Below are 1,153,433 nucleotides of genomic sequence, written 5' to 3' on the forward strand. Positions count from 1 at the left end.
CTACCCTTATTTTTGGAGAGCTCCCCAGGAGATAATAATGTGCAGTAGGAACTACTATTGAACAAGAAATGAAAGTTAACAAAAGAATAAATAAAAAGTCTCCAGTGGTTTTTACCCCTTGTAAATGTTCTCACACAAGTTCTCAGCTCCCCCAAGGGAGAATGTGATCACTTGAGCACGGGCGATGAGTGCACGCCTAGCAGGCGATGTGCGCACCCCTAGCAGGCGATGTGTGCACCCCTAGCAGGCGATGTGTGCCCCCCTAGCAGGCAATGTGTGCACCCCTAGCAGGCGATGTGTGCCCCCCTAGCAGGTTCCTGGACTTCTCCTACCTTCATATAGAGCAAAAGGAGCTGTTTCCCAAGAAACAAATACTGGACGGCCCCAAGCCCCACATGGGCTCTGCTGCCCCCAGTACTAAGTAGAGCAGATGTTTGGATGTTTTGATTCTCAAAATATATTTAAGACAAGATTTTTGCTTCCAAGATGATAAAGATTTATTAATGTATTGACAATGACTCTCCATACATTCAGGATTCAATTTATTTCACTTAAAGAAATGGTGGAGGAATCTTATGTGCTTTCTTACTATGTAAATGCAGGGGGCAGAGCACAAATACATTTGGATCTTGCCAAAGGGAAGTCCAGGCTAGATGGATTTCCACCTCCCATTAGTGCTACATCATGTCTTAGAATGAGATATTTACCAGAGGTTTATGAGCGATTAGGAAAAACTATCTAAAGCGATGAGTTGTATCATGTGTTTGGGTAAAATTCCCAGTATTTGTCCTGAAAGTGCTTGACAATGATCTTGAATTTCCAGCACTGGGTGGGACTCCGTTCCCTGTGCTCTTCTCTGGCACCTACACAGGCAAAATTTAGATCATGACTTCGTGCAGAACTCCATTGTAATTACCATGCATGTGTTCTAGCCACAGAAACAAATTTAGATCCAGAAGTGATCTCTGGGGTTCTTCTCATCCTTGTTTTCACTTTGATGAAAGAAAGAAGGAAAGAAACTCAAGTCCAGAGAAATAAAGTCACTATAGCTAGAATGCGGGAAACCTAGGGTCTCGTTCCAAGCTTTCTCTTGGATATCAGGACAATTTCATGGTTCTTCCCACATTTGTTTTCCCAAAGGGGATGATGTGTTCCTGGTGCATTCATGATAGATGATACACAGTGGTGTAGAACCTTCACGTCTGCATAAATTATATGGAAATGCTCTGTCACTTTATTTTGACAGCTTAGTTGTTTAAAATTTGATGTACTCTTTATTGGAGAAGTGTCTGTCCATATCTTCTGCCCATTTTTTGATATGATTGTCTGTTTTGTGTGTGTTGAGTTTGAGGAGTTCATTATAGATCCTGGATATCAACCTTTTGTCTGTACTGTCATTTGCAAATATCTTCTCCCATTCCATGGTTTGCCACTTTGTTTTCTTGACTGTTTCCTTGGCTGTGCAGAAGCTTTTGATTTTGATGAAGTCCCAAAAGTTCATCTTCGTTTTTGTTTCCTTTGCCTTTGGAGACATATCTTGAAAGAAGTTGCTATGGCTGATATCGAAGAGATTACTGCCTATGTTCTCCTCTAGGATTCTGATGGATTCCTGTCTCACATTGAGGTCTTTTATCCATTTCGAGTTTTTGTGTATGGTGTAAGAGAATGGTCAAGTTTCATTCTTCTACATATGGCTGCCCAGTTTTCCCAGCACCATTTATTGAAGAGACTGCCTTTTTTCCACTGTATATTTTTTCCTGTTTTGTCGAAGATTATTTGACCATAGAGTTGAGGGTCCATATCTGGGCTCTCTACTCGGTTCCACTGGTCTGTGTGTCTGTTTTTATGCCAGTACCATGCTATCTTGGTGATCACAGCTTTGTAATAAAGCTTGAAATCAGGTAACATGATGCCCCCAGTTTTATTTTTGTTTTTCAACATTTCCTTAGCGATTCGGGGTCTCTTCTGATTCCATACAAATTTTAGGATTATTTGCTCCAGCTCTTTGAAGAATACCAGTGGAATTTTGATTGGAATGGCATTAAAAGTGTAGATTGCTTTAGGTAGTATAGACATTTTAACATGTTCATCATCACTAGCCATCAGGGAGATTAAAATTAAAACTACATTGAGATATCACTTTACACCAGTTAGAATGGCCAAAATTAGCAAAACAGGAAACAACATGTGTTGGAGGGGATGTGGAGAAAGGGGAACCCTCTTACACTGTTGGTGGGAATACAAGTTGGTGCAGCCTCTTTGGAGAATAGTGTGGAGATTCCTCAAGAAATTAAAAACAGAATTGCCCTATAACCCTGCTATTGCACTACTGGGTATTTACCTCAAAGATACAGATGTAGTGAAAAGAAGGGCCATCTGTACCCCAATGATTATAGCAGCAATGGCCACGGTCACCAAACTGTGAAAAGAACCAAGATGCCCTTCAACGGACAAATGGATAAGGAAGATGTGGTCCATATAACTATGGAGTATGATGCCTCCATCAGAAAGGATGAATATCCAACTTTTGTAGCAACATGGATGGTACTGGAAGAGATTATGCTGAGAGAAATAAGTCAAGCAGAGAGAGTCAATTATCATATGGTTTCACTTATTTGTGGAGCATAACAAATAGCATGGAGGACATGGGGAGATGGAGAGGAGAAGGGAGTTGAGGGAAATTGGAAGGGGAGGTGAACCATGAGAGACTATGGACTCTGAAAAACAATCTGAGGGTTTTGAAGGGGTGGGGGTTGGGAGGTTGGGGTACCAGGTGGTGGGTATTATAGAGGGCATGGATTGCATGAGCACTGGGTGTGGTGCAAAAATAATGAATACTGTTATGCTGAAAATAAAAAATAAATTAAAAAAAATTTGATGTACTCATGCTCCAGTGTTTTCAATCATAAGTAACATAGGACTCCTGAGCTGTTAAATACATTTGTCCAGTGTGTATGTATATGTATGTAAACATGCTATGTGAACACATGCATATGTTTTATATGTACGTGTGTATATAGAACCTTCTATATGTTCTCCAAGACACTAGTCTGGACTCAGGGAATATCATGATGAAGAAAACAGATATAATGCAGGGGAGGTGATTCTATCAAAACAAACAAACAAAGCAGCCCCCAACTCAGAGTGTGATGTGGCTTTGGTGCTAAAGTGTTTGTGCTTATACTTGTGTGTGTGTGTGTGTGTGTGTGTGTGTGTGTGTGTGTGAGAGAGAGAGAGAGAGAGAGACTGAAAGAGGAAATGTGGAATGGGACATGTGATAAAAAGAAGCTTTACATTTCTTTTATATAGGTCTTAGAAACTGAAGAAAATTGTATTTGTTTGGGTAGATTTAGGTGAATGTTTTCACAAGAACACTTTCCAGGTGCCAGAAATCACTGGGCTGGCGGGGCCCAGCACCCATGTGGGGGTTGCCTTCTTTCCTTTCCAATATCTTCCCACCAGCCCAGAGCGTGATTTACCAACTGATTACTCACTTTGCATTTTATGAGCTTTCACCATGGTGGTAGTTCACCTGAAAACATTTCTCTGGTCTTGTCTAAGTGTGTGTGTGCTTTATGTGAAGGCACAGGGACTCCGGGTAGATTATAGCTTCTGATGACCATGTGTTCTTTCGTACACATGGATGTCCGCACGCAGGACCCTGATTGCTGAGTTGACTTCCTCTTGTGGCTTCTCTCCAAGGTGTCCTCAAATCTGTGCCCCTTCTTCATAGAACAGCACATCCCTAGCAGACCTGTATGAATTACTCCCCTCCCAAAGCTGCACCCTTGGACTATGCTCTGAGCATGGGTTTCATTTGTCCAGACGCTGGTGAGCTTTTCCACGAGCAACAGAGGACATGCATACAGGATGTGGTAATTTCCTGAAAGGTGAACTACCCTGACTTCTTCATGTCTATGGAGACCCTGGCCTTCTCTTGGTCATTGTGGCTTAAGAACTTAAAAGCATTTTAACTCATCTTACACTTTTACTTCTTTTATCCATTCAGTCCCAGACATTTCTGATTCTTTTTTTGCAATCCCTGTGCCTGAGATGGAAGTAAACCGATGATGTTTTTTATAGAGACACCGATAGGCAGAGAGCCATATGGGCACTGACCACTGGGAAAGACTTTGGCTGGGTTCCTTGTCCAGGAGAACACTGTGCGTGCTTTGCTTTGGTTCTGATTTCAACACTGTGGCTGGAAACTTGACTAGTTTTCATTTGATCATTGAGAAGATATTTTTGAAATTCCAAGCAGGTGAATGTGTTTGGGGGAATGCATTGCTATGAATGATCTCTTACCTGTAACCAATCTCTAAAAACCACTTGAATTTCCTGGGCAGAGGGCAACTCTAGCTTCTGTTGCTACTGTTCAGCACCCCCAACGCCAGCAAGCATGCAAGCCCAGCAGACCTGCTCCCAGACATGAGTGCCGTGCTGCTGAGACCCACCAGGCAGCTGCTCTGGAGCCTTGTGAGGTTGGTGCAAATTCGAGGTCCACCTACTAAGTGTGCAGAGACGAGAGATGCAGAAGAACCTGCTCATTATTCTCATCTCTCAGTCGGAAAGCGTCGACTTTATCTGTTCAGTTGCCCCTGGCTCCTTGAGTCTGACCACGTCCTCTTGTCCCCCCACATCAGCAGCTTTGGCAAAGTGAGGATTGCCATAAAAATATTATAAAAATCTCTGCTTTGCAGGCCTCTCTTTGTGTGCATAAAGGTTTATTCTTCAAAGGCTAAAATTTTAAAATCACATATGCTACCTCTCTGTGCCCTCTGTGCTCTCAGCCTTGAGTTCCACATTATTTGATGTGACCGTAACACCTGGGGCTTTCTTCGTGTTTTCCTTTGCTTGGTATGCCCTTGCTGTCCACTTTTCTTTTCTTTCTCTATCACCTCATTTTGTGTGCTTTTGTGAAGAATAATAAATAACAAAGAGCTTTTCTTGTGTCTAATAGAGTCTGACACTGTACGTGACCCATTGACATTTTGAGAAACTCTAAATCTTTAAGTTGTACTTACACATAATGATTAGTTGATGCTGTGTTCTCTTCTGCCCTTTATCTTCATGGCTTGAATTCTTGTCTTTTCTTCTTCTTCTTCTTCCTTTTTTTAAAAATTTTTCCCATTGAATTTGGAGGTTCTGCTTCCCAAGGCTTCTTCCTATTTTATAAGAACATATCAACGCTCACTAATTCTTGTACACCCTCCCTCACACATTGACTTGCCCTGTCCCTGTGCTCCAAGATGAAATCTTGAGAATACTTGGGATTTCCCCGTCTCTTTTCTCTGAGAGAGTCTAAAATCATTTATTTCCAGAACACTAAACACCCCCGTGACACATCTCTTTTACTTTAGGAAGCTTCCTAGAACAATGATTTTTCAGATCCCCATGTTCATATCACCAACCACGGATGTTTAGCGATGGCTTGTGAGACCCATTGTTCCCGTGTTTTCTTCCCTGTAATGTGGCTGCAGATACCTGCTCCGATCTGATGGTTGTTTTCTTAGAGCCTCCAGGGGTTTGAGTGGTGGCAGATGGCAGACAATGAATCAGGGTTTCATCAGAGAGAGACGGTCCATGGGAGCTAGTTCAGGGGCTGAGAGACCTTCACAGGCCATGGGTGTCAGAGGCGTGTGGAGCAGGGGGGCAGCCGCTGGTGAGCAGGGATGTGAAGCCAGTCATGTTTCAGGGCTGGTGGGACCAGGGGATGGGTGGTGTTGCCAGCACAGCAGTGGGAGCTGGGACCGTGGGAGAGCCAGTGCCAGCCAAAGGACGCAACAGAAAGCCAAGAGGAGGAGGAAGAAAGATCCCAGTGTCTCCTTTTCTTCCCCTCCTGGTGGGTCCTGAAGAGCCATCTGGCGAGGGGGCCTGGGACACAGCCCCTGGGGAAGGGCAGGGCGTGGGGTGGGCTGACAGCCAGCAAGCCCACACCAGCACAGGCAGACACTTCCTGAACTTTGCAATCCCAGACTATCTTTATTTTGCACGAGCAGATGGATGCTGTCTTGGCTTGCCACCGTGTTCTTGGTTCCGGTCCTGGTCTTCTCCATAATTTATAATATTGCTCCACTGCCATCCAGCTCCCAGGCTTTCCCATAAAGAATCTGATTTCATTTTTATCCTCGCATTTGATGTTTCCCATCACACAATGCACATTGTATTTCCTTTTCTCTTGGAATTCAGGAATTACACTAGACAGGTCACCAACTAATCCTGGAATCTGGGGAAGACATTTAACCTACAGATTTGACTGTGTTTTCATTTTCACCTGCAGCTAATTCTTTGTATCATTTTGTCTGCTGGTCCTCCTTTCAGGCTTCTCATTACCTGTGGGTTACGTCTCCAGCATCTTCCTTCCAGATCGCTTTCATCATTTTTCCCCAATAATTTTCATTACTATGTTCTTACCTTAGACACTTTCTCCACCTGCTTCTCAAAGCAAGGGGTAAGGTTTCTAAACTAGACTTTCTGGGAGGCTATCATTTCTTCACATATGCAAACGTGGTGCAGTCCATAGCAGGAGCTTGGTAAGCACGTGTGGATGAAAGAATGTGTCGGTTAGTCAGCAACACACTTGCTTTCAGGTTGCAGATTACAGAATATGTGGACGCAGGTATAGAGGTAGAGGGATGTGGGTGTACATGTAGATGACTGTTCAAATATAAAAATAGTGCTGAATTTGGAAACATTTAGATTTCTAAGAGCTCCATGGAACACACAGATAGGACTCCTACATAAAGGCAATCACAGAATGATATACAAGAAAATGCAGACTTTTCAGTGCACTCTGCTATTCATTTTTTTCTTTTCTAGTTCAAAACAGGAGGCAAGGGTTTGCATAAATTTATTGAACATTGTACTTATAGAAATCTATGGGTTTCAGGCCTCAAGTGATAGCAGAATACAATCTTTTGAGTTCTACTTTTTTTCTTAAACCATTTATAATGTTACTTTGTTTTCTCGACTGGGAATGAATATAATAATGCTATTCTAAGGAACAGGGTTTTTTTAATGATATAGAGGAGACTAGAATTTTAAAAGAGAACCTGGGTGATAATTTAACAGTACTAATGTTAAAGCCCCTTTTACAGAGCAGCTCGCAGCAGCTTGCCTACTCATCTATGGATAAGGACAATGGAAGAGCTTACCTAAAGACTGCAGACACATTTGATTCGTAAATGTGGATGTTTGTGGAATCCTCCAGCTTTTGTCCATTAATTCGAACTTAGAAATAAAAAAAAAATCAAAGGAAGCCACCGTATGTGTCTCTTCCTCCTGAATTTCTTCTCTAATTGAATGGTAGATTGTGATACAGAACTGTATTGGAAGCCTGATTATAAATTACATACTATTTTGGCAGACAGTGTAATTGAGTCACTGAGGCATTTCTAGCAAGTGGTTTATTTGTTTATTAGTGCACTTTACTTATTCAGAATTGATATGTAATAAGCTGCACACACCCGGAGCATTCAGACGGGTGGTTTCTGACGTGTGTGTGGCCATCCCCCAAAACAAGATGTAGAACATTTCTATCATCCTATGAAGTGCCTGAGAGGATCCCAAATGCCATGCTCTAATTAGGGCTGGGGACCACAGTGCCCTTGTGGGTTGTGGTGTGTCCAGCATCCTGGGACAACAGTCTCCCCCACCCACGACCCCCCTGCCCCAACACACTCAGTGTGGAGCTATGACCTTAGCATGGAGACATTGCCCAGTGACATGAAAAATTCTCACAGAGGAACTGAACCTCAGTGAAGACCCAGGAGTAGAGGCTGCGGGTGATCTTCACTCTGATGACAATGCCGGAGAGCAGCTCTCATTGGCCCTGGCTTCACAGGAGGATCACCCTGGGGGCTCTCAAAAGGACCCTTCCCCTTCCCCCCAGGCTTCAGACCTTGGGTTCTTTGATCTTTCATTTCATGAGCAAGTCTCCCAAGAGAGAAAATAATGAGACCCTGGCTTACTAGAATGGGAAAGGAAAGAGAAGCAACAATCCCACAATAAAGATCATTTTTCAAAAACTTTACTAATGCTCCTGGCACCATGCCACGCAGGTAAAATGCATTATCCCCTTCACACATACCTCCTGGGGTAGGGGCAATTATTGTCATCAGCTCTGTTTGACATGAAAAAAAATAAATGAGAGTCTGAAGGATGTGGTGTGCTCAGACTCATCACTTACCAACAGGTGAAAACAGATTTGAATTCAGTTCCGTCTGAAACAAAATTTCATGTTCTAAACCGCCCGTATCACCCCTCCGCAGGGTGTAACGGATTTGCATGACAATGCCGTAGTTATTCCAACAATTCTTACTTCGCTTTGATGGGGAGAAAATTCAACCCAAAGTATGTTTTTCTCTGATAGCAATACTAGATTGTACATATAATTCTATACAAAATAAAAATGTAATTAAAAAACACAAGGATTTTGTTGACACCTTTGAGAATTGGGATGCTATACACTCCTCTTTAAATGCATTAGGTTTCTCCAGGTAGCCTCCAGAAAACAGACTGGCCTCTGACTGTGTCGTGGCATAACACACTGTCTACAGTCATTGTGTTTAATTTCCAAGTACGACTTTCTCTCATTTGCCACATGATCCCTAAAGTCAGTAATAACGTTCCCAATAACAACCACCAGGGAAGCACTGTTGTGTTATGGTTCTCGGCAAGTCACACCAAGCCTCAGTCTTCTTTGGGTAACTCACAACCCCCAAAAGAGAGACAGCAGGGAGGCTGTGTTTGTGTAGGTGTGTTGTGTGGTTGTCGCTGCCCCCGTCCTTTGAGTTCACATTTATGAAAATTTGGAGATGAATTTCAGAAGCCGACCTGGGAAGTCACCTTTGGAGAAAAGTAAGTAACATTTCTGGAATGCCTCACCCTGCTGTCTTAGCTTTTCCTCCCCAGCAGGGATGAACTGAAGAACATGAAATCTCCACGGGTTGATGCAGCCTTGATTCCATTCCTTGTGGAAGCGTTCCAGAAGCCTCACCGTAGGCAGGTGCTGTGCCCGAGAGGGACTAGCTCCATGCACACCTCTTACTGTCCTGTAGACCTCGGTGCCCGACCCTAACCCAAAGGACTCCCCATCCTCACCGCCAGCCTTCTGTCTCCCTTGGGGGGTGGTCAGAATTGAACAATCATCCCATCATTATCACTTTTTGTCTTATTTTCACCTGTCCCAAAATTATTTTGACCTGGACATATTTCCTTAAAAGAATCAGTCATTTTGTGTGGTTCTATTGATTTGCATACTTTCTCCTAATAAATCCAAAAACACAAAATATCTTCTGGTAGGCACTAACAAATACAAAAGCTTTTAAATTAAGATTTATAAGATTTCTCACTTGTAGACAGAACCTTATAATGTCTACTTTAAGACAATTGTCCTCTTAATTAGAATTTTCCATCAACATCTCCCCTTTATTCTAGGGAAATTCTATTTCTGTCAAGTCTGACAGGAGATACTTTGCTTTTCCTTAATGATCTGTATGTTAGTATCAAAATGTGGATACAGCTTTTACTTTTTGTACAGCCTGACAATCTCTATGCTCCCTTCTGGAAATTCAGCAAAGAACGCTCAGTGTGTTGCCTTCATTTGAATAGTCCAGTACCCTGGGTGCAATATGATGCCTGCTTAAAGTCCACCTCGCTGATGACCTATGTGTGGCATAAAGAAACCATAAAACCAATCTTTGGGGAAGATTCTAACTCATAATGACTGACTCGTTTCTTCTAACCGGCTCTAGAACTCCTATCTTGCCACAATTCTACGCGCCCAGAGTCAACATCCACTAAACCAACTGATAGGAGCTCTGAGTGGGTGGTCTGTCTGTTCCATCTGTACAAACATAAAAAAGCATCCTTTAGATTTTTTAGGAAACATTTTCCCTGATAGAACAAGTCTAACGTTGGTCACATGAGAATCAGGCAGATATTTGGAAGACGAGATGGTGATAAGATAACAGGACAAAGGATGGCATGAAAGAACCCATTTTCCACTTAACCTTCCTCACTCTTCAAAAAAATTTCTCCATTTTCTTTGGATTCTCTCTTCAGAATGTCACCAAAGGCAACAAAACTCTGAAAAGGAATGTCGCCATGAGAGTTAATGAGGAAATGATGGTAGACGTCACTGTCACCGTGTACTTCTTCCTTGCCAGGCATGAAATCAGAATGAGCCTGTCACTTGCAGTGACCTGTGAGATTAAAATAGACAGTCTGATGTAAGTCAGGAGAAGCAAGGCCTATTCTTGAGGTTTGCCCCAAATTAAAATAAAACAATATATTTGAACTTTGATTATAGAATGAATTCATTTTGTATAATTATAATTTGCTAAAAATAATTGACTCAGGGTCATTTTTCTCTGTGTCATAATGAAATTCTGTGAATTTCAGGGAACAAAGAACAGATTGACTTGTTATCATCGGCGATCCCTGCAGTTTATCTGCAGAAAAATAGTGATCTATTAGATGGGCCAGCTTAGTCAAAGGTCTCTGGCACTTGGAAATTCAATCATGCCATAAATTGGAATATTGTTATTTAAAACTCACAGTTGACCATCATGTTTACTTCTCTCAGTACTCTTTGCTATGTGACTTTGGTATGTGACAGTGATGGGGAGAGAGTGAGACACGGTTGGTCTGTACGGAAACAGTTCAGAAGCCACTTGAGGATCATGGGTATCAAGTAGGAGTTACCTCTATAAAAGGTACAGTGTACTTTTACCTACCAAAAGGTAATGACCTACTGAATTACCTACTGAAGATACAAAATGGACACAGGTTTATGTAAAAAAGCAGAAAATGGAAAATAAGGATACAAAAAAAAATTCAATTTCTCCAATTTAATTTCTACACATCCAAATCCTGTGACCTATGAAAACTCTGGATTAGAGCCTTTCAAATTATTCATGTTTAAAACACTGAAGACTTCTTTGTGCATGGAGCACCCAGCAAGGAAGATCTCCACGTGCTTCTGGGGGTGCCCAGGGCACAGCTGCTAAGTGACCCATCTATGGGTGAGAGGTCAGGCCAGAAGGAGTGAGGCCTGCAGCTGAGAAACAGAGGTGGGGGGCGGGGATCGGAGGGTCGGAAAGTTGTCCGTTGGCAGAGTTGACCAGATGTACAAGTGGGGCCAGAAACGGGATTCTGTAAGACCCACAGCACCGAGCCACAATCGGGGTCAGGCTCGGCTAGGAACAAAGCACTGGAAGAGGAAGGACCTGGGGTTCCAGGGACAGACTGAATAGTGACAAGATCTTGTTTTCTGTGCACCTCCCAACTTCCCTTCCCTTTGGCCCTGCATCTTAATTTGGGCATTTGATTGCCCAATAGACAGCTATCAGAGGCATTTATATCTTAGTCGCCGAAGTAGATATCAGCTGTGAGAAGAAATTGCAGCAAAAATCCATTTATAACCACCCTTTCCCACCCCTTGGAAATACTATCTCCAGTCTTTCCTCAACACATGATCCAAACATTTTGTTAGGCACGCTGATTTTGCTTTTAAATACAAAAGAACTTGGGGGAATATTTACAAACACCTTCCTTGTGAAAATCAACCTCCAACTTTCTTTATATATTCCCAGTGGAAATCTAATAGAGTTGCCCGGAGTAAACATTATTTCTGGGTGCGTCTGTGAGGATGGGTCCAGATGAGACCAGCCTTTGAATTGGCGGACTGGGATACAGAGATTGGGCTCCCCCAGGGCCGTGGGCCTCTTCCGATCCACGGATGGGGGAAGTCACCCTTCTGCTTCCTGCCTGCCTGCTGGGGCTGGGGCGGCTCCTCATCTTCTTGGGCCCTCAGACTGGGATCGGCTTCCTGGTTTCCAAGGCTTCCGACTCAGACTGAATTACACACCAGCTTTCCCGGGTCTTCAGCTTGCAGATGGCAGATCGTGGGACTTCTCAGCCTCCAGAATCGCTGAGCCAATTTCTCATAATAAATCTCCTATATATACCCTCCCTGTTCTGTTTCTTTACGAACCTTCACTAGTAGACACTGAGAGCAGGTTTCTTTCTTTTTCTTCTTTTTTTTTTTTTTTAATAATCAGAACATCTCTCTGAGAATGGCCAGAGATGATCAGAAGTCTCCCTAGGAACATGGACCTTTAAACGGATGCAGGAAAAAAAAGTGACCTATGGATGAAATGTGGCCATATCAGGTCAGATTTTGCCCTTTCTCTCAAAAGCGAGGCAAACACAAACATGAAAATGGAAAAACAAAACAAAACACCAAAGCACACTTCTATTTCTGTCAAGAATCAAACCTGAATGGGAAGGAGTATGAGACAAGTTTCTCCTCAGCTGGGCTGAGTTCAGGGATGCTGAGGAGATGGGCCCCATGAAGACACGCACAGAACAAGCACAGTTGCTAGAAGCAACCGTTTTGGGAGAGCTATTCCAGCACCGTGACTTCTGTTCCCCTGTTGGCATCCATCACCTGCCCCGTGGTTTATAGGAGGACCCACAAGTAAGACGAAGCAACGGTGCTCTGGGAGGGAGTCACCTCCGTTTGAACAAGGAACAGTGGCTGTCTCCCACCATCAGATAACTCTCCCAGCCTGCTTGGAGAAGATAAGGCGCTGGGTCAAGAGGCCTGGACGTCTTGGAGGAAACATTTCCAACTTGGAAACCCAGGCAGAGAGAAATTATCAGCTCCCATCATAGGAGTTATCATTATTCTTAATTGTCTAAGAAGTGGATTGCTACTTAAGCTATGGAAGAAAGGAAACCGCCATGTTCTGAATACCTACTAAAGTCAAAATTCTTTCATTTGCCTCATTTAATTGCCATCCTAATCCATGTGTACTCTGAGGAACGAAGGTTTCAACAGATTTTATCTACAGACATTATAGGACACATTAGGGCAACTGATGGGAATTGAACAAGGATGTCTGTCCTGTGATAGTCTATTCACCAGTTTTCTGTTTCCATCTAAACTGTCTGAATTATTGGAGTCCTTTCCTCATTTCAAGGAAACTGAGAGGCCATCAATTAAACATTACACTGTGATGCCATAGATGTCTAGTAGGAAAGGCAAGGCACCTCCAGCTAAACCAGGATATGTATTGATGATGATAGGATACATCTGACTCCCAGATATTAAAATACGAAAGGAAAATTAGAACTGATGAAAATCTGATCTTCTTAAGCTGATGCGAAAGTCAAACTTGTAAAATAACTCTAACAACTTTATACATGAGAGAATTTACTGGACTTAGGTTAAAAACCCTGAATCAGCCCAGCCTTTTGATAATAATTACCCACAGAATAGTTGGGTGCTGATTGCTGACACACAGTGTGCTTCCATTTCAGGAAACCCTGGAGAATAGTGGAGTCATTTTATTTGTGCATAATAAGAATGAAATAAAAGTTAGACACATCAATAAATGCATCTCCCATCCTGTGCATACTTCCAGATACTAGAATGATCCTTGCTGCTAAACCCTCACTTCTGATCGACATGTTTTGAAAATTTGTGTTGTTGATTCTTGCCTTAGCCAATGCCTTTTAAGTTTTGTTCTGTTGATTACATTATCTCATAGGTCTTTCTTTAAAAGGATTAGAGTGTTGTTGCATTTGCTGGGTCTGTTATGTTAAACACAACTTCAAAGATTCAGGTTCCTGCAGAGAACGTTAGGGGAGAAAATAAGGTGATGCGGGTTTAGAAAGATGCAGGGTTCAAATTCTTTCTAGCTGCTGTGATACAGAGTAGCTTTCCTTCATAAAGCATGTTTCCTAGAGCTGAAACAGTTATGCAGGGGTGTATCAATGCACAAGTATTGTAACCAGTAGGACGTTGTACATATCCAATTAATACCACTTGAGAGAGAATCTAATGCTTGTGAAAGTTACTCGTATAGTAAAGACTGTGTTTGTTTTTATTTGTAGGTCATTATAGACAGCACCCACTTTATCCTTTGGAGACATCCTTTGTCTTTACCCCAATTCCAAAGTCTATAATCAGTTGTTCCTCAGGATCCCAGAGCAGCTCTTTCTGCCTGGGCATCCTGTCCCTGTGCTTTAATGAAAACATCTTTTCTGCACTGAGACGTCTCAAGGATCCTTTCTTCTTCATGGGTTCTGAACCCCAACATTTCTACCTCATGCCTCCGGGCGACATCAGCAATGCTGTGTGATACCATTAGGGGTCAGAAAAGCCATGAAACTTTAAAAAAGCTCAGTTGTAGATGAGCTTCTCTCATCCTTCCAAGAACAGCAGAAATGCCATCGGGAGGATTCTTCCTGTCCTCTGAGCCACCAGATACCCATAGCCAGCTTATGGAAGCCCATTCCTGAAACCAACCTTTCTGCCGGATGCCAGCCAGGGCCCAGAGTCAGCATCAGGAGGATAAAACTCGCAGAATACTATTTTTAAAAGCCAGTGAGGCGGGAGAGCAATGTTCTTTTCTCGTGGAGTCGAAGAGTGAATCCCAAGGACAAAGGAGTGTGAGTAAAGCAATAGAGTTTTATTGGGTGAAGATACAGAAAAAGCTCTCAGGAGTGAGGGCTTCCTGACAGGGTTGCCTCTGAGGGCCTTCCGGGTTGGTCTTTTATAGAAAGCTAACCAGGGCACATAAATCTTTTTGACTTCTCTACTGGCAGCACCACTGAGTAAGAACTAGTGATAATGGCTTACTTCTTTGTAGGGTCTGGTTATTTTCTGTGGACCACAGAAGACTGTCCTAAATAAGACTTACCCCTCAGACACTTAGGGCAGAGTGGTCTGGATGTTCCCTTATCTCTGGTTTCCTTACACCTCTGCATTTTGGGGGATTTCTGTGAGCATGATCACAGAGCCCCCCATCTGTCTCTCCCTACCTAGCCCTGCCTGTCCTTTACTCGTCACCAGGAAGCACCCCACCTGCTTCAGTGAAAAGCTGTCATGTCTGTTTTACAGACAAGAACACTGAACCGTAGAGTGGTACACCGGACTTGAAGGGATGATCCAGGAGACTTGAGCTGATGGAAGATAATACATCTGTCTCCAAGACCCTTCCATGGCAATGCTAATGGATGAGAATGTTAAAAACAATGAGCAATGAAAGAAGTTGTCAAAACTTGTGCGTCGAAGGATCTCTGGCCATTCTTGCTACGACCCTAGGACAGAGAGAATTGTGGTCAGATTGTGAGTCTGGCATCAGAATCACAGAGGCTGGTAGAAAGACACAGAGCTGATATAAATCAAGGGGAGGAACAGAGGAGGTAGATCAAGCAGCTGAAGTAAAGAATCCAAACATTTAACCTATCTGCCCACTCTTGACAACCCCTGTTTTTCCAGGGCCTGTATGGAAGGCTGTGGGCTCCACAGGCTCCTTGGGGCAGGAGCTATAGCGGCCCGTGGTAGCTGCAGATCACGTAGATCGCAGGTTCTATCTTCCACCAACCCCATGTCCCCTTGGGGTAACAAACCCATCTTCTTTGTGTATAACTCGCTTCACGGGGTTTGCGCAGCTCACTCTTCTCCCAGTCCTTGGCTGGAGTCGGGCAGCACTGGGAACTGTTCACAAAAGCCCAGTATCCACTTGGTGTACAGTAATTAGCAAACAGATTAGCATTTGACCCAAGCAGGGCTCATGAGAACCCTCCAAGGTCATCTGCTCGGACAATGATGTGATTTTAATTTCCCTGGGCTTGTTAGCTGGGAGAATGATAGAAGCAGGTGCTTCCTGTCTCTGTCTTCACCACGCCAAGGCAGCCTGCCAGCGAAGGAGATTATTTTAAACTCTGGGTACACAGGAGCTCAGGGACTGACCCACTGCATGCCAATAAATTCCTTTTGCTTCGTGTAAGTTAATGTGTCTTGGGTTTGTGTCATCTGCAACTAAAGTCTGAACACAGAAATAAGAGCAGTTAAACACAGTGGTGCCACAACCTTCATACTCACCTTCACCCTGAAAACGTTGTGCAACTTTCTCTTCTTCAACTAGTTTTTTATGGGTTTTGATGATGTATTCCTGCTTTGGTCCTATTGTCTGGCTGTGATGTGAACATCGAGCCTACCGTATATTTTGTATCTAAATCAGTATACCACGTGTCTTGAGTTTTTGTTTTTAAGTAGACTCCATGCCTACTTACTCCATGTCTCCTTGTGTGGAACCCAATGGGCTTGAATTCACAACCCTGAGATCAAGACCTGAACTGAGATCAAGAGTCAGATGCTTAACTGACAGAGCCACTCAGGCATCCTGTGTCTTGAGTTTTCTTAGTGAAAGGAAGTGGACTAATACTTTATGATGCTGATTAATTAACATACTAAATGTTAACATATTAATTAGCATTCTGAATAGAGAAACACATATGGTCACTCCCACCCTCAGAAGAGGCTATCCATACATTGCATGACTACATAACGCACACATGACCTTCATCCTTGCTGACGTCCTCCATGCAAGAATGAAGATGTGTATCATTAATAACATCACTAAGAAGGAAAATCTAGGGAATTCCCTAATATCATTTTCTAAAAGCACAGTGAATTGCAGAAATGCAGTAAAGAGAAAATATAAACTTCCCTCAGCTTCAAACTAATGGAAACATGTTTCAAAGTAAAGGACACAGTAAGTATAAGGACACAGGAAAAATGGACTTTTGAATTTTCAACACATTTAAAGGTAGTGGAAAAGGCAGGAGTATCTTCAAATACATAATTAAATAATTAAATGTAAGACCTTGAAACAAAACCCCACAAAATGTAAGTCAAAGAGAATATAAACATTTTTCACTTTAGGAATGATTAAGGGATTTCACATTTTAGAAATATTATATAGATAATGACACAAGCTTGTTCGAGATATGATATAGTGTGGAACAAACCCACTCAATGTGAAAAATAACTTCATCAAAGAACTCTATGTCCAGAAGCTGAATTAACCCAAGCCAATTGATGAAGTCTGGCTGATGAGCTACCAGGCAACAATTTCCTCTGGCTTACTCTACCATAGATTTTCAACAAATCATTTGTCAATCATGATACCCTTTGCCATAATTATCCCTTGCCCCTACCCAGGACCATCACTGGGCAGATGTTTGTGCTCATTAATTTGGGGTAATATTTACATTTACGGTGAACCTGTGTGAGACCTTCAGGTCTTCGTGAAGACTGCCATCACTAGAGATTTTAGAGCAAAGGAAAAGTTGCATCATGGTTTTTTTGGGGTTTTTTTGGCTGTCTCTTTTTGTCTTTGGCCAGCACAAGTCTGTGAACATGAATGGCACCTTGCACAAGCCCTGCTTGTTAGCCGCATCATAGGCATGAGAACAGTAGACAGCATGTGTTCCTGAGACCCCTGTGATTTGATGGAGAATGTGGGCACACACTCTAGACTCTAGAGCAGATGGTCTTCATGCACATATACTCTACCCATTATTTATAGAAAACCCAGGACCAACATTTCAATATTGTGAGAGTTTTTCTATAAAATCATAGCTTACAAGTTCTCTTAACTCCTATGGTAAAGGGTGTTCAGTATCAGCTCAGAAATTCTAAGTATTGGGGTTGCAGAGCTCCTCACTCATAGGGCCATAGTCGTCGGGTGAATGCCTCTGCGCTTCATTGAATTTCTAGGACAAGAATGAAAAGCCCATGATATCATTTAAGAGATTTAAATGAGTCTTCCCAGCTAGACACTATGGGACAAAAGCATACTAAACCTGTTCTTGGTGTTTTGATTTGTTCATTTATTTATTTCTTGGTGCTTTGATTTCTTCTAATGTGTTTTCATAGTGTAAGACATACAAAGAATGAATGTAAAAATATAGGAGTTCAAACTATGACCTTGGAATTGTTAAAAGGGTACATTTATGTTATGTGTTTCCCCCCAATTAAATATATATGTGTAATGTATAATATATGACTTAAAATGTTATATTACATATAATTAATGTAATAGAATAGATATGCATAATATTATTGGATTATGGATTGTAATCACATCTTACAACCACACCTCACAAATTATAAAAGTATTGGATTTAAACTAGAGAGGTCCTCACTGGTAACTAACACAGAAAGAAATGGCTAGGACTCCAACATGCTCAAGTTCAGGAGTGGAACATGCATAGTCACAATCTCATTTCTAGTTTCACTGAAATGCCAGCTGGGGTACCAAACAGTCATATCCTCTCCAGCTCCCAAGAATCACCCTTATTATCCCAGATCACACAAGAAATTCCCAGTCACACAATGGGCCGGTCACAATAACCTTTCACTGAATCTTCTCTTAATGTTCCAGAACCAGCATCATGAAAAATGCAATATTTGCAATGTTAGTTTGGCAACTCATTGTCCTGGGGATTTTTAAAATTCATATAGCAATTAATCAAAAATAGTCCTGCCAAATACAAATTGCTATTGTAAATTATGAGTACTTTAATCCACACTCAAACGACTTCTCATTGAAGTTCTTCTGGGGTGTGATTTATGTGCCGAGTCTTACATCCACTCGGTAAAGAACAATTGTGTTCTGTTCTTAAAATAAACACATTTCTCAGAGCTGAGAATATGATCTTCCTCTTTTCTCTTTTCCTCCCAGTATCTGGGTTTTCCTTTAAAATGTTCTAGGCAGCTTAAGAATTCCATCTGAGTGATGAATATAACTGGGGATTCTGTGGAGACTGTAGCCCACAGTTGAGAGCCTTCTGGCAATATTGTTGAGTGATTACTGCACACTGGCGATAAAATTTGTTAAATGTTTTGGTGACAATGTATGGAAAACAGCAAAGAATTGTCTTGGTTTGGGGGTTTATTTTTATTTTTTGTTTTCTTTTGGTAAATAAATCCCCAATGGAAGGGAAATTAAGTTCTACCTCCTGGAATAAAGGGTAAGTACATATGTTATTTGGAATTCTTCTGTAAGAAGAACTTGTCTCGCCTTACCTGTTTACTTATACCAGTGTGAACTCCTGCATGTTTTTCTATACTTCAGGATATAAACAATTTTACATTATGTATTTTGTTGCCAAGTTGTTTTGGATGTATCCACTGGGAGATCTTTTAGATTGGCTTCTGGGTCATTTCATATCTCCATCATTTTGTATGTTTATTTAGTTTAGGGCCCTTTCTTACATGGTGAGACACAAGTCTAGGATCATCTTTTATTTTCCTTGCCACACTCCCAGAATCAGCCATTTCTCTGAGGTGCTTTGGTTTCTTTTAGCAGACAATAGTATCCAGAAATAAGAACTGGGTACTGAGTACACTTGGTCATACTGGGGTGTCACTGCTTCTAGATTCTCTCAGCAGACAGAGCTAGGAAATTGTGCATGCATGATAACCTACACATACACACATATCTGTAATTATTTCTTCATTTTCTATACACACACACACACACACACACACACACACATACGTTCATTCTAATGTCTGATTCTAATCCATTCTAAGTCTTCCATTCCTTAATTAGTTGTAGCTTCTTTCTCTAACAGTAAGAAAGATGGATCTCAAAAAAAAAAAAAAAAAAAAAAAAGAAAGATGGATCTCATTATCCACATCATTTTTTAACTGACAGAAACCTCATTCATCTTTGAACAATAGTTTGCAACAATAAAACCATTTATCCAAACCCTGACAATCTTTCCAGAGACTGGCCTATGACTGAGATCATGGCCATCATAGCTCTTTCTTATTATAGATACTATTATTAATGAGGGCAAAGATGGCAATAACCCCAAATACTTATAATTCATCAATCTTTAATAAAAATACCTCTTCATTCTTGCATATTTCTAGTACTTCTGTAAATGGTGCTCAGTATTCATTTCTCACAGCGGCAAGGCCCTACAGGGTTAGATGTATTTTCTTAATCATCAGGGTAAACTTATCATTGTTGGCCACAAAACTAATAAAAAAGGTCACCTGGTCCTGGTACTTACACAGACTTACAAACTGTCTTTAAAATTTTTTATACATCTAGTTAAAAACTTACAGAAAATTTACAAGAATGATGCAAAGAAGTCCCAGAGACCTTTTATCCCAAACCCCCAAATATTTTTTAAGATTTATTTATTTGACAGAGAGAGACATCACAAGTAGGCAGAGAGGCAAGCAGAGAGGGGGAAGCAGGCTCCCCGCTGAGCAGAGAGCCTGATGCAGGGCTTGATCCCAGGACCCTGAGATCATGACCTGAGCCGAGGGCAGAGGCTTAAAGCAAAGAGCAACCCAGGTGCTCCCCAAACCCCCAATATTAACATTACTTCATTAGTTTTATGTTTTTTCAACCACGTTGGAGTGAGTTGCAAACTGAATGCTCCTTTTACTCCTAAATGCTTCTTCGCATGGTCCTCCAAGTGGATCCCCTCCAATACATTGTCCTGTTTGATTACTTTTAGTAGGAGAAAGAATAAGAATATTGAGTGCAGAGGCAGAAAAACTGCCTTTTTGAACAACTAAGACAAGACAGTCAGGGTAATGAAGATGGCATTGGTGGTAATTATCGTGAAAAAGTGGGGTTGCATGATTTTAACCCTAATGTCTTCATCAGTGGTTTCATGCATACTTGGTCACCAAGACCATGGAGAGATGTATACAAACTATCACTGATTAAACAAGCACTAGTTACTAGTTAACAGAATCCATAAAGTTTTTGAATAGAGCAGTCTTGTAATTTTCAGTTTTATTAAAATAATGACAACGTTTGCTCTAAATGCAAATGAAATGCCAAGTGCCTCTCTGGTTTGAGTCGTCCAACACTTAAATTAGTCTTCTTCCTAAACGATTGTATTTTTAATCCTACATTGATTCCTCTTGCCATTTAAAGTCAGAGTTTTAAAGTTTTTGCTTGACATGACAAAAATCTTATGTAACTATTGCTGACACAGGGGCACACATTTTCTTCTCCTGCATGAGACACTAAAATATGAATTTTTATTATGCTTGTCTTTGGACAGTAGCTCAGGACTCTATTTCTCTAGAAGGTATTAGCATTCTTTAACAAGGTTCCTGTTCATCAGGGATGTAAACTTGTTTTATGACAAATAGAGAGTGGTATCTCATTATAAAAGAACTGGGTAAACATACATTCTTCTCCACCTGCATTTGAGGAGGCTTATTCTGCTAATTCGTTAAGAGTAATTAATGCTGGAGGGTTTGGCTCTTTTCACTGCCACCAACTCACTTGTAATTGGAGGCAAAGGTTCTGCTGTTCATCTTTTAGGAAATTGGCCAGATTTTACAGGATGGAAAAGTTTGTTCTGTTCTTTAACAGTGAATCTAGGTATAAAAAAAGTCACTTCCTAATCATAACTCACATTTATAGAGTTCTTTTACTCCTTAACTCCAAAATAGCATCTTTTTTTGGATCAAAGGCCCTTTTGATTCAAGACTGAATTTCAGGTTTTTAGGTTATTATTGTAAGTTTCTACATTTTGCTTAGGTAGCAAAATGTCTTAATATTTTTTATATGTGGCCTTTTGGGCAAAATTGAAAAATCTCTAAGAAGTAACAGAACAAAGATTTAAGTATGTTTTGTAAGAGTACATAGATAGTATTTGTCCTTAATAGAATTGTGCATATTTCCAAGCTTCTGAAAGTCTTCATCGAAGTGATCATGCAATTAATCAAGCTTGAGACAGATCGTATGTATATAGTTGATCAAATTAGATTTGGTATCTATAGGACTTCACTTGGGGAATATAAAAACCAAATATATATAACATTTATTTGCCTAAAAATAGGATTTAGTCTTCAAGCATCCGTTGACTCATTTGAGAGAGACATACTTGTCAATAGAGTTTGTGTTGTGCCATAGAAAGAGGATGAAATTTGGGACCAAGCAGAAACAACTTCAAATTACCTAGAAGTTAATTTTGTCACTGTGAAATGGTGATCGTGATATTTGCTTGGGAAGATCAGCTTTAATAAGTGCCAAGATGCTGTGTCACTTTCAGGTGTCCAAGGAGCAGATGTCAGGGACCAGGTATGCAAAAAGTTTATTGAGGGAGGTACGTGAGGACCAAAGAAAGAGGGACGAGGAACAGGCAATGATCAGGGAAGTCTCCAGGTCATGATGCATGTCAGACAGCCACGGGAAGAGAGGGAGAATAGGCTGGGTAGGGAGAGGGAGGTCATCCATCCACAGACTGATTATGAGGTCCCAAGCAAGGCTGCCCATCGCAGGGCTCTCTGGTCAGGTAGAAGCAGGCTGGCACTGGTACCTCAGCTGATGGGGGGCAACCCCGAGAGCGCATGGCCTCAGCATAAACCTGGTACAGATGCCAAGGGTCAGCAAGTAGAGGTGACTGTCAGTATGCTCTCCATGGGGAGACTGAGAGCAATATCCCTGACAACCTCTGGTAAGGAGAGTCAATAAGGATCACATATATTGTGAGGCCCTTTGATCCAAAAGAAAATGCTGGATTTTCAGGAAAAAAGAAAAAAAGGTTAATTCAGAATCTGTTAAGTTATTTGAGGAAAGATATACTGTCCAATAAAGCGATGTAGAGAATCAGATTAGGAAGTAGAAACTGTAGACTTTACATTTTACAAAAGAAAATGCTATAGACTGAATGTTTGTGTCCCTCCCTCGGATTCATATGCTGGAACCTAACCACGACTGCGATAGTATTTGGAGGTGGGGCCTTTGGGAGGTGATAAGGTCATAACGGTGAAGCCCTCAGGAATGGGATTCTTGTAAGAGACGCCCCAGAGTCCCTTGTCCCTCCTGCCAGTGGAGGACACACAGGAAAGATGGCGGTCTATGGACCCAAACCAGCCCCCACCAGACACCGATCTGTCAACATCTTCATCTTGGACTTCCCAACTTCCGGAACAGTGAGATGTAAATTTATATTGTTTATAAGCCATCTAGTCTATAGTATTTTTGTCACGGCAGCCAGAACAGACTAAGACAGAGCGAAATGGCTGTGAATATAGGTGTTTGTGACCGGCTCAGTTTCTGAATTCTTGTTTCCAAGAATGCCCTCCTCGTGACAATAATGTTTATTGTGAGAAAAACCATGTGCAAATAAAATACTGCAGCCAAGACAGAGAAAAGCACACGGTCTAGCTCACTCCAACGGAGAAGAAGATTGTGTCCTTGAGTGTACAAAATTCACTGGTAAATCTCTAAAGCCCACCTAAAATATCATACCATATTGGGGGCAGCATAAAGATTTCAAAGCAGTATATTCTGAATTTCTTCCTCGAATCCCTCCTGTCAATTTTTTTTTTAAAGTTTTATTTATTTGAGAGAGAGAGAAGATGAGTGGGAGGAGGGGCAGCGGGAGAGAGAGAGAATCCCAAGCAGACTCTTGGCTGAGCTCGGATGAGCCTGACGTGGGGCTTGAACTCTCCACCCTGAGATCACGACCCGAGCAGAAACCAAGAATCGCAAGTTCAACTGACTGACCCAATGAGGCACCTCTCTCCTGCCAACTTTGTCACATGTTTTACTGTCACAGATTATAATCACACAATCCATCGCTAATATTATTTCTTTAACAGTGATTTATCTTTTAGAGAAATTAAAATAGGATAATGCTTTATTTCCTTTCCAAAACTCTTCCTTTCTTTTAGACCCAGGTTTCCAACCTGCATCTTACTTCTCCTCCATGAATGACTTCCTTTCATGTTGCTTATCCAGTAGATGGGCTGGCCATGAGCTCCATCCGGTTCTGTCTGCCTGGGAAATTTGTTACTTCCTTTCATTTTTGAGAAATGTTTTTCCTGGATATAGATCTCGAGGATGACTGTTCCTTCCTTTCAGTGCTTGGATCTGTCCTTCCTGCTGTCTCCTGGCTGCGTGGTTTCTGAGGAGAAGCACGCGGTTAAGTCTTACTCTTGTTTCTGTGTCGGGGAGAGTCTGCCTATGGTTGCCTCCAGGATGTTCTCTTTGTCTTTTGTTCTAGAGTTCGAGAGTTCTAATGCAACATGCTCGAGTGTGTGTGTGTGCGCGCGTGTGTGTGTGCGCACGCACGTGTGTGTGTGTGTGTGTGTGAGCACGCGTGCAATGTACCATGTCCAGTATTCTCCAGCTTCTCGGGCCGGCTGTTTGGCCTCCGTAAGAATCTTGGAAAGTCCTCGGCCTCCCTTCCTTTGACTAGCTCTTCCCTCACGTTCTCTTCAAGCTGCTTTGGCTTTCCAGCTGTCCACGTGGTCAAGTCTTTGATATCATCCCACAGGGGATGGCCCCTCCGTTCTGGGTTTCTTAGTATCTTTTCTCTTTTACATTTGCATTCCAGTAACTCCTCCCGACCTATTTCAAGGCCAGCATTTATTTCCTCAGCCATGTCAAGTCTACCGATGAATCCATGCAGCTTCAGCCACGGTGCCTTTTTCTCTAACATTTCCATGTGGCTATTCCTCGCAGTGTCCGTCTCGCAGCTGAAATTACCTTCTGATCTTGCACATTATCTGCTTTTTCTGTTTGTAGCCTTTAAAATATTGATCAGAATTACTTTATATTCTGTCTGATGCTCACAACATCTGTTTCCTAATGGATTTGGGTCATGATGATTATTACGTTGACTCTCCAGACTGTGGTGGTACTTTTTGTCTTTACTTTCCGTATGTCTCACGAGTTTGTGGATGATGGCAGATACGGAGGCAGAGCTCATTCTGTTCCTTCTTCCATGCTTTAGTCTAGCATTTGTTTTCTTCTGGGTGGGATTTGGGCTGGATTTGAAGGGTATTTTTCTCTAGTTACTGGAGTTGAAAATTGCTGTGGTGATGGACGCCACAGATGTTCAGCTGCCAGCGATATCTTATTTTGTCTCCCAGGTTGGTGCTAGGTCGTGCCTTTGTGTTTCTCCCTTGAGACTGTTTCCCTTTTGTGGGTGTGTCCCCTTATTTTTTGCTGGAGCCTCGTTAGGGTGACTGTGGAGTGGGGGCAGAGAGGAGGTAGGTTTTCAATTGCATTCTGTTTGATTTCAGACTTAGGGAAGTCCTGGCGACCTGGACCTTGGGTGTGTGGCCTTCACAAGGCCTCCTGCCCTCCTGAGGTTGTCAGTCTTCCCCACCCCTGCCTCCCCCAGCAGCAGAGTCCCCAGGCTACTGTTCTGCAGATTAGCCTTTTCCTACCAAGGAAAGAAGGGAGGACACAGACACTCTGCTGTGTCTCAGTGGGGCCTCTGTCCCTCCTCCAGCAGTGGTGGGACACCTGTCCTACCTTTTCGGCTGACTCAGGTGGCGTTTTCTCTAGTGAGAAAAGACGGGTTAGGTCTGGGTAGATTTTTACAGCGGGGTGTGAAGAGAAGAAGCGGATTATTTCCGATTTCCCTTGAGATGCTGGTGGATGTGCCCTGGGGCAAAGGCCCATAGGGGTGTGACAAGCCCTTTAGGTCAGTGTCCCCCATGACACTCACATGAGAGCCCCCATCCAGCTTTTAGCAGCTTCTTAAATTTTTCCAGTTAAACTTCATAGCAGATCCATATTGCACCCAGACAGGTCTGGCCCCAGGCAAATGCGTGCGGTCTATTTCTCTCTGCAGACTTCTGGGTCTCTCCTGTAGCCTCTGCCCTGTGGCTTCAGGTCTCTGTGGGGTTCAAGAAAAGTCATCAATTTTCAGTTTGTCTTGCTTTTTCTTCCTCTAGAATGCGAATGATACAATTTTCCAGCTCTGATACCGCTGAGGCATCTTTTTGTTGTTGATTAAATGGCAGGATTTGTTTGAAAAGTTTTATTGTCATTTTGATGAGTTAGCCAGGTGTTGCCTCTCCGGGGACCCATATTTCTGTCTTAATCAGAAGTCCAAATTTCCCATGACAACTGTGATTTTTTCATGCTTCCATTGGACCTTAAATATAGAAAAATGATAATTTTCAGGATATCTTTTAAACCCAAAAGTAGCTTGAGGTTTCCCAGAGGGGCCCTGGATAATCACAAAGATTTGTTCTCTCATCTATAAAAAGAGGCGAGCTGGAAATCATTAGGTTTATTTAATATGTTACTATTATGGTTGCATGGGAAGATGCATCGCATTGGAAGGGATGCTGACTGAGCCTTGCTGAGAGGGAAATGCTGGTACTGTGAATATTTCGGAAATGGCATATTTTACAGAAAGTTCCTCGAGTTGTCCGCGCCTGCGCTGTCCGCGACCCGTCCTCCTCATTCTCCGTCCCCCAGACCTCCCGCTCCCCCGTCCCCCAGCCCTCATTCTCCCCATTCTTCAAGCACTTCTGGTTGCCCTAAAACTAAGGAGAAAAACAACAACAAGGCAGATGGTTTGCCAATAGAAGTCACAGTCGAGCAGAGCTGAGCGTCCCTCAGTTTACCAAGGTCTCATTGATTTACAAGAAAAAGCTTTCTTATCAAAAACCGAACTCCCAGAGACCCATAAACTCACTTGCCTAGAGCCTTAATGTCACCCACCTACCCATAGTGATGGGAGAAACGGCGTTAGAAGGGAATTTAAATAAAAATAAAATTCCCTTATGACCTGCAGCCCATTGACAAGGATTTGTGATAGAAACAGACTAACATTCCTCCTGGAGTATCTTACTAAAGAGAAAAACAACCCTCCCTTGACAATGGCAAGGCTTCCAGTATCGTACAGGTCCTCTTTACCATATAAAAATTCCTTCGAGGGGTGCCTGAGTGGCTCAGTTGGTTAAGCATCTGCCTTCGACCCAGATCGTGATCTCAGGGTCCTGGGATTGAGTCCCGTGTTGGGAATGCCTCCTCCGTGGGGAGTCTGCTTCTCCCCTCTTCCCCCTCACCCACTCCCACCCCATGCAGGCTTGCGTGCTCTCTCTTGCTGAAATAAATAAATAAAATCTTTTAAAAAATTCTTTTGAAAACCTCCCTTTTTCCTTACTCTCAACTCCCAAGTACACAATCAGTCACCCTTCACCTTTGTAATGCAGCTCTTTCTGCCCATGGGTCCTGTCCCCATGTTTTAATAAAATCACTTCTTTGCACCAAAGATGTCTCAATAAGTCCTGCTTGACTTTCAGCTCCGGACCTCACCTATATTCAAAATCAACATCAATATGTTTACTTATTATTTAAAACTATTACTTTGCTACAAACTTACTTAATTTGAGTCTGTTACCGGAAACTGGATTTGCCTCTTGGTGGGCATTGAGCTCCCAGAGACAACCAAGCCAAAGAATAGGGCAAAGTAGGGTTTTGTTTGCAACAAGAAGGGAGAACACCAAGATCTTTCCCCAAACAGTGTCCCCTGAACAACAAAACTGGAGAAACATAAGCCCAAGGTGTATGCATGTTCATGAAGGGGTTTGCACAGTGGGAATTCAGCACAGACGGGGCAGAAGCCACCTTCAGGTGCAGAGTTTAGGTGGAAGTCTCATGGGCTGTGAAGGTCAGCACTCTCGATTCTCTGGCTCTGCTGGTTGGAACCTGAGGGCTCAGAGGTTCAAATCCCGCACAAGTAACTAACGCATCGATGTGTGTGTCAGGTCAATCTTCACTCCTGAATCAGCACTGGCTATTTTACCACTGATTTGTCGCCCTGGATGTGACAAGCTCTCTCCTGGCCCCCAATGGGCTCTTTGCTCTTTAAATTCTCTCATAAGATGGCCCGGGGCTTAGAAGGACTTTTCTTGTGTCAGGAAAGCTGTGTCTCATCTTTCATTTTGGGGGGACTCCTAACTCTTTCTGCCCACAAATCTAGCATCTTCTAGGCCAGATAGTCTCAACTGCTGACGCACGGACAGCTGGGATCAAACAGCACCAACATCCTGTTTTGCAGCTTGGCCAGGACCACACGGACATTCTGAACAACTTCTGCAAAACATCCTAAATAAGACAATGAGCCACCAAAGTGTGTGTCAACATCATGGGCAAAGGCCAGTTAAGACCTAAGCCCCCAGATGTCAGCAAAGAGAGACCATCAGCACGTGGATATTAACCTAACAGGCACACAGACACATGACCCAAGACCCGATTGGCATCCCTCAGCACTCCTTGATTGCCTAAGAAAGTTCCACCGAAGAGCTCATAAAACCCCCTAAACTTAGAAACTCTGGGGGCAACCCCCTTGGGTCCCCCTGTCTCTCTGGGGGCTGTGTCGTCCTGCTCAGTCAGCTGTGCTCACCGCACACCACTCTTGCTCTCATCCAGCTCTGCTTTCTTCGAAGCAGCGCGACCCGGAAAGGGGGCACTGCGGGAACACAGAATCCTGCCACCTTACAACAGTAGTGATCAAAACTTACTGAATTTTCTCATTATACGTCTTCTCAACCAAGAAACATCGAAGTACACTTGCATCATTGATGTCCCCAGACGTTTTTGTTAAATTTGGAATGTTTTCATAAAAAAGAGTTTTCATTTGAACCGAAGATTTGGGGAAGAGGAGAATTCACGATCCCCAGACAAAGGAGCCAGACCTCAGTCCTGCAGGAGGCTCCTGCCTAAGTCATGAAAGGGAAGTTTGTGTCCTAGAGCAGGAAGCCTGGTGGCCAGGACCCACTGCCCAGTGGTGAGAGGCTTCGGGCAGCGAGGCTGCTTGTGCTGCCCCAGTCCCTGCCCTCCGCTGGTGGCCGCCTCCCTCTGCGTGCTGCTTTCCCACAGTACCTTGTACTTGTTTTTATTATTTATGGATTGTGAGTTCCCCGGGCTACGGAGCAGTCCGTGTTTGCCTGTGGCCCCTCGGGGTCCAGAACAAAGAACTAACCCTGTGCTTCCCTTTTGAATTAGTTCACAACTTACAGAGAATTGCTGTGAACATACAGAAATGGCCAGAAATTTGACAAGATGCCGGTGGCATAATGGGAGCTGTATTCCTTACACTAGCACACGCATGTACACACACACACACACACACACACACACACACAGACCCATGCGTGTCACACCCACGCACACATGCTGCCCATATACAGACAGACACAGACTCACACACACACAGGTCGTGAAGTCCTGGGGGAAATCCCTCAGGCACCGTCCAGAGCTTTCAGGGGCTGAGAGGAAATGACCTTCCTGCCAAAGGGGCTGTGGCTTTGGCTTATCCTCTCTGGTGCCACAGGGCTTCCAGCGTTTGGAAGACAGGGCTGGCCTCCCTGCCTCCCTAGCCCGAGTGCCCCTCCCCCAATGTCAGTGCTCACGTTGGCCACTCTGCACCCCGTGCCGCTCACCGTGACCTTCTCCGACTCTGCGAACGCCATCTCCTCCGCCCCCTCCCGTCCCCTCCCTGCTGCCTCCGTCCTTCCTTCCCCAGGACGCCTGCCCCCCCAGAGAGACGGCCCTGGCCTCCTGGCCTCTGCCCGGTGGATGCTCCTTCTTTGTCCTGCCATGTGCTGTGCGTGTCGTCCTCTAAATCTTGATTTACTTGTCTTTCTTTCTCACCAGACACAATTATCTTTGAAAGCAGAGGCTGTGTTTTGTTTGACTCTGTGTCACCCGCACTTATTTTAACTCCTAGCAGCAATATTTGTAGAATTAATGAATTATTTATGAGTGAATAAAGGCAAGTAAGAAATAAATTTGACTTCGAAATCTCTTGCTCCTGTGCCTGGGAGGGTAATAAGATTCAGATCAGATAAGTGGGTGTAGAAACAGGCTTTGGGAAGAAAAATTGAATTCAGTTCAGACTGCAGAGCACGAGTAAACTGTGGGACACCTAGGCAGGTAGTTAGTAATATTTAACAAATATTTATTCAGAGCCTCCTGATTACCAGGCCCAACATTACTCATTAAAAGGGGAGTCACCCTGGGATGCCTGGGTGGCTTAGTCAATGAAGGGTCTGCCTTTGGCTCAGGTCATGATCTGAGGGTTGTGGGATTGAGTCCTGCAATGGTCTCCTTGCTCAGCGTCGAGTCTGCTTCTCCCTCTGTCCCCCACACCCCCTGCTTGCGTTCTTTTTCTCTGACAAATAAATAAAGAAAATCTTAAAAAAAAAAAAAAGTGGGGGTAGGGGACGTCATTCTGCCCAGGGCATATGGTCTTTGAGCCCTCTCTCAGGCAACCAGTAGGTCTATAGCTGAAAGACAGACCGAGGGCTCCGAGGGCTATGCCAGCCCGCAGGATGAGCCCAAGGGGCAGAGCCCACGGCAGAGCTGCCCCGGGTTCACACCGGGGCCCGGTGCGCGTAAGGAGGTGTTCTTGCCAGCTCCGTTTAACCGTGGAGGTGAATGTCTCCCGGTTCTCTACAGTCCTGAGCCCGACTGGAACAGCTGTTGGGTTTTGTTGTTGTTGTTGCTGTTTCTGAATCACGGATTCTTCCGCAGACAAATTTTACACACAACTATTTTAAGAAGCCACTGTCACAAGTCTGCAAAAAGAAAGCAAAATGCCTATCCTTTAGGAGCTTGTATTCTAAAGAAACCCACACACACACCATAAAATACATGCACAATAAAATCCCACCAACTTGCTCGTTAGGAATGAACGGAGCACGACGACTGTTTAATGTGGAAAGATGGAGTTTGGAGGTATTTTCGTGTATTTCAGAATTGTTCCTTGGAGAACTACATTAGGGTTAGGAGAGCACTTGCTCCTATGTTCTGTGTTCTTATTTCCACGTTTCTTATTACCTGCCGGTGAGTTGCGATGTGATTATTATGGAACATTGTTACTGGCTCTCTATGACTTCACTTTGTTTACCAGAATACAGACGAATGGTGGATCTCATCACGTTCTCCTCTAATGGCCTTGACCCTCAGGTCACCAGCCTTATTTCGCCTTCACCAGAGCCCCGAGTTTCCTGTTCAGATCTGTGTGTCTGGTTTTTTTTCTTTCTTTTCATAACTCATGTATTACCCTTCTGTCTTGGAAGAGATAATTCTTTAAGAATTATCCCAGGAGAAACTATTTGGGATATTGTCTTAAATACTCAGCCACATGAGAAAGAAGGAATATTTCCATAGATCTCCTTATCACCTACACTTTGATTAGGCTTATGAAACAGATGGAAAGGACATTATTTTAATATTATTTAACATCTAAGATTTTAGTGAAACATTAAAAATATTGTTGCATCTTGAGGTTTCTGTTTTATTTAATAATATTTAAGGAATATTTAAATAATAAAACCTTTAATATAATTAGAAATAGTGAAAAATTGCTAGCTTTGAATGGTATACATACTTTTGAATGAATATAGAATATACCAACAGGTTTGATAGTTATATACAAATATATAAATACACGTATGTATAAATATATGTGTATATATTTATATTTAGAGAACTTAGGAGACACTCCACTGAAGACATTTAACCCTGTAACAAACTGATAAATCAATATTCCTTGTCTCTTCTGCCCCCCTCCCAACCCTCCTAGCTCCCTCTCTCTCTCTGTTGTACTGGGTTCATTGAGTAGACATTAGTCGCATGCGTGCACTACGAGAGAGTTCAGTAATGTGAAATCCTATTTTTTTTAAAGCAAAGACTTCGATGGTTTATTTTAACTCTGCATTTATTTAGCACATTTATAAAAATAAGTTCACATGGAAACATTAGGAACAAAATTCACAAGTTTACAGGAAGAGAAGGAAGATTCTTTTTTTTTTCCTCTAAAGGTTCTGGTAATTAGATTTTTCTCCTTTTATCTGGTTCCATTACTGAATAGTTTTATTCAGAGTAATCTTAAATAGTGAGATTTTTGGCAACAATAAGGCCTCATATATATTACCTCTGTTTCAACTCATACCTGTATTAATAACAGCTAATTCTGTTTTGCTTTTATATATGATTTTATTACAATTTTAACACAATTTTGATATGAGACAAAATGGAAAAAACACTCAAAGTTTGATTACTTTTGCATAAAATTTTTTAATATGTTTTTAATTATAGGACAGGTACGTTCTTTTTTTATTGATTTGGTTTTATGTAAACATTTTGTCTACTGTTATATCATGCGTATTTCTTCTTAACCATCTTAACTTATTTTAAATCATTTTATATAATATCCTACTGAAAAACTTCCTTTACTATTTCATAGTACTGAAAAATCATTTCATTTCAGATTTTTAATAATGTCCAAAATGCCATAAAATCTTTCTGCATTTATGCATCTTTTATATTTAATAATGTTTCTTTGGAATTGATTACAGAAGAGGGGATTACTAAACACTTTGATTACAGAACATGAGATTACTAAACAGCATGAAAATTGAAATGTTTCTCACAATGCACAGTCTTAGCATTTTAAAGTAAAAATATGATTTTATAACATGTTTTGGCAAAGTCTGAGACAAACAGAGTCACTACCATTCTGTAGACATGAGGCATTTAAACTTTCCTAAATGCTTCTTTAATAGGTCAAAAGCTTATATCAATTCAGTTATAATTTACATGAAGTTGCATATTTTTTCATACATAGGTTTACTTATTATTTTTACATTCATGTAAATCATATCTCAAGAATTTTACAAATTAATTTTCTCAAGTTGTATATCTCCTTAGTAAAAAGGAAAACACTGTGAAAAAAACTAGAAGTTTAAATACATATGAAGATTTTCTATTGGTAAGAAATGCTGATATAACTTCTGAAGATTAATGTGTAAAATAAAATAAACTTTTGACAAAAATGAAATGATTTTTCAGTTTTATGAGAAGGATAGATTTAATGTTGAATTTGCAAAATGGAAATACTTTAATTTAAGAATATTTAGTTATTTTGTCTAAGTCATCATTATATTATCTTTACTTAAAGGAATGTCAGTAGTCTTTCATTATAAATCTATGAACATTTCAATGCATGTACATTAATTCTGTTATGAAGTGTTTTCAGTCCATGACATTAGTCAACGAAAATTAAAACAAGGGGTCTCAAGGAAAACAACACGTTCCAAATGTAAGTGGATAATTTAATGAAAAATCATATATTCAATATATCTAAGATTAATATGATTGATTGTGTCCTTGCCATTGTGATATAGGTTTTCTGAGGCACGTGGTTCCCCAGCTAGTTAGTTTACTTGGAGGATTGCGCTTGAAGGATGGAAGAATTCTGTTGTTGATTATGGAAGAGAACAGTGGAAGTAAATAGAGAGAGAAGCTTAGAGAAATTTCCTATGATGAGATCAGCTGACCAAGTGTCTGTGTGCCTGTGAAAGAAGGAGACAATGTCATGATATATCCTACTGATAAGGGATACAGAAGGCTGAACATTATCAAAAATATCTTGACCTGAGAAGATTAAATATGAGAAAATCTTAAAGGAGTAGAATCTCTACTTAAGTGTAGGGGATTTAAAAAAAATTACCAGAAAATTTCTTTAATCTTGTCCAGTATTTCCTCTATATTTTTAGGTGATTATTTCCACTGTTCTCTTAATGTGGTGAATTACATTAATTAATATTTGAATGTCAAGCCTTTTTGCAGGATTTCTTATTTCTGCTCTACATATAAAGTTCTCAGAAGTCCTGTCCTTACAACAAGAGAAAAGTTAAAGAAAAAAACAAAAAGCAATGACTTTCCTTGAGCTCATCAGAGAACCGAGGTCACAATGAGAATGACTTCCTCCAAATCTGGAGAGACAGTAAATGCAGAGAATCAGAGCTGAGATCAGCTTTCCTGGAGCACAGCTGGTTGGAAGCACAAGCTGGTAAGAACCCTAACAGGGTGACTTTGAGGCAATGCTGTGGGTGAGGGTGGGCTAGCAGGAGTGAGAGAGACCTGGTGGGGGGAGCCCCACAATTGCGGAGGTCCTAGGTCTAGCAATTCCACCAGACAGAAGTGGCATGGGATGTTCAGAGTAGGTATCAGTCCAATTACATCAAGTATATCAATATCAATTAAGTGTCAATAGTCCAAAAACACCAATTAAAAGACACTGATTATCAGAGCAAATTAAAACCAAGCAAATGTGACCTCACAATATGTTGTCAACAAGAAACCTATTTAAAATGTAAAGACAAGGGGTGCCTGGGTGGCTCAGTGGGTTAAGCCTTTGCCTTCAGCTCAGGTCATGATTTCAGGGTCTTGGGATCAAGCCCCACGTCGGGCTCTCTGCTCAGCAGGGAGCCTGCGCCCCACCCACCCCGCCACCTGCCTCCCTACCTGCTTGTGATCTCTCTTTCTCTCTGTCAAATAAATAAATAAAATCTTTAAAAAATAAAAATAAAATTTAAAGATAAAAATCAGTTACAAGCAAAGAGTTGGAGAAAGATACCACGCTAATATGAATCAAAAGAAAGCTGGAGTAGCTGTATTAATTTCAGACAAACATACTGTAAACAAAGGAAATTGTCAGAGACCAAGAGACAGACATTACAGATGATAAAGAAGTCTAGTCTCCAAGAAGACGTAACAGGCTTCGTGTGCGTACTTAATTAAAAAAAATCAAAATAGTGAGACTTGCTATCCGAGCAAGTATTTTAAAACCTACAAATAAGACTTATCTATTTTCTTTTTTAAGAAAAGTGATAATATTCTATGATTTTCCTTGGATTCTCTAATTCTGTGTTCTACCAATCAACTCAACCTCACTGCTGAAATATATAGCAACCACAACAAAATCCAACAGCTTTATTTTGGGGACATGAGTGTAATTTTAGAAATATTTGCACTTCAATCTCTGAAATCTTTATTTAAATAATTTAAAATTCTATTTTAATTAAGAACATATACTAGTCATAAAAAACTAAGAAATTTGCAATAATAAGATTAAGATCATTGCACATGTGTAAGACACCAAGGGAAATTTGTTACCTCCTGATGCCATTGAAGCTTTTGTTTCAACTGAGGGACTTCTGAAGAATGACAACAGAGGCCAGAAACCCTTGATTTTGGAATAAATAGTAACAGTCACCATAGCGTGTGTCAATTTTATTTCCATGAGAATGTAAACCCAGGCACAGCTTTGCCTTTGTAAACAATTAAAAAGTATACAGCATTGGAAGGAAAATCAACTAGAACTGGTTTCAAGTAATAAAAAAGAAAATTTTAAATGTGGAGCAAAATTCAAACTAGATGCTTTTGAAGATGTCTTAAAGATAGTTTTCAAAATAACCTTGGAAAGTGGGTGTTAAGTAACAGGGGAGCTTTTGGGAAGAAAGGCTCTTGCTGTTGGTGTACCCCAATCTCTTTGAGGGGGCCCAGAATGAGCCAATCGAGATGGGATCTGCAGGTCAGCTGCATCCAAGGACACATTTTAATTGTTTGAAAGAGAACAAATGATTAACCAACCTGGATTTTTAAATTACAGTTAAATCCAAGTCTTGGGTTCAGTGATTGCACCATTAGATTGGTTTTTGTTACTGTATTTCTACTTATAATTCTGGAGAGGTTAGTTTTACATAATTGGTAATAACACAGTTAAATTTAATGGCCTTTCCTAGTACTCAGTTTTAAACTATTCCAAGAAATGTCCTTTTCTATTGCATTATGATTGAGAGTATATTAAAAACTAGAAAGCATCACAAACATGGGAGACGTGTGATACAATGTTTATTTTCTTCTTTCCATCGCATTTGCATGCACGCGAAAGCTGGCAGATTATCGCTTATTGTATTATCAGAGATTTAAAACAGTTTTAGAGCAGCCTTGAGACTAGCAGTGAATACCTTGCAACTTTGGACCACCTCATTTCCCTTCTTGGTTCTGTGCAACATAAATTCTTTGTATCATTCTGGTCCTTGCGTACAGTGTGAGGGAGCTGTGGGTCATGCCCAGTAGAGTTTTTGGCTATGAGGCCTACCATTCTGGCAGGCATGATAATGGTTAAAAGGTATTGGGGGCTTAAATGTTTCAGCAAAATGTTCCAATGTAACTCTTATTTTGCTACACTGAAGCTAGAATTCATGGCGGTATGTTTCAAAAAAATAAGTACAAAAGATGAAATCAAGCTCTGGAAATGGGCTTCATATTTAAAGGCCTTAATATACTATATAAAATCAATGTGCTTTTCACTTACGAGCTGCTCCAAATCCCCCTCATTCTTTACGAAATGGAAACAGGAAGCACAAAACTTCCACTGTAATTACTTCAGATAATAGAAAAGACTCCTTTGACCTGGTTTTTCTTTCTTTCTTTTCTTTTTTTCCTTTCTTTCTCTCTCGTTCTTTTTTTTCTTTCTTTCTTTCTTTTTTTTTTTTTTTTTGGTGAGTGGTGTGCTAAAAAAAGCTTCTCTCTAAACCCAATGTAGGGAAAGACTTACAAAGAGCTACCCTTTGATCACTGTAGGGACAGCCTCCTTATCCTCCCAATTAGCCTGTGACAGACAAGGCAGTTTCAGTCACGTGGTTGGTAGGATTTAGTTTTTCAGGAGGATTCTCTATTATTTTGATACATGAAAAATAGGGGAAAGTGGCTCATTCCTGTTGATCTTCTTTGTTTTATCAGCTCCTTTTGATACAATGGTCCCTGCACTGTACCTTCTCACACTCAGAAAGCCTGTCACTGATAATACCATGTGAGGATAGGACAAAACAGAACTGCAGGGAAACTTGGCTTTATTCACAATCAGTGAGTTGCTGACCCTATTGTTTTTCTCCCTCCAAGTAATGTTGTCATGCCGTGACAGAAGCTGCACCCGGGCCCCAGGGTGCTAAGTACGTAGGGAGAAATCTTAAGCAGCTCCTTCCTAGTGGCCAAGCTCAACCCATCATCATCCCACTTTTTTGTTGGACACCTTTGTTTTCAGTTAGAGGCAAGACACAGAGTTTCAGTGAAAAACCATTCACGAGAGCGACTCACATAGATGAGGTTCACTCATGTTCTGTGGATTCCAAGGCACATTATTAAAGAGCACTTAACCCTTGGGAAGGGGTGGGGAGGGGTGGCTTTGCTCTGTGTCTATAGGTCCCAACACAGGGATTTAAAAGACATGGGTGCTTCCTGAGTACCAAGCACTCTTTTCCAAATACTGTGCTCTCACGAAAGGTTTCTGAAGTCGATGCTGTCATTATCTCTCATGCTGAACAATAAAAACAACGGAGGCACAGAAGGTTAGCTGTCCTTGGACCCGGGCTCTCTCTGTCTACCTCAATGTGCAAACTCTTTACCACCATGCTCTGGGCCTCCCCATGTCAAAGGTGATTAGAATTTAAGACGTTATGATAGAGCAGAGTAAACATTTTTTTTTTAAAGATTTTATTTATTTGACAGAGAGAGATCACAAGTAGGCAGAGAGGCAGGCAGAGAGAGAGGAGGAAGCAGGCTCCCCGCTAAGCAGAGAGCCCGACGTGGGGCTCAATCCCAGGACCCTGAGATCATGACCTGAGCCGAAGGCAGCGGCCTAACCCACTGAGCCACCCAGGCGCCCCCAGAGTAAACCTTTTTCAAGTCTGGTATCTTAGGACGGAAAGCACCAAATATTCTCACCTGAGGGACGAGGCTGGGAGGGGTAGTGGGGTAAAGGCCAGTTCCTTCTTCTAAAACAGAAAGTGGCTGGACAGTTATTTTTTAGTTAAAAATACTACCAAAATTTTTATTTAATTGAACTTGTCCTGAACATATAAAATTGCCTGCATAAATTCAAGCCAAAGAACCATCTGTTTTCTTCCTTTTTAATGACTTTGCCAGCATGTGTTTTTCCAACATTTGTGCAGAATTCCCGAGAGCCTTGTAGAGACATGCTAAGGAACCCCATGGGCTCCATTTGGAACACCGGGTAATATTTCATGTTCTGATTACTGTGAAGAAAGCAAGAAGATTTTTAATTGTGTTAGAAGAAGGGAGATAAATATTTTTAAAAAACAGCGTAAGCTTTTAGAGTCTCATGTAAAAATCAAATCTACTTGATCCGACATGCTCTAAAATTGGACACAAACGTCAAGTCTTGCAATCTTTGGTTGCGACTGAAAAATATCGTGTAAAAGACTTGGTATTTTTACAAAGTTTTCCTGGGAAAAAAGACATAATACTCGGTTAGGTTAGGTTAGCTTGTTTCTGTGATTTAGTTTACTTTTGACCTATTTCTTGTGGCATTTATCAAACAAATACTTCTTATTTTCAGAAATGTGCATTAGAGATATGACAAGACTGTCAATGTTTATTATAAGAGAAAGTTTATTACAAGGTTCTTGGTTATTTAGATTAACCTCATTATAAATTTTCCTAGAACTTTATATGCAGATACACAAAAATAAATTACATTTGCAATCATGTTTTACTTTATTGCCTTTGTATTTTTTGTGTGTTTGTGTGTCTACACAGTACAATGAAGTAAACAAATGTGAGTCTAGCTTGAGGTAAGAAAATAGAATCACCTAATGAATTGGAAGATGGTCTGAGACTTACGACCTGTGCTGAAGATCATCGGGTGTGTGGTCAGGCTCCCATCGAGGACCACATGCCCTCCTATTGGCTCTGAAGGAAATTACCTAAACAAGCCAGTTTTTTCCACTGTGTTTACCTGGGTGTACATAGCTTGGTGCCTAGGAACATACTTGTAAAAGTAAAACCAGCCATTTAGATACACATGGGTGAGCAATTTCTTAGACTGCACCTCTGTGATACAATCACCCAAAACGGCTGTGAGTAGATGTGTTTTACAACGTAGAGCCGTCTGCTCACTAACACTGTTTGCATGCCATTTAGTATTTTAGAATGAAAGATGATGCCACTTCAACCAAAAAACGGATTGGAAGAAATTCAGTCTGCTGGGAATCAGGTATAAAAACCATACGGTAGGGGCGTCTGGGTGGCTCAGTGGGCTAAGCCTTTGCCTTCAGCTCAGGTCATGATCTCAGGGTTCTGGGATTGAGCCCCGCATCGGGCTCCCAGCTCAGTGGGGAGTTTGCTTCTCCCTCTCCCTCTACCTCCTCACTCTCCCCTGTGCTCTTGTTCTCTCTCAAATAAATAAATAAAATCTTTAAACACACACACACACACACACACACACACACACACACACACACACTGCAGAGCTATCCATCATGATGGTGCATTTCCCAGGGTTGTAGCCGATATTGCCCGTTGCACTTGGAGAGGAAAGGGTTAGGAGCTCAGGCGTTAGATCTAGACAACTGGTTTCCAGTTTAGGCTCTGCTTCTTTCAGGGCAAACTGAGTGTCTCTGTACTTCCTTCTTGTGGAAAATGGGCAAATGATGGTCACCCTGACTGCTGGTTTGCTCCTTCTCACGACGTAAATAAAGGTTTCAGCATACCACTCATCCTCATTACCTCCTGGGTTCATTCTGATGTTTTCAGTTTCCGTGCAAATGACCCCTGCAACACCCCAGGCTGTCATGTTCTTGCCCTCCTCCCTACTGCAACAACATAGTCGCACGTTTGAAATATAGACACATATTATGTTTTGTTTGTAAAAATAGAGCACTCCATGCCATTGGAAGTATACGAAAGACTCATTCAGTAATATGCTTCTAGATACAAGAATTACACCGTAATGATAAAACAGAATGAACTGTATAGTTCTTATGTTTCTACAACCACAACAGGAGGAAATTGAGATGCAGTTTGGGGAAATTCATACAGAGGAGAATCCCTGAAATAATGGGGAAGTGGTTGGTGTGGCAGATAAACAGGACTAGATTGAACTTGAAGATTTCTCAAGATCACGTTAGACACTGTTCCTGCTGCTCGTTCCTCCTGTTACATGGGCTGAGCAGAGAGAAGCATGCGAAAAACTAAATTTCTGTGCATCATGGTGGCTCCGTTTTTCTCTCTGTTGCAAGCTACTGTTGCCTGGAAAGATGCTCTAGGGAGCAGGGTGGGAGAGGCAGCTGTCAAAATAGATTTCTTTTTGTATTGTTAGCAGAGACAAATTCAGTTGGGATGTATAGAAAATTATTGCCACAAAAGGAGATGAGAGCATATGTGAAGAACGCAGGAAAAATACATATTTCTGAAATAGGTTTTTTGCAAAACCAAAGTACACTACGGTTTCTCTATGTTCTCAATAAAGAAAAATTATCTATGATAAAAGTGCGGGTCATTCTAGAGACAATAAAAGCAAAATTAAGAATAGTTGGAATGGAAAGTCTTAGCAAAAATTTTTCAAAGACCAAGAAGATAAACAAGAGATTCTAAATAACAGGTTTATATAACAGAAATTGAATTAGTGACTTAACACATTTGTAAGCCAATCACAGAAAGGACAGAAGGTAAGTGGGGTAGGATAAGGTATAAGGTAATGAAGATATGGCAGAGCCTTTACAATGCATAAGGAAAAATAGAACAACTGTAGGAAAACATGTAATCAAATATATAGAGAAAAAAATGTTCATGGATGAATAAAACATTATATGATTTTGTAGAAGACTTGCCAATAGGAGACAACAGAAGCAAAGATTCGCACCTGGTCATAAACAGGTGACCATGTAACTGGCATTCAGATTTTTTAAATAAAATCAAAGTTATTTACCAAATAATGCAAATAAAGTGACCGCACCCTTCTTCACAGTTACTTAACAAACCAGGAAAATAATGGTGTTGGTATCTACAAATGCTGAGTGGAAAAAATGTTTGAACCACCATACCTCCTTATTCCCCACAGGCAGGTAACTCGTAATACGGAGCTCCTCTGCAGTGCCTGAAAATATCACTTGAAGTCTGAGCCACTGAGAAATAAATCCTTAAGGGTAGGAAATAAAAATATATAGGTATTTATTGATTTAGTAGGTAAATATGACAGTAAGAAACAGACTAGTCATCACCTGTAAATCATATCAAAATCAAAATTGCTATTTCAATGGAGAAATTGAATGCAGAAGATGAATAATCTTTTAAAAATTATTTGTGTTTCTATCAAAGCGACATAGTTTATGTCTTTGATAAAACCAACAAATACCATTTCAGGTGTAGGTTTAGAAAACGAAAGTAGAATAAGATAAGCCATTCCTTTTTTGTGAAGGAGAAAATTCAGTTTGACAGCATATAAAATGTGATTTAAGAATTCACTGGGCCCTGGAAACTTTTTTATTTTTTTTTTCAGAGTTCTGGAAAACTCTTAGTATTTATCTCTTCAAATATTTCCACTGACCCATTTTTTTTAATCTCTTTTTGGAATTCTGGCTTGATATGTTTTTAGTTTTTTCCTTCCTTCCTGTATGTCTCCTTTTTTTTTCTTTTTTCTTTTTTTTTTTTAAGAACACAATATTTACTTAGCCTTCTATTTTAAGAGAGTGTTTTGGCCTAACTTCTCCTTTATATTTTCTATCTCTTTGTCCATCTGTTCTGTTTTCTAGATAATTTATTCAGATCCATTCTCCAGTGCATGAACTTTCTCTTTTTAATCTGTTTTGTTTTAATTCCTGTTTATTGCTGAATGGCATTATTTCATGCATGCAAATAAAACCCAGGGCCTTGTTAAAATAATCTTTTGTTTTTTCGTGGACATAATCATGCTTAAGATGAACTGTGCATTGTGGGGCCAAATTTACGTGGTCACTGCCACGCCCTTGTCTGCTCAAACGCCGGAATCCCTGGACTCGAACTTTGTTGGTTCTGCTTTTGTAACCGTGGGGTTTTGTTGCACGAGGAGGCCTTTCATCCTTGCACGCAGTAAAGTTAGAAAGGGCCAAGGAACATTCCAAAACTTTTGGCGTCTGAGATCTCTTAGAAATGGCTGAGCTTCCAACAGTAGTTGAAATCATTTAAAATATAGTTTTAAAATACACGGGATTTTTAATTTAAATCATTGTTAAGAGGGAAAAAAGGCAGAGATTTGGTGTTAGGGGTTATGTCCCCCCAAAAAGACATGGTGAATTTCCAGTCCCCAGGACGTCAGAATGTGCCCTTCTTTGGAAGTAGGGTCTTCATGTAGATCAGAAAGTGCAAGTGAGCGAAGTAGCTGCAGGGGGCCTTCTGCTCCCTGATAAGCTGTATCTGTTGGACGGGAGTGAGGTATGAATGCTTTCTCTTCTCATCTAGCAAACAGCGGGACCCGGCATGGCCTCAGTCGGTGTCCTCCTGCACCCTAGATCCTCCTCCTGTTCCACATTCGTGGGTTTCTGGAATCCCAATCCTCTCCATGTTTTCTCTTCCGGGCTCCCTGATTTTATAAGATATCTTAATTCCTGTTCAAATGCAAAGCAAACAACCAGCCAAGGGCCCTCTCCAATTCCTTCCAGCCCTCTGGCAGAATGTTCCAAAGAAAGCAATGTTCCTTGTTCTAACTCAGTGTTTCTCAGTGGGCTTGACTGGCGTTGGGGTACCATGATTCTTCGAACCTGTGGAGCCACTCGATGCTAGAGGCACTCCTGGGCCGGTGATACCATTAAGCAGAACAGACATAAAGATTTCCAAATGCCCTTCAGGGTCAATACTATCCCCGCTGAGAATTCCTATGGTTAATGCTATCAAAATCAGTTCAGTTGGGAGTGTTGTTCCCTAGTTATGGGGGAGGGAGTGTGTGCATCTCTGCATCTGAGGAGTGGACGATTTATTGGGGGGAAAGGGAGTACTATGAAGAAGCAGTGTATGCTTGTGTGGCAGGTAGTCAAAATTATCAGTGTATCCACATTATAGGACACATACAAATATGGTGGATTCTCAGATCCCTGCCGCATCTGGCTTTCAAGGGGAAAGAGCTCTGTGTACATGTGGAGGAGTAAGGTGAGAGTCCACAGACAGAATCCGCAAAAGACAGTAGAGGCCACCATGAAGTTTGAGACGCGATTGGCGAAAGTAGAAGGGTTGTGGAGACTTGAGAGCTGGGGGTGAACATGGAGCGTTAGGGGCAGCTGCCATTCTGGGAAGATGGTGGGCTGGGCTCACCAGAATAAGAGAAGGTGTAAACAACTTCTCGGCAGCAAGCATATACTTTTATCTCCCACTGGCCTTTTCTAGAGAAATTTAATAAAGATAGAAATGCTTCTAATTTCCTTTTGCTTGATGTGTGTTTTTTTTGTTTGTTTAATTTCTTTTTTAAAAATTTTTTATTTTTTTTAAATTAACATATAATGTATTATTAGCCCCAGGGGTACAGGTCTGTGAATTGCCAGGTTTACACACTTCGCAGCACTCACCATAGCACACACCCTCCCCAATGTCCATAACCCAGCCACCCTCTCCCGACCCTTCTCCCCCCAGCAACCCTCAGTATGTTTTGTGACATGAAGAGTGCTTTGATGTATGGAGGAGACGGGAGAAAAAGCTGCACCAAGCCTCGACCACGAGGATAGTCATTAACTATGTGATTGTCATTAAGAACACCAGTCCCATTTTCACCAGCATTATTTATGTTTTTAAAGACATGCTTTTGAAATTTAGAAAACCTCATGTTAAGGCCTTGACATTTGCTTTATTGGATGTCCATTCAAATAAAGACATAATGGGAAAAATTTCATTTGAACATTTTCTATACAGACAATATAGGGCATCCATTTGGCAGGATAATTATTATTATTATTATTGAAACCTATAAAAATGACTTTGCAGTTGGCTTGACCATTTCAGAAAAATGATCATTTTAGATTTCCTGAAATGAAAGCCGATGCTAATACTTTCATTGTATACTTTATTTCCGTATAATACGCCGTGAAGAAATATTGCATTAGTCTGACATAAAATTAAATATTTAAAGTTATGAATTGGTATTTGGGAAGATATAAACAGGCACAGTGTTAACAGAAAATATTCAGAAATACTGCTTCGCATGTGTCCTACTATTTTTATGGAAATTAAAATATTCACTGTAGTCTATCGTGCAAATCAATGTTCTGGCTTTTGTCTCTCACTGTGTGTACTGATTTAGCAACATGCAGGTAAAGCTCACAAATAATCACCTTAGATAATACAAAGTTGTTATAGAATTAGGATTGGAGTATGCTGCATGCAGCATTTTGGACGGGAATGTTTCAGCTGGATAATATTGAAAATTTGCCCATGAATTTATGATTGGGTTGGCATTAAAAAGCCCCATCTGTATTTGGGTGCATTACTAAAATTAGTTGAAGTGTTTCCACCCTAAGACTGAGCATCACCCCCTTCCCCACGACCCCGATGGCCACTGTTGGGGACGCAGGCACCGCTTCTTAAATCCTGGGGCTTGGATGTTACAAGCCGAAGTAAAGTGATTTTCATGTTTAATTAGAAATGGCCCATCGAGTCATAAATGTATTAGGTTCTAAGGAAGAAGATGTCTGTCTGTTCACTGTGCAACACGCTGAGCTCAGCCGAGGTGAAAATCAACAGCTTTTCAGAAGGCAGTAGCTGTCCCTGGTCGGTTCACACAGTGTCAGAAGAGGTCTGTTACACTGCTGGCGGGGGTGGGGGGGGGGTACTGGAGGACGACGTGGTCACAGTGCACTGGGGTTTCCTATCATTGAAATGCTACATTTCCCTGAATTTTCATGACAGGTTCTGGCAGGGCTGGTGCAGGATTAAGCGAGACACTTGCCTCCAGCTGGTAAGAAGGACTTAAGAGAAAAAAGAAAACTGTAAATAGTATCAATTTCAGAAAGCAGAGAGAGGACTTGGGGGCCGTCCGTCTGCCCACCATCTGCTCACATGTGGGCAACCTGAGACCCCCTGTGTGCAAAGAGACACGTGTGGCAGGTAGCACGCTGGCTGCCGGGACCTCCTCGGAGGCAAGGAAGATGGGAGAAAACACACTGTCGGCAGCATCATTTTCACTCACTTCACCGTGCAGGAAACCAGCTAAGCCGGCCCTGGGCTTTCCCAGGGAGACACTTTCTTCCACTTACTAGTGGAATGCTGAAAGATCACTTCTGGAAGAGGAAAAAAATAAATTGCATAGTCTGCAAATCGGAGAGCAGCTTCCCAACTGGTAAATATGTTTCCCTTTAGTTTGCTTAGCTATTCTCCTAACCTGAGGAGTGGCTCCTGAATTCCCACCTTGTTGGCCTGACCCATCCTACAAGGTGTGTGTCAGACACCAAGACACAAATGAAAGATGGCACAGTTGTATTTGGAGCAATAAAATCAATGGTCTATTTGGGGGGACCAAAGTTGCACCCTGAATTTAGGCTAGAGGACGTGGTGACAACCACTCAGGCTCTAGGACTTTCTGAGTAGTGAACCATATGAGAACATTTGCCCAGGGTTTATTTTCAAAAACCTGAAATCCGGTATCTTAGAAGTAACTTTAAAAAGTCTTAACGAATGTTTTCTGTAATTGCCCAAGGCATAAAACCTATAGTATTTAATGCAACTCCTTCTATTTGGCAGGTGAGGAAATGGAGATTGGGGCCATAGATGTAAAGTATGCGGAGGAGGTAGCACAGTGTTGGGAGAAAATAATGAAAATGTTAATAGAAGGTAAGAGAGGAAATTGATCAATTGATCGCCTTGGAACAGCTGATCTAAGAAACCCTTTGGCACAAGATTGAGCAGTAAAACATTACAACGCGTCTTCAGAAACTAATCAAAGTTCAGGTCAGCCTCCGTGTACTTCTGCTGAAGAAAATCAGATTTACCCGCCTCTGGACATGGGATTAGAGATGTATTATCAACAGGGAAGACAAAAAACTTAATCCAGTGTGAAAAGGTAGGTCGTCGATTCCTTCCAGTGGAGCAGCATTTTGCCCAAAACAAGGTTTTGATTCTCCCAGGTCCCATGAGCCAGTCTTTGCCACCTTTGGTACCAATTTGCTACTCCTGTGGGGTTTGGAGGCGGTGGTTTGCTGGTGGCCTTCCCAGGTAGGTGCTCCGCACTGGGCTGTTGGCAGGAGTGAATGGTCGGCGTGGGCTTCGCATGGCACTGTCTGTGTACGTCCAGGAGATCCACGGCTGTTTAAGACCACTCCCACAGAATCCGAGGCAGGAGGTGTTCCAAACGTGGAGAATGGCTTTATGGAATTGTAGGGTTGACTTCTGCTCACGCCCAGCCCTGCAGACATGTGTAAGTCCCAGAGAAGTTAGAGGCGGTCTTTCCTTAATGCCATTGGCTATGGGTTATTTAGATTCTTGGGGATCCCTCGTGGGTTTCCCAATCCTTGTTTTTGTAGCTACAACTTGGTACAGGAGTTGGGATCTACAAATCAAATCTCTGGTGGTGCCTGTGAGGGAAATCGCTGGTGGTTTTTCAAGAACACTAATGCCGTATGACCACAGACGCTGTAATGCTAAGTTTCAGTTGACAAAGGACGGGGACTGTGTGGCTGAAAAGACGTGCGCAGCTAAGTGGGCTGTCTGAAATTAACACGTGTCGTGTTCAATTCCGTGTCAGAAGCAACCACCAGATTTTTCTCTCTGCACACACTTCCTTTATAAATTTTCTCTGTTATAACTGCTTCAAAATTAAATAACATTAAATAGCAAACACTTATTAAAATGAAAATGAACCAATGATGACAAGGACTATGATAAAAACAAATGTGAGCTCAGGCCCTGAAATCTCACATGGTTCTCGGAAACACATTAGAAATCCAGATGAACATTTTTAAATGTTTATTCAAGTCATGGTGAAAACATTAAATTTTCATGAACGACTGATGTTGGAATCCAATTGGAGAGACATTCACTAAAAGATGCCCCGAGGTAGTCATAGCAAAGATTTCTTTTGTAATGTCTATGTAAGTGTAGTAGACACGATTGAGGTGCATGGTGGCTAAAGTAGGTAAATGATTTTTATTGGTTCTTATAACTCTGATGATTCAAGACACAGAGAATGGATATAGATTTGAGGCCTTTCATACAAACAACAGCATGACTGGCTGCACCAGGAGATCCCATGGACACCCCTTCACTCATCTGTGACCTGAGGACTGAGGCCATGAGCTCTGACTCATGTTGGTACAACGGAAGACCCTTGGACCCCCAATCCTCTGTGGCAGGGACAGGAGACTATAGAAGCTGGAGTCAGAAACTAGCTGGAACTGTAGAAACTGAAGTTACGTGCGCCGTGGACATGATACCCATCCCGATAAGCCTGTCTAAATACTATCTTTAACAGAAAGGAATGTGGATGGATGGGCTGCCCACAGGGGTCACAGAGACTCATTTCCATGGCTTGCTAACTTAGAATATACCCATTTATTTCTGGGAAAATAAACACACTTCACCTCATGGTGCTGTTCCTTTAGATCTCAGGTTCGGAGACAGGCCTTCACTATTCCCAAGGTAAAGGTATTGCCCTGATGGCATTGGTTTTAAGTAAGAGCTCACCGCTTTTTCCTTTTCTAAAACCTAGTATCAGGATCGTGCTATTGTTATACATTTATTTGGTCTAAGAAAAAAAAGTTAATTATTCATTTGCTGCCCACAATCTAGGAAAAGTCTGCCTGCTGATCCTTATAATTGTTATTAACATAATTGTCCAGTGAATAGGGCATGTCACAGCACCCAGCTTTGTTTCTAAAGAGATGACTGGGAAAAACAACAACAAAGCTTATGATGCCTTTGAGTGAAAATGAGAATTTAGTATAATCCTGATACATTTGTGTTCACGGATCTCTTTTCCTATTATGCTTTCAAATTAGGAGGCTTGATATCTTACCACACAGGATCAAGGTGGGAAGACAGAAAGCTGAACAGTTTGGGTTGTTTTGTTTTGGTTTGGTTTGAAAGTATTTAGTACAGGATACTGGTTGCACAGGTATTGGAAGACTGGAAGACAGAGAGGAAGTGGTTTGGGGCCCAGCGAGAGCCACTGGTGGGAGGAGCAGTGGGGGGCGGTGGTTATCCACACATGGCAGATCGGCTGAGGCCTGTGGTCACAGATCTGGACTAGGAGCAGGGCGGGGGCCCGGCCGGAGCGAGCCATTCATGAGCCGGGAGAAGCCTCTGCTAAGTTGGGACCCAGATCCTAAGGAAAGGGCGCGGGTGGACAGCTGCTGGAACTCCAGATCTCAGACAAGGGCTCGCCAGACCGGGAACCACATCTGAGGAGTGGGAGGTGCCCCCCTCCCGGCTGGTGCTACTATTTCTGAAAGATGTGATGAAGCGGTTCTGGCAGGGAGGAAAGTGTCTGGAAATAGAACCAGCTGCTCCTGGAACCCACAGCTGCTGCTGTGGAGGGACGTTGTCGGTGGAAAACCGGCAGGACAAACAGAACAAGCGAAGCTACCTCCTCCTGCCTTCCCTTCTCCCACGGGCGGCCCTTGCCAGCAGTGTGAGCTAACAGAGAGCCAAAAGGTGTGGTCTGTAAGTACCCCCAGCATGGCTGGGGGGAGGGGTAAGAGCACAGCTGCTAGCACATGCCCATCCCACCCGCTCCCCGCCCTGGATGCTTGGCAGCCAAGCACAGCCCGCCACACGCACAGGTATATCCCCTCATGGTGGAGATAGCGCTTGTGCTCCCTTGGCTGATGGGATGCACGTGTCCTTTATGCAAACGAAGACTTCTTGTCCTCTCTCCAAAACAAGGGGGGATCAAAGAACAAAACAAAATTCTATGAAGTCTGTATCCCTTGAACAGTTATGTTGGAAGGACTCACGAGGCATTGGACTCACAATGTGGGCAAGGGACTCTGACCGGAATCCAGAGATCCTCTGGGACATCGCTCACCTCCTGACAGTGAAGGCAAGACTATGGCAACCAAAGCAAACCAGGGCCCCAAAGGGTTTAGGAACGAATGAAGATCCAGCCGTTCCTGTACTTACAGACACCTGTTAGCTGAGACTCCAGGAGGCGGTGAGGCCAGATGGAATGGCTCATGGAAGAAGGGTGCCGGAGGTACTCAGAGAAAGGAGAGCTTTGGCAGCTAAGGCGGATCATTTCTGTCTCACGTGTTTGGTACATTCATGTTTGTGCACGGACCACATCCTTGCTTGTTATCTTCTCCTGGGTGAGTGGTGGGGGAGGCGCCTCGCATCTCGCTCTCTCTCATCATCATCTACCCACCCATCTGTCATCTATACACCAATGTTTGCCTGTTTTCTTTCTCTTACTAATTTACATAGGAGTTGCACGTGAGAGGTAGTTACAATTTAACCTTTAGGCTATGGAGTATTCAGTTGGGACCATGACTGAATTTGAAGAAAAATTAACATTGCCCCAGTGATACATTCAGTGAATGTTATGGTAATCAACAAAATTGATCCATGTGTTTAGGAGAGATGAAACCCTACGCCCCCATGAACTGGGCTGTCAGGCATAAAACTAATAATACAATGAATATTTATCAGTGTTAGAAGCCATTCGTAATGTACTCTTGAATGATTTTTTTCTCTAAGTACCCAAAGTCACAGGTGAGATTTCCATTTCTGTGATGGTAGCGGATCTGCTCTATCACTGCAAACACCTGCAAATCTAGACAAGAAGTTAAATGAACATTTTTGCAGACCTTAGAAAGGAGGCAGACAGGAGACTGATGCGGGACCCCCACGGCTGCCCCACCTGACGTCCTGGTGGAAGGCACCGTCCCAACCCCAAGCAGGACTTGAAAGCAAGCAGCGCATGGTGGGCTCGCTGGGCTAAGGAGAGGGACAATTTGGGAAGACCAGCAGCTGAGTCAGCGAGAGAGAAGGGTACGGGAGGGCTACACAGAGTGGGCGCCAGAAATTTGCTAGGGTGTCTTTTAGGTCCTTGTCAGAGTACTCAGCTGTGCCTATGATGCTGAAAGCCCATGAGACTGGGGGTTCGTGGGAGCAGTTCCTGTCTTTGGCCATCGCTGGGCAATTCCCAGAGCCCTCGAGAGTTGGAGAGGAGATCACCGGGGTGCTCAGCCTTCCTAAGTCAGGGCTTCTCGACGCAGACTGATAAGCTCAGGAGGAAGGCTCACTGCCTTCTCCTGAAGATGCTGTGATGTTACAGCATTTACCATTGCTCGAGACCCATTCTGGGCCCTGCGGAGTTTTAAGCATGCTGCGTACATTACACACTCTACCCTCAAAGAGCTCCGCGACTTAGACACTGGTATTAACCCCACATCACCAAGAGGAAGGGAAGGCACAAATAAGCAGGTGTCACAGTGGTTCCAGAGAAACTGGGATTTGCACATTCACACGCTGCCTTGCGTTCTCCCTCTCAGCAACTCTCTCCCCTGCCTAGAAGCGGGTAGACCAGGAAATTAACAATGACCATGTCATCGTAACCGGATGGTGGTTACTTTAAACTCTTCCATATTTCACTTATATGCATTTTTATGCATTTTGTAATTTAAAAAACTTTTTAAATTTAATTGGTTTTTGTATACATTTTTAAATGTTTCCAAAATGAATATTCTCAGATTGTAACACAAAGAGATTTTTACCTGAGAAGATAACAATGGTTGTGAAAAATGTACAGAGGTGCAATCTTTCTAAAGAGCGATTTGGCAGTAAGAATCTGGAACAAAAACAAGACAGTTCCTGTTGTAGGTAAAGTTGAATCCTGCCTTTTAAAAAATGCACAGTATATATAAACTTAAAAACTGAGAAAAGCATAGGATTATGAATAATTTTGAGTATTTTAATCTTGCTTTCTGTACATGTAACATATGTTGTGCAAGGAGATATATTAAATATTAATTTTAACTGAAGAAAATGGTGTGTTTTTAAGTTCACATTATTTAGCCAGTAAGCTCATTTGTAGGAACTTTCCATAATAGATATTTAAGATGGTAATGTTTATAATAATAAAACCTCATGAGCAACCTCATGAGCAATAATAAAACCTCATGAGCAATCTGTAAAAAACTAAGATTAATTAATTCAACAACGGCACAGTTATGCAATAGAATATTATGAAGACATTAAATAATCATCTTTTTTGAAGGATATTTAAGGACTTGGAAAATAATTCAGAATATGTTGCTAAAAATTCATATTTTCAGCAATATATAACCTCTATTTCCAGTTTGAAAAAAATAAGTTACAAAGATAAACATATCCCTCCACCCACACCCTAACCCTCGCACATAACCTAGACAGACATCAAAACTATAACAAGTTCTTTCTGGATTGTGAAATCAGAGGGATGTTAATTTCTTCTTTATTCTTTTTGTCACTTTCCCAAGTTTACCAAAAGATTTTGTTTTTCTCTCCAGAGACAATTGCTATGTATTCCTACTGCAGAGGAAAAACATTTAATCCTATTTTTATACAGTTGTCGGGAACTTAGAATAGATACAAAAACATTTTTCTGCTTCTTTGGTGCCTCCAGTGACTTCTGGATGTCAGCCTCCTTATTGACAAAAGTTGCAGCTTTCTTTTTTGCCACCATTTTAAAGTTATGATCTGAATGTGAGTAAACTAACCATATATGAGGAGACTATGTAGATTTCTGGCTCATCATAGAATTAGCTGAAGAGAATAAGATGTGTATATTTTATTTATTTGGTGTAACATTTTAGGTCATTATTTTTAATTCTCCAAGAAAAATAAATCATTTCCGTCACCCAGCATTCAACCAGCATAATGAATGTTCACATTTTGTGTGGCAATCTTTATAAAGTAAAGGACAACTCACATTTTCACCACTATTTGGTTTTCTTCTACATGGTACAGTTGCAAAATTGTTGGTAGTATTAGTCTCCAGAAAGGTCATTATCTGGTTGTTATGTTTTGAACCGTTACTGTTCTACTTTTATTTGTTCTTTTGTCTCTTTTCTCATTTCATTTCAGAGAAAAAATCAGTCACTGGTTAGTTCCTCAAAGGCTAAAACCGTTAATTGGCAGATATGCCTATTGCTTGAGCAGAAGATAAGAGCGAAATTCTTGAGAGGGAGAAGTAAGTTTTCTTTAGAATGGTAGAAACCGAAATCTGGAAAATCTGAAAATGTTTGGTGTTTGCATTACCTGAGAAGTGAAACCATCACGACGTGTGTAAGTTTGATGGACTATCAGACTTTCAAAGATAAACGCAGGGAACATGTTAGGAAGTATTTGTGATTATTTGAACCCTTGTCTGCAATGGAGCCCTGTAACTTTCTCTAGGATGCTCTCACGCCGATGCAAACTGCCTCAGGTTTCATCAGCCACAGTTTGCAAACAGGCTGCATAGGTGGTTTCTAACGTAGCATGATCATTTACCCAACTCAGGATATTTATGTTTTTAAATACCAAAAAAGTGAGTTCTGGGGCTGTGAGAATCAAAACTGTTGTGTCCTTTGCAGTATCCTGAGGGTGTGGGGGTCTCGGAGGCGGGTGGTCTCCACCAGTAGACGGTGCACAAAGAGAAGAACGTGGCACCACGCTAAGGAATCACCGCGTAGGCTGTGTCTGCGTGATGTAACAATTACTCAGCTGGGCAGGAAACGGACTTTTTCTGTTTTTATTAAAGCTCTTAAATTTATAAAAAGACTGCCCGTTTCCCTGGAATTCAAATTTGGCCATTTGAGCTTCCATATTACATTTTTTTAGGTGAGTGACTGGAGTACAGTGAATTTTTAAATCTTGCAACTTACCAATTAATAGGGTAAATCAATACACACACATTTAAGAGCTATCAGTCAGTGGGTTTATATTTTTCCAAGCCAAGAATTCAGATTTAAAATATCTGATCTGGGGCGCTTGGGTGGCTCAGTCTGCTAAGGTCTGACTTCGGCTCAGGTCATGATCTCAATATCCTGGGACCAAGCCCTGAATCAGGCTCCTTGTTTAGTAGGGAGTCTGCTTCTACCACTGATTGTGCTCTCTCTCTCTCTCTCTCTCTTTAAGAACTACATAAAATCTCGTAAAAAAAATAAAATATCTGATCTGACATTCACATGTTCTTTGTGGGAAATCAGAGTATTTGAAATAAAGCCTGCTTCTGAAAACCAGGACTTTTCCTGCTATACTTGTAAGCAGCCTCCCTTTTGCAGACTCCATTTTGCTATCACCATATGTGGCTGTGATGTTTCAGGCACACAGTCAGGGGCGTCCAGCTCAAGAACACTGTGTGTATCGTGCTGTTTACACACGGAGGCAATTCAGCCCGGGGTGCTGCACGGTAGGAATGTCCAGACATAGAACTTCTGAAGAATTTATTTAAGCTGTTTAATTTATTAAGTTTTAAAAAGACAATCAGACAGGAGCATCTGGGTGGCTCAGTGGGTTAAGCCTCTGCCTTCAGCTCAGGTCATGATCTCAGGGTCCTGGGATCATGGACTCTGCTCCTCAGGGAGCCTGCTTCCCCTCCTCTCTGCCTGCCTCTCTGCCTACTTGTGATCTCTCTCTCTCCCTGTCAAATAAATAAATAAAGATCTTAAAAAAAAAAAAAAGAAAAAGACAATCAGACAAAGGAGCTAAACACCCCCCTCAAAAAAAAAATCAACAATATAAAACAAAGAATATCATAAATATGGACATGTTGTTTGACAGATTGGATTCGCTAAATGCCCAGGAACCAGGAGCACCCCTTCTCCAACTTCAGGGCTCAGCCTAAGGATTGTTTTTTAAAAATTTTATTCAGCAAGTGAGAGTGACCTTACTGAGCTTACACTTAAAATATAGCAAAGCAGGAATTTCAGGTACCCGAAGTGCTACGCCAATTCTTCAAATCTGATTGGCAAGAATTAATGCTTCACTGTGTAGCCCTGTGTCCACAACCTCAGGACCTCCTGCTCTGACTGTTGTTGTATCCACACTGTCCTACATGCTAACCTCTAACCACAGGATGCTATTTACAATTAGATCACTTAAAATGAAATCACTTGAGGGGGGCACCTGAGTGGCTCAGTGGGTTAAGCCTCTGCCTTCAGCTCAGGTCATGATCCCAGAGTCCTGGGATTAAGCCCCATATTGGGCTCTCTGCTTGGCCTGTTTCCGCTCTCTGCCTGCCTCTCTGCTTACTTGTGATTTCTGTCTATCAAATAAATAAATAAAATCTTTTTTTTTTTTTTAAAGAAATCACTTGAAAAAAATCAATTTCTCTGTTGGGCTACCCACATTTCATTGCTCAATGGTCACTTGAATGCAAGGCTATTGTACTAGATGACTCAGATATAATGCATTTGCCTCATCTCAAAAAGTCCTATTGCATAACCCACAGCTAATCCCTCCAAAAATGATCTGAGCTGAAGACAGTGAAGGGAAGTGGGTCTTGCATTTTACAGCTTTATTTATCCAATATGTGTGGGGGTTATTGTTTCCATATTGTAAAGAAGGATATTGGAATTCAGAGAGAAAATAATTTGCCAAGGATCAAGAGATTAGTTGGTAGTGAACCTAGGACTTGAGCTTGGGTCTTCTCTTTCCCAATGCAGTGTGTATGTACCACTGTGGTAGGACTTGATGCCCATGAAGAGGAGAAACGGGCGGCTAAAACTGTGGGTGGGTGTGGAATGGGGGAAGGTCTGGGAAGAGCTGGGATAATTCACAGATTTAGGTGCCTGTTGATTGTGCCATTTAAATATTTAGAAATTCTGTTGAGGTTCCAAAGAAAACTGAATTTAGGACAACAAAGTTAAAGAAGTGTGGCAATGAAGCAAAAATGTGTGTGGTACATTCCTTTAATGTCACATGGGGTTGAGGGCCAGGAGAAGACCCAGAGTTCTGTTCACTACTTCCTGTTGATTACAAGTTCTAGACTACATAAAGTTACATTTTAACTTGTAGATTTTTGTCTGGTAGAGATGCAAATGATTTTTCTCCCAAGATAAAACAGAATTGGCTTTGTGTATATGGCTTTTTTTTTTGACATTAATCAGGTTTGTATCTTAACCCAACATTCTTACCCTCTTTTTATACTTGTCTTCTTAAGGGCCTTTTGAACTGGTCATAATATCTTACTAGTTCTTCAACTGATGGACTAAACAAATCTTTGGCCTACATTCATCTCACTTTTATAAACTTCATTTTAAGAGTGTATTTGAGGGGCGCTGGGATGGCTCAGTCAGTTAAGTGTCCCACCTCTTGATTTTGGCTTAGGTCTTGACGGTGGGGTCCTGGCATCGAGCCCCCTGTCAGGCTCTGTGCTTAGTGGGGAGTCTGCCTGGGATTCTCTCCCTTTCCCTCTGCTCCCTACCCCCACAGCTTTCTTTCTTTCTCAAATAAAGAGGTCTTTCATTTGTTTGTTTTTAAAATATATTTGGTAATGAAGCATTGAAAGTTTTGGAAGTTTAACCAAGAAACCCAGTGGGAACAAAGTCAACTATTTTGCTTAGGAAAAACACCTCATGGGACTGTTTAAACTCAAGTGCACATTTTCTCTCCTCCCAGAGTGCGTTGTGATGGGGCACCGGGGTGGCTCAGTGGGTTAAAGCCTCTGCCTTCAGCTCAGGTCATGATCCCAGAGTTGTGGGATCGAGCCCCGCATCAGGCTCTCTGCTCAGCGGGAAGCCTGTTTCCCTTCCTCTCTCTCTGCCTGCCTCTCTGCCTGCTTGTGATCTCTCTCTGTCAAATAAATAAATTTAAAAAAAAATCTTAAAAAAAAAAAGACCTGTCATGCTTTAAAATGTTCTACTCATGCCAGAGTGCGTTGGGAGCGGCAATAAAACTGACCTCCTGCTCTCCTCTTTCTGATGTTTTGTTTCTGCCTCCTGCCTCGACAGGAAGTCGTTCCCTTTCTGTGGTAGCATTGGTAGGAAATTTGATCTAATGGTCTGAGCATTTGGTGATGTCTACTGCATAAACTTGGACAGCTGTCATCTGCCGGGTGAGAGAAGGCGGGGAATGCGGTTTCTCAGTCACTGGAGTTTCGTCTGACTGTGAGCTTGCTGAGGTCCGCTAAGATACTGAGTTCACTGAGAAAGGGAATAGCTCTTTCGATCTGGTAGAATTATCTTTCTGTCTTTCTTTTCACTGCTAACTGAGGTTGGACTGAAGTTTTGCATCTCTATGTGTCTGCATTTCAGAACTAGCTCCCAGAAGAGCATGAACTATTTTCCTAACTGCAGGAGACACCTATAAATATGAGGGAACATCTCTTGAATTAAAGGTGCTCTCTTTGATTGAAGCTTTAAAAAATCGAATAGTTTAAAAATTCATCCCAAATAAGAAACTTCTGATTCTGTACATGTGCTAGACTTTTAAGAAAGAAAACCCCTGCCGATTCAGATACATTTTAAGAATCTAAGGAAAAAACTGAGGCGACTCTTTCAGTAAACAAGACCAGCTTAATAATTTTTGCTTAAAAAGGAAAACCAGCTTTTCTTTGATTTATCCATGTGAAGAATAATGCAACTATACATTTTTTTTTTTTTTGAGGAGACTTCATGCCCCATGTGGAGTCCAGTGTGAAGCTTGAACTCACAACCCCGAGATCAAGACCAGAACTGAGATCAAGAGTCATATACTTGTATGACTCTTAGAACTATCCAAGTGCCCCATATACACTTTATTTTAAAAATAAATTCTGAGTTTCTTTCATCATGAAAAAAAAAAACCTTAGTAATCTGAATTTCCTAAATTTTTCTTATGTGTTTACTAATCAAATAAGTTAACATCATCCCTCTATAATAGATACAATTACAAAAACTTATTTACTTTATTCAATTACATTGAATCATTACTCTGGCAACTTTTTAATATCAACAATAATGTTTTGTAGTCCATCAGCTTAAGCATAATTTTAAAGATCCTTGGATATTTTACTTATGAACTTGGTTTTATAAAACACAGAGTAGATTAATGAATAATCCCTGAATGCCTAAATAATTTCTAAGTATCTGTGAGTACTAAAACTTTGACTACGAAACATTCTTTGGTGTTCACGTACTGCTGCTGTTTAAATCTTGATATGCTATGGAGTGGTGCTACCTTTGGGTCCTGTTGCCAAACATGGTGGAAGCGTAGCATCGGAGGGCGTAGAAGGATGTGTAACAGGTATCAGACATTTTGCTAATCTGTAAATTGATAGTATATGCCACACGTTTTCACATTTCACATCCATGTTCTCACATTTGTGGAATATAAGTTTCTTTGGCTTAAAGTTAGAGTTACTGTGGATCGTTGGGACTACAGCAGGAGTGCAGAGTGACAGACATTCAGCCATGTGTGTGAGCTATTAAGGTGAGCTTTTGTCATTTAAGAGAGAAAACGAGTACTTTGTCACGAAGTGTGGTCTCCCCAGAATAAAAGAGAATGTGACAGACACACGTGTATGGATAGAAAATGTTATAGAAGGTAGGCAGGAAGGAAATTTTAAAAAATTTTCTTGAGTTTATAAGAACTGTAAATAAGAATTCTGAAAAGAAGGAATAAAATGTATTAAACTTTTTTCAAAATTGGCTCTTATCCATAAGGAATAAAATGTTTGTGAAACTTTAAATATTTAGTAATGCAAAACCAGACTTTAGCTTTTTCCCTGTTAAAACTATAAGCTGGCCTTAGAGTTCTTGACAATGGATAATTGAAATTCTTAATTACCTTCTAGGTAATCTCCCCAAGTAGCAGAGACTCTATGTGTCACTAGAATAAGTCATCTGCCAGAGCTAACTTTATTATATCATTGATTTTAAAAATTATTCTATAACTCCTTCACTTTTGAATGTGCTAAGGTATCTTCTGTTTGTTTTAATATATATTATTGATGGGGTGCTCAATTGGTTGGTTAAGCTTCAGACTCAATTTCAGACTCTTGGTTTCAGTTTGGGTGTGGGATAGAGTCTGTGTAGGGCTCCACACTTTGTTGGGAGTCTGCTGGGGATTCTCTCTCTCCCTCTGCCACCACCTGCCTCACTCACTGTCTCTCTAAAAGTAAAAAAAAATAAATCTTACAAAAATATGATATTGTCAGATTGATGAAATGGGTATTCAAGTATTGTTTCTCAGACATGCCTTAACTAGGTGAGCTGTCTTTCCAATATCACATCATATATTTAGGAAAAGGAAAAACAATTCCATCTATCTTCCACATATAAAACTATCTCTGAGATTTTTCCAGAGTCCTGGAAAATTACAAAGATTTAAAAAAAGAATCACCTTAAGGAAAGAGAGATGCTAGATGTAATTAAGTTTATTTGGAGATTAGATATCTCCAGTATCCTTTACTGAAAAGACATCAAATAGATGCATAAGGAGAAGAGTTGGGTATGATGTGGAGAAATTCTAGAACTTGTGCATTGCTAGCGGGAATGTAAAAAGGTGCTCTCCTTGCGGAAAACAATAGGATAGGTCTCAAACAACTAAACACAGAACTACCATATGATCCAGGACTTCCTCTTCGGTATGTGCCTAGAAGAACGGCAAGCTGGGACTAGAACAGATATTCGTACCCCCAGGAAGGTAGAAACCATCCCAGTGCCCACCAACAGATGGCTGGATACACGGAATGTATGTACGCACACTGCAACATTATTCAGCCTTAAAAATGGATGAGATTGTGGTACAGGCTGTAGTGTGGATGAACCTGGAAGACGTTACAGCAAGTGAAGGAAACCAGACACAAATAGGGCAAATGCTGCAGGACGCCACGCACGCAACAGACTTACTTGACAGGCGAATTCATAGAGAGCGAAAGTGGAATGGTGATGGCCAGGGGCTGGGAGGGTGCGCATGCACAGTCATTACTTCGTGGGTCCGGAGTTCAGTGTGGCATGATGAGTGACACTGAGGGGTGGTAGTGATGGCTGGACCACGTGAAAAAGGTGCTCTTAATGCCACTGAACAGTACGCTAAAAATTATGAAAATGGCAGAAAAAAACACCAAAAAAACCCCAAACCCCAAAACTTCTTTTCTCCTTGTATGTCATTTTGGATAGTATTTAGTGTTAGCTATTAAATTCCCTAATCTTTCTGTTTCCGATGTGGAATCCGCCTTTAATATGATGTCTTTTGTATCTCAGACACTGTAGTTTGTGGAAATTTAATTTGTTTCTTTTCATATCTTTTCTGTCTCTCCTTAACTTTTGTAACTAGGAAGTATAGTTATAACTGCTTTAGTGTCTGTAAATTTTCAATCAATTGAATGATTCTCTCCCTATTTGGGGCCCTGTTTTCCTGTTTCTTTGCATCCCTGGTAATTTCTTATGGGATCCCAGCCATTGTGAATCTTACCGTACTCAGGAGTGAATAATATATATCCCTAAGAGTATTACTGCTCTGCGTTCTAGGACGTAGTTGTTATTTGGAAAGAGTTTCATCCTTTCAGATTTGCTTTGAAGACCTCTCAGGCAGGACCAGAGAGGTGACGAGTCTAGGACCCATTGTGACCTGCTCTGGAGGTCAGACCCTCTGTACTCTCTGCCCAAAGTGCCATGAACTGTGAACAGGCGCTGTCTTCTTCCTGCTTTTCTTTCCTTAGTTAATATCAGTCGATGTTGGACATGCCAAATATTCCTAAATAACTAAAGACTCTGCATCCCAACATGCTCCCTGATAATAACCCTCCTGGAAAACACACTTGCTGTGAAGCTGACGATAATAGAAAATGGCAATGTCAAGTTTTCTATTTGTCCTATCAACATACCTTTTTAATTCATAGATTTTTAACATTTCTGGTTCATCTTTGAAAATTCTTTAGGACAACAATAAAGTTGAATTTATTATTTGTTTTATTAATAAGGAAAATTAATGGATAATCACACAACAATTTCCAGAACTGAAAAGGAATCCAGCTACCTGGATTTATTTTTCTTGGTAAAAGCAGAAGTGTGTGCAACTATCATATTTTCAAGTCTCTCTAAAGCCACACAACTCTGAAAATACATTTTAAAATATCTAGTTGTTACTATTATTATTATTATTTTTATTTTCTTAAATTTGGGGCAAAACCCCACCATCAGTGAAGTCACTTAGAGACTCTGAATAAATGGCATTTTACCAAATTCCTAATTCATTTGCTGCCCCAGGATTTGATCCTGTCAAAGTCCAGTGTATAAAACGAGACAGAATACTTTTGCATACTTTTGTGACTTGTGTAAAGAAAGGTCAGTTGTGTGTAATTTACAAGCCTCAAACTGTAGTAGGAAACCAACAAAGTAAAAGCATGTTTTCTGAGAAGATATTGCAATAAAACTAGAAACACTTGAAGGAAAGAACCCATGGGTCCAGAGTTGTAGCAGGAATCGGATGTGAGACATATAATTTGGGAGGCTCAGCTTTTACACAAGGGATATATCTCTCAACTGGTGTTCACACTTCAAAGTCCCTGTATTTTAATGTATGTGAAAAAAGGAAAAATAAGACATGTGTAGGCTAATATAAACAGAATAACCAATGGGATTTTCTTTTTCCCTTTAATATGTGAGAAATAAAACACAGATAACTGTCTACCGAGTTTTAAACCTGAGGGATTTGAAGGGGCGGGGGAGGGTGGGGTTGGGGGAGCCAGGTGGTGGGTATTATGGAGGGCACGCATTGCATGGAGCCCTGGGTGTGGTGCAAAAACAATGAATTCTGTTACGCTGAAAAGAAATAAAAAAAGAAAGAAAGAAAGAAAGGAAGGAAGGAAGGAAGGAATAAATAAAACTATAAACACCTAAAAAAAATAAATAAATAAAAGGGAGCCCCACTGTCCATGTCAGCAATCTATAACTGGGATTTGAAATGGTCACATAATGTGCATGAAAGCATAACTTCTAAAGGCTGGTGGACTTGTTCCCAGTTACTATTCAATCATGGAAGAGTTTTAGCTTGGATACTGTGTAGGACACAATTAATAGGCTCTGAATATGAAATAAATAGTTCTCAGTTAAATGCAATGTCACCTTTCCCTTGTAAATAAAAGTTTAAAATCTATTAAAAAAAATCCTTCCACTTTCAGAATTGTTTTGAATTTAAATAAAGTTTGCAAAGAGAGTTGCAAGGAGTTCCCATGCATTATATATGGTTTCATTCGTTCACATCTTTCCTTAGTATTACATATTTGTCAAAATTAATGAATCGATGTTAATACATTATTATAATTAACAGTTACTAATTATTAATGCTATTAACCAGGAGTTGAGGTAGTTATTTCTAAAACACATTTCACACAACATATTAAACTATTTAACTCTTCTTTAAAATCTGGGGTCATTTTCCTCTGGTTTAGCAAACTGAACCCTGGCAATGTTGGCCATCTTCCGATGTTATGCTCTGAAAGCTGTATTGCATCCGGCAGCATGCTGGGGCTTACTAGATCATGTCAAATTTCTCTGGTGTCATGATTCTCCCTGGAATAGATTTCTAATCCTTGGTCCTTTCAGCGTTCAGTCAAAGAAAATATTATACTCTTTCCCTGGAGGAGAGTTTGAAATAGAAGACAGAAAAGAAAGAAAAAAAAAGTTTATCTGGAGCTTTTAGAGAATATTGCAAATTTTCCTCACCCTCCCTCCCCCAACCCATTCAGTGGTCCTCTGGTCTGATGGAAGAAAAAGAATCAGGGGCCAGCAGGAGACATGCAGACCTGGTGGGGCCAGGAGGAAGCTTTGAGACAGGGACAGAATGAACAGAAAGGTTCGTGGGAGCGGAGAGTGGAGGGTATGTGAACCCAGTGCTTTGGGTGGAACCCTGGGGAGGCAGTAAGTATCCAGAGGAATGGCTGTGGGCGTTGTCTGGAAGGACAGACCTAAAACAGTCCTACAACCTTCCTCCTCATTCCAACAGGGCACAAGAGAAACACAACAATTTCCATGGTTCCAAAGGAGACCCAGTAAGTGAAGGGTGACCAGGGGGCTGATGAGATTCGCTGGCAGGAATTTCAAGTCATTCCCCCTCTCCTTAAAAGTTGAAAGTCACAGATCCTCCAGGGACCCTGCAGACAAATCCTGAATGATAACTGAAAAGACTAGAATAGGTCAACAAAGACCAACTGGGTCACAGTGTCCTGTGAGGGGAAGAAACTCCTCCCACCTCCGCCTTCCTCTGGTCCTCACACTGGGGACCCTCTCACCACCGGTGTGGACTCAGTCCTCTGGGGGAGAAGATGTTAATAGTCATTAGTGGAGCTCTCATTTAGAAGTTTAGTTATAGAACTGCATACTGAGTTTTATTTTACTTTAGAGGCTTAAGTTAAAACTTTGCTGAATATTTTATTTACAAATGAAAGTGGAGGCGTGTGTGTGTGTGTGTGTGTGTGTGTGTGTCCCTGTGATTGTCTATATTTGGACCTCCTGTTCTTTTAATTCTTCTTTTGTTTATCTTTCATCACTTTCCAAGGCTTAGAGTATTTAAGGAAGTGTTTAAATTTATCTTGGAATCATTTTTAGATGTTTAAATGTTCTGATAGCTAATATGATTTCTTGCTTTGTTGAAACAACAGCTGTGCATGAACATGTCGTGTTCTTTGTATTTAAATGGCTTGAGCTCCATCCTAAGAAACAGCAATACTATTATTGTTGTGTTATGATATTGATAGAAACAACTGTAACATGAAAGTTGGAAATTAAGTTAATTTGGTATCAAGTTTCCCGCATATGTAAATACTGAAATCAGCAATGAAATGAGGCATGTGCCAGCTGCCCAGAGAAAGTAGTCAGACTTGTGAAAGCAGGCATAGAGACCAGTGAAATTCAGACTTTCTTCTGAGGGTTCTCATGAATCTTTTGTTCCACAATTATATAAAATGTGCAGACAATTTTGAATAACCCTGTCATTTTCTATATTTCCCTTGGTTATGTCATGATGCAGTGCTTAGAAAATTGCCTTTCAGTCATAGAAGCAGGTTATGGCTGCAGTAAACAATAACTGAGTACTTAGGATAGACCGGATACTACGATGACCATTTTCATGCATCAACATATTTAATCTTCACAATGAACTGTTACATTTTTAACATTCCTCTTAATTAATTTGTCTTAAGTGCATCTGCAGGGGGTCGGGATCAGAGACAGTCCCTTCTCCTAGTCCTTAACCCTGGACCATTATTAGGAAAGCCAGGGCAAATGCCCTACTCTAAAGAATCTGCGTTGTAGGGAGGAACAGAAGAAAATCCATGTTGCTTGCATAGAATGGGAAGGAGACCGTTGCTCTGGCTCCCTTTGTGCAGTCTGCTTTGAGCCATCTTACTCTAACCCTTTGGGATGGAAATAAGTATCTCCAGGAAGTGACACGTCTGGTTTCTCGAGTTTTGAAGGACGCAAGGTTGTCCTCGTGGTCTGGGGACTCTCCAGGGGAATGTTAATGGATCTCTTTAGGGACATCTCTGGAGTTCTCGCAGGGTAGACAGCACCAAATTCACTTCTGGGGCTTGCTTTCAGTTCAGTCCGAGTTCTAGTAAAGTGTGTGCGGAAAGCCCTGACTGTGTGGAAACATCTGCATCTTTTCTCACATGTCACCCCCATCCTGAGTTATTTTACAGATGAGGCAAATTAGACAAGTGATTTTGCCCTGGGCCAAATTTTAAGCTACAGAGAAAGCCAGGATTTTGAGCTCGTCCGAAGTCTACATCACAGTATCTTACTTGTCTATTGGTTGGATAGGTGAATGAACCCATAAAATGGCCATTCCTCATCCCCACAAGGAACTGGGACTTCACATTCTCTTTCTCCCCCACATTCTCAAAATGGCCTCCTTTTTCCAATCTGCCGTGGAGAGCCTGTCCTACCAGTCTCCCGGTCATTTTACGGGTTATGTACAGTGATGTCGTGCTGTCTAGGTGTATCCGGAAGTTGAGGGATTGCTTAGGGTCCTCCTAGTCTGCCATCTTTCCCCAGAAGTCTTCTCACATTCGTTTTCAAACTTGTCTCATAGTAATGTAGAAAAGTGGTTGCAACTTGCATACTACTTTGATATCACTTATTCATTCATGAGAATGAGCTCTGGACTAGGGAGAAAAATGAGTGCATACAGGCGTCATTAAATAAAGATAAGGATTAAGTACAAATTTGGTAAATCTTAACATTCCTCTTAATTAATTTGTCATAAATGCACCTGTAGGGGGTCTGGATCAGAGACAGTCCCTTCTCCTAGTTCTTAACCCTGGACCATCATTAGGAAAGCCAGGGCAAATGCCCTACTCCAAAGAGTATATATTGATCTATAGATGCAGTATAGATTTAAGCTGTATTTTCTGATCCTTCCAATGGGATATATAATGTAATAAATAAACTGACAAGCATTGTGCATCACACAGCATAGATGCCTGTAATTAATAAATGAATGGAAAATGAATAAAAAATAGGACTTGCTTAAAACATCTAGGTATATATGAGCATCACGAATGGTATGGGGAAATAAATTTTTGTAGTAGATACTTTGTTAGGTAAAACCATAAATACAATATTTAAATACAATACAATATTTAAATACAATATTTGGCTTTGCATCTACTTTGCTCATCTTTGCTTGTAATTTTTCTTGAGAAAAAGTATTTAAAATTACATATTTAATATATTTACATTTATTATGCAATTTCTAGACATCAATACTTTCTCTATCTTAGAATAACTGACATGTGGACTGAATAGTTATCTTAACATCTGACCATAAGTGATAGGTTGGAATTGTTTCTTCCCTTTCCCCCCAGGATAGTTGGTTTCCATAATGGCTAAAACATGGTGTGAGAGGAAGGTAGAGTGTGGAGAGACTCACTCTCATGTCTTGCCCCACCTATAATAATTTCTGGAAAAGAAAGAGAATTTGTCGTTTTGATTTCAATACATTCCTAAAACATTTCCTTTTCAAATTTGGACATAATATGTGGGTTTTAACCCAACTACTTTGAGGAAACATCTGCTGACAAACTGGCAAATATTGGTAGCATAACAATATTATTATTGTTACTATTCTCGACAATTTAGTAAGTGCCAGGCACTCAGCAAGGGCACCAAGACTATGTCCTCCTGAATATTCTGGACAAATGGGGACGAGAATCCATGTGAATTAGAGAGGGTAGGAGTTCCATGGGGAAGAAGGAATGTCCGTAGAATGTAGAGATTTGGGGAATGGTCCACTGTAATTCAAAGGCATAAACCATGAAGATAGAGCAACAGATCCAAGGAAACGATACTGAAAACAATCCTGTAACTTCGTACCTGGTTGTCAAGGAGTGGGCAAAGATGAAGTGGCCAAAGGAGGCTGAAATTATTATTTCGGGATTAAGGATTAAGTGCAAATTTTATACATGAGAAACTGAAATCAGGAATCAATAACGTGCTAAGGGTGACGTTAATAGCAGAACAAGGATTTGATCTATTTACAGGGTAGATTTTCCTATCATATCAAACTACCTCCAAGAATTATTTCTATACATATCATTTTGCTAGTAAGTTCCATTTTAAGTCCCCAAAGCTATGGCAACCATAAACTGATGTCACTAATAAACGTCCTATTGCCTTGCTTCCCTGAAAGTAACTGTGCAAGAATATATAACTTATATTACATCTGACAAGATGGAGGTAAATATAAAATTCCAACAAATCAGGATTGCTGAAACCATCAATACTGCACAGGAGAACTAGAGGTGGCCCTAATGATGAAATCAGTGATTAGAGAAATATGGTTAGGAAATCTCAATCTTCCACAAGGAAGCAAATGAAATACCAGTATTCCATCTGGTTTCCAAAAGAATTTGAGATCATATGCATGAATTTACTAAAACCCACTGCAAGATGCTTTAGATTGCATTTAGGGAAAAGCAGAGCTGAATATGGCATTTCAGTCTACTTATTCCTTAGGAAACTTCCCTCCTTTGTGTGGGAGAGCATTTGTTTACATCCGTGGGTGAGGAAACAGGCTCCGCACCCCAAACCCTTATTGCAGGAGGCAATGATTTCATCTCCTTGCCTTGTAGCAAAAAAAGAGTCAGGAAACAATTCTATGGTGTTAGAGAATGATATCAACTTAGAGTTCATTTTAATCAAGGTAGGATTTTCTTTCAATGTGAAGTTCCATTTCCTTTGCAAACATCTTTGCGTGGTACTTGTATCTGTCATGTATAAATCTAAAAACTATGGCTGGATCGCTAAGCCTGTTAATTTCACAAAAATATGCAAAGAGTCCATGGAGTCAGATGCCCGAGACAAATGCTTTGTTATGTATTGAGGGGAAAAAAAGGCAACGATGGTGAGGAGAGAGCTGGAGAGAAGCAAATTAAATATAATAGCATATTGTAAGTTATCAACCTGACGTGCTTTACACAGCTTCTGAGGAGACTGACATCTTCATACTTTGCAATATACTTTCGACTGATAACATTATTCTCTAAGATAAAAAGTTGGATGAAAACATATTTAGTTGATACCAGGCATGCATCCAGGTTTTATGGGGCCTGAAGTTTATATAATTTGGAGAGTCAACTTGAAGGGGGAAAAAAGCATACACAGAGTTAAAAATAAAAACACAGATATAGGGACTTGAAAGGACCATGTATAAATGCAGGACCTTGATGTTTTAAATACATTAACTAGTCTCTGATTTAGATACACAGAAAAGTTTTGGAGATTAACGTTTTATTCTAAAAGAAAACTTTAAAAAAATTAATATGGGGTTTAGTAGTACAAACCCCAGCAGCAACCAGATTCTTTGGGTAAATGGTATTTTACCTTGTTGTTTTACTAAGTCATTTTGCTCTAGGATACCTGACACTCAGGTTTAAGGAACTAGAGTGATCGCTGCCCTATTTTCATGAGTAGAGCCTCTGCGGATGGAAGAGGACATCAAATGACAATTTGAAGTTTTTGGTCTGTCATAGGATGAAATACCATGTAGCAAAACAAAACTGTGTTGCTAAGATATGTTACATAATTATTCATTAATCCTTTTCAAAATAGCTTACATAGTGCCATTTCAATAAATAAAAAAATAGATCTATAATTTGAAATGAGAGTTAAGTTTTATTTCATTCTTCATGATTTTTCTACAATTTTTAGTTTTTAGTGCTTTCTTATTTTTTCAGATTTTCTAAACTTCCTTCAATAAGCAGATATTATTAGTATTATTTTATTATTAATTAATATAATATTATCATTTATTTTATAAATAAAAAATTTTAACATTGAGACAACAGTAAAATGTGAGCTAAATGTCAATTCTTTAACTCAAAATAAATGAGGAATAATTATTCTCATGAAATGGTATAAGTAGAATGTCTGTTGAATCAACAGTGCATTGTGCCCTCAAAGAAAATTTACAATGTTGTCTCTCTGCACAAGTAAAATCTTGGTAACATATGTGCAAGCATTCACAATTTTCCTGGTGTGAAAAAAACTACAACTGTCCTATTTTTATTGCATTGAAGCAATAAAAATATAACTCTTCCTTAACTGACTGACACACATGAATTCACTGTATTTTTAAAAAGAAAGATTAAATCAGAATCCATTGTGCTTTTATCTTACACACTCCCAGGCAGCTGTCATGCTCCCACAGTGAAAGTTTCTGGTCAATGATGTAGATCTTCATTTTTTTATATACCATTTAACTTCAGTTTACCACTTAGCAATCTGGTTCACATGAGTTTCTAGCTTATACAGTGGTTTAATTCATGGAACAACAAAACCACAGGTTGTTTTGACATACAACGTAGTCTAATGAAGGAATATCTAATATCAAGAAGATTTTAGAGGGAGTTAATAATCATTGAATATCCATATCATAGTTACACTGCTTTATCCAACATCTTAGCAGGTTATAAATAGCTTTAGTAAAAGGACACAAGTGCAAATCATTAAGATGACCATATAAGGGTTTTTTAAATAATAAAAAGAGAAAGAGTCTTCTGAAAACGATGGCACTTATTAAACAGTAAATATTAAAATACAAAAGCGCAGCATTTTAGACTATACTTTATATGGATGAGGAGAAACGGTAATGCACTGTCCGAGATATTCTCTCTTCTCTCACCCTATTTGTGAAACTTTTAAGAAAGCATAAATGCCTATCAAAATTTATTGAGAAAATTTTAAAAAGAAGGCATATTTATGCACAAAATTTGGCAATATCCCGCTACCTCCTTTTAAAGCATAAAATATAACAAATAATCCAAAGGTAAATATAAAGAAATGTAATGTAGAAGATAAAGTGTTAATTTCTATACTATGGAAAGTGCTCTTTGGTAATTGAAAATTAAAGAAAGAAATGCATAGGAATTTAGATAAGGATCTAAGTATGCAAGGTCCACTATGATAACCAGTAGATGTATGTAGACATTTAAATTAAAATTAATTAAAATTAGGCAAAATTTAAAAATTCAGTTTCTCAGTCATGTTGTTACATTTCAAAATAATATTTTTAGTATCTGATAATTCTCCTGAAGAGTGCTTTCTTACATGGTAGTTTATAGAAGAGCAAAGACAAATCACCTGCTAGGGAAAAAATGCCCACATTTGCAAGCAGTGGACACAACACTGATGCAAGTGGCTCAGAGTTGTGCTGAACACGCACAAAGCTAGAGAAGAGCAGTAATACTCTCTCTGCCAGGGATTCATTTATTCTCACCATTACCAGAACACCATGGACCGGTGTATCAGTTCCAAAAGCAAAATAACTATTTATTTAATTACATATTTTATAACATATATGTCTATGTATGTGCCATGCATAAATCTCTGGACAGCACTCTCAACCCTGGCAATCTGTCCCAGAAATAAAAGTGCAAGTCCACATGACAGATGGATGTCATAGTTTACGAAGCCCTTGTTTGCCACGCCCCCTCTCCCAAAACAAGAAAGGAAAAGACACAAACAAAAGTAAAAGCTAAAAACAAAGATTTCCCATCAAAAGAGAAGCAGAGGAATATATTACATTGCACTCACATCTTGCAATATTCTACAGCCATTGAAAATAAGTTAAAACATCACAAGTTGGCTTGGAATGGTGCCAACCCAGAGCTGTGAGAGAAAAACGAAAGATTTAGAAAAATGTGCATGAAGTGAACCCATTTTTAGCAAAGCAAAAGTGAGAAGTAATACATTTGTGCCTATACATACATAATATGTGCATATATATATACATCAATACATGAATATCTTGTCTGATATATGTGAGCATGGAAATGTACAAAGACTATGTACTAGGCCGTTCATTTTGCTGACATGTTGTGAAGGTGAGCATGAAAATATGATGTAGGAACATGGCCAGTTAGGCATGAAGGCGCTTAGAAAGATAACGGGTTGATTTTTCATGCAGTCAGGTACAATTATATATGTCTCTATATGTGTAAAGACATTAAAATAATTTTAAAGTAGATTCATGCTTCCTAAAGCCAGGGAACATTTAAATTATCCAGATTGAATTTTAATGCACATTTCTCTTTCAAGCCTCTCATGTAAGATTTTTCTTGCAGCTTATTGGTTAATTGCTTTATTTAGGTGCCATCTAATGCTTTCTCTTGTTTACATAAAGACTTATTTCACACATCCAAGGAAAAGTAGAATTTTATTTAAGTAATCACAATTAGAAGGATTAATGTGCAAGACCAGCATTTCCCAACAGAAGTTAGTACAAGGTTGTAAATGAGAGTCACGTGGTCATTTAAAATTTTCTGATTGTTGGGCTGCCTGGGTGGCTCAGTGGGTTAAGCCTCTGCCTTCGGCTCAGGTCATGATCTCAGGGTCCTGGGATCGAGTCCTGCCTCGGGCTTTCTGCTGGGCAGGGAGCCTGCTCCTTCCTCTCTCTCTCTACTTGTGATCGCTCTCCGTCAAATAAATAAAATCTTAAAAAAAAAAAAAAGAATTTAAGGGGCGCCTGGGTGGCTCAGTGGGTTAAGCCTCTGCCTTCAGCTCAGGTCATGATCTCGGGGTCCTGGGATCGAGTCCCGCATCGGGCTCTCCACTTAGCGGGGAGCCTGCTTCCCTCTCTCTCTCTGCCTACTTGTGATCTTTCTCTGTCAAGTAAATAAAATCTTTAAAAAAAAATTTTTCTGATTGTTATATTTAAGAAGTGAATGGATACAGGAAAATTTGAGTAATTTGAGTAATTAATAATTTTAGTACTACGTTTTATTTAATGCCAAATATTAAAAACATCTTTATGTCAATAAGTACTTAACATACAAATTATTAAAATATTCCACAGTGTTATTTTATACTGAGCTTTTGAAACCCAATACATATTTCTTTGAACATTTGGCAATGTGTCCAGCCTACATTCTCGTTGGTAATCGGGGTATGGGACAGAGTTGGACTCAAGAGCTGGCAGAAAGGAAGACATTGATTGCAAAAAAGTTGCAGTCGTAAATCATTTGCTCACGATATAGAGTAACTGAGAGCTATCAGATTTTTCTTTTCATAGGCATACTCCACACAGGTGAGAAATATCTCCAGATTAAAAATTTTGCCCAGTGCTTAACAAGTCACTTCCTTTTCCCCCAAGTTTTACTGTGATTTAATTGATGAACAACACAGGGTAAGTTTAAAGATAATGATGATGTTTAACACATATTGTGAACTGACCACAATGAGCTTAGTTAACTTCTGTCACCCCATATAGATACAAAGAAAAAAAGAAAAGAAAGAAAGAGAAAAGGGAAAAAAAATGTTATTTTTCCCTTGCGATGAGAACTCGTTCAATGGTCCAACACACCAGAGAGCAGTGGTGACTGTAGTCATCATCTTGTAAAACTCTTCTTTTAGGAGGATCCATGAGGACCTTTTTCCTTAGTGCCTGCAAAGCTACACTTCCCTCACACAAATGGTAATTTTAGAAATAAGGGTACAAGGGAGAAACGTGTGTTCCCGTGTGCGCACGTGTGTGCTTCTGGTAGACTGCGAAATTCCTCCTTTAACGAAGCAACTCATCCCAGTCATCAGGAGAACTGTCGTTTCTTACAATGCAGAATCTTGCGCCAATCCAAACTCATGGATTTAAGATATTCCCAATGGGTAAGTGAATGCCCGTGGTTTGATTTTTAAAAATCAAAAATCATTTGATTTTGTTAACTGTTTCCTTTGCTGTGCAAAAACTTTTGATCTTGATGAAATCCCAATAGTTCATTTTTGCCCTTGCTTCCCTTGCCTTTTGCGTTGTTCCTAGGAAGATGTTGCTGCGGCAGAGGTGAAAGAGGTTGCTGCCTGTGTTCTCCTCAAGGATTTTGATGGATTCCTTTCTCACATTGAGGTCCTTCATCCATTTTGAGTCTATTTTTGTGTGTGGTGTAAGGAAATGGTCCAATTTCATTTTTCTGCATGTGGCTGTCCAATTTTCCCAGCACCATTTATTGAAGAGGCTGTCTTTTTGCCATTGGACATTCTTTCCTGCTTTGTCGAAGATTAGTTGCTGCCCTATGACCCAGCAATTGCACTATTGGGTATTTACCCTAAGGATAAAAACGTAGTGATCCAAAGGGGCACATGCACCCGAATGTTTATAGCAGCAATGTCCACAATAGCCAAACTATGGAAAGAACCTAGATGTCCATCAACAGATGAATGGATCAAGAAGATGTGGTATATATACACAATGGAATACTATTCAGCCATCAAAAGAAGTGAAATCTTGCCATTTGCGACAACATGGATGGAACTAGAGCGTATCATGCTTAGCGAAATAAGTCAAGCAGAGAAAGACAACTATCATATGATCTCCCTGATATGAGGAAGTGGTGATGCAACATGGGGGCTTAAGTGGGTAGGAGAAGAATAAATGAAACAAGATGGGATTGGGAGGGAGACAAACCATAAGTGACTTTTAATCTCACAAAACAAACTGAGGGTTGCTGGGGGGAGGGGGTTTGGGAGAAGGGGGTGGGATTATGGACATTGGGGAGGGTATGTGCTTTGGTGAGTGCTGTGAAGTGTGTAAACCTGGTGATTCACAGACCTGTACCCCTGGGGATAGAGTATTATGCCTCCATCAGAAAGGATGAATACCCAACTTTTGTAGCAACATGGATGGGACTGGAAGAGATTATGCTGAGTGAAATTAGTCAAGCAGAGAGAGTCAATTATCATATGGTTTCACTTATTTGTGGAGCATAACAAATAGCATGGAGGACATGGGGACTTAGAGTGGAGAAGGGAGTTGGGGGAAATTGGAAGGGGAGGTGAACCATGAGAGACTATGGACTCTGAAAAACAATCTGAGGGTTTTGAAGGGACGGGGGGTGGGAGGTTGGGGTACCAGGTGGTGGGTATTATAGAGGGCACGGATTGCATGGAGCACGGGGTGTGGTGCAAAAATAATGAATACTGTTATGCTGGAAATAAAAATAAATAAATAAATAAATAAAAGAAAAAAAAAAGAAAAAAAAATCAAAAATCATTCAAAAAAATGCTCACCTCAGGGCATTCAGTTGGTGAAGCGTCAGCCTGGGTTTCTGCTTAGGTCGTGATCTCAGGGTCCTGAGGTCCAGAGTCTGCTTCTCTTCCTCTGCACCTGCCCACCAACCACCACCCAGCTTTCTCTCTCTTTCTCTCCCTCTCAAATAAATAAATAAATCTCTTAAAAATAAATAAATAAATAAATAAATAATGCTCAACTCATGGTTCTGAGGTGATAATCTCGACCGGTCTTTGATGAGTCCTGTTTTAGGGAGGTCTCCCTTCCAACTTCAGCCTACACGCATCTTGGCATCTAAGTTGCACAGATGCTCCTACTGTGTCTGAATCCCCAGCTTTAAAACCCCACTGCTACTGTCCTTTCAGTTTGAATATGAACTTTCCCAACCTAACGCTGACCCACGGCACATTTTCAGCACAACTTTTCCAATAGAGAAAAAGATGGAGAACTATTAGGGTGTCTCTGTGAAACCCCTTGAACGCAGGACTGAAGGCCTGTTTGCCCCCGGCAGCTCCTTTGCTTGCAGAGATTAGCCATGTTGCAGAAGAAGCACATATACAAAGTTTCTGCTGTGAAAAACAGAATTTTGCAGCAAAACAGTCCATTGTGCAAGCCCTTTTATGGTGTGGCTAAACACTACGGTTTTTCTTCCCCTTTTCCTCTGTGTTACAATCCACAACCATGCCCTGAGTGCCCTTGAAATTCCCCCATGGTGCAGAAAACCTATGTTCTTCTGCTTATGACGGCACACAGGTAGGAGATACAACAAGGAGGGAGTAAAAGAAAGTTGAGGGGCCTTGGAAAGGAACTGGGGTGGGAGGTGGAGGCAGGCCAATATCCTGATGCCAAAAGTTGGGGGGTGCATATCCAACAACCGACTAAGGCAGCACTGAGATCCCCTTTTAGGATTTGGTATAGCCCCTTCCTCTGAGGTCAGCATTTACCCACCCAGGGAGCAGAGTGTGCAAGGAAGCATGCCACATGGGCAAGCAGTCACCTGCTTCTGCTCCCACCACCCCCCCCTTCTCCCTCTGCCCCACGTGCACAAGGCAGTGTGGGCTACAGTGTGCTCAGCAGCATGGTTTATGGTAAAAAAGAAAATGATAACAACTCAAATGGTCACAGATGGAAAATGACAAACTTGATCCCCAGACCACGGAGTATAACAGAGCAATGAAAACAGATACAGCACTTCCATCCCCTGAAAACAGACCAGAGTGAAGGCTCCACACTTTAGGGACTGAACACACAGCAAAATATAAAAGAAAACACAGAAGTGACTAAAATGAAACTGAGATTAAGGGTTACCTGCGGGTGAAGGAAGAGGAAGCAAAAGCAAAGTATTAGGAGGCTATGGAAACCACGGCTCATTTCTGATTTCTTAAACTGTGTGGGAGGCAAAAGTATATTATTTAAACTATTTTTAAAGTTATTTATTTATTTATTTATTTTAGAGAGAGAGAAAGATCAGGGGGAGGGACAGAAGGAGAGGTAGAGAAAGAAACTCAAGCAGACAGTGCAGCGTGTGCAGCCAGAGAGCTCAGTCTCATGACTGAGATCACAACCTGAGCTTAAACCAAGAGCTGGACGCTTAACACACTGTGCCACCCAGCTGCCCCACTACTGTTTTAAATTGTGTGTGTGTGTATATATATGTTACATACACGTCATATATGATGACATATATATGTATGGCATTTTATAAATATTTGCATGAATTTTATATCGATGACATTTTAAAAATTAAAATTACAGACCTGGCATTATTATAAATTTGAGTTTGCATTTCAACTCTCATATTTCAGAAGTGACCTCGATCACTTCTTTCTTTCTTTGTTAAGTGGACTCCATGTGCAGTGTGGAACACAATGTGGGGTTCCAACTCATGACCCTGAGATCCGGACCAGAGTAGAGATGGAGAGTCCTATGCTTAACTGACAGAGCCACCCAAGAACCCCCACCCTGAGCACTTGTTGACCATTGTGAGCCACTTTTTCCCAACTTTCTAAAATGGGAAAGATATTTTATTTAAAGGGAAAGAGTCAACAGAAACATTTTTCATTTCTAAGACTTTCATTTCCTTAAAACATTTTTTTTTTAACATGAAAAACGTCAGGCTTGGCAGTGTATCGATAGAAAGTCATGCATGGGGCCCACCTTCCCCCTGATGGACTCTAGGACCTCCCCCCGGTGGACTCTAGGAGCAGTCCCAGACTCCCTGGATGGTCTCACCTCCTCCCTGCTGGACTCTAGGAGTAGTCCCAGACCCCTGGATCACAGGTGGGCTCTGCACTGCAGACACAGGTTCCCCTTCTAGAATAACTCTTCCAAAGACTTTGCAATCAACTCTTGTCTCCTTGGCGATAATTTAAGTTTTGTTGTGACTATTTTGTGAAAGGGATTTCACTTAGATGGCGATTTAGTCTTCAGAGCAATTAGCCTTAACCTGTCTGGGAACGAAGACCTTTGAAGAAGTCATACTGAGAGTCCACTCTTCAACATCATCAGCATACATCTCCTGCAATCTGTTCTTTAAATTTCCAAAAGAAAATTCAATAGATGAACAGAATTTGCCAGGGTAAAACTTTAAAAACTAGATTTAGTTCATTTACAGAATTAGAGGTAATATTTCTTCACGGATTAGTATGTAAGTGGGACAAACACTTAAGGTTGTATGACTCACTGGATAGTAAACTGTTAATCTTTTATAATAAAACACTTTGTTTTTTAAATGTTTTCCGCTTCCTCTTTTTTTTTTAATGTTTTAATTTTTTTTAATGTTTTCCACTTCCTCTTTTTCTTTTCTTTTTTAAAAGAGCTTATTTATTTACTTCAGAGAAAGAGAGAGTGAGATTGCGTGAGTGGGGAGAGGGGCAAAGGGAGACGGAGAAGCAGACTCCACGCTTAGTATAGACAGACCCTGATGCAGGGCTTGATCTCACAACCCCAAGGGACATGACCTGAGCCAACACCAAGAGTCAAATGCTTCACAGACTGAGCCACCCAGGCTGCCCCCCTTCTCGTTTTAAGGGTAGCTCAGGTCAGATATGTCACGCAGCATCTGCACTCTTAGCTCTCTCGACCCACCCAAAGCAAACAACTGTATGTGCAGCAGACATTCTGTCCCCAGGGAAGGTTTCCTCATTACTACCTTTCAGCCACCTTCCTGAGAAGGCTGTCACTGCACAGCAGTCCGGTTCCCACTGGGCATGGATTCCGCAGAGGCCCGTTTTATTCCTCCGCTGATGGTTCTTGCAGAATTCCTCATGAGGCCCGCAGGCCATCAGTTCATGCCAACTTACCTGGACCTTCCAGACTTGATCAGACCTGATCTCTTAGCTGCCATTTCCACCCGATTATGGGTTGCTGTTGAGCACATCCAGCCTTAGCTGCTGGGGTCAGAAATCCCTAGTTCATGATGGATGATGGTTATATAAAGTCTGAAGAGACATGCATTTGGCTTCTACTTGGTCTCAGGACAAGCCAGAAGCAGTTTCCGTGAAGGAGCGTATGTATGTGTGCAAGGGGAGATGCCTACCTCTAAACGTTTAGAGATCTGTCCTGGTAGGATCCTACTGGAGCCTGCTAGAAACAGGTTCGTCTTCCAGAAACAATCAGCACTGGGTAGCTGGGGTTTTCAGGCCCAAATGTCAGAGAACCTCCACCAGCCTGCATCTGATGCGAAGTCTTTTCTTGCTCATGTCTCTCTCCAACTGGCTGCTCAACGGGGTACACAGCAGAGAGATCAGACCAGCTCCCTCAATATACCCTATGTTGACTACAAAGATAAAAAGACCCACTTAGATAACATGCCCCATTTGAATAATATGAGGTTCAATGGGCACCATTTTATTTCCCACTTTGGAAGGGTAGATACACACTTTAGCTCCCCGGGCATTCAGAGCGGCTGGCTCCTGCATTTTCATGGGGTGTATCCCACATACTCCGGCACGCAGGTCTGCTAGGAAGGGATTTTAGTTTTTGCTACTACCTGCTCATCAGGTTCAATTAGCCTGATATCATCAGTGGAGTAGGGAGATGTTCTGCAATGAAAATATTGACAGATTAAATTACGGCAAGTTCAGTGGGTCCTTGCCAAATAGGAAAAAGAAAAGAGTGTTTTCCACATCAAAGGCAGAGTAATAGGATCTATGCTGATTTGCTATGTTGATTAGAGAATGAGCAGTACAATAAAGCAGAGGGAATCAGAACGCATGAATGCATAAAGACAAATTTTAATGAGTTAGAAGATAGAGATTGTAGAGAAAAGTAAATGAATGCGTAAGTTATTTTAGATGAGGGGAGGAGCAGAGGAAGAGAGAGAATCTTAAGCAGGTTCCACGCTCAGGGTGGAGCCCAGCAATGTGGGGCTTGATCTCACTATCCTGAAATCATGACCAGAGCCAAAGTCAAGAGTGGGACACTTAATTGACTGAGCCACATAGGTGCCTCCAAAAGCTACTTTTTGAAAAACTGATACACAAAACATAGCAATTTCTAATTTAAAAGAAAAAATTTAAAAAGCTCAAATTCTGAAAAAGAATGAAGTTAAAAAAGATAGTAAGAAAAAGAGAATTTAACAGGATGATAATAGTCACAGCTCTGGAAGTTATTTTCCATGATCTCCTTATTGCTACAGATTAGGTTTACTTTGTGTGACCCCCCCAAAAAAATCATAATAATTTTTAAAAAGGTTTTATTCATTCATTTGTGAGCGAGAGAGAGAGAGCACACGAGTGGGGAGGTGGGTAGGAGCGAGAGAGACAAGCAAGCAAACTCCTGGCTGAGCGAGGAACCCTATGCAGGGCTCAATCCCAGGACCCTGGGATCATGACCTGAGCTGAAGGCAGACATTCAACCGACTGAGTTACCCAGGTGCCCCAGAATAATGTTTAAAAAAAAATTTTTTTTTAAGTAATCTCTACAAGCAACATGGTACTCAAACTCCCAATCCCAACAGGGTCTACCTGACTGAACCAGCCAGGGGGCCTTAGAATCACATTTTTAATCTGTTACTAATATATGTTTTAATATGGGTGAAATATTTTATTTGAAAAAATATATTATTTTCAAAAATGATTCCAGGAATGATAAGAAATATACACAGCCCAATTTTTATAAAATAAATAGGAGAAAATATCACTGTTGTACTTCAATGCCAGGCAACGGATCACGTGGGTAGTGCTCTGTGCAATGTTGAATCGTACACGCCGGGCCTTTTCCTGAGGTGTAGGGCGCACCCCACTAAACCTGATACTCTTGCTTCTGTTTACCTTGTATTAAAACCATATCAGTCTACTTTTATTTTATCAATATGCATTTTTACCAAGAACAGATTTTGAATCTTAAAATGCTCTTCCAGTATTAATGGAGATCATTTATTTTTCACCTTCAATCTATGAATAAGATGAATGATACTGATAGATTCCTTAGTTCTAAAAAAACTTGCATATTTGCATTCACCCAAATTTAGTCAAGTTCTAGTATTTCTCTAAAATTTTGCTGGAGTCCATGTGCTAACAGGATTTTCATTTCCCATTTATAAAGAGATTGGTCTGAAAATATCCTTTTGGACTTCTCTTTTCATTTTTATTATTTATTGTTATTTTTCTTCAAAGAAGTTAGCAGCTATTTTTCTCTTATATAATCTGGAATGGTGCTGCCCATGTCTTTTAAGCAATGCTTCAGTGAAAGTCCCTGGTTACATCAGGTTCACACTCATCTGTTTTCTTCATAAGAAAGGTTACTGTTATTTTTCTAGATCATGCAGTCATAGAATTTGATCTAAAACTTTCCATACAAGTAATATGCCAAAATTGGCTACAATATTTGTAAGACATGGTGCAAAGTAAAAATGTGGCCCTCCTTGTTGAAAAACTACTGGAAATGTTTAGATGACCACAAGAATATTACATGAAGCATGGGCTCCTCTGCCTGACTGCCAAGTCACATATCTGTAAGCCATCAATGGTGACCCTACACATCTCTCATAAAACCACAGATATGGAGGCGGAAAGGACTTGGAAATTATACTTTGATTTCATAGAAACTTAAGTCAGTTATCTTATGCCACAATTTCAAAAAGTCTTGCTTTGTTGTGGTAGGCAGAGGTAGAAAGTTGGTGTGGGGGATGGTTGACAGAAGTCCAAAGCTTTCTAGACCCAAATTCTGAGTGTCACCCTGCCATACCTAACTGGTTTTGCCAGTTTCCTCATTTTGCAACAGGTTGTTGATTGAACCACTTGTATGTGGGGACGATTCTACAGATGGTTCTTACTACCGCATTCACTTAGAAGATGTCTTTGTCATCTGCATGCACATTGTTCACATGACTGATCACTAAGTTGTTTCCATAACTCATGGAACTCAGTTTCCGTACAGGTGATCTCTTTAAAAATGACCACAGAGCTGCTCTTAAGGATTCAGTATTGAACCAACACTAATTCTGTCCTCTTTGAATTCTTGGCAGGCACATCAACAGTTAAAAGCCAGTAAATGTAAAAAGGCAGGTGTGAGATTCCTCAAGAAGTTAAAAATAGAGCTACCCTATGACCCAGCAATTGCACTCCTGGGGATATACCTTGTCGTGACACCTGCAGCCCAACATCCATAGCAGCAATGTCCACAATAATCGAACTGGAAAAAGCCAAGACGTCAATTGACAGATGAATCGATCGAGATGTGGGTTATTATTCAGTCATCAGAAAGGATGAATATTTCCCATTTACATTGACGTGGATGGGACTGGAGGGGATTGTGCTGAGCAAAATAAGTCAGTCAGAGAAAGACAATATCATGTGGTTTCACTCGTATGTGGAATATAAGGAACAGGGCAGAGGATCATAGGGGAGGGGAAGGAAAACTGAATAGGAAGTCATCAGAGAGAAAAACCCTGAGAGACTCTTAACTCTAGGAAACAAACTGAGGCTGCTGGAGGGGAGGATGGCGGGGTGAGGTAACTGGGTGATGGGCATTAGGAGGGCGTGCGATGTGATGAGTACTGGCTGTTTTACGCAACTGATAAATTATGAAACAGTACACCAGAAACTAGTGATGTACTTTGTGTTGGCTAATTGAATTTAAATTAAAAAAGAAAAAAAGAAAAGAAAAAAAAGGCATGGTGTGAGGATTTTAAGGGTAAGTTTAATAACAGCTCTTAATTCATGAGCTACAAAATGAAAACCATTCGAAAATGACAAAACTAGGTTCCTTGTTTTATCAAAAATGGCTGACCCCGACAGCCAAAAGGATGTGGAGGTTCAGTCCCAGTGATTAAGGATTTTTTTTTTTAACTAAATTCTGTTTTCTATTTATTATGCAGATCTATGGCATAAATGTCCCCTGTTAGTCTCAAGGGACTGAAAGTCAAGACTTACGTCACTGAAGACCATTTATCCTCAACCTCTTCATTGAACAATTTCTAGCCCTCTGAATGAACTAAGCCCTTTTTTTTACTTTAAGTGGTGTTGGGACATTTTGTCCTTGATAAGTTATTGTCATTTGAGTTCCTAAATCATTTGAATCACTAAATATATGAAGCTGACTATGAGAAACAGCTCTCAATTACTCTTCCTTTGAAAAAGATGGAGAAACTGTGGTGTAAACCCATTAAATCCTCTCTCCAAATGCAAGTCAAAGACCGATGTCCCCCACTGGTCAAGCACCAATGGTACAACAAGTGCCACACAGGTCTTGTATTCTGCAGGAGAAATTATCTATGATATTTTCATTTTCTACAGCAGTTTCGTTTCTAACTTTTAAAATTACATTGTATAAACTCTTTTGAATATAGAACAATCACAAAATACTGTGATAAAATTATCTTTATCCATGGTTACAGAATTCCACTTGGACTAAATAATAGAAATAAATTTTCTTTTTTCAAAACAGAGACATTTTCAGCTTAGGCTCTATGAAACTTGTATAGGCATGCAAGTTAATGAGCTGTAGGTTGCTGAAGTGGTGGAACCACAGAGATTAAGTAAAACCACCTCATCTATTTCCTAGGGCAACTGGAGCCCCCAAAGTAAAGTGCCTTTCTCTAGAACACACCTGGCAAAGATTCGGATTTCTGACTTTAACTTAATGCTGTCACATAGGGCTTCCTTGATAAGAGGTAAAGAAAAACAAGTCAACCTAACTTATATTTGTGTGTGTATGAGGGGTTATATCAATCTGGTTTAATCATCTGATTACCTTAGCCATAATAGGGTCTCAATCATCGTACATTTCTGGTTATATCTGAAAACTCAAAAGCAATATGAACAGGAAAATGTTTACAATGATCCTAATAATGGTACTGAATTCCACATAACACAAATACAGGTGCTTTTCTTCTTGGTTCTTTCCTTTTTGAAGTACCTGTTATCATTTTTCAGAAGTCCACTGGGGCTGAGGAAGTCAAATGTCCTTGGCTACCTTTTCTATTCACAAGAGAGTTTCAGCATGGGGAGGAAGCAAGGGTCCTTTTCTGCACTGGTGACATGTGGGAACAGGGACTTTCCTAGGTGAATGACAGTTAGCGGGGGGCAGCAAAACTTCAGACAACACTTGATCCATGATGCAAGCTTTCCCTGTATGCCTTGGTATCTTCCTAAGAGTTTAATCATGAACACATGAATGTGGCTGGACTTCTAGCTAAAGGTCCCCTACCTGCATATCCATCGGCACGGACCTGCAGTAAAACAATGCACACAGATGGAAAATTGGAGGCCAAGACCCCAGAGGAAATACGGGGAGGTGGGATGCTGGAGTCACCAAGGTGGAGACCTGCGTACTTACTTCACACTCCAAAGACAGGCTGTCCCAAACTGCATCCAGGTCATAACCTGGCCTCAAGAGAGGGAAAACTGGGATGCACCTTGGAGGGTTGGAGCCTGATATGAACATACGAGGGAAGGAGATGAAATCCAGTGGGAAGGAAAGCAGGAAGAAAGATGGGGGAGGTAGAGAACGGAAGGCTTCTGGTGTCTTCATTTATGAGTGAGGAAATGGGGGTCCTTAGAGTATGAACAATTTCCTCAGGGTCATGTCTCACTGCTATGTGTGGTGCTTCCCCACTAAGCTCTTCAGCTTGTTAAGATAATACTTTGTAGAAAGCACAGCGCAAAAGGAATCAGGAAATCGGTGAAAGCCACAGTCCTGGTTGTAAAGGTAGCTGGAGAGATGGGACCAGAGAACTCGGGTGTGGGCAGATGTGACTCAGTTTCCTGTCACTAGAGCTTCCAATGACTCTTGTCTTAGGAGCATATTCTCTACAATGAGTACTTATTGCACAAAAAAGTAAGAATAAAGAAATACAGGGCTTTTGTTTTAAAAACATACATGTATGGCACATGAATTCATTTGAGTATTAGCCTGGGATTTTTTCTGAGTTTTTTGCTCCTTTCCTCCATTAATACAGCCAGAACCTTTTGCTCCCACGTGTCTCAGGTTTATTACAAAAGTAGTATGTGCTTATAAGTAATGACTCATCCAAAAACAAAATTAAGAATAAATTCCCGTTCAAAATAACACTAATAATTATTATGGATACATTCAATAAAAAGAAGTGAAGACTTACAAACTAAAAATTACAAAACTTTGGTAAGAGAAATCTAGGAAAATATAAATAAATGGAGATAGATTGCATGCTCATACACTGAAAGCCTCCATATTGTTAAGAGGGCAATTCTTCCCAAACTGATCTATAGTTCCAATTTACCCACTATAAAAATTGCAGCATCTTTGTGTGTGTGTCTAAATTAACAAACAAATAAAAAAAATCATATGGAGATGCAAAACACATAGACTAGCCAAAACAATTTGGAAAAAGGTAAAGTTGGAGGATTTTTTTCACCTATCAATTTCAAAATGTGGTATAAAACTCCTTTTATCAAGATAGTAAGGATAGACATATAGGCAGATGAAACAGAATTGGGAATGCAGAAAAGAAATAATCGTATTTATAGTCCATTTATTTTTGACAGCAATGACAAGGAGGTTTGGGAAAAGGACAACTTGTTCAGCAAATGCCGCTGGGACGACTGGATACCCCCATGCAGCAAGAGGAACTTAGACCTATACCTCACACCACCCACAGCATTAACTCAAGATGGATCACAGAGATAATGAAGTAGCTAAAACAATGAAACTTGCAGAAGAAAATATAGGAAAAAAATCACTGAGACTTGAGTTAGGCAAATATTTCTCAGATGTGACACTAAAAGCACAGTCTATAAAAGAAAAAAAAAAAAAACAAGATCAACTGTATCTCACCAGAAATCACCATTTATACACATCCATTAGAATGGCCAAGATTCATAACACTGACATCACCAAATCCGGCACAGGACATGGAGCAACAGAAATTCTCATTCACTGATGGTGAGAGTGAAAAAATGGTAGAGCTACTTTGGAAGATGGTTGGTGGTTTCTTATAAAACTAAACACACTCTTACCATATGATCTTGGAATCAAGATTCCTTGGGATTTACCCAAAGGATCTGAAAAGTTATGTGCACACAAAAACTTGCAGGTGAATGTTTATGACAGTTTTATTAAAAATTGTCAAAATTTGGAAGCCACCAAGATGTCCTTTAGTAGGTAAACTATTAAACATAGGGATATCCAGACAAGGGAATATTACTTAGTCCTAAAAACAAATGGGCTATCAAGCCATGAAGAAACATGGAGGAATCTTAAACACAGATTACTACATGAAAGAAACGAGTCTGAAAAGGCCACACACTGTGTCAGGCCAAACACATGCCTTCTGGAAAAGGCAAAACTATGCGGCCAATAAAAAGGTCAGTGGTTCCATCCATGTTGTCGCAAATGGCAAGATTTCATTTCTTTTGATGGCTGCATAGTATTCCATTGTGTGAGGGAGACAATCCATAAGTGACTCTTAATCTCACAAAACAAACTGAGGGTTGCTGGGGGGAGGGGGTTTGGGAGAAGGGGGTGGGATTATGGACATTGGGGAGGGTATGTGCTTTGGTGAGTGCTGTGAAGTGTGTAAACCTGGTGATTCACAGACCTGTACCCCTGGGGATAAAAATATATGTTTATAAAAAATAAAAAATTAATTAAAAAAAAAAAAAGGTCAGTGGTTGCTAGGATGGTTGGGGGAAAGGAGGGATGAACAGGCAGAGCCCCGAAGACTTTTAGGATAGTGAAAGCACTCTGTATGATCCTATAATAGTAGGTGCATGTTGTTATCCATTTGTTCAAAGCCATAGAATGAGTGAACCCTGATGTAAAGTTTGGACTTTGGGTGGTAATGATGCCTCAGTGTAGGTTTGTCCACTGTAACAAATGTACCCCTCTGGTGAGAGATGTTGGTAATGGGCATGTTGTGTGTGTGTGTGTGGGGGGGGGGGTCAGAAGGTGTAAAGGAAATCTTTCTACCTTCCTCTTGAATTTGAACCTGAAACTGTTCTCAAAAGATAAATAAAGTCACGGTGAAGAAAATCACCATTAAGAAAATAAGAAAACAAACAACAGATTGAGAAAGAATATTTATGGAACATTTATCTGATAAGGGACTTATAGCCACAGTTTATAAAGAACACTTATAACTCAACAAGATAAACTGATAAAAGAAATGGATAAGACATATGAACAGACATACAGAATAAGGTATACGAATGTTTAGTGAGCTCATAGAAAGATTTTTAAAGTCATTAATTATTAAGGAAATGCTCATCAAAACCACAATGAGATAATACTATTTCTTCCTAGGGACACAGGCTACCTGAAATAAACGCACAATTCCATAGTAACACTATATCAAATGACAGCCAGAAACAAGTGTTGGCAGGGATATGGAGAAAATGAACACTCTTACGCATTTCCTGTGGGCAGTCACTTTGGAAAATTTCTTCAGCAATTTCTTAAGAAGATAAACATTAAAGTATCGTATGACCCAGTATCTCCACTGCTAGGTATTTACCCAAGAGAAAAAAAATGTATGTCCATGTTAAGATTTCCATGTGAATGTTCATAGCAGCATTACCTTTAATAGCCCACACTGGAAATAACCTAAATGTTCATCAACTGGGAGTGGAAAGGCAAATGTGATCCATTTATATGATGGATTATTATTCAACAGTAAAGAAACTACTGACGTATGCCACATCGTAGATGGACCTTAAAAACATTATGCTGAGAAGCAGCAGCCGTATTCAGGATAATACAGACAGTATGATTCAATTTGCATAAGTTGTGCGGAAAAGATAAATGCATGAAGACAGAAAGTGGATTAGTGGTTGCCTGAGGCTGAGGGTAGGAATGGGGGTTTACTGTAAATGAATATGAGGAATGTTATTAGTGGGATGAAAGCATTCCAAAACTGATTTTTGATGGATTTATTATCAATGAACTTGGTAGAAGTAATATATGCATGCCAGATTAATTAATTTGGATATTAATGGCTCTGTCTTGATGAAGAACTTGGAGTCAATAGGTTCTTCATGCAACAAATTTTAAGTGCGATGGGACTTTTGGCAGCAAATAGTAAAGCAGCCAGTATTTGCACTTCGGCACAGAGGGGACATACGGGGACACTTCAGGTTTATAAAGTTTCACATCCCTTTTTAATATGTCTAATAATTGGGGAGATCATTTCTCTATTCGGCAGTGCTGATATCAGAATGGTGAAAATAGTGCACGATGTGAGGTCATCTCAATTACTGTTTACATATATGTCAAATATGCCTAAAAACAATACTTAATTTTCAAGTAGGTTATGTCCTCTTTTTCTTCTAAGCATGGAATTGTGCATTTATTTCAGGTAGCCTGTGTCCCTAGAAAGAATCTGACCGGTTATCAATAGTGAATACATTAAAAACTGAATTTAACAATTACTTTCTCATTTTCAAGAAAGATGAGGAGTATCGGGGAGAAGAGTTCGCCCATCATAAGGTAAAGAGAAGGGCTCACTGTAAACGGAAATACTAGATCCGACAGTGATTAAATCCACGCAGAATACAGGTAGTAAGGGAAGAGTCCACACTTGGTTTCATGTTCTGCTGTTGTCATCCTGATACTCATAATGATTTTTTAGCAACGGGCCCCACGTTTTTATTTTGCGCTGGGTCCATCAACTTAGGATGCCGGCAGTGCAGGAAGACCACAGTGTAGTATCTGGAGAGCGGCGGCCCTTTCCATAGTAGTCCTGCTTTAATTGCCCTGCTTTGTTGAACCCTTTCCTCTCCACATGCATAGAGAGAAGGCAACGTGTGCCTTATGGTGGGTGGTGGGTGTAGGCAAAGGGCTCAAAGAATTCATGCAAACTTCTGAGAATCATCTTTTCTTTCAATTTACTTAGTTCTTGGAGGATAATACGAGACAGTAACCTGTTCTTTTGAACAACGTGGGAAGGTCATCTGTGGGGCTCACTGGCGGGCTGGCGGGAGCCGTGCACCACCCGTGTGTAAGCTGAGCCGGAGCAGGATCGGGAAGGACAGCTGTCCGGCGGGCTCGCTGCTGGGGGCCACCCGACTCACAGCTGACACTGTGATGGAGAAGACGAAGGAGGAAGAGGTGCCAGACAGGATAAATGGTACTTATTTTGAAACTAAAATCCATAAATTATGCTATATTAAACACACTTGTGAAAGCAAGCTGGCATCATCTGCTAATGATGGTGTAGCTGCTGGAGGCCTCCGTGAAGGCTATCAAAAGCTTTTTATAAATGAATAAAACATGGGCCAGAGAGCATATATTTTCTAGGAAGTAAAAAACGTATTTCTCTCAGCTTCCTAGGATACAACGCTTGCTTGCTTTTTCCCCTGTCTTCATCTCCTTCTCCTTCCCATGTCTTTCACTCCTTCTGCAGGGACCTTTGGTTGCGGGACCTCCACATTCCCTTTTCCATTACACCCACACGTGCACGCAAGTACACACATCCCCCCAGGAAGCGTGGCCACCGCGGTGCTGGGATGAGGAATCTTTGCTGTTCCCTTGACAGCAGGGAAGTGGGTTGACTGATTAACCACATCTCACTAGAGTGGGGGACACGGAGGCTGGAGACACCGGGAAGGCGGATTCAAGGGCATCGTGGTACCCATTTGCTGATCTTACAGAGCCATCTGATCTATGGCTACCACCAGCCAACGGCCCTCACATTTGCAATTTCTGTCTGGTTTTTGCAGAAGCTTGCATTTGAGAAACACCGACTTACCCAACGAGTCGTTATTTGTATTCATTTACAAAGGGAATGTTTGATGCTCTGGAGGGTAAAAGCCTGCAGTCAGCCTGGAACCCGACGGACACCTTGACTGGTGCGGGGGACCAGACTAAAGCACAAAGTCACGGACCGGGTGAGCGTCAAGGCCTCTGGACCTTGCTTCACATTTTCTTCTTCTAGAATGCCTTGTTCAGGGTTAGCTGCATGCCGTCTTAAGTGCAGCCAGAAGTCCTCTTCTGCCTCTTCCTACTCCAGTCGCCACATTCTCACTTTCGCTTTTACTTCTGCTCTTTTCACTGTCATTAATCACGTGCTTCTGTTCTAAATGCAGAGCCTCACCGAGGACCTAAACGAGGTTCAGGAAAACGTCCTTTTCAAAACACGGACTGGAGAAAGGCCTGTAATTTGGCCTCTCAAAAGGCATTTATTTGGATTTACCATGTGACTTTATTTTACATAACAGGACATGAACAAGAAGGTTTTTTGTTGTTGTTTGTTTTTAAGATTTTATTTATTTAGTTGACAGAGAGAGTGAGAGAGCACAATCGGGGGAAAAGCGGAGGCAGAGGGAGAATCAGGCTCCCCACCAAGTAAGGAACCAGATGCAGGACTCCATCCCAGGACCCTGGGTTCATGACCGGAGCTGAAGGCAGACACTTAACTGTTTGAGCCCCACAGGTGCCCAAGAACAAGAAGTGTTATGTCATCAGGGATCTGTTGTTGGGACTGGGAAAATTATTATTTATTTATTTTTTTAAAAAGATTTTATTTATTTATTTGACAGAGGGAGAGACACACACAGCGAAAGAGGAAACACAAGGAGGAGGAGTGGGAGAGGCAGAAGCAGGCTCCCCGCAGAGCAAGGAGCCCGGTGCAGGGCTGGATCCCAGCACCCCAGGATCATGTCCCGAGCCAAAGGCAGACGTTCAGCAACTGAGCCCCCCAGAAGCCTCTGAGCACACTATTTAGATGCATTGATATTTCTCTCCGTTTACCTCCTGCACCATGTCACAGAGGGTCTTCAATTTGGTAAGGTTTACTAATCATTTATGAAAGACTTGTATTCATTTCTTAGGTCGGGTATGACAGAGCACCACAAGCTGAGTGCCTTAGCACAACAGAAATGTATTGTCTAACAATTCCAGCAGCGGGAGGTCTGAAATCAAGGAGTAGGAGGGCCAGGCTCCCTTTGAAACTTGTAGGGGAGACTCTGCTTTCTTGTCTCTTCTGCTGTGAGCTGTGCAGGCCATTTCTGACATTGCTTGACTTATAGATCTCTTACTCCAACTCTCCGTTTCACATGTCTGGCTTCTTATAAGGAAGCAGCCATACTGGATTAGGGACCCACTCTATTCCAGTACACCTCCCTTTAATGTAATTAACTATATTTGTAAGACCCTATTTCTAAACAAGGTCACATTCTGAGGTAGTGGAGTTTAGGACTCCAACAGTTCTTTTTGGGGGGAACATATTTTAACCCATAACTGAATTTATATTAATCTATACATAGTATTTATTTTTTTTAAGATCTTATTTATTTATTTGAGAGGGAGAGTGAGCAAGGGAGAGAGCACAAGCCAGGAGTAAGGGGAGGAAGAGGGAAAAGCAGGCTCCCCGCTGAGCAGGGAACCCAATGCGGGGCTCCATCCCAGGACCCTGGGATCATGACCTGAGATGAAGCAGACGCTTAACCCACTGAGCCACCCAGGCATCTCTGTACATAACATTTCTAAAACGCTTCCTGCTTGCAGCATTGAGAATGTCTTAAATTCCAAAGTGAACATTTAAAATATTAATTAAAACCTCTAACTTGATCATGAGTTAATTATAGAAAACTATCTTTTTCTCTTTTCCTGATTTTAAAACATACCTGGACTTTACTAAGGTTTAATCACTGTAACATGCATGTTTACAAATTAGAATAATTTAGTGTATATTTTCAATGATAACATAATGTTTCTGAGTCCTTCTGAGTAAAGTCCCTTATAAAATAAAGCCAGGGTTGCTGATGTCACTAGCAGATTTAGTTTGGGCAACATTCAAGCAATATGTAACGAGGAAAACTACAGAATATTTCATAGAATGTTAATAAAATAAAAATGAATGTTTTGAGTAGTTTAAAATAGAGCTGTCTGTTGGACAGCATGGATTGGATCTGCACAGGCCCAACTGACACGTGGATTTTTTTCAACACAGTTTAGTACTGTTTCTGTATTTTTTTCTTCCATACGATTTTCTTAATAACATTTTCTTTTCTCCAGCTTACTTTTTTGGTAAAAACACCGTATATAATACCTACAAAATACAAAATGCATGTTAATCGACTTTATGTATGTCATCGGTAAGGCTCCTGGTAGACCACAGGCTGTTGGTAGTTACGTTTTTGGGGAGTGGAAGTTACAGTTACAGTCTGATTTTTGACTCTGCAGGAGGTCAGCACCCCTAACTCCCGAGTTGTTCAAAGGTCAACTGTAGTAGTATTTCAATTATTTGGATATAGCATAGTTTTGTCTTCATTATCTAAATAATTGGTTCAGTTCTCTGCTTTATATTTTGCATATAGTTAGAGTACATTTTTGCCCAATAAAATGATAGTAGAAAATGGTGTCTTAGCATTACTTTCTGCATATTTGCAAGACATTTAAACATAAGAAATGCTGAAATTCAAAGAGCGGTCATCAGCAAAGCAGCAGTGTCATATTAGCTTGAGAGATTCTGTGATTAATAGCCGTGTTGGCTATCATTGAAGCCTGGATATTCAGAGAAGAATCAGCAGAGGGGGCTGATGAAAATGTACCATTCACTCTGTCACCAAGACAAAAATGAAAAATGTGACAACCTGTCCCATACATGATAGCACCCATGAAGTTCTGGTAGCGTCACATGGGAAAAATGTGTGAGTTAAAATTTAAGACAAGAGAACCGACTCTAACGACAGAGGCAGATGTGATGGCTGATAACTTCATTCTGAGACCTGGGTGCGTCCCTTGTGCGTGCACATTCATTAGTAAAGGAACAAAATGCAAAGTGTAAACTGAGCCCCAAATTTATGCACAAATCAAGAATTATTACCATCCATTTCATAAACTTCAATCCAGATCCATTTCAATCCAGTGGATAAAGTTGGCTCAAAACGTACTTTTATTGGGCTTCCTGGGTGGCTGAGTCGTTAAGCATCTACCTTCCACTCAGGTTATGATCCCGGGGTCCTGGGATTGAGACCCACATTGGGCTCCCTGCTCGGCAGGAAGCCTCCTTCTTCTCCCTCTCCCACTCCCCTGCTTGTGTTCCCTCTCTAGCTCTCACTCTCTCTGTCAAATAAATACACAAAAATTTTTTAAAAAAAAATATTTTTGTTAACAGTACATTATTCTGCCTTTGAGTTCGTCGTCATGATTTGAATGGAAAAGGCTTAGCAAGCATCATTGTCACATGTTAACCATGGTGACCGTGATGATGGCTAACACTTGGCGAGTTCCTATGGTAGTAATTTAAAACCATTACCTGAACGTTTTATTTCTTCCTACCCAAATGCTACAGAATATGCAAGCCTTTTTCTTAAATGAATGTTACTATGCCTTGTTTCAGATGAACCTGGCTACAGATGATTGGATGAGAGATAACTGCCCAAACACAGAAGCTACAAGCTCACCCTTGCTCTATAAGCTACGAAGAAAAGGTGTGTCCAGGACCCGCAATACTTGATGGAGACCTGTCGATCCAGTTGGAGGCTCATCCCCAACGGACAGTTCTAGTTTGGAGGGAAGGGAATAATTTGTAGCAGCCAGAAGATGAGGGCTAATAAAAGCAGATACAGAGAGTAATTGGCTCAACAGGATGGCAGGGCACTCCACATGAAGCAGGAGACTGCTGCTGCTGAGGTGAGAGACGTCTGTCCCCATCATGGGCTTGCACACATCACCTCCAGAGTGTGGGATTCAACTGAGGTTTGTCTGTGCCACTATTAAAGTGGTTTCTGACCCTCCACTTAGTCTTTATTGGGCCTAGAAATAGACTCCATCCAGCAAAGTCACTTCAGTGTGTCTCTGATCTTTAAAATTCGTACCTCATAGTACAATGTAAAGAAGTTACATCATCTCACTACCATCACTAACGTTGGTAGGGTAAGTTTCTTTCGAATATGGAGGAAGTGAATTCTGAGTCCAGCTTGAAGATGTTTTCTTAATTTCTGCATTTGCATTTATCTTTGCCAACACACTGGTGAAGGTACATTCTGAAAAGAACATGTCCATTTCTTTCTCTCTTTTTTAGTATAATTATTAAAAAATATTTTATTTATTTATTTGACAGAAATCACAAGTAGGCAGAGAAGCAGGCAGAGAGAGAGGGGGAAGCAGGCTCCCCGCTGAACATAGAGCCCGATGCGGGGTTCAATCTCAGGACCCTGAGATCATGATCTGAGCCAAAGGCAGAGGCTTTAACCCGCTGAGCCACCCAGGCACCCCAACATGTCCATTTCTAAATAAATATAATTACAAATGCAAAAGCAATTTTAAAGGAAATAATCTACTCACAATCTATTTGACCAAGTTTTATTTCCACTTAGAAATGATACCTTATCAAAATATTATTTGCTCTTGAAAAATATACATTGGTTTTACATACTGATAGTCTTTGGCTATATATTTTCTGTGTAAGATTATCTCAAGAATTCTATCACTAACTTACCTAATTACTAGGATCCAAACAATTATGGACCACCCAATATTTAGGGTATACTGTATAGGGGTTGAAATTGTATCAAATAAGTTATAAGATCTAGATTCCAATTTTTGCTCTACCAAAATTAGTTATAGGTTTTTGGTTAAGTTACTAAATTAAAATGAAGAATCTGATGTCCCAGAGATGTTAAACAACTTTGATAAATTGTTGCTAAAATTCCCAACAGTATTTAAAGCCTCTGGTTCTGTGATATAAACTGGTCTACTATAATGTATAAAGTACTATTTTCAGTTTTATTTGTTTATTGTTTGACTAGGATTTACTGCCTCATTATCTAAGAAAAACCTTATTGACCAATAAGTAAAAATGCAAGGCAATGGATTTTAAAATGTAATCACAGATTGTAAGATGAAGTCTCGTCATCATTCTTTGATACAGGATGATTTTAATAAACCTTATAGGATTTGAGAGCAATGTGCTCTGATATGAGGCCTGGGTGCCAACACATGTTATGGTGTCACTTTTCATGTCTATCCCTTTTAAATAAAGTAACGTAATACTATTCAGTGTCTGCAGAATGTAAGGCATCTATAGCAGGTGGTACCTGTTCAGAACATCTTGACATTGTCTTAGCATTCATTCAATTTTAAGTGAAAATTGTGACTTGCTCAAATGCAATTTAAAATTCAGATCTAATCATTTATATTAACACTGCAAGTAACGATGTCTTTTCCTTTATATACCGCAGAGTGGAACTGCTGTCTTCCCATTGCCTAGACTCTTCCTCAACTGAAGCATTTCATAAGTGATTCATATCATTATGGCTTATTTGGTGATTTGGTGAGATCACCAGAATGGAGATGAATTAATACTACTTTATTTTTAAAGAAATTCAGCATGAATTTTTTTCTTTCTTTTTTTTTTTTTCAGCATGAATTTTAAAGGAGCTCACCAAAGCATATATCCATTAACATTCCAATTGATCAAAACTGTTTTGCTTTATATTAATGGTTACTTAAAACTTCATCTTCTGGGCACCTGGGTGGCTCAGTGGGTTAAGCCTCTGCCTTCAGTTCAGGTCATGATCTCAGGGTCCTGGGATCAAGCCCCGCATCAGGTTCTCTGCTCAGCAGGGAGCCTGGCTTTCCCTTCTCTCTCTGCCTGCCTCTCTGCCTACTTGTGATCTCTCTCTGTCAAATAAATAAATAAAATCTAAAAAAGCCAAGCAAACAAAAAGCCTTTGTCTTCCCCCAAATACAATAGCAAGTAAAATTTGCTATTATTGTGGTGAAAATGCTAAGGGTCCTGATGAGGGAACAGAAGCCTGGCTGAGGACAAAGCAAAAGCTGACACCCTGCAAACTTCCCCCACCCCCACTCCTGGGTGGGACATATGTGACATTCTTTAGGTATCTCCCAGCTATCTTAATACCTTGCTAAGAAGGGAAAACCGACCTTGACAATGGCAAGGCCTCTGGTATCCTGTATCTTGTAGGTCCTCTTTAGCATATTAAAGTTCTGTTGAAACCTCCCTTTTTCCTTACCTCCCCCAACCCCATCATACATAACCTGCCACCCAGAACAACCCCAGGGCAGCAGCTCTTTCTGTCCATGGGTCCTGTCCCTGTGCTTTAATAAACCACCATTTTGCAGCAAAGATGTCTCAAGAATTCTTTCTTGGTCGTCGCCTCCAGACTCCAACTCACTGAACCTCACCCATATTCTAGAACTTCATCAGTCCCCTTTATCAAATGTGATATAATCATCTACTGCTCTATTCCCTAAATGCATGAACTGTTATTTGATCTCAAGCAAGGCCAGCACGAGGTTCTCACTCAATTTGACAATGTACATTTGAGTTACCATATGGAGGGAGTGTTATCCATCCAATATCATCTGAGTCAACACTCCTTATCTCACACAATAACAATAAATCAATATACTTGTTGGATGTCTTTTTCATCTTAACAATATTGTGAAAACATTTTAAAAGCAACTAATGTGCATCACCTCTCCATGTTTAAGAATGTGGAAATAATTAGTACTTCAAGAAAAGGGGTACATACCTTAGAAATCAGAGATCCTGCAGTTCCCTAAAGAGGTGAGGGGGCTAGGAATTGGTCAGGAGAAAACATCTCCTTCGGTGGGGAAAACTTCCTCACAGAATCAGGATCCCGGGTTGGATTCCCTTAACCAGCTGAGAGGTTTGTAGGACTTATTCTCACATGTGAGATAAGTAAACCTGCTTTGGACATCACCCACTTCCAGCTAAATTCAAATGGAATATTAGATATCAAACCAATCCGAAAAATGTGAGAATGAAATGCATGTTCGAAGATCAAAGATAGTCATACAGAGACAAGATACCAATATGATTTTTGGAGGTACTTTCAGAACAAAAATTACTTTATTGAGGATGAAATTAAGCAAACATTCCAAAATAAAGTGAATCATCCCAATATTGGCTTATATTAACATTAACATCATTAACATTAATACTAATATTTGTATCATTAATATTATTGGTTACTTTTACTTTTGGAGACCTTGAAATTAAGTCCAAAGCTTCTCAGAAATTCATGTGGTCAAGATTGAGGGAGTTCTTCCCATGGGGACCTATTGTTTATGACATAATCATAATTCAATGACTCACACAGGAGTAGATTTGATGTTGAAGATGCTGTTGCTATTTCTGTATGTATCAGTCTTCAACCATAATAACTCATGTTTCCACGAAAGGAAAAATCTATACTCTCTCATGGAAAAGGCATTAATTACACTGTCTCTCTTTTCGATGAAGTAACTCTGCTGTCAAATCCTCAGTGATCCAGTACATTGTGCATATATCATCAGGACTATCTAATATTTGCGATGTTATCTGCATTAACATTGATAAAAGGTTTACTTCCAAGATTCAGGGAAGAGAATATTTTGGACTTTGTATCTGCAGTAACATTCTGAGTATCAGGACCGTATTATGATCATAGATGATGTAAACTTGTCTAGATGGGGAGAGTGAAAACAGGACCAACCGTTCGCAATCCTTGGAACTGGCTTTTTTGGGGGATCCTATAAATATGTGATCCATCTGGACTGTGACTAGACCTCTTGACATACTGTCATCTTCTGCCTTCAATTTTAATATGAATTATGCTTTATAACTGGGTCTTGTCAGAACTATTTCCTAATATACTGTACTAAATTCCAAAAAGTACACACCTCAGAGCTGTTAATTAAAAGGGCCTGCTGGTATAAATAAACACATATGCTGCTGATTAGCCACCCTTTAGGGGTCAACAGTGGGGAACTCCTGCTGGGCTTCTGTTAATTGTTGTCCAAAATCTTAACAGGAACTGTCTAATGATCTCGTATGGCTTTGGCCATCTGGCCCTCTGAGTTCACTTGCCAGTAAATAGCCAATCTTTAGAGGAGGAGAGAAATATCCCTTACCAGAGGAGTACCTTAAAGATATAACCTAGCCATCCACATGTGTACAAAAGGATTGATTTGCTTTAATTCACTGATCAAACCCAATACACTCATTTAAATTACCCTTTAGATTTATTTTAATGACAACTGCTTTAATATTAGCTACAAAACGAATGTTTTTGCTTTTCTTACAGAAGCAGCATTAGATGTGATTAGGACTTGTTTGTAATGCATATTATATTTATGGTCAGAAACAATGAAGAGTGCTTCTAATAATTGCTATTTCTGCATCATACTTGACAATGTTAAGTGGTGGTGTATCTTTTTCCTCCAGTGCTGTACTGTGGAACTGATGATCAGGTGCAAAGCCTAGTTTCACATATTCTGAAATAGACTTAGGATTTGCGATGGTATTAGTCCTTTAAATGCTACAAGTCTGCACTATTAGCTGGTTTTTCACTACATCATTTCCTTCCATTTTTAGATAAATGTTACAGAGTAGAAATAACAAATTTAAAAGAGCTAAAAATAGAAGTGTTAATTCATAGTAAGACAGTCTTATTTGTCTCATTTTCAAACAGATGAAAGTCTGTATATAGGGGAAGAAATCCTTCATCTAGAGACACATACGCACATATTATTTCATAGATAATTGTGTGTTAAAGAGAAAAATACACCTCACTACATTTGCTCTGATATGTTTACTCTGCTCATATACTATGAAAAGAGATCTAATAGCACTCTAAAGTTTACCTAAACTATGGAAATGGAAATTAATAGGGTACTGTATTTAGTTTGTATTTCATCTTATTGGTATTTTGCCTTATACCAAATAGATCCTTTTCTTTCAGAATTTTCAAACTACTCTCTTTCCCAGATGATATATTTTCACCTAGGGTTTTGTTTAACTAGTGAATATTATTCTGAGGAAACTAAGTACTGGCAGAACAATATTCATGTCAGTGTTCATGTTGGCATATGACTGGTCAGTGAAGCCCCATGGATGGTCAAATTCAGCCAGCCTGTGACTGTCAACTGTAAGACATCAGGACTGTTCTTTAGTGATGTTGCCCTGACCCTGATTATGAAAAAAAAGATAAATAAAAACAATTATTTCTAAGGTTTTACAAACAAGTTTTATATGAGGAACAGAATGTCAAAATTTTTCATGTTGCAGGTTTTATCCTACTTTTCCTTCTTCTATGGTAACTGTTGACCCGATTTGAGGTATGAATGGGAAATGAGGAACCGACTCAACCAGCCACCAAATTTTTCTAGAACTCAGTTCACCAAAGAAATTTCCTTCAGACCACTTTCCCCTCTCAGAATCAAACATTTCTTTCTAGATATAATTAAAAATGAAACAAAGCAACAAAAGAAGTCTTGAATGACTGGTGTCCTCTAACCTCTACATTCTTCCAGAACCCAAACCTACAATAACCTGCTTGCTCTTTTTCGCTCGTCCTGACATATCCTGCTTAGATCAGAGGAAATCTCCTTGGAAAATCTTCTCACATTGTGTTTCTTCCACACATTTCTTCCTTAGTGATTTTCCAGGGTCTCTCTACAATGTCTCCTAAAGAGATAACATCTATCCATTCACTTATGTATTTTGTCCTTGTCAACAGTACAGAAAAAAAAATACAGTTTTCAGGGTGTAGACTTCTTGCCTCATATTTATTCTTTCCAAAAATATGTCTGTTTAAGAGATTTCGGTGAAAAAAACAAAGCTACAAAAAAGTATTTATTATTTGTCAATATTTGTCAATATTTGAGTGATTCTTTACTTCAAGTAGGCAGAAGACAAGGTAATTACACATATTAATACTAATCTATATCACATTTACATTAATGTCCCCAAATTAGTAATTATGCTAAGCAGAAGGAAATAAAGATTTAGATGTTATAGGAAATCACCTCAAATCAGTATCTAATTAATTGAAAAATCATTAACCTGATTTGTCAGGACCTATATTGTTCACTTTTGTTGTACTTTGGATTTTTTTTTTCCAAATTGGAGATAAAAATCACATAACACAAAAATTGCCCCTCAAGCCATTTTGAAGCATACACTTGAATGACCTTCAGTAGATTGAAAGTGTTGTGCAACTATCAACACCACCTAATTTTATAATATTTCCACCAATTTACAAAGAAACGTTTTATTCATTAAGCAGCCACTCCCTAGTTACTGCCTGCCCTCAGCCCCTGGCAACAACAAATCTGTTTGCTGTTTCTATGGATTTCTCTATTCTAGCAATTTCATAATCACGGAGACAGACAACATGTATGTGGCTTCTTCACTGAGCAGTGAAAGAATTGTTTTCAAGATTCATCCATGTTGGAGCATATATCAGTATTTCATTTTTTTAAAAAGTCTTTATTTATTTATTTGAGAGAGCAAGAATGAGCAAACACAAGCATCAGGCAGAGGGAGAAGCAAGTTCCCCGCTGAGCAGGGAGCCCAGTGTGGGACTGGATCCCAGGATCCTGGATCCCAGGATCCTGGGATCATGACCTGAGCAGAAAGCAGACACTTAACCGATTGAGCCACCCAGGGGTCCCTCAATATTTCATTTTTATGTTCAAATATTTTGTTGTATGGCCATGCCACTTTTTGTGTGTCTATTCACCACATTATGAATGTGAGTTATTCTCACTTTTTAGAGATGACAAATAATGTTATGAACATTTATGTACAAGTTTTTACACTTGTTTTCAATTCTATTGTGTATATACAGAGTAATATACCTCAGAGTAAATTTGCTGGGTTGTATGGTTATTCTAATATCCTGAGGAACCATCAAACTCTTTTCCATGGTAGGTTTAACTGTTTAACATTTCTATCATCAGTGTATGGGGTTCCAATTTCTCCACATCTTTGCCAATACTGAATGAAAATTCTTCTGACTATGGATACCCTAGTGAGTATGAAATGGTATTTTATTCTATTTTTTATTTGGTTTTCCATAATGACTAATGATGTCGAGACATTTGTTGGATATATTCTTTGGAAACATATCTATGGAAATTTTTTGCTCATTTTGTAAGGAACTAGCTTGTTTTCTGCTTTTGAGTTGCAAAACTCTTTATATAGTCTGGATACATGACTCTTATCAGATATATGATTTGCATATATTTTCTCCCATACTGTGGCTTGTCTTTTGACTTCTCTAATGATAATCTCTGAAACACAAAATTTTTAAAATTTTGATGATGTCCAATGTATGCATTTTTCTTTTTTGCTTGTGCTTTTGGTGCCATATTTAAAGAAGTGTTACTTACTGAAAGTTCAAAAAGATTTACTGCTGTGTTTTCTTCTAAAGACTTGATAGTTTTAACTCTTTTATGTTTAGGTCTCTAATCCATTTTGAATTTTTAAATATAACGTAAGTAGGGCCAAATTCAACATTTCCTATTCGGCTATGAGTTGTCCTAGCATCATTTGTTGAAAAGACTGTTCATTCCCCTTTGGAGAGTCCTGGCATTTTAACTGTTATTTTAAATTTTTAAATTTCTGTGTTGTCTGTAGTAATGTCTACTTTCAGTCCTGATTTTAGTAATTTGTCTTCTCTATTTTTTTATGGGTCAGTCTACCCAAAGATTTGTCATTTTGTTGGTATTTTGAGAAATGAAAATTTTAACAATTTGATTCTATTGTTTTTCTATTCTTTATTTTGTTTATTTCCACCCTAAACTTTTTTTCCTACTACCTGCTCTGGATTGTTTGCTCTTCCTTTCCTTGTTCCTTAATGTGGGAGGGTAAGTAGTTAATTAATGCTCTTTCTCATTTTTAATGTAGGTATTTACAGTTATAAATTTTTCCTGGGGTTCTGATTTTGCCATTATCTCATAAGTTTTGTTTTGTTATGTTGTGTTTTTATTTTCATTCATTTCACAGTATTTTCTCTTTTCCCTTGTGATTTCTTTTTTGGCTCATTGGTTGCTTGAGACTAAGTTGTTTGATTTCCACATTTTAAAAAATGATTTATTTATTTGAAGGAGAGAGAGAGAACACAGGGGGAGTGAGAGGGAGAAGCAGACTCCCCACTGAGCAGAGAATCTGATGCAGGGCTTAATCACAAGAACCTGAGATCATGACCTGAGCTGAAAGCAGACACTTAACTATTTAACAGATTGAGCCACCCAGGCGCCCCTCCACATATTTGTAAAATTTCCAGATTTCCTTATGTTATTGATTTCTAATATCATTGTGGTTGGAGAAGATACTTTGTGTGACTTCAGTATTTTTACATTTATTGAGACTTGTTTTGTGGCCCCAGATATATGACCAATCCTGGAGAATGTTCTATGTGCACTTGAGGAAAATGTGTACCCTGTTGTTGTCAGGTGTAGTATTCTATATACATTTGTTATGTCTAATTGATTAATTGTGTGGTGAAGTCTTCTAGTTCCCTTTTAATCTTCTAATTGTTCTATCTGCTATTGAAAATGGGGAACTGAAGTATCCACCTATTATTGTTTAACTGTCTATTTGAGCCTTGAACTCTGTCAATGTTTGCTTCACACATTTTGGGTCTCTGTGGTTTGGTGCACATATGTTTACAGTTGTTATATTTTCCTGGTACATTGACACTTTTATCAACACATTATGTCTTTTTTTTTTGACTCTTATAATAATTTTTCACTTGGAGTCTTTTTATATAATTTTAGTGTAGCCACCTCAGTTCTCTTTTGGTTACTATTTGCATGGAACACCTTTTTCTATCCTTTTACATTCAACAGACCATGATATTATAACAAAGAAATTTTGTCTTATCCTGCAGAAAAGAAAGAGACACTGAAAAAAAAAAAATTGAAAAGACAGCGACATAATTACACCTTCATGTTAGAAAAAGAACTCTGAGAACTGTGTGGAAGAGACATTAAAGAGGCTGTGATGGAGGCATTCTGGACCCTGCCAACTAATGTACCTCAAACATAGTTTCTTTCTTCTCTGGTGCATTTTCCTAATATTTTCACATCTTTCAGAGGCAGTAGTACCTGCCACAATACTTGACCCATGTTTGGGTCAGCTATTCCAATATGATTCAATTGTGAAATGATATATAGGATATATATTATATGTTTATAATATTATATAACACTGGTTTTGTTCTTTCGAGATGATGCATTTTAGAAAAATGCTAATGCCTTCCTGCTGAATTGAATACATCTCTAGAATATTTTTATTTCCTGTACACACCCATGTGTTTATGCATATATAATGAAAACTGTACTATTCTGGTATACACACTTTTTATGTAAGCATTATATATTCTAAAGAAGGAATTTTGAACAGTAAAAGCAATAGCCTTCTGAAATAACATGGTTTAGGAAATAGTAAAATCAACCAGAATTGCAGTAAATATTTATTACAACTCAATATATGTTAATATCATACATCACTTATTAAACTTAATTTCTTGATTATTTTTCCTTCCTTTAGCGTGTATTAAACATTAGCTGGCAGTGCTGGCTGCTGCTCTTTACATAATGAAAGATTACCCTTATAATGCATTCTCTCACAAAAATATTTACATTTATTTTAGATCAATAATCTCATGTGAGTTTGGTGTAAAAACACATAAGGAAAAAAAAAAAAGATTCCAACTCAGACATCTTGCAGCAGAGTATAAACACGAAGACTAGCATTTTGAAATTCCTTTGTAAACAGAAAGACTTGTATTATTGAACCACAAAACATGTCAAGAGAGAGTGCTTGCTTACTTTTCTGTTGCATATTATATTGGGCCTTTCCCTGAGTTTGTATTTGCATAGTGTTAAGCATGCAGAGAAAGGAATGTGTCTATTTGCATTTTTAACATTTGGTATCTCTGGCATAAATGAAGGTAGGCCCTCATATTCCCTCAACACATTTCTTGTCATGAAAATATCTCCCCAGTGATTCACTAATATGGTAGAAGAAGAAGAAGCCAGAATACTAGTGAGATGATGTTCAGACATCAGTAAAAAATTTAGGCTCTTGGTTAAATTTACATCTCAAATGTAATTTAAAAATTATTTTGATGAGATTTGGTCCTGCCCTCCTTCCTTAGAACCCACCCATTACCCCCAAACATTTCATGTGTTTGCTGATACAAACTTTTCCCTGACTTGAATATATGTATCTAACCTCAAGAAACAGTACCACTTGGAATTTCACAGTAGCTCAATAATACGCTGATTCATTTAAGCTAATATTCTAAGCCATAGGGCAGTCCAAATGCAAAAAAGAGAAACAATCGGATAGCAATGGTATCTTCTGAAAATGGCAGCCCAAATTGGAGATTAAGGCACAAGTCATGTATGTTTTAAATCAAGACATCCTAGATATAAAGGCTTCAGATACAGAGCAGTGGGCTCAAATCCCAGTTTTGATGCTGACTCACTGGATAAATTTTGGTCAAATTCTAATTTATTCACTCATTTTCAATCACAGATCATTATTCAATAAATACTTAAAATAGTGAATAAGCCAGGAATTTACCCACTGGAATCTTATGTTATCATACCTATCCCGTCCCTTTAATTTTAATATTATATTAAAGGTAACATATTTGAAGTACTTTGCACAACGTATGAGACATTGTGGGGGATCTGACACATAATTGTTGAGTGAATAGATGGATGGAATAGCAATTTGCATTGGAATACAGTATAAATTACTGTAAAGGAAGAAAACAACTTTCTTAGCATACGAAACAATCTTCTTAGGTAAGAACACATTAGATTAGATAGGCCTATTTATAAGTTCAAATAGAAAACAAACACATAATTATAATTTTTCCATCACTCACAATATTTCATTATATATACTTTGGTTTCCAAAATAATTTTGTGCCTCAGTTTATAAGCACTGTCATATTATCCCTGCATGGACAACTTTATACAATTTTTGTTGCGGTGTCTGAAACATTAAAATGCATGGTGCAAACTTGTCAAGGCTCTCACAGATTAAAGAATTGCTTGCTGTCTCAGAATAAAATAAGAACTTGCCTCCACTTGTGTAATTTTTTGGTCATTGGGAATAATGAACATTTTTCTCCACCATGTAGTTTGTTATTTAAGAAAACGTGTATGTTGACACCCTTTAAGCAGAGAAAATTCAGCAACTGTAATAAATATTTGGTTTTAAAAATATGTTGGAAAACATATTGTACATAAAAATGTGTATGACAAGGATGGGAAGTTAGAGAATAATGATAAAATGAATCAATGCTTCACTAAGGTAAATGTATCAGTTCTCTGAGGTATCTGTGGGATACCTTTCTCTCATTTTTCCCTCACACCAGTGTCAGCTCTTCTTAATTTGGTGATATTTATTTCCTCCTTTTCCTTTGCAGATTTACCACTAGAGTGGATATCTCTAAAAACACATCCATGTTTGAATTTTGTTGGCTTTATAAAAAGGGACTGCTACCGCTTTGTTATTCTCTGACCACGCTTTGTATTTCTCAGCATTGTTTTTAGATTCACCCAAGATCATTTATGTACCCTGTTTCAACATTTTCCTTGTTCAAAAATAGTGATTCTTGGAAACTTTGGGTCTCAGGAGTCCTTTTTCTTTTCTCCTCAATAGATGGTGAAATACTTTCCCCGCCAACCGCAGTTTACCATTGTCCATATCAACACCCGAACAAAACGGGCATGCTTGCTGATTCTCATACTCACGGTTTCCTTCTCTGTTTTTGCATGTGCTCCACCCGTCCTCAGCCAATGCATGAAACATCCAGGGCTTTACAACTGAATTGTTAAGGATACACATCTGTTGCTTGCTTTTTTGTTTTATTTTTCTCCTTGTTTTATGTGAAAACATTAAGTTTTACCAAGTTATGTGAAACCATTACTTCCATCTGCTCCTACCATCCCTCCATGATACCGCTTTCTTCTTACTCAAGCCCTTTCCCAAGAGGGATTATAAGTAGATCTTAGTATGGTAAACCACCTGATGCCTTGAAAAGCTGAAAATTTCTTTATTTGAACTCTGTCTCTAATAAATGGCATAAGCTTAGTTTTGATGGGGTCTTTTTGGCGGGGGGTCAGTTTAAATCTTTTTAAAAACTTCTTTTTTAATTTATTTTTTATTTTCAGCATAACAATATTCGTTATTTTTGCACCACACCCAGTGCTCCATGCAATCTGTGCCCTCTATAATACCCACCACCTGGTACCCCAACCTCCCACCCCCACTCCCCCTCCGCCCCTTCAAAACCCTCAGATTGCTTTTCAGAGTCCATAGTCTCTCATGGTTCACCTCCCCTTCCAATTTCCCCCGGCTCCCTTCTCCTTTCTAACTCCCCATGTCCTCCATGCTATTTGTTATGCTCCACAAATAAGTGAAACCATAGGATAATTGACTCTCTCTGCTTGACTTATTTCACTCAGCAGAATCTCCTCCAGCCCCGTCCATGTTGCTACAGATTTGGGTATTCATCCTTTCTGATGGAGGCATAATACTCCATAGTGGAGTATGGACCACATCTTCCTTATCCATTCATCCGTTGAAGGCATCTTTGTTCTTTCCATAGTTTGGCGACCGTGGCCATTGCTGCTATAAACATTGGGGTACAGATGGCCCTTCTTTTCAGGACATCTGTATCTTTGGGGTAAATACCCAGGAGTGCAATGGCAGGGTCATAGGGAAGTTTAAAATCTTTTTAAAAACTTTTTACTTATTTTTTTATTTTGAGAGAGACAGAGCACGAGCGAGAGGGAGGGGCCGATGAACTGGGGAAGAAGACTCCCCACAGAGCAAAGAGCCCAGAAGAGGTGTGTGGGGGGGTGCGGCTCCATTCCAGGACCCGGGATCATGACCCTAACAGAAGGCATACTCTCAACGGACTGAGCCTCTCAGGCTTCCCAGTCTTTTAAGTCTTTTAAGTAATAAAATAATGTAGTGAAAATTGAGTTGAACATAAAACTACACTTTTAAGGTTTTTGAGTTAAACACTTGAAAATACTGCCAATTTTCTCCTTCCATGGGAAACCCCTAGCTACACCTGAAGTCATGTCATTTGCAGACTAGCAAAGGGGGCATGGGTCCTGGAGTCGCCTTTCAATCGGCACAGGTATCTTGGAAAAGCTGTGGTCTGAAACAGAAAGGTGCAGGTGAACGCCGTCGGCCAGGGGATCCCTGGGGCTTACCCTAATACCCGGCACCACCACCGTCCGGTCCTCCCAGAGCAGGTCTGGTTTCCCACCGCAAGCCCGCTCCGCGCCTGCCCGCTGGGAAACAAATGCAACATCTGTGTCGTCGTGGAAACTGCAGGTGACCGAGATGCAGCTGTGCCCGAGCCTAGAATCCCTGTCACGAGGCCCAGGCCCCTGGGACCCAATAATCCCGCGGTCACAGCATCGACATCAGCTCTGCACCAACCGGCACAACTCACTGTCTCAAAACCACAAAACAATGTTAAAAAGAGATGCCCCGCTGGGTCCCAGCTGTAGGCGCCCCTAAGTCACCCTCCCCGAGTCCGGGGCACATCCCACCCTGAGGCTTCACCAGCGCATGCGCCGCCCAGGCCCGCGTCCGTTCCCTCAGGGTTTGGAGCCCTCCCAGGGAAGCCGACGCCTACCCCTTCCCTTGACCGGAACCGGGCTCACCTGCAGAGCTCCAGCCCGTGACGGGTGGGAAACAGATCACTGTCCCCAGCAGCTCCTGGACCCTGGAGTCACGCGACTCCCACAATGCAACGCGGCACCACGCCGAAGGAAGTGGCGGGAAAGGTCTTGAGGCCCTTCTCTGAAGTGCGCAGGCGCAGGAGGTGGCGGCCCACTTTGCCGGAGGCTCCGCCCACTGCTCCTGAAGGGACAAAGCCCCAGTGTGCGCAGGTGCACGCGCCCAGCTGCCGCTTCCGGTGCTTTTCTGGATCCCCCGGGGCGGGGGGGGGGGGTGAACCCTCTGAGGGTTCCAGGTCTCAGAGAGGAGAGGAACTCCCCAGGTCTCCTGGGAGACCAGGTCTGAGGTGATGCACCGTCCCCTCAGGGGTCGTAAGGCGCGCAGGGATGAAGACGCGGGGGAGGAGGAAGACACAGAGCAAGGCGTGCGCCAGGTGAGACCTGGGTGCGGAGGAGGCGTGGGGCCTGCCCGAGGGACCCCGCGGAGCACGTGCTGAGAGGCCCGGGCGCCCCCGTGGCCCTCCCTGGGTCCCGCACCGCTGGGAGGGCCGCGCGGGGCTCGGTGAGCGCTGGGCCTGTCTGAGGCTCCGTGTGATGATGTTAGGGGCCGGGACGGACGTTCTCGGGCGTCCCCTCCCGCGGGTGTCCCCTCCCCCCGGGCGTCGCGGTGCTGTTGGTCGGAGGCGAACTTCCTCCGCGGCCGTCCTCTCGCTCGCGAGGTGCGGACGGGACTGAGGGTTTAGTGGGTGCCACAGTGTCACGGTTCCTGTGGTCCCCTTGTCTGCACGCCGAGTCCCGGACCGGGGTGATCCGCGGGGCCTTCCCGGTGCCCGCTCCGCCTGCGCGGTCGCGCCGCCGCCTCACCCCGACCCGACGCCTCCGGGAGCGCGCGGCCGGCCGCCTGCGGTTAGCTGCGGGTCGCCCGCGTCCCCGGCTCTCGGCGAGAGGCGCGAGCCCTGGGGCCTCGTCGCGCTCGGAAGCGTCACGCCCGCGGCTTGACGAACTCGGGCCGAGCGGCGTCGTGTCGCCGACGGCCCCTTGTCTGCGACCGGGGCGTGAGAGGGCCGGCGGGCTGGTGGCGCAGAAGCTCCCTTCCTCGGGAGCCGTTTCTGCCTTGCGGAGAAGTGCGACGCGCTCCGTGGGTCGCTCGCGCGGCCCGGCGGACCCCGGCAGCCGAGGCGGGCGACCGCGTTCCCAGCCCCGGGGAGGCGCTGGCTGAACCCCCGGACCGCGTCGCCCCGGAGCCCTGCGCAGACTGTGCTGCCCGCGGCAGGCCTGAGAGGATGTGGCCGCACAGCGGAGCGTCGACAGCCGCAGGCTTGCGTTCGGTTAAGAAAAAGATTTATTTCTAGGGATAATCGATCAATAGCTCGGAGAGGAGGTGCGTTTGAGGCACGGAAGGTAGCGCTGTCCCGGGAGCGCAGATAAATGGTTCGGAATTTGCTCTCTCGGTGTCGGGAATTGGCTGGGAAACCGGGCGCTCATGTGGACGGGATTCAGACGAAGAATAGGAAGCAGGCAAGAGCTCCGAGAGCTGAGGTGAAGTCCCGCGGGGGCCCCGCTTGGCTCAGAGGACTCTGCGGCCGTGGAGAAGCCGTCGGCAGCTTTCCCCTGAGGTCGGGCGCCCGGTGAGGAGACCAGCGCAGCGACCCGAGCGGCCTCCCAGGCTGTCGGGACTGAGGGAAACCCCGAGGTCCTCTGATGAAAGCACGTGGTGAGAAATCCGGGACACGACGTCCTCTCCCACGGTGAGGAGAGGCTCTTCGGGCGGAGCTGGCCTGGTTACATCAACAGGGGCCCTTCTTGTTCTGTAAGAGCTGTAGAGAAATCCAGATCTCACACACGTGCACCCTGAACACACGCGCGCACACACACACACGGATCTCACACACGTGCACCCTGAACACACACACACACGCACACACACATACACACACACACACCCTACGCCCATACCCATAAAGACCTTAAGGGAAAAGTACCCCAAATACCAAAATGTTGAAAAAATCCTCTCTCTTACTAGTGGGATAAAGGAAGTAATTATTTTCTTTATACTTTCATGCATTTTTACAATGAGCAATTACTATGTTTGTTATTGGAAAAATATTATTAACAGGAAGAATATATACTAGCCTATAATCATTCTTTCTGCCTTCCTACAAGCATTTGGAAAAAGCCTGTCGTGATTTCCTCTGAATTTAATATTCTTTGTTTTATTAAGGCTAATTTTGGAAATGAGCTACATTGATTATATAGGTGCTAATTTGTAATAAAGGAAAGAAGGACAAAGGGGAAGTATGCCACAGTGGGGGCCGCGTGGTTTGTAGAACATGGCACCAGGCCATTTCTGGTACATGGTCTGTGTCTTTGATCTTTCCTTTTACCAGTGCTCCAATGATAAAAGGCTGGATTTTGACAGTCAGTTTAGTAGCTTTTCCTGTAGACATGACCCTAAATTTTAAGTATTCACCATGTCATTCTGGCAGTAATCATGTAACAAAAATACTTCAGGGCAATGTGCTGCCTAATTTGTTTAAACTGTGAGCAGACAGCCATGAAAAATGAACAACCCACAATAAAGATTGGGTGTATATATAGCTCATATTAAAACAACTTGGTAATTCATTAAACAGTTGTTAACGATTAATTGCTAATAATTTTTTTGTGACATAAACTTTTAGCTTCTGGACCATCAGAAAATGTCCCTGACTTCACAGAGCTCACATCTTGGTGGAAGAGGTACATGGAAAATGAGTGTACAAATAGACATCCTCAAGTATAATTAGCTAAACTACACTCTGTGATGTGACCTCTGTTCCCCAAACACAACATGATTACCCACGAGATAAGCCCAACAGTCAACAACCCTAGAAAGTTATTTAGAAATGAAAATATTATTGCTTTTACATAATCAAGTCTTGTTTTGTTTTTTACTCTTTTTTCCTGTGTTATAACTTTGGGTGGAAACTAATCAGAAGGCACATGTGCGCATATATATATATATATATATATATATATATATATATATATATTCAGGGAAAGACACTCAAAGTACTTAGATCTTTGATTCTGTCCTTTTCCTTCCTTCCACAAGTTTTGGCCCCAAGGACATGTCTTAATAACCATCCTTCATGCTAAACTCTCTCACAGATTGTGCTTCTCAGGAATCCAAACTACAACACATAGGAAATTAGGCTCTGGAAACAGAACGCCCTTTCGTAATAATCTTGAGTAGGATCACGATAGCCAGACCTTTGTACTCTCATCCACCTGTCTTCGGATAAGAGCCTCTGCCGAAGAAGCATGGCCTCAAGCAAAGTGTTTGACAGCTGTAGCCAATGGGCTTTTTTCTCCTGGGTCCTAAATCAGGCATCCTGGATGGGAGGCTGATGTCCCTTTTCTCTTCTTCCTTCCAGGGAGATCAGTGGACATAGCGTTGAAGCTCTAGTCAGTGAGGTTGCTGCAGGAGGGAGAGTTGCATCCACAACAAGATGGGCACCGAGGTGTGGTGTGGTGAGGGAATGCCCCATGGATGTCTCTGGAACCGTGAAAGCCTCTGGGTTATGTACATGGAAGAAAGGAAAGAAGTAATAGAAGAGGGTAGCCAAGCCTCATAATGCTCATCCTGACCCCGTCATAAAATGCTTTACAAACATGCTTACCTTTATGACTTCAGGGATCAAGGAACTTCCTTTCCTCCCCAAATGATCATGTCCATTTCCATGCAGTGAACATTTTCTTCCTTTCATTACACATAAAGTCAAGTCATTAAAGTGGAAATTTCACATACAAGTAAAAAGGAGTTCAAGTAAATAATGCCAATGGAAGTATCAAATTCTTCACTATTTTGAAATAGGACTTCTGAGGATGGCATTATCACTAGAAGAAAAGTGCAGTAAAAGAGAGAAACTTGTATATTAAAAACACAGTTTATTGTGTTCTTGGACTACTTTATTTTTAGGGGAATGCTTATATATGTAAAAAAGCTGAAATGAAGTTAAACAGTCATTTCCTGAATTCATATTTCTAATAAGAAATTGTTTAAGAATATGGGGAGGTGGGATGCCTGGGTGGCTCAGCTGGTGGAGCATCTGAATCTTGGTTTTGGCTCAGGTCATGGTTTCAGGGTGGTGGGATCCTAAGATGGTCTCTGTGCTCAGTGGGGTGTCTGCTGGAGATGCTATCTCCTTCTCCCTCTCTCACTCATACTCTCCCTCTCTCTCAAATAAAGTACATAAGCCTTTGAAAAAAGATTTAAGAATATGAAGAGATGAAGATATGAGGGAGAGAGAATCCCTACCCATGTGGTTCAGACCTGTCTGAATTAAGAGTCCATTTTTGTTTAATTTTGTTACTTATGGGTATCTTTGAGAGAAACTTTGACTTTTTTTTAGTACAAGGTAGGGTATAAATTTGGAAATGCAAAGTATAAAAATATTCTTTATACAATTTGGAATTAAAAGTGCCCTAAGAGTTCATTGCAACATGAGAGATAACCACATCAGCTCCACTGACAGAACATTTGTGATGAAGTTTAGGAGTAAAATTGTTTTGGGAGTTGTGGAGAGTAGGACAGTATTATCTTCTAGAACCAGTGTACTATAAAATATGAAATGGAATATGTCCATGAATAATAGTTTGATTTGATTGGTGGCAGGTAAGTGTACAAGGCTAGTCTGGGGACTGTATTTTAATAAGCTTTTCAGGTAGTATGGAATCCATGATGACTTTGAGGCAGGGTCTAGTGTTCTCAGAACTACACTTCAGAAGCATAACCTAGGATCAAGGTTTGGGGTGAATTTAAGTGGCTGGAGGTAAGAGTTTGAGCTGTGAAACAGAGTAGAATAAGCATGAACATGAAAAAACATAGTAGTTCCCCAACTTGTAAATTATGTGACCCAGTCAAGTTTCTTAGCTAGTCTCAGTCTTAATTTTTTTTAATTTTTTTTAAAAATTTATTTATTTGATGGACAGAGATCACAAGTAGGCAGAGAGGCAGGCAGAGAGAGAGAGAGAGGAGGAAGCAGGCTCCCTGCTGAGCAGAGAGCCCGATGCAGGGCTCGATCCCAAGACCATGGGATCATGACCTGAGCCAAAGGCAGAGGCTTTAACCCACTGAGCCACCCAGGCGCCCCTCAGTCTTAATTTTTGAATAGCTATAAATGGAAGCAGAATAGTTATTTCACAGAGTTCATATAAGCAAAAAGCAACAGGATTTGTAAACTATTTGAGTGTATATTTCCAGTAATTAGTAGTTCTTTCTATCCGTGTCTATCAACCGTCCAGGCTTCTATTACCGTATTCTGGGAGTAAAAGAGATGTGCCATCAAACATTAGTAATGAGGATAAACAGGAGAAAAGAACACCTACATAGCCTACATCCGTGTTTGTACCCCCAACAGAACATGGTTCATTAAAATGAATGGCAATTACGAAATTGTGGCAAATCATCCCGGAACTTCTTTTCCACTGAAAATTGTTAGAATAAAGCACCCTGATTGTTTCATAAATGACCAGCTAAAAACAATACCCCATTCGTGTTACCTAGTCTTTTCTTCATCATGGAAAATTGGTGGCCAAAAAAATTCTGGATATGGGATCTGATGGTCTGAATTGCTGCCAAACTTAGGGCTTAAAGTGAATTTTGAGAATCATGGGGAAATTTGGTGATTCTGACAAGAAGAAACATTGTGAAGACATTTTGGCCATACATCAAATGGATAATCAGATTTGAAGGAGTCATTACCATGTGGATCCTGTCCTTTCTTTGCAAACAAGATTGGTCTTGGTTGTGAAATGTACCAAATTTAAACTATTGGGAGAGAGAAAATTGTTTTTTCTGTCTTGTTTCATTTGTCAGTGTTTTCACACAATAAGAAACCAAATTATCTCTATCACTTCTTTCTTGACATGGTCCCAAGGCTTACAAAAGGAGAGAGAAGAAAGCGGTAGAAAGATCAGGGTAACATAGAAGCAACATGATAGAATTATGTAAAAAGAATGAGAAATAACATAAATGCATATATGCATATTAAAGATACCATATTGTTATTTTAATATTTATCTGTGTGTGTGTATGTACATGGTTGGGTAAAAATTTTGCAAAAATAGTCTTTGAGTCCATATTTAGGACAGAGACTACATCAAGAGGACTAGAGGACTAGAGGACACAGAGGACCAGTAGTGCCAAAGACAGAGGAGGAGAACAAATAACAACTTCCTAGAATTACTGGTCCAAACAATTTTTTTTCCTCTGAATTTAAATGCAATATATGTTTTTTAAAAAATACTTATTTTAGAGAAAGAAAGAGGACACGTGTGCATGTCCAATTTTTAAAAATTAGAAAAAAATGAACCAAGATACACTGAGGTGTAGTCAGTCACTGTGCTGTAACGTGATGTGTGTCGACTTTTTTTGAATACATGTATGGATTCATAAGATAATAGCACATAAGTCATATATATAATCCTACCTTTATGATTAAGAATTATATTACCAGCACAATCATATATTATCTGGTATGCAGAAAATGTTTTATATTGGCTTCAGGCTATTCTGAGAGACCATCTGAACTATTTTACAGTAAGTAGACCATTTTATCTGTTATACACAATACTTTAAAAAAATTTTTTAAAGTATTTTAAAGAGCTTTATTTTTTTAATTTTTAAAATTATTTTTTTAACATTTTAATTTAATTTTATTTTTTTCAGTGTTCTAAGATTCACTGTTTATGTACCACACCCAGTGCTCCATGCAATCTGTGCCATCAGATTAATACCCATCACCAGGCTCACCCATCCCCCTACCCCCTTCCTTCCAAAACCCTCAGTTTGTTTCTCAGTCTTAAAAAAAATTTAAGTGAATATGCTAAGTTACCAAATGTGGCTTTTTTTAGTAATAGAAAACAAGAAAGATCTAGCTCCCTTATGCTGGCTCCAGTTCTCAGAGGGAAGGAGAGTGTGTGGTTGATGCCTATTTGCAGTGTGGTTAGTAGGTAAAGGGAATTATTCATGAATTGGTGAATTGGTCTAGGTTTGTGCAAAGAGACTGTGACATGATGTTTCACGTAATGCTATCATTTAACATTGAGTAGTTACTGTGTGCCAGGCAGTATTCTGAGCCTTTTACACATAAAACCTCTTTTAATCTTCACCATAACCCTCTAGTTGGTACTAGCACACATCTTCCTTTTACAGGTGAGGAAAATAAGGCACAAAAATATTGTGTCATCACTCGGTCTTTTTTTTTTTTTTTAAGGAAATTGACTTTTTTTTAAACATATTTTATTTATTTATTTTTTTAATAAATTAATTAATTTGTTTTCAGAAAAACAGTATTCATTATTTTTTCACCACACCCAGTGCCCCATGCAATCCACGCCCTCTATAATACCAACCACCAGGTACCCCAACCTCCCTCCCACCCCCCCACCCCCCCACCCCCCCCGCCACTTCAAACTCCTCAGATTGTTTTTCAGAGTCCATAGTTATCACTCAGTCTTAAGCAGAAGTCTCCAGAGACTTCTGGACCACTGTGCCCAAGCTCTCATGCTGCATACCTATCTTGCATTTGTGTCAAGATATTTAATACTGACTGTGTTTCGACACATTTGTCATGACCTTCATCATCGGAATTCCTATTTACAATTCTAGAAACTAGAAGGCAGAGGAAAAAATTTATAGATTATTCGGTGACCAAACTGCCATCCGAGATTATTACATACGCAGCAGGATAACAGTCATCTGTGAGAACAGAAGAAGGACATAAGCAGATGTACATGTGCTTAGTAGGTGTACCATCAGATATCATGCTGAAGAAATTGACCAGGTGATTTCTCTAAACAAAAGGAAATGGCATCAAAACAAGACTGAAAGATAAAGACAGAAGAGTTGTGCAGGAAAAAAACCAAACAAATGCATCCACTGAATTTTTGTTCTTAGCTAGATTTAAATGGATAGAAATTTGCCCCTAGCTGTGTTGGATGATAAGGACTGCACTTACCCTACTGTCATAACTAATTAGAAAAGTGGGAAAAATACATGAAGCAACTGTTTTGAGGCACTGGGTAACAAGTAGCCTTTCACTGTGATCTTTGAGAGAATGCAAACAAATGAGGTGAGTCCTGTGATTGTTATCCAACTTTTTGCCTGGAGGCAACTTTTGAACCTGGAGCAAAAGGAAAGAGCTTGCAGGCAGGGCCCAGAATTCCCAGTGGATTGAAGGAAGGAGATGGGATGTTCATGAGGCTGAGCAGTCCAGAAGTTGCGGGACAGAACTACAGAAGGGAGGAAGTCTCAGCGTGAAGGAGCGTTAACAGTCAGTGCAGGAACATTGGGTGAGGCTTTGCTCCCTCAGTACGAGGCCATGCGTGTGAAGGATGGACCTTCAGAATGCTAGGTGAAAAATCACCAAGGGATGGTAAGATGGAAGCATCCCAGAGCTCACACATGATGCAGGATTGTTTGAACTATGTATGACTGGACCAACTGGAGAATTCTCAGTGTTTCAGTGAGACCTTTCACAGGAACCCTTATGATCATGCCTTGTGGAAGAGTAGCACTTTCTATGGAGTAAAGGCTACCTTACACTAGGAGAACATGAAAGTAGACTGAAAAAGGAACATAGGTTTTGTTTTCCCATATGAAGTTCATAGTAAAAAGCTTTTTAAAAATCCATCCTGTTGTTGTTATTATTTTTTTGGCATGGTTTTGGAAAAAATAATTTAAATTTTCTTCATAAATTAAAAACATATATGAAGTGGTACATAATTTATAAATAAATATTTATATTGGGTTCATGCTCAGAATTTCACTGGAAGAATTGCACAGTCTAAAGATTGTAGATCATTTGTTCATAATGGTCCAATGATAGTGGACCATTTAAAGAAATTAGGTGTATCTACTTGAACAGCTTACTAAATATAAAATTCACCATTGAATTATATGGAAAATAAATTTCCTACCACATTAAAAAAAAACTTAAGAACACACTTATAAATATAATACATACGTTTAGTGTATATCTTTATGTGAGTTGAAAACTAGAAGTTTATGTACTGCAATGAACACAGTGTTCATTTTATCTGTCTATATATTTAGCTATCTACTATATATTTTTACTTTATTTTTTGTCTTTTTTTGCATTTTCTGTAAATACATGAATTTTATAGTTAAAATGTATAAATATTGGAAAGGCTATGTCATATTTGCATTTCTTTTTTTAATAGACAATAGTGTAATTAAATATTTTTTAAAAATTTTTTAAAATTAATTTATTTATTTTCAGAAAAACAGTATTCATTATTTTTGCACCACACCCAGTGCTCCATGCAATCCGTTCCCTCTATAATACCCACCACCTGGTACCCCAACCTCCCACCACCCCGCCACTTCAAACCCCTTAGATTGTTTTTTTGCCATATTTGCATTTCTGACTATCATATCCCCTAGGATACTGTTGGAATTCAGTTTATGTTTAATACATCTATGGACGGATACATGACTTAATGAATAAAATTTTATTATTTTGAAAATTTATCCTCAGAGATAAATATTTTGTTTTCTGATTAAGTAGCACTATACTAAGTATTCAAAAGTAATAATTTAAAATTCTGAGTTATCTTTTGTTCTTTGCTTAGATATTTTTAAAAATACTGATTGTGCTTTTGCTCAGCTTTTTCTCCTTGCACTTATATAACAAAATTTTAAAGTAATCTGATGGTCCTCTAGTAGTTTGTTAGAATCAAAAGCCTCTGCCACATTAATTGGTTGTTTGAGAACCACAGTTTGATCTTGATCACAGACTGAGTATTTATGATGCTCTAGTTCCTTTTCAGTGACTACAAGGTTCATTACATTATCTTTATAAGATGGAGTCAGTGAGGGTGATAAACATCATGACCGAACGAATTACCAGAGTGTGAGGGAGGGGAGACAGGAGGAAAGAGAAAACAGGGTACATAGACCCTACATTTATCTCACGTAAGAAATGCGAGGGAGAAGAACGTGAGGAACCAGGAATAGAAGGAAAAATGAGTGTAAGTGGAAGACCATCAGTCAGCAAAACAAGCAAAGCCAAATAAGGCTCATATAAGCTATTTTCATGTGGATTTACCATGTTTCCTGGTATCAGAAGTCAGTGAAGCCTCACTCAGGACTTCCAGTTCTCTCTCTGATTTCACTTATCCAAATTGAGAACTGATTACAGAAACATTCAGAAAAACACACAGTTGTGCGGGGTTACCAGCAAAATTTGTAATATAGAGATGATATTTTGTAGGAAGAAATATTTCTAACTAAAATAATTCAATATTTCTACATTATTACCATTAGTCATCATAATTTATTAAGTCTACATTTATTAAAAAGACATTTCTGATATTTCTTTTGGACTTACGTAATTAATTGATATGAGTCAGAGAAAATCAGAGTATGTACATATGATAATGTTTTAGTTGCAAACTTGACTAATAGAATAAAATTACAAAAATTCCACTCAATCAGAAGAAAAACACACACTAATACACACAACACAGGCAATATGTTAAAAAAAGAAACAATAAAAACAAAGTATTTCATGAGATATTAATGCAAAACCAAGAACAGTCATATTTTTCATATCAAGAAACTTTGATTGTTTCAAGTAATTATTAAAAATATTCCCAAATAGCATTACAGAATAAAATGTGACTGTATTGTATGTAAATCACTAAAACAAAGTGCCTCAAAAACACTGATAATAATCAGATGTTTCAAGCGTGCCGGGCACAAAATGAGAGCAGTAGTCCTGTTATCAGACAGTGTTAAATTTAGAGTTATTAAACACTATAGGACAGAAGGAAGGACAATTAGCATCCCTTAAGTGTGAAATCCACAAGAAAAATCTAATATTTGTTATACATGTAACGAAATATCATAAATGTTCATGAAACAAAATAACAGGTGATTCAAGGAGACATAGAAGCAATGCGGGAGGTGATTTGATGCCTACTTGTCTTGTGACACAGTATGTGTACAAAATAATGATAAAGGTCACCCAGATAATTTGATGAATAAAAAGATGTACTTTATATAATGAATTCTGTACCTTGAAAACAGAGAATAAGGCTTTTTTTTTTTTCCCCCAAGTGACCATATGCTCATCCACAAGCCCAAGGAAACCGTGGGTCAACTAAGGCATTTTAAAATGTGACTTTTGTAGCTGTTTGGAAAATAGTCCCCTGTCCTGTTTCTCAGACACTAAAATTATGAATTGACATGGGCCAGATTGTACAACCTGAGTCCGTGAGTGATGGATGAGGGCTTCTTCAGGTCTGAGGGCACCATTACCCCGCAGTGATGAATTGCACAGGATCTCTCAGAGATTGATGAAGCACACCTGGCCCAGGTGAGATGTTCCCTGGCATGGATTCAGATTTGACTCCAATAGGATTGTAAGCCTCATATACTAAATTGGATCTAGGAGACACTCAAGGTCTGAGGAGTTCTGGAGTGACCTTCATTCACTCCCACATTGTCAGTAGTCTGCAGCCTTGTTTTTTCCAGCAAGAAATTTCGGACCAAATGTTCATCTTGTCTATAAAAATATTGCTGATCTCTTTGATACCTGCCACTAGTTTGCTGATAGATCTGTCTCAAACATTGGTTGATTTACCTGTTTCTTACCTACTATTGACTGTTGTCACCAACGTGGCCATTTATTCTCAATTCTCATGTAGTCATAAAAATTGACAAAGAAAATCTCAGTCCATCCCAAAAAGAAGAAATAAAGATGCAATCAAAATGTAACAACAACACGTGAAGAATAACAAGGAAATAAGCTATATTACCAGCATTTGAACACTTTCTTTAAAGGCTTTTGGCTAAGACTGGAAGCCTAGGGGTGGTGGAGAGAGGAAAAAGTGTTACTGCAGAGTATCTCTAAAACAATTACAATAAAATATTATAGCTTGATCTCTGAAGGAAAGAAAAAGGTACAATAAAGTATGCAAATTGTTAGGTAACTCTTTCCAAGGAAAAAATAAAAGGGAGAAGAAGCAAAGCACAACTATGGAGAGCCAGACATGATAAGGAGGGAGAACCACAGGCAGGATATTCAAGCTCATGAATTTTTTGTTCAATGCTAAGCAAATAATTTTGAAAACATGAGTGAGATACATTACATTACAGAAAACTAGAAATGACCAAAACTAATCATGCAAGATATAGAAATGCCAAACAAACCTGTTATCTTGGAAGAATTAGGAAAAATTGTCAAACAATTTTTGAAGGATGTTTTAATCTGGGTTCTTTCCTCAGTAGAGTGTTGAAGTTTGTGCAGGTAAAATGTTTGGATTATTTATTAACATTTTCTTGTTTGGAAATGAAAGAGACTTTGATGAAAAAGCCTTTTTTTCTTTTTCCTCACATCTGATTCTGTTCCTTCTAAATCTTGCATACAAAGCCTTATAAAAAGTACCAATTAAATAAATGAGTTGCTGGTGAGAGACAGGAAGTCGCCTGTGAATTCTCTGAAAGAACAGGATTCTTGGGCCTGGAACAAGTAAGTAGCAGCCCAGTAAATATTTGCAGTAAACGGAGTGACACATGTAGATGCATGTAGCACCACAGTAGGCATCAGGAGAGTTGGGCTACACACTACTTCATTACCAATAACTGACCTTGAGCAAGTCCTTGAATTGTTTTTGTGAATTTCATTTCTTTGTGCAGATGGAAGATACTTGGCTTTTAAAAATGCTGTATATTAATTGGTTTCTCACCAGTGTTTGAAGGGTGCTTAAATAATAATATATTGATGGACTCCTGTCTCACGTTGAGGTGTTTTATCCATTTTGAGTTTATCTTTGTGTACAGTGTAAGAGAATGGTTGAGTTTCATTCTTCTACATATAGCTGTCCAGTTTTCCCAGCACCATTTATTGAAGAGACTGTCTTTTTTCCACTGTATATTTTTTCCTGTTTTGTCGAAGATTATTTGCCCATAGAGTTGAGGGTCCATATCTGGGCTCTCTACTCTGTTCCACTGGTCTATGTGTCTGTCTTTATGCCAGTACCATGCTGTCTTGGTGATCACAGCTTTGTAGTAAAGCTTGAAATCAGGTAGCATGATGCCCCCAGTTTTATTTTTGTTTTTCAACATTTCCTTAGTGATTCGGGGTCTCTTCTGATTCCATACAAATTTTTGGATTATTTGCTCCAGCTCTTTGAAAAATACCGGTGGAATTTTGATTGGAATGGCATTAAAACTATAGATTGCTCTAGGCACTATAGACATTTTAACAATGTTTATTCTTCCAATCCAAGAGCGTGGAATGGTATTCCATCTTTTTGTGTCTTCTTTAGTTTCTTTCATGAGTGTTCTGTAGTTCCTCGAATACAGATCCTTTACCTCTAGGCAGTAATCTCTTCGATATTAGCCACAGCAACTTCTTTCAAGATATGTCTCCAAAGGCAAAGGAAACAAAAGTGAAAATAAACTTTTGGGACTTCATCAAAATCAAAAGCTTCTGCACAGCAAAGGAATCAGTCAAGAAAACAAAGAGGGCACGGATTGCGTGGAGCACTGGGTGTGGTGAAAAAATAATGAATACTGTTATGCTGAAAATAAATAAATTTAATTAAAAAAAAAAAAAGAGGCAACCCACGGAATGGGAGAAGATATTTACAAATGATAGTACAGACAAAAGGTTGATATCCAGGATCTATAAAGAACTCCTCAAACTCAACACACACAAAACAGACAATCATATCAAAAAATGGGCAGAAGATATGAACAGACACTTCTCCAATGAAGACATACAAATGGCTATCAGACACATGAAAAAATGTTCATCACTAGCCATCATGGAAATTCAAATTAAAACCACATTGAGATATCACCTTACATCAGTTAGAATGGCCAAAATTAGCAAGACAGGAAACAACATGTGTTGGAGGGGATGTGGAGAAAGGGAAACCCTCTTACACTGTTGGTGGGAATGCAAGTTGGTGCAGCCTCTTTGGAGAATAGTGTGGAGATTCCTCAAGAAACTAAAAATAGAACTTCCCTATGACCCTGCCATTGCACTATTGGGTATTTACCCCAAAGATACAGATGTAGTGAAAAGAAGGGCCATCTGTACCCCAATGTTTATAGCAGCAATGACCACAGTCACCAAACTGTGGAAAGAACTAAGATGCCCTTCAACGGAAAAGTGGATAAGGAAGATGTGGTCTATATACATGATGGAGTATTATGCCTCCATCAGAAAGGACGAATACCCAACTTTTGTAGCAACATGGACGGGCCTGGAAGAGATTATGCTGAGTGAAATAAGTCAAGCAGAGAGAGTCAATTATCATATGGTCTCACTTATTTGTGGAGCATAACAAATAACATGGAGGACATGGGGAGATAGAGAGGAGAAAGGAATTGGGGGAAATTGGAAGGGGAGGTGAACCATGAGAGACTATGGACTCTGAAAAACAATCTGAGGGTTTTGAAGGGGCGGGGGGTGAGAGGTTGGGGTACCAGGTGGTGGGTATTATAGAGGGCACAGATTGCATGGAGCAGTGGATGTGGTGCAAAAATAATGAATACTCTTATGCTGAAAATAAATAAAAAATAAATCTAAAAAACAATAATATATTGAAATATTAAAATAAGAGGAACATTTAATGTCTTACTCACCGAAGTGGATACAGTAAGATTGGTACCACTCCCTATGGGAGCCTTGTCTTGGATTGCTAAGAACATTTTATGGAAAAGTCTGGTTTTATCAATATCATATTCAAGTCTGCAAAGTAAACTTAACTTTCTTTCTTTTCTCTCTCTTTTTTTTTTTTTTTGAAGCATTCCTTTCTTTTATAACTCTCTTCCCACTTGTAAGTGGGAAAATAACTCCAATGTATTAAACCTGGTTCCATGGCATCATCCAAATAGTCCTTTGAGGAATCTCTCATTGCTTTTAGAAAAAAATATATTCAGTCTCTAGTATTACCCCATCCTCATTCCTCCACCCAGATGATGCCCATGTATATGAGGAAGCTTGCTGTATCACATGCAGCTGAGTAGGGGTCTTCCATCCTCTAGTTTGTTCTTCACATCCTCTGTGGTTTCTTACTGATCTTCTCTATAGAGTAGTTCATTAAGTTTACTCCCTGGTCATTCTGGCTGGAATTTATGCTAAAAATGGTAGCTGGTAAAGCATGTCGCCGATTTCCTTTTGGCTTGATTAAAGCCCAGACATCTTGCAATGCAGACTTTACACACTTGGGTGCTTACTGCTTTTGCAGACCCTCTCTGTTACTTCCTTTGCTGACAACAGAATTGACTGTGAAGTCACTACTCCCTTCAATAGTTCAGACTCCACCAGTAGATCTGAAGCTGACTGCCTGCCTCATAAAGAGACCCAAGAACTTCTGGGATCAGTCTAAACCATTTAGGAAAAGGGGAAAGCTAATACCTAGCCTGAAAAAAGAAAACAATTACATCATATAGCTAAGGTTACTCTATTTTGGGAATCTTCTAAGTTGGTGTGGGATAAAGCAAAACACATCCAAAGTGCTCTAGAAGCTCATTTCCTTCTCCCTTCCAGGAGTCTGCCAGAATCTGATTCAGCACGTATAAACGGATTCAATGGCAGCTCTAGAAATTCTTACTTTCAAACAAGTTACTTCCTTAGCAGGAAGATCCCACTGTTACATAATAGACTTCATGTTCTCTGCCCTCCTTTCTCTATAATAACACGGGCTGATGTAGAGGATTGGATCCTTTTATTGTAAACTTCCTTGGTGTCAGTCCTGCCCAACATGATAGCAAGCATGGCACGAGAATATGACAACATGGTACTCTACTAGTTCTCTGTCTCTGACTTTCTGAAAATCCCTGGTTTTACAGATAAAGGACACAGTTACGCCTGTTGCTCTGTGTCTGTGCCGTAGTTGGACAATGGGAGGAGCACTGCACACTTCCTTACTCAGGCCAAGAGGAGCCATTTTAGGGAATCAGCCAATATCTAGTAGTATGCTGGAGAGGGCTCCTGCCCACTCATGACAGAAGATAGCTAAAACTTCAACATCGCCTTTATAACAAATGGTATAAAATTAAATGAATTACATCAAAACAGGAATAAAACATACTCAAGACACATCACTGTTTAACTTTTTTTATTACTTGTGCTCTTGAGATTTGTGACCTTTATTTCTATGGTGGAGGTACCACATCACCATGAACTACTGCATAATTCTTCCCATGTCTGTATTCAGTGACATTGTCTTGTCAGCTTGAAATTGGTCATGGTGGCAGTATTTACCCTATAGAAAAAGGCACACACTACAAACACAGGCTCTTCCCCCCAGCGCCTTCTGGAGAGCTTATTGTTAAACATTGGACAGCACACTACAATTTACCTCTCCCAAAATGGAGACCATTGTTTGTTGCTGACTATGAGCCTGAAGAATGATCAACATGCCTGTCAGACACAGCTTGTTTTCAGGAAACTTTCTCCTGCATCGGAAGCCCAGAAAAGTGTTTCAGTACTGAAATGCAACATAGCCATTCTTCAAGATATATAATCAAAGCTCAGTTATATATACCAACAAGAACTATGAAAAGAAAAGTAATCATATCAGCTTAGCTTTGTAATTCATTATCTACCTTATTTGGCAAGGTATTTACCTTTCCAGATGTGTTTAGTTTAGCTCAATCAGATGTTAAGCATCTAAGCAAATACTTTTCACTGAGGGCTCTGCAACCTGTCTGGGGAGAAAGGAAAATAGCCTGATTAGCATGTTTTACCACAAATAATACATTCAAGAAAGGCAATGTTCTTGTGATTCCTTTTATGCGAAGATTCCTAAAGTTGTTTGAAATTAACTATTCTATGGATTCTATGTTTTTTTTTTTCCGTTCTTACATAAAAGTTTTACTTTATTCTTTTATCTAACACACTCCTAAATATAATGATGGAGGTTCGAAGATGAACAACCAATGGTCTCTGCCCTTTACGATATCATAGTCTACTTGGTGGAGACAGCCAAGAAGTACCCAGCAACCAAGTGAATGCAGTGATGTAAATGAAGGAGGGTTTGTGGGAGCACATCTGTAGATAACCGTGTCTTCAAGTATGTAAACATGATATTATCTCCTTCGTCCTTCCCCTGCTTTCCCATCTGCTTCCTCCCCTTCCCTCCCCTTCCCTTCACTCTCTTCTCTCTCCTCTCCTCCCCTCTCCTCCTCTCCTCTCCTCTCCTCTCCTGTATCCCTTCGATGCTCCTGCTGGGTAAATCCATCTGAAATGTATGGTGATATCCCTCATCCTCAGTTGCTTCATGTGGTACTGTGAAAACAAAACCAATTTTAGCATCAAAAGATATTTTCAAGTATTTTTCTTCACTAGGCAAGCTGTAAGAATCTTCAGCTGTTTTGTTGCCATGGTGAGTGGAGTGGAAGCGATATTTCTAGTCAGAAAGGAGAATCTAGAAAATGAATGCTAATATGAAGTAAACTAACAGCCGTCATCCTTTAATGTAGTCAAGTTAACTGCGAGAGTCAGCACCTCCTCTCAGACACTCAAGGAAGCATGTAACGGTGCATGAAGACAGGGGTAGTGGTTGCCCATTTTCTCCTCTTTGCAGATTCAGTTTTGAGTATGTCTTAAGTTACACATTTTACTTTACTTCAAAGAATGGGCTTAAAATTTGGTTGTAGTGAGAAAATAATGTTTATGGGGATAGAGGAACTAGATTTCAGTAAGTGCTACAAAAATGATCACATTCTTTAAAAATTATCATCTTCTATTTGGCCCAGGAAAGTTCATAAATTAGCAGGAGCTCAGTTTGTTTACCTATAAAGAGAAAAAAAAGAACAAATAATAAGACAAAAAATAGGAAAACTTATAATCTTTGTCCTTATAGCAATATTTTGATAGTGAATGATATAATGTATTCTAAAAGACTTATAAAGTCTTAGGAAGCAGATAAACATTCAGTTTTGCTATCACCACATGGAAATACCACACACAAAATGATGTATTATTGATCACAACAGTTGATAAAACAAGTATAGAGTTCTATCTGGTCAGTGAAATTCCCTCACTATTTCAAATAATCTATTCATTGCCTTTCTTTACAGAGATTTTGAGATAGCATGGCTATTTACGGACTTCTATAGCTATGACTATATTCAGGAGGCCAAACAGGTCTGCCTGTTGTTTTTGTGGAGGTTTTTATCTTCTAATTACTTAATTGTAAGGATTAACTATGTATTCCGGATGTAAGTTCTGTCCTGTTTAGAAACTATACAAAAAAAAAAAAAAAAAAAAAAAGACATAGGATTGGCCAATAAATAGAACAGGTGCTCAAATGCATTGGTGATTAGGGGAATGCAAACTAAAACCATAATGACATCCTATTTCACAACCACTAGAGTGAATACAATTAAAATGAGTATTGACCAGATTATAAAACAACTAGAACCCTTACATTTTGTTAAAAGAATAAAATGGTACTTTGGCAAGTTTTGTTTCATTTTCTTTATACTAGGTGTTTTTCCAAAGGAAATAAAATTATGTTCAGGAAGACTATCACACACAACTACCACTTTATTCATAATGCCTTCAAATGGAAATAATCTAAATATTGATCTATAAGTGATGAATGAATACATAACTTATATTTATAAATTGTAATACTACTCATCAATAAAAAGTAATGAAATGCTGATTTACACGTCAGTGAAACTCAAAAACATGCTATGTGATACAAACTAGAAACAAAATAATACATACTTCGTGGTTCTATTTATTTGAAGTTCCAAAACAGAGAATACAATATATGGTGATACAAACCGGATAAATTGTTTGGGTGACAAGTGGATTGGGATTGCATTCAAAGGAGGCAGAACACTTTCTGGAGTGACAGAAATGTTCTATACCTTGAATTACGTGGTAGCCATATAGGTGTATGACTTTGTCAGTATTCATCTAATCGTGTACTTAGAATTTGCCTATTTTATGTAAAGTATAATTTATAAAGTTAATTTGATTTACTTTTTATAAGATTTAATTTATTTGAGAGAGAGTGCAGGAGTGTGAGCAGGGGTGGGGGATCAGAGAGACAGGGAGAAGCAGACTCCCTGTTGAGCAGAGACTTGGGGGGATCCCAGGACCCTTGAGATCATGACATGAACTGAAGGCAGATCCTTAACTGACTGAACTACCCAGGTGTTCCTATAAAGATAGTTTTAAATGGTAAAGGTGAAATAAAAGCTTTCAGAAAATAAATACTGAGAAAATTTGTTGACAGCTGAGCCACCTTAAGAAATGTTAAGCAAGGTTTTTCAGGCTGAAAAGAAAAACTACCAGACCGAAACTCAGATGTCCCTAAAAACTTTTATATTTAGTTTTTGTCTTTTAAAGTTATTTTGCTGAAAATAGGATTTCATATTGCCAATTTATAGTTTCAACACTTTAAAGATATCATTCATTAACTTTGTGTTTCCATTGTTTCTGATGAGATGTCAGCTATCATTCTTAATCACACTTTTCATGAATATGACAAGTCCTTTTTCTCTGATGCTTTTGAGGTTTAGTCTTCATTTTTAATGTTCATTCTTGTACTCTGGTATACATGAATGTGATCTCCAGTGGTTTTTGTTCTTGGGGCTTGCGAAACTTCTTTGATTTATGGGTTGATTGTTTACCAGTTTGGTTAAACTTAGCTCTGTTTCTCTTCTGATCATTTCTTACTTTATCCTCTCTTCTCTCTTTTTAGAAATCCAGTATCAAATATGGTTAAGTTTATTTGATTTCCTAGAGTTCCCTGACATGATGTTTGATTTCTTTTTTTTTATTTTGATGTTTTATGGTTAGAATATTTCTTACTTACCTTTATTCAAGTTCACCCATTATTTCTTCTGCTATGTCAGATGTGTTGTTAAAGTCATTATGTACTTCACTTCATATTTTTAATCTTTTAGTTCTATAACGTCTGCTTAGTATTAGTTTAAAGTCTTTGTTCCTCCGTTAAAATCCTGGTCCACATATTCTAATCATCTTTTCCTACGAATTAATATCCTTGTATCCAGCAGTCTTTTCAGTTAGTTATTTAATTGTTAATAGCTTTATCTTAGCCTTTAATTCTTGCTTCCTAATTCTAACATCTAGGACATCTTTTGTTCTGGCCCTATTGACTGTTGTTATTATTATTTTTGATTGTGAGTACCATTTCCCTGTATATTTGTATGTCTCTAATCATTGTGGTATGCTAGATAGACATTTTGTATAAGGATTCAGCAGACACTAAAATAGGTCGTTTTATTTTGTTTTGTTTTTCTCCTCTGGAAAACATACTTTCCCTTGATAGGAGCCTAACCTTAGTAGCTAACGCCATGAATCAAAAGTAGCTAACACCATGAATCAAGAAGGTTAAGGTCCATATACACTATGGAGTATTATGCCTCCATCAGAAAGGACGAATACCCAACTTTTGTAGCAACATGGACATGGACAGGACTGGAAGAGATTATGCTGAGTGAAATAAGTCAAGCAGAGAGAGTCAATTATCATATGGTTTCACTTATTTGTGGAGCATAACAAATAGCATGGAGGACATGGGAGTTAGAGAGGAGAAGGGAGTTGAGGGAAATTGGAAGGGGAGGTGAACCATGAGAGACTATGGACTCCGAAAAACAATCTGAGGGGTTTGAAGTGGCAGGGGGTTGGGAGGTTGGGGTACCAGGTGGTGGTATTATGGAGGGCACGGATTACATGGAGCACTGCGTGTGGTGAAAAAATAATGAATACTGTTTTTCTGAAAATAAATTAATTAATTTATAAAAAAAAAGAAGGTTAAGCAATTGCAAATTTATAAGTTTTACTTTACTTCTGGTTTCAAATGAGATACAAGGAAGGATCTTTGCTTTTTTTCCCAATCCTAAACTTCTTGAGTCGACAGAGGGAATGTTGTCTTTAATCTTCTATGTTACCTGGACTGAGTCTGTTTGTAGCTTTAGTTATATTCAGCTTAGCTCTGACTTCAGCTCCAGAGCTGCCCTGTTTCTCAGCTCTGCTCCACCTCAGTTAACATAGCACATTCTTGTGGAGGAGAACTGTCAAGGGATGGTAACCTTTTTTCTGTGTTTGACACTCTTCTTGTTACTTCAAGATTTGTTACTAACTTGTTAGTAACTACTTGTTACTAACAAGATTACTAACAAGATTTTCCAAGCAAAGATGTTAATAAAAGCTTGGCCACCTTCTTCTTTTCCTAGAAAGATTTCTTTACTTTCATCAGTCATGTGCTTCTACTTAGTTTAGGCAACTGTCTCTCTTTGCTCCCTAAGAAGGGCTTATCCTCTCAAGAATTTATTTAATTTATATCTGTTCACACACATTGCTCTTGATGGCATTAAAGAGAAGCATGCTTTTGTTTTACTCAGTATTTTCTTGTTTCAATGGGAGCAAGAGGCTTTCACACGAACTCAGTTACTATTTTTATTTTGCACTTTGCTTTTTTATCTTTAACAGTTTCCCCTTATCTTTCTGAAGAGGACAGATCTCTAAAGTAGTTTATTACCTCTGCCTTATTACCTCCAGTGACTGAATGATGTATCATATTATGGCAATATCAAAATGTATCCAAATAATCTCCTGTTGATGGCCATTCTTATTTCAAAAAATCATAGGATGGGGGCACCTGGGTGGCTCAGTGGGTTAAAGCCTCTGCCTTCGGCTCAGGTCATGATCCCAGGGTCCTGGGATCGAGCCCCGCATCGGGCTCTCTGCTTAGCCCCTCGGCCTGCCTCTCTACCTGGTTATGATCTCTGTCAAATAAATAAATAAAATCTTTAAAAAAAATCATAGTATGAAGAACCAAAACATATATGAGAAATATACTTATCTCATATCTTTGTGTAATTATTTCATTTTGGTAAATTTCTAGGATTGGAATTTTTGACTCAAGAACATTAATTCTAACTAGTTATAAATATTTCCAGATTATATTTACAAGTAAGTTTTTTTTTTAATTTTTAAAGATTTTATTTATTTATTTGACAGAGAAAGAGAGATCACAAGTAGGCAGAGAGGCAGGCAGAGTGGGAGGGGAAAGCACGCTCCCCACTGAGCAGAGAGCCCAATGTGGGGCTCAATCCCAAGACCCTGAGATCATGACCTGAGCCAAAGGCAGAGGCTTAACCCACTGAGCCACCCAGGTGCCCCTACAGTAAGTATTATTAATACATGCTTCAAAATTTTATGCTATTTGCTCAAAACTCCTATCCTTGTCACCATTGCTGTGTCTTATTCTTTAAATTTTGCCAAATTGTTGGGGGTTAATTTCTTTCCCCACTCCTTTCTTTTAATATTTCCTTTTTCTTTTTTTCTTAAATTTTTTAAAATTTATTTATTTTCAGCATAACAGTATCATTATTTTTTCACCACAACCAGTGCTCCATGCAATCCTTGCCCTCATAATACCCACCACCTGGTACCCCAACCTCCCACCCACCCGCCACTTCAAACCCCTCAGATTGTTTTTCAGAGTCCATAGTCTCTCATGATTCACCTCCCCTTCCAATTTACCCCAACCCCCTTCTCCCTAACTCCCCATGTCCTCCATGCTATTCCTTATGCTCCACAAATAAGTGAAACCATATGATAATTGACTCTCTCTGCTTGACTTATTTCACTCAGCATAATCTCTTCCAGTCCTGTCCATGTTGCTACAAAAGTTGGGTATTCGTCCTTTCTGATGGAGGCATAATACTCCATAGTGCATATGGACCACATCTTCCTTATCCATTCGTCCGTTGAAGGGCATCTTGGTTCTTTCCACAGTTTGGCGACCGTGACCATTGCTGCTATAAACATTGGGGTACAGATGGCCCTTCTTTTCACGACATCTGTATCTTTGGGGTAAATACCCAGGAGTTGCCATTGCACTCCTTTTTCTTTTTAATAGTGAATTTCATCTTGACTGGTAGCTAGTAGTTGAACTTCATCTGTGAAGGCCATTTATCTTTGCCCATATGCTTTGTCATTTCATCCTTCTTCCATTCCCTGTTGATTTTAAAGAACTCCCTGAATATTAGGAATGTAAAAACATACTTTATTTTTAGTTCTTTCTCTGCCTGTATTCCTTACTAGTTTGGGAGCCTCCCGACACTGTGTAAAAATTTATATTAGCTTTTTTATATCCAAAAAAATTACAGTTGCCTGCCTAAAGTAAACATTCCAATATTGACTGAATGAAATTAACACAGTCATATATTTCATAATTATTCCTTTATTAAATAATGTATATACCACATGTGCTGTTATATAAATAGTCAACTCGTTAAAATAAGTTCCAGGCTATTCTGTTTTCTGTTGTAATACTTGTGGTCATCAGTGTGCTTTTGAATCCACCACACCAGTATTGCTCCATGTTAAGTCCCAGATACCTCATCATGTGGTCTGCCCTCAGTGGCTGTAAAAACATTGCCTAGTGTTTACTCATGATTCATCTTTTCCTTGTGTATCACTTGTTCTTTCTGACTCAATAATTAATTATATTCATAGTACAGACATAAGGACCCTGATCAAAAATGAGTTTGATCAAGGTGCACCTACTTAGAGTCTGATGATAAAATATGTTACAGTCTTATTGAATGTAATTAAAAAAGAAAAACTCTATTAAACCAATATATATATGTAGAGTCATGACCCTGGTTTGTTTATATTTCTGTCACTGAAAGCTAACCATGAGACATGTTGGTGGAAAAACCCCACTAAGAATGGCAGAGCATCGCAACTAAAACAGATGTTTTATGAACAGACCATCAGGTGTTCATGCCCTCCTTCCCTGTGCAAGCAGCTTTTCCTAGCAGAGTCAAGACACACCTGTGTCTTGATCAGTTATAGAATGTGTGGAGAAGATGAAAATCTCAGTGTATATTTTCAGGTGTGCAAAATACATAATTTTTTCCTATTGTTCAACTTAACACTGAGTTCAAAGCTTGTATTCTGTAAAACACAATACCCTTAAAATTTCCACCTCTCACATTGGGACATAACATTTCAGAATTGCCTTTTTTGAATTGGAGAGAAATAAGTGGTTTACACAAGATACAGAAATATGTGCTTACCAAAAATAATTGAAATATGTAGTCAGTTACTTTGGATAAATACTGCTGTTCCTTCACAATTTGTTGCAAAAAAAAAAAGTAGATTGATTTTTTCCAACAAAATTAGCAAGGTTGGATATAGAAAATCTGGATGTATCACAGAAGTGTGTCACGCATGGGAATATCTTCATTTATGCCTGCAGCAGGAAAAAATGTGTGGAAACTACTATTTTATAGAGCAAAATGTAATGGGGCATGACTGATGAGAGATCCCAGGTTGCCATAAACAAATGAGTAAGGAAGTGTACGTTTAACTAGACTCACCCAGGAAACGTTTTCAGGAAATAAATAGAAGTAAAACAGACATATTGTTTCTCTTTCAATTAAGTATACACATTTCATTACCCACTGTGTGCATTTATTAAAAATATGTGTTTAATGGGAACTAGATATCCAGGCACAGGAAGCAAGGATCCTGTTGAACATCAGGGAGCAGTAGCTTTGGGCAAGTGTGGGACAGTGTCATGGTTTGCATTAAGGCATTACAGATGTGCTCACCTACCACCCTTTGCTATTGGCTTAAATTCCAAGATCTGTGAGACTGCACTCAGCTGCTAAGACTGTCTCCTGTGTCTCCTCGTGCTTGTGCCATTGGGAAGATAAGGATCAAGTCTCTGGTTTCTGTAGATGAAGGCAGCCGTTGTTTCTCAGAAATATCCAGGTTGTTAACAGGAAGGAGACCAGTTACTGGTCATCCAAAATATAAGAAATATCTATTACACACAGGATCACAAAAACTGCAAGACTTGAAATCGCATCAGTTAATTCATCAAAATTCTTTTTTAAAAAATGATTGTTCCATGTGTACACATCATAATTTATGAACCAGTCTTTTTTTTTTAAATAGAGGATTAGATTATGCTTTGCCCCCTTTTTTATTTCTTAAAATTATTTTAAGTATTCCAATGAACATCCTTATACGTAGAATTTTGTTTTGTAGGAATTTTTTTCAGACCGTTTCATGGAAAAAAGCATTTTTGAGTCACATGTTGTACTCGTTTTACATTTTGGTGTATTATTGCCAAACGGGTCTCCTGATTGGGGATGAATAAAATGATTAAAAAATGGTAGAAAGGCAAACTTAGATTTGAAAAACATAAATCTGTAATAGACAAGTCAATATGATTCTGTCTCTTCCTTGTGAACAACAAACACCAAAGGAGAAATGAATTGTAGGTGGCAGAATGATGTGAAGTCTTGAATTGGTCATTGTATTCAGAGCTTATGGAGAGGGCTAGTGAGGGGAAGTTTAGGCATCTAAGATCCTGGAGAAGGTTCCTTTAAAATAATTGGTAAGAGTGTCTTAAGATAGCCACCAGGGCAGTCAATGATGTAGCCACTGGACTGGGGACATTGAGGAAAGGTGAAGACTTGAACACCTGTTCCTTATTAGAACTTGTGAACGCTACATAATGCTCCCCAAGACAGCCTTACATATTCAGTGCTCACTATCAGTGAACAGTATTCCCTTCAAAGTTATCTAGAAGGATGACCAACAATGTGGGGCAGGCACCTGACTGAGATCCATTCACTTCTCAGGGTTTTTAAACCCCAAACACTATAGGAGAAAGATTTCAGTATGGAGATGCAGCAGAAGGAAAGAGCCAGGGAGATGGTGGGAAAGCCAGCCACTGCTTTATTGAGCCCATCTCCATAAACTTTTACTTATTCAGAAATGTGTCCAATATCTCCAGTAATGGTTGTGGAAAGGATGCATGGGTTCAGACCTGGGTAAGCTTAGCAGAAATGCAACCATGACACAGACTTGGAAGCAGAGCAGATAAAAAATAAGATTAAAATTTCTTACCATAAAAAAATGAGCAAAATGAAGGTTTTCAGAGAACCTCCAGAGACAGCTTGGATTTTCAAAGCTATGGAGGACATTACTCAGAACTAATTTTTCCATTCCTACAGTACCTAAGGAGGCTTCCGTTGCACGTGCCTTTTCACATAGGGTTTTTGTACTAAAACGAAAGACCAACTATATTTTAGATGAAATCATCTTGTAGGATTAAACTACAAGAATGGATGGGCGCCTGGGTGGCTCATTTGGTTAAACAACTGCCTTTGGCTCAGGTCACAGTCCCGGAGTCCCGGGATCGAGTCTCGCATCAGGCTCCCAGCTCCATGGGGAGTCTGCTTCTCCCTCTGACCTTCTCTCCTTTCATGCTCTCTCTCACTGTCTCTCTCTCTCAAATAAATAAATGAAATCTTTAAAAAACAAAAACAAAAAACTGAGAATGGACTTTGACCATGCCTGCTACATGCTTGTGTCTGGGGTGACCAGACCCTGAGACACTTAGGCCTGACCCGTGAGGATCCCTAATGCCCCACCTCCAAGTGAGGTACTGTGGAAACCCAGCGATCTTCATTGGAACTGTTGTGAGTTGTATGTTTGTGTTTCAAAGTGAAGAGACAGGCCCTGGAGCTCCGTGTGTGAGAGCTCCAGGTGACAGCTTATGAGAGGAAGGCCAAGAAACCACGCGGTGATGGGAAAATGTAGATGCTGACGTGTAAACAGGCTTTGAGAGTGAAGACTTGTATCAGGAGATTGGACTTGTATCTCCATGGGAAAGGATGGACATGGCACATGTATCTTGTGACAAAAACCCTTTTCCCTGACTCAGGAGGCCCTTAAGGCTGGTTAGCTGCTGTGGGATTGACTGTCAAGCACAGTCCTGAACTCCCGGTGTCATCAGAACCTAGAAACATTTGCAGGAAATACAGTTCCAGAAACAGGAGTGGAGAGTTGTGAGTTGGCGTTACAATATGTCACTAACATTTTAGAGAAATGACAGGCCTATACAGGAAGTGACAGATAAAAATGGAAAGTTTGCAGGGCCTGGCATTGAGAATTATATCTGGCCTCATACCCTCAAATTCCTCCATTTTTAAACTGATGCGCAGAGCACATGAACTAGTATGAAGTGATGTGGAGGGTTCCCAGAATTCTGATGTTCATTTTCTCACACAGCAAAAACCACAGCAAATACTTCAGCTGTAATGCAGTTTGGAAAATCAGCCCTATCGAGAAAACTGCTGTGGGAGCAGGCTCTCTCTATATTGAATAAAATGTTTAAAAACAAAAACCGAAGGAGACTTCTGTGAGAGATTGAAGAGTAGTCTGGGTCCTTGCCATTATTGAAGCTAATTCTGGAGAAACAAGAGAAGAAGGTAGCGCTGGCTCGGAAGCTGGGCTCAGTACCGGTGTGACTTAGGCCCCGTGGAAGTCCTTGGGGTGAGGGAAAACTCCCGCTTCTGCTCGCCTGCTCAGGACATATACGGCATTAGGAGTTACAGGGGTAGAATTCAGTGGTTCATCGGTTGCATATAACACCCAGTGCTCATTACTTCAAGTGCCCTCCTCAGTGCGCATCACCCAGTCACCCCATCCCCACACCCAGCAATCCTCAGCATGTTTTCTAGAGTTAAGAGTCTCATGGTTTGCCTCCCTCTCTGTTTTCATCTTATTTTGTTTTTCCTTCCCCTCCCAATGACTTCTTTCTGATGTAGGAGCTGGTTACAAAAGGGCAGTGAATTTATTGCCTCACTCTCCTAAAAGCTTTAGTTGCAGTGGGATACATCCTAGAAATAAAATGAAAGAAAGGACTCTCTAGGGGGTCTTATGATGATCCTTCTATACTGTGTCTAATTTTTATCTCTTCAACCGTGTGCAAAGACCTAAAGCTCTACTCAACTTCTTAGCCTCTCAACTGTCATTAGGACTCTTGGTTTCACAATTTAAATTGGCAGTTTTCTGATGGGAAATTGACACCAAATACCAAACTAATTTTTCTGGATTTTCCTTTATTTAAAAAAGTATTTTAGGATATATCCAACAGTAGGACTTTTCTAAACCAATCTACCCCCCCCCCCGTTTTTAAAAGATTTTATTTACTTGAGATGGAAAAGGGGGAAGAGAGAGAGAGAGAGCACACAAGCAGGGGGAGCAGCAGAGAGAGAGGGAGAAGCAAGCTCCCCACTGAGTTTGATGCAGGGCTCAGTTCGAAGACCCTGGGATCATGACCTGAGCCAAAGGCAGACGCTGAACTGATTGAGGCACCCAGGTGCCCTGAATCTACCACATTATTGTGGAAAGCCCAGCTTCTGGGTCCAGTTATTTTATGGGTTCACTTTCCTTCTGTTCCACCTGAGTATTTAAGTCTTGTTTTATTTTTTCTCATTTCACTGTTTTCATCTGGATTTTTTGGAAAAAATGTAAAATTTGATGAGTTTTGACATCTAATGTACCTTTTATGTCTTCACTCACAGTATGAATCGTTTCTGTGGTGGTAGAAGTTCCTCTAGGAAACCTTCACCCTTCGTACATAAACTCTGTCTTACAGCTTCATTGTTTTGGTCCTTCTTCTTGAGCTTCATGTAAATGGAATCATTTAGTGTGCAATCTTTTGTGTGGGCTTCAGTGTAGGGTTTTCCCGAGATTCATCCAGGTCGATACTCAGGCCAGAGTTTCTTCCTGTTGGCAAGAACCCATTCCTTGTGTGAACATGACACATTTTGTCCATTCATTCTCCCACTAAAGCACTCTGCACTTTGTTGGTTCAGTGCCATTTGTTGAAAAGGGCCTCTTTGGCACTTTGAAATCTCTGTGCAATGCTGTCCAGGTACCACTGTATCTTTTTCCTGATACCACCCTCTCTCTCCTTGATGACTGTAGCATTGCAGCAAGGCACCCAGATCCCTCAAACAGATTTACAGTGTATTTTTGGCTGTACTAGATCCTTTACATTTTCTCTTTTATTTTAGAATTAGATAGCTGATATCTTCTTAAAAGCGTGAATTTTCACTGGAGTTGCATCAAATCTATAGATACATTTGAAGGCCTTTGATATCTTAACAATCTTGAATCTTCTGTAAACATGGTACATGTCTCTGTTTATTTAGATATTCTTTGATCTCTCTCAACAATGTTGGATGTATTTTTTTCGGTGTACAAAGGCCTCATGGTTTTTGTTGAATTTCTTCCTGAATAGTTTATATTTCTGTAAATGTTGGCTTTGAATTTTATTTTCTAAATTTTATATTTTGAATTTTATATCTTTTATTTACTGCATACCCTGAATTAGTCTGAGGAGGTCCCCTTATGTCTTAATTTGCTGAGAATTTTTATCATGAATCAGTGTTGAATTTTGTCAAATGCTTTTTCTGAATTTATTGCAATATTTCTATTCTTTTTATCCTTCATTGTATTAATATGTTGAATTACATTTATTGATTTTCACTTGTTAAATGAACTGTGCAGTTCAAAGTTAAAACTATATAGTCTTTGTGGATTGTACTTTGGATATATTGCTTGATATTTTGTTCAAGTTCTTAAGGGGTCTTGGTCTGCAGTTCTGTTTTGTTTTACTTGTAATATCATTGCTAGGGTTTGGTAACAGTTATGCCAGCCTTACTAAATGAAGGCAGAGTTTTCCTTTTCTATCATCTGAAAAACATTTTGTGTATTAGTACTATTCTTTCCTTGAATGTTTGGTAGAATTCAACAGTGAATCCATTTGGGACCAGAATTTTCTTTTCTTTACTTTTTTTAAAAAATATTTTATTTATTTATTTATTTGACAGACAGAGATCACAAGTAGGCAGAGAAGCAGGCAGAGAGAGAGAAGGAAGCAGGCTCCCCGCTGAGCAGAGAGCCTGATGCGGGGCTTGATCCCAGGAGCCTGGGATCATGACCTGAGCCGAAGGCAGAGGCTTTAACCCACTGAGCCACCCAGGCACCCCTGGGAACAAAATTTTCTTTGTGGAAAATTTTCTGATTGTGAATTAAATGCCTTTAATAGGTACGAGGCTATTCAGATTTTCTATTTCTTACTGTGTTAGTTTGGTAAGTTTTGTGTTCCAAGAAATATGTCAGTTGTTAGGTTTATCGTCACACTGTTGTTCGTAATATGTCTTGCTATTCTTTGGTGATTGTTGTGTTAGTAGTTACATCTAAGCTTTCAATATTGATGTTAGTAATGTTTGCTATTAGTACTTAACATTTATTACCTGCCACATACTTTCTTGTAGCATTATTCTTTAATAATAAAAGTAAATTTATTATTTACTTTTTAAAATAATTATTGGACAGTTACTAACTGTTAAGCACTGTTCTAGGCCCTGTTATTATCTAAATCTTGCAGCAGTGCTGTGACTTTGTTGCTGTTATTTTCCTGACTTTCCAGATGAGAACCCTGAAGCACTAGTCTGTCCGGGGGCTCACGGCTGGCAGAGGCACACCAGGGTCTGAACACAGACTGACCAGCACAGCGGCAGTTGGAAGCCCTTCACTTTGAGAGTCTGCGTGTACCTTATTTAGCCCTCACAATAACTTTGTGGGCAGGTACTATTAGGAGTACCAGTTTTACAGAGGAGGGTGTTGGTTTCAATGAACTTGAATTAATGTGGATTAATTAACTTGCAACAAGTCACAAACATAGTAGTCTGTGAAGATGGATTTAAACTTGAGTGTGACATCACAACCTTTACTAAGCACGCGAGTCTTGTGTGTTCATTTTGCTTCAAGACAATGAAGTGAGGGAGGGAGGGGTAGTGTACACCGGGACTCTCGTGGGTGGTAACTGTCGTGGGAAACCAAAGGCATAGGCAATACTTAAAGAAAGACCCACTTTGCTTCCTGCATTTCAAGTACAAAGTACTTGGATTTTATGTAATTACTTGTGTACCCCATATTAAGGCCAGAGGCAGTCAGATACGAACACTGGAAGGTGAAATTGTGAGCGGTCACATTTTGGTGATGAAGGGAACATCGGATGTCTTAGCTGCAAGGGACAGAAGAATCAAATTGTCCTAAGCAAAGAGTCAGCTTGTTGGCCCAAAGAGCAGTCAGTTCCAGATATAGACTTTGTTTTGTCCAGTTTAGATACAGAAATTGCAAGGATGTTCTGAACACTGTCCTACGTTTTTAATGTTTCGCTCTCTCTCACTGACCTTGGGTCTCTTACTGTACAGTCTTACCTTCTTGCTGTGGCAGTTCAGTCACCAGCAGATCCACACTTGAGTACTGTTCTCTCTTTCCAGAAGTATTAAAGGTTCCAAGACTGAACTCCCACTGGCTCTTTGGAGTTCAGGCCTGTGTTAAACAATCTGTTCCTTTAATCAGATGTGATCTTGATGGAGCAGGTCTGGGGGCGTCCAGGCTCACCTCAGGTGGATGTAAGAGAGTTTATACTGGACTGGAAGAGAAGGGTGGGTGGCCCCCTTCCTCCTTTCCCACTGATAACCTCTATCTAGTTATATTTCTTCATAGTCTTACTGCCTATGTGCATCCCTGAACAACATGCCCCGGTCTTGTGGTTTTGTCTTTGCAAAATATTGATTGAGGTTATGACTCATTCACTGTCATTGAGGTTTTATATTTCAACTTATGAATAGACAACACTTTACTTACTCATACTATAATATGGATGGGGTATTTTCTTGGGGTTGTTTCCAGTCTGAGGAAACTACAAAAATAATGTGACGGTCACATACACATATCCTATATGAAAAGCACATATTTTGTTAGGACATGTATCTAGAAGTGAGCTTCTGGGTCATGGGATATGCATGTCCTTACATTTTAGAAGATAGGGTCAAGCTGTTACCCAAAGTGTTTGCGTCAGGGTACATCTGCTACCAGAAATGTGTGAGAATTCCTGCTGCTTTTCATCTTTGCTACTCCATATTCTTAGATTAAAAAAAAAATTCTTTGTCAATCTGTTGCTATATAATTGTATCAAACTGTGATTGTCCTTGGTAGTTCCCTGATTGGTGACGTTAAGTAACCTCAACATGTGTTTATTAATCATGTGAATGCCCTTTTTTCTGAAGTTCCTCTTTATTCTTTTGCACATTTATGTTGGATTTTATGTCTTTCTTATGTATGTGTTCCCAGTTTCTTTCTACAGATTTCGGTAGCTTTTATGTATTATGATACTAATTCATCGGTGCCTAAATAATATAAATTACGGTGGCATTTCTTGTGTGTTGCTTACACAGTTAATTCGTGTCTTTAAACAAGGAAGTTATTTCCTTGTGTTCTTTGTTTTATCATTTTCCCTTTTACAGTTGATTTTAATCAGCCCGGAGTCGGTATTTTTGTGAGGTTAATGTCAACCTTTGCCTTTAGCATTTGTTAGTACCGTTATCCTGTAACCATGTATTGATATCAGTTATCGAAATGTTCACTGAAAATTTTCCCCTGCCTTATATGGTGTTGTCTTTCACATACCAGGCTTCCATGTAAGCAGGATTTCTGTCTGCTTCTGCACCTTCCATGCTGTCCCTTGGTCTCTGTGAATCTCTGTCATCTAATTCTGATGAAGATGGCCATATAATTTATTTTCCAAACTGGACAGTTATGAGGGTAAAGGAAGGCATGAAAAAATAAAATTATGTGAATTTTAGAAATTTATTTATGTGTAACTCAATTTTATTATATTGGTGAACCTATAGAAAGTTCTATTCAAAATGATTTTTAAAAATAAAAGTATTTCTGTGGGTGGGAGGATGGACCTAATAGGGGATGGGGATTAAAGAGTACACTTACCAGGAAGGAAAAAAAATAAGTTATTGAAAAAAAGAACTTGAAAAAATAGAATTACTTCCGAAAACTAAAATAACATTCATATAATATGTTGGTTTGGTCTGTTCCAGTTGCTATTACAAGATGTCATATCCTGGTTGGCTCATAAACAACAGACATTTATTTCTTACAGTTCTCAAATCTAGGATGACCAAGATCATGGCACCAGCAGATTCAGAGTCTGGTGAGAAAGGGCTTCTTGGCTCAAGGGCCGCTGCTTTCTCACTGTGTCCTCACATACTGGGAGGGGCAAGGGAGCTCCTGTGAGCCTCTCTGTAAGGGCACTCACTGACCCCATCCTGTGGGCTTTGTGCTCCTGATCTAATCACTTTTCAGAGGCCCCACTTCCAAATGCCATCACATTGGGGTTAGGTTTCAACATGAATTTGCGGGGTGGGGGGGACACAGAAACTTTGTCTATGGCGATATTATACATATTAAAACTGATCTTTAAAATCTTATTTGACTGTCAGCATTAAATGATGATAAAGGCAAAATAATCTGTCTTGGTCATAATCACAAAATCATTTCTTACCTGCATCTGCTTGTTATAGCCTGTCACTGGTACTTTTCAGAAATAATTTTTTTTTAATGCGAACTTGTGTATAATTTGTTGGAAAACTTACTGAAATTTTCAAAGACTTTTTTTATGGTTAATTTGTTTTTGAGACCTGTGATTGACTTTTCTCTGTAAACCCAAATATTTTTGAGAAAATGCCCTTTTCAAGTGTTAACTGGTAGAATCACAGCAAATTGTTAACCAGATAATTTTCTTGTCTCTTTAAAAAACATTAAAAATATATCTTACCAAAATGTTCACCAGGTACTGTTTTTTAGTCTTTATACAAAACCTTTCTTAGGAAAAAAATTTTATAAGAAAAAATCACTTTAAATCGGTTGATTCTATTTATGATTCTTCTGAATGTTTTACCAAGTTTCTATGCTCAGAAATCATAGGCCTTCTCTGTTTCCTTCTGCCCCAGTCAGAACATAAATGTACCTAATTAAAATAGAAACTTCACCAAAAATTCTTCTCACTATCCAAGAGATTCCAAATCACACTTAAAGAAGTTCAGAATTAAATTCTGTACACCATCTGAGCTCTCTTTGATATGCTCACTTTCTCCCTTTGCTTTTGTCAGGGTCTTCTTGCTAGCAAGGTGTCCTGTCAACAACCACAGTTGGCCAGTTTCTCAAATGCTGAAGCTTCTTCGCACTCTTATTTACTGAACATTTGGATTCAAGATTTCCAGTCAATTTTGAGCAAAAGGGAACCAATTTTTGAGAACTCGTTTACAAAATAATTCAGTAATATATTATCGTTTTGACTCAACCACACCATTTCTGAACTTTGCCACTTCTGATTGTTGTTTCAAGGCTTTGTTTTCTTAATTCTTCTAGATCACTATGAAATACTTGGCTCCAATTGCATCCACTTTGTGGCTGTGTTTTCACTATCTGTTACAGCGTTAATAGGATTATTTTTACCTTTCTCCTTGTAATTCTCCTTTTAACTTTTACATGGATTAGGATCTATTCCCAGCAAGCCAGGACCGTTCCCAGTTGTGCCAAGTAGAGGTTGATGATACAGTGATTTCTGCAGCATTTTTAGGTTGTGGATTGGCCCTTTCATGTCCTGTAATTCCCATCCCACAGATACTGATTTGGGCTGGTTTGACCTCACCCATACATTTCCTGGGGTCTTTTGAGATTCCTCCTCATCTAGTTTTGTGGAATATGCTATCATCATTTTTCCTTTCACAATCTTACTGGATTTTTTTTTTCAGAAAGTGTGTTTTGGATATTCAGATATTATGCTACCAAAATGATCACATCTCTGGTTAATTACCCATTAATTTTCATTAAGTGATATGAACTGGAGGGTCCTACTCTGCCTTTCAAACCCGCCCCTCAGAAAGAACCACTATGAAGCGCTTTTTTTCTTTTTGGGATTTTTAAAATATTTTATATAAACTTAAAAACACTATATTCTTCTTCCTATGAATTGAAATGTGTCATCTCAAAATTTGTACATTGAAGCCCCAACCACCAAATGTGATAGTATAGGGAGGTGGGACCTTTGGAAAGGAATTAAGATTAAATGAGGTCAGAGAGTGGGGTCCTCATGATGGGATTAGTGCCATTACAACAAGACCCTCATAGGAAGCCTGCTCCCTCTCTGTCTCCACCAGTGAGGTCAGTGAGAAAGCCACTGTGTGCGAACCAGGAAGAGACCCCTCACCTGAAAACCGAATTGACACCTTGATCTTGAACTTTTGGGCCTCCAGAACCAGGAGAAATCAATTTCTGTTGTTCAAGCGCCCAGGCCACAGCATTTTTGTCGTGGAAGCCCAAGTTGACAAATGTACTAGTACATTCATGTTCTTACTTTATTCAATCTCACGCATACATTTTTTTACAAAATAATCTATTTTTAAATATAGATTTTTAGAGGTTACCAAAGAATATGAGGATTTTTACTTTTAATCAGTACTGTTAAATGACTTTGTAAAACAGTCGTATCAATTGACATTCTTGATAACAATGAATTTACTAAGAATGACTTCATCTATTGCCTTTAGTACTGAACTCAATCAGAGATGTACGGTGCTGGTGAATTCGGTAGATGCAGCCTGAAGGTATTATTTGAGCTCAAATAATAATGCTGTGACAAGTTCAGTGCTGTTTGTTTTAAACCTTTCTTCAATTTCTGTCCATTGATCAGCTGTTAAGTTTAGGACCCATAGTAACTAATCCTAGTCCATGGAAAAACGTGCAATGGGGGGAAAACCCTCAGAATTCCAACAGACCAGAAAAAATAGATGAAACAGGTAAAAGAGATAGTTAAGCATACCTTGTAAATATCAAGACTTGGATATATACCTGGGAGGGCAAGTATTGAAAATTTAGTTGGAAAAATTCAGGATGGAAGGAGCGTCAGGAGGCTGGCACTGGCCTGTCTGACAGTAATGACAAGTCTGCTCTCAGCCTGTGATTGAAATGACTTAGACGTCAAATAGTTGGGATCTTGCCTAGCTAGAAAAGGCCAAAGTCCTAAGCTACAATTTAGAGAAAACACAGGCAGAGAGAATAGACATTTAGAAGTATCTTGGAACCTTAGAGAATCCTGATTCCCAAAGCCCAGCCTCAAAACTTCCGGATCTTTTCTGCGGGACAAGGGACCCATTATCCTCCTGGTCAGGGTGGCCCTGGAATACAGCTCAGGGGTCAGAGGAAGATCTGTGCCTTGAAGAAAGGTCTGAGCATGGATGCCTGTAAATAAAGACATGGACATTCACAGGCCAGACTCTAAATTCAGAGATTATAACTGAACAAGGTTTCTGGCTTGGGTCTATAACCCATGGTCAGTATCCCATCATTTTCATGATGCCCAGAAAAATACCAGCTTGTTTTTCATTTACTTTGATTTAGTAGTTATTCCAGATATTACAATGTGCATCTACTACTTCTTTTATAACCATGGTGACCAAATTTCTGTTTGATTCAACTTCATAGCTTTTAGTTCTCTGATAAAAATTTTTGTCATGTTATCTAATCTCTTTAATGAGTCAAACATTATTTTAAATTCTATGTCCAATACTCTAGTTTCTGTATCTCAGATTTGTTTCTAATATTTGATTTTTCTCCTGAAATTCTGCCATGATATTCTTGGTCATTTTTATTACATTTCAAATATTAGTATGAACCATTTTAGACATAAGTTGATACTCTGGTTGAGGTTAGATTCCTCACAGTAGGTTGCTTTTGCACCAGGTAGCTCCTTAAGATAGACCCAGAGCCTCTCAATCTAATCAGGAATCAAGCTCCTTCAGATTTGGGCTTCAGACCCAAAAGGGCTTGTCTTTTCTGGTCTTCTTTCTTACATACAGCATGTAAGTGGTTGAGGCTCCCATTGGTATTGATGTCAAGATGTTTGGAGATAGCTACCAGGATCTCTCCTCTTTCCTGGACATTGTCTTCCCCTCCCTTTCAGCCCCAAAAGAACAGAGAGCTTGTTCAGTACCTCAATTGCTCCTTTCATTTTAGCTTTAAAACCTCCCACTCTTGCTTTGAACCTAACAGATTTCTGAAGAGCAATGCAGACTGTTGGTCTTACTCTCTTTCATCATAGCCTCCACCCAGATATATCTTACCTATTCAGCCTTCCTACCTGTAACCAACTTGTTTTCCAAAAATGGAAGTGGAAATACCTCTTCATTTATTAAAAGATAGCGTAGTTCACTTCCCACGGTATGTCTCGATGTGCTTGGGAGTGGGTAAACATCCTGCCTGTACGTGAGTGGTCAGGCATATTTATTGATACATCCACAGTTGTCAGGCCTTGAGAAACCACATCTGTACCTGAGGTTATGGCCTATCAGTCAGAGATCCAGAGCCTGGAGTCAGATGTTGGAAGTAGATGGAAGAGGAGGATGTATTATTTGAACAATTTTTTTTTCTGCTTAATATCCATTATTTTTTTCTACCAGTGTACCCTGACTTTATTTGGGGGATCTCTCCTTAGCCCACATGATTTCTGAAAATGAACTTTGCTCCTAAATCACTGAATATGACACGTGGCTCAGGTTAATTCCTTCAGTACATTCCATCCTCTCGAGCACAGTGATTTGGTTCAAGGATGAGCCAAGGGCCAAGATACATTGAGCGGGAGCAAGACATCTCAAAGTTGAGATTTAAAGGAACTTTATTTAGCCTTGGAGCTCCCAGAGGTCTCAGTGTGAACCCTAAGGAGGAAGCTGGCATAGCAGAAGGACAGGCCCAGAAAACAGAGTCTGAGTTTCACTGATGTTGGTTGACTGAGTACAGATGCATCTGAAGCCAGCTCTGTCCCTGGACCAATATATTCCTTTTGCATTTCTTAGATGTGTTGTAAGTAGACTCTTTGTGACATGCAAATTAAACAGACCTCCCTGATGGCGGCTGTCTCTTTTCGGGGGAAGGGGAGAGCAGCTTGTTTCGACCTGTGCATTTTGAAGGAATACGGATGGGAAGGAGAGTATGTGGACGTTTTGGAACAACACTCTATAGGCTTTTTGCCTTTGCTGGAGTGTTGTACATCCACTTACCCTAGTCCTGATAACAGCCTTGATGTCCATTTGTAGGACAATCCCTCTTCCCTTCAGTGTATATTGCCAGATTGGGGATCGCACAGGTCTAGATGAGGATCACGTGAGGCCACAGTGATTGGATCAGGAGTGAGTACAGATTTAAGCCTCTGCTGTCACAGGGAGCCTCAGGCCTTCTGTGGGAGCTATAGAAGATCGGTCATTCCTGACGGTCTTGAACTTTGAAGCATAGGAGACGGCGGCAGCAGACAGCCCTTCCCCGTGAGTGGAGCACCGGCATGTGAGAAGAGCCAACAAATTAGAAGTCAGAGCAGAGAGTTAGGCAGTGACATTGGCAGAGAAGTCAGTTTTCACCCCAAGAATACAGCTATGCCTGAAAGAGGGTTTTCCTCTGGACTATTCAGTTACATGAGCTCATAAAGTGATCTCTATTTGGGACTGTTTAGGACTTCTTTTCCCCTTGTGTCTTTCTATAGAAGGAATCTGAACTCATCCTGCAGTGGCTCACGGTGTCTGGTACTGTTGTACCCTATAGGCAGATGCATCTGTCACCGACCATGTATTAGAGGGGAAGATACATAAGATCCTGTTGAATTATTCTTTACAGATATCTACGTTCACTCGATAAATACTGATACATGCCACTCCCTTGTGAGCCGTAATCAATGCAAAGAGACATTCTGCCCATGAGGAGCTTACAACAAAGTGTTGTCGTTGTTGTTGTTATGTTTTGTTTTTAGAAGCAGCAGATGCATGAGCAACACGGGCATCGCTTCCAGGCACGTCTCAGGATGGGAAGGTCTACAATGGATACTGTTCAGCTGATGAATGACTCGGGATGCAGTTTTAGGGATTCCGGGAACCCTGCTCACTTGCAGGCAGAATGTTGAGGGTATGAGTAGACAGTCTGTTCTGGGGAGACTGCAGAGCTCTCGTTAGAGTATCAGGGAGATTGTTCTCTCCCTAAACGCTTCATCAGTTAAACAGTCCCTGCTGCGTAGATTATTGTGGAAACACCGAAAAGGAAAGTAGTCAGTAGTAAAACTGCAGCTATATTTAGGCCATATTCACATTTATAGTCCTAGAAAAAAAAAAAACAGGGTGTAAGTCAATATATACTGGTTAAATGGATTAATGAACAAGGAGCTCTGGTACGGTCAGGCAGCACTTGGATGGTTCAGTGAGAATGTCACTGCGAAATATTGTACCAAACCAGAGAATCCGTTTGTGTGATGGTGAGATTGTTCTTTTTTTTTTTTTTTAAAGAAAAAAAAATCCCTGAAAATTTATTCTTAACTGCTGCCACATGAACATTTATCATAATATTGTTTTCTACTGTGATCTTAAAAATCCTTATTTAGAATGACATCTAATAGTTGTCATTGTGGAATCATTACCCTAGAAATAATCGCTAAATTTACCTTCTTTAAAAAATTTGCCTTTGTTACATTGACAGCATCGTTGAAAAACCTTTATAAGCATCTAAAACCAACATTAGTGGATAATATTTTAGGAGAAAACTGACCTCCATAATATGAGGGATTTTTGTAAGGATTCAAATATAAGACAGCTCCTTCTTTTACTTTTCTGAGGGATAATTTCTTCAGGAGAAATAATCTCACTTTGTTTTCAGGTGGTTGTAAATTAACTTGGAGAGCATTTCCATCTTTATAATGATTATCTTTCTTATTTAGACAGGCTGATTTTTCCTACTGTTCAAATCTCGTATTTCACAGTAACTTCTGTTCATTTCTCCATATGGACCTTGCACTGTGAATCTTGAAAGAAATATTTTATCTTTGTCTCTTTTTTATTTGCAAAACCGTGTGTGTGTTTACACACGTACTCAGCAAGGAATTGGGGGGAAACCCAATTTCTACGATGATGATGATGTTACAGATTTTTAGTGTTATGTGTGATGTGCTGTATTTGCATTCTATGTGCTAATTCTGAATTGCAAATATTACTTAACACGACATGCTTCCACAAATGAATCTTGATATTGGTTTAGAGTATGTATTCTAACTTGACCAACACTGGCCATTCTATCCAGCGGGGTCTTCACCTTGGACGGAAGGGTTCAGTAGTTGTGCCAGTTTACCAAAAGGGACCCTTTTAAAAATGCAGTTTCCCTGGACCTCATCTTAGTCCTACTGAAGCAGGTCTCTGGAGAGGGGCCCAGGTTTACTAAGCCCTCACTTGATGCTGTGCCCACCGGCATTTGGTGGTAACGACACGCTGGAAGTATACAGACAGAGAGCAAGTTCTAGTTTTGTCCAGTCAACCTAATCGAGTCAAAGTTATCTGAGGTTCTCAAGAGACTCTGGCCCGTTTACCATTGTTGGTAATTAACCAAAGTCCTCAGGCACCTGATGGGGCCAGAACCTGCCTTTTTCTTTAAGGAGAGGTTATATTAGTAAACTATAGTAGGCCTAAAAGCTGAAGGTTTAATCTTATTTTCTTTATAAATAAATGGGCTACTCTTTATTAGTTTTTTGAGTTTAATTTGCTTTTAAAAATAGAGATATGCTGGTCAAGAATTTTCCCATTATCTATGAATTTCAAAAGCACAACATTCCTTTCTAGACTAATAGATTCTTAAGGATCTTATTTGCACTGATATATGGCACATAAATAGTGTGTAATAAAATCAGAGGATGTGCCTATTTTTGCACATCTAGAAGACATTTGTAATGAAAGAAAGAAAACATCTCAGGTTGATAATATGTTTGATTTTTGGAGTGGAAATATTCGGTTCTCACTAGAAAAGAAGATGTTAGATTTCACTTTCCATGGTGAAATTATTTGGCAGATGTTAACTCTAAGGAATTGGGACAAATGTTTGAAGGCAACATTAATATATTATTATTTATATATATTATTTTATATATTTTATAATACAGGAACAGAGTTCGAAAACTGTCTCCCTTACAATGTATAAAAACATTAGCCATTTAAATAAGAATAAAAGTATCCATTTGTCCCTTGAAGGGCATCTTGGTTCTACCAAACTTTTGTAGCAACATGGATGGGACTGGAAGAGATTATGCTGAGTGAAATAAGTCAAGCAGAGGGAGTCAATGATCATATGGTTTCACTTATTTGTGGAGCATAACAAATATCATGGAGGACAAGGGGTGTTAGAGAGGAGAAGGGAGTTGGGGTAAATTGGAAGGGGAGGTGAATCATGAGAGACTATGGACTCTGAAAAACAATCTGAGGGGTTTGAAGTGGCGGGGGGGTGGGAGGTTGGGGTACCAGGTGGTGGGTATTATAGAGGGCACGGATTGCATGGAACACTGGGTGTGGTGAAAAAATAATGAATACTGTTATGCTGAAAATAAATTTAATTAAAAAAAAATAAATAAACACACAAAAAAATAAAAAAACAAAAAAACAAAAAAACAAAAAAAAAAGTATAGCTTCCCATGAAAATAAGTCTAATCAAATATTGTAACAACTTTGAGCTCTTTGAAAGACAGAAATGTAGATGATACCATGAGCAGAGCAAAAGTTGCTATGGTATATGTGTAGATCGTTTCTGCAATGTTATCTTGTAAAAAGCACGTCCAGTTGCCAGATCCCTCAATATAATGCATTTGCAACTGTGTGCTGTTCAACAACCTTCTAAAATGTGCCTGTGCTATTAAACTACTCTGTACCATTAGTCACACTCCTAGGTGAAACCCACGTAGGAGTTTCTAGACTCCACAGCCTGCTTTTTCTGATAAATGAAACCTACATTCCAGCCAAGCTATTTGCTCTTCCTTTTTACTATGCTACATTTGAGCTGATAAGCTAACAAGAATCAACATTTACTAATCTGGTTAACACCTTCTCTGAACATATTTCTCATTTTGATTTTAGTGAATAGTGATGTTAATGAAAACGAACTTTCAAACCATTATATACATTTCCTTAATGAATCCCTACCACATTCAGAAAAGCCAGTTTCCTTTGCTTATTATGCATTATCATTTGTGATGGAGCTCCATGCCTTCTCTCTAATCTCTTCCTGCACTTCCCTACATGCTCCCACACTCTAGCACAGCCCACTCACCCATAAATTCTCCCCTCAGGCTCCTTCAAGCACCAGAGTTCTTGAACATTGGAGGTCTTCTTCAAGAATACTTCCTAATGCCATTCAATGCCCAGGATACCTTCCGATCCTGATTCCTCTCAAAATCAGATGCGAGTTCACCCCTCCTCTCCAGTCTCTCAAACTGGTAATCCTTAAGCGTTCCCCATTGTATTGTGGTTGCTGGACTGGTCATTTCCTCTACTCTCTGACTAAGCCTCATGAGGTCAGACACGGTCTTTCATCTCGGTCTCCCTATAGAGAGCCAACGTACAGCAAGCAGAGGTGGGATTGGTTGTGAAGGTTTGACTTTCAGAGGTCATGCACCCTTGAAGCTGTCTTACTTTAAAACATCTTAATTCATGGGAACTATTACAGGAAGGCAAGGTCCAGATTACTTAAAAAAAAGAATTGCCTATAGTCTATTATAGAAAGAATTACTGTCCCAGTTATAAAAGAAAATTAGATAAAAGAGCAGGCTCCATACTCTCTGTTGTTTGAGTGCAGTATATCAGACTTCTACTAAGCATCATTGAAATACTTTGTGAGGCATAATTTGACTAGCTGTGAATAACAACAAGATACAAACAACAGTGCCTGGTTTCTCTGCTTCCCTTTGTTTGGGAGTAATGGACCTTTAATTTTATATATTGCTCATTTTTTTGATTTCCTCATTCCTAGTCCTCTTTCTGATTCAATCACATACTTAGAGAAAAGAGAGAGAGGATAATATTCTGACACCATTAGAATTCATGTGTCTCTGATTAAAATTAACAATGCAATACTGAAAGGAAATTTGCATTATTATCTAATAAATGTGGATATGTATGCTACGGTATTTTTTACTCTGATCCTCAAAAATCTGGTTTAGTAAATATCCTAAAATGGGATTTATGATATAAAATAAATTTCAAATACTACAAAATGGAAATAGTGACTGTATATGGGTGATGAGATTACTTATGATTTCTAAAATTGCTTGTTATAATTGTCTATAATGTGCATATAGTAGCTGCATAACAATATATATGAACACACATATATTAAGTTTAATTTTTTAAATACTGTGGCAGAGAGTCCATATATAAAGAACAGTTGCCTGATTAATAAATAATATGGTTAATAAATAATATTTTTATCTGAATTATGAAAAAAATTCTGACATTAATCAGACTTAACTGATATTTGTCAATTACCTCCTTAACTTTGTATTGGGCAGAGAGGTTGAGAGATTGTCTAGATAGTTGAAAATAATTCTGTAATGAGGTGTATGATGAGGTGATGATTCCAGGTGAGGAATTTTGAGACTGTAAATTCCTTGAATATAAAGAAAACATTATAGCTATATCTCTGACACCAGAGCTTCTCCCATACAGACATGAGTTAAGTGACTATGACTTTGGTACATTCCTAGAGCAGCGATTCTCAGCAGGGGCGATTTTGCTCCCAGGCATTTGGCAATGCTTGCAGACATTTTTAGGTGCCAGAACTGGGGAGAGGTGGGCGTGCTGTGCTGGTGGTGTTTCGTGAGTAGAGGCTATGGAACCTGCTGCACCTTATACAAAATACAGGACAGCCCACCCCTCCCCCAAGAATGGTCTGACCCTGCATATCCGTAGAAGTGATGCTGAGACACACTGTGTGGCGTAATTGTAAATAATTTGATCTCAGTAGCTCTGTTGGTCCTTAGCTTTAAAATACCTCCCTTGGGGTTTTTATGAGTCTGTCTCTTGATAGCAGGAACGCTCACCAGATCCCAGCTCCAAGCTTGTATGTGAAATTTGAAGCTGAAAATAAACAAGGACTGGTTGGGTTGAGGAAGGGAGAGAGTAAAAAAATTATAGTATACTGGATTTGAGAGAAGAAAGACAATATGTATTTTTAAGAACAAATAAGATAGTTCATTTCAGCACAAATTTTGCCCCCCCCCTTTTTTTTTCCTGGAAGAGGAATGTAAGGTCTTTCTTTTCATATTCAACCAAGGTGCTTTGAATTACTGTGGACAAGAGTATGTGTGACCTAAGTTGAAAATGGCAAGATTAGAGGCATTTGGGGTGCATAGGACACTGGGTTGGCTGTGGTGGGGTGCTGCATAGCTGGAGGTCAGGAATTTCAGCTTTGGATCCCTTAAGACAGCTACTTTGCCCACCTTTTTTTCCTTTCCGGGTACCAGAAGGACTGATGGGTTTTCCATTTTCATGTGAAAAAGCCAGTTGCCCTCATAGCATATTTCTGTTTTGAAACTCAGTCTGGTCTGCCTCTGAGCTTTCTTTGTGAGGTTTTTCGCTAAGGGACTCTGTGCGCTTCCCTAGCCAAGCATTTTTTGAGCTTTCTATCTTGCACAGGAGAGATCAAGAGAAATATAAAACTGTCAAATTAGGAAGAAACAAAGTGAAGAAAAATGAAAGGGTAGATATGAGAAAGCAGTGAAATTAAATCCCGTCACCCAGGCTTTAAACTACTAAATGTAGAGATAGAGATAAAGATAGATAGATAACAGAGATAATCAAGAAGAATTCCTTTTAACATTATTCAAAGTTTTCAAAAAATCCTGGCTTTGACTTTATAAAAAGAAAGGCCTTGGATTATTGCATTTCATCTATATTTTGTCACAAAGTCCAACCGGTTCAAAACAAAAAAGAGAGGGGATCATCTCAGGATTTAGAATATGAAATGTTTACTTTCATGTTCTGCAAAATCTTTTATGGAATAACAGAAATGAAGACTTCTGATCTTATCTTCCACATTTATTTATACAATAGATAATGCCAGACCCCAAACTCATGTCCAAAAGCAGACTTTATGTTGTATTTAAATCTGATTTGGTTTAAGAAGGTTGGAATTTTACGTTTAAGAAAAGAGCAATCATGCTAAGAGGGTAGAATAATGCTCTCTAAAATTTTAAGGGATTGTTCCATGGATCTCTTTATCTACATCACTGGTTGAGATAATAGTATCTTATTCAATGCCGAGAAATTTAAGCTATCAAAAGTGAGAAGAATTAAAAGACTATCTCCAAAGCTTAAGCTGGGTTCAGATACAAAGCTCAGAAAAAAAGTTTTATTTCATGCTTAATCTTCAATAAAAACCTCATTTTTTGCTTCTTTAAAGATGCTTTGAGGTAAGGATAAACTTGCCATAAAACATGTATCAATTGGTTTCAGATATCGTATGTAATTAAAAAAGATTAGCATGTGGAAATCCAAGGTGTCAGAATGATACACCCACAGGAATGGTCTTTTAAAAACATTACAGGACACATAAAGATCAGCCAGCTCTCAAACTGCACCAAGCTTTGATGGTCAGTGCATATAGTTTTTAGGAACTTAGGACTTACGTGAGTAAAATCTGGTAAACATGTATTATGCTGCAGAAAGGGCTGACTGATTGAATCCTGCCCATTATGTTTTCCTTCTTGCCATTTTAAAAGATACCCGGTTCTCCCGTGTCCCAGCACTCACAGCGTCTCTGAAAGAAAGGGGATACTGGCTGATGATCCATCCTCTTGGTTCCCCACTGTATTTAATTAGAACGGTGGCACCCTAGTATTGCCCATGTGAATGTGCACCGGACGAGTATTTGGGTCATTAGAAAGCAGAGGTGGGAGGCTGACACAGTGAGTGGCCGGGTGGAGCCAACCGCTACCCTACGAGACAGCTAGAGAGAGCTGGAGACAGGGCTGCGCTCCGGGAGCGCGCACCGGGGAGCTGGCCTCGGCGCAGCCTCCAGCTCCTGCCGCTCGGGTGGAGGGAGCGGCGGACTGGGCAGGGTCCTCAGGGAAAATGGGACCTTTGCTCACAGCGTCGACCGGCACGAGTCCGAATGGAGGGGACCCCATGTTTTCCCGGCGCGTCTGTTGCTTTCCATTCTCGGAACTCCGAGAGCCAACGCTAAGGGGCACCAGAGGCTCGGACTGCAGCGGCTGCCCCCCGGGCAGCGCGGTAGCCCGCTAGCCCGCTGCTGCGGGAAGTCCTAGCGGTAGCAGAGCCCAGCTCAGTGGGGGCTGGGGCGTAGGCCCACGGAGGGGTGGGGGTCATGGGAGTTTGGGATGCTCCAGATGGGAGGAAGAAACGTTCGAGGTCAAGACGTAGAGCCCAGAGCAGAGGGCAAGACGGTGACCCCCCCATAGCCTAGGTCTTCTTAGGTCCCCCCCCCCCCCACTCTGTGAGGTTGCGTCTCATCTTTTACTTTGTAATGTGAAATATGTCGCTGTAACATATACAGGTACAACTATAGATGCGCACAGACACACATGCCATCCTTTCCAAACACTAAAATCACTTGACAATAATTTAACACACGGGTCGCTGGCGATCCCTAGTTGCCTAGGGATCCCTAGGCACATGCTGAGACCAGATGTCACCTCTTCCCTTCTCTGGCCAATTCTCGTTTACTCTCCGTCCCCCATCCTTTCACCTGAAGTCGACCATTCGTAGTTAAGTAGGCAATGCCCAGACCCTCGCCCCAGCAGAAACCTCTAACCGCCCGTCTGCAGCTCGGACTTTTTCCGGAGGCAGAGAGGGAGCCGGAGATGCTGTAGAAATTAGCCAGCATCTTCAGCCCTGGGGTCCGCATTCTGACTTTTATCAGTGGTAACAGGAAAGAAAAACCGAAAGGTGGGGAGGGCGCCCGGAGCCCAGAAGCCCAGGCGGGGCCCGCGGGCACAGCTGGCCCCCACCCCGCCGGCCCCCGTGCGTCCTCGCTCTCCTGCTGCGCCCGGGCCCAGCCCGGTGCCAATGCGCCAGGATGGAGAGATCTCGGCGCGGGAGGAGATGACGCAAAAGCCAGTGCTCCCCCCCAAAAAAGTGTTTCTCCAGGACGAAGATGGCGGCAACTTAGCCGGGGACTGAAGATGACTGTGGCTCTCGGGAGGCCCAGCCCAGGCGATTCGGCCCCGAGGTCCGGGGGAGGCGGCGTCAGCAGTCGGAGCCCGGCGGCGGCGGCGGCGCCCGCGGGCAGACCTGCAGCGGCGGCGGCGGCGGCGGCAGCAGTTAGAGCGCGGGGTGGGGGGTGGGGGGGAGGGAGAGCCCTGCCGGCGGCGGCTGCCCAGGCTCCGGACTCGGGGAGAGCGAGCGAGAAGTAGGAGCAGGCGGAGGAGGAGAGAAAGGAGAAGGAGAGGAAGGAGGAGGAAGAGGAGGAGGAGGAGGAGGAGAGGAGCTGGGGAGGCGCTCTGGTCGCCGTCAGTGGGCAGCGGAGACGCGGCATGCCCCTGGCAGGGGAGAGCGGGCTGTCCGCAGCTGGGCCATGGGGACCCGCGCTGTGACAATGCCTGGGTGAGAGGAGCAGCGCCAGCCACCCCGCCACCTCCACCACCATCACCTCCTGCACTCAGCTCACCACCGGCCACCAGCCCCAGCCTCCTCCGACTGCCTCTCTCTCTCTCTCCCTCTCTCTCTCTCTCCATTATTGTTTTCCACTCTACAGAGGATGGGGTCGGCTTATGATTAGGTCGGGAGCAAGTCAGATCTTCCTCCAAAGCCTGGTAATATTTATGTAGTCAAAAGAGAGAGAACAGAGGGAGAGAGGGAGAGAGGGAGAGAGAGAGAGAGAGAGAGAGAACCGGGAGGAGGGGATAAGGAAATTAAACCCTTTAAGTCAATGCATATTGTGGTGACACCGGCACAGGAGCCCTCACGGTGGAGTCGGCCAGGGCTGTGCGTTCCCAAAATATGACCAGGGGTGCTTGGATGTGTCGGCAGTATGACGACGGCTTAAAAATCTGGTTGGCAGCACCCCGGGAGAACGAGAAACCGTTCATCGATTCAGAGAGGGCTCAGAAATGGCGACTGTCTCTGGCATCTCTCTTGTTTTTCACAGTCCTGCTCTCTGATCACTTGTGGTTCTGCGCCGAGGCCAAGCTGACCCGGACCCGGGACAAGGAGCAGCAGCAGCAGCAGCAGCGGCAGCAGCAGCAGCGGCGGCAGCAGCAGCAGCGGCAGCGGCAGCAGGAGCCCTCCTGGCCCGCGCTCCTGGCGAGCATGGGGGAGCCCTCGCCCGCCGCCCAGGCACACAGACTCCTCTCCGCCTCCTCGTCCCCCACCCTGCCCCCCTCCCCGGGAGACGGCGGCGGCGGCAAGGGCAACCGAGGCAAAAACAACCGGAGCAAGGCTCTTTTTCTAGGAAACTCTGCCAAACCCGTGTGGCGCCTGGAGACGTGTTACCCCCAAGGCGCCTCCTCGGGCCAGTGCTTCACGGTGGAGAGTGCGGACGCCGTGTGCGCCAGGAACTGGAGTCGGGGGGTGGCGGCCTCGGGGGAGGAGCAGCAGGTGAGGGGGACGCATCCAACTCCGCTCTGGAACTTGTCGGATTTTTACCTTTCGTTTTGTAATTCCTACACACTTTGGGAGTTGTTCTCGGGGTTGTCCAGTCCCAACACTTTGAACTGTAGTCTGGATGTGGTGCTCGAGGAGGGCGGCGAGATGACCACTTGCAGGCAGTGCGTCGAGGCTTACCAAGACTACGACCACCACGCTCAGGAGAAATACGAAGAGTTTGAGAGTGTGCTCCATAAATACTTACAGTCGGAGGAGTACTCGGTGAAATCGTGTCCTGAGGACTGTAAGGTAGGAACAGGGGATTCCCACCCTCCCCCACTTCTTGAGCTTTTCTGTCTTGTGTGTGTTTGGCTGAGATGTCTTCTGGAGTTTTAAAATAGTCTTTTTATTTATTTCCTTTTTAAATGCTGGTTTTGTTACTTCAGTTGTTGCTTTTGTGATGAGGGCCTGACTTGCTGCTTGAGTTGGGAACAGTTCCAGGATTGCTTGTGGACTGGTGCCTTCTTCTGGGAATCCCTGGAAGCACAGTGAAGACCCCGGTGCTCTGAGACCACGAAACTGATGCTTTAACTATCTCTTATGGCTATGCAGTTGGTACGAACTCTGACCCTCCCCCTTTTTTAATGGGATTTGACTGCAGCTTGCTAGGAAGACAGACGTGAGACTGCATCCTGATGACCCCAGGTAAAACCAGAGTCAGTGACAGGCATGTACGGTTTGGCTTATGGACCTGCACACATAATCTCTCTCACAGTGACATCTTTAAGTTGGTTGATCAGAGGGACAGTGGACGGTGTTTGTAGTTGTTTATGTAGGAAGAACGAAAAAGCATTTTGCCTGTTTTACAGGGGTACTTCCGGTTGTTTGTGAAGTATGGAGGCCTACCTAAGCATATTTATTCATCAAAAGTTTCCCATTTTCTCTTAGACATTTGTATCATGATTGATTTGAGACTTACTATGAGTAGCAAGTTTTAATTGAGTATCTGATGATCGATGATCAGTGTTAGCTCATATACCAGACACCTTATGTAATTAGCTTTAATTTTCAGGATGCTCTTCAGAATGGCCAAATGGCAAGTACTCAATGCTGTGAATGAAAAATACTTAACTCCTCAATCATATATGTTGTATTCAGCCTCTTCCTGTTGAATATAATAATGTATAGAATCTTTGCTGATTGACAAAGGAGAAGAGAATGCAAGTTTCTCCAAAAATAGTCCATGTAATCATGGGGGTTATGGTAGTAGGCATGTCCCTGTCCGTGGTGCTGAAATGAGATTTGCCTGAGAGCTCTGTTGAATCTACTGCAGTGACCTTTTAGTAGGAAAGATATGATGACAGAATCTCAATAAGCCTTTATGTTTCATTCCAAGGGTAACTCTTAAACAACACAACAAAATAGTATTGCTTTTCAAAATCATATACACCACATTCTCTTCCTTTCTTCTCACTACTCCCCCAGCCCCATGCAGGAACCGAACAACTGTCTTCTGCCTCACTTACTTTGTGCTGGAGAAGTGTAATCAAGGGCAGTATGGATCAAAGGCTTTTGTGATACTTTGACAAGAGAACTGGGCTAAGAGATACCTGTTCAAAATGAGCATGGTTCAAGGGCTGTATTTTACTTTGGGTTGATTGATTGTGCTTTTGACAACTAAGCTAGAGTCAAAGTACACTTGCTTTGTCAACATTCTTTAAAAGAATAGAAACAATCTTCTTTGCTAATAGTAATGTTGAGTTTACAACATTCATTTGAAATGCTACTTCACTAGATAAAGGGATCTTAACTTTCTACCTATTTTTCTTAACCATACCACAATAACTCATGGTGGGAATCAAAGTTATTCTTAATGGCAGAAGTTGGTGAACGACTGGCATATTTATTGCATAGTTGTTTATTTTGACAAGATATGTTGCTTCAGAATTGTAAAGGTAAGAACACTAATTCCACTACTAATAAAAAGGATTCAAGGGCTTTAGCATAGTTAGGTTTAAAAGTGGTACCTTGTAGTAATATCAATTTGCTTGCTTCCTTGAATGCAAAGTTATATAGAAATTTCTAGTAATTCCAACTTGCATAGGTTCAGTATTTAAAAGGTAGTTTACATTGTCAGTAGAATGCAGAATATTTTCAAATAAACATGTCAAAATATCTTTGTTCAAATCCCCAGATTTTAAATATATATGTGTATTTTCTTCTTGCCTGAAATAAATCTCCACTTGATATTTAAATTATTGAAGTATAGCATAGATTAAACTAATTTGTCATGTTGCAAACTACTTCTGAATTGTGTTTCTGTATAAGAGTCATCATTACTGTATACACAAAACATATCATAAAAAATATTAATTCCTTTTTAGAAAGATTTCTTCCTCACATGGAAAAGTAAATTCACATATTTGAGTTTTTCATTGCCACGGCACAGAATTTATTACCCATGATGTCTTGTAGCTATTTCTTGGTTGTGTGATTTCAGTTGATTTGTAAATTTGACGTATTTATTCCACAATAACTGTTTTCAAAAATTACACTTTCAAATTTAAGGTGTCCATGTTTTTGGGCTAGTAATACACAAATTGAGAGCTTTAGTTTCTTAGTTTAACATATAATTTCTTTATGATTATGCAAAAGTCACAAACACATCCACACCAAACTAAGTTACATGGCTTAACATGCTACTTGTACACATTTGAAGGATGTGTCTCAGTTCTTTCTAAACAAACTGATTTCAAACATACTTATAATTATGAAAAGAGGACTATAATCAGGGGTCTTGTTCAAAATATACATTCCATGCAAAATTTTCCAAATTTTAAGGTAGCCACAAAGTCTTAGGCTACATTAAAAGTAAATGCATTATATTTCTGGGATTGGTAATATATGCATGAAAAAGATCCAATTTTGATAGCTTATAAATTTATTTGTAGAATTATAGATAGAATATTTTTAATCATATTAGCTATACAAACTATTAGAATTCATACTTTAGGAGAAATAGATTAACTTTATTATACCCATATATAATCAAAAGATTAATGCTGTAGTTTCTAAGTTTTAAAAGTTAGAGCATGTATTATTAACTTCCAGTTTTATATTCTTCACTCCATTAAGAAAAATGCCACATTGGGTATATGTATAAAATTAAAATAGACCAAATTTAATTTTTATTTAACCTTTTAAAAAGGCTTCTTGGCCTAGTATGCTGAAAAACAAAGCAAAACAAAACCTTAAAATTGAGCGAAAACAGTCATAATGTCTTGAGTCCAAAGCAATTGGAGATCAAATATAGCTTAGATTTACTTTAGCAAACCTTTGTATTGTAACATATAATAGAAGTTATTTGTATCCAAGAATATTTCCTAATATTCTGAGAAATAACTGATTTAGTTTTTTGAAGAAAATATGCATATTTATCTAGGAAGTAATTTATGAAAAAATAAAGAACAAAAACCATTGCATGTATCATTTATATTACAGCATTCAAGCTGCTATAGTACATAAATCAGGTAGCAAAAATTATGACAGTAATTCTCTGTAGTTTGCATTGTTATTCAAAATAGTGTTTTTGATGTAGACTTAATAACAACCTGACAGATCTGTAAAAAACTTCAAGTTGGTTAGTATTATTAAAAATGCACTATTTAAGATACAAAATTATATATGGATATTATTAACATGCTGGATTTTTTACAAAAATATTTTCTGTTAAATATGCCAATCTTTAGCTCCTAAGCATTCTTGAAAATGTACATTATAAAAGATTGTGATACTTAGGAAATATAAATATATGTGTGAACAGGTGAACTTTTGTTACTGCTAACTTTATTTACTTAGTATACCTTAAGACAGATGGTCAGTGAAAGCAGGTTTGAGATTAGATTCTAACAGAAATCATTACATCATCTGTATTTTAGTTCTGTCAGCACAAACTCTAATCTTTACACTCTCACGAACATATGCATTCTTGTTTTTTAATTTTGATAATCTCCTATTAATATAGATTCTCTTGCTTATTTTTATTTAACAATCACTGACCAAGAGCTAACCCTGCCAGTGTTAGGCATATAGGACAGCTGTGACACCTGAAGCTTTCTGCATTGTTTGCAGGAACGACTCACAAACAGTAACCAGTCTGATAACACAGAATTTAGATTACATAATGTGCAGACCAACAAAAAGGCATTTCTTAGGTTCTTATTTATTTTGGTGTCATGCACTATAGACTCTTTCAAAATAGTTTTTTTTTTTAAAGAAAATCAAATATCTAATAATTCTTTCCACTAAAATACCATTTTGCTGTTGATAAAGTGCTACTGTATGTGCATGACACCGTCCAGAACTGTGGAACACATCTGCCAATACCGCTCTTTTATATTTCTCCACTTTGTTACTGCGGAATCAGACAGTCTAACCATGCAGGTGATCACTTTAACCATTAGTAAGGCCATTTGTAAGGTCAAAGCCACTATCATAATTATTTTTATGACCCAGATCTTTTCTTTATTATATTTTTGCTCCATATGTAACTACTAATTTATGATCTATGTTATATTTTATAGGAAACGCCCCAAATCTTAATTTTAGATGTCTGTTGTTTTATAGACTAAATAATGAATATTTTTACTTTGAACTTGTAACTGGGTCAAATTAGTAGCTATATAGGGCATAACCACCCAATTTCAATAATTGCTGTTATACGTTGGTTTAATCACTTTAATTAGATGAAGAGGGTATCTGTGTATGCAAGGTGAATTGAAATATGAAGGAAAGGAGATCAAACAATGCTTTTAGCCTCATGCTCCCCCACATATAAGTCATCAGACGTTAAGATATCTTTTCTTGCTAGATCGAATATGCAAAAACAAATCTACAGATAGCTATTTCAAACGAGAGAATATTTTACTTTGAATTATCTGACCTGTTGCTTTAACTTCAAGTCCTGCTTTCCTGCCTAATCTTCATCTCATATATCAACACCACGTTAACTCAGCACCAAATATTTTTGTCATTTATTTTATATTGACTTATACTGCAAAGACGTTTCTTCAATATCAGTAAATATTTAGTCTAGATCAGTGGTCCTTGGAGTCACACTGGAATATCCTGGGGGATCTTTGAAGAAGCCCCTAGCTCTGAAATAGATTCTGATTTCATTGGTCTGGCTTGTGTTGTGGGCTTGGGATGCCCAGTTTCTCTGGTGACTCCTGTGTGTGGCAAAGGTTGAGAACCTCTGTTTTGGTTGTCAGTGACAGCTCAAGTACAAAGACCTTCCAGTTCTTGTGCCTCTGTAATATATAATAGTCTCATTTACTCAACTGATGAGAATAGAATTCAGATATTTTTGAAAAGTGGTAGAGGAAACAGGACATAGCCAGAGGGCAGGAGAGCAAATACATAGTAACTAGGCTGAGGAAATAGGTGAAAAGCGAACAAACGGGTTGTAAGGGTTAAGGGATATGACCAGAGATAACAGGAACAGGAGGTGGATGCAGGAAAGACCAGAGTTTCGATGACTAAGGATGGGTCCGCTGGCTGTGCGTGTTCTTTCTGCTGGGCAGAACTGAGTCATTATGCCAGTGTTCAGTAATGGGTTGATGACATGAGGGCAGAAACTGAATGATTGTCTCTCTGAGACTGACCAGTTACTTGATTAGAGGAGCTCCAGTCTCATGATTTTTGTCTCTAGTTTTAGCCCATGTAAATGTCCAAAATTTAGACTTTTTTTTAAGAGTATATATTTGGTTTTAAGAGAAGACCTTTTCGCTTTTCATAATATTTTGCACGATTCTGGTCAATTCTTCATCTGTTCACTTTATCGATCCTAGGAAATCACTAATTCTTTTTCATTTTTTTCATTGTAATGATGAGCCATTTAAAAAAACTTATTTCTATATTACTATAATATCTGCTTGACATACCTACAGTTTTTTGAAGGTGCAAATCCTATATAGTCACAAATTATAACAAAGCTTAATTTAGGAATTAGTTTCTAGATCTTATTGTTCTGTTTGGAAGTACTTATAATATGAATGATATTTTATTTTTAACATCTTGGATGATAAGTTGCTATGAAATGTGAAATCTAAGTTTTATTTAAGAAAAAATTAAGTATTATTATAATCCAAATTATGTTTATATATAAATACTTATATTTATATATAACTATATAATAAATATATATAAATATTTTATATAAAGAAATAGAATTTCTTTAATGAATTGTGAATTTACTTGGATTCTTTAAAACTGGAAACATTTGCTTTTTTTGTAACAAATGATTACGGATTTATAGTGTGTATTGTATTGGAATACATGGCAATACTTAATTCTTGGCTGTTTCAAGTGTTAAAAGGTAATAGTTGACCCCCCTCCCCCCACCGCCACCTCTTGGTAGTCCCTTCAACCATTTATAAAGTAAATGTTGTATAAGCTACCACAGATAGTTAAAAAAAAAAAAAAGTCTTGCAAAAATGAAAGTTTGATATCTGTTCAAGAACTGTTACTGATTTAAGCAGTGACAGGAGCGTATCCGCACATAGCATGTGATGGGTGAATGCAGCAAGTAGTTCTGTGGAAATGCATAGGGATTCTGTGGGTCGGCTGCTTCACCCCACACAGGAGGGAGAGTGGGCTCTACTCAAAACTGTGTCTTCCTGCCTGGGCTTTCTTACCTCCCTCTCCGTGTGCCTTCTTATTATCACTTGGCCGAGTCTTTTGGCATCTGAAAGTGGCATTTCCAGGGCCGGTGTCCCACGGGAAACCCAAGGTTCAGGAGTATTTCTTTGCATCTCTACTGCCATCAAAAATGATCAGCCTCTTTCTTACTGAACTAACACTGACTTAGTTTATTTGAAAAGAAAATTGAACTGAGATGTAAATGGGTGATCTGACAACGTATTAGCTCTCACAGAAAAGGATTTGAATCACTCTTGGATTTAAGCGCTAGAACAGGCTTCAGCACGAGCTGTTTGATAAGCTTTGGAGCTTATTAGAAGTCAGAAACTTGTCTAATTCATTTAATCTTTACATCACCTCTTTATGAGGTAATTTTAATGACAGTTTTTATTGAGAAGTAAAGCAAGGACAGAATGTTAACTATTCCAAGGTCAAACAGCTGGGCAGTGGTAAAGATCAAGTTCACTTTGTCACTTTAATGTATTTTCTCTTTTTCTTCTATTATGAGCATTACCAACACACCAAAGAATGAAAAGCTTAGTATGATAAGCCCACACATACTTTCACATATATTTAACAACTGTTAAAAAGTCTTGCTGTAGGAGATACCTCTGGGGAGGTGCTTGTGCACAATCGTGAAGGCCCAATGCTAAGGCTTTTGAATTTTATTTTCTGGATGAAAAAATATCAGAGGAATTTTAATCAAGGGGAAATTCATTTGGACAGAGATTAGATGACTTAACAAGAGCAAATCATATGGAGAGAAGGCCACAGATGAACCCTAAGGAAGAACAACTTCTAAGGGTTTGGACAAATAAAGGACTAAGGAAGGAGAGAGTGAAGAAGCACAAGGAATGAGAGTGAAAATATGAGGGAGAATGAGAATGGGGGCAGGGCATGAACGCACAAGAGAGAGAGGAAGATGGAGAATCAGAGGCGGAGGGAAGGGAAACGAAATCATGAAAATGTCATAACCTGACAGGAAGGATTTTAAGAAAGATGCAGAATTAGTCAGGAGTGTCTTATCTTGCAGAAAGGACATGTGGGGTGAAGCCTAGGAATAGGTCACTGGATTTGGCAATTAGCTTTTGTCAACCTTACAAGAGTAGTTTCAATAGCTTGGTAGGGAGAGATGTCAGACTGTGATGGATTAAGGAATGAGTTGGAGCTGAGATAAAGGCTAGTCTGAATGACTCTTTCTTAGGAGAGAAAATAAAAGGAGACTGGAGTAGGTGGGAAGATAGAAATTTAAAGAAATAAGTGTTTTATGATGAACTAAACTTCGGCATATTTGTAACTTTTGATGTGGGATCTGGATAAGAAAACGAGATAGAAAGTACCATATTCAGAAAAAAATTAGTAAAGGCACCAGATCCCGAAGAAGAGGTGATGGGTTCTCATCTATTCCTACCCTTGAGGAAGAAGAGAGGTTGTATCTGTGCATTTTGCTATACATCTGAGATCCTTTGTTTTGTTTGTTTTAAACTGCATTTGGTAGTTTTATTGTTAATGATAATGGTGTTATTTTTATTTTTATTTATTTTTTTAATTTTTTATTTTTTATAAACATATATTTTTATCCCCAGGGGTACAGGTTTTGTTTGTTTTAAATGGGAACAATGTTTTAATTTCAGGATTTTAGAAAAGAAACACATTTGTCATCTTGAATATGCTTAAGTGAAGTAGAAAATTCATTTTCAACTAATCCCAAATAATTACTGCTTATAAATATCAACAGTTACATAGTACGTGTTATTATAAATACTTTCTTAGGAATGTGTTGCCCTGGGGTTTAATCGTATATTAAGGGAACCCACTGAATTAAATATGGCTATCTCTTTATAGGACTTCTTTAAAAAATATTGAAATAGAAATAGAAATTAATCTAAAACCCAATAGAGAATGTCATAAAATGGTTAAAAGAACAATTGGGGAGAGCCTGGGTTTGGGCCTCAGATTCACCATTTATTAGTTACATTACATCATCCTAGTTACTTAAAATAGGAATTTTAGTATCTCTTTCATAATATGGTAACAAGGAAGAAATCAGAAGGCTCCCATGCATATAAATGTACCCAACCTAGGGCTTAATGATGCTCAATAAATACAGATAAATTCATTAAAAACGGTGGGGAAAAAACCATAAGAAAATCAGTAAAATTAACATGGTCTTTACTTAAGGTCTCATAGAAATTATCTGGTAAACAACACTCATTTACAAGAGTTTTATAAGCAGACTTTGCATCTTGCATGATAAAATTCTCAGTTTATTACATCTACATCATCTCTAGAAAAGGAATAAATTATTGAACAATGCTAAAATAAAGCAGAAAACATGAGTTCAGCTGGAGTGAAAATGTGCCATTCCTAAAGCTTGAAGTTTTTGCCTGTATTAGATTAAAAGGTCAGTGTGCTGAGATCCCCTTAGGTTACCCCAGATGGATTTGAGCCTTTTTGCATACAAACCTGTTTGAGAGGACAAGTGGAGAAACCATTGTAATGATGATCTTCCATCTCCTGGAACTCTCTTGGTTAAAAAATAAATCTTGGGGAAAGTTATTTGTTAAGTGGTTTGTAAGGCATTGCAAAGTCCTGCCTTCAAAGTCCACTTTAAAAGATGAGGCCCTTTGCCCTGCCTTCTAGATACTTGGCTTTATTTTTGTTTTTTCGTGTCCTTGTTATTTTCTGCTCTGACCCACATTTACCCACTGAGCCAAACTTAGTATTTTTATTGATTGGGGAAGGAGAGGAAGTCGGGTAAAAGACTGCCTTGATACTGAACTGGAGCTAGCAGACAAGGCAAACATGGCAAGTGCCAAGACAGAGAGGACTGAATTAAGGAATAAAAGATGAGGCAGTGCTGTGTGTGGTAACACGATTGCCCTGAGAAGACACGAGGACATGCAACAAGATTCTTTAACCAGATAAAAATCAGCCTGTGGAAGGGGAGTCTTATTATCCAATACTTCCAGTAGCTCTCAAGGTGAGAATGAAGCTCTGCACATAGGTGTTTTATGCAAAAATATCTCTAGTCTCTCTAAGGAAGAGTGCTCTATGAAAGAGTACAGTGGGATGTGTTGCCTGAGGAAATCCGAACACGTTGCTGCAGTTGTTCAGATGGGGTGGGAGCTCTCTGCTGTGACCCTACAGGATGTCGTGCCTGAGTGTAGCAGGTTGACCAGGTGATTGTAAATATTCCATTCAACAGCCTTTGGCATGAGATGAGGCGCCCAGAAGTGATACGTTTGCACAGTGAGGTTGTACTTATTGCTAATCCCTGCCAAGGAAAAATTTTCTTACACACAAAATGTAACTAATTTCCTAGTCTAGCACCCCACTCATAGTAATACTTTGCTTCAAAAAATGAAAGTCTTGACAATGTCAAGTTTAAATTATTCTCTGGTTTCTGTTTATATTGTTATCTGTCTGAATAAGTTTTTAAAAGAATGAATCAGTGACATATGCTTATCCTGATGATGTATAGAAACGGATTTAGACTAATCAATAAAGAAAACTTGTTTTCTGTTATTGCTGATTTGCAGAAATACTCTTTATATTCTGATCACAAGCATCAGTCACTGCTCTAGACTCTCACACGGGACTCAGCAACATGGTCAGACTGGGAAGGAGAAAGTAGATAATGACTGTTCCTTGTTGGTTTTGTGGCACTTCTTTCCATGCATTGACTCACCTCATATCCAGTTCTTTGGGGATATTATCACCGGGAACAAAAATCACTCTATTAAATTTCCTGCTCTCATGGACTTGTACTCATTTATTGAGTTTTTACCACAAATAAGCCCTATGCTGATGACTGAGGGTTAGAGAGTTAAGGAAAGGTGCTCAAGTTCTCATAGGTAGCTATGGCGTAGCCAGAATTTAAACCTAGTAGTATCTGGGCTTAATCTCAGAGGCTTAATTTATCTATTAGATTACACTGTCCACTTTGTTATTCATGTCTAGTTGTTTTTGGCTTTGTTTTTGTCTTTGTCTTTTTTTTTTTTTAAAGGGTGGAGAATGTGGGTGCAAAATGGCAGGAGTAGATGAAATATTAAGTTTTTTAGCACATAAAAAGAAACAACACACTTCATCCAGATTTCTTCTTGCTGCGGCAGCTTCTTGTGGGGAATAAAGAGAGCCTAAAAGTCAGAACAGCCGAGATGTAAATTGCCATTCCACCAGGTCCTGTGAGGTAGGGGTGCGTCCTCCAGTCTGAGGTCAGGGAGAGGAGGAACAGACAGACGGGGCAGGCGGATAGGAAAACGATCTGGCAAGCTGTCCTCTCAGCTCAGGCCATTCTGAAAGGAGGTAAGCACCTCCTACCGCACAGCAAAGCCCTTTTGAGACACAGCTGGTAGAAAACATTGACAAATTTGTCCTTCTAACCTAGTAATTAGCTTCTCTCTCTCTCTCTCTTTCTTTCTTTCTTTCTTTTTTTTTTTTTTTTTTTTTTTTTTTTAGTAATTAGCTTCTAATCAAAGCTGTCCTTCTAGTTCAGATCAACTGCCTGACAGAGATCTTGAACTTAGTTTCCATAGGGGCGTGTTTAAAAGCTCTGCGATGTATTTGACCTTGGGAATCACAGAGACCCTACATAGATAAGCTGTGATCCTCTGCTTGAAGAGGAACAAATGTATTTCACAGGGTCAATCTGAATCTTAAACCATTTACAAACAGGATTTCTCCTTCCCGGCAGTGAAAACTGGGCTGACTGCTAGGAGGCATTGGCATGAAGGTGCGGGGCGCCTGTGTTTTCTGACACCGTGGCTTCAGCCCAGGTCGCAGGGAAGTCGTGGCGAAAGAGACCACATGCAAGTGCAGGTGGTCTAGCTGCCCGCGCAGCCGTGAGTCTGTGTCCGATCTGCTCCGTGGACGGCTGGCCCGTTCGGGCGGTTTCCGGATACGTTGTTTGTCCTGTGAAGTGGACATATATACGGAAATTTTGAAAGTCATTCGGGGAAAATGAATCCTTCCATATCACTCAGGTTTAGAATTTTTAAACTTTTCATTTTTATTCAATGTGTCTGAAACACGGCAGCAAAGAAGAGGGGATTCAAGTCTGAGCAAACAAAGTCCTTGCGGGCGCACTTTGATTTCCGTGATGCATGTAGATTATTTGTGTTTTTCACCTGCTCAGCCATGGACTTGATTTCCCCCTTCAGTTCATTGGCCTGTTAAGATTATTAAAATAACTAACCGATCTGCAGATAGCTTGATATTTTTTGTTCTTATGACTTAATGGATGAAACAAACCAATCACGTAGAATGTAGTTTTTACCTCCCAGGAGTCAAAGGAGGCTATTTATCTATATTTGGTGGAGGGCAGGGGGCAAAAACAAGCATCCTGTAAGAGTACCTAAACTTTTGGTTTGTTGATTTAGTCTTTGACAAATAATTTTCTCAAATCCAAATACTTCCAAATCTGAGGAAGTTAACAAAATCTTTTGATATTTATAGTTCCAAATCTTTAATCTGGCATTCGTAGGTGATATTAAAAACTTGAACTTTTTCATAATAAAAGTCTAAAATGCTTCCTTAAAGCTTTGGAGATTAAAATTTTTTGATTTTCCTCAGTTATTTAATAAAGGGTAGAGATTTTTGAAAGATTTTAATTGCCGACCCCTTCCTCACATTGATGTGAGGAAGGGGTCTTTCTTTGTCCCAGTCACCTGGTCCAGACAGGCAGCCCTGCAGATGTGTTGACGGGGAGCTCACTGTCTTCTGGCCCCATTGCATGAACGTTGGTGCTGTCAGCTTTTCCTAGCTTCCTCTTGGCTGTGTCCACACAGGAAAAGAAAAGTAAGACCAATAAATAACTATAGCTAAGACAAATACAGATTCCCAAAGATTTGAAGTGTTGTTTTGTTCCTCACCTTTTTGACACGTGGTCTTTCTCAGAAATACGGTGTGTCCCTGCAGAGGAAATGATGCTCAGTTCTCCCGTATTGCACGTTAATTGGATGGATGTTTCGTTTTCTCATGGTACCCACTTGAAACAGAAAAGTGTAAAAGTTAAGCAGTGCAAATTTGGATTTCTTTAATGACTTGATTATACTAAAACAGTACCGCTAAAGGGACTATACAGCACTCAACAATTTTGTTTTCTCTCTTCCCCCCCCCCCCAAGTCAAGACTAGGATATATGAAGAATTGTAGAAAAGTTAACTTGTGATAGGGTTCAGGGAAAAAAAAAATCTTCTCCTCATCCGGATATATTAATTTATTGTGATAGCCTGCTATTTGAAATACACGGGTCCAGATAAAGTCAACTGAATTCATGGTGCTGGTAGAGCAAGGAAAACAGGCAGTGATAGCGGAGAGTTCCCATTTTCTACCTTTGACCAATGACTGCAACTGACTCTTGCTGCGTTGTGCTATCTCCATTCTGTGCGACTTGATCCTATTCTTATCTACATTAAAAAAAAAAAAAAACCATGATAATATGTGATGCATTTAGTGAGGTAAATTATTAAGGATAGTTTTCTAAGCCGCTGTCTGACCAAATTCCTCTGACTTCTCCAATTAATGGTTAAGGGTTGTTGTCTAGGGTTCCTGTTGCTTGTTGTGGAACGAGCTGGTGGATCAGAGGGGCCAAATACGTGTTGGTGCTGAAGAGAATGCACGCATTTTCTCAGAATGAAAATTATTTGTAGAGGATGTGATACTTGTCGTCCAGATGTGTTACAGGATTGCACATACAAGATATTTTAATAATTTAATTTGTAGTCATAGCCTCTGGGAATGCATTTTGTTATACAATTTTTGTGTACTATATAGGAAAAAATTGTATAGGGACAAGTGAATATTGCTTTCTAAAAATACATCTTTAGTAGAAACTGTTGTTGGATAGTCTGAGCACTGTTATTATATGACAATAGTAACTTAGACACTGAGATAAAAAATATCCCACAGTGCACCTAGTTAAGGAAAGAATAATCAGACATTTCATCAAGTGTGACTCATAAGTAGAAGTGCAAAAAAAGTAAGAAATTTATATATAAACAGGTAGTTGTTAAAGCAAGGGAAGAAGGGAATATGAGAGAAAACCCAGGAGAATGCTTGCTTTTTTTTTTTTCTCCAAGATGCATATAAATGAGAGCAAGATTAAAGGCATGTAAATATCTTAAAACAAAAGCTGTTGTGCTCATAATGTGTTACTGGGGAAAAAAAAAAAAATCCTGGCAACAAATTTACTTTTTCATATGGTCCCACTTTTAACCTGTAAGGGAAAATTAGATTTTACTCAGAGTCTTGAAATTAGGACCATGCTGCAACTTACTTATGAAAACGTCATGGTTTTTCTCTTAAAATACAAGAGGCTGATAATTATAAAATACCACTTTTATAAAATATGGTGTTTGTTATCTTTGTTACCGAACAACAGTGCTTTTTATATGGGGACTATAAACAGAGTATTTTATTTGAATATGCTTCTTTATGGGTAATTATGGGTTTGAAAAGTCATAAACAGCAGTGTAATTACTTCTTAGCTTGCAGTGGGGGATGTGTTTCCTTAATCTGGCCACTTAAAGAAAGAAATAAATATTCATCTCTGAACCTTTCCAGAGAAGCAATTTTTAAAATCTGATGTTGTTTCCCAAATTTAGAAGACTTTAGCAAAATGTGTCTTTGTTTGGTTCTACTGATGAGTTTATGACTTTTAAGAAACTGGAAAGATACTGCGCCTTGATCACTTTGTGCACCAAAGTCAGAAAGACACTGAAAGAGAAAACATTTCATTTAATAGAAAAAAGCAAAAGTGAGACTATTTGACAGCGTAATAGAAACTTTTTCATCACTCCAAGCATAAAATAAAATCTGTAGATTTTTTTTTTAATTACAAGATCCTATTCAGATACTTAACTAGGAAGTTCAGAGCAGCAAAATTATTATATTACCTGAGAAATTACCCGTACAGTTCAAGTAGTTCCCAAAATTTAAATTGCTCAAGGGCAAATATTTTAAAATAATACTTTCTGAACGTTGTTGTTATTCTTTACATTATGAAATGAGCTAGAGTATTAGAAATAAAACAAGGAAGAAGCTCAATCCCGAATGGCTGTTCAAAGACTTTGGTAGAAAGTCTGTTCTGCAGATTCATTGATGGTCCTACAAAGAGGATGCAAGCATGCCTTCCCTTTGGACCTGGGCATGCTTGTGACTGCTTCATAGAAAAGACTGGGGCATAAGTGATGCTCTGGAACTCCATGGGAGCTGATAGATGGCCATGCATTTTTAGCCCAGTTTGCTGGGTCACGTATCCTGGAAGGTTTAAGCTGTCATATAAGATGCTCAAGGAACCCAAGACCACCCTGTTGTAAGGAAGCCCAAGATACAGAGAGAGGCCAGGCTAGGCTTTCTTGTAGAGAGTCTCAGTTGAATCCAGACTTTGAGTTGTCCCAGGCCAGGTTCAGACGTGTGGGTGGAATCTTAAGATGAGTCAGACACCAGCCATTTAGGTCACCTTGAGCCCCTCAGATCTTCTCAAAGCTCCAGACTCTTTAGAAGAGAGAAAAACTACCTCCTTTATGTAATTTAACTTCCTGACCACGACTCTTAGGCTGTACTAAAAGGGTTGTTGTTTTAAACTACATTTTTGGGTGATTTGTTAGGTAGCAATAAACTAAGTGTTGTTCAGTAATTGTTGAATGATTCTCCATTGCACGAGAGGTTCCACTGAATAAAACTAATGAGAACTGAAAACAACAACAACAACAACTAAACAATTGATGTGGCTTCATATATTTTACTGAATTTTTTCCCTCTCCAGTTAGTAAGGCTGGTAAGTAGTTTCTTGAAGCTCTTATTGTGACATTTTCCCCTGCCAGTTCATTTAATTCATTTAGCAGCAAATATGAATGCATTAACTTTTGTGCACAATTCATCATCTGAGGAATTAAGAGATGTAGGAAAAAAAAAAAAACAATGCTGCGAGTGGGTTGTGTACAATGTAACTGAAAAGACAGTTTGACACTTCATGTATGAACTGTGCTAAGGAGGGGTATAGCACACTCCTTTGGGAATTCAGGATAGACCAGCACTGCTTTCACCGGAATTTTTTTACTAATATGTTTCTCCATGTGTCCATATATGGCAAATGAAATAGAAATTAATGTAACTCTTCAATCAAAATATATCTTCTGAAATCTTTGAGAGAAGCAAGTTTGAAGACTGCATTATTCAGGATAGTCTGCTGAGATCTTCGTCCTCATATTTTAATTTTGGAATATTTTAATCTTTTTAAAAGATTTTATTTATTTATTTATTTGTCAGAGAGAGAGAGAGAGAGAGAGAGAGAGAGCAAGCACAACCAGGCAGAGTGGGAGGCAGAGGGGGAGAGAGAAGCAGGCTCCCTGCCGAGCAAGGAGCCCCATACGGGACTTGATCCCAGGACCCTGGGATCATGACCTGAGCCGAAGGCAGTGGCTTAACTCACTGAGCCACCCAGGCATCCCAGAATATTTTAATTTTTTTAAAATAGAGAAACCATAATGAACGCATCCTCTTGAGATTGAATTATTTACTATACATTTATAATAAGCATTTTCAAGTGGGTGACTATTCGGATACTGTCTTAGCCACTGAGTTTTTACTATTCTTTGGGAGAAAGTAGTTTCATGCACATGTTACAATATCATCTCTTTGCTCCTGTACCTTAGCCATAGGTTTGGGATATTGTAAACAATGCTTGCACGAATTTGCACATTCAGTTTATCTGAAATATTTGGGAAGCTTTAAATGCCAGTACTCATAGAAATCACAGGAGAAAACTGGGTATGGTTTAATCAGTAGCAAGTGGCGTCACCTAACCATTAGGTAGATTATAAAGAGGTGAGCAAAAGTCATGAAAACACCAAATAGTTTTCTAGTTAACTTACTAGACTTTTTTTTTTTTTTAAGATTTTATTTGTTTATTTGACAGAGGTCAGAAGTAGGCAGAGAGGCAGGTGGAGAGAGAGGGGGAAGCAGGCTCCCCTCTGAGCAGAGAGCCCCATGCGGGGCTCGATCCCAGGATCCTGGGATCATGACCTGAGCCGAAGGCAGAGGCTTTAACCCACTGAGCCACCCAGGTGCCACCTTACTAGACTTTTTATTCAATGGAGTGGTTGCCATTTTTCATGGGTTATTTCAAAAATGAAATCATGTATTAGATTCCTTTTCAATGTGTAGATTGAAGTGAAGCATCTTGAGTTTATTTTTTTTTCCTTTGCAAAAAGAAAAAAAAAGAGAATTCTGTTGTATTAGTTATCTATTGCAAATTACCACAAACTTAGAGATTTAAAACAATGCATGCTTATTATCTCAAAACATCTGTGGGTCAGAAGTATGGACATGGCTTAAATATGTCCTCAGAAAACACACAGTCAGGTTGTGGTCCAGGCTGGACCCTCATCTGAAACTCGACTCGACTCTTTATCTGAAAAGATCAGATAAAGCCCATGTGGTTATTGGCAGAATATGTACCTTGCAGACTGTGGAACCGAGAACTTCAGATATTTGCTGCCCATTGGTTGGATGACTGCCCTTGGTTCTCTGCCGTGTGACCCTCTGTGGGACAGTTTACTTTTTTAAAGCCACAAGGGAGAAGGATTCTCAGCAAGACAGATTTATAATTGTATGTAATGTAATCATGACATCCTTTCATGTTCTATTCTGTTCATTGGAAGCAAGTCCAGTGATGTCTACACAAAAACATAAAGACCATAAGAGGGGATGATGGGCCACCTTAGAGACTACACTACCATTCCCTTTAAAGGTCCCTCAAATACATTATTCTTTAGATAATCAAAGATAATTTTACATATTATTTAATCATCTCAGACAAGATAAATGTTTTTGTTTTATGTTGCTACTAAAGAAATATTTGATAAATATTTGATGGTAAATGTAGGAAACCATCAGCATTATTAAGTGCAAATAAGTTTTACTGTAGGAACAGAGGTAAGTAAAAATTTATTAGGTGTGATCTATATAGGGAAAATGGAATTTTAACTAAAGAAATTGAAAATAGTCATTTTGAAGCCTTCTTACGTCTTCTAAAATTGTTTCTGTATAAAATTAAATTCTAAATTTGCCTTGAAATAGTTCCTTAACATTTAATAAATCTGCTATGATTATGGAATAATAAATCTCACATAATTGCTTGAGAAGAATACAGTCTGTTCCTAAAATGTATTTTAGGGTCAGTTTATGAATCTTTAGAACCTATAGTTTCTAAGTGGCTACTTATAATTCTCATAAAAAGCTTAACTTATTTAGACCAATACAGCAATCACATATGCCTATTTATTTGTCCATATAAATCTCATTTGTCTGGAATGCTGTCCATAATGCTAAGTTCAGATTAAAGGTTTTAGCATTGGGATTTAAAATAAACCTGAAGGCACATTAGGGCAACTGCCTTTATGAACAGAGGCCTGGAAGCCCTCTCTTTTCAACCTTTCTGACCCTATTAGAAGAATTTTTTTCTTTTTGTGAATTCTAGAATGCCGGATATTCTTCTGGGGGCTGCATTTCTGCCTTTAGACCTTGGTTTTTATCAAAGTAGTTGCTTATTAGTTCATAGAAAATGAAACACACAGTTTGGAGATAAGATTCTAATTTCTGGGTTCATACTCATTGAGGAACTGTCATGTTTCTGTATGGAGGGGGGAGTAAGTTAGATTGGTTTATTGGGCAGACAGGGTAAGAGTCAAATTTACTGCTGCCCTGTGCCCCTCAGCTTCCAACTCTTCCTTGACGTCAGAGAGCTCTGCTCCGCAGCACAGACCGAATCTTTGGGCTGTTTAGGAAGTTAAAGTGGGTGACTACAGTCCCTCATCACTGTCTGAGAAAGGATTCCAAGCCTATGCCACCCAGCAGCGGCATCTTAGTAGTAGGGAGAGGTGGAATGAGCAGCCCTTCATCTGGCCTTGGGCCATGCCACAGTGATGAAAGTATGCGAAGTTGTGGATTCAAAAATACGTATTTCTGTGTTTTCTCTGGCTGTAAAGGGAACTGTCTTTTAGACATTCTGAACTGACAATTAAGCTATATGTATGTTGTTCTTTCTTTCTTACGTATAATTGCTGACTTAGAAATTATGTGCTAGGTTGAGGTGCCTGCATTGCTCAGTCCTTAAGCGTCTGCCTTAGGCTCAGATCATGATCCTGGGGTTCTAGGATTGAGCCCCACATTAGTCTCCCTGCTCAGGGGGAAGCCTGCTTCTCCCTTTCCCACTCCCTCTGCTTGTGTTCCTTCTCTTGTTGTGTCTCTCTCTGTCAAATAAATAAGTAAAATCTTGAAAAAAAACCAAAGGAAATTATTTTCTATGTCAAATTAGGTCCAGAACTCTATTATTTACCCTCGTGCTACACCTGGTACACTTGGTACTGTTCACTAAATATTCATTGATTAGATGTTATTCATTTGGAGAAAATCTAGTTTTAATTCCATAAACATATAAAAAAGTTGGGTAGCCAAATCTGTCGTGATCCCAGAAATCCCTACCCATATGCTACACTTTTTTTTTTTTTTTAAGATTTTATTTATTTGACAGAGAGAGAGATCACAAATAGGCAGAGAGGAAGGAAGAGAGAGGGGGAAGCAGGCTCCCCACTAGCAGAGAGCCCGACACGGGGCTCGATCCCAGGACCCTGAGATCATGACCTGAGCTGAAGGCAGAGGCCTAATTCCCTGAGCCACCCAGGTGCCCCCGTATGTTACACTCTTGAAGAAATTAGGCACAATCCATTTGTGGTCTTTTCCTGTGCAGTTTTTAGATGAAGTCATGCTGGATCACGATGTCAAAATCTTGTTTGAATCAGGGAAAAAGAAGTTAAACAAACCATCTCTTCATTTCAAAGTATATTCATTCCATTGTTAAACTATCAGTCGTTGTTGGATTTCTTCAAATCAAAGCATGATTCATGTAATTACTGTGTTATGATTCGCTTTATTAAAGGGGTAAAGGTATTTTAATGGTTTGTGACGAGTGAAGAAGAGATGCGTTCTGAGGGACTTGTCTGCGTGAGAACTGCTGCGTATTGAGTTTAGTTCGAGTTGTTGTTGAATATTCTCTTAATGTGATTGGATCCAGACACAAGACATTTTGTTCCTTAAAATCCCACTGAAGTATATTTTAAGAATGACCTACATAATAACGAATTTTCAAATTTTTATTAACATTCTGCAAAAAAGAAAAAAAAAAGAACTCTGGCATAATCACCTGGGTTTTCAGTTTAAATTCATGCTTGTTATTATGTTTCTTCCAGTTATTTCATAAGAATTTGTTGAAAAGTTATTGATTTCCTAGATTTAAACAAAAATCTATATTTTATTTATAGCCAATTAGAACTTGCTGCTCAACAGACTGCATTTTGTTCCAGTGATAAATATTAGAGGAGGGAATATTAAGTTACTCTTTTTTTCTTTAATTTCTTTTCTTTTTTTTTTTTAATTTGACACAGAGATAGAGAGCATAAGTAGGCAGAGAGGCAGGCAGAGGGAGAGGGAGAAGCAGGCTCCCTGCTGAGCAGGGACCTCGATGTGGGGAGCTCGATCCCAGGATCTTGGGATCATGACCTAAGCCAAAGGCAGCTGCTTAACCAGCTGAACCATCCAGGCGCCTCAAGGAATGTTAAGTTATTCTAATTGATAATTTTTAGAACCCTACAAGAAGTAAATTCCTTTAGGAATTTGGTAAGAGGAGAGTGAGTATTAATATCCGTTATTTGTGGGGCACCTGGGTGGCTCAGTGGGTTAAAGCCTTTGCCTTCGGCTCAGGTCATGATTTCAGGGTCCTGGGATCGAGCCCCGCATCGGGGGGTCCCTGCTCAGTGGGGAGCCTGCTTCCTTCTCTCTCTGCCTGCCTCTTTGCCTACTTGTGATCTCTGTCAAATAAATAAAAAAAATCTTTAAAAAAAAATCATTATTTGCTAATTCACATCAGGTTTAACTCTGCAGAAAGTAAAGACCAGGCCTCTTTTGGGGCTTCAGTGCTTGAGCCGAAATTGAGGAAATACTTTGGCAGTACTTCATTTGTTTGGAAACAATAGCATTTGATGTTAAGGAACCGTGTCTATTTTATAAAATAAGATTTTGATCATCAGTTAGTATGTAGTTTCTCTCCACACATCTATAAAGTGCTACTCAGTTTTTTCTTTCTTTCTTTTCTTTTCTTTTTTCTTTCTTTCTTTCTTTTTTTTTTTTTTTTGCTTGATTCTGCTCACAGATTACTTCAGTTTCCATTAGCTGTCTTTCATGACTTTGGGGTCAGTCTCGTTTTTTTCCCAAGAGGGCAGCACAGAGGTCTTCCATATGGGCACTGGAAGCTTAAACTGAAACAAGGGTTTGGACTGGTTAGGCTTATTCACTTGTGGACTTCATTTACCTTTACTGGGTGAGCCACCTGGGGGTCTTATTAAAATGTCAAGCTTGATTTGTAGCCTTGGGGTGAGGCCTGAGCTGCATTTCCAAGTTTCTAGGTCATTGCCATGATATGCGTATCTGGAAGGGCCCATCGTTTGTGCTGCGGTTGCGAGGGATGTGAGATGATAATACCAGTGAGAAGGCTTCTGTCCCCCTTCTTCGTTTTGGCAGACCCTTGACAATTCTGACGTGACATCCAGCTCATTACCTGTAGGTTCCATTGATACTACCACTGAGGTTCAATTTTGAATTGTAAACTACACGAGTAAATCATTTGTCGATTAAACACACGTGGACTGATATCCTATTATGTGCTAGACATTCTCTTAGGTGCTGGGTCACAAAGGTGCACAAGCCTCAGACAAGTAGAGATCATTGTAATACAGTGTGATTATTGCTACTTAAGGAAAGTCCAGGTACTATGTGAGGCTTTGGAAAGCCTGCTCAGGGGAACGGATGGGAAGGCTGAAACCTGAAGGCAACCAGGGTGAATGTGGGATGGACAGAGATGCCTCCAGAGGCCCCGCTGCCCACAGTGTGCTCCACAGATCAACAGCGTAGAGCTGACCGCAGAGCTTGGTAGAAACAGTCGTGGGCTCCTCCCCAGACCCCCTGCACCGCAGATCCAAATCTGTATTTTCACAAGATCCTCCAATCATTTAGTCAAGGGAACGGTGGCTGTAGGGGAGAGAGCAGGGACATTCAGCAGAGACTAAGAAATTGACTTCCCTGGAGGAGACGGCCGGCTGTACCTTGAAGCTGATACTTTGAAGGCCAGTTAGTGAAAGAGATTATTCTTGAGTTTCTTTGTTAGTTTATCAGAAAGTGTACATTCTTTGTATTATTTTTAATTAACTGATAAAAACGTCTGGAAAGGCTGGGTACAAAGTCCATTGTTAGCCCAGAGCGTTCCCACCGTCTGAAATGGGGCTCGTTATCAGAGTTGGACTTCTCAGGCTTCAAGTGCTTTACTAAAGTCTCTGTGCTATGTCGTTCGGGGAATAATCTCGGTTTGAAAAACTTCTTCTGCCAACCGTAAGGATGATTGCTTATGCCATTCCAAGAAAGTCCTTTTTCTTTCTCTTTTTTTAAAAAAATTCATTTTAACTTATTTTTTATTTTAAATTTTTATTTAATTTTTACTTTTTTTTTTTATTATGTTATGTTAGTCCCCATACAGTACGTCATTTGTTTTTGATGCAGTGTTCCAAAATTCATTGTTTACGTATAACATCCAGGGCTGCGTGCAATCTGTGCCCCTTTCTCACAGACCCTCCCTCATGGTCTGCGCTGGACTTCATGGGGCGTTCATTTCCAGCTGTGCAGGTGGTGTTTGGTTCTTGCTGACAGATGCACCCTATGTAAGTTCAGCGTTCAAACAAAATAGGCTGGGATCTCAGAAATATGAGAGTCCTCATGTAAAAGTACAAAGCAGACATAGTCTTTCTAAATTCAGCCATATTTACTGGTTGCCTATGGCAAAGATGGTTTTTTGCTTTAAGTTGTATTTGTTGTAACTTTCATAAATCCACCCAGTTTCCTTTTGGTAAAAATTGGCCTCTCACAAATCCACTTTCTGTTCCATGCATCGGTCACTATCCTTGAACCGTAACTGATGCATTCAAGGATGCGTTTTTTCATTAGATTCATTAGACAGTTTGTATTTAATGCATGATCTATAGAAAGTGAGTAAGATGAAGAGGATAGAAACTTACACGTAATAGTGAAGAAAGAAAATTTCGGATGCTGTGAGGTCCATATTTAAGAATTTGTTTTAAAAGTAACTGAGTTTTGGGGCACCTGGGTGGCTCAGTCTGTTAAAGCGTCTGACTCTTGATTTCAGGTCATGATCTCAGGGTGGTGAGACCGAGCCCAGGTGGAGCCGGCCTCGGATTCTCTGTCTCCCTCCGTCCCTCACCCACCCTGCCCACACCCCACTCCAAAAAAAACAAACAAAAAACTAAAACTGAGTTCTTACTTGTCAAGTTTAGCATTCTGGGCATTTTATTTTCAGTTACTTTATTTTAAAAATGTTCTATACCTTTAGCCAGTGTGATGGTAACGTTTCTTAGCTTCCTTCCTCTCTCCATGCCTCCCTCTCTCCTTCTCTCTCTCTCTCTCTCTTTCTTCTTTCTTTTATCTGAAGCTATTTCAGAAGTGTATCTCACTCCACTTAGATGTATGGCTTTTCTTCTCTGTGACTAGAAATGTTAATTATTACCATAACTTTGAAATATCTCAATGTAAGAAGCCCAATTTGTTTAATGAGTCGTCCATAATTTATAAAAGTTGTCAAGCTTTATTGGATCATTTGCATTAAAGTCTATTTTAGATGGGGAATCTCCTAAAAATAGCCGTATTTAAACTGAGAGATTGCTTGTTTGTGATGACAATAATGTGAAGACCATAGCATGCATGATATTTTTCCATTTTAACTTAGGTCTTTCTCTGATGGTTTGGAGCTTTTTAGGCTCATTGAGTGTAATGTGTTTCATTTTCAATGTCAAAATCTGATGAGATGCTGAGTCATGGGTCTGATATGGTACTGGGCCAGACCATGATGTCTCCCGGGAACTTCTGACTCGGGCTTGGATCAAGGTAGCTTTTACTCTTGGTTATTTGGAAAGAAGCATCTTGCAAATATAAATAAATTAGCGACATGGGTGGGATTGTTTCAAGACACCTCCGTGGATACTAGAAAGATGTGTGGAGACACATCTACTCACTGTGGGTTGCTGCCTTTTCCACCTGTAGCTGTATCAGCACAGAAACATTCACACCGTCTGAACTCTCATATCTCCTAGGTGTATCTCATGCAGACACTGGAATCGCCCCCTTTGACTCCTTGGGCTTAGTTCCAGATTTCTTTCTCTGTCCACTTCCCATGCGTGGTCTTGACCATAGCCTACTGCTACTATAGTATTAACTTCCGATATCCAGGAGATTACTTATAGAATTCAGAGCCCTTATGGGAGGCAAGGAGGGTGAGTTCGGTCCAATGAGGTCCAGGAAAACAGTTAGAAAATTAGAAAGTCACACGCATATGGGCAGTTACTCAGGCATCTTCAAAAAAACCAAGTAGAAGCTTTCATGTTTTAGATCGCGTTTCAGAATTTAAATCATTTCACAAACCTACCACTTTTATAATCTCAAAGTGATTTTATATTTCTTTTATCTTATCTTATATCTTATATTATCTTTTATCTTAAATATAAAACAGTCCTTCAAAAGTTGTACAAAAAGGACTAAGATCTCGTTAATTACCATGAGCTTCCATTGCCCTTCATTTTGCAAGGAAGTTGCAGATGCTTGACCGTATTTGAGCTCTGGGTATTCAGGAGCAGTGCTGCTCCACACAACTTTCCCGAGCACAGAAATGTCCTGTATCTTCATTGTCCAGTACCGTAGCCACTAGCCACTTGTGGCGGCTGAGCACTTGAAAGGTGACCAGCAGCACAGAGACTCAGTGAGCTCCTTAGTTTTGCCTAAATGTAATTAGTTTAAAATGTAATTGCAGTATCCACATGTGGCTAGTGGCTCCACAATTCTAGAGAATAGCAGCGATCTCGTGAATGTCTGTTGCAGCTCCGTGACCGTTTTGGGGTAACTTGCATACCTCCTGGGCTCAGTTGATGAATAAGGTGAGCCGTCACTAAAACTCACTGTGCCCCAGTCCTTACTACAAAGTCATTTTTATCCACATGAAAGAATGTAAGACCTTCAGTAAGAAGCTCTCAGCTGATTGTCAGTTCTTTGATAAAGTCAGATGAGTTTGCTCCAGTGGTTGTAAGATCAATATTATAATAGTGTAAAATGCACAATTATGGTGATTATACCACGTGCCACCAATTGGCAGACGTGGCCGGTCAGTAGGTTGAGCTTGGAGGGGCTCCTGTCCTATGACGATCTCTCTTTTGGTGGAGCAACAAGTGGTAGGGATGATTTTCTAAGTGGTGCCTGAGTTCACAGCCAGGACGTCTTCCTGTTTAAAATTGGTGTGATCTCGAGGCATTTACTTAATTTCTCTGACTTCTGTTCTTCTTCTCTAGTAAGGGGAGAAATACAGCACCTAAATCCCAGGGCTGTTATCAAGATGAAGTAAAGCCACATTAGGAAAGCACTTCGAAGAGTAACTGACACATTGTTAGTGCCACAGAATTAGTCATTAAAGAAACACAATATACATGGCATGGAAAGCACAGCCATTGGTCGTCAGTCACTACTGATGGGCTGCTAACCAACATTCTTCAAACGTCACCTGTATTTCTGCTATTTAGGCAAGTGTCAGTGGCCTGGATAACATGTACTTGGCCCTTGAGACTGAGTCCTTCCTTGCCGCATCTAAAAACGTCTGGGTGATGTTCTTATTGAAGAGGACACGTGAAAGCCGATTGGGGTGTGTCCTAGCGATACCTAAATAACAAGCTGGACATAAATATCACACTGGCAGGTGTCCTCCTCCCTGACTCTTGTCAAGGTTGGATTAAATCACTGTCAAGTCTTCCAGAAGAGTGTGCTGGGGAATGACTAATTAAACAGGAGGTTACAAGATGTTGAAAGACAAAAGATGTTGTGCTCAAAAATATCTGAGAATTAGCAGCTTTAAAAGGAAAAATTAATTATATTTCTTTATGGCAGGTCTACTCAGAGTCTTTCATGGACCACTGTGTTTAGTGAATCTCCAAACTTGCTTGAGTATGAAACTCTTTTTTAAAGGCATTGTGAGGGACTTACACCCACTACAACTCAAAATACTGTAAAATAAACCAAACGACAGTAAGGAGAATTTGAACAAATGCTAGTATTTGCTGGCAAATGCACAAATTTCTGCCTTCCATCTTTATATGTAATATACTTTTATAATCTGTGGTTTTTTTTTAAAGATTTATTTGTTTTTATTTGACAGACAGAAATTACAAGGAGGCAGAGAGGCAGGCAGAGAGAGAGGAGGAAGCAGGCTCCCCGCTGAGCAGAGAGCCTGATGTGGGGCGCGACCCATGACCCGAGCCGAAGGCAGAGGCTTTAACCCACTGAGCCACCCAGGCGCCCCTATAATCTATGTTTTTGATTTCGAAAGCAATTCTAAGTTCACATCATGGTGATTACCACCACTTAGTGAACTTTAAAAAGACAATGTACCAAATATCTGTAGCGGACACATTATTTCTTTGTGACCTTGTACAAGTAATTTGATCTCTCTTGGTTTTGATCTTATCTATAAACTAGACTTTGTTTTCATACGAGTAAATGATGAAAGAGATCTTTTTTTATCTTCCAATTCTGATATATTTGAATATATGAATTTTGGATTACATTTACTTTCATGATATATTTGGTATTTTAAAGAAAAATAAGTTGTCTGACCTTACTATATTTAGAAATCAAATTGGCTAAAATATCCCTAAATAATTTTTTAAAAGTAATTGTTTTAAAAAATTATCATGTGTATATGAAAAGAATATGATATTTCACTACATTAAATAAGAAATTTCATAAATATAAGTAGAAGGTGATGTATTTTGATTCTTCATAACTATTCAAATATATGTAATTATTCATATACATGTAACTATATGTGTTCATAAACATGTAACTATTCCACATCAGATATGATGTGGAATAGTTATGTGTTATATATATAGATAGATAGATAAATATGAATGTATATCATAGTTACATATATATGAACATATATATGTAACTATAATAGTAACTATATATGTAACTATAATACTCTGATAGTATATATAATGTATACTATAATGTAACTATAATAGTTACATATATATGCAACATATATATTCATATATATATATATATTTTTTTTTTTTTTTAAGAGAGAGAATGAGAATGTGTGAGCAGGAGGGGCTGGGCAGAGAGAGAGAAAGAGAGAGAATCTTAAGCAGGCTCCATGTCCAGCACAGAGCCCAATGCAGGGCTCCTTCTCACAATCCTGAGATCATTACCTGAGCTGAAATCAGGACTCAAGAGCTCAATTGACTGAGCTACTCAGGCACTTCCTATTCAATAATATGTTCTGTCAAAGGATAGAAATTTTAATATAAATGCACATTTATACATATGGCTTGTGAAAAGCATTCTTTTGCAAGAATATTTGAGATTTCAGTGACACTTCAAGCATTCAGGAACTATTACAAATAGGAAAACAGGCGTACAATCAGCATCTTTCCCAGAACTTACTCAAACAGTATGTTTCCCCCGTGGCAGTGTAAAAGCAGTCTTTGTGAAATGTGGTGTGTAAAAACAAAACAAAACAAAACAAAGTTAAACAAAAAAATTGAGGATATTTTAATTTTTTCTAGTTTGGGCCTTTTTTTTTTTTTCCAGTTTGGGCTTTTTAAAAGATTTATTACTTTAGAGAGAGAGTGCATGTGTGCCCACATAAGTGGGGAACGAGAGAGAGAATCTCAAACAACTCCTCACCCAGCCCAGAGCCAGATGTGGGGCTCAGTCTCAAGACCCCAAGATCATGACCTGAACTGAAATCAAGATCAGATGCTCAACTGACTGAACCACCCAGGTGCCCCTCCAATTTGGGCTTTTAAAATATTTTAATAAAGATTTCAGCTTTTCTTTTGCATTTCTGTCTTGTATGGGCCACAAAAGCCCTGAGTCATTTCCATAAAGAAGAACCAAGATCTAGTAAAAGAACATTTGCAACCAGTAATACTTAACAGTTTCAGCGTCAGTATTTTCCCAGGTCTTACCCGCAAGCATTTCAATATTACTTACTAATATTGTTAATTATCTTGTCACAACTAATATTATTACTATTTACCTGTTAAGTGAAAATTATCCTGAGTGGCCCATCCCAGTGTCATCAGCTTTGCTAAATGGTGATGCTCGTCTTGACCAGCCCTTCTCCTTTGGGATGGCACATGTGAGCACGCACAGCCAGGGCACTCGCTCTGTGGCGAAATCCTTTGGCAGTAGTTTTGGCTGTGGCAGATGGAGGCATTGGCATTCCCAGATTGCCTTGACCGTCGTTGGAGTGGGAGACCTAAAGTGCTGTTGAAAATTTATTATTTGAAATCTGCTCGGTATGATTGCATAAATTAACAAATATGTTTTGAACATGTTCTATACGCGGATCATGGGGGAGGTGCCTATAATAGTCACTCCATTCGTGCTTTTGAATAAGAGTGCTGAGGACCCCTGTCCTTCAATGACCTATAATTCAAGGGGGGATGCGGAGTTGCTGAGAACCATTGGTATTCCAGGCCAGAATGCTGTGAGTCACTACGAGAGGGTCGAGTTCAACGAGGAAGGATTAGGAAGGATTTTATTTAGGAAGTGGTTTTTAAATGGAACCATAAGGATGAGTGGGATCATCCATTACAGAGAAACAGTCATTCTCTCTTTCCTGGTTTCTAACAGAACCCCAATATCCTGATATGAGTTGCAGGTCTATGGGGCCATGTGATCAAGTCAAGTACCAGCCAATAAAATGCACGTAGCATTGAGGGTAGTCCTTCCGTGGGGTCATCTTCAAGGGCAAGGGCATTCTTTTCCCGGTGATGGCTCCACTTGGCTACCTGAAGGCTGGGGTGGTGCTCTCAAGCATACACAGATGTCTCAAACCCCGACTAGGACGGTTGTTTCCCACAGATAGTGCATTTCAACCAGGGACATGATGAGTACCTGGAACCGCTAAACCTAGGGAGATGACTTTGAGCCACCAGGGAAATAAACCACCTGCTTGAAGGCACCATTATTTTGGGATTTGACTCTTACATGTAGCTTGCCTGAATAAGTGACTGAAAATATGCATGTAGCCATGGTGTTGCTGAAGAGGTTTATTGGCTGAGCTCATTCCTTTAGTTTCTTTATACTTAGATCTTGAGATAGACCTAAGACCACTCTGTGATCTCATTTGATCTACACAAGAATATAGGAAGTTCATAGTAGGTATATATCTGTAGGGTATTTGTGTTTGTATATTAAGGGGAGGAGGGTACAAATTTAAATGCAAACTGGATATAATATATGGTACCATTTTATCATTTGAAATTATGCACAGAATAGTCTTAAAGTTATACCTAAGACATTACAAATAATGACCTTTCATCATCTTTATTTAATCTTCTCCATTTATCCCTAGGCTTTCATATGTATTCCTTGGCTTCCAAATATTTTATGGGTCATGAAGATCCCTCATCTAATGTGTAAATAATACTTAGGGGATATTTTTGTCTTAAAGTTGCACACATTTTTTACACTATGGACCCAGAGTTGGGAGTCCAACGCTGCTGCTTTCCAGCTGGGTAACTTTTGGAGAGTTTCTTAAATTTTCTCTTCTTGAATTTCACCACGGGTAAAATGGGGAATAATAGAACTTACCCCAAAGATGGAATTAATATATGGAAGGGCTTCTGTGGTTCTTGGCACCAATAGACACTATCAAATGATGAGAAATTTTTATAGTGGAAATCTATCCTGAGAAGCCGTGGAGTTTAGACTTGATTGATGCACATGTAAAATAGGAAACAATTTAAATTGGGAGCAGAAGCATACTGGATGAGGGAACTGGAATTTTAGGTCGGTTAAAGAGATTGGACTTTGGAAGAGGGCCTGAAACAAGGATCAAGTACCAATGTTAGAACATCATTTAAATAAGAACTAAGGGCTTACCCAGGTGTCCAGAATCAGAGCAGTAAGTCTGCTTTTGTCTGTCCAGCCTAAGGACAGTTTTTAGCCCTAAACTGGTTAGGTCAACTAAGTATCAACCTTCCATGCACAGTCCTTTAACAGACCAGGCATATTTCTCCCACAAGGATGGAAAGATAAGTTTTTAACTTACTTCAGGATGGCAGAGGTCATCAGAAAACCTTGTTCTCTGAGAGGGCAAGACCCAGAATGAGAATCAGAATCTGAATTTTGCAGCCAAAGATAAGGCACCTGAGATTTGTGTGGGAGAAGCATCTGGTATGCGGTGTCTCCGCGAGGCAGAGCTGTTAATTCTTGACTCACTAGAACATAATAATTATTCACCAATGAAATGTGATAGAAGAGGATTTGTTTTCGTATAATGACTTCTGTACTCAGCACATCCCCAGCCTCCTTGCCGATGAATGATCGAGGCGCTCCCGTACCCTCCCACCTGCTCAGGAGCAACTGGAACCTCCAGCAGCAAGTTTTAAAGCCAAGTGAGAGCACAATGGGGGAAGACTGCAGTGGAGGTGGTGTGTTTGGCATTCATTTAAATGATAGCTTGAATAAAATAGATCTATCTCCAAAGCACTTTTTACACTCTTGCTGTCTTCATTGTTTCTGCTGAGACCTCGTTAATCAGTGGGATGGCCGGATGCATATTCATGCAGGCCTGCTCCCCACCAATTAGCTGTCGCATGCTGTGCAGTCGGAAATGCCTTTAAGAACCCTGAGCCTTCTTTGAATAGGAAGAACAAAATAATTTTCAAATTTCCAATTGGGATGCTCTGTACAGTGTAATTCCAGGAAAAAAAAAAAAGATACTGGAGCTGAAGAAACATTCCATGTCATTCCTCTTCTTGCTTAAGGAAAAAGTCATCGATGGTGGTTGTGTATGTGTGTTAAAATGCTGACTCTGATTCCATAAATGGGGCAGGGTCTGAGAGCGTATTTCCAACAGGCTCCCTGGTGATGTTGGTGATGCCGGTGCTTGCCCTGTGTCGGTGGCATGAGGGGATGCTCTTGTTAACGACATGAGCGAGGGGCCCCGCTCTGCTGTGAATGGTTCTGGAGCTGGGCCGACTGGGCTTCCGGCGTCTAGAAACTCAACCCAAAACTGAAGTCTCAGGTGCTGCTCCTCACATCCTGAGCCCAGGGTATAAACACCAAACCAGAGCCCATCCGTGCAGCACGGGGTCCAACATGAGTGTTTGGACCTGCGTTTTTGAAACATCAGGATAATCTCACGATGGGAGGCCCTCTTGTAAGTCACGTATGATCTTTTTCTCACAGAGAATCCTCCTTGAAATGATCTTGGAGGTTTGGAGGTTTTCAGGCTATTTTATTTTTTTTCTTCCCGGAAAGAACTGGCAAAGCATCATTTCCATTCATCATCCTCCAGTGTCTTTTCTGAAACCGGGGTGGGGCTGTGAAGTGCTTTGTCAAGTAAGTGGAGGCAGATGTCACTCGGACTCCTGAGAGAGTCGGTGTAGCGGTCAGGGCATCCGGGGTCCCGAGACCCTCCCCAGACTGTGCCAGGCCTTCGGGTGGCTCAAGCTGTGATGTTTTTCTGTGTTGCCTGCACCCCGTTCCTATTTTCAGGACCCAGTCTATGTAGCATCTTCTGTACTTACAGACTCACCTCAAATCCCTCTAAAACGGGGGTGTCCCAGGAAGCGTGTGGAGGTGCACCGACAGTGGGAGAGAAGGGCCCAGGGCCCTTCATTGCTGGAAAGAGTTCTCACGAGCCCACAGAGTGCTGCATTTAGTAGCTCAGAACTTGAAGCGGGGAGAGTGTCTGCTGCTCTCTGTCCCATCTGCTCTGGGCACCGGCCCACGTGCTGCTTCTGCATAGCGGTGCTCTTCAAGACGGGTAAGCTTGTAAAAAGACTTGTGAATAACATCTCCCGTCAGCAGCATTCATAGAGCGCCTTACCATTTACAAAGCTCTTCACATAAATTGTCTCAATGATGGATGTTGGGCAACTTGCCTGAGGTCACTCGGTTAGTGTGGATCTCAAAGGTGTTCTAAAACCTGGTCTGGATTCACCACTGGTGAGTGCTGTCACATACGTAGTCTTCAGGCATAGACTAGTAATTATTTCCAAGTATTATGCAATCCTGAGTTTGTTCTTTTTTATGTTATGGTACGTTTCAACTGTTTCCCTGATTAAAACCAAAATCTGATAAAAATTTTTAAAAGTTCCATTTCATGAGCAAATGGGGTCCTCCATTTTTCCAACAGTAATTTCTCATTCTTAATGATGTCCTTGTTGGCATAGCTAATAGGAAAAGAACACTATAAAAATGTTACTGTGCCACCAACTACCTTTATTTCAAGGCATATTATATGCTTGCAAGGGCTTCTTGTATCCAATACAGATAATTTAAGACAGTGTTGTAAGCAGACAGGATGGGCCATAGCATCGTTTCTGTGTCGTGCTCAAGGTCCAGCTGGCTCTCTGTGGCTCTGCCTGGGGTCAGATCGTTGTTGTGATGATTGAATAATAACGTGAAGCACATAGCCATAGAGCGTAAGTGTGGCTGACTGCTAGCTCTTTCAGTTAAGGTTGTCGTTTCACATATTTTATGTCATCACTTATATCCTTCAAAAACCGTAGTGACTAGCTCAGTCCCGAGTCACTGGCTTGTCTGTTGGTCCTGGGCCTGCCCTTAAGTTTGCTCGAGTGGATTATGTCACTGGGTTTTGTGTTTTGCCTTTCCTCAAAATCCATGTCACAAAAGATTCAGTGACAAATGTCGCTGGTTTTCTCATTCTTGGGGCACAGTCAGCTGAGGGAAGAGACAGTCCCGGAGTCAGGGTTTATGTCTCCTGTTTTGGGGAGCAGCGAGTGGCTGGATAAAATGGCTCTTTTTCTCATTAAGGTAAATCACTCTCATTTGTCTGAGCTTTCACGGTACACGAAGGAGGAGGGGAAAACTAAGTTTGATCTGTCTTCACCCTTCAAGGGGGCGAAAGACATTGATGACGTGTAAGAAATTTTTAAGAGTTTTATTAATTTTTAAACTAATTAATTAGTTAATTCCTCTATTTATAAGATTTTTTTGAGAAAGAGAGAGAACCCATGTGCACCAGCTGGGGGAGGGGCAAAAAGAGAGACTCCTGAGAAGGCCCTATGCTGAGCTCCAGGGCTGGATCCCAGGACGCGGAGATCACCGTCTGAGCTGAATCAAGAACCAGACGCTTCACTGACTGAGCCACCCAGGTGCTCCAGGGGGTTATTTTTGGGTGTATTTAGAATAGAAACAGCAGCTCTAGGAGCCAGTGTACTTGTGCACCTGTGTTCCTACTGCTCCCTGTCCTGTGGCACTCCGGCTAGCCAGTCATCTTGTAACTAAACACCGTGCTACATCAAAGGGAAAAAACGGTAATTAACCAGTAATTAACCCTATATAAGACACCATGGATGATATACTATCATATATTGCAATGAAAGGAGGAAGCAGAAGAAAAAGGAAGGTGCTAAGTTACCTGTGTCTGCCGTGTTGCTCTAAAGTCAGTCCTTAAAGTCTGTCACTTCAAGCGGTTCTCCTACATGTTATCTTCCCTCACTCTTTGGTGCTCTTTGCTGCCATATTAAGTCTGGAATTAGACTGCTGCTCTCGTCTGGTTTCCCTAGGAACTCTCCCGAGTGATTCGTTATACAGGAAATTATCATCCCACAGTTAGGAAAGTAACGTTACAGGTGAACGGTGTTTTGACAGAATTTTCAAAATTAAGTCGCATACCATACCTTCACAGACTTGAGATATCTTAATGTGTATGCCCTGGGAGACTTCTCTTTCTCATCCAAAGAGGGGAGATGAGAATGAAAAATGATTCAGGGTTTTTCTTGGTTGTTGTTGTTATTGTTGTTGTTTTTATCAAAAATTGGAGAGTAGAGCTTTTCTCCAGGCAAATGATCCAGCTGTCTGGGGTAACATTTAGACATGAAATTCAGAATCTTTTTAATTACACTCATTAATTGTTTACCCAGTTATTACATCATTAATTGCCACTCTTGTTGGGCCAGTACCCAGATGACTACCATCTCACAGCTTGGCTGATAAGTAGGGGATGATTCACTGTGTTTTCCTCACTCTCTTGACATCAATGCTTAGAGATTTATCGTTATTAAAAAAATATATATTTATATTATAAATTTTAAAACTATATATTATTATATGAATTATAAATTTATCTATTATAAATATATAAATTAAGTCTTGTGTTCCCTGACTTGAATATAAGACAGAAATGGTCTTATTTAAGATTAGTTTGAAATTCGTCCCTCACAGTTTCCAGAGTTAATACATATGTTAGTGAAAGACATTATTAAAAGGAAGAAGCACCTTATATTAACTATGCAAAATACTGAAAATTTAAACATTACTATGAGAAGAAATTAAAATGGCATCACGCAACAGTACCTTTTCACAGAAACCATATATGATGGCATTGATGATGAGGTGGTCAGAAACCTTGGTTTTCTTTCTTTTATTTTTTGTACTGTGGTAAGAACAGTTAACTTGAGATCTACCCTCTTAATGAAGTTCCGAGTGCACAGCACGGTATTGTTAATTATAAGTGCTGGATTGTACAGATGGTCTCCCATACTTATTTATCTTGTGCGACTAAAACTTTACACCCCTTAAATAACAACTCCCAGTTTTCTTCTCCACTGTAGCCCTCTCCACTCTTGCCTCTGGTAACCAGCCTTCTACTCTGGGAGTTTGTTGGTTTGTTTGTTTAGACTATTTTAGATGCCTCCTTAAGTGCTATCTTGCAGTATTTGTCCTTTTGTATGGCCAACTACACTTAGCACGGGGTCCTCAGGCTCCTCCGTATTGTCCCATATAGTAGAATTTTATTCTCTTTCAAGACTGGGTATATTGCATTGTGTATGTATCCTGCATTTTCTGTATCCGTTCACCCAGCTGTGGAAACTTAGGTTGCAGAAATCTCGGCCTTTGTTTCGATACTTACAGTAACTGGTGGAGAAGATTTTGACTTATCGTTTGGTCTTATGATCTTCCATTGCTTTGCTATAGGAAGCATCTTGTTTTTAGTGTCTTTCCTTCAGAGACAATTGTCATGGTGAGTGGGGAACCATCGAACATGAGTGAAAAGTAAAGTTCAACATGGCATGCAAGAAAGCTAAATAAATTCGATACAATTCAAATCATGATTGGGAGATTGGGATGTACAGGACGGATTTTAATAGATGGAAGTAACCCGTGTAGTAAGAGGACTAGCAAGCATATTTTTTCCCGAAAAATTCTCTAAGTGGGAAAAAGGAGGTAATTATTAACCCAGCTAGCACACACTGCAGAGTGAGCCTGATCTGAACCCGATATAAAATGATACCGAAACATTCCTACTTGTACTCAAATATCATATCTGTCTTCCTAGGGTTAAAAATTTCAAATTCATAGAGAGAAAGTAGAATGGCCATTGCCGGGGACTGGAGTGACAGAGAAATGGGGACATCTTGTTTACTGGGTATGGAGTTTCAGTTTGGGAAGATAGATATTTTGGTTTGCACAATATAAACTACCCACTTTATGAATCTGCAGAATGTACTCTGAGTAGGACTGCTGGGAATATACCACAGCAGGAGGTAGAAAGGGTAAGGGGCTGTAGGCAGGTGGATCCAGGCAGTATCAAAGTACATTTCTTGCTTATTTGATGAGAGCTCCTGGGGGGTAATGACAGCATTTTTTTTTGGGGGGGGGTCACATAAAAAGGCACTTATGTGGATTAGGGTTGGCACAGTTTGTGAAATTATCATGTTACGCCTCCTTGCTAAGCCTCACTGTGACGTCAGTGTCCTCTACAGTGACACTATGAATAAATTGAAAGCTATACACCTCCTCCGTTATAGATGACAGTTGCATGAAGAGAGATGATTTATGTATTTAATCCAGCATAGCCTCCTGTTACAATGCAAACCTTACAGAATATAGTGAGAAAGTGATTTCAAAAAGTATATACACATAAACTCACTGAAAAGAAACAGGTGAATATAATACTATGTTAGAAAACATTCAGACGTGAGTAAGCTCATGATCTTTTTTTCATAATTTGTTCTGATGCACTGATAATGCTTTGTTTCATAATTAATCCAGTTGTCTTAAGTTTTATTATAATTATTATAATATCAAAATGGAAAAAGGAAGTTCCATTGATAATATGGTCCCTTCCATGTCAGTGCTTTTGTCTGGAACTATTTGAAGACCTGGCCACTGCTAAGAAAACAAATGGCTCAGGTTCTAGACATTTTTTTCCTTTCTATTGTGGACACACACAATGTCAACATCAAAATGTCAAGTTCACCTTTGTGTTTCTGGACTAGTACATTTCTGAAGTGTGCATGGGGTTTTCATGGCACGTGAGTCCCAGCCTTTGACCGTCCGACACTATTAGAAGCACACCCATCCCTGGCTAATGCTGTAGAGCACAGAGCACAGACGGAAGTAGTGGGTAGAGGAAGGCCATTTAGTTTACCTGCATGTCTTTCTGACACCTGCCAAAGACCTTTTTCTCTTTGCTTGGAATAACTAAGAATGGGAAATCTCTGTGGTGTAGATGCCTATGTTCTCAGGTTTCCATCTCCACAGTCTTCCATGCAGAAAAAGGGCGGGGGAGGGGGGCTCTTCTTGTGGCAGCTAGCTTCAAAAGCTCAGTCCTAAGTTGAGACAATGAATGCAAGTTGTATTGAATTCTGGGCCAGGAAAACAAAACAAAACAACAACAAAACAACTGTGCACTTAATCTACTGCTTGGGAAATGTCTTTGTCTTGGTAATGATATACCTATAACCCAAACTGTGGAGTGGGCAGTGTTCCTCCCTGCGGATCTGAAACCACAGCCCTATTCACATAGACCCAGTTGCTAGTTTTCAAGTGCAAATTTGAATTCACATTTGTTTTGTAAGGTTCTCCAATAGGTGAGCAATTGTTAAGCTATTATTCTTTTATCTGCTTCTGTAAGCAGAAATAAATCTTCTCTGAAAAGAGGTATCGAATTGGATGCACTAGAAATGGAAATCATATTTGTTGTTATGAGAGAGAGAGAGAGAGAGAGAGAGTGTGTGTGTGTGTGTGTGTGTGTGTGTGTGCGTGTGTGTTCTGATTGAATTTGCTATGCATTATTACGTACTCTGAATTTTCTCATAGTATTCTCTTTGGGGAAAAAAAAGATCTCTATGGTTCAACTTTCAAAAAACACTATTTTCTGAGTGATTTGCTTTAATCAAATTAAATAAGATGGGTTACAGAAAAATGATGTATGCAGGTGCTTTTCTCCACGGAGCCTGACCTGGGGCCTTTCGCTCCCCGTGCCCACTGCGGCGACTGCAGATTAGAACCACACACAAGGACACTGATGATAACCAAGTTGGGGATACAGGTGCTGCAAAGGGGAATCTTCATGCTAATTACTCACAAAAACCTTTGCAGAAAGAAAGATAAGTTTGTGTAATTTAATAAAAGTGCTACCAGCCTTTTCAGACTAACTGGAAAAGTTGCCCGAATGAGAAACGACGTGAAGTCTAATTCACAGATCCCTTCGGTTTGCTCGGACCCTGTAAGACAGACCTCGGTCAGCTGCCTTGTGCCCATCCAAAAGAACACGCAGCAGCACAGCGAGCTCGGTGGCAGCAGGAGACTGACAGATGGACAAACCCTGCTCGCGTGCTTGTGGCCTTGCTGCAGTTTTGTTCAAAGAAATATGTGAGCATGGGTATTCCCAGGATTGATCTTTTCTGTGCTGACATATTTTTAACTGCCTTTTCCAAAATGTACACAAGTTCAGTTTTCTTAAAACGATAGCCAGTAATTATAAGATTTTTTTTTCTCAATTCCGTACTCTATGGACAAAGATGGGATTTATCGCATTTTTATATGTCTGTGACAAATAGGGGCGAGTGTGTACAAATAGAATGTTGTCTTAAACATGTTTGTTGAATAAAATTAGACTATTTGCAAGTTGCCATGGGCTAAATATGTCTCCCCAAAATTCCTATGTTGAAACCTAACCCCCAAGGGGATGGTATTTGGAGGTGGGCCCCTGGGGATGTGATTAGGTCAGAAGGGTGTAGCCCCCAGGAATGCAATTAGTGCCCTTGTAAAAAAGACCCCAGAGTCCCTCCCTCCTTCTTGAATGAATTGGCCCAGAGGGGACCTAATGCTGCTGACCTGGGAAGGTGGGTCTCGGCCATTGAATTCTAAAGCTTCCTTATGACCATGGGAAGACCCTGGGCTTGTTCCTCGGAATGGATCAGTTCTCAGTGATTCTGTGGCACACTCAGACTCTGACAAACATTATTCTCTGGCACCCAGGTGGAATTGTTCTGAAGGAAACATGTAACTCACTGAGAAGGAGTCACCATATTCCTTCGGCTCAGGCACATGGTCAGCTAGCTGAAAAGTAGCAGAGAACAGAAGGAGGAAATGCAAAGCGAGTCTACAAATGGAGTTAAGACCTCTCAGTGCAGCCTTTTATTTTTTAGGAAAAAACCTTATTTCTTGAATGTGTACTCTACAACTATTTTTTTTATCAGTTATGAAATATAAATAAATTTATAAGATGACTCAAATAATATTAGGTTCTCTTGGTTAAAGCAGCCATCCGGTTGGAGCTGTCTGCTCCCCTGAGTTGACCGTGGTCTGCACTGGTCTGCTGTGTCTTATGCGGGCAGCTGCTTCAGCGTGACCAGTTGTGGTGCCCCCGCAAGCTCATGGGCAGCAGGGAGCCTCAGACAGACAGACAGATGCTACTCTCGCTGGAAAGGTGTTTGTGAGCCGTCTTCTTTTATGAAAGGTTTTTTTTTTTATTTTTTTCCTGCTTCACACATTCATCCTGGAGCCCCCTTGGCATCTTTCTGTTACACTGGACCGTTACAGATGATGCTTCCTTCCTGCTCTTCCTAGGGTGTGCTCTTCTGTTTCAAGAATGCAGATTTGGTTCCTGCTTTGTCTACCGCTGGTGGTCTTCACACTGTGTTTGACAGCTTTTCACTGGCGGGCCTTCCCTGAGGCCTACGCTCTCAGCTTGTGCTGTTGCTTGAGTGACTTTGCACTGTGGCAGGGGTTGTGTGTGCGTGCACGTGCTCTCTCTCTCCTGCAAACGCACACGCACATGCCTGTGCACACACACACACACATCCGTGCACATACAAACGCACACATGCGCGCACCTGCAGGAGGAATCTGGAACCTGCGTGGAGTGGACTAGCGCAGAAGGATCACTTTTCAAGGATCTCCGATGAGTGCACATTCTCTCTCCCTCCCTGCGCATTCTGTCTTTCTGTCTGTCTTCCTCGTTTTCTCACTCTGAAATAGTCTATTGCGGTCTCCAGCTAAATGGCTGCATTTAAGAGTACCAGCGGGGTGCTTTTAGTCTATAATGAGTTACACTGGTTGTAGTCAAAACACAGATACATTATTGAACTTTGTTTGGAATGGTAACTGCTCATTTAAAAGGTTTATGAAGGCTCTCCTTTTTTCCTGTTTTTTTATGGGTGAAGCATGGCATACACGAGTGATACAGGAAGTCAGTTATTTTCTACAAGTATTTGGATTTGTTTACTTTCCATTATCTCCCAGCTTTGATTATTAAATAGTACTTCCAATAGTTACTCAATTAGTGCTCTCTATGAACTGTATTTTTAACAGGGTGCCTTGGACTGTGGCCTAGGTGTGGACTGGGGTTAGAGTTCAGAGGAAAGAAAGGAGGTTGTCATGAAAGATTACAAATACAGTTTTTTAAACATAAGCACCATCATTTTCTTTATAGCATAAGACATTTGATATTGAAAAATGGCATTTCACCAATGAAATAGCATGCTTCTTTTTGGCTTGGTTAGACACAATAAATTATATATAAAGAGAGACAAGAAATTATAGTTATAAAGCCTTCTAATCCTTGGAGATCACCCAGTGTAGACCTGTATCCTCATTTTGCCAACGAGGGGTTGTCTACAATGTAGATTTTAAGTTACTTATCGCAAAACAACAAAAAGCTAGTTAGCAACATAGGCCCAAAGTTCTAACTCTTCCCCAGGCTAGGAATATACCTAGGGACTGACAATTGCATTTTACTTTTGTGAATGAGGAGTTTACTACTCACAGCATTGCTTTTCCTTTCTAAACATGCAAAATACTGTTGGAATCTAAGTGAACAAGAAAATAAATAACAGCAGTGTAACTCCTCGATTCAAGGTTTTGGATTATGTCCTTGAACTCAGGAGAGGTGGAAAGCAATTTCTTCCTTTATCTTCTACTTCCATGTTTCCAGCATTGGCCACTGAAGTGAGAAACCAAAATTCATAAAAGCAGTGATGCAAATCAGGCATGGCCATAACTATGGAACACCCAAGACACACGCTCTGGAAAAAGGGCACACACTCAGGTGGACTGCTACTTCTAGGGTGTGCTTTTCTGTTTTAAGAATGAAGGTTCAATTGCAGGGTCATAGGGAAGCTCTATTTTTAATTTCTTGAGGAATCTCCACACTGTTCTCCAAAGAGGCTGCACCAACTTGCATTCCCACCAACAGTGTAAGAGGGTTCCCCTTTCTCCACATCCTCTCCAACACATGTTGTTTCCTGTTTTGTTAATTTTGGCCGTTCTAACTGGTGTAAGGTGATATCTCAATGTGGTTTTAATTTGAATCTCCCTGAGGGCTAATGATGATGAACATATTTTCATGTGTCTGATAGCCATTTGTATGTCTTGATTGGAGAAGTGTCTGTTCATATCTTCTGCCCATTTTTTGATATGTTTGCCTGTTTCGTGTGTGTTGAGTTTGAGGAGTTCATTATAGAAGTGACGGGGGGGTGGGAGGTTAGGGTACCAGGTGGTGGGTATTATAGAGGGCACGGATTGCATGGAGCACTGGGTGTGGTGCAAAAATAATGAATACTGTTTTTCTGAAAATAAATAAATTGATAGCTTTAATAAAAAAAAAAAAGAATGAAGGTTCAATTCCTGCTTTCTTTACTGGGCATGGTCCTCATTCTTCTTTCCATAGAGCTCTGTGATCACCCGTATTTATTTGTGAAGGGGAGGGACCTGTACATGTGCAGTGGAGTTGGGAGATGAACGATTTTGGTTGGAATCACTTAGTAGAAACCCTTTAAGCTGGATTAGCTGGGGCGAGATTTTCCTGCCTGGAATATCATGTCTGTGGCTTCTGTTCTTCTGTCTTGCTCGTGCTCCTGACGAATGCTTCCCCAGAATCATTAATGGAGAATGAATTCCGTTACAAGCTTTTCATTTCAATGAAGTATCAGCTGAAAGGCAAGTCGTTAAGGAAATTATGGAAGAAAATGGCTTGAAGTCAATCTATTCACCCTTTATTCTCGTTTATTTTCTGAATTGGTTACACATTCAATAAGGACTTACTCTGTGTCTGGCACTGTTCGGTACTGAAGTCAAAGCCGAGGACTTTGATATGGTTCCTGCTGTTAACCATCAGACTGTCTCATGGAAAAACAGAATTATATACCTAGAATAATTATTTTAAAATGTGCTAAAGATGATGGTAGATTTAATCATGTGTTTATTCAACAAATATATATTGAAAACCAGCCATGTACCATTAACGCCTAAAGACTAAAAATTAGAAAACATCCTAGTCTTTGAGGTATGTGGAGTCTGACGGGGATGATAATCAGAGCAGTAAGCACAGTGATAACATCGAGCATTTTCTAGATGCTAGTGGTACAAGAAACACTTGACATGTCCTAATTCACTGACTCCTCACAGCAGCTTTATGAAGGAAGGACTCTTCCATTCCTGTTTTATAGACAAGACAGCTGAGAACAGGTAGGTTAAATATCTTTCCCAGGATCACACAGCTAATAAGTAACATATATTCAAACCCAAGTTCTTTGGCTCCAAAATCTTATGCTTATTTCACAAACTTATGTAAGGTTGCATCAAAGGAAGACCACAGAAGGTCTCTGGAAGGTCACAGGAGGCTTCTCTGAAGACATAACCTTTGAAAGACGGTATAGACCTAAAGCTGGTGGACTCTACTTGGTGTGGAGTAGACCATAAGCTGGTGGAGAAGGGAGAGATGACTGTAGGCAGGGGGACACACTGACGCCCCTGGAGAGGGTGTGTAGACTATAGGAAATGCCAGTGAAAGCCAATGGGACTGGAATGGAGTGGAAGGTGAGGCAGGAGACGTGGGCTTCTTGGCTACAGAGGAAGCTGGTGCGTTGGCGTGACTACATGTGAAGAACATTTGGATGCGGGGCAGAGGGGCTGGTGGAGGGTAGGCAGGGTGACTTTGGATTTCCCTAGTGAGAGATGACGGTGATGTGTTTGTTAACCACCTAAGAAGGAGTCTCAATTGTTAAAGAAAGTGCCAACAGAGAAGTAACAGCCATACTGGACACAAAAGGCATGGGTCGGCCAGATAAACGAGGAGGGTGACTGACTCTTCTCCACAGAGGAAGGAGAGATATATTGACAGAGGAACTTTGGTAATTGGACTGTCACAGTAAAACCAAGCTAATGCTCTTCACAGCATCATTTCCCTTGGTCAGCTGTATCCGGCACATTTACAGGTCCTTGTTCTCATCCTGCCGTGGTGTTCGCTCAGTTGTGATGGCCACTGGCAAACACTCTGTTAAGACCCAAGTGGAAGCGAGAGCAGACTTCCTCAGAAGGGTGAACTAATATTCACACACCATCAATTTCCGGCTTAAGTAGAGCAGTTTAACTGCCCATTTCAATCTTCAGGGTAATGCATTTACACTAGAATTTTTTGTTCTTCCTTCCTTCCTTCCTTCCTTCCTTCCTTTCTTTCCTTCTTTCTTCCTTCCTTTCTTTCTTTTTTTTAAGGTTTAACAATTTCTTTAGGTCTTACTATCTGTCCAGAGGGCTATCTATCTATCTATCTATCCCTTTAACTGCAATGTCAAAATTTGGAATATTTTCAATCACCTTAGTGCTAAAATATAAAGAAAACAGTGAAAAAGGCTGTAAACAGAAGGAGCCCAGGTTTTAACAATACGCATGATTTATCAACCCCAGTAAGACTGTATCGCTGTCCATGTTAATGGTCTCAAAGCGTTTCCACATTGAATTGCGTTATTGGTGAAGCGGTTGTTCTCACAGTTGCATGTGTTGTGGGATCCACACTAGGGCTACAAAGAACATAGACAGCTGGGCCTCTCCCAGAGAGTTTCTGGTTCACTAAGTCTTAAGCTGGAATCTGGAAGGAGTTCTGGTTGATGCTGATGCTGCTAATGGAGAAACCACACGTTCACAATGGCTGGTGGGGAGAGAAGGTGGTTTTAAACCACTTTTCTCTGACACTGGGCCACTGCCAGGGCTGGAGAGAAGGGATGTCACACAGGCTGGGCTTTGTTGTCGCTGCAGAAGATGACGGCCATGGCCGCTGTTCTAGATGTGCTGGCACTCTGACACTAAGGGGCTCTGCTGGTAGAAGAGGTTGTCCTGCGTTCTTGATGAACGCACTCCTCTCAGAATGGCACGTATGCACACTTTCTAAAAGAGCCACATTTGCAATTAATTTTTTACATACACAGCACAGTGTATGTGGTGTAACACAAGAAAAAGTGTTCATGCTGCACCACTGTGCACCTGGATGTCAGAGTTTGAAGGTTTGCCACGGCCAATGATTGATGCAGTGCCTAGAAAACTTGCTGGAGTGCAACGATGAATTATGACATAATTAAGAGAAGTTGTTTAAAGGCTTAAGGAAGGACAAGGAGAATGACACACTATTTTCACAAATGAATCCCCATTTAACGATTGCTTTATACTCTTAGTTCCTTTTTTGTTAACATGGTTCACAAGTAGACTTTATTTGGGTATCACTGGTTACCCCATGAATGTCTTCTTTGTGTTCCAGGATCAAAGCCAGTCCAAGCCACCACAATGCGTTTAGTTGTCATGCCTCTCCAGTCTCCTCTGGTCTGTGACAGTTCGCATTATTTCTTAACTTTTCATGACCATGACAGTGCGAAGAATACTGACCAGGTGTACTGTAGAGTGGGTCTAAGCTAGATTTGTCTAGATTTTTCTCAAGACCTGACTGGGGTTATGTGTTTTTGCAAAGACTACCACAGAGAATTAATGACCTCATCATGTGTAAGAGGAGGCTTGACATCAACAGGGCACCACAGCGTTGTCTACTTTTAGACTGATGCCTCTGTTTTTGTAACTATAGACAGAATGACTGATGTTAAATGGTAATGAACACACAATTGTAAACAGGTGAGCCAAGCCCCATTTCAGTAGTTGAAGGCTATCAGGGTGTAAGCCATCAGGAAATCAGGTAGAAAATTTTCTTCCTTATAAATATTGTTATAATAAACCGGTATTTGATAAACATGTTGATAAGATTACAAATAAATAAAAATCATATTTAAGCACAGAAATATTTTTGTTAAAAAATTCGTTATCAGCTCTAGAGACACATTTTAGAGTAAAGATAGGTGAGATACACAGGTACATGCTTATATTCCCATTTTTTGATAAAAGGTGAAGGGAGGAAGTATGCAAAATAAGGAGATTTGCATTTTATCTACAAACTCGGGTGCAGAGAATACAGTTGTTTTTTGCCAATACCTGGAGTAAATTTGTGGCAGGGGCATTTTGCTGCCGGGTTTCTAACATTGATTATGTGAGCGACATTGTGAAATAGTATCATATTTTGCCAGATCAGTGTCTCCTGTGGTTATTAAGCTACAGAGTAGAATTAGAAAATCTCTGTAAGCAGCAGACACTGTGACAGAAATATCAATGTAGTGAGTACTGGGAAACATGTATTTTCTATTAAAATGTGAAGCCCTTCAGCATGAAGAGAAAGATTTATATAGTAGATAAGGGGAAACAGATGAACTCTTCCAATATTCATTTGGAAATTGTCATTTAGGATTTTGCACTCCCTAAATACCATAAGTTTCTGCCTGGCAGGTTTTGAAAATAAGTTGGCATGTCAGCACCTTTACAAGGTAGACGGGGAGCTGTAGGGAGCAAGGCTGAGGGCAATTTTAGCTGGCTTGTGAGATGCATTATGAAAAGCCTGGAATAACCCATTCAAGTCCATGTCAGATTGTGTGCACATTCAATTTAAGAAAAACATGAAAGTGATTCAGGACATTGGACTCAGTCATACTCATGAAAATACATGGTTATCAACAAGTCTAGTGACTCTAACATTTCTTTGGAAGAATAGGAAAATCTTGCATTCACAAAACAGCACACACATCATCATGAAACACGTATTTCCCGAGACCTTGCCTTGTTCAAAACACCATGTGCGGTAGTGCTGCCGACGGTGCAAACGGCATGAGGGAGAAAGAACCCATGCGGCGGTGTGTGAGTAAGAGCGTCGATGTCTGAATGTCTTTCGGGGACCAAGAAGAGGACACAGTGAGCTGTCAAGCTGGGTTACATGAAGCGAGGCTAGGTAACAGAAGAACAACCTTGACTTTGAGATCTGGGCTGGAAATCCATGTGTGTTTCAAGGATTTAGCTTCTAGATTCCCTGTGAATGGATCTATTGTTGGCAGTAAGACTGAACCAGTTTTGACTGCTGTGTAAGCAAATAAGTACAAATCAGAGGTCTTGCAAAAGAGCAAGTGGCAAGGGCCACAGGAAGGTATAGATAACAAAATCTGTTGGAGAGATGGGAGGGAAGGATGGGAGAAAGGGGGAAAGGAGGTCAAGGGAGAGACGGGGAGAGACGGGCGCGGGGGAGGGAGAGGCAGAGAAATTCCCCATGGAGGATTTGGCTTCATTTCACAGACTGTAGTGTCTGAGAATTAGTAATATACTTCTGAAGGAATTCATGTCTTGATCTCACTAAGTGCCCAGTGGGAATTTATCAGTGTTTGTAAGTAGTAAAGGAAGATGCACAGATGTGTACTTTAGGGGGACGGGTTTGGGTAGAGCACTAGCATGTTTGTATCAGTGCCATATTCATTTTCATTGCCGAATGATAGTCCATGGTGTGGCTCTGCCCCATATTTTTTATCCATTCTCCAGCTGATGGACATATGTGTCATTTACACAACAATGAAATGTATAACATGTATGTAATAATAATATGTAACAAACAGTGCCTGATATAGATAGCCAACCTTAGAGGAAGATGTAAAATCACAGAAAACAGCAAATAGTAAAATGAGTTTGAGTTTTCCAAAATTTATTTATGAGCTTTCCAAAATGGAAATATTATGGGAGGGATTAATACTTTGGTCTTCCCCATGTATGTTTCTATGGTGTGTTCTTTATTTAGGTAGTAATCTGTGTTTCTAAATCAGTCACCTTCAAGACCTGTAATGCTGCTGCAGAATATAATAGTCATTTTTATCAACTTAATTATGGCTTTGGTTTCTTCATTCATTGTGATAATTTGCTGTGGGCAAATAACTCATACAAACGAACATATTTATTCAAAGCTTTGATTCACAATTTATGAAAATTTGGCCAGGCCTGTGCTACAATGATTATACATTAAGAAAGTGGCTCATCTTAGCCTTATGAAGCCAAGGCAGAAGAATCTTTCTAAAATCTTTTTTATTTTAATTTAATTTTATTTTTTCAGTGTTCCAGGATTTATTGTTTATGCACCACATCCAGTGCTCCATGCAATACATGCCCTCCTTAGTACCCACCACCAGCCTCACCCAAAACCCCATGCCCCTCCCCTCCAAAAGCCTCAGTTTGTTTCTCAGAGTCCACAGTCTCTCATGCTTCATCTCCCCCTCTGATTTCTCCCAACTCACTTTTCCTTTCCTTCCTCTAATGACCTCCATGTTATTCCTTATGCTCCACAGTTCAGTGAAACTTGATAATTGACTTTCTCTGCTTGATTTATTTCACTCAGGATAATCTCTTCCAGTCCCGTCCATGTTGATACAAAAGTTGGATATTCATCCTTTCTGATGGAGGCATAATACTCCATTGTATATACAGACCATATCTTCTTTATCCATTAGTCTGTCGAAGGGCATCTGGCTCTTTCCAGTTTGGCGATTGTGGCCATTGCTGCTATGAACATTGGGGTACAGATGGCCCTTCTTTTCACTACAATCAGTATCTTTGGGGTAAATACCCAGTAGTGGTATCACAGAATCATAGGGTAACTCTATTTTTAATTTCTTAAGGAATCTCCACACTGCTTTCCAAAGTGGCTGCACCAACTTTCATTCCCACCAACAGTCTAAGAGCTTTCCCTTTCTCTACATCCTCTCCAACATTTGTTGCTTCCTGTCTTGTTAATCTTTGCCATTCTAACTGGTGTAAGGTGGTAACTCAATGTGTAATGATAATGAACATTTCTTCATGTGTCTGTTGGCCATTTGTATGTCTTCTTTGGAGAAGTGTCTGTTCATGTCTTTTGCTCATTTTTTGACAAGATTATCTGCTTTTTGGATATTAAGTTTGAGGAGTTCTTTATAGATCTTGGATATCAGCTCTTCGTAGTGTCATTTGCGAGTAACTTCTCACATTTCCTGGGTTGCCTCTTTGTTTTATTGACTGTTTCCTTTGCTATGCAGAAGGAAGCAGTCAATAAAACAAAGTTTTCTAAAATCTCGTAATATCGTGGATGGAAATAATATAGCGTTATTCAGAAATTTCGGCAATATTATACTCCTTGAAAACAGGATATGGCTTGAGAAAAAATAAACTATTTAGAGGTGTAAGATGTTTCACATGCCAAATATTAAATAAATTTTAAAGTTCTTGATTGGGTAATATGCATGTATCAATAAGGAGGAGTTTGAGTGTTAGTTAATATTTTAGCACAAACTTTGTCATCATCATCAGAAATATTTTTTCATCAATGTGATGAAAACATTACATTGCTCAGTGGAGCTAGACTGGGATCTCTTAGGGCTGCCTGTTCTCTGCACCTTAATTAAATTAATGAACTCATTTCGAGTGGTCTTTTTCATTAACCTTGGTGAGAAAAACTATCTTCAAGTATCCTAGAGCTGTTCACATTAACAGTCAAGACATACTATTGTGATAGAAACATTTAATTCATTAAAGTAGCTCCACGGTGTTTATGCTGGTAAAATGTGGTTGGTAGTTATGTTTACTTAATGAAAATAAAACGGTGTTTATACTTGGTATGATAGCATTTATGCCAGATCCAGACTTTTCATTAACGTAGCATAAATCTCAGGAAAATAAGTGAAGCTTTATTTTTTCGTGGGACTTAAGACTCCATCCGTTATTAGTAGTCTTGCTTAAGTGTTTGAGTCTATATGGTATCCAACACTGAAATAGTTTTTATTACTTAGAGTTCATTTCTCATGCTTATAAAAAATACTGAGTAGAGAAAATTTTTGACTGCTAGGATTAATTTTTCTAGACGAGGTGGAAAGAACAAAAGGTGTAAATACGCAAAAATGCAAAGAGATTTAAGTTTTGCCTAAGGAAAATTTTAGACCACAGGGGCTTATAAACATTAAGAAGATATATTTTCTGTCTTCTGTGAACTCCTAATTAGAGCGGATGCTTATATCTTATGTAAATGATGTCAATCAACATAAAATATAAAAAATACAACATAGAGACTAAAAGGCATATAATCAGAATGAAAGCAACAATTATTTCTCATTGGGGAATCAGGGACAGGCACAGAACTGTGACATTTAAGTTGGGGTTTGATGGGTTGGTAGAATTTCTTAAGTGGACAAAGGGGGACTAGCATTCCCCCTGAGGAGATAGCATGAGTAAAGCAAGTATGAGACTGTACCCCATGTTTCAGTGGCAATTAATTTTCTGGTGGATCTGATGGCTCTTTTCACCTGTTCTAGGAAGGGGAGCTTGCCTGCAGTTCATATGAGCAGAGGCAGTGGAGAAGGGCCTTCCAGGGTTCGGGGTTTTGATGAAAAACTGTGAGAATGTTGTTGGCAGGTCCACAATGTTGGAGAAAGACTTTGAATGGCATCAGCTGCTTATCTCAGTAACTGCAGGAGGTGGTGGGGCCCTGAGAGGCTTGTCTTTGGAAAGAAAGTGGTGAAGTGGTGATGGTTCAAGAGGGCTCCTGTGGCTTGAGAAGAAAACTTATGTACACGGTCCATGCCTAGTTGACCACATACTTTTAGGTTTTGTTAGGAAATTCATGGTCTGATTCACAGTGGGTTTAGGAAGTGGATTTAGAGAAAGAAAGAAAACGAAACAGAAGGAAAAATAAAATGAGACAAAACCAGAGAGGGAGACAAACCATAAGAGTCTCTTAATCATAGGAAACAAACTGAGGGTTGCTGGAGGAGGGGGGGTGGTTCTGGGAGGATGTGGTAACTGGGGGATGGGCCTTAGGGTGGACACGTAATGGAACGAGCACTGGGTATTGTATAAGACTGATGAATCACTGACCTCTGCCTCTGAAACTGATATATATTACATGTTATTTAATTGCATTTAAATAAAACATAAAAAAAAAAGAAGTGGGCTTAGTGTTTTATTTCTTTGCAAACCACAAGCTTAAAGAGAAGCTTAAGAGAAAAGTGGAATCCAAAAGCTTCCAGTCTGTACCGTATGTTGACATTGAGGCTGCTGGCTGCTCTCTGGGCTCTGATTCCCAGAGTAGATGGTTTCTTTCTCCCTGGTTTGATTTTCACTGCAGAGGTTGCATCGTCTTTGATGTCAGAAAACAAGATTTCTTAGCCCTGGTCTTGATGTTAGTAAATAGAAGCAGACCGATTAGTCACGGGTTACCAACCCTGAGAGTGGGTCCTGAATGAGACTATCTGGTCACAAAGCACTTTGATTTGGACCTGTCTTCTGAGGTGGCTGGACCTTCTTCCCAGCTATGTCTAATGTTGTGAGCAGAAGCAGGGGGATCAATTTTAAGAGATTTTAGGAAATGATCTTCCAAATGCCTTTTCTCTTACTACATTGTTTTCCACATTGTTCTTCGACTCTTTCCAAGGAGTACTTTTTTCTGTATAATGAGGATTCTGTCACAACTAGAAATGAATATGGAAATAGGTGAGACCACTCCCTCTCTCAGCTCAGCTTTCTTTTCTCATGAGTCCTGTGTTCTCTAAAAGCCTCTGTTCGTGGTTGATGTTCATAGCAAGGGGAACTGTTGAAGCTAGAGCAGTGCTGTTGTCATCAAGTCAGGAGAAGGAGAAAGTCGGATTGAAACGAGCCATACGTAGGAACAATCTTGGAAGAAATTCTCAAAAACCTAAGTGAAATTTGCATTTTTGGTGGGGTGGGTGGGAAGAAGGAAGGCTAGGGGGAGATTCCTTCGGTACTGAAAAATCTAAATAAATATAAGCATTTCACTGTAAACATGGTCTGCTCCAGGCATTTACAGGGTAGTCTTATTAAAGTCTTCCCGTGGAATATGTGTCTTGACTGCAAAAGAACTGGAGTGCCACAACACCTTTGCAGATTGGGTTATCATTGTGCTCCCCTTGGATTAATAAACTACATGAGGGCTGAAAAGGGAAAAAAAAAAAAGTAATCTTCCTAAATCAGCCTCAGTGAGGAAAACCTAGAACTCAGTAGGTAACGTTTGCTTCCTGCGTATGTTGCTGTTTGTAGAAGGAGCTGCACTGAAATCCCTAAGTTCGTATATCAAGGATACATTTACTATGTTATCACAGTACGAAGGCAGGTAATGCTGCGTGGGAAGCATAATATCAGATCTACAAGTGCTGCTTTGGTGGCCACAATCTATTGGCTTCGATTTGTCTTTTTGGTGAAAATTAATGCTGATCCATTTTGAAAATGTTCATATCTTCGTTGGCATTTTAAGCTGCTTGTGGATCATTTAGTTGAAGCATTAAACCTTTTGTTTTTACTTATGTGATATTTGATTTTTGCAGAATCCGCCAGGTGCAGAAATATTATTCAATAACTTATCACAATGTGTATTTATGCCTGGTGATAATTTCTATTCTGGATGCACATAGTATATATTAGATTTTGAGAATAACATTACACCATAATACAAAGTGTTCTATGAAGCTGAATAAGCAAATCTTCTCAGATCAATGAAATCATACTTGTATATTGAATATTTTATAACTAAACTTACGAAGAAGTCATGACAAGATTGATACTAGAAGAAACTAAATACATTATTATGTTTTTTTGCAAGTATGTGTCACTATCAGGTATTTTAATAAGTGTCACATTTAAAGTTGTAAATACATATTAGAAATCACCAAAATAAAAATAAGAGGAACCTGCCAAAAATTGTTTCAGCTTTGAAAAAGAATTATAGGGTGTGTACTAGCAAAGTAATATGATTTATAAGGATGCTTTTGAAAGAAAAAGAATAAAGCACAACACAGTACCTATGAGTCAGGAGTTTTTAGGCCTGTGTTACTGATTTCTTACATTTAAATTCTTGGGGTTAAAAATGACCTATTAAAAATAGCCTTTTTTTTCTCTCATGACTTTATTTTTTTAATTTAAGTTCAATTAACTATTTGTTTTTGATATAATGTTCAATGATTTTATTTTCAATTACTTGTAGTTGGTTGGAGATACATACAGAAAATAAAATCCAGACATTTCTGGTTCCTTAGAAATAATCATATTGGCAGGTCAAAGATTAAGCCATGAATTTTTTATTTTATTTTATTTTATTTTATTTATTTTATTCTATTTTATTATTTATTTGACAGACAGAGATCACAAGTAGGCAGAAAGGCAGGCAGAGAGAGAGGAAGGAAAGCAGGTTCCCTGCTGAGCAGAGAGCCGGATGCGGGGCTCGATCCTAGGACTCTGGGATCATGACCTAAGCTGAAGGCAGAGGCTTTAACCTGCTGAGCCACCCAGGCGCCCCTAAGCCATGACTTTTGTAGGAAATATTCTCCCAGTGAATTTCAGATTTTTCTCATCTACTTGGTAAATAAAATCAACCCTATGTAAAAAAGCATTTTGGCTTTTCCTACAAGATGTCACATTTTGACACCATAGTTAGTGATCAATGAACAATCCCCTGCTTTATAAAACTCATGAAATTATATGTTATCATTTAAAGGATTTATAAAGTCATATTGAGAGATGGGTACAATGCATAATTGGCTTTTTTTTTTTTTTTTTACTGGTGTGCCCCAAGAGTCATTACTTTTTGTGGTTCTCTTCTGAGATAATTTATTTTATTTCATCTAGAATGTTTTAGCATTTCAGGGTTTTAATACTTCTACAAGTAGTAAAGCACAGTATATTTTATTTCATCTTCCCCCAAATTAAAAGGTCAGCATGAAGCCGCATCATAAATGCTTGCATTAAGGAAACACCTACAGGCATAGAGGGTTTTAAAGCTGTGAACCTGGAGCACGGCAGAATATTGAGTCTTAGAAACTAGGTCATCCCTGCACAAATGCATGTACCTTCCTTTTCTCTCTAGGTCACTTTTGAGGTTTATAAGCTCAGTTCAAAATACTTGCAATTTGAAACTGTTACAAAAGGGTGAGCTTCCGGAATGTTTCTCTCTTTTCCTTTCTATATAATTCTACAGAATCTATTTAGAGCATTGAATAACAGTGAAAATGTATTTTCAAGCAGTCAGCCTGTTTTCAGTTTAAACCGTACTTCAAACCTACAGGTGCTGGGCCTGGCCCTTTTAATTCAGTGCATGGAACGTCTCCTATGATTTTATGGTCGGCAGCCCTGTCCACATCAGGGATCTGGGCCAGAAGAAGCCACAGGCAGTTAAAGTGAAAATCCAGCACTGACAGGAGTTAGAACTGTTAGCAATTCATTAAGAAGATGCTCGCAAAATATTTATTCAAAACTTCCGAAACTATAAAACATGCTGTATTTGCATATAATTTTCTCCCGTGATACTCATCTTGAGGTTTCATTGCACCTAGGGTTAAATAAAGTGTACCATTGCTCAAGAAATGTGTATTTCCTCATGGAATGTAATTTGGAAATGTTGAAACCATTTGATTTTTTTTTTTTTCATGGAAATAAGGGGTCAGAAGAAGATGGACAGACTCTGCAGCCTATTACAGCTTCTCTCGCGTCCTTTTCCTCCGTAAGAATAAAAGAATCCCTAGGAGGAAGGACAAAGAACGTGTTAATTTTGTAATGATCAAGCAGTAAGAGTATCTTGGGCACCCTGAAATCTTCTCTGTACTTGTGCTAAAGAGCCTGCAAGTCAGACACTGCAGAGAGAAATTTGTTTGGAATTTTCAGCGCTAGTGACCCTGACGGGTTTTGGCAGAAACTGATGGCAACATATGCACATTTCAGAAGACCGCACATAACATAGAAGAGTGATACACGGAACATAGGAGTGCAGAAACATTCTCCCACGGAGAGAAAGGAATCTGCTCAGTTCAGCACGGATGTGTTCGTGTTCATCAGGGTCTGAAGTGCATCGCTCTTTCTTCGGGAAGGGGAAGCTCCGCTGCTGGGGGTGGGGGGTCATTCTACGGTAGATGCCCAAGGCGCTGTGCCTCGGGACGATGTGAGATGAGTTAATTCCGGGGGAAGGTTGCAGAAAGCCTCTCAGGGAAAGAAAACAGCCTGTAAGCTCTGCTGAGGAAGGGGGAAGTGCAGGGAATGTGGAGAGGGCCTGCGGGTCCTTTGGCTCCTGCCTCCGCACATGCACGGGGCAGGGTCTTGGCTGCACTGACGCTGAAGACGTTTTGTCCGTGGAGGACGGAGGAGCCTGCGGGCGGAAGGTGGGAGGTGGGTGCGCGCGAGGTCGTGAAGACACAGAGAAGAGCCACGTGGCGGGGACAGGATGGCAGCGCTGTGCTTTCGCTTGTGCTGTGTTTAGTGTCAGGCTGGGGAATGCAAAGGGGGTCGCGTGACTGCGTCTCTACTCAGGAGAGAACCCTGGGGGGCTGCAGGGGAGACGGGACCGTGACCAGCTGAGTGGGGAACGGACAGGACCTGGCAGTTCATCACGACGAGGGGAAAGTCCGTGGAAACCACCGGTCTTATGACTGAGACAATCCCCTGAGATGGGAGGCAGGGGAGAGGGACCAGCACGTTCTGAACATGATGGCCGAACACCCTATTAGATTCTCCCCGCCCTCTGAATCAGCGACTTCAGGAGGAAGCCGTTCACCGTGCAGGGCATGCCAGGCTTGTTTTGCAGAAAAGCGGGAGTGGAAAACTGAAGCCGATCCCAGGACTCGGATGAGCGTCTGGTCCTTCGGTCGCTCCTCAGGCTGGTGGCTCCCGAAGTCAGGTGGAAGTTTTCCTCGGCCTCTGTAGCCCTAGCCATGCCCTTGGAGGAACTCCTTGATAATGAAGAGTAAAGGAGAGCAAAAGACCAAAGTCTGGGTAACACAGCCCAATTCATTTAGAACGCTTAGCGCCATTATGGGGCTAGAAAGTGTGAACTGCCTCCACGGTGAGCGGAAGGCCAAGGGAGACCACTGCTCCGTCATCGCTGAGCTCTGAGCCAGCGGCGAGACGCCGGGGCAGGTCACCTCCTCCTACAGGCCTGTGGCCCTGGGGGTGCTCGTCCAGCCCGGAAGCAGACCGAGGGAAGCGGTTACTTCCGGCGTACAGGTCTGTAGCCCTGGGGGTGCACGCCCAGCCCGGAAGCCGACCCGAGGGAAGCGGTTACTTCCTGCCTACAGGCCTGTGGCCCTGGGGGTGCTCGTCCAGCCCGGAAGCTGACCGAGGGAAGCGGTTACTTCCGGCGTACAGGTCTGTAGCCCTGGGGGTGCACGCCCAGCCCGGAAGCCGACCCGAGGGAAGCGGTTACTTCCTGCCTACAGGCCTGTGGCCCTGGGGGTGCTCGTCCAGCCCGGAAGCTGACCGAGGGAAGCGGTTACTTCCGGCCTACAGGCCTGTGGCCCTGGGGGTGCACGTCCAGACCGGAAGCAGACCCGAGGGAAGCGGTTACTTCCGGCCTACAGGCCTGTGGCCCTGGGGGTGCTCGTCCAGCCCGGAAGCTGACCGAGGGAAGCGGTTACTTCCGGCCTAAGGGCTGTGGCCCTGGGGGTGCACGTCCAGACCGGAAGCCGACCCGAGGGAAGCGGTTACTTCCTGCCTACAGGCCTGTGGCCCTGGGGGTGCTCGTCCAGCCCGGAAGCAGACCCGAGGGAAGCGGTTACTTCCTGCCTACAGGCCTGTGGCCCTGGGGGTGCACGTCCAGACCGGAAGCAGACCCGAGGGAAGCGGTTACTTCCGGCTGACAGGCCTGTGGCCCTGGGGGTGCACGCCCAGCCCGGGAGCAGACCCGAGGGAAGCGGTTACTTCCGGCCGACAGGCCTGTGGCCCTGGGGGTGCACGTCCAGCCCGGGAGCAGACCCGAGGGAAGCGGTTACTTCCGGCCGACAGGCCTGTGGCCCTGGGGGTGCACGCCCAGCCCGGAAGCAGACTCGGAGCTTCCGGCCGTGTCTCCCCGCAGGAGCGGAGCCGCACAGCGAAGAGCAGGATTCCCAGGACGGATGGCGACGGGGGAAACGTGGGGCCGGTGGGGCGAACTGAGCAAACGCTGGTCTGAATTATTTGCGCAGATCCCCGCATGCCGGGTCCCTGACTACGCCCCGGGCTCGCCCCCGTCTCTGCCAGGGCCAACGGCATAACTTTCTGGGACTGAGCGTGGCCATGGCGCCTTTGAGAGGTTTTCCTCGGGTGCAATTTCACCGTCGGGGGAAGCGGCGCTCATGCCGTCCCTCACCCTTGTTCCCTCGGCAGCGAGGCTGGAAACTGCAGGCTCTCGCTCCTCCGTCGCCGTGTCTGTGAAGTCCTCGTCCTCTGTCCCGCACACCGCCTCAGCCTTGGTTCAGAGCCGTAGGACACGGCCTCCGGCACGAACCGCGAGCGGCCGATCCCATGCCTGCAGTCCTCCGGCACCACTGGCGGCTCGGAGAACGGACAGAAACGACGAGCACAGCCCTCGCTCGGCCATCCGGAGGCCGCGGCTGTCAGGACCAACCCGGACCGTTCTAGAAAGGCCGCTGTGAGGGCAGAGGCGGAGGCGGGATGGTCAGCGTGCGCCGGCTGTGGGGCGAACACCTCACACCCTGTTTGTTATTTTTAAGTTCTTTTTGTTCGTTTTCAGTAACCTCTACACCCAGCACGGGGCTTGAACTCGCAGCCCCGAGATGCCGCATCGCTTACTCTCCTGAGCGGGCCGGCCAGGCGCCCCAGTCTCACAGTAGATTCCGGAAGTTACTCGTCTGTTCCGCAAGCCATTAGCTGAGGTGAATTCCGGAAGTAACTCCACGGTGCGTGGAAGGAGCTGGACGGGCGCCCCAGGCGGGGCCGTGGCGCTCTCTGTCCCCGGGCAGCGTGCTGCCCGCTGGAGTCCGTCCCGCGTTACTGTAACGGTAAATGAGGGCCGGTGAGTCCGAGTATTGAATGGTGCTCCCGGAAGGCTTGCTCAGTGTGTCGTTTTGGGGTCGGTTTGTTTCTGGTTAGTTTAGCAAATCAAAACCATAAACAAAAAAATTCTCCATATTCTGATATACTTTTTCTATGGGGATTTTTGGTTCACTGAGTCTAGTACTTGCCCCCGTAGAAGACCTCATTCCATCCTGGTTATCATTACACCAGTACGTGCAGATAAGGCCCAGTTAAGTGTAAGTGCAGTAGTTGCGAAAATAGTCAGATAATGAGAAGTTTTCATTAGAGCCTTTCTGAATGGTTTTTGTGCTGAATCATAATACAAGCTCATTTTTTAAAGTTCTCATTTAGACTAGGCTGTAAAATAATAATCTGACTTCATAAAGTTCTCTATGTCTGACAAGTTACCTGGGTCCAAGCAGTTTTCATTATTATTAACTGGAAACGAACTAGGATTCTGAGAGAAATACTGACCAAATGATGTTAATTTTAGAAATGTTTAATTTAGAATTTTGATGGCATTAAATTGTTGCCATTTCCCCTTGAATTTATGCCACACAGTCCACACGTCCAGTCTCTGTGGGCTTCTGGGCTGTTCAGTTGCTTATCTCAAATAGTAGGCCCAACTCATGGACATCCTAATCTGAGAGGACGAGGCCCATCTCCTCTGCATCTGGGAGCATTATTCCCTCCTGCAACACGGGCTAGCACGTAGTAAGAAACGGGTTCAGAAATATTTTTGAATAACTGCGTGTATGATTGAATGACACCAAACTGGAGATTTTCTAGGCAGTTTTTCCTTTGACTCCATAGAAGAGATCTTTCTCTTTCTACCTGCAGGGTGCAGAGGGAGGCTTGAATATCTAATGCAATTGAGTTGATTAGTTCATTTGATCCAGACTTTCCACTAAAAGTTTTTTCTTTGTTCTATCAGGGTAATGATCACCTTTAATCTTAGAGCCAAGCATTTGAACTGATAAAATTTCTAGCAATGGGCACAGTATAAAATTGGCTTTTCCCTTTTTATTTGGTCTAGCACATTTCGAAACCTTCCTTTTGTTCATTCAGTGATCCACGTCCTAAAATTTATCAAGTCTTAAGCATTGTGTTAGGTACTACAACTGATGAAACAGAAAACACAGTCTGTTTCCTCAAGGAGCCCATGTTTTGGGCAACTCTTCTCCATTCTGGAAGATGTATGTATAGATTATGTGCTTGTACATTTTAGGTGACTACAGAAAAAAAAGAAGATGAGAAAAGGGTTAGAGGAAAAACAAATATAAAATGTTTTGTATTTTACTTCTTCTAGGATTTACAGAATCATTCATAAGTTATGATTAGAAAATGTATCTGCAAGATGTTTGTAAGGATGTATTTTATAAATAGGATGATTTTGGTATTGTTTATAGAAGTCTTTAAGTTTGTATTATATTCAGATAAAAAAAGATGTAGCTAATAAAATTCAAAATGAAAATATCCCGAAGGCATGTGTTGGGAAGACTAATTTTGTCATTTCTACTTGTAGGTAATAAAATATTTTTCTGAGGCTATCTACACTGCATACTAATTTATAACATGCTAAACGAATAACAAATTTTCTCAAATGGAACACAAAGGGAATGTCTTGTGCATTGAAACAAAACAGTTGTAAAAATACGACAGAAAAGACTGGTAGCCTATATTGGCCTTTGACAAAATATCTTTCACCTGTGAGAGGAGCCGTCTAGCAAATAATTTCTTAATCGCAGAGCTAAAGACATTGAGGAGCTTTTCATATTGAGGCGTTTGCAAAGACATATTTTTTTTTTTTTTAATTTCTAAAACACATTCCCACCTAAACACATAAGCAAACGAGATGGCTCCTCAAATCGCTGATACATGGTTAGTTATAGAATTCAGGCAAGGAAATGTTCAAAAGACAGAGAGTAATTCACAGTGATTTCATTCAACCAGTGCAGGGAAGGGCGCGTGTCAGGAAGGAGGAAGAAGGCAGGCGTCGGGGGAAGCTGAGTGTATGCATATATTCACGGCCAATTTGAGAGAGCTGAGAAGACTTGGTTCATCCTTGTGAAACATTTTTGAAATTGCTCTCTATCAGTGTTAATTAGGATGTGAAATTAAAATCTGTTCACATCCAACCGAATATGATGTTAGCAATATAGGGCACATATTTAGTTGGCCCTGATAGGATTTTAATTTCTGCAGTCAGTTTCTAGAAAAAACTTGTAAGGAAGGGAATGTACTGATCTATAATTTCTATCGACAGCTGCCAAGGTCCTGCCGAAACCATCTGTCTTATTCTTACTACCTGTCATTGGATTTTCTTGGAATTCCTTGTACTTGGGAGAATGGTACCTGAGCGTCGCCTCTGTCCGTGTTACAACGGTACCTCCTTTAGTGATTGCTCATCTCTTCAGAACCATTTTTGCAAATATCTTAAAACAAATTGGCATCATCTTGGTACAGTTCAGCCACTCTTCTGAAATATCTGGGAGATGTCTCACTACGGTGCTTTGCATGCCTGGGTATCTAGGAAAGAAAATTAGCCATGGAGGCAGTGTAGAATATTTCGGTGAAATAATTCTAGCCAGTGATCTGGAATCTCCAGATTTCTATGTCAGCGAATGACATCGTAGTTCTAAATGCTTCTCTAACAAATATCTTAATATTATGCTACGAGTGTACCTTTAATTTTCTTGTTAATGTGTAAATAAGACTAGAGGACAAAGTAAGTGAGGGCCAGTGGTATTTAAGTGCTTTTAAGCAGTTTAACTGACAGATTGTGCAGAACCTGCAGCAAAATAAATTATGCAAGCCGGTTCCCTTGAAATGCAATTGAGGAGCTGGAGGTAGTATAGAGTCCTTTGTTCATTTTACTAATGTTCTTCTGTTGGATGACAGATAATTTTCGAGCACCCAACGAGGTTTTGCCGAAAAGATCTAGCTTATTATTGTAGAGAAGGAGCAAAGTATTCTGACTCAGTCCAAATGAGGCTGAGAGGCAGACTTGGGTGTTATTTCATTTGTAAATTAGAAATTACTTTGGCTTTAAATTCGTCTTATTTAATTGCATGAATGCAAGCCTCACTTCATAGCATCTAGAAAAATAAATAACAATAATAAGGGCACAGTAAGCCAATTGAAGCAGCTTTTGTATAAAATATGAAATCTGAATGTTTAGTGTCTCGAACATCCTTCTACACCTGAGCACTCGCTCTCTTGCCCACAGAAGTTAGGCAGCATCTGACTCCGTACTTGATGAAATGAAGATTAAACTCATCTCAGGCGTTTGTTCATATCAAACAGAAGAAGAAAATGTGGATAACAGCCATGTCAAAGGGAATCCTTTAAGTTAAATACAGGCAAAACACTAAAACAAAGTATTATATTGAGCTAGAAACAAATTCAATTTAAAACCTACAACTGAGCAGTTCCATAAAGGGGAAAGATGAATGTTAGCAAGGCAGATGCTATTTGATGTGACTAAAAGCTGCACTCAATTTATTATAGGACTCAAAAAGTTTAAAGAAGCAAAGTACATAAGATGAATAAAAGGAAATCAATAATCATGACTTTAATCTGAAAAGGGAAATTTATTTAAGGTAGATTATTAGTCTATATAATTACCACACGCAAAGATGACTTCACATTGGCATCAAAACATATTTTGATGAAAAAGTGATTTAACTATCAACATTTTACATTTAAAAATACGTTCGCATAGAAATATAATAAGATACAAATATACTATCGTAATACACTTTGAGGCTGGCAGCCATTGATCTGTTAAGAAACAAGATGGGTTTTAAGGCTCCAGAAGAAGGGGGAGGAGGAGAGAAAGAACAGAGAATGTTCTAGAGTGTAGGAGAATTTTCCTCACTTGTATTGACTCAGCACAGGACTACTGTGAAGAAAATTGAGGAAGAAAATGTTTTTTTTCCAGAATGTTGTGGTCAGTGGAGTTCTGAAAATGTATGTTAAGCCTTCACTCATTATTAGCTGGTAACAGTTTGGGTTTACGAACTGCACAATGTAAAGTGCTCCATGCACTCTGGTGTTATTAGGGATAATGGCGGTGGTAATTACTGTGTGTTCAGCATTATGCTAAGACACAGGGGTAGGTGAAAATCATAAGGGAACAGAGCCTTCTACCTTCTGAATATGGAGTTTCTTTGAGGACAATGACTTTATACAGAAAAACATAAAGTTCCTTTCTTCCATCTTCGTACACCTCAACCTGGTGAAGGGCCAGCCTCACCAAGGCTGAGCTGACCCAGCGGTCCGGACTGGTCATTTCAGTGAGACTTTCCGTCTCTGTGCCGATGTGTGGCTTCTGCAGAAGGAGGCCTAACGGGGCAAACTACATCAGAAGGATGAGCCGTGGTAAACACCTTTTCCCTCCTTCCCTAGGTCCGTGGCTTTTCTCTTGCTTCCACAAGACGTGTACTGATTTCTTATTTACATATTTTTGGCCCGAGAATGAGCAAATTAGATTGACCTAAATATTGCTCGCCCATAGTTTATTTTATCCAGAAACACGGGCACGGTTCCTAATTACCCTTGTGTTCTGAGTAAAAGTTGCAGATGTGTGGTTCTAACATGACCTTGGCTCATTTTTGCCTGTTTTACTTAGCATGTACTCTGTTTTCGCAATTACTCGGCTATGCAGATAAATATCTTGTGAAACGAATGCCTGTATTCACGTTGTCTCTCTGAGTTTGTTTTTTTCTTTTTGCTCTCATTGCTCACGCTTTCTGGAGATCAGGTGACCGGGAGTGGATGAATCCAGAGATATTCTCGTCTCTTCACTGCTAGAAGAACCTGTTTGGAGAGATTTTTTTCCCCTTGCTGTTAAAGAACTTACACCAATTATTTGGTTCAATTGAAACATATCTTGAGGCATGAATATATTGTATAAGCATTCAAAATATAACTCAAGCAGTGTAAGTAGAGTAATGATTCAGTGCTTCCTTTGTGATAGAACTTTGCCTTCCAGGACATGAAATTCCTGCCGCGATCCTCTGATGGAGTTGCCATCATTGCTAATGTCCCATAGGTAGAAAGTAGGGACAGGAGGAGTTTTTAAAATCCAATTATGTAAGTTCCAAGAATACTTGTGGAAACTGGCAACACATGTCAGGTTGTAGTAGGGATTTTTTTTTTTTTTTTTTTTTTTTGGTGATGAGGGGAGTTTTGAAAAAAATGATCTTAAAATATATTGGCATATTTTGTGTTAAGCATTTAATACTGACAGTTAAAAAACCTTCATGGCACTCAGGATAGAGAACAAAAGACTTTCCCTTTTATAATCAGGATGATCAGATCCCTTGTGTCTCTGTCCATTTCGGAGTCTAACACTTAATACAGTTTGGGGTAAAGAAGGACACAGCAGTTATTCAAGAGGAGAGAGGGCAGAAACTCACAGGGAAACAACCACACTTTCGATTGGGTATAAAAAACAAAAACAAGAACAAAAACAAAAACCAAAAACCAAAAACCAAAGGAGTGGCATAACCAAGATCATTCAGACCGAATGAAAGAGTAGCATGTAGCTGATCCTCATTTCTGTGGGCTCCCACCAAGAAATAAGGCGTTTGCTGCTGTGCAATGCCTTTTCCTTCAGACAAATTGGCTGTAAGTTAAATACAAACAGTGGGAATAATTTACTTAAAGAAGATATTTCACTCTTTTTTTCTGGACATATTTGAAAACAGTGAAGATTCTCTTCCCTGCTGGGAACGGTGTAGGTATTAGTTCCCCACACTTGAAAATAAGAGGGACTAGAATGAGTTAATGAAATTCATATTCAGGATCATATATATTTTCTTCAGAAAATTTCAGGCAACTTTTAAAGACTAAAATTAAAAAAAATATGTAATGATTCATTGTCAATTTATAGACTAAAGAAAATAGTTAAGCTGAGGTGGGTTTATTTATGTCTGGATACCAGAATTTATAATAGGCTCTGTAGGTGGGAGAGAATTTATAACCTAAAATTACAGTAGAAATTGATTCAGAATAACTAAGTCTGATTCAAACTTGAGGCTTGCTAATGGGCAGAAACTTTTAAGAAGAGATTTAAGAAGTGCTAATACTAAAATCTTGACATAAATCCAGTTCTTAATAGAAGCAGAATCAGGAATTACTTGCTCTGTGCTTGGTGTTCACTCACGTAGTTTGGGGAAATTATAAAAATAGGTTGAGTAAAACATTCCAGATTCCATCTTGCATGATACTGGGTGACCGTTTCATTTGGTAAAATACACTGACATGACATTGACTCTAAATTCATACCCTAAGTCATACGTTTGAACAGTTTTTACAGCAGAACCAATTCCAGGGTGGACAGTGAAGACATCATTAGTATTGTAGAGAATGGTCATTCTCTCTCTCTCTCTCTCTCACACACACACCCACCCACACACACACATGCACACACAGTTTCTTCCTTTTGTTTCAGAACATTTCCTGACTTCTACCCTTCATCCAGTTCACATGAGGCTGTGATTCTCTCCCCCGGAACCCGAGGGAACAGTGTGGTGGGAACAGAGCCCCCCGTCACCTGTTTCTTCACTCCAGTCCCAACACCTTTTGTGGCTTGGGTGTCTCTTCAATCTAATTAAGGTTCCATGAACTTAACTAGGCTAAACATGCTTGTTTTCTGTTATCATCAACCTCCAGGACAATTTGTAGTCATTGCCATAAATTTCTGAATTTTTCTTCACCAGCACTCCAACTCTCCCTGTCCTTCAACAACTTGACAAAACGTTTCCCGTAAAGGACAAAAACAAACCAGAACAAAACCATGCAGTCACTGGTTGTTGGACATGTCCCAGTCACCCCATTTAATGAAGCTGAGACACCACCCCCCCCGCCCCCGCAAAAAGCTCTTGGTCTCCAGATCTCTCCTTGGGTAATGTTGCAAGCAGGCCAGTGGTGATTAGTGACCGGGGTTCTGTGGAGCTGGGGAATCGCGGGGGAGGAACAAGAGAGAGGATGAGAGTGGGGGTGCAAGTTCAGATCGGGGCGGCCGTAGGAGGAAAGAAGAGGGGCTATTTCAGGCAGGAAGGTAGTGAGTACAAGGCATACAAAAGGAGGGCCTTCTTTCCACAAGACTCCCCTTATGGTCACCAGTGAAGGGAGAAGAGAAATGAGGCCAGGGCATGGAATGGCTCAAATGGAAGGATGGAAAATGGGAGACATCATGATCAGGCCGGCATTTCAGAACTAACATTGGAAATTTTACTAAAAAACAAAACAAAACAAAACTAACATTGGGGTCCCCATTAGGGACAATCGATTGACAGGGACAAATTTAGCAGCTACTGGCTTCAGTTAGTGACCACAGCTGTGGCAGAGGCACCCCTAATCTGGAGACAGGAATATAAATATGAATCCAGGTTTCATGATTCACAGCGATGGATGAAACTACTGGGTCTAAAAGAATGAATGCTATCGCCTAGGAGGATCTCATCAACCGAAGCACTTTCAGTAGAGTATTCTGAGAAGAGTGGTGTTGTTCCTTAGTCTGTGAGCTATGCATGTTAGTTTTCAAGAGGTTTCACCCTGGTAATAATATTTTTCTAAAGAGACAACTTTGGAAATACTTCATTTTACTTACAAACTCACCAGAATAAGTGATACAGTAGTTGTAGGAAGGTAGGCAGAGTTCAGATTCAGAGCTCTGAATCCTGTTTCCAAAAACTCCTAAGACGTACAAACATTGACAATACTTTTAATCCCTTTACCAGGAGCCACTTGACATTAGGTCTAGTGTTTTTTTTTTTTTTTTTTTTTTTTTTTTTTTGTAAAATTAAAGACATATAAACTGTGAATCAGACAGGAAACAAAGAGCATAATCAGGACTCAACTCATGGGAATTTGCAAAGCTTTTGAGCATCTAATGAAGTTTGTGTCTTTGAATAAGCCCACTTACTTAGACATTCTCATTCATATAATTGTGATGATAATATTTTCTGCCATATGTAGCTATTACTGGAAAAATGTAAGGCTTGAGTTTCAGATTGGCCAAAATAATTGGAGTGTATGCATGTGTATGCATTTCTCATCAGCATAAGAATATTTTCTGGTGTGGCTATGTGATAGAACTGCTTTAAAGAAATTTTGCTCTTTAGTAACAAATAGTGATGAGAGCTTAATATAATAATAAATAATAGTAGATATATGTAATAGTTTAAGGCATGGGAGATTTTCCTTGTAGGTCATTTGTAACCATAGGATAGGAGACAGGTTAACTGTGAGACATGATTATATCAATGCTTTAGGGTATCTGTTTATTCAGTAGCTTTGTTAGTCTCCCTGGAGTCCAGTGTTCTTATCCCAAAAAGAAGGTGACAGATACACCAGACCTCTGTTTGTCCTAGCAGACCTACACCCTGCCATTGTCTGCTCTGCCATGGGGGCGGACCCATCACATCTCCTCTAAGCTGTATCTTAGTAGTTCCTTCACCATTTGGGCCAGGAAAGTGGTTGCTTCAGGAGAAGAAGAGAGAGTGGGAGCACGCTGTGTTTAGGGCCGTCCCTTAATTCTCTTCCTGGATGTTGTCTTGCCATGGCTGGGTTCTCAACAGGCCTTTGATCTCCAAAGGAGATCCCTCTGAAACGCTTTCCTTCCCACCCTCCCCTGCCTGCTGTCTCTTTGAGTATCGGTTGTGGGAAAAGCTGGGATCTGCCAGCCCCTGAATTCCATGCTGCCCCTTATGGTGTCCCTACATCCTGCTCACAACTGTCCCTTGGTTCAGGGGCACAGCCTCCCCTCGTTATGCCAACCATCTCTATCCTGTCAGACCCTCACGTCTCTAGAGGTCCATCCAGGAAAATTATTCTTTGCCCCTGTAGGTTTTGAGAGCTGCTATCTTCAGAATAAAACCATTAGGATTTTGTTCAGGAGAACAGCTACTATAGACACTTACTTGCATCTCAGTAGAGCAACACTTCTTAACAATGTCATAGTAATGTCAGAGTTATGCCTTGCCAGTGTCAGAGTAAGCCTTCCACTGGTTCACCTGTGACACTTTTATACAACCCGAGTTTTCTATTCTATATAAGAGAACCAGGAGTGAATGATTTCCGAAGGAAAATCTTCCCAAACCGACTCTAGGAGTGGATCTTCTGGCTTGGTGCTGCTGTTGCGTACAATGTAAGACAGCTCCTGTCTCAGTGGTCACTAGCAACACACAGTTTCCGGAGCTGCTTCTCCTGGTTTGGTTGCTCAAAATCACAATGTTTTTTTTGGAGATACATCACTTGAGTAGAACAGGGTAATAGTTGTGTGGGCCATGTCTTCATGAAAATATTTTCTAAAACAGATGAAAATGTGCAGAGCCTCAACTGTGCAGGTTTTCCTCATGCCCGAAGTAGCTTGTCCTCTCATGTGCCATCTGCAGATGTCATCTGTTTAAGGCTCTTGGGGAGAGAGAGCAGGGGAGAGGTGACATGGCATTGCCTCTCTGTGACCTGCCAGTCTGCTGGGAGCTCAGCTCTGTTGTTGAGCCCTAGAGAGGAGGGAGTTAGAGCACTTCCAACAGTGAAGAGATTTTCATAAGATTTCCTTCTAAAACTGGTGCACAGAAATGTAACTTGGCCTTTTTTATAATTTCATCATCTGCCAGGGCATAAACAAACAAATAAAAATCCCAGTGTGTGGTTCACAGGACTCAGGATTGTGCAGAAAAATAGTCACAGAAATGACCATAGATAAATCAGTTGTTTGGTTTATTTGTTCATTCAGCAAATTTTACCCAGCCCGTGAGGGTATTAAAACGATGAAAATACATATACTTAATTGTCCACATAATGGTTACAATTAATGCAGGCAATATTCAGTTCAATAAATAATTACAGTCAGAAGACAGAGCTTTTAGAAGCATCAAACTAAAAATTAGACTTCCAGATGACATGCTGTAAGGAAGAGCTGAAGGGTAGGTAGACTTCTGACACGATCTAGTCAACTGGAAAATTTCTGCCTCTGTCAATTAACAGGAGTTGTTGATAGATTTTAAGTGACCAGACCAAACATCACACTCTTAAGACACAGTTCAAACATGTAATATTATTAGTGACAGGAACAGACGTGGACAGACGCAAGTAGCACCTGGAGTTAGGAAAGGGACAGAGTTGACTTATGGAAGTTGGGGTGAGCTGAATTCAAGTTTTGTAAAGATCCAGCCTTTAGATCAGATTAAAAATAATTACCCAGGCTGTTTCTTCACCCGGATGTTGATTTTTAAATTTCTTAAGACTTGGGTCGCACAGTTTCTGCTTCAGGTAGATATTCTCTGATATAACACCTTGATTTAGAGTAGAATGATTAATGTGGGAAAAATTCATTGACTTAAAAATGAGGTTTTTTTTTTTTTTTTTTGGTAGAGACATCTCTTGTTCCAAAAATATGCAAATTGATTTTTTGTATAATAATATTGGCATAGACAATATTGATTATTTTTTCCCATGCATAAGAAGAAATTTGTAATATTAGCACAAGTAAAAAGTAAGTTGCAAATCCACCATAAATTTGAGAAAAATTTATTTTTGCTAGTTCTAGTTTATGCAGCTGATAAAATACATAGCAAGTATTGATTAAGTAATTCAGTTAATGAACATCTACATTGTGATGGGCAATAAACTAAATGTTGGGAATATAAAGATGAATAAAAACCTGTTATTTATCATCTAAGAACTCATATCCTATCATTGAAGGTATTGCAAAAGAGGGTTCCTCCCCCTGGATTTATGAAAATATAGTTGACATGTAATACTGTGTAAGTTGAAGTAGACAGTGTGATGACTTGATACATTTACATACTGCAACATGATGACCACAGTGAGATTTAGTTAGCATCCTTCACCTCATAGAATTACCATTTTTGTTGTTGTTGTTGTTGTTCTGATGAGAACATTTAAGATCTACTCTCTTAGGAATTTTCAGTTATGCAATAAAGTACAACTGTACTTACCTGCTGTACATTAGACCTCCAGAGTGTACTCCTCTTACACCTGGAAGTTCCTATTCTTTGAGGAACATCTTCTCATTTCCTCAACCCCCAATCCCCGGCAACCACCAGTCTGCTTTCCCTGTCTATGAGTTTGGCTTTTTCAGATTCCACATGAAAGGGAGGTCATACAGTATTTGTCTTTTTTTTTTTTTTTTTGTCTTGATATATTTCACCTAACACAGTGCTCTCAAGTTTCATCATTGTTGCTGCCAGTGGTAGGATTTCCTTCTTTCTTATGGCTGAATAATATTCCATTGTGTGGAATATATCATTTTTTTTCTGTATCCATATCTGCCAGTGGACACTTATGTTTCCATGTTTGGTTATTGTGAATAATGGTGCTCTCTCAACGAGAGAGTAATTTTATTTCCTTTTGCTAAATACACAGAGATGGAATTGCCAGATCATATGGTGGGTCTGTTTTAATCTTTGGAGGAAACTCCATACCGTTTACCACAGTGACTACATGAGTTTATGCTCCTGCCAACAGTGCACAATGTTCTCATTTCCCCATCTCTTCACCAGGATTTATCTCTTGTCTTTCTTGATAGTAGCCATCCTGAAAGGTACCAAGCAACAGCTCCTCATGGTTTTGATTTGCATTTATTTTATGATGAGTCATGTTGAGTATCTTTTCATGTACTTGTTAAGTACTTCTGTGTCATCTTTGGAAATATGTCTATTCATGTCCTTTGACTATTTTTTCCATTGGATTATTTGTTTTTTTTTTCTGTTGTATTGTATGAGTTCTTTGTATATTTTGGAGATTGGCCCTTATCAGACATCTATTTGCAAATTATTTCTCCCATTCCATGTGTTACCTTTTTTTTATGTTTTCTTCTCTTTTATTTTCTATGTGGAAGCTTTTTAGTTTGATATAGTCCCACTTAGTGATTTTTGCTTTTATTACTTTTGCTTTTGGTGTCATGTTCAACCATTGTCAAACCCAGTATCAAGGAGATTTTTTCTTATGTTTTTTTCCAGGAGTTTTATGGTTTTAGGTCTTAAGGTTTGAATCCTTAAACCAGTTTCAGCTAATCTTGTGGTTAGTGTAAGACGGGGCTCCGGTTTCATTCTTTTACATGTGACCATCTGGTTTTCCCTACACCATTTTTCGAGAAGACTTTCCTTTCTTCATTGATTGTTCTTCGCTCCTCGGTCAAATATTAGTTGACCATATAGGCATGGGTTTATTTCTGAGCTCTCAATTCTGTTCTGTTAATCTATGTGTTCTGAAAATCTATCTGTTTACTTTTATGCCAGTACCATCCTATAACTTTGTAAATATAATTTGGAATAAGGAAGTATACCGTTGTCAGCTTGTTCTTTTCCCAAACATGCTTGTGCTTTGGTTCTTTGAGGTCTTTTGAGGTTCCATACAACTTGGGGCTGCTTGTTCTATTTCTGTGTAGAATGCCATTGGAGTTTTAATAGGAATTGCTTTGAATCTGTAGATGGCTTGTGATGGCTTGTGATAGTGTGGCTAATTTAACAATATTAACCTTTCCGATCCATGGGCAAAAATATCTTTCCACATGAGGCTTTTAATGTCAGTTTGGGGCCCATGTAAAATGGTTACATAATAAGAGCCATCCTTGTATAGTGTTTTTCAGAAATTTATACTGTTTTCAGATATATGAACTCATTTGATACTTTCCACACTTCCGAGAAATAACTATTATTTTTATCACTCTCATATTACAAATCAGGAACTTGAAAGTAGAGTCAGGACTATCCTCTATGGCAGGGAAAAATTGTGCTAGATGGTAGTGTTGGAATAAGCCAAAACTTTGAACAACAGAAAAAAACTCAAATAGGGACACCTGGGTGGCTCAGTCAGTCAAGTGTCTGCCTTTGCTCAGGTCATGATTCCAGGGTTCTGGGATCAAGCCCCACATCAGGCTCTCTCTCCCTCTTTCCCCTGCTCATGTTCTCTCTCTCTCTCTTTCAAATAAATAAACAACGTATTTTAAAAAACAAAAGAAAAAAATAAATAAAAGTTGAAGTATTTAGACAGGTGGAGAGTAAAAAATGTGGAAATTAAGAGGAAAAAATAGAGAAAACAAAACATAGCTAAAAGGTTGTAAGTAGTAAGCAAAGCCTGTGATTGGCTAACTGCCAGAGTTTTTGAATTTAAGAACAATTTGTATAAAGGAGTACCAAGGACCAAATGCAGCTACAATAACCACAGCAGCAATAACAATTGTAAATTTAGGGAAAAAATACATGTTTTGAATATAGAGAACAAAGTAATACTAGCACATTTTGTATGAAAATAAAAAAAATCAGTATTCATTTTAATAAATACAATTTTGTTTTCCAGAGCGTTTAATACCATGTATCACCTTTAAATTTTATAGAAGAGGGTGTCCAACTTCAAGGCCTCAGCATGGCATGGAAAGGAAATATTAAATTGTTGGTATTTACTTCCTAAGTCAAAGGAAGTTACTTGAGGTTTTAGGAGAAAGTTGAAAGAGAATAAGAGAAGAAATTCAAAAGACAGCTTGACAGGACTAATTAAATCACCAGAGATCTTAGCTTACTGTATGAAAATACTCATGTTAAGCCTAGTCTGGAAGGCAGAGAAGTAGAGAGCTAGCTTTTGGCATGCATAGAAACGATGTTCTTTCACCAGCTATGAACGGTTTGGCTGAGAAAATGTGAGAAGGGATGGGCATGTCCAAGAAGAAAATTAGGACAGGTCTCCTTCTCTCTGCTCGTTATACTTGGAAGGGCACATGGAAACATACCAATGTTTGAAAGCCACTGAATGTGATTTGGATACAATATTGTTATATGTGTGAATCAGAGATTATGAAGTCTCTGGTCTGTAACTGTATGTTCCCTCAATGAAATATGGAAATGAAAATTACTTGAAGAAAGATGTCTGCATGGCCCAGTAGGTTAATCACCCAAATCTTGGTTTCCGCTCAGGCCACGATCTCAAGGTTGTCAGATAGAGCCTGTGTCGGATGCCCAGCTCAGCAAGAATTCTGCTCCAGAATCTCTCTCTCCCTTTCCCTCTGCCCCTCCTGTTCGTGCTTTCTCTCCCTAAGATAAGTAAACGAATCTTTAAAAAATATTAAAAAAAGAAAATTACTTGAAGATATGATGCCATCCCACATGTAGTTACGAAGGTGTTATCAGAGATGGGCTTCTCTCTAGCTCAGAACAGCAATTGGCAAGGTTGAAATTGCCTAGGAAGAAATCACAAACTCAGATATTTGAATTAGTTCTATAACAATGCTGGTATGAAGATGTTTATCCTCATTTAGATCAATATGATGAGATGATGAAATATACAGCAGAGACTTGCAAGAAGGTCAGTGAGATTTATGCATGAAAAAACATAGAGGTTTGGAAATATTGCATCTCTCTATCATAATTCAGCCTAAATATTCTAAATATAAAATAAGGATGTTCATCCAAATCTTATTGACGTAAGGAAGAAAGAACTTGATAACACACTGAGTATAGAGAATGTAAGATTAAGAAAAGTTAAGGGGCACCTGGGTGGCTCGGTCGGTTAAGCTTCCAACTCTTAATTTTGGCTCAGGTCATGATCTCAGGGTCCTGGAATCGAGCCCTGCAATGGGCTTCCTGCACAGCAGGGAGTCATCTTCTCCCTCTCCCTCTGCCTCCTTCCCCGTGCTCATGCTCTGTCTCTGTCTCGCAAACAAATAAATAAAATCTTTAAAAAAAAAAAAAAAGGCTAAGAGCAGTTTAATAGTAATACTTTTTTTTAGTAAAAATATTTGGTACAGCGGGGGGTGGGAGGTTGGGGGAACCAAGTGGTGGGTATTAGAGAGAGCATGGATTGCATGGAGCACTGGGTGTAGTGCAAAAACAATGAATACTGTTATGCTGAAAATAAATAAATAAAAAATTAAAAAAAAATTTGGTCCTGGAAAAATCAGAGTTTGTGAATAAAAACATAGATTTAGGAGGTGATGGTTGTCTCCAAGAGCAGAAGCTGTTGAGAGCCGTTGACTGTTGAGTAAGAGTCCCCGAGAGGAGGATGCTGGCTGGGGATGCACGCACTGGACAATGAGGCGCAGGAGGAAGAAGAGCATTGAGCAACAGCTGGGAAGGATTTTAGGGTTTATGGCCTGTTTATCTCCTGTCCATACATAAAACTTCTGCTTGGACCCTTCTAGAAGTAGGGCGTTCACTCTCTCACTGAGATGGCCCCGTTCCTATCTTAGCCTTGGCTTGAAGTCTGCCTTCATCAAACCTCCAGCCAAGGATTCTGGCCTGGATTCTAGAGTCATCCCTGTGGTGGTCCCTCTTCCTTCAGGTCTTTCTAGGTGTGAGCTGGACAGTCACCCCCTCAGGTCCTGTGTTCCTGTTTCCTCCACCCGCTCCTCACGTGGTATCACCTTTGCTTTCTGCTTTCCTGATTCTCCTCCTAGGGGCACACTCTAATTAAGTTCCTTCCTGAAACGTGGTGCCCAGATTTAAACAGGATGCTCCAAATACACTCCACACACCGAGGAACAGAGGGAGACAGATGTTTCCTTTGTTCCGAGTCCTGTGTTTCTGTTCCCGCAGCCGAGGTCTGCAGGGGAGTCTGGCAGCCAGGTGTCCTAGTTCACTCCTGTTCATGTTAAATATGCAGCCACCCCAAGAGCCCTGGGTGTTTGCAGCAAGTTCTCTTATTTATGTAGGTCTCCTTCATTTCTGGTTTCAGATTCAATTCTTTAAAACTTAAAAAAATGTGCAATTTATACATGTTTTATTAAATTACATTCCTGATTCTCCAGCAAACGAATCTGCAGAGTAATCTGAGCAAGATTAAAAAGTCAGCACAGTGTCATTCACAGGCATGAGGGCCATTTTTGGGGAACGTGTTGTAAAAATATGTTTACCAGTTTTTAGCAGTCTGTTACATAAAAATCCATGGAAAATGTGACTAGTTTTTTGAAGTTTATTTTCTCCAGTTTCTTTGAGGTCTCTTTTGCTTCCTTTCCTCTAAGAACATCCATAAAATTAAAGTTCTGTCCTTGAAAGGCACTGGTGGCTCCATCTTCCTTCCTTCACTGCTCTCCTCCAGTGACAGCGCAGGAGGCCGACTTCCGGCTGCACCTGTTACGAGCTATGTGGCTAGGGCAAATCTGACATTGTCTTTTAACCTTAGTCTCCTTTTCTGTAAAATGGACACACTAATACTAGCTTTCTTAGAACAATGCTGGGACGATTGCCCAAGATACCTTATATGAAGTGTTAGACCAGTTGCCACAAACAGAAAGGCCTCAGTAAATATTAGGTATTTTTATTGGACTACCACTGAATCTGAAAATTTTTTTTCTCATATATTTCGGCACTTACGTCAAAGGCATTTCAAGCATTTTCCAAATACGCATTCACATTTTTGCTTGTTCTAAAATCTGTTATATCCTAAAGAAAAGTGTTTCCTGCTCAGCTTTGTTTCCCTAAGATCTGTCAGGGTTCCTGGTATACAGTGAGTCCTCAAAGAATGCTCATGAAATCCATGTAATAGATGTATTAATAAATGAAGACGTGAGGCACTCTAAGAGCTTGTGTGTCGACTTGACTACAACTTGGTGATGGCACTTATCAGGATGTGATGCTCCTTTGTGCCTGTGACCTGTTCTTTGCCCGTTAAAGACCGTGTTACTGCCATTGCTAGAAGCTTACCACGTGCCAGCACCGTTTATTGGCACTTTCTCTTTAATGGTTCCTACCACCCTCTGACATAGGTTTGATCATAAGCCTCCTCTTCCAGAAGAGGAGCGGAGGAACAGAGGCTTGCTCAGCTGGGGAGGGGTGGCGACAGAACCAGCACCCACACCCCGTCTGGCTCCAGAGCCCAGATAACTCACCACTGCCCTCTGTTGCCTTGCATCCTGCTGATTTGCACAAGCTCCAGGTTTCTACTGATACTAAGGATTTAAACAAAGAAAGACTTTGCCCCAGATTTAGGTCAGTTTGTACATTTGTTTGGTTCTCTCCCGACTGCCTTAGAAGCTACAGCTGATGGGCCACGGCACTTCCTTCTTCCCTCTGGCTGCCGAGCCCCGCGAGTTGTGCATGTGAGAGAAACAAGGTCAACTGTCACGTTAGGACACTTTTACTGTGTCAGTGTTACTGAGACATCACCATTGAGCTGTTCCAGGCAAGGTGCATCACAGCCAACTTGCTCAGTCACTTTCTACTCCCCCGAGATAGACCCAGCCTCCCCAAACTGTGGTTCCTTTGCTTTTGAAATGGTGGACATGCTTTCTCATATTGTTTCAAAGAGAGAGTGAGATGACATGTGAGAGCATCCAAAATGTTGTCTAACTTAGAATAAAACTTGTTTTTCTCACCCAAATGACATGATAACCCAAAGGGAGGCACATGAATTCGCATCAATAACCCAGTATGATGTACTCTCTGGGACATAGTGTATGAGGCAGTACGCAGGGAGGAAAGATCCCTCCTCAGTCCAGAAAGAATTGGGATTTCTTCCTGGTCCTTGAAAGAAATGTTTGGCTTCTTCAGAACCTGGCTAATATAATAGCGATCTGTTCCCTTCAGCTGCGTGGGTGCAGAAACAGGGCTGTTTTCCCAACACTCTCATCCCCACTGCCCAGCACCAAAGCCTCACACACAGTAGAAATTCAATAAATACCTGCTGGATGGATTAGTAAATGATAGGGAAGTCACAACCAAAGGGATACATTGTGTGTTAGGTCATAGGTATTTTTAACTCCATTCTACTGCTGGAAAGTCTAGACTCAGAGAGGTTGTAATTGGTCTAAGTAGTTCATCTAGTCAGGAATAGAGAGATGAACATAGAATTTCTGTAAAATCTGTGACTATTTTTTTTTAAGGGTTTTATCTTCCTAATTTGGAAAGAAATGCCAGAACAAAATAAATGTTCCAACTGTTTTGGAATCCAGTGGTGATGTCTTATGGTCTTGATATTCCTACGTGAATTAAAAGTCCATTGAATCTGTTGCGAGCTCTCTAGTGAGGATCCACCGCGAGGATCTGCAAACCATTTGTGCAATGCTCTGCAACACATGCACGCACATAAAGAACACTACGCACCTTTAGACAGACCCAGAATTCCTGCTTCTGCAACCAGCCTTCTTCAGTACATTGGAAATGTCAAGAGAAGCGATAGAATTAAGTGGCTGCTCTTCTCACATTCATTAGGAGGGATATTCTAGCTTGGTATCAGTAGCATAGTAGACACTCAATTAATGGTTGATAAATAGAAGCATAACAGGCTGACTTAATTAAGTAATTAATTTAATAATGAACTCCTAAAAATACTTGAAAATGACATTTAAGGGGAAAAACTATCTTTAGCAGGATTGAACACATAAGGGGACCTTTACGTCGTTGATCCTAAACTCACACAAAATTGTGATATTAATTCTTATTTTTAAATGATGAAGAAGTCAAAACTCTAACACAAACATGCAAATATATTTTTATTAAATAAGGGAGAAAAGTTTTGTAGGATAATTTTTTGTTTTGTTTCGTTTTAGAAAATTTATGCAGAAATAGAGATACATGATTAGAAAAAGAAGAAAATAACAATCCCTTGAGATTATTTTATAAGATTCTTATTTTGTTCACCCCATGGCAGAGTAATCACAAGATTATTCTATTAATAACATAACTATAAACATAAAATAGCTTTAAACAAAAATGGCAGTCTGTATTCATCCTTATTAGTATTTATTTATTCATTTTAAGAGAGGGGGTGGAGAGGGTTGAGGGAGAGAGAGAGAGAGACTCTGAAACAGACTCCCTGCTGAGTGTGAAGCCTAACTCAGGGCTCGATCTTATGACCCTGGGATCACAACTGGAGTCGAAACCAAGAGTTGGACACTCAACCCACTGAGCCACCCAGTGGCCCCCCAACATTATTTTTTTTTTATTAAGATTTTACTTATTTATTTGACAGAGAGAGATCACAAGTAGGCAGAGAAGCAGGCAGAGAGAGAGGAGGAAGCAGGCTCCCTGCTGAGCAGAGAGCCCGATGCGGGACTTGATCCCAGGACCCCGAGATCATGACCTGAGCCGAAGGCAGCAGCTTAACCCACTGAGCCACCCAGGCGCCCCCCCAACATTATTTTTTACGTAGCTTATTCCATGAGTATGATCTATAATCCTGAACTGTCACGTATTGTAAGCTAGGTTTCCATATTCGAACACTGTCTTTGATTTCGCCTCATATTTCTATTAAGAAGATTGAAAATAATCCGTCATGGTGGAATATGACCAAGCTTGAATATGTCAAAGATCTGAATAAAATATGTATCACAAATCAATAACTTCTGTAGACACATAGTCAGTATGCTGTTTACCTTGATTAAGAACCAGTGCTTTCACTTTATTAGTAAAGTAAAGTAAAATTAGTAAAGTAAAGTAAGAGCGGGAAATTATTCATCCTAAATTACCTGTGCTTAGTAAAGTACATTCTCGGTATTCATTTAATGTTCATTAAATGAAGCAAATATAAGATGTAAGAAACCTCTTTTTAATGTAAGAAGTAATAAAGGTATAGCCTGCAATGTTCTGTTCCATAAAATCTAAATATTAATTTTTAACTGGAAACAATCATAAATGGCAGAGTTTGCATATAATTTTCAAATACTGCATTTTTATTTTTTTTAAGATTTTATTTTAAATCTTGACACAGAGAGAGAGAGAGAGAGAGCGAGATCACAAGGAGGCAGAGAGGCAGGCAGAGAGAGAGAGAGGGAAGCAGGCTCCCCACTGAGCAGAGAGCCCAATGCAGGACTAGATCCCAAGACCCTGAGATCATGACCCGAGCTGAAGGCAGAGGCTTAACCCACTGAGCCACCCAGGCCCCCAAATACTGCATTTTTAAGAAGTGTGTTTCATAGAACGCTGCTTTCAGGGGTTGTTAACTGGAGGTTCTCTACATAGGACCCAAGCTTTTCAGAGCTTTTATTTTAATGTGTTAGTATTCAACACTCTGACCCAAGAAGAGATCTAATTACTGTTTCCTACCATCATTTCAGTGCAGTTTCTTTTTTTATTCAATATATTTTAGGAAAGGTCACCGTGAACGATGCTGTGGATTTCAGGTTAGTTAACTTATCCTTTGCTGTTATATTTACTTCTTTGTTAATAAGAAGTTGGTTTTTTTCACATAATATTTCATATAATTCCACAAATGCCTCACAGAACTTATATTTCAGGTTGATTATGTATATACATGTATATATTTTATGTCTCTATATTTAGGGAGATAGATAATAGGTAGATATGATGGTTTCAAATCTATTTGCTAGTCATTAAGTGTTATATATTGATTGCTATCATAACTTTTATACTTAACATCTATTTATATGTTCAATTGCAAAACATTTTAAAAATCAAAATTCAAATGCATATCATATACTAATAAAAACTTTATAATAAATATAATCTCAAACCAGTCTAGAAATTTGGGATTTGGAAACATCCAAAGAGTAAAGTTAACATTTGTATTGGTTTTATAATTTGCTTAGATTTTTTTTAGCTTTAATCACTAACAGTACAAATCTAAACTGTAAGATAAAATATTATGTTTGTTATAAGTACATTTTCTTTCTTTTAATGATTTATTTATTTATTGGAGAGACAGAGAGAGAAAATGAGCAGGGAGGGACAGAGGCAGAGGGGGACGCTCAGGCAGACTCTCCACTGAGCTCAGAGCCCGAGGCAGAGATCCATCTCATGACCCTGAGATCAGGACCTGGGATGAAACCAAGAGTTAGACTTTCCACAGACTGCACCTAGAAGGTGCCCCTATAGGTGCGTTTTCAACTGAAATTACTTGATGCCCCTTTTGGGGGGAAGAACGTAGGTGAAGAGAGTTTAGGTGCTGTGTTAAATGCGGGTTCCCTTCTGTCTCAGGAGCAAGTAGATGAATGACTGCAAGGACCTTGAAAGGTCAAGGAAAATTTAGGCCAAAACCAAGAACCCAACAAAAGAATTGCCAGAAGCAAAGAAGACACAATGAAAAGGAAATTCTTTAAAAAGGGAAGGGAAAAAAATGACAGTTTAGGTCATTGAAGATTTAATTGACTCCTCAAAGTCAGAGAACAGAGCAGTCTGAAGACCTCTCACAGGAGTCCTACTGAGACAGTAGTCCTAGTGAGGCCACTACCATACCTTCCTAATATGCTCAGACAGGCTACTGGTAAACCCTGGTGTTTTTGAGAAAAATAATTGGATAATTGCTGGAAAACAATTAGGCACACTCACTGGGTAAGAGATTCTGTGAGACCATGGTAAGTCTTACCTGTGATACCATGGTAACTCTATTTCAGAAATTAAAGCCCAGTTATAAATAATTACGAAAAAATATCTTTAAGTGTAGAACTTTTCTTGATTAGTGAACTAGAATTACGATTCTTTAGATCTGTGGATAATTTACTGTGCATGAATAATGTTAAACGACTCTCCGACCTTTAAAGCTTTAGGTGTACAAGAGCTGTAGCACATATATGGTCGACCTTGGCCCTCACGGATACTTACAATGTAAGACTTGGATGGGTCATGAGATTTCAGACCGTGGCCCTGAATTTCAGGTAGCTCCCAACAACAGAAATAATCAAGAGACTGTCTTGGATAACTCTGACATCTGTTGGAAATTATCATAATTACAGGACAAACTAAAGTAGACTTTGAATTTTAGATATTTGGAGGATCTACACTGATTTTTTTCTTTTGATGAAATTTTTGAAGTAGTGACCACAGCCCACAGACCACAGATCCTTTAGGCTCAGGATCAAGACATGGTTGTATCCACACGCAGCCCTGATCTAAGGGGGACTGACCAGTTTAATTAAGGTTAATTGAACAGTTCTTTAAACAAGCACTCTACTTCTGAACTCTGGAGAATTTCTGCATCTGCCAATAAGTTAGTCTTGTTTCAATTTTATTGGTGTGTGAATTTTAAGAATTGATCCTCTTATGTCCAAAAAAGATTAGATTTCATTTTCTTCTACTTGTTCACTAGGTGTTAAAGATAGAAGAGACCCTATTCCAAGGACAGTTCAAATTGTCCAACTCTGTTTTTAATAAATGTTTTCCGGAGATCTGTCTTAGTAGAAAGAAATAAGTCTCAGTGATTCTGTTTGTATCCTGAGTGTTTTTGAAATTACTGTATAGTATTACTTATTGTGCTCCTTCATGTTAGGGTATTTTCGTAGGATAGCCCTACTCCTGCAAAAGAGTTCTAGTCATAGAGAGGTATGTTCATTTTCACTTTGCAGAAGAAAAGCCGAGAATCAGCATAGTTGAATGACTTGCCACCAAGTGTACAGTATTTAGCACGTCAGGGTCAAAATTTAGAAATTAACCATAATTCCTGTATTGAGCACTCGCGATAGGCCAGACACTGTTCAAGGCACTGCAGATGTAATGTCCAATTTTACTGGAACGAATCCTAGAAGGCAGTTTCGTGGACTTCATTTCCAGTTATGGCAACGGAGGTCCAAGCCGTGCACTGACTTGTGCAAGGACACAAGACTCAAGTGATTTTCTAAGATTCGCGTTGGAGTCAGTCCTACTTCCGGCTGCCCCTGCTCTCCATAGGTCCCTAGGAGTATACCCTGGAATGACCGCCTAGTGACAACTCCTCAGGGTCCTTGCTTTCTCAATCTCTCTTTCTTTATAAAGATTTCCCATTTTTTAAATGGATCTCTTCTTACATAGAAAACATGGAAAGAGAAAAATCACTCTGTAAAATCACTCTGTAAAAATCACTCTGTAAAGATTTAGCAGTGTCTTAAGGTATGTTCTAGAGCAGGGTAAGGTAACAAATGGAGAAAATGTCTATTATAAAAGGCATTATGAGGAGACATGTATAAATACACCCCCCCCCACAGCTGGTCCTCAAACAATTGGGGGGTTAAGGGATGCCAACCCCCAAAGTAGTTGAAAATCTGCATGTAAATGTGCTTCCCTGTAAACTTCACTACTAACAGCCTGCTGTTGACAGGGAGCCTTACCGATAACATGAACATTGATTAACACATATTTTGTATGTTATAGGCACTATAAACTGTTTCTTACAATAAACTAAGATAGGGGAAAGAGTGTTATTGAGAAAAATCATAAGGAAGGGAAAATACATTTACAGTGCTGTACTGTCAGAAAATCCACATGTAGATGTGGACCTCATGGTGTTCAGGGGTCCACTGTATACACACACATATACAACGGCATCCATATAATTCTTACACTATTACATGAAAGCATGTGATCGTTCATATACTGTCCCTAAATTTAAGGTACAAATGTGACTCTAGGCTTCTTCTCAGAAGGAGTGTCCTTGTTCCCTCAATTGAAATCTAGATATGTGACCATAGAATATTCCAGTGAGGACTACAAAACTTCTAAACCATTGTAGAGCATTTCAGGACGCTAGAATGGCATTTAATAACCAGGTATTGCAACAGAACACTAATGCAGGGCTTGAGTCTGCCTCTGCAGCCCATCCACACTTGGGCATAGAGCAGGGACAGGGAATCCCTGCTCTTGACTTCATTCGTCTCATGTCGGAGGCACGTAGCAGGAAGCCCCATACCTTTTATGCACCCAGTCACAAAGCACAGAGTGACTTTAACTTATGAAAAGCTGCCTTAGAAAGCTATGCAGTTTGCATTTCCATGTGGTTGATTTTTTCTGTTTTTATGCACATGTGCCATTTATTTTGTTTTTATGTGAGAGAAGCACACCAGGGGGTATTTCTGCGTCATTTTCTGTACCTGTGTCTCTCTTTATGGTTGCTCCTGTCCTATTGCATTTTCCCTCTGACTCTCTTATATGTTTTTGCCCCCACCACCCCAATTTCTAATTCTTTCTGTTGTCTGTTGCCTGCTTCCTTTGGCCATAATATAAAACAAAACTGTAAAAGATAACTCTGAGATGCTTTTGAGCCCTTCCTGTGATTATGACAGCAAAAATTAATTTGCTGTTATTTCTGTAGCTTTTTGTTGATGCTTTTTATGGATCAGATGCTCATTAAAACAAAGAATGGGACAGAAGTGCACATTGTGTGCCTTTCCGTGACTGTTTTGAACTGAATCCACGAAATCAATATATGACCATCGGCAGTTTAGAAGTTGGATTCCATCAGTTTATTTTAATGGAGTTTGCCTTGTGTTTTAAATTGGATCAGTGTTCTTCTTTATTGCTCTAACACAAAGTGTCAGTATGTTTGTAATAGGAGATTTTTCTTAAGTTTTACACGTACAGATGTAAATCTTCTCATAGGCTGATCACAACTCTGAAAATAGTCTGTGTGACCCGTAATCCATCTGCTTAAGTCTTACACATACCATTAACCCAGCCAATGTTTGAGACAATGAATTGATTACAGATTTCAGTATGTACTTCTCCTGTCACTGTTAATGCTAACAGATCTGCATTTTGATCTGTTTTGTAGTGCAGTTTCAGTGGAAAGAAAATTAATTTTTAGTGGCCTAACCCTACATTTTCTTTACATCTGATTTTCACTTATTTTAAAAAAGATAATGTTTGGAGGAGTACATTGTGATGAACAACTTAGTCTTCTGCAAAGCAGCACTTCTGACCCATCTGCTAAGCTATTGTTTTGCGTTGGTTTGGTGTTGACCAGGAAAGGTGTCTGTTTTGTTGACTTGATTGGTAGGGATGATACGGATTCATCTGAGTGACACTGACCAAGGCTCTCCGGTGGTCGTTGCCCATAGTCCCCTCCTGGTGGAAAGGGTGCAAAAAAAAGCTCATGGTAGCTACACTTTTATGTACAATTACATCCACTGCACTTTGTAACCGAAGATGAAGGATCATCAGGACACGCGACTACTGGTGGCCTCTGATGGAGCTGTTATGGATGGTGGTTCTCTTCTTTATGTTTTTTATTTTTGCAGTGAACAAAGAAAAAAACCAGCTAATATATAGCTATTTTTAAAAAGAGGCTAATGTGACCTAGATAAAGAGGAATTTAAAACAGCTAGTTGATTAGACCCTAAAGGATGTGATTTGTCATAGACATAATATGTTCCTCAAATATTTATAAAGGCTTAATAATAGGTGTGCTCTAAATATTTCATTCCCTTCAAGCCCCCCAAATCTAGGTAATAGTCATTAGTTTAAATATTTATTAATTTAGTAGGCATAAGTAAACTAAGACAGTATTTCACCACTATTCAGTGAGACCAGGTTTTATAAGTGAGGCAAGCAAAGCATCTATTTTCATTTATTATGAATATGAATAGTCAGGAATTCTATTTACCGAATGGTCTCATGAGAGACCATTCAATTTCACTTTTAAATCTGTCCTCATTTTTAAGCCTATTTTCATTTTAAAATCTGTCCTTAAGTAGTGTAACCATTTGTATGTGTACATATAGTCAGAAGCATACACGTTTATATACATACACACACGTAACTGGAACTAATAGGTAAATACTATGTAAATAGGCTTGCCACCTTCTGTGCTAAGTTCTAGGAACAGAGCAAGGTAAGACGGCGCTTCTGTACACCATGAACCCATAGCAAGCTGTCCTCTTCCAACCACGTCAACCAGATCCTCACCTTGCAATTTTGTTGTTAGAGAAATAAATATTTTAGGGAGAAATTTAGAAACCCTGTTGAACTGTATTTATTCAGCACACATTCTGATGATACCCAGCATTTTGTAAATGGGCATTTATGGCTTGTGGAATATTTATGGTGCAGCAAAAATCCATAAATTGTGATTAACCCAACAAAGCTGGAAAATGCAGTAAGTGGTGATTTCACTATCCCGCTGAGTGCCTTGCACGTGTGGTGGGGTGCCTGTGGGAGTCTAGTCCTAACTCCATATTTTTTTTCCATGAGGTGGTAAGTCTCATTTGGTAAAGTGACAAATATATATGGTAGATGTCTCTTTCAGTGGGCGAGGGACAGCTCTTGCTTTAGAGAGCACTTACTAAGGACAGTAATTTGCACTCACTCGAAAAGCAGGGGCTAGATGTCTTCCATGTACAAGCTGCTCCCAGGCTGTGAGATAAATCATTTATAATCTGTACTGGTTCTTTCAGTCCAATGGCTGGGAAATTACTAATCAAACATAGCCCTTGAAAGGGCTTGACTTGATATCATATAGTGGACCTTAGCACAGACAATGTTTTGCTGGAAAAATTGTAAACTCCACTAAAATATGTGCCAAGTCTGTTCCTGGGTGTTTTGCACTATTTCCACTGATTTTACTGATCTTGGTCATCTGATGAGTATTTTTGGAAGGGAAGAGACTTCTCAGTATGAGCTGTTAAACTTTACATGTTTGACAACACAGAATGGCCATTTTGACATAATCACAGTAATTTCTGGATGGTGGTTTTAAGAAGTCAGACGTACTTGGTTTTCCCTTTCTTGATTTTTCTTCTGTCACTTAGATAAGACAGTCCCTTTATTAGAGTACTTTATCACATATTGATGTCAAAGTCTCTGTCTCTCTCTTTTGCTCTCTATATGCATAGATATAATATGGTTATGGATATGTAGTTATAGATACAGAGACACAGTTATAGATGTTTATAGATATTGTGTGTCTCTGTGTGTGTGTGTGTGTGTGTGTGTGTGTGTGTACCTGTACATATACAATAAAGCTTGACCTAGTGGTGTTGTAATATCTAGCTGTTTCCTCTCCTAATATGCTCATAATATTCCCACTGTGACTGAAAGAAGGGGAACAGGAAACAAAGAGGTCACCACAGTGGGGACAATTCCTTGATGTTATGGTACCTCACTGTATGCTGCCTGGCAAGCTTTCCCGGAGGTCATGGAACAGAAGGGGTCAAAGGCCAAACCAAGAAGATTGGATTGCTGAGACTGTCACATCAATGGAAACATGCAGTGCAGAGTAGGAGGAAGAAAGTGGTTGGTAACACACTTAGGAAGGGGTTCCAGAGGGGGGGACAAGTAATCAAGTAAGGTGGACCTCTTGGCCTTTGGTGGAAAACTTTTCCAGGTGGCTAGATACCTGCTAGTCCAGTGTTTATATACTTCGGTGTAATACCATTTATTAATGCAGTGAGGCAAAGTGGTAGGGATTGTACTAGTAGAATGTGTGTATAATATTTCTGTGTATAACTACAAGTACACAGGTTAATGACAGAAATCATTCTGTATCTCCCCGTTTTCTGGTAATAGCTATTTGCTGCTTTTCTTATTCATGTTGTGTGTTTCAGACATGCAGAAATAGGCCTCTGAGCCTTCAGAAATAGTTTTGAAGGAAACTTAAAATGGAAACAATCTCATCTACTGTTTTTCTCTGCAGTGAACCAGGAAGGCTGGCCATTTTTTTTTTTTTTAATTTCAGTATGGAAAACTTTAGTATAGGATCCCAGATGTTCTGAAAGTACATGATTTGACAACCAGTGATTTATTCTGAAGAAAATAATAATAGGACAACTAAATAACTATTTTAAGGCTGTAAGTGGACATTATATAGAGGATGGCATCTAGTGATACTTAATTTACTGGAGTCGCTATTTTTACCCCTCGAGGTCTGACTGGTGACTAATTCTTGAGGGGAGGAGGAAGAAGCTTAAGGGCACTTTAACTGGACATTTCTTATTTGTGTAGATATTGATTTTCTCATTTTTATCATTTCCCTTGTATTATGTTTAGGAGATTTATGAAATATATAAAAAGCTTTCAAATGATTTGTTGGATGTCAGATAATTGATTCTTTTTTGTTTGTTTAGGTTAAAATTTGACACCTATTAATTAAAAAAAATTATCAAACAGATGTGCTTCTTCTTATTCTTTTCAACATCCTTTGAGGCTGATGTCTGGAGGTTGGAAATTCTATAATTATTTTGCTTGTCTCAGTTCTCTCTCTCCAAACCTCATAATCAATCAGTTCTCTTCACCATACAGATAAAATCCAATTCCCTAAGGAACTATATGACTTTCTATTGTATTATTTTATTTTTAACTGTGGTTAAAAAAAAACCCACATAACCTAAAATTTACCTTCCTAGCCATTTTAATTGTACAGTTCTGTATTGACAAGGATATTTACATTGTTGTGTAACTTGTCTCTAAAACTTCTTCAAAAGTCGATTGGGGTGGGACAAACCATAAGAGACTCTTAATCTCATGAAACAAACTCAGGGTTGCTGGGGGGTGGAGGGAGTAGGGAGAGGGTGGCTGGGTTATGAACATTGGGGAGGGTGTGTGCTATGGTGAGTGCTGTGAAGTGTGTAAGCCTGAAAATTCACAGACCTGTAACCCTGTGGCTAATAATACATTATATGTTAATAAAAATAACTTAAAAAAAAAAAAAACAACCACCACCACCACCAACAACAACAAAAAAACAAAACCTGCCTCTCCAAAGCAGGTAGACAACTGTCCATTCACTCTTTCCCCAGCCCCCGATAGCCACCGCTTTGTGAGACTTTCTTCATCGGACTCCTGTTTCTGCTTTATGGGTTTTCTTCTCTAACTCATCTCAAAACCTGCTGTTCAGGCACACAAACTTTCATTCCCCATTCAGGCTCTAATTTTAAGACCTTCATCCACATTGTTTTTCCACCTCTTGTACGGTTAACTTCTGACTCAACTTTCAGACATAGACTTACAAGACTGTCCTAGAGTGGGAGATGTACACCTACTATGTGCTCCTGTATGCACCCTTCATTTCCAACTATCACAACAATTAGCTTAAAACATCTTTTTTTTTTTTGATAGAACGTGAGTCCTTCAAAGGTAAAACCGATAGCTACATAAAGAAGAACATCTGGTCCAGCCCATCATTTTATTCTTGGCAACGTAACATGCACTAAATAAATAATTGTTGACTGGATAAGTGGGTCAGTGCTCAAAATGCCTAATTTGAATATTTTCTGTCACCTGTTGGCTATGTGCCTTTGGGTACATAAAGATAACGATGATGATGATTCTGCTATTAATTACAACACTAATGACAGTAGCAGCAAACGGCCATTGCCGACACTTACACAGCACTTACTATGTACGAGGCACTTTTAAAACTTTTACATGTATTAACTCATTTACTCTTCGTAATAATCCTGTTCATGAGGTACTGTGATTATGTCCATTGTCAGATGAGTAGAGGGGACAGGAATGCAGAGTGATTTATTCAAGGTCACTTAGCTCAAAAGAACAGAACAGTTCCTGGAATCAGACACTTTGAATCTGAACTCATGTTCAGAAATACCACTGCTTTGTGTGTTGGACCTTCATTTCTTTATTTACAATAAGGGTTATTGTAACTATTTTAAATATGGGTGATGGCCATAATATTGCAATCCCCATGTCACAAAGGATCCCCAGTGACTTACTGAGGATGAGTCGTTAGGGTACAAAGAAGCACTAGAGATTGTTGTTATGTCAAAATGTAATTCATCCTCAAACTGGGACATTTTTGAGAATGGAAGAGGACCCTTAATGATTAAGTTAGGAGAACAGACATGACCCGGGTCTGCCTGGGGTCGGGAGGAGGTATGGGACCCTTTTCTGCTCACCGGATTCTCCCTTCCCTTGCTCACTTTTCCCTTGCACAACAGGCACCCCCCAACTTAAAATATTCTTCTTCCTTGATTCCGAGAACGAGTTCTTCTTAGGGTGTCCATCGTTCCACTTGCTGTGCGTACAACATTGCTCATTGTGAAAATCAAATGTTATCTATTTGAAAAGAATGAGAAATTTACCTTGATGCAGTGACTGCCCATACGTGTGTGTGTGTGCGTGTGTGTGTGTGTGTGTGTGTGTGTGTGTGTGTTTGAGATCAAGGCTGAGAGGCCAGCCTACTTGGCTTGGTTTGCTTCTGCGGTGGAGCTTCCTTTTGCTCTATCTAACCTCCTTTCATCAACTGTATTGAGTCAGGTGCTAGTTTCCTTTTTTTGCTGTAACAAAGGGCCTTATATCAGATGTCTCAAAAGAACAGACACTTATTGTCTTACAATTCTGAATGCCAGAAGTCCAAAATCAAGCTGTTCGCAGGGTTTGGTGTTTTCACAGGCTTTCGAGGGAGAATCCGCTCAGTCTCTGTCTCCAACTTCCGGTCAGCCCCACTCTTGTCTTGCCTTGCAGATAAGACACGTCACTTCTGTCCTCTGTCTTCACATGTCATCTCCTGTGTGTCTGTCCTTCTGGTGGGCCTCTATAGCCATACTGAGTTAGGGACCCACCCTACTCCAGTATGACCTCCTCTCCACATGATGTTTACAGTGACCTTACTCCCAAATCAGGTCACAATCTGAAGGTCTAGGGGTTAGAAATTCAACTTTTTTTGGCAGGAGGAAATTCCACTCATAACAATGAGTAAGAACAACCTAACCAAATTGTATATGGAATAATTTGCTAGTGTTGCAGTCTCTATCAGTCTCTCTTTTGTGATAATTTGTGTCTTTGGAAAGCAAGAAAATATAAGAACTAGCTGTGTCTGCTGAAGATATGACCATACAGTGACCCTCCCTGTTCAATTCCTGGAAGATGGTCACAGGATGCAATTTTGTAGACAGGAATTATAAACAGAGTTACTACAAAATTAGCATTTTGCTTAAACTATTTTCTTCACCTGCTGTGTTTAAAAGATATGAAAATTATTTTCCTTTTAAAATTAACAAATTATATTAGTGTTCTTATTAATAAATATTTATTTATATGTCTTAGTCATGAATAGTTGCTGATTGGAATGGGAAATAGTTTGGTATTTTAACAGAATTACAGATTATTATAAGATAGATAGTTCACTCTCCAGAATGTTGAGAATGAAAAAGAAGTTATCACTCTAACCCCCTCTGGCTTTACATAAGCTACAGAGTGGTATCTGGATAACTTCCACATTCCCTGCAGGACACAGCTGGGGGAAAGAGCCAATAGGGCCAAGCAAAAGGCACTCTTGGAAGAGTGACAGATCCTCTGGGAAGAGATCGGCAATCCCAAGCAATGAAGTCTCAAAGAGAGGGGCAAAATTTAATGCCATTGAAGGTATAACTCCTTGAGGCACCAAACGGAGAGGGTCATGGAGGTGCTGAGCAGGAAGGACAGAGCAAGCACAGGTAGAGCGCTGGCTGATGGCTTCTGTGAATGTGGAAAGGCTGGGGTTAGTGCCTGGTGTGGCATGCAGTCCCCAGGACTAGTTCAAATATCTGTCTGGACTCAGGAGAACCAGGTTCATGTGAAGACACCAGAAGCTCAAGTTGCCCTGTTTCCTCTCCCCACTTCTACCAGGATAAAGGAGCATCCTTAAAAGACTGTGGCAGCTAAGTGTCCTGACCTTACAGCTTGCTACTTATTCTGAACCCACTGACTCTTTGGCATAATACACAAGCATCTGTCATGGCTCTGCTCGGAGACCTCCATGGTTCCCCACCAGGCAACTGACATGGTTTCTCTCCATCATCTTCATCCTCTCTCAGACTAGAGAGTGTGTATGTACACTTCACTATGTATTGGCCTACGTTTTTCAAAATGATTTAAAGAGATACTTGGGGAGTAATGCTAGGTACAACGGTTTGTACCCGCAAGAACTCCTTACTATCTCTCAGACGATATTCAGAGTTTCTCAGAGTTCCGGCCTGCATCTTTACAGATCTCCTACTCTCCCTACTGTCAAATAGACTCTCAGTGGTATCTCCTGCGGTAGTGAAATCAGAGCGTGAGGCTGCCATAGCGTTGCTCTTCGTCTCCTCCAGATTGCTGTTTCTCCTGAATGAAGGCTCATGTGATGGTGATGTCCATTCTCTCCACCAGCCGCTGACCCTTTTGTCACTGTGACAACCTCCATGGAACGTCTTCTTTCCCTGTTGCTGACACAGACACACTCATACATTATCATGCAGACTTGCGGCATTTCTCTTCCTGCGTTTATCTGGAAGGGCTGCACCTCGGCTCATGGGGCCTCATCACGACCCTGCTCCGGGTTCAAAGGCACGGACGGACTGCATCCGGCGTCTCCTCCAAGCTTGCATCAAGGGAGAAGATTGGTAAACCCGCAGAATTCAGGTCAAGAGACCAAGAGAAAGGACTTGAGAAGCCTATTTACCTCAATCATGGAGTTTTCCTGAAAGGGGCTGCTCACACAAAGTACGCAGTGTGTAGGGCAAGGCTTTTGTGTGCATGTGTCTTCAGTGCAGAGTCACGTTTGCACCTGATGTTTTCCTCTACAAAGTAACTTCGAATGAACATTTATCATGAGGGACAGCTGGAAGTGAAGACACACATGCCAGCTTGTAGCACATTTTGAATGTGCCCCTGGCTTCTGTCCTTGTGGACTGTGCACAAAGGGAAAGCGCAGATCTTCTCTCTGAGGCTAATTGTTGCTTTCACAGCTCACTCACCCCCTTCCCTTGCACTCTGTAGGATTGTCTCTGACATATGACTTTTTTGTGAAAATTGATATCCATGGTTTATGGCCCACAAGGAGTAATTTAAATGATGACAGATCCCTGGAGGTGTGCTTTTAGTTAAGCAGCCATGTTTTAAGATGACAGTTGTGAAGGTATATAAACTCTGGCCTTCCCGGTCTCCCACTTCCCTTACATTAAAATGTGGTGTCCCATCATGATTTATCTACTTCCGCTTTATATGCATTCTTGTATTTATGCTTTCTATGCATTGACATTAAACAAGTTTAATATTTGGTTGTGATCGACTCGAGTGCAAGTCTACACTCTGCACCTTTGCTCCTCAAAGTGCAGTCCCTGGGCCAGCCATGTTGCATCACGGGAGAAGATTGGTAAACCTGCAGAATTCAGGTCAAGAGACCAAGAGAAAGGACTTGAGAAGCCTATTTACCTCAATCATGGAGTTTTCCTGAAAGGGGCTGCTCATGCAAGTTACGCAGTCCTGGAACCTCCAAGACGATCTAGCTAAAAGCAGCCCCAGGAGTTCTAAAGAGTTCCTTCAACAGCTGCTGGAAGAGGCGAGACAGTATTGCCCCAGAACCATAGCTCTGTCTACACACCAAGATCCTGAGAATTAAAGAAAACAAAAATTCTGTATCAGGTTTTGTCCGTGGAAAAGGACAGCTAACCATTCTCCCAGCTCCCCAGTCAGCCTCTCCCCCAGTACCACTAAGTGCTGGCTGACCAGGTATGTCTGCGACATCAGATGTGTCCGTGGTAGCTGATGTTGCCTGCAATGCTGGTGTTCTCCAGGCAGAGAAAAGCACCATGTGCCAAAAGATCAGTTAGTACGGATGACCACGAAATGCATTGAGGACAACTCCAATTTACTCTCACACTCTTCCAATATTACTAAATTTAGAATAAAAGAAAACATCCAAAGGATGAAACAGAATCTGACCAGAAGCCAAACCAACCCCACGGAATCTAAGGGAGAAAACTAGAGAAGAACTGATCCTCAGGCAGGTCAGAAGCATCCAGGTCCCTTTCCTCAAATTTTATTGCCAAAATACCACGTTTCAAGCAAACCCAGGTATCTGATGGAAGACATTTCCAGTACAGAGGTTCATGTGGAGATGAAGGAAGCAGCCTACGAATTAAAAATTGTGGCTGGTCGGAATGAGAAACCTTTGGAAAGTGAAATAGAAGTTAAATCACCTGGTAGTAATTCAGCTTGTCCCTGTGACCTTAGTGTTTCTGAGGATGATTTATTGATCGAGGTCTCTGAGGAGTACAGATTACATCTGAATCTTCCAGAATCTGTGCATACTGAAATGACTACAGCAAAATTTATCAAAGAGAACGCTACATTAATCATCCCAATGTTCCTGGTGGAAGTCAAGAGCATCGTCTGCTTTGGGTTTTCCATGCTAACGGCATGTGAATTACAGGACCTTCGTGAAGGGTGAAGAGACAGTGGTTTATCTTAAACACTAGTTTTGTGATTTTTCACCAAATGATGTTTTTCTTTTTCACCAAATTGTTCTTTTTCACCAAATGATGTTTTCTTATCAACTGTTTTTTTTTTTTTTTTTTAAGTCACTCTTTCTCCTTCTCAAACTTGGAATGAAACAGAAACTGCTAAAAACTGTATTGCCATGATACACTTGTTTGGAAGGTATTTCTAAAGGTCTTAAGGTAACGAATATAATTTGGGAAATTCTGCTTGTTTCCAGGAAACATGGGAGAATTCTCGGCTTACTGGTCAAAAATAAAACGTTTTTGTCTAGAAAATTTTTACATCAGGGAGATGAAAATAAAAATTTTTAAAAAGCAGAGTTCAGGTGCAGCCTTGAGCTACTACATCAAAGTTGCAATTCATAAGAAGTTTTATCTTGATGTTTTCTGTGCACATTAAAGTTTGAGCACTGTTCTACATTTCTATGGAATGTACTCTTGTTAGCTGTGAGTTAGTGTTTGGTTTTTGAAACATTGACATTGTTTTTGGGAATGTAGAGCCCGCAGAGAAATAACTTAATATTTTATACTCACATGCACACACACACACACACACACACACACACACAGATAATCTTCTAGCTTCCATCCAGCAGATACAGTTTTACTTTGGGGTTACACAGATGAAATATTATAAGGAAACACTAGACACAATGTCTTTGGTTACCTGAAAAGCAAGATTTCATTAGACACTCTGTGTTTAATAGGACTAAATAGTATTGAAATAAGTTCTTTTTTTCCTCAGTAGTGACCCATTTTCCCTTATTTGTCACACCTATATTTTATGTAGAAATCTATAGTTTTGTTATACTATTATATATAAGTAAAAATTGTGGCCGGGTGAATTTGCTGGGTCTGATTTTTATTGCTCCTTGAGTAAGGAGTGATTGTCCTACACATGCTTTTATTTTCTGATGAATGCTACCAGCTGCAATTTTGGTTTAGTCTTAAGTCTGCAGTAGACTGTAACTTTTCCCTACATGTTTATTACATACGTGTGCAAACATACCTGCACTCAAGCATACTTGGAATTAATTTTGAGCAGCTCTAATAATTTTGTCTGTCAACCTAAGTTCATTATAGGAGCTGTAGAAATTACAGAGATTGGTAGAGAACAGTTCCTACTGTCTGGGGCATTTATAATCTCGTATACAAAATAAATTGAACAGAATCAAAACAAATTGAACAGAATCAAAATAAATTGAACAGAAATCACTTAGGTATGAAATGCAACAAAAGAGCCCCCTGATTACTTTTGGACAGGGGAATCAAAAAGACATTTTTTTTCATTTATTTATTTTCAGCATAACAGTATCATTATTTTTTCACCACACCCAGTGCTCCATGCAATCTGTGCCCTCTGTAATACCCACCATTTGGTACCCCGACCTCCCACCTCGCCCCCCCGCCACTTCAAACCCCTCAGGTTGTTTTTCAGAGTCCATAGTCTCTCAAGGTTCACCTCCCCTTCCAATTTACCCCAACCCCCTTCTCTCTAACTCCCCATGTCCTCCATGCTTTTTGTTATGCTCCACAAATAAGTGAAACCATATGATAATTGACTCTCTCTGCTTGACTTATTTCACTCAGCATAATCTCTTCCAGTCCTGTCCATGTTGCTACAAAAGCTGGATATTCATCTTTTCTGATGGATGCATAATACTCCATAGTGTATATGGACCACATCTTCCTTATCCATTCATCCGTTGAAGGACATCTTGGTTCTTTCCACAGTTTGGTGACCGTGGCCATTGCTGCTATAAACATTGGGGTACAGTATGACCCTGCCATTTCACTCCTGGGTATTTACCCCAAAGATACAGATGTAGTGAAAAGAAAAAGACATTTTTTGATTAACTGGTATCTAATGAACTTTGAAAGATACATGGCATTCAAACAGGTAGAAAAAAGCAAGAGCATTTTAGCTGGAGGCAACAGTAGGAAAAAAGACAAGAAAACCAAAAATAATGAGCCATAGAGAGAAAATGACAAATTCCCAGAAAAATAAAGTGAAAGATGTTATAAAAAAAATACCAAAAATTGAAGACTGAGTGCATCACTCACGACTACTCCACGATATGCACATCTTCTAGACTTTCTAAGAGCTTAGGTAGATGAAGGAATTATTCTCATTAATACTGGCAGATGAAAATGCTGCAGTGAATTTAGAAGACAAATGTGCAAAGACATTTCTTAAAATAGTTAACTACAAAATCACATGGTTTCAGAATGAAAATATCATTGAGGTGTGCCTGGGTGGCTCAGTCTTTAAGCATCTGCCTTTGGCTCAGGTCATGATTCCAGAGTCCTGAGATCGAGCCCCACATTAGGATCCCTGTTTGGTGGGAAGAAAGAAAACATCATTGGGAGACATCACCCACTTTCACAGAAAGGATAGAAATCCTTGGGGGCACCTGGGTGGCACAGTGGTTAAACCTCTGCCTTTGGCTCAGGTCATAATCTCAGGGTCTTGGGATCGAGCCCCATATTGGGCTCTCTGCTCAGCGGGGACCCTGCTTCCCCCTCTTTCTCTATCTGCCTCTCTGCCTACTTGTGATCTTTGTCAAATAAATAAATAAAATCTTAAAAAAAGAAAAAAAAAAAAAGAAATCCTTTCTGATCTCCTTTATGGTTTCCATTCAGGTTTTGCTAAAGTTAATTTCATTACAGGTTTCTTTACTGAAATTTGCAACATAGCTTTTGGAAAGCTCTTTTTTTCTTGAGTTGATTGGAAATCAGAGGAAAGCCGAAAATCAGGAAATCAGAAAAAAGGACAGAACTACTTGTTTGTCCATCCCTGGGTCCCAAATTAAGGAATTGGGATCATGTTTCTTTCTTCTCCCTAAACCTGAGGTTTGTGTATTATATATTCTCTGTCTAAATCGGTATAAAAATTCTGATTACTCTGGTATCCCTTTTTGGACTAGTTCCCAGACTTTTGAGTCTAATGGACCAGTAAATTTAAATCAGATCAAAGGTTTGTCAAATGATTGCATTTAAAAAAAAATCGCTATCGTGCATCTAATTTCCCTTCTATTACATAAGTAAAAATATAAATTTCAGTTAAAAAGTGGGAAGAAAATAATCTCAGAATTGAAACCGCCCATATCTGACAACAACTTAATCTTGTCATATTTTGTTAAACTATACGCAATGTAGTTCTTATGTTTCTCACATTTTTCCATAGATTAGAGAAAATTTCTTTATCATCAAGAGACCGACATTTTGAAAGCACTCTTCTGTGCGACCTCCATTTTGTAGATATCTCTGGTTAAAATGTCCTATCGGAATTGAGCACCCAGACTACCTGGGCAACTCTGTTGGGGAAGCCGCTAACTCTTGATTTCAGCTCAGGTCACTCCATCTCAGGGTCCTGGGATCGAGCCCCCTGTAGGGCTCTGCACTCAGCAGGGAGTCTGCAACTTCCCCTTCTCCCTCTGTCCCAGCTCCTGCAGGCTCTCTCTCTCTCAAAAAATAAATCCTAAACAAATAAACAGACAAAAACTACTGTGCTGTCCACATTGTTTTCCCCTTTTCAGACCTGTCCCTGAGCAGCCACACACAGCTCCTCTTAGCGTTGTCAGTCTGTCTGCTCACCAGGCGCTCAGACTCTAGGAGCCACCACTCCACGTCTTTACCTGTGCAGTGAAGTTGTTAAACCTAAAGGCAACACTTGATATTTATTTTTGTTCAGCTGTATCCTGTTCGTTTGTCCTAGTGTTGCGTCCTGTTGAACATTTTAAAAATAATAGTGATGGGTCTCTATAAATTTTATTTATGATGTCTTCAGGCTGTCAAAAAAATTTGAGCAGAAAAATGATATAAAACTCTTCATTAAATATATTCTGTGTATCAGTAGTATGTCATTTTCTCTTTTGCTTGACATAACTAAAAATCGAATCAGTTTTATGTACTTTAAAAAAATTCTGTCAGTTTGAAGTTTTGGCAAACACAGCTTTGTATGTCTTCATCATCTGTTCTTTTTTTTTTATGAAGAGGTTTTTAAAAATAAAAATTCTATATATTTAAGGTATACCATGTGATGATTAGATAGGAATACACATAGTGAAATGATTACTACCATTAAGTTAACCAACATCTCTTCACAGTCAGCACATTCTGGTGTGTGATGAGTGTACAGTATTACTAAATATAGTCATTGTACCTGTATTTTAGATCTTATTTATCCTACATCATTGCAAATTTGCACCCTTTGCCCAACATCCTCCCATTTCTCCAGCCCCTTGTAATCACCATTTTACTCTCTGCTTCTATGAATTTAACACTTTTTAAAATTCCAGTACAAGTGAGATCATACAGTATTTGTCTTTTTCTGTCTGACTTATTTCACTTAGCGTCATGTCTTCTAGGTTCTTCCAAGTTCATTTGTGTCGTCACAAATGGCAAGATTTACTTCTTTCTGAGGAATGAATAATACTTCATTGTGTGTGTATATCTTCTTTATCCATTCATCTGTCAATGGACATTTAGGTTGTTTCCATATCTTGGTTATTGTGAATAATGCTGGAGTGAACATGGGAGTACAGATATTACTTTGAGATACTAATTTCATTTCCTTTGGAGATTTTGGATCACATGGTAATTCTACTTTTAAGTTTTTGAGGAATCTCCATAAGGTTTTCTACAATGGCTGCACCAGTTTGCATTTCCATCAAGAATATACCAGGGTTCCCTTTTCTTCACGTCTTCTCCAACATTTCTATCTTCTGCTTTTTTCATAATAGATGTCCTAAGAGATAGGAGATGATATCACATTGTGGTTTTGATTTGTATTTTTCTGATAGTGATTCATGTTGAGCACCTTCTCATGTATCTCGTGGCATTTGTATGTCTTCTCTTGAGAAATATCTATTCAGGTCCTTTAACCACTTTTTAATCAGGTTATTTGTTTTCTTCCTGTTGAGTTGTTTGAACTCCTTATATATTTTGGATTTTAATCCCTTATCAGATGTGTGGTTTACAAATACTTTCTCCCATTTTGCAGATTTCCTCTTTACTATGTTGTTTCCTTTACTGTGTAGAAGGTTTTAAATTTGATGTAATAACACTTCTCTGTTTTTGTTTTGTTGACCGTGCTTTTGCAGTCACATCCAAAAAGTCATTGTCCTGACCAGTGTCAAGAAGCTTTCTCCCTAAATTTTCTTCTACAAGTTTTATGGTTTTAGGTCTTACATTTAAGATTTTAATCCATTGTGAGTTGATTTGCGTGAGTTAAGGGTCCAATTTCATTCTTCTGTGTGTGGGAAACATGTTTTCCCAGCACCACTTAGTGAAGAGACTACTGTTTCCTCCTTGTGTGTTCTTGGCACTTTTGTTGAAATTTAACTGACCATAAATGCATGAATTTTTCAAGTTTTGGCAAACATAACTTTGTATTTTTTCATCATCTGTTCAACATTTTCAAGAAACGTCTCTGTTGTTTTTGTCATGATCAAACAAGTTTAAATTAAAACAATAACAAGAAAGATTTACTATTTTGCTGCCAAGGAACTCAACAACTAATTTGGGGTCAGAAAGAATCAGGAGATAAAATCTATTGGTAACCTGTAAGCAGAAACCATTTTAAAATAGGAAAAATGGCTATAAAGAGTTAGAAAAATAATGACTTCATGAAGTTAGAAATGTGTAAGGATCCTAGGAAAGACCTTAGATAAGAAGACAAACAACCAAAGGGCAGGTGGCCACAGACCCAGGACTAGAAGGAATATTTCAGAAGAAATTTGTTCTTGTGTGGACCATTTACCTAGAAGGTGATAAGCTGACTATGAACAAATTGTTGAGTCTGAAATCTCCTTGGAAAGATTTAGAGCATAAATGAATTGACTTTAAAAAGCAACTATGAATCTCATAAAATCTGCTTTCATCTTATTAAACCATGGTGCTTTGGTTATAGCCAAAGTATAAATGTTGGCTAATACAACTGTGCAAGATAATGAAGAGATTTATAGATGAAGCTCTTATGTAGAAGAAAAAAAAGTGTATGATTTGTGTAATGACTATAGCATTGGATATGTAGTTAAAACATCTGACATGCCATTAGTTACTAAATTCAAGTCATTTGGTATTTTTGTTTCATTGTGTGTTATGTAGCAGTTATTAAGTCTTTCTTATATATAATACTGTTTTTCAAAAATTGACACTGATAAAGTAATCAAAATGAACATATTTTGCAAAATTTAAGATTTATATTTTTGTTATACATGCAAAAATTCTGTGTGCCTTGCTTACATGAATTTCATTTGAGGTTAATTTAAATTATAAATGTAAATGTTTATAAATATGTATAATGTGTTTATAGTCAGTAATAAAGCATTGAGTAAGTCTGAGTTTCTTTTAAGTTATTTAAAGGTGGGCAGCCACTTTACAGTCTATAATGTCTATGAATTTCTGCAGATTATTCCTCATCATGATTTAGCATTTGAGATGTAACTATTTTACAAGGTACCGCCTTAATAGAACTTGCATTTGTTGCATATTCAATACCATTCAGCAGGTGATATATACAGTAGAAAGTTCTATTAAAATTAAGTAGATCTCTTTTAAAGAACAATTGTTATTTTTTATTTATTCAATAAACTGTGCATGCATGAGATAACCCAATCTAATCTTGTAATTGATAAATAAATAGATGTTTTTAAAATAAAATAATTATGTCAGTTAGTTCTTTGTGGTTAATCCAAAGACCAGTTATATGGCACCATATAGCAGTTACTTTTTTAATCTAAATAATGTTCTCCAACTCCTTACAAAACAGAGCTATTCTTCAAGGTCACTTTCTCATTATCTTTAACCTGGAAGAAGGCTTCCATAAGAATACAAATGTGACCTCTCTTTTACCTCTACCTTGGGCAAAGCAATGTGAAATATTATTGGAACATACTCTGCTGTTTTGCTATGAGTCTTACAATAATTTACCCACTCCAGAAAGGTTAAGTCATGTCATCCCGCTAAAACCTGCTAAGCCTACAAAATAGATTATTTTATGGTAAAGCAGCTTTCCTTTCCAAGTGTGCTTTGCCCTAGAGGAAATGAAGTTGCCACTTTAGAATGCTCAATAACACGTTCCGCTCAGCACTGTAACTCACGGAGATTAATCAGTTTCTGCTCTGTTTCATCACTCAGTCCAGAGGCTTCCAAATTATGGCTGCCAACCTTCAGGCTGTACCTATGCACTCGAGGACACAGTCTTTAAAGCAGGTTTTCTCCATTTTGGTTTTGGTTTTTGTCTTCCATTATGTATATAGAATAGATTTTAAAATCAGTTATTTCAAATTTAGCAATTTTTATGCTTTTAAAGAAAATTAATTTTCCTTATAGAAGTTTATTTTCTAATTTTAAGTATTTTATTTTATGATATTTTGGTGTAAAGGACTTCCATGGTAACACTTAAGAAAATACCACTTAGGAGCTAAGATTCTCTACTAGAATTGCCCACTTAAGTAATACAGTGTAATTATTATTTTAGCGGAAAGCTAATATTTACTTTATTGTTACTTATCATTGTAACATCACAATTTGTGAATTTTTGTTTGCTTATTGCTTTTGATGTTAAAGAAATCTGTGACTAACTTTTAATTCATTTTTCTGCCTTTTTTAAACATGAAAATAGGAATTCGTATTATCCATATCATTCTAAATACATTCTAAAATGCATTCAGATATAAAAAGCTAAAATGGATTATAGTTTATGAAGAGACTTTAGAAAATGTGACCCAGCTCAATTTGGTATGAGTTAAACATGAGTTATATCGTCTTGTCCCCCTTCCTTGAGAAATTTCATTCCCATGGTTGCTATGTGCGGGACCAGACAGACCTTCCTGGGAAGCTTGAGGTTCTTGCTGCGTATTCTGGTCCTGGTGGATGTGTCCTGGCAGATGATACACGGAGCCTCCAGACCCTGCTCTCCACACGTCGAGGCCATTGGCCACATGTGGCTCTTGAGCCCTCGAAATGGTGTTAAGTAAGATGGAGGGTGTGAGGTTTTACAGTTTTATTTCATTTTGCTCAATTAAATTAAATAATGGATTAAAATTAGGTAGGCAGTGTAAAGTAAATTTAGATCAAGCATACATTTCTTGTTTTGCTAGGACTGTACTTGACCTCTGACATTTCAGCCTATGAGTAAGACATGCTGCAAATGTAAAACACAAGATTTCAAAGATAAGGTATAAAACGGGAAAGTAGACCATCTCAGGGAAAATTTTTATTTTGATTACATGCTGAATGATAAGATTTTGGATATATTATATGAAATATACAACTAAAATAAATAAAATAAACAATTAAAATAAAATATACAATCAAAGTTAATTTCATTTGTTCCTATTTCACTTATTTTTTTTTGAAGATTTTATTTATTTATTTGACAGAGAGAGATCACAAGTAGGCAGAGAGGCAGGCGGAGAGAGAGAGGGGGGAAGCAGCCTTTTTCACTTTTTTAACGTGGCTACCAGAATAGTTAAAATTACCTATATGGTTTGCATTGTATTTCTGTTGTGTGTATTTCTATTATGTATTTGCATTGTATTTCTAGTGCAGTGGTGGTTCAGGTGTTGGAGACTCTGGTAGTTCTCTGCATGCAGGGGAACTTGGCAGCAAATTCCCACAAAACTTAAAATGTCCTCTGTCATTATAGATCCTTTCAAGAGAAAATCACTTATGATGCAGATTTCCCAAAATATGTTTTTGGCAATGTCCATGAGATTTCTTAGGGCTTTAATATGCCACATGCCATATATATCTAAATATTATACCCTCAGGCAGCTCCCCAGATTCCAGGGAGAATCACCACGTACAGCATTCTGTGCATCAGATGATCAGGGGCGCTGTGTGGCTCAGTCCGTTGAGCATCTGACTCGTGATTTCCACTCAGGTCATGATCTCAGGGTCATGAGATCGAACCACCTGTCAGGCTCCCTGCTCAGCAGGGAGTCTGCTTGAGAATCTCTCTCCCTCTGCCCCCACCTCCCAAAATAAATTTTAAAAAAATCTTTAGAAAACAAACAGACAAAAAGATGATCAGCTGTTGGTCAGATATAACATGATGCTACTCATTTTGTTGCTCGTCTTCTATTCTGATGTCATTTGTGATATTATATAATGTCCCCGTGGACGTCATATATATATATATTTAATTTTTTACAGATTTTATGTATTTATTTGGCAGACAGAGAGCACAAGTAGGCAGAGAAGCAGGCAGAGGAAGAAGGGAGCGGAGTGGGGGTGGGGGAGCCGGCTCCCTGCTGAGCAGAGAGCCTGATGCGAGGGGCGCCATCCCAGGATTCTGGGATCATGATCTGAGCCAAAGGCAGCTGCTTAACCCACCTGGCCACCCAGGCGCCCTGTCACATGGACATTTTATATTGACACTTTCCCCTGCAGTTAAATGCCCTTTATCAGCCAGCTGACGTTAGATTCCTCATTTTCTTTCTCTCATTCTTTCCCTCATCCTCAGACTCATCCTTGGCAGGTAAAAAGAACACATAACACGAGTAAATCAAAGAATGTGTGTGAGATTCCCTACCCCAGTATTTAGCACACAGATTTTCACATGCTAAACATTTCTAATTTTTATTACTAGCTTCAATTAAATATTCAAAGCATTAAGTTAAATACCAGAGGGCATTCAATTCTTCTGATTCAAAAATTATTTCTGACTAATGAGTACTAATTAATTCTCAGGTCAGTTAACAAACATTTATTGAGTTTACATTGTTCAAGGAACTGTGTTGTCAACACTGGAGATTCGGCAGAAATAGAAACACATGAAATTTAATAATCTGAACTCACAGAGAATAATTGTATCAGTGAATGAATGCAGTATATTTAGCAAAAAAAAAGCCAATGCTGGTATAGCATACAGACTTGTTCATTTATTATTTTGAGATTTCCATTCTGTTTCTTATGTTAAACAGGGTATCTTGTGTGCAACTGCAAAGCAACCATTTGTACAAAATACATGTAAAATAATGCTGAGTTTGTGTCTTATGAACCGCAAACTCCAATCGAAATATCTTTACATACTTCGACTTAGTAAAGTATATAAAATTACCTCCTGGGAAAGCAGATGGACTCGTACTTCATGGAGTTTACATGCTTCTCGTTTTCTTGTACCTTTTACTTTTTTCAGAGTGATTTGACACATAACATCCCATTTGCTACTTGATAAAAAATGGGGAATTTGGGATATTTTTGGTAAAATTACTGTAGTGAGTAATGGCTTGGTCAGTTGGGTGTCTGACTCTCAGCTCAGGTCATGATATCAGGGTCCTGGGATTGAGACTTCTGTCGGACTCTGCGCTCCAGTCCGTTTGGGGGCTGTCCCCTCTTCTCTCCCTCTCCTCCTCCCTCCCCGGAACTCTCTCTCTCTAAAATACAAAAGAAGTCTTTAAAAAAATACTGTAGTTGAGATTCAACTTCGTCATTTTGTTAGAATTGAAATCCTCACTTACAAAACAACCTGAGATCTTTCAACGGATAGCAGCTCGCTTAAGATGCTCCTGATCAGTAATCGGAACAGAGACAGCATTTGGTGAGACACTATTCTTCTAGGAAATGTGCTGCTGACTGCATGCAAGAAACAGATCAGAAATAATTAAATTCAGAATTAAACATTTTACCTTTAAGTTTCTTTAACTTTTTACAATCTCAGTAGATAGTCACATATAAGTTTTAACAGTGAGTTATTTGATTTAAAAAATGTCCAGGGGCTCCTGGGTGACTCAGTGGGTTAAAGCCTCTGCCTTCAGCTCAGGTCATGATCTCAGGGTCCTGGGATTGAGCCCTGCACTGGGCTCTCTGCTCAGCGGGGAGCCTGCTTCCCCCTCTTTCTCTCTGCCTGCCTCTCTGCCTACTTGTGATCTCTGTCTGTCAAATAAATAAAATCATTTTTTAAAAATGTCCAGAGCTCTCCTTGAAGAAACATTACTCTTTCCTTCAGGGTTATCTTCCAAAAGACTCTTTATGACATAGTTTTAGTGACCAGTGTTGAACAAAAGTGAAAGACACGATGAGTGTGGACTAGGAAATATGGGCATCTGAGACTCTTCCCCGCCTCCCATATATTAAATTTACACCAGAGTCTGGTCACCTAGTAAAAGTATGATCCTGTTGAAAAAAAAAATTTATTGAGCTAGGTATTTGGGGAAATGAAGAAATAAGTACAATAGTTTTGCACTCAGAATTCATAGAGTAGAATAGGGCAGAGTGAGGTAAAACAAATGTACAATTAACAAAAACCAAAGAATGGATGTTCATTTCCTAACAGCTGGAAGAGAATCCCGGTTTCAGTAGATTAGGAGAGAGATCCCATCTGGTGAAAGTCTGGATCTTCACAAAATAAGCATTTGAAATTAGCTGCACAGGATGGCAGATACTTGCAGGTAGAGATGGAACAGAATGTTTTACAAACAGAAAAAAAAAAAAAAACTATGTGGACATAAGGAAGAAAATGTAAATCATGATCAGGGTATAGCAAATAATGCTTGATTATAGCATATGGTAAGTGTAAGTGATCAGGGCTCAAGATAGAAACTGAAGTCAAGTTGTAAAGTTTTTGACTATCATGACACCGATTTTATTCACTGGACAACGAAAAGATACAGTTATTGATGGAACTGTAGGAATGCTTATCTGACAGTAGAATGGATTAGAGTGGATAGAATTTGGAGGAGTATTGGTTGGCAAGAAGACAAGTTTTGTGAGCACTGAAGCCGGCTTTCTTTGGGATCCAAACCCTGGTGAGACTCAGGTAGTTCGGGAAACTAGGCTGCATGGAAATATTTCCAACAATAAATTTTAAAAGCATTCACAAGTAAAAGGTTTATTTAGATTTTTAGATTAAAAATGTTCTTTATTTACTTAATCTCACAAAACAAACTGAGGGTTGCTGGGGGGAGGAGGGTTGGGAGAAGGGGGGTGGGGTTATGGACATTGGGGAGGGTATGTGCTTTGGTGAGTGCTGTGAAGTGTGTAAACCTGGCGATTCACAGACCTGTATCCCTGGGGATAAAAATATATGTTTATAAAAAATAAAAAATTAAAAACAAATGTTCTTTATTTAATTATTTAATTCAAAATATAAATGGCCTTGGTCCGTTTGAGTGGGATTCCTTCACACAAAAGTACAAATCAGTTTAATCTATTTTCTTCTTCCCATCTGATTTCACTGTAATTTCCCAGACAGATATAATGATTTAGAATTGGATACAATTAACAAAAAAAGCCTGAAGTAATAATAGAGCAAAACTGGTAGAACTGCAGAACTTTACTGTCATAATGGGAGCTTTTAATATATGTCTCTCAATTACTGATAGGTCAAGAAAATGGAAAAGGAGCAGAAATAAAGAAGGTTTAAATACCAAATGTGATTTATTAAAAACGGTATGTAAAAGTACAGGGTTTATACGTAAACACTTTTCTTAAAATATTTTATTTATTTATTTGACACAGAGAGAGAGGCAGCGAGAGAGGAAACACAAGCAGGGAGAGTGGGAGAGGGAGAAGCAGGCTTCCTGCTGAGCAGGGAGCCTGATGCCCCGGTTGATCCCAGGACCCTGGGGTCATGACCTGAGCCGAAGGCAGACGCTTAACTATTGAGCCACCCAGGAGTCCCTTATATATAAACACTTTTAAAAATAAGATCTAATCATTTATTTGAGAGAGACAGAGCAAGCAGGAGGAACAGAGGGAGAAAGAAAAGGAGAGAGAGACCCCTTGCAGATTTCCTGCTGACCCCCCTGGCTTGGGGCTCCATCTACGATCTGGAGATCATGACCTGAGGTGAAACCAAGAGTAGGGCACTCAACCGACTGTGTCACCCTGGTGCCCCTATATATAAATACTTCTTAATTATATATTGTGCATTTATTTTTTTAAAATCATCTATGAAGACATGCATCAAGTAGATCTCAACAAATCTAAATAAATTTTGAAGAATTCGTATTACACAATGACACAGTGGGGTGGTAGGGTTTAGTGGAGGAGTATGGGCTCCGGAGTCCCACTGTCCAGTCTCGGATTCTGAGTTCTTCACTTACTGAAGACTTTGGGAAAATGAATATCCTTTTTCTACCTATTTTCCCAGTTGTGAATAGAGATAATAGTAGTACTGATTTTATAGAGTTATTGGGAGTATTCCATAAATCAATACCTGGGAAGTACTTGGTACGGTGCCTGGAACATAGTAAAATGATCTAAGAATTTGCTGTTGCCAGATCATAGTTTTGTGCGGTATGGGAGCAATAGGGAAGGAAGTAGACTTTTTGAGCAAATCAAGACTTTGTCAGGACAGAGAGCCAGAATGGGGGTAGGGGTGGGGGGGGTGAACAAGATAAAGGGCAGAAGGGAGGCCAATAAATGGGACACAGAGAGAGGGGAATGGGGGCGGGGAGCAAAATCCTCTCTATTTTGTATCCAGTGGGTTGGGTGACAGTGATGGCGTTGGGTCAAGGCTGTATACCATGTTCTTGGCCCGGGTTCTGTCCCTGACAGCTCTGGAAATGTCCTTTCAAGCCTCAGGTAGTGGCACCTTGGGGGATAATGGCACAGGTGTGCCGGTAGTCCCCGTCCTTACCATCTTAGGCCCCTCCCAGGCTGTGAGCTGAGGCTTGACTCTGGGCCCTTAGATGTTCTCGTGGACCTGGAACAGAGTGACAGTGATGGGGCTTTCGTGCTTCGTAGGTTACCGAACACACCTGTTGTGTTACATGTTTTTAGGCAATTTTATAATTTCACTACCAGTTTTCTGTGAGGGTCAAAGACTGTGCCTTTAAGTTCGGGTCATGGTTTACATGTTCACAAATGTTCAGATAGAAAGTAGAAGCTGCGGTCATCTTTTGGTCACATTCATTACAGTAGGAACCTGTTCTGTCCCAGAGTGAGGGCGAGACTCCTGCGTGACGGGCAGACACTTCACTCTTCCCTCGCTCTGGTTTTGGGGAAATCTGCGAATGTTTGCCTGAAAGGCCCCGTTCAAAGAGTTATTCCGTCGTGTCCCTTCCCGATTAAATCTTGGGAAAAAGCTTCAAGATTTTAGTGCATCTCCAGCAAAGATGTAGGAAATGACTGTGTAAGAAATCAGGCTTTCCCACGGCAACATCCGAGGTAAATAGAGAGGAACCACTAATGCCGTCGTGGATGACATAAAGAAGAGTCGATCTCAAAAGTCCGTGCTAAAACAAAGTGCTAAACAGTGAAAAATCGAGTGCTGTAATGGAATGTTTTCGTGTAATGTCTTCAGAGGAAGCCTGATTCTTTCCCCCATGACAGAATATCTGTTTCCTTTAGACACAGATTGAGTCATCAATATTTATTAAACACCCTGAGGTGAGCCTGGGATCTGAGTTATTGCCTGCCTCACTGGCCACGATAAATAATAAATATTAGCGTGAGTTCGAGAACAGGAATACCCTGATTTGAGGGTGTTTTTTTTTTTTTTTATCAGAAAAAAAAAATAACATAGGTCATGATGAATATTTTACAATTTAAAATTTTTTTTTTTTCTCTCTGTGAATCGCTTTATAAAATAAAAAGGAGCAAGAAGCCAGGTCGGAGCTGTGTTGCCTAAGGAGCGGGAGGCACTTCAGGGAGGATGTTAGAACTTGGAGAGGCTGCTGTACTCTCATGCAACAGTCCCATGAGCGCTCGTGGAAACTGGGTGCCGGCAAGCACCTGGAGTGTGTCTCCCCGGCTGCACTGGGACACAGTGGGAGACTCCCTGCCTTCAGGCTTGCTCTGCCTCACTTTCTATAGGTAGAAAGAAAACCTTGCCTCAGTGGTTTTAAGAAAATAATAAAACCACAGGTTATGTTGTTTCTCCGTGACCTTGCGTTCTAGTGGCAGTGAAAAGCCAACTTTGAGTTTTCGGGCTGCAGAACTTCCCGTGGTAGATCGGAGTACCCATCGCGGCGTGTTTGGTAAGAGATTTCTGCAGACGTTCATCAGGGTTCCGGCCCGCTCGCGGCCGACGAGGTGGTTATGGATATTAATGGAAGAGAATGAAAAAGCCGTGCGGTTGAATCATTCATTCGGGAGTGTCGAGGGCTCCCGGGTGCCAAGCACCGGGCAAGGGATGAAATATACAAACACATCCTTTCCGCTATGTTCTTCTCAGCCCAGAGCACAGTCCGAGGGTTTGCAGTCTTGGACACTTGAATTTGTCTTGGTGTTGAGTATCTCCATGCTAAACTGTGGCAAGGGAGAATATGCATGAATTTCAAATGGGAATTTATCAAACTTCCATACAAATACTGCTTTCACAGAAAGCAGATGTCTCAAGTTGGGATGGCCAGCAGACCAAGGAGTGAAACCTCAGGGCAGTTTCAGGGTTGTTTTGAATCGCACGATTGTTGCACGGTTGTTATGTGGATCGCACGATTCACATAGACCAGTGTGCTGAAATGGGCTGCGGGCACACATGCCTGGCTTTCGCCCTGCTTTCTTCAATCATTAGTTCTGGGCTGATAAACGGCACCTTTCTTCTGATTAGTGAATTCTTTATTTTGAGGGGTTAACACCTTTGGCTAAGTTTTGGCCTTGGGGATATCATTTTTTTAAGGCTTTGAATACTTCCTTATGCTTCAACAACCGTGACAGTAACTATCCTCAATCATGTGCTTAATATTCTCCAGGCCCCGTTCTGGACTTTAAATGCATTATCTGTTTGAAGCCTCCCCAGCCTGTGGGGTATATCTTCTTTCCTTTCTCACAAATGAAAATGTTCACATCTTAGAGGATGAAAGAGCCTGCAAGATCTCATGTTGGATTAAACCCAAGTCTGTCTGAGTCAAAGCCTTCTCTGTCTGCTTACTCTCCGTGTTTCCTCCTCATAGTCATGTCCTTGACTTACAGCCGGCCAGGCTCCTTCTAATACACACACCTCTGTCATTTCTTTTCCATTTTTTCTGTTGTAACCTTAACCCTGGGCGTCATTATTTGCTATCTGGACTGTTGGGCTAGCCTTCTAGAGGATTCCACAGCTCTCTTTCCTGGTGCTAATCTACTTTACACAGTTGGAAGATCAATTTTCCTAAGGCACATGCAGATCGTGTCACTTGTCTTTTAAAAGAAATCATTAAGGCTTCCCATGGCCTCCACAAAATAATCACAATTCTTGGTCAGATACATGGTATGCTCTGTGTCTAGTGTCCAAGTCCCCTGCCCAACCGTCTTCCTCCTAACCCCTTTCGCCTATCACAGGGCCAGACAAACAGAAACACTGTGTTCTCCGTGCAGATCTGTCCCACAGGCCCCATATCTTTCTCATCCCTTTTACTTGGTTAGGAGTATCCTCAGTTTCTTCACGTCTCTATCCTAACCATCACTTGTGATTTAACCCGATGAAGTTTAACCTACAGCAATGGCCTTGGGATAGAATCTGTGGTTCCCTTCTTCATTAAATGCCCTCTCACCTCAGCTGATGCTTCAGGCCCAGGCCCTCCCGTGAGCTTCCCCGGTACTCGATCTGCACTTCCATCATGACCTCTGTTACTGTGGGTGTTATACCAGAATGATTTTAGTGTGCCTTTTCCTACCAAAATATAAGAACCTTGTCCCGGAAGTTAAGACCAAAACAAGGATTTGAGTGCAAGTAATTTATTTTGGAGTTGACCCCCTTGTGGGGGAATGGGAGGTGTGTGTGTGGAGGGGGAAGGATGCGTGTTAAGGAGCAGGTTGATGCTCTGAGAAAGTGAGATTCAGTCCTCTGGAAATCTGTGACTTTTTGTGTGTTCCTGCCAGGGAGGAAAAAGTTGGGTTCTTTGTATGCTGAGTTCCCTTTGGCACTGGGTGAGGGCAACACCCGGGTAAACTTAGCTCCTCACCCTCCCCACTGGGTCTGTGCAGTCTGAGCCAGGCAAGCCAGAGGAAGCACTCAGGGATGGGACCATGGGCTGTGCCTGGGAAATGTGCGTGCCAGGAAACGTGTGTGCCGGGGAAATGTGTGTGGGTCTGACTGACCATGTCTGCTGCATGCCTCCAGGGCAAAATTTTGTGGATTTATCTCTATATTCTCAGTGGTGTCCATAATGCTTTGGGTGGATAATGCATTCACTCATTTGCTCCTTCATTTAAAATGATCTACCTGGTGTCGGTTAGAGGCCAGGCCCTGTGGTCTGGGGGCTGTGGCGATAGCAGTGAACAAGATGGATGTCAGTGGGGCTCATGTGAAGTTCACACATGGTGAGAAAGGGTCAGGGAAGAGGGAAGGAAATAAACAAAGGGGTATTTCTGTACCTACTAAATAAGGGATGCTTGTAAGCAAAATTTTGTGTGTCTGTGCTAAGTTAAAGAAGGAAAAACTACACCAAGAGAATTTTTTAAAAACCTAGTTAGTACAGCTTCAGGCTTGAGATGCATGCCAGTGGGCATGATTGTAAATGGCTGTCTTTTCACATTAAAAAAAAAAAATCCTACCTTATTTACTTAAAGCATTTTCTTCAATTAACATATAATGGTTTTAGCTATAGGAATTCAGTAAGACTGCCTTTCAGAAAGGCCATAAAAAGTGTTTAAGCAGTTGCTCAATAGCTGTTTCTGCATGATGAAAGCATTTATCCTTTTTCATAACTTTATCCACAAAACAGTAATTAAATTAAAAATAAATTGATTATGTCCTTGATCAATTTACGCTTTTGCAAATATATCTCCTAGGAAAGGTTAAATTATTTTCCGAAGTAGAACTTCTATTTTAGTAAGGTTTCCTTGTGTAATGGTAGGGAGTATTCTAACCACGTTTGCCATGGGGGATACCAACACTCAGAGAAAGTCGCAAGAGTTGACGGAATTCAACATCCAATTAGCACCAGAACCTAATGTGAGGAATAAATATGGGAACTGTATGTCAAATATGCCATTGATAAGTCCATGCATATTGACGTGAATGAATTATCTTAGTATTGAGTTAATCTTGTTGTTTCATAACTAACAAAATGCTACTCAAGGGAATCAGCATGGCATCTAGCATATACTAGGAACACATTAATGTATATTGAATGAATGAATGAATAAATATGATTGTCACTGCCATTCTAGGCCTTAAATTTAACAACATCTGAACATGTTGTCTGCTGCCTTAATGTGCACCCACCCTCACTTCAACCCACACAAATAGTTTACCTTCTTTTGTTTACATTTCTGAGCACATACCTGATCCCTCGCTCATTCACACATTCACTGTAATCTTATTTTTCTGACCCCCAAGAAAACTGGCAGGAACCAACAGAGCATTCACGCAGTTGGCAAACCATTCTTGGATTAGTGATGCATGCAGAATGCTGCCGATTTATAAAATGATCATGTGGACAAAGGGAGTACATTCACTAATGTCTGAGAGTTGTCTAGGTTGCTAATCATTTGATTTATGGTAAAGTAGGTGAAACTAATATACAAACACTTCTAGTTTTATAATTACAGATATTAATGTTATTATACTTCATGAATCTGAAAGGTGACTAGTGATTAGTAATATGATGACAGATGCTGTGTAATTTCAAAAAATTCACTGTAAATGACATTTCATTGATTTTTAAGTATTTCTTCAATAAATCTCCCCAAAACCAAAAGTAGTCTTTTCAAAATCTCTGTTCTTTAATCTCCAGAGATAAAGAGAGCAGACATAATGTTATCAGCAGATACCTCACCAATTGGGTCTATCCTGATTCTATTCTATGGCTTTGTTTCTATTACTAATGGGATATTCTCATTCTGCATCTGTCTTCCAGTGGGAAAATGCAGTTTTCCATATTCATACATTTTTTTATCTAAGATAATATAAAGACATTATTTTTGGAATATAATTTCCACAAAGCGTATATAAATTTGTACTGGTTTGAATACACAGTGAAGATCAGCGTCCTCAGGCCCTAGTAAATAACACAGTCTTCCTTGTGTAATCCGTCTCTCGGCATTAGTCCAGTAATACATTAGATGTGTGTTTGTCACCGTAGGCTCCTGATGATTCAGTGGGGTCAGTACCAGCAGGTGAGTGTTTGTCCAGTGGATGGCTAGAAAATCTCTGCAGTCAGATTTTTGAACAAATGAGATCTTTGATGATAACATTTAAACTACACTTTTCTTTTTTTTTTGCAAATTATACACAGCCCTTTTGAATAAGTATTGACTCCATTTCCAACTTCCTTTTTATTTACGTATTTCAAAGTTGTGGCGGGAAAAGCTTTTAATAATCTGTCGCTATTGAGCAGAGTGGTATTGTCATCATGTCCTCGTGTATTCCCAAGGTAGTGATCACTTAACCGGAGTCAGAAGTCAGGAGGATGAAAAGGAGTTTGGGGACAGGGAATGAGGAGAAGCAGAGAGATCAGGGAAAGTGCAAACTCGTGTAAGACTCATACAGTTGAGGTACCATTGGTCCCAAGGAGGCTGTCCATCAAGGTCATTTTATACAGAACATATAAAAGCTCGTCACAACAGAAAATTGTGACTTTTATCCAAAGCAAACTTCTCATATGTATAAATAGATATTCATTGACAACATTTGTTTTCCTGAAGATTTTATTTATTTATTAGAGAGAGAGTGTGCATGTGTGAGCAGGGGGACAGGCAGAGGGAGAGAGAAAGGGAGAATCAGATTTTCTGTGGAGCATGGAGCCCGACGTGGGGCTTGATCCTAGGCCCCTGGGATCATGACCTGACCCGAAGGCAGAGGCTCAACTGACTAAGCCAAACTAGGCATCCTAATCGGAAACATTTTTTTTTTTAAAGAATTACAGTATCCTTTTCTTTTGTGGCTAGACAAAAATTAAATGTGTATGCTGTTAGTTTTTTTAAGATTTTATTTATTTAGAGAGAGAGACAGTGAGCAGAGGGAGGGCAGAGGAAGAGGGAAAGAGAGAATCACAAGCAGACTCCATGTTGAGCATGGAGCCCAACGTGGGGCTCAGTCTCAGGACCTTGAGATCATTACCGGAGCTGAAATCAAGAATCAGACGCTTAACCAACTGAGCACCCAGGCACCTCACTGTAAACAGTTTTAATAAGAATTCTCAATAAAAAAAAAAAAAAAATCAAGAATTCTCAAAAATATCGCCAACTTTCTCCTAGAAACAACACTTGAATGAGACCAGTGATAAGTAGGTGATATTGACTTACCTTTCATTCTGTTGACTTTCCACAGCAAATAGTGCTGAGCGCAGACATTTATATTTTTAAATGTATTAATGTTTCACCTTAGTATCAAACTGAATGAACTAGTACCATCTTCACTGCTTCTTCTGTGCTCATATTTATGACTCTGAAGAAATTTTGTACTGTCCAAGTGACTTCATGTGTTTTAATCTCTCTCAGCTCCCAAATCATACTTGGATGCATTTTGTATTCTTCAGAAAGAATATTCTGACTTCTGCATTAAGAGAAGAAGGAAATTGTTTCTGCTAGACACACAAATGATACGACGTATCACATGCAATACTTTTATAGTTAATTGATACCTCACATAGAAATGTGAAAAGAAATCTACAGGTAATTAGGAAATGTTTCTCTATTCTGGTTCCTTTAGCTCCTCTGGGAATTATTTATTCAGGAATACACAGTGAAACTAAATAAAATTCAGTACTCCTTTTTCCAGAAACCAGCAAATCTTTTAGGATTAAGAAAAAAAATGAGTTTAATATAGGAAATGTAAGTGGCTAACAAACATGGAAATTGATTACATATCATTATCAGAGTTATACATATTATATTAATAATAATCTTCCAGTTTGTCCCATAGTATAGAAATCAATTAGTTTTAAAATGAGCATATCAGATGCTGTTTAAGATTCAGTGAATGGGAATTCTGCCTTGCACTGTAATGTGGATAAAACCTATTTCAAAAGTCATTTGGCTCAGTAAGCTTATAAATATTCATCACTTTTGACCCAGGAATTTCATTTATTGTTAGCTACATAATAGAAGCAATAGCAGACTATTGAGAAATGGTCTCATGAAATCATTAATAATAATCACAAAACCCAGAAACTACATTATGGCTAATAAGGAGGTTACTGGTGCTTTTGTGGGATCTACTGTCCTGTAGCTGTTAACAGTGCTGTTTACAAGGACTTAGTAATAACATTTTAATGTTGAGAACAAAGGAACATCATGGAACGGTTGATGAGGTCCTCAGCTGGCTTCCAAAACTGGTTGAACCAGGCAAACCATGAAATGACAGTTCATGGAAATATATGATTAGAAACGCAGACCTGTTCCAGGGGTGGGACAGGCCACTGGGACCTCTGAGTCTCCCTTGCCAAGTTAGTGTAGGAAACAGGAGGTTAATATGGTGGGGTCGCGTTCATTTTGTTTTTTCTCTACTAAATTTCGGAGAAAGGTCTTGTCTGCCTCTATTTGAACCTTCTTTGTTAGCCTTCATTTTCCTCCTCTATTAGTGCCTCTTCAAACTCACAATTAGCTTATGAGTCTTTGATTCCGTCCGGCTTTTTTCATAATTTGTTAACTAAAAGCACTAACTTAAATGACCAGAATTTGTAGGCAGCAGGATTGAGCTGAAAAAAGGGACTGTCTAAAAACCCTTACCCCTTTTTAAAAAGATTTTATTTATTTATTTGACAGAGAGAGAGGGATCACAAGTAGGCAGAGAGACAGGCAGAGAGAGAGGTAAAAACCCTTACCATTTGAATGGTGATCTAACACCCGAACTAACAGTGGGAATATAAAATGTCACTTGGGGCCACACTCCGTACTTGCTTGTGTAGTAGAACCAACAGTAGGTACATTTTAAAGAGATTCATAACTAAGCACCAAAGAATGAGCAGGTTTGCTGCTTATTTGTGCCGATTTAGTCCTGCCTGTGAATTGCAGCATCTTATTTTCAGGGAAAACTACTGATGGTAGCAGTAGCAAGGGTGTAATCAACCTGTGGGAATAATCCAATGAGCGAACTCCAGCAGGGAACATTGTAGAGCCTATGACCCACGGCTGCCACCGCTGCCACCATGCTCTCGCGAGGGTGTCCAGATTTCCCACACGCAAGGGCGCAACTGTTGGGTACAGCTGTGTGTGTGTGTGTGTGTGTGTGTGTGTGTGTGTGTCTTGGTGCACTTACCAAAGAAGCCATAAAACACCACCTTCATTCTCCTACTTTCCGTTGGGCTGTAAGTCCTGTCCTATCACCAGTCAACACTGGGTTATGGTCCCTGCCCCCAGGGTCTTCGCAGTCTACTAGGGGACATAAAATTAATACAAAGACAACTTCAATACAAGGTAAAATGAGAAAATGCTGAGAGAGGCCTGGGAGTCATAATAGAGAAAAATTACCAGCAAAAGATTAGGAGTTCAAGAGCGCATGGCAGTCATTCTCGGGTAATACTGTGCTCAGAAACTCGGCTGTGATCAATAACTCATCAATTAGCTATGTTGATTCACCTTCCAGATTCCAGGGCTTGTTGTGCACCCCCGTTGTCCTCACGCCGTGAACAGTTTGTGGCCAAGGGGATGTTGAAAGAGAAGCCTGTCTTCCTTGGACAGTGATCTGTCAATGACATGAATTCACAGTTTCCAGCTGACAGATATCTGTACAGAATCTACTATTTTTACTCACAGGGTAAGATATTTTAGGAAAAACAGGATTTTGTGACCATGACTTCTAAAGGGGTCTGTTGGAGGCAGTGCAGGGAATCCTTTCGCTCTTTCCTCTTTTGCCACTTACCCTTCTCCTAGCTCCATCCGAGTAGAGAAAAATGAAACATATGTGCATTCAGATGGGGAATTTGGAGAGGCGAGCTTCTGTGGTTTCATAGTATCTTCCTGAATAAAGTGGGCTAGTCAGCACACTAAAGCCAGGAGAACAAGGCAAGCTGCCAAAACTCAAATATTGGCTGAAAACATTTGGCCACTCTCTGCAAATTAATTATTTCATTCATCCAGCCATGTTATAGTCCTGATCACTTGGAATCTCGAGATGCCCGTTACTTAGGCCGTCACAAAGGCATGTTGGCGTCTGTGTGCCCTTGCTGCGAAGGGGAGCTATGATGTGATGAAAACCAGACTGTGTCATGAACATCCTCTGTCTCTGGGACTCTGATGAGAGTAGGTGATCTTCGTTGGGGCTCCCACCAACTGGGTCAAGTCTTGATCAGTGCTTTGAGCGATCCGTGTCCCTGGACCAGGTTTGCGGGTAGAAAGTCAGTTTTGTGATGGGCAGGCAGGCTCTTCCTTTCACACCTATCTTATCTGATCCCAGGCCCGCTGGCCTTTGACCCCATGGACACCCAGGTGGCACTTGGCTTCCCAGCCAGCTAGCACAGTCTTGCTTCCCCTCCTAGGGGGGATCTATAGCAGCATCTGCAGTTTGTGCTGTAATGGTGCAGAGAGTGTCCTGTGTGAGCGGAAGCAGAAACAGACCTTCGTTTGGAGAGTCTAATGTAAGATTATGTATGCAGATTGCTGGTGTACAGTAAGAGGACAGCCAGTGGTAGGCATCATCATTATTAGTAACACGAGTACATTCCATACCCTTTAAATTTCATCCTAGTAGTGTTTTTATGAGATAAGCATCGTTATTATATTATATGAAAAAACTAGGCTCAAAGAAATCAGTGTCTTATCCATGACACCCATCTATTGGCAGGAGGGGCTAAACTGCACCTTTCTGGACCCAAAACTTAAAAGGATTTTTTTTTTTTTTGGAGACTATTAGTATTGCAGCAGAAAAGCAATATATTTTCATTATTCTGCAGCTAACTCTTGGCTCTTTAAGTTCACTGTGATACTGTTTAAGGCATTAAAAAAATCTTCAGGTTTTCTCTTGCCTCACAGTGCCACCCCATCGATGCTCCCTAGTGATGACCTTCCCCGATGTCCAGTTGAAGGAGTAACCATGACTGATGCTGCTCTACGTATAAGCATAATTAAGTGATGTGGTAGCAAGGCCAGGTTCTTCTTTGTATGTCTTCTGTCAATTGCCTTCTTATTCTGGGAAGTAGATGTGAATTATATGCTAGGAACAACTTTGATATCATACGGTAGCTATATAAATTAAGCTTTACTGATGACCCTAGTGGCTTTTAATGTCATAATTTTTCTACCAGGTTTATTTTTTTTAAGTCATTGATTTATCTTCATTATGAAGACTACTAACAAGTAAAACTTCTTTCCTTAGTTTTAAGGTAATACAAATATATCCCTATGTTAGACAAATACTAATATATGCCTTTGCTTTTTAAAAAGGTAATAGAGGGTTCCCCTTTCTCCACATCCTCTCCAACATATGTTGTTTCCTGTCTTGTTAATTTTGATCATTCTAACTGGTATAAGGTGATATCTCAATGTGGTTTTAATTTGAATCTCCCTGAGGGCTAGTGATGATGAACATTTTTTCATGTGTCTGATAGCCATTTGTATGTCTTCATTGGAGAAGTCTCTGTTCATATCTTCTGCCCATTTTTTGATATGATTGTCTGTTTTTTGTGTGTTGAGTTTGAGGAGTTCATTATAGATCCTGGATATCAACCTTTTGTCTGTACTGTCATTTGCAAATATCTTTTCCCATTCCGTGGGTTTTCTCTTTTTTTTTTTTTTTTTTTTTTTTTTTTACTGTTTCCTTTGCTGTGCAGAAGCTTTTGATTTTGATGAAGTCCCAAAAGTTTATTTTCGCTTTTGTTTCCTTTGCCTTTGGAGACATATCTTGAAAGAAGTTGCTGTGGCTGATAGTGAAGAGATTACTGCCCATGTTCTCCTCTAGGATTCTGATGGATTCCTGTCTCACGTTGAGGTCTTTTATCCATTTTGAGTTTATCTTTGTGTACAGTGTAAGAGAATGGTAGAGTTTCATTCTTCTACACACAGCTTTCCAGTTTTCCCAGCACCATTTATTGAAGAGACTGTCTTTTCCACTGTATATTTTTTCCTGCTTTGTCAAAGATTATTTGCCCATAGAGTTGAGGGTCCATATCTGGGCTCTCTACTCTGTTCCACTGGTCTATGTGTCTGTTTTTATGCCAGTACCATGCTGTCTTGGTGATGAGGGGATGTGGAGAAAGGGGACCCCTCTTACACTGTTGGTGGGAATGCAAGTTGGTGCAGCCTCTTTGGAGAACAGTGTGGAGATTCCTCAAGAAATTAAAAATAGAACTTCCCTATGACCCTGCCATTGCACTACTGGGTATTTACCCCAAAGATACAGATGTAGTGAAAAGAAGGGCCATCTGTACCCCAATGTTTATAGCAACAACGGCCACGGTTGCCAAACTGTGGAAAGAACCAAGATGCCCTTCAGCGGACGAATGGATAAGGAAGATGTGATCCATATACACGATGGAGTATTATGCCTCCATCAGAAAGGACGAATACCCAACTTTTGTAGCAACATGGACGGGACTGGAAGAGATTATGTTGAGTGAAATCAGTCAAGCAGAGAGAGTCAGTTATCATATGGTTTCACTTATTTGTGGAGCATAACAAATAGCATGGAGGACATGGGGAGATAGAGAGGAGAAGGGATTTGGGGGAAATTGGAAGAGGAGGTGAACCATGAGAGACTATGGACTCTAAAAAACAACCTGAGGGGTTTGAATTGGCGGGTGGGTGGGAGGTTGGGGTACCAGGTGGTGAGTATTATAGAGGGCAATGATTGCATGGAGCACTGGGTGTGGTGAAAAAATAATGAATACTGTTATGTAGAAAATAAATAAAAAATAAATTTAAAATAATTAAATAAATTAAAATAATAGATTCAAGGTGTTTTAGTATTTATGTAATTTTGCTTTTTAAAGCACATCAAGATAAAATTAAATGTATGTAACTGCAAGCTGTTGAAATCTCCACGTGCCCCAAATTCCATCACTGCCTGTAGAAATTCAACAAGAAGACAAAATAACTGAGATTTAAGCCACTTGGACTAAACTAAAGCCTTCAACCTGGTTATAGTATGAGTTTTTGTTCTTGAGCATAGCTCAAGAGGCTCTGCGGTAAACCATGGGGACATTCTGGGAGGTGTTGATGGGAAAGTGGTTCTCAAGGTGCTGCTTGAGCTTCTGCAGCCTGTGGGTACCTGGGTGGCTTGTCAGGTTAAGTGTCCACCTTCAGCTCATAGCACAACCCCGGGATCCTGGGATCAAGTCCCGCATCAGGCTCCCAGCTCAGCGGAGACTCTGCTTCTGCCTCTGCCTCTCCCTCCTCTCATTCTCTCTCTCTCAAATAAATAAATAAAATCTTCAAAAAAAACAAAAAAAAACCCACTTCTGCAGCCCAACATCCTGGGTCACTCAGGCTGGTAGAGACTAGACATTTGTCTAATTTAAGAAACTGCCATAAGGAATGAGTGACTAATGTACTAGTGCTCCAGGCTTTTTTGATCCTAATAGAAGAATTTATTAACCCAAAGAAATGCCCAGTATTCTAAAGGATTTGAATGAAGGTACTTTTGATCCAGGAGTTGCTTCTCTTTCTCAGGGGTCTGCCTTTATGTAAATCACGAGTTTTCATATTAATCCAATGAATTAACACTTCTTTTCCCAAGCACTGGTGCCCTCACTACTGGCTCCTAACCTTTCTCTGAACTCTAAAAATAACTCAGAGAAAATGAAGTTTCTCCTGAGCAGGTGAGCTAGATAAACATTTGCATGCACATATCTCTACAGAAGAAAGGGGAGGCTTGGAGGAAAGATTCGTTGATGAAGACCTGCCATGTATGTTATTCTTTGTGTTTAAGTGTTCTATTTTAAAGATGTATATTGCTTTGTATAGTTATTTGTCATGACCCCAAAAGCAGGCAAGGAGACAAAGCCTCAGCTCTTGCTATTAAGAAAAGTAGGTTAGCTAGCAAGTGTCCCATTCCCTGGAGGGGCAGCTCACTGGTCAGCAAGTAACCTTCCCCCAAACCACTTGAAGGACATCTGGGAAGGAATGAGTGGGCAAGATCAAGTCATTTCTCCCTAAGGGTGCCGTGCTGGTGCACCAAGCCTCTGATGTCCCAAGGACATTGGTCCATCCTGGGGAAGTTGACTTTTCTTCAGTGGTGCTGCTGGGAGGTCTCTCCAGTGTCTGGCACCTGGCAGGGGGGATGCTTTCTTGTATGGCTCCTTCCAGACCCAGGCCCCCTTGTTATTGGGGTCTCTTTACCTATGCAGACTTGGTGAGGCTCTTGTGTCCACTCGGAGTAAACACACATCTTTGCCAAAAGGTGGAGGGCAGGCTGCTCCTTCTCTCTGCCTGTTGTTCCACCAGCTTTTATCTCCTCCTGCTCAAGAACAGAGGACCCGTTCAGGAAAGTTAGCATCCAGACTGCGGCAAGTGCAGGAGAGAGCAGAAAAAAACAAGCAGAAGGACGAAAATTTTCCTATCATTGTAATTCCAAACTGGGAACTCAGAATTCCCACCAGCTGATGAATATGTGATATATCCCTATAATATAGGGATATATTATGTGTGATATATGTGAATATGTGTGAATATGTGATAGATTCCTATAATGATTAGAATCCTGTTGTGGAAAGCAGTGAAATATGAGTCCATGTACATCGTGGTGAACCTTGGAAACGTGCCCAGTGAAGAAGTCAGGCACAAAGACCATGGATTGCATGGTCCCACTTACATGAAATGTCCAGAATAAGCAAATCCATCAAAGCAGAAAGCAGATGAGTGGTTGCCTATGGCTGAGGGAAATGGAGGAGCTTGAGACGGGCATGGCTAAAAGGTGCAGGGTTTCTTTTTCAGAGTAATAAAAGTCTTCTAGCATTGTGGTGGTGGGGTCACAACTGTGTGAATATGCTAAAAGACATTGAGTTGACACTTTATTTTTATTTTTTTTAAGATTTTATGTATTTATTAGAGAGAGAGAAAAAGAGATTGCACGAGAGAGGGTTGGGGCAGAGGGAGAAGCAGGCTCCCCTCTGAGCAGGGAGCATGACACGGGGCTCGATCCCAGGACCCTGGGATCATGACCTGAGCTGAAGGCAGACCTCAGCCAATGGAGCCACTCAGGCGCCCCAAGTTATACAGGTGAAATTGATGGATTTTATGGCATGTGAATTATATCTCAATAAAGCTCGGGTTATTTATTTTTTAAAAGAAAGGGTGTTAGATTAAATGCGCCCCAGGAGGCACCGATTGTCATCTCTCCTCCAGTCCTCTATGATTCTCATGAGAAGCCACGTGCACATTTAGGAGACTACGTCCAAGATATGGGGGTGGGTGATCACATGGCATCCTTCATGGTAAGGGGGTAGACCCCCTCTTCAGAAGTGTTGGAGCACCACCCTGCTGTCACACAGTGATGGGGGGGGATGCCAACCCTAAAACCAGGCAGCCTGACTTGCCAGGGGACCCCCCCAGCTGCTGGACCATTTGGCTTTTAGGTAGCTAATGCATCTTTTCAAGAGCCCACAGTGTTCAAAGCACCCCAGCTAATGAATAATTCACTGAGTGTACGACCCACAAATACAGACTTTCAATTGAATGGATCAATATCAGTGCACATAATTTTTGTGCATATATGTGCTATTAGAAATATACATCATGTATATATACTGCCTATGGGTATATATTCATACTTACAGGGTATGTAGTATAGTATATGTGGTACAGCGTTCAAAGTCAAGTGAAAAGGATCTAGAAATTCTTTGTGAAGAAGGATGAATGGTGTTGCATTTCAGGGAGGTCAGCAAGAGGCAAAAATTGTTAGAGATGAGGGGGATAATGTGTGAGGAATTAAGCTGTGAGAAATAATACAGCTTACAGGAGCAGTAATTCCTATGTCTGGTTTTCCTTGTACAGATTCCTGCAGTTCCACTCTAGATAGCTTGATAGAGAATCCCATAGGGCACAGGGAGCAGGAATGGAAGGTTTTTCAGAATTTTTAAATAAACAATGAGTTCTGGAACACTAAAAAGTAATTAAAAAATAAATAAAATTAAAAAAATTTAAATGTGAATCCTTAACTGTTCCCCCCAGGGCATAACATTTTGTTGAGAATTTACATATAAAGGCTATTACAGATAGGGAACCGTGACATTGTTAAAGACCAAAATTTCCTTACAGTATACAGGGATAGAATTTAAATCTCCTTTCCTTGCGAAAACAATCCTTTGTGCAAGGATCCTTGCACAGTTTGTTTTCTGGAAAGCTATTCAGCATGTTAACTTCCCACAGCAAAATCATCACCTAATGAGGGGGTGCCTGGGTGGCTCAGTCAGTGTGCTGTACACCTCTTGATATCGACTCAGATCATGATCTCAGGGACCTGGGTTTGAGCCCTGCACCGGGCCCTGTGGTCAGGTCAGAGTCTGCTTAAGATTCTCTATCTCCCTCTCGCCCTGACCCTCCGCCAACTCCGGTACTCTCTGTCTCTCAATCAATCAATCAGTCAATCAATTTTTTTTAAACCACATAATTCTCTCATAACACAGATTCCTGTACTTTATGCTGTAGGAATAGCTCTTGTGCTCTTCCAGCATCTGGGGCATGCCGTCCCACTCTCGGTTTATTAGCATACAGGTGGTGTGTGGTGCTGAACACTTCATCACTGGTCTGAGTCTGAACACCCAGAGGTAATTTGCAGGGTTTTTATGCTAGGTACCCGTAACCGCGTGCAGAGTTTGAAACCAAGCATTTCAGTGCATGTTGGCCCACAGGGAGGAATGTTGCTATGTTCCTGCAGTGCCACTAGCTCCGATTTTAGGTTATATTACTCACTTACTGACTTGTAATAAAAGTTAAGTGCATGCCGACAAGTCATTCCAGGATGCTTACTTGATTTCATACAGTAATAGCAGACACTCCACAACATTAAAGAAATATGACATTTTTATTGAAAAACACATTGAGTATGATCTCTGTATGACGTTTAAAAAATTGTTTCTAAGATATCATAGATTAACACAAAGCAATACTGCATGTCTTTTAAGGAAAGCTAGTATTGGATTGGAACACTAGGAATTATTAGAGACTCATTTCCAACTTCAGGCAATGAACTAAATCAATGAATACCACAAAACTGGGAAACATTAAATCAAACTGAAGTCCCAAGTTAGATTTATGTCACGGCTATAGGTAAAAACAAACAAACAAACAAAAACCCCACCCAGATGCCAAATGAGACCAACCAACCAACCAACCAAATAATAACGATAAAATTCAGCAGCTAATGTTAGTCACAACAAAAATAAAATTTCAGGAACCATAGTCTGTCTCATTTTCGTGTGATAAAGAATGTGGCTAGATAAGAGAATGTCGTTAGATAGGAGAGTGTTGACTGAGCCAGAATCCTACTGTGATGAGCAAACCGCGCAAAACTTTCATGCATCAGCAATATTTTCAATAACTTATCCATGCTGACATCCATGAAGAGAATTATCTTTACTTAAAACCAATAATAATAATAATAGTAATAATAGGAAGATTCTTGGCAATAAGTCTGGTATTTATAAGTTTTCTTTATGAGCGTGCTCTGTCTTTGTTTCTGGAATAAAGATATCTTTGTTTCTTGATCTTTCCTGTACCAACTTTAGTAGCCAACTCAGAAAACATCCACTGTAGAGATTATGTTATAGATAATCAGCAGGAATGACTTTTGTTAAACTAAGCAAGAATTTTACAGATTTAGGAAATTGAATGTATTTTGACTACATTATCTAGAGTAGACACTCAGTAAATGCTTGAGGTGTCCCCTCAAAACCCATCTGGTATATAATTATATGTGGCCAAGGGGAGTGGCACTGTTCTAGCTAGCTGGATTTACTTTATGCCCTTCCACGGACGAATGGACAAGGAAGATGTGGTCCATATACACTATGGAGTATGATGCCTCCATCAGAAAGGATGAATACCCAACTTTTGTAGCAACATGGGCGGGACTGGACGAGATTATGCTCAGTGAAATAAGTCAAGCAGAGAGAGTCAATTATCATATGGTTTCACTTATTTGTGGAGCATAACAAATAGCATGGAGGACAAGGGGAGTTAGAGAGGAGAAGGGAGTTGAGGGAAATTGGAAGGGGAGGTGAACCATGAGAGATTATGGACTCTGAAAAACAATCTGAGGGTTTTGAGGGGGCGGGGGGTGGGAGGTTGGGGGAACCAGATGGTAGGTATTGGAGAGGGCACAGATTGTATGGAGCACTGGGTGTGGTGCAAAAACAATGAATACTGTTATGCTGAAAATAAATTTAAAAATTTTTTTTAAAAAGGGAAAAAAAGAAAAAATAAAAATACATTAATACCTAACATCTTAAGAACATCATCATACATTAGATTCCATATTTATTTTTTCTCAGGAGCAATGCAGCATATCACATATTAGCATCCCATGAGGATAAGGCAGAAAAAGAATTTATGATCAGCCACATAAGGGTTTAAGTCAGTGATGGGCAAACTTTTCTGCTAAGGACAAGATAGTAAATGTTTTAGGCTTTAGGCTTTGTAGTCAATGTATAGTCTCTGTCACATATTTTCTTTGTGTTATTTTTGAAACAACCATTTTAAAATGTAAAAGTATTCTTAGATCATTGCAATACAAAACAGATGCATTTCGATCTGGGTCTGAAGTTTGCCAGATCAACCAAATTCAGTGTCTAGTTGGTGGCCCAAAGAGTTAGTGCTTTCTTTTCAAGGGCTGCTTGGTACATCCCATAAGGAGAGGCATTTCAATTGGCATTCTCTGGGATGATGAAAAAATATATCATACATAGACCATTTATTAGCCTCAAGAAGTTAATTAGAATATCTTCCAACTACTGCACGCCCTAATTTTTCTCTTCTTGTAGCCTATTCGATGGATGTCTTTTGGTCTGTTGGCTCCAAACCTTTCCCTTGTCCTTGGACCTGATGTCACTGCTATGCCTCATTCTGAAGGAGAATGGGTTTCTACTCTCTGCCCAGGTGGTGCATTTCAAAGACTAACAGCACAGTCAGATTCTTCTTCCTCTCCAGATTCAAAAACCGAAGAAATTACAGACACTGGGGCCAGTAGCAGGGACTCTACTAGATGTCGCCTGCTGGACTCATGGAAGCTTTATATCTTTCCCTATTGTTTTTAGGGATCTTCTGAGACCACCCAGTACTGGGGTGTTATGGTGTGCAGATTTTATTTTATTTTATTTTATTTTATTTTATTTTATTTTATTTTATTTTTCTTTAAGAATTTATTTATTTGACAGACAGAGATCACAAGTAGGCAGAGAGGCAGGCAGAGAGGGAGGAAGGGAAGCAGGCACCTGCTGAGCAGAGAGCCCGATGCGGGGCTCGATCCCAGGACCCTGAGATCATGACCTGAGCTGAAGGCAGAAGCTTTAACCCACTGAGCCACCCAGGTGCCCCAGTGTGCAGATTTTAAAGGGAATGATAGCACTTCCTAAGTTCTGAAAACCTCAGCCTGGGTAACTCTCATGAGAAGTGCCCCAAGACCCAGAATATTCTTCATGGAGAGTTTTTGGAACAACCCATAAGAAGCCAAATAGAAGGAAATAATGTGCCTACCCATTTAAATCTTTTCAGATGAAATTTTTACAAGATTATTTTAGTTTGTATCTTTATGTATACTGTCACCTTCTTCCCCTTGGCAAGCTGTGCTTCTGTCCTTCTTTTGAGCAAAAGACACACTGGTCCCAAGTCTGTGCCTCCTTTGCCATCATTTGGTCTCCTTACATCACTTAAACATCTTTATTTTTTTCTTCCTTTTTGGTCAATTTTCTGTTCTGCCATGTTGAAATCTTAGGGTTGTATAGTTTGTACCAAAAAGGGAGCATGAATCTCAAACTTAGAAAAACAAAAACGAAGAACCGCCAGACCTTGCAATGAACCATTTCAGTTTTGGTTCAAAACCAAAGCATGAACTGCCAAACCTTGAAAATAACAGCTCTTAGGAAAGAAAACCAACAGAGGCAAACCCTTTGGAAACTGGGGGTGCAAAATAGTCTTTTGAGTTTCTCCTTAAAAATATACATGGAAAAAAATCCCTCATATTCTCATCTTTAATTTTCTGTGTTTTCTTTGTAAGCAATAGTGTGTCTTTGCAAATTAATTTGCAGCCATCTGTTCCCCTATAAAAAAAAAATCCCTTATTTTTCAACTTCAGTTATTCAGCTTGAAATTTAACTGTGAAACTATCTTTTTCAATATCAAATTCCAGCAGGTAGGTAAGGAGTTTTGATAAATACGATGATACATGAGAATATTTTGACTTTTTAGTTTTTCGAATGAAAGTTAGATAAACAGTAAAAGTGGTGACTAGGAAACATGTATCAAGGATGGAATATAAAAAAGGCTTCACAAAGAAGTCCAATAAAAATTAGAGTGTGCTGAGGGAAACAACGGAAAAATCACAACCCAGGTATGGGACCACTTTATTTTAATGAGCCTTCTGTGAAGCCCAGTTAGACATTTAGAATTGTTTTATGGATAATTCAATAAGTCAAGCCACTAAACTAATCCTTGCCTGATTTCTTTAGGTGGAATTTTTAACTCTAAATTACATGATTGGCATTCTTGTCATTTTCCCGCACATTCTTTAATCAGCTTGTACCTATATTGGACCAATTTTTTCTTTCTTTCTCTGCAAGTCCATTCTACTGCATGTGAGCTACGAGGAGTCATTTTATTTAAAAAAAATAATAATGGGGGTGCCTGGGTGTCTCAGTTGGTTAAGCGTCTGCCTTTGGCTCAGGTTCCTAGTGTTCTGGGATCGAGCCCTGCATCGGGCTCACTGCTCAGTGGGGATCTGCCATTCCCCCTGCTTGTGATCTCTTGCTCACTCACTCGGTCTCTCAAATAAATAAATAAAATCTTGAAAATAAAAAAAAAAACAAAGGCTACTGTACCCTATTGATTTCAAATTTACCTTCTCTGCATTTGTGGGCAATGTATAATAAAAACATGCAGTTCTGGTAGGTAGTGAGACTGAGCTCTCAGACAATCCATAAGAAATTAGCAAGAAAATTTATTATATTACATGTATTTTTATGATAAATATTAATGCTGTTTTTACATAGTATATACTTATATATAGTATAGTATGAGTTCATATAGTATATTATTTAATATATAAACTGCAGCAATGTATCATATAGTATATATCATATATTTATATGTTATTCTATACATATAGTCTATATAGTAGATATTTAACTATAGTAAATTAAAATAATTTGTTAGGTACTGATTATTTAATTTAAATTTTAAAAATGCACACTTAACTCCAGTGGTCCAGTGTGTCTCTGCAGCCTTCAAAGTTGATGAATGCAAAACTCAGTTTGCAAAGCTTCCCTAGATTTATCAAAGAGAATCCTGTAAATAGGCATTGTACAATTTTGGTGCCATCCTTTTCTTGCTTGTCCACTGTGTCATTCAAATATATATATTTTTTACTCTTAAATAGGCATTATTTTCCAAGAACTAGCTGGAAAGGGTTAACTCTAGAGTAGTTCTACACCATTGGAGAACTCTTGACATCCATCCTCATTAAACAGATGGTAGTAAAATTGTGGCAGTTCTGGACAGACGGACCCATCCAGTCTCCAACATATTATGGGTTGATGTAGCTGCTGACTCCAGCTTAGGTACATGTCCTCACAGTCCGAGATAGAGGACATTGAGGCGATCAATGTGTTTTCCTCTTACCTGTAGAGAAAGTAAGACTCCAATTAATTGAATTCAGTTAACTTCATATGTTCTGAATAACAAGCAAACTTATTAATATAAGTCAGTTTCATGGAGGAGAGTGTAATCTGATATAAATGGAAATTTGCTATAACTTTTGTCCATGATTTTATTAAAAATATATATCTATATATAACAGCATGTATGCCATTCTGTTTTCTATAATTTAACCACGCAAAATCAGGGCTTGTTCAGTAAAAGTAAAATAAGACCAAATTAAAAAAAAATACATATATATATATATATATATATATATATATATATATATATAGAGCTATGGGAATTGAATCAATGTTTTAAGTGTAAGTTAACTACATCTTGACTACATACTTCCTGGTCTGGCCAGCACTAAGAGAGTTTGTTCCTTTTAAATGCCTAACATCAAAATTTAATACATGTATGTTAAAAATCTTGAACTAACTGATTCTTTCTCTAATAACCAAAAAACAGAAATATATCAGAGATATATTTATATTACACTCTTTAAAATGAGTTTTGGGGGTGTGGGGTAGGTATGGTTGAACGACAGATGCAGTGTGACTTCAGCGTCTTTGCTGATCTCTCTGTATTTAACGGGCAATCTGCAATGCTCACTGTTATATATAATTCCTACTTATAAAATATAAATTCTTGACTTTTCCATTTGGAAAACATCAAAAGTGTGCCTTCTGTTTCCACTCTACATTCAGTAACTCAAGGAAATGCATTTCCTGCCTTAGAGGCTTGCATGTGTGGTCTGTTTATCAGACAGTGAAGACCCAGCACGTTTGAAGCTTGACCAACCTACTCTAAGTTGTACTCTTATAATTTTTTTGTGCAATGCCTTATTCTTATCAGAGAGTTAATGTGTGTGTTCACGTGTGTGGACACGTGAGTGTATGATGTACACATAGTTCAGTGAGGACAGAGACTTTGTCTCTTCTATCTGTTACGTGTTGGGCATTCAGTCATTGGCTGAACAAATGAAAGCGCATGGCATTTAAAGAGTGTTTAAAACCAAGTGTTAGAAATTGCCAGACTGAACTTGGGGGCTAAAGAGGACGGGAAAGAAAGTGAGAAGGAAACTTGTTGAGAGAAAACACCACAGCAAGGCACAGTACATGATGAACGCACAGTTGGAAGTGACTAAGGATGATAAAGGACACGATACCGGAACAGATTATCTTAAGTTAAATCTTAAAACCTTTACGGTAACATTCACCTTGCTTCCAATCATATGGTACTTGTTCTGCTTTACCCATGCTTCACATTCAGAAAAGCTTAAAGCGGGTCCTCTGGTATTAGTTACGTAAACAGGGGATGTTTTGTTGCCTCTGTTTCCCCACAGGTGCCAGCAAAATGCCTTGCGATCAGGAGATACACAGATAAAACCTTTTTTTAAGGTTTTATTTCTCTATTTGAGAGAGAGCACAGCATGAGTGAGGTGAGGGGCAGAGAGAGAAGCAGGCGTCCCGCTGAGCAAGGAGCCTGATGTGGAGCTCGATCCCAAGACTCCGGGATCATGACCTCAGCTGAAGGCAGACACTTAACAGTTGAGCCACGCAGGCGCCCTGATGTAGGGTCTCTTTTAAGTTTCCTGTTTCCGTCTTTGAGAATTTCTCAGCTGCATTCTTTTTAGCTTTGTCTAAAGAATTTACTTTTTAGCATATGTTAAGGGTTTGCCCAAAAGGATTTTTTGAGCTGGTGCACTAGATGATGAATTTCCAGATTCTGGAGGATACCCACATGTGTTGCGACGGGAACTGCAGGACAAAAGACACAGAGAATCATCGCGGACGACAAAAGCAGTCGGGCGCTCTGGTACAGAGGCGTCCAGAAAGGCGCACCCCAGGAGTCACATGCCTGATTTCACATTTATCGTCTTCATGGGTACCCAGTGTACTGACTCAATGTTATAAATGAATGCAATAATTAATCCGAATTTATGACACAAGGAGTTGCAGCTTTGGGTATAAATTTTAACTAGCTGGCCTGTAAGATTTTCTTAAATATTGAGGATCTGTGACAAATACATGCATAGAACATTCTAAATAGTGTGATCATTATGATAAGCACCCTTTGGGGTCCGCTCAGTGCCAACGTGCATTGTGCCGTCTGATCACAAGTCAGGTGTGTGTCCACGGACATCCACCCCTCATCGTAATGATCTGCCCTGAGTGGGGCCCAATGCTTTAAATCCAGTATTTGAGATCATTACAGCCACCCTGGAAGTGGCGTATTACTGTGTCCATGTTACAGATGAAAAGAAATGTTAGGCTTCGGGACGTTTAGTGACCTGCCTGGTGCCTGGGCTAAGATACACCAGGTTTGATCTCGAGTCTGGATGCAGAGCCTTTCTCCCACACTCAGCTGCTAGAGCTCCGGGCGGACATTTTACGAAGGGAAATAATGGTGTTGTAAGGGGACGGCAGGAAGGCTCTGCAGAAGACACTCCATTGCAGAACAGACGTGCGGCTTCACGCCTGAGTCGGCTGGTGCTACTTCGGTCCCCTTGATGCTGGAATGAGAGCGTGAGGGCAGCCAGAGCAAGAAAGGATGTGGCTGAGTTCCTCTCAAGTTCCTGTTCCACGACCATCAAGTCATTCAGTCTCATAGACCGTTTCTCCTTGTTTCCTTTCGGCTTGGGTTTTCTGAATAGAAACAGGATACGGACGCCCCACTTTTCTTTATGATAGGATCATGTGATGAGTTCTTGAATGTTCTCTCCCTTCTCTGTCTGTCTCTGTTTAGATCATGGTCTATATATGATTCCCCTGGGGTGTGTCCATTTCTTAACCTACTAAATGCTTCATTTTGCATTTATAATGGCCATAAATCTCCCAGGTTGAATACAACCCTCAGTGATGACTTCTCCGGTTTGTCGTTGGCCAGAATGTGTGGACAGACGGAGCGTGCCAAAAGGCTCATGAATGCGTAGGTCGTTCAAGAAAGTTTAAAAATCATTCTGGAGGGATAGCAGGGATCCGTCTGAGAGATTTGCAGTCGCCAGAAGGCCTCCCTGCGCACTGGAGTTCCTCTGTCTCGCGGGAGAGAGCAGGGAGGATGTCACATCTTCGGCTTGCCGGAGCTAAGCGGTCGATTCAGTGTATCGAGAAGCTGAAATGTGGGTCGAGGCTGTCCGGGGCATCCAGCACTCCCTGGGAGTCAGGTGTTTGCATCCCGCCCAGGGAGCTCTCTGGGGACACCGTGGTCAGAGCCCAGAAGCAGGAATCCCTTGCTTCCATTCCCAGGGGGTGGAGGAGACTGTCTGCGGTTCCCTGCAGCACAGGCCACGCACGGCCAGGCTGGGGCTTCTTCCATCCGCATGGAGAGAGAGTCGAGTTGGCACCACACTAGAGAGAGCTGTATGCTGCATATTTTTTCAGGAACACATAAAACCTGAAGTATTAAACCGGCTTTATTTGCAATGCAGTCTGGCATTGAAAATGAGGACGTCTGCATGGACTCAGGCTGCCTGCATGGCTTACTCCTGAAGATGAGAGCAGTTGTTTTTTGCTGTGCTCCCGCAGGCCTGCTGGGCTCCGGGCTGGACTGGAGAGGATTGTATTTTTCTCAGTCCTGGGTTCTGCGGAAGCGATGAGGGACCTGCTCACTTGGGGAGGGCAAGCAGAAACAAGTAGCAATAGAACCACCTTCCTCCTATACAGTATCCCCTAAGAAGCTACATCGTTTTCACGTATTAGCTTTATTTCATACGATTTGGTGGGTGTTATCTAGAGCATTCCAATCCTATCCTTGGTATCTATTCCAGAAATCAAAGTTAAGATTACTTTATTATATGTTCCTTTATATGTGTTGAGATCCAGTGTCAAACTCAACTTAAACTAACCTGCTTCAGAGTAAATAATGCAATTATCAGATCCCAAGGTGACATTCACACAACGCACTTGATGCAACGCCCCAGGCAGCACTAACGTTCATGTGCATCCACGTGGGCTTAGAAAACAATGTCTCCGATTATCTCAGTGTTCAGCTCGGCTCTGATGACACAAATGAAATTGTGCTGCGTTACTGTCCCAGGACGGAAAGCAAAAAGCATGTATGCAATTTTTGGTGTAGACAGATGTGTTTCAACCTGTGTTTACCCAGAAGGTAGGAGGACTATCCCCAGCCTGGCAGGATTCTGCTCCAGAGTGATCCCTCATTAAAAGGACAAGGATTAGAACCGCAGTGCAGACAGATGGGTGATGCTTAGGAAGTGACAAACCCTGTCTACGTCCCCAGCCAAGTTCTTTCCATCATTTGATTCGGCTAATTTGCTGCTGCGATCTTTTAGGTGGTCAAATGCAGAGCTTAAAAATTCAGTTCAACAGGCATTACTGAACTCAGTACTCTGGTCTTGGAGCTGTGGCTGCTATGAGATTGAACAGAGCATACATATGGTTGTCTTCAAGGAGAAGTAACAATACACAGAAGCCCTGCACAGAGCTAATGAGAGGCACTCTGATACCGTGGAGGGCACCGCAGTGTCGAGGGATAAAAATGATGTCTTGTTGGAGGGGAGCAGGGGAGGCTTCATGGAGGTGGTGACAAATGCAGGATGATTTGGGGGTGGGGGCATAGAAGTTGGGGATGGGGAGGGCACTCCAAACAAAGAGAAAGTAAAGAATGATCATTGGAGGGAAGAGAGAACAACACGACGCCACTGTACTTAGAGAAATCAGTCCGATCGCCACATCTGCAACGAATGCAAGTGTGGGAAGCCCAGGAACATGCCCATGAAGAGCCATTTTACTGGAGTCTGGGTTAGAGGTGATGAACGGCTGGGGGATGGGCGTGTGCACAGAAGCACGTGAGCATATGTGCAGAAAGAAGGAAAAAGCATATACTATGACTATGGGCTTTCTTTTCTTTAAAAAAAATATTATTTACTTTAGAGAGAGGAGGGGTAAAGGGAGAGGGAGAGACAGTCTCAAGCAGACTCCCCACTGAGCTCAGAGGCCGACATGAGGTTCACCCATGACCCTGAGATCACGACCTGAGCCAAAGAGTCGGTCACTTAAACGACTGAGCCACCGAGGTGCCCCAGCAGGGGGCTTTCAAAGCTGGATCCCAGCAAATACTCCCACTACCAGTAGCACAGTGTCTGAAGGAGGCAGTGCAGTTGCAGGTGAGGAGAAGATCTAGGGCCGGGCTAGAGTGATGAGTTTGTGTTGCTGGAGCATCTAGAACAGAGCTGCGGAATTGTGGGTCTGGAACAGAGGTAGGACAAATAGACTTTGGAAACTTCTTTTGACAGGCAGGACCCCCGTGGAAAGCGTGATCGTATTACCAAAATAGAGGGTGACCGAAGAGGGAACAGAGACGCATAGCTGCTGTCAGGAAGAACGATAGAAGAGCTCCAGACGTGGCGTCCGGGGGCAGCCGTGGGAGCTGTGGGCAGACAGGCGGCCCGTTGGAACATTTCGCAGAGATGCAAGGACTCCACACAGTTAAATAACGCCGACTTGGAGGAACTCTGTGAACTTGCAAAGCAAAGGTTATCGGTAACGTTTGCCCACAGTCGCCCGATTTCAGGTATTTGCAGAACTTAGGTATGAGGAAGTAGGAATAGATAGCTCTTTCAAAATGTTTGTGTTTTGTACAAACAACCACCACCACCTACTTGGTAACCCGAAAAGTGATTATGATGATACCCCTCACTAGTGTCTGCTGGGGCCAGGCACTACGTGTAACGTACCTCATTTAACTGAAACGCACGGACCTGGGATTCGGGTGGACAGAGGGAGATGAAGCGTGGAGGCTTCCTTCACCCCTTTCTAGAAGCCTTCCGCAGTCTGAAAGATGGTAAAGGCAGTAGGTGAAGCTGTTTTATTTCTGAGAATCAGCCCTTCTCCTTCTGGATGCAGCCCCGCCCAGACGTGATCCTTCCTGATCGTGACGGCGGGACCCTGTGGACTGGACCTCACCGCTTACTTGGCATCCCCCGGCTGCCCTGATGCACAGGGTCTGCTCTGTCCTGGATGTGCCGCTCGTGGTTTCCAGGTTTTCCTCTCCTTCCCTTCGAGAACTTTCCAGCCCACCTGTTCTCACATCCTGGTGTACAACAGAGTCCCTCAGAGGGGTTGTCGAACTCCATAGATTTATGATGAGACCCGAGCTTCTGCACTTCTAGGAAGTTCCAGGGCACCGCACGTGGGGAGTTTTGCAGTGTAAGAATATACTGGATGGGTTTTGGAGAGGATGGTGGCAGTTTCAGTGTCTATGTGGTTGTCAGTCAGAAGACGGATTTTGCTGATGTTTGGTCCCAGTGAGTGGACGGGAACCCCAGTGCAGAGGGGACAGGAAAGAAAGAACTGAACTCACAGACAGGGTGTGTGGATGTGGACAGCAGTGGACGACACGGACAGCCGGGAGGACACCACCAGGGGCTGTCAAAGATTCCAGCGTGGACGGGCCAGTGGAGTCGGGCATCTTCAAACGGTCTCCAGACACTGGCACGCAGTGATTTTAATTCTCGTCGTGTTCAACATTTTTATCGAGTGGCCCAGGCCCCCTTACTTTCCCAGAAATGCCCCCCCCCAAATAAAACAATCAAAAAGGCGTGAAAATGAGTTCATCTTCACAAGGCCAGCCTTCCTGTCACCACTGTTGGTCATGGAGCTGCCGTATGAACTCCTTCTACCAAACGCTGCTCCGACCAGGCATGGGGCCCAGGGAACCAGCCATTCTAGAAATTTCATCAGGAAGAAATAAACCCGATCTCCTGTGTCCAGCTAAGGTGCCGCTGTGTAATACACTCTGGGGAAGGAGGTGTTTTCAGCATGATGTCCAGTAAAGATTTCAGAATGTGCCGCCAGCCTGTACGGGAAGGGAAGAGAAAGTGGGCTGCCCAGACATCTTGACTGAGAGCGAGAGCAGGAGGGATGACTGATCAGGCTGTCCTCTCCTGCCCTTCCCACTGAATGCTGATAAGGCCTCGGCACTGAGGACGGAGGAGGAAGTGTGCAGTGAGATATGACACGCTGACTCTTTCCCCCGTGGGACACCTGGCTGAAATCATGGAGCGGTGTTCTGCAGTGACTGAAAGTTCTCTTTTCCAAATGCACGCACTGATGAATTTTGAACCCTGCAGCACTCTCTTATGGTAATAACTCCCGCTCAGAAGTGCAAATGAGTCTGATGCCTTTGAGAAGTCTTGAATAGCCTTGATGGAAGCATTGATAAGGGCGAGGCGGGTTATTAATGTTGCCTTGAAGGTGACAGGAGTGGGTCTGAAGTACCTTATCGCTTGAGATGGACACCCTCACTTTTACAGGTAGCACCCATCTTTTAGCTTCCTGAAGTTAACTGTGTTCCATCGCATTGAACTTAGCAAACTTTGATCAAGCAATCCCAATCGTCTGAGTTTTTGTTTCCATTTAAAAATGTCTAATGACGCTCAGTGGCTAGTCCAGCCAACTGTGACCACCCCTAGTGCTGAGCCAGGTGACAGCAGAGGCCCCGGTGGTAGACATGATGCGTTCGAGCCTTGCTTCACAAACTTCTCTGTTCACTTTTTCCCTTGCCTCGCAGTCCATGATGGTCTCCTGCATGGGCCCATACAGAACTCCTCACGGAGTCTCCAAAGCCTCCAGATATGTGGTCCCCTGCTTGATAAGATGACTGATCATGCACAGGAAAGCCATGTGTTATCAAGCTGTCCTCAAACCTTTCCCCGACACCCCTTTGTGCTGCTGTGGACGGTAACTTAAGCCATGGCTGCACTTGGAATAGAATGCTCTTTATTGAAGAAGTTGGTTAATGTTTGAGACATTTCATAATATGAAACTTTTTCAGGCACAAAAATTTTAGATGTAGCATGTTGCCACAGACCTCCTCCTTGGATTCTGGACATTTAACGTAGAAAATATATTGATACAGACACATCTATACCAACATCGTAGGAAGTAAGCTCCGAATATCAAAGCAGAACATAAATACACAGAAGAGATCAAAGTTCTGTTTAGATTAAGGAGCTGCTCGGCTCTGTGCAGAGGAGGTGACTTAGGGCAGTTTCTGGGTGTCTGCCTCCTGGTGGGAAGAAGCTGGGTCCAGGAACCAGCCAGAAAACCCTGAAGGACAGCTTTGGACCTTGCTGACTCTAAGATTTTTGCAAGTAGACTCATGTTCTACCTCATGACTGGCGATAGAATTTTATCCACAAAATAGATGCTTTATGTAAAAATTTGTAATCGTAGAATTAAAACCTGGAAGGGGCTTTGATGTTGATCTATTTCATTATACTGTGAAGTCAACTTGGTCTGTAGAATGAGGGGCACTCTGGAACTTGGTCTGTAGAGTGAAGGGCACCCTGGTAATAAAAGCAAAAGCTGGTCCTTACCCAGAGCTTCTACTCCGTACCTGAGATCTCCCCTGTGTCCTCTTCTGTCTCTCTCTCCATCTTGATTTTTATTCTTTTCTCGTAATTGTTTTAAAAGCTTTCCTCCTTTAGTTTCGGCAGAGTACTGCCCATTGTGCAATCCTTTTTTTATTTTCTTTTTTTCTTCAGTGTCAAGGATCTTTTTCTTTTCTGATGAGGCAGGAAGAACTGCCTGTCTTTAAAAAACACAAACACAGAAAAATGTCTGATAAGTATATAATAATGCACGTACTGTTCCTGCTGGTGAGCTCCAACTCTCCATTTTATCGAACTCCTGCCTCTTTGCTGTGGTGCTCACTACAAGATCGGGGTCCAGCAGACGGGCGGAGGTAAGGTTGTGTTATACAACCCGCTCTTAAGCCTGGGGTCGTGGCCTCCGGTAGCACATTTAATCTCTGTGATCTTCGGTTGCCTCATCTGTAGAATGTAGATGACAAGTGCCCCCCCCCCCAGTCCCATGTGAGGGTGATCTGGGGTCATTTACTAAGACATGTGGGCGCAGTGCTTGCCTTGCAACACACACACAATAAACAGCCCCCTTGTCCTTATAAGCTTATATCCATGTACTCTACAGAGAAAACAGAATTGGAATCCTTCGAAGAGAATAAAGAAGGGAAGTATTATGTGATGAACTAAGAAAGGAACAATGACCAATTACATTGTTGTGCTCTGAAAGAGTAAAACCATTTGTCGGCTTTTATTTCCCTCAAAGGATAATCAATATTTGAAGTGCTCTGCTTTCTGAAGGAACAGGCGAATTAGAAGAATGTAATTAAATTAAACAATACATTCAAGAGTGCCATTTCTAGGCAACATCAGATGCTGCCTTGCAGGGGCTGTGCCTTACCTGGCAGGGTCTGACCCGCAGATATGGGTCAGGAAAGCAGCCCCCCAAGCCTCCCACACCATCCCCATCCCCACTGAAGGGAAGCACAGTTCTTCCAGCCCTGCTTGGAAGGAAGTGGAAGGCGGGAGCTCCGATCTTGGCTCCAGGTTACCAGGCTGGCCGCGGTCCGTGGCCATGTGGGAATGAAGCCTGGGTGGACCTCGAGACTCAGGGCCTGGTTGGTTTGTGGGTTAACGAGTCAGCTTCCGTCTTTGAGAGCACACAAGAGAAAGTCTTTTCAATTTAAGGAATCAAACCACTGCAGCTGTTATGAGGCAACAGTTTGAAAAGCTTTTGTAGACTGTGTGCTGAAAGACAGCTCTGTACCTTTTCATACAAGCCTTTCACACTGCGTGACATTTTCAGTGCTTGCATTTTTTTTTTAATCCTTCTAGCACATGCCACAGTAAAATTACAAGTATAGCAGTCCACCATCTGGCGAGACTCATTCTCCCCGAAACGAAGGTGGGGCCGTGGAAGATGCTTTGCATTTTACGTTTCTGCTCTCCCACATCTGCATCGTTCCGTGTTGTCTCTTCTCTTGCTTAATCAGATCTTGAAAAAGAACCTGCAAGATTAATTCTGGGAGCTCTAGAGGCCTCAGCTTCATTCAGGATCTCAGAACCGAGTTTGTGTTTATGGCTCGCATGTCACATGTTTTAGGCGGGTATTGCCAGGGTCCCTTTCTTGCTGCTGTTATTACCATCTCTTTGTTTAGGGTCCCTTCTGGTTTTTGCATCCTGCTTGGGAATGTCCCTACTGATTAACATCTCTTCCAGGGGAGAGCAGGAAAATATGGAACACAGGCAGAGAACATTCTCCAAATCTGAACGTTAGTGTCTCAGTTTAATGGAGTCACTGGTTCACTTGGGCAATTTTTATTTAAGTCCTTATTATCAGATCAAGGTACAGTTTATAGCTTGTGTGCTTGTTATAGGATTGAAAGATAATGTAATTGAAGGGAGTATGCATTAAGGTAATTTTATTAAGGTAAAAATTCAAAGGGCTTATTTTTGGTATGGAAGGGATTGATGTAATTAAGGCCTTATTTATAAATTGTGGCTGGGGATTTTTTGTGTGTGTGTCATTTTAGATAATCCATATAAAACCTGTTTCTCCTTAATACATTTTTGCAAGCAGCAGACCTAAAGTGTTGTTTTCATTAACAATGTTTTACTGTTGTCAAGGACATGTTTTCTATGAACTGGAAATAAAAAAACAAGATCAATAGTTACAACAAAAATGTGCTTTCTTAGCCTGTCTCCCAGTCTGTTTCTTTAAGAGGTAGTATTTAGAAGTACTCCCGAGAATGCTGTTTGAAATTCCAGGTGAACGCCCTGAGGTGGTCATAGATTAGTAAGATATTTCTTCTTCTTCTTTTTTTTTTATTTATTTTTATTTCCAGCATAACAGTATTCATTATTTTTGCACCACACCCCGTGCTCCATGCAATCCGTGCCCTCTAAAAAAAAAAAAAAAAAAAAAAAAGATATTTCTTCTTCTTTTTACAAAAGCCGCCATACAAACCCTCAGGGCAGGTAGATGTCCCCAAGATGATTTGGCAAGCGTGCGATACCATATTCATGGATACTTTCCCTGCTACTTATGTAACTGATTGCTTTTTCCTTTGTAAATGCCTATACTTTCCACCAGGTTGTATAGGGAGCTCTATAGAAGAAGGATGATGAGTGTAATCTAGTATCACACTACAACACACTTCAATTCCATAGACTTTTCTGGAATATCTACAAAGAAATGGCACTCATTTTGTCCATGTGGGTAACACTACAGTGTGCGAGATACAGCTTCGTCTTTGAGGTTGCTTACACTCATCAGGAAATAAGGTCAATATACAACTGCTCAAACATATGTCTGAGTGGTGAGTTATCAAGCATTTCAAAAGAAGGAGGAATCACATTATTTGGAGGTTAAAGAAGTATAGAATAAACAATTATCATTTGAGATGGTTTTCATAAAATAATTACTAACACCTAGCTTCAGCCATTCCCAGGCAATTAAGACTCACAGAGATATAAAAACTAGGGAAAATTTGCTCTTCCACATAGAGTAGATGCCAGAGGGAAGTATCCATGTTGACTTGATAGAATCATATTAATGCCATAAAGTTTAATTTTCTATCAAAAACATCAAGTGTAGGCTTTTCTATAAAGCATCTTGGAGTTCTGCACAGCCTCCCTATCTCCTTAACACTGGAATGCCTGTGCTCTCAAATTTGACCAGCTTCTCAAGTCCCAGTGAAACTATCATCACAGGAACAGACATCAAATTAATAATTAAGATTTCATATACATTTATAAATGTCTCTCTGTTTTTTATGTATCAAGCCAAATAGAATTAATTAACAGGAAGAACTCAGTCTTTGTTTCTTTTCTGATGGTAACATTTTAACTATTTCATCATAAAAAGGAAATTTATTAAATAACTATATTATTTATATCCTAAACAGCAAATATTGAAAGCATGGAAAATAACAAAATGAAGAATATTTTGTGACCCTCTCTAAAATTACTTTCTTAGCTGTTGTCCACGAAGCCTGCATTGTCCCTTATAGCAACTGCTGGCCATGTCTGGCTAATTCAATCTTAATTTCAATTCATTAGAATTAAATTAAAAATTTATTTTCTCACTCGCACTGGTCATGTTTCAGGTGCTCAAATGCCACATGTGGGGAGTGGCTTCTGTATGGACAGCTCAGATAGGGAGCATCTCCATTTTTGTAGAAAGTTCTGTGGGACAGCAGGTGTGATGAGATTCCTTTAAGGGTGGGCCGTCATTTTCCACTGTTTAGGAGATTAGACAAATATATATTCTTAATAATGCATTGAAAGGTAGCTCTGATCTAGAACTTTTGGTCCCCTGGGGTTTCTTTTTGGGCTTTGAAAATTCCTGTCTTTTGTTCAGTATAAATAGTAAGCTAGGATGAGTCTGGGTTGGTGGTGGTGATGGTGATAATGATGATGATGCTCTTGGTGGTGAGAATGAAGAACAAGCCAGCCTAGGAAGGGTGAATTTTTGTTATCTAATGAGTGACTGTTGCCAACTCTTCCAGTGGGGAAGTCTGTTACATTTGTGATGTGGGTACAGGCCCATTATGTACTCGGAGTCCTCTCAAAAGATCCGAGGGCTGGTGAGAACTTCCATTAGAAATGTTCTATATTTGGGGTTGAGTGGCATGGAATAGACCTAGAATGTGTGTGTGCTCCTGGGCCGTGGTCTACCACCGACACCGGCTTGGGATTGTCATATGCTGCAATGATTTTCTAATGGTGTAGAAGAGGCATTGTTGAGTGTTTAGTCTGAGCTTCTTAAAATGTGAGATGGTTTAGAAGAGTCTCTATGATCTATTGCATGCTAAGACTTTTGACCCGGAATAATGAAAGCCCACTTCACAAGGGACCTATGGATAAACCGGAGTTTTCCCAGGGATTTTACTTTAGAGGAGGCGTCTTCTCTGTGATTACAGTGATACATTTGCAATCTGGATGATCTCCTTTCCAGAGTAAGTTCCCCCGTGAAGCACATTCCTGATCCGACAGCTGCCTGGTCAACACCGAGTCAGAGCAGAAGCCTTTTAGACTCGTCTGATCGCGAGGCCAGCGAGTATGTGATGAGTTACCCCCATTCTCACTGCAGAGCACTCCTCACCTCTGAACCAGAAATTCTCCCCAGCCCCTGGGACAGTGCCGGCTGCACGTGAAAGCACTCCCATCCTACGCTTCTCACTCACACCCACCTGTTTTATATTGTCATAAAGATGACTTCATGTCTCGGTGGGGTTTTGTTGACATCCTTATCTGAGTGTAAGTGAAGCTGAGTCCCTGAAAGTGGTGTGTGTAGATTCTACGTCACTTTATTTTTTAATATTCCATAGTACAGATGAGAGACTCATCTTCCAGTAAAGCTGAAACAGAGCATGCCAAGTGCTAGAGGACTTTCTGGGCTTTGGTTTAGCCATTTTTCCTTCTAAAATGTCATTGGTGAGATCATCATATTGTTCTCTGGTTTCTGCACACAATTTATTTTTATGTTGCCCCCAAAGCTCTGCTTGTTATATACTTCGGATAAATATGTTATTAGTATAAGTTATTATAATATATAATATATATGTTATTATTATAAGTGTTATTATTTATACATACATTTTATTTTTAAAATATACATATTTTTAAGCTTTATTTATATTTATTATTTAAAATATTTAAATATTTTATTTTATTTAATATACATTTTATTTAAATAAGAATAAAATATTTATTATTTAAAATAATACATACATTTTATTTTTTAAATGAAAACTTAAAAAACAAGGAAGGAAAGAAACGGCTATAAAATAATTGGTTGGTGGTGAAGTTGTTGGATTATGTTTATGGTTGAAGTTGTACCATCAACATCAAATTCTAAATGGATTGTTTGTCTAGATTCATCTCCTTCATGAGCCCTTCTGTGAGTCCCCAAGAGAGTGAGGACTTCTGTCATTATAGCACAATGATACTTGGCATATATCTCTCTTAAGATAATGAAATCTTGTTTTTTTATTCCCATTAGTTAATACTAATAATCTTAGCTTAAAGATTATACTGTAAGATTCTCAAGGGTGAAGAGTTTGACTTAGTCGTCTTTCCCTCTCTCCCACAGCTTACACGCTGTCAGTTGAGCCAGTGTCCTTCTCTGACTTGCGTGTATGTTAGGGGCGAGACTATTTTAGAAAAGCAGGTAAAAGTAACTGAGGGAGCACACTTTTAGTCTCAAATAAAAATGGCTGTTTTCCACAGCAAGATTACCCTGATTCCTGATGTAAGGGGAAAAAATGAAAGCAATGTATTTTTCCCCAAGGGTAGACTGTTCCCTGGAAGCAAATTTTATCGTGCTTTTATAAGGTCCCATCATTATCTTGATATAAAAAATTTATATGAGCATTTTCTAGATGGCTGCAAATTGACTCCATTCATCCTTTCTTTGCCACCATCCAGAAAACACACCTATCCATGTAAATAATTCGAGGGAGATTGTAATTATTGTATTAGAATAACATGCATTTCCAAATTAGAGATTGTTGTGTATCTTCTTGATCTAGATAGATGTCCCAAAACTGAAAAATTAGAGCAAACAAGAAATGTATAGAGTATCAGTCAGAGTTCCTATTTGCAGGCAATAGACATTGGCCAGTTGTATGACTAATTTAAACATAAAAGTAAATTGCATTTAAGCCTATTAGGTAGCTAACAGAAACTCTAGGAAAGCCAGCTAGCCCAGCTTGAAAGTTATGCAGCTCGGGACCATTCAGTCTGTCCTCTGAATACCTAGTCAGATGAGGACATCACCACAACCATCTGTGGGACAGTGGACACAGCTGCCACCGCAATCCCTCCCAGACCCTGATCTGTGCAGTTCCTTTCTGCTTTGCATCATTAGCTTCTTGTTCAAAAGCAGGGGATGCAAGTGCAGGGCTGGCGGAGCTCAGATCCTTAGGACCTGCCCTAGCCAGGGCTCTGGAGGGGAAAGGGAGCGACTGGAATTTTCAATTTGGTTGTGAAAATTGGATTCTGCCAAATAAGGAGGAGATTTCTTAAACATCCAAAGGGGATTCTGAAATGAAGCAACTACAAATAATGAAAAAGCCCATTCTGCATAAAATCTGGTTAAATCTCTTTATCACTGACATCAGATGCATCATTTTTATGATTCAGGAAAGCAAGGAAATTAAATTTTGCAAGATTATTAGATTTACTTTGGCCTACCTGAATGGCCAGGAGAAACAACATTTGTATGAATGTACTTGTTCTTGAAGCTGGAGGACAAAATTCTCTCTCCATGTACGTTAAATGACTAAGCAATTGCATTAAACTACTAATGAGATTAAAACTATTAAGAGAGAAACGTTTTCCTGTTGATATTTTGGGTTGGAGAAGAGGAAGTTTAAGGTCAAAGAAGTGGAGACCCGTCAGTATATCCAATCATTGAAGCAGCCTGAGGACAAACACTCCTTCTGCTCCTTCCCATACAGCCTGCCCTATGTGAGCGGGGACTGGGATTATAGTCTATTTTTAAAAAAATCCATTCTTTTGTTTTTTTGGATGACACTGCTTTGCTCAGGAGTGCTCCTGCTTTCAGGTTACCAAATGAAATAGATTGCATTAAATGCTAAATTTAAATTTGCATTGAGCAAAGACCTTGTGGAGAGGGGCACATAGGCAGGCATAAATGAAATCTCCTCAGGATAAAACTCATCTACTTAAAGGAGCCCATGTGAGAAATCTCAGTGTAACAAGAATCCTTATCAGGCTTAATAAAGTAACTGCCAGTATGATCTGTCTTGCGGAGCTGCTTGTCCTTACCCTCCACACATCACATATCCCTAGCAGAAAGAGCCACAGGATGGAAGAAGACATTCATAACGTCTGGAAGGGAGCAGAGGTTCTGGCAACATTTCTGATTAATAATTTCGGCGTTCCCTCCTGCATAGAGAGCCCAGAGGAAGCATTTTTCAGGCATTTCATTGCCACTAGAGATTGAATCTTAATGTTTTGGAATATCGCAGGCATCCAGCTTTCTCTTTCTCGACAGATTAGCAGGATGCTGGGAATGTGTCCTTAAACTAAATAACTTGTCATTATTCCAGATGCCTACATTACGTCGCCATCAGTGGTGTCGCTGGGGTTAAACCTCAAGCTTCCCTGTAAAGTTCAGCTTTCCATGGCTCCTTCCGAGTTACAGGCACTGCGGCACTGAGCAGGGCCCCCGTCCGTACCCGCAGGATGTATCAGCGGGAAGCATCGCCAGCCAACCCCTTGCTCGCTGCTGCAAATCTGTTCCCAAATATAAGTTCTCAGTGGAAAAAATAGCAATAAAAGCAAACCTCCCAAGTTTTATGTAAGCTTTTTCATTAAAGCATCTGTTTATGTTTTCTTATTCTGAAAGGTATCGTTTTCTTTTGTCCTCAGCAGAGGGTAGTAGCTAATTCAAGTTTTTCTTTTCTTTTTCTTTTCTTTTCCTTTCTTTTTTTTTAATCATAGAGGTTTGGTTTTGGAACAAAGTTGAAGGACAATTATATTACTTTCTCACTTTCTTTCTAAGCCAGTGTTTTGCTTAAGTTTGATAACACTCTTATTGTGATCGATGTCAAATTCTGTGTTGCTTTATACTTATGTGTCACTGTTCAGACATGACCCAATTTGGATTATGACTGTAAATATATTTCTATATATTTATATATATACACACACACACACATATTACCCATATTCCATACACACACGATAGCATAAGCTTTCTAGCTGGATGAAACTTTGTTTGGGTCTTGTCACCATGATTTTATAGAGTTCTGACCTTGGGAATACCTTTTTCCTTGTCTATAAAAGAGATTAATATGTACATCTCTTTCGTACAGCTGATATAAAGTTGAAATGAGAGGATGTTTTTAAAGCCAGACACATCATGTACACAAGAAGGTCAGAACACGGAAGAACTCAAAAGTTCTACATGCCAGGCGTAAGACTGATCATAGGAAGACTGGTTCAAAGTCGATTTGCACATTTACTAGACACATACGTAGGGACCTAGACATCTAGAGAGAATTATATTCTATGTACTGAAAGGTGGGGTTCTCTGTCCTCACATCCTTTTACCTAAAAATGCCTGTGGTCATACATATATTCTCCATAACTGGAGATTATAAATGGTTTCTTCTGATAAACCAGTAACCCCTAACCAAAGCTCTGGTGACATGAAAGTTTGGGGTTTGGGAAGCCCCAACGAATATAGCTGGGTCAGGATAAACACTGCTGCATTATGGGGTAAGAATAGATACTGCCCCCCACAAAAAAATCCTTCTCACCTCAAAATTGTTTATGGAGAAGGAAAACTCTTTAAATATGCTTGCCGTACCTTCCAAATGAGGCATTAAGTTTGCCTCCAATTATTTTTAAGAGTTTTACTGCTAATTATGAAAGGAAGTTGATAGTCCAAAAAAGTACGTGTGAAAAACTAATAAAATTTATAGAATCTTTTAAAAAAAGGATACTAAAGAATACTATAGTAAGTAAATAATTGTCAGAGAACTGAAAAGAACTCTTGTAAACCAGGAATATATATTCACTGAAACAAAATTCTTACCTAAAGGTAAGGGAATTTCCAAAAAGTACAATGAAAAGGGAAAGAGACAATAGCACAGAAGAGACTAGTAGATGAGACAAAGCCTTAGATCGAGCTATCTGGAAGTTCAGCAAGGGAAGACAAAGGAAAATGAATGGAACAGTATCAAAGAAAGGAAAAATTCAGTAATCCAAAATTATAAAATACGAGTCTTCAGATTAAAAAGACCCCCACACATCCAGAAAATGTGGGGGCAGGAGGACCCCCTGGAAGGTATACAGCCACACAATTTAAAACTGCCTAACATAGTATTTGGAGCCAGCAATGTCTAAAAAGGAAAGAAATTTCATGCACATGCATCAGATTTAATTAAATGTCTAAAGAGCAACACTGGAAACTGGGAGACAGAGAACAATGTTTTTCAACTTATTTTGTACTTGAATTATACATCCAGATAATTATCACTAAAAGTGAGAGAAAAATTCAGTTTGGGACACTTAAAATTCTCAGAAAATAGTTTCAGTCCCTTTCTGTATTTATCACGAAGCTACAGAGGTTACGCTTCACCAAAACTGTGGAGTAGCTCAAGAAGGAAAGGCACGAGCTCCTAGAAACGGGGTATTCAATGGAGAGGAGAGTAAAGAGCTTTCTGACGAGGGAGGTCTGGAAATGTCCCAGGGTGCAGGACTCCAGAAAAAACACAAAGGAAATGAACTCTGTGGGTTATCAAGTGCATTTGAAAGTAAGTGGATTGGGTTGGTAGGGTTTTTACAGGGATATTTGAAAAATTTTTACAATGGATATGTTAAAAACAAGCAAAAGGCAAGATTTCATTTCTTTTGATGGCTGCATAGTATTCCATTGTGTATATATACCACATCTTCTTGATCCATTCATCGTAGGAGAAGAATAAATGAAACAAGATGGGATTGGGAGGGAGACAAACCATAAGTGACTCTTAATCTCACAAAACAAACTGAGGGTTGCTGGGGGGAGGGGGTTTGGGAGAAGGGGGTGGGATTATGGACATTGGGGAGGGTATGTGCTTTGGTGAGTGCTGTGAAGTGTGTAAACCTTGTGATTCACAGACCTGTACCCCTGGGGATAAAAATATATGTTTATAAAAAATAAAAAATTAAAAAAAAAACAAGCAAAAGAAGAGATAACATCATTTTTTAACCTTAAGAAGGCATTCGTGCAAAGAATAAGTGCCTAATAGTTTGGGTCCAGGAGGGAGCAATATTTAAATAGTCATAAAATATAGAAGCTAATTACTAATTTAACTAAGAGACTGCTTCAGAGGACACCATACCCATCCACCATAATGGAAAATAAGTAGAACATTTCTAAAATGTAGAATTCAAGAATCAATTTTTAAACATCCCTTTTTAAAATAAATACAACTTTAAATGCTAAAAGAAACAGCTAAAATGGGTAATAATGATTGCTTCTGAGAAGCAAGACTAGTGAGTCAGAAGGGTGAATAGGAGACACTTGTCACAATAAGCTTTGTCATAGAAATGGATATTTTAAACTTGCTGTTGCCTGTATTAATTTTAGTAGTTGCTACTCACATCATGACTTTTGCAGAATGCAGCTGAAAATCAAGAAAATTTAGTAAGTTTGCTAATGCCATTCTGATAGTAAGTGAAAGAAGTATGATTGAAATCAAATCTATCCAAGTCCAAAATTCCATACTTCCAACAATAACACAGTGTCATCAACGGCAGGTTCTCCCTTATATGTATAGATGCCCTTCCTCTCTCTTTGCTTCAGTAAATAACACAGTATGCTTTGCTGTCAAAGAGACACCTGCCCAGTTGAATTGGTCAGTGTGTGACTTTATTATAGTTCGTGGCCAGTTGTGATTTCCTTATCTGTTTGTTCCACATAGCTGCCTATGGTGTCTGCAAAGCTGGAGTAATGGTACAGAAAGTGTTCTAACCTTACTTACACATCCCGATTCATGGTGACTTGTTCTTGCCAATGCTTATAGAACATACTTATTTTTCTTGGACTTTTTGGCCCATGCAAGTTGCTTTTGTATTTTTATTTCCCTTCTTCCCTTCTTCCTAAACGTAGATATTGCTAGTCCTGGGTCAGATGTGACAACACAGGCTTGGAGGGTAAGGGGTTTCCTTAAGTTCAAGTTAGTTGGGGGAGCTGTGATCTGTAACCAGAACCAACACCAGAATAATGTCATAGAAGCAGAGAATTTACAGAGGAGGAAAAATAACTCTATTTTTAAAAGAAAAATTTATATAGCTTTTTTTTTAAAAAAAGATTTTATTTATTTATTTGACAGAGAGAGATCACAAGTAGGCAGAGAGGCAGGCAGAGAGAGAGGGGAAATCAGGGTTCCTGCTGAGCAGAGAGCCCGATATGGGGCTCAATCCCAGGACCATAAGATCATGGCCTAAGCCGAAGGCAATCAGTTAACTGACTGAGCCACTCAGGCACTCCTATATTGCTTTTGTTTTGTTTTTGCTGAAGAAATCAGGAATATTTTTGATGTCATTAGAGTCTAAGTAAGAAAATTGCCGAAATTAATAAAATGTGTCACAAACAAATAAGTCATTAGTCATTTGGTGTGGTACCTGAGTGGCTTGTTGGTGGGTCTCAGTCTTTGTTACATGCAGACCTCCCCTCTCCTGGCCGCTAAAAGAAAAATCCGATGTATCAGAATCCCCAGGAGTGCGTTCCCATGCAAATCCATGGCTTCATGGCTGATTGGACTTTTCAATGAGGTAGATGATATTTGGATACAAGAGATGGGGCAAGGGGAGACTGGAAGTAAATGCAGTCTGTTTTTCCTTAATTTATCAAATTTAAAATGAATTGGAGAGCCAGAAAAAAGTGAATTCATAAAGTCGGTGGGAGAGTCAGGAGCATTGGAGGAAGCAGAAGTGAAGCGTAGTTGACAACCGATTTGAAAATCAGGGTTGAGGTTGAGAAGTTCAATTCCTGAGTACGTAGGATTTGGGACCTTATCTGCAGCTTGTACCAGCCCTTCCTTGCTTCAGCATCTGTTTGAAAACCCCCTGTCCTTGTCTGTAACAAGCTCCAGGCCTCATGTTATTGCACAAAGTGGTTCTATCTGTAGCAGAAGCCTTTTTCCGTCGAGTTCTTCTTTTCACCGTGAAGCGCAGAGAAGCCAGATGGTGTGATAAAGCGGTTTGCAATGTCACCTCTCCTTCCGTGACCTTGTGTGTGGGATTGGATCCTTCTCCACCTCAGTTTTCATATCTGTACATGAGGGTGACTGTGTTTACCCCAGGAGGTCTTGCAGGGACTCACGAATTAAGTGTGTGAAGCAGCTAGTCCAGTCCTTAGAGAAGTCCATGGCTCCTGAGTCTGAGAGTCCCATGTTAGCATGTCCAAAGTCGAATCATTTTATAGTGACTGTGTGCACGGATAGCATCTTTTCTCTTGGGAAACACGTTCTACTCCCTTCGTGTGGTCAGAGTCAGTGGCACTAAGAATGGCAATATGGCAGGAAGTCTGCAGGATTCAGTCATTATTTAGCTGAGGACCCGGGTGCACCCAGGTCTCCCTTTACCCCCGTTATAAAGAAAAAGAAGAAAAATGAGTTTCTAAAAGAAATTTGACTCCCATATAAAATAATGGTAATTCCCAAGCAACTCTCACCAAAAAATGTTTCTCTTCTTTCTTCTAGATATGTATTGTTACGTTGTCGTTGTTGTTATAAACCTAGAAATTTTATCAATGTTCATATAAGGACCACTGGTGTTTTTTAGTCATTCGTACATGTAACAAATTGGTAGATTTCTAGCCAGACATCTATATGAAGTAGACCTCGGTAGTTTGGAATAGCCATAAATATATGCCAGATTAAGAATATTATTTCCAAATATGTCATCTGCATGGCTTTTCGTAGAGGTTTGTGAGAAAATTTTTACTCAAAATGAGTGGTTTGGCTTTACATTTATCACATTTTTATTTGATTTTGATTGAGATCCCAGAGAAGCGACTTAAGAATCACAGAGTCTGGGTTTCTTTAGCAGCAAGTATAACACTTTAAATCCATAAATAGCCAGAATTAAAGTAATTTCTAGATTACTTCAAACTGGGCCTGATTTGCATAATATAAAAACAATTTAGATTTGATTTCTCAAGAAAATTGAGATTTTAAATGAAAAAAAGTTTGTGTTTGGCTACATTTCATATTTGTATCAAAACGTTGTACCCAGTACATTACCAAATTTGTTTTTTACAAAATACCAATATTTGGAAAAAAAATTATATTATTTACATAATAAGTTAGGAATCCCATATGGTTGTGGATCATAGGAAGGTAGCGAGAAATTGGCATTGATGACAACACTTTCTCACTCAAGGGTGGATTATAGTTTTTATCTATCTGTGCCCTTCTCATAGGTTGGAATCACCAGGTGAATGATTTTAGGTATCTATGAATCTCAAAACATTTCTACTCATCTCTTTTTATACAAACAGTCATGGTTAAATTTGTGTTATGCTCATGTGTCTGGAAGGTTTTATTTTGCTTCCTCTATTCCCTTGTCGACATGACAAATACTTAGGAAACCTGTCCAGTGTGCTGAGAACTGTGCTAGAGGTGAAGGCAGAAAAGATAGCTATGCCATTGGCTTGTTCTCATTCTACCCACATAACGGAGGGTTTGATGTATTGTGATTTAATGTTTCTTATTAAATCTCGTTCAGACTCTGCCTATGTGTGTTTTATTTTATTCATATGCCTTTTTTGTTATTTTCACATTTGTGGAATAGATCACAAACCATCCAACAAAGCATAACATTCATATGTTATATTTGGGAATATATTGTATGGTATAAATGGATTTCCGATGCTTGCCTTTTTTAATATTCAAGAATATTCAATTATTAATTATTAATTTGGTTCTGAACATATTTTAGTTTGGAAATACTGGATTTTTTTAATGATCTTTAAAAACTATTTATTTTAGAGAGTGTGTGAGCAGGGGGAGAGGCAGACAGAGAGAAAGAGAGAGAATCTCAAGCAGACTCCTTGCTGAGTGTGCTGCCTCTCTCGGGGCTCAATCTCACAACCCTGGGATCATGACCTGAACTGAAATCAAGAGTTGGTGGCTTAACTGACTGAGTGAGTAATAGAAAGATTGCATAATTAAGGAAAAACAAAAACAAACAAACAAACCTCTGATTCATGTGAGACAATGAAGTTTTAGTTTTGCTTTGACTCTAACATAAACTGCAAAGTGTGTGTGGGTGACAATTTCATGATCCCATGCGGTCTGTATAGAAGACCGGATGAGGAACATATCCTTGGCTACTTTATTGGCCTGCTAGGGAGGCCTTGCACAGTACTGTAGACCTCACATAACAGAAACAGTCTGTAGCTTAGGAGTCCAAATTAAGATGGCAAAAGCTGACAATCTTTGGCATGCTTTGGCTTCCTCAGCGTCACCCCGATTCCTGCCTTCATCTTCCTGTGGTATTCTCCCTGTGTGTGCCTGGGTCCAAATTTCCCCTTTTTATAGTTAGGATGTTAGTCACGTTGGATTAAGGGCCTACCCTGATGATCTCATCTTAACCTGGTTAATTGCATTTACAATGATCCTGTTTCTCTCTAGGGGTACATTCTAAGGTTTTGGGGGTTAGGACTTTAGTAGATGAATTCTGGGGGGATATAATTCAACCCATAATAGACCATGAATTCTTACCTCAGCTTTACATAAAATTAAATGGATTTTCCAAATCTCTGCAAGAATACATGTATGACCTATATTCTTATCATCCTTTTGTTTTGTTATTTACCTTCTTCATGACTGTTGGAAAGTCTCCACACGTGTTTATAGTACGAATAATTACATTTCTACCTGTCATTATTTCCTCATCCTCTTTTCTTTCTTATGTTAGTCACCATACAATACATCGTTAGTTTTTGATGTAGTGTTCCCTGACTTACTGTCTGTGTGTAACACCCAGGCTCCATGCAATCCGTGCCCTCCTTAATATCGTCACCTCAATTGTAGCACTTGACCCTTTGGTTAGGGTGCCATCCATCCCCCATCCCCCACTGGCATGGCTTCCAAGTGTTGGTTCTGACCAGATTTGGTGTTTTTCCAACACTGCTTTCGTCTGAGGCACTCCCACTGACCGCTATTTAGGTTTTATTTCCTAGATTTTAAGCTGAGCACTCTCAACATAAACATTTGATCTGTTCCACTTAATCAAAATATCTTTAATTTTGGATGCTTTCTTTAGTTCAAATCACTCAATAATTCCCCAGAAGACACTGCAAAAATCACTTTAGTTTCTCAGAACAAATACACCTAAAAGCTGTCATTCTGAATGTCCTACATTGAATTCTCCCAGGAGAAGTCAAGCCCTGGAAACTTGTAGATGCTGTTGAACCTGTGAACTGCATATTAAGAATTTACTATTCCCAATTTACATCCTTTCCCTCTTGGCGAAGCCCTGGATCGCTTCTTCTTGCACCGGGAGCAGTCTCATTGGAAGCTTCCATAGCATTAATCCTCAAAGCGTAGTAAAATGCACCACATAAGGACTTGGAGCACAGAGGGACAGAACTGGAGTCTCAGTTATTTTCTTCTTACCTCTGGAGCAATTCCTTCAAGTCCCCTGTGCTCCCATGCTTCACCTGTAAAATCAAGACAGGAAGATTAACATCTCAGATTTCTATGAGTACTAATTATCTAAGACTTAAAGGCAAAATGCTTAGGTCCTTTCCTGAACTTGCCTTGGCGTACTTTTTTTTCACTTACTTTTACATTCTCCAATGCTATATTAAATAAAAATTGCTTAAGAAGATTGCAAGTTAAGGTTTAGTTATATCTACAGGAAGCTATACTGTTTAATCACTTAAATGGTAACATATATAACCACTCAAGATGTGACCTTTGACGGTGTCTTCAGTTTGAAAAAGGGAATGGAAACAAATAAATCAAATGGAGTTAAGAGACAGGAATGAAATGTTTTCACACTTACTGTAACTTCCTCACTTACACATTTCAAGAATCTGAAGACTTTCTAGAACAAAAGATATGTCTCTTTCCATTGCTATTGCGTTCTCAGATTTGCATGGAGAATTTAAGAATCCCCTAAATAAAACCGTTTCAAAAAATATCTGTCTTGACTTTTTGGTGTCTGGTTTTTTTAAATTAAATCTTTCAATATTATTATTGTTAGAGTTCTAGTTTAGGCTTAAATGACCATCCCCTGAAATTCCTTTTTGCAGGACTGACGTATGTAGATTCCTTTTGATTGCCAGACTCTCACCAGGATAGTTTTAATTTCACGTATCAGAAAGCTGCTACGAAAATTCATTTCCAGTATGACTCTTTGTTTACTGGGATCCTACAACAAAGAATAGTCATAGATTATGAATTATATCAGTTATAAAAAATTGTGATCATCAAAATTAAGCAGTAGGACCTAGTGAGAGGGAAAAAGAGAAAGAAGAAAGAGAAGGCCAGACGGCTGGACAGGGGAGGGCGGGCCAAGGGTAAGAGCTGGAAGAAAAGGTGAGACAGCTCTGGCGGGGACGGAAGAGGTAGAAAAGAAAAATCTGACCCCTGGAGAACGCTTGCAGATGTCCCGCATCGTGTGTATTGTTGGCAGGGCGACTTCTTTCAGGGTGTTTCAAGGGGACTAAAGAGACAGTATCCCCAGGGAAGCAAGCTGTCTGATCAACCTTCCTGCTCAGTCCAATGACAGAACACCATTCTGGGCTTTTCGGGTTGGGTCTTTTTGTTCTGTGTCATTTTGTCCTTCCACTCCATTTAAAAGTGCTTTCTGCTTCTCCTCATTACCATCACCCTCACCAGCGACCTCCACTCGGAGATGCTTGTCTGCCCGGCTTTGGTGACATTTTCATTAGGTAATGCAGTCATGCCACTGGATGTCCTGCTAGCCTCTGCCTCTGACCTCTCAATTCCCTGAGAGGTTCCTGCAGTTCTCAGGCAGCGAGTCCTTGGCCTTGGGGCCAGAGTGGCCTGGGGAGGATCTATAGGGATGACACTGAGGAAACCTGCCTTTGACACCACCCCTGGCTTCCCAACCACCCCTCCCCCCTGAAAAATCTTTCTTATGCAGAAAAAAAGAGGTCTGGTTGCATTTTATTTGAACAGGCACCTCAGAACTGTCATCCTATATCATTTTTTTCCCCTTTAAAAGGTTCTGAAAACAATTGCCTGAAGCTTTGCCATGCATATCTAAGGCATTTTATATTGTTCAAGGCATCGCTGCATATTTTCCCATTGTTGGTCTATCTGTGATGATCTTCCACTCACCCAAGCGAATGCAAAGGACACATAATTGAAATTTACTAATGTTGAGCTCTCACTACTTGAGGCAAAATCCTCCCTTGCCCTCTCATGAAAGGTTTGCAAATTCTCAGCAGTGTCAGGAGGGACAATGATTGTAGAACAGGTGCGTGCCCTGTTCTGTTTGGTGCCCCTGCTTCACATGGCAACAGCCCTGAGGGAGTGAATGAGTGGTTCCTGGCCTTGGTCGCCACGGCCCTCACATCCCTGTTACTGTAAGAGAGCCTGTGGTATCAGATGGTAATGACAGTGATTTGAAAATGCGGTTACAATGTTTAGCATTGAACCGGCCACGTACAAAACAACCCCAAATTGTCAGCTATTATTATAATGCTGAGAATTATCACATTAGTATATTATATTTTATCTTGAGATATAAAATGTTATATGAGAGGTCGTTAGAGGAAGATTGTTACTTTTAGAATTATATTTACTTCTTGCTTAAAGTTTGGTTTGGAGATTTCGGGTGTTCTTCCCAGTGCTGTCCAGTAGCCCCGTCTGTTGTGAGGGCGCTGGGCCAGGTCTGCAGAACTGCAAACTCTTGTGTGGCTGTTCAGTGCTTGACCTATGGCCAGGGCAACTGACTATCTGAATTTATGATTTTATTTAATTTTAAGTAGTTTCATTTTAATAGCCTAAGTGGGCAGATTTAGCAAATAAAAAGTACAGGATATCCAGTTCAATTTTAGCTTTAGACAAACAGCAAATGCATTCTGAGTATATGTATCCCAACAATTACATGGAACATACTTTTACTCAGTATTTTATCTGCAAATATAAAATAGCTACATGCCACTAGTGTTTACAGTATTGGACAGTGTGGCTCTAGGCAACTCCTTTTTTTTTTTTTTCAGGAGATGAAATTGCTATACTCATTTAACAAGAACGTATAAGATGTATCACTATAATTAGTGCCCCCACCTCACTTTAGACTTAGTCTCTAAAACCAAAATGTATGCTTTCTTGGTGACATTCTGGGAAGAGTGAGAGATTTAAATAAAGTTAAACTGAACCTATTTGTAATTTCTTATATTTTAATTTACTTAATTAATTAAGTGTAATCAATTGTATTTAATTCAAATAACCTATCGTAATTTCTTGTAAAAAAGAAGCCACATAAGTAAAATGGTGGTTAACTTCAGGAAATGACTGTGTTCTTTGAGTCAGGTAAGATAATGTACGAATGTTAGGTGGTGTGTAGACAACTCTGAACACAAAGTGAGAGGCAGCCCTGGGCGATGGGGTAGAGACAGAGTGAGCAAGGGTTACAGATTTCAACAAAATAGTTCTTTCCTTAGTTACCACACATGTAAATCCCAGCTATAAGGAACCTGAAGTACCAGTGGCCATGTGCTCTCAAGAGAGGTAGCAGGAGTAAATGCGGCTGTTTTTGACCCCTCGTCTTTGTAGACTATCTTTTGTAATTTCTCAAACTTTAAAGAGAAATTATTGAAAGATCATCATTATCATTATCAAATTCATCATTATACGCAGCCTAATGTATTTCATATTCTGAGACTTCAAAATTGGTTAGATGATTTTTTCTTATTAAATTATTAAAACTACTGTTAAGATAAGGGAGTTTGCATAATCCTGGGACAAACTGCAGGGGACAACAGAGAAAGCGGACTAATAAGACTTCCCTAGTGGGATGATCATGGCGGGGACTAAAGGAGTGAATGCATTTTATGGACGTCCAGACCTCCCACAGTTGTAAGATGTATTTATGATGCATAGCCTACATACCCGTGATCTTGTACATACCTCTCGTTTCCTTGTCCCTCACACCAGTCTAACAGCCATCTTCTCAAACCAACAACCCCAAGATCAAGAGTCTCCTGCTCTACCGACTGAGCCAGCCAGGGTATCCCACACCATTGTTTGGCCTCTTACAACACATTTTACATTTTCTTTTTCCTTTTAACTTCAAAATGGAGATATTAATATTGCCTGTACCACAGATTTGTTAGGGTTTAGAAGAGTAAATGCCACGTAGAAGGATTTACGCAAGGCGAGGACAGGACAGAGCCAATGTTACTTGAATCTGAGTGTATGTGGAGTCTATGAGTGTTCAGGATGGACATTTACAAACTGCATAACATATCCTGAAACAGTCTCTTTTGATGTTTGAGGTGTGCTATCTAGCCACATCTGTCAGTGAAATAGCCAGGGGTCATTTGGATGCTCTGTGGTTTTGGGTTCTGGCGGGATTGCAGGGTGCACACGGTCCAGGATAGACGATGATAGCAGAGGCCTCAGGACGCTCTCACCGATTCTGGAGAGGAGTGTGTCAATTAGGCCACTGCATTATTTCCACTCCTCTCCTTTGCTGCTTCCTGGCCTCTGCATCTATAAATAGGCGATGCTTCTGGGACAAGCAGTGTCAAGGCTGATGACAGGAGACAGGGAGGCGGGGTGCTCCAGTGCACTTGGGGCTCCCTAGAGAGGATGGCCTCCTGTCGGCACCACAATGACCAGGATAGTCCAGGATCCAGGTGGCAACATTAAGTGTCACAAGATGGAGCAGGCTGTGGGGTGTGGACAGTTTGTTCCTGCATTTCCTCTGCCTCAGCCTACCCTGCTCACCCCAGGGGCTGTCCTGGCTGTCCCTCATGCCTACAGGGTCCTATTCGATAATCAGGTTCAGAGAAGAACAGGACACTGAGATTGTGTAAAGTGGTGATGTTTTCCCCACATTTTTCCTCTTTGGAACCAGGGGTTCCTGAGTGTACCCCAGGGCTTTTTAGGGAGAGAGGGGTCAGATCCAGGAATATGTCCCTCAAACCCAAGTTCAACCAAATTAGCACCCGTTTGATTTCAATCACATTTTAATTAGGGATTGCCGACACCTCTCATTCGAATTATACATACACACGTACACACATACGTGAATAAATAGAAGGAATAAATGAGTGAATGGATGAATGAATGAATGAATGAACCAGTAAGTGAATAAATAAGAAAATTTTGGTCCCTGAGCTAATGAACGTCTTTATTTTATTGGTAGAGAATCACACTGTCTGCATCAGAGAGGCTGATCTCTTGAATACTGTGTGTGCCCTTCCAGATATGCCACCAAGTAACATAGGGTCATGTGCGGATATTATGGGAGAGGTCATTCAAGGGTAATAATATTATTGATAATAACTGTTTAAGACTCATTCTTTAAACATTTACCCAGGTGTAACTAAACTGAAAATATGTACTTCCAAAAAACAGCAACAAACAACAAACAAACACGATAACATGCACACACATGCTGGGGGCGTGGTGTTAGAGGAGGAGCTCTGCAGCAGCCCCCGCCCCGCAGTGCCTGTCCCCACCCCCTCCAGAAACCCAGAAGTTGCTGTCCAGCGCACACCAGTGCTGAAACTTCCTTGGCTGGTTGCCACCACAGTCATCACAGGCTTTTGTACGGAGAGAAGTTTTCTTCTCTGTGAAAGTACAAAGGTAAATAATAGCAAGAGGTTGGCTTGGCAGCAGTGACTCCTCTTGGCCTTGCTGCTGACCCTGGAGTGGGAGTTGCTGAGGCTACAAGGTTTCTGGGAGCCCCAGTCCCCTTGGAAGGACCTCCCGCCATCCCCCATTGCCCATGGCCCCTGGGGAGCCGCTTTCAGAGGTACTCTGTCCATCCAAGTGGGGGAGTTCAACCTCCTCCACAAAGAAAGGGAGCAAATGCAGAGTGGCAAACAGTGCTTCCCTGCTTTTCAGGAAAGGATCTGTGAATAGTCACTAGACTCAAATATACCCAGTGCAGAGCCTGGAGGCTTTGCTTAAGAACTCCAATTCTTAAACCCAGGTGTCCTGTGAAGTCCACTAACAGTGAGCTGGGGCAGCTTCACTTCGAACGTCTTTTAGAGGTAGGTTGTTCGGTGCTATAAAAACCCACAGAGGTCAGGTAACAGAAGCCAGTAAAAGCAGGACAGCTGAAGGCACAGAGAAGCACGTGGTGATGGGGCTCTGGCTAGGGCAGGGAGGGGCCTGTCAGGGGCCCTGCAGAGGCCCTGAGGGTGCGGCACGCATCTGTCGGGCGTGGGGTCCCACATGGCGCTCTGCCCCTCGGCTCCGATGGGTCCATGGCTGCCAGGGCTTGCATTCTGTGGTGATTATCAGCACTCTCCCCAGGCTTCACCTGCACAACAGGCGAGGTAAGGGTGAAATCGCCTGCACCGTGAGCTCTGGCACTGTCAGTAACCCCTACCCACCCAGCCCTGGGTTCTGCTGTCCTTGGGCAGAGCCTAGATAGTCTTTCCTTCAATAAATATTTTGTGAGCAATTATTGTATGCTAAGCACGAGGTATACCAAAGGGGTGATTAATAGAGAAGAGAATGCCTCAAGTCCTATGCTTGCATCATTTGTAGCTAACGATAACCACAGTTACTAAATAAAACAATCTGAAACTGGTATTTTTTGCTATAAATTTATGTGAAAGATTGATAAGCTTGTGAAAAATGAAATACTAAATGCTTGAGCTAATAAAATATCACTTTGAATTAAAAAAAAAACTCTAGGAAACTGATTGATTTCAGACTATAAAAAATATTCAGGCTAGAAATGAAAGTCAGATAAATTATCATTTAAGCTGCCTTAATTTCCTCCCTGAAAGGAGAACAGAATATGTATCAGACTCCCAATTCTTTGCTAAATGCTTTTGGCTTGCCTTGTGAGGTACGACAGATGAAACAGACGTTCAGAGGGGTTGGGCACCTGCTTGAAGTCACCGAAGGATATCTGGCATTGTCCCACAACCATGCAGGACAAGACACTGTTGTAGGAAATTGCAGGAAATCTCCCTGCTCATGTTTCAAAAGTTGTAGGGATATTTGTTCACTTATTTATTAATAAAGATTTTATTTATTTGACAGAGAGAGAGAGATAACAAGAGAGCACAAGCAGGGAGAGCAGCAGCTAGGGAGAGAGGGAGAAGCAGGCTCCCCGCTGAGCAAGGAGCCTGACACAGGGCTCCATCCCAGGACCCGGAGATCATGACCTGAGCTAAAGGCAGATGCTTAACCCGGCTGAGCCCTCCAAGCACCCCGCTGTGGGAGCATTTAGACAAGGTGAATGGGTTTTTCTAGGATGTTTTTTGCAGCTGAGATCTGGAGATCGGCTGCCTCTGTGCCCCTTCTGTCCCCTGCACTCCCTGCCTTCCCAACGTCCCAGCAGGGACATGCTGGTGCGCAGTTAATCCCCCGTGTTAGAGTGTTAGAAACGCCCTCCAGTGTATCAAATTCCTTGGGGGAAGAGAAAGCTGTTTAAAACACAGGCTGAATGTGTGAGCCCTATGGCTCTGTAAGTGCTTCAAAGAAGGTCACCAGCTTCAAAAATATCTAGCCCAGGATTATTTTTCATTTTGACACACACACATAAAATGGACTTGGTGGTTTCTGTAATTGTTCATGGCCTGGTTAGTAAGAAATTCAAAATTTCATGATTCCACTGAGAAAGTAGTCAGGCCACGGCTGTGCATGGGCATTTTTCACAATTTGCTGAGGCAGAAACGCACATAAAAGGTCACGAAATAAGAAAAGGTCACTCTAAACCCGCACACAGGGAGTGTTCTAGAAAGTTCAGTTCAGACTTTCTTAAGGCATCTGAAGAGAAGGTGTCTACTATTTTATTTTGTTTGCTTGATTGTTTCTGCTATTATTGTCTTAGATTTCATGTTTTAATCCTTCCCTATAATCACAGATTTGGGTTGACTGAACAGCGTGATTGACAGGAGTAGGTGGGGGGCACCTGGGTGGCTCAGCCAGTTAATCATCGGCCTTCGGCTCAGGTCATGATCCCAGGGTTGATTGGGATTGAGCCCCAAAGCAGGGCTCCAAAGCAGGGCTCCAAGCAGGCTCAGCAGGGGGCCTGCTTCTTCCCTGCCTGCTGCTCCTCCTGCTCGTGCTCTCTCTCGTTCTTTCAAGTAAATAAAATCTTAAAAAAAAATGCAGGAGATAAGTCACATGATTAAAAAGGCTTATAAGCAGTATTTTGATATTTTATGCTCGTTTGTATTTTTTCACTTGGCAGTGTATGGTTAGTTCCTCACATGTTCTTGTAAGAAATAGTTTTAATGTCTATACAATATTCTATGATGTGATTTTGCCATGAAGAATTTTACTCTTACCCTGTTGTGGAACATCAAGTTTACTTTTTTTTTTTTTTTTTAAATACTATAAATAATTCTGTTGTTAACATAGTTGATGACACAACTGAGTCAACCCAAGTCTGGTTACTGCCTATGATACAATTTTAGGAAGGGGATTATAAAATAGAATGCTTGGCCTTTTAAAGAATCTTGATAAATATTGCTGTATTTTCCTCTGTAAGGCAATGTGGCCCTCTAAGTGAGTCTCAGCCCATCTGGCCGGCCTTGAATCACTTTGTTTTCCCAAGTAGCCCACATAGTTTTCTGTTGTCCGCTATGCCCAAAATGAGTGTGCCATGGTTTGTTTGTTTTTTTTTTTTTAAATATATTGCTTATTTATTTAAGAGAGTGAGAAAGAGCACAAGCATGTGAAGGGCTGGGGAGAAGCAGGCTTCCCACTGGTCAGGAAGCCTGACGCAGTACTCGATCCCAGAACCCTGGGATCATGAACTGAACTGAAGGCAGATGCTCACCGACTGAGTCACCTGGTGCCCCTGGATTTTTCTTCAGGTATTCTTTGAATATCAGAGGCTTTCCAAAGGCCGACTCTTTAAGCAAAATGCACAGAATGCTGACTGCCCATGTCATCTTCAGACAGGATCCTACTCAGTCTTTGTGAGTCTTTTGGTTGAAAAAGTAGGGTTTTGTCTGTTTGTTTTAAGAGAGAGTAAGAGAGAGTGTGGGAAGAGGGGCAGAGAGAGAATCTCCTCGCTGAGTGTGGAGCCTGATTCGGGGCTTGATCTCAAGACCCTGGGGCCATGACCTGAGCTAAAATCGAGAGTCAAATGCTTAACCAACTGAGACATCCAGCTGCCCTGAAAAAGTAGTATTTTTAATACAGGCTCACGAGCAAGGCCATGAGGTCTGGAGTGATCATTTGATCTTCATGCGAATTTGTTTAGTTTGATTACAGACTTTCAAGGAAGGGAAGGGAAAAATCACATTGTCCTTCCGACCAGGCCTGGGTGTTCTTCCATGAAAGTGAGTGACAGTCCCTGAAGGTGCTTAGTGACTTTGGGGAAGGAAGGGTCACAGGATGGGAGCAGTGCACTCGTCCCTTCACAGGCTCTGAAGTTCTACCGGAGGCTGGCAGTTTCTAGTTAGCCCTTCCAGAGATTTGAGAGTGGATGGCTGTTCATTCTTGGAAGGATAGTCCTGACATTCCCCTGTGCCCGACCCCCGGCAGTTAGTGGCAAGAAGAGGATGGGGTAAGAGAATCCACTGTGTGTGTGTGTGTGTGTGTGTGTGTGTGTATGTGCACGCGTGCGTGTGTGCCTGTGTGCATGCATGTGAATCTGTTTTTAAAGCCCCGTATGGGACTGACCTCTAGGCCTCACCTGGATTTGCTCCACGAGAGTGACCCTTGGCCTTACTGGCTTCCTCGTCACAGTGACACAAAACCGTGCGGAGACGAGGGTTGGCATGGACCAGGGCACACGTCTGAGGGCAGCGCTGACAACAGCTCTGTGTCCCTTGTCTTGACCACATCTCTTGGTGTATTCACCACATCCAAGTCTTCTGACAATAAATGTATAGCAAGACTTCTAGGATATATTCAGCACAATTAGCTACTCCTTGACAATCAAAGACAAGGACTGCATGTTCTGTTTATATGTGATCAGATGTGTGAGAGGGTGGCGGATAGAAGTTTACAACCCGATTGAAATGGAAGCCACAGAAAGGCCTCTGGCATTCCTGGTGGGACCAGGAAGGGCGTTCCAGGGGGGAGCACCTGGGTCGAATTCAGTGACGTGGGCGTGAAGGCAGACCTCGCAGACGTCCAGCCCTGGGATGTGGGTGCCGTCCTGGCTCCTCGTTCTCTATTGTGTGACCTTGGGAAACCACTTGAATCTGCAGATCTCATTTTCTTTGTGAGAAGGAAGAACCTACTTCTTTGTATCAGTGAGGATGAAACGTGAGCATGATGTCGCCTGCCGCGACACCAAGGGCTCTGAGGCCGTGTCGCGCATCATTCTGTGAATCAGTAGGAGCCACTGGTGTGTGTCGGGGGGTGAGAAGCCCAGGCACGTCGCGGGGAGACCATTCCTGCCGGCTTCTCCACCTCCTGGGCATGGGGTAGGCTCAGCCTGAGGTGAGGCCAGACCAGGGGGTGGAGGGCAGGTGAGAGGTGACACCAGGCTGGACAGGCAGGGCCCAGAGCGAAGTAATCTGGAGAGGACAACAAACACAGGACGTACAAGCCACACCCGTAGATGGGGTGATCTGCGGGCGGTGGTGGGAGAGGAAGACCGACACGGAGTGAAGCTGGAAGCCGGGAGACCCTCGGAAATGCACGAATTTAAAAGGCTGGGGAGGGAATCGAAGGGGCAGCAGCCGAGACGACGGAAAAACCAGACAAAGGGCAGTAAAATATTTCTTCCCTGACTTAGTACATGCAGCACATCTCATGCCCCTATTTAATGAAATGAAAATGTTAATTAAGGAATGTTTGTGCTGTTCAGACGAGGGCAAACCAGGGTTCAGTTAAACAGTTAATGCCTGAAGAGTAACAGTCCATGTGCTTTATTTTTTTCAAATCAACTGTTTATTCCAGGGTTCCAGGGGCACTTCCTTGCTACATGTGTTTTCCTCATAAAACTTTCCTCATGTGAAATTGAACATTATGCTACTGCACCTTCCAAACTATGGGGGTTTTGCTTAGGAAGATTTACACCAAAGACAGTAGGTTGATGGAGACGCCTCCTTCTGTGTGCTGGGCAGTGAGTGGTTCTGTTTTTACGAACAAGGATTCTGATATTGGGGGCGCCTGGGTGACTGAGCTGGTGAACTGTCTGCCTTCGGCTTGGGTCGTGATCTCCGGGTTGTGGGATCGAGCCCCATGTTGGGCTCCCTGCTCAGCGGGGCGTCTGCTTCTCCCTCTGCCCCTGCCATTCCCTCTGCTCATGCTCTCTCTGTCTCCCTCACAAGTATATAAATAAAATCTTAAAAAAAATTTTTTTAAAGAAAAGAATTCAGATATTGAACAGAGCCAACAGCAGTCCTCCTGACAAGTAGATTTCTGAATTTATATACACACATACAGAGGAAGGGCCCCAGCGACCTGTGCTCTGACCCTGTGCTTACTTCCAGAAAGGGGGCCCTCCAGGTATCTGGCTTCCCTCCTGGAAGCTGTCAGGGTCATTTCCCACGTCACAGGCCTTGCTTGCTGTCTGGGATTTGTTGCTCCGGTGGTCTCTGGCTTACGTAACTGGTAAGGACAGGGAATTTTCTTGCCTGCCACTGCTGCCCCCGTGAGTGATCTCCCAGTGACCAGGTAGCTGTCTCCAGCCTGCGCGTGATCCGTTCGCACCTTAAACATATTACACTCTAGACAGATTGTTTGGGTTAGACCCCAGGTCGTCGAAGGTTAGCTTTGCAGGGAGAAGGAGAGAAGGATTCTGCGTGTGCACCGATAATGGGATTGCTAACACTGTTGGAGCCTTTCTTTAGTTTGAGACATCTCCCCTGAATATTATTTTAACTTTGGAAATCCTCCTTGGCTTGGGCAGAATGCTGTGGTCGACACTTATTTTAGGACTTCAGTGTGATTAATGGTGCATTTTCACATTTCTAGAGACTCCCAAGGAAGAAACGAAGGATAAAGGAGTTACACTGCAATATGAAGACACTTTGAGCATTTTTAGCAAATACATAGAGACGTACCCCCTCCCCCAACCAGCCATTAGAACAACTCTAATCACATTTACTCAGCAGGTGTCTGCTGGGTGGCGGTGCTGTCTGGGAGCAGGTGCTGGGGGGTGGGGGTGCTGCGGGGAACAGGGGGGCCTCTACCCCAGTGTGGAGAGCTCACTCCAGTCTATCTGCTGATTCTGTGCCCGACCAACCGTAGGAACACAGCAGCAGACAGAAGCACATTGCCATGGAAATGGCGCACAGAATCCCATTTTTCTTCTGGAAGGGAAGTTTTAATATGAGAGGTGGTATTTGGATTGGACCTTTAAAGAAAATTGTAGAAATATCTCTTGGTCCCAGCTGCCCCAGCCCCTGGAGGCTGCCTTGTCCACATGCAGCAGAGGAATCTCTACACTTGGTAGCAAGCCCTGTGGCCCCCCCGGGTTCCCTGATGCCCACCTCCTTCTCTGCTGGTAGAAAGCAGCCCTCGCGGCTGAGATCTAGGCTTTCACCAGGACCTTACTTCCGAGCAGCTGGAGGCAGAAAGGCAGCAGCAAGATAAAACAGCGTTGACAGCCTTTTCTCCCTCTGCTTAGGCCTCCAGTCCTGCCACCTTGAACTTGCCTGCGGTCTCTGAAGCAGGCTCCTGATTATAGATCACCTCTGTATTTGTGAACGTCTTGCTTTATAGTCGTATGTTTATCGGAAGCAGGTTTGGGTTGCCCGCCGTGTGGTTCACACATGCATGCTTCACAGTAGAGGTTGTGGGGCTGCGGTCCTCTCGCCGGCGGTCTCTCTGTGTCGGGGGCTGAGCCTCCCAAGGGCAGGCACAGGGCCTTCACATCGTGTGATGAGCAGAATGGACCACGGAAAGGTTATTGGAAGCAAACACACAGTGCGGGAACAAATGCTGACCATTCCAGTAGAAAGAGAGTGGAGAGCGGGGCATCCAGTTCAGAGGGCACCGCGTGAATGAGAGCTTCCAGTCAGGAAAGCACGCATCAAGAAGCAGATGTGTCCAGGCAGGACGTGGAAACGAAGGTGGGTTTTTTGCATCCATGAGGATGACCGATAGCATGCTTGTGTTGCCTGGAACAGGATTTGTGGCGGGGCAGTTTTTGGAAAACAAAAGTGACACTCCTTTTTGGGTCCCATCCGGAGGGCAGTGCAGGGGAGTGGCGGGCAGAGAATCGAGGCGAGGACTCTCTTTGGGCTCTTGGCTTCTGTTCTTTGTGTTTGCGTCTTCCCCCGGGGCACGCCAGGTCTAAGGAGCCGGCCACGCCAGGAAATAAGATTAGATACTGAGCTCCGTGCCGAAACTGGAAGTGAAAATAAAGGGGCAGGTTGGTGCTGTCCCCTGTCTCTGGGCCACTCCTCCTGAGGACAGTAGATATTCTCTGGATGACAGTTCCTGGCCTCAGCTCAGAGCATGAGGTGCTGGACCCACCGTGCGGGGAGCACATGCTGTCTCCTGGTCCCTGCTGCCCCCGTGGCCCAGCCCCAGCTGGTGACCACAGCTGCAGCCTGCCTGCCTCATGCTTTCCTGTAGCGCTGCTGTTGGTGTAGCTGACAAACACTGCGATCTTGGGCTCACAGGTTCCTTTCCCAAGTGTGGCCAAAGGACTATAAGTCTCAATCCCGGAGCAAGACAGCGTGGTTAGGAAGGACAGAATCACCACACTTCTCCTGTGGGGTCTGGCCCTGCCACCTGCCAGAGGATGGAACAGGTTCCGGTCCTAAGGACAAGCCACATTGCTAGCTACAAGAAGGGGTGGTGATGTGGGCTATTTGTATACATTTTCACCTAAATTTGGTAAAACATTTGCCCCGAGAACTAGAATCCACTGAGCTAACAACTGAGAAGCCAGGGAAGAAAGAGGAGGAGGAGCAGAGGGGGAGGGAAGCCTCAGTGTGAGCCGTGGACATCTCCGGCAGACAGGACAGCCCCAGCAGACCACAGTGCTGACACAGAAAGGGGAAGATAGCATACAGGACATTTTGGGGTTGGGGCTTTAGGTGTCTCTGAGATCAGACATGGACCTGTGTCTGCCATTAGCATTGCTGGGCTAGAAGTGTTTCAGTCCAGGCTTCGTGGGATGAATGCCTGTCCGTGGGAACCAGGAAGAGCCAGTGAAGGAACAGTGAAGGGCGGGGACAGGAAGGGGCTGATGAGAAACAAAAAGGGTCAGATACTGGCCAGAAGGTTTCGGGATGACAGTTTATGATGAGTACGTGAGTGGCGACCTTGAGAAAGGTTTTCCATGGAGAAGGTTACAACATTCACCTCCCAGACTTTGGTGAGTGAGCTTGTGCAGAAGGAGGGAACCTATGGATGGAGCTACTTTCACTGATTTCACTGGCAGTGGACATAGGAAAGTAGAGCTTCTTGAAGTAATGAGACAAAGAATGATGTCAGAGAAGCATAGATTTAAAAAGGAATGGTTTCCATTTCACTTAAGAATTCCATGAAATTTAAGCGAGTGTCCCAGCAAGTATCCTCTCCGGCCCTCTGTCTCCTTTTCTACAAAACTGTAATAAGAATCCTGCTGACCTAACTTGAGTTGAATGGCAGCCACATTTTCATGCTCTGTGTCTATACTGAGCATCTACACTCCATGCCTGGTCCTATACTGGATGCTGTGGGTAAGACCTGAACCAGAAATCACCTTCTAGGATAATGTCGTGTTATTTCTAGCATGTCGTGTTATTTCTAGCATGTCATGTTGTTTCTGGAAGGTAAAGGGCAGGACAAATATGTGAAAGGTATAGTAGATTGAAAGTACAATAGCTATGTTAACAAGTCTTATATTTTAGCAAGTTATTGGGAAGGTCTTGTGACTCTGGGCATATTGGATAGGATTAGGTGACGTATTTAATGATGACTCACAGCTGATTAGCAGACACAAGCATGTTCATTGATAAATGCGTGGCCGGGGAGACTCGAGTCTTAAGAATGAGGAGCAGGCAAACTTACATCGTCCAAATGTCCACTGTGCTGGGTGCTGTGTTTGGGTCTTCAAAGGCTTGAATTTCATTCTTTCATAAACATAGGAGCCCAACATTTTCAATGTAGCTTTACCCTAGAAGCAGAAGTAGGGTATTTTTTTCCTTTTATTATAAAATTTATTATCTTTTGAAAAATGGAAGTTCAGGAAGGGACAGGGAAAAATCCAAAATACTTCCCAGCACACGGTAATGAACACCATTAACATTTTGGCGCATGTCCTTCTAGGCATATGACTGTCTCCTGGACAGGAACTATTATATCCTACTAACTTCTATTCTTTGATTATTGAAGAGTTTGTGCACATTTTTCACATAATTATCGGTCATTGGTTATTTGACATTTGTGGATTTTTTCTTTGTAAGTCTAAGACCACCTGAAGATAATTAGCTGGTCTGCATAAAGGTGAGTTCGTTATATAGAAGACTAGACTGAGACAGGCATCAAAGATGAATGTACACAGGATTCTGAAATGCACCCAGAGAGAGCATGGTCTTAGTGGCTCCCCTCAAACAACCACAGAGGGCCAAGATTAGACTCACCATTGCCAGCTCCTGCTGTGGACCAAGAGCAATGCTGGGCACTTTCTAGACAGTAGCTCATTTAACACATGTAACAGCCCCACAAGAAAGATACCATCATCGTCATTTTATACGAGAAAACAGATTCAAAGAGATGTCTTTGTTAGGGACCTCCCTTAAGTCCCTTACCTCATGTTCACTCATAGTATCTGGAGAATGATGGCAGAAATGAGACTCTGATCCTTCCTGTGCTCTTGTGAGTGTGTGTGCATGTGTGAGTGTATGTGTCATAGAATTTTTTTTCAGGGTATGACTATTTTTCCAGTAACTATCACCATTCCCTTTAGGTGCATTTCATATTTTTTTTTAATTCATTTTTTAAAAAAAAATTTCCATTCAATTTATTAACATAGAGTGTATTGTTAGTTTAAGAGGTAAATGAAATCTTGCCATTTACAACAACGTGAATGGAGCTGGAGGGTGTCAGGCCAAGTGAAATAAGTCAGTCAGAGAAAGACAATTATCATATGATTTACTCATATGTGGAATTTAAGAAACAAATCAAATTTTTTAAAATTGAAGTATCATTGACACGCAATGTCATGTTAGTTTCAGGTGTACGACTTTGTGATTCAGGAAGTCTCTAGGTTCTGCTGTGCTCAGTGCTATGCAACCATCCCCAGTCACCACACAGCACTATCACAATACCATTGACTGTACTCCCTCCACTGTACCTTTCGTCCCCACAACTTATTCCGTAAACAGAAGTCTGTATCTCTCCCTCTCCTTCACCCATTTTGCCCATTTCCCTGCCCTGTCTGGCAAATAGCAGTTTGTTCTCTGTACTTATGGGTGTATTTCTGCTTTGTTTATTTCTTGTTTTGTTTTTTTGGATTCTACCTATAAGTGAAAATATTTAGTATTTGTCTTTCTCTGACTGACTTATTTCACGGAGCATAATACCCTTTAGGTCCGTCCATGTTGTCACAAGTGGCAAGATATCCTTTTTATGGCTGCATAATATTCCATTTTTCTTTATTCATTCATCTGTTGATGGACATTTAAGTTGCTCCCAAATTTTGGCTATTGTAAATAATTCTGTAATAAATATAGGGGCACGTGTATCTTTTTGCATTATATTTTCATTACATTTGGTAAGTATCCTTTTCTATTTTTAATTTTTTGAGGAATCTCCATATTGTTCCCCAATGGCTGTGCCTGTTTGCATTTCCACCAATAGGGTTCCCCTCTCTCCATCCCTGCCAACACTTGTTGTCTTCTTGATCCTAGCCATTCTGACTGGGGTGAGGAGATTTCTCATTGTAATTCTGATATGCATTTTCCTGATGATCAGTGATGTTGACCATCTTTTCATGTACCTGCTGGCCATCTGTATATCTTCTTTTAAAAATGTCTATTCAGGTCCTCAATCTATTGTAATTGGATTATTTGCATTTTTTGGTGTTGAGTTGTAGGAATTCTTTCTACATTTTGGATATTAACCCCTTATTAGAGACATCACTTGCAAATATCTTCTCCCATTCTCTGGGTTGCCTTCTTCTTTTGTTGATGGTTTCCTTCACTGTGCAAGAGCTTTTTATTTTGGTGTCATCCCAATATTTTATTTTTGCTTTTGTTTCTCTTGCCTGAGGAGATGTATCTAGAAAAATGTTTCTATGATGTCAAAGAGATTGTTGTCTGTGTTTTTTTCCTAGTGTTTCAGAATTTTATTTCAATTCACCTTGCTAATGCCTGTCTCAGTCCATCCTTCTATGTAATGGATTCACTTGTATGCAAACGAGCTAATTATCTTCAGATGGTCTCAGATTTACCAAACTTTATGAGCAATTTTTGTAAGTGGATCTAAACTGGAGGCATACATTTATCTCTGTGCACCAACATCTGGTGAAGTTCAGAGGATTAATTTCCTCAGAGAGGATTTAACGGCAGCTATTTTGCCTTTTCCGTGAATCATTAAAAATCATAGGGTGAGACCAAATAATTCCAAACATCATTTAAGTCGAGTCAAGCTTTCATCACTGAGAATTTGCAGCATCATTATCTGCACAATTTCCCGACCTGGAGTGAATAATAAAACTGGTGCTTCCAGCAAGTGGGAGGGAGGATGTGTGGAAATGCGACTTCTGAACGGTCCCCGTGTGTGTTCTGACTTGCATTATACCCCAGAGCACTTTCACTTTTTCTCACTAGCTTCTCTCCTAAAAAGAAAAGAAAAGAATCAGCAATTGTTTCTTTAGTGCTTGGTTCCTACACCAAGCTCAGGAATAGGAACAGAAAACACCGCTGAAGTGAGGGGGACGAATGTGCTGCGATGAGGTTCCTCTCTGAGAAACGCGGTCGTGTTGGTAAACCTCCGTGATGAGCTCGCAGAAGCTCCACTTGTAAACCTGCTGTAAATAACAGATGTTCAATTGTTCATGCAGCAGCTCTGTGTTCCTTCAGGGAACCCGATCCTTGCAGCAGGCCCCAGCCACTCTTTTCTGTGGTGGTGCGTTGGTTTGCTCCATGAATGCCCTTGGTTTGCCTCACGTGTTCCTATTTATTTGGAATCAAGTTGGGACTTGGATAAATATGTACAAAGTGGTTGTACAGTAACACTCAAAGTTTAACATTTCATAATTTGCAATTATTTTCTGTGGTATACCCTTTTCTGCACAATGTATAGAACAGTGACTGTGATTACTGGTTGTCACTCAAGGAAGTAATAAGTAAATGCACATAAAAATGCAAAAGTCAGGCATAAGAGAAGGTATCACTATCATGTCTCATTTACACAGAGTATCTCCCAAATACTAGAGTTAAATCACTCCCCTTTTCCCAGGAACTCAGGCGAAGGACAGTGTTAATGTACAGAAGGGTGTTTATAGATTATATTAATGAATTTGCAGTTACATATGTAAGAAAAAATAAAAAATTGACATCAATGACACGTAATTAAACTTTTCAAAATGTATCTGTAGAGTATAAACATGAAAAGGAAAGTAAAGTATAAAAGTAAGGATTTTAGAGACTTCTGATACCGAAGCTATTAGAGCCTTTTTTTTTTTTTCAAATGTGTTATCTGAAAGTGAAAACTGGAAAATCATTCCAGTACTCAGTGCACTGTTTAAGGGCTGTGTGTCTTCCAAGAAGATCACAGACCCAGTCTTATTAACTTCCATACCATTCCTCTGAGGTCAGTGATGAGCCATCACTAAATTATAAATGAGAAGCTGTTAGATTTATGACAGAGTATTTCATGCATGGAGTCTCAGAGGGCAGAGAGGCCTGGACTCCCGGTGAGCACAACTTAGAAATCACAGGGCCGACTTGCTCCAGATTCTAGTGCCCTCAGTGTGTAAGCTCTGGGGTGAGAAGGGACAGGAGGACCCATGGCCAGTGCTCACCTGCCTCATGAAGGTTGCAACTCCTCTGTGCAAGTGGAGACAAACCAACATAGGCAGAAGGAGTTAGGAGGGTATCTGCTGCACAGACCAAACTGGCTTCCAGTGGGGGCTGCTCTAGGGAGGATGAGGCCCCGGCCCAGCAGCCCCAACTCTGGCAGCATCCTTGCCGCCCCACCCAGGGCCCTGCAGCCCTGAAACTGCCTGGGAGCTGAGCCTCACTGAGGTACAAGAGGGAGGAAATGCTCAAGGACTTTTCAGAGTTGAGAAAGGACATGGATGAGTAGGTGGAAATGGAAAGCCCAACCAGACAAGGGACTAGATGCTATTCTCCTTTCTTTAAAATGTGTGTGCTTCTTGTCTGGAGAGAGAAGAGGAAATATCTGGTTTTACGTGGTAGATGTTTCAGTGGTATATGCTGAACCACCCTCCAGTAACAGGAGAAAGGGCGATTTCAAAATAAATTGCAAATCACTTAAACGACCAGTGTGAGTTTTCAGCTAAATATGGGCCTCACCATTTCTATGTAAAAGAAAAATCACTGATACAGATTTTCACATAGCTGTACATTTTTATAATTTTAAAGATGTTAATTAAATTGGAATTGTGTATATATGATATAAAAATGAATATGTAATAAAAAATGGCTCATCCTGCCATCAAAAAAATAAGAAAATGTTTTCCATTATTATAGAGAGGCGACTTTTCAGAAATTCAAAGGCTCTTCTATGATTCTGTAATACTTTGATGAGATGACTTTTATGACATGAAATAATTATAGTGCCCCACCTTTTCTGTAAAGAACTTCTTTCTGACATCTATACAAGTTACACAAATTAATTTTATTTCTGATGGATTGACACTTGGCTTTTTTCTGAAAGGAAAATTGTAAGAAGAGAATTTTCAAAAATTGACTTTGAAAACTAAAATTTGCTTGAAAACATGTTGAACCAAGGATATTAATATTTTGCCTTTTTTTTGTACTGCTTCTCTACGTTCAGATAGGTTTTAAGAATCTTAGCAATCATCTAACTTAAAGTTTCACATAATTAATAAGGAAACTGAGGCCCAGATTGTCAAGTAACATAAATAATGAAATGGAAAACAGACCTTTCTCTCATTTTAAAAACCAATAACCAGAATTAATATTAGACCTTCTTTTCCCTTTGACTCACATTTAAAATTGGAGAGGAAAAATCTTGAACTAATATGATAATAAAACTTTTAAAAAATTTATTTATTAGAGAGAGAGAGTGAGCACAGGCACAAGGAAGGGGGAAGGGCAGAGGATGAATTCAGAATATCACTCCAGATTAAAAGAATACTGTGCAAAAAATAAAGAATAGTAGGGTACTTCTACTGCATCAGATGCATCCAGGGAACCATTTTCTTGTGTTTGTATTTATTGCCAAAGTAACAAAACTTGGTGATTGGTGACGATTGGGGTAGAGGAGATGTCTATTCAGGGAAAAGCAATAGAAAATACGTTCATATCTTAGATTGAGGTGTTGTGGGAAAGGCAGATTATATATGGTTTACAGATCATCATGATTATGTTGGCTTTTTCTATGAATGAAGTAAGAAAAAATGGAAGATTTGGTTTGGAAAGAGAATATGATCCAACTTACCTTGGCTATGGTGTTGAAAGTAGACCTAAAGGAGAATGGCAAGAGTGCAGGTGACCATCAGTTTGGAGGTAAATGTGGTGACTTGTGTGAGCGGGTCTTGGACAAGATGGAGAAGGGGTTGAAAAGTGGCTGGGTTGTAAGTATAATTGAAAGATAGAACCTCCAGAGTAAATGTGTGGACAGATGAGATATGTGAGTGAGAAGAAGAATAGAAGTCTTTCCTGAGAACTGGAAGAATGGAATCCCTACTACTTGCAATGGAGAAGTAGGTCAGGACTCAGTCTTTTCTGAGATGCCTGTTAGACATGAAGTAGGTGGTAGTGCACAGAGACCTAGTCTTCAGTAAAGATTTTTGAACTAGAGATGTACATTTAGGAGTTGTTAGCGTATAGAGGACATTTAAAGCCATTTCACTGGGGGGGTTCACAAAAGAATAAATGTAGAAAATGTAGGAAGAAAAGGTGTCCACATAAAGAGTTCAACACTAAGATGTTTAAGAGTTGAGATCTCTTCAATGAATGGTGTTGGTAAAACTGGACCGCCACATGAGAAAGAATGAAACTGGATTACTTTCTTATGCCATACACAAAAATTAACTCAAAATGCATTAAATATTTAAATATAGGACCTGAAGCCATAAAAGGATTAGAAGAAAACTTAGGTGGTAAGCTCCTTGTTATTGGTCTTGGCAATAGTTTGTTTACTTATTTACTTATTGGTTTGACACCAATAGCATAGGCAACAATGGCAAAAGTAAACAAGTGGGACTACATCAAACCAAAAACATCTGTACAGCAAAGGAAACCATCAACAAAATGAAAAAGTAACCTACTTTTTAGGATGAAATATTTGCAAATCGTATATGTAATAAAGATTTAATGGCCACAATTTATAAAGAACTCATAGAACTCAATAACAAAAAATAAACAATTCAATTAAAACAATTGGTAGCAGATATTTTTTCAAAGATCACATACAGATGGCCAACAGGTACACAAAAAGATGCTCAACATCATTAATCCTCAAGGAAACTGAATAAAAAACCATAGTGAGATATTACCTCACACCTGTTAGAATGGCTATTATTTAAAAGACAAGTGTTGGCAAGGATGTGGAGAAAAGGAAATTTTGTGCACTGTTGGTGGGAATGTAAATTGGCTCAGCTACTATGAAAAGAAGTATGGGTATTTCTCAAAATATTAAAAATAGAACTACCATATGATCTAGCAATCCTACACCTGAGTATTTAGCCAAGGAACACAGACACAGTAACTTGAAAAGATACATGCACTCCCATGTTCACTGCAACATTACGTACAGTAGTCAAGACTGGAAATGAACTCATCCATTGAGAGAGAAGTACATGAAGAAAATGTGGTATATATATACACCATGGAATATTATTCAGCCATAAAGAATGCAATCTTGTCATTTGTGACAACATGGTTGATTCTTGAGGGTGTTATGCTAAATGAAATAGACAAAGATAAATACTGGAGGATCTCACTTATATGTGGAAACTTAAAAACAACAACAACAACAACAATGATAAAAAAAAACAAGCTTAAAGATACAGAGAACAGATTGGGGGTTGTCAGAGGCAGGGCGTAAGGGTGGGGAAAATGGGGGAGGGGAGTCAAAAGGTACAAACTTCCAGTTATAAAGTAAATAAGCCATGGGAATGTTAGGTACAGCATGAAAACTGTAGTTAATAATGATACCATATTTTATATTGAAAGGTTCTAAGAGAGTAAATCTTAGAAGTTCTCATCATAAGAAAAAATTCTGTAACTACATATGGTGGTGGGTGTTAGGTAGACTTATGGTGATAATTTCACAGCATATATGAATATCGAATCACTTTGTTGTACACCTGGAAGTAATATAATGAGGGGAACAAGAGTTGAGGAGAAACCGTAAGTGGAGAGCGAGGAGGAGAGCTGGACCGTGTGGTGTCCAGGAGGCCGAGTGCGGGAGGTGGTTGAAGGAAGGGGGGGCTCCTCTGTGCCCGTGCTGCTGAGCGCACCAGGTGATCACCTGCCATTACTGGTGGTCCAGCAGGCTACTGGTGACTTTGTCAAGGGGAGGCTTTATAGAAGGAAGAGGGCCAAGAGCTGACTGGAATGTCTCATGGGAGGTGAAGTGATGATGGTGACGATAAAACCTTTTAGATTTTTCTGAAACACATTTTAATGTATTTCCTGAGCAAATCATACTGAGAATTTAACATGCATGGATGTAGTTAAGCTGTGACATGAAGTATCAAGCTCTACATTTTTTAAAAAAGGACTAATATCTTGGTAGTTTTCATTGAAGTTTTCTGCTTTGAAGATCATCAAAAATGAACTAAGTTCCAATGACTGAAGGTACCTTAATTGTGTGTCTTTCCTGTAGTAGAGGACCCCCTGTACACCTTCTGGAGGTTCCTATTGGCTGCAGAATACAACAATTTTATTTCATCAATTTTTTGTAGGGCCTATTAACATTGGACACAGAGGAGAAAATGTATTCCTTAAGGAACTGATGAGTGACTTTTGTTGCTAAGTTATGAGAAGAATCACGAGAATTTGTCTTCTGTAAACATAGGAACATTCTACTTCAAGTATGATATATTACTTGATATATTACAGGACATTTTAATGTAAAATCTTATTGCCCCGCAACTCTGAGATGGTACCTATGTGACACCACCATAATCTCTCTTTTAGTTAAAAAGAGTCACTCAGACTGAGTATTTGGTGCCATAGTAAGTGGGAGGGAATATCTTTTTTGTCAATTTAGATTAATTTAATTAAACTTGCATAATGGACATATCAAAGTGGATAACGTACAAATACCAAAAGCTTTAAAAATTAAATTAGAATTTAAATTAATTTAAAATAACTAATTTGAGTTCATTTTAATTTCCAAAATCTGTAAAAGATACTTATCCTGGAAAACCATAGACTTATTTTAGTTGGGCTAAATCTGTTATCAATTTGATACCTGTTCACCAAGCCCCTGAAAACTGAGAGTGTATTTTTACAACTAGTAATAGCAACCCTTAATTTAATTAGAATATGTTAATGAATGCAGATTCCCTTTTCTTTCATTTCTTAAAAATAGAAACTTACATAATGACATCTTACAGAAAAACTTCCTGTTGATTTGGTAATTTCAATTTTCAGAATCTTTCAAGTTATAAAACATCATGAAAAGGTGGATTATGTGACATTAATTCAGTTTTCAGATTACTTTTAATGGGCATATTACTTGAGAACTACATGAAACACAGCTGTAGGAAATGATGTTATGATGTCTGAAAACAATCTCAATTGCGGAAAAAAAAAATTCATGTATTTTTTCTTTTTTTTTTAATAGAAGATTTTATTTATTTTATTTGACAGAGAGAAAGAGAGAAAAAGAACATGAGCAGGGGGAGCAGCAAACAGATTAGAGGGAGAAGCAGACTCCTGACTGAGCAAAGACCCAATTTGGGGTTCGATCCCAGGACCCTAGGATGATACCTGAGTCAAGGCAAATGTTTCAATGACTGAGCCACCCAGGCTCCCTCTGTATTTTTTCCAATGATATTTCTTTTTCCTGATTGCTATCAGAATTAGTTTTCCCTAAGGAAATACTATGATGCTGTCAATAATTTTTAAAGTCTACTAAATAAAATGATGAGCATTAGTAGATAATGTATCTTATTTGCTGCTCTGTCCTATCACACAGAGACATATCGTAGAAATAATAACTTTCACTGGTAACTGGTTGACTCTAGTGCCCAGAACACCACGTAGATATTTTCTGGGATACCTATGGGTACTTCCAACATGCTCTTTGCCAGCCCTGGCCAGGCTATGATGACGGAGCCAGGGAACATAGAGTGAGAGATTATAGGTAGCCAGTGTGGGAGGGGAGAGAAACATGTCAGAAGACTTCCATGCCAGGGGAGCCTGGGTGGCTCAGTGGGTTAAAGCCTCTGCCTTTGGCTCAGGTCATGATCCCAGGGTCCTGGGATTGAGCCCCACATCGGGCTCTCTGCTCAGCAGGGAGCCTGCTTCCCCCTCTCTCTGCCTGCTTCTCTGCCTACTTGTGATCTCTGCCTGTCAAATAAATTAATAAAATCTTAAAAAAAAAAAAAAGGCTTCCATGCCCAAAAATATCAGAAGAAGAAATTCAATTTGAATGGAATGAGAGAAGCTTTTGTTTTGTGACTACACATAGTGGGGATTCTTGAATCTAATCCTTCCTAGAGAAGAAGTGAATGTTAATAGTTCCTTCCTGCAATTTTTCCAAAGACTGTAGTCATAGGAGTAATCCATAGAATCATAGGATTATAGATTGGGTCAAAGAGTTGAGAGAATTTAAGAATCCACATAGATCTCTTGCTTATCTTTTCTTCATCTCTTTTTCTTTCCTTCTGGATAAGGCTGTAACAGGTTTAAGTATCGGGCTTAAAATATGTATAAAATTAGTGTTGTGGAATATATTTACTCCTTGACATTTCTTATTAGCTAGCATAATTACCTCAATGTGAATTGGGCTGGGGAACCCATGATTTTCCCAGCGATGATGGATGACAGGATGTTATCTCAAACTGTGAGATGGGAGGTAATTCAGTTCTCACAGAACATTTATGTAATGCTAATTGAATTAATCCTTGGGCTATGTGGCATTTGCTGTTTAAGGTATTATACGCCTAGTGCTTTTATTTGGAAGGAAGCGTTTCTATCATGCATTTTCTGTTTGTCTGTAGTCCTAGTCCAAATGGCCGCTTGCAGAAGACATGGCTGTAGTTTGGTTGTTGGGCATCTTTGGGTCGGTATTCTTTACTTCCTTGAATGTGTCATGAACAGTAGATACAGACGTAGAAGCCAGCTGATCAAACTGCTTTCTTAAGCTGAGGAAAAGCATGTACCTTACAGATTAAATTAATAGTACCTGATGGAGCTTGATTGAATATACTTGCTAATACCCATTGCTATTAGTAGAATAGATTCTGCTCCAGGTAGATAAGCTTTGGTGGGTGGGGGGGAGTGAGTGTGGAGTGCGACTGGAAGTAGATGAGGAATCCTGGGATCAAATTTACATAGAGCTGTTCAGTAAATATCTTCTAATGATGAATGCAAACTTTTTTGAAAAGTTCCTAGACTTAAGAAGCTCAGAGTACTGAATACAGTTTGTTTGAGATACACTTGCATCATTTTCCCTTCTGACAAAGTAGAGTTAGTTCTGTAGGTCTTCAGTAAAGATGCCAACCACACACCCTAGAGGGGAGGAGGGAGGTGGGACCTCTGGAATAAACACAATGTTGGCAGTTTGAGGGGCAAGGACAGCCCTTTTTAGATATTATCCATTTGGTTTTTTTCTTTTAGTGCCAACAATGTGGAAGACACTGCACTGGGTACCAGAGATACAAAGATAAAAGACACTCTGTACTGATAAGGCACCAGCAATCCAGTGTGTGTGTGTGGGGGGATAAATACAGTAGATTATGTACAAATTATAGGTTAGGAGTATAAATGGGATGGTATATAGCACAAAGAAATGACTCTTGATTCCTTGTGGGAGGTTTGGGTGGCTTCCCAGTGGGAAGATACCCTTCAGTGGATTCTTAAAATACTAACTAGGAATTAAGGAGGGAAAGTATGTGTTTACATGTACATGCATGTGTATGGTGAGCTGTGCTTAGTTGAGGAGGCTATTTCAAATAGAATATTTGACATGAAAAGACACAGCATTACGGAGAAAGTAATGGTGCATATGGGTAAGGACAAATTGTTCCGCTTACGTAGACCTGGAGCAATGGAGCACATGGGCTAGAGTAGCTGGAGACGTAGTCTGGTTTTAGGTTATTATGGGCCTCCTTGCATTTCATGAAGAAGTAATGGGGACCTATTGAATTAAAAAAAATGAGTAGGGAATGACAATCACATTTTTATTACAGAAGTATTCTAGTGATAGTGAGGAAGAAGGATCAGAACAAGCAGTGAACAGAGGGATTGTTTTCGTAATACTGTAAGAAATGATAAATGTGAACAAGGGTAAGGCAGCTTCCATGGGGCTGAAGGACTAGGATAGCCAAAGTAAAGGATCTGAGTTTTGAACAATATAAAGCTATGGGCAGAGTAGGAATTTGGAATTTGATTTTCAGAACAATTCAAAATAGAACAATTTTGAATGATGACAAGAAGTGGGGTTTGAAGATGACTCTAGGATTTCCAAAGTCATAGTAATTGAGATAAAGGGTTCAGCCCATTTTGTAATCAAGGTATAAATTCAATATTCAACATGAAGTACAGTTTAAGGAACAAAGTTTTGATACATGTTACAAACTGACCTGAAAAACATAGGTGCTACAAAGGAAGTGATAGAAGACCATGCAGATTAAAAAGCAGACCAAAGAGATGGAGAGCATGAGAAGAGACCAAGAATCATGGATGACGGGCAGACAAGGTCCTTGTGGAAGCTCATGAAAGGTGCTAGAGAGACAAGAAATAACTGACAGGAGGCAAAGTTAAAAAATAGGTGAGAAAATTGCAGAATCAGAAAAACTCACCAACCCTCATATTCAGGAGGCTCACCAAATTTTAACAAAGATAAATAAAAAGACTTACACCTAGTGACAACAGAATAAAACTGCACAACAAACAGAAAGGTGGTACAAGTAACCCATAAGGGAACCACTGTCAGACCAGCACTTGGCATCTTAAAAGCATCAGTGGAAACCAGGAGACAAAGTACTCAGGAAAAATCACTCACATCTTAGAAGTCTGTACAGACTCAAATTCTGTCTCAGAGGGAAGGTGCAGCATAGGCTCTTATTTAAAAACAGACACTCAGAATATTCAGTCATCGTCCCTAGCAGCAATGAAGGAAAAGTACAGCTACACAGCCTTGACACATGTACCCACAGCATTAAAGTCATAGTCAACAAAATGCAGCCTTCTCTCCACAACTCTCTTGGTAAACTTTCTCTTTTCCCTGAGGTCATTGATCAGTCCCTTTTCCTCCCAAATACACACACACACACACACATGTGTATGCATGAATACACACTCACAGACACATCCACATAACACATATTCTCACACAAAATACCAGGTCCCCACCCACACACACCCCTCACAAAAAAAGTCAACCCAAGCACCTTCTTACAAGCTGCTATGTACACTGATGATGTTTCTATCAGGAGAGGAAGGAGTGGTTGGTTTTGGGGAAGGAGGGAAATAATTGTAGTACCTATAGAATTTCACAATATATTCACATGAAAGAATTGGATACTTTTGTCTGGGGCTCAGGGCAAAGTCTGAACCGAAGATGTACATTTAGGAAACAGTCAAAAAAACAAAGAGGCAACTCACGGAATGGGAGAAGATATTTGCAAATGACAGTACAGACAAAGGGTTGATATCCAGGATCTATAATGAACTCCTCAAACTCAAAACAGGCAATCATATCAAAACAGGCAATCATATCAAAAAATGGGCAGAAGATATGAACAGACACTTCTCCAATGAAGAATACAAATGGCTATCAGACACATGAAAAAATGTTCATGATCACTAGCCCTCAGGGAGATTCAAATTAAGACCACATTAGAATGGCCAAAATTAACAAGACAGGAAACAACATGTGTTGGAGAGGATGTGGAGAAAGGGGAACCCTCTTCCACTGTTGGTGGGAATGCAAGTTGGTGCAGCCTCTTTGGAGAACAGTGTGGAGATTCCTCAAGAAATTAAAAATAGAACTTCCTTATGACCCTGCAATTGCACTCCTGGGTATTTACCCCAAAGATACAGATGTTGTGAAAAGAAGGGCCATCTGTACCCCAATGTTTATAGCAGCAATGGCCACGGTCGCCGAACTGTGGAAAGAACCAAGATGCCCTTCAATGGACGAATGGATAAGGAAAATGTGGTCCATATACACTATGGAGTATTATGCCTCCATCAGAAAGGATGAATACCTAACTTTTGTAGCAACATGGACGGGACTCGAAGAGATTATGCTGAGTGAAATCAGTCAAGCAGAGAGAGTCAATTATCATATGGTTTCACTTATTTGTGGAGCATAACAAATAGCATGGAGGACATGGGGAGTTAGGAGAAGGGAGTTGGGGGAAATTGGAAGGGAAGGTGAACCATGAGAGACTATGGACTCTGAAAAACAATCTGAAGGTTTTGAAGGGGCAGGGGGTTGGGAGGTTGGGGTACCAGGTGGTGGGTATTATAGAGGGCATGGATTGCATGGAGCACTGGGTGTGGTGAAAAAATAATGAATACTGTTATGCTGAAAATAAATAAATTAATAAAAAAGATATTATTCTTAATTTATGATATATAATGACAAGAGAAATTAATATGGTGCCTCAACAGAATCACATATTTAATTAACCCACTAATAATCAACACTACTTGTTTTTCAAGAGGAAGTAGTTGACTGAGTTTGTGGGCAACTATTTGGTATTTTCTAAGTTCATTTGTTATATTAAATACTAAGAAGAAAGGTTGAAATTTAAGGATAAAAATACTCAAGTGTTTTGACGTTTACAAAGGCACAAAGTGTTGGTGATAATTGAGTTCAGCCTATCTTCTGTTTCCTTTCTTCTTCTACTTCTCCTTATCCTTCTTTTCTTCTTCTCGTTAGTCTCTGGAAATATGGCATAGAAATCAAAGGAAAATGCTAGTTGATTTTCAATTACCTGCTATTCCACTAATAATTAGTTTTGCTCCCTCAACCTGTGAAATTTCATTGGTGCCCCTCTCCAGACTTAAGTTTCCCACCTCTTTATTTTATAAACTGTATTTTAATTGCTAAGTAGTTGTGTGACTATGGCCACATGCCAGGCACGCTGCTGGAAGCTGTGATGGACAAAGTGCTGAGCAAGCAATTCTACTTCCTTCTGAAGAGCTAACGTAAATTAAAAAAAAAAAAAAAAAGTATTCAATTTACACTGCTTTTATAAATAAACCATGCCATTTCTGTAAAACTGGGAACTGGGTGGGAAAAATACATCCTAGCAGAGGAGTGAAGTGGTCTGGTTGCTCTGTGTTTTGTCGACGTGGTGCACGGAGTGAACTATCAATGAAAAGAACCAGCGGAAGAGCTTCTCTTCTGAGGGAGAGAATGCCTCGGCTGTAGAAATTTCATGAAAGGATTTGATAAATATTTACTGTGTTTATAATATGTAGAGTGCAAACACAGTTCACTAAATCGGAAAGTTGTGTCACATAAACACAAAACCTGAGAGGGTATTCAAACATCTTCGTTGTGTAGATAGGCAGCACGTAGACACGGCCGTTAAACGATACCAACAGGATGGCGTCTTCCACCTCAGAGGGGTTTGCCAAACACAGAAATAAGTAACCCCTGTGTGTGGAGTTTGGGCCCAGTGTAAGAAAAGTGCTCCACAGCCTGCACGTGCCACAGTTGTCCGGTGCAAGTTCTACAAAGCATCAAAGGAGAAAGAGAAGAGAGGGGTGCGATTCAGTTCTCAGACTAGTGTTTAATGTTTAGTTTAATTCTTTGCTTTGAGGTCAGAAGCAGGAAGAATGCTGTTTTCTGAGAGACCTTTGAGGATCTTGCTCATATATTCTTCCTCTCTCACCTTTGTTACATAGAAATTTTTTCTCCTTCATTTGAGATCCTCCTTTCTGAAGGACATACTGACATTTGGTTTTCAAAGCCAGATGTTATTGGGATTCATCTTTCACATGCAAGATCCCAGTAATGAAATCGGCAGTAAAAGCAACAAAACAAAATAGACTCTTCCACAATAGGAAGGAAGTCTTCCAAATTCATTCCGTGAGGCCAACATTTCCATGATACCCAAACCAGATACAGACACTAGTGAAAAGAGAACTACAGGCCAACATGTCTGATGAATAGAAATGCAAAAATCCCTTAACAAAATATTAGTTTAGTAAACCAGATGCAACAATACATTAAAAAAATCATTCGCAGATCAATCAGCATGATACATCAGATCAACAAGAGAAAGAATAAAAACCATATGATCGTTTCAATAAATGCAGCAAAAGCATTTGACAAAGTATACAACATCCATTCATGATAAAAGTCTCAAAAAAATAAGTTGAGAGGGAACATACCTCAACATAATAAAGACCATATATAAAAAACCCACAGCTAACAGCTAACATCATAGTCAGTGGTGAAAAAAACAGAGTTTTTTGCCTAAGATCAGGAAAAGACAAGGAGTCTATTGTCACTTTTGTTCCACGAAATACCAAAGTGCTAGCTACAGCAGTCAGGTAACAAAAAAGAAATAAAACTCATCTAAATTGGTAAGGATGAAATATAACTTTCACTATTTGCAGATGATCTGATACCCTCAAGACCCTACCAAAAACTACTAGAAGTGATAAGTGAATTTCTATACATTAATAATGAAGTAACAGAAAGAGAAATTAAGAAAACAATCCTATTTACAATTGCACCAAAAAGAATAAAATAGGGATAATCTTAACTAAGGAGGTGAAAGACCTGTGTTCTGAAAACTGTAAAACGTAGATGAAAGAAGTTGAAGATGACAAAAACAAATGGAAAGGTATTCCATACCCATGGATTAGAAGAACAGAAAATGTTCAGACTATCTAAAGCAATCTAGATTTAATGTAATCCCTATCAAAATATCAATAGTGTTGTTTTTTTTTTTACAGAACTAGAACAAGCCATCATAAATTTTTATATAACTGCAAAAGATCCCAAATAGCAAAAATAATCTTGAAAAAGAGGAACAGAACTGGAGGTATCACAACCCCAGATTTCAAGGTATACTGCAAAGATATACTAATCTAAACAGTATGGTAATGGCATGAAAATAGACAAGTAGATCAATGAAACAGAATAGGGAGACCAGAAATAAATCCTCAATTATATGGTCAATTAATCTTTTACAATGGAGACAAAAATATGCAATGGGAAAAAGAAAAATCTCTTCAGCAAATGGTGTTGGGAAAACATGCAAAAGAGTGAAACTGGACCACTTTCTTATACCAGACACAAAAATCAACTCAAGAGAACATGGGCAGTGATTTCTTTGACATTGACTGTATGGACAATTTTCTAGTTGTGTCTCCTCAGGCAAGGGAAACAAAGGCAAAAATAAATTGCTACATCATTTTTGACTACATCAAAATAAAAATCTTCTGCATAGCAAGGAGAACAATCAATAAAACTAAGACAACATACTAAATGAGAGAAGACATTTGCAAATTACTTATTGATAAAAGGTTAGTATCTAAAACATATAAAGGCCTTGTACAACTCAGCAGAACAAAACAAATAATCCAATTAAAAATGGGCAGAAGACATGAACAGACATTTCTTCAAAGAAGACATACAGATGGCCAACAGACACATGAAAAGCTGCTCAACATCACTAATCATCAGGGAAATAGAAATAAAAGCCACAATGAGATATCACCTCACACCTGTCAGAATGGCTAAAATCAAAAACACAAGAAACAAGTGTTAGGATGTGGAAAGAAAGGAGTCCTTGTGCACTGTTGGTGGGAATCCATGCTGGTGCAACCACTGTGGCAAACAGTATGGAGGGTCCTCAAAAAGTTAAAAATAGAAGTACCTTGCAACCCAGCAATTGCACTGCTGGGTACTTACAACCCAAAATACAACAACAGTAATTCAAAGTGCAATACACATGCACTCTTATGTGGATTGCCGCATTATTTACAATAGCCAAACTATGGAAGTAGCCCAAGTGTCCACTGATAGAGGAATGGATAAAGAAGACATAGTATATATGTATATTAAATGCAGTATTACTCAATCATAGAAACGAATGAAATCTTGCCATTTGTGGCAACATAGATGGATCTAGAGAGCATAGTAGTAAGTGAAATAAGTCAGAGAAAGACAAGTACCATATGATTTCACTCATTTGAGAATCTAAAAAAAAATGAGCAAAGGAGAAGGAAAGAAAAACAAAACAATGACTTTTTTTTTTTTTTAATGTTAAGTTAGCCGCCACGCAGCACATGATTGGTTTTTGATGTGGTGTTCAGGGATTCATAACTTGCATGTAACACCTGGTGCTCATCACGACATGTGCCCGTCTTAATACCCATGACCTGCTATCTCTTTCCCTCACCCCGCTCTCCCCTGAAACCCTCAATTTTTTTCCCAGGGTCTATAGTCTCTCATGGTTTGTCTCCCTCTCTGATTTACCGCCCTTCAGTTTTCCCTTCCTTCTCTTATAGTCTTCTGTGCTACTCTTTATGTCCCACATATGAGACAAACCCTATTTCCCTGCTTGAGTTATTTCACTTAGTGTGATCCCCTCCAGGTCCAGCCATGTGAATGCAAATGGTGGGTGTTCATCCTCCCTGATGGCTGAGTAGTACTCCACAGTATATATGGACCACATCTTCTTTATCCATTCACCTGTTGACTCTTAACTATAGAGAACAAACTGATGTTTAACAGAGGGGAGGCAGGTGGGGGTGGGAGAAATAGGCAGTGTGGATTAAGAACACACTGCCATGATGGGTACCGAGTAATGTAGAGAGCTGTTGAATCACTATATCATACACCTGAAACTAATAGGACACTGTGTTATCCATGCTGGAATTACATTTTTTAAAAAGAGAGAAATTTTACTTTTTGCTAAGACTAACAATGACTTGATTATATTTATCAGAGTTTGATGACTAGCAACTAAAATAAATAATGCCCCAATATAAAAATAGCCAGATGATTAGTAGGTAATTCTTCCCATCACCAAATTCACTTTATTTTCTCTTTCAACGGTCAGAATCCTTTCAGAAAATTGGCTTTACAATTCGATAATTCCCAATTACCTTCTCCCCCTACAAAAATATAAGGAAATATATGGAAAATAAGGATGTATTAATCATTAATCACTGTTACCAGACTAACAGTAAAACCAACTCAAAATATAAAATTTATATATTTAATTCAAATGTGGTAAAATAAAAGAAAATAGATTATTTTTCTTGAAATACAGTGTGCTTACAAATGCATCACAATGTCTGTCTTTGTTTACAGTATTTAATCACACAAAAGACATTTACTTCTTAAAGAAGACCATGATGAATTTGTTTGCAAATCAAAAACTAATTTTCCATAATGCAAAATCCTTAATTTATTTTACCCCATATATCTGATTTATTTTATCCATTTATGCATCATTTAAGTGGATGCTGATTGAGGTTTGACTGTGTGAAATTGATGTTCTTTGAGTTGGAGATACAATAGCAAATAGGTGGATATAGTGTTTCCCTCACCAAGGGTTAGTCTGCAAGCAAAGTGATTAAGGAAGCAATGATATACAGAATAACATGTGTTATGGTAGAAGAACACATAGTATTGTCAAGTCTCCACTTTTCCTCTATGCTGAGGGTATATGTGTATGCTTCCCTGTCCTTAATGTGATAACATTTGGACATTTTTAAGTGGCATAATGCAGGTTCGGTACATTAGAAAATTTAAAAAGGAAGAGTTTAGGGGTGCTTAATTTCTGTTAGCTAAAGTCTATTTGCTACTACCTATCTAAATTTTAATATTTTCTTTAAAGCAGAGTACATATATATTACATAGACCAATCATCATAAAATAATCATCAAAATTATTGTTTATATATAGTAATGTTTATTGCTTTTAACATGTATTAATCCCAACATCTATGTGTCTTCAAATATTACATTGTCACTAGCTCCTTCCCATGTTTGTGGTAAAAGTGGAAATGAAAATAGATTGCTCTAGGGTTGCCATATAGATGTGGTAATTTTGCAATTTAAATATATTTAACTGGTGTAATCTAAGAGATAACTGTGCAAATTAAATACTACTTTGGAATAACATGGGTCCTCTGAGTAGATATTCAAATTGCACAGTATATCTAAGTAAACTTCATTTATTTAAGAGACTCATTCAAAGTTATCTGGATTTTTCAAATGATATTGTTTCAAAATAATTAGTTTTGGCATTAAGACATTCTGGTGGAAGAATTTAACCATGTAAGTGAGCTAAGAACATGAAGTACCTCACGTTCCAGGGATCCCTCACTTGGACATTATTAAGTACACTTACATATTTAATTCAGTAGTGTATTTTCTGTAAATTGTGTTTGAATCAGCATCAACTCAAGACAGAATTAGTCTTGACCAAACAGTGACATTTTAATCACACTGGAAGTTGCCCATTTGATTTTTCACCAATCTTCTTTCCATTTCCACTTTGTTGCATCTGTGTTAGGCCCTGTGTCAGCATATCTTCTGTTAGAGCCTGAGGTTAGATAGTGCCTCCCAGTAATTTGACCATGGCATCTTTGTGTGGAAGTATTTATAGAGATGAATATTGCATTTATTTTCATAACCTACAGCTTTCTCTAGTTCCTCTGACCCCTACCACATATCAGACTCCCACACATGTGTACAAAATAACAGCAGAATAAATGAACACTAACCTCTGCCAAGAAGGCTTGGGAATATATGCAGAGTTTTCTGTACATTCAAAAGAGTATTGATTTCATTCAGCTGTCATGTTTTCAGAGAGAAGGCAACTGAAACTTAGGGAGACAAAGGTAGTTACAAAATTATATGGTGTTAATATTGAACTCCAGAAAGTACTGAATTTTTTCTTTATTTTTCTTATCCTGCAAAGTCAGGAGCCTAGACACATTTTATAATGTCTCATATTAGCATCAGGGAAAAAAAATTAAAAAACAAAACTGATAAAGCATTTTAGAAGTCACAAATTATTATTTCTTCTAATTTCACACAATCCATGTGATTGGTAGGGTGGTGAAGATGATCAGATTGGTGGAGAGTGTCAGATAATTAGGTGGTAATCATTAAATCAAGCCAGTGAAGCATACATTTACCATTCAAGTAGCTCTAAATTGTTTTATGTCAATCTATTTTCTCTCCCAATAACGGAGAACCTTTTATTATTATTAAAGATAAATGAAATTTTCTGATGTTATTCTTTCACAAGGAAAGGGCTTTGTTTTCCAAAGAGATTGGATTCATCCAGCATATCTGCTTCTTGAAATTACACAAAATAATCTTTAACAATACAGAAAAATCACAGTACCAGAATCTTTAAGTGTGAAGAGAAAATATGGAAGGGTTTCCACCAGCAAGAGAAACTGGGTTTTAGGAATTTCCTGGCAGAACTCAAGTTTGTTTTTTGTTTTTTTGTTTTTTGTTTTTTAAATCAATGTGTAATTTTTATTGGGTTTCCTAGAATAAACTGGAGGGTTACCAACCTTGATGGCTATATTTTAATATCCCTCTCTCCACTACAAGGTAGCCTCCCTCCCTTCCTCTCTGTCTCTTTCTCTCTTTTTAAAGATTTGTTTACTTGAGAGAGAGAGAGGAGTGAGTGAGCATGTGGGAGTGCGTGAGAACACACATGAACATGGACGTGGCTGGGGTAGGGACTGAGGAAGAGGGAGAGAGACTCTCAAACAGACGCCCCACTGAGCACAGAGCCTGTGTGAGGCTTGAGCTCATGACCCTGAGATCATGACCTGAACCAAAATCAAGAGTCAGATGCTTAACCGACTGAGCCACCCAGATGCTCCGAGGTACTCTTAATTGGAACACTTTGTCTTCCTTTAAACTTAATTCTCAAAGCTAGAAATTCTACTAGAAATAAACCAAAAACACTTAGCTAGTGTTTCAGTGAGGTTCATATAAAAAAAACAAAAAATGCTTTTGTGTGTGTTGTAATTTTATTTCCTGACAAGTAAGGGGAATGTCATAGTTATTCCCAATCTGGAATCTTTGGAGAAAAAGGTTTCCTCTGACCTTCAGTTTGCCTCTGTTGACATATAGTTAGCAGATGTCATGAAGGGAAAAAAGTGACCCCGGGGGACAGAGAGCAAGTTGTGGGTTAATTCCAGATGCTACAATCTGATACATCTAGTGATACAGGGCTTCCAATTATTAGTGTTTCCATATTGTGAAAAGAAATTAATTGATAAAGTGTTGCTAAGGATCAAGTCCTGTATTGACAATGTGAGGATTAAAGAAAAAACAAAACTTATCAAAATAAAAGCAGGCAGAAAAATAAAAATTGAATAATGCTCCCGAAACATTCAAAGGACTGTAGCTCAACACTTCAACATTTAAAAAAGTGATAAAAGACAAAAAACAATCTCTTTTTAAATGCTGTGTTCCCTGCCTCCACACATACCTTCTGGGGAAGAGTTTGAAAATTCCAAGTTCATTAAGCAATTTGATAATCTGAACACGTGTGACCATTATTTCCTATTTGCTACCTGGTGTCTTACTTATTTTTATATTTTCCTGCTCACCTTACCTGCTGTATGGCATTAAGTTACAAAATACTTTGAACTGAAGTAACAGCTTGTTTTGACCAGTAGATTAGTCTGAAGACAAAGTAAATAAAAAGTAATACAATATTCTGCATTATAACTAAAAGTTTACTTTTTTTTCAGCAAAGCATGCAAGCTATTTATAGAGATAATAATGCCTACATTGACAAATAACTTTTTTAAAGATTTTGTTTATTTATTTGACAGAGAGAGACACAGTGAGAGAGGGAACATAAGCAGGGAGTGTGGGAGAGGGAGACGCAGGCTTCCCGCCGAGCAGGGAGCCAGATTCAGGGCTGGATCCCAGGACCCTGGGATCAGGACCTGAGCCAAATGCAGACGTTTAACTACAGAGCCACCCAAGCGCCCCGATAAAGATTTTCTTAAAGTCACATATTACTTCTTCTCATTTATGATCTCACATTCATTAAAATGGAAGACTTCCAAGTTTAAAATTAACTGTGGTGTATTCACAGAGGACACTCTCCACAGCCCTTGTTAAACATGTGAACACCGGGGTGGAAAGATGCATCCTCTCTCTTTCACTCAACCCGAAATCTTGTTTGGATTAGACTCGATCTTTGTATTTGAGAGTTAATAATCTTCAAGCATATATTACTGACAGTCCAGCACTGTGGAACAGTTCATTAGGAGCCTCATGTAACAGACTGAGGCTTCAGCTGTGTTCAGAGACAATGGCAAGTGCTGGAAGATGGGGTGTGGGTGGGGCTCTCGTTTCCTTCCCTGAAAAGAGAGAAGCTGAACCATCTGATCCATTTCCAAGGTAAATAATAGGCTATGCCATTGAGCGGGCTCGTTTTGAAATCGCTGTTTAATACTTGCACCCATCACATATTTCATTCTTGTAATGGCAAGAGCAATCTCAATACTTCCATGTGAAGATTTAGTCTGTTTCAGGACCTCTCTCACCTCCTCCCACCCCCCCACCCCAGAAAGAAATCAGGTCTCTGAGTCTCAAAACACTGGTGAAAGTCTCAGATATTCATTTAAATGAAAGAATACAAAACTGAGCTGGGTGACTCACCATTCTGGCATTGCCCAGTGGGAATAGTGACATGTTTTAAAGAAGTCCTGGCGTGATCTGTGTCCAGTGCTTCCTGATGATTGCGCCACACAAACGAAGAAAGAGGATGAAAGGACCCTGGACCAAATGCCTCGAGTCAGTGCTCGTGCATTATATATTCCTGGGCACGTCCCTTACCTACTCTCTCTCCGTATGTAAAATAGGAAAAATAACTTTTTTTTCCTTCTCTTATAAGTTTTTGAGATTGAATTCCGTAATGGATTTGTAATGTTTCCATAAGCAAATACTACTATCTAAATGTTTGCCAAGAATGAGTTAGTTGGGGAGCACCAGGGTGGCTCACTTGGTTAAGTTATCTGCCTTCCGCTCAAGTCATGATCCCAGGGTTCTGGGATCAAGCCCCTCATCAGGCTCCCCGCTCAGCAGGAAGCCTGCTTCTTCCTCTTGCTCTGCTGCTACCCCTGCTTGTGTTCTCTAGTTTGGACTCTATCTCTTTCAAAAATAAATGAATAAAATCTAAAAAAAAAAAAAAGGATGAATTGGTTGGTTTTGTTGTAGCAGATCAAATCCCTACCACTGGGTGCTTGTGCCCTCCATGGGGCTGGGTCTGGACTGCCAAGCACTCGGTCCCTTAGATGGAGAGACTCTTGGCTCCACCAAAGCTAATGTGACCTTCCTTTGCAAACACTGTTGTCAGCCTGGGAGGCATCTGTGTCTGCTTTGTTTTATTTATCAGGCAGATCAACAGCGGATTATTAATAACCATGCAGGATATGCCCACCAGGCACAAACTCCTCCAACTCTGGACTTAACCTCCAGTTTTAAAATATTCATTTTAAGAATGGAGGGATGGGCAGAGTAAATTTAATCTCTTTAACCTTTGGAGTGTATTATCAAGTGTTCTTTTAGGTCTGTAGTTCTCCTTTTTTAAGTTCCATAGTTTGTAAGCTGAAGTAACTCACAAGTATCAGCAACAGTGTATGCTGAAGCATATTTCTAAAAAGGCTGACTTTTAGGAACCAGAGCCTGCCCTGTGCCTATAACATTGTGCCTAGCATCATCTTTGCAGCATGAACTACAGTGCACCCCCAAATACAAGGTCTCCTAAAAGAAAATGTCTTATAAAAGGTTAACTCTCTTTTTAAAAAAAAGTTAAATCTCCTATACTATTCCAAATAATCTATTAGAGCATCCCTCCTATCTACTGTATAACATAGCATGACTTTAAAAAAAATAATTCTCCAGGATATGTTCATTGTTCTCATTTTTCTCCTGTGGCTGATCAATTTCTTACTTTTGTGAAAAATCTGCATAAAATAAAGATTGGGTATAGGTAAATAAATGGAGAAACTGGCTGATGTGCCTCATGGAAAAGGAATGAGGTGATTACTCTATAACCCAGGACTCAAATGTAGGTGCTCAACAAAGGAAACATCTGCCTTAAGAATTTTATACAAAAATATAACTTGGGAAAAAATAATAACTACACGGTCATTACATTTAAGAAACTATTTATTTAATTGTACTGTGCATAATATAAATCCAAAATGTAATCTTTAAGCGTGTGTTTGGTGTAAACAGAACATAGCTCTATATCCTCATATGTATCGTGACATTTTAATCTCCAGTTCAAGAAATCAAAGTCCCTATAGGAGATTCTGAATATCCATGTAAACAATGAAAATTAAAAGTTCCCACAGAATGAGATGAAAAACAAAGTAACAAAGTTTATGCACAGTATACTGGTAATATCATTTTTAACATTTTAAATCAGCGATATTAAAGAGGATGAGAAAAGGCATAGACTGAGAGAAATATTTACAAAACACATACCTGATAAAAGACTTGTGTCTAAAATATACAAAAACTCAACTCTAAGAGAACAAACTATCCTACTAAAGAATGGGCAAAACACCTGAACAGACTCATCAGCAAAGAAGGTATGAGATGGAAAATAAGAGTATGACAAGGTGCTCGACAACATGGGTCATTTGGGCATTGCAGATTGAAGTCACAGTGAAATACCTCCACACACCTATTAAAATGATTAAAGTCCAAAACACGGGCATCCCCAAATGCTGGTAAGACTGTGGAAAAGCAGGGACTCTCATTCATTGCTGGTGGGAATGGAATATGGCTCTGCAGTTTCTTACTAAATTAAACACACTCATGCCATATGATGCTGCAGTCATGTTCCTTGGTAGGTCCCCAGATAAGCTGAAAACTTCCTTCCACACACAATTCCTCACATGAGTGTTTATAACGGGTGTGCTCATATTGCCAAAACTTGGAAGTAACCAGAATGTCCTACGGTATGTCAGTGGATTTACAAACGTTGGTACACCTGTACAATGGGATATTATTTAGTACGCAAAGGAAATGACCCATCAAGCCACAAAAAGGCCTGGAGAAACACTAAGTGGACGTTGCTAAGTGAAGGAAGCCAGTCTGAAAAGGCTATATACTGTATGATTCCAAGGAGAGGAATATTTTAATAACAATGTAAGCAGATATTACAATTTAAATATCTACCAAGAATGAGTTAGTTGGGGGGGTGGGGGGCAGAAAAGGGTACTAGGTGGGGCACAAGTTATCATTAGGGCAGTGAAGTGATTTTGTATAATAGTATAATAATGGATGCATTATTAAAACTGTAGAATGTACGACACCGTAAGTAAACCCTAGTGTAAACTATAGGCTTTAGTTCATCATCATGCAATATTGGTTCATCAATCATAACAAAAATCCTGATGTAATGTGTTAATATAGGACACTTTGGTGTGGGGGGAGATATACTGGATTCTGTATGATCTACTCATGTTTTCAGAAATCAAACACATTATTGTACACATTACATAGAGTGTAATAATTCACATAAAATAATATTTCAGTCATTGTTATTTCAGTATAGGGTAATAATCTAAGTCATCTGATCAAATCACTGAACATTTTTAACTGTGGGAGAATATAGTACAATATGATAAGCGATAAAAAAGAAAGAATAAAGATCTCTTCTAAGGTTTTTTTGTTTGTTTGTTTGTTTTTAAGGGAACAGCTTTGCAATAGTTTGGAAAATTAGAATCCCATCCGATGGCATTTTATTTCACCATATCATTAGAAAATACCCCTGTTAGTATTTAGAATTTGGAATGGTTGTTACCTGTCTATACCTTTCTTGTTACTTTTTTCCCCTTTTATATAGCTGCCGGCCATCCAGGGACTCTGTGTGAAAAACAAGGTAGGGAATGTTCATGCTTTTCATTTGGAACGTGAAACTCCTTACTCTTCCGTTGTGATGGAACAGTTTCGTAGTTGACAGTGCACCTTATGAGAATAAGTAGAGTTCTATAAAATAAGTAGGGAATAAGTAGAGCTCTATAAATAGAGAATAAGTGGGGTTCTGTAAAATGTGTAACAAAGAATTTAGAGTATCACTGCTGAAGCCGTCAGAACTGTAACGATCATGACCAAGAAGGAGAGGAAGACACTGGTGTCAGCCAGACTCACTGTGCTGCATCCGTCTCCCATGGTGGTGTCTGCTGGCTGCTGATGCGGCGCAGGAGACCAGGAGTCTGGCTGAGAGCCCCAGCTGGGAGGCAGAGAGAGTACTCAGGATCTCTGCAGCCCCTTGGAGCTTGAAAGAGAAAAAACTTGGGAGTTGAGCTGTGCCATGAGTCCCAGGAATGAGGAACATAGGGACAAGAGAGACACAAAGCAATGAGCCCAGCTCTTAGTACCAATTTCATTTTGAGATATTTGCTGATTTAGCTGCTCAGGGCAAGAAGCCAAGCATAATACAGCTGAAGAGTAGAGCTCTTTCTCCTCCTCCTCCTCTTCCTCCTGTTTCTTTTTCTTCTTTTTCTTCTTCTAGCGTTTTTAGGATGATCAGGACAGAGAAGTTAGAGTTTGGAGCCCGCAAAAGAGGAGAAGCTGTAGAAAACCCAGGTTGTCTGCTCATTGTCAAAAGGAAGAAAGCAGAACAACAATAAAAGCAGAACAACAATAAAACTTGTTTTTACAAGTAGGTCAAATAGATTACTACCAAGTAGTAAAATGGTAGACATAAACCCAAACATATCAGTAAAACCAATAAAATCAGCAAAACATATATAAAGAGTCAAAATATTCCATTTTACAATACTGAATGGAATACAGTATGTGACAATATGACATCCAAGGATGTCAAAATCCAAGGAGATTCAACATGAAGGTAACAATGGAAAGTAAAGAAATGGGGAAAATATATCCTAAAACTTTAAACAGAAAATTGGCTTGGCTACACTAACATCTATCAAGATAGATTATATAAATAAATAATAGTATTTCATACACTCAAATTATTTCCCAGAAAGATGTAACAATGTGTGCATAGCTAATACTTCAGCTTCAAAATGAACAGTCATAGATGTAAAATGGAAAACTCCCAACTGCAAAATCCCAGAAGAAAACTAACCTGCCTTCCTCAGAAACTGTTTGAATAAGCAGGAAAAAAAAAAATAGGATTTGAGGATTTGAATAGCATGATTAGCAAACCTGACCTAATTTCTGTTACCACCAATAAGTTGACTTTATCTGTTCTTTTCAAGTTCATATGAAACATGTACAAAAATTAACCATCGGCTATCTCAGAACAAAAATGAAACAAGTCTCAACTAGATGCAAAGGGGGAGTTTCCATCTTTCAGGGTGCAGACATTTTAAACTGACTGATCATGGGAAGATGATATATGAAAAGTTACAGAATGTAGCCAAGCCCGTAGGTAGAAGGACATTGATATCCACAGATACGTTACTGAAAAAGAGAGGTGAAGAGTCAGTGAACTAATTCATAGAAAGTCGGTAGACCATAAAAAATATGAGCCGACATTAAATTGAATGTAAATATGGAGTGACTAAAAGTAGACAAAGTCTCTCTAAATCAGGTCTTTGAAGAGATTAATAAAATGGACAGATGCCGGGGGCACATGGGTAGCTCAGTTGGTTGAACATTCAACTCTTGATTTCAGGGTGGCTGAATGGAAGAGGCACATGTTGTAAAGTTAATTAGAATTCAGTTCGGGGTGGGGGCACCTGGGTGGCTCAGTGGGTTAAAGCCTCTGCCTTCGGCTCAGGTCATGATCCCAGAGTCCTGGGATTGAGTCCCACATCAGGCTTTCTGCTCAGCGGGGAGCCTGCTTCCCCTTCTCTCTCTCTGCCTGCCTCTCTGCCTACTTGTGATCTCTGTCAAATAAATAAATAAAATCTTTAAAAAATAAATAAGAATTCAGTTCTGGGGCACCTGGGGGGCTCAGTGGGTTAAGCCTCTGCCTTTGGCTCAGGTCATGGTCTCAGGATCCTAGGATTGAGCCCCACATTAGGCTCCCTGCTCAGCAGGAACTTGCACCCCCCCACCCCAGCCTACTTGTGATTTCTCTCTCTGTCAAATAAATAAATAAAATCTTTAAAAAATCTGAAAAAAAAAAAAAAGAATTTGGTTCCAATCTCATCTCTGATACTTATTGGCGACTTCACCCTTGGACACATTTTTTTTTTTTTTTTTTACCTCCCTTTCTGTGTATGTAAAGAGAGGGAAAGATCACCAAACCTGCTGGGCTGGTGTGAAAATTGGGAACAGCAGAAGCAGGGATCTGAGCACCCAGTACTGTTCCAGGATTAGCGGAAGCTGTCCCACAGCTGCGGGCACCTGTTGTTCAGTGTTGATCAGAGATTCAGTGGCAGAAGGAGTTCCAGACCATGAACTTCTCTCTTTCTCAGGGCCACATCCAGCTGCTGGGTGAGGCAGGCAGTGTTCCTGCTGTTTTGACACCTGATCCCCCTTAGGCTCTGGGAGAATCGAGTTATCAGAAGATCCAAGGTTGCTAAGTAAGCAGGAAAGGCAACAAAGGGATTTAGTTGTAAGATTCACATATTTTGTGTCATTAGGCATGGTGCTTTCTTTGTGGTTCATAAAACCCTCTCCTCTTTTGAAACTGAAAATGTTTATGTTTATGTTTATGTGGCGAGAACACTGAAAACCATCCTCTTAGCAAACCTCAGATATACTCTACATTATTACTAGCTGTGGTCACTGTATTCTACACTGTCTCACTTCCTTCCATTCTTCCTCACCCAACTCCCCCCACTACTATATATGTGGTTTTCTGTATCTTGAGTTTTTCTTGATCTCATTCTTTTGGAATCCTTTTCTAAGAAACATAACTTACATATTCTTTGAAAGTATATTATAACTATATTGTATTCCATTCCACCCATGCCAATAACCATGAATCATTTATTCATTTATAACACAAATCATTTATTTGGCTTTTGTAACATATATAAGGGACCATGTTTTTGAGGAAGAGCATCGCTAGCCCATAGATCATCTTCATGGGAATAGGAACAAAAGATCCCTTCCTTCTGTCAGACCACACCCCAAGCCAGGGCTCAGTGGCTGGATTGGGGAATGCAGCCCCTTCCACCACTCGGGCTGGATGCACCGAGCAGAGAATGAACTGCAGAACTTAACATCGCAGCGGGGCTCTTGAACCACTGGTGGCCATGATATATGCCGTCTGCTGACTCATGCTGAGATTTGCTCTGTGCCTCCGCACACTGTGGCTCTCCCTCACGCATGCGGTATTATGACGAGGCCAAGACAAGGCATCGTGTAAGCTTCTTCTCCTCAGATACCCTTGGTGCAAGGGAGACCTCAGCCATAGAAGGACACTGTATGTAACCTGCTCATAAACCTCGCCTAGATGGTTCTCCTCAACCCTGCGGCGCCACCCTGGCCCCTCTCTCCCCCACCGCCCCAGTTCCAGGATGTGAGGCTGATGTAGTTCAGGAGCTCCTAAGCTGGGACTGTGTGAACCTGGCATCACCTAGTGCAAACAGGAAGGCGAGGTAAATCTGGGTGGCCGGCTGCTCTCTGACACTTGAGAAATGGAAGCATCGGTCTGTGTGCACACTGAAGAATCAACCAAATGCATCAGAACTGAGATCTTGGGGCCCAGGGTTTTGGTTCCTTTTTTGAGATCCAGCTACATGTACTGACTTTAGCCTCTGCAAGATATTTCTACATCTTTGGAAGAAACACCCCTGTGGAGGTTAGCTAGCTACTACCCAGTGATTCTTGACTAAGGTCATAACTGATCAGTTTAAGCAACAAGGTCTGAAAGTCCCACTGATTATTAAATTATAAATGAACACATATGTTCACATGTCCTTCATAGAAATATACTGTCTGAATGGCATCTTTGATGAAAAAAATAGGAAGGTGAATGCATGAGAGAGAAAGGATGCCAAGAGAGGAGCAGCCACAGCTTTCCTGATGACACTGGGTCATTTTGATCCTACAAATACATTGGATGGTTCTTAGCTGTTGTTGGCAACTTACCAGAGAGAAACCCAAAATATGGGTGAAAGTTATGTAAGGAGCGTACAACTCTCCTCCATATAGGACCTGATAAACCTGATCTTCGTGGTTTTGGTCCACTTCATTCTCCTGCGAGGGGGTGGATGCATGAGCAGGTGCCCTAATGAAGAATGTTCCCGCCAAAGCAGCTGGAGATCCCCGGAAAGTTAAAACTGATGCACAGAATTTGGTGTTATGAACTTCTTTTCTTAGCACTAGGTACATAATTTGCAGAGGCGAAGTGCTTTATATTCATGGCCCTTAATTTTGAGGAGACCCAGTACAGTTTCTTTTACTTGAACATCATTTTATAAGTGATGATAGGATAGACAGACATTCAGGATTTAGATCCTCCTCGAGTGCGTTCAGATTATAGCTCTGCCGCGTTCTGTTGTGTGACCCTGCACTTCCATTTCAGCACCTGTGAAATGGAGTGATGAATGATGCCCCTCGGATACTGGGGCAGGGGTGTGGATGCTAGAGATACTGGAGATATTGCTGGGTTGACAGGATTCAGTGATTTGAGATCAAGGGCTTAGGATAGGACCAGTGGTGCCTGTGGTGGTAAATGGTTGTTTCGAGCCATTTTTACTATTCTTGCTCTCACCATCATTTTATCTTCACCCATTTGTATTTCTCTTCTGCAACTAGGAATGCTGATGTCTTATGCCTTTTAATCCTTTCCGTCTCATTGTGGGCTTCATGCTTATTGTACTCATTGAGTCGAGGTCCTGGTGTAGTTCAGGAAATGTTAACTCCTTGCATTTAGGGATGTTTTATTATTTCTGTTCTCAGGTCTCAGAATGATGTATCACAGACTTCAAGTGTATTGCTCTCAGTAAGCATTATTGTCAGAAAAATATTCACGCAAATGTAGTCTTTGGGGAAAAAATTCTTATAGGAGTATTTTCACAAATACTCTTCCTTGCGTACACATATTTCCATGAAGTCATGGATCAAAGTCCACTCTGAATAACACTCGATCTACAGGCCAGTGTTTCAGCCTCATATTTACTAATCCCAAAGTTTAGGGTTGTTGTGGGGTTAATGAAAGGTTATCAGAATGCTGCTCAGAGAGTTCAAACACGTTCCCACTTTATCATAAAAGTGTATGTATCACAAGAAATAAAGCCAAATGAAGCCGATACATCCAGGAATGTTTCATTCTAACTTATATCCCAGAATTCCTTGTCTTCACTTTTTTTAAATCCTAAAAAGACTTACACTGCTGTGTAACCAGCCACATTCTCATCAGTTTGGCTGTAGGCTATGTCATCTAGGGCAGGTTATAATTTTTATTTTGTTCCTCTGACTAATGCCTTGGTACTTCGTGGTTAAGACACAGAATTTGTTATAACCTGAAATACTGTGTAAACTTGTCATCTTCTTCTTTGGCAGAAGACTCTTCTAATTTTACAATTTTAAATGATTTCCTTTGCACTCACCAAAGCAATGCCATAATAAGAAAGCAAGGTAAAATATAAATATTTGAAGAATTAAATGATTCTAATCTTTCTGAATATAAGCTTATCTCTGATCCTCTCATTCATTTTCTTGGGTGATGTTTGATTCTAAAGATTAGTTTAAAACAACCATAATATGAAATAAGTTGAATGATACTTCAAGTATTTATACATTCAACCAATACCTACTACATGCCAACTCTCTTTCTCAGGTACAGAGAATGCCAACATAAGTAGAACCCGGTCACAGTCATAATAAATCTTTCTAGGTTGCCACAGATAGAAAAGTTAGACAATACATGGGTATTAAGAGGACAGGAAGCCAAGCATGCTTATTTCCACTTGGGGTATGAAGCATGGCATCGAAGCGTGTATCTGTTTGACATGAGTCAAGAAAGTCCATTTACTTTTAGCTGAATATCCATTTTATATCAAGATTTGCTCCTAGGTATTAGGGATATGAAGATTGATATGCGCAAAACCTGTGTCCCAAGGAAGCCTGTGAGCTGGTGAGGATAACTTACATTCCTAAACAAACAATGGCGGAAAATCATGCAGAGGCTAAAGTGAGGGCATAGTGGGGCGGGGGACGGGAAGAGGACAGTGGATGCAGGTGGGGCAGTGCGGGAGGTCTCTTAGATGAAATGCCACCTCAATGGAGGCATAGGGTAAAGACACTTCAGGTAGAGACCACAGGGCGAGCAAATGCAGAGACAACATGGTGTGTCTGCAGAGCTATAACGTTTGTTTGGCTGGACCACTGGGACAGAAGAGAAGGTGACTTTGATGGCAGATACTTTTGAAAAAGTCGGGAAGGGTCAGATCAGGCAAGGTCTTGCATTCTGGATGAAGGCTGTATTCTGCTGAAGAGCGGAGGGGCATGGCCCTCCACTCTGCCGTGCAAGTCAGTCTGGCTGCCACAGAGGACGGTTTAGAAGTAATCCATCTGGCCTCCAGCAAAATAAATGGCTATATTAGGTAAATTATCTCTTCCATGGGACAGCTATCTTTTTCATTATTTCTCTCAGGAGAACAATTTGCTTTTACTGGGAATGTACTGTAATCAATCAGCTGTTCCAACAATAATCAATCAGCTACTGTTTATTGAGCCCCTGTTAATGAAAAGCATTTTACATGGTATGTGTGGACCTGGAAGCCTCATGAGTGGCCCTGGATCTGCCATCCCTGTGGGAGGGGTCCTGGCCCCCCTGCGCCTATGAGCTCATCACCGCCTCCCTCTCTGCAGCTTCCTCTTTGGACTCTCCAGCCCTCTGAGGCCTTCCAGCTCACCCTCCCCATGTGGCCCAGGGCTATTCTTCCCTCTCTCTGCTCAGAGAGCTTTTCTCCAAAATCTTCAAATGGTTGCCTTCTGACTCATTCAGGTTCCAGCTCTCCAGAAGTCTTTCCTGATTACACCATAGAAAAGCCCTCAGCTGCCCCCTTATTTCATTACTCTCTTGTCTGTTTTCTCTTTTAAAGGATGCCCCATTCTCTGAAATTGCCTTATTCAGTGATGACCTAAGTTTGTTGTTACCTGGCATCTGCTTCTTTCCATGCCTTGTCCCAGTTATAAGACTCATGAAAGCGAGGACCTCTCCTGCCTTATTCACCACAAGTCCCCCGCCCCTGCCAGCACTTTGAGCAGAGTTCAGCCCACAACAAGCATTCAGGAAAGATTTGTTGAATGAATGGCAATGAGAAAACTCTCTAGAGGGTACAACAAAATCAGGTCGATGGATCAGGCTTCCGTCATATATTATGGGTTTCTAAGTATGCGAGAAAGTGAAACTTATGCAGACTAGCAAGTGTTAAAAAATAGAAAATGAATTTGGTAAGCACAGGACGACTAATAGTTAAGTGAATTATGAGATTAAGACTGATTAAAAGACTACTATAATTTCACACTTGGAAACGTTTTCCCCTTTCCATAAGAAGACTTAAAAAAAAAAAAAGTCACCAATTACTTCCAGAAGCCATCAAAAGGCAAAATGAAATGAGGCCTGTTAAAAATAAATTAAAAAAAAAATAAGATAAACATACCTCCTAGTTACAAAGGCATCTGTTCTGTTAGAAAAATCAGGAAAAGAGTTTATATTTCAGCATTTTTTTTTCCTGAAAATAAGTAGATGATTGTATGATTGTATAGTCTTCTGGACCAATTTCTATCTTGAGCAACCACAAACAAATCTTTTAAATAAGATACAAAGAAGACATGTTTTAGTTCGTTTTGCAGGTTCTATGGAATTGGCCGCAGACAGTTCCAAACAATTATGTGATTGTTTAAGCTTTCAGTGGATGGATGCATGAGCAAACCTATCCATATTTCATTCTAGTTTGCTTCTTGGTTGGCAACTTTGCTTTTTGGATCAAATTATACTGGTTAATGGATTCAATAATTCAACTGTTCGGTGCAGTGACAGTTTGTGCTTCTCAGCCATGTCGGAGGAACTCAGTTGACCCTCTGTTTTATGCTTCCTTTGGTACAGATTCAAACTGCACTAATGAGAGGACTCATTCTTTGAATTGGTAGAGTTTCCTACTTATCTTTCTTTCCATACCTCCAAAAAATGTTTTTGTTTACATCTCCTGTAGATAGCTTTTCTTCCAACATCTCTCAGTCTGATTTGGGTCTGCAAGTTTAATAACCGTGTAAACTAGAGTGGAGAGACCAAATTATAATTATAAATTTGAAAAAGGACTTTTGCTCCCTATTCAAGCCAATGATTTAGCTGCGCAACTAATAGTTTTGCTTTTGGGGGGCTGCTACTAATTATCACCACAGGCATTGAAGAGCAGTTACGTGCTGTTTGTGGGGTTAGGTGTTCTCCATGCACTGTTACATTCCTCAAACGAACCTACAAGTTCACTGCTATTATTCCCACTGCCATGTTATGAATAGGAGATTGGAATTTTGAAAGACTCCGTGAATGAGCCAAGAACAAGCAGCTGGTAAGTAATGCACTTCAGACAGAGACCGCATTAGAAATGTGCATTAGCCTCCAAGGGGAGTCATCAAGTCCTGAAGCAACTTGAGTTTGCAGGTTGTGAAAGTCAACAGCCCCACCGTAGGGTGACGATCTTGCTCTCCCGTTAATGCCGGAACAGGAGCCCATCACTCATTTTACTCCCACCCAATTCATTCCCTCCCTCCCCTGATCTCTGGGATGCTCTGTGGCCTGGACCCCATCACAGTCACACTGCCACCTGTCTAAACCTCCTTTCTCTTTTCTTTCCTCCTTTAAGAACTTCAGTAATAAGAAGAAAACAAATCTAGACAATTTCTTTTAAGTTTTTCTCTTTTTTTCTTTTTCTTTTTTCTATCTACATTTTTCACACATGAGCTGAAATCCCTCCTCCAGAAATCCATCTTTTCCTTTGGTCCAAGCTCTAGAGCTTTCTCCTTTCTCCAAACTTCTGCAGCAACACCACGTGTTTTTGACACAAATTTGTTCTCCGATTTGCTCACGTACATTAATTACATTTTCCCAGATGGAATATAAATATGTGCAGAAGAAGGGAAAATAAATTAGCGTGTTAGCTACTCACTGCCTCCCTATCATCCTTAGGAAGAAACTCCAGTCATTAAGATGTTCAGCTACTCATCTTTGGTCAAAACATTTTAATTATTGCTTATTATTGCTTATATGTACTATTAATTGCGATTTGGATAAATATGAAATAGAAAACCAAAGATCATGTACAAATGTACCAATAATTCCTTCCTTTGTTTGTCTAACCATAATAACACACCCCTTCCTGGGCTTGTTCCCAGCACTTTCCAGAAGGGGCTGTTTTCAGAGTTAACTGGAACTCTCAGTTTCAAGTCCATCCTCAATCTTTCCCTCAGCACCCTGCTGCAGGCTTCCATCCAGACACTGGGGTCCTGCCTTTCATCTGCCTCTCCTCTGCCTCCGTGAGAATCACCGACTTTTTTGATCATCTCAACATTCTTCCCTTTGATTCCGCCCCTGACTCTACTGTCCTTCCTTGCCCGGGGGTTGGGGCAGAGAGAGAGAGAGAGAGAGAGAAGAGAAGAGAAGGGAAGAGGGAGGGAAGGAAGGAAGAGAAGCAGGAAATACTGCTTCTGGGTCTCTTCATATCATCTTCCCACCTCTGTGTTCTTTCTCTCTGCATGTCTGCATCTTCACACGTGATCTGAAATCCCACCTCCAGAAATCCATCTTTTCCTTTGCTCCAAGCTCTAGAGTTTTCTCCTTTCTCTAAACTTCTGCAGCAACACCACGTGTTTTAGATACAAATTTGTTCTCTGATTTACTCAAATACATTAATTACATTTTCCCAGATGGAATAGAAATACGTATAGAAGAAGAGAAAATAAATCAGCGTGTTAGTTACTCACTCCCTCCCCATCATCCTTACCTCCCTGCCCAAAGGCTATTCACTAAATACACCTTATTGTAGAGTAAGTGCTTGTTAATTAACCAGCTAATGTCTCCTGCTTGGAGTCAATCCTATAATTCTACACAGTTTCATAACAGACTAAAGAGCAGATACTTAGCATATCTTGATTTAAAAATATACCACTAAACCCCAATAATTCTCTGAGCAATATAGTATCCAGAACAATGTGAGACAAACTGACTGATTTTGTGATCTATATATGCATATATTGTATTATACATATTATTGTGTATGCACACACACACACACACAGTGTCATACATTTATACAGGTCTACATGTATGTGAAAAATAAAATGTTGAACAAATGTATGGTAAACTTAAACTTGTCTGGATTTGTTTTCTTCTTATTTATTTATTTATTTATTTGAGAGAGAGAGCCAGGGAGCACAAGCAGGGAGGGCGACAGAAGGAGAGGGAGAAGTGGACACCCCTCTGAGCAGGGAACCCGATTTGAGGCAAGGCTCCATCCAGGACTGTGAGACCATGACCTGAGACAAAGACAGACTCCCAAGTGACTAAGCCACCCAGGCACCCCTACTGAATGTCTTAATAAGAAGGGAAGAAAAGAGAAAAGAGGTTTAGACAGGTGGTAGTGTGACTGATGAGGTCCAGGCCATAGAGCATCCCAGAGATCAGGGGAGGGAGGGAATGAATTGGGTGGGGGTAAATTAGCAATGGGCTCCTGTTCCAGCATTCATGGCGGAGCATGATCATTTCATACAGATAATCTATAGCATGTGGCATTGGTAAAACCAGGGAGCTTGAAATGACCCTAAAAATGATTATCGGAGCTACCTATACTCCAGGTACAATGTCTGAAGAGCAGAAGGATGTAGGATTCACTCTGGGTCAGCATAACACTGAAGTGCCTATGTGTCCTGATCTGATTTTCTTTCCATTTTACATTATGTTTTGGGAATTTCTTATATCTGTATTTTAGATGTGCATTTTATATACAAGGAAAGCTTTAAACAATTATTTTTGAAATGTCGCTAACAAGCAGCATAAATTGTCTACCTTTATATGAAACTATATCCCCTTGTCGATCTGAACGTGTTGCTCATCCATTCTTTTACTTGTAAGCGGAGCCTATTTCCTCCTCCCCAAATGTTCAAAATGAGGTACAAATTGTAAAATCACCAGATTGATTATTCCCCTTTTCTAAAAATACATGCATGCCTTATTTAGCATGCCAATCCTCCCTGAAGACAGGTGTTACTTAAAAAAAAAAAAAAAGGAGCTGCATTAATTGAAACTTGTCTATGAATCTACACACCTGCACTTCCATGGTTTTTTTTTTTTTTTTTTTTTTTTTTTTTTTTTGTGAGAACTGTGATAAAAGTTTCTGCACCATTTTTGTTTTTCTGGTCTTTCTTTCTTTAGAGAACATGTAGTACAAATAATCATATTCAATTTATTCCATCATTCCTTTTGACTTTAACATTTAGGCTCATTTTGTCTTAAAGTCATTGACACATATATATTCGCATCATAATCTACTTAAATGTAAACTGCCATCGAATTTAGCTTTTAAGACTTCTGGGTGGAAGCAGCTAAAAGTGGAATTTATTTTTTCACCCTCTATTATTAGGTTTGGTGAGGGAATTAGGGGCATGTGATGTCAGCCTGGAGAGGCAGGTGGAGACATGGTAAAGAAGGAGTCATTAAAGGATGGAAGATACGGGTACCTGGCTGCTCAGTCAGTGGTGCATGTGACTCTCGATCTTCAAGTCCCACGCTGGGTGTAGAACATATTAAAAAAAAAAAAAAGTTGGAAGAGAACGTAGGAGAGGACCAGTGACCTTGGTACACGCCCATGTGTGGAAACCACAAAGTTGGAAGTGTTACTAGGAAGGTGGGTTCTTAGCGAAGGGGAGAGAAGAATGGTCAGAAGAGAGCCAAGAACACACAGAAAGGGGTCTTGTGCAGGAGTCAGCCATGGTCAAGCCTTCCCAGCTCACCCTTTTGTGCTTCCTCTCCTAGGGACCAGAATCCAGAACAGCCACACAGACGTATGAATAATCCAAGGATAGAAAGACAGATAAAGCAATTGAAAGTGTGCGTGTGTGTGTGCGCGTGTGTGTGTGTAGCTAGATGGCGATAGACAAATGCATAGATACATAGAGAAAGATACATACATACAAAGATGAAGAGCTAGACATAGCATCTGTCACCAGAGCATTGAAAATACATATATCCTATTACAGACACTTAACAGCACTAGGATGTGGCGCATGAGACCTAGTGTAAATTAAGTAGTATATGCAAAGATTTCTGTCAATTACACATGTTATATAAATGATAGCTCTTGTGTATTATCAATATATTAACATGTAAATTTTAAATTTTGTACTCAGAATATGAAATGTGGAGGACTAAGACATTGTTTTTTTTTTTTTTTGTCATTTTCTGAGGTCTATAGGCCAAGGCTTTGATGAGGAGATTAAAGAGGAGAAAGAAGAAGAGAGAAAGAGAAGTGGGGGGGTGGGGGCAGGAGAGAGAGAGAGAAAGCCAAGAATATTATAATGTAGCTGAGTTGCCTTTGAAAAATAAAAAAGAAATTATGGGAAATTTTCAGCTCTGTATAATCTGTATCAGACAAGCTGAGTTGTCCCTCGATTTGATGTCAGCAAGGATTTGTGGGAGCTTATCATAAAGAAAACAAATCACTCGTACCCGAGGGCCTGGAAGGTCTGTGCGTGACTAAAATCCGTGGAACCTGCCAGCCAGGCAACTTTTGGGAGCGAGACCTGCTGTGCACCCTGCTTGCATGTAGCCTGCCTTCTGGAATGCACGCTCTGAAGACTGCCTCCACCCCGGATTCGGGGGCCTCAGTCACCTTGCTGGCACTGCTTCTGCTATATTAGCCAAATTTTGAAAGTCATTTTCTCATATCTTAACTCAAAATTACGATGATTTTTCCGTTTCTATCTCACAAGACAGTATTTTCCCCTTAAAATTTTTTTTTCACATTATTAAAAATAGGCTCAGATCCCAATTCTCATTTGTCAGCGAACAAGCAGGATCCGCCTGGCAGCGCCCGAACCCCCAGCCCAGGTTTTTTTTTTTTTTTTTTTTTTTTTTTTTTTTTTTTATTTACTTATTTTTAAAATTTCTATTCAGCGTAACAGTAGTCATTGTTTTTGCAGGTGTTATCATTACATACTCAGTAAGGACGATGTGAAGGCACAGTGGTAGGAAAATATAAAGCATGTTGCCGACATAAGGTAGTATTTCCATAATAGCACTCTATCGAAACATGGAGGTCTATGGATTCAGAACACTGAGCGACTTGAAATTAAATTGCCGAGGTGACTGCCTGGGCTGCCTTTTGCATGAGCAGGAATTCTCATTGTTCCTGTTCACTATTTGATCTGTTGGTCACCCCGAGATGAGAATATTAAAAATATCTCAGAACATAACAAACCATATGTGTCTTACAAACTACATGTCAGAACTCCTTTTTGTCTTGAAACAGTTATCTTTTTATGCTGGACTTTGTTCGTACCAGTGTGTGCAAAATAACATCTAAACCAGCTGTTAATAATCATAACTAAAAATACAATTTCATCCCAATTATTAAGTCAACAAATACCTATTGAGAGCTTACTCTATGATAGGGATGGCAGGTAGAAAGAGGGTAAAAACTGTGTCCCTACTTTGGGGGGCTCTAATGGAGGAGAATGATACATAAACTTTGTACAATGGTGGCTTTTGAGTACTCTGAGAAATCCCTGTAGTTCAGTGGTGTGCTTGGGACAGAGGATGACGCTTGAACTGCTTTTGAGTCCTATGTTGAAGTATTTTAGGAACAAAAGGCCCTGAAGTCAGAGAAGTCATGATATATACAGTGCCGACGGGTGAGCCAGAATCCCTCAGGGCTGCAGCAGTCTCTGGGAGGGAAGGAGAGGGGGCTTAGCAAACTGTGAAGTGACAGCTTAGCAAACTGTAAAGTGCCGACTAGGTAAGACAATGGACTTAATTTAATTAGACAGAAGGAATTCATCAAAGGGATAGAGATAGATAGATACACACATAGATGACAGATATTTTAGAAAAGACATCTTGACTGTTTTGGGTTGGAGTGAGAAAAGCTTGGAGGCAAAGATCGTAGTTAGGAAGCTGTCATGCTAATTCAGAAAATAATGATGTGATTTACACTGAAAATAGAAAAAAATAAGATGGGATCACACACACACACACACACACACACACACACACACACACACAGAGATACACTCTGAAATAGATAGATCGGTCTATCTATCATCTATCTATATCTGAAGTAGAATTCACAGGTTTGGGTGATCAATTGAAAATCAAGGAATGCAGTAAAGGAAAAAAGTTTTTGAGAATTACTGCACAATTTGTAGCTGAATCCCAAGATGAATGATGTCATCATTAGTCAAGTGATGAGGAGACAGAACAAATGGGAGAATTGGGTGGATGGGGGAATCCTGAGTTTGGAACCAATTTTAACAAAGCAAATCCAAGTGCATTAGCCAAGGGGTGATTTCTAGTAGACAATCAGAGAATACGGATGGTGACGTTCAAGAGAAGGATTGGAGTTGACGCCTGGTGTAGATCCGTGGACCAAAAGAGTATTGTAGTTGGAATGATAGAATGGTCAAAAGTCTCAAACATAGGCTTCAATGATGGTTTTTACACCTCAGAGAAGGATATTATAAATTCCTTGCAGATAACTGTAAAATAGATTTTAAAAATTATGTTTGTTTATGTTGACCTGGATAAATGATGTAAAATGGTTGAGAATAGAATGATATATTAATGGTTATAACTGTATTAGTATTGCTTTCAAAAATAGATCATAGAGCCAGTGCTCAGATAAATAAAGTCAATTATGACCATTGATATAAACATGAGCATTTCATAACGTTGACTTAGCCTTTGATGATATGCCCAGAATTTTTTCTTTTTTTGTGCACTTTAGTCTTAAGGGATATAATTCCTCCCCATGCTTGATGTATGAGAGAGGGATAAGACTTTGGAAAACACAACTTGTCTCAAGTACATCTTTATGAAATAGAGAGCAGTCTATAAATATTCTTACTTGTAAGAACAGGCGAAAGTAAAATGAATGTCTTAAGGATTAGGAAATTTAACTGGGAAGCAAGTAAAGAAGGAAAATAATGCACAGAGAAAGGGAATAGTAACATCCCCCTTTTTTAAAGAAAGATAGCAGAGGCAGAGGGAGAGGGAGAGAATCCCAAGCAGGATCCTCCACGCCCAGCACAGAGCCCGATGCAGGGCTCAGTCTCACAACACTGAGACCATGACCCGAGCAGAAATTAAGAAGGATGTCCAACTGACTGAACCACCCAGGTGCCCCGGTAGCATCACTTCTCAGTCCTAGGTTAAATATGTTTGGCCAAGAAGCACTTTGATGTCCCGGGGCCCCAATTATTAAAAATTTTCCAAGTTTTTAATAAATTATTTTGAAGTAGAAACAGCAATAATTACTAAAAAAGACATATCATGTTTGGCATTCCATGGGCAGGCTAATCAAGGTTTTGTTTAGATATTTTTAGGTGAACTTTGCAGATTGGAGGTATTGCTTTAGACAGTGGTTTCTTGAGGTTCCTGGCTGGCTCAGTCAAAGGAAGCTGTGAGTCTTGATCTCAAGGTTCAAGCCCCAGCTTGGGTATGGAGATGACTTAAAAAAAAAAAAAAAGTAAAAATCCTATGGAGAAAACAAGACGATGGCTTCTCCCTGAATAAGGGGAAAAAATGTGTGACTGGGGGAATGCTCAAGCTACTCCTTAAAACTCTGATTTTCTCATTTTAAAAGAGAATTGAGAATTACCTCAAGCCCCTGAAAAGCTGTGTTGCCTTTTGATATGCAAAAGACTTTAGCAAATTTATTTTAGGTAATTATTTTTCCCATTTGCTGTGTAGTTATGAGCACATTGAATCAATACACTTCTTAATAATGTGAAACACATCTTAAAAGTAGAAGAGGTAAAGTGTTTCTCAGACATTTCTGTGACACAAAAACAGGAAGGAAGGGGCAGGCTGCCTTGAGTGAAAGTTCTACTAACAGTTCTACTGGTGGCCTCAGTTTCTAATTGAGACTCACAAAACAGCAAGAGATCAATTAGTATCCTCACTTGACATTCTTCTTGGAAAAAAAAAAAAAAGTGACATAAAGGGATAGCCTAATGAAAAGGAAAGTGGGGGTTGGGATATATAATGTTCATTACATGGAAAGCACTTTGAATTTTGCCTTGAAGCAGCTCAAATGCACCATAAAAAATGCAAAGTGAAGCAGTCAGAACTGTCTGTTGATTCCTAACACCGAATGACCAGAGCATGAATCTTGGCTGTCTTTTTAGATGAAATGCCTTGCTTTGGGAAGATGTCAAGTGTCTGTTACAAGGGTAGCAGGACTTCATGATGGTTTATTAAAAAGCAAACCAACAGACAGACATACATAAGAGATCAATCACATGGCGAGGAGGCCGTCCACGCCCCTGAAGCAAAAGAAGTCTGTTTTGCGGGATAGCTCGTACATTTTCAGATGTTGTAAGGAATCCATAAACGTGGTGGAGATGAAATTATAGATAGATAAAATCTCTTCTTCATACCATTTGTGGAGTCCATATAGACATTACTGAGCTATGAAAGTGCTCGGTATATATAAATATATTTATATATATATACTGAGCTATGAAAGTGCTTTTATATATGCATATTATATATATATGTATATATTTTATATATATATTTTGTTTTTGTTTTTGTTTTTGTTTTTACTTTTCTAGATTTAAGGCAGAAAAAAAGCCTTTCAAATTGCATTTCCTATTGTCCAAATGAGCTGGGTTTTAGAACAACTCGAAGGTGGTAACTAGCCTCCTGTTTAAGGCAAATGAAGCAAACCTAGGGAAGGTATTCACACTGAATGCAGCAAATGTGTACTTTCTCTGTAGAAAGCGGGATGTTTTCAGAACTAAGCTGAGAATCAATAATAATAGAAGGGGGATGAAAACAGAATCCACAGTTACAGTTCGTTCTGCACAATAGTGTATTTCATTTGATTCTTTGTTCCAAATTGCTTTCTGAGTGGCATTACGTGTAGGCTTTAAAATATAAGTTTTATAGGAAATTGCACTCCTGGGCTTATAGGGAAGAATGTGTCCCGGTTGCTGACATTCAGGCAGCTTTCCTGTAGAGAAAATGTAGGAGCAAAAAGACCCCTGCATTAAGGTTTCACGGGTGCCTGTGAAAGACAGCCTCCCGGCTCCCTCCCCCACCCCCTGCTAAAGAACACTGAAAGGAATATGACTTTCTGTTAAAATCTGGACTCCGTTATGGGCTTTTCTGATAATAAACATAAGGAGGAGAAAACCTCATGAAGTCTGTTCATTTTAATAATACAGGGTCTGATGCATTTGTTTCATGAAATCAAGCTGCTGCAGCACTTAATCTCACAAGGTGCTCATTTCCTTCCATAGTTGTTGAAAGTCACTCTCCAATTCCCATACCTCAGGGGAAATAATAATATTTTCCCAGGTAATTAAATCTTGCCTGGGGTCCCTGGTACATAGAGCACTGGCTAAGTCAGTTAGATGAGAAATATTTGAACCGGGAACAGAAATCCCCTCCTGTTGGTTTTGGCTCCAGGTCTAGTGTGCGATGCTACCTGAGATGGACTCCGCTTGTGGGATTCATGCTTGCGGTGGGCGGCAGAGAGGGACGGGAACCAGAAGGTGCCTTTGTCTGCTGAAACCACTTTCTTTACTGGAGACCTTGCTTGTTTCCGCTGCCTAGTTATAAATAATAATGCAGCGAGCGCCTTTGCATATAACTCCTTCACAGCTCCTGTGATGGCGGTGGATTTATAAGAGGGAGCTCCATATATTTTTTGAAGATTCCGACACATCTGTCACCAGATCAGTTATTAACAGAATCTATTAAACCTCAGTGCCATTATTTTCTGTAGGGCATAAGATCAACAAGTAAAAAAAAAAAAACTCTTTGTCTTCTACGTAGTCAATACTTTTTAAAGATATGCTATGGAACCAAATCAACACTCCGAGTGTTGAGTGAACTACTGTACGCTTGCACTGCTTTGAGTACGGAACCCCTCATGTATCATTCATGCACTAAATTGACTAAGCTGGTGCCTACATTGCCAAAACAACCTGTCAGTTTGGGGGAAATAATCAGTCAAAACAGTTATTGGGTGTCAGGTAGGAATGAATTCTCTTTTCAACAGGTTTTGCCAGTGTTGTGTAGCTCAGACTTAGAAAGCACATTTATTCCAGAAACATTGTCCTTCTTAAGAAACTATCACATTCCCTTGGCCTGGAAGACAGATGGAAAGGCCGTGTTAGGGGATGATGAAGAGGAACTGAGCATTGGGATTAAATGGAGCAAAAGAGACCAGGTTATTTTTTTTCCTCAGCGTGTCATTTATAAACTTTCATTTTCCAGAAACATTTTGTAAGCCAAGCAGTGCGTCACATAAAGTGCAGCACTAACAGGGAGAAATGAAAGATGGGAAGTTATGGTGTGGTTTTTTTTGTTGTTGTTGTTTTTTTGTTTTTTTGTTTTGTTTTTTTGCAACATCCCCAAGGTACTTTTAAACATATTGTGATGTTGTGTAATTGCTTACACTGTAGCTGATTATTTGGAGCAGAAGGTTCATATATGTTCCATTGTTTGCTAAATACAGGAAAGTCAATATGTTTTCTGAATCTTCAGATGCTCTCCATTTACTTCTTTTTATCAAAAACATTGAACTATATATATACGTAAATTATATATATAATTTATTTATATATATATATATATACATATATAAAATTTATTTTTAAAGTTATGTATCTTCTCATCTGTGCCATGATCTTTGCTCCTTTCTTAGAATAAATGACTCCGTGGTAGGCAAAAAGAGTTGTGCACATATAAAAGTGGTGGGTTATGGAGAAGAAATCTATGTGTTAGAAGTAGAGACTTGTCACTGTCCACGGTTTAGCACATTTGAATGTGTTACTTTTAACTTTGGCCTGAACTGCAACCTTGCATTTATCTTGAAAATTTGAAGCTTGAACATCTAACTCTCATCCCCCCGTGGTCTCCCCTCCTCTGCGGAGAAGGCTGAAGAGGGCGCTATTGGTGATGGTAGGCATTCTGTGAGCCAGAGGATCAGAAGAGGGACAGAGGGAGGACTGAAAGTCAAAGTCCATGGACATAGGTAAACCCGAATTTACAATTTAACAATGTCTCTTCTGTAAGTCACCATTCAGAAGTTTCACACCAAATGTTAGGATGAGCCCAAGCACTCATCCACAAACATCCACACATTGAAATACTCTGTAGCTGTTAAAAGAAAATAAAAATAAAAAAGGAAAGTGATTATATTGTATTGACTATAAATTATCTCAATATAATTCACTAAGTTATCTCTAAATTGATAAAAATTATCTATAAATTTAAAACAGTATAGGGTAGGTGTCTATTACTCTACAATTAATGTAATAAAGAGGGAAGTGTGAGTGTGTGCGCACGTGTCTGTGTGAGCATGTGTCTGTTTGGGTGCACGTGTGTTTGTGTGTCTGTGTGTAAAAGCAAGCAGTCTGGGGGATACACACTGTGAGCTTAGAATGGATTGGTAGGTGTGAAGATTGAGGACAGCCGAAGTCAGGATAAGAGCAAAACTTTTAATCTACAATTTATTAACTCATTTTGATTTCTAGGCCATATGGATGAATTACTATTGAAAATAATGAAGTTCACGTAGAAAAAGAGAAGCTGTATACCATTTAAAAAATTATGTTATCGGGTGCCTGGGTGGGTTAAGCCGCTGCCTTCGGCTCAGGTCATGATCTCAGGGTCCTGGGATCGAGTCCCGCATCGGGCTCTCTGCTCAGCGGGGAGCCTGCTTCCCTCTCTCTCTCTCTCTGCCTGCCTCTCCATCTACTTGTGATTTCTCTCTGTCAAATAAATAAATAAAATCTTTAAAATAAATAAATAAATAAATAAATAAATAAATAAAAAATTATGTTATCCACCTCAAAACAAATAACTTGCTTGAAAACAGTATTACACAAGATGACATCCTGTTATTTTCCCCAGAACTACAGGTGGAATCGTCTCTAATTTCTGAAGAATTTTTACTGGGAAATTCCAATATATTATGGAGGGCAAGATGTAGAATACATAATTTGAATTTCAGGAGCTCCCGTAATTGCCTACTATGTTTTTCCTTATCCTTCCTCTCCACTGGCCACATATAATATGTACTTAAATTTGTATAAATGCACGAAAACTTAGTAGAAGAACATTAGACAGTAAATCAAAAGTAATTTGCATATAACCTCTTCCACTTTCTTTTAGTACGCTTAGATAATTGACTAACATTTCTGAGACTTCTTTCCTTCGTTTGCAAAGTGAAGACGATTATTCCTCCATTTCTGAGTTACTCTCCATGAAGGACTCAATGCTGCAATATTCAAAACATTTTACAAATGGTAAAGTACTATGCAAGTGGAATTTGATATTCTGATTATTTTGTTGTACTACTGAATGATATTTATGGTTCAATAACCAGTGTACATGTTGACATACTATGCACATCTCCTGTAACATTCTTATCCATTGTCTTGCTTTAAAATGTTTCTGCATGTCATTTTCTCTACTTCTGGAAATTATTTCATCATCCTTTGGGCCAAACCAATTTCTTTTCTTCTGTCCCCTGATTAAATATTATCTAGTCCCCAAAGTCTTTCCTAATTAATACTGTCTTCCATATGTGGCCATTTCATTTGCTTAATTAATGAATAGATATTTACGACCACTTTCTATAGTTAGAATTCTCAGAGATGTTAAGGATTGAGGAGCACAAGGAATCAACCCCACCTCATGCACCTGACTTTACAACAAGCGTGCTGTATCTCTGCATTTCTGCAGAGCTTTTGTGCAGCTGACTCAAATGGTGCATATGTTGGGGAGGGGAAAATTTCCTTGTACCATTCAAGATTGCTTGGGCTCTTCTAAAAATTAAATCGACATGAGAGAGATTAACAAAGGAAAATCAAATTTAATTATGTATAGAGGCTCCCAGGCAGTCAAGCATGCGAGGCTTATATGCCACCTCGAGCTATGGAGCAGGGGGTAGTGGTCTGAGACTTCAAAAGGAAGGAAAGCAACTCACAGGAAGATGAAAAAGAATACATGTTCAGCAAACAGGTGTTTGGGCTGTCCAGCAACAATGGGACATAGTGGAGGATTTTAAAAAACAGACTTTGCCAGGCTCCTCCCTATCTATTGCACCTGGCTCGTATCATACTGTAGCCGTCTATCATGAAAGCTTCCTCCCTGGAGGAGGACCTCTATCCATGTTCTTTTAGGCATTTGGGGGTAGGTCAGAGGTTTTTCCTGAGACTTCTGCTTCTTAAAAATAATCAGCCTGAAATAATCCACATCCCAAAAGAGATACATTTTGGAGTGACTAATTTTGTTATGTATACAACCTACACATACAACCAGAAGAAACAATGGTGCAGATAGAACATTTGCCTATATTTCTCTTAAGACATTGGGATATTTTAGATTTTAAGATTTTTTAAAAATTTCTTTTCAGTGTAACAGTATTCATTGTTTTTGCACCACACCCAGTGCTCCATGCAACCCATGCCCTCTCTAATACCCACCACCTGGTTCCCCCAACCTCCCACCCCCTGCCCCTTCAAAACCCTCAGATTGTTTTTCAGAGTCCATAGTCTCTCATGATTCACCTCCCCTTCCAATTTCCCTCAAATCCCTTCTCCTCTCCATCTCCCCCTGTCCTCCATGCTATTTGTTATGCTCCACAAATGAGTGAAACCATATGATAATTGACTCTCTCTGCTTGACTGATTTCACTCAGCATAATCTCCTCCAGTCCCGTCCATGTTGCTACAAAAGTTGGGTATTCATCTTTCCTGATGGAGGCATAATACTCCACAGTGTATATGGACCACATCTTCCTTATCCATTCGTCTGTTGAAGGGCATCTTGGTTTGTTCCACAGTTTGGCGACCATGGCCATTGCTGCTATAAACATTGGGGTACAGATGGCCCTTCTTTTCACTACATCTGTATCTTTGGGGTAAATACCCAGGAGTGCAATGGCAGGGTCATAGGGAAGCTCTATTTTTAATTTCTTGAGGAATCTCCACACTGTTTTCCAAAGTGGATGCACCAACTTGCATTCCCACCAACAGTGTAAGAGGGTTCCCCTTTCTCCACATCCTCTCCAACACATGTTGTTGTTAAATGTCTATACTGCCTAGAGCAATCTATACTTTTAATGCCATTCTGATCAAAATTCCACTGGTATTTTTCAAAGAGCTGGAGCAAATAATCCAAAAATTTGTATGGAATCAGAAGAGACCCCGAATTGCTAAGGAAATGTTGAAAATGAAAAATAAAATAAAACTGGGGGCATCACATTACCTGATTTCAAGCTTTACTACAAAGCTGTGATCACCAAGACAGCATGGTACTGTCATAAAAACAGATACATAGACCAGTGGAACAACACTGGGTCCAGATATGGACCCTCAACTCTATGGGCAAATAATCTTCGACAAAACAGGAAAAAATATACAGTGGAAAAAAAGATTTTAAGATTCTTAAACCTTTGAAACATTTCCCAGAATAATTTTAGAAATATGGCTCAAGAGTAGTTAAATTATTTTCTGATTTATTAAACCTGTTCTGAAGCTCAGAAATATTTCCTCCCTGAATGATATAGATCTGCAACCTAAACAATGTGATCTTGCATGAGAAACAATACTTTCTTGAAAAAATTGCAGGTAAAGAAAAATTGCTATATGATTTGGGTTTTTTTTAATAGAAATTAAATAAATAAGAAATCATGATAGGAGATATTAAAACAGTGGAGGACATAAACTTTCTAAATTATATTAATAGGAACTTGATGGAACTAGAGCGTATCATGCTTAGCGAAATAAGTCAAGCAGAGAAAGACAACTATCATATGATCTCCCTGATATGAGGAAGTGGTGATGCAACATGGGGGCTTAAGTGGGTAGGAGAAGAATAAATGAAACAAGATGGGATTGGGAGGGAGACAAACCATAAGTGACTCTTAATCTCACAAAACAAACTGAGGGTTTCTGGGGGGAGGGGGTTTGGGAGAAGGGGGTGGGATTATGGACATTGGGGAGGGTATGTGCTTTGGTGAGTGCTGTGAAGTGTGTAAACCTGGTGATTCACAGACCTGTACCCCTGGGGATAAAAATATATGTTTATAAAAAATAAAAAATTAATTAAAAAAATATATTAATAGGAACTTGAAAGAAAAACTAATCATACATAGTACAGAGTTAATAATGTATGTTTTACAGTAATGATATCCATGCATTCTTGTGAGGAAGCCATGGACCCAGGTGACTCCAGCCCTTGTGATCAAGCTTGGAACAGGACCCACTGCATTCTTAACAGCATGTCTTTGGAAACAGTGGCAACCTATTACAGACTTTCTTTTTTAATTTAAAAATAATTTATTTTTAATTTTCTTCCAACATTATTGAGATAATATTGACATATTGTGAAAGTTTAAAGTATGCAATGTGCTGATTTGATATACTTAAATATTGCAAAATGATTATTTCTATAGTGCTAGCTAACACCTTCATCACATCACATAATTACCATTTCTTTTTTGTAGTGAGAACATTTAAGATCTCCTTTCCCAGCAACTTCTAAGTATATAATAGAGTATTAATAACTATAGTCATCATGCTGTACATCAGATCTCCATAATGTACTCATCTTATTACTGGAAGTTTGCACCCTTTCACCAACATCTTCCCATTTCCTCCCCCACCCTGGTAACCAACCATCTACTCTGTTTCTATGAGTTTAGCTTTTTTATATTCCATATTAAAGTGATATCATACACTATTTGTCTTTGTTATATTGGCATATTGTAGATTTTGCTGGTCAGATCAGGTTTATTCAATGATCTCACCAAGTTTGCAAGGTTCAATGAATATGTTTCCCAGATATACATGGTCTCATATCAATGTATTTTCCTCACTATGACAGAAAACCAATGAAGATGGTATCAGTCAGTCCCAATTCTACTGCTATGACAAGTTTCTGCAATAGTTTCTGAAGATCATTCCCTATGGGTTATAGAGTTTAAAGGAATACATACATACATACATACATACATACTAAATAAAGTAATAAATTAATTAATTTTTAAAAAGCAATACTTCACCTGAACTACATCTGAAATGGAATGAGTTTTGCCGGTGACTAGTGATTTGCTCACTGACTAATAGTCATTGACATTCCACCAAGGCAGGTTGATTCGTAAATCTCTGGGATGAAAGTAACTCCAGGATTCTGTACACTATATTTTTCTCTTTCCAGTAGCTTACCTTTGAGGTAAGCAGGTGAAACTCTTCAGAAACAGAGGACTGGAGGAATATTCATCCTTGGGAAGACTCTGTCTTGGGCATTTTTCAAATATCATTTCCATGAATCACAGCAACATCTCCTGTGGAGAGGACAAATTCATTCCTAGTTACCTGTGTCAGAATGGAGTCTTAGAACAAAGAGGGAGATAAAGTCTCGATCACTCAATTGTCCAGGATGACACTTGGTCACAATCCAAGAAATTTAATTCAACATGATTTCTGCTCAGGAGGTCAGAGCCTTGTCTAGGCCTTCATTATAGCCTCAGTGGAGTGGAGTATGTCTCAATTTTTTTTCTTGGGTTTCAGGTGTTCAGTATTTGAGTAGGGGTGATGGGTCAGATAGCTAAGGCATGGCTTTGAGGTATTCCTGAGTTAAACATGTGTTGTCCCAGAGGAATGAGAATACCTAGATGCAAAAGGTAACATCCTAACAGCCAGAATAGAGGAAAAAATCCAGTACAATAATACAACCATCTAAAAGTAAGAACCTGTTAACAGTAAGTAGCACAGTATTGGAATGGGGACCCCAGGTATGAAAAGCACAATTGCCTTTGGCTAGGACAGAGGGCTTTCAATGACTCAAAGACCACCTCTCTATATTTTTACATCTGTCCAATTTAGCTTAAAATTTCACCAAACATGAATCTCACTGTCCTGTTTCTTGGAGTTCAAAGTTTCTTGATAGAGATTAGAAAATTTAACATTGTCATTAATCAAAGATATGTGCTTTCATGTTTCTCCAATTATTTTTAGCCTCAAGGAACCTTAATAATATCAGAAAATATTTATCAAGAAATATATTAGGAAGGTCATATGGACCATGAAATATGCAAACTACCTCATAGCGGACTAATGTGTAACATGGTAATTTAGGAAAGGAAGAATATGGTGAAATTGCAGGGAGAGTTGAGGCAGTCAGATGTAATTGCTGACTTGGTCCATCAGAAAAACACATACTCTCTGATGGGATGGGCCAGCAGCAAAATTTTCAAGATCATGAGTTGGTCTGATCTTAATCACATGATCTGCTGGGCAGATTGATGCTCCCTGGGACTGTCAGTCAAGTGTATCCTGCATTTGAGCCTCTAGTAAGTTAGGTGGCATGAAAGCTACCAAGAGGGGAATGGCATGAGCCCTCCCTAAGAAACACAGAACAGAGAGAGAAGAGGGAGAGAAAATGTGACTTGGAGTGAGTATGAGAACGGAGTGCTTCTAGCACTGGGGACCAAAGTTTCTTTTCAAAGAAATCAAAGACAGGGGGAGGGGGTTTGGGAGAAGGGGGTGGGATTATGGACATTGGGGAGGGTATGTGCTTTGGTGAGTGCTGTGAAGTGTGTAAACCTGGTGATTCACAGACCTGTACCCCTGGGCATAGAGTATTATGCCTCCATCAGAAAGGATGAATACCCAACTTTTGTAGCAACATGGACGGGACTGGAAGAGATTATGCTGAGTGAAATAAGTCAAGCAGAGAGAGTCAACTATCATATGGTTTCACTTATTTGTGGAGCATAACAAATAGCATGGAGGACATGGGGACTTAGAGTGGAGAAGGGAGTTGGGGGAAATTGGAAGGGGAGGTGAACCATGAGAGACTATGGACTCTGAAAAACAATCTGAGGGTTTTGAAGGGACGGGGGGTGGGAGGTTGGGGTACCAGGTGGTGGGTATTATAGAGGGCACGGATTGCATGGAGCATGGGGTGTGGTGCAAAAATAATGAATACTGTTATGCTGGAAATAAAAATAAATAAAATAAAATAAAAAAAAAGAAAACTTAGAAACACTCAGGAATGGTTATTAATTGAGATGAGGGGAAGCTTTAAGTTCATGAGATGAAAAAATTTCCATCATTTCTTCCCTGCAAAGACAGTTCTAGAATTCTCTAGTACATGGAAATGGTCCTACGGGAATAGAATATCAAAGGAAAAATAGTGGAGCTGGAAATACATGTAATATTTAGGAGTCTACATTTGCCATGATTAGTTGGTTGCCATCTTATACCCTATACACTGATTGCCATCTTATACCCTAAATGTCCAAAGAGTGGAAAAGAGAAAAGAGGACATATGGTGGAAAACAATACATGTGCACCAGGGGGTCTTACTGCTGCGACCAACTCATTTTGTTCAGCAGTATCAGAAACCACTGCCCATCCACCAGGGAATCCATGGATGAGAAAGACATCCTGCGGTTGATAAAGGCAAGAAATGTGGTAGATAAAGAGTCTAACTGGTAAAGAAATGTGTTAGGAGATTTGTGAATATTCAGTTATAGAATTTCAAGACTGGAGACTTTTCAGTTCCTAGATTTCCAGATGACACATATAATTAGCGATTGTCCTGTGTTGTAGAAACAATAGCATGTCATTCCCCACATAGATTATCTCTATTAGTGTATGATGGCTCTTTGTGGCTCAGGTACTGATAGCTTTAAACACCAATGGCATTTCCCATTTGACCAAATCACCACCATTGTTTTGGAAAATCCTTTCTTTGGCTCACTATCAAATTGTGGTTCCAATGCATACTTTGGACTTCAATGATAAGCTTCCTGGCTAAGGATTGGCAGGTTTTTGTTTCTTCTTTTTTTCCTTCTCTGTCCTAGAGGAGGTTTTTTTTTTGGAGCAGGTTTCAAACATCACAATTAGGGATTATTCAGCTTTTAAGGCCCTATAAAAGCCAACTAAAAAATGCCAAGAAAAAAATGTTCAATTGATGTGTGCCAGATTACTTAATAATGAACACACAAAAAGGACACCTGTTTCTTTCCAGCCCCCTAATCTATTAATGATATGGGAAAGTTGACAAGAAAACAGAATGTCCAGGCACTAAGGCCACTGAAATTTCTATATTGGCCTCTTCTGGGTAGGGATGGAGGGAGGGGGAGCTTTGACTGCTGTCGTTTTGCTTAAATCTTATCATATGAGACGGTTACTTTAGAAGTTTGAATGATACATGCTAAGGATAAGGAGACCTGCTATCTTGTCCCAGTCCTGCCATTAACTAGTTGTGGACCTTGAGACACATCACCCAGCAAGCCATTTTCCATGTAAGCCAGCTAGCAGGACTCCATGATCTCTGAGTACCTTCCAGGTCAAACTCTGAGATTTTCTCTAAAATTGGAATAACGTCATAACTAATATTTTTCTTATCTTTATAAATTTGAGTATAGGAAAAGATTGCATGTTTGGCTGTGATCTAAGAAAGAAAAGGACTGTACAAAATATTTCTTTTATGTTCTGAGGCAATCCCCTCTGAATTTTCTGTCATTGAGTTGCCTTCCTTCCAAAATCCCTACTGACATATGTGAAGTCCATAGCCAGTCCTCCAAAATACATCTTGTATCAGCTCTCCCCGTCTCCAAAGCTAGCACCACTCCTACCTGCGCAGCTACAGGAACGTTCAGAGTGGTCTCCAGTTTTCAGCTCTTGTCCTCAGGGCGCCTCATTTTCCACACAATGGTCAAGGGCTCTTTTAAAAGGTAGAGGGGCATCTGGGTAGCTCAGTCGGTTGGCCGTGGCCAACTCTTGGACTCTTGGATTCAACTCAGGTCATGACCTCAGTGTCACGGGATTGAGCCCACGTCCAGCTCCGTGAGGAGTCTGCTGGAGATTCTCTCTCTCGCCCTCTCCCTTTGCCCCTCTCCCTGCTCACTTTCTCTCTCTTAATCTCTCTCAAATAAGTAAAAATAAAACCTTTAAAAAATTTTTAAAAATAAAAGCGTAAGTTAGAATATGTCACACTTTGATTTGAAACTCAAGGGTTGGGGCGCCTGGGTGGCTCTGTCAGTTAAGTGTCTGACTCTTGATTTTGACTCAGGTGATGATTTCAGGATGGTGGGGTCGAGCCTCACCTCAGGCTTCACACTCAGTGGGATGTCTGCTGGAGATTCTCCCTCTCCCTCTGTTCTTCTTGCTCTCGCTCTCTCTCTCTCAAACAAGGAAATCTTTAAAAAAATAAATAAAACTCAAGGGTTTTTTCTTTGATGAAATGTTGAAACATGACCCTATGGCCCTATGACCTCCTGACCCACAGTGCTCCAACCCTACCTTCCTTTGCTTTTCTGTGGGAGTTTTCCTACCCTGTGAATAGCTGGTTTCTTCCAACCTGTGCTGAAATCTTTATCCGAAGAAGATTTTCCTGACCATATTACATTAGTCCCTCCCATATTTTCTCTCTCTGCACCATGTTTCTATGTTCCAGGGCACGTATTGCAACCTATGCATAGCTTTTAATGTGTTTGTGTTATTTTTTTATTATTTGCTTGATGAGAGCAAGGATCACACTTGTCTTATACATTGTGGAATGCTCTAGTAAACATGTGTTGAATAAATGAATAAATAAATGAACAAAATGCATTTATCAGTCTAGTTACCTGCATCAGCCCCTTCTAAGAAGGAGAGACAGGAAAATTTCAGGAAGAAAAAGGGATCGCCAAAATTCTAGAGTCTGTAAGTTATTTAGAGTGGCTAATCAAGGACAGTCGAGAGCAGTGTGGGAACTCTGGGGAATAGAGTGTTGTAGGAATGCTAATGAGAAAAACGAAAGGCAAGACCGAGACAGTATCAATACCCCTCCATAGGCTTGCTTTTCCAGTAGCTGCTTCTTCCCATTTGTCATTCCCACGCTGCTTCATCGGCTTCAACTTATTTTGTCAATCTGTGACCCTTCCCTTACTTTTTGCCCTTCTCCACCCCAGGTACCTTTTTTTTTTTTGCAGCTCATCTTTATTGGAGGTGCTGGGGTCCAACCTCGGCAGGTCCAGGTGTCCCCAAAGGAGGGGTGGGTCGATGAGATGAATGGGAGAGCCACAGAGCGAGTTCTGGTCGGTAGTCAGGCATCTCTATTTTATTCTGATTATCGAGCTTCTTATATAGGCAGTTTAATTCAGGTAGGGGATTATAAGCACTTATCGGATAATTTCTCTTTGTTCACCACATGTTATTTTAGTTAAGTCGTAAAGGGTACAGACTGGTGCCAGGGGGTGGGAGACAGGGTCTTGCTTCTTGAGTAATCATGTCTCTCAGATAGCCATGGGTAGTAGCACAAATACGTGCTTTTTAGTAACTTATTCTGAGGTCTGCAGGAAAGCAAGATATAGGTTAATGGAAAACGAGAAGCTATAGGGATGAACTAGATAGTAAAGAACTGAAGAACTATAGGAAAACAAGGTATAGGTTAATGGAAAAAGAGAAGCGATCTGAGAAAACTAAGTATACAGGAGAGAAGTAAGAACGAGAAGGCATTACCTTTGCAGGAGGCCAGGTCTATATCATTGGCTCGGTTTGGGAAAGCCTTGGACAAATACCAGCTTAGGGAGGAAACCATCTATTGTGGTACACATCTAAGTTCTCCATTGTCCTAGGTACAGAATAATTTACCTCCTTGGAGTTGCTCTGGCCCACAAGCCTGAGAGATGTTTGCGGCAGATGAGCAAGGGGCTGTTTATTTGAGAGAGATACGGGGATCAGAGGAAAAGGCAAGAGACTATCAGGCCATGCTTATCTGTGGGGTTAGGCCTGCATTCGTTCAAACCTTCACCTGGTGGGGCAATGCCATCGACCAGGCCTCTTGGCTCCCAACATGGAGGTGTTTGTGACCGGACAATGACAATACCCCCGTGAGGAAAGACTGTTATTAATTCTAGAGAATTGTTTTGTCTTACCTCACATACAATAGTCATTCAGCTTCTGAGAAGTTGCTATTCAAGCAGCGTCTTATGGGGCATTCTGTTCTTCCTCATCAGTGTAAATGGAGACCTATAAAGTCCTTTCACGGAATGATAATACCTGAAGATACTCTGGTATGACAGTTCAATGTGATCAGTGGGTTGTAAATTAAACAAAACAAAACAATACAAAACACAAGACTCTTTTCATGGGACGTTCATAAAGGGCTCCATATCATGAGGTGTACCCAGATTGCTTCCTCAAATGAAATCAGGTTTTCAGAAAGTTTTCATGGTTGAATTTTGAGGGACATAAATATGTTCAAATTTAAGGAAGCAAAATTTAAAATGTAAAATGCCTAATTCCTTTTACCTGGATGATTAAATCCCGTGACGAACAGAATGAATCTGCCGTGAATTTAGCTTGTTTCCTGTCACGTTGTTTACATATACTGGAGAAATCCCATCTTGTCTAAACCCTGGCATCCTTCTATTAGAAAGAATTCTTCAAAATGACTCCATGTCATGCCCTCCGTGGAAAAACCAGTCCTTGTTCTAGAACAGCTTTTCCTTTGCCATACCCCCATGTCTTGTTTGAGTGTTTCCATGCTTGGTGGCATGTCGCTGTCCATCCCGCTTACCAGCCATCCAGCAAACACCTGGACCTACGTCTGCTGGTGGTACTCCCTCTCTGTAGGGGGCGGGTCCCTGGCAGCATGGCCACTGCCTTGTCCTTTTCTTCTCTCACTCTTCCCGGTGATCCATCAGTGCTGTATGTCTGTGCCTGTCAGCACACCTGGCGTTGGTTCTACAGGGGATGACAAATTGGTAGCTGCTGACATCTGTGTGGGACTCAAGGACGGGAGATAGACATCTTGTTATCTGAGTTAGTCTTGTCACATGTGGGCTTTCAGGAAGTTTCCCTGAACTCTGTGGCAAAACCGACTTTTTATTTTGTTTTCAGTTTTGACCTTTTTTTTTCATCAGAAAAGTGGAGATCAATGGCTTGGAAAGAGAAACTTAAAAATTGGGTTGCAACATAGATGGCAACAAAATGCTCAGCATGTGTCAAACTGAAACTGGCAAATGCCCTTGGATTATTGCTAAGTGTGACTGTATCCGCATGATGGGGACGCATCTCACCAAGGACTGGGAGATCATCAGGCAGATCGACAGACTCAGTCACTGAGACAGCAGGTGCTCACTTTAACCCTGTGCATATGTGTGTGTCTGTGTTCTTGAATTTAATCTCCTTTTCTATTCTTATAAACTTTTATCTTAAAAATAGATTTTTATTTTCCAGGGCATTCCTGTCTTGTTGATACAAACATGCATTTCACATCTTCTCCTTTACCTTCATCAGCAGCATAGAAATCACATGAGAAAGCAGCTGTCACTTACTGAGCATCAGCTGTGTGACGGGCAGGGCACTTCGATACACTTGCTCATCTGGTCCTCACTGCAACCCTGCGTGGGGCGTATCAGCACATTCACTTTGCAGAGTGGGCATCTCCCACTGACAGACTGGGCATTATGAAATTCCAGGGCACCGTGGAGCTTTCAAATGGCAAGACTGAGATTATAAACCAGGCGTGGGAGACTTACTTTGAGGAGTACATTCTTCTGAGTAACAACCATATGTTTGGCTTTCTGCTAGACAGAGATGGTGTAAGTGATAGTGTTCATTGGTCTTGGAAGGGTTGATAATTTAGCTGAGCAGAATGCACATCTGCATTAAAACAAAAAGCCATTCAAGATAATCATTTCTAAGTTTACATGGCTACTATGAACCATTTCTAAGTTTAAATGGCTACTCAAGCTTTTTGTATTGGGTGCACACAGAATGGATGGGGCTGGTTCAGAAGGAAATGACTAGTCCATGGGCTCTAGCACCACCTGACTATGCCCCGTTGATCTGGAGGTGGTGGAGATTGATAAATTAGCACCCTTTTGAGCTATTTCCTGATTCATGGTAGACAACTTCAAATTATAGAGTATCGGAAATTGAGGAAGCGAAGTCAGCAAGGAGCAGGTCTTTTTATGATGCAGGTGGGGGTTATGAAATAATGCTGGGATTTGGACAAGAGGGAAGTTGTGGGAGAAGGATGAGACTGGGGGCATAGTAAGAGCAAGCATCAGTAGGTAAACCTGCAAATAGTGAACCCTACATGCAAAGGCCAGGAAATGGAGGGTAGGCTTTACTGAAAACTTACTGTAGACAGAGCATTGTGTTGTTAAAGAGAGAATACGTACATTCACAGATATGATTTTTATCCCTTGATGAGAAGAAAATAAGTGTACAGAGTGTTGGTTGAATTGAAGGAAGGAGAGAAGAGGTCAAACTTATGCAGACTGGATTCTGAAATCATGACTTCCTATTTAGTTATTGGTGATTAGAACCAAAAAGATACATGGGATTGAAATTAAGGAGCCTGTAACCCATTGACAGTGTAGGAGAAGAGTGTGTGTGGTCTTTGGGGACAAGCTCCCATCCTCCTCCAGAGAACAGAGAGTACATTTGCTTGTTTCATGAACATTTAAATAATAGCTTTGTATTTTCCTGATATGTTTTTAAGTGGTTTATCAATACTAATGCATCAAATTCTAATACCTTCCTTCAGGAGAGACTACACTTCTTTCTTTTTATTTATTGTGGTAAACGAGACATAAATTTACTCATTGTATTAGCTGGGTTCTCTAGAGAAGCAGAACCAGTAGGTGATTAGATATATCTGTAGGTCTATATCTGTATCAGTATCCATTTATCCACGTATTTATAGATCTCATAAACTCATTATAAGGAATTGGCTCACAGAAGAGGCTGACATGTCACAAGATCCGTAGTTGGCAAGGTGGAGACCCTGGAGAAGCATGGATGGTGTAGTTCCAGTCTGAGTTGAAGACCTCAGAGCCAGGAGGGGCAGTGGGATAAGGCCCAGTCCGAAAGCTGGCTAGAGACCAAGGAAGAGCTGATGTTTCAGAGTTCAAAGAACACAAAAGACCAGTCTCCCAGCTCACTCAAGCAGAAGTCCCTTCTTAATCAGGCTTTTTATTCTATCCAGATCTCCAGTGGATTGGATGAAACCCACCAGCATTAAAGGAGGATGAGGTGTTTTACTTGCTCTACTGTTTCAAATGTTAATCTCATCCGTAACCCTCACAGACACACCCAGAATCACACTTGACCAGATCTTTAGGCATCCTGTGGCCCAGTCCAATTGATACATAAAATTAACTATTACAGCCTCTTAATAATTATTAAGCATACATTATATATCATTAACCATATGCTCTTTGCTTTACCGTGGTTGTCTATAAATTTTTTGCCTTGCTAACTGAGTCTGGATGCATTGAACAGTAACTTCCTAGCCCCCTGCCGCTGTCCCAGGCCTGGCCTCTGCCACCCACCATTCTATTTTCTGTTTCTGTGAGTTTGACTCCTTTAGATATCTCATATAAGCGGAAACAGGCAAGATTTTCTTTTTTGTGATTGGCTTATTTCACTGAGTGTAATGTCTTCAGCATTCACCCATGTTGTCACATATGACAGGATTTTCTTCTTTTTTAAGGCTGAGTCATATTCCATTATATCTGTGCATCACGTTTTAAAAAATGTATACATTATGGAACACTTAGGGTGTTTCCACATCTTACTGTTGTACATAGTCCTCTAATCACCACGGGTCTTCAGCATCTTAGTGACGAGACCCCTGGCAGCAAGATTGCCGGATATTACAGCAGTTCTGTTTTCAAATCTTTTTGAGGACGCTCCATAAGGTTTTCCATAGTGATGGCACCATTTACAATCACCAACAGAAACTCCACTCTTTCCAAAACTCTTTCTAAAACACCTTTTCTTGTTTTCTCTTAGCACAGCTGAGGCAGACTGAACTTAAAAACTATCAAGTACCAAGGGAGAAAAAAAAGAAGGAAAAAAAATGCACAAGGTGCAACATAAAAATAGTTAAATCTAAAAGGGCAGTTTCTGCTCTGAAGATCCATGTTCCAGGTACAAGTAGGGAGCTGACTGTTTCTTGCACTCTGCTCTGATTCTCTCACTCCATCTTCCTGCAACGTCTACACATGGCAGACAGCCCTGTGCTACTGACATAAGCGAGAGCTTTCCCTGATAACTCACTCCTTCACAGACAGTGCCAACGTAATTCTCAAGGCTCCCTAGTGTCAGTTTGCTTGCTGTGTGCCTGTTCCTGGACTGATGAAAAACCATTCTCCATGGTGACTTCTTTCCTCAAATAGTTTGCAGAATTAGGGGACCCCGATGGCTGGACCTATGGGTTAACATCACCCACACATAAGCTCGTGTACCCCTTTCCTACTTTCCATTTCCACTTAAAAAAGTGTTTGTTTCCAAGCATCTTTTTTTTTCCCCAAGCATCTTAATATAACTTAACTTTTATAAGGAAAATAAACTTCAGATCCTCTTACGTCACTGTTGACAACCCAGAGTCAGCCACTCTCATGGATTTGACATATTACCAGCCAGTACAATTTTCAAAAATTTACATACATATTATACTCAGAAATAATATATGCCTATTTAAAGTTTATAAATGACAGTATACTGAATGCATCATACTGTGCTTTGCCTTTAAAATTATTTGTATGAGATCTTTTCATTGGTAGAGATAATATTCCTTTCAGGTGTCATCTCATTCAACCACTTAGGTAAGTGAATGGGTAGGCTGTTCTTAAATTCTTTCTTTTTCTACATAGCGGTGCATTGGACATGCTTCCATAAATCTTCACCTCAGTGTACAATATGAGTGTTTCTCTAGTATGTACTCTCGTAAGGAGAACTGAGAGGCTGTAAATGAGACACACACACCCAGTTACACGAGACAATGCCAAGTTGCTGGTCAGAGTAGCTGTAGCTGTCCACTAACACTGCCTGTGAGTTCCTTTCCCACATCGCTTCATCAGCATGTGATGTTTCCAGCCATTTACATTTGTGTGACTCTGAGAGCGGAAAGAGGATTTCATTGTAGCTTAATTTGTGTTTTCTTCGTTACTGACGAGGGAATTTCTCTGTCACTTCCCTCCATCACAACCGTTGTCTATCGATCTTCTTTTTGTTATTTATGTTTTGTCTGCTGTTGTAAGCTATTTGCCAAGACACTCAGAGCTTAATTTAGAGCAGGAATAATTACTTTATCTTAAATCTATAAATTGGGCATTCTCTTGCTTCTGTCATTCTCTAACTTTTAATTTTTCTCTTTCTCAAAAATCTATTTTTAAGAATACTTACACATGCACATACATTATATAGATATATTTATCCAAGTTGGGATGCATACACACACACATACATGTTAGATAAATATAGAGGTATTGGGGATAATTGTTTGTTGTTTAAGTGCAAATATTTTCTCTAAGTGTGTTGCTTGTCTCTTAAATCTGTGACATTCTTTGACAACAATTGTTAAGAATTTTTTAAAGGAATTGGGATTTTATTGAATGCCTTTTTTCTGAATCACTGCACATGATCGTGTGATTTTTCTACTATAATCTTTAAATGTGGTTAATTGCACTTGATATATGTCAAACGCACTATAATCCATGCTTACATTTCTAGAATTACTTGTATATCAACAAGTACAGCTCTTACCTGCCACCCAGTCACAAGGCTACTCATATACCTGTCAGGTTTTCTGATAGGGCAACACCCCACTTATAGCAACACAATTATTGTGTTAATGTATTGCTCTGTACTAAGGACCCGGTGCTTAATTCACAGCAATAATTATTTTATCTTAAATCTGTAAATTGGGTAGACTCCACTTGGCATCAGCTGAAGTGGCTTTAAGGAGCCTGGAACCATCTGGATATTGTCTCATTGGAATATTTGGTGATTGATACTGGCTCTTGGTAAGACCCTTAGCTGCAGCTGCTGGGCAGAACACCGTTATGTGTTCTCACAATATGGTGGCTGGGTCCCAAGGTCAAGAACCCTAGGAAAGAACCCATGGAAGCTATGCCAACTTATGTGACCTAGTATCAGAAACTATGCAGTCTCACTTCCAACACACTCTGTTCCTCAAACAGGACACCGATGCTGGTCCACACTTAAAGGGAGAGAAGTTACACCACCTTTGGTTTGGTAGAAAGGTCACAGAATTTGAAGACATGTTTTTAACACAAATGAAATGGACGTTAAGGATAGGACAAAGTTTCTCAAAGAGCAGCATCCAATGCTTCAGCGTACAATGTGGTCCATGGAAAAATTCCCATCCTTCTGTGAAGAAAAATCAGGGGATTTTATTTATTGGGTAACGATGTTTTCTGTGTTCAGGTATGGTTCTAAAGTATTTTATGAATTTTGTTCACCAAGTCCTCATAAATCCCTATGACTTAGGTTCTATGATTATTCCCATTTTTAAGATGCGGGGAGTGAATCAAAGGTGGTTAAATAAGTTGTCTAGGGCTGCACAGGTAGTAGGAAAGGACTGGGACTCGGATCCTCATGGTCTGTTTCCAGAACCTAGGTTTTAGTTATGTCCTGATTTTCTGTCTGTAGTAGAGACAGACTGGGGCACAGGGGGGATAGGAAGGGGACACAGGGCTAAGTGGCGATCCGTAAGTGAGCCAATGGAATGAGTGAACTACATCTGTTTTTTTTTTTTTTTCTTTTAGACTTAGTTCTTTAAAAAATACAAATCATGTTGGCCTGAATTTTTTTTTTCCATTTTACTTCCCGTTTCAAAGAACTAACCTCTGATTTGTTGAAAATCTCTTCTACTTCTGCTAAGTATTTAATTCTACCTTGTTTTTCATTCTTCATTTCTTTCTTCTTCTGTGAGTTTTCCATAAGCTTATGTTCCAGGCTTTAGAATGTAATACTTAGGCTATTTATTTATAATTCTTCTCATATTTATACTGCATCTTCATGCAAGTTTACACACGTCGGAGACCTGTGCAGTCGGCTCTCTGTTTCGGGATGCAGCGCTCTGGTTGTTCTTCACAGGTCTTTGCAGTTTCCTCTTGGTTCTCTTTTTTTTTTGCCGATACACCTTGAAAATCTCCAGCCACATTGGGATGAGGACTTATACATTATAGCCCTTCAGAGAGTATTTTCTAGAAACTCCCCAGGAATTGTAGACTAATATGAGTAACAATTAACCTTCATAGTATCACAGAGGGAATTACCTCCAGTTACAAAAGGACAGGGGGAAAGTTCAAATAGTGCCCTTTGTAACTGAGAAAAATTAGATTGCTTTGAAATGAAAACAAAGGAAGCCTAATAAATTGTTAAACTTTTCAGGACCAATAAAGTTTTTTTTTAAAGAAATCCAAATCACGAGTGCCTCAGAGAACCCTCACAGCGGAGAAAGTATGGAACCAGCCCACCTACCGACTAAACATTCAGCTTGGAAACAAGATTTGTGTTAAGAAATTAAGTTTTAAGTTGGATTTTATTTTTATTTATCACTAAATATACTTTAAATGTTTTTCCTCATAAGACGCTAAGAAATAGAAAACCAATAGGAAGAGAAAAGAATGTTTCCTCAGGGAGTAGTCAGTCCACATCCAGTGCTTAATTTGGTCATTGTAAGCAGTCGGAGTTGAAGCAAGGGGTGAAAAGTGCTCATTTGGGGGCTTTTAATGTACATGTGAGTTTAAGCAGTAGAAAGCACATTTGTCTCAAATTGTGCGTTTTGCCTGCAGTGTTGATAGGAGTGAAGAATTATGTTCTTTAGGGTATGTCAGGAAATCTGTTGGAGATTTAACTATTGAATACCAAAACTCAAACATCTCTAGGTTTGTGTTCCATGATGGATTATGATTTGAATGATGTAGCCTGGCTGGGTCTACATGTCTTTTTGCAAGGAATTAACTGGTGCATAAGAGGTAAGGCATTAGCTTCTCAGCGTGGGAACAGGTTGTCTGCTGGAAAATGTTTCAACAATTTTTTTTTCAACTAATGTGTTTCACTATGTGGAGGGGATCTTTCCCCGCAGCAATGACTCCATTCTGCTCTCTCTGCTTAATGGGAGACACCCTCGTCTAGCTCTCTAGAAACAGACCGTATGGGAAAATACGCCATATTTTCTGCCCGTAGAACATTGCGTTGTCATATGCACATGGATAGAAATTTCCAAAAAGGCTCAGGTTAGGATTCTTCCTTTCCTAGGAATAGCGCTTTATTTTCTTTAACAAGTCTTATTTTTTTAATTAAACTTATAAGTAATACCCATAGAAAAAGCAAATGGGGGAAATATTAATTATATCATAATATATCAATTATATCATAATGTATGATAATATAAAATAATATATGATAAAATAAAATTAAATTAATATTACTAATAGTGAATTTATTGTTGAGTCAATTATAATTCCACACAGCCAAATCCTGAATCCATTAACAGGGAGGTCGAAATATGTCTTTACTTCTTTTAGGAACAGTTGGCTATGACGCCCGTTAAGCTGGAAAGAGAGCAGGAGGCTCTGTTACATATTTGATGCCATGAACAGTAATAGCTTAAACTATTTCACGGAAGAGAAGCACATCAAGTTCTTAGAATTTTGATTTAAGAAAAACACAGGATGTTATTAGATGTGATTATGTGAAATGATGTCCTTGCCACAAATGGAAGTCATGCTTTGATCAACACTTTCTATAAATCGTCTTTTTGAAGTTCAGGACAAAGCAGGACAAAGCCCATCTCTGGAGCTCACGTGTTGTCAGGCCCTGCAACCCAGTTGTCCTGTAACCTTGGGCAAATCATGGTTTTCTCTCATATGTAAAAAAGAAGCTACACTGTATCTATTTTAGAGCATATTTTTAAAAAAATAAGAATGTACATATAAAATACTTAGCATGAGCTTTGGCACATAGTAAGCACTCAGTGAACATTGTCGTTGCTAGGTATGGCATTATTATTTTATGGCTAACGGGGTGATTGCAGAGGAAAACCCCCGTGTCTGCTTTATGACAGAATTCAGCCATGTGATCAGCACAAAGCAGAACTTCGAGACCATCCTCCATGGTTCATTGTCACCAGGTAACTTGAAAGTAGCACAGAAAATTTTCTTAGATAAATTTCGTCCTGAGGACTTCAATTTTTTTAATGAAGATGTATGTATGTATGTATGCGTGTATACTTTAGAAAGAGACAGGACAGAGCATGTGTGTGAGAGGAGGAAGCGGCAGAGGAAGAAGAAGAGACTGTCAAGCGGGCTCTGCCCTGAGCACAGAGCCCTGCAGTAGGGTTCCCGCTGATCAGCCGGAGATCAAGACATGAGCCAAAATCAAGAGTCAGATGCTCTACCAACTGAGCCACTCAGGGGGCCCAAGGACTTGAATTCTTTAAATCAAAATATTATGGATTATTAATGAGGCCGACTGCTATATTCTGCCTCTTTTCTCAGCCTGTGTTTTACCCCCCAGGCTTAGAATAACTTTTCTATTTGTGTTTTCACCAAAGTCTTCCAAAAGAATATCAAACATGTAAACTAGCATGCATTCTAGACTTTTATGAAATAAGAAATTTTTTTTTCAGATACATTTTCCAAGAAATGAAAAAATCTACTAATTCAGGTTGAAATTACATTGCTTTGAGTATTTTCATTTTGATTCCGACTCTTCTGAAATGCCTAATTATACAAATAAGAAAAATTGTTTCTCAGTATCTTAGAAACAGGGGAAAATGACTAAAATCTAAATGTAGATAGAAAAAAAAAAGAAGCAAATAATTGTTTAGACAAAGGACTAGCAATTTTGACAGCAGCTTCTCAATTCCCCTAAATAGGAAAAAAAAAATATTTTAACAGGCTTGCATTTTGGGGATGATGATGGTGGTGGCGACAGTGATGATGGGCAAGAAGGCGATTATTAGGAGTGTGATTGTTTCTGATCAAAGGTTTGGAGGAGGAGTGACATTTGCATTTTACCTTCTGCTTGGACGCTTTTGGGATGACTTTGACGTTTAGCTACATGGTTCATTTTTTGTCCTCAAGTATGATTAGAGGACCAATTACTTCTGGAAGACTTAAGATTGAAAATGACTTCTTCCTCAATTAAAAATAAAATCTGAGAGTTAAAACACAGCCCCCTGCCCTATGGGACCGCACTCCTGCTTCTGGGCAGCATTGGGGAACAGTCTCCTGGTTCTCAGTGAATGAAACGTAGGTCATCAGAGAGTCAAAAAGTACAAAAAGCATGGCCTTTTCAAAGTAGATAACTGTATTCCCTGAAACCCTGTTGGCATTAGGAGTAACAGATAGAAACATGGAAAATGGAGGAGCCACACACAGGTACAGGGTTCACCGGACAGCCCCATGGTAGTCGAAGGATTTTCATTTTAATCATGGCTTTCTTCTTCAATTTAGTTCTTCTGGTCAGATTTTAAATTGGCTCTTTGTTCATGTGCTATTACTAATCTGTTATTAGACTTTCATGTTTTATACACATTGGCATGTGTAAAAAATAACCCCTTATCATTGATTTCAGACTGTGATATTTACATGGTCGATGACTTTCATCTTTTAAAAACAGCCATGGTGATTCATTGCTGCCTTACATTATAAAAAGAACCCCTCATGTTTGGCCAATGTTTCTGATTCACCTGAGAGTAACTTCCTACATTTGAGCAGTTTTGGGTAGAACATGGCAATCTTTCTTTTTGAGATATGAGCTTGTACCTCTACAGGTTTTTGACAAACAGGAAATTAAGTCCTGAGTCCATAAGTCATCTAGAAAATGTGAATAGAAAGTGCATTTTTATTAGATAAGCTTTGACAATACAATTTCAATAGCATTTACAGGGAATGATTGAGTTTCATTCTTCTACATATAGCTGTCCAGTTTTCAATAGCATTTAAATTTCACAGCTAATTATTAAGTTACAGACATGTTCAAGAAAAAAGAAAAATGATCATTTGGATTAATCTTAACATTGCTTTATGGAACAATTAAGGTTTGTTTGTTTTTTTTTTTTAAATCTCAGTAAGGAAGAATTTTGCATTTACCAGAATTTTCTCCTCACAGATAGTGTTGCGACCAGAGAATCTGTATTAGGACAACTGCTCATATGATCCTCACCCTTATTCCTCTAAATAAAACTCTTTATGGGGTAACTGAATGGCTTAGTTGGTTAATCATCTGTCTTCAGCTCAGGTCATGATCTCAGGGTCCTGGAATCAAGCCCCACAGCAGGATCCTTGTTCAGTGGGGAAGCTACTTCTCTCTCTTTCTTTCTCTCTTTGTCCCTCTGTCTCTCCCATTTCTCATTCTCTCTCTCTCTCAAATGAATAACATCTTGAAAAAATAAATAAATAAACCTCTGTTCTAAGTCACTTCTGTAGAATGAAAAGATTTGTTACGTTATTACTAGACAAGTTATGAAATAAGCATATATTGTTAAATATACAAAAAATACAAATATATAAATATACAGAAATACAGAAATATTGAAATTTTATGTAGAATTTTATAGAAATTATAGAAATATAAATATATGTATGTAAGTATAAGTATATGTGTTTTTGGTCCTACCAACCTATGAGTGGTATTGATGAGACGCCTGGATTGATGTGAGAACTTGCAGATGTGAGCATATGAATTGTAAGGCTAGATACCAAGGATAAATTTAATGAATCCAGTCTTTTATAGAATCAAACTGAAGATTAAGTTAAGCCATCAAATATTTCTCAAACGTTTAATCATAAACTAGAATACAATTGGAAATCTGTTGTATAATATTGAAGGAAAGTAACAAAGTATTAATAAGCCCTATCACAATGATGTATAACTATAGTATATATCATTATAGTAATGATTATATATATCTCTATATATATCACAGATTATAATGTCTGCATTATAGATCAGTATAGTTTCCCATCTGATCTATCTAGAAAGTATTTGAGATAAGAAAACAGGTTTATCATTACTCTTTTAAGAGATGAGAAAATAATACTTCACTTCAGGGAGCCTGAGTAATGGGGCCACAGACCCCAAACTCGTAGTGACGGAGGCACATCTAGATAGATCTCTGCAGTCAAATGCTCTACCACTGAGCTATACCCCCTAGATAGATCTCTGATGGGAGTGTAGTCTGCGCACCTTCCATCATAACAGTCTATACCGTCTCTCCAAAAATTTAATCTTTTCTCAACCCTTTTCCAATTTTAATACATACAAAGCCTTCCTTCTTATGGCTTGAGCATGCAGCAGATTAAAATCTTGTGGATTTATAGAGTAGTAGAATCAAATGATCTATAGATCTTTTTGTTCAACATTGTTATTTGATACATATGCCCACAAGGCCATAGGAGTTGGAATGACTTGCTCAGAAATGTAGAGCTCCTGAGCGACAGAGCTGGAAATTACAACCTGGCGTATCCCATGCAGTTTAGGAGGGTTTCTGTATAATCACACCATGTGAACCTCACTTTCATGCAATTGTCCAAATCATATTGCTGATCTATAAGAAGAAAAAAAATGCTTATGGAAACAATGGGATACTTGTCCTATCAAAGAAAGGAGGAAGACAGAGTGAAGGAAGGTTCAGTATTTTCACTCTAACTGGGTGAAGTGGCCACTGGTTTGAAGTCCCAGCATAACGGATTCATAGCTAAGGGTTTGTCTCTATGAAGAAACAACTCTGGGCCTACCTTTCTTAGCAAAGATGATCCTGTGTTGTGTGTCTGTGTATGGGAATGTAGTGTTCATGTGCTTTGTCTTCTTTCTTTCTTTCTTTTATTATATTAGTCACCATACAGTGCGTCATTAGTTTTTGGTGTAGTGTTGTCTTTTCTTTTTTTTTTTCTTGGAAGCTTCAAATCATGCCTAAGGAAAAGAAAATGCTGTAAACTAGTTGTGAATGAGGTACTGCATTAGTCTTTTTTAAAATGTGATAAAGAGGGCGGGGCACCTGGGTGGCTCAGTGGGTTAAAGCCTCTGCCTTCGGCTTGGCTCGGGATCCCAGAGTCCTGGGATTGAGCCCCGCATGGGGCTCTCTGCTCAGCGGGGAGCTTGCTTCCCCCTCTCTCTCTGCCTGCCTCTCTGCCTACTTGTGATCTCTGTCTGTCAGATAAATAAATAAAATTTTCTTAAAAAAATGTGATAAAGTAAAGACATTATCATTTCTTAGGGTATCGATACAACCTTGTGAGATTGTAATCAGGAGTTAATTAATAATTTAGTAAATGACACTCAAAGCCTCTTAGTAAAAAAATAGGAATGCCAACTGGATTGGAGTTGATCAAGGAAGAGCGCCCAAGGGACTCTAAAATAACTCTTCCCAGTGTTGGAAAGATGTTGAATGTCTAACTTCAGGAAGGTATGCAATAGGTGCCATTGGCTGAAAATAACTGTTCTATAATAAATTGGCAGCTAGGTAGCATCTCAGTCTATGGGGCAAGCAGACTATTAACAAGTGTTTTTCTGAGTATTGTATTAAAATATTATATATTAAAATGATATATTTATTATGAAAATGCATGGCCACTATTTTAGAAAGTATTAAGTCAATACTGTAATTCAGGGACATCTATTTTTGTGAACTTTCTGTATGTTTGGCAGATTTCGCTGTGGGATGAAAATCTTAAAAGTTATTCTACTTCTGGGCATCTGCATGGCTCTGTTGGTTAATTGACTGACTCTTGATTTTGGCTTGGGTCCCAATCTCAGAGTCCTGGGATCCAGCCCTGCATCAGGTTCTGGAATCAGCAGGGAGTCTTCTTGAGAATTCTCCCTCTCCCTCTTCCTCTGCTGCTCCCCCTGCTTGAGCGTACACATCTTACTCGCTCTCTAAAAATAAAATAAATAAACCTTTTTTTTAAAAAAAAAAGTCATTCTACCTATAAAATATTGATAACATGACAGAGACATTGACAAGTTAACATTGTTCTGTCTTTGCTTGCTACTGGTTGCATATATATGAAAATTCTATCAAAGACTATCACATTAGCTAGAAAAACTTAATTAAATAGGTTGTTGAATGCCTGTCTTGTCTTCATAACACAGTCTTCAAACTTTTAACTTCAAATGTCATGATTATTCTCTTTCCTATAATATTCCTGGAGAGGTGAGTTTACTACAGCTTTTTAACTGGAGATGAGAATTTGATTGCTATAAGTAACCACCAGGTGACAGGCTATTGAGACATTGGTCTGCAGTTTGGGGGATTATATTTATAAGATATGATAGTTTTGCTTGGGTAGTAATGACATGATATTAGAGTTAGGCTCTATAATGGGAAAATGGTTAAAGTTTTAAAATTTGCTTATTTGCACAAAATTTTATCTATCTATCTATCTAAACACTTAGATCCATTTAATTAGCCAAGGACTTACCAAATGCCTGTAGGTATTCAGGTATAATTACTCTAACTTGTCCCATTCAACGTACTTAAATAAAGAAACCAAGTAATATTTCTTCATTGGATTTCTCTTTAATAATTAGCATTTGTTAGCTCCTGATGCTTAATTAAGTCAGGGAGTAGACCCAGTCATTTTGTGTCAGAAGAAGGTCTTATGCAGAAGGGCCGGTGAACACCAAAGCGTGGATGTCAGAGTCGTAGATTGCAAATTCTGGCTGGAGAAAGCGGAACGGTGGACCTTCCATTCTGCTCATTTGCACAAGCCTGAGGAGGGAGCATTCTGGGGAGGGGAAGAATAAAGCATTTGGTTTGGGAAACATTAGATTTGTTATGCACATCAGGCATCCGTTCAGTGATGTTGTCTTGGCAACTGAATAAATGAAGCTGGTGTTCAAGGAGAAAGTTCAGGACTGGAGGTGTGTATCTGGGAACTTCGGTCTATAAATTGATTTGAACCTCTGAGATTGGCTGTGATCATCTAAAAGCTGGGTATGGACATTAAGGACTGAGCCTTGGGTTATTTAAATGTTTAGAGATGAGAAGATAAGAGAATTCAGTGAAAAGAGAATATGAAATTGTTATAAAGGTGAAGGCTGAGAACCAGGAATTCTTGGTGCCATAACATAAAAATTAGATAAAATGGAAATCATGCATCTATGAAAAATTGGGGTGTGTGTGTGTGTGTGTTCATAAAGCATTATGTGGACAGACAGCAGAATGTTCATAGTAGCTAATACCATCTACGTGATAGGAATAGGGGTCAGGATATGTATTATGTTATCTTTTATTCATTAATGTACTGATTGATTTTTTAAGTAATTATGTTTTATTTTTATAATTAACAGGAAAAACTCTTTGCATTAGAAAAAAATTGGCAGACTTTTCATAGTCTCAGTCTCAGGATAAGTTTCTCCTCTCATTTACCATACTATCGATCTGCCCAATATTGATTATTTTTCTTTGTAGCTTTTGTATTTTCTCCCTAGAAGCCAGCCATTTGCACAGTTCAATACATTTTATCTCACCTCTATTATTTACAAGAACAAAAGCCCTGGAGAGAAAGAATTTTCATGAGTATGAGATTGATGGTCTCAACTAGACCTTAATGTACACACTAAAGTTCATGCATCTTCGCTGTCTTTATTACATTAAAGAAAGCTTTAGAATGAATGATGTGGGAATTGAGGAGAATCTTCTGTAGAGAGTCCTTAAATTTTGCTCCTAAAACATAACTTAAACCACTTTTACCTTAATTTACCTTGTACTGCACAGGCAGGAGTGCCCTGGGTACGGGTGAGTGTGTGTGTGTGTGTGTGTGTGTGTGTGTAGGGTGTGCTACACAAATCATGAGGCATTAAGACAGTAACGTGCTGCTTTCTGCTAGTGTCTTCAATAATAAGTAGTCGTTTTCAGAGACTGACTTAAAGAACACTTTATTTGCAAGAGCACTTCTCATATTCTCGGAGGGCAAACATGAAGAGTAGCCTTCTCAGAATGTGCAAAGTATTGTGTAAGGGCTATCTCAATGCTAACATAGATCAAAATATCACAAGCAAAAGAAGGGAAAGCAGGACAGATAGAGTCACATGTCTAGAAGAGCAAATCATCACTCTTACTTTGCGTGATGTGACATAATTTCAAGAAGTTCAGTTTTTTCAAAGAACAGGCATGATGTCTTTCCTAAGATAAGTATAACATTGAGTACATTGCCAATTTGGGAAAGAAAAAAGCCAAGAAAGAGGAAAGAAAATTGCTTTTTCTTCTGAGGAGGCACTTAAACTTCTTTAGAGCATCTGACAGATAGCATGGTTATCTTCCCGGAGGGATTCAGGGCGACCTTAATATCATGGGACATCCGCAACCATGTGTTTGCAGAGATGCTCCCTCCCTTAGATGACAGCTCCTCCATGAAGATGCCTCCTCCTGTTGCCCTCAGAGCCTGATCTCTTCCACCCACATGCCCATAACCCCCTACACACACACACACACACACACACACACACACACACACACACACACACACACAAACATCCAGGCTCTCACCCGTGGACTGAGTTTTGGCAGTCTCGGCCTGGAAGTCTCTAATGTTATTTATTTTGTTTATCATCTCAGTAACTAGTGGCTAACTATCTAAACAGAAGCCCCAGAAATAGCCAGAAGATGGACTGCCCCCTCCAGGGCAGACTTGTAGAAAATTGTGGCAGACCAATCTTACAAGCGTCTGTAGGGTGGGACTTCCCTACTCCTTATGTTGAAATGTGTCTAGTTCTTTGAGCCTTAAATTTCCACTCATTTGGATTCCTGTATTCTCTCACACACCACTTGTGGTCACAGGTGATGCATATGATGGCCACTCCGATGAGACGTGTTATTCAGAGCTTTGCATTTATCCTTTTAAGTAGTGATTATCTGAAAAATACGGCAATTAGAAAACATGCTTTGGAAACACATCGATTCTCTCTTGTATAGAAGTATGATCAGTCATGGTGCTGCACTTAACTCAGTACCAAAAGCATATATCTTCAGACAAAAATAGAAAAACTTCCCTCTGCGAGCTACACCCATGGCTGTTTTTAGTGTGATCCATAGAAAACATGAGAAACCCCCTTCCAGTAATTTTGATCTACTAAGTTTCTGGACAAGAGGAGATGCCGTGAATTTGTTCTCATTGTTTAGAATGTTCTGTACAAGGATAATCTTTCTTAGGGCCGTATTATGCTCTCACTGTGTTCTAGATTTGATGTATTCCAATTTACAAGGAAAAATTTCCCCTGGTTATGAGCAATGTGACAATTTTATTTTATTTTTCTTTCTTTATTTTTATTTATTAACATATAATGTATTATTTGTTTCAAGGGCAAAGGTCTGTGAACCATCAGTCTTACACAATTCAAACAGCACTCACCGTAGCACATACTCTCCCCAGTGTCCATAACCCAGCCACCCTATCCCTTTCCCCTAACCACCCCCCGGCAACCCTCAGTTTCTTTTCTGATATCAAGAGTCTCTTGTGGTTTGTCTCCCTCCCGATCCCATCTTGTTTTTTTTTTTTCCCTTCCTGCCCACCATGACCCCCCGCCCTGCCTCTCAAATTCCTCATATCAAGGAGATCATATGATAATTGTCTTTCTCTGAATGACTTATTTTGCTTAGCATGGTACCCTCTAGTTCCATCCATGTCATTGCAAATGGCAAGATTTCATTTTTGATGACTACATAATATTCCATTGTATATACATATGACATCTTCTTTATCCATTCATCTGTTGATGGACATCTAGGCTCATTCCATAGTCTGGCTCTTGTGGACAGCAATGGGATTATTTTAAAACAATGACATTGCAGTTTTAATTTAAAGAGGCTAAAGGATTTCTATTTCCCTTTACTTTGACACTAGAACACTTCAAGTGCACGAGTGTGTGCTCTTAGGAGCTCATGTTCTGAAATGTTCTTTAATAGAGTGTGTGAATGTGTGTGCATGTATATCTATGTGTTTGCACACACATGTGTGCACACATGTGTGCAGGAGCGTGGGTGCTTATGTGTGTGTGTGTGTTTATGTGTGTACATGTATTTATGTGCATGTGTGTATGCATGTGCCTGTTGAAGCCTGGGTGTATTTGTCTTTGTTTGGGTGTGCATGTGTGTGCACATGTGTGTACATGCATGTGTGTTTGTGAAAAATGGTAACAGGCTCATAAACTTCTGGTACATCTAACACTGGAAATAATACCACTTTAAGAGATAATAAACTCCTGGCCTGAGAATATATGGAAGGTTCAGTGGATGGTAGTAGCTTTGTGTGAAGATCTTCTAACTTTTAACAGAGTTGTCATTAGGAAGCAGCATTTTGACATATATATTTTTTTAAGGAAAAATAGCAATTACTTTTATTTTCCAACTTTAAAGATAATTGTCCTAGTTGAATTTTGGCTAACTCAAGAACTATTATGCTCTTACAGAGAAAATTTTTCTTTAAACATAAACTTAAATGAATATATGAAATTATTTTGGCTGTTGTGGTTCTCATCGTTTCTGGCTCTCATAAATTAAACTCTAGTGGGTAAAAATTATTTTTAGGATCACCTTAAGGGCAGTACATATAGGATATTTAAGTAGCATGCCAAACCAATCAATTTCTACATAGAGAAAGAAAAAAAGAGAAGAGGGGAAGGAAAAGGATGGAGATTGGTAGTCTGTCACCAAGTGATCAACTGTCTATTTCTCTGTCCACATTAATGCAATTAATTCATTTATTCATTATTTGTAAACTAGTCCATAAAATATTTACTAAGTTTCCAGTTCCCAAGCAATAACGTAGGAGGTAGGGTGTTCAGAGTAGAACTGATGGAGGAAGACTTGGCACTCTCGCTTTGTCCTGGTGACTGCCTTGTGGAAGGCAGCACAAACCAGATTTAGGAGTTGCAATAGTAAGGGAGGGTTGGCTTGTGGAAACACTGAGAAATCGTCAGTTAGTTGACTATTAGTGGAGGCTTGAAAATGAGTCAAATTTGACTCATATTTCTAGGACAGTTGACAAAGTAATGATCTCAAAAAAAGCTAAAAAAGAGTGGTTGCCAAGTCTCTGACCAACATAATGTACATGAGGTGTGCATTTCACAGACTGTAGGACATCAGAACTTCAGAACCTCAGAGGGCTGAAGGTGGTAATGTGGGGGTATCACTGTGCAGGTGAGAGTTGAAATAAAGGGAGTCCATGGGACCACAGAAGAAAGTATAGAGAAAGCAGAGTAGTGGAAGAATGGAACTCTACAGAAAAACCCTACAAAAACGTTTAGAGGAAGAGTCAGCACTGTAACTCCAGAGAGGAAGATCAGTTGTCAGTAAAGGCCACACTGGTTTTGCCTCTGGCATGCTTCCACCAGGGAAGAATATAAAAAGAGAAGACTTATATTTGTGAGGTCATAGAGTAAAAGAGTCAACTATGGCTGGGAAAAAAAAAGCAGAATATAATGACTTGAAGTACTGGTTGTCAAGGAAGAGAAGTAGGTAGCGAGTTTCAAGAAGGTTGACAATATGGAGTATAGAAGGGAGATTAATAAAATCAGAACTGGAGGATCTATTCAATGTTTCTATTTCAGTAGGTTTGGGGCCAAGAGCCTACTTTCAGTCCAATTTCAATGAACGGGAGAGGAAAGAAAAGGACTCTGTTAGGTGGAGAGTTTTGAGAAATTTGGTTATGAAAATGGATGAATGGATCGCCATCTTGAAGGTTGAGATAAAACTGGTGTCTTGGCTTGTTCAGGCTGCTAGAACAATACACCACAGACTGGGTGGTTTCTAGACAAATATATTTCTCACAGTTCTGGATTTTAAGAACATATTTGGGGATTAAAATTAACATTAAAATAATAGACTCCATGAAACATGAAATAAGATGTTTCAGAATCATATAACTGTAAATGTTCTTAGACTTTAAATTTCTAGATTAAATTAATGATCCTAAGGTGTTAGAGGTACTTCTTTATTTGGAGCCTATTGTTTAGATAATTAATGAAAATATAGCCAAATATGTATTCTATTAAGTTTTAGCATTCTTTTTTTTAAATTTTTCTTTAAGATTTTGTTTATTTATTTGACAGGCAGAGATCACAAGTAGGCAGAGAGGCAGGCAGAGAGAGAGGAAGGGAAGCAGGCTCCCTGCTGAGCAGAGAACCCGACACATGGCTCGATCCCAGGACCCTGGGATCATGACCTGAGCTGAAGGCAGAGGTTTTAACCCATTCAGCCACCCAAGCGCCCCAAGTTCTTGCATTCTATTAATTGTATTCTATTAATTCTTAACATTAACATTTATAATTATATATATATTAAAAGATCACATTTGCTGAAGACCTCAGTAATGTTAATTAAAGACTATTTTTTACATATCTATAAAAGACATACGCTTGTTTATATTTCTTTAGACTATTACCCAAATGCCAACAATACTAAAAATTTTGATTTGGGCAAAAGGACATAAAAATATGTATGAATGTCATGTAAGGACAGATGGCTTGCATCCTAGAGGGTTTCATTTCTTATGTATATTTTTTAGAATTCAAAATTTGTAGTTAACTACAATTTGTAGTTAACTAATTTGTAGTTAACTACAAATACTGTTTAAAGTCATGCAAAGGGTCACCTGGGTGGCTCAGTGGGTTAAGCCTCTGCCTTTGGCTCAGGTCATGATCTCAGGGTCTTGGGATTGAGCCCTGGTTTGGGCTTTCTGCTCAGCGGGGAGCCTGCTTCCTCCTCTCTCTCTACCTACTTGTGATCTCTCTCTCTCTGTCAAATAAGTAAATAAAATCTTTTTTAAAAAAAGTCATGCAAAGAAGATCATTTAGGAATGTGTGAAATATCTGTTTAGACCTGTATACCTACTGGTTTCAGACCCTGATGATGCTAACCTAAAAATGTGTATATGTTTTTTAAATAGAATGTTAATTCCAAGTACATCAATGAACCTGGTCAAACCAAAGCAGGGTATCCTATTATTTCTGCCATGGAATACAGTTACCCGCCCCCCCTAGTTTTCACCCTGCTTGTAGACCTTATGGGTTTTATGTGTCATGGTAATTTTATCCCATTTCTTCCTTTCTTCTTAGAATTAAATAAGTTATGATTTTTAAATAGTAGTGATATAAAGAATGTCAAAACACAAGTCATACTTTTTATGAAAGTGTGGCACAGCATATTAAAAATAGGTGGGATAATATATTAAACTATTTCTAATGGATTATTTTTGCTAGAAAAATATAAACTTCACAAAGACAATTACAAACTTATTATAGGATTTTTTATGTATCTGTAGATTAACTAGTTTTGCCATTCTTGCAACTTTTCATTCATAGGCATGATAGCAAATGTAATATTTTGAAGTAGATTAAAAGTAATTTAAATTCCTTAAGTGAAATTCTAGCAATTTATTAGTATAGGAAGCTTAGAAATAGTTAAAATGCTTTCATTTGGCCTTTCCCAAAAAATAAACATTTTTTTTTGTTGTTGTTGTTTAGATACACACACAAATACATTTTTTTTTTTTTTTGGCCAAAAAGAAATGGGGTCACAGTATAGCAGAATTGCAAGAATAATGAAGAAAAGGTCTAGAAAGTGAAATCTCTGCCTTTGGTTACATAAATATTTGAAATTATAAGGAAAATATTGTCAGTTTTCTACTTAGTGTCCCACAGGCTATAGAATCTCATCGATCTTTAATACATTGGAAATAACAGTTCTTTCATATCAGTTCATTGTTGGGGGAAAATGTGCAGACTACGTTTAATTTTTAGAAACTTCTTTACCAAATGTTTGAATTTGTTTAATCTTCATAGTTGAAAAAACAACACTGAATCAATCTTTCAGAAGCTTTTTTAAGTTTCCTCTCAGAATGAAGTGTTTTTCTACAATTCTAAAACCAAAAATGGCTGAAGAAAAGAAAGTGTCTTTCTTCTTGCCCCAGTGGGAGGAGATATAAAATCCATCAATCCTAAATCTAGAGTTATACTTCAGTCATTTAGAAGTAAAGTCACCCTTATAATAAAAATTAAAATACAATGAATATGAATTACTTCTTATGTTGCCTCTGGCATTTAATTGACATGTGTGATGAAGTAAGTAAAAATGCTCTACTCAAATTTTACATTTGCACACTGCCATTCATCTAAGAGGTAGTTTCTCCACATACTCAAATATTTCCATCAGTCTTTGAAGAATTCTGAAACAATGCTGACTGCCCTCAGCCTATTTTACAGTTAAACTTGGTCGCTCAAATCAGAATCCTTACTCTTTGGTCACTGCATTTACTTGAGCCCTGGGAAGGAGGAGGTATCTGGGAGTTCCATCTTGACTCGTCTCTCATGCTCACATTACACTCGCTTCTCAGTCCTTTCTCTTTTCAGTGCTGAACATAACTTTATTAGGATGTCTGTGTAAAGATACTTTGGTTATATATAAAAAAAATACTTGGGGACCTTTGAAATATGGAATTTTCCTGATGTGAATTCTGTTGTCTTTCTCATTCTTCTTCATCCCATTAAGTATTTGGTCTCCTGGCTGGTCGCTTTCCTCTGCCTCTCCATTTCACATTCAGACAGTCTTTCTTTCAACAAGTTCTGTAGCAGTCCTTATAAACTCTGTTACAAAGTTTTATGATTGTAGGCTTAGAAAAGAGTCACACAATCCCTATGACTTCAGAGTTTATTGGTCAACTCTAGGTAATGTACTGGGGTTTCCAGGTGTCTGTAAGATGAAGCCATATTGTAGACGGAGGCAGTGGGAAGTGGGTAGCTGATGAGCAGGGCAGTTGCCAACAGTGCACACAAAGAAAGGACCTGGGTCCTCATCTTGCTGTGAGGAGACACACATGGCCTGGTTTCTTACCTGTAAGACAATTAAAATGATCCCCATATCCTGCTACCAAAAGACAGCTAAGAGAAATTCACAAGTCATAGATAAGTAGATAAAGAAAGGGGTTGAGGATGGTTGAAACTGGGGCACCTGGGTGGCTTAGTGGGTCAAGCTCTGCCTTTGGCTCAGGTCATGATCTCAGGGTCCTGGAATCAAGCCCCACATCAGGCTCTCTGCTTGGCCTGTTTCCCCCTCTCTGCCTGCCTCTCTGCCTACTTGTGATGTCATTCTCTCTGTCAAATAAATTTTAAAAATCTTAAAAAAAAAATAAAGAATGATTGAAACCTTTTTCTAACCTCTTGAGAAGGACTCCATCTATTTCAAATAACAATTTTTCTGTGTTCAGAGTATTTCCTGATATTACCAAATATGCAAAGTGGTTCCATTTTACTGAATGCTGTTGTACTCCAGAAAGATTTTTTATACTTATGAATAATAGTTATGAAGATTGTGTAATTAATAATCTGTAATTCAAGTAACTTCACTTTCTTTGAACCAATGAGTGAATGTATTCAGCACATGATATTTAAGACGATAAAAGGCCATACAGTACAATAATAATGCTCAATATCATACGTTCCACTGTTTTTTCCCAAAGCAACTGTAAGATATTTTGGAAATCAAGAGGTTAATGAATTCATTTCTGTTTCCTATAAGAAAAAATCATGCAGATACAATTCTCACTTTACACAGCAAATGTTGAATGTTGTAATTTCTGTGCAATTGTTACTATTCATTAAATATATTAAATCCTTTTATTTATCTTTATGTGACAAAGATTAAACATTTTCTAACTCTATGATGGTGGTAATCTTCATGATAAGAATATTTGTCAAAACAGTATTTGTGACTATTACAATTATAATCTTGATGTATCTCTAATGTCTTTTTTTGCCAGCAGAACACAGGAGTAGAAAGAAAATTGAATTTTATTCAAGTAGAAGATAAAGACTATTAGCCTGTTGACTGATAGAAATGGAAGTGCCCAAGAGCCTACCACTTCCTTCTTTTGGCCGAATTGTTAGTAATCCAGCTTCTCTAAATACGTGATCTGTTTGGTCATCCTGGCGGATGTCATAAGTTTAAGCAAATACCACGTGCCCAATCACAGCAGATAATCACTGTCTCAGGAGAATTTCCCCAAATCAGGCAATCAATGAAGAAACTAGTTTACTAGATAATCTACCTCCTTAATCAGTATCTAATTATACATGGATTGTTGTGTTTTGGAAATATTTTACTTTAATGTTTCATTTCACAATTGCAGCTTAATTACACAGAATTTAGAGGTATTTTGTTAAATGTTGGGAAAACTAAGCAATAGCAGATGTACTCTAATAACCTTAATTTAATGTTTAGGGACAAATACCAGTAATTCTCCACTATACAGGGAAAAAAAAAATCTTGAAGAGATCATCTATCCTCAAGCCATTGATGATTTTTGTATATGGCAGCAAAATTCAGAAAATAAAATACTGAAATTTTCCAAAAACATAATTAAGTATGCCATGATTCAGTGCACTTGTACTATTGCAAAATATTTCATTTTACTTTCTTAAATGGATTTATTATAGTAGGAAGTCTTGTAGCTCCTGCTTAGTAAAAAGCTACCAGAATTTAGACAGCGGGAATTTGCTGTGGCCTCTCTCATAACCGGGAAAAGTAACCCTGATTTCCAACCACTCCTAGGGAGCCAATATTCATGAAAATGTTAAAAGGCAGAAAAAGGTAAGACACAAGATAAACAACAATTTGGATAATTCACTGATTAACATTTGATCCTTGACTTCTTAAGAATTCATCATATATACTACCCCAGTGAGAGAGAGAGAGGTCATGACCAGAAATCTGTGGTCCAAAATATCTTGGCAGTAACCTGTTTTCTATTTTCTGTCCTGAATATTTTAAGCAAATTTTCAATTAAAATGGATTGTAATTAAATTATTTTGGGCAGAAATGTGCCCTAGCCTTTGATTAAGTTGATTATTTCAGCATTTTTAAATGCTTAATCTGTTAAAATAACATCAAGTTGTGATATTGCCATTTATGGAAGTTCACTTGCTCTTGGTGCATTTAAAGGTTTGGCTCTCTTTCTCTTTCTTCATTACTCCTGGAAAATATGATTGATTCAGTTATATACACATGCAGAAAGCCATCGACATGGTGCCAAGCATACCCCATTCAGAAAAAAAGAACAAAAATTCAAAAAACCTTACTTTTTCTGCAGCAGCCAAAATTATGCAGATGTAGAAATTTAAAATCCTCAGAGTACACAACAGAAATTGTCCAAGGGAAGTTTAGTTATGTTATTCCTTTTCCATTCACAAATAACAAGATTTATCATACCAGAACAGCATAATGGGCAGAGTGGTTCTTTGATGACTCCTTTCTCTCCTCCATTTGTACTCAAACCATTGTATCTCAGGTTCCTTTCTCACTACCTTTTTTTTTTTTTTTTTTTTTTTTATCAGTTGTGCTTCACTGGTCCAGTTACCTAGAACTTTCTTCCCAGTCTCCAGACACCTTAGATGCCTTAGACTATTATGGCCATGTTTTTCAACTCATCCTTTCTAGGCCTTTACAACATACCCATGTGCGTTATCATCTTGGATCCAGCCAGAGACTAAAATTGTCTAATGTGATATAGATCATTACCTTAGTTGAGAACCTCATTTCTCTTAAGGCTCTTTGTACCTTAAATCTCAGCTGGAAGGTGTGTAGGTTGATAGTGGCTTGCCGTTGACAAGCCCTTGGACGGTATCACCATGAGAGAAGGAAGGAGGGTGTTGATGACATGCTCACTTGATGTGGGCACTGTGGAAATAGCCCTCAGCAGGTGGGATGGGTAGATTAATTAAATAAATCGCTGAGAATAAAGTCTTGTTAAAGCCAACAGGAACATCTTTACAAGCCATTTAATGATTCATTCATTTTCATTTTAAAAAAATGTATTTATTTTAGAGGCAGGGAGAGGCAGACAGAGAGGGAGAGAGAAGCAGACTCTGCCCTGAGTGTAGAGCCTGATGTGGGACTCGATCTCACAACCCTGAGATCACAATCTGAGCTGGAACCAAGAGCTGGAGGCTTAAGGGACTGCACCATCCAGGCTTCCCCCATCCATTCACTTCCTCACCACACTGCATTGTGCTCTGCTCTGAAGATGGAGAAGACCATCTGAATCCCTGTGTGATTTACTGTCCACCTGGGCTGCGCTTGTGCCTGTGTGACTCGCATCTATGTGATTTTACTTCAGTCCAGGTAAAAGCAGAAACAGAGACAGCAATCATGCAAAAAGCAACAACGATGAAAGTTATTTCTTGAAGGTTGAATAAGAGCCAGACACATACTCATTCATGTCCTAGACAAGGTGCATTTCATTCGCTTCCCATCCTGTTGGCTGGTCTTCCCCCTCCTGTCAGGTGCAGGTGCATCAGGCTCTCAGGTCCCCTTCTAAATATGCCTGCTTTTTGTCAACTCTTTCTCTCCTTTCTTCTCACCCACTCTGCCCAGGAGCTGCCCACTGAATGGAGCTTTTGGCAGCAGGGACCATCTCAAAAGCAACATTTAGATTTGAAACTTCACCTTCTTTACAGAGAACCTGGGATTTAAAACCGTGCATAATTGAAATAAGGAATGATGCTCCTGAAAAAATGGAGCTCAGAAGGATGCATATTTTGTTAAGTTGGCAACTGACCTTTCTAAAAGACTGACTTTTGTAAAACATAGTTTTTAAGTCCTGGCTGAGAGAAACGCCCCAATCCCTGTAATTCAGGAGGAACGGTTAGTCAGTCTTGTGGAATTTCTGGGTCTCATAGCACTCCCCTTCTCTTGAACCTCTGAGCCATGGGGAAAGCATTTGAACTCTCAGCAGTCTTCATTATTCACACCCCTCCTAACACCAGTCCTTTATAGCTTCACAGAAGTATCTAAGGATGACAGAAGGGTCACAGCAAATGAAAGGAGCTTTTGGTTTGCCCTTCTGCTGTCATGTCTTAGTTCTTCCTCATTATATCTCATCCATTCCTCTTCTCTGTCCATAAATCTTACCCAAAGGCAACCAAGGCAGAATGCTGACAATAAAAGAGTATAGAAGTGGCAGTGCCGGATGACCTGGTAGTGGTCCCTTGGACAATGTTCTTTACGTGTGTCTGTGGTCCTTGCTCTAACGCATTTTGTAAACTCACTCATAGCAAAAATCCGCTTTCTGAGAGCTCTGAGTAACAACATCATCTCTGAGTGATCACTGTCTGAAACTATATTCCTAAAATGCCAGTTAAATAACCTACTCTTGTAAATTGTTAAATATAATTATTTATTTAAGTAATCAACAAAATAATTGGAAATGGACCCCAATACATGGGGGTCCCAGCTGCATGTTGAGGCCATTGCTCTCAGTCCTGGAGCCCTCTGGACCTAAGTCAAAAGTCATATGTCCCTTTTGGTGCGTATGTCTTTTTTTTTTTTTTAAGATAGATTTATTTATTTGAGGGGGAGCTCAGGCAGGGGAATAGGGAGAGGGACAGGGAAAGAGAGAGAATCTCAAGCCAACTCCCACTGAGTGCGGAGCCTGACTTGGGGCTGGATCTCAGGACCCTGAGATCATGACCTGAGCTGAAACCAAAAGTCGGATGGTGAACTGACTGAGCCACGAAGGCGTCCCTTGGTGCGTATGTCTTTAAGCCATACCAACTGCTGGGATGCTAGTTAGTGAAGGATGGCGGGGCTCCAGCTTTTAGTGCTTTCCTCTCCTCATGGCCCCTCTGCGAAGTTAGTGGGATGGTTAACCACCTCACTTTATAAATAGGGAAAGTGCGGTTATGAGTCTCTGCAGTTGCAAATCCAGAGCTGCTCTTGCCTATGGCGGCTTCCCAGAGCACCACGCTACCACCAGGGGCCCCGTCCCTTCCTCCTTCCCTTCACACACAGCCTTCTGGATTCAGCAAGTGTAAGATGAATGTTATTGCTTGACTACATTTTGTCACCTGCTGAGGTGACGGGCAATCTTCCAGAGCTTAAGCTTCCCCGTTAGATGTTTTGGAGTATTACCTTTACATCCCATCGTAGGCAAATGTTCCAGTGCCAAACATATGGTCAGAAGTAATCAAATACGTACTTTGCTTGAGATTTCAGAGAATTGATATTTGTCCCCAACAGAAAGGATTTTGTGAAAGGAGGGATCGAACTAATGAAATCCCAGGCAGTGTGTTTATGAGGTCGATATGTGACAATGGCAGAAGATAAACAGAAAGAGTGTCGCTTTGTTGTTCTGAGGTATTTAGTGTCCCTGACTGGGATCCAAGAACAGATGGGGAGGCTGTCAGCTGGGTGGTGAGGCCCCGGCAAGCAGGAAGTAGGTGATGATAAATGATGGGTAATTTCCCACAGTGGAGCAACTCTGCAGAAGACTCTGCTGAGATAAACACATGCTGGGCTGAGACATCATCGACAGGATCTTCTCCAATACTTCATTTTTTCCTCCAAGGAGAGAAAACACGGAAGTCTCGTCCTTTGCCTTTGTGAAATCTTCTTCAGAAACCTGACAATTTGTTTTGCCCTGAAATAAGATTTTTGGCCTTATCTGAAAGGTGAAACTGCATAGTTCTTAGATGATGTGTTGGCTGTTTCTTTCCCTCTGTGAGCACTTGGCTTGACCCAAGACTTCTTGTTTGCTCACCTTTGCTGGCTGGCCATGATAGGTTTTGACCTTTGGTTAAAGGTTCGATCTCGTAATTCAATCCCCAAATTTATCTGTACCCATTTGCAGGCAAAGGAACAGAAGAGATGCTTTATTTGATTTGTTTCACCAATTGATTGTACAGATCCATTCTGAAAGGAGACTGGTGCTTAACAGGACAGAAAAGTTGAGTCTCTGAAACCAGAATGAGTTCAAATTGCAATTTATTTCATTCGGTCTGTGAGTCCATAGTCAACCACTTTATCTTTCTGAACCTCTCTTCATCACCTGGGAAATGAAAAAAACACAAAAATCTCAAGACTAGTGTGAGGATACAGTATTTTAATTATTTACAGAAGCCAGTTGCTATATGACATAGTAGCTCATAGACATTTAAGAAATGGTAGCTGGATATAACGTGGTAGTGACAGCTCTGGTAGTAGTAATACTAATACTAATACTAACACTAATACTAACGCTAACACTAATACTCACACTAACACTATTGAGAATACAATAGAGTGGAAGAAACAGGCATGAGATTGGGAGGAACGTGAGAGCCACCTAGCTCATGGGCTTCAGACGGAAAAATATGTGACCCAGAGACCTTCCACCTGAGCAGTGACCAAAATAGTACTGAGACCTACCTCCTATAAGAAAGCAACCTCTCTCCATTTATCCCAAGTTAAAAGTCTAAACAAGGTGAAAGCATGTGACAGTTCAGTTGATATGTGGTTTAATATTATTTACTGCAGTGATAAAAAATGAGAACCGCTTAGATATTTGACATTGCACAAGAAGCAAGCCTTTAAAAGCCTCTTCCCACTGTCACCTGTGTTTGACACATTGATCACTGATTCTTTGAGGTTTAATTTATGATGTTAAATACAGGTATAAAGGGATAAATGAATGTAAAAAACAAAACAAAACAAAATAAAACAAGATCTTCAAATCGAAGATTTGGAAGAAAATAGCTCATTTCCTGAAACAGCCATGCATTAAAATACTTGTCAGTGAGTCTGCTTAAGTGTGGTAACTTTCTGACATTCCAAATGTCAGACTCTGACATTCCAAATCACAGTTTCTACCAAATCTCTTAAGTCACTCTGGTTTATGCCTAATTTTCTTATGTATGTGACCATATTAATCTTGTGTTCACTTGACTGATGCCTTGTCCTTATGTGTTTTTCATTTAAGCATATGGAGTGTTTCTTTTAGAAACAAGAAAGAAAAAAAAATATTGGAGAGTCCATAGGTTGTTGCCATCTTTAAATAATTTTCTGTGATTTAGAACCATAGGTTCTATATGTCCAGGTAACAAGGACTTTTTAGAATATAACCTACATCCTGTATGGTCCTCAGGCCTCATTGCTGTGCCCTCCCTTAGGATGGATAATGGAAAATTAAGGGAAACTTTTTTTTTTTTTACTAGGAATGTGCTGGAGAAAACCTCTCTCCCTCACTGAAGCTAAAGGAACAGGGAGTGAGGAGAGGGGAGCAACATAGAGAAAAGACCGCATGAGTGAGTAGGTGAAGGGAACATGGCGGTGTAGTTCAGTGGGTAAGAACTCTTAGAAACACTCTGTTTTCGAAATAGGAGGAAAGCCAGGTATTTGCATCCCTGTAGAATGTATATACGCACAAGATTCTATGTATAATTTCTAGAAAGTTGAAGTGCCTCCTAAAATGTTCACCACATTTTAGGTTAAGAAGCCCGAGTTTCCTTAGGTAAGAAACTGCCAACAGCCACATATGCTAACCTAGTCTACTTTCAATGTCAGTGAAGCTGATGGCTCAAACCCCTGCTTTCTTCCCAGAGGTGCTTCTTAGAGGACACCTGACTTAAAGTCCTAAAGGCCTTCTCGGACTCATCATTGTGATGGATTCTCTCGCTGTGTTTTACCATCACCAGCCACACACCGTAGACAGCTAGTATTTAGTATTCAGAAACCAAGATCATGGATGTTTTACCAAACTGTTTTACAAACTGCTTCACAGTTTGTAACTGAGCTGAAATAAAATATTTTGCAATGTGAAACATATTCATAAAATTATCTGAAAACTTTTTCATCTGATAAAATTTGTACTTAAATCCTAAAGTTTAAGAAGCACATCACTAAACTGATTCTGGTAAAAATACATATATATTATAAATGTTACATTTTATAAATTGTATGTTTTTAGAACTATATATTGTATTACATATATATATATAAATGTTTCATCTGTCAAATTCAGAGTCTTTCTATATCAAAATACTGGGTGATTCAGAAAAAGAACAAAGAAAAAAAGAAGGAAATCATAATGGAGTAGTTCAAGAAATGATGACAATACTCCCACCTTGAGGTTTACTACTGGGAAATTTCGTATCATTAATGAAGAAACTAAAGCTCTGAAATCTTCCAGAGCCAGGAAAAAGGGACATAGGAAGAACTGGGAATCAGAATACCTTTGGATTTCCCAAGAGCAAAATCAAAGTGTGACAGCAGCGCCTGGAGACACAAGTGCACGTAGATTGCAAATCTGAAACTGTCTGCATTCTACATGAACTTTTCTTTTCCACCAAAGGAGGAAAATCATAATTAAAGTACTGTTCTTAGGATTCTTTGTTCTTAAATATGAACTTTTCCATGTTTGGTGTATATACATTTGCTTACCTGAAAAAAATATTTTATATACTCAACTTCAAATTTACCTTAAATCTTCCCCTTAAAAAAAATTTAAGAAACAATTTGTAACTATAGCTTTTAGTTAAAACAGTTTATACATTTTGACCCAATAACCAGGTATGCTTCCTGCTCCAAATTCAGTTTACACCTCACCATGCTGGACATTTGGCATTCCTTTATTTTTTTCTTGGTTCAGAATGGCTTGGTGAGACCTCTCTTTAGGGTGTGGAATGTTTTCAGTCTGTAAGGACATATTCAGTTGTTAGCTGTCTGTGAAACCTTCCCTGCCTCTCTGAAAATACAGAGGAACGTCTTCACCAGTGCTTCTCTAACAATTGTATCTCCACTATTACTGTGTTTTTCATTATGTACAGAATTTGTCTGTTTCCACATCACTCTTATTCCATTAGCAGAACAGAATCTGTGTGTTCTCCAGGTCTGTCTTCTTCTTCTTTTTTTTTTTTTAAATTTCTTTTCAGTGTAACAGTATTCATTGCTTAATTTCGTTCTTAGAGCTTACTCAGAGTATGTTCTTAATGACTGTTTAAGAAACACATCTATGTCTTAGGTGTTCATGTCATTATATTAATTTTTTAACACTACCTAGTCAATAAAATTTCCTTTCTTAGTAGTTTTCAAAAATTGTGTATGTAATGCAGGTGATTGATACCATGACCAGGGCTTTGTGCTGGGCAATCTATGGCGTAGGAGACTTGGTTGACCAAAATACAAAGATTTCTAGAAGAAAGCCTCTAATTCTAGAGTAAGTGGGTCATTGGGGAAGTCAGTGACCCAAGGGAGCTGGTGAGCAAATGGTCACCGTGATCTTGTAAGGAGCAAGAGCAGTTGCCATTATCAGGGACTCTGATGATGGGTGAGAATGGAGTCCCAGGAAGTGGGGGTGTGTTTGATGTGAGCTGATGAGGGTCTGAATGGTGCAGACTGGATGTAGAGAGACACATCCCTCATGAAGGAAGGGGCAACAGGACACAAACACTTGTTGTCACGGTTATGTCTATTATCTGGACGCCTCCTGGGAGATACTTTCATTTTGCTTTATTAACTAGAACTACTTTTTTTTTTTATTAACAATGATCTGCTTTGTTTCTTGCTCAGTTTCCTCTTCCATTACACAGTTTTCTTATATGACACAAGCTTTTTATGTTGGTGTTTAGTTAAATCATCAACACCTCTGAGTTTAAAAGGTCATTGATATCTTGGGATTGCCTCACTCTGGACAATAAGTAGACACTACGTTAACCTTTTGAGGTGTATCTAATAACTAAGGTAAGTGCTAAGTCAGGAACTCAAAAGGTTTGAATCAGAAACGAGTTATGGTCCAAGTTACAGAGCTCTGCTCTGTTGATTCAGTGCACCTCTTTTTTTGGCCTTTAATGGGGTTACTTTTTTCCTATATGAAAAATACCACATGTTCACATTCAAGGAATATCAAAAAGAAAGAGTAACACAACCATTACCCAGCCTTTGACAAATGCTGTTTTGAATCAGTGGTTAGCTTGCCGTGGCCTAATTGAAATGCCTCCGAGGAACAAACAGTGCCAACGAAATGGGGGAAATAACTCTATTTTCCTTCAGAAAATCATTCCCAGGTCTTGGTTTTCAGTGCCAGAGCCTTTTACTTAGGTCTTATCTGGGTTTACCGTGTTTTGGCCATTTTTCTCTGGTCTCCAGCTCAGTTAATGCCTCTCTTGGCTCCTGTTCCTACAGGCACAGCAAAGGGCAGTTTTTCTTCTATTGTTACAGTGGCTTCCTCTTTCCTTTTGTTCTTCAGCTGCCTTTCCTTTGACTCCAGAGTCACCACCAAGCTGCTAGACCTTGCAGGTCAAACTCTGGCATCGTTTTTCCCCTGTCATAAACTGTTTAGTTATGATTCAGAAAGAGGAGAAAATCTGTGCATTCAGCGAGATCTCCTGAAGTTTTCAGCTTTGTCCTCCAAACTCAGAAAGAGTTGTTGTTGTTGTTGTTTTTAGTAAATAGCTTTGTTTATTAGGCAAATACAGATCTATTGTCTTCTGTGTGCTAGGCATCCTTCCAGGCCAAGGAAATAGAGCAACAAGCAAAAAACTGCCCTTTCTTTCATGAAACCTATTTTTAAAAGAAGACACAGAAATACTGAACAAGTATGCAATAGTATAATTTTAGAGAGTGAAAAAGACTATAGAAACAATGAAAGAGGGTCATGTCATGAAAAACACCAAGGCTGGGGAAGTGCTACTTTGGAGCCATTGGCCAGGGCAGACTGCTTAGAGGTGCCATTGAAGTTGGGACATGAGTGATTAAAAAAAGGACCCAGTGTATCCAGAATGGAGGCAGAGCATTCTAGGGGAGAATAAAAACAGGTGCAAAAGCTCTTGGGTAGCAATCAGGCAAATTTGTTTAGAAGCAAAGGGAAGACAGCCTGGAACATAGTATTTGAAAAGAAAATACTGAATGGATATTGATTTTGAAATGAATATTGAAATAGAAAGGGGCCGTGATATGGATTCTAGGAGTCTCACCATGGAGGCTTGATGACCAGTTAATAAGTTATTATAGTCATTCAGACAAGATATAAAGATGGTTTGTATCAAAGGGAAAATAGTTGAGAAAAGGGTACAGTAGAAAGAACAAGACTTGCTGATAGACTCATGTGGAAGTTGAGGGAAAGGAAAAATCCTAGATGAGACCAGTTTTTGGCTTGAGACTCTGTGTACAAACATCAGAGCCTACTTAATAAATGAAGTAAAATTCAGCTAAGCATCAGTGGCTATTAACAGTCTAGATCTGATTATTTATATATATGGTTTCATCCCCCAGAATTCAGATGGTACTGAGATAAATAACAAAAATTTATTATTATGTACTAAGGATAATTCAATTTACTATTTTCTATGGAATATAGAAAATAAAAATAAGGTACCTGGGTAGGACAGTCAGTTAAATGTCTGTCTTGGGCTCAGGTCATCATCCCAGGGTCCTGGGATAGAGCTCCGAGTCAGGGTCTCTGCTCATCGGGGAGCCTGCACCCCCCTCTCCTTCTGCCTACATCTCCCCCTGCTTGTTCATTCTCTCTCTCTCTCTTTCTCTCTCTCTGCATCAAATAAATATGTAAAAAGTCTTAAAGAATAAAAAAGATAAAAATAAGTATGATTCATTTCACCATGAGATAATCTAGTTGATAGGTAATAAATATGATTTTGTATGTTGAAAGTATCAAGGCAATATATAATGAGTATGAATTAACTGTCAGAATATTTACCTAGACAGTAATTATTGTTGAAGAGACCACAGAAGACATTTTGAGATAGACTTCAATTTAATAAGCATAATCATTCAATTCAAATAAGCTTAAGCGTGGAAAGTGTACTTGGTAACAAAAGCATCACACAGAAGGATGAAAAATGATTCAATCAGAATGTTGAATGGATTGATGAGTAAATAAAAAAAAACTAGTCTGAAATTAGTAAGTTTAAACAAGGCCTCACTGATGTTTAAGAACCAAATTGGAGGCAGGCACATGTTGGGGACCAGGGCACTGTGCTAGAATAGAAACAACCTGAAGAGATATAAACTGACTAACTTAGGAATTATTTAAAGAGTCAAAGATGATGGAACAAGTTGGATAATAAACAAATGGAGAGGGTCAAGGATTCAGATTTTAAGGTCTAGTGACTCAACACACTCCCAAATGAGTAATAGAGGAGACAAGAATTGGAGAAGGGAAATAGTCTCAACTCAGTTTGGGACCCATGGAGTTTTAGGTCTCAAAGAAATTTGTGAGAGAGATTTTTAAATGAATGGAGATTCAGAGAGTTTTAGGCTGAGGTTTACATCTAAACGTAGAGTATTAGAACTGATACTTGAGGATGAAAAGAGGGATGATACTGATGAAAAGGTGAAAGTCTTCTAACAAAATGAACAAAGACAAAAAGTTGAGCTCAAGGAAGGAAGGAAGGGGAGGAACCAGGAAAGGCAGAGAATAGAAGGGGAACTTGAAGAGATTTTGAATAATACAACATTCAAGAAGCTAATAGAGTTGGGTTGGGAGAGTCTTAAGAACATGATGGTTTATGCAACACTGAAGGCTACAAAAATTTGAGAGAGAGAAAATATGCCAATAAAACAAATTCACCAAATCATCTAATAAGGAGATCTTCACAGCAGAAGCAAGAAAACTTAAGCAAATCCTTTAAGTCAGAGGGAGAAGCAATGTGGTACACCCCTTGACTTTGCAAAGTAATTATGAACATATATTTCCCAGTTTACAAATTACTTGGTTTGGAAGTGTTGTGACTTTACTAGCTTGGGGTATGCAGACTGCTAGCTTTTTTTCCCCCAAATGCATTTCCCTTTTCATACTGGGTCTGTAGCTGGCCAACTAGCACATACATATCACTGTCCTTGCAGCTAGGTTTGGCCATGTGAACAAGTCCTAGCCAATGGAAGGTGAAAAAGAGATATATCGGTTTAGTATTTGTTCTTTTTAAAAAAAAAATCTATTATTTGTTTCAGGGGTACATTATTCATCTGTCTTATATAACACCCAGTGTTCATTACAACACATACACTCCCCAGTGTCCATCACCCAGCTACCCCATCTCCATCCTCCTCCCCTCCAGCAACCCTCAGTCTGTCTCCTATGATTAAGAGTTTCTTATGGTTTGTCTCCCTCTCTGGTTCCATCTTATTTCATTTTTTCTTCTTTTCCCCTATGATCCTCTGTCTTGTTTCTTAAATGCCACATATCAGTGAGATCAGATGATAATTGTCTTTCTCTGACTGACTTATTCCGCTTAGCATAATACCTTTTAGTTCCATTCATGTAATTGCAAATAGCAATATTTCATTTTTGATGGCTTTGTAATATTCCACGGTGTGTATATGTATATGTTTATATATGTATATGAATATGAATGTGTGTGTGTGTGTGTTTATGTATACACACATACACCACATTATCTTTATCCACTTATCTGTTGATAGACATCTGGGCTCTTGAAATTGTTCTTTGCTCTTCACTCTTTCCCACTCCCAAATGGAACTTGAGCTTGCTGGTGGCCCAACTTCTATGATGCATTTGAGAACAACAAGAATATCTAAGATGAGGACAGAGCTAAAAGATGGAAATAAGCTAGAATCTAGAATATCTTCATAAAACAATGCCATCAGGCCAGCCTGGTTTGCCCCTTTCCCAGCCTCTTATGTGAGGGAGAAGCAAACTTTTATTTTATTGAAGACCTAGGACACTAAGCATTTATTTTATTCTAAAATCCTTGCCTAACCTCTAATTTATAAAAGGAATACAGTCCTAGAATATTAACCAGCTGTGAAAAGGAATTAAATCTTGCCATTTGCAACAACATGGGTAGAGCCAAGGAATAGAATGCTGAGGGAGATAAGTCAGTCAGAGAAAGACAAATACCATATGATCCCACTCATATGTGGAATTTAAGAAACAAAACAACTGAACAAAGGGGAAAAAGGGAGAGAGAGACAAGCCAAGAAACAGACTCTTAGCTATAGAGAACGCACTGATGGCCACCAGAAGGGAGGTGGGAGGGAGGAATGGGTTAAACAGGGGGTGGGGGTGAAGGAGTGCACTTGCGTAGGGCACCAGGCGTTGTATGGAAGTCTTGAATCGCTATATTGTGCACTTGAAACTAACATAACACTGTATGCAAACTACAATGGATTTTAAATAAAAACTTACAAAAGAAGGGATACACTCCAGACTTCACACACTGCGAGTCTCTGTAGGGTTGGCTATGATTTACCTCCTCTTGTGAGAACTCTCATTCACAGAAGATTCCAAAGATTTTTGAGCCATCGTTAAATAAATCTCCAGTCGAAACTAGGAAATATTGAGTTTCCATACTTCTCTTTTTCTAGACTTCTCATTGCTGCCATTCGTCACACGCAGGATGCCATTTCACCCACCCTTGCTATTATGCAGTTGTCTTCCTAGACTGGTCTTTCACACTCTTTGCCTGGCTTCTCCCACCCAGTTCTGGGAGACCTACATCGTGAAGCCTTCCCTGAATTAATCAGACAATGAGTCATTCCATTCCTTGGCCTATATAGAGGTGACCCACATGCAGGACTTCGCATGTCGCCTTCCTCTACTATATCACACTGTGTGGTAATTATCTTTTTACATTAGCCTTCTCTATCAGACTATTCCTTCCAGTTGAGTAGGTAGCATGATTTTTTTGTTTTTGTTTTCCTACCTGGTTTACCCTTTAGAGTTTTTAAAACTTGGTCCAAGCAAAGAATTCTCAGGAGAATAAAGAAAAAAAAATGTTCTCTTCTCTTAGGTAGTTATTATTTCACTATTAGGAATTTTAGACCCAGGTCAGACATCTGGATGGCTCATTTGCCTTTGGCTCAGGTCACGGTCCCAGGGTCCTGGGATCGAGTCCCACGTCAGGCTTCTTGCTCAGTGGGGAACCTGCTTCTTCTTCCTGCTCTCCCTGCTGCTGCTTCCTGCTTGTGCTCTCTCTCTCTCTCTCTCTCTCTCTTTCTGACAAATAAATAAAATCTTAAAAAAAAAAAAAGGAATTTTAGACCCAAGAAAGAAGGCTGTCAGTGAATAGGTACAGATTGCTAATTCAATGGCTATACTCTGAAATGGAGCTTCATTGTGCATTTAACTCTAGTGTAACAAGACCTGAATCATTATCTACCATGATAAGACCTGTCGGAGAGATGCCCTTTCATCCTGACATAAAAAGTTGAAGAGGACGGTAGATCGTACTCCACTTTCCTGACTCAAGCCGGACAGAGAACTAATAGCATCTGAGCTTGTCGCTGTTGTATGCCCTTGCTCTTGACCAGGAGTCAGACATTACATGTATGAAACCTGCACACACACACACACACACACACACACACACACACACTCACACAGGCACAAACACGCGCACACACACCCCTTCACAAATATACCTTCACATTCTCAAAATGGAATCTAGAGTCCAAGGCTTGTGTTGGACAAGGAGAGAGGAAAAAATATCACCTTAATATGCTATGATTTGGGTCATACTACCACACCTGATATTTTCACAAACCCTCCCCAAATACAGGCAGGTGGCAGGAAGTGGTAAGCAGGGTCTATCTTTAACCAAAGGGAAGAGAAGAGGACCATGAGGCTTGCAGAGGGGGTGAGAGAGATAGAGCACACTCAGGAGTGAAAATGGCATAGTGTGGGTGACAGCAACAAGTCATCTCTGTAGAGAAATGAACACAGCCTGCCATTTCCCAGCACCACCGGCGATGCCCATGAACTCTCACTGTGCTGTTGGCCTTAGCGTTTTGAGGTGGTTCTGCTCTCCTGCATGCATAGAGCACCAGAGTATGTTTGCTGAACTAATTTACATGGTAGAACAGAGCTCCTAGAATGGGGCCATGGACAGGTGGGCATCCTGGATGGCTCGCTGGTTCCGGCTCTGCCATGACCTGATCGACCTTGAGCTATTCCCTCCATCTCTTTGCTTCTCAGTCTTCTCAAATGCAAAACAAATGCATTCCACCAGATGACCTTGGAGTCCCTCTGAATCTAAGATTTTATTCTTTTTATCCCTGGACTCTACTTACCAATTTTGTTAATGTCAAATATCCATTAAAGTCCTAAGGCTCCATTCTACTGTGCATAATTTTATATTCTATATCCAAATAATTTCCTATTGCTAGTAGAAAATAGAATTTCACAGTAAGCCTTGTTCATGCAAGCCTCAACTTTTCCTTTACTTTTAGTACAGAAAAAAGCCCTCCTTACTTTTTTTTTTCTTTTAAGGTTTTTATTTATTTATTCGTCTGAGAAAGAGATCACAAGTAGGCAGAGAAGCAGGAAAAGAGAGAGGGGGAAGCAGGCTCAGCGCTGAGCAGAGAGCCCAATGCGGGGCTTCATCCCAGGACCCTGAGATCATGACCTGAGCTGAAGGCAGAGGCTTAACACTCTGAGCCACCCAGGCACCCCAAGCCCTCCTTTCTAAATCTCAAGAACTTTATGGCATGAATCTAGGAATTTTATTAGCTGAGAATATTATAATATAAATTATAAGTGCAAAATACTTAAAATGTAAGAATATTTATTGGTCACTGTACTATTTCCAAGTTAGCAAGAGTTTCTGTGCCTACCCTACATGGTTCTTTCTTTGCCAGCCGCTGTTCTACTTGGAGGGCAACCTTCTGCTTATAATTCAAAGATAATGTCTCTGCCACAAAGGGTCTGTTCACTGATACAGAGATTGAAGCATTGGGCATGTCCTTTAGGAGTTTCAGGCTGTGGAATCAACCACAGGCCTGCATGTCAATAGGGCCACAGAGCCTTTTACCTTGTGAGACTGATCTACTACCAAGGAGTCACCAAGTTTTATGTGTGCCTCTCTTACCATGAAATAGCAAAGCATGATCTCCAGCAAGTGATTCTAAAGCAGAGATAAGGTTTTAGCATCAAATGAGTCTGCTCATTATTTGTCCATAGTAGCAGATGAATTGTAAAAATTCAATGACTGATTCATTCATTCACACTTTAAGCAAAGGTTTACTGAGTGTTTGTTTTTGTACAATACCCCTAGGTCCCCCTACCGCTAGGAATGGACCTGTTGTCAAGAAAAGAGCCTCTGGGGGCACCTGGGTGACTCAGTGGGTTAAAGCTTCTGCCTTAAGCTCAGGTCATGATCCCAGGGTCCTGGGATTGAGCCCTGCATAGGGCTTTCTGCTCTGCAGGGAGCCTGCCCCTCTGCCTACTTGTGATCTCTGTGAAATAAATAAATAAAATCTTTACAAAAAAAAAAAAAAAGAGCCTCTGTGCTTATGGAGCTTCTTGTTCTAGTAGGAATGAGGGGGAAATAGCAGACAAGGCACAGAGGAAACAATAAATGACAAAATCATCACGTCAAGTGATAATAAGTGGCAGAAGAAATACGATGCAGTGTGAGGGGACAAAATGATGGGACTGTGGAAGCGAATTGGTTTGCCATTTGCATTAACCTACTTGGTGAAATCTCTGAGCACTGTAGCATTTAGGATCATGTCTTGCCACATAAAATGGAGACTCTAAAATAACACTGGTTTAACCAAGACTGAAATTTATTTCTCACATGATAGAAGTTCAGAGGCAAATTGTCTAGAGCTGTTATGTTGGAGACCTGAGCAACATATATTTATGGTCTTCTGTCTTTATGGTCTACCATCCTAAGAAGGAAGGAGCTTCTGTCTTCAGACATCTCATTGATGTGGAAGCTCAAGCCATCATGTCCACATAACAGGAGAATGAGTGACGAAATGCTCTCTAAGCAGCATTCTTGGACATCACTTACATGTTCGGGTTACACCCCATGGACTAGAACTTAGTCTCCACACCTGGAAGCACGAGTGACTGGGAACTGTAGTCCTTAGTCAAAAACACTGGAAAAAAAAAAAAAGAAGAAGAAGAAGAGGTATATTTGGGACAGAAAGTTCCTTCCTCAGACAACAATTATGTGCTAAGTACTGTGGGTGTTCTGATTACCCAAGTCAATTATTTCTCCTACCCTGTATCCCAGCGAGCTAACAGTTCTAAAGAAAGCCAAATTTGGGTCACAGCATAACAGACATCTACCCAAGAAGGCACAAAATAAGAAAAATTAGATAACTATGAGCAGAACCACTTTGGGAAAACAGTAAAAGTATTTGGTCTAATTATCACATGATGCAGTTCTGTTTCAGCAGGAGGTCCTTGGGCTATTTCTCGATGGGGTTGTTGGGTCTAGAACAAGTCTAAAGGCATGAGCAGAAAAATAAAGAGGACCTTCCAGACATGTGGTTTTATTGTGTGGCTCCAGAGTTAGCAAAGGGGAGCATGGCTTATGATGATTTCTGAGAAGTAATAGGACACCAGATTCCAAAGGGTCTTGTAGGCTGTGGGTAGCACTTTGGATTTTTCTCTAAGTGGGATGGAGAAATTACTGATGTGCTTTGAAGGAGAGTGACATAATTTGACATGTTTTAGAAAAAATGTATTTCTGGAATAAATTTCTTTTTAAAAGAGATACATTAAAATCAAGTGAATGATCACTTTCATTCCTGGACATTAACATGCTGTTTTGTAAGTTACCTTTTTCTAGGGGCTTTAAAAATGACTTTGGTCCCTCATGGATGAAAAGTTTACCTACTAATGAGTTTACTCAATGTAAAGCTACTAAAATTATCTGTCACTCAAGGACTGTGAAAGGCCGAAGACTTTGCCCTACTTACAAGCTTACAAGTTAGCCTGACAGTTTCATTAATATGGTGGAAATCACAGGAACACTGAGTCAGAACAAAGGGCAGTTTATTACCAAACAGCAATATCCAGACTATCATCACTTTGTGCATGTTGCTGAGCCCTAGTCCCCAGAGGGCAACTCAGAGGGTCTGGTGCCACCCATCTACCTACTGGGTTGCATTACAGAAGGGGTAACGTAAGCTTAGAGAAACCACATCTTTTATAAGGGGTTGTAGGCATGCCTGCCATTCGCTTCCTGGAGAGACCAAGAGAATGTGATGCATGATGGAGACAGATCTCTGTCTCCCAAGGCCATTCTCTATAAAAGGTTCTTGGAAAAGTAGACCAGACAAAGAGAATTAGTACTTTTTTACAGGACATGCAGAAACGCAGGAGACACTTGGAGAATTATTTCCCCAAAATACATTTTTAGTGGTATCATTTGGAAGTATTTGTGCAAGATATAACAATCCCATTATTTATGAATGATCATTTTAGTAAATTATAAATTTTCATACAGCATCTTTGGGTAAATTTGAAATGCTAGTTATATTGGCAACTGTAATGTGCCATTCCTTAGAAGCATGGAGAATTTTTTGTAATACACCAAACAGCTTACACAATGATATTCTTGTTTTTTATACGTAAGAATATTTTTTTCTGATTTAATTTTTTTTATTATTGAAGTACAATTAACATACGATTCCATTAATTTCAGGTGTACAACATAGTGCTTCAACAATTCTGTACATTCTTCAGCACTTCCCACAGTAAGCGTCGTTACCATCTGTCACTACACCACTCACATTATTATTGACTATGTTTCCTATGTTGTACTTTTCATCCTCATGACATTTATTTTGTTACTTGCTGATTTTTAAATGTATTTTTGTATTTATTGACTTCCTTTTGCCCATTTTATTTATTATTTTTTAAGTCTTTATTTAAATTCCTGTTAGTTAACATACAATATACTATTAGTTCCAGGTGTACAGTATAGGGGTTTAGCCCTCCCACACATCACTGGTGCTGATCACAAGTTCACTCCTTAATCCCCGTCACTATTTCCCCCATCCCTCTACGCACTTCCCCTCTGGTAACCATCAGTGTATTCTCTATACTTAAGGGCCTGTTTCTTGGTTTTCCTCTGTCCGTCTGTCTGTCTCTCTCTCTTTTCCCCCACTCACAGTAGTATTCTTTTAAGTCAATGATTTGAACACTTTGGATCTAAAAAAAGACAATGTTCATTTCTTGTCTTACGCATTGATGTTTATAAAAGTATTTTCATGTCAAATGTTTTTCCATCCATTACAGCTGTAATATTAGGATTTTCTTGCCATAGCAATTTGTAGGGACTAAAGTATGCAAATATCACCTAAGAATTATAAAATTTTCTATCTTTTTTTTCTTTTCAATATACATGAGATACTTCTGATTATTTTACTAAATTTCAACAAAAGCTTTGTCCAAAAGACATAGTCATTTATATTCATTTTAAATAAAGTACATGTTTATATATAAATTCTATACAAGTTAGAGATAAAATATTATAAAGTAAATTCTGATTTTTTTCCTACAAGTCTCCATTATGTAATATTGAAGCTACCTGGTGTTTCCTCTGTGAGATACATCAGGCAATATTTTCTTTGCATCATGTGGTATTTTCTTTTTCGTGCACCTGGTGATATATTTTCTTTGCTGGTAGAAGTAAACACGGACCATGTGGGACTTATTTCAGGTAAGACAGACTAGTTCAGTAGTTGAAACCCAATCTATGTAATCCTCCATATTAACAAGTTAAAGAGAAAAATCTAATGGTAAATTAATTTACACATAAAAGACATGGGACAAGATGACATATCCGTTGATGATAAAAGGGCTTAATATGCTAGCCTTGTGTTAAGAATATAGAAAGAACTCTGAAAACTCAAAATTAGGAAACAATTAAAAAATACAAAGTACATTCAAATCATTTCCACTGAAGAGGGCATACGGATGGTAAACAGGCCCATGAGAAGAGGCTGACCGTCATTATCCAGTGGAGATGTGTGTGTGTGATCTGCAGTGAGAGGTCACGACACACCTCTCAGAATGATCCAGACAGTAAATGGTGCCAAGGACAGATGCCAGTGGGGGGTTGGACACCCACATCAGTCATCCCTTGCTCATAGGTATATAACATGGCATGGCACTCTAGAAATAGTCCAACACTTCCTTTCAAAACTAAAAATGGACTTAGAAAGGACCCAGTAATTGCACTTTTGGGCACTTATCCCAAATAATGAACATTTATTTTCATGCAAGAGCTTGTACATGAATGTTCATAGTGGCCAAAAACTGGAAATGACCCAACTGTCCTTCAATGGCTATACGGTTGAATGACCTGCTATATACCCTGCGGTATGAGGTGCCGCTCAGCAGCTAAAAGGGGTAAAGTACTGAGAGCACACAACTTGGATGAACCTCAAGGAGACTATGTGAGCTATTAAAAGCCTGTCTTCATCATCATACTGCCTGGTTCCATGTACATAACACTCTTGAACTGACACAGCTGTGGGGATGGAGAATAGGTTAGTGGTCACGAGGAGTGAGGGCTGGAGAATGAGACGGATGTAGATATAAGCTGGGAGCTTCAAGGAGGCGACACTTCTGGAATATGTTGATTCAAGGATGGTTACACAAAGCTACACATAGGATAACATTGTGTAGACCACACACACACACACACACACACAGATAAGTGCATGTATAATGTCTAAATGTATAAACCTAAATAAGTTCTATGGATTGTAGCAATGTCAATTTCTTGCTTTAGATGTTTTTACCCTACTTGTGTGAGATGTTAACATTGGGGTGAGGTGGGAGAAGATCATGAATTTCTCTGTACCGTTCTGTGTCATCTTCTGCTTATCTATAATTATTTCAAAATGAAAAATTTTTAAAAGGTAAAAGTGGGTGACATTTCAAGTAGACTGTCAAATCAATCAGGTGTGTTAGACTTGGGGCACCTGGGTGGCTCAGTTAGTTAAGCATCAGACTCTTGATCTCAGCTAGGTCCTGATCTCAGGGTTGTGAGTTCAAGCCCTGCACTGGGCTCCATGTTTGACATGGAACCTCCTTAAAAAAAATAAAAAGGTATGTGTTAGACTTCATTCTAATTATTTTCTGACTTTGGGTCCTAATAACTATTATCATTTTTTTAAGATTTTATTTATTCTTCTGAGATAGAGCGAGTGGGAGGGCACCAGTGAGAGGTCACGACACACCTCTCAGAATGATCCAGAAGGAAGGGGGTGAGGGGAGGGGCAGACAGAAAAGCAGACTCCCGCTGAGCAGGGACCGGGCAGGACCTCAGTCCCAGGACCCTGAGATCATGACCTGAGCTGAAAGCAGATACTGTACTGAATGGGTCACCCAGGTGCCCCAAATAACTGTTATTTTTTAATGGTTAAATTTAATAGTAAAGTTAGTTGGGATTATCACGCTGAATTTTACAGAATTTAAAGTTTGTTATCAAATGTCTAATGTATTTTATAAGTAATGAAAAAAGTGTGCTTGTCGTGGGTATATACATATACAATATATAGACCATTCTGATTCTTAAAGCAAACGTTTATATATGTGTATATATACATGAGTAAACTGATTTTTTAAAAATAATTCTAACAAAAGGTATGGAAAAAATTTGGAGAATGTACATTATACTGTGGGAGATAAGTTAATTTGAGGGTATAGAACATGGGCTGTTCTTTTCTTTTCTACTTCTGACATTGCATATTTCATTAGCATTTGACATTTGCATACCTTAGTGCTTTTCTTTTAGTTGGAAGAAAAAGTAAAAATCAGGAGAAAAAAAAAATGAAATCTGGCATTCTAGCTAGACACCAAAACATTGCTGCATCTCATTAAATAAAAAGATTCAAAATGTACTCACGTACCCAGGCCGAGGTCACCTGCCCAGCCAGTGGCTGCTCAGGGGCACAGCCTCTGAGACTCCCAGCCTTGGAAAATGGATCTTGCTGACAAATGTCACATTCCCTCGGTTCACACAGCTCTCTTTTAGATTCCCTAATGGTGACCCGTAAAATTGGACATCATCAACAATATGACAAAATAATTTGTTACAGAAGGGACCCAGAGCAATCGCGGGATGAGTAAGCAGGGAAGAAACGTATACGGATGAGATTGTGTGAATGTGTATACAAGTGTCCACAAATGGAAGAAACAACTTCTGCAGAAAGCAAATTCTGGAGCCCTCCCGAGATATGCTCTCTCCCTGTGGGCTGGCCTCGGCGGCACCCCGCTCTGGGAGAGGCGGGAGACCATTGAGGGTGGGCTGGCCCAGCACCCGGAGCTGCGCCTGCCCCCACACAGGGTGCCTGTGGCTGTCCCAGCTGAAACCCAAAAGGCCCCTGCACCTCTGCAATCATGCCTTGTAGAATCGTTAAAATGCAGAGAGGCGTGGCTGTACGTAGAGAGACCATGCCATCTCTCTTTTTGGGAGGGATGAATTCAGGTTCATCTTTAATATGCAGACACATGCATTGTGGGAGATGCTGCCAGTGCACCTTGTTTCCAATAGAATGTGCTCTCCTCAAGCCTTCTGTCAGATCCTTCCCGGCCCGTAAAATTGCAGATATCTTCTGTGAAATGCCTCTCATGAAATCCTCCCTATCTCCATGAATAGGATGAATGTTTTTATAGAAATTCTTAACTTCAGGTGGGAAAAAGTATCTTCTCAGTTTAATGTCGCTGAGAACAATTTCCCTATCACCAGAATGTTCTCTTTTAACAGCTGCTTCCCGGCAGGAAAGAGTATTTTGTCCCACCTCAAAGTAAGTTATCGTTCGTGTGTGTGTTAGCGTGAAGATATTCTTTTACTCGCTCTGGAAACATAGAATAGCTTTGACCTGAAAAGTTGGGCCTTACTAGTCATAGGATAAGCTACTTTTAAGATGGAGAAAAGTTTGTTTCTGTATTAAGGAGATATTTAAATGTTCCAGATCTTTTCCCGTAAGAGACTGCTGGTCGCGAGTGAAAAAATTGCAGGGTTTCATAGAGAAATTCAGCATTGTACCTGAACAAAGTATTACAGACTCACCAATTTTGAGAACAATAGGATTAAGGAGAAAAGTCCGACTCTTCTCACGTTGGGAAAAATAGCAGCCCCAAGAGGTTGTGAGTTACAGGAAAAAACAAAACATAAAAAACTAAAAAAGAAAAGAGAGCAAAGATAGGTCATGCCCTGGTCCACTGATAGGCATGCGCAGGTGGACGCACATTCGCGCACGTGCCCACGAACACACAGCACATGTGCACAGGCGTATGCGTGTATGCACATGCACACACAGCCATGCACACACACACCCATGCACACATGGCACACACATGCATGCAATCATATGCACACATGTACACACATGCACACACATGCACACATGGACACACAGCCACGCACACACAGGCATGCACACGCACACACAGACACACACGGCAGACACAGGCACACACGGGTGTGCACATATATGCACGTGTGCACACACATGCACGCACATATGCACGCACACACACAGGCACGCCATGTGGTGCCATGACAACCGTCTCCTGTTACGGATGAGGACATCAAAGCCCACGGAAAACAACAGCCTGCCCGAGAGTGTATTTGTGGCAGATTTAGGCCTGGGGAGATTTGCCAACTCTTAGCATTGCTTTCTTTCCAAAATTCCTCTGTGCCTCTTCTCTAGTCCATTGTACATGGGGACTCTGTTTTGTTTTTTGGTTTTTGTTTGATTTGAACATGGCTTCCTTCTTGGCATATTTTGTTTATCACATTCCTAGAATTCCTGTTGTATCATTCCTCTTCATTTCAGTAATTCCTGCTTTCAGGCCATTCTTTTGGTTCCTCTGGCAACCTCTAGATTTCTGTTTCTCCTTGTGTGACACTGTTTGTTTTCATCTGTACCGGTTGCTTGTCTTTGCTTTTGCTCTTTTCTCTTTCCCTCTGAGGAGGCTCGTTTCACCCCTGCTCGTCCTGTGTCCCCGCCCGTCCCTCCTCTTTGCTCCTGCCTTGCCCTTCCTCCTGCCTGTACTTCAAGTCACCATTCGTCTGTATCTTTGTCTTCATTCTGTGTCTTTCTCTTTCTGCCTCTTCCTCTTCCATTTGTTCTCTCCCTTCATCAGATGATACATTTCCTGGTAATACAGGTTTGTTTCTTTGTTTGTTTTTTCTTCTCTCACTAGAACAGGTTTCACCTTCCTGATCTTCTCAGATGTAAACATGATTATATGCAAGGTGAAAACCAAGGGCAGTGTCTTTTTTGGTAGGCGTTGCTGTTTAATTGCATCGGCCACTATAAGAGTTAAGATCATATTTATGCTTTTATATATAACCCTGCTCCCAAAGTACATCCATAATGTTCTCTTAGATTTGGGAACCTGCAGAAATTCTTGTGGTGAGAAGTCAAGCATGGTCCCAATGAAAGTAATGTCAACTCCTTGGAACAGCCTTACTTGTGGGGGGGATTTGGGCTCAGAATTCCAATGGCTTGTCTTAGATCCAAAGGATATAGGGACCCCGCTGCCACTGGCGACACTTTGGATGAGGAAAACTGACCAAAATTGAATCCCTGGACCCCTTGCCCCCATCCCTCCAATTCTAGAGCCAAATATGCTATAGGCTGATTCAGAGCCAGTGACCCTCTCCAGGGGAGAGGGAGGAAAAAGTGCCGAGGCTCTGGGAGGAGCAACTGGCTGTGCACAAGTGGCTTCCCAGGTCGGGTGTTTGTCTGAGCTAGTCTGAAGAGAAGCAAGGTTCAGCCTCTCCAGGAATAAGGCTCCAGGATCTAGGTGGCTGGACTCCAGGATCAGACTATAACATGTGGAGGAGAAGGAGCAGCCAGGGTGACTTCAGGAAGGTCTGGCCGCATAGAACAATCTCCCTGCTATAAGGACGTGACTTATGCTTCCAGGCCTCCCAAGACGCGCTTGAAGGGTGATGGCAACTGCTTCTCAAAGAGCCCCAATTTGAGGAAGCAAGACCGTTTTGAGGAATCAGTCAGTCTCTCTCTGCCTACACTCTCCCCGCCCCCATCTTCATAACCACTGTGTGTTACAGTATGCATTTCTAAAACCTCTGAAATGAAACAGAAAGTAAACCAGAATCAGTGGGTTTAGAGCTGACAAGATCTTACCATTGGTGAGTTACAGATCTACACTTTGGATTGTAGAAATAGAGGAAGCCCTGTTATCCCCAGCTCCGTCAGAACGGACAACATCTCCCTTCTTTACACAGCTGCTTTCCTGATGGGCCTCCTTGCCCAGCGTGGCCCACATGTTCCAGAACGTGCTGAGGATGGCCAGAGTTTCAAATTCCTGCTCTGGCAAACAACGGCAGGTCAAATGTGTGCCATCTGACCGATGTTGAGAGATCTTTGGAAAGGTATTTTGGTAAGGTTATAAAGGGCTTGTAAATAACATTTAATTCTCTCTCCTATTCTAAAATGGTTATCTGCCTGACATATTCATAGTGGATTAATTTATGCTTTTTATCTGGCCATGGATGGATAAACTAAATAGAATTAGAATTACACAAGTAAATGTTATTTCAAACCCTCCAGTAGCAGGAAATAGCTTTATAACGAAATTACGTAACAGCTGGCGCTGCCGCCAGTGACCAGAATGGTAATGTCTTCTTTCAATTCCCTTGCAACTGCACTGTCTTCAGAGACTCTGGGCAGAAGGGGACAGAGCTAAGGGGCATGAGGACTTTGCAGGAATCAATAAAGTGTATGTTGTAGTAGACACTGCATTCTCCGTTCATAGGACGTCGACTCGACAAACGTACGTCACCACTTCAAATGTAAATAAAAGAATAACACGGTCACACGAGTGTTTCTCAGATCTCTGTGCGCGTCCAAGGCACCTCAGTAGCATCTTGTCTGCAGATTTATTTCCAAGTTCTGGCCTGGGCCAGAGATTCTGCTTGTCTAAGGAGCTTTCGAATGACTATGGTCCCTGAACCGCTATTCTCAGGGACAGAACTCTGCGCTACCGATTGCCTTTGCCGAAACTGATTGCGTGCTCTGGCCCGACTCTGAGAGGACAGATCGGTGAGGACTACCTGTTCTGGGGGGCGAGTTTGTGCATTTAACCAACAGCTCAAGTTCACATCAAGTTGCTGTCTCCTTACCACGCCAGAGTGTCCTTGAGGCAAGGACCGTGTCACTTCTCATGTGTTCATTCCTCCGAGTAAAGTGCCTTAAGCTAACTTTGCGCTCAGTAAATTAAAAAAAAAAAAAAATCAAATTCGAATAAACAGTGGTTAAAACTCATTAGACATATATCCACTCACAATAACCTATGGCTTTGCAGAAGGCTTCCCGGCTCTGAGCTCAGAACGCTTGCCCCTCAGAGTCCCCAGGAGGGCCGGCTCCTGAATTCCCCAAGTCTGCGTTGGCAGTTCTGAGGCAGAAGCGAGCGGAACTTGGATGTTGAAGCTGTGAAGACTCTAGCTGGCTGCGAGGTGACGGTTTCTTTAAAAAGAAAAGAGCTCCTAGCACCCAGTCTTGCTCCGTCAGATTATCGGGCGGCTCTGGAGGGCAGGGCTCCGGCAAACTTACCCTGGTCGCCTCCTTCAGCCTGGAGCTCGGAGGATGGTCGAAAACATCTGAAGAATGAGTTCCTAAGGTCTTGGACACAAAGGGCGTTCGGGTTCCCACGTTTACGTCTGGGGGCTGATGCCTGGGGAGGGTGCAAAGGAGATGACAGTTTCAGAGACCCACAAGCTCCCGAGCACTGCTCAGCTGATTTTTTCAGAGCAAAAGACAATGGAAACCTCGGTAGTGATGGCAGCCCTCTGCCCCCGGCCGCTGCTCCAGCTGTGGCGGGATGTGTGCAGAGCAGCGGAGGCCCAGCAGGCGAGGAGTCTGAGCAAGCAGAGTCGGCCGTCTCCGAGCTTCTAGAACCGTCTCGCGGCCAGAAGTGGAGGGGCAGATGAGGATAGAAAACACACATTATAAGCACGCCTCTGACGGTCGTTCCTGCGAGAAATAAAGGCGCGCAGATGCGAGCTGAAGGACTCGTTCAAAGTGGGGTGTGTTGTGGAATGACAAGGAAAGTTACGTCTGTGCCGAAGTACACCAACTCCACAGGTCCCCCTCGCGTTTGAGACACCTTCCAGCCTCGCAGTGCAGGGGCCCAGGAGTGAAAACCAGCATTTTGTTTTTTTTTAATTTCTAAGACCTCAAAGCAGAGTCCAAAAGCAAAACCTCCTTTTAAAATGTTCTGCTAGTCCATTAGGCAGCGACCGTTAGAGTCTATGAGTATGATTTTATAATAATGCTTAAATTCAAGGGATTACGAAATGGGCTCCCTTTTGCATCCTGTGAGTCTAAAACGGCAAACGTCGGAGGATTGCTTTCAATAAAATCTAAGTCCCTTAATAATAATGTCCCTCATTTGCAAGACTGAGAAGTCCCTGCTGGCAATATGTTGTCGCTGCCTTTGAGAAGTCAGAAGGGGAGGAGAGCGTTATGTAAGCCCGTAGGCGCCGCGCCCCGCAGCAGGGGCGCACGCGGGCTGTGCAAAGAAGCAAAGCAAAGAAGGCGATCGCATCAGCTGTGCTTGGGGACTCGGGAACGTCTCAGGCAGAAAGACGACAGTCCTCAAAAATAACAGGTTGGAAGCCATGAACTAAAACCCGGCGAGCAGAGAATCTGCACGTGCTCAGGGTTTCTCCCTACGTACTGCTTGTCGGTGAACGGAGACCGTGGCAACTGCACGCCCCTTGACCAGGAATTCAAAATTAGCATCTCGAGAGGGAGCCGAGAGACACGGGCTGCCTTCAGACACGGGGCCCTGAGAATCAGATACGTGTGCTTCCAGGGGTGCCTCCGACAAGCCCAAAGTGAGAAACTCCACAAAATTACTTGCTTTTGGCCTTCGAAACGTCCATGTCATGAGGGACTGAGTGGAGTTGAGGAGCGGCCGCAGGTGGAAAGGAGACTGAAGAGACACGGCCACCAAGCGCAGGATCTGATCTGGAGCTGCCTTCCTGTCAGAGCGGGGAAACGCGACGGAGGACGTCACTGGGGCATCCCTGGGTTTGTCACCGTTGCAGTGTGGGAAGTATGTTCGATGAGACTATGAGAGCCATGGTCACACTTGCTAATTTTGCTACCTGCACTGTTGCATAGGAGGATATCCTTGATCTTAAGAAATAAGGGGCGCCTGGGTGGCTCAATGGGTTAAAGCCTCTGCCTTGGGCTCAGGTCATGATCTCAGGGTCCTGGGATCAAGCCCCGCATCAGGGTCTCTGCTCAGTGGGGAGTCTACTTCTCCCTCTTCCTTAGTCTGTTCCCACCGCTTGTTCTCATTTTCTCTCAAATAGATAAATAAAATCTTAAATGTGCATTAGAGGGTAAAAGGACCTGATCTACATACATAATCTTCTCCCACATGGTTCAGGGAAATAAAACAAACAACTGGCAAAGTCATGCAACATTCAAAACACATGTGGGATCACACAGAATAATGAACTGACATGAAGTATTTTTAAAAATAAAAATGTTCCTCACAAAAACATGAGATTACTGCTAGGTGGTAGAAAATAAGGCTAGCGAAAGGTATGTGGAAAATCAGTAATGAACTTTCTACTGAACCATGATGGGCAGTTTATCCTATGTTTATAATGTTCCTGCAAGTATAAATGTATGAACATTTAAAAATATACTCATTTTAACAGAGTACCTATAGATCACTGGGGAGCACAAAGTGGATGTACCTTTGTGTGTGAAGGGGTGTGTGTGAGTGTGTGTGTGTGTGTGTGTGTGTGTGTGTGTGTGTGTGTGTCTGAGTGGATTTACTACTATGATGACAGGAACAGAAAGAATGCACTAATAAAAACATAGTCTTGGGAAACTGCTCTCCACTTCAGAGAATGTAAAGTTTGGGGTGCGTGGGTGGCTCGGTCTTTAAGTGTCTGCCTTTGGCTCAGGTCATGATCCCAGAGTCTTAGGATCCAGTCCTGCATCAGGTTCCTTGCTTGGCGGGGAGTCTGCTTCTCCCTCTCCCACTCCTCCTGCGTGTGTTCCCTCTCTCACTGTGTGTCTCTGTCAAATAAATAAATAAAATCTTTAAAAAAGAAAATACAGAGTTTAACCCCACTTCATACTACTTCATACCATATTACAAATATACTTCAGACCCTTTTCAAAAACTAAAACCTAAAGAGTGAAAGTAAAAAAAAAAAAAAGTATGAAATCTTGGACTGAAGAAGGACTTTTAAGTACAGAACATAATGCCAAGAGCTATTTTGCTTTGTTATTTGCAGGGCCCTTCAGAGAAAGTCATCAGACAAATTCTCGAATACTTATTCACTTCAGGGAGTTCTCTGTTCTAGCTCTCTGGGTCCCCACATCTCTCCTTCCCAGTCCACCCTGCCTCTCCTCAAAGACCCCTTCTCCTCAGCTTTCCGATCTGGAGTCGACTGTTTCTTTCTTTTTACCTTGAAACCCCCTTCACATATTTTTCTCTACATCCTGCCTAATTTATTCTCTGCATCTATGAGTTTGTTTTTTGTGGGTTTTGTTGTTGTTGTTGTCTTGCTTTAGATTCCACATGTGAGAGAGATCATGTGGTATTTATCTCTCTCTGTCTGACTTCTTTCACTTAGTGTAACACCCTGGAGGTCCACCCATGTTGTCACCAACAGTACAATCTCGCTGCTTTTGTAGGGCTGAGTAATGGAGCCCATTTTTGACCTTGTCTCATCCAACCCACTCCCTTGGTGTTTCCAAATGCACGTTCCATGAAGACTGTGGATCCAGTCAGCTCAGCTCAAAACTTTCACTGCTTTCAATGTGCAAACCTACTTGTTTTCTGCTTTCTCTACCTGCCCCCCTCCAAGGACTGCAGTCATTTCCTTGGCGCCCCTTACCTTGCTTAATGGGTTATCACTCTGCACTGTGAAGGGAGAGACCCCGGAGCAGTTGGGCTTCCTGCTCTCCTCAGCCGGCTCTGTCCTCCTCACCACTGATCCCATCTCTTCGCAATGTTGTTCCTCTTTCTCTGCTTTTCTTGTACCAGTTGTGTTCTATTATACAACATCACTACCCTTTCCCTTTTACAAAATATCTTAGTTTTTAGTTTAAAATTTTATCATGAGTAGCATTGAAAGACGATACAGGTAGCAGTCCTGTAGATTTTGTTATTATTTTTGGCGTAGATCTAATGCTGAGTGTGTGGTGCATTGTGAGGCCTTTACATTCCCAAGAAGGAGGAGAATCTCCGTCCTGAGGAGTAGCTTTCCTCCCCTGAACAACTTAACTAACAATGCGTGTGGACCGTGTGTATCGCCTCTACAGATGTGATGACGACCAAAGCTGGTCATATTTCGTCCCTTACTTTGGATCCAAGAAGCTCAGACAACAACCATTAATATAGTATTGGACATTTACTTTTCTTTTGATTTCATCTTATTTCTCTTGTGTGTATTTTTCTCGTTCTCAACATTTTTTTCAATTATGCTTACATTTTACTATACTCTGTATTTCTGTCAGCTACTTTAACTTGTTTTCTATTTATAAAGCAAAATTTAAGCAATTCGAGAATTATTCCTTACCAGAGCTATTCTCTCTGTCCAGCCTCGTTCATACTATGCAAGGTTTTGGGGGCCACTGATCAAAGCCTATTCTACCACCTGTTTGTGACCAGACAGGTGGTCCCCTGGACACAGTCCATCCTCTCTGCTTGCTTGCATTTACTTCTGTGGTTTCCTCCCCACGGGATATGTCCACACGTGCAGCTCTACCTACGAGCCCCATCTCTCCAAACCAAATTTCAGTTCAGGTCACCCTTGAAACCAGCAGCAAGCACAGGGAGTGATTTAGTTATGCTCTCATCATGACAATAACCATATGTAACCACAGTTGTTCTTACTATTTTATTTATGTGGTCACATTAGTATTTTCTTTTAAGAAATCTAGAATACTGTATTTGGACATATATTTAGCTTATTGCTATTCTGTAAAGGAAAAACCCCAGTTTATCCACAGATTTGCCATTTGTTTTCTGAAGTACTTGGGACAATTAATTTCTCCCTCCGAACCGATCATCAACATTTAAATAACTTTTTCCCTCTTAGGAGAATCTCAGGGGAGGCTCTCAGTGTTACTGGACCAGTGGCCTGAGTGTCTCCATATGTATGTAGTATGGGTTAAAGCTCTGTTTCCTCTTTCTGAATGCCAGCGCTTTCCAATGTGAATGACCACTGTGACTGCGACCCGTCCCACAAAAACACAAGCCCACAACTATAGTACGTAGACGCGTCATTGAGAACAGGCACTTTGGATAAAATTTTAAATGTTTTTGTTTCACAATAAACAAGACTGGAGTCACCGTGGAGCCTCTTTTCTACTCATCAGACATGTGTTTTGGTTGTTTGTTTGTATTTTCTTACGCAGTGTGTATGGTAGAAAGCATATTGAAATGGGATTTGGGAGCCACAGATTTTGTGCCTTAGGAAAAGCCTTAAATTTTCTGTGCCTGAATGTGCTGTTCTACAAAATGTGTTTTCTTTCATCTTGAAAAGGCCATCCTTCCGAGAAACCAAAATAATTAAAGGAAGAATGACCATCATCCATTTCCCGGGACAGCAGTGACGATGGAGCAAGAGCAGCCTCATCATGTGTGTCAGCAGCACACGTGAAGCATCTAGAGTCCCGTATGGTGACAGCAGTGCACTCAGCTCGTTGCAAGAGCAGCCTCATCATGTGTGTCAGCAGCACACGTGAAACATCTAGAGTCCCGTATGGTGACAGCAGTGCACTCAGCTGGTTGCGAGAGCAGCCTCATCATGTGTGTCAGCAGCACACGTGAAGCATCTAGAGTCCCGTATGGTGACAGCAGTGCACTCAGCTGGTTGCGAGAGCAGCCTCATCATGTGTGTCAGCAGCACACGTGAAGCATCTAGAGTCCCGTATGGTGACAGCAGTGCACTCAGCTGGTTGCGAGAGCAGCCTCATCATGTGTGTCAGCAGCACACGTGAAGCATCTAGAGTCCCGTATGGTGACAGCAGTGCACTCAGCTCGTTGCGAGAGCAGCCTCATCATGTGTGTCAGCAGCACACGTGAAGCATCTAGAGTCCCGTATGGTGACAGCAGTGCACTCAGCTGGTTGCGAGAGCAGCCTCATCATGTGTGTCAGCAGCACACGTGAAGCATCTAGAGTCCCGTATGGTGACAGCAGTGCACTCAGCTGGTTGCGAGAGCAGCCTCATCATGTGTGTCAGCAGCACACGTGAAGCATCTAGAGTCCCGTATGGTGACAGCAGTGCACTCAGCTGGTTGCGAGAGCAGCCTCATCATGTGTGTCAGCAGCACACGTGAAGCATCTAGAGTCCCGTATGGTGACAGCAGTGCACTCAGCTCGTTGCGAGAGCAGCCTCATCATGTGTGTCAGCAGCACACGTGAAGCATCTAGAGTCCCGTATGGTGACAGCAGTGCACTCAGCTCGTTGCGAGAGCAGCCTCATCATGTGTGTCAGCAGCACACGTGAAGCATCTAGAGTCCCGTATGGTGACAGCAGTGCACTCAGCTCGTTGCGAGAGCAGCCTCATCATGTGTGTCAGCAGCACACGTGAAGCATCTAGAGTCCCGTATGGTGACAGCAGTGCACTCAGCTGGTTGCGAGAGCAGCCTCATCATGTGTGTCAGCAGCACACGTGAAGCATCTAGAGTCCCGTATGGTGACAGCAGTGCACTCAGCTGGTTGCGAGAGCAGCCTCATCATGTGTGTCAGCAGCACACGTGAAGCATCTAGAGTCCCGTATGGTGACAGCAGTGCACTCAGCTGGTTGCGAGAGCAGCCTCATCATGTGTGTCAGCAGCACACGTGAAGCATCTAGAGTCCCGTATGGTGACAGCAGTGCACTCAGCTGGTTGCGAGAGCAGCCTCATCATGTGTGTCAGCAGCACACGTGAAGCATCTAGAGTCCCGTATGGTGACAGCAGTGCACTCAGCTGGTTGCGAGAGCAGCCTCATCATGTGTGTCAGCAGCACACGTGAAGCATCTAGAGTCCCGTATGGTGACAGCAGTGCACTCAGCTGGTTGCGAGAGCAGCCTCATCATGTGTGTCAGCAGCACACGTGAAGCATCTAGAGTCCCGTATGGTGACAGCAGTGCACTCAGCTCGTTGCGAGAGCAGCCTCATCATGTGTGTCAGCAGCACACGTGAAGCATCTAGAGTCCCGTATGGTGACAGCAGTGCACTCAGCTCGTTGCGAGAGCAGCCTCATCATGTGTGTCAGCAGCACACGTGAAGCATCTAGAGTCCCGTATGGTGACAGCAGTGCACTCAGCTCGTTGCGAGAGCAGCCTCATCATGTGTGTCAGCAGCACACGTGAAGCATCTAGAGTCCCGTATGGTGACAGCAGTGCACTCAGCTGGTTGCGAGAGCAGCCTCATCATGTGTGTCAGCAGCACACGTGAAGCATCTAGAGTCCCGTATGGTGACAGCAGTGCACTCAGCTGGTTGCGAGAGCAGCCTCATCATGTGTGTCAGCAGCACACGTGAAGCATCTAGAGTCCCGTATGGTGACAGCAGTGCACTCAGCTCGTTGCGAGAGCAGCCTCATCATGTGTGTCAGCAGCACACGTGAAGCATCTAGAGTCCCGTATGGTGACAGCAGTGCACTCAGCTCGTTGCGAGAGCAGCCTCATCATGTGTGTCAGCAGCACACGTGAAGCATCTAGAGTCCCGTATGGTGACAGCAGTGCATTCAGCTCGTTGCGAGAGCAGCCTCATCATGTGTGTCAGCAGCACACGTGAAGCATCTAGAGTCCCGTATGGTGACAGCAGTGCACTCAGCTCGTTGCGAGAGCAGCCTCATCATGTGTGTCAGCAGCACACGTGAAGCATCTAGAGTCCCGTATGGTGACAGCAGTGCACTCAGCTGGTTGCGAGAGCAGCCTCATCATGTGTGTCAGCAGCACACGTGAAGCATCTAGAGTCCCGTATGGTGACAGCAGTGCACTCAGCTGGTTGCGAGAGCAGCCTCATCATGTGTGTCAGCAGCACACGTGAAGCATCTAGAGTCCCGTATGGTGACAGCAGTGCACTCAGCTCGTTGCGAGAGCAGCCTCATCATGTGTGTCAGCAGCACACGTGAAGCATCTAGAGTCCCGTATGGTGACAGCAGTGCACTCAGCTCGTTGCGAGAGCAGCCTCATCATGTGTGTCAGCAGCACACGTGAAGCATCTAGAGTCCCGTATGGTGACAGCAGTGCACTCAGCTCGTTGCGAGAGCAGCCTCATCATGTGTGTCAGCAGCACACGTGAAGCATCTAGAGTCCCGTATGGTGACAGCAGTGCACTCAGCTGGTTCTGAAGGGGGATTTGCACAGTGCTGGGCAGGGATTTGGGCCATATTGCTTCTCATTTTCCAAGTTTGATTCCCCAAGTTTTTAGGTAATTTTATGTTTATTTTCTGCTATAATCAGCCGAAACCCATTTCTTTTGCTGGAAGTTAAAAGTAATACAGTCGACTTATATGGTCAACAATCATCTACAGAAAAAATTTAGAGTAAACTTAGACCAAGATTGGTTGAACATTTCATATTTGGAGCTGCAGCAAACCTTAGAGTTTATAGATAATGATATTAATATTACTCCTGCTAATCAGAATCTTTATTGAGAAACTACCATAGGTTAGGAGTTATAATAAGCCTTTACATGGATTATTTCCTATAATTCATGGAAGATCATAGGAACTCAAAAATATAGGGACTCATTTTCTGGTGAAAAGGAGCCAGATGAAAAGGCATGACCTACAGCCTAGTGGAGGATGATGACAATGATGATGCTGAATGACGACAACGATGATGACGATGATGACAATTAGAGCATGATGACAATGATGACAATGATGACAATTAGGTCATGATGACAATGATGACGATGATGACAGATCATGATGACAATGACGACGATGATGACAATTAGAGCATGATGACAATGATGACGACTATGACAATTAGAGCATGATGACAATGATGACGATGATGACAATTAGAGCATGATGACAATGATGACGACTATGACAATTAGAGCATGATGACAATGATGACGATGATGACAATTAGAGCATGATGACAATGGCGACAATGATGACAATTAGGTCATGATGACAATGACGACGATGATGACAGATCATGATGACAATGACGATGATGATGACAATTAGAGCATGATGACAATGATGACGACGATGACAATTAGAGCATGATGACAATGATGACGACTATGACAATTAGAGCATGATGACAATGATGACGACGATGACAATTAGAGCATGATGACAATGACGACGACGATGACAGTTAAAGCATGATTACAATGATGACGACGATGACAATTAGAGCATGATGACAATGATGACGATGACAATTATAATATGATGACAGTATCTAGAATGAGGAGGCTCGCAGTTAGGGTCAAAACCCATATATAACAGGGCTTGTTTGAAGTGTCTCAAGTCCTGTGCTCTGTTGGCAGTAACCCCAGCTCTGGTAAATCTCCTTCATGCTCAGAAGGAAAGACAAGACTTGCACAACCATTGCTTGTAGGGATAACCTCTACATCTTCTGGAATTAGCCTCAACTTAGTGGTAAGCATTCAATTTTACAGTCCTGATGAGGTTAGCTGTGAAGATGTTAATCGCTACCAGTGGGTTGATGTTTAGGCCAAAGGGACCATTTGAACAGGGGCAGTAGCTCAGCCATGATGCATCAGCATGATTTTCGTGGGTTTACCCACTGGGAGGAAAGGCATCCATGGTCACTCTTTGGTACAAAGAGTAGCTGGTTGAGTAGTCCAATTTCAGTAAGTTCTCTTTGATGTTAAAAAGAGCAAAAAGTAGCTTACTTTTAATAGACTGGTGAAATGAGTAAAAATAATGTATAATTAAAGGTACTCAAAGACATATGTCAAATAAAAATTTTAGCAAAATAAATATTAATAAATATTAACAGCCTGGGTACCTGGGTGGTTAGGCATCTGCTTTGGCTCAGGTCATGATCTCAGAGTCCTGGGCTCAGAGTCGTTCAGTGTTCAGTGGGGAACTTGCTTCTCTCTCTCCCTCTGTCTCTCCCTCTGCTTGGGCTCTCTCTCTCTCTCTCTCTCTTTCAAATTAATGAATGAATAAATAAATAAATAAATAAATAAATAAAACAAATATAAAAATAATTAGTTTTCTGAATTAAAGAATATTAAAAGGTCTCAGGGGCAAAGAAAAATAAAATATTCCAAGTTAAGCTTGAAGTGGGGAGGTGTGAATTGGGGGTTGCTTATGGCAACCCAGAGGGGGCAGTTCAGACCACATATAACTAGTAAAGACCAGGCTGTTCCTCTTCTGCCAGCTGTAGGGAAACCTTTAGCATCCTTCCCCCATGTGCCTTATCCAAGTTTCCATGTTCTTCTGAATTTATGTGAAATTATCTCTATATCCTCCCATGTGCCGCTAGAGGAGCTAAATAAGAACTCTGTGCAGACTCTGCTTCTTCACGGGTTTGTCATGTTTATGGCTTTAGCCCCGGCTTGGAAGAGTCCAAGCTGTGGTCAGCACTCAGTTTAGGTGAGTGAATAGATGGACGAGTGTATGAGCTCTAAAAAATACTGACAAGGGGCGCTTGGATGTCTCAGTCCTCTGAACCCTGGACTCCTGATGTGGCTCCGGTCATGATTTCAGGGTCCTGGGAGCGAGTCCCGCCCGTCTCTCTCCGTCTCTTCCTCCCACCACTCACACTCGCTCGCTCTCTCTGTCTCTCAAATAAATAAATAAAATCTTAAATAAAAAATACTAACAAAGCAATATTCATGCAGAGAAGCAAGGCTCTGGCCATAAGAATTGATCAAAAACATTTTTAGGTATTATTGTTTGGGGAAATACTTAAAAATCTAATTAAACCATGTCACCATTTTGGGAAGGTGAACGGCTATGTGCTAAACCATAAGCCAACACACACCTGCATGTCGGAGGCTGGACATCGTGTGATGTAGATAATGTCGTATCGAGTGCTCTTGCTTCTTTCCTGCGTGCTAGTGCGGTATTCCTTCCCTCGCCCCTCCCGCACACTCCTGTCCCTCCGCCTGCTCCTCCCCTCCTCTCCCTCCTCCTTTCCTTCCTTACCTCCTGCCTCTCTCCTTCTTCCTTCTGTCCAACGCTGGCAGACAAGCAGAGCTTAATATGAAGGATCGGTTGAACAATAAAACATATAAATTCATACAGAATGCATATCTATAAGGCTTCTGAGTTTTGATGTCAAGAAAAAAAAAAAAAAGCTCTAACCCAGATATTCCCCAAGGCTTCTCCACTTACATACAAAAAAATATGGTTTTGGCCCATTTTTAAAGATAAGCACCAAGAACTATTACTGGTCTACATTTGTGGCCAGTAAAAACCTCCCCACCCATCTCTCCCTCGCCTCTTATTAATTCCCTCTCCTTTATTATAAGTATGTCTCCAACGGCCTCAGATGTGTAAGAATTTGGCTGAATCTCCTCAGCTAAAACAGGTTTAGTTTAACTATGAAACTAGAGTAACTTTCAAGAGAAGAATATATCCTACTTTTTGGAAAATAGATTATAATCTTAGACTAAACTTAGAATTTTATTGATTTAGAGTTTGAGAATATTCAGTGATAATTTGAGTAAAGGAGTCATTTAAGAATATTCCTAAACCAAATTATTTTTAAATAACATTGGAACACTTGTTCTACTTTAAACAAAAGTCTAAACACATATCGTTTGTACCCAATCATTAAGGGAGACCTTCATAACTGTTGGTGGGAATGTACACTGGTAAAGCCATTATGGAAAACAACATGGAAATTCCTCAAAAAATTAAAACCAGAACTACAATATGATCCAGCAACCCCACTTGTGGGTATATTTTCAAAGGGAATAAAATCAGAATCTTGAAGGGAGACCTGTACCCCTATGCCGTTGTAGCATTATTCATAGTAGCCAAGATCTGGAAACAACTCCAACTGGACACAGAAGATTGGTGTGTCCACACAATGGAATATTAGCCTTATTAAAGAAGGGAATCCTGCCCCATGCTCTAACGGATGAGTTTAAGGACATCATATAGAGGGAAATGAGCCAGTCGCAGAAGGACAGACACTGTAATGATTCCACGAACACCGTGAACTATCCAAAGTAGTCAAGTTCAGTGAAGCCGAAAGTAGAATGGTGGTTGGAGGAGGATGGAGAGTTGTTGAGTAGATATAATATTGAATATTATATGTAACATATAATACAATTTTATATATTATATATTTTACATATATATTTATATATTATGTATAAAATATGTATTTTAATATAATAAAAATATAATATAAATAATATGTTTCAACTATGCATGATGAGAAGTTCTAGACATGTGCTATATTGCGTTGTGTCTGCAGTGGAAGTACACTTAAAACTTTGTTAAGAGTTTGGATCTGGTGCTGGGTGTTTTGGCCACAGTGGAACAATCAAAAAAGATCTGCATAGATTGTCCTGGTGTCATATTTTGCTAGCTACTAATTTTTATCTGACTGTATGAGCTTGCAGGTGGTAGAACTAAATTTCTTCTAAAGTTATTCTATAAAACTTACTTTTAATTTAAATAGCCTCCCCCTCAATAATTCCCAGTTATCTTTCGTTATTCCTAAGGAGGATACCTGATGAATGGCCAATCAGGCAACCTGAATAAGCAGAGGAAAGTTCATGATTGTTACCCAAAGTGAACTTGGGTTTCCAGAGAGCTTCCCGAATTTGTTTTGCTACAGTCAAACATTTTCTCCACTCACAGAATAAACTCTGAGAGAGAATTTCTCGTGAAGAAATTTGTATTCTCCTGTGCCGGCCCTATTGCGATGGTTGGGGGTCAGGCTAAGCAGCCTGCTGCGTGGTCGAGGGCATCATTTTGGTTGCTGCCCACTGGAATCATTAGAGAGTTGCCGTGATAACACAAATTAAAGTGATTGTTTTATACCCCACCTTGTCTTCTTTACCTGGAATATTTAGGAAACAGAGAAGGGCCTCCAACCGCAGCCTTCCTGGGCAGCCGGGGGCTCACAACCCTTTCTGTGCTGTTGTCAGGGCCCTGGGACTTGGGTCCTGGTGATGCTCCCTGCAGGGTAGAGGGCTACAATCCTTGGGCAGGTCCTCCTGCTTCCTGCCTGCCTGCCTGTTTGCCTGGGCCTCTCCCTGCTTAAGCATTTTCTCCACTGTTAGCCAACACGCCGCGCTCCATCCCTGCGAGCCAACGTGGCACATTCTGCGGAGGGGAAGACCTTCCCTTCCCTGAAGGAATGGCCATATTTATCATTCAGCCCTGGTGGTAGCTGGAGAGGGAGAGAGATACAATATGACACTGTGGCAGCACATGTGGGCAGTGAGTCCCGCTCAGGGCCTATTAGAAAGGAAGAGTGCCTTTCAAACTCTGAAGTCGAATGTGTGAAAAGAATGTATCCACGTTGGTGGGGACCATGGCCCGCTGGGACAGCTCCTCTCCAGCTCCCATGTGTCAGCTTTTTTCAACGTCTTTGGGCCTCCTGCTACTGCCCAGGCTGGGCCTGGGGACAGGCTGCGGAGGGGCCGCTCCCATGTGCCCAAGCTGCAAAGTCTCAGGGTGACTAATTGCACTGCCTTCCCTCGCCCTCCCGTGGTGGACACACTCTGTGTTCCATGCGAGACCCATCGGCTCTGCTGTGACCTTCTTCACCCTCTTTCTGAAGCAGCTACGTTTCTAATTCAGGCCTCACAATATCTGTACCTGAAGGGGTATTTTTAACCGGTCCTTGTAGCCTGGGGATTCTGGTCTAGACCATGGAACTGGACAGAAGGACAGACACTGTTCATCTACAAAAAGCCAAAAACAAAGCTTCCTGTGAAGAGAAGCTCAGGGCTCCTCCAGCTGCTTCTTGTAACAGCCTGACCCTGGGCTCAGAGCTCAGCTCAGACTCCCTGCCTCGCATCAGGAGACCCTACAGGGTGCCTGGTGCTTTCCCCAACAGGACCCACCCTCAGCCCAACCGCATAAGGTCACAGGAGTATCTTCAACTGCAGAGGGGGACACTGAGGCCCCCAGGGACGGATCGGCCGCATGGCACTTAGCAGTCTGAAGCAAGTGGGGATGCTGGGACTGGAGCAGGTGGATTCCCGGCTCTGTCACTTCATTAAGGTGCTCATTAAGTAGGTGCGGATTCCTCTGTGCACCTGCTTAACGGAGGCCAAATCAAGTCTACAATGAGGCCTAACGTGACCTCCAGTAACAGAGCAGGGATGCGGGAAGCGTGCAGACGCTTTAAGCCTGGGAGATTCAGGTCTGGCCACTTATAATTAAATCAGAGTCGAAAGACCCTCTATTTGGTGGCTTACTATTTGCTCTAAGTGTATCAATAAGTTTGTATAAATTAATGAGGCTTAATTAACTCTTATTTATATTAATTAAATGTCAAGTAAATCAATGGATATTTTGAATGATGAGGTTTTATTGAGAGGATGGATCAGCTAGGACCTTAAGAATAGAAAATCATCATATTAATACACAAATTTTTAAAAAATAAAATTAAGATAAAAGTACTATGTAGTAAACCATAATGTTAACTTTAGAAGCAATTGTTAGATTTACTGAAAGATTAGATGATGCATGTAAAAGATTCCTTATGATTCCTAGAACATAATAAAAACTCTAAATATTAGCTTAAAATGTAGTTACATTTTTAATACAGTACAACTCTGCACACGTCTGCTGTCAAGAGTGATGGGTAACAGGTGGGGATTCGAGCTGTGGGTTGGAATGGGATATGATTATTAATGATGGCCTAAAGCATGATAACAAAAACATTATTTTTTTTTGAAAAATGAAATGCATTAGTTACAATGGGGTTTCTTACATGCCATAAAACAGTTTTATTAAGATTGAGTAATGAGTTCCTAGCTTTTACAGGCCAGCAAACACACCTTATCTTTAACCACTACGTAGAATTTTCTCTCAGAAAAATTCTCTCCTTTCACTTTGCCTGTGTTCCTTTTCATTTACTAAATATAGATGTTGCTGAAGATTCATCTATTTGTATTTATGAGATAGAGCATCTAAACCTTACAAAATTAAATGAGGGTCACTGAATATCTAGTTTTAATTCATGGTTTGCTAAAGAGAAGTTCAGAGTTAGTAGAAATTGATGTAATGGGTTATAAACCTGTCACACTTTGAGTATACACTATATTTGGATACATGAATAGAAGTAAATCACTGGTACATCATACATTTTTTTAATTCCTAAAAATGCTCTGTAACTCTATAAATATATTCCAAAAACCCAAAGATTAAAGTACCATCTGAAAACTAGAAATGCTTAATGCAGAACTATGAGATAATTATCCATCATTTTCGTATGTTCTTTCCTTTTGTAGGACAACTACTCATTATGAATAAACATGTTATAGTTCCCAGAATGTTCTACAATGGGGCAGGGCTGAAACTTAGAAAGATTGAAGTCAAAAGTGTTTTCGTGGTACCGGCAAGAGGCGCTCCCCACATCCTGTGTTTATGAGAAGACAGTAAGCACTCATGAACCCAGTTCATATGCCTGCAACCTCATGGCTCTCTTATCTTTTGGGAAAGCATTTAAATTCTCCTCTGTAAAGGAGGAAATTCTATTAAATGATCTGTATCTTGATTAAATGATCTGTTTTCCTGATATAATTTAATTTGCTAATGCATAATTTCCCCGGAGCATTAATTTAATTAAGTAACTATAGGCATATTTTGAGTCTTGGCAACAGGCATATGATATATTTCTTACATATCACATATTATAATTTACATGTATGACACATACATACATGCAGGATATAGATGTTACTTGTTATATATATTGTGCGTTGTAGGTAGTATATGTTTTAAATATATACGCGAAATAGGAGACCACCTGGTTCACATGTAGCAGGGTGATGGCAAAGAAGAGCATCAGCCGTTCCAAACGGCACTCTTAGTGCTACAGGTCGTGGGAACTGGGAAAGGGACAAGGGACAGGGAGGGATGCAGAACCTTCAGGAGGAGTGTTAGGAGACATCTTGAAGGGAATGCAGTACTTGATGGATGGTGGGGGAGGAGGAAGCAGTAAGTTGGCGCCAAGATGGGGCAAGGATTTCTAGAGAGTGGGAGCAGGGGTAAGGGCGGGGGCCTCCTACTTCTTCTTTGCTAAGGGAGTTTTTCTGTTCTGTAACCGCTTGTCCTCCTGCATGTGGTCTTACGGACACAGCTCGTCTATCTTGATTTTTTTTAAATATTGTTGTTTCACCAGTGGTCTCATGGATTTTAGGCTAGATCAGTATGTTTCAATTTAATACTAGTGTGTATTCACCACTTCGTTAAAATCGGTGTTAGCCCTAGATGAAATTACTCTAATGTGGCTGCCGGGGTTGAATGCTGAGACATCCCCAGGGAGGGGCCGTATGTGTAGGTGTCGGGAGCATGGACTCTGGACCCACTGGCTTGCATTTAGTCTTGGCTCTGTCACTTGCCACCTGTGCCAGGTTGACAAGACTTGCCTTGATGACCTCACCTGTAAACGGGGGATAAGGATAGCTGCTACCTGCCAGAGCTGTCCTGGGGATGGATTAAGTGAATGCATCTAAAGTACTTTGCATAGTATCTAGCCAATAGGAAACACAGAAGAGTCATTAGCTATACTGTTATTCAACAACCCTTAACAATTAATTTGATAATCTGTGGGTGGTTGTAGACGCTCTATTGTAGACGCTCTTAAATTTCAAAGTATATGAAATTTATGTTACTTAAGTAAATGTCATAAAATGGAAGGATCTGGGATTCGATACCAAAATTCAGCTTTTCTGGGTTTCAGTCTCAATGGAGCATTTCTCTTTGGGGAAAAGACTAGAATGTACACTTCACCACCTCTCCTCTCCCAGTCATATGAATATGGTAAACCCTATGAGTCTACATGTGAGTTACTTTCCAGTGCTACTAGAAGGATGATATATAATGCACATTCTATTTCTAAAGTGTGAGTATTCTGAAGTGTGATTATTATTAATGACCATTTAGTGGATACTCTCCAAGTGTCAGGCACTGAGAAAAGACTTATGTATCATGGACTTATGTATTGTGTGTGTGTATATACACACACACACACACACACACACAATAGATACCTATATCTTGGCTATCATCTATCACCACATTTCCATTCTTCTCTTACAGTGGTACTAATACGTGTGACAGCATTTCTATTCTTTTTTTTTTTTTAAGATTTTATTTATTTATTTTACAGACAGAGATCACAAGTAGGCAGAGAGGCAGGCAGGGAGAGAGAGAGGAAGCAGGCTCCCTGCTGAGCAGAGAGCCCGATTCAGGACTCGATCCCAGGACCCTGAGATCATCACCTGAGCTGAAGGCAGAGGCTTTAACCCACTGAGCCACCCAGGTGCCCCAGCATTTCTATTCTTGACTAAAAGGTAACTTCATTTATATGCTCTCTCAGTAGGATTTTGTTAACCTTTTTTTTTTTTTTTTTTTTTTTTTTTAATTCACTAATGTTCTTCAGGGTGTTTTGTAGGCAGAGCAAGGCTGGATGTCTAGGTTGAAGAAAGCTAGCCGAGAGAAAGAAAGAGAAACCAATAATGAATCTCGCCTCATAGTGAAGTATTATTGATTTGTATTTGCTGTGCTGGTCATTGCAGCTACAGCCCTTTGCCCTCTGGAAATGCAAATAAAAAGTTCAATATAGAAAATGAATCCTCAAATGAGTGCTGTATTTAGGGGAGTTTATCCTAATTTAAAATGAAATAACTCGGACCATTACACGGGACACTTAACACCCATGAGGTCAATTAAGGAGAAGCACACAAGAGATTTTGCGGGCAGACCTGCTCTAGGGAAGGCTGAAAAACCTGGCACCACGTGTTTGTGCCTCCTACTGGTTCCTCTTGCCTGCAGGACAAACACAGTAGGTATCTGTTAAGAGCACGAAGTTCAAGTGGCAAATTTCCCTCTTACGTAAGGTGTGCACAGAGCAGCAGGACAGGGTGAATCGGAATGGCCTTCCCCACGCGGTGGCCCCAGGATGCCTGAGGCCAAGTGGGAGCTTGCAAACATTTCTGGGTTGCTGGCTGTCACCTCCCTGGCTGAAGGAAGCCCCAGCGACTTCAGGTTATTTGTGGATGGGCGTGGGGAAGCTGGACAGTGTCCTCAGGTGCCTGACCTAGAGACTGTGAACATTTCAATGTCAAGGAAGCTCTTGTTTTTATTTGCTGAACAGAACACAGAAATGCATTCTTTCTGGAAAGGTGTTTACTGTTGGGGAGAAGTTACCCTGCAGAGGCAAATTAGTTATTTATTAGAGGTACAGGTATCTCCCACTTTCCAAAAGTTCGTGTTCCCACACTTCGCCTTTATGGAAGAACTGCAGGGGTATCAGTTTTCCCTACTGAGAAGAAACCCAAATAGGGTTCTCCTTTCATAGAGGGCTAGGTGTTAGCTCTGTCCCCCAGCCCTCTGGAGGCCCCAGGAAGCCCCCGCGGTGACAGCAGCGCCGCCCAACGCCTTCCCTGGGAACTGCGTGCCCCATCTCCGCCCCAAGCTCTAGAGGTCTGAACCCTGTCTTTGAGTGTCTGGGCTTTATCGCAGGGCATTTTGCGTACCCATTAGCAAAATGCATCCGAAGGCATCAGAAAAGCTCAAGACCAGTGATTTTGGGGGGCCTTAGAATTCTCAAAATATATATATATATATATATATTTTCCGTATAAATTAATGGCTCTCACTTCTTTGTTTTATGCCGTTTCCGCGTTGAAAGGCTTTATGGCAGTGCTCTACTTTTGGACAGCGGGGAAGCCCTGTATCCGTGTGTCCCTATGTTAGATCTATTCCTGGGTGTTAGAGCTTAAAGGAGCAGAGATTCCTTTCTCAGTTCAAAGGGTCTCCGTGACCTTGCCCTGACTGCCTGTCTCATGACCCACAGCCGATTAGTTTCCTGGGATGGCTGGACCAAAGCTGGGTCACTTAAAACAGCACACATTTCTCTCAGTTCCGGAGGCTTGAAGCCTGACATCATGGTGTTGGCATGGCCACGTTCTCTGAAGCCTCCAGAGGAGAATCTGTCCCCCGCCTTGCTCCTAGCTTCTGGTGTTGCTGGTGGTCTGTGGCATTCCTTGGTTTTTAGCTGCAGCCCTCCGGTCGGCTTGTCATCACAGGACGTCCTCCCTGTGTTTCTTCACATCTTCTTTCTCCCCAAGAATCTCTTTCTGTGTCTTTCTCTTCTTACAAAGAGATCACCCGTGTCTCTACCCTAATGACGCATCTGAACTTGACTCTGTCTGCAAAGATCCTATTTCCAAATAAGGCTACATTTATAGACACCGGATAGGACTTTACCTTATCTTCTGGGGAGAGACAATTCAACCCCTAACATTGAGCAACCTGTATTTGTCCTTCAGTGCACCCAGGACGGTCTGTCATGATGATTGTGCAGTGGTGAATTGTGTCGGGCCTGTCTGGTGGGTGGACTGTGAGCTCCATTTGGCCATCCCCAGCTCCGGCAGCTCCCCACACGGGGCTTGGCACAGGGTGGCTCAGAAATGTTTATGAATGAGTGTCTTTGCTATTCCTTACTGCATGTGTGAAGTATCCCCCAGCTCTTCGTCCCCCAAAAGCAGATGTCAATAATGGTGTCCTCCTTGGATCTGAGTAGGAAAAAGCCTCCACAGAGAGATGATGCCAGACGCAGAGGTCACGTCAAGGTCGGTGCTGGTGAATGTTCATGTTGGCATTCTGGCCAGTTCGACAAAAAATATGTATTGTTAGGCTCCAGACTAGTCTAAGTTTAGCTGCAAAGTGGCTTAGAAGAAAGTGGAATTCTGGCTTTGGAAATTGCTCATGCTTCTATTTTCCTTTGAGAAATTTTTTGTTTATTGTAGTGGAAAATTTTGAGGGAAATTGTTGTTTTTCTTCATTTTGGATAGTTAAGACATCTATTCTCATTTATAGCTAGACTCGTTTGAAGTAGAGAAGTCTCTGAACGGGGAATATAAATCACATTAAAATAACATCACACATGCCCAGCCTTCCTAACTAAAGATTTGGAAAAGCCAAAATGTTACTCTCTTTGGATGCCCCAAAGGGTGTGTTTGAAGTTTAGAGGCCACTTACCTAAAAGTATGCGTCAGCCCACCTCCTTTACGTTTGCGAATTGCTATTAGACGGTTTGTTTAGATTGATTTTTATAATTTACCTTGCTGTGGCCCACTCTTACCAGGTGTGCACATTTGGGTTATCGAATGCCAGCAGAAACGGTGCATGTGGTAGATTTGAGTGTCAAGATACTTTGTTTTAAATTTGCCTTTTGGATTGGTTTTGATTGCACTTCTCTGGCTAGAAACATCCCCCACTTTTTGATTCAAAAAATTTCAGCTACGTATCGATAATAAAAATATTGTATCAGCCATGGATATTTTAACACTGTAATCTGCTCTCTATTTTATATTTTACTTGTAGTTTCCTCGGCAACACTGAAATGCTGTTCGGGTCCAGAACTCTAAAACTTGTCATATATATAATACATTTTTTTTTCCTTGAGAAAGATCTCTAGTAAGCAGAAATTCTCTGGTGGTCGCATGGATTACACCTGCTTTATCGTATATCAGCTTCAGTGACTATTTGGGTAGTTTTCCCCATAGGTAAGTCCGCATAACATCTCGGAGTTATTATACTTGAATTAATAATATGAGGCTGTTGTTTGGTGGTTGTTACTATTTTAAATAAAATGAGCCACAATTGAATTATAACATAGGATGTAGCATTAATTTCATGTATCAATACTTACCATACCTTGAACTATACTTACTCAAGTTTGGAATCTGACGTAGGAACTGCTTATTCTGAATCTAAGAACAGAATTTACCCGAGAAATATTAATGTTTGTTATATGTCTCAGAGTATATAAGCTTCGTGGAAACCCTGCTCAGGGTAAATGTTATAGCTTTGCAATAATTAAATTTATTTCTAGTGCATGTTTTACTTTTTCAAAAGATAATTTGACTTCTTATATTCAGGAAGTCTATTAGGTAGTTTTTATTCAGAACTCATGTTGGTGATTTAACTGATCTCTGTAACTGAGTAAGTTATCAGCGCTTTACAGAAAACAGAGATGAGAAACTTAATCGCAATGATTTGCCAAGGTGCTGGATACCCAGTGACTGCTGTACAGGCTGAGGGAAGCCCGTTATGACAGATGAAGGCATTAAGAGAATTTATATAAATTGTCAGGGAAATACAGGCTATCTGAATGCCATGGCTTCTAATGTTTTTAAAACCTGAATTAAGGAGGGCACGGATTGCATGGAGCACTGGGTGTTATACACAAACAATGAATCATGGAACACTACATCAAAAACTAATGATTTACTCTACGGTGACTAGCATAATATAAAAAAATAAATTCATTAAAAAAACTGATAAAAAATGGGCAGAAGATATGAACAGACACTTCTCCAATGAAGACATACAAATGGCTCTCAGACACATGAAAAAATGTTCATCATCACTAGCCATTAGGGAGATTCAAATTAAAATCACATTGAGATACCACCTTACTTACACCAGTTAGAATGGCCAAAATTAGCAAGACAGGAAACAACATGTGTTGGAGAAGATGTGAGAAAGGGGAACCCTCTTATACTGTTGGTGGGAATGCAAGTTGGTGCAGCCTCTTTGGAGAACAGTGTGGAGATTCCTCAAGAAATTAAAAATAGAACTTCCCTATGACCCTGCAATTGCACTACTGGGTATTTACCCCAAAGATACAGATGTAGTGAAAAGAAGGGCCATCTGTACCCCAATGTTTATAGCAGCAATGGCCACGGTTGCCAAACTGTGGAAAGAACCAAGATGCCCTTCAATGGACGAATGGATAAAGAAGATGTGGTCCATATACACTGTGGAGTATTATGCCTCCATCAGAAAGGATGAATACCCAACTTTTGTAGCAACATGGACGGGGCTGGAAGAGATTATGCTGAGTGAAATAAGTCAAGCAGAGTCAGTTATCATATGGTTTCACTTATTTGTGGAACATAACAAATATCATGGAGGACAAGGGGAGAGGGAGAGGAGAAGGGAGTTGAGGGAAATTGGAAGGGGAGGTGAACCATGAGAGACTATGGACTCTGAAAAACAATCTGAGGGTTTTGAAGGGGCGGGGGGTGGGAGGTTGGGGGAACCAGGTGGTGGGTATTAGAGAGGTCACAGATTGCATGGAGCACTGGGTGTAGTGCAAAAATGATGAATACTGTTACCCTGAAAAGAAATAAAAAAATTAAAAAAAAACTGAATTAAAATGAGAAATTACAGCATCATTTTAAAAGTCCATATTTATAATATTTCAGCATATTTCTAAGTAGAATTTCAAGTTCCTAATTCAACGTTTGATCTTAATTTTTGAAAAGCCATGTAGGATCTTCATCATAACCTGCTCTAGAATAACTTATGTTTTGGTTTAATTTATTTTTCAATTAACGTGTGTACTGATGAAAATCTATGACCTTCGGCTTCATACTGAACCACATGTTAAATCAAAGAAACAAATAGATTTTGCTTGGATAGAAATATTGAAGTTCTTTTAAGTGAGGAAAACACCTTTGGACCAAATCCAATTCTACTAAAACAACAACAACAACTCAGGTTTCTAGAGATACTGTTCAGTACAATTCAGTTCAGCTGTTCAGAGTGTTCCAGTGAATGGGTCACAGCATATAACACAGATTTACACAAGCCTCACCACAGTGAACGTCAGAACGTTTTCATCGCTGCAAAGAGAAACCTGTACCCTTTAGTTTTTACGCATCTATCCCTCCGTTTCCACACCCACCCCAGCCCTCAGTAACTGGTTACTGAGTTTCTCTCTGGGTCTGTAGGTCGGTCTATTCTAGACGTTGTGTGTCAAACGTCCCCTGTGACTGGCTTCTTCACTCAGCAGTGTTTCAGGATTCACCCAGCCCGTACACCATGTCAGCTCTCCTTTTCACTCTCGAATAACACCCCGTCCTATGGATAAAGGGTAACTTGTTTTCCCATTCATCCTTTGATGGACATTGGGTTGTTCCCACCTTTTGGCTATTGCCAGTAGTGCTGCTATGAACATTTTAAACCAGGTTTTTGTTAACACACCTGTTTAAATTCCTTGGCATAGCCTCCCAGAGGAAGAATTTCTGGCTTTCTGGCTTCTTGGTAACTCTGTGTTTGGACAATTAAGAACCTGCAAACCTGTTTCCCAAAGAGGCTGTGCCATTCTCCAGCACCCTCCCCTCCCCCCACCCAGCAGTACCGGAGTTCCTGGTTTCTCTGTGTCCTCACCCACAGTTGCTTTTCGTCTGACTTTCCAAGTCTAGCCATCTCACGGACTGTGGGGCGGTGTCTCACTGTGGGTTTGATTTGCATTTCCCTCATGACTAACAATGCCAAGCATCTTTTTTTATGGACTTATTGGGCATTTATTTATATTCCTTGGAGAAATATCTCTTCAGCTCTCGTACATCTTTATTAACTGGGTTAATCTGACTTATATTTTAATCTCAGTGATTTTAACTCTTTCCCATAACTTCCTATCTCCATAGTCAGACTGTTTCTAACAAAGAAAGCAAAGCAAACTCTCCTTTGTCTTGGATCTCTTCTTGCCTCCCCGCCGCGTGTGGCCTGCACAAGCACACCTCTTGTTCACGCCCCTCCCGTCTCAGTCCTAGGTCACCTGCACAGGGAAACTTTCCTGATGCTTCCAGAGTGGGTGGCAGCCCCGTGAGGGCTTCCACGGAAGGGAATGCTTGTCTCCGCAGCCCCAGAGTTGACGACATTTAATTCAACACAATATGGTGGACGTGTCTCCAGTGTCTCTGCGTGCACCTTTGTAGCGAGCTTTACACCACTGAGGAGTTAAGTAACTTACCAAAGAACTCACATCTCTCCTGTGAGTGAGCTGGGATTCAAGCCCGATGTCTGAGTCCAGAGCTCAGCTACTTCTTCTTCTCCTTCTCCTCCTCCTCCTTCTTTTTTTTAAAAGATTTTACTTATTTGACAGAGAGAGACACAGCAAGAGAGGGAACACAGGCAGGGGGAGTGGGAGAGGGAGAAGCAGGCTTCCCGCCGATCAGGGAGCCTGGGATCATGACCTAAGCTGAAGGAAGACACTTAAAAAGCCTGAGCCACCCGGGGGCCCCAATAGCTCAACTTCTTAATCTACGTTGGATCATGTTGCTCATTTTTGCTCTATTTGGTTGTGTTAAGTGATCGGCTTACTGTAACCCCTGACGCTGGAGATTTACAGGGGCGACACGGGATGTTTGCTCCCCACAGGATCCCTAACACTCGTTACAAGAAGCACTGGCTATGTCTCCTCTCCCAACTGCACCATTCCCTGAGGCCTCACTGTCTTTGCTGAGCTCACCCTCGTTCATCTTTCAAAGCACACATCGGATCTACTCTATTCTAAAAGCGGACCCTCCTAACCAGACCACATGCCTTGTGAGTAGCCAAGAAAGCATTTGTGCTTTCCTAAATCAGAGCATTGATTGGGCTCTATTTTAGCTCTGGCTTTGTCTCTCACAGTAAACTGTGAGTTCCTTGGGAGAAGAGAGCAATCACCCACCATGCCCGTAGTGCATTCCACAGTGTGTGTGTTGCATAAACAGAGTGACCTGCACTTGGTGTGTCCTAGTCATGGCTGCGTACCCACCAGTATCTATAACTGCATTCAAGTAAATATTTGCCGTTCAGCTGTACAGAATTAATAAACCAAGATAAAGTATTAACCAAAAAAATCAGCTTTCTGGGTTTTGAATAATACACTAGTTGCAAATACAGTAGGGTTCCTAATTCACCTCCATGGTGGCAAAAATTCTATATACCACAGCCATAAACAGGACAGGTAAGATTTCTTTCTCATTCTTCTGGGAGGAGAGACTGAGGTCGTGCCATTCTATGCTGCCCGGCTCTAAAAGCTTGGTGAATTACATAGGTTGGTGATACAAGGCCATCCATGAACTCTGCCATCATATTTTGCTTTTTGTGTTTTGTTTTAAATAAGCTCTATGTCCAGTGTGGGGCTTGAACGCACAACCCCGGGGTCAAGAGTCACATGCATAACAAGACAACGGACCATTCGAATGTTTCATGCTCTGAGCGAGCCAGAAAACCTTCTGCTTTCATATTTTTTGGATTCTTTAACTTCTTCTTCATTCAAATATATAGAGAGATAGATCAATTGCTTTTTATAGATCAGGTATAAAAAGCAATTGATCTATAGAAATTTATTTCATAGACATATTTCTGGAGTGTCACTATTCTTAGTTATCAAGGGATCTTTCTGATTTCTTTCCAAGGTAAAAAGGACAGTGCGGTGGTGATTGCACACTTAGTTTTTTGAACTACACTGACTTAAAGTCTCATTGAGGCAAAGCAGTTATCCAGGGATAGAGGTTTAATGAAGAAGTAGAGCAGAGTCTGCTGATTTTCTTTGTCTTGGGAAATATTTAACAATGTCCACTTTATCTATCTGTGGTTTATCATGTTACTGCTATTATAGGCTGTTGGCTGGAATTTGAAGACATTTTCCATCTAAAGAACTCTTGGCTCTAGGGTCACTCATTTTAATAAGATAATCTTGGTTCTACCCAGTTTTTGTCTGCAACACTGACATCTGTTGCTTCACATTATATATACATATCCCTGAAACAAAAATGGAATGCATAATGCAGGCTTAAATCTATATATAATAAAAGTTCAGGATTTGATTATGGTCAATAGGGGGCATAAATCTCTCTCTCTCAATGTCAAGAGATTGGTCATTCAGAAATCTTGAATTTGGAATAAAAGCTTTGCATTTCCTCTGCTTAAAAGCTTCTTTTGATCTAGAAAATGAAGGCTGGGGAAGGATACTTCTGCAGATACAGACATACAAAATTAATACATTGAAACCATAACAAGACAACGGACCATTCGAACATAGCAGCCTCTTTAAGAGCAGAGCTAGAATAGCCGCTTCAGTAACCAGCTTCCATTTTGAACTAGCGAGAAGGGCTTCTTCAGACCTGCATATGATGATACTAACTTTGTGTTCTTTGACAGTTGAATAATCAATTCAACAAATTTATAAGATTATTAAAAGCTTTGGATTGGGTGGGGGAAAGTAGGGAGCATAAATCTTGCTTTCCATTTTTTTGTTTATTACAAGTAGCTGTCAGGACTTTTTTTTAATTCATTTAATATTCTTATTAATAACAAGTCTAATTAAGAAATCCATTAGAAGTCTGTAAAGTTAATTTAACAGGGGGAAATCCTAATGGAGTGTTATTGGAATTGTCTTTATAAAAAGAATGCCACAGGCTTTCACGGATTCTTAATCAGAACCCCCTATCATCTAAATTAGTTCATGTGTTCAAGCTTGTGCATTTTCAGATTTTTAGTTTGAGCCCATCGCAAAACATTTTTGGCATATGTTGTATATGCCACAGAGTAGGTATATCTTTCAGACATTAATGTTGGGTATATTGTCAGGAATTTGGAAACTGGATGACTAGATTGTATAACATGTTCTGAGTATGAAAGAAAACTAGATGATTTTTAATCTTAATGAATTCAATTTCTTAATATTCAGTTACCAGTAGTCACTGTGGAAATTAACACCAGTACATTTAATCAATTGTGCATTACAAAAGCAAATCCTTCATTTCTCTACAAGGCCTGTATTTTCTACCTCCCCATCAGCATATATTTACACGTATAAAATATCCATTTTAGGAAATCAAGATTGCAACTTTAAGATATATGATACTATCTCTTGATCAGGATAGAGAAATTACAATTTCAAATGTTACTTATGTAGCAGTGTGCCGATAAGTGATGAAATCAAAATCAGAGGCAGTCTCTTCCAATTTAACAATACTTTTTATATATTAGGTATTTCCAGGTCTAGCAGAGGATGGAGAATATAGAGTTTCATTTCTTTCTAGGGTCCCGGAGCCTTACTGGAAAGAACGGGAGTTGATGTAAAAACCAGTCTCTGTTGTACCCAAGGAGAATGCCATTCACACCTACCTAAAGTCTAAAGGGCAAGCCTCAGCCATGTCAAAGAGTGACTCAGTGTTATTCTGCTGGGAATTTCCTACAGAATCGTATATGTTTTAGAAATCTCCTTATAGTAATTATTATATGACTTAGGAACCCTTTAAATTCTGATTGGACTAACAGTAACTAGTGGCTTCTATCTACCATCTACTATCTGCTTCTTTGCATTTTCTTGGTTTTTAATGATATTCTAAGAAACTATGGACTAGAACAATTCTTTAAGTTATGTTATCATTAGGAACTTTAAGAAAAGACTTTGTAAGTGTATACATCTAAGTAGTGTACAGCAAGACTGATGCCTCATGCTAGTTAAGAACACCTGCTTGGGAATCAGAAAGAACTGGGTTTGAATCTCAGCTTCACCAATTATAATATAGACACTAAGTCATAACAGCTGTACTTATAAACACGCATTCGTGTGATCTTTACCACTTCAAAGAGCCAAATAAAGAAATAGATTATAAAAGAAAAAGTAAAGGATGCTTTTACTAAATGACTTAATTGGAAGGTAAACCAATGAAATATAGAAAACAGATAGACCGTGGGTCAGTTGTGGTCTGCACATGTGTTTGTATGACCCCATCTTCCTTCTCTCATTCATGGTGCCTCTTAAGCTGGGCTTTTGAGCTGGCTATCCTGAGTTTGAATTCTAGTAATATCATCTCTATCATGAGTCTGTAAAGTATTGTTGAGATGGCAAAGTGTAAAACCATCCCTTGAATTATAGAAATCAGATGTTAAGGGAAGGCTCGATCCATTGAAATTCTCCAGTGGAATAATGAAAATGTACCCCAGTCACTAAGTACACAGGCTATGAAAATGAAGCCAAAGAAAGATCAAATGTTAGTTCTCAGTTACAAAACAGATCACACGTGTAAAGGGAGTACATGTTCAGGTTAATTTCCAAATTAGGGTAACGAATTACATACAAAGCCCTTCCATGAGAAAGGCTCATTTGGAGGTCTAAAGGCCCTGAGGTAAATAATTAGATGAGGCAAACATTGTGAGGTGAACACATTAATGGTTCTCCAACTTGAGCATGCATGAGAATCCCCCGAGAGTTTTTTGAAACAGATGTCCAGGCCCCGCTGCAGAGTTTCTGAGTCAGTAAGAATGGGTGGGACATGAGCACTTGTGTTTCTCACAAATTCTCACATGTTGCTGATACTGCCAGTTCAAAGACCATACTCCAGCTTCCTTCTCGTCCACTGTCCTCTCCACCTTCATCCTCTCCATCAGTGATGCAAAGAACTTCCTTCTTGTAGCCCTTTGCCGGGCAGGATAGTCACTTCCCTGGATCTCCCCAGGCAACAATCGATCTCTCTATGCCTTCTCTTCCCCACTGTCCAATAAATCAGCTCCTTATGTCATCGGACAGTCTGAAAACCTGTTTCACCTCATGCCATCCAGTGACATAGGAAGACACCCTTTCAGAAGTATTAAATTATTAAAGAGCCCTTAACCGAAGCCACAATCTTTGGGGGTGTCTTTCTAGGCACCATGGAGTTGCATGAAACACAGCAGGGAGTGGGGAGGTCAAGGAGCTGCATGAAACACTGTGGGGCGTGGGGAGGTCCTTGTGGTTGGTGAGTTTGTATTGTTTTGTTTTCCAAAGGAATTCCTAATAAGCCCTTAAACTCCAATTCAAAAGATTCGTGGACACACGTTAAAGAAATGATGCTATAATCATAAATTTACTATTCTGCAGTTCAAATGTATAAAATGATGAAAAGTTTTAACTGAGGGGCACCTGGGTGGCTCATGGATTAAACCGCTGCTTTTGGCTCAGGTCATGATCTCAGGGTCCTGGGATCGAGCCCCGCATGGGGCTCTCTGCTCAACAGGGAGCCTGCTTCCCTTCCTCTCTCTCTGCCTGCCTCTCGCCTACTTGTGATCTCTCTCTGTCAAATAAATAAATAAAATCTTAAAAACTAATAAAATAAAAAAAAAAGTTTTAACTGAGCCATCAAAAGAAATGAAATCTTGCCATTTGCAACAATGTGGATGGAACTAGAGGGTATTATGCTTAGTGAAATAAGTCAATCAGAGAAAGACAACTATCATATGATTTCCCTGATATGAGGAAGTGGAGATGCAATGTGGGGGGTTTTGGGGGGTAGGAAAGGAATAAATGAAACAAGATGGGATCGGGAGGGAGACAAACCATCAGAGACTCTTAGTGTCACAAAACAAACAGGGTTGCTGGGGGAAAGGGGGTTGGAAGAGGGTGGTTGGGTTATGGACATTGGGGAGGGTATGTGCTATGGTGAGTGCTGTGAAGTGTGTAAATCTGGCGATTCACAGACCTGTACCCCTGGGGCTAATAATATATTATATGTTTATAAAAAAATTTAAAAAATTTAAAAAAAAGTTTTAACTGAAAGGATAGACAGCAGTTGGATCTAGGCAAAGCAATCCAGTTTCTTAAATGTTATTTTAAGTTTCAGCTTAGTATTTATACTTAATTTGTTTTCATATCATTTATTTATTTAACATTTTTTTAAATTAATTTTTTATTTTTATTTTTTTTTATTTATTTTTTATTTATTTTCAGCATAACAGTATTCATTGTTTTTGCACCACACCCAGTGCTCCATGCAATCTGTGCCCTCTCTAATACCCACCACCTGGTTCCCCCAACCTCCACCCCCCACCCCGCCACTTCAAACCCCTCAGATTGTTTTTCAGAGTCCATAGTCTCTCATGGTTCACCTCCCCTTCCAATTTCCCCCAACTCCCTTTTTTTTTTTTTTAATTTTTTATTTTTTATAAACATATATTTTTATCCCCAGGGGTACAGGTCTGTGAATCACCAGGTTTACACACTTCACAGCACTCACCAAAGCACATACCCTCCCCAATGTCCATAATCCCACCCCCTTCTCCCAAACCCCCTCCCCCCAGCAACCCTCAGTTTGTTTTGTGAGATTAAGAGTCACTTATGGTTTGTCTCCCTCCCAATCCCATCTTGTTTCATTTATTCTTCTCCTACCCACTTAAGCCCCATGTTGCATCACCACTTCCTCATATCAGGGAGATCATATGATAGTTGTCTTTCTCTGCTTGACTTATTTCGCTAAGCATGATACGCTCTAGTTCCATCCATGTTGTCGCAAATGGCAAGATTTCATTTCTTTTGATGGCTGCATAGTATTCCATTGTGTATATATACCACATCTTCTTGATCCATTCATCTGTTGATGGACATCTAGGTTCTTTCCATAGTTTGGCTATTGTGGACATTGCTGCTATAAACATTCGGGTGCATGTGCCCCTTTGGATCACTATATTTATTTAACATTTTTTATATCATTTAAAATATTGTGTAGCTATTGTTTTTAGGTAGTTTTTTAAGTAATTCTGTTTCTAACCTTAACGTAATTTTTAAAAAAGATTTTATTTTATTTATTTGACAGACAGAGATCACAAGTAGGCAGAGAGGCAGGCAGAGAGAGAGGTGGGGGGGGGGAAGCAGGCTCCCTGCTGAGCAGAGAGCCGGATGTGGGGCTCGATCCCAGGACCCTGGGATCACGACCTGAGCCAAAGGCAGAGGCTTTAACCCACTGAGCCACCCAGACGCCCCTTAACGTAATTTTTGAAGCCTATCTAGGGACTGACATTTTGTCTTTGGCCAACATAATTGCAGTTTTATCTTAAAAAACAACATGAAAAATGATTACATTTCTAAATTAATTTCTAAATTGCTCTCTTTTCAGGATTTATATTGTCTTTAATTGAAGTTCTTGAGAATTTCATTAACATCCAAGGCTCATCATATAAGTGGACTATGCATATGAGATGGGAAAATTAAAGTCAAATGGTATCTATGAGAAATAATCAGACATTTTAGATAATGCATTTCAAAAGATTTGGGTATATAGTAACTTCGTGAAGTGCATTTTTCTTCATTTTCCAGTAGTTTATGAAGTGTGAGTCTAGACTAGCTCACACCAAAAACCTTATGTTTCACAGAACATGCTCTCTCAACCTTATTAAGAGAGATTCCATATTTGTTGATGAGGGTGTACACATACAGGCCACTAGACAAAACACTTCCTTGAAAAACACTGTAGCAAAGAAACAATACAACCAATGTTTGTTATTCATTAAGAAAGTAAGTAACATAATAACCCATGATGACAGCTGACATAATGACAGTTCATTCAAAGGAAATTAAAAAGCACTGAACATTTTTAATGGTTCTTCAGGACTTATCCTAGAATAGGAACACATTTGACATCGGGGAATTCACAATATTTCGAGGGTCTGACAGAGTTTTACTTTAAAAATCCACCCTTGATGATCTGTCATTTTTGAGATTCAATTTCTGTTCAGTTTCTCCTATTTCTCTTTCATTTTGTTCTTGGTTGACTCTAAGAAACTATATTCGGACCCCAGCACATAAAAAGGATTTAGTGTATGATAAAGTGACTTGTAAATCAGTTAAGAAATGAAGCATTTTCCAGTTCATGCTTCTTGAGTTACCAGCTAGTTATATAAGAGGAAAAAAAAATTTAAGTTAGATAAATACACTGAATCAGCTATATTAAAGACTTAATTATAAAAGATGACACCTTAATCACATAGAAAACAAGTACATGAATACCCAATTGCGAAATGATGAAGAACTTCATAAGCATAAAGGTAGCAAAAAATTCAAAGGAAATTATCCACAGGTAAGCTTTAGCAAATCTGAAACTTTGGCATGTCCTTTTAATTTAAAAGACAACAATTGGATCTAGGCAAAACAATCTGTTCCTAAAATGTTATTTTTAGCTAAGCACCATTAAATTAAGATATAAGTGAGAACCTGGAAAAATTATTTGCAAAATATCTGGCTGTCAAATTCAAACCAAGATGAGCATGCTGACATAAAAATGGGGAAAATACATATGGACAGAAAAACCATAAAAACTCCAAATGTTCAATATAAATTTAACCAAAAAGTACCATTTTAAATGTTCAGTTAGAATAAATGGAGAAAATTGGTGACAAAATTGATGCTCCTTTTTTCAGAGGAGCACATTAAAATATATTTTAAAATATACTGGAATATATTTAAAAATGCATATATATAAATATATTTAAAAATATATACTTTTTGATTCCGGACTTCTTCTCACAGGGTCTTACCTTAAGATAACATCTCAGGTGCAAGAAAAATATTTGTAAATGCTTGGCAGGGGGTTATTTATATAAGATAACAGAGGACAGAGGCCTATCTCTTTAAGATTTCTCATACAGTTAGAATTTCATCACTAAAAATTGCAGTAAACATAGGGAGTAATCTTTGCACAGGGCCGGACACATTTCTGACATTTCTGTATGATTCTGAAATTTTACTGACAGAAAGGGGGAAACGGTTCATAGTTCACCCATTACTTAGAAATGCTTGTTTTGCTTTGTATGGTGTAAGCTGCTTTTCATAGATGATTAGCCTCAGTGTTCTGGATGGATTCCAATTCATATAATTATAATGTAATTTGTATTATGTTTTCCCAATAGCTTTGGTGGTTTGCAATATTGTTTTCCCTCCTGTATGTCATGTCATAGCTGTTCGTTTGTCCCAACAGGGAGCGTTTCTGCCCTGGCATATTTGAGTGGACTCAGTGTTTAATGCGTGCAGGTGCATACTGTGGGCATACTAAAATAATTACATTAACTACATTTAAACTTAAGCCATTTCTCTCAACTTCGGAAATATTAAATCAGAGAAATTTGCCGGGTACTGATTCTTCCAGTGTGCATAGTTCTCACTCACATAAAAATTCCTCACTTACCAAGCACCACGTTCTTCATGCTTTGCATGCTCGTGGAGGTACAGTGCAGGAAATATGAAATCAGGCAGGGATACTTATCGACTGGGATCTATGCTATGAATCGAGCAAAGGGAGAGTGTCTCATTGTGGTGGAGGGTTTGCTCGGGGTGGAGTCGCGGGGCACTTCGAGCAGGTGAGTGGACGTAGATATGGGACTGAGCTAGTCCTCTGGAGAGAAAGAAGCCTGGAGGATCGAGCCTGGGAGTTGGAGAGGTCGAAGGGCTTGTTCTAAGGGAGCCCACTGCAGCTGAAGGAGAGTGACCTGTGCAGAAAGTGTCCATAGGGTGGCAATCGAACCCTTGCTTGTTACCCATGACAATTTTTTTTTAATTATTTTTCATTATATTACGTAGTCACCATACAGTACATCATTAGTTTTTGATGTAGTGTTCCACGATTCATTGTTTGCTTATAACACCTAGTGCTCCATGCAATACATGCCCTCCTCAATTAATACCCATAATTGGGCCAACCTATCCCCCCCACCCCCTCCCCCTCTGAAACTCTGTTTCTCTGAGTTTTACCCACGGCTATTGACCATTCCCTTCTCTTTGAGAAATGAGACTTCTAGGTTAGGTCACCTGGGAATTGGGCTCTCCTTCTTTTTTTTTTTTTTAATTTTTTTATTTATTTATCAGAGGGGGGGGGGGAGAGAGCGAGCACAGGCGGACAGAATGGCAGGCAGAGGCAGAGGGAGAAGCAGGCTCCCTGCTGAGCAAGGAGCCCGATGTGGGACTCGATCCCAGGACGCTGGGATCACGACCTGAGCCGAAGGCAGCTGCCCAACCAACTGAGCCACCCAGGCGTGAAACCTATGGCCACTAGATAAAGGGATACCAAGCCAAGAGACCAGCCAGTTACACTCCCACATGGATCACGTCTATCACTATCAAATCTATGGAGACATCACGCTCTCCATCAGGTGATGCCGGGCATCTCTCATGTGGCTGTCTGCACTGGACTCCAAATCTGAACAAAATGAATCTTGCAATGAATGCAACGTGTTCAAAGCTACCACACATTTGGCTGGTACTCCCCAGGGCCATACTGGAAGAGCTGGAAGCCGGCATTCTGTACCTTTTATCTGAGAGTCAGAATTAGAGCAATGGAATGATGTATAGGGGTTTTGGTGTGTATCATATGAAAATGACATGTCAATTTGTATGATGAGTCAAAAATATGAAATTTGAGGGCCATCCAAACTTGCTGTATCATTAGCTATTCCATGGGAAAACCTCACTCCCTTATATCTATCTATTTCCAAATTCCCTTTTCCCTTTCTGGAATGTTCTCTTTTCCTGACTCCCTACTCAATTCTTACTCATCCTTTTTAAGGCTGAGGAGTTAAGTGACTTCTCAAAGCCACACAACTTGTTTAATGTATGAACTATGGTCTCATCTTCTGTGGATCATTCCTCTCTTCAAATGTGGGAGTTGGGGCGGTGCTCTGCCTGCCATGTGGTAAGCCCTGAGAAGATGATCATGATGAAGACCATGTCCATGACGTTAGGCTGCTCACTGTCCCTTGAGGACCCCAGTTGAGCAAATGGAATGGGATGTAAATGAATGGATGGGGTGCTGTAGGGAGACAGAGGTGGGGCTGGGCAGCCTTGGAGGAAGGGGTTGTAGAATTCACTCTTTACCTGAAAACTAATTAGTGCTTAGCCAGGAAGAGGAAAAGGTCTCTGGGCAAGGGCCACACACAGCCTGCATGGCCTTGAACTTCTACAGAGGTTCACGATACAAGGTATTACATGATTTTTTATTCGTTAAAATATTAAGCTTTTCTCTGGTTTCTTCAGTGATTAAGTTGTGTCCCCAGATTTTGAACAGCATAGAAGTAGAAGTTTCATTGCAAGGGATCAACGCATGGTCCTTATTGGCACACCGTGGAGAACCACATCTGTACTATAAGTGGGGCTCTAAAGGACTTCCCTAGGTGCATCAGCAACAGCTGACAGCAGCTTTTGTTAGGAAGGAATGTCCTCTGTTGTCCTTAGCTGATGGGGTAACACCTCAGGTCCAAATGGGTACTCCATTTTGACCCCAACTTCTCCTCAACACGTGGTCATCCTACTGAGAGCAGGACAGTGCCCATAGATGACCTCAGGATGCTGACTTCTTTGAAACTGGACACCTACCCTGGAGGCTTGTCAAGAGCAAACTTTGGATCCTCAGATAATTCCAGTAATTTCATAGGATAAAAAAGAAACAAATGTTCCAGGGACTCAGGTAACAAATCCCTGATTAATTGGACAGTTTTAATTAAAAGCGCATATGCTCCTATACAGATTGTAAGTAACTGGTATCTCACACTGTTAGAATATATTTATATACTTTTTCTTAACTAGAATATGTCTTTTTAACTTATTTTTATTACAACATAAATGGAGTTTCTGTTTACCTTATTATGTAGATGAGCAAATTAGACCCATTGTGAACATTATTCCTATCTAATCAGTAAAACATGTTGATGTTTTTTTAATTGCTATTACCAACATGCACATTATTGTATTATTGTCTAGATTAATTGCAGAGAATAATTTTGAGCTATCTTTAGCACATAATTTGCTGGTAATTTAAGAATATTTATGTTTATATACACTTACATTTTTTAATTAGTCAATGATCTTTTCAATTATGTTAGTAATGACATCATTCATTTTAAAGTATGATATGTTTGTATTCCTTTTTAATCAACTAAGTACTTTTTAAAATTTATTATTTATTTATTTTCAGCATAACAGTATTCATTATTTTTGCACCACACCCAGTGCTCCATGCAATCTGTGCACTATTGACATATCATAAATCTTGTTTTTTAAAGAGAAAAAGTCCAGGCAGGTTTAAGCTCTGTAGAATTCTTTTAAATGGAGGCAAAAACTTTTTGAAAAGTTTGAAAGTAGTTAACTTTCAGCCATGAAAAACATACGTGTGTGGGTGCACACTCTTGCTCATACATAAATGTGATCATCAATAATACTTTGTGTTTGAAAATTCAATATTAATGGTTCCAAAATAGAACATATCTGTGCAAGGTCTCATAACACTATTTTCACCCCCCTGGACCGTCAGGTTTCCTCTGTTAATGTTCCCATAGATGCCCTCTGAACCTCTTGCAAATGTTAACCATTTATCACAGAAGAGCCAAGTTAAGCATGGAAGGGTATCAAGCACGAATCTGTTCATCCTCTAAACATCAGAATGATCCCCATGACGGTGGGTCAGGAGCTGTGATTTTCCAAGTAAACATGAGCACATCATAGCCCTTCCTGTCACTTTCTCTTTTCCTTGCCACTCACGGCAATAGAAAATCATGTTTGAAACTTCACTGGGGTTAATTAGAAAGCTCCAAAAGGCACAGGGTGAGGACTGTGGCTTATAGGAATCAAGGCTGCTCTCATTTTCTAGGTTGTTGTCTAAGAGCCTCAGTGGATCGTCAGTGGATCGATCGGGTCGTAACTAGGTTAGATTCTACTTGTTCTCGGTTTAATTTCCTCTTGTCATTTGGTAGACAAAAACTTGCCAAGCTCTCTTCTTTTGAACAAATTTTTATTTGAGCCAGAAGATGATGTTTCTTAATCATTAAGGATCTCTAAAATTGAATAGATTTTCATTGATTTTAATGTCTTCATTTGAATGTTCTCTAAAAACACAGAGGCATGAGCTGCACCTCTTCAGAGGGCTAATCCCAGGCCTGTAATTTTAGATTATCTTCTTTTGTTTTGACCTTTAAATCGTATCAGTAACATCAGTAACACAGCAATTCCTATCTCTCTTTCAGGATCCCCTTGCTAAGCAATATCTCACTGTTTATCCTGCTATAGTAATCTTATTTGTAGTTACAGTGTAACTCAGTCCTCAGAAATTGTCAGGCTTACCATAGTGCCTTGGAAAATCATGCATGAGATGAATAATAAATACTAAATTATTGGCACAAATAACCACCCTGTACAAGGACTCCTGTATTTGCTGCTGGGGGATTGATAGAAGACATCAAACAATCAATTGAAACAAAGTTAAGTGATAAAGCCATTGGAAAGTGGTATATCAGCTGCTGTGGGGGAAGCTTTCAGACAAGGATACGGAAGAGATGAGCTCTAAGTCACTGTTTCAGGTCTTGCTAAAAGGTCAATCTACCTTAATAACATACTTCAGTTTATCTGAACACAGAGATGCTCAAGAAAAAAAAAAAAAAAGTGTAGCTAGAGAATAAGTATCTCTAGAAAGAAAACTAAAGGAAAGCAACAAGATAAAAAGAAAAGAAATTGGAAACTTTTGCTCTATGAATGGCAGTTAAAGAGTAAAAAGAAACTAAAACCTGGGCAGGGGAGTGATATTTGCAAAGCCAATCCTGCATGGAGAGTGGACGGGGAACACTCAAAAACCATTAGTAAGAAAAGCAACAACCCAATCAAAGAATGGGAAGAAAATGAGTGTGGATGCTCTAGCAAGGAGGGTGGATGGTTAGCACATGATAAGATGTTCAACATCAGTAGCTCTACAGAAATGCAAATTAAAACCCACTCTAAGATTCTGAGACATATTAGAATGACTAACATTAAATACACTTAGTGTGTGTGTGTGTGTGTGTAGACAATATCATGTACTGGTGGATATACAGACAGCTGGATCTCTCATACAGTGTTAAAGTAAAGTAGAGCAAAAAAGTACAAAACAGTAGAGCCTCCTTGGAAAAGTTTGTCAGTTTTTTCTAAAATTAAATACATACTTACCATATGCCCTAGAAACCCCACTCCTTTCTTTTGAAAGAATATTTTTAGGGGCACCTATGTGTCTCAGTCGGTTCAGCATCTGACTCTTGATTTCAGCTCAGGTCATGGTCTCAGGGTCCTGGGATCAAGCCTTGTCCCCAGTTACACACTTGGCAGGGAGCCCACTCAACATCCTCTCCCTTGCCCTCTTCCCCTCCCCCACTCATGCACACGCACACACTCTCTCTCTCTTTCTCTCTTTCTTTAATAAATAAATGTTTAGGAAAAAGAATCATTTTTTTTTTACCCAGGTAAATATATATTTTCCCAGGCATAAATATAAACATGTTTATACAAGTTTGCATATAAATTTATGAAGACTATTCATAATGGCCAAAACCTGGAATCAACTCCACTACCTTCTAGTGGGTGAATAGATAAACACACTGTGGTATTTCCATACCGTGGAATACCACTCAGCAATTAAAGACAACGAAATATTGGTACATACAACCACACAGATGCATCCCTGGTACATAATTGGAAGAGAGAAATTAGTCTTGAAAGGCCACATGCTGTATGACTCCAATTGTGTTTTATCACATTTTGGAAAACCCAAGGCTCTGTAGAGATGAGAAATATAGTAGTGCTTGCTAGGGACGTGTGACTTTAAAGGAGGTTTCGGGGGGTGGCTGGACTATTTCGTATCCCGCTTGTAGTGGTTATTACACGAACCTACAGGAGCCAAAATTCGTGGCACTTCACACACACAAAGATCTGTTCAGCTGTATGCTAATGTAAGTGTAAACTCTTTGAGAAGAAGGTTCACATAGTCTCTTCAAATATTCAAGATTCACTGACTCATCTGTAGGTTAATCTCTCCGAAGCTCCGAAGCTCCGAAGCCCCGTAAGGAAAACAAAGTCAGAGATGTGGGGTGAACTTGAAAAGCTTGGAAGTACGTTGTGTCTCCCGAGATCTTCGTTTTCTGTGAAAAACTTCTTCTGCTGTTATACTGAAATGTTTAAATTCACAGCTTTTAATCTGCAGCTGCTGAACTCTGGCTCTGAAATCATGTGAAAGTGGGAATGTGTAAATATTATATAAGCAGTACTCTAGAAGGGAGTCCGCGTTTCCTTTCTTAACCCAGGGCTTGGAGTCCCTGACATCATCAGGGTGATGATGTCGTCCACCGAATGAGCCTCTTTTTGTTCAAGTTTTTCTATTGATTTACTCTCCCTGTGCCAAGGGTATTCTAAAATTCTGATCATTAGACTGCAGTGTGCTTTGAGGCTTTGGGATATAGAATGATTCAAGTGCTAATTATTATTATGTGGCATTCTAAAAAAAAAAAAAATCTCACCTACCTTTCCTGCTGGTGTAATTCATTTTTTCTTTTCCCACCAGCTCACTGATCATTCCATTCTAACATTTTTCTGGAAGTCTACTTTCTCTCACCCTCCAAATGTTGACATTTTGTTGAGATTGAAACTTGGATCTATCCGGTTTTGATTTTTTTTTTCTTTGAAAATTTTTTTTCTTTTTCTTTGAAAAATGGCATGAATGATTGTGACTTCCAAAACATCTTCTCTGGCCTCTTTTGTGAACTGTGGATACCTGTTTCCAATCAGCTGGGTCTTCTGTACTTGACTTTTCTTTCAACACCTTACGTTTTCTGTGTTTGAAAAAGTCCCATTGCTGCTGAGGGCTGGAAAAGAAATTATCTCACATTATTGGGAGAAATTAAAACCGGAGGCAATTTTGGAATTCACGTTGTCGAATGGGGCCCAGGGTTTCCGTGGCATGCCTGTGAGCTCCATTACCACCTTGTGGAATAAAAATATGTACATGGATGGATAATCAAGGCTCATCTGCATTTTATAGCCAAAAATTTTGAAAAAAGCTTCAACATTTGTAGGTTGGCAATTGTCAAAATAAAGGCATTTCCCTGTGATGCACTTTCCTATAGTCATTGCAGATTTACATTTATTAGCCTCAAATATACATACATTATATTATTTAATATAGCCTAACGTACAACTGCTTCTTTCTAATTTTGATTTTCATTGGCCTCATCAGATCATTATTTTTATAATCAGAAAAAAAAGGATAACATTTTAAACAAACTTTCATCTACAATGTACTCATCATTCCAATTTGTCTTTATTTCCAACGAGAGGAACCACAGTCCTCCAGACACGCATACTTGAAGCCTAAAGCGATCTCTCCTTCTCCAGCTTTCACACCATCGACAAATTTTGGCACTTTGAAATCTGCAGCAGTGTTCTTCAAGAGAGGCTGGGAATCTGGCTGTATAGATTAAACCTTCTATGGTGGAACGGTATGCGGGAGCACTTTTGCACCTGAGACCGAAATAGCTGTGAAGGGCTCACCTGTGCCACCTGGAGAATCCTCCAGCATGACAAAGTCTATCCCTGACCAGCGTTACCCCATCTGCGGGTGGCCCAGAGTAATAATGACATTGAGGACCACAGCTCCGAATTCCATTCCTTCCTCATTATTCCTTCTCAATTCCTGGGTAATTTTATGAACCATCATCCTTAGCTGTGGGCCATAGTCACCTCATTACATAACAAAAGACATCTTTATCCATCCCCTCTTTTTGGAAATCCCAAGGGTTTTAGGAGCTCTGTCCCAGGAACAGGGGCAAAAGTCTAATATATCTTTCTTATTAGACATCACAATATCACACATGATTTAATTTTTTTTTTCAATGAAAACCATCTAGCATGTTTGGACATGCTCTCCTGGGAGGGATTTCTCGAAGATCTGCTCCCTGGAAGTTATGAGTGGACTCTGCAGGCTGCTTTCCTCTTGGAACCTCCTGTAAGACTTCTGAGTTGCAGGATTCACAGCGGTTACTCAATCTCCTTGTGCCTCAGTGTCCTCACTTCTAAATGGGAGAACTGGTAGGAACTCTCTTACAAGTTTGTAATAGGATATTCTGTCTAAGGTACTTATACCCGTGGCTCAGAAAACATACCAGTGTTACCTAGGGGGTTGATGATGGCTTATTCCCTGATGCAGTTTATACAGCACTCCATACAATTCCAAGTACACAACCTACAGCAGTCACCAGCCCAGGTCTTTGAGGGCTGAGATCTGTCCATCTAGGTCCAGCAGATAGAGGCTTACAGTTGGGGTGGGTGGCACAGTTGGGTGTAGGGAGGCACATGGGGCTGTCAGGGAGGACTGGAGAACCCTAGATGGATCTGTGAGTAGGGATACGGATTGCTGTGCAGTGCACTGGCCCATCCCCCGCCGTGAGGAGCTATTGCAGCAAATGACAGAAGTAGCCCATTGAGAATCACTGCATACAGCGGCTTGCATAGAGGAAAGGTTTGATAAGTTAATTAACGGTTGAGCGAATACAGTTCATTCACGAGCATTGATTGTAGAGTGCTTAGTCAAGTCACTGGGAAACTCTAATAAGTGTTAGGTACTGTAGTTACTGAGAACACTAGGTTAGGAAAGGTTTCCTTGCTTTCAGATTTAGGTCCAAAAATGTTTCATCATCTCGGAGCTTGTTTTCCCCAGGTACATCTCCGATCTCTACCTCTCTCTTTTTGCAACAATATTTCTCCCTCAACGTTTTATTTCCAGACATTCAACGTGGAAGTACACTGAGTGAAGGAATGTATGGGAGTATGGGAGTCCTGAAGCTTCTTTACATTCTTTTAATCATGATGGTAGAGTGCAGCGTCCTCATCTCAGAGAAAACTGATGAAGCAGACAGATTTAACAACAGATTGTGTTTATGTTCATACACATTCCCTTTGTACGGGCATGAAAACGGTTCTCTTCATTTGATCTGCAGAAGCATCTTCAAAGGTATGACTTAGGCCAGTACAAATGAGCTTCAATTTCCTACCATTTCTTCCTGTTCAACCTGCAAGTGGTGTTTCGGACACTGTCCTAGTAACTACTGAAGAGCTTCCCGAGTCATCAAAAACTGAAGTCTGTGGATCATAGTATTCACTTTAATTCTGCGATTTCATTTGTCTCACTGAAGCGTGTTTGGCAAACAATACTATACTAGTGCCAGGTGCCAATGGCGGTGGTTTGACACATCTGTACATTACAAAGTCATCAGAAGAGCTGAGCAGCCACTGTCACCATGCAAAGCTATTACCATATTCTTGACCACATTCCCCATTCCCCACTCTACATCCTCGTGACTTCTTTGTTTTACAACTGGAAGTCAGTGCCCTTTAATCCCCTTCATTTATTTTAACCCTCCCCCCACTCCCCTCCTCTCTGGCAACCAACAGATTGTTCTCTGTACCTGAGCTGGTTTCTATTTTGTTTTTTTTGTTTGTTTTGTAGATTCCACATATGAGTGAAATTCTAAGGGATTTGTCCTCCTCTGTCTGACTCATTTCATTTAGCCTAAGACCCTCCAGGCTCATCCGTGTTGTCACAAATGGCAAGATTCCATTCTTCTTATGGCTGAGCAACAGTCCATTGTATATATATGCAACTTCTTTATCCATTCATCTACTGGTCAACACTTCATTTGCTTCCATATCTTGGTTACTGTAGAGAATGCTGTAATGAACCCAGGGGTGCATATAGCTTTTTGAATTAATGTTTTTATTTTGGGGAAATAAATACCCAGATACCCAGAAGTAGAATTGCTGGAGCATATGATAGTTCTATTTTTAATTTTTTGAGACACCCCATACTGTTTTCCATGGTGGCTACACCAATTTACATTCCCACCAACAGTGCACAAGGGTTCCCTTCTCGTCATCCTCACCAATACTTGTTACTTCTTGAGTTGTTCATTCTAGCCATTCTGACAGGTGTGAGGTGACAGCTCAATGTGGGCTTGATTTGCATTTCCCTGGTGATGAGTGATGTTGAGCATCTTTTCATGTGTCTGTCGGCCATTGAATTCTAATTTTTAAGCTGCCTTCCGTATGAATTAATGCATGATATTGCTGGCAGTTTTAATCTAACCAGAGCACTTCATTTATTACAATGTCCATTCTCTAACTCTAGTTAGAGATGATTGCTATCTCCAGAATTAACTTGTAGTTCATTTTAACTGAATAATGCCTGGGCAATGTCCCCCAAGCCACTCCTTTTCTGTCTATGCCTGTGTCTTGGGAGTGTCAGGAGACACGTGCAGCGGAAGGAAAGAATTACTTTGCTGAAAGGATAGTTCATTTTATTAATTCATGTAGATTTTGTTTCATTTAACATTTCAATGTTAGATATTTGTATTTTGACACTTCAGTTTCTGTGGCTAAGAAAGAGTTAAAGTAGGGTCCTTTAGCAACTTTCTCTGTCCCAGCAAAAAGCTGCAACACTTTAACAACTTAGATCACCTTTCTAACAACGAGCAAATGACAACCCTTTGGAAGCCACACACTGAATGTTGTGTCCTCGTGAACTGACCTCTGGAGGCACCACTCCACGTGGCTCTCACAGCACAAAGTACTTTTTTAAGTTATAACTTATACTTACATGGGCTTCAACAGTTACATGCTTTTAATGAGTGTTCCTTGAAGAGCTCTCTTTCTTTCCCTACATCTTCTGCTAACATGGCGTTACATCCAAGTCCTCTTTATCGTCCACATACTCCGACTTCATTGTTAAATACCCGCTGCAATTGGAATCTGGTGCCCTACGAAGTTTTCATCTCTACTTGAGAATCTGAAATACTATCCTTCTGATTGGAGATCAATGTGAACAATAATGACATTTTGCCTGGACCTGTGACTGGTTATAAACACAAATATGAGCCGTTGCCTAATGATTTTTACCAGATACTAAGCAAAGCTCCCTAGAAGATGCACTCTAAGTTCTCACGATATCCTTTCCACCGGAAGCCATCCTTCGAGCGCACACCATCCTTGCGCTGGTCCATTTGTGTGTTTGCTTTGTCATCTGACTTTCAACTTCATCCCACTTGGTTTCCCCGCGAGGGCCACTGTGGTCTTATCTTCATCTTATCTCATCTAGTCCCATCTCACTTACGTTTTCTCCTACGAATCACTCTGGCCTTGGAATCTTCTCTGATTCCGCTTCAAACTCACTTTCTTGAAGAAGTCATTTCATGCTGTGGAAATGGTCTCATTCGTTTAGGATGCTCCACCTGAAAATCACTGTGCTGACAAAGAGAGCCAGAAGCAGATGTGCCTTGTCCCAGGGCCACAGAGTGTAACCAGTAAATATCTGTTAGATGAATAAGTGCGTGAAAAAATATATATATCTGTGTAGAAGAAAGAAACTTAAAATTGAGGAAGTAGCCTAGAATTATCTCTAATTGGGAAACAGAATTACTATTCCATTTTTACAGACGTGTCCCATCAACGTGTATCTGTGCGTTACGGAAATATAGGATATGTATTTTCAATTCACCATTCACTCCCTGCAGGCCTTCCTGGGGCTGTTGTCCTTCTCCTGTGAACTGTCAGCTGCTACAGAGTCACAGACCTTAATGTCATTTCCTAGAAAGGTGGAGAGCATCTTTCTTTCCAGATGTGTAGAGGAGCACCTCAAATTGCATTTCACCAATTCCACAAAAACTCCCCAATTTTGAGTTTGCTCCCCATATTTGAGTTTGCTCCCCACATTTGAGTTTGCTTGCAGAGCACGTGTAAGCAACTAAAAGAAACCCATGCCATGTGCAGCCCTCAGAAAAAAAAGATCTACTTCATATTTAATCATTTTGGGGCAACATTTGACTTCATCTATTCTGTTCCTGTTCTGTCCCTTCTGTGATAATGTTTAAGTCCTCAAATTGAAATTTAACCATAAAAAATAGCATAGGTTTTCAAGGGAGGGAAAATAAAACAAATATTTTCCTCATAGATGAGAAAGTCATTTAATACCTCTGTTCTTCCTAAGCATTCAGACTTGTGACCCAACGCAACAGGCCTTCTCGTCTCTTATTAGTTCCTCTCGACCTCTTTGTGTGCAAGCTTCACGCGCTGTTTCTAGGTGTGCTGAGATCCTGCCTTCCTCCAGATGACTTCTCTGAGCTTACATTAACTTGTAATTTCCTTTTGTTTCCTACTTTAAAAAGGAATTTCCCATCATTACAGAGGAAGAAGTTTCTTCAGGGTTGTTTTTGCCATCATCACCAATATTTTGCTGCTATTTCTTTTCCTTTGGTTTTTCAATTATATTATCTCTATTTTATATTAAAAAATCTGACCTTTTCAGTTCTACTTTCAATGCATTGAAACTATGTATTAAATAGCACAGAATCTTTTTAAAACATTGTTGAAGACCAGTGGGGATAGGATGCAAGACACACATACACACACACGCACGCATGCAAAGGATTACGTACACACGTAAGTGCACATGCGTTACTTAAATGGACATAATAAAGGGTAAGGAAGGAATAGAGAAACAGTGAGCAGCATCTTCCTGTCTCACACTGTGGAAGGGGTTTGTTGGAGTACAACCAGGCACCACCCTTGATCTTCATCCTCCGATGGCAGGATGGTAATACCTCCATTTATCCCATCTTCGATTATCCAGAATCTTGAAACTCAGAAGCCTTAGAATCTGAAGTTTGTTAAGGAACCCATGTCCACTCTTGCCAACTGGTCAAACACAAATTTAAATGTTTATTTTGGAAAATATCAGTGAACGTCCCAATATTTAGTAAAACTGTGATTAGCTGACTGGAAGTCACAGCAAATGGTGCTTCAGAAAATTTCCATGTGGTGTGGGAATGGGGCCGGGCTCTTCATTCCCACAAGCTATATTGAATTTGTCTTTTAATAATGGAGACTCTAGAAGAGTAGCCCCACCACGGAAAGCTTTGCTGTTCTTGCTGTTGTTGTTTTCCTAAGAGTGATCGCTGACCGCTACAGGGTTGCCTAAATGACTTGGTGCATTACTTCACACAGGATCTGGAGGCTGACGTTAAGTTGCGAGCACAGCGTGCAGGTGTCAGACCGAGAACAGTCAAACGTGGATGTCAGATGAGACAAAATTCTTTGTTCATCCCATGGCCAGTGCTTGTGTGCAAAGATGGCTTCCCAGTTCTTGACGTAACAGGAGTTACTTTTCACTACAGTGTGTGGCTTGTGTTTGGGATGGTCAGCGTGCAGGGTGCACTGTGCTTGGACATGCTGCTGTCTGCCGCGTTAGTGGGCTCGTTCACCGTGTCTTTGCTCTCGGGTCTGCCTTTTCTTTCTCCCCTTGGGAGCCCTCAGACCCAGACTCTGTGCATGGTCACCTTGTTTTCTGTCATCTTAGAAAGCTGGATGGGAACTCTTCATTGCTTGTGGATCAAACATCTGCCTTTTTCTCCTGAAAACCCTGCAGGTCAGGCCCGTCCCTTCGACCGCGGAGTGAGTGTTCTCATTTTGTTTCCAGAACCGCCGAGTGAGGCCATGCTGGAAAGGTGGTTCTCCCACACAGGACTGAGCCTGGAAGAGCAAATTCACCTTCTCTGTGAGGGTCCCAGTCCCTTGCAAACCCAACTCAGTGCCTGAGATTCGGTTTCCTTCTACATCAGTGGGTCACCTTTTCTTCCATCTTCTGAGACCCGGAGTTATTGTTTTTCCTGACACCTGTGTTCACACCGTGCATAAAGTAACACCATTTCCACTCCCAGTGACTCCAGAAATGAGCCTGAGAGGGGAGCTGTCCCATGGCACGGGACGCGGGACGCGGGACGTGTGCGGCTAATGCGCTGTGAAGACAGTACTGAGGGGAAAGGGGAGTAAAGATCTTGACGTCACGGTTTCTGCGGTGAGTTACAGCACTCCGCGCAACAAACAGGACCTGCTTATCGTTAGCAACCACAGCAACAGATAAGCATGACGGTTTTGTGGTTTCAAACCCAGCATTTGCTGTTATGAAACTATCTGATTTGGGGCACGTAAGGCTTTTCTATTTCCTTTCCTGTTCCTTGGGGATCCTGTCATCACCTACCACAGGAGGGGGTTATAAAGATGAAGGGGGGTTATTGATGTAATGGGCTTCGCGTGCTGCCTGACGCCTAGAAAGCGCTCAGTATACTGATGCTTGACAGTTCCTCTAAGCATGAATTTCCAAAGAAAAACATGTCTGGCAATCTTTATTTTCTCCTTCTCTCAAACAACGCCCCACCGCCAACCTTCCCATCCTTGCTGTGAGCCCAAAGGTTTTGGCAACAGGCATCACTCAACTGCTGGTCCTCCTTGTACTTTCTCATCTGGGCAGAGTTGGGTGATGCGGTGATGACAGTTGACTTTTACAGGAGCATGTTTGGTCCACAAAGCTGCCATGTGGAGGGCACCGCTACTTCTCATATTCTGTGAGTGAGTCAACCGTTGCTCAGAGGGATTAAGTGACCTGCCTAAACCACACAGCCGGTGGGTCACATAACCCATTTTATCTTCTTGGAGTTATTTGAGGACAGGGTCTATTCTTATTTATTGCAGGAAGTACAGGGATGATACCTTTTATGTCAACAAAGGTCAGATCTGACCACACTGTCCATTGCCTATCAATGATCTATATAATTCCTTAGCCTGACCAATTGTGTGTGTGTGTGTGTGTGTGTGTGTGTGTTTTGTCTTGTTTTTTGACCTTTCCTATGGTGGGTCCAGTGATTCAACCACATGGCCATGAACAACTAAGTAGGTACACTCTGGGCTTTAGATCAGACGGACCAGAGTTTGATGATGGGTTCAACCATTTACTCCCTGAACTTGAGCAAACTCCTTAAACTCTCTGAGCAAAGAAAGGCAGGATTCAGCAAACAAAAACAATGTGTATGACTTATTTCACACTGCCATTTGAAAGGTGTAAATCTTTCTCAAACAATCCATGTCTGCAAGAAAATTTACCTTACGTTCATCTAAATCCAGTCAGGGAGGTGAGTTTGATGTTCATCTTTGTTGCTGGACTGATGGTCACTCACAGGTCTCAGGATTCTTACACTAAAGGAAAAATTAGAAGAGGCTTCAGCCATTTCCCCAGATGACCTGCCACCTACAGGAGACAGGGTTCCAGTGTGAGGAAGAGAACCTAGGATCTCCTTTGGTTGGGCATCATCACCATCTCCCTAGGCTCGAGGCAATAGTTTCGCTTTCTAGTCTTACTTCTACCACCATACTTCAAAGGCACTTCTCTTCTCTCTTACAATAGCAACACACGCTTAATTAGTTCAGATTTCAGCGAGGAAGAAAGCCAGGATGCTCTGGTTTTAAACAAAGGCTTCTTCTTTCCCCATGATACAAACCTCCTCCGAGGCAGGGAAATACAGAAGTCTTAGTAAGGGCTTGGAGAGAGAGGAAAAAAAAAAAAATTCATGGTGTGATGACAGCACAAAAAATATCATTGGGGCAACTCTTCTGTAGGTTTGAATTTTCTCAAAAAAAGTTTTTAAAAAATGACAATTTTTTCCTCAACCAAATTAATAGCTTAATAAATTATTTTGCCACAGAGCACATAGAAGAATGATATATGTTAAGCGTGCAGTAATGAATAACCTCCTCAAATGCCCAAATATCAAGGAGAACATTCTTTTTTCCCCGAAATCATCCTTCAGAAAAGATGGCATTGTCTTATATTTTAGTCCTCACGAAGTTCTTTCAACTATGATGCATTTTCTTTAAATACATATTTTGCAAGGATTGTTCTGGAAAGACATACTGGCTTGAAGTATATTCAAGCAATGCTGTTTTGATGTCTATTCCAAGAACCCACCTAATGATACTTTAAAAATCAAAGAAATTTAAAACAGGTCTAATATTTACTCCTCAGGGTTATGATCCTACTGTGATAATGAACATTAGATATTAAAGCAAAAAGCTTTTTCTAAAAGCAATGCAGTATAGTATGTGGTTCAGATATATAACTCCACAAGGAAACAAAAACAGCCAGGAACACTGGCTTTGTCCAGATGCTTTTTGTGGTTTGGCATTTGATTTTCAGGAAAGTCATCAAGGATGGTCGAAGTTACCACCTTTTAGACATTCCGGATGTGAGCGTGAGATGCTTTGGTTAACTACTCTGAGACATTCAGAAAATGGTTGAACATGGGCACTGGGTACAGGTATAAGAGATGAACTATGTTCATGGACTAGGCATGCAGCTGTCATACTTGTTAAAGGACTGTATCGTTGTATTCAGTGTCTAGTATACAGAACAAAATTAATAAATGAAACCACAAACTCCAGAGGCCTGAGGCAGCTCTTCTCTTTCTCAACTATTTTGTTACCTATAAATTGGGTCTAATAATATTGATGTTGCAGGATGATAGTTAAGAACTACATTAAATAGGGGTTTAGAATAGTTGACATGGTATCTGAATGATATTAAGCACTTGACACAATTTAGTATTATTTCATTGTCAGCTTACAAAAAAACTGGGACCCCAAGCAACACCCAGGTCTGTAGTGATTCTGACCTTGATTTTATGTTGAAAGCAATGAAACAAAACCCTCTGTTGTTGGTTCAAATGGGACAGCATTCCTCTTCTATCCTGCTTAAGACCTCTCCTGGGCGGGTGCCTGTGGGAATCATGGTAGGAAACAGGTAGAATTGTGGACCCTCTCCAAGAGTTAATGAGAAAGACTGGGGAATTCGGGGAATTTGGTGTGGAAACGTAACTTAAATAGCACCAATGTCACAAATGTATTTGAGCTCTGAGTATGTGCTAATCAAGAACACACACTTTATGAAGGAAAAATAATAGCAAGCTTGAATTTTAGTTAAAGCAGTTGTTCTGTTAAGAATTTCATAGGGAAGTTATTTCAAAGTTATTTTCTCATGATGGTTATAAGGAAACATTTAGAAATGATTAGTGGTTACTTGTTGCCAGTTTACTTGTTAATGTATTACTCTCCTAGTTTTTTGTTTCTTTCTTTTGTGTGTGTGTGTGTGTGTGTGTGTGTGTGTGTGTACGTGCGTGCGTGTGTGTCTAAATGACGAGATGAATCTGCATCTAAAAAGAGATGTCCAGCTTCTGCCTTCAGCTCAGGTCATGATCCCAGGATTCTGGGATCGAGCCCCACATCAAGCTCCCTCCTTGGCAGGAAGCCTGCTTCTCCCTCTCCCACTTTCCCTGCTTGTGTTCCTGCCCTCGCTCTCTCTCTGCCAAATAAATAAATAAAATCTTAAAAAAAAAAAAAGAGAGAGAGAGAGAGATGTTGAAATTTTGGGGAAAAAAATGGAACTACCCTTGTAAGGGTCGTCTTATGGAAAGTGCCCCAGGCTCAAGGACACCCCACAAATATTAGGTCTTGAAAGCATGAATATTTTAAAAAACAAAGGAATATCCCATGTTCTAATCCCCATATATCAGTTTTAAATTATTTCTCACCAAGTCCTTTCCTGATACAGTAAACTTAACCAACGGTTCCCTAATTGCTAATTTGCCTTTTGATTATTATTTAAATTTCTTGGGGTTAAGCCACCAAAAATGTCAAAAGCTGTCAATTCCATCAGATAAACATGAAATAAGATCCCCAAGAGTGACTGGTATGTTTGTGTGTGGGTGGGTGTGTGTATGTGTATGTATACAATGCTACAAAGCAGTACTATGTAGATATATTGCTGCTAAACACAGATACAGTAAATAGGGGAAGTCAGTTCTGCATAAACAGTAGGCTGAATTTGTTTATTTTGCATATTCTCAACTAATTTTTGTTTGAAACAGAGAAACTGATAAAATAAAACTGACGTATATATAGGAAATACTTAACTTCATTTGCTAACTACTGGAGCTTTGTGAAAATATGATTTGCAAATAATAACATATTTTGATGTTAGACTTACTTTCATGATAAATGATTATAGTGTGCTCTAATACGAGACATAGAAAAGTTTCCCAGATTCATCGGGCACACCTGGGTGACTTGGTCTGGTTGAGCATCTGACTCTTGATTTCAGCTCGGGTCATGATCTCAGGATCATGGGATCAAGCCCTACATCTGGCTCTGGGCTGGGTGTGGGACCTGCTTAAAATTCTCTCCCTCTCCTTCTGGTCCTCCCTGCCCCACTTGTGTGGGCCCTCCCTCTATCTTAAAAAAAAAAAAAATCCCCAATCCAAATATTCAATTTGTTAAGCATGGAAAGCATCTTATATTCTTGCTTGTTTGTTTGCTTTGTAATAAGGAAGAAGTTTGTTTAACTCTGCTCTTCATTTATAAGGCTGATTTGATTGGATTCTTCTCTCTGGTTTTGCATCAGTCATGAGATAGGGTTTATCTCTATGTAGCTGAAACCTGTGATAAAACACACCTGAACTTTTCCTTCCGATATTTGTTTTTGGTTTTGCTTTTCAACAACCTGCTCAAGGAAAACTCAAAGTGAGTTATATATAGTTATATATGTAACTATATATATATATGTTTTATATATATATTATAGGTAACTATTATATACTATTAGTAATTATAATATGCATAATTATTTAAAAGTTATACATATATATATTATATATATATGGAACTTACTAGTATATGTTCCTTAGATTACTTATTTGACTGAAGTATTTTTGACCTGAGAAATCCAAATATTTGTATTATACTAGTTAAGACAAAGAGGGGAATCACTGGTTTCAAATTTTATAAACCAAGCAGCTTTGCCACTAATGCTTACTTACCATCTCAAGCATTATATTGTAAAACGACCACCATGAATAGTTCTTTTCATGCTTCTATTAAAAGCAAAATATCCCCAAGACCATTTTCTGTTGTCAGAGGTCATGATAGTGAAATTTTTAAAGAGGATGGAGCAGGATCCTCTTTACTATATAGAGCCACTTGAGGTCTGATTTATTGTCCTCTATACTATTTTTTCTGATAAATGAACCTGATCTGTTGTGATGCAGAAGCTGGAGTTTCAGAGGAGGAAGGGTCCACAAGAATGCATGGTGTCTGGGCAGGCTCAGACATGGAGGTCAGCCCTTCTGCTCTGGGAGCATCCTGTTAACTGAAGGAAGTTTGGTCTCCTAGTTAACATGGCCTTTTTTTTTTCCTTTTCACTTAGGCTTTTCATGTGGCTTCGCAATCATCTATTCAATGAGTGCTAAATATTCCCTCCTATTTTTGTAAGTGTGGCAGGTCTGGTTTGAAGGTATCCCAATAGGAGGAACCTAAGATAATTTAAGATACTTAGAACCCAAAGTCCTGATTCCAAAGCCAGTTCACCACCCCAGAAAAAGTGGGCACTTGGAGCTACTGTGAACGTTACTGCCTGGATTGTTTCTGTCTTTGTCTGCATAGAGGATGGAAAATGAAAACACACTGAGGCGACTCCCCCCACCCCCTAAAGGATGTGACTTGGGCTTTAAAACATGCATAAGCAGATTTATGTACCTTTGGTTGCCTCAATTTCTTGTTCCTCATGCACCTTTCTTCAGCCATTAAAAAGAACAAGGGTTCGAGCACATGAACTGCACAGATCTTTTCCGTGACCAGGGACAAACACGTGCCCTCCATTCTAAGTTAATAAAGACAAGTAAGTTTGAAGAAAGCCTATCTTCTTCCCACACTTTGCTGCCATTTTTATACCTTAAAAAATCTGCAAATACCCCAAACCCACTGACTAGGAAATCCCTAATAAAAGGCTTAAACTAGGTCAGCTTAACATAAAATTCTATTTATGAAGTTCTATTTACAATATAAATAGTGATTCCCTCCCTGGGAAATGGCTTAAAATTTTCATATGCGTCCATTTAATGTTCCATGTATTTTGTACATGGACGCTCTCTCTGTGGAAGAACTCTCAAGTCAATTAGAAATTCAATAACCCAGAAACATGGTATCCTTTTTCCTCCATATTTTGCAACAAAAGATGATTTTCCTGATAAATTAGTGTCTTAAATGCGTAATGGTTTAAGAATAAATGTGAAAATACTACTAGACAACATTTATGCTCCTAATTACTTCAGAGAAATGAAAATACATGTCCACTCAAGAAATTGTACAGGAAGGGGCATCTGGGTAGCTCAGTCGGTTAAGTGTCCAACTCTTGATCGGTGCTCTGATCTCAGGGTTGTGAGATTGAGTCCCTACATCAGGCTCTGAGCTGGGTGTGGAGTCTGCTTGAGATTCTCTTTATCCCTCTCACGGTCCCCCTCCCCCTGCTTGCTCTCTATCTCTCAAAATAAATGAGTTTTTTTTTTTAAAGACTGTAAGAGAAAAAAACAATTATATGTGAATATTCATGGCAGCTTTAGCCATCATAGCCAAAAGTGTAAACAACCGAATTGTTCATCATGTGATGAATGGATAAATAAAAAGTGGTAATCATAGAATGAAATTCTATTCAGCAAAACAAGAATGAAGTTCTGATACCAGTTATAACATGGAACCTTGGAAATATGCTCACTGAAAGAAACAAATCATCCCAAGAGACGACATATTCTGTTATCCTGTTTATATGGGATTTCCAAAATAGGAAACAGAGAGACAGAAGGTAGAATTGTGTTGCCTTGCGTTGGTGTGGCTGACTGGAATACATAGAGATTTCCTTTTGGGGGGACAAGAATGTTCCAAAATGAGATTGCAGTGATGGTTACACAGTTTAGTACATCTTAGTGACTGTACTAAAAATCATGGAATTGTACACTTTAAATAGGTGAACTCTGTTATATATGAACTATATCTCAATAGAGTTATTCAGTTTTCAAAGGATACTTTTTAAAAATTTTAGTGTATTTATAAAATGCCTTATTGAAGTATGATTGATCTACAAGAAGCTATTCATAGTTACATACACAACATAGTTAGTTAGGGGCAAACATACGCCCGTGAAACTGTTTCCCCCATCATGGTCAGAGCCATATTCATCACCTCCCAAAGTTCCCTCTTGCCCCATTATTGTTATCAGGATGTAAGATGATGATGATATGTGTGTGTGTTAAGAGCCCTTAACATAAGATCTATCCTCCTAGCAGATCTTAGTTAAGTATACCATACAGTATGTTAACTGTAGGCACAGTACCCAGAGGGCTGTGTTGTCCATGCACAACGAAGATGTTACAACTTGAAAAAAACTCACAATAATATGAACATGTCAGAGTGGGTACCTCCCAGATGTCTATGCCCAGCTCTGGAACTTCAAGACTCACTCATGCAGTGGCATCCTAAAAATCTCCCTTGGCAATCACCATCTGGACACAGAAGAGACACCCCAAGTTCCATATGGAGCCAGCGGACCTCTCAGCCTCCGCTGCCCACAAGCAGGCGCTTCCATCCCGCTCCCTGCTTCTTCCCCGCCCCCGGTGTCGGGTCTCACACGTCGAAGTCATGCCTGGCGCTCTCTCTCACTCCCACAGTCCAGCATCGGCGATCCTGCCCACCTACTTTCCTATAAATCAGACCTCAAGGAGCCCTTCCCTTCTTCCCGGAGCTTGCATCACTCCCTTGGATCCCCGCCAGGTCAGCTCCCTGCTCCCTGCCTGCGCCGTGAGCCTCCTGCCTCCCCAGGAACACCTCGGATCCCGTCATTGAGCCCAGCGCACACTGGGAGGGAGTCCACTCCGCCATGCCCCGCCCCGAGGGCCTTCTCCCATGCTCGTGCACAGCAGTCTCTCCGGCCCCACCGTCCCAGCGAGGGCTCTCTTCTTCCCGAGCTGCCTTCCAGCTTGCTGCTCTGTGTCTCTGGAACATTCTGCCCTCCTCACCTGCCTCTGCTCCCTCGCGGTCACCGGCTCCTTCTCAGCTCGTCCCTCTGTCCCCTCTCCCTGTAACTCTCCTTGGCCTTTGTAACTTCTGGCACTGACGGCAGACGCATACGGGTTTATCTGTATCTGTCTGTTAGCCCTGCTGGGGCGGAACCTCCCTGCAGGCAGGGACTTCTGTCCCTTTTGTTCAACACGGCATCTCGGGGCTGAAAGCAGGGCCTGGGGTAGGCAGGCGTTCCTGAGTATTTGCTGGGCAAACACGCGTGGAGGGGCAGTGTCGAGGCCTGGCGGCTCAGAGCAGCTCTGCCCAGGATGCCCTCTCGCTCTAGACAACAGGCAAGACAGGAGGCGGGCGGTTACAGTGACACCCAACGCCGTCACGGGGGCTGAAGGCAAAATAGAGAGGAAGGCCTGACTGAAAGTTTATTTGTACTTGATTTGGGGTGAGGTTAGGGCATAGGATAAAAGTGAAAAAATATATATTAAAGGCAGGGTTTGGAGAAGCCTTCGATAGCAGTATCAAGAACTTTGACCTTCAGGTATATATATTTATAGTAAAGACTGTGAAACTGAATAATGATGGGGTTGGAGGGGTTTTTTTGTTTGTTTGTTTGTTTTGTTTTGTTTTGTTTTGTTTTTGTAATTAAGCCTTACTGATAAGAAATCAGTTGTCCTTAAAACTTACAAATATGGCCACTGGAGACCATATTAAAAAGTCGGCCTATTTTGTCTCCTCACATCTGTCTTCTGTGAAAGACACTGTTCGGGCCGCAGTTTCGAATGTGTCTGAAGATAGGTGAGGCGGCAGGGAAATGCACGGACGAGCCGGCCTGCGTGGCGGCCTCCCGAAGGCATCCGTGCTCATTCTGACGGGTTTGAACTTGCAGTCAGCCAGCAGCGGTGTGCTGGGAGCCTTTAGGAGGAGGGCTCTGACCCTTCCAGAGTTTTCTGCAGGTTCTGCTCAGCTATGGTGCCATCCTCCACTGCGGCTGGACGCCCCTCAGAACGAGCTCTGTTCAGGACGTTACCTGCCCATCGCGGAGTGCTTAGTTTCACAAATACAGAAGTGACCAAGACGCAGCCCCATTTTTTAAAAAAAGATTTTATTTATTTGACAGAATGAGAGCGATCACAAGTAGACTGAGAGGCAGGCAGAGAGAGAGGAGGAAGCAAGCTCCCTGCTGAGCAGAAAACCTGATGCAGGGCTCAATCCCAGGACCCTGGGATCATGACCTGAGCCGAAGGCAGAGGCTTAACCCACTGAGCCACCCAGGTGCCCTGCATCCCTATTTTTATAGATTTTTTTTAAAGATTTATTTATTTGACAGAGAGAGAGTGAGCGAGCAAAGTAGGCAGAGAAGCAGGCAGAGGGAGAAGGAAAAGCAGGCTCCCCACTGAGCACAGAGCCCGACACTGGGCTCCATCCCAGAACCCTGGGATCATGACCAGAGCCGACCCCAGACCCTTAGCTGACTGAGCCACCGGCTGTATTTTCCAGAAGCTTTTAGGAAGTCGAATTGCACAAAAAAGCCCAAATGTAGGGGGGATATCTAGATGTACTCCAGTGTCTGCTTTCACTTTCACCTCCCTGTCTAAACCGCAAACGTTCTAGAATTCATTATTTGGTCACGGGAAGCATAATACCCCATGGGGATGCTGGTCTCCAGCAGAAGAGCAGCTACAGTGCCATGGGCTGTGATGAAGGGGCTCACGCCGGCGCCCTGGGCGGTACCTGCAGTACTGATAACCCGGGGCAAGCAGGTGGGGTCCCCACAGGAGGGCTCTCAACACGGCCGTCGCTTGTCTCCTCTGTTTTATGGCCTCAGATGACACCTTCATGCGTCTCACTTGTCGAGATTAATGACAACTGAGCTGTACTGTAATGTATATCATTAAATAAAAATATCCCCAGGGATCTAACTCGGAGAAGTGTAGGGATGGTTTAAACTGTGGGCTAAGCGGTGGGGTGTGGGGGGACTGACGGGGAGCCCAGAACGCTCCGACATCTCTCAAAGATCTTTCCTGAAAAACCGAAAGTGGTATTAACTCTACGTTTCTAATTGTCACACAGTCAATAGAAAACCTTCTCAAAGTGTTTTCTCATGTTTCTATTTTCATCAGACTCTCCGAACATGAAATAGGAGGAGGCGTTGACATACACGTCACCTTGACCTTACGGGGTGGGCACTCAGTGGGAGAAAGAGATTGTTCTGCCCACAGTCTGGGTCCTGGAAATAATCAGTCTTGTTCTAGGTCAAACAGTCTGCAAATGACAAAACATTGATCCAGTCCTTTTAAATTTGAGGGAATTTTTCCTGTCTCCTCCAAAGAGAGCCCCAAATCACAGTCCTTTCGCATTTGTTCATGCGGAAAGCTGTGAAATGCCCTTCTGAGGTTCCATTTTTCCAGTTGGAGATAAATTGTTGGTTGTTCCTATTATACATCAAAAAGACTTACTCACATTAAAGGGAATGCCTAAAAGCATATCTTTCATAGGGTCGAAAAATGCAAAGAAAAAAAAAATTCCCTTCTCTCTTATTTTCTGGTAAATCACTATTTCATGTATCCTCCTTAAACTACCATATTCAACAAAAAGTGGAATTCGCTTCCCATCTGTATCCAGTGTAAATAATTCACACGCTTCTGCTTCATGTTGTTTGAGGAAATTGACTTGGTAAATGCATGAAATCATGTCCACCTGATTGTCTGACATTCAGAAAATAGAGCTTCTCTTTAAATACTTTAGTTTATTGAGTCACTGCAAAATATTTGCAGCAGACATCTTCATGCCAAGAAAAAGGACACAATGGAAATGACTGTAATCATAATATAAAGTGAAAATAAATAAATGAACATGATGAGGAAAATGAGAGTTGCAGTCAAGTGATATTAGACATACAATAACATTTTAAGACATAACTTTTATTTTAAAGATTTTATTTATTTATTTGAGAGACAGAGACAGAGCACATACATGAGCAGGGGTGAGGGAGAAGCAGACTATCCGCCAAGCTGGACCCCAGGACCCAGCAGACTATCCTACAGCTGGACCCCAGGACCCTGAGATCACGACCTGAGCTGAAAGAAGACACTCAACTGAACGAGCCACCCAGTGTCCCTAAGACGTAAGCTTTTACAAGCACAAGTAAGAAAATGGTAGGGAACGTTCTTGTATCTCCGTCCACTTTTGGAGTAATACATGTTGGAGTGTCGAGCCTTCTCATATCCTTGTTGACAAGCTTGATGTAAGCTTCTAGCCTCATACATAATAATTGATACAGTTGACCTATAAGCTGTGTGTGATCTGTTTTGATGGTATAGATAATCTTGATGCTACTTTTATATCTGACCTTTTAAACAGAATGTTAAGATGAGTTTCAGAGATAATGACTTGCCTCGGAGAAACAATGGAGTTGTCTGTCAGCGTATTACTTGAGAAGAATGGATAAAAATTGTACTAGAGGTAGAAAGAAGGTAAAGAGAAGTCCCAAAGTCACTTGTATCTCAAGGAAAGGAGAAAACACACACACACACATCAAAGACATTTAGAATAATTAGAGAAGAACACGTAGAATTAAGAATAGCAGGAAGGACAAACCCAAGGCATTAGGAAATAACGGATCGTGTTCTCCTTTGGTCTCTAAATATCAGTCTCTTTTACAGTGTCCTCAGTTTTCAGAATGATACTGTCAAAATCACACATTATTAAAATAGTGTGAAATAGTGATTTAATCAAGTTTATGCTTAAGACACAGACCCTAGTATTTCTAACTGAAAAGTAATATTTCCATTTCTTTCGAGACCCAGTGACTTAAAAAAAAAAAAAGACTTCATTGTATATGATCTCTAGATATAAGACAGCGATTTAATTCTAGTAGTTTGTGAATACTGTGGGCCTCTAACTCTCAAAATGTTTGATAAAACCAGAATTTCAGTGTTTGAAGAATTGTCTTTGAAATGAACTATATTAGTACATTTTATTAAGTGATGGTATATACTTTTTTTTCCCCCCCTTCTGGCATTCATTTACTAAAGTAATTGAGATAAAAAGAAATCACACATCATCTTGGCTGTGTCATGGGGCGTGTGTGTGCATGCACATGTGCACGACAGATATGTAGCGGCAGACAGAGATGCCAACATCCTAATAACATTAAAAAGATCCATTACTATGACTGTCCCTACATATGTCCGTTCTCATTCAGTTGTTCTGCAGGAAAACTGCTTCTAACTCTTCCACCAAAGATTATTTTTTTTAACCTGAAAAATGTCCTTTCTAGCCCGTTACCGTAGGCAAGTTGTCAGGAGTTGCTGTTTTTCTTTCTCTTTTAAAGACACTTGGACTCATTGCAAAAATAACGATAACAACATGAACAAAAACCGAACTCCTGTTTAATTTTCTCATAACCCGCACGTATCCTTTCATTTTCCTTCCCCTCGTGATTGAGAGAGTCTCATTTGCCAGGCATCTCCTCGGCCTGCCATTGCTTCCCAGCTCCACACTTTTCTCTCGGTGTCTCCTTCCCCAGATTTTCTCTCCTTGAAATTGCGGCGATAAATCTTACCCTTTGATCATTAGTCATCATCTTCCCATATCTCTTTCTGCAGAAAACTTGCTTACCCTCGCAAATCACTGCCCTAATTCAATTGGCTGTTAGAAACCTGAGACCACTTTTAATGATGATCAGCAAGAGACATCTCCAGGGCTTTTTGGGCTGTCTCCAATATAAGTTGTTTCTCTTCATCCAGACTTCTTTCTCAAGCCCTCAGATTCATCTCTTGTGCTTATTCTGATGTGCATCCAGCAACAGGAGCCTTTTCTTGGGTTTTCCACTGTCTGACACATTTTATCGTCATGACGTCTTTGCTCTGGGATTAATATTGTCCTGCCTTCTTTGTTTGGATGTAGGAATAAGTCCGTCACCAAATACAACTTTTTCATTCTTTCCTGCTGTTTACACATAAAATCTGTGTACAGGATTTATTTATGTGATCTCTCTTCATTTAGGTCATCCAAACCCCATCTATTGTGACCTTAAATTAATAAAACAAAATACCTAATCTGAATAGCTTCATCTTAGTTCCCTTGAATATGGGTCAGGATGTGGGGGGCAGTCAAACCCCAAGGTTGTATTTTATAAAACTGTATCCAGTCTTGCAAAGATTCTGATAAACAGGGAACAGGTAAAGTTTACAACTGCTGGCTTTACCTGCATACAGGTGGTATAAATAGCTGTTGAGTTTTTTTTGTTCTGTTCAATTGTCAGGTGCAACAAAGACATATTCAGTCATCATCGATTGATGGCCTCTACCTATGAGAGGAGCTGGAAGCTTACGAAGGTCCTTGAGGCCTGGCTTCTGACTCTGGCCTTTCTCTATCTGATGAGGAAGATTTCCATGCCCACTAGTGTCTCTAATACCAATCAAATTATAGGAAAGTTATATCCAGAGAGCTGTGGAGGCTGTAGAGGGTTATTAATTTTTATTGCTTTGGTTATAAAAGCCTTAATTGATGGAGTAGCATTGGCTATGGATCTGAAATCACCCGGAAAAATGTAACTGAAGGAAAGTGTGCCTCAGGAGGAGATACTGACTTTCCTGGTACAACCTTGGTGATCAGAACGACCGCTTTCTAGGGAGACAACTCCAGATACAGCCATACCAGATGAAACAGAAACAGGATAACGTTCTATATCATTGGGGATGGTGTGCCTATGTGTCATTGCGTCAACAAAATTAGGAAACATTGGTGTTTGTTTGAGATGATAGTCTGTATTACTTACTTGTCTATTTTATAAATGCTATTAAATAATAGGTTGGGATGCCAGGGTGGCTCCGTTAGTTAAGCATCCAGTTCTTGGTTTGGGTTCAGGTCATGATCTCATGGTCACGGGATCGAGTGCCCTTGGGGCTCTGTGCTCAGTGTGGAGTCTGCTCTGGATTCTTGCTCCCTCTCCTGCCCCTGCCCACTTACACTTCTTCTCCTCTCTCTCTCTGTCTCTCCACTAAATCAATAGAATAAAAAAACAAACACAAATAATAGGATGAGTTAACAGTGTCAGTAGTAATTAAATAGACTGATGAGTCAAATACATATAATAGAAATATAACAATGTTTTTATAGCATTTATTTTTGTTTTGGGGTACAGCCACTGATTTTAACTTTTGTTAAACCCTCTGTTGGCTGTATTATTGTGTATTCCCAACATTCATAAATGCGGAAATTTTAGAAAGGAAATACATAAAAACAAGACTAATTAACCAGATATTACCTATATTTGATTAAAATGAAGAAAAAATGCTGTTATTCTCTGCCCTGTGGTACGGCGGGTATTTTTACCCTCCGTTTCCTTGTGCAATGACACGTCTCCAGGGTGTCCCCGGCCCTCTTTTCTTGTGCATGGTAGGAAAATAGCATGCAGTCAAACATGCATTTCACTTGGAGTGTGGGTTTGGTCTTGTCAGACCCACAGGGGACTGATGGCCGGTGTCAGCCCTGTGTGATGACATCCAGCGGACGATCCTCCCCATGAAGGCTTCAGCGCGGGAGCAACTAAGGGTTTTCCTTATTAGCCACAGCAGGCTTCAGACTTGCCGGAATTAATTTCCAGCTTGCCACAGATGCCCTCCACTTGGCACCTACGGGCTTGTTGGGAGTCCAGCTGCTTGTCAGTTAGGTCCACTGCATCAAAAACGCATCACACTGGCTCTCTGTGACCGGAAGGATTGACATTTTTAAACACTCCACAGCACCATGGTCGTGTCCTTCTCAGGAAACACGCTCTCAGAGCACAAACGTGATTTGAACTTGTGAAATCAAAGTTCGTTTCCAGCTAAGTTATCATCTTAGTAAAGAAATTGAGGAAGGACTATTTAACTCATTTTTCCTTTTATGGCAATTTTTTTTTTTTTTTAAATTCTTAAGCAGTCTTGTTGAGTTTTTCATGTGGCCTGCACAGAACTTGGTGCAACTCAGGTGTGGTCTCCCTCAGGCCCCTTCAAAGTTTGCTGACCAGTTCCAGAGGAACAGTGTAAACATCTCTAAGGACTGTCGCCCCATTCTCTGTTCTCATTCTCACTGCACTTCCCAATTAATGAAGGGCATCTTTCCTTGTCACACTTTGAAAGTATAATCTCCCAGCAAGTCAACATTTTAACATCTTCTGTGACTGAGACAGTAATAACCACTGGTCTATGGGGTCTCTCTTCTAACATACCCATGACTTGAAGAAAAAAAAACAAAACTCATTAAGTGATTCTAGTATTTTGAGGCAACTGAACAGTGAGTGACCAAAACTTTTACTGTGAAAGCCTCACCGTCCCAGGGTAGCAAATCACACCCATTTAGCAGTGTTGTATACCAGGTACACAGCACATCTGGAAGGAGATTTTGGGGTGGGAGCGAATATACAGTTCATAGTCTCAATCCAATGTGCCAAAATTTGTATGCCACGTATGCAGGTAGGTGAGCAGTGTCTAGTTTGCATTTGGACAAGACATCAATAGTCAGCAACTTTTTTGTTTTATGTTTGCTTTACTTTCATTACACTTTTATAGAAATCAAGATGACATCTTCAAACTCCCATTTTTCAGATCAAAGTACCCAAGAACTAGGAAGAACATTTTTTCTTGCTGTCATTGGACACACCATTTGATACATTAAAGAAGGCATAACTTTTGTTAAGATGTGGCAAAAATCAGCTCTCCACAAAAAAGGTGAACATATCTGTTGTCAAAATTCTTTCTGACACTTACGCCATAGCTTCTGATTTATGAAATGTAACTTTACTGTGTTTCATCGAGCCATTGAGAGAATGGTATGTTTGTGCAGTGGCTGCTGTGTTTAACCAAGTATCAGTATCTTTGGGGGAGACAAAATTTTTTGATTGATTTAGGAACCTGCCCATTTTATGCTGCTGGGGAGAGATGGTTCCCATACACACTTTCACATCCCCTTCTCCGCCATGACCAAGCCCAGATTCTTCTCCACATGCTGCAAAGTATCCTCTCTTCTGGCTAATTTACCTCCTTGACCCAGTCATACGTGTCCTTCCACCTGCCATTAAAATGACACCTTCATTCAGCCTTGTTTTTCCATGATGGCCATGATGGTCATGCTGGCTTGGTATAATCATTGCTTACTCCATGTCAACTCTTGGGAAACAGGACCACAGTTTTCCTTAAACAACTAAACTAATGCCATCTTGATACAGAGCATAATAGATAATCCGCAAGCAAACAGACAGACTGTTAGGATTCATGATCGATGCCTGTAAGCTGGACCACTGTGAGTGATATGGTAATAGATGGTCCAACCCACGATCCACATCATGGTTGTCTACTTCCATGGTCAGGGAAAACCAGCATGGGTGACTGCATAAGGCAAATCATGTACTGAAACCTGTGCTGCTCTCAGCCCTGATTTTTTTGGATTGACTTTGGAGGTGTGTACTTCTCGGGAGGCTTTTCCTGGAATACGGAACTCCGCAGGTAGAGCGGAATGTTGCTCAGCCCAATAATTTATGCATCTTGATTGCTTGGGGTGGGAAGGTGCATCAGTGGTTTATAATCCCACAAATAAACATTCTTTTAGCTTAGGTCTTTACTCTATGCTAAGATGCAAATGTTACAAAGAGATACGAAAGAGAAAGATTACCATTTGTTTGTACTCTTATTATGAATGAGTCTGCCAGAGAATGAAGCGTGAGCTAGGAGGAGCTCTTTAAGTGGACTGGTTTGTAGGAGAGATTGAGCAAATCACCTGTAACTCTTGAAAGGAGATCTGGGAAGACAATAGACAAACTTCCCACCTCAAAGTGTTGCCTATGGTTCCTTCCCTTTTAAGGGACCTTAACGCATTTGGTTTTTTGTTTTGTTTGGTTTCGTTTTGTTTACAAGGAAATTTTAGCAGAACGAAGGGAATGTGGAATCCCCAGCAAAAGAGCAGTTGACCTTGGGAATGGGGATGAAGCTGTTTGAAGTCATCTCAACTAGAACATTAAATTCCAGGGATTAAGATTTAGCTTTTGTCCCCACAGACCATTTAAAATGTCAGCCACAGTAAGCGTTACAGAGGGGAAGCATGATTTTTAAGAATGTGATAAAGGGTAATGGACCTGGTCAAGAGAGATCGAGGAAGGCTTATCTGGGAAGAAGACCACTGAGCTGGTATCTGAGGAAAGATTTAGAGTCCCTTGGGCCAAAAGCTGCGGTGTAGGTCAGAAGAATGGCATGTGCAAAGGGCATGTGGTAGAAAACAGTTATTGATTTTGAGGAGCTGAAAGCTGACCAGTGCAGTAGTCATGATGGAGGAAGTGGGCATGGGGTGAACAGAGGCTGGGCAGCAGTTCAGCTCTGTGCTGAGTTGAAATTCTGGGTGTGTTTTCATTCTGTCTTGTTTCCCTTTTTCAAGGAAGTCTCTCTCTACATCCAGCCGTTTCTGTTTGGAGCTGAGTGAGTAATAACCCCACTGACCCCTCTGTCCACCCAGCTGTGGATGTTCGCTGCCCTAGCTGCAGAGTCGGTCTGTCCTCTCTGTCGAAAGCAGAGACTTCCGTCTGCCCAGATTCTGTGGCCGCTTTTTCCCCTCAGTTCAACCACGGCAAGGGGCAAACACTGGCCCTGTATGAATATGCTTTTGACTCAGCAACACATCCACATCTTCTTATCAGTATTTCTAAATATTAATCTCAAATCATATCCATTTGCAGAACTAATCATTTGACCTATTTATAATCAAGCAAAGTAGTTAAATGCTGATGAAACAAACCGATATGTCTTCTGCCTAGGCCATAGGTTCTTCTAAAAATTTTGTCTTGTTTGTACCTGCTTTTTACCCCCAACTCCTCAGAACCCTTACATTTCTTTACTTATAAACGTTCCGAACCGTGCATTTCACTGCCCTTGGTATTTTGCAAGGGGACAAAATACACCAGCTCCTGTGTTTACCGGCTGAGACTCCAAATCCAATGCTACAACATGGTGGCCGCCCTGAGAGCCTGACTTGCCCATTTCTTAGATTCTATGCAGTATGAGTAAAAGGCTTAATATAAATGTCCCTTTGTACCATTTTTGGGCTCTTTTTCTGGGTTCAGGTTTTGCCAGATAATGCTTGTCTGTCCATTCATCACCATTTTTAATTTCTTTGACAGTCCTGAGCCTCAGTTCAGGGAAATCTCTTTACCATTATGGATGTTATTTTCCTCATACATAAAATGGAAATGATAATATCTTTCCCTGCGTATCAGGGCTATCACAAGAGGATAAAACCATAAACAATATACTGGTCGTGAAAGCTCTTCAAACAGTTCTAAAGGCTATAAAACAGTGGATGATCCTCTATTAAAATTCCAGCAATAAATTCTAATTCAGCCAGACTTGTTCTTAATAACAGATTGCTCCATTTTTTCATAATTATTCTACATATTAATATCACTGCAAAGTCATTTTAACAGCTGTCTCTTTTGGTTGCAGATGTTTTACCCTCAAAGAACATGAAATTGTGTACTTTATTTTTCTGGAGTTTTGGCTGAACCAGTGTGGAATCTAATAACTACAAAAGGTCTATTGTTGCCTATCCACGAAGGGCATCTAGTAGCAGAACCTAAATGTTCATCGTTTCTGTTATACTTTATTCTTTTGGTATCTAAGAAGACATCCTCCTGGTAGACAGCAGGAGCTGATAGAAAAGTAGGAGCAAGGACAAAGGAACAGCCAGTTATAAAAGTACTGTGGGATCGTGGGCCTAGAATTCTGGGTTGGGTGGGAGTGGGGGGATGGGAAACCAGCCTTCGGGGAAGGCAGCAAAGGCTTCTGGGAGGAAGACTTCATAAAGTGAGGCTTTGCAGAATGAGAAATTTAGGGAGGCCATGGTGCAGAGAAAAGCACAAGAAGACCTGTGAAAGCAAGAGTAGATGTTTCAGTTTTCAGACCATCGATCTGGTGCTATTTCTGGTGCCATCCATCCTCCGAGTCAGGGTACGTTTAAGACAGGCCTGTGGAAACGAGGCCAAAATACATTTGGAGCCGGGCAGAGCGACCGGATGGGCACATGCACGCGGACCTCGTTTGTCAGGGTGGCAATCATGGCAGTAATAGAATTGTAATTATAAAATAATTACATATTACAATTATAATTCTTTTATCATTTAAAATGATTGACCCTATCATTTCTTCACTGTGGCTCATTTTATCTGTTATAGTCAGGGATTTTTTTCCCTCTTCTTCCTCTTTTATTCTTCCCCTTTCTACACAATCTTTGTAAGAATAAATTAAGTGTAACCTGTAAATCTCCTACTAATTGATGTTTACTCCAAACTTGGGAGGCATTCTAAAGAGAGCTGTGTGCCCAGGGCAGGAAGGAGGATGGTGGGAGTGGGGCGGTGTGCGTCAGTTAACCAGAAGTTACACGCCATGTAAATGAGAGCCAGGCAAGGTGTATTAGCAGCGTTTCTGATGTTGTTATTCCCGTGGCTTTCATATTTCAGGTAACATTTCTGCCTTCTCCTGCTACAATTTTAATTTAGTCTTTGCAGGGTAGAAAGATAAGGCTGCCCTAACTCACATGGCACCTTTCGGATTTGGATTGAGGTAGCCCTTCCATTGGGCACAGACCAGGTGGCTGGCCTTTCACTCCCCCTTGTTCTTGTGGCAGGGTACCCCGGACCCTCCAAAACTATCAATTCAACTACAAATGCAGACTCTAGGCTCCTCTGGAAACCTTGTCTTCTTGTAGGTATCATTCACTTTTTCCTTTCGGTCTCAGACCTGGAATCAATCACCTACCGCCATGTTTGTCGTCCTTTATGACTGCCAGAGTCATTCACATGGGACCCTAGAGGGGTTCTTCAAGGCTCTGTAAGCATTCTAAGTCCCAAGTCCTGGCGTGCCACCTGCACTGTACAAAATGTCCTGTGGTTTGGTTCCATCTCTGTCAGACCTCCCACCTGGCTATGAAGCAAGTCTGGACAGGCTGTCTGCCACGATTTCTTCTTTCCTTTCTTTTTAAAACAAATATCTTCTGCTTTAATCCGCCATCTTGTTAGACTCAGAAGGCATTCACTATTCTGCCTCTGTGTTGCCTCTCTAAGTTGAGTATGTTAAGATGCACGGCTTAGTTTTGCTGAGATAAAACAGTAAGTTGGGGTAGGCGCATGGGTGTCCTTATTCTTGGAAACCGAAGGGTCCAGGCAACTTCACAAGGTTTCTCTGCAGAATGTATAGCAGATGAGTGGAATTAATTAATGTTTTTATTAGTCTCTCGAGTACATTATATTACCACTTACCCCATTTTGATAGGCTGCAATGAGTTCCTGAAAAATAAACCTGAAGAGCAAACCCCAAGACAGTGATGCTCACATAATCCATGGCACCTTTGTTTTTTTAAAATGTGACAGCCTGCACAAAACATCATAAAATGTTACACAGAGTTTACCCGGAAACGAATATACGTTTACAACACCGTGGATACGCCACATGGCAGAAATGGGTCCTGAATCCGGGAGTACTGAAAGTCTCATACTGTCAGTCAGAAGCCCCCGATCTGCTCACAAAGGCCTCCTATTTATTTTTAAACACCTCATCAACGACAAATTCACTGTGCGAAAGAATACGATGTATCCGGATCCCTGGAAACTCACTTCCTAAGTCTTAGCTGTATGGCGTTGTGTGTGGAAATGACCAGTGGTTTGTCTGGTCCTGGTTACCCCAGACCATTTTCTGTGACCAGTGATGTGCGTCAGAAGGGAAAGTCTACGCATTTGAAAATAAACATTTTTGAGTTGCCATGAGGCTGTTGGGGTGTGTGTGTGTAGGTGAAGGTAATACATAATATTCTTTCCCTCAGATGACCTCAAACTAATCAAATGATGTGGAGCATAGTCCCCCCGCCCCCCCACCCCGTAGGTCTTGGGAACACCAGGAACCAGACAGACAGGCTGAACTACACCAGAGGAGCCTATGTTCTAAACCCACAGCCCTTTCTATTATATATATATATAGAGAGAGAGAGAAAGTTCTCTCCTTACATGTTGCTACAAGCCTTTATAAAATTAGGATTTATTATCTGTATGGATTATACAGGTATATTTTAGGCCCTTAGTCAACTTTATTTTTCACACAGTTGTAATATTTCTCAAAAAATAAAAACAAAAACTACCTCTAAGAAAACGTGATAGAAAAATTGACCCCGTAGGGTGACCAAAGACAGAGTCAAAATATTTTATGAGAAAGAGGGAATGATAGGGAGGAGAGAAATACTGTGTTCATTTTCTTGATTTCTCCCTAGGAAAATTCCATTTGGAAAGAGAGCCTGCGAAGGCCAAAAAGAGCTCTGGCCTTTGCACTCCCAGCAGTTGGGTCCCTGAAGCCTTTCCGGTGTCATGGTTGAGTAGGGGAGGGAAACCAGTTGTGGGGGGTGCACTGTGCTTCCTGTGGAGGCAAGTAGGGTCCTGGTTTCCAAGCTAATGATACCCGCTCCGAGGTCTGCCCTGCACTGAGCGGCCTGGCGCTGGCCGATGGAGCTTCCAGAACAAGCGGACGGCTGTCCCCGCAGATACCGGGGGCTGTAGAGGGCTGGGCGACATGGAGGGGACTAATGCGGTCCAAGTACCCAAGCTGCCGCAGCTCTAGCACAAGTGCCTGTAAAGTGTCTAATTAATTTTTACTAACTAGCCATCACGGAGCGAGGCGGCCGTGAAAGGCACCGCCGTCATCTCCGGAGGGAGCGCAGACCCCAGGGGCGAGCCTTCGTGGCATTTCGTTATTACCCAGGACGCCCCACTTCCATACTGCTCCTCTAGGACACCTGCTGAAAAAGACGATTTCAAGCCCTAGGAGCCTCTCCGAGGCCGGGGCGTCCTGGCAGCGTAGGGACAGAAGCACGAACTGACATGCCATCGGGTTCCGCCGGGTTCCGCGGGTCCGGTCTTCTGATCTTGGAAACACCCCAGAGACCCCCGCTCTGCAGCAGCGGCGCCAGGAGAAGCTTCGCACCAAGCACGGATGCTCGTGGCCGTGGACTCCAGCGTCTTTGCAGACCGTCTCGGCTCCCACGGCCGTGGCGCTGGATGCCAACAGCGGTGACTGCTCCCTGGAGAGCCGCGCTCAGGGTGCTTTGGCTGAGACGTCTGTGCAAACCCCAGAACACCTTATGGGCGCCTGCGGCCCTCAGCTGGCCCCATGGCACGAAGTGGGCCGCACCGCGTGCGTGCGGGACGGGGACCGGCGCTGCCCGCGGGCGACAACCTGGATTCCCGAAGCATCCGTCTCCCAGGTGCTGACTGGCTGGCTCGGGGAACCAGAGAGGGGTCCTGAGAAGCCCCGTGGGAGCCTTGTTGTTCTTCATCTAACCTCAGGGAGGGAGCAGGGCCCTCCCGGCCCAGACTGCACGCTCGGCCCCTGCTCACCTAGTTCTCCTTGCCAAGGTCTCACGGGGATTTCAAAATACCGAAGAATAATTTAAAGTTCAGACATCTAATGTGTTTTTATGATTGAAAATATGACCGTTCCCCAAAGTAATTTTCCGGAAAGTGTTTATAAAGCAAGAGAGTCACAAATGGACACAAAACTAGTTCAATTCGATATTGAATATAGAATATGCAGGAAAAATGAATAATTCTCCTTTTTTTCTAGGAGTACTGTAATATATAGGGATATTGGACACATATTTCTTTATTTCAATTACCTTCTTACTGTCAGGGAGCTGTAATGAATGATGAATTTCTCATTCTCTTTTGGCCTTCTACAATGTGCTATAGTGATTTGAGGGGAAAAAATGCTATTTTGGAGTTAGGAAATTTGCATTGAATATTGGCTTTTCCATTTACTTGCTCAGGGACTATGGGTAAAACATTTAACCTTCAAAATTGTGGACAGAGGGAATAATAGTAATAAATCAGTATTTTCTAGACTCAAAGACATTTTAGCTGTCATATTTACATATCAAATTTATATTTATAAAACTGTGGTCCTTATTAGTGTTACAGTGTTGTAATGCCACTAGTGTTAAGAGTTTAAAAATAGGCTCCAGGGTTGTCTGGGTGGCTCAGTTGGTTAAGCATTGGGCACTTGATTTTGGCTCAGGTCATGATCTCAGGGTCATGTGGAATCCCGAGTTGGGTTCCACACTTAATGCGGGGTCTGCTTCTCTCCTTCTGTCCCTCCCTCTACTCATGCCCACACGCTCTCTCAAATAAATAAATAAATAAACTCGTTCTTAAAAAATAGTTTCCAGGTTGAAGATCTAATCCCTTTCTGTGTAATTTCACTCTTGTCTAATATAATAATAATGATTGGTTCAAAGCTCTCTGAAAAAAATTACATGGTCTAAAAATCATGCCAGTCCTGTAGTCATCTGCGGTCTACTTTGTCTTACGGTTCTTTCCTTAGGAGGCCTATATTTGTGTCTGTAGATTTACAAAAAGGTAAGAAATACTATTTACTTCTTGCTGCCTTAGTTGCTTTTTAATAAATCAGATTTCTCTGTGTCATGGGTGGAAATCTGATTGGATGAAGACCACACGTACCCTGCATGGCCTCAAATCAAATATGCTCGCAATCAGCAGGCTGGGGAAAAATAGACAAGTAAAATGTGACAAGCTGTTGACTTCATTACACAACCAGACTTTAGAAATCTGAAGGTGTGGTGGGTAAAGTCTCAGCATCAAATAATTTTGGGATGTGAGATGGGATGTATGTGTGTTTTATCGGTTAGCCAAAGCATCCATGATGCTGATTATATACGTACTTTCTACATGGACATAAACGTGTTCCTTCCTGCTCTCACTCGCTGGTAAGTGCTGAGAATGTTTGTTGTGTGCAGCTGTGATGCTTGATGGATGAGAACAGGCACACTCAATGCAGCTTATTTCTATGTGGAACACACGTGCTGTTTGGGAGGGGACACTAATCCGGCCATCCCACTGATAAATGTAAACCCCCCACCCTCCTAAGTCCTGCTGGGTCCCCTGGTCCTGGGAGGGCACAGAGTTTCATGAAGCTGTGGCCGGGAAGATGGCAGGATATTAATTGGGGAGGAGCAGCAGGAGATGGTGATTTCTATTTTTAAATTACTCTCCATACTGAACGTTGGCCCTGTGGCCAGGGAATCGCGGTGGGGTTTGCCTCCCTTGTGTGCGTGTTCTCCTTGCTCGCCCGAGGCCCCCAGTTTCTCCCTGAGGTAGACCGCTGTCCATTTGCCATGTTGAACAGGTTCAAGTGCATCTCTGCTTTTCCAAGACAATGATTCCAGGCCACTTCCTAATCTCTTGCTGCAACTTCATCCACTGTATGGATTGCATTGAGTATTCTGCTTAAAAGGGTTGCTAATTTTTCCTATTTGCTGCAAAAATGTGGCTCCTCACTCTACTTAAAATGAAAATAGCTGCCATCTCTCTCTCTTCATCCACCCCCTTCTCCATTCTTGAATGCTGTCTGTCCTATCTTCACATTTTTTGCTCTGCTGTAGACGTAGAAAGATACTATAAGATTTCTTTTGTTGAAAAGTGATGTCCTATTGGGGTCCCTGACTATCAGTTAGCATTCTCTAGAGGTAGAACATAGGATGTGTGTGTCTGTCAGTCTGCATGTCTATATAGAATTGGCTCACAAAATTGTTTGGCCTGGCAAGTCCAAAACCCGCAGGGCAGGCTAGAGACCAGGAAAGAGTTGATAATTGCCTTCTTAAGTCTGCGGGCAGAATTCCCTGTCCTCTGGTGTACCATGGTTTTGTTTTTTCTTTTTTGTTTTCTTAATAAGTGGACTGCATGCGGCCCACCCATATTAGGGAGAGTCATCTGCTTTATCTCATATCTGTGGGTCCCAGTGTTAAAGCCATGTAAAAAATAACCTTCCCAGCAACCTCTAGACGGGTGTTTAAACCACTCTCTGGGGACGTGAGCCGAGCCAAGCTGACACATGAAATTAGCCACCATGCTCGGATCATCAGTCTCACTCAGATGGTAGAAATACAGATAATAGAACACTTTCTATATGGCCTAAGTCAACAGCCTCTTTTTCTACTAAAGCTGCCAGTATTTCTATTATTGATCAGGTCAGACCACTTAAAACTTACAGTGTCATGGAGCAGAGGACTCCTGTCAACCCTCCTGATCTTTTGGACACTGTCAAATGTCACCCTTGACCAGTGTTGTTTATGCTGTTAATTAGACACACACGGACTTTCCTCTGAGCCCCCACAGCACCTCACACATTCTCCCCCTTGGGTTTTCACTCACACTGCTTCACCCACAACCCTCTCCCTAAAGACAGGACTCGGACTCTTCTTCATGCTTTGTCCTCCTAAGTGGTACCTTTCGTAAGAGGCCCTTAATAGTTGTTAAGTGAACTACAAAATCAATCAAAACATCAAGTTCAGTGCATCTGTTTACATGCTTTTGGGAGAAGTAACATAAACAATTGTCAGTTCAGTATGATTACTTTCATATAACAACCTATTTTTAGTAGAAAAGGAAATATCACCAGGTCTTTTTCCACCAGTGTCTGAAAGGAAAGCAAGAAAGACTTTTATGCTATAAGTCATTTTGGATATACCTTTGTGACAAAGGTAGCATTTCATTTAATAGGAATTTTATGCATGGGCAATTTCCACTCTTGGAGAGAAGTATCATGGTAGGAAATCCATTCAGCTTTGTGTGAAACGAAAACTTTCCTTCGGTGACTTTTGCGTAATCTCTAAGCATTATAATGCAATTGCTGTCTGTTTTGCTAACTAAACTCCTAGCCATCAATCTAGCAGTTATGTATTTGTCAGATCAGTTTACGTGTAATTAACAGAGGAGAAGATCTTCAGCCTCAAAGAAGCAAGGCAACCTTGGGCCGGTCAGAAGAATCCAGATATTCAGGTCTTGTTCATCTTAAGGAAGAAGAAATGGGTTACGTCAGTATCAAATGATCAAAACTCTTTCCCACTTTGTTCGAAATATTTGGAAACTTTGGAATTGTTTTGAAGAATAAAGTACAGTTAGTAGATACATTAACCAAAGGATATGAGAATGCCTTCATCAGTACATTTTGTTTAAAATTGGAGACTTAATAGTGATCCTATATTTAGTGAATCCTTAGTGCTCTAGAATTTACCTTATCTCACACAACTGCTGCTTTTAAACATTCACACAACATTCAGCTTCTAAAATACTTCATTTCAGACCAGAATAAAAAAGTGCAGTAGGTCTCTGGTATAAACAGATTTAGCTCTTTTATAGACACTCCAAAGACCCATGACATGGAACAACTCAGAATGTTACCGAACAGATTGGAGTCAGAATATGTGCATAACAGATAGGCTAGCATGATTTAGCTAATGACCAACTCAGCGAATGAATGACCTAAGGAATGAATGACTTAGCCAATAAGTAAACTGAGCCCTTAAGAGGCAAACTTAGTGCCATGAGAGGTGAGTCTCTGATATCAGCTGCCAGGGTTGAACTGCGACTGCCCCCTCACTAGCCAGGTGTCCCTGGACCCCCACCCCCGCTCTCTGAGCCTCCCGGTCCTCCACTGTGAATGATATCAGCAGCAGGTGTGCTAAAAGAAGTTAGCTTTCAATGACGTTTTGTCTCCACGTTATGAGTAAAGTAATTCCCTTTCACTGATTATGAAAACTGGACCCTCTATATGCATTTTTTTTTCCCCTGCCGTCCTTCAAGCCAGAAGTTCTGTAATGGGCTCATCTTCCAGAGCTTTGATGTCGTACTTGGGGTTACAGCACTTCTCAGGAAGATAAAACTTAGACAGGAGCTGGAGCAGGGGGCTGGGGCGCAGAAACTGAGTGGAAATAATCGTGCACAACTTTCGAAAAAACGATTGAAGTTCTTCCACAATATTAATTTCCTTTAAAAATCCACTTTAATTTAAATAAAGTCACCAACAAGTTTCAAATACATGACGGTCACATTTCATGTGTCTAAACTGGTAGGAACATAATACCGTCCTTGATATTATATAATTAGTAAGCATCAGCTACTCCTCTTTCCAGGTTTTTTTTTTTTTCCCCTAGAGCAGATCTCACTTCAAACCTCAGCTAGTACTTGAATTCAGTTTAGAAATTAGTTATTTAATAATTCTAACCACCAAAGAGCAAAAAGCTGCAATTGTGAAAATGGATACATATAGAATAAATACCAGCGACAAATGCAACTACTTAAAAAGTTGGCGTGGAGGAGGGCAGGATGAGAATGAGTCTCCTCAGACAGATATGTTAAAGTAATGAGGTATTTTGTAATACAGGAGATGAATATAGTATTCCTATTTCTTTAATGTGACTATTAAAAGTAAAACAAGATAGGAATATTATGAAGAGAAATTATTCATAAGAAGCTAATTGTTCTGATGTCAGGAGTTTTGAAATTCCCAAAAGACAGAACTTGATTATACATTAGTTATCTTGGGGATTTTGCATTGCCACTTTTGAGAGACAAATGTTTAAGATGCCTGGGCAGGGAGGGCAGAAATAGACCAGAAGGGGGTGGCTGGTCCTCACTTGGTTTAAGGGACCGACGTGAATGGCATCCTCTGTGGGAAGAAGGCTGGAACTGATAGCGTGAGCAATTCCTTTGGCACTCGGAACCATTGGAATAAAAAAGTAACTTTGATGTGAAAAATTTTTAATTCTCCTGGTTTGCCAAGTATTCTGCATGATGAAATTCTAGAGAAAATTTTGAACTGCAGCTTTTATAGAAAGTCTGAAATTATTTCATTTTAGGATCTGGAACAAGTACATTTACTTCTAAAGATCCTATATATTAACCAAATGCATATTTTAGTACTTAATTCAGCTGTCTAAGATATTAATATAACGGAGATTTTTCTGATGCCTGTAACTTATTGAATATTCAATAAATAATGGCATATATTATCACCTTTTAAGCTCCCATATGTGTGCTTTACCTTGATGCATTATATTACATTTATAAAATAATCTCATTAGAAGTACATGTGCTGTGAAGGATAAAAATATATGTTTATAAAAAGTAAAAAATTTAAAAAAATAGGAAAGAAAAAAAAAGAAATACATGTGCTTTGTATCATTTCTAAATATTTACTTATCAAGTTGCATAATTAATTAGATTTTGTTAAATTCCCTGTAGAAAAAAAAATAAGGTCCAACTAGAAATAAAAATCATTTGCGCTAAACTCAAGCATGTTTGAGCTGTGCATTAGAAATATACATTTTCTTTTTTCTTTAAAGATTTTATTTATTTATTTGAGAGAGAGAGAGAAAGGGACAATGAGAGAGAGAGAGCACGAGAGCGGGGAGGGGCAGGGGAAGAAGCAGACTGCCCGCTGAGCGGGGAGCCCAATGCGGGACTTGATCTCATCCCGGGACTCCAGGACCAGGACCTGAGCTGAAGGCAGTAGCTCAGCCAACCGAGCCACCCAGTCATCCCCAAAGTATACATTCTCGTGTAAGAAAATTAACTTTGAGTGCAAATACTTGAAAGACCACACCAAAGTAGAACTTGCACCTGATGAGTTTTAAAAAAGCCGGCAAGAATTTATTCAAGACTGTTGTAACAGAGGCGAGAGAAGCCAGAATATCATCTGAGTCCACTCTGCCCAAACAGAGTGTGCGGTGGGATTGTAAACTCTAGAGTGTGCTGATTGTTTTTACCTTTCCCCGCCAAAAGTCAACTTTCCATGACAGAGGGTACTGTGGTTGCTATACACATACAGAAGGCAGGTCCCTCCCCCACCACAGAGACTAGGAAATGGGGCACAGTCTCATCTGATGACTCTATTTCAAAAGGGTGACTCCCAAGTCCTCAGGAAGATGCTCCTGGATTATAAATATGGCAAGAGGCTTTACAACAATGTACATCTCAAAAGCACAAAATTTGCAGTATTTACAATTATAGGTTAAAAAAAAAAGTGCTCTAAGGTAAGGGAGGTCAGGGGTCTAGAATCAGGAGGAAGCTTGTATCTGTGGTTTTATCACATGGAGGAGAACATTGGGTCATCGTGGTCAGCCACCAGACTAACATGTTGACCAAGTCAGGTTCCATTCATTACCTCCACTGTGGGGGGACACATGACAAAGTATTTCAGTGGCTTTGGAAGAGAGACCCATGGACAAGTATTTTTGTGCTTCTGAGGTCTGGACTCAAAGGATTTAGGATGAGACCTTCAACTCAGGGATCTGATGGAGATTGTATCAAGGTCATGATACTATAATTTAGGACTGGTAGACCCAGAAGCGCAAGTGTCTTGAAGCAAGTTTTTACAAATGAACAGTGGTTTAAGTAGAGAAGGACGCTATTTGGGCAGTTTGTTGGTTTGAGGAAAGTTCCTGGAGTTTACAATGAAGTTACTTACTGGCTTATATAACCTTATCTTCCTAAGAAAGAATTTGCTGGAACAAATAGTAAAATCAGGTTGATGTAGAAGGCCTTGTTGATGTTGGTTCTGGTCATGAAACTCTGGGATGACTTGAGGTCTCAGTTCTCGGGAGTTAATTAACGAGTCAGCTATATGTGTGTATGTGTGCGTGTGTCTGTGTTAAAAATTGAAATAGAAGACAAAGATGGTTTTCATTTGCTTGGACTTGTTTATTGACTCAGTTTCCCCAACTATAAAGAGAGCTTTGGGTATTACATGAAAATCCTTTTTAAGGTCACATCAGTATTATTTGTATTTTTAAAGGAATTAATGTCCATTTAAACACTCTAGTTACTCTCCTAAATTGTTTGTTGACTTACAAATTAATTGATCCCTGAGTTTCTAAATACCTCTTGGCCCATTAAAGGAACACTTGCATTAATTGACTCAGCAGAGGATCTCTGTGGTCGTCTCTGCTGCCAGATAATTTTTACCAGGTGAGTCCATTTAGGGATTCCAGTATAAACCTGTGATCACATCTGGATGAGATTGAACACAAAAATCCCAGCTCCATGTGCCTAAAGTGAAATGTAGTTATAAACAGAATTAAAGTCCCAAGGTTATGTACACTTTAGTCACTGCGGTGTGAGGGATTCAATATTTTAGATGGTTTGATTCTGTCCAAATATAAAGAAATACTTTAAAGTTCTTACTCTTAGAATGACCATCAATATGCTTATAATATACTAAAAATTAATTTAATATTATCAGCATTTTTAAAGAAATAGAAATATACTTTCGCAACCTAAATTTAATTTAGTTTATCTTATTTTTCTCTTACATTGTATGCATGAGAAAAATAGGCTCAAACGTTTAAGGATGTGGTCAGAGAGTGAGTAGGGAGTCAGACTTTTTGAACTTGCGTGTTATAGCTTTTCATTCTACGTCACACAGTTGGCTAGGTCAGAAGAGCTGACCTTTTACAATCACTGTCTTGGGAGAGGGGTTCATATTTCAAAATTCAGAGCTCAGGGGAAATCATTGTGTAGAATGAGTACTAATTTGTCCCCCAAAAGAATGGGGTTTTCTGCAGACATAGAGACTCTGCTTCCCAATGAGTGTGTCCCCAGAGGCGTCCTGGGCTAACACTTACGGGGTACTGGGCTGCTTTCTCTCTCAGTTCTGCACTTGTTTCTACTTCTCTTTCGTCTCTTAAAAAGAATACAGGAGATCATATGATAGTTGTCTTTCTCTGCTTGATTCACAGACCTATACTCCTAGGGATAAAAATATATGTTTATAAAAAATAAAAAATTAATTAAAAAAAAAAAGAATACAGGAGGAAATTGTATTTTTGCACTGGGCGATGGCTGTGGGTATGCGTTTCTCTGTGAGCTCCTACACAGCTTTGGTTGAACAGCCCTCAATAAAGAGCTCCTGTGAGGAAATAATTTCTCCCTTGAGGTCCGTTCCTTTCTGCTGTAACTGTGTCCATTTAATTGAACTGAAAGAGACAACACGTTTCCTGAGAATTTCTATAGCGGTTTCTAAAATAAAATTAAGTTATAATTATACTTGTTTTCATATTACTTTATTACTTGCATTTTCAAGGGTATGTTTAAAACACTGATTTGAAGAGTAAATCCTTATTACCCAAAGAATGCCCAATAAACCCATTGTCAAGAAGATCGGGCATTAGATCACTTTACGGTAATTGACAGGTATGCATGGGAGCAAAAGTGCTGTGTGCGAACCGGAGGGAGTGTCTCTCTCCCGTGTATTTTTTTTTTTCAAAGATTTATTTATTTATTTATTTGACAGAGAGAGATCACAAGTAGGCAGAGAGGCAGGCAGAGAGAGAGGAGGAAGCAGGCTCCCCGCTGAGCAGAGAGCCCGATGCGGAACTCGATCCCAGGACCCCGAGATCATGACCAGAGCCGAAGGCAGCGGCTCAACCCACTGAGCCACCCAGGCGCCCCGTGTATGAAGGTAGAGCTCAGAGCTGCCGCCAGTCACTGTGTCAGCCTCCTACGCATCAGCTCTTCTGCTGTCCTCTCAAACACCCTACAGCGGGGGTGCCTGGTGGCTCAGTGGGTTAAGTGTCATCTTCAGCTTAGGTCATGATCTCAGGGTCCTGGGATCGAGCCCCACCTCAGGCTTCCCCTCAGTGGGGAGCCTGCTTCTTCCTCTGCCCTTCCTTGTGCTGTCTCTTTCTGTCTGTGTCAAGTAAATAAATGAAATCTTATAAACAGTCTAATGCCTCCTGACTCTCTGGCAAGAATCTTTGCTTCCATTTTTCTGGATGGAACCAGTTCCAAGTATCATGCCTAGAGATCTACGGGTTTGTCTTTCCGTATTTCCATGCAGGATGAATAGCTTTGTCAGCAGGGTTTGGATACGAGGGGCTTAATGTCAAAATGTCACCATCCACCACGCTTCATTTCCCTGCTGTCGGGATCGTTGCTCCTTCTCAGTCCTAAACTGTCTGTGTTCATCTTCATTTCCAATTGCAAAATCAATTTATAGTCTGCAAATACCAGACCAACATAAAAATCTAGAAAATAAAGTTAAAGGACCCCAGGATCATGACTGGAGCTGAAGGCAGGCGCTCAACTGACTGAGCGACCAGGTTCCCCCAATAAAATGTTTTTAATAAAAATATTTAAGAGGCGGTGTGGGGCATCTAGGTGGCTCAGTCGATTGAGTGCCTGACTCTTAGTTTTGGCTCAAGTCATGATGTCATGGGTTGTGGGATCGAGCCTCACCTGGGTGGGGCTCCATGTTCATCAGGAAATCTCCTTGAAGATTCTGTCCCTCTCCCTCTGCCCCTCTCCCCGCTTGCTTACTCACGTGCACTCTCTCTCTCTCAAATAAATAAACATTTTGAAAAATATTGCATGGGAGTCCTCTATCAGTTCATACAGGCTCATACTACTTTTCATGGCCACATTATATTCTATGGTATGTATGTCAAATAGGCCACTGAACTACATACTGTGAACTAGCTTTAGGCTTTTCCAGCCTCCTTAGTTTTGGGACTAATCCTTCAGTAAACATTTTTGTGCACTGTCGTAGTCAGCCTCGGTGGCTATAACAAAATACGATAGACCTGGTGGCTTCAACCGGAGACATTTATTTCTCACAGGGCTGGAGGCTGGGAGATAAAGGTGCTGACAGATTTGATTCTGAAGATCATCTTCCTTGCAGACTGCTGTTTTCTCACTGTGTCTTCATATGATGAGAGAGAGAGAGAGAGAGAGCCAGAGCCAGAAGAAGAGAGAGAAAGAGACAGGGCGCTCCTGTCTCTTCCTATCAGAACACTAATCTCATAGGAGGACCCCGCCCTCCTGGCCTCATCTGAACCTAATTGCCTTCCAGAGGCCTTGCCTCAGTCTACCCTACTTTAGGGTTAGGGCTTTAACATATGGATTTTGAGGGGGACACAGGTGAATATATAGCATACATATATACGTGTGCATGGATATAAATATTTCTGAAGGATGGCTTCTACAAAGGAAATTTTTGGTCAAATTAACTTCTGTTTTTATTCGTAAGAGATTATGACTAAACAGTGTAAGAACATACCCGACTTTCCTGAACATATTACCATTACATATCACAGCACATCACTGTTAACAAGTATTTATGACCTCTCCATCCCAGAATAGCCTTTGTGCTCAACTCGGTGCCTGAGAGACAGTTTCATTTTCCTTTTGAAAATGAATATGTTTAAATAATTGACCTAAAGCACTGAAAACTCAAAACTTTCCTCTATTACCTGACTGAACTGTCAAATCAGTAAAGAAGTAAGGTAAGAAATTCTTAATTAACTATAGTTAATAATACTGTATTGCATACATGGAAGTTGCCGGGAGAGTAGATCTTAAAAGTGCTCATCACAAGAAAAAAGTCTTGTTACTCTCATGATGGATGTTGGCTCTGCATACTGTAGGGATCATTTTGCGATATGCACTAATACTGAATCACTATGGTGTATGCCTGAAACTAATACAATGTTTTATGTCAACTATACCTCAATAAAAAATAGTTAAATAATAAGTATATGCAAGATAATTACTGTTTTAATAATAAATACTTTAATAATAATTATATGCGAAATAATAATAAGTATATGCAAAAAATTTAGGAAGAAGTTGAGGTAGAGATCTTTAGACCTTTCCAGCTAAGACTTAATCATTCTAGCATTTTTTTTCATAGCAACTATCTTTATTATAAACTTACATGGATTTGTGCTTATTTGACTCAATATCTGACTCACCAACAGGCAGTAATAGCTATGTCTATTTTTTTGCCCATCATAGTAGCCACCATACCTGATTTCTAATAGGTACCTCTTGTATATTTATTTATTTTTAATTTTTTTAAATTTATTTTCAGCATAACAGTATTCATTGTTTTTGTACCACACCCAGTGCTCCATGCAATCCATGCCCTCTATAATATCCACCCCCTGGTACCCCGACCTCCCACCCCCTGCCTCTTCAAAACCCTCAGATTGTTTTTCAGAGTCCAGGAGTCTCTCATGGTTCACCTCCCCTTCTACCATGTTTTAAAATGATTTGGCTTTTTAAAATAATTACTATGAGATAATTACTATGCAATCCAAAATAGCCATAGATGTTGGTTGATATGCTCTAAGAAATATGCCATAAATTTATCTTGACTAAAATTATATACTTTACATCCATAGTAGACACTTTAAATTTTTTCTGTTACTATGATTCGACTTACAGAAATCATGTGCCTATACTGTAAGCTTAAAAATATGACTTGAGGGGCACCTGGGTGGCTCAGTGGGTTAAGCCGCTGCTTTCGGCTCAGGTCATCTCGGTGTTCTGGATTCGAGCCCCGCATCGGGCTCCCTGCTCAGCAGGGAGCCTGCTTCCCTCTCTCTCTGCCTGCCTCTCTGCCTCCTTGTGATCTCTGCCTGTCAAATAAATAAATAAATAAAATCTTAAAATAAACATGACTTGAAACATCATCTATGAACATGATTCTCTATAAACAAAACAGTCTTTTATCTCTCAAAAATATGTTCAAAGACTTTATATGTAGCTAGGTTGTAAAATAATAAATATTTTTCAAGTAGACTATCTTGTTGGAGAGGTGAACTTATTAACACTTTTTCCTCACTGTTTTTCAAATATCGAGTAGATTTTTAAATCACATTAAAAAAATCAGTATATCTGTGAAAGTAAGACTTAGCTTTGAGAGAAGTCAAGGTCATATTTTATGGTAAAAATTGTATTGAAGAACTGTGCTCAAAATTCAACAAAACATAACATCTTCTGTGTATTATTAACTATAATCATACTTCTGTGTGCATATTAAGAAATCATCACATAATTTTTAAGTGTTATTAGTGCAATTTATTTTTTTCCACTGTATTATTTTTTTAAATTTACTTATTTATTTGTATTTATTTTTAATTTTTATTTATTTTTTAAATTTCTTTTCAGTGTTCCAGAATTCATTGTTTATGCACCACACCCAGTGCTCCTTGCAGTCCGTGCCCCCCACACTACCCAGCCCCAGGCTCACCCAAACTCCCTCCCTCCTCCCCTTTAAAACCCTCAGTTAGTTCCTCAGAGTCCACAGTCTCTCATGCTTGTCTCCCCTCCAGTTTCCCCCAACTCCCTTGTCCTCTCCATCTCCCCATGTCCTCAGTGTTAGTCCTTATGCTCTACAAATAAGCAAAACCATATGATAATTGACTCTATCAGAGCTAATTGTGCATGTTACTATGTGCATTTTGATCTGATACGATGCAGATGTGCCTGTGATTAATCATCTTGTCTCACTGTGAGTATTTCCCTCCTCGTTCTTTCCCAAGTGCTTTGCTCAGAGCCCCTCCCTCCTCCTCCATTCCTTCCTTCCTTCCTTTTAGAAAAAAATTAAATGTAACTTACATACAGTGTTATATTAGTTTCAGGTGTACAATATCACTATTCAACAATTCTATACATTATTCAGTGCTTTCTTTGTCTTTTTATTGAAGAACAGTTGACATTCAGGGGGATATTAGTTTCAGGTATACAGTAGTCCCCAGTCCTGCACAGGAAGCGATGCTTATCATGGCAAGGGTCGTTACCATCCATCACCACACATTATTGCAATATGGACTGTATTCCCCAAGCTGTACTTTTCTTTCCCTTGCCTTATTTATTTTATAACTAGAAGTTGGTCCTTCTTAGCCCTTTTCATCTATTTGACCCAGCCCACATCCCTCAACCCCCTCTCCTCTGGCAAACAAGAGTTTGCTCTCTGTATTTATGATTCTGTTCCTATTTCTTTGTGTGTTTGCTTGTTTGTTTTGCTCTTTAGATTATACATAGAAGTGAAATCACATGTGTTTCTGTGGCTTGTTTACTTAGCATAATACCCTCTAGGTCTGTCCCTGTTCTTACAAATGGCAAAATGCCATATTTTTTAATGGCTGACTAACACTCATATCTTTGCTATTGTATCATTGTAATGCTACAATGAATATAGGGGTGCGGATATCTTTTCAGATTAGAGTTTCTGCTTTCTTTGGGTAAATATCCAGGAGTGGGATGGCTAGATTGTATAGCATTGCTATTTAAAAATTTTGTGGACCCTCTATACTGTTTTGCACAGTGCCTACACCAGTTTGCATTCCCACCAACAGTGTACAGGGTTCCCCTTACTTCACATCCTCAGTCAACACTGGTTCTTCCTTACCTCTTCGATATGAATCACTATGTTAGTTATTTGTAGCCCTGCTTGATTCCTCCCTTACTATTCCGTAAGCTCACTCACTGATTAAAAAATGTTCACTACAAGTTTATTTTGTCCAGAAGCTCTAGGTGTTCTGTATCTACAATTTAAAACACATATCTGGTCAGCCTATTGCTGAGAATAGACACATGTTCACATCTTGTTTCATTTCATTCTCATATTTTCCTTATAACAACTAGTGTTCAAGAGAGGAAACAGGCACAGTATGTTAAGTGGAGGAAGCACTGGTGACAGGCGTGACAGTTGTGGCTCTGAAGACGCAGAGCAGCACATGCTCAGAATTGATTTCATCCGACCGTGGACCAGCGTCAAGGGTCGCTGCCTCCTTCTGCAGATATTAAGGTTTATGGGGGTAGAGACATGAGCAGCTCTTCTTCTGGTTCCTGAAAACATTTTTGAATGGAATCTGGCTTTCCAGATAGTGGTCTCTGTTGCCTTGTAATTACAAATACATTTTAATAAGTTGGGATTGAGTTAAATTGCAACAAAAATCACTATACAGCTCACCAGAATGTTTAGCAGTTCCCTTCTTTGAACTGTACAACACATCAGCAATTTGTTTCTTATTTGCATTAATTTAGTGCAATGCCATGGCATAAGACAGAGGCAAGGAACAGTTATGTGACCTTTTCTTAGCCTGACGGTTACTGGTTTTAACAGTTCCAAAATATTGATTGTTAATTTGCCTAAAACTTTTACTGATAGTTTAAAGTATTTGATTTTTTAGTAATCATATCTGCTTCTCGTATAGCTATTCCCCTGCTAAGTATAATTATTACTAACAAACTTTTTAATTGATTATTTTCATTAATCATAAAATATTGTACCATAAGAATTAGGAGAAGGTCATGGCATTTTTATTGTTTATCTTAGTAGCTTGATTTCACAGCCACATTAAGGAGTAAGTGAGACTTGAATACACTGGATCCTTTTGCAGGTGGATTGCAGAATTTTTAAATGTATTTTACAGAGTAATGGGAGAATATGGAATAGAAATAATTCTTTTAGAGAACATTTAGCCTTTCAGTTAAGAAAGTATCTATCTAAAAAAAAAAAGAAAGTATCTATCTATGTCAGGTTGCCAACATTGTACAGATTTTACCTTGCTTGTTTGTCATTTCTATCCTTGATAGAAATGTCACCAAGGTTCACTACTTCTGTGTCAGGGTGAAATGATGTGGCTTGTCTATAAATTCAAGTGGGCAAGAACATATGTTACACTATATATACAAAATCTACACATGTGTTTAAAGAACATATTGAAATAATAATGAAAAAAATAATAAAAATTCCCAAGAAAGAAAAGGTGGTCACAAGTGTCGTGTGAAGTTTTTGTGAGACAGGAAATCAGTCTATAAGTGGTTGTCAGGCACCACCAGGTGAGGGCAGGGCCACATGGACATAAGTGAATGGGAAACTTGGAGTAAATGAATTTGGTAGAGCAATTTGAAAGAGGCAAGAGCAGATTGCAACACCACCACCCCATCTGCACATTGCCCAAACAACCCCCAAATAGAGGAAAAACTGAGAAAACACCCTGAAACACACACACACACACACACACACACACACACCACACTTTACGAGAGGTTTTGAAAAACCATATGATACAAAGAGATTTCCCCCAGTTCAAAGCCCATTTCCAGCTTAACTCAATGGGTTTCTTTTTCTCTCTCATACATTGAGGAAGAGGCCTTTGAACCATCAAATAAACTCTCCATCCCTGCTTCTGCCTGATGTTGAAGAGACCAGACAATTCGAAATCTGAAGGTTTTACAAGACGCCCACTGTGCTCTAGGCCACGGGGGGCGGAGGGGCAATGGTTGGGCTCCAGGAAGCAAGAAATTCTTTGCCCCATTCACTGCAGACCCAACACTGAGTGTCTTGGTGCCCACCCCCCCTTTTGGTTCCTTCCTCCATCTCTCCCCCTTGCCCTTATTACCAGATCCGTCACCCAGCGGACCTAATCGCCCCCAGCGACCTAATCCATCGTTACAGCACGACTCTAGGTGTGGAGCAGGATTTCTTCCCTCATTCTTGTTGGTGAAAATGGGCAGAAGATCATTATATAGGAAAGCATTAACACAGGCATGTCAGCGCAAGCACTGGACCAACAGATCACCTCAGAGCTGCTCTGTTCATGCGGTCTTCTGGGATAGAGGTTCCCACAGAACAGAGAGGACCAGGCAGGTGCAAAGATATGAATGAGTAACAGGAGTCTGAACAGGTTTGGGGGGGGCTGCAGAAAGATTCAAAGGAAAAAATGAGAAAACCGTAAGGGTTTTGCTGAACAAAAAAAGTAAACAGAGAGACATTTAAATAACTACACCATTTGATTAATGGTGTACATTAATAATATACAAATATTTAATAAACCAGAAACCAAAAAATATTTAATAAACCAGGATGCTCTATGTGATTACTTTTTTTTAATTTATTTTTTATTTTCAGCGTAACAGTATTCATTATTTTTGCACCTTATATTAAAAAAAAAATCTAAGTTAAAAACATCTATATTACCAAAGCCCCAGATAATTATAATGACAGAAGCAATAATAAGTAAATATAAACCAGACTTGCTGATTTCTGTGCTCTAAATAAAAAAGTTAAAAGTAAAACTTATACACAAAATGTAAATTTAATAAAAAGGAAAATGTGACCTGTAGGGCCAATCCTTTGTGAAAAATAAAACACAAGGCCACCTCATAAAAAAGTGAAGGTCAGATCATTCTTGAATTATTTTACTCATTTAAAATTTCAGATTGCATACATTTAAACCATGACATGATTTCCCATAACAGGAAGATTCAAAGTAAGTCTCATAAGCATTTAGAGCTCACTGTGGGATACTCTCCTCCAGGCCCTTTGCTTGGTCACCACAGTGTCATTTTGGCTTTCCCCCTCTTAGCAGCATACAATGGCTACAACATTGTCAAATAGTTCACATTTAAATTTCCTTCCTTTTCCTGTGTAATCACAGTTAACAGCCAACCATCACTCAGTGGTGGTCCTGTATCAGTCACTTTGATATGCCAGGTTTTGTGTGAGTTGGTGAATGAATTGTGTCTATAATTGACAAAATAGCCAAGATGGACCTTGGTAACTTCTTCAAAGTAGCAGCATTGTGGTTTAGGACAATGAGGAGCAAGGAATCAGCCCCCTGCCTGAATGGGAGCATGGGTATGATGTCTGACAGGTGGATTGGGGTCTAGGACTGTCTTACTTTCGAAGCCTGATTGGTAGTCCTGTTTCTCAAGTTCATAGCCCTTTGCTCCTGGCTCTTGTATTATCCTGATCTATGAGGGAGGCAACTTCTTTACACCAAAGTTCTCCCCAACTGGCTTATAAGCATTCGAAGGGCGAGAAAACAAGCCTTCCTTCTCATTATGCCAGCAACAAGCACAATTTCTCATTTGATGCAAGGGCTTGCTATTTTTTGTTTTCTTTTTCCCTTGTCTGTAAATACATCCATGTGTCTTCCCTTCTCTACTGAGTGTCCCTTACCTTATGAGAACTCCATTCTCCACATTTTGAGCCTCTATAACACTACTTCTGTCATGTGCAATAAATGAACCTTATTTTGGGGTGCATGATACTAGGGGACCTTTATGTCTATTTTATTTTGTATTCTCCATTTATGTCTATACTTTTCCATTCATAAGTATTTTGAAGACAAAAACCAAAATCTCTGTCTTCCACCTTATTCAGTGTATCTGTATTGCACACAGAGTAAAATTCAAATTCTGACATGCATTTTTTTAAATCCAGCTCTGTCTTTTTCCCCTCATTCTGCTGTGTACCAGATATTTACAATTTCCTTAGCAGATCATAGGGGATGATGCCTCAGTGCCCCCAAGGATGGTGGTGAGGCATGGGCTTAGTTGTCTAAACCACCTGCCTTGAAATCTTGTATCCTTTCTTTCTGTCTGTGTGTTTTCCTCATTAGTAAAATGATGACGCTAATTCCCACATCAAGGGTCACTGTGAGGACAGCATGAAATAATTGGTATAAACTCATAAAGCACCAATGTTAGTGCGAGTAGCTACTCATAAAGAAGAGTCCCTTCCCTTTCCTTCTTTGAGATCACATGTCTCCTTCTATCTCAGGTCAGTCCTGAATCTCTGTGGAGACCTACCTCTCCTCTGTGCTTCCATCACGGTGTACATACCCTTATCAGGGGTCTCCAGACCACACGTGAGTTTGACGATTCACTAGCAGGTCTCACAGGACTCAGAAAAGTTATTGTGCCCCTGGTCATGGTTTCTTACAGTGAAATGATGCAGGATTACAATCAGCCAAGGGAAAAGGTACATAGGGTGAAGACAGGAGAAACCAGGTGCTGGCTTCCAGGGGTCCTTTCTTGGTGACATCCTACTGATAGCCTTCATCCCCTCAGCAAGGATGAGATAGAACCTGTGAAGTGCACAAACCAGGAAGCTCATAGGGCTTTGGGATTCAGTGTTTTGTTGGGGTCAGTCACATAGGCGTGCAACCTCGACCCTTGATATTCATTCTCCAATTCCATATAGGTCAAACCACTGAGACTGTGGGGCTGAAGATCTCCTATAAGTAACACTGTTGTCATAATGTATGTGGTTAAACCTATACCGTGTGGCCCAAGGCTACACATGTGGCACCGTGAGCAGGGAGAGCCTTCCAAGGAGTAAGAAATTTTACCCCAGGAACCCATTGAAGATGGGAGAGCCTTCCAAGGAGTAAGAAATTTTACCCCAGGAACCCATTGAAGACTAGATCTTCTGGTCTTCAGGTCTTTTTCTGGAAAGTGCAGGACTTGAAACAATGAGGCTGCTGAAATAACCCTTCACTTCCCACTGCCTTTTTTTTTTTAAGATTTTATTTATTTATTTGACAGAGAGAGAGATCACAAGTAAGCGGAGAGGCGGGCAGAGAGAGAGGGGGAAGCAGGCTTCCCACTGAGCAGAGAGCCCGACCTAGGTCTCTATCCCAGGACCCTGGGATCATGACTTGAGCTGAAGGCAGAGGCTTAACCCACAAGCCACCCAGGGGCCCCTGCTTCCCACTGTTTCCTTACGACAATATCACATATCTGTTTCTTCTGTATTTCTACTGTGTAGCATTTTATACTTAACAAGTCTCTGTGGAGTGGGTGAATCAATATCTGATGGCATGTCTGAAACTCCTACCGTGACCTCCCATTTCTTTACCCATATGTGGTAATCATTCTGCATTGCCTGGTTCGTCATTGAGTATAATGATTCAGAGACCAGTTTGTTTCGTTTCTCTTTTAGTTTCAGGGAATTGACCACAATATGAACTTCATATTTGTTCATACTTCAAACTTCATATTTCTTTGGATTCTTAGAGAGCCTTTCAAAAATTCTCAGTGATTTTCAGGTACAGGAGAAAATAAAGGAAATCAACGTCAATGTTTAATTTGGAGCTCACACAAGGGCAAAATGCACCATTTCGAGGTGAACAGAGACATCTTCCTTGGAAGTCTTTGACCTCAACTAAAAACCCCAAAAAGATAAAGGTCAAAGCTGAAGTTTGCGAAGGTAATGTTAGATAAGTGACTGCCTGAAGAAATGAATGGGAGGAACCTGCTGTCTTTTTTAAACTCCCTCTTTGTGACGAGTGGCAGGACCTGTGGTCTGAGGCCAGGACAAAGTTGGAAGAAGAACATGGCTGGGCTCCTCCACTTGTTTCAATTTAGTATTTCCTTAGATCTTAAGAGTATCATCAAAAAACATGTTTTGAAAACTTGTGGAGGGTCCTTACTGAAATGGGTGAGGAAAAGGAAAGAAAAAAGCATGTATAATTTCTTAAAATGCCTGTGACCTAGTTGGAGACAAAAAAAATGCACTGAGGAAAAGGGACACATTTTTTATTCCTCCTACGTCATGGTCAGGCAGTATGTAGAAGTGCTTTTATGAGAACACAGCGTTTTGGAAGTTCAGACACAGAGGTGAGGGAATGTTTCTGAAGCATCTCCTAAAAATCTCGTGTTCTTCAACTGGCCGGGTCTAATAGTCTTTGTAGCTATTTAGTTCATAAATGACATGACAGGTGAATATTTATGTAAGTCATAGCATGGTTTCACCCAGCTTTACTGACTTTATGTTAATGATAGTTTTCATTAATACAAGGATATTTATCATTAATATATTTTTCTACTCAATGAAACTATACCTTTCTCAAAGTTAATTTTACTAGATCTAGTTTTTTTTAAAAAGGAACATAGGTTATTTCTACTTAACACAATGTTAATGATAAATCTGAAACCTTGGTGCCTAAACCATACCTTTGGTCTTCATTCAGGCTTCTGATTTTATTTTTGTCCCCTTAAATAAAAATATCTTCTGAATTCTGGTCTTTTAGGTGATCAGTTAAAATCAACTAGTATAGTCTGATTTTATACTCTATATTTAATAAGGTATGTTTAAGTCCCACATTAAATATTAAAAGGTGTGTCCTTATGTGCCAACTGATTCCTTTGTGAGGAGCAGGGTTATGTTGAAAACGACCTTAATGTTGTACATTTCCTTCTAACGCACATGATTAGATTATACTGCCATTAGTCCAAGGCGTTCTTACATGTAAAGGCTAACTTTGATGCCCCTATAAGGAAACTTTAGAACAAAAGTAATTTTATTTTTTAAAATTTTTTAAATATTTTAAATATTTTATTTAATTTTTAAAATATTTTATTTATTTATTTGACAGAGAGAGAAACAGCAAGAGAGGGAACATAAGCAGAGGGAGTAGGAGAGGGAGAAGCCGACTTCCCACCAAGGAGGAAGCCAGATGCAGGGCTCAATCCCAGGACCCTGGAATCATGACCTGAGTTGAAGGCAGATACTTAACTGACTAAGCCCCCTCGGTGTCCTAAGAAGAAAAGTAATTTCAGAATGACTTAGCTTTGAGAAATACAAGTTGAGAGAAAAGGAAAATCATTTTTTTTTCTTCCTTTGGCTCAGGTCATGATCCCAGGGTCCTAGGATGGAAACCTGTGTTGGGCTTTAAACACAGCATGGAGTCAGTTTGTCCTTCTCCCTCTCCTTCTAATCCTCTGGGCCCCAATAAATAAATAAAAACTATACAAAACAAAACCAAAAACAAACAGACAAACAAAAACATGGTAATTTTTAATTTTCATTATATACAGTCTGGTACATATAATAGTGAAAACAACTATAATAGCTATGAAGTTTTAGATCTGTAAAATGTGCCACCTTCCAAAAAACAGCACCATACTGAAATCTATCATGAAATTGACCAGGTGCAAAACAGATCAATGCTTTGCTTAACCACAGAATTCTGTGTACCTTTTGCAGAAATTGAGTTTGATGCCCGGAAACATCTTTTATAGAACAAAAGGCCTTGAAACAAGTAAGCATATTGGGACAGAGCACACCCACTCCTAGCACAGAATAATACCCTGGATGTCAGTTGTTGGTTCATAATATTAGAGGTAGGTGCTAAGTCTGAGCATTTTTGAGATATGTGTTAAATTAGAAAAATAATTGGATGTTATGTAAAGAGTCACTAGCCCCGGCTGCTGAGCTCCCAGCTATGGTCCCTCTGGGTACAGAGCCTGGTCTGAGGGTTGCACAGCTCTGCCTCTGGGGAATAAATGTGGAGGTTGTGAATCCCTAGAGATGTCCGGGCTTCTGGCTTTTTAATTTATCATCTTGTCACCTCCCACTCTTGCCTCTTTGGGGGAGAGCTGAAAGAAATGAAGTATAAAGGAATATTCATTTCACTTTTTAATTAAACATTTGGTTTGGTTCCAAAATTCAAGACTTCAGTTCACATGTACAGAAAAGATGTCAGAAAAGTGGAGGGGGAAAAAAAAAAGTTAAGCCTAGAAAGGATTTTTATACACACAAAGGACTTATACTTACTTTTGCCTTAGGAGAAAAAAAAAAAACTCTTCCTGGGGACCCAATTGGCTTTTACTTATTGCAGCATTGGAATGAGGATATTTCTTGAACTCTGTCAGTGCAACCGAGGGCCATGTGCCATAAAAGTACAATATTATCATGATCTCTGATAAAAAAATTTTTCTATTTTATATGTTTTATGTATGAAAATTTGTCAATCTTTGGCTTTATTATCTTTCACGTCTCATCTGAGAAAGCCTTCTTTCACAGCCTGTTTGCAAAACGGATCTGTTTGTTTATGTTTATATTGTATTTTAAAAGCTTTTTTATCAATGTGTAATTTATTAGCTCACTGGTGTAAAGTGAAAAGATCTATTTTAAAAGTAATTGACGCTTATTTTCCAGCTGCATACCTTCTTTGGTGAAGTGTCTGTTCAGACCTTTTGCCCATTTTTAAATTGGGTTCTATCTTTTCTCATTGTTGAGTTTTCGTTGTATACTTTGGATACCCACCCTTTTTCAGATATGTGTTCTAGGAGTACCTTCTCCTCAGTCCTTCTTGACCATGTCTTTACAGAGCACAAATTTTTAATTTAATGAAGTCTAATTTACAAATTTTTTTTTCTTTCCTGGATTATGCTTTTGGTATGATATCTAAACTGTTCTTAAAAATAGTCTAGTTGTTTAAAGAAGTTATTAGGCCAGTGACAAATATTAAGTAACTCCTTTCTTTATATTGAAATAACACTTTTGTCATAAGTGGAAAATGAAAACTTAGTTCCAAACCTTCTGTTCTTTCTCTCTGTATGTCCATTTTGTCCCATCAGTATATTTTCTTTTTTAGAAAATTTTAATTTGAACCTTTTACAAGTACATAAATCAAAGCAGTTTTCCTCAAGTCCCAAAACACGTTGAAGGTCAAGGAAATTTCTTTTTAAACTTTAAATGCCTTCCTGTTGAACTTCATTTTGTGCCTGATCTGTCACCTGCTCCTTTTTCTATCACAACTCCAAGAACTAGCAGTACTTGACTTTACCTGGACAGGTGTTTCCTGCCCAGAGCAGCACACTCCTTTGGAGAGTTTCATCCCTCATTCTGTCAGTCCGTGTTCTGGTGAGTCCTCCCAGTGTCCCAGGCCACTCCTGAGAATGAGGCAGCCCAAGGCTCTTGGGTTTTGCACACCCTGTTCTTTCTCCTTGTAGTGCCTTTCCCACTGCTTCCTTTTTCTTCTTCTTTTCTTTTGTTGCTGTCATATACCTAACTCCACACATATACCATATATATGAAATACAAGAACTATACATAATTAATATATACACTTTGATGAGCTTGAAGGTACATGTACATCAGTGAAATAATCAGAATAATCTGTGCCATACACCTATCATCCAACGCTTCCTCCCACCCTTTTCTCCACCTATTTATCTATCTAGTAAGAACACCTAATGTAATATGTACCCTCTTGGCAAAATTTTAAGATTGCAATACAGTATTACAGTATTGTTAACAATAGGCACTATGTTGTGCAATAGATTTCTAGTATTCATTCATCCTGTTTAGTCAAAATTTGTACCCTTGACCATCACCTCCCTGTTTTTTCATCCCCCAATCCCTGACACCAGCCATTCCACTCACTACTTCCAAGAGGTTGGTAATTTTTGATTCATTATGTAAATGGAATTGTGCAGTATTCATTCTTCCATGATTGGCTTATTTCTCTTAGCATAATGACCTCTGGTTTCATCCATGTTGTCACAATGGCAGGATTGCCTTCTTTTGTAAGGCTGAATAATGTTCCTTTGCATATAGATACCATATTTTCTTTATCCACTCATCTGTCAGTGGACATTTATGTTGCTTCTATGTCTTGGCTAATGTGAATTATGCTACATTGAATATGGGAGTTCAGGTATCTCTTTGAGATCATGATTTCAATCCCTTTGAGTTTCTACTCAAAGTAGAATTTCTGGATCATATGGTAGTTTTATTTTAGTTTTTTGAGGAACCGGCATGCTACTTTCCACAGTGGCTACACCTATTTATATTTCCACCAACAGTGCACAATGGTTCCCTTTTTGCCACATCCTCTCCGACATTTGTGGTCCTGTTTTTTGTTGTTGTTGTTGTTGTTGTTATTGTTGTTGTTTTTGATAAAGTCATCTTAATAGTTACAAATGGCCAACAGTCATATAAAAAGGTGCTCAACATCATAAATCATCAGGTAAATGCAATTCAAAAACCACAATGAGATATTGCTTCCTTTTGTTCACTCTTGCTAGGTAAAGACCAGCTGTTTCTACCAGAGACCTTCTCTGGTCCTCTCTATCTAATAAAGTGTGCCTTATATCTCTTGCCACGGTGGCTCTATATTGCTCATTATGACATAGGTGAGGGCTGGTCACTTATTTATCTCCCCCGTTCCTCACCAAACTGAACTGTTCTTCCATAGGATCGGCCTGCCCTCTGTTTTCCAATGTTGTGTCTAGAATGAAATTAACATTACATAGATGGTCTATTTTGAACCAAACAAACAAAAAAAATGAAGACATGCATACATGCAAAATATTTCCCTCTGTATTATTTTCTTCCTCTTGCTTTGTTTTTTGAGAGCAGTAAAATGATAAGTACAGAGCAATAGTGTTACAGAGTGTTTTCTGTTAAACCATGTGGCCTGAACAATGTAGAGAGGAAGTCACCACACAGAAAAAAGCAGGCAAGGTAGAGGTAAAGTCTGTGTTCCCATTTGGAAATATCTCTGAAGACTACAGAATCTGCACTTGCAACAAGTGGGGAAAAAAATTTGAACAAGGTTGCCAAAGATAAATAAATAAATCAATGGAAGCATGCTTGGAAAGTGTTTTTATGTTGGGTTTTCTTAGCCAAAGCAAATGTTAGAACATTTGTTTAAAAGACCACTTAGATTTCTATTTACATCTGTTCATATTATCTTCAATTGGCCATTTAGCCTTGAGGAATAAATTAATCGTAGCATGTTCAAAACCACATATATACTTTTGTTTTATCTTAGCCTAGAGAGATAGTTACCAGTTCACCAAATGGAATATCAATGGAATGGAATATCAATCAACCTCCTAATGAGGTTTTATGCTAGTAAGGATTCAAATTACGGAATAGAATCCATTCCTGCTCCTCTCTTGCCCATCACAAGTGCGTGGATCTCAGCACATTGTTTGTAGAAGCAATTTTGCTTAACGAATTATTTCATCAATTATATCAATACTGATGTTAGTTCTGCATGTCTGAAGATCTCAGTGTTCATCTACAGTCTCTTGATTTCACATCCTGTGTCATTTACCTCGTGGAGAGGTTTTACTTTAAGCCAGACCATCACTGTTGGGCTGTACACTTCCTCATCACTATTAAAGCAGGTTCTGGTCAACTTTAGTGGGGAACTTAAGTAAGGAAATACTCTTTCCAGCAATTTGATCATTGAATCTTTGTGTGTCACCTTCCTCCTGGCATTCTTCTGCCTTCTGCTCTCAAGTCAGCATATACCACATAAATATTACCCTCTTAAACTCCTGAACTAAATGAGGACCGTCACTTACAGACCTGCTTAATGGTGACAGACAACATATTACGGCAACTGTCGTGAAAAGTTCATATCCATCAAATCTCATCTCTCTAATGAGATGATACTTTTTTATTTTAAATACTATTTTTTAAAAAATCTGAGCATGACAGTATACTTCCCATGTGCCATCCATATAAACCACTCCAGAGCATAGATGAGTTCTGTTTCATTTGTCTGAAATAAAGCCCATAAGAAATCTGGGGGTGCACAAGGAGGTCAGAGGGTTCATAAGACCTGTCTCATTGCTGAAAATAAGATTCTTGCTGGAAACTCTCATGGTGGGAAGCGTTTCTCCATTTCTGCTCCAGGGAGTAAAAGCCTAATGCAGAGACAGGAATTACCGTTTAGAATCTCTAAATATCTTAGTAAACTGAATAAGGCCAAGTAGAGAGTTTCATATAGATGTGGTGTGATTTATTTGGCTGATTCCTACTGGTCCCAAGCAAAGATTTCATTGTTAGATTACTCAGATAACAAGCAAATTCTGAAAAATTAATGATAAATGTCATGGAAGGCATAAATCTCGGTGATAGTGTGGTCTAGCTGTTGACCATTGCTTTCAGTTTTATGCATTGCAGTTTAGCAAAAAAAAGTATCTCGTGCTCAAGCTCTGCATTACACAGGGGCAGTGGTGTCAGGAGAGAAAGTCCCAACTCTTGGCAAATTCTAATTCTGGGCTGCTTTTCCAGTCTCTGACATGGATTATTTACAGTCTGTATCACTGAATAAGGTCCTCACAGCTCCCTTCCCCCACTACCTAGATTTTTTTTTTATGCTTTGCTCTATATTTTATATCTTTTAAATTAATATATTATGTATTATTGGTTTTAGAGGTACATGTCTGTGATGGACCAGTCTTATGGAATAACCAGAGCTCATTATATCACATGCCCTCCTTAATGCCCATCACGCAACTACCCCATCCTCCACCCCCTTCCCCTCCAGCAACCCTCAGTTTGTTTCCTATGATTAAGAAACCCTCTCTGGTTTCATCTTGTTTTATTTTTTCCTCTCTTCTTCTATGAGCCTCTGTTCTGTTTCTTAAATTCCACCGATCAGTGAAATCATATGATAATTGTCTTTCTCTGATTGATTTATTTCGCTAAGGTTTTTGACATAAGTATTTGGACAGTCCTGCAGTCAAAAAGGGAACACTGCAAAATAAGGTAAGACAATCCAGGGTATTTATCCAGTGAGCTGAAAACTCATGTCCGCACAAAAACTTGCACATGGATGTTTCTGGGAGCTTTACTCATATTGAAGCAATCAAGATGTCCTGTAGGTGAGGGCATAAATGACAATCCGACAAGAGATTATTATTCAGAGCTAAAAAGAAATATGCAATGAGTCCATGAAAAGACACGGAGGAATCTTAAATACAGATTGCTAAATGAAAGAAGTCAGTCTGAAAAGACCATATACTGTAAGATTCTAACTCTGTGACATTCGGGAAAACGTAAAACTATGGAGATGGCAAAAGAATCTGTAATCTCTAGAGATTGGGGAGGAAGAAGAGATGAGTGGGTGAACCATAGGGGGTTGTTAAGGCAGTGAAACTGCTGTGTATGATCCTATAATGGTGGATGCATGTCATTATATATTTGTCACAACCTAACAGAATATGCAACATAAGAGCTAACCCCAGGGTAAACTACAGGCTGTGGGTTGGTGATGTACCATGGGAGGTCCACCAGCTATAGTAAATACACGGTTCCATCTGGGGATATAGATATCGTGGATGGTGGGGGAGGGACTGTGCTTGTGTGGGGATGGGGACTGCATGGGAAATCTCTTTATCGTCCAGTCAATTTTTCTGTGAGCTTCAAAGTGCTCTAAGTTTTTCTTTAAAAAAAAAAAAAAGCAATAAATTTATGTTCAGTTATAAAATTTTTGAGGTGTCCAATTTAACGTGTGATTTCATTAAACATTAACATTTAATAACTTAATTTAGCTGGGAGGCAGCATGTTCTATTTCCAAGTAAAGCAAAAACTGGATTATTAAAAACACTCCCATTCCACTTTAATTTAACTTAATAAAAATGTTCACTAGCCAGCTCTATGTACTGGTAATAATACATAAGTCTCTTTCATCTGCCCAATGGCAAAAAGATTTAACTCCTAGCAAACAACCACCGTAAAAACACAATCACGAGAAAGGGTCCATAGGCCAAGAAAGTCATGTGAATGGTGGACAGTTTCCAGAGGGACCTCTGGGTGAGCGCAGGGATCGTGTTCTGTTGAGAACGATGCTGTTCAACTGGTCGTGACATAGATGTATTTCCAGATTTTTCATATTTTCAGTAGAAGCCAGAGCATAAAAACCTCCCAATTTAAAAACCGTGCTTCCCTGTTAAGTGGGTCTGGGCAGGTGAAAACAAGCATATCCGTAAGATCAGTGCGGCCTGTGGGTCACTCGTGTTTCGCCTGCAGAGTGAAGAGATGGTTGAGAAAGACTCCTGAGGGGAGCCGACCTAGGGCGGAGATGAGCCGGGAGGAGGAGGTGGACTAGCAGGAGGGGGGCAGCAGGGAGGTCAGCGGAACGACCTGGGTCGGTGCAGGAGAGAAGGATGGAGACGGCTGGACAGAGAGAGAGGGAGCAAGGAAGGAAGACAACGCGGAGTCCAGGGCGCGAGAGAGCAGAGGGCAAGCGAGCAGCGTGAGGGGAGATCCATACCGGGTCCTGGAAGTCACATCCCAGCAGACGAGGCTGAAGACAGTCCACCCTGATGACCTTGACTTTCGCCACTCTGATAGCAGTCCCGCATTAGGGGGATACGTGTCCCGTAGGAATGGGGAAAAGGGAAAGATGGTGAGAAATCGGAAAGCATTAGGAAAGCTTTACTTATTTGAGAAGTCTTATGGCTAAAGGAGAAGAAACTGATCAGAGACTATGGAGATAAGGTATAGTCGAGAGAGAAATAATTTTCCTGGTTAAGGGAAGAGATCTGTTCAAGTGTAAAGCAGAGGTGAGAAAACCAGCAATGAGGACAGTGAATAAAAAGTGTTGGAGGAAAAGAGGAAATGGGCTGAAATCTCACGAGCGTTTATTTAAATTTGCTTCTTCTTGCTCCTATTTTTAAAACGACACTATGCCCTATCATTCCGGAAGCTCCTCTTATGTCGCATACTCGCGGCTTATGAAGTGCTGTTTGTTCTGGGGATTATAACCCTTAAGTGATCTGGACACTGTACGTTATTATAAAGCTTTAAATTCATCTAATCTAGCCACTGTGCTTCAAGAGCAGATATCTTTAGACACCCACAATATAATAACTAGGAGGGGAGATCAGGAAAACCTAATTAACTCATCCCAGACCTTCCTGCCCTGACTGACGCTTCCACACGGTTCTATAAATCTCGCGGATGGGTCCTTATATCTGCATCTGTATCCCCGCACAAGAGAAGCAGGCATTTCCGCTCCTCGACGCGTTGGCAGGCTGCTGCCATCGCTGGTGTGCGGCCACAGAGCTCGGAGCCCGCCTGTGGTCCACAGAGCCCGGCCATCCTAATTGCCTCCCTTTGGGCTTTCAGTTCATCTACAGGGGAGCTGGTTTCCGAAGGTCCGCATCCTTTGTGTCAGCAAAATAATATGAAATCCAGCATTATTTCCTGTCCTGTGACTCACGCTGCATCTGGCACAGCCAGGGATTGAAACATTGTGTCCAGGGCACCAAATATTTAAAATGTAGCTGATCGTTTGAGGTTTCCATGGCCCATTCAAAGCCTATATTTTCCATTGGTTAAATATTTAGTATTGGCAACATGAATTTGGATTCTTTCATCTTCTGGCAAATTAGCTCTTTGTGACTATCAGGGATGCCTAATGAGATTGGCATGGCCTTCCATCGTCCCTCAGTATTAAGCTGGCTCGGGCCACAGGGGCTGGGCGTACAGGCATGGCATCTGTAAGACACCTTACACATGGCAGCCTTGCTGTCCTCTGCTCCTCTGTCCCTGCATGAAGCCCACTCCAGCTCCTCATCATTCCCAGACCTCAAGTCACTTGGGGCAGCAGTCAGATGCCAGGCTTCTGTTTGGTCACCTCACTCCTCTACTTCATCTCCTCATATCCCTTCCCGGAATCACTGTGGACATAGCTCTGTAAGGAGCTCAGTCTTCGGGAACATCAACTCTTCCAATTGCCTTTATTCCGTTCTCTTCCCAGGCCTCACCACCCCGTCTTGCTCCCCTCTCCAAAGCTGGCCAGAAACCACTTTCTTGTAGAGGACCTCTTGGTCCCTGTGCTTCTGGGACAGGTATTTTCTTGTTTGTGCACATCTCTTCTGCTGACTCCTCCTCTGTCTTTCGCAGGCACCCATTTCCCTGCCCCAGGCCTTCAGAGCTTCTAGCTGCACTCTCCTCCTCACAGTGCCGCCTGGCACGCTGGAGCTTAGCCCTCACTCTTAGAGCCAGCTCTCTGATGGGTCTTCTGTTCAGGGCACTGAGTGGAATCCGGCTCTGGGCTTGGCTTGCAAGGGATGAGTGGTGGAAGGTGTGTCACTGTTTCTGTCATATTCTCAGTTCTTGTGCCTCGTTCCTGCCACCCTCCCTCACTGTCTCTCAGCCCCCAACGCCCCCTGGACAAGCACCAGGAAGAAGACTGCAGGTGTCTAAACTGGCCAATGCAAGGTAGTGAACGAGAGAGGTGAGGGGAACCAGTCTGCTCTGCCCTTACTAGCTGTGGAATCCTAGCAAGGCATCCAACCCCTGCGTGCCTCTGTTTCCCTATCTGTAACATGTGGAATGGAATGTTAATGAGCCCTACTGCATAGGTTGTTATGATATTAAAATGTGTTACTATATTTAAAAGACTGAGAATAGGCTCTGGCATATATTAAGAGCCATGTGGACGTTCGTTATTATTATTAAACACAGTTTTATTCGCTAGCCTACATTTCTAACACTAGTTTTTCCCCTGAGCTCCAGGGGTAGATTAGTGTCTTGACCTCCATGCTCCCCAAGGTCCTGACAACAGGATCAAAATCCAGTTTCTTTTTACCTACGTCGACCAGCCTGCTTGAGTATTATCTTCCTGGGCTTCTAAAGGAAAATCATCATTATATGCTCCCAGCATTCTTGCTTGAATCTCCTCAGTCACTTTAATTTCTTTATCTCTTTTACCCTCCAAATATACCCTCTGCAATGTTACCTCTTCCCTTTTTATCCATTTCATTCTTCTAGTTCCATTGTCAGTGATCTAGGTCAGGCTTTCTTCTCTAGTTTGGACAATGAGAAGGTCTCCCAACTGGTTCTTCTTCCATTTTTCCACACCACCCAACCCACCCTCTGGTCCCGCTTGTTTCAGCCCATGTGACCTTCAGACAGCACAGCTGGGCTCTGCAGGCATTCATGGGGAGAGCCAGAAAGGACTCTTCTCTGATCACATCAGCTTGAAAAAAGCAATGCCTATGTGAGCCCTATTTGGGGCGTAACACCGTTATTCCCTCGAATCTCTAACACGTAGGTCTCTTGTGCCACTTTCAAACATTTGACTGTCAAAAGCAATCCAGGGCTGCTGGTCTATCAAAGTGTGGGCCCATTATGGACCCTTGTTCCTAAGGCAGCTTCTGGCGGGTTGTAGGTGCTCATTCTTTGTGTCACAAATGATTGAATAAATCAGTAATGCATACAAAAGTGCATGAAGGAAACGCAAACGTGAGTCTGTGCCATGACCCATCCTAGACACTGCCATGTAAATCTTGTATAAATATTCTATTTCTCCACTTCCATGGACAAGGCCAACACTATGCCAAGGTAGGATGAAGTGATCCAAGGTATCAGACGGTCAAAAATCATTTCCTCGACTTCCATGACATGGGACTGGAATTCCTGATACAAGAATTTCTCCTTAGGTTCAAGTATTGGAAAGAGAAGAGCACTGTTAAAAATTCGGATGATCTCTTTAATATATCTGTATGATTCCCGCCCCCTCCCTTTGTGGTCCAGTTCGCTCCACACACTGAGTGGGCTCTGGCTGAAACACATTGCTTCATGTCCAGTTGGAGTCAGGTATGTGTCATGTGAGGCCAAACACGGGGTGACTAGAACTCAGGAAAGAGCAGAAAGGCTGACTGAGGGCCAGAGGTTGTGCTAATGAACACTGTGGGAGAAAGAAAGGGAGCAAATCCAAGTCTAGGGGGCCGGGCAGGAGGTAAACAGAAGACAGAGGGTCAAGGTCACTCTGTTTTTGAAAGAGCAGCCATCAGTTTCCCCAGAACCTAGAGCTGGATTAGAAGCCCTATGCATGCTCCTGAGTGCAGCAAGCTCATACCAACGCCTCTGAAATGCAGCACAGAAAGATCAAGTGTGTGAGGACAGCCCCTGCACTACGGCGGTGGCTGCAGTTATCAGTTAGGGTCTCATGCTCAGGGCTCTGAGGCTGTTGTAGATCTTAAGCCCTGACACCAGGAGGCTGGCTTCAAGTGCAGCCGAGCTGATCATGGAGGCTGACCTGTGGTTGAGCTCACTGCACACACAATGCACATTGGCACCTCGCTGGGTGAGTGACCTTGGCCGTTTACTTCTACTTGCTATGCCTCATTTCTTCCTCTGTGAAATGGGACTAATAGCAACAGAAAAAACAATGGATAAAATAATACCTGTAAAGCACTCAGTAGGGTGCATATTATGAAAGCTCCATAAAGCTAGCTCTCATGATTGCTACGAGTAATGCAGAAAGGGGAACGTGTCTAGTAGATTGAGTCACTCCATAGAAATAAGCTTACCAGAGTGACTGGGCTCAGAATGGTACGTTTTGTGGAGAGAGGAGAGAGATGGAGGTCTAAGTGTGACGTCCCCAGTCGGGTCTAGTTTGGGGGAACTCTGCAGAAAAAGGACCAAGGCAGCAAGAAGGAAGCCAGAACTTGCAGAGATCTTGTTGGGGGGAAATAATAGTAATAGAAATAATAAAACTTGAAAAGCAAAATGTTGCTACTTTATAACTTAGCAACTGGCCACCCTTGACTTAACCAGTATGGCAAAACAAGAAAAGAAACTATAGGAAACATTCTTGTTCATGAAAGGGTTCACCAAAGGGCTGAGCACACATTTTTGAAATGCAAACACCTATGCAGTATCACCTCTGTTCATCAGACAAATATTTATTTTGTATCTAGTATTTGTCAAGCAATGCCAGATGCTAGGTTTACAATGGTGAGGAAGAAGGTCACTGCTTCTGCCCTCACAAGCAAACATAGGTCCTCTGGGCTCAACATGAACCATGTGGTTACTGCAGACATTGCCAGACTTCTTGATGTATAAATGTCTCTGCACAACTGATGGACCCTGCAATGATTAAGTGGTGTTCTATATATATATTTTATATATATATATATATATATTTATATATATATATATATATGTATACATATACATATATATTTCCATCCAGAGGACATGAATAATAAGCTTGCAGAATAATGTAGATGAGGATTTAGTCCTAGACCCAACTTATTCTCTTGACCACTTCTTTATTTCAATATAGGAATAAGCAAACCAAGACACAAAAAACGTGGAGGGGAGTAACCGTCATAAATTATACATCATCCTTGAGGACACAACATCTCTCTCTTCTGGGAATTAACCTCCAAAAATAAGTATACAACACTAAAAAGACATGTGAATAAAAGTGCCATCAGTATAGTAGTTATAATACCAAAAAATAGGAATTCTTTCAATAAATTATATTCTGTCTGTGAAAGTGAAATACTGTACTGCCAAAAAGAATAATGTTGATGAACAGTGTTGGAGGAAAAGTCACATGATACACTATATTTCTAAAGTCAGGAAGCAAAATATAGAGAGTATGATTCCAATCTTGTAATAATGTGTGTGTGTTGTGTGAGTGTGTGTGTGTGGGGGTGGTTATATGGAATTATCCCTGAGAGATGAGATTTCAGGCACGTGTTTTTCTTATTCCTTTGTCTCCTCCTTCAGTTATTTAATTCATATTTCTCCATTGAACATTATTTATTTTATAATCAGAAATGTATAAGCACATGGAAATTTTTGGGAAATAACCTAAAATGCTACTAAATGGGTTTAGATAAAAGAACCTACTGGAATTCTTCTTTGCTATGAAAAGCAATCTGTCCTAAATGTAAACATGACATATATTTTTTAAAACATTACAGACACATGAAAAATGTTCATCATCACTAGCCCTCTGGGAGATTCAAATTAAAACCACATTGAGATATCACCTTACACCAGTTAGAATGGCCAAAATTAGCAAGACAGGAAACAACATGTGTTGGGGGGGATGTGGAGAAAGGGGAACCCTCTTACCCTGTTGGTGGGAATGCAAGTTGGTGCAGCCTCTTTGGAGAACAGTGTGGAGATTCCTCAAGAAATTAAAAATAGAACTTCCCTATGACCCTGCCATTGCACTCCTGGGTATTTAGCCCAAAGATACAGATGTTATGAAAAGAAGGGCCATCTGTATCCAAATGTTCATAGCAGCAATGGCCACGGTCGCCAAATTGTGGAAAGAACCAAGATGCCCTTCAACGGACGAATGGATAAGGAAGATGTGGTCCATATACACTATGGAGTATGATGCCTCCATCAGAAAGGATGAAGACCCAACTTTTGTAGCAACATGGACGGGACTGGAAGAGATTATGCTGAGTGAAATCAGTCAAGCAGAGAGAGTCAATTATCATATGGTTTCACTTATTTGTGGAGCATAACAAATAACATGGAGGACATGGGGAGATAGAGAGGAGAAGGGAGTTGGGGGAAATTGGAAGGGGAGCTGACCCATGAGAGACTATGGACTCTGAAAAACAATCTGATGGTTTTGAAGGGGCAGGGGGTGGGAGGTCGGGGTACCAGGTGGTGGGTATTATAGAGGGCACAGATTTCATAGAGCACTGGGTGTGGTACAAAAATAATGAATACTGTTATGCTGAAAATAAATAAAAAATAAATTTTTTAAAAAGTTCACGTTCACGCAAACAGTGCACGTGAATGGTTATAAAAGCTCTATTCGTAAGCAGCTGAGACTGGAAACAACCCAAATGTCCTTCAGTGAGTCAATGGCTCGGCAGACAGTGGTCTACCCAGAGACTCTCCATGCGGAGTCTCTCGACAACTAACCACTGATCCAAGCAACTACTTGGAGGGATTTCAAAGGAATTCTACTGAGTGGGAAAGCCAGTCTCAGCAGGCTGCATAGTGTGTGAGGGCCTTTGTAGAGCATTGGTGAAATCATGAAATTATAGAGACAAAGAGGTGGTGGAGAGAGAGTGTGGCTGTGTCTATAACGAACTGGTGTGAGGGCGTATGAGATAGCTCTTCATCTTGAACGGAGCAGAGGTCACATGAAGCTGCAGAAGGGATAAACTTGCACAGGACATGCATGTGTATGCATGCACATGCACACACAGATGCACACACAGATGCACACACGTGTGCTTGTACGAAGCATCGCACCCGTGTCGGCCTGTCAGTTTTCTGGTTTGGTAATATACCGTAATGATGTAAGGTGTACTGGTGCAGGAGGCTTGGTGAACAGTGCAGGGAACCTTGTTTACCACAGTGGTTTGGTCTTGTTTCCCACCTTCCTGTGAATCTATAATTATTTCAAGATAAAAACTTCAAAAAGTGTGTGGGTAGGAAGAGACAATATAAGATTGGCAAAATGTTGACGATCGTTGAAGCTAACAGGTAGCTGCAGGTTAATTATCTTATGATTTTGTTTTTTTACATATTTGAAAATTTCCTTAATAAAATAGGAAAGAGAAACATTTGTAAAAATGAATTTTGTTTTTGGGCGGGGGAGGGGGCGCCTGGGTGGTTCAGTTGGTTAAGCATCTCACTCTTGTTTTCAAGTGAGGTCGCGATCACGGGCTCCTGAGATGGGGCCCCCCATCAGTCTCCAGGCTCTGCATGGAGTCTGAAGTCTGCTTGTCTCTCTCCCTTTCCTCCTTCTCTCTCTCTCTCTCTAAAATAAGCTTTAAAAAATGCTCAAAATAATTCTTTTATTTTGAAAAAGACCCATACAAACACTGTAATCCTTGTCCTAGTAAATAATTATGAAAAAGAACAATGTCCTGTGAAAAACAGAACAATCCACATAAATAGGGTTTACAGTCAGGACATGGCTCTGGGACAGCCCATCAAAACAAAAAAGAGGTGGGGTGCCTGGGTGGCTCAGTGGGTGAAGCCGCTGCCTTTGGCTCAGGTCATGGTCTCAGGGTCCTGGGATCGAGTCCCGCATCGGGCTCTCTGCTCAGCGGGGAGCCTGCTTCCCTCTCTCTCTCTGTCTGCCTCTCTGCCTGCTTGTGATCTCTGTCAAATAAATAAATAAAATCTTTAAAAAAAAACAAAAACAAATAAGAGGTTGTATGACTGTGAGAGTTTAGTCGAGGTTTATTCTAAGCCCTATTTTTCCTTTTTGCTTTTCACTAATGTAATTTTTTCTGCATTATTCCAGCATTCTTCTTTCATTTGGAGAATGTCCGTATCCTAAGGTGTATGGATATTAAGGTGCTTTCTGGTTTGCTGGGTTCATAAGTGCTCCTTCCCCTCCCCTCAGAAAAGCTAATAGTCTCCAGAAATTTGTGGGCAATAGAATTGGCCACATTGAATTATAAGCTTAAATCCCTCAAGCAATTCAAATCTGCTAAAGGGTAAGGACACCAGTCACAGACTGCTCTACCTAGATTTTTTTCTCTTTAAATAACCTAAATCTTGATGAAAATCCATGTTAGAATTGCATACCGTAAGATGACTAGGTTAAAATGCTCAGTTAAAGGAAAGTACCCAGTAAACATCTTTTTCTTTATCTTAGTATGATAAGCAGAACATTTTAGAAATATTCTTAGCAAGTGATTTTGGTAGGTGTTCTGTTACTAAAGTGAATCCTGATTTTATAATCCATTTTTATCTTAGACATATCGAAGGAGTCAGTACGTGCAAGGAAAAATGGGAAAATATAATTACTGGGAAACCAAAACTAAAAAGAAAATTATTTAGCATGGTTAATCCAAATACTAAAAGTGAAATGCCCCTCCTGTCGCTCATAAAATTGAAAGATGCAAATTAAATGTATTAGCAGAAGGATGGCTCCGATTATGCGAAGGACATTTAAACACACACATTTGAAAACAAATTAAATGTCACTAATGATTTTTCTAGGTCCTTCTTTAGTGAATTGCTTCACACAAACCTCCTACCAAGGAGTCACTTAAAACACGGTGGTCTCTGAGCACCTACTAAGCACTGCCATTGTATGAACCCAAGGTGGGGAAATAGCATTTTATAGACATGCCCTTCTGCAAGTCAGAGACTCCAAAACCTTTCCCGGTTGCTAAACATAATTGTAAATAAATAAAATTAGTTTAAAGAGAAGGTGTTCTCTATATTTGGACCTATTTATAAATGGAATTTTTCTACAAATACACATTAACATTTAAGTTCATATATATGGTGTTTCTAGTGTTGTAATGAATCTTGCTTTCCCGAAACAAATTGACTTCATGCTCTTTCACAATTTCACCCATTAGAAAGGCTGATTTTTTATGTAAATTATTCAACATGTCAGTAAATTTATTTTTAAGCTTCTTTACTTTACTATCTTGCCTGCGTTAGCGAATACTCTGATAAATTATGTTTTCATGCTTTAGTCCCAAACACAGGATTTTTAAAATATCATCTTCAGCATCATCGGAATCTGCACTATGAGACTGTTTCAGTTCAAATTTTAGTCATTATTTCAGGATAAATTTGCCATTTTCTTTTTTTTGTTGTTGTTGTTATTGATTTATATCTTAATCAGCATTTTAAAAAATTGTGACCCTAATGCATTTCATAAGATTCAAAAATTTAAATAGTTAAAATATTAGTTTGCTTAACTTCTCTCCTAAAAAGTAAAATGGAAATGTTTGATATTATTTAAAGGTTTTTGGGTAAAAACAGGACAATATGTGACCTTGACCCTGGTTCCATCAAGCCAGGTTGTCTCTGTCCCTGAATTCCCGTCCACGACTCTAGTCCTCTGCTCCATCACATGCGGTGGCTTGTAGAGTCAGAAAAAGCCTATTTGAGCATGTGAAAATTTATAGATACTCACAGACAGACTAGTCAAACTAGGAGTACACAGAGTGTGAGAAGACCTTGTGCATCACCAAAGCTGGTCTTTCTCTTGCTTTGTTTTTTTCTTGCTTCTTTATTCAAAAAATAAAGCAGCCACACGTTTAGGTGCTATCTATCTAGCAATGAGACAAATGGACAGAATTCCTGTCTTCATTCTAAACTATTCCTGCCCGGGGGTCCCTGGGTGGCTCAGCCTGCTAAGTATCTGCCTTCGTCTCAGGTTGTGATCTCGAGGTCCTGGGATTGAGGCCCACATCAGGCTCCCCACTCAGAGGGGAGTCTTCTCCCTCTCCCTTTGTGCTCTCTCAAATGGAAAAATAAAATATTAAGAAAAAAAATAGTTTCTGCCCAGACCCAAACCTTGCTAGGTGCTCAGGACCCTAAGAGAACAGGGCTCACTGGTGGTTACTCTCTCTCTGTCCCTCTCTGTGGCTCTCAGCTGGGTCTCCAGTGGTTTTCAGGCATCTGCCTTAGTTTCTCCCTGCTGTGATCCCTGCCCACTTAAAGGCTCCATTTTAAATTGCACCTTCCACAAATCTAGTGCTTCTCGGGGGGATTCCTCCTATTCTGGCTTTCCTCCTTGATCTCTCTGTCTTTATTAATTTCACACTGAGCTCTTGCTGACTTTAATTGCTATTTTTCTCATTTTCCTTTTATCTTTTTCATTTCCTCAGCCCTATTTTACATGTTTTTCTCCCTCTCCGTGTTTCCTCACACATTAATTTATATTATTAAGCCTACTGATCTGATATTCGACCAGAAGGAGCTGTCTCAGACGGGCACTCCTGAAGTGGTGAAGGGCTTACCACATCCCGTGTGCTCCCCGTGAACATGCCTCTCCCTCCCAGGGCAGTGGAGCTGGTACCCTCTTCCCTGCTCCCTCGGCATCTCCACAGTTCCAGGGTCTAATCGCCTGTAGACCATCCTTTCCTGAATGCCCTGCTGGGACCTCACATTTAGTAAATGCTGAAGTGAATTCACTACTGTTCCTTTGAAGGTCTTCTAGGTCCCCTGTCCCACGAAATGCCTAGTTTTTCTAGTTTCTGATTTTTGTGTTGTTTTTAGATTTGGCAATGCTACATTCCCCGGCCACCACACCAGGACTGACTCCTGCTCTATTTTCCTCTCATGGACCACTGTTCACGCTTCTTCTTGTCACTCATGGCCGACCCTTCCTCTCTAACCCTGTGGAAAAGCCTGTGATAAGCCACTGTCTGCATCACCAAAGCGGGCTGTCCATGAATGTGTTTGCTTCTTTTTAACTGTTCTACAAAACAACTGGAGAGCTTAGACCTTTATATTCATTCTGTTATAACGCAGAACTGAATTTCCACCTTAAGCCCTCGGGTACCCGCCCACCATGCACTCTGAACAGGATGTCAGGTATCTGAGAGCCCTCCCACACGTACACAGTCAGTAAATACGAACGGAGAAAATCCGTTAATGTGTACGCACCAATGTCCACACACCAACAACTAGCATCTGAGAATCTTTTAGGCCAAATGAAGATTTTTAAATTATTTTGTATATCCTTTTGAATTTTAGTTTTATTCCTGCATAGTGCACAAACCGTGGGTCTTAAGTTCTCATCTTTTCCACTAACACTTTAAGTACCAAGGGGAAACTAAAAATCATCTCAACAAGAAAATAAACTTGCAAAGAAGTTGTCACATTCTTCTATAATTTGACCTTTCCATAATTACAAAATAAGCCTTTTGGTAGTACCTTTGCTGTTGACATCTTGGATCACCATCTTCCCTACGTTTGTCCAGCACCAAGGCTACCCAGATGAACAATGAACAAAGAGAATGAGAACCCTACAGAACTGTTAGAAAGATAAAGAAGACATTTGCAGAGCATCCATTCAACATAGGGAGCAATTTGGGATTTTAAAAGCTTATTACTAATTGGAAATGATGTTCTTAAAATTTGAAAGATCTCAAAACACCGAAGCAGCATCTTGCCGGATGAAAGGAATAAAAGCTTAAGAATATTACTCACTTGAATGTAATGTCCATATCTGAAAACTAATTTCATCAGTTCCGTCTTTGTGCATGCACAACAAAATACAACCAAATGAAAATTGTAGTCACTTCAAAAAATTATAGATGCTTCAATTGAGGATTTTTTAAACGTGTGTTTCGATTGAAGTGTAGTTGACACAGTGTTGCACAGAGATTCAGCATCTCTCCATGTTGCACTGTGCCGGCTGGGAGGACAACTCCATCTGTCACCACGCAGTGCTGTCACAGTATCATGGACGATAGTCCCTATGCTGTGACTTTGCTTCCCGTGACTTATTCATTCTGTTAACAGGAAGCCTGGATTATTCACTTTCATGACAGAGGACACTTCCCTTAGTTGGCATCATTTGGGCTGGTCATGTAGTCATGGACTAACGTTTCCCTTTCACTAATACCGGAGACCAGCACCTCTCCCTGGATTGTGACTCATTCATGCCCATTTCACAGTTTCTGAGCTTTTTTGTTTGAATATGGGATATTGGTCCCATACTGGCTTTACTGTTTCAAACTTTTGGAAAGCTCATTTACGTTACTGTGCATTTTAGCTACTCTGTTAGCTGATGTTCTTGGTTCTTCATTTAATCGTTAGTCAGAATGGTGACAGAACCTGAAATTGCCTTTTGCCATAAAACAGCCTCTCAGTTGACAGCCATTAAAACATTTTCACATGGTGTCAAACAAAATATGTTGTTTGGTATCCTCCTGACCAAAATGGTTGTGCTTTTTTCCCTTGCCATCCGCCTAACTGTGTATAATAATAATAAGTGAAATGCCTTTGGTATTTATTAAAATACTGCATGATAAACATATTTATCGTATCAACTCATCCTCATAACAACCTGAGAATCGGTATGACCCCTCCTTGCAAGGGTAGGAAGCAGGTTTAGACGTCCCCACGGCTGGTAAGCTCCGAGGATACAGACCTACATCTGAACGAGTCTGAGATGATTTCATACTGATCCACAGCTGAGTACCATGAGCTCCTGAGGATTTGGGAAAGATTGCTACTTAGGTGAACGCAGTCTTGATGCCTTCATTTTGAAATAAAAAAAGTGGAGAGAAACTTATTAAGAGACCTGAGGCATCTTTGAGTGAAGAGATGATGAGGATTAGTTAAATGATTGAGGGGCAGGAGGAGGAGGGGGAAGAGGTATAGACAGGAGGGTTTCTACGGCAGCCGTACCAATAGGATTTGCAGGCTGATTCCTTCCAGTCCTCCAAAAAAATAGGAAATAGAATTGGATATCACAGATGAGGACTCTTTAGTGCTGAGAGAAGTGGGAAATGAATTCATATCTACTTTCTGCTCTCCATTTCTTTTGTTTTTCCTTTTCATATAATGTCTTTACTTTTTTTTTTAATTTCTTTTCAGCATAGCAGTATTCATTGTTTTTGCACCACACCCAGTGCTCCATGCAATCCGTGCCCTCTCTAATACCCACCACCTGGTACCCTGACCTCCCACCCTCCCTCCCCTTCAAAACCCTCTCAGATTGTTTTTCAGAGTCCATAGTCTCTCATGGGTCAGCTCCCCTTCCAATTTCCCTCAACTCCCTTCTCCTCTCTAACTCCCCTTGTCCTTCATGATATTTGTTATGCTCCACAAATAAGTGAAACCATATGATAATTGACTCTCTCTGCTTGACTTATTTCACTCAGCATAATCTCTTCCAGTCCCGTCCATGTTGCTACAAAAGTTGGGTCTTCATCCTTTCTGATGGAGGCATAATACTCCATAGTGTATATGGACCACATCTTCCTTATCCATTCGTCCGTTGAAGGGCATCTTGGTTCTGTCCACAGTTTGGCAACTGTGACCATTGCTGCTATAAACATTGGGATACAGATGGCCCTTCTTTTCACTGCATCTGTGTCTTTGGGGTAAATACCCAGTAGTGCAATTGTGGGGAATAGGGAAGCTCTATTTTTAATTTCTTGAGGAATCGCCACACTGTTCTCCAAAGTGGCTGCACCAACGTGCATTCCTACCAACAGTGTAAGAGCGTTCCCCTTTCTCCACATCCTCTCCAACACATGTTGTTTCCTGTCTTGCTAATTTTGGCCATTCTAACTGGTGTAAGGTGATATCTCAATGTGGTTTTGTTTTTTTTTTTTTTTTAATTTTTTATTTTTTATAAACATATATTTTTATCCCCAGGGGTACAGGTCTGTGAATCACCAGGTTTACACACTTCACAGCACTCACCAAAGCACAAACCCTCCCCAATGTCCATAATCCCACCCCCTTCTCCCAAACCCCCTCCCCCCAGCAACCCTCAGTTTGTTTTGTGAGATTAAGAGTCACTTATGGTTTGTCTCCCTCCCAATCCCATCTTGTTTCATTGATTCTTCTCCTACCCACTTAAGCCCCCATGTTGCATCACCACTTCCTCATATCAGGGAGATCATATGATAGTTGTCTTTCTCTGCTTGACTTATTTCACTAAGCATGATACGCTCTAGTTCCATCCATGTTGTCGCAAATGGCAAGATTTCATTTCTTTTGATGGCTGCATAGTATTCCATTGTGTATATATACCACATCTCCTTGATGTCTAGTGATGGTGAACATTTTTTTCATGTGTCTGAGAGCCATTTGTATGTCTTCCTTGGAGAAGCGTCTGTTCATATCTTCTGCCCATTTTTTGATATGATTATCTGTTTTGTGTGTGTTGAGTTTGAGGAGTTCTTTATAGATCCTGGATATCAACCTTTTGTCTGTACTGTCATTTGCAAATGTCTTCTCCCATTCCATGGGTTGCCTCTTTGTTTCTGCTTCCTGGCTTTTCAAACCAAATGTGCTGTGCGCTATACTGGTCCCCAGGTGGTTCTTGTACCCTGCTGTAGCCGGCACCTCTGGTGACCAAGAGGGGCTCAGAAGGAGGCTCCTGTCCATCCCAAGCACTGAGACCCCCCAATGCTATTTTGCACATTTGCTCAGTCCCCATCATAGGCCCCCTTCACAGGCCCCCTTCACATTGTGGTGTGACCTGGTGAGGGCCAAGCAGTGTGCATGGGAAATCAGGGTACAGTAAAACATATTCAGTGACTAGATTTTCCTGTTTCATATCTTCTAGAATTGCCCCGTGTGTGTGTAGCTTTGTCTAACCAGAGAAAGGACTGATTCAGCTTTAGCTAGACAAGACCACACATAACAAGAGCATTTCGATACCCCTGCATATATCATAAGGATGTGTTTTTGGTCAGTGATTTTCAAATGTCTTTTAGGAGTGGAGTCTTACCTTCAAAATGAAGCACAGGAACTGAAAAAAATATGAATATCTGAGCTGATTATTGTGATGTAAATGAAATGTACAAAGAATAGTAATGTCGGCTAGAAAAAAATAAATTGGGCAGATGGGAAGATGGGTCTCCTTAAACAAGGCCTGGACCCAGAACCACCCCGAAATGACTCAGGCCAGCCCATCACCACTTCTGTCTGGAGACCTGGAGATATAATTCTCCATTCATAGTTAAATTACAGATAACATCGGCATATAATTAGAGCACACATTTTCAAAATTGCCTCTAAAAAATGCCATCCAGGCCAATAAGACTTTATTTTTACCAAATTGAAATATCAGCATATTTTAAAAATGAAAGTGTTAATTAGAAGAAAGTTTGGTCAGCCACGAAACTTCGTGAAATGAGCATCACAGAGAGAACATTGGCAATACTCATGAGAACATGGCGGGAACAGAAACTGATCGGAACTACAAATCTATAATCGTGGCCCAGGTAATTAGAACAGCCAGAACAACCAACTTGCCTTTATTGCTATGAGCCAGATTTTGTACGAGGTGCCCTACCTATAGTAACTCCATTAATCCCCCTAACCACCCTATGAAGTAGATGATTATGCCCACTTCACATGAGAAAACCAAGACAAAGAGATCTTAAGTTATTCAAGGTCACAGAGGAGTAGAACCAGAGTTTCAAGATAGGTAGTCTGGTCCACAGTCTGTGCTCTGCCTGGGCAAGAGGAACTGACCAGGCAATTAGGCAAGATTGCCTAACACCATAAACGGTCCCTTTTTGGTAGGCCAACTTGACTTCTTTGATGATCGAAACTTAACCTTCTAGTGATGAGTTTTACCATGTAGCTCTGCTTGTAGAAATCATGCTGTCCAATCTGATCGATCATTTTACTTCAAACAAATAAATATTAAATAAGCATTTTGGTTTTAATCATGTGTCTTATTTAATGAAATCCATGTAAACCATTTCCTCTTGATTTGCTGGAAGGTGACAATTGTGGGCCTACAGAGCTGATGGCCAACCCGGAGCCACTGCCCAACCCATCGTCGTTGGTGCATTGTGTGGGCAGGCCCCTTCCATCACCTTGATACTTGCCTTCTGCTTCTGTTTGTTCCTTTTATGAAACCAGTTCCAGAATGTAAGGTGTTTCTGGCTGTTCTTCAGGTCAGTAATCAACACCAGGGGTGCTCCTACACACCCTGGGAAGGTAAAATCCTATCTAAGGCTCAAGGACATAAGCCCATGGACTGAAAAGGAAAGCAAGGAGCTCTGTAGGGCATCAGACACCCTGTCTCTAGTCTTCCCACTCTCCCACTTCTACTCCGAAGCAGCAACTGATCTGAAATTGATCCCACTTCTGTTAAACCCTCCTTTAGGTTTTTCTTCCCTTTGACCAAAAGATAAGATGCTTCCTGTTTCACTGTAATGGAGTGGCATTCCACAGTTCGGGAGTGACCTCCCTCCACACAGCTAGTCAAATAAATCTGATTTTGTTAAACCACTGGCCTTTGAGCCCTTCGTACCTCATCTAGATCCAACACCTGGGTTCTGAGGCTCCTAGCCTGGGATCAGTCCCGACGGCCTCAATGTGCTGCTCTTTTAATGAGTCTAATTTCTAGTCTCTAAAACATGACCTGTGATTCACAGCCAGTTCACCAGGCCCTTCTATTTACTTAAATTCACACTTCTTAACAAAGGCACCTACACACACTGGTAGAGCACAGAATTGGTATTTATGCAAGCCTGGTCATAGGAAGTGCTATGTGATCTTACAGAAATTACTTAAAACTTTGGAGATTTAGGTTCCTCGTTGGTAACGTGAAAATACTATCTACCTCGTCTAGTAATGTCATGAGGAATAAATAATGAAATTATAGAATGTGTCTAAAAAATAATAGTATTTAAGAAGTTATCTTCCTTCTCATGATACTGTTCACTCTTCTCACCCTTCATTGACCAAGTAGAGCCATGGTCCAACTCCAACCGTGGTCTTTGATCTCATATGTAATAATAATAATAAAACAAGAGTATTGATTGAATAGTTAACAGCACCTGTTGCTAGATGTTACATGATACCCTAAGCAGTTAAAATTCATTTAACATTTCCAACACCTCTGTAAAACAAGACTCATTAAAATTTTTCCTTTATAGCTTAGAAAATAAGAGCACAGTGAGGTTAAGTTACCCACCATCACACAGGCTGATATAGTGCTTTAAAAGGTTGAATTCGTGGACAGTATTTTTAGAAATTCAAAAATTTTATCTAAGACTCCAGATTTCCTAGCTGCTTTGGAAAAAGGTAAAACTGTAGCAGTGCCTGGCCTGAACTGTGATGGGGCGAAAGTTAGCAGGGTCCGAGGGATTGACTTAGATGGGTGTATGCCTTTCGGCGGGTGTCTCACCGTCTAGTGCGTGCACCTGCTCCTTTGCAGCATTTTGTAGAAACCTGCCCCCAGACTCCCAGGAAGCCTTGAACAAAGACTGTGTTTGTGTGTGAGAAAATGCAGTGTGGTAGTGAGCAGAGGAAGAGAGCGTTCAGCCTTTGGAAGCTAAACACTGGGAAGGATGGAACTCTTCTGCTGTTACATGTGTTTAGTTTTCAAAAATTAAAAATTAAACTATGGACTCCGACAAATTGATAGCGGTTTTGCTCATTCCAGTGTCGGACTTCCTTCCTGTAACATTTAAAAAAAATTAACTCATGCATTGAGAGGAAAAAAAAAACTTACTAATACAATTATGCTATACATTTTTCTAAAAGTGAGGATTTGTCTCAGTTGTATATTCTTTTTTTTTTAATAAACATGTATTTTTATCCCCAAGGGTACAGGTCTGTGAATCACCAGGTTTACACACTTCACAGCACTCACCAAAGCACATAACCCTCCCCAATGTCCATAATCCCACCCCCTTCTCCCAAACCCCCGCCCCCAGCATGGATGGAACTAGAGCGTATCATGCTTAGCGAAATAAGTCAAGCAGAGAAAGACAACTATCATATGATCTCCCTGATATCAGTTGTATATTCTAAAGGAAACAACTTAAACATTTATTTTTGAAAATTAAAAGTCATTTATTATATGTAATACTAAATATTATATATTTTATTACTTTAAGCAAAATAAATCAGTTTTTCCAAATTACCCCCAAAGAATCCTCCTAAGAAGAAAAGATAAGCACACATTGAAAAAAAATGAGTAACTTGTAGGCAGAATCAAAGGTATGGCCAGGGAAAGCTTTGACTGTCTTGCTTAGTCTGTAAATAATTTAAGAATGAAACTTAAAACCTAGAGTCACTCAGTTTACTTCAAGCTAAATCTGAGGTAACTAGGGCACTCCACTGGTGTCGACTAAGGGGAGTAGAATTTTAATGCAAAAATATATAAAGACAGAAATTAGTCAACATTTCTTAGAGTTTCAAATATATTTCTGAGGCTTCTCTGTCCTAGAGGGTTTCATGTGGAGAACGGCTTGGAAAACCTCCTTTCAGGATTCTCTGATTATGCAGAATTTCCCAAGTGTTGGTCAAGATGGCAATTATACAAAACCAGATTCTTGAAGGGAATCCTACCAGACTCCCAACACAAGCATTGATTGGGGGGATTGGGAAGGGACATTTTAGGTAACATCTGCCAAAGGTCAGATGAAATGTCCCAATCCATAACCTGGTCACATTGGTTGAAGACAGGGACTTTTGTTGTTGTTACTAATTTTACAATAGCAGCCAAATGAAAATTACAACTGCAAAGATTGTCTGAGGTTTTGATACGGCTCTGTCCACAGGAATTCTTTGAACAAAAACACAGCAAAAGAGTTATGAAACAAGTTCAGTCTGCTGACAGAAATTGGCTTAAACACTTAGATTTTAAATTTATAGAATTTCATTACTTCACTAAAATCCAATTTCAGGCAAGAGACCGTGTTAACTTCCTCCCAAATAAGAATAAATTGCAATAAAGATGCACAGTCAACAAATGCTTGATTTCTGAGTGTTCCTGCTCCTTCACACTTCATGCTTCAGCACCAGACCCTCAAGTCTCTCACCACATAGGCCATCCTCTGCCCTACCTCCTGATGCTCCGTTAAAACACTGTCACGGACTTCTGCAAAAATGCTTCCCCCTGCTCCTGCAGCACTTGGCATGGTGCACATAGTAGGTGCTAAGTAAACACTTGCTGACTCAGTGCAGGGACACACGCTGTAACCTCTCCTGACTGACTTGGTCCAGTCATCTATCTTAAACTGTAACACGCTCCAGTTAAAGCAACTCTATTCAGCTGATGTTTTGCTATGATAACTATTTATGTCCTGCTCACTCTCCACTGTCCTCACCTCTGTATATGTTCTATAAAACCCTTTCCTTGACTTAGGTCACTAGTGTACTCCACTGTTGTTGACAAAAGTAGTGTGTTCATGCAAAAATACAAAGAGGTGGAGAGATACAAAGATACAAAGAGGTGGAGGAAATTAGTCAGCGTCTCTCAGGGCTTCAAAAGGTGGTGGGTATTAGAGAGGGCACGGATTGCATGGAGCACTGGGTGTGGTGAAAAAATAATGATACTGTTATGCTGAAAATAAATAAATGAAAAAAAAAAAGATATTTCTAAAGCTTCCTCTGTCACCAAAGGATGTTGGTCTAGAAAACCTCTTGTATCTCTTCTTTCCACAATTCTCTGATCCTGCATAAACTATGGTGATAATAGGTAAAGGTAAATAGGTGCATATCCTGAAATAGTAAATGGAAGCATTTGTTTCTAAAAGTCCAGACACTAAAATATACATATAATGAAAGCACGTATTTTCCTTTTAAATCGTCAGTGATCTGCAATTTGCTTTTGCAGTTTCAGTCACAACGGAAAGATCACGCAGTCAAGGGTAAATCATTTTTCTTCCTCCCTCCCCTCCCCGCTTCTTCACCCCTGCTCAGAATCACCTGAGACTATATCCAGGGAAACTCATTTACTTTGGTGGCAAAATCTGGTCTCACGATGAAGGTGGCTTATTGAGTAGAGATTCAAGAGACAAATACCGAAACCCTGGGAGTGGGGTAACTGGTTTACCACACCCAGCTCAAGGCAGCAATCCCCAGCAAGCAGGAGTGATGTGGCTATTACTGAACCCAGAGAACGGGATGATCAGGAGAAGACGGTACACGAGGGAAAGAAACGGGAAAGGATGTGAGGCGGCACGGCAACAGGGAGAGAAGACAGGCTAGGTGTCTTTTCTTCTCAAATCACAATCCAAGAGTGAGCGAAGTTTCCTTTAGATATCTCAGAAATATTGTCATCCCTACTGTGAAGACTCAGATCAACATATGAATACCAGCAGTGGGATGATAAGGTAGCCGAGACCTGCGTCCTGGTGAAAACCAGCCACAAAGGGGAACACTAAAGAGGGTTTTTTAGTGTGAGAGTGAGCATTAAATAGAACTAATATAAGGGTTTAGGTATTTGGGGGCATCTGGGTGGCTCTGTCCGTTAAGTGTCTGACTTCGACTCAGGTCCCGATCTCAGGGTCCTGGAATGGCTCCACATGGACTCTCCACTCAGCAGGGAGCCTGCTTCTCTGTCTCCCTCTGCTCCTTCTCCCTTTTGTGCTCTCTCTCTACCCCCCTAAAATAAATAAATAAAATCTTCAAAAACTAAACAAACAATTTTTAAAAAGAGTTTAGGTATTTGTAAAATTAAAAAAAAAAAAGAGACATCTGCGTTTTAGCTTTTGGCCTATGTGAATTCTCTTTTCCTCAACCCATTAATAATAGACATCTCTGAATTTAAACACAAATGCCAAAAACATAACAATCTGAGGGTTTTGAAGGGGCGGGGAGTGGGAGGTTGGGGGAACCAGGTGGTGGGAATTAGGGAGGGCACGGATTGCATGGAGCACTGGGTGTGGTGCAAAAACAATGAATACTGTTACGCTGAAAAGAAATTTAAAAAATTAAAAAAAAAACCCAATATGCTTTAAAATGAATGGCCACAGCATGTACAAGATCATGTTGCTTGTACACAATATTGAGTCTTAAAAAGCAAACATAGGTGCGGTGGTGAGAGTGTACACGCTTGCCTTGTTCCCACGCTTAGTGGAAACACCCACCATTTCACCATTAACTCCGGTGGTAGTTTTTCCTAGATGCTGCTTAGGAGGCAAAGCAACTTCCCTTTTATTCTTTGTTTGCTGACAGTTTTTATCATGCATGGGCACTGCATTTTGTCAGATGCCTTTTCTGCACTGATTAAAATAATCCCAAGTTTGTTTTTATCATCGTTTTGTTGCTGATACGGTAAATGTCATGAATTTATTCTCAAATGTTAAACCAGTCACGTGGTTCAAGATCACCCACACTCAGTCATGACCTATTATCCTTCTTATGCACTGGTGAATTCCTCCTCTTTTAAAAATTTTCTAGGTTTGTGATGTGGTTTTGCTCACAGTTTTTTGTTTTTTGTTTTTTTGCTCACAGTTTTTTCAACAAAGCGAATTTTCCATGTGGAAGATGCTCCAAGCTACTGCTTGTAACTACAGAGTTTTACTTCTGTGTAAAACTTACCATGAGTTTTACTTACCATGTGTAAGCAGTATTTAAAAATGTATTAGGAAGACACCATAAAAGCAGAGTAAATATATTAATATATGCACAATGTCCCTTGGCCAGAATTGCTTGTTTACTGTTCTCGTTGGTCTGGCCCTCTAAGGTGAAGTTTTCATCTCGTGGTTTTAGAAAGGTGGGCCTCTTAATGAGGTGAGCCACTGACCCAGTTTTGTGCATATGTGACAGAAAAAGCCCAGCTCCACAGCCCGGGCGGAGTTCTGCAACACCAGCACACTGCTGTGAAGCAGGGTGAGGAGGTGGGGGCCCTTCCCGGGGCTGGGGAACCTGTAGGAAGCTCTTCTGGGATCCATGGAGCCGTAGCCCATAGGCCAAGCTCTCAGAAAGGAAGCAGCCCTTCTGGTCAGAGAGTTGTTCTGATGATGTAATGTCTGTCCCCCACACCCACACTCTTTCTCGCGGCCTGTGTTCAGTTACGCGGTGAAGATGGGAACATTTAGCAAAAGCTTCCACATCGCAGGCCTCAGACCGTTACCGTTACCGCTTCCACGGCCTTGCTGCCCACCTTCCAGAACACTCTACTGTCAGCCCGTTTGATCAGAGGGAAAGCACCAGTGCTATCGCTGTGGCCTTCAGATGCCAAATAGCCGGGTGAATGGCTACGGTGAAACTGCTCGATTTGTCGGCGAGTTAACAGCAAATGTGATCATTTCATGAGTGGAAAATAGGCCTTTATGTCCCTGTAGAATCATGGAGAACACAGTTAAGAAACAAACAGATTCGTCCCTCAGGAAAGCAGATAAACTGCTGCATGCACGTATTCATGTAATGAAGGAAAACACCTCGAGTGGATCTGCTAACATCCTTTTGAGCTAACTTGACTTACTATTTTTCCCTAATCAACCTCTAAGATGCTATTATTTTTAATATCATGTCAGCTCCACATTTGGGAAAGATTTTCAGGAGCCCATAAAGCAGCTCTATGGTCTGTTTTGGGACCAGAACTAGATTATTTTGTTTTTTATTATTTTTATTTTCATTTTTAATTTATTTTTATTTTTACTTTTATTTTTAATTATTTATTATATATTATTATAATTAAAACAGTTGTTTTAAATTATTATTTATTACTTTATTTCTTTTGTTTCTGAGAGAGAGAGAGAGTACACAGGAGGGGAGAGGCAGAAGGAGAGGGAGAGAGGGAATCTTAAGCAGGCTCCACACCCAGCGAGGGGCCCGCTGCTGGGCTTGGTCTCACAGCCCTGAGATCATGACGGAAACCAAAACCAAGAGCCAGATGCTTAACCAACTGAGCCACCCAGGTGGCCCAGGCCACATGTTTCTTACAGAGACAAAATCACAAATGGACATATGTTGCCAAAACTACCCCCACAAATCTCACTGAGCCCATCATTCAGCTGAGGCAATGGCCCTAGGAAGGAAAAAATTTGTCCACACACCCAATCTTTCCACATATTTCCTATTACTTGGTGACTGTCGCCATTTGGAAGCCAACTTGGAGATGAGAAGTTTGATGTTGAAGAAGAAAGGATTCTCTAGGCAGTGTGGTTGTGCTTCTGTGTGTCTTCAGTAAAGGAGGATGAGGGTAATGATGTTGAATGACCACTCTCCACATTTGGGGCCCTCTGCTAAGCTCTTTATATCCACCACTGTGTTCAAATTCGACAAGAATTCTGCAAGACCAAATACTCTTTGCATTTGAAAAATGGGGAAAACAGATCTTGGGAAGGACATTTCAGTCCCTCAAAGTTGAGGCTAATGAGTGCAGAGCTCGAATACAGTGCAAGACGTGGCTGGCCCCCAACTCTGTGTTCTCAAGTGCTGAAGGTGTCTCTCCTTCTATGATACGTGTCTTATGATCTGAGTGGTCTGTGTCTGTGAGCTTTTACTAGTGTTCATTTTTGAGAAAACATAAATTGTTTTGGGATTCCAGGGGCAAAATGAACAGAGAAAAATCTAACCAAATAGCATGCTATGTTTTGTATGGACTTCTTCTACGACTGTAGAGCTGGTGTGAATTTCATCATCTTTATGATGATGGGTCTTTATGAACAAATAAAGAGAAGATCCCATATCTCTTCACCTACTAAGACAGGAGTAACAATAAATGATAGGTTTAAGCATCAATGAAAAATCAACCTGCAGTAAATTGGTATAAAACTTTTAATTTCATGAATATAGAATTTGAAACAGGAGTTCATGGCTCCAAGAATTCTTTGCACATTAGTGAAGCAATTTTCACCTGCATACAGAGTGGGATTACATGGCACTGATATCAGACCTCTTCTTCAAAAAAATGACATAGTTTTAGCATTCTAAAGTGGATATGCAATTGGTCAATTCACTTCATATTTTAGTATTTTCATAGGGCCAGGATGTCAGGCCCTGGATCTTGACATTTTCTTGATGTCCTAGCACATCTTCCTGTTCAATGGACAGCTAATTTACTCACACTTCCTGGTGGCATAGAGTCTTAAGTGGACAAGGCTCATTGGCCACGAGATCATATGTCCCTTTTTCGTGCAAAGAAGTCTGCTAGCTCCTGAATGCTCATCTTCACATCAGCTGGCAAATGTGTGTTTCTTGAGATGCATTTCTCTATTTCAGCACAACATCAGGGAGTCCATCTAACCTTATACACTTAATGGAAAATGATCTCTAAGGAAATCTTTTCTTTTCAATTCTCTGAGAACTTTTGATAAGATATGATCAGTGATCATTGTCCTTTCACAACACAAAAATGAAGTGTCTTTTAACTTAAGAAAGGGAGTGTTCGACCAGGAAAAAAGAGAACTAATTACCTCTTGAATCTCCTCTCCAGAATCTGTAACTCTAGCAGCAGATTAATTGGGATATATTTGAGTAAATTACCATAAAAACCAAATCTGTGACCAGGTAAGAAGATGTAGATTCAGACAATTTAAGATAATCTTATTGGTAGAAGAACTACTTAGTCTAACCTTAGAAAGTTATCAATCATTATTATGTAGAATCTAGTCTCTTTTCTAGCTCAAAGTTACTATAATATATAAAATGCATCAAAAATAATAGTGCATAATTAATCAAAAAATAACAATGCATCAAATAATAATAGTTATATATTATATAATATATAATATATATTACTATATCTATATAATATATAGTATATATTACAAATATATTATAATATATAAAATACATCAAAAAATAATAGTGTACATTAATGTACAATGATAAGATTAATTTATTCCAGTTGTTTTTTTTTTTTTTTTCATTTATCTAGCAGGTGTAACAAAATTTTATCATGGTAACTAATGATATGAGAATTTTTAGGTTCAAAATGTTTTTGAGAATATACTTGCATGATTTCCTGAAAAGTGAAGTTAGAATGGTGGGGAATGGATGTCTCTTCATGGCCAAAACAATAAAAGCTGGGTCATACTTCTCTGTAAGATCAAGCGTAAAAGCTAACCGTGGGATGGAGATGAAAGAAAAGATCACAACGTGAGTGAGGGTGGGGAGAAGGGTCCATGATCATGAGTAGGCTTGGGGCTCGGTGGGAGGAAGTGCAGCAACTTTGTGATAGGTAACTAAATCGCAACTTTGTGATAAGGTAACTAAATCACAACTTTGCAATAAGGTAAGCAAAGAATACTGTAAGAGAGGAACATCTCATTTGTGGTCGTAACATTGTTGCCTTCATGAATGTAAATTCCTTTTCGATTGTCCAAAGTAGTAAACGAAACCAATCATAATCTGAATTTATTTGACTAGGCAAATTATGGAAATCCCAAAGAAAAAGTGAAAACAGATAAGGCAGGTAGTGGCAACCTAGGGTTGAGGAATAAAGGCCTGAAGGAAGTTGAGGTATCTTCTTGAGGGTTGTGAATTTACACAGACAAGCAATTTTGGATCCATGTCTACCCTGTCTGGAGGGCAAAGCTTGAGGTGTGGCTGACAGCTGGTTTCCTCATACTTCTATTTTTTCACAGCAGTAATTCTTAACCTTGGCCACATTTTGAAATATGCTTGGGTAGCTATTAATACTTCCTAATACCTGAGCCCCACCCCAGAGAGTCAGACTTTTGTTGGGGGGGGTATTTGAGGGGACTGGAACTTGACCATCACTATTATTTTAAAGCTTCCCAGATAATTCTAGCCTGCAACCAAGATTAAGGAGTGCTGAACTTTGTGATAACAGAGAATATAATGCTGAAAATGTTGTACAAGCAAGAAGTTTGGAATGGTTGACTTTCTCAAATGAGGTTCCTCATTGAATTATAGAACATCCAAAATTATTTTAGGTAATTACTGTTTTTAGTTCCTCCAAGGATTCATATAAACACTGCCATCTAGATGCATATGAACAAAGTGAATTCATTACCTACAATGACTGTCTTGGGGCAATTAGGGCTTAATTTTCTCAAAGATCCCCAGTTATCTGGTAGATAAGAGTGGGGGCATTACAAGAGTGAAAACTGCACACAGGGTGGCATAAATACTTGGGGGTGCATTTCAAAGTCTTGAGACAGTCACTCCTGTACCCACTAAGGACATAGAAAAACTAAGTAATCATGGCACTTTTCAAAGTTGGGAAAGCCTCTGTCATACAAACCCCTTCACATTTGCTCCTATTTGCAGCCAACACCCAATCAATTAGGTTATGCATGCGTTGAAACTAGTAGCATCATGATGCTAAGCAAGGTCACCAAATTATTCATCGTCCAGACTGGGGCAGTGTGTGCATTCATGTGTTCAGGAAGGACCATGACGGTTTAGCTGAGACATCAAGGGTCAACCGGGACATCTTCAAGCACACCAAGAGGAGGCTTGCCCCAGTTCTGGATGGTAAGGGTGCTATTGGGAGGGAGACTCATTGGCCAGCATCAAGAGGGCCACATTATGAAGAGAAAAGTAGTATGTTCCCTGGACTCAGACAGAACTGGGTTTAGTTACAAACCTCCGCATCAGTTAGCTTTGCTGGCCTTGTTATGTCCTGTGCTAGGTACTTGAATTAGCCATCTTGGTCTACATTATATTCCAACTGTCTGATTGCTATGGAGTAGCTTCTCAATGAGTATGTTTTAATATATGGACAAACAAATGAGTAAATACATTCCAGAATCTCTCTCCATTTGATTTACCCTGCTGTGAATGTACTCTGTAAAAACTGTGCTCTGTAGAATGTACTCTGTAGAAACATCAGTTTCTCCTAATATTAGGACTCATAACTGAACACCTGAATCCAAATCCAATCTCTCAGCCCTTACCTAGGGAAGTTAAGCACTCTAATAGTTTACATGTTTATTTAACAGCTTTATCAAATGCTGTTCTTATTAAACTGGGATATATTAAAAACTCCAAGTCTTTGTACATCAAATTGCCTTAATTGTCTCCAAAGTGTACCTGCATGTTTGATAGGTTGAATTTAGGATTTTTATGTTTATCCCTGTTAAATTAAACTAAGGTATTTTGGTTCTGTGTTTCCCCTACATTTGTTTGCTTTAAGTTTTAATGTATCTTTATCATCATGTTTCTTACCAACAGTACTGAGAATTAGTAAGTAGTCTTAGGTCATTGATATCAATATGAATGGGAAATAAGAAGGGGAGAAGGGAAGAATACAGTGCCTTCCCCTAAAGGCTCTTCTCTCCATTGACATTACTTAGTTCATGATCATAACTGGGTACGGTTTTCCTGTCAATAGCAAATCGACCCAACCGTGCTATCAATCCACACTGATTTTATCATATTATCTAAACAGAATCTTAAGGAGGCATTACAGGTGGCCCTCTGCATCCCCCCTCAATTGCTTTAAGGACATACTCTACCAATCACCTTAATTTATATTTGGCAGGCAAGCATAACAAATACATGGAAAACATTTTGACTGCTTTATAATCTTTTCTTTAAGAGATCTGAACAATCCATACTGAAAGCTTCCAAAGACATAGTTACATGATTAAGACCCAATATAACACCTGGTCCATAGTACGCACTCAAGAATCATGCTGAATAATGCATCTTTAAGTGTCTGAAGATTTACTTAAGGGCTTAGACAGAGGATTTCACTCTAAATAGTGAAAAAGGATGCAGGTTTCTTATTAGCCAGATCAATGTTTTGTTACACCAGGATATTCTTAGCTTGTTAAAATAAGAGACAAAGAGGACACCATAAATAGTTAATTAACAATGAAATATTGAGCTTAAAACTTCCTCAAAAGCACTGGATTTTTTTCAGCATATTTTCTTAGACATTTGAGAATCCAGAGTTTAACGACATACCACCATGTTGTTCTCTGTTGTAAGGTTTCCTATTATTTTGTGGCTCAGTGCATTTTCTTGGGCTGTTTCCTGATTCTGAGAGGTTCTGTCCTCAGAATGTCAGAGCCAGAAAAGACCAAGCAATAATACAGTCTTATATACCCCTCCAGTAATCAGTGGTAAGAAGGAGATTCAGAAAATGACTTTTGACCTGCAGCTGTCAGTAGCTCTCCTCTGCAGACTTCCAGTATGGAGGACAGCAGAGATGGTGGGGAAGAGCCCAGGTTCTTAGTCCAGACTGACAGAGATCAGATCCTGGTTAGGTCATTTGCAGAAGTGTGATTTCAGCTGAATGACTCATAACTTCTGGGCCTCAGTTTCCTCATCTCTAAAATGGGATAATCACTTCCCTGGCCTCCTGGGGCTATTACCAGGATCAGCTTGAGCTAACAGATGGGAAAGCCTTAGAAGAAGGGGTGCCGTCTATGAGTTAGATTCCACTCTTGTCAGTATTACCCCCCCACCGCCTTCAGGGAGGAGCTCATGCAATCCTCTTCCAAGAAATCTGTCCAGCTGTTTCACCTGTTTCTTCCCCAGTAATTCTGTTTTGCCAATTAGTTCGTTCTGTCTTAGATAACTCAATGTCTTTCTCCCTGGGTCAGGTTGCCCGCCCGATAGACCCAATGGAATATTTCAAATCAAATACATGCTTGTTGAATGGAAGTACATTTTCCTTTAAGGTATTGAATTTTAGAGATAGCTTTATCTTTTTTCACATTCTTAATAGTTTTTAATAGAGAATTTTTATTCCTGGAACAGAGCTCTCAGCGAGCTTATGAACAATTCCTGTTAGGCCTCTTGAAAGAGGACGTTCCTAATTGGATCTGAAAAGGAAGCCCTGTTCCCTGCACCTGACCGCACCAGCACTGAGCAAGCCCGAGAGAAATCAGAAGGTGGGGGTTTTGCTTGCTTGCTTGCTTTCTTTCTTTCTTTCTTTCTTTCTTTCTTTCTTACTTTCATCAAAGAAGACAAAGATGTCAAACAACTTTCTTTAAATCTTTTTCTTCTCTTTTTGCTAACTTTATCTCTCTCTCTTTCTTTCTTGCTGTTCAAAGTTGATTGATTTGAGGTACTATTTAAGACCTTATTATCTGGAACTGACTACTCTGCCCTGGTTCCCTGGACATTCCTTCTGTTTCTTAAGAAGGTCAACTTTTAAGAAGTGAAATTCAAAGAAATGTGCATGTTTATACTTCAGGTAGTATGTCTCTTGGAAAAAAAAATTCAGTCCAAATGACTATGATAACCTCTTACCAAATTATAAGAGTACTTCTTAAAATGTAAAATAAAATGTTCTGCTTGTTACATTCTGGAGCTAAAAAATATTTTGGAAGAAATGTAGTAAGAGTGTAAAAGAACGAACAGAAAACACAAACGTCTATGCTGTTCTGGAAAACAATGGACAAATAGTGTAATCATATGTTAAATGGAATAAAATAACTATTTCTAGGGAAAAAATAAATTTCACTGGGACGCCTGGTTGGCTCAGTTGGTTGGACAACTGCTTTTGGCTCAGGTCATGATCCCGGAGTCCCGGGATCAAGTCCCGCATCGGGCTCCCAGCTCCACAGGGAGTCTGCTTCTCCCTCTGACCTTCTCCTTGCTCATGCTCTCTCTCACTGCCTCTCTCTCAAATAAATAAATAAAATATTAAAAAAAAAGAAATTTCACCTTGCTCATCTGTGTATATTTACCTATTTGACATGCCAACATATTTTAAAAGATAATGAAATTATCCATTAACACACACCATCACATGATTTTATTTTTTTAAATTTTCTCTACATATAAATTTGGAATATATACAATAATAATTTAAGTAATTGGCTAACTTGTTTAAGCTATATAATGGGCTAGGTTATTATTTCACATCATATAAGATGAGATATATTATCTTAGTTTTATGGTGTCTACAATGATCAGTTTTAATAACTATATTATACTTCATTCTGTTATATCAGGAGCCTGAAATCTGAATTATTTTATGACTCAAGGTAGCATGATATCATTGAGCCAGAGTTTCCAAGAAGCAAGCTGCTGTGGGGTAAAGCAGAGAAATACATCTTGGAAGCAATCTCATGAAAATCTTTGGTCTGTGTCTTTGAAGATAGTGCTTCTTTGGTGGAAAAATATAGAAATTTGAAAGCTGCAGTTCCATTTTGAGGATAGAACAAGGTCACACAGAAGCAGTTATGGAGACCATGCTCTGACCTCTCAAAAGCACTTTCGATTGGAAATTTTACAAGTTCCTCCTTTCTTCTCCCTGTATATTCCACGATTCTTTGTGACAATATGAGGGAAAAAGTCCTCCCAAACACTATTTTGCATTTCAAAACTGGTACAGTAGCATGAACATTCAGATGTGGTGAGATCTTACGTGAATCTCGTGTGACTCTCAGGTCAAGGTTCAGGTATCTGTTCTGTCTGTAGGTTTCTTACCTACCTTGGAGGGTATGAGAAAAGAAACCCCAATCTTTAACAGCTTATAACAGAAACCCTTACCTGGTATGACATGTCAAGGAAGCCTTCTCTGAGGGAGTGATCTTGAGATGTGAGAGAGAGTAGGAGTAAAGTCAGAATGTAGGATGGAAAGAAGCCACTGGGGAGCATCTCATACAGAAAAACAGGAAGTACTCACTTCCTGGAGTGGGGGCCAGCATGCCTCTTCCAGGAAGAAGAGAAGGCTGTGTGGTGGACAGGATTTTAAGCAAGAGATTGAATAGAAAACGTCCGACAGTCTCTGGAACAGAGATATTTGAGATGTTCTTTAAAAATAAATAAATAAATAAAAACCGAGTGAGTAGGAGGTCAGACTTTTCCTAATAATTTAGTCTTAATGTAGTCATTCTCTTTTTGTCTTCTTCTATACTTCATATAGAAATATATACTCTACGCTATTCTGCAACTGGTTTTACTATATTCTAGGCCAGATTCACTGATGACATGTTTCTCTTTAGAAATGACCTCATCTGTGAGGAGTTACCATCCTCCAGGAAGAACTTGCCCACGTGTTCACCCATGATTGATTTGTGGTAGTGCATATTGCTTCCAGCAATATAGCTCCACACTGCTCTGCCTTTGGTAAAGAACATCCTTGTCTCAAAGTTTACTTTTGACTGTTAGTTTAGGCTTTGCTCCCATCAACTCTCTTAATGTTTCCAGCAAGGAAAAATTAGGAACTAAAGACAACTTTCATTTGCTAGAAAAGTTTTGATCTGCTGAACAGAGCAAGGCTCTAGAACAGGTACTTCTTTCTTACCCAACAGGAGGATTGAAGAACTTTGCAAATGACAAGTGCAAGGATGTATGTTTTGTGTGTCCCATTTATAGGGGAAATACTAAGGAACAGGAAAATTGTAGATATGGCAAAGTGTCATTTCTTCATGTGAAATACCAAGGCACTTATCGATGAAGGTTTTAGTGACATGCTGATAACTCAGGAAATTTTAAAAATCCCTGGAGAAGTTCTGAAAATTGAGTAACTTTCACAGAAATCATATAAGTTGAGATCACTAGGGACTTGAACAGAAAGATGGCCACCTATCGATGGCACATGTCTAAGGAAAATCTGAAATGCTAAATGATTCTCCCTGACAATGACATCAATTACTTTACAGAATCTCATTTTTTAAAAGTGGGATGAGGTGATAAATCGGTCTTCATAAGGTCATCAGTAATCACCTAAATTAAGATACTGTACTGTTAATTGTGTGCAGAACCAATATGCAAACACGTGGTCTCTCCGATCCACCCACGTGTGTTCTAGAAGGCAGCCTGTCCAGACAGACTAAACAGTCCCCAACCACTTTGGAAAATTATGCAGGAGTCAGCTACAACCAGTTCACTTGGTGTGCCTCCTGTTTTATGAGATCTGATCACAAATGCCTGCATTAGAAAAGAACTGAAATCTTAGGGTGCTTGGGTGGCTCAGTGGGTTAAGCTTCTGCCTTCAGCTCAGATCTTGGGTCCTGGGATCGAGCCCCACATCGGGCTCTCTGCTCAGTGGGGAGCCTGCTTCCCCCCTCCACCCCGCCTGCCTCTCTGCCCACTTGTGATGTCTGTTTGTCAGATAAATAAAATCTTTGAAAAAAGAAAAAAAAAAGAACTGAAAGCTGAAGTAGTGAAATGATTCTATTAGAAACACTTTCTTAAATTCTAGATGAATGCTGATAGATAAAGGTCCTTTGTTTCTGTTCAGTTAATAATTTGGTGCTCTTTAAAAATAATTTGATAAATTAAATAGCATCTACTCACTTGTCCAAGGTTGGTTGCCCCAGGAAACTGGCAGCAGAGTTTTGCAGTGAGTTTCCAGAGGTAAGAAGTATGTCAGTGTGTTTGTGTTTGCATCACGTGACTGAGGTAGCCAGGCTCTGGTTCTAGAGTCCATGAATGCTTCTCTCTCTAGCTTATTGATCCTTCCTGCCTGATAAATCTTCAAAGAAGACGCTTATTAGTCAGTAGAGCAAAATGATTATAAGCAGATTTTGGAAGAAGATAGTCTGGCCTCGAGTCCTGGCTTTGCTCCTAAATGTATCAGTTACTTGAGGGAAATCATCTTAGTGCTTTCAGCCACCCCCACCCCTTTGTAAAGAGGAGATGATCTCAGTACTCTCAATGGGTGGTTATGAGTGTTCAGAACAGGCACAGGACCTGCTACGGATAACGGCTCCACAAACTGTTGGATACTGCTCTTAGGAGGGGAGGAGATGGGAGAAGTATCTTTTTAGCCTGTTTAGAATATTCTGAATTGTTGGTAGGTGGATAGCTGGTAAAGAGTTCTTACAGAATTCATGACGACAATGCTTGAAAGGCAGCACGGGCTGCCTTCTTCTGGTGGACATTCTCCTTGGGAGGTGGTGGGTTCTGGAGGCAGGTTGCTTTAACCCTTAGTGCCAGGAGACCCAACAGTGTGGTTTACTGAAATAGTTCTGCCTCATTGTCTTTGTCTAAATGTGTGAGACTCATATTGTGGTTGGGAGATTTCCTACAGAGTGTCCGTGGTATGTAGTGGGCACCCAGTGAAGGTAAGCTACTATTACCTGCAGGGAAAAGCATCTGTCAGATAAAAGAGAAAGGACCACTGGGTCTGTCGTTTGTTGAGTGGGTGGACATGGGTGATTCCCAGCATCCTACGCCCATGGGGGTATCTTAGTCCAGTGGAAAGACATAGGTGATTTCAAATTTGTTTTTCCCTTTAAAGGAAGATTTTTCTTTTGTTTACCTATAGCACAAGATGGAGAGAATTGAATCTGCACTAATATTAAGCATTAAGATAGAATCCCAAAAGGTTGAAAGAAGGGAGATGGATAGGTTGTTTTGGAGAAGCAGGTCTGTACCAGGGATGCTAGCTGGGTCTGAGAGGTAGATTACAGCTCCCCGTGTGTATATCTCTAGGGCTTGCTAGAAGCTGGCCAGGATTCTCAGCTAGGAGATTGGGAAGGGTCCATCTTCCAAGCAGATTGCTTTTCTTTTTCTCCTTCTTTCATTCCCTGCCCTCCTCCACATGGATCATCCTCTTCTTCTGTTCTCATATGTACCTCTCTCAGGGTTTCTAGCAGCCAAAGACATTTGACATTTGACTACTGTGTTTGGAAATAGAAATCCCAGTATCCCCATCTCTGCCCCCATGATATCAGTCAGGAGTCATAAGGGGGTATTAATAGCTGTGTTTTCTTCATTACAGTAGAAGTACAGTTAATACATACCAAAGGGATGATGGAAATACCACCAGTGAGCAAACGCCCCAGTAATAATTATTTCAGACAATTGGCATCGATAATAAATATAAATATGGATGCTAAATCTATAGCCTATAGTATGATGAAAAAGAAGACATTTGCATATTCTGGAAGTGTCTTTCCATAAGATATTTATTAATTGCAAAGGAGGAAAATAGTAACTTCACGGTGGAGAAACCTGGCAGACATCACATTGACCGTGTCATCAAAGTGAACATCGCAAGTAATGAGATGTGTCAACACCGCGCTTTCCCCGGTATGATGTAAAGAGCAGGACGCAGCACCACTCTTGTGCTGTTGCCCAAAAGGCAGACTCTGAATTTAATCTTGATGAAGCATTAGACAAACCCAAATGGAGGGACATTCTCAAAGTAAAAATAATTATTTTCTGGGGGTTACTTAAACAAATCATCCTGAGCATATAATCCAATCTTGCTTTGCAGTAAAAACATCTTGCAAATAAATAATTACAAGATTTGTATTCAGCATATGGAATTATTCTAAAGCTTTTGGCAGATAGACAGAATTATCCATATGTCTTAACTAAATTCATAACAATAACTTATTGCCTTTCCAGAGCAATTTCAAAACCAGACATTTTACCAGGGCTCCAAAATTTATTTTATTTTTTTATATAAGCCAAAGCTGTTTAATATGAAAATATTATAGGATTTTCTGTCAAAAGCAACCGAGATGAGTATACCGGGAAAGCTTACTGCAGGATTTATTTGCACATTTTCTCTCTCTTGTGTTTTTCCCTTCCATCATTTGGGAAGAAAATAAGAAAAAATTCATTTTCTTCATGTTGTTCTTCTCTTTTTGAAATAGTATTTGCTGTTTGAGAAGGAGGCTCCTCGTTTGGAGCCCTGGTTTCCCTTATCAGAGGAGGTAGAATATTCCACAACTAACCAGTGGCGACAGTTAGGGTTAGACAACAGGCAAATAGCTCCCTTTCCTGATTCTGGCCTGTTGCACCACTGACTACGTCTTGGACTTCCTAGATTTAGGGACTTTTGCTCCAAATTATCTGTCCCTTCTTATCTTTCCTCACTTTTCTGAACTCTGTTGGTTGGAGCCTACTCTCAGTAACGACGTTACTAGTTCTAGATTGGCTTTTCCTTGTGGCATCAATAGGGAAAAGAAATTCATTGATGTATGTCTGCCTCCCAATGGAGGAGCCCATGTCGTCATGTCCCAGATGTGAAAAAAACTCATGTATTTCAGAATCAGTATATCATCACCGTATTAGTTTCCCATCGTTGCTGTGACAAGTTGTCACTACTTTGGTGACTTAAAACAACGTGACTTTGTTATCTGATAGTTCTAGAGGTCAGAAGACCAAAATGGGCTTCACTAGGCCAATGTCAAGATGTTGAGAGGATTGCCCACCTTCTGGGTGCTCAGGAGGCTTCCTGCCTTCATTGGCTCCTGGTCTCCAGGCAGCTGTCACATTTATCTGACCTTAACTCCTCTGGCCACTTATTTCTCTTGTGAGGACCCTCTCGGTGACCCTGGGTTCGTCCAGATAGTCCAGAATATTTTCTCTGTCTCAAGAGCCTGAACATACATGTGTCCGCAGAGTTCCTTTTGCCATGGGAGATAATCTATTTGCAGGTCCTGGGGATTAGGAAGTGGACATTTTGGAGGCCCATTACTCTGCTTATAAGACTCAACCTGCCATCAATATGTAGTAAGGCTGTGTTGAAAAAGCAGGATTTTGAAGATGCGGGGAGCAATTGACCCAACCAGGGTTCACTGATGTGCTGAATATGATTATTAATATTCATGTGGTGGTTTTTAAACGTTATCTCATTAGTCACTAAGGTGCATGGACTATCTCTCTGGCTAGTTTCAGATAAAGTCTGCTCCATGAGTAATTTGTTGATTGGCTCTCTTCTTCATCACTGGCATGGACCAAGGTAAAACACATGGCAACAGCTGAGATCCTAAGGCTCAGAGACAATGAAGGATATATTTTCACATCAGTCATATCGGTATCAACTAGTAAGTTGCTAATGCGGAGGAAAATGTGTTTAAATTTTTGGTATGATGCCTGGCATAGTCACATGTACTGAGGAATTTGATAAATGTTTTCATAAGATGTGGTGCATAAATGATGAATTCAGGAACACTGAAAATAAATTTAAAAATAAATAAAAAATTAAAAAGAAAAAAGAATGATTGTCACCACGATGATGAATGGGAATAGTGCCCCTTCCCTTCGGAAGGGCTCTATAAAGTATGCGGGATGATTCATGAGTAAGCATCGAACAGTGACATGGAGAGAACCATTACTCCCTGGGGAAAAGGATAGCAAATCAGAATCTCATGCCTCATTGATGTCACCTTCAGAAATCACAGCTCGAGTTGCTCTGCTTCTTAAGCCCCAATATTGTGGATTAGCCTTTTCCAGAGATATGGGAGAGTCAGGGTTTTGGTGAAGATTGGGCTGCAAACTAGCAACACTCTGACATCGTACACTACCCAGGACCCTTCTTTCCAGTGTCGGCAGGAGAGGGGAAAATCCACTCAATCCACGGGAGGGCGAGCTTGCGGTCACGGATGCTGATGCTCCCCCCAACCCTCCCTGCCAGTCTTCTGAGGCAGCAGTAGGGAGCTCCCCGCTGCTGCACCTGTGAGATTGATCAGAGTAATTTAGCTCAAGGAAGCAGTGCTACAGAAATGGGCATTAAAAACCCTCATGTCTATTCTTCTGGCTCTTTATATTGATGGAATAAAATAAAATTTGCTCAGAATATTTTAACTCTCATTTATAGTTTACTGGTTTCTGAATCAGAGTTATCATGCCATCTGACTAAGGAGTAATTCCACATGCCTCAATGGCACAACACATCTCCAGTAAACAAATAGAGCCATCACTGGCTGACAAGGAACTCACCCTGGAGCAGTTGAAACTCTTCCTTCAATGAGAATCGGGATATAAATGTTGAGCAAACCCCAAAGAAAATGCAGAACAAATCTGTGCTTAGGAAGATTATAAGTCTTCAGAGCTCGGAGGAGACGACTGTTTAAGATCGCAATTCCAGTCATGAGGTTATGTGAAATTGTTTCCCTCTTCCACTCTTGGAGTAGAGAGCGTGTGTTGTGAGAGGGGAGGGTTGCACTTCGGAGAAAGCATGCTACTCCCTTCCATGTTTCAAGCCACTTTAGTGCTGTGTGTTGGTGAGAAAAAAACTGATCACGGCTCCCCTTTGTGACCTTCTGTCTGCATTGTTTCATGAAAGTAGTTAAGGCTGCCCCTAAAAGGATAATAATGGCACAGCTCCAGGGGTATATTGGACAGCATGCCTAGAGAAATACACAAAACCACAAAAAATGGGAAGTTATACAATGTTCTCCAGCCAGTGATAAATAAGGTACACAGAGATGAAAATGTCTCTGTGTGTGCCCGTGCGTGCGGCTGACCCCTAGAAGAGTGTATGGAATGGGTTCCACTAGAAACCCAAAAGAGACAGAGTCATTGCGGACATGGAAGCCGTCCATGCAGTTCTCCTCTCTTCTAGGTGCTCAGCCCTGCGTCCTCACTTGGGGTCCTTGGTCAAGGTCCTCACTCCTCCAAGAGCCATGCCAGGCTCATGAGCTTCAGCAGAACTTTTTTTTTTTTTTTTTTTACTTATTTGAGAAAGAGAATGAGGGAGGGAGAGGGAGAGGATGAGACGGGGGACGGTCAGAGGGAGCAGCAGACTCCTGGCAGAGCAGGGACCCCGATGCAGGACTGGATCCTGGGAATCCAGGATCATGATCTCAGCTGAAGACCCTCGCTTAACCCACTGAGCCACCCCGGCGCCCCCTGGCGGAATTCATTTTTATCAGCTAGTCAAGGACAATAGGTGGCATTATAATAAGAATAACCATCAATACGTATTTGTTTTTGTTTTCCCTTGCACATGTTTATTATTTTATTAACTTTTCTCTAGGATAGAAGGACTGCATAATGAACAATGTCAAGTCGACAGTTTCTGAAAGACTTGTATTAGGGAATCTACCTAAATAAAACAAGGATGACTTTAAAACAGTCTAATGATTCTATTTGTTTGTTATTTTTTAAATTTTTTCTAAAAGTGAAAAAAAGTTGTTGCCTCTGCTGATTATAAAAACATGCAAGCAATTCAAAACAATATCCATTTGAACAAGTATTCATCTTTTAATTCTCTTTGTGATATACCTAAATTCAATTTTATAGCTATCGTGCCCTAGTAGCAATCGGGTATAGAAAGTAAGAGGCCACGTGTCTTTCTAGGGCATCAGTTCAGACTCATTCCACTTCTTTCCTTTTCTTTGTAATTTTTGCAACGTTGCAAGTATAACTGAGGCTGGTCCTCATGAATTCCAGACATGTAACTTGTAAAGTAAATTGCCATCCACCAGTCCAGAGCAAATTGACTTATGATTTTTTTTCAAATATTTTTACGACTCATTGAAGAACGACTGAATGTCCAGATAATAACAAAATCCATATATAAATACAAAACATATTATAGATGGATAGATAGATTATTTATTTATTTATTGAGAGAGAGAGAGAGCAGAGCAAGAACAGGAGTTGGGGGTGGGCAGAGGGAGAAGCAGACTCCCCGCTGAGCAAATAATAATGCAAATAAATAAATGAATACTGCTCACTAAATGCCAGGCTCTTACTAAGAGCCTGATGCTGGGCTCCAGCCCAGGACCCTGAGATCACGATCTGAGCCAAAGGCAGATGCTTGACTGACTGAGCCACCCAGGCGCCCCTAAAAGCTATATATTTTTACACATGTTAAAATCAAGGAATTACTTGGGTAATTAATACGCTTATTTTAGTTGCCAGTGTAATTGTTATCTTCACAGTATTTTATACTTCTTGCTTCTTTTTTTCATAAGGAAATCGTTCCTATACCATGTTGATTGAATATTTTGGAAGACATGACGTTAGAAGGGCTAAGCAAAGAAATTAAAATGTTTGCACCATTTGATTATTTCATTAAATTGTAGGTTCCGAACTGGAGAGGGCCTCCAAGTTGAGCACTGAATTGGAGCAGCCACCTGTGCCTCAGTATCTTTGCCCGGGGCTGATCCCATCTATTCTTGAAACTTCTCTAGGTCGTGAAGTCTGCTGCCTCCTACAAGAGGCACTTCCGTTTGTATTTAATGCTATTCTTTCTTTTCCAAAACTTATATCTCTTTTTTGGTACATTCCAGGATTAGCTCTATAGCAATGTTACATGAGTCATGTCCTATCTGCAGAAAAACTGCCTGATTTTGGATATAGGCACAGATGATATACCCAATCGCTGATATTATGTTAGAGAGTTTTCATTCTCAAAGGAAGCTTTAAAATTCTAGAAATTTTTAGAAATAATGTAGCTGTTTCTATTTGATTATGTGTTTAATTAGAGAATTACTTTTGAACTAATCATATACAAACCTATAAACCAAAGTTAGAAAGAACCGTAAACTCCTATGAAGAAGAAAACAATCTACTCAGAACATAGGCAGTTCAATGAATCCTTAGTCTGTGGGACCAATAACCTTATTCCCAGAAGGCAAGAAATTCCCCTGATGGTATCAGAGTATTTATTTATTGAATATGAATACATTACAGTTTTATACACTCAGCTTTCTTCAAAGTACCACTCTTGCCCCCGACTTTTCTTCCCCAATTTTATATCCAATGGAAGATAAAATTTAGTGTCTGTAGGACAGTTCTTTGAGGAAAAGTTAAGAATTCTGATTCTAGATCACTTATGCTTCATTTTTAAAGAATAAGCGATCTTTATTTTTGTGGCATTGCATGGATGTGTATGAAGACTAGACTGTGCGTTATCTCTTGCTGTGTACAAATTATTCCCAAGACTTAACAACTGAGAAAAACAAACATGTTCCATCTCACAGTATCTGCGAGTCAGGAATTCAAGAGCAGCGTAGCTGAGTGATTCCTGAGTCTCCCTGGGGGCAACAGCTGTAGGTTTGTGGTCATCACAAGGGACCTCCAGGCATTGGTATTAAAAGGTCAGGAGACTGTGGAACGGAGCGGGGAGCAATCCAGGGAAGCAGGACGAGGAGGAGACCCCTTCTGCAAACAGAGCTCTTGGGTCAGTGTCTACAGAGCCCTCCCGGAACCCTCTCCAACAAGCAGACTTTGGGAGACCCAGTCAACTCAATGAATAAGTCCCTCATCACGTTTACCCTTCGGTGAGTTGGCTTTTGGCCATGATGTCTTCAGCAAGTCGTCCAGAGTCACAGTGAAATTGGCACAGGAATGGGCAGCAGCTCAGGGACAGAATGGAGATCCAGAAAAACAACCATATACGTAAATGGAATGCAAATAAATAAGGAAATATCGCTCACTAAATGCCAGTGGGATGGTGGGGCAGCCATTGAAATAAAAACTCAGAGACAGAAAGAGGGAGAACAAAAAGGAATGAAGGAAGGGGGGAAGAAAGCTTCGTACTTTTTACCAAATTATTATCTGGTATTTGATATTTATTTATTCAATTATTTAGTAATTATTTAATATGTATTAAATGTTAAGGTACCTTAATGTACAGCTCCCTCCTAGCTTTCCCTAGCAGTAAGTGATCTAAGAACAAGAACCAGAGCCAGAGTCACAAGCGTCAGCCTTTTTTAACCTATAAAGTAAACAAGTCATGGACATGAAATGTACAGCATGGGGAATATAGTCAATAATATTGTGATAAAGTTGTATGGTGACAGATGGTGACCACACTTACCATAGTGAGAGCATTGAGTAATGTGTAGAACTGTCAAATCAATATGCCGTACACCTAAAGCTAATAGAACACTTTCTGTTAATTATACTTCCATAAAAAAAAAAAAAAGACACACAGAGATTGAAACAGAAGGACTAGGGAAAGGTAATCCATGTAAACAGGATGAAAACCTGATCTACAGGAAAAGAACTCACCCTGGGAAATTAGAATCAAGTGTTCAGAGCACAACGCAAGGTTCGGGGTCCAACATGCGATGACTCTGAGATCATGGGACAGGTTATTCAGAATGTCTTCCAGCCAGTCCCAGCAAGTAAATTCTACATTATATTAAGGAGGATAATTGAGAGAAAGAGTGGTGTTTTGAAGAAGAGTTAAACAGCGTATTGGGTCGCAAATCCATTGTATGAAATTGAGTGAATGAGCTAGCATCAGGAATGGGATTAATGCTCCCAGGTTGGCCAGGTGAGTGTTGGAAGCAAACTCTAGCCATGAACACTGGTGTGATGGGACCCCAAGTCCTGGTGAGGCAGGAGAGCTCAGCAACAGGTCTTCAAAGCCAGAGAGTGAGGACTGATTTCTTCATTCAAGGGTATGTTGATTAAGTGGGATTGACACGGAAATGGAAGTATGAGAAATATATTATACAAGTAACTATGTAAAGACTGGCAGGAAGAGGCAAGAGTCTGGGAAGAGGTCAGTGTGAGGTATTTGCAAAGGCTTGGAAGGCACCTTTAACTTGGGTGGGTCTTAGATGTCAGATTACAGGTGTCACTCACCCTGGAATTCATGTGTCCAGGTCGGATTTCTCAGTGTTGTAGTTAGGCACTGGAAAACCTACAGAGCTGCCGGGTCATAGTGGAAACAATCACTTCGGTGGGTCTTTCAAAATATATTATAGATGATCCTCAATGGAAAGTGCAGTGCATAATTAGATGACCTAATTTGGTTGCATTTTCAGCGAGAGAAAAGGTAAGCTATGTGATCACATATGCGCTTATACAATTTAATTTTTCTCATATTCAGAGTGAGGTCCTTTTATGACAGCAGTAATTAATTTGGGTGAAATGTCACAAACATATTATTTTTCTATTGATTTTTGGAAGTTTGGAGGTTTCTTATTTTCAGGATGATGAAATCTGCTATGTTGTCAGTAAGATTCATGTGAAGGAAAGCTTGCCAGTTTTCGCCCACCGCTAATCCTAAATCTGTTTCAATCTAGGTAGTACAGTATGTACTGTTGTTTCCAAGCAGAGGAGAATTTGTTGTGCACAGAAAAAGAATTTCTCATTTTGGACCGCACTTTTTTTTTCCCCCCTTAGGATGTTGGGCGTTTGGAAGTGGACATAAAATCCAATAAAATTTTACTATCTTGGAGTTAATATATTCTTTGATTAATCTTTTCACTTTTTTAACTCACTGGTTCCTCATCCTCATAATAAAAAAGAAGAAAGATAGCACTTGTTTATGAAGACAGGATATGTACAATGTACAAGGCAGAGAGAAATTTGCAAATGCATTTCTTGTATAAAAATTATAATAAAATCAGTTAACTTTGTGTATCTCAATTCACCGATCTATGACATGTTTTAAAAATAAGTTAGCAAAAGTAAATTTAAAGAACTATGTTAAGTCATACTTACTAAAATGTCCCACAGAGTTTGTTCTGAAAATGCAAATATTTCTAGACTATGGTTTTTCTCCCGTGGGTTTTATTTGAAGTTAAACATTATAATTCATCACTTAAATTTTTATCTGGCAATGGCAATTGTGATTTTATCTTTTTTTTTAAGATTTTATTTATTTATCAGAGAGAGAGAGAGAGGGAGAGAGCGAGCACAGGCAAACAGAATGGCAGGCAGAGGCAGAGGGAGAAGCAGGCTCCCTGCTGAGCAAGAAGCCTGATGTGGGACTCGATCCCAGGACGCCGGGATCATGACCTGAGCTGAAGGCAGCTGCTTAACCAACTGAGCCACCTTTATACAGAAGTTATGAAACATTTACTTCTAGAATGTTGATCAAGGGTAAAATTATCTGTAGCTATTGATAAAAAGTAAATTTTAGAATAAGCCTATTTTTAAAATATTATTTTAGTAGCCTGGTTATTGATGAGTTCCACTTTTAAGAATTGTCCCTTTCCAAAAAAAAAGAAAAAAAAAGCCACTTACACATATATAAACATGTTTTTACAGAGACATTTTTAGTCAAGATTGAGAAGTAAGATTTAAGTTAACCTGTATGGTAAAAGATAAATACAAATTTAGTTTACAGGGAGCCATGCATTCGGTAAGATTTGGTACCATTCTTTGTAACTGGAAAGAAGAAAAAATATTATTATTTAGGGATGATATGATCTTTATCTTTGGAAAATGCAAGATAATTTAATGAAAATCTGGTTGAAAAAAATGGAGGTCAGTTTCATATATATATACTGAATATAATGGGAGAAAATGGCCTAAAAATTTAATATTGAAACAATAACAATAACAATTACTCATAAAATACATAGGTAGAAATTTAACAAGGAATATCTGGAATCAATAAAAAGAACACCATATAATTATTGGAGCAAACAAAAGAGAAAGAGTAAATGCAGAAACATTATTTCTTGCTGTGAAGCTCCATGTTACAAAACACTGATTAATACAAAATCTCGTACATAGATTCAATTTAAGCTCAGTCTCAATTTAAACACTCTCGGTTTTCAACTCCAGAAAATAATTCTGAATTGTAGATGGAGGAATAAACAGGAGCCAATGGGCAGAAGAGAAAGATTTGAGTAAGGAATTGGTTCACTGGCATTGGTTGGGGAAATAGAATTAAATATAAAACCATCTCCCAGCCTAAAAAACTTCTCCGCAAGGGTAGGAGAACAAGGAAGCACTGGTATTCCTGACTGAGCCTTAAACCAGAAGGTCAGGAGACTGTGGAACGAAGCGGGGAGCAATCCGGGGAAGCAGGACGAGGAGGAGACCCCTTCTGCAAACAGAGCACCTGGGTTGGGGACCACAGAGACTTCCTAGGACCCTCTCCAACAAGCAGACTTTGGGAGACCCAGTCAACTCAATGAATAAGTCCCTCATCACGTTTACCCTTCGGTGAGTTGGCTTTTGGCCATGATGTCTTCAGCAAGTCGTCCAGAGTCACAGTGAAATTGGCACAGGAATGGGCAGCAGCTCAGGGACAGAACGGAGACCATACGTAAATGAAATGCAAATAAATAAGGAAATATCGCTCACTACATGCCAGTGGGATGGTGGGGCAGCCATTGAAATAAAAACTCAGAGACAGAAAGAGGGAGAAAAAAAGGAATGGAAGAAGAGGGGAAGAAAGCTTCATGCTTTTTACTGAATTATCTGGCATTTGATATTTATTTACTCAACTATTTGATAATTATTTAATATGTATTTAAATATGAAAATATGACATCATGAAAGTACAATATATATATAGGATTCTTTAAAAATGATGTTCAGCATGGGAAGCACACGATCATTACGAGAAATTATTTTGGCATGTAACTTTGACAATATAAAATTTTAAAACAAAATATGAAAGATACATCCGTCCAACAAAATTCCCATTTAAATGAATGGAAGTTGAATGAAAACTTGAGAAAAAGTTTTTTCAATATATAGGACAGTCCTTCTCTCCTTAATTTGTATTCATAATAAACTATCAATGTGAAGAGGAAATCCTCACAGTAGACGAAAATAGTAAAATACATAGAATTGATTTACAAAGGGAGAAAAATAAATGGTCATTAAACATGAGATACTCACCTTTTACTTATCCTGTAATTTTACTTCAATGAACTCGTTTCCACATTTCAATTATATCATTCTGATTTTTTAATTTAAAATTGTATTTTAATTTTAATTTAATATTAATTTAAAAATTGTATAGAGATGATTTGAGAAGATTGATGAGTTTGCTTTTGCCATCCTCTTATTTGCCTATATTATGCAAGTAGGACTTATTAACGGACGACACTAACATGTAGAAATTGTGTGTGTTTTTTTTTAAAGATTTTATTTATTTATTTGACAGAGATCACAAGTAAGCAGAGAGGCAGGCAGAGAGAGAGAGGGGGGAAGCAGGCTCCCTGCTGAGCAGAGAGCCCGATGCAGGGCTCGATCCCAGGACCCTGGGATCATGACCTGAGCAGAAGGCGGACGCTTGAACCCACTGAGCCACCCAGGTGCCCTGAAATTGTGTTTCTTATAACCAAAATAAGACTTAAGACTATTATCATTTAACCTTTTTATCATTGCAGATAACATGTACTTGGAATTAGGTGGTAATTAATTATTCTTTTCAAGTTTATTTATTCGGAACCACTTGCTAAAATATGCTATTAATACATAAACATAGATTGTACAATAATACATATTAAGTATTTCCTGTAAAGCCAAAGGCTCCTTTTCATTTTGGCTGATAGAAATGGAATCATTCTCTTCTTCTTTGTGTTCCCTTCTGACTGGGTCTAGAAAAGATGTTCCTCCTTTTGGCAAGAAAACTGCTATTAATGTGTTCAACAAATCCAGCTTACATTTTTTCTTTTCTTTTAAATCTCACATGGCTTTCATAGACCAAAGACAATGGGAAATCCTTCTCATAATATTTCCCTAATGAGAAAAATGGGTGTTTTTGCTGGATAGCGAAGTGACACTCTACCTTTTGTTAGGTAGACACTGTGCACCGCTACAAAAGCGTATTTCTTTTGCTATCACCAATGAAGATTCTACAAGTTCAAATACAGCATGAACTCTGACTCCCTTTCTGAGATGCCTTCCTGAGGCCAGATGCTCTCTCGCGGTACAGCTGGAACGGGAACCCTCGCACTGTGCTGTGTTAGGGTGTTAATGGGTGGGTGGGTCTGCATTTTCTTGATATTACAGTTCACAGATATTCTCCAGGCAAGATCGAAGAACCACTGTCCGATGCTGTGCATCAGCCATAACATTATGTGACAGTGACATGCAAAACACACTACATGCTATACAAGCTCAGCAATTGTGACTTGCTGCAGGGGACATAAACAGAGCAAGGGGCAGCCCTACTACTATCCTTTAGGACAACCTACGGGGCTGGTGAAGACAGCATATCTAGCAATCTGGGAGTCCAATAAGAACACTGCAGTGGCACAAACAAGTCCCTATTCTGATAACCTGGAAAACGGTGACCTTGCAGACAGCAGATGTCATGCATACCCCATCCCCGTGATCATTTACTAATATTTTTTAACTTGGTGTGAGTTATTTTTAATACCACTAAAATTCAAGTACTTTTTCACAAAATGAAAATAATAACAGTGCCCGATCCTTAGCATAATGCTCAGGATTAAATGAGGCAACTTCTGCGACACGGTTAGCCCGGTGCTTGTTATAAAGAAACCTTCAGGAAGTGTGAGCCGTTCCTGTTGCTGTTGTCTCGGAGAAAGCTGAGGCTCCTCCGGGAAACTCATTTCAGTGTGTGGAAATCTGGACCTTATGGTGTTTCTGTCTCTGTCACTCGGAGTCACAGCTCATTTAGCTGTGAAATTGTGAGTTGGACAGATTTTAATAATTTGTAGATCGTCAGGTTTTAGAAGTGCAAATCAGATTGTGTGCACGGCTTCCCATTGTTCTTAGAATAAAATAATGAAGGGAGCTAGACCTTTGCCAACCTCACTGGCCTCGGCTCCAGCTTCTCCCTTCACCACACCACTACTCCTGCACCCCCAGATCTGCAGGGGTGTTCCAGAGGAACCTCTCACCGGCATGCTGTTGTTGTCTTTCTGGACTTCTCCCAGGCTGTCCTTTGACCGGCAATGGCCCCTTCTGCCCAGTCCTATTTGCCTGACTAGCTGTTCTCATTCTTTAAAAGCTACGTCTCCCAGGAAGCTAACACCAAGTCCAGCCCATGTCAGCGCAGCAGTGTATGCAGGGATGAGAGAGGGAGGGAGCTCATAGTGCACTCTAAGTGCTCAGTAAATACAGCTCGTCTTGCTTTCTTTTGAGCCCTAAATACTCTGCTCTCCTTGGTGACTGCCTTCATTCTCTGGTCACTTACCCTAGTGCCGTGAAACACAGTGAGGGGGGTGCCACCGTGGTCTGTGTGCACGCCCTGTCTGCAGAAGCGAGTGCAGCGCGAGGCCCACAGAAATACTGGACCCCTGACTATCTGCATGTGGAGTAAATACATGATTTCAAGTCAAATTCAGACTTTATATTTTATCTTCAGCCTGTGAGCAAGATTGCAACAGACTATCCCCAGAAGAAATGTATCATGGGCCCTGCCACATAGGGAAACCCACAATCTCCTTACATTTCCTTGAATTTCACTTTCCTCCCTTTTGTTCCTAAGGCTTCTCCAACCATCCTTAGGGTCTTAAGAGCTAAGATGTAATTTTGTTGTTAAGAGTATATATATATACATATATGTATATATGTATATATATGTGTATATATATGTAAGAATATATATATATATATATATATATTTTACATTCTAAAGATGCAACCTAAACAAAACAGATGCCTAGTTTTAAACATTTCTGTTGGTAGTATTTTTTTTTCTTTTTTACTTTTTTTAAAAAAATTTAAATTCAGTTACTTAACATATAATGTATTATTGGTTTCAGAGGTACAGGTCTGTGATTCATCAGCCTTATATAACATCCAGTGCTCAATACATCCCATGCCCTCCTTAATGTCCATCACCCAGTTACCCCATCCCTCCGTGCCCCTCCCCTCCGCTACCTTCAGTTTGTTTCCATAATTAAGAGTCTCTTACAGTTTGTCTCCCTCTCTGGGTCCGTCTTGTTTTATTTTTTCCTCTCTTCCCCTATGATCCTCTGTTTTGTTTCTTGAATCCCACATATCAGTGAGATCATATGATAATTGTCTTTCTCTGATTAACTTATTTTGTTTAGCGTAATACCCTCTAGTTCCATCCATGTCATTGTAAATGGCAACATTTCATTTTCATGGCTACATAATATTCCATTGTATGTATATATACCACATCTTCTTTAACCATTCATCTGTCATTGGACATCTGAGCTCTTTCCATAGTTTGGCTATTGTGGACATTGCTGCTATAAACAAAAGGGTGCATGTGCCCCTTTGGAGCACTACCTTTGTATCTATGCTATAAATACCCAGTAATGCAATTGCTGGGTTGTAGGGTAGCTCTATTTTCCGCTTTTTGAGGAGCTTCCATACTGTTTTCTTGAGTGGCCGCACCAGCTTGCATTCCCAACTGTTGGTAGTGTTTTGACTCTGAATTTGCTGTACTATCTCCCACCTCCAAACCTAACTGTTCTTAAAAATCTCATGACTATAGAGCATCTCTGGGCTGAGTTTTAAGGTCTCTCTCTCTCTCCCAGAACAAATGTTTCTAATACAAGTGGAAGTTGAAGGTACGCGTAGATCTTTTACACAATAGATGCAGAATTGCCATGATTTTCCCTGTGTTTTTTGCACCATCACCCATACCCCTTTACAATTTTGAAAAAGAAATATGAAGCATAGGCGAAGTAAATATTCTGAAACTGAATCATTAAATTTGTATCATTGCCCTCTCCCTGAACGATTTAATCCCTGCCTATCTTCACCTTCCCATCATTGAGGGTTTACTTCAATTCCTTTCTTTCTGTGGAAATACTGCATATGTCATTTTCTTGTATCTCTTTCTTCCTTCAACTTCTAATTAAGCTTTCCACCTTTAATCACAAATTGCTTCTCATCAATTTTTAACCAATTTCAATTTGTGTCCAATCTTCGTAATGCGTGAGAAAGCTAACATAGGTTAAGAGTTCAGGTTTTGCCGTCAGATGGGGTGAATTGAAACATATCCATCCAGTCCGTAAATATTGGTTGACCTCTCCTTCTGTGCTGAGAACATGTTGTGTTCTAGACACTAAGATGCAACAGTGAATAAAACATCAAAAATTCCGTTTTCTAATGGTTGACATTCTAGGAGGTGGTGACATCATAAAAACAACTAAACAATACATATCATGATATCAGGTATTGATATGTATATGAAAGGTGAAAAGAAGTCCAAAGAGATAAAAAGCAAGAAGGTTGGGAGCATGATGTTATTACTTAGGTGGTGTGGACGAGAGACACCTGTCTGATGATATAGGACAAAATGTGAGGATATAAGAGAGAAGAATATTCCAGGAAGAGAAGGATCAAATGGGGAAAGGCATGGGGGTCTTTGACATGTTCCAAGAACAGCAAGCAGTCAGTGTGCCCGGGGCAGAACAGCAGTGACGTAAGCAGTGAATCTGGAGAGAAGGCAAGGTTCTGGCCTTGGGCACCAGGACACAGATTCTGAATTGCATTGGCAGAAGCCATGGAGAGTTGAACAGGACAGTGGTGTGCTCACACTTGCATCATGAAAGAACTTCCCTGGCCGTTCTGTGGATAACAGATTCTAGGGAACACCTTTCAAATGTTTGGACCATTAAACTGGTATAAATCCAGTGTGGCTCAGTGTAAATACATGCGTGTATTATTCATGTTTATATCATGAATAATAGTGTCATGAAATAATCCTTCACAAAGTGCAACACACATTATATTTCCAATTTCACTCTGGTTTCCTCTTTACTTTTATTTTGCCAAGTGACTACAATACACTAGGTACATTTTCCCACCCAGTTCTGAAACGCACTACTGTGGGACATAAAGAATAAAGAGCATGTGTACTTATCAGGAAGCAGAAGTAGAATTTTAAGTGAGAGACAATGACGGCCTTAACTAAGGTGGGTTCGGGGAGGTGTAGGGGACAGTTTGCTGGTGGACTAGTTGTTTGGTGTGAAAGAAACAAGGTTGTGGAGATTTTTATTTCTATTTCTTCCCCTGAGCAATCTAGGCTTATTCAAGAAGGCACAGAGGACTGAAGGAGGAAAGTTTTGGAGCAGAGAATCAGTAGTTCAGTTTGGGATATGTTCAGTTTAAAGTTCCCTTAGACTTCAAGTAGCATTATCAAATAGCCATCTAGAGGCACAAGTTAGGGCAGAGGCTGAAACCGGAGATAACGTTTTCAGGGCTCTAGCCAAAAGCCGTTGGCTGAGTGAGATCATAATGTAAGCAAGTGAAGATAGGAAATATCAAAAGCCCAAGATGTTCAGAAAGATTGGACATATCACCAGGAAGACAAGGAGACCCGTGAAAAGTCCAAGGAAATGAGGGAAAACCAGCAGCACAGGACATCTTGGAAGCCAAGTGAAAAGGGTGTTTAATTGATAGGAATCACCTACCACAGGTAATGTAATGAGTTGAACCAAAGACAGTTGATCTTCATGGTTTCATCACCCCAACATAAAACAAAATCTCTTTCAAACCCACTAATATTTTAAATATTTACCACTTCTTGGGAAGCTCCAAAAATTGCTTTATGCGTGTGTGTGTGTGTGTGTGTGTGTGTGTGTGTGTGTGTGTGTGTAGAGAGAGAGAGAGAGAGAGAGACTATTTTCATAAATTTGTCATAAAACTGCACCTTTGAAAGCTGGTAGTACACCTCCCAATCCTGGTATTCTGGAATAGGTATATGTACCTTTTATTATCACATATACTTCTATTAAACCCCTTCTCCTCATCTCTAGTTATGGTGTGTCCCATTCCCAGCATCTGATGATCCAAATTTAAAAGCTATCATGCTTTGGAGTAATCAATAGACAGGGAAAGGTGGCGCATTGACAATGCTTGGGTTTGCTCTGAAGAAACCATGTGTAGGGGTGGGGCATTAAAAGAAACTGAAAGTTTCTGGGGTGGGTGAGCCTGGTGGTGGGTATTAAGGAGGGCACAGATTGCATGGAGCACTGGGTGTGGTGCATAAACAATGAATTTTGGAACCCTGAAAAAAATAAAATTAAATTAAAAAAAAAAAGAAAGAAGTGCAAAGTGGTAGAAGGTTCTCTTTGGTGTGTATCACATGAATGAATGTAAAGTAATTAATAAATATCTAAATGGGAGGGGGAGAGGCAATGTATTGGACAAATGATGGTGTAGCTAGAAATCTCCAGTCTGGCTGTAAGGTATATTTATGTAATTCACACGAATTGATGTTATCAGCTCAAGATCTGCAATTTACTTTCTGGATATCTATAGATAAGATAGATATTTTTCTGTAAGCCTTAGTTTCCACATGTACATAATGAAAACTGTATTCGAACCAATTTTGTTAGTTGTTGTGGTGGACATGTGCAACAGCACGCAGAGCTTGTTGAGTATGCCCACTCCTCTCCTCTAGTTCACCACCACTGATGTTCTTTGAGTTTCCTGAATGTACCTGAGTCATCCTTCACCCTGAGACCGGGCATGGACTATTCTTCTAGGCCTCATGTTCCCCACTCATCAATTTCTGCTCATCCATGGTGGTGAAGCCCGGGCAGCAGGTCTCCAGCAAAATCTTCCCTGATTGTGCAGACTCTTTTCCAGATTTCCCTCTACCTGGCCTTTCCTTCCCGCACTTTGTCTTTTTAGAATATTAACATGGTGATCTGATTAATTTCTTCCAAGACTATAAGTTCAATGAGGGATCATTTCTGTTCTGTGCATCATTTTATCTCCAACATCTATCCCAGAGGCTGACATTCCATCAATATTTGTTGACCGAATGGTTGATGAATATCATTATTTCTTTGCAGTGGTGATTGGGTGGTAGGTCCTTTTTAAAGAATCTATTCAACTGACATCTGACATCCACCATTTGGGGCCCAAGCAGCAGCCAACCCTTCTGTTCTGAGAACTTCTTTCAGCATAAAACTGATGATCTATACACTTGAGTTTTCTTTGTTGATTCATCTTTTTAAACTCCTCACTATTATCTGGCTCAATATTATTTTGCTTTGCTGTATAGAATCCATAGGATTCATTCTGTAGCAAATTTCTATCCCTTCTGAAGTATACCTGGTAGACAGCGTTGGAATATTTGTTGGCTTTCCAGCTTCATCTCTGACATCCTTGTTTATTATTTTGTACTGAAATTCATTCTCAGCTTTCATGAGCACATTCTGCTAGCTCTTTTGATAACTGCCTTCTTAGGAATCAACCATTTCTTCTTCAGAATTTGCTTTCTATAGGTCAATTTAACCTTACAATTTTTTAAAGTTCTACATGGCCATTACAATAGTTACAAAAGTATTTATTTTTATTTTCTGAACGAGTTGTCTCAGTGCAAAAATCCACTGAAGCCATTGTTAATTCAGGGGAGCCATTATGGGGCTGCTGAGAGACCTGAACAGCCATTTACTCTTCAACTGCCCCCTTCCTGGAATGGTTCGTGCAAGTTTCAGGAGTTGTTTTAACCTCCAAGTTGCAAGTTTCACACCAAAAGAAGTTCAGTGAGAAAATTTCTCAGAATTAAATTTTAGCGAGGAGAAAAATATTCCACCCTGAGGTAGGAGTCGGTGGATAATTTGGTTCATATCTCTTTCAAAAAGTCGTATTTCAGGGTGGGTTTTAAGGTTACCTTTATCATGATGACATATTTTCATCTGCATGTCTTACAGAGAGATCTGCAAATAAACTTTTGTCTTTTCAGAACTTTTATGGGTTGCACTCTGAGGCATGATAAAATCATCAATTAACCCTGATAAATCTTCAGCCTGACTTTTATGTAAGCCAGTTATGAGGGTTAAAGGATAATGGCACTCTATGCTTTTATTCCTTTCCAAAAACTAGGACAATCTTAGGACTACTTTAAAAAAAAATAATATAAGATTATGGTTATATGAAGTAAAAGTAAGATTCTTTTAGTTCGGATATAAAAAAGAAAGAGAAAACTGAAAAGCCATATATTTTCAATCATAAATATAATGTTCCTAAATGAGATGAGCCATTGCTTTTCTTGGATCTTTGAGGGGAGAGAAGGTATCAGATTCCTTGTGGAAGCACCTGCCTTCCATGCTTAGCATTTATTAAAACTACTGACCACTTTCCTTGCAGCTTTGTAGGACTGATTTAGCAACTTGCTTAAGTATTACATCCAGCATGTCATATAAGCTGTGAAAAATGCATTTGTTTTCATCTTCACAGAACATTTCAAACGTTGAATTATGCATTTTAAAGACCAAATAAACAGAGTTATTGAGTAGCCAGGACGTCTAATCACTCCAGACATGCCATTTTTTTCCCCCAGACCAGATCTACCTGCAGAGAGGCTCTTTACTCAGCTGGATTCCTACCAGCTGCCTATGTGCTCTGTTAGAGCAAATACATTCATTACACAGGAAAGCAAGGTACTGAGGATTGAAAAATAGCTGAAAATAATTTTTAAGTACAAGAATTAGAAACTTTGAATTGTGTCTGTGATCATCCTTCTATGCATCCAAGCCAGAAGAGATTATGGAAACAGAGTGAAAAGGCAGGAAGCAGAATTTGGGGTCAGATAAGGAACACCAGCTCTATGTGTGGCAAGAAGCTGCAATTAGTCAACTCAGAGGCTAACTCATCAGGCCTGTGGGCACCCAAACCTAGACACCTAGACAGTGACAAAACTCTGGACTCTCGCAGGACACTTCTTACACAGTTTTTGCTGAGGCCTGATGTTTGGGGCAATAGATTCGGCTGAAAAGTTGAAGAGTTGGGGTGGCAGAATGTCTAGAAACAAGGGAAAAATCCTAAAAGTCATGGATTACAATGTTATGTTCATAACTAGTAATCGTGATAATTCTAGATAATCTATTAAGAGGATACATCATCACTCCCTGTACTCAAGAAGCCAGCCCTCTTAGGTAAGAATGATTGCCCCTTCTACAGGCAAGGAAACTGAGGCCTAAAGAATTTAAATACTTTGCATAAACATACAGATTTCATATTCAGCTCCTGCTTCGAAGCCCATACTTTCCGTGTCTCTTAGTGAACATGTGGTTGCAGCATGATACCTCTAGTTGATGTATTTATGAGCAAAAGCCACGAATGACTTATTTAACTCAAATAAAATCTAGATAACAGTGTCAAGTACTGTATTAGTTATGCTTTCCTATTGCTTATAATGTATTGCCACAAATGCAGCAGCTTAAAACGACACTGGCTTACCTCACAGTATCTGAGGGTGAGGAGTCCAGACACAGGAGTCTAGGCCCTGCCTCACTGGCTTCTCTGCTCTGGGTTCAAGGTCTTGGGCAGGGATGAAGTCTCATCTGAAGCCTCGACCACGAAAGGATCCATTTCTGAGTTTGTGTAGTTGTTGGCAGAACTCAGGTTCGAGGGCTGTTGGACTAACGGCTGTTGGCTGGAGGTCTTGCTCGGTTCCTGACTATGTGGGCCTCTCCAGTGTCGCTGTTTGCCTCATCAAAGCCAGCAAATGAGAGTCAGTCAGTAAGGGTGGAGTCTCTGCCGTATGAGGCCTTAGTATGGAAGGGATATCCCATCAGTTTTGCTGGGCCGGCCCACACTGGGGAGAAGGAGAGTGCACATGAGCATGCAGAGGGGGATCCCTGGGGGGTATCTGAACATCTGCCCTCAATACTATGGAGATTAAAATGCCTTTTTATAGTAAATGATAGGGTGTGATTTCACAATTCAGTTTAATGCTAACATCAAGAAGTAATTTAATGAATTAATTCAAGAACAATTATAAAAGTCGGATTGCTTGTATGGAAAGTCCTTGTTGCCTTCACCCTAGTTCACATGTGTCACACAATCATGTACCCCAAGTCACATGCCATTAGAACTGATTGGTAATTATTATCGAAAAAAAAAAAAAAAAGAAGCTCAACATTGTCTTTTAAAGTGACAATTCTTTCAGTTGGGTGAGGATAATTTAAATGTGGTCTGTTTATTTTAGAGATGCATAATATTTTTCCTTTGACATGGAAATGAGCAGCTCTAGAGAAAAGCCTGTCATACAAAACCCAGTTGACAAAATAATAATTTGCTTTAATTTATCTCCAGTATTTGCTGTGATAAATATATTTCAGATTTTATTTTAAAGAGACAGCATAGTCATCAGTGGACCACTGGACAAGAAAATGAAATCCTTTCAGCATCCTAGAGTGGATGCTAGGTTCCCTGGGTTCAACATGTTGACCAAATCAGAATATACACATAATCAAGTCATCATTTATTCTGCAACATTCTTGAACCCATCTTGTGGGGTTGCACTAATCTGGTATCTAAATAATTTCATAGGGGAAGGAGGGTCTATGTGGGGTCTTACCTAAACTGGCCTAGTCAATTACTTTTGGGCACAGTGATATATCAAGGTTTGTTTTATAAACTGTGCTGTTACAAAAGATTGTAAGAGACTTTTAAAGATAAAAAGTAAGATTGATTTTGTTAAGACAAGTTAATAAAAGCAAATTTAAGCGTGTGTTATTAATTTTTTTACTAAAGTTCAAAGGACAATTCAGGAAAGATAAAACACATTTTAGAAAAATACAAGAGCACTGTAGTGAAATTTGATCAACCATATCATTTGCTGCCTGCCTGGAGACAATTTTGAATATGAAAAAGGATATTTGAAATATGTACTTAAAAAATGTATGTATTGATTAACAGATTGTTTTATTATATTGGTTGGCTTAGAAAAGAGTTATATACAAAAATCATTTTAATGAAACCTCTTTCAAAAAAAAAAGAGCAGAATCCATGCATATTAAAGTAAAACTCCTTAATAACCTCATATTAATTATTTGAACATTAAATAGTAACACAAACAGAATAATCATTCTTGATGCATTCTCGCATACTTTTAATTGGTGTCTTGGCTACATCTCTCCCAAACACTGTACCTCTGGTATTTTCCTGTAGGATGCTTTAAAATATGGTCTTAATTTTTTAAAAATATAATTGTCTGAAATCTTCATTAAAAATGCATTTTACATTGTCTTGTTTTATGTTCCCAAAGTCTGAAAATATCAATCAACATGTCCAATTAACTGATCATACTATACTATTTTTTTATAAACATATATTTTTATCCCCAGGGGTACAGGTCTGTGAATCACCAGGTTTACACACTTCACAGCACTCACCAAAGCACATACCCTCCCCAATGTCCATATTTTTAATTTAGGAAAAAAAGTCTTTATCTGAGAAATTCAGAGACAATTTTGCTAAGTGGAGTGTAGTCTCAATATAACTTTGTTTATATTTAAATGGATAAACATTTGAATGTAAACAAACATCATGTTTTTTGTTTCAAGTCATACCACCTTTGTTTGAAAATACTTTTTGTGAAAGAACTGAGCAATGTGTATTTATTATTATTATTTTAAATATTTCATGGATTTGGGGTGCTTCAAAACCGTAGGCTTTCCAAATACCAGGCAATTCTGGTACAGAGTATAAATTTCTCTAGTTAAAAGTAGGAGTTCCTTCGAAGATTCTTCCTATGAGCTGACATATTCCAAGGCTCTATGGTAGAACATCAAAAATTAAATCCTGAATGCCATTTGAACTCTTACCACATCATTTTGTTCAAATTAATCTTTTCTGTATCTTCCTTGCTTTTATAAATCTACAGTTTTATTTTCCTTTTTATACTTTGTTTTTGATTGCTAAAAATACTGAAAAGCACTACAAAAAATCAGAAGCTGAAGTGTTTTTGGTGCTTTATTTATCAAATATTTTGATTAAAATTTCCACTTTATTTTAACTAAATAGAATGGAAATTTACAGGCTTGTTTTCAAAACAGTTCAATGACAGTTACTGGTATGCTTGGAATGACTTGCCACGTTGTTCTCCCATTGTGCAAACATTTCTAAAATCTGATCAAAGCTAACTTTCCATTGTACCTAAACACTGAAACTGAAAATGGGTGAACTTACCTAAAAGAACAAGAATGACACATTTTACTATTAATACAACTAATTTCCAAAAGTTTTACTTTGATTTCATGAGTTGGCTGAAAAAAATCAAACTTACTGGAATGAGCTGATGTTTAATCTGGAACATCTGATGAACGTGCCATTGTTAATCCCCACTCACGAAGGTTAACTGCGGATGATCTGTGTCTTGAAATCTCAGTGCTGGTAGTTCCTTGAGGTTGACTTTGTCCTGAAGCTGTTTTCAAAGTGTGGATCCCAAACCAGCAGCATCATTGTCAACCAGTAATTTTTAGAAAAACAGTTTCCCAGGCTCCAACCCAGACCTCCTAAGAGGCTAGCAATCAGTGTTACTGCCAGTCTCCAGATGACTTTGATGCTTGAAGTTTGAGAACCACTGCCAAAGAGCATATTTGAAGGCCACCTTCTCCCTGTTGATATTTATTCTGTGAATGCAAATTTTTCTTAAGGTTTACCTAAAATAAGCCTACTTACATAAAAAAAAAAATCAGCAAGTGAAGTATTTACTATTGAAAAAAACTCAGCTACTCTATGGAATAATCCATGCCTCAATTTGCATAACTAATTGAAAATAGGCTAAATTCATATATGTTAATATGCCTAATTATGTTTGAAAAGCTAGAAAATTAGATAATTTGTGAATCATTTATTAAACAATTACATGCATGAGACATAGTGCACAATTCTGAGGCAGAGGTATAAATATGATATTAAGTAAATGTCATGCAAACATTTAGCAAAATTTTAAGTCTAGTTTCATTTTTATTATACATTGTGGTCCTGTAAAATTGTTTAAATGAAACATTATGGTCTTTTAAAAGAAGCATCATTATACACTGACTTTCGTTAACATCATTTTATATAAATAACTTAATTTTGCAGCAGTAAGGTACACAGAATGATATAATTACTGCATACCTTCTTGTTTTCTCCTGCTTTCAGTGGATTGTTTTTGTTTGGTCTTTTTCATGGCATGTTTATAGAGGAAGAATCTGAGCCATTTTAATAGAAATCAAAGCTGAGATTTGGGGCATCCTTTCCTCTTGATAATATGTCTCTGATTTCCCCATTGCTTTAAACCCTGAGAGTGTTGGTGGGATCTGAAGAAGGTCTAAACTCTTCCAGGGAGTGGAAAGTCAGGGAATTTGAATTCATCAGGGCTCTGCAGGCAAGAGACTCAGGGCAGATGTATCTTTTCTTTCTTTCTTTCTTTCTTTCTTTCTTTTTTTTTTTTTTTAGGGTTGTTTTATTATATTTTCTTTTTTTAAAATTTATTTTTTATTTATTTTCAGCATAACAGTATTCATTATTTTTTTCACCACACCCAGTGCTCAGAGCGGATGTTTCATGATGGGGATGTGGCCAGAACACGGAGTTCTGAGGGGCCCCAGGACAGAGCAGACAGGAGAGAGGACCTTTTTTTTTTGTCAACTAAACTCATTTCTTCTCTCTGGCATTGTGTGTGTGCGTGCGCGTGTGTGTGTGTTTGTGTGTGTGTCTTTTGTTTTGGTTTCTTTTAATGTTGAGGTTTTTGTTTTCTTTTAATTTTGGAAGTACAATACAAGTTAGATGAGCTGTGAATGTTGAACATCTCACTATATTGCGGGTGTTTTATTGTGTACCTCATGGAGACACACACACACACACACACCTACAGGCACACACAAAACACACAAACACACATGTACATACTCAGGCACATTCAAACAGTACATTGTTCTCTTTTATATGTGTGTATCTCCATACAAAAGAGCACTGAGATTATACACACACACACACACACACACACACACACACACACACGTATATATGTGTCCATGTAATATATAATTATATATACCTATACGTTTCTGTGAAAGGTTGAATAACATCTCTTTCCTCAGAATATGACATAATACATAACTGTGGTAGATACATATATTTTTTGAGTAGCTTTCCACCTCCATTTTTTTCCCTATGAAACAAATAGTGAGAGAGCTGATTCTGAACTTTTTGTTGTGGGTCCTTATGTCTAGGCACTGAGCTGAGGCTTCTACAATAATCCCAGGCATGCAACCCATAGCTGGATTGGTTTTATGGGGTTTTGTTTGCCAGAGCTCTACTTCCTGTAACCTACAACCATGCTTCTCATTAGGGTAGATGCTTCCCAGTGCCTCCAAGACATTCTGCTCTAAAATGGATACATTTTTAACCACTCCCTGAATTCAGCCTTCTTCACTTATAGAAGTGCTTAGGGCCAAAAGTAAGGAAATCAATTTTCTAATTGGTCAAAATTCAAAGAGAATTATTTTGTTTCTCTTATCTTTTCAAGTTGGAAGAATATATTGCTTATGTTTTCCTAACCATCAATTCATTCTCTTATTCATATAACAAATACATGCTAAGTATTAATTACATGCTGAACATTGTATTTTGTGTTGAAAAAAAATGTCAGTAATCAAAAAACTTATGGGTATCAAATTGCTTACTCAATATTAATAGGTGAAGTCTGCTTATCATAAATTACATGTGGATATAATTTGAACTGGGGATAGCAGTAAGTAAAGAAAAATGAATGAATTTCCAATCTAGCAAAACATGCTAAATTTGTGGAATATTTATTCCACAAAGGAAGAATTACCCCAAGAGCCACCATTTTAAAATGCTTCCCACTCAGTTTTGAGAAGTATCCATGAGCAAGTATATACATTCTTAAATATTAATATTCACACCGTCCATTTATTCTGTATTGTTTCAGATTTTTTGGATATCTGTGAATGAAAGAATTCGTTACAACTGCCAACATTTAAGATTACATGACTCTTTTTCTGGTTTGAGGGTAGAAACTCCCTCTTCTGAATCCGTTGGATAAAACTGGGAAAAATCTGAATCTTAACAATGTTATGCTTTTATGTTTATTGCTTTGGATAGCCAAAATAATAGGGAAATATGCAGAAAAGATAATCATTTTGCAAAGAGAAGCATTCCACACTTCTTTCAAAATGATTTTCAAAGGTGGGAATTATAACCTTTACCATGAAGTTTAGAGAAAAAATACCAAATTCCTTTTTGAAAAGGACAACCAGGGTGAAAAATGAATTGCCCATTATTTTTCTGCTTCTGGAACATTGTCAGGCTGGTGGAGGGAAAATGAATAAATATCAGCCAAGTTCATCTATATCGGGATCAATTATGTAACAGCATATTAGCCACCCCAATTTAACCACTTTTCAGGATGGCCATCATTTATATCATAAGCCTTATAGGCCAAACCCTGGATTATTTTTAGGATGTTGGAATTTTCTATATATGGGAAGACAGATTAATATTAAGCATCAAAGTAAGTTTTTGATTCCCCTCCTCTCTATGACCACTAATTAAATAGATAAGAGCCAAGGATTTGGTCCTTATGGCCCCAAATTGGAAACTGTAATAGGTTATCCTACTTGACAAATATAGAGCAAAGGGATGAACCCAAGGTTGTGTCTGTGGGGAGCTCTAAAAACCAAAGTGTTGAAAGCCAAATGTTAATATCGAGTAATGTTTGAATGCAAACAGAGACTCTGGCAGATCGGGGAACAGCTCACACACAAAATGAGAATAGGATCCTGGGAGGATTGCCTCCCATGACATGGGAGTGCCTGGGCATCGTTTCTGTTGGCTGACACATACATGCAATTAATAGCAGACCTGTCAGTCTGCAGAGGAAGTACCAGGTGGGCGCAGGGAGTTTGAAACACACGCCCAAGGTTTCATCCAGATTCCTTGACCTTCCGTGTCAGGAACACACAGGAACACGACACACATGTCAGGAACACACAGATGGGTTGAGTCCTGGAGCAACTCCAAGTGATTCCCCTTCTCTTGGCATCTCTAGGGCTAGCAAGCAGAAGGGAAACTAAGGGACAAGAAGAAGGCCATCAGCTACAGGCACTGCTTGGGCTTAGAGAAGTAGGCAATTGTGGATGGACTTTGGAATGGCAGACATCAGGACTGGCCTCTGTGTGGTGAAGTAGCTTCCCTACTGGGATGGCTAGCTTGGTGCTTAGAGACCCTCACACCAATTTGTGGTGCTGTGGGCAACGTAAAACAGATCCTTAACTTGCGGTCACAGGTGTTCCCTTCCACAAGGGGTAGAGTTCTCTCCTCCAAACATTTTCCCAGAACCACCTTGCTTCCTTTAGCCTCTGGCATTATCTGAGCTGATCTTCTCCATATCTGTATGAACACACACATGCAGTCTAATATCGATCAAACAATACTTATAATTTTTTAAGATCTTTCTCATAAAACACAGACACACACACACACACACACACACACACACAGGGAAGTCTGAAGTGAGGATGTGAGCAAGGAAGAAGCCTGAGAAACCCAGCCCCAGGACTGTGAGGGACTTGCACTAACTATGCTACTTTTTCTGATGTGATGTCGCTTAAATGAGCAAAGATGGAACTGGAGTATTTTATTTCAGTTCCTTCATTTGGTGCTAGTGATGGGGCTTTTCATGAAACTTTCTGTGAGTGCCCTATGTCATTATTCCTGGCCTCACCCGAGAGGCTTGCCTCCCTGATACCTTGCAGTGCCTTCCTTGCTGTAATGGTCACTTTTTGTCATTGCACTCCTGACAATCAGTCATAGAAGCTCAGCTTCCTTGAGTGCTTTCAGCTTTGGAATAGGATATTGAGATGGCTTCCTGACTGAAAAGAGCCGTGTACGTGTTCTTCTTGCTATCAAGCTGTGTCTCCCGGAGCACTGGTATTGGGAAGCTTCCTGAATGTTCTGTCTTGCATGCCTCCAAAACCAAACACGGAAGGGGCCACAAGAGAGTTCTTTTGATAACAGGCTATTTCCATCATGGGTCGGATTGTGCCACCCTCCCCATTTGTGTGTTGAATTTGTCTGCAGACAGAATTGTTTCCCCCTAAATTCATATTTTGAAGGGCGAATCCTTAGTGTTGACTGTATTTGTAAGAGAGACTCTGAAGAGGAGACAAAGCTTAAGTGAAGTCATAAAGACAGACTGCTAATCTAAAAGGGCTGGTGTCCTTATACGAAGAGGAAGAGACACTAGTTCTCTCTATATATATACCTCATGAGGCCAAACAGGAAGACAGCCTTCTGCAAGGTAAGGAGAGATGTCTCACCAGACACCAGACCTGCTGGCACCTTGATTGTGGACTTCCAGTCTTGAGAACTGTGAGAAAATAAATTTCTGTTGTTTAAGCCACTTAGTGGAAGGTATTCTGTTATAGCATCTGAGTTCACAAACACATTCTTAATCCCAGACTTTGGAATGTGACTGTATTTGGAGATAGGGTCTGTAAAGATGTAAGTAAGTTAAAATGACGTCATTAGAGTACACCCCAACCCAGTATGATTGGCATCCCTATATAAGAAAAAAATTGGAAACAGACACAGAGGAGAGACCACGTGAAGACACAGGGAGAAGGTGACCCTCTATACATCTTAAAGAGAGGCTTCAGAAGGAACAAAACCTGCTGACACCTTGATCTCTGATTTCTAGGTCTCAGAATTGTGAGACAATAAGTTTCCGTTTTTCAAGCTCCCTGTCTATAGTATTTTGTTATGACAGCCCTAGCAAATTATTAGAGTTTCAGAGAAAATTACAATTTTTTTGTCTAGCAGAGGCAACAATAATAAAGAGGTAAAATGCAGAAAGACATGCCTGTGAGTTCATGGGGATGATCTCAAAGGCTTAGCCCTGTAGTCCTTGTAGTTCAAAAGGAACTAAGAGGTGGTTCCATTTGTCTGTCTCTTCAGGAAACTCTGAATAGTTACTGGGATGTTTACCATGACCCTCAGTCAAAGACCTTCATTGAGGCTGTTACAAACCTCGGTGTTGGGAAGATCTTGACTTTTCCTAGGGTCACCCCTTGGCTGACCAAGTGAGGATGGTCATCAGTCAACTCAACAACCACCACCATTGTAAAGTGCCACCAGTGGAATCAACTCATTTAACGCTGTCAATAAGATTATCTCAGTTTTTGAAAATGACGTTTCAGCTACTTGCTGCCATGAACACTAGACTAATCCCTTTTCCTTGTCTTATAAATGCCTAAAATGTACCTGCAGAGATAGTATATATTCCTAACATTATTGAAACTTCTCTAAAACATTAACAATCTCATTGCTGATATCGCTCTGATGGCCTATTCATTTCTTTGGGGCAGAGAGAAGCTATACCTTCTCTTTTTGTGTCTCTCTCAGCACCTAGCATGAAATGGGGACTCCAAAATACAGTTTTCAGTTTAATGAAGCAGGACATCACTGGTTCTCCCCATCAGTGTGCCTCACTTGTCTCATCCCTGCCACTTTGTGGCCCATAAGCAAATGGATGGAGTTGTCGGTAGGGTGTGTCTGGCTCTCCCCCCTCCTTCCCTGACTCTGGCTTTGTTTCTGCTGCCCTTGTCCCTTCCTTACCCCCCTTCAGCTGCTGATGTCCATCGCGCACGGCCCGCACGTTTCCGGCAGACGCCCTTGGCTCCCAGTTAGCACGGTGTCACTGTCGTCATCGTCGTTGTTGTTTTCCTGTGAAAGTCTCATTGAGCTTCTTTGCATAGAAAAAGTCTCTAATGACAGAATTTGTTCTGAAGTTTCAATAATGTTAGGAATATATACTATCTCTGCAGGAACATTTTTACTTCAAAAATAGATGCTTGGGATGCCTAGGTGGCTCAGTCCGTTAAGCCGCTGTCTTCAGCTCAGGTCATGATCTCAGGGAGATCTTGTCAGGGAGCCTACTTCTCTCTCCAGCTCTGCCTGCCTCTCTGCCTGCTTGTGTGCTCACTCTCTCTCTGTCTCTCTCTCTCTCTCTCTGATAAATAAATAAATAAAATATTTAAAAATATAGATGCTTAAGGAAGCATTTTCATAATGATATTAGTGTCTGCAGAGTCACCAAACTCACCACCTGGTCATCAGAAACTTTTATGTGTACATGGTCCTCAAATGATGCCAGTTTATTCCTTTATCTTAGCTTAAATATTCATAGCTCCTCCTTGGGGTTCTTGCATGGCTCATTTGATGAAGTGTCCAACTCTTGATTCAGTTCAGATCATGATCTCAGGGTTGTGATATCGAGCCCTATGTCAAGTACCTCACCCTGTGGGGAGTCTGTTTGAGATTCTCTCCCTCTTTCTCTGCCCCTCCCTCTGCTCACTCACTTTCAAAATAAATAAATAAAATAAATCTTATTTACTTGGGGCACCTGGGTGGCTCTATCAGTTAAGTGGCTGCCTTCTGCTCAGGTCATGATCCCAGGGTCATGGGATTGAGCCTTGCATCAAGCTCCCTGCTCCGTGGGGATCCTGCTTCTCCCTCTCCCTCTGCCTGCCTCTCTGCCTACTTGCATACTCTCTCTCTGTCAAATAAATAAAATGTTAAAAAAAAAATAGCTCCTCCTTCACTCTCAAGTGCTCCATTTTGAATGATGTATTATGTGGTCAAACCATGGAGTCCACACATTTATGAGGATAGTTTTGACTCCCCAAAAAATTTGTTTTAAGGTCTCATTTATGCCAAGATTTCCAATAGATTAGTTATTTATTACCAGAGTCAGTCTGAAAGCTGCAGAACTATTTCCCAGTGTAATTTTAATAAGTTACCAAACTGGGGACATCTAGTAAAATGGAGACTACCATTTTTAATTGGTACCTTCATGTGAACATCCACTAAACCAGTAACTTAAGTGCACTGCTTACGGGACAGGAGTAACACAAGTTGGTGAAGTACTTAGTACAAATCTGAAACAATCTTTATTGTGACTTTATTTGTACGTTACATTATCCCGCAGTTTCCTCTGGTCCCTGCTTCTTAGTTACTTTGATACATCTTCCCAGCTGTCAATCTGGACATTTATTATGTGGCATTTGCTTTTTATTGTTTTAGTAAAAAATCTTGGAAAGTATTTCCTTTTCATTTCTTTGTTAGCTGTGATATCCAAAATTCTAGATGGAGATATATTTTGCAGATCACTTTTTCCTCCTATCACTTTTGACTTAAAATGCACAAAGTTATGTTCAGGTAAGATTTTACATTGAAAAAATAAATAAATAAAACAAAGAATCTTCAAGTCACTTTGCTAAATCCATTGTTGACTTCTCTGAGATGACTGTCAGAGGATTGTTTTCTTATATTGTGGTTTATTTAATCATCAATAACTTCTGCTGCTTGACATAAACATAATCCCTATGTTGTTGTTGTTTTAGCTATTTTGTTGTAATTATCTCTGTTCTTTCTCCCTCAGTGGGGATGGAAGCCATGGGCCTGTTGATCCATGGCGTTATTGAGAATTCCTCTGCAAGAGGAAAGGTACTCCTAATGAGTATAGACATGGGCTTTTGGTAACCTGAGAAGGTAATCATTCCAGCCTCATGGAAAAGACCTTGTTACTGCTCATATCAAGTTTGAAAAATGTATAAAATTTGTGTGAATTGCCATGAAGCCAAATGAACTCCGTGACTTGGAATGGCAAGAGGTTGACCTCCTCTATTTCTTTCCCTCTTCCTCCTCCTCTTCTTTTTCCTCCTTCTTCTTAACAGAATTACTCACATTGAAAAACCGTTCTGAAATTCCAGAACTTGAATAAGATTATCAATCAAAGTTAAGGGATCTTCTTCTTCCCCATATAACTTCTTTTGATAAGTAAAGCATCAGAGCAAACCTTCAGTGTCTTCAGTGAATGACTAAGCTAACACGCATAACAAGATCTCACGACGCATCTTCTTCTCCCTCCCTGCTCCTCTCCATCTCTTCCTTTTTTCCCGCCGCTGGACCGTTACGTTCTGCCACACACTGACATTCTTTCAACCACCCCTGGGGTGTGACTCCTCCATGGAATGCTCATCTGTCCACTCTGACTAGATCCTTCTTGAACTATTGATGAAACAGGATATTAAATGGAACTATTTCACCCAGATTCTGCCAAGGCCCAAAACAATAGATGTTACCTTCCAGAATGAACCCATAGATACATACATAGGGAGGTAGGAAAACACTGATGTGTGCTTCACCCCCTGGAAAATCTGAGCTGTGAGATCCTGGCCAGCCACTACTAGAAACAAGGGCATGAAAAATTTCTGCATGAAGGGGCTGTCTCTGTCTGATATTGGTCTTGTCAACTATCAGAATTTGACAGGAAAAAAGGATGCATGAGTCTCTAGTTTGCAGCGCGTACAGGAGACAACAAGCAAGGGATTGCTTTAGATCCTATCAGATAGAGCAGCTGAAGGGGCAAAGGGCATAGTGCAAAGAAGCTAGAGGTGCTGTCCGATGCCTGCCAACAGTCGAGCAACCACAGTAGACCAGCTAGACCATTAATGCACTGGTCTCTATGCAGGGCCTTCCTGGGGTGGACCTCCAGGCATTGGAAGGGGAGGAGTCCTGAAGATTCCACAAAAGTGGAAGATTCCACAAAAGTGTCCCATGAAACAAGGGTTCACCTACCATCAGGCTGCAGCTGAAGAGTGCTGATGCCAAGTGTTAAGCAAGAAGGGAGGACAGGAAGCAGGAAAGAGAGAAGCCAATGATAAGAGGCAGGGAAGAAATCAGGATTTCAAATAAAGTTTGGGTTTTTTGTTATTACACTGGGCTGGGTACCTAAATTCCTGAGACCATGACTTGAATTCAAGTGTCTAGGGCACTGTTTCATCATCTGGGAATGAGGAGACGCTTCTTGGAAACCATCCTGGGTTCCATCGACAGAGGTGAGAAGAAACTACCACATAGATTTAAATTGATGCTTAAGAGAAGGAAAACGTTGCTTTAGTATGATACCGCCAAATATCTTACCTGTTCAGGTAGTGCTTAGATCAGTTTTGATGATCTTTCCTCCACATCTTGTCCCCAAACTATTGTGTCAGGCATATATTAGATGGTTAACATTTTTCTGAAGAGACATTGGTGTAGTGAGCAACCTCTACCTTTCCTTCCATTCTTAAAAGAGTCTTGTCCAGGGTGCTTGGGTGGCTCAGTGGTTAAGCCTCTGCTTTCAGCTCAGGTCATGATCTCAGGGTCCTGGGATCGAGCCCTGCATCAGGCTCTCTGCTCAGCCTCCTCTCTCTCTACCTGCCTCTCTGCCTACTAAAAAAGAGTCTTGTTCAAATCTGACCATTGAGTAATTTCTCTGTGCTTGAAAAAAAGAGTCTTGTTCAAATCTGACCATTGAGTTAATTTCTCTGTGCTTTCTCTCTCTCATCAATAAAATGACAGCATGGTCTGGCTTTGGCCTCAGATAGTTAATCATGTCCACAAATCAGCCTTTTTCTCAAGTTAATTCTAGTAGCACCAGTTTTTCAATAGTTTTGCTTATTTGTTTGTTCTAGCGTTTTTGGTTTTGTTTTTTTGTGGGGTTTTTTGTTTTGTTTTGTTTGTTTGTTTGTTTGTTTTGCATCTTGGTTATGCTTCAAGATGCTTAATTGATCCAGGATTTAAAAATTGTAAGACTCTAATGTCTTACAATTAAGTGTCTTAAATTAAGTTTCTGATTAAAAGCACATAGTGAACCAACCACTAATTTCACCTAGAAATTATAAGATAAGTAGAGATATAATTAGAAAAAATGCAAACCTACAAGTCTCATTTTCATGTTTCAACATCTGACAAGTCACATTGAGACACAATATTAACGAATAATTGAATCATTAAATCCAACTTCTTTTCTTTAGTTTTTAGCTCCAACTGTCACATCAAATTACATATGAATTGTATAAATTCTGACCCTTGAAATAATTTACTCATTCAATAAGTGTTAATGGAACAGAGCTGAATGCCAGGCACTGTTCTCAGCAGCTCCAAATATCAAATGATCAATGAACAAAACAGACAAACTCTTGCCTCATGAACTTCCTTCTCAGGGTGTAGATGGGAGCGGGCACACCATACATCATGAAATCATAAATAGCTACATCAATTAGATAGCGAGTGTGTTCATTTTCTAGTGCTATCACAAGAAATTACCACAGTCTAGGTGTCTCAAACAGCAGAAATTTATTCTCAGTCTGACAGCTAAAGTCTGAAATCAAGGTGTCGGCAGGATTGGTTCTGTCCTTGGCCATGAGAGAGAATCTGTCCCAGGCCTCTCCCTCAGGCTTGTACATGGCGATCTGCTCCCTACTTCTTTACATCATCTTCCTTCTATACATGTGTCCAAACTTCCCCTTTTTGACAAATAAGGACACCAACCATATTGTGTTAGGACATACCCTAATGCCTCATTTGAACTTGATTACCTCTATAAATTCTATCTCTAAATTAGGTCACATTCTGAATTCCAGGGGTTGGGACTCGATCCCAGGACCCTGGGATCATGACCTGAGCTGAAGGCAGAGACTTTAACACACTGAGCCACCCAGGCGCCCCTCCATCTTTTTTCTTCCTTCATATGGGGGCACAATTCAACCCGTAACAGTGTGTGAGAAGGTGTTTAGTATTTTGGACAGCTAACTGGAGTGTGGAGGGGGCCATGTGTGTAGCTGTCCGCGGAGGGAACAACCTTGTGACAGGCAAGTTGCAAAGCATTGTCACACCTCCCAGCAGCTTCCCTGTGTCTGAATGTCAAGGGTCAGGGAAAGCCTGAGTTGCCACGGTGGGTGGGGGTGGCCCTTTAGGTTTGGCAAAGACTCTGCTATGGGACCGCCTCCTCTCTGAAGCTGAAGAACCACATTATGCAGACACATTCCCGTGTCATGAGTGCTGCAATGTTCTAAAGATATTTATGGTTGTAATGGGTTTAAGAAACATGAACAAGAAATGTTTAATGTGATGTAGGGAAGGCTCTGTTCTTGCATTTCTTGCTGCATGACAGTTCTGGAGATGTCTTTTCTGATGGACTGGAATGACCTTGCTCTCGCGGTCCAGTGGGCTCCCGGATTACAGCAGCTTACAGGCTCCGATGCTGTCCCTCTTTCTTTTCCCCATGTCCCGTGTGTACTCTGATGACAGTGCGGAGAAGCAAGCACCATTTCCTCTTAATAGAGTTTACTCGATGGAGTGCATTTTATTTAAAAGGAGTTGAGTGTGCAATCTGCAGTGTCTCTATCCAGGGCAAAGAATTTCTCCTGTAGGTTGTAAAATCTTGTGTCAAATTACATCTGATTTGTTTTGTGTGGCACTGAGGTCTTGTTTATTAGGAGATGATTACTTTCTCAGATTATAGGGTCTTTTTTCCCCCAATTTCTTAAGTATTCAAAAAGAGGTAGTCTTAAGACAGACATGTGGATGAGAATAGAACAGAGTTATGTGTGACCATAGTTTCTTGGTCCTCTGTAGCTTTACAGTTTTCAAAGTGTTTGGGAATAGAAGCTTTAGCGTAGAACTTTTAAGAAATAGAAGCATCTAAGCTTTTTTTTTCTTTGTACAGTACCCTGTCCAGTGGACACATTCAGGGTAATAAAATATACATGACAGTTTTTCTCTTGCTTCAGATCACAGTTGAAAAAAATCTGTTTTGAGTAGATTTCAGATGATCTATGTTATGAATGATTAAGCACTATAAACGAAGTTCTGGGAGCATTACATCTTATCTCTGATACTTCCGTAAGTAGACTGAAGATTAGCAAAGTGTTTATTTCTCAGAGTAGGTGGATGGGAAGAGAGCTTGCTGGGGTGACCATACTGTAGGCCTCGGCGGAAGGGAGAGGACGGAGAGAGGAAGCTTGTGGCAGGAGGTGTTCAACCCTTGGGCACCAACCAAATGCTCTCCAACTGGGTTGCGCTGAAGAGAGCCGAGAGGGAAGGAGAGATGGACGGAATCTGCTACCTCCGCCCGCAGGCGAGGGGCACCCAGACTTCTGTTTTAATCACGCTAAGGCATGACTTAGCTTAAAAATGCAAATACTTATGAGTCCCAGCCAACTTTATGCAAAATTTGGGCTGCTGCCTAACCAGTTGTTACCACCACAGACTTGAACATTTGGCACCTTTCCTCCCGCACACGTTTGGAGTCTACCTCTGGCAGTTTCGGGGCCTCCCGTGACACCACGGTTATATGATCTCATCTCAGATCAGAATCAATCTTTGAAATTGTATCACACTGGTCGGGAGAAGGGAGGCTCAGTTCCTGACGCTGAGCAGATTCTCTGTACAGCCCCGGAAAACTTCCTTTGACTCCTGCGGCGAGCTTTCGATTGAACGAGGCGGCGGTGCACAGGCAAGCGGCGAACCCCCGTCAGGCCCAGTACAGGTGTGAAGATGAGTCGTGTCTCGTTGGGGAGACTGGAGCGTTGGGAGGTAGGGAGGCACCTGCTGTTCGCTTGTGCCTGGTGGGGGCCGAGCCTGCGAGGGAAACTCTCTGTCAAATATCATCCTGCCCGCGGCCACACAACAAGACGAATCAATTCATACCAGGAGTGATACAGATTTCGGAAATATCTGCATTTTAGAAGCGCACATTTGGATCCCTTCCAGAAGATAACTTAATTTCCATCAGGTTTGTCCAGATCTTGATGACATTTTAAATGGCTGAAATGCCATTTAGAAGAAGCATTTTCTTCTCCCTCCCCAGGGATGTGTCCCTCCGTTGGCGTCATCCTTAGGGATGCTGTGGTGAGTGTTTTCCCGCGGGGGTGGGGGCCCATCCCATACATGGACTGCAGCCTCTCCAGACTGAGAAAATGTGTCATCCTCTGGTCAGCGGAGCCAGCTACCACATGAAGAGACTATTTGCAGCTCTCTGTTTAACGTGTCACTTCTACTTAAAAGATAACTTTGTTCTTATCCCTTCCCTGGGATATCTGTCACCTTCTATTACTTCCCTTTGACCTCTACGCTTGCTGTGTGGAAACTAAGTGCTTTCTGAGACACAGGTGACAGCACTTGAGTGGAGCGTCCCAGGAAACTCGAGGGAGTGGTCTGTGGTGAAAAGTCTGTGGACCTATTTGTGAGGGTCACAGGAACATCCTTAGAATATTCAAACTTTGGGGTCATGGAGCCGTTTCCCTCACTTTACCAAACTGAGATGATTGTCAAGGATCCTGTAGTTAATAACGATGAAACGAGCTCCAAGACTAAGTGCTAATCCCGAAATCAGGAGGAAATTAGGGATGCAGGAAAGTCTTCCCAGAGCAGGTGACACTTCAGTGGCATTAAGGAGAAAGAAGGTTGGAGAGTGCTGCGGATGGAATGTGTGTGTCCCCCACATCCAGATGTGGAAACCTTAGCCACCCACAGTAGCATGAGGAAGGGAAGAGATTCGATCCTAAGGGTGGGGCCCCCATAAAAGAGATTAGTGCCCCCCACGAAGGGGACCTCAGAAAGCTCCCTCACCCCTCTGCTGCAGGAGGACCACCACGTGAGTTTGTGATCCTCAGTGAGGAAGAGGCTCTCACGGGTCTCCTCCGTGCCAGCAGCCCGACCCCAACCGTGCGGCCTCCAGGACTGTGAGAAATCATTGCTGTTGCTTATAAGCCACCCAGGCTGTAGCACTTTGTTACAGAAGCCTGGATGGACTACGGGAGAGGAAATATGGAAGAGGCTTTCCAGATAGCACAGAGAATTGTGTGAAAAGCCCAGTTGGCAGAAAGCAAATCGCTCACAGCTGAAGAAAAGATGTCGCTCACACAATCATATCTCAGAAAGGGAGAAATAGCTTCACATTTATCGGGGTATCAGTTTGACCTACAGAAAACCCATCTAGGAGAATTTGTCTGTAAATGTTGCCTTTAGACACTTTATTTTGTAAAAGTTGTGGACATTGCATTAACTCAGTTCTGAAGAAAACTTATCTCTCTTTGAGCTATACTGACCCGTCAATCTCAATGCCACGCTCACGAAGCGTGTTTTCACTGAGAAGACCGAACGTGCAAAGAAATAACAATCTCTTATTCAATGATGTTTATGAGAAGTCTGATTTGATGTCCTTTAGAAGCAAAAGTTTTTCCTATTTCAAAATTCAGCAATGGAAGTGTCTGGTTTTAACTGAATCCAAGGCGCCTTCATCCACGGACAGGACCCATGTTTTAATCTACAGTTTTGAGGTATTATTTTGTCATCCCATATCTGGATTGAACTAAGAAAGGTCATTTTGGTTCAACTTAAATATATCATTAACAAGCGAGAACAAAATTTTAAAACGCACGATGAAATAGCATTTTCTTTTTTTCTTTTTTTTTTTTTTTATCAATTTTTTTTTTTAATTTCCGGCATAACAGTATTCATTATATTTGCACCACACCCCGTGCTCCATGCAATCCGTGCCCTCTATAATACCCACCACCTGGTACCCCAACCTCCCACCCCCCGTCCCTTCAAAACCCTCAGATTGTTTTTCAGAGTCCATAGTCTCTCATGGTTCACCTCCCCTTCCAATTTCCCCCAACTCCCTTCTCCACTCTAAGTCCCCATGTCCTCCATGCTATTTTCTATCAATGGAACTAGTATGTGGAAATATGGGATTTGCCCCTTTAACACTGTTTTCCAAGAATTGGCACACACAGATTACAAACTATTCAACAAAACAGAATCTTGTCCTCCAAGTAGCATGGAGCTGTTATTTTAAGATCCTGTCAGTGCAATTAATTTCCAAGAACTTTAAAACATTGGCTTTACCTCTCCTCATCATCGGTGTGTTTTCAGGTAAATAAAGGATCTCTTTATTTATAAAAAAAAAAAAAAAAAGAAAGAAAAGGGAGGGGAGAGATTTATCTTTTGTTTTTTGTTTTTTTGTTTTGTTTTGTTTTGTTTTTTAACTGAACAACAACAAAAAAAGAGCTATTCTTTGTGTTAACTTCAGAGATTTTTGAAATAACGAGGATGGGAATAATAGCTAGCATTTGATCATTTCTCGATATGTGCCGGAACTATGTCAACCACTTTACTCTGATTCTATAACTTAATTGTTATAACCATATATGGTGCGTATGGAGATTACCATCTGCTTTCTACAGACGGAGAGACAAATTGACAAGGATACTTCGCTTGCCCCAAGTTCCCCAGTGGAAGGTAGGACTGAGATCCAGACCAGGCAGCCCGACTCCCAGTCCTAACGGTGGAATCATCGGGAAATGAACGAGGCATCGCATCATGATTTAAAAAGAAACAGTAGCAGATCTTCCATATGAAATTCTTTATTTGTGCCTTATTTTCATTTTTTTAATCACGTAGATGGAGACTTGTTCCTTAACCTTTTCTCTCCTGGTTCTGATTCAACTGGTTTTGTCGTTCATAAAATCATACTCAGAAGGAGGGAAGTTGATTGGAAAAAAATCCATGTAGGATACTTGTAAATAAAGGTTCATACATTATCTTATATCAGGTTGTAAAATATGCCTTGTTTGATTTCATTTATTTAAATTATGATGGATTTACTTCTAATTTAGGAAGAATTATTATTTCATTTCAGTCACTATAAAATAGGGATATAAATTATAAGGGGAAGAAAATTAATAAGAAATTGTTCTCCACTCCAAATAAAATTTCAGGAGAGTAATTTGCTTCTTCAAAAACGTAATAGTTGTTTAGGGGCTCTGGCACTAAATTTCCAGATTTCTTAAAAAGTAAAATAAGAGGCCAAATATAGTGTTCTCTAAAGGCACACTGACTTTTGAGAAGTACATGTATTTGGTTTAAAACAGTACTTTTAAAAACAAGTGGAAAAACCCAGGGCTCTTAATTTTTAAATTGCATTTAACTTGAATTTATAAGGCAAATAACACCTACCCACACTAAGAGAATGCATTAAAAATGAACGAAGAGGGGCGCCTGGGTGGCTCAGTGGTTAAAGCCTCTGCCCTCGGCTCAGGTCATGATCTCAGGGTCCTGGGATCGAGCCCTGCATCAGGATCCCTGCTTGGCAGAAAGCCTGCTTCTCTCTCTCCCTCTGTCTGCCATTCTGCTTACTTATGCTCTCTATCTCTCTGTCAATTAAATAAATAAAATCTTTTAAAAAAATGAAACAAGAAATTTATCTTTCACATAGATAAATAATTTATTTGTAATTTTTATTTTTATTTTACTTATTTTTTTGAAGTATTTTTTTTTAAGTTATCTCTACACCAGTGTGGGGCTCAAACTCTCAACTCCAAGATCAAGAGTCATACTCCACCGACTGAGCCAGCCAGGCCTTGTATTTGTAACTTTTAGAATTACTTCTAATTTTTAGAAGTTAACTCATTTTTCAGAAGCTTTCTTCCCCATTTTTTAAACTTGAGTAATTTCAATACCATGGATTTGTTGTTGCTTCAGGGAGAAAAAAAGGCAAAAAGGCAAATGTCGTCTGGCAAATTGTTTCTTTGTTTCCATGAAAATGGAAATTATATTCCCCAAATATGGTTGTTATACCCACAAAATATTTTTTTAAGATTTTTTATTTATTTGAAAAAAAGAGATCACAAGAGAGGCAGACAAGAGACAGAGAGGAGGAAGCAGGCTCCTGCTGAGCAGAAAACCCGATGCAGGGCTCCATCCCAGGACCCTGAGATCATGACCTGAGCTGAAGGCAGAGGTTTAACCCACTACCCAGTGCCCCTCCCACAAAATATTTTTAAACACAAAAAAGAGATAAACATTGATTATTATCTACAAAGAAATTGAGAACTTATTTTCTGAAAAATATAGATCTTTGGAGCATGTAGAACTTCAAAATTTGATAGTTTTAGAATTAAAAGAAAGGGAGATCAAAAGTAAGTGAATCTTTAAAGAAAAGTAAGTGAATCTTTAATGTTAAGTACACAGAATGAATACATGCACAAAGATGGAACTTTATGTAGATTGAACAAGCGTGTCAGATCCTAACCAGGTTAGTAGAACACCACAGATGGAGAAGAGGGTCACCAACTGATTTTACCATTTTATTCCTAAAGCTGTGTGTTCAGCAGCAGGGATCACATAATACCCTCAACAATTGTTGTTATTATTTTGAAGCTATAGATTTCTTGTGGACTTGGGCTGAAAAGCATCTTTACAGTTTAACGAGGTCACGAAATATTCACAATGAACCCAACTATGAAGTTTCAGGATTTAAAGACTAAGGACGTCTGCAAAGAGATGAGATGGGCCAGTTATCGGTCCTGGTGTTGCCTTCCCCCCATCCCTATCGGCTGCAGCAGGGAGCTCCCGGGCCGCTGTCTCTGAGAACCTGGCAATCACTTCTTCACCTACTAGCTCTCTGCTGTCTGTTCGACATCCGTGTTTATTCCCTACAGCAGCGCTAACGTGAGCCACAGGGCCATAAGCTGATGAATCGTGGAAGGGCAGAACAGGTCAGGGAAAAGAGATTGAAGTCAACATTAGATGACACTGTGCTTTGTGTCCACTGATAGATGGAGGGACCCCTCTACAAAACAACCAGCATTCTCCCAAAGCGTCAGAGTCACTGGATGAGGACGGACAGAAGAATGGTCTCAGAGCAGAGGATACTTGCGGGGGTGGGACAACTAAAGCAATGTGAGGTCTTGAGTGCCTTCCTGACACAGCAAAGACACTGGTGGTAGAAGAAGAGCTGTTGTTTAGTTAATAGCGTTGCACTGATGTTAATTTCTTAGTTCTCATAATTAAACCATGATTACACAAGACGTTACTATTAGGAGAAGCTGGGTAAAGGCTATATGGAAATTCTTAGAAATATTTTTGTAGTTCTTCTGTAAGGCTAAAATTATTTCAAAATTAGAACTATAAAAAGTTAAGAAGTAAGGCACACTAAGGAAGAGAGGGTTGTATGATTCCAAATCATGCATTATGTCTTGTAAAAATTTATCTGCTGACATCTAAACCCCAAGGTGATGGTATCAGGGGGTGGGGCCTTTGGTCATGCAGGTGAGGCCTTCACCGATGGGATTCCTGCTCTTATGAAGGACCCCCCCCCCGCTCCTTCTCCCACGTGAGACTAACAAGGAAGGGCTATGAGCCAGGAAGAGGAGCAGACCCCGAATCTGCCTGTGCCTTGGTCGTGGGCTCCCCAGCCCTCAGAACATCGAGAAATAAATTTCTGTTGCTTGTAGCCACCCAGGCTATCGTATCCTGTTATAGCAGCCTGAACGGACTAAGACAATAAGAACATTTGGCCAAACTCCTCTTTTTGTACTGGATTATTAATACAACTACTCAAAATTGACTTTTACTTTTGAGTCATCATTTATATATCACTGTCTGCCAACGTACACGTACCATGCATAAGCTGTGTACTTATCATGTGTGCACCACTGTGCGCATACCCACCAGCTCATCATTTTATGATGGTTTCGTGCTTTCAGACATAAGATGTTATAAATATGAACACTCTTAGTAAATATCATATTTCAAATCCACAGTCCCCTTCCTTTTCCTGGGAACATGTAGCCTAAAGAACTTTTAGAGAAACAGTAAAACCAAGTAGACCAACAGTTCTGAGTTTATGTAACATACCTAACAGATATCTCACTTCCCAGGTCATTAGCTAATGTTCTCAAGAACCCAAGATTATAACACATTCATTGAAAATTATAGAAAGTGATAATATTAATTTTATTAAATGTATTTATTTTAGCGGTGTGAAGTAGTATTGGGCATTATTATTTCATAACTCTCATGAATTTACTAATATTTTAGCAAAAAATGTTAGAAATATAATTAATAAATTATAGTTTTATTCCTTACATTATTTTCTCAAATTGTTATGAAACTCCACTTGTGTAATTCATTTGACAGAGTTCCATTTTTAAAATTTCTAATAAGTCAGATAGAATTTGAATTAGATGAACTATTATTGTAGATTTCCAATTTATTGGAAATGATTAGATAGAAAATGTTTGCTTTGTTGGGGGGAGGATTGGGGACACTGCACAAGCCTAAGACAGCATCTCCTTATTTTGTTTTTACTCGTTTGCTCAGGGGAGGTTTTGGAGGGGTCCCTGGGGCTGCTTTGGGCAGAAGGTCCTGGAGATGGGAAGGGTGGACACCAGGATGTGAGTGAGGAGGCAACAGGAGAAGCTTAGCCAGAGGGCATGGCGACCTGAGCTCCGCTGGTGTCGCTGTAAGAAGCCAGAATAGTCCGTACCTAAGATCAGGTCAGAAGAAGAGAGAAAACATGGATGAACCCGGTGCTTCCATGAACGTTGGTGCCATTTTCTGAGGAGGGCAGGGATGGGAGAGGAAGGGCGGCCAGGGGGTGGGGAGTGGACGCGGCGCTGGGGGTACAGCTCAAACAGCAGCAGTGGGTTTGGCGGAGGGTCCAAGGACAGGGATCTACACGGCTCATGCCCCAGAAATGGCTGAGGGACATTCCTGCCGTTTGGGGCACAGGCACCCAGAGGAGCTGAGCACCAGGAGGAGAAGAATGACTGCTCCCATTCTTCTGTGCCTGCTGGAGGGATCCCGTGTCACCGGCAGGGGTACTTGGCTGAGGCACAGCCCGTGAAAGTCTCCTCTGCTCAGACCCACATAAATGATTCCAGTGTCCCCAGTATCTCTCAGTCCAGACTTTCCACTCAAACTTGGTCATGAGGGGCAGGAAGGGCTAAGATTCCCTTTCTCTGTTCTTCCTTTTCTTCTTCAAGCCTCCTTTCCTTCTACCATAAAACCCTTCTAAAATATGCACGTAATGAAATGGAACTTAACCAGTACATATAACATGTATCACTTTTTAGTCTCCATTTTTTGATGAAATCCTTTCTTTTTACTCAGAGACAGAATATTCTCTGCTTTCTCTGTTTCTGGAAAATGCTCCCTCAACAAAATAACAACCTATGTCTCTTGTACTAGAAGGGTAGTGGGGGGAATTTCAGGGAAAGAGATCGTCATATTTGGTGTCTCAGAACTATCTTAAATTAATACTTGTATGTCTCCTTGCCACATAAACACGCACTCAAGTTTTATGCTTCATTGCTTAAGACCGTCAGGTCAAACTTCCTTACTTCCTCCTCACATAAGATTTCTTTCTTTCTTTCTTTCTCTCTTTCTCTCTTTCTCTCTTTCTCTCTTTCTCTCTTTCTCTTTCTTTCTTTCTTTCTTTCTTTCTTTCTTTCTTACTTTTTTAAAGATTTTATTTGACAGACAGGGATCACAAGTAGGCAGAGAGGCAGAGAGAGAGAGGAAGGGAAGCGGGCTCCCCGCTGAGCAGAGATCCTGATGCGGGGCTCCATTCCAGGACTCTGGAATTATGACCTGAGCCGAACGTAGAGGTTTTAACCCACTGAGCCACGCAGACACCCCAAGATTTTTTTCTTAAGATGATTTGTTTATGTAGGCTTATGTTTTTTCGTTTTTGCAATCAATTTTTTTTGCAATCAAAAAAATACAACTCTAAAGGAAACATAGTTTTCTCGTATGCAAAAATCTGCTAAAAGTAGACAAATTAGAATTTTTCAGGCTTTGTTGGTTTAAATAGCAGTACCGGTACATTAAAAATACTAATGCCTTTTAAAAATGTTTACTTTTCATAGGTATGTTCAGTTAACAACTCAGAAAGATCACACATGAAGATAGAACAAATTAATACTGAATGTATTGATTTTAATAACTATAGAAGAATCTATTCTTTTCTCAGTATCATATAGGGGAAAAGACCATATGTGCCATTAAAATAATCTTAGAATTTGTGTAACTTTGTTTTCTTGAAACTTAAAAGGAGTTGATAATAAACGCAGACCTAAGCGTGGGTCTTTAGAATAGAGCCTTCACCTCTGTCTTGGGACTTTGGGTGTCTGCGTGCCCTACTGATTAAACAGAGAGACTTTTCACTTCAGCCTTGAGTACAAAGAGGATATGGTCTCCTTGGTCGATTGTTTCTGTCTAAATAGAAATGTGTTCTGTGATAGGTTGTCTCAAGGCATGTTATTTGTCTGAAGGTTTAATTTGTTTAGAGCAGGTGTGGAATAAAGTGCTCAGGCTGGGGCATAGCTCATCAGAGGAGGAGGTCTGTTGGGTGAGACGTGGGGGCGAGGAGACAGGATTCTCCCTCAGAAGGGAGGGGGCTCCCGGTGATCCCGGGATGGATGCAGAGCTTCTCTGCGGCATCTCGCCTCCACCTGACGTGCTTAGAGGGCTCCGCGCACTCTGAAACATATTCAGAGTGGGGAAAACATCCTATCAGCAAATTATCCTTTCGGCTTTGTGGAAACAGAGAAATCCTAGACTGTTTTGGGCAACTAATGGAGAGTTACTATAGCAATAACCAAATCAAGTCTGGGTTGGGACTAGGACATTTAAAGTCATCGTGATTTGTTTTTGTCCGTTTCCTTGGTGATAAGAGAAGCTATAATTAATTAACTGCCTACTACTATGGTTATTTCTGGGTTATCACTGAACAGAACATAAAGTGATTTTTTTTTGAGCTGTGTACCTTCCAAATCTATTTAAAATAATTTTTAACAGACAAGGTGGTCTATAAAGATAAAATAATTTCTCTTTAGAGGATGCCCTGCAAGTTACCTAGCAAAGCAATTATTCTTTCATGATACAATACCCAGTTGTATTAACTATGACTTATCCACCCACAGTGGTGATCATTACTTTAGCCAAAAGCTACAAAGAATAAAGGCTTCCTAAATTAATGTGATCTTCATTTTATGTTTCACTTACAATACCAAGCCCTGATTTTCCCATGTTTCAAGGTAATCAATACACCATTTGTTTTTCTTCAAAGAACCTGATTTTTTTTTTTTTAAGAAGAGTCACTTCCTCTCCATCTTGTTTTTCAACAATATTAAAAATCGGGGGGGGGGGATCTACTTGTTACCCAAGATTTCTTATAAGGTTAATTATGTATTTTTTATTCTGTTCTTACCTATGTTTTTCAACAATAGCACTGACAATAATTCAAATGAATTTCCAGGCTTCTAAACATGAAGTTAAATATTTTATCCCTTTGAAAGACCTGTGCTAATTTCTCATAGTGTGCATGGCTGGAAGAAATGGTCACGATCCTCAGAAAAGTTTTATTCTCAGAATAAGTTTAGAAATGGATTTTATTTCAGAGTGTTCAAAAACACTCGGTGAGGTGCGGTCCACGCATGTTTAATCTGAACATATAGTAACATCAAAACTGACCCTATTACAAAAAATGTATGTATGTATCTCCCATTTTTAACCTGCTAAGGAACAGATACTTAATAATAACTACCACTCACTGCTCTCTATAGAAAGAGAGCTCTCAATTACACAAACCCAATACTTCCAGCATTATTCAAATTTGGGAGGATCCCTTGGTTTACTCTTGGAGAAAAAGTTGTCTTTACCATTCTCTTTAGCATCACAGAGAAGATAAAAACTGGTGCCCCTTTGAACTTGCAGCCAACTCCTGTGCGTGGCAGTCCAGAACTTACTGTCTCTTGCATTTTGAATTCCTGCTCTGCTTAAACTCTGAGGCAGCTACAGAAGAAGAGTCAGAGAGCGAGGAGACAGAGCTTCAGCGGAGAAATCATATCTGACAGAAGCCAGAACGGCGAGAAAGAAGAAAAGGCTGTTGGGGACAGGAATGTGCACACGCATTCACCGTGTCCATTCGCCACCTCGGTTCTCACTTAAATTTGGAGCTATAAGTGATTTATGTATCGCTTTTGAAAAATTAGTCCAATATGCTGAACTATTTTGAAAATAAACAGATACCTATGTCTCGGGGTGTTTTACGCCAGGGCCCTGAGTCAGGGAAAAGACCCCGCCATCCCCCCACCGCCCCCCCTTCCTTGTCTGTGTGAACCTGCGGAATTCCTTTTACCTCTGCGACCCCCTGAGAGACCCCTGTCCAGTGAAGGAACGAAGAGCACGTGTGCCGTCTGCCGCAACCTCTTCAGGGATGCAGGGGCAGGGCTGGCGACATGGGGATTCAGGAGAAGACCTGCTCCGTGAGCCGCTCCCAAGGGTCAGCCGTGGAGGTGTCTCCTTCTCAGCCTTGCGCCTGTCACTTGCCGGTCCGCCAAGGCCCTTGGGCTCATCTAAGCCTTCCTCGGGAAGAGGAGCACATCTGCGGACCAGTAACACTCCCAGCCCTGGGTTCTGATAAGCCCTCTGTCCTAGGGAGGTCCTACGGCAAGGCTCCTTTCCCGTCAGAACAGGGAAGGACAAGGCGTGGGCTCTCGGCAGAAGTATGCATTGCTTTCTATGGCTTTTGTCTTCTTTTGCTGACTAGGAGGCCAAGTGATTTAATTGTCCTCTGAAGAACAGAGACACTGGCCGATATTAAGTGGCTGGGAGAGTAAAGAAAGCTCTAGAGCCACCCTGTGCTGAACAGGACGGAGGTGACAGGACAAACACAGGGCGACTGCTGGGCGTTCGAGTTGGCTAAGGTTGGTGACCATGGGCTTACGGGGCAATCAGTCCTCTTGGTTGTGCCAATCTCTCGGTTTTTGTGTAGAACATATGGGATGAAGTAGGTGAATTTGTGTCCTCCTTTCCAATGGGACGGGTGTGGGTTACAACCCTGTCATTGGGAAATGGACTCTTCTTTAGGGTTTTGAAACATTGCATGTATTTATAGCCTACTTATTATAGGTGGAAGCTAAGGTATTTTGAAATATTGGACATAATTTGTGGACTCTGTTACATTACAATCCTCACCAACTCCCTGAAGACAGAAGGTGACTGATTACATTTGCAAGGTCTTCTGGTTTTCATATGGGCCCAGTGGCATTTCTGTAATTGAAACAATTACTCATTTAGTTGATTCAACAAACATTTATTGAGAATCTGTTACGTGCCAGTAACAGGAATGGGATGTTTTCTAGGCATGGGAATACAGAGATAAACAAGGTAGGCAAAGTTGCTGCTTTTGTGATGCTTACATAAATACATGCTAATTTCCTTAAAAAGAGAGAGAGAGAGAGAAGAAAATATTAAGAAGAGAAAGTGAAAGTTCTTCTATGTGTGGAGTGGGAGGTTGTCCATGAGGGTGTGAGTATCAGGGAAGGATCACTGATGTCATCTTGGACCCTGTCTATCAACCCATTTTCCACTTTCCCAATTCCACTCCTTACCCCAGTCTGATAGAGCCTTTCTGAGCTGTCTCTAGAACATTCTCCTCTTTGTGCTGTGAATGTTTATCAAGATAAGGGAGTAATATTCTGTGCTGACCCTTTTTTCAAACTCGGAGCTACTTTTTTGTTCTTTCTTTTCCTTATAGAATTCTTATATTGATTAAAAAACTAGAATATTGATCTATTAAAAATATAAAATTGAAGCTTAAATCAGTATGTTATATTCCTATTTTTCTATTTTTTCCTCAGTTGATGATGGGAAATATGCAACATGAGGCAGTTAATCACTGAAATTGGACAAAGCACAAAGATGACATATTTCCTAATTACCTACCTGACTGATTATTTTCTGGAGTGTTTCTTCTTCTTTTTTAAATATATTGTTTTGAATATTTTATTTATTTATTTGAGAGAGAGAGCATGAGCTCTGGGGGCAGGGGTTGGGCAGAAGGGGAAGTAGACTCCTTACTGAGCTGGGAGCACAGAGCAGGGCTCGATGGATCCCAGGACCCTGAGATCATGACCTAAGCTGCGGGCGGATGCTTAACTGACTAAGCCAGTCAGGGACCCCTGTTTTTTTTTATTCTTTAACATATATTTTCATACATAGTGATATTTTTGTGGAATGTGACCAAGCGTTTCCCAGATTTACTCTTTGAGAACATGAAAAATATGACAGGAATCTCCCAATTTATCTTCATTGGCTTGGTGGAAAAGAAAATGTCCAGTGCGGCTTGCACAAATTTAATGGATATGATTAGGTGAGAAGATTGTATTTTTGAAACCACACACTTGAAAAGCAAAATACACGTACGAGCTATCACAGCCTAGCCCAGTTAGATACCGTACTAGTTTTTATTCCTTGAATTGTAATTGCTAAAATGATAATGGCATTATATTTATTCTACCAAAGTTAATGTAATTGGATTTATGCACTTTTTTCCTGTAAAACTGAAGAAACATAATTGAACCATATATATAGTTAGAGGATATAGGAAGTGATAAAAGGTACCACCTCAGTTACACCTCAGTTACAAAAGTGTACCTCCTTGCCAAGCCTACCTAAAAATAATCAGTTGACCTTTTTCATTTCATCAAAATAAGTTGTCAATCAAATTATTGCCAAGAATAAATTAGCAAAAACTGTAGACAGCAAATTCTCTTTTGTTGACCTTCTGAGATTAGGGCAAAGCTCCGCTTCTGGGTGCAAAAGATCAGGGTGACTTCTAGCGTCTCACTCAGTATTTCTGTGAACAATTGCTTGGTGATTAGAGTGTGCTTCTTAAGTGTAAACTGCTTAATTAATGTTTTTTTATACTTATCAAGAACTTGTATTACAAAATCCATCAATGTCCTCCATTTTTCCTGTTTTCCTATGCAAATCCATCTGCTTCAGTGAACCTAGACCTGTTATCTCATAGCTCACCATGCCTCCCAGCATTCCTTCGTTTGAATTGTCCATGGAACTTGTGCGTTCCGTGGGGAGCAATTCACTATCAAGAACATGCAATTGTTGTAAAATAACATGAAAAACATTCTAATTAAGGAAATATTGGAAAAGTCAGAAAAGTGAATATGTTAACACAATTTAATTCTTTTCATTGAGAAGAAAACATCCCAAATGTATTTTTTAGGTAGCAAGAGGAAAAACGATGTTGACTATCAGGTGCCATCTATTTTTCATAAATATTTTAAAATAGCAATTATCGTAAATAGGTTGTGTTGACTGATAATTTTAACCTTCTACCATGCTCAGTCAGATTTCCTTGGCTTATATGAATTGAAGTTATGTGCTTCTGTGTGGTGAATCAGACTAAATCTTCATGTTCAAAAAATAAAAAAGGAAAGAAAGACAAGAAAAGATGATCGTGTTGCCCTCTTGTGGCTGTTTCAAAGACCAGGATGATGCTTAGAAAGGTCTGAGAGGAGGATTCTCTCTTAGAGTCAGACGCGTTGGCCCTGGAAATGTGGACAGCTTGTTTTATTTGGTCTGGTTTAGGAATGTCACTGGACCAATGAGTTCTGACCCGGTTGAGGCCCCATCTTCCAGCCGCTGTAGGAGCTACAGGGAAGTATAAAGTGAGTCAGGTTTGGTTAGGATGCCAGTTCTCACTGGAATCTTGATAAATCACAAAACAGACTCTCGAAGTGGAGACTCTTAGAAATTGAGATTTGAATTTTTGCTCTCATACCCATTCCATTTGGCCTTCAGCATGGTCTGGGGTCTGCTTCCTGCTGGAAATCTGCATCATCAATTATCCTGTCCTCTCTCCCAAGGATGTGGGCTGCCTGTCTCAGATTTGCTTCTCACTTGTAGTCCTTACAAACTTATATTCTGCTCCACGTTATTCCTCTTTAATAAAGAATAAAAGGAATAGATAAGGGGAGCCCACACTTGTTGAGCTCCTAGCAAGAATCTTCTTTTCTTCTAGGTATTCTGTCCACCTTACATGAAGGTATCATTGTTCATATGATGATTATGTCACTCAGATAAATATAGGAACTGATCCTAAAGGAATCAGAGTATGTATTATTATCCCCAGGTCACAGATAAGAAAATCAAGGCTCATAAAGGTTAAGTGACTACACTGAGTTAATAGAGGCTAGCAGTGGAGGAATTAGGGTCCTAGCCAAATTCTTTGATACATTGTAACAAGTGTCACTGAGATTGGGCAAGTTACATTAGTAGATCCCTATGTTTGAGAAATGCTGAGCTGAACAAAGTCAGGTAGATTTTCTCCAGTGGTTCTCTTGACCTTTGATATCTAAATGTCCTCAGCCATGTGTGGGTGTCCCTTTCCAAACCTCTTTGACCCCAAATTAGTGCTCTTCTGGGCATACTTGGAAAACGCCATTGGATGTCCGCATATTGCTTTCCACTGTCTTGCCGAATCAAAGATCTTCCCCGATTATTTCCTCCACCTCTGCAAGCTTTTGTCCTAACTCGTGTGTCTTCCTATGACTGTCTTTAACAATATTTATCGTATGATTTATTTTAATGTGGTAATTTCAAGTATGTCTTCTGTGCTTAAACCTTAAATTCCTAGAGGTCCGGTGTCGGTCTAGAGATAAGTACAGTACCTTTCAAGGGACAGGCTCTTGGTAAATAGTTGGGGAATGTGAGAATAAAAGGCTCTGCTTAGGCAAATTACAGTTCATATTTAAGTTTGCCTGGGACGTTCACGGCCAGCATGTCAGATGTCCCTGACAAATTATTATTGTTTCGGCAGTGGCTTTACATGTCTGACCCAGAAGGGTATCTAAAATAGGAATTGCAGGCATTGTGACACCAGCAGATGGATCTGATCGGAAGGAGGTTTCAGGGCCCTTGAAACCACAAGCCCATTGTTAGAAACTTAGGGGATTATAGGAATCTGAAACCTGAAAGAAAGAGAGACTTAGTTCATGTGTAATGATCTATTCTCTCTGCACTTGTCTGCTGTGGCTACACAGAGCTCCGAAGCCAGAGTCCACTCCAGCTCACTGAGCCCTATGTGGGTCCCAGAGCAAAGACACAGTCACAGAATTGGGGGGCTGGAAGAGCTCTTAGAGGTCATCTTACCAGGTTATTTTGAAACTGTGTAGGATCCTGGGACAAGGGAAGTCTGGAAAATTTGATTCAATTTTTATTTCATGAGATGAGTGAATATGTCTAAAACTTACTAACATTTTAACACATCAGGCATCACTTTTCCTTTGACTAGTGCTGCAAGTTTCTAACCTCTACTGTCTCTCCCTGATTAGGAATATCCTAGACTGGAGGGTTAATTACTACTTTTTTTATTTTGATTCCCCAGGGTCAGTACAATCACAAGGACATAAATTGGATATCAAGACCTTGATAAAGTCACAGCCCTATGTCCTGACTACTAAATTCAAAATTATGTCTTTGCCAAAACCACCACTCTTGGCCAATGGGCTTTCTCATAATGAAAGGTTTAAGGACAATCTCATGAAATATGCTTACTCTGTCACAGTCCCACCTTCGCTGGTGTATATTTTGCGTTTTTCCTGTGACCGTGTTTCAAAACTCTTGTTTCCAAACTCATTTCCTAGGTTTGCTGTGGAAGAAATACAGGCTCAAAGGAAAAGGGCTAAAATCTGGATCTCTGAACTGCAAGTTTGTTGTTTTACTTTCCAATATTCTCTGCCACATTTTTGGTTAAAGTCAGATACTGACATGGAGTGGTGGGTGAAGAGGAAATAAGTCATTTAATAGATGAGACATTAAAAATTATCGAGCTTTCATTTTTTTTCTTTATATAAAGTCACTTTAAGATGGACATGCAGAACAGCCCCTATGTGACTGATTGAAGCCATTGTCCATCTGAGTTCATGATGATGACCAAAGATGGACCTTGGCCGTCCACCACCTACTGAGTCAGCCTTCGTAAGTCTTCGAGATTCCTCGTTTTGAGAGCACAGGGAAATACACAGACCTTTGTAATAATGTATTTGAATTCTCTCTAGAAGTCAGGAGACTCACGTTTCTTTCAGAGTGGAGTCATACAGACCATTGGGGGTTTGAGGAAGCCTGTCTCCCAGCCAATGCCGATTCGTCTCACTGCCCGTGGTCAGGACACACTGGCTAGGGATTCATCAGTGATTGCTGCCAGGCAAGTATTATGCGGCAAAGCTAACCTTCCCCAGACTATAATTTGGAAGGCAGAAAGTGAAACTGGTTTTCTTTTTTTCTTTTTAATTCTTTGTCAAGTTCATAGACTGCAATCTCTGTGCCTCTGGCTAATAGACGCTTAACTTTTTGAAAATAGAGTTCATAGCTTTCAGAAGGTTGACATTCTATCCACAAGCTTTCCTTGATCACTCTTCCCCCTGCGGGGTCATTTGTGTTAATGTGAATTCATAAAAATAAAAAATTCATGATAGCTTATTTATTTTCTGTTCTTCCTTTGATTTAGTAAATGAATGGACCAGACATTTATAATAAGGCCTTAATTACTATCCTCTCACATTTGCCCTAAGACCATCTTTGAAAAGGCACTAAAGCTCAGAGCATGGAGAAAAAATCCCAACTGTCTTTTATTATATCTTAGAACATCATAAATAAGAGGTAATTTTAAGAATAAACTACTTTTATAGTATCCATTATCCAGAAGAATTTCATCTCTTTCTGTTCTTAAAAACTATAAACAACTTGGATAGTAATTAAACCCGCTTTGATAGGATCTTAAAAACAAATATTTAGAAAACCAAGCAGAGGCTTATATTGGGGCCAAAATAATGACTTCTCCAAACCTTTTGTTCCATGACCATGTTAGCTTTCTGTAGGAGGTAGTTCTTAATTTTTAATATATCAATGTATTAATTTACTCAACACGTATCTTTTGAATACACTGCTTCAGGAGGACAAAATACGTACAGTGACTAAAATGTCACTAAAATGTCACATTTTATATGCACACAAATGTGTACACACACAATGGAAAATTTACAGGGCACCTGGGTGGCTCAGTAGGTTAAAGCATCTGACTCTTAATTTCAGCTCAGGTCATGACCTCAGGGAGCTGAGATGGAGCCCTGCAGTGGGCTCTGTGCTCAGAGAGAAGTCTGCTTCGAATTTTCTCTTTCTGCACCTCCCCCCATGCATGCCCTCATGCGCATGTTTGTTCTCTCTAAAATGAATAAATACACATTTAAAAATACATAAATATTGGAAAAATATACATCCATTAAATGTTTGCTGTTTTTATCTCTTAGTGGTAGGGTTAGAGGCAGTTACAATTTGTTTCTTTTATTCTTACCTAACTAATCTAAATTTACTTATAATAAGAAAAAGGTTTTGAAAAACATTATAGAGCACCTAAGAAAAGATGTCAGAATACATCACGAGTGTCTAGTGTGGCTGTGCACTAGGTGCTATGGAAGGCCAGAGGAAGAAGACCCAAATGGCCTCGGAACAATGGAGCATGGAGGCCAAAACTAGGAATTTGGGGTCAGATAATGAGTAGATCACAAGTAGAGCAAGAAGAGAGCAACATTTCATGTAGAAGGAATGGAGTGTACAAATGCACTAAACTCTGTGAAGAGTTGGCATATTTGATAGTGATGAGTCAAAATATAATGCATTAGAGGCGTGGTAGGAGATGAGATTAAAATGTGCATAGGAAGCCACACCATAAAGGGAGTAGTGGCCTGAACTGTGGCCCCCCCAAAAGATATCTTCTTATCCTAATTATTAGAACCTGTTACTGTGACCTTTGAGAAAAGAAGCATTATAAATATAATTCAGGTGAAGATTTTGAGGTAAAGAGATCATGCTAGATTACCAGGATGAGCCCTAAATCCATTCACAAGCGACCTTATAGGAGACACTTAGAAGAGAAGCCATAGAGGAGATACCCACATAAAGAGGGTATCAGAAGACCGTGTCTACAAGGAATGCCAAGGTTTGTCTGTAGCCACCAGAAGCTAGAAAAGGTAAAGAACAGAATCTCTCCAAGAGCCTCTGAAGGGACCCCAGCCGTTCTGGACTTCTGGCCTCCAGAACCAGGAGACCATACATTTTTGTGGTTTTAAGCCACCAAGTTTGTGGTGACTTGCTTTGGCAGCCATAGGAAACTAACACAAAGGGCATCATCTGCCATATAATGAAGAACTGTGGACTTCAGTTGGGAGTGAAGCCATCATGTATGTGTTCCAACTCTGCAAAGAGGAAAATAACCCTTTGTAGCTTCGATGCAATAGCTCATGGGTTTTTCTAAGAATTGTAGTGAGTCATAAAGAGCCAATTTGAGTCTGTTTGTCTCAAAATAATTACACAGAACCACATACTTTATATAGATAGAGTTTAAATACACAATCATTAGAGCTTTCCATAGGGAACCTGGGTGCTCAGTATAATGTCTGTGCTAAAATCAGAGAGAACATCTTCAAAAAGACATCCCATTTAAAATAAATATGATTGATACAAATGCACGTTTTGTTTTGTTTTGTTTTGTTTTGCAAAGTCAGGTAGTCTCCCTGAGTCCCTTAAGTCTTATCCTGATTCGAGCCATTTTCTTAGCCCATCAGAACATTTTCTTAGTACTTTGTCAAAGGATAAGGTGGTTATGCCTCTTTGCCTCTCAGAGTAATTATGAATATCAAAGTGCAAGGGGGTGTGGAACTGGATGTGAGAACATGGGTCACTATGGGTCACTCATGTCTGCACATGACAATGATGTAATATGATGGAAATCTGCTAGACAGTTTGTCCTTTGGGCCCACGAAACTCCTAGCAAAGCCACAGGCTTTGTGTGCGTCTGCCAAGTGAACCACAATTCAGGCCAACTTCACAATGAATTCTCCCCAAGTCTGGTTTTCTTCTGTCAGCCAGGAAAGATGCTGAACAAAAGGGAAACACGGTCAGGACGTCCAAACAGGAAATGAAGGCGAGGCTTTGTCCTCTAGCTTCCTGGCCTGAGATAGGAAATCAGGACAATATGAATTCTGGAACAATACTCAGGCCAGGCTCATTCAGACTGAGCACCCCGTGTGCACTGAAGAGGCTCCGGCTGATGAGGTACAGGCCTGTGGTATGGCACTGTGTGGGCCGTGGCTCTCCCCCTGAGCTCGGCTCTGCAACTCAGTCTTTCATCACGGCCATTCACTCCTCAATTGCATATTTACAATGAACACGGACACGTAGTTTACCCTCAGTTCTTATGGCTCTGTGATTTCTTTAAATTAAATCCCAAATTTAAGCACATACATCTGAATTGTGGTGTATCTTTCCTTGCCCTAACTTACACTCCCTGCTCTTGTCTTTCCGTGGTCATCCTTGCGTACAAGACTAGCTGCCCCCAGTATCTCTTCTTCTCTTCCCCAGAGGTTAGTCATGCCCAGGGACACTCAGAATAAAGAATCCATTTCCCACATAACAAAGTTCGGGCCGGTGGGATAGAAGTGGGAGTGACACGGACATTCAGGAAGCATCTCAAAGGATGCCTCTCTTTCATCCATTTCCTCTTTTTCTTCATGGTCCCACCTTTAGGTGTTACCTTGATATGGAAACTATATTGAGGGCAATGGATCAACCAAGGAGAAAGAGGGGCGGGGGCTGATGACGTGGGAACCCAGGCCAGCCATGATGACTTACAATTAATGGACAGAGCTACAAACTTCTACATTGTTTAAGCCACTGTTTTTCCTGCTTTTTCTGTACCACAGTTCAGTCTCTCAAAGCGAAAGCCAGGTGACAGAGATGAAAGTGTGTGGTTGAAACCGGCCATACTGCCAACATGTCAGTGAAGGAATGAAACAAAGGGGACATAATAGCCACCAAGAGAATGTCTTGTCCCCGAAATGAGTTGGCCTGAGACCTTTTGTTGATATACTCGTGGTGAGCTTACCCATCCCACATATGTCCCCTTCTTTTTCCTTGTGGGCTTAGAGCAGGCCAGGCTCTGTGTTAGGGAGTTTAGTAGCAGACACAGAATAAAAGGGAAAGAATGGAGGAAGTTAAAAAAGCTAAAATGATTACAATTCTTCCTTTAAGTTAGATATTTGAAATCATGCCTCATCATAAGAAGGGATGTATCTCTGCGTATAATCTGATTTTGGGGGGGTATTAAAACCATAGCACAGTGAACACTTTCTATTCCCCACATCTATTAGCTATGAATCCAGATTTCATAGGAACATTAGTACAAGAGAAGTTCTCCATGAATGAAGCTCTACATCAACTCTCTTCCTGGCTTTGAGCCATAGTACCTGCTAAGAATGACTTTGTTTTTTGTCAAAATAAATTGGGATTATCATTCTCTCTGTCTCCGTGTGTGTCAGGATGGTGTCTGTATTCGTCGTGTAACTTATTTTGTTGTATTCAGCACATAGAGAAATACAAAACAGACCCACAATCGGCTTCATAATCTCACTGTTGCTCATTGAACTTCCATTCTTGCCACACTGTAGTCAAAGAGCCAGGTGTGTGGTGTGTGGGGACAGCGTACTGAACAATGAAGGGAGTAGCGTCAAGTATGTGCAACTGCATGGTGGGGGGGGGATGGTTATTCGACAAGCCTGTGAGGTTGTAGCTAGAGGATCTATTAAAATTAAGTTATTTCTAGAGGAGGATCTCTCTCCTTGGATTTAAATGGCTGGCTGAATGTCAGACTCCGTCGCCCAGTGAAGCCACAAGATTTTATTCTCTTTGTTAGTCAGAATGTCTCCACAGGAGACATTTCCCTTCCTTCCTCTCTCCCTCTCTGCTTCCTCCCACACTCCCTTCCTGTCTCTCTCTCTCTCTCTTTCTTTCTTTCTTTTCATGACTATGACTTTTCTCCTCCTTTTCATACTTGGTCTGATCATTTTCCCAATAAAACAACATCCGTCTTTATACAGGATGGATATCTGCCCACTGCAGGCGTGCCCTCCCAGTCCCTGAGAGAGGCCCGGAGGACTCCTCCCATACAGGTTGCAGAGGAGGAACAACCCAGACGACATCCGTATTTTAGGTCTCCAGCCTCCGGAACAGTAAGGCAATAAATATCTGTTGTTTTAAACACCCCAGTTGGTGATGTTTTGCTATAGCTGCCCTGTAAAACCAATAGGACTGCTCTTTCCTCCTTATGCAAATCATAGCCAAAACCATGACCTGACCTGGTTCTTGAACCATCAGGGTAGCCTTGTCATTTTTTCAATCAGCCAATATAGGACAGAATATGCTCTACCAACAAGCAGCTCCAAAATTCAGCAGCTTAAGAAAATGCCAAGTTTAATTCTCCCTTCTTTACCCATGGAATGTAGCTCAGTGCTGGGAACTCTGTTTATCACTGTTTTCCAGGTCCCAGCGATGCCTGTGCCGTCTCGAAACAGGGATTTAGTATTTTCTTAGACGGATAAATCATGCGCCAACTTCTAAATGGTTCAAGCCAGAGGGACATCTTATCTTTCACTCACATTTCACTGCCCCAAAGCAAGTTAGTTGGCTTTGCTTTATTTCCAGGAGATGAGAGAGTGCGTGGCGGCAGAGAGGAAGAAAGCACAGTGATGGCCACCAGCCATGTGACCACATTTGCTAATTGGCTAACTTCATTTTCTCACTTATACATGGGGATCTTACTACGTATTTTATTTGGTTGTTCCGAGACCACGACAAATACCGATTCCTTCCCTTTCCACCTTGTTTCTGCATCTTTTGTGCAAAACCGTCCTCTGTGTTTCACCATCCTCTGACTTGAGAATTTTCCTCTGGTGCGTTCAGCGCTTCATCCATTGCCCCCTGTCCTCAGCCCTTACGTTTTCTCTTGACTCCTCTTCCTCTTCCAAACTCTGAGATCCAGACTCTCTACAATGTCTTCTTTTCCCATTGTGCGTCTTCTTTCAGTGAGGTCTCTCATGTCCATTACTGCATCTCCTCTCTTTGTGTAGCTCTCTCTGATCTCTAACTCTCCTTGAACAGCAGAACCCGAATTCCAACTACCTGCTATTTGTAATTCCCCGAACCAGCCCTGTCCCCTTGCTCCTCCAGGGACTTTCTGCAGCAGCCTCCATGAGGCTGCCAAGTTTGCACCAAAGGTCACTTCCTTTCGCAGACATTGCCTAAATTCCTCCAGCCTACTTAGATATGATGTTTGAGTAATAAGTACTTTCTGTGTACCTACCCAAGGACGTACTCATGAAAAGAGGGCTGGAGCATAAATTGGCAAGTAAGGGCAGCAAGTGCTTGCTCGCTGATAAACAGAGTAGAATATTGCCACGTATGTAAGAATGACTTGGCTGGAAAGATTAGAGCCTGAAACTGATCAAGCATATAGATTTAACTGTCAATTTACAGGAAGCAGGGGAGAAAATATTACCAACACCACTGATAGGCAGTCCTTGAACTGAGACCATAGAAAACTACAGGAAGAGAAACTTTTATTAACCAAGCATATTATGTGGAAAAGAGAGAGAGAGAGAGAGAGAAGAAGAGGAGAGAGAGGGAGATGGGAACAGTGGGGACAGGGGTGGGTGGGGACGAGAGGTGGCTGTAGACTAGAAAGGATTTTTAAAAATTAACCTGCTACAAATGTTGCATCCTGATTTGAACAACCCATTAAAAATAATGAAGTAAAAGAAATTTGACTGTTTTCAGGTATTATTGAATTTTCAATTATATAATTTTATTGAGGTTATGTACTAAAAAGTTATTTAAATATGTTTTTAAATAAAATATAATGTCTGGGCACCTGGGTGGCTCAGTGGGTTAAGCCGCTGTCTTCAGCTCAGGTCGTGATCTCGGGGTCCTGGGATTGAGTCCCGCATCAGGTTCTTTGCTCAGCAGGGAGTCTGCTTCCCTCTCTCTCTCTCTCTGCCTGCCTCTCTGCCTACTTGTGATCTCTCTCTGTCAAATAAATAAATAAATAAAATCTTTAAAAATATATATATATATATATAATGTCTGGTATTCAAAATAGCCCAGAGTGTAAAAAAGTGGGTGGGGATATAGATCAAGTATAATTTGGTACAAGTTGAAGCTGAATGATACTATGTGAGTGTTCTTGTATTATTCTCTTTTCTTCCTATAAGTCCAAAATTTTTCATAATTAAAAAAAAAATAAGATTGGCTGACCTTGGTAAACAACTAAGCCTCCACCAATTTTCCTGATATGAAAGGGTGAGATATCTCATTAGCAGTTCAGTTCCAAGTGGATTTGATGATCCCGATGGGTTTTTGATATGGAAGTGAAGAGGAAAGATAATTTGCTGTCTGAATTCTTTTGGGATCTGAGAACCATAGTTTAGTGGATGGCATTATAATTTAAATCAAGTTTAGGCTCTAATATACTGTTGAGTTAGAAATAACTAGCAACTTTACACAAACTTCTTTTGCTCTAATTCATTTCATCTCCAATGCAATTTGTTGACTTGTAAATGCATACAAGAGTCTACTTTTATTTTGTCTTTATTAATGTCATAGCAACCATCATCAAAGCAATTATTTGTATCGCCATGCATTTAATTTTAACTTGTCTCTTGCATGTTGCTACAAGTCATTTGCAAATTCTCACGTCTATGCAATAGTATAACCACATTTGTGGTCATCAACTTTAAAAATCAATTTCTCCCTTGTGCCCATAGTGAAAATGATTACAAGTTATATAAATGCAAGTTTTATCATGACAGTGGAGCAGAACTGATGCGGCATACTAATTTAGTCATTAAAGCACACACAAACAAATTACAGCGGAAGGTGGTCGCATAGTTTTTTGATTTTTGTTTTTTTTCTGCCCCAGTTGCACTGTTGCATGAGAGCACCTCCCTTCTGATGGGATACTGACAAAGACAGAATCCCTGAAGCCCTTAAGGGCACTTTGATTTCAACCCCACTTAGAAAGTGATTAAAATGTTACACTCTAGAGACGGCAACATTTTTTACTTGGTTCCTAAGTTAAGAGTTTGCACGCAGCAAACAAGAAGGAAGGAAGGGGGGGAAACATTTAGGAAGTAGAACTTTGTAATTTTTATCAATAGGACACTCAGTACTTCCTTAATATTGATTGTAAAGACATATTTTGTTTGTGTCTTCTATGAGGTGACATCACAGCAGCTTTTCAACAAGTCCTTAGCCATAAATCTAACTAGACCACTCATTTATTCCATTTTACACACTGAGCCGTGGGAAAGCAAAACCCACTCTAACTCAGACTTTGAAGCTGAGTAGAAGAGTCAGGACAATCACAAAACACAACAGGGAAGCAATACAGAGCAAATCAGCAGGACAGCAGAATAAAGGTAAGGTGGGAGATGTTCACTCTGGGTTTCAGTGTCCAGGGAGAAATTTCCAGGAGAGGAAGAAGACTGCAGGAGACAAATAGGAATCCTTTGACCTGGGACAAGAGGAAAGAGGAAAGAATGAATTGCAAGAATGAGAGAGCAATGCACACCATTCCAGTAAAGGGAATGTTCAGAGCATGTTTGGGGAACTTACTGGACCAGCCTGGCAACAGTGCAGAAAGTCTGATTAAAGGGAAATTCAGCGAAGTAGTTCTGGATCTCCAAAAATATCCAGGACTTTAAGCAGCTTTTAAAACCAGGAATTAACACAAAGTGACACTTTCAGAACTTGCTCTTATGGTTGAAATGCTGGTAAAAAGCAGCTGCAAAGGTGAGCATTCTCTCTGTGCCACTGTGTCTTTCACCTGGTCCCAAAGGAACCTGTACATGAATAGAAAACATAAATGTCGCCCATCAAAATCAACATTTCAATTATACATATTGTCATGGTTTCCCAGCTTGTACATTAGCGCAGCTCTCCCTTCAGGGACGTGGACTAAATTCGCTCGCATAATGTAGTGTGTTCAATGATGCAGGGGGCACACATATGGTTGCTTCTCCAGGCGATCGCAGAAGACATTGTATTTTTAATTTGCCGCACTGCAATTTTCTTTGGATATTTTGGAAAGATATGCTTCTGGGAGTCTCTTCTAAAGGAGATCTAGTGTTTAATGAGCTTTCTTTCTCTCTTAGAGTGTGGCTGACACAACCATGCATACAATAATAGGGGGTCAGCATATGGGGGCTCTGATTTCCAGCATTTGTCAGGTGTCATGTCCTGCAGGGAAGTTCTCAGCTTTACCTCGCCAAAGCTTACACACTTTGTGCGGTGATTACCATCAGTCACTTTCTATAGAAGGTGGGGAAACTGAGGCCCAAAAGAGCTAGGTCATTTTCAGAAGGTAACACAGCAAGCAAATGATGAGGCAAGGAAAGAAATTATAGTAATAACATTAAACTAATAATAATTTCATTAAGTCAGTAATAAATTTGAATTGTATAATACAATATGCATTATGTAGATAAAGTAGGTAGAAAACATACACATATCTGTATGTATACATGTGGGCACAGAAACATACATACATGCATAGATACACAAATATATATTCATGTGTGTACATATATTCATGATATATGTAGTTCATTTGTTTTTATATTTATTTATTACTGACACAATAAGGGCATAGCCCAAATGGCCTGCTGAAATGATTATTTGACTAACTTTAATACTGTCCACCACAGAGTTACCCCTGAATAGCAGTGAGCTGTGCCAAACTGTTTATTTGAAAACTCCTCAAGAAATGGTCCATTAAACTAAAGTCTCTAATCTATGCCCATATGTGACGGCATTGTTCCCTGCAAGAAAATATGGAACTATTTCCCATTATTATGTCCTGATTATATCTCAGCACTTGGGTGGCAACATTTATTTTTTGGAGGAGGGAATGAGTATCATGGAGAGAATAAAAAGATCACCCACTGGGGATGTCCCACCCCCCTAACCCCAAGTCAAAGCTGCTTTCTCCATGATGTATCCCAGAAGCCATCTCTCTCTCTCTGAACACCTGTCATAACGTTGTTGCACAACATTTGTCTGCTTTCTGTATTGCATTATATGTATTCATTTGTGTATATCTCCTTCCTCCTTTATTCGATTTCTGGCCACATTATGTTTGATTCATCTCACCACGTGTGCGCGAGTAGGACACTGCGGTAGTCACCAAAAATGTGTCTGGTCAGCAGGATTGTCACACAGAAAGGGCCTGAGTAGAAGCACCGTCATTGAATTTTGAGTGGTTGGCCTCTGATTTTCAAATTGTTGTTCAAAAGGCGAACTAACATTTCTCCTAATGAGTTGGATGATCTGATTGAAGTTTGTTTTGGCCCTTGCTGAATTTGACCACAGAACCTGTTCCTGTCCAGCGTGGCTAACAAGATGACTTTAACAAGAGTGAATTAATTGTAACAAGACTTAGATTCTCTCTAACAAGATAAATTTTATGTTAGCGAGAGTTTTAGGAACTTCCCTTTCTTGATGGATCATGGACATTCACAAACACAGGTGCCAGCAATCCCTAGAAGTCATGTGATCCTATAGTTTGGTCTGATGCTGTAAGTTGCCTGATCTGTGCATCCGTGTCCCCTCCCCTGACCCTGAGTGCTGGCCACCGGTGAAGGCAGGAGACGAGTGGAGAAGTCAGTGACAGAACAGACACACTCTAAAAGGACAGGACAAAAATATTGGGTTAATTTGGGATTGATAAAAGCTACCCCAAAATGTAATTTTTCTCTCCAAGCCATTTAAGGTTCCTTCATAGACAGACAGCAATGTGGAAGGACCTGAATTTTAGGAAACCACCATGGCCCCGAGCTCACTGGAGACCTAAGCTCCTATTTTGTGGCAGACCCTTGACATGTTGAAAATTTAATTAACTGAGCAACCCTGGGGTGTAGTGGAGTGTCTGTTTTTTGTTAAACTCCCCCTGCCTGAAATATCTAATGCAGATTGCCTTTGAGAACTAAACTATAGGCATGAAGGACTCCAGGGTGGCTCAGTCGGTGAAGCATCCGCCTTCGGCTCAGGTCATGATCCCAGGGTCCTGGGATTAAGTCCCACATCGGGCTCTCCACTCAGCGGGGACTCTGCCTCTCCTTCTACCCCACCCTCTTTCCCTGCTCGTGCATTCTCTCTCTCTCAACACTTTCTCTCTCTCAAATAAATAAATAAAGTATTTAAGTTGTAGACACGAACTAGTCGTACAGTATGGATCCTTTCTGGGCAGTGGTCACATCTGTACAGAGTCACAGAAAATCCATGAGATCTCTGAGGTTTGGTCTGTGCTGACTGTGCCCGCATGGGAGCACTGCGTCAGCATGTGTGTTTGTTGAAGCAGAGGGCACCCAGGACCCCATGGAACTGTCTCTCAGAGGGACAGTAATTTGTCATAGTAGAGAGAGCCTTTATGTAGATAGAAGGTGCATAGCCAACAACCCTAGATTTTCACTGAAATTGTTAGGTGCCAGGAACCTTAATGATCAAAGGCGCCAATGTACCTTGTTGAGAAACAGATACCCTACTCTAATTAAATTCTTTCATCTTTTATTTTGTCAATTTCTACTCAACATATTTTTTTTTTTTTCTGCACAGGAGTCTTCTTTAGAAAAATGTAAAGTAGGTATATTCTAGAACCTGTCATCGTTTTGCCGAAACAAAGGGTTGCCAAAGCCAGTACTTCCGACACTGAAATTAGAGACGGATTCCCATCCATAGCCTTGCTTGGAATGCCTTTAACTTAGTTTATTCCCCTCTCCCTGTTCTTTTCTTTTTCCCTTCTGCTTCAAAAACTGACTTTCTGTGTCCAATTACTTGTTGTTTCCTGAGATGACATACCCATGCATTTGAGTTTACAAACCTAGCTATGCAAGCACTATTTTCTATGAGACCTGTCAGCTCACTGTAAAGCGCTGTCCCCAGAAAGGCAGTGGCACCATGCCTAACCACAGGCACAGAAAACTAAGGACAGCGGCTGGCATTGCCTAGACGCCTGCTGGGGCTCCCTGCCAGGAAGATGGGTTTGCAGTTCTCAGCTGCATGGCCTTCTGAACTCCTCCCTCCTCTCAGCTGTCTGAAATCCCGAGACCAGAGCTCCCGGCTGGGGTGGGCGACTGCGTTCTCCTATCTTCTCTTTCAGAAAGCTTCTTGTCTGGCAGAATTGCTGTTGTGCCCCATGTCATTGCAGAAGTGGAGCCTAAACTCTTTGATGACTCTCACCGACACTTCCAAATACAGGAGCCTTTACTGAGGAGCCAAGGGCATCAGGAAGGGGCCGGGGCTGGGGGTGGGAGATGAGGGCAGGTCAGATTCTCAGTCTCCAAAATCTCTCTGAGCCATCTGACCTCCAAGAGAGACTCTCACCCTCAAGAGGCTCCCAGATTTCTTAGTTGTGTCTTTCTTCCTCTTCCGTAGCATCTTTCCTGCTCTTCACTCCGTCCTCCCTCAGAGTTCACGGACCCCCCCTCCCCATGATAGCTCCCTGACAGCAGGCAGGGCCGTCTATGGCTCTCCCCTCGAGAAACGGGGCCGTTCGTTCCTGCCTCCAGAGAAGAGGGGAAGGTAGACCGCTCAGCAAGTGAGTAAAATAAAAATGCTGGTCACGTTTTCCACAGTTCTAAACATTTCTTTTAAGTGAAGTTAAAGAATGATGGCTTTGATATCAAGGTGATCTTGGCCTTCATTTCTGTGTGATTTTAAACAAGCTATTCATATTTTCAGAGCTTTGGTTTCCTCGGCTGGAAACGGGACCAGACTCTGAGGTTGTTGTGAGAAGTGTCAACACACATTTTACTTTTAGGAAGATGACTGACACATTCTTGATGCTCAATGGATACTGTCGCTTGTCTTTCTTGTTCAAAGTAAAGTGTAACTATAAATGCCCATCAAATTTATGGAGAAATTAATAGGGGATCCCTGATTATAAACCAGCCCCTACCAGTATGTCTTGCACAGTTACTGGTATACGTGAGCATGCCAACACTGGGATAGTTTATTGCAGCCATAACAAATCACCATAAAGTGTACAACTTAAGAGAATAAAAATGTTAAAAAAAGAAAAGAAAAGAATACCAATATCTTATCACATGGTTCTATGGGTCAGAATTCCTCATTGGCTCAGCTGCGGGGAATCACAGGCTGAGACGGGAGTTTGTACTGGCTCTTATCAGCTCTGGGACAGATTCCCCACCAGGTACACTCAGGGCATAGCAGAATCCAGTTCCTCAGGGTTGTAAGACTAAAGTCCCCATTTCCTGGCTATCAGCTGGGGGGGCTGTCCCTTGTTCCTAGAAGATGATCTCCAATCCCTACATGTGGCCCTACATCTCAGAGCCAGAAACAGCAACCCCGTTGTTCTCACAACTGGGGTCCCTCTGACTTTCCCTTCTGCTGCATTCTTCTGTTTCCCGTGGGGGGGGGGGGGAAATATCTGCTTGTTCCCTGAGATGACATAACCATACATTTAAGTCAAGGACGCATGTGATTAGATTGGGACCAATCTGATCATCTAAAACAGTCTCCCTGTTTTCAGCATCACCATACATACATATCACCATACTTATATATGCAAAGGTGAGGTATCCATCTGGACATCTTTGCTCTCTACTCCTTACAAAGGAAGTTAGCATCTGAAACAGAATGGAGATTTAAGAAGACCAAAAGGAAAATGAGCAACATATGAAGGATACATTGTATCAGATTTCATTAATTTTTATCCTTATATTTTTAATGGTTTGAAAATACCATCCTATGCAGATTCCAAATATTTTAATATCATTAAAATATTAAATATTGGCTTTTTCTGAAAATAAATGACTAGTCACCAAAAGAACTAAGTGAACATTCTTCATTAATATTAAAAAAAAGTTTATTATATGCATTTTAAGTTGACCCAATTGATTTGTGACATTTATCAATATCTGTTGAAGTGTTAAAGTTAGTTCTGAGTAAATTTACCTTTTTAATGCCAATGAAATTTTTTTGAAATCTGATAACTCTTAGTTTACATGAATTATATTAAATTATTTGATCCAATAAAGTGCACAAGTGATATTATTATTAATTTTCCTTTGAAAATGCCCAGGGCAAATCAATCAACCAATCAAATATTGAAAAGCTTTTTTTGTTTTCTACAGAAGTGAAATAAGATTAAAAAAAAAAATTCAAAGTTAGTTCCATACAGCATTAAAACAATTGAGAAATATTTCAGATATTCAAATGCAGCCAATCGAATAACCAGAATATTCTGAAATGGGTGATTGAGGAAGAATGTCAGTGGTGTTTGACATGTCTTAATTCCTCTGCTGAGCCCCAGACAGACCAGACCATCCTGGTGCACGATAACTGCTGGTATGGGGAGTGTTCTTGCGACAGCATTTGCGTCATAAGGACTGCACATCTTAAAAGCTTGGAACATTTCATGGACAACCAACAATTAGCTCTCACCCTGTACCATGCTCAGCGGACATTGCTGAAGTTTAAGTTTATAGGTTGTTATTAGCATAAGTACAATACTTGCAGTCACTTCTAGAGGTATGGTTAGTAATTAGAGAGTCTTTTTCTTTTCGTTTGACGCAACCATAGACTTTTCTATTTGCATTCTGTACTATTAACCAAGAACCCAGAAATGAGGACAGGCCCACGGACTTGGGGCCTGGCCTTTCATGCTCGTCTATAGTTGGCTTGGCCGGGTGGTCTTCCCGTGAAAGAGAAGAGGATGTGATCTTCAAGTGGAGAGTGGTACAGATCCCGTCATAAGCTAGTAATAATTACGCAGGCTATTTTGTGCACCTTGTTTCATAACTCGAGACATTGTTTGCTTTTCTAAAAGGCACAGAATTTAGAGATGTCCACTTGGAATTTCAGGTGCCAAAGAATGCTCGCTTTAACAGGTAAAACAAAGTGTACTGGGGAAAGGGTATCAGATGGTTGGTGGTCCCCTGGGCGAGCAGGCATCCCTTGATGTCAAGAACAGAGTGATGGGGTGAGGCCACAGGTAAATGAAACAGGCAGAACCCAGAAGTTAAGGCAGTGAGCAGCCCACCCCTAGGAGGAGCACGACAGCCCGGCTGTCAGTGGGGGTCTTGGAGAGGAATCTGGCAATATCAAAGAGAAAATGTACCCACATTCAAGATCTCATTATGGCTCCTGTGGCCTTTCCTCCATAAATAAATAAACAAATACACACACACACGTGAAAAAAATTATGTTTGATGACTTCATTAGTATAAAGATGAATGGTATCCAGGCTGAATTGTGTTCACCTTTTGTTTTCTTTTCTGATTAAAAAACACTCATGGGCCTCTAATTGGAAAGGATTTAAGACAATTAACCTAATCCTGATCTCCTGAACATAAGAGGAGTTTGAAAGACCTCATTAGTTGAAATTGTGAGCCTCCTCCCCAAATTCCTAGATGGGAGAAAAATAGGCAGTTGTTCCAAATTACATCATCTACAATACAGAGTTGGCTGCATTGTTTCTCAAATTTTGTCAGAATTCTAAATCTGTGGCAGTGCAAAAATCAGAGATTATCCCTTAAGACTAACAATTTCGGAGAAAGACCATCAACATCAGACACTTTAATTAGCCCCAATATACCCATCTTTTGTCAGCTTCCTTTCAGTATGGCTTGTTCCCAAACATTTAAAGATGCCTATAAAAACAGGAATAGCCCTGTTTACTTCCATTTCAGTTGTGTCTGCATACATATCTTTACTGCATACCATTTATATTTTACTTTATTCAGCAAACACATACTATGTTTACTTGGTGACATCTCTAAGACTTTTACAAATATCAATCCCCGGTTAAACTCCACAACCATTCATTATGGGTTGAATTGCATCACCCACAAAGCTATGTTAAAGTCCCAACCCCCAGAATCTGTGGATGTGACCTTATTTGGAAAGAAGTTCTTTGCAGACATAATCGAGTTAAGATAAAGTCATATTAGAGGAGTATAAGCCCTAAGTCCAGTGTGGCTGGCATCCTTGTAAGAGGGTATGTATGTGTTTTTATACCACAATAAAATATAACCCTTATCTATGTTGTAGCTAAAAATTGAAGACAAGACTCTATTACACAATTATGAGAACAATTTAAATTATCCCTTTATAGTTAAATAACAGACAAAAGAATTTGAAAAATACAGAATGTCACATCCCAATGAAAGACTTCATAAAAATTAGGCTATAACACCTGTCATAAAATTGAAACATCAAGAGCAGGGCTAGGGGACGGGCTTTCTTTCCCAAGTGAGCAATTAACCTCTCTGAACAGACTCTTCGTGTGCAGATTCATGCCTTGTCAACCCAGCCTGCTGTAAGAGGAACTATTTTTCTGGATGGCATCTTCTGAGCAAAAAAGAAAAAAAAAAATTGAACTGTGAAGATAGGGTCTTTCAAGTATCGATCTATTGCAATGTCTGAAGATGGCCTTCAGCCCTAGCTCAACAAGAAAACAAAACTTTACTTGAAACACAACTAACTTCCCAATCTTAGTGAGAAATACCTTGCCATATATCATTCATGTAGGCAACAAAGCAGAGTGGTCAAAAGCTTGGACTCTGAAGCAGTTGAATTCCAACTTGGCTGCTCACCAGATGCACAGCTTTGGGCAGCCTGTCTCTCTCAGTGCCCCACATTCTTCCCTGCAGAGGGAGGTAATAATAATCCCACCCCCACGGATGGTGTCTACGTTTTTAGGACTTCCATGACAAAGTACCACAACTGGGGCTTAAAATAACAGAAATTTACTCTCTCTCAGTGTGGGAGGCCAAAAGTATGAAATCAGGGTTGTTTCTTCTCAGGTGCTAAGAGGGAGAACCTATTCCATGGCTGTTCTAAATTCTGGGGGCTGTCCATAATCCTGGGTAATTAATGGCTTGTAATCACATCACTCCAGTCTCTTCCTCCATTGCCATATGGGTGTCTTTCCTTTGTGTCTCCTTTTCTCTGTGTAAATACATATATATTTGCAATATGAAGAAAATAATAGTGATAATAGTAACCTTGGGTTGTGGTGAGGATTATAAAGCTAATGTAGAGTATATGCATTTAAGTGGTTGGCTTCTTCCCCTCTGTCTCTCTCTGTCTCATTCTGTCTCTCTGTGTGTGTACACACACACACACACACACACACACACACTCAGTGGGTTTGGGTCAGTTTACATAAGCTAACTGTGTTTATCATGCCACTTTATTGTATCATATGTTTTCAAGTACACTGAAGGTGAAGAACAGTCCTCTATGTGAGATCCCTGTTCTCAACGTTTCAGAGTTTATAAAAAGATGGGCTCCTGAAAATGTCTCTGTCACATTTCTTGTTTTTGCCATCAATATAGTCTAGGCCTCCTAGTCCTTAGTATCAAGCGTCTGCTGGAAATCACTGCCATTCTCCAGTGTGTTGGCAGAAAGAAGGATATGTGTGGGTGTTCCAGGAAAAAAGATAATAGGAGAAAGAAAAATTGGGCAGTAACAGAATTTTTTCTAAATCTTTCCAACTAACTTTCGTTCTATAAATCAACTAGAGTTCTGCAGAGCCAAAACCTGTCACCAAAGTTCTTTCCCTGGGCTGCAGGGCTGTGATTGAGTGACTTGTCCAAGTCCCACAGACGTGATGTTCAGGAGCTGCCCTTTGCAGTCTGTGATGAGGCAGACATTGTTTGCTTAAAATAAAATTTTTACTAAAATTGAATTTATGAATAAACTAGGGATATAAAGAGAATAGTTAAACATCAAAACTGAAAATGAACAAAGCATAGACTTAAATGAACAAAGCATAGACTTCCAAAAGCTGCAGTGAAAATGGAAAGGAGACACCGGAGTTGTGTGCCGTCTCATGGCCCCGGCACCCTTCAAACACAATGGGTTTGCATTCTGCTGTCAGTGAAACATACAATAATTCCTCTCCTCCCTCAAATGCTTTTTCCCTTTCTCACTTTAGTTTCTATCTATCTTAAAAAAAAGGAAAGAAAAAGAAAAGAAATCCACAGGAAACATTTAAAAGAATGCATATGAGAAGACACAATTGTAAGGAAGAATACCAGGTTGGGCATGGAAATGGCCGTACCTGAAGACAGAGATCTGTGAGGGAGTCCTGGTGTCTTTGAAACACAGAAGGCAGGAGTGACCTTCCTCTCAGCAATTTTACATTTTTCAATCGAGAACTGTGTTTTGTTGTTGTCTAGACTCAAAAGGCAGGTTGAATTACCCAAAGATAGGAAATATAATAAAGGAATTGAAGAGGGAAGTGTTTTTCTTAAGGGAAAAAATATAGTGGACCACAACTGGGGAATGTATGCATATTTGTATACATTCACACATGTGTGTTTGTGTATATACACACAATGAACTAGATCTATACAACAACATTTCTATTAATTCTGTTATTTGTAAAGGACAAAAGCATAATGCATTCTGACTAGTGTACAAATCTGGTTAGAGTGGAAGGAGAGAGTAATGACCTCTTCTTTAAAATTGTTGTTTGTCTTAAATGGGAAATGTTCTGCCATTAGTGGCAAATAGAGTATGGAATTTCTCATCTTAATAAAATAAGTGGCATATCAGATAATAGATAATAATAGTAGCCACTCTTAACTAGCGCTTCCTGAGTGACAAGTCTTTTCCAAGAAACTTCACAAACACAAACCAACTAAATCCTTACAACATCCTTGTGATGTGTTGTTCAATTATTGGCTCCATTTTACAAATGGGAAAATCAAGACCCTGAGGGGTTGGTCAGTGTGTCAACATGTCACACATGTAGGAAAGAACAAAGCCAGTAATCAGAGGCATGCAACCTGGCTCTGGATGGCATGTTTTTACCACCACGTATGTGACTTTATTATATTATTTCGCTAACGAGAAAGGTGGAAGTTCCAACGCCTTCTTAAGGTCACATAGTTGCTACTTGGCAACCCAGTTCTACCTCCCTGTCCAAACTTGCCCGTCTCCTATTCCGTCTCCCTCCCTAAATACCAACCGCATAAAATGGCCTTAAACTCTTATATAAAGGGATTCCACCCCAGTGAGATGGTTGTAAGAATTAGTCCAAATAACCCATGCAAAGTGTTTAGTGCTTTGCACAGAGTAAAAACTCAACTTTAGCAAAGATTATTCAGCATTATATTAAGTAGACAAATATTACACTGATTTCATAGTGTTTAGAAAGTTCTTTTAGCTAAGAAACATCATCTCAGAGATGTTAAAAAGAGAAGGTGCTTGCATGTTATCATGGATAAAATATGGCATTCTCTACATTAGGTTTTCAATTAGTGCCGAATATTGGATTACTCCAGCATAACCATACCTGAGCCAATTTTCTAAGTTATTATGATGACAAGGTGGCAGGTATATATATATATTTTTTTTAATTTTTTTCTCAGTAATCTGCTAAGGCATTTTTATTCTTTCACTGCACGGAGAAGACATTTGAGACTTAGAGAAATTAAGCAACTGTTTCACCATGAAACCATCAAGCTCCAGAGTTAAGGTGGACATGTGGTCCCTCTGGTCCCACCCAGCCTTTGTACTACCCTACGGTGCATCAAGGGTCCCAATCCCTGGATGCTTTTCTTCACTCTTTTCTCTGTGTGAGTCTTTCAGCTCTGAGATCCTGATTTTTTCCCAGAGGAAACAGCCATAACAATGACCTCAAAGGGCTTCATGAGATCCAGGGGGAGAACACACAAGACCATTGAGGGATAGCATACCCAGCCTGATATATGCTCTTTATCAGTGTTAATAGCACTTGGGAAATACATTATGCATCAATAAATTTCAGCAATTAAGTGAGAAGTCCCAAAATGCACCTCAGCTCCCTCAAGAATTAGAGAAGGACAATAAATTAAAAAGAAAGAGGTGACATTTGAAGGCAATGCAGATAGGGCCACTGGGTTTTAGTCTTTGAAATATTCACATAGTACATTTGGTTCTGCTGCAAAGTAATTGTGCTATCATTAAGTTTAAATAAATAATAGAATTATTAATTTTGATATTGTGTTGTGGTCTGAGATAGGCACCTCAACACCTGACATTCTAAAGGACCAATCCTAGGCTTTCTGATCTAACAAAACAAATGCATTTTCCAAAGTATGGGCCACATCATGATGGATACCATGCCCAGAATAAGCCCTGTTCTTCTAACATGTTTTCATAGCTGCAACAGAATGCAGAAAACATTTTATTTTCAGGAAAAACTAAATATTAAGGATAAAAGAACAGTGCTGGTTTCTTTTCCTTTGATTGATCATTATGCATTACTAATTAATATTGATTAGAAGTGGTCACTCCAAGAGTGTACTACCTTTTCTATCTTGATCTTCTTGCCCCTGTAAAATAAAGTAAGGAGAAACAAAATGACTATAGACTCTTCAAACCAAGCTCAATCATAAATTTCAATTTATTTTTTTCCCATTCAGAAGTTTTGCTTGAGTCAGACAATTGGAAAACAAAATGTAAATCCGTTCTGTAACAAATTACTTTCACGGTAGTTTCATAAAACAACGGCAATAACAAACCCCAACTACTTCTACGACTGATAATTGGCTATACTCCCAGTTTTGTGCTGCATGAAATTAAGGTTCAAGTGCATTAATACAGAAAAGGAAGGTGTAAGGTCTGGTCAGCTGATAGCGTGTGACCCCGCCCCCAACCCCAAACACCTAGCCCTTAATCTTGACAAGGTGGAAAACAGCAGCTGTGTTGCAGTCTGTGTAGTTTCAACAACTGAATTCACACCCTTCGTAGCTGTTACACTGGTGGCAACCACGAGGTTCAATAGATACAGAATTCACTTATTTTAATATTTGCACTGTGAATGTTCTGGAATACAGTTTTGTCACTCATGCATTTACTAGTAGATTTTAGATACTAAAAAGATACTAAATATGCAAGAGAAATGAAGACTACCCAAAAGTCCATCACCATTCCCTATCCTTTTCCTCACCATCCTGTGGTTCCTCGTCAAACTTGCTTCATGGTTTAATTTTGAAAGAAACATTTTCTACAACTGAAAAAATTAGTTAAAATTTGGAAATACCCAGTTTATAAAACTTAAAAAAAAATGAACTAGTGAAAATTTAGAAGTTATGTCTATTAATGAAGTTAACCACCAGTGTAATACAGTGGATTGGGAGGATAAAAAATTAGTATAAGTTGCTTAAAAGAAATGCTATCAATTATGTTGTAAATGGCTAGAGATTTTGAGATAGCCCTGAAGAAGTCACAAACATGCCCCATGGTTGAGATTTTAAATTTTTTAAGAGATGGAAAATTAAAAAGAGACCGTCAGTTGTAGATGAAAGTAAGAAAAAGGTCATTGCTCTGTGGGATTTGATAGGAGGTCTCATATGTGCTTCCTCTAGACTTTCTGAAGACTGGCAAAGATTAGTGATAGCTTCAAACCACTTCATGAGTTTTATCTGCAGTACATAGAAAATGGGAGATCCAGGAGCCGCTGTTCTAGTGACAGTGCCCAACAGAAGTGTCAGGTGTCATTAACAGTCTTGAGAAATTTAAGGTTCTCATCTAGCCAAGCCACTAATTTCAACATCCAGGGGATTTAAAATAAGATTATGGATATTAATTACCGAGTCTTATCTTACTCTCTGTTTAGCAGAAGGCAGTCTCTAGCTCTTGGTGCGTGAGAGCACACCGATGATGGCCTTGCCGCCAACGTGGGCAGAGGACGGTTCTCTCCAAATCAGTGTCCCCAGACGTGGTGCTGGCTCTGCCGCTGACTGGGGGAAGCGAGCCATTTCGAGTCCCCCAGCTCCTAATCTCTGACGGCAACTCTCAACATCTCAAAACCAAAACCATAAAAACACCACCACCAATAGTAAGCAGTGACATAAGCCTCCATCGTGAATTCTGCCCGAGGCTGGAAGATTGCTCTTCAGTCCATCCAGCAAAACAAAACACCGCAGAGTTGACAGGCTCAACAATTAAGCAAACATGACCAGCATTTTGTTCACCAGCCATGTATTCAGGTGACTTCACGATTTATGCCTCCCCTCCAAAAAAGAAGGAGGTGATTTCTTTCAATTTGTGTAAACAGCCGTTCAAGAGCTTGAGAAACAATAACAACAAACAGAAGCCAAACAAACAAAAAGCCCCCACATATCCCTAAAGATAAAAAGAGCTCCATTTCTAGTGGGAATTGCAAATTTCAAATACATTTTATCCCTGCTTTCATTTTTCAAGGTTAAAAGCATGCTCTTACCTCTGGTGAACTCTCAGTCTTTCACTAGGCGTGACAGAGACTTCTGGAGGAATGGGTAAATCAAGGGAGATATAAAGGAACATTCTAGAGAAACAGAGCTCATTTGACAGCATGTTTATGAAAGAAGCGTTGGAAAAGATTCTGAATAGGAAAGTGAGGGTCCCTTTGAGTTGAGCCTTGGTTGTTGGTGCGATGGGTCACATGTTCTTACCTGTGTGATCAAATCAGATGATCGGATTCACCAATGAAACATTTTTCAAAATACACACATTTGGGGTTTTTGTTTTGAGAAGATCTCCCAGGTTTCTGTTTTGAGAAGATCCCTGTATGAAAATCTTAGAATATTAATGCTATGCTACCTAAACTTTTGTTGAAAAGTGATTTCCTTGATTTCTGTCAGGCATCACATTAATTAAAATGTAACAAGACTATTTAATTAGTGCTCAGTTTCCTTTACAATGAGGATTTTAAAATGTGCTGAGGCATTTCTTATATTCTAAACATAACTTCATGAATGAAACAGTGACATGAATGAACAGAATACATTCCCTTTATTTAAGGGAAACTCAAAAAGAAAATAAATATACAAAAATAAAGATACATCCTTTTCCCTGAATTATTCATCAGTGAGGAATTCTGAAACTTGCAAATCAAAATAGGTTCTCGAATAGCAGGGAAAATACAGCCCAAACCAACCAACAGAAGTAATCCCTCCTACAGATTGGAAGCATTTACTGTCCTCTCAGGAAAAGAAAGGAGGGCGACTGATCATCCTCACTGTGACTTTTCCTTGCTGTACATTGTAACCCACACGATATTAATAAGCATCTTACAGAGCAGACCTTTTAGAATATCTCAAGCATTGGAATATTTGATGTGTTTTTTCAGGTTCCATCAATCTCAACCATTTGTTGATTGGATATTTGGGGATTTACCTGCTCACTAAAATTTATTTATAACCCCCAAATCAATACTCAGGAGTTTTCATGATTATTCAGGGACATGCTTAGAGCAGCAAAAATTTTGTGTCGCCCTATGGGCATGTCACCAGAGGAGGTCACACAGGACAACACTCTGCCTTTTGCTATAGCTCTAATATTGTAAACAAGTACTGTTTTCATGGTCTGGGTAGTGCCATGTTTTTTGGTTTTTTAAAATGCTTTTTGTTTCTTTGCTCACCATTTAAAATGGCCCCAAAGACTCATGCTGAAGTGATGTGTAGTGTTCTTCAGTGCAAGGAAGCTGTGAGGTACTTATAGAAAAATACATCTGTTAGAGGAGCTTTATTCTTTTTTTGTTTTTTTAATTTTTCCATGTTAAACATATCGTTTCCTTCTTTGTATCTGTTTATTACTTTTTATTAAAATTTCTTTTCAGCGTAACAGTATTCATTGTTTTTGCACTACACCCAGTGCTCCATGCAAGACATGCCCTCCCTCCCCCCTTCAAAACCCTCAGATTGTTTTTCAGAGTCCATAGTCTCTCATGGTTCACCTCCCCTTCCAATTTCCCTCAACTCCCTTCTCCTCTCTATCTCCCCTTGTCCTCCATGTTATTTGTTATGCTCCACAAGTAAGTGAAACCATATGATAATTGACTCTCTCTGCTTGACTTATTTCACTCAGCATAATCTCTTCCAGTCCCATCCATGTTGCTACAAAAGTTGGGTATTCGTCCTTTCTGATGGAGGCATAATACTCCACAGTGTGTATGGACCACATCTTCTTTATCCATTCGTCCATTGAAGGGCATCTTGGTTCTTTCCACAGTTTGGCGACCATGGCCATTGCTGTTATAAACATTGGGGTACAGATGGCCCTTCTTTTCAAGACATCTGTATCTTTGGGGTAAATACCCAGTAATGCAATTGTAGGGTCATAGGGAAACTCTATTTTTAATTTCTTGAGGAATCTCCACACTGTTCTCCAAAGAGGCTGCACCAACTTGCATTCCCACCAGCAGTGTAAGAGGGTTCCCCTTTCTCCACATCCTCTCCAACACATGTTGTTTCCCGTCTTGCTAATTTTGGCCATTCTAACTGGTGTAATGTGGTATCTCAATGTGGTTTTAATTTGAATCTCCCTGATGGCTAGTGATGATGAACATTTTTTCATGTGTCTGATAGCCATTTCTATGTCTTCTTTGGAGAAGTGTCTATTCATATCTTCTGCCCATTTTTTGATATGGTTGTCTGTTTTGTGTCTGTTGAGTTTGAGGAGATCTTTATAGATCCTGGATATCAACCCTTTGTCTGTACTGTCATTTGCAAATATCTTCTCCAATTATGTGGGTTGCCTCTTGTTTTGTTGACTGTTTCCTTTGCTGTGCAGAAGCTTTTGATCTTGATGAGCTTTATTCTGGCACAAATTATAGTCTGTTGGTTGAGTTCAATGTTAACAAGTCACTCTTATATATTAAATAAGGTCTCTTTAAACAGAAATACACATGAACAAGGAGAGGTACTCATTGGTTGATGAAAATGTTGTGACCAGAATTTCTCAGGAACCCAACCGTATGTGTCCCCTAGGAGCAATGGTTCAGTATTTGCTAATTTGGTGCTTGTGGCATCTTTATGTTATCACAATGAGTAATGAAACTACTGTAATTTTCCCACAATTTATTTAGAATTGTTATTAGGTATAGAATTGCCTTATTCTTTTATTGTTTTAAAATGAGTTTTGAACACTGATAGGAAGTCCATGTCAGCAGTGAGTTTCTGTAGAAATATGCTCATATTGTCACTGTTCTTCAGTGTGACCATGAGTGGAAGGGCTACAATCTATACCCTGACAATCTGGAGCCACATCTCTAGTCATGAAAGAGCTGTGCTCCTCTCTGTAGCCCTGAGGAAGACCATCTGTCACTGGAGATGATAAGGATACCCTCTGGGTATGTTTCTCCAGTCCTACTGCTTCTCTGCAGAAGTTTTTATTAATGTTTACACAGTTTTGATTTAACCCTCTTCCATGTTTAAATTCTCTATTTGTATGCCAGGTGGCACTGCGGTTAAATATAAGTGTTTTTGTCTCTTCTGCAAAGTGGGCAATCAGTATGGGGTGGAAAGGCTCATTCCAGAGTTGTTATGGAACAAATAAATGAATGTTTTCAAAAGTAGGCTGTTTATTGCTATTTTAACAAAATCTATTATTCAAAAGCAGATTGAGTTATATACACAATATGATTATTTACGAAGGGACAATTCTAGGAACTAAGCAATAATATCCATATCTAGAAATGGCTTTTTTATTGATAATTAATTTAAATTTACTGGCAATTTTCTTTAGAAAGGAAATATTTTACATGTGGTTTTCTTTTGAAATAGACAATAGAAACTGGATACTTAGTGAGTTTGCCTTTATTTTTTAATAGGCTGTTTTGAAATGTGCTCTTTCTCCCATGGGTTAATATTCAAGGAAAAATGAAATGCTATTAAGAAGATATTCGTGAGCATTTGGATTTTCTTTTCTAAATCTTAACCCTTTATGAATCTTTAATATATGCATAGTAATTTCTTCTAATGATTAGTTGAAAATCTATTACAAAAAATTGCTTCATATTCTAATGAATTATCTAAGTTTAGAGAAAGACCCCTGATAACTATGTTTTCCTGATATCTATCAGAAAAAGAGGAGTTTAGTACTGACTCTGCTGCTTGTTCACTATGTAAACCTCTATAAGATACTTGATTTTTCTGGGACTCAATAATTCTAATTGTGAATTGGGGTGTTGACATAGAGTTTCCTCTCTGACTCATGTCATCTGGGGAAAAATATGATTATGTGCACACACCATAGGAACTTTATAGTTAAATCATTTTTATGATTTATGAAGAAATTGTTTCTCAGTTTCACAAACAATTGAACACTTGTTCTACAGTCTTCAAAATATCATATTACTGAGAAAGGTATCAGAAAAAGAAGTTAGGTTCGAAATGTCTCTAAATGGTAACAAAAATTGAAATCAATATGCACACACTGAGTGTTATACACAACTAATGAATTATTGAACATTACATCAAAAACTAATGATGTACTATATGTTGGCTAATTGAATTTAATTAAAAAAAAAAGAAATCAATACACAGATACTGTTGTTCAGTCTTGTAAAACTGAAGTTTCCAGATTGCCATCACCACTGTTTGTAAACTTGATTTGAAACATTTTAGGAAAAGTGAATATTTGAAATTACTAATGTTTTATTTTCTTCTCAGTTCTCTTACCATCTTATTCTCATCACTGCCCTTATTGCATATTTTCTGTGAGTTTGGGACCATCTTACATTTCTGTATTTCATGAAACCAGTCATCATCAGCCATTAAAACGATTCACTCTGCAATTTAGAGAAAGGACAGTGTAGAAGGAGAAAACGATGTGGTGCCAAAGGATAAGTTGGTAAGAATGTGTTCATGTATTTGAAAGAATTTTGTTAACATAAACGTTTATTTTTATTCTTGTTTGGGCCATTCTATGATGTTCTTCATGACAAAATTTGAATTTAGATTTACCACATTTGAAATAGAAAGATCCAGTTCAGCTGTTTGTACACAAATATGAAACAATTATTGCTGGAAACACATTTCTTCCAGTATCCCCGTGTAACCATGGTGACACAGCCCCACAGCTTGAAAAATTGCACAGGACTTGCGTCTATGAAGAAGCCTGATGCTATAATTCTGGATCAGCCGAGAGAAGAGGGAGGAAGCATGATATACTTAACCCTGGAATAGGCAGTGCCTTTTACTTGATGCTTTCTTACTTGGGGTCACATATGTAAACATTTCCTCTCATAGTTACCTTGATGAATTTTTCACCCAAAATGAGAATCAAATGAGTATTAGGATGATTCAGGGTTTTATTCCCTAAATTTCATCTCTTTATCATCACAACAAGGATGTAGATAAAAATTGAAAGATTACTGATACTACAGATATTAAATATCAGATATATATATATATAATATATATATATATATATATATATATATATATTTGTCAAAGTCCTTTCCCTTTTGACATCTAGTAAACAAAGTCTCAAGTGACTCATCATCAGAGCCAGAATAACCAATCAGCTCCTCTTAGTTCTGGGGGTTAAAAATCTCCTGGGTTGGGACCATAATGCATATTCTAGTCAGAGATCCTAGAATTCTGGCAAGGCGCTGCCTTGAAGTGACTGCCTGTGATTGTGGTCAGTGTAACTAATCAGCGTAGCCAACTTAAAGCTACTTTCACCTTCTCTTGAGAAGCCTGAGTCTGGAGGCGGTGCTGGGAGGGATACTTCCTGTTGAGCTGCTTCTCCTGAGTTCTCTAGAACCAAAGATGCTTCAGAAGCAAAATTCAAATGTCTCATCCCCCAAGTTCACTTCTCCAAGTCGTAGAAACTCGCCTTAGTCAGCTCAGACTACTTTAATAAAATAGTACAGACCCGGGGGATTAAACAACAGACACTTATTTCCCATAGCTCTAGAGGTGGGAAATCCAAGACCAGGATGCCACATGGTCAGGTTCTGGGGAGTTTACAGATGGCTGCCTTTTTGCTGTGTCCTCACATTGCACGGCGGGGGTTAGGGGGAACCACACACTCTGGTCTCTTCTTATAAGAGCACTACTTCCATTCACGAGGCCCCCACTCTCATGACCCCGTCCAACCCTAATCACCTCTCCAAAGGCCCAACCCTAACATCATCACACGGGGAGTCAGGGTTTCGGCATATGGATTTGGAGGAGATACATCCCATCCATGAGAGGCCTGAAACGGAAGGTGGAAGCAACGAAGTGATCTAAATTTTCAAAAGTTGAAGTTAGGCAATAAACCAGATGGGGACAATTTCTTTCTCTCAAAAAGGAAATTAAAGAGGCAAGTCAGATTTTCTTCGGAGAGTAGCTGCTAAGTAGATGAAAATTAGGTTTGTTGAGAAACAGTTACCTAGGTCAGGACATGATGTTTCCTGGATACTCAACATCAGATTGCATGTTCTAGGGAGCAATGCTAGTTTGATTATTTCCACAACATTTGATTATTAAATCGCTACATGGATTTCCAGAAAAATGTTGCAGACTTACTTGCATTGAAAAATCAGTCTCTTATATCAAAGCAAACATTAATGTCCACTGAGATTTTATTCTTATGTTGTACTTTTCTAAATTCCATAAGGCTTATTTATTTTTTTATGAAACAGTATTTTATGGAAATGTAATCACTTTATGTTTTTGGTCTTGAATATCAAATCTCATGATCCTGATAATGTAGCTTGACTAAGAAGCTCTGCCTCATTTATAAATGTTATAATGCCAAACTCCAAATTATATCTCTAACTTATTAAAGATATTTTTGTAGACATATTAGCATAGAGTCTTTGTTCTGAAACTCCCTTTGTTCTTCAGTGGAATTGTGTTTGTTTGAGACTCTGCAAAAGAGGTAAATTTCTGATGATTTAGACAACTAGTGTGGATGAGCCCAGAAACGTGTGTGTTGTCTCATTTATTTCTTCCTATGAATATAAGGGCTTAGACTTTGGGTTGAAAGTTTATCCTTCTATTTCTTCCTTTAAAAAAAGTCAGATGAGAGGGGCACCTGCGTGGCTCAGGCGATTAAGAGTTTGCCTTCAGCTCAGGTCGTGATTCCATGGTCCTGGGATCAAGCCCAGCCTGGAGCTCTCTGCTCAGCGGGAGCCTGCTTCTCCCTCTCCCTCTGTCTGCTGCTCTCCCTGTTTGTGCTCGCTCTGTCTCTCACTGTGCTCTCTCTCCCTCAAATAAATAAATAAAATCTTTGAAAAAATGAGATGAGAAAAGTGTGTTCCTAGAACATGGGCAAAAATATTTATGAGCCCTTATGTTGATCATTTGGAAATGTATTTTACTCCTCCAAACACTGGTGTATCCTCGAAGCAAGAGAAGAGAGCAGAGAAACCAGAGTTGTGCCAAAGCCATCCTGTCAAAGTGTCTGAAATAACTAAGTGACGGCGGAAATTGCATCCTGTGAGGGCTTCTGATATCAGGTGGGATCTTGAGTTTAGGTTGAACAAAATTAGATAATTATTAAAAAAGCAAAAAACAAAAAAGCTTCGAGAAAAGCTTGTTTGAAGCACCAAAAGCATTTCAAGCAGTGGGGATAGAGTATGACAAGTCTAGGGAGGAAAATCACAAGAAAACAGAGCAGTGAGATCTGAGCCCAAATGTGCATGTGTGTGCGTGCACACCCATGTCGGGGGGAGGGGCTTAGAGAGACAAGGGATTTAGGGCAGAGAAAGTCACAGTAGAATCAGCTCTGAACAGCGACCTCGAGCTGGATGGAGAGAGCCAAACTCTCATGACGGAAGATGAGGGACATCAGCGTTTTCCCAGACGAGCCGCGCAGTCACCAGTCACATATCATCCATAACCACACCCTTGATATCTGACGGCTGTGAGGCCAATTGCCAAGTACTTAACAAGGCATTATCAGTCATTTGAATGTTGCTATTGCAACCCCCAATACACAAAACGAAGAGAAAGTGAAATGATTGCCTACAGTGAGATGCGTTTGGGGTCTGGCCGCTCAGGGTTAAGGAAAGTTTTAAAATAAAAGTATTGCCATCATCATGTCTCATCAACCTGGAATTATTCACAAGCCTGATCTATTACCATAGCTAGGACACCCAATGACATTTGATTAAGTGGTAGTCACACCAAAAGCCTGATAATAGGAAAGCATGTGTTCAAATATGTGAATGGCATCCTATTAGAATGTTACCCGTTACAGGTTGTTTGGACATGGCCGTCCCATTCATATTGCATTTGTCTAATAAAATGGTCTCTCGCGATGAGTGTAGCCTGACAGAGGTCCATGCGCACAGAAGGCAGCATCTCATACCACCCCTCTGACGGTTCCCTCCGAAGGTACGGGAAGCAAGTGGCCCGCAGAGCTGTAGCCTGTGAACCTGAGGCAGCGGTTAGACCCCGTCTGACAGTTCTGTAGCTTCTGGTATCTAGAGGCAGGCGCAAGCTGGAGATCCCCTTTCCTACAGCTTGGTTACCATGCAGACTACTACGGTGGAATCAGACTTCTCTCTAAAAGCAAACATTTATTAGCAGCTTGGCATTAAGCCCGTCGTTAAGGCTGTGCCTCCCACTCAGTTCAGCCCCAGCTCTTCAGCCTGGCCCTCGTTGGTGGTGAAAACTGTCAGTGCAGGCTTCCCACAGAGCAGATTCTGGGGCTCTTAAGATCTTCCTAACGTGGTTGGATCTTGCAAGCGAATCGTCTAAGGCCACGTTCAGGACCATTGGGGGCTGTAGCAAGGACGGGGCTCCATGCGGAAGAGCACAGATTGCATGCTTGGTACTTCCCCATACCCTGGTCCTGCAGGGTCTGCAGCTCCCAGAGCATGTTTAGAGCCAATGCACCAATCTTCAACGTTCCTTATACTAGGATGGTCATTACAATACCCATTCCATTACTCAGGCCTTGGCTGTGGTCTGAGATAAAGAACGTGAGTCCAAATCTGGGCAGCTTCACTTGCTGGGAATAGGAGAGTTACTTAGCCAAGTCTCAGTTGTTATTTTTATAGAACGGCCAAAGAGAGAGTTGCTCTGAGAATTAATTGAAATAAGGCATGTGAATCACTTAACACAGTGCCTTGCACATGGGAAACGTTAATAATTAAGAAAAGCTCTAATGCATGTGGTTGGCAATATTCTCAGAGTCCAGGAATGCCTTTTGGGCTCAGCCATGCTTGGACAATCTTGTTTATCTGCAGGAGAAGGGATGGAAGTATTTTTGTTGGGTACGCAGGGCTATATTAAACTTCACTTTAGGCATGCCTTTAAGCAATGCCTTCTGCTAATTTTGCCAGGTGATGCATTACTTAGATAAGGTTCAAATCTCCACCTCCTGCTTCCTGCTTCCTAGCTTGTCAGCCTTCCACATGTTTTCCTATTACCACAAATTTTTAAAAAATTGTTTAAAATTTGTGTATTCTCCTTTTCTGATGACTCGCTGCTAGTTAAATGATTTGATACAAATAGGAATATTTTCGTAAAAACTCTCAGATACTATAGGATAAAATAGTAGAAGTCAAAGGAGAGAAATTGTCTTATTTTCTCCTCTCAGCTCTGAAACCAACCGGCCGATTTTGAACAAGTCATTATTTTTCATTTATTCCTTTCTTTGGTCAAATCGGGACTATAAAATGTGTCTCACAGGACTGTCCAGAAGATTAGTTAAGAAATAGATGTGAAAGAACTTGGAAAATAGAAACACTTTGAAAAGATAACTCATGATGCGTTCTATAATCAAGTTACCAGATTACATTCTTTTATTTGTATATTAGTCCTTACAGTATAATATGCACACTGTGCTTTTCAAACTATATGGTACTTGTTAAGTGTCATGAAAAACCAGTCCTTTGTTAACAGACTTCTTCCACATTTGTAAAGAAACCACTGACAATTGCAACGTTTGATCGCACAGACTGTCCCTTGCAGGACGGAGTGGATTGCAGCAGTGCTCTTCACCGCCGATCCGGTGGCTTCAGCAAATCCACTGTGTGTCAATAAAGAGGTCATTTATGGGGATTAAAGGAAGCAAGTTGATTTATCCAGGTGAACAGCATAGTATAGAAATGGTCTATATGGCACTGAAGAATGTCCGCTGAGCTACTGACAGGACATATTTGTTTTAACTCATCTGCAATGAATAATGATTTCTTTAGAAGTCACATAAACTACTGAAAACTGGAAATTATTTCAAGGAAATCTGGCCACTGCTTAATGAGATTACATACACATTGTGTGCACACATGTGCACAAACACATGCAACAGGCACATGTACACACTCGTGCACACTGAGTTCATACACTATACACCATGAGTTAATGCATATATGTGGTGAGGAATGCAATGCTTTGATTAGTTGACTGTTAAGTCTTTATGCCATGTTTTATCCGGCACAAGGATACCTTCTTGGAATTTAGGAATTTTCCCGAAATTTGTCTCTGAATATGTAGAGATGTCCCGATACTCTTTAAAACAGAGTTTTGTTTATTTGTTTGTTTTTTGTAGACATGTACTACTTTAATCTGCTAACCAGAAAGTTAACTCAAGGCCAACTATGTAAATTTGACCTCGGATATGCAAATTCGAAATTTCCTCTTGTGAGTTTATGGAACCAAGAGAGAGGAAAATTTAGAATGGGTTTAAAGATTTTCATAATTAAAAATCAAAATGTTTTAATGGGCGCCTGGCTGGCTCAGTGGGTTAAAGCCTCTGCCTTTGGCTCAGGTCATGATCCCAGGGCCCTGGGATCGAGCCCCACATCGGGCTCTCTGCTCAGCGGGAAGCCTGCTTCCTCCTCTCTCTCTGTCTGCCTCTCTGCCTACTTGTGATCTCTGTCTCTCAAATAAATAAATAAAATCTCTAAAAATAAATAAATAAATAAATAAATAAAAAGCAAAATGTTTTAAAATAATAGACATTTTTAAATGAATGTTTGATTAAAAATAAAAGATAATTATGACTTATAAAAAATAATAGAAAGTAGTGGAAAACATTTGTCAAAGTGTTATGACAGTCATAAAAATGTATTCTTTCTGAAGTCACATCTTTCCCACTGGTGGGAAAAATGAGAAAACCCATACAGGAAATAAATGACAGATACATCCTAACCGACTTTCTGATATATTCAAATTTAAAATGAAAATTTAGGGAAAAAAGTCTTTCTGATATATTCAAATTTAAAAAGAAAATTTAGGGGAAAAAAGTAAGGATAAGCAAAGGACCAAGGAAATATATAATGAATATGTGTTCATAATTCAGTTACTGTGCATTTATTTTATTCTATAAATATTTACTGCAGGCCTGCATGCATACCTGTACTGTAGTACACTCATGGGCCGGAGGAACAAATAGATAGTTCTTGTAATCTGATTGGAGGAGAGATGAACAATTAGGAGCCATTGGTAGATTTTCAAGCAGAGGAAGCTATAGTCCGACTTGCATTTAAAAGATTTCTCCGAGGACAAAGTAGACACATAACTGGAAAGGCAAAATCAGGAACTAGCTCAGAGGCTGATACTATAACCTTTTGTCCAATTCCCAAAAAAAGCAACAGAGCTGTGGAAGACTGGAAATGTGGGAGCAGAAGGGATTTTCTCAAGAATTCTAAAATGACGACTTGAAGATGAAATCCATGCCCAATTGAAGAAAGATCATTTAAGTGTCCTGAAATCAGAATGGAGCTTTTAAGGCTTTTCAGTAGACACTGGGGTTCACAGACATTGTATTGTTTCACTGAGCTCTCTTCAAGAGAATCAGAAGCTGTGTAGACGGGGGCATCTGGAGTTTTGTGGGGAGGCGGACCTGAGCCTCGCAGCAAGCATGGATAGCTAAGGTCCACGGGCCAGTAATCGCTTGGCAGGTCTTTGCTGGCTGGTTCTTGTCGGGCGTCCTGAGGAAGAGATAATAAATGCTTCTTGAAGAGAGATGACTTCCCTGAAAATGGAGAACCAACTCTAATTGTAATGTTACTTGAAAAGAATAAGTGAAGTCAGTGCTGGTAAAATTCGCCTTGGTATTTACCCCAAAAGCAGGGATTAGCATGCAGTGGCCAAGAAATTACAGGTGGAACATTTTTCTGAAATTCAAGAGGAAGAGAAATGGATTTAGGGAACAAGTAGCATAGTAACGGTCCAAAATTGGTTTCTTACACTGAGTCATTGGTTTGCGGTTACTTAAGAAACAAGGAGTCGTCACAAGAATCCACACTTACTTTAGCCAATCTGCTGCTAAAGATTGTTTATCTGCTAAGGCGACTTTATTGTTGTCAAAGAGACACTTCACAAATTAAAGCCTTTCCACAGCCTTTCAGGTGAAGACACAGATATGTAGGCTTTTCATACTACATGTAGATGCATTTATAGCTGCTTCAAGTTCTTTTCTAGAGAATGTTTTTGAAGGAAAAGTACTAGTCTGAAGGGAGCTCTGTTCTACAGGGCTTACAAGGAACGTTTGGATTAGTGTGACCAACTGACTGAAATAACAAGCCAAATTTGGAGATTGCACCAATGTTTCAGGACAGTCTCTACAAATACAAGACAAGGAGACATGGTCTAACAAAAATACTGTGTTCAGTAGAAACCAGGTGGGTAGATGGTATGCCTACTAAAAATAACCAATAATAATAATATAGTATTAGTTCTATTAATAGAGAAAAGAAGGCAAACTCCCCCTCCACCTGAATTAATTGAATATGTCAGAAATATAGTTTTCTTAAAGTTTTGGAAGTCACATTGAAAACCAGGAAATCAATGGGAAATATAATTTAAAAAGCATTAACAGGTGGAAAGTCTGTGGAAACACCCAAAATGGTGTTTTTTAAAGAAATTGTGGATCGAGTCTGTGTCGTTCCAGATGTCGGACCAGGAACAACTCACAGAAATTACTGGAAATCAGAGTTCAGTTCCAGATGAGGACAACCTTTGTACCATTTGGAGTTGTCTGAAGATGGAATGGGCTCCTTTTCCAGAAGGAAAAATGTTGGCCAACGTCCTGGTCCTCAGAAAGTCATCATGCTAATTATTCCTGAAATCAGCATTTAAACACTTGGAGCAAACTTGCTAAGTGTAGCTTTTTCTTCAACTCACAAAGCAAATTTAATGTTTCCAGTGGAGTTCGAGATGTTCTTCTAACAGTGAAAATTGTTCAAACTACAGGGAAAATGATTAATACTCATTATCAATCACTTGCAATGTTCTCATATTTTTGTCTCAATATTCAGAAAAATAAAATTGCTTGTTCTGTTCTTTTAGGCAGCCTGTTCCCTTCAACTCATTAATTTATCTTGGAAACCCCACTTTTCAATTTTAAAGGCTCATAATTAGAATGTTTAATATTGATTGGGAAGAGTAAAATGAATACATTACCAACAAAAATAAAAACACTTGCCAACCTTTTGAATAAATGTTCGGTAGACTTGCTCCATCCACCATATATCTTAAGATCCGCTGTGTGATAATATTGTAAATTTCTCCAAGTTTTAAACATCTGTACCCTATAATGTCAACATAAAATCTTTTTTACGAATGCTCGCAGGAAATAATATTCTGAAAGATACAATATTTCCTGTTGAGACAAAAAGTCATCGATAAAAGCTCACGGTTCAGAGCCAGAAGGAGCGTTAATGGTCATTTGATACAACTTTTCTGTTGTAAGATGGAAACTTGCTCTTGATCAAGGTGAAGCGGGTAGGCTTGTCCTGGCACAGATCACGTGCCCAAGACATAGAACTTAGTAAATGTTCTTTAAGCCATGGTTCCTTCCTCAAAGGAACTGGTTCTTGCAACATTAAACATGTATTTATTAGTAATGAAAGGCTTGTCAAAATAATTCTTGACTGTTGCAAGGTTTGTTTTGTACTATTATTTATTATCTATCCCAGACCCCGCAGGATTAACAATTGAATTCTGTTTTGGTGCCTTGGTCCTTTGACTTCATTCTCAGTAACAATGAAATCAATGTGGGGAAGTAAGAAAATGCCTCAAAGATTTGCAGAGGCCCATTTGAAGTTGTGGTTTCCCTGGCAACAGCCCGGTGGGTCAGAAAAAGGTAATTTTGTTTGGTTAGTTGGTTTTCTTTGTGGTTTTGCGTTTGGCGGGTAGGAAGAACTAGCAGGAAAACTTCCAAAGGCAAAGGGGAGTTATTGTCCTTAACTGTGTATTCTCAGGTTTACTCTAAAGGAGTGAAAAAACAGCCATGTCTTCCTACTCCCAGTCAATGTCTGTTTACTTTCTATGCACATATTTAAAAGACTTATACTAGGGAAATCTATTACACATAGCAAGCCAGAAGTCCTGGGATTTGTTTTCCTGGCAAACCACTTCTATGCCCATGTCTTCATATACCATATGTTTGCCAACGAGGTTTGAAATTTATATCTGGAGCCCTGTTCTCTTCTCTAAGCTCCTGCTAAATGTCTCAACTTGGATGTGTCACAGACACTTTAAATTTAAACTCTTTAAATTGGCCTCCTGGTCTGTCCATTCAATCCAGCTTCTCCATTTCCAGCGTCAGATTGGAGATGGCTTTTCTCACCGTTCAGCCACATGGGAATCCCAGCATCTCTGACCAGCTCAGAGTCCGCCGGGGAGCCCGAGCACTGCAAAAGGCACCCACAGTGGCACGGGTCTGCCTCCGCTGAGAATTCTGGGGCCACTATTCACTGACTGCATGCCCGTGGACAAGTTATTTAAACCTGAAATTCTACGGTTTAATCATCTCTACAAGGAGGACAATTCTATTAGAACCTACCTCACATAGATGTTTTGAGAATTTAACAAATTAATACTTATTGTTACTCTCCTCACACTGCGTAACGTACCACTTTCTCTCCTCCCATGTAACCAGTCACCAGGTTTCATCAAGTTCGCCCTTTAATTTTTTCTTCATCCATTCCATCCTACTGTCCCCATGGCCAGTGCTAGAGTTCAGGCCCTTGTCGCCTCTCCATGAGATACTGAAGTTGCCAATTTATTAATCGTCCTAGGTTGGTCTTGCCTGAAATCCATTCTCTATGCTCCTGGCAGAGTGGTCTGCCAACATGTAAAGCTAATCATCATAGCATTCTGTTCAGTGTTCATCAGTTCAATGTTCTTTGGTGACTCATCATTCTAACACCTAAACCTTGTCATATTGTTGAGACCATTCGTGAATAGCCCACCTACCAGTCTGCCCAGCCTTGCTATCTTGACACTTCCTCTTTCACATCTTTTCAATCAATACTAATCAGTACTATGTCTCTGTTGTCTAGCATCTTGTTAGGCTGTTAGGTTTGGGGTGGGTTAGCATACTGAGCTCCTGAGCTATACTGCTTAATCTCCTTCCCCCAGACTGTATAGGAAAATGCATGGGAAAATATGCCTTTGAAATATACATTCATTTAGTTTAGAAACGTACCTGTAAACAGGAGCACTTCTACATTCACCTGACTTCTATAATTTCACGGTACCTAGCGGACATACTTCCGTAGGTAGTCCATATAGATCAAAGCCTTTGAATCATTGTTTTATGAATTTTATGCAAGCAAGTTCTCACAAATGAACTTTTACTTTGTCCCCATATTTTTTTTTTTTAAGATTTTATTTATTTATCAGAGAGAGAGAGGGAGCGCGAGCGAGCACAGGCAGACAGAGTGGCAGGCAGAGGCAGAGGGAGAAGCAGGTTCCCTGCCGAGCAAGGAGCCCGATGTGGGACTCGATCCCAGGACGCTGGGATCATGACCTGAGCCAAAGGCAGCTGCTTAACCAACTAAGCCACCCAGGTGTCCCTGTCCCCATATTTTTGTGGTGGAAACAGTGTGGCCACGATCATCCTTGTACATAGTCTTTGTTTCCACATGTGAGAATATCAACCGGGAGGATCACCAGAAGTAGAATTGTTAACTCAAGGGGTGTGAACATTTAAAATGTTTATAACTATTTCCAAGTTGCGCTTCCAAAGGGAGCCTTTTTTTGACTCTCACCACAGTACACATGAGATCTCGTTACTGCCCTCTGTCTCAAAGCATACAGACAGTTTTGTCTGCATAAATTGGAATTCTCATTTGACAACTGTACTTTATAAATGCTGCCTTTCTCCTCAGAGATTCTTTTTAAGTTTAAAAAAGTGATAGTCACATTATGGTTTAATATAGAATAAATCCAGGTTTTTTCAATTTGCATGCATTCCATGACTCAGTAACTCAGAGAAACTTTTTTTTTTTTTTTTCGGAGAAACTTATTAAATAGTGGCAGATTCAGTACAAAAATAATACAAATATGAATTCTAGTTTTTATTTCTTTAAAGCATTAGTTTTGCAGTTGATAATAAGAGAGACAAAAACTCTAAAAAGTCTTGTTTATTATGTGCTAATCAACACTGGTGTAGTTCATATATATTCTCAAAAAGCCATCCTTCCTGGGGCGCCTGGATGGCTCAGTCAGTTAAGTGTCTGCCTTCAGCTCAGGTCAGGATCCTGGATTCTGGAATCAAGTGAGGCATCAGGCTCCCTGCTCAACAGGGAGTCTGCTTCTCCTATTTTGTTTGTTTGTTTGTTTCTTTTTAAAGATTTCATTTATTTATTTGACAGAGTGAGACACAGCAAGAGAGAGAACACAAGAAGGGGGAGTGGGAGAAGGAGAAGCGGGCTTCCTGCTGAGCGGGGAGCCCAAAGGCAGGCTCAGTGCCAGGACTCAGGGATCCCAACCTGAGCTGAAGGCAGAGAATTAATGACTGAGCCACCCAGGCGTCCCTGCTTCTCCTTCTTTCTCTGCCTGCCGCTCCCCTGTGCTCTCTCTCTCTCTGTCAAATGAATAAATAAAATCTTAAAAACAAAACAAAACAAAACAAAAAACCACTGTCATTCATAAGTAAATCCTTAGTATTTTCCTAATGAATTGAAAGTTAAGAAAAAAAAAAAACTCACTTGCTTCCTTTACATTTTTTTCTGACACAGTCTTGTGCACAGTCTTATCTCGTCACATCTGCCTGCCTCTTGCCAAAAAGTGGTAACAGGAAAGTACTGGAATCCCGGTGACTGATCCTCATGTCAGTTCCATTATCTTGTGGTACGGGGTTTTGCATGCTTTTGAAATACTCTTCATCCCAGAAATTCAGCTTTTTTTAAGACCTTATTCAACTCTTTTGTTAGTTTTTGCTTCTTCTCTGTTACCACCTTGAAGAATTTCTGTGACTTTATTTTAAAAAATTATAAAGTTAATATTTTTATGCATTGATTTATCTAAAAGTTAATGTCTTTGGTTTAGCTCAGTTATCCCAGATCGTTTTTATGGTGTGAGGATTGTGGTTTGTAATTGCTGTCTCAGGGTCCAAAAACACATTCATCATTTCCTGTTGTTAAGCTATTTTATACAAACCATCAATATGCATGCTATATACTATTTAATATAATAAGTACTCTAGGAAGTATTCTTAATATTGATAAGATTTAAACCAGACTAGAAATCCAGTCTATTCTGGACATGTTACTTATAGTGTCCAAACTAAAATTAAACGTTCCGTTTTTGAGTAGAAGGTTTAGGAGCTGTCTTGATTTTGAAGCTAAAGATGATTCCAAGGGATTCCACGTTGTTTTCAAACCTCACGTTTGCTTAAACCTAACATATGTAAGATTGTTTCCAGTGTCATAGAAAAAATGGATAGAAACTCAGTCTTTTTTTACTGGGATCTTAAAACGGTTTTGTTAAAAACCAATGCTTGGGATTCAAGTGCCTATGTTCTTGAATATTTGTCAGAAATGCGCTAGGATATATATTTAATTAGACAAGCGTTCCTGTCTCGATGAAGGATTTTATGTATGAGCTAGCTAGCTCCAGAAAACAGTGCCATTGTCATCTTGACTATCTGCTTATCCCCAATCACGCTCTCCTTCCAAATAATGGTTTATTTTGCTGAACAAGTTTTCTCATAGAGGATAAAAAATTAAATGTAAGACGAAATATTATTTGATTACAAAATCAAAATTAAATCAAAATTAGAGTCTTGGTCTCCAAGGTTCCAGCTATAGTGTTAGATAAGTTCCATATCTATCCACTGTCTTTTCTCTCTTTCTAGAAAATAGCTTTCATTTACATTTCTAAAAATAAAATAAAAACTGAGGTGTTTACTTGAGTAAATGTTTCAGAACTTCCCACTTCTCGCTTGCTGTTATAGTCGCAGTGATGACTTAATTAAAAATTTAGGTGCTATTCTTTGGCAACAGAGGATGTAAAATGAGGTCTGAGTGGCAAATAAATAAGCAAAATGCAAAGCAACTACATTTTTTAAAAAAGAGAACTACAACTTAAGTTGTAAGATTTTTAAGACACTTGGGCTCTCATTTTATTTGCCGTTTTTACTGGGAAAAGAATATGCTCCCTTCTACGACTTTGGGAAGAAGAAGCCAAAAGCAAAAATAATTTTTAGTCAAGAGAGATGCTATAGACTTAAAAACAAACAAACCAAAAAACCCCACTGAACAGAAATAGAGACTCAAGCTGAACATAGGACACAATGGCCCCTTTTGTCATCCTTGACTTCTGATAAGTTTAGACCTGGAGGGAACTGCATTTCAGTGTCTAAAATAGAAAACACTTATTCTAAAGTATATCTGACAAACAAAGCACATTGGAAATTGCCTTTGCACAATACAGGCATGAAGTCGCTTGTGACGTTTTATTTTACATTATATGACCAAGTAGGTAACCAAGAGAAGGCAGTTGAGGTGAGATGCTGGAAGGCTTTTCAAGCCACACAGAGGAAGAGACTCATGAGCGACAAAACATTATGAACTCCTTAGTATAAAAACAGTTCAGTGCAATCCAGCATCTTAACAAAACCTGTTTGTCAGTAGCGTTCCCCAGAGACACGGGAAGGAGTTGGGAGAGGCAGCAAACGGGGCAGGGAGTCTGTCTTAGAGGGGAGCCATGAAGCAGCGTCAACCTGAGAGACATACTCCAGACAGCACGAAGGACTTATTACTGAGGCACTGTGTCCTGAATTCCTCCACATGTTCTATCTCAACACCCCAAAAGGGTATTGAGAAAAGAGCCAATCTGAAGGGAAAGGTCATATTTTTAGTGTTGCTCAAGTTGCATTTAAGGTGAGGACAGGAAATTCCCATCGAAGTGCCCAGTTCATTGTTGGAGAGCATGTGGCCGTCCAGGAATAAGCACATCACAAACAGAATCCATGGTGACAATGTGTGGGGACAGTGAAGGGACACTTGGTCTTTTCAGACTCTGCAATTACCCTCCTCCAGCACTTGGCAGTTGTATGGCTTTGATGCCATGACGAGAGCTGCATGACCTTTTTCTCATTCGTGTGTTTCTGAAATCCACAAATATTTGTGAGTGACTACTAAGTATTTTTCATGGTGCTATGTTCTAGAGATGCTAAGAGAAAATAAAGAGGTTCTTTCTAGGGTAGGCAGTATATTGGAACATACAGACAAAGCCAGTAAGAACCCGAGGGGTAAGTTCAATGTTCAACGAAGTATATAACCCCACCTACCCTGGGCAGGGAGGAGGCACTGGGAAGGAAATGTTACTGGAGTGGATAATTAGGGTGAGACCTGGTGTGGGGAAGGGAGGACGAGCCTGCACGAAGGGATAAGGGTAAGAAGGGAGATGACTTCATGTAGGACCTGATAAAAATCCAGTCTTGCTACGGCATTAAGAGAGGCTATAACTAGGCAGAGAGAAAGGAGGTTCAGAGAGGGTGCAAAATAAAGCTAAACCCACTAAGTCAGGGCATATCATCAGAGTCTCATTAAGGAACTAGTTCATTATCCCGGGCAATGAGGAGAGGAAAGGATTTGCATTTCTAGATGATTCAGACCATCCTGAGGAAAGTGGATTCCAGGAGGCCAGCTGGAGGCCCCAAGCCTAATTAGAAAGCAATCAGAGTGTTCCAGGACAGCAAGGATGAGGGCCCTTGTTGGGATGATGGCTTGGGAGAAGGGAGCAGATCTGAGAGTTATTTAGAAGACGGTCGGACTCGGTGAATTACGGAGACTCACAGGTGACTCACAGGTGTTGCCCTTTCTTCTTTCATCGCTCTCATTTGGTTTTAGAGTTAATTTCGGTTGCGGTTATGATTCGTCTTTTCCATCTGGAAGCTCACGTCTTAAGGGCTGGAAAATACATTTACACTACTTTTTAAGAAAATCTGGTCCCTTCTTATCTGTGTTCTTTTTTATTGCTCCTTCAATGCCTGCTCTCGAGCCTGACCTTGGCCTTTTCCCTGTTCCCCTTCTTTTATCTTTTTCTTTGTTACTTTCCAGAGATTTCCTAATTTTATCCTTTAAACATTGTATTGAGCTTTTATTATTTCAGCTCTTATATTTTAAATCTCTAAGAGGTCTTACCTCTCCGTTCCTATTTATAGTACTTAGTCCATTCATCGTGAATGGAGGTTTGTTTTTCCAAAAATATATTTATCATATTTTATTTATTTATTTATATTATATAAAATATAGTATATTATATTTTTCAAAAATATAATTCTTGTAGTAGCGGCATTTCCTTCTGCCCTCGGTATTATGACAGCTCCCAAGTTCTCCCTCCTGATTTGTTTGGGTTCCAGTGTTTTTAAGTAAAGAGCAATTCTTAAATATTTTGTGATACTCCCCTTCCCCCACCATGATTAGGAGTGAGACCCTTAGAAAGCTGACTGGCTCCTCTCTTGCTGGTGGGTGGGGACTTCGGAGTCATTCCAGAGTTTTCGGTGCTCGTGCCCGAGCGCTGGTGGGCACCTGAGAGTTCTTCCTCTGCCTCGTCACTTATCATTTCTGCATTCCGTCGTATGGATTACGATTGTGGGTTTTCAGTATCTGAGTTTCATAGAAGCTGGAATTTATTTCTCTGCTCTGATTTTCCTTAATTTTATTTTAATGATGTCTAAGTACAGAGAACACTTTTAGAACTGTCTGAATTTTGCCACCTTAAAATCAGATCACTTTTTGGGAAACAGAATTGTGGTGAATTTTCTCAAAGAGTATTACATTATTTAATGAGTGATAGCACAGAGTTCAGTCTTAAGAAAACACTGTTTGGATTAATGTGCTGCTGTGCTCGCTTCTAAGCCAGTAAACCCCAGAAATGCCAAATAAATAGATGTTTTATTAATTAGAAAGCTTATACGTTCTGAGACATGTGTTTTAAGATCTGAAAGTTTTCAGATTAAAGGAGCTACATCAACCATTTCACTTTCTGGGGGGTTCTTTGGAAATTGAAATCCAGTTTCAATCACAGCTTAAACTTGGGTGGTAAACATGTTTCTCTTTTACAGAAACAGGCTGGGAGGTAACAGGAATTCTCCGTCTGTGCTAAGCCTCTTGTACAGCTCCTTTTTTCATTTAGATCATAGATGAAGTCCCTTCAAGCAAAAATAATACAAACCGCACGGTTACTAGAGATGAGGACAGCTGAAGAATGATCTCGTTTGGTAGGAACGAAACCATGTGTTATACCGTCATTCAGGATATTTGGCTAGCTCCGAGTCGTTTTCTTATCAGATTGAAACCTTTTTCAATCTTTTCTTTTTAACTCTTTGTATTATTTTATCCATTTGTGTTGTTTTATCCCTTGTGTCTTATGGGAGGAGGGCGTGTGGCTCTATTGACATATTTCACATAGAAAGAAAATCAGGGCTTTTTTGTTATCATCACTTCTGTGTGATTTTTCCTGTCAGGAGAGCTATATTTTCCCTTTATATGTGATTAAATGAAATCCATGGTGATACTTTGATATAAAGAAACATCACTGGTGAGAAGAAAAGAAATCCATTTGGGTTTTTTGTCAACATTATAGAAGAAATCGCATCCTACTATCTGAAGCATGAAGACATTAAAAGCAGGCGTACCTGGGTGGCTCAGTCATTTAATTATCTGCCTTCAGCTTGGGTCATTGATCCCAGGGTCCTGGGATCGAGCTCCACATCGGGCTCCCCATTTATGAGAGTCTGCTTCTCCCTCTCCTACTGTTCTCCCTCTGCTTATGTGCTCTCTGTTTCTCTCCATCAAATAAATTAATAAAATCTTTAAAAAAGAAGACATTAAAAACAAAAGAAAAACAAAACACACCAAACCACAAAACCACGTAGCCCTGCAAACACAGCCCCACTTGCTGGCTGCTGACTCAAAGCGCCATGGGATTGACATCTGGGATGTTGGAGATAATCTCTTGGGGTATTCTGCTTTCAAAGTAAATAAAATGGCCCTTCATGCTTACTTAAGAGGAATCCTCTCTACTGTAGAACTCTGAGAATGAATAAAATTGTACAAGAAAACCACTTCACCACAACAAACATGAGGCTGAAATACAAGCTACATGATAATCTCATCCCTCAGGTAAGCGGTGTGTTTTTGAAGAGGAAAACGCTGTGCGTTCAAACCAGTGTCTTGGCGAAGGAAATGGTAATGGAGACCCAGAACTGGGAGCGGTCAAACGGACTGATTCTTCTTACCGAGCGTGGATGTGCGTACCCCGCGCAAGCAGCATTGCCCCCTAACCGTTCAGGTTCTCCAGCTTGACCTTCCCTGCTGCTGGTCTTACTACAGATGCAGGTGCTGGGCTCTTACTGGGATGACGCTGCTTCATTACATACCAGCTCAGGCTTTCCTGACCTGGAATAACTGCCTTCTTTTGGCAACGTCCAAGTCTTCTTTGCCTCAGGATTTCTCTCAGAGCTTTGAGAAATGTGCAGTGAAAGCGATCTTGGTCTTCAGTATTTAGGAGGAGGAGTATTTCTGGGCATAAATGAAGCAGTCCAGAACTCTGGAAGCCATCGTCCTGGGGACCACTTTGCTCCAGTCTGTGTTCTTAACCTTCTGTGTGTAGAGGAACAGCATTTCTCTGGAACAAAGAGCTCCATTTGCTCCTGCTTGTATTGTTCACTCACTCATTAACATTTTGCTGAAAGTGTAAGATTTAGGCAGAGACATAAATGAATGAGATGATGACTCACCACAGTGAACTTCGTTAGCCAAAAGGAGAGTTAAGTGATAGACACATTTCTATGGGAACAATGCTCTTATAAAAGATAGATACACAAGCAGACAAGACATATTTGGTCGTAGCCTAAATGGCTTACGTTGGATTAGAAGTCAATCCAGCTTCCCACCTCAAAAATTGTATGGGAATTAAAAAAAGGACAGATAAGGCAGGATTCGAGTCTGAAGAGGCTCGTGGCTCAGAAAGGGAGAGGAAGGAACATGTGGAGATCTTTGGGGATTAACTAGAGGAAAATAGTTTATGGGGCCATCCCTTTTCTAGAACCCCACATTCTTGCTAATGTAAAACATTTTGCAATAAATCTGTGAGTTAAAATATTTTTCAGATTTGGGTTTTTTTTTTAAATAGAGACTTCCAAAAGTAGAGCTAGTGGATCAAAGGTATGAGCCTTAAAAATTCCCTAATACATATTGCAAATCCCTTTCCCAAAGAATATGCAGTTGAGATTCATCCATGATATCTGAAAGTGCTGGTTTCCCCAATACCGTGGTAGGATTTGTTTGTTTATTTATTTTTGTAACTTTCTTTTGGAGTAAGGGAGAACTCTTGGTTTCAATTTGAAAGCAATCGATGTTGAATTATTTTTTTCAGTCATCAAATGAGTGGGTGCTTGTATTTCCTTTGTTCTAAATCATCATTTCATGCCCTGCACCCAAAAACTTTTGGAAACTTAGAGTGTCTCTTTATTTATGATTCATGAGAAATTGGTGGTAACATACCAAATGGTTACAAATATTTTTTTACCATTGTGGTTATGCCTGTTATGGCCCTTAACAAAATAGAGCAAAGAAGAGCAGAGACGCAAGTTGGAGGGAAAAAAAAAAAAAAAAAAAACAGAAGAAACAGGGCACAGAAATCTAGTGATTCCCCGGGCAAGATATCCTGTTGAAAAACAATGACATCAAGCAGCACGGTTACCATATTTACTACTTCCCCCCATAAGTGGTATACCAAGGATGTAAGATGACATATTTCATAATACTAACTGTGCCTCAGAAGACAATCACAGTATCATTAATGATAGCTATAAATTTCATCATAGGTTACAGTATAATATATCATTTCAAAGTAATTAACTGCCCAAATCATTAATCATAGCAAGCTTATACGTCCACTGAAAATATCATAAAATGAAGGAAGACTTCTTTTTGGCCACTAGATATAAAGCCGTTCTGTTTGTACTAAAGAATACCTCATTGTCCCCATGGGTCCAGGGTGAAGGAACTCTCCATGGTGGGGCAGAGAACGAGGATGGACGTGGGGGTCTGAGATGGAAGCCATCACCTGCTTATCTTCTGTCCTCACGTTGAATGTCTGACATCATAGCTCCAACAGCTTTTTCTTAAAAAAAAAAAAAAAAAGTAAATATAACCCAGATGAATCAAACTAATCAGGAAAAATGACCCTCCCTTGAAGTGAATACATTCTCCCCCATTCAGGGCTGCTGAACTGAGGCTCATGCCCAAACCGAATCCGCTAAACCTCAGCTTTCCACCCCCTCACTCTGTCTTCCCATCTTGGTCCCCGGAAACAATGCATTTTCTTGATATAGGTAATCCTTTCTGTTGCCATGGCAAACAAGAGAAAACAAAACATTCTTTCCGATTAGGGAGGGGGACAGTGGGCACAAAGTAGGACAGATGCTCAAAGCTACTTGTTCTCCAACTTGGCCACATGTTGATATAATCTGGGGCTCTTGGACAACTCCTGGTGGCTCACCCCGGAGGGTCTTATTTGAGGGTGTGCAACCTGGACTTTGGCATTTCTAGGCTTCCCAGGAGGATTCTAGAGGTGGTAGAAGCTGAGAACCACTGGTATGTGGGGCGCCACCCCTCATGCCCGGCATACACACTGACAATGAAAGTGACCAAGAGCCCAGATGTAGCCTGACTTTGTTAAGGGGAGTGGGCGTATATGCTTTAAAAGGAAATAGACATACAAATGAACAAAATCTTATATTATTAAGAAAAAAGTGTCAAGTCAAGGTTTCAGGTGAAGTTGGATATTGCAAAGACATGGTATTCTTTAAAAAACAAGTTGCTCTTGGTCCTCATGGTAAAACCATCAGGTAATGTTGTGTTTTCAATCAGTTCTTGATTGAAAATAAGAAGTCACTCATTTTTGTTGTTATAGTGGTAGTGGTGGTTACTCTTTTTGGTATATCATGATCAGAGCTTTTTTCCCTGAGCCCCAACACTAATAAGTGATAATCCACTCAAAACTATTTACAAATCACTGAAATGCCAGATTTTATCCTCAATACTAAATCATCTTTGATCCTAATTGATAGCAAAACCATTGCTATTGTGTGACAATTTACCTATGGATGGTAAAACCATATGCTATGTGTGAGTAATTTACCAATTACTCACATATAAATATAAACACACTGTGGACCATGATAGTGAGTTTTGACTTGATTCCACTGTTTCTAGAGGTTCCACTGTTGCTATCTGGTTCATTGTTGCTATATGATTCCTCTGTTACTATGATTCCACTGTTGCTATCTGGTTCATTGTTGCTGTATGATTCCTCTGTTACTATGATTCCACTGTTTCTATATGGCATGTCTGCAACAGATGGGAAGTGGGGGACACCTTTGTGATTCATTTCTGTAACCACATTCCAATATCCATCCTCCGTCAGTGTGAGAGGTCTCACTATAGTCTTTTTGGTTTTTTTGTTTTTTTTTTTAATTTTTGGCCTGTCCAGTGGTTTCTCTTTATTTTCAAGGAAGTTAATCAGAAAAAAAAAAAAGAGAAAGAAAAAAAAAACCTTTCTGAATATACTGAATAATTACTTTGAGTAATATTTTACTCATAGTTTTTAATTTTTAAATTTTATACAATTTTTAATATTTAATCATTTTTAATTTTTTAAATTTTTAATTTTGGGAAACCTTAAACATATACGAAGGAATAAGAATAATGTGTCACCATACACACATCACCCAACTTCAACAGTTATTAACATTCTGCCATTTTTATTTCACACTTCACATACCCTTCTTTGCTTAATTTGTTACCATTTTTACTATTTTTAAAGTAAAAATTACACACATGCATACATGTTTGTATACATGATGTATACATGAGATGCATACACCTCAGCCATGCAATTTAGACAAATGCATATACCAATGGCATCTATAATTTTCACAGCATTGAATGTTTTCTCTTCAAAAATGATTTCCCTCTTATTATTCATCAGTCAGTCCCCAGGCTCCAAAGGCAACCACTGTTTTTATATTCTTCACATTTTATTATTTTTGACTTTTTCTAGAATTTCAAATGGAAGGAAATATGCAGCATATATTTCTTTTGTGTATGGCTTCTTGTGCTCAACATAAAGGATGTTGTTTCTTATATGAGTGTTTTATTCTTTTTGATTGCTGTTCAGTATCCAGGGAGAAAATATGGATTGGTTGGCAACTCAGTGATTCCCTCCAGGATTCAGGCTCCTTTCTACCAGCTTCTCTGTGTCTGAGTTGCAATTTTTCATAGACACAATTTCTGTCTTTTCATGACAACATCTAAAGCATGAGAAGGGAATAAGCTTAAGAAATTTTAAAATTTGGGGGGTGCCTTGGTGGCTCAGTGGGTTAAGCCTCTGCCTTTGGTTCAGGTCAGATCTCAGGGTCCTGGGATCGAGCCCTGTGTTGAGTCCCGCATTGAGCCCCTCATAGAGTCCTGCATCAAACTCTCTGCTCAGCAGGGAGCCTGCTTCCCCCACCCCTTCCGCCTGCCTCTTTCCCTACTTGTAATCTCTTTCTCCCTATCAAATAAATAAATAAAATCTTTATTTTTTTAATTTTTAAATTTAATCTGGAATAAATAAAATTAACATTTGGATAAATAAATGGAAGATATGGATATAATGTTGCTATTTGTTTTAAAAATCTCCCTAACCTATAGGCAACCAGCTTTTTAATTTCATTTTTATACCCAAACAATTAATACTCTAAAATTCTGCCTAGATAAGGAACAGGAATTTTGAGATTTTATGATTTATGATTTGCTTTTCCTAATATAATTAACCTAAGACAGTAAATAAAAAACATGCTTTTTTAAAGCATGTTTGGTTCCTCAGCAACTTTCTGGAAACTTTGTAGAGATACAACAAGAGTTTCTAACTAAGCTGTAGAAGATGGTATGGTTTGCTGACTTATAACCACCCAACTGGAGAACATACGGCTATGACCAGGAGTGAGCATCGGGTTGAATTGAAGGATTGATTTTTTTTTTTTTTTTAACCAACTGTGATTTAGAAAACCACTGGCCACATTCATTTAATACCTTATTATTATCACCGGGCATGCTGAAGGACTTCATCTGAGTTCTTATCATTTTGTATTCAGAAAAGGACCTCCAATAAGACCTTGGAAGACTTCTGCGTTTATTTTCCAGGAGTTAGCCTGTGCTCATAATTACCTAATGGTGCTTAGTATATTCATGGAATAATAACAACAATGATAAATATGAGATGACATTTGCATAGGGCTACAAAGTTGGCAAAGTCCCAACCTCACTCTGGCAATTGACGTTCTGATCACTGCCATCTCGTTGACACCGGGTTCCCATAGTTTACTAGCATGTTATGGATCTCCTTTCCTGCTTCACTCTGTCTTCTTTAATTGGATTTTCCCCCTGCTTCTAAGTGTAACTATTATTCAAGGTTCTTAAGGAGCAGTAGACCAAGAATGAAAAAATAAGAATTCTAGTCTTAGATCCACATTTTAAGCCTTTATAATGGATGCCATTAAATCTCTCAAGCTGCAGTTTCTTCGACCATAAAATGGCAGTTTCATATCTTTTTTTATTAATGTTGTGGTTTGTTGTCATTATCAGGTGACGTGTGTCCAACACTCTGAACACTCAAAGTGTTCAGATTTATGGCACTGCAATTACTCTGATCTCTCTACCATCTCAGCAAATGCATGTCTTTTCACTGCTCCATCAGGAATTTATGACTCTCAAATGTAAAAATATATTTTTCTATTTTTGTCCTAAATTTTGATTTTTTTTTAAATTTCCAAACTTCCTACCTTAACATTCATTAGTACCTCTAATTTGGTGTTGAGGAACCAGTTGTCATAGTCAAAGCATATAAAGGAAGCCAGATATGAAGTAACAGCACTTCCACCTAGAGAAAGGTGATGCTCCCTTCTGTGTAATATTTGCATTATTAAAGATGTCTCTGTGACCAAATTTGATTTTTTTTAAGATTGTATTTATTTATTTGACAGAGAGAGTGAGCAAGCACACAAGCGGGGGGTGGGGGGTTGTGGAAGAGAGAGAGAGAGAAGTAGGCTTTTCCACTGATCAGGGAGCCCGATGCAGAACTTGATCCCAGGACCCAGGGATCATAACCTGAGCTGAAGCCAGACGCTTCAGTAACTGAGCCACCCAGGCATCCAGCAAATTTGATTTTTAAAGTTACAATTACTATTGCTATCTTGCCTAAAGCATATAGGATAAGATGACATGATTTTAAAAAATGATATGGCCATAAGAAACAGTGGATATATCTAAATTATTTATAAATCTTGAATGAGAAGCTGAACCTAAAGGAATAGGCTGTGTTTTGACTTATTTTTCAAAAGGATCCTGACAATGAAAAATAAAATAAGGAAGTAAATTAAGATATATTTACTTAAAATACAATAGTATTTAGACAATTTAACTATCTGAAGATCTCTCTGGCGGGGATCTCAGTCTTTTAAAAGACAGTATCTGGCATGCTTTTATTTTAAAATTTTCTGCCATACTTTTGAGTTGCCTTTTTTGAAATTCAGTTGTTCACAAGGGAAAGTATTTATTAAAAAGAACAGCTAATCCTTCATGAAACTGGAACATCAAGAAAGGATTAGTGTGGTAATGTGTTGTGTAACTGTGTAGCAGAAAGGCCACGTTGGAAAAGGAAATTTCATTACTTTGAAGCATGTAATAACTGAGCTAGGAAATGATGTTGAGTCGAGCAATATCTCCTCTTTCAGGAACTTGAGAATCCAGACTGAAACAGGACAGACTATATCGATTCTAGATCTCTAATAACAAGTGTCTCAAAAAGGGAGGAAAGAGAAAATCAAGGTAATCTACTTGTGGCACAAACATTCTAATGTTTTTGTCACATATACTTTTAGTTGAAATATCATATACCTACAGAAAAGTGCATAAAACATTCATGTGCGGCTTGGTAAGTTTTCTCTCTTGCACTAGGTCACTTGAACTTGTCAATCTATTTTGTTTGAATTTTATGATAACCACTCAATATCCAGAGTACAAAAAACTCCCACAACTCAACAACAAAACGACAAACAAAAATAGTCAAAGGACTTGGATAGACAGTTCTCTGAAAAAGATTTACAGTTGGTCTGCCAGAGTACAAAAAAATCCTCACCTTGTCAGTCCTTAGGGAGATGGGAATCAAAGCCATCATGAAGTGGTGCCTGGGTGGCTTAATGGGTTCGAGCCTCTGCCTTTGGCTCAGGTCATGATCCCAGGGTCCTGGGATCGAGCCCCGCATTGAGCTCTCTGCTTAGCGGGGAGTCTGCTTCCCCCTCTATCTCTGTGCCTGCCTCTCTGCCTACTTGTGATCTCTGTCAAATAAATAAATAAAATCTTTTTAAAAAGTCATGAAATCCCACTTTATACTCACTAGCGCACCTGTAACAAAACAAGGAACAACAATAAGAAAAAAAATGGAAAATCCTGAGTATTGTCAAGGGTGTGGAGTATGTTATGTAATTTCAGTTCATTAAGAAAGAGAAGGTCAAAAATAAATAAATAAAAGAAAGAAAAAGAAGGTCACCTGAGGCTCTACATGGGAAGTAGGCAGTCTACAGCCTGCAGCCCTGACCTGGCCCGCAGCGCCATTTTGGTCAGTTGTTTGTTGTGCTACTTTGCCACAGTTTATAATTCAGCAAATGCTTCAAGGCAAAAACGGACAAGGAAGAAGCTGTTTTAAATACAGGGTCCACCTCTCTGCTGCTCATGTTTTTGTGATCTGGGGGTCCTCACATCCTCACATCTGTGGTAGCTCTCTGATCGTGTAAACGGAAGAGATGTTCCTCCTGACTTTTCTGGTTGTTCTCGGCCATAGTGCTGATTGCTTAGAAGCTTGTCTGTGACTGCTTGGAGGATGTAAGTCTCAGGGTTTTTCTTATCATTGTTATATATGAGTTTTGCTCCTTTCAGCAGAGCAAAATATGTGAGAATAACTAATGTGAAGTATAAACTATAAGAACAGTGGTCAGGGAGCGCCTGGGTGGCTCAGTGGGTTAAGCCTCAGCCTTTGGCTCAGGTCATGATCTCAGGGTCCTGGGATCAGCCCCGCGTTGGGCTCTCTGCTCAGTGGGGAGCCTGTTTCCGCCACCTCTCTCTGCCTGCTTGTGATCTATGTCTGTCAAATAAATAAATAAAATCTTTAAAAAAAAAAAAAAAAGAGAGAACAGTGGTCAGAAGAAGTTCAGAAAGGAGCAAAAGAACAATAATGCCATAACATAACCTGAAGGAAATAATTCCATTAGGAGGGAATTGTATAAGCTGAGTATATATGTAATGGTAAATTTATACAAATGTAATCCCATATAATGCTCTCACCTTTGGTAGGAACAAATGCAGGCCAGTGGATAAAGAACCTTTCCACATCCCCACGGTAAGTAATATCAAAGGTCAGTCGAGAGCAGAAGTGTGGTTGTCGGCCTTAATAGCACCTCCCGGGGGCCAGGATTTGGAGGGTACTACCTCACATTACCACTTTTGTCAAATTCCCATAACTTTTACATTTGTTTTACATTTCTTACTCTATTGGAAGGATCGCCTTGTATGCTTTTTTACTTTTTCACTTTTTTCATTCTTCACATCACAGTGCTTGGTGGTCCTTGGTTTTAAATTAGTGAGTAAAGAGATGGCCAAACACGTGCTTGACTGTCACACAGGCCAGGACTGCAAGCCTCCAAGAGCCGCCAAAGTGAGTTTAGGAATCAGGATTGGGGACTCAACCCAGAAGCCTCTGTTAAATTTTATGGGTGGTCTGCACACAAGGAGAAATAGTTTACATCACAACCTGGATGTGAGGAGGGGGGGGTGCCTGGATCACTCAGCCGGGGAAGCATCTGCCTTGGGCTTAGGTCGTGATCTCGGGGTCCTGGGATCTAGGGGTCCTGGGATTGAGCCCCACATTGGCCTCCCTGCTTAGCAGGTGTCTGCTTCTCCCTCCCCCACCCTGCTCTCTCTCTCTCAAGTAAATAAATACAATCTTTAAAAAATAACTGACTAACTAAATAAATAAATAAAAATAAAAAGATGAAGAATTCAGGGAAACCCCAAACCTTGAATGTTGGCATCGTGTTTTGTAATAGTTTAACCTTAAAGATTTAAGAATATATAAGAAAGATTTGTTACATAATGTGAATTAAGGCTTTTAACCTGCACCTGAATTTTGGCTGCACTGAATATTTATCTGTCTAGCTTTGGGGGACTTCCTGAAATAAACAAACACTTGAACAGTTAATCTGTTCCTTTTGCTAGGACCGTATTTTAGCTGATACATTTTAAAACTGCCTGTGGAGGGTAAACCAACATGAATGTTAGACACTTTAATAAGCTATTTATTTAGTCAATTGCATTGTTTCCCATTGACATTTAGATGCAATATTTTCATGTTTTATTTCATGACGTGTTAATGAGGAAGTGGCAACTGTTAAAATATTCAAATAGCATGAAATTTCGCTTACAGTTAAAATTTAAAATGAAAATAATACTGTTCTATTTTTCATCATAACCAAATATGGATACTTTGAATATGGTAAAAAAAAATTAAGAAAGTACACTTGTATGTTCATTTCCTGTCATTTATAAGTAATACAGATATTAATATTAATCATTCTAATTGCCCAAATGAACTCCATTAAAGCAGCAGGGTAAATAACTCACCTTGTTGAATGAAACTACAAGCACATCTGATTAAAATGTGGGCCCAAGGCTGTAAATGCAAAGAATACATTCCTATCATGTCTTTATCCTGGAGTGGAATTTTCTAGATCAATTTTAGTGCTGGCTGTCTAACTAAGCAGAGATCCAAGGCAGGGCTACAGCATGAATAACGATCAGAGCAGGAACTTCGGGTAATTGGTATTTCTAATCTCTCAGAGTAATAGCCTTTAATAGTGTAACTCTCAGATCCACAAACCTTGCCAGGCCGTGGCTAACAGTGGACTCAGTTGGTGTTTATGCCCAGATTTTGGAACCTCCCCACCCCATTCTGTCCAAGCAGGACCTCCAGTTCCTGCAGACATTCTGTGGGGAGTCCTGCGGGGAGTGGTGTCTTACATTAACGATGAGACAACACCTTTTTCCTGCTCTCGGCATCCTCCTCCAACAGTCCTTGAGCCCTTGGGCCCAACTGGGTCTTCCTGGTACTTTCAGAGTGAAAAAATGCGTGAATTTAGAGAACAATTTATTTTTAAAAACCTGTAGCTCTCCTTTCCCTCACAAGGAACTTGACAGGAATGCATTCATGTTACGGTTTCTATTCTGGAATGAAAATTATCATTTCCCTCCAATAACTGCAACGTTTTTAAATTAGGCTGAAATCATTTTGCCTCCTGTCTGTCGTAGGAGATGCACAGTCTCTGCCCCCCCGCCCCCACCCCCACCCCCTGCCCTGCCCCTCCAACGCAGAGGCAGGTGGGAGCACACACTGACCCGTGCGTGCCTTGTTCCATCTGCACCCCTGTGGTGTGTGAGTAAATAATATTCCCCTCACATCTTTCCAGTCCCAATAAAATTAGGTTTCCTGTGAGGCTGAGGCTCAGGTTACTTTGCCCGACATGACCAGTATGCCTAAATTTCTCCAGCTCCGGCTGAGACTTCTATTATAGAATTATCCAGACGCAAAACTTGCAAAGACAAGCTAATAGTATACTCATTGCTATTTAATTGATCTAATATTAGCTGAAAACACGGTTAGTATCTAATTTGAGAAAAAATTATTTTACAGTATTTGGGTAAATATGTTGCTTTTCAGCATAAATTCTTACATTTCCAATTCTCAGCAGTAGTCTTTTTCCAGATGCCGTTCTCTAAGAACAAGAACCAGGGTTTTGTTGAGAAATGCCTGATTCTCAGGCAGGACACAGAACATACAGGAAGAGCCTGAAAGTCGGGGCAAAAGATCCTTTCCGTGGCAATCTTTCCAAACATCGCTTTCAGCATGAGATAATATCAGACAAAGCCAAAATGAGAGACCGTCTACAAAAAACTGACCAGTACTCCTCCGGAGTGTCAAGATCATGAAAGATGAGGGAATAATGAACTCTCCTGGATAGAAAGAGAGTACAAACAGACAGTAACAAAACGCAGTGTGAGATTTTGGCTGGGATCCTAGGGCAGAAAGAAGGACGATGGGGGGAGAAAAAGAAAAAAGGAAATCTGGTAGATGTAAATAAACTATTACATTTATTTAAGAATATTATTCCAAAGTGAATTACCTCGTTTTGAGAACTGTGCTAGAGTTATGTACATCATTATCATTGGGTGAATAATATATGAGAAATCTCTATACTCTTTTTGTAATTTTTCTGTAAGCTTCAGGTTCTTTCAGTGGAAAAAATAAATATATGTCTGTGTGTGTGTGTGTGTGTGTGTGTGTGCGTGTGTTTATAAATATATGTTTCTTGACTCACAACCTGATCTGTTAAATTCGCCCAAGCTTCAGTGCATAAATGTAGAAGAGGTTTTGACTACAGTTGGGGACGTGTTTGGGTGGATAACAGATGGCTTTTACTGTAATAAGGGCTCCCTTTAATTGTTCAATAATTCCTCAGTGAATTGGATAACATTGTCTGACCTGTGTGCATCCATGGAGATATTTATAAATGTGTCCTGATTCCCATTTTTCTGCTAATGTATGCACAATTTGCATCCATGTGTCTATAATCTGTTCAGCAGTAATTCATTAAGTCTGCCCCATGTTGCCGTCTGTTAGATAACTTCAAAAGTCATTACTGAAATATAAAAATAAGTCTGATTATTAAAGTAGGAAATTATGCACTAAATGAGTTTAACTCAAGTTTGGATTCTCTCTCCCAGGCTGTACTGCTTTCAGATTTATTCATCAGTGGTGCTGATGGTCATTGTCTTTTTACAGAGGTTCTGAGATTCCCCTGATTTTTCCCTTTCTGCTTGTAAATTACATTTCCCCAAATCTAGTCTTTTGGGAATTTCTGGTTATGTTCTTGGATAAAATGTAAAATAAAGTTGCCCCCTCTTTTTAATATCTTGAGGTCAGATATCCTATTCTGTAAGTTTTAGACACAGAAGAAATTTCAGTGATATAACCCATTTTATAGATAGGGCAGTGAGACTCACATAGATGAATTGTACAAGACCTCAGTGATTTTACTAGTAAATTGAGAAAAACACTGTTTCTTTTCATTATCAAGGTAGTCATTAAGTCATTCAGCAGCCATTAATTTTGTGTTTCTAAATCCTTAACACCGGAGGTAAGACCAATAAAAAGACATGACCATTTTCCCCACAGAGGGTCCTCCCATTTAGTGAGAAAGGAAGGAAAACCAACAGTTATAATAAAGCAGAGAGGAGAATCAAAATAAAATCATGGACAAGAGCTGAGAAGGTCATGGATGCTCAACATGAATTTCATTTGTATTTTCTATTATAGTTCTATTAATCAATGAAAAAAAATATACTCTGGCCTAATGTGGGTCCAAAGGTGAGTAATAATGCTGTATTAGTTTCCTAACTTTCCCCCAGACAGCTGTTGCCTGAGTGTGACCTGAATTTAGCATCTATCCCCAGTCATTTGTGGGGATGGTTCCTCCTTGACATTGGAACAGAGCCATTGAGCTAAGAACCGCCCCCTCCCCTGAAAACCTAATCAGTAGACACTCCCAATCACATTGCCACTCTTTAAGATTCTATCTTTATTAACTTTTACCTGGTAATTGTCTGTCTTCCCTTGTAAAGACCTTGACATTTGTACTCTGCTGTGACCCAGAAGATTGTCTGACAAGTCAGTCCTTAACAAAATGTTCGTTAAGAGGGTGAAATATAGGCATAGGCTGGACACTCCTGCTTGTCAGTTTAAAGTGAAATGCTTTCTCTTAGGAAGTTCCTCAGTGTAGCTGAAACCAGTAACTGGAGGAGCTTAACTGAAATGATGTTTTCTGGGGCGTGCTGTTTCCCAAGTGAACAAATAAAGCACCTTCCTCTTAGACCTGGTCCCCTCCTAGCCACTCTCGAGGAACATATTATTATTACTATCCTTTCATAGCATTTTGGTCTCACTGATTAATATTCACCCAATAGTCTTCTAAAAGGTAGCCAGCCTCACAAAAATAAGCTATGAGCAAATTTAACTGTAACTTTTTTTTTCCTTTTTTTTTTTAGAGAGAAAGAGAGAGAGATTGATTGGGTGGGAGGGGCCGAGAGAGAATGGGAAGCACGCTCCACACCCAGCGTGGACCTGAGATCAGGACCTGAACCGAAATCAAGTCAGATGCTCAACCGACTGAGCCATTCAGATACCCTGATCAGTAACTACTATTTAATAGCAATAGGTCTGGGTATCTCCTAGTTGTTCTTCTGACACATTCAAAGAAAAAAAAAAAATGCTATAATGGATTACAACTGAAAATGCAGTTGGACGCATTACAAGGACTCTATTGGCAGTGTTTCTTGGCAGAGAAAATACAGTTTGGGGGACTGTTATTAATTTGATGATATTGTGCAATTTTTTTGTTTTTTTTTTTCATTAATTCACGTCTTATTAAATTAGATAAGAAAATGTACATAAAAATCGAAATAGAGCCAAATTGGCAATGCTTAAAAAAAATGTTTTGAATGTTCCCGGTATTTTGCTTAACAATTTTCAGAATATATTTTGGCAAGCTTTCTTCTTCAGTTCTTTTAAGTTCTTGCATTTTAAAGGAACTCAGAGTTTGTCTCAGAATTTACACCGAGAGTTCAAAATACCAACTTGCACAGAGGAACTGAAATAACCAGTCTTTTCTGTAAGAAAATTTGAGAACCTTTTAAAACAGTGTTTCTTTAAATAATCAGATTTTGACACATAAGGGTGAATTTCATACCCATAGGGTCTGGTTCTAAAGTAAAACAATAAAATTTGATCTAAAAAACCCAATAGTTTAGTTCAAAGTCAAAGTAATTCAATATGTACTTCTGTTCTGGAGCCAAGCATCCATCCCTCTTGCCCCCCGACCCCGCTCCCTCCTACCCCTCCTATTTCAGTGATCTGGGGGAGGCTTTAAGCAGCAGAGCATGAGAGCTAAGTCCGCATGGAGAAGGGTCTCCGCTGTCTGTTACTCAGGTGAAAAGATGGTACATTGTATTGTTGAATAAGGATAATCCCAGGGAAAGTACCTGAGACACTCATCGGCAGAGGAGGGGACCTTGAGGAGATGTCCCTTAGGAGATGCAGGACAGGGCTGGCAACAGCTTTCTGACCTCAGACATGTTTCTTCAACTTTTGTCTCTGTTTCCACATCTTTAAGGTGGGGATGCCCATCGTCCTGTCTAGATAGTACTCATGCTGATTCTGTGACTTAGAACCTGGAAAATTCTCAGACAAGTAGTCAGCACACATTACCCACTGAATAAATATCTGTGAAATGAATCAATTTTTCAACAAATTTTAACTATTATTTTGCTTGTTGTTGCCATCACCATTAATTAGCACCTCCAAAGTTCTATAGCCTGTATGTGATCCTGGTCTCAGTTTGAATTTTGGTTCTGTTATCTTATGACCATGAGACCGTGGGCAAGTTATGTAGCATGAGGTTCAAGTGTGGCTATACCGAATGAGAAAAACATTACCTTCAAAGAGTAGAAGGGTCAAATAAAACAATAAAAGTCAAAAGGAAGAAACAAAGCCTGGATCCGGCTAGCTTTCCTATCAGTGCAGTCTGAGGTGTAACGCTCCTTCTTTATTCTTCCTTCCCCATCCTCCATGATTGGCCCTTCCCCAACCAGTGGAAGTCTCCCAGGTTAGCCGGACAGCACAAACAGCCAGCCACCACCAGCAGACCCCGCTGGCAAATACATCCATTAAGCTTACCCTGCAGTAAAAGAATGCAGAGCAAGTTTCTATCAGTCCTGTGTAGCTGAGGTGGTCTAACATGAGCTTAAACTCTCCCGTTTTCTCCTTCAAATGTATGCTAAATTTGCACCCTGTGCCATAAAATATCTGTGCTTGTTTTTGCATAAAATAATAAGGTCTTTTCCTCTAAGTCTCTAAACAAAATTTCCTTTCCAACAAGATGCTTTATATTTTCTGGTTTGTTTGGGTTCGTGCACCCTGAAGCCTGGTTTCTCTAAACAGCCCTAGGGACTTCTTACAAATGCATGTTCCCAGGCTCCATTCCAAAAACTCTGTTGGCCAGACCTAGGAATTCACATTTTTTTTTTTGACAAGGACCTAAGGAAATATTAAATCAACCCTAAACGGGGGTGACTCTATTAATTACCACTGGATGCTTGAAGTTGAGTTTTTTCTTCTGGAAGCCTTTTGCTGATTGTTGTGATGAAGCTCAGTCAGGTCCCATTGAGTGGGAAGCCGGGAAGTGAGGACCAGAGGATGCCAGAAAAGACTTCAATCATCTTCAGTTTATGGTGGAATAGCGCACAATGACAAAATCAAAACATGCTTTCCAAAGAATCATATTCGAATAGGGACAGAAGAGCTATATGGTGAGATACTACTTTTCATTTATAAATTTCAGTATCCTTCCATACTGAATTGCGTAAGACATTAAAATGTCTTGTGACTGTGTTCTATTTGGAAATTAAATCAATTTAGAATATGTATTAATTGTGGAAGTAAAATATCTGAAACATTTAGTTGAGATAAACACAACATTTCTTTGAAAAGTATTTTCCTTGCCTTTCTAGATAACTAATTTCTAGATATCTCAAGAGATGAGTTATTGTCCATTTTTGGCTTTAAAGGTAACTTCAGGTTATCCTTTATTCATACAAATCAAATAAAGGAGGGATTTTATTTCTTATTATCAGTGCTTTTAGAAAATGTTAAATCAGATATAGTTTGTCATTTCGTTGTTCACATCAGTACAGCAAATGGGTAAAGAATTGGCTTCCAGCATTAAGGTATACATTTGGGGAGAGGATTTTACATATTTGATTGCCAGTAATTGAACTAGTCAGTAAGCATAATCAAGCTACAAAATATGACACAGTAGACAGTGTGCCTAAGGAGAGATGATGATAGAAACACAGTGTAGTTGGTTCAGGCTGAGCCTCAGACAACAGGGAGCAACCAAAGGTCTTTGTTCCTGAAATTTCCCTCCCAGTCTCAAGTGAGGACTCCAAGACACTCACACTTTGATTAGTAACTGTTTCCAGTTGTGTCAGTGAAGAGTGACTCTTTTTCCTTTTGTTAAATAACAAACAAATTTGAAGATAAACTGAGAAATCTATGCCAGTCTAAAATACTATAGATGCTACATACATAAATATGTAAGGAGCAAATACTGGTTTTTTTAATGTATCCCTACTTTTTAAGAGAAGAGGAAACTACATTGCTTTCTTAAATCACTAAAACAAGTTTCATGATATGAAATTATCCACCATAATTTGTAGCAAGATGTATTTCAATTTCCTGCTGCTATGAGGGAGTGGGGTGGTGAGGAACTTTCTGAGAGAGGGGATACTTAGTAGATTTAGTAGATCCAAAAACTTAACAAAGGAATTCTATCAATGAAGTCTACTGAAGACTAAGCATCTGGACTATATGATAAATCTGCCATTATCTTGTCAGAACACACAAGTGCCAGTATCCTGTCACCTGCCACCCTTGTTTTCCTGAACATTCCTGGGTAAGATCATGGTCAAAACTCTTCCGCATCCAAACGGGCTCATTACTGTGACTGCTGGTTCTAGGAAATGGCTTGAGTTTCAAATGCACTTATTCTTCGTACCTATTCGTTCACACTTTGTGAGTCATGGAATGGCCATATTTCTTTAATGTTCTTTTAGTCATTGAAGCATCTATATTCCAAGCTATTCTGGTAGAGTGCTGGTGACGAATTCATCCAGGAAATAGCCTGTTTTATCCCCAAATGGCTCTCAGCTGGATGACTGCAGATGGAGACTGATGGATTTGCGTGTGTATACTCAGATGTCTACACTCCCTGAAAGGATCAGTAAATTTGGATCTGATTATCTTCTAGTTCACTGGTCTTTAAACCATCAGTAAAGAGTTTTCAACACATCCCTCCAATAGGGGTGTGTGTGTGTGTGTGTGTGTGTGTGTGTGTGTGTGTACATATATAGCGTGTCGTAACACAGTATTCGTATGTTATAAAGGTATACCATGATATGCTTCTATAATGCATACTTATATTATAAAACAAAAAGAACAGAAAATACAATGGTTCCGAGAATTTATCAACTCTCTCAGTGAGTGCTTACTGGGCACCTGTTTTGTGGCAAGCACTGTTCTAAGTGATGAGGATTCATCAGTGACCAGGACAAACTTTGATACTTCTATAACATAGTGCCAGTGATACACATCTGCAGGAAAAAACAGGGTGCTTTTCAGAGCATGATGAAAGGGTATTATTTTAGGTCGGGTAGTCAGGAACACTAGAGCAAAGACCTTCATAAGCAGAGGGAGGGAAGAACAGTGTCTGAAGCAGTGGGAATTGAAAGTACAAAGGCTTCAGACAATGGGGGATGGGATGAAGAGAAACATAATTTACGTATTAATACCTAATTAGATACTGGTAAGGGCTCATGTATATTTCACATGGTCTTTTTCATACTTTGAATTTTTTGGAGCTAACTGCTTATCTTGTCTAATGGATTTTTCATTGTTTTAACGTCAAAATATAGCTATACAAGAGAACTTTTACCAGGAATAAGGGAGAGTAACACTGTCCCACTGTTTTCTTTTATCCATACCTAAAATACTTTCAGATCATATATTTTCCTACCAAGACATAACACTAGTCTGCTATTAAATATAATTTTATATGGGTCAATTGAGGCGTGACTTCAAATCTTTTAAATAACAGCAATAAATTTTGGTTAGACAGGATTATTTTATGATAAAAGCATAGAGTTAGTTATTAAAAGTTTACATTTGGCATTTTATCATCCCATATTAATAAAGAAAGACCTAGAAGGCAAGGATCAAGTCTTTGGGAGTATCTGTATATCACAGCAACATTATGGAACCAGAAACACACAGGAGCTTACATTTATTAATAATGACCTTGTAGATTTAAACAAATATCAAAAGGTCATTTAGGTTAGGATATATATCTCATATTCGATAATCAGAACTCCATGTAATGTAACAAACCTGTCTTTAAAAAAAGCTCTGTGAATTCTGGAAGAAATCTAAATTGCTTGCACTTTGACCTGTTCAGAGTACCAAAGAGGCCCTAGCTAAATAAAAACCCAAACTTCTAAGAGAGCAACTGAGAAGCATGACATACTAGCTTGCATTATGTATGATTTGTGTACATTATTGCAGAAGGGGAAAAGTCTGAACTAGAAGGTGTTTATAATGCACACTCATAAACAGAGGAGGCCAGATTGATTACTCGATGGTGTTGTATTTGCTGTAATATTCCACTGACAAAGTCTGGATCTGTTTGTACCAGAATGGTTTTCCAAACAGCATATGTTGATGGATTATAGCAGAGACGGAATGAAGACTATAGTTACCATATGTTTTTAGTCCCTCACAGCTCTTATCAATTCCTACAGCAAGGTAATCATTTCACACCTTCCTAAGAATAGGATTCATGTGTCTGTCTATTTTTAAAATAGTTCATTGAAGTGGAATTTACATAACATAAAATTAAGCATTTTAAAATGAACAATTCAATAGTGTTTCAGTGTATTCACAAGGTTGTACAACCACTACCTCTATCTACTTCTCAAACGTTCTCATCACTCCAAAGTAACACCCCACAAGCATTAATCAATTTCTCTCCATTCCTTGTCCCTGGCAACTACCAATCCATGTTCTATCTCTACAGATTTTTCTATTCTGGATATTTTATATAAAATGATACAATATGTGATCTTTTGTGTCTGACTTGTTTTCCTTACCATAATGTTTTCAAGGCTCATCCATGTCTTAACATGTGTCAGTAATTTCATTCTTTTTTTGGTGACCAAACAGTATTCCATCGTGTGTATATGTGTGTGGGGGTGTGTGGGGGTGTGGGTATAAGTGTATCACAATTTGTTTATCTGTTCATCAACTCATGGACATTTGAATTCTTTCTACCTTCTGGCTAATGTCAGTAGTACTGCTGTGAATGTGTGTGTCCATGAGTTTGGGTACTTGCTCCCAGTTCTTTTATTGGGAGGTCATATGATAATTCTATGATTAACTTTTAGAGGAACTGCCAAACTGTTTTCCACAGCAGCTGAACTAATGTACTGCCCCACCAGCAATGAATGAGATTCGCTATTTGTCTTTAATTTTCAACAGTTTGATTATAAAGTGTCTCAGTATGGACGTCTTTGAGTTTATTCTACCCAGAATTTTTAGAACTTCTTAAAAGTGTAGATTGATTTATGTCAACAACTCTGGGGGATTTGGGCCATTATTTCTTCAAATATTCTCTGTCTCAGTCTCTCTCTCTCTTTCTCTCTCTCTCTCTTTTCTTTTTATTCCTTTTCCCATTCTTGCCTTCTGGGACTCCCATAATGCATATATTGATTAACTTTACAATTTCCCATAAACCCTTCAGGCTTTGATCATATTTCTTCACTCTTTTTATTTTTGATTCCTTGGGCTGGATACTTTCAATTGTCTTTATTTTATTTTATTTTTATTTATTTTTCCATCTGCTCAAATACGTTGTTGAATCTCTCTAATGAATTTTGCATTTCGGTTATTGTACTTTTAGTCCCTAAACTACTCGGTTACTATATGGGTTAACAGGCTGCCATAACAAAATACCATAGACTGAGTGATTTAGACAGCAGAAATCTCTCTCTCAGTTCCCGACTAAGTCCAAGATCCCAATGCCAATATAGTATGTTTCATCTGCAATCTCTCCTCTTGGCCTATAGGTGGCATTCTCCCTCTCTGAAGGTACACACAAGAGCTCTTCTTGGTGATATCATGAAGAGAAACAAGGAAAGGGTGTCCTCTGGTGTCTCTTCTTATAACAGCAATAATCCCACCAAGAGGCCAGAATCACTAGAGGCCCTCTTGAAAACTGGCTACCACACCAAGTATCCAGTTAGCCAACAAATTGGTGAACAAAAAAGTTCACCAATTTTACCTCCAGTCCATTCCTCTGCTGTAACCCTCATCTAGGCTTTAAATGAACAGATTATATATTTTACTTAAAACACCCAGCACTGACCCAGCACATTGGTAACAAGCACTCAGTAATGGCTATGATTATTTACTCCATCGTTTGCCATATAATTTAAGCCTGACCTCCAAAGGCTTGTCTGGGGTAGACTATTTGTGTTAGGGCTCCTCGCTGGCTCAGTTGGTTAAGTGTTCAACTCTTGGTTTCAGGTCATGATCTCAGGGCCCCACATTGGGTTCCCTGCTGGAGATTCTCTCTCTTCCTCTTCCTCTCCCTAGGATCAAGTCTTTGCGAGTAACTGTATATCACAGTGACATTATGGAACCAGAAACACACAGGAGCTTACATTTATTAATAATGACCTTGTATGATTTAAACTAATATCAAAAGATCATTTAGGTTAGGATATAAATCTCATATTCAACAATCAGAACTCCATGTAATGTAACAAACCTATCTTTGAAAAAAGCTCTGTGAATTCTGGAAGAAATCTATATTGCTTCCACACCTGCCCCTCCCCCAAAAGAAAAGAAATGTTGATGTTAATGATGACAGCTTGGAGTTTGGATACGGCTGGTCAAATCAGCAGTGCTAGATATGTGTTATACCAGATAAGGTTACAACCAAGGAAGAGTCTGAATTTCCCTGGACCCTTCCTCTTCTTCAGCTGAGGTACACCAGCTCAGCTGGCAATTGAGTTGGTACAGAGTGAAAGCCTTCATGTCAAGTTCAAGAAGTCAGGGCTCTAGACTCCTTGCCTTCGAAATACTTCGTCCAGGTGAGAGAGCCCATCACCACCACTCAAGGGTCTAACCACTATCATTTTCATCATTCCCTGCTGCAGCTGTCTGTTCTATTTCTTTCTGCATCATCCGGCTTATAGCAGGACCATAGATCCTCAGAAATATTCTCTTTGCCTCTTTTCATTTTATCTCTTCTAATTAAAATATTTTTCCCTCATGTTCAAAGTATACCAGTTGGTAAAGGATCAGTTCAATACCACATTTCCTGAGATGCCTTTCCTGCTCCTCCTTGCTACAGAAAACCTCATTATTTCAAGAAGTCCCATGGCATTTCATCTGTAAAGCTCTTATGGGATATGTCATTGTCAACCTTGTGCCAGAGTTCTTTCTGTATATTTCTTATGTTCCCTGTTATTTGGGGGGTCCCTTAAGAGCAGAATTTTTGTTAAATCATCTTTATATCCCCAAAGCACCTAGCAGGACTTGCATGCAACAGACACTCAATAAATATTTTTGGAATAAATTAAAATATTTGCCAATGAATATAGGTCAAGGTACAACAGTAACACAGATATAGATCTTTATGTCTGCATGTGTATAGGGATATAAAAAGATGGACTTGCATCCTAGCACTTCTCATAAAGAATATTAAATTAAGCAAACATAAAGCTGTTATGGCAAACTGTCAATGATAAGTGCTACAATATTCTATTTCTGATCACATGCATTTTAAAGCCAGTTACAAAAATGAGGGACATGGTATCTAGTTGTGAGACTTTTCAGTTTGAAACATAAGTTCATATTCTCACAGTTTCCAGAGACAGGTGATAGAAAAGACAGGTACAAAGTGGAGGTCGTAGGGCTTGATGATAAAACAGAAGAAAGATAAGCCTGCTGGTTGCAAAGAAGCAAAGTTCGACTTTTTAGAACAAGGAAGCATTTTATAAGCAGAGTTGAGTGGGTAGAGATGGACAGATTAAAGACGGAGAGATACCAGGATAATTGATGGTGAAAGTTCTGGGAAGAGGAGATTTCAAGAGCAGTGGTGGAAAAATTTACATCAGAAACGGTGGAGGATCGGGGTAGCCATTTCTTCCTTGTGTCTGGAGGAAGTAGCAAGCAGATGAATGTTTTGAGTAAAAGAAAAAGAAAATTGACAGCTTCAATCACGATGTCCTTGATCTCAGTCCAGCTAGAGGCCGATGTAGAAATTGGGAGGTTAGGAAAGTGCAGATGATTTGTGGAAAAAAAAATACTAAAAATACCAACAGGCAGAGGAACAGTTAAGAGCAGAAGACATTCATTTACCTTGAATCCTATCACTGTTTTTTCCAAACTTTTTTCCAGTAACCTTGCTGCATTGTGGAAAGGGGAATTTTATATAACATGGGAAGTTTAGCTGAATATGTAAAGCAGATAAAAAAAAATCCAATGTGCTCTGGAAAACATGCAAAATATTCAAAAGCTAATGCCTTTCTGTTAACTCTTCTGCTTCTTAGACCATTGTTTGTAGCGTAATAGGATCAGGTAAAAGTATTATCATTGTGAGATTTAAAAGAACAAGACAACTCAATAGGGATTAGCTTGTAAGTGGTTTCATTTCCTATAAACAAACTATTTTATTGGACACCCCAAATTAGCTAATATATTCAAAATATCTGGTATTCCTTTTTGCTCTGGGGTTTTTAGATTATGAGAAACATGGTAGACTCACCCACTCGTTCACTTTTTCATTCACTTACTCATCATGTTGTTGGAGATGCTGAGTGTCAGGGAATATGAAAGGAGTGTCAGAGAAAAGGAAGACGGAAAACGCTCCACGCAATCCCTACTTCCAGGAAGCTTACCGTTCGGTGTCTATGTCATCTCCATGTATGTACTGCATGAACAAGCACCAAATGACATGGACTTATTAGGAGTGTTTCTAATTAAAAAAACAAACCAGCCAACCATTGTGCTCTGGAAGGTAGATGGTAATTCTAACATTACACCAGGAGTTTAAGAAAGGCAAAGTTCAACATTGAGTACAGATCTATTTCTAGTATGAAAGGGGCTTAAAAATATATATATATGTGTGTGTGTGTGTATGTATTCATTTTATTTATATATATTTATATAAATATATATTTTATGTATTTATATTTTACATATATATGTGTGTGTGCGTGTGTGTATATATATGCTATATATATGTTATATATATATGTAATATATATATATATATATATGCAACCTACCTACTGACTGACTCTTACTTCTACTAAATACACTCAAACCTTCATTTACCTGAATGACAAGTGGACCATTAGTGTGACCTCTGATTAAATGGGTAACTGATATTTTGCAACACGTTTTAAGCATCTTATAAAAACTTACCCTTAATCATGATATAAAAGGAAACACATTGGCTGCTTTTGGTCAGCTTTTCTCTTCAATATTTAAATCAGCAAAGTTAAAGGCATAAATATAGTAATAATATATAGTAAAAATTTTACACACTGTAAATGGGAAAGAACATTTACTTTAAAAGATTCATGGGAGGATTACCTGATGATAGTGTAGGGCAAAAATATAAACACCTACCATCATATTCATTTCATCTATGAAACTCTTACTAGCTTGCTTGTTCTCTTAGAGTAATTTTGATTAATGCTTATAGTTTAGAATATAGTTAGTATATCACTTCCAGAAACTCTCTTACCGATGTTTTTGAAATAACAGGTGAGTAGAAGAAATGGCAGAAATTGATTGATAGAATATGGGTCGGGACCAAAGTCGAAATTAGGGACACAAAGGAGAGAGCTGGAAATAGGAAACACGCTTATACCCTTTAGGCATTAGCTTTAAAAGCCAGTTTCAGTAGCAGAATGAGTGACTTCAAGTAGCCATTTTCTAATGCAAAGTTAATGAGAACCTGACAGCCAGAATCCAAATTTAGATACTGATAATGGCTCTTCTTGGCCTGCGGACAACTTAAAACAGCTAAATCTTGACCAAGGGAAGAAATAGAAAGCTTCTCTTCTGCGTTGTTGAGTTTTAAAAGGAAATTGCCTAAAGTAGACATGAATATGTCATTCTTCCTTTTCTGAGAGAAGACAATTGAGGCAAAACTAAGAATACCTATTATCAACTCTAAAGATGGTATCGTTGATGATAACAGAAAATACAGTTTTATTAATAACGAGGATAATTGTAAAAGGAAAAAGAGTCTTGTAGAAATAATTAAGACATTTTTAACTCCAACAATCAAAAGGCTTCTCAGTCATTCCAAATGACTGTAATCTTAAATTAATAAGTTGGTAGCTTTCCAATTGATACCCACTGTACGTTATTTCTAAATCAATGTTAAAGAAAACAGTTATTTTAAATTACCAGAAAGCTCAAATAATTCTGTAGAACTGAATAAAAAACTGGAATATGAACACAACATTCTGTATCTTGTATAACTTATTCAGGAGAAAGACCATTTAATTTCAAAATATTTCTTAAAGAATTTTCTTTTGTATTTTTGTATTTTCTCTTCCTTTATGTATTCATTTTTTTTAAATATACTTGTTAAGGTTAACAAAACAGACACCAATATTTTTAGTAAGAAAGAGTTAGGAATCAGAATTCATATATATATATATATATATATATATATATATATATATATGTCTAGCTAAATTAAAAGATGGCTTTCAGATTGTAGAATGTTTTAAATTGTATTTAATTTTTTTTAAGATTTTATTTATTTTGAGAGAGAGAGAAAGCGCAAGTTATGGGAAGGGCAGAGAGAGAAGGAGAAGCAGACTCTCCGCTGAGCAGGGAGCCCGATGCGGGACTCAGTCCCAGGACACTGGGATCATGAACTGAGTTGAAGGCAGACGGTTAACTGACTGAACCACCCAGGCACCACAGAATGTTCTAAATTTTAAACAACAGTGCATAAAATTAGATTTTTTTAAATTTAGAAATGATGTGTTTATCTCTTGGTGAAGCAACGGACTCGGAGTGTAACAGACTCGACTCTGACCTACCAGTGTCACAGCTTTGCCAGGGGAGCCACATCTCCACGGCTCCTTTCCCCCTTCCCTCCACGTCTAAGCAGCTACCCAGTACTGGCACGCCTTCGCCCTGGCATTTTTCAAACCCTTCCTTCTTTTCTCTTCTCACTTCTTTCCTGCCAACCGGATAAAGCACGTCCCTGTTAACTCCACCTGATCCACCACGGTGGCCTTTTCTAACAGATCTCCCTGCCGGGATGCTTTTATATGCCCAGGGTCCCTCTCCAAGGCCAGAGTCCATCTTCCTAAATACACAGTCATCCTACTGCCTCGGTGGTCCAGAAGCTTCACTTGTCTTCCACAACCCAGAGATTGGGTAGAAAAGTATTTGGAGCAGAAATAATGTCTCCTAAAAGTGTGGCTCCAATCTTTCTTTGCATTGTTCTGCCATATTGTCCTGCCTCCTGGTGTTAGCGCTACCGAATCACTCACCGTGCCCTCACTGCTGTCGGAGTTCCACAAAAGAAAACGGTTCCATTGTTCCCTCAGTGTGTGAAATGCAGCCTATCATCCCCCGTGTGGATATATTCACGACATGCAGTAGTGAGCTTTGGGGATACGATTATAAAAAGATACAAATTCACCAGTACAAAATTTTGTATGAAAGTGAAATATCGGTTAAAATAAAAAAAAAATTAAAATAGGTCATTAGAGCCCTGGAGATTCAGGTCCTTTTCTTTTGAAAGCTCACTAGAGAGGTGGTTATTAACTTTGCTGGTATTGCAGACTCCACGGAGCAGGTAGTAAACATGCTGACTCCTCTCCCCAGCAAAGTGCAGGGGAAGGCCCCCACAGAAATCCGTAAGCCGTGGACGGCATTCACAGGACCCCTCACTCCACCTCTGTGATCCAGGGATGCCTCGATCAAACACGTCACGGCAGGATGTCTGCGGAGCATCTCCCTCTGGAGAGTGCTTTGTTCTCTCTCAGAGGCTGACCAGGTTTTCACTATGGAGTTCAGCTAAAAGGAGATTATTTCCCTAAGGAATCTGCCTACCATTATTCTTTTTCATAATTCTTCTTTCGTGGGGCATTTTTCCTTCTTCTCGGCACTATCGCTTAGCACCCCAAAGAGAGTAAACATGTTAGGTGTGCCAACTTAATATTTGCGATTCTCCTCTGTAACCAAGTTGAAGATCTATCTTAATGACATCATATGTTAATTCTTCAGGTGAAAAGCAAAACTTTATATTTGTATAATGTGGAAATAATCCCTTTCTATATGGGCAGTTAAATGTGACAATGGCTTCTTTTTTTCTTGTCGACTGAATAAAACTATGGAGACAAAGATGACACTGTTCAATCTACTCTTTATTTTCAAGTAGTACGGTAGGACTGATTTATTGGTCCGATGGTGGAAATTTTACAGTGAATTTAAGAACCAGAGCTGCAAAAATAAAAAAACACTTTACACCTATTGAAATTAAGGATACATTTATTTACAAAGTTATTTCCACTCATTAAATACTGGTTTCTTTCCTGTCATCAGTGTTAGCAAGTCCTGATGTTCTATTAATTACAATTATGCTTGGCAAGTTTCAAAGACCTAAATCTGAGTGCCTTAAGCAAAATAGGGACGTCTTACTCCCTCAGATAAAGGGGACCTGGGCGGTGAGGACGGGAGGGCAGCTTTACGGTGGCAAGGACCTCAGCTGTCTCTGTGGGCGTGCCACACATGGTTCTTAGGATATTCATGTTCAAGAATGCTCTCCGGGCTCTGGCTAGCCCCACAAAACACCTGGAAGAAGGGGAAAGACAAAAGAAGGCATTCTTGCTCCTGTAAGCACATTTTAATTTTCCTGCCTGGTTTCTCACGGGGAAAAAATTTAGATCCCATGACATGTTTAGCAGCAAGGAAAGACAGGGAATGTGAACTTTTAGATGGAAGAGAATGCACCCGGTTAAAATGTGATGATATCGTGCACATCCGTGCATGAGAGTAATGACGGTTTATTTTAACGTCTGTATCTTAAGGTCAATCTCGGTATAGATTTTTTAAAAGTATTTTATGACTGAGGGAAAGGAATGCAGCTGAAGCAATGCTAAATGAGATATCCCTGATATGTATGTGTGTGCATGTGTGTGTATGATTATCTCTGTGTGTGCTTGTGTGTGTGTGTGTGTTTGTGTATGTCTCTGTGTGGGTGTCTGTGCATGTCTGTCTGTGTTTGACAGTTTTATAAATATTTTGCAGAAGGAAAAGTTTAGAAACACAACTTAGCTAATAAATGACTTGGTAAAATATTAGTGACACAAGGCACCCAGGAACTTACCCTAAAATAATCTTGCTCTGTCAACAAGTGACTAAGCAAATGATGTTGGAACTCAGTGCTGAACTGGTCATAATTAAATTCAATTCAAATTAATGTAAAAGCAGGTGATAGTTCCTGTTTTTGAGAAAAGCCCTAGCCAAATAAGCCAGCCCTTTCTAATCTTTGGTCTGATACTTGGTACATACATTGAAAATTTGGTCAAAACGTTGCATGTAATCTGCTTAGAAGAACTAAAGGATGACTGTCATTTTTAAAGCCTGATAAGGTAAAAGGTTCCATTCTGTTATCTACCAGTAGGTTAGGGAGCAGAAGAAACGAAGAAGCTCCATGAGAAGCCACGTCCTTACTGAATCACGACTCTCCCAGTGGTTCCCTCGTTCTCAGGTGGTGCCGTGTGTGTGGGGGTTGTGGCAAATGCACTGTTGTGTGTTTGCAGAGCTAATACTCCAAGACACACCGCCACCTGAAGGAACTGTTACCCCTCGGAATAACTCTGTGCTGTGTGCTGTGGTGCAGAAACCTATGATCACTTCTTGGTTTCTGGATAGACGTCCTGCTGGTAGAGCTTGCTGCCACTCTCCACTGCTCCTGGGATGCCCGATGCTCTTCTCAGGGACATGGGCCATTCCTAAACATCTCATGATGATTTGTTCCCATGTGAAAATAAATGTAATTGCTTAGGGGTACAGATAAGACAAAGAAAGTCCACGTGACCCTTTCTCATTCTCCCCCACTGGCCTTACCTTGCAAAGTGAAGAGATCACAGCGGGAGCGCGGAGGATGCTTTCCATCCGTCCTATGATGTTTCTGCGGCTTCACCCGCACGCGGTTACTCAGCTGCGCGCGCACGCGTGTGTATTTGTGAACAATTAAATCGCAAGTGTGGGGGTGTGTATACACCACCCCAGACCAAACACAGTTCCTAAGAACCCTCATGAGTCCTTTTTGTAGCCAGCCCGATCCCCCTCGCCCATAGCAAACCTTCATGCAGGTCCCTTTTAGCCCCTCCTTTATTCATCTGTGCTTCTGCCACCTCTTCGCATGGCTCTATCGTCATTAATTTTGATTTGTCTGTGGTCCTGGCTAGACTGTAACCTCCATGTTGACCCCCTATTTCCAGCTTCTTCCATGTCGCATGGTGTGGGGTAGGTGACCAGTAGCATGTGCGGACTGACTGCCGGATTCTGAGGGAGAATGAGATAAACAAGGTGTGCCGGAAGGAGCCTTGGCCAGGAGAGGACCGATCTGGGAGAGGCCTGGAGTCCGCCACCGGCCTAGCAGGAAAATGCTTGCTTTGTGGAGCTCAGTTAACCCTCGTAGAGAATGAGGCAGAACAGGCCCCGAAGCCGTGCTTGTTCAGTAAATGTCCTGCGCAGGAGGAGAACCCATCGGGCTCTCAGGTCACTGCCGGCTGGGTTCTACTGCGCCCACCGCCTCTGAAACTGAGGGGCCCGAGGCCGCTGCCGTGCCTCTCTCTGGAAGACCGTGTTCAGACTCTAACGGTGGTGCCGGACCCTGGCCTGAAGGACAAACTGGCCCATCACTGAGCAATAGAAGGGAATTTTGTTAGCAATTCACACAGCTAATGTTGTGCATAGTCATGGTACGTGTTCTCTCTCTCCCCTCCTTGGGCAGTTAGAAACTGCAGTGGTGCACTGTGACGTCGCTCAACTTCTGTGGGTGCTTTCCCCATGACACTGCACTTCTGTGTTCATACTTTAACAACAGATGATCTATAAAGTCATAGGTGTGAACCTCTTTCAGCCAAACACGAGATGGTGGGACACGTAGAGCAACGGGAACAAAGTGAGTAAGAAGGAGGGAATGCAGCAGGGAAAGCAGGTGCTCGTTAATCAGCCGCAAAGGTCGGCATCTATTTGCCAGGATCGGTGTGGGCAAAGCACCCTGCTAACTTACCGTGAACAATGATGTCTCCTGTTTTACAATAAAAATGTGATTTCTCTAATTTCAGGAGAATAAAGTAATAGGCAAAGTTTCTATATTTTAAATGAAATATAAAGACAAAACACTTATGAGTAGTTTGTACCCATGCCAAGGTCACACGGGATTGACGAGGTTGCTGAAAATCTGTCCAGGGTGTAGAGAAGCGTACTTTGCAAGAGAAGAGTGTAGATTTACACTGTATCTTAGGCTTGCTTGTAGAATGCATATGCTACCTTGCGAGGTCACTGAACCTTTCCTTCTTGCTGGGCTGCTTTGAAAAAACATTTAACCTTCCTTTGTCTCATTTGCTAATATTAGGAATAGAGATGATGACATTTGATACAAATTTCAGAAAACATCAGAGGTTAAATCAGAGAAAATCTGAAAAACTTATCTCTCCACACTTTAAAGAAAATCCAAATATTATCAATCTCATATTTTTGTAATTCCCTACAGTGAGACTAAATTGCTTATTTCTTCCTTAAGCAATAGTTCAGAAATACTTAAATTATTTAGTTTATGTTTATACCACTCTCCTATGGGAAAAAAATGACAAGAGTTCCAACATATTAATTACCTCGGAAAAATAACTTCATATTCATAGACCAAAGGAATTGTTACGATTTTTCTAAATATGTTTCATTTTAGAAAATGTCAGGTCTATGGCATGCCTTGAAACTAATGTTTAAAGTTTAAAGACTTTAATGTTTAAAGTTTAAAGAAACTAATGTTTAAATTTTAACATTTAACAGTTGAATTAAAATAAAATACAGTATTGAGGGATATGTTAATATTAGTAATAAACAAATTCAATAATGTGGCTAGATGGAGAATAACATAGAAATTCAATAATCAAGGAGGAAAAGACAAGCAACCCAAAAGCAGTTCATGAAAGGAAAATAATTGGTCAAAAATAGAAAAGATATTTAATCTTATCATAATTAAAGAAATAGGTAATATAACCAAAATTCAAGCACTTTTTAAATCAAGCAGTTGGCAAAATTAAAAAAAAAAAAAGGGTGGATGATACTAGCTTTCATAAAAGTGTGCTGGCAACATTTCTCAAAAGATAAAATTCCTTCCGACCTATGAGGTCATCTTTAAGGAATTTCTCCTGTAGAGATAATTCCAGAACCAAACACAAACCTAAGGGCAAGACTGTGTAATGCAACAGTGTTTGAAGGAGAGAGAGATCAGAAATTAACCAAATGCCCAGTGATCAGGAAATGATAGATTAGGTCACAAAACATATGGCCATCAAGATGAGCATTGTATAATCACAGTAATCTCTAAGTCAGCATTAATCATGAAATCAAATTGAACAACAGAATCATAACAATGTGATTCTATTTATATATATTATACATACATATATATAATATATATATAAAACCAAAAAATAATTTTGCACAAACATCTGAGTAGCCACACAGGTGCATATAAATGTAAATGCATAGAAAGACAGCTGGAGTAATAAACTAGTCCCTGCTCTTCCTTTTACGGAAACCAGTGGGACATGACATTGGGTCAGAGTAGAGGTGTCGCAAAAGGCATGCTTGTCTTTTTTTAAAGTCACACTACAGCCGTATTTATAAAAAAATATTTTTGGATGTGGGTGGCCTCATGGACTGAGTGTGTCATTAACAAACAAAAGAAAGCTGCGTGAGCCCAGTTGATGATAAGAGCGTGCAAACTTGTAACGGCAGTCGTGAGAATCTACAGAAAAATAAACCACCCAACTATTCCCCATCACTCGACCTGGGAAGTTGCTTCCCTACTGTGAGATCAGCCTTTAGTTGTATCTAAATTTGCTAACTGGTTTATAAACAAAGTTGGGGTAATTATTTCAATTTAGTCAAAGAACCATACGCTTCCCCAATACGTTTCTAATAGAAACCAGTTAAATGAACATAATCTTTGAAATGTGATGAGAAGCAAATTGTGTGTGTGTGTGTATATAAACCAATGATTATAAACCAACTTTTTAAAATTATTTATTTATCTAAAATGACCTCAAGAATTTTTAAGAATTTGGCAACAGAGTTAATGAGAACACCATTAATTCACCCCAACTGAAAAATTCTATTCAGTCATGATAGAAAATAAGGATTATAACATCAAAAGCAATGACACAATTCTCATATTTGGGGGTTTCAATATCATGAAGGGGGAAAAACTTATTTTGTATCTGAATCTTCATCATGAAATTAAATCTGGCCAGAATTTCACAAGGAATTGCCGGCTCCATTGCTAGTTCAGCCGAAGGTTTTCTATCAATTCCTGCTGTGAGGTGTCTGAGAACACCAGCTGGGCATAAAGGGGGGCTGCAAGCCCTGCCCACAGGGTTCTGCCCTATGGAAAGACCTAAAATAATTTTTATAGTAGAGCGATCTAATAGGATGGCACTTATGGACCATTAACAAATAAATGGAGTATAGCAGCCATAAAAGTATGTGGTAATCTACGTGTTCGGGAACTTCAGTGACCTAGTATGGTTTTTGTAATAACCAAGCAACGATCCGCAGAACGCTTGCTGTGAATCCGTGGGTGTAGGGACGTGCTGTATGAGTGTACGTATGCACATACGTTTGCTCTTGTATGTAGGCTGTACGTGTTAGCATGTGCGCATTGACATATATGAATGTATTTGGATATATGTACGTGTGTGTGTGTGTGTGTTTGCTGTCATTGCCATTTTGTGGGGTACTGGGAGCCTATGTATTTGTACATAGAATATAGTTTAGCTGCTAGATTAAAAAGAACGCTCCAAGAGTGACCAGCCGTTCTATCTGCCAAGAATGTTTTCTAGGATGTGGGACTTTCCTAAAGTCCCCAGGAAACCAGGATGGTTGGTTACCTTAGCCCTCCCTGGCATTTTTTATTTTTTTTTAACCTTTGCCACCCACTTAAGGTCATCGCTCCTGATCTTAAACATTTGACAGAAGAGCCTGGCACCATCCCATTATGAGCTTCAACTCTGTAATGCTCTTCACTCTGCCCAAGTACTCCCACGCTGGACACCACAAGCAGACAGTACAATTACTGCAGATTATTTAAAGTGATATGTCACTTTGGTTTTCATGATATATTGAAGTCACTTATACACAATGACATGATCTTGCCCAAGAATGAGAGAATGAGCCCAGGGCTAGGCCACTCAGTACAACCCAGTCGTACAGTTTTTGCCCTGATAGTATTGGCCATCTATGTGAGTCGGGAGCCTCAAGCTGGTCAGGTAGTCTAAGTGATGTCGTTTTATAAGCAGTACTTATTTCTATCATAATGTAAAATTTTAGCATAATGTAAAACTTCTATATCAAATTACTTTTAGAAGTGAAGGTATTCAGATGCCTGGGTGGCCCAGTCTGTTAAGCAGCTGTCTTCGGTTCAGGTCGTGATCCCAGGGTCCTCCGATCGAGTTCCCCATCAGGCTCTCTGCTCAGCAGGGAGCCTGCTTCTCCCTCTCCCCCTACCTACTGCTCCCCCTGCTTGTGTTACCTCTCTCTTTCTCTCTCTCTCTCTCTGTCAAATAAATAAATAACTTTTTTTTTTAAGTGAGTGTATTCATCTGGGGAAATAGATCCTATGGGAAGGAACTGCTGTTTCTGTTTGATGTATAGTATAAGCATTATCTGAAAAAAATACTGGTTTCCATGCATTCTTTATGGTAACTTCCTTTATTTGTTACAATCTTAGGTAGAAGCTTGTTAAGTGTTATTTATTCCTTAATGTGACTGGTAAGCATGTAAGTAAATAAGGAAATAAATTAATAAATGTGATTTGTTGTTAGGTCACATTATTAGTGCATTGAAATAAATACTACTTTTTGTTTTATTTTAAAGTTCATTTATAAAATGCAAAGTTAGCTCTGACACAGTGAGTACAAAATGAGTTAAGTGCAATGTAACGTTGAACACTGGAGAACATTAATCTGGGTTTCAGAAAGTTAATGGTCTAGCTGTCGACAAATGATAACAGAAATGCTTTGCAAAGATACATGTGACCTAGATAGATTTCCATGCCCAGATAGTTAGTTGAAATGCATAGAAAAAAAAAAAAAAAAGGAAAGTCCTATCCCTATAAAATGTGCTTTGAAATTTCCACTTTGAAGCTGCAAAAGTCAAGCTATTTGTCGTCTGATATATTTATTACTTTTTGTTGAACAATAGGGGATTTATTTACTCAAGTTACTGTAAATCTAGAAGTAGTTCAGTCTCCGAGCTCAACTTAATCCAGTGGTTCCTGCCCTATTCTCTTTATTTTATCATTTTCTCAGCTGTGACCTTTGTATATGTTGACTTAGGGACATCTTGTTGTTTTCCCTTATTCTGGATTCCTTCTTTTGATTCCCTGGGACCTTCTAGCCCTGGTTCTCAACACTGGCTTTTACTAACTGACCACAAATGGTTCTTTGTCACTTGGTCCTCTTTCTCCCAGTCTCCATGTGCGTTTGTTTTGCAAACTTCATTTTGTGGCTTCCTGGTGGAAACTTTTTGCACAGTGTGGGTTAGAATCCAATTATCTTGCTAAGATGATCTCTGAGAGTACGGTTTTACAGAATGAACAGGCTTGGTGTTTGGAAAGAGACTAAATGATATCTATCCCAAGTCTTGGGGCTCTAAATTCCTCCATAAAATGATTGTCTATAGATTTTGAATACAAGCCCTTTATCTGATAAAACATTTGCAAATATTGTCTCCCATTCTGTAGGTTGCCTTGTAGTTTTGTTGACTGTTCAGGAGGACGCTGGATGTGATGAGCATTGGGTGTCATCGGCAACTGACGAATTACTGAATTCTACCTATGAAACTAGTGATAATAATAATAATAAAAAAGACCATCTACTTTCTGCCTAAATCCTTTTAAAGATAGAGAGCTTGGGGCCCTTTCTGCCTCAGAGAGCTTTCCTGTGAACTCTTCTTTCTTTTTCTTGAAACTGAAAGTGAACTCCATGAAAGTAGCACTTGGCAGTTTTAATTTAGTATTACACATCCACACATCCTGTTACACTATGAACATCCTTCAGTATCGAAAAGCAACTTGGAGTTCTTTTGCTCTCTGTGCCTTGATTCCATAATCTATTCATAAACACAATTCCTTTTATAGATCACTTATCATTCTGGTCCCCTTGTATTTGGATGTTTTTCACTTTGTCAGTATAGGGTAAGAATTTAACCCAATACTCTGTGTGTGGTGTCATCAGTGCCGAATAAATCTATAGTATTAGCTCAATCTGGTAACATCCTCTTCTCTAAGAACTCCAGCATCAGCTGGCGTCGTGGTGTCCGTATCATCCTAACGGATCACATCAAGCTTACATAATTAGCTGCAGATAAATCACACCTCAGGTAGTTACACAGCTGGATTTTAGACTTACGAAGGGACTTTGTGTGTATCCTAATTAAATTTCACCATGGTAGATTTGAGCGATCTTTCAAGCTAATTATGATCTTTGACTCAAGGCTATTAGCTCTCTCTTTAGCTGGAGGAATGACACATGACAACATGAAATGTTTTGTTTTACCTTGAACTTCAAATGCTTTGGGAGACAATGGGAGTGGGATTTTGCATTGAAAAACCAAAACAAAAAGAAACCATGTCTGTTTTACCTGAAACACTGATTTAGTGCCCTAAAGTTAAAAAATAAAAACCTAAAATAAAAAGTAACACTCAGTTACTAATCATTTGCTGTTGCCCAAAATGATACACCAGGTTGTTTCACAAAGGTATATACTAACAGGAAGCATATTTCCCTTTGAAAAGGAGGTCTGTAACTTGCTAACTGCATCCAGCAAAGCCTAAGTTACTTAGAACTGAAATTTCCCTTATTCCAATCCTGATAGAAGATTTTCAGAGCCAATACAGAAGGGTCTTTATGATGTTTCGTTACCCCTGTAACACCCCAAAGCAGTCTTTCTCCACAGTCGTATCACTCACCTGCTAAGGTCCTTCTGCAGAGATGGCTGCCCATGCCTCTGGCTACCTCAGGCATCAAGTGGTGGGAAATAGGTCACTGGCCTCTTCACAGATGGGAGAGTCCCCTGATGCAATTTCTTAAGATCAAAGAGAGAAACCCATCTCAGTGATGCTCTGAGGCTCTTTGTAACTATCCCAGCGGTTTTTACCAGAGCAGATGAGATTAAATCTGAATTAAAAAGTAAAATGTGGGAAGGATGATTTTGAAGTCTCATGAGTGCTCATCATAGCTCTTTTACACACTGGCATTTTCTCCAAATATTAAGCTTATGTTAGATGCATCAAGTATTCTGAATTTCCTATCATTAGTGAAACAGCCCTTGCTCCATGAAAGGTGAGACCTTGACTGTCTGATTTACTGCCGTACCCCAGGGGCCGGGGGAGGGGGGCATCAATGGTCAACAGCTGAGTCAAAGGTTATGCATGACTGTGTGCATCTAAGTTTGTTATGCATTCTACTGAGGTAAAGAATGCATAGCCCACAATTTACAATGATAGGAATACACAGTACTCTCAGTTGTAAATTCTTTTTAACCAATTGATTCTCACAGAATGTTTTTGCTTATTTTTGCAAACTCTTCTATAAGTAATCAAACTATGGTTGCACTTGACAAAAGTGTGCAATCCCAAGGTGAATGTTGAGATATTTTTAGTTATATTAACCATGAAAAGAAAGTGATATCGTAAGAAGTATAATAAAACTTCACTCATTTGTCAATGTCATGATGAGACCCACTTCCTTTCTGGATTGGACATTGGCAGCGTATTTCCTCTACTTTTGTGCTGCTTACAATGTGACCGTTACGTACATGAAGTATTTTTAAGTTTAGTTTGATTGAAACATTTTCTTCATCACTTTCTTAGGGCTAGACCACCAACACAACGATGAATCAAGCTGGATTTATATCATTTACTTATTTCTGTGCTGTAAACTTCCATCCCTGCTGATCTCAAGGTACAACGTGACATCCCTGAATGCCGAGTGCAAAAGAGATACACAATAGCACATCAATATCTACTTTTCAGTGTCTCTGCCCCGTCCCCCAAGCAGATGGGACTTAATCTCAAACCCAGATAATAGTAACATGCAGTACAATAAGAAGTGAAGCATTTTGGTTATATATCGTCTTTGTTTCCAGTATCATTTATTTAACCATAAATTTCTATAATTTCATTTTTAGTAATGTCTGCTCCTGATAATACTTTGCAAAATCCCTAGAAATTTAACAATGGAATTTCCCATCAGTATGAACTGGCCCCACAAGTCATGGACTATCCTTGTTGTCTAAGAAGCATATTTTCACTTTGAACATACAGAGTCAGATAATGTTAATATCACTTGTGCCAATATATGAGTTCTCAAATTTCTTAACATATTGATGATGTCTGCCTATATGAAGAGGCCAGTAAATGTGTTGATCAGTTGACACAATTCTACCTATTATTTGAAGGCACAAAAAGAAAGTGACTAAGAGGCAGACAAACTGAGTCCAAATCTTGGGTCTGCCCCTTACTAGGGGGACATAACTAAGGAAATGACCTTGGATGCTCCACATTATAACATGGTGATAATAGTAAAAACAATTTTAGACACTGTTATAAGCATTAAATCAGAGGTTGTATATCATATATGAGCTTAGCATATAGTAAGAACTTGGAAAATATTAATGATTGCCAATTTTGGATTTGTCCTTCCAAATGTTTGTTTAGCAGTTGAATTTTGAGGTCTATAAAGTAGAGCTGGTCGTTTTTGCCTTACTTAAACCTTGTAAGGATGTCAGCCAATGACTCAGTAAGGCTGTGACTGTTTCTCTGTTACTCAGAGAGTGAAGGGCCCACCCTTGGGTGGGTTATACCTTGCTCAGCAACCACTGAAGACAAAGAAGTTCAATTCTGACCCATCCTCTAATGTAATAGGAATTATTTCACATTAGGAAATACTAAAACATAAAGGGATGAGCAGGAAAAAAAAGCAAAGATCGTTCCTGATGATAATGAATATAGATTAAAAAAAAACTTTCTGCCAGTAAAAAAGGAAAGGCTAAAAGAGTTCACTATGTTTTTTTGCCAATACACCACTATTCGGGGAGAGGATACACAAACTTTAAGAATGTGTCTATTTTTCTTGCTTTGAAACAGGAATTGTATGTCTATGAATGAAATATATGTTTTCTGTGTACCTGTATCCTCTTCCTTGAGAGGTAGAAGATTGGAGAGTATTTGCAAAATGCCTATAAGGAGAAAATTAAGAGAAATTCAACATGTCCTCAGTTCAGCAATCTTACACTTTTAAAGAAATACTGTAATACAGATAAACTAAATAATTTGGAAGAGAAAAGATAAAGTAAATATGGATTGCCATAGATCCAATAATATGTATTGACTATTACTGTGTGTTTTCTTGAGTTAGTATAAGTAAACTGGATGTTTTAGGGTGATCAGCCAATAGGCTAATAACAACCAGGAAGTATTTGTTTGATTGAATTACACAAGAGTGAAATGTAATTTTTCAAAAATTGGAGACACATTGGGGGGGTGAAATTAGGCAATGAGAATTTTTAAATGATTTGTCAGTGACAAACAGAAGATTTGACTCATGATATGGGCTGTGTCATATCACTTATCGCAGGTGGCATACTTACTTGAGGACAAGTGTTTCACAAATGTTCCCATTTGGCTACAGAGATCATCATTCCTCACTCCAATAATGATTTTTTGGTTATAATGCTAAAAACTCTTACTAAGCCATTTCTATGACTTTGCTGACCTCCATCCATCCCCATCTCCACCTTGTAATGTAGACCCTTGTCCAGCTCCTCAGTCTGTCCAACGTCTCCTTACTGTTCAATGCCCAGTGGAAGTCTCATTTCTCACAGGATGCTCTTCAGTGTCGTGTGAGGCTCATGGTGTGAGCTTCTGATGGAACAATCTGAGTTCAAATTCCTGACTCTGTTACACTGTCCCTGTGTCTCCTTGACAGGCTAATCCCTTTGATCTCTGTTCTATAAAGTAAGATTGAGAACATCTCCCTCACAGGACCGCTGTGGTGTTTAAATTGCCGGAACACGTCAAGTGCTTCACCCTTCGCCCTCGTGAACTTGGCATTTAATGATTATGAACTCATCTTATTCTTGCCAAGTTCCTATGTGGTTATAGTTTAGATAAACCCATTTAATGCTTATTGACTCAACATCTGTCACATTACAGATATCGTCGACTGCACTGGGAATAGATTCAGTGGTTTGTGAAAGACAGAGTCCCTGCCGTCATCAAGCTTATACTCTAGTGGGAGAGGCACACGGTAAACTAGGGAAGACATGAATGCACAATAAGGTGGCACACAATGGAGTCTACGAGGGGTGGGGTGTTAAGAGGGAAGCCTCCCCTGGAGAGCTGTCAGTTGAGCAGGATGCTGGGGGACATATGAAGGTCCTGGAGAGGCAATGATGAGGTGGGCGGAACCGAATGGGGAACGCGCTGATATGCTCAGAAAGACGCATCTTTCTATGATCAGAAAGAAAGCATATCTTTCTGATATGCTCAGAAAGAGGCCTTGGTGGAGGGAGAGAATAATCCTGATTGTGACCGATTAGGTTATAGAAATTAACAAGAGTCACGCTAAGGAGCTACTAGTGTCCCATAAGTCAGTTTATAGACCGTGCTGTGGGATTTGTATTTTGAATGACGTGATCGGATGACAGCATGTGAACATCATCAGAGATGCTGGGGACACCAGCTCTGAGCTGAAAAGGACTAGGATGAGGGGGCCTACCCGGCCTCTGTGTGGAATTTAGGAACTAAGGTAGCTTTCTGCTGCTATGGGTGGTCTCCTGAGCAGGGCATGGGAACATCTGCAAGATAGTCCCAAGCGTGTCTGCCGCCTGGAGAAGTGCAAGCTATCAGTCACTTGGTGTCTCTTTTGATTTACAGGCAAATGAATTTAGGAACAACCTGCCAGGTGTCTAAGTTGTTGCTAAGTAGATGTACTTCATTGTTCCAAGACCAAAGTGGTCACTTGGTAAATGGAGGTAATAATACAAGAAAGAAAAATAAAAGAAGCGGGAGAAGGAATTGATACAAAAAGAGAGCAGATAACATCATTTCAAAGTCTTCGCAAACCTAAATTCATTTAACCTGTCTTTAAAAATTCTAGGTATTGGTTTTGAAAAGCCATGTAATAATAGAATGAAGCTATTTCCAGGAAATGAAAACCTACATGCACATTCTAAACACCATTCTTTCATAGACTCACAAATCTCACTTTTCTGTCAAAATCCAATCATGTAACTTCCAATTAAACGTGACAAGAAAAAGTCCCTCTCAGTAGCAGACCACTGATGAATGAACCGTACGTTAGCTTATACTGTGTCAACACCCTGCCTTTTTTGGCTTTTCCATAATTAAATTCCAGGGCTTTCTTGGAAGCCACCTCAAAGTTTGTAAACTCTTCCTGTGCAGCAGGTCCTGGGGTAGCAGGCCATTGGCTGTCGCGGCTGACAGGTGTTCCTCTCCTGCTTGAGGGCACTTAGTCTGAGTCTGGGAAGGCAGAAAGTTCTACCTCCCCCTACGCCCGCGCGGTCTGCATAGCACAACTTGCTGTTCCACTTTTACCAGATTTGTATCTTTTTAATTGAGACAAATGAGCACTGTGCCTTACATTTCTAATCCCATGACTCCGTTTCTGATCGGCCCAAAGTGTGACTTGCTAGGACTTCCTGGGTTTACTGCTTTTCTGAGCGGGCTCCGTCTGATGAGGTTGAAATGAAGGCATTGACTGGAGAACAAATTCAGCTGCGTGATGTGCCCAGACTCATGAACACTGGAATTTTGCTTGTTTCTATCCTCCGAAAACTATAGCACAAGGTGTTAATGAAACTAAGCATGGGTAGTGTTCCAATCGCGTATGTCCCACATCTAATGTTACTACTGCCCATGGTTCCCTTATGGTCACGAGGGAGAGAAGATGTGACCATCCTCCTCCTTCTAGCCTTCTCTTCTCCAGCTCCCTTGTTTGTTTGTTTGTTTGTTTGAAGTATTTGAAAATTCTTGTTAACTGGAGTGCCTGGGTGGCTCAGTGGGCTAAGCCTCTGCCTTTGGCTCAGGTCATGATCTTAGGGTCCTGGGATCGAGCCCCGCATGGGGCTCTCTGCTCAGCGGGGAGCCTGCTTCTCCCTCTCTCTCTGCCTGCCTCTCTGCCTACGTGTGATCTCTGTCTGTCAAATAAAACCTTAAAAAAAGAAAAGAAAATTCTTGTTACTACTGCTGAGGACCGTATTTGGAACTCTTTTTTTTTTTTTCTGATATAAATACACTAAGTACCTTTTTGTTTGATTAACAACAGAAAATAGTTTTTAACTAATCTCAAATATGTAAATTTACTTTTCCCGTGGTATTTTCTCTTGGTAATACGTCTCTTAAATAAATAGATGACTTTTTCTGCCATATAACCAGCACTACATGTGAGTCAAACGTCGGGTCCCGGTGATAGTGAAGAATTTCTCTCATCCGCACTTCTGAACTCTCGCTGCGTTAGTATTAACTAGGAAGCTTGGAAGAAAATGCCAGCACCCCAGAGACTCTGTTATGATTGTTCTGATTAGGAGACAAAGCATTTTCTTATTTTAAAACTTTCCCAAGTGATATTAATGAGCATCTAGGGTTGAGAACCAGATACGTATAACTGACAGAATGCCCCTCATGGCTAGTGAGTGTTTAATAAAGTGATCGACAGATAGACATTTAGTTGGTCCTTATGAAAATCAAATGTTATGATTAAGTTAACAAATATCATTCCCAACTAAAACTTATATGAAACAAAAGCTTTTAGACAAAAACCCAAGGACAGCATGATTTATGAACGTGTTTTTTAAAAAGATAGATTCTAAAAGAGAGGGAAGGAGAAGACAAAATGACAGAAAAGCAAGAAGACACTTAGGATACAGTGAAAGTATCATGTATCTGTAGTTTAAGAAAATTAGCATTTTGGCCATGTTCTTACATCTGTGTTCAAAACTGATACTGTTCTCTTCCGCATCTAGAGATGAAAGCAAAACATTTGTACGTGGAAAGTAGACGGGAAGGAGTCACTACAAAGCTATCCAACTTACAGTGTTTGGCTTCCCAAAGTTGGTAGTTTCATTAGAATAAGAACATTAATTGGCCGGGGTGGGGGTGGGGATGGAGGGCGCGCCTGGGTGGCTCAGTCCGTTAAGGGGCTGCCTTCAGCTCAGGTCATGATCTCTGGAGCCTGGGAAGGATCCCCTCTTGGGGAATCCCTGCTCAGTAGGGAATTGGCTTCTCGGCTTCTCCCTCTCTCTGCCCCCTCCCCCTCCACTGCTGCATGCTCTTTCTCTCTCAAATAAATAAATAAAATCTAAAAAAAAAAAAATTAATCAAATAGACTCAATTTTTAGCATCCTCCTGTGCAATTTTCTTCTCTGAATTGTAAAGACCGTTTGGGATTTTTTTCCCCAAATAATCTTTTTTTATTCTTTCTGCATTCCTCTGTATTTATTCCCCAGTAAGAAGATAAGATTGTCAATAAACTCTAGTTAATCTAGATTTCCTTTCCATAAATCATCACAATACACAAGTGTAAACCTGTGACTGAAAATACAATTATCTCCCTATCATGTCTTTATCAATAAAATCCCAAAAGATAAATTTTGCTTTGATAGTAATCTGAGTCACTTTCTATCATTTTGTACAGGTGATATTAAGTAATAGTAGCAATCTTACTCTGAATAGAATGAAGACTAAGGAGAAGGATACAACTTCTAGAATCAGGACACTTTCTGAGCTGTTTTCTAACACGTTCCAACTTATGACATATTATAGCTGTTTAGAAATACATGTTTGGCTTTAAAAATGTACGTTTACATGTTCATGTAAACAAAGCACATTTCTGTGTTTTATGTTTCTCATCTTAAATCAGCCTCCCAGAAATATTAATTTTTTTAATTAAAAAATTAAAATTTTTTAAATTTTTCTATCTGTTGGAATGTCTCCATCCACATTCATTAATGTGAACACCATTTGCTTAGAAACGATCTGTTTCTGGAACACTAGAACAATCCTTGTCCATTAGAACTTTCTGGAAAGATGAGAATATTTATATCTTTGCTGTCCAATACGAACACACATGACTATCAGGGACTTGATATGTGGTAAGTACAACTAAAAACAAAACAAAACAAAACTGCACTTTAAATTTTATTGGACTTTAATTAATTTAAATTTAGAATATCATCTGTGGCCAGTGGCTACCAAAGTGGATAATGAGCTTCCAGAAAACAACTAGATAAATTAGACTTTATTAAGTTTTACTGCTAACTTTTCCTTAGGCTGCAGGGAATTTGACCATTTTGACTTGTTAAATTGGATGAGAATTTAAGCTTCTGAATAGATTACTTTCAATGGGTGTCTATGATACCTGAAAGTAAGCCATAATCAGTTGGATAACGAAACTAGCAAGACCTCAGTGGGAAATGATAGGTTGTAGCTTGAACGCTAAGTGTGGTATTCTTCTAATGAAGAGCACCTGCGTTTTGTACAGTAGAAGTTTTGCATAGAATTTCCTTCCAGATTCTTCAGAATACTTGGGTCTTTTTTCTTCTTAATGCATGTTCTTTTGTTTTCTGACAGGCCCCTTTCCCTGCCCTTTTGAAGATTCATATTCTTCTGCCCTCATGCCCTTTTTTTTACTTTTATCTTTCCAAATAATATTCTTTACCCATTCATTGTTGCTTCAGCAAAGTGGTGGGAATATTAATAATAATGTTAAGATGCCTGGCAGGGCACCTTTTCATCTGAGATGCTTGATACTCTTGTATCAATGTGAGTATCCCCCATGATGCTTGATAATTGTTAACGATTTCTCCGTTCCTTCCCACTTCCTCACTAAGCCGCTCTTATGCTAGACTTGAGCAAAATGTCCAGGCGTGACCTCTTCAGACACTGCATAATGATACACAGATTTCTATTCAGCACATTTCTGATACAGAAGTCAGCCATATTGAGCCCATGGTGGGACTGTAATTTTGTCCTACCTCTATGAGTTCAAAATCCCTCAGTCCTTTGAGATCCCTGCTTCCCCTTCAGTATTCTGATCTCATTCCATCATCATTACCTTTTGTCTGCTACATTGAATTTAGTAAATTCCTTTCAGTCCAAATAACAAATATCCCCATGTCTTCCTGGAGAAGTAGAGAGTTCTTTCAAGTATATGCAGTTCAACAGCTCATGCAACTTCTGGTCTTTGTGTACAATACTCTTTCCTTTCCTACTATTTAAGGCAACTTTTTTTTTTAATTTTTTATTTTTTCAGCGTAACAGTATCATTATTTTTTACACCACACCCAGTGCTCTATGCAATCCATGCCCTCTCCAATACCCACCACCTGGATCCCCCAACTTCCCACCCCCCCGCCCCTTCAAAACCCCTTCAGAGTCCATAGTCTCTCATGATTCACCTCTCCTTCCAATTTCCTTCAACTCCCTTCCCCTCTCTATCTCCCCATGTCCTCCATGCTATTTGTTATGCTCCACAAATAAGTGAAACCATATGATAATTGACTCTCTCTGCTTGACTTATTTCACTCAGCATAATCTCTTCCAGGCCCGTCCATGTTGCTACAAAAGTTGGGTCTTCATCCTTTCTGATGGAGGCATAATACTCCATAGTGTATATGGACCACATCTTCCTTATCCATTCGTCCATTGAAGGGCATGTTGGTTCTTTCCACAGTTTGGCGACTGTGGCCATTGCTGCTATAAACATTGGGGTACAGATGGCCCTTCTTTTCAAGACATCTGTATCTTTGGGGTAAATGCCCAGTAGTGCAATGGCAGGGTCATAGGGAAGCTCTATTTTTAATTTCTTGAGGAATCTCCACACTGTTCTCCAAAGAGGCTGCACCAATTTGCATTCCCACCAACAGTGGAAGAGGGTTCCCCTTTTTCCACATCCTCTCCAACACGTGTTGTTTCTTGTCTTGCTAATTTTGGCCATTCTAACTGGTGTAACGTGGTTTTAATTTAAATCTCCATGATGGCTAGTGATGATAAACATTTTTTCATGTGTCTGATAGCCATTTGTATGTCTTCATTGGAGAAGTGTCTGTTCATGTCTTCTGCCCATTTTTTGATATGATTGTCTGTTTTGTGTGTGTTGAGTTTCAGGAGTTCTTTATAGATCCTGGATATCAACCTTTTGTCTGTACTGTCATTTGCAAATATCTTCTCCCATTTCCTAGGTTGCCTCTTTGTTTTCTTGACTGTTTCCTTTGCTGTGCAGAAGCTTTTGATCTTGATGAAGTCCCAAAAGTTCATCTTTGCTTTTATTTCCTTTGCCTTTGGAGACATATCTTGAAAGAAGTTGCTGTGGCTGATATTGAAGAGGTTACTGCTTATGTTCTCCTCTAGGATTCTGATGGATTCCTGTCTCATGTTGAGATCTTGTATCCATTTTGAGTTTATCTTTGTGTACGGTGTAAGAGAATGGTCGAGTTTCATTATTCTGCATATAGCTGTCCAGTTTCCCAGCACCATTTATTGAAGAGACTGTCTTTTTTCCATTGTATATTTTCTCCTGTTTTGTCTAAGATTAATTGACCATAGAGTTGAGGGTCCATATCTGCCTTAATATTAAATATCTTTTAACCAAGGATTTTTAAAAGTTGATTTTCTATTCTAATATATTTAAAAATAATAAAATTGTATTTCTTTTCCTCAATTGCATTGATTGCTTATGCAGATCAAACTCATTCTGGTTGGGGGAGGGGGATGTCTCATGAAGAACACCAACTATCCATGGCTGTTGAGATAAGGGAAGTCAGCAGAGTTAGTCTGTCACCATCTTCCTAAGAGTTTTATTTTAATGGATAACACTAGATAAAATTGAAAGATAAATGGACTATCATTCTTAATTCTTAAAAAAATTCCCCTGTCAATATTAAAGAATAAAAAGGAGTCACAGACTTAAGAGTGACTTATGTAATATTTTGCTATTATGTGTCTCAACCAGGAGATTATGGGTGGCATTAGTCTGGATTCACTGTAACATTTCCAACTGTTTCCTTTTCCTCCTTCATGTTAATCCAAGGAGATAAAAAGGCCAAACTAATTAAAAATTAAATTGGATGAGAAGAACTTATTTCCTGGCTAAGAAATGTTCAGTTGCAATGTCTGAGTAAATTTTTACAGATGAGGAGGAAGTCCTTATGAATAGGTCTCATAATGGAAACACTAGAATTCTCAAATAAAAGTACTCCGGTGGAAACTGCCATAAATGTGTGCAATGACTGTATTGGAAATGTACTTTTCAATCCAGGAAGTTAGCATTTAATTAGTTGTTTATCATGATTTCAGGAAATGCTGTTGAGAGTTGGAGCTCTCTCCTCTCTTCTTTCCTATATCTAAACATTAGCATGATGTTTGGTAATCTATCACAAAGAATAATTTACAGAGTAGTGTTTTCTCCCGGAGCAAATGTAAACCATAATTTTCTTATGTTTAAATAGTCTTTGGTTTTCATATTTTTAGTGTCAAAAGACTTCAGCAAAACCATCTGAATAGGGAAATGTTTTTTTTATCAGACTTTACAATCTTCAGCAGATACTTATGAAGCATCAAAATATATAAATATGGTTGAACAATCTTTTTGAAAGGTGCGTCTTTTATCCCAGGAGAATTCAGTGTGACTTCTCACCCTGCTCTGAAAAACAAAACGAAGACTTTTAAAGAACAACTTGATTCTTGAAAGAGAGCAAAGAAGATGAGAGGATAGGAAATGTTCATTCTCCAACAGGACTTAGTGTTAGTATTTGATATTGGAGCAGGACTCTAACTCTCTCTGTTTTTATTTCTTTAAAAAAAAGTTGTTAAATATAATAAATTAGAATTTAATGTATAATTTAAAAAAAAAAAAAAAAAAAAAAACTTCTGATACGGACTGAAGTAAGCCAGGGAAGCTGGGTCTTAAAGAGTGAAGACAATGATTTTTTTCTTGTGGCTATCTAAGGAATTTTTACATGTGAAAATCTGCAAGAAAAATATCCCACGCCATTTGAAGCATGTCTTCGCATGAATTTTCAAAAATGCACAGATGCAGAGTGTGCAAAGGCTGAGGGTTTCCGAGCTGTGGAATGCTGTTGTTTGTGCAGAATGAGAGAGACACCCATGGTGGGGGGAGGCACACCCTTAGAGGCAGCAAAAGTGGAAATGCCGAGGGAGGAGATGCCAGGTGGGGGGCAGGTGGTGGTGGCTATCTCACTTGAGTGGAGTTCAAGGGCGAGGTGGTACTTGCTCCTCCCGAAGGAAATGCCTGTGCTCCTTTCACGACGGGGAGGTGGGCCTCAGGAGAAGACAGCTTCGGTACAGACGTTTGGCTTCAGGAATCACCCACACTTCGGCAACGAATATCCAGCTGGGGGAGGGACTTAATTTAGACTGAATGTCCAAGAAAGAAAATTCTTTTATTTTAAAATTTTTGAGAAGGGATTATTTTGGGAAAAAAGTATTGAAGATGTGACTTTTTCCTACATGGTTAATAGGCAAACAGAATGTTGTTTTTCTTGTTCTTGTTGTTTTTCTATTTGATATGATTTCAGTCCCGTTTGGAAAACATGTCTAGGATAAAAGATGTGAAGGAGAAAATTAGCAAAATGAATATAACAGTGTGTAAAATGACTAAAATGGTTATCTTTAGACTTACTCTACAGTAAAGATAAATTCTTAGACAAAATTATTATTAAACAGTACTGACTTGGAAGTCAGTTATTTCTTATGAACAAAGACCGACTATGTCTTTCCTTTGACTTTATAATAATAGCTTACACTTGGAAGTAGTTTCATAATTCAGTAATTGCTTTCCCGTCTACTGCCCACGTACTGTCTGTAGTATTTTCATTACAAGAACAGTGTGAGGAGCAGGAGATGTTACTTTCCTCCATGAGGACTTTGGGTCAACGGTGCAAACAGCACCATTCAGATCCAAGGAAGGGAGAAATGATAGATAAGCCTCAAAAGATATATAAGAACCAGATGACGCAAGTTCCCCCAAAACACTGGCAATGCTCAAATATTGCCAAGAGGAATGTCATAGGAAAGAACACATCTACCCATGAAGACAAGCGAGTTAGTCATAGTAAGGCTAGAATTCATGTTCACCTTTTTTTTTTTTTTTTGGTCTATCGGAGGAAAAATGAGTCTATTCTGTAAAACGCTAGGTCACTATGATAAAGCTCATGCAGCATTTAAACAAACGGTGAATTTGGTGTGAATACACAGCTCTTGGAAGTGATAGCCCATGGGCTGCTCAGGGTGTGGTTCTTTGAATATGAGACCATCAGAAAATTGTAAGAAGCATATTTTCCCCAGAAAAATCACTATAGCAATTAATACTTATTTTATTAACATCAGAACCCTGTGCTGGCTCAGGTTTCTGCCGTGTCATTGTCCAGAGTCAGGGGTAATTCATCGCAGGATTTGAAATGACGTCCCTTTGAGGGAAAATTCTATAGCAAACCTTGACACAGAACGATGACACAGACTGTTGCAAAGCCCTTGACGTGCCTCTCATGGACGAGACCAATACCCAGGGCAGCTTTCCTGTGGGTCCACAAGGCCAGCCTGCTTCCTGTGGCTTCTGAAGCTTTTGGCACTGCTTTGTCTGTATTTCTCCTCAGTGACTGGAGTCGTGAGGGAGGAGAGACGGTAAATGAGAAGTACCTTCAACCACACAGGCTTTCTTCGGCAAACCTGAGTGACTCACAGAAGCCACAGCGCGGGAACCAAATGGAGATTCCACATCTTTCTCTCCCTTCCGGCTGCCTCCCGGAGCCCCACCAGAGACCATCCTTCAGTTTGCTGATGCCTGCCTGTCAGTCCTGCTTACACCTAGAGCGCCGGCTGTTCATCTAATGCTGTGGGGAAAAGAAATAAAAATCCAGCTTTAAAAGAAATAAGGAGACTGGAAGGGGAAGTAGGATGAGATATCTGAAGGCCCTTCTCAAGCTCTTTCTGTCCATACGGGTGTGTGCATCCGTTCATGTATCCATGATTCCCTTAAAAACTATTGAGTGAGTGTCTAGCATGTTCCAAGCAGTATGTTTTCTGCCGACCAAAAAAATGTGGACAGTTATGGTCCTAGACTTACACCTCAGTCAAACAGGTTCAGGATTCGGATGAGGGGACGTGGTCAAGCCCATGAAGACATAGCAGCACCCATTGTGACAAAAGTCACGAAGGAAACCAGCCAGGCGGTGACCGGGAATGAGGCGGCTGAGACGTGGGGCCGGGCTGAAGTCAGTCAAGAGATCGGGGGGGCTCTCTCTGAGGAAATGGAGTTTACGCAGAGATCTGAAGAGGGTGAAGGAAGAGGTACAAAGTGTAGCAGGAAAACACGAAAGATGCAGAAAGAGCTTAGCCTGCAGACTCGGGGGGGGGGGGGGGGGGGGACCTGAGGACACGGCGCAGAGCTACGCCGTGGTCAGATCCCCGCACAGTGTTGGAGGCGAGACCCCAGCAGGGACGGCCAGGGCAGTGAGAAGGGAGAGGGCATTGCGGGCGGGAACGCAGGGGCTGAGGAGATTTGGTCAGGAGCCCTCCCCGCTGCGTGCCGCCGGATGTCGCTGGGACCAGAACGTAAGTGCTGGCCAAGGGGAGGCGGGCTGGCCTGAGGCCGGCAGTGGGGAGGGTCTGAAGGGGCAGCTTGGAGATTCTCCAGGAGCTCCTTGCGGGTAGGATGGATGGCAGGGAAGAACAGTGGTCTATTTGCTAACGGAGCCCAAGTCAGGATATGGCTGCGAGGTCATCTGTCCAACAAATTCAATTTATTTAGGAGACGACTCGGGAGTTTATATGAGGTGCGTACTCTCACATCGGAAGAGGGACAGAGTCTGTAGCCAAGTCTTCTTACGGGGGTCTTTTTCCAACAACACCACCCTGCAAAATGGATCTTCAGATACATAGAGAGACGCCAATACCGGGTACATGGCTATCCCTTTGAATTATTTATGAGTTCTGTGTTAATTCATGGCGATCGATTAATTAAAATAAATGTAAATTAACTCAAAATGTATCATTCATGGCTTGTTCAAATATTATGAAAGGAAAATAATCTACCACTGGCAAAAAAAGCAAAAACAAAAAACCCCACGATGCCACTTGATTGTGTGCATAAGTGGGAGAAAGCTCCGGGTGTGTAAGGCAGCCCGATGTTGCTCCCCGTTTCCCTTCTGGTCCATCTTGCTGTCAGAGGCTGACAGCGCCTGCCGGGCGCACACCTGGCGCAGGGCAGGGAGGAGGAGACGGAAGGACCTTCCCGGCAAGGGTCCTCCTCGCCTCCGCTGCGGCCTGGTGAGGACAGCAGGCTGCGGGCAGTTGTGTGCGGACAAGGCAGGGAAGGAGGGAGGCCAGCTGCTTACTTAGGGCCAGAAAGTTCTGGATCACTCACTGGCTGCACAAGACCCTCTTTGAAGAAATGTTTATATTCTCTTCTGAGCTGGGAGTGTCTGCCAGGAAATGGACTCTCAAGGGCAATTTGAACTAATTTAAAAAGCAGGGATGAGTGACTAAATGTTCTGTTTGTCCAAGGGCTTCAGAATTCAGAGGCTTTTCAAGAGTGATGCTAATGGGTAGGTGAGATTTCCCAAGACCCTCGAGAGTCAGCAGGCACCCCCACGTGTGCCCATCGGGGAGCTTCTGCCAGGGTCTTGGGGAGAGGCGGCCTGCGGGACAAGGAAGGGACCCATTCTCGGCCAAGTCGGCTAACCGAGGCCCCGCAGCATTTCACTTTCAGGGATTCCGCACGCCGATTTCAGTAACGCCTGTGACGCGGATGGTCCCGTTTGGCAGGCAAAGAAACAGAGTGTCAGAACAATCACAGGACTTTTACAGGACCTGACCTTCAGTAACAGTAAGGACAGACATGCCAGCTTTCCACACAACAATAAAATAGATCCCTATTGTATATTGGGCAGTAGCATGTGATGGGCTCTTCTTACGTGAGTCACGGAATCCTCACAACAGCCAGCAGGCTGTGTCTCAGTAACAGCACACTGCAGGGGGGGAAACTGAGGCACGCACGGGCTCAGTACAGTGCTCGTGGCTGCCGAGCTAGCAAGTGGCTCCGCCAGGAGCTGAAGGAATTAGCGTTCTTCTCCAGGAGGCTTTGCTACACTTATTCCGATGACAGGTAATTCTTTCGAACCAGTATCAAGTGTTCCAGGTTTCTCTATGATCTCATCCCAGCGTGTAGAAGACACCATCACTGGGAGGTGACCGGCCAGGACACCAGTGGCCCTTTCCACTTAGATGGTCTTCTCATCTGATGTGAGGTTATGATGACTGTGTTTTTGGCTGGGCTGACAGCCCGTTTAACCGCAGGATATCAGAGCTGGAAGAACCTCGGGGCAGCAGGGGACATGTTAACTTTGATTTTGGTGCAAGCAATTTAAGTGTAAATGGATTAGGGAATGTGTTTAACACGGAGACTAAGTGCCAGGGATGTGAGTCTGAGGGGCCGAACCAGGCGCTCTGAGCTCGGCCCCTGCCTCGACTAATACCACCCCCAGTAGCTTCGTGCTATGCCTGGGGAAAAACAAAAACAAAAACAAAAACAAAAACAAAAGTGAAATCAGGAGTGTTTGGCAAAATGCCATGATCCTACAGAGGACGGATGGTATTGGAGTAACATTACAGTCTAATTAAACTCTGAGGAAATTGCGTTGGCCCCAGAAAGTTACTCTGAAATTTATTTTGCTACCGTTTCTGTTGAGTCTTAAGCTTTAAGGTAAAGGGTATAACAACCCGCTTTCCTCCTTCACCATAACCAATACACACTTTTGTAGTGTGTGTCTTCCCCGTGAGGATTCATAACAAAGCTGTCATTGTTTAGGAATAAACATTCAGTTTCTGTGTATAAACAGATTTTTCTCTCTTACTGAGAAGATTCAAACCTATCGTTCCACTCTTAGTCATAGATTACGTATTCATCACTAACTGAATGACTTTAGATTGATGGTTTTAAAGCTGGTGGAATAAAGTGCCATCTATGGAGAATTTCTGTGTTGAGTAAAGTCATGGTAGGTAAGGAGGTGAATCCAAGCGAGCTGGGGCAGGGGTAGGAGTGGGCGGTCCCTGTGCTCTGGCCTTGGCATCCAGAGGAGCAGGAATGGCCCACATGGAGTGGGGGGGATGGTCTCCTAGCGGTTCACCAGCAGAGGAAGATTTTGGAAAGACCAAGTTTCTATTAACCACTCTGAGATATAGACAAAGAATTTCTTCTTTGAATAAAGTCTGGACACTTGAAATCCTCAAATTGTGTCCTAACCAAAAAAATCTGATGTACAGTCTCACAGAATTCTTAAAAATGTGCTCTGACACGGACATGGGGCATGGATTCCCACCTCTGCGGAAGCTGCTTTCTCGTGGATCTTCTAGAGAATGTGGGGTTGAGAAGAGCCCGCCGTGGTCTCAGGAAAGAGCCCTTATCTTTGTAGACGTCAGCGTCCTCTGGTGTAGTAAGACAGACGGTAACAGATGAGCACTTAACGCAAGACCTTCCCTGAAGGGGTGACGCACTTTAATCTACTCATTGCTATTGTTGTCTCTGTCCTACACATTAGGGAACCTGAAGAGAAATAAAGTAGCCTGTCGCAGGTCCTGTACACAGTAAATGTTCCCAGTGACCGGGGAACCGGGGAGGTCAGATGCTCAGAAGCACAGTCCACCAGGTCCTAGTGTGGTTGGGGGGGGAACTGAAACAATGGGTGGGGACACCCAGCCTCGTGCCTGGCTTCCATGCTGTTCATCCCAGTGTTTGAAAATAAGTAGGACACCTGTCAGTCACCTGTTTGATGCCGATTTTCCTGTGATAGTGATCACTTCATAAAGGTAGAGCGCGATCCCCCTACCAGGGACGGTGGTTGGAACCCAAGAAGTAATTACTGTGTGAATGGACGGAGGTCTCATGATCTTGACGTTGTTTTAATGTATTATTTAACTTCCACCTGCCGCAGGCACTGTGTCTATTAAATATTTTTGTAGAGCCCATTTATATTGGTTTGGTAAGGTTGCCATCCCAAAGGACCACGGACACAGTGGCTAAAACAACAGAAATTTATTTTCTCACTGTTCTGGGAACTGGAAGTCCAAGATCAAGGTGTTGGCAGGGTTAGTGAGGCCTCGAGGGGAGGCCTGTCCTCTCGACTTAGAGCTGGCCATCTTCAGCCTCTGTCTTTGCATGCTCTTCCCTCTGTGTGCCTGTGTCCTAAGTTCCTTGTCTCGTAAGGACACCAGTCATAACTCATTTTAACTTAGTTACCTCTTTAAAGGCCTCTCCAAATACGGTTACATTGTGAGGTAGTGGGGGTCATGGCTGCAGCATGTGGATTTGGGGGAGACACAATTCAGCCCATAAAACCATTAACGCTTCATGTCAATTTACAGTGACTCCAAAGTTACATTTCTAGTAACAAAAATTGACTTCCTCACCAGATTTGCCTTAACAGGGCTCTCAAATTCAGAAACTTAGAATTCTTCTGACTCCTTTGGCCACCATGATGCCTCCCTTCTGGCTGTCTGCTCACCACCATTCTCCCCAGGATGCTTTCCTCTGGCTTCACAAGGAATTTGTTCCTGAAGACTTATGCTACTGTTCTTCTTTCCCCTGATTTTTCCTGGGAAAACACGTATGTTTCTATGTGTCAGTAGCTCCCGAATTTCTATCTTAAACCCCATTCTGTCTCCTGAGCTCTGGAATAGTATGTCCAACTGTTCATTAGCTCTGTTCACCCAACATGTCTTTCTAAACTCATAGGTGTCCTCCCTAAATCAGCTTTTAATGTTCTCTTACAATAAATGGCACTAACTTATCCAAACTAGAAATATGTTAGAGGTTGAATTGTGTCGCCCCCACCATATACGTCGAAGTCGTAAGTACTTGTGAATGTGGCCTTTTGTGGAAAAAGGGTCTTGCAGATATAATCAAGCTAAGACAAGGTCATTTTGGTGGGCCCTAATCCAATATGGCCAGTGGCCTTGGAAGACGAGGACACTGCCATGTGAGGACACAGATGTACCCGGGAAGCCATGTGATGACAGGCGGAGCGTGGACGGTGCAGCTGCCAGTGACATCGGAATCTGGGAGGGAGACATGGAGTGTCTCCAGAGCCTTCCGGAGAGCATGACTCTGCCAACACCCCCGTCTTGGGCTTCAGTCTCCAGAGGTGTGAGAGAATGCGTGTTGTTTGAAGCCCACCCAGTTTGTGGTCCTTTGTCACACTAACCCCAGGGAACTGACACAACGCTCAATCTAAACTCATTTTTTGCTTTTTCCCTTTTGCTTTCTACATTCAATCAGTGCTCGTCTCCTGTATTATTTACCCTGTAAACTGTCAAACGCATTTCCTCCTTTCTATCCAACACCCCTGCCCTAGCTCAGGTTTTCATGACTTCTCCCTCTGACCATTGCATGTCACTTGTTTCTCTCTCTATCATGCTCCCCCATTTCAGTGTGTCCTCCATACAGCCGTTGCCATGATCTGACTAAAACATCTCTGCGAAAGGCTCCCCTTTCTTAAAATCCTGTATAATTCTGTGGCTTCTCTTGCAGGACATGATAAAGTCCAAGTTTCTTGCAATGACTTACAAGGCCCTGTCTCTCTGTCTGATTGTCGGGCTTCATTGCCACAGTCTGCCCTGCAATTTACAAGAACAGCAAATTGCTGATATTCTGCCCACACAAAAGCACATCGTTCCGTGACTCTCTCTTGTTGCCCCTGTACCGTCTGTCTGGAAAGCCCTTTCCTTCTTGATTCCCTGAGTGAAAATCCACGCATCCTCCCAGATTCGGTTCAGGACCAGTCCCCTGCAGGCAGGCACCTTGAACTTGCCCCATCGGGCCATATGTGTTCCCACAGCTCTCTCTCTCGAGACGTTGTCCCAGTCTCATCCACCAGTGGACTGAGAGCTCCCTGGTGGCCCGAGCCATTCTGAGCCGACAGAGTGCCTGTAGAGACGACAGTGCTCGGTGCCACTGTGCGTCATACCTGAACTGTCTCCTTATCCACGCGGACACAGCCGCCCAGTGTAGAAGTCAGCTGCGACATCCATGCCCCACTCATCCCCCAAACCATATTGACTGAGTGGACACGACAAAAAGGGCCCGTCACCTGATTCTGGTAGGAAGATGCGGTTTTTAAGAGCTAAATGACGTGTCTAAGGCCTCACGGTTGGTAAGTGGTGATTTCAAACATGTCACATTGCATCACTCGGGCTCTATGTCTTGTAATTTCAAACTTGCAACAAACTAAATTTTCTTAACAGACAGTATCCCTCTTGTACGAAGTTCAATGCCATCCTGGAAAAGAATTCTTATTTTACACCATTAGTCTGGGCTTTTTATAATCTTCCTGATTAGAGGTAACAATTTTGTTCATCCTGTGTCTATCTTCTATGGGAGATTTTACTCCCCATGGTGTGTGTGTGTGTGTGTGTGTGTGTGTGTGTGTGTGTGTGTGTGTTGGTGGCTCCTGAATTCATATCTTAAACTCCAATTTCCTTCCCGAGCTTTAGACCACTGTGTCCAACTGTCCATGATACTATGTGTTTGTGTGTGTGTGTGTGTGTGTGTGTGTGTGTGTGTGTATTTATTTATTTATTGTATATTGGTCATGTGTATCATTATTTATTAATCATAAGTATATATTCTGGGGATATACTTGAGACACCACAGCAAAGTTAGGACACTGAATATTACTACACACTTTTATACTTTTGCTCGTACTTGGAACTTTAACATTCTACATGCTGGTCATCTACATGTGGGTTCTAGAACTCGCTATCCACAGAGTTCAACTTCGTACCTATCTCCACGTTTTATTATTAAGTATTTCTCATTCTGCAATTTCAAATTAACTAGATTGCTAGTTGAAATTACTTACAATGTACAACTTCTATATTTTGCTCATAAAATAATCAAGAATAGAAAAATAATAGAGGGAGAAGGATGATGCAATATGCCCCCGGAATGTCACTGGTCAATTACACCGGTCAAACATAATTAAACCACTGCAGAGGACACTTGTGTGTATGTTCTACTAATTTGTTGTGTAACATGGAGAAACATGTCTGTCTTGCAGTTTTCGAAGTGAAAATATTCTTGTGCTGGCCTGGAGGGTCTCCCGTTCCGCTCTCTCTGGGCTGTGCCGGGGAGAGGAGCCATCCTTTTCTGCTCCTGTATCCCGACCAGAGCCTCGCGCCTTACGGGACGAGACCGACCTCTAGTCAAACGCAGGGCCCCCAGAATATTTGAAATGCACTTCTCTACAGAAACAGTGGAGGCTTTGTGCTGTGCAAGCTTGAGAGATTGAGGTACTTCCCCGGACCTTTTCCCCCATCCTGTCCCCTTCTCTCTGTCCTTCTGCAGACAGCGTGCCTGACGCCAGACAAAATGCTGTGACCTGGTGGTGCAAAGTACGCAGGACACAGAGAGCCCCCAATAGTAGCAGGCCCCGGGGGACTCCAGTCCTTGTCACCACCAGCCTCCCTGTTATCTCCGGCAGATGGGCTGCGGCGGAGCTCCGAGGAGGAGACGGAGGTAGCAGACATGGGTACCGCAGCTGTGCTCCCGAGCAGTTAGGAGACACTGAGTGATGGGATTCATGCATGAGTCGCGTGCTTTTCTTTTGGAATATTTTCTCTTTGTAAAATGACATCATTCTGCATGATAATATTTACAAGCGTGGAGAACTCCTTCACGTGTCTTCGAAATGTGGACGACAGTAATAATGACCGATGCCTTTCAGGGAGTAGACCCACACTAAGTACTAAGTGAAATGAATAGAATAATATTAATCTCTCTAATTCACATAATTCTGTCGTGATTCTTTGGCAAACATTTGATTGAAAGTGATGTTTCTGTGCATCATAAAAACAAATTACTTTGCTCTGGATGCAGTGATTTTTTTTTTAAAGTATGCGTTCAAAACCACAGATTATTTTTATGTTACTATTCAAGCAGCAAAATGTTTTTAATAGGTGGAATTATTAGCAAATGTATAACAACCAACTACTTTCAGGGATCTTTTGCATAATAGGAAGGTGGTATCCTTCATTAGTAAATATTGGCTGTTTTGTTGATTTGTAATAAGATTTCTACTAAGTTATAAAATGATTAATGGTATTGTGGTACCTTAGTCCCTTAAAGTAGTTCAAGTCAGAACTCTTCAGAAAAAGAAGGTGAAAAAGGAAAGGTGACTGTCTGTGGCGGGTTTCGAGCTTCCGTCTTGGAGGAAGGCTGCGTGGGGGTTAATTTGACGTGAGGATCATCGGGACGGAGGAAGCTGAGAGGCAGAGTGTGCGGGAGCCGCACTGTGGCTTGTTAGCATTCGGGAGAGCAGAGCGTTAGGGTTGTCTGTCATCAAGTCTGTCTGATGTCTAGGAGGGGATTCTGGGTGTCAGTCAGTCAAATGAATTACCCAAAATAGAGATGTCATAAACCAGTTCTTAGGAATAACCACATTGGAAGGCATTTCAAAAGTGTCAAGAGTGGCAGACCCTTAAAAAAAAAAAAATATATATATATATATATATATATATATATATATATATTTTTTTTTTTTTTTTTTTTTTTTTACTGAGCTCATACCTGGATACAGTAGTAGGGATTCAGGGGAAGTCACCTGAGATGGCTCTTGGCCAGGCCAGATAGCCCTCGGTGAAGGAGAACAGATGATCTTGGAGGAGCCTGTTCTGCTTGTCTTCCACGTGACCCAGTACACCGCTGAGCGCTGGGTCGGTTGACACAACCTCTCAGGCCTGCCGGGCGGGCTGTCCAGCCTGTCTTTGATGTTTATAAAAATGGCATCCTCATTAAAGCGGAGAACACAGAATCCTGCCACCTCAAGGACACGTCCCCCCCTTGTGAGAGGGGAATCAGGTCAAGGCTGGCACAGACTCCCCGCGCAGGTGGCGTCGTCTGGTGTCTGAAGACGCAGCACAGCCGGTCCCCCGGTTTCCCTGACCAGAGGGGGCTCATCGAAGCTCTGGGGAAAGTCCTCTTTGCCATTGGATTTCAACCAGACGCAAATGTTCTTTGTTTAAAGATACAAGGAGGAGGAGAGTGTTTGGAAGAGGATGTTGACTTATCGCCCTTGAAAAATGGAACATGACAAAAATCTCCACTGAATTGTGCTGGTTCCATTTAAAATATGACATTGGCCCTAATATCTAACTTCTCAAAAGAGACTCGGAGTCCTGGAAACCATACTTTGTACTGTTGGAAAACTAAATATTTTTCAGCAGTATTCCTCTTTATTTCTGCTGCTGTTCTATTTCTCATATAGTTTTTTACGGTAATGCAGTAATTTGAACAGCAGTGTAACAAAAGGAATGCAGTGATGGGAAATGGCAATAGTATTTACCATCTGAGACTCTTATTCCTTACCATTTTGCAAAGATACTATACATATTCTTGATGCAGGTCTCTTTCTTCATTTAGCTCGAGAATGAATAACAACTTTCAGAAGTGACTTGTTAGCCGTTTTATGCATATTTTATGAATTAGATTCCTCCCAACCATGACTATTTGACTTACTATTTGACTTTTACATTTGAAATACCTTTATGGTCACTTTTCCATTGACTTTTTTAAAAAGCACACATTTTTAAATGGCAAATAATTGTTAGACAAAGACTTTCAAGAAAAAAGACACAGAAGAAAGTATTCTTTCCTGGGGTGCCTGGTGGGACGCAGAAGTCATTTCTAGAATGAAGACTAGGTTTCCCTAATTACATTTCAATAATAAAATATTTTTAAAGGTAAGGGGATAAAGTTCCTGTTCAGCTCAGTATTTGATGGTTTATATTGGGAACAAATTGCACTTTGGTGTTATTTAAGTCTCTCCCTCCCCCCATCCCTGGCCTTGTGCAGTAAGCGTAGCTGTTCAGGCACTGAATTCAATTGAGCTGTATTGATTGTTGCTGTGCTCTTCTTGCCTAAGACCTGCTTATGTAACATGTAGCAGAGCCAGACAGAAATACGCCTTCGTAACTCTGTAAGCAAACCACTGACGGGTATTTTGGTCCTTTTTTATGCTCCCAAATTTTGGCTGTGATTGTGTGTTGGGGGATGTTTTCCACTCAGCTATCTATTTCAATACCCATAAATGTTCTTTAACTCAAGTTCTCCTGAAGGTTAAAATGGGTAGAGGGCGAGCGGGCCTGCACTCTTGGCGGGGAAGGCTGTACCTGTGTGTCTTCTACGTGGTGGGTTGTTTTCAGATACAGAGACAGAAACAAGAGATGCTTCCTGTTTTAACTGGTGATCCTTTCCACCTAGGAAAAACTGATTCCACTTGTTGGAGAAGACTTTGAATCCCTTCTGCCGTGGTCTTTGGCTTGTGGCCTGCCTTGGTCATTGTGCCTCACTTCCCCCCAGGGCCCAGCAGTACATATCTCTTCCCGCTCCGTGCAATCTTCCTGAGATGGGGTTTCAAGCTACGACTGTCTTTTGATTTACGTTGCTCAAATTTGAGAATTAAAATACATCCCTTTTCAGCTTAACTATTTTAGTTGTTGTATGTCAGTTCTCAATAGCAAAGAACCAAAAGGCTTCCCTTTGAACTTAAAACAGTCTCCAAAAGAAAAGGCATGTATTGGGCAAGAGGAACGTGGATGCTGGAGCTAGTCTCTTTGAGCTCCAAGTCTTTCTCCAACAACCACCACCTACGTATGTGATCTTGGGCAAAGATGGAGCTGTGGCAGTTCCTATCGTGTAGGGTTATTTGGAGGATGACACGAGTCTCCTCATGTGAAGGATCTAGAATGATAATTTGAAAGGAGCAAGTGCTCAAAATTTGTAGGCTCTTTCTATCGTCTGTTTTATTAGTTTTTCCAGAAGCTATGCACAAAATCTTTTTCCTTGAGGTTTTAGCTCTCTGCCTCTCTGAGGGCTCCAATCTAGCCAAGCAAGTGCTCTCATCCCTTCAGCTTAGATCACTAGGGAAGTGAGGAACATTATTAAAATCATGAAATTTCCTAAATTTTAAGTACACATCTAGCACTTGTGAGCCTATCAACTTGGTAGGTATTGTGAAGAAGAGCCCTTTTGTGTCTCTTTTCAAAAGACTGTGATTAGGACGACGCATGCGGCTGATTTCAGGGTCCGTCGTTTGGGCTAGGTGAAAGAACATGGAAGCTTAGAGATAGAATGCATCTGGAGATCCCATCTTTGTTTTCCTGTTCTGCCCAAGTTGAGATCTCTTGTACTCTCCGTAATGTCAAAGATGATGTAGCATCGAGATGACGGTGCTCTGGGACAGTCTTTCCATCACCGGGTAGCCTCCCTGATTAGCTCCATTGTTCCCCTTATTTGGAACTCCCCATTTGTTCATCCTCTGATGTGGATGCCAGGAACCCTGGTAGAAATAATAGGGCATGACCTTCCCCACCTAATTACCTTGGCTTTGTTTCCAAGGGCTTACGTAAATGGTGACTGTGAAGGAGGAAATGGCCATGATTTGTAGGACTGACGTTCTTGTCTCTCCATTCTTCCCAGACCTTATTTGTAAATGTTTAAATTTAGATCAAAGTGCCTTGATCAAGCTTGCTCATTAAAAGTGCCCTAACTTTCATACTTGCCCCGACACACTTCTTTACACCCAGCCATTTTGAACTCTATTATTGGAAAATAAAAGGAAATAGATTAAAATCGCTTAAAAATGTTGGACTCCTTTCACATGAGATGAAACATCAGAACTTCTCTGCTGCAAAGGATGCTGTCTGCAGTCGCCAGTTAAGCAGGAGATTTTAAAGATTTTTGAAGGGCAGCTAATATTTTCAGTTCTCTTCCCTTTGACTTGATGCCGTACCTATGATTTGGGGTTGCTCTTCAAATGCACAAATCAGTTTGGTACTCAAAATTCCAAAACTTAACAGTTCTTTTGAGTGCAAAGAAATTTTTACACAGCTTAAAATCTGCTTTTTTGTGTATGGTAGTCAGAAGGCCTGAATGAAGAGCTACCATCAGGACCGAATTGTAGTTGATTAATAGCAATGCTGAGATGCAAAAAGATGAAAAATATGGGCATGGATTTTTTTTTTTTTTATGTGGAGCTCTTCCATGTTAAGGGAATTCTAGTCTGAAACTAAGGCAACTTGCAATATGCACAATTCTTCACAACAGAGGGGGAGACACACAGATCATACGAACCATGAAGAGAGCCGCCATCTGGAAGACTTTACTCTCTAATGAATTTTACCAACGTAACATTTAAAATCATTAATATTGTAGAAGACATTTGAGATAACACAGACAAAAATATGAAAATAAGTGAGGAGATGTGATGCTTTTTGTCTAAAAATTTGTAGATCCTTTGCATGCGGATGGTCTTATCCCTTCCTTACCCTTCCCTGGGCAAACATGTGTATCAAAACTGCATTTACCATTTTCCATTCCAAATACATGCTACTGGGCTTCCATTTGATAATTTGCAAACCCGTGAATCCAGGAGAGCCCACAGCCATCACTGGTTTGTCGGCATCTTAGGACATCCCCAGGATCCTTGTTCTCTACCACCCAGCCTGGCTGACTGGCTGGATTTCCCTTTTACCGTCTCTTATCTGGTTCTTTCTTGGGTTTTCTTTCATTTTGCCACATCTTGTCTTTTCTGCATTCTTCACAATACCTACTAGACAGGCAATAAATATTTATTGTCTTGAAGTTTGTAATTTTCCTACTTAATTCTATCGTTCCGTACATACTGAAGGGTGGGGACCCAAAGAGAAGACACGTGCTATGGAAGTAAATACAGTAATGCCAATATAGGCACACAGAAGAATCTTCAAGACTTTTCCACCCCAACAGGGAACCAAAGATAAAGTTGCTGATTTATTCTGTGCTTCAAGTCCACATGCATAGACTTAAAAATGCTTTTGAAATTCAAGGGCATAGAGAGATGAAGGAGAGACAATTTTGTGAGTATAGTTTTTCTTCATGTACAAAATCTAGAGTCTCTGGTTTATTAGGTTGAATCATATACGAACGTGCCATTTTTGCAGAGCAAAATACTTGAATATCAGGAATTTCTTATGGCTTGACCTACTAAAATTAGCATACACATGAAATAGTAATTTTAAATTCAGAAGTGTTTCTGTCCGGGAAGACAGACGTTGGCATCTCCACATCAAGTTAACTGCACGCAACCAGCAGCAACTCACACACATTATGTCACAATAACTCGGATTGTCTTTCTTCTCAAGGGCAAAAGCACAGGAGAGAAGTCTTCTCTATCATGTGGCAAATCCCCCATCACAGAATGGAACAAGGCTTCTCTGGAGTTCCTTTTTCCTTGCATAAACTTGAGGCTTAGTTTGAAATCCAAGGCAAGAATAATACTTTTGCCGAGACAGCAATGAGAACGTAAGTGAACCTGGAAAAGCCCTACCTGGCAAATGAGCTTTCTTGAGCCTTGGGAGACTTTAATTAATGTTAATGGAGAAACCTCCTTCAAAACCCAATTAAGCACTTAAATGTGTTCTTAATGATCTCTGCTCCCTGAGTCAGGGTGTGGAGAGGGGAATTGATTTAACACCAGAAATAAAAATATAAATGTTCATGGGTCCTCTGCACTGCTTTTGCTGTGGAAGCTTTGCTTTCTCTTGGTAAACAGGCTTTCCTCCAGACTTCTCATGCACCCTGAATCTCCTGTCGACCCCTTGTCCTGCTTTCTTGAACTATGCCGTGCAAAGGTTAGCAGCTGAGCCAAAGGCATTCTTCAATGCATAATAACAGTTATATAAAGCACTTTTAAAATACAAACAGATTTTGAGTACCTAATTATGCTGCAGGTGTTGCCTGTCCCCCAGCATGAGAAATGATCCTCACACTCTCTTAATCACAGGGCTGACTTAATGAAAACTCCCTGTCCTCAGAGAGAGAATGTCTTTCTCCAGCAGTCTGTCGTCCCCATCATCATAATTGGTATTGATGTTAGATGAGCGTGTATTTCCCATGATGTATCTCCACATTAAATTTTTTTGAGGTGACATCTAAAATGAATTCGTTCATCTAGGCTTACTATTACTTCCAAATAATTGAGTATCTGTGTCTGAAAGATGGCTTATATTTTATCTAACATATTTTGACTCTCAAATTGTTTGATGCTGGAAGCCAAAGGCAAGACAGTTCTAGGAAATACTATGAAACATTCACATGACATAGCTTCTATGAAGCTGGTGGCCTGGAACCATCGAAGGTAATGAATTTTCAGAAGAGAATCTTAATAATTAATATGGAGAGTTTTTCAGGGAGGCAAGCAGAAACGTCATCAACCGAGAGTCTCTGAAATCCTTCCACTTGTATTTTACCCTTTTGTTACTCTCCATATGTATGTTGTCCCAAGTAACAAAATAAATGACTCGAAAGGACCAGATTCTTTTTGGTGTATGTTTGAGATGAACTTGATGACAGACTGTGTTGGGTTGTTCCCGTCACTATTTTGTCTCTCCAGCAAAGGTATACGTGTAACTTCTGGGCCTTTCCCCATGTGGTGGCTCCATGGTCTTTTCTTGCCTGCTTCCCCTTACTTTCCTGCTTTCCTGAAACTGGGTTCTTCTTCCCATTCTACCCTTTGAGATGCAGGATCTTCCGATTATACAAGAGATGTTTGATGATTTCATTTCCCTGAATTATACTGTCAATCTGGCAACAAGGAGATCATTTCGATAGAATTATAGGAGCTACGTTCATAATTTCATGCTGCCTTGTTACCTTTATAATGTGTTTTCAAACAGGCTACAGTAGATTAGAGCCGCCATTAGCCTCCTTTGAGATTCACCTTCGTGGACATCACTGTTTATCTAAATTAACCCAAAATCCAAATTGATCAATAATGGTCCCATTCCTCTTACCAATGTATCTGGCATATGCTTCTCACGTGATAGATATTTAGTAAATGTTGGCAGAAGGAGAAAGCCAATTTTAAAAAAGGCAACTCATTATTCTACCAGCGTGTGTTACACATAGCTCGCATTTTGAAATATGGGTCTTTCTTTGCCAACACATACCACTGGCAAAGTCTTATTAGACTTGACTTTCCTTACATGTGTATGATTATTTTACCCTTCCTGAAGCCCTGTGAGGTTGGGATTGCTCAAGAAAGCTCAAGGGAATAAGCTGAGTCCAAATAAATCCACTCCTTTAACATACACCAAGGAATAAATGCCAGGGCTCATGGCTTCCCATGGCTCCTTGTCCTGTGAAGGAGTCTATTCCTCCACCATATACTCTTCTCCATTAGATGGTCAACCTCATCTTGTAAAACTGGCATATATGGGGAGTGTGGGATTGTTTCAACCATACCTACTCTCTTGTTTATCAAGACATGAAAATCACCAGTATTGTGCCATCTCGTATTATGTAACGGAGATGTTTCAGAAAAGCAGCTCCTTAGGATTTTAACTTAGGATAATTACCAAGAATAGTTGATCAGAAGGTCTGAATTCATTCAGAATCACCGTTTTGATGTTTCAAAGCCCTCTACAGATATGCTGTTTACCAAACACTTTCCTTACGACTTTTACAAATCTTGTGTCTTCAACATCTTTAGGAGCTTACAATAATCAAGCCCATTCAATAAATCTTCATAGATGAGCAAGGCTCAGTGCCAGACATGAGGGCCTGTCTACATATGTCAGAGAAAGTTTTGTCCTAATGACAAGTCCAGGAGATGGAAAACTGCCTTAACATTATCATTGCTGAAGGAGAAATTAAGGTAACCACACAGTAGGTCTTAGAGGATTCACAGCCAGTGAGAACCACAGGATTTAAAGGCATCTGTAGTGGTCGTCTGAGGGGCGACTAAGGGTGGCCATGCTTATTGTCTACAAAAAATCCTCGGGAGATCTACACACACAAATGAAGGTCTATGTGGAATTACACAATATCTGTTTTGCAAGATGGAATGTATGTGCAAAGGGGTGAGGGCTTTGACTGAAATAGGAAGAGAGCTGTTGCAGATGGATGGTCCTGCCTCAAGGAAATTTCCATGCAGCTCTGACGATGTGTTGAGGCACTCAGTCTATACTACTATTTTTCCAAAAAGAAATCTCCTGAAATGATAAAACACACAACTGTCTACCTACGATATACATAGTGACAAATGAACCGCATGGTGGTGAACAGAAAATATCTCGTCATCATGGACACCATGTAGCCCAGTGGCTGGGTGCCTGGGGTCTGAAAATAGTCCGGGTTTTAAATTCTGGCTTAGCTTGGTCACCTCAGTCTGGGCCTCATTTTTTATACCCACAAGGAAAGGAGGTAGATGTTGTTATTTACCTCTGAGGTTTGCTGTGAGGATCAAGCAAGAAACACATGGATTATTTCTCCCAACAGTCTCTGGCACAGAGGGAGCGCTGTGCAGTGGTGTCCGCCATCTTTGCTTGGCTCTACCTGTCAACTTCATTCTGCTCTCTCAGACTGACCGTGATTATGAAAAGTCATGAAACATATGTTAACATTTTAAATTTTTAAAGATTTATTTATTTACTTGAGAGAGAGATAGAGCACACAGAGGGAGAGAAGAATCAGACTCCATGCCGAGCAGAGAGCCCATTGCGGGGCTCGGTCTTAGGACCCTGAGATGAACAGACCTGAGCTGAAGGCAGATGCTTAACCCACTGAACCACCCAGGTGCCCTAGATGTTGACATTTTTTAGACTGTAGGTCTAAGAAATGCAAGCATCAGGATCCCGTATTTCGTTACTCCCTCATTTTATTCCCCAGCGAATGAGAATCCTTTCCGAGTGGCTTCTTACTTGGGGACAGCCTGAAAGAAACAAGCTACCAGAAAATTCTCACTAGAAAAGAAGCACTTTCCATCTAAATGTTGACACATTCCAATAAAATTGTAATTAACATTATTTTGCTCTTAGAATAGAAAACGGAAAAGATATTTTCTAGCTGAATCTGGTTTTAAATCATGGAGAGAACTATTATAAAGGATTGATTGATTGATTGATTGATTTGACAGGAAGAGAGAGACAGCAAGAGGGAGAACACAAGCAGGGGGAGTGGGAGAGGGAGAAGCAGGCTTCCCACTGAGCAGGGAGCCCAATGAGGGGCTCAATCCCAGGACCCTGGGACCACGACCTGAGCCGAAGGCAGACACCTAATGACTGAGCCACCCAGGTGCCCCAAGAACTGTGAATTTTAACAAATAAAATCAAACTCTGTCTCTTTATATATATATATATATTTTTTTTCTTAATGAGGACATGTATGTTTTAGCTACACAATACCTCCCACATACTGAACTCTTCATTATTTATTTTCATTTTTTTTAGTTGAACTACAGTGGATACCCAATGTTACGTGAGTTTCAGTTGTACAATATAGTGATTCGTCTACCTTACGCTGCTTTCCCAGGTCCATGTACCATCTGTCACCTCCCGGGGCTGTTACAGGGCCGTCGACCCCGTTCTCTAGGCTGCGCCTTTCAGTCATCGCAGGACTGAAATGAGACTTGTGCCAGGATTTCCCGATTTCTTCACCTGATAATACACATCTCCCCCAGAGTCTTCCCTCCAGTCTGTTCTCCGGATGTCGGTGACGTCAGTGGTGGCGTGGGTCTACGCCCCAGGCACTCACGGCAGTAAATCCTTTTCCTTCCAGCTCCCTGACCCTCAACAGAACCACCGCGATGAAGGGTACTCAATTCTGTAAAGACTCTTGGGAGTCACAGCTCTACCCCCAGGGGGTGGGGAAGAAAATGTAAGGAGTGCTCCTGGATGTGGGTTTTCTTGTTTGGTGGGTTTTTGTTTTGACTCTAAGGCACCCCTCAGCTCTCCTTCTAGGCAGGTGGTGTTTCTCCTCTTGATATGGTAATGCAATTTGGCCAAATGTAAAGAAAATGTGTGTGTGTGTGTGTGTAGTGAAAGTATGCGGACATAATGGTATTTTTATTTCATTTTTTTAGTATCTCGATGTAATGAAGCTGAATGACAAGTTAACTTTGTTACTGGGGTTTCCGAATAGGTATTTTCAAATGTATTCCTGGGTCTCCTGGGAAGGAAAGATGGGTGGCTCCGTCCGTGCAGTATCCAACTCTTGATGTCAGCTCAGGTCTTGATCTCAGGGTTGTGAGTTCAAGCTCCGTGTTGGGGGGTGGGGGGAAGTGTTCCATTTACACACGGGTCTGTCTCCTCCCCACTCCCGCCCCTGCTGTTGGCGGCATTTTCATTTTAAGTGTTCCCGCGAGTCTTCCCATTTTCCTATTTACAGGTCTGTTTTATTTTATCTCCATTTGGTCTTGCTGTTGTTTTCCACTGAGAATCACGAAGAAAATCAATTTATTAGTCACGGATTCTCTCCCATCGTGATAAACTTGTAATGACTAAGGCCTTATTTGGTTTTATCTATGCGTTGTATTCTTTTACTTTTTTCAGTTGTCGTTTCTATGTTTTAATGATGGCCCAGCTTTCTATTTGGCAGCTTTTCTTTGGTTTTTAAAGCAAACAATTAGGATTTGTGTACTAAAAATCACATTTTAAAAAACAGTTTTTGGGTTTAAGCCACAAAGCTATCAGTGCTATTGATTTAAAATGATCATTAAGGGTCCCTGGAAGGCTCAGTTGAATAAGCGTCTGATTTCGGGTCAGGTCATGATTCGTGGGTCCTGGGATCGAATCCAGCATCAGTCTCCCTGCTCCGTGGGGAACCTGCTTCTCTCTCTCCTTCTCCCCCTGCTTGTGCTCTCTCTCTGTCAAATAAATAAATTAAATCTTAAAAAAAATAAATAATAAAATCAACTTTAAGCCTTATTATTTGAAATTGAATAAAACCAACTTATTAAAAAATGAATAGCTATTTTAGGGACTATGACAGTCAGCTCAGCAAAGCACTAGGAAGAAGCCAACTTAGTTCAAAGCTCGAAGGCCTTGTCAGGGACACAAAGCCCATGAGCCGTTTACCAACCAGCCTTGCCTTGACCCATGGTGTATACCTGATACTCAAACACGGACGCATCATTTATACAGCTGTGATTTATGCTTTATTGATACCTTTGAACATGCGTTCTCAACACAGAAGAGTCTTCAAATTTAATATTCTGATGTGAGTCTACATAATGATATGAAAAAGTACTTTCTTAATTTAATTTAGGCATTTTTCTGGTACAGTTATGGACTTGCTGTCAGGCTTTCCTCTGAGTGAGAAACTAGGTGCTGCTGTCTTCATTCCAAACAATAGATAATAATCCAGCCTGCTCTGAGGGTGCCCCTTCCACTGTTACAAGCAATTTGATTATTACAGCAAATCCCATTAATTATAATTTTCAGTAATAGTGAATATTGTATTGCCTCAACAAGGCACTGTTCTGTGACAAGCATACTTCTGAGGTGGTGCTAAGCGCCGGGTGAAAGGAGGCAGACCAAGAAGAGCGGCCAGCCTGCGCACCAAGTACTGTGCCAGGTCTAGTTCTGCAGCATGGGGCCAAGATGTCTTCTCGTCCTACGGTCTTGTGCTCGTAAGCACAGTATTTTCAGGGTGAGTGGAAAGGGTCCATTAGCCTCTATTCCTATTCTTAACTCCATGGATAGCACAATTTATTTTTCTCCAAGACATACACAACATACTTGGAGAACAGAAAATGCACTATATTGTACTAACCTGCAGGATAAGACTATGAAAATATGGGACACAAGAACACCCAGTTAATAATTCTCGTAGGAAATGTTTTAGGGAGGAATGAGAAAGCCTTACCTTTCAACCTGACGGCTTGCCTTAATTTGAATTATGAAGCCGTTGAGCCTGAGTGAACTTATCTCTATGTTACCTTAAGCACCTTAACTTTACCACCCGAAGACGTGATTTTTTAGACAACTACAAGATCTAAAATATTAACAGACTACATCTTGCTTAATCTCTGTGTTTATTCAAGACGTGGATGAACCGAAAAATTCAGGAAGAAAATGTTTCCCTCTTCCGCTGTGCCCCCCAAATTGTTGAAACAGTTGAGAGTGCAAAAAAAGGAGTTATTAACAATGCACTTTGATTAGGTTCAACAAATTATTTAATTTTCACAGGATGCCTGCCAATAAATGTAGTATTAGCAGTTGCAGATTCAAGTCTTAGCAGCTCAGTCTGCTAAGTAGTAACAATCAGAAATAATGGCTTTTTACCACTCCCAGTGCTAATTAAACTCAGCACCATGATGTTTTATCCAAAATTGTATAATTTTAGCCAGCTTCTACTGCTTAGTCTCAAAAGAATGCATCAGGGGAAATGGATATCATTCAGTAACTAGTCATAGAAATAATTAAGGGTTGGTCCAGAAAACAAATTCTACTAGACAGAGCAGGAAGGATCCACTTCACTGGCCTACACCAGGTGGTCTCACCTTCAACTGATTCATGTACCAACTCATTCATCATTCAGGAAATAATAACCAAATCCTGCCCAGGCCAGACCCCCCAACTGGTAGATTTTTCATTGATGAGTAGGGACAGACCAGATTCTTGCCTTTATTATGATTCTATCTTTTATCTCGCCAGTTAGATAAAATCCATTAATATATGCTTGCACAGTGCAAGCAAATGCTCAGTTTAAATGTCTGGCCAACATAATGTCACAATCGGCATGACTTTTCCCAGTACTTAAAAAGTTTATAACTGCTGCTTTAATTAATTCAGCCTTCTCACAAGTGGTCTGTACACACCCAAGCCATTCATTGGGTGATCCATTGGCATGTGACCGGAAAAACAGTAAAGTTCTATTCTATTAAGCTCTAGTCTATTCTTTGCAATCACTTGTGTTTGGTGTCTGTTTCATAATGCACATATTATACAATGGTTCATGTGTATACTTTATAAATCAATATTTATGGAAAGGAAATATGCTAAAATTTTTAAGCATGTGAATAACACACATTTTCAGCAAGTACTGTTTAAAATATATACAATTTAATGTCACTTCTGTATAATGTAATAGTTGAATAAATGTTTATGGGAAAAATAACTAGGGTGAAGTGAGGGGGTAGATTTAGGACCAGGACTAGAAAAATAAGCTTCCTGATTGGTGGTAGCCATTAGTTCTAGTGAGAGGCTTTTTTTTTTTTTTTTTCCCAGAGATAATTCTGGTTCCTTCTTCATTAACAACAATATTACTTGTGTCACCAGTGCTAGAGTTTGAAGCTCTTAGTAAGACCACAAACGTGATCCTCTGCAATATTTAAAATCTTTCACTATTGAGTAAACTGCAGAAAAGTTGCTAAAATATCTTATTGAAATATGCAGTAGATTACAAAGCCTAGAAAAAGTTTGACTCTCCAAAGCTCACCCCCAGAGGAGGGGTTCCCCCCAGCGCAGGAGCGACTCACAGGAGCTCCTAGAGGTTGACACTTATCAACAACTGGTGTGGGTGGTGGTGGGAGGTAGCCGGGGAAGATGACCCCCGTTCTCAGCCTGGCTCTGTTCTCTTCTGCTGTGAGACTTTGGCCAAGTTGCTGGTCTTCACACTTGTAGAGCCGGAATAATCACACTCCTCTCACGTAGCTAATGCTTTGAAGACACAGAGCAGGATAACTGATCCTAGCAAATATTTAATTATCTGCTTCCACCCGCCGTCCTCTCCCTGCGCCTTGTCCTGCTTCTTTCCTTCCTGTATCATAAGCACGCCGGCATCTACGCCCTCTCTTAGACGAGCCATGTCACTCCTTCTCATGGATTGTCCCCTTCTCCGGTCCAGAAACCTCCTCCCCTTCCGTCATTGGGGACCTCTGCTTTCTCCAAGCGCAGGAGCCTGATCAGAGCGCGCCCCTAGCTGGTCTTGCTTGTCTCCTTTAGTCTCATGATACTGTTTTTGATGCCGGGAAAAATGTCTTATGGTGAAGTTTTAACCTGCCCTGCACCCCCTGCTCTCAGGAGTATTTACATCATGTCCGGCTCACAGCCTGCTCTCAATAAATAATTCTGGATTAACAGATAGATGGAAGCCTCAGTTAGCTTTTCTGTTTCATGATGACAAGCTCTAAGTTTGTATCCTAATTGGAGTTTTGAAGTGTTCACTCTGTGACTACTTTTTTAAGATGTTTATTTCCTTATTTGAGAGAGACACAGAGCATGAACAGGGGAGAGGGGCAGAGGGAGAGAGAGAAGCAGACTCCCTGCGGAGCCGGCAGCCTAAGGCCAGTCAGGACCGCAGCCGAAGCAGAGGCTTCACCGACTGAGCCACCCAGGCACACGTCCCTCCGCGCCTTCCTAAAGCTATAAATTCTAAGAGGATCACAGGCACTTTTCTGACAGTCAATACAGACCAGTTTTAAATAAATAGCATATGCGAAGGGCCACGTGACATGTCGCTGTCCTCCCAAGGCACCGGTCTGCTCCTCGCCTGCAAGGACAGCTGTCGTCTCTCCCCGCCCCCGCCCCTGGCCGCCCGCAGACACGTGAAGATACAGCAGGAAACCGCACGAGGCTCCGTGTTGGTTCCAGTGGTGCATCGACTCCGATGGCAAAGTCGGAAATGCTCACCTCTGTGGGAGACAGGAGGTCTGCGAAGATGAAGAAATGAATACATCTGAACTTAGTGACTCTAGAAATGAATACATCTGAACTTAGTGACTCTGCCGATTACTTTTTATAGTTCTACTGAATGCATCGGTATTTTCTAAATATATTTTAGATTCTGCAGTTCAACACTGACTCGTGCATTAACCCGCAAGCGTTCCACGTACTCTTACCTGAGTATGGCAGAATATGGGCACTTTGACACAGTAACACATCCATTCTCCGTCTTTCCTTGGTAAATAATCCCTTCCCAGGCCTAGGACTGGTTGTAGATTTCTTATCTACAGACTCACGTCACTTCTCTTTCTTCCAAAGGCTTATTCCCGGCCTTTTCAGCCTGTTGCAACTTTCTAAACTTGATCAAAGCATGGAACCCAAAACTGAATTTATACTGCTTTCTTGGAGCTGTGAATTCTGATAGGGTCACTGGTACTTTGGCGGCAGTTCCTATAAGCCAGGTTTAAGCACGCGGTGTGTTTAGAGGACCCAGTGACCAGCAATGCCGCCGCCCTCCCACGTCGGACTGGCTGATGGTCTACAAAAGGAACCTCATCCACTCCTCTACCCACAGCTACGTCCACACGTGGCTGAGACTTGGATGTAGTCTCCACGAACGAAATTCTTTTCTTTCCAAAGTCCATAGCAGAGCTCCTGATTTCTTTGTCACTAATACAAAAATCTAGAGACTCTGGCTCCTTGAAAAAGATCTTTCTCGACACTCTAAGAAACGACTGTTCACTGTAAGCTGAATTCACCTACTATCATCTCCGTATTTCTTTCTGAGCGTGTGGTGAACAGTTTGGGAAAGGTATGAATTCGTGTAATCTGTCTACCAAAACTGTTTAGCCAAAATCTCAGCCAAAGCAGCATGTCCATTTTTTTTTTTTTTAAGATTTTATTTATTTATCTGAGAGGAGAGAGAGAGAGAGCGTGTGAGAGACAGAACACAAGGCGGGTGCGGGGAGGGAGGGAGAAGCGGGCTCCCCACTGAGCAGGGAGCCCAACTCAGGACTCAGCCCCTGGACCCTGGAATCGCGACCTGAGCCAAAGGCAGATGTTGAATGGACTGAGCCACCCAGGCACCCCAAGCATGTCCATTTTTAAGAACAAGTCCAGAATAAACTTACCCTCCAAAGCTCTGCAGACCTTCCCAGCCGCACCCCTCCTCCCCAACCTGCCTCCTCTCTGCGTGGGAACCCTGTCTGCTTGCCTCCCAACCCCCACTGTGCCACAGACCTAAACCATGCCCACTGTTTGGAAAGAGAGGTTTGGCCCATGAGGTGGGCTTTAAAAGTCTTATTTCTTAAGGATTTATTTGGCCTCCAGTAGAAGAGTTAGCTGATCCCTTCGAAGACATCCATAGATTCACTCTCCTGGAAGCTCATCAGAGTCTTCGTTTGAGCCCCTACTTGCACAGGACCGCAGACCAGGAGGACTGCCTCAGACTACCCAAATCACAAGACAGAGCTGTGCAGACGTGAGGCCTGTGAGCTGATTCTCCAATGAGCGTTCTGAGGAAGGCACACACAGGGCCCTGGGGCACAAAATCACACAAGCGCTCCCGGCAGGGAAGGCAGAGCAGGGGGGAGCTCCGCGTTCAGGGCAAGCCCATAGGGGCCGTCCATTTCCAATCTTGAGAGGCCTGCGCTGACCTGTAGACAGGGCCACACAGGATGGGAGGAACCAGTCTGTCTAATGTGGAGAGCAGCACAGAGGGGGAGTCCGTGCCTGAAGTCATAACATGAGGTCCGTGGCTGTGTCCGTGTGGCAATCTAGAGGGGAGACTGATGGGGACACCATGGTGGTGGTGACAGGAATCAGGAGGCATGAGCAGGTGCTAGAGATACTTAGGAGGTGGATTTGGAGCTTAAACAGTTGTGGGAGAAGCAGAAGAGGGTGTCCGGCGTGACGCCCGGATTTCACACTCTTGCCTCTTCCTGGAAGGAAGTTGCCAAATTCCACTGTGGATGCGCAGCGATTCAGAGGGTAAATAACTGAAACCAAGACATGTTGGAGACCCTTGCAAGAGAGACCACACACGTGAGAGAGAAGGTCAGTGAGAAAGAAAGGTGCTGCGGAAACTAAGATTTTAGCTTCTGTTTCATAGATGGCCACTGATTCATCATGGGAGTGGGTGATGCCCCCGAAGAATGTGTGGAGCAGAGTCTAGAACAGAGCCTGAGGGATTCCAACATTCTGGGGAGCGGCCGAGGAAACAAAGGTGACAACAGAGCCCCAGGTGCAGACGGGGAGGCCTGGCGGGGAGGGGCTGGCTGGCTGGAGCCCCACAGGCAAGGCAGGACGGAGCTCGGTCAATAGCACTCAAGGCTGCCAGGAGGTCAAATAAGAGAATAATCGATGCCAGCAGCTGGGTCTGTCATCACAGCGGCCGGCTTGTTCAGCAAGAGCAGGATCTGTGGAGTGGCTCCAGGCTGACGCCAAATAAGGGAAAAAAACATGTGGTAAGGGAGCGTGGGCAAAGCCAGGTAGGTAGGCATGAGGAGGAGAGGGGAAGGAGAAGCCGAGTTGGCTTTGTATCCCTGGGATAGCTCTGGAGATACAGGGACACATTCTCCGCTCAAATTCTCTGCCTGTTTCCTCTTTGCATGGGGTTTCCTCTTTGGGTCTCTGGTTACAGAAGTTCAGTGAAAATGCTCTGCTTTTTGTCATCTGTAGCATCTCACACGTGTCCACAGACCTCGGGAACAGCATCCCGGCCGGCAGACTGGCCCGGCATGTCCCCACCTCAAAGGGCCCTCTCTCCTGTGCCAAAGGAGCCCAGGGCTCTGGTGCGGTGGAGAGCACAGTTTGGGTGGCCTTGGAAATGTAGGACATCGCCCGGAAGCCAGAGGAGTTCTGAAGTTCAGGGAAAGGACCAAGTTCTGTAACAGCATCCCGAAGTGGGTCATCGACAGACACTGGAAGACATTTGCATCTTATTTAGGAAATGGAGCCAAGGCATCGCCCTGGAGGACAAGGCGTGCTGACACGGGAGGGTCAGGAGCTCGGAGCTCGGTGCACTGTCCGTCTTAATACATGCCGCCGAAGCCTGAGCTCATCCGTAAGGCAGGGGTTTGTGTTCCTGTTTCCCTCATAGAATACATGAGCGTTGCTGGGCTCTGGGTGCACTGTGCTTTAACGAGACATGGACACGAATAAAGAAGAAAGCAGACACTCGGACACAGGAGTGTGGACGCTTGTCTTGACTTCCACCGCCGTCCACAAGCGCAACAGCACACCGCGTGCATCGAGGTGCTCAGCCGACGGTCACACGCGGTGCTCAGCCGACGGTCACGCCCATAACCAGCTCTTCCACACTCACACACTCAAAGCTTGGGCCACTATTGCCTCAGAGCTGACAGGAAAGCACCTCACAAAACAGATCAACGCACCTTATAAACGTAGGAAGGCTGTCCTTGCTAACGATTGCGGAAATAGGACAGCAACCTTTTAATAGGAAGATGACAGCCACTTTCGATTCCGGACGTTTTCCTTAATGATAAAAAATAAGCCTGGTTATTTTTTTCAGCAAGCCAACGTATATTTGCCACGTAAACCTGCTGACTGAAACAGACACGGATCTGGGGGCGGAAGGCAGGCCTATTGAACAGGAATGAGAATCTCCGCTTCTCTTGGAGACATTAATCTTACGCGTTTTTGAAAGGCTCTCCACAGGATTCGCCACATCCAAATGGAATGTCCAGAGCCAAGAGAAGTAATGCGAACCCGACATGGTTTAGGCTACGACCATTTTAAATGGCAGTCCCGTTCGCCGTGAGGATTCAGGGCCCCACGCATAAGTCTAATGAACAAAATGGTGACTATTTTAGGCTCATCCTTCTACCCATGTAAACCAGTCCTTTGCAGAGGCCAACAGCTTACCATCGCTTCCCATAATTGGGAACCAAGCAAAGAAGTCCCCACCACCCGGTCTGCTTCTTGAGATTTTCAGATGTTCTCCTTCAGGCCATGTTGATCACCTTCTGTGTTGCACCTCTAAGTCACTAGTCGTTTGCAAGGGGCGCAGAGCCGAGTGCGTGCGGGTGAACAGATCGTTTGCGAGTCCCTCGGGAGCGTGATGGCAAACATCGCTCTCCAGACCTAAGAGTTCCCCTCCCGCTGGAGCGGGCGTGGGGGTGGATGTAGTTCAGCCGGGAGTTGTCCTTACCCCAGCGCCTCGTCGGAGGCCAGCGTGAAACTCCAAACGTACTTAAACGGTTGCTGCAGGTTGACCCTTTGACAGATGTTTTCCACTTGTGGGGGGGATGGTGGTGGGCTTGTGAAATCCCTAAAATAACGTTTAGTGGATAGAAGCCTTCCATTGTAGAAGCCCCTGTTGTTTCTTCCCCAAATTACTGCTCAGCATCAGAGGCTCATTGATGCCACTGAGGACACCTGGGAGTGTCCTCTCTAGAGGAGAAAGCGAGGCCATGGTAAGAAGAGACTCCTGACCTCCCTCCCTACAGAGCTTTTATGAAGAGGAGAAAACTGGATTGACTTTCCATCATGTGCTTTGGTTTGAAAATCCTTTCATACGTTAACAGAAATTAATCATTTCGTTTCTTTAGCTTCGTGCCACTGAAAACCATCCAACTTTCTCCAATTCCCTTCCTCAAAACATTCTAGAAGGGCACGGAATAGTTTCTCAGAGCCATTCACTTCTCTCACCACCCTACCAAGAAGCCTCCTCACAGCACACTGGCGAGAGCTCACTGAACTCAGTACCTCCCAAGACGGCCCGTTTTATTCCTGTGCATCTCCTCGGGCAGGAACGCTTTTCAGGCAAGAACACCACGGACCTGTCTGCCTTCCCTTTCACACTCAAAAACTGCAGCCTCTGATTTCACACTCAAAAATTCTTGGCCTCGGCACATGGCAGCAATCCCCTTAAAGTAAAAAATAAAGACCTCCCCTTTCTTTTTCTGCCCGGAGATTTCCCTAATGGCTTTCTGACAGATCGCATCCCAGCACTCAAATTTTAGGAGATGTTTAAGGCTCCTGTGAGGAAACTTCCATTGCATTTCAAAAGTCTCAGAGTTCATCGAAACCTGGCCAGACAGGTGGTTATAATCCCATGGGAGGTCCAGAGTTCTGAGCATTTCTGTCCATAGCTACTAGCTGATATTAATAAAAAACACTTTTGCTACTTACTAGACCTTAATGCAAAAAAATCTGCAAAGGAAATACAGTGGCAGTAGCATTTAAGGAACTGTTTTAAGGGGGGAAAATGGATCCATTCCGTTGGATGATGCAAAAAGAATGTGTGTATTTCCCTGCAGACTCCCGTATGCTATACCCCATGCCCACTGTCTACGAGAGGGGACAAAGTTGTGCCCAAGATGGGGTCTACCAGGGCCAGGATGGGACTTGCTCTTCAGAAACCACTTGATTTTGAAAAATGGTGCAAAACCAAAGTAGGAGGCAGAACGAAGAACACATTCTGGCCCATAAAAATACCTGCAACTTTCTGGAATTAAACTGGGGCATTCCCTAAGAGCAAAGAGGGATCTCTACATCTAACTACCCAGAAGTATGCGGAATGTCAGAGCTCCTTATAATGGAGGTTTACTGTTAGTGGTGTGTACACAGTCCACTTCCCCTAGTGCCGAGAAAAGGAAATTAGAACCAGGAATCACAAGATAGAGACCGCCATGCCTAGATCAGGGCTTGGTTTATATCACAGATGTCCTCTATCAGATGATACATTGTGTCCAGAATGTCCGATGGCATTTTGAGACAATGCAACTGCTGTAGGCATGGTTGGACAATCACTCCCTCTTCTTTCTTCCAAAACTCATCCTCCCAGCCTCTTTCTGACAGCAGGCAGCACTTCCCCACTTGCCACCTCTGTCCCCGTGGCCCACATACACACACCTGAACATGTTGTTTCCACACAGAATTTAAGAAATCAGGGGTTCCCTCAGCTATTGCGGTATCGTTTTTCTAATATATGCTTTTATGTGAAGACGTGTTCAAAAGACCTATGGGATTATAAATTATTTGTATGTTTCCTTCTCACATTTTAAGTTATTATAAACCTTTATAAATAAAGTACTGATGGGCGTATCTGGTGGCTCGGTTGCTTGGGCGTCCGACTCTCGATCGTGGCTCAGGTCTTGATCTCAGGGTTGTGAGGTCAGCCACCGTCCCCCCCACTGAGAGCGTGCAGCCCACTTCAATTAAATAAATATATAATAAATAAATAAGGGATGACAGCAACTAAATTACTCAGCTGTCTAGACTTACATCTGAATTTCACATGTATCCCATTTTACTGCCATGGAGGCACCTTTGATCAAAGAATAGTTTCACTTTGATCAAACTGATGCGAAGTTATGAATAAAATTTCAGCACCACACAGACATCGGCCAGGCACTCACCCTTTGGTGCAGATGTCAGATCGATTCCACCAACTCCTTGTGATTTTACAAGTTCTTCTTAAAAAAACATTTTCAGATTAAACATAGCATAATTTTGAAGACATAGGATCTGGAGTCCGATAGAAAGCGGGTTTGAATTCTGGATATTTAATTTACTTCCATTACTAATTATCATTTGTATGCAAAACATGACTTAGAGTTACCTCCTAGGTGTGTCCTGAGAATTTACGCGGCGGGGGGGAAAGCCTGAACCGTGCTTAGGATAAAGTTGACAAACACTAGGTACTGTTCTTCCTCTTGTTGGCAAGGGTTCCTGAGCTCTTAGCGGACATTTAACGTAAACCATCGCGTTTCTAGGTAGGACAGAGTTGACGAAATCTTCCCCGAATATCAGACGAACAGCAGCCCTTGGTGCCTAGGATCTGGGGACTACCCGAATCACAGTGACCTGGACCGTAGATGGGTGCTTTCCTCTTTGTTTTCTTTGGACTCAGGTGCAGTTTATTTCCTTATAATAGAAAACGATCTTTTCTTCAATTATTTTTTTTTCCTAAATAGCTCTCAAAAACAGAGATAAATGGGGTCACAATCGTTCCACACTTTGTCAGAGTAACTAAACATGAACATGCACTCACGTGCATCGGGCAGTGTGTCTAAGGTCCGGGGTGGGGTTTGGGTGAGGTTTCCTTCCCACCCTCCGAAACACACCAACGCATGTTAGGTCTGACCGAGTTTGGATGCTTCCAGGTTTGGGGACGATGAGGTTTTCAGTGCACTCACGAGTCATCAATGTAATTCCCACAGCTCCCGACTCTGTGCGCTGGAGCCCAAGCCCTCCCTGGCCTGGCCGGGCTGGTCTGCACCACCCGCTGGCTCTGGTGGCAGGGGACTCAGCGCCATCTAGTGTCCACTGGCAGCATAGCTAGACCGACTTCCTGCTCAGAACCAACTCCCCTTGCACACTGCAGTCGGTGACCGCAAGGGACCACACATTTGATTACGGTGTTCTGTTTTGTTTTGTTTTGTTTTTTACTTTCTGTATCACTGGGTGTTGAAACTCCAGGCTCTGATGAGCTCCGTTGTTTTCCAAAGGAGCTACATCAACTCCAGTGCCGTGGCCCGTTCCCATTCCCTCAAGGCTCCTTCCCCCCATGTTCTGCTCTGTGGCAGACTTCTGTTGCTCTGCTGTCCCCCCCTGCAGCTGGTGTTGTGTACAAGAGCTTTCTGGAAAGGAGAGGTTCCTTAGGATCCACTTGGCACCATAGCATGCTTCTCCCTGTACAGCATGTCCTGTGTCCTGTGTTAGAGACAGAACTCTTGTCATCCCTCCCGATTTTTGATTCTTCTCTTTTTTCAGATTGTCTACAAAGCCTGGCTGTGTTCCCAGTACTTTGAAGTCGCTCAGTTTAACTGCAGAAAGACAATTCCTTGCAAGCAATACTGTTTGGAGGTTCAGACGAGGTGTCCGTTTATTTTACCCGACAACGATGAAGTCATCTACGGGGGACTCTCCAGCTTCATCTGTACAGGTACAGTGGGTGGTGGGGTCTGGCCCACAGCCCCTCCCACTGCTCTGCTTTCCTGGGGGACGCTGGTTGGCTTTGTTGTTTCCTTCTACGGATCGATGTAACCTTGAAGATACGCCTGGTAGTTTTCCATGCTTCCCTCAGAACTTGGTGTGGAGAGATCACGTTATCTACAGAGTGCCCGTGACCCACAACATTAGCTTTGCAAAAGGATGATTCTGGGGGAAAATGTTAGCAATCATGAGGGATGTTTGAATCTGACTTACAGTAGTCGGATGCTGTGTACATCGTGGCATTACATAAGAACAGAGGACGTGACAAGGCCAGTTAAATTATGCTGCTTCTTCACATGGGGCTGTTTTTCTGAGAAGTTTTGTGTTACTTCACCTTAAATAAGTGTCAAGAGCATAAAGAACCGTCTATGTAAGTTGTTTATGTGTGTATGTGTGTGTTAGAGATGCACAACAAAGGCTAGATACAATCTTATCTTATAATATCCATAACACCGTTTGCTTCTTTCAGCAAATGACAGACTGGGCCAAACACCAATATCAGTGTTCAATTTCTGGATATTCACAAGCATTACATAATTTAGACACAGAATAAAATGTAAAGAATAAGAGTAATTTTTTTAAAGATTTTATTTATTTATTTGACAGAGAGACAGAGAAAGATCACAAGTTGGCAGAGAGGCAGGCAGGGGAGGGGGAAACAGGCTTCCTGCTGAGCAGAGAGCCTGAAGTGGGACTTGATCCCAGGACCCTGAGATCATGACCCGAGCCGAAGGGAGAGGCTTAACCCACTGAGACACCCAGGCACCCTAAGAGTAATTTTTTTTTTTTTTACTAAATGGTGAGTAAACAAGTGAGAACAAGCCCCTTTGCCATGGTGAAGTGATAATCAGAGTCGTTGCTCTACACTATCCCAGTACAAAAAGTGCTGGGTGGTCCTTCCCACTAGACGGCTTCTGTTGCGGCAGGGCTAATTTTCAGGTTGTAAGGACAAAATGCCACCATACGTATCGAGAAACATGAAAGACTCCTTCATACCCCTTCATGTAAACTTTGTGAAACCCCCTAAAAGGGTGCCATATTGAGATGTTCAACATGAGAGTGTATCAAATTAGTTCTAGATCCCGTATTCATACACCTCTCCACCAGCCATACTGTTCTAAGTCTATGTGATAAGACTTAGAGTCAAGAGACAGTTAACCACATTTCTCCATTAAGAATTTGCCTTAAGAACTGACTCTTTCCTGTGCTGCACAGTCTTGTGGGAAGAAGATCTAAGTGAAGTCTAAAGATACGGGCTTTTGTCCTATTTCCATTAAATACTTTCTCTCTGAGCAATCAGCTCGTCATTAGTAAATTAGTAATAGCAAATACCCCCCGGTGTGTTTGCTCTGCAGATTATGGATAAGAGAAAAGCATGAGATCCGTCACCAAATGGCAAGAGCCATTGTACATAAGAAAGTGATTTGTAGAATGTAAATGAACTTAGCGACCATTTTTTGTTATTCATTGAGACCACCTTCCGGCTCCTCTCTGATGGGAAGACACGGCAAGAGTGCGGGAGAGAAGAGGGAAAGAGACGGAAGATGAAAGGGGAAAGAGGAAGGAAAGAAAGAGGAGAGAAGGAAGGAAATAGACCAGCAGCGTCTCCCTTTAAATCTGAGCTGAAATTCATCAGGCACAGCCTCTTAATTTCCTCGACGTTCACAAAAAAACTTCCCGTAAATGGTCATTAAGACGAGGTCCTCTGCTCGACATCCCAGTCCAGCAGGCGTCCATGTTTTTGACCTCAGAGACACGTGTGGCATTTCACGTAAAGGCTGTGTGTTGGTTCATTCACAAGTAACTAGATTTTTTTCCTAGAGAAAGTCAGGAGCTTTCACCAGGTTCTCGAAGTAGACAACTCAAAACTTCAGATGAAGGACTAGATTGTTGAGGCTTTGAGGTTGTTGTCTACTTTGTTTGAATATTCATTCTTCTTCCTTGTACACTTTCAAAGTCATCAGAAAGCTAAAGATGGGTTATAATCTCTTTCTGCAAAACATGGGCAGAAGGTCCACTATATATATATATATTTTTTTTTTTTAATTGAGGTATCATTGACACACAATGTTACATTGGTTTCAGGTGTACAAGGTAGTGATTCGACAAGTTTACACATTAGGCTTTGCTCACAACAAGAGTAGCTTCCACCCTTCGCCACATAACACTATTATAATTCATCAGCTCTATTCTTGTGCCTTGTTCCTGTGACTTAATCATTTCGTAGCCGGAGGTCTGTACTTCTCTCTCCTTCACCTGTTTTGTTCGTCCTCCCACACCCTTCCCCTCTGGCCGTTTATTTTCTGTATTTATGGGTCAGTTTTGCTTTTGTTTGTTCATCTGGTTGGTTGGTTGGTTTTTTCGATCCCAAATCGAAGTGAAATCATCGGGTATTTGTCTTCCCCTTCATGATCTTAATTGTCTTTGAGTTTGGGCAATTCAGCTTTTTCATAGCCAGCTTCATCACTACAGGAAAGAGACAGGAACAGGGAGTTGGTTCCCTGGGCCCGGAGAAAATGCCATGGAGCCTAGAAGACTTGGGGGAGACTCCCATCACTCAGTCCCCAGAACCCACCTCTTCATGCACCACTCTCCGTTGGGCTCGCCTTCCCTTCACTGCTCAGCTTCTCAAAAAATGTGCAGAATAAATTCTGAAGGCATTTTACTGATGCTCTACAATTTTTTTTTGACAGAAAAGGTACTAATCTTCAGATTGAGCTTCTTTCCTACGGTGTGACCAGGCCTTCTTAATTCTTCTCTCTCTTGGTAACTAGCGACCACAATGTCTCCCTCAGCTGTCCTTTGAATTTTGCTGCTGGACCTGGACGAGAGAGATGTTTCTATTGATGCAGTCACTTGCTGGCTTGTCATTACTGATGATGGTTCCAAACATGACCCCCCCAAGAATAGCATCCTTCTGGGAAGAAATTAGCCCAGAGCACAACTCCCAGGGACCAAGGGGCTTGTCACACTTCTAGAAGAACTAGGTAGACTTTTATAGGTATATCATTTATTCTCGAACATTGTCCCACAGTTTTTGGTGGTTCATCTCTTACAAATAGACATGAAGATCCAAACAAGTCACCATTTTGTGACTTGTGACTTTTGTGATGGAGTACATATGAATCATGCCAGGTCCTTTATGCATTTTGAATGAAATATCCTCGGTACTCAGGCAGAATTGGACTAAATATAGTAGAGAAATAGAATTTTTTTCCTAGTTTCCCATCTGGCTGCAGATAACCTAAGGCCCCCTGGGATGGCAACTCTGCTATCCTATAGCAACTCTGCATGTTCTCAAATGGTCATAGACCTGTAGGATGTCTTCCTTATTGAAATAGAGCTAAACCCAGTTCTAGGAAAAGAAATTAACCAATAAGTTGGTCTTAATCTTGCCTTCAGTAATTCCACTTTTTGTTTTAATTTTTTTCCCATTCTATATACTGAAAAATATATAATCATTTATCATCAAGAGTTTAAAGAATAGACAGACTGCCCTTAAAATTCCACGTATTTAAATATGGAGGTTTCCCACTATTGGAAGTACATCCGATGCACAGATTCCAGAAGAATAGATCTCCCCTCTAAAGCCAACCTCAAAAAAGAATTCAATAAGCACTTTCCTACAGATGGCTCATTGCCAGATGCTGTCCGAGGGAGTCTCAATTTTGTTCAAGGTTCCTCTCCATGGTAACAAACCAGTAGTGTGTGATGCCCTTTCCAGAGAATCCTCTGCATCCAGTCTTTTAGGGATGTGGGATTATAGGACATTCAGTTCTTCCTCTCAGAGATGCTTTTTTACCTATAGACTCACATTCAGGATTCCTGTCATTTACAAAAAGGGCATCTTAGCCGTTGGATTCAGCTTTGGTGACAGTTATTAGATTATTAGTGACAGTTATTAGATTCAGTATTTACTGATTATTAGTATTAGTATAGTATTAGTATTTAGTGATGATTAGTAATATTAGATTCAGTATTTAGACAGTTATTAGATTCAGTATTTGAACGCAAAATATTTTTTATCTTGATCACCTGCTACTTCATATGTCTATGATCCTTAGTAAGCCCGTCACTTAGGAAAAACCTTAACTATCTGAGAATCCCTCTCTAGCACTGCTCATTGTCTTTGAAGATTTTGCAGAAGGTCATGGCCAAAGGTTCTGACCACAAACGTAGATGACCAGAAGAGTACCTCCGTATTCGTTAAATTTTGATTCTGTTTTAGGAGACAAAGGAAAGACACTTTTTCTTTTAAAGCATAGAGCAGACACATCACTGAAGGAGTGATCGAAAAACGAATTGGGGAGAAGTTCTACGCGCTGTCAGGGTGAGCGCTGCCTTTTAATGGTAGGCAGTGCTGAGCTCAGACTTTCCAAGGTGGGTTCTGTCCTCGGGCTCCTTGCACAGAACGCGCAGCTATTTTAGACGGTTCCTCCCGCTTCGAGGTGCAGGGGTGGAGGCGGGCTGGATTCCGGGGTCAGCCCGCCCCGCGGTGATCACGCGGGCTTCCCCGCACCCCTCCTCCGCGAAGCCCCGGGAGACGTCCTGAGCGCTTGCCCGCACGGCGGAGCACGGGTCGCGGAGGATCCGGGGCTGCGGGCGCCGTGGTCGCAACATTAGGAAAGTCGCCGCTGGGAGGATGGACGGAACCGGGTCGGCAGGATCTGCGGCCGTATTTGTCCTAAGTTATTGGAAGAAAGTACGGTTGGTCGGCCGGGGGCTCCTGACCACGGAGAGGAGACCTATTTTGAGAAATCTCTGTAAATCCTGCATTTCGTGTTTTGGGCTGTGACAAGAATAAGGTTCTGGTTCTGTCCCCGGGGGGAGCGCAGTGGGCTGCGGCGGCGGCGGCGGCGGCGGCGGCCGAGCCGGTAGAAGCGGTGGGGGCGCGCGCCCCCTGGTGGCGCGGCTGCGCTGCTGCAGCCGGCGGGCGTCGCCTGCGGCGGGAGCAGGAGGGAGCCCCCCTGAGGAAAAGGGGGACCCTTTATGTGCATATTGTTCAGATTAGAGAGGAATTTTTTTAACGTCTTACGTCTCATAATTCACTGGAGGGCATTCCCAACTGGGAGAGATTAATTCCAAAATCCAGTTCCGGCACGACTGGGAGCTGATAAGTGTGTCTTTTTGTTTGTTTGTTTTTTAATAACATCAAAGATTTTCTCATTAAAGAAGAGTATGTGCGTGGAACAAACAGCTGCCCGTAGGTTTTAATTTGTACACCGGCGCCACCTTCAATTTCTGTATTTTCCTCAGTGCGTGAATATTTTCACCGTTTCCTGGAATGCGCTGGAGCCCGAGAACACAGGGACCAAATGACGCTTGTGTTCCAGGCCCATTTATAGTCCCAGACCTCCTAATCAATATATAAAAAATAAGGTCAAAAGAGAAATTTGAGGGGAGATGGCATGACTAGAGTAAAATAAGGAAATACGAAACTGGATTATTTAAAAACAAAAAAAAAAAAAAACAAGTACAATGTAGTAACTCTGTGTGCTGGGGATGTCTTCTTCCATTAAAACCTGGTACTTTGGGGAGGTTTATTCAAATCCGCACATTCCAATCTGAGTTCCGGTCTTCATCCTCAAGGCTGTCTTCCCCAATGCCGCTCCGACATGTTCCCAACAGCTCAAACTTGCCTCGAACAGAGGGATAATGCAGAAAACAGGCACTGAACAGCAGCTAGGATGTCTAGGTTCTGCCCGTAACTTGAATTTTGGGAAGTCAGGCCCTCTAGAAGGTTTCCGTGTCTTCATCTCTCCGAGAGGCTAACAGAATCCGGAGTTTAATGGAGACCATCTCTGGTCTATATGGTCCTCCTGGAAAGTGCCGTCACCTCAGAGCAAAAGGAAGACCACACGTTCCTTCAGGTCAGGGCAGAAAGATACCTGCCTCCTGAGTGATTCCAGGGGGAGCTGTGGGTAAACTCAGCTAGTTCCAGCCTTGCTGAAAGCGGGGTGCATACCCGTCACAAACCTGCTCCCGAGACCAACTCGGGGAATTCTAACAGAGCTCAAGGAGTGCTCCTGCGCTCCATCTCTACGCCCCGCCTGATGGAAGAGAACTGGAAGGGGTCAGACCAGGAACGTTGAGGAAACCAGGCGTGGAACCAGCCGGGAGAAGCGTGCAGCCTGGATCGCAGCGAGCTCAGAGCCAACTGCTCCAAAGAGCCAACAAGGGCCACACCTGTGGCCATTTCCTGACCTGGCATCGGGCAGGTGAGCCCTGCAGGTGGACTGAGCAGAAAGCTGGCCTCCTTGAGGCCACGTCCCAGGGAGGCGGCGAGGGACATCAGCCCACAGTCGCCCGTTAACCTACAGCACAAGTGACCCCTCCTATGTCTGACAGCGAGGTCTGGTCCTCTCTGAACCCCCAGGATGGAGAGTCACCGCTTGCTCAAGACAGAACCGCTGAATGCGACCCTAATGGAGGGGCAGTGCCGGCCACCGGGACGGCAAGTTGGTCAGCGTGGACTTTGGTTGAATCAAACTGTCCGAGATTCTCTCTGGAGCACGCAGGGGGGTGAAATACTCATCCTCGGCAGGTTTCCTGGACCTGTGAGTGGCCGGTAAGACGCAGAAGTGCTCCCAGCCGGCCCGGGGGCCGGGAAGCGGGTAAGGTGAGGGAGAACGCGAATTCGGAAATTTCAGTTAGGAAGGGTCCGGCAAGGAAGAATCTCCCAGAGCAAGTGCAATCTTACTTAATGACGGTGTGTACCTGCTTCATCCGGATTCGACATCTCTGTGAGGCCCCGTGTCCTCCTCGGAGCCGGTCGAGACACCAAGCTGCTCTAGACCTTGTACTTTCCTCACAGGATCATGGAATTCGTCCATTTCCGAGCTCAGCCTGAGTTACACAGCTCGCCCCGTCTGATGTTCACTTTACAGACGATTATAGAGCCCCCCAACACACAGACACACACACACACACACACACACCCCCACACACCCCCAAAAAGAACGTTGTTATTCCAGAAGACTGGACCCACATTCCCTGGCTGTTGGTTCGGTGTCTGTATTACTAGCACCACAGGAACTGAGCCATCCGTGCATCCTGAGATTAGCCTGGAAGTGATTGCTTCCTTCCCGCACAACCGCCGGAGAGCGCGGGTCCCTGGATGAGAGGGAGGACCGACCCCAGCTCACAGCCTGCGTGACGCGTCTTCAGCTGTTCAACACACACGCCAAACTGAGCGTTGCTCATGTTCTATCCCCCTCGCCCCACAAGGATGACAAGAACCCTGGTTCGGATGCATCTTCTCTCTCTATTTCCGCAAGTCTACACACTTATATACGTTTGCATGACCAATCAGCGAGCAGGGTACAGGAGCGAGCGAATCAGGCTGTGCACCTAAAGAACAACTTCGCTAGCAACCAATGCTGTTTACTTCCTCTTTGGGCGTTCCGCTGAGTCTCACGAGGCAATCCTAACCTGGCAACTAGCCAGGCGCCATCTTTTAATGGCGGAGGCCGCCCTGGCCAGGGGCCTGCCTCGGACAATGTTCTCTGCCCAGCCCATTGTTTTCCAATCGAAGGAAAGAGAACTGCCAAACTCTGTTTTCTGGAAAATGCACTGAGATGGCAAACTTTTTCAGATCACTTAGCAAGGATTTTAGGTGGTATACGCACAGACCTGCACAGGTGTTAGAGGAAAAGGTTGTGAGAAAAGCCCAAGGTCCCTAAAATGTTTGGGTAAATATTGTCTAAACAAATTTGTGTTTGGTCATAAATGTATGTTTGTGTCATGTAAGGAAATAATACATTAAGTAAACTTTAAAAACGAAAATGAACCAATTTTTCTCAATTTTGAACTCCTGTGCGCTTTTTGTTTCTTTGTTTTTTGGGTAGATTTTGTTTGTTTGTTTGTTTGTTTTGATGGCTTGGCTTGAAATTACCAGAGGAGACGGTGATTGTTAATCACAACTTCTAGTTTATCAGGTAATCACAATGTCTACGCTTTAGGAAAAGAATATTAGAACATACCTTCAATGTCCAGTTTCTTCAAATTAATATAATTTAGAAACTCAGTCTTTATACTCATGATGCAGTCATTGTCTGAAACAAGTTACAAATTTTCTTTGAAAATAATTTTCACAGGGTCACCTGGGTGGCTCCAGCTGTAAGGGTCCACCTTCATCTTGGGTCACGATCCCAGGGTCCTGGGATTGAGCCCCTCGTCGGACTCCCTGCTCAGTGGGGAGTCTGTTTTTCCCTCTCTCTCTACTCCACCCCCCCAACTCATGCTCTCTCTCTCTCCCAATTAAATAAAATCTTTAAAAAGAAAATAATTTTCCCTCTAGAGTATTCTCTTTAGGCCTCAGGAGATTTATCTGAAAGTGTGTGTACACATGCAAACACACACAGACATGTAGCCATATATATATAATTAACTCATATATACAAGTCACATATACAATCTAAATGTGCATATAACTAAATGAGCTAAATTTCACAAGTAATGCAAGTAATTGTGGAAGGAAATATGTTTAAAAATTGTCAATCGGTTTTTAAGCGTGACTTTAAAATTAACTTTAAAGCCAATTCCAAGAACAGGAGTGAGTCTAGTGTAGGAAAGACCACATGGACGGAGTTAATGTTTAACCTCCCCAAAGGAACGCTTGGAAATACAGAGCCCAGTTGAGGATAAAATTTCTAGGCTGCTATTTAAGACAACAGTTTTATTGCCTTTATTACCCTATTGGTTGCACTACCTTCAGTCCCAAACGTGCCATATTGTCTCTTTATTTACCGGCTGATGCTACCCGAAGTCAAGCAGAGAGTCTGAAAACACTAACTTGGCCACGACACTCCTTCCCTCTAGTGAGCGTCAGGTTCGGGGCTGCCTTTGTGACATTCCCTCCTTACTGGACATTCCATTATCAGAGGGGAAAAACAGCTTTGTTGGGTTGTCTTGGGACACTGGCCATGATTCATTCTTTCTTTGTGTATGTGGGCTTGGAAAGCCCCAGAAAGTCCAGCATCTTCCTCCACCTTTGGGGACAAACACGGCAAGGGAAATTAAAATAATTCCAACCACAAGAGAAAGAATTGTCCTGAGATAGGATCTCTTGCTTCCTGCCTCATGAATTCTTACAGAGATCATTTAAAAATGTGAAGCCCCAGGCGCCTGGGTGGCTCAGTCCTTAAGCATCTGCCTTCGGCTCGGGTCATGATCCCAGGGTCCTGGGATTGAGCCTGGCATCGGGCTCCCTGCTCAACGGAAAGCCTGCTTCTCCCTCTCTTGCTCTCCCTGCTTATGTTCTCTCTCTCGCTGTCTCTCTCTGCATCAAGTATACAAATAAAATCTTTAAAAAAGGTAGAGTCCATCTTGAATGTGCACGGCCAATGTGCAGTGTGATCTTCCAAGGTCCAATGTTACCTGCTTATCCCATGAATAGATAAAGTCAGTATCTTTGCCAAACACGCCGTGTGGTAGAGGCCAGTTTTCAGGGACTGGACACAAAGCCACACTAGTTCTCACTAAGCTGTCGTGACTCCTGCAGTGTCCTTCGCTGTCTGCCAGGACGGTGGGTAGACATGGGCGCTGGGTCCTGCCCTGCTCACCGCTGCTCTGCGCCTCATAGACAACAGAATTTCCGCCCACTGCATCTACGGGGAGAAACAAAACCTCATGACCCCACTGATGTCACCGAGACTAAAGCAGCTAGGACACGCACCCGAAATAAAGACATTGTATTTGCTTAGTTTTGAATTGGTCATACGTGTTGGGTTGTCTTGGGACACTGGCCATGATTCATTCTTTCTTTGTGTATGTGGGCTTCGAAAGCCCCAGGAAGTCCAGCATCTTCCTCCACCTTTGGGGACAAACACGGCAAGGCACAGTATTTGAAGGATACCAAGGAGTGGAAATGAAGCCAGGCCCTTCCCCACTCCACCCAGCCACACAGTCGTCGGCTAGAAATGTATCACTCTCCAACCAGTTCCAAATCGACAGCATTTAGGTAATTTCTAATGTGTTATTAAGTTTGGTTTGGCAAGGGCTGTTTTTGGTGCTGTATCATTTCCTATGCTTGTGATATTATCTGCAGGATAAATGCTGCACCAAGAGACTCGCTGAGTCAGAGGGTCTACGCAGTTAGCATTTGGAAGAAACTCACCCTGTGGCCCATTCAGGGGAAGGATCATGCCTTTCTCAAAGTCCTCATGCCCTTAGGTGGTCCCTAAGCTCCTGCCCCGGATTAGATCTGTGTGCTGTGACCCCCCTGCCCTGCCAGGCTCACTTGTCATCCTTCTCCTTTGGATCCCTGCCAGGCACGCCCTTTGCCACACCTTCACCTGGCTAGCCCCTTGCCATCCGTCATTCTCTTAGGCCCCTGACAGCCTGAATTGGGGCTGTGGCCCGGTCTTGTAAGCCCACTGTGCTGCAGGGCGCTTCCTTTCATGGGACTGGCCCATCCCCCTGCCTCATGGTGAACTGGGTGGGGGCCAGAACTTAATGGTGCTTCTGACCATGTCCCCAGGGCCCACAAAAGTGCCTCACCCAGAGTGCTCGGTAGACAAAAACCTAATGAATGAATTTGGGTAACAGCCCAAAGAGTGGTGGGCCCCGTCGTAAGGAAGGAGAGGCCCTCTGAGGTTGGGGAAGCACCTCAGGAAGGTAGGGTGGTGTGCGGCATGTTCCGGGAGTCTGCAGGTGCCTCTACCTGGATCCCTCTGCCCACAACATTACGGGAATGTACACAAAAGGGGACCGGAAGTTAGATACACTTTAACAACATGTTCTCCTGTGGAGACAAGAGAAAGTCGTCATCTCACTTTAAAGCGATCTGTTCCCTCACATTTCAACCCTGCCATATGCATTAGGAAGACTTGCACACGGAATGGAATTCAGACCATCACCCCACACCTCTATTACTCAGAATAGCCTTCAGCACTAGGACTTTACAAAGGCCTAATAAAATGATGTGACATCTCACCTTATGGGATTTACACTTTTCTTCTTTCTTTTTTTTTAATTTAATTTAATTTTTTCACTGTTTCATCATTTATGAAATGTTTCATCATTTATGCACCACACCCAGTGCTCCATGCAATACATGCCCTCCTTGATACCCACCACCAGGCTCTCCCAACCCCCACCACCCTCCCCTCCAAAACCCTCAGATTGTTTTTCAGAGTCCACAGTCTCTCATGGTTCACCTCCCCTTCCAATTTTCCTCAACTCCCTTCTCCTCTCCATCTCCCCATGTCCTCTGTGTTATTTGTTATGCTCCACAGATAAGTGAAACCATATGATAATTGACTCTCTCTGCTTGACTTATTTCACTCAGCATAATCTCTTCCAGTCCCGTCCATGTTGCTACAAAAGTTGGGTATTCATCCTTTCTGATGGAGGCATAATACTCCATTGCATATATGGACCACATCTTCCTTATCCATTCGTCCGTTGAAGGGCATCTTGGTTCTTTCCACAGTTTGGTGACTGTGGCCATTGCTGCTATGAACATTGGGGTACAAATAGCCCTTCTGTTCACTACATCTGTATCTTTGGGGTAAATACCCAGCAGTGCAATTGAAGGGTCATAGGGTAGCTCTATTTTTAATTTCTTAAGGAATATCCACACTGTTTTCCAAAGTGGTTGCACCAACTTGCGCTCCCACCAACAGTGTAAGAGGGTTCTCCTTTCTCCACATCCTCTCCAACACTTGTTTCTTGTCTTGTTAATTTTGTCCATTCTAACTGGTGTAAGGTGGTATCTCAATGTGGTTTTGATTTTAATCTCCCTGATGGCTAGTGATGATGAACATTTTTTCATGTGTCTGTTAGCCATTTGTATGTCTTCTTTGGAGAAGTGACTGTTCATATCTTCTGCCCATTTTTTGTTGTGATTATCTGTTTTGTGTGTGTTTAGTTTGAGGATTTACATTTTAAGTGCTTCCTCCCACCCCACCAAACTGAGTGTCACAATTCTGTCCCCAACCCCCTTAATTCATAGCTTGACGTCCTAACCCCCCAGTGCCTTAGAATGTGACCTTATTTGAAAGTAGGGTTTTATGGAGGTAATCATGTTAAAATAAAGTCATTAGCCTGGGCCCTCATCCAATATCGATTAATGTATGCATTAGTTTGCTAGGGCTGCCATAACGAAATGCCACTGGCTAGGTGGTTTAAATAGCAGAAATTAATTTCCTCACAGTCCTGGAGGCTGGATGTCCAAAACCAAAAGGCTGATGGGTTTGGTTTCTCCCAAGGCCTCTGTTTGTCCACTTCCTTGAAGTGTCTTCACATTGTCTTCCCTTTGTAAGTCCTCCTGGTGTCTCCTTCTGTGTCCAAATGTCCTCTTTCCCTAGGACATCGGTCAGAGCAGATTAAGACTCCCCACCACCAAAGATCTCATTTTAAATTCATCACCTTTTTAAAGGGACTATTTCCAAAGACAGTTTTAGGGGACACAGTTTGTCCCACAAGAACAGGCTCATAAAATAGGGAAAGTTGGACACACAGAGAGAAGACACTGTGAAGAGGCACAGGGAGAAGCTGGCCATCTGCAAACCAACCAGCCAACACCCTGACCTTGGACTCCCAGTGCCCAGAACTGTGAGACCAGGCATTCCTGTTGTTCAAGGTCCCCTCTGTGGCACTGAGTCATGTAAGCTCCCAGCAATGACTAGCAATTTTGGAGTAAAACAGACACATTCAATATTGTTTGTTCAAGAATAGAAAAATGTCTAAGTCTTATATGAAGACAAATTTTGTATACTCCAAAAGTTCTGGAGGATTAGAGGAGAGGAAGCAATAAAAAGGAATTATAAAGGCAATGAGAGAGCTCAGCAGAGAGGATTTAGAGGATAATACTTACGTAGGGAGAGCAATAATGAAGAAGAGAGAGTATTAACCATTACAGATCATTTTTAATTGTAAGATAAAATTATTTTTGTAAATTTCATGAATCTCCTTTTGAAGTTTAGAACCATAGTTGGTTTGCAACTGTTGCTGTGTGTTCTGTGTCCACATTTTCATGGTCCAACAATTAGATTATTTTTTAAAGATTTTATTTATTTATTTGAGAGAGAGACAGTGAGAGAGAGCATGAGCGAGGAGAAGGGCAGAGGGAGAAGCATACTCCCCGTGGAGCTGGGAGCCTGATGCGGGACTCGATCCCTGGACTCCGGGATCATGACCTGAGCCGAAGGCAGTCGTCCAACCAACTGAGACACCCAGGCGTCCCAAACAATTAGATTTTTAACTCTGAATCTGAAATCTGTGGTTCTCAGGATACTTCTGTTAGAGCACTCTTGTTTTGGAAAAATTTAACCACTTTCTGTACATTCTGCTTAATATTGCTGTATAAAGTCTATAGCAAATGAGGGAGGAGGGGAAAACTCTAGCCAAATAAACTTTCCATCTCTAGATAAATAGTCTCCCATTTGGAAATGTCCTAATCACTTCTAACCTACTCTTGTATCAGAAGGAAATGTAACATATAACAGTTGTACTAAAATTATGGACAGCTTTTGAATTCTAAATTTTAATCCTTTCAAAAAGAATGGTTTATATCTATGTTCATTGCTGTTATTCTTTCCAAAAAGACATGACTTTTGAAAGCTTGGAGAAACTTCCATTAGGGAAAAGCATCAAATGTATTGAAAAATCACGAGCTCCATCAATGTATCGAAAAATCATGAGCTCCATCAATTAGTACAAACAGAAGCAAATGTGTGGATTAGGGGGCTTAGTCCCTTAGGGGGACTTCTTGTGTGAGGGAGACTAGGAGACTCCTTGTGTGAAATCATGAAAGTTCTTGCCTGAAAGGAACATGGCTGTCACCCAGTGTTGCGGTAGGTCTCACGCTGGCTCTAAGGACCATTCCCTGGAGGAAGAATTGAAGTGTCGCTGAGAACAGGTTCAGTGATTACTAAGGAATACCTGCAGGGTGAAATATCAGTCAGGGCTTTGCTTGACTCATATTTTTCCAACACAATAGCTCAGTGGTTAAATCTGACAGATAAGAACACTGAAGAGTAGGGAAATTAGGAAGCCTTCCCAAGTTTCCATGGAAGCTGGCATGAGAAACCACAAGAAAAGCCACAGAAGAAGCCACGGCATCTGACTTCCAGCCCAGCACAGCACCTGTTTGTGCTCACTGGTCCTTTTCACCAGGACTTTACTTAGTAACTACCATATCTGACCTTCTCTTCACTGTGACTTTCTTACCACATGCTTGACTTGAGAAGGTCTTAGCTCTTCTGGCTTTTACTGTAAGATGCCTGCTATGCTAGATAGAAATGTTCAGGGATAAATGAGGTGAATGTATATAAAATTATATTCTTGGGGCACTGGATGGCTCAGTTGATTAGGTGTCCGACTCCTGGTTTTGGCCCAGGTCATGATCTCAGTGTCCTGAGATCACACTGGGCATGCAGCCTGCTTAAGATTCTCTCCCTCTCCCTCTGAGCCTTCCCCTTACATCTCTCAAATAAATTAATAAATCTTTTTTTAATTATATTCTTTCTCCTCCATATTTTACATCCTGAAAAGTATGTTCTATGTCCTTTCCTCCTAAGTATTTTCTTTTGCATTTTCACACATTCAACAAAAATTTCCCGAGGACCCATTGCATTAATTTTCTTTGGCTGCCCTAAAAAACTGTCACAAGCATAGTGTTTAAAGGCTTAAAACAACACAAATATGTTATCTCACAGTTGTGCACACAGATATCACCAGGCTAAAATCAACATGTCCAAAGGCTGTGTTCCTTCTATAGACTCGAGAAGAAGATCTGATTCCTGATTATTCTGATTGCGAGCAGAATTCATTTCCTTGCTGTCATCGGACCAAGGTCCCCTTTCCATGCTGGCTGTTTGCTAAGAAAGCTCCCAGGTTCTAGAAGCCACCCACATTCCTTTGTTTGTGATTCCCCATCTCCATGTTCAAAGTCAGCAGTGGTGGAAAAGGTTCACCCATCTCTCTTACCCACGATTTGAACTTCTTCTTTCCATTTTAAGAGATCATGTGATTAGGTTAGTTTTACTTGGATAATCTTCCTACTTGAAGTTTGGCTAATAAGCAACCTTCATTCCATCTGCATCCCTAATTCCTTTTTTGCCATGTAACCAGATGTTCACAGGTTCTGGAATTTGGATATGGGCATCTCTGGGGAGCCATCATTTTGCATACATCTATTATTAGGCATTATGCCAGATGCTGGTGATGGAAAGATTAATAGATGTGGTTCATAACCCAAGAAACACATGTTCATTTGTAGAAGTGAACAAATTACAGAAAAGCTGGCCTGGTGTCATTACACTTAAAGTATGAACAAAGTACAGAGGAGGAAGGGGACAATTCACTCTATCTCCATAACTTTCCTTATAAGTATGGAAAGTGTTATTATCACAAATGCACAGACATGAAAAGGGGTTACAGAGAAACTATATTTCCCTAGGTTTAAACAGGTTATTTCCCATGCAAAGATAAAATCCAGGAAGAAGATTTAGTCCATGGCTTTGGGGCTACCTTCCTGTGTCACTACCACTGCTGTTACAACCACTGGGAAGATTGTTACCAGCCACCAGTTGTGAGTGCGCAGTATGGGCAAGGCATTCTGCAGAGCACTAATGGTACATCATTTCTTCAGGGCCTCACCATGTCTCCATGAGGACACTGTGTGTTGAGGACTCCTGCAAGTTGCAGAAACCTAACTAAAACTGACTGAAGCAAAATGAGAATTCATTGGTTTATTTAATTGAGGAACCCAGAGATAAACTTCAGAGTGTCTTATATATTACTCATTAGATCAATGACAGATGGATAGATACGTTGATGGACAGATTATAGGAACACATGGATCAGTGAGATATATCAGTATATTGATCTATAGGTCCACATGGAGAGATTAGGTATAGATGTGGATCAAACACTATTTCTATCTCCAAAGCTCACTCTACTCTTTCTCTCTGGCTCTGAGCTCTGCTTTTCTCTCTGTTAATTGATTTTACCAACAACTACAAAATTACAACTTCTCAGTTTAGAAATTGTAGCAGGAAAAGACCACCCCATTCTCAGCATTTCTGCAGAAGACCTGCATTGAACCAGTAGTCTTAACCTAGGTCCTGTGCCCACACGTGAGCAATCAGGGTGGCGTAGCCCAGTCAGGTGACCCAGGGATCCTCCTGGGGGGGGGGGGGGGGGGCTTCCCAGGCTCACCTGCACTGCATCCATCCAGTGGAGGAGGACTTCTCCCAAAACAAACTGCACCTGCTCTGCTCGGGGGTGAGCCATGTTCTCGGTACTGAACTGTGGCTGCTCACCACACCACACGGTCCTGCCCCCAAGGAGACCAAGGAGGCATGCGTGGCTTCCCCAGAAGGACTGTCCTGGTAAGCCCTGAGGCAGAGCCCAAAGCAGCCTCGTCCTAGACACTGTGCTCAGTGTCCCTCTGCTACCAAGGACATGAAGGAATGAGACATCTCTTTGAAAAATCTAACCATTTTGGTCAAGTAGCTTAAAAACCCACAGCATCTTTTCCATGAAGTAATATTTAGTGCTATATGGATACTCAAAAATCATTTTAAAATGTTTAGTGAATCTGCATGAACAAAAAGGAGGTAAGAAAAACCCTAATCTACCACCAAGAGGAAAATAACATTCTACACAGTGAATAGGGCTTTGAATTATTAAATATGCCTGTATGGCATAATTTAATGTTTGGATAACAACACAGTCCATGAGCATAGTGTAAATTACTTCAGTGTTTTATGGAGTCCAGGACTACAGGAGACATCTACTCAGGACATATATGTGCACTTACTTCTATACATTTTGGGATTAGTTCCCTAAACTCACTGAAGTGGGCTTGGTGGATGAAAGACCACACACAAGTTTAGCCGTGGATGTTTATTGCCAAAACCTCAGAAAGTCGGGGCGCCTGGGTGGCTCAGTCGTTAAGTGTCTGCCTTCAGCTCAGGTCATGATCCCAGGGTCCTGGGATGGAGCCCTGCCCTGCTCAGCGGGAAGGAAGCTGCTTCTCCCTTTCCCACTCCCCTGCTTGTAGTCCCTCTCTCTCTGTGTCAAATAAATAAAATCTTTAATAAAAAAAAAATACCTCAGAAAGTTTATGACAACATAGATTCTCACTAGCAGTGTGTTATGCTTCTCATTTCTTACTCCTTTGAGGACATAGTGGGGTACCATGATGAATGTTTCTCCAAGTTCTAAGTGAAGTATTATGCATCATTACTTTTCAGTTCTTCAGATACTAATATTTGGACTTTTTTTTTTTTACATTGGTTCTTTTTATTTCTCCTTTCTATTGCTTCCTTGCATCACTTTCAATTTAATACACAATCTTTTCTTTTTTCCTTTCTTTCTTTCTGTCATCAGCCATGCACATTCTCTTTTTCCTGCATCTGTCTCTTGCGGGCACCACAGAATTGTTAAGAATGCTGTTTCAGCCACAGGGAGTGGGACGGCTGACACGTCAAACAGCGCAGATGTCCAGCAGAGGGGACGCGGGGGGCTTACCTTCTCCACACGTCAGTTTATATTCTGTTGCCTCTGAGAGACATTTGCTTCAAAACACATCCCTACTAGTCTCCCGTTCTTCCCAGTGTAATAGGTCTTCTACGAAACCCATTTTCTTGGTCTCTCAAAGAAGAATGGTAACTGAGTATTAAACCCTGTCATATATCAAGAAGGTGGAGGAGGAGGAGGAGCAGGTGAAGAGAGAAAGAGGAGAAGGTGGAGAAGAAGAAGAATGATCCTCGGGTCTTTTATCTCAATCACTTTAAACTTGTTTTTTGGCTAATTAGCAACCATTGTCAGGCTCCTTTGCATTTTGTTAAAACTTGAGTCTTTTTTTCCAATGGCAGACCTAAACCAATGACAATCAGAAAGCAAAACAGAAATAATTCAAAATGTCACTGGGTGAAACGAATCATGATTATGCCGCTCTACCTGGCATTCTAAGTAAGGAAATAAACAATTAACGTGCTGCTGCCTAAGACATTCCCTCTGGCAAGTGGCGTGCCAGACTCTCCCTCGGTGGAAAATATGTGTGAAGAGAAGATATAACTTTGTTTTTCATGGAAGTGTGCCTTCTGACCATGAGTGATATCATCTTCAAATGGACCCATACTCTGTCTGCCAACTCCCACCTACCTGCCAACAGTGTGATTGCTACCAACGTTTCTGTAATTCCTCTTTGAAAAATTGTTATCTTATATGACCGCATTTTCCTCTGAATGGCTTACTTCAAATGTAGAAACTACAAGAAATCAGTTCAGCTCAAAATCAGACAAATAAAGGTGGCCAATATTTCCAGTCAATATTCTTCTTGTTGAATGTAATGTCGACTCTAAAATACTGAGACCGATTTTCTCATCTGGTCCACAAGCTGGTCTCGTAGATTCGTTTTCCTTCAGAGTCAGAGCGTTACCAATTTAGGTTTCAGCATTTGTTTTGGGTAAAGACATTTTGACTGAAGTCACAACTGTTTTTCTTCACATTTAATGTTTCAAAAACTGGTACATCAAATTAGGAAAATAATTTTCCCCTCTCTCCTTGAAAAGAAAGCCTATTTTTGAAGTCAGGGTCTACTAATGGGGTGTTTCCCTGCCTTGAAGCCATTAATGTGTGTCTGCGCACACATGAGTGTACACAGACGTCAGGAGAGTTCTCTATGTGCTCTGTGATTACAGAGAAAGTCTGGTTTTCTTTTCAGAAAGAAAAGCAGGAAATGTTGTTCGTACTCTAAAAACACTGACGGATCAAAGCATTAGCAAAACTGTCTCTTCAATTACAACTCAGGGTTTGAGATACCGCAGCCACAGAATTATTTATATAGAGTTTCCTTTCACAAGGGTATTTCCTTTGCAGACTCATAGTTTCCAAGGATTTCCAAATTAAAAAAGGACTCTGGGATATGCACTAAACAATGAAACTGATTTATAATCAGCGAGCCCACAGTGCCATGTCACAGAGGGAAAAAATAACAAATAGAAGCAGAGCGCAACAGGTAATGTTCTTTTCAAGGACCATATGGTCTTCTGCATGGGACTTCTCAGGCAATGCTGCTGAACTAGCTAGTGCTAAGCACGAAGTCACAGAAACATTTAGGAGAGGGCGCCAACATTTCACATCCCCCTGGGATGGGAAGTAGTATGACACACTTACACAAATTTCTCTGGATTTCTGAAATGCGCTTCGTGAAGTTCCTCCAACACTCTTCCCATCTGTGAGAGCCGTCGGACCACAGAAGCATCTCCTATCTCCTAGCGGTGCTGGTTCACAGTGAAGAAAGAGAAGGAGTTGGGATTTTTATTCCTTTCTCTGCTAACTCTTGTAAGCTCCACTTGAGTCCCTGGTACTTTGTAACTTATTAAAATAAAGAGGAACATTAGTCTTTCTGTCCCAAAAGTCCCCACATCCCTGAACCCTGCCTTCTTTCGGTGCTTTGTGGAGACGCCATCAGCCACATCATCGCGTGCCGACTTCTCCAGGAATCCTTAGGGTTCTCCTCCACCCCATCCTCTCACGTCTCCTTCAAGGTGACCAGCAAAGGATTCATTGGGGGAGGGGTGGAAAATTGAAATGATACATTTGATGAGAATATATCTTTTTTGTCCATCACTTTTTTTTTTCTTGTCTATTTTCTTAGAATACATTTTTAAAATGAAAAAGTCTCCATAACCATTTTCAGGAAAATAACAGTGTGAAATGTGATATTTAACAGCGTGTGTTAGATTTCTGTTTGGATTATATTCCCTCTGGCTGCAGACAGTCTTTGTTTTTCTAGTACAGTCCTGGAAAACTTTAGGACCCATTATCAACACATTTCAGATGCTCAATTTCTTTCTCGACTCAGCTTATGACCTTAATAAATGAGTGAATTCTTTGTAGAACATCTCGCCCATTTTAACGTGGGCTTTTGATTTTCATTTCATTTAGACCATTTTCAGTTTTTTAGAGCAATTTATATTCTGGCTAATGCACAGTCAACTTTCAACTCTGAATGGCTTTTATATAACCAGGTGTTTCTGCTTTGTCATCTGATATATTCATGACACTGAAACATTGTCTTACAATTCAAGGTGCAATATTCCTTGCTTCCTTCCCCTAATCAAACAAATACTTATCGTTCTTTGGGGATAAACAACCTGCTATGTGTTTAGAGCACTAGGATTGTAAAGGAATGATAATTATTCTCAACAATGTCAACTGGAAGAAAAGTAATAGATTGCTTATTAATATTAAACGCAAGACCACGCTAGCATTTTGTTCATCATACTGATCTGATACACCTGCCACTGCTCCCCTCGAAAAAACTATTCAAGTATCTACCTTAATTACCTAAAATGTGTCCCTGCTTAAAAAAGATATTATAAAAATTTTAAGTATACAGATACTCATAAATCTCATTCTAATTCTTTTCTGTAGATGGTTATTATGATTTGGTCATTATGAGTCCTAAATTTCTTAGCTTGACCTGTCATTTTATATTGTTTTATAGAAGAACCCTAGAAAAAGCAGCAAATTCTCAAGAGATGGCTTATTTTTATTATGTTTACCTTAAAAAATGTGGACAGAATTTGGATGCTGGTGCTGATTTTGTAGTTTTTATAGGTTATTTATGAATAAATCCTACATTGCATTCATGTGAAATCACTCTTCTAGCCAATATAAAGTGAAGAAGTACTAAAATTGAAACACTATGTTCTGCAACACTAAGGATTTACAAGATGGCGAAAAATTATCTTGGTAATGAGTAAACCATTGCAAACCATGGGTGTGACTTCTGGTTTAAGCTGGCAGGCCGAAGCCAAAATTTTACTTCCCATCTGTCTCCAAATCTTATTGAAATTAAAATTAAAACTAAAACTATAAAACGAAATATATCTGTAGGAGCAATAAAACCATTTGTTTTGTTTAGAAAGTGGGACACTATTAAAATGGAGACTTCGCAAATTTTTTTTCTGTAGAAGGGAAAAGGCAGGCTAAGACCTTTGATGACAGAATTGGGGAAGCTTTGAGAGCAGGCTCTAAGAGAGCCCACAGAGGGAAGGACACGGTTCTTCCAGTAGGACCTTCTGCTGATCTTGGCTGGTTTTGAGGATGTACCAGGACTGGGAGAACACAGAGTCCACAAGTGATCTGATGGACTAAAGGCTCTCAGCAGACACATGAGCCAACTGGTTTTCCCATTCCTTCACATGACATGGTGGTGTTTGACCATAAAACCTAAGGATCTACTTTCTGGTGACATTGAATGAGCTCCTGAGAGGGATGTGAGGAAGCCTCTTAGCAATGCCTTTGGGAATGATAGAAAGGGAATCTCAGTTTGTCTTTTTGTCCCCATTCATCCAACCAAGGAAAATGCTGCTCCGTAGAGAAACCTGCAAACCAAAGGCAATGAGAGACAGAAACATTATATGGAAGGGCTAGGAGCCACACAATATAAGCTTTTTGGAGACAACAAAACCAAACAAAAAAGAATACAAAGTGAGAGTTGGGTAGGGACTTGTTTTCAAAGCAATGTGCAAAGGACTTCCAGAATGGAAGAAAACCGTGGTTTCCGATGGAAAGGCTGGCAGAAGCAGCCATAAGGAAACAACAGGCAAATATATCCTCTTGAGATTTTAGAATACGGCAGATACATGCAATATCCAAAAAGGTGTCACTGAGGAGAGCAAGCCCTCCGGGAAACCAGAGGGATGTTGACATCAGTGTGGAGGCAGGATTTGGGCCTCTTGGTCTTCTCCCCCAGTGGTATGCCTATGGGCACATGACATCACAAGGCAGAGAGCACTCTGCCCGTGGGATTATGATCCCTAACCGGCTCATCTTAAAGTAGGAAGACTGTCCTTGGTCATCCCAGTGGGCCCAATGTCATCACAGAAGAGAGAACTGCAGGCCAGAAAGAGGAATCAGGAGGACCAGAGAAAAGGAGGGTTGGCAGGGCTTCCGCCACTGTTGCTGAATTTTGTGATGGGGAAAGTACCCGCCAGCCAGGGAGGCAGGTCACCTCTAGAAGCAGAATCTCTAGTCAACATCCAGCAGGAAAACAGGGATCTCACTACCACGACCACAGGAGAGTGAGTTTTGCTAATGTCCTGGATAGTCAAGGCCAACACCTTGATTTTAGGCTCGTGAAACCCGGAGTGGGGAACCAGTCAAAGTAGCCAAGGCTCTTACAGCAGCAATAGAAAGCAAATCCACATCTTGGTACTGGAAACCTGGGGCTGCATAACCAGGAAAGGTGGGCATGAGTTTGGAACCAGACAGTGGGGGAACTTGGAATAGTGATAACGAAAATCCCAGATTGCCTGGAACAGGATGTTGGTAGAAATGTGGCATTAAACACCACCGGCCAGGGCTCAGAGGGAAATGAGGAGGGTGTTAATGGAAACTAGAAACATGTTACATGGCATCAAGAAGCCTGGCAGAACTGGGTCCTACAGAAGCACGGAAGGCAGAGCTTGAAAGTGATGGATTTGGCCCTAGAACTGAAGAGATTTCCCAGCAAAGTGTTTCAGCTCTAGCCTGGTCTTTTCTTGCTACTTAACATAGAATGCAAAAGGAGAGAGATAATTGAAAGAGCTGTTAGACAAGACAAATCCAGAATTTGATTATTTGGGAGAATCTTCATGTTCCACGATGGCAAAAGATTTAAAAAAAAAAAAAAAAAGTCCTGTCAAGAAAGCATGCTCTGGAGAAAGCAGAACAGAACAGAGGGTAGAGCGGCACAACCAAGGCCAACACCTCAGAAAGTCTGAACGGTCGGAGTCTGGAGAGGTAAGAGGTGTGACTCATAGAGCCTCTCAGCCACCTGAGCAGTGGCCAAAAACAACAAAGGGATTATCTAGGAAAGCTCTGTGGAGGCGCTCCTTGTCTGATGGAGTGAGTCCTTGGGACACAGGTAAGAGTCTCACACAGTTACTGAGAATTCATGTCAGTGAAAACACTTCCAGCCTGGGCTGGCAGGGACAGAGGCAGGATGAAAGGCAGAAAGGGTATTGGACGCCCTCAGACACACTAATGAGAGTGCTCAGCTGCAAACACGTGTTGTTCATCATAAAAGAGGAAGGATGAGCCGGAGGGCAGAGCTCTGAGCCCAAAAAGGAAGCTGAGAACCACACAGGATAATTCCGAAGGCCAGAAAATATGTGGAGTTTGTGCCACTGGACCACAAGCCTCATTTAGACCTAACAACATTTTCCCTTCTATTGTCTTCCTTTCTGAAGCAGGGTGTCTGTAAGTCCTAGCCTGTGCCTATCTCACCATTGGATGCTGGGGGCAGATCATTTGCTTTCTGCATTTTCCACAGATGGAGAGGGATTTTGTCCCAGGATATTATCCCTCTGATTATGCCCAGAGTCCCATCCATACCTGATTTAGGTGATTTGGATCAGGAGTTTCAGGGATTTGGAACTACGATTTAGAGGTTTCCGCACTTTGATTTGATGCTGTATTGGGAGCAGACATTTGGAATCTTGGGATGTGGTTTGCATGTGGCATGGATGTGACTCTTCAGAAATCAGAGGGCAGATTGGTAGGCAGAATAAACCCCCCCCCAAAATAAATAAATAAATAAATAAATAAATAAATAAATAAATAAATAAATAAAAAGACGCCCAGGACCTAATCCTCAGAATGTGTGAACGCATTGCATGGCCAAAGAGATTTTGCAGGAAAGATTGAGGTTAGGGACCTTGGGGGGATGTTCCTCCTGGACCATCTGGGTGGGCCCATTTCTGACTACTGAGCCCTGAAAACCACAGAAGAAGGCAGACAGTTGGCCAGAGACACAGTGTTAGAGGCAAGAGAGATGAAGCAAAAGGAGAGGTCGGAGAGAATGAGAACTCCGCAGGGCATCATTGGTTTTGAAGGCAGAGAAAGGGGCTGTCAACCAAGAAGTGGAGACAGACAGCTTCTGGATGCTGAGAGTTGCTCTGCCAACAGTGTGTGAGGACAGCAGGACCCAAGCCCTATAAGCAGAGAGAACCAAATTCTGCCAACACACCAAATGGCCTTAGCAGTGAATTCTCCCTGGGAATCTCTAGAAAAGAACTCAGCCCTGCCAACAACTTGATTTTGGTTTGTGAACACAGGCCAGAGAAACCCGTCAGCCCTGCTAGACTTCTGACCCACAGAAGCGTAAGTAGATAAAGGGCTCTAGTTTCCCAGCTGAATGTGTGGTGAGTTCTTAGTCCATCAACAGGAAACTCACACAACTAGAGCTTCCCCCTCAGCACCGGACTCTGAGATACAGCCAATGGATGTCTCCAAAGTTATTAGAATCAACGAGATTGTGAACTAGGAAATATACCTGACAAACTGTCTTTTGAATGTGAGAATGAAGTTTATTTGTTTAAATTAAACACAGATGCTCTTGAAAGTTTACCTTCTACACATCCCACGTGGAACATAACTTTAAGTTCTACTTTAGTGAAACAAAAGAGTAGACTAAGAAAGAGGATACTGTAGGATCTCGCGGTGGTGGTATAATGAAAAGTCAAGCATAAAATATCTGTACAACAAAAATAGCCTTTTCCTATTAAGACATTGAAATTGGAATGATTATGAGCCTGGATGAGTCAGTGATACAGGAAAGAAGGGAAACATTTTTTTCTGATTCTATGAAAAATTCAAGACAATTAGAACCTTGGGAAAAGTGTACAAGAAAATCATGGGCCACAGAGAAAGCTCTAAAACTTTCATGATTTTTATGAATTGATGAAGCATAAAAAGTGAGAATCTGCTTTGCCTAATGTTTAAATGATCTTGGATAATATTGTAATGAAATGAGATTAATGAATTCTCAGGATGTACTTTTTTCTTACTTTCAATATTCAGAATTAATATATATATAACATAAACCCAGAGGAAAATGTAGTTTTAGAAAGAAAACAATGATTGGCCGCATTTAGGGATCAATAAGGGAGGACAGAACTGTAGTGGGCTCCTTAGCGGGTCTAAAATCACTAGATTAAGAAATAGATGAGGCAATTTGTTATATAAAGTCATGAAGATAATCGTTCCTAACCAAAAAAATAAGTAGATAAAATAAATAAGCAAAAACCAGAAACAATCCATCAAAAGTGTTTACCTTGGAGAAGAGGATTAGAATTGAAGAGAAAGGTAACAGTTTGCTTTCCATTTTATAGTTTTGATGTTGTTTGAGTAGTTTTACTTTCATACTCATGTAATGATTTTCTCATTGCCATTGTTGCCCATTTATTTTCAAAATATTTATTTTTATTATGAAAATCCATTCCATTTAAACTCTCCTAGGTGGGTGTAAGTAAAGGTTATCATCCTGTCTTATCCTTTAGTACTTTTAACAATTGCTATTAAGGAGGGGAAAGGAGCAGACAGTAAGTGGCAAAGTAAACAGAAACATCTGACTGTCCCACTTCCGACTCCAGTGAAGTAACCAAAGGGACCTGAAATCTAGGTCATCAGAGAGGGGCCATCCATGTGCAAGAACCTGAGCCATTTCCTCAAAAGGAATAGAAATCGGATTCCAGCACACAGGGGACTTCCTTGCAATTCTTCCCTCTCAGGAGAAAGAGTGAGCACTGTTGGAGGTAAAACGTGGAGCTCTGTGATCCCAGCACTCCTTATGTGGAGGAAAGTGGCTCACAGACAAGAGTGAGTTCAGAGAGAGCTGGCAAACATTCTACTGGATTTCCTGAAGTCAGTGTGGACCAGAAATATTCTCCACAGCTGTGCGGGGCTCTCAGGACCAGGCTTGGGCTTCTTCTGAAATGCAGCCCAGGAGGAGGGGTGGGTTGTCATCTAGTGTCAAGGCAGACTGAGAGAAGGTTTGGGCAAACAGAACTAACTTGGGAAGGTTACCCAGAGCACTGGATCCCTTACTGCACTTGTAACAGCATCCTTGGGAGAGTGCGATGTCAAACCAAATACATAACAAAGTCACTATGGCTGTTTTGGAGACAAATGGAAACACATCTCTGTTCAAAAATAAGTATACAGAATATTATTTCCTATGGATGTTGTAAGAAAAATGTCTCCCACTTCTGGGTGTTGGTAGGGTTGGTTCCTCCTGAGGAATATGAGGGAGCGTCTGTTCCACACTTGTCTCCTAGCTTCTGGGTATTTACCAGCCATCTTGCATCTTCTTCAGCTTGTGGGTGCATCACATCTTCACATGACCTTCTCCCTGCATCCATTTGCAGTCTTCCCTCTTTCCATGCCTGTCACTGTGTCCAGTTTCTTCTCTTTTTTTCATTATTTTCAGTATGTGGACATAGATCATATTGAATTAGGTATCCCATGATGACCTCATCTTGACTACGTCTCTTAAGACCCTCTTTCCAAATCAGGTCACATTCTCTGGTACTAGGTTCAAGGTCTTTAACATTTTCTCTTTGGGGGACTTGATTCACCTTTAAACACACAGAAAATGAAATATGGAATCTAACTAATATATACTTTACATGAAATAAGGAAGACAGAGTTTGAGAAGCAGAATGATGTACCACATACATAAGAAAACTTACTGTTAGGGTAATTTCAGACAGCATGTACTCAATAAAATTCAAGAACACACAGAACCTTTAGAACAGGGAGAGAAGAGTGAAAAGGGAATTTGGCTGGGAAGCAGGCAACTGTGACACTGGGTTTAGGTTCAAAAGAGAAAATATCACAGAGCAACAGAGAAAATTTGCAAATACATTATAGATGTGCAGTATCAACCGTCCAGAAGTAAGAATAAGCAAAGGTGAGGGACATGAAGAACGTAGGGATGAGGTCCGAGGAGGAGATGAACAGTGTAGAAATGATGACAGGGAATGTGATCCATTGAAAAATTGATAAACATAAAAGGGAGGAAAGAAACAATCAAAGAAATAATAGGAAATATCTTTCCTGAGCTGCAGGACACTCTCATTTGGCCAGTTAAAGAGATTCTCCCCATCTGGCAAAATTAAAGAAATGAGATTCAATTCCCAACATTTCTGAATTTTGAGAATGAAAGAAGTATCTTACAAGCTCCAGGGGGAAATGACTGTATTTGACCACTGACGTTACATGTGTCTTTCAGAAGAGTGGACAATGTCCACAGCTGTGTCCGTTCTGCAGGATCTCTCTCTAGCCTGTGGCTGGTTGGACCAGTGGGGATGAGCAGAACGAGTCACACAGATTTGCCTCTCCAGGACTGTGTCACAACCTGATGGTATTGAACGGAAAGAACAAAATGATGAAGTCCCTTGTGCCCCGGGCATGAAAGGGCAGCCCAGCCTGCCTGTCCAGGGAGCTGGGCAGCAGGAAATTGAGATCACAGTGCTCATCTGTACCAGGTGGAGGGTATATCACTTTCTGATGGCCAGTCTTGTGATTTATTCTTCATGGTGCCTGGTGTGCCTTATATTTCAAGTAAAAGGCTTGAATTTTTCCAATATTACTCCCAACACCTATTCTCGTTCTTTTCATTTTTTCACCTAAATTAGCTCCTATGCATTTCTCTTCATTGCAAACCCATCATCCCGGAATGAGATCAATGTAAAGCATTATGCAAGTATTAATAATTAATTAGAGACATGATATAAAATATGAGCAATTTGACAATAACTGGGTTTAAAACATCTGATGGTAGCCAAAAAATGATAAAGATGAGGGGTTGAAGGAAAAAAATTTTTGTTAATTTCCTTACCAGTGATCCTAGTAATTAGACAAATATAGGTTCACCTGTGTGTGGTGTTTTAAAAGCCAAGGTCTAATAGAATTAACAAGAGCAAATGTTCAACAAATCATGAAAAAATAACATTTAAATATGTACACACAGAGAAAGATAGAAAACAAAGTGAGTGGTAAAGAAACATTTTTAAATGTTTGGAAATGCTACTATATAGGATGTTAAAAGTAAGATCAAGCACTACAGATCTGACAATAAATGTAAATGGGTTATACTCTCCTTTTTGATCATTGTGAAATTCTTATATGTAGAACACAGTACAGAGAAAGTATAAAGAGAACAAAAATATTAAAATAATGGACAAAGATATATCAGATGACTGTGCTAATATGCATGGAGTTTACATTAATACCAGACAAAACATGCTGAAAACCACGACAGGAACAAAAACAATAGAACTTCACCAAAAAAAAGTATATATATGTACTTTATAAGAACAAAGAGTATCATGTTTCCTTGATTAAGACTAAAGGTCTAGTGAAAAATGTGAAGATTTATTCATTTTCTGTACCTACTGATTTAATAGTCAAATGTATAAATCAGAATCATCAGAAATGGTTGTAGAAGACACATATCTCAGTTGATGACATTTTGAATAGGAAAAAATATATAAACATAAAGACTAAGTATTGTTACCAATGTTAATACTTGCAAAAAATAATTAGATAATAATTTTACAATACAAGGAAAAAAAACCATAAGAAAACAATTAGAGAAAATCAACTTTTTAAAGGCTACATTTATGAAATTAAGGTAAATAAAACTTGAAATTAGTGACAAAAATCATTTTGAAAATGCATCAGTAACATTTTTTAAAAGCCGTAAAACACTCCTTTAAGTCATTTAGATTTAAAAGGAAAATGTATATTGCAATTACAGAATATGCAAAATCACTGCATGTTAAAACATAAGAGAACTGACTGAAGCGTTCTCAGATGGAAATTCAGAGCAATAACTAACTTATTAAGGAAAAGCATGAATTTAAATGAGTAAAGTGACATTCAATCAATACAGTTAGAAGGGGAATAATAAAAGAAAATTCAACAAAAGATGAAGATAATTAAGAAATTGATGCATTAACAAACAGAACATATCAATCTTTAAGAACTGTATCCTTGATAATGCAAAGGAAAGTGGGCAAAAAAATAACAAAACTTGCAAATATTACTAGGGACAAAAAAAAAAGATGAAATAAAGTATTACTAAAATGAAGGAGAAGATTAGAAAACTAGTCTTCAAGTATGTGTAACTCTACATGAATAAATGTAAAACTCTCAATAAGAAGGCTATTTTTAGAGAAATAAGAATGATCAAACCTGACACAAAACAACCTTGACAGATTAATAGCCATGAAAGAAACTGTAAAATTATGCAAATTACCTTAAAGAAAGCACTTGTATCTGGAAAGTTTTATAGATTCCATGCCATATAAATTATTTTTGGTTAGTAAAACTTGAATATAATAGTATATATAGAATATACATGTATATTATATGTATGTTACATATGTAATCTCAGTAAAATATACACATTTAAAATTATTACTAACAAATCAAATAAAGTTGTAAAGTCCAGTCACACATGTAGAGTAGAATTTTCCGTGTGAAATCTAGAAGTTACATGCATATTCTGTGTGTATATATGGGTGTCTGTATTAATTAAAAAGTTGGGGAAACAAATTCCAGCAGTTTCTTCTTGCTTCTTTTTTCATCCTAAAGAAGTCAGATTTGGGGTGATTTCCCCCTTCTTTTTACTTTACTGTTTTTTAAACTTTTGCATTCAGAAAAATAGTAAGTATATCACTCATTCAGATATCTGAAAAAATTAGTCTCATCTATGACGGTAAAAGGTAAATTACTGAGCTAATGAAGGACTGTATTTAAATATTATCATGTGATTGTTTTAAGGATTTCCTTAGACTATTTGGTTTTCCTGTACTTAGATAATATTTATGACTATGCTAGAAGTAATTGCTCTGAACTATGAAAAGTAAGGTTTTTCCATATGACTTGGAAACAGAAAAAGAATTTGGATTGGATGTTATTCAAAGTTTTTCCTCATAATAAATTCTGATTCCACTATTTGTCCCAAGTTACAGTAGGAATAATAATTAATGTGTGAGATTTTACTATCTACCAGGCACTGTTCTAAGCAATTTATGCATATTATTTAATTTTCCAAAAAATCTCCATGAGGTTGCACTATAAGATAGAATAATAATTTCCATTATTATTATATTATTAAATGTCAAATGGCAACTAGTGATTTATTAGAGATTGCAAATAGAACATTTAAGCAAAATGTATCAGAACATTTCATTCACTGAAAATTTCCTTTTTCCTTTTGAAATCCCAATCGCTTATACATCTGTGCAATGAGATGATTGCTTGGAAAGTCATTTATTTTCATTTGGAGACCAGTTTTTACAGTCCCTTGAATGGTGCGGAAAGAGTTAGCTGCTCTGGGTAGGCCTCCCAGGAAGCAAACCGGTGGGCAGGCTGTCGACCCGTGTGCACCTGTGCCAGGGTCAGGGAAGGGGAGGATTCAGCAGAGGGCCTGGACCTGGACCTGGGATAGCCCTTCACTGATGCTCTGATGATTGGAGCCAGCTGCCCAGGTGCCCAGAGACGGTTTCCATCTGTCAGCAGCATTCCCAGCTGGGGAGTGAATCAGAGATGGAACAGAGCAGTACAGGATGGAGAAAAGTGTAGTAATGTTTTCTAGGCAAACCCAAAAGGAAAGAAATCATTTTTAGGCATAAATCCAAAAGAAATGAAGACTGGATAAGGAGACAACAAACCAAACCTCTTAGAAACAAATATTGGTGCACAGTAAAGGGTTTATTGAAAACTTTGCTGACACAGCAGGGGGAACCCAGCAAACCAGATTCACATCCCAGACGCTCCAGACACAGGACTCAGGGCAGTAGATACTGTGGAAGCAGCAGCAGCGAGAGCATAAGGTGGAAAGTGCAAATCTGTTTAGAAGCCATCAGATGTCCACAGCCCATGCCTGCCCTTCCGAACCCAGCTGTTGCTCTCCTTCATCCCAGAGAAGGACTACTGCCCTTGTCTTTACGCAGGGAGGACGATTTTTTTGGAGATAGTTGGAGAAAGCTGTTGGGTTGGGTGCCACCAGGAGAGGTAGAGTGAGGGAACCAAAATGTGGGTTAAATGAATGTGCGCGTGCTGGATGGAGATCCCCTCACCCCTGTGGTCTTCTCCCATTTGGTTCTCAGAAAACTGACAGCACAGCCTTTGCTCTTCTGCACAGGAACTCCGGATGTGTTTTGGCAAATCTGACCGACGTAAAGGGAAGAAATGCACAAATGTCTCCATTTTAAACAGTTCAGATGGGTCCCCTTCTCCAGCCCCTCACAACTCTGCCTAGCTGTCCAGATTGCAATGCAATTCAATCAAGAATGCACAGCCTTCCCACTTAAAAAAAAATAAAGAGAAACAAACAAAGAAAAAAATGGCTTGGAGAAAACAGGGCCATGAAGGGAGGAAATCAAACATGAAAATAAAAGTGCTCCGAATATCTCAGTGATAAGAGGATACAGTGCAACTGTGCAATGAGACCAGTCAGTTCAAAAAAAAAGAAGAAGAAGAAGAAAAGAAAAGAAAAACCCAACATTCAGAGTACATAAAAGAGCTCTCAGAAATTAAAATGTGATAGAAAAAAAAAAAACTCAATAAAATCATTACACGATAAAGCTCACCGAATCCTCCCGAAAGTAGAGCAAAGAGAAGAAATGGCATAAAGTAAGAGAGATGAGATAAGAGAATGAAAGGACAGGTCCCAGGGAGTCTGAAGATGGGAGTCATGCTTGGAAATTTGAAGGATAAGAATTTCTGAACTAGAATTCCATGCTCAGCCAAACAATTAGATACAATGTAGAATAAACACACTTTTAAGCAGGCAGCATCTTGGAAATTTGTTCCCATGAGCTATTCCTTAGGAAGATCCTAGACGCCATGGTCCACCAAGCCGAGAAAGGGTGTAGACAGCAAACCCACGGCCAGAAGCCGGAAGAACCCCCCACGAGGGCATTCCCTGAGGCTGTCGGGCCGGTAGCTGGCTTCTAGGCATCAGAGCAACAGGTCCAGATGAGAAAAAGACTCTAGGGGATAAATCTGATAGAGCACCCTATTCTGCTGAAACAACTGGGAAGTATTTGGGGTTTGAATTAGTAAGTACATAGGAAATTGCAAGATAGTGGTTACCTCTAGGAAAACCAGAGCCGTAAGGCACAGAGAACTCAAGTTTCCTGCATGTCTGAGTTAAGGATTGTTTCTGTAACATCCTAATGAAGGGAGCCTTGTTGAACCCCCAGGCGGGGGGTGCATATGCGCTGAAGAATGAATATTATTCCCGATTATGTTCCCACTTGTCCTGGGGAAGGGGGGGGGGTGTCTATAAAAAGACGAAAGGTGAGAAAAAAATCAAGACAAGCATCTAACAGGTTATTTACAGAAATGTAGCTAAATACAGAAACAGCAAAAAGAGGTTTGAGTATTTGCCTCTGAAAGGGAACAACTGGGGATGGGGGAGGAGGAGGCATTTTTAAAGAAAGAGCTTGTGGAATTATTTGCTTATTAATATATATGCATGTGTAACTCTGAAAAGAATTCTTATTTAAAAGGATGGACAAGGGGAAAAGAAACAGGATGAATTTTATCGGTTGGGAAGAAGAGTACATTTATTGGCCTGAATGAACTGCCTTATTCTTTCTAAAATGACTTTAGTTACAAATCAGCAAAGTAGCTTCTGAGCGGGTTTGGAAGAGCTTCTTATTTGGACGAAATTGTTAAATATATTCTCATTATTAGCATTCTAAAATGTTATCTAATTGACCTTTAGATTTCTAATCTTACCTATAAATTCTCTTCATAGAATATAATTTTGGAAAACGTAAACTTCGATAAATGATTAGTCTACTAGTGAGATATCGTATATGAAAAAAGAAAATATCGTACGTTAAAAATGTCGGAGCTGCAGACCTCATTAATTCAGTTTTTTTTCCATATTCTATCTAGGAGAAGGTGAAGTTTACCTTTGAATGCCTAAGAAGAAATGAATATTGTAAGCATCATTATAAGGATATCTTGGTCATTTCTTTAAAAGAAACTGAAGATTGCAGTGTATAATATCTTATTTAATGGAGTCTATTTTTTTTTAAACAAATATATATTGAGTGTATTTGTGTAATAAATGCTTGTTAAGGATCTATTTTGTTCAAGCATTCTACTACATATTGGGGACAGAAAGCCAAAATACATAGTTCTTGCATTTAAAGTGACAGGTGAATAAGGAAACTGACCTAAAATTAACAATTGTGCTGAAAAGGACAGATAACAATTGCTCCGTTGAAGAGGTACACAGAAGGCACGAGCAGCCCCAGAGTTAGACTTCGCAAGGGGTTCTCAGGGGAGCTGAACCAGAAGCATAGGTGAGAGTGAAGTCCATGAGTCGATGGGAAAAATTCCAGGAAGAGAGCGCAGCTGGGGCAGTGGGGACCAGTATCCCGTGTTCCGGGAGGATGTCTGGAGCACTGGTCAAGGAGTCTGAAGGGACAGGAAAGGTATTTTAGATTGTTACTATGTAGATGGATGCAAGGACACACTATTAATAGCTATTATTATTAACAGTAGCCAAAACTTTTCAAATTGATTGTGTACACTTGGCACTAAGCCAAGCTCTTTACCTACAAAATCTTATTGAATCCTTATAACTACTCTCTCCTCGCTTTTAAAGCTTCAAGCTTAAGGATAGCATAGTAAAGTCTGTGTAGAAACTTGATGGTAGCACTCTGGAGAAAATGCTGCAGTCAAGTTTAAAAAAGGTACAGGCGGGTTTCTGTAGCTACTTAACATGCATATAATAGAGCAAGAAGCAAGACTGGAAAGAGAGAGAGAAGGTGTGCTATTCTTCTCATCACTCTGAACATTTCTAAAATATCCATGAAGCCATTTAAAAGTAAGAGCAACGTCTTACTGTAGAGGAACAGGGAAAGAAGGGGGGAGAGAAGAGAGGCCTTGAGGAGGGGAGAGCGCGAGACAGACTCGCACAGGAAGGCAGCGTGGAGGGAAGGTCGGAAACAAACGCCGAGGACCCTCTTCCCACTGCGGCCCAGGCGCAAGATAGGTATTCGTGGGTCGGATCCGAACGGAAGAATAAGGGCAGTATTTGCAAAGCGAGTCCAGAGGAAGTGGTCCCCTGGGGATGCTTGGGGGGCTCTGCCCCAGGACAGCCCCGGCAGGGCCCCAGGACAGCCCCGGCAGGGCCCCAGGAGAGCCCCGGCAGGGCGAGGAAGTGGCGGGGACAGGCGGTTCCCAGAACGGTCATCCGTGGGCTCCGGCTTAGCGGGAGCAGCGGCCGCTCCTCCGGGCGCTGCCTCGCGTCCTCTCACTCCCGCGGAGGACGAGGCACGCGGCGCGACCTCGCCGGCCGAGCCGACCCGGAACCTCGGGTTCTGCGCTCCGCCCTCAGGAAGCTTCCGTCCTAGGCTCGCGAGGGCCCAGCACGCCCCCGGGCGCGGCCTCCAGAGTCCCAGAGGGCACGGGGAGGAGCCTGCGCGCGCGGGTCCGAGGGCACGGCGGAGGCGGCCTCCGGGCGGTCCCGCACTCGCTCCCCTGCGCCGAACGCCCCGCGCGCGCGCGCCAGAAGCCGGGGCCGCGCCGTCCCCGCGGCGGCTCGTCCGGACGGGGAGCGCCTCCCCGCAGCCCCGCCTCGCTTCTAACCGGGCCCCTGTCTTCGTCCCCCCAGGGCTCTACGAAACCTTTCTCAGCGCCGAGGACCCCGCGTGCTGCGACGTCCGGAGAGAGGAGCGCCCGAGCCAGCCCCCGCCAGGGACGCGGGGCCCCGGCAGCCCCCGGCACAGGACGTCGCTCGCGGCGTCGGCGGCGGGCAGGGCGGGCGCCGGCAGACTGAGGCTGTGCGTGCTCGTGCTCGTGCTGCTGCACACCGTGCTGGCGGCCTCCGCGGCGCACAACGGCACGGCGCCCGGCTGCGGCGGCGCGCACGCACTGCCCGGGCCCTCGCCGCGCGACGAGTAGCCGCGCCCCGCCCCCGCCCCGCCCCCGCCGCCGCCGGACGCCGCGGCGCCCCGCCCCCGGCCCGGCCCCGCCCCCGGCCCGGCCCCGCCCCCGCCGCCGCCCGCGGGGCCCCTGCGGCAGCGCCGACCCGAGGAAGCCGGGCCCGCACCCGGACGGGGACGCCCACGCGGCTTTTTACCGACGGAAAGGCTGCCCAGTGACTTCGATTTCTCACACCATTTTATACACTGTGTTTCCATGTTCGGAGGTTTCAGTTGCTTTCCCTTGGTTCGGGTTCATTCGTTCGTTGATTTTTTGCACTTGTTAATACAGGATTTATTTTCGGGGATGGTTTCTCAGAGGTCAACTAAGTCTCCACCGTCTCTTTCTCTCTCTATATATATTTCTAGTCATCGTGTGTGTCCATCAGGTAGTTCTGTCTCTGTCCTGTCCGTTTCTATTAGAGGAATGATCGCTATGACCTCACGGTGTAGCAAAATACAACAACAACAACAAAAAAAATCATAAAAGATAAAAAAGACAAAAAAAAGAAAACAACAAAAAATACACATAAAAAACCCCCCTCGAACTCTTCGCTCCTGCCTCCCCGGCCTCCCCCCGCCCCCCTGCCCCCCCTGCCCCCCCTCGACCCCCCTACCCCCCCTCGACCCCCGACCCCCGACCCCCTACCCCCTGCTCCTCACTCCCCTGCCCCTCGCCCCCCTGCCCCTCGCCCCCTGCTCCCCCCGCCCCCCGCCCCCCGCAGACAACACGGCTTGCTTCTGTCTGTCTGCGCAGCCGCAGTTTGGGCGCGCACGCCCCGGGCCCGGGCCGCAGTGGCCCCCCCCACCCCCGCCGGGAGCAGAACTAGGGGTTCCTTTTTAGCTGAACAAACAAGCGCTCTCCACGGTAGGCGGAATCAGACAGTTAACACATTTTTTACGTTGACGACAAAATAAAAGCAAAGAAAACCACCACGAACTACGTTGCTCCAGCTCCCCTCCCAAGGCCCCGTCCCTCCTTGCTGGTGGTCCGGGGGCTGCGGCCCGCCCTGAGCCCCGAGCCAGGACGGGGGCGCGTGTTGGCGCTGGTGGGCCTCGAAGGCGACGAAGGGACCGAGGACACGCAGCTGGGTTCTTTCTCCTCCTCCGTGGCTGTGGGGGAGACCATAGAGATGCTCCGACACCTGCAGTGTAGACAATAGAATTTTAGCCCAGTATCTCCCAACCTATGATTTTCAATTATTCCAGGTATAAAGTGTATGCAATTCTGCATTATCACAAAAGAACTTGTTTAAAAAAAAAAATAGGTTAGCCATTTTCATTCAAGCGCAAAAATTTTGTCACTTCGAACACGCTCTAGGTAGTCGAAGAGAAGAGGAGAAATCAGATCGCTCTGTTTGTATTTTTTCTTTTTGTGGGAACATTTCACCTGCTGAGTGTGTATGAATTTGCTTTCTAAAAAAAGGCTTTTATGAGTTTACAGTAGAATCAGTGGAAGGAAGAGTTCATAAGGGCTGTTTTTAAAAAAAACAAACAAACAAAACAAATAATTAAAAAAAAAAAAAACACTTTACATTCCTTCCTATTCTCTAACTACATTTGGGAAGTGCTCTTCAGATGTGTTTGCTGTGTAGCCGGGAGATGAAGGAAAACCATAGAAAAGGTCCTCGTAGCGAACAAAATTTAGTTATTAACTTTATAGCTATGAAATTCCCCCGGTATTTGTTTTTGTTCAAACAAACTTTAATCTCTGCATCATACTTAACCCTGCGACATGCGTACAGTATGCATATTTTGTTTTGAATAAAAAAAATGTTTTGTTCCAGTCTGTTAAGAATATTCAAAAATAATAAAGGTATTGCTTAATAAAATTGCTAGAATTGTTTAGCAGTACATGCACAAATATTTTACTAGATTCTTCGTTTTAATAGTGTTTTGTTGAGACTGAAAATCCTAAAATGGTCTGCGCAAATACAAAAAAAAAAAAAAAACACCAAAAATGCAAAATTCTCCAGTTTTTGTTCCTTTTTTAAAAATCGTTTTTTCATGAAAATGTCAACACACATTCACAACTGCACACATACGCACATAACACACACAGTATTTTCAATTTATAGAAATCCAGTGCTATTTCTGGGGCCCCAAGTGGATGGGAAGAGGCTTGGGGGAATTGAGCTGTGGCAACTGTTAAACACTGGGGGAAATGATCATGTTCAAAGACCCCTCCTGGTGGGCCACAGATTTTGGTGGAGTTGAGGGATGACAGAAGTTGGGGAGAAGCGGGGAGTGGAGGGTTAAGGGGTTCTGACTCCTAACAAAAGACTTAAGGTGAGCTCCTTTTCAACTAACCTCTTAAAGGCTTTAAGATATACAGCCAGGAAAAAGTCTGCTTTGACCTTCCCCTACCTCTGCCAGACGAAGACCAAGCCCCGGGCCATTTCTTCAGTGTCCCCCATGCTGCTTTTTGCTCCATGGAAATTTCCATCCTTTGGGAAAATGACAAATCAACACAGAGGCAAATTCCACCCACTCTCAGGACAAAAAGTTACTATTTCTAGACCCTGGGCAAAATGATTAAAAACAAAAACCAAAAAAACAGTCTCCCATAACAAACAGGGTTTCATTTTCTCTTAATATCTCTTGCAACTGGTTGCAATTCTTTTAAAATATAGAGGGGTTGGAAGATTCCACGGGGCCATGTTTTAGCTTTAGTTTGGGGAGAATGGCAGCTGAACGAGGGAGACCAAAAACCATCACCACTTTATCTGACTGGTAAGTCCTCCAGAAGACAGTTTCAAGAATTGAGAGAAAAAGCACAGTATTTAATTGTACAATGAAACTATAATTTAGGTGTTGAAAGGCTGGCAAGGAGAGAAAGGGAGCAGGTTATTCCCCCAATATCAACTAGCCTTGCAATTGTGTCTCCTTCTGGTAGGATTCCTTTGCCATACACATTTGTTGCTATTATGTGAGAATGACCTTAGCGCCCCGTAATTATTACTGTAAATGTGTAAGCATTTCCGTAGGACATTCCCACTGACACAGTGAATTAAAGCAGCTTTTCTTGGGTTCAGCCAAAGGATCCAAACAGTCAATGAATGACTCCTAGATGGAGTCAAGAAACAAGCATTGAAGAAACAAGTCACTGCACCCATGGGTTGGTTATTTATTTATTTATTTATTTATTTTAAAAGATTTTATTTATTTATTTATTTGGCAGAGAAAGAGACACACACACATACACACAGCGAGAGAGGGAACACAGTGGGAGTGTGGGAGAGGAAGAAGCAGGCTTCCTGCTGAAGCGAGATGCAGGGCTAGATCCCAGGAACCTAGGATCATGACCCGAGCTGAAGGCAGATGCTTAAGAACTGAGCCACCCAGGTGCCCCTCCATGGACCATTTAAAGTAGTTTTTCTACTTGATCAACAGTACGCATGTTAATTCTGATACAAAAAAATCACACTTTGCAATCATCATCCCGTTCTATTTTTCTCATGGTGGATATCCATTGTGTAGTAGATAATGAATTACAGTATTGAAACAATTATTTCTGAAAGCAAGTTGATAATCAAGAAAATGATATTTCATCCACAAATGAATAGAGTATGTTTCCCCGTGTTTATGACTGTCTTTTCTTCCTCAATAGAGAAATTCCAGCTTGTGAGAGATTTTGAGTCTGCCAAACAAAATGTCACAGGTTGGGTGTCATTCCTTACAGCATTTACATTCAGTGAAACTTTGTACTGACTGTTCTCTCATTGAAAAGATAGTGTTGTTTTGGGGCGCCTGGAGGGCTTAGTCCTTAAGCATCTGCCTTCTGCTCAGATCCTGAGACAGAGACCCCCGCACCAGGCTCCCTGCTCATCAGGAAGACTGCTTTTCCCTTTCCTACTCTCCGTACTTGTGTTCTCTCTCTCTCTCTCTGTCAAACAAATAAATAAATATCCATTTATATCCATTGTGTAGTGGATAATGAATTACAATATTGAAAAAATTATTTCTGAAAGCATGTTGATAATCAAGAAAATGATATTTCATCCACAAATGAATAGAATATGTCTCATGCTTAAGTTTTCTTCTCACTGTCTCACTGTCTCTCTCTCTGTCAAACAAATAAATAAAATCTTTAAAAAAAAAAGAAAAGAAAAGAAACACTACAGTGTTGTTCCCCTCTCCCACAATATAGTAAGTGAAAATTGCTCATTTAAATGGCATAATTACCAACAAGGGAATGTAGTTCCTCACCAATGAATTGGTACCATTAAGTTCTAGAACCTGTATTTATTAAAATAAGGCAGACAGCCAGGACAGAAAGGAAAGGAGAAACAGAGAAAAAGGAAAGGAAGGGAGGAAGGAAGGAAGGAAAACAAAAATGGATTTTATATGAATGACTAAGAAATCACGTTTTCCAGGGCAAATACATAAATGAAAGATGCAGTTGGGTGTCAGATTCATGTGCCCAAGAAACAGTGTTTGATATCTGAACACATTCAAGCACTGATCCATCTGAGGCACCATTAGTGTTATTTCTAGGTAACAACTAATTTGCTGCTGGACGCATTCAGTCAGAGCCAGAAAAGGTACATCCTGTTTTTACTAGACTTGCAGACAGGTTACATACACATGCAAATGTACATATAACGGGGAAGGCTATGAGGCCCCGACGTGTCTCCATAGTGGTATTTGGGTGTCTAATGTATATATTGTTTATAAGTAAAACCTGAACCACAGAATTATTCAGTCCAAGACACATACACGTAACATAATAATGAATGATTCCTATTCTCTTTGCTGAAGTTAGAGCAGAATGCTCATTTAAAGACTATACCTACCTTAATGTGGAAAACAGACTCTCAGACTGTCTCCACTAACAAGGGAAGAAGAATTTTTTAGAATCTTCTGTCTTTCAAGTATTAATGATGTTTAGAAAAAATGGAGTATGGCATGCACATACTGCACGGCAGTGAGTAACAAGGCTTTTTAAATGGGAGGAAGAAAAAAAAAAAACAACAACTGAGTGGAACATAGAGCAGCATCCCCACAACATTTATAAGAACTTTCAGGGGCGCCTGGGTGGCTCACTGGCTTGGATCATGGTCTCAGGGTCCTGGGATCGAGCCCCGCATTGGGCTCTCTGCTCAATGGGGAGCCCGCTTCCGCCTCTCTCTCTCTGCCTGCCTCTCTGCCTGCTTGTGATCTCTGTCTGTCAAATAAATAAATAAAATCTTTAAAAAAGAAAACAAAAAAGAACTTTCAAGCTGCTTCAGAGCCTGGAAATTTTCCATACAATGATAAAATGGCAAGAGAATCCTCTTGGCCTTGGAAGAAAACTTAAGCATGAAACCAAATATGTAAGATGTCCTGACACACTTCAGGACAGAAAACATTCAGATTAAAATTACAAATCATAAATTTCCCGCTGGGTCATGCAAGTTCACACAGGTCAGTAGCAGAAAGTTGGAGCTCCCATCGCCTCGAATGGTGAATTCCAAACGTGGGCTTTGGAGCCCGATTAGAATCTTAGGTCTCATGCACGCTTTGGGAGCGTAATTTATTTTCTCTAAATTCTAACATAATTATGAAATTCCCAAGTTTTCAACTTAAAAAGTTAAAAAAAAGAGATTTAAAAAAGAGAGAGAGAGAGAGAGAGATTTCCAAAGTCTTAAGCCACATCTGCTCACATTTTCATTTTGCTGCTTCTCTGGTCATTGTGGTGAAGCGAACGAGGAGGTTGGTGGAAACGTCTCGCTGAATCCCTAGCCAAGAATGGTAGCAGTATGTGCCTTTAAGATTATTTTTTCTACAAAGAGAAAAGGCACAGGATCTCAGGGGCAAAGCCATGGTTTGGGTACCCGCAAACATAGGGAACAAAGGGGCGAGGGACATACTTGAATATGATATCACACTAGGGGGAAACACCTTATTGGACCACTTGAGGCTTAAGTGGAATAAATGATATAAATGTGCCTGACAAGATGGGCTCCTCGGTAACGGTTGTGATGATTCCTTGTTCACGAAAGGTAACTCACTGCTTGCTTATGGCGACCACTCCTGCAAGGGTTTCTGAGTCCTTGGATTATGCTGGTTTTTCTCTTAATAGCATATTTTGGGGAACACTTCACATCTTTATTTTTTTTTTAAGATTTTATTTATTTATTTGCCAGAAAGAGAGAGAGAGCACAAGCAGGAGGAGTGGCAGGCAGAGGTAGAAGCAGGCTCCCCACGGAGCAGGGAGGCGGAGCTGTGGGGCAGGTTTGATCCCAGGACAACATGATCATCACCTGAGCCAAAGGCAGATGCTTAACCACCTAAGCCACCCAGGCCCTCCAACACTTTACATCTTTAATCTAGCAAACTGACCACGGATGACCTTCCAACAGTTTTTTGTTTGTTTGTTTGTTTGTTTTTTATATAAGTTATAGAATTAAGGTGAACACTAATGACTTTAATGTACATAACTTTTTTCTTTATGTTTTTATGTCTTCCCCCTCCAACACAACAGCAACAACAAACCCACCATGATGAATTGTAAAAGAAATCCATAAGAATGGGGAGGTGACCCCCTGTGCACGTGTGAGTTGATTTAAGATTGTCTTAAAAATAATGATGCAGCCTCAAAGTGATTTCTAAACTCCTCGTAGATTTTTTTTTAAGTTCAAATCTTTAATACCTCTGGATTCCATAAACAAAAACATAACAGTAAATTTAAACTTATTTTGCATGAATATATATCTAAACTGAATTGATATGTTTATCTTTTTCTAAAAGATTTTATTTATTTATTTATTTGAGAGAAAGAGTGAGAGAGAGAGCACAAGAGGGGAATGGGTCACAGGGAGAAGCAGACCCTCTGCTGAGCAGGGAGCCTGATGCAGGACTCCATGAGGGAACTCCAGGATCACGACCTGAGCAGAAGGCAGTTGCTTAACTGACTGAGCCCCCCAGGTGCCCCAATATGTTTGTCTTAAAATAGCGCCATAATCCCTACAGAAAGAAATCACAGTGAAAAAAATTTAGGAAACCTGAGAAGTTTTTGAAAAAGTGTAAGAAAATGGATTCTCCCAAGAATCCATTCTCTAAGAAAATGGAGCTGGTTTTTTTGTGTTTTTTTTTTTTGTTTTGTTTTTTTAAAGATTTTATTTATTTATTTGACAGAGAGAGATCACAAGTAGGCAAAGAAGCAAGCAGAGAGAGGAGGAAGCAGGCTCCTTGCTGAGCAGAGAGCCTGATGCGGGGCTCGATCCCAGGACCCCAGCAGAAGGCAGAGGCTTTAACCCACTGAGCCACCCAGATGACCTCATGGAGCTGGTTCTTGAGTGACTTTTCTCATTTCACTCATTCTAGTCTCTCTGCCCCTCCTACCACCTCTCCCCCATCCACTAGATATTTTAATATATTTGCATATGCTCCACCCACTCCCTATTTCTGACAACAGCTGACATCTGGAAGTGCTTCCCCATTTACAGCTATAGTGGAAAACCAGACTCTGGATATCCGCCCATGGAGATGGGCTGTTGATCAGCACGTATTGCAGTGGTGACCATTTCTCTGGCGATCTGAGCTCCGACCACGCCGGCTGCCTCAAGCTGCAGGCTGGCTGTCTGAACGCCAGCTGACTAGAAGGGCATCTGTTTTGAAAAGCAAATTTTCAACGTATGTCCTTTTCTTGTTGACTGGGCCGCCTAACACCAAGTGAACATCCAAGCGAAAGTTCAAGTTCTATGTGGATGTAAGGGGAAAGTCTGAAATGGAGACTACATCCCTGTTACTTTCTCTCTTTGCTTTTCTTCCTTTTACTCTGTGTAATTTTTATTTCCATATCATCATATGCATCTGAATGTATGCCCTAGAACTTAATGGGCCAGATTTCCATTTTTCATAGATTTGTTGATGAACTATGATTTAATAAAAATAGGGATGGCTCTACAAATACATACATAATATTAATTTTTTTGAGTTCATTCAAATATAATTTTAAGGGAATAGAGACCTAGAAAGAACTACAAATACCGGGCAGTACTGAGGGCTGAGAATGATGTAAAAACAAGTAAATTTCACTAAGCTTTTATGTAATATGCTAGCAGGTGGGGGAAGGTTCTGTTCTTAAATTGCAAATTCTAAAATCATTAAAATATTGAGCATATTGGAAAGATATTTTTAAAAAATTTATAAAAGTCACCGGTAAGTTTTGTTTATGTCCTGTTTCTTTGGTCGGCTGGATCGCTCATTTGTTTCTCCTTTCACTACCATTATGCTGCTGAGCAAGCGACTCCTCTCCAAATGGAATGCGGACTTTGTTGATCTGTGGAGAAGACGAGGAAACCATGCCTGGGTATTGAAGGTGACCTAAATGGTCAGTCAACTACGGTCTCGTTCCCAAGGTCAACAGCCACTGATGTGATGTCTCGAGATAAACCAGGTGCTGATGCCGCCCTATGACCAGGGCTCCCACTGAGGCACTTGGCAAGAATGTCATTATCTTGTAACACCAGAAATAACACGTCGTTTGCTTTTTTCCTTCCCCTTCGTTTGGAGGGTACACAAACGTTATCAATAAATGAAATCCAACAGCAAAGAAATTTGTTTCTAAGCCTTTAAACAATGATTCAATTTTGTTGAAAATCTTAGTAAAACATTTGCTGCATCCTCATGCAAAGTCAAGTTGAGCCAAAGCATGTTGATTTAATGTGATTTTCTTTTTCTGAAATGTGATACTGTGAAATAAGGTTTGGGATACTCAAAACATACACTATGGTGAATAAGTAATCAAATATATTTAAAATACACTCAGGTATTTTTGCCGTAATTAGAGTCTGAAATCTGGTAGTTTTCTCTTTATTGCAGTTTTCTTTTCCCCTCAAAGCAATGTAACTTTTTATTTAATTTATGTGGTTTTTCAGAAACTGTCTTTCAATAGCTTTCTGGATCTCTTCAAATTTCATATGGAATCTTGCAGAGTCATACTTACGTTCAGTAAGAGGTTTGAAATTAAAATCTCTACTCATCGGTTAGGCACAATATGTATCAAGCAAAGTACTCCGGTTGTTCCAAGTTATTCGAAGTAGATTCAATAACTTGCTTTGATTCTGATCTCTATCCCCTGTTTCTCCCTTTTCCTAATCTCTATTCCTCTTTCCTCTCTGTCTCTTTCGCTGCCTCTCTGCCTCTCTCTTTTAATTTCAGGATTTTGAAATGAGGGGACCCTGGATGGCTACGTTGGCTAAGTGTCTGCCTTCATCTCAGGTCCTGGGATCGAGCTCCGCATTGGGATCCCTGCTTAGCCTGCTTTTCCCTCTGCTCCCTGCTCGTGCTCTCTCTCTTGCTCTCTCTTTCTATTTCTCTCTTTCTCTCTCTCTCTCAAATAAATGAATAACATCTTTTAAAATGAACTGTCTTAGTGTCAATGTCATTGTTGAAACTTGTGGACTGTCCTATGATTCTTAGACTTGAAAAGACGACTAAATGATCCTACCAGAAAAAAAAAATGATTTTAAAAGATGTGAAATATATTAAATGCTGCAACATTAGAATAAGTTTGGCTCTGCAACCAAGACCTTTTAATTTTCTGGTGAAAACTTTGATGCTCTAATTTATTGCCATGACTCACAAAGAAAAATTCTTTCTGAAATGAGTTAGGGAAGCTGTCAGAGCATGTGAGAAGCACTAATATAATACCTTTATAAGAATGCATTTAAAGAGGAAAACAGTGACTTTGACTTTTTCATGGTTGGATATTTGGATTTTCATATATTATTATAAAATATAGAAAATTTACTTTCAAAATTTGATTTTGGAAAAAAAAATGTGTTTCAACTGAAATGGAAATTTAACCTCCATAGAAATCCAATTGTATTGTATATATTGTATTGTATATATTTTTTAAAGACTCAAGAAATTTTCATTTTTATATTTTTATGGAGAAGTAGCATCTTAACAAGAGCCTGGCCCTCTTCATCAACACCCACAACATCCCACAACACCACTGATTTTGTATTTACCTGAATAATTTGCGAACTATACAGTGGTATAGTATAGTATAGTACAGTATAGTATAGTATATAGTATAGTATAACACTATGCCTGCAAATGGGCAGATACATTTTCAAAGATCTAAGGCTAAAGAAAATACATTAAGGGAGTCTTTCTTTTAAGGGTAATTCATCTCAGGACACCTGCATGGCTCTGTCTTCTGCTCAGGTCATGATCTCAGGTTCCTGGGATTTAGTCCCACAATGGGTTCCCTGCTCAGCAGGGAGCCTGCTTCTCCCTCTGCCTGCTGCTCCCCCTACTTGTGCTCTCCTCTGTCCCTCTCTGACAAATAAATAAATAAAATCTTAAAAAAAAATAAGAGTAATCCATCTCGAATTTTATAACTTGGTGCAATGACAAATAACAGCCAAATCTTGCAGAATATTTATTTAATGTATCAAATCATTTCATTCATAGAAACAGATAAACACCAGATTTCTTCCTTCTTTTCCCTGTGAACTTGGGCAATCAATTAATTTATTTCTCCCTCAAGCATTTCTAAAAGGTAAGTGTAAAGTGAAAATTTATTTCTTGTGTCATTAGGGGAGAAACGATGAAGCTCAGGCACAGTATTATTTGTACCCCTGTCAAAAAGTCCCTGGTACATAAGCACTCATCATCTGAGGAAACAGCTCCGAATCTCCCAGACAGCACACTCCTCTGATGACTAAGACCTTCCACCAGGAGGGTTGGGAACCCTTCTTGAAGCAGCAATCAAGCTCACATTAGAACAAGATGTAGGGGAAGAGAATACATTTCTTGGGGCACATGGGTGGTTCAGTCATTGAGTATCTGCCTTCAACCCAGGTCATAACCTCAGGGTCCTGGGATCGAGCCCCACATGGGGCTCTCTGCTCAACAGGAAACCTGCTTCTCCCTCTCCCACTTCCCCTGCTTATGTTCCCTCTCTTGCTATGTCTCTGTCAAATAAATAAATAAAAAACCTTAAAAAAAAGAAAGAATAAATTTCTTCTTTCAATCATATGATGAACACCAAAAAAAAAATTTCTGGGCAATAGAAATATGTCTTCAGGTATTCAAAGGGAGCATTATATAAATTTCTTCTCTTCTGTTTTGTTAAAGTTTCCAGAAAGGAAGGAAAAAAAACCCTGGGGGTTAAAATCAATACCTAATGCCTTTCATTTTGAGAATAATAGGTATATCTTATTTGCCATTTATTAGTTTATTTAAAACAGACATATAAACTGCTCATGTTCATGACTTCCAATCTTTGCTTGGTAAAAACTTTGTGTGAAGCCTCCAGTCACTGAGATGAAGCTAGGCTTTGGAGACACTGATATAAAAGAAGTAATTTTGGTTGCTTCCAGGAGTTCTGGGACAGTGAGGAAGAAGGACATAGGATGACGATATAGAGAGTAAGTCCGAGAGGGTGGCAAACTTAGAGTACTCTGGGAGATTTCAACTCTGAGTGGCTGAGCTTAAAGTTTCACAGTTGAAGTGACAGCCTCATAATCAAACACAAGGTTGGCAAGTAAAGGACATTGTACGTGGTCCTGTACAGAAGACTAGAGTTGAAGGGACTGCTTTGGCAGTGTGCAGAGACGAGCAGGAACAGACTGATAGTTGGAGAGACAAGAAGACGCTCTTGTAGCCCAGCTTAGAAGTTTGGATTTGGCTCTCAGAGTAAGAAAAAAAAAAAAATTAGAGAATATACCGTGTAAGGAACTTCATGCATTTAATTTTTTTTTTTTCTTGGCAAGAGTAGAGAGCCTAGATTGAGGGAAGTAAGGCAGTAAGGGACTGTAACATCGGTGGGAAGTAGTGAGACTCTGAGCAAATACAGAAGTGAATGAGACCAAGAAGAGGGATGGATCTGAGAAATAGTTCAATGTAGAGTTGGTGGGGCTTCATGGTTTTCTGAATGATTGGTAAAGATAAGCAAAATGCCATTAAAAAAAAAAAAAAAAAGAAATGCACAAAAAGGAATCTCAGTTTTCCACTGTGGTCATTCATCAAATACAGACTCCAGGAAGAAGAATAGATTTGGGACTGTGGACAATCTGTGCACATTTGGAAATGTCTGGGGGACTGCTCCCCCAGCAGCATAACACCCACTGTTACTTAGGCTAACACTACCTGCTCTACAAAGCAGACAACACATTTAAACGGCTCAGCACAACAGAATTGTGCTAAGGAATTTTGCTTTCTTAGACATCCAGTGGGTGCCTCTCCTGTGGCTACTTCCAGCTCCCAGGCTTCTTGTCTTGACCTCCCACCAAACCCAAGGCCTCATCTGAGCCTTTATTAATTCCAGTGAAGAGGACAGAGTAGGCAAGGTGCATCCACTTCTCAACATGACAGTGAAGAAAGCGTTGGCGATAAGAGCTCTGGGACAGATGAGCAATGTCGGGCACACTGGTTAAAAAGACAGTGCTGAAAGGAGACGTAACTTTTACTTTAAGCATCTGTCAAGGTCAGGCACTTTTCATAATTCATTTCTGGTTCTCACAATAAAGCTCATAAAAGGTGTTTTTCATCCTAGATTTTTGGAGGAGGTTCAAGTCTCAGAGAGAGCATGGAGACAGGTCAAGGTTACACAATTGTGAACACCTGTGTTCAGACGTAAGCGTGATTTTTCTAATGCCAAGCCCTTCTGCCTCCCTCAAAAAACACTTACTATAACCCTGCTTTCCTTAATCTAGGAAGAGGCCAGAATAAATCAAACTAGTTAAAATTCAAGTTTAACTTTAAATAATAAAAATAAGTTACATTTTTAATGTCAAAAATATGGGAGAAATGCAGTAGAATTATCTGGTGAAAGCGTCCCCATTTTTCTATTCTTACCTTTTGGTCTTAAGGTTAGTGAATTTACAGAATTTTCTCTCCACAGACTTATACTTGTCAAATCTCTGGTCTTAGAATGAAAGTCTGGCTTCATTGTTGATTAAATATGATCATATCACTTGGCTGTGGAATTCCAAAGAAAATTAGTTGACATTAATTGAAATAGGGTACTAGAGCATTCAGGTCAATGGTCAAGATGAATAATAGATGTTATCCTTAATTTTAACAACTTTACAATTTGGTGAAGGCTACAGGCATATGCCCTAAAGAGAACTGGTAGCCCTGCTTTTCCCTTTATATTCTTGGTCTCCTGTTGGCAAACTATCAAATTATCTTTGTATTCAATGATTTAGTGGTTGGGATTCGTTCTTCCAAAAGTGATAGTGAAAATGACTGTTCTCCAGAAGGAAATATATTACAAGAGAGAACATAAATGATATTACTAAGAACATAAAAAATTGAAGAGGGGCCCATTATAAATCCAACATTACATCCAGTTCGGTAATGACAATGGTCATTTGTGGACAAGATTGGAAATTCTTCATGAAGACTATACATGTTGGGGTGCCCAGGAAAATTCCTATAATTTTATAAAAACTTATTTTTCAAGGAAATATTTAATTTTTCTAAGTGACTCTTTAATCTGTTTTTTACTTGATTTTCAGAATCAAAGAAGTACAATATATAATTTTTTTAAAAAGATATAATCTGGACTTCATTGTTTTAGTCTTAGTTCTTCTAACTTGTGAAATCTTTAAAGCCTGCCTCTGTATTCCAAAATAACATAAAATAAGCAGGTTTGGAAAGCACTGGGTAGTTGATTTTACTAATTGGGAAGAGAAGAAGTTTGCATTGTACTTACTTTCAGTTGGATGATATTAATGAGTACAATTGTCTATGTGAGCAAAATGGAGATTCTGGGTATAACAGACTATGCTGGTTTTAGTCTAATTTCTGATAACAAGGCAAAATTAAGTATCTTCATAACATCTGCTAGGTTTTATGTGCAGAAAGTAGAAGTTACTTGCATTATTCAATATGGTAATGTGACTATTATGAAAATCCCAAGCTTCTTTGTGAGTTAACACACTGAATAAGAATTCGCTAGAAATTAAAGAATCTATATACTGTTGTTCTTATGGGGAAGTTGTTCAACATAAATCTGGTTGAGGAACAACACATTTGGAAAGGTAAAATTAATAAACCTGTAGTTAGATTATCTGGGATTATCTGTCAAAATTCAATTCCCAGATAATTATTAATACATTTTTGCTTAATGGAATATCTCTATTTCAGTGTACACTTAAACCAGTGACTTTGCTAATGGTAATTTAATTACATATAGTGAGATTTAGAAAAAAAAATTAATGTCAATGTATTTCTATATTACTTAGCATGGTAGAATTAATCATTTAAAGTAACCTACCTACCTAGCACATCAGTAACTAACAGATAGCTAATGCATCAGTTACTTAATATCATTAACACATATATAGATATTTATCAATTACATACCCAAAGAAGATGCCAAAATCTCACTGGGTCACTGTCAAATATAACTATATAATAAAATTATTATGAAAGAGACATATTATAATTTTAATAACATATTAGAATTTTAATGAAAATGAAACATTGCTTGATATTTTAGATAATAAAATCAAAATTGTAATTTTTTTTTTTTACCTACTGAACATATGAACTAAAATTCTTATTTCATCATCAAATAAAAAAGAGAAAGCCAGTTCACTTGTTAACTAATCCAAATAGTCCAGTTTTCCCTGAATTTGTGGTGTGATACTTGTAAACATTATAATTTGGTGCTGTTCTTAGCTAACTTTGCCCCTTTGGAGTTTCTGTTATTTTAATAAAATTTATTTCTGATTATGGAAAACTTTATAATATTTTTTGTTACACTGAAACAATCATAACCTTGCAAAATAGTTGCAAGAACAGTCCAATCAACCTTCTCCCTCTTTTCCAAACCACTTGGGAATAAATTGCCAACCTGAAGTATCTTTTCTGATTATTTTAAGTGTGTATTTCCTTATAATTAATTATATTTCCTTATATTAAGAATAAAAATATTCTTCTTCATAACTACAATACAATCTTCAAGATCAGAAGGCTAACATTGAAACTTTCTACCATCTAGGCCTTGGATCCTATTCAAAATTTCATCTATAGGTCCCAAAGTGACCTATAGGATAAAATAACCCAATTTAGAATCACATGTTACATTGAGCTGTCAAGTCTCTTTTGTCTCCTTAAATATGAAACAGTTCTTTAGTATGTCTCTTACTTTTATGACCCTGCTATTTTGAAATTTATGGGCCAATTATTTTTTAGAAGTTTACTTGATTTGTTTTTTTTTTTCTGAACATTTCACAATATTATAATTAAAGGAATATAAGAAAACTTTATCCCGTCTCATCAGAATAAACTGATAAATCAGGATAAACAGGATAAAAAGTTATCCTGTCTCATCAATGATGATATTCACTTTGGCTGTATGATAAAAAGGGGTTGCCAACCCCATGCCTAGGGACATAATAGTAAAAAAACCAAACATAGACAGAAAAACCAAAATAAATTCAACTAAAAACGAATATCATGAAAGTAGCCAGAACAAAACAACACTTTATAAATAGAGAACAATCAAGCAAAGAACTACCAACACTTCATCAGAAATTATGGGACCAGAACAACATTTTTTAAATTCTGAAAGAAAAAAAAAAATGAAAGAACTGTCCATCAAGACTTCTGTAATAGCGAGAACAACCTTCAAGAATTAAGATGATACACGGGTGCATGGGTGGCTCAGTCGGTTAAGTGTCTGCGTTCGGCTCAGGTCATAATCTCAGGATCCTGAAATCAAGTCTCACATCAGGATCCCTGCTCAGCGGGGACCATCCTTCTCCCTCTGCCCCTCCCCCTTCTCATGCTCACTTTCCCTCTTCCTCTTAAATAAATAAATAAAATCTTGGAAAAAATTAAGATGAAACAAAAACATTTTCAACTAAAGTTAAACTAAGAGAATTTATAAAAACCAGGCCTGTGTTATTAAAAAATGTTAAGAGAAATTTTTGAGACTGAAGAAAATGGACTCGGTGGGAAATCGGGATTGTCAGGAATCAATGAGGAGTATTAGAAAAGATAAATATATGGGTAAATATAAAAAATAATTTTTTCTTTATTTTCTTTAAAAGCTACTGTTGAAAACAAAAAGTATAGCATTGCATCAGGGAATTTATAATGTTATTAGGTATATTACATGAAACAACACTAACAGGACGACCACCATGATGGTGGAAGGGAAACGGATCTGCACAGTTTCAAGATTTCTACATTTTATATAAGTTGGTATAATACTAATTCTAAGTATTGTGAAAACCTAAGGATGGATACTGTAACCCCAAGAACAATTACCAAAAAATAAACAAGTTCAGAGAGACATAGCTAAAGACATAAATTAAATTGAAATTCTGAAAGTATTCAAAGAATCTAAAAGAAGATAGAAAGGGGAGAACAAAGGAACAAAACACAGAAGGACAAACAGAAAACAAATAATAAAATATTAGATCAAATCCAACTATATCAATAATTATATTAAATGCTAATGGAATAAATATTCCCATAAAAAGGCAGAGATTATCTGACAGAGTAAGTACTAACAAGACCCAACTTTATGCTGTCTACAAAAGAGACACTTTTATTTTAAAAACACAACCAGATCGAAAACAAATTGATGCAAAAAATATATATATGCTATGCAAACAGTAAGCTTAGGAAAGCTGAAATGGCTATATCAGTTAAAACAGACTTTGAAGGGGCGCCTGGGTGGCTCAGTAGGTCAAGCCGCTGCCTTCGGCTCGGGTCATGATCTCAGGGTCCTGGGATCCAGTCCCACATAGGGCTCTCTGCTCAGCGGGGAGCCTGCTTCTCTCTCTCTCTCTCTCTGCCTGCCTCTCTACCTACTTGTGATCTCTCTCTGTCAAATAAATAAATAAAATCTTAAAAAAAAAAACAGACTTTGAAAATCCGGTATTATCAAAGTTAAAGGGGGGGTTATAATGAAATGGATAAAATATGACAGACATAATGATAATTCATAGCAATCATAAATGTGAATGCATCTAATGAGACATTCAAAACTGATGAAGCAAAAATAGAATTACAGTGAGAAATTCTACAGTGATAGTAGGAAATTCTATTACTTCTCTTTCAGGAATTGACATACCTGAACAAAAAAACAGCAAAGATACAAGTATCAGAGCGCTAACAGGGAGGAGGGAAGATGGCAAAAGAGTAGGGGACCTTGTTTCATCTAGTCCCTTGAATTCAGCCAGATATGTATAAATCAGAGCACTTGTGAATTTAACCTGAGATCTAAGAGAAAAAATTGCTGGAATTCTACAAATAGAAAAGTGACCACTTTTACAAGGTGGGAGGTGAGGAGAAGTGAATCTGAGGGGATATATCAGAAAATAACCGGCAGGGGAAGGGAGCTTCCATAAGCCAGCTACTGGAGTGCAAAATCGGAACTTTTAGAAGCTGCTCCCATGAAGGATGGAAGGACATCCCTGCCTGAAAGGTGCTCACGTGGCAAAGCAGAGCAGAATTCTAGGTGGGACAGTGTAGTCTCAGGATCCCCAGGGTCACAGAAAGAATGGGGGTGCCTGAGTGGACAGAATTCCCGAGCGCTGGAGCAGGGAAGCCAACTACAATCAGCAAGCCCGGTAGCGGGCTTTTAGCTCGACTTGCCACAAACCAGGAACCAGGGCAAGACTCAGCAACCACTCCCCAGCAGGGGCTCTGCAAGTGGCAAAACTGTGGTGGCCCTCCCCTCCCCCAGGATGATCAGTTCGGTTGTGCACTGCAGGAGTCTGCAGAGTTTGACCACACAAAAGTGATTGACTGTGTTCCCCTGAGGGTTCACTGAAGAGTGGGAGTGGTGATCTTTCAGCTCCAGGGCTGGAGATCAGGGAGCTGCCATTTTTTATTTTCATCCTCTAAAGAGGCACCTGGCCTCAGGAAAATACACATCAAAACCACAATAAGATACCATCTCACACCAGTCAGGATGATTAAAACAACAAATGTTGGCGACAATGTGGAGAGATGGGAACTCTCCTACACTGTGGGTGGGAAAGCAAGCTGGTGCAGCCACTCTGGAAAATGGTATGGAGGTTCCTCAAGAAGTTAAAAATAGAGCCACTGTAGGACCCAGCATTTGCACTAGTATGTATTCACCCCAAAGATACAAGTGTAATGATCCAAAGAGGCACATGCACACCAATGTTTATAGCGACAATGTCCACAATAGCCAGACTATGGGAAGAGCCTAGATGTCCATTCATAGATGGATGGATAAAGATCTAGATCTAGATCTAGATCTAGATCTAGATATAAATATAATGAAATATTGCTCATCCTCAGAAAGGATGAATACTTACCATTCACATCAACGTGGATAGAACTGGAGGAGATTACGCTGAGTGAAATAACTCAATCAGAGAAAGACAATTATCATATGGTTTCACTCATATGTGAAATATAAAAAGTAGTGCAGAGGATCATAGGGGAAGGGAGGGAAAACAGAATGGAAAGAAATCAGTGAGAGAGACATGAGAGACTCTTAACTATGGGAAACAAACTGAGGGTTGCTGGAGGGGAAGTGGTTGGGGGCTGGGGGTAATTGGATCATGGGCATTAGGAGGGCATGTGATGTGATGAGCACTGGGTGTTATATGCAACTGATGAATTATTGAACTCTACATCTGAAAATAATGATGTATTATATGTTGAATTTAAATTAATAAAAGAAAAAAGATCAGAGCACTAACGATCACTTAGTTCTTGATACTTACAGAACAATGGTAAGTACATGTTTTTTTCAAGTACTGATAGTATTATATAAACAATAGAATAAAAAACTGTATAAATCATAGGATGTATACAGGGCCATAAGACATGCCTTTAACGCTTTTTGAAGATGAATGTAATTCAGAATATGTTACATTATCACAAGTGAATTAAATAAAAAGCCAATACAGAAAGATAGCTAGGAAAGCTCATAATTAGAAATTATTTTTAAATATTTAAAAATTAAACACATTCAAAGAAATTACTTTGGAAATTAAAAGATATTTGAATTCACGATAATAAAAATATGATATATCAAAATTTGTAAAGTATAGTTAAAGTAGTATTCAGGTAAATGTATATAAATTCAAATGTTTATATTAGATGATAAGAAAGGCTTAACATCAATATTCTGAGGTTCTACTGCAAGATAGGAGAAAAAGAAGGGCAAAGTACATTCAAAGCACATAGAAAGAAAAAATAATAAAAATAGGAGGACTCCTTGCTATGGACTTAATATTTGCATTCCCTCAAAATTCATATGTTGAAGCCCTAATCCCCATTTATGGTATTTGAAGATGGAACCTTTGAAATATAATTAGGTCATAAAAGTAGAGCTTCCTGATGAAAGTATTAGCCTTATAAAAGACACATGAGAGAAATGGTGCCTTCCTGCCATCTGAGGATGTAGCAAGAAGGTTGCCATTACAAAAAAGAAAGAAGGCTCTGGCTGGACATTGGATCTGCTGGCACTTTCATTCTGGACTTTCCAGCCTCCAGAACTGTTGTTCAAGCCACTCATCCTATAATAGTTTGTTACGGCAACCCAAACTGGTCAAGACAGGAATCAGCAAGATTATAAAATAAAATGGAGAAAAGTATTCAATCCAAAAGCTTGCGTTTTGAAGTGATCAACACTGACAATACACTAATTAGACTCATCTACAAAGGTAAGAACATAAATCATCAATATAACAAATAAATGAGTATTACCAAAGATTCTATAGACATTAAAAGGATACTACAGTACCACAACTTTGTGCCAATGATTTCAACAAGTTAGTTGAAATATAAAAAGTCCCCCCAAAAAATAAATTAAAATTCCCTGAAAGTTCTCACAAACTACAGAAACTCACTCAAGAAGAAGCCAGTAACTCAAATAGTCCTGTATCTAGTAAGGAAAATTTAAATCACACAGTCCAAAATTTTCAAAAAGAAAGTCCTGTACAGGGGCACCTCTGTGGCTCAGTCAGTTAAGCATCTGCCTTTTGCTCAGGTCATGATCCCGTGGTCCTGGAATCAAGTCCTACATAGCGCTCCCTGTTTAGTGGGAAGCCTGCTTCTCCCTTTTCCCCTGCTTGTGCTTTCTCTCTTGTTGTTTCTCTCTGCATCAAATAAATGCATAAAATCCTTAAAAAGGAAAGAAAGAAAGAAAGAAAGAAAGAAAGAAAGAAAGAAAGAAAGAAAGAAAGAAAGAAAGAAAGAAAAATTAATTCCAGTACAAGGTGGTTTCATTAGGGAATCTTTCAAACAATTAAGAAAATAGTTATACCAATTCCATACAATGTCTTTCAGAAAGTTTAATAAGAGGGAACATTAACGTACTTATTTTTGGGGGCCAGTAGTACCCTTCAAAACCATTTGACTTATAATAAAAAATAAAGCAACAAAAATTATATCATTTATGAATGCGGCTGAAAATCTATAGGTCTTTTCAGTCAGAAAGAATACTTTCTGGTAGCCTTAGAGGCAATCAAGCTCCTCTCCTTTGTAATGTCTGACATGTAGATGCCAACAAATTAAAGGGAATTTAATTTTTTTTATTTGAGTGAATTTTCAAAAAAACTTGAAGTTTTATTGACATGGGCAATACAAGTGCACAATTTCTAAATTTAGTTATGTGTCTAGAGGATTTTGTGTATGTTGAGATAGCAGAAAATGAAATGAAAAAATCACACTGTTTTCACAATATTAATAAATACCATAATTACTCAGTTACAAGTATCAAACGTATCAAGTTACAAGTATCAAAAATAAAGGTCAGTCATCTCCAAATATACAAATTTTTAAACTTGATTGAATATGGGCTGAATAGGTCAATACTGATCAGTATTATTTCCTTATATGGGCATCCCCCTAAGTGTTTCTTGGTTTGTGACAGCTTCATCTCAGTCTCTGCCTCTGTCTTCATATGACCATCTTCCTTGCTTCTGTCTTTGGCTTCTCGCCTCTGTGTTGTTCCTTTACTTGGAAGACACCAGTTATATTGGATTAGAATTCCTCCTAATGACCTCATCTTAACTTGATTATATCTGCCAAGATCCAATTGCCAAATAAGGTCACATTCATAGGTACGGAGTTAGGATTTCAACATATCTTTTGGGGGGATGTGGTTCAAACCTTAAGGAATAATATTATTTGCTTGCAGGATCAAAGCTGATCATTCTTATAAAGTGAATCAAGCACTTTGTGATAATTTTCTAATAAAGGAATTCGAATTGCTAGTATTTTCCCTCTCATTTTCCTGTGCATATTTGTGCATTGTCTGATTGGTCTGTAAGCCCTAATCAATAGACTTAACTATAACTTTGTTGAATTCAGCAAGGAGCACTTACTCATATACAGGAACAACATCTACACATGAGCTCTCATTAGCAATGTTTTTTAATACTGATTTGATCAGTTAATTATTCAAATGTTCAATATCAATGAGATTTTTGTCCAAGGACTAACCATAATTCCCTTAGACATATTTGTTTCCTCACACTGGAAGGTCTGTAGTGACTGCCTGACTGGGTTACACATGAAGAGTAGTCATTCTGGAATCTTGATTCCTTGTTCTGACCATCATCTAAACATGAATTGAGGGATGCCTGGGTGGCTCAGTCAGTTAAGCATCTGCCTTTGTCTCACGTCATGATCTAGGGTCCTGGGACTGAGTCCCACCTGGGGCTCCTTCCAAAGCAAGGAGACTGCTTCTTCCTCTACCTGCTTCTCCCTCTGCTTGTGTTATCTCTCTCTGACAGATGAATAAATAAAATATTTAAAAAAAAAAAGATGAATTGACATTCTGAGATTCATTATTTGGATCCTAATTCTTTCTTCCATGCTCAAGTTGACCCTTCAAGTAAGTTTTTCTTCTTGGATATCCAGATTTCTGATTTTTTTTTCTTTACAAATATATATTGCAGACCCTTCTGAGTCATTTACTATCACTAGGCTTAACAACACTTGACGTCACAAAGGAAAGCATCCCTATGGCCCCTCTTCACAAAAAAAAAATGTCTTTAGGTATTTCCAGCTTTGCACTATTGACATTCTGGGGTCAGTAACTTTTTTTGTCAGGGAGGCTGTCCTGTGCTTTGTAGGATGTTTCTCTCACAGAGGTCTCTACCACTAGAGGCCAGAAGCACCCCCGACTCCTGCTGTATTGTGACAATCAAAGCACCTTCAGACATTGCCAAATAACCTGACGAGAAAAATCAACCCTTTTTGAGAACCCCTGCACTAGATTGAATTATGACCCCAGTGAATGGAACTGGACTGGTTCTCACTTATACAGAAATGCCAAAAATGTTGGAAATAATCTTACAGCTCTTAATGTCTTTACTTTTCCAAGAGAGAATCTTTAAAAATATATGTAATAAGTGTTGGCATTATTTATTGATACTGGCAGGGTAATATTGATATTATTGTTATGATAACATGGCAATATTTATTTATTTTAAATACTTTATTTATTTATTTAGAGAGTGCATGAGCTGGAGAGGAGGAGAGGGGAGGGAGAGAGAGAGAGACAATCTAAAGCTAACTCCCCACTGAGTATGGGGCTCAACGCAGGGCTCCATCCCGCAACACGGAGATCATGACCTGAGCGAAACGGAGTCACACACTTAACTAGCTGAGCGACCCAGAGGCTCCAATATGGCATTATCTACTGATAAACATTTTATTGGGAGTCATTTTGAAGGAGCTCTGTTTGGTGGTGTTTTGTGATTAAAATCTGAATTCTTGGGGCACCTGGGTGGCTCAGTCATTGACCATCTGGCTTTGGCTCAGGTCATGATCCCAGGGTCCTGGGATCAAGCCCCACATCCGGCTCTCTGCTCATCAGGGGGTCTACATCTCCCTCTGACCCTCCTCCCTCTCATGGCTCTTTCTCTCACTCACTCTCTCTCAAATAAATAAATAAAATCTTTTAAAAAAAAGAAGAAGAACATTTAAAATCTGAATTCTTCATTCTCTCACACTACTTTGGACTTCAATTTAAGAAGCCAGAGTTGTGCCCTAATTAAAATCATTTGCTCAACAGCTACAAGTGAAATAAACAAACACAGGTAAGAGGAGAAAGAACTTAAGGATGGTAGATGCTTCCAAATGATTCTAAAAACTGTTCTGCTTTCTTCTATTTTCTTTCAGGTAAGGAAACTAATTTGGAAGGAATAAAATTATTGACCTAGCTATGACAGCTCATTTTTTATTGTTTTGTTTTATTACAACAGGCATACAATTTTACTTCTTCATATATTGATGAAAAATCTGACATAAAGTTCTGAAATACTCAGTATCAATATGTCATTCAATGGGTGTCCATATTCACTAACCAAATAAGTCAATACCATTCTGAATCTTGGGGTGACGGTTTTCTACATAATCAATCTTAGCAAACCAAACCTAAGAGAATCTTCCCTAATCTTATGGGCCTTTTACCAGGACTATATCCTGAGATTCATTTTTGTGTTCATAAATATTTGTGATCATAAATATTTGACTACCCTTGAAGCTCATGTCTTCTGAGCTCCATAAATAATTAAGTTAAGTAATAAAGCATTACTTTAAAAAAGGAAGTTGTAGTCCTAATAAACACAAGTTGGTATTGCTGCTAGCAGTCTCAAACAACAGACAGAAAACAACACCCAACCTGAAGCATTACCAGAGCAATTGACAATTTAAAAAATATATATATTTTTTATTCTAGTTATAAAATAAATAAGATACAGGGATGTAATGTATAGCATAGGGAATATAGTAACTAATATTATAAATAGATTTGGCATAGTGATCATTTCATTATGTATATAAATATTAAATCAGCATGTTGTTCCCCTGAAACTGATATAATGCTGTGTGTCAATTACTCTTCAGTGAGAAAATAATTTCAGGGAAGTAGAGTATAAAAAGAAAAATCTATAAGACTATTAAGAAATCATAAAGACTTGTTTGTGGATCTAAAGCTATAATCTAAATTATAAGTTGAAAAGCAAACAACATGCTCAAATTATTATGTGCATTGTCTCTGTGATATAAAAAATATTATTTCACCTAACCTAGGGTTTGGGTTCTTAATGAAAATTAACGGAGCAGAAGTAGCATGTTTCTAGAGTCTCAACAGGAAACTTCTCGTTTCCATTCTACCACACTACAGGTTTCAAGAGCAGAAAATGCTGTCCTTTCTGTCACACTGAAATGCCAGCCCATAAGACTCTGAGGCAGGTCACTTCTGCCACTTAACATACCAGAGAACTGTGTTCTAAGAGGCCTTGACAGCTTGGGCATAAGAAGAAACAGAACAGCTCCCTGGTGAATTAGAGTGGATGGAAGGGTTCAATGACAATGTCTTAAAAATTAAATGAGAGCACTCAGGGATACTAAAACACATCAGAAAACACATGTTTGGGGAGTTTTTTTTTTTTTTTAAATCTGATTACTGAAGTAAAGAGTCAGGTACTAAATTGAATGTTGTGGAGATCTACCAGGCCAAACAGGAAAATTTTTCAAGTCATAGAAAAATATATGAAAACAATAGAAATCACGAACTCAAAGCTTGGGGACTTCAAGGAGAGAGTCATAAGACTTATGATCAGATATAATGAGTAGAAGATAGCCAATTAAACAATTAATAAAAGAAAATTTCCCTCAGAGGAGGAATTATGTCTGGGAATTGAGAGGGATCATTGAGTTCCAGATAGGATTGGTGAGAAAACCCAAATATCCAAATGTAGACTTGGTTCAAAATCTCGAAGCTTCAAGGATAAACAAGAATCCTTATTAATGTATACAGATATAGAAAAATAAGTTCTTGAACTCTTATTTTTATGTTTTGCATGATACTTTCTACTCTTTTAAGTTAAATCAGTGGATTTCATCATTTAATGAAAATCATAATGTTTTAATACAAATTAACATATTTTAATACCGTAATAGCATGGTGGAAATAGCAAGAACTTTGGAGTTAGAAAGATAGAACGTTTTAAATCTTATGGCCTCCTGAAAGGAATCCATTTTACCAAAGCCCCAGTTTATTGATCTGCAAAGTGGGGATATTTATGTTGCAGACTTGCATTAGACATTAAGTGATTGGCTAATTTCATGAACATGTATCAAGCCCTACTCTGTAGGCATCAATACACTAAGACCAGGGCATAGTGCTGTGAACAACACAAATATAATCTCCTTCTCAAGAAGCGTACAGATGTAGACTATCACGATACAGACAGATACCACACGGGAACCTTATTGTTTGTCGTTTATTATCGTTGTGATAACTCTTCCAGGGAGAAGCACAGGACGCATTGTGATGGCAGCCCATGGTGGGGCTGAAGTTGGAACAGGTTTTAGGGTCCATGCAGACTTCCTTCACAGCAGTCATGGTGGGCTCCAAAGGCTGTGGGGCTGAAGATGCAGAACTTTGATATAATGAGGAGAAAACACAGGGAATAGTGGAAAACTATGGAGCTTACCAGGTAGAGGGGAAGGCATGGACACGGGGAGTTGATGTGTAGGCATTTGGTAGTTTTTAGGGATTGGCAGAAAACTCATGTAGATGAGCAAGCGATGGCCCATGAGCCAAATCCTGCTGCCCCCTGTTTCTGGACAGCTGGTGAGCTAAGAATAGTTTTTTCATTGCTAAACAGTTAAAAATGTTTAGCTCCCATGTTGTTTTCTTACCACAATAACATAAAATAAAAGTTTAAGAAGTTAGTATTTTGTGACACATGAAAATGTTGTGAAGTTCAAATTTTAGTTTCCATAAAGTTTTATTAGAACATGGCTGTCCACTTACAGTCTGTGACTGCTTCTGCGTTCGGATCACAGCTCTGAGGGGTTGCACTGGAGAGATCCATGGCCCACAAAGCTGAAGTACATACTGTCTGCCTCTTTGCAGAAAGAGGAACAGAAAAATCACAAAAATTCAGTGAAGAGTGGGCCAGTGAAAACCTGATGAGGTAGGTGAGACACAAATCGTAGGTGGTAATTAACAAGTAGTAGGCTGTTGAGAAATGGTGGTTGTTATTATGATGCTAGAAACCTAACCACAATTTGTATCACTGCATCTACAGGAAAATGCATTTAACCATTCTAGCCTAACAACTTTAATATCAACTTTTGCATCATAACCAATTCCCTTTCTGAAAGTTCAAGAATTCTTTTATTTAAAAAACAGCTCTGATTTATATACAAACTCTGGTTTATAAACAAGTTTTAAAAAAATGATGAACATCTCTTTATATTCCTGGTTGTACCTGGAGGATAATTAGCTACCCAGTGGTAAGGAGAGATAGTGTTATTAGCCACTGTTGGCAGAGCAATTTTTCTCCTCTGAAAGTAAAGTCAATTGTGGTGCTGTGTTATGAGATTATGAGCCAAAAAAAATATTTGATTGAGCCAAATGGGCCACTCTATTGCAGGTTACTCAAATCAGAAGGGACACATCTTGGAGAGATTATAAAACAAATTAGAGAAGAGGATGTTTTCAAAGTAGGGAACGCAGTGATCCCTACTGAGTTCTAGGAGTTGGGCAGGTTTTTATACAAACGCTGCTTTGGAATTTCAATCAACTGTTAGTTATCCATGCTAATGGGGAAGAGAGGAAGTAGAGACATTGCAAAAGCATGATAACCCCAAATCATTTTTGTCTGGTTCTGGTATGCCTTCTACGTGTTTTCGGGACCTGGCTCACCTTAACAATTACATTAGATTAATATTAAAAATTATATTCCCCAGGCACTAACTGAGGACAGCAGGGAGAAGTCATTCAGAAACAGCTTGGGAGAAGCTGCCCTTGAATTTAAAAATGTGCTATTATAGCAAAGTGGATAATTCCTGGATGTGTTTAAACAGTAGAATATTGACAGCTGTCCATATTTGCCACATGGAGAGAGCACTAGCTTGGCTAGTCTTCTCAGTCTTTTGGAGATTCCTTTTGCTGAGAGCTACAAAATTTCATGTGACCTAAATCTCCTCATGACAACTCCATGTCCTAATTCTTGACTCGTCCTGACTCTCACATCTTTTGTGAACATTCATGCATCAGGAGCTGATGCAGGGACTTTCTCGGCGGCAGAGACTAAGTGATGAGACATAGCAAAACAAACAAACAAACAAACATCCTAGATGTGGTGCTGGCGGTGATGAAGTCACATCTGGCTGTACTCCTCCCTGGAGGGACCAGATTCCAGAAAATGGAAGCCCAGCAATCTGGTTTATGTAAGAATCCTAACCATTTTCCCATAAGTGAGATAATTAATAGACTGCAACCAGAGAGAAATAAAAGACTATTCAAAAAAGGGGAGCCTGGTTTTAACTTGAATCTCCCTGATGGCTAGTGATGATGAACATTTTTTCATGTGTCTGATAGCTATTTGTATGTCTTCATTGGAGAAGTGTCTGTTCATATATTCTGCCCATTTTTTGATATGATTGTCTGTTTTGTGTGTGTTGAGTTTGAGGGGTTCATTATAGATCCTGGATATCAACCTTTTGTCTGTACTGTCATTTGCAAATATCTTCTCCCATTCCATGGGTTGCCTCTCTGTTTTTTTTACTGTTCCCTTTGCTGTGCAGAAGCTTTTGATTTTGATGAAGTCCCAAAAGTTTAATTTCGCTTTTGTTTCCTTTGCCTTTGGAGACATATCTTGAAAGAAGTTGCTGTGGCTGATATTGAAGAGATTACTGCCTATGTTTTCCTCTAGGATTCTGATGGACTCCTGTCTCACGTTGAGGTCTTTTATCCATTTTGAGTTTATCTTTGTGTTGGAGGGGATGTGGAGAAAGGGGAACCCTCTTCCACTGTTGGTGGGAATGCAAGTTGGTGCAGCCTCTTTGGAGAACAGTGTGGAGATTCCTCAAGAAATTAAAAATAGAACTTCCCTATGACCCTGCCATTGCACTCCTAAGTATTTACCTCAAAGATACAGATGTAGTAAAAAGAAGGGCCATCTGTACCCCAATGTTTATAGCAGCAATGGCCACGGTCGCCAAACTGTGGAAAGAACCAAGATTCCCTTCAACAGATGAATGGATAAGGAAGATGTGGTCCATATACACTATGGAGTATTATGCCTCCATCAGAAAGGATAAATACCCAACTTTTGTAGCAACATGGACGGGACTGGAAGAGATTATGCTGAGTGAAATAAGTCAAGCAGAGAGAGTCAATTATCATATGGTTTCACTTATTTGTGGAGCATAACAAATAGCATGGAGGAAATAGGGAGATGGATAGGAGAAGGGAGTTGGGGGAAATTGGAAGGGGAGGTGAACCATGAGAGACTATGGACTCTGAAAAACAATCTGAGGAGTTTGAAGTGGCGGGGGGTGGGAGGTTGGGGTACCAGGTGGTGGGTATTATAGAAGGCACAGATTGCATGGAGCACTGGGTGTGGTGAAAAAATAATGAATACTGTTATGCTGAAAATAAATAAATAAATAAATAAATGAAAAGGGGGAGCCTGGGAGAAATGCTTTTAAAGTAGCCACATGTGATCCATGCCTCCCTTAACTCAGATATTCTCTATTAGTCTTGCCGGTCAAAAATCCTACCCTTGGGGTGCCTGGGTGGCTCAGTGGATTAAGCGTCTGCCTTCGGCTCAGGTCATGATCCCAGGGTCCTGGGGTCAAGCCCCACATCGGGCTCTCTGCTCGGCTGGGAGCCTGCTTCCTCCTCTCTCTCTGCCTGCCTCTCTGCCTACTTGTGATATGTCTGTCAAATAAATAAATAAAATCTTAAAAAATAAAATCCCATCCTTGATCAATGTTTCTCCATGTTTTTACCCAAGATGCTAGGAGTGCCAAAAGAAAAAAAAAAAAAAAAGACAACGATGCTGTTTGACGCCACCATTACAAATACAGAATGTCTGCTGATGACAACAGACACTTGCTCTGTGCTAACTTTCCTTTCTCTCTCCTGTGCTCTTCAGTGGTTATTTCAAACCATCTTTTCCCTTCTCAGATCACTGACTTCTTATCACCCACTTAATTTAAGCAAATGACCTCACCTTCCCCTTCTCAAAGAAAAGTCAAGCCATCACAGGAGACGTTTTCACTTTCTGTCCCTAGCGATGACTATCCACTTGTACCTAAACACACACACACACACACACACACACACACACACACTCATACTCACACTCACACACATGTGCCACACACGTGCATTCTTCCTCTGCTTGCAATGGGCAACATGTCTGTCCCTGTCTAGAGTGATCCCTTCTTTTGCCTCAGGACACTGTCCCGGCCTGATGTCTTCAGGGACTTTTTCTCTTGATTTTTCCTTCATATCTTTAGCTTATTTTTCTCGATTGGGTCCTTCGAAGCACTACTTACACATTCCTCATCCTCCATCCTAAAATAAACACTTGACCCTGCTAGCTATAACTGTATTTCTTTCCTCACTTCAGCTAGCTTTTTCAAAGACTTGTTTATACTTGCTATCTTTAGCTCGTCCCCTTCCTGCCCTGCGCTGGCCCCTGAAATCCCCATCTACCCATTCGCTTTAATATAATGCCTCTCATTGAGATCCCCATGACTTCCTTGTCAATAAATCCCGGAGACACTTCTGGCTTTATCTTTCTTGACCTTTCTGTGGCTCTTGGCCACTCCCTGCTTCTTGAAATATTTCCTCTCATCACTTCCATGACTGTAAACTCTTCTGATTGTCCTCCGTCCTCTTTTAGCCAGTCCTCTTTTGCCTTTATCCCTGCTTCTTCCATCCTTCCAACAGACCATGTCCAGTTTCTGTCCTAATCCCTCCCCCTCGTCACAGTGCCCCTGGAAGAGCGTGTCCTCTCTGTGACAGTTACAAGCTGTCAACTTTTCAGCTTTCAGTCCAGGCTGGATTACAGTTGGGCTCCATAGTCCCAACAAAATCCCAGCAAACCCCCACAAAAGCTCTCCATCAAGATATCCTTTTGGCATCTCAAGCTCAAAATATCCAAAACCAAATGGTTCTCAGACTTCTGCCTCCACCTTGATGGATGATTCCAAGACCCAGTGAAATTACAGAGAAATCGGAGACGCTCACTGACCCCTCCTCCTTCAAACAAACCTAAAGTCCTGTTGATTCTACCTCTTGAACGTCTCTCTTAGGTGTTCATTTTCCTCCTTCAAACAACCCATCCCCTAGGATGATATTAATGTTTGTAGTGAGTTCCTGGAAGAACTTTCTAAGGGATCTTTGTGCTTCAGTCGTGATTGTCCTCAGTCCCTTATCCACAGTGGCCCTGTGACTTTCTCAAAAGACACAAATCTGATTATCCTTTCATTTGTATAACATTATTGTTATGTTTTTTGGTCACACATCCTTAACGTGGCTGATAAGGATCTTACCAAATCTTTTTATTTATCAATGCTGTAATTTCTTTCCATCCACCAATGTCCTCTTTTTCTTGTTTATGACTACATTTCATTGACATGACAGGATTAAGCAAGCATTCCAATTAGAAAACCATCACACGGGGTTCTCCAAACACAGCCGTGTTTTGGTTCCAGGCTTTCCCAATTACTGGATGTGAACTTGGGCAAGTTATTTAACCTATTTGTGTCTTAGTTTCCTCATCTATAAGATGGGGATGCTAATAATAATCGTTCTTAGCTCACGGTACTATTTTAAGGGCTGAACGGGTAATTCAGCACATCCTGAGTGTTCTGAAGGTGTGGCCCACTTTTTTTTTTTTTTTTTTTTAGTATAAATAACTTTCTTTTTCAGTGTTCAATGATTCATGTTAGTATAAATACTCACTATTTTATTACAATTATTTCCTTGCAATTGTTCAGACTCCCTTGATGTTTCTCCTAAGGTTTTTACTGGGAAAACTCCAACACAGGAAAAATAGAAATGTACACAATCTGCGGCTTGTCCCATATAGAAAATATTCCTGGGTCTTTCCAGCACACAAATATACTGATCATATGAGCCCTAGGCTCCAGTGGGCTTGCAACATTGCCCAACAAAATGCCAGGTTTCTTCATTATAATGCAAAATTTTTTGATAACTTTTCTTAGTTCTCAAACCTCCTGTAACCTCCTTCCCACAAATCCCCATTTTCAGCTGATGAATCTGTCTTGTGTCTTTTGAGAGACCAGAAAACTTGATGCTGAGACTCTGCGACCATCTCAACTCAAATCTAAATCTCCACTTGGGTCACCTCCTACTTCTTTCTGTCCTTCCAAAGAAAAGGGTGAGACTTCTCTCATCAAAGAACAATACACACCGTAGCTTTCTTAGCTACCTGCCCCTCTTGCCTCCACATTCTGGACATCCACACCCTCACACACATGTTCTTGTCTAACTGTCCCTCTGCAACTGTGGCCCAATGTCTCTGCTCTGCTGACAGCCAGGTTTCTATACACTTTCTATACCAGGTTTTCCTGCTGCTTCTCTCCACCCACTCCCGTCTGAACTCTGAACAGGTGCAAGTTTCAGAATTACTTCAATTTGTTTTGCGCACATTTCTTTTTTATGTTCACTCAAAGGTGACATGTGATTAGAAAAATCTATGTCTAAATATGTCTAGAACAATATCTACTGATAAGTATAAATAGAGATTCTAATTAAAGGACAGCTTTGGGTTATAGTTTAATTAGCCACATTTTCCCCAGTGGAACATATAATATCAATGTGTCCCATAATCAGTGCCTCAGAGTTGTGACAGGAAACTTACCACAGATGCACAGACACCTTCACTGATCACCAGGACTACCGGGCTCCTCTCCCACCAGCACACGCTTCTTTTCTCCTCCAGGTGCTTATTCCAATGCTACGTTTGTTTGTCTTTTTCTAAAGTTTCTTTTTTAAAAAAAATTTATTGATATATAATGTATTATTTTTTATTATTATTTTATTTTATTTTTTATTATCTTATTTTATGTCTATTTTATATATTTTTATTATTATTGTTTTAATTTTATTAACATACAATGTATTATTAGCCTCAGGGGTACAGGTCTGTGAATCGTCAGGCTTACACACTTCACAGCACGCACCATAGCACACACCCTCCTTGTTTGTCTTTTTATCTGCCATGTAACCGTCTTTGCAACAAGGGTCTTTGAAGGCAAAGCCATGCCTGTTTGGTTCACGCAGTATCCGTTCTGCCAATGGAGGGCCTGATTTATGATGGGCTTTCAGTACATATTTGTGGGTTTACCGAGTCAGTGGATGAAAACCTCCTTTGGGAAGCTCACTGCATGTCAGTAACAGAATGTTAGTTGCTATGGGCTGCAAGGAAGTAAAAGACCACCGACTTTGATTTTCACCCTGGACTCGGTCCTTAAGTACTAAAACAAACTTGCTGTAAAACACTTTAACATGAGAACACTCTGGGGCTTTATCAAATGAGACATAGAAGAGGCCATTGGTTTTTATTTAGCAGTACAGTTAGGACAAAGCTTTAAGATTTGATCGCTGGATTACCCGGGCGAACCTTATTAATGAAACAACCCAAATGTACAGTCAGGAATGTCCTGCAAGCACGGCTGCCGACCTTAAAAATGGGACTTTTCCAGGAGACAAAAGAGAAAATAAACATAAACATAACCCTGGAAATTTCTTGCACAAATCCAAAGTAAATATTCCCCATCTGGGTTTCCCTTTTTGCAACCATGAATATAAACCAGAGTACAACAGTCATTTCATAATCTCTCAAGTCCTTAAGCAAAAGATAAATGCAATTTTCTCTTCTGGATACAAAAATTTAAAAAGTAAGTGCTGATTTGGAACAGGTGTCAATGCTTAAGTGGGTCATAAATCATAATTAAATATAAATGATGCCTTATCTCATCTTTTGATCTAAGTGTTTCTTTTTAAAGACAAAGTGAAATGGTAGAAATTCCTAGACGAGTTATGTTTCTTTGGAAATGTGGATCTGTCCCTTTGGTTCTGGGTGGAGATCAGTGTCATTCCAAGAGACGTCATAGTTTGTGCATCATTTATATCTGGGCACTGTCTTTTGCTGCTATTGTAGGATGAAAAACATAACTGAATCACAAAAGCAATTAGAGGTCTACAACTTGTGCTTGAAAAATCAGTTAAGAGCTGCCACAACAGACCTAAGAAGCTGAACAAATGAAATGTAATAATTTGCTTCCTCCTGGGGATAATGTGAGACTAAATGAGAAAACACGTATTAAGTGCTCTTTGAAAATGTCTCAGTGCATGGTATTAACAATCATTATTTTTCCTACATTTTCTGGCTCATTAATTGATATCCAGATTTCAAAATATTTATGCACCATTTTTAATTTTAGACAGTCCCATGAAATAATAATTTTAAAATAGATTATGTGTAAATAAAGGAGAATGTTTCTAGTGTGCAAATGATTTTTAAAATTTGGTTACTTTTTGAAATCCTTTTTGGAGCTGTTAGGCCAGATAAAACCAGGAGAGGGCAGTCGTGCTTCATACGTTCACATGCTGCCTGCCCTTAGCTGGAGCAGGACTCGTCATTTCAATTTTTCATTGCAAATCAAAGCATAATTATAAGCTAATGTCCTATTCTGCCACCAGCCTCAAAGGTCATCAGAGTATGTTCTATAAATGAAAAGAAATTGTTAGTTCTAATTACATGTAAAATTAGTATTGTATGCTCTGAAACTGCTTGTTTCTTCTTGGTTTTACTCTTCATCTTTAAATGGAATGTCGTTGGAGAGACAAAGAGTAGCTACCGATATCCTTCATGGATTCAATTCTATCATTGTAGTTCAATCCAAATATTTGATTTGTTATCTCTAAAGCTGAGATCACATCAAATGAAATTACTATGCTTTTGTATCCTCCGAATTTCTCAGCAAGGACTTAAATTTACTAGAGTGAAATGAAACCAAACAAAAGAGTAAATGTAGGTTTTGTTGTTGTTGTTGTTGTTGTTGTTGTTGTAAACCGGATACTTTTCTTACAGTTTCATGTATTCAGGAAAACTAAAAATAGTAGACTTGCCTGGGTCCGGACCTGGCTCGTGGGGGAATGTGGCCGTGTGTACATTGGGATCACGGCTCTCCTGAGTCTTGGAAATGGCATGTGGCTAATTCGAACATAAGACGTATCAGCAAAGAGGAGCCCTTGATGTAGAAAGGATAACATTGTCCGTGATCCAGAAGAGCAGGAGAGCCCAAGGCAAAATTCTCAAGTAAGCAACTATCTAGGGCACCATCATCTGTTTGGGAAGTAAGACACCCAGATTCAAGTCAAATTTAGCAGAACCGAGAACAATGGATGGAAACAACAAGGAAGCAGATTTCAGGGCAGATTTCAGACAGAGCTTTGTACCCGTCAGGTCCAGTGAATGAAAGAAGTTTTCTGTAAATGAATCTGTGATTGAAGACCAGCGTGGCGACTGACGTTCCAGCAGGACATCTTGAAGTCCGCTGACAAATCTAGAATACTATAAGGGCGAGTTCCCCCTCTCCATGAGCCCTAGTGCCTTTATCACGCCCCAGATTCTGCTTTGGTGTCATTCTAGAGCCGATGCTTGAGGAAATACTCAATGAGTTTCCCTTCCCTTTCCACTTGAATTGGCCCCTAGATCTGAATCTCACAAGCAGGTACAATCTCTACCAAAGGGAAGTATACAATAAGTGTGTGTCTGTTCCGCTTTCTCAGGTGACTACGGTGAGTGGTCATGCTGTCAAAACGTGCCGTCAAAATCCCTCCGCCCCTTCCCAAATGTGCTTCCCCAGAAATGTGCACAACGACGTCCTGAGGATATCCAAGACTTCACGGTGAGCAGGAAAAGCCAGACTTTGTCCATTGCACCTGCGTCTTGCTGGGGCACAGCCTGAGCTACACCTCACCTCTCTTCTCCCCCACTTAACCCCCTGCACAGGCTTTGTCCTCCAAGTGACTTCTTTTTGTCCATCAGTGCCCAGAGACACATTTGTCAACATGACATTTTAGAAGACAACGTACCCTATCTATTCACATGAATTTTCTTCCCTCAGCATTGCAGACCACCCCTGGTGTGGGATGGAGGAAGGCCCCATCTCAGATGGCTGGGGTCACACATGCGTAGGATTGAGGAAACAGCCTCTGTTGGGACGAAGGAGCATCTCATGGCTCAGCCGGCATGTTGTTAGGAGAAACACCTGCTTAATGCTTCATTTGTAAAGAGCAAGAAGAAAGTTCTCTTATCACCCATGCTTAAGCAAATTCAAATATACTTTGAAGTATTAACAAATGACGGATACTAAGGGGCATTACTCTGTTGGGCAACTATGCTACTTATTTTTTCTGATCTTCTCAAGGCAATATTAACCAGTGTTCACACTTTAGCTCCAGATGATGAATCAGGACTATAGTTTCCCAGAGAACTGATTGGGTGTTTTCTTGTCTACAGTTGACTCATGCATATTCTGGAAGCTTCCCCGCCATCCATTCCCACCCCCACTTCAAAATGGAAGGGTTCAAATCCGTTCATTTTTAACGGGGAGTTCAATTTTGCAATATAAGAAAATGAATGGAACATCCCTCTATTTAAAAAAAGATAATCAATCAATCAATCAATCAATCAGGAGCATAGACGGTCTTACTGGGAGCATTTCCAGTCTTGACAATAAAATTAAAATGCCATTTGCTTGCATCCCTCTGCACGCAAGCTGTTTTCCGGGAAGCTGTTTCACGTCCTACTAGTACCTACAGGTCACTTCACGGGGCTTTCTCGGAGCAGAATGGCCGTGCTGAATGGCGCGGCTTTCGCCAGCCTCAGATGTCTCCCACACTCCCTCATAAACTCTCAGCCAGTCGTCATGGAGTCAGGATTTATGTTAACTAAAATTTATCGTCCATGATGTGCCAGACACTCTGGTGGCTCCTCGTTCCACAGAGCGGGCAGTGCTGTTCTCTCCAGTGTACACGTTTGAAGATTCGAGACGAAGAGATAGTGAACAGCTGCTGCGTGGCAGGGGTTAGATTTTAGCCCAGAGCCTTCACGTCTGAACTTTGGCTGAGCATTTTTGCTTGGGCACTAAAAATGTAAAAAAATCCAAGAAATCTCCTGTTAATATAGAAAAGTTAGAAGATGACATATAAGCAAGAAAAGGATTATAATGTGATTGGTTTCAAAGTGCTGTTATTTACGAAGTGATACGGGGTTGGGGGGGGTCGCTGACACGGAGCTCCTACTGCGTGCCATCTAGCTTCCTGGGCACCTCGCAGGTGTTACATCACTGACTGATCCAATCAAGTTTCTGAGGAAGCTGTTATTGGGCCATGTAGAAATGGAGAGCAACCATGAGCCTGGGGAGCGGTGTCTAGGGACAGGCAGAGAACAGACAGAAGAGCCTCTCACTTCATGGAATGGACACTGACCGTGTCCTCCACACGGCAAAGTTGGCTACGGGTTCATCAAGCACCAGGACTTTCCCCAGGTGGGTTCACAGCCAGAGCCATCTCCCGGCCTTCCTTGAGTGAAGTGGGCTCCTGTGACTGATTTCTGGCCAGTGGAATGTGAGTTTAAGTGATATTCACCAGGTCTGGGCTTGGCCCCTACAAGCTCCACCTGCCCCTTCTCCCTCATCTGCCAGCCGGAAGCAGAGTGTCCCACGCAGACGCAGACTCTAAGCCACAGGGCACAGTAGCCACCACGTGGAAGGAGCCTCCGTCTCTGGACAATGGCGGGAGGGACAAATCATCCTGCACGGGCCTGAGCCGCTGCGGGCTGGTGGTGGTCTCAGCCACAAGCTTCCCCTCCGCATCTTGGTCGCTGGTTTGGTTTTAGAGAGGGAGACGGTATGTGTTGTGAAGACAGATCTGAAGTGTCTGCTAGTTGGCAAGAACTGAGGCTTGTGACAAATGAGGGGGGAATCATGAAAGTTCTGATGTTCTTCCAATTTAAGTCACAAACATTAGTTTATGCTACTTTGGGAATGCTTGCCAATTCTCGTTGAAACAATTTCTAACCGGCCCAATAAAAACCTATGAATTGACCAGATAGGACCTTTAAAATTCCTGTAGAACACCAGCTCTCAAATTTACTGTGTGCAACAAGCACCTGGGGACGAATTCAGATTTCGACTGACACGGTTGGAGACCCGACTGTTTTTACTTCTAGCAATCATCCAGGAGATTCTGACACAGTTAAGAGCTAACCCCGTTTCGGAAGAAGCTGCCTAAGGTCTAATCTGCAGGTGGGGTCCAGACTCTCTGAGACTAAATATGAGAATAAAAATAGCACCACCCAGCCTGCTCCAAGAAGAACTGCACAGGCAGAATCCCTGGGCATGGCCTGATTGCAGCCCTGGGGGCGGGGCTAGGGGGTGGTCCCAGGCCAGGGTTGCCAGCGAAAACCCCAGCTCACCTTCGTTCACCTGCAGCAGTTTTCTTCTTGACCCGCAGGACATCCCTCCGGTCCCGGTAACTGGAGAGGGAAGCAAAGAGGCCCCAGCGGCTTCTCGAGGCCACATTTCCCGTGACCTATTAGAGAGACCGGGATGGCGTGAATAATTTAAATAGGGCTGTATATAAAATACACATGAGAATCTATTTCTGAAACCAAGATGCTGTTATGAGAGTTAGTATTTTGAATAAATGTGAATGACCTCTGGGTGTTCGTCACAGCAAACTGACCACCGGAAAATGTAAAATGCAAACCGAAGGGTTTGCTCCTGCTTGTTCACCAGCTCGCCCGGATGAGGGTGATGGCTTGTTCACCAGCTCGCCCGGATGAGGGTGATGGCTTGTTCACCAACTTACCCGGATGAGGGTGATGGCTTGTTCACCAGCTCGCCCGGATGAGGGTGATGGCTTGTTCACCAACTTACCCGGATGAGGGCGATGGCTTGTTCACCAGCTCGCCCGGATGAGGGTGATGGCTTGTTCACCTGCTCACCCAGATGAGGGCGATGGCTTGTTCACCTGCTCACCCAGATGAGGGCGATGGCTTGTTCACCTGCTCACCCAGATGAGGGCGATGGCTTGTTTACCTGCTCACCCAGATGAGGGTGATGGCTTGTTCACCAGAAACAACACCATGTTGTTTCTTCCTGACAAGCTCCTCGTTGTGCATTCCTTTTCTCCTCCTGCTCTAAGGTGGCGGGGACGGAGCAGGTTCCATTACGTTCCATCTCGGCTTTAATCCCTTGCTGCCCTGAGAAGTGGAAAATGCAATTAAATGCACTTCTGAAAGCTGCCCCCAGAGGGCTGTTTACAATATTGTCTGCATTAAACAGGCCAGGCACGGCCATGCGGCCTCTCTCTTTGCATCTGGTGGCTTTACCCAGCTTTGGGAAACCCGTTTGCAAATTAAAGCATTCAATCAGCTGGGGTAGGAATAAATCCCAGTTTGTTATAAAAGAATATAGTTTAAATAAACACTCCTGGGAGCTTTATGTGGACTCAGGTTTCAGGATGGGAGGGCTGGCGGGAGACTCCATGGGGGCTGAATTCGGGCTCCATTTTGCTCAGAAAATGTCAGTGGACTTTAAATATTAACAGACCTTAAAAGGGCCTTAAAAATAGGACTTTAAACCGAGCAGGACTTTTCCTCTCTCACCTTCCATGTCAGTCCATTATCCGGCTCAGCAGAAACCTCACGAAAGCTACCCATTTCTTTAGGTGGGGGATACTGCTTTCCTGTCAGAGCATGTTCCACTGGCTTCTCTCACAACGAAGAGAGCTAAGTCGCAGGCGGGTCGGAGCCAGCAGCAGGTGAGACATGTTCTTGGCTCCACCTGGTGCTGGTGGGTGGCCATGGTCAGGACATGGAGGCTCTTGGTGATGCCATTTGCCTGTTTAAATAGAAGACGTCGGGTGGCCGAGGTGGTCACACTGTCTACCGACGGCGTCCTTGCTCTGTCTTTAAGGGCCTGGGAACGAGACGGGGTGGGCACACGGAGCAAACACTTCTCCCGCGTGTTTCCTCAAACGGTGGCCAGTTCCCACCCTGCGGCCTCCTCCGGCAGATCCCCTCTCCCTCTCCGGAGTGCCGCGTTCTCTTTCCGTCGGTTAATGGTCATGTTCCCAGGCGCCCCCCACGCATGGCCGGGTCTATGCCGGAGGCGACCAAGTGGGAGCTGCGGCCTCAGGGGTCCTTCACTGCCTGCCGCGTCCTTTCTTCTCTGTCTTTATTTCATTTTCACTGGTAAAATGTTGGCCTTTTACCGCAGAATCATGAAAAGCTGGTCTCTGCTGTCCACTGCTTCCCCCAATGCGGACAGTTTCAGAGCACGGACATTTCGTCTCCTGTCTGTATTTGTCCTTTTCCGCTCCGTCTCTGTCCTCCAGTGTCCCCTCTCTGTCTCTGTCTGCCCGTCCCCCTCTCTTGCTCTGCCTCGGTCTCCTCCCCTCCATGCACTGCTCTCCTCCTGTAAGGCGGTAAGCAAACCCAAGACGACTTGCAATTCTCTTCAGTAGCAGCAGCAAATGTGCTGAGAGGCTGATATGAGTCAAGCACAGGGCTAAGTGCCTGGGATCAAAAGAGCCATCACAGAAGGACACCAGTCCCCGAGTTTCCCAGAGCCTTTCATCAGGGAACACTCTCAGCTTCACAAAGGCATTTAGTCCCACTCATCCACAAGCCCAAAGTGACCATGAAGCTTGTATGTCAGTCTTCTCCGACCACACGCCCATGGGTGTCACTGTCCCATGAGGATGAGGAACCCCCGTGCTCATACAGTCACAGCACACCCCCCCCCCCAGCACACTGGACCAGCCTTTGTAATTATTTTCAGTTAAACTCTCTTTTCCCCTGTTGGGATTAAGGTCTTAGCATGACTCTAAGCCCCTGGAGCTAGCATCCTGTCATCATACCTGTGTCTTACCAGCTCTATCTTCTAGGCTTGACTTCAAACTGCATCCTGAAGCCAGGTGCCAGGGGGCCCTCCTGGGTCCCACCTGACCCCAGCATTCTGTAACATGAGTGTCCATCAATGTGCCTCTCAACCAAGATGGTAACTCTGTGCTCAGAAACACTGGCCAGGAGGAAACTGGGGAGGTCTTCTGGTCACCCTTCTCAAGGGTGGTCAGCTTTGCTCTTCCCCACACATAGCCCTTCCAGGCTGGGCTTCCAGGGTTCAGTGAGTTTCAGGTTTCAGGTTTCAGTGTGTCCCACGACTCCTTCCACCCCACTCAGGACTCCATGAAGAAATAAGTTCATAATCTGGTTACAAAGACTTACATTTGGCAGAACATAAATAACAAGTCAGTTATGTTTATAGTATTGCTACAAACAAGAAATTTCACAACAGGGGAAGCAGGAATTATGAGAAAGTAGGAAACTTGCAGTAGACTCACAGAGGCAAGTGTTCTGAGGGGGCCTAACAATGAATACAAAGTTGAGAGAGGGGAATGGTATGTAGGGACAAGGACTAAGATTAGCATGCAAATGTGGGAAGTGGAAACCTAAAGGTTTCACTTGGGATGTAATAACAAATCTTCAGAGACTTCACTGAAGTCAGACAGGGGTGTATACCAGGTTAAGCAGTAAAAGGAAATTTCCATTGACAGCCCAGAGAATTGGCTTATAATCTCAGCTCTCTCTTGGCCAGGATGTATCATTTTGGACAAGTTATTTATCCCCCACTGACCTTATTTAATTAATGTTTTAGATATTAAGGCGTGTGTAGATGGGATCAATAATGATTTTTGTGATGATGTACTATGTAATAAGGTGACTCTGAGGGACTCTAGAAGAATTCTGAAGGAAAGACAATTTTATGGAGTTAGAAAAATCAATAAGGAGTACCTCACGTGTTGAGCAAGTGGGCAAAAATGTAACAGGAGGGAAATTAACTAAAGGACCTTTATAATTATGGTGTCATGAGTGCAGTGAGTATAAGAAAACAGAATAGAACGTGAGAGACTTTGAAATGAAGGAAATTTACAGAATGATTTTGTAACTAGAAATGGAAGAGGTAAAAAGGAAAAGTCATAATGACATAGGGTTTTTAACTGAGTTATAGCAAGAATGATAGGGCTATCACTCAAAATTAAGCAATTTGGAATAGGGATGACAAAGTTTTCTGTGAAAGGCCAGAGAGTGAAAAGTTTCTGTGGCCAAAGTGTCTCTGTCAACATCGCTTAATTCTGCTATTACAGCACAATGGGAGCTGTAGATAACATGTAAACAGATGGTCATGGTTGTGTTCCAATAAAACTTTATTTGTAAAAACAGACAGTAGGCCAGATTTGGCCCATGGATGGTAATCTGCTGACCCCTATGCTAGATGAGTTGACATTTGAAAAGTTGATTTTTGAGAAATGACAGATTTAAATACTTGCGGTGTCTAACAGGTATCACACTTGTGTGAATCCACTCATTTTAAGTCATAAGGAATGGTGGAGTCTGCAGCAGAATGAAAAGTTTACATTACATGTGATGAAATTGGAATTCGAAACATTAAAAATAAATGTTGTATGAGCTCATCGAAACAAGCGGCAGACACGGGAACAGGGCATCCGGCAGAGATAACCTGAAGTGGCTAAATCACAGGGTGAGATTCTGGAGTTATCTACAGAAACCTGATGACCGGTTCTATGAGTTTGACTTGTCTTGGGAGAAATTAGAAAGAAATAACGAATTTTAGTGTGAAGTCCCAGAACACACCCACTTTAGAGAACAGAAGAATGTGGAAGTCACAAAAGGGGAGACCCAAGAAACAAGAGGATAATGGAGGAGAAAGTATTTCCCGAGGAACTGAAGATGGAAGAGTGTGAAGAAGCAACAGCTGGGCCATTAGGATGCTTTGCTCCTCAGCAGTCCCACGGAACACCAACTGATGGGACACTCATCCGCCTGCAGCACGAAGAGTGCTGATGTCCTTGGAGAGGTTGTCTCAGCGGAGAAGTGTGAGTGGGAACGTCAGCGGTTTAGGCTACATTGTGAGGGTAAGACATGGTTAGGAGCACAACCCTATAGACAGAGCATTTGATGGAGGAACAGACAGGTCTGGGTTCAACCCTCTGCTCAGATTCTCCTTAGCTACTGACTTGCAACTTTATCTTGTTGTAGTTAATTAAATCTGAGATTCAGTTCTGTTCTCTTTAAAATGAGGAAGTTATTCTCCCTCTTCAGGATTGCGATGCAAGTGGAAATGAGGCAGATAGACACACACCGTCCTACCCCACTCTCCACACTTGTGTCCCTCTGCTCTCACCTCCCAATCCTCTTGGAATGAGGATCTCAACACCCAGGTATATCCTGGCCTAAATCAACCACAAGTTCTGGTCCGTGTGACAACCTAAAGGGTCAAGTTGAAGCCATGAGATAGTCACATGTTCTTCACGTGAGAGAACATACCAGCAAGAACCAGAGCTTGCTTGTACGTCTGCTCAACCAGTTGGGATCCAGTGCAATGTTGGGGGGTGGTTGTTTTTTTTTTTTTTCACTCTATGTGCTTTTATGCTAAAGAAGAAGACAGAAAGAATTTTTTTTAATGTTAAATAATTTTCTTTACTATCTTTTGAAGAAGAAAGACTTTTATTTCAAGATGAATAACAGATAAGAAGAAAGGATTCTACCCTATGATTAAGTCAATATGAATGTAAGGCCATTGTGAATTCATTTTTCCTAATTGTCAAGTACATGAATTAAAGTTTTAAAGTCTCAGAAAATTAATGTCTAACATTATTTCAATTGCTTTAAGATCGTATCACCCTACAGACCAAAGTTTCAGAGATTTTTTTTTAATAAGAATATTTTGGATTCCATATTTAACAAATAGTTGATTCATACAATACAGGTTTGAACTGTGTGGGTCCACTTACATATGGACTTTTTATAGTTCATACTATAAATGTATTTTCCCTTTTTAATGATTTTCTTAGTAACACCTTTTTTCTCTAGCTTTAAAACAGATATAACATAAAGCATCACAAGCGTTAATCCACTGTTTATATTATCGGTAAGGCTTCCAGTTAATAGCAGACTACTAGTAGTTAAGTGTTTGGGGAGTCAAAAATTATATATGGGTTTTTGACTGCATGAGAGTTGGACAACAGCAACCCCCACATTGTTCAAGGGTCAACTATAATTTGTAATAAAATTAATGTATTTTGCAAACGTCTCATATAAAGGCCTGGCACACTTCTGAAGTTATTAGCCTAATTTAAACAACACTTTACAGTGATTTTGTTTAGTACTTTATTAAATATCAATCCCCAAACTTTTAAGATGAACTTTATAATACCTTTATTTAAGATGAGGAAATTGATCCTACAAAGGTTAATTAATTATCATGAAAGGTCTCAACTTTTTTTCTACCTGGTCTCATCTGTAATGTTTCTCCTTGCATAAGAGAAATATTTACTTCTCCAGAGACCCCTGTAAAACCTGAAAACCATTAGGAAGACTCTGGTTTGCATCTTCACCTTCACTTGAGGCAGATCCAGTTCCTAGAATAATTATCTGTCATCTCAAGAGTGAGAGGCTGGGATGGTTGGAAAACATGAATAAGCCGAGCAGAGTTGGGGGCACGGCTGTAGAACCGAGACACAGTGTGGGTAAACCAGCCGTCCATACCACAATTTCCTAAGTTATGGCACAAAATAAATTTCAATCTGCATTTCCCCCTATGTCTGAGAAGTTTAACCTTGCAGATGGACACCTAAGAGGAATCTTAAGCATAAGATTTCTAGGAGACTTGGTATCTTTGCAACAGAGAGGCGGACGGGGCTAGTGAGGAACCTTCAAGAAAGCTGACTCTAAAGGCAAAGAGTTTACAATGGAGGAAAAAGGACAGAATGCATTCTTTCATTCGCTGACCAGATGATTGTCATCTCCTTGATAGTAGATGAATGCGAAGCATGGAGAAGATAGTGACGGACAAGACACAGTCAGTCCTCTCCAGGATCTTTCCTGCAGACACAACCTTGAGATTTGAAGCACTGAGTGGCTGGGGAGATGGGCAACAATCCAGTCCCTGAGGAGAGGGCTGGCCAGCCAAACCAAGTCAGCTGGAATCCAGGGCAGAATTCCATTCTCAGAAGGGAATAATGGTACAAGACAGGAAACCAAGACAGACACTCGGCCCCAGACTAAACAAACACAGGGGAGTAGTGGGGTAAGATTATAACTTGATGCACAGGGAGTGAAGAGAGGCTCTGCATGGACTCCAGGAAGGATAAGCATGAACTGAAACTAACTTTAGACCCCACCTAGTGAAGAATGGATCCACCAGCTGAAGAGCATCTGAGGCTGGGTGGGACTTAACCAAGACGAACTGAGACTTAGTCTTTGGATAACAATTACCACATGGTGTCTCCTAAGTAGTTAATTTTGGTGTGTACTTTTAAAGTTAACTTTTATCTCTGAAACTTTCATGTTTTCCCTCTGTCCAAAATTTAGATTACTGTGAATATTATAAAAGAAGTCCAAGTTGATTATACCTTCTAAAAAGTAAGACATTGAATTTGTTATTTTTAGTGTATTCATGTCACTCTAATAAACACCCGTGGTACTATCCCTCAGATGTGAAAGAGGAATATATGGTCACGTAGATAAAATATCCTGGATATTTTAAATTAACTCTTTAGACCTATTATCTGACATGTGGCAAAATAGGTTATCAATGGAAATTTTTAGGTTTAGGTGGAACATTAGAATAATACCATTTTCCAAGTATTTCCAGATTTTTCTAATTTTATGTTTTTTTAATAGTATAAACTACTAAAGCAATCCACATTTTTAAGAGGGCACATAAACAGCATTTCCTGCAAGGGTTACTGGCAAAGAATATGGCTTTAGTTTTCTTGTACCCCAAATACCCGAAAGTCTACTGGGAGTGTTAGCAATTGCTAAAAATTATTTGATTTGTATTTCAAGTAAATTTGAGCTGACTCAACATTTTTACCTATTGGGTATACAGATGATCTCTGAATTAGGATGGTTTGATGAGACTTTACAATGATGCAAAAAGACTTTACGATGATTCAGGAGAAACTGAACTTCAAATTTGGAATTTGGATCTTGTCCCAGGCCAGCAATACGCAGTTCGGTCCTCTGTCTTGATGCTGGGAAGCAGACGCATGTCTCTCAGTCAGCATGTAGTCATGAAGGTCAACAGCAGATATGCGGACAACAATTGTGCACCCATGCATCACTTTCAGTACTGTATTCAATACACTGCACGAGATATTCTGCATTTTCTTATCAAATAGGCTCTGTGCTCAATGATTTTGCCCAACTGTAGGCTACTATATGTGCTCTGAGCAACTTTAAGGCAGGCTAAGCTAAGCTTTGGTGTCTGGTAGGTTAGGTGTATTAAATGCATTTTTGATGTATGATATTTTCAATTTATAACAGTTTTTTTAGGGGGAAAGGGCAGAAGGAGAAGAAGAGAGAATCTTAAGGAGGCTCCATGCCCAGTGTGGAACCCAATGCAGGACTGAATCTCACAACCCTGAGATCATCACCTGAGCTGAAATCAAGAGTCAGACACTTAATAGACTGAGCAATAAGTTTTTCAGGAAGTAATTCCACTATAGGTTGAGGAAGCTCTGTATGGTGAGACTTGTGTTAGGCCCTACTAGAGAAAGACCACCAGGATGGTTTCAGGCAATATCCTGAAAAACTGATTTGGAAGGTCTCTGAGAGCCGGAAAATATCCATTTTCCTACCATAACTGAAATGTTTGGAATACTTACATAGATGAAGGGAGTTTTAGAAGTACACAATGAATCACCAGTGAACCAGGGCTGAGTGTTCATGCATTCAGCAAGTTTTTATAGACCTTCTGCTCCATGCCACATACAATGTAGGCCAGGGATACAGGGAAGACTAAGTCAAAGATTCTAACCTCAAGGAACTTCCACTCTTACGGGGAGCTCAGAGAACAAGCAAGAAATCGCAGAAGAGCACTGTCCCTGGCTCATAGCGACAGCAGTCCTACTTGGCCAGAAGTAATCAAACAGCATATTTAAAGGTACAAAAACCCAGCACCAATCTTAGAAATAAATGCTAATACTACTAACTCCTTCTTTAAAATATTTTTCCAATTCTTCCATTCCATTTCATTCATTCAGTCATCCAAATACCTGCCCAGTACCTTATGCCAGACACTTTGTGAGGTGATACAACTACAAACTTGATACAAACTTGACCCTTTCCACCGTTTGAGACCATATACATGCATTGAGGAATAATGCATGTAAATGACATTACTAAATGTGCTGATAGATACATAGATAGATAGATAGATAGATAGATAGATGATAGATAGAGATCTCAATGCAGAAATTCACAAGAAGAAGTGCTCAATTTTGTGTGCTGGGTATAAGGTGAAGGAGGGGCTTCCAAGAATAAGAACGTTTCACTGGAGTTAAGCAGAATTTCATTACGCACGAGGAACTCAGGAGAAGTCTCCCAGGCACAGGGGCAGCTAGGATGACAGCAAAAATATTTTGGAAACAGCAAGAAATGTGGCTGGGCAAAGAAATTTTGGAAACAGCCGGAGATGGTCCCACAGAGACAGGGAAGAAAGATTTTTTCTTTGACACTCAAAGGTAGTCTGGAGCAGGCAGTGAAAGGCTTTGCAGACTTTGTGGTGTTTCATTTGATTAGAATCATCCAATTGTCTACACGTAAGCACTGGACATCCTGTCTGTGTGTACTCACGACTATCCTCATGTGACTTCCAGTGGGGAGGAAATCACTATGTACATAACCTTAGAAGATAATTATTTATCACTATATTATAATCTACATAGAGTGGTCGTTAGCAGTCACTCTTCTCAGCCATAAAAGGCCATTAATAAGGTGAAAGACTTAGATATACAGCGAGGGCGATTTGCTCAGGGTTTTATTTCAGTGATGGAGAATACAATATAAATCACATTTTAGTGATGATGAAATGTGTGACAGCAAATCTAAGTGTCATATATCATAAGGAGGATTTTGTCAAACATCGTATTTCATTCTGCTGACACAAAACTATCAAACATCTCAGACACCTTCTCTGCCTGACTACATAAATTTTATGTCAATTTTATTGCCATTTTGTTAATGAAATATAAAAATTAAATGTATTGCAATGAAACTGCGAAGTAAGTCGTATTCCACTTGCCTTTGGGTTTAAGAAAAATAGATTGGAATTAATGATAATCAGGTACTGAGCCCAATGGGAAGAAAAGAGTGAAAGTGTATAAAATAATCTGATTGCTATTCTCTACCTTTCTTCCCTTCAGATTTCGTTTGCTTGGGAATCTGTATTGAGATAAGTCGAAAATTATTCTCTATGAGCCAGGATTGATTGACTAATTGATTAACGTTTTTTAAATTATTGGGTATAGTACACTAAAGCTGATCTTTTGTTTAATTAATTTCATGGTAGCACTCTGATGAAGAAACAAAGGGGCCAAATCATAGATCCTTACCCTATAGATTCATGAAGTCGTAAGCAAAATGCAGCTGCGAAACGGCAGTGTAGCTAGCCGCTTCCGTTCAGGGCGCATTCATTTGTCTCCAGTTCTGTGCCAGGCCCTGTGCCTGTAAATAGCCTCATCATGACCTCATTACATTTGTGCTCAGGTTTTCAACATCATTTCTACGTTTTCCCAACCCATTCTGCGCAGAATGGATGATACTAGGAAGGTGAGCCACATGGAAGATGCTAGGAGAATCAGACATAGCACGGAAGAGCCCCAGCCCAGCTCGATTTCTGAGCTCCCAGGGGGCTAGATACACTCACAGCAGAATGCCAGGAGGTCAGGACGGCCGGTGGCTGCATGGCTAACCTACTGAATGAGATGACCCCAGAGGCTGTGTCCCCACTTCCACGAGCATCACACATATCCTCTGAGTCAATAAAGGTTACATAAAGGTGCAGGAAATGTGAGCAAGACAACCAAGACGGACATTTGGGCTGATGGCAGGACTTTCATCAAGTATCAGAGACAGAACCTCCTAATGATGATTCCAACATAGGACACTGAAAACAATTGCCCTCTATAAATTGGCTCTTGACTTGAAGAAAACAGAAATATATATAAACAGGGGTGAAGGGCATTTGATACAGGCTAAGGCTTGATTTTCTCAGGCTCTGCCCCTTGCAGCAATGAGTGAATCAGTTCTAAGCTTATCTAACTGTTGCAGGAGCAAAAGATCAGCTCATCAGATTCTGGCCTAGAAGTCCTCTTTATGAAGGTGGAGAAAATTATGCCTACTAAGAATTCCATCTCAGTTCAATTTACTCCCAGCTCTATAGAGCGTCTGAAGTGGGAACAATATAAAGGGATCAGGAGGGCTTTAAGAAAAAGGAGGAGAATTGAGTGTGTGCAGTGGGTGGACTGAAGCTTCAGCACCAGGCAGAAGGCTTTTACAGGGTGATTGTGTGTGTATGTGTGTGTGTGTTTATTGTATTGCAACTTATGTATCACCTGTTTTGTAATACTTTTTCTCACCACAAAAAAACAAAGAAGTTTTATTTTTTGAAGATTTATACAACTCTCTTTTTCACCCTCAAATGCAGTATTCTGTACCCAGAAAGCAAGTATAATTGAGAAAGGACTAAGTCCCTAGCAATGAATTAACTCTTTCCTGTCCAAACTTCCAAGACTCAGAGCAGTCAGAAGGATCCATCAGTGAAACTCCGACAGTCTTACTCTGATTATCATATAAATAAAAGCAAAAATTCTTAAAAATTATGAAAAGGCTTGTAATCACTAATTGACTTGACAATAAAGAGTAAGAATAGGGTAACTTCCCCAGGAGTAAGAAACTCATTATTTACATATTTAAACCACTTGTCCAGAATCAGTTTTCTTTGTTGTAGACACTGGACAATCCTGACATGGGTATCGAGCCTTCTATTCAAAAAATTCCTAGTATTTTGCTACTTATTAAGTAGGTCTCTATTTTACAGCCATTCTGCCCGGAACCTTAGACACTATGTAAATATTTGTAATTTATTTCCTTTCTGTCTTCCCTAGGGAAGATCAAAAGGTTTTATGGTGTATGTCAACTTGGCAAAGAACTAGTGAAATGCCCACCGGCGCAGGTGAGCACTGTAAGTCACTTATCTCTTTAACTGTGTGCTTAGATCAGTGGAATTCTAAAAGCTTCTCGAAATGTATCTTCTGAGCAGGATTTATTATTAATGCATATAATTCTGTCCTTTGGTCATCTTACCATTTATTTTATTAATAACAGGAATATAGGCAAGCACCCAACTCAGGCTGCTCTCCAAAGGCCCACGCTGTTACTGGTGCCGTACCTGGAATCTGGATCAGGTGGGTCACCTTCACAACCTCGCCATAGGTGTCTACCAATTACCTTGACGCACCTCCTCTCAAAACCGGAGTCCCCTGGCTGGAAGTGATTTCTTTTTTCTAAGTTTGGAATAACATTGGAGTAAATCATTTCCTTGATTCTGTTGTGCTTTAAGCACATTCTAAACTCCGCTTTCCCAGTGAAGCCTGGCTGGGTGAATGCTTCCTCTGTGAATGGGCTGGGGCTTTGTTCTTTTTTATCATCTACACACAGGCACCGAGGGGTCTCTTGGCTGAAGTAGGCTCCTCCGGGCTGAGGTTTTCGTTGTGATAACCTAACCATTCAAGGCTTTGCCCTTTAGATGGGCCCTTCAGACTGTTTAATGAAGCGAAGAGCTGGAAACGGACTTTGTTCTCCTGAGGCCCTTTCCACCGTTTGAGACCATATTGTTTTACAACACACTGATCGAGTGCTTTTATAAGATTTGTCTCAAGTAAGTGCATTCTCAGAAATTCACATAATGCTTGGAAGAACAAGATAATCAAAGATGGGACAGGAAATGGGATGATGATTGCATTTTAAAAGCGGAGCGTACGATTGGATATTAAAAACGACCTTCCCAATGTTGAAAAGTACCAGATTTTAATATTCACATGCAAAAATGCCATGATAGATTTAATAGAAATGCTTCACTTTGAGATTAAGAAAGTGAAGAAACAGAATGTGGTCAGGTTCTGGGTAAAGGCTTTCCTTTCAGACACAGAAGCTAAGTTTCCAGGACAGGGGGAGGCTGCGAAGGTCCTGCGGGGCGTGTTGGAAAGCACCGTGGTCCCTGGCGAGGAAAAGCTCTTGATGGGGACATAGTGTTATTATTATCCTGACAGTCTGAGACACCCTTAACTGCAATCATTCAAAAGAACGCTGCCCAACCAAAATATTACAAAATTAACCTTTTGGGGAATGGGGAGGCAGTTATCAAGTATTTGGAATTGAGAACAATTTCAGGGAGCCATCAGAAACTCCACAGAATGCTGTGAATAAAGACTGAGTCCAAGGAAGGAACAGAATACTGAATCCCACCGTCCTGCAAATGCTCCGCAAGAGGAGACATTTCAGAGAACGGAGGCTGTGATTAGTCTCTGCCGGGGAGGATGGGCTCCTCCTCTCCTGACCTGCATGCACAGACCGCAGCGGACTGGCCAGGAGCCTTCCCAGGGAGGGCAACGAAGATGCCTGCTTTTAAAGCCGATCTGACCCTAGCTTAGAAACTGCAGAATGGTTTTAGAAGTTAGATGCCAGGGGTAATTAATATATCTTATCAAGTTAATCCCAGGTGATTGTCTCACCTGACATGACCCAGTTGAAAAACAGAAATAAGAACACTTGACTGCGCTCCAGAAGCCCTGGTTTGTATCCCAGAGACTCCCTTTCCTAGTCACTCGCTCGGAGTCGGATCGCTGAACCAGGTGAGCCTGCTTGTCCACTGTCACATGGAAGACTCTGAACAAGACAATCACTGAAGGCACTTCTAATGCTCCGTGTTTAAAAGTCAATATACCTAACATCTCCCTCAATACAGCTAAGCTCTTCACTTTATAACTTTATTACTTTATAACTTAGTCGACAGACAAGATTCCCACAAAAATGGGAAAGTGGTAATGAGAAGAAGTGTGTGTTGAAGGATTTTGGGGAAATCATGATTGCATTAGTGTTTTTAAGTTGCAGCCTGAATGTAAACCCTCCCCCATGCCAGGCATCGGGCGGGGGGTTGGGATATAAGGAACCAAACCCACCTCCTGTGCTCAGTCCAGCTGGAAAGCCATGCAAATAAATACACAAACTAAAGTGTGATCAATATTATAACAAAGGTTTCTTCCTAATATTCTTTTTTTTTAAGATTTCACTATGTTTTTATTTTTACTTATTTTTATTTTTTTAATTTATTTTTTATTTATTTTCATCTTCCTAATATTCTGTGTGTGGTTTCAAATCCACGAAACACAGCCTTATTTGCTGAGCGGAAAGTCGATCTATGAATAACACGGGCATAATGACACAAGCCTTGGCAACAGCTTTCTGTTCAAAAATATGAAAAATGGACCTGTTTTATATGCCACGTTGGCTCTGGGTTCTAGGCCTATCTGGAACCCTCCTCCCTGCCAGGGTCCCTCCCCCTTTCGTGTAGCTAAATCCCACCGGTGCTTTAGGCCAACTTCCATTGCAACTGGTCATGACCTCGGGCCAGCACGCTGCATGGCCACGGATCTCAGAGTGTCCTCCTTGGGCAGCGGCATCGCCTGGGACTGGTTAGAATGCAAACTCTCTGCCCCCTCCACACACCTGTGGAATCAGTAGCCCTTAGAGGAGAACCTAGCGATCTGTGGTTGAACAGGCCTTCTGAGCGATTTGGATTCTGCTTACCCGTAAGAACCACTTTGTGACCACTGCTCCCTTGAATGCCCTGTAGATGGTCAGCTCCAACAACCATACTTCCCAGTGCCCTGCTATTATTCCCAGTGTCTGATGCATCCTGGATAGTCAAGTATTCTGGAATGAACAACAGAAATAATGAATGAAATGTCTTTCTGAAAGACATTTCTCCTTCTACTAAATTCTTTTAAAAGCATCCATTGAGATGCTCCTGGGTGGCATAGTTGGTTCAGCACCTGACTCTTGACGTTCGGCTCCAGTGGTGATCTCAGGGTGGTGTGATGGAGCCCATGTAGGGCTTCATGTTAAATGTGTCATCTGCTTTGTTTTCTCCCTCCTGCTCCCTCTGCTCCCACCCCCACCCCCTGCTCATGCTCTTTCTAAACTAAATAAATCTTTAAAAAATAGGATAAAATAAAAAATAAAGGCATCCATTTAAAACACTCTAAAAGCCATAGGAATAGAGAGGTTACAAAGTCTAAATAAAGAACCATCCTGCTGGAGATGATAGATAAATCCCACTTAAAGCCTTCATTGTGTACTTCCTTCCTTAATAATTCCCAGAAACTTCTAGCTACTGATGTAGTTAGATCAGTGGCTCTCTGCCGGGATGCTTTTGCCCCACCCCACCCCCCCGCAAGGGAGTATGTCAACGTCTGGAGACATTTTTGGTTCTGAGAACTTGGATAGAAGGTTCTTTCTTGCCTCTATGAGTAGAGCCCACAGATGAATATCTAACAATGTCCAGGAGAATCCCCCGTCCCACCACAAAGAATTATCCAGTTAAAACTGTCAACAGTGCTGAGGCTGAGAAACCCTGATCTGAGGTTGAACCCCACGTGAATCCACCATCATCAGAAGCTTGCCCACACACGACCGGAGTGCTTCAAAATGTCCCGGATTTCCTCCTCACCTGTTATGTCTTGCCAGTGTAATTTTTAATTATCTGTAGGATCTGAATTAAATATGAAAACAATTCCTTAGACATAAAACTTTCTTCTCCTAAGACTCAGGTACAGACTGTAGTTCAAGGTCTTATAGCAGGGGCATATCTGCACCAGAGATCTTGAATTTCCAGATCCAACAGAATTCCCCTTAAGGAGTGATTTTTTTTTTTTTTAATCCTTCATAGAAAAGAGGACAGTGAAAGAGCCGCTATCCCCAAGGTTAGGAAGTCAATGATTCTTTCCCTCTGATTCCTTCCAGGGAGGTAAAGGAGACTATAGGTACTTCTCTCTCTCTCTCTCTCTTTTAAATTTTTATTAACATATAATGTATTATTAGCCCCAGGGGTACAGGTCTGTGAATCGTCAGGCTTACACACTTCACAGCACTCACCATAGCACATACCCTCCCCAATGTCCATAACCCAAACATCCTCTTTTTAAATCTGTTTCCCCATCTGTAAAGTGATGGGTTTGAATAAGCCAAGGAACGACTTACAGTTTGAAGATATTTCAAGAAGTGCCTTTTACACCATGGCCAACAAGGTGAATCAATGGCACTTTCACCACTAAGTCTAGATAGAGCTTCAGCCTAGCATACAGCAACTGCCATGGGTTGGCTACTATGACCCGGGAACTGAGACCCATTTGTCTTACCCTGAGATACTCTCCGAGTGTGTGCTCCTTAAATGCCCCACCTCCGTGCTTTCTGGGCAGGGAGTGCACGTAGATACCACCTCCTCCATGCAGTGGTTAACTCCAAAAGGAGCATAGGAGCCCACGGTCGGTGGGGTTGTAAACGGCCCCTCCCAGCAATGGAACAGAACACTCATTCCCAACACAACAGAGGAAACAACATATTCAGCCATTACTTCTGCAGATCTGTAGGACCCAGGCCACCAGGGGTTACCTCTTGCCACAACCTGCACAGGAAGATGACAGCAGAGGGCCACACGGTGGCCGTGGGGCCCGAGAGACCCTGCACGAGACTTGTTCAGGGGCTGTGTGCCCGAGCTCCGGCCGAGTCCCACAAGGCGTCACCTTCAGTGCAGGTTTTCCTCTGCTGTCCTTCAAGTGAGACCACAGACTAAGACCTGCAATGACACAGGTGTCAAACTGTACCCCACACCCTACCCCAAGAAGTATGAACACACAAAGGACGTTCAACTCTCAGGTAGCCACGCAGGCTCAGCTTTATGCCCAGTCGTAGTTTCCAGGGACTATAGGGTGCAGGTGCATAATTAGATGCTGGGAATAGAGATTTCAGAGCAAATTTTAGCTTACAGCTGTTGTTAGGACAAAGAGGATAATGATTGGCTGTCTGTTAAACTTGGACGTCACTGGTTGTAAAGGATGCAATGGTGTCCCCGTGTGAAAGGTTTGGGCTCTCAGAGTCCATGTCTAGAAGCTTGATATGTGTCAGTACACTTAGAAAGGGTTGGATTTGGAGGACCAACTTAGACTGATAGAACTTACAAGAGATCAACGGATAAGCCAGTATTCCATTACATTAAAATCAAAGGAGAGAAACGTGTTTTACAGAGACCAAAATACTTAAACTTACAATGTAGAATTTACAGGGTCACTGCAGTTTTCAGGAACCCAAGGATGGCGGGCATCAGAGCCAAGGTTTCATTGTGTTATAATCATTGTCCCAGAGAACTTAGAAACCCAGTGGACCTGCTGGTCTTGATATTGAGCACACACACTGCTCTAGTGGCTGACTATTCAGATACGAGAGATGCAGGATTTCTTTCTGTTAAACGTTGAATGAATACTATAATTTGGGCTTTTCTGACTTCCACTATTCTTTGTACAGATTTTCCCTCTTTGGTTGATATTGACCTTTTCTTGTAGAGTCAATATGCTAATTCCTTCACAGAAAATCCCAATTAATCATTCCGGCCTTCGATTTCTATCCTCTGCTTCTCCAATTTGGATGGAGACACAGCTCTGCAGTTAGCTCTCACTCGTGTAAGTTAACTTTCACTGGGTTATTTCCTAAGGATTTAACTTACTTGTAGTTTTTAGGGTCATATTTCTATAGATCGATATCCATTGAACTCACATTGGATGAGACCATTGTTTCAACTGGTTCATGCTCTCCATAACTTCCAGCTCAGTGCTGAGCTCCAGACAACTTGACAGATGATTGTTAACACAGTATAATATAGAGTGAAAACCATAAACAATCACCTATTTTTGGTCTACCCAGTGCTAAGAGTCAACTCTGCCTACTTTTTTTTTTCCCCTCACAGAATTAACTACTTTGACCATATTTTCTGAATCCCCTAGAAACACAGTATTTCCACAAAATCCTTTCCTGTTTCTTATTCATGAAAGGAGTCTTTAAAAGTTTTTAGGAAATTGATTTTTTAAAATTATTGAGCAATCTTTCCCCTGAAGTGCAGTGAAGAGCATGGAGTGTAAGTTTCTGGGAAGGCGGGGATCAGCCACGGACAGTCCTGGACCTTCTCTTCACACGGCACTCCTTGCATGCCACAGTTCCCAGGTATTCTCCTCGTGAAGACAGTCTTTGTCCCCCCACCTCCACGCACTGCTATATACTTTAAAAGCAACCCTCCAATGATATAAAAGTACAAAACTTATACGAGAAATCCACGCTGACGAGCAGTTACCTGGTGCCCTCTGCATGCAGCGTCCTGCCGAAAGCACTCAAGCCGCAGACGGAACAGCAGCCGGTGGAGAAGGGGGAGATTGATAATGGGGTGAACTAGGTCCGTTCATTCTGGTTCCCGGCCACTGCCATCAAGCACTTGTTTGGGGCTATTTCAATATGTTTTTCTCACATCATTAGAAGTCTCACACGTGTCCCTAAATGAGCCTCCTTGTAGATGATAGAGACTGTGTGGGCATCCCAGACGCACCCGGCTGAGTTCCTGGTGATGCTGCAACAAAATGGCACCCAGGGGTCCAACACTTTCTGATTACATCTCCATGTAAAAGGCCCACTTCAGGGACAACCAGGATTGTGCCAGCTTGCACAACCTCAGTGATGCTCCTGAGGAAAACTGGAGGAGTGTTCATGGTTCGGCACACAACTTCACGTGAAAGGCAACACACGCCCCCATCTAGGCAGGTGAATGAATTGGGTCAGCCACCAACTCGTGAGCTCTACATGGGATGTGGCAGTGTTACAGTCATGATTATTTAAAGTACGTTGGTCCTTTGATTTGGAAATACGCTAGAGTAGCCGGAACGACCTATTCCAGTTCTGTGACTTTCTGAAAGTCAATGTTGGTGGTGATCATTTTAGGTAAATAAAACCTTCATTGGTCCTAAGAACTTGGACATTATTCTTTCCTGAGAATTATTCACCCAGTAGCCACAACGTGTGATTTAGCACCTTCTCTTTCCAGCATGCTCCCTCCTTCTTTGATGGCAAACTGTTAAGTTTTATACTAAAATCCTTCGGTAATTCAGAAGCGTGTAATGACTGCCTTAAAGCCTAACCACAATACACAAAAATGTATTTATACTCTTCTACTATAAAATTGTATCTATGAGAAAAGAAAATGTGTTAAAGACTGAGGAATATTGTTTATAAGCAAAATGAGAAGTGACACGTTGGATACCAGACACTTAAAAATTGCTTCTTTCAATATTCATTCATGCACTTTGATTATTAGTATTTCTCACCTTCGTGTTGTTTTTCCTTAGCAGAAAACAAATATTTAATAAGTTTGATTGACGTTGAGGCTGACTGGGATATCATGCCAATAAATTCTGAAAAACCAGCTAGCAGCAGAGTACCGAGAAATGCAATGTCACTTCATCATTGCAGAAATAAAAATACATTTTCAATTTTTCATGACGTTTAACCATCCTTTCTTGAACTCAATGAATCTAAAATATGTGGTTTGACAAAAGTAATTAAAGTGTGGACGTTTTGAGTTATTTTGATACTTGAAACAAGAACTTATCTACCTTACTGGTCCTCATCCGCCAACCTTCTTCTTTTTTTTTTTTTAAGCTTCAAGTGACCTTCAAGTTATTTAGACATGGTAACCTTGAAGACCGGTTCTGAAATTTTGATAAGCAGCCCTTCTTTATTCTAGTAAGATTTCCTTGACACGTACAGTAAGATCAAGGGCTCATTCATTTTCACTGGAAACTGAGGCCATAAGTGAAATCCACCTTCTTCTCTGAAAAAGCCTGTCCTCAAAAGCAGTGCTTTTATGGATCCAATACACATAATCACGTGGGCACCTCTTTCTGGTTCCAGAAACATTGCAACAAACAAGGAGCAAAAGCCGTGCTGTTCTTGCGGAGCACCTGGGTGGCTCAGTCAGTTAAGCTTCCACCTTTAGCTCAGGTCATGATCCCAGGGTGCTGGGATGGAGCCCCTTATTGGACTCCCTACTCAGTAGAGAACCGCTCCCACTCCCCCTGCTTTGGCTCTCTCTCTCCCTCTCTTTCTCTCTCTGTCAAATAAATAAAATGTTAAAAAAAAAAAAAAAGCTATGTTGTTCTTGAACATGATCTTAGCTTATGATAATTTATTGATTTTAGAAGTGGTGCAACAGATACCCTCATAACATGCCCATGGTAGATTGATAATATCCTATCTTCTTCCAAGTTGCCGGTCTGAAAAGACATTTCAAAAGCAATGACGCCACTCAAGTGATTTTTATTCACAAATTATGGACATCATGTTAATTTTGTACAAAATGCAATGCTAGATGGTATAAGGGTGTAAGACATGCTTATAACTGCACAGATGTGGATGGTAACTCCCAAGTAAGATATGTATATTGTAGGAATGGTATGTTAAAGGACTGGGTTTCCCTTCTACAGCACTGGTTCTCAAACTGTGGTCTCCAGATAAGCAGCACCACCCTGGGAAGTTGTTAGAAACACAGATTCTTGAACTCATCCAGACGCACAAGTCAGGAACTCTCATGGTGGATCCCAGAAATCTGCATTTTAACAGCGTTTTAACAACAAGATTCCGAGACACACTGATCTGAGGACCACAGTTTTGTAGTAATGGTTCTCAAAGCATGGCTGCAGGCCTTCACAGATCCCCAAGACCTTTTTAAGCTGCAAAGAGAACTACTTTTGTAGTAATACTAAGATGTGCTTGCATTTTTATACTGTGCTTGCATTTGTTCTCTTGCTATAAAAACAAGGATGGATGGCACTGCTGATTCCTTAATCAATCAAGGCAGCAGCATCAAGCTATATTAATAGTCAATATGTTTTTTACAACCATGGGCATGCAATTTTACAAAGAAATGCTAATTTCACCTAACTACGTCCTTTCTTACACTGTAAAAAAAAATTACTTTTATTAGAACTTGACCCTTGGGTGTCTACTTTTTATTACTCTGTGTGATGAAAAGGGTAGTATATGCGAAATACTGGTGTACACCAAAAGGATATGATTGTCTGAAGGAAAAGTAACGATATTGCTTGAGTTGTGAGCTGGACTAGCTGCTTTCATTCATGGAACATTATTTTTACTTGAAAGAAAAACTGACAGGCAGACTGATTATCCAGATGTGAGTATCTGGCAGACATTTTCTCCAAAATGAATAAAGTGAGGTCATCATCACAAGAAAAACAGTTGCCCGTATTTGTTGCCAAATGTTGAGTTGAGAGCAAAAAATTAGAATTTTGGACACCTGGTGTGTGTCACTGTGAGCTTAATGGTCTTCCAGTGCTTGAAGAGTTTTCTAATTAGATCAGTTAGGATAGTCACAAATGTGATTTTTAAAATATCATATATGCATATGTTAGCTGCATAATTTATCAAATTGTGTATCAGTAAAATAGCCAACCAAAGTGCAAGCCAGACGGAAGGCTTCTAAAGGAGCAGCACATGGAAAGTTCAATGACAGGATTTTGGCTTCCATGTTTCACCCGACCTTTCCAAGACAAGCACTTGTTGAGTTTTGCCAAAGTATCAAAAGAACACCCAGAATTATCTGAAAAGGCTTCCATAGCACTCCTTTCTTCTTACATTTCGGATTAGTGTGAGGCCAGATTCTTTTCTCCTAGACCTAAGCCAAAACAATGACTTACAACAGATTGAATACAAAGGCATATCTGAGAACACAGTTGTCTTCTGTTAAGCCAGACATTAAGAGATTTGCAAAATGCGAAACGATATCATGCTTCTCATTGGTTTACATGTTGGAAAATATGGTTATTTTCATACAGAGGTGGTGTTTATGTTAACATATGATGGCTTCATTGTTGCTATTTTTAAAGAATTAATTAATAAATACATTAAAATTTTAAAGCCTAATATCACAAATGTCCATAGTTATAACTCACACAAACAAAAGTTCTTGGGATCTCAGTAAATTTTACCTTCCTCTGAGAAGAAGTGTTTCCCCGTCAGAGCAATACACTGATGGTGTTGGTCACAGGAGGGAGACGTGGCCTGCCATGCTCCTCGGTTCTATACCTAGAAGAGTCTTTGTTATTTCCAGGGGCCAGACTTCAGGCCATTCTCTCTGAAAAAAGAGCTTTTCCTCATCTTTTTGCTCAGATCCTTGCTCAGGCTTCCACTAAAGTAGAAGAGACCCTGATTTGTTTAGGCCATCATTGTTAATGAAAGACCTTGAAATTAACACTATTATTATTGTTATTATTATGCTAATAAAGAGTTGTTTTCTTCTCACAAAAGACCTATAGAAACTATACTCCAAGGTGGGTAGCTGCACTCCATGTTATGGCATCTCTCCTCTTCCTTTTCCCAGAGCCTCTGTTTCTCATTTTTAGGATCACAAGCTCCCTGTGGGGCTTCCAAGAATCACACTAACATTCCTGAGGGCAGAAGGGGAAAGGGGTTGGATGTTCTCCTACTAGATGTGTCCTTCTTCTTTGGAAAGGGAAGCCTTCCTCAGGGACTTCTGCTTGTCCCTTGCTGGCCAGAACCGGGCCATGTGACCACCCCAGTTGTAAGAGGCTGGGATGTATGGATTTTACCCTCACGGCCATTACAGCGGTGGAAGGTGGAAGGGAAAGGGGTTGAAACGGACTTCAGGGAGCAAATCTGGGGTGTCTGCCACAGCATCCGTTAGTGCTCCAGCCATTGTCTTTTTTGTCTCTCCCACCCATGCTCATGGCCCCTCCACAGGGAAGACTCGCCCGACATTCTGTCTTCATCCTTGTGCTTATCCCCATGCCTGACTCCATGGTCTCAGCAGGTTCTTCTGTGAACATTTTATTTGAAAGTTATAACATTATGAATTTTTCCCACAATGGGCCCTCCTTATACCTTTTCTTGCTTATTCTTTCTCCAAGGGCAATTGTTAACATCTAATACTCTCCTTCTCTCTCTCTCTCTCTCTCTCTATATATATATATATATATATATATCAACTCTAATACCAGCTCAGAGAAAAATGAATCCCCCCCCTTTTTTAGCAGATTCTGCCTCAGGTTTCAGGTTTATTTATGCAAATACCATAGGAGGACGCAGACAGAAGTCGGATGCAGACAGAAGCTCAGGTGTGGCCCCAGTCCTTCCATCCTCACATTGGCTGGCAGAAGTCTCTATGCTGGAGCCTTCCTGGGGCCGTAGACATCTTTGGGAGCCTGAGCTGGAGCCACAGCTAAATCTTGGCTTTGTTTTGAGCCTTGGCCTTTGGCCAACAGAGCCTGAGACCGTTGGCAAGATGAGCATGGACACCTTTCCCGAGCTTGAGGTGAATGACATCGGCAAGTCAATTGAGCTTGTGGCTGCCACATTTTGGGACCTTGGGCTGATCTCTTTGGGCTTGATGAGGGCCCTGATGGCCTTGGCACATGTACTCATGGCCTTGGCAGTGTCAGCTTGCATCTCCTTCAGGCCCTTCTTGTGGTGCTTCTTGGCAAAACACATGTTCATCAGAAACTTGGGGTCCACCCTCTTCGGAGACTCATGTCTTTGTAATGGGGGTTTCTTGACGCCATTTGTGTACCATTTCCATGACTAGTTGTGCATGGGTGGTTCTTGGACTTGACTGTGTCTCCCCCGAAGCCAGTGGCTCCCGAGGTGCCTGACACCAGAAGACAAAGAGTTTTTCCTCTTTGATTTACTGCTCCATTTCAGGACCTGGAACCACGTCCACAAATACTTTGTTGAATGAATCAACTGCAGTGAGTGTTCCTGGAAGGCAGATAAAGAAAGAAGGAAGGAAAGAAAGAGGAAGAAGAGCAAGACCAGAAAAACTCATCACTTTTTTCCAAACCAGTATTTTATAAACAATTATTGGTGAAAAATAATTTTGCGGGAGATAGGAAGTATGAATACACCTTCAACTTGGTGCCAACTTTAGCATGACAGAGCATTTCTTTGTATTACTGTCTTTGGGAATACAGCATCCCACTTTCAGAAGCTTTACAAGTAAATGTGATTATATGACTCTCTCTGGTCTTCAGAATAAATGTTGTATGAGTTCAAGATGTTATCATTATAATAATTTTATTTTGCTGACATTACTTTGAATCATGCTATGCAGGCAATTGACACCTTGCAATGACTCATCGGAAGCAGTAAGCCATCTTTTGAAATCTGAAAGACACATTTTCTCAGAAATATACATTTCTCAAAAAAAAAAAACACCATTCTTAATATGAATGTTATATTTCTTTCTTTGGAAGACGCTATTTGAAATTCTGAAGACTGACAGAAAGCCTCACAAAGGCTTAATTTATTTTCTGTAGAAAAACCTTCCGAGAATGGGAGAGCTGCTCTCCGAATGAAGGGTAACAGTGCACACTTGAGTTTACAACAAGGACCTGCTGTTTTGTTGTTTAGACCTGCAACGCTGCTGGGCCACACAATGCAGTGCATAGAAAATATTCAACCACCATTCCTTCGCTAATGTTAATTGTGACTGACAGTCGACGGCGGTGTGCGACTCTTCTGGAAAAAGAATCCCAGAAGTGAGGTTTCCATTCCACATTCTTTTAAACAAATGCAATAAGAAAAACCACTCAGTACTCGGAAAGACTCTTACGCAAAATTTCCGAGGGCCAAGCCAGTGCTCTTCCATTCATCCCTACCAGCAGGCGGCAGGCGGACCATCTCATATCCCTGTTCGAGGTGAGAGACAAGCAAAGGAACCTTCCAATATGGAGTCGATGAGACACAATATGGCAGTCACCCGGTCCCTGCATGTCAGCCTCCATTCTGAAAACCCTTTACACAAGTTCATTAGAACGGTGCTGCCTTTTCAAATAATCATTATCAATATTTATTTTCACAAGCTTCTAAAGCAGCTATCATCCTATGCTTCTCAAAGACTTGGCCACAGAGGCTCAAAACCACTTTGTTCAAACCAGGAAAGGGATGATAGCTCACTGTTAGTTTTATAGGATCCTGTGAAGTGTTAAAAACAAGCTTGTGTGTTGATATTTTATGCTATTTTTAAGAAAACGGAATGTTTAATTCATCATCTTCCCCATCATCTTCCCCATCACCAGTATATCTTCTGGAACTTCAGGACTCCGTTGTGTATGTGGCATCAATCTGTAAAGAAACACCTGAGCCAGAGATGGCAACAGGTAGGTGGGAAGCTAGGTTTTTTAAAACAATTTCCAGGACTGTCCATGGCAGATATATTTGTGCATAACCCTCCACAGGACTCAATGATATTTTTGAAGATAATATTAGGAAGGTCATTTTCATAGGGATAAAAGCAGGGAAGTGAGGGTGCAGAGAACCCATCTGGAAGGCTGCTCAAGCCTCTACATCAAATCAACAGGAGGATATTGGTATAATGTGCACACAGGCGGCGACCGCACATGAGAAGGCTGCCCTAACCCTGTGAGAGGGAAAATGGAGCAAGAAACTGCCTGTTTCCATGAACCATTTATGTAACTTAGGGGCTGACTCAAGCCCTAGAGGAAGCCCTAATGATACGCCATCCAAAGCACAAAGAAGGGGGAAGGGTGTGATGGCCAGCTCAAAGTGCTCAAGGCTCTCAGGGCTGGGAAGAGGCAGGAATCTCCTGTGGAAACCCTCCGAGGTCTGATACCCTGGAATGGGTGTGGGGCCTGATTTTCAACCTTGCCTGACTTTCACTGAATGGTGAGATTGGGCTAGTGTGGCTGTTTGGGTGTCCAAGTAGTGGAAGTGGATCGTGGAACCCTTGTATCCATCTATGACACAGACACAATGCTGGGGTCCTGGGCTTACTCTGCCCCAATGCTGGTTAAAAGGAGGCAGGAAGATGCTTCAGGGAGGGACAACCAGAACCTCCATCATTCCTTGTTCACAGGTGACATGAGGCTTTGAATGTGCCACTGTAACAGCCATGCTCCACCAGAGAGGGCGCGCTGCTGTGTTCTAATGTGTCATCCCGGTTGGCACCTCATTTGTGGTACTGGGAAGTGTTGAATGCATATGGATAAGAATGGGCACATGAGCCATTAAAAGTAGGCTTCCGTTAATTAGAATTTTTTATGTTCTAGTCTCTGAGTTTGTGAACCCTTGTGATGGATGTAGCTTCTCTTAGATAATTGGTTGGGATGAGTGAATACCCCGATATTTATTTAGCAAGGATGTCGATGAATTATGAATGGAAGCAAATAGTTCCATTGGGCAAGCATTCTAATTAATAAAGCCAGTTTCCCGTGGTCTCGTGTATGCAAGAGCGGTACCAGGGCTCTGCGGCGATGTAGCTGATGCATGTAACAGATGTTAGAGGTATTCCTGGAGACAGAACAAGGCCCAGGGGAGGAGAGTTGGCTGGACTCCGGAACAGCCCCCTTTTATTCTCTGAAACTCTTTTCTCTCTTCTCCACCACAAGGACCTGGACCGTATCAAGGTATTTGCATAAGACAGACTTTGCCTACAGTCTGATCTGCTTAATCGCTAGCGCTGAGGAGGGTTTGACAGGCTACTTCTCCAGGGAAATCTCTTGGGAGGTAAATATTCTTAAACTACAAATAGGGCCAGTCTATAGGCAATATACACATGTTGCATACTGACTGATAAAATAACCAAACATCTCTATACCTTTTGGTAAATAAATTGCTCAAACCCCTAGGCCCCACCTTAGATCATGGAAACTCATCATCATCCTTTAAATGAAGAGTTCCCCCACAAGGAGTCTTTAGTTCCAGCTCCAGATAGCAATCTGGCCCTTACTGGAAATTTCTGGTGTCTTACTCGTTGTGATATATTTGGAATGCGATGTCTGGGTGACCTCTTCAACCCCCAAACCTTATGTTCCTTTTTTTTTTTTTTTTTTAAGATTTTATTTATTTATTTGAAAGACAGAGCATGAGCCAGAGCCAGGGGGAGGGCAGGGGGAGAGGGAGAAGCAGGCTTCCTGCTAAGCAGGGAACTCGATGTGGGACTCAATTCCAGGACTCTGGGATCATGACCTAAGCCTAAGGCAGACCCTTAACCAACTGAGCCACCCAGGTGCCCTGCCAAATCTTACATTCTTAAATTTTACCCCCAACAATACAGAGTGGAATGCTATTTGAGTCTGCAGGAATGCCTGGCACCTTTTCAGCCCCCATGCAGGCATCCATCTACCTGGGTAGCCCACGGAGGAAGAACAGCAGGAATATGAAGCAATACTAAGTATCTGGTAGGTTCAGTGTTGCTCTTTTTATAAGTCACTCTGAGCCTGACCATGTTGCTAGGTACTTTGATGAATGCATGTTTTATGTCACTTAATCCTCATGATATAATGCATGGGTGGAGGTATTACTGTGTACATTTTACAGCTGAGTATAGGAGTTTTGCCTCTCTTCAATGGAATGTGGGATGTCACACTTACTGTCAGTTGGCCCCTGAAATTCCTCGTGTACATACCGTCTATAACTCAACCCTTTGGGGATGGGTAAGACCTCTGAACACATGTCAAAGGGGAAGGGATTTTCAGTTGTCATTAGGGTCTCCAATCAGTTAACTTTAAGTTAATTAAAAGAGAGATCAATCTGAATACATATGGCCAATCAGGTAAGCACTTTATAAGAGAACCCAGAGGCCAGAGAACATCAGAGCAGCAGCAAAGGCCCTCATTGAAGAAGGAAATTGCGGTGATATGGAGAGAAACACATGACAGAAAGTGTCAGGTAGCCTCTGGGAGCTGAGGTCACAGTCTAACAACCACAGAGAACAGCCTTCTGCCAACCACTAGTGAACTGTAGCAAGGATATGAGCCTTGGATGGGACTACAGGCTCAGCTAGAACAGGATTCATACCTTGATGAAAACCTGGAAGAAGAATCCAGCTTATCTTCTTTGTACTTTAGACCCATGAAAACTAGGAGAAGACAGACATGTTTTAAGTGCTGAGTTTGTGGGAGCTATTATTCTAGGCCTCTGGCCAGCTCAGAGGTGATGTATATGAAGGTCACACATGACAGACCATTCACAAGAAACACACAAAGTAATCTATATCTTGCCTGAAAAGGCATAACCAAATCAGCCCCGTGTTCAATTCATACCTGTTATTGGTTGCTAATGGATACCAGCATTTAACCTCAATGTGAAAGAACAGAAGCTCAGGTCTGAATTCAGTCTGGCAAATATTTGATGTCTACATGTCAGTCAATAAACCAAATGATATTGAGGTTTCAATATTAAAAAAACAAAAGAAACAAGGTAGGTGTTTACCCTATGAAGTATCAAAGACCATGTAACTATGAATCAGAACTAAGTTAGTACAAACATGGTTAAAATATACCTTGAGGGGCAGGGTGAATAAGGGGGCATCTCCTCAGCCAGTGAATCTCCATTGGGTTAAATTTATGTCTGTGTTGGTCATCTGGAAAGTAGGCTAAAGATAAAGATAACAGTCTTTCCATTTTGATTCAGCATCGTTGTACACCATTGACTTAGGATAATGTGAATTACTTTCTCTTAAGACTATTGTAATGGACATAAATAACACTGACAAATATAGCAATCAGAACCATCAAAACTTTACTATGTGGCATTGCATTTGGCTTGAAGCCTTGAGATATGAAATCTGTCTGATATCTGTCATTACAAACAGCCCATGCATAAAGATAGGAGCAGCTGTTAAGCTCTGTAACTTAGAGAAAGGTCCTCTAGGTATCAAGGCATCATTGTTTATTCAGCTACACATCCAAACACCAATTTCCCTTCAAGGCTGACAACTCCTTCTCTTTCCATAGCTAATAAGGATGCGGGACTATTCTGCTGCAGTGCCAGTATGTCTACTTGGGGTTCCATCCATCAGAGTCCTTGGGATTCCCTGTTATACCTTCATTTAAGACAACTGGAAAATGCGCAAACATTGTGTTCTGCCAGTGCTGTAGAGGTGGATGGAGATTAGAGATATGTCTCCAGCCTCACTACCAAATCAAGCTCCCCGGGGACTGAACATGGAGGGCTATTAGTAATTATACCGGGACAAGAGGTATAAATGAAGACTCTGCAGGCAAATCAGGTCTTATGATTACCTTCGTTATGAGGGTTATTGATCTCAGCAAACTTCAGCCAAGTTTGCCGACATTTGATGGTACACAAAATGGACAACAACCCATTACATTAGCTGTGAAGTTCCAGCTCTTTCCTTTTGGTGATCTGAAAAGTGTTCCACTGAAGTTTCATCTTGGACAAACAGAACAGTGTTATAGTGATGGGTTTCACATGACCAACTGGAGTCAGGTTGGAGTAGGCGTCACACAATCACCTAGAGTCAGATGACCATGAACCTTCTAATCAGTGACAGCACAGGGACCATGCAAGGTTTATTGCCTGGGATGTCATTCACAGGGTTAGAAAGTGAAGGTTCTCCTAGATTCATAAAGCCTTTCATAGAAGACTGGGAGTAAATCAAAAATATCTGAGCCATCCCATGGGTCTTGAATACAGGTGCTACGGATTGAATTGCACACTCTAGAAAAGATATGTTGGAGTCCTCACTCCTGATGATCTCAGAATATGATTTTATTTGGAGGTAAGGTTTTTATGGAAGTGATCCAGTTAAAAAGAGGTCATTAGAGTGGGCCTTAACCCAACATGATGGGGGGCCTTACAAAAAGGGAAGATTAGAAACAGAAACTGATAAACACACAAGGAGAATGCTATGTGAAGATGAAGACAGAGATTAGGGTGAGGACTCTATAAGCTAACAAACACCAAAGATGGATAGCAAACCCCCAGAAACTAGGAAAAGGCAGGAAGAATTTTGCCCAGAGTCTTAATGGATCATGACCCTCCTAACACCTTGATTTCGTATTTTTAACCTCCAGAACTGTGAGACAATAAATTTCTGTTGTTTTAAGCCACCCAGTTTGTAGCATTTTATTATAGCAGCCTCGGGAAAATGAATACAGCCACATTCATAAGCAAACCAGCTATCACAATTAATGTGATCCTATTTTGAAAAAGGAAAATGTACACATCCAGGGGCTCCAAATTCTAAGTAACTGAGCACAGACATAAAGGTGAATGCCAATGTCAGGAGAATAAAGACTGTAGCCATGCAAAAGAAGATGCCTGCCAAAGTAATAAAAAGATGTGAATATGAGTGACAGGAGATAACTATCCTGCTGAACTATAGCCCTCTTTTTTGTGTTTTTTTTTTTTAAAAGATTTTATTTATTCATTTGACAGACAGAGATCACAAGTACGCAGAGAGGCAGGCAGAGAGAGAGGAGAAAGCAGACTCCCTGCTGAGCAGATAGCCCGATGTGGGGCTTGATCCCAGAACCCTGGGACCATGACCTGAGCCAAAGACAGAGGCTTAACCCGCTGAGCCACCCAGGTGCCCCTAAACTATATCCCTCTTAAACACTCCTTCAGGAACACCATTTGTTCAAGGATTTTTCTATCTCAGGACACACTGGGTGGTCATAGCACAGACTTCCCTAGAATACACAAGCTTGGCAGATGTATTCTCATCAAACCAAAAAAAAATCACCCCCTCCTCTTTTACACAGACTCATTTTCCGGACTAATCACATAGGTCAGGAGGCCATCTTCCTGTTCCTTAAGGTCATCCTGGACTCCAACCCACAATGATTGTCCTTCTCTTCTGTCTCCATCCCCCAGCACCCTGCTCCTTCTACCCACTCACAGGAATGTAAGGTCCTCCCTGGAAAAACACCCTCAGTTTCTACTACTTCTGCTTGAATAAATTGATTTCAGAATAACTAATCTCTTTCCCTCTGGCTGGAAAGAAGTACCACTTCTCCTCTCCTAGGGTAACCTCTCTTTATTCATTTTCCCATCGAGTATCTGGTGATTTTCTGGTTTATGCCAAACATTGTCCCAGGAATTCTCCAAGCAAAATACCTCTGCGTCCAGGGAACTTAAATCTCTTTGGAAAAGACAAAGGGAAAGAAAGCTATGGTGCAGAGTGATGAGCTTAAAGTCAGGATACAATGAAACCATTCCATCCCTACATCTAAGTTACAATTTTTTTTTAATTTGTTTTCAGTGTAACATATTTCATCGTTTATCTACCATTCCCAGTGCTCCATGCAATCCATGCCCTCCACAATACCCACCACCAGGCTCCCCCAACATCCCACCCCCCTCCCCTTCAAATCCCTCAGATGGTTTTTCAGAGTCCATAGTCTCTCATGGTTCACCTCCCCTTCCAATTTCCCTCAACTCCCTTCTCCTCTCCATCTCCCCATGTCCTCTGGGTTATTTCTTATGCTCCACAAATGAGTGAAACCATACGATAATTGACTCTCTCTGCTTGACTTATTTCACTCAGCATAATCTCTTCCAGTCCCGTCCATGTTGCTACAAATGTTGGGTATTCATCCTTTCTGATGGAGGCATAATACTCCATAGTGTATATGGACCACATCTTCCTTATCCATTCATCTGTTGAAGGGCATCTTGGTTCTTTCCACAGTTTGGTGACCATGGCCATTGCTACTATGAACATTGGGGTACAGATGGCCCTTCTTTTCACTACATCTGTATCTTTGGGATAAATTCTAGTAGTGCAATTGCAGGGTCATAGGGAAGCTCTATTTTTAATTTCTTAGTGAATCTCGACACTGTTCTCCAAATTGGCTGCAACAACTTGCATTCCCACCAACAGTGTAAGAGGGTTCCCCTTTCTCCACATCCTCTCCAACACATTCTTTCCTGTCTTGTTAATTTTGGCCATTCTAACTGGTGTAAGGTGGTATCTCAATGTGGTTTTAATTTGTATCTCCCTGATGGTTAGTGATGATGAACATTTTTTTATGTGTCTGATAGCCATTTGTACGGCTTCATTGGAGAAATAACAGTTCATATCTTCTGCCCATTTTTTGACATGATTATCTGTTTTGTGTGTGTTGAGTTAGGATCCAATGCCACATTAAAAAGATTATCCACCACGACCAGGTGGGATTCATCCTTAGGTTGCAAGGATGGTTCAACATTCGCAAATCAATCAATGAGATAGAACAAATCAATAAGAGAAGAGAGAAGAATCCCATGGTCCTCTCAATTGATGCAGAAAAAGCATTTGACAAAATCCAGCATCTGTTCCTGATTAAAACGCTTAAAAGTATAGGGATAGAGAGAACATTCCTGAACTTCATAAAATCTCTCTATGAAAAACCCACAGCAAATATGGGAAAAAGCTCACAGCCTTCCCGTTGAGATCAGGAACACAACAAGGATGCCCACTGTCATCACTCTCTTTCAACATAGTATTAGAAGTCCTAGCAACAGCAACCAGAAAACAAAGAGAAATAAAAGGTATTCAAATTGGCAACGAAGAAGTCAAACTCTCTCTCTTTGCAGATGACGTGATACTTTATACGGAAAACCCAAAATACTCCACCCCCAAACTACTAGAACTCATACAGCAATTCAGTAATATGGCAGGATAAAAAGTCAATGTACAGAAATCGGTTGCTTTCTTATATACTAACAGTGAAAACACAGAAAGGGAAATTAGAGAATTGATTCCACTTACATAGCACCAAGAACCATAAGATACCTGGGAATAAACCTAACCAAAGAGGTAAAGGATCTCTACTAGGGGAACTACAGAATTCTCATGAAAGAAATTGAAGAAGATACAAAAAGATGGAAGATCATTCCATGCTCTTGGATCAGAAGAATAAACATTGTTAAAATGTCTATACTGCCTAGAGCAATCTATACTTTTAATGCCATTCCATCAGTATTTTTCCAAGAGCTGGAGCAAATAATCCTAAAATTTGTATGGAATCAAAAAAGACCCCGAATTGTTAAGGAAATGTTGTAAAGAAAAACAAAACTGGCAGCATCACATTGCCTGATTTCAAGCTTTACTACAAAGCTGTGATCACCAAAACAGCATGCTAATGGCATAAAAACAGACACATAGACCAGTGGAACAGAGTAGAGAGCCCAGATATGGACCCTCAACTCTATGGTCAAATAATCTTTGACAAAGCAGGAAAAAAATGTACAGTAGAATAAAGACAATCTCTTCAATAAATGGTGCTGGGAAACTTGGACAGTTACATATAGAAGAATGAAACTTGACCATTCTCTTACACCGTACACAAAGATAAACTCAAAATGGATAAAAGACCTCAATGTGAGACAGGAATCCATCAGAATCCTAGAGGAGAACATAGGCAGTAACCTCTTCACTATCAGCCACAGCAACTTCTTTCAAGATATGTCTCCAAAGAGAAAGGAAACAAAAGCGAAAATGAGCTTTTGGGACTTCATCAAGATCAAAAGCTTCTGCACAGCAAAGGAAACAGTCAACAAAACAAAGAGGCAACTCACGGAATGGGAGAAGATATTTGCCAATGACAATACAGACAAAAGGCTGATATCCAAGATCTGTGAGCTACGATTTCTACTCAGACAACCTAGATCTCCTCCTTCCTGTGCTGTCTCAGCAATGACATCCCTTCTCTCCACCTTCACCTTTCTGTATTCCATCTTATGATTTTGCTTCATGACTCTCTCACCAAAACCTTGATGCATAATCATTATTTTAGAGTATATAAATAAGAAAAAGTCCCAATCTCATAGCATAACTCACATGTTTTACATTTGGTGTGTATTAGTCTGCCTCTGGAAATAGATCAGTATTTTTAATTGAATCATACAATACATACAGTTTTGAAATCTTTTAAATTTTGCCTAACACCATATTACATCACAATACAGCCTTCCTTCACACATGGTACATGCATGTTATATTATTAAATCTTATTGTATATAGTTAGATATTTTCAAGATTTCTGTTAATGGAAACAACATTCTTGTGAATATCTTCCCTTATATGCAAATGTATTGTACATCTCGGATCACTTCCTTTGGAATTCCTGGCTCAATATGTACCTACAGTGTTAATAACTTATATAGATAAATATTCACTTAAAAGCTTTTATTTTTATCAATTTATTCTCCCACATGCATTTTAAAGGCTAGCCTCCTTTAATTGAAAGGAACAATGACTTATTCAAGTTTCTTAAGTACTGTGGAGGGTGTAGGAGTAATATAAAGACACACAGGAAAGGGAACCTAGAGAAAGTCAAATCATCAGAGAACAAAAAGGACAAGGACCATAAAGAGACCATTCGATTCTAAGAACCAAAATCACACATTTGTACTTGCTTCTGGATTTTCATTATATCTTTCCACCATGACTATGATCCTATTATTTTCTGCATTCTCTTTTGTAGATATTCCCACTTTATATTTTCCCTGCTGCTGGTTGCTTCGTGCTTTCATTTTATCTGTTAATTTCTCTATACCCCAAGGGAAGGAGGATGGCAGAAGAGTAGGCGACCGGGGTTTCAGCTGGTCCCTTGAATTCAGCAAGGTATCTATCAAATCATTCTGAGCACCGGTGAATTCAACCTGAGATCTAAGAAAAGAATTGCTGGAATTCTACAAATAGAAAAGCGACCACTTTTTGCAAGGTAGGAGGTGCAGAGATGTGAATCTGAGGGGATATGTGGGAAGATAAATCCCAGGGGGAGGGAGCCTCCATAAGCCAGCTACAGAAAGTGATATGGCAGCAGAGAGCAAAATCAGAACTTTTAGAAATCTGCTCCTGTGAGAAATATCCCTGCCTGAAAGGTGCTCGGGTGGCAAAATGGGGCAGAATCCTAGATGAGACAGTGTGGTCTCAAGTTCTCCAGGGTCACAGGAAGAACTCTTGAGTTGACAGAGTTCCTAAGCGTTAGAGTGGAGAAGATAGCTATAATTAGGGAGCCCTGGAGTGGTCTCTCAGTTAGGTGTTGCCCTAAACCGTGAACTGCTGACTGATGGAGGAACTGCTCCAATACCCAAGTAGGGCCCAGAAAGTGAAAATCTCTGGGAGATTCAGTTCAGTTCCCTGGGAGGAATGGGTCCAATGTGCACAGGATTGGACAAATGCATCCCGAGGAGGGGTACCGCCAGTGGTAAGACTAAGACTTCCCTCCCTCCCCAGGGAGTTGGTGCAGGTGTGCACCATGGGAGTCTGCAGAGTTTGGCCCATATGAAAGGGATTGACTGCCTTTCCCTGAGGGTGCACTGAAGGGTTGGGGCTGTGATCATTTAGCTCTGGGGCTAGAGATGGGGCACTGCCAATTGTTTTGTTTTGTTTTATTCTCTAAAGCAGTGTAAAAAGGCTTCAAGGAACAAAAGCCACGTAGGGCAACCCAGAGCAACTTACACTGAGCCTGGCCCCCTAATAGGGGTGGTGCAACTCCTCCCAGGCTAAGACACCTAAGAATCAGGGCAAGAGGTCCCTCCTCCAGAAGACCAGCAGGATCCTCAGGTGAATACCAAGTTGATAGATCGCTCAGAACCAAAAAAACTCCTGTACAAGGGAAAAATAGTATATGGAATTAGAGGTTTTTACATGTGTTTTTAGTCTTTCAGTTTAATTTTTTTTTCCTTTTCAATGGGTTTCTTATTTTGTCAACTCTTTGTTTTTAAGTCTATTTTTAAATATTCACTTTTACATTTACATTTTATAGATATATTCTTCATTTTTGGCTTCCTTTCCCTTCCTTCCTATATATATTCAAATATATATATATAGATATAGATATATCTATATTATACATCTATCTTTATATATAGATATATCTATATCTATATCTATCTATCTTTCTTTACAATTTTGGGATTTAGTGTCTTCTAACAAACAGACCAAAACACATCCAGAACCAGAACCAAATGGATCACCCTATTTTATCCATCTGGGAGTCCTTTTTTTTTTTTTCCCTTTTCTTTTCTTTTTTGGTTTCTGACATCTTCAGATTTGTCTAGTGTGTCTTTTGCTTGGGTCTTGGCTGATATTTTTTATTTTGTTCTCGCATCCATTTTTCTCTGGGCAAAATAACTAGAAGGATGAATTCACAACTAAAGAAAGAACCAGAGGTAATATTGTCTGCCACAGATCGAATCAATAGAGATATAAGTAAAATGTCACAGGTGGAATGCAGGAAAACAATTATAACGTTACTAGTTATGCTTGAAAAAAAAAAACAAAGAAGACACTAGAGAATCTCTTAATGCAGAAATATAATCTGAAATAAAAATATGCTTTAACTGAGATGCAATCTAAAATGGATGCTCAACCATGTAGGGTAAATAAGGCAGAAAGAGAGTCGGTGACATAGAATACAAGATGATGGAAAGAAAGGGAGCTGAAGAAAAGAGAGAAAATCAACTGATGGATCATGAAGGGAGGCTTTGAGAAATCAGTGATACCATAAAGTGAAACAATATTTGAATTGGGGTCCCAGAGGAAGAAAAAAGAAAGAGAGAGACAGAAGGTATATTTGAAAAAATTGTATCTGAGAACTTCTCTAACCTGGGGGAGGAAACAGGCATTCAAGTCCAGGAGGTACAGAGAACCCCCTCTTCAAAATCAATAAAAACACATCAACACTCCAACATACAATACTGAAGTTTGCAAATTTCAGAGATAAAGATAAAATCCTGAAAGCAGCTTGATACAAGACTCCTTAGACTACAGACGTAAGCACATTAGACTGGCAGCAGACCTATCCATAGAGACCTGGCAGGCCAGAAAGAGCCAAATGAGAAATGAGAAAACATGCAGCCACGAGTACTTTGTACAACAAGGCTCTCATTCAGAATGGCAGGAGAGATAAAGAGCTTCCTGGACAAAGAGAAACTAAAAAAATTTGTGATCACTAAGCCAGCCCTGCAAGAAATATTAAAGGGGATCTTTAAGTGAAAAGGAGCCCAAAAGTAACATAGACCAAAAGAAACAGTCTATAGAAACAGGGACTTTACAGGTAATACAATGACACTAAATTCATATCTTTCAATAGTTACTCTGAATGTAAATGGGCTAAATGCTCCAATCAAAATAGACAGGGTATCAGATTGGTTAAAAAAGCAAGACCCATCCATATGCTGTCTACAAGAGATTCATTTAAGACACAAATTGATTGAAAGTGAGGTGGTGAAGAACCATCCATCATACTCATGGACATCAAAAGAAAATTGAGGTAGCAATCCTCATTTCAGACAAATTAGATTTTAAACCAAAGGCTGTAGTAAGGGATGAAGAGGGACACTATATCATACTTAAAGGATTTATCCAATAAGTTATAAATATTTATGCTCCTAACTTGGAAGTAGACAATTATATAAAAATTAAAAGAAACATGTTGATAATAATACAATAATAGTATGGGACTTCAACACCCCACTCACAACAATGGACAGATCACCCAGTCAGAAGATTAACAGGGAAACAAGAGCTTTGAATGACATACTGGCCCAGATGAACTTCACAGTTATACACAGAACATTCCATCCTAAAGGAACAAAATACACATTCTTCTCAACTGCCTATGGAACATTCTCCAGAATAGATCACATACTGTGTCAAAAATCAAATCTCAACCCATACCAAAAGACTGAAATTATTCCCTGCATATTTTCAGACCATAGTGCTTTAAAAGTTGAGCTCATTCACAAGAGGAAATTTGGAAGGAGCTCAAACACTTGTAGGTTAAAGAACATCCTACTAAAGAAAGAAAGGGTGGACCTGGACATTAAATAATAATAATAAAAAGAACCACGGAAACAAATGAAAATGAAAACACAAGTATTCAGAGAGGCCTGGGTGACTCAGTCAGTTAAGCAGCTGCTGTCATGATCCCAGGATCCTGGGATTAAGTCCCACATCAGACTCCCTGCTCAGCAGGGAGCCTGTTTCTCCCTCTGCCACTCTCCTTTCTTGTGTTCTCTCTCTCTCTCTCTCTCTCTCTGATAAATAAATAAGTAAATAAATAAGTAAATAAAATCTTTTAAAACAACAACAACACAGAAAACACAACTGTTCAAAACCTTTGGGATACAGCAAAGGTGGTCCTAAGAGGGAAGTACATAGCAATAGAAAGTTTTCTCAAAAAATTAGAAAAGTCCCAAATACACAAACTAACCTTATATCTAAAGGAGCTGGAGAAAGAAACATAAGTAAAGCATAAACCATGCAGAAGAAGATAAGTAATAAAAATTGGGCATAAATCAATAAAATGGAAACCAAGGACAGTAGAACAAAACAATGAAACTAGAGACTGGTTCTTTAAAAGAATTAATAAGATTGATAAACCCCAAGGCAAACTTATCAAAAAGAAAAGAGAAAGGACCCAAATCAATAAAATCATGAATGAAAGAGGAGAGATCATGACCAACAACAAGGAATACAAACAATTTTAAGAACATATTATGAGTAACAACATGCCAACAAATTAGACAATCTGGAAGAAATGGATAGATACATTCCTGGAAATGTATAAAGTGCCAAGCCTGAAACAGGAAGAAATAGAAAACCTGAACAGACCCATAAAATTCTCCCAACAAACAAGAGTCTAGGGCCAGATGTCTTCCCAGGGGAATTCTACTAAATATTTAAAGAAGAACTAATAACCAATTCTTCTGAAGCTGTTTCAAAAAATATAAATGGAAGGAAAACTTCCAAACTCGTTCTAAGAGGTTAGCATTACCTTGATCCCAAGGCCAGATAAATACCCTACCAAAAAAGAGAATTACAGACCAATATCCATGATGAACATGGATGCCAAAATTCTCACCAAGATACTAGCCAGTAAGATATAACACAACATTAAAAGGGTTATTCATCATGACCAGTGGGATTTATTCCTGGGATGCAAGGGTAGTTCAACATTTGCAAATCAATCGCTGTGATACATCACATTAATAAAAGAAAGGATAATAACCATATGATCCTTTTAGTTGATGCAGAAAAAACATTTGACAAAATACACCATCCTTTCTTGATTAAAATACTCCACAGTGTGGGGATAAAGAACATACCTCAATATCATAAAAGCCATTTATTAAAAGCCCATAGTGAATATCATCGTCAATGGGGAAAAATTGAGAGGTTTTCCCCTAAGTTCAGCAACATGACAGGGATGCCCATTCTCACCACTGTTGTTCAACATATTACCAGAAGTCCTAGCCTCGGAAATCAGACAACAAAAAGAAATAAAATGCATTCAAATTGGCAAAGAATAAGTAAAACTCTCACCCTTCACAGATGACATGGTATTAGGTAGAAAGCCCAAAAGACTCCACCCTAAAATTGCTAGAACTCATACAGGAATTCGGCAATGTGGCAATATAAAATCAATGCACAGAAATCAGTTGCATTTATATACACTAACAATGAGACAGAAGAAGAAGAATTTAAGGAAACGATACCATTTACAATTGCACAAAACCATAAGATACCTAGAAATAAACCTAGCCAAAGAAGTAAAGGATCTATACCCTAAAAACCACAGAACACATATGAACTAAACTGAGGAAAACATAAAGAAATGGAAAAACATTCCATGCTCATGGATTGGAAGAATAAATGTTGTGACAATGTCTATGCTACCTAGAGCAATCTATACATTCAGTGCAATCCCTATCAAAATACCATGGACATTTTTAACTGGGCTGGAACAAATGATCCTAGAGTTCGTATGGAAACAGAAAAGACCCTGAACAGCCAGAGGAATGTTGAAAAAAAAAACGAAAGCTGGTTGCATCACAATTCTGGTCTTCAAGCTATATTAAAAATCTGCAATCATCAAGACAGTATGGTACTGGCACTAAAACAGACATATAGATCAATGGAACAAAATAGAGAACCCAGAAATGCACCCTCAATTCTATGTTCAACAAAGCAAGAAAGAATATTCAATGGGAAAAGGACAGTCTCTTCAAAAAATGGTGCTGGGAAAATTGGAAAACTACATGTAGAAGAATGAAACTGGACCATTTTCTTGCACCATATACAAAGATAAACTCAAAATGGATAAAAGACCTAAATGTGAGACAGGAATCCATCAAAATCCTAGAGAATAACACAGACAGCAACCTCTTTGACCTTGGCTGCAACAACTTCTTGCTAGACATTTCTGCAAAGGCAAGGGAACAAAGGCAAAATGAACTATTGGGACTTCAACAAAATAAAAAGTTTCTGCACAGCAAAGGAAACAGTCAACAAAACTAAAAAACAATCTAAGGAGTGGAAGAAGATATTTGAAAATAACATACCAGATGTAGGGGTAGTATCCAAGATCTATAAAGAATTTATCAAATTCAAGACCCAAAAAACAAATAATCCAGTCAAGAAATGGGCAGAAGACATAAACAGACATTTCTCTAAAAAAGACACGCAAATGGCCAACAGACACATGAAAAAATGCTCTACATCACCTGGTATCAGGGAAATACAAATCAAAACCACAATGAGATACCACCTCATACTAGTCAGGATACTAAAACTAACAAGACAGGAAACAACAAATTGGTGAGGATGCAGAGAAAGGGGAACCCTCCTACGCTGTTGGTGGGAATGTAAACTGGCGCGAATGTAAGCTGGTGTAGTCACTCTGGAAAACAGTGTAGAGGTTTGTCAAGAAGTTAAAAATAGAGCTACTCTATGACCCAGCAGTTGCACTACTGGGTATTTACCCCAAATATACAAATGTAGTGATCCGAAGGTGCACCTGCACCCCAGTGTTTATGGCAGCAAGGTCCACAATAGCCAAATGATAGAAAGAGCCCAGGTGTCCATCAACAGACGAATGGATGAGGATATGGTTCACTATATACGATGGAATATTACTCAGCCATCAGAAAGGACGAATACAAACTGAGGGTTGCTGGATGGGGCAGTGGGGTAACTGGGTGATGGTCATTAAGGAGACACATGATGTGATGAGCACTGAGTGTTATATGCAACTGATGAATTCCTGAATGCTACATCTGAAACTAATGATGTAGTATATGTTGGACAATTAAATTTTAATTAAAAAGTGTATCTATGCCCCACCCCCTTGTCATTGTCCCTTTTTCAAAACGTGGGCATATCGTGACACATTCTGGACCTGACTCCTTTTCCTCCAGCATTGCTTCACTCTGCTTTTATTGGTAAATAAAATCTATATGAATAACTAATTACTTGCCCTACTCCCTTCTGCTTTTTAGATCTCAGTATTTAACTGCCATAAGTAGAGCTATCTGTAGGTCTCATAGGTACAGAGGAATGTATTCCCTTCCTCCTAAATCATGGTCTTCCGTCTTTATTCTCAATCTCAATTAATAACCTCATTGTCATCTAGAGTTCTACACTAGAAAACTTGAAACTTCTCACTTCTAAACAACAACCAAATAGTATCCATTCTCCTGTGGGTTCTAAATTTTTGGCACTGTATTCCACTTACCCTAACACTGTGTGACCCTCGTATTTTTCCCGCTGAAGTAATAAAGCATTTCCATCAGGGCTTACTGACAATAGTTTAGTCCTGACTTCCAAACATGCGTAGTTCAACCCCTTTATCATACCACTGTCAAAATAATCCTTCAAAAAAAAAGAGTGATCAAGCAATTCCAATGCCTATAGTATACTTAAGGGCCTTCAACTCAGCAACAATCTACCCTTTTTCTGGCATCTGTTTCCGCTTGTCACCGCGTACTCCATCTCCACCACGTTCCCAAGACTTGTCGATTTCTTCTGCCACCGTACAAGCCATGCATGCCGCACAATCTCCATCCATACCCTCTCACACCCTTCTTCACTGGGAAAACTCCTACTGTAGGCTCCGTTCAAACGACCCTCTTCACAGAGCCCTTCCTGACACTGCAGGCAGAAACTTGCTTTTTTTTCTGTATTTCTATATAATTGTATGTATTTATCTGCCTCTATCACCCATACTATATGATATCCTGTTTCTCATACATGTTTTTTCAGTTGAATTTCACACTTTTCAAGATCATTTTGCATCTTCCTTCCATTTCTAACAATTAACGTGATACTTATCACAGAGCAAAAACCTCGGTCATATTTGATAAATGACTAGATAGCCAAAATAATAAAAAGAAGACATTATATATAACATATACAAATAATTTACATGTAATATATACATATGTAATGATTTGAAAAATTTAAGTGTGTGTGTGTTGAACACAGCCTCACTACATGCACCTGATGTATGACATCTGATTATGTTGTTCTATAGACATATGGTTCAGGAATGACCACTAAAAAGGGGTATGCCAGTTAAATCTTACAATGAGGAAATGCTCAAACAGGATTATACAATTTGTAATATTTCAAAGCTTCCTTTTATCTCATCAATGATATTTTAACACACAGAATTAATGTATATATTATCTCAGTTAGAGTCTGAATTTGAGGCCCTCTTTTTTGGCTTGTTTGTAAAAAGCTGGCTTTATTTGTCACTTACCTTAACTCAGTTATGCCATTTTGGTGTCCACAATGACAATCCCCTAGAACCTGGGGTCAGCCCCCACCCATGGTGATCACTGACCCCTGAGCCACACAAAGCCACCACCACGAGGCTGGAGCCCAGAGCCTTCCCATGGGTGGGGCAGAGCAGACTGGGAATTGCGGGGAGGTGTAAAATGTCTTCTCAGGACTGGGTCTCAAGACTGGGTCTGACCAGGTGTGGTTCAGTGGTCTCTCTGGACTGCAGGTGAACAGATCTGCCAGCCCATCTTGGTTCTGCTGCTTACTTTTTTTTTTTTTTTTTTGACAGGCAGAGATCACACGTAGGCAGAAAGGCAGGCAGATAGAGAGAGAGAGGTGGAAGCAGGCTTGCCGCTGAGCGGAGAGCCCGGTGCGGGACTTGATCCCAGGACCCTGAGATCATGACCTGAGCTGAAGGCAGAGGCTTTAACCCACTGAGCCACCCCGGTGCCCCGGTTCTGCTGCTTACTTGACAGGTAGCTTTAGGCAAATCACTTCTTGTCCCTCAGTCATTTTGTTTCCTGGTTAGTGCCACTAGTAAGATCTCCCAGGAGTTCCAACTCAGACATGTGCCAGCTTTGCCACCTCTACTGAATCATGACCAAGTGAGGTCCTCTTTCAGGATGGAGTCTGGAGCAAGTAGGCATGCCGATTAGTCCTCACGACAGGGCGGAGGGTGGTGGCATGTGAGGAATCATTTCTTTCTACATGTAAACACTGCTGAGCTTTTCCCAAGACTGGGCACCATGCAGGTAGGTGACATAGCAATACATCAGATGGAGATCCTTGTCCTCGTGGCACTTTCATTCTGGTGGCAAGAAGGCAAGAAAGAAGCAAATGAGGCTCCTGGGAGGTTCAGGCGGTTGAGCTCCTGACACTTGATTTTGGCTCAAGTCATGATCTCAAGATCCTGGGATTGAGCCCCGTATCAGGTTCCAGGCTCAGCATGGAGTCTGCTTGTCTTCCTCTCGCTTTGTCCCTCTCTCAGCACTCTCTCTCTCTCTGTGTTAAATAAATAAATCTTTTAAAATAAATAAATAAACAAAGAAGAAAACGTTAATGATGTCAGAGTGGGCAAGTGCAAGAAAGAATAGAATAAACAGGACAAAGAACCCAGCACGTTGCTGAGGTTGGGCACTGAGCAAGATCCAGCCAATGAAGACTCCTGGAGGAGATGTATTAGGAATGGGTTCTGGATGCCAAGGTGGAGCCAACCATGGGAAAAATGCAGGGAAAGGGTGCTCCTGGCAGACAAAACAATGTACTCAGGGCTGGAACAAGCCCAGGACACTTGAGAAAGAGAGACAAATAGTGTGGCCACAGCAATTAGGGGAAGAGGGTAGGAGTGACATGAGACAGGAGATACAGCCATGTGACAGAGCCTGCCGGGGTGGCCCTGGCAGAAATGAGGAAGCTGAGGTTGCTTGTGTCTTCGCTTAGTAACTGCATGCCTCTGCCCTGGAATGTCAGCTCTGTGAGCAAAGAAAACCTGTCTCCTTAACCCCCATGACCCCATTGGCGGTGAGCAAGGGCACTGTAACTGTTTGTTGAATTACTGAATGAGTGAAGGACGTTGCCCGTGGCAGGAGCCCAGACACCCATTAGAAATTCAGTGGAGGGAATATGGTCTGGAAGACACTGAGTATTTACCATGGACCAATTGCGCTTTAAGCCTTTTCTCTATATTAACTCATTTAATCTTCATAACACACAAAACCAGGTATTATTATTACCCAGTGAGGCGACTGAGGCACAAGGTAACTTCTGCAGTAGCACATAACATTGGATGGCAGAAACTAAACAATCTTAACCCTTCGTTTAAGCTGCCATCTCTCCACTGGCCATGTAGACAGCTGCATAAATAAGCCTAGAACCCAGGGTTGAGTTTGGGCCAGGAGGTGTAAGCAAGAGAACCATCAGCACAGAGGCTCTGGTTGAGCTGAGGCATCCACTTTAACAGCCAGGGCCACCAGCCACATTGTGGGAACACTTTACACACATAAAGTTGCATCTGCAATTGGATAAAGCAGGGACTTTATCCATGCTCTACGATAAAAATCAAACAAACCAACCTCAGAAAACTGAGGTTCAGAAAGCTTAAGCAACTTGACTGAAGCCGGAGGGCTAGAGAATTCGAGCCCGGGGAGTATACTCCTGGCAGAACTCAATGAAACTGAAATGATTTATGATCCAGTGGAAATCAGAGACATGAGAAAGATTTCTGCCGTTCAGAATCCTGACCAGGACTGACAATATGAGTGTCCCATGTTTTCCTGTGGCAACAAGAACAGCATCTCTGGCTCGGTCCCCAGTTAGAGAATTGGGAGACTGTCTCTGACCCCTAGAGGACTTTTCAAACTGGGAGAGATTTGGGGTTGACTTCGGCATCACACGAAGTGCCCCCAGCCACTGTGGTGGGGTTTCTTCTCCCTGTGAAAACCAGCTGGCTGTTCGAGGTCTGCCTCCAAGCATGTGCCTGCGCTCCAGAAACAGGCTGGGGGAGCTCCGCCTTGTGCGCTGCTCCCCGCGCCCTGCTCTGCATTCCGTGGGTGGCTGGCCCCTCCCCCCGGGAAGACAGCACCCGTAGCCAGAGATTAGCCCCCCATGCACAACCCCCCCGTAACCAATTCCTGAGGGGGAAGAAAGTGAACGTGGAAATGATTGCCCTTGATTATTTTCCTGTTTGCATATGTGTTATTTGTGTTATTTTCTTCTTATGATTTGCTTCACCCTGTTTCAAAGTGGCAAGTGGTATTTTTGAACTTGGGAAGACCTACCTGAGAGTGTGTTGTCAAAAGAAGGGGCAGAAAAATAAGAATAAGAATAAATTCTCAAGACCGTAGCCACTGAAATCTCTTGGGCTATCTTCAGGGCATAACAAATATGGCTGTGGCGGGTCCAGCTGCCCAGCGGGGCATTTCTGGATCTCCAGGGATGGAGTAGTTGGAAAGGCGCCTGCTGTACTATAACTGGTTTCTTTGGCTGCTTTTATATATGTGCCGATTTCAAGTAACATTAAGGAAAGTTTTTCTTTGTTTACCAGAAGGTCGAAGAGTTTTTTAAAAATGTGTAAATAAAACATAAGACTCTGTCCTGGCATCCACGGTGGCAGGGACCTTATGCCACTGAAGAGCCCACGCCAATGTTACACAGTCTCTCAAGTCCAAATTAAGTTAAAAAAAAAAAATGACACTTGAAAGAATTCAATTCAGATCAATCATCTCAGTAACCAATGGAATTTATTTGTTTGATGTCAGTTGGGCACGTTCGGAGTGTACTCGGGGACATATCCTATAAACCCCTCCCTTGGGGCGCCTGGGTGGCTCAGTGGGTTAAGCCTCTGCCTTCGGCTCAGGTCATGGTCTCAGGGTCCTGGGATCGAGCCCCATGTCAGGCTCTCTGCTCAGCGGGGAGCCTGCTTCCCCCTAGCTGCCTGCCTCTCTGCCTGCCTCTCTGCCGACTTGAGATCTCTCTCTCCCTTGCAGGTCCCACCTGCAAAAATAAATAATAAATAATGAATCTTTCCTTTCCTCAATTCTTCCTTGGAAAGGGCCATGCAAGAATTTCCACTGGAAAAGACCATCCTTTTCCCTTGAGAAAAAATATAACCTCCCCCTCCCACCCCCAGAACACCCTAGTCCCATACTCTCATTAAGATAAACATCCTCAAAGCCTACAGCAAGAAGAGAGATCTGTAATTGCGTGTCTTCAAAATAATAGCTTGATAAAAATGACAGATTTGGCCACTGCATTGTCTTTTTGTCTACCTGACACCAAACAATCCTAGTGGCCAATATTTCTGTGGAATTAATTGGACGAAGTGTCAGGCACGCCCAGATTTCGCAATACACCGCCCCATGCGGCCCGGGGGGGTGGGCAGGCTGGTCTCCTCCGTTCCAGGTTATCCCTTGGGGAGTTCGGCTGTGAAGTCCTCAGCATCTTAGTGCTGCTCGGTGACTCATCCCAGACTCCAGCACCCGCTTCAGCCCATCACTGAGAGAGCAGCCTGTCATCAACGATCGGAAAACGAAATCCAGCATCCCGACTCTCGTCCAGATCCTCTCCAGCCCTCAAATCCGCCTGAACTCCCAGCTCCTACACAACGATTTCCCTCACATATGTCTTCACTGATCCTTTTCTTCCTGCACATTTCTTGTTCTATTTTTAAAATTGCTCTATATGCCAATACTCAAATGCTGCCTTGTGTTATTATTTAACAGTTTTATGTACATCTTGTCGGTGGTAGAAATTGTGATTTATATTTAGCTGGGTTGACTGCCCTTCCTACTTCTCTTGTCTGTCCGCATACCCGAAAAGTTTTTTTTATTATGAATAGCTATATATACACATATATACACACACATATACATATAATTTAATAAATAAATGCATTAAATTATGGCTTTTTAAATTCATAATTTTCAGTGTGTTCTTGTGTTGTATAATTACCCAAGTGTCTGTGTTTTTCAAAGAAAGGTGTCTCCTCTCTGTTTTGTATAATTCTTGAAAGGTATTTCTACAATTCCCAAAATCCGTCCAACTGGTGGATTCTCCTCTTCCAGATCTCACCTCTGAACTGTTTCTGGAATTTCATCAAAGAACAAACTTAGGAATTTTCAAGGTCCAGTGCACTACATTTGTTTTCTTTAACTTTGTGTGCATTGCAACTTCATCACACAATCTGCTTTTCTTGGAATATATACATTCTACATGAATTATATTGTTTTGACCTCTGGCTCACCTTCAGTGGGAGGGTGGTTTAAAAAACCTTTTATTTTAACCACATCTGCACCCCATACTTTTGGTTCTATGGAAATAATAAAATTTACAAAAACATTTCATTAACAACTTTTCATCTTACTTGCTTTTCTATGTATATTTGCCATTAAAGTAATTATCATTAAGTTTTCCCAATTTCTTCATTGATGAGTCTCCATTATGCCAATTTGCAAGAAGTCTTGGTTATTTGAAATATCTTTGGTCTGGCTAGTGGCTTTTCCACTAGACTCAGTCATCAGTCCTAGCTAAAGATCTCAATTCTTACCATCGGTTGACCTGCGATTAGTTCAGCCCGACTCTAAACACAAGTTCAGATATTAAATCACTCTGAAAGATGGACTAAGTTTCTTAAAGATAATCCATAATAGGGGTTCTTGACCCAACATCTTTCTATTTCCTAAGAGTTATAAACGGAATTCGGTGCATGTGGATATGTTACTTTTCTGGTTAAGGGAACATATCTTTGTTAGATTCACTCAAAAGTTCTGTAACTCCAAAGGAATAGTGAATATTCTAGAAATAAGTGCTGAATCCAGAGCAGAAGCAAGGAGAGCTCGGAGATTTCTGAAACTTTTATCGATCTTCTCAAGTTCTCTGTTGACAGATGTGGCCTCCTTTGGTGATAATATACAAACACTAATTTTACATGAGCAGACATACACAGTTATTTCAAAGGACTTAGGGATACAATCGACTCTCATCCCTCATGGCTTAATTTGACATCACCTAAATTAGGGGAATGCAGGGGAAGAGGAAGAAAGGAGATTGGATTTAAATATGGGCAGCAGTCCAGTAAGAAATTTGGTAAGTTCACATTCTGACATAAGGATGGTCTGAGGAATAAGGCTTTATTCTTTAATGAATTTCTCGACATCATGCACGTACACGTGAAGTCCAGAAAGAAAGACATAAGTGACCTTCCTTTTATCTGCCTTTCCCACCCCCATGTCCAGTGTAATTAAGAGTTGATTCTCAGAGAAGACATCATATAGACAAAAACAAACAAAGAGTATTGAAAGCCCTTGAGGAAGAAAGCAAAGAGAAACATGAAATTATCCTTTCTAAAATCTTTTAACCTCACTGGGACTCAGACCCGCGTTTTATCCTAGAAGAGGGAATTAAATTAGATGTTCTCCACAGCCCCTTTCAAGTCTACAATCCTTGGATTTCTGTGATCTTGTGGTTTCATTATTTTTATTTCCAGTTTCAATAAGCAATTTCATCCTCAGCCTGCTGAGAAATTCTTTGCCCACGTCCCCTGCCACAACCCCATGGGCCCCATACTGTGAAGACCCCTGAGGGACCCCTCGCTCCCCGCTGGCTGAAGGCCATCAGTGGGCGGGTTGCACGAACAGGGTCTGCAAACAAACACGCGCGCACACAAAGAAGCCTTCTTGTGACACGGCCAAGAGGCTGCAGGTGTGTTCCGTCCCCCTCGTCACAATCTAGGTGGTTGAAACCAGCAGGAGGCAGAGGGTGGGATTTAGCACAGTGACTGGAAAATGAAAGGGATGCACAGTGCCCGTCTTGGGAATCATGTGATTCTGGAGCAGCCAAGACTCGTGGAGCAACCTGACATGACAGGACACGTAAGTGCCGCCTGGAGATCCATGCTTGCCAATTAACTCGGCAATTACTGAAGTTGTTTTCTCCTGTCTGGGTATGAAGTGATCACAGGAGACACATACCGGGCGAAAGTGGGAAACGCTTGCTCAGAAACACAGGCTTTCATTTGGGGAAATCAGGCAAGCATTTTAGAAACATCCCTTTGCCTGTAGAGATGCAAAGGAAAGGAACATGAAGCCGCACCCCTCCCCCAGCTCGTTGTCCCTTCCCTTAGAACACGCAGAAAACTTGCATCCGTATTGGAAAGAGAGTCCAAACCCTACTGCGGTGATTCATGCTGCTGGAGAAGCAGCAGTCGGTGACTGGGTTGTCTTCGAGAAACAACGAGAATGCCTGGGTCCCCTTTCTCTAAGTCCTAGTTATAGTGTTGTAGGAGGGAAGACACATTTTTGTGGGAGGAGCACTGGCTTCTGAGTACCAAGGAACTAGCAAGTGGTGGACAGGAGGGTGTGAGGGAACAAGACTCCCCAGGAGAAAGAAACTCATGTGCAGCCTTAAGAGGCAACGTTCCTCTCTCTCTGCCTGTCCCCACGCACCCAGTCACTTAACCTCCTTCTGGCTCTGCTCTCTCACACGTGAAATGGAAGCAATAAGGTTGACCACTCCTTCCTCTTTTACAGGAGTGTTATGAAAAAATATAAATTATTCAACAACTACAAAGGTATTTAAGATTCACAAGTGAATTTCCTCTTTGGGTTATTAATGACCGTGACTCCACCGTGCCCTGGAGAATACTAATGAGGGATCACAGCCTCCTGTCTTGTCTCCTGGGACAGACACACCTTGAACAGACCATCAGGCTCAAGAATCCTGTTTTCCCTCAGAAAAGGAGAATATTCTGGCATAATCCGTCCTCCTTCCTCCGACACGAGCTTTCTGGATGCGGACGGAGTACCGCCTTTCCGTATATGTGGGCTAAGAAAGGAGTGTCACCGAAAGAGGGAAGAGGCGTTTGGGTATGATGATATCTTCTACCTGTGATTCTAGAGTTGGTCTGCAGAGTTATCTTTCTATACTTACTGTACCATTTGCACTGAGGATAATAAATTTGTTTCAATTGCCTTGTCACCATATAATTGTCAGGGCTCCCTGGAACTCTGTGTCCAGGAGGATTCTGACTATGCTTGACCTTCCCCTGCGTCAGCTCAGTGCACTGACTTTAAGAGAGGAAGATCAATGAGAAAAGCAGCCATAAGAAGACCCATTTCAGTGATCCTAATGGTAAGGGGGTCATATCAACTCTAGATGCTGAAGAAAGGCTAGAAAACTCTGTAAAACAAAGTTTCTAAAAAAAAGTTCAACTAAGTTATTATTTTAAAGCCCCTCTTTACTTTCAAGAATAACTCATCATTCTCTCTGAAGGTCTTGAACCTACCAGACCTAAATAATATGAACCTACCACTTGGACTTTCATTTAACGCCAACTCTCACATTCTCATTAGCACTGACGACCATGAAATGAGTTTAATTCTTTTTTTTTTTTCACAAGAAAGAGTGAATAATTTGAAGGTTCGTTTTGCTACTAAAATAATTATCTGCCAATTGCTGGTGGGTGGGGTGGGGTGGGGTGGGGCTGGGAGCAGGAGGGGGAGAGAGGAAGAGACAAGTGGTGCATTCCACTGAGGAGTGCCTTAACTTCTTGGAAGTCATCCTCCGTTGGCACGTGATGCCCCTGTGAACATGGATTTGTACGCCAGGGTATGGCGCACCCTAATCCATTTCACAGCACCGGATAACCACATACCAAAGAAGGGGCACTTTTTTAACACCACTGTATTGAAAGGAAGTAGTGAGCACCACAAGTGTGGAGTCTGCCATGATGTTCGGTGGAGCGTCAAAGGTGCAGTGTCCCATATCTGTTTAATTTTTTTAGCATGTGATTTTTTAATCGTAGAATCTATGGACCATTATTACTGTGCACAAGTTATTTTCATATGGTAATATTTCATCTCTCTGCTGATGAGCATTTTTTTAAAGAAATTATTTAAGGGGCACATAGATGAGGCCTTGGAGATCGCTCCCTCCCAGTGGCAACCAGCCTGCTCAGTGACTATCTTTTGAGTAAGTTTAATTCCGTTTTTTCAGAACTTTATTGAAATATGTTTGACCTATAATAAAGTGTACATATGTAAAGTGTAGAGATTTATAAACTTTGCCTTATGTATACTTAAACCTATCACCACAATTAAGATAATCAGCATAAACACAGTCCCCGAAATTCCCTCATGGTCTTGACAGGGCTCACTCTTGTCCCTCCCTATGGTGGTTTGATTTTACGTGTTAACTTGTCTGAGCCAATGGTCTGACATTGTTCTGGATATTTCTATGAAAGTGTTTCTTGGATGAGTAACATTTACATTAGTAGATGCTGAGTAAAACAGATTGCCCCCTATTTCGTGGGTGAACCTCATCCAATTAGTTGAGGGCCTTAAGAGAAAAGACTGATCTCCCCAAGTAAGAGGGACTCCTGCCTTCAGAAGGCCTTTGGACTTCAGCTGCAGCAACTACTCCTCTCTCCAGATTTTGGACTTACACCTGCACCATCATGTGTCTGTCCTAAAAATAAATCTCCCTCTCTACGTATCCTGTTGGTCCTGTTTCTCTGGAGAATCAGGACTAATACATTTCCCATTTGCCCACTGGCCCCAGCCCACTTCCCATCCCAAACCCCCGGCAACATTGTTACTGTATATTAGTTTGGATTTTTAAGAACTTGATGCAATTGTAACAATACAGTGTGTGCTCTTTTATTCTCTGACTTCCATTCATCGCCATTGGTTGGAGATCCATCAGTGTCGTGTGTATTAAAAATTTGACTTTTTATTACATATAGTAGTAGTATATATATGCTGTAATTTTTTTTTATCCATTTGTTCATTACTGGACACTGGAGTAGTTTCCAGTTTTCAGCTATTGCAAATAATTTTCTATGAACATTTGTGAGTGGAAATATGTTTTCAGCTCTCTTGAGTAAATGCCTTGGAGGATGGCTTGGGGTCCTATGGTAGGTGTATGTGGCTAATAGGCTTTGAACTCTGCTGTTCTCTATTATATAATAGAGTAGTCAGAAGTCCAATGTATCATTCTCCTATAAATTCTGGCTTGGAATTATGATTTATTTCCTCATTAGAGTTCAGTTCCACTTTTTCTGAATGACTATTTACAGGTATGCCTTTGAAAGTCAAAGGGAAATAAATCTAAACTCACAAGTTCTAAAAAATACACTCATTTCAGTTAAAAGGAAGATTGCTTTACATTCCTTCCATTTAACTTCCGTCAGTGAAGAATAGAATCAAATTCAATGGAGAATAGAATTACAGGCTTTTTGTAGGTGTCAAACGTTTTAAACATATGCCTCAGTCTAAAGAATAAATATAGTCGTCTTTTCCCATTATAGAGTAGTCTGCAGGGCAATGTGGGACCTGGTTGAGCAGGCCAGACCGGTACTTATTGAAAAAAACGCCAAGCTTTTACCATTGAAATAGAGTTGCAGGGACATGCCTCGAATTACCTAGAAACTGAGAATTCAGTAGACGCTTTGACCAACTCAGCTCTACCAAACTGCTGGTCTTCCTGCTTTTCTCAGACCCAGACTTGTTGGCTCTCACCTGTATAGGGGAAATTTGTCACGAGAGCAATGTTTCCACCATTAGCAAGCTTATCTTCCAGAATCTTCCTTGTTGGCAAATGTAGGGCTCAGAAGCAAAAACATATTAAGTCCTGGGATACTAAGGGAAACGTTATTTGAAGCGGTATTACCATTGCTCTGTAAGTGAATTCTTGGCTTATCGCTAGCATCAGAAAGATAATTTTAAAATAAATAAAATAAAGCCAATCAGTTCTTGAGCCCTGAGGCACCATCAGATAGGAAGAGTAATAAATCAGGCTGATAGCCTTAAAGCAGCCCCTGATTTTTCCTACTAATCAAATGAGATCAGAACTCCGCCATCACTACAGGAGAAAAGCCAAAATTAATTAGCTTATCCAACAGTGTCATTTACTAAATCAAAAGCCTTAGAAAGGTCAATGAATCTTGCCCTTATCATCTCATTATCTTCTACCAGTAATGAGGTATCATTAACCAGCCCCAAAGCAACAGTGTTTTAGTGCAGCGCTCTAGCTGGGGACACTTGGCGGCTTCAAAAACAGTAGCATGTGGGAAAGTCTGTTCTCCTACTTCTAGCTCTGTTTTTTGATAATTTAACTTCTCCATGTCTATGATGGAAATAAAGGTTTTCCCTCCCTCACTTAACACAGTTTAAATGTAAAGGCACCATAAATTCATCAATGCTGGTACCCATGCCAAACACGGCCATGTTTTTTCAAGATTTATTTATTTTTTAGAGAGAGAGCAGGCATGTGGGGGCGGGTAGGCCTAGGGAAGGGGAGAGGAGGAAAAACCTCCAGCAGACTCCCCGCTGAGGGCAGAGCCCACACAGGGCTCAGTCTCATCACCCTGAGATCGTGGGCTGAACCAAAGTTGGTTCAGATGCTTAACCAACTGAGCCGCCCAGGCACCCCTCACAGTAATTTAAGTAATAACCTTTGTACTGTTTCGTGGGTCCACTTGGTAATACTGACTGAGCACCTACTGTGTGCCCGGCGTTCAGTGGAGGCGCCCATAAGCTCAACATCCTTGGTCGCTGTTGGTGAGGAAGTAACTCACTCCTTCCTTGAGATTTCCTTGGGCTATAATAGGGATGAGCTACATGAAAATGATGCACTGGACACAGAGTAGGTGAGGGTCCACTTTGCATGCTTGGGATTTACTGGTTCTGCAAGACCCTGATGAGCGGAGCATTGGGTTGTAGAAGGAAGGTCTCTCCTCCTTCAGGGTTTTTAGTCTTTTAAGAGGGAAGAGACTTACAGAGTTGGGAACTTTGATGGGAGCCTGGGAAGGGCTGGAGCACTGCAGACTGACTGGGTGAACTGGAAGATTGGGACTCACAGCAGGAGAGGGAGAGCCAGGGCTGGGGTGGGGAGGAGTTGGTCCTCGAACGAGTACAAGTCTGTTACTTGGAGAGCAAAGTGCAGCGAAGGGAGCACATGAGCAGAGGCACAGATGCAGGAATACGGATCCAGGCTTTTAGAGAGCAGCACGTATTAATGTGATGAGGACAATAGTCATGCTAAGAAGAGCAACGGCCACAAACAGTAACACACACACACACACACACACACACACACACACACACGATCTAAGCAGGCTGCACACTGTATTTCATATAAGTTCTTTCTCCTTATTTCATCTTTCCAACCCCATCATTACCGTCATGACCTACGACCAGATGGTAGTCATGACATAAAGGTCCCTCATCAAAAAGTGGAAAACCTGGAATTTGAGCTCGGCACCACGCTGCCTCTCCAGGACAGCCCTTTGTCCAGGAAAAAAAAAAAAAGCTGCAATCCATATTTCTCACACAATTTCAGTGGCTTCATGGGCCGTGAGGGTCTCCCCAACTTCAGGATTCAGCTTTTTGAACCTGTAGGGCATTTGGTAGAAATGTCAAATGAGCTGCCTCTGGTGGGAAAGAAGAAACACGGAATATTCCTCAAATATGCGAAAGATGCGAAAAAGATGCGAAAAAAGTCTAGTTTGGGAAGTATGGAGAGACAGTTACCACAGTCAGCTAAGGAGCGCTCTTGATGTGCTGTGCCAGCCACTTCCACGCAGAGTTTTAGGTCCCTTCATCCTTCACTAGCGCCATCTTTGCAGGCAACTCCTCCCTTCCCCCGTCACACGCGCATTCAGGTAAGGAACCCGGTCTTCTGACAGCGTGAGTAGTTTTCCCAAGGTCAGCGTAAGCGGCAGGGTTTGTGCTCAGTTTCCCCTCCCCAGGTAACATAGAATCTGTGTCTTTCACCAGCTCTGTGTGCCCTTGTCCCTGTGAGCTGTGCTTCTGTGAACTGATCGGTATGGCTCACATCAGTCACTCTTGGACTGGTCTCACCACCCAAATCACTGCCCAGCGGGTAAAGGGAGCCAGAAATCCTCTTGAGCACCACCAGCAGCAAGAGCTCAAGGTCAGTGACTGGTATGAAATACAAACACCCAATAGTTGGCCTTGAATCTGAACACCCTCTCAGAGCCCCTGCAGAATCCTGGGGGTTCTGGGTCTTTATCTGAAACCCTGCCTTTGCCTGGCTATCTTTTTCTGTCCTGCTCTCTCTGGCACCCTGGAGCACTTCCTGATTAAGTGCTTGCACTCAGATTCTTAGTTCAGGCACTGTTCCTAGAAGAACCCAAACTTAGTCAAGACGAAAGGATAGCAAACTTGCATTTGATCTGCTTTTATTGGCTTCATTACATCATACAAGCCAAGAGCTACAGAATCATAAAAAACCAGCATCTAGAAATAAGTTATTTATTTGTAGCATCATTTGGACAAACTAATTCCATGGACCCTTACAAGTGGGGGTTTTGTTCAAAAAAAACCTTGAAGTTAAAGTGGAGCATTAATTATTTTACGTTACTTTTAATATAACTTCTAATGACTTAATTTTCAAGTGTGGATTATAAATATGTAGATTGCACATGATGCATGAGCTCCTGAAGGCTTCTAATACCACCTAAAGGTGAGAACTCTTGAGTCAACTTCGATATTATGAATGAGGGCAGCTCTGAAAGAACTATGATAAGAAATTGTACCAGGAATGCACAATTCATAGGTCGTATTCTCTGGCTCAGTCTGATGTAGGTTTTTGAAGGTATAGCTCTCCTTGCCCCGTGCCTGATCTGTGGTTGGAGAGCTCTGTACTGCATACTTTAGCTGCCCATAGTGATGACTGAGGAAGACATGAAGGCAGGACCAACGGACTGCGGGGCCCACACAGTCATGAGAGCTGTGGCTACTGGTGCTAAGAATGTGAAGAAGCAGCACGTCCACAACAGAATTCCTGAGGCGCATTTCTATGGATCATGGTCCTTTGTGTGCTTAATTTTTTCTTTAAGGAAGAAAAAAACCCAAATTGAATTGGAGTCCTATAAAACATAGGGTTTGATGGAAGCAAGCATGTTGGTCACCATAATTTAATAAGTGGCAGGGTTTTCCTTCAATAAATCATGGATATGAATTTATTTTAAATATGTATTTTTTCTCCAGCTTGTTCATGGAGACAAAGATACTCTGATTTTTGAAGGGATTATTTTTCTTTCCCTTAGGAAAACCTATACTCAACATGATGTTTTAAAAAAAATTACCATTTTTCTCAGGGAAAGTTAGTTCACTTCCTACTAGAGGAAAACCAAATAAGCAGAACTTAATCTTTTAGAATGTTTCTCGTATTTTGATGTCAAAATATGTTATAGCCTTTTTAAGTTATATACTGTAGTCCTCCATTAGGTCCATATGTGGTATTTTTAAAATGCTTTTTATGTGTGTGAACCAGAGGGATCAGTCACAAGAAGAATCCTATAAAATGGAAAAAAGAACTCTAAAGCAGAGAGTCCCCAGAGGTGGGTCTGGATGAAGAGTTCAGATGAGGAGTAGCCCAGATAAAGCTGCTTCCTTTCATTTTGAATAAAGTTGTTCCTTCCACTCACCGGTGGGGGTCCTGCAATGAGCTTGTAGGCCCCGTTCTGAAATAGCACGCCTTTGGCCAAAATTCATGGGACTTTTTTACACAAATAATCAGATGGAGAAACCCAGTTGGGAAAAGAACAATCTTCTTAAAACATAAACATTAGCGAGAACATGAAGAAAGCTGTAAGAAAAATAAATGTCTTTTAGAACATCACTTTTTAAAAGAAAGCAACGGGTCTTCTGCTAAAACCACCTCTGATATTCATAAAGCTGCTCTTTATAATTCAATTGTTTTCTTGTGATGTTTTAAACATTAGTGGTTTTCTCTTTCGATTTTCTAGAGTTTGTTTGATCAGAATCTCTGAAAATGTACTCATGTGAACTTCTGTCAAGTGCCTGAATGACAGTGTGAAAGAATGTTTGGGGATGGGAAACATCAGTGCATATGGGATTGAGTGACAACTTCTTAAGGAAAACCTAAAAAAGGAGGTTCTAGCCAAAATGTTTAATTACTGCCTAATCAAGACAGGCCAAGCCATCTGTTGGCTGGGATCTGGTCCCCACCTTGCCTGGTGATTGGTCCGCCATGTGTGAGAGAGCCATCTCCAACTGACATCTGTCATCTGTCAACCCCCCAACTGTAATGATGAGCAAAGTTGCTATCAGCTGTCAAAGGGCCATATGGAAGGATGAGTAACGAACAGATTGCAACCACATCACACAGGCTCGGAGTGTTTAAACAGGCGAACCAACATGCCACTCCCTAGCCACTTCCACCTAGACTGGAACCCTGCAGGGACCGTGAGGGAAGTGGGGTCATGGGTATTCATTAGACACCATCTTGTCTTAACTTTTTACTGGACCGTGGACTAGAACACATTAATAAATAATTCCATAAATCAACCAACTGATCAACTAATGAATCAATATATATTTGTTAAGGTAGAATGAGAACAAATCTATACACAGCAATCCGCTAATGTCACAGACACTAGCCTCATGAGTCCTGTCAGTAGAAAAAATCCTCTTTATTGATTAGTTTGAAAACTAAGGCAAAAGCATCCACAAACAAAGCTCTAATACCGTCTCACTCTGTTTGGGGGAGACTTGTGTAGATAAGCAGATCACCAAGGGAGAATGTTTTGGCCTAAGTATATAAAAAGTGCAGTAGACTACTTGGCAAATAAGACAGTGTTCTTAATGTCATGTTCACACATTAGACTTTCCCAGCAGCCTTGTGCAGTCCAGTATTCTGTTTTTCTAAGATTTGCTCATAAGGATTTATTATGGTGAGTTATTTAACTTAAAGAGTCATCTCACAGCTTTTAAAATGTGGAATGCATTCATACTACCTAAATTAAATTAAAAATTGATATTGAACCCAAGACAATAGTCATTTCTAGAAGTGGAGTCAAAAGCAAGTGGGAGACAGCATCTTTTTATAACTGAGGAATCAATTTGCAACCCCAAATTTTTCAACTCCATTTAGTTGTGGACACTAATGAATTTTGCTTAGTGGTTCTCATTCCCAGCCACACATTAGACCAATTAAATAAAAATTGTAGGGACTGGGTCTCAGATATGAATGTATTTTTAAGATGCTATCTATCATTCAAACGTATAGTTGAGGGCTGCCTGGGTGGCTCAGTGGGTAGCCTCTGTCTTCAGCTCAGGTCATGATCTTAGGGTCCTGGGATTGAGCCCCGCATCGGGCTCTCTGCTCAGCAGGAAGCCTGTTTCCACCCACCCCTGCCTGTTTCTCTGCCTACCTGAGATCTCTCTGACTCTGTGTCAAATAAATAAAATCTTTTAAAAATGTACAGCTGAGAGGAATTATTCATAAACTCACTTCAACTGAATTTTGTGCTAAACCTGATGAAGCCTAGAGGGCATAAGAAAGCCCAACTCCCCTCAAGAAAAGGATGAAACAAATTGGTTTTGTCCAGTAGCCAGTGTGCCTGCAATGCAATAGGGACCTTGGGCTCATCAAGGTCCAGTCTTTTTGCAGCAATTTCTGTGTGTACCCATTTCATGCTGATTGTTTTCTGCATGAATCTCCTGCCAGTACTCTGGTTCTGTGTAGACCAAAGCTTGTCTTTGAACCCCGACCTATCTTCTAATTCCTTTGCTGTACAAAATGGATTCTCTAAGATTACAAAAATGTCACCTGTTCAGACTTGACCCGCCTCATAGCAAATAGGGGGTAAGAATTATGATCACCATTTTGAAGACAGGGAGAAAGAAAGCTTGAGGAGGTCAAATCCTTTGGTTGCATAATTGTGGTGCTAGATATCATCCCATGTGACTCCAAAGTTGACATTTGCCAGTTTTAGCCAGGAACATGGATTTACAGCTCCCCTCCCACAAATCTGGATCTAACTTCTCTAGAGAGAAGCCAGTCCTGCTGTTCTGGCCCCATCCAGCTCCAGCTGGTTCCCATCAGCCTCGTCCTTCCCACTGGAGGAGGTTTCTGGGTCTGGTCCCATCACCAGCTGAATTACAAGAGGGTCAAATCTACATCCGGCTTTTCTTTCTCATTTACTACCGACCAATCCAGGCTTCTCTGACCTTTTTTACATCTTGGATTTTCCTTTTCATCATTATAATGTTGGTCTATGTTTAAATGCTCTATGTTTGATCAATAAAATAAAAGAGCCTAATAAATGGATTATCTTTTCCCTAACTTTTGGAGCAATTTTTTTTTGTATTTAATTTTGATGAATTTCATTAAAACTTCTGAGATTTATTTTTCTTAAAATGAAAAGAAAAATAATGCTTAAACATGAATAATACTATTAATTAAATTCACTCAGAAGTAATGAAACTCTACATTCAAAGTAAATAAGACAATTTGATTTACTGAATTTTTTAAAAGTAAAAGGAATAAACAGCATGATAGACTGAAAATCTACTTCATCTCTTATTAGTTCTGAGCTCTTTCTAAAATTGGGTTACCATACTGTAATTAAGAACATTAAAGATATTTGCCGGGTACTTTTAACACATTTATTTGATTAAAATGATATACTTTGTTTTTGCTTTAAAAATAATATGCATTTGTGCATTTGTGTTATAAAACTTGGAAAAGTAGAGAAAATAATAATCAGAAAAACAACTGTTAATATTTTAATCCAAGTGTTTGATTTTACTCAGATTTATTGGAAAAAAATAAATAAAACTAAAGAACTTGTTAAATGTAAAATAAAAATTCCTCTTAACACTATGTGCAAATTCTTTTTCTAAAAGATTTTATTTATTTATTTGACAGAGAGAGACACAGCAAGAAAGGGAACACAAGCAAGGGGAGTGGGAGAGGGAGGAGCCCGCTTCCCGCTGAGCAGGGAGCCTAATGTGGGGCTCAATCCCAGGACCCTGGGATCATGACCTGAACTGAAGGCAGACGCTTAATGACTGAGTCACCCAGGTGCCCCACTATGTATAAATTATTAAAAGTACCCAGAGATACAGAGGTAGTGAAAAGAAGGGCCATATATACCTCAATGTTCATAGCAGCAATGGTCACAGTTGCCAAACTGTGGAAAGAACCAAGATGCCCTCCAACAGACGAGTGGATAAGGAAGATGTGGTCCATATATACTACGGAATATAATGTCTCCATCAGAAATGATGAATACCCAACTTTTGTAACAACATGGACGGGACTGGAAGAGATTATGATGAGTGAAATAAGTCAAGCAGAGAGAGTCAATTATCATATGGTTTCACTTACTTATGGAGCATAAGGAATAACATGGAGGACAAGGGGAGATGGAGAGGAAAAGAGAGTTGGGGAAAATTGGAGGGGAGGACAAACCCTGAGAAACTGTGGACTCTGAGAAATAAACTGAGGGTTTTGGAGGGGTGGGGGTGTGGGTTGGGTAAGCCAGGTGGTGGGTATTATGGAGGGCACGTATTGCATGGAGCACTGGGTGTGGTGCAGAAACAATGTATACTGGAACACTGGAAGGAAATTAAAAAATAAAAATTTTTTAAAAAGTTAAAGTATAAAATTTTTCAAAAACTTTACTAAGTTGGTCATTATCAAAAAAGTGATAAATCATTCTCTAGAAAAGAAAATGATGGTAAAGTAATTATGGCTTGTGCCTATCATAAATCCTTGAACTGAGACTATCAGTCAGTGTTCTGTCTTCACAGGAATTACCTGAATATTGTTTGTTTGACTTTATGATTTCAAAAGGCATTGCTCTTTAAACTCCATCAATTGTTAAAAAATTATGTCAAGCTTTCATTTTGGGGACCATGATTTATTTTCACTTTTTTTTAAAACCTTACTTTGTAATTGCCTATTTTTTTCTTGACAGAAAAGATAATCACTCATTTTGGATGACACTATCAATTTTCTTCTTGAAGACATTTTCATGCAGTCCTCAGACCTCATGTTCTAAATTGGAATGATTATTTCTTTACTAGCAGTAAAATAGTCACTCTGAATTGTATCTGTTATTCCCACTCCTAAGTTAGTCCTACTTTTCTTAAAAGTTATATCCTCTTCTTCTTCATATTTCTTTTTGGATTTATTAAATTTATTTTTAATTGTTTATAGTCAAAGACGATGTGCATGACCAAATAAAGTTTCTCAGTCTCTCTGTTTTGGAAAGCACCTAATTTTGCCCTCAAGTTTGAATGCTAATGTGATTTCCTTCATTACAGTTGTTGTCCCATTGTTGGCAAACATTAGATTTTACTAATGAGAAGTCCTGTGTTTCTTTAATACTTGCTACTATTTTTTTATGAACAAAGTTTAGAATTTTTCTCTATCTGCAGATCTCTGAAATGCCCACCATGCTATATCTCTATGTGAGTTGTTCTACAATTTCTCAGAAATTCCTCAGAGTTTTGGTTTGCTAATAATTCTTTACTTTTTCACTGTCAGTTCCATCTTTGTTATGAGGTAGCATGGTCAATGTTCCATCTTTAACTAGCATTCCACAATTGCTCTTTCATTTGTCACTAACTGTTCTAGGAAACACAAATATTGATAGGAAAACTCTTGCCATCCACAAGGAAATAAAACATGCAAAAAAAAGTTGCAATACAGAGCATTTAGGACACTTGTTGCTAAGTGTTTTGGAGTGCAATCCTTAAGTGACAGGATGTCTGAGGCAGGAAAAATCTCTTTCAGTTGTAAAAATCAGGAAAGACTGCATAAAGGACAATAGCACTAGAGTACCATGGATAGGAACTGAAATGGTAGAGAAGAACCTAGTCTGGATAGCCAGGAAGGGAGGAAGAGAAAGAGATCGGTGGAGAAGAGTAGAACAGGGGCTGTACATTACATGTTCAAAACAAAAACACTTGTGTGAGAAATTGGTGGGACACGTAAGTTGGAAGGGAAATTTCATGTATTTGTGAAATGCCGGAGCATCTACGATGAAGCTGTCCATAAGCCCAGCATGGAGGCAACAGGTTAGATGTGCTCTTTGAGAGCAAAGCCTCTGGGGAATTCAGTGAGGTAGAGGAAATGTCATAAATAGATCCAAGTTTACAAGGTGACACACGTTTGTGTGTATGTGTGTGTGTGTGTGTACAATGTGTTAACTATATAGAAATTAAAATTAAATGTATAAAAAATATGAATATGGTATGAGACAAAAAAGGAGTGATTTCTTTTCTGGAAGTGGGTCATGAGTTGGGGCTAGGTGGTGGAGTGTAACTCTACAGTGTGAGGATAAAGCCATTGGACCCGGATCAGTAGGAAACTGGGTGCTTTTGAAAGCTTTTGATCCTGGGAAAGACATACAAAATGCACTTTATAAACCTAATTCTGATGGTGGTTTATGGCACTCAACAAAGAAGAAAAATTATGAGAACCCTGGAGCCAGTGAGTATGTTCTTACAGAAGAACATTTGAGAGAGAAACTCAAGAAAACCAAAACTCAAGAAAAATGAAAAAGAAAAGCAGAGGCAAATGCAAAAGTTACGTCAACAGAAAGTAGGCAGATTCCCACACCTGGGAGATGGTGGCAGGGATCGAGGGAAGGAGCATAGAGGGAGCCTGGTCAGCAGCAACGGAGATTTTCAATCTTAGCACCTGGGCTAATGTGGGCTATTTTCTATTCTAGAAAATAGAAACCTCAAAATACAACACAATGAGGAGGAAAACACAAAAACGCTGCACGTGGCAGATCTAAATCAAGTCATGTTTCTGCCTCTGCTATGGAGCCTTTGATGAGTCTCTATAGTTCTCGGGGCCTCACTTCCTTCATCTATAAAATGTATATTGCAGAAGATATATATTTTTTTCATCTTCAGATTAAAATTGTGTAATTTTTACCAAGTTTGCACAGTATTTTTGGTGTTATTTCTTTAGTACTGTTGTCCCATATATTCATAAGAAACACACCAATTCTATCTTCTATGGGTAATGATGCTCATCTCCTACCTGCACATCTTACCTTAGGAAGGTTCGTTTTTAAACATCCCTTGTACTTTCCTTCACATTCCAGAGCAGGAGATCAAGTAGGGGAATTTTAATGTGGATTTCAGTTTTCTATATAAATCATCCTGTCATTTTGGCACTGCAGCTGAGTTTCCTCATATTAGCTGGAGAAGATCATGAATAAATTTGCAGCATGCTGCACAAGGGATTATGCGTCCATGAAATAATTCTTATTGGCAATTGCTTTTACAATTCACTGCACAGAAAATTTAACATGAGGGCATGGGATCCCATTTCTCACACTAGAGTGAAAACCAAGAGCCACACATTCAGATGTCGAAGAACGACTGCTACGCCGACCAACGTGTCTTCTCTGAAAACCTTTTACTTCCCTGACCCAGTTCTACATCAGGAGTGCACATCCCTACCGGCCAGGGGCTTCCAGGGGTGGTCTTTAGTGCTCACAGAAAATTGTGATCCTTTCAACTGGTAATGAAGATCTGCCACATTGATTCTGATTCAGCCCTGAGTCTATTTTGGAATGTTCTTGTGCAGGAACAAAGAGCATGGGATGCAATTGCTGACCTCTGTCCCATCCCCACAGAAGGCGCCATCACTGGACCGTGGTGTTTCTTCACACTGAGTAGTAACACAGGCTCTCGAGCCTTCTCAGCATCGTGTTCCAGGCAGCAGCTAACAGCTGACTGGTGCAGGCACGCCTGCTCATACAGATCTGTTGCTCTCCCCCTATTTCCCAGTCCTTGTGGCTAGGACCCCTGAACTTCCATCTCCAGCTCAGCTCTAATACAGGCTCTGAGGCCAGCCTTTCCAGTAAGGGAAAAAGTTTAAGGAGCCATAAGTCAGAATTGTAGAGGCTCAGAAAGAAGTCAGCCTCTTTATTGGTGTCACAAGATATTGATCTTATACATTAGTTCTATTTACTGGGCTTTGACTGATTCCTTGAGGTCCTCGGTATATAGTGTCAGATCCGAGTTTATATCTTGGTTACTTGCGAAGGATACATAATTTCTTTGGGATTTTGGTGTTTCTTTATTCTTCACAGGCTCTCTAGAAGGCCAGAATCCTTTCCCTGACGTCAACTGTTTGTGTTACCTATTTCCTGGAAACCTAGATATGTTTCACAGTTCTCCACTTCTGGGGGGGCACACACTTTGGCCTTCCTTAGAGTTGAGCATTACCTGCTGCCAGGCTTCCTAACATTCCACCTGCCAGTTCAAGTCTCTCGGTTAAAAAAAGAATAAACTTAACACTCGCAAAGCATTTCTGAGTTGACAAAATCTGTCCAAAATCTGTCCTCTTCTCCTCGGCTGTATCAGACTACACCTCCCTGAGTCCAGTTTTCATGCAATACTACAGAAACTTCACCTTAGTCAGATTGATCTGAGTGTGTTTGCTAACTTTTTCCTCCTCTGCAGATTTCCTCAGAGCATGCTCCCAACTCTGAATCCGCCCATGTCCTCCACAATTATTTCCCTCCCTTATTCAGCCCAGAGCCACCTTAGACCCTCTCACTTTCCTCGAAACTTACTTCTTAGAACCAGTACCGTGATTAGTTCTATGGTCTAATAATTCTTGGTACTCTGTCTCATGGAATCAAAAGCCCCCGTTTTGGAGGAGTAGTGAAAACCAAGTTGTTCAAATATCACCCTGGTGTGATGAACGGAGCTCCTCCACAAACTCCAGTCCGGTGTCTAGCCAGGCCACATTTGAGCTTGTCAGTGACAAGGAGCTTACTACCCCTTCCATTGTTGTAAATTTTTAACTAGCAATAATCTCCTCAATCACTTTAGTTTACTCACATGATTCTAACTGTATTCAGGGTGGAAACAAAAACCCCACTACAAAAAGATGGTCCCTTGTGTGTTTAAGACAAGTTCTTACGAGTTTCCCAGTCTCTTGGCCTAATACCTTGAGACTTCAGTTTTTTCTGATATTATATGGTTTCTAGTTATGTCGTAGTTCTGGGCCTGACCTATATTACTTTTTCTTTCTATTGGTCTTCAGAGAGACTCATTGGAGATAAGTTCCATTCTACATCGTGCTCTCCATAGTGATCGTTGTCTTTGCTTGAATACATATTGTAGAGCTGTTGATTAAAACTGACTTTTTAGAGAGGATTTATAAATCACAGGCTAGTATTACTGTGTGTGTGTGTGTGTGTGTGTGTGTGTGTGTGTGTGTGTGTTGCAGGATAGACCATATGGGAGGCCACCAAACAAATCTCAATGAATTAAAAAGATTGCAGCCCTACAAATTGTGCTCTCCAAACATAACAGAATGAGATTAGAAATTAATTATAGAAGGAAATCTGAAAAAAAATTCAAATGTGTAATAATAAATGACATCCTCGTAAATAACTAGTGTGGTCAAAGAAATTGGAAATTGTTTTGAGGTGAATTAAAACAAAAATATGAAATACCAAAACTTATGGAATGTAGCTAAAGAAGAACTTAAAGGACATGTATAGATGTATTTTAAGTTGTATATAAAAAGGAAGAAAAATGACAAATCAATAACTTAACCATTAATGTGAGAAACTAGGTAAAGAGGAGCAAACTACACACAAAGTGACCAGAGAGAAGGAAATTTAAAAATATTAAGGTAGAAATAAATGAAATAGAAAATAGAAAATCAGGGTGCCTAGGTGGCTCAGTGGGTTAAGCCTCTGCCTTCAGCTCGGGTCATGATCTCAGGGTCCTTGGATTGAGCCCCGCATCGGGCTCTCTGCACAGCAGGGAGCCTGCTTCCCCCATCTCTCTGCCTGTTTCTTGCCTACTTGTGATCTCTCTCTCTCTCTCTGTCAAATAAATAAATAAATATTTTTAAAAAAAGAAAATAGAAAACCAATAACAAAAATCAACAAAATCCAAAGTTGTTTTTCTTAAGGACAACAAAATGTACAATTATTAGCTCGACTCTCCAAGAAAAGAGAGAACAGATTCAAATTACTAAAGTCAGCATGGAAAGAGAGGGAATTGTACTGACCTTATGGAAATAATGAGAATTATTAGGGGATACTATAAACATTTACATGTCAAAAATTTAATAACATTTATCAATTGGATAAATTCCTAAAGAGAAAAGAATTAACATAGTTGACTCGAAAGAAATGAAAAATCTAAATAGAACAATAACAAGTGAAGAGATAAAAGAAGTAATCAAAACATCCCACAAAGATAACCTTGGTTTCAGATAGCTTCACTGTTGAATTGTACCAGATACTTAAAGAAAATTTAACACCAGGTCTCAGCAAATTTTCTAAAAAATAGAAGAGCAGTGAACAGGGGTCCCTGGGTGGCCCAGAGGGTTAAGTGGCCAGCTCTTGATTTCAGCTAGGTCATGATCCCAGGGTCCTGGGATTGAGAACCCCATCCAGTTCCACACTCAGTGTGAAGTCTACTTGGGATTCTCTCTCTCCCTCTCCCTCTGCCCAGCCCCACTCACACTTGCACACACACCACACTACACACTCTTCTCTGTCTCTCTCTCTCTCTTTCTCTCCCACTAAGGAAAAAAAAAAAAAAAAGGAACAACCACATGATCATCTTGGTAGATGAAGAAAAAAGTATTTGACAAAATCCAACATTCTTTAATAATGAAATCACTCAACAAACTAGAATTATAAGAGAACTTTCTCTTTTGATAAATTGTATCTATGAAACCCCAACAGCTAATATCAATCATACTTACTGGTAAAGCCTGAAAGCTTTCCATATGAAATTAGGAATAAGACAAAGATAACCACTGTATTACTTTTATTCAACATCAACTGGAGGTTCTAGCAAGGGAAATTAAGAAGAAAAAAATAAATAAAAAGCATCTAGATTGCAAAGGAGAAAGTAAAACGATCACTGTTTTCAGATGGCATAATACTGTATGTAGAAAATTCTAAGAAATGCACATAAGAAATTACTAGAGAAAATTAAGTAGTTGATCAACATTGCAGAATTTAGTTACCAGTACACAAAAATCAATTGTGTTTCTATACCTGGAAAAGAACAATCCAAAAATGAAATTAAGAAATTGATTCCATTCACTGTCGACTCCATCAAAGAATATAACTTTGGAATTAATGTAGTAAAGGAATTGCAAGACTCATACACTGAAAACTATAAAATATCAGTGAAAGAAATTGAAGGCTGGAAGATAATATGTTAAGGTAGCAGTACTCTCCATATTGACTTATAGGTTCAACAAAACACTATCAAAATCCCAGCTACCATGTTTGCAGAAGTTGACAAGCTGATTCTAAAATTCATATGGAAAGGCAAAGGACACAGAATATCAAAGAATCTTGAGAGAGGGAGAGAGAGAAAGAAAGTTGGAAGACTCACCCTTCCCAATTCAAATTCTTCAACAAAGCTACAGTAAACGAGACAGCATAGTGCTGGCATACCAATATGCTTGCAGACCAACGGACTATAATTGAGAGGCCCAAAATAAGCTTAAACATTATGATTAATTGAGTTTTGACAAAAGTGTTAAAAAACTTAATGGGAACAGAAAAGTCTTTTCCACAAATGGTACTGGAACAACTAGCTATCCACACGTAAACGACAAGTTGGACCCCACATTTCATCATATCAGAACTTAACTCAAAATGGGGTAAAAATAAGACAGGTGTATGTCTCTGTGTCCTTGGGTTAGGCAATGTTTTTTTTAAAATGTGGCACCAAAGCACAAGCAACCAAAGATGAAAGAGACAAATTGAACTAATCAAAATGAGAACATCTGTGTTCCAAAAGACACTATCAAGGAAGTCAAAAGATACTGGCAGAAGAAGGGAAAGTATTTGCACATATCTGATAAGGATCCTATAGCTAAAACAAACAGAATTCTTACAACTCAGCATTGTAGAGACAATACAATTACAAAATGATCAAAATATCTACATAAACATTTCTTCAAAGAAGGTATACAAATGGCCAATAAGCACATGAAAAGACTCAAAACTATTAGTTTTTAGGGAAAGGCAAAATAAAACTGCAGTGAGATACCACATCAACCCACTAGGATGGTTATAACCTAAAAGATGGACAATGCCAGATATCAGTGAGGATGTGGAGAAACTGAATCCTTCATACTTGGCCTGTAAATGTTTAACACGGTACCACCACTTGGAAAACATTTTGGCAATTCCTCAACCTGTGAAACTGAGGATTATTATACAACCCAAGAATTCTACTTCCATGTATATGTTTAGGGAATTAAAAACATTTGTTCACACAAGACTGTAGACACGAATGCCTATAGCAGCATTATGCAAAATATTCAGAAAGTAGAAAGAGCCAATGTTTTCATGAAATGGTAAATGAATCTACAAAATGTGGACTAGATCATACAATGGATTATTATTCAGTCACCAAAAGGAGTGAAGTGCTGATCGGCTACAACACAGACGGACCTTGAAAATATTATGTTAAGCGAAAGAAAACGAGACATAAAATCCTACATGATTCAATTTGTACAAATTATCCAGAAAAGGCACATTTGTAAAACAGTATTTTTCAGTGGTTGCGTAGAGTTAGGATCTATGGAGAAACGGGAAGGACCACTAATATGTACAGAGTTTCTTCTGGGGGTGATGAAATGTTCTCAAATTGATTACGGTAATGGTTGCCTAACTCTGGATATACCACAAATCACTGGATCGTACACTTTAAAAGGATGAATTGTGTAGTGTGGGGATGTATGTGTCATCAAAACTGTCACATTAAAAAATATAAATGGATGAGGCTTGGAAGGCTGAGCAAAAAAAATATGCATTTAGAAAATTGATTCCTGTCATTTGTTTATTTAACAACTATTTATAGGTGCTTAATCTGTGTCTGGAACTATTCTAGACGCTGTGGCTACAAGGGTGAACAAGACTACCTCCCTGCAACCACATGCCCAAGAACAGGACAAAGCATGTGGTTTACAGGTGCCTGATGTATGTCCTCCAGGGTCCCAGAGACACACAGACGCACAGGAATGCGGATGAATGGGCCAGAGTACGACGCAGTGGGGGCGAGAGAGCATAGGCTGGTCAGGGTAGGATTTCCAGTAACTGTACTCCCGGGATGGGAAGACGGGCTAAGAAACACGTTATTGATAGACAATGTTTTTGACTTTGAGCAAAACAGAACACGTGATCTGGATAAACTGGTTTTTCTATCAACTGATTCAAATACCAGAGGCTTTTCAGATCTACTTCACTGGATGAATAGAAAAATCTCTATCTCCAGCTTCTATAATGTCCAGGCATTAAACAGCATTCCCTGTCTTATCTCGTTTAATCCAGGGACTCGCCTGCATTTTACAGAAAAGATGAGCGAGCTTGTATATTCAATTGCGAAGTCAGGATTGGGGCAAAGTTCCTTTAACTCAAAGATCCTTTCTTTCTGTCACATAACCTCCTCTTTCTGCACGGCATAGTGTCTCCGTGCAGATGGATGTCTGCTTGGTAAACTTCCACGCAGGAGGACACAGTGAAATGACATCTTTTATGCACTCTGAGAGAAGCATCTAGGAACACAAAACACCACAGTTCTACACCTCACCGTCCCACCCCCAGAGAAAGTCCTCCGCTTAGTGATGACTTTGTTTCCTGACTCCACGAGCCTCCAGGGACCCTCTCCTACCTCTCCCAAGACTCAAGTGGCCACAGCTGGGCCAGGCCAGGGGACACCTCTGTGAAAAGTCACACACAAGCTGAGAAACTCATCCTCCTTAATTTAGGAGGAAATCAATTAGTTAAAGTCTCTCAAAAATAGGAATGGCTTATTATTTGAGGAAGAGAATTTGAATCAAATCATTCTAATGTGTGGTTCAGTGAGTTCCAAACCCCTCATTAGAATCACAGAAATTTTCCCATTTAAAAAATTCTGTTTAGTCTTCATTTTTTTTTCCCCAGAATGGTGAATGGATTTAAAAAGAAAAGCTTTAGTGTATTTTGATGGTATTCATAATGCGAAGTAGAGAAATTCATGCAGAAATCTTCGGCTCCTCCAAATGCCAACATGAAGTGTCATGAAGAAACGAGAAACCGTACCTTTGCCAACACGAGCAGGGGATTCATTCAGCCACGAGTTCCCGCTCTGCTGTGTAAATGAAACGTGTGCTAAAGTTGATGCCGAATTTGTCTTGTTTGGCACTCTTGAACATTTTCTCTCCCATTTTTTGGCCACCGGTTTAAAAAAAAAAAAAAGGAAAGAGTATTTTTGACCATCAATCATTTAAAATCTATACTCGTATGTGATTCATAACCTCATTCCGGCTTTGCAATGTCCTGGATATTCAGATGGCTGACTAGGTTGCAAAACTATTTATATCGGCATTATATCATTTATACAAATTTGATTTTAATTCAGCACTGGTTAATGGGCCATAAAAATAAAGGGTGAGCCAACAACAAAAGGAATATGGTTTATTGCCTGAGAGAATGTCTTGGGACTGCGGTTGCTTGATAAGTTAATAATAGCAAAACATTAACTTCCCCCAAGGCCTTTGTCATCTGTGAAAGTGAGATGGCGTGATAACCGTTTATAAAATAATAACTTTAAATATATACTCCAGAAGAAAGAAAATATAAAATGCAGGGAAATTGGGTGATTTCCTGCCCGAACAATGAAGCTGAAAGTTCAGGTGTGCTTGTAACACACTGAAGGAGAACCCTGTGCTTTCCACCAGCGTCCTGCTACGGCTCCTCCATCAGCATCCCATGGAAATAGAAGAGCTGGAGACAGGTTTTTGGTCAGGTGTATCGGCCATAAAGTATAAGCAAGGGCGGTAAAATCTGTTCCATATTTTAAGAACACTATAACCACACTTGCCATCAATCTAGTTTAAATTTCTGTTATAAAAAAAAAAAAAAAAGCCACGCTTCCCCCGAGGATTGTGCTCACAATGGAGCATGCCGTGAAACATGGCTGAATGCGATCTACTCGGTCCTCTTGCTGAGCTGACCTCAGAGTTATGGCTGGAGACCAACACAGTGGGTGGGGGAGAGCCCCTCCCCTTCCCCCAAAATAGATAAAACTGATGTGTTATCTGATTCAGGCGAAAGGGTTTTTCCCAAAGGTTTTATCCTTAGAAGCAGGACATTTTAGAATAATGAGTAGAAGAATGAAAATTAAAGATGCTATTTTCTTTTCAATTGCTGGCAGTACTATTTAAGCAGCATTTGACTGCACCCAGACACAGAGAAAATGAGGTGGCAGGGGAGACTTGGGTAGAGCATTTCTAAAGTCCAAGGGTTTGAGGATGAATTCTTAGGAGGAGCATTCACCATCACAGTACAAAAGTGCAGGAAAAGTGAATGCACACCATTTAAGTATGGGCCAAAATTCTTTAGAAAGAAAAATAATTTTGTTGAAATAAAATTGCAGTTGAAGAAATCTCCTTTGAATATAAATTTTACTTTTCAATATTTGCATTTCATAAAAAGTTGGTTTTTGTAGATAAGGTAATAGGAATAGCCCCGTGGCCATAGGATATTTCCTCTACCTTGAAATAATGTTCCTGTGGTGCGAATGTAAAAAGTGGAAGAGAAAAAAGCACTTTTCAACAAGATGCTTAAAGATGTAGAGGACACAGCTTCCACCGCCATTACCGTAGTGAAGATTCTTGTGATCAATCTTCTGGTTCACAGTGACAAGAATTACTTTTCATCTGACGGTCACCTGGCATAAAACAAAAGTTCTAGGAGCACGCGGCTCAGTTGGTAGGCATGTGACTCTCGATGTCCAGGTGGTGAGTTCAAGCCCCACACTGGGCGTAGAGATTATTTAACAAAATTAAACGGAAAAAAAATCTAGAACAATTCGTATGCCATGGTTCTCTACCTTCTTGATGTTTGATTGCAACATTTACCTGTAACCTTTGTTTCTTGTAAGTTCTCCTGCCCAGCCCAGCACCGGGAGCTGAGACCCAAACGCGGTGAGGCACGTAACGGGAGGCAGGACAGCCCAGTGCAGGGCGCCTCCCCGTGCAGAGTCTGGATGGTGTCCACGTGAGGAAATGCTCCAGCCCAGGGTGTCAGAGTTCCAGCAATGTCAGGAGTGTGGCCCTGGGGTGGCGACCAGGCAGGGGATACCACAGCCTGCGTGAGGCTATTCTCAAATAGCTCAGGGTCGTAGGAAGGGAAGATTGGCTACAAAAAGAGGAACGGATCACATAAGCCAATAGTCTAAAGGTTGTAGGAGGCAGGTTTCTCACTGTCGGAAGAGAAGAATCACAAACATGAAAAGAAGGAAAACTAGAAAGAATCCTCTGTGTTTGCATGAGATAGAAGATCTCAGAGTGAACTCATCGCTTTCAATAAAAATAAATAGATACAGAAATAATTTAGATGTAAATGTATGTATGTATGTTTATAATTCTCTTCTCCCAACAGTGAGAAAAATCATCTCATGTATTCCTGACTTTATGTCATTATCTGAGATAGTTCTTCCCTCTGTCCACTAAGGGGACCTGGGATTATTAGCTACAGGACAACAACCAGCAGGGCTTGTACTCAGACTGTAGCTTCAAAAACAATTTTCCTCTTCAAGGAACCAGAGCTTCTGGAAGAAACGGTTGATTCCACGAGAGGGGCAAGGAGAGAATACAATGGCTCTTGGACGTCGTGTGCCAAATAATAAAGAAATGTGCTGCAAAAGTTGTGCGAACATGTTACAAACACCTGGAGTTACCACTGGTCAATCTGGGACAGTTTCAGCCTTAAAATAAATGATTTCAATAACAGATTGTAACCCAAACTACCTATGAGTGCCTACTGATATTACATGTTACACAAATAAATTGACCATTTGATGAAGAATGAGATTTTTATACAATTTTAAAAAGTCCATTCCCCCCCCCCAAGCAAACCAAGGAATTATCAATTACCATGATTGATACCTCACATTTTAGAGTGAGGAAAGTCAGCAGATACTGTCTAATCCAATGATCAAGATTAATTTAATCAACAATGCAACAAATTGAAAGTATTTTCCACAAGGAAGGATGTAGTGTGAAGGGCACAGCATCACAGCTTCTGAGATATTCCTGAAAAATGTATATAACCTGAATTCAATCATGAAAACCTCTAACAGAGCTCAGTCTAGGGAGGGACTACAAAACAAATGGTCTGGAATCCTCAAAACGTTCAAGATCATAAAAGCCAAGGAATGACTGGAAACACTTCCAGGTTCAATGAGCTAAGGGTTCCAACAATGAAAGGCATGTGTGATTCAGAGACAAAACATCTAGCTGCATAAGAATATTTTGGGGACAGCTGGAAAGATCTGGAAAAAGGTCTGCAGATTGGATGGTGATACAGCATGAAGGGGGTTTTCCTCATCCAAGGTCTAGAAGAGTGTCTTTGTTTATTGGAAAATACAAGCCAAAGTGTGAAGGAGGAATAGGGCAGCTCATTGGCAACATATCGTCAGATAGCCCAGGGGAAAAAAATGTTTCCATACACTGTCCTTGCAACTTTTTTATAGGAAAAGTTTGTATCAAAGTTAAAAAATAAAAATTAAAGAAAAAGTCATCAAGTACCAGTCGGTTGGCTCAGTCGGTTAAGTATCTGCCTTCGGCTCAGTTCATGATCCCAGGGTCGTGGATTGAGCCCCATATCAGGCTTCCTGTTCCTCGGGGAGCCTGCTTTTCTGTCTGCCTCTCTCTCGTGAATAAATTTTTAAAAATCTTGATAAAAAGAAAAGGAAAAAGTCGTTGAAGTGAAACTGCATTGCAGTCAGCCTGACCCGAGACGGTGAAAGGAATTGGGTCTGAGCAAAGGGAGGCCCAAACATTTCCGAGCTTGACCTCGCATGGGTCTTGACGTGGGACGGCCTTGCTCTTGACAAGAACGTTTGTGAGCTCCCTTACCTGTGGTCAGGGACAGGGTGCTGTTTTCCACATTTCATGATGGTCACATCTCAGTATCAGCTGTGAATTACTTGATCTTCCCAGGATTTCCAGTGGAAATTCATATGACTATAAGAATTGAACAGTTCACGAAATCGGCCAGTACATTTCAATTTAAATACATGCTATGGTGCATTATGCAAACTTTGGGATCAGCTCCTACGAGTGCTGTCATAAAGTGAGCTGTCCCTTTCATGCCTATAACTCCTTTCTCAGGGGAAAAATTTTTCTTAGGGTTGATGTACACAGTCTCCAGTATTCCTTCTTTGGCTACAAGCTGTTACTCTCCATTTCCCCTCATCCATGCCAAGATTAACCTTCACCCACTTCTGCTCTGCTCCATGGCTCAGGAGACTGACCTCTACATCGTCCGGGCTCCTGATCCTCTGGCTTCTTGTGGGTCCACTGGAGGCTCCCCCATAACTTTAGTTCTCACAGAGGCTCATTTGTTACTGTTTCCACTGACAGACCCTTTTTCTAGGCCTCCAATCTTTCTCCAGGCTTCAGAAAGCCAGTTCTGTACCCTCCATCTTCAGGCCCAGGGTGGTAACAGCTTCCCACGATAGCTCGTGGACCCTTCACTCTCCCTCATTCAACCCTCTTACAACCTTGCCTCCCATCTGCAAAGAGTACCTTATCAACCTCACGTCAGTGAACCCCTGTGAGTGTACCAGCTGCTTCTTTCAGAGCCCCGATGAAATCTTCATATGTGGCTTGCCTTGGGGTATCAGCTAACCAAATGTGAAATTTGGAAATCAGAAACTGAAGGAGCGGGTTGTAGAGGGGAAACTTTTCCAACATTACGTGAGATTTGGAGCATGGGGTGTGCTCCAGGTGGTGGAGGGGGGCCGAGGAAGCAGCTCAAGGTCCCTGTGAACTGTCTCCTTGGGGTAGAAGGGGAGAGAGTAAGGGGGAAAGGAAATATAAAAGTTGAAAAGGAAAGTCCTTCTGGCCATGCCAGCAACAGAGGAAAAATGCACATGGAAGGCTAGCCAGTAGCTTTGTATCAGCGTCGGCTTTGGTAGTAAACATGCTTCATTAACATATGTGTCCCCTCACGCGCCATACATGGAAACCAGAGAGTTGAAACGATCTGTATGGATGTGTTTCCTGCAAACGGCTCACATGGTGTTGAGAATGCCCTCCAGTTGGGCCAAGTCAAGCTGGAGGGCGGAACACAACTTCTGACCCCTTTCAAGAGTTCTCATTGTCCTTCTCTTTGCTAAACTAAAAGTATTATAGACCAAGAATGAAAGCCTAGATAGTTCCACTTCCAAGTTTATTTTAAAGTTGTACCTATAGATGTTAGCCCTTATTTGAACTTCCTAGGGATGGATTTGCTGCTTCCGATCATCCTGAAAAGCCTGCACTGTTTTTGTTTTTGTTTTTTTCTTTCCCTAGAATTGTACTAGATTTTTTAAAAGAAAAAAAAAAATATGAGGGACCCATCATCTGTTGAAGCAACTACCTTTCTTTGAGTTGGACATTAAGATGCAGGTCAGAACTTCGAAAAGCAAGATCATGTTAAAATAGGCAGGATCATCAACCAGCAACCAGGGATTCTTTTTGCCTCCATCAGAAAGGATGAATACCCAACTTTTGTAGCAACATGGACGGGACTGGAAGAGATTATGCTGACTGAAACAAGTCAAGCAGAGTCAATTATCATATGGTTTCATTTATTTGTGGAGCATAACAAATAGCAAGGAGGACAAGGGGAGATGGAGAGGAGAAGGGAGTTGAGGGAAATTGGAAGGAGAGGTGAACCATGAGAGACTATGGACTCTGAAAAACAACCTGAAGGTTTTGAAGGGGTGGTGGGTGGGAGGTTGGGGTACCAGGTGGTGGGTATTGGAGAGGGCACGGATTGCATGGCGCACTGGGTGTGGTGCAAAAACAATGAATACTGTTACGCTGAAAATAAATTAAAAAATTAAAAAAAAAACATTCTTAGAAAACTGCTCTTAAATTGAGCTCAGGCAGAAAAAAATGAAGACACATGAGTCAATACTGATATTCTGTATCTTCTATGATATTTCAGAATTACTACCATTTTGTACCAAAATGAATAAGCAAAACGGTTTAAGAAAACATGGGTTTTGAGGGGCACCTGGGTGGCTCAGTCGGTTAAGCGTCTGCCTTCGGCTCAGGTCATGATCCCAGGGTTCTGAGATCAAGCCCCCGTCAGGCTCCCTGCTGAGTGGGAAGACTGCTTCTCCCTCTGTCCCTGCTCCTGGTCTCTTTCACTCTCTTTCTCTCTCTCGCAAATAAATAAATGAAATCTTAAAAAAAAAAAAAAAAAGAAAGAAAGAAAGAAAGAAAGAAAGAAAAAAATAAAGAAAATGTGGGTTTTGAGACAAAATTATCTCATGACTTTATGATGGGAAAGGTTGGCGCCTTGAGCCTTTCTTTTCAGACAGAAGGAGCTTGGTGGCTTGTAAGTTACATGCCTTGTCAAGAACCAGCTAGTGGTTGAGCAGGGATTGGAGCTTGTAGCTTGGGCTGCCAGGTGGTCCTGGATCTTTGTCCTGGTGTCGCTACATGGGAGCAGCTTGGTCACTGTTCATAAAAAAAGCCACCAACCCCACAGAGTTCCCTGTAGCCTCACCTGTAAAAGAGGGATTTATGACAATCCTGCATCTAGTTATTGTGAGTAACAAATCAGTAACGCATGTGGAGGCATTTTCAGAACCTACCTAAAGACCGCAACAATTATGTATTTGTATCCTGACATCACACAACACCCTCGGTGTACCTGATGAGAAGCCTGGAACTGGGGTTGCGGGATGACTTGGGAACACTCACCCAGGAGGCGATTCCAGAACTGGGCCTCAATTCCAACATTCATTCTCCCATTTGAATGTGGTTTCTACCATCATCATCTTCCTTCCTATGACATTCCTACCAAACCTTGGCAGTGTGGGAAGATTAACATCGTATCTAGCAGAGCGCCACCTAGAGACAAGTATGCGCCAAGGTTAGGCGATGCTAGTCCTGGTCTTAATGGCCATAAAGATGGTCTCTCCTCTGTAGAGCTCAGTCCAGTTTGTGAGATGTCCAAGGGTAAGGAAAAATCTTATTAATTCCTACATCGCTGTATAATAATGGAAGTATTTCACATTTCAAGAAACCTTCAGTATCCTACGTCACACAGCATGGTTACTTGGATGCAATCCCCAAAACATGCTTTTGTTGGGTGTCCCAGGTATTCCAAAAAAATTATAAGCATCACAGTGCCCGCTGTACAGTATCGTAAATGTTCCTCAAATGTATTTGTCAACATAAAGTAGATTTGCCTGTCTTTTATGCCTCGGTTTTAGATATTAATAAACGTCTTGAGGGCAGATCTAAGGCAGAAGCATTTTGAACTTACGAATTCCACAGTGGCCTCGAATAATTAAACAGCAGATGGAATCCTGACATTATCAGCCTCTGCTAGTCCCAATATCTTCTGTTCCTTCGACATTTTAATATATAGGAGAGTGACTGTCAACTGCATGAGGCATGTAGGAAACAGATGCCTAGTAATACTAGCAATAGTTTTTAAATTGCTCTGGTCTGACGTGACACATTTTTAGTAAACCTACAAGATTCTTTTCTAAAGATTCTTTTCTGGGGGCATCTGGGTGGCTCAGTTGGTTAAATATCTGTCTTGGGATTGAGCCCCATGTCAGGTTCCCTGCTCAGCAAGGAGCCTGCTTCTGCCTCTCCCTCTGCAGCTCCCCCTGCTTGTGCTCTCTCTCTCTCTCAAATAAATAATTAAAATCTTTTTAATTTTTTTAAATAAAGATTCTGTTCTAAATACACAGAAACAATCCACTAAAAAGTATTAATTGCATATTAATTGCATATGTTGGACAAAATTCACGACAGTCTAGTTTCTGGAAATTCCAGAAGATTTGCAATATTTGCCATATACAAAATATTGTCAAAAAACATACACAAAAAACCTTTTCATATAATCTATACATCTTTGAAAATTATAAAGTTTTTCTAAGAATATGCAAATTTGATATGTTCTGATGTAATTCTCATGTACATAGGAATTTGAATTTGTTTAAATTGATATGCTTTTTGCAGCTAACTTGAGTTTTGGATTTTGCCCATCAGATTTGCCCTGCCCTTTACAGTTTGGGACTGCTCTCTGAGTTGAAGGCACTAAAACTAAATGGAAATTGCATAGTTTTACCTTTGGTCAACATTGCATTCTTTGTTCTTGTTGCTTCAAACCAAAAAAGCTCTATTTTTTTTTTTTCCTAGCATTTCTCATGAATTTCATTTGTCATGGATTTGAGCCTTTCGCGACATTATTCTTACAGGTCTGTTTCATGTTTTCCTCATGTTTCCATTTAGTTTTGTATGTATATGTCCGATTAGCAATGGTTTGTGTGATTCACCAGAAGTTGGGTCAGTGATGAAGAAAATCAAGCAAACGCGACAAGAAGCAAAAAGGCTTATGGGATTGGCACATTGGAAGAGGAGCACACACAACTTTCCAGAACCCTGTTTCCTAATGCTTACCTCTTCCTTCTCCTTTAGAGGTCACTCCTCAGGAGAGGCTTACTGGGAAATTTTCTGGCAGTGGTTCCACTCGCTCTGGGACGGGAAGCCCCGAGTGTCCCCTGAAACGCCTCCCCAGCTTTACCCCTTCCAGCTGCAGAATGATGGTTTAAAGAAACTCCCCATGCTTCCCAGAACAAGCATTAGGAACTGGGCCTTCATTCATTTGTTCGTTCATTCATTCATTCATTCACCTGATATTTTTTGAGTGCCTACCACATGTCCTGGCACTGTCCTGGGCATCCTGAATACTTCAGGGAACAAAAGACAAAAACCCTACCCTCCTCAGCTTGACCTTGTAGGCATTCTACTGGATCTCAAAGGACACGGACACACACACACACACAGAGAGAAAAGAAACTTCAGAGGGAAAAAATAAAAAAAAAAGCAGCACACACTAAAGCTAGGAGCCACAGAACACACCGGTGTTTTACCAGAAATCTCTGCAGATTCTTCAAAAATGCTGGAATTGGAATGTAATGTAGAAGGTGAAGAACAGCCAGGAAGTCTGGAGTGATGGGACAGTCCCGTCAAGGAGGCTCTGGGTGTTGCCGGGTCCATTAAAGTTCCTACTTATGACAAACAAATACTCATTGAAATGAAGTAAAAAAAAGCTGTGGCATGAAGTTTAAATTTTATTTTGAAAAGCACATTCGTTCTTTTTTTTAAAAGATTTTATTTATTTATTTGAGATAGAGAGAAAACAAGAGCTCAAGCTGGGGTGGGCGGGCAGAGAGAGAGGGGGAAGCAGGTTCCATTCTGAGCAGGGAGCTGGATGTGGGGGCTCCATCCCAGGACCCTGGGATCATGACCTGAGCCGAAGGCAGACGCTTACCCGACTGAGCCACCAGGTGCCTGAGAAGCACAGTAGTTCTTATAAAACTAGGAGTTTATGGGTAGTTTTTGATGAATGAATAAATGGAGGAGGGAATGAGTGGCATGAAGAACTAGAACAGAGTCAGATTTGCATTTTCAAAGGATAATTACTCAGTCACTTTAGAAAATAGATATGAAGGGGGGAGAAAATCAACCAGAATGGAGGGGACCAGATAAAAATTAGCAAAAGCCCCAGGATGGAAATCAGAGCCTTGCCTGGCCTCAGCCCAAGGAGCTGGAGGGACACCAATGGAACCGCTCACTGCGCAGGTGTGCACGCTGTCCCTGGAGTTGGGTGGTGGGCCAGCCCCTGGATGCATAATGACAAGGACAATGGGAATGGAATGTGGGAGCAAGATAAAAAAATACTTAGGGAATCAAAACAGATGGACTAGAGGCCTGGTTGGGTTTTTAAATTTAAATTTCCTTTATGGCTAATGACAGAAGTACTGAAAATTACATATAGCTTTCCTTAAATTTTATTTGAGTGACCATACTGTCCATTCTTAGGTTAACACTGTCAAACTATAGAATACAGATAACGATTCTGAAAAATTGAAAAAGCATTTTTTCACCTGTTATTCCCCGAAAGCCTAAAAAACACAAACTCTGTTGCTCTATCTGTACACGTTAAATTCAATGCACACTTAGTTTCCTTCATGAAGACTTTGAGTTTACCATGATATCCCCGTGGATATCCCCTCTTTGTCGAGACGTCTGCTGCGTTCAAACGCTTTAACACATTTCTTAATGCTTGATCATATATAGCTTTCTAATTATTTCTACTATTAAGGTGCCGATACTCCTTTTACAATCACCATGAGGGCAAGCTCCTCTTTGTAGGTTAGAGGTAGCTTAACATAAGGCAGGGTAAAATAATTAAATTAATGTAATTAATGTAATTAATTTCATCATTTTGCAAAAGCCAAGCCTCCCTCTTACAAAAAATCTTTTTTTTTAATTTATATTTTCAGTTAAGTGGTTTTTGAAATGTCTTCATATAAAATTAATGTGTTAGGAAAGATAGTAAATGTCTTCCCATCTTAGCATTAGAATGATTAAAAGTCACCGATCTGTTCTTTTGGGGGCCATTTAATTTCTTCATCTCAAAAGTTTATTGCAAGTTTGTAAGATTTCATGTTTCTCAGTTTCTATTTCCAATGTGTGGATGTTATTTCTATATTTGTTAAAAATGTGTCTGCATTTTGCACATTTCTAAGATGATCTGCAGGTGTGAAGTTTCTGTTCAGATTTTTAAGTAACTTGGTTTTAAAAATCTTATCTTTACATTAGAAACTCTAAGGTGCTGGAGGCCGATTTGGTTTTCAGAAGACAGGCTTGGTTTTTAATGGCTTAATCGCTTTAAAAGTAAATTCAGAATGTTTACAAAAACCTTACTAATAAAATGTAGTTTCTGTTCTTCACATCATGATTTGGGACCCTTTGTGAGGTGAAGAGACTATACACTTGGTGGTACAAGAAATTTGGGTAGGAATAAAAGAGGATCATTTATTTTCCAGCCATCCCTGAAATTTCCTGGAAGAATAATTTTGGAGCGGCCAGGGGATAAGGAAGCATATTTCATCATATTTGCTGTGAGCGACCTCATACTGGAAACCTGGTGAGTGTTGTACTCCAGGTGTAGGTTTCATTGGGGGGCCTCAGACAAGAAGGACCCCCTTCCCTAGAAGGAGACTCCCAGGTCAAAATGAGATCACGGACATCAAGTCATCTGCAATATCCGTGGTTCTAGATCCTGAGCGACTGACCTCGGCTTAGCCAGGCCTACCCTCCTCACACACCGCTGCTCATGCTGTCCTCCTGAAATGGAGCCACAGTGAAGGTGCGTGGCCTAAAACAAGAAGGTTACCATTTGGTCACGAGTATTTAAGTAGTTCTGCAACCCCACTAAAAGTGCAGGCAGACTTACATGCAAACACTGATTTCCTGCTCAGAATTACTCTGTTACCCCAAGTGCACTGGACGGATAAAGCAGAGGCAGAAACAAAGACAGCAGGAAAGAGCTGGCAGCTAGATGATACATCTCTGTTCAGCCTCAGTCGTGTTGACTTATGATCTTGACCTTGTTGATCTCTGCTTCCTTACTCTGAAATCTGGCTAGTCACTACGGTTCAGGAAAGAGGTCAAGACCAGAAAGCACTGGCAAACATCCACAATCTATTTATAAGAAATCAAGAAAGTCACTTCATGAACTTCATCCTTACTGGGACTTCTTTGTGTTCGCATGGGTTCTTTTACTTGATGGTGACTCCGTGAGGACCCGTCTCCTGGCTCGGTTGTAATCTTCCATACCATCTGCATTTTGCTTCATGTGGAAAATGATGAAGTCATAGAGCCTCAGAGAGGTTCTCCCAAAGTGCTCATCACCAGCCAGGTTCTTGACATTTCACTACATTTCTGCCCAATGCGCATTGTGGTGGTTAATTTTCCGTGTCAGCTTGGCTAGGCTGTGGCACCCGTTTTTTGGTCAAACATGAAATTAAACATTACTGTGAAGGTGTTTTCTAGATGAGATTACCATTTAAATCAGCAGAATTGGAGTAAAGTCGATTACTCTCCGCAACGTGGGTAAGCTTCATGCCCTCCATTAAAGGCCTTAAGAGAAAAGACTGTGCTCCCCCAGGAAGAAGGAAATCTGCATCCAGATGGTCTTAGGATCCAAGACTGTAACATCACGTCAACTCTTCCCTGGGTCTTCGTCTGCTAGCCTACTCTGTAGATTTGAAACTTGCCAGCCCCCATAATCTCATATAAACCTGTACTATATGTATTGTGTATATATAGTTCTGTTTCTCTGGAAAACCCTGCCACATATAACCATCTAGCCAGTTCTCAAATGCTGTCAAGTGATCAGGACTTTTTTCTAACATTGGCCTCTGTAACAATATAATCTTAGGATTGAACCCCACCTCAACAAGGTACTATGTTTTTGAGCAAATTACCTAGACCTTTCCAAGGATCTCTCTCCAACTGCAGAACAAGTATAATGCCAACTGCCCTGCTAGAATGTCTTGGAAATTCCAGATGATATGTATGAAGCATTCAAAACACAAATGCCTCTGGATAAATGGTAGTCATCATTTTTTTTTGATGAATTAAATGTGAGTAAGTCCTGCCATTAAGAGTACAAGCAGCTAATAGCATAGCTAGTTTGAACTTCTCAAATGAATGCACCTTTCTTAGCTAGAAATGATCTGAGCAGTGAATACCATAAGATTGCCTTTTGCTACAGTGTTGCTGCACAGGGAGCCTCTAGAATAGAGTCCTCTATTCTAGAAAAGATAGCTCTAGAATAGAGTCAACTTGGTTGTCTCTGACACAACCAAGAGAAACTGCTCAGAAGATGGCTCTCCTTGGCTGGTAAGAGCAGGAATCACAACTGGCAACCAAGGAATTGAGAAACAATGGTTTGATGAGCTGATTGGCCCACGGCACTTGCTTTAAAACAAAATAGTATTAGGATTCAAAGGAGGATCCTTTTAAAGATAGGCCCATCACTCTTAGTCATACTCTCAAGTGAATCGGATTTTTTAAAAGTGATCATCACTAGTCTAACGTGCATAGGTGGTATGGGGTATTTTATATGTGAGAACTCGTATTTTTTCTAAAGACTGTAACTACTGTGTAGGTGATTATTTTCTAAATGGAAGTATTAAAAATTTCAAGGGCATATCAGCATCATGACTGACATTTCAGATATGAAGTCATAATAAATTATTTAAAATAATTTTTAAAAAGGAAAATGTAAGCTTATGTGAAAATAAATGCTGATATTTCATATTTAATTTGATACTGTGATGGTTTTAGAAAGCTAGGTTTCAATTCATAACTCACTACATTCATGCTATAATGACTTTCACACCTTTCTTTCTGTTTGGGGTCCCAAACTACTTCAGACAGGACATTGGGACTTTCTTTTTAATTAATCAGTATCTAACATTCATTATATCCAAGAAAAATATCAGAATAGCTTTCAAGAAAAATTTTGTTGCCTCTCCTTTTTTTTTTAATATGTTATTTATTTATTTGACAGAGAGAGTGTGCACATGCAGGGGAAGCAGCAGGCAGAGGGGAGGGAGAAGCAAACTCACCCCTGAGCAGGGAGCCCGATGTGGGACTTGATCCCAGAACCCCAGGATCATGACCTGAGCTGAAGGCCGATGCCCAGCAACTGAGCCACCCAGGCGCCCCTTGTCACTGCTTCTCAAAATACACTTCACATTGAGAACATGGTGTTGCATACAGCACAAGTGAGACCGCGCATTTGAGAATCAAGATAGGGTGATGTGGCTTTAAAATGAGAAAGAGAGTCAGGAAGCACAAATTCTCTCACCTAAGGATAATGTGGTTGCATGGGGTAGACGTAGCCAGAGTCCTACTAAGCTTCAATGAACGTTGTTACTGAGAACCCATTTGGATCACTAGCTCCATGCCGAAGGCCATTCATCCTTAAGCAGCAGAAGCTGGTTGTCACCAGTGACTGGCCCATAGCCTGTGGCTGTGTGAATAATCACACAGAGTTGGAGCCCCTTAGAGATGCTTGGCCTAAGTCTACAATGTTGACTGCAACCACCAGAGACAGGATGTTTGCTGGAATCCAACTAGTAAGCTAAGTAAGGAAGATCAACCAGGACTTGTCTGGAGTATTCGGAAAACAGTGGTTGGAAGAAGGTGTAAATTAAGGAAATTGAAGAGTGTTTTCTTCAGTAATGAAAATGCTACAAATACTGACAAAAGCTTATGCTTAGGTACTACCTATGTTCAAGCCCATCACTTTTGGGGGAAAATTGTGAGAAATGATGCCATTTTGCATTGGTCTTTGAAAATGACCATAAATGACTTTAACATCCATCACCCGAAGAGTTTATTCAACCTTAACATTTGTTATTTTATCTTCTTCCTGTTTATTTTGTCCTTTAGCATTACTTCTTTTTTTTTAAGATTTTATTTATTTATTTGACACAGAGAGAGATCACAAGTAGGCAGAGAGGCAGGCAGAGAGAGAGAGAGAGAGAGAAGGAAGCAGGCTCCCTGATGAGCAGAGAGCCCTATGCGGGGCTTGATCCCAGGACCCTGAGACCATGATCTGAGCTGAAGGCAGAGGCTTAACCTACTGAGCCACCCAGGTACCCTTAGCATTACTTCTTTAGGGATTTTTTTTTTTTTTTGATTTGTCAACAATATGGGATAAAACTGTTTATGACTCTGTGAGAGAGTGCACAGAATCAGGACATAGATTATATCCACCAGCATAAAAACCTAGTCCTCTAGATTGTTTGTAAGCCAGCAATTTAGTACTGTTTCTTTCCATGACCTTATGATTATTCAGGAACAAAATTATCTCTCTTTGCTTGACTTTGTGAGGTAACTGTTAGGTTGGTTTTGCTCTTTCTGTCATTTTAAGCCAGTCTTATCTGTCTATTCATGGGAGCTGTCTCAGCAGTTAGCTCTTATTTTAGAAAAAAAAAAAAAAGAATCTGTACAGTAATATTTCATTTTGTCATCATAGATAACAAATCACAAAAGAGCTGTAGCTCATAATGTACTGAAAGAGAATAGTTTCTAAAGATGCTCGTTTTAAAATAATACTAAAAAAAGAAAGGCAAGCTCTCTTGATTAGTGATTTTGAGAATTACTAGCTCTTGCTTCTATTTGAGTTTAGGAAAGCTATCCTCTATCAAATAAATATTCTTTTATCAGTATGGTACACAATCTTCAAAATTTATTGAAATTCAAACTGTATACAAAGTAAACAGTCCAATTTTTAAAGTTCCCTTTCGTAGCCTGTGCTTTTACTTTATGCTCTATAAGATGCATTGTTAAATTTGGACTTAATTCCCACATATTCTATTCACTGCGTGAACACACCTAATTTGAAAGGCCCTCCTCGTGTTCCTTATAGTTTAGTCTCTAGCTGGCAAAGAGGGAGGATAAAAACATATTTACCCGCAGGAATTTTAGTGAGATGAACACGGATCCCTGCAGAATGCTTAAACAAAACAAAACAAAGTCTTATATTTGAGAGCTGTATAGTGAGGTGTTTAAAGACAAGGATTTGGGACTATGAGCAGGCCTGTGTTTGTGACTGGATTCTGCTAAATTGGAAGTATGTGGCCTGGAGGACATTGTAATTCAGCTTCTCTAAAATTACTTATCTATAAAATTAGGACAACAATCATACCCACCACACCGTGTTGTTGTGAGGACTGTTTGAGATAGGAAAGGGCATTTAGCGTGTATCCTGGATCTCAGGACTCAGCGGGCACTGATGACCGTTTATGCCTGCACAAATAATAGTAGATGAATCTATTTCCATCTCATTAAAACTGCTTCCTTCAAGCTGAAAAGCAGGACTGGTTCCAGTCTCAATCATGTTTCTTAGAGTAAGTGGGACGCTGGAAACACAAGTGGGGATCTGGGGTGAAAACTCTTAGCCAGATACTGCTTTCGTAGTCATGGGTCATTCAGAGTCATAGTCATAGGTCATAGGTCATTTCAGAGTCAGAGTCATAGGCCATAATTGGAGCCCCACACAGGGATGAAACAACCAGTAAAATACAGAGGGAGAGAGAGAGCAGGGGAGAGAGAGGGGGAGGAAAGAGAAGTGAGGACAAATTCATAGGGCGCACACAGAGTGGAGGTCAGGCAGAGGAAGGAGAAAGTGTCAGTCTTCCCCTGAAACATGAGGGATAGAACTTGAGTATGGATACAACCCAAAATTTCAGCTAGGACGAAGGTAAAGCACTGACTCATTTAATGACCTCTACTTGCTCTGATATGGGTTTTGAGATGATTTATTAAAAATAAGAGAAGACCAGAAGTAGGAGCTGTGCAAGGACCTGCTTCAGGAAGGCATGTCATCCACATAGGAGAATGGAAGGCAGGGTTTGAAGGAGCCACGGGGCCAGGCAGGAAGGATCTTTGCTGCATCTTCCTACCGAGGGAAACGAGGAGCTGAACACAAAAGTTTTGGAATCTGAAATTGCTCATAGAGTGCATGATAAACTGTAAATAAACTCAAGTATCGCCTTTTCAGGATTGCTCTCCTTAACACGTGGTCTGATCTTAATATCCCTCCTCAGTATTTCCAGAACAGCCTATCAAGAAACTCATCGTGCTGGCTTATCTATTCGTATTTCTCCCCAACTATCTGCAAACTTCCTGAAGGCAAAACCATGTCTCCTCATTCCTTGGCATCTACCGCGTAACCTGGGACATTATTAAAATTCAGTGAAGGTGAGTGAAAGTGAATGAATCAACCAATAAATACAGAAGCTAACTACAAACTATGGATGTAAATAATAAAATCATGGGGCTCGTGGGTGGCTTAGTCTGTTAAATGCCCGACTGGTGATTTCAGCTCAGGTCATGATCTGGTGGGTCATGAGGTTGAGCCCCACAGGGATCCCCGCTCAGTGGGAAGTCTGCTGGAGATTTTCTCTCTCTGCCCCTCCTCCCACTCATGGGCACCTACTCTCCCTCACTCTCTCTCAAACAAATAAATCTTTAAAAAAATTAAAAAAATAAAATCATAAATGAAACACGGACTTAGCATATTTATAGCAAGCTATGTAAAAATGGGTCTTCTAAGAAAATGAAAGATAATTATTGAACACTTTTTGCAGCAAAGGTCAATAAATTCTTGTTAAGCCATTCTGGCCAAAATTTGCATTCAAACAGTAAGTGTCTGCCTCAGGATTGCTTCCAAGTTATTCTGCGAAGCTCTTAACAGATGCACTAAGCCTTCGCCTGTCACTGAGAGCCAAGAGAGTAAGAAAATAATGAAAGGGCTTTTCTTTTCATGTATTCTTGAACAGGCTTTTCTCTTATAGAACCAAAACAGCCTGACCTTCCATGCAACTAGTGATATCTTTCCAGTGTTTGAAAAATGCCACACGGATGGTAGTGCCTTTTCTATGGTGAGACTATGCCTAGGGCCACACCAAGTGGGTGATTTTACGGAACTGGTCTGCTAGTGACTTGTCACAGCTTGGATGTGGTCTGCCGGAGTGATTCGGGAGAAAGCTCCTGTGTCTTTTATCTGGGCCTCGAAAAATTTAAATCTCCTAACTCTAAGGGCATAATTTATTTTAGCATCCCTCTATGCACTCACTGTTTTCAAATCTTTTTAACAAGTACTCATGTGATGACGACCTGGTCATGGTCATTTCTATATGCATAAGTGTATCAGAAGTGTTATGAGTTTTCTTCTTTTACTGATCGCTTCACTTCACTGTTTTTGTTTGTTTGTTTGTTTTTGTTTCTTTTGTTTTGTTTTGTTTTTAAAGAAAACCAGGCACAGGAAGATCAGGAGACAGAGCATTTTGGGCAAAGGGAAAAGGTAGAAGAAGAATCTTTTTTTTTTTTTTTAAAGATTTTATTTTTTTAACAGATCACAAGCAGGCGGGGCGGGGGGAAAAGCAGGCTCCCTGCTGAGCAGAGAGCCCATTGTGGGGCTCGATCCCAGGACCCTGAGATCATGACCTGAGCCTAAGGCAGAAGCTTAACCCACTGAGCCACCCAGACGCCCGTCACGTCACTGTTCTGTGGATCTTTGTGAAGTCCAGTCCAACCCATGCACTGATTTCTCAGCCACCAGGGGGTCTCAGTACACGTGAGAAGCGTTGCTTTGCTAACTCTCCTGCACTACAAAATGGCAGAAGTACCAAAGTCAGGGTCTCCATTGTATCTGTGTTTACTCTTTTCCCTAATTTCCTTAACCCAGCTGAATGATTCAGTCAAAACTCGGGCTCTTCTCTTATGATTAATTTTATCTGTCAAATTCTTTGTGTTGCCTTTTGTCATTTTGTTTTGTTTGTGGAAGGAGCTTGTGCTGAGAGAGAGAGAAGAACACCAGACCATGGGAGCTTTGTCTTGGGGTAAAAGATAAACTTTGGGAGTCCTGGAAGGCAAATGAGACTTTGGTGTGGCCCATCTCGACATGCTTGGACCTTTACCTTGGTTTTTGACTCTTTCAGGCGTCTGTTCAATAGACATTCTGTGGCACTCAGTAGCGATCGAGGTCTGTGCCAGGTCTTGGGGATACAAAGATGAAACACAGCTTTCTCACGTAAAATGCTCGTAATCTGGAAGGAAAGCAATGTGGGGGAAATTAGGAAGTTCTTATCTTGAAAAATCAAACTGTTCTTTAGGTCTTCGTGTCCCCATCTGAGTGAAGCATGTATCAGTTCAATAAACTGCTGTAAGACATGTTGCAGTGATATTTAAATGCCAGTCAGTGGAAAGATAACCTTTCCTGCACTACCTTGGAGGAGAGGAGGGGATTTGAGTTTAAGATCTCCCCACCCGTGAGCTCGTCACGGCCCCCTTCAAACCACCCATTCCTTCTTGATTTCAGACCCTCACTCGTCTCTGGAGGGACCATTTGAGACGCTTCTCAGTGATGCTGACTGCATGGTGGGGGGAGGGGATGTTATCTTAATAAACCCATTCTGCCAGTCTTAGTGCCTATCTTGCTCTGCTCTGGGGCCTGTATCCACCTCATTGTTAAGTAAGTATAATGCAGGAAAGACTTCAGAAAGCCAAGGTGTAGATAACTTTCAGTGGGGTTTGGTACATATTTGCTTTCCTCCTGTGGATAGCTGGAGGAGATTATCTTGTGTCTGATACCATTTGCTAATAGTGATATAAAAATGCATGTCAGGAGAAAGAAATCCAAAAGCATGAATAAGCCCTTAATTATTTTCAAGAAAAAAAAATGTATAAATAGACCGCTTGCTGGGAAAAGATTTACATTCTACCTTATAAGTCATTTTAATGGCTTGGGTTTGAACTGAAATGTGATATCTAAACTAGTGACTAAAAATACACAGAGAATTCCAACCAGAACAGGAAAATTTTGTAGGGAAAGGAGTAAGCAGTGAGAATAGGTATACGGCAGGGTCTGGTTTGTATTTGCTTCGGAAGGCAAAGCCAGCCAAACCAAACCACATATGACATTATCAATGACAACTGTCTACTCTGCACAGTTTCCAGTATTCGCCCCCGGGGCCCCGCTTGAGCCTGCTGGGCAAGGTGCACAGAGCTGCCCTGGGTCATATGGTCCCCAAACCCCCTGCTCCCCAGCAGGCCATACTACCTGTCTCATCCCCAGACGTCTCCTCCCCCACTGTGAGGTTTCCATGCCCATCTCACCAGATTATGCTGGTCACTCCATGAGGCCATGTAAGTGCAGAGTATGAACCAAAATGGCAGCTGCGTTAAATCTGAATCGGAATTTGTTCTTTCCATTCTCTATTCCTTGAACGTGCCATCCAGTCCCAAGACGTCCCCTGTTGTCTTTAGACAGAAGATTACCAAATCCTTTCTCTTGCAGCCAAATTGCATTGCTTGCCGAACATGTCCTCTTGGGTAGATCACCTGCATGTCCAACTCGGCGTGTTAAATTAGTGCGTTTACCTTCACGCCAGCTTCAAGTTCCAGTTTCTTTTCCTCTAACTGATAGAATTATCCTGTTCAGTTGCCTAAGGCCAAAACGCTGGGTTATCTCCCATTCCGTCCTTCCATTCATTAATGCCACACCTACCCCTTGTATGCACGGCAGCATCCACACTGATGAGCAACCCGGACATTCAAGACTGCCCAAACCCAATCTTCTTCCTTCTTTTCCTCCACTTCGGTCAGGTCGGCTCAACTTGTCTATTACCCTCCATGAAACCTGCCTCCGCACCCTTTGGTGAACTACCCACCCTCCTGCCAGGCTCCTACGTGGGTTCCGCATCCTCACACATGACTTCAACCATTGCTCCCACCTCTAGCCTGGTGGCACACGCTCCTTACCACACTGTAATGGAACAAAATCACCTTTCCCATCATATCCAGCACAGATCTTTGGAACTCTCCAGTCCTAGGACACGCTGGGAGCTCTTTTATTCCTTTGCTTGGACTTAAATCTCTTCCCTCCACTCCTAAAACACAGAGGAAGGTTTGTACCTCCACTTCTGAAAACTTTGTTCATCTTCAAGGTAAACTCTCTGAACTTTTCTTCCCTAAAGACTTTACAGAACATTCTTAGCCAGGTGCTGATACACTCAACCATTCTGATCTATGCTTGATTTTATGGGAATAATATTTCGGAATTTTCCTGCTTATCAAATAGCATGTTTTATTTTTTAAAAAATATTTTATTTATTTATTTGTGTGTGTGTGTGTGTGTGAGAGAGAGAGAGAGAGAGAGAGAAAGAGAGCGCGCAGCAGGCAAAGGGAGAAGCAGGCTCCCGATATGAGACTCTTCCCCAGGACTCTGGGATCATAACCTGAGCCAAAGGCAGATGCTTAACAGATTGAGCCACCCAGGCGTCCCTCAAAAGCATGTTGTAAAGTTGAAAGTAATTTTATTGCCAGGAGTTAAAGTTGCTCTGCTTGGTGGCTTGAAACTTCTGGTCCAGAACAGGACTTACAAACTTTTAATGGACTTCCAAATGAAAATAACTCTCCAGATCCTCTCTCCTCATTGGCTAAGTTCTGACTTGAGCTGTGACTTGTCTTTGCTTGCATATATACTTTTCTTTCCAATTTTAATTCTTTTTCAAAAAATATACAGTAGTTCTTGAGAGTTTGCATGTTTACTTTTGTGGTGTGGAGCTTCTGAAGAGGTTACGTTAAATACTTGAACAGATGTCAGAAGACACAAGTTACAACAATTTTCTTCGTAATAATGAAAAAAATATTTTCCTGACAAGTGAAAAAAAAGTACATTTATTTTCCTTTGTTTCTCCAGATTTTTTAATTGATTGTGCCATGTACCTACTGTTCCTCTTTCTCTCTCTCCATATACATGCTTGTATATCTATGATATTATATACACTTATATTTACTTATATAGAAAACATGTATCTATATTGAGGAAAAGGTAGAATTCAGAGACCATCCTGCTTATATGAAAAGCACAATATAGTTTGGAAATTTTGTATCATGTATGATGTTTGCGTGTAAATAATTACTTGTAAAATCAAAATAAAAATAATTGGCCTCCATAGCCTTCAACAGTTTACCACCAAAATGGCTGAGATATGCATCCAACAGGTAGGACTCTAAAGAAATCTTGAATAAAAATGGCCTTAGGTCTTTTCAATGGTGACCTCAGCTCTTAAATTCACTTAAGTTTTCTTTTTCTGTAGCTAGGTCGTGATTGATTGTTCTGAACACAAACACCAATAGATCAGAGAATTAATTAAGGGGAATCTAAATGTTTCTCCTTTACTCTACTCTGCTTCTGGTGCCTGCTGGGCAGATGCATGCAGGCTGGTAAGCAGGTTATTTCTCTTTCGGGTATGTAGGTATTTGAAACAAGAAATGTTTCAATTGCTAGGCTGAAGAGGTTTATTCTGAGAAAAGGCTTTATGACCTAGCTAAAGACTATTCAAAGAAATCAATTGCAGTTAATCTTTCTAATTGATAAACAAATGGGTACTAAATTGAAGAAAAAACCTAAATTCAAAAAATAGGGAACTACACTAATATATAGTCTGAGAAAATGATTTCATAAAACTAACACATTTGGAGTTACAAATTTGTAATTTTGAATGAGATAAATTACCTTCTGGTCTTTTCACACATTTCTTTGAAGTAGATTTATTACCAAGAAAGTTTGCACTGCAAATATTTATGCATTGAACTATATTTTAAAAGGCACAAAGGCACTACTACAAGGTTGTTTTGGGAAGAGACATTCGAAAGTAAAGTGCTTTCTTGCCATTTATATAGTGCACCTTAATATATGTGGTATAAAAATTTGTGGCCTCTTGTTTCCTGCTGCTTAGAAACAAATGAAAAAACATTTACTTTTTAAAATGTTTCAAATTGCTTTTTAAACTTTTTGAAATGTGATTTCTAAAAATCTTTCCCTGAATGCACCCTCTTCCTCCTTTTAATTGCTTGATGTGCAGATCTTTGCACTGTCCAACCCAAACACCTCCCTCTCAACCTGTTATTACCTCCCTTCCTGGCTTGCTTACAGAAGAGTTTGTGATTTGGTTAACATCTATCCTTTTTTTTCTTTCCTTCTTTCTTTCTCCCTCCCTCCTTCTCTCTCTTTCTTTCTTTCTTTCAACTAGGTACCATACCCAGTGTGGTGCCCAGTGCAGGGCTTGAACTCACGAACATGAGATCGAGACCTGAGCTGAGATCAAGAGTCGGACGCCTAACCGACTGAGCCACCCCAGTGCTCTGTCTTCTATTTCTGTCAATGTGTAGTCATTTTAGGAGTGCAGATCGATTGCCCAGCCTTAAGGTTGAATCAGTACCTGTGTTTCCAATCAAAGTTCAGAGTTCATGAACGAAAACCTGTAAAGGTCGAAGAAGGTTTCTGTTTTGGATAAAAATACTCCAAAGTTCTTCCCTACAGCCTGACCATGTGATAATACTTGAAGTCTAAACATAGCGCTATTTAGAAAATACTAAAACAAAGCTTTTTAACATGGTCTTCAAGACCCTTCCTGTCTCTGCCTACTGTTCTTAAGTACAGTTCTTAAGTACTCTGACTACTGTTCTTAAGTACTGTTCTTAAGAACAGTGGCCTCTGCCTACTGTTCTTAAGCTTCCTTTCTCACAACTATGTCTCTGAAAGGTTGTGCCTAGTGTCATGAGGTCAGGAGCCACGTTCTCTCCATTAGTGCTCTCCATGTTGCCTCCAATAAGTTTCCATCTTTTGTCACTCAACCATAGAAGGAACCAAGTTGCCAGCTCCCCCATCATGTGGGTGAGGATCATCCCACCCAGCCCCCATTATATCCCTGAAGCTCTATTGTATTTTAACTGTATACTAATTGCTTAATCTCCACCCACGTCTGCCTTGAAACCCAGAGCCTAGACTGGCACTTGACATTAAGAAAGCACTCACAAGCTCTTTTTGAATGAAATAATAAATTAATCCATGTATGGAGAAAATTATCCATGTATGTCTCTCTGAGCCCACTGTGGATTATATTGCATTTTTCTCTTCCCTCTGATTGATCTTCCTGCCCCTGATACAGTTTTTCTATGTGAGGACGTGCTTTGGACATGGAAAAAGGGTTGCTTGTTGATCCTCATCCTGAAGCTTCCTTCTTGAGCACAGTCGCTTGCAGCTGTGAATTTGATATAACAACAGAGGAACATAGAGACCGAGAGGTCAGAGGATCTCAGGAGTTATGTTCTACAGAGCTGCCCCAACCATATGGGGAAAGCCTTATTTTCATTGATTGCTGAATAAAAGCCAGTTTCCTTTGTGTTCTTCCAAAATAACAATTACAGTTTAGGACACATCCTTGTCCTTGTTTGATAGTCTCCATGGTGGGGGTGGGGAGCTGAAGAAGCAGCTTATCCTCTCATGTCTGTCAGGAGATAGCTCTCTACACTAGAGGTTCTTAATATTTTGGACTACCAATATATAATTTCAAAAAAATTAAAAATATGTTCTGTGTACCCATGTAGAATGAAGGTGTTCAAGGGTTTTATTTACCTCCTTAATTAGTGGGGGAACCAGGAAGATGATAAATCTGGACCCAAGAACATCTGAGGAAGAGGGTTTCGGATACATCCTCTAGAGATGAATTTAAAAAGCTGAATATTAGAATCAGATATAGATAAGTTAAATATAAAAGTCTACAATATTCTATAGAACAACAACAACAGGGGAGCCTGGGTGGCTCAGTGCGTTAAAGCCTCTGCCTTCGGCTCAGGTCATGATCCCAGGGTCCTGGGATGGAGCCCTGCATTGGGCTCACTGCTCAGCAGGGAGCCTGCTTCCTCCTCTCTCCCTGCCTGCCTCTCTGCCTACTTGTGATCTCTGTCAAATAAATTAATAAATAAATCTTTAAAAAACAAAACAACAACAAAGAAAAAAAAAAACAACAAAACCCCAAAGTCTTTGGGGATTATTTTTTTTCCTACAGAACAGAAATCTGCAATTAACATGTATCTTCATGGTGCCTACCCTGTAGTCAGAGAGCAAACAGCCAAGTCAAACACGGTGAATACGGATTGGGTGAACCTGATGAACAATGACCCAATATGATATGGGAGAGGCATACAATTCACTTTTTTGGCTAATGTCCAAGTTTCAAATGATTCTACTTGATAATGGTTAGCCTCTGGGAATTGATAAAAGCTATGGATCACTCACTCCACAGCATTACGCATATTAATTTAGGAGGTTTGGGAGCTCCCTGAAGCCCATCCACAGGTCCCCTGTGGCCCACGAACCCAAGAGTGGGCACTCCTGGTCCTCATTCTACATGGCTGAAACATATGCACAAGACAGGAGACATTTGGTCACAACCAGGATGACCACGTATCTTGGTTTTCCTTTCAAGGAGAATGTGCAGGAGACCCAGGACAAATGAAGTGGATTCATACTCAAGTGATTGGGCCAGCTATCTCTTCTGTCTCTAGGGTAGCAGAGACAAGGTAGCCTTGTCCTACTGTTTCAGTCTGCCAACTCCAAACAAGAGCCAGCTGGGAGTAGCCACTGCCTTGTGCTGTGAGAGCCACGAAGCCACTGAGTTGCAAGTCAGCTGGCTCCACGGAAATGTGAGAAACTCTGGGCTGTATATGTGAAAATATGAGTAGGAGATAGGGGCTGAGCCATCATGACATAGGACAGAGAGAGAGAAGTCTGTCCCCTCTTTAGCTGAAAAAAATGCAACTGTTCATTATTGTTTTATGATGCTTTTCCTCATTTTTCAATAAATACTTTGGACAACTAAAAACAAAAAAATTATTTTTAGTGAAAATGAGACACTGAGTTTCCATTTTCTCAGAAAGTTGATGATGTAATTGTGTGGATTGGATCGTTTTTTAAAGTTCACTGTCCACAGAGGGAGAAGAGCGGGGCCCTAATGATGTTACCAACTGCTTTTGAAAGCGCTCCAGTGTCTACTTCCAAAGTTAGTTTTTATATTTGAGATTTGACCCAAATATTATTTGACAGCTTTAGAGAAGGTCATTTACATATCACTCAGTAAAGCATGATGTTTCATGTAGATCAATGACTCTTTCAATTAATTTTACTTATTTCCTTTCTTCTTTCTTTAGTAATCTCTATACCCCACATGGGGCTGGAACTCACAGCCCTGAAAACAAGAGTCATATGTTCTGCTGACTGGGGCAGCCAGGTATTCCACACTTGTTCTCTTTGACTCCAGATTTTCACATGTACCATAAAAAGTGAAATCTTTCCATGTGTTGGCTTCAGTGGGGGAAGAATATGTCAAAGAGTTAACTAAACAGATTTTTTTTAATTTTTTTACTATTGCCATCAGGTGATGCAAAGGGGAAAGAAGTTAATCTTAACAAGAGTTCTAAGTTTTCATCCAGTTCACAGAATCAAAGGAAGGCTCTTGGAGTGTTGGTCAAAAGTGAAACGTGATTGTACATGATATTATAAAGTCAAATGAATAGCTCAACATTGAAGATAGGGCAATGTGTCATTTCGTTGTATTATCTGGTTGTTTTTAATGATAACATGTAATATAAATTTTGGTCTAGCACAGCTTTCTGGTAAAGCAATTCTTTACTAAATTAAGAAACCGAGGAGCTGGTTGTGGTTTACACATAATTCATAGTTACATCCAAATAACTTTCAATATTCTGTCAAATATAGAATGGTTACAAATATTTTGATATTTTTACATTTAGAAAGACTCGACTCCAAATTTTTGAAGGAAGCTGGTAAGAATACAAAAATTCCTTTGGCATGACAGTTCACTCTGCCACCCGGCATCAGTCAGGTTTTGAAATGTTTCAGCCTTTGAAGAATTAGTTTCATAACTAAAGTAACAGTGAGCTTTAGTTTCAATTCTGTTCAAAGTCACACGAAAATCTTTACTCATATTATTTAAAATTTTGAGTATCCAAAGAAAATCAACTTAGAAAACTTTTAGCAAATTGCAATAATTCAAAACAAAGCTTCTGAATTAGAAGATATTATAAATTGTTGCTAAAAAGCAAGGGATGGACCAAACAAATATAATGGTGAAAATTCAAAAGGCATTTAAGATTTAAATGTGATCTTTTACAATAACATTTTGAAATATATTGATTCAGCATAAATTTCATTTGATGGAGCTCCTATTTTTAATTGGGTAAATCAGTAATTAGTAACAAATTAAAGTGAACTAAGAGGGGCTATATATGTGCAGCATTTAATTTAATTCTCCTAAAAAGCCCTGGAAAAAGACTTGTGAAAATATCCTTTGAATAAAAGTATCCAAAACGAAAAAAAAAAAAGTATCCAAAACAGAAGTATGGGGGGAAATAGTTAACGTGAAAGATTTACATAATTTAATATGAAAACAAATCAGAAATGAGACTATTATTCATGTACAATAATCTGCTTTCAGAATGCCAGCGATCTCAGCTCCCATAAAAAGTGTTATTTCCGCATTTACAAATATTATGATCATACATGTATTTCCTTGAACTGTCATCTAAGTGCCTGGATGCAGTGATACTCCCATAACAATAAGCACACCTGAGGGCCAGATCTTAGTTTCTAATACCATCCTCTAAGAAGAGAACTCAGGGCTCTGGGGGAAATTGGCTGAATGGAGGACTGCACAGCAGATACGAGCCTGTAGAATCTGGCAGTGCCAGAAAACAAGATAGTACTAACAAAAATAATTATCCATTGATGGGGTTATGTCAAGGGGACACAGGAGCCAAATAAAGAAGCTCTCAATGGCCAAAGCTAGAACAGATTGGGCAAAATATAAAGTAATACCGGAATATAATCCAAATTATAAAATACATGTCTGAATATCCATGAGATCCTACTAATACAAGTAACTAAATACAAACAAACAAACAAACAAACAAACAAACAGGGAGACTACATGAATGCCCCATGCAAAACGATTGCAAATAATTTATCTGGATATTCTTCCCTCAAGGAGGTAGAGCATAACCCCCTTCTTCTTAAGTGTGGACTGTGAAGTGACTTTCTCTCAAAAAGGACAGTAAGGAAAGCTGAGGGGAGTAACTTTCCTGTGAGGAAAACTGACAAGACTTCTGCTACCTCAGTCGTGTGATCTGTGTTGGTATTGACAGCGATAGTTCATGTTGACAGCATGTAACCTTGATATCATACAAGCACTTCTGTGGTCTTCCTCCTCAAAACACGTTATCCTAGTGCGACCTTGAAGACAAACAACAACAACAACAACAACAACAAAAACTAGACAAATTCCAGCAGAGGGGTATCCTGCAAAATACCTGACCAATACTCCTCAAAACAGTCAAGAGCGTCAAAAAAAAGTTTAAGAATCTACCATAGCCAAGAGGGACCTGTGGAGACATGACGGCCATGTGCTCTGCAGCATTCTGAAAAGAATCCTGGAATAGAAAAAGAACCTTATGTTAAAACAAAGGCAATCTTGATAGGCTGTGGACTTTAGTTAATTATAAAGTGCTAATACCGGTTCGTTAATTGTAACAAATGTATCATACTAATGTAGTATATTAATAACAGGAAACTGGGTGAGGAGGTACATAGGAACTCTCTGAACTATCTTTTTAATTCTTCTGTAATTCTAAAACTGTGTTAAAAGTAAAATCTATTTTAAAAGAATAATAGAAGTATGTAGACAAGGCCTCATATCTTCCCTTACACCTTGAGCTCCCACATGGCTCAACTGATGATGACTATATCCCCAACTCATTCAGCTGGAAGGTCCCAATATTTTGTATATTCATTTTAAGATTGTAAATGTATTTCCACTGAATTTGAGCGAGGATCTAAAAATACTACAGTATGATATGATTTGGGACAGTCAAGACCCTTAGTAAGTAGATATTTTGTAAAAAGAAATCATCTACAAAGAAGTGTCAATTTCAAATTCAGTAGCCATAGAACGATGCTTTGAAAAAAATTGCTAGTAATTTTATTTTAAAAATTAAAAATAATAATACACTATTGAAAAATGTCCTCAGAAAAACATCAGTGCTACAGATCAATGTTACATATCTTTGCTGTTTTTCCCCTCCTACAAATGACTTCTACTGAACTTGCTCTTAATGTTAAAGACTCATAAACAGGGTGAGGGCACTCACTTTCTATGTATTCTTCATAGAGAAATTGTTATATTTTGTGAATAATTTAGGGGAAAAAATCCCTTTGTACACTTTCCTAGTATCGAATCTGATGAATTCCCAAGAAATAGTTTGCATTCATTTTGTTTCTATTAATCAATCTCGTCTGATGCATCTTAACTCTTCAAATGAAGAGTTTCCCATTTCTAATCTTTTTCACACTGAAGGATGCGAATATTTCATCCTAAGTATTTCTCATAGACGTTGCCTTCACGCCTCCATTCAGTAGCTTTCTTTAACATTTTGCCACTAAATGTGATCTGTCTACCGGCCCATTCTTGCTGCTGTACTTGTTCTCACATCTCACTCTCTATGAGATTCTTTAAATCATGCAAAAGATTATCTTTCCACCACAACAATACTTGGTATTTGTTCATCTTTGCAAGCAAGGAAATGCACCACCCAATATGGCAGACTCCCATAAAACTTTTTGTAGGAGGAACAGTTTGGACCAAAACCTGTCAGAAGGACGGTTGCAGCCATAGACTGAGGTTAATGAAATGATGTTTCCAGAACACGGGTAAACCCTAGAAACACTATGGTGAGCAGAAGAAGTCGGACACAAAAGACCACGTATCGTATGACTCCGTTTACACAAAATATCCATAAAGGGAAATATACGTAGAAAAATAGATATGAAGACCAGCGATGCCCAGGGTCAGGGGGTGGAAATGGATTGACTGAAAATGAATACTTCGATTCTTTGGGTGGTGGAAATGTTCTCAACCTGGATTATGGAAATGTTTGCCTAATTATGCAAATTTACTAACATTCATTGAATTATACACTTAAAAGGGTACAGTTTGTATGATGTAAATTATACCTCAATAAGTTACACCTCAGTAATTTAAAAATGATGCTTGACAAGATGGCGGTAGAGGCGGATAACTGAGCCATTTTGACCTCATTAGGATAAACTTCTAAACTGAAGCTTTATTATAGTTACTTTGTCTCTGAATCTGCTCTGAATTTCACAGGGAGCAATCCTCGTGTATAGGAACAAATGTGTTCAGGCTGCCTTAATACATGGTAGAAACTGCAAAGTACTTCACAATGAATCAGCTCTACAGAGAGCTCCAGAAATTAATTATTCTGGGTCTTGTAATTACTTTCAGTTTTATTCAGCCATTACTCCTTCACTTCTATCATTTCTGTTTGACAACTTTAAAAAAATAACCCCTTATCTTTCTTCTTTTCATAGTTTAATGTCAGCCAGAGTTTTAGATGCCCCTTTTCTTTTCATTAATGCAAAGTTCCTTTCTTTGTGTACATGAGACTACTGAGTTCAAGCAATTAGTTGTAGAAAAGCTATGAAAATTTTATATTTCCAAGTGAACTGAAGCTCCTAACCTGTGAATAAATAAATGTCATTGATGGGCTAGAAATCAATAATGAAAAACTACAAGGGAGGCTTTGTTGCAAGAATGGGTGCTCTTAAGCAACCCTTAATTTCTGGATATTTAGGGTAAGTATTCATGAATGTGAAACAAGGGCATTATTCGCCTCTTTGTATGATTAGGGAAAAGGACCAGAAAGAAGCCAGTTAATAAAAAAATTAAAAAGTCCAGCGGTGAGAAATTGAACATACCAACCATGAAATTGTGTTAATTTGATAATTAAAGTGTCTTAGTTCAAATGTAGATCCTGGACACTTAACAAAATGGTGACAAAATAATTAGGAATGAAGGCATATTATACACACATTAATAGCTGAAATGGATCAAGTGTAAAGCTCCCTTCGAGAAAATGCTTTTTGAACAGCACAGAGCAATTATGCACAGACCTTATATGATTTCACATTCAAAGAGGATCTGGGAAGGAAGACACGGAGCCTTTCTAGCCCGGGAGAGTTCTGAAGGGCACAATCAGGAACAGAGGAGGACCCGAGATGAAAGCAAGAGTGAGGGATGCAGAGACGTAACAAGTGAAGAAAGATGAGCACGAAGCGTGGGGGCTCAGGCGCCCCCGGGCTCCCGGCTCCCCACTCTCTGCTAGGAATCTCCCCTCGCCCGAAGTCATCCTTTGACCCTTTGTCCCTTCCAGATTTCCTCGAGTCTCTTCCTATAGCCCATCTTACTCCTTTCTTTCTTCTCATAAAAACATTCATTAAGGCTGGAAAACTCTTGAGAAAAATGAAAATGAATGGTTTAATTTTTGCACCGACTTCTGGACGTGGCAATGAGAAAAAGGGAGCAATTCATCACCTCTTTATAGTTCAGCCGGGATGGCCACCTTCGGAGAAACTCGCAAACTGGGCGCTGGAAACAGAAGGCTTTCAGGGAAGACGGTCATTCATTACAATACCCATTGTTCTGAGGTTGGGCGTGTGAGCTGATATTTGTACAGTTTCGGCTGGGTAATTGGGTTCTCCGGCTTTGTCTCTTTCCCTTGAGGAGTTTAAATTTTTCCTTTTAGAACCATAATAGAAAGATGAGTCAGTGGCCCAGTTTTTTAAAAAGTAGATTTTTTTTAAAACGTAGTTTACAGTATAGTTAGAAAAGAAATGGCCCCAATTCATGCGAGGGTCTTCTCTTGCACATAAAGCATCCATGAAGCTAACTTTGAATGAGGAGAAAAAGGAATGTAGATGCTGTAATATTATATTACACATCAAAGCAATATTCCTCAAGTGGTTTTATATTATCAAAGCCACCTTCGTATTTACTGTCCTGCATCAGCCACTGGTATTCATGACTATAATAATAATAATAATTATTATTATTATTGTATGATTGTTATTATTTGCGTTTTTATTTATATTATGTATATAAGACAATTGAGGCTAAAGACTGAAAAGCCCAATCCCATCATCTTGCAAAGAGGAATAGAGGTTGCAGGGGAATCCGGGGACTCGCCCAGATTACGCTGTTAATTGGGAATGGACTTGGAGCTGGAAGTCTGGCCTCCTAGGGCATGCTGGCCACTAGATGAAGCTGCCTTTTATTTGGCCTCACAGGGAACCATCGGCATGGAAACAGGGATATTTTACACGTGTTTGCATTCTTTTTAACTAGATCACAAAGCAAATCACAAAGCACACAAACTAGTCTGGATGGGTTAGCCAATGCCAGAGACCTCAGAAGATTCTAAGATCGAGATAGTAATTCATGGGCAGCCCTGGGCCTCACTCAAGCACCCCCAGTATTCCAGGAACTAGAAGTTTTGCCAGGACAGCAATGAGGAACAGATACCAGGGAGGGGGGTGGGGGGTAAGAAATCTCGAAGTCGACCCCACCCCCACCCCATCCTTCTCCCAGCGTTTGCTGAACGCAGCTGGAGCTCTCTCTGTCTCTTCTTTCACTCTCTATTTCAAGTCAGCGTTCCTTCAAAGCCTTAGTCGTTCTCCTTGATATTTTCTGGGGGAAAAAAAGAGGGCGATCTCATCCACCGTCCCCTAAGTACACATGACATAGAGGCAGGCAGTGGGCATCTGTGGGCTCCTTTATCATTGACATTCCCGAATGTGGGTACACATCACAGCATGACCCCAAAAAGAGAAAAGAGCAGAGCCTCATGAATATTTTCATAATCAATCTTCGTTTTCAGAGATGTTTTATTTTTATGACATTTCTCAGACAAAACTCAAGATACGTTGCATTAAAGTTGATTTTCTAAGAGAGCGGCTCTTTATTACTTCCCTCTGGTGGCTTCAGGCCAGTGATCCTACCTCTCCGTGCCTTCCTTTCCTCCTCTGTGAAGTGAAGTGAACAGCAGCCCGTAGCTCAAAGGCCACGGTGAGGATTAAATGAGTGAAAATTCAAAGCCTTTACAGGAATGACGGGTGCAGGATCAGACCCAAATAACAGCTGTTTACAATTTTTCCCCGGAAAAATGCTAAAGTTGTAGATGAATGATCCATTCTAGATGAGATTATCTTCTAGAACAGTCATACCTGGTTAACCATGGACTGACTGTTCACTATGGTCGGTCCCTTGTCCATGGATTATAAGACAGCAGACTGCCCCCCGAACCTCCAGGTCTTCTGGGCTCCACACTCAGGTCCAGTCTTAGGGGCCTAGAATGTTATCGCCAGTGCGGTGGGGGAGGGGAGGGCGGGGAAGACGTGAATTCAGGTCTTGATCTTCCCACCTTAGCACTCAACCTGAAACTCCAGCAGATCTCGGCTCTGATGTCTGTAGTGTTCCTTGGAAATAGTTAACATGTGCGGGGTTATCTTTATTATGGAAATTAATACTCTCACTGTTTTATTCATTAATATTTTAATATGTTTACGATAAGACACAACCCAAACCAATTTCCAAATCAAATCTGTCCCTTAGTAATTTGATTTGTCGGAACAGAGAACAAAAGCATTACCAACAGAGTACTTTGAATGAAATTATAATTAATTAGGCATCCGAATGCACTAACTAATTTTGGATGAATAATTAGATGGCTAATTATGTTGAAAACAGAACCGTGTGCTTAATGAGATGACCACGGCCAATTCCACCCACAGAGAATTTTTTTCTCTTAGTTAAACTTTTGACTGTGTTTGATGATCCAAGGTCACCTGTTGCACGAAAAGGTACAGAGAGGTGTGAGCTGAGCCTGTTTCGACTTGTACTTCCCATTATACACCAGTTTAAAGCCTCTTTCCAGAACGTGTGTTCCCTGATAATCCTCTGTGGATTTATTGGTTTCTCTCTCTTGACATCGTCTCTCTCCCTTGACACCCTCGTCACATACCTACCTCCCCACCCCCACTTACATCCTACCATAATTGCTTTGAGTTCCTAAAAATAGCGACAGTGTATTGTTTCTGCTTCCGGGTAGGATCTATACAATGATACATTAACCAAGAAGAGAAATAACACGTTGATGGGGCTATAGATAAATCTTCATCTGTCCAGGAGAAGTATCTGAACTAGCAGATACTCCTTTGAAAAGGGAGACCCGCTCAGATCACAGGCAACCTTGAAGCCCTCAGCGGTGCCGCTTCACGCAGCTGGTTCTAACTAGCACCTACTTGGCAGAAAGCTACATTCAGGATTTCTGGTTTTAAGTTCAAACCAATATTTCATAGCAATTGTGTTGTCAGAATTCAGGTCAGGAAGATGGCAGATGTTAATTTAAACCAAAGAAGCAAAAACAAACTCTTTTCACTTTTTCTTTTTTTATCCCGGAACTGGCAGCCCTGCACAAATTCTGAACACAAAATCAACTGCAAGTGGGCTAGAGACACATTGTGTAGAGGAGACTTTCTGAAGGTATTTTGGTGTCTAGGAAATATAGAATAGAGTCTAAAACCAGGCAAATCATAGAATGGTGGGAAAAGGGCTGTCTTTGAACATCGCAAAGTAATACTGTTGATTTGCTTCATCTTAAAGAGCAAGCTGAAAATCATAATGATCTCAGCTTTTGTGAAAATGCTTTTCCTGGTCCATACTAACCAGTGAGGCAGATGGTTAAGATCAGTCCCCAGAGAAAGGCCCTAGCCTCAGTCTCTTCTTGTTTCCTAGACTTGGAAAGGACTCCCCTTTCAGCAGGGGACTCTGCATAAGAATGAGTATTAATACCTGGAATCCAGGTAGAGTCAAATCTACTCTCTGACTAAAATCAAAATCCCGCATCCTTTTAAGGTAAATGCAAAATTGAGGAAGGATCCTGTGAAATCACGTCACTGTATCTGTATGCGGGCGTCTGTGTACGGGCAAATAGCTGAGCACTGGCCCTTCTCTTCCATCTGTCTGTGAGCTCCAGAGAGCAAGGAAAGACGTACCACTGAGCAGCTCCCTGTTCTAACTTAAGAGAACGTGGTACCTCATAATTCCTCGCATTCTTCCCGGTACCATCTACCGAATGAAATCAGAGTTCTTTTCACACCAAAGCAATTATTAAAAATTATCTGTTGTATTCCTCAAATCAGTCACCAATTATGTGACTAGTGTTTGAAGATTATCTAGCGGAATTACCTGTCTGATCAGTACTTAGTTTCCATGACTCCGGTAAACTAGGTGCGCCCCCGATTCCTTTTATGGCTTGCTTGTCGACCAAACATTCCCACAGAGATTGACCGTCACTCCCAAGCAGTTCTTAGGTCTAGGAAGTGATAATCTTATCTGCTTTGCCATTTTATTTTGGTTATTTCTGCTGACCTTTTCCGTGCCCAAGAAAGCTTTCAAAAATGTGGGTCCTCTACCTGAGGATCTCAAAACATAATTTACCTTAGATTAGGCACTTCAGAAGGTCTTGCTGAAGGACATACCTCATGCTTCCACATCCTGCCCTGAAAGATCACGCTAGATACCCTGGGGGTCACGTGACGTATTTCCACGCAGACAGCGTTGCACTTAAGGAAAAATGGGTGATCTTTTGCTTCTGCCAGTAACCCCAAAACCAAAAATAGAAGCCCACTTTATAGTTTACTCCTCTATGAGAAAAAAAAAATTAAAAAAGAGAAAACTTTGAGAGAGAAAGGGGATTCTACAAACGTCCTGATGTGGAAATGCAGGCCAAATTCGGGAATCAGCACAATAGAATCCTAAGAATTGTCTTAGCTTGTCTTCTTTTCCTGTTAATTTGTCCCAAGTTGGGCAACATGATGCACTCTCCTTTAAAGTAACAATTCCTCTGACCTCAGAAGGCTAGGCATTCTTTCCTTCCTGTACCAGAGACTTACTAGAAAAATCTATACTGTGACCAAAATACCTGCAAATATGAACAGATAAAGGGAATCAAAATAGTCACGAGTTTTTTTTGTCTTTCAAAGCTATAACCTTAGGAGCCACTGCCCGGCACCTGTTCACAACTTGAGAATGTTCTGTCCGCTATTCCTGCGTCTATGTCAGTGTTAAACATGCTAGGGAAGATGTTGCAAGAATATGAAGATTAAAAACAAACAAAACTGTTTACTCAGTCCAGACCACTACTGCCAATTTAAGTGGCTTTCCATAAATCAGGAATCTATACATAATCCTGAACTCATTCCAGTAAGTCCAGGTTAACAAAGATTTATTGAGTGTCCCTAATATGTGCTGAACATAAGCTTGGCCTTATGGAACAGAAAACACTGGAATTTAGGAGAAAGAAAGAAAAAACAGTTTGCGGTTTATTACTGACCAAGGGTTAACTCAGCACTAACATGTGTTGATGTGTCAGTGTATGCTGTGTGTGTCCGTGTGTTTGCATGTGTGCATGCCTGCCTGTATGTGCATGTGTGTGTGTGTGTATACGCACGTTTGTTGAGTATGTATGTGTTCCACATTTGCTGATAGCATATATTTTCTAAATAATGTGTAATTTAGATTGGTGTGTTTTCTTAACTCTAAAGCAAAAATTCTTCTTTTTAATTTTTATGTCTCATTAAACTGTATCTGCTCTCATGCACTGTTTATTACAGAATTCTACTTGGTATTTGTATTGAGAGATCTGTTTCCCTAGCTTTTTGGTACAAAACAGTATGCACTTTTCCAAAGAAAATGCATCAAACACATAAACAGGCTTTGAATTTTGTGTTTAAATGAATGAACTTCTCTGGTGATGTTTGTCTGATCTGCGAACATTTACTTTTTAGTCCTTTGTAGAAAGGACCTAAGTTTATATTGGCCACAAGAACTAGTGTTCCAAATAGAGTTACTTCTTTATGTAACATTCCATGATTGAGAATGCAAAGTATGTCTTCACTGCAGTTTATTTATGGGGACTTTCACTGAGGTCCATGTTCTAACTACAGTGGAATTCCTTAGGCAAGTTACATTTCAATATACATTTAGAAAAGATGCAAGCCTTTAGAAAATGATTGGAAAGAAGTCAAGAGAAGGTTTCATACTTTGTCTCTTAACGAAAATTCTCAGGCAGAGTTGGTCAGTGAATTCTATCGTTTCTAAACTTATGTTTAAAAGATTAGGATGACTTTATTGTGTTTTATTGCTTTATAGTTTGTGGGGATGTGATAAAAGACTATTAATGCTACACATGGGTAAATCCTTTCTGATAATTTATTAACTACTCTCCAATTAAGCTATCACAGAGCTCAGAGGTTATGAAGGGGAAAACAGGTGTTAGATCAGCTTTATCAGGCACCAGGTCCAGAACTGTGACTTCAGCGTCAGGCACGTGGTGGTTGGGCACTGAATGGTCCTCAGGAGAATGCTACCCAAACACAGACGCCACGGGTCTGCAATCAAACAGAACAGAACAAAACAAACAAACAACAGAAAATGGCTATACACTATTAACAACTCATGAATTGAAGTGTTCAAGCATCAACGATCAATTCTAAGTTGAAAATGGAAGAAGAGACCAATAAATTCAGACATAGTTTCTGCTTTTCATTCCTGGTTTCAGATAGACTTTAATAAGTCACATCCTTTCCCCTGGTGCCCCGGGGAGAAGGATTAGCATCCTCACTGCAATTCTGTTGTGGAATACCCCATCTCTGTCCATGCATGAAAGCCATTAAGAAGGACTTGGTCCAAGGTCAAGTATAAATTCAACTGCAGAGGTTCCTCCAGGAAGGCAAAATTATGATTACTTCAAGATGGCTCATGCTCCCCCATTAGCCGAGGCGGAGAGCCCTTGCAGCTGTGCCACAGCTGGGAAGGCACCTGGCTTCCCACCTTCTCGGGCTGAGCGCGCACGCCACGCTGGAGCCTCCTACCCTTCCTCGCCGTGAGGTGGAGACCAGGGGGCTGGGAACGGAGTTCAGAAGTTGAAGTCTTCTCTCCACTCCAGGTGGCTACATAACAAATACCACCCTATGCAGATCTAAAGGACCATTTGTCAACAGGAATTCTTCAAAGCAGTGGTATATAATGCTGCTTCAAAATACGAAAAAAAAAATCCTCACATTGTGAATGCACTTAAAATAGTTAAAAAGTATTGATTTGTAAAAGCGAGATCTTACTCATAATCCTCGTCAGCTGAGATGCAAATAGTTAAATCCTGTATTTTAAATCACCATTTTAATCACATTTTGTAAAGGCAGGGACAATAAGAAGACATGATCAAAACACTCATTCGTTAACTCAATGTTCGTGAGTAGTAGGACGGAAAGAGAGGAATTAGCAGTCAGGAAAGGGTTATTTGAGGGTAATAGTGTCTGCTGTCCTAATAATGAATGATCGTATAAAACAATGATTAATAATTCAAATGGGAATATCAGCATTCCTTTCAAATGCAACCACAGTGGGTGCCTGCATGGCCCATGCGGTTAAGATCTGACTCTCGATTTCATCTCAGGTCATGATCTCCGGGTCCTCTCCGAGGGAGATCTCCATGATCTCCGAACTCTCTGTTGGTGTTGGACTCCTTACTCAGTGGGGGATCTGCTCGAGATTCCCTCCCTCTCTCTCCCTCTACCCTTCCTCCTCTCTCCCCCCCTAAAATAAATAAATAAATCCTAAAAAAATTAAAATGCAACAATATTACTGCCATTTAAACTGGTGTCATTTCTTGAATTGTGTGCAAGGTCTACACCACAAATCAGCCCTGACATAACAGCACAGCTATTATGGTTCCTGATGTACAAGTAAAGATACCAAGGACCCACAGAAGCATGGCAGCCTCATTGCAAAATTCCCGTGGGCACGATCCACATTATAACTCTCAGGTGACGTTCATCAAATACCAAGGATCGTCAGTGACAGAGCTGGACGTCATTGGCAAAGCTTCAGAATGTGAGCATGAGAGTCATGTGGGCATTTCCCAGCTGGGTGCCTGGGTCCTGATGCTTATCATCACCATTGTCAGGTGTTCTTTGTGCCTGTCTCCTAAACTGCAAAATAGGGTAATAATATTGTTTCACACGTATGCTGGGAGGACTAAGGAGGAATGCATGCAAAGCACTTAGTATAAAGTAGACATTTAATAAATAAGTATTAAAAAAGTAAACAAGAAAGTATTATTTAAGAACGAATGTCTTCTGATTTTTGGGTGAGAACTCATTTTGATGCATTGGGCTTCTTAATTTTTTAAATGGGTGGATTCCATATAGCTATTTTTTATAGGTATTTTACGTGTTAAATGCACACAGATACACATACTCATACACGTAATAAATGCATTATAAACTTCCACAAACTCAGATGGTTTGTAAAATCTGTGAGAATTTGTCTGGCTGGAATTTGCGTAATAATTTTTACTGAACATCGAAAACTTTCGGGGTGTCTTGGTGGCTCAGTAGGTTGGGCCTCTACCTTCGACTCAGGTTATGATCTCGGGGTCCTGGGATCGAGCCCCGCATCGGGCTCTCTGCTTGGCGGGGAGCCTGCTTCCCCCTCTCCCTGCCTGCTTCTCTGCCTACTTATGATCTCTCTCTCCGCCAAATAAATAAATAAAATCCTTAAAGAAAAAAAAGCTTTGCTGTTGCAATAGCTTAAAAATTATTCCTTTTTTTAGAGTAGTCTAATTATGGGTTATAAAAGTTTGTGTTATTAAATTGGTATCAGAAATTAAATTTGTAGTAAGCAATTAGTATGAATTAGTATGTAAAAAAATGCTTCCTTTCAGGACAAGGTGATGATGGTGTTAACTTTCTTTAAAAAATTTCTTTAAGTTTAATTTAGCTAATCTGAAGATAATTAAAAATAATAAAACAAAAAGTCATACAAAACTTAACTTCCAATAGAGGAAAAAAATCATTATTGGAGCAGGAAGAAAGACAGAGTTTCATCTTTAAAATGTGGCTCTTAGCTTTGATAATATAAGTTTTCAATAAAGTCTCTTCCAAAAGAAGTTCAATCAAATGAAAAAGCACCAAGGATGTGTATGATTAAAAAGTACCAGCGGCCTAATCCATCAATGTGTGTTCAGGATATTGCTAATACACCATAAATAAATCCTTTCCAGATTTTGTATGTTCTTCCCATTCGCTAAAGAGCCAAGTATTTTTCATTCATTCATTTTTTACTTTATTTGCGTCATCGTTAAGTCCATCAACAAGGATTAATTTAGCAAATGGTAATAACAGTGTGCACCAGGGGCTGGGTAAGATATGTCCTTGCTTTGGAAGAATATAATGTACATGTAAGTCAAGACACTTACATATCCAAAACCAGACAGAGAGTAACCTGGCAGAAGGTGACGTCTAGAAAGCTGGATGGAGACGTTGCTGCCGGAGTGAGTGAGACAGTCAGAGATGCGTGACAGGACATTCCAGATGTGAGAGGATCTAAGTAATGTAAGGGGTTTTGTGAGGAATCGAGAACAGGATTACAGAGGCTTTTAAGAGCAGGTTTTAGAACTATTTGTTGTCAGTCATGAATTCTACCAGCATTTGGGGGGTTCTGTACATGGACCAGGCATTTTCTTCTGTACTGTTAGTGCAACAGTGAACAAAACACATGTCGACTTACATTCTACGGTGATGCAGGGTGGGGTCAGGGGAGACAGACAACAAAATAAATACATAATATCAGTGTATACATACTGTATTGTATTGGGGCTGAACATTTTAAGTTGGCTTTCAGGGATGGCCCCACTGAAGCGACATTTGATTAACAACTAGCCAGGAAGACGTGAAGTAGAAAGCCCTGAAGACATGCGAGGAAGAAGTTTCCAGGTGCAGAACCCAGCCAGCTGGTATGTGCCTGGTGTGTCAGAAGAACGGGGAGGGGCTGGAGTCGTTGGAGGGGAGTGAGCCAGAGCTGGGGACAAGGGGGTGAGGGAGGAGGCGCTGTGTAGGCACCGGAAGCAGAACGTGAAGAGGGAGGCTCCTCTAAAGGCTCTGGCTCTCACTCGGGTTGGTATAGGAAGTCTCAGAGAGTGACTCCATCTCCCCCGATAGTTAAAGGACCATCTCTTGAGCGTGATTTCTAGAGGGCCAGTGTGGAAGCCAGCGGAGGAGCTGCAAGGCGGTAGAACGTCTGCAAGTGGTCAGGGTGGCTGGGACCGGTGTGGTTCGAGTGGAGTGACCCATGGTGATCAGGCCCTGGAGGCTGTGAAGAAAAAAGTGACAGGATTTGCTGTGGAGGTGTGCAAGGAACGGCGGGTCTAAGAGAACTCCAGCGCTGTAGACCTAAGTCATCAAAAACAAGGAGTTGTCCTCAACTGGAAAGGAAAGACAGTGGGAGGAGCAATCTGGGGTTGAGCGTGGTCAGGCTATGGCTGCTTTGGTGTCTGGTTTCGTCATTGTGTTCATTAATTACTTATCCGTGATGTGTTAACTATGTTTATTAATTATGCTCTTATACTGGGATGAAGTCGCACAAACCTACAAAATAAGGTTATTTCATCATCCACGGCTATGTCATTAACCAAGAGTTAAGAGCTTTACGTCTCTGAAGAACCCAGTATTGCCAGTGTTAATTGTTGTATTTTATTTTAGTTGTTTTCTTTTTAGTGAATACAACAGTTGAGCAGCAGGGATGGGTGATGGCTTGACGACGAACTATTTCTGTGAAGCAGGCTTAATGCCAATTTCTTAATGCCAAGGTCACAGGACGAGTTTCTCGAGTGTTTACTCAGATACTGAAAGAGACCAAGATGGCCCAGCTCCCGTATATCTAAAACGACCCCAAACTGGAGAAAGAGAAATGGGGAGCCTTGCAATGAGAACCGACCAAAATGGCCCAGCTCCCGTATATCTAAAACGACCCCAAACTGGAGAAAGAGAAATGGGGAGCCTTGCAATGAGAACCAGGGACTGTCCATTCCTGTCCTCCCCACATCCGAGAATGTCGTAAGCACCAACTCTGATTCCAGCGTTTCAGACTATGGAGACATAAATGATGACGGGTGGCCCTGGGATTTAATAACCTGCCACGTTAACGACAAAGAGCTGTACCACCAGTATTGGTAACTGAGAACATGTGAAGAAATCCGCCAAATATATAGGAAGCAAAAGAGTGAGACATCTTACCATACTTCCTGTGCTAATGTCCACTAGGTGATTTTAAATGCCTTTTTTTTGTTTTATAAATGTTCAAGCATCTATTTTTTGGCATATTACTTGACTGATGTCAGCCTTACATAAAGAAACAGGCATGTTTTCTGGAAGAAACAAACATGTTTTCTGGAAGAAATTTTTACATACTTGTTGGTCACATTTTTTAAGGACACAACTAAAACTTTCACTTTGGAGAGGTTAATTATGAGCGCTACAGTGACTACTCTCTCCTGTGTCTCACGCATCCTCAGGTTTGATCTATTAGACTTCCGAAAGGACACTTTTTTTTTTTTTTAAAGATTTTATTTATTTATTTGACAGGCAGAGATTACAAGTAGGCTGAGAGGCAGGCAGAGAGAGAGAAGGAGGAAGCAGGCTCCCTGCTGAGCAGAAAGCCCGATGCGGGGCTCGATCCCAGGACCCTGGGATCATGACCTGAGCTGAAGGCAGAGGCTTTAACCCACTGAGCCACCCAGGCGCCCCTCGAAAGGACACTTTTTAAAAACATTTTAGACCCTCATTTCTAATGTGACATGCTGATATTCTTCTATTTCTTAAACTTTCCTCTTTTTAATAGGAAGTAATTGTCTAATTCATCTTTAATTTTCTGCACAGGGGGCTTATTTTGTAAATTAAAAATAGAAAATTGCAAATTAAGGTATGGTTGGATGAAATATGTAAAGCCCATTTGCTATTAATGGGTTTAACCTCAGGAAACACAAAAGCAAAGCAACTTTCTGTCCATTCATCACACATTGTTGATGCCAGCGGCCGCTGAACTGGATGGTACGATGTGTTTCATAAGCAAGGAAGGAAGGGAGGAAGGGAGAGAGAGAGAAAGAAAGAAAAGGAAGAAACGAAGGAAGGGAGGAAAGAAAGAAAGAAAGAAAGAAAGAAAGAAAGAAAGAAAGAAAGAAGCAAGCAAGAAAGAAAAACAAGAAAGAAAGAAAGAAGGAAGGAAGGAAAGAAAGAAGAGAGAGAAAGAATGAAGAAATAGAGACGGGGAGAGAGGAAGGGAGGAGGGAGAGAAATGGGAAGGAAGGAGCGAGAAAAAAAGTTAGCGATGAAAAAACGGAAATCAAAACGGTAGGATTGTTCCTAAATTAAAACGGAGTGATGCTGTGGACGAGGAGCTCGTGCCAGTTCAGTGGAGCTCTGTTTCTTGGTTTGGGTCTCGCTTCTATCACGGACTGCGTGGTTCGTCTCTCCCCGATCTGCCTGTCGACCCCCTACCCCACTGGGGGCATTAGGGGGCGGGGCCTTGGGGAGGTGACAGCCGTGGTCCCCTCAGAAGAAGAGGAAGAGCCACCAGAGCTTTCCCTCCACCCCTCACCAGAAGGTGAGAGTTTCGCCACCGGAGCCTGGAAGAGGACCCGCCAGAGCCCGGCCTGCTGCTGTCCGCATCTCCCCAGACTCCCCAGCTTCCAGCAGTGTGAGGAATGAGTGTCTGATCGATGACTTTCTGTGACAGCAGCCCGAGCTGACTACGTGACTCTTCCGTCCCCAGGTTGCCGTGTCTGGTGGGTCCCCCGCAGCGCACTTGAAGCCCCACTGTCCCGTCCTCGGGCTCACTGTGCTGTGTGTCGGGGAGAAAAGGCCACACCCTGACCTCAGAGGACCCAGACGCAGACACGGGGAATGAGTTTTATTTACCTGTCGTATGCAGACAGGTCTTCTCAAGAAAAGCCTGATACACAAGGTCAAAAAAAGCCAGACAAAAGCTCCTTCATCCAACGCCCTCCCTGCAAATGTCAAACAATGGGCTGTTGGTTCGCCAGTCTTTAGAGTGGCCTCCGGAAAGAAACCAGAAAACGAACATTTTTTACATTCTGCGCTGCTGCTTGGAATACGTATTAATTTGTTTCTGACAAACGAATCTTTCCTGTGTTTAGCTTGTGGCCCCATCTGGGAGCGCGTAACTCTATGCATTACCTTCCAAGTGCATTCTTAAGAGAAGTAGTTCACATCTTTATTCTCCAAGATTTTGCTGCCAACCTGGGCAGCTTTACTTTGGAAAGTTTACATTTTCGACTAGTCACAAGCCAAACATACCGCCTGCGTTACACTGACTGGAGACCCCGTCCTCTAGGGACAAACTGAGTGACTGTCCTTGCCTCACCTGTGCGGACGTGACGCCGTAAGAGTGAAACCGTGTGGCAGGGGATGTACCTGGTACTTCTTATGTCTAAGACCCAGACTGGTTTCTTCAACGGAATGTCTTTCAAAAGATGAGCAAACAATTCATTGAACGGAACTCAACTCACCCTCTATTATGCAAAGCCAAGTCACGCTGAGTTTTCTTAAATACAAACATTATATCCTCCAATCTCTTTTCATGAGTCATGATAAAGACCAGGGGAGGATCTAGGTTCTGGAGAGCCTGAAGCTTAACAATCTTTTTGGATCTTCTTGAACAAAAGGAAAACAAAATGTTTCATACATCGCAAGGGACCCTGCAAGGCCTTGAGTGGGTGTCCTGAAGGAGGCAGGCCCCGGAGCTTGGTCACCGGCTGCCTGATCCTGCCTTTCTGCTTAAAATCTTACCAGGGGAGAAACAGAAAGAAAAATGCCACCTTAGATGGCTCTACACTGCTCTTGCAGTCACATGCCAAGTAGGTCTGCGTCCCAGGAGGTCTGTGCGGCGCGGCCCGCCACCCAGCTCTGTCATCCTCTATGCTCTCCCCTCATGTGATCAGGGCAGAGCCACCGCGGCTCATTCTCTCCCGGCCTCGTCTCGGCCCCTCCTCGGGAGCTTATCCTTATCCTCGGGCCCCGACGCACGGCACTGTCACCCCTGTGCCCCCTCAGCCGGCTGGCACCTTCTGTCATTCGTGCTGTGCGTGCGCTGGGTTTGCTCTGCGCTGATCTGCAGCTGTAACACCTTGGGGACAGGACCAACGATTGCATCCTGTAATTTGCGGTCCTGGCCTCCATCCTCCGGCAGATGGGCGAGCGGTTTCGTCTCCCTGCGCCTCAACTCTAACATAGGGAGAAGGATAGCAGTGGCCTCCCGGTTGTCAGGAGCACGGAGTAAACGCTTGGCTCTAAGGCCCTTGCGAGAGCACCTGGCACAGAGAAGATGCTCCGTAAATGGTAGCGGCTGGGATTTCATGAAAAGGCAAGTATGTGCTCGGAATCAGGGAACACCTGCCCTGGGTCTGTTTGGCTCGAATCTCCACATTTGAGCAAAGGCCTGTACACAGTGAGTGTCAGGATGTTTAACTCAAGTAATATGTCTCAGGGAGACTAGTGCAGGAGAGGTACAGGGCGCAGGCTGAGAGGACATGTCCCAGACCTCAGCATCTCACCCACAGGCGCCAGTGCGATGGACAGCGGGCTGAGTCTCCAAACAGTGGTGGGGCTGGAGTGGACACCCGCAGCGGGGAGCGCTTTCAGAAGAGGTAGACCAGATGCCGATGAATGCATCTGAGGGCTTGCCTCAGATTTTTAAATCTGAGGAAAAAACGCTGCCATAAAAATAGGTATCACCGGCAAAGGTAGAGAACATTCAGTTATCTCACAAACCCGTCGGGATAACCTATTATACTGAATAATCACTTAGTTAATGTTTCTACAGAAAACATTCATTTTTATGAGAGCTACCTAAGGTGTAAATCACACTGGGCCTGGGAGAAAAGTCAGGCACTCTGAAATCTGAGATTGCATTAGTAAATTTATATTACAGGAGGAAAAGAATGTGGTAGAGCCTTACAGGAAGCATCGTCTCTCTGGAGATCGTAGTTAATGCTACGACGAAGTGCCAGTGCTGTACCCACTTGAGTAATAAACACCATAGTACTCAGAGTCCACGCTATGGACACCAGCACTTAAGACCCACATTGGCATTCACGATTTTGACTCATGTGGGTCGACTGTCGAGCTTGAACTTCAGATGCCGAATCTTTCAGAGGGCGTGACCCCAGCCCTTCTTCGGGAAGCGGTCACTGTGAAATACGGGGATAAACACGGTTGTATTTATTCCCGCACTCCTTCTCAGTGCATTCTACACGTCGTCGGTCAGAATTAGCTGTTTTAAGAGCACACACAACCTGAGGACAAGAACTAAATCCAATTTCTATGCACAGCCGCGCACACGGGAGGGCACTTCATTGGTATGGTTGATCATAAAAATGAGTAGCATCAAGGGACTTTAACTCGGAGCTGTTGGCGCTCTGGGCTGGGTAATGACCTCCGGTGGGGGCTGCCTTTGCACCACGGGATGTTGGCAGCATCTCTGCCCCTACCGTCTTGGTGCCGTTTACACCCCACTCCTGAGGTGCCAACCCAAAACGTCTTCGGACATTGCCGCTGTCCTCTGGGGGGCAGAATCACCCACATTTGAGAACCACCGCTCTGAAGATGTGCAGCACAATGACTTAGCGTAAGGCAGTCACAGCAGAGCAAGGACGCAAGCCCGGGCCACACCGCAGCCATTCGATCTTGGTGTGCTGGGCTGGTGAGGGCAGAAAGAGGTACACGCAGGCCATAGATTCTGCTAGAATCTGACAAAATCACTCACTGGATTCAACATTATTAGATGGCATTTCTATTTTTAAAACTTTTTAATAAGGGGACATTGAGAACCCATGTCTTAGGGGTAACAGACATAAAAGAGCCATGTAGGGTCACAGGTACAGGAAGCTTTCATAAATCCACAGTGCGATGTGACTGGCTGTCAGATCGACTCCGATCTGATCGATCTGATCTCCAGCGGCATGAAGAGTTGCATAATTCATCAAATGGAGGATTTAATACTCTGCACCTTAATTTCTGGAACGTCCTGAGACTACATTTTAGGAATATCTAGGCATATGGTGGGAAATATTCAAGGAATTGTACACTATCAGAGAAACCATTCATCTTGAAAGAGAATAAACTGTCTTAGGAAGTATGAGATGCTTTAAGACTATTAAAACACAAGCACATATACTTAAAGGCCATTGATAAGCCTGTTGTAGAAAAAGAACTTAAATTCCACATAAGTAGTTAAACTTGAATGTTCGTGCTCCTCCTAATTCCCATTAAATGTGATTCCTTGAAATGATCAATTCATTTTTTTCTCTTTGGCCCTTTTAAGGCCAGGACCAGGGGGCACCTGGGTGGTGCAGTCGGTTAAGCTTCGGCCTTGGGCTCAGGTCAGGATCTCAGGTCCTGGGATTAACCCCTGAGTTGGGCTGCCTGCTCAGCGGAGAGTCTGCTTCTCCCTTTCCCTCTGCCCCTCCTCCTGCCTGTGCTTTCTCTCATTCTTAAATAAATAAATAAATAGATAAAATCTTTAAAAATAATAATAATAATAATAAGACCAGGACCAGAAGGGTTCTGGGATGGGTCTTTTCAGCCTTCAGTGGAGAATGAACCTTCACTGCACTTTGTATTTTGATTTCATAGGCACATGAATAACTCAGCACCCCTTCACAAGCATCTTCTTCTCATGGTCTTGCTCTCTTAAGAACAGGATAAATAGCAAGCCCCTGCTGAACACGACTTGGCTTCTGTAGAAATGTAGAATCTGGTTCAGACCAAATATATTATTGACTATTCTGTTCTAATACAACAGAATTTATCTTTTCTAAATAGCTTTAATCTTTGTTACCTAGTGCATCATTATTTGCACAGCTTGAGTTTATCCATGAGAAGGTCACCACGAAGGGTCTGATCAGACCCAGTTGAAGGACCCCACCAATAAAGCTGTACTCACCCAGCTGGCTTGTGATGACACGTCCTCAAACATAAACCTCCACAATTACCTGCTAGCCTTAGCACTCTTTATGTCTTGGGTCATCCTATTCAAAAATAATGTCTTCTTATTGACTTATGTTTCAAATATTAGGTTTGAGTCACTTGTGAGCCCAAAGTGACTTAATGCCGGAGCATTCTTGGGTCCCTGTTGTATAGTATACTTCCAGAATGTGATGTGTGCTTACTTAAAAATGTAACTTTTTGTTTGTTTCCAGTTCAACCTGAAGATGGCCAACATGCACTGGTCTTAGTATTTCTTGCAGAACACACATAGCTTTTTTATTTTTAAAACACAGCATTATGTCTCCAGTTAGAAAATATTTTGAAATCTTCTCTTGTTTAAATATCACTCACACTCTTTTGTGTAATCCCAATCTTTAAATTCTAAATCAGGTTCATTCCTTACCAAGTAAAATATCAAGTTTCCTCTCACTCCAAAGTCAAACATTTTTTGAGGGCAAGAGTATTCTACAAGTGAATTCATCTGATAAAATTCTACCACAAAAGGCCCATCAGTTTGTCAGATGTTTCCATTATTGTCAAAATTCCCATCGGCCCTCCTCAGCAAGTTTCTTCACTTTGTCTCCTATGTGCGAATTTGTTTGCCTGACTCAGTATTGTTGCTGAATTTAGTAGATGGTGTCGAAGTTAAAAGTCAGGAAATTTGTTTTTCTCATCATCACGAATCATGAATCTTTTCATTTCTGTATCAGTCACCTCCTACCTGTAAGGTGAGCTCTGGTCCAAGGAGAGGATGTGATTAGGATCAGTAAATAAATATCCGAATGTTTTCAAAGATACTAGACAGATGATGGCGCAGATTTTTCTATTAGTTCTACAACTTAACACGAGGTCTTAGGGGTTTGATGTTTATGAATGAGGGAACTTATAAAGCCTGATAATACGAAACATGGAACATGCCTTAGTAAGTTCTTTGAGGAAACATGCACTATTGTTTCTTCTTGTAAAGCTCGCATATACAATTGCATATTTCTTTATGGCTCGGTGTTGTCTTAAGCTATGGCCCTCTATGGAGGTTACTGTCAGTCTGAGGGGAGAAAGACCTCTAGACGCATCCAGTGTCTTTCTCTACACATTTATCACAACATGGTAGCTGGACAAAAGCTGTCCACCCGCCCACTGTGTCCTCCAAGCTTCTCTCTCACTCATTCCTCCATCTATCCATTCGCCAGGCTCTTACCTGGGGGAACAGACACTGGCATACTCCACGCCATGCCTCTTCTGCCTACCTCTGGCTTCAGCTGTGAGTGGATGGACAGATCCCTGTTTTCTGACAGAGCCCTTATACAATGAGCCCCGTGTGACTCTCAACTTTTTTGTCTCTGTGCTTTCTCAAAGCCTGGAAACATCCAAGAAGTTGGGAACATGGCTCCCCAGGACAACCTTTGCTGGTGGGTGGAAGGGATGGGCAGACAAATGCCCCAAACTGTTGTCCTTCAGAGGAGAGTTTTGGGCTCCATGCAATGCCATTTCTCAGAGGGTCTCCAGAGGATCAGAGCCCCATGGCTCACAGTGATAACTAACTCTTATTGACTTTTTTCAACGGCACACCCTTTATTGACATTTTTCTTCCCCGTGCCCTCACTCCTGGAATCATCTCCCTAATACACCTCCTGCACCCAAGACCTGATCTTGGGCTCTCTTTGTCAATGAACTGAAACTAAGACATTTCCCAAATCACTTCAGTTCAATAAACTTTGTTTGGCTATTAGCTCCTGTGCTGGGAAATGTGCTCAGGTTTGAAGTTAAGTAATGTTAGAGCACATTTTGATCTCAAAGAGTAGGAGCTTTCTTTAACAGATCAACACAAAGAGACGCATCATCATGATGCAATACTGTAGTTGCTATAAAAATGGCACGTCCAAAGGTTTGTGGTCGCTCCAGAGAGAGACCAGCAATGTCTTCGTGGAGTGGAGGGCAGTGGAAACAGAGAGTCTCTTGTAGAATGCTTCCAGGAAAGATGTTTAAACTGATGCTAGGTGTATCAGATAATGGTGTGCTGCACAGAAAACAAGAAAAACAGAAGCATTCTGAACAAAAATTAAAATCTTGGAATATTTATTCCTTCAGCGTGAGTTACTTGCCATGTTCCAAGTTTCCCATGCAGCACTGGGACCAAGTCAGTAAAGGAGTCCGCATTTTACATGAAGTTCTGTCAGGACCCACTCTAGGTCCCAAGGACGTCACTGACTTTCCACTGTACAGCGGACATTTTCATATCCAGAACTACATTTTCCTATTTTTTTTCTTTTTCCTTTTTAATTTCATGCAGATTTTGTCAAAAATCTCCCATTTCTAATTTCTTACTCTCCGTGTACATAATTAGGCAGTGTAATGTCTTGAGCCGTTTTGAGGAGTGACTTGCTGGAGAGGTGAAGGACCCACAATGATGTGTCTGAAGAGCTTAAAAATGGTGGATATTCTTGTATGCAAATTTCTAAAATATTCAGAAGTTCTTGGTTCCACACTTCTGCTTCGCTTCTCAATGCGCCACTCTCACCCTTGAAACGACAGCATGTGAAACACTCAGTTAACGGAGCCCCTCACCCAGGGATGATCACATAGGACATTCGGATCTGCCAACCCGACCCGGAGTCCTTCAGAAACCAGCTCCGAGAACTTTATCTGGAAAACTCTGTCAGGGTGCTGGAATCAGAAGTGGAAACGCAGGTGGAAAGGGGCACAACTGGCTCCTGACCTATTGAAATGCACCCCCATCTGTGTCTGCAGGACAGATTTGTTGCCTGCTAACACATGTCTTTCCTGTCTCCTAACCATGACTTGAGCCCACATTCTCACACCCCCAAGGAGAGACAGAGCAGGAAAGGCAGCATGGCCTGAGCACTGGGGCTCGTGCACACCGGGCTCGTCTTCAGCCACGGAAGGTCACACTTCTTCCAAAGCCAGCGTCTGCCAACCTCACCCGCAGCCCTGCTCCCACTCCCGGTTTTTACATGATGATCCCAGTTTCTCAGTTCAGTAAACTGCCTCGTTTAAATATTCCTCTCATCTATTTCTTTCCTCCTCAGGGGAGCAAAGTATTTCCTGACATCTGTTTTGAATTTGTTTTTCTTTTAATTTCTATGTATGCCTCTTTTTCCTATCATCTGCCCTGAATTGAAAACAACATATGGGGTTGAAGGGTTTCCTTCCACTTCCAGAAAAATACTACCTTTCACCTCAGGGGACTCCAGAAGGACATTTGTGCTCCCTGTCCGTGGATCACATGGCCAGGGCAATGTAGCCACCTCCGCGCAGGGGACGGAAACAAAGCCGTGTGTCCCTAAAAACCAAATATGCCATAAGCCTAGAATACTTACTGAAAGAAAACGATGGGTGACCCCTGTTAGGAAGTCCATATTCAGTTCGTATCATCCCCAAAATCTTATGCTGAAGCCTCGACCCCCAACGTGATGGCATTTGGAGATGGGGTCTTAGGGAGGCAATGAAGGTTAGGTGAAGCTCTAATGAAGGTTAGGTGGGATCAGAGCGTGGAATCCTCACGACGGGTTTAGTGCCTTTACAAGAAGAGACACCAGAGAGCTCTCTTGAGATCTCTGTCTCTGCCCTTGTGAGGACACAGCAAGGTGTGGCTCTCTGAAAGTCTCGCACCTTGACCTTCTGCTTCCAGTCTCCAGAACGGGGAGACACTCTCACTTCACCTTGCATGAAGGGTTGCCTCACTCAAATCACAGTGGCTTAATCATGGTGGTTCAAGCCACCCAGTGTGTAGTGTATTGTTACGGCAGCCCTAGCGGACAAAATTCCCTTTGTTGAAGAGATTGTCACTGTTGCTCTCTGTAGATCCCATGATGCCCCTAGAGATGTGCAGGGAACCCTTCCTGCATCTGGGGCTCTACCGACTCTATTGACCGTATGGATATATTCCTCCGGGTTCCCTAAGCTCTGCTGACTCAGGTCTAAGGCAAAGCCTTTGCCTCTGCCACCTGCAATGGTGCTATTTGGAGCTTGTTCCTCATATAATCATTGCAGACTTTTTGGAGAATAAATGGAAATGGACAAGACATTATCTACAATTCTACAATCCTAAGATAAATAACGAGCATGTGTAGCTAAGATTACTTCCAGTCTTTTTAATATGCTTATCTATGCTTAAACTGAAGCCCATGTATGCATATGTTTGCTGTGCATATGTTTATGCATATATTATTATTATATATTCATGTATATTATATATGCGTGAGTCTAGCGGATATGTATCTATGTGTATGTATACATCCTGACTGATACATCTGCTTGTGTGTTTTATACACACACACACACACACACACACACACACACACGCAGACATACACACATGCTTCACCTATGATGTCAGCAAAGGATTCTGCCAACTAGATTCTTTGTGATTCAGAATCTAGAGAAAGCAAACAATTGGAAAGGGGAGAAAATGAGTTTATGAGAAGTGTTGTTGAAAATCAGAAAATGAATTCCCTTAAATGTTCTTTGAAAAATTAAAGTAAAAATTACAATTCTTTGTATTTACTGCCCGATGGCTGGACTCTTTGAGTGCCGCTCCACGCAGAGACTATGTCGTGTGGCCCCTTGCTTAGAGGCCCCTTGCTTAAAAGCTGAGCCACCGAATCGTGCTGATAAGGTCACTTCTGTTCCAGCCTATGTCCCTTCACAAAGGGCCTCGTTGTTTTTTGCAACACATGTCGGTCTCCTTAAAGGAAATATTTTACTTTACTTTTTCAGTAGTAGAGGAGGATGTAAATGTGAAATAGTATTTGTAACAGTCGTGGAGGGAAACTCAGACGTCAGAGCAAAGCGTGGAGAAGGCAGAAGAGCACGACAAAGATCCAGCTCTTGCCGTCAGCTCCGCCAGCACTAGGTCTGCACTGAGGGAAGTCACGGCAGGGCAAGCGCATCCCCAAGAGCCACTGGCTGCCCAGTGCGGCTGGGCTCTGGGTCCCAGGGAGGCTCTGCCACCTCTGACTTACCCTGGCAGCCCATCCACATTCCCGTGTCCGCTGGCCCCTGGCCATTTGTATTTTGAGATGTTCACAAGAGTGGGAAAATATTTTCCTCTCATTTCCAGCAGGAAATCATTTCTGCGAGTGATTGGCTGCTCTGAACAGTCTTCATTCGAGAATCCACATTTCCTAAGACGGGCATCTCCTTTTAGAAAATGGAGTGTCTGTTCACACTGTCCTGCAGTTCAATTCTCACGGTCTCCGGTGACCTTGGAAAGGAAAGAACAGGCCTGGAGGGGCTTGCTGGGATATGGTGTTCCTTAACTGTCCATTATGAACTTCTAAAATTACGAAGATGAAGAAAATCTTGGAATATGTCCTGAAGGTACTTAGTCTGTGCTTTTCAAAGTCTGTTCAAAATGTGGCATTATGATGAAACGTTAAGACATAAATAATGATTTTTAAACATCATAAGAAGTTTTTCCAAATTAAATGATTACACGATTCTTTAAAAAAAAAAATGGTTACAGGTGTTCGGTTTCTTTGCAGTTACCTGAAAAATGGTTTCCTGAAGCTGATCAAGTCAACTGCCCCATTACAATTTTGTATCAATTCTAAAGGATATGGGGTGTCCAAATTGGGTGAGGAAAGAGGGGAAAAAAAGCATGAGAATATGAGATCAAAGCACGTACACGATAGGAGAAAACGCTTTTTCTTTGTGGCTTTGAAAAATCTCTTCCAAGGGATCCCCCCCCCCCATCTACTTTGGGGTTTGGCATATGGTGCGCGCTACAGATGGATAGGCAGTAATACAGCTGTAAAGTATCTGGCACTCTCTTGCTCCGTGGTGCTCTACGCCAGCTGGCCAGCAGCAGCCTGAGCTTGGAGCAGGAGCTGATTCCTCCCAGCTGTTATGTAAAAGAGAGGAGAGAACGGTTGTTGCTCACCAATTTTCCTTCTAAGCCATTTTAGCTTGCGCTCCATCCCAACAAAATAACGCTGCCCCCCATGGCTACTTCTTGCCACCTGGCATACTTGGTCCACATTTTGCAAACCCTCGAATACAGCTGCATTTGGATATGGTTTAAGAAATGGGCAGAGTGCACAGTAGCACAGCAAGTTGAGAATAGTGCACGAAAGGGGGAATCTCTGTTCCGTGCAGGGGGCATGGGGTGTGGAGGTGTCCCTCAGGCCCTCCGCATGCCACCAGCCCTGATGCAGCCCATGCAGAGAGGCGGCCAGTAAACGTCTCTCCCTGCACACCTATAGGACCCAATATGAGGATATCGCCTTGCTCAGTAGCTTGTTTCTGGCTGAAGATACATCAGACAATATTTACAGTAATAGATTAAGAAAAAAAAAAAAAAGCTCTGACTTAGAAGAGACATTTGGAAAGGAGTCTACACACTTCAGAGCCTGAAGCACAAATCCTGTCTGGAAGACTAGAGATGTGGGGGAAAGGTTACATGATGGAGTGCCCAGCGAAGTCATCAGACCATTTCCCTTAGAAAGCACGAGGGTCACATCTCCTTTTAGAAATGTGCATGTTATACTTTCCCTAGGAAGAAGAATGCATTTCATTGGTCATTTTTTGTGTGTTTTGAATTTATACCTTTTTTTAAAAAAAAGATTTTAGTTATTTATTTGACAGAGATCACAAGTAGGCAGAGAGGCAGGCAGAGAGAGAGAGAAGGAAGCAGGCTCCCCAATGAGCAGAGAGCCCAATGTGGGGCTCGATCCCAGGACCCTGAGATCATAACCTGAGCTGAACACAGAGGCTTAACCTACTGAGCCACCCAGGCACCCCTTGAATTTATACTTCTAAGGGTGATTTTTTCTCTAACCCTGAACGTACACTGAAAAACTCTAGTCCCTCCTTGGACTCTCCAGAAACTCCTCCAATAACATTTCCCACCCCACCCCTAAATATTCCTCACAGATACCTGCCTCCTTAGCACAGTAGGCAGCGCGTCAGTCTCATAAATATTCCTCACAGAGCATCTGTTCATTGTGCCCCCTTGGGCAGCTCTGAGGTGGGGAGGAAAAGGGTGAAGCACTATTTACTGGAAAATGAGATGTTTTCAAGATTCTCTGTGGTGATTCACATCACCTGAGATGCTGCCAAGGCTTAGAGCCGATATCTTGACCTCTGCGCAGAAGTAAAGGAGAAAACACGGAGAACGCACAGAGGTTCTGCCTTTGCCCAAAAGGCACAGACCACCAAGCACCTATATGTCCGCTTCCTATGATTGCGTGTTGGACTGTGCCATGTGAACACCCAAACCCAACACGCACGGTAAAATCTAAAAATCACTGGTCACGAGCAAGTCTGTTTAGCACAGCGAAGGCCACGTGTCAAGGCCAGCCATCCTGAGAGCCCTGCGGGTGCCTACAGTCGCCATCCTTCCGACCTGCCTCATAATTATGTTGTGAATCAATGGCCCTCCATCTCTTCAGATTTGACGGACCCTTTTATCTTTCCCCAAGCTCAACAAAAAGTTGTCATAAACTTAAACATGTTGGGATGCCTGGGTGGCTCAGTCAGTTAAGGGTCCTGGGACTGAGTCCTGCATCAGGCTCCTTGCTTGGTGGGGAGCCTGCTTCTCCCTCTGCCTGACATGCCTCCTCTTTGTGCTCTCTCAGACACACACACACACACACACACACACACACACACCCCTGAGATGTGCTGCCCATGACTGGGGAGAAGGAAGGGTACCAGTGGTATAATGATTGTAGAACAGGGAATAGAAAGCCAAAAAAAAAAAAAAAAAGACAAATTTATAATTTACAGACATCAGAGAGCCATTGTGGAAAGGCTGGAGAGGATATATGAACGAATGCTGATTTCCCTCAATACATAATCATGAAATATTTTTATTAAACACATTTGGAGGAAAGATAACTAATATTTTTAAATAGCATTTTTTAAGACATCAAGGTGAAATTAAAGAACTGAATTTCTCATGGAATATACACTATATTTCTGCAATTCATCTAGGACCTGTGAATAAGACACTTTCAAATACCCTTTTTATCTCCCCTGACTGCCGGCTTTATCACAAGTAGAAGCAGTGCTTTAGGAAGTAACAGAACATTGACCAACAAACACTGTCTGATTCAGTGATTTATTTTCTTCAAAAGTTATAGCTGTATTCAAAATGATACCCAGTGAAGGGTCACACATTAATTTAAAAATGTTTCAGCAGGACAATTTATCTGTGAACTTTGTGATATCACCACATCATTGTAAAATACCTTCTCTTTTTTTTCCCCCTCTCTGGCCAGTGATAATAACAACATACCTCACAAATGCTACTAATACTCAACAAAACACGTATGTTAAGCACTTTCTGTGTGCCGTGCTCTACGAGGCAATATGACAGGTAGGGATGGTAGGGAAGGAAGAAGACAGGGAAGGAAAAGTCTTTTCCAAGGAATGGACTTTGTACTGACGATCCTAGTGAGCTAAATTCTCTCAGTGCTAAAGAAGCTATTGATGGAAGTTTTGGGGGGGCAGAAGGGAGGGAAGGAACCCCCAATAAATTCTTCAGAGCAGATAGGCTTAGATGAAGAGGAGTAAAGAAGGTAGAAAGATGGATAGAAACAAGCTATGTCTGCAACACCTCATAGCTAATAAATTTATGAAAAGATTGAGAGAAATAGGACTTATTGTTTCAGTGATAAGAAAAAAGTCATGGATCTTCCAGAGAACTCTTCCCAAAATTGAGTTACTTGGTCCTAAGACATTGTTTCTTGTACGTATATAGAGGTCATTGGATCAGATTACATTATTTTCATTACATGGGTGGATTTGATGTTTGTGACAAAGAATCGTGGATCAACCGCCTTCACCAGTATTACGCTCCCTCCCTTGAGATTTTGTGGGTTGCTTCCCTTTCTTTACTCTGGAACCCAGGGAAAATTTGCCGTGCTCTTACCCAAGAACAGTAGCCCTGGAAATAAACCTTATAACGTGGGAAACCCTGGGAATACACGCAGAAGAAAAACCCAAATAATGTCCAGGGCAACGAGGAAATACAAGTTGCAGAGATGTCTTGTGTGGTAAAGGCACCATGGGAAATCCATCTTCCTTTCCAAACCTGATCTTCCTTATGTTGACAAACAAAGTCTTCGTGCTAACTAAAACTAACCACTATTTGCCAGACTCTTGGTGAACCTCTGTATCTCTATATTCTCTTTCATGCCAATTTCTTAGGATGCTGTAGGGTAGCTGTGAACAATAAATGAGATTGTATAAATATCGCTCTTGCCACAAGTTCTAGTACTCAGCTAGATGTTGGTGAAGATCAGAATTTAGCAATAAGTCTTTTCTGGTCCAGTTCACAACCCGGGTTTTCTATGTATCTTTTGTGAACATTCGAAGCCACTGTGACCCATGCAGAAGAAAAGAGGCAGCTCGGCAGCTCTTCCAAACAGTAGGTCTAATTTGGTTGCCTTTTTTCGTGAATATGTGTTCACAGTAATTACATGCCTAGTTCTAGAGCCTCTTTTATACCTTAAGTGTTATTTTGAGCTGAGTATCATATATGACAAGAAAGTTAAAATACTAGAACACTATAATGAGACAGGGTTAGTGCGCACTAAAGAATAAACATGTGTGAAATGAGACACAGGAAGTGATCAGTCACTAATAGAAGCCTCAGCCTTCAGAATGTTTTTCTTCTTATTTGGGTTCAACTATTAGTTCTCAGTAGTCTTATGACTTGGCTAAATTCCTTAATAAGCATGGATGCGTTAATTGTAGAGAGAACTCAATCTGTCTTCTGTCTCAAACTCTTCAAATTATATTAATTTCGCCTACTGGATTTCTGTCATCTCAGCACTGTCTCCTTCTAACTGCTCTTCCACATATCCTTGAAGTGCCAGAAAAACTAATCTCTCCCAATACTAATGTCCTCTGGGGGGGTGGGGGGGAAGAAAAAGAAAAGAAAAGAAAAGAAAAAAAAAACACCTGTTGTAAAAAGATGGAAATCAAGTAGGTGGGAAATGTCATAGAATTCTCTGGTTTGGGCAGAGACAGAATAACTTCTAAGTGGAGTACAAAGTAAAAGCACACTTAAAGTGAAGTTTTTCATTCTCTGATTGTTACGATTATTTTCTGCCTCTGTCAACTTTGCCAATCCCTTTTTCCCACTGCAGGATTTGGGGCTAAAAGAGATAACTCTACTATTTCACTGGGATCTGTCTATTTAACTGTCTTAATCTCACTTAACTTTAGTAGAGGCTACCTTCACTGTAATTATTGTCTGTTCATGCAGTTTTTACATAAACTTACTTGGTGATTCTTCTGCATCAGGCACTGCCTCTGTTCCAGGGATACAGCAGGAAACAAAACGAACAAACGTCTTTGCTCTTACTAAACGTTATTTGCTTGGGGGTGGGGGGGCAGGCGATATGATGAAAAGTAAATATATAATAGGTTAGGTACTCCTAAATCCAAAGAAGGAAAAAAGAATAAGAAATACGAGGACGGGGGTTGAGATGACATTTTAGATGGGATGGCCCAGGGAGGAGAAAAGAGGAAAAGAGGGAAATGTCAAGAATGCCCCCATGGCATTTGGGTTGAGTGAGGGAAGCATAGAACCCAGTACCTGGAAGAAGTCGGGTTCAGAATAGGTTCCAATACCAGGAAATACCAGACTTTAGACTCAGGGCCTATTTTCAACAGGAGACCAAATAGGAATGTCAAGAAGGTAGTTGGGTACTTGGATGCAGAGGGAGAAGTCTGGATTTAAGATATCAATCTGGGAAGCACTCTCCAGATGCTGGTCCAAATCATGTGTCTGGAGAAGATCCTAAGGGTGCAAACAGGTAGGAGAAGAGCAGAAGGTCTAAGCTCTGCAGAGGTCAGGGAGAGGGAGAACTCTGCAGAGGAGCTGGGAAGCCAGGAGGAAAACCCAGACAATGTGACGTCCTGAAACCCCAGGAAAGAGAACATCTGAAGGCAGAGCATCGTGTCTATCAAATGCTACTGAGGGAAAAGGACCCCAGAAACTCAGAAATGGACACTAGATTTGCAACATGAAGGCTAATGATGACTGAGATGGATGGTGTCCTCAGGAAACTAAATTTCAGTGGATCCAGGCAAAAGGGGAAAGAAAAATTGGCTTCTTAAGAATCAGGCTTTTCTCCTCCAAACCTTTCCTTATTAAGTGGATTGGCAATAAGAACTTTTTTTTTTTTTTAACCAAAGAAATAAATGCTTTGTTTTCTTAAAAAAAAAAAAAAAATTGAAAGACACAGGGACACTTGTTTAGCTAAGGTATTACTTGAACAACTTGGCAAAGGCAGTCTCCTTTCCAGCAATACCAGTAGCAAAATTCCTTCAATAAGGATGTTCCAAAACAACACTCAAGTTAGCTTTCAGTCCAAAGATCCAGAGGCATTCTTTTCCCCCCTTGAAAATGGTAGGCTGGAGTATGATTACTAAAAAATCCTGGAAAGCTGGCATTTTCTTTTTTTAGGAATAATCTCCTAAAAGCTTTTTCTCATGTACAAGTACCAAAATACCAAAGTCAACATCATTTTTCTAGCCCTTCATGGAAAATATTTCTCAACCTGGGAATGAGTCAAATTTGCACTCTGGAAATATAAAAGCTACATCAACTTCACATACTATAGAGAAAAAAGTCAGGAGACGTATCTTCAAGTAGTAGATTCTGGGCTTGATTAAGAAGTTTCTGTGCCAAAAGAAAACTAACAGTGTGTTTTCTCTACCTGGGAAGGTGGAAGAACAGAGGGCTCTCATCTTTGCCACGTGAGACTATTAAAGGGATTATACTGCGGTAAAAAGTATTAATGAAATCTCACTAACGGTAGCCAACCCTTGACTTTCTAACAATGCCTCACTCCCTTTTTGGTGAATGAGAAGCACACGGGTGTCTGCCAAAGAGCCCTATAATCAATTTCCGACTACTAGAAAGGTTCTTTTGCATGAGAGGAGAGACTAAAAAAACCATGAGCTTTGCAGTAGAATTTTGATACATTTAAGAAATCATAGATCTGATGCTGGTTAACTCCTGAAATGCCAACCAATGTCATTAGAAGTTCTGCATCAATAGGAAACCGGGTCCTCCTCACTCATCATTTGATACCCACATGGGCAACACCTTTGTAACTTGGATTGCCATCCATCAGCCCGCCTGTGATCAAGGAGCCCCGTTCAACATTGAGTTCCTGAAATCTAATATTTACCAAATGTGCAGCCTTGATCCTTCACAATCCTCTTTGCAAGTCAGAAGGTAGAGACCACTGGCTTCCACGAAGCCCTGCAGTGACTTTGATTACAACTGATACACAGCTCGAAGTCTACACTGTTGCCATTGTGTTTCTCATTCCACAAAGCTGCGTCCTATTCTAGACCTCTCTCAGCAAAGTCAGTTTTCTGATCTAACACAGTGGCACTTGCCTTTGGATGCTAACCATTTTTGAAAGGCATTTAAGGCATGTACTTAGGTCTCTTAACTAACTAAAAATTAGCACCCCCAAATTGCAACATTATTATTTAAAATACAAAATCACCTCAAATTTTACATTTTCAGAAATTATGGAAATTTGAATATAGTCCTAGACTATGCGCGTTTTTCCATTAAAGTGGTAATTTGTTTAATTGAAAAAGGATGAACTAAATAGGCTATGAACTTACTTTTTTATGGCTCAATGTAAAGTTTGCAAATTTAACAAATTTATCTATGGGATATACTTACACTGAAAAGCCATTAACTATTTATCTTACAGTCGAATTTAACTAGATCTTTCATATTTTATCTGGCAACCCAGAACAGCATCACAAAACAAAATTCATCACAGACATGAACAGCATTTATGTGATTCCTTTCTGGAATGGCGAAGGGAAAATAATGTTGTTTTAAGATAGCACTACTGTATTTAAAACATGATAAAAAATAATTCTTCTTAAACTGAGTCCAGCAGCAACAGCTAAGAAAAGCAGTGATTCCCAAAGGTGTCCTAAGGTCCACACTTTCGTGTCACCTGTGCGTGCTAGAATTGCAAACACACTCAGTTCCCTCCCAGACCTCCCGAATCACGGATCTGGACGCGCGGGTCTCACATTCTGATACACGTTCAAGTTTGACATCCACTGAGGAGCGAACTGTTCCGTTTGCATTAACATCTCAAGCCAACCAGACAACACTCATCAACTTAAGAACCTAAGTTTTGATTGCTACGGGTTATCATTGTTCTTGTTTTCTGGCTTTTGTTTTTCATAATAGAAACTGAGGACTTGAATCCTTTTTTAATTAAACGAGGAGGATATGGGTCTGGGGTGAGGGAGGGGCGAATCGAGAGTAAGGTTTTGACATCTTGCTTTACACAACCTTTCATCTGAGGGCTGGCCTGAGATAGTTTCCCGAGCAGCAACATTATTTATTGACTCCAACTGAAAGCCATTTAATCAAATGAGCTCTAGTGTAAGGTCACTTTTGCAGATAGCAGGGTCTCCTTATCTAAACAACGCTGTAGAATGGTTCTTAAGTAAGAGCAGGTAATGAACATTCTGAAGCTGCTGGGGAAAATGCTAGATACAGTGCTTGTGCTTTTCACACAGGAGTCTGCATCCAAGATGTAAATAAAGAAATGTTGTAACAAAGATCTTCTAAAGCATTGGATGATCTGTGAACTACAATCGCTTGCTTACGAACATTTTCACTTTGGGAGAGTTTGGTTGGGTAACAGATTATCCTAATTATGGTAACAGGGAACTTAATACCATGGGCTCAACATATGTATGTCATATATCCTAATGATACTAAATTAGAATTGTATCACGTGATGACAAAAAGGTATCACCTTGCTGGGATTAACAATCTCATATCTCATGTTTACTATACATTTTGGTATGGTCTAAGGGTTTTGATCAAATAAGTATATGTTCTGTTTGTTTTTTTCTACAAGGGAATAAACATAAATTAGCTTTGATGTTATTAACCTCTTTGTCACTAATTCCTTTTTGAGTTTTGTCTCTTAGGTTCTTAATGTAGGAAATGACGACTGTTTATACATGATGTTATGTCACCCTTTGCAATATAACATTATATCTTCATTCAAAGAAGTCTGATTAAATGTTTCATTAAATATTTATAATGTTACAGGCATAATACATATAAAGACAAATAAATACAGATGTGTATAACTGTATTTACAATACAGATGCATAAATATATGTATTACACAGATATCACATCTGTCAACATTTACACAAGATTGTAATCATCTAGATGATGCTGTGGTTTCCTATGCTTAGCCTATACCATGCCCACGGAGAACTGCTCAGTAAATATACTGGCTGCTAACAGAGAGTGTCCTAAGAAAGTGAGATAAGGACTATGATGGCAGACGAGGTGCCTTCCCAGATCCTGATGGCAAACACAGGGATTATAACTGAAGGATGAACAACTCACACACATGAAAACTTTCCCAAAAACATAGCATGACAGAACATTACCTATCACAATTTGAGCGAATAGCTAATTTCCAATAAAAACCCTTGAACTAAAACTCAAAGGGTAGGACATTCATCCTTGCTAAGTGGGTCCACGCATGAATTAGAAAAGGACCACTTCTGGGGCGCCTGGGTGGCTCAGTGGGTTAAGCCGCTGCCTTCGGCTCAGGTCATGATCCCAGAGTCCTGGGATCGAGTCCCGCATCGGGCTCTCGGCTCAGCAGGGAGCCTGCTTCCCTCTCTCTCTCTCTCTGCCTGCCTCTCTGTCTACTTGTAATCTCTGTCTGTCAAATAAACAATTAAAAAAAAAATTTTTTTAAATAAAAAAAAAAAAGGACCACTTCTACCAGACTTTTCCTAATGTCTCCAGGATGAATCCAGTCCTTACCAAAATTCTGCAAATCTTCTCCGGCCCGGTGTCCTCAAGAGTGTGGCACATAGTGAAACTGCATGAGTGGCTCAGATGACCAAGAAGATACCAATCGGTCACAGAAGCCTACAGTGAGCCAACCAGGTGTTCGTGCATTGGCAGTAAGAGGTGTTTGGATTAATCTTATTGTGAAACTAAACGCATTTTAAAAATGGAACAGTTGCTACTGTGATTAAAACTGTAAAGTTCATACCAAAAAAAAAAAAAAAAAGGAAGGAAAGAAAAAGAAAGAAAACAAAATATTCCCCTTTAGCTATACACTGACTTTAGCTGAAAGTCATGTGAACAGTAATAAACTGCATCTGTTTGAAAATACAGTTCCCTAATTCTATCATTCCCCAAGGCAGAAACAGCTATGACAAATAATTATCTTTGTGCCACTCAAGCATGAAGAACCCAACATTGTTTTGAAACCTTATTCCAGCTAACTTCAAGGAGAGTCCTCTAAATTCCCTTGATCATGAATACGTTACTCTCTCTTTTAAAGCAGAGGAGAAAGTATTCTAGAGGGTTCGAGCCACATGTGTTCCCTACAACTCATTTCTTTGTGAAAAGGATTTCATCTGTATGACAAATCACAAATTCATTAATATTTTTATGGCCCAACAAGTCAAGACATGCTTTTGTAGGTAGCATCAAAGCAAAGGAACTTGCTTTATTGTATCAAATGCTCTAATATTTGCTAAAAGTTATTAGACCTAAAAATGCTTCTGCTGAACAAATAAAGCCACAAAAAAACTAGAGGGAAAAAATCATTTTAAAAAGGAACTATTACGGTATTAGTCTTAATGTTTGATTTGGGTTAAAAAGTATTTCAGTTGAAATGTTCCGGTGATGTAAATTTCCTTCTTGCTAAACTGAACTGAAGAGCCCACAGTGCGTTTCCTCAATGATAAAGGGTTTCTATACATTTTCTCATAGCCTCGTTTTTATAACTAGTGTTCACATACTACTGAGGTAGTTTGATTAAAAATGCTCACATGGCTAAATTCTTCTATTTTACATGGCTAAGTACATTCTGGATAATGAGTCTTTTTATTTTGTTCAAGAGAATATAGTTTGACTATGAAGGCTGAGCAGAAAATTTAATCGTGAGTTGTAAAATGTGGCATGAAATGCTATGAAATTAAGATGTAAAATGCTGCCAAAAGGGTTTTCAAAGAAATAAGGAAAAATGTTCCACTGGACTAAACGCCCCTCTTCTTCATGTTGATGTGCCCTTGTGTCATGAGAGGCGTGTGCCCAGGAGAGACAGCGATATTGGGGATGAGCTGGAAATCTGTACGTGGAGGACAGTGGACCTGAGCATTCGCAGATGCCCAGCTCTTGGACCAAACCAAATTCACATTCCTGAGAACTCCAGTTCCACTCAGGACACTGAATGTGCTTTCAAACAGTCACTCCAAACAGGCCAAGGTCCCAGGAGGGCAAGGATTGCAAAGAAGAGGAAAACGCTCTTAGATCTTGCAGACTCTGAAGGGTCATGTCTAAGTAGGAAAAGAAGAGATGCTGAGACCCGAGAAAGCCACATTGGGTCTTATTGTGGATGATGACAAAAGCTGTTGCGAGAAATTTGTGTTTACTTCATTACCGAGGAGGGCCAGAAAGTGTCCCAGTGGAGTGGAGACATGACAAGAGCTAGTTGGTCGATCCGGGGGAGAAGCCGGAGGGAGAACAAGGATGTGGGAGACAGTGGAGTGAACTAGGGAAAGGATCAGTGGTGTCTGGCTCCTCTATGAGTAACAAGCTCCAAATGTCTCCAAGTTTCACTCCTGGCTATAAGGAGCTTACAGAATGATAATTTGGGCATCCCGTTAATACCCATCTGCCATTCATCGATGCAGGGAGTTGTGTTTACAAGTTATACATAGAATTTTTACTAGAATTCCATTTTTACATGTGAAAGCTGAAGATCAAGTGATTAAGTGCATCTTATTCCAGTCTTAATACATCTCCCCCCGACCCCGCCTCACCCCCCACCCACATCCCACCTAACGCCCACCCCCGCCCCTGTGCTGCCACCTGAGGTATAGTCAGCCGCTTGGACGGTCAAAGCCATGTTTCTCAAGAGTAAGAATCACGTGGAGACCATGTTAAAATGTGCTCAGCTTGGGGCCTGCACTTAGATTCTGCATCTAAGGAGTTCCCAGGTATTGACGATGCTGGTGGTCCACCAACCACATCTTGAGTATGGAATGAAGTATTTAAATACTTTCTTCTTGCATCATGTATCGTAGGGAAAGTGGCTAGAAGTGGGCAGAAATAGATCCACTATGCATAGAAGTAGGATCTTCATTAAAAATAGTACTAATATGGGTCGCCTGGGTGATTCAGGGGGTTAAAGCCTCTGCCTTTGGCTCAGGTCATGATCCCAGAGTCCTGGGATCGAGCCCCGCATCCGGCTCTTTGCTCAGCGGGGAGCCTGCTTCCCCACCCCCCACCCCTGCCTACTTGTGATCTCTGTCAAATAAATTTTTTAAAAATCTTTAAAAAATAGTAACAATTATAATAATAATACCTTACATTTATTTAGTGTGTAATAGTACACAAAGTTCTTTTAGAACATTAGCGCATTTACTACTATCCAAATTACCTATATATTACTATCATCTCACATCTGTGTATAAAATTGTGATCAATTTGAGACCATGTGTTTATTTATTTTCCTTAAAAATTTTATTCAGAATCACATCTAGTGATGACTAAAATTTTCAAAGAGGCGACTACCTATAATGAAAATTTTTAGGTCTTTCTGGATTATACGGAAAATAAGTAGAATCGCAACCTTGGGACACCTGGGTAACTCGGTTGGTTAAGCAGCTGCCTCGAGGGCTCAGTTCATGATCTCAGGGTCCTAGGATCAAGCCCTGCATTGGGCTCCCCACTCAGCAGGCAGTCTGCTTCTCCCTCCCCTGTCCCCCTGATTGTGAGCTTAATATCTCTCTCTCCCTCTCTTTTACTCTCTCTCTCTGAATAAGTTAATAAAATATTTAAAAAAAAAAGAACTACATCCCCAATCGTCGTGTTGCCCTAAAATCAGAACTCCAGCAAAAATATGTGAATTCAAAGCCTTTGCTTATGTATATCTGCCAAAGTATCTGGAGTTTTCCATAGGCGCATTTCTCAGTGAGGAAAAGTAGGTTGCAAGAATAGAAATTGCCATTTAAGAATTTTCCCCCTCAGAGACACACCATAAGTGACTCTTAATCTTACAAAACAAACTGAGGGTTGCTGGGGGGAGGGGGGTTGGGAGAAGGGGGGGTGGGGTTATGGACATTGGGGAGGGTATGTGCTTTGGTGAGTGCTGTGCGATTCACAGACCTGTACCCCTGGGGATAAAAATACATGTTTATAAAAAAAATAAAAAATTTAAAACATCAAAAAAAATAAAATAAAATAAAATAAAGAATTTTCCCCCTCAGAACATTTACATCAGTTATTTCCATACAGATTTTTCTAAGTCAGGTCCAAATAACAAAGTATTAAAGAAGAGATGTGGGAGTTTTCATTATAATTGTGTACAAGCTTTACCTCCTGTGAAATGGATGAAGAAGTACATAGTAACACTCCAACTGACCAACGGGAAAATTCAACGTACATTGTATTTTTTTTTTTTTTTAGAGAAAAAGTCAAGTCTACCTAAGGAATGTAGAAGCATGATGAAGGGTCAATGTTTCAATCTCTTTTCCCAAAAGAAAGCATTATAAATCTCCATCTTTAGCCACTGCCACCTGGTCCGTGAAATCTGGGCAGCACGGGGTAGGAGGAATGGAGGACCTGCCATACAGACCCAGGTCAGAATGCTTCTGTGGTGTCTGGAGCACATGTCTAGCTGGGCTGGGATCCTGGTGATGAGGGTTTCTCAGCTATTCCAAATTTCATCTGCTTCTTCTCTGACCACAGTAAATGGGATCCCCCGAGCAAAGATACATTTGATTATTTAAAACACCATAAATGTTCACATGACCTCTTTCTTCCCCGATGGGACCAATTCTAACTCTGCTATAGATTCAATGGAAAAATAGAAAAATGGGGTAGAAACAAGCTCAGTACAAAGTGGAAGGTGCAGGTATCACTCTGGTGGATCTGTCCCTCTGGGGTGAATGGGTCTGCCTAGAGGTCCCACAACAAGTTCATAAATTGCCTGAAGAAGGATTTCAGTTTCTCTTGATTTTCTAGGCCCTTTAGTTCTTGGATATCTACCCCAAATATGGTTGACTGGCCAGCTTTCTGTCCATGTGAGCATGGCCCAATGTTAAAATGCATTTTTCTTTTAAACTCTTGGGGCGAAATGTAGATGTTGTGATACAATTTTGAACTTGTGTAAATATCTGAAAGAGAAAACTTTGGTCTGGGATGTCCCAGTTTTGCTCTAAATGTGTCCAAGTCTAGAAAGGTAAACTGGTAGCTGTTTGGCTTGTGATCGAAGAGGATGCTGATGCCATGCACTTGTCTGGGGTCGTAGTTCCAAGCCTTCCTGGTGTCCCAGAGAAGAGCAAAAAACCCAGTTTAAATACTATGTGACTTTTTAAAAAGATATTATTTATTCATTTGAGGGAGAGAGAAAGCATGAGCAGGGGTGAGAAGCAGAGGCAGAGGGGAAAGAAGACTGCCTTCTGAGCAGGGATCCAGATGTGGGGCTAGATCCCAGGACTCCAGGATCTTGACCTGAGCTGAAGGCAGATGCCTAACGTCTGAGCCACCCAGATGCCTTTTTTTTTTTTTCAATGCAGACAGAGGACCTTGAAAATCACTAAGTCATTGAAAATGTGGACATATCAGCATGCCAGGGAACATGGGAGGAGCTCATAATTGATTTCCATGAGTCTTGTTTCACCTCTTCCCCAAATCTACAGGTGACTACCGGGAGAGTGCCATTTTCTTGTTTCTCCTAGAGAACTTCCCGCTCTGGCCCCATGATGTGCAGTCACCTCTTCTTATAAAGGGAAACCAGACCAGACATAAAGCTCCCTCACCTCACTCCTGATGCTTGTAAACTGTGGGGAAAAGAAAGGGAACAAAACGCATGAATGAATGAATGAATGAATGGTCCCCCTCCACTATCCAGTAAATGTCTATACAGGCTAATGTGAACAATAACAAAACAGTCAAAACGACCAATACAGACCAATACAGTAATGATCGTGAATGTTTTGTAAATATATTGGCCTATGTGTTGTGTGCTTTAATCTTACTAGCTCCTGGCCTTTCTTTTTTTTTTTTCCTTTTCTTTTTTTAAAGATTTTTCATTTATTTATTTGACAGACAGGGATCACAAGTAGACAGAGAGGCAGGGAAAGAGAGAGGGAGAAGCTGGCTCCCTGCTGAGTAAAGAGCCCAATTTGGGCCTCGATCCTGGGACCCTGAGATCATGACCTGACCCGAATGCAGAGGCTTAACCCACTGAGCCACCCAGGCGCCCAGTTCCTGGCCTTTCGCGTCCCCACTTCTTTTATGTGTATGCAGACTGAAGTTAAACATTCAAGTCATGATGCTCCCCAACAGAACCCCCCAAAAGTTTAAGAATTAACTGAATTAGCTTCTTTCAAGATATGTCTCCAAAGGCAGAGGAAACAAAAGTGAAAATGAACTTTTGGGACTTCATCAAGATCAAAATCTTCTGTACAGCAAAGGAAACTGTCAACAAAACAAAGAGACAGCCCATGGAATGAGAGAAGATATTTGCAAATGACAGTACAGACAAAAGGTTGATATCCAGGATCTATAAAGAACTCCTCAAACTCAACACACACAAAACAGATAATCATATCAAAAAATGGGCAGAAGAAGAATAAATGAAACAAGATGGGATTGGGAGGGAGACAAACCATAAGTGACTTTTAATCTCACAAAACAAACTGAGGGTTGCTGGGGGGAGGGGGTTTGGGAGAAGGGGGTGGGATTATGGACATTGGGGAGGGTATGTGCTTTGGTGAGTGCTGTGAAGTGTGTAAACCTGGTGATTCACAGACCTGTACCCCTGGGGATAGAGTATTATGCCTCCATCAGAAAGGATGAATACCCAACTTTTGTAGCAACATGGACGGGACTGGAAGAGATTATGCTGAGTGAAATAAGTCAAGCAGAGAGAGTCAATTATCATATGATTTCACTTATTTGTGGAGCATAACAAATAGCATGGAGGACATGGGGACTTAGAGTGGAGAAGGGAGTTGGGGGAAATTGGAAGGGGAGGTGAACCATGAGAGACTATGGACTCTGAAAAACAATCTGAGGGTTTTGAAGGGACGGGGGTGGGAGGTTGGGGTACCAGGTGGTGGGTATTATAGAGGGCACGGATTGCATGGAGCACGGGGTGTGGTGCAAAAATAATGAATACTGTTATGCTGGAAATAAAAAAAAAATGGGCAGAAGATATGAACAGACACTTCTCCAATGAAGACCTACAAGGCTATCAGACACATGAAAAAATGCTCATCATCACTAGCCATCAGGGAGATTCAAATTAAAACCACATTGAGATACCACCTTATACCAGTTAGAATGGCCAAAATTAGCAAAACAGGAAACAACATGTGTTGGAGAGGATGTGGAGAAAAAGGAACCCTTTTACACTGCTGGTGGGAATGCAAGTTGGTGCAGCCTCTTTGGAGAACAGTGTGGAGATTCCTCAAGACATTAAAAATAGAGCTTCCCTATGACCCTGTTATTGCACTACTGGGTATTTACCCCAAAGATACAGATGTAGTGAAAAGAAGGGCCATCTATACCCCAATGTTTATAGCAACAATGGCCAGGGTCACCACACTGTAGAAAGAACCAAGATGCCCTTCAACAGACGAATGGATAAGGAAGATGTGGTCCATATATATTATGGAGTATTCTGCCTCCATCAGAAAGGATGAATACCCAACTCTTGTAGCAAAATGGATGGGACTGAAAGAGATTATGCTGAGTGAAATAAGTCAAGCAGAGAGAGTCAATTATCATATGGTTTCACTTATTTGTGGAGCATAACAAATAGCATGGAGGACAAGGGGAGTTAGAGAGGAGAAGAGAGTTGGGGGAAATTGGAAGGGGAGGTGAATCATGAGAGACTATGGACTCTGAAAAACAACCTGAGGGTTTTCAAGGGAAGGGGGTGGGAGGTTGGGGGAACCAGGTGGTGGGTATTATAGAGGGCACGGATTGCATGGAGCACTGGGTGTGGTGCAAAAACAATGAATACTGTTACGCTGAAAAGAAATAATAAATAAATAAACAAACAAATAAATAAATAAATAAATAAATATAGCAGCAATCTTAAAAAAAAAAAAAAAACCAGAATTAACTGAAGTAGTAGTTTGTTAAGAACCGATGAATGAAAATCTTCAATGAGGAGTATTGCAGGGACGACTATGCAGGGAAATAAACAATTCTATTCCAAAGGAGTTGTTTGGAAACCCAAACACATTTTTCCATAGGATCTTTTTCTCATGATGGGACCCTGAGAAGTGCACTCAGTTAAAAATCTAACTGGGTTAGAGCCCTGTGAGTACCACCCCATCCCACCAGCGTTCAGAGAAAAGTGTTCAGATTCCAACCTGGCCCTGCAGGGGAGGGACCTTGGAGAGCGTCCAGGCTGAGCACTGCCTGCAGGAGCCAAGGAGGCTGGGGGCAGCGGGACGCTCAGGACCAGGCTGGGGACAGGCCTGGGGAGCGGGTGCATCTCAGCCGCCACCACAGCTCAGTTTTACCCTCACGGAGTTTCTCTCCCTCACTCGCCCCATCTCTGTCATCTCTTCTACACGGAGAATCCCTGGGGACACTGTCCTGTGCCATCTGTACCCTTAGCTTCTCTGCTCTCTGGAAACCTGACCCACTCCCCTAAGCTCAAAACTCCACTGAAGTCACTCAGGACCTCTCCCTTGTTGGATTCCACTGTCTCTGTTCAAGCCCCACTGCTTCAGTCCTCCTCCTGAGAATTCGGCACCGGCCATCTGCACAGGTGTCCTCCAAAGCTGCTGGTCATCTCAGCCTGTGCCTTCTAGTTTCTTTCATTGTCTTCCTCTTCACGTTTGCCCTTTCGCTGTTGGCTTTCCTAAGCTCTCTGTCCTCTCTCTGCCTCTCAGCCTGCGCCCTCTTCCCTCACCATGGCACCCACCCTGGGGTCCCGCCCTCCTGCTGCACATGGCACCGGCCTTGGTGCCCCATCCAGTTCCTGCACCATGGCACCCAACCTGGGGCCCTGCCCTCTCCTGTAATAGTGACTATAAAATGGAAAGCAACAACAAAATACTATTGAATAAATAGTTGTTATGGACATTAATTTTTAAATGAGTAAGTTGTTATTTCCTATATCATGTAATTTTAAACATCTCTTCCATGTTTTCTTAAAAACAAACAAACCTGTTCCCCAATCAAATCAGCTTAACCTAATGATCCTAACTTGGAGAAAAAACAGATATACCAAATCTATTTTTAAAATTTTACCCTTTCCTGGCTTCCAAGAGCGTGTTACGTTACAAAGATGCGTACAACATAACAAAACAAAATCAATTATATAGGTCATGAAAATCTAAGAGTAACATGAAAGGTTGAAAAGCGAAATGGAATCTGGAGTGAAGTCAGATTGCAAAACGCTTGCCATAAACTTCCTGTACCTCCCTGGGGCAAGACCCCAAACCCGGAGCAGAGTGTTCTAGAATGAACAGAGGCAGGAGTTACCCTGGCCTGAAGTTACAAACAAAGCAGTTGCTCAGAAGAACTACAGGTCTTTCTAATCTTAAAAATAGAAGAATTTTCTCCTGTGAGTTTCATGGGATGAACATAATTCTATGAATAACAATGATTTTAAGGACAATATCTTTTCACCAAAACTGATCTTCCTTAACTCATTTGAGAGATACACTCGCATGTGACAAGAAAGGTGATGGTCTACAGCAAAACCAGCATCCGTATTTCTAATCTTCTGTTTTCCTAGAATACAGTGGTCAGTCATGCATCTCTTCGATAATGTACATCACACTTGGTGATGTGCGAGTGAAAGACATCTTACGTGCAGAAATAAATGCAAGTGAAGTAGAGTTTCCACACGCCACATCCTTGCATTCTCATTTTTTAAGATATAATGAGAGAAGAAATGCAAAGATGTAGAATGTGAAACACATACTTCAACTACATTTATTTCTGCCACTAAGGTGTCTCTCATTCGCATATCAAAAAAACAATTTTTAAAGTGCTTCATTTGAATTTCGGTGTTCCTTAAAAACATCTTAGCCACCAACAGATTCGATTTTGGAAAAAAGCTTCCTTTGAAAAACATGGCATTGATTTTTTTTTTTTCCCCTTAACACATAAAACTATTTATAACAGATACTATCAGGTTGACCCCTTCCTTGCCTTCCTGGATTCATGGCAGGGTAATAATGAAGGAATTCAAGGAGCAGATTTTAAATTAATCGTCAATTTGAACTTTGAATGATTATTGCTTTGTGCCTGTTTGGGAAACATGATTGCTGGATTTAGAGATGGATAGGGACAAGCCGCTCTGCTCTGACAAACCATTCTTCTGAGGAAATTGAACTGTTCTTTTTCCAATGGGGTAATGATACCTAATCCATCGAGATGTAAAAACTCTATAAGAAAGGGCCTTTTTTACAGAGCACTCGGTCAGCTGGTTAAAGAAAGTGAGCAGTGGTCTTAATGGAAGATAAACAGTTGCCCTATAGGGTTTTATCTGTCATACTGATCTCAGAAAGCATCTCACATAAAACTGGAGTTAAAAAGACTGTCAAGGCGGGCCGCACCACTCCATAAATGAGTATTGGGGGCTTAGCTCCTGAGCCCTGCACATGCGAAATGTTTAAAATATGTGGAAGAAAGCTTTTCCCTCCACATTAGTCCAGGCATACTCAGTGAACCCAATGTGAGATAATCCAAAACAATTCAGGTTCAACAAAGGTTGGGAAAATATTGTAGTAGACATAAAGCTTTGATGGGGAGCTTCTTTGATCTAAAGATTATAAAATACACCGTTTCTAATCTGACAAATTTTGAGCTGAAAAGCACAGTATCTAAACATTCCTCTTTTGTCATAACAGTTTAATCCCTTAAGAATGTGATTTAAACCACTGAGAGCAAAGGTTACCATGAGATTTGTATGAAAGAGGAAAACTGCCTTAGACACCTTGATAGAAGTATGTGAGGGTCATTAAATTATAGAACAATTGGCTTTGCCAGGTCAACTTCGGTTCAAGACATGCCGAATGCCCCTTTTTTCCCTGGCAATTAGGTAAAAGATAAACAGTTCTCCAGTTCTCTTCTCTCTCTCTCTCTCTCTCTCTCTCTCTGTGGTTTTACCTTAATGTCTACCTTTCCATTTCTTTTTTTTTTTTTTTTTAGTTGAAGTGGAAATTTCCTTGGTGAAATTTCAAGCTTCTGTACATTCCCCCAATAGCTACAATGAAATTCTCTGTAAAAATGCTGCCAGGTTGCAATTATGTGTTTTCCGTGCATAGAGGTTTTCCCAAAAATGCATCCATAGTCTTTTAACCAACAGTACCAAATGTGAACCACAGGAATGGCCATCGATTGTGACAAAATGAATAGACTCGTTTTTCACGTGGGGCCAAATGAGGTTTAAAATACTCACTGGGGCCAAATGCATGTCCTTGTTCCCTCTAGTGGAAGAGAATTGATGCTTCTGAACACAAGAAGACAAAAGCTGATTAACCACACTTGTCTTAACTTTCTCCAGCCACTAAGGTAGATAGAGCTGGGGTGGCAATATGTTAAATGTATGACGGTCTGTCCACTGATCATTAGGAACTTGGACATCATTGATGCATCCCCATGAGTTAAGCATCCTTGTTTAGGGTTCCAGTAGAAATAGATTATCGATGATGTGCTTGCGTGAGCAGCAGAGGCATCATAGAAATGGTGTTTGGTATTTAAATTAAAGCTGTACATGGCACCTGTACTCCACCTGCCACTTTCTGCCACAAAAGGGGGAAAGAAGACTGGCTAGAGCAGAGGGATGTAGAGCTTCATTCAGTAAACGCTGCTTCCCAGCCCCCACGACTCCAGATGGTTTGGAAAGCCTAGAAAACATGCATTCTATTTCTCCCAGAAGTGCAGAGTTAGGAGGAATCTTGCAAAATCATCTGCTCCAAGTAGCCAGATTTATGTATGTAAATGTCTAGATGCTTCGGGAAACAGATATTCTTTTCTTAAATATTTTATAAGCAAATTAACCCATAAACCAAGCTTGCCAGATGACTAATTTGACATCTATTTCTCAGGAATAGGTACCAGAAGACACAGACGCATAAAAAGTGAGTCTGAGGTCCCTGTGCTTTTAGGTTCTTGTCACTGCAGAGATGGCAAATCACCTTGAAATGGCACGTCAATACAACAGGCCTCCTTGAGGGTCCAAGCCCGTCATCAGGGTGATGCAAAGAGGTTCATGGATATCTAAGGAGAGTTCTGGACTAAATCCCATCCTCACGGTGAATGAGGACACAGAGTTGATTTGGGGGAGGCGCATCTGAGAGCATTCTAATACAAGTGAGAAAGACCCTGCTCCTTCCAGGGGATAAGATTAGACCACAGGTCACGTGGCCCAACCCCAGCAGAGCTCTGGGCCAGCGCTGTGCAGCCATTCACTCACTGAGCGTTCACTTAATGCCCTGAGCCTCTTGCAGAAGCACAGTGTCTGCCCACGTGGAGCTCGCAGTGCCTTTCCCTGGTGCCTAGATACGGTCCTAGGTCTGATGGACTGAGCCAATTCTTGCCAAGGGCCTGGCCTTCTCTATCAGCCATATGGATTTGCAATCCCCATGAAAATCTTGGCAAGAGGAACACGTGCTATATTCACTTTTTGCCTCCATTGTGGGAGGGGCATAAAATTAGCGGGTCACTGTGCAAGCACATTGTTGTGTTTAGACGAGAAAAAGTAGAAAATGCACTGAATGGCCCTTTCCTATCGAAGCTTGATGGTGTTCCCTCACCAGCACAAACAGACTCCCATCAACAAATGGTTTTCTGCCTTTGTCTTGTTAGATGTCCATCTTTGGCTTCCTTCTATTTAAAAAAAAAAAAAAAAACATTTTAAAAGAAAAGAGTTTTCAAATGCACGAGGCTAACAGCTTAGCATGTGAGAGGACTCGGCTGAAATATTTATCAGCTGACTAGCTATTATTGGTAAGAACTCGTGGAGGACACTCGTGAAGTTCTAGAGGACTGAAAAGGGCAAATGTAGTGTCTATATTTAAAAATGGGATTGAACAATGACCCTGAAACTACAGGCGTCAGCTTATTTTTCTTACCTGGAAAAACCAGAACAAATCATCCAAAAATCAATTTGCAAGCACAAGGAGAGCACATTGTGCTAGCTAATAATTCACCGGCCATCGTGAAGCAAAAGGTTGTCAAAGTTTATAATTTCTTCCTACGATAGTGATAGCCTGGTAAATTAGAGGGCAGAAATGGCATCATATTTCTTCCCTAATAAAGTTTATTGTCTCTTATTCCCATATAATCGGAGTAAATATGAACTAGGGCTGGAGGTCATAATAAAGTTACATGGTCACAGACATAATTTTGACGTTTCACTGAAACATTCATCAGTGAGTAATCCCATTTCAATTTTATTGCTTAATTAAGTGGGATTTTTGTAAGAGGTCCAGTTGGGATCTAGTCCTATTTGATATTTTCGACTTGACTGCATACAAAATAAACTCTAAGCTTATTACGTGAATTGATGATAGTCTAAGAGGTTTAATTATCACTTTTAGCCGCAGAGTTAGAATTCAAAATAACACTGAAATAATAAACAGAGTGGAATTTAACAGTGAAAGGAAAGATACAAGAAATCTATGAAGAAATGATCATCCAGAAATTTTCAAGTATAAATTAAAAGAAAAAAAATAAAGGATACCTAGGGTTTCAACTGGATAATTGTTCAGCAACAACAACAAAACCAGTATAGAAACAGAAATTTGGAAATAAAAAAGCATTTTTAAAGTGATCAAATTCAAAAAAATAAAAATGAAAAGTAAAAGGATCAAATTTATGATTTTACGTTTAAATAGAAATGTTTTTAAAAAGAGGCTTCCAACAAAATTACATAGGGTTGAAGCACCTGATTTGTCTGAAATGTTACATCAAACTATGAACCCATTCCGGGTGGGACATGGGTCTCTCTAGTGGGTTGACTCCCCAGTAGGCACCCCGTGAGCATTCCATGGTTAGAGAGCAGGTCCCCTTGCTAAGAGTAAATGTATATAAATATAAATATTCTCCATGCTTGGATGCTAGAACAAAACTGCTACCTCTCATTGACTAGACAGGCACTGAAATTGAGAGCAATCATTCGGAAACATCTAGAACATTTTGACAGAGTGATTTTACATGTGTTGAATCTAGTAATAAAAAAAATTGAACATATTTTGCGTACATTTTCTGCTCATTTGCCTAGCATTTCACTTCTTTTGTAGTTTGAAAATATAAGGTTTTGTGATCAGTTGGAAATTTAAAAACCAGACTTTTCACCACAGTTTGAGAAAAATTGATATGGAGCACATAGAAAAATGAAAAAAAAAATAAATCCATTCTTTATATTAACACCAGCTTGGTTTATTTCAAACCATTTCTAGAAAATAAACTACAATATGTGAAAAAATATCAAAAAGATTTAGAGTTAAGAATCTGGTCCGCAGGTAAGATATAAGACCAATCAATGTATTCTCCACCTGCGGACATGAAGCGAGCTCTTCAAGCATCTTTCTGTTTCATGATATCATCTCTAGTTCTTCAGGGTTACGTTTTAGTGTCTTTCCTTCTTCCGGAACACTTAAAGCAAGCATGTTTATTTTAGTATCAATGGTCATGCTAGTAATGGTCCTCAGATTCTTCGTTTTAATAGATTATTTATTAAACTATAAGTAGTTCTGGTCCTCTCGTTGTTTATGTCTAGAGTCCATGTGGAATCAGTTGCTAGGTGCTACCCATGATCAAAAGCCCGAAGTCCACAACGATGGTCTATCTGTCTCCCTTTATCTGTGTTCCTATCACTCCCCACAGAGCACAGTGAGAGCAGACTGGGGGAGGAACTGGGGTGATACCTCACACCTTATTTCTCTAGGTTCCGGCCTGATTGGTATCCTCTTTTATCTACGGAGGGGGGCACTTTCCATCTAAACTCACACCTTCTACATGTCACTCTGCTGTAATACATAATGGAAGGTCTCCCAAATGTAAAGATAATGAGAAGAAGTATATGAAAACACCCACAAGTTAATAGCCTGATGGGGAAAAGTTCATCTCATCTTTTCCATCTACCATTTTCATAACACTCTAGCCTTTGACATTCCCAGGGAAGGATAACAGTGAGTTCCCATACAAATCACACTGGTGTTGCTAACTGAAATATACATGTTCCAACCACAATGAACCACGTGGACGGCCAACATTTTCCAGTAAGACCTTATTTGTACCGCTGTTTTATAGGTTCTGTCCATATGGGTCCCTTTTCCTGTTAAGACCCGTCGTGAGCTTCTCAGTGACTACCCAAGGAGCAACCACGGAGACCATCTGAAGAACAGAACACTGTCCTCATCTAGAAGCCAGGGCCTCTTTAGTATTTGACTCCTGCTCAACTACTACAGAGGAGCCCATTCAGTACCTCCTCAAAGGCTCAAGCCCAGAAGACTTATCCAAACACTGAAGTCCAGCACTCTGGGATGCCACCGTAATACGGCCATGGCATCTGGGCCTCCCACTCAGGTCCACCCAGACGCCTCGAGTCTGCTGTGCCCTGCAACTTTCTGGAATGCCCCCTGTTCTTACACCATCACCAGCCTTCCTCCAACCACACTGCAGCCATCTGCCCGGGCTCAGCACCCTCATGTCTTCCTGGTCGGGGCCAGACCCCCTGTATGCGCCCCTATAACATTGTGCTTCCATGGGTTCTTCCCCTCCATGACCCCACAACTGACAGCTTCTTCACAGCCTACAGCTCCGTTCCTGGTCTCAGTCTTCACGGTGCCAGGCACACGCTAATGAGCCTGCGTTCTGAGTGTACCTTCTCACGCTCTGGGCCTGGACATGGCAGAAGGAGCAGTCAACCTGTTCTACGGGAATCCGTTCAGAACCAACTAAGCACTCCATGTCCTGTGTCCTTATCCTCCTCCCTACTCTCCAGAATGTAGGTGTCTCTGCTCATTCGTTCTCTCCTGAGGATAGTCATATAAACTGTCACTCTGCGATTCTCTCTTCTTTCGCTTTGGTGGCATCTGTCACAGATGCTGCTCTGAAATGTACTTCCTTTTGCTGGCCCTGCCTGGAAACGATGCTCCTCCTACACTCTTCCCTCTTCAGTATGTCTTTCTCCTAATATTGCCTGCATCTTCTTCCTCCATTCCATGTCCTTTCTGGTTCATTCGCCATCACCCACAGCCAGGTCTGTAGTCTCATCGCCCGGAACTCCCTTTCTCCATCATGCCTTCCATCCTGGTCTGTCAGTCTTTCCCTCCCTCACACCCACTTTCCCTGCTAAGTTCCCCCACTCCCCATTCCTCTGTTTCTCCTCTTTGATTAGACACTCTCAGCTTCCCCTCTTTTTCGTCGTGGTTTGATCACACTCTCTCTGTGTGATCACCTGTACAGTGTTCTCACTCCCTTAGTTTCCCACATCCCCATGTCTACCCATGCACCCCTCTCACAAAATCCCAACCCTCGCTCATCTCCAGAATCCTGCAGCTAAGAGCCAAGAGCCGCATGACCCAGGCCTTGAGGAAAAAAAACAAGAAACAAAAAACAAAAACACGAGGAAAGAGGGTTCTGCCACGATCTAATGTCCACCGAGGGGTGCGAGCTGCCTGCTGCGCAGAGTTCTGGGCACAGCAGAGGACATGACTGCTTCCACGAACCCTCCAGCGCCTTTTCTGGACCTCTAGTTGAATCTGGACCTCTAGATTAATCCCGTTTAATGGATTCTTTCTGTTTTTCTTGACTTTGTCTTTTGCAATAAAACTCTTTTTTTTTTTAAGATTTTGATTATTTTGAGAGAGTGTGTGTGTGTGAGCATGCTCGCTTGAGCAGGGGGGAGGGGCAGCGGGAGAGGAGGGAATCCACAAGCAGACTCTCCACTGGGCACAGAGTTCGATCCCATGACCCTGAGATCTCAACATGAACCAAAACCAAGAGTCAGACACTCAACCAACTGAGCCCCATAAGACTCTTATTTTTGAGTGAAATCGTATTAAGGAATCCCCAACATTAAAAATAGATGAAAGTGATAAAAGAGGCCCTCAGGCAGTATCCACTTCAATTGTTTGGCCAAAATAAATGTTTAATTTTCATAGCCCCAGAAACACCTTCTTTCACCCAGGGTGGCACAGGGCTCATTTCAAGAACTGCTCTGCTATTCCTTTAGGCTACAAGATTTATTATAAAATAAAAAAGGCAAATTGCACAGGAGTACACTTAGTATCACTCCATTTATACAAAGAATATTTTGTGGAAATCAAATATGGAAATTAACATTGATTTCCTCCCAAGACCAGGAAAAGTATACGAGGAAAAAATTACATTCTTCAATACATTGAACATATATACATACATTTACATATATATTTATTTATTTACTTATTTGTATATATATATTTACTATAAATATGTTATTTTTATCATTATTATGATTTTTTTATTACCATTTATCAAATAAAAGAGAAGGAAGGCACCAGGATATAAGTCTTCTGAGATACCTCTCAGCTCTAAGGTTCTGCAATTTTGTCTCCTGTGAGTCAACCTCTCTTCTTGCCCAGTACTTGCAAATGCTAAAAGTCACCTGGGAAAAGGGCAGGTCTAGAACTTAACAGAGTTGTTTCTAGAAAGGAATTCTGCCTCAGAAGCTTATGGACTGAATTGTGTCCCCACAAAAAGACATGGCACAGTCCTACGCTCCAGTACCTCAGAATATGACGTGACTTGGAAAATAGGCAGATGTGATGATTTAAGTTAGCATGAGGTCCTACTGCTGAAGTAGGGTGGGCAACTGAGCTAACGTGACAAGTGTCCTTATAAGAAGAAGAGATATGCAAGAGAGAAGCATCCATGTGAAGAACTGGAGATACAGGGGAAGGCCACGTGAGGAGGGACTAGGGACCAGCGTGATGTGGCAGCTAGTCATGGAACAGAAAGGAGATGGCTGGGAAGAAGCAAGTGAGGATTCTCCTCAGAGAAGGAACCAACCCTGCCAGTACCCCATCTAGACTCCAGCCTCCAGAGCTGCAGGAAAATAAATCCCTGTTGTTTTCATTCACCAGGTTATGTGATATTTTGTCCCAGAAACCCTAGAAAAAGAACACACAAGCCTACCCTCAAAGACATATCTTTATAACCACCACTTCCCATGTGGCTGCCTATCCTGCCCACATTCTGAAGAGTTGTCAGACCCAATAATGAAGACACAGTAAATGGAATTTTTTATTCACTGGCCCCTGGATTCAAATTCAGAAAGGAGAGTTAAAATCAAGGATCTAATCATTTTATGTCTGGTTTTGAACTACATGATGTATGATAATATAACAACTAGAATATAATAATATTCCAACAAAGGCAATTAGAGTCATCACACAGCTTTATTTGAGATCCAACTGAATCTATAGTGCATTATTGATATTTCTCCTCAACCATCAGTAAAGAAATGGAATTGAACCATGAATATTTTACATCTAGAAGCCATCAATTTGGAAACAGCCTTCAAAATTACACACATAACAGGGATCTGGAGATAATCCTCACAAAATGCATTAGATTAATTTTGATTTTAAAATGTTGTCCATATAATTCTTAGGCAGCATTATTTTTTCACTGTAATAAATTTCTAGGATTGGACTATATTCTATTTCAATTTGTCACTAAGAATAAAATCACACACTTCAGATACAAGAGGAAACTGTGAGGTTTACTTCATGCAGCAGGGACTCCCACACAACTGACCTAGAAACATCCGAAAGTTGTTACAATAGCTGTCTTTGAACTTAGCCAAAAAAAACTTCAGAATTTCCTGTCAACAAAAATCTCAACTGGGCCTCTGGAACCTATAATTAGACAGTTTTCAGGTTTAATTTTTTCCTATTTCTTTTGAAGCCTCTCTTTCTAGAAATATTTCAATCTCCTGATGGAAAGTGTTTGATGTGAAATGGCCTTTGACCCAAGCAATGGTATTCATGGTGTTTTTAAGGTGCTCTTTCTGTATACCCAATATTTTGGTCTTCATGGTTTTAGATACAAAAGCAAAAAATGAATATGATACTGAATTATATCAAAGTTCATCAATTAAAAATGCAGTAATTATACAAATAGAAGAGATAAACATATCAATAAATCCAAAAATAAATCAAATTTAGGTCCTGTCCCAGCTGGGGACTCATACTTGAGCTTTCTTTGAGGTGTTCATACTAGAATTCTACTCTTCCTCTGGAAACATTAAGAATATCAGCCACTCTTCACAACTGGTGGGCTTCCAACCCCGTCTTCCAGGGATGAGTATGCCACGCATGCCTGTATTGATGAGCAGCCTGCCCTCCTTCCTAACCTCCGTGATTTGGGGGTTTAGGACACCTCCTCTGCCCTAGCCCTCCCCTGGGTGCCCTCGTAGGAGTGGTGATCCTTGGTTAAAATGGAATTCATCACGTTGCCTGATTTCAAGCTTTTCTACAAAGCTGTGGTCACCAAGACAGCATGGTACTGGCACAAAAATAGACACATAGACCAGTGGAACAGAGTAGAGAGTCCAGATATGGACCCACAACTGTATGGTCAAATAATCTTCGACAAAGCAGGAAAAAATATCCACTGGAAAAAAGACTGTCTCTTCAATAAATGGCGCTGGGAAAATTGGACAGCTATGCATAGAAGAATGAAACTTGTCCATTCTCTTACACCAAACACAAAAATAAACTCAAGATGTATAAAAGTCCTCAATGTGAGGTAGGAATCTATCAAAATCTTAGAGGAGAGTATAGGCAGTAACCTCTTCAACATCAGCCACAACAACTTCTTTCAAAACATGCCTCTAAAGGCAAAGGAAACAAAAGTGAAAACTAACTTTGGAGACTTCATCAAGATAAAAAGATTCTGCACAGCAAAGGAAACAGTCAACAAAACAAAGAGGCAACCCACAGAATGGGAGAAGATATTCGCAAATGACACTATAGACAAAGGGCTGATATCCAAGACCTATAAAGAACCCCTCAAACTCAACACTCAAAAAACAGATAATCACATCAAAAAGTGGACATAATACATGAACTGACATTTCTCCAAAGAAGACATACCAATGGCTAGCAGACACATGAAAAAATGTTCATCATCATTAGCCATCAGGGAGATTCAAATCAAACCACATTGAGATAACCACCTTATACCGGTTAGAATGGCCAAAATTAATAAGACAGTAAAAAACAAGTGTTGGAGAAGATGTGGAGAAAGGGGAACCTCTTACACTGTTGGTGGGAATGCAAACTGGTGTAGCCACTTTGGAAGACATTATGGAGATTCCTTAAGAAATTAAAAATAGAGTTACCCTATGACCCTGCAATTGAATTACTGGGTATTTACTCCAAAGATACAGATTTATTGAAAATTAGGGCCATCTGTACCCCAATGTTTATAGCAGCAATGGCTACAGTTACCAAACTGTGGGAAGAGCCAAGATGCCCTTCAACAGATGAATGGATAAAGAAGATATGGTCCATATATACAAAGGAGTATTATGCCTCCATCAGAAAGGATGAATACCCAACTTTTGTAGCAACATGGACGGGACTGGAGGAGATTCTGCTGAGTGAAATCAGTCAAGCAGAGAGAGTCAATTATCATATGGTTTCACTTATTTGTGGAGCATAAGGAATAGCATGGAGGACTTTAGAAGGAAAGGAAAAGTGAATTGGGGCAAATCAGAGGGGGAGACGAAGCATGAGAGATTGTGGACTCTGAGAAACAAACTGAAGATTTTGGAAGGGAGGAGAATGGGGGGATGGGTGAGCCTGGGGCTGGGTAGTGTGGAGGGCACATATTGCAAGGAGCACTGGGTGTGGAGCATAAACCATGAATCTTGGAAGACTAAAAAAATAAAATAAAGTTTAAAAAAATGGAGTTCAGCTAATTATCCTTTCTACCTGCAAGGTGTCCCCTACCATCTGCATGGGTGAGGGGATGAAGGGGAAGCTACAGAAATGGAGTGGGAAAGTGAAAGGAAAGTGGCTGAGAGAGGAGCTGAGAAAGACCTTGGATGCCAGCGGAGAAGGCCCATAGGGTCAGATCTTTCTCTGAAAGCCATTGTTTGATTCCCGGCGCCTCCTAACACTCATGTGGGCCGCCATGTTTACATCCGAATGTCACAAATGCCAAATTTTACAAATGAATTATTTTCCATATAAAGTGCAATCAGTATTATTCCCATAATAATGGAGTTTCTCAAAGTTGAGTAGTATATATACTAAAAAGAGAGAGAGAGAACGAGCAAACAAACTTTTAATGGTGACCAATCATTTTCATCATAAAGTTATTATGGCTGTCTGACAGGCATCCCCCTCTCTCAAAGATATTCAAGTCCTATTTTCTGGAACCTGTAAATACTACCTGTATAATCAAAAAAAGGGAAGGTAGTCTGAAGACATGATTAAATTGAGACTTTGAAATGGGGAGGTTATCCAGGAGTATCTTGGTGGGTCCTAAATGCAGTCATGTGTGTCTTGTAGGGGACACATGACTGCACTTGTAAAGGCATAGGTCAGTGTTGCACAGACAGAGGAGAAGGCAGAGGAGAGAAAAGTTTGAAGAGGTAGCCACAAGCCAAGGAAAACTCATCACCATCAAAAGCTGGAAGAAGAAAGGAACAGATTCTCTTCTGGGGTTTCTGGAAGAAGGGAGGCCCTGCTCATACGTTGATACTGGCCCAGCATTAATGATTTGGGACTTCCAGTCCCCAGAACTGTGATAAAATACATTTCTCTTGTTTGATGTCACCAAGTCTGTGGGAATTTGTTACCGGAGCCTTAGGAAACAAATACAGCTACCGATTATTTCTATTATAAAGTTGAGGTAGAGACATCAAAGAATGGATAAATTCCTTATTCTTATGTCTATAATACACCTGCAAAAAATCCCAACTAATTTATAAATTAAACAAAAAGGAAACTAGCCAATAAAAGAAATGTAAGTTGCAGGATGACTGCAAAATTTGTCACCATTTGTACCAGGGATACAACTCTGAGAGCCATGGTACCTGCCTAAAACACCTGGTGCTATCTGCAGACTTAAATCTCCCAGCACTCTTGCCTGGTTGAACCCCTGTGAGACCTGAGGGAAACCCATCACGCTCAATATTTACCATTGACATACACAGGCTGTCTCTGTCCTTTTCTCATCGCCCTTTGAAATTCAAAGAGAACTAATTGGTGGCAATGGAAGAGTGAACCCAGACACCAGCAGGCCTTGGTAATATTTATAATATTTAGAGGTGAGCCCCTAAAACAGTGCTCCTTACACTTTGGTGTGCAGCAACAGATCTGGGCATCTTCTGGGCGCCATCGGAGAGTCCAGCAAGCAAGTGCCCACCCAGGTGATGTCAATGTTGCTGGACCACAGTTTGAGAACAAAGGAGCTAAAGGACCCATCAGAAATGTGCTTACTTTACATTTCTTCATATCTTGATAGAAATCTTTTTCAAACCTTCAGTGAGTGTGTAGAGCCCCGGCCCACACCCCAAGAGCTACATCAGTCTGAGTCACACACCCGTTGACTGAGACAGGCAAAGAAGACTGTGTTGGCAACTCCCACAGGGAATATCAGTGCTTAACGCACAACAATGCATTTTACTTTTACGTGCCAAGACCACTGCCCGGTGAAGTAACGTGCATTCAGCAATATCTCTCCAATAGCAGCTCCCCAAGCTAGGGGATCCCGGCTTGCAAATTCTCACAAGGGTACCATCTGCAACGTGTGGCCTGACGTGTGGGGCCACAGGGAGACCAGGCTGGAGAGCCGTGCACCAGCTCCAAGACACTTTCGTTCACAAGTGAACACATTGCCCTTCTGGCCATCTCCCAGCTTCTCGAACTGATCACCCGGCCCCATATCACATCTTCAGCAGTAAATATCCTTGCTGAAACAGTGACCCATAATGTCTCTTTTGATCACTCTCTTCAAAGTACTTGATGTGAGAGGAGGAGCAGAAAATACCGGAAGCCGTCACAGGTCGGGTCTCGTTTAACCAGCCTGTCTGTGACACGATGTAGGAGAACATGCACGATTGTGTTCCTAGTCCTCATACTCATGTTAATTTATCATACTTAGCTTAGCTCCCAATTTTAAAAACTACACATAATTTAGGAAGACAAAAAGGGGTTTTCACATGTCCGTTCAAAGGACATTCCCTTCTCCGTTTTACCAGGGTTCAATTAATTCTATAAACATATCATTTACTCTAATAAAAGCAGAGGTAGACAAAGTCATTATTTGTGTGAAATTGGCAATATTACTTATATTACAAATAACATGTCAAATTATGCAAATTCTATTATGAATGTTTTTAAATAAAATAAGAATTTGTATAGTTATTGTTTAATACTATGTGCTTGCTTTTTAAAAATTTTTATAATGCATGTGATTGAGATCTGGAAAAAGGTCAACATTATATTTTAAGTCTTTTCTATTATAAAATAGGATATAAACACAGAAAAGCACATATTAATGAATATTTAAAAATTATTTTTACATAAAATTATTTTAATACATATTTGATCAAAAGACAGACCCCCGACCTGGAAATGAGATATAGACGTAGCAGTTAGAAATCAGTAGAAAAATAAATATTAAGATCATTGACCATACAGGAACTATTAAAATTACATGTCTAAATACATGGGCACACACACAGACACTCACACTTTCATTTGGATTCAGAGATTTTTTTGGATAAAATAAACTAAAATAAATTTAGAAGAAACCATAAAGTTATGTCACTTTTGCAGAACAGCTCTTAAGTAAAGCTCATACACACACACAAAAAAAATGAAATGCTGAAGATTGACAAAATAGGCTTAATTACATTATAATACAGAATATGTTACAAGTTAATTTTTTTTAAAAGGGACAAACAACCCAATAAAGGAATGGGCAAAACTTGTGAATATTCTGCCATTCACAGAAAAGAAAATGAGATCAGCCAATAAACATATGAATATATTCCTGCAACATCATTAGGAATCAGGGAAATGCAGATTAAACTGAGGATGAAATTCTATTTCAATTCCTCAGACTGGAAAAACTATTAATGGCTCAGTGTGTGACAATGAGGAGGCCGGAACTGGCAGAGAGGGCTCCTGGGTGAGCAACCCTGCACTACCCAGGGAAGATAAAGACGCATATTCCTTCCATGTAAGGGATCTGCTTCTAGATAACAAACTTTCTACTCTAGCCCGTGGAGTATCTACCATACGCACACAAGGACATTCAGGATTTTTGCAGCCGTATTTGTAACAGTGAGATAATGGGAGAGTTGGAGCGGAATTACTACCCCTCAGTAGGGGAATATATATAAATAAACGGGTTTATTCCAATATTGGAATTCCATAAGACAATTGATTGAATGAACTGTATCAGCACATATCAACACACGTTGATGACAAAAAGCAGGGTGCAAAAGGGCAAATACAGTGTAGTATAATATAAGTAAAAATATAAGAAGAGCAATAATAGAAGTTGTTTATGAATATAAACATATCTAGGGATAGAAACATCTGCACAGCAATGATATACAAAACTTCAGCCTCCAGGGAGAAAGAGAAGAAAAATGGACAGGAGGCCAGTTTTACTGTATCTCTAACTTTTTTTTTTTAAAACAAAGAAAAGAACTCTGAGGCCAATGTAGCAAACTGCTAACATCTGTTAACGCTGGGTGGTCGACACATGGTTAACTGTTATACTATTTTCATTGCTTTTTGGTATGTTTGAATTATTTCGTATAAAAATAAAAATGCTTAAAATCAAAATTGTCAATTTATTTATTTTTCCAGTTAAATGACATTTTTTATATCTTCAAATGGTTGATTTCATGGCTTGCATGCTTTTAAAATATTTTAATGACGATCACACCCAAAAGATGAGGCCATCGTTGCTTTACTTCGGCGTACAGCGGTGGGGAGGGAAGGAGAGCTGTCATCCATGAACACGCGAGTGTGTGCTTCCGTGAAAGTCAGAGCTCATGAAAGACTGAGAGCTTTTGGCACGGGAAGGTAAGTCGACAGCAGGATCCAGGCTGGACAGGAAAGCGCCTGGAGGCAGAGGTCAGTTGCAGTAGTGGGTGACCCAGCAAAGTTATGAAGTCTTAGCCGGGGAGTACAAAATTAGAGACTAAACAAATCTATTTTAATGGCAAATTCAACAGGATTTGGCAATCAAACCAACCTAAAGCCACGTACAGGACAGCACCCTGAGATTTTACGTCTCAAAGGAAGCGATATTAAGATAAAGGAAACGGCACTTTTAAATGGAGAGATTTTGGATATGCTCAATTTTGGTGAGGTACTTTGAATGTACAAAATGCTCTTCCTTTTTTTTCTTAAGATTTTATTTATTTGAGAGAGAGAGAGAGAGAGAGACAGCAGGAGAGCAGGGGGAGGGGCAGGGGAGAAGCAGACTCCCTGCTGAGCAGAGAGCACAAAAATGTGGGGCTCCATCCCAGGACCCTGATATCATGACCTGAGCTAAAGTCAGATGCTTAACCAACTGAACCACCTACGCTCCCTGAAACAGTTTTCTGAGTGACCACATGTCACCCAAATAACCTGGAATTTGGGTTGCTAGTGGATCGTGAATGTGCGGTCTCCCGTAGGAAGCTGGAGATGCCGGTCCACAGACACAGTGGAGGTCAGCCATAACAAGGCGGGGGAGGGGGAGCTCCGCTCACAGCTCTCTGCCGTGATCGCCGCCCCTTCCCATACATTTCCTTTCCTCTTCCTCCAGCCAATTTTTAATATTGTCTATCTCCTTAAAAGTGCAAGGGTCCTTATCACATATGTATAAAAAAAATAATCAAACTATATCTCTTGCTTTAAGACACACTATACACAGTATGAAATGACATATTGCGGTTTGGTTTGCTTGTTTGAGGGTCTTAGTAGATCTTTTTCTGGGGTTTATTGTCCTTTAGGAGTGAAAGAAACATCCCTAAGTGTTTCTGTATCATCACCACTACCACCAAGTAGGCCGCCCCCGAGTCTAAGGATCCTGGGTATCTCACCCTTGGTCTACACAGCCCAACCTGCTTTAGTCTCCCCAAACACCCATATTTCCAATTCTCTAGAACTGATCTAGGATAGAGCATTGCAATCTGCAGAATTTCAGTCGCCTCATGACATGCTTATTCTTGGCCAGGAATGTCCAGAACATCTCCATAAATCTCTTTCATGTCACATATGCTAAAATGAAAGAATATTTATCATTTCTCCCACCATTCTAGCTTAAATTTCTGCCTACCCGAAGGTATGACTTGTAAAGAAAGGAATATGGAAACATTATTATTTATTCAATATGTAATAGTTCCAGGCAAAAATCTAGACACTGGGATATAGTAATAAATGTTAAAAAAAATAAAAATTTGTATTCTTATAGAGTTTATATCCTTTGGAGTATAGTATATTAAAAATACGTAAGTAAAACATCAAACAAATCATTAAACTAAAGCAAGAAAGGAGAAAAGTTATTCAGGAGGATGTACAGGTTTAAATGGAGTTTTCCAGGGAAAGATTCACGTAACATATAACGAGAACATAAAATTAAGCAAAGACCTCTGAGATGTAAGGGATTTTACATGCAGGTAATGAGGGGATGACTCTCCATGCAGAAAGCACAGCACATGCAAAGGCCCTGAGGTAGAGCTTCTTGCTGTGCCAAAGAAACAGCGATGAGGCTGATTTAACTAGAAAGTGAGTGAATGAGAGGGAGAATCTTAACCAAGACATTGTCAGAGGATGGGTGCCAAGCTGCAGGGTCATTAAGGCCAGAGTAAATATTTTCCTTGTACTTGGGCTGAAATGTGGAAGACACACACATCACACCTAAATACCTGTGCACCTCACACCTGCATGAGTACGCACATGCATACACACATACACACACACCCCTCCCTGGGACAAGGAATACTTTTTCAAAGACAATGAGGTCCAACTCCATGTGTAAGAAAAATAACATTCCCCCAAATAATGGAAACAAGAGTTACTACACAGCCCATTTATATTTTTAAAAGGAGAACTCCTAGACTTTTGGTCTGAAGCAAACTTCCCTAGCAGCTGTGAGGAGCCCCAGGTCTCATGTCCACAACATTCTGCAGCTCACAATGGGCCCCCACCTAGAATAAATGGCGAGGACCCCAAAACAAACTTTTGCTAGCACCTCAGAATGAAGAGAGTGCTTACTGTTACACTAAGAAGAATGCCCCACCTTCATTAAGTTTGAGTCCTACGCTGTATCGAGCACTCTTTATATTAACAACAAAATATTTTTCAATACATTCAGCTATTGTATTCACTATAATAATGTAAAGTTACTAGTAATTGAGAAAATATATTGGGATACTAAAAGAGAACTCCTCCCAAAATAAAAAATAAAAGTAAAAAATATATAAATTAAAATGGAACTACCCTGGAATTCTAGCGACTGAAATGGCCTTGACACTTGTCAGGTCAAACCTCACCTGTGAGAGTTGACAAGAGCTTCGGACTTGAGATTTCCCGCTTCCTTGAGTCTCCTTCTTGCTGTTCTTCCTGACAAGGTGGCTCTTTCACGGGCCTCACTTTCTCGGGTTCCTTCCTGCTCCGGGGCCTTCTTTCCTTCTTTTGAAGATAAGATACAAGATCACGTCTCCAGGGTTATCCACTCTTAGTGATACTCTCAGTTCTGTTTTCTTGATCTCTCTTCTGGTGCTACTTCCAATTCCTTCTAAAGATAGTAAGTAGAAAGGCTTTCAAATTTTCTACACAATAAAGAGCTCTGTTATTTGTGTGTAACTTTCTTTTTTTTTTTCTGCTGAAAAGGTTTCCGTAGTCCCCATATAGCGGACGACATCCGAAGGTACGGAAGGCACTCCTTCCTCACATTGCTATCAAGCTAACACGGCTGTGCCTGCTGCCCTTCGAGGCAACGTGTACCGACTGTCAGCTACTGCTGTCTACAGGGGTACACGAGAAATGGTCACTTTCTCAAAGGGGTTCAGAATCCCTTTCCCTCGGTGGTGCCGAAATAGTTATGTATGTAAATAAATGCATCCTAGTCAAAAACATTCTGATAGGAATATGTCATGTGGAATTAGAGGAAAATCAAAGCAGCTTTCAGGACAAGTCAGATGAAACGTCTGGGCTGGTATCACTCAGGCAGGGAAGAGTCTCGGGGTGGGGGGCGGGGAAGGCCACCAGACAGATGGAAGAGCAAATGCAAAGGCAGAGGTGGGGATCAACACGACCCTTTGGTGAAGTTCAGTTGGCCTGGTGGCACCTGGAACAGGGTGGGCTCAGGAAGGAAGAGATCGGTGGGAACTGGCTCTGATGCGGACGGTGGAGAGCTTCGCGGGCTCAGCCAAGCAGCCCAGACTGTATCTGCTTGACAAGGAGAGCTGTTGAGGAATGCGTGCAGAAGGAAGTATGGTGAGAGCCTCTGGGGACGGGAGGCCGTCAGTAAGTGGCCACACTGTCCTAATGTACGAGAGGACCCGCGAGGCTGTGCTACCCTTCTCCTAGCCCATCAACCCAGACGGCTGACCTTGATTTTTCTTTTATTCCATTACACTTCCAGTGACATACTTTTCAGAGAACTACCTTTTATTAAAACAAGATAAAATAAAATGGAGCACGTGTTTATTCTATTTAAATTCCCTTTTGAAATTAATGGACAATTATTAATATATAAGTATCTTATAGATGTGTGTATGTGTATGTGTATACACACACACACACACACACACACACATACATATATATATATAGAGAGAGAGAGAGAGAGAGATTTATTTTAAGGACCTAACTCACACAATTATGAAAGCTGGTAGATCCAAAGTCTGAAGGGTGGGCCATCAGACTGAAGTCCCAAGGAAAGCTATTGTTCAGGTTGAAAGGTCATCAAAATGGAGAATTTCCTCTTGCTGGAGATAGGGCAACCTTTTGCTTCATCAGGCCTTCAACTGATTGGATGAGGCCCACCAACATTACGAAAGCCTATCCACGTTATGAAAGGCCATCCAGTTTCCTCCAAGTTCATTGGTTTAAATGGTAATCTCATTTAAAAACACCCTCACAGAAACATTAAAAATAATGCTTGATTGAATCGCTGGGCTCTGTGGCCAGCCAAGATGACATAAAATTAGCCATCCCAAGAAGGGCAAAGAGGAATAGAGAGGAGTGTGGAATGCATCTGTGTGTAAGAAGCTGTAGCTTGTTGCCGAGCATGGGCTGGACCTGACGTGCTCCATACATGAAGCACGATGGATATCCAAAAATCGGCAATGCATCCAAAATAACCCACAAAAACATACTATTATTTTATGTTTCCAGTTAGACTGAAGATTGACATAAAAGCCAACTTTCTCTCTCGATTCTCTGTGGATTCTGTGGAAATGTACTATCCCTAGATTCACTTTCCACGGCATCCAGGAATATATTTCAGTGTGGCTGTTCAGAACATGCATACTTTACACGTTATGTCCACGTGAAATAAATGATTTTTTGCAACCTTAACAGATCATAAAAACTGCCATGGGAAGGATTCGGCTATGACATCCCGCCAGGCCGCACTCCAGTACCCTGTCATATACTGGCATGGCCCATGTGGCTTTAAACCACTTTTTAAGCTATATTTAGAGCTTCTCAGGATATAAAAATTTGATCATACATTCCTTTATTTTTATGCTCAATTTCCCACTTCATGCCCTCTCACTTACTTTCCACTTCAAGTAATGCCTCCTGTCAGAGTCGGTTGTGTCTGAAGCTTCCCTGCGTGTTCCCTGAGGCACAGGCGTGCTCCCAGCTAAAGCCGTCTTTCTTTCTTCCCATCAGGTTGTCTGACCCATGAGAACTCAAGCTCTCGCAAGGACGGGAGGAGCTCAGGCCTTCGTGTTGTGGTTTCCACACTCCAGGGCCTCCCTGGAGACAAGGAGATGACTGAGAAAACCCACCGCCCACACCCTCACTGTGCCAACAAGGCCATTTGGACATTTTTCAAGAGAAAACTGGAAAAGTATTTGTTTATGGGAGAAAGTTTCCTGTACCCAGACTGACATGCTGGAGGATGGGAGGTCTTGGAGCAGCACGTGTAGAGGGGGTGAAGGAGTCTCCTGGAATAAGAAATCATTTAAGAGAAGAAGTGAAGTGAGCGCATGATCTGCGGCCCAGCCATGGCACACTTAGCATCTGCATTAGGACAAGAGCCAGCCTTCGGGAGGGTCAGTGGTGCAGTGGCCTTACCTTGCTGTACCTTTGTGAACTCAGGAGCAGATTTCACCTTTCTTTGATTTGAGACTATGTGATAGTCAGTTAGTGGGAAAGACGAAAGTAAAATTATAATGGTACAAAGGATTTTCACAATGGTTTGAGAAGAAAAGACCTGTGAGAATGCAGAAAACCGCAGAGGATACAGGACAAGACGATTTCTGTTACTTAAGTAACATCCTTCCTGATGAAGACAAAGGCATTCTGCCAGCTTCTGTTTGAGACTTTAGGGGGAAATGATTTTTCTTATTCAATATAATCATTTTCAAGATTCCTTGACTATGAGGACATGTTTCGAAACGATTTTTTTTAAAATAAAGCCCTTTTAAAAGTAGATAAAAGGTGAGTTGATGCCTGAACTGTTCTTGCCTCTCCTCCTTAATTCTTGTGGAAAGTGGTGCTAATTCAGAAAGTGAATAAATATATCTATCTGCTGGGGAAAAAATGCCAAGAAATTGCCATCAAATTCCTAGTGCTTTAATTTAAAAAATAATTAAGGGACTATAACCTTTTTGGTATTTCCACCTTTTCATCTTTTAACTTGACCCCTTTAAATGGAATTATATATAAATTACTGAGATTCAGGACTTTTTTTTCCAAATTCACAAAAGTCCAATAAAATCGTCAAAACTCATGACAGCGGACCCCATGATAACTGTGGAACCAAAATCAAATGATCTTCAGGTAAGGAAATTTTAGAAATGTATGACCATGAATGATAATTTCCCTTTGGCTCAATTTGCTCCCAGTGCTGCACAGGGGAACAGTGTATTGACAAGGGACCATGTTTGGAAGAGCCCCATGGTGTTTCTCCACAGCTCCCTGTGCATTGATTCTGTGAGTTTTTTCATGAGAGAGCTAGTCACTACATCATCTTTATCTTCATTTATTTCTATTTAGCTGAAGGAAAAAGAGCTCCTCTCCATTGCATCAAAAGTAACACCCAATCCTACAGGAAAAAAATGATGTAAAGTGATAAAGAAATAATTTTTGAAAATTTCAATAGATCTTTCCTGTTAATGATCAGATGAAAGCAACAAATCCTTCCCCCATCTCTCTCTCTCACCCCCGTCTCACTCGTGCTTCTGAGTGAGTACTTGGCTCAGTCCCTGACCTTAAGCAAGAAAGAAATCACTACTAGCAATGGGGAGCAATGTCCCTGCCCGAGAGGGAACATGCTCTTAAGTCAACACCAGAGGGGAAATTGTAACTTAGCGTTGCAATTACCTGACTTCCTATGATGGTCTTTTCGTGACGCATAGCCACATATTACAAGTTCTTTTCTAAATTCATAGCTCAGCCCCTGCTTTCTAATTTTATGTAGCTAATATCCTCACACTATTCAAGGACTCTTCATTCCCTCCGTCACTTTTAGAAAGAGAAGGAAATTATTGTAATAAGGAGAGTATTCTTTAAGGAACCTAATCAGTTAGATGGTGAAGAGATTTAAAAGCAAATTCAAAGACTTGGAAAGTAATAAAAAGAAGAAGAAATCTTCAGAAATAGGTATTGCATCCCTGATGTTGTCTTAGAGTGTCTCAGTTAAGGAAATGGATTAATCAGTAGAGTGCATTAAGTGGAATCAACTGACATGATTTTTAGTCTGAGGATAAATGTGAAGAAAAAGAAAAAACAAAATACAAAAACCGCTGCAAGGCCAACCTTTATTTGTTTGGAGGGTTTTGCTAAGAAGGAACAACTGTAAAAACATCTGCAGGCAGCTGGTACTACATTTCCATCACCACAGGGCAGCTGAGATTCATCCAAGCATCTCTTCGAGGACATCAAAAAAGGATGAGCCTAATTGCTTTAGCCTTGGCTGGTTAAATAGTTAAGTGCAGGGCTGGCTCTCACTGGGTGCGAGGGAAATCCGTGATCGTGTGATGAGATTGAACAAGAACATCCTGATAGAGCTTCCCTTCCCAAAAGCTCTCCGGGGGGTGCAGCGTGAGACGGGGTCAAGCTCGAGATGCTCTAACTCGCCAAAGAGGAGACGCTTTATGGCCCGACCCTTTTAAAGACTGCAGAAGACGTTTATTTTTCTGAAACCTAACCCTTTTGGGGAAAGTGAAGCTTCTAGATTGAAGAAAGGCAGTATTCTTTCAGATTTAAGCTGAACAAAGCACTGTCTTTTAAGACAAATTTGGCCCATCATACCTGTGAAATTGACTGCACTTACTTATTTTGCTAGAAATTAGTTGCTACTGTTCACTGATTTTTTTTCTATTCCGTTTTTCTTCCTCAGTGTTCTTGTAGATGTTAGTCTAGTTGTGGCCATACAGAGCATGCCTCCTTAGGGCTTATCCCCCCTACGTTTCTACTGTGATGTCCCTCCTCTGTTCCTTTCCCAATACAGTGGTCAATTTGAACAGAGAACTCTACAAATGCACCTGAGAAATCCGGAGAAACCACCACCATCAAAGTGCTGTGACCAAAAACACTTCACCTTGGACCATTCATTTTCTCCAGCTTGTCACCTCCCTCAAAGGTGAAATTCTCTTTTGAATAATGCTGGTGAACGATGTCTCTATAAGATGTGGCATCTACCTACTAAGTGTAATTTGGACCCATCCACCTTATTATAACGATGTCCTACTAACACTTCCTTTTCATGCTGTTGTGTGTGTGTGCAGAAACAGTCATGTAATGCTATTATTTTACTGTACCGCTGTTCCTAAGAAGGGCAGAAAAGAAATAAGCCATCATTTGTTCATTTCGGATAAACGTACTTCTTACCACAGATGGAATTAAATATCAGCACTTAATTAATTTCCTTGGACACAAAGATAAAGTTCATTGTAAAGACTTCTGAGTGAATCCAGAAGAGAGATAGAAGAAAGAATTTCCATTTTTTGTTAATGGAAGACAAAGGGTTTACCCAAAGACCACCTCTAAAGGAGAAGAGATCTAGACCCATGGATGATGTCAAGATTTCTGAAATCCCTAAAGTGGAATATAAAATCTGCTAATCATGTACATTTTCTACGAAAATATTTCATCAGATTTTCAAATAACTCAAAAAGCTTCAAAGTAACTCTGAGGGAAAGCTGTTAGAGTCTATTATTTTTAAGAACTACAATTTAACCCTGAAGGGAATCTGGGAAGCAGTCATTACATGAGTAGATCCTACAATGCTCCATAACATACAGACATGCCCTGACTTACAGGCAAAGGAGTAGGGTGTAAAAGGCTCCTGGCATGAACTGCCCATGAAGAAGTTGCCAGCGTCCTGTTTGCAGGCTGGTCCACTTGGCTTCCTGTGAGAAAAGCAAAGGCACTGGTTAGCTATCATCATCTTGTTGAATATTACCTCCCTCATACTTATTTATCTAATAGCCAGAAGTTTGTCCCTTTTGACCACCTACCTCCAGTTCCCCTCCACATCCCCCTGCCTCCTCTGGTAACCAAATGTCTGATCTCTTTTCTTTTTTTTTTTTTTTTCTTTTAATAAGTTTGGCTTTTTTTTTTTAAAATTAAGATTCCACATAGAAGTGAGATCATACGGTATTTGTCTTTCTCTGACTTATTTCACTTAGCATAACGACCTCAAGTTTCATCCATGTTGTTGCAAATGGTAGGATTTCCTTATTTTTCATGGTTGAATAATATCCCATTATATTTCTATACCCAGGCTTCTTTACTCTCTCATCCACTGATGGGCACATAAGTAGTTTCCATGTCCTGGCTATTATAAATAATGATGTTATGAACATGGGGCTCTATGTATCTTTTTGAGTTACTGTTCTCTTCTCCTTTGGCTAGATGCCCAGCAGTGGAATTGCTGGGCCATGTGGTAGCTCTATTTTAAGTTTTTAAGGAAACCTCATACTGTTTTCCACCAATTTACATTCTACAAATTTACATCCCCACCAACAATGCACAAGGGTTGTCTTTACTCCACATCGATGCCAAAATTTTTCTCTGTCTTTTTGGTAATAACCAAAGGAGAAGGAGAGACATGATATCTCATTAAGGCTTTAATTTGCATTTCCCTAATGACTAGTGATGTTGAGCACCTTTTTATGTACTTGTTGGTCTTTTGAATAGTTCCTTCAGAGAATAGTCTATTCAGGCTTTTTGCCCAATTTTAATTAGATTATTATCATTAATTTTAATTTCTTGAAAACTTATTTATTTATTTATTTATTTATTTAAGAGAAAGCATGAGTGGGGGTGGGCGGAAGGACAGAGGAAGAGGGAGAAGCAGGTTCCCCGCTGAGCAGGGAGCCTGATGCAGGACTCATATCCCAGGACCCTGAGATCATGACCTGAGCCAAAGGCAGGCACTTAACTGACAGAGACACACAGATGTCCCTTTTAATTATTTTTGTTATTATTATTATTGTTACTGAGTTCTTCATATATAAGTCTTTTATGTTTTCGGTGTTAACCTCGTACTAGATATACGGCTCGCAAAAAAGTTTTCTCATTCCACAGTGGGTCTTTTCACTTTGTTGATGGTTTATTTTTCTGGGTAGCTTTTTAGTTTGATTTAGTCCTGCTTGTTTATTTTTTATTTCGTTGCTGTTCTTTAAGTGTCATACTGAAAAACTCATCACTAAGACCCATGTCAAGGAGCCTTATTCCTGTTTTCTTCTCAGAGTTTCATGGTCTCTGGTCTTACATTTAAGTCTCTAATTTATTTTGAATTAATTTCCACGAGTGGTATAAAATATGAATCCAATTTTCTCTCTTTTATATGTGAATATCCAGTCATTCCAGCACCATTTATTGAAGAAACGGTCTTTTATCTAATGAACATTCTTGACTCCCATGTCAAGTATCGGTTGACCATATATGTTTGGGTATATTTCTGGGCTCTTGATTCTGCTCCATTGGTGTATTTGTTTTCATGCCAGTACCATACTGTTTTGATGACTGTAGCTTTACAATATAGCTTGAAATTAGGAAATGTCTAACTTCCTACACTGTTCTTCTTTTTCAGGATTTCTTTGGGTATTGGGGGCCTTTCGTGATTCCATAGAGAACTTAAGACTGTTTTTCTAATTTTGTAAAATATGCCATTGAAATCATTTTTTTTTAAAGATATTTGACAGACAGAGATCACAAGTAGGCAGAGAGGCAGGCAGAGAGAGAGAGAGGAGGAAGCAGGCTCCCTGCTGAGCAGAGAGCCCAATGCGGGACTCGATCCCAGGACCCTGAGATCATGACCTGAGCCGAAGGCAGCGGCTTAACCCACTGAGCCACCCAGGCGCCCGCCATTGAAATCTTAATAGGGACTGCATCGAATCTATAGATGGCTTTAGTAGTATTGGCATTTTAGTGATATTAATTCTTTCATTCCATATAGAATATAGAACGCCTTTCCATTTATTTGTATTTTCTTCAATTTCTTTCAGTCATATCTTGTGGTTTTCAGCAGAGAGACCTTTCACTCCTTTGGTTATATTTAGTTTGAAGTATTTTGTTGTTTTTGATGCTATGGTAAATAGGATCAATTTCTTTATTTCTTTTTCAGGAATTGTATTGCTAGTACATAGAAGCATTACTGATTTTTGTATATTAATTTTGTATCCTGCAACCTGACTGAATTTGTGGATTAGAGCTGATAGTTTTTTGGTTTGGTCTCATAGTCTTTAGGCTTCTCTTTTTTTAAAGGATTTCATTTATTTGTAGAGAGAGAGGAAGTGATAAGGACAGAGATGGCAAGAGAAGCATGAGCTGGTCGGAGAGGGAGCTGAGCGGGAAGCCTGACGTGGGCTGAATTCCGGGACCCTGGGATTGTTACCTGAGCTGAAAGCAGATGCTTAATTACCTGAGCCACCCACGTGCCCTTCTTTAGGATTTTCTGTGCGTAAGTTATGTCCTCTGCAAATAAAGACGATTTCATTTCATCCTTCCTAATTCTGATACCTTTTATTTCTTTTTCTTGCCTGATTGCTCTGGCTGGGACTTCCTGTCCTACACTGAAAATGAGTGGTGAGAACAAGCACCCTTGTCTTGTTCCTGATCTTAGAGGAAAAGCTTTCGATCTTTCACCAGTGGTTATTACGTTAACTGTAGGCTTGTCATATATGACCTTTATCATATTGAGAAATGTTCCTTCTATGCCTAATCTGTTAAGACTCTTTATCATAATTCATTGATGAAGTTTGTCAAATGCTTTTTCTGTGTCTATTGAGATGATTGTAAGACTCTTGGACTCCATCCTGTTAGTGGATGCATCAGTTGATTTATTTGCATATTGATTTGTGTTGAGCCATCCTTTTACCCCAAGGATGAATCCTAGTCGATCATACTGAATGGTTCTTTAAGTGTGCTGCACATTCGGTATGCTAGTGTTTTATTGATGATTTTTCATCTCTATTCATCAAGGATATTGGCCCATAGTTTTCTAGTAGTATCCTTTTCTGGTTTCGGTATCAAGATAATGCTGGCCTTGTAAAGTGAGTTTGGGTGTGTTTCCCACTCTTCAGGTGGGTTGTTCAGGACACTGGTGTTTAATGGGTGCTATTTCCTTGTCAAATTTCTTGTTTTGTTCATGCATCATTCTCCTATTTCACATAGTTGTCTGTGTTTTCTTGTAGTTCACTAAACTTCCTTTAAAGGATTATACTGAATTCTTTATCTGACAGTTCATAGATTTTTTTTTTTTTAGGGTCAGTTATTAGAGCTTTATTAGTTCCCTTTGCTGGTCTCATATTTACCTGACTTTTTGTGATCCTTGATTCCTTCATCCGTATCTCTGCATTTAAGTAATGAGCCTCCTTTCTCAGACTTTACAGGTTTACTCTGGTCAGAGACAATTCTTCACTCATCAGCTCATTTTGGGTTTCTGGGTGTTCCTGATGGTCATGTTTTTGGGCTGGTGGAGCCTGCTGTTATGGTCTATTTGAGGTAAGGCAACAGTTTGAACTCTCAGGATGGGGATGGAAGTGTGTGCCGCTGGCCGCCGACAGTTGGATGGGACTATTGACTTGGTTCTCCTCCCAAGTGAGGCTATAGGATGGGCTCCACGGTTGTGTGACTTCTCTGGTCAGGCTTTCAAGATGGCTGGGACTGGGCATTATATTCAGAAGTGCATGGGCCAGTGAATTAGCTCACCCAGTTCAGGGTGATCTGACAGGGTAGCAGGCCAGTACTCAGGGCCTATACAGCTCATTGTTTGGCGACCTGAATCAGGCCTGTGTGTGTAATGAATTTCCTGGTTGGGAGGGCACTGGTTTTGGTTTGCAGGCAGGGGAAGTCACAGGCTTTCTGTTCAAGTGCCATGTGCATAAGGCTGTTGCATGGGTGTTGCCGTGTGCCATGGGCTCTGGTGAGGTTCCTTGGTTGGACAGACTCCAGAAAGCTGGAATCAGAGATGAGTGGGGCGATGACTCAGATTCTCTGCCTGGCTGCTGAGGGAGAAACAGTTCCGAAACAGGAAGGACTCTTGGATTATTGTCTTCACTCAAGCTGAGTGACCCTATCCCTGCCCTACCCCATCCCAAGTTTTCTGACCAAACAGAGCCACTGGCTTTGCTCTCCCAACTGTCAGTGCTGTCTGCTCTTCGGGTGCCCCAGCTCAATCCAGGAGTTTCCACCAGCCCTTCTGGTCCGATGGGACCGGCTGAAGCTCTGTCCAGCAGGTGGGGCTGTGTCTCAGCACCAGGCAGGAGCAGAGACCCGAGAGGTCACCCCAGCTACTCTCAACCTCCCAAATGGGCTGGGTAGGAGAGGACAGGAACCAGCCTCAGGCCGGGCTATGAACGAACCCCCTGCCGTGTGTTGCACAGCAAGACTCCACACCCAGCATGGCCTTTGTTCTTGGGACAATCAGCTCTGCCTCCCCGGCTCACAGCCGGAGCACCCCTGGGCCACACAGCTTCCAGGAGTGGTCACCAGACTTCTGGTCACATGGGACTGGAAGACCCTCTCCACAGCACTGGTGCTTGACGCAGCACCTTGCCAGGACATGGAAAAACAAGTCTCTGGGGCTGGCAAAAGTCTTTGTCCGATGATCCAAATAAGGCAGATCTGCACCCTGCTAAGTTCTCTGGTGCATCCTTCTCGTGATTCTGCGAATGAGCAAAACCACTGGTCGGGGTTACTACTTGGGCCCTGCAGGTGTGAACTCAGTATTCCAAGCACCATGTGCAGGTGGTTGCAAGAGCCTCCCTCCTTTCCCATCACAGTCAGATTCCCAGCGGCGGGCCCTGAGAGTCCCCTGTAGTCTCCATGGTGGGAGATCAGAGTACAGGCTCCCACAAAGTGACCCACAAAGCTGAGGAGGGGCTGATTTCCCCACTGGTTCTCTTTTCCCACCAGAGGAACCGGAGGTACAGGACAGGCCTCTCCGCACGGTGCAGGGCTGTCCTGGAGGAGAGGTAATGCGCTCCAGAGCAGCCTCTGCTCTTCCCCTTCCGATGCGATCTGTCTTGGTCCCTAAAGTTCAGGCGGTGCTTCAGCCCCACCCCGGTTCTAGGACTCTCTCGGTGGTGTCGCAAAGTGGGGCAAAGTCAGGAACCACCACGGTGGCCACCTTGGTGACGTCACTCTCATTGGATATGTAATCCACTAGGTAAAACATATACTTGTAGAAACACATGTATTTTCACTTATTTGCATGTACATCGACAGTGATAAATCAACAATTACATTTATGATTATTTCTATTTCTGATTCAAATGCATGGGACATGTGTTGTGAATGAAGATGCTAATTGAGAGAACTAGAGACTAATAATAGATTGACAGAGCATCTCCAAAAGGAAATCTCTTTGCTTTCAGGTACAGCCATCTGAAGACACAATGGAGGAAGAGTCTGGAACAGAGACAAACTGGATTTGATGAAGGTAAAGGAAGAGAAAGAGAGGAGGGAGTAAAACTTGTTCTTGTCTTCACAGGGTCATCGACACTGATGAACAGTATTACAGGACTAGGGGATTCCGGGGATGGCATAGATGCGGTGACCTGCCCGCAGGGGGCACGCCCTTCTCAGACGACATCCATGCTCAAGGCAGCTTTCTCATCTTCAGGCTGGAAGTGCTACTGATATCATGACTGTTTCCCTAAGCCATTAGGTAGAACCCAGTCCCAGAGTCACACCCCGTTGACACGCTTCCAAAGCTAGTGTATTGTTTGTGACAGAATCCAAGTTTTTACCCGCTCCCTATATGTAGGAGAATTCTACTTGAGAGAGGAGATATTATAGGTAAGTAAGGAAATAGGACCCATGCACGGATGGTAAAAGTGTAACAGTTAGGTCAGCAGTTCAAGGTTTGGGTTTCTCATTAGAGCTATCTTTTTTCGATCATATTCCTTAGATAAAGTAACAATGGAAAAAATACGAATGACAATGACTAATAGCACCACCAGCGGTCATCACCAAGGAAAACTGGCAAGGATGACTAAGGACGGATGTAAAAAGCTGCGCAGTTTTCATGGGACCCGAGCTGGACGCAGGATCGTGTCTAGAAATGTACGTGCGGCCGATCCCACGAGGTGTCCTGCCAGCTACGTCTCCTGGTGGGAAAAGACACAGGAAGACTCTGATCCAGATAAAACTGAAGGGAAATTAGCAACAAACTAGAAGGAGTTCACAGCAAGGGGTCTCACCACAGCCTGAGATAACTCTGCCATCGTATCCTAACGTCAAACAAATTGTAAGTGTTGAAAAGTTTAGTTAAATTTATCGAGACTTCTAACTTAAGAATATTTTAATTTTGTCTGCTTTTAGCGTCTAAGTATTCTCAGGTGGGAGCAGATTTCCATGTGTCAGTTAAAAACACAGAGCTGATGATTCTCCCCCTTACAAAGTCTGGTATGGAAAACACCCCTGCGGCTGCAAATACCGTGTCTAACACACTCCCCAAAGGCTCACCTTGTCGGCTGTGCGTTATCACTCAAGCTCATTTATACCTCCTTTAAACACCAAAACCTTAATATTTGGGGGTGAGGGAGGTAGTTAGGGTGAGCAGTGTCTGAATATTTGTCAGCTTGTTTAAAGGGTGACAGGTGGATGAAATCACCATAGTGTAAGATTATCGTAAGTCAGAGCAGGAGGCTGGCTGGCTCAGCTTCTCCGTGTTGAACATCTAGTTTGAAACTCCTAGTTCTAAGCTCCGTTCTTAAATTTCCTACGAACACCAGACATGGTGCCATTTTCCACTTTATCCAAGTTCAGTTAAGGCTCAAACGTGGACCTCTCTAATTACATTTTTTTTTCTCTTAGCAACCGTGCTACTGGTATTTAGGATTCACTGCATTTTTTGTTTTGTTTTGGCTGCAACAACTCTTCCAATGTTGTGATCGAGGCCCCACAAAATGAACTCTTTTCTGGAGTCTGATCTCCAGTTTGTCTGGATAATACTGTCTGAAACACAGACACATTAACCTTCGAAGGATAATATTTGCATTTCATTAAGACTGATGAGAAGATAACATTTTTATAACGTGCCGGAAATACAGCAGTGACTATGACCTGACCTTTGCTCTTGCAAAGGCTTTATAATTCCCTGCTGGAGACAGGCATGGGATTCATTCCACGGGGCAGAGGGTGGCGTGGGGCTCCACAGATGCTCACAGAAAACCGGGCAGAGAAGTAGATCATGGAAACAAGTGCGGGCCAGGCTCATGCGTGAGGATACTTGGGAAAGCCTGGCAGAAGAGTTAGCCTTTAGACTGAATATTGAAAAGGTGGGCATTTTGTGCTGGAACGGCTGTGGGGGGACACTGGGGGCAGACAGAAGGGAGGGAAGAAACGTACTGATAAAGACAGCTAACCCCAGAACATGTCTTCTGAACCCAAGCCCATTCTAAGGGCTTCAACTATTGCCTTGTTTAATCTTGCCAACAACCCAGTAAGGTAAGTGCTACTTGCCCCCACTTGATAGATAAGAAAGCCTGGAGACATGGACAGAAATCTTCCCAAGTTTACAAAACCCCAAAGCGGTGAATGAGAGGCTGGACCCAGGTGGACACTTTCCAGGGTCCGTGCATGTGGTTAAGGAGCGACGGGATGGTGTGAGCAGAATTAGATGCGTATGAAGAACGGGACAACCAGATGCGCGAGGACACTCGTGTGGTGTGCCTTGTCTCATCCTCAAGCTAAGGAGCTTGGAGTTTATCCAAATGGAGTTGATGGAGAATCACTACAGAATCTTAGAGCAAGAGAATTCAATGTGTTCTAGAAAAAATGGTTCTAGGGACACCTGGATGGCTGAGTTGTTGAGAGACTGTCTTTGGCTCAAGTCATGATCCCAGGATCGTAGGATCAAGCCCCACATCGGGCTCCCTGTTCAGCGGGAAGCCTACTTCTCCCTCTCTCACTCCCCCTGCTTGTGTTCCCTCTTGTGCTGTGTCTCCTTCTGTCAAATAAATAAATAATCTTAAAGGGGGGAAAAAAGGGGGTGGGGGCGCCTGGGTGGCTCAGTGGGTTTAACCTCTGCCTTCGGCTCAGGTCATGATCCCAGGGTGCTGGGATCGAGCCCTGAATTGGGCTCTCTGCTCAGCGGGGAGCCTGCTTCTCCCTCTCTCTGTCTACTTGCGATCTCTCTCTCTGTCAGATAAATAAATAAAGTCTTAAAAAAAAAAAAAAAAAAAGAAAGAAAGAAAAAGAAAAATGGTTCTGGCAGCCTCTGTGGATGGGACCAAAAGAAGGGGGAGAAGTTACAGGACAATTGTAAAGGAAAAGCCAGGAGACACAAGTCTAAGAAAGTCACCCATCAAGCCCAGCTATCTGCTCTGTAGAGTTAGTGAGGACCAAGGAGCCGTAGCTTCAGGAGAAGACATCCTGGTGGTGGTGTCCTTTGGAACTTAGGTGAGTAGGTAAGAGAGTTACGGGGGGTGGGGACTGTGCTTATTAAGATCCCTTACTGCGGAGTGAGAAAAGAAGAGGCTCATCTTGTCCCCACCCCCTGCTCACGTGTCCTCACACTCTCCTGGCGTCTCTCCCCCTGCCTCTCCCTAACTTCTAAGCAGCCCCTTTATTCACGAAATAAAATGAACAGACTCACTCTGACTCCTAGTCACTTCCTAGCTCCCACCTTTAGCTTTCATGCCCTTCTCAGCCAAGTCGCTTGCGAGTGATAAAAGTGACATCTTCCTCCTGTCCCTTCCCTTCCTCACCTCCCGTGCGCGTTTCTACCAACCACCATCTGCGCTCTGCCTCCTCGGAGCCACAGAAACGACTCTGGCAAAGGGTAGCGAATTCGTCGTTCTCATCAGAGCTCCTAGGCACCCTCCAGCTCTTATCTTCCTGGGTCTCCACAATCACTCAGTATTCTAGAACTTTCCTTGGCCATACTTCAATCTCCTTTCCAAAGTACACATGTATTCAGTAGTATTTTTTTTTTAATTATGGCACTGATAGGTGAATCTTTAAAACTTCAGAGTCAGACTCAATTGGAAGTTGTTTTGTTTGCTTGTTTGTTTGTCCGTTTGACTTTCAACAAATTCTATTTCTTAGAAATACAGCTTTCTCTCCCCTTTACTGGGAATGTCCTTATGCCATTTCACAATTTTGGTAGAGAAAAAGCTACCTAAGAAAAGAAATTCGTCCACCATCTCAGTGGACATAGCCTTATGGATGTTCTCCCCTCGTGGGGTGACATGCCTCCCTCTCTCATTCTGGAGATGATTCACAATGATGCGATGGTGTTGTACCCTCTTCTGTGTCCTCTGGGACCCTGAGAAGGGCGTTATCTCTCTACCTTAACAAACAAAGAAAAGTATGGACTACGAAGCATTAAACCATTCTCAAGGGGAGCTTCCCTCTACTTGCTCCGAGGGGTACTGCCCTATTCATGAACCATTGAACCAAACCAATTAGAGTTTCAAAAAAAATTCCCAAAGCCTGACCAATAGATACAGAGTGAAAACTTCCTTACAACGATAGTTCCTCCTCATTAAACAATGTATGGAAACTCTCTGTAGAAAATATACGGATCGAGCATCATAACTCTATACCCCCTTTCCCGAGTTTATCAACTCCTGATGAAGTTTCCAGATAAACAGACACTGTTTCACGACAAATGGTCCCTGTAGAAAGATTGTAGAAGGATTCGCCTGCACCGTTGTGACGATGACATTATTCCCTTATGATCCTTCTTCTACACACCGTTTTTCTACCTCATGTTGGGATCCTCCTTTCCACACTCTCAAAACTGGCATTCCCGGGGTTTATTCCTTGGCTGTTGGTCTCCTTTCTCTCATCGTCCTGGGTGATCTTGGTATTTCTGAGGCTTTGGTGGGATGTGCAGACTGGCATTCACAACCCTGCCCTGTCTCTCTACCTTTCTCTCTACCTGTGCTCAGCAGATATCCAGACAGGCTATGGGCTTCCCACTGGGCTTATCCCATGTGGACATTGTACACTGGACATGTGATCTCCACAACTTCCCATCAGAACTGGTACCCTCCATATTCCCCTACTCTTCAATCTTAGTACTCTCAACAAGCCAATGCTCAAGCCAGAAATTTTAGAGTATTCCTAGGTAACTCTCCCAAAATGAAATCTTCGTTAACTATGCATATATCCCTTATCCCGGCCCTCCAGGAGAAGTCCTTCCTCACAAATTTGTTTCCTACTCTTCCTGGGTCAACCTCTAACTCTAAGGTCAGAGCATGGGGAGACCCACTAGCCTATGCATAGGAGAATATGGAGAAAGGGAGCATTTCTCTTAAAGGTAGTGGACATATTTTTGTAGCCTTATGTCTGGGATCTTTTTCAATCACCATACCATGTAGGGAAATTTGTGAGCAAAAATACTTGGATTCAATATGCATATTCTATTGATATTAGCCAAGGCCCAAAGAGATTGAAACTACAGTTTAAGAAGAAAACACATGAGACGGGCGCCTTGGTGGCTCAGTGGGTTAAGCCTCTGCCTTCGGCTCAGGTCATGATCTCAGGGTCCTGGGATCGAGTCCCGCATCAGGCTCTCTGCTCAGCAGGGAGCCTGCTTCCTCCTCTCTCTCTGCCTGACTCTCTGCCTACTTGTGATCTCTTTCTGTCAAATAAATAAATAAAATATTTTTAAAAATAAATAAACAAATAATAAGCAGAAAACACATGAGAAATATGACAGCAAGTTCATCCATCAGAGAAGGAAAACAAATCCATAATTACACCGGTAGTTCACCTTCTGCATGACTTGCCTGACTCTACTGTCAATATATAAACTATAACATCAGTCACTTTACTAGAGGGAGGAAAATTCTCCCAGGATATATTCTACTTAACCAATATGTCACCCTGAAGCAGAACAATTCCCCCGTATCTATTCATGTCAAGTCAACTTACCAGGTCATCTCGTTTTGATTCCACATATGGATTCCCTATAAAAGAGCCCTTCCCCGCCCCCAAAGGGAGAACAGTACAACTGAACAAAAGAGGGTGGTAAAAAGAAGAGCTTGCCTCCCATCCAGAGATACAAATGGGATTCAGTTGCCTGCAAGATACCCATGACTTTGCTCCAAATCGGTAAAATTGAAATGTGTATGTCTGTAACTTACTTCGTCCTGAGAGCCTAACTGTCACTTGGCCCATTCAACTAAGTGTAAACCTTGGAAATGATTTAATGGATCCCCCTTACAAGTCCCGCCCATTGCTGATGCAAATGAACAAGATTTCATTTTCCATTGATCAAAACCATTAACTCATTCAATACATCTATAAATTGGCCATGGATTTTCACAGACGGAAATGATTCATCCAAAACAATCACAATTCTGAATTTGAAATTGAGCCCCAAGCTACTCCCCTTCCCCCGCCCACGGCCAGCCCTGATCAAGATCAAAGATCAAAACAGATCAAGCTGTTGTGGAGTTCCTGTGGTAAATGCAAGGAAATTTTACCTCTTTCCCGTGATGACCTCTGGCATTTTCTACACTTGGGAGGAGGGGAAGAAGGGAAGAAACTCAAATTGTGTTCTACAGATACGAGCCTCCATGCGATTGCATCCATGGTTGTGGGACTGGGTTCATGGGCGAACTTTCTCTACTGCCGGAGTTGGGGGGGCAGTTCTGAGAATGAGCTCGGGAGAGAGCAGGGTTTCAGAGTGTGATTCACCACCATGTTCAAAGGATGGCACCTGCTTTTTAGAAAGTTATCCAGTACGTTGTGTGTTGTCTTTCGTAAGAAACTAGTCCTGAAGAGGCAAACGAGGAGCTAAAAAGGCAAATTGACAGAAAGATGTTTACATGTTTGACTTCCATGCTACCCCATCTGCAAATCAGCCATTGTGGCAATCTAGTCCTTGAAGATACCAAACAGCCGTATGTGTTGGCTGAGACAACTTGCGTTTAGAAGTATTCCAAACCGAGAGCTGAGTATACGCTCGCAGGTGCCCTTAAGCCCCAGCTCTCTGGGATACAAGCTGACATTTGCCCAGAAAAGCTTTAGAGTGTTTAGTGAAACTCAAAATAGTAACATAAATATTGACTTTAAAAAAAAAAAAAAAAAGAAGAAGAGAGAGAGCCCTTTAGGTCTCCTGGTTCATCCCCAATGGGTTCTCGGTGTTTTTTAGGACTACATTTAGGATGGCAGATAATGCACTGGTGATAAAGCTTTTTATTAATAAATAATTCAGTAGCCAGTGAGTGTAAAAACATCATTTGTATTGTGGCTGAGCGTCTTGTTTTCTAATTATCAAGCGCCGGGAAGGCCTGCCGCTCCGGGCCCCGTGATTTCACCAGGTTTGTTCTGCGGTTCCCCATTGTCGCCCTTGAAAAGAACATTCCCACAGAGCGGGCTCTAAAGACAATAAACATCATATGTAAAAAGAAATGACATAATCTTCGGCGCTGATAAGAGGCTTTTCCCAGGAGCTGCGTGGGACTGCAGGGGAGGGCCTGCCCAGGCCAGTCGTCTGCTCTGGGTGCCTGGAAGGAAGTGTCCACACAGGCCCACAGGCCGTTTACTGGGGCCAGAAGTGGGCAGGTCCCTCCCTGCCTCTGTGAAAATCAATCCCAGGAAGTCTGATGCCATGGAACGGTTTCCTGTCCACTGTGTGGGAAATTTAACTGAGTGCAAACGGCCAGCAACAATGGGACAATATATTATAATAAACAGGAAAGATAGCATTGGCCACGGAAATCAATGCTGGGGTTCATGAGGCATTCATAAGATTGACAAGTGAATAAATTAAAACCAAAAGGTTAGGACATTGAAAGAGAAGTTAATTTTATGTCTGCCCTGGAGCTCCCCTTTTCAGACTCAAATTAAGACTGTGTATAATAAAATGAACATAAAGTCTTAGATGTACAAAAAGGACTTCGTTAAGACCTACATCATCAGAAAACCAGAGAGCCTTTCACAAACCTCCCCTCGCTTCTATAGTCGGCGCTCATGGTGCGTTAAAACCCCCTCGACAGCGTGACCAAAGACTTATTTAAACGAGTTTCTGGCTTTAAATAAACCTGCTCTCAGCAACCAACTGTTCATCCAGGAAGTGATGTGACACCCGAGTACACTGAAGAAGTTTACTCAACCAGAACCAAATGGAAATGTGTGCAACTCAGCTCTTTTTAAAGGACCCGAGGAAAAGCCACAAGAGATCCTCCAAAACCCCCAGTCATTATAGTGAACAGAACACAACCAAGCCTAAGACAGACCTCGGCTCCACCAACAATGATCCATCCATGACCATGCCATCGTCGCATCCCTTTCTAAAGATGCTTTAACGTTCGTGTGTGTGTTTTTTAACAACAAAATGACTTTAATTAGATTTCTCCACTGAACCCTGGTTTTGCAATAAAGTGTGTGACACACCAAATTCTTTCTCCTAATTTCTATTAAAGGCAGAACGTTGCTCAGCAGACAAAGCAATAGGCTGGGGATTTTGAGACAATTAATTCCAATCCAGACGTGGCCACTAACTCCCATTCGATCACGGCTGCTTGGACAAGTAAGCACGAACCCACTGCGTCGTTAATGAACGTTTGTTTTAAGTTATTACAAAGCCTGGAACGGCTTGGCGGTGGTTGCTAGTGGGCAGTGGCACCTCATCTCGTATTTAGAAGCTGTCTCTCAAGTGTGCCCTGCGACGTGTTGTGTCGGCTTCAAAGACGTTTCCCTGCATTATTCATTGTACTCTTTTCTTTTGGACCAAGATGTTCCCCCGCCACATCATGGATTATTGATAGGGCCTAATTCTTTGGAAAGTGATAGGACCTCGTCCTTATAAATAAAAATTAGCCCGAGAACTTCTGGTCTCATAAGGATAGTCTTCGGTACGTTAGAGCAGAGAGAGCATCCCCGGGAGCCAAAGTCTGGTTTGGGGCCACAATCAAGTGCACTCCACTGTCAGGAGGCTATAGCAAGGTTAAGAAGTAACACGCTCCAGTCTGCTAATTATTTGAAATGTGGTAACAGCTTGCTTTTTTTTTTTTTTTTTTTTTTAGGTTTGCCCATAAAGAGTTAAAAAAAAAAAGAAGTCGAATTTCTGTATTTCAATGAGTCCCACCTCCCGCTGGAAGCCGGGGACGAACGGAGCGGGAGCGGCCAGCAGAGGGCGGTGGGTCCCAGCAGAAGCCGCCGGGCCCAAGGCTAAACCCCAGCAGGCCTCCCAGACCCCAAAATGCGTATGTACAGCCCAGGGGAAGCGAGGTCTGGCCGGAGAAGCAAGAACGCGGCATCAGAACAGGAATGACGGCGCAGGAGGCGCATCGCAGGCTCTCGCTTGCCGGGAGCCCGCGCGCCCCCTCCGGGGACCTCGCCCCACGAAGGCGCCCCGCACCCCGGACTGCACTGTGTCTCTGCAGCGTCGAGCAGCGGCCCCTCGTCGCAGCTCCGGCTGCGTCTCCGTTCGAGGCCGCAGCGCCGCAGACAGGCCCAGGCTGCGTCGGGCCGTGAGCGCGGGGGGCCTGGGGCAGGGGGCGGCGGCACGGGAAGGCCTGGGGCAGGGCCCGGCCTCCGCTGTGCCCACGGAGCTGTGCCCTCCCCCTGCAGCTGCATCCCTGCCTGCCGCCCGCCCCGACACAGGGCTGGCCCTCCCTCCGCTCGTCCCCTGCTCCCAGGCTCAGGTCTCCCATGCCCTCTCAGGAGCCAGAGTCTTCCAGAACATTCTGAGGGGCCGCCGAAGATGGCACAGAAAGCCCCAGGACTCCCAAGAGGCTGTACCTCCAGTTTGGTCCTCTGGGTTTTCCATATCTTTTCATAGAGTCACTGAAATTAAAAACAGCTAGCTTTCATTCAGAGCTCAGGCCTTGGCCCTTCTGTCTCCTCCCTCCAGGAGTCCAAGGCCAGCTCTCCCTGGGCTCGCCTCCCTTCCTTCTGTGTCTCTCCACCCCCAGCACAGACACCCCCAGCAGCTCTCACTCCCTGGTCCCCTTCCCCGGCTTCCACCGTGGGCCTGGAGGCTTCCTGGTCTGGCCTCTTGGGCCCTGACCTCTCATCCCCTCTTCTGGGACCCATGCCCCATGCTCACTCCCCCTGCCGCCTACTTTGGGGCTCTCAGGCCTCCTTTCTTACTGCCCACCTTTTTCGTTTCAATCTCTTCCTCAGGAAAGCAAAGTAAAGGCCAAAAACCAAAGCGGACTATTAAAATCATCACAATAAGAAGAAGGAACAGGCTTCCTCCCCCACCCCCATCTCAGGGCATGGCGGAACTCCCAGGACTCCAGCAAATCCCTGTCCCCTGGCGAGTAAGATCTCCCTAACAGAAGGATCCACGGGGCTCACTTTTTAAAATTCATTGCATTATGAAAAGGAGAAACAAACAAACAAACAAACAACTTAGTTCCTAAGCAGCTGCATCTGCAGTGAACTCAGCTTGGGGCTGGCGGAGAGGTGCCTCCCTTCCCCTCTCCAGAGAGGGTAACAGCATGGACTTCACACAGGGCCCCGAGGGCGCAGGAGGGCAGCCGGATTGATAGAAAGGGGATACAGGACCCCCACTGTCAACTGCTTCCGATTCCAAAGGAAAAAATGTAAGTCTTCACACTTTTAAAAGAAATTTTTGTCACCATCTAGATTAGGCATGTTTGATTTTAAAGGAAAGGGTATTTTTAAATACCCCCTTAGGGTCATGTGATTTTCAAGGGTGCTACAAAGTCTTCACATCCCCCTGTATCTCACTACCCACCTCACAGCTGGACTTAATCAACTGGACTTAATCTTTTCAGAAAGATTTCACTCTGGGGGGAAATTAAAAAAAAAAGTTTCCATGGTTTACCCCAACAAGCCTACTTTTGAGAGAAAACCTTCTGTCCACAGTAGCATTTCTTCTCCTTATTTCCAAAATGAATTGCCCTAGACTGCCCTGGCCAGCGTGATTTTGAAAATCATTGTATCACTACCCACATTTTCACCTCCGGTTGAAATTCGGAAGCCTGGTTATTTAATTTGTACCAAATTTCAACAGTTTAATCGTGCTCCTCCGCCTCAGTGCAGACATGCGGGTTCTCCAGCCTGAGCCTGAGATTTCGAGGAGGCCTGTGTCCGGCACTCAGAGAGTGAACCCCGGGCCGGGCTCTGTTGGAAGCTCACCCACAGAACCTCTCACAAGCCTTCCTCCTTCCTTTTCAGAAGGGCCCGTGATGGAGAAGTCGCTACCTCAAAAGGCGGTCTCCTCTGTGCCTAGGTAATATCATGGCAATATAATCCATCCTTATAGTCAACCCAGGTTTGCTCAGAGTTTCCATTAATCGATCCAAATTCTAACACTTGGGCACACATGGGGCAAGAATCTGACAGTCCTCTACAATCAGACTGAATAAAGCTCTCACATCATCTTCCGAAGTCTCTGGGTTAAACGGGGCCGGCTCTTCTGTCGCCGTTTGTGGAGCAGCTCACCCAGCCTCCTGGCTCGGGAAGCACCAGGCACTGAACACAGTCCACTGGGGGACTGGGGGTGGGGTGGGGTGGCAGGGGTTGGGGGGGGCGACCAGCTCCTGATGACGCGTCTCGTTTTTCTTTATCGAGTAGTTTTCAAGCTTTCTTGTGTTCAAGAATTCCCTGGGGAACTTGTTAAAACTGGACATTTCTAAGCTCCCTTCCTAGACATTCAGATTTCTAGGGGCCCAGAAAGCTACATTTTAAACAAAAATCACCCAGATTTCATGGACAGGATTCCCTCAGCTCGTATTTCAGAAACTTTCCCTTAGGGGGTCTATTTTTTAAAATCTGGCCTCAGATCTTACTATTCGTTTAGCCGCACTATAGACTCACAGTGATATCACAATCCACCTAAACAATAAGTCTTCTTACAGTGTTCCCCATCCTACAATTGTATAACCGAGTTTTAAGGCTGAAATTCATGAAAATGCATTTATTTCTATGCAGTGTTGCCAGATAAAACACAGGAAACCCAGTAAAATTTGAATTTCAGATAAACAAGAAATCAGTTTTCTTAGTGGGACGCATCAATACTAAAACATTATTCATCGTTTACCTGAAATTCAAATGTAACTCCCATACATTTATTTGCTAACTCTGGTCAGCCTAGCCCTATGTCACATATTCTGATTAAGCATGATTTTTCTAGTCGTGCCCGTTGTGACCGGTTTGGATCCTCGTTCTGTCCTCAAATGTTTTGGGTACCCTAAAATACTTCTCTTGCTTCTGTCAAGTTACTGTCCCCGTTTCCATAAACTTCCAGGGACGGGCTCAGCGTTGATGTTTGCACGCCAGCTGTAGATCTGTACATCCCACAGACGTGATCGTATACAAAATTCTCCTCTGTCTTGTCGCCAGTCTTCCCCGAAGTCTATGACGGCTGGTTTCTCTTCAGCTGTCGTGTAAAGAGGAGCACACAGGGTGTAGAATCAGCAGGCCTGCGTCAAAATACTGGCTCAACCTTCCAAAAGCTGTACAACCCTGGGCAATCACTAGACTTCTCTGATTTCCTCACTTGTGAAATGGAAAGGCTTCGGGTCATGACAAGAAGTTAGTGAGCTGACACAGAGGAAAATCTCAAGTGTTGTGCTTAATAATTGATAATTCCTCAAAAATAATTCTTCATTCATGAATTTTTTAACTAGGGATGAGAGCTTCAAGTTCAAACTGGCAGGAGTTAAGTGTGTGGATCACTTCCCATTTCTCTTAAAGTCCATCCGAAGTATGAAAAGGAATAAATCCATAGTTATAAAGGAAAAGAAGAGAAAAGGAAAAGGAGTCATTAGCAGATGGACGTTATCTAAGGTTACAAGAAGAGAAAAAGCCAGGCCAAGGCGCTGGCATGTGGAACACAAGGAAGGCAGCACAGCCCAGAGTCCACCCGTCTGTGCAGGGTCCCCGGGGAAGGGGAAGCCATTCGGGGTGTTTGCACCCAGAGGCGGTGGTTTAATAGAAAACTGGCAGGTATGGAAGAAGATGGGGAAAGCAGTATGACTAAAAACGGGAAGCACGTGAATATTTATTTTCTCTGAAGATCTTTTGTGCGTAGGTAACCAGGGAATTGTTATCACTAAAACAACAATAGGAGGAACAATGTGGGTGTGACAGTCCTGCGTTGTGACATTTTCTTCTGGGAGGGGGCGGGGCTTGCAGCCAACAGCGGGCTGGAGGGAAGCCCGCAAGGAGAACGGCTGCCCCCCTCACAGGGACTCCCGTCCTTCTGCCCACAGGAGGGAGAAGCCTGAGAGCTGGGCTTCTTGATTGTCACGGAGAGAACCCCAGCCAGCTCCCTGGTCCGTCTTTCAGTCTTAAAACAGGACCGACTGGCCAGGAGGAAGCTCCTCCGGATGAGAAAGCAAGACAGAGAAAGGAGAACACCCAGGAGGAAGCGCCCGACTCAGACACGAAAGAGGAACTTTAAAAAGGAGGAGGAAGAGGAGGGGAAGACGCAGAAAGGGAAAGAAATCTCTTGTCGATAAAATTAGAGAGATTTGGGGGGGGGGACATCTGTTTCAAACAGAATTCTATGAAAAAGCTATGCTGAGCGAAATAAGTCAATCAGAGGGACGGTTTTCATACGGTTTCACTCGTAGGTGGAATAGAAGAGACAGCACAGAGGCTCGCAGGGGAAGGGACGGAAAACGGAATGGGAGAAATCAGAGAAGGAGAAAAACCGTGAGAGACTCTTAACTCTAGCGGACTGAGGGTGGCTGGAGGGGAGGAGGCGGGGGACGGGGTAACTGGGTGGTGGGCGTTAAAGAGGGCGTGGGATGTGCGGAGCACTGGGTGTTTCGTGCCACTGACAAATTACCCAACATGACATCTGAAACTAATGATGTACTCTACGTTGGCTAATTAAATTTAAATTTTAAAAAAGTTACAATGTAGATAGGTGAAACAGGATGGATGAAATTGAAAACAAATACATCAGTGGAAGAAACAACCCGGACAGTCTAGAATATGGAACCACATAACGGAGGCAGAAAGCCTAGAAGAACATACGCAGCACAGAGGACGAATCCAGGAGGGCTGATATGCCAATAGTGCATGTCACAAATGGAAAAAGGGGGGAAAAAGAGATTATCAAGACATAACAGAAAAAGAATTCCCCAAACCTGAAAAAAGTCACCTGTCTTCAGATCAAAAGAATCCAGTGTGTATAATGGAAAATGGATGGAAGAAGACCCAGGCCAAGGTACGGGCTCATACGTTCCCCCAGGAGCAGAGATGAAAGTCTCACGTGCGTCTGTAGCGGTGGGAGAGGTGTCCTACCAAAGAACAAACATGCCGTGCAGTCAGATCCCTTGTCGGCAACTCTGGTAGAAGGAGAAAATGGACAAACACCTTTAAAACCTAATGGAAAATGATTTGGAACTCAAATTAGAAATCAAATGTGAGAGGCCAGCTACCTTGCTAACTTCAGAGATTCCTAAATTTTACTTCTTCTCTGAAAATCTGCAAACATAAGCCACCAAAAGTGGTGGGGGGAGATACAAAAGGATGAACCATGGGATTCAGGCAATGATGGGTCCAGACCAAGTTGGATCCACCCCAGGATGAGAGCAACTCAAGCAGAGTCAATCCAGAAGCCAGCGGTCCAGCTGGGACCACTGAGGAAAGGGCGCATCACTATAAACTTCAGGACTTGCAAAAAGCTGGAAACAAATTGTGGTCCAGTTAGGACACAGAGTAATGATGAGGTGAGAAAGCCAGGGGTGGCCAGGAGCCCGCAGGTAGGGGAGTCACCCACGCTGCTGACAGGCCCTGTGGGAAGAAACGGACTCGGACTCCTACGCAGAAGCCATGCCATTTTTGAGGTTAGAACGTGGGTGACGGCAATGGGGAGAAAGACATGGAGATTCGTGTGAAATATCTTGAGCCTCAAAAACCAGGGTGTGCGGCTGCCGTAGCTTCATTTTCTGTTTACAGGAGAAGGAGGGGCTGCGATCTCAAGGCAGCAATGGGGAGCCAGAAGAGAACGCAGGCCTCACCCCGTCCCTGGGGGACATGAAGTACACGACAACACACAGCCGTTTGGGGTGGGGGCCGCAGGGCGGGACGTGGCCCCGGAGGAGAGCCAGGTAAGAAGAGTTGGGGGACACAAGGAATCTGCATCACAGAAGACTGTGGGAGGTGCGTGATGGTGGAGGCTGGGCAGAGGGAGCGGCGACCCCGAAGCAGGATGGGGAAATTGCGGGGTCTCCCCTGACGCACTGACAAATGAAGACAAGAAAGAAAGACACTGTGGGCTTGAGTCTCCCCAAACTGATTTGGGTGGATTCTGGGCTGGGTTTGTCTTTAAGTCCCAGAAAATAAAAAGGGTCCTTCCACCTACGGTGCCCCAAATGAGCACAACTTCCGAAGACGTGTAGTGCTCATTTATGAGATTCTGTAATCATCCAAGATGAAGTAAAATAATCACGGAGAGAAGGGTCATAAGAAAAGGCTCAGATGAAAAAACAAACAAACAAACAACAGACAGTCCATGGGGGAAATCAGTGATGCAGATTTTCCGAGGACAAGGGAAGGAATGACAGGGAAGTGCTAGTATTCAAGAGAACTTTGGAACCGCCTATTAACCTGGGGGCGGGAAGTGTATCATCACGCTAAATGGTGACGGAACCCTAATGGGAGGGCTGGGGGTGACGATCAGTGCACCAGCTCACATTTAGATCTGGGTGTGAGAGGTGATGACGTCGGCCCGCGCTGCTCAGGCGCCATTTCTTCTCTCGTCCCACGTGTCAGGGCTTTAGATTTAAGACAGCGACACAAAGACACTCACGCAAACAATGATTTGTTTCGTATATGTCTTCCAAGGAAACTCAAAGTCAAAGGGGACTCAAAGATTAGAAAGTCTGAAAAAAGACTCAAGAAATCATGCCGAATGAGGAGCTAATAGAGATCTCTGTGGAGAGGGCTTTGCTGTAAGAGCCCTGTTTTATCAGAATTATGCTTAAGAAAATTAGCCAACATCCAAACATTAGCATCAGAAGAGCAATCAGCAGATGCAGCAGGAGCCATTGTGGTCTTTGCAAAGACCCATAAATATCCCCAAGTGCCATTAGTGTGACAGCGTCGGTGATGAGCGCAGGTTATCTGACACATAGAAGCATACTCCAGACATGCTGAACTGCTTCCAGAGTATATCATCAAGGGACACCAATGACTTTGGAGATGGGGACCTCAGCGCAATATAGAGCGAATCATAAGAAAGATGGCGTGTAATTAAAGCCAGTGGTCAAAGGTGTTCGAGGGCACAGAGTTGTTCAGCAGGACCACAAAAGGGATGAGGGCAACACAGCTTTGGATACGCACACAGGCCCCTGCAGGCAGTAGGACACGCAGGGGCGCGAGAATGAGAGATGCGCCGGGAGGTGTGGAGAGGATGGGTTCTGAGTTCTACAATAATGGAGTTAACGTCCTCAGACAAGACCTGTAGTTACCAACCATGCTAACAACGCACGGTAGCAGTCAGCAGGACTTTCTCTTAAGGGAAACAAAAATTTGTGATACATGTTACGCTCTATTAGCCCCCCCAAAAGTTATGTGTGTGTGTGTGTGTGTGTGTGTGTGCATGTGCATGTGTACGTGCGTGTGCGTGTGTGTGTGTACGTTAGGGGTGGAGGAGGTACCTAAGTTGAGTCCCCTGCAGTAGACATGACTGAAAGTCAACTACAGGGGAGGCGCTGGGCTGGGAAATGGAGGCGCAATGGAAATATGAGATGGTGAGGAGTTTGCGGTATAGACAGGGAGAGAGACCATGGAAACAGCTCAGTATTCCATGTGTTCGAGACAGAGCATAGACATGGTGTCATGGAAGGGCCATGGCCAGGGAGATTCTCCATAATGCATGGCATTTAAAAAAACAAAACCAAAAGCTCTGTCTATGGCAAGAGGAGGGGTCAAGGTAGAGCATGGCACAATGGCATCTTGGGATCAGGGTCTGCACTCGCTCTGGTCTTGGCGGGGGAGAAGGTTCAAAGGGGGCAGAAGAGAAGTGGGAGAGGAGATGCAAAACCCCCCACAGCTCACGGGATCACGGGCGACCTTGTGTATCAAGCAGTGATGAGGGCTTTTGTCCTCCAGCGGTGGAGTCAGGACAAGGCTTCGATCGGGAAGCATCATCGGGCGCTCTGGGCTTTCCGTGGATCATTCTGGTGACAAGAGAGTGAGACACATCACCAGATGGACAGTGACGACGGGGACGTCCTGGGGAGCCGGTGTGTCGGGAGCCCCTCCCCCAGCATTATAATTATAGCCATGAACTCTTAACTGCCTCCTGTATGCTGCTTACCTGCATTACCTCCCGTACTCCGTCGAGGAGCCAGCTGTCTCTCTGTTGCAGATGTGGACTTCTCCCTGCAGCTCAGAAGACGCACCTCTCAAACGCACGTCTGAGTCCCCGAGCGGCTGTAGAACTCGCCCTCTTCATATCACATGTGCTCGAGAAAAGTCTTTTCCTAAAAATCTGTAAAACCAAATAGATCTGAAAATCCGTCCATAAATTCACTTTGGTAAGGAAGGCAGCCCACGCCTCTTCCCTAAACTCCCATCTTATATATCCAGCTGGACCCCAAACCAGTTCTTTCTGAAAGAGTATCCTGAGTTGAGACTTTCGCATGGGCTGCTTCTGCAGACACCAAGCTTCCGAAGGGCAGAGTGTCCCGTGTCTCTTAGCCCTCTGTCTCTGAAAGTGCTTGGCACCGAGTAGACTCGATTACGGGCTGAATGAATAAAAGATTCTTCTCTGAATTGTTTCTCAGCACTGTAAAACAACATTGGCAATGGCCACATTACCGCTTAGATAGTGTTTTAGCCTCAAAGCGTTAATGTCCCTCATCGAAGGTCAGGCTTTCCCAGACGATGGCTGAGGATGCTTCTTCCTTCCTCGGACCTGCCCGACGACCAAGCTTTTAACCAGGGAATGATAAAGAAATCAATGGGTGCAGATCTTTCCTCACTGATCTTTACTATGGGGTCTAATCATTAAATAGGCTAGAAATCAAAGACTACATTATGTACATTTATAAACTACGATCGTTTTAAACGCTTAAGTCAGATGTCCACTGTCAGCGTTTGCTTATCTGGCGTGCAGATTCACGTGGTCACCCTCGCTGTCTTTGGAAGGCGTCTTCCTAACCAGGTGCGAAGTTGGATTTTAGGGTCCTGGTGCTTCCGGAGTTGACATGTATCAGAGGGACCTCAGCCGTGGGACACTAGACCATCTTGTCTTCTCGGGGCACTCCGGTTTCCCACACCTGCCAAGGGTTTCCTCTCTGTTGCTTACCCTATATCCACTCACCAATTAAGGCCACTCATGCTAATTAAATGGCAGGTCTCTCCGTGGGCCTGTGTTTATCATTCCAGAATGTGCTTTCTCTCCCTTCCCATCCCCCGGCTCTGCTCTCTACCAGGGACCCAGGCGGGCAGGAAGCAATTAAGGTAATAAGAAACCAGTCTGCTTTTTATCTCTGAGTCTAGAAGACCCCTTCACACCTGACTGCCTCAAGGGATTTTCTTTACTTGCTGCCTTTTCTTTTCTTTCTCTTATTTTGAGACCATTCCCTCCCCTGTTTACCTGTTCCCTGATCAAATCTCTATTTTATAAACAAAGACTTTTGTTATTAACTCCCTTACAGCCGTCAAGCTTCTACTTACTCAGTGAAAGGGGCTCTACCATTTTACACAGATCTTAGGTTTGAAAAACCGAACCCCAGAAGGATTGAAAGCTCGCATTTTTGCATAGTTTTCCCTTAATAATCTGACCTTTCTCTTGGGTAAATAAGATTCTCATCTTTCACTCGATAAAGCAGGTACACTTCAGAGGAGTTCAACTGCATTGCTAAATATATTTTCCCAGCTGACTGAGGAGGGCAGTCAGCGTCACCCAGATGGAAAGCCTGGAGCCCTGAAGCCAGAAGGCTGTCCTTGCAACGACAGAATGCTGCTTGCTCCTCACGGCAACGGCGGATCTCAGTCCTCCCTACGAACCTGCATCGTAAATAATGCAGCAACAGCAGAGCAAGAAATCATCGCTTCGCTTTTTTTCCCTTCTTGATCCCTTCCCATGTCCTAAATAGATGCTGGGGGCATGAAGGTGATGTAAATAATGATGGTGATGACAGAGAAGCATCACAGGGAGAAACCCGAAATCCTTGCCGTCGTGAAAAGAACCCTATTCATCACCCTGCTGAACCCTCTTGCCAGTCCCCCCCACAGAGGTGGATACTAATATCATATTAAATACAACGAAATATAGCATTATTTTATTTATCCTTTTCCCCTATCAGAACTTGTTTTTCTCAACTGGAATACTAATATTATATTAAATGTAACAAAATATATTATTATTTTATTTATTAGTGTCTCCCAACCAGAATTTGTTTCTCTCAACTAGAATTTTCTCCCCAAATGGATTTTAGTCTGTGCACTGCTGAAACCCAGTCCAGAATCTAGCATCTGGCATGCAGGAAGCACTTGGTCAATACTTGTTTAATTACTCAGTCGATTCATACCTCAGTGTCGTCCAGCTTACACGTAGACCCTCTGTGAGGGGATGTTCACCACCTCCTTAGAGACCCCGTTCTGCCTTTGGAGAATTCTGATGTCATCTTCTTAGGTCTTCTCCTGCTTCCCCAGGATGCAGGGTAAAGCTGTGGGGCTCAGCGAGCGGGGTTTTTACCTGTAGACTCAAAATTCCCGAAGCTTCATGACACCATAGCACTTAGGGACCGTGGGTCCTCCCCTGGACAGCTGAGAGCTCCAAGTCAAGTCTGAGGAAACCATTTCTCCTCCACCTCATGGAGCCAGAGAGAATTAAACTCCTCAGTAGCCAGATGCGAATGATTTCTGGGCTACGCCATTAAAAACACGGCATTTGCAATGAGAAAAACCCACATTTTAAGTTCAGCTCCTGTACTCATCCCTGCTTGTGTATCAGAATCATCTAGAAACCGAAACGGAGGTAACAACGCCAGGCGACTTCCAGAGACTTGGATGTAATTCACCGAAGGCGGGTCCCGGGCACAGACCTCATCTCTTGGCTGCCCTGTTGTTCTAACGCGCCGTCGCCGTTGAGAACATGCACACACGCTCACGCACATGCACCCACGCACGCGTGCGCACACACACGCACGCGTGCACACACACGCTTCAAATGGTGAGACTCAGACAAGCGCTTAGCCGCCTTGCATCTCAGGTTTCTCATTGGCAGAATGGGGGTTGTAACTTCTTACTTGCCTTGACAAGGTATTAGAAGGACTAAATACAGTGTGTATACGAAGGCACATCAAATATTTAATATAATATTTTATATGTATATAATATAGTTTAACTTACATTTAAATAGTACATTTCATTATTTAAATATAAATTATTTTATGATAATAATAATTCGAAATACATGTTGCAAGAAAATGTGTTGACTTATTAACTTCTTTTTTTTTTTTTTTTTTGACTTACTAACTTCGATTTATTCTTTAGCCTATTGTTATTTTTCTCCCCAGCCCAAAGCATTAGTTAGGGGCAAGGTTCGAATGACACAGGACATTTGAAAGTAAAAATCTGTGCCATCATCAGAATGAATGAAGAGTCTGTGTCTAGGCCATCACCAGACACAAACACACGAGCCAAGCAGAATCAAATGCAGTGACTTCTCAATAGCAGTTTCAAATCAAAGTGCAGTCCCTGTGCCCTGGCTGCCCAGTTCCCCCCGAAGCCATTCCAGGAAAGCTCCGTCTGTCTGTCTCTCACAGTTGGGAGAAAAATCGCCCTGGATGTCTACCACTGCAGATGTCCTACTCCAGCCAGACTCTCCAAATGCACAAACTCAGCCTGTTAAGGACATAACCCAGTTTACTTGGGATAGGAAATCGTTTCCATAAAAGATAAATAGGCACTATAAATTATCCAAGAAGGTTTGGAATTAAGTATACTGATGACATAAATCAAATTCATACTATGAAGATTTTGTGTTAAGTTTGGGAATAACAAGCTGTGTATTTGATATGTAGAGTACTTGCAATGTTTAAGAGACTTAGTGTCCAAGAGAATCCACAAGATTAGCCCTGAGATTGCAATTTTTTAAGTGTAATTGAGTAATTGATTTAAATTTGTAATTTTAGGTTAGAAGCTAAAAGATGATTTGACCAAGTTTTTAAATTATACTAGAGTATAACAAACCAGCTAAAATCATCAAGTTGTCTAGAATTAAATATCAAATTGGTTCATTTGTATGACATTGCATAGTATGTCTTTGCTCCGAGATAGAAATTATTCAGCATTTAAGGACAAAAAAACTCAAGCATTTCTAATATTAAATAAAAATGCCCGTACCCTTCCTCTAGGTAATTTTTGCAGCCCTCAAGGTGTCTGACCTCCTCTTTTCTGGAGTTTTAGAAACAAACAGGTTGAGCAAACGTCATTAGATCCATTCCCAATGACATAAATGAAGAAACAGAGGCAGTTTAACAGAAGTTGAGTTATTTGCTCAAACTACAGAGCCATTTACGGAAAAATCCAGCAAGAAATTTCATGACCCCTAGTTGAGTATTTTCTGTACAGTATCAGCAGATTGGCTTATTGTTTAATAGAATGATATTGTCCTCTGGGACATTTCGCTGATAGTATCTTAGTCCGAACACAATAGATGGTCCTTATTTTTCCAGCCAAAAAGAAAGTATTTAGGTCATCCCAATTTTTACCACCAAGAACTTTCCTCCTCCTGGTTATAAAAATTATCTTTTGTGTGCATAAGAAGAAGGCTGCTACCCTAAGCAAACCACACCCACTTCTTTCCTAAAACCACTGGAAAATCCCACTGACCTGGACAGTGGATTGTTCTAACCATGGCTTATCCATCATTAAAAAAACCTGACTTTCACAATGTCCAGTATTCTGTGTTCAGTTTCAAGAGTGTAATGAAGAAGTATCCCATACGAAATTTTGTGAAGTGCTTAAAACACCACATAATCCTCCCAGGACCTATTGGAGAAGTATCTTAGGCTGTAAGAACACTGATTACTTTATTTCTGAGATAAGCACAAATCAAGGTCCTGTTCTAAAGTGTTAATATCTCTCTAGGGGTAGATGGAGAATAGCTTACTCAGGGGAAGAAATCTGGCTCACTGTCGACAAAGCACTCACCGTTCTTTGGAAGAGTGGTATTGTGTAAAATGCGAAGCTATTATTATATAAAAGCATTCCGAGGATAATATTAGCCATAATTGTATTAAATATTAATATTAATGCAAATGGTGGCTAAAAGCTTAAAGAAGATCTGTAGCAGTCAATAACAAATGGAACAAAAGTATACAAATTCCGTGTATTTTCAACGATACATATCGTGCAAACCCAACACGCGGAAGAAAAATAATGAATTACTGGAAGTCATGTGTCCATCTTTGTTAACTCTTTCAGCTCAAAACAAATGACAAAAAAATGAGATTGTCAAACTTTTTCCAATAAGCACTGAAAATTGGACTTTAAACTCAATTTATTTTATCCTTATATGTGATGGGTTTTTGATGTGACAAATTTGCTAGGCTAAAAAATACAGCCTTCAGTTTTTCAAGCAAACTTGAGCCTAGGGATTTGGGGGATGTGATTAGGATCCCTAATTATTTGACTTCAAGTTAATGAAAGAGGAGATTATCCTAGATGGGTCTGACCTTATCAGGTAAGCCCCTAAAAAAAGAGGGTTTAGGGCTTCACTGAGCCTGATGACTCCAGGCTTTAGCTCATACTTATGGGTAATGGTCTTCTCATCTTCCCTTCTTGATTCCTACCCTAATGGACTTCAGACTTACTTAGACAATTCCCACAATGGTGTAAGCCAATTCTCTGCTGTAAATGAAAATATCCATTTTCTCTCTGTCTGTATCTGTATCCATCCACTTTCTCTCCCTCCACCCCTGGTTCTCTGGTTGAACACCAGCTGATCCGCTGTCTTTGTCAGGAAACATGTATGTGGATTATCGCATTTTCATGGGCAAAAGAATGTGTTCTAAAAAATGTTGTCTCATTTTATACACCTAACACACCATGGAAAACAACTGTTTAATGTTGCTACTGTTGTAGGTGACATAATTCTGCCATTGACTTTGAAGGACATCACTACTCAAGATGGATGAGCTTTTCAAATATTTTTAAATTGTATTTCAAGTGAAATTATAAGTATGATAAATCGTTAGGTCCTCAAAATGAAAGCTTCAAACTTCAGCCTAAAGCTAAGATTTGAAACATGGGGATCATGGGATCATACATGAGCTCATGAACAGAAACACACACTCTAGCAGAACAAAACTGCAAGAGTGGGGTCCTTTCTTGGCAAGCCTTAGAAATACCAAAAATGTTTAAAATAAATTAAACTCTAATTTAGTTAAAAGTTGAATAAAGTAATTGAAATAATTTTAACTGGTTATAGCAGTCATCTTCAACCACTTCTCCCGAGTGGGTTTTGCTATCTTAGTAGATAACATACATGTGTCAGTGATCCTCTTTTAAGGAGTGAAAAGTCAAAATAATTTAAATGTTATAGCAAAAGAGTTAAATTATTCCTGCTTGGTTAAAACTCCCCCAAGAATAGGGACTTGGGGGATGTGATTAGAATAATTAGTGATTAAATGTGATTAGAATAATGTCTCAAAATTAAAAGGTATCAGGGAAAGCAAATGATGGCATATTCATAAAATGGAATATTACACAGCCATGGAAAATTATGCTATGAAGTAATTAGTACAATGAAGAAAGTGAAACTACAATCAACAAGAGAACTGCATACATGTAACTGGATTGATAAAACATGCAGAAGAAAATATTGGGGGAAATGTCCACAAATCCTACTTAAAGATAAATCCTATTTATCTCCCGGTTGTAGAGTTCTAGGGGATTTTCCCCCTAAATTTCTACAGCTATCATGTATGACTTGTACAACTACAACTGTTTGCAAAAATTAAAAAAAAAAAATGAAATCAAGTGCCTACTTTGGCAGCACATACAAAAGAAAATGAAATCAATCATTTTAATTACTTATTGTCTAATAAATAATGGCAGGATTTTGCCATCAATGTGGTGAAGCCTTCCTGGTGGGGCCTCTGGTGCATGGAAGGTGGGAACAGCACACATTCTGTAATGAGTTCTTCGATGCCGTGTTCCCACGGTTCCTGCTGGGGATCAGTCCTGGCAGATGTTGGAGTCTACACTGCGTGCTGGCCATGCAGGATGCTGCATCGGCTTCCTGCCTTCGGTCTGCCTGTGGTCCACACAGCCTGGTGTAGGAAGAGAAGTCACCAGTGCTTTAAAGCCTTCCTTGCTAGCGGATGCAGATTCACACACACACACACACACACACACACGAATAAAAAAAGTTGTGCAGGTTTAGTGCATCAAAGAATTTGGTTTAATTTTTGCAGAGACCCAGTTGAAGCTCATTGTTGTAGCCTGGCTGTTCCCCTGTACCCCTGTTCCTGTGATGGCTTTATCTGTGTGTTCTCAAACAGATGTTCCGACTCCAGTGTTCTCCCTCCGTTGACTACTTTTCCCCTCGGGTGTCACGGTTCCCTCTGTCAGGGAGCCTCTCCCTCTCATCTTAAGTTCTCTTTTGTCAAAATTATCTTTCAAACTGGAGACGGCCAGATGGACAGAAAACATAAGAAAGGGAGTTCAAAATGCAGGATATTTCAATCAAACTCTCAAAACCTAGCAATTCCTTCCGAGAATGTTCTGGTAAAAATCTCCCCACTCTTCTCTCCCATCTGTGTTCCCTACATATGGGAGGGCGTGTAGAAGATCAGTGACTACAAACATGCTCTTCTCCATGCTGGATGTCACAGCAGATGCTTCTGGCTTTCCATGGGCCACACATCTAACTCTGTTATCACTTTGAAAAAATCTCAGGGCATAAAGTTCCAGCCCGTTGGCTTGCCTGGGGAAAATATTTGGGAGTGTATGCACAGCTCTGTGGAGAATCAGTCTGATCTGGGTGAAGAGGAAATAAATTCTCCAATCACCAAAACCACTGAGAGGGTTTCTCCTCTGCTCATTGGTAACAAATTAAGAATACACAGCGAGATCAGATGACCCAAGGCTGAATTTTTTCGAAATCAGATTTAACATATTGAATGGAGCCGGTGGGCCCCTGGGCAGCTCAGTGTGTTAAGCGCTAGGTTATGGCTCAGGTCATGATCTCAGGGGGGTGGGATTGAGCTCTGCATGGGGCTCCCTGCTTGGCTGGAAGTCGTTTGAGATTCTTTCTCCTCCCTCCCCCTTTGCTCCTCCCACACCTAAACTAAAACAAACAAACAAACAAACAAAAAAACAACCAACCAACCAAACAAAGAAACAAACAAAAGACAAACAAAAAACAAATCAATAAACAGGTTAGTGAAATCTTAAATAAATGTAAGTTGTTATCTGGCATAATGATAAAAACAACCAAATTGATGAAGATATTTTTAATAATAACAAAAACTTGATTTTCTCTGTTACAAATATGTAATTATCAAGGAAACAGACGTCTGTTTTTTGGAACATTGGAAGGATCGAGTAAAATGTTAAAAACAACAACAAAAGTGACCTTGCAAGTTACAGAAAGTTACATAACGGGTTTAGAACCAACTGTGCACACTGGACTACTTGCCTAAGGTTTCAAATGAGAAATCTCACTTAGAAATCCGGGCTGCTTTTGTCCCTGTCATGATGTCCACAAACAAGGGCGGCAGCCCCCTCCCCCATGCTCAGCGCTAGAGAGCCACAGACTTGAGGCGAAGCTGAGGGGAGTAAGACACTGGCATGAAAGTTGCTTGGTGGTGCTGGGAAGAGAGCAGGTGGTTGTTTCCTGGGGAGCTCGGGAAATGATGGCCCATAGCAAAGGCAGGACAGGAGGGTATGTGGGGTTAGGTTGAGGGAGAGCATTTTCTTGGGGACATTTTCTTCCTCAGTCAGATCCCAGGGCAGGTCATTGTTGCCCGTCAGGTTAAAAGCTTCCAGAAGGAGAAGGCAGATCCCCAACCACGAAGTGACAAGCAGACCTCAGACTTCTCATCAGCAGCAGAAGATGCTAAAAAACAAGGGGAGTAAGTGTTTTCAGTTTTAATACTGAAACGAGAATTTTCCCGCTTAATTATATTATTAATCATACGCATTCACAGAAGTTTCAGTGGACAGAACTCTCATGAAAGAAACAGGTCTGAAATAAGGACAGTAAAGGGGCATATAGGCAGCTCAGTTGTGTAAGCCTCTGCCTTCAGCTCAGGTCATGATCTCGGGGTCCTGGGATCAGGTCCCACATTGGGCTCCTTGCTCAGCGGGGAGCCTGCTTCCCCTTCTCTCTCTGCCTGCCTCTCTGCCTGCTTGTGATCTCTCTATCTATCAAATAAATAAATAAAATCTTTTTTTTTAAAGGAAGGAAATTAAATTTAGGTTCTATGAAATATATATTTCATGTAATCACCAATGAATAAATAGTTTATTACTGTGTGCTGCTTGGTTAAAGGCAGAAAAGTAGATCCAGGGAAAGGATGAGTTTGTTCGGGATAAAAGCCCAGGCTAGAGTTTGGTTTTAATTGTGTTTGGTTTTATTTTGTTTAGGGATACAGATACAGATATTGATAAGCCTAAAAACTCCTTAAAAAAATGTAAACAACTATAGGCCTTTAAAAAACAAGGAGTACTTGCCATAAGCATAAAAGTAAAACATAATTTTTATTCTTTCTTAAAGAGTTAGTTATTTGAGAGAAAGAGGGAGCATAGAGGGAGAGGGAGAAGCAGGCTTCCTACTGAGCAGGGAGCCCCATGCAGGGCTCCATCCCAGGACACCCGGATCCTGACCTGAGCTGAAGGCAGATGCTTAAACGACTGAGCCATGTAGGCACCGAAAACATAATTTTAAAACCAAAAGAAGAAAATATGGATCTATTAAAAAAAAAAAAAAAAACAGAAAAGGAGAAAATTTTAAATCTATGGCTCTAGCAGGACAATGGCTCAAAAACCACATAAAACAATGCCTTAGCAAATCTGGCCGTAAGACTTCTGGGAATATATAAATGGTTATACTCAGTGATCAAGACGTTCTCAGACTTCAAATGCTCTGATACAACAGATTAAGCAATACATTTTCTACAAGAGACACAGTTAAAACCAAAGGATCCTGGAGGTTTGTAAATCAAGGGATCAGGATAGATACAACCAGACAGAGGTAAGCCATAAGAAAGCCGAAAAAGTGATTTTAATATCACAAAAAGTAAAAACCCAAGGTAAAAGTTTCCTCTCTGACATTGAGTAATAAAATAACAACAGATCTTAGGATATTATTTTTATAAACATTTATTGACCTGACAATATTGCCTCACAAAATATAAAGAAACAACTAACAAAACTATAAGAGGAAAGAAATAACTCAAAAAAGTTAATTAGTCTTGCTCACAGGGAAAATAAAGTATATTAAACTTCACTGAGATACTGTTCATTATTTATAAACCCAGTAAAAATCCAAATATTTGACAACATATTTTATTAGTGAGACCATGGGGAAATGTGTGTGTTCTTACACTGCTAGTGGGAATGCAAAATCATTCAACACTTTGGAAAAGGATTTGTCTCTATATAGAAAAGTTCTAGATGAATTAACTCTGACCCAGCAGTCCTAGTCCTTGAAATCTATCTTAAAGATACACTGACAAAAATACAAGACGAAATTTACACAGGGCACATTTTCAGCATTTATTTCTCACAACGAAGTGCTGGAGACTACCCAGAAGACAACCAGCAGAACAGCTGAAAAACTTGAATCCATCCACAGGATGGAGACCATGCAGCCAACCAAGTAAAACAAGCACCACGGAGGAGCTCTAGAAAGGGGTATGGTCTCCAAGCCATATCGTTAATAAAAGAGGCCAAGTGGAAACCGTGGTTCCTTTTTAAATTTAATTTAATTTAATTTAATTTAATTTAATTTAATTTATTTGAGAGAGAGAGAAAGAAAGAGAGAGAGTGAACATGAGCAGGGGGAGGGGAAGAGAGAAAAGCAGACTCCTCGCTGAGCAGGGAGCATGATGTGGGGCTTGATCCCAGGATTGTGTGCTAAAGGCACACCCTTAACTGACTGAGCCACCCAGGCACCCTGAAAATGGTTACTTTTTACAAATAAGTATGGGGGAAAGCAATATATATTTTTTTCAAAAGAAACAGTGTAAGGATAAATCATAAATTGGTTATCTCTTGACTAGAAGGAGAGAAGTAAATTTCAGAGCAAATAACATAAAATAGATACGTTGAAAATCTTGTAGTACTGAATTTGAATTGGAAATATCAGCACAGTTTTATGATGTGTTTGGCTTTTAAAATCATATGTATCTTCCAGTATAGGAACAAGATGCTTAGGAACACTGCTAGCTCCTCACCTATGCTCTCCCAAAATAATTCCCATGAAAGAGTCCTGGGCACATGGACATACAGTTGATGCCAGGTCTGGGGTGGAAAGTTCATACATTTATATCTTTCTGGCATAAATTTTTGTTATGCCAGAAAGTAAGGAAGTTTTCAAAGCCTAACAGGAATCTATTAAAAGGACACAGGAACCTACCTAAAGGTGCTTCCATTGGCCTAAGGGGGAGAGATTGGAGTATGCAAAAGAATCAGGACAATAAATGGAGATGCTTCGAGTGTATTTATGTGCACGAGTTCTTGGTATTAAAATACACACATTGGTCACCATTGGAGGTTGCTAGGACATGAGCCCATGATTCTGAAAATTGATAAAGGCAGGAAAATCGAACATTCATCCTGAATTACTTTTGCCAACTCCATTTCAGGGTGAGAAAACAGTTGCTGAGGGATATGTCTTCCGTACGAAAGAATTCCAGCTAATAAAGGCAGAAGGAATAAGGATCACAAAATTACCAGTTTGCTATTTCTAATGACATAATAAATTTAGACAACAATGACCCAAGATCTCTGACTTTAAGTTTAGCAAAATTAAAAATCAATAACAACCACAAAAAAGACTAAATAAAATTTCACATACCTGGAAACTCAAGAGATTATTACTGGATGAGTTTGGGTTAAAGAGTAAATTACGTGGGAAATTACAGACTATTTCAGGTGAACAGTAGAATTCTACATGTCAAAATGGGCAGCCCATCCAAAACAGCATGTAGCTCGTGATGAATTATTTTGTAAATAGGAAAGTTGGAAAATAAGTGAGCTAAGCAACTTAAGAAGTTGATTAAAAAGAACAAGAGAATAAACTCAAAGGAATGAGGTAGAAACAAAGAATATACATCTGAGAGTAACTCGATGAAATAGAGAATTACAACAAACCCAAGAATAATAATGCTCCATGAAGTAAGGAGCACAGATCACTAAACTTTATGCGCTTGAGACCCAAATACGGAGCAAGCGTGTAAGCCAAAGAGATAAAATATGTAAAGAAATAAAGTCTAGACCTACGAAGGACCTTCAATAAACTCTAGTCCAGGCCAGTGTTCTCCAAATTCTTTTTAACAGTTCCTAGCTCCTTTCGAATGTACTAAATGCAACGAGTGGCACAAACTCAAAGTCTGAGGAAATAATCCGCACAAAACCATCATCACCAAAGACATCAGCGGCAAGTTCAGGAATTGCCTTCATTGCCATCAGGTGACTACCTATGTAAGGGTCTCCACAGCCAAGGGATGTGAATTAGAACCAGCCAGAGGAAGAGACTGCTAGGAAGGGATCAAGACACATTACCATCCCTTCATTGTAAGTCAACTGGGGAAGCTCTTCCAGGCTTCTGGTGTCCGGGGTTTTTGTGAGGGCTTTCGATCACATACTGCCTGCACTTGATTCTCCAGCCCCTCCCGAAGGTTTGGGCTAATACTCTTTTCTCCAGCTCCTCCAAAAGTTCAAGTGAACATTACTTACCCTCCAAGGACCCCATCATAAGCACATTGTTAGACTGTCCAGTTGCCCAAGTCCAAGGCAGACAAAGACATGCCTATCAGGTAGGAAGGACACTCCAGGTGCCTAGAGATGCCTAGAGATCACTTCTCAGTAGCAGAGAGTAAAGGCCCGACCACTTTTTCTTTTTCTTCTTTTTTTTTTTTTTTTTTTTTTAAGAGAGTACAAACTGGGGAGAGGGCCAGAGGGAGACAGAGAGAGAAAATCTTAGTGGAGCCCAACTTGGGGCTCACCTCACGACCCTGAGATCCTAACCTGAGCTGAAATCAAGAATTGATTGGATGCTTAACCCACTGAACCATGCAGATGCCCCCTGACCACTCTCTAGGTAAGGTTCATTCTTCATTGCATACTGAATAAGAATTTTGGGAAGTCAGACAGAGAAACCATGTTTCTTAAGACATGGATGATCCTGATAAGCTAGATCGGAAACCAGTGATGCAGTTAATCTTGCATTTACAAATGAAAAATTTGAAGACCCAAGAAATTAAATGGTTTGTTTATGTGGCAATGACGGGAGGTAAGTCTAGAACTTGGGAGCTCGACTGAGCTATAGAGGGCATGTGTCACCATGAAGCACCCTCAGAGTGGCAAAGGAAGTTTCAAAGCTCTGCTCCGTAGAGAACGACATGTTTCTTTACCTGTGCGGGAATCTTATTTACTATCACCACTGCCAAGAGATCATCATCCCCTACTAAGCTGTCAACTACCTACTCCTCCTTTTTTCAGTTATACCTCATAGTAGCACTCAATATCATAGAAATATCAGAATCAGATCAGAATCTATTTTCTTATTCTGGGTTGTTCATATGATTGAGCCTTGTTGCATAAATGTTGTGTTTTTCCACAGTCATTGAAATAAAGCAATCTACTCAAATAGGTTATTATTTCTTGAGGCGCCTGGGTGGTTCAGTTGTTAAGCATCTGCCTTTGGCTCAGGTCATGACCCCGGTGTCCTGGATCGAGCCCCGCATCTGGCTCCTTGTTCAGTGGGACGCCTGCTTCTCCCTCTCCCACTCCCCCTGCTTGTGTTCCATCTCTCACTGCCTCTCTCTCTGTCAAATAATAAATAAAATCTTAAAAAAAAAAAGATTATTAGTATTAACATTTCTGAGATTGCCAATATGGAATTAATGATGTGGATATAATTTATGTCAAAAAATTGTCACAAGAAAATAGAGAAGCAAAATCTAAATTATATTCAACTGATAAATAAATCCTTGTTGAGTAAGGATGAATTTTATTCCAGTGTTATTAAATCTAACTCCTAATCCCATTCACCAAGGTGGCGATGCTCTATCACCATATATCTGCTTCCAGATTTGTGTGGAGATGAAGGTTTGTACAGCCCAAGCATTCCTCTCATCACCTGTTCAGTCTCATCAGGATGGATAAGCTCATTGTCCAACGCAGCGGGGTTTCTTGGTGACTTCTTTGGGGTCAAGTTTGGGTTTTGAGCATTGAGTCAAGGCTTGGTGGTAGGATCATCCTCTTAAGATGCTCAATATATTCATTCTCTCTTGCTTTAGTTTCTTCTCGAGGCAAGCGCAGGGACTCCTTTGTCCTCCTCCCTAGAACAAACCCATATCATCCTCTCAGTAAACAAAGATTTTAGAATATAAGACCGGGATGGGGTGTCTACAGGTAACTTCTGCTACAAGCTTCATAGTAGAAACATCAATGAGGTTTTCTCATTGAAGTTGGGAAAAACACAGGGAAACAGGGCAGATTAATATCTCATTAAGTCAACCTGGTACTCATGAATCCACAAGACAACAGTTTGTTATATAGCCTTTTGAAGTGCTAGTAGCAGAAAAGATTTGGAAACAAATGAGAAAAAACTGTTGTTCGTGTGGAATGGTGCCCCTCATGACCGCTCTGGTGATGACACAAGAATGAACTGGTGCAGACCATCAGCCCACAATCACGGTATCATCACAGGCTCCAACCACCACTTCCCTTTACCCTCTGCTAGACAAGGCATAAGATGGGAGACCGTAGCCACTTACTTCAGTTTGTCTGATGTATGGGTTGAGAAAATATTGCTATTCATCCGTAAGAACTGTAAGAATTACACATGTACAAATGATTATTTGAAGTTATTAACCTTCTGCTAAAAATGTAGCATGCCTAAATAGAAAGAACCAGGGTGCTCTTCTCTTTGAAGTAAGACGATACCATAACTATCTTGTGCTCTGGACAAATATTTATGAATGCTTACCATTTCCATCATTCACCGTCATTCTGGCTAAACTGTCCTCAAATTTTAAGGGTCCACAAACTGCAGCTTGGAGCACTAGAGCTAAGAATGGTTGTTACATTTTTTAATTATTTTTTAAAAGTCAAAAGAAGGGAGCACCTGGGAAGCCCAGTCAGTTAAACGTCTGCCTTCAGTTCAGGACATGATCTCAGGATCCTGGGGTCAAACCCCTCGACGAGCCCCCAGGGTTGGATCCTGTGATGGGGCTGCAGGGGACTCACCGCGTTGGACCCTGCTTGGAGATGTCTCCCTCTCTCTGCCTCTCTCTCCTGCTCTCTGTCTCTCTCAAATAAATAAGTAAAATCTTTTTTTAAAAAAGTCAGAAGAAAAGTAATATTTCATGACATTGGACATTTATGAAATCAGATAGAGATGTACATGAGTCAAGTTCTGTAGGAATGCAGCCTTGACCAATGGCTTATAGAGCGTCTCTGCTTCTGTGCTACCACAAGGGAGTTGGGAGTTACGGCAGAGAAAGTGCAGTCCTCCAACCCCAAAATATTTACTTTCTAGTCCTTTCCAGAGAAGGATGGCTAACTCCTGCATTGGAATGTATTGACACATGGAGGCAAGGAGGAGGGGGAGTCTGAGGGATTTTTAATGCATGTTTCCTGGTTCTATTTCCAAGGTTCTGATTATGCAGCTCTGTAGAGAGGATCTGGAATCTGCATATTTAATAAGCATCTCAGGTGATATTGTAGCGAAATATCCTAAGATCATTCTGAAAGGAGCATTTTTAAACCCAGCTGTGAGTGTGCATACTGCCTGTGGATATCTCCTCCTGGGCAAATAAACATTCCTTATCTCTCTAGGATATTAAGGGGAATAAGTACGTTTAAATAATAAACTATAAATAGATGTTTGAAATATTTAAATATTCTTATTTGTTGAGCCTAGGGGTGCCTTTGTGCCTTTTTTTAAAAATAAATTTACTTCCTACATATGCTTGGGAAAAAAGAAATCATTCTTTCTAAATAACATTTGTCAGAAATAATAATTCTCTTCTTCCCCCAACCTAGCTCAAATTTAAACGTTTGAACAAAAAGAACATAACTAAGAATAAGATGTGAGGGAAAGGAAATATTTCCATAACAATGTGTGCAGAGACTAACCCTACCTAGGAGGCACGCATGGCAGAAAATGCTGTATTTAAGGATACAAAACGCTTTCTGTTTCAAGTCGCAATTTTAAGACACTTGTAGGTTTTCACAATTTTCTTCAAGGATAAAATTTCCAAGATTATGCCTAAAAATGTTGGGGAAATAGATCACGAGGAAGTGGTTCTTTATCTGTTTCTTAACAGATAGTGGGTGATGTGTATAGAGCACGTATTCACAAACAAAAAAAAAAAAGGAGTTGAAATGTCAGATTTAAAACTTTTAAATTCAGACTATAATTACATCGCAGTACATTTGTGAGATCTTAAACATTCTAATGAAGTAAATACGATAAATTTAAGGAATATTAATGAATTGTGACACAGCCAGTTGGACTGGGTTTTCCAATTGATGGCTGATTAAAGTTATTAGAGCTTCGATCCTAACTCCCTTAGGACATTTTCATTTCTTGGTTCTTGGTACAGAGAATGTGGGTCATTATGGAGTATGGTCCAGTCCAGCTGCTCCTAGGAACTGACTTTCCCTAAGCAGAGGGTCTACAGAGTAGGAGCATCTAGCCCCATAACAGCATGTTTGAGTCCCGTCTCAACCTCACTGACTACCACCCTGCTGCTTGGTTAGCATTTCAGCTCAGCATTACTTCTTCAGCTCCACTCAGACCAACTTTCTCTGACCCCCATTCCTTTCTTTCTCTCTTGGCTGTATTCTACTCCCACACTCTTAAGTCCTCATAGTCAGAAGAAATTCCTGGGAGAACACCAATACTGGTTGTGCCAGGGGCCTGGATGCTTTCTCCTCAGTTCTGTTCTAAGATAGGATTCCCTGAGGAGACACTGCAACTGTGCTTCTTAGCCTTTCAACTGGTGCACCTATAAAGGCAGAGAAGAGTGAATGGATACCCCCAGGAGGTAGGTACATGACATGTACAAGACATGCCCCAACCCACCTGCAAGAGCCCTTCACCATCTCACATATATTAATATAGGTTGACCAGATGACTGGTACTTAAGTAGACATGGTACCATTTTGCAGTTGTAAACCTGAAGGCTATGAAGTGGCCTTGAATCCAGTTCAATCCAAAAATTGAAACAGTCCCTCATACTAAGCCCTATTAAGCCCTTTGGTTTTTTCAGGAGCATTTGGATAGGCTGGAGCACTTATGACCTCTTTGTGCAGGATAAGAGTCAGGGTCCTTAGGATTAGTGTTTTCCTCCTCTGGTCTCCTGAAGGATGTTCCTATCTATCTGGCATTGCAACCTACAGTAGTTTAAATTCTGGTCTCCCTCACCACCACAGCCTATATCGTCTCTGAGGAACTGAATATTATCATGGTTCTCCCCGGTGTTGCAGATGTCTCGCCTAGATCGTTTCTTGTCAAAAGGCCCTCCCATAGTCCTTTCTGAAGGATGACCTTATGTCTTAACAGAGATGGCCTTAGGCAGGGTTCAGCTCTCTTCTGAGTCTTCTAAGAAATAATTTTGGAACTTCCTTTACTTTACCCCATCTCTGCCACATAGGAACCAAAACTGACACAGCAAATCTCAGTTTTGCTGAATTATATCATTTCCAAAAACAATGTGTTAAAGTCTTAACCCCCAGGACCTCCGAATGGGACCGTATTTGTAAATAAGGTTGTTGCAGATAGAATTAGTTATGCTAAGATGAATTCATACTAGAGTAGGGGGGCCTTAATCATATATGGCTGGTGTCCTTGTGACAAAAGAGAGACCCAGAGAGAAGGCTTTGGTGACAATGAGGCAGAGATTGGAGAGACACATCTATGAGCCAAGGAACTCTAGGGATTGTCAGCAAATACTAGAATCTAGAAGATGCGAGGAAAAAGATGCTACTTCCCAAGACAGCATGTTCCTGCAAATACTTTTATGTCCGTCTTCTAGACTGTGAGACAGTAAGTGTGCATTATTTTAAGCTACACAATCTGTAGTATTTTGTCATGGCAGCCTTGAACAACTCATGCAATCTGCTTCTGTGGTGTCAGTCTACTTTGACCTGGATACTCTTCACATGGGAGCCAAGAAGACGCTGAAGCAATTTCTGAGCCCCAGATTGGGAAGACAACAGAAGCCTCTTTCTTCAAAGCTCTTCCTTACCCAGCTATGCTACGTCCCTCTCTCTGAGTTGACATCTTGAATGAGGAAACCAGAGCACAGTGTTGACCAAGTCCTCCTCTTTGATTTCTCTTTCCCCACAAATCCCTGGTCCCAGAGGGACAGCCTTCCCCCGACTCCCTCTGGGTCATGACTTCCCTCCCACAGCAAAGCCTAATGCCTTACAAGATTGTCTGTCCTGGGTTGAAGAGGAATCTTCTTTATGCCACAGGGCACCATATGACTCAGGCATTCCAGTCGAACACTTGATAAGTTAAACAGGATCTAAAGGCATTTGGAAATAGGGGACTCTCCTCAGAAGAAAAGCATCTCCAGAAAGAGACTAAAAATCCATGGCCGTGAAAACATTGGCTGTTTGAGAGTCCCTGCACTTGGACATGGCCGACCAATGTCCAGTGCAATGATCCCGGGCTTATGAGAGGTTAGCGGCTTTATATCTTAATTCTTTGCTGCTATCCTACAATGTACACTTATGTCTGCTGCACATCGTAGCTTCTGTTGGCTTTGGAGGAAAGAGCAGTGGGGTCCACGCTCCTGGTGGAAGCTCAGGAGAGCCTGAGAACTTGGGAGGAGAACAAGGAAAGAACAATGACAGCAGAGAGCAGGACAGAGGGTGACAAGTGTCAACACTCCTCTTGAGCACATCCCAACTAGAAATCAGCCCAGTGAACTAACGGGTATACTGTCCATTTTCAGATGGGAGTGCTAGTATCTCTGTTATGGATTAGGTACTCAGATTCTTAAAGCACCATAGAGAAGTAATCAGGTAAAGATGCAATCGATTTTCCACCATAGACTTACTGGGACCAAATGTTTCTGTACTTAAAGAAGCCCCAAGAAATGTGTGAGTGACCTACAATTCCTTAAACAATAAACCACTATCCTGTCCTCCAGCTTTCAACTTTCTGTTTGCATTTGCATAATAAATAAATATACAAGATTTTTAGAGGGCCCTGGGTGGCTCAGTCATTTAAGCGTCTGCCTTCAGCTCAGGTCATGATCCCGGGTTCCAGGGATAGAGCCCCGCATTGGACTCCCTGCTCAGCAGAAAGCCTGCTTCTCCCTCTCTCTGTGCCTACTGCTCCCCCTCCTTGTGCTCTTTCTCCCTCTTTCTCTGTCAAATAAATAAAACTTTAAAAAAAACAAACAAAACACCACCACCACCACCAACAAAAAAAACAGGACTTCTATTCCTAGAAAACCTACAGGCGAAGTCCGAAAAGGCCAAAATTAGGCTTTGCCTTTCCAGGTGGAGTACCAACATGCATTTGCTTTATCATTAGAAGCACATGTGTTTATGCGCGGGCATGTGCCTGCGTGTGCATGAGTGTGTGTGTGTGTGTGTGTGTGTGACATAGAGACAGTCTCACCCTGAGCCCCAGTCCTCTGAAGCCGGTCAGAGAGCACATGGGCCCGTGTCCTGTGGTTTTGCCCGAGGTGGAGAAGCAGACAGCCAGGTCATGAACCAGTTCAAGCAGGAGGCACAGCGGATCCCAGGGAAGCGGTTTTCCTTCCCTGCTGTCTTCTGGTCATGGGGAACATGTGCTGTTCTATGAAACCAGAAGGAGAAAAGAAATTAGAGAGAAAGCCATCTTCCCTTGGGTCCTAATTTCTGGAAGGTCTCCTCTTTAGGGACATAATTTTTAAATGATTTAGGAGGTATCAATTTGGGCAAGTACTACATAGGCCCAATTTTATAAGAAAATAAAATCATGGCTGCAAGACTAGGAAACAGGTCACAACTGTTTGGAAGGCAGCACTATACCACCAACGCAGTCACAACTGTTTGATGTGCTTACTTGGCTCTGCACTGAACTTGGGCCTTGGTCAGCGTCCACCACGGATGGCCATGGTCTCTCCGATGGACCGGCACAGAGTGGTGTCCCCTGTGACACTGGGCAGTCTAGCAAAATGTATCTGACCCATATCACAGTAACTCCACACGGGTTTTGTATACTTGCACGCCTGCCCAGCATTATCGAATTACTTGCTTTTCTTATCAATAATAAAAAATGCAGTGCATGCTTATTCCTTGCAAAGCTCTTTAAATAAGTCATGCATTTAATTCTTATGACCTCCCTGTTAAGGCAGGTGCACGTGTGAGGTGCCCTTTATGCAGGCTGTGAGGGTGTGAACTCCCAGAGCCAAGTGGAAGGTCAGTATGAGTCCGAGCTCGTGAAATAGCATTAACCAGGTTTATGCTACGTCATAGGTACGGCCAGGGAATGATACCGTGCTTTAAAGAGACAATAAAAGTAGGAGAAAAATGCATTCCAATAATTCTATTAAGCTGCATTCTGAATTCTTTCTATAGTAGTAAAAAAAAAAAATGTAAAAAGCTCAGCACTTTCCATTGTTTCTTATCACAGACTCCCTTTGCCCCTTCATTCAGCTGCTGTGTTGCTACAAAACGAATTCTGAAAAAGCTCTTTTGACCTTTTTTTTTTTATCTCTGGGAGCCCAGATAACAAACATTTATTAATGGGGAAAATACCTTAATCTGGGTAGATTAATCACAGGTAAAAATTACATTTAAAAAATTGAATGAGACAGGCAGAAAACAATTTTTTTAAAGAAACAAATCCCAATTTTTGAACCTCAAACAGATTGATTTTTAATGGAAGTCACTCGGGTAATGTCTTTAATAATAAAAACAAAAAGTAGTTACTTTCAGGGCTTCCAAAGAGAAGCAGTACTTCCCCAACCACCTCCTCCAAGGGGCTGCTTCCCAGGGATGATCACTTTTACACCTTTGTCTCTAACTGTTCTGCTGGTTATTTTTGTCTCACTAAGGCCCTTGGCTGCGTCGCTGCCTCGAATGCTCTGATGTGGGCATGAGCCACTGATTTCCAGCGGCAGGGAGCGAGGAAAGGCCCAGAGAAAGCCACTGAACGCCTCAAGTCTGGTCTTGGCCAAGCCCTGTCCCGTCGGGGGCACATCCAGTCTCCCTGCAGACCGGTGAAAAATACAAGTCCGTCCTGAAACCGGAGAGAAGGCCCTGCCTTGGGACCCAGCTGTGACTTGTAGTGCTTTAAAAAAAAAAAAAAAGAAGAAGAAGAAGAAGGTGACCTTTGGCCTCTCGGAAGAATGCAGGCCATCTAGGAGTCTTTCAGTGATGTTCTAGGCACAGACAACTCAAAAGGATTCTTGCTGAAATCCTTTTTCTTTCTACTTTGTTTTCGCTCACACCCTTTGCTGGGCTGAGTGGGTAATCCAAGACTTTTGAAATCCCAGGGCCATGTGTGTGCTGGCTGGAAACCCGACCCCAGTGTGAAGGCTCCAGGAAGTCGTTTTAAGGAACCCAGTGTATTTTGTAAACAGACAAGGAGCACTGGATTGAATACAAATACGCGTAAGCCCCCTGCTTGTTTGTGTCTGCTAATGGTCTTCAGGGCGGGAGCCAAGGTTTTAGCTTACACTTCAGGGCAGCCCAAATTCGCAGGGCTAGCAACCAGTGCAGGATTTTCTTCATTTACAGAGCGATGTTTTTTAAAAATAAAAGGCACGGCGTTTCACGTACAGGAGCGTACTAAACAGGAATCCTCGCTATCTTTAATAAAAGAGCAACAAGGAGTGTGCTTTTTCAAGTTGAAATAGACGGAGTGTAGGGGCGCCTGGGTGGCTCAGTGGGTTAAGCCTCTGCCTTCGGCTCAGGTCATGATCCCAGGGTCCTGGGGTCGAGGCCCACATCTGGCTATCTGCTCAGCAGGGAGCCTGCTTCCCCCTCTCTGCCTGCATCTCTGCCTACTTGTGATCTCTGTCTGTCAAATAAATAAAAATCTTAAAAAAAAAAAAAAAGAAATAGACGGGAGTGTAAATGGGCAGGAAGCAAAACTGTCCAGTGTGCTGTTTCCCGCTGCTCACTCCTAGAGACTTTGGGGTTGTTTACATGATGTCAAAGTATTTTTAACAGCCTTGAGATACAGCAAAGATGAGACGGTTTTGATTTGGGAACCAACGTAAAAATCGTATTATTTCTGGCAGATTTTATAATACAGTTTAAGTGGGGAAAACAACAAGGAATGTATGAAATGACCTGTCGGTTTACATTTGAGCAGATCTGGATTCAGGTACACATGTGTGCACATGTGTGTACGTAAAATATCTACCCAGACTTTTCAGAAAAGTGACAATGAATCTTGGGTCTGTCATCATTCACATCTTGCTTTACTTCATACAAGTAAGTGCCTGAGACAATAGACAAATCTGCATTGTCTATTCCCAATCTGCTCTGCAGAAACATCTTGCTGAATCAGCAAAATCAGACTTTCCAAAAAAAATTTCCTGAACGTGGATTTGATTTACACTTCCCACCAAAGAAAAGACATTTAGGAATGTCCGTCCCAATCGTGACTACATGTGCACGAATCTGTGACGGGAGAGGAAGAATCCGCCGAGAAAGGAATTTAAACATAAGAACAGACAAGGGTCATGGTTCACGCAATGAGGACTTTGCTAAGCAGAAAATATAAGAGTTTTTCAATTAGCTAAATGAATTTGGAAGGCCACCTGTTTTTCTCAATCAGAACAAAGTCCTCGACTCTCACATTGACATCAACAGACACATCTGTTGGTTTTCCGCTGGATTTTTCGGGACATGGCTTCATGTGGCGGGAAGGATGCAGTGACCATTGTGACACGTCTTGAGTCCATACGTGCAGACTTAGCGATGTATTCACTGATTGAGGATTTTCTGTGTGTGCCGTCAGGAGTGCGACTCTCACTGCTGACAGACACCCGTTCTACACTCCAGTGGATGCTGGTTGAAGGCTAAGTTGGCTTAGTGCAGATGCATTTTTGTTTGGGTGTCTACGGGTTTTTTTTTGTTTGTTTCTTTTGTTTTCTTTTCTTTTCTTTTTAAGACTGTCTCACAGGGAAGGAGAAAAGAAAAATCGAGAGTGGACACCCATTATGGATGACTTAACTGAACAGACTTGAAGGACCGAAGCCTCCTGGTAGAAGAGTTCATCTGCCAGGGAGCTTGTCGGGAGTCCCGGAAGCTGATCCTTTCCCGGTCACAGGCTTCATGTGTCACTTGAGGTGTGTTGCCATCCCGGAACACTATTTATCCTTAATACCGGTAGCCTCCTCCAGAAAGGAGTAGTGAGTTCTCTGATTGAAATGACGGACCGAAATAAAAATGGTCTTTGCTCTTCTGGTCCTGTTCCTGTTGACCAGCTCGGCTCCTCCCCCAGGCTCAGCCCACGGTAAATTCTCAGTTAAGGTGGTGTTTATTTTTAGAGGTTCTATAAGCTTCGTGAGTATGAATACAAGGCATTTATCTTAGCAGTTAACAATTTGCCATCATGTTAACGATTTCCCTCTTGTGCTACGAAATCACCGAAAACTAAAAGTAGAAAACGTATTATCAAGTGTGGGTTGTGATTTAGAAAGTGTTTATCTAGACGCATCTGAGACAGTAAAGGAAGTTGGATTTCTCATTGAAAACTTAAATACTGCTTAAAATCTTATCTGGGTCCTTGAAGGCTGAATGCCCTTGAGAAAACATTCAGAAACGTGGTGTCTCTTCTTCATCGTGAGCACCGTCACATCTACCCTAAACCTTAAGCGAGCGAAAGCAAGTCAAAGAAAGTGGGGCTTCTGGGGCTGTTTCAGACCCTACATCCAATTTTGAGAGATCCGCACTTTCATTTAGAATGCTTCTATACTCTGGAAACAATTTAAATGATTCCACAAGAGAAAGAAACAGAAAGGGATTTAGTTTACCAGATTCAATTTCTCATAAACTAAACAGTGATTTCGCTGGACACGTCACTTCCTAACTGAGGATTCTGGAATTGTTTAGACAGGTTCGTGGAGGACCCGAAGAGTAGCAAATGCTGACCTTTCAACTTCAGAAGCATCCCCTGATTGTCTTTTTGTTATTTGCAAATTATTCTGGAATCCTCCCTTCTGAGAAAAAAGCCAGTTTGGAAAGAATTCCCGTGGCTCCCGTTGCTACCGTGGCACGCCCATCTTGCAAAAGGTCACGCCCCCCCCCCCCCCCCCAGTGATCACGGCGCTGCTGCGGGTACTGAGACTGGAGAATTGAGACAACCTGAGAGATAATTTAATATTAAAAATAATTACTCTTCCTACCACTATTGCACTATCTCAAATGATATTTTTCTCTTAATTATGTAATTGTCTCAGTTCTTCATTTCACTCTGATGAAAACCGGTGAAGCACCACAGCCTCAGAGAGCAAGATACTGATTTTTCGTCTACCAAAAAAACCCTGGGAGGTAAGTAGACAAAATAAAAATCTTTGACAGAATAAATGTTTTCCCAAGACTCAAGTACACTGTTTTTGCATGTGAACAAATATTCTTATTTATAAGATTAACGCATCAGTGGCGATAGTGACAACTTCTCTGAGAGAGGGCAGGGGCTGGCGGTGCCTCGGTTGTGGACGGGCGTTCAGGAGGTGCACTGCTAGCGGAGGAGCTCTCCAGAGCCCTGACGTCGTAGGTATGATTGTTTGGTCACTGAAGTATGTGCAGCTGGGATAAGTGGGTGGTCCCGCATTCTTCCCAGATTCTGAGTTCAGCTGGAAGACAATGACTCCCAAACGCACGTCCCTGGACCGATCACTGTTCTGAGTTCCGGCTAATGAACCCAATCGACTGCAGCATCCTGCTCTTGGGATGTGGGCAGGTCCCATCCAGCACGTTTCTGAACTTCTGGGATCATGAAGTCTTTAGAAACAGGGGCTCTAGGGGCCCCTGGGTGGCATGGTCAGTCTAGCATCCGACTCTTGGTTTTGTCTCAGGTCATGATCTCATGATTTGTGGGATCAAGCCCCACCCACATCAGGCGCTGTACTCAGCAGGAGTCTGCTTGAGGATTCTCTCTCAAGCAGGATTCTCTCTCCCTCTCCCTCTGCCGCTTCCCACTGCGTGCTTTCTCTCATGCTCTCTCTCTCCAAAATAAATAAATCTAAAAACAAAACAAAACAAAACAAAAAAAACAAAAAACATGGGCTCTAGGGCCAGACTGCCCATTTCAAATCTTGACTCTTCCACTTCACAAGCTGTGTGCCCTTGGCCAAATTACCTAGCTCCTCTGTGCTGTAGTTTCCTCATCTATAAAAATGGAAGAAATAATAATACACTGCCAAAGGGATTTGAGAATTAAGTCAAGTTTCTGAAAAGGGCCTAGAACACTACCTGACACATAGTAGCCTTCGATAACCGCCGACTTCTCTCGCTGTCATTCTTCTTCTCTGTTTTGGTGAATGGCTCCAGTAGTCGCCTGGCAATTCCAACCTGGATCCACCTCCGGGACCAACCGCTGACAGCCCTGCCAAGCTCCCTGTATGGACACCCCACACATTCACAGCTCCCCACCGGCCTGCGGGCCCCTGGGTGCCACCGCCCACACCCGTCCCAAGCATAGGAAACAGCAGGACAAGAGACAGAGGGTTAATCATGCAAAGCCTTCTATCCGGATGTCTGCACTCTATAAAATTACATGCTTTGTGTGTGTCTAATGTGCCGAGCCAGCAATTTTCTATGAGCCCATCTAATATATGAAAGAGGATACAAATTCTCCCTTTACTTTCAAGTTGAAATATGAGAATTCACATATTCTCTCTCTCTCTCTTTCTCTCTCTTTTCTTTAAAAATTTTATTTATTTGAGAGGGTGGGGCAGAGGGAGAACAAAGAATTTCAAGCAGACTCCCTTCTGAGCACAGAGCCTGACCCTGAGATCATGACCGAAGCCAAAATGAAGAGTGGGATGCTCCACGGACTGCATCGTCCAGATGCCCTAAGAACTCACCTATTCTTTGGGGTGTGCCAACGGTTGCCATGGCAGCGATGGGAGAGCTTTGGGATTTTGCATTCACTCCTCACTGTCATTAAGGTCATTTCAGGGAAAACACTGGTTGGTGGGTCCGTTCACTTCTTCTCTAGGAACTTGGTCGACGGGACCAGCTCTGCTCCCGGCACTCACCTAGCTGTGCTCACACACAATGTTGACTCTGTTGTCCCTGCCTTTCCATGTGGGCCCGACCCTCCCCCTTTTACCTGTCTCTCCTCTGAATGCAGGGCGGTGTCCCGTCGGTTCCTATTGTCAGAACCTGGCGCAGTTCCTGACACATGCAGAAATACTACGTTATCAGTAGGCAAAGGTCAAGAGTCCCCAAAATAAATCACGTGTGGCAGGAAAAGCAAGCTGAATATCTGACTAAGCTTTTTCTGGAATCTATTTCCAGCTCTCTAAGATACACCCCTGCGCCCTAATAGCTACAAGACAAGGTCATTGAGGTCGTGGATGATGTCAGCCCACCGCAGGCTGACGTCACCATGTGGCATATTGGTCAATGGCCGAGGAATAGTTTAAAAGTGTTTGAAGTCAAAGTTTTCATAGTTGTGAGTAAGTAACTCAGTCTTCCCGACTATAAGAACCTACAGGTAGAACAGTTCCTTTGAAAACATTCTGGGCTATCTGCACATTATTTATTTTCCACAAAGATCGCAGTGGGCTCTGTCCATTCCAGTCTCCGCTGATACTCCTGGGACCCGTTGCACTCTTTGTCACCAGAACTGCACCCTTTCCAAGGCAAGATGCCAAATGGAAATCTTTTTTTATCTGTGTTTGTGGTTTTGTTTTGGAGAAGTTTTGGTGTTGTGTTCTGGGTTTTTTTTTTTTTTCTTCTTCACCTTTTGTCAACATTTAGGTTACAGCAGCTGTGGCAGCGACCAAGCTGATAAGAAGGGAAAGCCTTTTAAAAGTACAAACCTTGAGCAAGAAAGGAAATGACCAAATAGAGAATTTTCATTCTCTTAGAATTAAAAACAGCCTGAAATTAAAGCAACATGACTGAAAGCCTGCTCTGGTTCTTTTTTTTTTTTTTTTTTTTTTAATTGGCTTTTGAAGTCAGTTAAAAGCCAATTCTGTAAATAGAGCAAAGCAATAGCCCTTCCGCCCCCATGCCTCCCCCAGCAGGAGCTCCTTGGTCCTGAGAGTGCCATGAACCCGGAATCTCAATAATTGATCTTCAAGTCCAACTGTTCTTCTACAGTTTTCTGTAATACACTGTTTAAAAAGAGTCACCAATGGAGTCACCTTTAAAAAGAGCCACCAATGAAGTTGGCCTTAAAATTGCAGTGCTTTAAAAAAAAAAAAAAAAAAGTGCAGACTAAGCTTGATCAGGAATTTTGGCGTCTCTTGAATGAAAGGTCTACAGATGAGCTCGTCGGACTTGGAGCTGGGAGGGGAGGACAAGGAACACAGAGGGAGGGGGAGGCCATGGCCGGGAGGGCGCAGAAGCGTCCGCCTGTCCCTCCGCTTTCTGGGACGCAGGGCTTGAGGCTGGGCGGGGAGGGATTCCAGAGGTCTCGGTCCAACAATTCTTTCTTGGGCCAAGGAGAGGATCTGGGTGGTCTGTCAAGGCTCCTCTAGCTCACAGACTCTTAACTTTGCTTCTTTAGACCTTCCGTTCCCTTCTTAGAATAATTAGTTGACAATAAAATCAAAATGCAAAGAAACACAGAGTATTTTTGCCAGAATCGATTGCCCTGAGTATTTCAGAAGATGTGCATAATAGATTTCACCTTCTGCCCCCGAGACTCTCACTTCCTTCAAACCCGGACGATGCTGCAGTCGCCACCAACCACATCTGTTGAGCTGCTGTAGCCATACTACCTCACTCTTCAAACTTCTAAACGTTTCATAAGAAGATGCATGCTTGATTTTCAATTATTGTAGTCCTCCGTGGTGATCCAGGAGGAGAATAGACTGTATCACAACAGAAGTAAATGGAGGCCATGTCCCAGGCACCTTCATCCAGCAGGTCTAGCTTAAAAACCATGAAATTTTGGATTTCCTCAGCCTCTTTTCAAGTAGACAAATTTTTTCAAGTAGATTGTTTTAGACAACTCAGCTGTTGTAACAAAATACCATAGATTGGGGGCTTAAACAATGGATAATTATCTCTCATGGTTCTGGAGGCTGGAAGTCCAGGATCAAGGTGCTGGCATGTTTGGTTCTCCGTGAGCTCCCACTTCTTGGTTTGCGCGTGGTGGTCTTCTTGCTGTGAAGGCTATCTTAGTAAAGTGAGCCTCCCACCCCTGCCTCCTGCTCACCCCCAAAGACAACATGTTTAAAGCTTATGGCTGTTTCAGTAGGAAGTATGTTTTCTTTCTTTCTTTCTTTCTTTTTTATTCCTGGTAGAATTCTTTAACAGTAGATTCAAAGTTTTGATTATACCTTTGTAGTTCATTCCCTCGTACGAGAGATCGGATTGTCTAGAAGCTGGAACTCCTTATGTTCCACATCATTTGGCATTACAAAACGCAGCGTCACAAGAGGAAAATAGCTATATTTTTTCAGGCAAACAAGCTGGCCGGGAAAATGCCTTCAATGACGAGGCTGTGGTATTTGACTCATGGTGATAAGGAAATTACTGTCTTCTATACTTTCTTATATACTACCTTGTTTGCCAGGAAAAAAAAAAAAATCTGGATTATATGTGAATAACTCAAGGCTTTAAAGCCTTTTCTCTTCTCTTCTGATGGCCATATTCTAAAGTAATTGGACAAAAGTCCTACTCCTCAACTACCTGCAGAAAAGACTGGAGGGTGGCTATTAGCAGAGCGACTACAAAAAATCTCACTGATTAGGAGCAAAGTCTGTCTCAGAGGATCGTGGGATGCTGTGATCCATGTTGTCTCTCCACACCATGTTACTGAGTGACAAGATGAGATAGGACAGGAAGCAAGAGCTTTTGGAAGGATTTTGCCAGGCCCTAGGAAGGGCTTAAAGCCCCTAAAACTAGCAAGAATATGTTAAGTTCTATTTGGGGTAATTGGGGTAAACATCCAATTAAAGGATTTCTTGCCAAAAGTTAGAGAGTCAACACATCTCAGAGCTTTTTTCTAAGTCCCCAGTTACCACCACAGCAGCACCGGTATCAAAAAGGCAATCCCAGGAGAAGGGGCCGGTGACCCCACAAACACTGAACAAACACCAGGTCCCAAAGTCATGGCAATAATGGCTGAATTTAAAGCAAGAAGGTTCTTCCATTTATCTGGGTTTTGTTTGTTTGTTTAAGCACTCACCTTTGTATAGTAAAAAAAAAAAAAAAAAAAGAAAGAAAGAAGAGAAAAGAAAAGAAAATCACTGTTAAGAAATTGATTCTGGACAAATTGTACTGATTAGCAAGGATTTTAAATTTTATTTATTTATTTTTTTTTTAAGTAACATGGAGTGAGTCAGCTAATATGTGTCTTAAATACCCATGACTGGAAAGTCATCGTAACTCTAAGTACTGGGTTATTTAATAGATGCGACTACTGTGGCAGCACTGAAATGACCAACCTAGTTGCCGAGAAAGAAAGAAACTCTTTGTAAAGGCTATAGATGCCTTGCAAAAAAAATCTTATTTTATTAACTGGCAGAACCACAAATGATGAGTAGAGCAACGCAGGAATGAATGTTGAAGAGTTATCTCCATGTACGCATCTCAGGCCCTCAGACTCCAGTATTTATAGGAGAGAATATGGTAATAAAGAAAATCATGTTTCCATAATTAAATTATTATCCTTTGAACATGTTATTTAGAAGATTTAAACATAAAGTCATATTTTAAATATACTTTTTAAGTGATCTCTAATTACATGGGAGAACAAAGCATCACAGCAAACATCCTGTCCCAGAAACAAAATGTCTGCTGCATCCCTGCTTAGAACCTGAAATAATTAATACCTATGACCTCAATTTTGCAAAATATTATTATTTCTATTTTGCCTATAGGGGAGTGTTTTGTGAAAACTCGTTTATAACACTGCAATTGGCTATGTATTATTGGAGCTGAGTAAGAAGTAGCTTGCCTAAGGCCACTCATAATAACAGTTCCAAAAAGGAGAAAAATTCAGGAGTGTCAGACTATTAATTTTTAAGTTTATTTGTAAAGTCAATTTAAATATGTATTATCTTGTGATTTAGTTAAGATTATCTGTAGTCAAACCTTTGCCATCCAATTTGATCTGCTCTTCAAGCAAAAAATATGGAATACGGGTTGAGAAGGGGGGAAAATGGGACAAAAAAGTTTATGATGCCTAAAATATTCTTCAAAGTCTATGATTTTAGACAGTAATGGCAAAGATTAAGACCAGATCAGGAATGGTCTTGAAGTGGCATCATCAGTCTTAATGTTGATTAAGATCAAAATGACTTGAAATTTATATGACTCTTATAATCATACTTTACAAATTTAAATTTACTAAATTGATCATATTCATCACTAACCTTCCCCCAAGCCTGTATTCTCTGTCTCATTCGCTGGTACAGTATCAACTCTTACTTTCGAGCAATAGACCTAGACCCATCCGTGACTTCTCCCCCTCAACATCCAGATCCCAGCTCCAAACTATGGGGGAGGCTCTTCCTTCCTTTGCATCCTCACCAACACTACCCCTGTTCAGGCTCTCATCACTGCACTACCATTAACTTCCTAAGGACACACGGCCTCCAGCGTTGTGCATCTTAATTCCATCATTTTCAGAGTCACAGTCCACTGCATCAGAGCAAGGGAAGCTGGCTGGGTAGCCAGAAACTGTGCCAGCTGGATGTGCCCACTGGGGTACTGTGCCGATGAGCCATCTCCCCCAAACCTTTTAGTGTCTTTGAATCACCTATAGAATAAGAACCCAACTCTTCGACATCCTAGTGAATCTCTCCACGAACTGTCCATGGATATCTTCCCTTTGTCCCATCTGGCTGATCTGTGTGCGTTATTTCAGCAGACTCCATGTTTCCAGCTGGACTCTGCCAATAGGGAGCACAGGTGGACTGGACGAAGGGAAGGGAGTGGCGTCCGACTAGCTCTGCTCCAGCTCCCTTCCTGCATTCTCACCCCAACTTCCTCAAGAGAAGACGGGTCCTCTTGCCAGGGTGGCTCCTCCACAAGGCATTCTCTGTCTCCAGAGTCTGGAGGCTTTTCATGCCTAGGAGCAGTAATGCTGCCCTCCTCAGGGGTCGGCGCTGCTTTTGTGTTTCCCTAGACCTGGGCAGAGAAGGTAGCACCTCGATCAAACTGTGGAACCTGGTATCCTACCGCATTGCTGGAGACTCACTGCCAAGTTGGCCTCTTGGTCACTGCCTTTTGTTTCCAATGTTGACTCATCCTCTTCCTGCCTCTTGCCAACCCCCTTCTTTGTACCAAAGAGTCCTCTTCTTATGTGCTCTAACCTACTGTCGGTGGGCCCCAAGGTGCATTCTTCTAGAACAACATCATTTCTCCATTTTTAAGTTTAGGGTTGTGTATGCTTAATGTAGACATGTAAGATCTCTTTCCTGTACAATTCCATAATCTATTTCTTGTTCAGTCTTGGCAACTACACTCAGACAGTAGAAGTCATAATTCCAGAACCCTTCATTAACTTTGGACACTTTGTCTCATTAATTCATTTCCTGGCAAAATGAGATGATGGTAGTACTTTTTCTCCCAATATTGGTATGGGGATTAAATGAGATAACTCATGTTAACTTCTCAGCCCAATTCCTTAAGTGCGGGCTCCCAATTTCTTTGCTGAATATATTTTCTTTATTCCTATATAGGCAAAAAATGAATTCTTAGTTCTTCTGAGAGTGTCTAGGTGTACTCTTTTTCACTCTATTTGTTAATACCAGGCTCTAGATCCATGTGTCTGATACATGACCATTCAACCTGGACTACAAAATGTTAAGCAAACATTCTACATAAACACCCCACTGTCAAAATGCCCTCACAAGATAAATCCTGTGATAGTCCTGCTGCGTGTTGGACACCTGCTGTGTCATCTCCCTGGATCCACACTAAATGTCCCATGTACTGGTGACCATTAGAGAGAGAAAGGAACTCACCCAAGGTCATAAACGAATGGGGGGCGGAGCTTAGGCTGAACTTTTTCTGACCGCAAAGCCATCTTTCCTCTACTTGGTCTCCAATTGAACATCTACAAACTGCAAAACACTGTCATGCAAACTGCAAGGATGGCATAGATGAGAGTTTTGACTACTGCCCTGAGGAAGCATTAAAAAAATTACTGGCTCTGCCAAGCTGGAATCCTAATCGGTAGTAAGAGAGTTGTATTGAAGCACCGCAAGTATTGCTTTATAAACTGTCCTATTCATAATCTACAGTCCCTTCCGAGTGTTCTGGAGGGAGCTGCACGTGTGTATCTGTCTGCTTGGAACCAGCAGCGCCCGCCAGCACCACAATCTTCGGCGAGTACTCTCCTCTGGCTCTAGTCTCCTTCATCAAAAATGCGGTAAGTATCTCCCTGTTGGCTTATTTTTGTCTAACGCCTTTTTCTGATTGTGTTTGGGAAGGTTACAAGGGAAATCTTGGCTCTCCGACTGCCAATGGAGTCAAGTTTATGGAAACTTCTTCCGTGGGAAGGAGTCTCAGCTCTTGCCCTCAGCCTCTCCCTGTTCTCCAGCACCTTTGGCGACTTGGCCTGTGAGCAGAGCCCATCTCTTCAGGCATCTGCTCGGGCAACCTAATTTCCTAAGACAGAGGTTACCTAAGGAGCAGAAACTCTCTTTCCCTGCATGATGCTAAAAGAATTTTGCGTCACGGCTGGTAGGAAGAGGAAACCAACCCCAGAACGTCTGTCCGACCCGTCGTGGTCAGGCAGGCAGACGTGTTAAGTGAGTGGGGAAGGGAAGGGGATGGGCCACCCCGGGTCCCAGACCTCGCGCCCTGGGCCCTCCCTGCTCTGCCTTCGAAGGAGAGCCAGCTCTGCGGACTCCGACTTCCGTTTCTAGCGGAAGCTTTCTGCCTGTCCCTCTGTCTCTCCTGATTCTGTGAGTGTCTCCTTTTCGTCCTTTCTCTCCTGCTTTTTGTCCTCTTCCACTTCGTTTTCAAAGATAAATAATGTGTCGTTAAATGAAGTTTAAAGGATGGTAAGAGAAAAAAAAGTTTAAGTTAAAAGAAAGAGGACTTTTATGTTTCCTGGTGACTTTTAATCCATAGAATTATATTAGTTTTATATCTTTAGTGGTCACCGTATCCATAAAAATTGTGTTCTATTTTTCCACCCAACCTTCTCTGGTGAACACAGGATTGTCACTGTTTCCATAATTAGGTCATGATCTATTTTGTCAAGATGCCTCTTCTTTTCCTCTCCTCCTTCCTTGTAACATACTCAGGAATCTCTGCTTCCGTGATCTCTGCTGGGGTCAGGCATTACGTCCGTCCTAGCAACAGGTGATGGAAAATTCCGTTGTGAGCTTCATGTAGCTGATTTTAACTAACCTGGAATTCACCTGTCACTAGTCACAGACTTTGGCACCATGTTAAGGAGTATCAGTGGTACGTGGTAAACATAAAGCCAGATCAATTTCCGCCTTAAGCACTGTTGGAAAGCTCACATCAGGTTATTATTTCCGGTCCCCAAAACCATTCCAGGCAATAAAGGTTATGGTTCACGACACCTTGTCAGCTACACAGAACATGGTTTGGACACGTGTTGTGTCAGTTGTTTTAAAGCGCTTGCCTTTTCTCCCACTTGCACTTTTGTTTTGTTTTGGTTTTTTCTTTTAAAGATTTTATTTATTTGGCAGCCAGAGATCACAAGTAGGCAGAGAGGCAGGCAGAGAGAGAGAGGGAAGCAGGCTCCCTGTGGAGCAGAGAACCCGATGTGGGGCTCGATCCCAGGACCCTGGGATCATGACCTGAGCTGAAAGCAGAGGCTTTAACCCTCTGAGCCACCCAGGCGCCCCTGTTTTGTTTTGTTTTACTTTATTAGGATTTTATTTATTTATTTGAGAGACAGCATAAAAGTGAAAGAGATTGAGCATTAGCAGGGGGAGCAACAGGCAGAGAGAGAGGGAGAAGCAGGACCCCCACTGGACAAGGACCCAGGAGTGGGGCTCGACGTCAGGACCCCGAGATCATGACCTGAGTTGAAGGCAGATGCTTAACCAACTGATCTACCCAAGCGCCCCACTTTTGGAACTCTTAAGGCCTAATTCAATTTTTTCTAGAATTTCAGGTTTTTTCTAGATCAGTACAATATTTCTGTTTCTAATTCTCAAGCAATTTTCTTAAGAAGCAACTGTATTTATATTTGTGTGTCCACCTTGCTTAGAAACAGGAAGCCAAAGGAGAATCAACTGAGCTCTGCCATCAGCATTTTCTCCTCTCACCAGGGTCCCCCGTTCCCTGTGCTTCTGTGGGTCACACCGTACCATCCGGTAATGCTCCCAGGTTCTCGCTGGATATCACGAACAAACTCAAGACTCACGTTGTTCCATTCATAGAACAAAGAAATATAAACCAACAAAATGAGCAGCGACAGTGTAGTTAAAGCCTCACAATCTCTAATCTGCGAAGGGAGTTTTCTAGAGCGAGAGGAGAAATGGCTAACGCATGTTCCAAGCTTAGAATTTGTCTGTTTTCTGTACTGTTTCCCAGTACTATTCCCCAACCCTGCAATAACACCATCAAGTAGCTTCCTATCACACCTTCCCCCGAGTGAGAAATAGGTTTGGTAAGAGAAGCAGCCATGGACATGGGTTACACTGAAAAAATGTCTCATTTCCTCAGTCAGCTGAGCTGGAATAAAAGCATTGTTAGGACATAAGTGGGAGAGGCAACTTGATTGTTCAAGGTATCATCATTTTTATGTAAACTTAAAATGAATACAGGTAAAGATTTTATTTAACTTATTCATATCAGTGGGCACCGGCCAGATGTTAAAATCAGCTCACAAATGAATTTAAAGAGTAGACATTGGCAATCAGTCAGTAGAGCTGAAATGAATTTATAGACAGACGTTAAGCCGACTAATATCCAATGGGACGACACAATGCAGTGTTTGGGGTTGTCTTTTCAGTAGGATAGGTATCAGTTATGTGTACTGGATAAAATTCATATGCTTTTCTATGGAAAAGAATAATTTCCATGCCAGTTTTCTGCAACTTAACTTCTACCCTAAAGAGTAAAACAGCCTAGTCAACAGAAAGGTAATTAAAATCCTATACTCCTATAAAATCAGTCCCCAGAAATCTGGCTAGACCCACACTGCTCAATCCCATGGCCACTAACCACATGTGGAAAGGGCAGGTGCAGAACATTCCCACAGAAGGTTCTACTGAACAGCACTGTACTGCCCGATGTCCAGTGCTCGACGGAAAGTCTGCCCAATGCTCTGTTCCAAATTTTTGACAATTTTTTTTTTCTGACAAAACAAGTAACAGCAGTAGTGATATGGAACAGGGTATGTAAGGGAGTAATAACTAGTATTTATTGAGTACCACCTGTATGCAAGGAATTGTATAAGACCATTTGTATCTATTATCTAATTGGGTTTTCACAATTTATATATATTACCTAATCCAGGTAAACCCTATAATTAATAGTTTAACCTCATGTATTATTTGAGGAAACAGAAATTGAAAGAGTTTAAATAATTTGAGTCCTCAAAGTTTGCAAACATGATGTGATGAGGCCTCATAATAACTTAACCTCACTTACTAGATGATGACCCAGAGACTCAAGCAGATTAGAAAGGTCTACTTGAGATCATACCTATAACTATGAGGGGGTTGAACCAGGGTTCGATCTCACGTATGTATAACTCTTTAGTCTTGCTTGTTTCGTGAGACCAGATTGCCCAGTCTGTGTGTCTTGAGAGAGAAGTAAGGGTAGTAGATACAGGTGAGCAGAGTATGGATAAAAAAATGCAGCCATAGAAGAGACACCCAAGAAATCTGACCTGCCCACCCTGAGTCAGACCACTTTGCCTCAAGAGAGGAAAACACGGGGGTCTTCCTGCTGAAGGAAGAAATGCAAGTGTTGGTTCCAGCCTGTGCTGTGCCCGAGGCTGTCCCTGAGCCCGTGCCAGGGCACGCTGTGTTCACACGGAGCACTAACATCATGGCGTGTTCGTCACGGAGTGGGGGAAAAAGGAGAAGGAGGCAAACCAAGAGACAGACTCTTAACTATAGAGCACACGCTGATGGTCACCAGAGGGAGGTAGGTGGGAGGAAGGGGGAGCGGGGTTGGGGACACGGAGGGCACCTGCCCCGATGAGCACCCGGTGACCGACGGAAGGCTCAGATCAGTATATTATACAACTGAAACGAATGTAACACTTTATGTTAACTAACTGGAATTAAATTTAAAAACAATGAAAAATAAAATTAAAAAACATAGAATGTGGAGAAATGGACGTCTTTCTACATGACTTGAAGGGTGTGAAGCTGTGACCTATTAAAGGGAAAACCATATGCACTTTATGATCTAGCAACAGTTTTCAGGAATAAAAGCACCAAAAAAACATTAAAGAATTAAAGAATTAAACATTAAAGAATTAAAAAGAAAAAACACCTTAGGCTTCATATTTTTTGATAAAATTGGACAATAATCAAACCTATGTCACAGAGTTGATGGAAGAATAAAAGAGATAATGTTCCTAAGAGCTTAGTTAGTGCACTGTCTTATATTCAGACCCAAGAAATGTTCTCCATCTGTGCCAGGATTCTGAGTCAAGTAAATAATGAATATTGTTAAAATGCCACAATTTTCAATATCTTTATTAAATATCACTTCTTATTTTCAAGAGACTTAGAGAACAGGAAGTTACCCAAGAGGTTGTGACCATTCTCTTAATATATTTTTTCTTATGAATGGACCAGATGTCCCATATAGAAACATAAAACTGTTCTATGCTGGTCACTGTGTACAGTAAAAAACAAAAACAAAAAACCAGAATTACCATTTATGAACTACCAGAAGCAAATATGATTAAATGAGAATTTTGCCAAAGACCAGAGCTTATTTTCTGGCTGAGAAACACCTGACTTTTTGAGCATTTCAGTTAATTTTTTAACTTCCTTTCCAGTGCGGGACAAGGTGGATGTACGCTTTTCCTTTAGCCAGGATGGAAATGCCTTCTTCCTTTATTTTTTTCTTAGACATCCCAGTGCTGTTGCTTAGGTTGGAGGGCGGCAGAAGGGGCAGTGGATGGGATGAGAACGCAGTCAGCCCAGCAACCAAGCTTTTGGAAACCCTTGTGGGCTTGGAGCAAAGCCCTGGGAGCCGGCTTAAGGGGTGGGGGCGGGTGGGAGGGGGAATTCTTGGAAATCTGCTCGGAAAGCAACGCTTGGCTCTGGAGGTAAGTGCAATAGTGTGGGCCACGTCCCCACATCCGCGTGCATGCGCGACACACACGCGCGCGCACACACGGACACACACACACACGCCAATGCAGCTGGGCTGAGAAGTTCCAGGTCCTTTCTAAAAGCAACTCTTCCCCCGAAGCAGGTCTGCTGAAGCGCAGACCCCCAGCCCTTGAAATCCGAGCAGACCTGGCAGCACAGCCCCAGGGTGAAATCCGAGCACACTCGGCAGCTGCAGGATCCGACCCTTCGGAAGTCCGGTGTTTGCTGAACACCCCGTGCCTGGGTACGCGGAGCGGGACGGCAAGGCCTTCTCGCTCTGCGCCTTCTGGGGCTCCTGGTCCGCACCAGTCCGCGGCCGTCAGGCGGACATCCTCCCTTCGAACTCCGCACGGGCTTCCTGGCTGCCGACGCGAGCAGATGGAAATCCGTGTGCGGGCGACTTGCAGAGCGCCCCGGCCCCCGGCCGCCGCGAGCGCTTTCTCATCCGTCGGGCCGGTCGAGTCACTGGCTTTCCAGGAGTGACTCGGCCTCGCGCCCGCCCCCGCGCTGAGACTCGGGAGGACCCGGCAGGGAGACACTCAGTCCACGAGTCCAGACGCGCCCCGCTGCAGCGCCGGGGCATCCGCTGGTCAGTCCGTGAGGACGGTTGCCGGGAAGCCCGGCCGGGTTCTTCTGTCCCCAGAAAGGCCCAAGATCATTGCCTTGCAAAGGTGAGAGGATGCTTGAACCAGATCCGCCCGCATTCCAGGCCCTGCAGGCCTCCGAGAGGTTTCGGATCCTGAAATCCGCCTTCGTCATTTACATTCCTTCAGCGGTTACTTGTGCAAATGTTCAGATGTTTCACGACCTAGAAACAGGTTTACGGATGAATAAGTCCCTTCCTCCTCATGAAAACATTTCAGCCCCCCTAGCCCGGCAGTCTCCAAAAGGATATTTGTTCGGGTGATTATAAACTACTTTGATATCCTACTACACTGAGTTTCAGAAAATAAATAACTATATTATTTGGGACGGCCGCACAACTGAGCCTTTGAGTAATCACGTTTCCACTTAAACAAAGAAGCCAAGTGAAATCGCTGTTTTAAAAATCATTCTAATGAACCTGACACGGCGGATAACATCCCCCAGTGTTTCTTCCGATTATCTCTCCAGAGTAAACAGGGACATCTCCATGCAAAGAAAAGAAAAAGAGGGGGAAAAAGGCTCATGCGCTGTCATTGATGAACTTGGAGTGCTCCCAGAGAAAGCCCTGGAATGATTTCTAGAAAGAAAAAAGGTTGCACTACCTTGAGACCTCTCTCACGGTCAAAGGTTCCTGACACCTGTTTGGTGGGGACGAGGATGGAACCACCCAACCCAGAAGGCTGACCTGGAGAACCATCCTCAGACGTACAAGAAAATCAGCAAAGAAGCAGTAAACATTGCAGTGACTTCCGGCTAAACTCTCACGCGTGCAAGGATCATGCTTTCTGATTAGTGTGTCAGAACCTGATGTACGATTTGTGAGGTCAGGTTTTTCACGACAGTTCAAATAATCATTCAAACATGTCTAAATAATGGGGAAATCGCTTTATTTCTGCCTTTTTTTTTTTTTTTTTCATTTTAATAGGTCGCTTCAAGAAAGCCTGGGGAAAGGTGTACTTGACTCAGAGGAAGATCCCTTTCATTTCACCGTTCGAATGTGCCTCCTGGACTTGTCACCTAGATTCATGATGACTTTGTAAAAACCTTCCAGTTCATCACTGACGTTTGAAAAGAGAGTGCATTTTATTACATCTAGTTTTATTACAAATGTGTGATCTGTTGGTTTGAAAGTTCTGATTCCTGTGTCTACCGCAAGGAGCGCGTGGAAACCAGGTGCGACCTGGGGGTTTGAATTTGGTTTGGCCTTGGCTGCAGACAGAAACCACAGAGACGGCCCCTCCACTTGAAGTCCCGTGACGGCCACCCTTTCCTAGGTGGGTGACCTCCCACAGGTGTTCGGCTCCTGAGTTTCAGTCGTGTCCTATAAAAGGTGGGGTTATGAAACCTAGCGAGTCAGAAGTAAATGAGGTGATCAATTAATAAAACAACCATCTATCAAAAGTTACTGAGAAATTGATAATTACCAGATACTGTGTCTGAAACACGGCCCTCGAAAAAAAAAGAAAGACATTAATAGAGGAATGTATGAATTTTTATCCATCTACGTCTGGATCAATACAGGGGCAACCACAACTCATAGACAACCACCTAGCTCAGAAGATTATCAGATTTCACTGATTCGGGCAAATTAATTTGGGCAAATTAATTTGCCTTCAACTTTCAGAGGAGAAGAATAACAAGATTTATTTTTTTTTTAATTTTACAGTTGAAAGTGCGGCTGAAAAGTTCGAGCACATTTTATAAGACATTGAAAATCTCTAAGAGCAGGCACATAACTCACAGATACAACTCACAGTCACCATTTCAAAAAAAAGCTTAATTTACTTTCGCTTTGCCACCTGTAAAGTAGCATGTGGGGATAATGTAATTAATGGCTAAGCAAACAAACACAAGGTTAATACAAAAATAAAATTTAATTCATATAAGATTCCAGTAATTAATAAAGTAATATTCCTGTATCTATATGATTTATAGATGAAAAGTCTGTGTTAATTTACAGTCCCACTGATGGTGCCTAACAGTGAGTCTGTCCCTGTTTCACTTTCTAAGTATCTGTTTATCTCCTTCAGTGCAAATCTTAGCATTTGTGTCTTTCTTAGAAAGGCCTTCTCCATGTCAAGTTCTCTCTGTCTCTCTCCACACTTGGATCAGGCCGTCGGAGCTCCAGAGACCATGTAGAGAAGAGCCCACGGTCCTCAGCCCCGGCCATTTTGAACCGGCTTACACGCCAGCCAGACTTCCTCAAGGTTGGCCCACAGATTCATGGGCAATAAGAAAAGCTTATTATTATAAGTGTCTGAGATTTTATTAAACAATAGAGGCTAACTGTTACCTACACTCAATTCTCATATGCACATGCAAGTTTTCTGGACTTTATCGTGTTCTCTCGGTTCTGGGTGTGTTTCTGCAGATGATATTTCCACATCATTTCCAATCTGTTGCTGATTTTCTACCGCACTCTTAGGCATGGACAGTGTGAGTCGTGATGAATAACAGTCCTCTGTTTGGTAAATCACATATTCTCCCGCATCCCCTAAGTGCTTCTGGGGAGGGCTTTTTGCTTCCTTGAGTGACATCCTGTTCAGCAGCTGCCGCATGGATGGAACCGCACTAGATTCCCCCACAGACGGAAGGGTGCGCACGAGACAGCACACTGGGGCCGCACCAGCTCTCAGCTCTTCACACACTGAGTGACTCTGCTGGAGAATAAAAAGATGTGGGTGTCCTCCCCAACTCCAAAGCAAATACCGCTCCGATAACCAGAGGCGGAGAATCACTCTCTGGCTCAAGAAGGTGTGGCTGGAAATAAAAAAATAAAAGAATACAATGACAGAGAGGAGTAAAGTCTCGTAGTGTGTGATCTACAAAATGACTCAATACGATAAGGCCGTTACCTTTCATTTTAATAGCTGTGAAAAATGAGCATCTGTACACAAGCAGACTTTCACGTTTCATCCAAATTTCCTAATAAGTAGAAACGTGTGATCCCTGACCAGGGAGGCAGCTGGGAGGTCCGGGGGCTGAACTGTGTTCTCTTTGCCAACTCAGATTTATAGTCTCATCCCTTTCCCCGTCTTAAACCATAAAGGCAGACACTCAACTGTACTGGGTTTCACTTTATGTATTAATAAAATTGCAGCATGTTGTGAGGCTTAATTAGATAATAAAGCACTTCGAGGCTCCTCCCTGATAAGACTGTGTAAGAGAAGAATATTGCTAATGTAGTCCTTATCAGCTGCACTGAAAAATTCCCCCCTAAAATGTGCAGGCACACTTTTAAAACCCCGGACAGTCACATCAGCTTTGAGTATGGGAAAAAACAAGCTCCGATGAGGACCTTCATCTTGGGATGGGTGAGCTGCGCCGTGCTCACTCGCTTTTTAAAATTTCTATTTATACTCCCTCTTCATTTAAATGTTTAATTAGGAAGGAACACTTCCATGCATTATAATTAAATGCAAGCACAGATTCTTCACCACAAAAGAGTCATTTTCCATTCAGTTTATACAAAGTTTTGTTTTGTCCCCGAATGAATCAATATGAAAATTAAGCTGGTTGTCTGAAAGCCTTAAGAAGAAGTATAGCTTTCATAATACAAGGAAGATGAAAATGAATTAAAAATCTCAAAGCATGTTCTTTTAGAATAATTGCACGCTATATTCTTGCAACCTTAAAGGTAGCTTTCCCAGAGAAAAGAGAAATGAACAAAAGCCCCTTTCGTTGTAGTTTATCTTCTATTAGAAGCTGGAAACTTCCACAGCCGAAGTCTGATTTTTCACTTTTAAGTGGGGAGCTTGTAAGAGGAAGGTGGCCCACGGGACAGAAAGAGATCCTTGTTGTGATTAGTGAGAGCAGGGGTCCTGGAAGCGATGAGAGGCTTGGAGGTAGAGAAGGAATCAAAGTTCTCGAGCTCGTGGGAGAGTCTTGGAATCTTCTGCAGGCATTCTAGCCCTTCCAGAGCTGTAGAATTGGGCCAGAAATCTCATAGCCGAGAGTGTACTGAAGCTAGGTGATTCTTGTTTTATCTCTTCAGTCTTCATTGGTCTTTTTATTGGTTTTATCTCTTCCGTCCTCACATTGGTCGTCCGTGTGCTCAAATGTGTGTACCACATGTACACATATGTGCGTGTAAAAGCGTCTTTGTGTGCATGTAGCCAAAAGAATGAAAATCATGGGCGCCTGGGTGGCTCAGTGGATTAAGCCGCTGCCTTTCGCTCAGGTCATGATCTCAGGGTCCTGGGATCGAGTCCCACATCAGGCTCTCTGCTCAGCGGGGAGCCTGCTTCCCTCTATCTCCCTCTCTGCCTGCCTGTCCATCTGCTTGTGATCTCTCTCTGTCAAATAAATAAAATCTTTAAAAAAAAAAAAAAAAAAAAAAAAAAGAATGAAAATCATCCTCTGGTTGATTTTGTGCTGAAAACTTTGCCTGCTGAAAAATACAGTGGACCTTCCCATCCGGCATTGGCAAGAGACCTCAGGCCTGCACGATGACGGTGGAAGCCTTTCTCTTGGTATTTTTATTCTTCTGTTGAAGAACCTCGAGGTTAAAGGTATCCAAACTGGAAATAGATCCCTTTCCTCCACCTTGAAAGCCTGGGGTGGGTGTGAGTTCAGAGGGAACTGGACACAGGGCAGCTCATATTTGACCAAAATATTTTGTTCATTTTCAACATTGATGTTTGGTTTTGACATCAGTGCATCTAACCCACTCTTTTTGTTAGTTAGAAGAGCAGATAATTCCAGGCTTTTCTGTGTGCAAATCGTACAAACACACAGATGGTGTTTTAATTATCGTGATGTCCAGAAGCTAATATGTATGAATCTGTCCACCAGCATTTAAATGGGAGGGTTTTTTACTTACCTAATTGCAGGGGGAAAAGTCTATGGAAACCAGCAAGCCATTGGAATAGTGAATCCCGGGGCCATTGTCCGAGCCTGTGCCGTCTTGGTTGATTTTCAAGGAACTAGAAAGTTCAAGTAGAGCCAAATGGGTTTCGGTTATGCTGATAACAAATTATGAACAAAAATCGATGCAAAGATAATTGTGTTTTTCTCCTCAATAATGTATGTTACATACTCTATTGCCCAAAACACGCACATCATTGTCCCATGTCGTCATATGTGGATTTTATAAAACATTTGTTACAGATTTCCATGGGCACTTGACTTCTCTCGGTTGTGCCCGAGGAATCAAAGGGCTCACTTAGCAAGTAGGTTTGCGTAGCCACGGGACACAGGGAAGGCCAACACACCCCCTTGTGGGGAGACAACTCCCCGGACACGCCTTCCCGGGGAGCGTGTCTCCTCCACTCCCAGCTGACAGAACCACGACAGGGTTGCTGGCAAGTGTGGCCACAAAGCACTCTTCCGTGGCCGTGTCTGAAGGATGGAGCAGCTCCCCAAGGTTTCCAGGCGCCAGCATCTTCCAACCCCATCTCTGATCAGAGCTCAGTACACTAACACCTAAGTCTCCGTGGATATCTGTTTGCAGGCCCCCGTTCCGTGCACAGGAGATGTCCTCTGCACAGTCCTTTATCCCAAGCCTCACGCTCTGTCTGGGTGAAGGCAGCCAGGCACCCTCCTCCCTCGGCGCGGGTGTGTACCACACTGGAGCAGACGTGCCAGCAGGTGCCACTCTGCAGCACAGAAGAGCCCGAGCAGGGAAACTACCAGAAGGTCTGCCGAGCCGTTAATAGCAGCATTTACTTCCCAGTTCCAGAAACGTTGCTATGGTTATGGGAGGTGTTCGCAGGAGAAAGTTGACAGACGCACAGGCGATCTCTGTACTGTCCCGGCGACTTCTCTGTAAGTCTCAAATTATTTCAATAGACAAAGAATAATGTTAATTAATGTTTACTTATCACTCTGTGCTAGACACTGTTCTAACGCACCTACGTGTAGTCGTATCTGCAGATGTACAAGGTACATGTATATAAATACCTGTGTACAATATTTAATCCTCACAAAGTCCAAAAAGACAAGTAATGTTCTGCTGCTTTTACCGATGAGGAAACTGAGGCACATAGAGGTTAAGTCACTCACTCCACGCGCACCGGGAAATGCCAGAAATGGACCCAGGACTCGGGCCACCTTGCTCTAAGATCTTCTGAAACTTCCCCCAGGTTTGTTTGCTCATTTTTAATAAGAATCAGGTCAATTATGATTCTTTGGGTTTTACAGACACAGGCTCCAGAAAGCATTTGGGTTCCCAGGTTACCAGAAGTTGAGAGACACCGTAAGATGCGGACTTACTGGAATAGCGTACCTGCGGCCCAGGAAAGCAGGGCACCCTCGCCTGGCTTGCTGGGAAGACGGGATGGGGGCGACAGCCTGCAGAGGGCAGGTCAGGCCTTCCATGCCTCCTTCAGGGTGCCGTGATAAAGGCCTCCTCACTGGCTTTCCAGAAGGGATGAGCCAAGCCGTGATTAATAGCATTTGCTTATTTTCTGTAGTGAGACTCCTGCCAGGGGTGACGTAGAGCCACCAACACAGCGTCTACTGGCCCGCAAGTACCTAAAACAGAACGGCCTGTGCGCAGGTCTGCATAGATCCGAGCCCACCCCTGAACGACCATTGCAATGGCTGCACTGGCCTATTTCTGAAAGAGACGGAGAAGGAGAATGAGGTAGGAAGTCTCACGAGATGCCTCACACTGATGGGTGGACAACAGGTGAACATGGAGAAGAAAATGCGTGAAGACCGCTCCTTTGGGGCTCCTGGGTGTCGCGGGTGGTGAAGCGTCTGCCTACGGCTCAGGCCATGATCCCAGGGTCCTGGGATGGAGCCCTGGGTTGGGCTCCCGGCTCAGTGGGGGGTCTGCTGCTCCCTCTCCTCCCTGCTCATGCTCTCTCGCTCTCTCTCACACCCTCCCTCCCTCTCTCAAATAAATAAAATCTTTAAAAAAATATCTCTTCTTTGCAGAATTAACTCACATTATGAGCCAACTGCCTATAGAAGACGAAGTCACTCATGACAGTTTGGAGATCTCTTTCTCTGGCTTACCTTGTGAACTGTTCACATTTACACGGAAAGAGAGAGGACAGGCCGTGTTGCAACATCATGGGGCGGACAGGAGGGTCACCCCGACGGGCCGTCTGTAAGTTTGAAGGTTTTCTAAAGAAGTTACACAGTGAAAAAGCAAGTGTTTTGAGTGTTTTAAACACATTAAACATACTGAAATGAAGATGTTAAGATGGAGAAAACAAGGGCACAGATTTTGGGGGAAAACACCAACCTCACCTTGTTTGCTTTTATTTTCATGTGTCGGGACACATGGAACATTCCAGGGCCGGTCTGGGGAGCAAGAGGAACGCTTTGCATATGGGGACAAGAGGACTTCCTGACCACTGACCCAGACAGGAGGCCGGGCTGGCCAGCGTCCGTTTGGTGGCTCAGCCCCCACTCCCTTCAATGCCAGGCACACACGGGAACTTACGACAGCTCCCCAAACCCTAAGTTACTCTCACTCATCCGAACAATATTTAATGCGTGTCCATGACCTGCCGGACATGGTTTTGGGGAGGCTGAAAACAGAGAATGGAATGTTTTCTGCTGCCGGGGAGCATGTTCTTGGTCATTGCTGTGGAGGCAGAAGGGAGAATGATGGTGGCGAGGGAGGAGCTGTCCAGCCTGGCCCCGGGGGCACCTGGTCAGGCCGCCCCAGAAGGAGCTGTCCAGCCTGGCCCCGGGGGCACCTGGTCAGGCTGCCCCAGGAGGAGCTGTCCAGCCTGGCCCCGGGGGCACCTGGTCAAGCCGCCCCGAAGAGCCTTCCCTGGGAAAGGCCCACGAGACATGAAGGACAGTGTCCGGATGGTGTCATCGAGATGAAGCTCCATACTGGGGAGAAAGCATGGCAGGGTGGAGGACCCCAGGGTTGAAGGTTTGGAGGCAGAAGGAGTCAGAAGCACGGAACGAAGGCTTGCATGTGGGGCGCTTTGAAAGCTAGAAGACAGAGGCAGGAACCACCTCCCAGCGGCTCCCGCAGGCCAAGTCCAGGGATTCTACTTAGGCTAAGAGCAGAAGGAGGCCCCTGAAGGGTGAAGCGGTGTGTGACACCACTGGATCCACAAGGAGAGCAGCAGCAGAAATCACTCAGCCTGGTCTATAAACCCTCTGGCTATGAGCTGCAGAGTGGTTAAGCCAGTTAATATTGAAAGCACATGACAGAAGCATTTTGGTGGGCGGTTAACGACTTTCGGTAGGGGCTGGAGTAGACAGAGAACAAGCCTACTTCGTAGAAGACCAACTATTATTTTAAGTACTAAATTAAAGTTTATATTTCCCAACTGAAAACCTGTAATATTGCCTTCATCTTCTAAGTATTTATTAAGTTTGTTTTATTTTTAAAGAAGAGTCCAGATTTGTAAGGCTTCATTAAGCCGTTCCAAAGCTACAAACGGAAAGAAATGAATTTATTTAATTCCTTTGGAGCGCATGTAAAATCCACAACTCCCACATGTGTCCATTTTCCTCCTCAACCAGGATTTTTAAATATCTGTTATTTAAGGATCATTGCCCTCTGTTTATCAGATGGCAAACTAAGCCCAGGGTAAGGCCCAAGTCTTTCTTCAAATCCCATGGCCGTGACAGAAGGCACAGAAAAATAAGAAAGAAAGAAAATCTGCAGTACTCTCAACACAGAGCATAGGTCCATTGAAGGGCCAGAAATTTCTAAGAGATACACAACATCTGGGATTAAAAAGAAGATGGGTTGGTCAGCGTGGAACATTCCGGAAGTCAAACAAGGCAGGGAAAGCAGAGCCTGAAAGTAACCAGAGGTTTTGACAACAAAACACCAGAAAAATCTCATAAAATCTTGTGGTGAGGGAGGTCTTGTAATTTTAGGGAAAAGGAGCCATGAAGAAAAGTCCAACATATTTGACCTTATAAAAAATAAAAACTTCTGTGAGGGAAAAACAAAGCTTACTATAAGCTATGAATACAAATAATAACAAATGGAAAGTATCTTTGCAATGTAAAAGAGAAAGGTTTAATGCTTTTAAGGTCTACAAGTGTTATTGAAGTCATCTTTAAGAAAGAGATGAATACCGTAATAGAATAATGAGGAAAACCAAAATGGTAAGTTGTAACATTCAAATGACCATAACTCAGTTTTATTTTGTTGCAATGCTCAACCTACTAATAATCAAGAGAACTGAAAAATCCAACCGTTCAATACATGTAACTTTTCAACCTCATCCCTCGACAAACATAACACTACCCAGGATTGACAGGCATGTGGAAACACCAGGTACATGACTCTTGGGAAATGTAACCTCTCTGGAGAAAAATTGAGTAATAAGCCCCACCAGCCTTGAGATGTTATCTACCTGTAGTTATCAGCAGCATTTGTAGGAATGCCTGGGTGTCTCCTGCCAGGTTTGCACGTGTGAATCAGGTAAGCATGTCTACGGCTATGGCCTACCGCATGCATTTTATCTCTAACATCCAGTTTAATCCCCACAGAGTCTCTTGAGGGGGAGACTATGTCTGTAGATGAAGGCACTGAAAACCAGTTTGCTTAGTGCCCCACCTCAGACCACACAGCCAGGACATGGACAGAGCCAGCCTGAAATCCTATTTGTTTCACCTCAAGCCCACGTACATTCTCTTGTATCCAACTGTCACAAACAGTTGTGTGACACACGTGTGAATCACATGTGGCCACGGAACCTCGTGGCTTTGTTCTGCCACGTTCTCTGCTTTATTAACTTGAGACTGAGACAGGTAAGGGTGGGGATGAATGTGCACCCCAAAGCTGAAGGTCATCTGTAAAATGAAATTGAAGACAGACTAATAGAAAAGACGATGGTAGAAACGTAGTGGGAATAAAACCTAGTTTAAATCGATTTAAAGAGCGAAGCTTCGTAAATGAAATAACACGTGCCGTACATGATACATGATACGTAGCTTTATGTGTGGAGGCTCATGCTCTATAATGTTACATAAATTGTAAAAGAGACACATAAAATATTCTTTTAAAATCAGATCGCTTTTATCCCATTCATGTTATAAGAATATGGGTATATATGTTTGCATAGTCTCTTAAATCTCTTACTGGTATTTTTAACACTATATTCCACATCTGAGCATGGTTTCAAGTACAGTAATGCCTGGGTGTCTCCTGCCAGCTGTTTGCACGTGTGAGCTGTTCTTCCCATCTCCTGGGAGATGTCCACACCTTGGACCCTTCCATGGAGGCCTCCGCATTTGCAAGCAGAAATAAACGTCCTCATTGTGTTCAGTCTGGTGTTTTGTTTTGTTTTGTTTTTAAAGATCTTATTTATTTATTTGTCAGAAAGAGAGAACACAAGCAGGGAGAATGGCAGGCAGAGGGAAAAGCAGGCTCCTGGCTGAGCAGGGAGACCCATACTGGGGTCGATCCCAGGACTCTGAGATCACGATCTGAGCCAAAGGCTGATGCCCAACCGACTGAGCCACCCAGGTGTCCCGACGTGTGTTAGGTCTGTTGTATCAGGGTTTCCCCAACACCTGAGCCCTGAGCCTCCAGTCTGCCGATCACACGGGAAGGAAGACGCTGTGCGAGGGCGCACAGGGCCGGGGCCCTTGCGTGTTCCCTCAAGCCTCCTGGGGCCTCGTGAGCAGACGCAGGAGCTTCCTACCCAGCAAGTCGGCAGCGCAGGTTGGCATCTACTTGTCCGCTCTCAGACTCAGAGCTCCTAGAAGCAGGAGCCGTATCTTATTCACCTTGTCTTCTTTATCCCACCAAGGTGCCCGTCATGGATTGAATGAATAGATGAAACTGTCTGAACTCAAACAAGTGTAAATGACTTGAAAGCGCTGGTTAGGCTAGAGCTTCATGTTGCTGTAATTACTGTCAAGAAGAAAGAATGAAAGAAAAGTATCTATCTATACACACACACACACACACACACACACACAAATAATTATTGTCGGGTCAGTATCATGTGACCAAAGAACATGCAACACACGACCGCGGGCGAACGCATCCGGAGCCGTCTTGAAAACACAAAGCATAACAAGATGCCAGGAGGCAGGAAAGCAGATTTAGGGAACAACTTAAGCTGGAGGCCGCCGACAAATGCGCATGGCCTTGCTCGGCTGCCTTTGAGTCTAGCTTTCGTGTAATCAACACCACGAATGATGGAGAGGTAATCCAATCTTTTTTGATTAAATATATTTATGTGCCATAGCAGGACAATGGGACAGTGATTGATCCACGAAGTAAAATACAACTGGGGGAGGTTGTCAATGTTGTAATTAAACAGCAAATAGAATCATCCATCTGGAAGGTGGAAGGAAATATATCTGTCTTAGGGAAAGGCACGTACTGAGAGCTGCTGAATGGCCCTGGGTCTGGGCGAGCGTGAGAAACGCTATGGTATTCCCATGTAACCGTCCGTTCAGATATGCTCAAAGAAATACAGGGCTTTAACTGTAACACTCAAAAAAAAATAAATAAAAAAAGATCCCACAGATAAACTTATTATCCTAAAATTGATGGTTTATTTGGATGCTTAATTTTTATAACAGAGACCAGGTATCTCTACGCGGTGTGGATTTCCATACAGAGGGGGAGAGGGTTCTCACCCAAGATGCTCACTTCGGCGGCCGAAGAGCCATTCCAGCCATGACCGCTCATGCCTCAGGACTCAGCGGAAACAGGGGACCCTGTAGCCAAACCCACGGACCCCCGCGTGGCCAATGGCCAGGAAAAGCTGGTCCGTGCACAAGGAGAAATGGGGCACAAATGTTTCTGGGTCGCTGCCCATGGCACATCAGCATATCAGCACCCCCGCTCAGGCCACTCACAGTTTTCAGTCATCTCGGCTGGGCGTGGGTGAAACATCGCAGCAATTATAAAACTCGGGATGCTGGGTAGGAGAACTTTAGGAACGGCTCCAGCAAATTGCTTCCATTTTTCAGCTCACGGTGAGAAGAAAGGCAGAAAGAGAGAGAGGTAAAAAAGAAAGCAAATGAGCATACCCAAGGCAGGCTGTATATTCCGCGTGTGTACATATATAAATATATTAAGCTTCCCTTTTGTGCCTTGGAGAGAAAAGAGCAGCAATCAGCAATTCAGGGACAATCAAATAGATTAAAGTGAACATCTTATACGTCTCAGAGGAGCTAGCACTAACATCTTTATCCCTGCTCAGCTACCCCTACTCCACACTGGGTGAGGGAATATATTTTATTAAAAACATTTCTTTTACCTGGAGGTCCTGTCAATGAACAGAATGAAAAGAAAAGAAACTGAGTATTCTTTGTGTGCCAAAAATAAGCTGGTTAAGAAAATGCTATTTTTTAAATTTTTTTTTTTTTTTTTAATAAGGGGAAGGAGAAGAGAAATGTTCTCAGATTTCCCCCTTGTGAATGTCAGGGGCACGTCTGCTTCCTTGACGGACTTTCCTTTCATATTCAAGACACGTGGACTCATCAAAAATAAACTTTGCCCTAAAAATAATAATTTTTTAATTTCCTTTTTCAGAGATACCCAGAGCCTCTTATTTGCAAACTTTTTTTTACCAGTACAACATAAAAATTGCTTGATCTTATATTGCACTAGGTAGCATGCATTTTGCAATGAATTTTTATTGACAGGAGAGTCAGATAATACAATTTAATCTAATCTGACCCAAGGTATGTCGATGTTTGTACCGTAGCTGTCATGTTTTAAAATGTTGGCTGGCTTTTCTATAGATCCATTGAAGTCTAAGCTTTAAAAACAAATAGACTTCCCTCAAAAAAGTTAAGGTGATTCTGCTTTGAAGCTGTGTTCTCTTCAACAGAAATAGGGAACGAGACAATAAAAGACTTTTCATTTATTTTACTTTTTATTTATCCTTTTAGAACTTTCTTTCAATTTCTGGACATTATAATGTGGCAGTGAGTTATAATTTCAGATTTCATTACTTTAACTAGTGTTTAAATATCTAGTTCTCAAAAAGATAAACATAGAAACATTAAATTCCATTTTCTGGAGATCACAAATACTTTCAAAGGGAGAGTCCTGCTTTATAAATTGAACACTTGTGACATTCTCTCCAAATTCTCTTAAACCCAAAGTGAGTCCCCCAAAAGGCAGACAGCCAGCTGGGATTTTCATAAATGTTCTTTCTGATGAAAAGTCAGCCTGGGATCCCTGGAGGACGGCGCATCATACCTTGCACATCTGGGCCTCGTAAGCAATCAGTTTATAGTGGAGGCTGAGCAGACAGTCGTGCAATTCCCTGACAATTGTTTTTCCGGATTTACTTTCCTCATTTGTGGAATGGGTGTGTGTGTGTTGGGGGGTGGGGGTCATTCAGCAGAAACTACCCCAAACACCCTTGGCTCTTCTAAGGTGAGTACCCATTATGGGCCAAGTCTAGCCAGGAGCCCACAGAGCATGCTTTTCTGTAGATGGGAAACCCGCAATTTAATGATTTCACATCAGTAGCCTTGAGCGAAGATGAAGCAGAAAGAGGACCCCAGGGACCCTGAGTTTGTGCTGGACGTTGCTGTCTCTTCATCAAGTCTGGGCCCAGCTGTCCTGCGCTGTTTTTGTAATCCTTCCTTCTTTATTTTTGGGTCTTCTGCATTAGACACAAGGCGCATTTGTGGGTCACTCTTCCTTCTATCCCACAGTTACAAGACTTCAAATGCACATCCATCTTCCCTCGGGACAAAGTTGGGTTTTTTTGTTTGTTTGTTTTTAGTTTTGCATTCATTTATTTGACAGAGAGAGAGCACAAGATGGGGGATCAGCAGGGGAGAGGGAGAAGCAGGCTCCCCTGTCGAGTAGGGAGCTCGATGCAGGACTTGATCCCAGGACCCCAGGACCATGACCCCGGCCAAAGGCAGATGCTTAATAGACTTGAGTCACCCAGGCCCCCCAGGACAAAGCTTCTGGAGGTCTTGTAACTCAGCAAACCGGATTTCCCTCAACACTTAGTGCATTTCTGGAGCAGAATGCATCAGACAAGACTTGAAGGTTACTTGCTGGTCATCTGTGTTAATGGAATCTACTGAACCCATCGACCTAAGTGAGAGACAATGACCTTCCCAACATTGTTTTCCTATAGCACCTTCAAAAATAACCAGACATCCTATGGGGTGGGAAGACATCTCCATGTTTCCTAACACTTTGAAAGTACTCTATCCCTTTCTTGCGCAGAATATTCCATGACACTGTGGTCAGCACTGGGTCAGCCCGAGTAAAAATCCACACAGATCTGAGCAAGGATCGTAGGAATCAGTGGACTTCTCAAGGATTGGTGGGGATACAATTGCAATAGACTGTATGCTTATGTCTCTTCATGATTTGTCTGTTGAACCTGAAATCCCCAATGATGATGTGATGGTGTTAGGAGGTGAGGCTTTGGGGAAGGGATTAGAGCATGACAGCCGGACCCTCAGGAATGGGAGCAGTGCCTTTGTAAGAAGAGACACAAAGGGAGGATCTCTCTCTGCCACGTGAGGATACAACGGGAGGACAGCCATCGGCAAACAAGGGAGTCTCACCAGATGCCCAATGTGCTGACAGCGGCTTCTATGACCACGAGCCTCCAGAACTGTGGGAAATAAACATGTGTTGTTTGTAAGGCCCCCAGTCTGTGGTATTGTCTCGACCCTGGCTAAGACAATGGCCCATGTGAACATACACACTGTCTTAGCGTCCTAGAGCTGCTGTAACAAATTGCCACACACTGGATAGCTTGTGAGAACAGAAAGTTGCTCCCTCACAGTTCAGGAAGCGTAAGCCAAGTCTGAAATTAGAGAGCCAAAGGGATGGTTCCTTCTGGAGGCTCTGAGGGAGGATTTATCCCACATCTCTCTCCAGCTTCTGGGGGTTGCAGGCAGTCCTCTGCCTTCCTGGCCCTATAGATAAATCCCTCCGATCTTTGCTTCTCCCCGTGTCTGCGTTCGCTCCTCATTTTATAAGGAGTCATTGGATTTAGGATTCTCCTAAATCCAGGACGATCTCACCTTCAGACCCTTAACTTCATTAAACTGCAAAGACCCTCTTTTAAGTAACGTCACATTCTGAAGTTAAAAGCAGACATGAGTTTTGAGGGGGCACTATTCAACCCACTAAACACTGACACCCACACCATACTAGTGAGGGCCCTCCCAGAAAAAATGAGCTATAGAGACGTCGACGCAGATCTCTAGAGAGAGAGATGGCTCATATATTATGTGAATATATTTATATAAATATATTCATATATTTATGTTTGTGTATCTATTATTTGACATTGGCTATGGGATTATGGAGGCTGGCGTCTGCTGGCTGGTGACATGGGAAAGCCAGTGCTTGATCCCAGGGCCAGAGAGCTTTGAGCTGGTGTACATTCCAGTGTGAGAACCAGGGGTGCTGGTGCAGACTCAGTCTGCCCAGCCAACCTCCATCTTTTTGTTCCGGTGGTCCTGGTGGATTAGCCGACGCCCACCCACGTGATCAGGACAGTCGGCTTCACTCAGGCCGCAGGTTCAAATGCCGACCTCTTCCGGAAACACCCTCACAGACACACCCAGAAGTAATAGTCAACCGGCAATCTGGGCCTCCCTTGGCCTCGTCATGTTGAAACATAAAATTAACCATCACACATGCTTACACGCGGTGACATTTTCCTGTCATAGGTGTACAGAAACTGGAAATCTGTTGTTGTTGTTGTTTTTAAGTTTTAGGTTTGTTTGTTTAAAAACGGCCTCGGGCTAGCATGGTGATAACAAAGTCTCTCAGACATAGAAAGTTTAAAGGAAAAACTGCAGCTGTTACATTCTAATGTGTTTGATTTTATATTGCATTACTTTATTTCTTGATATTCTATTTTCAGGATCTTATTTGGAATAAAGCAAGCGGAATTAAAAAGAGAGTAATAAAGTAAGTGGACGGCCCTGCTTATTGATTAAAATATAAAAGAGTCTATTAATAAGAAGGCAACAGTCTTTTCAATTTTAAAAACACATTAGTATTTGAAACATATACACATTCAAAATTGCTTTAAAAATAGTCTAATATGCCATTGACCTTTTACTAATATAGAATCTGCATTCGAGGCTGGGCCTTTTCCAACTGCTATGCAGATGCACCCGGAGTGACTCGCCATCCCGTCCGTGGGTTCATTTTGTGAGACGTCTTTAGAGCAGTGGTTCTCAAGCAGGAGTCGTCTTGTACCCCAGGGGACAGTCGACTACATCGGCCGCTGCTTCCTTGTTGTCATGGCTGGGGGAGAAGGCTGTGTGTTATCAGCATCTGGTGGGTAGAGGCCGGGGTCTTGCTAATCACCGTCCAGTGCTCGGAACCACCCCCTCTGAGCTCCATCTGGCCCAACTGTCATCGATCTGAGGTGGAGAAACCCTGTCTTAGAGCCACTCTGCGAGACGCGTTCGGTTCCAGCGTTCCCTTTCTCCCCGGCGTGACCGGCCACATGTATGACTGAGATCTCTGTCAGTTAAACAGGGTGTGGATTGCCCCCAGATGACCGACTGTACCTCAAACTTAAGCTTCATTTCCACCTTGACCTTCGCTGGTTTTCAGGACAGGCGAGAACTTGCGCACTCCGCTGCGCGCTGGTGCCAGGATTCTAGTGATGGGGCACTTCCTCCTCCTCCCAGGTGTTAGCGCGGGGGCTACCGGCCTGGGGTTTGGAGTCCTAAAGCCCAGCTCAGACTCAGGAGCCACCTTTTCCACCAGCTTGCCTAAGACAAGGGACATCGTTGGACCTCATGGTGTCATGGTGTCCTTTGAGTCGTGAAGGCCATAATAATATCTGCCATTTGAATGTATGATCCTTGTTATCATTTATATCGACCACAAAGTGCGAATCTCTCCTCCTGCCACTCCTCCCGCGCGCGGGCTGGCTTTCTGCTTGAGCCCCATTGCTGTCGGGCCTCCAGAAAGTTCCCCTTCATTGATTGGAGGAGCAAAAAAAGAAAAAAAAGAAAAAGTAATTCTTCAGTGCTTTCCTGTGTGTGTATATGCATGTATTTGTATACGAGTGTGAGTGTGCGCAGGCGTGTGTGCAATGACCTTTGATTCCTTCTTAACAACCGTGTGAGGTAGGCAGGTAAAACGCTGCGTCTTGCATTTCGTCTACAGGAAATTGGGACCCACGGCATTAAATCCACTCAACCCCGGCTGGTCAGGCAGCCCAGAACCTCTGCTCCCTGACTCCAAGCCCTGGTCTTGCTCTTGACCCACAACCTCCTAAGCCTTCCTGGGCTGCGAGCCTGCGTGTTGCCGTGATGGGTTCAAGCCCAACCCGAGGGCCTGTGTCTGGCCAGTAAAACTCAGACACACCCGGTTCAACTCAATTCATAACCACTTGGAAACTGTTTCGCCAACAGAGCCAAAAGCTTAAAACTGTCCAAAGATAGACCATCTCCGTCCCCAGTCACCGTCTGTTTTACACTTCATGACGCGTGTGTGTAATGAGTGTGAGGACTTCAGCATCTCCTTGGATCGCTCGTTCTCTCCTGTCTCCCACCTTGTGACAAACCTGCCTCTGAGACGCTATGATTAATTGCATATTGTTTTGTGTGTCTCATGTTCCATTTCACTGACTCCTCCCTTTTTTCCCCTTTTCGGTTTGCAGATCCCTGCTGATTGCTATAGTTAACCGTTTCTTCATAGGGACTTTTTAAATCCCATTTAATCTTGTGATACAATTTCAAGTTGTCCAAATTGTTTACTACAGTCTTGTCAGCGTTTCTGCATTCAGAAGCTGGTTTTCAAGTCCGTGGCAGTAATACGGATTTTCCCACATGGTCGCTTGGACTCCTGCAAGCCCGAGCTCTCCCAACTTCTATCCTGTTAGGCAAATAGCCCCACCACGTTGGCATCCTGCTTGTTGTTAATGCTGGAGTAACAGGGTTTTCTCCAGTTCCCCGAAGCCAAACTTGTTGTTATCAGAAAACCCCCTCCAGAGGAAAACTGAAAAGAATCCTACAACCCAGAAAAAAGATTAGCCTTCAGGAAGTCTTTGGGTTTTGCCATTTTTGTCAAGACATCCCAGAGGGAGTGGGAAATATTAAAGTCAAGTCTATTTCTGGAATGAAGCCTATTTCAAAATAGTCTATGAACTTTCGAATTTGAAGACAGGGCTTCTCAAAATAAGAGGCACAAAACTGGGCTATGGCAAACCCAAGGGGACCAGAAGCAATTCAAAACAAGGAACTTAGGAACTTTTAATTGCCTCATTTTCAATTCAAACGGGAGTCTAAGTATTGATATTAAGATATATAGTTCAATCGCACACACCGATCAGCTCGTTTGCTGTGACACATGAATCCTCAGAGATCCGTCATTACACAGGATTTCTGTCATTTCAGATGAATTTTCCACCTTGTTGGAAACAACATGCTGTGCCTCTCTGATCTTCTCTTTTTCTGGGCTTCTATCTGGGGAGGCTGATTTACATTACAGAGTTCTGAAAAAAGCCAGAATAAGAAAGCAAACTCGGGACCTTTCGTATTTAAAAAGCCACAGTGTAAAAAGGTCATTCTAAAGGCATATGATATTTGTTTACCAAAAGGAATAAGAAAGGGCTAGAATTCAAGATTGGAACTTAAGTAAAACAGGAAAATCTGAAGTTTACAAAGTTAGAACATAGATAAAAAAACTAGGTAACTAGTTGCCGAGATGTGTGCCCCCAGCCCCTGCTGCTAGGCTATCAAGCCAATTCCAGAGATGCTGGGGTGCCCAGGACCTGTCTCCACCTAGACAGCTTTGCTGAAATGGGCACCGCTGAGCCCCCTTCTGGTCTGCGCCAGCTCCTGGTGCTCGGGGCACAGAGGAGGCAGGAGGCGACAGCACTTCTTGTTCAGAATCAAGAGGAATAAGCAAAACATCGCATACTTGTCTGCTTGAGTATCAGAAACAAAGTATTCTATAATAACCCATTTGCATGTCATTTATCTATTGCTGCATAATAAATTATGTCCAAATGTAGCAGAATAGAATGGCCACACAGAGGACACATGGGAGGCACCGGTTAGTCCATGGGGATTTTGACATCTAGCAGGCCGTGTTCCTTGATAAAGAGTCAAGATCTGGGAATAATCTCCAACCACAGTTTGTGACTCTGTCCTCCAATCACTAAGTTTTCCTCTAAATTATTCTTTATTTTCTATGAAAGGCAGCCCATGTTTTCAGGGGAATAGCTTTCTCAGCCTGTCCTTGCTTGTAGAAATTCCAGGGTTCTAGACACACCTGGGTGGCTCAGCCGGTGAAGCGTCTGCCTTTGGCTCAGGTCATGTTCTCAGGGTCCTGGGATGGGATCAAGTCCCCCTCCGGCTTCCTGCTCAGCGGGAGCCTGCTTTTCCTTCTCTGTCTGCCCCTCCCCTACTTGCATTCTCTCTGTCTCTTATGAATAAATGATAATAATCTTTAAAAAAAAAAAAAGGAATTTCAGGGTTCTAAAGATCTCTTTTCAATGTTCCTGTTTCTGTCCCTTGTAGTTCAAGCAAGCGATGTTTTTGCCAATAAAACTCTTTTAAAAATGTTGTGGGTCTCCTATGATGCCTGCAGGTACTCAGTATTTCTGCAGTCTTAACAAAGGAATTTACAGCCACACCCTTGTCTATGTCTTCACGTGCTGCTTCCCTGACTGCCCTCCGGACTTCATCTTGGCCCCAAAGCCATTTTTAACTTCGGCCTCATTTGATAGAGACTCTGGGGTTTTCTAAGCAAACTCCTGTCTCCTTGAGGATTCCTGATCTTCCTCTACTGTACCTTCTTCCGCAAGCAGCAAGTAGAAGCCAGGACATCCCTTGGAGCCCCCACTGCCAGATCCCAGCCCACATGTAAGGTTTTGTTAGAGCAGTGTCCCACTTCCAGATGCCACCTTCCGTATTAGTTACAGACAGCTGGATGGCCAACTACCCAAAAACTAAGGGGACTTAAAATAAAGATGGTCATCTATTGTCTTCTATCTTCTGTGGCTCAGGTGGGTGGGTAGATCCTGGCTCAGCTCAGCCAGAGTCTCTCTTGCGGTCATACTTTAGATGTCGGCCAGGGCCTCACTGTGACTGGTGGGTGCACATTTTGGGGGCCAAGCACTGGTAGTTGGAGAGAAATCTCAGTTGCATGTTGTAATAGCTTTTCCAAGAGCTGAGACGTTATGCTTGAGACCTGGCTATTGATCCGAGAGGAGCTCAAGGTGGAAGCAAAGCTGTCTTTTATGACCTATAGCCTCCGAAGTTACTCACCAGCCCCTCTGCCACATTCTGTTTGTTACAATCCAACTTTTAAGTCAGGCCCATATTCAAAGGAAGAAGAGTTGGTCTCTTCCTTTTATAGAAAGAGTGCCAAAGATTTTGTGAACATATTTTAAAAGTACCACAGTACACCTTGAGACTGCGAGTAAATCAGGATTCTGAGATACCTCCAGAACTTTCCAGAAATCCTCCACATCTTCAGGATGAACAAGACCAGCATCCCTAGGGAAAAGGAAAGCATTAGACCTGCCTCAACCCCAAGTTAACTTCAAGGGCACGTCAGGAGAGCCAGGTGCTTGCAGAACCAGCTGGCAGATATGGACACAGGAGTTGGCTTTGCCTGGCAGACTGGCATCAGACTGACCAGAGGAGGGTTCTTGTCGAGGAGAGTCGACAGGGCCAGTCTGCCTCACCAATGTGCCGGTCAGTCAGGTCCTCAGAACGAATGCTAGCCCACAGAGGAAAGGAAAATGGTTTGTGAAAGTTCATAAAATAGAATTTCTGTAGTCACAGAAGAGAGAGAACAAGGTGTGAATTTGGTGGGAGGGAACGGGGTCACGACTTAAAGCTCTCTGTGTCATAGCAGTTAATTAAATATTGTGCTTATTAATTTCCAAAGCAGTTTCACACGTATTTTTAAGTTAATATGCAATATTTCTTTTGATGCCATTATGGTGTATTGTTGGGTAACTTGATATTTGGGCAGGTGCTTATTTGTATGGGTTGGAAGGAAAGAAATTAGAGCTCATTAATATTGTATGACATCATCACAATATATATATGAACATTGGAAAACATCTATAAATAAGGCAACTGCATACCCTTTTGATACATACAAGATATTTCAATTCCATACACACAGGTGCAGTCTTCAAGGGACCTGGAGTCTCTTGGAGCAGGTGGTGGTAGGCGCGGTGTCTGCAATGCAGAGCTAATTGTCGTTATATTCATAGCAGAGGAATCAGTCAATGGCTGGGAAAGCCTGACATAGGGAAATACTCATTTTGACAATACAAGGATAGTTCTCAGAAACCTCAGTCTTGGGTGATGGATAAGATTTTCTTTCAAGAGATGCAGAGAAAGAAAGGCCATCTCCATGAAGGAATCAAGCTGCAGAAAGATCTAGAAGCAGCAAGGAGTTCAGGGTGCATTTTAGAAAGTGCAAGGACCCACGGGACAGGATGTGACCACCAAGGCAAGATGAGGTCTGAGACAGGATGGACCAGATTTAGGGCAGGGGTCGTAGGTGGCGTTCTGAACCCCCGACTCACCAAAGGACCTGTGCTCCGTTGAAGGCAAAGGAGAAGGAGGGCAGAGTCCTGAGCAGGGAAATGAGATAATCAGGTGTTCATTGGAGAACCTGTGTCCGTCACCATTCCTCCACGTGAGTACCAGGTGCGCACCTTTACCCGTCTTAGAAGCAAATTAGCATCTCCTCGACTTGCTGTGAGAATTTAGTATATTAAGATGGGAGAATTAATGTGACAATTAATGAATAAGCAAAGGACTGGAACAGCTTTGACCCCAACATAATGAAGAACAGTATTTGGAAACACTTCCATGGTGAGGATTTTCTAAATCCTTCCACTTAATTATAATAACAATAAAAACAACAGCAAAGGCTCATTCTGTAATCCACACGTAGTATGGAAAAGAAGAAACTAATCTCATCTTTGTATTCCAAGACAATTGCAGAACAGATTTTTTGAGAGGATCTACTCGGGACTCTCTCCTTAGCGTTTGCTGTCCTTCTTCAAGAGGTGTTCACATACCTTATTAAACAAAATATGCCAGAAAATACAAAAATAAATTTCCCTTCTTTTCCCCTGTGATGTTTGTTTTTCTCCTGGACCAGGACACATGTGGACAGTTTTCCTCAAGCTTCCCACATGGGACAGCAGGTTCATGGCCAGTGTGGGGCAGAGTGAATCCAGGGGACACCTTGACCGTGAGCTGGCACTTTCCGAGACCCTGAGATGCTGGCGTTCAGAAAAGGTAGGCAAGTAACTTCTTCCTTTGAATATTGTTCTTTTAAATTTATTTTTGTGTTGAGGCTTACTTTTTTTAAAAGCAGGATTATTAAAAAATGGTCTCTAAATAGTTTTTCCTGAAGCTAAAATAAAACACGAAGCAGAAAGCTGCAGAATCGAACTCATTTTTTCAACCGGTGTTCCCAAGATATTTGTTGTTGAGTGAGGAGAGGCTGGGTATGAGAAGGATGGACAGAAGGACACCGAGGTCAAGGGCAGTGCTCCTCAGAAAGCAGAAGAAGGAAGAGGGCAAGATCAGAACAGGCTGGAAAGCAAGGAATCGTTCTAGAAAAAGAATATCTATTTTTTAAGATTTTATTTATTTATTTGACAGAAACCACAAGTAGGCAGAGAGGCAGGCAGAGAGAGGAGGAAGCAGGCTCTCTGCCGAGCAGAGACCTTGACTCGGGGTTCGATCCCAGCACCCTGAGATCATGACCTGAACTGAAGGCAGAGGCTTTAACCCACTGAGCCACCCAGGCGCCCCGAAAAAGAATTTTTTTTTAAGAAGAAAAAAAAAAATGCTAGTGTAAGGAATGTCATCAAACCCAGGATATGACATGGCTTATATGGACTACAGATAAGAGGTGAAATGGGAAGATTACCCATTTATTTCTTAAAATTAACACACAATCAAAATGTGCATTGGGAAATAAAATGTAGAATGCAGAAATAAAAGAGGGAAAAAGCATACTATTAAATTACCCTTATTTCTAAACATTGCCATCTGCTCTTTTAATTGAAATTATATACAAATCATTCATGTGGTGTTTAATATGGAATGAAAAAAGTCCTCTCTGCATTCATGACATCAAGGTTTAGTCAATTGTGTTTGTATCAAATAGTAAGTTTTTTTTAGAATACATACTCATCTGGAATAAATTATAGTGGATTCAACTAAACCTTAAAATCTCTATAAAGATGGAAGTATAGGCTCTGGAATCAGTTCCTCTGCCACCTCGCACACCTGCCTTTTTGTGCTCCCATAGGCAAGTGTGCGGTAAGTTCCAAAAGAAAAAACAGCAGGAGGCCACATGGAGCTCACCTTGTCCTCCTGGAGCCAGGGGAGGGATGTCTGTTGAGAGATAAACTGAGAAATGAGGAGAAAACAGGCCAAGAGAAGGAAGAAATAGAAAAGTTTTCCTGGGCCTTTGCTCCGTGTTGATGACTAGAGCGAGAGGAAACTTTAAAACTGCAGGACCCTCCTTCCTCCCCTGGAGGATTTCATGAGGAGACACAGGCTCTGAGCTGGGGGAGCCCCAGGCTGTGTCCCTTGTCCCTCCTGGACCTGTCTCCTTGTCCCTGACAGAGCTGTGGGGACCTTGTCACCCTTCAGACAGCCCTCGGGCTCTGCAGGCGCGCAGCGATGCTGCTCACGGAGTCAGGTCCTTAGTAGCCTGACCTTCTGTGTCAAGACTAGGGGCCCCAGGAGGCCAGTGGGACATTTCACTAATTTCTCTGGGGTTCATCCACAACTTTTCAGAACAAAAGCGCTGAACAGCCATTGAGCTTTGTGTGCCTGGCCTGCTTGAAGCTGGCTGGAGTGCCCGCTCACTGGGCCGCACCCAGCTCGGGCCCACATCCAGGCTGTGGGCCCGGAGAGCTGGCACACATCTGAGTGCGGGCCGCTTGCCTCCACAGGCCTGGGATGTGAGTTCTCTGGCAGAAACAGATGGTGGGGTTTCAAGCCGTCACTTCCAGTGGAAAGGTAGATGTGCAAACAAATAAGGAAGAGACCCCAGGGGAAAACAGTAGGGCGGGAGAGAGACCTGTGTGTTCCAAATGAAATATGAGGGAACACAGACTTGTACTGGAAGTTTTCTGTGCACCAACTCAGAGAAACAGATAATAATTAGAAAAGGCGCTTTGCAATGTTTTCGGCCCAAAAGGAGAGCAACAGTACTGTTCTCTTTCTGAACCGCGCACGTTTTCAACATCGCTAGTATCAGGGCCATCTTCATGGAAGACCGGAGAGATTCAACTCCTAAATCTGGTGGCTGTAATTTCTCCCAGAAAGTTCTTTCCGCCACCTGGCAGCATAGTACAAGGCACACGACCTTATTAAAAACATATTTGATAATTATATTAGTAAACCACATGGTAGGGGGTATCCTCAGGCCTTAGCTATGAAGACTGGCTATGGATTTTTTTTTTTTAATTTAAAAATTAGTTGAAATAACAGGAACTGTGCCCAACATGTACCTCAATAGAAAAGGCAGAATGTGGAGAAGAGAGAGGGGCCTGAAGTGATTTGAAGATATTACCCACAAAAACTGCAAAGCCGTGTGACATCGCCAACTTTTCATTTTGAAATACACAAGGGCACGTTTCATGTTATTCCGGTGCTTGGGGACACGTACACAAGCCCTCAAGCTCCCCCTCCACGTCCTCCCAGGGGCACGGCGGCTCCGCTCCATTAGATGTGACAGTTCCTTGCACTGTAAAATCTTCCCCCTAAGTGTGTTCCGGAAGTTAGATCACAGGATGGCCTGCAGATCCTAAGTGAGTTTTGAGGTCAATTGCTGAAATTCAAATCTCCATAGATATCAACCAGATGATTTCTTCCAGAAAGTTCTCTCCAGGATCATCAGTTGAAGGCAAAGCCCATGCACAGTCTAAAGAGCACAGTCTAAAGAGCTGGTAAGACACCAGAGTACCAGGAAAGACCGGTTCCTGTGAGGATCTTTCGTCCCTTTATTTAAGAAGCTCATGGAGCTGTGTTTGTAACCAGAAATGAAGAAGCAACCAGGAGACAACAAATGCATGTTTGCAATGATAAGTATGACACTGGAAAGAAGATACCAGAGTGGGGACACTCAAGGTGGCTTTAATTCAATAGAGAGGTTCTAAAGGTACAACATGTTCTCAAAAAAAGCAAAGAACTGAAGGTATAATATATTGCTAAAAAAGGAGAGGAAGGCCATAAATACATAGACAGATACGATAGGAAAGTGATAAACTTTCTCCTACTCCCACCACCCATTATTTATTTCTCTATGTATTGTTTAGTAAATCCCTAGGGATGGGCTTGCTGGATCCCACTGTAGGAGAGTATCTAGTTGTTTTTCTTCCTGCCCCCTAATTTTTCTAAGCTTTTTACTTTTTTTAGAGGGGGAAGAGGCGGAGGAAGAGGAGGGGGAGAATCCCAAGCCCTGTACAGAGCCCAATGCGAGGCTCAACCTCACCACCCTGAGATCAGGACCTGAGCCAACATCAAGAGTCAGATGCTCAATCTACCCAGGCAAACTGTCCCCTTAATTTTCTCAAAATGCAATCTATGAAGTGGGTCCAATTATTATAATCACTTCACAAATGATCACAGAAATGCTGTGGACACACAGGCAGTAAGTGACAAAGCCAAGGGTGACGCTGGCAATTTCCTTCCAAAATTCATGCCTCTAGCACATGAGAGAGTGGTGGCAAAACAGGTCTGGAGAAATGTCCAGGAGGGAGGTCACAAGTGCCCTGTAAACCAGTTTGTTTAAGGGATTTGGGATTGATCTTATGTGAGGCACCTCCTAAGGTGTTCATTTCTCTGTTTGCTATTGAAGGTTTGAAAACAAGGGATTTACCAAACAGAAATGAAAACATTAAGTTCGCAGAAAGACTAGAACGAAATGTCCATAACAGCTTTATTTGTGACAGCCTAACCCTAACCCACTGGGAACTGGGAACGCCCCACTGGGAAGGCCCCGCTGGTACAGGTATGGGCAGGCTTCAAGGGCATGAGGCTGAGTCAAAGAGATGCTGCCTATGCAGAAGAAATCGGACCGCCCTCATACAAACATCTAGAGGAGGGAGACAGTCACCTGTGGCGAAGGAAAGACGCATGCTGGCCTCTGGGTTAGGGGTGAGGCTGACCGGGAAGGAGCATGAGGAACATTTCCCAGGTGAGGGGGATGCCCTGTGCCATGATCGGGCGTTGGGCTGTAAGCTTTTGCCAAACTTCAGAGAATGCACACTTCAAATTGGTACATTTCATTGTGTGTAAATCTTATACCAAAATGGTAGAAATAAGAATTAAATTCAAAACCATGCTGCACTGGGTAGGTATTCAGGAGGAATGTACTCTCTGCAAAGTACTTTGAAATACATCAGGAACGTACGATGATTCATTGCTGAATCCAGGAGAGGAAAAATGGGTAGGGCATTGATAAAGAAACTTTAGTGAAATGTTCATGTTAGAATCCAGGCGGTCAGTCTGTGGATGTGCACTTAAAAAATGCCTTTCATTTTGCTGTTTCTGAACATTTTCACAATGTGAGTGTTGGGAGAAAAAATACGAAAGACTCTGGCAAAAATACTAATTTAGATAAATTTCAAATGTAATGGTTTCACACTTGTATGTTTCATGTGAACGTAAACCTGAGCAAGTTTCCTTTAGTTCTTTGAGAGTGTGTATTATATATTGCCTGACAATTATTGACAGATTTTCCCTATGTCAGCACTAACCATATTTTTTTCATTGACCATTTTTATAGAACAAAAGTTAAATGAGCCCAGTCTTTTGCAGTTAATTTTTATAGCATCATTGATTAGATTTCCCCAAATAATTTATTTCTCACTTCATACACTAGAAGGTAATCCCATTAAATATAGTAGTGTCACATTTTAAACCCATGCTGCCTTGGCTTCCCACTGAAAGATTTACGTAGATCTAAAACAGCCATTTCTGCCTAATGATCTGTATATAAAAGCAACAGAAATATAGAAAATAGGAATAATCTATAACGTGGTATATATTTCCTTAGAGTTGTCCAAGTGATCAAAGGTTTCCTGGCGAGGGTCCTTATACACCGCCGTGATTCCAGTTAACTAAACACTGAAAATAGATGTTTCTCTTAAATTTAACATTACCTCTAGCAGCTGGGATAGTTGACAGTTTGCTGCGGGCCATTCAAATATATAGCCTAATTATCTAATTCAGTCAGTAAATAAAATAAAACAATCGTCTACCGCCAATAGGACACCAGAGAGCCTCTCTGGGAAGTTACAGAGGCAGAGACAGAGCCTTTAACCTTGGAGGGTTTTCTATCAATGACAGTTAAAGATGCCGTACAAATAGATTAAAATGAAGGCCCTACTCCAAAGAACTTTCTGCCTTGCTCAGGGACGATGCAAAGATATAGTGAAGAAAATAAAAGGAGTAAGATGTCCTAAGAAAATACACATATAGAGATAAAGTGGTCCAAAGTACCTCTCCCTTACGATGTCAAATATAAGTTACAAATACAATTTTAAATTTTTAACGAATACTTTAAAGGTCATTAACTTCAGTGCAGTAGCTTCATATGGAATTTAGAGAAAGAAACATGAATAAATATGGTCTAATCTTACACACAATTATGGCTAACATTTATGGAATACATTTTAAGGTATTCTGTTACTTTTCTACTAGTAGTGGAGAAATTCTCCTAATAATTTTATGACCTATTTGTGGTTTTCCCCATATTGTACTGACACGAAAATGGAGATGCAGGGATTAGGTTAAGTGCCCAAATCTACAGGACTGATAAGAGAGAGGGAGGCTGGAATGGATGGATGTGTGGGTCCCTGGTCCGGGGCTGCGCTCCTTCTAGAACCTGCCCTTCTGGGATGCTGAGTTAACTGTACCTTGTGTGGAAGCAAGTCTTAAGATCAGAACGGGGTTAAATAACTTTTTTTTCGGATGTTGTCATATGCTCTAAAACGTCTCTAGTGATGAGTCACTTAGCCTGGAACTAAAGAATTTTAGCTCTCGTGATATAGAAGAAACTGAGGAGAATTAAAGTATTTTGGAGAATTTAAAAAAAAAAATGTTAAGTAAACTTTCTTGGGCAAACTTGCCTCCATTTAATTTAGAAATGAGTTGGCGAGGGGCATCATCCCAAACATTACCTATCCTCTCCTCTCCATATAAATAGCTAGTAGCTTTTATTGAGTGCTTACTGTGTACTCTGCACTGCTTTAGCCCATTGTATGCAGCATGGAACAATCCACATTTTAGAGTTAAGGGAACTGGGACACAAGGAGGGGAATCACCCAGGGTCATTCAGCTGGTGGATCCGGGTTCACACCCAGATACTATCTCCTGCTGAGGTGGGTCACCTTCCTGTCAGCTCAGATACACTGCCTCGTCCCCCAAGTGCGCAGAGTGCACTTTCAACTTTGCCAACGCCTCTGTGTGGGGGCAGAATTTTCTGGTGTGACATACCGATTAACCAGCTCTGACGTCATTTTCTATTCTTAAATCTTTGGGAGAGGCTATTGCACTCCCAGACCTGTATTTCTACAGGGGTTATCTCCCTCTCCCTTCTTCGGGGTTCAGGAGAAAATGGAAGGAGTGCATGTGTATATATCTGCATCTCTCTCTCTCTATCTCTAGCTACAGATCTCTGTATCGATGTGCGCCCATACCTGTCTTTTTTCCTGCACGGAGGATTCATTGTGCGAGGCTGGCCTCAGCTGCAGACATTCAAAAGTGACAGATTTTTGAGATGGAACAATATTTGCAATGGGCATTTTATCCTTGACAACAACAATTAAAGTCTCCTAGACATCTCTTGTACAAAAATATATAGATATATGCCTGTGCATTTAGACATACTACGCATATGTATAGAAACGACATATAGATATGTATGTCTATGTATCCATCTATACACATGTGCGAGTTTTTAGATAGATAGATGGATAGACAGATAATAGCTAATAAGTAGTCGATAGAGGTGTAGATTTTTTTAAGGGGGGTAAGGGAAGTTTAATGTCCATTTTCTATAATGTGCCATTTTTTCTTTCAAATTAACTGATTTTTACCTTAACCTTTAGTAGTGTAGAAATGTATTCATTGCTTGCTTGGCTGAGGCAGTTTCAAATTTGGGGAATTGGAAAAAAAAAAAAATATATATATATATATATATATATATATATAAAATTGATGGTCACAGCTGTGGGATCCTCTCTGTGCTCTGTTTATTACAGGAAAAGTCTTCTCCAAGTGAGTGACATAAACCAATCTTCAGCTCTTTTTTTTTTTTTTAAGGTTTTATTTATTTATTTGAGAGATTGAGCGTGTGTTGGGGATGATGCAGAGGAACGAGCAGACTGCCTCCTGAATACGGAGCCCAATGTGGGACTTGATCCCAAGACCCTGAGATCATGACCTGACCAACTAAGCCACCCAGGCGCCCCCAAGCTGCTTCTCTGGATGACCTAAGACACACCACCCAAGGGTCCTGAGCAGCATCCTTACATTAGGAAATCTGGACTCTACTTCCTTGGAATTCCAACTCAAAAGCATTGTGTGTACCTATATACAAAATAATAGCATACAATTCTAAAAACTCTGTACTGTAACATTTTCTGTATAATTAAGCGGCAAAGTTCTATATTTAGTCATTTAATAAAAATATCTTAATTTTATCTTTAAATTTTTTGTGGATAAAGAGGCACAAAGCAAAAAGATCTTTAACGCCTTCAGAAAGAAATCACACAAAAATAATTCTAATATGTAATTCGGAGCTTTGTTTTTCAGAAAGGTAATAAATTAAACATTCTCCTTGGAGGATTCTTGTTTGTGCGAAATGAGACTGATGAGGTGGAACTCGTTCTGTATATGACTTCCTGACATGCCGAGCAGGGATACTAACATCTCCAAAGAGAAATGGAAACTTTTGCAGGGTTTGAGGAAGGACTAGGGGTCATCAACCTCAGAGTAGACATGGATTATGTTGTCTTCCCAGCCCTGATTCCTTTAAGAGTTTCTTCTACAAGACAATGGTCAGCTGGAGGAAAGGAAAGCTATATGTAGCCACACACATTTACAATTTAATCTGAATGTAACACTGAGAAAATAAATAATGGGTTAGCTCCTGGCTAAGGTGTTCTAAGCAATCGTGTTTTACTGTATTTCCTCTTCATAGCATAAACTCACAGTGGCGTGGCTTCAGCCTTGGTCTATGAACAAACCTCCCCGGTTCCACTCCGGATTGTTCGGTGGCCACAGGGAAGCCAACACGGTGCAGAGCCTTCACGTCTCCATCCTCCCTGCCTCTCCGAGTGTCCTGTGACAAGAAGCATGCCTTCCCAGCTGCAGCTGTTCACAATCTCCAGAAGTCTGTTACAAGGTGTATTTCCAAGACGTATTGCTTAAAGTATTTTATTAATCCTATTTGAGTACCCAGCAAGAAAAAAAAATCCCCTGGATTCCAGGTCCCCTCAAAAGACCTCTGCTGTGGAACAGCGAGTGCCCCATTCAGTAACAAATCTAAGGAGTAGCTGACCTGCGTTCCAGAGGATGACCCTTAGGTTCCAAGTATATTTATCTTCACGGCTCACTTAGGAACATCCTTCCTCACCTTTTCTGTTTCAGATTCACGGCTCCCGTGTCAGTGCCTTTGTAGACAGAAATGTTAGATCGTAACAATGAGAACAGAAAATCACAAAACCTTCACATCTCCCGGCTTCTAGTAGCTTGTACTCAGGGAGAAAGGGAAGCGTTAACAGGTACTGTTCAAAAGGTGGCACGTGCTATCCATGGTATCGTGGCGATGCTCCAAGGGAACCCCGAGATGCCGTCATCAACACCTCTGCCATCTGATTTCACCTCCGCCCGGCATGCCATGAGCTGAAAAGGAAGGTCTGGAAGCTGGAATATGCATCAATTTTCCCATGCACCAGTCTTCCAAAAGATGCTAAAAATTGAAAGACTGATTGAAAAAAATGATATTTAGGCGACTTCGAGAGGAAATAGGAAGAATTATTTTTCAGGGTCATGACCAGAAGGCTAACGTCAAGAGTCAAGGAGGAGTTCTACCAGGTGTCTACCAAATCACTCTTTTTCCATTTAAATAATGAGGTGGCAGGTGCATTTGCATTAAACATATTTATTTGTAGGTTATATATTCGCACTAGTTCATTATCTTTAATCTCGGTTTAATTGAATGTTTATAGATATTCAGGATTACTAATGTGATTAACTTTTTTTATATATTTCCTAACCTAATTTGCTTGAATATGTGTTCAATGTATATTTTTGATGTTGATCATGCTGGTCTTAATTTCCAGATTTTCTTCTACACTGTCATATCAAATGAACCCCCAATTTCAATTCAGTCTACTACCACATTTTATTCTATATTTTATGACTTCTAAAATACATTTTGCAATCAAATTTCCAATGTATTCTAAAAAAAAAAAAAAACCACTGTAATTTGACATATGTGACTGAACTTCTTGAAATAAAAACATTTTGTTATTTCAGAAACCCAGTGGGTTAAATTTTTTTCTCTGAAATGTAGGCATCCTTATAAGAAGGATAATTTTAAAAATTGAAGGAGAATTTCTACTTCGTGCATATTGCCTAAGAGTTGCAGAAGGGAAACAACCTCACCAGGAATGTTTTTAAATGCAATTAAAATAAAAAGATAACAGTTTCACCTAAGAGACTGGCAAAAATGGAAACAGAAGGACCATGCGTAGCACCATCCTCGGCAACAGTCTCTGACCTTGTTGGTGTTGGTGGAATCACAAACTGCCATTCCACTCACTCATGTAGGAAAAGTCCTTAAAATACACACACCTTCTAATTTTTTAGGAATTTAATCTATGGAAATAACCACAAATGTTGGAAAGCTGCATGTACAAGGACATTCATGCCCAATCATTTATAGTAGATAAGTTAATAAATAGTAGATAGAGTTAATAAATAGCCTAAAAACTCAGACAAAATTTTTAAAAACGTGCCCATGATAAAACACTGGGTAGCCATTTAAAATAAAGGTAGAGAGCGCCGTGATATGCCACTACCAGAAGGAGCAGGCTACAGATAGCTGAATGCCAATGTTTACTAATTTACGTGTAGTTTCGTAGATGCAGGGATCCAAGGAAGATCAGATATAGCCTGAAATGTTAGCATCATGCATACTTGACTTGTGAGACAAGGGGAATTTGAATTTAGTTTTTTGTTTTTGTTTTTGTTTTTGTTTTTTAACTGTTGTTGCCTTTGTTTTATTTTCTTCAGAGAACCTTGGTTATTTTCTTAGAGGTAGGAGAATTTAGCAGCCCTTAACTGGAAGAATGCCTAATAGAAATGCTATCGTCCCTGCGTGGTTTCCTTACTGCTTTCAGGAGAGGTGAGAGGAGGCCCTCCAACCCCCTCCCCACAGCCTCCCCACCCCCACCCTGCCCCGTCCAGAGATATTAGCCGACCCGCTTGGTCACACTCCGTGGTCACTTGCATCAGGGGTGAGGCTGCTGATCCAAACATCACACTCATCAATAGGGTATCTTTTTTGGTTTCTTCTTCCTTCTTTTTGGCTAAAATAGCTCGCTGAACTCAGGGTTCCTCTGGAGCCCAAGGCCGGCTCCTTTTCTCTGTCTCTCGGTCTTCAAGTTCAGCTGTTCGGGTTTGGATTCTTTCCCCAGCTCCCCCAACAGAATCAGTCAGCCTTGGAGAGAACGGCGCGATTCCGGAACTAGGTTTGGGTACCATGCAGTCAAGAGGACACTGTGGCTTTAAGTTAGGCTGCCTGTTCTGGTCCGGTGTGCCAACGTGCTCTGCAGATTTCCTGCACAAGCCCTCTCCAGTGAGAGCTGGTGTGTCCTGTCTTATTTTTCTCCCATTGTTACTTATGTCTGCAACTCCCTGGGAGCCTCCTAAATAGGAGACACTAGGATTTGAAGTAGGAATCAGGCATTCCTCAGTCCCCTAAGCAAACACCACTGAATAAGTTGAAGATTTTGCCCCAGCCAGGCCTGGCGTCATGGGCTGTTGATCTGGGAAGTCACATAGGCTCTGCTCTGAGAATGGCCCTGAGCTTGGTTTCACCCTCTGCTGTGGCCCTCTTGAACTCTTTAGCAACTTTTGGACAAAGGGCCCTCGGCTTCACAAATTATGTAACTGGTTCTAGGCCCAGTGTCAAACTTTGACTGTTCTTCCTGCTAACACATGTGGCCAAATCAAAAATTCATAGACAGAAAAATTCATTTTGTGTACTGGGGAAAAGAACAGAAGAGCATCTCTTTTTTTGGACAAATAATAGAAGAACTGTCTCTCTTTCCCGGGAAGCATTCTGAGCCCTTATTTTTTGCACCTGATTATAGATTTGCATTTGAGAATTACTCTTGGGGACGAGGGGGAAACCCTGGGCTCTCTGCACCGTTATGGGAAGAACTGAACCGAAAAGGTCACTACATTATGGAAAACCATAGATAATTCGTGACCTCAAGATTCCACCTTTGTAAGTACCTTCCCTTAATCGTGACAGGGTGACTAGTCTTTGGGGGGCTCCAAACTTATGTCGAGATTAAATTCACATGTAAATAGAAGAGCCAGGCTTGTCCGATGCGCCCGGGGAGGCTCTCTTAGATCTTAATCAGTCATTGGCGGGCGAGCAGGTCAGCTAGTAAATCAAATTATGACATCACAGAATGTTCCCAGTATTGATTCTTTGTCGTGCCGTCTCTAAGAAAAATGACATCACTCTCGTCCTTCCCCAGGATATAGTTCAGAGGCCTGTGCTTGTGGCCTTTCTAATCAATGTCAAATTTCCTTGGGGCCAAGGTCGGGAATAGCCATCTTAATCGAAACAATAACCAGAGATCTGGATGGAATTATTTCTAGCTGCGTCCAGCATAAAGTTCTGTTGACTTTGCCTCTTTTAATCCAGTGCACTGCCAACAAATTGAGAGTAAAGGCATGTAATATCCCAATCTGTTTAAAAGATTTGGTAGAAAATGAAAGAATAGAGTGTATTATGAATAACTGTTGGTTGACAGTTTCCAGGGACATACTGTACCCGTTTTAAATTCATCGTATTACAACGGATATGGTCCTCAGATGCTAATACCCTTTCCAATTTGTTTACAACAAAATGGGTCAACGGACCATTAATTCAGTTGCAAAACTGTCATCTCTGGCTTTAGGTTTCCTACGACTAATGAGACTTCCCTGGTATTTGCTCGCACAGTCTGTTCTACACTCCGATGTTAACGATGTCTATTGACAAGGTTATTGGATTCAAAGGGAAATGTTTACATTGAAAGGGGAAACAAGCGTCACATTTGAAGCTCAAACAGATACTCCAAGCTGGGGAAGCTTATCATGGCTAAACCCTGGACTGCTTCTTCCCCCCCATGAAAAGCAAGAACAGCAGGAGACATGGGGAGGAAGGTAATGAAGAGAAACAATACCAGGATTCCCGGAGGTTAATCCAGGCACAACGGAGTTAATCTGGGGGCCCTCCGGGGGGTGCAGGGCTAAAGATTTAGACAAAACTTGCTACTTTTTGATCCAGTTGTACCCAATGAATGACTCTATTTGCAAAGAAGATTTTGGATTTTCAAACCAGTGGGGCAGAAGTTACATCCTTGGTTTTTCTTGTGAAACACACTTGGGTACTTGTTTCCAGAATAAATGATGTCAAAGATCTTCATTTTCTTCTCGAACAACGAAACAAAAGAAACATGACAATACAGATACTTAAAAAGACAGAGAATTTGACCCAAGAGCAAAAAGTCTCTGAGAGCCAAACCATGGATTCGACAGAAGCTATAATAATATTATTTTGTAAAACGGAGAGGAAATGTCATTTTATTTAATGTTCCAAAGTTGAAAAGATGAAATTTACATGCTTGATGAATGATCACTTAAAGTGCTTTGAAATAATCATTTATTTTAAACTGCATGGTCTACATTATTATAGCTGACATATAAAGTCAGATAAATAAGATTCGGTGCAAAAGGGGTAAATTTAAGAGTATGGCTCTGCTTTGCATATGTTTGCAAGAGCTCTGTCTTGCAAAGCTGAACTTTCAAACTATCAGTGATTTAAATTTACTTAGGATTTTCCCCAAGAAACCAACCATAACTTGGGGGGTGGAGAGTTATTCAAGTCAAATTAATATTTCTGAGAACTAGCCAGGTTCTTTGAATTCAGTAACATATCTTCAGCATATCATTAAACCCTTACATGAAAATCCCCAGGGATTAGAACCCAGACTACGTCACATAAACTGTTCGTGATTACATTACGCTCCACATTTGAATGAATGGGAATCTCTGAAAACAAAGTAATAAGAACCAAAAAGTAATATCACAGACTTTTGGGGGATGGGTAGGTAGACATGGGGGGATGTTACTGTCAGAATGTTAAATTGGGCTTGTCCTGAATCCAACTGAATGTTTTTATGGTTTTCTAAGAGAAAGGTTTTATCTTAATGGCAATTTTCATTTCGCTTTCCTAACCTGAAATGTTAATATGGAAACATATTTTATAGAGGAATGTTTTATACCAAACTATAAAGCAACCTTCTTACAAAGTATTCTTAAATTTACACATAGCTTTTAAAAGTATACCGTAAAGAGGTAATATAAAAATCATAATGAAGTGTAAATGCTATTTGAAATGTGTTTACCACTGTTATTCCTATTGTTTAATAAAATGAGCTTCAAAGCAAGTAAGAAATCTTCATCTCTAAAAGATATATCATTTTTACATTTATACATGCATTAGAAAAAATAAATACGCTGTAAGATTCCTTTTGAATGCATTAGTGAGTTTATATTTGAGCCTATTATTTAAGACATTTTCATTTCCCAAGGTGTCATCTTTATATTAAGTGAAAATGAACACAACTTATAAAGCAACAGTAAAAAAAAACAAAAAACAAAAAACCCCCACAAAACCCTGCATTTCTCATGCATATGTTTTGTTTAATTATCTGTCTTTGTGTAATTCTGTTTTTAAAAATAATTTGTAACATTGTATGCTTAACTGTCTCAAGATTAGTCAAAAGTTTCTAGGTAACAACATCATTAAAATAAACCAAATAGACTAAAAGTCAAAACTGAACCCTTCGTTACCCTCCTCAGCACATCCTGCTCTCTGGAATATAAAGACGGCTTCAACGACTGGCCGGATGACGTTATCATTTCATCCAAAGAGCAAAGAAAAACCACGAAATTGTCTGAATTTACAGAAAAACTCTCCAAAGGACAGAATAAGGACCAATGTTGGAAATCGCAATTACAGGTAGATGTTAGGTCAGTGGTACGTCGAGACATTTAGAATTTGTGCGACAGTCAAACGGCTGCTTTGATTCCTGGTAAGCTTCATATCACTGCGATTATTTAAGAGAAAACAGGAAAACAAGAAAAAAACAAAACACCTTTCTGGTCAAAGGAAGTCTTTCTGGGCAGCCAGTGGAACTAAAGGCCCCTGAGGTGTGTCTCAGTGTGATCTGCTACGTTGTACAAACATCCTGAGTGAGTCGGGAGGGTATCGCGTCAGGTGTGTGCACCCACGCTTACCTGGGACTCCTGTCACTTCAGCAACAAGGCCCATTTGGGGCTGCCTTCGGAAGATCACAGTGAGACCCGTGCAGGCGGACACTAGAGAGACTGCTTAAATGTTATCATGGTACAAGACGCGAAGAGTCTGGATGCTTCTGGATACACTGACTCTTCTTCCTCCGTCATTACCATTCCCTCTCCTTAGAGCACGTTCTAGGAGCCAGCGACCCTCGTCTGCGCGCCTCCTCGCCCACCCGTTTGTGAGACGGTTGGACACGCGCGATTGTGTCTTTGTGTACGTCCTGTCCCCCTGAGAGAATTCTGGAGAAGGTGGCAGGTAGGGCAGCGTTGGAAATGGATGGAGAAAGAGGAAGAGAAACCCACAGAGGCTGTTGAGGGCAAATAATCCCTGACGGACATAGGGAAAGGAGGGGAGTTTTGTCTGGGGGCGTGTACCCCCCTCCCAGAGTAATGGATACAGGTAATTGCCCCCCACAAAAGGGATGCATTTCCTCACCTTCCAGATCCGACCCAGGCCCTGCCATGGGGTCCTGCCTCCTCTAATTCTTGCTCTCTTGTCACTTGTGCCCCTGAGTAGGGAGTGATGACCCGAGCATCGGTATCCCAAGGGAGCCACAAGGTATCACTTCCTGTCACCGAGCCACCGTCTCCCCGTGTGTGCTGTGTGTCTTGCATGGGGAGCCTCACTCCCTCTTCACAGCGGCTCTCTGAGGTGGTGTAGCCTGTGGGGCCTTACCCCGGCTCTGTCAGTCTGGGCTGTTTGGCGTGGGCTGTCAGCTACCTCCCTATGCCTCTGGCTCCTCCTCTGTAAAGAGAGGATACACATCGTGCCCACCCCCTAGAAGCTCTAAATAATCGGTGGGCATAAGGCACCGGGAACAGCGCCGGGCACAGAGCGGAGGGTAAGTGGATGGGCATCACGCTCATTGCGCAGGTGATGAACTGAGGTTTGGAATCCCCGTCACAGGTGGTCAGTGGTGAAACTGCCTGACTCTTAAATGCTATGCAGAGATGCCCTAAAATAAAAATATAAAAATGTTTTCTTCCCAGAATAGAGGACAGGGGCCCTGACGTCTTTGTTTCCCAGCATCTGGCCCCGTTAGAGAGTATCAGTTCTGTCCTTATTAATCATTGTCAATACACACCAGCTACCTGGAGATCCTTCTCCAAAAGGACTCCTCATGAAAGCAAAGGTGTTATCTGTGAGATGTGACCCAACAGCTTGGGGAGGGGGCGGGGACAGGTTGAGGAAGTATTCCCTTACCCAATGGTCCCAGGGTCCTGGGATTGAGCCCCAGAAGCCCCACATGGGGCGGGGGTGGGGGGGGGGAAATCCCTGCTCAGCAGGGGTCTGCTTCTCCCTCTGCCCCAACCCCTGCTTGTGCTCTCTCCTGTACCCTCTCTCAAATAAATAAATAAGATCTTTTTTTAAAAATGTAAAACAAACAAACAAAAAAAAACCCAAACCCAAATATAAACTATAAATGAATCATTATCTGATATGCTGGTAGAATGAACTTTTCAAATGCAGAAGTTCAGGGAAAGAAAAATTTAAAGAGAATGATGGGCATTCAAAATGAACCTACTTAGAAGTCAAAATATCATGAAAATAACAAACCAGGAAAAACGTTTGAAATGGAAACCAGAAGTCGGCAATCTGCAATTCACCTTGTCGCTCTACAGGACACTGAACCCTCCACAAGCCCACGGCACCAACCGTTGATCAGGAATCTGGCGTTGGCTGCTTTATCCCAGCGTCCCGATTACTGCTGCAGGGCTCTGATGCTGACGTTAGAATTTGTCCCCAAACACTTGACTGCCTGGCTTTGGTCCCAATGCCCAGTGGGATTCTTATCAAGTGCCTGCCCCAGCCCGGACCCCATCATATCCGATGTGTAGGCTCAGTCCAGCCCAGAGCGTCTGCCGGCCCAGTCCCACTTCCCTTGGACATGAACCCCGCGATGGACAGCCGGCTTCCGGAGCTCGCTCTGCTGACTTTCCATCCGTCCCAGGACCTCCCCCGGATCTGGGATTCAAGCAAGCCTCAGAGCTTAGCCCCCCCGCAGGTGACCAAAACACCTAGAAGGACATCAGTATTTACTTTAAATGGCAAAAATACATTTTCCCGTCTCCTAACCAAGGGGTTGTCCGGGATCTCCATTAAAAGATTTGGAGTTTCCCAAAGGACATGCGACCCCGGGTGTGGAACAGAAATAGGAGTTTGCTCTCATCTGGGAAAGGGGGAGCATAGGGACCCTGGACGGAGCTTCCCTGCTGAGAGCTCACCCGACAGCCCGGCTCGGGCGCTGGACTCTCCGCACGTTTCAGTCAGCGTTAGGCAAAACCTTCTTCTTCAGGGCGTGATAAGAATGGCTGTTTTAAAAGTTGTGTGTTCTTTTGTAAGTTGCAATATTAAGGAACTGAAAAATAATTAGGTGTTTGTCTCCAGCTGTTTACCTGACACTCGGGCCTGAAACTCCTGTCAAGTCCGAGGGCCAGGAGGCTAATTGAAACGGAATCAGGAAACAACAGCAGTGCACTTCTAACCCGCGGGGTCTACACCACGTCACAATTCAAACGTGGAAGGGTTGTGGGGAGCGGGCAGGGGTGTCCTATAACCCCGGAGGGCAGAGCCTGGCCCCTCTGTGGCTGTGACTGCCATCAAATTGGATGTTTATTTGCACCCAGGGGTTAGCTTACTAATGGAGAAGTCTGCAGCCTGGGGACCTCAGGTCATTTTGCATATTTGTCAATGAATTGGAAGACGCAAAACATTGCCCAGGGTTTCAACTTGGGGATTCATTGTTGTTTCAGGATATGAATTCTTTTTTATTTATTTATTCTTCAAAGATGGAGGAAAGGTTTTTGTTTGTTTGTTTGTTTTTGGTTTTGGTTTTGTTTTTTAAAGTGTTCTTGAAACCCTAGTCTACTCAGGAGAAAAACACCAGCCCAATTCTGTTACCAGAACATTCTGCAAAGGACCTGGCCAGCCCTCCTCAAAGTTCTCAGAAACAAGGAAGAGCCGGAGAAACGTTCACAGTAGGGAGGACTGTGGGCACTCCGTATCCTGGATGAGATTCTAGAACAAAGAAAGGGCACACGGGGGAAACTAAGGAACTATACAGAGAAGCTGAGGACTTCCAGGACAAATAATTAATTACAACAAATTGAGGTTGTTGGCAATAACAGAAAGTGGGGGATATTGGAAAACTCTGTACGGTCTCCATAACTTTTCTGCATATGTAAAACTGCTCTAGAACATAAATAGTGTACTTAGGACTAAATGAAAAAAATATATATAGAGAGAGAGTAAAGTCTGTTACGAAACCTTGATAATTACGGATCCTAATTATTATCACTGATAAGATAGATGGTCATCGTGTTTCTACTTTTAAGATATTTTTCTTTCTTTCTTTTTTTTTTTTAAAGATTTTATTTATTTACTTGACAGAGACAGAGAGATCACAAGTAGGCAGAGAGGCAGGCAGAGAGAGAGGGAGAAGCAGGCTCCCTGCTGAGCAGAGAGCCCGATGTGGGACTCGATCCCGGGACCCCGAGATCATGACCTGAGCCGAAGGCAGCGGCTTAACCCACTGAGCTACCCAGGTGCCCCGATATTTTTCTATTTATTGAACAAAAAAATGCTTCCTTCTTACTTGGCCAGTGCATTACTTTGGGACATTAGCATTCTTTATGATCTTAAATGTCGTTTTTTAAAACCTCACTCAGCCAGGCATTCTTCCTATTCATTGTAGCATTTTTCCGTAATTATTACTTCAGCATAAATACCTCAGTTTCTCAGTTAAGAGCTAGGAATAATTTTAGGATGTCTGTAAATGTTGCCAAATCCCTCCCCAAATTTGTGCCACTGTGCACTCAAATAAGGCACGACAGAGAGCCTCTGGGATGTCCCTTCCTTAATTAGATCGGCTATTCAACAGGAAAACATTCGAGACACACTTGTATGTACCATGTTCTTGTTGTAAAAGGCCCTGTGGTCAAAACATAAACTAGATTAAAGGGAATTTTCAAAAGAAATTCTTACATTTTAAAATAATCATGTCGTACATTAAAAAATATTTTGGGTTCTTTCCCTCGTTGCTCTATTAAAAACTGTAAATTAACATTTTTAGATATAAAATACATTAATGAAGGAGGCTACACGGACACATCCTGGTGCCTATCTAAAATTGCACTTCCCTTCACGACGAGGCTCCAGCTAAAATCAGCTCGCGAGCATGTTTATAATTTTGATAAATTCATAAATTGAAAATTGATTTGGCTTATCATTGCTGCATATCTCTGGCCGGCTACTTAGCTGCAGCCTTCAGTGTGTTTTACATAAAAGAGTAAGTATAACGTAATTATTGTGGGAAGAATGCCTTTTGGCCAACAGGATGAAGTGTATAAGAAATATTCCTTTATTTTCTGGAAGTCAGCTTCTCTGGCTCTCCGTGCCCGGTGTTTCCAGCCTTATGGGAAATGCAATCTCAGCTATGACCACGTCCCCCATCTCCAGAACTGTGGAGCTTGTTCCAGAAGCAGCCACCCAGGTTCCCACATGGTCCTTGTAGGTTCGAAGGCTCTGATGTCTCTGACTGGCAGGTTCCTTTCGAGGATCAGATTCCTGCTGGGATGGCGGGGGGCAGAGACCAAAGACCACCCCCCTTCTAATTCCAGAACCAGCTCTTTCTCTACCTGGGCCCTCAGTCCACGCAAAAGCCAGTCCGGTGTGGCCCTGTGTGTGCTTTCTGTCTGCAAAAGAGAGACCCAACTTCCAAGGGAAGCGGTTTCTACTTTTCAGCCCTGCAGAAATTCCTCAGGCAAAGTCTCCCAAAGCAGCAGCTACCTACAGAGGGAAACACAGAAGAAAGAGAGACACAAAATCATACTTCAACCAATCAACTACCTTTCTCTCTCTCTTTCTGTCTTTCTTTCTTTCTGCTTTTCAGAGGAGGATCTTGCCTAGTGTAGATAGTATTATCAGCTGCCCTGAGATGACTCTCTCTCTGGAAATCTCAATTTCTTGGGAACTAGCACTTTAGGGGGAAGCGGAATCTGAGCCATTTCAGGGCAGGAGAAACAGACAAAGAACACCCTGGGCCGGGAGTTACACCGACCTCAGGGCTTCTGTTGAGGCTCTGCTGATGCCAGTGTGGGGGGGCAGGGTTGCTGGAGACATTTCTACGACAGGGGAGGTTTGCCCTGCTTTCACCTTCCAGGCCTGTCCTCTCCCGTCAGGCGTTTACATTCGACACCGACACCGGCTAGCAGCCTCCTTTGCTCTCACACTCCAGCTGCTTGCACTCTCCAGGGGCGCCCAACACCTCAGCACCGACACACGCGCGGGCTGCAAACGGAAAACCCACCTGGAGCTCCTTAGGGACCAAGGTGTGAGTGGGCAGCCTAGAGAGGCGGCTCCCCTAGAGGGAATGTCCTGCCTGCCCTTTGGAAGGAAAGCGGCTCTTACACACCAACAGAGGAGACGCTCTGGAGAGCGCGCATGAATCAGACCTTCTGCAAGCTCAGGACTACCATGTCCAAAGAGCCTCCTGGCTCTGCCTCACCAGGAGCCCCGAGTCACTCCGCTCCCTGGAAAGGCCGGCCATGACCATGTGGAGCTGGGATGAGGGTAGGGGACTGCGTACGTTCAAGGGTCTCTGAAGTAATAACCCTGCCAGGGAGGCGTCTGTTGACCATAGTCTTCTACATAAAAGTTTTTCTCTTTTCCCCACTTAAACTGAATACCCAGTCCAGCCTGCTCCCGGAGTCAGAATTCATTCATCCATCTCTGGACCCAAGTGACACGTTGTTCGGATAGGCACTGATGTGCGAGGCTTGGTTCTGCCTTTGCTGGGTATGTACCGTCTCCTCTGCTGGGCTCTGAACAGCTCCGGAACAGGGGCCAGACCTCCGGCCTATATTCACTCACTCATTCAAGTAATGTGGTGTTCTCCGCTCCAAGGAGGACAGCAGGATCTGAAGCTGGCAGAGTTCTTAGCTGGGTGATGGTAAGCCAACAGGAGGAGAGGGGACACGGATCTCACTGACCCCGAGAAACTGACCCCTTTGTCCCTTGAGTCTCAGCACACAGCACGGCGCTCGGCATGCGCAGTGGACCATGTTCGTGCACTGGGGACCATGCTTGCCCCGTGAATTAAGTAAGTATGTAGTTGTGTCTACAGTCCGACTTTGATTTGGAGTCTTGCTAGTCATGTAACATGTGGCCCTGGCTCTGACTACTGAAAACAGATGATCTAAAAAACAAAAGGGGGGATTATCGTCCTATAAAATGATGCTGTCCTAAGATACCTGAGCAAGCAATGCTTCTTCAATGTCAGTACTAGAATCTGTTTTCGATCTCCACAAAATAATCAGAATAATCATGTCAGTGGGAAAAAGGTGCAAAAAGATTATTTAGCAGTCCAAACTTCTGTGTTTGTGTGTGTGTATGTGTGTGTGTGTGTGTGTGTCTGTGTGTGTGGGGCTGGGAACATTGAGTCCAGACTGGGCTCAAGATTGAGACATTGGAAAATGTCCTCTTCTCCATAATGATGGGTAAACACATCCATCTGGGGCTTTGAAGATTTTATTTATACCCCCACGATCTCAGCAATTAATATTTATAGATTACAACAGCTTTATGTTCTTTCTGGAAGTGTAACTAACTATTTAAGTTGTCTTAAACTTCTTATATCTCCTATAGGACCACTGAGGTTTTGGTGTGAGAACTTAATCATTTGCATCTTTTATAGTAATGTCCTTGTTGATAATTATCTGAATGAATGAATGAATGGATGGTACCTTTAATGTAGACCGAATGCTAGCTCTATTTGGATTCTGCAGTACTGATGCTTTTTTTCACTTTGAGCCTATTAGTCAACTGAGGATAACCTTTCTAATCAGTATCGCCCTTTTTCCTCTAAAGAATCAGTTTCCCTTTTGGAAGTTAACAGAAATGAATTTGCAAAGATCTGAGCAGGGCCTACATACAAACTGAGTAAACAGACCCAAGTTCTTGTGACCAATAGACTTGTGTTACTTGTAATCAAAGCTCTGATTTCTTTATTCAATACTTGGCTCTTGCCCCATACACAAAATTAACATAACGCATTCCAGGGAAAAATTCTGTGAGATTGGGTGGGAGATATCTCACAATCTGTAGCATCTTTAGTCTGTGCAAGCATTAAAAAGCAACCTTAAACACACTTCATCATTTGTAAAGACCAACGTGTTGGGATGGTTACCTTCCTTCTGTTCAGAAAAAGAAATGATTTCAAACACGTGTAAAGCCATTTTACACATAAGCGCTTTTAAAAATCACAACTGACTATTAACCATTCATGTGAAGGAGCCCTTCCGTCCCGATGAGAAGTCAATCACGTTTAGACAAATTTAGGAGATGACATTCTAGACCTAGCAACACCTAGAAGATCTCTTCACACATCATTTTTTTTTTCCCCTCTTTTTGATGGATGGCTGAGCAAACTTTAAGGAACTAATGAGCAGACAAAAGTTGAAACGGGAATGGACAGTAATGTTAAGACAAGTTAAAAGCTCTTCCTGACACCAGGTCCCCACACTGCCTCCCCAGGCACTTCCCCTGTGAACTTTTTGTGTTTCATTCATTTTGCTGGAATTGGAAGCGGAGAGGCCAAGAAAAGGCCATCTCCTGCTCCATTGACTAAAGCTATCCTGTAAGCGAGTTTAATGGGTTAGAAGTTAATACAGTGACAGTTCTAAGGAAGTTACCAAGTATTTCCAGTGCCTGGAGAGGCTCCCTGTGGCTCTGGCTTCTCAGCCTTTCCTTCCACTCGCCTTGTCTCTTACGTGTGGAAGCTTCCATGACAAACCTCTCAGGAAACAAAGCCAGCTGCTAATAGGAGTGCGAAGAGCCTCATTAACGCAGGGTCTGGCGAAGAACCAGCTGTAATTACAGCTGACCTACAAGTGTTGGTCACGTGAGCAGATAAGCTCTTATGGGAGAAATCAAATTTCCTTTAAATTGGCGAAATGTTGTTTTCTCGTAGTCACCTTCTGAAGCGGGGTCCTCCTCTGCGGCGCTGTAAACCTCTCAGTTACGCTCTTCCTCCGCGCCCTTCTATTTTCCCATCTTCTTTTGTCATTTTATCACTTTCTCCCATGGTTTCCGCCAAAGCACCTCCAGGAAGGGGCAAGAGCCATGAAGTTCTTTCTGTCAACTGAGCACAACGGCGCCATCCAGGCATATGCTCTGTGATACACCGTTTTGCCTTTCCGCTAGAGCAGTCTATGTGAGAGAACAGCGCACCGGTCCTAAAAGTGCAGCTTCCCGAGTTTTCACAAAAAGAAAACTCCCATCGGATTATCCCAGCACCCAGATTAAGCAGAGCACGTGGCCAGCTGTGGAAATGAGGGGCTCAAGTCTCCCAGAGCTAGAGGTTAAGCATCTCCAAATCAAGGTGTTAGCAGGGCTAGTTCCTTCTGGAAGCTGTTGTTCTGGGGCTTTCCCTTAGCTGGAGGGATTCCTGGAAATCTTGGGGTACCTTGCCTGGTCAATGCGTTCCTCCAGTCTTCTGCCTCTGTCTTCTCATGACCTCCTCTGTGTGTGTCCTCTTTTCTTCTTATGAGGACATGGTGAGCTTTAACCCAATGACCTCAACAAAAACTCTCATTTCCAAATTAGGTCACACTCCCAGGTACTGAGGGTTATGGCTTCAACATCTCTTTCAGAGGAACATAATTTAGCCCATAACAATCAGTTTCTAGACACCCTCACACCCTCCTTTCCAGTCACTCTCCTCCTCCCGATCTAGGACCAAGACTCTCATGACTTCTGACAGCACGCAACCCTTTGTGCCAGGATATGATTCTTAAGGGTTGACTTCCCAAATGTTACTGGTCACTCAGATTCTCTGAATTGGCTCCATAGTTAATACTCCTAATTAGCACTTACTTATATAAACAATATATAGTATTACAAATCAGTTAACCAATTATAAAATAATTATGCAATTATTATGGAAGAGAATTGAGGGGCTTTAGAACTCAGTACACCAAACTATCGTGCCTTGGAATATTGAAAATTCTGAGCTGAAGGACTTTGAAAAATGGACGCCACCTGCCCTTTCTCTGGGACGGGTCCTAGGACCCTTGTGTGAGAAGTGCCCTCACCATACCCAGAGAAGAAGGGCATACTCTCTCCAAGATGCAGGGACACCACAAAGAAGCTGAGCCAACAAGACCTGTTGAGTTTCCTCCCATTTACTACCCTTTCCTAATACTCCTTAAACTATCATATCTGTCAAGTACTGCCCACTTGGCATCAAACCTAGCATAGAAACACAGTTCACTCTTTCTTCATGTCTTCATTTCCTTATGAAATGTCACATATTAAATACGTGTGTGTCCTGTGATTATGTCCTTGTCAGTCCAATTTCAGACCAAGCCAGGGACCCTAAAAGAGTGGAGGAAAAATTTTCCTCCTCCACAGAAGAAAGCAAAGTAAGCGTGTTTATAAGCAATGGTTCTATAGACATGGCAACACATTACATGAACTCATTAGATACAGTCAGTTCAGCTCCCCAATATTTATAGGATTAGGAGTGCAAGAAAGTCACTTCCCCTAATTTCTAGTTTTAAGCCAGCAAGCACTCCACTAGGACAGTAGAACCTTAACCATTGTCAGGGTTATGTTTCTTGGGAGTTGGCTCTAAGTTCTGGGGAGCTATGCGGTGGAAAGCCCTGGGGAAGGTTCATGGATCTCTGGGTCACCTAGTCTCTGCAGGTGTGTGCTGAGATGTCCATGGCCTCTGACTCTGGGCTGTTAGTCCACGTTGTGCCATGGAACAGCTCAGCTCTCAGCTCTGTCTCCTGCACTTCCCCGTTTCCTGACAATCTTCCTGCTATGTCTAGGCTATGTGAGGCCCTGAGGTCTCTGAGCCCATTTCTTTGTTCCTGTCTGCCTCAAGCTTTGTGCCTCCCCAGAATTCCCCAGGGAAGGAGAAGCAGGTTGCAAGAATAGGCTGCTCTTCTCTCATGTCCTTTCCCATGGCCATTCTACCAGCCCAGGAAGATCTTTTTCTCCACGGCAGAGAGGGCAGCTCTTTTTCTTGACCCTTCTCCCAACTCTCTCATCTAAGTCTTGGCTTTTCTAAGTTCCCTTAAAAATTTTCATTTTTCAAGTCTAGCCCTATTTTAAAACAATGACCACAATGTGGACAACCTGAATGTGTACCTTTGGACAACTTATCTATTTTAAGACTTCCCTTGTCTATAATGAAGGGATAAAGACAGTTTCCACCTCAGAGTTTTTTACGGAAAAAGGAATTGAATTAGTTGAGTTTATCTCTGTAAACACTTATAATAACTATGCCAGGCACATAGAGAGATTCTATAATGTCGGTTGTTACTAATTCATGCATTTATTAATTCTTTGAATAGGGAGTGGAATATAAAATAATAGGAGGAAAGAGGTTCAGTCTGAAAATTAGAACAGGTAGTTATTTCCTAAACTTATAAAAGTCACTCTAAATCCAATAACAGGATGGTGGAAATGAACTGGAGTGAAATGCCAAGAAAGGAAATGTGATTTATGCTCTATTCGCTCTAATATGGTAGCTAGTGGTATTCTGAGAGTTTGGGGGGAGCCCTCACATGCGTCCTAGACAAAAGATTTTCCTCTCTCAGAGCTAAAAAGCTGGCAGATAAATAAGCCAACACCATGTCTTTTCATTAAGGTTAAAGCATTAGAGCATGATAAAATTAAGGCACCCATTCCATCTAAAACCATGGAAGGAGAAACAAAGGCATCATGAAAACTGTAATGAACTTTTCAGAGAGTACAGAATGAGTCAGTGAAGTAAAAGTCATGGGTTGTCAACACCACAATTAGGCCTCCCGTGCTGAGGAAACCCAGAAGGGCAAGTCAGCACTTCTAAATGGTTTCATCTTGTCACTTTCCACAGTGTCAAACACACTACAATTAAGACTCAGGTAGCACGTTAAGTGATCCTGGTCTCACTGAATCTAAAGATCGCTTTCCCAGTAAACACTTTGTTTGGAGTGCCAGACACCCAGTGGGGAGAATAAATATTCAATGGAAATGATCCTGATACCCAAGGTGTCCCGTGTCTGACATGTTGACAATCATCTCAGCTGGAAAGCATGGAAATCCAACTGGATGTCTATTCTACTCTGCTCGTTATATTCTCAGACAAGTGAGAAGCCTTTTGAAAGAGAGAATTAGTGACCAGCTGCTGTCCCTCCCCATTAAAAAGGAGGGGAAAGGTAGCTAAAGTGCAGCGGGAGGGATTTCAGTTACATGGGGTATGGGACACGTTCACAGACAGTGGAAGGTGCTCAACCCATGCAGGTACTAGCAAGCGTAATTGTAGGATCTTCCGTAAGTATACTAAAAGACCAGAGACAAAATCTGTGAAGACACATGTACACGGATGGCAAGTTAAGGCATACAGATTAAAGTGAACGGGTTAGAGTAAACTGAATGTTGTTCTGAGATGTCTTCTATCCCACAGGACTGTAACATTTTTAAAATGCAAGTATTGAGGAGAGTCCTACAGTACTTAGACTTACCTCAAACTTTCTGCAAATCTTGGGAATTTGATTCTGCATTAAATTCTTGCAGGTTACAGTAAGTTACTACCACAGAATAATTTGGTGGATAACGTGGAGACTAGCAATAGCAAAAGGATTTTAAAAAATTCTATTATGACCATTAATGTATCATGTATCCTGCACTTTAATCATGCATTATCGAGAAAGTACTTTCCCAGTGAGTGAGTTAAATAAGTCTGGTGCAGTTTTCTTTTCAATAAAATTCAAAATATTTATTGACATAGAATTCAGTGCAGTGATTATTTGTGTAGAATAATATTTAATGATTTGGGGAAAAGTTGCCAGTATATCGGTCTTAAAAAAAAAAAAGTAAATTACCTAACTATGTAAATTACCGTTTTGCCTTTTTTTTTTTAAAGAAACATGTTTATAAATAGAAAGAAAATATAAGAATTAAAAAAATATAAACTAATATTTAGCAATATTGCTCAGTGACAGAATTAAAGGTGAATATTTGTCTTGCTGGTGTTTTCTATATTTTCTATAATGAATATGTATTAGTGCATAATGAGAAGCAAAAGCTATTATAAAAGTAAAGAACATTGTGTCTTAATGGAGAGGAACAGATTAACATTCTCAAAAAGAAAATGTTGTCACAGAGTCATCACTGATTCTCCGCACCCCAGCCTTCTCCTCCAGCCCGAGTGGAGGCAAGAATGTTTATGGGACTGAGCAGAGAGGTGATAAACATCTATTTAAAAACATCAGCTGGCTTCACCAAATGTTGCAGAAATCGCCTGACATTTCGGGTATATGATTCACGTGGCGGCAGAGGGAGGGGAGGGGGGACCTGCTCTGATGAAACAGAGCTACCCTCGCCAACACTGTGCCTCGACACCCCCACTCTAGTGTGTCCCATGCGACTTGTGATAGAGACCCTCACCTTATCCAGGCATACTCCGATAATGTGGCACTGGGGAAAGCTTGGGCAAATTGTCACCTTAGCAAAATCTGTGTCTGTGTTGCAAATGAATTACAGCGCTGCCGATGTTAACAATTCACAAAACCCCTTTCGAACAGCATCGCTTTTTAAAAACGTATTAACTCACGTTCCTCCTTCAACTAGGATGCCGTTTTTAAAATAGTCATTAATTTACATAAAACCTTCACATTAGAGTCGGGGCAGGACCATGTAAAGGGTTGAAAGAGATGTCAGTTGCTCTCTAAACCTCTTCCAGATCATCAGCAAAGGGAATCAAGCCTCTGTGTGTGTACTTTGTGGAATAGAAACTAATTGTCAATATTTAATTTTTAAGAGTATATTGGAGAGAAAATTAGATGTGACGAAGGTCTACTGCCTGGACATGGAAAGTGGACCAGTGCCTTGTCCCCGGAGAACCGGTCTGTGGTGGGAGGTGCCGGGACCTCAGGGGCTCTCGGGGAAATCCTGGGTTTCCTGCAGCATCGCAGGGAGACTTCCAGGATGCAATCCCGGGCAGCCACCTCCTCTTCGAGAGGCCTCCCAACCCACAGAGCTTCTGAGCGCTGGAGTAGCAGCTCTCTCCAAGATGCTTCCGCCACGACAGTCACCTGCACCTGTGAAATGCACATTTGGGCCCCACCTCAGACCTACTGAATCAGAAACTCTGGGGTGAGGCTCAGCACTCTATCAAGCCTTCTGGCATCCCTGATGCACCCTTTGGCTTAAAAGCCACCACTGTGGAGGTACAAAAGACCTCCACTGCTGTCTTGCTCGGTGCCTGCCTCGGTCTTTGTACCTCCACAGCGAATGCAACCCCACTCCTCCCCAGACATCTTCCTGGGCCTGCCATGGGGTTGCATTCGCTTCATCCTAATAGTTAGGAATAGCCAAGTGGTTTGCCTTGGTGGGTCAAATGTGAGTGGAAATGCCACGTGTCATGTTGGGGAAGCCAGCTGTCACACCCGCTGTGTCCTGGGGGGTTAGGAGCCAGGCCCAGCTGGCTCCTGGAGGATACGTCACATGAGCAAAAATGAACCAGTACTTCTTTACGCCACTGATCTTTGAGGGTTACCCATCCCAACATAACCTAGCCTATCCCGATTGATGAAAGAGATTGAAGGACTGTGCGCTGCCACCCAGACCAGCCCACATGCTCAGCTACGTCCCTCCCAGCACTTCCAATGTCAAGGCAGCATTAGGGCCCTCCCTGGGCTTCCCGAGACAGGAAGGATGGGGACCAAACAGCGAAAACAAGCAAACTGGGAGACACAAATTGTACGTTCAGAGAAAACTTAAAAACTGTGTTTCTGATGACCGTAGGTTGCAGCAAGGACAACTGCGCAGCTACTGTGCAGCTACTGCACGTGAGGCTCAAAGATCACGCACAGTGGCCCTCCTCTTGGCCAGAGATCAACGCAAGGCCTTTCCATGGCGTCCTAATGTTGTGAGCCCCAAAGGCCATCTCGGAAGAAGAGATCAAGAGGGAGCAACAAAGGCAGCAGGAAAGACTGAGCATTGACATCCAGATCAGAATTGATGGAGGCAAACTCTGGCTGATGGGATTGCCTGGGATGGGACTTGGTGGCAGTGATTTCTACGACTGATGCAAAATTTAAGGCACAGGATCCTATTAAAGAGAAATGTAGAAGGCTACATTTGTGTGTATCTGATCTGTGCTCTGCTATTTTAAATCTAGTTAAGGAAACAAAAAATGACTCCATTCACAGTGTAATTTATGAGGGCAATGGACCGAGGAGACGAGGCAGATGGAGCTACCTTACAAAAGGTGGGTCTAGGCAGCCTTTTTGAGAAGCAACACTTTAACTTTGGCAATTTTGAGCGAGTCTTCATGACACCAAGGAGCCAGCTCTTGGAGGCTCTGGGAAAAGTGAAGTCCTGGCAAAAGAATGAGCAAATGCAAAGGGCTGGAGGCAGGTGTTGGCCTTCGAGGGACAAGAAGAACATCTCCGTGTTGACAAGTCTGGAAGGCTTTCTCCACCAGGACTGCCAAGAGAATTCAGCCCTGCAGGAAATGACCCGAGTGACAATATTCTCAGCTCTCTCAAGTTTGATCCCATTCTAGGTGTTCTGGAGAGAAGCCAGTATGCACAAGGCATGCTTAGGGCGCTACTGCTAATTCTCTCAAAGAACCACAACCGAGAAGGGCTAGCTGGAGGGAGGGATGTCGAGAACCTAGATGAAGTCGGTGAGGTAGATAGGCAGTCGCCAGCTCAGGACCCTGAGTCTTGTCTATGCACAGTGGCAAGCGCTGGAGGGCATTAAGAATGAGATGATGCACTTACATTTATAGATCATTGGCTGCTGTTTGGAGAATGGACTGCAGAAAGCCAAGAGAGACAAGAAAAAAGGCACTCAGTCGGGAGGCTTCCATGTCATTCCAGATGAGAGAAGACAAGCTAAAGATAGCTGGAGTGGGAGGTGGTGACAAAAGTCCACTTTAGAATATAATTTAATATAGAGTCGGATTCACTTGTGGGCTCAATATGGGGCCAGGTGGGAGGAGAGGGGCCGGGGAAGACACAATGAGACCAAGTCCAGAGTCAGACATGATTCCTGAGCAAGTCACGGTTGTGATGCCAGCAGAGGATGCAGGGAAGACTAGAGGGAGAATGGAACTTGGGATGGAGAATGATGGAATTTGGAGCTCAAAGGAGAGGCCAAGCCTGGATATGTAATTAAAGGTATCATGCATATATGAAAGTGTTTAAACCTACAATGGGATGAGATCATGTCACCCTAATAATTTCTTTTAGAAAGCCAAACTTCTTTTTATTTGCACTGCCATAATCTTTGCTTCCCAAAGCCCCACCGCAGTCCTTCCGTACCTGGTGTGTGGTCTCTCTCCTCAGCCGTCCTTCTTGATCAGAACTTCAATTTATCTTCGTTTTGCACAAATTAGATCATTCTTTCATTCAATAAAAACTAAGTATACTCATTGTGTGCAAATCTCTGTTAGGCGCTTTGGTGATTCAAGAATGAATAAGAAATAGATTCTGACATTAGGAGTTTGTAGTCTATAGAAATGACAGGTTTGTACAAAAAAATACATATTTCTGGCTAGCAAGTTATAAAAGTCTTAAGAAGGAAATGCAAAAAAGAATATTGAGAATTTTAGAAAATGGAGAGATGACTTTTAGCTTCATAGGTCTACAACCTCTTTTTAGGGAAGGCCGCGTATGAGTTGGGAGGAGATGCCAATATGATGTCTTGGTCTTGTTGGTTAGGTTCATGACGCTCCAAGGTCCCCGGTCTTCCAAGATCTCCATATTTGGCTGCTCTTCTATCCTCTGACTGTTAAACATCAGGTTCTTTTTCTCCCTCCTGGCGCAACACTCATTCCCTAGGTAAACTCATCTACTCTGATGGCAAATCTACCGTGCCCTCCAACTTTCTGACCACACATCGTTTAAAAATGCAAATCTTATTCTGACACCCCCTGCTTAAAATGTATCAACCCTACTGCTGTTAGGATGAAATCCAAACTCTGGCGCCCCACTCTTAGCCTGTTTTTCCCCTCTTTGCTCTCTGAACTCTACTCTGAAGTAGTGTTCCTCTAATAAGACGTGCTCTATCCTGCCTGTCAGGGACATGATCCATGAGATTCTTGAGGTTTGCAACGTTTCTTCAGCCCCATCTTCCTCCAGGAACCAGCTCATTCCTACTACCTCCCAGATCAAACAGCGACCCCAGGAGCCCTTCCCTGATTCTGCTGGACATGCCTGTTACCCATTCTCACAGCAGCTTGTGATTTTCCTTCAATGAACCATCAGAAGTATAATGAATTTATTTGTGCAATAGTTGTGTTCTTGTCCCAGTAGCGCCACCAGACCTAAAGCCAGGGTGTGCTCACTTGGCGCCGCACCCCCAGTACAAACCTGACGTGACACTTGAAGTTTTACCACTCAAGGTCTCTGCACTACTCCTCGGTTTCCCAACCCAACTTCATGCCCCCTCATTTCTTGGACATCGCCACCCTTGACCACTCCAATACCATTTCTCCTGCCACGTTATACTTCCCATTTCCACCTGTTAGGACTCGAGGCCTTTGGAGGTCACCCTCTTCCCCCTCTTGATGGAGAAATGTGCCTCCCCATTCACTCCTGCCCACGATGGTCTCCCTTCCTCTAAACCTGGGGTGCATTTTCTGGTTACCCCAACTGACATAGATCACTACCGTCAAGCTCTACGATGATCTGTGAGCATGTATGTCCCTGACTCCAATTATTAAGCTGTCAGGTGGTAAGGACTCTGCATTCTATAATTTTGGTGCACTGCCAACATCTACCATAAGATTTTAGAATTTGGGAAGTATTCAGATCTCACTTGTGAAATGAATGGTTAAAAAAAAGTTGGCACTTAAAAGGTTAATGTTAAATTATTCAGAAAATTCCCAAATAGAACAGTTTGTTCCTGAATGACATTGGATAAAGAGAGAATTACTGTTCTTGCATGTGAACTATGATTCCCAAAGAGCTAAAATATAATTTTCTTGTTCTCTGCTGTTAATCAACATGAAGTAGTTGTTCCTAATCCATTTGTTGTAAGGATAATGAAATCTTGCTAGAGTAAGGACAGCTTATGACCTTCTATGTCTACGTTGTCAGGTCCTCCTAAGCCACATCAGTGGGGGATCCATTAGAGGTGTGCAGCTGTTTAGCTCATAAGAGGACATAATATGAAAGGGAAAGAGGCATCCTGGCAATCTTCAAATATTAAAAAGTCTCTCTGATGGAAGAAGAAATAGACTTATCCAAAATGGCCCGAAAAAGCCTTTCTAGGAATTAGAAATAGGTATTTTAGGGAGATGGAAGTTTCCTTGAGATAGAGGAGACCATTTCAGTATCTAGAACGCTCCAACGAAAGAATGAATTACTTGTGAAGGTCCTGAGACTCCTTCCACTTGGGGCATTGAAGGAGATGCATGAATATTTAACAAGAACGTTATAGGAGATCTCAAACACCACAAGGCTGGATCTCATACTTTTCACACCTGAGATGCTTTGATTCTACCATAATGAGAGCAAAAACGTACAGAGCATTAACCGCAGGCCACATCCCATCCTAAGCCTTTTCCACATGTTACGTCATTTCATTGTCACGGCTGTTATTACACCCCCGCATGATTAAAGACAAGAAAACGGAGGCACAGAGACATTAAGTAATTTGCCCAAGTTCCCACAATGAGTAAGAGTCTGACACCGGGACATCTCATTTATGTTGCCTTTCAGAAGCACATGACAGATGTGAGTCCAAGAAGGGAAGGTACTTGCCTGGAAAGAGGCATGAGAAGGTGGAGACGTGCGTTGACCTCAGGAAGGGTGCGCTGAGAATGACGGCTTAGTCTTGCACGTTGCGCGTGTGGGGTAATCCTGTTTCCGTCTTAGTCCTTTCAGGCTGCTATAACAGAATCCCGTAGACTGGAGGCTTACAGACAACAACATTATTTCTCACAATTCTGGCATGTCCTCCCAGGGTGGAAGGGACAAGAGACCTCTCTGGTATCTCTTTGATAAAGGCACGAATCCCATTCAGGAGGCCTCCCCCTCATGACCTAATCACCACCCAGAGGCCTCACCTCCTAATTCTGGAGCTAGGATTTCCCCAATACATTGAGGGTTCATATATTGAGGGGGAGGATTTCTATGTATAAATGTGGAGGGGGGGAGCTGGGGGACACAAACATTCAGTGCATAACAGACAATTGAGCCGGGGATGGGGTCTTGGTGAGGGGGTAAAAATGTTCCTTGCAGCCGTGTTGACTGAGGAGTTTGGACTCTAGGTATCTGACTGGATATCCTCACGGTTGTTAAAGAACAAGACAATGGCTGGAGGCAGAGTAGGAAATGATGAGTCAGAAGCTGAAGTCCATAATAATTGGAGGGCATGTTCAAGACTTTGGTCACTGAAGATGAAGAAGAAAGGTATGTGAGGGTAGGACCTGAGGGCAGGAACCTCAAAGGAGGAAGATGTTCTGAACGTGAGGTAAGGGTCAAACTGTGGCCATGGCCTGCTCGGTTCTTAGCGATGCTGTAAAACCCACCACAGACTTACTGGCTTCAAACAACAGAAATGTATTCTTTTGAAGTTCTGGAGTCTGGAGGCGGAAGTTCAACCTGAGTCTTCTGGGACTTCCAGCGAGGAGCAGCGGATCCTCTCATCTTCTCTGGCTTCTGGGGGCCACTAGCATTCCCTGTGATGAGGCCTCATAAGTGTAGACTTTTCCTCCATGTCCGCATTGCCCTCTCCCTCACACACATGTGTCTGTCTCTCTCTCCTGAGGAGAAATGTGGCTGCATTTGGGATCTACCTAGGTAATTCAGAAAAAAACCTCCCACTTCAAGATCTTTAAGCACGTCTGCAAAGACCTTTCTTTCTCTCTTCTTCTTAATCATACAAAGCAGCATTTGCAGGACCCAGAGATGAGGATGTGGCTATCCTTTGGGAGGTGTCAGTTTAGTCTCTCACAAATGGTAAAGTAGAGGTAAAGAGGTTCCCCAGGAATGAGCTAGAATTCGGTAAGAAGCGGGGTCTGCAGACCACAGGCTGGAGGCCAGTGCCTGTGTGTATAAACAGTTTTCTGAGAACGCAGCTGTGCCAACTTGTTTACACATCGTCTCTGGCTGCTTTCCTGCTACAGGGCAGCGTTGAGTCATTTCGACAATAACCATATGGTCCTCAAAGCTGAAAATATTTACTATCTGGCCCTTTACAGGAAAAGTTTGCCAGTCTCTGGGTTAGACCAAGAATGTGACAGAATCATCCTAGGGAGATGTTTTCATTTACAAGTGATCAGCAGTCATGTGGATAAGAAGGTCGGTGGGAGGAAAACCTACAAAAAAAATCCTAGAAAATGCCCTTGGATCTTACAGTTCAGAGCTCATAGACTGACATAAAAATAGTTTATTAAAATGGTGAACGTAGGAAATGGGTATTAAGAAGAAAATTCTAAGAAAATGTGTATCAGTAAAATATTTCGTTATTGACTGAATAAAACATTCGTTATCTTCTATATTCATACACATATGTATGCAATATGTATATTGCCTAATTACATATTCACGGGTGAAATATATTTGCTTGGAAAGACTTTTCTCAAAGTCTGTTGTTGTTAAAGGGAAAAATTAGGCTGGGAATATGTTGGTGAAGCAGGGTGAAAGTTAACGTGGCCTTAGGGTAATGTTTGATTATGTCAACAAAGACTGGAAAATGTAGACAAACTGGGAGTGAGAGATTGATGGAAAAGTAGGGATTGTGTGTAGCTCAGAGGGACCAAGGGGACAGCACTGGGGAGCTCGGGGAGGAGGGTCCCCTCCAAAAGCGACATGGAGCCCCGTCCCTCTCCAGGCACCAGAGAGGAGGAGATGCTTGGAGATGCCGAGAAACCTTGAGTTTAGAGATCCACGCCACAAAGGACTTTGGGAACTTAATAAAAAATGGAATGCATCGAATCATAGATTTTTAGCAGCACAGGGATCTATATAGGATCCTGATGAAATTGAGATCCTGGAGAATTCAGTGAGAAAGTTTTATTAGAAACCCAAAGAGTCCGGTTGTCTGCTGAGTGGAAGGAAGACCAGCCTGGGGCTGGGCTGTGGGGAATGTGTCTGCCCGCTGTTGGAGGGGGCGCGTGGAGGGACCCCACGGGAGGTCCCAGAAGGGTTTAAGCTCCACTGGGGAGCACGGGTTTGCCCCATTTGGCAGGGAGGTGGTCCGTGCGTGCGCGTGTGTGTGTAAGAAAGAGAGAGAGTGAGACAGCTGTGCAGAAAGAGAGCGACTGAGGCTCTCAGAGAGAGTCCTGCAATCCTGGAACAGACATGCCGAAGAGCGCTGGCGAGGGCTTTCTTCAGCCCACGGGTCCCTGCAGCGGAGCGGGCCTGGGTGAAGCCCCGAGCGACTCTTGAGAGAGCGGACAGCATAAGCCCCGTGCATCCAGGTGAACACAGCAGCAGCGGCAGGTGCTTGGGGAAAGAGGAGGAAATTTTCTGTTCATTCTCACATCTGTGGTGACTAGAGAAGCTCCCGACACGAGATAGGTGAGGCCTGGATTACCGATGAATTATGTATCCGAGAGCCTACAGCGGACCAAGCCCAACCCTCCCAAGTAACAATCGCCCAAGGGGTGGTGCTCTCAGCGCCCTACTCCCCACCCTCAGCTTCGGCTGCTGCGAACGCAGGGCACAGGGAGGTGATCGGGTTTGTCAGAACGGACGGCACTCAGGGGCAGAGCTGGGACGTGAGCTCAGGTCCGGCTACCCACTCTGAGTCTTTCCTACTCTCTCCACGCCCTCTGGAAAACCTGCAGAGGCCAGTGAGGACCCCGCGCCCCGTGGCCGGCGGGAGAAGGGAGATCGACTCGGCTTTCACGCTCTTAGTGGAAGCTCTGAGTTTGTGGCGTCTGTGAAAGCGGGTGTCATCAATATCCGTCCTTGTCCTCACCTGCTCCCCTGCCATCCGCTTGTCCTAACTTCCTGGCGAGCAGAGGCCCCGAGGGGCCACGGTCCGGGCTGCCCGTGGGGATGGGCCTGGGGGAAGGGGAGACAGAGGGAAGAGCTGGCAACCATGGAGACAGTGTAAACAACATCAGAGGAGCCACCACCGGGGGCTGGGGTGGAGAGGAAATTCTCCTGGATGCTGAGGATGGGGACGCAGCGTGGGGGAACCGGCCCGCGTCGGGGCTCCCGCACAAACAAAAGGCAGAGTCTCCGGAGTGCCGAAGGCCCTGCTCCAGAGCCAGACCTCTCTGGATGGGACTCCAGGCTCCCCGCTGGTCTGGGAGAGCCATCATGAAGATGATCGAGTCCATCTGGACAACACGGAGGTCATTTCCCTTGTGCTGTGCGTTCCCAGTGACCAGTCTGTGCTGGGGTACTGCCTTCCCCTGGCCGTTTTCCAACTCGGGACTCTCTCTCCTTCTGTAACCAACGTCAGGCTCGGAACGGGTTTCTCAGGCACCTGTCTTCTCCCTGCTTCGAGTCTGGAGTTCACCCTCACAGTTGTTCTTTGTCGCTTGGAAAGCCACAGCGCAGGGCTGCAGGGCTGCAGGGCGGCAGGGCTCTCTCTGTGTGTCATAAGGTACAATTAGTTTGTGATTATTTAGGCTTCTGAGACTCATCTGGGGAAGGCTCATAGCCCTTGAAGAAGACAGAAGCTGGAGTTTTCCAGAAGTGAAATTTCCTCTCAAGTAGGACCTCTTGGAGTCTGTCCAGATCAGAGCTGTCCAAGCATCACAGCGCTGAGGCCTAGCTGCAGGGCTCTCTCCAGCCTCCCGCGGAGCTCTTGCGCCAGCAATCTCCTGCCCCACCAGACTTCCCGCTCTTCCCCTGCGTCCACTGAAATCTCACCCACCTCCTGCCGCCCCTGCTTTCAGGATTCGTCCATTTTTCATCCAGGAGAACTTCAGAAACAATTCAGAAAAGCGGGAAGTTTCATGCACTCTGTTCCAGTCGCCCCGGCCATGGAAAAGTGCAAGCCGGCTGCGCTTCCCCGAAAATGCGGCAGACCCGACCAGTTAGCACCCACAGCCTCATCCCTGCCTTCTGAGTGTGGCCCTGACGGTCGCCCGGCAGGCACAGGCTGCAGAGTCCCGAGCCGGGAGGAGGGAGAAGCAGCGTCCACATCACCAATCAACCATGGGCTCTCCCAGCAAGCGGAAAAGGCAGTCAGATCCTGGGCTGTTTTCTTCTCCGCGGCTCCCTGCCCTCCCCCCCGCTTTTAAGCATACCCCACGTCTCTACAAACAAAAATATTAGGGGCACACGGGTCCTTCCAACAGAGCAAGATGTGGCGCCTTTGTGGCGGCTGCGTCAATCAATGCGGGGCTCTCCCGGGCTCCAGAAGAGCAGCATCGGCCGCACGTGGGGTGGTGAGAATGCCGTCAGGAGGGACCCCCGCAGCGCAGAAACTTGTGTTTCCTGCAACCCCGGGAGTAAGGGAAGTCCAGAGGGAGAAGGAAGAACAGTGTTTCTTAAGTCTGTCTTTGAGATTGGTTTTTCCCTCCGTAGTAGGGACCTGTCCGTCAAACTCCTAAAGTAGGAAAATGGCGATTTTTACCAAAAGGCCACCCAGAGGAAACTCGGGATCTCACCTAGGTAGAGACCCCTGTTCTCACAGGTTCCAGAAAAAGAGAAAAGGCCTTGTGGGTGCTTTTTGAGGGTCTCTTTTAAGAAAATTAATGTTGTAAAAATGAATAGTCAACACAACTCAGACAAATCATAGATGCATCTTCTGCTCCTGGGCCAACGCCATCACTTAAACCTGGAATCTTACTGAACTTTGGTCCAATTTAAGCTCTGCTCCTGCGAGTTCGTGTTTCAAACACAGCAGCCGAAAAGGCTTCATTCCAGTCCATTTGTGGGCAAGGGGCCCGCCCGCTGGCTTCCTTCCTTAGTCCTGGGCTCACACTTCTCCTCTTTCCTTGCCATTTTATAAGGAACTGACGGCGTTTTATACCTGCTCTGTGTGTTTTAGAGAAACGTGGAATATTAAAGTTGGAAGGGTTTTCAGCCATCGAGCCCAGGTCCCTCCTTTTATAGACAAGAAATCTGAGGCTCACATACACTGAAACGCATCCAAACCCTACACCTAGTTAGCGGCCACGGCAGAAGGAAAGCACAGCCCCTTCACCGTCAGGCCGAGAGCGTGTGCAGCGTTCCAGGGACTTCCAGATCCGCCTGCTGGCTCACATTCCGAAGGCCCCTGGTGAAAAACACAGGTCCCGGTCTTTGCAGATCCCGAATCCGCAGTAACGACCTTCCCAGGCGATTCTCAGGGGCCGGCACTGTTTGGGAAACATTTCACGATGCCATGTTGCTCTACCCTTTTCTCTCAAAGGGGCCTTCCCTTTCACTGTCTGCGGGGGACGCCACGGACAGAGAGCAGGGAGCAGAGGCAGAAGAGCCTGGCCTGGCTGTTGGCAGCCTTTCTGGAGAGGACAGGCAGAAAGCTGGGAATAACTTCCAGGGGCATACACTACACCCCGCTCCCGACCCACAATTTTCCCTTTGTCCAAATTCCCCAAATTTTATTGTCTTTTTAGGAAATGATCTTCTGTTGCCTGTTATTGAGTTAGTCTTCTATTCATATTTATTTCTTGGCCACGTTAATAAGTTGTGCGATTCTTAAGAAGAGAATGTCCAACTCATCCTTCTTATCTTTTAATATGTAACATATGCCTTATTAACTAATTGATTTAAGGCCCATTTTCACTTCCAATTTGCAGGACAAACAACAGGACAATATTTTCCTCTTCTCCCGTCCTAACCACCCAAAGCAACTAGGAGAATTACAAAAGTAACGCACATTGGTCTTGTAAAAAATACTAACACCTGAAAAGTCAGTAATATGTGAGAAACAGCTGCTCCACTCAGTGAAGGTCAAATGGGGGTGGGGCGGGTGGGGGAGGGATACAGAGACACAATGACCTGTCGGAGACAGACCTCAGACCAAGTCAGTCAGGGACACTCGTTTTTTTCCAAGAAATCGTCATGGCCACAGCCTGATGTACAGCTATGGGAAGGGGCTGGTGGTCAGAGTTACTGGAGTCCAGACACGCAATTAAGCCGGCTGGGCAGGAAATCCCACACACCATGTTCCCAGGAAGCCCTGTGCGGTGAGGCAGGGCGGAAGGAAGGGCATCTGCACTGAAAACAGGCCTCTGGCCCCTGCCTCTGGTGAAGGAACTCGATCACTCATACAATCCTCTCTTATAAGGAGAACTCCTGCTAGTCTGGAAGTCACCGCATCCAAAGGCAAAAATGTTTATAGCAATAATAGCCACGGTCGCCAAACTGTGGAAAGAACCAAGATGCCCTTCAACAGACGAATGGATAAGGAAGGTGTGGTCCATATACACTATGGAGTATGATGCCTCCATCAGAAAGGATGAATACCCAAATTTTGTAGCAACATGGACGGGACTGGAAGAGATTATGCTGAGTGAAATAAGTCAAGCAGAGAGAGTCAGTTATCATATGGTTTCACTTATTTGTGGAGCATAAGAAATAGCATGGAGGACATGGGGAGTTAGAGAGGAGAAGGGAGTTGGGGTAAATTGGAAGGGGAGGTGAACCATGAGAGACTATGGACTCCGAAAAACAACCTGAGGGGTTTGAAGGGGCGGGGGGTGGGAGGTTGGGGAACCAGGTGGTGGGTATTATAGAGGGCACGGATTGCATGGAGCACTGGGTGTGGTGAAAAAATAATGAATACTGTTTTCCTGAAAATAAATAAATCAATTTAATAAAAAAAAACAAACAAAAACAAAACGGCTACGAAGGGAAGGAAGGAGGCGGGGAAAGGGAGATGGCAGAGAAGCACAGAACCGTAAGAACGAAGGACAAAACAAAGGAACGCTCATCAGAAGACAAGGACACAAGCCAATCTAAAAGGATGACCTGATATACAGCCACACACACACTCAAAAAACGAATCCATCAAGTAAAACCAGACCAGGAAATTGCCTCTATAAAACAAAAGTCCCATGTAATAATATAAAAACTCAGGGAAGATCTGCCAGGAAAACAGAAGTTGAAACTTGAGCTAGCAGAGATCAGGAAATAAGTGGGAAATCATCAAAATACTATCTCAGCGATGAAGGCCATACTGAGGTAGCTAAGTAGGAAACAGACATCTTATAGAAACCTAACAAAGGCCCTGGAAGGTATAATTTGAGGAATGTGAAATGCAAATGAACCAAGTACCAGAAGAATTAGAGAGAAAATGGTAATTAATCATGGGTAATGCAAGACAAAGGAAATCCAAGGTAGGAATAATTGTGCCTCAACTCCAAAGAAAGGAAGCTTCGTAAACTTTCCTCATTTCAAAAAGACTTACTGAAATGGTATACGTCTTAGAAAGAAACAGTAGCAGAACCAAAATGCAGCTGTCAACAACAGGACATAAACCCAGTGACAGCTCCTGGACTTCAAAGATCAGGAAAGGAAGGAGACTGAAGCCTGAATCACGAATCTGAGAACACGGAATGTGGGTGACACATTATTACGGTGAGGTCAATGAAAAACTAGATTTATCTTTTGGTCTGTTATAAAGATAGTAAACTTCTAATGTTACAAAATTTGCCATCGCCTGAATTAAGCAAGTCTTAAGCACCATTCAGTAGTCACTTCCTAACCCCTTTCTCCACGGGTGAGAAAAGCAGCCCCGAACCCCAACTGGAAACTGAGCCTGAGTGCGGGGCCGGAGCTCACCGCCGATGACCAGTCCTGCCGTGTCTAAATGTCTCGAATTCCCAGGGGCCTCGCCAGCAGGGTCACTGACACAAACCGGCATTTTCTAATCATAATATGATATAAAGTATTTTTTTTTTAAATTAAAAAAGCTATCCACTTAAGATTTTAAAGTTTTCCAACCTCAAACAACTATTGATAATAGAAGAGGTGAAAAACTATAGGTTCTAGAAAATATCATAGAGCTAAAATATCTTCTTTTTAAAGATTTTATTTATTTATTTGACAGAGAGATAGATCACAAGTAGGCAGAGAGGCAGGCAGAGAGACGGGGAAGCAGGCTCCCTCCTGAGCAGGGAGCCCGATGCAGGGCTCGATCCCAGGACCCCGAGATCATGACCTGAACCGAAAGCAGAGGCTTAACCCACTGAGCCACCCAGGCACCCCATGTAAGTACATCTTTTAAAAGCAGGTGATTTCTTCCAGATCTCAAAGGTTCTGATTCTGCATCTTGAACAGGAACCCACATGTCAAGAAGGAAAGACTTGAGGAGCAGGGCTGCCCTTTGCAGGGTATCTGGCAACAGAAAGGAGACACAGCAGTCCTTCCGGAGGACCCTGGGTCCCCTCCTATGCCCTAAAGTGTGGTGTGGAAACCACTGCCGTGCTCTCTCTAAACCCCATCCTGGATGTGCCACACTTTCTCTAACCTGGAAGAGAGTTATAGGACACAGCTTAGCTCGCCTAGACTCGGCAGGGGAAGGTTTGAAGAAAGGCAGAAGATAGGAAACCTACTCCGAAAGGCCAAGAGACAATTCTGGAATGTGATCTGGAGTCCTATGAACTGTGTGATCCCCAGCAACGCAGTGAGCCAGTTTTCTCATCTGAAAACTGCGAGACCCACACCCACGTCACGCGGAGCCCTAGGTGCTGAGTGACGGAGAATGTGCCGCATCCGGCCCGACGAGCACTGAAGCAGGAGCCCCCTCTTTCTCCCTCCCAGAGGATGCTCCCTCCCCTGCTCAGCAAAAACTACCCCCTCGCCCCCGGGACACCAGCAGCCCGCCGGACGGATGAGACCGGGAGACAGCCCCATACCCAAAGGGAACGCAATTAAAAAGCTGACGGGCATTATGAGGGTAAAGTCTTCCAGACGTCACTCTGGTTCCCGTTATATAAATCGGCGTTTCTATTAGAAACAAACAAACAAAAAGGAAAAAGGAAATTTAAAGTGAACATTTACATTTAAAGTGAACGTGCCACTTTAGGGCACCTCGGTTGCGGGGACCATCGAGGAGCCCAGTGCCGGCAGCCAGACTGCTGCTCCCCCAGCCCGGGCCAGTCTGCGCTCAGCCCACCAGCCTCTCAGGCTCCACAGCACGGGGGGTCGTTCACGCAGCTCCTGTCGCAATCACCTGTGCGCTGATGACTGGAAACCTCATCTCCAGGCCGATGTGTCTTCTAAGCTGCAGACCCACAGAAAAACTTGCCTTCCAGACCTCTCCAGCTCGACACCTCGTGTTAGTCCATCCGGGCGGCCGTCACAGGCGACCGTGGACTGAGTTGCTCACAGACAAGAAGCATCTGTTTCCCTCCGTTTGGAAGCTATGGATTCGGTATCTGGCAAGAGCCGCTTTGCGGGCTCACAAGGCAGAACAGGTGAGGGAACCTCTAGGGTCTGTTTTCCAAGGACACTGGTCCCATTCGTGAGGGACCCACCTTCATGACCTGATCACCGACCAGAGGCCCCAACTCCACATACAACCACATTAGATTTGAATATATGAGTTTGGGGGGAACGTGAAATGGCCTTTACCCCACCTCAAATTCAACATGCCCCCCATTGAAATGAAGCCTCCATGTTGACCCTACTCCCTTCAACTTGCTGCTTCTCTGTGGCCTGTCTCACCACACAGCAGAGCCCGATGACCCTAGAGCTGAGTGACACGAGCCCGGAATCTCTCTCTCTCTCTCCGCACCCTCAGACCAAGCAGGTATCAGTTCTGTCTGTTCTACTTGTGAGCACGTCTCCACTTTCACCCCGCCTGTCCTTCCTCAACATTTGTAGTTCAGACCATCTCATTTCTCCTCAGCAATTACCTCTACGAGATTCCTGAGTCTCATGATCATGTCCCACTCAGTGTGTCACCTTTGCCAGCACCCCGCTGATTGTTCTGGAACCTAAAAAATGATCAAATTGCCCACCGGGCTAAAAGATTTTTCTGTGTTTCTTCCTTATCTACAGACTGAAATCTAAAATCCTTTGTACAGCGTATAAACCTCTGCCATTCTTTATCTTCAGCTCCCTATGACCTAACCACTCGTTTTTGTGAATTAATTTGTCAAATGCTATACGTGATTTGGTGATAATTGGGAAAATCAAGGAGCTGTTCCTCTGCTTTAAGTCTTTGCATCCGTCATCCTGTCCTCTTAGAATGTGTCCTGGAACCCCTACAACCCAACTCACGAGTCGCCCCCCCTGCCAGGCCGTCCCTCGGCAAACACTCACCCTGGTGCTGTGAGGCCCCCTTCTCTCTTCACCCCAGAGCTCACTGCTCAGCAGCTCATTACAACTCTGACAGCGGGTGTCATATCCCCTCGTGATCCATATAAGGGAAGGAATCTGTGGTCCTTGCATTGTGATTCACGCATAATTGGAACCTCATGAAACGTCACTGAATTACCAGAGGCCTTTCTTGGCTTTCTTGCAGGAGTCCGGAGCCTAGGCCACATACTCCCAGCTCACGGCCCTCTTCAAAATGTCACGACATCTGTAACTTTGCTGCTGGTGTTTCCCATCCCAGAGGACATGAGGACAGCAGGGGACAACATGGATGTCAGACTAATGTGTACAGGACTGAACTTACCACTTTCAAGCACCCAGCTTCCTGTCCCTTGTGTCTTCCTTTTGTTAGTCCCATTCCCAGTCCAGAGCCTTGGTATCCTGGGGTCCGTCAGAGTCCCCCGGCCATCCGATCCCTTCCTTAACATTCGCTCTTCCTTGGAATTTCCATTTTCACAGTGGCCGCCGCCTGGAGTCTCCTTCATGGGACTGAGCCACACAAAAATGTCGCAAGGTCTCTCCTAAAGCCACCCCTTCATCCTGAACTTCAGCATATCTGTATTGATCTGACATTAAAACTCTCCGTCCTTTTATCATTTGCCCCCAAATTACACATCCAACTTCATCCAAAGTACATTCCCATAGTGGAGCTCCCCTCTCTCGCTCCCGCCCTGTTTTCAGTTAGTCTCGTTCTTCCCAACGAACGCCACGCTCCCACCTGTGTCCACGCGGCTTCACACAAAAACAGCTGACGGCTTCTTCCGTTGCTCACCCAGAGCCCGCTCATTCTTCAAAGACAAACTCAAATTCTGCATTGTCCTTGACCCTGCCCCTCCTGGGGTCCTGGTATTGCATGCCTTTCATGCGCATGCATGCTTTATCCCTTCCTAGGTATGGTTCATGCTCTAGTCAGGGTCACTCCAATAAAATACCCCAGACTAGGTGCTCCTAAACCACAGAGATTTACCCCTCACAGTTCTGAAGGCTGGAAGTCCAAGTCCAAGATCAGCACCGAGGGGGGGGGGACAGCTCTCTTCCCGGTCACATGTTGTCTTCTCACAGCGCCCTCTCACGGTGGGAGGGAAGGACCCAGGGAGCTCTGTGGGGTCTCTCAAGGGCACTGATAATCTTCAGAAAGCCCTGCCCTCATGACTTGAAGTTCCCCTGTACTAACACCGTCACCTTTGGGGGTGAGAACTTCATTCAGCAAATGAATTTGGGGGAGGGGGACACATTCGGTTTGGAGCAGTTCAAGTGTTCATTCTAAGGGTTACCAAATATATCGTGTGTGTAATTTTATATCGTGTGTGTAATTTTATGTGGGTGTGTGTGTGCGCCTGTGCGGGTAGAGGGAAGAATAAATATTCCATTGATTAGAAAAATAAAAATAAAAGAAGCAGCTGGAGCTGTGTTTGTTGCTCCGATTCCAGTGTTCTCCCCTTTAAATCTGAATCTTCACTGTGTAAATCAGAGCCACAGGAGTCATTAACACAGGTAGTTGATCCTCTGTAAGTGGCTAGCTTGATTTTAGAAGCTTTAGTTGAAATGGGGTTTGCAGCTTTGGTTGAAATGGGGTTTGCGTATAAAAGGACAATTCTGCGCAGATGAAGCTTCCTACTATTTCTGATGTGCTTTGGCATACTTGGGGAAAATGGCGGGGGGAGGTCTTATCCTCACCCCCAACACACATGAATCATTTGTGTTGAAAGATGTTTCATTTGAGGAAAATCATTTGGGGGGTAAGGGCTACACTCGTGAAACGTTCGTATCTAGTCATGAAAACTGAAAAGACACATGAATGGCGATGCAGCAGCCATGGTGTTTGTTTTAGAGGCTAAGATATCCAGGTTGAGGGAGAGATCCAGTTCCTCAATGTCATAAGTCAAAAGGACGTGGGTGGCAATGGCTAGACCATGTTATATGGGAATGTAGTGGAGCTGACTTAGCACTACATCTTGGTGTTACCCAAGACATTGGCCAGCAAACACGGCCTTTCATGAGTCTCCCTCTTTGCCCCTTGTCAGATCATGATTCCTTGTCAGATCATGTGTACATCAGCTGCTTCCCAGACTCCTGGGATGGTCTCTGGGGGACACAGCCCACAAAGATTCCCTAAGGTCTGTGGGCCTGCATGACGGTAACTGTAACCTTGATTGTCTTCTATTTCTAGGACTCTTACCTGCTTGATGTTGATCAGGAAGGCTAAAAGGTATGATGACGAACCAGTTAATAAATATTTCCTTCAAACCTACACGTCAATGATAGGATGAAGTAAAAATTAATTTAGGCTAACAAACTGGTATTTCAACTTTCACTGAATACCTCTAATTACTTTTATTTAATCATATGATAGGTTTATCCATTTTGAAATGAAATGGAAAAGAAAAAAAAATTAGCGCAGTGCTCAGGAGTACAAGCTGTGGATTAAAATCCAGGATGCCTCAGGTACTAGCTCTGCAATCTTAGACAAATTATGTAATGATTCTGTGTTCCTGCTTCACCCCCTGAAAGACGGTGAGGATGTGAGCCTTTCCCTCTGGAAGCCGTGTTGTGTTGAGTCAGGAAGGGAGCACAGGCGATATCATGCCACTGATACCAGCTGGGATAGGGCTGGGATGAAGTACCAAAATCATCATCTTATTATAGATCCACAAAACTTCTAACTCACCTCGGCATTCAAGGCCTCACAAATACAAGGAAGATCACACCTAGCAAATAATCCTTCTGATCTTCTGGCCACTTTCAATAAGTTTCCTATCTAGCTCTCACCTTCTATTAGCTTTTTTGTTGAATCTCAGTTACTTGCCCAAGTTCACAGAGCAAGTAGCAAACCTGCAATTGAACATGGGCCTTATGTGCTGTGTCTTTTGACCACTTCATACAGTTTTTAAAATTATAATTAATTGTAGGGGCACCTGGGTGGCTCAGTCAGTTAAGCATCCGACCCTTGATTCAGCTCAGGTCATGATCTGAGCATCTGAGATCAAGCCCCAAGCTGGGCTCTGCATTCAACGAACAGTCGGCTGGAGATGCTGTTTCTCCGTCTCCCTCTGTCCTTCCCTGCACTTGTACAGACTCACAGTCTCTAATTAAAACAAACACATAAATCTCTAAGAAAAATTATAATAATAAACTACTATAAATAATAATATCATATTATAAGAATATCAGACATAAATTATATATTTATTATATAGTAAATAAATTAAAAGAATAAATCATAGTGAATTGTAATGATAATATATATTGAAGAGTTCAGTGGTGACATGTACTTAGCCTCGCGAATCAGCGTGAAAGGTGAGATGGGTGTAGAGGTCTGGGTTGTGGATGCCCCAGCGGAGAGGGGTTAAGGGGGAGGGGCTGGATGGGGGCTCTGAAGTCGGCTGATTATCCCGACTTATTTCTCTGTGTGCTGGTTACATGAATGTAGATATTTATAAAAATTCATCATGCTGTACCTTTACAACTTGTGCTCTTTACTTTATCAATGTTATCTCTCAAAAAGAGAGCTCAGAAAGTCCACAAAGTATCTGAGAAAATTGTACAGAGCATACAGTACTTTGTAATGACTACGTGTGTTCACAGTCCTCGTTCTACTGAATATGGGTTCATTTTAGATCAGGAGCTTACCCTGTCCCACAGTTATACATAGTAAAGAGGAGATTGGGCAGGTACTTGTTTGAATTAGCATAGACAGCCAAACTTGAGCAGAAAAGAGATAAGATGTGGAAGACTGACCCATCGTAGATCGAACATGGTACCCTGAAGCTAGATGTTGGAGACACACCCTCTGCCCAGCAACCTTTTTGCTCCCCGCATCCCACAGAAGCATGTCACCTCAGCCCTGTGGGCTTGGCCACCTGCTTTCCCAGCAGCCACACAGCCAGCCTCAGAGGAGGGACCTGGGGGCCAGGCCATCTTCCTTCCGACCAGGCGGCTTTGACCTTAAAACAGAGGGACATGGGCAGTTCACAGGGAGCCTCACCTGTGAGTCCCTAACAGCACACCAATGAGACTCTTTTCTTAGAGCTGAGGACCCCCAGAGACTAAAGGCAAAAACAGCAAGTTCATTGCCTTCTACAACCCACTCTGCATGTGAAGAAAACTGGGATTTGGGCAGATTCCTTTCCACCTGGGGAAACTCTGTGAGGATTACCCTCAACAGGCCAGCAGCACCCGAGGAGGGGGGTGGGACCAAGGAGTGACCGTGGCCACTCTGTATTAGTAGAGTCTGCATGCCAGTACTTAGCTGAAAGCCCCCCTGTGTGGCCCCTTAAATCTCAGGACACCCCTGTCTCAGCTGTCATTACCTCCATGTTACAGTGACGAGGTCAGAGCCTAGGAAAGCTACAAAACACCAAGTCGGCAAGCGCTGGAGTTAGGAGTCAGTGGGGCGATGGGACATGTGGGGAGGCAGCGGGGAGCCCAGCCTGTCCCAGGCGGAGCTCTGGAGCTGAGAGGATCCCTCAGACTTGTCACTAATGATCAAGGAAACTGGTTTTTCTATAGCCCACCCTCGATTAGCCACTAGGTGGGGTCCCCCTGACGTAGGGGCAAGGCTCAGCCCAGCCAGCTCCCCTGTGTGAAGGGAGGCCTCAGGGGGGGTGCTTAGAGCTGCCTTAGCAAATTGCCACAAACTTCTGTGTGCCCTCTGTACATGCATCCGGGTCCTGAAAACTGTGACCTTAGTTGGAAAGGGTTTTTGTGGATGCTATCAAGGGACGGATCTGGAGAGGAGATCCTTCTGGATTATGGGAGTGTGCCCTAAATCCAGTCATAAGTGTCTTTACAAGAGACACGCAGAGGAAGATATGGAAAGAGGAGAGAGTCAAGGGAAGATGAAGAGAGACTGGAGCAGTGTGCTGCAAGCCAAGGAGCTCCTGGGGCCACCAGAAGCTGGACGAGGCAAAGAAGGTGTCAGCCCCCGGCCCTCAGGGGGAGCCTGGCCCTGCAGACCCCAGACCCCAGACTTCTGTCCTCCAGCACCGTGAGGGATGCACTTGCCTTGTTTAGGTTTCTGTCATAAATGTTTGTCACCACCACAGGTGATGGTCGCCCTAGGAAAGGGAGAGCGGGGAAGCACTGAGTGGGAGCCCTCAGCGGGCCGACCGCCAGCAGTAGGGGGAGCCAGTACCTTGGTTTCCAAAGGAAGGACCTGAGAAGTGCACCTCAGCACCCACCACGCCAGTACCACTGGCTTCCTTCTTTCTTTGCTTCCTGTCTTTGTGAAGTCCCCACTGGTACGTACCTTTGTCACCACACACCTGGCTGGAGTGCCGGCTGTAGCGGGGATGATGTCAGGCTGCGGGCGTGTCCGCTGGGAAGGGGGCAGTCACTGCCCTCACCGGTTCACAGTCTGGTAGACCAGTAAGACGTGTTGAAAAGCCTTGAAGAGCTCCGGTGGGGACGTGGGGAAACGGTCTCCTCTAACTGAAGGAGGAATGCAGCCCGAGGGGCAGCTTGAGGCGACGACCTTTGACTGAGCAGGATGGATGAGGAGAGAACACTCTGGAAGACAAGACAGCAGGTGCCGATAGCCGGTCTGGACACAAACCTCCAAGGCTGGAACGAGGAAGGAACCCGCGCGGAGCAGCTTGTGGGCTTCCGTGGCTGGGCTCCTCCAAGTACAGTCATGGTCCCGTGGCCCACGTCAGACAAGCTCCCTAAGGTGAGCACTTGGGGGCCTGTGCAGGGTCAGCACGTCTGCGGGCATCTGCGTCCCCCATAAACCTGCCCTGGGAGTCTGTATGCGCGGCGTTGATTCCTGTGGCTCTACCATCCCGTGAGAACTCAGCATCATGCACACTTCTCGTTTCTTAAAATAAGGAAATGATACCAAACTCTTCCTATTGGCAACGAAACTGCCGTATAAAGAGGTTAAGCGGTTCCCCTCAGCTCAGGTCATGAGGATCAGGGCTCTGGTCCTGGGATCAAGCCCCAGTGTGTGTATGTGGGGGGGGGGGGGTCCCTGCTCAGCAGGGAGTCTGTTTCTCCCTACGCCTCTGCTCTCCTTTCTGCTCATGTCTCTCTCTGTCAAATAAATAAATAAAATCCTAAGAAAAAAAAATGTTAGCAATTTGTTACAAAAACAAGTCTGGGTTGTAAATCTCTTCGGTGGGTGCTCTACTCACATAGTAGGTGTGTAGGATCGCCTACACATTCACATCTCCGTACTTGACACGTACAGAATCTTTACCATTAGTCTCTCTCTGAGTCCATGTAGGTGTCCTCGGTTACTTTTAACAACGCGCAGATAAAACATGATGACATGATGAAGCTATTCTCTCTCTCTCTCTCTCTATTTGCGTGCAATCACACTGGAATGTCTTCGTGCGGCTGTAAATGCAGGACTGCAAGCAGGATCTGCCTTCCTCCGCATCCCGAGCCTGACCGCGGCGGGAAGTCAAGGCGACCAGCGGTGGCGAGGCCGCAGGAGGCTGAGCAGCAGAGGACACCCCCCCTGCGCAACAGACCCTGCAAGTCGGCGCCGCTGCACGTCCACGTCGCTCCTGGGCCAGACGCACCTGCAGCGGCTGCTCCCGGGAGCCCCGAAACCGGTGCACGCCCGGTTCGCGTCCAGGAGCCGCAGGCAGCGAGCGTGCAGCGGGGCGGAGGTGGGAGCGGGGCTTCGGGCAGAGCTGGTCCCGCGGCCCCGGCGGGTCCGAAGCGGGGGCGCAGACAGCTGCTTCATCAGTAGACTCCCGGGGCTCCCGCGTGCCCCCGCACTTGTCCACAAAAGCTGCCTATTGTGGGACTGTCCCGTGGGGCTTGGGCCTTACCCGCAAACGGACTTGCTTAGCCATTCAGTGTCTATCACTGCGGCTGGGGGAGTGTTACAAGTTTCATTAGTTTGCAGACGCATTTTTTTTTCCTTCTTCTTCTTTTGGTTTGGTTTTCACTCTGCGATCGCTCTAGCTCACTTTGATTTACTACACTTCGGTGGACGAAATTCCACATGCCTTTTACTACCGGGCTTTATTTTCTTTTTTCTTTTAGTATGCATGTATGCGTGTGTGTGCGTGTGTGCGCGTGTGTGTGCGCGCGTGTGTGTGTGTGTGCGTGCGTGCGTGCGTGTGTGTGTGTGTGTGTGTGGCCCTGGCAGCAGCCTCAGATCCTGGGGGTCGATTCCCATTCACGGGCTTCGGACACCTGTGAGAACTCAGCCGGTGCAGGCACAGGAAGGAGCCGTCCTCAGAGCCCAGGCGGACAGGCACTTTGCTTTCTTTCTGTGTCCGTCACTAGCCCGTGCACGAACGTGTCTTTGAAGAGGAATCATGGGGAAGCAACTAAGTAACAAGTGATCATTCCTTCTCTCCTTCGCAAAGGAAAAAAAAAAAAAAAGATGACGGAAAGCACAGAAAGTACGCGTAAGGAGATGCGGACGAGACTAGGAAGCGAACGTAAGGAGAGCGACTCCTTCACACCGCTTCTGTGCTCTTCCTCCTCGGCCGACACAAAGGACAACAGGAAGAACATTTATGGACGAAGCTCCAAAAATCTCCAGGATTTGTAGCTCACTGTGGACCCTGTTGACAGTTCTTTAGCCACGTGCCTGAACTCGGAGAGCCTTCCCTCTCCTCAGAGACAAAGGTGCATCCAGCAAGGGGTCCCACTGAGCCCAGAGAGAGCATCTCCTTCGGAGAGCACGTCCAGAGTGCAAGGGCCCTGTCCCATCACACCTGCACGGGACCACGTCTCCTGTTCCCAACCAACTAGATTTCTCAGACCCCTGCCTAAAATGTCCACCTTTTGTTTACAAAATATTATCTATATAAAGACAAAAAGGAGGAAAATAACAGGAAAGCCAGCATTCTTATCCCTGTCAGATAAGTGCAAAATTGGCTTTTACAAGCTGGAAGGAAGCTGCCTTCAGGGTGTCTGAGGAAATCTGCACAAGGACGATCTATTTTCGTATCAGGGCATTGAAGCAGTGCACCTAAAATGGATACAAACCATCTCCTGTGTCTGAAAAACACACACGACCCAATGGGAACCTCCAAGACAACTGTTTAGATATTTATTTTCTCTTTTACAATAGTGTGCGGTCCCTAGTAACCTGAGTGGTGTGGTGTCAGCTATTAGCAAAGCAGAGGGAGAGGGGTCTAGAAAGAAACGCTCTGGGCAGAAAGACCGGTGGGGAGCTCGAGGGAGCTTCCTCCAAGGAAGAGCCTACAAATGCATTGTCCTCAGTGCCTCCCTGTCTCCCTGCCTTCCTGCCCACACCCACTGCCACGGCCATGACCACGTCCATGGCCGGGCTGGGAGGAGCCCAGAATGTTAGCATCATGGCCACTTCCCACGGATAATACCTACTGGAAAGAATCCCAACCCTATGTCCAACAACAGAGGGTTGGTTAGATGAAGTATAACGTCAGTTGTGAAAAAAAAAAATGGCATCAGAAAATATTCTTGTGATAGTGTCAAAAAGCAAAGACCACCACAGGATCCCCTCCTGAAGACCACTGGCATTGGCAGGTGAATACAGAGCTACCCCAAGACAGAAAGGTGCACAGAAAATGAGGCAAACCAAAATGCCAACAGTGCCTATCAGCTGATGAGAAGATTACGGCCGACTGCTGTTTTCTTTCCATTTTTCTCTGCATTTTTTTTAAAAAGGTCTATATTCAATATTTACTGACTATTATTATTTTTTTAATTTCTAGGTCTCTTTTTTCCTCCCAGCACGCAGAGCTCCCGTTGCTACTCCTGTTAGAAATAATTTCTTTTATCAACACCAAATTTTCATCTCCTCATTTTCAAAAGAACATTAAATTAAGGCACATGCTGACGGTCAGGTACTAATAAGCAGTCACCTTATTGGTAATAAAGAAATTGGCTGAGTAACTTATTTTCCATATTAAGGATTGTTTTACTATTTTTGTGACTCCGTCTGAAGGAAAGGTATTAGGCAGGTATTGGTTTCATCGAAGTTGAACGGAGAATTAGAAAGGAATCACATGTTTCAGAACTTCCTTCATGTTCGATGTTGGTTCAGCGTCACCTCTGTGTTGAAGTGAACATCTCCACGTGTACACACACGCACCCAAAAATGCCAAAATTTTCAGTCATTTCTAAAAACGTACGTGCAAAGCTGTGGGCTTAAAAATCATTAGAATAAAACAACCTGTATGGGCAATATGCATTTCCTATTGTATAAACGACTTCTTCCAAAAAGCTAAGGCATATTTTTTTAAAAGATTTTATTTATTTATTTGACAGACAGAGATCATAAGTAGGCAGAGAGGCAGACAGAGAGAGAGGAGGAAGCAGGCTCCCTGCTGAGCAGAGAGCCTAATGCGGGACTCGATTCTAGGACCCTGAGATCATGACCTGAGGCTTAATCCACTGAGCCACCCAGGCACCCCAAGCTAAGGTATAATTTCAAGAATCATTTAACCAGAAGTGGCGCCTCATAGGCCATTAGGATTTACGCTGACTAGTGTGAAAATACAGAACCCACGTGGCATCAAGTACAGAACTACAAGTCACCCACCAGATTTTCATGAAGTAACTTGATCTTCAGAACGCGTCCACTTAAACCCTTGTAGAATGAGCCACAACGCCAAGGCTACTGGACGAGAACAAAAGGCTTCTCCCTCCTGGTGAAGTCGCATTTTCTTCAAATATTTGTTTGTTTTCACTTGCCAAGATATTGTTTGGGGAGAAAATAAAAGGTCCTTGTGACAGGCAGCCGTGGAGAGAAAGATGACATCTCTCAGCCTGTGAGTGTCACAATATCCTCCCCAAGTTCTTCATCAAGTTTGTTTTAATTCTAGACACAACACCGATCTCGAGTGAGAAAATGCCTTTATTCCCAACATTCTGATTACTCTGCTGGCTTCTATTTACTGCTTCTTCTTTCTGTTTCTCTACCTGGATTTCCTCTTGTTTTTCATCCTGACATGTACACAATCGATTGTTAATGTGCTTTCTAGAATTTGGCTTCTAGTTGCATTTCTTTTCAGCTAATAGCTTGGAGTAGGCAAGCATGAGCCCATAAAAATACAATCTTTAATCTTAAGGACTTCCTGTCCAGAAAGGCGTCAGAGCAGACCCAACGGCACCAGGCGAACAGCATGACCTGCCGTGGCTCCCAGTGTGGATAAACAACCCTGATTAAGAGTTACACTCTGTTAGGGCTATTCTCGGGGTTTCTGCATCAGAAACAGTCATCTTGCCTATGCTAAAATTTCAGTTTGTTTCTCTGGGAATAAAATGAAGCCTGTTCAGTGGGTGAATGCCACAGAGTGTTGGATTTCCTTCCCTGGGCTAGAGAAACACAATAACTCTGTTATGGTCCTTCCCTCTGGTACCTAGAAACCACCAGAAGGGCAGGGAGGACCATTTGACTCAGACCAAGCTGTTAGTTTTTCTTGTAGCTCCAGTGTCCTGACACATTTGCTCAGTTGCTACCCCCTCAGCTTTTTAAAGGTCTCACAACGCCCCTCTGTGCCACGGAGGAAGCGGTCCAGTCCCAGCCCTGCGCGTAAGAAGCCCGGACTGGAACAGGCGTCTTGACATCATGCCAATCTACGACTTCCCACCTCTCTGCAGCATCTCACTTTGGATTCTCTCCTCCGCCTGCGAGAAACAGATACTCCCCTGAAAACAATGGACTGTAAATTGAGAACAGTTAAGAATCAACATCAGTTTCTCATAAATCTAATTTCCAATTTCCCACCAGTCTGGGCTCTGTGTACCAAGTCGAACACACATACTCCCCCGTGGGAATTGTCTGCTCGTATTCAGAGATCCACCTTGAGTTTTTCCTCTGGCTTTTCTCCTTGGTGGAAAGAAATAATAGAACGCAGCAGAAGGATTGTAGAAAGGAAATTATTAGAAATGGGCAGATTTACTGTAATTTCTTTTTTCTACCCTGACAGGGTGCGGGAGGAAATATATAGTTGTCCACACCAAATGCGTATGAGCATTTTTCCAAGCTAACTTGTAACTGCCTGGCTGAAGTCTACATTTTTACCATTCTGTAGAAAAATGCAGTAAATGTATCTAAAAGAAAATCCACTGACACACAATAATCATTCATGAGCTAAAACCTAAGAATATTTTACTCATTTTGACCCAACAGGGAAATAGAAAATAAGATCTTGTTTTTACTAATAAAACCAAACGTCACGCAAATATCGGAGTGGACGTAGTATGACTTGTAGCTGAAAATGGTCCTTAAACAGCTTGCTGTCGCTGCAAGGTCAGACGCAGTGTGAATCCTTTATGTTAGACTTCTTAGCAACTCAGTTCACCGAGATATTTTATTTATAAGCAGGGTATGTTATGTCAATTCGGTTGATATCCTTTCTTTCCTTTTGTGACAACAAACGAGAGTATACAATGCCAGGATCTAAGAAGCACAGTGTCTTCTTTTAAAGCTGCTATTCCTCTAAGATCCTTGTCATCCCCTCTTTTGAAATCATACGGTCCGATTAACGCTTCTTAAAAGCTTACGAGGAAATGTCGACATTTAGGTCTATGGGCGCAAATAAGCTTTCTCCCGGAACGTTTCTACCAGGATGGCTCGGGTTTAGCTCTCATGGGATCCTGTAGCAGTTAATGATTCACACAGGTTCTAGATGTGAGTATAAAAATTTTGGATAATGACTTTAATGCCAATAAAAAGCTGTGACTGGAAAATAAGATATAGAAAGTGGCTTATCTGCTAACCTTTATCTTCAAAATAAAGAAAATCTTGCTAATGTAGATGTGTCCTGGAATTTAAAAAAAAATAAAATCCCCCTCCAAAATTCATTCCTTTTAAAATTTTAAAAAGGAAGATGGAAAAGTGGGGGGAAGAGAGAGAAGTCAGGACAGTAGCTGGAGCCCTGGGCCCCCACCTTGACTAGGCCAGTATAACAGCAACAAATCACTTCCTTTCTTTGGGCCTCAGTATCTCCTTCTGTGAGTCTCTCCTCCAGGATGCACAAGGTCCATGCCAGACCCCAAGGGCAGCATTCAGTCTGCTCACCTAGCACATTCCAGCAGCTTTTCTCACACTGACTCCATCCATACACCCAAAGTCCCTGAGGCTCGCACTGTTGGATGAGGTCACTTCGGCCCAGAGGGACAGAGCTCCAACGGAAACCCAGAAAAATGACAGGACTGAGCTATTGACCATCACCCTGCCCAACCTTCGCATCTGGGGCTCTAGCTCTGATTTGAAAGAGAGTCAAAAAAGACACTGTTGGCAAGAAAGGTGCATGAGGCATGTGCACAAGTTGGGGCGGCTGGTCTGTCACTGTTCGCACTCTGATCTCACTGCAGTCGGCATCTGGGGTTGGGCCTGCCGTCGTCCCTGGGGGCTGCTGGGCACAGGTGCACTTTCAGGAGCAGTGCCAGGGTTGAGTGACCAGATTCCACCAGCTTCTCCTGAGCCTTTAAGTTGAAGAAACTGGACTTCAAAATAAAAACGAATTGAATGCCTCCAGATGGTCATCCTTATAACAGCAGATTTCGTGCTTACAAGAGGGATGGGGCAACGGTTGCACGCACCCGAGAGCCACGGCTGTCACCTACGAAGGAGCTGTCCCAGTTTTCTTTGTCCCTGCCTTGGTGTTCATAGTCTTGTGCAAGAGTTACACAAAGTAGATTTAAAAACAGCAACAACGCAGCTCATATTTTATCAGCATTAGTAAGCAAGTGGTAACAATTGCAGGTGTGAGCACAGCAGGAGGGTTTCCTCCACTCCCAAGTTCCCAGGAGAATTTCAAAACATCTGATGATCCTGGGATGACTCCAGTCTGTTTTTCTTAAAGGTACAAAGTCACTGACTTTAAGAAAAGCCTACTCATGGTCTATTATTTCTTCGTGGACTCTAGAGTCAGTTTCTAAAACTCAAAACTATTTCCATCAATTTGTGTTTCTTTTCAAAGATTTGGAAATCATGGTGCAGATGCGGCCCCCCCCAAATATCTTTTTTTCCATAAAGACTTTAACATCTTAAGCTTGGATTGTTTCATTTGTTTGAGCTGCTTATAGATTATGAGGCTAATTGCTTGAAGATTTAGGAATTGATATACAGGAATCTGTGCATTACTTCACATTTAGCTATATCTTTTTTCTAAAAGCCCTAGTGCTCCTATGTATTTGGGGTACCTGCCCTTCTCTGTATCACGGTGTGGCTCTCCAAACTGCCTACATGATCTGCGCCAAGTGACAAAGGGCCGAGTGATTTGTTCAGGAGCGTGTGGACCCCAGACACTGTTCCTGCTCAGTGATTCTAACCTGGCATCCTCCTGTCAAGATGATAAATTGTGTGTTCAATTCATAGTCAGAGCAGATGGGAGAGCGCTGGTTATTAAAATCCAAATCTGTTTTCCAAACAAAAAGAGAATTGTTGACCTCTCAACGAAACATAGATTTCTCATAAAGGGAATTTTGGATATTCCAGTTTTGGTTAACTGAAGCAATTATACAGTTAGGGACACCTAGACTCTAGTAAAATTAAGGTTGGTCCTAAATGAAGTTAAATAGAAGGCACTCATTCATTTATTCCCCAAGTTCACTTGAATGCCTGCTAGCTTCCAGGAATAGAAAGATTTACCAGAATATATGCTGTGAAAATAAATAATATTTTTCTTTCCATTAAATACTTAATTTTGGGGCAAATAATGTTATGTTAGTACAGCCTAGTCACATAGAGACTCTTTTAAGACATGCTCTACAACAGCAAAAAGGAGATGAGACACATTTGGCTTTTAAAATACTAGTGAATTCACTAATCTTCAAGGCTATTCGAAAAACCCAGATTTCAAAATTTAAGCCCATAGTTGGAGAAAAATAATGTAAAAGGTAAACCGAATTGCATTTATTGGCCCCAGAGTTTTATTCCAGCCAGGGTAAAAGAAAATCAAGAGATTTCAGATCAGATTTATTGGTTTATTCATTCATTCTTAATTTAGCAACTATTGATTGAGCTCTAGTAGTTGACGGTATTGTGGAAACTTCTGGAAACTGTCATTAATATATTATTGACCCCAGAAGTCATCTTGGTTCCAGATGCATTAGTTGTGTCTTTGGTGAAGCTGAATATCATTAGTCAGCTTGATTACCTAGATGAACTCCAGCCCCCGCATCGGGATCTCTGCTCGGTGGGGAGCCGGCTTCCCCCACTCCCCTCTGCCTGCCTCTCTGCCTACGTGTGATCTCTCTGTCAAATAAATAAATACAATCTTTTTAAAAAGTTCTATTTATTAGACTACTATGTGCTGGACACTTTTCATTCATTGTCCTGTATCTCTACAAGTCTGAGAAGTTTCAGATGTCTCTCCCACTTATAATTAATGAACCTGTATCTCAGGCAGGAAATTCTGCTCAGTATCTCACAGAGTAAACGGCAGAATGGAACTTGAACTTATTGACTGGTCCAAGGTCCCATCCCCATTCAGGGCACTGCACTGTCTTTCAGAGAAGGGACAGAGCTCTACATCTAGGCAAGCAGGTAATCTAGATCTCTGCATTCCTACTGAAAAAAAAAAAAAAAAGTGCACTATTCCATTTTAATGTTGGTATTGATTTTTCTTTAATGAGTTACAGTTGAAGCATTTTGTTTTCAGAAAATGTAACCATAAATTCTTATGGGCCAGTATCTGCCAAAACGTACCAGAGATACCCGGTAATTGAAGGGACAATCTAAGGGGCATGTGATTTACCCATTTGTCCATATTTTCTAAGCCATATTCCTGAATAATGATACCATCAAACCCCAAGCAACTAGATTATATTATCTCCTTTCTCTTAGGGAAAGTTCTTTACACAAGTTGAAATTCAGTATAATGTCCTGAGGTTTGAAGGGGTAGCGTAGAACGCTTTCATCAGAAAAATTCACTCATTCAGCAAATCTTTATTGGGTGCTGCTTTATGCCAGCCCTGTGTCTGCAATACAGGGCTGAACAAAAGTATATTTGGCCTCCATTCTCATCCTAGTTACATTCAATGAGTGCAAGATACAGAAAATGCTCGTGTACAAATTACAGCTCTGGTAAGGAGAGAAACGCAAAGCTTTAAGAGTGGATTATGATGGGGTTTGACCTAGGCAGGAAATTCTCCTATAAAACCATAGTCAAAAGTGAGCCTTCAGAATATAAACTGTCTGTTTTTGTTAGGATTCATATATGAAACATTCTTTGCAGAATTAGGTCAATTGAAACACGTTTCAAAAAATTATATTCCTCTACTTGGTTGTGTGTATTTTTTGCAGGATTTATTTATTTGTTTTTTCGTTTATTTATTGTTGGCCTTTCATCTGACAAAGACCTAATCTGATCTGATCTAATCTAATCTTATCCTTAAAACATACTTTCTAGAAACTCAAAGCTAAGTTCGCTGTTCAACAGTATTAAGGTATAATTCATCTCTGTCAGCTTCGTTTTCCAGTATTTTAATCACTGTTTTAGATATGCTTTAACATTTAATATGCCTTAAACTTTTCTTCTGTAAGTTGTTGAGTAAATTTTTAAGTAAAGAGAAATGATTAATAAATTGCTTGTTTTTAATTATCACCAGATTTGTTGCAGGGTTTTACCTTTTTTTTTTTTTTTTTTCTGCAACCCTGGTTGAACCTGAACTAGGAGCTGAAAATTCCTCTGAATTCTTGAGAAGACTTCAAAGGAGCATTAACGGGTGAGTTTGTAACAAACTCCAAGGCAGTAAATATCCTGGAATTGTTGAGAACAAAGTCTTAAATATCGTTCTGGAGAAAAAGTAAAAATTCACAACAGTCTTTCACTTTTCAACTTTCTACTATAAGGCATAGAATGTGGAATCAAAATGCCTGGACATTTAGTCATCTTTCCACCTCACACTAGATTTGTGCCATGTGACCGCAAGGAACTGCTTAGGGATAACTTGCCCTCCCAGGCTTCAGCAGTGAGAGAGAGAGGAAGGTCAGTCCACAGACATCTGGGAAGGTCAGTGGGGCTCTGCCTGTGGCACTCCCTCCGCCGACAAAGCAGCATCAGCATCTGCACCTTCCACTTGGAGAAGCCTGACCACAGCCAGCATCAGGGGCGCACACGCACGCACACACACCTTACACCGCTCCTAGCTCGGGAGGAGAACGCCAGCTGCTGTTTGAGAGGCACACGGGTCCCATAAGCTTTTGTCCCTGTCTGTTCCACTATCGAGCTACTTTTACTCCTAAAGGAATCTTTTCTTTAACACAGCTAATGGCCCTTTTGAATTGTTTCCACCTGGTTTTTTATTTTTATCCTTTAGTCTTAGAAGTTCTGATTGTCCTTACAGAAAAATCTTTTGCTGACTTTGTAAGAGATGCCCATTAAAAGGGGGGGGGGGTAAGAATCCTTTAACTTACGTAAGAAAAATAGAAATACTCTATTCCAAAACCTTAGCAAACAAATCTGCGAAACAACAACCATCTTTTAATTAAAAAATCAAATGTATGTCTCTACAATCTCAATGAGATCAGGAAAGTTCAGGTAACTGCAACCCATCTCTTTCCTTATGTTCTCTTTCTACCTTGTTAAAATTACATTCTGGTCATTGAGTTAGAGCGCTGAGAATGTGTTCCAGGACATCTAGGGGAGCGTGGAAGATACCGTGTCAGTGAAGGATTCAGACACAGGTGTGATATTTACACAGGATCATAATGGAAACATTTTAGTTAAGAAAATTTTTTTCTAGTCCATCCGGTCTTCGTTGTGTCACAACACAGATGGTTGTCCTAACTTCCTTTTGTTTTTTTTGTTTTGTTTTAGCATTTATTTTATTTTTTTCAGTGTTTCAAGATTCATTGTTTAAGCACCACACCCGGTGCTCCATGCAATCCATGCCCTCCTTAATACCCAGCATCAGGCTCACCCAACCTCCCAACTGCCTCCCCTCTAAAGCCCTCAGTTTGTTTCTCAGAGTCCACAGTCTCTCATGGTTCATCTCCCTCCTCCGATGTCCCCCAACTCACATTTCCTTTCTTTTTCCTAATCTCTTCCATGTTATTCCTTAGGTTCCACAAGTAAGTGAAACCATATGATAATTGACTTTCTCTGCCTGACTTATTTCACTCAGCGTAATCTTTTTGTATGGGATATAAATGGGGACTGTCTTGAAGGTGAACTGGTCACAGTAATATACCTAGTCACCTTGATAACTTACTCAAAAAGTCTTTTCTGTACCATTATTTTATATTGTGTGTACCTTTATCTTTGTCATGAAATCTTTGTCATGAAATCTTACAACTACAGAGTAAAATAGTTATTGTCAACTTGTTTAGCAAAGATTAGAAAGATGAACTGAAGCCAAACTATATTCAGCTTGAATATAATGAGGAAGAAGCAATGTCTTCATTGGTCCAAACTTAGTTCAACTTTTTTTTTTCTTTTTTAAGATTTTAATTATTTATTTATTTGACAGACAGAGATCACAAGTAGGCAGAGAAGCAAGCAGAGAGAGAGAGAGAGAGGGAAGCAGGCTCCCTGCCGAGCAGAGAACCCGACGTGGGACTCGATCCCAGGACCCTGAGATCATGACCCGAGCCGAAGGCAGCGGCTTAACCCACTGAGCCACCCAGGCGCCCTTAGTTCAACTTTTTAAAACAAAGAAACCAATCTACATGGCATGTGGCCTGGGAGATGAGCTTCCGCAGGATGGTACAGACACTCACCTTTCCAGTATGAGTGCATCAGAACCAACTACAGATAAGTCATCACGCTCCTAAGTCCACAGAGAAATGAGACATTCATGCATCATCTACATTTACCTCTTTCTTCTAGGTCATCTGCTTTCTCCTTCCTCAAATGTCACTTTTGCTTCCAAATGTGGCTATACTTGATAATTAGTTATATATTTTAAAGCACGTAAGAAAAATGATCACTGGGATGCCCATCCAGCCAACACACCAGAACATCAACGACTAAGACTTTTTAGGTCTAAATTCCCGGAGACCTAAATCAGGTAAAAGGAGGTCTCCACAGTCTGCCAATCAAGGTCCAGTGGTGCTCGAATTACTTCAGGAAATCTGCCCCCAGACAAACCTCTTTTCAGTTTTCAACTTCTCTGTAATGAGGTGCGTACTGCCTGAAATCTTTCTCCTCTTGAGTTTCCCTCTGGAGAATTTGTGTTTCTTGTGTTTCAGGAAAGTCGAGCTAACGTGATGAGCTATTTTCCTTCCCCGCTACTCAACGTTCATTAGTTCTAGCAGTATGTTTAGTATTATGACATGATGTTTAGCATCATGTCATTGGTAGGTGGCTTTCGAGAAATGACATAAGAGCTCTAGGCGAAGCTTGTCCTAGAAGAACAGTAGAGCTGTTCACCATGGATCAGCTAAGAAAAAACAGTGGACCTCAAGGGCAATAAGGCAAAAATAATAAAGTTTGGGAACACGGAGAAGAGTTGTACATGAGGAGAGAACAGTGCGGCTCACTTCGGCTCATTCAGAGTTCCTCATGTTGGTCTCCAACATAACGCATCTTATCAAGTCAATCTATGAAAATGAAATCCATCCCAAATGAATGAAAATAATACTTTTAGAGAAGAATCTAAGAAGTCAATAAGAAAGATAAACTCAGCTGTGGAGACAAGAAAAATAGAGGTGACAGTGAAGAACAAATTGTTGGTAACAAAATGGTAATGACAAACAAAATGGTAGCCGGCCCCTCACACCCCGGTGTAAGCCTTCCTTTACTTAGAGTGGAACCGAATATCAAAGAAATGTCAATAAAAGCTCACTGGTGGTCTCTTGTGAAAAACTCTTCCCAGAATGATACTTTTTATTCCTATTTCTCAGACTCTCTCAGTTTAAAACTTTCTAACTTCTTTTGTTTAAGTGCACACTTTGGTGTCAGATCTTTTCCATTATGACAGCATCTTTTAACATTTGAAACCTTACCTTAACTTCTAATGGGAGGCACTAATGATGCTGCTTTGGCAAATCCTCCTTTGTCATTTGCTGTTTTCAAATCAAGTAGGAATTGGATCAAAAAGCGCCAACTGCCGGAATTGAAGACTGTTGTATTTCTGTGAAAATCCAAAGGGCAAACATAGATGTGTAAGAAGGGGAAAGGAGATTTTACGCAAAGGATGTTTTCCAGCTTACTGCAAGGAGCTAACAAATGCGTGTCTTAAAATTCACTTAGAGCTACCCAAGAAAAATGTTAAGCTTGGATTAAGCACAGTGAGTCTTGTTCACCAGTAAAATTAAAATAAAATAGTTGATATCCTGGATGTGCCTTAGTAGTTAGCTGCTATAGGAAATTAACCAAAAGGATATCAGCCCCCAAGAACCTTATGATATAAACAAATGGACAGAGAGAAAGCCTCCATTTTTATGAGAATGCAGGGTTGGGGAAATGGATGCAAACACCAGATGCCCCTTTTCTAGCAAGCTAACGACTGTGTTTGAGCACAGCCTGAAGACTGCTGAGCCCATTCCCTCCTGTGGTGTAAGACTGGCCGACAATGGACTGAGGAGCAATGGCGGACATATCTGAGGGACAGATGTGAAGTTACATACAGTGGTTTTCACAAGAAAATAAAAAAGAGAGATTGAGGGAAAGACCACAACTAACAAGAGACAGGACAAATAGAAGGCTCTGTGTAAAGAAAGCAGACTGGAGAACTGAGGTAATCCCACAGATTCTTCCTACAGAAGGACTGTGTTTGGGTGGGAATCATTCCAGCCGTGGGCCTCTGCAGGTAGTGTGGTGCCTACACACCTCTTAATTTTTTGTTTCTGTTGAAAATATCACAGCTACCCTATTTCTCTTGCCACTTTTATAGTGCGCCTTGAAAATAACATTTAAAAGAAGGAATAACAAATTGGCACGTCCAATTTTTGGTGAAGACCTATGATTGCCTAGTAAATGTAAATTTTTCATGCTGGTGGAGGAACCAAAAGACTAAACCTTAAAGGAAGTTGGGAATCCTTGAGGCTTTTGAAAGTTGGAAGAAAGATAAAGGAATAAACTTGTGGCTCTATTTAAATTAAAAGTATTGTCGGGCAGAACACTGACCTTTGCAAAAGTCCCACAGCAAGAGGACTGAGTCTGCTTGGAATGAATGGCTCAGTTAAGTGAAGGAAGGGCCGGCGGACAATGGTTTTAATTATTCTTCCCCTGTACCATTCTGCAGGCACTTTGCCAAGTATATTTCCAAAGAGAAAATGCAAACACAAAAATAAGATGCAAATGGCTCTCCAGTGTACTAGTATGTCTTACAGAAACGTTCTGGGACTTTATTCATGTTTTTAAATTTGCTACTTGTCCTTTAAAAGCCATCATGTTTTTCACAACTCTCTTAAGGCCGAATACTTGAAACTTCTTCAGCTCTATGAGGGGCTGTCTATATTTCACTAAATGCATTTTCTCAAAAATTCTGATGACTTTACCATCAACTTAAACTCTTAAGTTCAATGTCAAATGGAATGGTAAAACTCTTTCCAAGGGCTTGTGAAAACCGAAATTCGAATGTTAACTGAAGATGTGGTTTCCATAAGGTATAAGGAGAAGATGGGACATGTCACATATTCCAGTGTCAAGAGTAACTATTCAGGAAATGTGTCACATTTTATTCTTTATTCTTTTCCAAAGATGAAAGTTTAAAAATGTTCTGTTTTGTAGTGTGATTATTGCCGGCTGTCTTTGCTTTTGACAATGTGTCAGGGTTTGGTTCCTGTTTACCTAAGTCAAGGAAAACAAGGTTATTGCGAAGGCTACCCAGGGCTGTTTACATAACACAACTCTGATCTGGGAATGCGTACTGCTTCCTGCTCAAAACCGAAAAGAAGAAATGGGCCACATAGTACTCTGACATACTAAAATCACAGCAGCAAGGATGATCAGCCCTGCCTGAGGTTAGTGATAAATCTCATTTCTACCTCCCCAGGTACCTTTAGAGAGCATCAGATCATCCTGCAAACTCACCGTGTGTTTTCACCTCTTCCTTTTTTGTCTGAAATACCATTCCTCTTTCCTCTCCTTTCTCTAAGGACCCCCTACTCATCTTCTAAGCATCTGACCCCTCCTCTGCATTTCCATAGCATTTTATGAACACTCGTCTTTCAACAAATACCCTGCGGTGTCCGAATCATGTGGAGTTCCGACGCGAACAAAGCCCTTGGCTTCCTCACCCTCTGGCCCTGGAAAGGACTGGTACAGAGACTGACAGATAGTGCTCGTTGAACGCCTGTTTGCCGGCTGAATGGACCGAGGAGAGAATGCATCCCGTACTCTGAATGAAGGCCGGTTAGTTCACCTTATATCAGAATTATATCAAAATCATAGGATCTTATGGGATTCTCATGCAGGACGCCAGAAGAGACCATTGCAAACAAACATGAGCCAACCTAAAAGATTTCTAAAATCTTTTCGAGCTCTGGCAGTCTGTGATTTTATGATTTTTAGGGATGTAAGTGGCGAGCCATCTCCTGTGTCCCTTTGCTCATGTATGGTATCATATGTACGAAGGGTCACGGAGTTGTGGTATTCTATTTTCTCAACATTGTATTGTTTAGGTAATCTCTGCACTCAACATGAGGCTTGAATTCACAGCCCCAAGCCGAAATCAAGACTCACATGGTCCACCAATGGAGCCAGTCAGGTGACCCAAGCCGTGGTGTTATTTTGGCATGTTTCTCTCTTCACTGACTTTTTTAGAATTTAGTGAAGTGGATGAGCTCTCCCTGCTGTCCAGGCAGATACAGAGTCCTTGATGCAGCCGGCTTCCTTACACAGCAGTCCTGGGCTGGGACCCCAGTACGGGATGCCAAACGACTCAAAACCGCCTTCACCTGAGGCTCTGGGAGAGGCAACTCTGTATTGACTTTGGTTGTATTATGTACATGTTTTGAGATCATCTGTAGTTCTCAAGATGAAGCACTTCATGATGTTTTCTTAATAAGAAGATTTCAAATTTCTATAGGAAAAGATGACAGCTACCAAAATAGCATCTCTCCAGAGAAAGGAAATTCGCTTGGGAAGTAAGCATGATAAATATCATTAAAAGATAAGGAAGAAAAGAAGATGACCATCAACACATTCATGAGAAAAACAGAAATCTCAGAAGAGCGATGCCATACACTGGCCCCTACTAAAGCTTACTTATCCAGAGATTTCTCTACAAGGACACGATTGGTTACAAAGAGAAAAGACTTCTCTCTGCCCTTGTATCCCCATGTAAGGGTTGTCTTTGCATTCAATTATTTATTTATTCAATAAAGATACCTTTTTCCATACCAGGTTCCAAACACAGTCACAATCATAATCTTCAAGGATTATTTGCTGACCCAGAGGGAAGATTCTATAAGCACCAAGAATGTTCAGAACAGGACCAGACACAGAGGTAGTTTCTCTTTTCCATACCACTCATGGGTCATTCCGGTTGTGGAAAGGATGGCATTGGCCTAGCACTTATGGCCTTGTCCTCCATTTTTTAAAATAGTAAAGTCAAACCATCAGTATTTAAATATCGACGCTTGGTAACCCGTGCCCACCACTACCGAGTTTTCATTAGAAATATAACCACAGTTTCTGCTTTTGACAAATTGAAATATTTATAAATTAAAACGTTAATATTAAAGCATTTAAATGATGGATAAAGGGAAATGAAATGGTATATTAATTACACACTATGGCGGGGGAGGGAGGCAAGCATCATCATTTCTGAGGACACCTGCATTAGCTCAGAGCCCTCATGAGGTTGAATTCTGACTTGGCTTTCATTAGGAAAGAAATGCTCTAAATCCCAGTTCTTTTTATTTTCCAAATGTTTGCGAAGTTTTCGTGAAAATGAGAAATAAAGCATTTCACAGCAAATCATAGCTATTCTTATAAGCTAAAAGGACTTCATGGAGGAGACAGAATTTGGGGACGTCTTTCAAGAGTGATAGAAGTCGGGTAAATAAGGAGACGTGGAAAACGTCCCATGTAAAGAGTTTGGCGAAACCAAGTCCCAGAAGCCATTCTGCTCATCTTGTTCAGAATGCAAAGGCTTAAAGCTCTCTTAATTGTGCCAAACACATTTCAAATTCATGTTTCCCCAAAATGAAGTATCACTTGCAGTCTATCAACCAAGTACAGTGTAAGAAACCCCCTTACCACTGTCTCGGGCTTAATGGGCTCATTGCTCCGGCTGGGTTCTCATCCAGGTTTCCCTGCACCCTCCACGGGCTACTCTCTGTCATTCCTCACTCCAGATGCCATGAGGATTAACCAATCAATTTGAAACACCTTGTAAGAACATGCCAGGCGTTCTAATTCCTTTCTGAATTAATTCCTGTTCAATCCACATTTTTGCTGTGATGGGTTTTAAGCTACATGTACAACTGTAGCACCCCTAACCCCGAACTCCAAAATTCCTCCAGCCTGCTTGTCTCACATTATTTTAATACTGCCGAAGCAGCAAAAACGGTGCTTCCAAATTCTACTTAAGCAAGGGACTTCGTGAGGTAAGACTGCTGGGATGTGCGCGGACCAACATAGCGTTGCCTCTCTCCAATTCAGTCCAGTTTATGAATGCGCTGCCAACATTTCCAAACTGTGCAGAAACAATTAAAGTCACAGTGAGAATTAGACTTTGTTGCTTTGCTCATCTTAATGCCCACAAGATCCTGGGGTTCTCTCTCTTTTTTTTTTTTTTTTTTTTTTTGGCCACGGGAGCGACGTGTAAGCGATCATATCTGGGTCCTGGCTGGACAAAGAGTTCTGACTCCAAAGAAGGCTGAGCTCATGACACTAGCAACTTTCCTTTGTCGAACCTCAGCGACCCCCATGGGCCACGCTGTGAGCAATGCCATCCTGATACCTGGCAAATACCTCAGCTGGGGATCACAGCACCCTTTGTCCCACAGATGCTTAAATTCAAAGCAAAGACAGAATTCAACACACTAACCTAAGGTTCGGTTGCGTTGATCAAGCGAGGTAGAGCACCAAAATACATCCCTTTGGCAAATTTTTCTTTCCTACTCAAATGTGCCTACTTCCAGTCAACAAGTAACAAGATTTAGTTATACTGGCCTTTTTTTTTTTTTTTTAAACTTTAGCCACTAATAAAAATGAAGTAAGTTGGCCATTTTCTAGAACTGATTTCTTGCAGAAATCTTTTCTGTGGTAAGAGTTGAAAAGAAAATCCCTAATTATTGTTTAGGTAGAAAAAAATTTAAAACCCCAAACTAATAGATTCAACCTTGAAGTAGCATTGTGTAACTATTTCCTGGACGAATTGCATTTCCAAGATACAGCAGAACAGTGATAACTTGCCATAGAAGCGGAAAGGATCGTATCTTCCTGAGGGCTGATAAAACAAATTTTTCTCACTGTCCCCTAGCCATGCTATGGTATAGCTAAGTGTGTCGATGCTGACAATATTTTAGGATCTTATCATTACACTTCATATACACTTTAATCTTTAGAAAACACATGGACATATCATTGCCAGGATAATACCCTATTTATTCACACTGGCACATAATTATTTTAAAAAAAAACTTTCATTTATAAAACTTTGTGCAAGGATACCACAGATTACAGCCTTTTAGATAAACCAAAGTTCCTAAAGAATAAAAAACAAAATCTTAGTAAAAGAGCCCGTTTTGAGGAAGAAAAAGAGAAACTGCCAAAAGCTTCTGACCAGCAGTTCTTCCTCAAAAATCCAGAAGGCGCTCCCAAAGGTGACAGGGAGGTGGCCGTTCCCTGTCAAGGGAGGTTTAAACCCTGTCCTCCGCACACCACCCCCTCCCGCTGGCCTCCCGCAGCTCAGAACTCGGTTCCAGACACAGAACTTATCTTGTATCTGCCTGGCTGCAACTTGGGTCCAAACTTTCCTTTGACAGAGTTTCAAAGTAAAACAAGATAAGAAGCACCTTTTCAAAAAGAATCCTTCCAACCAGTTCTGTGATGTGTGAGACAGGAGCATGAGCCCTGGTGTCTTCTGGGGAGCAATTTCTGGTGCTCTGAATAGATAAGAGAAGGGAACTTGCCTGCGGTGGGGTGCGGGGGGTGGAGAGTGCCACCAGATAAGAAAGAGAGGGGGGTCTGTTCCCCCCTGGAGGGGATATGTTGGCTGGACCCAGGCTACCAGGAGTCTGTGAAAGACAGTGAGAGACCCACGGGGTGCTCGAGTCCCTGAGATCTGTACCAGCTGGAGAGAAGGGGGCCTGCCTTATAGAGGGGTAAGAACACAGTAACTGTTCACGCAAATCTTCCTGCACCCGATCTCTCCAGAACCTCTCTTCCTTGGTGAAAAGGCAGTTGGTGGTCACAAGCCTGGTATCCCAGGAATGGGCAGGCGTGAGGTGTGGGTAATGGCCTGGCCTGGGCTGAATCACACAATGAAATGTGTTGAAACTGTCACAAGATGGTTTTTTTCATTTGTTTTGGTTTATTTTTTTCTGAGATTGACAAGGTTAGGCCTGGCTGGTCCACACTCGCCTGGGACCCCGTGGAGTATAAATGATGAATGCACGTGGGGACAGCTCCGTCACTGCGGGCGGTCATGTGCTCTCTGGCCATCTGAGCTAAGGGCCCGCGGCCCTTGGCTGTTTACCTGGGTCACTAGGTTTATACACACTGGGCAGTGTTCGCCTTACTAAGATTTATTAAAAATCTCTGCCTACAACCCATTCTGTTGTATGTGGAGTTCTTAAGAATGTACTCTCTTAAGAAGAAGTTGTTTAATTTTCCTATTTTTTTTCCTATCCCTAATTTAGGAATTTTTTGAGCCATTAAAGTCATGACTAAGACCCTGATACCCCTCCCCACTATTTTCCTAAAATAAGTTTCCTATAGTTTCCTTTAGTCTGTGGGGTTTTTACCCCCCTTAAGTAGAAAAACTAGTCATTTTTATTTTACTGAAGAAAGAAATAAATTTTTAATTACAGAGTTAAGTGTAGGGCTTCATGGTGTACGATTTTAATTCTCAGAAAGTCAGTCTGAACCAACCCCTGTTCTTACTCCACGGCAACTGTAAGCCTGGAACTACTTATTTCTTCTGCAGTTATTTAAAAGTAATTCTGTAAAATATCCTTTCTATAAAAGGTTGAGTCATACTATTAAAACATATATTTAAATTGTCAGAAAATGCCAAAGCACATACAGTGGGATCTTATTTGTAAGATTAAAGAAATTGACGTAATAGCAAAACTTTGAAGATGGATACTTGATGATACTCTGGCCAAGTCATTGATCTTCTCTGAGTTTGATATTCTGTATCATAAACAGAGATGGGGTTTGGGATACAAAGTAGGTAGAGGCTCAAAACTACGCAGCTGAAATAAAAGAGAAAGTTAAAAACTTGACTTTTCTTATTTCTTTGCAAAACTTTCTGGAAAAGCATTAGTTTTAGTAAAAATCCATCTGACCTTCAATTGTCATTCACTACAAAATATGCTATGCTAGAGGTGCCCGGGTGGCTCGGTCGGTTAAGCATCTGCCTTCCGCTCAGGTCAGCATCCTGGGGTCCTGGGATGGAGTTCCCTATCGGGCTCCCTGCTCTGCGGGGGAGTCTGCTTCTCCCTCTCTCCCCAGCTTGTGTTCTCTCTCACTCTCTCAAATTTCTTTATTTCAGAGAAAGGGAGAGACAGAGATGGCATCAGAAAGCATGAGCAGGGGGGAGAGGGAGAAGCAGGCTAGACCCCAGGACCTTGGGATCATGAGCCCAGCCCTTATAAGGCTCAGCCAGCTGAACCAACCAGGTGTCCCAAACAAAATCTTTACCAAACACACACACACACACACACACACACACACACACACACACACACACCCCATGCTTTACATAAGTTGCTCTTTTACTAGACTATTACTGTCCATCGTTTCTAACAACATCAAGAGCTCAGAAATAAATCAGAATACTTCTAGCTCCCAGAAGTGCTGTCATGAAATCAGGGGCCTTAAGCTCACTCTCTCAATCTTAAAAGAGTTTCTTACATATTTATAGAAAACACGACCACAATTTATATGTAAGATGCTCCTATAAATAAAGAGATAAAGGGAACAACTATAGAGTAGTCGTGCAAGATGAAAAACAAGTTGCTAAGAAAAAGTGTCAATTTCAGAAGTAATTGAAGAACTACAAATAGAAATAAAAGGCATATTATTTTAATTGTTCTGTAAGGGAATGTTTACTTGTAATGATTATACTGAGTGCATGCAGTCGTTGGGGGGCAAAGGGAAGTCTGTCTCTCCAGTCTTGGAGATGGACCCATAAAGCCCCAGAGCCATTCTGAAAAGTAATGTGAGAAATACTTGTTACGTTCCTTAAGAAGAGTTATCCTCTTTAACAAGGTAACTCCTCTTCTAACAGGCTATTTTAAAAGAACAATTCTGCAAAAAAACAAAACAAAACAAAACACAGCAGACAAAATTTGTATACAAAGATGATTCTTTCAGCCCTATTTATAATAGCTAAAAATGGAAACAAGATAAATTCAAAAATAGGTTCAGATTTATGCAAATTAAACTACAGTTATGATTGAAAATTATGCCTGCAATTTTTTTTTTATGCCTGCAATTTTAATGGGAAAAAAGGTTCTAAAAAATTATTAAGCACTGGGAAAGTGCTCATAGAACAATGCTAAGAGAAGAATGAATAAGGCAAGTATTATGTACAGCTTTATCCCAGTCGCGTTAAATGGTATAATACAGATGACAGCATTCTATGTGTAAATAATGCCTGCATATTTACATATAAACACAAAATGTATTTGCATGTTTATGAGTAAATATATATGGAAACCATCTTAAAGAGCCTCAGAAGGTAGTATCATCTGACTAGTTTGCATATTACATTTTCCATGATCTTTTTCTATTTTTGTCAGTTTCCACCGCGAGTCCGTTATTATTTTATAATCAACATTATACAATCTACTTAGAAAAATGAGTCATTGTATAATTAATTTAAAATGCCACGCAAAGCCCAGTTGCTATATGTGATGGGCCCACTTCCTTTGCAGATGGCCATGTGGTTTCCTGCTGCGCGATTAGCATCTGTGCTCCAAGAAGCGGAGGGAGGTAAGCAAATTGCATCAAGGCTTCTCAGCAAGCCCCACCCAGAGGGGTCCCTCTCACCTGGAGGACCTCAGGTCCTCCCACTGCTAAGTCTGATCCTTTAGCAGACCCTCAGAGAACCACAAATGCAGAGTGGAAGCAAATACACCCATAAAATGTGGAGAAAGCCTTATCTCTGCATATCAGAATTGAGCACGCGACAGGACGGTCAAGCCCAGAATCAGGAGAACTGGCTAGTAAACTCAATTTTGCCACTTGGTGGTAAGGAGATCTGGCGAGACATTTCCATCTTTCTGGTGCTCAGTTGCAGATCAGAGAAAATGGGATGAACATAGTTTGTTCTTACGGGCACTAAACTTGAAGGCACACTGGACTGAAAATATTATAATTATAATTCTCTTTTAATATGTCTAAGCCGTCAAGGAAGAGTTAGACAATGTTTACTAATTCTGTGTAGGTAGCCGAGAAGTGCAAATGCCCTCGTAAACTGATGTCTGACAAAAAATGAAGAAATAAAACTTTGTTTCTAAGTTCATTTTATTTTAAAGAGAGAACCTTCCATTATCAGGAGCATTTGTATATGTGGAAGCTTCACTCCCTGAAGATGGTAGTTAAAGAAGGCGTCTCTGTGTGCCTGAGTGGCTCAGTTGATTGAGTGACTTCCTTCAGCTCAGGTCATGAGCCTGGAATCCCAGAACCGGGTCCCAGGATGGAGTCCCGCATGGGGGGGGGGGGGGGTCCCTGCTCAGCAGGGAGTCTGCTTTCTCCCTCTGACCTTCCCCCGCTCATGCTTTCTCTCCTTCTCTCAAATAAGTAAATAAAATATTTTTTTGAAGATTTTATTCACTTATTTGACAGAGAACACAAGTAGACAGAGAGGCAGGCAGAGAGAGAGGAGGAAGCAGGCTCACTGCTGAAAGCAGAGAGCCTGATGCGGGGCTTGATCTCAGAACCCTGGGACCACGACCCGAGCTGAAGGCAGAGGCTTTAACCCACTGAGTCAGGCGCCCTAAATAAATAAAATCTTAAAAAAAAAAAAAAGGTGTTACTGTAACAATGTCTGCTTAGGTATAATATTACCTGTTGTATCACAAAAATAAGATATTTGCTTCAAAATAGAGTTGAAAGTTCCCAAATTTTCTAAGCCATGGAGAGAGTCTATCTATCCATAATCAAGTAAATCGGTCTGCTTCCAAGTAAAAAGGACATAGTCAGAGGTTATATGCTCAAAATGTTAAGAAATGCAGTGTCTAATTTGATTTTTTTCTCTTGACAGCTTTTCTTATTTACTCTCTATATTTCACGAATGCAAAGATTTTTTAAAATTCGTGTTTACTATCATGATAGCATTATTTGATGTCCCTGTATTTTTGAGATGCATTCTGGTTCAGAAAGCCCAGTGCTTTTGAGACCAATCCACAGGCTGGCTCTCCCAATCACATCCATGTGGGCCAAATGCAAGCCCAGCACTTCTAATCAGGCTCCTGGCATCATCTGGGGAGTCACCCTAGGTCAGGACAGAACATTCGTCAAACCCCCTCCACGCACAGTTCAGGTATAAGGGAAGGAAATTCTACACAGCAAAGTGCAGACTTCCATCCATACACATGCCATAATTGCTATTACTAGCAATTTCTACCCCAAATCCAAGCATTCGTAACTTCAAAAAGTTCCTCCGTAATATAGCTTTACTTCACTAAGCATTATCAAGACTGATTTTCATGTCAATTTTAAATTTCAGAATTTTTATCACTCTAAATGCATATTAGCAAATTAATCTAATTTATAGACTATACCTTACTTAAGTAGATGATTTTGTCTAGGTTTCCCTGAAATAAATGAGGATTTTGGATGACACTGATCTCTTTAATTATACTAAGGAGACAACCATTTATTTTAAGTGCATGCCATTCAGAGTTATTTTTAGTTCATGGTAGATATCAAAATATTCAGTTGAAAAGTTGAAGAAATCCAGGCTTATTAAATTGGGGGAAGATAAATGAGCAAGCTCAGGAAACTTTCAAGACTATGGCTGCCAGCAAAAGTACTCGTGTCCCCATCCAACTATGCCCCAAGTTTCCATTAAGCGTCACTCCCGTTCTCGTAGACAGTTGTTTAATGACCAATACAGCAGACTTTTAACACATCAGAGGTCAGGATGATTTAGACATTTGTGGGGTATACCATTCTGCTCCCAAGCAAAAAACTCAATGTCAACTAGTTGAAGCCATCATGATGCTGAAAATAATAGTAGCATGGTTTAGCCTCCATTAGTCTCTCTCTTTCTCTTTTTTAAGATTTATTTATGGGAGAGAGAGCATGGGCAGGAGGGGCAGAGGAAGAGGGAGAGAGAAACGCAAGCAGACTCTGCACTGAGTGTGGAGCCTGTCGCCAGGCTTGATCTCACCATCATAAGACTGTAGCCTGAGTCAAAACCAAGAGATGGTTGCTTACCCCACCCCACCACCCAGGCACCCCATTGTTCTCTTCAAAGCTCATGGCCATCTGCCTTGCCAAAATAGTACATTAGGAAGCTGAACAATGAGAGAAGTAGGTAAAGTTTGGAAAGAATAGGAGTTAACACAGGTGGGTCCCTCTCGATGACATCAACAGGGACAACCATGAGGGGCTCATCCATATGGAGTCATGGGTTCCCCAGAGGAGAGCAAGAGACTATATGACCCCAACAGTAGTTGTTATTTGTCTTGGGTATGTTGGTTGGAGTTATATCCATCTGTGAAGGGGTAACGTTTTCTCTCTAATTACAAACATTCTAAAAGCTACGTAAATAAATACATGTGATGCAAAAAACCTGCAGTCCTTTTTAAACATTTTGATGGACTTTCTATAAGGTAGTTCATTTGAAAAAGGCCCTATTTGTTTAAAATGCCATGGCTGGTTATTGTTTTTTTCATCCCAATTCTGATGAAAACTAATATTCTAATCATATCGAATAAAATTTGATAAACCAAAAAAAAAATTCTAGCTAATGATACTGTACTTACTTAATTGTCCTCCCTCTAAATAAAAAATTTAAGGGAAGAGTTCTTGATAAGTTGAGTAGAATCAATTTTGCAATGCAGGAAAAACAAACAAAGGAAGCCTCCCGACTCCGTTCTTTCATTCATCAAATCATGTATTTCCCCCAGGAAAGACTCTCAGTCCAATGTGGCTGCAGGCTTATGTCTAATGGACTAAATGCTTAGGTTCCCCCATAAATTCATATGTGGAAATTCCAACGCCGAAGGTGATGATATTAGGAGGTGAGGCCTTTGGGAGGTGATGAAGGTAGAGCCCTATTGAGTGGGATTAGTACTTTGATTAAAGAGACCCCAGAACACTCCCCAGCTCCTTCCATCCTGTAATGACTCAGCAAAGAGACCAGGCATCCAGGAATTGGGTCTTCAACCGACCCCCAATCTGCCAGTGCCCTGATCTTGCCAACCTCCAGAACTGTGAGAAATAAATGCCACCCAGCCTGAGCAGACTGATGGCTGCTTTCTCCAGCTCTTAGAGTTCTGTAACCAAGTATGGCTAAGCGAGGGGTTCCTACCCGCTCCTCCAGGAAGCCAACAAGCTGAACTCTCGAAGGCAGTTGCACAAGCCCTCTCCCAGCTCATTCGCTTCCCCTCCAACCTTGGATCTAAACCCCTTTCCCACACCTTTGGGCACTTCTGCTGACTCTCATTGTTAAGGAGGAAGAAGCAATTCAGACTCAAATTAGATTCTCCCCAGAGCTACAGTAATGCCTTGTAGGTAAAAGAGGCTAAGTGAAGTGCATTGCTCCTTTATTCTATTATTATTGTGTTTCCTAGCTTTTAATAGTGTAAATGCAGGTATTTGCTAACTGAACTCTTCCTATTAGAGTTCTCTCTCCAAACTCAAGAACCCAGTAGATTTGGCAACAATGTCAGGGATTCATTTTCTGAAACCCAAACACTGATAGGATTCTAGGATTATACTGGTTAGCAAGAGCCCTGTGTGCTAGTTTATCCCACCATCTTTTATTATCTGGAGAATGCTGAGCATGTCATTTAACATCTTTGGGTCTCAACTGCTTCATTTAGTCTAATTCAACAAATACTCTTCAAATATCCACTATCAGCTAAGCACCTTGCCAGTTCAAGGAGAGGACCTATGCGAATTACTTGAGCTGAAACTTTCAGGTGCTCAATAGTATGGCTAGTACACAGTGGGAGGTTTGGGGGCACCCTGGGTGGCATTTAAGTGTCCAACTCTTGATTTGGGTTCAGGTCATGATTTGGGGGTCATGGGATCAAGTCCCCTGTTGGCCCCGTGCTGGGTGTGGAGACTGCTTAAGATTCTCCCTCTCCCTCTGCCCCTCCCCCTGTTCCAGAGGGAGCGAGCTCTCTAAGAAAAACCAAAGAACAAAAAACAAAAATAAACCTTTGAAAGGTTTCTAGTGAGACCAGGTAACTGAATTTCAAATTTTCATTTTCATTAATTAAAATTGAAATTGAAAAGCTGATATTTTATTGAGTCATTGGAAAACCTTAGGTATGTTTAGAACAACTTATGCAGGTAAACTTAATTTTAAGCTGTTGATTTTATGAAACCTTAATACCGATCAATTACACCTAATGAAAATTCCATGTCCAAAATGTGCTATAAGGAACACACATTTTGAAAGCTAGTAAAAAGAAGAGTGCAAAATACCCATTAATAATTTTTATATTGATTATATGTTTAAGTGGTAATATCTTGGATATGCTGGGCTAATTAAAACATATTTTAAAAATTATCTCGCTGGTTTCTATTTCACATTTTTTAATATTGCTGCCATAGCTCAGATGTAGCTTACATCATAGTTTTATTGGATAGTGCAGTTCTAGACCTCCCAAATAAATGATCCCATATAACACATCTGCCTCACCTCTAGCTAACTTCCCATGTCCCATGCAACCTGTCTAGGTTTTTTCCCTTGGAAAACCCAACCGTATTTATCTTTAGTCCTTTGTACCCTACTTATTTCTGAGTCTTCTACCAAAAACAGCTGGTCACAATACATTTGCTTGCTCTGTTCTTTCTCCCAAACTGTGAGAATTCCATGGAGAAGGGAGCAACCTGGTTTGCTATTTCTCCCTCAGTCTCTGGCATGGCAAAATGCCACACACAGAGCAGGTGCTCATGGCTGTGTATAGAATAGAAAGTATATGTGTTCCTGAGAAGAGTCTACATTTAGCTCCTCAGGTACAAGTTGTTGCTGTTGTTGTTCTCTTTAATATGATAATTTACCTTCAAGTACAAAGTCACCTAAACTTCTTTAGAAAAACTTCCCAGTGTTTTTGAAGAACCACAGAACAGGAGTTATCTCATCAAAGCCATAAATGGCAGTAAATATAACTTAATTCTTAATATTTTTACCCCAATAATTTGAATTAAAGTTGGCATATCTCTAGAAGAACACAGAGCATTTTTTCCACAGATACACACAAAAATAGTAAGTACACAAATTAATTTCTCCCATTGCAACCCTTCTTCAATATACAAAGAGATATTACTGAACTCCTTGATAAAATCATACATTAGTAAAGCAATTTGAAAAGAGACACCCAGTTCAACCCCTTATGTCCCCTCATTATATGCTCTGACTTGTGCAAAAGGGACAGAGAATGACTTCCCTGGCATCTTTGACTGTCACTTATGGTTGACATAATACATAGGATACATAATACATGAGGATTGTTATTTGTAGTTTAATTAGATTGAATTCCCACTCATAATGTTATATGTGTTTGCATATTATTTGCTAAAATGTAGAAATAATAGAGCAGTATTCTTTGAAAATTTCTTTTACAATCTTAACATCCATTACTAAATAGCTTTTGGTTTCATTTGTCTTTTAATTTAATTATTATAACAGCCATATTATAATTTAAGAAGAAATGAGTTCCATTCTCCCCTGTGTATGCTGACATAGTTTTACTAAGAACCCGCTGGATTCTGATGAAAAAGTACTTGAAAAATAAATAGAGCTCACAGCTGTGTCAAGAAAAATATGGTCTCACTACCATGCTACCCACCAAAGCTTCTACCCCAAAAGTTAATCATTGATTAGATACGAAAAATGTGAGTCCCAGGACTGGAAGCCATGCCAAAATATGCTTTCATTGCAATGTAACTCTTTGCCAAAGATACTCTACCAATGAGCTCTTAATGCAAAATCCCAATACTCCGGAACTCAAAACACAAAAGATCCATTGGATTTTATAGTTACCTTGACATTAACAACAGCAACAAAAGATCAAAAGAAGCGCTGGACTAATGTGTAGAATGAATTAGTGGAAACCGGATAAAATATACACATTAGAATACAATGTCCGAGAGTCACTTCGGGAATGGCAAGAGCATCTGAAAGTCTGCCTCTCCATAAAAGCAATGGCCACACTGGCAAAATTATCAAAGTCAATTTTGTCAGAACTTGTGGAAATTATCCAAGACTTGCAACCATCTGAAGAATGTTTGTTCAATAAAAACAGCTGAATCTCGGTAAGAACAGTGAGCTTTGGGACATTTTAACTTGCTCTATTTCTATCCTTTACTCTCTAGCTCTACAGGAGCCTTGAAAACCAACAGCTTTGCAATCATGATAGCCATGAAAAGTAGTAGCCTGGCAGCCACTGATGGATGCAGAAAGAATTTGGAATTACCCCAAAATCCCCCTTCACAGAAAATTGTCATTGTTTGAACTGTCTGGAAATTCCATGGGAACCCTGGCTTGTAAAGCTTCTCTTCATTTGACAGTCAAAATAAGCTCACTGAAAACAGTCTCTTCCCAGAACTTTTTCAAAAACAATCACTCGCAATTGCTTAACATTGTGGCTGCCTGAGGAAGTGATAGACTGAAGGTAAATGAGAAGCTGATCAAGAAACTTAAGGGAAAACCTGAGGAATGAGATGTATGTAGAATCTTTGAAGCATTCTGTCATAATCCTGAAAATCAAGAAGTCCACCTGTGTAGGCAGTACTGCAGACAGGTTTAGGAAAAATTGAGTAAGCCTTAATATGTCACTCTGGTGGACCTTGAGCTTCTGCACAAGTAGAAAGTAAAATCTATCAAAGAGTATTAAATTACTTCCTGGAATGTTGAAGCTAGACACTCCAGGAGGCACAAAGAGCCTGTTGACAGGGCTGAGATAGTTATTCATTCAAGGCATTTCAAGAAATCTTGGTGTAATCATTTGCTGGCCACTAACCTAACTGAGCAGAGACCTCAGTAGTCATAAACAAAGAACAGAGACTTTACAGAATTAGTTCAATAAAATCATCGAACAACGTAAAAGAGGAAAGGATGGCTAACACACATCTTGCAAAGAGCAGTCAGTAGAAACCTTCCCTGAAGATGCCTAGATACTAGACTTACTAGACAAGTACTTTAAATCAGCTCTTATATGTATAATCAAAGTACTAAATGAAAACATGTCTAAAGAACTAAAAAAATATGAAGACGGTGTAATGCCAAAAAAAAAATGATTAAAAAGATCCAAATTATAAAAAGGAACCAAGGAGAAATCCTGGAGATGAAATATACAGTAACTAAAATGAAAAATTCACTAGAGGTCTCAGCAGCAGATTTGAACTGGCAGATGAAAAAATCTGTAAATTTTGAAATAGGTCTATTGAAATTATCCAGTCTGAAGAGAAGCAAGAAATAACAGTAATAATAATTAAAAAAAAAAAAAAATGAACAGAGCCCCAGAGACCTGTGTAACACAATCCAACCTATCAACACAGTCATAATGCTAGAAGGAGAGAGAAAGAACATTTGAATAAATAATCGCTGAAGACTTCCAGTATTTGATGAAAAACATTAGTATACATATCCAAGAAGCTCAACGAGTTCCAAGTAGGATAAGTTCGAAGACCTCCATACCTAGATACATTAAAATAATCAAACTATAGAAAGACAAAGACAAAGAGAGAATCTTAAAAGCAGCAAGGAAGAAGTGTGAGTCCTTGCATGTACAGCATCCTCAGTAAGATTTACAGTTGGAGGAAAAAAAATTAACAGTTGGTTTTTCATCAGAAACCATGGAAGCCAGAGACAGAGGGATGCCATATGTAAAGTGCTAAAAGAAAAAGATTGTCAACCAAGAATTCTGTATTCAGAAAAACTCTTCTTCAAAAATGAAGGAGAACTAAGACATTTCCAGATAAACAAGCTGAAAGAGTTGCTCACTAGCATAACTGCTCTATAAGGAATACTAAAGGGACTGAAATGAAAGGACATTATACCATACTCAAGTACTCACATGAAGAATAAAGAGCATCAGTGAAGGTAACTCATAGCTAAATATACAGGGCAATATAAATGCACATTTTTTGTTTATAGCTCCTTTTTTCTTCTATCTGGTTTAAAAGATAATTGAATAAAATAATAATTATAAAGTGGTTTCCATGGGTTTATAATGTGTAAAAATGTCTTTTGTATGACAATAATAGCACAGAGTATAGAAGATACAACAGAGCTCTGTAGAGGCAAAGTTTTTGTATACTATTGAATTTAAATTGTTACTAATCTGAACTTGATTACTAGTGACTAAGATGTTAATTCTAATCCTCAGAAAGGCATTAAGAAAAAACTCAAAAAATATAATGAAAGAAGCAAAAAGGGAATTAAAATTGTACACAAAGAAACATCTATTTAACACACACACAAAAGGAAAAATGGAGGAAAAGATGAAGAAAATAGACATCAGACTTTTAAAAAAACATAACAAAATGGCAATATCTTGGGCTGAATTCTGTCCCCCCCAAATTCATGTGTGGAAGCTGTAACCTCTAGTATCTCAAAATGTGACTGTATTAGAAGATATGTTCTTAAAAGAACTGATTAATTTAAATTAGGCCATTGAGATGGGACTTAGTCCAATCACACTGGTGTCTATAAAAAAGGAAATTCAGACATGCAAAGAAACATGAGTGATGTATGTACACAGAAAAAGACTATGTGAGGACACAATGCGAAGGCATGACAGCCAAAACAATCTTGGAAAAGAAGAGCAAAGTTGGAGGATTCACACATCTGGAATTCATAGTTTACTACAAAGCTGCAGTAATCAAGACAACGAAGTACTGGCCTAAGGATAGACCTATAGATCAACGGAATCAGGAAATAAACTCTTGCACTTGTGGTCAGTTGATTTTCAGCAAGGGTGCCAAGAAAATTCAATATGGAAAAAAAATCATCTTTTTAATAAATGATGCTGGACAACTGGATCTCCACATTCCAAACAATAAATTCCATCTCTACCTAGACCACATGCAAAACTGAACCCAAACTAGATCACCTAAATAAATGTAAAAGATAAGTTTTTAAAAATCTTGTAAAAAAATGTGGACTGAAATCTTCATGAACTTGAATGAGGCATAGTTCTCAGATATGACACTAAAATATAAGTAGTGAAAGGAGAAAAGATAAATTGACCTTCTTCAAGATGAAACCCTTTTATATCTTAAAGAACTCCATCAACAAAGTGAAAATACAAGTCTCAGAGTAAATAATATTTATAAATTACATATCTGAAAAAGTTCTTGTATCCAGAATATATAAAGAACACAACTCAACAATAAAAATAAAAATAATCCAATTTTAAAATGGTAAAAAGATGTGAACAGGCATTGTTCCAAAGAAGATATGCAATTGGCTTACAAATTCTTGTAAAGATGCTCAACATCATTAGTTATTAGAGAAATGCAAATAAAAATCACAGTGAGATGTTGCTTCACACCTACTATGAGGTCTATGATTGAAAAGATGGACAATAAAGACAGTTGGTGAGTATGTGGAGAAATCAGAACTCTCATACATTGCTGGTGGGAATGTAAAATGGTCAGCAACTGTGGGAGAGAGTTTGGCATTTCTTCAAGAAGTTAAACATCACACCATATAACCCAACAATTTCACTCTTAAGTATGTATCCAAGAGAACTGAAAATATGCATTCACACACAAAAAGGTATACATGAATATCCATAGCAGCATTAGTCATAAAGGCCAAAAAGTGAAAACAATCCAAATATCTGATGAGTGAATGAACAAAATGTGATCTATCCATACAATGGAAGATTATTCATCAGTTAAAAGGAATCAAGTATTAATTCCCTCTACAACATGGATGAGACGTTCTCAAATCACATCATGACCAGCGATAGAACACAGTTACATATGACCACCCCCTGTATGACTCCATTTGTATGAACTGCCCAGAACAGGGAAATCCATAGGGACAGAAATCAGATTAGTGTTTACCAGGGACTGGGCAGAGGAGAGAATGGGAAGTGATGGCTGATAGGTCCAGGATTTCACTGGGGGTGATTAAAGCGTTCTGGAATTAGATAGTAATTACAAATACGACTTTATATCCATGGGAGTCTAAGATACTATCTAGTTCCATGCACTAGAAGCAATATTAGCAATATGTAGAACCGATAAAGGGAAGTGGCTCTGTGAGCCAAGCACCTGGATCTTGCCACCTCAGTCCTGCCTCCCCCAGACACCCACTGAGGGAAGTGATGGCAGCAGCACCATCTGAAATGGCCCATACTCGTTTTCGAGATGAAGACCCTGAAAGATGAGGGCTGAGCTGCCGTCACTAGAACACACAATTTGTTCTTAGCAAAATGTGTCCAGGCTTCGGGGGACATGACAAAGGCAGAGATGATGGGCAGAGAGTGTTTGGGAATGTTCAGGAAAAGAATAGTGCAGTGTGCAGAGAGCCAAGACAATTGCATTTCTGTGGTGAAGTCATGTAGACCTGCTGGGAGTTTAAAACAGGCAGTGATGTAAGCCCCGTTGTGTGGGAGCATGTCTAAAACACATCTGTCTTTCACAATGCCCTGCACACAATAAATATTTATTGATTCAATGAATGAATCAATGTTCTCCTTGGGTTTGTTCAAGGGCAGCTCCTGTGGTGGCATCTGCTATGTCTCCAGGATGATCAGAGGTGGCCCTCAGCCGGGAAGTAAGACACTCCTCTATTCCCATATGTGCCACACCACAGGAGAAATTCTAGGGGAGGGATTCCAGAAAGGTTCTCTCTCCTCCAAGCTTGAGAAGGAGGGCAGCAAGTTTCCCTTGAATGCAAAACAGAAAGCAGGGTACATTATACCCTGTTATTTCCTTTTGTCCCTCTTAAGATCGTATTTATTTATTTGAGAGAGTGAGGGATCACAGAGGAAGAGGGAGAGGCAGACCAACCAGTGAGCGGAGAGCCTGAAGTGGGGATCGATCCCAGGACCCGGAGATCATGACATGAGCCGAAGGCAGATGCTTAAACACCTCTCTGCCTTCTTGATTCATAATGGCCTGATGAAAATATACAAAGTCCACACTTTGGTCCAAACTTTCATCTTTTTGGTCAGCCAAAGGCAAAAATGAACCAGTCCGTTCTATAAATACAACAGGCAGACATTTCCAAGGAGTCCCCACCAGTCCGGCCTGACCTTCATTCAACACCCCAATGATTCATACAGTCTTTGGGGGTGAGTGTCTCTGAACTTAGTCATGGCCTTGGTTGAATGGGGAGAAAAAACTATATGAATTTAACTGAGAAACAAAGACTGCTGAAAGAAAGAGCCTTCTAAGCTGGAAATGAGAGAAAACTTTTGTGAAGACATTTCCTAGTTTTCAATGCCCAGGGAAGACGTACACAATAGGGAAAACTCCAGCAGCCCGAGAGGAGGAAATCTATTTATTTGCACTGTATTGTTTCTCGCATTAGATCATGATTCCCAGGAAGTGCCGCTGTGACCGTTTGAATTCTGACCATTACAAGACGCAAGCTGTGCCTCGAGATGGTAATATGAACACCAACAATAATGACAGCTCATTTTAAGCATGCATGCGTTGATTTTAAACGTACAAGTCATGGTGATATCCGGTAAAACCATTATCACACCACCACCGAATAGTGGGAAGCAAGCACCAGCTTAACCATGGGGATGTGACCTGAGATCACAGGGCTCTTCTTTACTTAATAACCTCAAGGAAAAAGTTTAAGCTAATGTCTGCTTGTCATGATAGAAATCCTTGGCTCTTTCTTTGTTGGACATTAAAGCTATTAAAGGGTTTCTATAAATACCGGATTCTTTATTATTATTATTAATATTATTCAGGTATACTCTTCTATTATTAAAGTTTATCTGAAGAAAGAATTTCTTTGGGGAAGTCTATGACAAATTGTCTTTCCCGAGGATGCCAAAACATGGAAAGAGGTAAAAAAAAAAAAAAAAAATTTCTTTTGCCAGAAGGGAAAATCCTCCTGACATTAGCCATGATGCACTTTGTTCTCATTATCGTAAAATGCAATCACTGCCCGTAGACTTTCATAGAAACCATGCAGGGAACGTTCCAATCACTAAGGAAAATTACTCATCTTCATCTCCCCAAGTGGCTGTCAGCTTTGGCACAAGGGCGCACACCCAGAGGATGTTGTCGGGTGATCAAAGGCCGGCTGCCCTGGTCCAGGCCTCCTCCAGCAGGATGGGTCAGAGGTGTCCCTCGGACGGAAATCGAGCTGCTTCAGTTCCACAAACGTGCCCCGGACCGACACCCCTCTGCTCCCACACGGCTGACCTTTGCTTCCTCGGGCTTGTGTTTGGCACTGCTTTTGATTCCGTTTCAGAGCAGCTGCAGAGAGTCCCTGTGTAGACTCCTTACCCTCCGTGACACGACCCCCCCTTCCTCTCTGCCCCTTCTTTTTCGGAGGGCGGGGGAGAAGCATGGAAAGTATCCCTTTGGAACTGAGAGTCAAACTAGCCCTCCCCATAGCACCGCCGTAAAAGACTGGGATGAATCAAAGCATGCTTCACATATTCAAAGAAAATGCCTCTTCAAATCAGATTTTTGATGACTTTAATTTTCCCCTTTGAGCCTCCAGTGGAATCATAATTCCCTTTATGCGGAAGAAAGTACATTGACTCCATTAACCAAATACTGCAGAGCGGCTGAGTGGAGAGCGGGGGACGGCTTGGCAATCAGATGCTTATGTAAAGGCTCTTGTTTTCTAGTAGCTGCTTCTAACATGCGTGACTCTGCGCCAACGAGGAAGACGGGCTCCGTCTATAAAGCTCGTTAGGAGCTTACCAGGAAGCACCCTGCTCCATTAGTCCTCAAAGCGCTAGGCTTTTTGTTGTCGTCTCTCGTCAGCCTAGTGGGCTGCTCTGCTCGGTGTGGCATGCTGCTCGATGAAATCAAATCAAATTAAAACAAACAAATAAAAATGGAGCTGATGAGCACCAGCCTCACAGGTTACCCTGTGATTCCTATATAATCTAATTATCACATCGGCTAGCTTCTCTTACTCTTCGTTTTCATCCTCTGTGAAGGATGAGGAAACTCGGGTGACTCTAACACTAGTTTAAATAACTTGGACGCCAACTGGATGGCACCCAAAATTATGAAGGGAAACAGTCTCTGTCACTGTCTTGCATTTTGATAAAAAGAGGTTTTCTACAAAAATACTGTTTTTTGTTTTTATTTATTTTTTAAATTTTTTGAGCCCAGTTGGCATACAATGTATTTTTACTGATTTATTTTTGTCTTTTTTGAATAGATGGGTAATTGATATGTAGCATATTTGTTTCAGGTGTACAACACAGTGGTTCAACATGTATATATATTATGAGATGATCACAAAAATAAATGGTTTAAATAAGCCAGATATCACTGGATTATTCCTTAGAATCTGGAAGACGCTTTCCCCTCTATATATGCAAGTGAAAAGAAATTCCTTTCCCCCCTGTTTTTCGCATTGTTCTCACCAGGCATGGGGGCTTGGTTGCAAACCTCTAGAGGAAGGAGGTCTCTAACTTTGCGTAGTCCAAAGCCTTGCTTAGCCATGATAAATTGCCCTAAATCACACAGCGTTGTTTGGTTTAAAGTATTGTTTTCACTGCTATTGCTTGTGATCATGTCTTTAAAGGCAAAAAAAAAAAAAAAAAAAAAAGTGCAGGGGGGGTGGGTATAATTATACAGATAACCCAAGCCAACATCCAGCCCTGTGCTCCTCAAGAGTCACCCAAGGAAAATTACTGGGGCATTGAATAAATTGCCTGAGTTCTTCACTTCATTTTACAAGCACAGAAGTGGCCTTCCCGGGCACAACCTCTCTTAAAGAACGCTTGGCCATGGATATAAACATCTTCCCTCCATCTTTCCCTTCCTTGACTTGTCTACCAAGCACAGCACACGAAGCAGAGCAGAAAGACCTTGAGCTTTGGGGTCTCGCTTTGGGACCTAAACTTGCACCTTGTCTCCATAACTGAACTAGCTATGAGACTGAGTACATTACTTAGCTAATAGGAGCCTCGATTCCGGGTTCCTAAAATGAGCCAAATGTAACTCCAAATCCATGCCGTAGGGGTTAAATGAGACAGCATTGTTAATGAACAGTTTGGGAGAGTGTGCATGCAATAATCATTATTTTGGTTTAATTTAGATTGGATCCTTAGAGCAGTATGAAGAAATGCAAGATCCTATAAAGATCCTTACTCTTATAACCCCAACCCCCCAACCAAAACCAAAACAGAAAAACAAACTAACTAACTAAAATCACACAAGTGTGTCTGAGATGCTTCGATACGATTAGAGGAAGTCTTCCCAGTTCCCTCAGACACACTGTCTGCTTCTTGCCTTGCATCAACAAATTCAGCAAAGTCCTCCAACCCCGTGCTTTTCTCTATGTCCTTGGGATACACGGGAGCGTGGATTACCAGGCTGGCTGTTCCATCGGCGGTTCACTTAGCCATTATTAAAACAAATTCCCAATCCAATAAAGCCGCTCCCTTTTGTAAACGTAAATTATATTTCACAAGCCTGGGAACGGGCAAGATTGCCAAATGTGAAGCAAGAAGCCTTGATGACTTCAGTACGTTCTCAGCCCTTGATTACAATTTGATTTCCTTTGGCATCAAAAGACAAACTATTTTAGTGAACAATGTTCTTCCTTTAGCAAGAGTGAGATCTAGTTACTTGGCAAAGGACCTGCTCGTTTGCCAGACAACATGTCCCCCTTCTCAGCAAAAGCCAAAGCACTGAATTTGATTTCAGAGCAGCACAAGGGGTGGAGAACCACAGGACGTCTGTGACTCCTTGACATGGGCATGTCGGAGGGCTGGCCCGTTCATGACCAGTGCCAGCATTGGCTTCCCAGAGGCATCCTTGCCGTGAGGTCCCACCTGGGACTGAATGCTATGCCTTTCGCCGGTGCCTAGGCTGGGCACTTTTGTTAGTTATGTTTTAAAATATTATGCTCTGCTCGAAATGATTTTTCTTTCCCTGATGTTTCTTAGAGTCATTTGGAGTTGAAAGCCAACTGTGCCTGTGATCTCCTAGAGAACCACCCAGAGTCCACCTCACTTCACACCCTGACAAGTCGCTCTCCCAAGAACTTTCACCTTCTCGTGACAGTGTGAACGTCTTTCCTGGGAGTTCCTGCTAGGTTTCAGTCTGTGTGTGGAATCATGCTTGATTACCTGGGGAGTATTGTTAACAGTATGGCTAGCCTCGTGTTAGCAAGTTGGCTTGCCTCCCATTCTACCAGGAAGGATTTCCCTTGTGTGTGTGTGTTTATGTGTGCATGAGGGAGACCCAGAAGCGTTTCTGCTCTCGTACTGGGCACAGAGAGAAGTATGAGGATGTAGACACCCGGGGTTCCCTTTGCATTTGTCACACTGGAGGAGAACACTGACCCCATAGCCTCTCCCCAGTACTTTCCACTTTGGACCAGTACTATTCCAAAGGAGAGAGCCACAGGTAGCCACATGGGATTGTGAATCAGCCTGCTCTGTTCACAAGACAGTATGTCAGCCCATCAGCACACCTCTCTGGGATCCATAACGCGTCTCACCTAGAAGACTATTTGCAGGCTCTGGAAACTGATCCAGCCTTGGGCTGGCTACGTAGGTCTCTCCAAACCAGCTTGTGCTAGAGGACTTTCCCATGCCTTAGAGCTCTTCAGTTCTGTCCTGAAAACATATCTGTTCCCTGTCCTATTCTCGCAGAAGGCCATTCTTTGCTGGTTGGTGGTCTAATCTGATATGTATGTCAAGCCCAAGGTACTAGCAGATCCTCATATATTAACGCCCCCCCCACCCCGCCAACCTGCCGTATGTTGTATTTGCATCTTAATGGAAACACATTACAGACAATGAATTTAGTCCTACAAACATTGGCTTAATTTGGTTGGAGTTTCAGGCATCAAGACAGAACCTCAGAGGGAAAGACACATTTTGAGGCAAATAGGACTTTGACATTATTTAATTAGATCATATAAGCATATGTCAAAGTTGGTTTAATTATTTGCTAACTAACCATAGCACAGAAATAAAACGATCTGAGTCCAGTGTGTGAAACACCAGAATTATCTATATTTGGGCATCCAGATGGGAAAATCAGACCATCACTTTTTTTCATACTTGAAATTTCTGTGACGTTGGGGTGCCTGGGTGGTTCAGTCACTTAAGCATCTGCCTTCAGCTCAGGTCATGATCCTGGGGTTCTGGGATCAAGCCCTGCATTGGGCTCCCTGCTCAGTGGGGAGTCTGCTCGTCCCTCTCTCTGTGTCCCTCCCCCGCCCCGTGTGTGTCCATGCGCACACACACACATGCTCCCTCTCTCTCAAATAAATAAATAAAGTGTTTAAAAAAAACCTTCTGTGATCAATTTCACCACTAACAATACAATAACAATCTACTTTGCCTGAATGGATTTTATAAGGCTTTTTTCCTTTCTTTTTTTTTTTTAATTTTGTTTTGTTTTTGTTTGTTTTTTTTAAGAGAAGAAGGTCCATTTCATTCAAGAGGCACCATAAATTTGACAGGGAGAAGGAGGAGGGATCTAGTAACACTTGAATGTCTTTGTCCTCATTCTGACACAGCTGAGCAGGTCACTCAACAGCATTTTTAAACATCTCTTAGATAGGGGTAATTCGACAATGACCTGACCGCAGGTTGTTTCTACTCAAGCAAACAAAAAAATAAGCATACGTATGTGGCAGGCAAAATATGTTCTGATAAATCAAGAAGATAGAATTTCTGAGAAAAGTAGGAATGACTTAGTCATCTGGAAAGTTAGCAAAGGTGTCTATAAAATTATATTCTTTTCCAGCAGTTCTGTACATACATTGTAGAAAATTTGGAAAATACAGAGTGGTTCACGGAACAACATGTGAAACAGTAGAAAATCCTGCCCTTAGGGACATGATGAATTCATTCCAGGCAAATTGCAAATGTACTGGGTACTTACATATATGTGTGGGAGGGCATTACGTCTTAGAGAACTGATATATTACATAAAATGCTACCATGCTTCTTTTCACTTATCATTAAATTATAAACATTTCCCCCCATACAGTATAACTTTTTCAGAAACACCTGTCTCATACTTTTGCCCACACTGCCTGTTAGCATTACCTAAGCAGATGATGGGAGAAAATCAAGAACAAACCACATATCAGGTTGGAAAACACCAGCTGTAGTTAAAACCATCCTTATTTAAGAAAGAAATATACTCAAAACACACACAAACCATATTAAAATAGAAAGGTAGGGGAACTCGAATGGATTCTAAAAAAAAATACCCAGGCAGATAGGATATTGGAATATCACCTAAGAACTCAGGAGAAATAGCATCTTTGAATACTATTAAACAGAACCCATAAGAAAGTCTTCCAAGTTTTTAAAATTCTTTCTAACAATCACATTGTTTACAGTTGTTGCTTCTGAACTTCTTTAGGAAAAGATTTTTATTTTTCATATGAGGGATTCCATGATAGAAAATTTGATAAAGGACAGGCTTGGTGCTGGCCAACCACAGGTGGTCAAGAAAAATTCAGGCTTGGTTTCAGATCAGTAGCTATAATCGTGCGCTCAGTCCGGCACTGTTATTACCGGGAGATTAGAAATTTCCCGCCCTCCTGAATCCTTCCCACCTGGACCTTTCCTAAGCAGTATGCATTTCTGGGGAATGTCCAGATTGAGGATTTCAACCATAATATTTGGAAATGTCCTCCTAAGAGTCCCTCCCAATCTAAAACAAAAAGCAGGAGGATAAGGGAGTAGAAGTCTCCCTGTTGACAAAGTACAAACAGATTGGGATTCGCTTCCTGGTCCTCCCTCAGCTGTCACTGAATGGGCTACAATGTGAATGAATTAATAAAAGCCAAGGTTATATTATGCCCTTGCTTAACCTGTATCCCACGCAATTGATGATTATTATCTTTGTTGGATTCATAGGCAACCGAGGCTTGTTGGCACAGGTGGGCTGCTTGATCCCAGGGGTCTCCTTCGCAAGCCCGAGCTCTTCTCATGGCAAAAGTCATTTTAGGGCAGTTCTCTGAGTTTTACCATTTCATTTCCCTACTGTTTGGGCAGATTAGATGTCAAAACAAATCAAAAACTTGCATAAAGGAAAGTCCCCAAAAGAAATACAATACATTACCTTTGTGTGGTGATCTCTAGAGGGTGGAACAGAGTGATGTATTTTTTATTATTTTATGTATTTGCAACATGGCTATTAATGAACTCATAATGGAAAAAAAAAACAATGAGTTTATTGGTTAAAAAAAGGAAGTATAGGTTGGTTAACTTTGTTTCTCTGTCACGCACACAAACAGAGCGCACGCGGGAAGAAATGCACATACATGCTAAGGATTTACAGTTCATTTATTTCCTCTATATTTTAAAAATTTCTTAGACTTTCTGTAATGACCAAAGGATAGTTTTATAAGCGAAGACTATGATAAATACCATTTCTCAATGAAAACAAAACAAAACAACTACCCATTGTTTTCTCCCACATCCTATCTAGGATACAGCAGAATTGAAAACAATTGAACCAGACAATATCTCCTGCCAGCATTTATAGGATTTCTGTAACCCACAAGTAGGTCTACAGTGCATTAAATAAACAGAGTCATCAGTTTTAGGAACTTTCTACATGCCAGGCGCCGTTGGTCTATACATGACCTTACAGTGTACATGATGCCTTTAAAGAATGCAACAGTCCTAATAGGTACACTCAGTTATGTACTTCCAGGTCACAGACGAGGAAACTGAGGCCTTGAGCTGAGGTGTCAACAGCAAGTTTGTAGGGGCTATTGAGCCCAGTCTGTCTACAGACCTTGCCCAAACCATAAAGTGGCCTTTCCTTAGAGAGCACAATGTCAGCACAGGGCTGACGAGAGCTCCTGGGATCCACCAAAGAGACCTGCTCAGAAGCCAGTGCACATTCCTCCCTGGCAACTGCTGGCCCAAAGTGGGTGCCCCGGTGTCCACATGAAACATGAGGCCGTTTGCAAAATCAGGGTTCTTCCACAAACGAGAAGAAGGCTCTGGGTGCAAAGGAAACACAGAGTTCCAGCACATCGTACACTAGCTTGTGCTCATCCATTATTCCCTTCCGGGGTAGAAACAACAAGAAGAAAAAGTATATACTTGCTCTGTGTGTGTGTGTGTGTGTGTGTGTGTGTGTGTAATTTGTTTTCTTTTAATTAAAGAACCAAAATTTGACTTAGGGAAGGAATCACTGGTTGAATCACTAGCATCACTTCCTTGAACATCTTGATAACGATTTAGAAAAGGAAAGGGAAACAACAGTCTCACAATGTTCTTTTCCATGGGGGAAAAATATGTTGAGTACAAAAGACCTACTCACCTTGAATGTGAGAACCTTTCATTGTCTGACGAATCTTCTGTGCTGAAGAATTCATAATCTTAACCAGTTATTAATGAATTGAATAGGAAAGATGCATGAGGACGCCAACCTCGGGCACGAGCAACAAAACAAATGCCCTCATGTGCTTCCCTCCAGCCAGGAGTTGCCTCTCCTGGACTTGCTTGGAGCCGGGATGGTAGCTTGCTCACTCAGTTGTCCGTCCATCCATTCATTCATTCATTCATTCAACAAAGACAAGTGACCGCACTCTAAGATGTCCGGTATCCCCTGGAATACATTGGAGAACTAGCTGTCCACCGGGAGTTTATGTTCTAGTGGCTGAGGCCAGCAAGAAACGCACAAATAAAAATGTGAGATAAATGCACGTACGAGTTATGCTATGACACCAAATGAGGCAGGTTAAGAAGGGGAAGATGACAGATTTGAGGAAATGCGTTGTGGCAAGTTCATGGGAGGAGAGGTCCCGGATGTGAGAGCTCAGTTCAATGCTCCGAGGCAGAACCGGCTCATGGGGTCACAGGGAATGAGGAGGTAATGACCCACACGATTCCAGCCCAGAGGGTAAGTCTCAGACTGGGGTGGTGCTGGGGACATCTGTTGTACCCGGATGCCTGGAGACGCTTTCAATTGTCCTTAGTGCCATGACATAGCTTTGGCTCACTCGGGGCAGCACAACCTCTTCATTTCCACTTCGTCTCCTAAAAACGTGGCAGCAAACTGTGCGGTGACCGTGAGCAGGAGTAGGAAGAATAAAAGTCACAAGCTGAAGGACGGGGAGAAAACATGCAGCCACAGGGGCTAGGAGGGAGACAGGAGTCCGGAGGTGACGAGGAACAGCGAGCTGGGCTCCTGTGGAGGGCAGGCACCCCCCCAGCGAGGACAGCACTGAGGTGTCCTGGCAGCACCGTGTCGGGCACTGCACAGAGTGGAAGGAGAGAGAAGTAGAGAAAGTCAAAGGGTACAATTTCGAGTCTTCCTTACACAGTTTGCCCGGTACCTTTCAAGCGAAACGTGTTCATTTCTGCTACCAAGCTGTCTGGGATTTGGTGGGGTAAAGTTTGGGCGGGCATGAGAAAGCCATTCATATTTTGGGCAAAATTATAGAAGATTCATGCAAAAGAGCATGTGTTTGCACTTCCCTGACCTCCCTTCAGCTTCCCTGCAGTAAACCATTCCAGACGACCCAGGTGTGTGCCCCCCGCAATCCAACGGCCCTATTCTTCTTCAGGGTTAGAGAGAAGCCAGAAAACACTGGGTGTCTTTTTCTCAGCCCGGGTCTGCTATGCCTTCCCTCCCAGCCCTCACCTCCTCCTTCTACGTTCAAGAAGGGGAGACCTCAGGAGCGAAACCGGCAGAAAAGCCTGCAGGCCCGCAGCGCTGGCCTCCTCGGCAGCAGGCCGCCAAGTATAGTGAACTCTTGTGCGCTGATTGGCACGGAAACACGCTCCCACGGCTGCGGTCTAGCACGAATGTATAAAATCTCAGAGATTTTTTTAATCTGCCTGAAAATTTGGATATTTATGATCATTGCAGTAATAATGGCTCTACTCGTTGTATTTCCCACCAAAAAGCGTGCATCTAATTTGCGACGACATTAAAATGCAGAAGACACTGTGCCCCGCCGAAGCGAGACCCCCCCCCTCCCTTCCCCTGTAACGGGATAGGTGACTACAGAGCGGACCTCATTCCCGGAGGACACAGTATTATGTATGTATGGCTGCAGCTGCCTCGTTTCACAGTTCATTAAGAAGACAGTCCGAGAGAAGATTGCACGGTTATTGCTAACTGCACGGACTGTCTACACCGCTGCACAGACACATACATCCCTGCATAAAGAGCACCCAATCTGGGTTCCATCCGAACCAGCCACCCGTCTTACACGCTGATAAATGTCTCTCCACATCACTGGGTAAATTTACATTGTCTAGCGTGAGGGGGAGCGGAGAGCCCAGAAATAGAGGAGCCAAAGCTGTAGCTGTTCGGAGCCAGAAACGGCGGGCAGGATGGGCCTCGGGAGTCCCCACGGTCAGAAGAGGCGGGCCAGGGGCGGTGCAAAGGCCGGAGGCACATCTGGTGCAAGGTTTAATGCTGGCGCTGAATGGTTGGGAAAATACGGTTGATAAGGATCGAGTCTAGATCTTAACCGAGGTTTATCGGGCTTCTGTTTGGAATGCAAGGGTTGGGGGGAGGGGTTGGTGGTTTTCCTTTTTTTTTTTTTTCTTCCCGGTGTGTGTGTGTGTGTGTGTGTGTGTGTGTGTGTGTGTGTGTGTGTGTTAAGAAGGGATGCCCGGGACGCGAGGTTAAGCGTGCACCGGGGAGCCGGAGTGCCTCACCCGCGCCCGCCGCGGCTTCCAGGGCTCCCCTGCGCGGCCAGGAATCCCGCCGGAGGCTCCGGGAAGGGCGCTGGTGGGCGTGGCCCCGCGGGCGGCGGCCGCACCGGCCTCCGCGTTTCTTTTCCCATCAGGGTCTAAATTTGTCTCCATTGTTCCTTTTCATCTTTTTTTTTTTTTTCTTTTTCCCTCCTCCCTCCTACTAAAAATGGGCCGCGGGCCCGGAGAGGGACAACAATATCTGGACAGAGCGCGCTGCCGGTCGGGGCCGGGGTCATCCGCATTGTCCCCGCTCCGCGCGCCGCCGCGATGACCCCCGCGGGAACAAAGAAGTGCGCACCGGACGCGGGCGCCGCGGTAAACAAGGGAACGTGACCCGCGGGGACGCGCCTTCCTGCGGCGCTGGGAACCGCCCGCCCCCCCAGAAGCCCGAGGCCGGGTCTGGCTCCGGCGCAGGCCTGGGAGCCGCTACCGACGCCGGGGCGCTGCGTGAGCCGAAACCTAATGAGCAGTTTCCTTGCGCTGACGGGGACCCCGCCGGCCTCCGCGTCCACGCAGCTTACAGTCGACGGGGGAGGGACGGACTGAAGAGAGGACAGTCCAGTCCAGTATTTTTCGTTTATGTGCGGTGTTAGACGTACTCAATCGATGTCACTCAAGTCAGTGACCCAGATGGTACATTTTAATGCCCCAGGTCGCTTCTGGGTCGGCCGACACGCAGTGCCCTCCGGCTGGTTGTGGCTCAGCGGCGGGCTCAGGTGCTCGCGTCTCATCGCTCAGCACCTTCGCCAATAGGAGCACCTCTGATTTTAAGAACCCCGGATTTTAAAAGTGATTTTAAAAAATATCAAACAAACAAAACAACAACAAAAACCAACAAAACAAAAAACAGCAGAGCCACCGAAGTTAACAAGGGTGCCCTGGTTCTTTCTCTAGAGATCCAGAGTCAGAAAATGGACCCACCCTAGAAGCCTTTGTTGGGTGGATTTTATGAGACAGAAAGAATGCAAATATCCACACCCTTGCTCAACCGGACCATATGTCTCCATAGCGTCTTGGGACATAAAGACAGGACAACAGGACTGGGGTGGACGCAGACATACCAGGCCAGGCTCGCCGTATCCCCATGGCGCCACAGCTGAGCACATCCCAGCCCCCTCTTCCCGTGTTTGCTGATGCTATCACTCCTGAGAGCAAGTTATGCGTGGCAAGCCGCTCCCAAGGAGCTGGTGGAAGGTTGGTAAGTGGAGAAGAGCGCTGTGTTCCCCCAGAGTGAAAACTGTACAACTTTGACTGTTGTTTCGCAACCATTCAACTTGCTTTGAACTTACCGTGCAATGTTATTTCTGAATGCGCAACAATGAGGTCGGCATCCAGCACATGGGGGATTTGAAGAAAGGAACGCGTGTGCAGAAGGTGATGATAAGTGAGAGGCTAAAAGCTACCAAGATGTGCTTTTTCATAATGTTATTAGGGCTCATTTCAAAATCCTGTAATCAAGTTTCCAATCTTCGGATCATTAATCACCTTTCCCAGATACCGCGGAAGTAAAATACTTTACAATAGTGGCTCTGGGTCGTTTTGTATCCACTCGTCTCATGTGCCTGGGATAATATTATTTCCCTTTGATTTTTGCAGAGGTATGTGGGAGCCGTCATCGTTAGGCATTTGGAAAGCAATTTGCAGCCCCTTGACAGTTGGCCTGTCTTTGAGCTCTGGAGGGGCGCACAGAGCAACACTGTCCATGAGGCCCAAGGCAAGCACAGGACATGCTTCCAAAATACATCAAAGTACACATTAAGGCCATTTTATGTAGGTGTTGAAAGTCAAGAGATAATGTCAGAAAACAAATTTTACTGGTATCCTAAAATCAGAAATAAGTGGTTTAGTGGAATTCAGATTTGGGGAAATCGTACATCAGCCCCCAGAGGGCTCAGATAGAGTTGTTTCTTCCTTCTTCTACCAAATTCACCCCAGGACTCAGTGCTGGAGATTTAAGAGGCAAGGACAAATAGAAAAGTCAACCCCCAAACACTAGGATTTAATATACACTAAAATGCACCTGATCTCAGGGTAAGAAGAGACTTTCTTACAATAAAACCGTGAGAGAAACAATCAAAGGAAAAAAAAACAGTTTTTACTTTATCTGATGCTTGCAGCATACTAGAAACTGCTGTATGCTTCACAAATACCGACTGACCTAATCTCCCTAACCAATGTATGAGATATATTCTAAATGAACCCCGCTTTGCAGCAGAGAAAACAGGGACCATGAGAGAGGACACGACTTGCACAAGATGCCATCGTGTGTGAAGGACAGGGAGGAATCTGACCCAGGTCATTTGATGGCTGACCATATACTGCAGGCTCCGTAGAATGCATGCCTGGACTTTATTTAAAAAAATGTAAATATCTGTAAAAATATTTTAATGTAAACAAAAAAAAAAATAAGAGAGCCACTTGATACCCAGAGGGTCTAGAGCAGTGGACCTCTACTCTGGGAGCAGAACCACCAGGGAAGTTTAAAAGATGCCAAAGCTAGTAACCCAACCCAGGCCAATTAAAGTACAATCACTGGGGAGGAGTCTGGCCATTGGTGCATTTATCAAAGCACCGCAGACGATTCTAATGTGCAGCCAAGGCTGAGGATGACTGAGAGATAAGGGGGATTTATATCATCATTTTAACTTAAAAAAATAAAGAAGAACAATGAACATCAGTAGATGAATCACAGAAAAATTTCAAGTGGATGATGGCAAGTGATTACTCTCATCACTGGTAAGCAGAGATACATAGCTTCAAACAATGGGACATCATTTCGTTCCTATCAAATTAACAAAAGGTTTTTAAAAAATTTTTGACAATGATAATGGTGATGATGGTATCCTTTTTTAGCAAAAGAATCATATTCGGTCTATAATCTGGTACATGCTTCCTAGAAGTATGTAATGAATATGGATTAAAGCACTAAAATTGATCCCACTTCTCAGAATCTATCTTAAGAAAATAGAGATGGGCACATTCAGTCATGACACCGTGTCTGTAACATTGTTTACTGTGGCAAAAATGGAAACATTGTTCATGGCAAACATCAGGAAAAGATAAATACATTAGTGGTACATTGGTAAGGTGAACTATAGCACTGAGGCCTTTCAGTGTATAGGAGATATGCCTACAAAAGGATATTATGTGGGGAAAAAAAGAGATATAAAACTAGACAGTATAGATTTTCCATGCTGTATGTGCGTAAGTTACTAGAAAGCAATAAGAGAAACATACACCATAGTTATCCCCGGGTTAACATTGTTTCTTATAATCCCTGTAAATTACAATGGGTGACCACCCATGTGGGAAGGCAGCAAAGTCATTCAGACACTATCTGATCATTCTGCTGAGAGTCTATGCCGTTCTGAGATCCGTGGAGTGCTGCTCCCAAATCTAAGGACCTGACTTATATAAGAGGCAGACATGCAGAGCCGGTGGTCACCATGCCAGGACTCTGGGCTAAACACTCTTCGGCTGTCCTTTATGCTTACAGGCCACTTGCAGCCACCTGTTTACTGGTGTCATGTTATACTAAAGGACAAGCAAACCCATGCAGGTATTTTCAGAAGTCTAGAAGCAGAATCTGTGTTATTAGACCACATTAAACAACTTTTAACATTTTAATGCAAGCTATAAATGTAAGCCAATTACCATATATGAATCAACGTTGCATTTCCAAGCTGCGGATTAATTCCATTCATAGGTGAAAGTGTGAAAATTCTGAGTTTTCATCATACATCAAACCTTTGGGGGCATGTTGCCCATCTAGAAGACTTCTGCGTGTGGGGATCAGCTCATTCTCATAACCTCTGCACACTGACTGTTTCAGTGTCTCCCTGTGCCAACTTCCAGAAGAGCTCAGCTGTAAACAAGCAAAGAGAAGGAGAATTTTTCTGAGTTTAAGAGACATAAGCAAATACTGTGTAGGTGTGTTGGTGTATATATATACGTTATATATGTGTATAATTCTCATATTTTTCCTGAAATCCATCATTTAAAGACACTTCCTTCCTGAAGTGCCATTTCCTCCCTGAACTTGTTCGGTCAGTAATAATGTCCCATCAGGATTAACTAGACACCAACACGCAATTCAGGAGATGGGATCTAGATCAAATGACTTTCACAGCAAGAACCAAACCATCCTCTCTTCAGCAGGAAGATAGACCAAAGGAAGCTCAGAGCAAGAGTTAGACTGAGATTCTGTCTCTCATGTTTCTCCCATGCTAACAAGCGTCACAATGAGAGGCAGCTAACAGCCATCACGATTAAGAGCCCGGGGGTAGCAAGCGCCAGGACCATCCCGCGCCCTGATAGTAACACACCTGTGGTCTGATGACCTTGGCCGAACTGGGGTTCATCAGTACAGCTTGCTGTGAGGACACTGGAAGCTTTGTCGATCCTGGCTGTGTCCTGGCCCCACCCTGCTCCCCTGCATGTTGTTCGGTGCCCACAAAGCTGAAAGGACCCGCGAGTCAATGTAGAAATGTCTTGGTGGGCAGGAGATCTGAGGATGTAAGAGAAACAAAGTCGCCCATCCTCACTGGAGGTCGTTGCTTTTCCTACTTCAGGAAATGAGCAAAAAGGAGGCTGAGCCCGTCTCCCCCGAGCAGTGGGGTAATGGGTTGCGGACGTGTTGTGCTACAGGGAAACACACAATGCTGCCCAGCTGTGAGAGGCCCAGAACGTCAGCCGAGGAGAAGCATGGCAGAGTGCAATCAGGAGGCTGGCTCTTGGCTTCAAGACGGGATGTGTGTGACTTGTAAGTGGCCTTCAGAGTTGGGCGTAAATCGGTGTGAACACGCCTTACGGGATCAAATCCCCACCTTGTCAAGTAACCTGTGATGCACCGGTGGGCTTCTCTGTGCTCAGAAATGAGAGCTGAGTTCGGGAAGAGGCCAGTGGAAGAGAAAACCACGTCCCACCCTCGGGGAGCCTTGTTCCCTTCAGGCTCAAAGGAAAAGCCGTGCTCCCCTTCGCCACCTCGGGACTGACCGCACGCCCAGCGCACTCCACACATCCCAGCCCAACCGGGCTTGCTCCCTCTCGGCCTCTGCCTTTGTGAGCATCCAGCCTCTCTGTCTCTACACCATCTGGGTCCCCTGTGGAATCAGGGCGCGTCCTCAAGCTGCTTCCTTTACAGTTAAAATCTTTCCTTCAAACTCACCACCCTTCTTTTTCCCACCCTGCCACTCCTTCCCTTCCCAGCCAACTCCCCCCAAAAATACTTGACCCCTGCCTCAGCTCTCGCATTCTGTCTGCAACCTCAATTCATCTTCTGTCCCCACCAATCCGCCACATCCGTTCTCGCAAGGCAGCTTGCTGGCTGTCACCTGAATGGACTCTACTGTCTGCACTCAGCACCATACTTAGTACAGGAGATGGCTCATGTCCTGAGTGCAGGCTGTCCTCTCTAGCCTCGAGGCCACGAGAGCTACCTAACTGGGTCACTTGGCTAATTTCATACCTTCGTAATCCATTCCCCCGGCTTCTGCTGAACCATCTTCCCAAACCCCAACCCGGTCATCAAAGTCTTTCAGTGAGCTCTCACCGTCAGAGATAACATAAAATGTTGTGGGTGCACATCTGGGCTCCTGGCTGGCTCGGTCAGATGAACGTCTGTCCAACTCATGGTTTCCATCCAGGTCAGGACCTGGGGGTCCTGGGATCAAGGCCCATGTGAGGCTCCACGCTCAGTGCAGTCTGTGGGGAATTCTCTTTCTCCCTCTCCCCTTCCCCACCCCACCCCCAAATAAATAAATACAATAAAATATTATTGGTGGTGCACATCCACTCAGTGCAGTGAGGGCTGCATTGTGCTAGCTATTTTTTTTTTAAGAAGATGTGGCTTTTGTTTTTGTTTTTGTTTTTGGAGAGAGAGAGAGAGAACGGGAGCAAGCAAAGCAGGATGAGGTGATGGGGGGGCGGGGAGCAGGCTTCCTACTGAGTGAGAAGCCAGACACCGGGCTCAATCCCAGCTTTCTAAGATCATGACCTGAGCTGAAGACAGACACTTAACCGGCTGAGCCACCCAGTGGCCCCTGTGTTGTGACAGGTGTTGTGTGGGAGCCTGGGCACAAGGAGATAAACAGACATAACCTTTGCCCCGTGGAGCTCATAGTCAGAGACAAGGGAGCAGCAAGTAAAGTGATGCACGGTCCGGTTTCCCACTGCCGTGAGGGTTACCAAGGGAACGAATCCTATTACAGAAACTAAAAGGATGGGGAAAATATCTTGGATAGCGAGGTGTGGAAAATTCTCTCTGAAAAGGTAGCATTAAGGCAAAGCAGAGTTAAGATCAGTTGAGGATTCAGGGAGCCCATGATCCAGGAGCATCAAAGGCCCAGGTTCAGGACAGCGCTGGTCATGCCTAAGGAAGGCCAAGAGGGTTGGGGTGCCTGGGTAGCTCGGTTGGTTAAACATCCAATTTTCGGCTCAAGTCATGATCTCAGGGTGTGAGATGGAGCCCTGAGATGGGCTCCGCGCTGAGCATGGATTCTGCTTGGGATTCTCTCTCCTTCTCCTCTGCCCCTCCCCCACTGCTCCCTGTCTCAAATTTTTTTAAAAAATAAAAAAATAAAGAGAAGATCAGGAAGGTCAAGCGGACTGGACAGAAAGAAGAAAAGAGGCAAGAAAGAAAGCTGGTAACATAGGCAGGGGCAAAGCCTATGCTAGGTCAGAGAATTTGGATTTCATTATAAGTGAGACGGAAAGCTTTTGAAGCATACTAAGCAAGGGAGACACAGTCTAATTTTGCTTCTGAAACAAAATTCTGGCTGCATAGTGACAAATGAAATGTGGAGCAGAGAGGAAGTTCACTAAAAATTATTGCGATTGTCCAGGCCAGGGACAACGGCCTGAACTCTGAAGGTGGCGGCGGACGTGTAAGGAAACATGCAGACGCAGGGGTTTGGGGCTGACGGTCCGAGCAGAAGGGAGAGGGAACGCCAGAGTTGCTCAGCCTAGCGGCCCGGAGGGTGGTGTGTCGTCACGCAGATGGGGAAGATGGGGATGAACAGATTTGGGGGAGAATGAGGAGTTCAGCCTCAGCTACGCTAACTTCGAGGTGTGTAGTTAGAGACGTGCTGTAGATAATTAGAAGTATGAGTCAGAGGAACTCTCTGGCTGGATATGTAAGTCATCTGTACAGGAACTGTATTTATAGCCATGGGGACGGATGAAATCATCCAGCAAGAGGAAGAAAGTGAGAAGAGTGTGCAGAACAGAGAAACTCCCAATATTCAAGGTGCCGCAGAGGAAGGGGAAGGGGAACCCAAAAAAGGAGAAAAGAAGGTGACAATGAGAGAAGAAAATAGGAGAAGGGGGCACAGGAGAAGCCAAATGAAGAAAATGTTTCAAGAAATATATCCCTAAGACGAGGGTTGAAAAATAATCATTGAGATGGGAAGAGAGGTGACGGGCGAAAGACCTCTGGAAGCGTACAGCTGAGGGAACAGGTGATTCAGGGGGGCAGAGCCACAGCCGGTGAGTTACATGGGAAACATAGAGACCTTCACAATTAATCAAAGACATAAACACCGATGAGAAGCATTTTTGCCAAAACACGAATAAATCGGTGTTTTAAGTTATAATACTAAGACAGATACCATCTGATATAACTCGTATGTGGAATTTAAGAAACAAAGAACAAGAATAGACTAACAGAGGCGTCTGGGTGGCTCAGTCGGTTAAGCCTCTGCCTTCAGCTCAGGCCATGATCCCGGGGACCCTGAACAGGGCTTCCCGCTCGGCGGGAGTCTGCTTCTCCTTCTCCCTCTGCCTCTGCCCCCTCACTGCTCGCTCATTCTCTCTCCCTCTCTCTCAAATAAATAAATAAGATCTTTACAAAAAAATAGAAGAAGAAACCGACCCTTAAACACAGAAAACAAACTGGTGGTCGCCAGAGGGAAGTAGGGCAGGGGTGTGTGAGCTAAGGGATGGAGATCAGGGGCGCCCTTACTGTACCGAGTGCGGAGAGAACTGTCCGATCACTGCATCGTACACCTGAAACTAACACAATGCTGCATGTTCGTTACAGTTCAATAAAAAGAAGTTTTTATAGTAACACAAAGTCAAGCACCGTGTAACAAGGTTGATATTCTATGTATTGTTCCTGATATTATACATGGAAGGAACCCTTTAAAAGAAAGACAATTTGGCAGTGTATGTATCAAGAACTTTGTCCCGGGAGTTGCACTTACAGGAATCTGGCTTCAAAAATTAACCTAAAATATTTGCACACCCCGGGTTGTTGACTGCAGTATTAGTCATAATCCTAAAAGACAGGGAAAAAATTAAATAACCCCAAAGAGTGAAATAGTCAGATAAATTACAGTGTATTTACTTGAAGAAATACGATACAGAGTAGGATGTAAAACATGTTTATGGTATAGACGGAAGTAATTAACAGAGAAAAATATACTCAAGCTCTAAGGACAATGTAAAAGTTCACCTGCACTGAAGAAAAAGGGCCTGGAAAGAAAGGCACCTGGAGAATTAGGAGTAGTTTTTAAGTCAGGTGGAATCATAACTGATTATTCCCTCTATTTTCTTTATCAGCTGTAATGTGGTTTGTATCCTTTTCATACTAAAGAAGATCTTATTAAATATTTTGGGCAATATTATTCTCTTTGGGCCATATGGGCAACAATTCTCTCATGAATACAATTTTGAATAAAAAGGGGAATATTAATATTTATGATCTTTATATCATGGTTTTGAGGTTTTTTTTTTTTTTTTAATGAATGCAAGACTACATGTGCTGACATATTTATCTTGGGATCCGAGTTCCTTGGTTTATCCCATTTATAAACATGTACCTTAGTGAGTTGTTGTAAATGTGCTCTGAATCTTGCTTGGCTAACAGTTGACAATCTCTTGAAAGATCTTTATTTCCAGGATTTTTTCCTTTCCTACTTGGCCAAGCCACCAGGGACTGGGGCAGCTGCCTACTCCGTGAAGCTCCTCAGCTCTTTGAAAATCAAGACCCGATTCTCTGGGACATAAGCAGGGTCCCTACTAAGCTAATATTTTCAGAATGCAGGGACCAAGAGCCTGTCAGCCCCTACCTGAAACCTCTCTCCCAGAGCAAGGATTGAGGTGACAGATGGGTAGTTTTTCCAGTTTCTATGAAGGATCGGGCTGGGGAAGCAGGGACGGGCTTTCTCTAACTTCAATTCCAAAGGCCATGTGGCAAGTTCTGGTGAAGCTTTGCTGAAAGTCCATCCAACGATTGATTAAAAGAAAAAAAAAAATAAGAGAAAAAAAGAAAAATAAAGAGAAAGGATGAAGAAGGTGGAAGAAAAATTAAAATACCTTTAAACAATGACTGCAAATTATCCAAATCAATCCCCACATTTAATTTTGGAGGAAAAAAATGTAATAATGTCAAATGAATTTATCCTTATTTCTCTCGACAGGAAACTGGAGGGTAGAAGGTGGGGAGGAGCCAGAGACTCAGTCCAGCACAGGAGAGAAACTGAGGCACAAGAGAAAAAATGAGGTATGGCTCAGGGACCTTGTGGAGAGCAGAAAGGAAATTGTAACCTTCGAGTCTGGTCTCCAATGAGAATAACAGGTTTCTTCTACATTCTAGTTAAGATGCAACATATGATTGAAAAGCTTTATGTATAACTCTTTTCTAACCACAAAACACTATAATGCAGTTTTAAAAACATGTTTTCTCCAAGGTGAAGGCTGACTGGCTCACTGAAGAGAGCCCTCCCCTCCCTGCCAAAATCTGATTGAAGCTAAAAATGACATAAATCACATAGAACTATAATTTGCAAATTCATTGTGTGAAGTAATTAATCAAAGCATGGCTGAGTTCTAGGAGTTGGGACTTTGATCTGACAAGTGGAAGAAATATAGTGAAACTAGTCGGAATCAGGCTGTAACGTTAGGACTTAAATGGCTTTCCATGCTAGTCACAAGTTTAATTACTTCTTTTTTTTTCCCACTGACAGTCCCAAATTAAAATAAATGGACCACATCGAGACAAATCTCGGATGCATGTAGTGCTTAAGAATATATTGTTCCTGATACAGGAATAGCTTGAAAGCCATGAATAAGTTTGCTCCTCCCGTTCCCTAAGTGGTGAAGGAGTGGGCCATGGGGGAAAGCCACCAGCTCATCCAGAACCAACGTCCACAGACTGCTCAGGGAAGCTGGGAGTTCTGCTTGTTGTACACTCGGGATGCATGCTGTTGTGAAGGTTTTAAAAGAAAAGACAGCCAGGGGGGAAGTGGAATAGACAAATGCCCTGTGGTCACTTAGTGACCGGGCCAATTCCTTTCTAAGTGCAGGTAAATTGTCCTATATTTAGGACAGCAATCGACTCTATTACGAATTCATGAAGGGTCGGAAGCTTGATTGGAGATTGTCTGCCCACACAGTTGCCATGATAAAAAAAAAAAAAAAAAAAGACTACTCATAACTTGAAGCAAGGAGGTATCGGAAGACATCAGGAGGGGGAGTTCTAGAGGCTTTGCACTGGCTACACCATTTCCAGGAGTCGCTTTGAGGGTTTCCCTTCCGGCTCCTCCTCGCCCTCTGGTGAACTCCTGGTCAGCGTTCTCACTTTGCCAGACTCCATCACGCAGAGTTCTCATGTCACCCGACCTTCTTGTTTTTAAATTCCCGGTTTCCTAGTATTTTCCCAAGACACATTGTATCTCATTAGAATGACCTGGAAAGTCGCCGTGGTCTAAGGCAGCAGTAAACAGGAAGAGAGCTGCCCCCTCAGAACCGGGGCCTGCTGCCCTCATGCTATTCAGGCTTGGGAAGCAGAGATAAGCCAGCGCACAGCAACAGTCATGAGTATGTGACACTTTGACCAACTCAGTGAAGGGGCTCAGCAAACATTTCAAACAGGATTCATCCCAGAGATGACGTTCTTCCTGCCGATGTCACGTTTTCACAAGTAAACCATGTGTGTGTCTGTGTACACGGTTGTGTAATCTTATGTCCATCATGCACACCAACACTGGACAGCACAGCCAGAACTCGTGTAATCTTAGGTCTGTCACGCACACCAACACTGGACAGCACAGCCGGAACCCGTGCAATCTCGCGTCCATCACGCACACCAACTGAACAGCCCCACCAGAACTCGGCACCTCTCTCTCCAGTCTACCACAGAGCCTGTTCCCAGCTTTTTAGTTTTCCACAAACTTCCACCGACCCAGCGTCTCAGTAGTCCGCCACCCCTCCTCCTTCACAGAGTGCATAGGTGGGTGGGGAGAGCAGCTCTCCTCAGCTTCTCACCACTAAGCCAGACAACTGACGTATAAGTGCACCCGTCTCCCAAAAATCTCACAGGCTCCAATCTTCCAGACTTTGTTCCTTCCTGTGTCTTCAAAGCCTTGCCTCATTCAACCAGTTACTGAAGGCCTTTCCCTTCACCAGACACTTGCTAAGCACCTTTGGTCATCTCTGTGAAAATATAATGATGAAAAGGCTCCACTCCCTCTAGACTACACCTCCTGGCACTACACCAAAGCTGAATCTCAGCCCCAGGGTGACCCCCTCCCCACATAACCCTACCCTCTCCCTGCCATATCAACACGGCTGCTTATTCTGTTCCTTCAAACCCCAGTGTTCAACCAGTTCCATGCCAGCTAGTTTTTTTTTTAAATGTAAATAAAGAGAGGAAGGTAAGGAGACCCAATGTCAAGATCTTCTCCTCCTCTAGCAAACCCCTATTTCTCATACACAAGCTTTCTGGGAGTGTGGTCTCTATGTTTCTAGTCCTCACCTTCCATCAGGTCTTCAGTCTACTAAAATCTGCCTTTTACCTGGTTTCTTTGCTGAAATCACTGTCATAAAAATCTGTTTTGTTCTTTGTCACCACTGGTGTGCTGTGGTGTGGTGGGCCACTCCCTCTTCTCTGGGTTTCCATGCCCATCCCCCCAAAAATGCCCCTAGTTTCCCTTCTATCTCTCCAACTGCTCCTTCTAAGCACACCTCGGCCAGCCCCTTGAATAGTGAAGTATTTCCAGTTACTGTCCTAAAGTGTTTTCTCTTTTCACTCTCATACTCTCACTGTTTGGTCCCATTCATCCCAAAATTTCAATTACTGTATCTCTCTCAATGACGATCCGGCTGAAGAGCTCCTGAACTTCAAACCTACAGGCCCAAATGCCCAATGGACAGCTCTACTTGGATGGCCAACCAGCTCTCACGATCAACAAATCTCAATATGAAACTTTCATAGCTCAGCGAGGGGTATAACTAGGAACTCAGTTGCCCTTGCCAGCAACTAGGGCAGGCTCCCTATTTCGACATTCTTTTCCATTCCCCTCCAAACTAACCGACAAGTCACCTCCATTCCGCTTGCTAAGTGGCTCTCAGCTCTGGCCGGTGGTATGCTTACACTCACTACCATCTCTCCAGAATTCTGAGTGTCCTGCTTTTCCAATCTCTCTTCTTGTCCATTTCTATTCCACTTTCCAGAATTATCTTTCCAAAGCATAAGTACGACTTTGCCCTCTGCTGCTTAAAATCCCTTTGCTTCTCCTGTTGCCCAAATACACAATCTAAAACTCTTTACAGTGGCTTCTATGGCCCTGCCTAACCTAACGTCTGTTTTCTCTGTCCTCATCTCTCAGTATCGCCTCTGTACACTAACTTCCTCTGGTTTCTGGAGAATATCTTACCTCTACTGTCCCACATACCGTTCCATCTGCCTAGGATGTCAGCTGTCTGATCCTCTACCCAACCACTCTGTAGCTCTAACCCCGGCCCTTCAAAGTTGGACCTGGCCATCACTTCCACTGGAGAGCTTTCACTGACCCCCAGCATCCTAACACCTCCAGGTCTGGGATAGGTACTAAAGAAATTAAGGAAAATTACTGAGTTGCATAAGTTATGAGAAGTGTCTAGCTTTGATAATGTGAGATGCAGGTCTACATTTTCCCCACGTTTCAGCAATGCTTATCTCTGGCATGGACTTCATTCTTGTGTTAGCTTGCTTTGGGAGGCAGGAATAATGCCAAGGCTGCATCGTCACTGGCTGCTGTCCCAAGGAATTAATAACAAGAGTAGAAGAATGGAAAATCAGGAAGGCGGGGAAGTAAGTAAAAAACAAAAAACCAAACAAACAAACAAACAAAAAAACAAAACACAAAACTGTAGTGGTCCAGGAAAGCATCTTTTAAGCTTAGTAGAGGATGACAAAATATATTATACATGAAGTCCTAGATCTTTTCTTTTTTTTCTTTTAAATTAAGGATTTTATTTATTTATTTGACAGAGAGAGCACACAAGTAGTGGGAAAGGTCAGAGGCAGAGGGAGAAACAAGCAGGTTCCTTGCTGAGCAGGGAGCCTGGTGGATGTGGGGCTCGATCCCAGGATGCTGGGATCATGACCTGAGCCAAAGGTAAATGCTTAACTGATTAAGCCATCCTAGATAATTCTTTTTTTTTTAAATTTTTAAATTTTTTATAAACATATAATATATTTTTATTCCCAGGGGTACAGGTCTGTGAATCTCCAGGTTTACACACTTCACAGCACTCACCATAGCATATACCCTCCCCAATGTCCATAACCCCACCACCCTCTCCCGACCTCCCTCCCCCCAGGAACCCTCAGTTTGTTTTGTGAGATTAAGAGTCTCTTATGGTTTTTCTCCCTTCTGATACCATCTTGTTTCATTTATTCTTTTCTTACCCCCCAAACCCTCCATGTTGCATCTCAGGGAGATCACATGATAATTATCTTTCTCTGATTGATTTGTTTCACTAAGAGTAATATCCTCTAGTTCCATCCACATCATTGCAAATAGCAAGATTTCATTTCTTTTGATGGCTGTATAGTATTCCATTGTGTATATATACCACTTCTTCTTTATCCATTCATCTGTTGATGGACATCTAGGTTCTTTCCATAGTTTGGCTATTGTGGACATTACTACTATAAACATTTGGGTGCATGTTCTCCTTCGGAGCACTACGTTTGTATCTTTAGGGTAAATATTCAGTAGTGCAATTGCTGGGTCAGAGGGTAGCTCTATTTTCAACTTTTTGAGGAAACTCCATGCTGTTTTCCAGAGTGGCTGCACCAGCTTGCATTCCCACCAACAATACAGGAGGGTTCCCCTTTCTCCGCATCCTCGCCAGCATCTGTCATTTCCTGACTTGTTAATTTTAGCCATTCTGACTGGTATAAGGTGGAATCTCATTGTGGTTTTGATTTGTATTTCCCTGATGCCAATCAATGTGGAGCATTTTTTCATGTGTCTGTCGGCCATCTGGATGTCTTCTTTGCAGAAATGTCTGTTCATGTCCTCTGCCCATTTCTTGATTGGATTATTTGTTCTTTGGATGTTGAGTTTGATAAGCTCTTTATAGATTTTGGATACTAGCCCTTTATCTGATATGTTGCTTGCAAATATCTTCTCCCATTCTGTTAGTTGTCTTTTGGTTTTGTTAACTTTTTCCTTTGCTGTGCAAAAGCTTTTGATCTTGATGAGATCTCAGTAGTTCATTTTCGCCCTGGTTTCCCTTGCCTTTGGCAATGTTCCTAGGAAGAAGTTGCTGTGGCTGAGGTCGAAGAGGTTGCTGCCTGTGTTCTCCTCAAGGATTTTGATGGATTCCTTTCTCACATTGAGGTCATTCATCCATATTGAGTCTGTTTTCATGTGTGGTGTAAGGAAATGGTCCAATTTCATTTTTCTGCATGTGGCTGTCCAATTTTCCCAACACCATTTATTGAAGAGGCTGTCTTTTTTCCATTGGACATTCTTTCCTGGTTTGTCAAAGAATAGTTGACCATAGAGTTGAGGTTCTATTTCTGGGCTTTCCATTCTGTTCCATTGATCTATGTATCTGTTTTTGTGCCAGTACCATCATCCTAGATAATTCTTTAAGCCATCTCTCATCACAGCCCAAAATGACCATTCTTTTCTATCATGAGATGATTTCAGGAGTTACTGTGGATGGGGTGACAAGCACTAGGAATACACAATTAAATAAGACATGATTTGTCTTCTGAATCTGGACAGACTGTAGGTTAGTGAGCAGAGATGATACCAAGGTCCAGCTGTTACAACGAAGGAATGCTAGATGATACGAAGTCCACGGAAGGAGTGGAATCCATCTTTGCAGGTAGAGTCATGGTTGGAACCGCGCACAGAGGGCCATTTACACTTGTTTCAGGGTTTGGGGTTTATCCAAAACAAGGCAATGAAGAAATTTAGGACCAGAAGACAGACAAATCAACTGAGATAAGAAAGGGGTAGGACTGCCATGGCTTCAGCCAAGGCTGGCAAGCATAGGAATGGGGATGAAAGGAGAGACTAGAAAGCTCCTAGAAGAGTATAGAGGGTTTTGGGGTGATTTAAAAGTGGATAAAGAAGGAGAGAAAAGAATTAAGAGTTATTCTCAAGTGATTCTGTAGAGTTATTTACTGAGCTCAGGAAGACCGTGTGGGGCAAGTTGCCTATAGTACTTATGGTATGACCAACAATCATGGCCCTTGACATATTGCTTCCAAAAAGAAATAATAAAGGAATCAGCTTCCCTTACATTGGAAAATACATCCTAATAGTGATGGTGACATCTGTGTTATACTCGTATGAGTCTACTAAGGAGGACAATTAGGAGAACAAAGACCACCAAAGAAGCTACAAGGATCCTACCTTGAGAATTCTCCAAGTGGGATTGGAATAACCATGTGTGTTGAAGGGTGAGGCAGAGTTCTGTCTAGCCACTAGACAATTGTATGTATGTATGGTTTTTTTTTTTTTTAAGATTTATTTATTTATTTGAGAGTGAGAACGAGCATGAACAGGAGGGGCAAAGGGTGAGGGAGAGACAACCTCAAGCAGACTCCATGCAGAGCCAGATGCAGGGATCAGCCTCATGACCTTGGGATCATGACTTGAGCCGAAACCAAGAGTGGGTCGTTCAAGTGAATGAGCCCCCCAGGGACCCACAAGCCACGGTTTTTAAAATTGTTTTTCTAGACTGTTCGACTCAACAACTTACAATCACATTGGATGGCAGAGATGCTTGAAGTGTTCTTTTGATTGCTGAAGTGTTTAATTTTTATCCTAATTCTATCCAGAGTAATTTTCTTCATATCCAGAATCCTCTTCTTAGGAACTGAAACTCTGAACTTAGCAATTTTGCATTACTGGGTAGCACATTAATGAAAAAAAGTGAAAACTATAAATAGCCTTGATAATGACAACTTATCAGATCAAATACCACAATGAATGCTTTTCATTTAAGCATTTTGAATTATTTCTTTAAAAAAATTCCCAGAATCCTGAAAATCAGGATAAAACTTTCCTTTATAAAATGCCCAGAAAACTGCCTGTGTTTTAAGAAACCAAAGAGCAGTGAGCTCAACAAGAAAGCTCAACTAGAAACTAGAGAAAGATATTAGTCTGCAAACTAAAAATAAAATTGAAAGGGACCCTGAGAAGGAGAAAGTAAGAAGTATCATTTAACGGTAACTAAGTTCTGTGTCTCTCTAACCTAGTTGAATCACTATTCCCTCTTCTCTTCAAAAGAGAAGCTACTTAGGAAAAAGTTCTTCGTGGTAGCTAGACTATTTTCAGTCAGGCTGCCAGTTAGGTATAAATGAAAAATGTATTTGTTCAAGTTCTATAAATTGGGGGAAGACACTGGGGGATGGGACCGATAACCTGACCAGAGAGAATAAATGGGGATCAGAGAGAAGCTCTGAAATTTACCAACAGACTATTTGTCTTGTCGCTTTATTGTCTCCATATGGAGCTATTAAAATAGAACAACACAGAAACAGTACATTAAGCTATAGCCTGAGTTCAGTCTTCAATTATGTGCTTTTTGATTACACAGAAAACTGTATTCAAATTGCCCCTCAACCCACATTTTATTATCTGAGTTGAGGGTGTCTGGATAGAAATCAGAAACTTTATTGGAGTGACCACTGACTCTGGAAAGCTTTGCTGAGCACGCTCAGCCTTAGTCCAGCGCGCCCATCTGGTTTCGCCCTGTGCAAATGTATAATGCAAAAGCTTTTAAGTGGTAGGAAAACAACGTGATAGATGTCTTATTTTCCCCCATAGTTAGAAACAAAGCTTTGTGACACATTTACTAAAAAGGGTAGTTTATCTGAATGTGTATACATGTGTGTTCGGGATTAAATAAAGGCTGAAAAGAACAAAATAGAGTCTTCTAAACATTGTAATGACGGGGACAGCGGATAATGTCAATTACAATGACATTGTTTTTAAATCTTCTCTAGGGTCTCAAAATAGTTCATTAAAAGAGAATGCCTCGTGCAACTGGGTGAGTGAGTCGGAAGGTTAACGGAAGAACCGCAAATGACCAATCCGATCTTTCTCTCTGAATTAACTAGATTCTGAACTGAATTGATCCGCTGACTCGTCTTTACAGGAAGGCAGCCAGAGTCAGCTTTGCGGTTCTGAGAGTCTCGTACAGCCCATCTATTTGTGTCCTGTGTAAGGACCGCACAGGCACTCCCAGCACAAATCGATAGCAATATCTAACATACATTTCGAGACATTTTCCTTTCTAATTTATTTTGTGTAATTCTGTTTTATTCCAGAACCATTCTCCTTTCTCTTTCCACCTCTATTCTGAAAAGGTAAAAATACCTCTCAGAAACCTGGAAACGCATTACGTTTCAACACATAGTTAGGAATTTCACATTAGAGATAAAAAAGACTTTGGGAGCAAAGCAAGGGCATTTTAGGAAGTTAGGACATCATCAATTTTAAGTAGAAGTAAAAACACATTTTCCCAAAAAGAAGCTACATACACATGTGGCAGTCTCAGAACAAAAGACAGAGGGAGTCTTTTTAGGGT

At 41.2% G+C, this 1,153,433-nt stretch overlaps 1 protein-coding gene across 3 annotated transcripts; it reads left to right on the forward strand.

Moving 5' to 3' along the window:
- Positions 1-149,775: 149,775 nt before the first annotated feature.
- Positions 149,776-759,398, forward strand: FAM155A (family with sequence similarity 155 member A). Of its 3 annotated transcripts, XM_032314870.1 has the most exons (4): positions 149,783-152,025; positions 724,428-724,599; positions 757,365-757,410; positions 759,094-759,204. In XM_032314870.1, the coding sequence occupies exons 1-3, from the start codon at positions 151,132-151,134 to the stop codon at positions 757,385-757,387; spliced, it is 1,089 nt and encodes a 362-aa protein (XP_032170761.1). In that variant the 5' UTR covers positions 149,783-151,131; the 3' UTR covers positions 757,388-757,410; positions 759,094-759,204. The 3 variants fall into 3 exon arrangements, with proteins under 3 accessions (XP_032170760.1, XP_032170761.1, XP_032170762.1); XM_032314869.1 differs by lacking the exon at positions 757,365-757,410 and having other exon boundaries at positions 149,776-152,025; positions 759,094-759,398; XM_032314871.1 differs by lacking the exon at positions 759,094-759,204 and having other exon boundaries at positions 757,365-757,553.
- Positions 759,399-1,153,433: the final 394,035 nt, after the last annotated feature.

This window comes from Mustela erminea, chromosome 15, assembly GCF_009829155.1.
Source record: "Mustela erminea isolate mMusErm1 chromosome 15, mMusErm1.Pri, whole genome shotgun sequence".
Taxonomy (NCBI): Eukaryota; Metazoa; Chordata; class Mammalia; order Carnivora; family Mustelidae; genus Mustela; species Mustela erminea.

Bases quoted from the DNA above. Each gene is read 5' to 3' on its own strand.
- FAM155A (XM_032314869.1), top strand. From the start codon at position 151,132: ATGACCAGGGGTGCTTGGATGTGTCGGCAGTATGACGACGGCTTAAAA. The intron at 152,026-724,427 runs GTAGGAACAGGG...CTCTTTTTTCAG, and splicing joins CGTGTCCTGAGGACTGTAAG to ATTGTCTACAAAGCCTGGCT. The intron at 724,600-759,093 runs GTACAGTGGGTG...TCGTCCCCCCAG, and splicing joins CTCCAGCTTCATCTGTACAG to GGCTCTACGAAACCTTTCTC.